Source organism: Grus americana, chromosome 2 (assembly GCF_028858705.1).
Source record: "Grus americana isolate bGruAme1 chromosome 2, bGruAme1.mat, whole genome shotgun sequence".
Taxonomy (NCBI): Eukaryota; Metazoa; Chordata; class Aves; order Gruiformes; family Gruidae; genus Grus; species Grus americana.
In genome coordinates, this window is record NC_072853.1 from 124,730,341 (window position 1) to 125,859,149 (window position 1,128,809).

Consider the following 1,128,809-nt stretch of genomic DNA (forward strand, 5'->3'; position numbering starts at 1 on the left):
ATGAGACTTAGGGGGAGAGGGTAGAAAAAACATTGTCACTTACAAGTCATACAGACAGATCTAGAAAATAATCTGTGCTGCATCCTTTAAAAAAAAAAAAAAGTTGTGGGTCTCCCCCCCCCCCCCCAAAAAAAAAAAGAAGTGTTTGAAGGTCCAAAATATTTTGCAAACATGATCAACTGAGCTTTCAAATGGGTGCTGAAAAAAGACTCTTATTCCCATTTTTCTACATGGGGAAACTGAGGGACTTTTCCCAAAAGGTGGTTTGAGACAAAGCTCTGGACTGGCCAGGCACGGGTGAAGGGATGGGGACATTACCGCTAAACTGAAATGTAAATTTGCATACTAATAGAAAACACCCAGAGAGCCGTGAGGAGACTAATGCTTTAACTTCATCACGCTTATTAATGTAGACCGGTAGTGAGGAGAAAAAATAGACCAGCAAGCCAAGACAGTTTTTACCTCAGAGTTATGATGGATAGCTGTGATCCAATATAGACATTTGAGTGGGATTTCATAATACATTATTTCTGTTTTAATCAGGCACTATAAAGCAGCAACAGGACTTATATACTTCACAGCCACTTTGGATTATTGAACGCTCACAATAGGCTAAAAGAGCACTTAGAGCTCATCAAATTAAGCAAAAATGTACAAATTAAGTACCATCAAGCCCACAAGCCAATGCATTTACAGGGAGTGAAGAAGGGGAAACAGAAGAGAATTAAAGGATGAGGCATTAAAAGGTACTTTACAGTATGCTTTTAAGAAATGACATTCATGACTGAAGAAAACAATTAACAGGCACCTCAGTCCATCCCTTGTATCAAGTGAAGACCTGTTTCCATGCTCTCCCCGGTCAACTATCTATCTTTCCTGGTCATTGATTATTGCAGCATTTCCAAAGAGCGTGATTTATTGTCTCCCACGCATGCTGCGGCTTGTATAGCATGCCTGTCATGTGAGGCAGGCTCAACCTGGAGCTTAACAACTGCAGCGTGGATACCAAGCTCAGGATCTGACACCCAGAGCCCGTTTTGCAGGGTACCATGTGGAGCAGAGACATGGGTATGTTATGAGCCAAAATTGCAGCCTTCTGAATGCAGAGCAGCTTTCCTGTCACATAAAAGCCTTGTCCAACTTTAATGACCCTAGGAATTATGTTTCTTCTCCCTCTCTCTTAGGTACCCAAATGGAGATTCTTGGTTTGCTTTTTGGCGTTACGAGTTTGCCAGTAACTCAATCACTATTCCTTTCCTTTGCTGCTGGTTCCTGGACACCCACCATAAATCAGCAATGTGGGTTTTTTTCCTGGTGGCTCTCACACAAGTTTTCAATACACTCAGGATGGTTTAGGTTCCCAGCTAAGACAGGCTGAAGATGTCTTCAGCAGGAACTGGAGGCAGCAGGTGCCTGCCCATTTCAGAACAGGTTGGAAATTACTGCTTTAAAGGTGTAGGGTGAGAAGAGGGCAGTTTCACGGCTCTGACACCTGATCAGGAGGGAGGGAAGCAACAACTGGAAACGGACAGAAGAAGAAAAAAATGCAACGAGCACTATTTTTTCTTCCATATACACTACCTAAGACTGTATCAGTTCTGTTGTGCCTCTTATCGTTGTGATAGATTATGGGAGTTGCCACAAAGTAGTGATAGCAGCACAAGCCAAGATAGCTCTTTAAAGCATGGAGGGAAAAACATTAGGAATTATAAAAACATCAGAAATTAAAATGGCTTGGAAATGAATCACAGACCAAAAAAGACTTAATGGATCTGATAAACTGTTCGCAAAGGATAGTCACATTAATTATAATTGCAGCATGAAACAGCACCTTTCCAGCAAGGACTTTACAGTAACAATTAAATATGGTTGTCCTCAAAAACATCAATATTATTTCACATGTCTCTGGAGGCAAGACCTCAGACATTAAGCAGTCAGCTGACAAATCCCACTGAAGACTCTTCAGATCAAGGAGAGGTTTTGTTTCTAAAGAAAACTGAAGTAACAGAGAATTAATTAAGAAAAAAACCAGGAACGCCAAGTAAATTTAAGTGTGTTTTAAATATATAACCCACAATATAATGAACATTTGCCAGTGTTATTTGCCAATTTCTTTTAAAATTACTTTTCTGTGTGCAATGTTCATTTTTGCTCATCTCTCAGATTTCTATAGTATTCTTACAGTGAAGATGTTTGATCAAGCTATCGAAGAGTCAAATTAAGATAAGGAAGTTATCCTAACCAGTTAGGATAGAAAAAGCATTACCTTTCCATTTGCTACTAAAGCATTAGGTAGACAGCCTGTATTGCAATATGGAACGCTTGGATTGAAAAGATTTCAAATTTGGATTCCAATGAATAATCCTTCAACGACTGAACTCAATTTCAGAAGGACCATGCAGCAGGTATTGGAATTGAGAAGAAAGTGGCTACCATAAATTGTGCTAGAAAGTAAAAGTTCATACTGTGCATTGTCTCTTTAATCATCTTTATTTTAAATAGCACAGAGTGCCGGTACCATGAATGTGTCAAATACAGAAGCACTATTTCTAGCGTGGTCTCAATGCAAGGTGTTGGTTGGTCTTTCTCCTCCTTCTGTGGTGAGATAAGAGACAAGTAAAGTTGGTGAGGTTTGTAGGTGCCTAGCACTCATACGTTCACACCAACGAATGCATGCCTATGCCTGTGTTCACACACACACGCGTTTATACAAATATATATACACACACACATATAGCTAGTGGCTATGGATTACAGTCTGTGGTGCCATCTGGTGGAAAGAAGTCAGCAGCAACTCTACTGGTATGTTAAAAAATACGAGTGTAGGTACCCTTAAAACAAGAAAGGAATGAATAAAACCTCAAAAGAAGGAAGGGCTGATCCATATGATTTATAGAAGCCACAGTGTTCATCAAAAGCCAATCAGTTCCAGTCTCTCTCAAAAACTAAAGCTGCTTACCTTGACTGTCCCAGACTGTCACGCTCATTGATATGGATCAGCAGTCATTGATGAGCTTTTAAACCACAAAAAGCTTAAACAGGTTACGGAAAAATGTAAAGACTCCCTGACATTTCTAACTGTCTCCATCCCTGATTCTGTCTGAGGTAGGTGGGTTGGAGTCTTGCAGGTTTACCGGAACAACAAACACCTTCAACGTCTGCATCTCATAGTGAGCCTGTTTACAGCAAATGAATATTTACGTGAATACAAGCTCAATTATTTTTTTCTGATGCCCCGTCAACTTCATCCGTCATGAGCTGTCTCCATTTCTCTCAGTAGGTACAGTTCTTGGGATAGAAATGGGCTTCCCAGACAATAATAAGCAATCATTTATTTCAATACTAAGCAATCATTTATTTTAAACATTACTTGGGATTAATGTTTGCCATAGAGGCAGACGAAGGCAGTCTTCATGTTTTATTTGAAGAATTTGGGCTGACTTTCTCAAAATTCCCTTCAGTTTTTGAAGGAAAAACCCCAACCTGTAAGTGGACTAGTTACTTTCTAAGAGAAAGCTTTTATCTTCAAGGACAGCACTCACATCAGAGCAGACGGAGGCCTGAGGGAGCCAGCCCAATAAGAGTAAGGTCTAATTCTTCATTAGGTTATGCAAAATTCAGTCATTTGGGAATATTCTTTTATACAGCGTTATTATGTACTTGTAACTGCGTATTTACAGTTCTACTGAGGACTAAGGATCAGGCATAACATTGTTAAGGCTTCCATGGCAGAAATAAAGGCAGCAAAACCGGTGTGTTGTAGAGAAACAAAACAAAAAAAACCCACCCAAAACCCCAAACAAACAAACAGAAAGGTGACAATGTTCATCGGGAAGAGTGGTGACATCGTATCTTGCTCATACTCTTTTAAAGGTAGCTTAACCTATTTCAGCTTTCTTGTTTTCAGATGAAAATCCTGAAATGCATTGGTTAATCAAATGATGATCCAGGACGTTTCAGAAAAGGTGGGAAATTTTGTTAAAGTGTGTCACAAAGAAAATACTCTGGAAAGTAGAGACTGTAAGTACGTAGATGAATAACCACAAATACATGTCCTCATACCAGTTGATAATTGGCTTCATCAGCCGCGGCGAATGTGCCACCTACACTTCTTCTTCCTTCCTTCCTTCTCCTTCCCCAGGCTCTCTTTCCCCACTGCCCATTCAGCAGTCGTCTATCACTTCCCCCCTTCCTCCTCAGGCTCTCACAAGGCTCCATCCACCTCCCTGAGAGCCATCAAACCCTCTCCATAAAGCAGATGGAAAGGCAGTGGGGAAGAAAGGTGATATAACTAACTAATAATCCCATCCTTGCTGAGATGACATCCTAAGCCAATGGCAGTTTTTCTTGATAAAGAGGGAGCAAAATCTTGGATAAGATTTTAGGACTTGAGTTGTGGTAAAACCACCTTTATAGCCGGCAAATTAAATTTATTGCTTGCCCTCCAAAATATAGCATTGTCAAAATGTGCTCTCAAAGCTCAATTAAAAAAAAAAAAGTTAAAATGTATGACTTCTGTTTCTGCTGTTGCCTCGTTTCTGCAATCCTTGCTTTTTGCTCTTGGGTTCCTTTGTTTCTCATTGCTTCTATTACGATGTCTGAATCACAGGCTTCTCCTTGTACCCAGTGAACTCAGCAGAATAATTCTTATTGACTTTACTGGGTATAGAATTGGATTTACTGTCCATTGCTCTAATCTGTTAGATTACTTTCCTCCTGCTATTTCTTTCCTTTATGTAAATAAATGATGAATATGGGGCAGTTGTTCTTATTGGCTAATGTAGTTGTTGGAAGAATGGAAGCTAAACAAAAGCAATGGCTATTTTGGGAACAGTTTTTGTATATTTTTAACGACATCTTTGTCCATAATTCTGACTGTCTAGAAGTTGTTCAAAAACAAACTTTCATTTACTACAGAAATGAAACCCTTTTCCAATAACTATAGTTTGCCCTTTTTACCTTCCTGTAACTGAGATTCTTCCCAACCCCACCCCCATCATTAAAATCCATTGGGAGAAAATTATCTTTTTTCTCCCCGTTTTTCTAACCAAGCTCCTTGTTTTCTGTGTAAGCCCAGAAATAATGACTGAGAGTGTGTGTGTGGGGGTTCATTTGTAGGACAGTTCAAGAAGTTCAGTGGCGAATGTCTGGAAGACCCTGTGATGTGCATTGTTACTATGATTAATGACTCTTATTATTGATGCAGAACTATAAATTTATGCAGGATCTGTCAAGAATAAATAAGAGAGCAGCGTGTTCTGCTATGAAGAGTTACAGCAGGAAAATAGCAAAGATTTATAAAAAGCAAATCTTAACAGATAAACAAACACATTACAAACTGTGAACATGCTCGTGCTCCCTTTGTAGTTCTCAGGAATGTTGTCTTTTCTCTGTGATGGGAGGGGGACAGGGCTCTTAGTGGCCATAAGAAAACCAGAACGTAAAATAGAATTGGAATTTAACAAGGGAGCTGATTCATTTCCTCATAAAACCTTGAAAAAGTCATTTGAAGACAATTTGTTTATGAACACACATCTGAACCGACGTCTGACTGAAGATGCTGAGAGTAAATGGGAGGGTCTCACAATTTTGGGGAGCAGGGAAGGAGGTTGCTTTTTAGCCTCGGTGATTTCTTCGCAGGTTCATAAAGGAGCGTTATCACCTGCGGTTGCAGCGCGCGCTTTTCTCTGGGGTGCTGCTGCACATCCTCACTCAACACTAAACTCTCCTCAAAGGTAGCGGCACAAACTCAGAGTGCGGAAAGCAGGGGCTGGTAGCGTCTGGTGGTCTGGAAAGTATTTAGGCAATCAACAGCAAAGAATATACACCTTGGGATTTGGTACTATTTGACTTGCAAGTTTAGATATCCACCTCTGCCTAGGGCTAATGCAGGGGAACCACTGTAATTTCACCTGGAGCCTCAAGGACAGTCAGGGAGATAAAGCTGAAAAATCCTTACGGGATTTGGGGATTCCATATTTAAAAATATGCTTATCCTATGGGTCTAGCTGCCGTCTCTTTCAGTGGTTTTTGTTTGTAAAAAATGTAGGAATGTCATGTGATTTTCTGCATAATGGAATGTATCTCTGAAGTGATTATAATGTTGCAAAATATAATATGGAAAAAGTAAGACCAAAACTCTCGAGAAAACCTCCAAACCCTGTAACTGGATGTAGAAGTGAAATCTAATATCATGAGAGTAAAAAATAAGAAAAAAATCCAAAACCCAAACCAAGTCCCATGGATGCCGTATTAGCCGACAGGGAGGGAAGGAATAGGATGAGAAGCGTTTCACAGCTGAGGCAAGAGGGGATATACGGTAGCATTTATTCCTCAGTACCTCAAAATCACAAGAATACCTTACACTCCCACATGCATCACACTTCTTCTGAAATCACCTCTGTCTTTCCTGTGTATTCACACCCTACTCAAAGGTGTAATCTAGGTTCCTCCATGTGTGATTCTTCTGGGCTGCTCTTTACTTGTTCCCTCTGTGGTTGAACTCCCATTACGCGTAGCGTTCAGCTGGCACCTCTCACACGTTGCTTCTGGCTTCATTCTTAACACACCTCGTAGGTATTTCCATTGCTTTTTTCTGAGCAATTACCAAAAATGTGCCTGGGCAGTATCAACTGACACTAAAATGATTTCCTATTTAATGTCAATTGAAAAATGAGTTCCGTTTCTTGCTCCAAACACCACTTTCATGTCAGTTATTTCACGAGCCCAGGAGAGTTTTACTAGAGCAGCCAGCTGCCACGGGTGGAATCGTGCCTCGTTGGACCAAGCTCCGCTAGCACGCGCTCAGCCGTCACTGGCGTTCTGTGTTTTGAGTGCTCAATACCTATAGGAACCCCAAGTCTTTTGAATAGATCTGCATTTGGTGGGAAACGGAGACAGCGCTGCAGCGGGCTACTGTGAGGACAAAAGGCGTAATGAAGTCTATCGCAAGGAAAGGAGGATCGGAGGCTTCTTAAGTAAAGCTATGGGAGAGGACGGAGAAGTATTTTTGTTGCTCATTATGGGGAAAAGATTCCCCTACTTAGGTCTTTCTCTGACCTCTGCACAGAGATCATTTTTCCTGTCTGGAGACTTGAACTCACGTGCTTTTTATTCTCCATAGACCGCATCGCTCCGCTGGGTCTGTTGCACCAAATGGCACCTGCAGCCGTTAAAAACGAGGGCAACGAAAGCCCTCGAGTTTGCGTTGGCATGCAGCGAGGCGGATCAAATGTACAGGCACGTTTTACACATATGCCTTGCTACCAAGCAGTTTTTATTACCGAAAGTGTTGTGGAAAGAAAGAAACAAGTTGTCAGCTGAACAGTTTGCTTTTTCGTTCGAGTTCTGAGGATGGGTCAGGGTTTAAAGAAGATTGACGATAATGCTAAATAGAGTCCCTAGCTCATAAAATTATCATGGGTCTGTTTATATACATGAACATACATTGATATCCACAGCACGGCGCCTTTCTTAAATGGCATTCTATGAATGGGCAAAAGCAAGCAGAACGTTGCAGAGGACCGAAAGCAGCCATCTTTCTTGCCTCTGATCAGAACTTCAGTCTGCAAACAAACTTATCATACAAGTGCGAATCTTAAAGCATGTACAATTCTTTTTTTCTTCTTATTTTTTAATTTAGGAAGTAAGCCATTTTAGGGTGCAGTTGTACGTTACCCTCTGCAGTAATTCAGTTTATGGTTTTGTTTTGCCTTTTTTTTTTTTTTTTAAGCTTTATTATTTTAAATTAAGTTACCTCTATGCCATCTTTCTTGGAAAAGAAAGGGTGCAGGCAGCGAGTAGCTGGAGGAGGAAAGGGACTGGAGCTTTATTTTGTAAATTATTTATTTTGGATCATTGTAGATATCACTACTGGGAAAAGCAATCCTGCTATAAAATTTTTCATCCCATGTTTCTGAACCCTTGGTACTGATAAAGTGAATGCTTGTCTGTGCCGCATTGAGGAGGAGACAATTTTCTGGGCCAGGCGTTGATGTCCTGCTATCTGACATTCAAGTTTCCTTGTTCCCTCGCAGCCCACGTGCACCTCAGCCATCCATCCTGCTTCAGTCCTTTCCCTTTTACCTGTGCGCAGAACTAATCAAAATTATTTGCTAATTCATTCCCCAGCGCAGCTCATGCTTGGTCTACCTCAACCTTCCTAAACTGTAGGTGCCTCCAAGGAGAGGCAAAATGGGGCAGAGCCTCACTAGCCTGCAAAGTCTCTTCCAGGTTAGGGGAGGTAATTCCCTGCCTCTTCTTTTTGGGAAGTTTGTCTATTTTCGCCCCTTTTTGTCCAATTAGCTACAGCCTTCAATAGTCCTACTCAGTAGATGACCTGGTTCTCTCAGGTGAACAGTCTACATTACCACAGTGTGCTTTGATGTTCAAATCCCTATTTTTTTATGAGAATTCTTTCCAAGCCTAATAAAAAATAATATGCTTTGGGAAGAAATAACCAAAGAAGTCCCAGCAGAGAATCCAGTGTGGTTATAGCTTGGCGCTCATGCCTTGGGTACTTTTTGAAGGTTTCTCCTAAGGTGTTGTGTAGGCAAGTAATGGCAATCACCTCAAAAAGCTCGCACTCTGTATGCCAGACAGGATGTGACATGTGGATGGGACAGATAAATGAGCTGGAAGTGGACTGGGAGGAGAAGGAAGTTATAATAAAATAAACAAGAATTTAGCTGAAGAGCAGAGATTTTTGCTTTTGCAGTTCCCTGATCCTGGGTCACCACAGCTGTAGGAAGTTTCTGACACCTTTTTTTTTTCTGGTGGAGAGGGGACAGGGAGGACTTGTTCTCTTGTACTTTCTGTCAGGAGGAGTTGGCTGCAAGAACTGAAACATATGACAGTAATAAACATACTTCATGCAGCCAGGGCTGGCAAATGGAAGGACCATTGCCGCAGCCCAGAGAAGTCCTTGATGTGGAAGGAAACCTTCTTTGTCCAGGAGCCTCTCATGTCTCTGTGAGGGAGCAGATTCCTCATTAGGAGCACAGACGCTGTTGCCAGTGTGCAGCGAGCACCAAAAGGGTCGTGTTCAAAGGGAAAGCAAGGAGAAAATGTGATTTGCAGAAAACGCCTCCAATGCAACCCTGCCCCCAATGCAAAAGTAAGAAAAGAAGGGACAGTTTTACGGCTACCTCATTGCACAAGTCCTTAAAGAAAACTGTTTCCCATCTAGGTTATGTTTAGGTGAGGCCCTCTTCTACAAACACAATTCAGTGTCTTGCGTAGTAGAAACAACCCTGCCACGAGCATCCTGTCTCAGTCATTGCTCGACAATATTCATCACTAGTCAGAGTAAGCTCAAAGCTTCAGCAGCACTGAAAGGTCGGTCAGGCCTCCAGCGTAAGTTTTTTTGGATTGAAGCAGTATCTCATCCAAGCCATACAGATCTGCACAGGGGCGAATCATACACCTCAAGATGATTTTGACGGCAGCGCTTTCACCACCTGAAACTACTGGGTAACTATATTTTTCTAAACAGCAGTAGATGTTTCTTCAGAGCATGTTTTCTTCTGGGGGGAAAAAAAAAAAGAAGAAGAATTGGATATTCTCCAAAACCTGTCATCTGCAAACAGCTGTTTACATCCCCAAGCCCTCAGGGTACAATCAATATGTGAATAAAGGAAATGCACTTTGGAAAGCCGTCCCCTATAGCCAGCTATTGCTGTGAAAAGTAACCAGTAACGCTGAAGCCCACTGTACTCAGCTGTGTCTGAGGGTCTAGTAGAAGTACGAATCACTTAATGGGTTAAGCGGGTCATTTTTCCTTCACCTCATAAGCCTAGCAGAACATGTCTTTTTTCTGTGTTTGCGCAGTATCCAGCGGAGGCTGGGGCCTCTGTGTATCACTCCAACAAATATTTATTTGTGCATTTGGAAGCATGCATGGGATGTAATACCGAAGAGACGCAGTTGGGAAACAGGGAAGACACACTGCAAAAGTCAAATAATTTTCTGAAAAAGAAAAGTGATAACTTTTTGGGTTTCTTGAAGACTCACCTCTACAGCAAGAAAGCCAGACTTGGGGTGGTTGTTAAGAAGACAACCGTTCACTGCTGGAACTTGCAGCACAAGCTGATAAAGGAAGCGTTGGATCAGATGTCCACTTCTCCTGATGGCTCACTCAGTTCTGGTCCCCATGCAGTGGATGTTATGAGCAGGGAGACACGTGGACGTTTAGCTATGCCAATGGCCACATACCGCACCTGAGAAGGCACATGCACAGTTTTAATTCTGCTGGTTGGCTGTGCGTGCCTCCCAGGCAAAAGCAAGAGAGAGTGAGGGAAGTTTTGAAGAATTCTGATTTCTCTATTGCTTTATCTTTCTCAAACAAGCAGTTTCTTCTTTGCTCTTCAGCTAATGATTGCTGTGTCTTGGTATCAGCTGATGAGATCTGTCTACTCTGCGTCTGCCTCCTCCTCTGTACTAAAAAGGGATTCAATGGTGGCCAAGCATCTCTTTCGCATGCCACCAAGATGAACTAGAAAATAATCAGATCACGTGTAAAAAGCTCAGAGGAGCCTGAGTTTCACTACAGAGCATTTCATATGAGATCGGCACTGGGTAGAAGTTGCTCTACCTGAGGAGGAGAGCACCCTAGTGGGCTGCTCTGTGGTGTAGCACAACTGTTAATAAGGAGGAAATGATTTCTGAGTGAAAAATGTGGGATTAGATCCCACAGGAATGATGTTCAAGGAGCTTACACAATTGTCAGTTGGCTGTGTACCAAGGGCTGAATTCCACACAAGATAGAGAATATATTGCCTGGTAACAAATGGTGAAATAAGTGAAATAATAGGTGTAAATCATGCTTTCTATCTTTTTCTCGGACACTTCTATTTTTCAGCAATATTTCAATGCAGCAAAGCTTAAGGCCTCAGCTAGCCACACTAAAAATCCAAGCCTGTTCAACTTTAAAAATCAGCTACATCATTTAAACTAGATCGGCTTTCAATTCCTCCATTTAAAGCGGTGCCCACATCCAGTAGATTATTTAGTTATCATTTATGTCCCTCCAGACAGGTTCAGTGATGTACCAGTGCAAAGCAAGCTGATAAAAGCGAGCACGCCGTTGGCAGAGGTTTATATGTACAAATTTTTAACGGAAGGAAGTGGCTTGCTCACAGCATCTCTCCCCCAAAGCGGATTTCTTCGGGAACATTGGAACATCGGTAAACAAACCTTGCTGGCTCCGGGAGGACTCAAGCGGAGAGCTGTGTGTCTCCTGCCTGCTTCCCATCGACACGACTGCCTGGCGTGCGGCAGCGGGCCGGCGCAGCCTGCCTCTGTGGATGTGCCGGGCAGCACGCTCCCCGCCAGGCAGGCTTTCTCTTTGCCTGGCAAAATCATCCCGTTGCGTGCAGCCTCAGGACCGCTCCTGCCAGCCATTGGTTCCCGCTGTGGCTTCTGCTGTCAAATGAAGACTTTTGCATAGTGTAGAGTCTTCTCCTGAAGACCAGACTGTCAACGGTGGGGCAAGGAGCCAAGGCACGGAGAAGGGCTACGGCAAATTTACCAACAGTCGGGCACTTAGGTTTGTATCTCAGTTTGCCACTTTCAGAAACTTCTGCTGCAGTCCTGTCTCCTCCTGAACCTTTGCGTCTGTGTTTGCTGATCATTATTGGCACACTGAGATCTTGCTCTCCATTTGCAATCTCTGGTCACCCAAAATAAGACCAAATGCATTTAAATGTGGTAAGTATGGAATTATCCTCAGTTTATTCTACACCAGCTGTTGGTTTTTTTCTCCCCCTCTGCCTGAAATCTTGGGGAATGATAATCAGAGCACGTGGCTTTCTCCACACGGGAGTCACGGACTTCCACTCCAGATGCAGATTACTGATAAACACAACCATCTCCCTCTGGAGACAACATACATCACACATTGCAAAGGCCCATTTGTCCTTGTTATTTTAATTCTATTGTATAGATAGGGGACTTAGTGTCAAATACAATCATGTAATTTATCAATTAACTTTTTTTTTTTTTTTACACTGATAGTGGGACAAGGATGAGAGGAGAAATCCTCCTTACCTGTACTTCTGTGGGAGATGATGCAAAACCCCCTTAGCCTGGTTCCGTATGCACACGGACCGCTGACTGACAGACAACAAACCCAAACCCACTAACACCACAGCTGTTAGTGACACCCTCCTTAGTAGAATTCAAAGTGGAATGATTTTGGAAACGGAGCAATCCTGGAAGTGACAAAGATGAATGTGAATGCCAGAGCATCAGCCATAAACCACCGTGGCACCACCTGTGTCGGTGGGACGAAGTGTCCGACTTTCTGCCGCTCTCCCCAGGCTCCTCAGCTACCTCTCAGCGTGCCAGGCTGTAGCTTCAGCCTCCTGCCTTCCTCCTTCTCTCACCATCTTCACAATGAGCAGCAATGGACATTTCAGCATAGGTGCAGTTGAAAAAGACCCTCTCCCCCGCTTCCTCCTCCCATTCCTCCATCCTCTAAAGATGTATTTGGGCTTGCCTGATTATGCTGAAGGGAGCGAGAAGCTCACCCGTGGATATTTCATTGGGCAGAAAGAATGAAAAGGAAAATGTGCAGGCAATCCCACTAAACATGTTTAGTGCTGGAGGAGACAGTCATGCTCCTGGTAGGTAAAAAGGAGCACTCAGTGATTTCCAATCTGTGAATAAAGCTCCTTGGCTGGGAGGAGAGTTACTGGACTCTTCCAGCCCACCCTCGCCTTCATCACAGAAATGGCCCTCGTGGGGAGAAATGCACAAGGCAACATGAGGGTCGTGGACTGAAGCAGCCATGGGGAAGTGCGCCAAATAGCTTTCTTGTTCCCTGTGAGATGTGGCCAAGGAGGCAATTTACTTTCCATTTCCCTTTCCAGATGAAGTATGGCTTGCGCTACTGCTGCCTAGGCTGTACTTATTCCGTAAATAAAGTTTTTCTGTCTTCTGTGTGGCAACTTTTGCCCTGAAGTCACTCTTTAAAATAAGCCTCAGAAAGAGGCGATGTTCTTCTAGCAGGTGAGCTCAGCTGAGAGCCCAGACAGCTGATACCTGTTCGTATTAAACACTCGGTCTCAGGGTGAGAAGAACTTTCTCCTGTATTTGAACTCCCGACACGCGGGTGGTTGTGCCACTGACAGGGCAACAGAGCCGTCCTGTCTCTCCGATTCTCTCCTTCCATTTGGTGAAGACGCGGAGGAGGCAGACTTTGCTGCAAAGCCTTTCCGCTCCCTCTGTGCTCAGCACAAGAGCCCCGGCCTCGGGAAGCCTCTGCAGAAAGGTGCCGTAAGAACACAGAGTCACCCAGCTCTTTTCTTTATTTTTTTATTGAAAGCTTCATCAAAGAAAACAGAAGTTTAAACCTAACATCCACTGATCTACAGAAAGCCCCAGGAGTGGGAAAATGGCAGCTATTAGGATTGTGGTACAAATGGAAAACACAAAAAAAAAAAAAATAATCATAGCAGTACAGATCTTTCAAAGACATTCTGAGACATCAGCACACAGATGCCCATATAAATAAGATTCATAATTTAATGTATCACAGAGGTTCTGTATTCTACATTTTGGCTACAGTGAGGTCTGTAAGGGCTTTAACGAACCTCTATCCCATTTGTGTGATGCATTTTTTCTTGATAGGAAGTTCATCTGCTTTCAAAGCTGCTTTGATTTTTCCTACAGACAGAATCTCTTGATTCTCCTTTAAAAAGGAAAACAATTAAAAATTCCTATATGGATTCTGTACGCTTCCTGGTTTTACATAAAACTGTTTTGCCTCCAAAAGATAGTAGAATTTTCTTCCACTCTGGAATACAGCATATTTAATAATACTTTAGTTACATAAACATCATGTTCTCTTCTCTAGGCTGTATTTTTGGGTTTTTAAAAATATAACTGACTGTAAATTTTGCCAAATTCATAAAATTATTATCCAAGAGAAAGACACTTAAAGGCAGAAAATTAATTTTGGGCAGATACTCTCTTACTGACAACAGATCCAGATCTTGGAAGGTGCTTACACCTTGCAGGCTTTGGCCCTACAAGGAAAAACGGATTAGTGAACCTGTCAAAGGCTGACATTTTTCACTTCATTACACATTTTTATTAAGGTGAAGGAACTCAGCTCTCACTGTTGGGGAATTAACAACTGAACTGAACAAATGAAATGAACACAAGAATTCTTCTCATCATGGAAAGCTAAACCGATACTGGGATTTATTTTTTTACAGCTTTTCTCTCATAATTTTCTGTTTAATTGTAACAAAGAGCATGTTACTAAAGGGGAGAAGAAAGGATCTTTCTGCCTGCTTTGAGGCACAAAGGTGAATAAATCTCTGGGGTACATACAGCGCTCTAGCCTATTTGGGAGACAGGAGCAATATAGAAAAAGTTGGTGCTCTTTTTAAGGGGAAAATAACTCTCCTTACGCTGCATCTTTGCTGCTTGCTGAGATTCTAGAAATCTGCTCCAACTGAGGGAGGGGAGAAGTCTGCCGCTCACTCAGCCCTCCTTCTGAGAAAGTGTGCGTGCGCGATTGTGTGTATGTGTACTAGAAATGAAAGGAATCATTGTTACTAGAGTCAATCGTCATCAAACAGAAAAGACTAATACACCAAATGTCAGCATTTCTGTTGTTTTCTGTTTTGCATTTCCATCACACCGTGACTGTTTTCGTAGTTCACATGGGCTACCGAGAAAGACCAGGAAAATCCCTTACCCTAGGGCACTTCTTTTATATCTGGACCAATTTCATGTTAAATAAAGTTTTGAAAGGAAATGTTGACCATGTGTGTATCAAACATCACTATCTTCAGCTAGCACATTTGGTCTCATCACTAAAAATGGATTGATTCATTACTTTAAGCACATTATCACTCTTTAGCATGACTCTTGCTATAGGTGGAGTTCAGTGAGTCTGCCTAAACCTGTTTTGCTCATGTCAACCTCAGCATTAAAACGAAGCGGCATGAGGAGCACCATCAAGCTTAAAATCATGAAGCACGGCAATTTGTTAAACAGTATCAGTCTCATCCTTCAGTACCATAAACAACATAATATAGATCCAAATACTATGACATATTAAAAATAAACTTTATTACAATGCAGGCTTCCTCAAATTTGCTGAGTTTTGGTACACATACATACATAAATAACACCCTCCGTTTGATTTTTACTTGAGTAAAAATCCACTCGAATGCTTCAGCCCATTGCCCATTGAAAGTTTAAGCCCTCACTTCTCTAATCACCAGCCTTTATCTTCCACAGTTGGGCGTGCATCCATGGCAGAAGATGATACAATGTGATGCAATTGCTCTCAAATATGCCTCATTCTGCATTACGGTGGATTACTTGACCAACACAACCAAGGCAGTCTCTTGGTAAACAGAACTATACAAATAAGCACAAGCTAAGGACATTTCAAGAGTCTGTTTCGCTGGAAGGCAAGAAGAGGACATTCACAATTTGAGGCCTGACTGTCACAGGTGAAAAGTGCTTACAAAACCAGCAGTAGAGCCAGATAGGAAGAAGAGTCCCTCAGCAATCGCACTGGGAACAGCGAGACTGTTCAGTGCCCTGATCTACGCTCGGGTCAGCACCTGCAAATATAATACTCTCTGCAGTTCCACTTCATCCTTTTTTTTTTTCTCGATGTTAAGCGACAAGCCCAGGTATTCAGAATTTCTAGCCATAATTCGTATTTTTCTGACACCCCTTCTGTATTTGTCTTTTAAGGTAAAAACAAAAATACCAAACCTGAACATCCAGATTTGACTATTTACAAGAATTCAGGTGTGATGGAAAGTACATACGCAGTTCAGCTTATGGATTTGATGTTACCTCTAGACCTCTGGGCCAGGCACCATTGCCTCAGACTTCTAGAGTTGTTTCTGCAACCTTTCAGGAACCCTCCTGATATTTAAAGCTAAATTGGTAAGACAGACATAGGTATCGACTTTACAAATTCAGGTCTTCAAAAAAAATAAAAAAAAAATAAAAAAGAAAACAGAAACTCAAACAGATAATAATAATAATAAACCTTCCAAAAAATCTTATTAGCCAGAACATAAAGAAAAACAGTTTTAGATTTCAGAGGCCACCAAGTATTCCTGTCCTATGACAACACCCATGCAGCAAGTGTGTTGCTCTTCCACTGTCCTCTTTTATCTCATCTTTAACTTTTACAAGTAAGTTACCACTTTCTGAGCATTTTGTATGTTCCAAGTAAGTTTTTTTTCCTTACCTTATGATCTATGACTGTTTATACTCAAGGCTCACATTCTTTAGAATTCATAGACCATTCAAGTACCAGTTCACTGTTTTTTTGGGGATCAGTAAGATGATCAATTGTATTTAAGGGATCCATTTTCTTTCCTCTTCTTCTTCCTCTACTTCTTTGCTTTGTTTCTTTTGATTTCGAACACTATTAAACATCATAGCATGGAAAAAAAAAGGGAACAATTCTAACACAGAATGCACTTAAAACACTTTAAAGTGACAGGCATCGTGATATTGTGTTGCCTGTCTGGCTTAATAAAAACCACTGAGATAGTTTAACTTTGCTGAAAAAAATAAGAAAAATGTTTCTGAATGTATAAATAAAGCAGCAGAGTTCTGAATAGAAACAAGAAGGTACCTCAGCATATTCATCAGCCACATGGTAGCTACCTTGTAGCCTCACTGTTGATAGTAAATGAGACTTTTTGTGTGTCGCATTAGAACTAACACAAACAAATGTGTTTATTTCATATTTAACTGACTTGTGCCTGGGGTTATCTCTATTTGTATAAAGAATTCAGAAACAGACAGAAAGAGAGTACGTGTAGAAAGGAAGAAAATAAGGCTAGATCGATTTTTTTCCCTCATATGCCCTCCAAAGAAAGAGGGAACCTTTATCCAAGGACAAAATTCAAGTGCCACTCTCAAAAAGCAACAAGTAATGAGACAGCATGTGAAACAGAAAGAGTTGTGGTTTTTTTTCTCCTGAATTGAAAACATGTTGTGGATGTTGTTGTACTTTAACTTTGGCATCATCTGGTTTTCAGAAGTGTTGAATAACAATAACTACTCTGGAGAAAGCAGAAGTTTTACCACTTCTGAAAATCAGGCCCTCTTCCTATGGTGAAGAACCACGTGAACTCCCACTTCTCTCTTTTCTATGTTGCATATCTAGCAGCCATTTACTTGGGAAACCCCCTCCCCCCCCGCTATGTTAAAAAATATGATCTTGTTTTATCAATTTAAAAAAATAATTGTGTTCTTTTCCCCCCAAAAGTCAGGTTAGGGAAACACAGATCTCTTTTTAGAATTGGGCAGCTGAATCGGATTGATCCAATATATATGTTTTAATTTCACTACTTTTAATGGATACCCTGTCTCTAATGCACCACAATAAATGTGATGAAGCTTCCCTTCTCTTCTGGACGGAGGAAAGTTTAAAAATGTTTGGTTTAATTTTTACATATAGATATATGTGTATGTATGTATATATTTAAATGCTGCTTCTCTTCTGCCTCCTTAAGGAAAAAAATCGTCTTTTGACTTGCTTCTCACCTTTTCTGTTTGTTTGTTTGGAAAAATGTAAGGGCCATAATCGAGATTTCTCAACAGAAAATGTGTTGTTCCTAAACCAGGTTTCAGTGGATTCAGTTTAGTTAGTGTCTTTTTTTGCCTAATCATACTAATTAGTGATTGTCAGCCAACATATTAAGACAACAGAAATCATAGCAGAGAAGAATAATTTTTGACTTCCTGCCTGCATGACAATGCTAAGTCATTTTCAACATTTCTGCTTGTATGGGAGAGCTAAAATGAGAACAAAGATCAAGTTTGCTTTCTCTTGCATCTAACTGGCAATTCAAACCCATCACTGAAAAACAAACGCAGAATTAAGGTGGCTATGCATGCTGGACGATGACAAAGACTGAGGTGAAGAAATGAATCTGCGGTATGTTGGAATTCAGAAGGAAGACTGTTGTTTCAGTAGAAATACCAAAGATCAGGCAATTTAACATAAAAACTCATCAAAATTAAAGCCCACCTGGACAGATTAGTTGGTAACCCACTCCCCCGTGCTTTAGGATGTTCTCCAAAGCACGCCATCAACAAGCTTCTAATACCAACTATTCTGAAATTTCCACCATAAACATGCAGTATGTAAAACACCAGTGGAAGATAGTTTAAACAAACAAGAAAGTAAGAACTGGTCCGGCCATGTAGGTCAAATAAAGATAAAAAAAGAAAAAAACCTCTATCTTCTGGACTGCGTTAGGGTGTCACTTCATCTTTGGTATAAAATAGGCCATCCATAGGCTGCATTTGTTCACAACTAGGAAAGACTACAGAAATTGTCAACAATTTCTTCTATCTATTGCTTTTTTTGCACTTTTTTGACCATAAGCTCCTATCTACTTAAGTTTTTTTTTAATGCTCTTAAGCTAGGTTTTTGCAATGTGACAAGCAAAGCAGACTAAAAACTTCTTAAAGCTCATAAAAAAGACTGCAGATAAAAAGCACTAATGCTTTTGCTAGCGATCACGCTTTGTAAATAAAAAAATCTGCATTCTGCAAGAAAAAAACCCTGCATTCTCTATAATGCAGCAAGTTTTTTTCTCAATTCAATAACTTTACTGTAAAATGCTTTAGCCTTCTAGAATTTTTTTCTGTCAACACTTAAGACAAAGTTCATAAAAGTCCCAGCATTTTTCCAATCCTTTCAGTTGCCACAGTTCCTTTATCATCAACTTTTCTTCAAAAGAAGAAAATCATTTTCTTTTAAACTGTACAGTTTATTTTTTGTTCACCCCAAAAACTCAGTCTATTAAACTTCTGCACCAGCACCGGTGTGAGCAGTTTCAATTCATTCTCGGGTTTTCTAACAAGACGTTGACAGCTTGCCTTGAGAGCCTTTGACGTCCTTAAAATTAAGGCAATTAAGATTCAAGATAAACCTTACCTAAACATTTCTTTAAAAAAACAAAAAAAACCAAAAAAAACCCAAAAGACACTCTAGATTTAAAACAAGAAGAAAAATAAAATGAGAGAAAAAGAGTAGCTTAATTTTCGAGGAAGACAATTGGTTTTCATCTCAACTTGCTCCCTCTTGACATCATCAGTTTTTCTGTTAAAAAAAAAGATAATCTAGCTACACCTCCAGGTAAATTCTGAATTCAAATGTTCGTCCAGATGAAATGTCAACCCAGCACTTTTCCTCTGGGTTTTTTCTTTAGTTTAAAAAAAAAAAAAAAGGCAAAAATACAATTGTCAGACTACATGACGGAACCATTTGCACAGCACATAAAAACACTGTTTTGTTTTCGTTGGGAAAGGTAGAAAAAAAAAAGCATTCATTTGACGCCTGTGCAAACTGGAAGCCAACTTCTTGTTCAGTGAAGTTTCTCCATTCAAGGCAAAGATTTCAGACCGACATTCTTCAGTCCTGTTTATTGTCTGTAAAAACAATTGAATTAAAGTGGTCATTAAGTCAAAACAACTTTGAAATAGGCTCCTCTCCTTTTTTTCGACCCAATTCCCTTTAAAAGTTATCCAAGCTAAACTAACTTTGCAGCTGTTTAAATATGATACCACCACTAAGCTGAAAATAGGCAGGCAGGAATAGGGAACTCCTGCTTTGGGGACGTTAACACATCCTAAGCAGATGAATTTACTTTTTTTAATGCTATGCTTAATGGGCAGTTTAACTATACTGAAATGAGATGAATACGTGGCTTAACACTGTGTAAATATTTCAAGAGTAATACAATAAGAGAGTGAATATTTTTGTAATAATAAGTGGCACTATTTATTTTGGATACTAATAATAAAATGAAGGATAAGATTACAATAAAAGGATACATCCAATTTGCTAAAAAGAACACATTTTCTGATGGTGAGAACAGTTAGGCTGTGGAGCAGTCTGCTTAATGAGCCAGTTATAGCTAACTTAGTAGAAACATTCAAGATAATATTAATTAGAAAAATAAAATTGTTGACCACATATTGTCAAATCTTTCTAAATATAGCACAGAGAATAAGCTAAACTATCAACTTTTTTCTTACGGAGGATAACTCTCATATTGTGTTTTTGAGGTTTCATGTCATTTAAAGATATGTCACATCAAACTTACCTTAGCAAGACTATGTGAGATCTTTGAGGAGACCTAGAACTTACATGAAGCGCTGTTTCATGTCTAGGGCTATCACTAAGGGTTAGCTATTGCTTTTCCTACAGTCCTCAAAACTTGCATGGAAAAAATCCCATTCCAACCAAAGTTCAACACAAGAAAATCCAGCACCTTTCCTTTTGCAAGCATTAATGCATTTGCCTTGCTTAGTTTTAAACTAATTTTAATATTAGGAGTTAAATTGTGAAGAATGTTGATGACATAACATTTGCCACAGAACTATTTCTCTGGGATGGTAAACATAAAACCAACTTCAGTTTTAAATATTAAATTTACCAAAGAACTTTTTCATTGCGTGAAGCCTGAAAATTAATATTTTGAATGTAACAACAGGTTTATGTGGCAGGTAAGATCAATTATTTTCTAAGGGTTTTCTATGCATATCTTCCAGTAGGAGTACTCAAGTTGGACTGCTCACCTCCTGAGGTTTTACTGCACCTCTGATCCAGTGGCCACCATAAGTGTGAAAGACCAATTCCACCAAAGGGTCACAGCACACACACTAATCTGACCTCACGTTGAGTTTGCCCACAAAAGTCTCCAGAAAAACGTAATTCTTTCCACATTTAAAATCAGAGTACGTTGTCCTGCAGAGTTTTACTTAGAGGTAAGAGAGTACGCTTTTCAGGGGGAGGGATCTCCATTTATCTCCACTTTATAGATTTCACTTTTATGTGCAAAATTAAAGGAAAATAGAGAATATGGGTCTAAAATAATTAAGGTGATTTCCTTGTAAATTAGAGTCCTCTGTGCAGAAACCAAGGGCTGTTTCTCCTATATTGCTACGCAACAGGTAGCCAGGTTTTTGATATGAAGTTATCATTTCTGAACATCTATGGGTGGGATCCACAAATACAGCAGCCAGCATATTAAGTAATAGAATGTGTATGCCAATTAAAAAGGTGGAACTTAAATTTTAAGTCTCATGGTTTATTTTTACTAAGAGAGAGAGTACAGAGTCCTTATACCACCGAGTTCATTCTGAGTACACTGCCTCTCCTTCGTTGCCTGCAATTTCATGATTGTTGCAAAGAAAATAAAAATAGTGAAATACATTCTTGTAACTTTTTTCCTGACCGATAAGCTCCTATGAAATAATTTGATAGTGTCTTCCTTTTCCTTTGCCTATATCTGACAAAATCATTGTCCGGTCATGTTAATTACTTCCTCTCATCTCGCTTTGAAAACAGCTGTTGTATATTGGGCATGATGCTTACTCTTAATAAATGTGCTCTTCCAAGAGCAGATTAATAAGATTATATTTTAATTACAAAATAACTTCACTTGGTTTTATAGTAAAGGTTACTGAAATATTCTGGCAGAAGTTGTTTTTTTTAAGACAGAGATTGTGTATATTTTGGTTTGTTTCTACAGCTTCCCACACTTTGCGTTTCTGCCTGCAACTGGCAGATATAAATAGAGGGCACATTTTAGAAAAAAATACTGAAATAATCATAATGAAAAATCTGTAGTGGATCTGCCTGTGTGATTAAAAAAGAAAGAAATTCTTCCAAAAGTAAATGCCAGTGCCAGTAGAAGTGTATCTATCATTGCAAAAAGGCAGTAGCTGACAAGGAAAGATGAGGGATCTCATTCTCAGAGAAGGTGGGAATTCACCACACTGGCAAGAAACACAGCACCCATTTCAACAAAGAATCGCAATGTAGTTCCCTCCTATGTGGGAAAAATGCCAGAATCCACTGCTTACAGCTACCTTACGAGGGCTTCTGAGCCGAAGTCCTTCTGCTTAAGCGAACGGGAACTGGAACTGGACCACGGGAATGGTCAACTCCAAACTCCTACAGAACACCATCATCAAAACAAGCCAAGAGGATGGTATGGTCATATATAGTTCTCTCTTTCCCCATTATATTCTAGAAGTATTTTGCCATCATTTATTTACAGGTACTAGAGAGACTGATGGCTACCAGGGATACACATGCTTAGACTATGTCTCCGATTGGGTGCATCAACAAAAAGCTTATGATTACACTTGCTTTTGCAATATGTACATAGAGAAAAAATATGGGTGTGACATAAGAAATAGTGAGGTCTTATGTTTTATGGTGGTCAAAAAGGGAAACTGTGTGATCTGAAACCATTTGTTACTCATATGTTAGACAAGTAAATATATCTGCCACTTCCAGAGGTCAAAAATGAAGTAAAGCAATTGACAGATTGGTATAATTCTAATGTTTCCTATACTAGCTCATATCTTTATAAGTACTATGTCATAATGCATTGACTGACATAGCTAACATATTTTTTTTCTGACTATTTGTCTACTTCCTTCCCCAAGATAAAAAATGTGTAATTATCTTTTCACAGTGATGCTGGCGTTCATTATACATGTGTTAATAAAGGACTGGGTTTGGGCTCCTTCCTAGAATCTGTCCAACACTGATCAGTCCTGGTGAGTACTGTGACACTAAGTAACCTTCCCTTTGTGAGGACCAGTTTTATGGTGGCAAAGAGGAGTGTTTGAGGATTATTCTGAAGATGAAGGGACTCTTTAGGTGTTCTAGATCCAGCTGTCAGTGTATGTTTTGAAATTTCCAAGGTATTCCATTGGAAGTAAACAAAAGGAGCAGAAGACAGGGAAAAGACAGAGCAATGCTTCTCCCCATCCCTTTCTTATCCCTTCTTCTTCCATTTCCAGTTCCTGCCCACTCAGTGTCTGCAGTGCACCAGTTTTCCAGAATCACAAATACCAACTTGGGGCAATTTATACTGCTTCACTAGCTACGCTTCCAGAGAGGAACCTTTACAGTGTACCATGCCAATATTTTCACCACTGCAAAATTTAAGCCCTCTTTTTAACCTCTGATACCAGATGCTGCTTTAGCCCAGTGTGATGACTGTTAACGCAGTTGTTGAGATCCTTCTGAGTTGAGAAAAGCAGCAGACAGTGAGAATATCATTGCAGGCAGGAACTCAAGGACATTTTGCCAAGGTGAGGCCATCAGCCAAAACCTTTTGTTAATTACACTGCTATATAGATCCAGAATTCATCTGAACTTAACGAACCTACTCAGAATTTATATTGTTGAAATGGGGAGCAGAATTTGGCCCACTTTAATTAAGAAACAAAACCTTCTGGTTACAAAGCATATGCCTACTTACTTAGACTGTTGGTAAGAATATGCAGGTGCATGATCACTGGATGTTTCCACTGTCATCTGTTGCTGTTGACCACTGGCTTCCTGTGATGAAGATGCTACTGTCTGTGGAGAAGTATCAGCAACAACACCCTAGGGAATCAAAATGGAACATGAAAAACTTACTAACTTTACTCACTGCAGCAAATTACATAAAGAGCTCAGCACCAGCTCACCATTCTTCTCTTTCTCTAGAGGTTGAGAGAGTTTGAGATAGCAGAACCACATGCTAACACAACAAACTCCATCAGTTTTAGAGAGCTAATCCAGCAACAAGAAGCTTCCTTATCGTACGAGCCCCTGCAGGACTTTGCTCTCACAGGTTGCAGCGGAAAATACCTCCACCTTTGAGGGCAGCTCCCTGTCCACTCAAAGCCAGAGGCAAAACTTCTGACTTCAGTGGAGTCTGGATTTTACCTCTTGTCATTTTTACAACACATGTATGGCTCTTCTGATTTTCACTTACCTACCTCAACTTTACATTGAGTTCCCATTTATTTTGTTTGATTTGCAACGCGATAAAGGCAGAATCTAAGCCCACCACTCTCTGCTTTACTACACATCCAACAGAATTCTAGCCACTTCAGAAAAATACTGCACGCCTCTCACAGTGCTTTTATGCATTTTCCCTTAAAAAATAAATTTACTTCACACTAAAGACTTTTATCTGTTAAGTCAAAGCCTTAATGAAGTTTTATTTTATTTATACATTTTCTAAAAAAATAGGTAAGTAGAGACACAAAAGTTGATATGTGTGAATTTAACATTATGCACTACTTATCCTATTTAGACAGTCTGAATAATATTAGTTAAGTATTTTTGTATGCTTTCAAAGTAAGCTATATTTTCTTTCCTTTACTCTCATGTTTGGTGTGTTGGCCACATGACTAACACTAGCAGGTCTCTTCAGGGAACATGCTTTATTACTGTATTGCACACAACAGAGCCAGAAGAGGGAGCACAAAGCACTTGCTTTGTTTTCATTTGAGTCGTGTGTAAACAACGGGTAGTTTATTTTAAATTATCTTTTAAAAATATTGGTTTCATTTTTCAGAAATTCTTCATATCTATTGCTTAACAGACTGTCAGCATTATCTTTTTCTGTCTACTTCCTTGTCTTTATCCTTCTGCTTTTGTCCACTTCATCTTGAGATTGTAAGCTCTCTGGGGCAGAGACTGTATTTTTTGGTCTCTGCTTGTGGAGCATCCAGCATAGTGGGGTCCTGGTTCATGATGCTACATGAATACAGATAAACATTAACAATAATCATCATCACTGGATCAGAGCAAGACAGGCTATATATTCAGATAATATTTTGATTATTATAGTAGATAATTATGACATCATGTTACTTTAGCAGGCATGAATATACCAGTGGGTGATGGGGAGGAGGGCTCAGGAAGACTTAACTAATTTCTCATTTGCACTTGCCAGCACAGTATGCAGCCAGTACTGCTGTATGAGCCACTCTCCATCCCACCATCTCCTTTTAATTTGGATTTGTATCTGCCCAGTTTAATACCTAAGAATGGCAATTGAAAAGAGGCAGCCATGGCCCATTTGGAAAAAAAAAGGGTTCAGGACAAAATTATCCTGAGGCAAAAAAGACTAAAACACGACCAGATAAGTATGACAGAAGAGTAGCAGCCTTTCCTGTGGGACCTCATTTGGGCATCTCAGTAATTGCAAAGAACCAGGAGAAACCAGGATGAGTCCACTTGGCTGCTGGTGGAGCCATGCCAACAGTACCACTAACTCAGCATCCTCAAAGCACAGAGTAGTAATAGCACAAACTCCAAAGTCCACACAGCCAAAGACAGAGATACAGAGACCCTGGCATTCCTCGTGTTACTCCAGAGTAGGGGAAGAGTTATTAATAAAAGACGGTAGCACCAAAGAGAAGCACCCAGGGACGAGGATGCCAAGGCTCCCTCCTCCCGCTGTGCTCAGCGGCTCTTATGAAGCTTCACAAAAGTGGAGGCCAAGCTGATGCTCTCCCAGCAGCTTGTGGTCTACAGGGTTGAGTAAATACTTACTCATTAGACTGTCATCAGCATGACTCAGCCCCAAGGAGGGAGGGAGCGAATCCTTCCTCAAGGATGAAAAGCACTCAGTCAGTGCAGCATCCTCCACGTCTGTATATACAAGAGGAAGGTTTCCATTGCTCAATCACTTTTTCTGGTGGCTAAATGTTTCAGCAATTACCTATACTTGCTAAGGACTGCATCAAACCCTCTTGCAATCTTCTTTTCTTGGAATCTCTTTTGGGCTCGTGGTCTGCCTGCTGGGTTTGTTTTCCTGTCTCTTCCCATCTCCCTCCCAAGTACATGGGGAAAAAATAGTCATAATCACTGATGTTTTATTCCATGTCCTGCTGTACAACAAAACAAATGCAAAACAAGAGCCCTTCCACATAATTTAAAAAAAAAAAAAGGGGGGGGGGAGGTGGGAGAAAAAAGAAGGAAAAAGAAAGAAAAGAAAAAGAGAAAGGAATGTGCACTCCTAATTTCAAAAACTGGAAGCTTCCAGCCACCATTCCATAAAGTAACTTTAGGCCCCTTTCAAACAACAGGTGCAAGGAGGCATAACAGATCAGAGTTCCGCAACCCCTTCACTTTACTTTCTTGGATGGAGATAAACTTACTTCAATAGGGACAGCTGTTGGAGGCACAGGAGTGTACTGGGGAATGTAGGTCCCTTGCATAGGTGCAGCAGCAGTCATATACTAGAACAAATCAAAGGCAAATGAGCATTAGAAAACCACAATCAAGATGCATAAAACCACACTAGAAGCTATTTCAATTTCCTGTTTGGTGTTTGTTGGTTAGTGTACAGCCTATTATTTCTTTTAATTAAGGATTTTAGGCAATAGTAGGAATTACCTAGTTATTAAAAATTACACTCTTGATCTTCAAAGTCAGGTCATATCTGAATATAGGCAATAGCAAACATCTTGCTGATAGATTCAGACTGTTCACATGGTTTCTAAAATTGAGAGATTCCTATTTGTACTTACAAAAAATAGTCAAGAGACACGATAGCAGCATATATGTAGTGCTTACAGATACAAACATGGTCTACACAATCTTTTGGAATTTATTGATCTTATCTAATGACACCTACAAAAAAATGAAGCATGAAATTTGACAGATTTATTCCAGTCTATATTTGACCCAATAACAGCAGTTGAGTTTACAGGGATACGAAGATACAAGGAGGTGCAATCCAAGACAGGAAAAATAAAGGAAGAGAAAGATATGTCTGGGAGTTTCTCCTTTTGTACACAGAAGCCCCAGCTAAATTCTTATGGCATATTGTTAATATCCAGAGATCTTTTCTGTGCATTTTGAAGTTTCTGCAAATTATTATTATAGCAACACATTGTATTAGCTTCTCTAAAATACTGTCTCTCCTAAGCACTACAAGACAATCTTTTTTTAAAATTCAGGAGTGCATGTGAATTTCACCATTGGTGTGGCACTAATCTCTTTATATACAGCACTTCTTAAAAAGCTCTTGAACTGAATGCAACAGATATTGTTCAAATCTTCAAATAAAGTATCAAGTCATCTGATCTATATGTACTTTTCTTTCTGCAATCCAGTCCTAACTGTATGTCTTCACTGACAAGAATCTCAGAATGTGCCCAATCCCACAACTAACTGTGTGACATGTCCACTACGTGTTATCTTCAAAGACACACCGAAGATCTGAATCAGCCAGAATGTATTTGACGAATTTTAAAATGAGTTAAATATAGCTTTGCTTCCTGGCAGAGCTAGGATGTGCTTGCAAGATTTTATTCCGCTGTTTATAGTAAAATTTACATTTAAAGGACTCTCTCACCTCATTTCTAAACTAACTGGATGGTTTGATATGCCTGTCACAAACATGCATTATGAAATTGTGAAGCGGGGTGCAGACTCTGCAGCAGTGCTGGAGAAAGGCCTTAGGGAATGAGAATGGCATATTTAAGAATCCCACAGCTAAATTCTGAAGTCTTCATTCAAGTAAAAGAAAAAAATACTTAAATGAAATTGCTTTCTCTAGAAGAAAACCAACAGTGAGGAACATAGGTGACATAGAATGTACACTTGCAACATACTGTATTGAAAGCCATTACAATATTGTTGCTAAAACTCACAGTGTTTTCCTTAACTTGAGCAAAGACGCAGGAGTGTCCCCAGTGTCTGTGTGCCTGTATCAGGCCATGATTTTCTGCAGCTCCTTTTCCTTGTTCTTCAGAAAGAGAATTGAATTCAATAGTTTTTTTATGAGTGCTAACCCACCAAAGACATTAGGCCAACTATCCCTATTGTAGTCCATACAGTTGGGCTATTCTCCTGCCTTACGGATTAGGAGCTAATGAGAATGTTACAGCAGGGTGTTTCAGAGCTGCTTCCGCTTCATTCATTATGCTTTGTAATGTTGCCGTCACATGTTGGGATGACATCTGCTGTGTAGCATTGTTCTAAATGCGTCAATATTTAACATTCACCTGAAGCACTCATTCTTACAGTTCTGCAAAGACCTAACAAGGGTTTTAAATACCTACACAGGCTAGCTTCACTCAGACAAATTTATATAGATTTTAATTAAAAGTATTAATTTAAAGTATAAAGTGGCCTCATTCAAGTCGGACTCCCTCAGAGTTCTTCCCTGAAGCCAGCAGAAGATCAATGCTCAGATTCTTATAAGATGCAGTTGTTTGCCATTCTCTTACCTTACACACAAACACATCTGAGTTTTAATACACAAATATCAAATTATTGAACTGCCTTTTAGTTCAGACCACTCCACTTCTTGCAAAATCCTTCGGCACTGAGTTCTGTAGCATGACAATTGAAACTGTCGGGGAATTAACTGGTGTCTTTGCTGACTCGGCTAGCACCGCTCTCGGTAGTCGTGCGGTTTCTTACCTCTATTGTTACTGTTTTCCTCTTGAGGCAGATCCTGATCTTACTTGCCAGACTACTTCACATTGCTTCCTTCACTGCTACACAATCTTTAGAGGAAATTGTTCTGTTGACTTGAGTGTGATTGGTGGCCCTGGCCAACCTCTGCTTGCCCTGGTCCTTCCAGTCACTCCAACCTCCCCATCCCCTCCCGGTTTAATTTTTTTGCACGCATTTTAACTGAATTCAGCCAAGCAGCAGGTGATTTGCTGGAGACCAAAGCTGTCTAGTTACTTGCCAGACTCCCTGAAGAACTCCTCTGTATATAACATATTCTGCTTGTCTAAATGTCCACCGTAATGGTAATTTAGTGCTCTACAATTAAAACAAATTATGTGGGCCCACATAATTAGTGGTACCAACGGCATAAATGAAGTCACAGTTTTTTCTGGCAAAGAATTTAGTCCTGGTAAAAGTTAGTCAAGCTCAATCCTACAGAGAAGTACTGCTGCTTAACAGCTGGCCCTTGACCACACAGCAGCAGATTGCTCTGTATTACAGGTGCACACATTATGTCCTTCAGTGGAATATCCAAACATATTCAATATATTTATCTTTATCAATGTAAAGATACCCTCATAATTTCAGGAAAGAGTAACCGGGTCAACAATTAAATATGTTATCAGGGCTTGGAACTGATTCTCAGTCTCTAAACTCTGACTTAAGGATTCATTGAAGCTTCTTTCGTATCAGCAATAGTGTGGCCAGCAGGACTAGGGAACTGATCGTCCCCCTGTACTTGGTGCTGGTGAGGCAGGACTTTGAGTACTGTGCTCAGTTTTGGGCCCCTCACCACAAGAAGGACATTGAGGTGCTGGAGTGTGTCCAGAGGAGGGCAGCAAAGCTGGTGAAGGGTCTAAAGAACAAATATTATAAAGAGCAGCTGAGGGAACTGGGGTTGTTTAGCCTGGAGAAAAGAAGGCTGAGGGGAGACCTTATTGCACTCTACAACTACCTGAAAGGAGGTTGTAGCCAGGGGGGTGTTGGTCTCTTCTCCCAAGTAACAAGTGATAGGACAAGAGGAAACAGCCTCCAGTTGCGCCAGGGAAGGTTTAGATTGGATGTTAGGAAAAATTTCTTCACCAAAAGGGTTATCAAGCATTGGAACAGGCTGCCTTGGGGAAGTGGTTGAGTCACCATCCCTGTAGGTATTTAAAAGACCTGTAGATGTGGTGCTTAGAGGCATGGTTTAGTGGTGGACTTGGCAGTGCTGGTTTTACAGTTGGACTTGATGATCTTAAGGGTCTTTTCCAACCTACGTGATTCTATGATTCTGTAAAAAGTCTCACAAAGTTATAAACAACAACTCAGGCTTAATTCTCAGAGATACACAATTGGTCTTAAGCATCAAAGTCCCCTCACATACACAGGGAGTCCCAGCTGAGACCTTATGAATTCAGGAGTGTCTGCCCTGCTGGATCTGTTTTCACCACGGGAAGCCTAGCACTGTGAAGCTGCTTTAGTTTAGTTTGTTTACTAACAGTATAATGAAAAAGGAGGGCAGATTAATTTTTGTTATAACTGACGTTAGCTCAATCAAGTTCACATGTATTTCTTTCCTTTATGAACTACATAATCCTAATTCTCTGATCTCAAAGGATAAATACATTAAAGATTATACAGTGCTAAGGCACAATGTCGGTGTCAGTACTTACATCAATGGCTTTGGATAATGCAAGAGTTGAATTTCTTGTCATTAATAGTCACAGTTGGTTGTTAGCAGAAAGCTTCCTGAACATGGCTTTTCAGTAGCTTCCATACCCAGCACACACTGGGTGTCTCTCCCTGGGTTCCCCAGACACTTTACCTGGCTATTTTGTAAAACAATGTGCTCTGGATGGGTTGGAGCAAGTGTTGCCCATGCTGGGAAGTAGAAAAGAGCTTCAGAAAGAATTGTGAGATTCAGAAGAAAAGAAGTTAAACATTTTGTATTTACCCTGCCTAGGACCACCCAGGATGAATATTCTGCTCTAAGGACATCCCTGAGCTGCGGGACTCTGTAGTGATGCAGCTCCATGGGCACCACAGGTCTTGTAGATGCACACAGTGTACACATGGCTTCCCATCTATCTCAAGAAACTAAAGTAACTTGGAAGCAGGTGGATGGCAAACAAAGACGACATCTGTGTCAGAAGACCATCACTGAGATTTATTTTCTCCATGAACCACACTCACCAAAGTTCTTTATCCACATGTACATGTGAAAGAGAGACAGCATGACTCACATGCTCAGCTTGGCAGTACCCAGCTAATTCCACTAAATATTAGTATGGTAAGCACTGAAATGAGAGAATCTGAAAAATCCAAATCCATTCTTTCTTTGTCATATGTTTCCATCAGGATTAACGATTCTTGAGCTCTAATGTGATCGGTCATTCAACAAAGTATGTGCAAGGCAGAGGAAAACACTGTTCATTCTTCCTCAACTGTACAGGTTTTGTGGGTCTAAAAGTAGAAACTGCTTATTTCTGACAGTAAAATGAATAGTGACTCTACAGGCACAGATGATGGATCTGGAGGGTGTAAGTGAGCTTTTTTGGCACTCTGATCCTTTAAAAGCTGATAATTTCTACTACAGAAAGAAAAAAGATACATTGCTGGTGGCACAGTGCTCTTAATTTGTTTGTAAACTATTATTTTCTTTATACAGTATAAGGAATGGATGTTGTCAGGACAGAAGATGTGCAGTATTATAATATAACGCATGCTTTACAATCCCTGACTGCTTGATTCAGACTGCACTTATCAGGGCACCAGTTTAGCCTATATGCTACATTAACAATTCTACTCACACTTTGTCCAGTGGGATTTTTGTTTTTACCTTTTTGAAACTGCTTAAGTATGTGAAAAAATATATAGCTAGAAAATGAGAGAGTAGTAGTATACACTTACACTTCTGCTCTCCTTTCAGATATTGCCCTCCGTGGCTACAAAGAGTTAAATAAAAGGAGGTAACAAATGAACGAGAAGGTGGGCTGAGGGGACAAAACGAAACTGTGAGAAGGATCATGTTTAATTCAGAGAGCAACATCAGTTCTTACAGATCTGCGAACAGTGGGGTGTCCCAGCCTGGCTCCAGCTAGACTCCTGTTAAGCCTGCAGCAAACACTAAACCCATAAAGGTGGCAGGCATGGGGAAGAAAGGAACAGGAGGAAGGCAGCTGCCTGCACCAGGCAGAGTGAGGGAGCATGTTGCAGTAGGATAATATGTTTTACCAGTCAAAGGTAGAGCTGAGTGACCTGCAGAGAATTTGCAGGAGCTTTTACATTGAGACTATGGCACAAGTAATGTCCATTTATTCATTTGCCCTAGCAAGCCTCTGGTCTGCCTTTCTTGGGCCCTGGCTAATGCAGAGTCAGGCAAGTGCCTAACAGCTGAGATTATACATATCAAACATCTCTTACACCAGGTATTAGTTACTGAATTTCAACCGAGACAGTGCATGAAAGAGTGCTTCTTGCAAGACCAAACAATTTTAATTGCACCGCCAGAAGACTGGCCACATACTGAAGGTCATCATTAACAGAAAGTTTAAGAAACCACCCTAAAGTACAGTTCTATTTATAGGCCTTGTTGCCTATAAAATAACACAGCTGTGATGAGAAGGCGACTACTGGATATACATTAACTCTCTTGGCCACTATGAGTACTGTGAGATTTTACATAACATGATCAACATTCAGTAAGTTTCCTGGTATAAAGAAAATCAGAAAGAATTTACAAAATGAGACATTAACATGTAAGTATGCAGTAGATTTTGAAACCTGGAACAACACTTACTCAGAATTAGTAGGCTTACTAAGGACAGGGGTCAATGAGCAAGGAATAAATGTTCAAGAAGAGGCCTTTTATAAAATCAATGTGCAAACGCTGCTTTCTGGTGTTTTGCTTCGGTTTTATATAAATGTGTATCTGTTGCAAGAATCAAAGATCGCTTTCCTTATTTCATCAACCTCCATGCTCCTAAGAAGGACCAGAGCCTTTTCAATCAAGGTGAGAGCCAAATTGCAGAAGCCTTGCACCAGCATATGCGGGTAAGCACTCACACCGCGGCAGCCTGCTGAAGTGAGATTCAATGGGACGTCTTATGCAAGAAAATGCTAACCCATGTGTCTTAAATGAGCAAGGATTCCAGAGTCTGGTCTTCACTGACTGTTTGTGGTTTCATATCACTGCATGAGCTATAGCACAGTGATAATGACTTAGCTTTTTAGGATTCTCAGAATTAATGCCAGGGTTTGTTTGTGTTTTTTTTTAAACCATCTGAGAAGTCTAGACACTGCATCACTAACATAATTATGTGAAAACATTTGCATTGCTGGAAAACTGAAGGAAATGAGACTGTTGGCTGGATTTATTTTTATCATCTTTTTTTTTTTTTTCCCCATGAAGGAAACCTGCCCTCCCACTTTCTAAATCTCTTTCCCTGAAAAGTACAAAAATTGCATCTCTCTCTGACCATTGTGAAGTGGTTATAACTTTAATGAAATACAGAATAAAACTTCTGCTTTTTTGTCCCCGGTTCCACCTTCTCATTTGAAAATACCCTGTTCTCCAGTAGAAAAGAACATTGTCTTGCTGTGTCCTCTTATCCCATAGTCTGGCATAGAGACGTAGGAACTCTGGAAGAGAAAAGGACCATCTAGTTCATCAGTGCCAGTGGCAGTTCAATGAAATATAATATCCAGCCGCCACAGTTTTTACTTTAAACTTCAAATATCTTTTGCTGCCCAGAAGCATTCTCATTTTCCAGCTCAATCCTGTAATTATTCAATGTCTGTTATTAATCTTAGTTTTTCCCAATTAAAGAATGTGAGAATAAAAGATAGGGAGTTTTTCCATATATTACAATATTTTTGCTAATAATTATCAGCCTGGCCTAAAAAATATTAATAATATAATGCTATTTTACCACACAATTACCATAGCCCTATCAAGAATAGCACTGTCATTCAACACAATTCCATCACTGGGCCACTGCACTCATTGTTCAGGCAGAGAATAGAAATCTTTACAAGATTTAACCTTCCTTCCCTGCTGCTCTGTAATACAAACGTATTTAGGAACACTGGCTATCACTTCCCTTTCAACCTTCCTAATGAGATGTTACCTAATTCTCTGAGCAAGTTAAATGAAGGTAGAGAGAATAACAACTTCAAGAACTATATTTACAAACTAATCTCCTTTTCTCTTCAGGAGTTCTAAGCATCCTTCACAAATCCCTACCTTTGGAAATCAGAGTAATACAAAGGTATGGAAGAAACAGCACAGATGAGCTAAACCCCCCACAGCTAACAGGTCTTTTTATTTCGGAAATTCAGGCCTGCTACTAAAGCAGAGCGATCAGGACTAATCAGATAAAGACTATTTAGAGTAAACAAATGTGAGAACAGTCACATCACCACATACAGCTGTGCACCATGCTCTCACTAGCATACGAAATCCCGTGTTTGTAAAAACTGCACTTAATGCAAACAGCACTCCAGGAATGTCTATAGAAACAGATAAATAAAAACTGGCTCATTCGTTTTAACCACTTTTTAGAGTCCAAAGGCTGCCATTAGAAAGGGACTTGGTGAAAGTATCATACTGCTTTCAGATATCTCCTCAATGTCTGAAAAGGGAGAAAAAAGGAAAACCCATGAGGATGTGGAAATCAAGTTCCCATTTTGATTGTATCTTTCATTAAAGGCAAGTGAAACTTCTTATAGGAATACTTCTTAATAAAAAGTTGTTCATATTATGTTTATCAGTTTATACACGGCTATGGAACTTGACCTCAGGGTGCCAATGATCCTTGTAGTCCATGCCAGTGAACCTGCGCCCATGATATTTTCACTCTTGCCTTCCTTGTGATGAAGCCTCCACTGTAGGCAGGGATCCATTGAGGCTGTACAGAAATGTAGATTGATTCTCTATGTATGACTGCATATATGAATAGCCTCAAGACGTGAAACCTGCTTTTTTCATAATTGTAAGAATGCCATGGGTCTGATGGATACATTTGTAAGAGAGCAAGACTACTCCTATGCTTAAAGCAAAGACCAAGACTGGTATTTTGTTGTGCTTTCAATTCTTAATTCTTCAGTTCTTATCCATTTCTCTACAACAGCAGTATTTTTTATTTTTTCTAATACCCTCTATGTACCTGTTCTGTGAATGTACATTATGAGATCTCCGGGGCAAGTTTTTGAGCATGAGTTAGTGCATGATTTATCACAGGCTGTCCTGTCTTCAGCACCCTACATAGAACTAGGGTATAGTGACTATATCATAGCAAAAAAGTATACTGCATCAGTCTTGGTCAGCCAGGGTTGGTAATCAGTGAGATTCTGTCACATTTCTATTCTTCTTTCAGATCCTCTATCCTGATGAATAAAGGGATGATGCAGCAGAATTATAACTGCTTCTTCTGACATAAAAATTCCCTATGCACCCCCTCGGTTGGAAATTCTTAGGAATTTCCTTCTGAATACAATTCTTTCAATTAGTCCCTGATGAATGGCTGTTAGTAAGATGAAGTAAGACTGATTTGTACATTTAAATATTTTCAATGTAAGTAAATAAATAAATGTGTCAGTGAAACTCTCAACACATGAGAACATTAAGCTATTATTAATAACATCTCCATTTATATCAACAAATAATTGCTTTCTAGAGGTAAACATGTCTTCTAGAGGCTATTAAATCTCCATGAATTTGAAGAGTCTAAAGAGAAGCAGACTACTGTGTGCAAATGTTCATACTGTATGGATGAAGTTGTTGTTAAAACAACAGGAGAACCGTTTAGACTTGTTAAATAACAGTTGCTCATCAATCACATACACCTTTCATTTGCTCTTTCAGACCAGACATAAGAGTGAACAGCTCATGGGTCAACTGTCCAAGAATGAAGCAGATGAAAGAAGGACAATTGCCAGCTAAAAAAAAAAAAAAAAAAAAAGCATAGTATAAATACACCAAAAGTCACCTGAATATTAGTATTTCTAATTATCCTAGAAATAGAAGGAATGTCGTCACCTCCTGCATGAAAATGTGGTCATGCCTGACAGGTGTAAGGTAGTAGGATAATAGCATTACACCACCAAAGCACACCTTGGACATTCTTAAGAGCAGCTGAAGCACGGTACTGCTCAGGCCTTTGTTTCTAAAAGATCTCTAGAATCCAAAATATTTGGCAAACTGTAATGAAGGACATCACTGGCCTAAAAAAACAAAAAAAGAAAAAAAAAATCCTTCTCAAAACTTCATAAAAAACCAGCTGTCTACAAGTACCCTGCATCTAGAGATGGAAGAGAACTTGCCAATTCAGTGAGCAGAAAATACCTTGCAGACATTGCCTGTGGTTCCTGTTGGGGCTTGCACTGGAAGCTAACAGTGGCACCAGGCATGCTTTAAAAGCTGGCCTTCCTGTATTGACAGTGAACATGCAAGTCCAGGCTTAGGCAGGGGAAACACATTCCCCCTGGGAAAAGCTGGGCCCTTATGCCTAAGGATGCAAGGAAAATCAGCCTGCTGTCACACGTGTGCGGTCAAATGTCCTGCAAAACACGCACTTGGGGCTTCCAGGCTGCTCAACACAGAGTTGGGGTGGTTGAATTGGGAGTCTGCACGCCCCAAGAGCCCCAGTTCCATCTGGGTCTTGGGTGAAGCTCTAGGATGTCCTTGCCTCTTCCTGCACACCTGGGAACCAGCAGTCCCCTTCAGTCTTTGAACTGGTGCTCTGCTTTTCTTTCAGGACGATCCCACCAAGTTGCCTGCCCAAAGCAACATTCCTAGGGTTTTCCAACTTGGCTCCCAGGACTAATCTGGTCCTCAGTAAACAGACCTGTAAGCTGACTCATTAGGAGATCTGGAAGACTGCCCAAAGCATCGGACATGGTGGGGCTGCCCGGGAACATGAAATCCTTGGAGTGCTTTGCAGCTGCTGCCTGAAAGCTGACATGCAGCAGGACAGCAACTGAGAGGGATGTTAAACCAGTTGGCAGCTGTCAGGATCTTGCAGAGTATATTTTGTATTGGAAACACCATGAACCATTGTTTCAAAAAATTAATTTCTTTTTGAGTTTCTGGCTCATGGGAGAATCTTTCTGTTTTGAGTTTTTTAAGGTAGATCAGAATGAAACCAAATTTCATAAGATGAATTTCCCACAAACTGGAAACCATACATGTTGCTTAGCCAGCTCTTCTTCTATCTGTAACTTGGACGAAAGGATCAACCACGATCATATTTGGAAAGGGTGGGGATAACAGAGAATACTAACCTTTAATGGCTGGTGGCCAATACATTTGAAGTACTATATTTTAAAATAATGCAGTACAAAATATTGTTTCTCATTAGCATACAAATCGGTCTGTTAAAATCTTTATTTACATGACCATTAGCTTTCCTTACTTGGCAGGGCTGTGGAAGGTGGCATTTTTGGGAGGGCTTCCTTTTTCCCACTTTCCACAAGCTCTTGAAATTCTTATGGCATAAAGATCCCCTTAAAATTAATGTCAATGCTCTACTGATACAGTGTGACTGAGTAAGAATATTACAGAGTCCACCCATAAGTATCTTAATTATCAGCTGTGGCAGGATCTCTGAGACACATCAGCTCCAGGGCTGCATAACCAAAGGAGAAACCTTGCCTTTTAGCATGGTGCTGGCTAAGTGGACTGAACTGTATCGCCACACCATGAGCTTGTCTACCATGTAAAGAGCTGCTTACAGTGGAGAACTGCTAAACTTACTTTGTGGTAAAAATTACACAGAATGTCTCACAATTTGTCATCATTTCATCCAAATGACAAGAGGAGGAGGGAGGGGAAGAGGAAAGATACCACAAAAGTAAAACAACCAGCAAAATAACAAAATAGAAAATGAAAGAAGGAAAAAAAAGCCCAATAGTTCAAAAAACCAGTCATCTCTCCTTACCTTAAGCCTTCCTGTTTTGTCATCTAATAACTAATTCCACCCCTAAACTGTCCTAGAGAGATCCCTTTAGAATGTCTCCCATTTTTGACTACTGCAGGTCTTTCATGCTTTTTCACTGTACTATTTTCTTTACCTTGTACTGGGACGCTCTATTTTGTTGGGAAAATGTGATCAGCACAGCTGATGAACCATAAGTGAAGTAGCCAAGAATGCTAGCTTGATGCTTCAGCTCTGAATCTCACTTTGCACAGGTGAGCAACTTAAGACCCAGGAAACCTGAGGTGTATTTAAAAAAAAAAACCAACCAAACCCAAAAGGTGCAAGCACCCATTCACCATAAGACATTATTTAATACAGCTTTATGGGTGTGCTTAGTACTTATTTTCCCAGGAATCACATTAGCAATGCTTGAAGGGGCCAATAAAACAGATGTGGTTTAGTGCTGGCGGAATAGCAGCATTCCAAGGCTGTTCTCTGTATTCCCGGCTTTCCAAAGGAGACGGAGTCTGCCCATATACTTTCAAATTATATAAAATTACCAATCGGTACAGATTTGTGCTTTAACACCCACTTTCAGTTCTGGACAGTATAAGCACAAATACTGGGGTATGAATTTTAATATTTTTTAGGGCTAGTAAAGTCCATGCCAAATGAAAAGCAATTCACTTCAGTGGGGAAAAAACCCTCTTAACCAGTCTTGTCCTCACTCTCAGTGTACTGATTGTAAATGGTTTTCGACAGGGCTAAAAAAAGCGTAACAGCAGTCTCAGGTAAACGCTTGACAGACGAGTATGCCATAATGGTTGCTCTTGTTACATTTTTTCAGGTTAGCACATTCTGTGAAAAATTAAAAGCAAAGCAAAACGTAACAAAACCTTCCCAACTTCTTCCCCTCTCTCTAATTCTGGGAGGAGATGGAATATGAGAAGGATAATCCAGGAAGGGAATCAGCATTGGGGAAGACATTAATACATGTACAAACACCCATATTTCCTCCTTATGAATGCTCTTTATATGACAGAGCTGTCCAAACAGCACTTAAGGAGCAACAGCAAAATGCCTGACAGACAGGCGTGATAAGTTATGGCTCAAAACATTTGCTTGCCAGACAGAAAGGGTGACTTTTTTTTTCTCCTCCTTTTTTTCTTTCTGAAAATCCTTTAAGGTAAACTCACTCCATGTCCGCTGGCACACAGCCATTTTTCTATAAGCTCATATTACAATGTTGTATTTCTAATGGATTGGGTATGGTGCTTTTCCATTTTGCTAATGAGAAAAGCTAAAGGCCATTACTTGTTCTGATTAAGATCCCAAGGGAAGAAATGTGATGTGTATATTACCAGGCCATACGTAAAGGAAGTATGTGGCATTTCTAATCAATCAGATGAAGGGTAGACAGAAAAAGTTTTATCCTGTGACTGCAGAGAAAGAAGATATAGGGGGGAAAGAAACCAAAGAAAGTGTCTTTAAAAGGTGACTTACGGGAATCAGTTATAATGATATTAGTATGATCAATGACTACGGCTACTATCTGGGAAGGATGTAATTACCAAAATGAAAACTTTCAAATGGAAGCCTGAGCAAGGGCAGAGGTACTGTCATATTTCTCAGAGCACTGTCAGCTCTCATCCAGGCAATGTATAACCGTGCCCCTCACAAGCACTACCGTACCACCAGGCTGAGCTGTGCTTCCCTGGGATGGGAAGTGAGAGGCTGTGAAACTTTGCATCCAGCTCAAAAACACGGGTGAGTCTTGGCCCAAAGGCAAATTCAAGATGACAAAAGGCAAGGCTGGGAAACAGGAAAATGGAAAAGAGAAAAGTCCCGGTCATGACTGGCTTTAAGGAAAGTTTTGCAATGGTGCGCATTTAAAAACCATTTCAACCAAAAGAAAGGAAATATTGCAGACCAGTGAGCTATTCATCATAAAGGAGATCAAACAAAAAAATGTACTAAGAGATGCACTGCTGAATTTGCACAAGGATATTCTGGAATATTGACTAAGATGTTTCAATATGCAATTTCTGCATGCTTAATCCTGATCGCATAGAATTATACCTGGCTGAAACACAAAGTTCAGAGACATTTTTTCATTCCTTTTTCAATGGCTGCATAGTTATAGCATGAAAATGCTACAAGATACATACTCGAAGTGGCAAATGAAATGAATACAGCTTGGAGATGGGTGTTCTAAGAGAGGACAAGATCTTCCAAATGTGTCATAACGCATAGTCAGAGCTGTAGACATATTTTTAATAATATATTAATTTCACAGAATATTATTAATCACTGCTGAGCATTAAAACTGACAAAATTTCTAACATACTACATCCTCTCAAATGGAATTCCACGTGACAGATTAATGAAATATTACTGTCAATGATGGCAAAAATATAATAAGCGATAAGACCAGCAGGAGAGAGACTCTCATGCACTCTTCCAAATCTGTATTAGGGTATCTGGCTTTCCTCTATGGGACACCACTACTTCTTTATAGATACTTGGGAATGCTTCAGATAGATCCACCTGGGAATAGAAGAAAAGGCTGTAACACTTTCCCCCATCTGCTTTAAAAGAATAGTCACAAGAAACACTGGGAATTTGGAAAACATCTTCGACCCTTCCTTTTATCAGCAGGCAATGCTGAGGGAACATATTCTCTTAAATGTCATTGGTGACAAGGCATGAATGCCACATACAGCGTTGGAAAAAAGTAAGAATCACAGCTGAGAAAACCCATCTACAGCTATCAAACTGAAATTCAATCATCTTTAACTTTTCTTAAAAGCGTATATTTAAAAAAATTATACACAGGCCCTAACAGGAGTTTTCAGTGTACTTTTCTGATCCCTCTGCTCCACTCATGCGAAAAGGAACAAATGCTGCACAAGTGCACCTCAGCCTGTACAGGCAAGTTATCAGGATGGGGGAAAACAGCCTGGTGTCTCCTAAATGCCGCAGCCCAGTCAGAGAATTGTTCTTCTCGGGAGGATCGTGCAGAGTATTTATTTCCAGGCTAGGTTGTCCTTTCTGGTTCTTTGATGTATTTCTGGCTTTGGCAAATGGACAGACTGGAAAGCTCAGACGTCTTCATTTTGCATTGGCAGTCATGGATCAGCAAAATGTCCCCTTTCTATTTTCCTTTTACGCTAAAAAAAAAAAGATTAAGTGCTGTGCAAAATATTTGTAATGGAGAAAGTCCTAACTGCACGACAGATTTTCTTGTCCAAGAATATGACAGAGATGACAAAGTGGCCCTTTTCCCACCAAATAAATTTATATCAACACCTTTAAAACCATAGGAATTTGCATGATTCACCTTACAAAGCAGGATCACTGCTGACATACCAGTGTTATACTGAACTCCCAAGCCTCACTCCTAAAATACAAATTAGCAGAGTTAACATTTACAAAGTGTAAAACTGACTATTCCTGAAGCTGAATAAGGGCATTTGCAGATTCTTCTCACTTAGTGGCTGATGTCAGGGACGATGAATTTAATCTTAGGATGGGAAGGGTGAGGGGGGTGGTCTGCCAGCCTGTCCAGCCGTAATATCCCCTAATAGCCTTGAAGGAATTGTAATTGTGAACTGAAACAGCATCTGCTTAACTGTCATCCTAGCCTCAGGACTGGAACGTTTTGCTTGCTGCGAAGGATCATGAGAAAGACTACACGGAGCGTGAAGATGAAAACAGAGTGAGATTAAAACCATTGAATACAACCACCAAGGCACAGCTGTCCATACTGTTGGTGAACTCAAGGAAATATAAATGCCAAAATGTATTTGACATTCATAATGTATTTTGGCATGGGAATTTAGAACATGGAGTTGACTGCAAACTTCTAGTTTACAATCTTGTTCATTAGTATTATAGAGGACAGATTATTACAGATTAGTCGGTGAGAAGCAAATAAATTTCAATGCTAGGCACACTGAAGAGGTAAGAAGTAAAGCCAAATCTAACCAGAACTGGTAAAATCTACTCTTTTCTTGCTGGGAAGAAGGGGCCAATTAGTTCAGCAGACACGACCGGAACAGCTTGCGGCAGTCCATCACATCAGAGTCTGGGCTTTGCCTCAAATGTCCTGCTTACATTAATGTACAGCTGAGCCATCCCTGGGTTTGGAATAGGAGCTGCTGTCCATGCTATACGAAAGACTACACTGTATGGGGTTCATTTTCCTCAAAGGAAATCAAAGATCTTGCGTTAATTTGCTTATTTATTTAAGTGGTGCTATAAGGTTTATTTCATGTTTTGAAAGCACTTTGAGAATATAAGAAGCAATATAGGTGCTGCTGCTGTTATTTGTCTGTTGTTTTCTACCTCAGGATATCTCTCAAAAGACTGGAGTCCTGTTATGTTTGGGAGGAATAGCAAATGCTATAGACTCCCTCCTGTATCACTTGTACTTTGGGGGGAAAAAAAAAAAGAAATGTTTGGCAGAAATCTGCATGGTATGTACAGATGGAGTTAAAGTACTTCCACAGAAGCTTCACAGCTACATATACCGAACTGCCTGAAAAAGAAGTGCTTCAAACTAACAGTAAGGGCTGCAATTTCTTAGTTTGCAATGGGCCTAACTCTGCCTACAAAGATCTCTGTGGAATAATTACAGGCCAGAGACACTAATCCTTTACACTTCTGTGCCAGACTTGTAATTGCAATCATAGATTACCATTCCTTGGAACACATACCCAATAGTGTATGCAATAAAGTAGAAATCCTAATATTAAAAATAAACTCAAGATGATGCCGTGATGCTTAAGCCATATTTTTCTCTTTTGAAACACAAGAAACTACAATGCTCCTCATGACATTTATATGAAAATTAATGAAAAGGAAAAGTGGATTTATAAGCCTCGAGATGTATCATTCTTTTCTTCGCCTTCTGTTGCAGGTTAATTACTTTAAATTTTTCCATCAATCATTTTCTGATTTCCAACGCTATTATGTTCAGTTTTAAACAAAGGATAGAAATTTCAGGAAGGTCAGTGGTCTTCTGCTCTCAATAGTTCAGGCAGAAGCTATACAAATAAAATAAGGAAACCTCCTTATTCAACCAATGTCCATACACTGAATGGAGTTTGCTGCTATTTCCCTATGTACCATAACATATCAAGGAAATTTGACGTTGTTGCTACTTGTATTATTTTCTACTTAGTCATAAACTTTGTGTGATACAATTAATCTTCTAGAAAGTGTACATGAAAAAAAGATATCCTTTCTCTTACATCAAAGTAGAAAGCCTCAACTGAAATAAAATACAATGAATCAAATTATGGCCGCCTTGACGAAGCAGCCATTTATTACCAGAAAACTAATGTTTCTGAGAAAAGTCGGTTATCTTCACAGGAAATCAGCCCTACTAATAGCTAGTTAGGAGCACCTGCATGTTAAAAGAAAGGCAGCAAAATAGTTTTTGCTAGAAAATTCCCTTTGGCTATTAATAATCTGAGCACCAATTTGGACTCTGTGGATAGACTAGGCAAGACCATCCGTGGGAATACCATCATAGCCAAATACTCACTTTACCTCATTATTTTAATTTTGTGACTCCAATTAGTACTGTTAAAAATGGCCATTGAAAAAAGAACAACTAGAACCCATACTTTAGCCTAGTGCAGGTGTTTTAGCTGGGAAGGGTTGGCAGCAGAGCAGAATCAGGGTAAACAGTATGGGAGGAAGGGACTAGTCAGGTGCCTTAGTGGTTGGAAAAAAAAATCAGTTTGGAAATTATACCATCTTTGGTCTATACTGCAACCCCTGTGTACAACAGTGGTTAGTAGGCTAGAGAACACAAGATGAAGTTTTTGCATCAGTGAAATCAGTTTGCATCATAGGAATATTATACTGATTTGAGGGAAACCCTCAAGAGAAACAGCAAAGGAAAACAGGCTGGCGAACGCGCAATAATTTGGACATTTAGATACTAAACTCTTACGAAACTGGCTGTTGCTATATCACAACTACTAAAATAAAAAGGCAAAATTAGAAGCATACAGGTGTGCCTATCACATTCAAAAGCCATAACGATTCCCAAAGGATAGCGTAGTCTCCACGGGACTGGAAAAAGATGTGCCTCTGAGATATGATTGCTCCCTGGACCCATCCCGACATGGTGCAGCTCTCATCTGCCACACAGCAGAAATCCGCCGTGTTCAACAGTTCATTTACCTTGCTAGAAAAACAACTCAATTCAGCAAACTCCCAAATTCACTCGATGCAGCTGCTCTCAAACCCCTTGTTACAATTTAATGAAATGTGCTGACTGAGCTGTTTCATAGTAAATATTAGTTATAGCAGAACTCTCCTCCCAAATTGAGTCTTTCAGGAGCAAGAGGATTCTACAGTGCTCTAGCACTGACACAGAATAGCCCATAACTCACAAGTAATAAAATACCATCTGAGGGCACAGAGGTTATTGCCATCAGCAGCTCCCTATGGAATTGTAAATCATTGGAACAAAGCTTACCCTTTTTTGAGAACTTCAGGCTGAAATCACTGTATATACAGGATCCCAGTGTCTTACATAGTGTATGAAGACTGTACCTTTAGCTCCTTCATTTAACCTTGCTTCACAAATGAGTGAACCCTGAACAGGCTGCTCTTTCCGGTTGAAAGTAAGAAAGATACCTCAAAAGCACTGGCAATTTGTCTTAGAGGAAGTTTAAACCTTTGGGCTACCAGCTTGCCAACCATCTGATAAGCCATGTGGATTAACTGTGAAATGCACTGTGCACTGAATTTCAGTGGGATACACTGTAGGAAACGGCAGTGAAATCCAATGGAATATTATTTTTGTGAGCATCTGCAGATCCAGGCCTTTGCCCATCACACAGGTTATTTTTGTCACTGTGATTAAAGTGTGAAAAACACTGAACATTGTTCAAACTAAATTCACCTGCAACTCCATTGTATGTGTTTTCAATAATGTGGCAATGTGTCACCTTCAGAAACATGGCAGCATCTATAATCTAGTGTTTCTGTGAAGTCCCAGTGCCCCTGAAAGTGAAGTTTTCCCTATGAGAAAACACTGGGAATGTAATTCAAAGATTGCTGCTCAGAAATATTTTGCTTAACACAATGTACCCATCCTATTGGAAAAAAAAAAAAAGCCAAAAGCAAGCAGGATACTTACTAATCCACACAAGGCATGCTGAAATGAGTCAATCTTAACTCTTGGTCCCAAATGTTTTCTTCTAAGTGAATGCTGTGAATGGTCACTTGCAACATACGTTTCCTCTTTGACTGTGTAAACTTCAGACATTGAAAATGAACTGTTATTTTGATGTACAGCTCTTGTCTGAGTCTTGGTACATCATGCTCAGTAAACATATTTAAAAGTTTTTATAATTTCCTGAATTCTCAGTACTTAAATGAATAGAAAATAAAAATTAAATTATTATTACTTGTTTTGAACTGAAATAACAATGTCTCTTTGCAACGAAAAACACAGGTCGGAGATGAAAACAGGCTGTTAGACCATTGCTCTGTTTTTGTGTCAACGCCTGAAAGGTCTCCTGTGGATTTTGAGGTGTTTGGCCCAGCTGAGTTCTAGATGTCCCAAATGATGACCTTTCCCTGATTCATTTCAAACACGAGTCTAGCTCTTAATATATTACTAATTTCTGCGAGATATTCAAGTTATGCTTTGCCTATTTTACTTTCAGCTTCTTATTTATATTGTTAGCACCATTAAAACCACCTCCTCCTTTCCATGGATGCCCTTCCCATATCTACATCGTGTTATAAGCTACTGTTGTCTATCACCTTCATGCCCTTTTCTTTCAGCTAAAGTTTACAACATCTGTGATTGAAGTTGATACAATTCAAGTACCTCACCTTAAAGAGAACTGACATTGTCTGAAGGACTGCAACAGTGCTTAGCAGAAAGTAGTTGTTCTTCCACATAATTGATCATTTTGTTGTTTTCCTTTGAGGATACAGCCCCTTCAAGGATTTCAGGACTTCTTGCTGTGCATACACAGACTTGTAGCGTGTGGAGACGTGACCACAGGACTGTTTCTCAGCTCTTGGCAGAGAAGAGCTGTGGAAGTACCACCTTCAGGAGACACTTCTTGCTTTTCACATGATCACAGTTTGGCAAAAAAACCCTCACCTCCCTAAGATCCTCAAATTTATCTTGGATTACAGAGGCCCCACAGAGTTTGTCTGCACCACTGATGATTTGAATTCATTACTTCTCTGGAAAGCCATATTCATCGTGTCTGTCAGAATCACCTGAGTACTTCAAATACAGGCAGGACAATAAAAACAAGTTTCATTCTAATAAGGCAGAGAGTTATGTTCTTGATTACAAAACGGAAAACACATTTACAAGAGAGAAACACATCAAGAAAATAGAGATGACAGACCTGACATGTAGAGTACTTTTGTTTCCCACCTTTTATTGAGTTTGTCAGTTGTAGGTGTGGCAGGATGTTTCAAACCTGGAATTATTTTCCGCTCTCTTTAACCTATTATTTGTTCCTCTTTTCTAGTTCTCTCTGTTAAATAAAGAGCCTCTCTCAGCTAAATCTTATCCAAATCACTAAAGCCAAACCAAATCAAACTAAACCTTCTCTCCCCAAAACCTGCCCTATTATTTATGGCATCAGCACTATTTCACATGAACATGTGTGAACATACACTTTTTTCCTCTTAAAACTCAATGTTTTTATGGGAATGATCCACTAGTAGCTAGAAAAAGGAGTTCACAATCTTGGTTCATCTCTAGCAGACATATGAACAAAAATTTCTGGGAGTATGACTAAAGGTGAGCCTTTGGGGAGAGGATATGCTGCAGACCACTAACTATATGCCAGATACTGTAAGTTTTATGAGTTTTGGGTTCTATTCACTATGGTAAAATAAAAAAGTTCATTTTATATGCAGTGCATGGCTATGACTAAATAACAAACATGCTTTGGAAGAGGTGGCTTTGAACTACATTCCCATTGTCCTTCAAAGTATCACCAGGTGGCACTTCTAGAAATCACAAAAGAGAACTGCAGCAGCTATATGTAATAAAATATATGAGAAACTAGCCTCTAAATATTCTAGTTCACAGATATGTGAAGTCAGCTGCAAATTAATTCAATGAATGACATTTGTCTGATGATGAAAATGAAGTTATATCACTTACGGCTCTTTTGGCTGATACTTTTTGGTTTGCTGATCCATCACTGTTGTTTTGTGTTGATTTAACCTTTTATCACCACAATCAGGGAGCTGCAGTCTTCCTCTGAAAGGGAATCTGGGCTAATGTCGCTTTGAATCAGTAGCTGATACCTCAAAGAGAGGCACGGACTCCTCAACAAAAGCACCTATTCATTTGTGGAAGTGTCGTGTGAAGGTAAAATTTAACGCAAAATAAAAGCTACTGACATGCTGGGCTGATATGAAGGGCTGCTTGAACTGAAAATGGAATTCCCTCTATCTGTGTTTATTCTCCTTTTACATTCTCCTTCTCTGCCTATAGCAGGCAGTGGCTTTAAAGGTAGGCACACTTGCACATAAAGGCAAACAGTGAGCCACTACCAACAAACGGTAGGAAAGTAAAGCTGAGTTCAGAAGAGAAAGGGGAACACTACAGAAATGGGATTTCATAAACTCTATCCATTCAAAAGTACCGTCTAACCACAGCTATGGTCAAACGTAGACTGTGGAACCCATGCTGAGAGAGCTGATTAGAAAGAGCCTCCCCTATATGATGGCTGATCAGCCCAATTCTTACAAGAGACTGTGGGACTTCAAAATGGTCCAAAAAAGAGAAAAGCTCACGTCTTTCCTTGTTCACCCTACCAGGTCATTGGCCTACACTGTCAAATGAAGAATTTTTCTGCCCTGCTGTTGCACCTGCAAATGTCTCCTTATAGAAATGTTGAATCTATTTTTCAAGATTGCTAACCTATTTGTCTCAATAATATTTAGTGGCAGTGATTTCTGCAAATTGATTAAAGGCTTCATCAAAAAGTTATTTGTTCCCTGTTGACTGGTTGGAATTTGGTGTTTTTCAGTTGCACCGAGTGCCCCTTTTTTATCTCAAATTATGTATCAGGCAAATTGGAGCTGCCTTTCAAGAGGCTGTTTGGAAAAGAGGGTGCAGGAGGAGTTATTTGGGTTTTATAAATCTTGACAGGGCTTATGCTGTTGTTCTCCTTTCCAACCAGCATAATTTCTCCTTAAATGGATCTCCTGCCCCAGACAGCTCAATGCTGTTCACCACTTGCATTTGCCCTGGACCTTGGCTGAGTAAATAGACAAGGATGAACTTTAGTTTCAGCCTGAACTATGCTAATTTCATTTGCAATGGGTTCAGTCCTATACTTTCCACACAAACAGTAACTGAAACAGTCAATCAATAAATAAAATAAAAGAGCTTCAAGATTAACACCTGATAATGTGAAAGGCACAAGACTGCAAAGAAACTTTGCTCCTGTAACTCTCCAGGGACCTTGCGACATACAATTAGAATAACAGAGAGCGCTTTTTGTAACAAGGATCTGAACAGCAGGGGAATGCAATGATGTTTCAGATCCATGTATCTGTAGTACGTGCAAATAGAATTGCAGATTAAACAGAAAAAACCCCAACACTATCTAATAAAGCAGTTATTCTGCTGAGGCCTTTAGGCGACATTTTAAACCACTGGTGACCATGGAGCATCCAAAGGAAATAAAAGATAAAAAAATTATAACAAGCTTGTTGTTCCATTGAAGGGTTCTGGAGATATCATCAAGCTCTGCTGGCAACAAAAAGAACTAACAAAGTGAAAGATAAGACTGATGTACCCGCATAACAAGCCTGTTATTCCATTGAGAGATTTCTGCTGATATATAAACCAGGAAAGCTGAGTTAGGGTGGTTTGCAATTTCAACAGAATCCCACATTATGTCAATGCAGTTCTTTTACCTGACTGTGTTTTTAATACAGAGGTATCCGGAACAATTAAACAATTTTTTTGTTGCTGTTTAAAAAGTGCAATGGAGAGCTTATTTAGTAAGTTGCCTATTTTGTTTCTAAATTAGAAACTGAAAGCTGAGTGAACCGTCTGCAAGCGTGAAGAACAATTAAGCAGCACAGTTGAGCTAGCAGTTTTAGTAAAAAAACCTGGCTTCTACTCACTCTCCCATTGGTGTGGGCCTCGAAGGTTTAAGACGAAACAAGCCTACGGTAAGGCAATTCCACAAGAGAGGGAAAAAAGCTGGAATTACCCCTCTGCCAACGAGGACTAACAAAGGCTGCCTCAATCTGTTGGATAAAACTGGAACTCAAGCAGTATCTGAAATGGATGCTAACAGCAGGGAGGGGAGTGAAACCTGGACCAAGAAAGTGCAGAGCAGAAAACTTCCTGCAGGAATGAGCAGCAGAGGAGAAAGAATAGAGGAAATCTTCTTCCCACTGAAGAGACGGATTATTGCTGCTGACCGCCAAACATGGAAGTGTCGCAGTAAAAGGGAGCTGAGCAACAGGGACTGAAAGCAATGATCAGATTCCTCAGTTTTTGTATTTCTAAAGGTTTTTGTATTATATCTACTCAGGCCATCAATCACAACTTTATTAAACCACGAAACAGATGTCAGATCAATGGCTGTATCGGAAACATTTTGAGTGACAGGCTGATGATGGAACAATTCCAGACTCCATACATTATTAAACACATACTAATGCTACTCTTTCAGTGCTACCCATACAGACTCACTCACTCTGTTCTCCCTTTATGGTACCTTTTTAATAGCAGACCTAATTGTAGATGAATATTACATAGGAAAAGCAAGACTTACTGTAATAAATAATTATACACTAGTAAACAAAAGAAAAAAATAAAGGTTAAAACTGGTTGTCTGTCTTCACATCATGCCTCCTAGCATTAAAATTTCATTTTAATACAACTGTAGGAGCTGAGGCTGGGTTGTCAGACTTAGTCAGAATATACAGGATTATCGCCTTTTTGCTGTAATCTTGACATAATTTAAGCTTAGGTTTTCTTTACATATTTGCCCACAGCCAGCCCACTCATGTAAATGCTTTCTGCTCTTTTTGAGTGAAGAGGTATGTATGAAAAATACATACAAATAAGGCAGAAATCGCCCCTCTGGCAGATTCTCTGCTTAACTCCAGATTTCAGGCAGATTTGGGGAGGTGATCAGAGCAGCACACTTGCCTCCCAATTAATCAGTAATGTAAACTGTATTTTCACTGGCAGAAATCAATTTGATTTTCATAAAGGCAGAAAGGAATTATGTTCTTGGTGGATGAAGCACAAAGCACAGTAACTGGGAGATGCAAATACTGTATGAAATTCTCTCACAGCACAGGAACATAGGTTCAAGTTGCCACAAACTGCAGACCATTACCTGCTCTCTTCCCCCTGTGCCCTATACCATCCTTTGGGCTGGAATATTTGCTGCAGCTGTATGTTTTCATGAGGTGGGCAGTGAAATCAAGTAAAGATGGATTTGCAGCTTTTCACTTGGCCTGGCATCTTGATAGCCTTAGTGCATCCTCCTAATTAAGCAGAGATGTCTGATTTTATGCAAACAATTCAACAATAGATAAAAAATATGAATATTTTAAAAGATAATAAAAGTAAATACACATTCTTTGAAGGTTTTGGAGAGAAAGAAAACTTCTTGTTCCTATTCATGACAAATGGTTTCCTAAATCAAATTCTTTGTGCTTTTTTGGGGCCAGTAAGTGAAGGCTTCCCATAGCCCAAGGGGAAGGCAGCTGGCTGTGAGTGGGGCTGTAGGAAAACTGCTCTGTTTTGGCTGCTGAATTGGATGGTCCCAGCCAGAAGTGAGCAGCCCCACCAGCATTTAGCCAGAAATGCCACCACCCGCTGCTCCCCGCCCCCCCCCCCCCCCCCAGCCTGGTCACTAAATAATCAACTGCAGGCAGGAATGGAAGCAGCTGCCCCCCAAATTCCCATGGGGGAAAAGCTGAGAGATCAAAACTCAAATCCAGTTTTTGGCGTCAAGGTAGGAATTGGCAGAAGCCACTCTTACTCAAGCAGCCCACCTCACCGAAGGGCTAAAGAATGAAGGGTCTCCCGTCTGCAACAGCTCTAGCCTGGATGGAGTATTTTAATCTTTTAGAGACCATCAAAAGGCAGAGTAATTCCCACAAGATATGAGGCATGCAAAGGCCTTTGTGCTATTTCTCGAGCTTGCTCGCTAGAGAATAGATTTTCTGTTGAAGCAATATTTTAGAAACCCAGCACTCATCGTGAATCAGGGAAGTTTGGAAGTGGATTTGAAGTCAGCTCTCACTTAAGAGACCACAGAGGTCTGTTTTGGCTGAAAAATATGTTATGTTAATTAGCAAAATGGTTTGTCTAAGGAAGTGAATGTATGAAAGTCTTTTAATAAAAACTGCCTTGCATACTGCAAGCTTTTAAATTAAATTGGGACAGAGTTACAGCTGACACTGAGCAGAATTGTTTGTGACTTTTTGGCTTGTTTGCTTAAAAAAATCTGGCTGGTTTCTTGAAAGATAGCTGGTGGCTCTTTATCGCACCCTGTTGCACAGTTTTAAGGATAAAATTAAAAAATATGTTCATAACAGAAACATATAGTTTATGTCTTATATCTCCCATAAAACTTAGTCCTGCTGAGGTACTCACAGTAGCATGTTTCGGACTTGGCTCAATTCGTCATGGCTTTATGCTCTCAGTGCTCCTCTCTCTGGATTGAAATTCAGACTTCAGAATAAACGAAGTAAAAATATCTCTAAATAAATCGTATGTCTAACCAGGTTGTCCATTTCCCCCATATTTTTTTCTGTAGATGCAATTTCAAGTGAGGACAGATGCATCCAACAAAACTGCTACTGGCAGCCCAAATCCTAAAGTTGTCCCTTTAATTCCTGCAGGAGGAATTCCCAACGACCTCCATGATTATCCTGCTTGCATGAGGACTTCAACTGAATATGGTGCTGAGGGTGTTTTTACCAAAGAGAAATTCTGTATGCGATAAAATAGGGTGTCATTTGAGATTTATGAAAAGCTTATGGATATTGTAACACTCATCAATCATTTACCCTTTCTTGCTCTTTAAGTTTTCTCTAAATGAGTTAGGAGTTTTAAAGATAGTAAACATAAACCTATATGGTATACCTCTGAATGTATTTCAAGAAGTTGTCAGGGAATGCTGTGCTCTTGAAAGATAAAGACTGTATAAAGAGCTGGGGAAAGGAAGGAAAGGTTTTCTTTACTTTCAGTTGCAGTAAAATAAATTCAGGATCTTATTATCATCCACTAGATCACCCACTGCCGTTCAGAGCCCTTTCCCTGCCCCCCCAAATGGATGGTTACTATGGATTTGTTACTATGAGCATTGTAATTGTGGTCTCAAGTCGCAAGAGAACATTAGCTTGGAATTTTCTAGTTTGCATTAAGATTGCAAGAAAATGAGCGCAGAAGACAATGTCTGTAAGAGTCATGGAAATTAAAATGATAAACAGAAGGAAAAATTCATAGGAGCTACCCAGCAGCACAACCAGAACTCATTTTCCATTTCCTTGTCTTAATTTTTAAACACACTTTTGAATCACAGTAGTTACACATGCAGAAATTCTCACTGGTCTTACTATTTCCTTCAATTTCATCTCTTCAGAGGGGAAAAATGCTGATATTAACTTTGAGATGTAATTCTTACTTCTTTTGATTGTTGAATGAAACATTTAAAATAACAGTAATAAACAATGAACCATCATATTCAATTTTCCTCAGAAATAAATACAGAAGTCTCAGATCTCAACAGAGGTTTGTTTTTTTAAAGGAGGAAAAGACAAAGGAGTTAGGATTAAATTCAACAGATAAGAAAAAAAGGAGAGGAATAGAAGAGAGGAGAGGAGGAAGAGAAGACCCAATACAGTGAGTTAAATAACTTTGTAAGGATGCAACTTTATTCAGTACCTTATTCAATTTAAAAAAACAAAACAAAACAAGAAAACACCACCAAAATGGGAAAACTTTGTAGATTAGTATCAAGTAGTACAGTGGTGAAATAGAAAAAAATATGTAAACGCATAATAGATCTTTCATGTAATTATTAGGTAAAGCACATGCATGCTAAAGACATATAAAAGTAATGTTTATGCCTGCATTTTCATAAAAATATACATGTACATGCTGTGTGCAGACATTCACACATCAGACCACCATACATTGTGTGCAGGCTGTTGTATTTTAGGAACATTTCAGAGAGTTTTAATAATTTTTATTGAGTATTTTTTGCCTTTCTCTGACACTGGGAGAGTTAACTGAGTCTGACTTACACAGCTTAAAGAGAAAATAATTGTTGAAATATGCATGTTTAAATATAATATACTGGAAACACAGCTGACCTTGACCCAAAATCACATTTCCGAGCCTGGAGCAAACTAGGTATGGCTGGCTGCTATGGGTTAGAAGTGAGTACTGGATCCTACCACAAAGCCAGAACTCCCATTTCCCAGTGGTATAAAACTTTCTAGATTGACAAGCAAACAATTTCTGATTAAAAACTAAATTGATAGAGGAGTACTTCCATATTTACATGAGAATTAGTACAGATAATTCCTGCTAAGTAAAGAGCAGGTTTTGTTGACCTACTGTTTTACTCCTCATACTACTTTGTAATTTCTGTTCCGTAATACCTAATGCTGACTTTATGATCGTTTTAGAAACATATCTGTAGATGCATGTCTGTGTGACATAGCGACAGGACGGTATTGTTTCTGTAGTACATCGTGTTTGGGTCATGATGAAAGGCACTTTGGTATGTTTGCCCGGACAGGGACAGACATCTCTGGACACAGAGAAAAAACAAAGTAAACTACAGTAATATTAAACTGCAAAAAGGTGGAAACCCCAAGTGCAATAAATTACCTTGAGAAGCTCAGTAAGCAATAAATGTTTTGCAATACAGGAAATAAATAGTATAATTTATGACCTTACCGTTCCTGTTGTGCCCAAGGAAAGGTGGTTCATCTGTTGGGTCAGAGGGCCCATCATGCTTGCTGGCTGCATTGACATAGTGTGGTCCATTGTTGGTGTTATCACAGCACCCTACAAACACACATCATTTACACTTCAACATTTCACATTAAAAAAAAAAGCAGCATTCTCTAAATGAGTGAACCTGGCTGAAAACTTGACATGAATCTTAAAAGAGACTAATATATCTGTCAGAGGAAATATGTTTTGTTCCTATTGACAACCAAACTACACACATATATTATTTATACTACTAATGAGGCCATTTTATGTCAGTTCCAATTAAGTGTCATTTTTTACTTCATTGCTTCTGACAAACAAATGCATATGTTCTTTCTATGATGAATGCTACTGTACATTGCAAAATGCCTGTCATTTCTATTTTTCCATATCCTATATAGAACAATCTTACAGACAGAACACATATGTCCCCAATTTTCTGTGACTTCTAAAACCTTCAGTCTCTGAGATCTTCAAACTATTATGGTAATTATCTTGGATTTTTCCAGTCTCAATTAAGAACCCTTACTCATGACATTTTATAGCTGATTAAGTAAGACTAGCTATTGACAGTGAGTCTGGTAGTGACACCCATTTAAAACACACACACAGAGTTTAAAAGCATTTTTCTTCTTCGCGTGAAAAACAAAGGCATTAATAACAAACAGCATATGAGCTAACACAAGAATGAGACTTTGAACAAAAATGAAACAAAAGGCATGCCAGAGGAGCTTTGCAGAAAGCTTCTTTGTCATTCATATTCCTTGGTTTTTTGCTCTCCCACTCCCCAAGGTCCCATGTTGGTAACCTCATGCCTTAGTGAAGTGTTGATTCTCTTCATTTCTATGGTGTAAAATGCAATTTCCTGTGTTGGTTAGTGAAAGTCAGTAAGAAACAGAGTGGTCTGCTCTTTTTCTTGCAGACGGTGAAATTTCCAGCTATTTCTTCACATGAAATAATAGCTCTACTTTGTGCATATGTATGTTTGTGTGCATACATTATAAATTTGCATAAACAATCACAACATTACATCTGCTACAAAGTATGGAAAATGTGGATGAATATATTTAAAAAAAAAACCTGACATTTTTTCTGTCAAGATTACTGACAAAATCCACCTATTAACAGGAATTTGAAATAAACTAGTTCCGAAAACCACAGCACACCTGTCTTAAGTGTCTGTCTAACATTTACATAGAGCTACACGATTGCATTGCCTAGAATCCAATTAGAAGCAAGATTTCAAATTTGAATTTGCAAATAAAAAATAAACAAAAATAAAAAATGATGGGGAAGTACCAACTCAATTTTTTCTCCCTTCCAGCATTATTTTGTCTATGCACATCCTATCTGAGAAGCATAGATTCTGCAGCCTCTGCGAACTCATAACTTGCATGCAATAGTGAAGAGGAGGTAGGCTCAGCTGGATCGGTCCTTTTTGTAATACCCTCAGCATATGAAATACATACCCGCTTGTTTTATGTCACATAGTGGATTACATTTCTTGCACTGACAAGAGTCCCTAGAGAAATTTGGCAAATTACAAAACTAACCTTCACAGAATATCTATCATGATTCCAAATAAATGCTTATAAAACAAGCTGATCAGTGTGCAAGTATCAAACCTGCAACGGTTGTGAACACTTTTGCCTCTTTCTTGGCTATATTCATTTGCACTGGTTTACATAAACACATAGATTATCCCATAGATTAATTCATTGTAACGAACTACCACGGTGTTAACCTTCTCCTTTGTTGGCATGGGTCCTTACAAATCAAGACAGTCACAAACTTTCACCACAAAATTTCTTCTAGCGTAGTAGGGTTAACATTTTATTCAAAAAGCCCTTCTTTCGTCCTTACATGACATTCTTCTCTTTCACGCTGCTCCTCTCTTTATGCCGAAAAATATCTTCCCTTTTACTGAAAGAGTCTGAAAGCAAATCTGTGGGGCATACACTCATTCAGCCCATTCGGCAGTCCCTGCATAGCAGATTCAGTGCAAGAGTCTGAAGTAGCACCGTGCCCAAGGAAAATGATGTTCTTGCTGTACATTCAAAACCAGTGGCCTGGGATACCAGGGCTGCTCCTCTAGAGGAGCCAGACAGGGTCTTGGGGTTTGGACATCCACCTGCACTTTTTGGTTATGGTAAGAAATCACGATCTTTATGCTCAGAATGATCCACACCACAAAACAGCTTTTTTACTGTACCAAACCATAAACCCTCAAACCAAATTTGTCAACTGACAGTTCTCAGTTCCCTCTATCAGCAGTTTTCTCCTTTGGCTTAGAGATGGACAATTGCCTCAGGGCCTTCCATGACAGACAAGGTGAGCTCCTACTTGTGATGTGTGATGGGGTAAGCAGAAAGTCACACCCGCACCGCAGCTTCATGCAGCCCCGCAATGCCGGCAGTAGCGGCTGCAATTAATTTAGGATGTCCCAAAGCCTTAAAATACCTAGCTTTCTTTGCAAAGATGTTCATTGCAAAGGTATGCTTGGAGGAACTTGTTGCGATTACAGATGTGACAGACTGATAGCTATTTCTGTGTATAAATTCAGGAACCTAGAAATGAAGAAAGGGCAGCGGTGAAGGAAGTCTTATGATTTAGTGTAGCAAACCCAAGTGCCAGACACACAGTGGAAAAATCTGATAGCAAATGCCTTTCAGTAGCAAGACGGGTTTTGCAAATAAACTATTCAAAATATATCAAGGACAAAAAAGTTACTTACAGACAGTAAACATATTATTTTAAAATGGAAAATACATATATTCTAGTCTCTAAACATACACCGTTTAATACATTAGGAAAAGAAGTTGGGAAAACAAATCAAGTATTTCCAGCTTTCCTAAGGCAGCTTAACGTGTTTGAAATCGACAGTTACCTAGAGCAGAGAATTACACACATTTGCCAGACCATTAATTCACCAGAGTTTGCAGAATCCTCTTGTGATCACGTAGGGAAAAAATTATACTTAATTAAGGAAATATCATCTGGTTGTTAAGGCGACACCCAGTCTCCAGACCGTAATGTGTTTCATAATACATGCTGTCAAGTCCATTCATATTCAACTTATTTAGCTGTAGAAGACAACAATGTCTTGCATCAGATGATACCATCATTATTGAAAGTAATTTGATTCTTTTCAGCCTATAATAGGTATTTGCTGATAAACATCCACTTGGCGACTGGCGAAGGCTACAGCAAACGTATTTTTCATCTTCATCTGTTTGGATGTCTGAGTGCGTAAACCATACAGAGAGACATCTAAGCATGGCATAATACTACTAAAGGCCCAGCTTAGCTGAAAAAACCTGTAGAAGAAATTATGATGAGGTTTTTGCCACTGTCTTTGCCAAAACAAGTAGCTGGCCTGCCAATTACTTAGGTCTGCCCTGTTGCCTCAGTATGATTAATTTTTTTATAATTCCTCCAAGAAACTAGTTACTATAATGTCTTTTAAATTTGGCAAGACACCTTTGGCATATGACTTGTCATATAATTCTGTCGGTGCTTTAAAAGAAATGAAGATTAACAGGGAAAATGTTAAGGAACCAATGATACAGAAGAAAATGCATGATTTTTGCAACACTGCGATAAAACCAAGATAAGTTAATTGACATATAGACTTTAATTCCTCTTCACTTTATTTGAAAGATCTTGCTTTTCTAAAAGAGCAAATGCTCTAAGTTCTATGGACATACCTCTCATATAAGTGAATATATTAATTTCAGAATATTTTCTAGTTTATCACTTCCAAAGAAAGAAGCCTGACTTTATCAACTACAAACACTGTATGCTCCCTGTATGGCAACAAACTGAAATCACAGGAAGGACACTAAATGCAGCCTGTTTATTATATTAAGTAAACTATCTTTAAGTACTTGCCAATACCAAAAGGCATTAGCAAAAATAAAGTGCATGTTGGTGCACGATACATGTCAGCTTATGTGCCTTGAAGGGTGGGAAAGTGACAACAGAAATAAAATGTGTATTAGGGGGCTTTAGAAACAGAAAGTTCACTAGTTGAGGGATGTACTTGGGGGCCAGTGGGAGGAAGGATTAGTTAGTCCCGGCTTTCTAGAATAATGAACTGTATTAAAGGCTTCTGTTTTATTCCAGTGTTCTAATAGTGATACTGGACTTAAGGCACAAATACCAGCTGAATAAATAGTTTTTAAAGCTTACAGTAAGCATCTGATTGTTTTACAATTTACTTTTTCTTTATTTAGGAAGTTGTAACAAATTAAGCTTACTTACAAATTCTACTTTGTAAATACTGGCTAATGTAAAGCCAATAAACATTACAGCAGCAAATGCACTTTTCAAATTTGTTTACAGACACATTGTGCAGTCATATGAGCACCAGGTCATTCCATCTGAAAAGTTATTACCATACTACCAAGTGAATGTCTTTATGTTATCGAGAACATGTTGTTTCTTGAGGTTTTATTAAACTGAGTGAAAGGATGACTTTGCTTATACTTATCAGACCAGACATGTCTATCAAGAATTAATATGAAAAAACCCCAACATGCATACTTTTTTTGCAGATAAATGTACTCTCTCTGCATACTGAATAAATGACAACCATATTTCTATTGGTTTACTGTTCTGTCTAGGTTGACTTGTCTCATCTCCTAGGACTGCCTCTCTCAGGCAGCAGAAAAAATAGGGTCCCCTTGTCAGAGCAGTGAGCCTGGTGAAGAGCTCTGAGCTGGCTGTTAAATGGCCAACCTTTCATGACTACAGTAGGAAGACTAAAAGGTAGCTGTGAAATTTGCTCTGCCCTCTATCATCAACTCTGCTGGGGATACTTGTTGATATTCCATAAAAACTTACTATATTTCAAAATCAAAGAAAACTATTTTTATACTTTTTTCCCCCTTTCTCAATGAAAAGTTGCCAACTGCCTTGGCATTTACTAGCTGATCAGAGATTAAATCATGATTTGAGTACGGTAAGGAAGATCAGCAAACATCAGCTAAAAATGTATATTCTGCAAGTCTTAGGCTTTGGTTTCATTTCATTACATTGTTGAATTTAAAAGCTAGCTAAAAATGGGGTAAAGTGAGCAGGAAGCCCAAACCCTGCACTAAATTAAAGCAGCTTTAACTTTGGAATGGGCAAACCCTGATACAGACCTTCACCCATTCTGAGTCCTGTTTCTGTGGCAAGCACTAAACCACAATTTTGTATTGTAATATTTCTAATCTTGGGCATAAATTCAAATTCTTATCCAACGTCACCTCAGCTGAGTCTCCTTGGAGCAACGGACACATTTGCTTTCCCTTTCTCATTTTTTTTCTGTTATGTTTGTGAACTTCTTTCCTTAGCTAAAAGTATATGTCAGAGGTCCAAGAGAGTTACTACCCAGAAGTAACTGGTCTTAAAGGATTAAGAATCCAAATACAGTGTGGTAAATAAAGAACAAAGGTGACTGCTGTGTATGCACCATCTTTCCTACAACAGCAGCCAAGGTTTTTGATGGTTTCTTTCCCATTGTCCTTCTTGCCTTTAACTATATGTCCTGTCTCCAAGTTTGAAATACTGCATTTGATAACATACAGATACTAGCCTACATATATAAATGCAGACTAAAAGGATATAGAAATGGGAACATCAAGAGATAAAGAAAACACAGTTGATGCAATGGAAAGAGTTTTATATCAGTGACTGTGCACAAAGAAAGCAATACCTGCAACTATATTGGTACCAGTTAATAAATGTATTACATCAGAGAGTACCACTGTGGTATCATGCTAGTAGTTTATGCTCCTACCAGAGTTGAAAAAACTGTAAGTTTCATAGCATACAGCTGTCTGTTGATCTAAAAGGACTTAATGAAAAGAAAGAGATATCATTTCTATTGCAAACAAAAAGTTGCCTGTGTCACTCAGTGCCTAAAGTGACTTGTGCATGGTGACTTAAATCTTTCCACCCAAAGTAAGAACTCAAGAGAAAGGCCATTGAGCAAAAGGACAGTACTGATGAAGGGAAAATATACCTGAATTGCTACAAGGACCCTGCAGCAGAGTTCGAGAGCCCTGTGCTATATCTTTGCGCTTACTGTCTACACATGCAGGCTGGACCACAAGCCCATGTGCTCTCTCTAGACTGTGGGAGAAACAGTAGTTTTCATACCCTTCTCCAACTTGCCCCAGGAATAAAACAAAATCACTCGTACTATTTACCTGAATAAATGGGTCCAGTTTTGTTGGGGCTTGCTGAGTCTTACAGATATTTTCTGATGTGGACTAATTCCTTCTTTCACTGTCTCCCAGTGGCTGACGTGCCATACTAATAAATGGGAATCAGGAGTCATAGAATCATAGAATCATTTTGGTTGGAAAAGACCTTTAAGATCATCAAGTCCAACCATAAACCCAATACTGCCAAGTCCACCACTAAACCATGTCCCTAAGCACCACGTCTATGTGTGTTTTAAATACCCCCAGGGATGGTGACTCAACCACTTCCCTGGGCAGCCTATTCCAGGGCTTGACAACCCTTACGGTGAAGAAATTTTGCTAATATCCAATCTAAACCTCCCGTGGCACGACTTGAGGCTGTTTCCTCTTGTCCTATCACTTGTTACTTGGGAGAAGAGACCAACCCCCACCTGGCTACAACCTCCTTTCAGGAGAGCGATAAGGTCTCCCCTCAGCCTCTTTTTCTCCAGGAGCAGCCTCATCAGTGCCGAGTACAGAGGGGACGATCACTTCCCTAGTCCTGCTGGCCACACTATTCCTGATACTAGCCAGGATGCTGTTGGCCTTCTTGGCCACCTCGGCACACTGCTGGCTCATATTCAGCTGGCTGTTGACCAACACCCCCAGGTCCTTTTCTGCTGAGCAGCTTTCCAGCCACTCTTCCCCAAGCCTGTAGCGTTGCAGGGGGTTGTTGTGACCCAAGTGCAGGACCCAGCACTGAGCCTTGTTGAACCTCATACAATTGGCCTCGGCCCATTGATCCAGCCTGTCCAGATCCCTCTGCAGAGCCTTCCTACCCTCAAGCAGATCAACACTCCTGCCCAACTTGGTGTCATCTGCAAATTTACTCAGGGGGCACTTGATGCTCTTGTCCAGATCATTGACAAAGATATTAAACAGAACTGGCCCCAGTACTGAGCCCTGGGGAACACCACTTGGAACCATCCACCAACTGGATTTAACTCCATTCACCACAACTCTTTGGGCCCGGCCATCCAGTCTCTTTCCTGTGGACTAGTTTTTCTTAGCATTAGAATGGATTTTCATCTATTAAAGCTAAATCCAAATAATATTTCCTCTCCAAACAGTTCTGCTCTGTTGCCTCTCTTCATGCCTTTAACTGGGCGTGAAAATTGACTTGATGGCACATCCTAGTTCTAACAAGGTGCAAAATGGAGATTATTAAACAGCACAATTAAAATATGAGTCAGCACCAGTGTTTATCTTAAATTTTCACTTCCCTTCCTTACTAGGTTCAAATGAAACTTTCAAAAAGGATGCCATATTCGCTTCCACAATAGTCTGATCTTATATATATATATACATACACACACACACGCACATATATACACACATATAGAGACATTTATAATTGGATGTGGGAAGACAAATGATATTGCCGTTTCTATTACACCCACTCAGGCCACTCTGTTTTTTCAACACGTGGATAATTTTTTTGAAGTTTGAAACTCTCAGTCCAGGATTTATTATGACAAAAGTAACTAAAAGCAACACTGCCAGGTTTTTAAACTTCTTATTTATGAGCAGCATTTAATAAACGTTGAAAAAGAGCTTCTGTCACTGGCTGAAAACACTTACTTTATTTTACTCAGGGAAATATGCTCAAACTACAAGAAATACACCTCACAGAAAGACTTGCCTTCAGAGCTCGTGCTTGGATGTAGAGGAGCAGAGCAGGTTGGTGGCATGAGAGCGTGTATGGCATGTTTAATGTGGTAGGACCTCGGGTCTCCTTGGGTCTCAAGCCTTCTGGGCAAGGTGAGGCAGCCTTGCCTGTCTGTGTGTCTCCATGAAGTCATGACAACAGACATTTGATCAGACCAAATGTCTGAGACACTGCACTGTTGATCTCTGCTTTTCTGGCGAGATTTAGTACATAGGTCATTTGCCAGGCACAGAGAGTGGCTAACTGGGTTTGGGGAGGAAATGTCTGTGACATTTCTTCTACGTGCACTTCTAGCCTTCATACTACAATGGCCAGTGACAGGACAGCAGCTGTGATCTGTAACAGATGTGCTGTGTTTCATTTCCTGCCCGAAACCAGGAGGTACTCATGCTGCGTGAGCTACAACCTCGCGGCTGTGCTGGAAGAAAAGATTCACTCATTAGAAGGACAAACACTGACAGTGGGAGACAGAAATGCTGAGGAACTGGCTACCAACAAGAGAAAAAACAACCAGAAAAGCACGCGGGTAATATAACCCTATGTATCCACCAGAGGTAAGATGGCAAAATGACATCCTACACAACCACAGCCAGAGGAAAATGGTAGGGCGGTGCATGGTGTTAGCTCCACAGCACTAGAAGCACCTAACCACAGCCAGTCTTAGATGGAAATATCTGAAATATCTTCAGCTTTCAGAAAAGTGAGGTGGTATCACTGAATGAAGCACCAAGGAGACACCTTGAGGTGCCAGGGTAGCAGACAGTAGACTGCTCCTCTGTGAGATCCCTAATCCTTGAGAGGACAATGGGAAGAACGGTCAAGGGATGGGTAGATAACAGGATGTGTCCCTGCAACTCCAAGACCAGATAGGCTCTTCCAAGCCAGAATTTACTAGTGATGGGAATGCATCACACAGTTGCTCATGGACTGCATGGTGGCCCTTGCAATGTTGAGCCAAAGGTAACTCTTGAGCAGATCAGAGCTAACTCGCAAGTCACGCACAAACTAAGCTGCACTCTCAGAGCCATGCTGGTGAAGGGTCTGCCACATCATCACAGTATCCAGCTGCATGGGGCAGGGAGACAGCCACCTTGAAATGCTGCATCTGGTATTGCTGCAAAGCTCTTGAATTCAGCTACAAACCCAATCTCCATCCTCCATGACAGCATGCTGTGGAGCACTGTCATCTGCTGCCTATGTCTAAATTCCTTTTTGTGCAGGTCCTGTACAAAGGAAGATTAAAGATATGGGGGGTGAGAAAATTATGTCCTTTCCCTTCCCATCCGATTTTCTGAATTTAAATAATTTTAAGTTCTGGAAGGCTGCTGAGGCACAGTGATATCCACATAATCTTCTCAGGAATCCTTCCTATCCTACCTATTAGGAAGATGCTGGGAATGAAACCCTGAGTGGGTAAGGATGTTTTTCTCAAGATATGCCTCTGTGCAATAATATATTTTAGACTTGAAGTTGATAGACGAGGGAAATCCTGTACTAAGCCACAGTTCATGTTATGTATCAATTCAGTTCTAGATCACAGTGGTTCATTCTGATCTTGAAATCTAGAAATGTGTCCTTATTAGAGAGGATAAATACAGAAATTTGTATCTCTGGCATGTTCTGTTAGATTTGTAATCTGTTATGCTAAACAAAGCCCTTTGTCTTGCAGCAACAGTAAGAAAACTGTTTCCTCTCATTTAAAACCACTGGTTTTCAGAGCCTAAACACCCTGCCCCAGATCCCAAACTGCATTTCATTTTCTGGACTCATAACCCTTCATGGGAGGCTATGGGTGAAATCCTCTCCATTCTGTATCAGAATTTGTCCTTTGACTGATTAAAGCTGGCTACCTGGCAGTGCCAGCATTGTGCCAGACAAGTAGACCTCAAAACCAAGACCTAGGCACAAATTTTCAATAGTGCCTTCTTACCTTATATTCCATCATTAAAAGTAATGTGAACCTATGCCTCACTTGTGCCTTTACAAAATTTTAACTCTGTTTTTCCTGACTCTAACCAGACCAATTGCTGCTTGGACTCGACTCTGTACAAGCCAACTGCCACCAACATGTGGCTTTTGCTGCACCTGGACAAATCCACCGTCCTTGGATGATGCTCTCAGTGACGCCTGTGGAGTTTTCCATTGTTCTGAACAAGCAATAAGATAGGCACAGTCTGGAGAAACTGTGGCTGCAAAAAAATGTCCTTACCTAAAAATTCTGTCCCTGATGCATGAGACCAAAAGAAGCCAGTAAAGCCAATGGCAGCAAGGACACAGAGCAGGTAATTCAAAGGCAACCACATTTAAATCTGTGAGGGACAACTGATGTAAATGAAATCAAACTCAAGCCCTTAGTTTTCAGTCAATAGTCAGAAAATACAGGGTGAACATATTTTATAACTCAAAATTTGATATTTTAAGTTTTGGTTTGCTTTAAGGTACTTCCAATGAAACTAGCCTGTGCATTACAATAAATGCTTGACATTTATAAGTTTCCCTTCTACCAAAGGCCTCTAAGTGCTTTACAAACTGTGTGATACATAGAGGACTCAGGAGCTGGTCTGTTATCACAGTTCTGGGATGGGTCTGGATCTACATCTGAACTTTCCCAAGACCATGAGTGTTCAGACCGGGGATACAGCCTGGCTCATCACCATTGCAGGCCTGAAAAGAACAGGTGGTTTTGATCACACATTTCAGTCCAAATTAATCAAGAAAAGGAAACATTTTACCTCTTGATTCATGTTGACCAGATTTGAAGTAAATAATAGAAAACGGCTAGCTTAAGTCTACTTTGCCCCACACTTTATTGTATTTTAAAAGATGATGAAAATATTGAGGAAAAGCACATTAAAACTGACCCTTATGAGTAAAACTTCATTGTGCAAGTGGTCCAGCTAGTCTAAAACGCAGACGTGAAAAATTCAAAAAGATGTAGGTTTTGACTATTAAGGTAAAAAGAAGGAAAAGTAAATTACTGATCCAGCAAGGAATACTTATTTAGGTTTTATTATATCTGTACCAATTAAAAATGACTGAATTGATATATTTTCCCTTTTTTTGTCCAGATAAAGTCACTCTTGGGCTGAGATATTCCTTATAAAGTTTCAGCCTGAAGCACATTTTTACAGCTGAGTTATTATCCTTAAAATATGAGTTCATACTGGAAATGCTGGCAGCCCTCTTAACTATTGTATAGCAGTAAGCACAGCTGTAACATGTTAAATATGTTGAAAGTACACGGGGGGAACAGAGTGGCTCAGAGGACTGGTAATAGAATAAGGAGTCTCAATGCTGGGTCACCGAGTTCGGTCATTGCTGGGACTGAAAGTCATTATCAAGCTACAGCTGTTCAGTTATGTCCAGCCATCAGCTACCCGCAGAGAAACTCTCATCACAAAAATACATTACCGCAACTGGTGATGTCCAACAACCTTCCCAAGGACTGCGAAAGGTGGGGGGGATGCATCCCTACAACTGCATCCCACAGGTCAGCTCCCAGATGAAGAGCACTGATGGCACTGAGGGGAGAGGAGAACCTTGTACAGTCACTGCCCTGCACGCGGCTCGGTCTGCGGAGGGTGTTCATCACTGGCCTATCACTACCATGTCTTTTCAGGGCACTCTATTTTATCAAAAAGTTGTTAACCACTGAAGACTGATCCTGAAAGAGTCCATTTTTCACATTAGTGAATGGACCACATCCATCCCATCACACTACCAGTTTCAGAGTAATTCTGGTGATACTGGTTGAATGAAGGCAGAAAGCAGATAGCAAAGTATTTTTTCAGCTCCCCAGTTACAGTAATGCCTAGAATGACCAAATACTTTCTTATTACCTCTCTCGCCACTGATAGATGGTAATCTCCTGCTATTTGCATCAAATTATAAGCCATTTCAACCCACCCCAAAGCAGTAATCAATTTTTGCATAAGCAGATGAATGCAGAGTTCTGCATTTCTCAGAATCGGGCTGCCTGCTCGAGTGTAGCCTTTTGTCATACACCAAAGTAGCCAAAAAGTAGCCAAAGCAATGTGGGCAAATGACATTCAAGTTTGCTGCTTCAGTTTTCTAACGTGAACGGATTTATTGCAGTAAATGAGGTGTCTCTGGTTCACATTTATCCATACATGCCGCAGTAATCTCTATAAAAAGCTTTGATTTATTATAGCGTTTTGGTGCACAACCATTTCCTACCAGTCACTGTGTACAAGCCCATGTGAAAGCACAGAAGTCAGATCCTGACACATAACGAAGACATTCTTTACTCCTTTATGGCTTTGTATCCTCCACACGCAGTCTGATTTGCAGAATTTTAGGTTGAAGTCAAAGATGTTTCTCTGGGCTGCTATCCTGAATATCTTTCAGCTATTTGAGTATTGTAGAGGTACTCACTTTTCTCTGGAAAAATCTTTATGTCTGTTTTATTTTCTCTGGCATCTAGAAATCAAACTAACATTGCGATCAACACTAATTTCGGCGGTCCTAAGGACGAGCCAAGAAAGAACAGTTGAAGAACTGTCAAGGTCTTTTTCTAAACTGTACTCTTACACTTACCCAACAGAAGTAAATTCTTCAGGCTACAAGGCAGCTGAGTAGGAACTTCCTATGACCAAATACTGCTGTGAAAATGTCTTAGACAATGTAGAGCACCTTGCTCTGCTGCCACAGAAGAAGCAGCTGGTGGCCCACTACTGTGGTGAATGTACCTGAGTGAGTCTTTGACCCGAAGTGGACAATCAGCCTTCTGGGCAGCACACATCGGGCAGCTGAGTCTGCCACGAGGTCAGGGAGATGTCTTTTACATGAAGGTAAGATGATCTCTATGCTTTGGAGGAATAAATCATAGTATAAGCTAGAGAAAGAAAGGCCAGTTGGACTGTATACATATATGGCTGAGATGAACATTAAATTCTTTGGAAAAAAACACTTCGAGGGAGAAAAAAAATCCTACAAATTCAGGTCACACTTGGCACATAATTGTGACCAAAAGAATGAAAAAAATTGGAGCTGTCATAATGCAATGTTTCCACCATATTTCAAAATGACATGTCATTTCAGAATTTATCTAAATTTGAAGGGAAAAAAAAAAGCTTAAAATTAGTTCAATAACCCAGAAATGAAAACAGAAAGATTATAGATACTTTGTCTTTGTTCTTCTCACCCTCTCCCCACTCCCTAAGTTCTCTCCTGGAGTGGAGTCAAAACAACATTTTCACAACTTTTTCCATGTCACTACACTCTCCCTCTGCACATTTTCACTTCAAGACAAGTTTTAGAGTTATTATTTGATTCTGCCCACAAAGCCAAATTTTATTATTCACAGAGTACTATATATGTAATAGTCTTGTCAGTCCTAGCCAGAGGCAAAGGGTGGCCTCAGAGGAGAAGGAAACAAGAAACATCCAAAGGAAGATAAATAGGGGCGAGATGATAGGCAAATGGGTAATACTCCCATCTTTTCTCGAGAGCTGTGTGGATAGAAAAAAGAGCGCTCTAATTAATTCCAGAGTGACAGGGATTCAAGGGCTGGACTCTGTGCACTGCATGCTTGTGAATCTTCGTTCCATGTGAACCCCCTTCCTCCCAAAACCAAACAAACCCTTGTTTTGTGTTTGACATCAAAAGACACAACATAACTAACAGCAGATGTTCTGATAAACTCCAGTAGAGACCAGCCTCTTGGCAGACATATTTCTGTTCTGCAGTGGCTTTTCCAGGCGCACAGAAAATCCATTTGTGGGACTGAAAAGTACATGAAATGGTTTTCTGGTAGTATTTCTTGTGGTATTTTCTGGTAGTATTTCTACTATCGAGGAACTGCAGCATCATGAAAGACCCTGTTTTGTGGTGTTTCGGCCCTGTGTCACTGTAAGTGATTATAAATGCAGGGAAGTAATGCAGAAATGCACAAGCTTGAAGCATAAAATTGGAACTAGATGAGGACAAATTTTTAGCAGAAGCCGTTTGCAATTTCAATGGTTAAACCCTCCATAATCCAACGACCACAGTAACATACAGATCTTCATTTAGCAAATTTGAAAAATTTGCCCTGAAATCCTGGCCCCACTGAAATCAATTAGAGTTTTGACACCAACTTGAATGCGACCGAGATTTCACATTGTTTTAATCCTCAGAGGCAGAAGCCAAACTGTACAGTACTATGCAGGTATCCAATAGATTTTTATAGCACAGACAGATAGTCATTAATTAATTATCCCAAGTAGAGATGATTTTCAGATTCAGAGTGTAATTCAGTGATACATTTTTTTTCAACAACCCAAGTTTTCTGTTATTTTTATTTTCTGCAGTACTTGCCATACAGGCAGCCTATGGCTGCCTGCAGACTTGTTTAATCAAGAAAGAAAATCTTATTTTATGGTAAGACAGTCATCTTGTCTAGAAGCTGAAGTAATTAACAAAGATAAGGATAACCGACCTGGGAACAGGAAGGCAGCAAGTCTAATAGCAACTTCCAGTACGAAACCATCTAATAAATACTTGTTATGCGCACTGAGAACAATCCTTCGGCTGAAATGTTGCCATAAATTATTCATACCAAAGTTTTGGACAGTAAACAAATTTATGAAGATAATGATCTCTTTGCAATTCATGAACAAAAGTGGGGGGAGGGGTCAATCCCCAGAATAAATTGCAATGTATAAATCCACCAGCTGTAGGCATAAAGTACTAATGCAGAGATTCGCTGCAGAAATTGTAAAATAATCCCTGTGTGCCTTCTCTTTCCAGAAAGACAGCTTTGAAGAGCAACTGCAGAGCCAAATAATTTAGCATATACTCATTTGCTGTTCTTGACCAGAGCACTAATCACAAGTTAGGAATCAAAGCCCTTCGACTATAATGGGAGAATCAAATCAGAACTGTGCACAGCATTAGCCCCGGTCTGCTTACAACTAACAGCAAGCAAGCATGAAACCTTTGTCAATACAGACCGCAAGGGGTTGTTGCAAGTTTGGGAAACACTGATGCACATTTTTGTTTGAGGTACCATACTGCTTTTCCTCAACTGAGGATCCATACTGAGTGACTAGATGGTTTAAAAAGCTGAATGAATTTCACAATGGCAAAGTTTACTTCCAGTACATTTATTTAATGGCTGAGGCAACTGATGAAAGGGAAATAAAAATCTGATGAGGAGAAAAAAAATTGGACTAGAATCTAGACTCCCCCAGGACAATTTCTTGTGCTTTGTATCCTCTGTACTGACAGACAACATATTTGCTTTCTAGCTAATTACCAACAAGACTAAAATTTTACATCTTTGATGTGTATGAGATCAAAGAATATTAGGAAATAAAAGTAAGATTAACATAATTGTCTTGTACAGCTAAAATAAAGTCTGACTACATATACAATCAGACATCCTGCTCATCAGGAAAGCATAAACTAGAATCAATTGATCTAAACAAGAATCTTGTTTAACTTTGCTTCCTCAGCAACTTCTCGCCTCTCCTGACACCCACCACTGGATCACAGATGCAAAGCCAGAAGAGATGTCCTCTCCCACTGGCCCATCCGAACCTGAGACCCATGGGAGCTCCTGCTTCAGCTGCTGAGCCTTTAAAAACAAAACGTAGCTGCCTTGTGCAGACACAGCAGGTCATCAGCAGGGGAAGAACTAAAGGATCTCCAGGTCCAAAATCACATATCCCTACCACTCGATTTAAAGGATAAACTTCTATTTATTTCTTTTATTACTATTGTCCACCTTATGCGCTCGCACAGGCTGTGCACAAACCCTCTTTGGGAGCGTGCTTTGGTAGTGCAGCCTTTTCTTATTATGCATATAGGATACAGTTCTCAACTAGCAAATCTGCATCCTAGTTAGCATCCTTGCTTTAGGAAAAAAAAAAAGCAGGAACTGGTGTCTCGGTATATACCTGGATCCAATTCATACTCACCATGGCTAAAATACTGTGTCAAAAATATTGCATTTTCTTTAAACTGTCTACGAGAACAATACTGCCCTGTAATAACTGATAAACACCTGGTTTTGATTGATCTGTCTTCAGCCTTTATACACACAGCGTGTTTGTTTACTCCAGAAATATCTAGTACTCCTACTTCCTCATCAGCTCAACTGCGAGAAGAAAATCAAAGGCAGCCAAAAGTAACTGCCCCCTAAGAGTAAAATGGGGTGGGACCGTTTGGATGGCTTCTGCTTATTAAGGTGACGTGAAAGGTCTACTTCTGGCTAGGAGCTGTGAGCCACTCCTCAGAGCAAAACCGTTTTGAAGGTTTTATTTGTCATCAGGTGGCAGTGACAATGAAAAACGTCTATTGCACTTCAAGACAGCTGGTAATAAAGCAGCGTGGGGAACGACTGACAGAATAACAGTTATTGTACCAATGTAGCTTCTAAGTTTTTACAGCCACTCAGCTGGAATTATACCATTGTATTAGAAGTGGTTTAGGGTATAAAAAGGGTATAAAAAACATTTGGTACAGAAGGGCACTCTCCCTCCTCGTTGCTGTATCAGAAATCAGAGTAACAACATTCGGGGAAAGCAGGTCTGCTGCTTGATTGAATTTAGATATTTTTACTTATTTGCTTTAGTTCACACAAGGGCAAGCCTGAAAATGTCTCCTTGCTGACAACTGCCTCATTCAGCACCCTTGCAAGCAGCTCCCAACAAATCGCAGTCTTCAAAGGCACATTGTTTTTGTTTGTTCTCATTGTAACAGATGTTTTGTATCATGTACTTCAACGAACTAATTCATCTGCAGAGGACCGCCTACTCTGGCTGGTGTGCATCCAGCTGTGGAAATAGCTCAAGTGTCATCTGTGGCCACTTTCATTCCATTCTTCTGATCTCACAGGATCTCAGTGACCGCATCCAAGCCCATAAAAAATAAACAGACCTGAGAACATCCTTTTAAAAAATTTCCAGCGGAGGAGTAATGCTACTCCAGGCAGGAAGTTTTTCTGGAAAGAATGTAACTGATGCTGAAGAAAGATTCACTCAGCTCTGGAAATCTCCTCCAAAACATGCTGCTTTTATCATATGAACTACCCAGTCAATATTGAGAGGCACTGGAGCAATGTCATGTGTGATTTTGACGGAGCTGAGAGCTTCTGACTAACTCAGTGCCATATCAATTAGACCAAGCACCAGGCAATCAATCACCACTTCTTCTCTAAATGTACTGAGCTCCCATTAGGAGCTGCGTATACCGTGAGGCTAGTTCATCTCAACACGCTGAGCACTTTTATATACTGTGGGTCTACTGTAATATATTTCTGAAGTAGAAACAAAATCAATCTGAATTGCTCTGGAGTGGAAGCATATCCCATTAATAGCTGTGCGCCAAGATTAAAATGTATTAGTGGATAAAAAATAGTCTGCGTCTCTAAGAAGTCAATTACTGCTTTCTTGAAAGTGACCAAATAAAACATCCAATACTAATAAAGAATAGACTTTCTGAAAATGCCTTTACAATCAGCTGGGATCGCTTCATCACAAGTCAGAACATGCCTGGGATGGTACAACCATTCCTTGATTAGCTTCTTTAGAAGAAGGAGCAACAAGTTGCCTTCTGAATTTGTTGAGAAGTCGACTGCAGCTTCCCACAGGAAATAAGTAGTTCCTGGTAAGATGCTGATCATACACTTCAATATCAGATCCACTGGGTTTGCTAATTACTTTCAAACCACTTAGTCAAGTCACCCATTAAGAGGAAATGATTCAATTGCAGATCCACTGAACTGAGAAACTAGGTGACCAAAACTCCTCGTGGAGCTCGAATTATCCACCTGTGTAAGAGGGCTCACAATATGTCAAACCAAGTAGTTAATTTTGGTTTTGAGAAGCAACTAGGGCTGTAGTTAATTAGACAGCTTGGCAGGATTTTTAATATTGTACAACACCAATTATTGGAATATTTCAGAAACATTTCAGAAGCCTTTGAAAACCTTCAGGAAAATTAGAGCCTTATATCAATCATAAGAACTGATTCATCACTTTTAGGAGGTTGCATACCAAGTCCCTTAACTCTGCAGAGAAAATTTTAAAACTTGCTGGCAATTGTATATTTTAGAGATGATGATTTATCTTTTCACTTCTGATCAGGTGTATTTGCTATAAACTTGCTATTTGGGTATACCTACGGGTCAGCTCCTTCAAGGTCTAAGCAGATCACCGCAGAAGGCCTGAACAGCTCACTGCAGCTCATGACATTTACTGCAGTTCCTAACTCAGAGGTTGGCGAAATGGACTCAGTCACAATGAAGCTGAACAATTTCACACTAGCGTGCACTGACATCACAGGAACTAATTAACTGATGATATTTAGGGTGTCAGAAGACTCTTCTGGGACTTTTTAGTCTTTGCCACACTAACCTTCTGATGATTCTGTTGTTGCTTGGCTTGCCTGGCCTGGGCTCCCACCTCGGAGCATGTCATAATGATAGATAACATGCTTTGAAATAGAGAAAATACTTCTCAGAGGGAAATCACCACATTTGAGCAAAACTATTGTCCTTTAGAACATACACCATGCAAAAGCGATGTCTGTGATGCGCCTCGGACTTATACTGGATATTGGAATTATTAACTTCAAAGAGCTCCATTACTTCTACTTACCCACAAGAATTTTACCAGCACAAAAGAGTTAACATAGCCTTTTCTTCTTCTATGAGAAGAATAATAAATATGGCATAACACTTCTATGAGAAGAAGAATGAATATGGCATAACATACACGATATGTATGGCATTACGTATTGTCCCAGCTTGGCCAAGAAGATGAAAGGAAAGAGCAAAGCCCAGTCTCATATTTCACTTGACACAACAGCAATCATGGCATGCTCCTACTTCTTTACTTGTCTGTTGAACAAAATGATGAAAAGAGGCTAATAGAGGATTTGAATACATTGCATATTGGGGAGACAAGCAGGTATCATCACAAACAGATCACCTGCAGCACACTCTCAAAGCCATGAGCTGCACCACTGATTTTTAACTGGAAGACAAATCTGAATGGCATGTAAAACTCCAGGAAGAATGACAAATGAACACAGCTGAATATCTAGGCCCCATGCGAGGAAGTTCTCTTAGATTATGGTACACAAAACTCCTCAGGCTCTACCGTAAAATCTTTACAAAGACCTCAGCTGGCTTATAGCAAAAACACCTCCAATATTTTTTTTTCTGAATGGATGACAGTTACATAAATTGATCTATCTATATTATCTCTGTGGAAACATCCGTAGTTACCATCCACTGAAGTACAAACCCCAGAACCTGAAAGATGTGCACATCACCTACACAGTCCCAGCAAAAGGTTTCTCAGTGTCATAGCTAAAGCTGAACTTTGTCACCCAAGGATAAATGGACTGGCTTTACCACCTTGGAAAGTGGAGGCAAAACAAAGGAAAGGGCAAAACTAGTATGGGAGCTACTCCAGGAAAGTCACACTTGCCTGCAACATGAACACTGGCATGGGCTGAAAGTAGGTTTGCTGTTGTGCGTCCAAATCTGAGCATTGAGCCCAAACTCCCTCTTGGCAGCTGCAATAGCACCAAGACTACCTTTGCAAGACCATTTCCCCCATCACCCTACCCTAAGCAACTGTCTAAAATTCACTCTATAGTCACCTCCCGTTAAAATCAACATGCCCAAGGTGCTGAACACCTGTGAAGATTTAGGATGAAATGTTATAAAATCAGGTATCAAGTGGAGGTTGAAGACGTGAACTGGGTGTTATTGTCTGTAGAAGGCAGCATGAAACTGGGGGGAATTGCACAGGTCTTTCCCTTCATATTTTTCTTTTTCCTGTGCTGTTCCTGAGGGAAGACGTGGCTTGTCGCAGCTTTAGCTGTCATGATGAGTGGCTTTGCTTGCAGAACTTGGAGCGGGAGTTAGCGAGGGAGCTAATACAGCTTTGCTACTTCCACAGACATGAATCAGGGAGAAACAGCGCTGCATCTGCCTGTCTATCAGAAACACTCAAACTGCTCCTGACAAATGTCCACCCCCTCCTCTCCCTGAAGTAAGACCTGTGACAAGCACCAGGAAACACTCATTGCATCAAATACTTCATCCCCATTTAAAATAAGTACACCTAGAGCAATCCTCTCCTTTTCACAGAAATGATGTCCTGCCAGCAGGAAGAAATGTCAGTGATGGAGTGCGTACAACCGTGCTCTTCCCAAAACACTGCTGGTGCTCCTGGCCCACTGGAACCTGAGGTTAGCCAGGAGCAGTTGTGGCAGTGTGGATGGGCCAGCTTTACTATGGCAGGTCTTTCCCCATACCTGCCAATGCAAAGTATGTCCCTAGCCTCAACCCCATCAGATGTGGGACATCTGCGAATGTGACGCCCACCCTCTTGGCTAGAGGCAGGCGATAGACTAGTAATTTCCAAAGCTGCAAGCAGGAGTTTTTTATTGATCGAGCTAAAGAGGAAGGCAATCAAGCTGGGAGCTGACATAGACTCACATCCTGTGTGGATTGGGCAAAGAGGGGGTGCATAATGATTTACAGATTGCGGTACTGGAAAAGTACAAAGGCTGTTTGAAAGCAGGCTGTTTGCTGTGTGAATCATGCACAATGCTCTTATCCCACCATGGAGATCAGTAGCAGGGTGTCAACCCTGTGACCCTCAGCTTGGAGCTGAAGAAATCATCCAAGTTACCCTGGACCGAGCCCTGGATGAGGACTCTGCACATGTTTTTTCTCTATGAGTTATACAGCTTTTTAGGAGGCAGTAGAAGACATCTGGTAATGAGGAACTCAATTTTCCTCCTGCTTTGGGATGTGCGTGTGGTGTGCAGCATGTAAAGATAACTTCCACTCGACTGCTCACTCTGAAGAGCACAGTGGTGAAGGGCTATACCTGGGATTTGGGATGGATGTTACAGACAGGGGCTCTCCTGGGCAACGAGGCCTGCAGCAACATTTCAAAACTTCCCAGGTAACTTATTTAAAAGGCATGGAGTGGGAAGGCTGTTCAGCTGACACCCTTTAACTAGGTACGCTCAAGGCTGTAGGCAGTAATAAGGAATAACAAATTGCATTTAAACCCTGGTTAAAAGAAGTGAAATTTCAATCTCTAATTTCCACCTTTTTAACAATAGGACATTTGATAAGGAAGCCTATCCTGCTGGAAGTGCATCTCTCTTTGGCAGGTAGTCAGAAAAATAACCATCCAGTGCTTTCACTAAATAACATCTCGGCACTCCTTCAAAATTCTTCAGACTCTGTTGATCTGTCAGTGCGTTACACAACTCATTCTTCATCAATCCACTATGAAATAGTCAAAGAATGCTCAATGTTTATACTATTATATTTCACTATTTGTTTTTGCAATCATATAAGAAAAAGGTTGAAACCACGCTCTCAACAATGTTGCAGATATCACTGATTCATAACAAGAAGCTTTTTGGCACACACGGTGAATGCATGGACTTAGAATGGCTTTATTCTTAATTTACATCAGTTTAGAAGATAACAAGGCCATGAGGCTAGATCCTGAAAACTGTAATTAAGCAATTACTCCCTCACTTCAGTGGGACTGAAATCAGTTTAGGGAAGATACATGTGATTTGATCTAGATTTGCTGCTGTACTGCAAAGCTTTGGTCAATATTACATTCTTTATAGAGACATTTGAACTGAAAAGAAAGCATTTTATCTAATAGACTAAAAAATGAATGGCAAATACTGTTAGACCTGACTACATTCAATAATAAGCTATTACTTATGATATCTTGGACATTTCTAACTTCCAGGATGTCAAATCACAGTGTACATTTATACATTGATATATAAAAAAAACCCTGTTAGCACTGTCTCTGCAAAAAATAATTTTAAAATAATTATGTTATTAAGATGCTTCACCAGTTACAGTCGAGGAGGTGTTAATTAGTCAGCCACTTACTCAGACACCTCAATAATATATCAGGAATGAACACAGAGGGGAAAGAAAAAAAGAAGACAAAAAAAGCTACATCTAGAGGCCAGAAGAAAGATTTGCTAAAAATCTATCTGAGACTTTGCAAATTATATTCAAACACCTAACAAAAAGGTTTCTCACACAGATAAATGAAAAACAAGGACAGCACCCAGAGCTGGGCTCCCCATGCAGTGAGGATGGGGTACACATTAAAGGTACTTCAGAAGTATCCCCAACAGGGTAAGGACACTGTCTCAATTTCCCACATGAACCATCAGATAGCAGAGGCAGCTTTATGAGAAGGAGAGTTTGCGCAGAGCAATGAATAGAGTCAAAGGAGATGAAAATCCTAGAGAAGTCACTGAACTCAAGGTGCAGGTGCAAGTGAAATGAGGAACCAGGACTGGATCATCTCTACTGCAGAGCAATGCAAGAGCTGGCAGATGTAAGCACAGGTCCAGCGGCCAGGACTAAAGGATATTAATGAAGATAGGACATAGATAAACCAAAGATAGAGCTAGCTAACCTCATTTTTTAAAATAAAATGACCTATTTTCTACACAAAGGACATGCAGCAGATCTAAGCTCTCTGAAGGTCAATAAAGTATTTCAGGCAGCGCTACACCAGAAATTACTAAACTTTGAGGATGATAAAGAATTAACTAAAGAGGAAATGACAACAGGTTGTGCTAAAAGACAAGCTATACAGCATCAATGAGAGGGTCACTAAAATCTCCATAAGGATTGTTCTCATCCAATATTTCTAATAATGCCCTTGAATAATAAGATTTGGGTAAATCACAAAGTTGTGAGATTGAACTACCATACAGGAAGGACTGGATTAGACAGAGCAAGGTGCAAATTCATGAAGATAATTAAGCTAATATGAGGTTTCCTTTATAATGCAGGAGCATTTGCTGGAAACCGAGAAGAAGGAGAAAACCTAGGCGTATCAGTGAATTACAGGATGACTGCATTACCAAGGTCATGCGCAAAAGGGAAAAAAGATGTTATTTTACAATGCAGCAAAGTACTCCCAGCAAAGGGAAGGAAATATTACTGCTATTGTATGAAAGGTTGGAATACTGTGAGCATCGGCTATCCCAGAAAAATGAATTCAAAGTGGAACAGATCCAAAGAAGGGTCATTGTCACAGCCAGAGATACAAAATTCCGAAGTTATTGCAAATGCACAGTGACGTTGATATAGTTAGCCTAGAAGATGAAGATGCAGGTAAGATTTTTGACTACAAATTCATGTGGTGAACATCCAGAAAGGAGAAGAGTTACTGAAGGTAGGGGAGAATGTTTGACCAAGAAGAGATGGATGTAAAATGAATAGGAGTATCTCTAGGTTGGAAATTAAAAATGCAGTGCTAAGCCCCAGAGCAAAGGTGTTCTGAAACAAGCCTCCTGATAGGATTAGCAAGAGGCAAAAAAATCAAACCATTTAATCAGGTTTTGGAAGGGATTATATAGCATGGTTCCTGGATATAGCAGGAATCCTGAGTCTTATAAACTGGTCACTAAGTCCTTAGAGTAAATTATTGTAATTTTTACACAACTTCTGCACTAGATAAATCATGATGTAATCATAAATAATATATAGATTAGATAGTTTCCCCTACTTATGTAAATTGGCCCTTGAACACACTTGCATAACATAATGGTAATTTATGGAAGCGCTTTTGTTCTAAGGATTAGGAAGGTGCCAGAGTCCTTCATGAACTTATTGCTGCAGGCGTGATTCTCTTCTCATTCTCACTGTTTCACACCTATGCAATTCAATTTTGTGAAGCGAACTTAACTCTTGATTTATACTGGTAAAAATCACATCCAGTATTTCCCACTGTAGCTAGGACAGGCTTATTTTAATATTTAATAGGAAACCCCTAAACTTTAATAGTATCATTGTGAGGCTGTGTTTTGAGGCAACAGTCAAGATTGGCCCTTGTTCCACCAGACCTCTCACAAACATCTAGTAAAAGCTACTTAGTGGTATGACAGTTTTATAATCTAAATAGATGGGATTTCAAAAAAAAAAGACAAATAAGAAACTGAGGCTGAGAAGAAACATGTTTTCTCCAAGGTCATACAACAGATCAGTGGAAGAAGAAAAAGTATCTGCCACTAAGTGCTCTAAGCCTACATGCATCCTCTGAAACCAGCGCGAGGAAAGGCAGGCTTGGGTCAAAAAGGAGCTCGAGCAAGGATGAATATAGCTGTACGTTACATTTATAGCTGAGTAAGTATGCATGACTTCCATTTGGAATTTGCTTCCAATAACAGCTGACAAAAATCCATACGAATAGCATATCTTAAAAAATAGTAGTACAATAATTAAGTTTGCAGTGTACACCTTGATTCTTGCACATCCCCTTTCTTCTCAGTTGTATACAAAAGGACATTTTGTCAATAGCATAAAATTTGACCTGATCCTTCACTAGCAGGAATTCACATTTACAACTCTGACAGATTGTGCCAGTCTTTATAATTCTTATTCTGGAGTCCTTAAAGTTACAGGGCTGCCTACGCATTACTCTAGTTGTATAACACAGCTGTTCCTCCATACTGCTCTTCTGGGTTCACAGGGCTGTTCTCCAAAGCTGCCCAGTGCCTCATCTGTAATGGAAACGCTGCATTTCTGTAGTGAAGGGATGGGGTTTGGGAAGCCAAAAGGAGATCCACGTCCCTTTTTCCTGGAGAAGTCTCCTGCAGCAACATCCTCTATCCTTAACTGCACTACAGAATCAAGAATCACATCTCCATCATGGGAAAGGGACCCACCGCTGTGTGCAGCAGGCACCCACAGTAGATCATTCCCAGCCTTGTCACCAACTAACATGAAAACTCTGTGCTCCCAGAGCACAGAGCTTATTCAAAGCTTTTTGTTGTCTGTGGCAGATGAAAATTGTTGCCTTTCCCTTCTACCCTCACAGAACTTGCACATTTGGCAATTGCACTATACAACCATCTGTGTTGCAAGCAGGCTTGTGTCCCGCTTACTACATGCATATTTGCTTAAGCCAGCATAGCAGAGCTCTTGCTGCAGAGGTTGGATAATATTAGCATCAACTGCAAGACAATGGACATTACCAGGCAAAAAATAAGGGATGGTCCATGATGGAGGATAAATTTGAGAGGACTGTAGTATACATGCATCACGTGCCTCTCTAGCACACAGCACACATGTGCACTCATAACCACAATGCAATACACATGGCAAAATATTTGCTAGCGAGCTAAACTGAGAAATCATCTGACAAATTTATATCACATGCTTACCTAATTCACCACTCTGCTGAGCCCATTACTTTCTGCACACTCATTAATCTAACGCTTGGCCTATAATTAATACCATGTGCTTACGCAGTCCATCGCTCTCTCCTGATTGTATCACATACTGCCTACTTATTAATCTACCACCTGGACAATAACTAACTTGACCAGTGTTCAACAAATGAGGAATTTTTGCTCAAAATGCCAAATATGATATACGAACCTTACAGTTTGTGTTCAGATTTTTGACTTGGTGTAAATTTAAAACTTGATGTAAATGCAAATCTACATGCAACCAGAGACGTTACATATATTCTATGTAATAAATAAAGTATTAGTGATTTTCAGTCTTAGTTGATGTACATGAAGTTGGAAAAGTTAAAATAGACTGCAGGCTTTGTACAAAATTAGAGATTGATTTTTTTAAAAAATGCACTACATTCTTCCACAGAAGGTACTCTAATGTCTATTGACTACTAACTATCTTTTAAAAAAACAGCCCCCTTTGATAAAACTTACTGCTTTTAAACAGCTGTTGTGTTAAGATTTTTCTTGACGATGAAGGCTGATGGTTAAGGTTGCATCTTTTCTGTTAAAAAGAAATCAATATTCCATAACCTCAACCAGAATTTTCTGGCTTGAAAATCTCTGGGGTACCTCTCAAATTTAGTGTCAGCCGCCTTCTTTTCCAAATATCTTTTCCATTTACGTTTACAGATTTGTATGAAATATACATATATATGTTTTTTTCACTAATGTAAATGTCTTTAAAAAAATCTTAGACTGATGGTTTATCCATTTAGTATTCACACTATCTATAGAATATTTGAAAGAAGAGAAAATTTTACTAGAAGTCTTAAGTCTTTTTAGAATAAAACAACAAAGCACAAGTTCCTCAAATGCAAAGGCTTGTCTACTGGAAACACTTGTGGTTCTCCCGTCCATGTTTTCTAAGTAAATCCATATGTGGTGTGTCTTGCTGCCATCAGAAAAAATGTTCAGTTTCACTAGGGGGCTCTAGCAGAGTGTCAAAAGGGGTTGGAAATCTAACTTGAACATGTCTTTTTCTGCCATTCATATTAATTCATATTCATTACTACAACAGCAGAACTAATGACTGCAGCAATACTTTGATATGATTCCAGAAGAGCTGTCTAATCAAACGTACAAACCCCTACACCTGAGCATGAGATGTAACCTGGGTGAATCGTTTACACCTATTTCCTTTTCGAGGCATGAGTTGGTTGAGCTTGGGCATTGCTCTTCTGTCCTGGGTACTCTCCTCAACACAACAGCATTTGGCACTAAAGAGGGTCGGTAAGTGCGTGCTCAGCCGAGTCTGAAATTACCCATTTAGTAGCATTGAGACAACATCTATATACAGCCAGTGCTGGGTGAGAGGTAGGCAGAAATGACCTCATGCGAGCCTGCCCGTCCCAAAGGAACATTGCCAATTACTGTCTTGATTATCAGTGTTATAGAATTGGCAGTCCTTGATTTTCTGCCTCGGGAAACACTGGAATTAAAATTGTTCAGCAGAACTTTGGCATTGGTATTTGGTTAGTTATTTCAACCTCTAAACTCTTTAGCCTTAAAAGTTCAAGTAAGTTCACGTTCAAAGGATCTCTTAAAAATACACAGCTAAAAGTTAAAAGACTAGCTGGAGATTCCAATTTCTAAGGATTATTTCCTGTTTACTTTTCATACCAGCTAGCAGAACTCTCACATTTCATCTTGGAGGCAGGACTCAGCTGTCTGCAGAGGACATACTTTGTTCCCTTACACTCACACAAGCAAAGGCAAGATGGACTCCCAGCTCTATTTGCTAAAAAGGTAGAGCAACAAGCGGGAGGTAGAGCAAGCCATCTCGGGAGAGGGACACTGAAGACAGCACAAGGAACTTCTTTGTTCGAGAGTGCAGGAATCAAAACACTGAAACTGCTGTGGTATTTTGGGTATTATCCAAAACAACAGAGTCACTAGTGAGAAAATGAGAACCGATATATTTCGGTTGGACAGTTTGTACTTTTTATGCTACATTCATGCACAACAATCAAAAGGCAAGAATCTGGAGTCCTTACTCAGACTTGCTTCTCACCAAAGTAGGGCTTTTAGACTGCTTATGAAATAAGAAACATTTTTGTTGTTGCTTTTAAAGGCAGACATTCACCCATGGCCAGAGGAAGGAAGACAGAAAAAAATAATAAGGGCGTTTGTTAAGACATTGACCTTTCTAAAAGGGCTGTAAGGGCTTGAGAAATGTTCAGAAGAGAAGTTCTCCCAAATGCACTTTATCATTACCAATAGTAGGTTTTTCCATATGCTGCTCTGTTTGCACCCTTCATGCTGCCACTGGTATACTCCTTCTGCAGCTATTATGCAGAAACTATTCCAGACTGACAAGAATATCTATCTGTGCCTACACAGTGATTATTTATGGCCACACGTTTTACTTGCAACTAAAAGAGGGTAAGTGTACAACCAATGTGCACATACAGGATTAGGGTAGGGCATTTCTGTTGGTTCACTAAAACAAAAAAAATTGCCTTTAGAGAGGATGTATTATTTGTAATAAAGATTTGAATCAAAAAAGTTTTATACAAATGTCATCGTTAATAAAAATGAAGATTATCTATATGTGAATTGACTTTAAACAACATGTTTTTCAAAGTTTTCCCTGAACCGTCAGACAGCCTTCGGGGACTACAGGAAAAACACACTAATATGGCAAATGTTATAAATCCCCAGAATAACTCTTATCCCATTTATGTTTTGATTCTGTCATCGCTATCCATCTACCCTTATCCTGAGGCAGTAATGAAATACAAGACTTGTTTCAAGTAGGGATGAGTGAGCGCTGTACTTTGAAAGCTATAGTTAACTAAACGGAGCCCAGACTGCCACCAGTGCATTAAATGTTATGCCAATATGAGTCCAACATCACACTGCCATAACTCTTCTGGAGCTTGTCTTCCATTACAGCTAGCGAGAGGGACCAGGGCATGTGGCAAAGTAACGAAACTGGTAAATGTGAGGCATTCTTACTCGGACACAGTGCACTCAATATGGTCAAAAAGTGGTGAAGGCTCCATTTACAAAGGGTACATTTTCAAATGTCTGAGTCACACATGATCCCAAAGGTACATTTTTCATCATGTTCACATGATTCAGGAATCCTGTTTTCCAAAACCCTGAAGGTTGTGCAAGCACAAAGATATGGGAGGTTTTCACATGTGACCCTTCTAAGCCAGCAGAAGAATATTTTTAATACTATTTATTGTGAAATAGCAATGCTACCTCAACCTATTTGGTATTAATTTTCCATGGGTTTTAGTCTAAGGCTAGAAAAAAAATCACTGATAAAACCCCCCAAAACCCTTTTAAAATTGTATTTGCAGTTGTTCATCGGCATCAACCTATTATGTCAAGGTTAAAAGTTACAGGGAAAATCGTGAGTAAATCATGATATACCTGCAGAGTCCTTGACTGCCCATCTGACTTTCTCCCATTAGGAAAACAATTTTCTGACTATTTCTATTCTCATAGAATGTCATTTTGGTTGTCATCTGCTTATAAGGAGATCACAAAAGTAAGACAGCAAACAAGGTAGGGGGATGGAAAGCAACATACGCAGATGTTTTCCAGTTAATATATATGTTATTGCTATCTGTTATGGTAAGAGGTTTATCTGGTTCTAGTTAAAAAGCTACGGAAGGAATTGGAGATACAATCTTTTTCTACAGTGGGGTTTTTTAAATCCACCAAGTCAACGGATACAGAACGCACACATCGGGAAAATGTGGCTGAAATCGATATATAAAGGGAAGTAAAGGAGCAACATCTCCGGCAGGCCAACCTACTGCAGGGGATATCACTGAAGAAAGTGTGTGGTATTTAAATGGGTGGGTGGCAAGTGGCAAAGGAGACGAGAGGGGCAGGCAGAGTGGAGGCAGGCAGACACAGGGTGGTAGCGCCGTGTGGCACAGCTCTTCCCTCCTGCCAGCAAGCGTGCCGGCCTGGGAGAAAACTGTCCACAGCATGCCGAATGAAAAACCTCCTTTGTCTCCTCTACAGCACGGTCCTGCCTACTTTTCTGTCATGAGGGACACTACGTGGTGTTAAATTATACATAAACATCAAGTAAGACTTTCTGTCGGAAATGAAAAGCTAATCATCCAGTAACATGATTTAGTGGATACTTATAATCAAAACAAAGAATTAACCACCAGCATTTGAGCAATTCAAACTGTGCTTTCGTAAGAGTTCATGTCTACTCACAAAGAATACTAGAAGCTTAACAAAATATTCTCCTTCCTGGGGCATGGGGAATGTAATATTTATCTGCACTGGCTTCCAGTGGGACATCACGTGCCACAATCAATCATCTCATAAAATATTATTAAGTAAAGCAGTGGCAATTTAGATAATAACATGGCAAACTAAGTTACAAGAAGAACCAAAAAGCTAACCAAATTAGAAAGTTCCCAGTTTCATCAGCTCACAGGGTTACCAAAACTCATGTCTTAAATTCTGCTAACTTTATCGTAATCTTTTCTTCAGTTTTTTTTTAAGCTGTGGAGGTGCCTAGAATAGAGTCTATAGTTAGGCATAAAACCACAGCAAACTTACAATGGACACAGATTCTTTATTTTCTTTCAAAACAGGCCATTAATTCTGATGCCTCTTGAGTCCTCTGTGTAGTAATTCTCTGACAACTTTTCAGACATTTCTAATAAAGAATTCATCTCTGAATGAAACCTGGGGAATGGTAGTTCTGCCTTTTTGCTTTTATACTTCTTCAGTACTAAATGCCTCATGTCCATTTATGTAAGAACATAATCTCGGGAAACACATGGGAAAAATCTTTCAGTGAAGAGACTGGCATGGTTACAGACAACACATGGAGGTAACCCACAACGGCAATGACACTGGAACTGAAACTGTACACCACTTATCCACTGTTCCTCTGCTTTTCCACCTACAAGCACACATCCTTTCACGGACACAATTCTCTGGCTGGCAATGAACATAAATTTAACTTAGCATATTGAGGGTGCCACTCACTATAAAAGTTATCTCTCTCTTCATAGCCCTTTACCAAGGGGCAAATACATCCAATTACCACACCAAAATATCTCTTCTAGTACTGCCAAAATAACATTTGCTGAACATTGTCAAATAAAACTCACACACACATATACACAGAAACTGGGACTGGTAAAATGCTTAGGTTTTCCTTTTAGAAAGGGAAACTTTCTGCAAGGATCAGAGATTCTTTGGCTTCCACAAGTCTCATAACTCATCATATACGCACATTTAAGATTTCTTGTGGTTTGCAATTAAATCCAAATATTAGAATACCGGACTGATTTTAACTGTGAGTTTGTTCAATGCAGCTCATCTCACTACAAGGAACACAGCAGTAGCTTTACTCCATTGAGATGGAAACTTCCACCAGGGTCTGGACAGAGGCGCAGCAATGCAGCAGTGGGAATTGGGCTTCCAGGACACAGTCAGTCCCACGCTATAGTCATTGCCTGGTGAGAGAAAACTGAAGAACTCGTCTCCAAAGAGTTGAGGGATGTGGAAGGGGAATTCAAACTGGGATGAGAATCCAGTGCTACTAAACTGGTATGTAGTGTAATTTTATCCACATTGTTGTATAGCTAACTCCCACCAGAGGTTACTCTATTATGAAGTCAAAATATTTGAACACAAATGTGAATAACAAACAATCCTAAACTATATACCTTCATTTTAATTTTGCCCTCCTCATATAAATCAATGTATTGATGCTTACATGGAGTACACATTTGAATTTTGATTAATGACCCCGTTAAGTGGATCCATACCTGAGAAACTGATCAAAGATAGGAAATGAAACTAAAGCATACATGGTGGGATTCAGCATCTTGTTTCCTTCTGATATATCACTAATATTTAGGCAAAGTGCATCAATACTCCTCTGTGAGGTAAACAAAAAATCACCTGCACTGCTTCTAATGAATGTTGGTAGAAGTGTAATGCAGCTTTAAGTAGTAGTTACAAATTGATGAAAGGTGACAATTTACTCAGGGAAAATAAAAAGAGTTGACTGGTCAAATCATAAAGCAGATTCAGATTTGGCAGAGACTCTGCAAGACAGCTGTGCTTTACCCTTTTCCAGTACTTGAAATGCATTACTGAAGCACTGAGGATCCTTTAAAGTATATACAACTACAAAGGACTTTTTGATGGATAAGCATATAAGGGAGGGGTAACATGTGTTGATCCTGGCAATTCAAAGCATGCAGGAATGCAGTTCTCTTGCAGTCCCTGAAGCAAAGCTTCAGAAGCAACACTTTAGAGCTTGTTATTCTCTTACAATCAATGCAATTAGACAATGTATCACCCATCCTCCCCTTTTCACTAAATCAAATGGTGCGCCTTAAAGAAGTAGAATCTTTACAGTGGAGGACTCTTGTCAAAGGGAGCAGCAAGGCTGCTCTTACATGACCTAGGGCTTGAATGTGGCTGAGAAGCAGAGCGAGGCTGCCGTGTAAACACTTTTAGCTGGATATAAGCAAGTATCCACTTACTGTTGGTTGCATAACATATGGCGGATGAGGCATCCATGAAGTACTCTGGACCTGCACATCAAATACTTCTAATTAGCACAGAAAAGTTTAAAACAGAACTCAAAGATTTACTTGAAAATATTCTATTACAACTACAGAGCTAATTTTGGCAAAAGACTTAAGTCATGTAACTCAACGCAAAATTCATTTATGCTTCAGAAAGTTCCTGACAAAGCAAAAAGTTTTCAAATTTCATTTGATAATGTTTTCTACCAAAGTCAGAAGTCTGAGTGATTGCACCACTTCTATGGTCCACAATGTTTTATCTCATAAAACAGTCTTCAATGTTCCATGTTGTCCTATTTTTTCATTTGTATTGTTTGCTTTCATCCATCAATATAATCATGAACATGTCATCCAACTGACAGTGCAGGAGATATAAAAAGTTCAAAGATCCCAGAATGATATATTCCATTTTCAGTAAGAACTGTAGATCTAATTCAGAGTTTTTGAAGCTTATTCTAATTGAAAGCTTCCATGGCAAAGCTGGCTTAAGATGTCCCTGCTCCCCAGGACCAGCTCTCACCTTGGGCATCGTGGAGTTTGTTCCCACCAGATCTCTATATGCCTCACCAAAATCTTTCTTTGTTATTCTGCCTTATGACTGATGTGTAATAGATTCCATGGATATACAAATTTTGCTAACAATTAAATGCATTACAGAGTTCTTGTGCATTTGTGGTGGCATCTCTGAGCCGTAAGTCCCTCTTGTGCTAAGCGTTAATGGTCCACATGCTATCATAACTCAGACTCAACCCCAAGAGCTGTGTATCCTGGTTTCCTTTTGCATCAGTCTGGGCACCACAACACACAGGAAGTATATAAAAACATAGCTGTGCCACAGCCATCCCATGGCACCTCACTAGCTGTCCCCGAGCTCACAGAGATTGGCACATGACATCTCAGACTGAGCACAAGCAGGGATCACTAGGAGAAAGCTACAAGGTCCCAATCCTCCAGATGCCCTGTGATTTTGTTCATGAAGAAAGTGGTGAGAATTAATTGCATAAATGCATGCCTCAACACTTGGAAGTTTACCAAAGTAGATTTTTTGTTGAAAAGCAGATTCAGTGAAACATCTTTAGAACCAAAACCAGTGCACATACATGCAAACACACCTCTACTACGAAATTTCCTACTGTGAATCCCCACTAGTTAAAATATATTAGAGCTGCCACAGTTTGCTGCTGTTCATTGCTCCCGCTCTTGCACCCTTGCAGTTCCTCCTTTGTGCCAGGGCAAATGTCTCAGGGCTTACACTGCAAACTATCTATGAAGAATGATAGAGGTAAAAAAAAAAAATAATTAAAAAAATCAATGTTTTTGGTGCAAATACATCAAACCATGAACTGATGCAATGGTTCAAGTCAGGATGGCAGAAGGGAGCAACTGTGAACTGTGGAGCAGTGATAGGAATAAGTGGCTGAATTCAGTGGCCTGACTAAGGAGGGAGGAGGTACAGCTCTCTCAAGCCAGCTTTGCTACTGAGAAAAGTGCATGTGAGCTGCAATTGTATGTCTGGCACTGACATTTCTTCAGTGTTGCCATTTACTGAAATTTACTGAATTTATTTCACCAAAACAACTTTTCTTTGGCAAGTGTTACATAGCCATCTAAAATTAAGTAACAAAGAAATGTCAGAGGAAATGACAAGAAGTATTTATCAAGTTTAAAACAATAGCATCAAGTTTAAAACAACAGTAAGCGTAAGTACAAACTCCCAGAATTACCTGTAAGCAGTAGCATACCATCTCAAAAAACCCAACTCACCAACCCAACCCTAACATTGAGAACAACAGTCCATGCAGCTTTGCAAGTTTGGGTAGTTTATCTCAGGTAGGACTCAGGATTGGAAGAGCACTGATGCTATAGGACAGAAATAACTGAAATGGGAAAATGTATAGCCAATGACCAGCTTCAGAGTGAAATGATATGTTTCCAGAGAATGGCTAATAATAAAACTATACAACCTAGTTTTGACTTCCACCTCAGAAAGCCAGAGCATGGCATTAATTTCCCAGTGGAGATCTGTGAGGGATATGTTGAAAAGAGAAATTCTGAATGACAAAACGTGTGTGAGACTAAAGAAAGATATGAGGACAGTTATCCTCAAGTAACTTGCTTTGTCAGGGATTATCGAGTAAAAATGAGGGCTTTTAAAGGATGCTGTTACTGGAGCAAATACAGCTGAGGTCAAAATACGATGCAGTCAACATAAATTATAAAAAAACGCATTTAAAAAAACTTTTGGCTAATGAAAGGGAGTCAAATGACAAAACATTTCAGTAAGAGTGACAAGCTTCTGCTGTTGTCAACTGGAAATGAAGCAAAATGCTGTTTACTAGAGAAGCTTATTGAAATAAGAAAAAATTACCGTGGCTTTCACTGCTGGTGTGAGGAATGCAGGAGACACTTCAAACCCTACACCAAATGATACCTGAATACTACTAGAAAGCCTTTTGTTTAAAGTGTGACTCAAGAGCGCAAGCACTCACACAATTTTCCGTGGTATACACTCTGCCTTCATCCACATCCAAAACATAATTAACTGGGAAACATAGTAGACAAGCGCAAATCTGACGTACCTGATATGTAGAGACAGGGGAAGCAGCAATGAATGGCGTGATTGATGTCTGTGGAATCATGCGGTTTGTTGGAATACTGTACGGTGAGGAATAAAATCTGCAAACAAAGAACAAAAGCGAGATTTTTTGAACCTTTCCACTGCTAGGCTCTGACTGACTAATTCACTGCCTCCCGGGCAAAGACAAAAAGAGTCTACACAGGTAATTATGTCCATCTACTTCCAAAACCACAATGAAGAAGATGTGATGGCTCCACTGAACAGATCTTGAAAATGGAAAGGAGGAGGAATATTTACACAAAGCACATTTTTTTCACTTCAACTAGCACAAATATAGAACTTCACGATACAAGAAGTAATTATCTGAAATGCAAAGACAGCTGATTTTCCAGAGTGCTAGCTAGTGAAAGGAAATTTCTTACGCGATATCGAAGACAATATTACTGATTTCATTTTTACATACGGTACTGTTTTCTTTTCAGATCTTAATGCTTCAGTGCTGAGAATAACACATTCCATATGCATGCCTGAATTATTTTATTAAGGGATGGCTACAAAAACTCTGGCTGAAATTTTCATATTCATCTAGGCAGAGAGCAAAAAACCCACCTTCTGGTGAAATGTATCACAAATTACGAGTCTAAATGCCCCAGGCAGCACTGAAAATCTCAGATTTAGTTGTTTTTATTTCCACTGTTACATGTTATGAACAAAAGTTGCACTATCTCTTGCTTGATGGCAATAAATGTTATATTCCTTCTCCTTCCCTGTGGGTTAATGATTATTGATAAAATTATCACTTGGAAAATATCACTGCTGGTGGATTGTGTAAGTACTTAATATGTGTGTGCTCATAAAGATTTTTGCATTTGCCCTTTTTTCGGTTTTAACTGTAAGCCAGAAAAATAAAATTGCTTAAAAAAAGAATGTTTGCGGTCTTATAGCTGTCAAAATGCTGATATTTTGGACTTTGAGAGAGAGAAACACTCCCGTGCAGTGTTCTCTTGTCTGATTTAAACCGCATGCAGATCCTTCTCATATAGCGTGCACCAATCTTACGAGTAACAGAAGATTTTGTACACACGCTCTCTCTGTAACAGTGGATTACACTCCCTGCCTTTTTATGTTTTTTTTTTTTTTTTCTCCCCATGCTGAGGCAATCAACAGTAGCTTTCCATGAGAGCCATGCAACAAAAAAATCATTACTGGTGTTTAAACAAGTGCTCTATTTCCTGATCGCCCTGGCATCCTGGATTTAGTACTAATCAGTCTAGTTCAGACTGGATGCATTCATTCTGGATGCAGGCTCAAATAACCACCAACTTCATCCAACCAATAGCCTCGGAAAAACAGGCTGCCGTCTTTGAAGGTTGGGTGGAAACATTTGAAGTTGGGAGGGGAGAGGGAGACAGAGAAGCAATCATTTGTTCTCTCTATTCCAAATAAGATTTTAAAATGCCAAAAGCAGCAGGTGGCGTCTGAGTGATTTTTTTGTTTAATAGAAATATATCGCTATTTTAGGAACACTTATCTGCCCTTACAATGCTTGCACAGAGACTATTTTAAAACTGTGCCTTTGCCCAATTTTATATATATATCCTATTGTGAGAACTTAGAGGCATTTATGTCCCACTACTTGTATCAAACATTAAGTTCATACAACATTGGAGGGGAAAGGATTTTTACAGTATTAGCTGGGTTCATCTACGGCGTTAGCACCAATGCACATGTTATCTAGGTCCTGGTACAGGGGTCTGCTCCCAGGTCAAGGTTAACTAGAAGTCACCTTGGCCATGCTGTTCCTAAGTGGATGAACTAAGATAAGAAATGCTCTGTGTGGCAAATAAAAACAGTCAATGGCAGACTGACAGAATTCACTCTACAGGTAAAATGTATAACAGAAATACATATAAACCTCTTGAACTGAAGGACAGTATAAAAACAAAAGTCTTGAGAAAACAAACACATTTTTGTTCATTCTGTTCTCATTCTGTCCATCAGCCTGGCATTGATGCTGCACTCCTACTCATAATGCGTATGAACTGCTCGGACAAAGAGGAGTGCAGGGGACAAACAACTTTCCATTTGGAAGTAATGCTGACTCTTTGGAATAAACTCTCCAATAAATCCCAGCGAATGCTACCAAATTTACAGAAAATGCGTGCTAAGCCAAGAACTTGACAGACAGCTAACCATTTCAGTTTCAGCTTAGAGATGCAGTTATCTGAATAGTACATAAGCTTGTCGAATATACACTCTGGTAATGTGAAAAATACAACCCTTCCAACACCCCTGCCAATACCATTTATCTGTCGCAGTTTCGAATGCTCTCCAATAAGCATCAAATAAAACATACTATCAGGACATTCAGCTATATTGTGAAAATGCATGCACCAGAGTGTCAAAGAAGAGAAAGGAAGGAAATCTGAGATAGCAAATGACAATGTGAGAAAATCCAGTTCATATATTTCAATTTTAATAATAATAAAGCAAATTTAACAATCTGAGTTGCTGTGACAGGTTGTAGGACAAACATTTTGCAATCAGGAATCCCTTACACACAGCGACAAAGGTTTGTTTTCCTGCCACAGCATCACTTGTGCCCAAAGGGATCTAAAAAAAGGATTTGGATATTGTCCGAGGAAATTCAACAGAGCAAGAACCCAACAAGTGTATTCTGAAGGCCTCTTTGCCACACGTGAAGTACAGTGGTATGGCGAGGATAGGGGCGTCCCCACTGGGGACACACTCAGGCAGAGCCCCCTCCAGATGCAGGATGCTCAACCTGCCACAGTGCTGGAGCCATGCACCGCCCTGGCAGGGTCCGCTCACAGAGAGGGTGCAACATGCTCTCATCCATGGGACACAGAGGCATCTCCCCAAATTCCCTTTACATACAAATAGGCTAATACCCTAACATATAATTGGCATAAGTGACTTGCTGGGGACCTAAAAAAAGACAGGAGTAGTAAAAACGCAAGAGTCGTCCGTTCTGGTGTAAACCCTACGGCACCCCAACAAGATCTGCAGCTGTTGACCTTGCCATTTTTGATCTTAGGCTTTTTTTTTTTCTTTAAGCTCAGGGAGAGATGACATGAAGTGGAAGATGCATGTTGTAGGTAAGTCCAAGGGAATAAAGGATTCTCAGTCGTCAGAATATGTACATCAGAAAGAGGAGTGGAAAGAGATATGAATTATACTAGCATTGACTCATTTTAGATATATTGTTCAATTACGCCCCCAAGTTTCATGGCATTAAAATGTACATTATCTTATACTGTACTTTGAGAGCTGCAGGCTTTGTGGTAGTTGACCTGAGAGTTCTCCAAAAGACTCAGCTGCATTTTCTTCAAATGCAGTTTGCAACCTTATATTGGCCCGTGCAGTTTTTTGCAGACGCGAGCCGGTGTCCCTGCTCCTCAGCTGCAATTGCAATGCTAGAAGCAAGAGTGTAGAAAGGCAGGTGGCAGGGACAAGGCAAAATGGACATTGCCCTTGTATTAAAAATAGACCTTTTCAGCATGCCTGGATTCTATAAACACAGGGAAAGCTCATCACTAGGAGGCAAAAAGATGTTCCTGGATGTTCATGAAGAGGGGTTTATAAAGGGTTCAAAAGAAAATGTTTTTAAGAGATGTTAAAAAGAACCACGTTCCCAGTACATTGTCAGGCACACACAGGCAATGCTATAGGAACAGTTTCTGTTGCTGAACAGACAAAGCACATACTCTCCTCCTCCATCAGCCCTCCCTCCGCATTTGGGGACTGCATTAAGTGTAGCGTCTGGTCGCTATTTCCCTGCCAAAAAAACGAAAAAAAATTTAAAAAAATCCATATGGTTCCCATCCTATGGGGGAATGTGCAAGCTTCCACACAGAATCTGCACAAGAGCAAGACCCTATTTGCACTGCAATAAACACCATTTGCTCATGCCTCGTGCCTGCAGGCAGTGCTGAAAAAGTTAGATTCATAAATAGTATCCTGGGGCTCACATAATGTAAGAGTATTACCAAGCGTTATCAAGGCAGCAATTTTCTCTTGCAATAAGCCACAGAGTCAGATGTTTGAGATGAAAAAGACCTATCTGAATATTGAGCCCATTGGCCAGCAAATGCGCAGTATAGTCCCCCAGATATCAGATATTAAACTGATACAGTACATCGCAATCTTAGTCAAATGGCCAGGAGGACTCAAGCCTCAGGAACATTTTAAATGAGCAACCTTACAGTGCAAGTACAAGAGCTCTATTTTGTTCTTTGCATGAGTGCATTAAACCACTAAAACAACATTAATACCACAAATTGAAAAATCAATAGCATATTACAACAGGCACACTACTCCCCAAAATAAAACCCGACTACCTTTGTAAACACAATTCAGAAAAGGCTGATTATAAAACAAAAAAGGCACAGAGAGATTGGCAGGGGAAAAGAGCTTATCTGCTGAAGTGTGTGGTTACGACGTCTCTGGTAATTCATACGGCAATGCTATGGCATACTACAGGCTGGATTCTCCACTCCATTATACCAGTTTTACGCTGATGTAACTCCATTGGATGCTTAAACAGAGTTACATGGGCATAAAAACAATATAATGAAATGGAGAATCAAGCTTTACAACGTAATAGACTCAGAAGAAAATTATCTATTCCTTTGTGGGGAAAAAATCTTAGCTATTTTTAGTGAAAGCCTCTCTCTCACTGTCTTCTGTTTTATTCCTGCTGTAGATTTTCAAGGCAAATATGCAGTTATACAGTAATAAAAGTGATAGTACTACACCACGAGCAATGAGAACCCACCTTTTCATCTGGACAACATACAACAGTCCAGATTCTTCCCTGAGGTTTGGTTATGCCCCAACTCAAAAGCTAATATAATCCACACCTCTTAAGGAATTGTAAATTTTAAATACCACCCCATGACACCTGCAGAGACATGTGTCTCTAATAGGCTTCCATCTTCCGTATAATCCTACGCGGACTTAGCAATTTATATGCATCAAAATGCATCTATCAGCTCTATAAAGGACCTTAAGAGATATCAGCATGTGCAGTCAATCTTTAAGTTTTACTGGTGATTGGGTACTGGTGGGCACTCAAAGGTCTGAGCAACTCGTGCTTATCACAGCACATAAAAAGTCCTGAGCTGTGTGCAGAGTCAACACCTGCTTAACCTGACTGCACCGAACAGGCCTGCTACAAGGAAGGAGTTTTTGTTTTACAGACCGTTGAGTAACATCGCTCCACGCAAACCTTAATGACTTGGTCCACCTTACTGCCAAAGTATTACGCAGCATAACGGGTATGGGCACACCATTGACACAAGGGGACTGCAAGCAGCAGCTTTGTGCTCACTTCCAGACTGTCCTCACTGTGAAGAAGAGCAATGTGTTTGCCTAACACCCCTTCACTGACAATTAAGTTAACCTGTCTGACTTCATAGTGTTTAAGAGCCTTTAAATGTCTTTCGCCATGGCCACACACCTGCTATGTTACCCGTATCTTGTGTCAGTGAGCAACAAATCACATTTGCACGTTTTACAAGCAAAGCATCCCAGACTTGGCTAAAATATGAGCTAGATTTTTATTGTACTTGCAAGTAAAGAGGCTTATGAAAAATAGTAAAAATATATAACTACAGGATATGTAGAGAGCATTAAGTGAATGTGTGGGGAGCTAAAAAGAAACTGTGTAACCAAAGGGTCCCGTTGATGCTCAGGTGACGACATCTTAAAGACGCAGCCAAAGGATGGAACAACTGTTGTGTAACTTTTGGTGGACAAATCGATTTTTCCACGTAGTAAGAGCTTCTCCTCATGATACTGCATGCAATCAAGATCTCACCATAAGAGCATTTTGAATGAGATAGGTTTGTCCTGATTAAATTGAAAATATTTTGACACTCTAGAAAGAAGAGATATGTCAAAGCAGTAATTAATTGTCACTCTTAGGGAGATATCCACTGCTGTAGTTTATTTCATGCTTTACAAATAAAAGAACATTTAAAAACCTGCAGAGTTGAAATTCTCCATTGGGTACTATTCCTTTTCCCAATGATCACTGACAGTGTGTTCAAACAACTGAGTGACCAAACCATCTGAGCAGCCTGAACACCTGAGCAGCATGGGTACTCTCTGATACAAATAATGTCTGATTCCGAGATAACTTTCATGATTTCAAAATAATTATTCGTGAAGTAAAATGACATCAATCTCAAAGGAACATGCAAATTACAGTTTCCAAAACATTCATGCAACTGACATGCAGGAATTCCTTTGAAATAAAAGCCAGTTGTCCAGATGAAACACTGGTGGATTATGAACTAGTGATGGTTTTATTTATAGCCCATAATGTGTTACCAACTGAAAAGTATGGTGATAGAGGAGAAAGATTCATTTGGGAGGTCAGAACAGGGAAACAGAATCAGAGGGTTCTGAAATCGCAACTATGCAAACCCCCTTTTATTTCTGAGTTGCTCTGGTTTGGCCACTTTCTCCACAGCATGGGATTATCACAAGCGCTACAAAGCTACTGTTTGTAAAGGGCAATTAAGCAAAATACACTATTATAATTGATTTTTTTTTAAAAACTACTGGGAATGTTAGTTTTTTCCTAAATGCTTCAACTAGCAGTGACATAACAAATATTTAACAAATAAACCCATTCTCATCTGTATGAATACATTCTCCCCTTCAGCTGGAGAACACAGACAGGGTTACCCACAGAATTTGATAATCATGTCAAACATCCCTCTGATCAAAGAGTGACTGTCGAAGAGTTCAGGGCCAAACCTAGCGCTTCTCTTCAAATTGTTGTTAACCTATCTGAAAGGATAGCTAGATTTCAAGGCTCTGTTTTTCTAGCTTATGAAATAATTGGAAATGTAATCATGCACGTAAATAATAAGACAACATAACTTCTCTCTGCTAAATTTGAAAAAAGTCACAATTCTTCGTGTTGGCAAACCATAGGTGAGAAATGAAAAAGAGTGCTGCTCAGAATTTTACCCCTAAATCCCATCTCCTTACACACTAATTTAAGGCTTTCTCCCTATTTGGCATTTCTATTCAGACAATGCCATGGAAGCCAGCCAGCCTGTAGAGAGAACCCCAGATGAAGTAACAGCTCTATTATCCAAAATACGCTGGAATCTTCAATGATTATTTTAACAAAAGCAAAGTCAGTAAAGGGAAACTTTACTGGTTTCCATTTCATGACAGAGAGAGATTAAAAAAACATCCACTAGCATTTGCCAAATGGAGATGGAAACTATTAGGAAAAACAACTTCCCATTCAAATGGATATTACAAACAAGAGGGCATAAAAACAAAAGGGAAACTAAAAGAAGAACTTGACAATATAGCATTACATGCTTCAGACAAAATATGACTGAGTGAATTTGCTTCTGAATAAGTTTCACCACAGAAAGAGAAAACAGAAGATGGCATTCAAAATAATTTTTAAAAAGGCATAAGAAAACATGCATTCCTTACCCATTCTGTATAGCAGCTGTTGGATCATAAGTCAAAGCCATGCCAGCCTGCACATAGTTAGGGAAGAAAAACAGATTTTTACTATTACTGCAGAAAAAAAGAAAAGAAAAAAAAAAGACGTTAAACATATTCTAAGCCAATATGAATAAAAACTGAATGCAACTTAGATGGAAATCTAAATTCTTCGGGGAAGCTCAGATGGTCCAAAGCAGCACGGACAGATTGGCTACCTCCCCTGCCTGAGAGATCCCTGAGAAAGATCTGTTCACTATGTTGGTTGTCATGTCTCCATAACATTTAGGGCAAATGGTGTTTTTGTTAATACCTCTACTGAGATCAATGCATTTACATCCAATTGCTCCCTATAACATGACAGGGCCAAATAGTGCTGTTGCCAGTGAGACAGGTAGTTGGTAAATATTCTAAAGCCAACTTCACGAGAGCTTCTCAGGAAGGAGTCTCTTCTTTCCTACAGAGGCCACACCATGCATGACCCCAGCCATCTACCATTTCCCTGGGGCTGTCACTGGTATTTATAATTAATTCATCACCAGGAGATGAGAAACAAAAAGTAGGGTGAAGCAGAAAAGACCAACCAAAAAAAAAAAAAGTGCTTGAGCTTTTAAACAAGGCTTTTAAAATACTTCAGAGGTCTGGACAGCAAAAGAATTTGTTAATGGGCCTTTCAACTGCCGTTCACCACCAAGCAGATGGTGACCTGTGCAAAAGGATTCGGCAGTGTCAAAACAGCATCCAGTTAACAACAGTCACCACCGCCACCATTAGCAGACATGTCCACAGGCGCTGTGGAAAAGCAGGGAGAGAGCAGAGCTAGAGACTGAATTTCCCGCCTCAGCTTATGTTCCAAGACAGCAGTCGGGGCCATACAGGGAGGACCAGCTTTTTCCCCAGCATCCACTTTAAGACAAGGGAAAGATAATCTCTCCTCCCACACACTGCATTTGCTTTGACTTTTTGTCTTCCTTATTATTTTTTTCCCTCTCTTCATGAACTACTTTCCAATGTAAGACACTACCAGGAGACAGGAAGACACCTCTCTTTGTGCAGGGCTAGGAGGAGGGAGCAGAGGAACCCCGTTACTCAAGGTGCTCCTCTCGCTTTGGGAGTAGCTGAAAAATGGCCATGGCACCCTCCCACCCCAACACACTGTATTTCTCTCTGCTTGTCATATAGAGTACATGCTCGCTGCCAGAGACAGGAGACAGAAGCATTCGCTTCAAGGACAGGTGTTTTACTAACTGTGCAGCAGGGTCCACGCTCCTGGTGGGAGCTTTAATGCCCCTGGACTCATCTACCAAAGTACTTTTGAATAATGGCATCTGCTCCCTTCCAGATGGCTGCTCAGACAGGTCAGGAAAGCATTCGGGCTTGGTTGGCTCCCGTGCAGGCAGGTGAGCAGCCAGGGTAAACGCTCTGGTGAGGAGTGGGCAGAGAGCAGGCAGCACTCCTGGAAGAGACAGGTTAGCCCAGCAGCTGCACACTGCTCTGAGAGGAGATGGTCCAAGTTTCCAGAGGCCAAAAATAATTTCTGATCTGAAATGGTAGGCTTCACACTACCTTATGTAGCCAAAACTTCATGTCATTATTAAATTTGAATATTTTTCTCATTATTCTTTTAAGCAGATGCTAGGGCAACTGGTTTGCTTATTGAAAATGCCATTGTTTTAATAAAATACGTACTATCTCCCAAGCAAAGGATAATTCAGGAAACTAAGAACAAGAACACAGGACTGTTTTTTAAAAAAGCATTCATTTCATAGTTTCTTTGACATAAGTAAGAATGAGGGTGCAGAAAGAATAAATTGCAGTAGCTCTTTCACTGGAGCCCTAACAATGCTCAAGTGTCCACGTGAGACCTGCAAACACATGTTTATGTCGCTTTTGGTTACTTGTCTCATGGATGTTTGAGCACATGGTTGTGCACAGACCCTCAGCTTGCCCTCCAAACCCATCACGCCCCAGACCTGCGCATGGGTGCATGCAGACAAAACACATATACTCCATTCTCTAGATATTAGCATCAAGTCCATTATGTATTATTGGTAGTAGGAATAAGGGACGCCATTGTGGGTCTGGCGAGTACAAAATGTGAAAGGCTGGACACTCATCTCCTTATCGATGCTCCATATCCATACTGCATGGTGACAGATTACAAGAATCTGTTCAAGTACTTCAGCAGTGACCACTATAAATATCACTATCACATTTGCCAGTAAACGAAAGTTTCACATTAGACCAATACGACACAGCGTGTGGCAATACGTGCATATGGTACACCACCTACAGTTTGCCCAGTAATATTGCTAATATCCCCCACTGCTGAATAGCCTTAAACAGCTGCTGGTTCAAATAGCTGCTAACAGAGGATTATTTACTTCTTTCTCATCAAGTTGCGTAATTCCTCCCTACAAAACTACACTGGCTGGAAGCCCAGGAGAGGCAACAGTTAGCCTGGACCAGTGAAAGATTTATGGTCTGAAGCATCCTCATTCATCAGGAATAAAAACTGATGAGCAATAACGACTTACTGGAAAATTGTCTGCACTTTCCTCCATAACACACAAACAGGAATTCCAAAAATACCAAATACAGAATATTAGGGTTGGCCTCAGACTTCCATGCGACAGAGGTCCAGCTTATTCTGTCAAAAACACAGAACTGAATATAGCTGTCACTGTGCTTAATATGGTATTAACTATGCCGAGGCACTGGCTGATGTTTCTATAGCAGTCCTCAGTTGTGCTGAAGAGTATTTTCTTGCAGGTCTTTTCATCCACCATTTTGCTCATGTTTCAGTGGAAGGACGGGGTCTTATTCCTTCTGCTGATAGTGACACTTCCTGATGAAATGCCACCTGAGCGAGTGGCACTGATGATGGAATGCTGCTTCAGGAAAATATTTGTCAGATAAATCTTCTATGAAGGAACGACTGAACCACAGAATTTTTATGTCTCTCAGCCAGATAATGGACACATAGCTAATGAATGAAAATTCTGCACCTCAACATTTCTATATGCAATCTCTTAAAGTAATTAATAAAAGGAGTATCTGCTATCAGTCCCATACATAATAATAAATAAAGATAATTCTCAATAATTACTTATTATATTCAGAATGTCACAAGTGACACGGAAATAAAACCAGCTCTTTTAAAATACTGATTTTGCAAAAAGACTATTTAAACCATACGTGTTTACTTATTGCTTATTTTTACCAAAGTGTCTGAACTTAGGACAAAGGAATGAAGATTTTTGCTGGTTTGTTGCTGAAGTTTTCTAATTATTGACATTGCTGAACAAAGAGATTCTAATAACAAGAGACTCAGTCTACTCAGTCTGTACCTTTCTTTAAATTTAAGCTCTTTCCTTCAATAAAGTGCAGGAAATATCAGAAAGCACTGGAAGGCAAGGGTTCCCCCAGGAAGTTTGAAGGGCTTTGTTCAACACTTTACTGTGAAAAATTTTCCATGGGCAAAGACAAGGTGTTCTGGTTCTGTTTTTTCCCTCTCTTTGTTATGATTTGAACATAAATGAGCACATTTGCCTCATTAAAGAGACTCTTAGACCATCACATTTGCATTGCTTATGTAAATTGGATTTGTAAATCTCTCAAAGAAATGATTAAGTTGTGGAGTGATTATTAAAAAAATGATCACATCTTCAATATCACGTGAAATAAGGGGGGTTTATTATTTCTCTTCCAAATCTCTCTGATCCGTCACAAGAACAACCTCTTTCAGCCCAGTATCTGTCTTCCAGCACACAGAAGTATCTATACATTTTAGGTTGCATGATATCCTCTTTGCTGCTGGGAAGTAGCTTCCACAAACAGCTTCACCAACATATCATTACCTACTCTCCGTGTATGCATCTTTCCCTCACTGTGTGCAAAAATTCACCGTAATACTGACCGACCTACTACAGACATGCCCCACGCCTCTTCCTCAGAGGTGAATCTTCCTCATATCTCCTTGAACCTGCCCTGGCCAGCCTGTGCCTAGTGCTGGAGCACCCCAGGATTTCATACTGTGCAGGAGGCCACAGTCCCACTGGAAAAAACTGGAGTTAGACCAGAAGATAAGCCTCTCTTCCCCATCTTCTCTGACTCATCCTGTCATCCTTTCACGCTGGAGGACTGCTGTCCCAAGGGAATGGGTGTGCTCTTGGCTACTACAGTGGAATCAATTGAAATTTCAACACTGAAATTCCTGCCCTTGTTTTGTTACCACCGCTAATATCTGCCAGGCATCACAGCACAAGGATCTCTTGTGCCCTGACAGCAGATACTCTGACTGAAACACTTTGAAGAAAGAAGAGAGAGAAGGGGAAAGGAACCAACCACCCAAATGAGATTCGTTTAAAATACTGATTTAACAAAATAAGCTCAGTCAGCAGTAAAGTTAACTTGGCAGAGTTCCTTCCTTTGATTATTTAAACAGTTCTGTCAGAAATATTCCACATTATTAGAAAGATTTCTGAATTTAATTCTGAATAAAAAACCACCTTTACTTTTTAGAGAAGAAGAAATCTAAAATGAAAATGTGACACCTCTTAAATATATAGATGCATATGAAAGAAGCGGAGCATTTCCCAGTGATGTGTGCTCCTTAAGCAGCTGCAAGTTCTGAGAAGAAAGTAGTTGTGGAGAGAAAAATATATAATATTGAGGTCAAACCTGGGAAGTGATTCATGAACCTCAGAAGGTCAGAGGTTGTGCTGATAAAGACAATGACAAGTTCAGATACCCAAATGAATGACAAGAAACCCTTTTTGTGCTACAGCACTGGACTGGAAGCCTGATCTACACAGCTTCTGTTCTCAGGGTTGAGTTGCTTTGTTTCCACTTCAATTTATCTGATGAGTTAAATGATAAGTGCTGAAGTCTACAAAAGTTAAAAAGAAAATAACATCCTCCTCATAGGGACATATATAATACAATATAATTATTCTGTTTCCACAGCCAACTCATATGTTTAACCTTGCCATCTTCAGGTCTACAAACCATCTGCTTTTGGGGATCTGGCACACCCGTTTTGCCATCACTCTGATCCAGTGTTAAATCAGCTGTGGATTACAGTCACATCTGCATGCTAGATGTGTGTGTTACAGTGAGCTGGGAAGACTTCCAGGGATGGCTCGCAGCACTACTGAAAGTGACAGCCCACCAAGTATCTGTCGGGGATACAGCAGAGTGCAGAAAAAGATACGTCCTTTTCCGCTGTCTCCAACATCTGTTTATTCTGTGTAAGAAAACACTGTCGTAGCAGCAGAATTTTGGTGGAACACACAACTGCAAGAAAATCTCTGGGGCAAGTGGCATGACATTTTTCACTGCAGAAGGAAATCCAAAGCCAAAATGAAAAGTAAGAAAACTAATCTGAGAGAGCAGGTACAGTCCTGATTCTACTTTAACCAAACCATGGCCCTTATTATGAGTAAAACCAGTCCCTTTTAAAATCCTGATTTCAGGGATAGTTATTTCTTATAGGTCATTAATTTAAAATATTTCTATGAGCTTTATAAGCTCAAAATCCAACCACTTAAACTGGTCTTTGGTATTTGTGCAACTTAGGTACCTTTTCAAAACGTTGCCCACAATGACAGCATCTTGTGTCATCAAGAACTTTTAACTCATTGCTCTGCATCTTTTCACTTATTTGCCAGTTACCTTTTGCCCTTCTACTTTCTCCCTCTGTGTAGGCTTCTCTTCAGGTTCAATTCCTCTCTTTGCTAAACTAAGCTTTTGCTGAAAATAAGCATGCAAAATACTGACCAATGTCTAACTTACACACACTAAAATATATAGTAAATGTCTTTGTGCATGGCTGGCATATGAGGGTACTACCGCGTATCTGGACAGGCCTGGAAAGTGTCTCCCAGTGACAATAAAAAAATATTTGACTAGGTATAAAATATATCAGCTCTAGACACTGAGGATTATGGAGCACAACTAAGCAGTACTTATCTCCTTGGAAGCATAAGAAGAAATCTATGTCTGAGTTATAAATGGGCCTGGCACAGATCTACTAATCATTTCTAAATGCCTGCTGCTGGTAAAGAAGGGACAACTGGCACCAGGATCAACTGCTTCAGCCCTTCACTGGTACTGATTTTACAAAAAAATTGGGAAGTCTCTCAAATCACCTATTGTATGTTTTTATTACTGTTTGCATTAGACAAAATTGTAATGAGTAGCAGATAAAAAGAGAAACTGTTAACAAAAACAACATTCCCAAACTACTAGGTCATCTTATTTTTTAAAGAAAGAATTAAAACCACGTTTAATTCTTTAGACATTTCACCAACTGATCTTAAAAGAAAACAAAGGAGAAAGGGGGAAAGGAGGAAGAGAGGCAAGGGGAGGAAATGAAGGTTAAACTCTTGGCTACGAGAAAAAAAGAAGTAACCCAGATTACAGAAGCAAGAAAGCAATCAGTAGAAGAATTATTGGTGGCAATTATTAAATATCACTATAGATATCAGACCAAATTCAATGACAAGGGGGTCGCATTCAATGGTGCATGACACTGTTGTCATATATGCACCAATACTGTAATGGTGATATTCTTTTGCAAGAAAGACAACACAAGTATTATAATGGTCTAAATTTTACAGAACCTTGCAAATGAAGTATCAAAGGTTTCAAAATATTGTGATTGTAAAAACTACTTAATCACTTTGGGCTGACCAGATATAGAAAGGCTACCATTTCTAGAACTGTTCTTTCTAGAGGAATGTAAACAATAATAAACTTTGGGCAGATGTAAAGCATTTAATTTGTTTTCAGTTTATGTGAGATTTCTCCCTTTCTACCAGATAAATTTCAAATAAACCCTCTCTTAAATACACATATCAAATGATTTTATTTGTGAAAAACCAAAGCAAAGTTTCAGTAAATCTGCAATAAAAGATTATGTTGTAAAATTTAAGTTGCAGTTTTTAAACCAATCTGATATCAATTTGTAACTACTCCAGATGCATCTTCAGCTAATGAACTTTTTTTTGGAGAAATGTCACCCACTTCTAGACTTGTCAATTGCAATTTAGAGGTAAATTAAATATTTTACAGACAGAATTTGAATATGATTACACTCTATCACCATCTCAACATGATCTTGTAAGGCAAAGTTTCAAAACAGAGTGATGAATTAAACCGGTGTGACTCAGAAAAAACTACCCAGAAATAAAAATAACTTGTAACTTAGTTATTAGTCAGAATTTCACTGCAAATATTTCTAAAATTTGCAGGTTTCACTGTACATTTATTGCACCTGTATGTTAGGTGCATACTTTGACAGCCTTTTACAAAACCATCAGTAATCTAAGCTCTCGGCTCCTTAGTCCAGAACTGGTCAGCCATCACAAATCCTCAGTCAAATGCCTCAGTAAATCTGCTGAGTATTTCCTGAGGCTTCAAACAAGAATGGAAGGGTAAGGACTAGAAAGTGCTATTCAAGGTCAGGCATTCTTCCCTGGTTACAACTGGTCAAGTAACCAAGTACCAACCCCCCCGCCCCCGAAAAACCCTAAAGAAATTCAGTGTATTCCTAAAGACTTGACTTTAAAAGGTAAGCCAATCTAACAGCTGACTTAAGTATTTCTATATGGTTATGAAGCAATCTACAAAAATGTATGATAGGAGTAAGATTTTCTATTACATTCTGCAGCATGGCCTGAAAACTTTACCAAAAAAAGTAATTCTCTCTTATAAAATTCCACAGAAGCTCTCCCTAAAAGAGAGCAAAACCTCTGAGAACAGGACGGCCAGAGAGGTAAAACCTGCTCCTGCCTGCTAAATCTCTTGCCATTTTCCCCCTAGAGCCGAGCATTGGGCACAGCTGCCTGTGTCTGCTTTGCACACTCAAACCTGAGGCCAGTGAGAGAACTGTTAGTGCCATTTCTTTGGGGTCTGCCCTTCCAAGCAATGATCCTCACGCATGCTCAGTGTTCAGGCTGGTTAAACCTCGGAAGTTTTAGAAACGCTCTTCACGTAAGTATTCAAGAATTCAAAGGCTTATCTGAACAACAGCCAACTACATCTTGGTCTAGATACCACAGGATTTGGCCAGGGTGGAAATACTGAGGGAGTAATCTCTTGGACGCTATTTCAATGCTTTTCTTTGGGGAAGAAACCAAGAAAAAGCAGAGGTGCAGGGAATATTTCCAGATCCCATTTGTAATCAGAACTATGATACTTGTCATATATCAATTATTTCTCACTACACGCTGCCTGTTCTTTTTAGCAGAAATTAAAGTTGACAGGAATAATTGTAGGAAGGTTACCAGAGTGCTGCTACACAGAGAACAATTAAATGGTACATCATGCTTAGAGTAAGATTGTTAAAGGACAAAGAGTTAGAAAAACCCTATTGCATATAAAGTATAAGAGTAATTACACAGAAGAATTTTACATTCGAAATAAGAATATCAATGATGGTAGGGAAGAAACCCAATAAATGAGTGACCCTAAAAGAGAATATGCATTCTTGCCTTCGATGCTATGCTTTGAATAGTAAATATCCAATGTTCAGCAAGGTAGTAATCAGAGAAAATGTAAGAAAATGTAAGAAAATCTAAGAAAACAGAGCACATGCCTAGCCTGAAATATTTCTGAGTTTGTATCTTTACAATCTTTCCACATTTGTAGATTATACCATGACAACAGCTCTGTAGTTGACTGTGAACAACAATAAGGAATGATGTCTCCCAGCACTGAAAACCAGTTTTTAAATGTTGACATTATAAACACACCAACCACACCATGCCTTTATGTCACAGGGATATCGCTGTGCTTAGTATGAGCCACTCTACTAGCAGCAAATGAACTACATACGATGTAATAAGCTTATGCCCTGAGGCCATAGGCATAATGGAGGCTTGTTGGCTTTAACTTTATATTCTCTTGTTTATTGATTTGAACTGAAGGAAGTATAGAACAGTGGAGATAATAGCTATGATGGCATTTACTATTCAAACAGGGATTTATAGGTCTTTAAAATATGGATTCTTGACCTTATTGAGGGTTTATTATTGTCTCCTATATATAGACCTTTGTTTTTCAAGCTTTGTATACGATGACCTGAGTACTTCTTGGGCACTTGTTCCTAAGTAGATCCTTAACATGACAAACCATAATGGCTCCTAAGAAGATGTCTCCATTTTTTGAGACATACGACATAAGAGACTGCAATGAACCTTTGGAGACTTCTGCAATCTCTTGTAGCAAATGTGGCTGCCACACTGGTACTTTCAGCCTGCAAAGCTAAAAATATTTTGGAGCATTGCTGTTGGAACAGTGTACAATAACCACCTTGCTGGAGGGAGAAATTTCTATGCTTTCAAGAGGCTTTCTGTTTGTTTTAGGAGCTCACCAATCATGCTAGACTATATATGTCATAAGCTAACGGTCCAAAAAGTATCAGCTAGCAAAATCAAATAGTTACAAAAAAGCAGAAACCTTCTAGAAATATGTAACTTAGAAATACTGAATAGTTTTCTTGTTTATTTGCTTTGTAAAATTGAAGTAAACATCGCAGCTCCTCCCCCCAAAAAACCAAGGGAAAAAACCCCCCAATTTGTGTTCTAGTGGGTCACAATTGAGCAACATACTTTTTTTCCCTTGAAGTCTCAATCATAAACAAAAAGAATAGGTGTTTAGGATGGAAATACTTGCAAGTCCTTCAGCCTTCACAGCTATAATCATGAAGTACTATGACCAGATCTACCTCATTTATTCAAGTGGATTTGTCCTATAAAAACATTCAAGAGGAGTAAACAAACTCTTGAAGAGTCAAATAAATTCCTTTCTTATTTCACCCACATTTGGAGTCACTTCATGTACAAGTACACAGAAAGGAAACTCCAGTAACAGACTATTTGTACCAAAAGCAGAAAGCAACCGTTACAATACTTTTTTTTTTTTTCCTCCATTTTGTACACATGATGGAGCCGAGGCTACTATGAACTGTTTTGACTTGGACAGAATGTAGAGCCCAGCTCGGACAAGCTTTTGGGAAACTCTTACTTGGATGTGCAAGTACATCTTTCCCTTTTCTAACAGCCCACCTATTGCCTGATGATATTTTATCACCAGGAACGATATAGAAGAAATAACATTGCTCAGTTGCTTAAGTGTAAATTGATTTGGGGTTTATAAAATATGCCAGTAAGAGAATATTGGGCTCGGGTCCAGCTGCAGACAGAGCACTCGTGGTGGGACAAGGCTGCGCACAATTCCACACCAAGCTCTGAAATTCTCTTTTCCTGTAACTTTACACTCTGCACATTATCATAAGCCTCCCTCTCCCCCTTGCTTATATACCTTTTTCTGTGTGAAACTATTGTTTTTGTGTGCTATCTGACTTCTTCACAGCCCTGAAAGGTAGACCCCCAGGTCTGCAGCTGACTTCTGCCAAACCCCGGGAAAATAATTGCCGAGCAGCACTTACCTCTCCTTCTCTGGGCCACGGCCTTCCATTCTGTGTGTATTTGCTTTGATTCTGGCGCTTCTTTTGCCCTCCATCAGCAAATTTGCACAGCAAAGGCTCAGTGGGGGCTGTGAAGACAAGAAACCCAGTCTATATTAGCATCCCCCCCAAAGAAAGTGATTATACCAGCAACAGTAGTGCTTTGTAATACTGATCTTTTGAAGTAAAATCTTGCCTTCTGCAGATATTTTTGCCTCTTTTAGCCTTGACTCCACTGGCAGCTGTTCTTACTAACTAAGCTTCAAAAAATACATACTGGCAGCCCTTAAAAGAATTTAGCAAATATTGTTGAAAAAATAATCAGCCTACGCAGAATGTTAAGTTACTGTAGTGGAATAGTAGAGTCAGGCATTAGTTCCAGCTAAGTTAGACACGTATTCATGACCAGCATTAGTGCAAGGATAAACACTGCTTTACTAAAGCAGCTTTCTAGTTTTATTGTAAAAACTTTGCAAGAATCTGTTTAAGGAATAAGCGCTCTCACTATTTTTGTGTTTCTCGGCACCCAATCCTTTAAAAATCTGAATAAACAGAATAAAATAGAGACTTTTGCCAAGCACAGTCCAATTAGCTTTCTTTTCCTCTTAACTCCTCTTTTAAGCAAGTTGGCAGCTGAGAAAAACCCTTTCCTCTCCAACTGGGATCTGGTGTGTGCGAACACAATAGTCGGGGGGCCGGAGCCCCGGGAAGAATGGACATTCACAGAGCTGCACACCCCAAAAGGCAGCTCACAATAGGGCCCCCTAGTGAAGAAACTACCACACATCAAATGGGTACAACAGGAAGGAAACTCAGTGTCTTGGGATCATTTCCCATCTACCCAGCTTTTAACAGCCTCCTAAAATATTTTTCAGCCAAAACTGTAATTAGCTTGCTGGTGGGAGCTTGCCTTTGCTTCCTTCTTCTTAAAAGAGGGGCCAAATTCTACCCACTTCATTAGGTGTATGTCAAGCCTGTCCTCTAGTGCCTATGTCAACAGATAAGTAAACCAGTATCGGCTTGGCTGAAAGAAATCTAAAAATGATGTGTCACATCTGAATCTTTTCAGGAATTTTTGGGTTCCCAGGCATGACAAGTAGAGGCTGTAATTAATTAACCGGGGTTTTTGATGGAAAAAGGCAAAACTCCTGGTTTTTTTTTCTCCCCATTTCCTGTTTCTGGGACGCTAGAAATGTTGAAAGTGCAGGGACATAAAGAAAATGTTGCGGTAGAGGGGCTAGTCAAGTTGCTGAGTTATTTGTAATAAAAAATATGATTTGGTTAAAGGACAAGATAAGTTCATACAATATTAAACCAAGCTCACCTCCCCCAGCCTCTTAGTTAGAGCCAGCTCAAAATGGGTCAGAAAGTGTAGATTAAAACTGCGACCACTTCAAAACTGCAACCAAGGAGCAACACACGTAGAGAATCTCACATCAAAAACACAATTTCTCATTGGGACAGCATCACTTTGGCTACTTCTGAAGCTTTAACAGCTTTGTTTTTTCATTACCATTTTAGCAGGCTAGTAATTTCCAAGGTCACTAGAAACTGAACTGCAGGGAACAATCCATTATTGGCAGAAAGCTTGACTGTGTGACCCCAGAGGTCCTTACCCACCTCTGACTTCGATTATTGTATCAGATTTTGGTAGAAGCAATGCTCAGCCAACCACTTTAAATTTAAAATAATGAAGGTTTAAAAGCATCCAGGTGGCTATGGAGATTCTTTCTGCAGATGGAGAGATTTTACAGGGCTGATTGCCCTGCACTTTCACCAGTTTTACTCCACAGCACGATGCTGCATGATTTCAGAGTGGTTACTTACAATTCACTTTGATGTGACTGTGAGGGAGGAGCAGGTGCTAAGCCAGCATTAGAGAAAGACCTATTAAACGTCACATATGAAGCTTCAAAAGCTTTTTGTTTCAAGCACTGAACAACTATCAAGCAACATATGATACCATTAGGAGAAGCATGCAAAAACAATCTGCACGTTGGATATTTACGCATGCCATGATCATCTGCTAATGTACATATGTGGTATTAGCCCATATACTATGATGTGGTTGAGCAAGCTAGGAAGTCATATGGTTTACTACATACCCTCTCCATATATTAGCCAACCACAAATAAGAAGCTATTTCTTTTCTGGACTTCCCATTATCCAGCATTACCATCTGACAACCTCTTATTTGTTAACTTGGGGCTTCCTAAAATTGACTGAGATTGAACAGAACTGCCAAACAACTTTACCTCCCACATCTAGAAAAAAAGTGAAAAACACTGTACAGACTTTTCAGGAGGTAGGGAAGAAGATGGAAAAGGACAATGGTACCATGCCCTTCACAGGCAAGTTTCTGCACAGGACATTATATTCCTCTACAGCAAACTCAGGGGAATTCTGGGGACAAAGTCAATCTGTGTCGTTCAACATTAACATAAGCAAAAAGATCAAAAGAAAATGTTCTGACAGGAAGAAAGAGTCCAGATAAGATGGTTTTGGGTTGTTTGGTTTTGGCTTTTTTTAAACACAGGCACGTAGCATATTACATCCAGCAAGATCAAAAATTATCTTATTAGCTCTGAAGTGGTGTAGGTCTTAATGGTTTACACCTGGAAACAACTATGGTAACCAACCTCAAAATACAAAGAAATCAAACTAATAATCTTCTTCAGGACATAAGGTAGAGTGTAACAGAGTCTTAGGAGTTCAAACATGTTGCTTTAAGTAAACAGAAGAACTCAAATCTCTGGTTTACTTCATCCCTCCTGAAATCCTGTGTAAGAAAGGTTCTCTAGGCTTTGCAAGATCAGATGCACATGAATATTTTACAGTAGTACCATTATTCTTACTAATCAAATACATAACAACAGCAGATACCGGAAAGAGCATATCCTATTGCACTATATCAGCAAATCCATTTCCAATGTAAGAAGTGCTTTAAAAATAATAAATTTACTTCAGACAAGAAAAAAAATCACAATTAGGTACTATGCTTATCAATTAAAATAGAAAATATTTAGGAACTATTCAAATAATATCAACATTAAGTAAATAATATCAGAGGATTGCAGCAGAACTAGGATGTTTTACCCTCAAATACTTCACAAGGGGAAGAAGGGAAAGGGAAATCTTTTAAACTTTTTCTGCTTTTGCTCTCTTCCATTCCAGACAGACACTCTTCAATTTATGGACTGAATTCTTACTTTTCTCCTTTTCCTCTGTATGAACACACTGACCGAAAATAAATGCCTGTGTCCCTGCCTCTTCTTTCACCTTTTGTACTGCTGACTTAATAGAAAATGTAATTTGGATATCTGTAGATGTTCATATTTTGAACCGATAAGCACATCTCTTTGTATGGTTCTTGACATCCTCCAAGTTTTGAGCATGTGTGGTATTTTGAAGCATATCTGGAAAATCTACTGTTGGTATTTTCCTGTCAGAAAAGTGAGAATTGATTCACTTGAGACAAATTTCAGGCTATTCCATCCTGATAAACTCTTCAAGATAGAAGGCACTGCTCGCTCTTTGACTTCTACCTGACAGTAACAAATAGAAATATCAAGAATAAATAACAGCTTTAACCTGAACAAGGTTCATTAAGCCATAACCCATTTTTCAAGGAGAAGATTTAAATGCTTGCTGTAGTTCCCATCCAAAGCCTCCTGTAGTTAATAAGACATAAATAGCCCTGAACTTGGCTTTCAGTCCTGAGAAGGAAGCGGGATCAAATTGATAGTGCTTCTAAACAGCATTTGCCAAGATATTCAGGGCTGCTTTAGGAGAGGGCAGTAGCTGCTAGTGTTCAAATTCTGTTCCCATGGAAGTCAATGGCTAAAGCCCTATCTCTCTTCAATCAGGCCCTGAATTTACTCTAAGAGTTCAGTGGAGGCGAAAGAGAGAGACTGGTTTTATGTCAATCAAGCCTGTCGATATTGTTGGAGTTCCCTTAGGAGATCAGCTTCTCATGCTCTGCTACTTTAGATGGACAGACGGTGCAGACAGACAGCACTGAACTGCCAAAAGGCTGTTATATCACCAAAAGCAGCACTGGAATTTAAAAATAGGACAAAACCTTTAGATGGAAGGAGATGAGGATAACAGTACCCCCTCCTCGAATCTGGCAGCCTCTTAGAAATGTTCCATCTCAGGAAAGCAACTTCAATTAAATTGAAGAATTCAACAAAAAAAAGCAAACTTCTAACTAGTTCTGAATACATAATTTCCTTATTCTTTCATTCATCGGAAGGCAGATACACTTGAGCTTCTACATATGCAAAAATGTATATATTCATGAGCATGTGCTTCATAAAGGAAGATGAAAGCTGTCATTTGCATTCAGTGAATCTTTTTCATTATTTCAGGTGCTCTGAAACTTTTGCTATCTTAAGAGTTACTGAGAAAAGCTTGTCCTCCACAACTTCTGATTCATAGTCATATAGCATCGTCTGTTCAGCAATGCAAGAATTACATATATAAAAAAGTAATAACAAGAACCTATTTATGTATTTTAACTGCTTTCAGTATGAATATTTTTGAAGACAGAGTACTTTTCAGCATGTCAGGAAGAGTTTAATCTCTTCTTCTCATCTTGTGCAAAAATGACAGTAACTTTTCCAGCAGACAGCCTAGCAACAAGTGCATTGTGAACATTCACATGGGTCTTTAAATACCTTCATTTTGTTAATGTGAAGAAAAAATGATGAGAAAGCCATTGGTATATCAATGAATGGTCAGTGCACAGTAAATGATCTTCTTCAAAGTATGTTTTTATGAGAAAGTTGGATTAATTTATTTTTCAGCCTTGGCAAATCCTCCGCCGCCATAAAAACCTGAGCAGAGCAATAACTGAGTTTACAATTACACCAAGTATCCAAACTGATCAAGCTTTGATAACTATTTTTCTTCTTAACTCCCTTCCAAATCTTAAGTATTTTGATAACATTTTCATGTACAAATTACACAGAATATCTGATTGAAACATCCATGCAAGAACCAATCCCTTTGTCAGCCACAGATCAATCATTTTTAGTCTTTAAGAAAAACTTCATCATAGGGTAACATCAAAGCCACTTTGTAAGCAGACCTGTTTACTCATGCAGTATTTCAGAGGGAGACATGAGAGACACAAAAGCTCTAGAAGCAAGGCAGGACAGAGCAAGTTAAACCTCTGATTCTATACATGGGCTCAGATGGATGTGCCCAGGATGACTACGGTCTTTACAGCACCTGCAGAGTGTATTTACAAAACGAATTTTGCTGTTGTAAGCTTTAAAACTGTGAAAGTTTCAGGACCCCATCAATAGAGCAACTCTCTGCTCTAGTGAGTCCGCTGGCTTCTAGGAAAGTTCTGTCACGCAGTAATTATTCATCTCAAAGTCATAAATAAACAAAACTTGAACTTCAAGGAAGATTAGAAGACACAACCATAGCTATTCTGCTCTTGGAAAATAAAGATGAAGAATTACAAAAGATGGTACGTGACATGAAAGGACTAAAGGACATGCAAGGACAAAGCGGTAGCTGAGTAAGGAAACCATAAGAAATGAAGCAAATAAACACATCATCGTATCCCACAAGGAGTGCTTGACTTGTTGAAGGACAGAGTTCATAATGTTGTGGAGTAATAGATTTTGTCCCAGAAGTCCATGGTACTGGACATGATGTCACAGGCCAGACCCTAACATATACACATAGAAGTATAATGAAAGCGCACTATTATGTGTTCAAATGATTCTTTGCTGCTCAGTTTTTTTGCAAGAGCCGGTGCTTTCACACAGGTCAAGCAATATACAGCATATTTGTCCAGTGGGCTTACAGTCAAATTTAAATACATGATATTCAGTGGACTTGTACAGCTGATTATGAAAGCAAAACAACAAGTTAACATTGCATTTTAGTTTCTACAACATGCCACTTTCACAATATAACTATAGAATTGGGGAAACAGCTTTACATAACAGAAAACAGAACGGTACCCCAAAGCAACAATTAAAAAGCAAACATCTCTTTGGCTAGCAAGAAAAGTGATTTACTTTTGATAAACTGTATTGTAGCTTAAGTAATTATCTCTAGTTCACCTCTTTGTCTTAAGAAATGGGAAGCAATCCTTTCATCTTTTTGTATAATAATTATTTCTAAAGAGTGAGAATATATTAGAAAAGGAAAATAAATCCCAGAGGAGAAATAGTGTGTCAAACATAAATTTAATGTTTCTATTCTGTGAAACAGAAATTACTTAGAGCAGGTAGAACAACTAATAGTATGCATACATTGGAGCATGCCAACTGTGAAGTGTGATCCAGATCTTGTTGCAATCGACGCAAACACTCCAGCTACTACATCGAAAAGTTATACTTAATCGTATTGCTGCAGAAGCCCCCATAAAGATTTGTTAGAGCAGAGCAGAACCTAGAGTCTCCTCTTCTTTCTATGAGAAACGGCAACGTTCATTTTACAGTTTGTTTTTGTTTAAAAAACTATTTTCATTTTTAAATTTTCCACAGAAGAGCAGATTGAGAGTGCCTGATTCAGGCCTATTAAAACGTTTCATTCCAATGTTGCTGATAAGGAGAAACTGTTATAACTCGATACATTATTTTATGGAGATAATGTATAGAAACAGATGCTTCAATATGGTACTGAAACTTAAATAAAATCAGTCAAAATAGCAAAGCTGAAATGTGGTATTAAAGCAGTGCTGAAATGTTGAAATATGATGGCATATTTTTATTGTAACAAACTCAATTTCTCAACCAAGTCTAGTGCTGGTCTCTTTTGGAGAGCATGAATAGATAAGAAGCAAATGCAGAACAGAATTAAGGAGTTAATTAATTAACTTTATTAACTAATAACTAATTAAATAATACACTGCACTTTAATGTCAGATTCTGCTTTTATTTTAAACGAAAAGCCTGAATTTGAGAACTTAGAGATTCTCAGTGAATCCAGAGCCACTCTACTTTAAATTTGAGGTAACTGTGAGTAAGAGCAGAGTCGGGCCCGTGAGCTTTGCCAGAGAAAGCAGCTTCCCCAAACTTGATGATACAGGAAAGTTTTGCCCTATTGGAGGTCCCCGGCGTAAAGCTGAAAATATCAGCTCTAGTTCATGCTTTGCGCCCAGCGCTATGACAGCTCTTCACAACCTTAAACTACTGGATGAAAAGCAAGTGGGTCGTTAAGGTGTGATTTGTTTTGCAGTTTTTAAATTTCTCCAAGAGCCTTTACAGCAAACGAGGAGGTCCTTTTATCAAATGACTGTGCAATCAAATCAACTAAGTATGTGCATCAGTTTGCAGAAATCATTTCATGCACTGGTGCTTAGACCTGTATTTTTTGCATGGCTTTTGGACAGGACCCATAACCAACTGAAATTTGGGGCACATTGTTTTAATGTGCCAATTCTAATTACAAAACAGAGAATTTGGCTGGGTTAATACCTCCTGCAAAAACCACTGTGACAGACTCCCCTGGATTCCTGCGGCACTGGAAGAGCCATGTACCAAAAAATTGAGATAGTATCATATTTTGAAGACGACTATTGGTTACAAGTCATTCAAAGCACTTCACATATTATCTGTGAGATAGATAATAAATAAATGTTGAAACAAGTAGATTTTTTTTTTCTAAATAAGCAAAGCGCCACGCTTGTTCCATCAGCACTGTTAAAAAGTGAATACTTAAGACATCAATCCACTTTTCCATGTTTGAAGAATTTTTGTGTGGAAATTACGTGCCACAGGTCCCTTGTATTTCTCTCATGCCAGGGTTACTAAGCAAGGCACTGAAGGAAGAAGAGCCTACATAACCCGTCTGGAAACTCTGCAAGTAATTAGTAAAATAATGATATGATAATGCAATGGTCCCCTATCAGAAGTTTCTCCCTGTTGACAATAGCTGACAAGTGTGAACAGTTTTCAAAGAACAATAAAAAATATGTTTTTTTATGCTTTTGTATATATTTTGCAAATGCTAATTACTGTCTGGGATTCTGACTTCTATGATTAAAAAAAAAATGGTTGCTTTTACCATTTTTATGCCATTTGCTTCTTGTACAATTACTGCTTTGGAGGCTTATTAGACTACACATGTCTGCGCAGGAGTTGATTCCTTCAAGTGAAATTAAAAAAATGCCAAAATTAAAAAATATTCCTGAAAGCATTTTAAGATATTTTACTGTTTTTCATGGTGAATTCCCAGACCATGACTTGCCACACAGGCACATGCTTCTGCCATGTGTGACAAGGAACTAGAAGGGATCAGGTGAACAATACCCAACCCAAGATCCTGAGCTCCAGTGAAGCTGATGAGAACACTTTCAATACCTTCAATGGGTTTTAGCCTGGGTTCCTAGCCTATGACTTGAACTGGAAGTAAATACGACAGCAGTTATGCTAGAGTCTCTCTTACAAACCTTGTTTTCCCACCTAGCTTTTTTTTTCAGTGCAATCACTCAAGAATTGCAGGCGCTAGTGTTTTATTGGGTCTCTAAACATAAAGTTGCAATCCTGTCATATTAGTAACACCACGTGAAGAAAGTCAAGACACTGCTAGCCTGTCACAGAATCACAGAATGGTTTGGGTTGGAAAGGACCTTAAAGATCGTCTAGTTCCAACCCCCCTGCTACAGGCAGGGACACCCTCCACTAGACCATGTTGCCCAAAGCCCCATCCAACCTGGCCTTGAACACTTCCAGGGAGGGGGCATCCACAACCTCTCTGGGCAACCTGTGCCAGTGCCTCACCACCCTCACAGTGAAGAATTTCTTTCTAACATCTAATCTAAACAGAATTCATTTTCAGCAAAAAACGAGAGTGAGATTCCGCAGTCTCACCGTGTTGCCTCTCATCCCAGATAAGCATTAAAGCTGAAAATTCCTAGGTTGCAGCAGTGAACTAGAGGACAGGTCTGAGCTGCATCATGTTTTTAAACAAGTATCACCCTGACTTTAGTGCATTTACTTCATACTGGTGTACCCACTTGAATGCTCCTGTACCATTGTACACCAGCTGAGTGCGTGGTCCCAGGACTCCAATCTGCAGGTAAAAGTCAACTGAAAAAACCTCATTCTCTAAATGTTAACTCAAACCCACTTTTAAATGCGCTCTGAGAGTGCCCTACGAGCTTTTAGGAAGACTGTACTTCAGATACCTTTTTGCCCTTTCCCATAATCTCAGAAGTTACTTTGTTTGGATGAAAATGGAGATCTTGTATTTCTTACTGTTCAATTATTAAGGAACAGCAACAGAGTCAGCCTCATCTGAAAGGCTCAGCGATTTTTAAATGATCTCATGTACCGTAATTTATAATGGAAAATCAGGTGCAAATAGTGTGAGATGCTTTCTAGTTCCCCTCTAATGGAAATAAAATGAATCCCTGGTAATGGGTGACCCTACTTGCTTCTGTGGTCACCCATTTTACTTTTTAGTGTTCTCTTTAGTAGTCTCGGGAGAAAAGAGCAAATGCAAAGCTTTTATCCGAAGCTGCCTCTCAAAAAAATAGCTCTGTGCTTCTGCTATAAAATCTATTTTTACTATTCTCATAAACTAATGTTATTGATCACAGAGACTTTGCTATTATCCCACTAAGACAAACTTACTTGCACAGACAGTCCAGAGACAAAATGATTGGAATTTATGCAGTACAAAGAATTAATTCTGGCTCTGCTAATACAAGGTTAGTTCATGTAACAGTTTAAGTATTTATTATTTAGGATTGAATTGATTTATTTTAAATTCAATTTTATTAAATTATTTATTACTTTTAATTTACTATTTATGTAGATAAACCACACCATTACTATCACATCATTCCTTGTCTGTGTGACACTACTAGAACTAACACTACAGAGAAAAGAAAAATCTTTTCAAACATATGTTTTCAATATAAACAAGGAAACCTGGCCAAATGTCTCATGTCAATACAATTATTTCTTTCCACCAGCATAATGATAATTGCTGTACACAGACATTTATTTTTTACTAATTAAGGTTGAGTCTTGGCATTTGCTGCTCACACTCCAACATATGTATACCATTAATGTCCAGAAAAGCTTATGCAACACAGTGTTAAACTATATGTGGAAAAAATGCTTCAGTTATGACCATTAGCTTATTTAATGTGGATGTACATGTTTAAATACTACGTTTTGTTCAGCGATTGTGGGGAAAGACACATCTGTTGTGTCTTTGTGAATGGTCACTGCAATAAAAGAGTGGCCATATATCTAATGCTAATATTACCTGCAACTCTACTCATAGTCTGTTAAAAAGTAGCAGTAGAAAATTCTTACAATAGGAAAAAAAGAGTTGGTTTGGGTAAAGATGCCCTGTGCATGGTCAAAGCAGTAACATGATCTTCTTGATATCACAGCTGAAACAGCATATTCCTAGCAGCATTGATTAGTGTGGATACATGAAATATTCCCGTATGAATGAAAAAATAAACTCCATTTTTAACCAGCTATCAATCCATTCAACAGTTTAAAAATATTCAGAAATATTCAGATTTTTTTTTTTTCTCAGACTGCCTAATGAAAATCCTTTTATTTAAATCAGTTCTAATTAACACACATTCCAAGAATGACTACTGGGGGCAGCAGCAAAAACTCCAATCACTTATAATCTAAAACATAGCTGAGCAATATAATTTTGCCACTACTGTGAGAAAGAAGGAAAAGCTGAAGGGAAAATTCTTTTCAATGTTATTGTCTTTCTTTCATTTTATTCTTCTGCATTCACTGGAAGACATAATATGTATGCCCTAAAATGAGGGAGTTTGCTAGAAGCTAACACACAGCATCACCAGCTTCCTCACTTAAATGCAGGAACACCTTTAAAAAGTGGATTTGACCCTGACTGTGTCAGAACCGTGGCCGGGTATAGGTTACACAGCAGAAAGCATTTACAAGATGGTGACTGACTGATTCTTCAAGGCAGGAGTTCATTTCACTGTGGTAGAGAATATCCAAATCACACTAAACACCTTGGACAGGATAATTACTGTGTACCACAAAAACCCCACTGCACGCTCTACCTGTAAACAGGCCCAAAAGGAGGGAGGGAATACTTTGGAAACGACACATAAGTAAGGACACTGATACCCCTTCCCTTTTTCTCCCTGGCAGAAGGGGTGAGCAGCAGCTGAGAACATGGACCTCTGACTATGCAGCACCCATGGGACACACCAAAACCCCCACAGCTCCAATTCAGTGCATCAGCTGCTACTCACGGCAACTTCCAGACCCCGAGTCTGCAAGACAGGCTTTTCTGGGTGCTACAGAACTGAACATCACTGCTCCCCTCATCAAGTACTTGCAGGTAGGGAGCAAATGTGGCACTGGCATGTATGTGCCGGGAAAGGAAGACAGGGTCTTGGGAAAAAAAAAGTTGCTCAGTGACTCCATTTCCTTGAAAGGCAAGAAGGCAGCAAGGCTGTGAAGCATACCACCACCGAGAGCTCCTGCCAGGACAGGGAGGCTTTGCACCAGCTAAAAGCAAGTCTCTGCCTTCAAGGCACAATTGTACCTGTGATTTCCATGACAGAAAACTGCACGGTGGTTTCACTGGGAACTTTCCAGTAAGTCACCTATTTACAATGATATTTTATCCAAGGCAAAGACAAAAAAGTGAAATTATAATCTTTTCCCAAGACAATGGAAGATCTTAGTCATACTTCTTAGCTCTTTTGAAAATGTGTTGATGATACCAACACTTAATCTAATGTGCTACGACATAAGGAAAATTCTAACCCTTGCAGCTTAAAAATCCTTTATTACCATCTGAGACCATATCCTAGAATATTAAACAGATAACACTAAACCCTTCTGAAATTTTCAAGTGCAGAGCTCCCAGCTGAGGGTAGGGGAGGAAGCAAACTTACATATTAGAGACTGAGTGATAGCATAATCTTCTTTAACTCTGTGTGATACATGCCTCAGAGGTTGTATGAAGGTCATGGTAGATCCTGCTTTGCCACGGGTCCAAAAATTACAAAAGGAATGTGATTTCAATGCTAAGCTTGGAAAAGTAAAAATCAATCCTATACTCTTTCAGTTACAAATACTGGAATAATAAGAACAGGAGTGAGCCAAGCACAACAAGGAAGAATAGCCGAAAAAGAAAAAAAAAGTTATAGAAATAGGCAAAGAAAAAAACCTTAAGAAAGTGAAGGGAAAACCAGAAAGAGTGGGGAGAGGAATACTTCTGAATTGCCCTTGAGAATGTTCTAGCTTCACACAAGAGCAAATGCAACTCATCCTTATCCATTTCTGAATTACAACAGAGGCCTTCACAAGTATCAAGATAGTAGCGAGAAAACATTATAACTGAAAAAGCAAATGAATGGGCTAAATGTCACTGCCAACAGCACACAGAATGACATAAGTTTGTAAAAATTGTGTTTTTATCTGAAAACAGAGACTGAAGACCTGTTCTGTTGAACTATGAGGAACCCGCTAAGACTGTAAATGGTCTCAGAGTAGTTGTATGTCATCAAAACATGAATGAAACCGAGGAGACTGTAGAGTATCCTCTACACAATACCACCACCCTATTATCAAAGTTGGTTTAAAAGCTTATCTCAAAACTCTGTAGATGATCCAGCACTTATGCGCCATGGGAGATAAAATTAGGGATGACTACATGAAAGATGAAAAAGCAAGCACCTCTCTTCCAGACAAATTACGTTAAGAGAAACACTAACAGGCTCAAAATCCAACTGTCCTTTAAGGTTTTGTCCCCAGTTGGGAGGGATCCTTCCTTGGTTTGCAGGCACATGGATGCAGCCACGCTGGCATGATGAGTCTGTGTGCAACTCCATTCAAAGCATGATTATAACCAAACAGCAGTATCAGAGTCCAGCCTGACAAAAGCCGTCTCCAGCTGATGTGAAGCAGCAATTTTCTTCAGAGCAAATGATTTCATGAATCAGCCAGCAGGGAGTGACAGCATTCTGCTGCCAGTGACTAAGTGTATGACCTCTGGGTTGCAATTTCCACCAGCTTAATAAGAGTCCATTGCAAACGTGATCATATTTTTCACTCTGCTAACAGAGATGCTAATCTGGCTTTCAGTTTCCTTTCTTCCTTTCTTTTTTTTTTCTTTTTCCCTTTTTGCCAGCTTTATTGCTTACAATGTAGTATTTCCCTGGAGACAGAGAACAAAGTCTACTCCATGTTGCTAATAAAACTTGAAGACAACACAGTAGAGTAAGAATTAAAGGGCAACAACTTTTCTACTTTAAGGAATGTGGCAGGCCTAGCAGAGACCTCATGGCTTTCTTCTGCCGTGAGAAGGCCAGCTCAGTACTGTTCCTGCTGAACTTTGCAACCTGGTGAGAGACAAACAGACGGAAGTGAGAGGGAGAAAGCCTTCTTTTCTAGAATATTTTCTGGTACAGATCCAGAGATGGAAGAAAAATCCAACAGTCCTGAGGATGGTCAAAAGAGGAACAATGACGTTTAAATGAAGGGCAAGGTAAAGACTGAGTAACAAAAGCATGAATACTACCCAAATTTTTAAATGTTCTCCAAATACTTCAGCTAGGATCTGCACACAAATAAAATCTCCAGATAATGAACCACAACACTTTGATGTCAGTATTAATGCTACATGATTAACACAACTGAATAATACTGTACTGCCTTATTAGACTTGGTTATAACTCTAAGACATGGTAGAAAGTGGCTTATTTATAGCTTTAATAGCAGCGTTGAGGAGAGGAATAATGGAAACCTAGATTTTATTCAGAACCAGGATTCTGGTTGACTGTTGATCCTAAAGGGAGCCACAATAAATGGTTAAAAATGCTGCCATTTGTTATTCCTATGCAGTAGAGTTCCACTTCTTGGGCTGTTACCAGTGGGGAGGACAGAGCCTCAGGCTCTAAAACTCAGCTCTGAATTGAGAAGGAAGAACTTCTGATACTGGAGACAACTAGTGATACTAAGACTCCATGTCAAGGGTGGAGGAAGCTTTATTGAATAGGCCAGCATGGACTTGTTGGTGGAGCTGGAGATGAAAAAAGTCTTTGTCTCCACTTCTGTCTGAGGTGCCCAGAGAACTGGACTACTTGGACATGCACCCTACAATTAATGTGCATCTATCAAATTGTGCATTCAGTGGGACAGAGTCACATGAGATTTCCTGGAAACTTGCTGGTCAGCTACATTGTACATGCACTGGGTTTTTACCTAGCCTGGACAGAATGTATTACCTGGACAGAAATACAAGCACAAGTGATATCAGATGCAAGTGACATGGTGACCCAGGGCTTAGCCCAGCCTGTTTGCACCAGGCTGCTTTTGCCCCTGGGTAAGTAAAGGTAAAAGTGCATTTGGGCAAAAGCTTTTGTTTGAGGGTGCCTTTGTGCCAAACCAGAATAATACCGCACATTTGTACCAGGAAGACTTGCTTTACAGTATTAGAGGAAATATACAGTTATTTGAAATGGTCAGCTTGGACCAAACTTCCTTTATTATCAGTTTTTAACTGTGTTTACATAACATAAAATGAACACAGAGTTATTCCAGGTTTAATCCCGTATCTCTTATTCCTGCTTTATAATTCCGTTGTAGGAGAGACTTCTCATACTAACTGAACTATTCATATTTACATTATGGAACATGCAGCAGTGGTGCAGGATTAGGGTATGAGCATGCTTATGTAGTTCTCAAGCTGTGTCATGCCATGCTCTTGCAAGGTAACTTCTGCTGCCACCTTTTGTACACTTAATAAGGTGGGGATTTTTTTATGGTGCTTATCACAGAGTTTGTTTGCAAACACCTCACAAGCACTAATGAATTCATTCTCCCAGTAAGTAGTGCGGTATTTTCTTCGTTTCACAAAGAGATGAGCTGCAGCACAGGGATAATGCAAGTTGTCCAGCATCACACAGTCACTGAGTACAGATCTCCTGAGTTCTTGTGCAGTATTTATTCAGAAGATAACCCTCCTCAAAGAGCTCTGCCTAGGTGCCCGATTTTCTCAGCCTCATTTCCCACTTCATTCTATATGAGGGAAGAGCTCTTTCACCGATCCAAGTTTGCAATGCCACTATCAACTCACTAAAATGCTTCATCAGAAGACAGCTTGATCTACAGTGCCCATGAAAATTGAGCTTGTAATGATAATAAGGATTGGATGTCATTATAGGTGTACCTATATACATTTCTCTGTGTGTGCCTCTGCACATAACATATATACATACACATACCTATATATGTGCATGTTACCAGGTACCTGTGGAAAGTTATCAAATACAGAACATCAGAACAGTTGAAGTGCAGCTATCTAAAGCTTCAAACAAACCTGTATAATTTACTGTAATATTTAGCTATTCCAAGCTCACACTCCTATATCCCTAGAGGGCAATGTCACCTAATAGGTTGTGCTCATATCCCTGTCATCTTCATATAAAGCCAAAGATGATGTTATTGTGAAGACAGAGAGAAATATCTGTACTTAATAAAATTTAATTTAGCTAAATATAGATCTGTCCCTGTTTACTTTCAAGAAATTTTGCAGCCTGATTTCAAGAACAACAAAGTACAGTTGATTATCCAAAAGTTACCTACCTTCGCTGAGATTTTTCTACCACGTCCCTATGTCGAAGAGTGTTATACACAAGTAAAGAAGTTCAAGACACCAAGGCCTCAGAGAATAGCATGCACAGATTTGAATGCCTGCACAAGAGAAACTTGAAGGGAAAACAGAACAGTCTCTTTCTTCCCTACATTTACTGCCTTGCTGCTTCACAAACAATAATGTTTTTCATAAAGCCTGGGCTCCTGTTGGCAAGGCCCACATCCATCCCCAGGTCTCCCTCCACATTTGCTCTCAACATTGTCCAGTTTACATACTATAGCACTGACAACTCTGGTGAACATGATTTCAATGGTCTCCTCTCCTCCACGCGTGAAGTGAAATCCCTCACTTGAACAACAACGTGCTACCTCTGAACAGAAAATGATGTTTGGGGAGTGAAGTTTTCCAGCAAAGCTACTGACAGCGCAACCACGATGGAAGCTGTGACTGTTCAACATCTCTTAAAATTAGAATAATGCCGTGTAATTGCTTTATTGATGGATTTAGCAGCCCAGATTTAGCCCCTGGAATATAAAAAAAAAATCTAGGCTTCTGTTGTTTGCTTCCTTTTTGTTTTAAATGATTAATAATTATTTCACAAATGTCTTCCCCTGACATTTGATTTGCTAGATAATACATAAACATACAGTTTCTAATGGGTTTTCCGGCCTTTTAACCTAATTTCTTTTCTCATTACTTTTCATTTCATTTCCAATTCTGATATAAAATCTATTTTCCAGAAAATTTTTGCGTGATCTGAAGCTCCTTCACTTTAATAATGTACAGAATGATATTTTAAAACAACAACAAAGCCAAGATCAATGATAGCAGAGAAGCAAAATCAACCTGTATTTTTAACACTTCTCTTTCATGTTGAACTGCTTCACACACACTCTCTCCAAGATGGTTCCAAAATTACATTGGAAACCACTAATTATTTTGTGTATGTGAACCTTTAAAAAAAAATCTGCCACATGGAAACAGCTGAGTGAGGACAAACCAAGACAGTTCAGCATAAGAATACATATATTTTTCTGTCAAATACTGGCTGGCATTGTTACTCTATTGCAAGGATTTATTAGCTAATTAACAATTAGGAAGATCATGAAGATAATAATTAAGAAATGAAAATTACATCCTTTACATTTTTGTAACACAGAGAGAGGAAATCATGGCTAGAACTTGAGGGACATACACGAGTGTGCATAAAACAATGAAAAAAATCTCAACGTTAAGGGAAAAGAAGTAGTGAGTAAGTATTCCAGTACACTCACTAATTTCAATGGCAGTGACTAATGAAGTCCAGCAATTTCTTTTCCATAACAACATTTACACTCTTTGGAACAAAGCAGGTTGTAGTAGCAATTGTTCTGAGTGCATCTTTGGGATTGTATTAATTTACTCAAATTTCCTCTGCATGAAGAATTAAACTGCTTTTTTTGGCCTTCCTCAGCCAGTATAAATCTGTTAAGTTAGTGGGACCACGTGATTATTGGTCTTATGGTCAATGTGGCTGTGTCCATCCACCACTCCATTCATAAATGCATGAAAATACAGGTCAGCTTTCTAAAGAAAACTACCGAAAAGTTTAAAGGATCATTGCCTTTTTTTTTTTCTTCTTTGACAGAATCCTACACAACTAGGAGACACATTTTTTTTTTCCAGTTAAGACTCTCAATATGCCATCCGTATATCATCATTCTTTACACAAAGGCCCACCGAGATTTCCTAGTGCTACATTAAACAAATTAAGCACGTTTTTGTATTGCTACATTATTCAAAGCATTGCTCCCATGCTCGAAGACTCAGAACAGAAGAAGTCTTCTGAAAAAGAAGTCTAAAGAGAACACATCCAATCTGCTATTCAATCTATTTTTTCTGTTCTGAAGCCTCTTTTTTTTGAAGGTGTGGCTGTGGGTAGAAAGGATAACGCAATAATGATCTTCAAGCAACAATACCTGTATTGTAAAATCGCAATTTATTCAGATGTCCTTTCCAGTGTAGCCTAAAGAAATAACCTGACATGCTAACAGACAGGTTTCTATTTAAACAAAAAAGAAGAAAGAGAAGTCCTTAAGAAATAGCCTCTAAAAACATGTTTTTGACTTTCCTCCTTGAATTCCCCTGACAAAAGTAATGAGTGAGGTGACAGGAAACCTGATATTAATTCTGCAAGTTCTAACTAGATGTGCAGGAGATCTAAGCCCAAGGAATAGAGCTGGAATGCAGAGCAAATAGGCAATTATTCTGAGCAGAAGAATTCTGTGCCTGATGATGACTTGCCTGTCTCCGTTCTCTGGTGTCGGTTCTACAGAGACTGTAATCTTCTATGTTGATGCCTATATTCAATCTTAATGCCTGATATTGAGTGATGGGAAGCTGTAGGGATTCTTGCAAGATTCATTGTTAATGGGTTTAACTCAATTGGCATGTCTGCCCGGGATATTTCATAAATACATAACATACGCTACGTGATCAGAATAATTACTTAGAAACACGCAGAGCACTCATCTCAACATGGCACTTTTTGTTCTACAACTTTTGCCACCTTCTGCTTTACCTTTAGGCACTCATCTTTTACAAATAATAAATGCTGCTAAGAGGATATGCAATGATTTCCCCTCTTTTGCATGAACTCATGCGCTCTCACATGGTTACTGTTTTTGCAATCTGTGGTTCCTAAGGAATCCAGCTCTCCAAAAGCAAATTTTTGCCAAATGCTGGGATGGCTACAGTTCTCCTTCTCTACTGTCAGTGTGGACCATTCTATACTGATGCAAGTTATACTCAGAAAACTCCTGTCAGAAAGAAACCAAAGATTTTGCATGAAAAATTTTTAGAAAGAAAAGAAAATCCTACTGGAAATGTGCTTTTCAAGTAGCTTAAAATTTTTCCAGCTGTTTTTTTTCCATTATTAATCTTCTGCCTCTTGGTCCTCCCACATCCAGCATCTGCTACCTTTTTTAGCATATGACGTGCAGGAGATTTATTTGTCCGTAAGGCCTCTCCGTACATAATGCAATTGCTATGGCTTCTGACCTATCTGAACACTGTCATTCACAGTGGACTGCATTCATTTATACAAATGGACTTTCATGACAAGGATCTCAATGACCCACCGGTAGAAACATCCCTCAGTATATGCCTCTCTTGCATTATTGTAATAAACAAAACCAGGAAAATGACACAGGGTCTACCACAGGGGAGGGTGTTCCAATTTACTATGCCAGGTGTCTGACAGATGAATCAGGTATGGTGACACCATGCATGGCTCCTTCCTCTAAACCTACCTTCTGTTTTTCTGCAGTCTTCCCAGTCACTTCAAAATTAAGGAAGCACACAATAAAATATCTGTTCAGATGTACAGTACTATCACAGGATGCAAAGTGTTCTCACTCAATCTACAAGAGAGAGTCCCATAGTTTTATTCAGTTTCCTAATAGCAACCATGCTGTAAAATCACTACAATGCAATCTTCATTTCCAATCCCACCACAACACGTGGCTAAATATTATTTTCTGAAAGCTGGATCTCATCAGATCTTCATATCAGAGTTTATGTGGCTTTTCTGGAGATCAATATGAACATGTGAACACTGGCCCCAGGAACTAAATAACACAAGGTCAACAAGGGAGAAACCAGCAAAGCTAAACAAGGAAAAACATACAGTATCAGTTTTAAGATCACATTGACAATCGGTTGTGTTTGGTTTTAATAGTCATGCCTAGTTAATTCCCTTCAATTAGTAATTATTGAAACTTTAGCTTGAATTAAAAAAAAAATCATATTACAACATAATTTAACAATGGTTATTACCACTTAAGTCTTTCAGATGTGCAATTATGCAAATCCACCAAGCACAATTCTGAGTATATTTTCTTTACTTGGTTGAAATCACTGTTAGAAGAATGAATTTACATAATGGCATCTGCTACTCCTCTTACAATTTGTGTTTTAAAAATAAAGTGTGTGCAACGTAACTTGTACAACAGTTTCACTATTCTTCATTTAAAATACTTGCCATTTCAATTTTTTCCACCTTATTTAGTAAAGATGCAAATGCAGGACTGAGAATAAGCAAGACATCAAGAATACAGTTTAGGATATTTGCCAGTATCGGTCTCATTTCCAAAGCACATGCTCTCTCAAATGTGCGTACCTCATTTTAGATATAGTCAGAACATATATGCAGAGCTAGATACAATAAAGTTACCATTTTTGGAGTACCACGAAAATGTGTATGTTTTACAAACCTCAAAGCATAAAACCAAAAATTAAAATATTCAGCTCAATACTCTCTGCTGACTCCCACCTTCAGTTTTCCTGAGTGGGGTATTTGAAGATTCTGAGCTCTTCAGTACTTTCTCACATGGCAAGTTAACAAAATGGTCCTTCATTCTTACAACCTTGTGCTCTAGTACATTTCATATCAGCTGTCACTGAGTGATCTCCTTCTGATCCAATTTCCTACCAATCCAGTTTTCTCTATTGCACTGAACAAGTCCATATTTGGTGACATCTTATTTTCCATGACACTTATTTCTTGACTACCTAATTGGTTGACTTGAGTCTAACAGCACTCAATAAATAAAAAACAAAAATCTTGACTAAAAATAACTTCATGTTTCAATAACCCTATGATTCCACTTACAGAATAAAGCACATCCCCCCCAAAAAAAAACCAAAAACCAAACCCAACAAACAACAAAACAAACCCTAAAGGCATAAATGGACCATTTTATTCCTATAATACTGTGGCATACTGGGCTGAACATCCTATCATCACCCTCACCATTATTACGGGTTTGAATTACTAGAACACAAGGGAGTCTATTGTATTAGGTTCCCTACAAGCAATGAACAAAGTGTTTACTACTGAAGTACGAAACAAGAAACAACAGAAACATAAGACAGTATTTGGCACCATTCTTTATGCACAAATAATATAAGTCGTGTCAATTTTCTGGTAGTGTCATCACAAATAGAGTTTTAAAGATGGACCAGGAGAACTGTGATGGGGACTTACAGATGCTTCTGCATTCCAGATACACACAACAGAGAAAAGAAAAAAAGATTGCACATTGTACAGTAGAGATGGACCAAGAAGAAGGTGAGACAGCTCAAATGAAAGTTAGTTCAAACTCACAGTCAGGACCATTGAAATATCTGAAGTTACACTGCGTGGTCATAATGCAGGAACTTTTTGCGATTTTCATTCGGGAGAGAAATGCTACGAAATCACATCACTTTGGACAGAAAAATAAATACTTGGGAATAAAATAAAACACTGCACTTTTATCTGGTTCCAAGTTTTCTATTTGTTTTTAAATCTTCTGTCCTTGTTCTCAGTTTTATTTGTTATTTCAACTTAAAAGTTTCCTTCTCAATTTTAAATGGGAAAAAATCAGCACTTCTTTTAGAGGTTGTCAACTCTTTCTGAGTTCTGTAACGTATGCCCTTGTTTAGATATATCTAACTTTCACTTCATTGTCTCCTGCTTTGAGTGACAAAATGAAAATTAGATCAAAGAAGCTGAAGTTCAGCACTGCTGTTGTTGACACTTTCTTTGTGAGTCCTTTTTCTCACCATTTTCACCTAAGATATTTCTTTTAGTTATTCTCAGTGTTTTCATTAAAACATTTCCTTTTTATGTATCTGACATATATTGTGCTTTAGAGTTACTTGGATATGAAAACACTGAAATTGTGTTTTAACCCACCTTATGAAACAAAATTCTTAAGAAATATTTCACAGAACGGTCTTTCCATTTCTTGGGACTCTGGAACGAACTCTAACATTAAACTTGAACAAAGAATTGTCTGCCATTCTCCACTCCAAAAGAAAAGTATTGCACACATGTTCAAGGACTTAAATCCTATGTCCATATATTCTAACACCACCAACATTCAGAATGATTCAACAGTCAACTACTAATTCTGTCACATCTGTATAGTAGGAATCACAAAATAAGGAAAGACTCAGTAGGTGATAATTCAATTATTACTAGAAGTAGAAGTGATGGTAGCAGTGCGTGCGTACTGCCTTGGAAAATGCCAAGATAATATCTATGCCACAAAGAGTACACAATCTACATTAGGGAGACAATATAATGAGAAATGCGTACAGCCTTTGAATAGCATATTTGCAAATAAATGAATTGAAAAATAACACATATTCCATATAAACATTCCTTGCTCTTTTTTTGTTAACTCCTCTAAATTGACACCTTACCACACTGTAGCACGACCGCTAAATTTGCAAAGATATTAACACCAAGAAATTCTACCTAGGTGTTTATTTTTGCTTGTAGCATGCATTTGGGAACTGTGAGAGAACGATGAGGCTGGGCTAGATCTAGATTTCTCTGAAGCCCATATATTTAAGGTATTGTTTTATCTGTTAGTAGTTAAAAAACCAGTTTCTTTAAGAATGTGGCTGATAGCTGCTCTTCTGGTTTGCATTTTGAGTCATGCTGCTAAATACTTTTTTGGTTTTCTACTTAAATGAAGAAAACTTACATATGTAATAATATCTCTGGATATTTCTTACTGTTTACTCCACCTTCTGTAAGTGTGCTAACTCAGTACTTATTGATTTGATACTGGTAACAGGCGCTACCTACAGTACGACATCTGGTGAATCAATCACTATTACCATAGCACTACATTACAACTCGTTCCAAGGTTTTTGTGTTCACTGCACAAAGTAAATAATGTTTATTGCTGAAAAACTACCAACCTCAAGCCAAGCATGCTGCGATATTGCATATTTTATTATAACTTGTGATACCAGACCATGCTCAGCATGCTCATCTGCACACTGGCTTTCTGAGGGAGGAGATGGGGGAGTCTCATCTCTCTGCCAAAATGAACTGTAAGAGAGAGTCATTACAGCTAAGCCTATAACAAAAGATTTTGCTGTGCCATCCACAGTTCAAGTAATTTCTCATATTGAACGAGTTACTTTTCTCTTTCACTGAGAGGTTAACACCTTTCCGAACCACTTTTTAAGAGACTTGGCAAAACCAGTGCTGCTGTTCCCCTTGCTCTGTGCAATCAAAACCAAATTTTTGTTGAAGAGAAACACATTTAGACCACCAGCCCAATCCTTACTGTAGGTACAATCAATGAGTTCATTTTCTATGAAGTAGGGTGTGTGTGGGAGGCTTCTCAGGATGATTTCTCTAAGCAACACCTAATGCTACAAAGATTATGGCTATCTGCTTCCACTGGAGTCTGCCTAAATAAAACAAACTAAGCAGGTTTCACTAGGGACAACTGTTATATTTTGTGCCTAGTAGTACCCTGTTTCCTATAAAGTTTATATACACACTCACTGGGTGACAAACCTTGCTTAGGGTAGGTGTCCTCTCTCCCGAGGCAGTGAAAATGCAGCAGAAGGAACTAAGCATACATGGAGCAAATGGTGGAACAACACCAAGAACGAAGATGCCCTTTGACATCAGCTCTGTGGTTATTAAGTGAAATCCTCTCATGGTACTGAACTTCCATTTTTGTGGAGGATTTGTTTCACCTTAAAACAGATATGGGTATTATAGACCTCTACATGCAAGCTCATCCTCCTGACATTCCTCTATAATCAATTATGAGATAAAAGAGCAGACTTGTGACTTGGGACATATAACCAACTTTAGGACAAGATGGAACACAAATTGAAAATGCCTATTTCTTTCTGTTAACTGTGAGAGGAGACCAGGTGATGTAGTGGGATGTAAGCTTCTACATTCAGCTTCTGGTGACTAAATTCAGTCTCTTGAGCCTGAAGATTGGAATTGCTACTCAGAGAGGTGCTTACAGAAATGGAGTGAGATTTGATCTTTTCTAATCTTTATGGCTGACAACACTATAAAGACAGGAATACGCTTAATGTTAAACGATCATGTTAAAAATAGGTAGAAATGAAAAAAAGAACAGTTAAATCATAAAATCAGCTAAGAAAGTAGGCAACAGTGCTTTACATATGGAAGTTAGCGATTCTGATTAAGAAAATCTGAGTCTGTTGGCAGCTTGCTGATGACATGGCAGGAGTTGATGTCATTGATTTGTATCAATGCAAAGGGCATCTTATGCTGCCAGTATTATGCCAAGTGGCCCTACTGTAAACAGAATTCATTTTCCAAAACCAAAAGGAAAATGCACCTTGATCTCATACATTAAATGCATGTGTTTGTGTGTGCATGTGTGCATCTGTGTGTTGGTGAAAGAGTGTGTATGTATGTGTATCAGCTCTCTTTAATATCAAGTAAAGCTGCTTATGCACAAGGACATTCCCTTCTTTGTTTGGGTTATGTTACTGTTAGATTAATTTATCCTTTAGCTTAATAGGTCTTATTTCTGACACAGTGATGGATGAATGTGAATGGGCGTTCAGGGTGACGGATTCCTTTCTGCCTTTGTTGTTGTGCAAAACAAAAAAGGGAATCTAATTCTAAACAGTTTCATTAAGACTCTGGTGTGTCTCTCTTTTTTACTTGTCTGTAGAAACTGTCTTCACCATATGGATGGGTGAAAGACAAAAATAATGACAGAAATCACCATCGCCCAATATTCTCTACCTACAGAAGATGTTCATATTTGATCTGTACCCAGGCCCAGTTCTTGACTTCTTCAGAATAGTCAGTCCCTTACTTCTCTTAGCCATTCATTTGTTCTTAAATCATATCAGTCCAGCACAGCAGATGCTTTCATTAAAAATGCTGAGAAATAGAGATGACTGCCGGTCTGGCCTGGAATTTGGAAAGAAACTCAATTTAAAATCAAAATGAATTTAAATGTCTCTGGATATGGCACTGCTGAAAGAAGCACTGCTGAAGCTCTGAATTTATTCCACCAAGAACTTTCAGATTAATATATATTAATGTACTTTTGGTAGGTCTGCAATGGAAGTTTGATTTGTTTCTCCTAGAAGCAATTTATGTTTAAAATTCAAAGCTGTAGGCATCTGAAGAATGCTTAGGATGTCTTAATCATGGCAAACCAACATATACAGGGATTAAAAGAAGCCAATAGCCTACATACAATCCATTTAGAGAAGCAGCCACTTGATAGCACTAAGGTGGAATAAAAGAAGAAAACAAGAATCCTGTTTTCCAAACAGATTTTTAGACCCAGCAGGCCTGATCCTGGTGTCTAGCCAACACAACCAATTACCTTCAGCATAAGAGCTGAGGGAGGAACAAAAATGGAGAGACCTGTCTGAAAGCTGTCTTCACATGCTCCCGATGCATTCACAAGCCTACTCTGACCCTTCTTTGAATTAAAGGAGATGCTGGAGAGGAAGTTGCAGCAAGAATTTCAGCTGCAGTGGGTAAAGGTTGTGAGCCAACAGCTCTCCTCCATGGAAGACAGGCTTTTTTTTTTCCTATTTCCACACAATTTGAACTAGGAGAGACAGCAGCACCCATTGGGACTTTTCTGTCATGATGGGGATATCTGGCATCCACCTGTCAGAAGAGGCGATGAGAAAGTGTAACTGTGGGAGTGGAAGGAGATGCTTAACCACCACAACCACTGGTAACAATCACTGTATGCAGAACACCCAACCAAGGAACGCTCCTCAGGGAAAGAGGTAAGCTGACTTTTTTGAAGTTTGACTTGGGAATCCTTTTTACAATGACATAAGAGGAGTAGTCCACCTTTGCTATCAACAAAGGAACCTCAAGTCTGCTTATCTTATCCTGGGTTTCCTTATCTTCATGCAGCTGCCTTTCACAACACTGGCCATTATTTCATGGTAGTTCACAAGTTTATGCACAACAGACAGCAAGGTGTTAATAGGGAAAAGTGGTAGGTTTCTAAGTGGTCTATTTTTGTTTCTGCAATTTTTTTTTTTTTTCTGGAAAAGCTAAAAATCCTATTAAAATAATTTGGCTGGCTTTCACTCTCTTTACTAATCAGACTGGCTAGCAAGTGACTTCTTGGTAGCTGAGAAATACCTGTCTTCCAGACTTTACTAGTAACACCAATTAACACAGCAGGAAATATAAATATTTCTACCATGCAAGTGATCATTGCAAGGCAATCACACTCTGTTGATCAGGGTGAATAATGACTCCCAATACCTGTGCAAGTTTCTACTCTCCAGTACTGGAGAAAAAAGGGAGAAATGTATTTTTAACCTATTTTTCAAGAAAGAACAGCTAAATTCTTAACGAAAAAAAAATCCCCAAACTGTATTTGTCAGAATGTGAAAATGCATGTGAGATGTAATGTCTATTAGCTTCTATTTAGTGTCTTCCTCACACCAGGGAACTTTATAATAAGAAGCAGCTGAGGAGAAATCAATGTTGGCCTCCATGGATGTTCTGTATTCATAGGGATGGCTCCTCTGATTGATTTGTTGGCAACATGAGATAAAAACAATTTAAATTAAAAAAAGAGCCTAATGAGAGCTAAAGTCTATATGAGAGAAGAGTGGGAGACTAACATCAAAACAAGGAAGAGATCCTTAACAGCTCCTCTGACCTTGCTTTATTAACATTTTGTGTGGATAGACAAGGACAATGGAAGGAGACTGGCTTCTCCCCTAAATCTGACCCCCCAAGGTAAAATAATCAGGTCAAAACACTTCAGGCATTGCAGAGTATGAGAGGAACCATTTGGCTGAAATAATAGCAGAGCGCCATTTATTCTTCTCCACCTTACAAGCTAGACAGCCCTATTCTTATTTCTTTATGCTCATAATAATGTCTCCCTACTTGCACTGCTGCGAAGCTAATCCTCCAAGATTCCACGCAGCACTAATGGGACAATGCAAAAGTACACAGTAGCTGCACGTCAATGCAGCACCTGATACTTCCTTCAGAATATAGTCCCCTCAAAAAAAGAAATATATCTCATAGCTATTAAACACATGCAGAATGTCCCTTTCCTCTTCCACACAGAATTTTACACAGTGTACTATACATATGTATGCTTCATAGCCACAGATGCCTATCTCAGCAAATGTTAAACAGGGAGCCTACACCTGAAGGCAGCAGAGGGGGACCTGAAGCATTCACAGAGGTATAGATGAATGAAGCTTGAAAATGGTATGAAACATAAATTACACTGTACATAAATTCAGCTCAGTGCCACTCTCCATGTAAAAAGCTAACTACATGTTCTTGGTGGGCAATCTTCTGATGCATATTTTCTTTTCAATTGGTGTTGTGCATCTCTTTATCTGCACCACAGGTCTCTGCTGTATATCCTGATGGTGCCCAGTGCACAGAAATCCTGTTGAGATCAATGAAACTTCAATGAAACTTCTGTGCATAGAAGGGGCAGGGAATGAGCAACAGAGATCCCTGAGGTAGATAAGTCTTAAAAATCAAGTTCAAGGAAAGTGAGTTTGCCCTGTGAGACTGGTAGAAGATTTATTTCAGGCTTTATACAATTCACTGAAAGCCAAAGATAGGTCTGGGGTTTTACTTGTTGTCATTGCTTTTTAAAGGAACACTGAATTAATTGTATTTAGAGCCACTACTGTGCTCTGTCCAACACAGAGCAGCAACTATTGCCATCCAGCACAGACACAGAGTCAGCATATAGATGGACTGAGGTGTAAAAATTCCAATTTGAGTGGGAGTCTCGAGCCTAATGTATAGCTGTGCACTTAGTCTGAAGTGGTTTTGGCAGAAAAGAATCAAGACATAACACTTAGGCTTAACAGCAGACTACTTACTCTTGTCTTTTGTCTCCTGGTGGTGGTGAAGTGGCAGAACAGAGCTGGTTATAATGCAAAGTGCTTTCATCCATGCAGGATTAGGCCCCTCTCTCTTCCTCACGATTTCCATTTGTGTGCTCTCCAGGATCAAGTTTATTTTCCCAATACATGACAGAATTATCAGGGAAACTAAGCTGTCATAAGGGTTCATACCTTATCATCACTGAGCCCATCCTAGTATTTCATACAGACTTCCCTGGATCACAGCTGCTATGAAACACAGACAACTCTGAAGGACACCAAGATTAGGCCATTGGCTTACAACACCACCAGAACAGAGAGTAGAAAGTTTGCTTTAAAGATTAGCTGTTTATGTGATTCACTTTACCTCAAAGCTTTGTAGTTAGATAAATGCTTTTTTTCTTCATCTGGGTTAGTACATTCCAGTGTAACATCACAGTCTCTGCAGCTCATCCCCTGTAACTCACCACTATAATCAAAATGTTAACATGAATGACCCAGAAAGCATGCAATCACTCAGCATCAACACAAAACTACCTCTGTCAGGCCACATGGGCTTACAAGGTACAAAAGAGCTTTTTGTTGTGAAGGACAGATATTCCAGCAAATACACTCTGCTAAACATCCACCTACAAAAGTTAAAGCTCTTCATCACACAGTTCTGATCATACAAGTATTCCCAAACTAAAAAATAACATGCCCTTTTATTTTGTGCTCTGCAGCATGCTTCCATATATTGTTAGTCAATTCCACTGGAGTGTACATTCACTCAGCTCTATTTTGTTCTCAATTTTATGATTTAGCGCACTCCTTACATTTTTAAGTTAATAAATTATTTTTATTTTTTTTAAAGTAATGTTCTCCCTCTAGAATGAGGAATCACTGCCTGTTTTGTTCCTGATGAAGTATGCCAGCTGCCATCCACTGCAGGGCCTTCTCTGCTACCAGTTTCACCACACGACACCAGTTTGCAACTGTTCCAGCAGTCCACTAAATCCTAAGAGTAATTGCATGTTACTGCCAAACTACTGAAACGTAGAAAACCAAACAATGCAAATAAATGCATTTATACAGGTACTTTCAAGACCATGTTTAGCTGAGCATAAGGCTTGTGCTATAACTCTATCCTATCCAGGTTACTAGTGCAGCAACCAGCATTTTGTTATTTGAGCACATAATGCATGAAACATGGAAAGCTGGAACCCACAGCAGGGGGTGGCAGGGGCCACTTCCTTGTGTCACGGGCTGGAGTATTAGGAAACATTTCAGGAAAAACTTCAAGCTTCAAATCCTTTATCAATGTTTCGCATAGCAAAACATATCATTGTACGCAGAGCAGAGAGCTATCCTTACTCATGGATGGCCACCTTGACTGATGTATGCCCACAAGCGGTTATGGAGGATACAAGAGGTGGTTGTATCTCCTATAAGTGTGAACTTCCCATCCTGCACGGAGACTGCGGAGTCATTAGTCTTAATGATTCAGTCAAGTCATCTAAGGATACATCTGGTCATGACCGCTAGGCAAACCTTTGGAGTTCAATTCCCAACTTTGGCAGCGCAATTTATTTACATACAGATGATGAAAAATCAGCTCGAAAATGTAATACAAAACAGTAAATCATATATCCAGATATAGCTGTCTGCCACAAATAAAAACACCCCAATAAAAATCTGTGAAATACATTTTACACAGAAAATGCTCCAAAAAGCATAGGACCCAACTACTTACACTAAAATCAGTTCTCGCTAATCCCAAGATTTATACTCTATTTTGAGGGCCAGTCAGTAGGGATCAGGAGGATTACAAACATTTGTTCTGGTCTCAGAATTAAGGCCCAGGTTTAGAAACATGGAGATCTGGATTTTACTACTGCCTAGGCCTCAGAGAGTCATGTTGGGAGGTTTTCACAGCGATTACACAGCAACTGTCTTTGCAATTCAGTGGGCAAAATACAGGGGCTTCAGTTCCCCATGCATTTCAAAGAGAGAGCAGGAGTCTTTGGAAGGCCAAGTCAATTCATCTGAGCAGGATGCTGAGTACAAAAGGTGCCAAGCACTCCTACCCATCACCTCACTGTATCTATGCTGCAATCTCTTTACTGTGGAAACTGGGTTATTTTCCTCATATACGGGAACTGAAGGAAGCTAAAATAATTGGTGTTTGGAAAACATTACCTTGAATACTGCTGACAGAAACCAGATTTCTTAATCTGTTGAGAGGATCCGACAGAGAAAAGAAGATCCCTTTGCTCGTCCTAAACAGGAACAACTTTGCATTCTCAGCCATGAGGAAAGGAAGGGGCAGCTGCAGTAGTCATTTGCCACTCTGTGGCACCATCAGCCACTGAACTCTCCCAAGCCCCATCCCCAGTAATGGCCAGCTTTTCATACAGTTCCACCCCACAAAATCACCTGGATGAACATTAGGTTTTTAAAAGTGCTCTGTCCCTTCTAACACCCATGTTGACATTTAAGACTGTACACTTTAACGATCTGAAATGTTGGATATTTATGTTTGCGCTCAGATGAAACCTGAACTCTGGACAAAATGTGCCCAAATCCCTAGTGAGCATCACAGCAGCTCAAACCATTAAAGCATGGATCACCTAGAAGAAGAGGAAATCCTTCAAAGTCCTGTAAAATTTTCAACTTAAAGCACCAACTTCTTTTGCAACAGCTTTGTAAATACCTAAAGTGTAATTTATTTACATATTATGAACAAGATCTTCAGGGATTTAGTGAGAGAAGAAGCATGTGTGCATTTTGTTTTACTGTCTCTGCCAACCTTCCCCTCTGAACACATCACCAGGTCTAAAGGCTGATTAAATAGGTAATGGAATGAGGCATAATGTGACATCTTACTGAAAGATAAGAGGGCAAATACAAGTATTTAAACCTTTCTTCTAGCTCGTGATAGATAAAGCAAGCACCATTATGCAGAATAGTCTTCATGTTACTTTAAATATCCTGTACATCTCCCATAAAGCTTTTGTGTAAAATCCTTCCCTGCATATATAGAAATGAATCATATCACATTATAGCTGGCTATGCATTCTTCCCTGAGCACACTATGTTTTAAATTGCAAAATCCATTTTTATTTTCTTTTTCATTTGTCACCTCACCACTGGAAGGAAGGTTTCCTGGAGCGTATTCCATTGCATGTCTGACAATATCAAGTCTGCCTTCGATACATTAGTATAAAAAATTGAGGATAAATGATTACATTTACATGAGGTCAATGAACAAGTGCAGGAGACAGAAAGCCTACACAATTCATTGTATCCCCTGCTACAAACCTCTGAGACTTCTTGATGAGAATACAGATATAATAAACAAGCAATTAGGAGGGAAATAACTCATTTTTTAGTAGTCTGATAATTTTCAGATAATTTCATGAATATTTGGATAAATAAACCTGATATGAATATGTCTTCTTTGTTATCTGCCATCTCACAATACAGCAACATGCTGCACAGTGTTAGCCTCTCCCTGTCTTTACTGTAAGTCAGCCACTTGGAGATGAGGCACTGATGGATTTTATCTCTGAGGCATTCTCCTCTCTAATTCTGAATTACTACATCATCCCAATCTATGTATACATTCACAACATGCTAATGCAATAAAGCTTTAAAACTGGTGTGAGCATAGTATAATGCTTTATGTCATGCTCTGTGCTTAAAAAAAGAGGAAAAAAGAAGAAAATACTTGTAAAATCATGTATAAATCAGAAAGGTTGAGCATCCTCTGCAGGGCTAAAACACTCTTCAGGATACTAGGGGAGAATCTGTAAATATTTAACATTGCTACAAGCAGAGGGATTAACAGAGTAGAGCTCTTTGATCAATACTTGCAGCATCATGTATTATTTCCAATGGGCATGAACAGCAAAATGCTATTTATTGACTAAAGTATGCTACACATCAATGAAGTTTAATACAAGGGGACATGAAATTCTCTCTTGATCAGGAGTAAGCCACTGACCTGACCGTAGCCTAATCAACTATTTCTTGCACTGCAGTAGCACTTGATGGTTCTCAGCCTCATTTTTCTGGAAGCTTTCCAAACCATAGACAAATCCAGTCTCTGACATCAAGAGATTAAAGTATTAGTAATTTAAGATGAAATTAAATAAAGGTGGTGCAACAGAACAAATTGAAGCACAAAATCACTTGGGTTCATAGACTAATTAGGTGTTCAATTAGTAGTTCTGAATAAGAAACATTTTTGGTTTATTTTTCTAGCTTATAAAAATAGTAAGAAAGAGTTTTAGTAGCTTTTGTCCCAATTTCATTTTATGCAGTGCCATGCAAGCCGAAAAGGAACAGCAAAGGGGAACACAGCAGACAGACAGAAGTGCGGCAAACCAGAAACCACCCGATCAGACCAATGGCCAGTCTGCCCCAGACAATGCTCTGTGTCTGCTACATAAAAATAAAGTTCAAGAAAGCAAACTGTAGACATCTGTAAAATAAATGGTCTGTAAGAAAACATTATTTGCCTTGTCATTCTGAGTCTCTTAAGACATATTGCAGGATTCTCACACATTAATCTCACTGGAATACATATGAAATTACCTGGCACTACTTGGGAAAAATCAACCTATGAACCTAACCCTGCTCTTTTAAATTTCACAGTCTTCCGGTAGCTCAAACGCCTGAAAACAAATGGTATGGTTCCCACCCTTCATGCAAAACCCTGCTGCATGTATGACTGCAAAGGAAAAGCACAAATAAGGAATTTCACATCCATCATTCCTACCACTAAGACCTTTTGAAGATAAATTGTTGCAGTTCATTGTCCTCAAAGTCTGCTCCCAATCTCCACCTTTTCTGTTGTTGTAACATGCAATGTTTGTTGTATTTACATAAAAGCTTGGACTAATAATACAAGTGCATTACTATAAAGGCCAGCAACATATACTTGTAGAGGAGCAACACCGACAACAGATTCAGAGTCCATGTGAATCTCTTTTTCTCTCAACTTTGAACATGGATGAATTAATCCCACTAGAGTCTGCACCTGAAAACTGTGCTTACCTGCTACTGAAGAGACCAAACTCTCACCGAAGTGCAAGGGGAGGACTTCCAGTGCACACGAGCTCAGCTGCCTCCAGACCCACGACCTCCCAGGGCTGAGCTCGTTTCCCATAGTTCATAACCTATATCCACAAGTGCTGCACACTGCTGAATTCAAACCTCTGCTGCTTATTTGGAACTAGGTAATCTGAATAAAATTAAATAACTTTTGCTCAGAAGGGAACTCTCTCAATTTTCCCTTCACAGCTGTATTTTCTGTTACTCAATTTCAAGGAAGTCAATGTGACTGAACGCACCTGACCTAATCTTTTTAAAGGGCTCATATATGGCTTTCAATCTTTTCCTCACTGACTGACGTTGCATTGTATCCAGGAAGCAAAGAAGAGCTTCCTATGTAAACTCTGAATAAACTTCTCCAGAAAGTGTATTTTAACTCCTATTTCTAAGAAGGAAAAAGCTTAGTCAAGTAGACAATTGCTATGTATTTCACTTTTAAATTTCATTTACCGTATACCTCTCATGAGGTTTCTAAGCGATACATGTCAAAAGCTAAATGTGAAAGTCCAAAGAAACCAGGTAGAAACAACCACGTACCATCTTGCATAGAATGTCATTTATTCTTCAAGAATGATTCTTGAAGATAATTCCTTAAATTGCCATTTGTTTCTCTTTTCAAACATGGACCTCCTTTTCCTCTCAAAGCATTCTGAGTTTTCTTTTGCAGTTATAAGCCTTTCTGATGATTTGTCAAGAGTTATGGTAACACTATATGATTGTTTTTAACAATGACAGATAATCCTAAACACCTACCAGGGATTTCAGAGAACAAATTTCAGCAATCACTGAAATAAGAAGTCACTGACTTTAAAAGGTTGCCACCTCAAGCTACCAGACTGACTTGTTTTCTTCAGCTGGTTTAAGAAGTACAAACAACTCCACAATGCTAAAATAAATGAAACCAAACCAAATGCTGCAATCACTGAAAGTACTGATAAGAAGAAAAGAAACCACAAACTGAACAAAATTTGAAAATCAAACCCCTTTCGAGCACTGCAGCCAGCCCACAAGAACTCTTTAGGGCATCTGAGCAAATGACAGATATTGTCTTGGCTGATAACAGGACTGATGCGCAGAATACATTGTGTATATAAATTATGTGAAGCGAGTAAAAAGAGGATGAAGAGAAGAGGATGTATGTATTTAAAGAGGAACAAAGACATCAAGAGTAAGAAAAAATATCCTGGAGAAAATTTCTGATGGCACTGAATGACTCATACTTAGAGAGACTCAGAGAGACAGATGACAGCGTATGCTGAGGCAGGTGGTTAAAGGCCAGGTATGCATTTACTACATAAAAAAATAAGGAAAACAAGAGAAACAGTCATGTTAATGAACCTTCTTGCCATAAACCCCTTTCCCACCTTTTCTCCTTTTTAATGCAAACTGTATACATAAATGTGTGTAAAGAATTTTAATGAGATGTACACTTTAAATGTATTAAAATGAATTATGCAGGAAAGCAGCAGGAGAGCAACAGATGTACAGATTCAAGGGTGACATGCTTAGTTTCACTTGATGAATGTTTGTTTTGTTGTTTTGAAAAATTAATGTAATGAAATATTTAAAGTGAACAAGAAACTTTAAAATTGACTTGGGGGATGGATTACTTCCTTACAAGGACAGGGTTTTATTAAAGAAAATATGTTGCTGGCATCTGAATCAGGACTCTATGAACGATCATTATATTACTCTAGATATTGTAGGAATGCCTTACAGACAGTGTGTTTCCAAATCATAGTATAACACCTCTTTTGGACCATGAGGCCAGAGAACAAAGTCTTCAGAGCAAACTTAGAGGACAGTGTTTCTAATTAAAAAGGTGGTGATATGATCATCTTCAAAATCTTCTGAAGGCTGACAGAAAATCATTGCTGTCCTTTGATGCAAAAGAATTTCTGGACCACTGCTTTTACCTATAGCAAAAAGAGACAGTAATAATTCTAGAAACACCACTAACATTTAATCATCTTCCTTTCAGGTACTTAACCAAATGAAAGAATTAGAAAATTATGAGAATCCCTCCATCTCTTATTTATGTTCTTAAAAAGCGTCTGTTTTCTTATCTAGAACATGATTTTCTGAGGTTTCTTTTAAGCAGTGGAACTTTGTGTGGTCTTTACCTTTGAAAACTACCGTCAGGTATCTAAACTTAGGCATTTAAATAAAAAGGACATCTGAAAACCAAAGAAGAGATTCGCTGCCTAGGCTTTTCAGCTTTCATTGGCCAGAGCTATGAGGCAGTCAGATACGTATGCTTAATTCCCCACTGCAGCCTGTTCAGCATATAGAGAAAAAGCAAGTACTAGGCCTCCGATTCCCCAGCCCGAGGTCAAATCCCAGAATTGTAAATAAGAGTGAGGTTGTAATGCCCAATGGAAAGTGATTGTGAACGAAGCAACAAACAGGAATTATTAACCTTGCCCACAGCGCCTCAGGGAATCAGAAAATTTTTATTATTTTCACAGAGTAAGAATGTTCTTGCGAATATCCAGCCTCTCCTCCATGAGAAAATTGTTCATGAAGCAAGTAAAGAACAGAGAAGGTTACGATGGCATAACTTGCATGCCGAGCCTTTGAAACGATAGCCTCGTGAGAAAGAACATGAATCAGAAGGATTCTTTGATTTTTCCTTTTTTAAAAAAACACAACAAAGCACACAACACAAAAACCTCACATTGTCCAGTATTATGCTCTTTACCATTTAGAATGGCTGGTAGCCAAGAAATGCAAACTAACCACGTATGAATGATACAGCTGCAAGGTTGTTCTGAAAAAAACAAAAGGACCTTTTGTGGCCTCATAACGTTCCCTGACTCTAATCCATCTCTGAACAGATCACTACTGATAACAGCAGCAGCAATGACAAACCTTCTAGGTAAAAACATCTAAATCGCATAATATGTGGAAATTGTATTATTTTTATAACAATTTAACCTCAAGCCTTATCTGTGGATCTGATTGACACCCTCCCTCCCCCCAGCGTCTTGATCCCCTATATACAGGATCCACAAGCAGAACACATTTTCATGGGGGACTTTACCAATGTATATTTTAGTTTCATGAAAATTCAATTAAACAACAGAGTGCAATTATCTGTTTACTGGCAAACAGGCAGTCCACATTAGTTCAGCTCTGCTTTGCTGAACTGTGTTCAACTGCTCAAAGCATTCAAATGTTTCATTACGAGATTTCATCAGACACCCCTGGGCTCCAGCACCATGGCACAGAAAATGGGATGCAGAATGCCCACTGCTCTACGCATTTTGGCTGCTGCTTTTTAAAAGCTGCCCCTACTCTCTACAGAAACTGTTTACAAGTATATCAAAGATTAGGATAGATTCATGTATATATGGTTTGCATGATCCACATCTTATCTAGGCTGCTCTCTCCTTTCCTTTTTTTAGCATGGAAAATTGAAAATTAAGTGTAGTAGCCTTTGCTTTCACCTCACTTCAGTCATAATGCCTAAAATATCAACAGCGACAGTATTTTATCCTATATTAGCCACATGCAGCCTTACATCCTGGTGTAACTTCCCACTAGTGCACAGGAAGCCACAATGTCCCTGCACGGCTGAGCTGGCATCCACATGCTGATGGCACAAGATACATCTGATTGAATTGCCATTTAAACCTGAACTTGATGGAGCCAGAAAAAGCCTTGACTCTGGGAAATGTTTCAAGTGAGTTGTCCCCCTTCCTGAAGCAGACAGATCGCAGATCTGAAATGTCATGCACAATTACCCTAGAGTCCTTCATTCTGAATCTCCAAATAACTCCCAGCATTATGCAGGCTCTCCTATTACCCTGACAACTTTCAGGACTTGATTATAGTGAAGTACAAGATTTGTCCTTCAGAAGTATTGGCTAAAATGAGAGCCATGACTTAAGACAGAAAAAAATACAATATTCATTCTTACAAATTAAGCAGCAGAATGCAAATTATTGGGAAACAAATAGTAAGAATGTCTCACTGTGCAGGCAATCAAAAGACTTCCAGAATACTTTTTATTCAATCCATGTTTGGGACCTCTCTAATTAGGACAAAACCTCCCACTTTGTGATGGTGGAGCATAGAGACCAGTGTTGGGAATCAGGTTTGTATTGTGATTTGGTATTACAATGGTGTATTACAATTGCTGTATCATGCTTGTATTGTGATTTCTGCATACTGCTCTATTACTCTTCTAAACCAAAATCCCATGTAACATCAAATATCTTCAAATATGTAAATTTGGCATTAAAACATTAAACTCTCCTGCTGTCTCAGACATGTTGGACACAGCATAGCCTGTAGGTCAGGACTGGCAGACATCAAGTCTTGGTGCTACAGGGACGAGGAGGTCAGTGAGTTGTGGGCCAGCAGCAGGGTTCTATGTTTCTATGGAGCCCAGGAAGTAAGGCAGTGAGGTGGCTTTGATGGCCACACTCATGGGCCACCATCACAACAGCCATCAGAGCAGTCTTCTGATGCTCCATGTCTCCAATGAGACCCGGAGCAAGCAGGATCCAGACAAGCAGAGGCTGCTGTCCTTCGAGTGGTACATGGAAGAGCCACTTCACTGAGCCATGGACTGAATTATTTGGCTTAGCAAGGAAAGGCAACGGATAAAGAAGAGGGATGTCTGGGACAGCATCTTTAGCCCATGAATTCTCACTAGTGCTTGTGTAAGTGATGATGGGGTGGACCCCATGGAGCACAGGCAAGAGTTGAACCCATGGAGGTGGGCCCACTAGCACTCCCTATAGGCATATGTTCTCACCCTCGCTGTGCCTAGGCAAGAGGGCTGGTCATTTATGTGATGAATGTATTAAGCTCACTGTGCAACACCAGTGATCACTACTGCTGGTCTGAGATAGAGGTAGAAAATCACCAGCCAACACCTCTTCCTCCTTGGAAGAAGGCTCAGAGGAGATGGGCACAGGTGAAGTATGTGCTCATGAAGCTCAGGGAAGAATATACACGGTGACCACAGACTGGTAAAGACAGCTGAACTGAGCTCAACACAAAGGGCACTGTAAAGTGCCCTATATTTTAAATAAAGAGCACTCTAAGTTGAGTGGATCACCTGTTTGTGTAAATGGACTTCCCCGAGTTAACCCAAAAGGTGTGAATATCCTCCTGAGCCAGCCAGACCAGCATGGAGGAAGTGCTTACAAGCCTCAGGCCCACATAAAGTATAAAAACTGGACAACTAATACAACAAACTTGGAAAAGACCAATAGGTTTGAGCTGGCTCCAAGCCACGTATTCCTTTCCAGTGACTGGGGATACTCAGCATCAGGATGGTGAAGCGTATAGAGACCTGGGAATCATGCTTGTGCTGTAGTTTCAGCATAGTGCTGTATTGCTCCTCTAAACCACAATCCCACATAACATCATATCTCTTTAAATAAGTAAATCTGGTATTAAAACATTGAACCCTTCTCATGTGAGGTACCTGAAGGAACCTGGTCAGGGAGTATTGGACTCTGATAATCAGAGTCGCAGGAGGAAAAATGTTTTCCATGGGCTCTTGAAATTATACTACTTACAATCTAGTGTGCAGAGAGTCCAAACTTGCCCCATTTTATTTTTATGCAATGGAACCCCCAATAATCATAACAAAGAATATAAACAGAGTAGATTAGAATCTGCTCTCTCAACCAAGCAGTAACAGCCATGGGAAAACAGAGATGACGCCGTTAAGTGCCTATTCCCCAACATCCTCTTCCAGTGAGCTCACAAGCCCGAACACTTTCTCAGAACTGTCATCTCACTGTGCATGGAAACGAGCAAACAATTTTAAGGCAAATAGGAAAAAAAAAAGGGCATTAGGAAAAAAAGAGGAGGGGAAGTCTTTTAACCAGGAAATTAAAACCAGGATCTAACAAAAGCCTTAAGCATGTTTCTAATTTTGGCAAAGGAGGAGACTCAGCATCTTAAAGACTGTCTTTTTGTCTGGAATAGAGCTTTGAGACTTCCAAACAGGCAATGAGCAGTGAAAAAATTTCAACACACCAAAAAAAGAATGAAATTGAAGACGAAATAGCAAAAGAAAAATCTCTCAGGATGTTGACTGCAAGAGAATGTGCTGAGAACTGACTGTTTTAAGACCAATGCAACTTTCAAAAGCCAGCACGGAAGAGGAGGAACTGTTTTAAGTTGATAGATGCTTTAGAGTTCTTAACAAGAGAAAACAGGAAATACCTAAGGAATTGTTATTTTGGTTTTGGCAGATATTAGGGACAGACCTTTAAAGTGCCACAAGAGCAAAAGGATATCCTCTTTGAAAGGAACACAAGGAACATGAGTCCTTTTCTAAGAGCTAAGCTCAATTGCAGAAGCCCATAAAAATGAACTGATGCATGTGAATGTTAACATTCATGGCTCAATTCCCCATCCAGCTCAGTTGAGATCTAATTCCAAGAGACAGGTATTTCAGTGCAAAAGCACATGCCAACAAATTAAAAGCAGTACCCAGATGGAAGATACAGGCAGCAATGGTCTCAAAAATCGGCACACAATGGTAAAATATCAGGAAACTTAATTCCTTAAAAAGGATTACCTAGAAAACAGACTTATAATCTCTAAAACCAAAATAAAACCCATCAAAACCATGAAAACAAACACAATCTGACTTTAAGAAAAGTTAATGAGCTTGAACTAAGATGCAGTATTAAAGAACAGATTTCTTTGAGATCAGCTAGTTTAAAAGTATATGGAAAAGCTAGGCATTAATTATTTTTATTAGTCTTTTCACTCCAAACTTCCAACATGATATCAAGCAAATCTTCCCTTCTTTGGTCTCACCTTCCCTGTCACAAAGAATGGCCAAAGATTACTCAATATATTACCATGCGAGTTAATTTATTGGTGAGATGCTCAAGTATTAGGGACATTGAATGGAATGGAAATAGATATGCATATTAAACAAACAAAAATGTCCAAAGCATTCAAAATATGAAAAGAACAGGACTGTTTTTTAATGTAACTGGACGTCAATATGCCTCTATAAATTTGGGGATTCAGAGAAATTCTTAGCTTGTTCAACCAATTCAGAGAAACAGATTTTGATTTATCCAAAATGATTAACTTTCATTTGTCTTTAAGAAAAGGATTCAAAACCATCCTTCAAAACCTTGGCAGATGTTAGAAAATGAACTCTGCTCTCTCACCCAGCTGCTCTTTTACTTTTAAATAGAAGGTTCAGACTTGGGAGACCACTGCTGTTCAGGACAAAAATCAAGCATGTTCTTAAAATTTGAGTAAGGGTTCTTTAAGTATGCACTAAGAAACCTTCCTCAATCAAGGTCATAAATAACATTTCAGGGGAAAAAAAACCCCAAACATATATATATATATTTATATATACACACACACAATCCTATGAGAATCATCTTTGATTAAAAATGGGATTGCCAACAATTCTGGCATGACAGGTAGAACCACAACTCATATTTTCCCAGATTGTTAGGCTGTATCTTCATCTACAAAAATCAACAATGTAAGGCATATTCAAGTCAACATCTTTCACACGTATCAGAGCTCAAAAAGCCCAAGCAAAACAGACAAAGCAAGACGAGTAGCTGTCATACGGATTTAGCTCCAACGATACAAACTTGTTATCCAAAGAGGTTATCAGACAACAGAAGGTTTCTCCTGTCTAATCTGTCACAGCATAAAACATTAAGCAATTCTGACTCTGCATTGAGAAAAGGACAGCAATGGATAGGCTCTAGGTCCAAGCCATTGGCACCCAGTCTGCCTACGAAAAGTGGAGGAATCTGTGCCATGTCATCGGCCGGCAAAACCCTTCCTTCAGGAGCGGGTAAGTGACAAGATGCAGACGGTGTCTGATCTAGTGCTGCAGGCACAGGACATGCAGATGCAGGACTGCATTTGCAAGAATTTCAGTGCAGCTGAGGCTGCTCAAAACCCATGGAGGAAATTTTTGAAACGCTAGCATAAAAGAGAGGGTGACAGCAAGGCAACGCTAGCTGCAGGGAAGACACACTGCACTAAGCCTGCTGGGAACTGGAAAAAGTGATGGACAACCATTTTATTAATCAAGATACCCTCTCCAAGGTGCTCAGCAGCCATGAAAGTGAGATGCAGTCAGCTGTTCTTCAAATAGATGCTTGTGCAGGTTAAGCTTGTTTTTACCAAGAAAGTAGCTGGTTAAGAAACACTAAAAAAGTAACAAAATGAGGATTAAACCTAAGAGCAAACCTACGGTATTTCTAACAGCTGCAACTCTCTCACAGAAAGCATGCACTGTCGAGTTTCCACTGTGGTACCTAACAAAGATCTCGGCTCATGGGTCTGGTGGAAGGACTGACATACCAACTAACCTGGTGTCGTCTCCCTCCCCTGACTGATCTTTCTCTGCCACATCCCCCTTAGATGGAATATATAAACCACTGATAGACCCATAGCTGGAATCCATCAGCTGGATTAGATGATGAGTTATTCTGATTTCTTAACTAGTGTTTGTAACTTCTGACAGCCACATTTAATTTTATTAAATGCACTTACGCTGGCTAAAGCCTTTCACAATGCCTCCTTAGGCTTCTATTACTGGTTTCAGATTGATACTGGACTGCTTGGGATTCCTTGTGTTCCTGGAAAAAGGGCTGGGTTACAATGGCAATTGTGCACAGCAGTTACTGCTAGTCTCTGCCTGCATTTCTCTTCCCCTGCAGAAGGTTAGAAACATGAAAATAAATAGAATTAAGTTTGGGTTTGTTATTAGAAGATGTGCAGCAATCAGGCTGAAAGGTTTTCACGTTCACTGCTAGGTACAGGATCTGATGCATGAGAAATGGTAATGACATAACAAATTAGCCATTGATTCGGACCTGCTAGTGGTGACTGCAAACCATTATGTGGTGACTGCTCTTTTTGGGGGGTCTGTTTGAAGTATGTTGGTGGTCCTCATGTATTTCCTAGGAGAAAAACATCTGCTGAACAAAACCCACTATCAAAATCAATATAATTAGCATCTTTTCGAAACTCTCGGCTTAAAGGAAGGGTAGATCTTTTTCCTGAGTTGACCTTTCTTGTGTGAAAAATAGAAGCTTTCAGCTTCCAAGTTGTTTTTGTTGGATAAAGAAACAGTTTTATTTCACAGGTCTGACAGCCTGGCTCCATCTATTAATTTTCATACACTTGGTTATATTAATGTTGATTAATGGTCAATAGTTTCAATTAAGCCTAAAAGACTTCAATACCTAAGTATCCATGCAATTTAATGGGACTGACGTAACTCTCACTCAAACTACTTTAAAAAATGCCAGTGATGTTAGATTACGAATAGATATCAGAGTAGTATGGAGCTCACTTCCAAAATAAGCCTCCTTTACGTCACTACTCTGACGTCCAGAAAAACCTTCTGGAATCAAAGATCACGCAAAATGGACAGAATAGAAGAATCCTGAGTCAGCTCTCTCATGATGTACATTTTTACGGGTGCTGAACATTCTTCACTTTTCCAAAGGCAGCAAACAAGCAACATCTTGGGAAAAAAGCTTTAAAATTAAACTTAGACATGCTCCAATATCATCAATATTTTCCATCTAGAACTATTACTGTTCCATCTATGTATTTTATCTTTTTAGCACTGAAATTAAAACCCACTTCGGATGAATTGCCTAGTACACAATGCTAAAACCAGCAACCTGGGTCATGAAATGCACAAAAAAGAACTATATTTGGTTGAAACTACAGGCAGGCAAAACATATACTTACATAAATGAAAAACTGCCTACCAACACCTCAATCACAAAAAATTGCATTTAGGATTTTTAATGACTATTCTTTCTTACATTATACGTGGTATGCTGAAACACAGATAACTCATGTGGAAAAGGAAAAATTGCTCAGTGTAAGCTTACACCCGTCACACACCACGCCTGTTGGAATCACAGCCTCCTAAGGCAAAGGCAAGTTTCTTGGTGCTGCCACTCACATGCAGGGAGAATACTCTCTGCTTTTAAAGAATCCAGCTCACTTTTCCCTGGTTTCTATTAGAGTCACCCTTGGGGCTAGTCTGATATAAGATAAATTAGAGATGAAAATAACTAATGACATCAACTCCTGCATCAGTGAAAGACAGACTGTCACAATATATTTACTCCTGTGCTACCAGACTTCTTTTGAAAATCCCAAATGCTGTAGCTTTCATTAGACTGTAATGTAAAACTCAGCTGATGGAGAATTTCTTGGAGAGTGCTTTGGAGGGCAGGTGCTCACTCATGGTGCTGTTATAGTGGGTGAGCTTGGAGGGGGAAAACCAGACAAGAATATAGTTAGTAGGCTACTGGGTTGTATTTTCTTAATTTTAATATGTACTTCAGAACTTTATACTGACAGCTCTGAACTAGAAAACTTTAGAGTTGATCACAAAGTTCTGGCATTTACCTGAAGGGGGAGGGGAAGAGGAAGGGGAGGGGAAGAGGGAGAGAGGTGGAGAGGGAAAGAGGGGAAAGGAAGAAAGGAAATGAAAAGGAAAAGGGAAAAAAGGGGGAAAAGGGGAAAAAGGGGAAAAAGGGGAAAAAGAGGAAAAAGGGGGAAAAAGGGGGAAAAAGGGAAAAAGAGGGGAAAGGGGGAAAAGGGAGAAAAGGGAGAGAAGGGGGAAAAGGAGGGGAAAGGGGGAAAAGGGGGAAAAGGGGAGAAAAAGGGGGAAAGAGAAAGGGAAGGAACAAGCCAGAGGGGAAAAAAGGCTCAGAATCAGTGAATTCACAGTGTAATCAGTAATCTAATTGTATTCAGTAATGTAATACTGCAACCAAAGACCCACCCATGACAACTAGAACATTTTTGTTAGGCTTTTTTATGTTTAAAATTTGCATTTTTTGAAATGGAAAGTCTTATGTGAAATAAGGCTTGGAAAACTTTGGAAGTATTTTCTCATACCATATCCATGCAATCAAAAAGTTAAATTACTCCCTTCCCCCTCCTCTCTCATTTTTTGGTTTCTTTTTCCTTGCTGAACAGCAGCAATTCTGAAAATACTATATACTCAAGGAATATATACAGGGTAGTGGGGAATGTTACATATAAAATGCTGTTTTAAAGAGCTTTAACAAAAAGGATAAATGTAGAATCAGACACCCAGCACCCTTCCTCTCTCTCGATGTCTCCTATATTGTAGAAGGTAAATTGCAGACACATCATAGACACTAAGGCAGTCCTAGTAAAATGTAGGCTGTTTTGCCCCTCTTTCAAGTTCCTGTGATTGAACCTGGGAAAGACCTTTCTATGATCTTGTGATCAAATGCTGCCATTCTAACAAGAAAGACTATCAGAAATGGCCAAAAAATGGAGTTTTTACTGCTCTCAAGGACTGCTGACCAGCATAATGACGTTGTTGTTGTGACCAAAAAAAAAAAGGTTAGCCCGCTGCTTTCCCAGTGCTTTCAGGCTGAATTGGTTTTCTCTGTTGTGCAGTTTCAGGATGTGAAGGGGGAGAAAGAGACTTCAATTACACAAGAGGCTCCTGGTAGTCAAAACATATGGAAACTGCTGTTGTGATACTGTTCATCTTATTTTGTCTGGATGAATCACAAAGCGAAAGATCTTCACACGCTACTTCAGACGCTTCATGTCACCTCACACTCTCAGGGGGAGAGCCCCACAGAAGAGTCCTCAATGCTCTCCTCTGGTGGCAGGGAAAGGTTTACTTTTGGAGGGAGGGAGGGAGGGAGCAAAAGTGGCAGAAAGGCAAGGCCTGGAAGGGAGGACAGGTCCCATATACTCCTTTCTTGTTATATGTGCCTTCCCTCTCTCATTACACTCCCTTTCTTGCTACACAGTCCTTCCTGAAGGCACCAGCATGAAATTTCTCTCCAAACGCTTAAGGATACAGCAAGCACTTGCAGGCTTACTTCTGTTCACAAAAGCACTCAGAAGTTCGGACACATGTCCCCTCTTTCAAGCCACCTAATTCTCTGCCACTGAAAAAGCATTTGGAGAAAACCCTCCATACCAGCCCTCATGGAGCAAGCACACCTGAGAGCCTCTGTAAGGCTATCTGCTGCCCAAGCGTGCTCAAACGCAGCAGCCGCACTGTCCCCGATGAGCCATGCAGGCAGCACACACCAGGCGCACATCACCTGAACGCTTACCGATTTACAGCAGCATTCCAAAACATGTCAAAAATCAATGCTCCAATTTTATTGGGATAGCTGACAAGGCCAATCCCAGAAGTCTCCACTTCTGGCTGAAATATGGATGTCCAAAGGCATGTGTCAAAAATATCTATTTGTACATTGTTAAGCTTCAATAAAACTTTTTTGTACAGGGCAAAAGTTCAAGCTGAAACTTCTGACTTAAACTGCTCTATACTTTGAATTTAAAAATGATTAATGTGAAAGCAAGTAGAATAGTGGGAGGGAGGGAGGGAGAAAAGAGGAGGAATGAAAGAATTTTTGTATGAGAGGGCTGAAAGGGTAATAATTCCCCTCAGTTAAAAAAAAAAAAGAAAAAGATCATGTAAACCACTTGATATTATTAAGCATAACACACTATGAGCTCAAGCGGTTAGTCTGTGCTCAGCTAGATTGATACCCTTGCTCAAGTTAGCTTTTTAAATGAGTTTTAAACTGGCTGGCTCAGGTGTGACAACACTATACTGCAGCAGTAGGGCCTGCAAAGCAGATGTACTCCATCATTTAAAGTGTCCTGAAGGGACTAATAAAGTAATACAGGAGAGGAAGAAACAGGAGGAGTTGTGCCACTGCTGGCCACAGTTGATGCAAAAGCAGAATTCCTCCCTGAAATCTGAATCATGTACAAATGACTTTACAATGTTCCACATTGTTTCATGCTCTGATTTGCATGTTTTTGTTTGTTTGTTTTGCTTTGTTTTAAATTGCCAGCCCTTTAGACCTAAACAATCTGAAATTCAAGCTGTGAATTTTTCTGGCTCATAAATTTTGCCTGCTGTAACACCTGCGCAACTCGTCTGTCTCGTCTCGGATTTTACAAGTGCATCCAAGGAACAGCACTGTCCCTGGACCAGAAACTTGTCGATGCTTCTCCTGCTGATGTATGAGGCACGACAGAATTCAGTGCACATGCTCTCAGCTGTGCTGGTTTTGCAGTAACATATAGAACAGATTTTTTTTGTTCATAAGCAAATATATCTGCCATTACATACAAAGCAAATGGATTTGCTGTTTCAGAAGATTTACATAGTCACTCTTCAAAGTAAAAATGCACTTTGAGATGAAAGAAAAAATGTATATATTAAAATTAGTTTAGATAAACTGTGACACAGCTCATTACCACTAGATATTACAAATGAGAAAGGAATGCAATTCTCCATTTGTGCCGCAGACTTCTGGAAATCTTAGGAAAGATATGACAGGTGATACTGCGACAGAAAGAAACAAGGAATGATCTTTTCTCATTTATATGCCATATTGTTCTCTAACTCCAATCTTACAAACCAAGTGAAAGATCTTAATCCAAACTGCAGTAATGCTTTTTTATACACGACCTGAATTACTGCACTACCACAAACTGATCTTACATGTTTTTTATTACTTCTAGTTACAAAGTAATAAAAACCCCCTGTGATTTAATTTCTCATTAATTATACAGCCAGATTACAAAAGTCAGTATTTCATAATATAGTTATTTAAAATACAGAAAGATATGGTTCTTTTCCTAAGACCTTACAGACCAGTACAAGCTCAAATAAAACAAGACATCAATATGTAGCACATCATCAACATCTTTATATATTTCTGGAAAAGCAGGCCTTATACAATGTCAGCTCTCTGTCTTCTGTCACGCAAATTCCCTGACGAGCCCAAACTACATGATTTAGCACTGATACAGACCTCCTAATATCTGAAATACAAATTAGCTCAGCTGATGTTCCTCCAAGAAATAAGTGCATACCAGCTATTGGGGTTTACTGGGTAAACATCTCATTCTGTATCCTGCCAGTTAAAGGGAGTCTTTGTTTGAGCTAAATGGAAATGAGATCAAGCCTTGAGTAGTCAGGGGAACCCTTTTTTTTTTTTTTAAAGTACTTATCTTTAAAGAATATACAATCTTCAAATTCCAAGAAATCTAGGAAATTTGGAATGTATCTTTGCAGCAAGACATGGAACATGTGCTATGAAACCAGAAGCACCTACACAAATGTCAGCACAGCAAGGACAACTGAAGGTTACATAAACATAATTCTGGGGAAAAAAAAAGAGCTAAAGATGGAGAAACCTGTCTTGTTCAGGGATCAAAAATAACACGCTTTACATTTGAAATTATCAAGAATGCCATGAAGCAACACAAATACTGTCTGACTTTTAAATGCTGTCTTTAAAAGGAAGGGGACAGTCTGAGAAACACTTGATTTCAGTTGAAATCACAACCTATTAGAGATCTATGGCTGAAGAGTTGGTACAGGCTGGATTAACTACAACTGATATGTGGCCAAGTAGCAGAAGGAGGGCAAGGCCAGGGGCCTCCACTGGTGGTGTGTGACAGCCATGGCTCTAAAAGGGAGAGCAGAACATGCAGCACCAGTGAGGTTGGCCACACCACAGAAACCTGCATGAGCCACAAAACAAAGCCACAGAGACCTAAGCAGGGAACTCCTTTCAAAGCAAAAGATTCTGTATTTTCTACTATTTCAGTACCCATCCTCTAGCTTCTTGGGAAGTAAGTCTGTCTTTATGACGATTTCCTGCAAAGTCTATGTGATCTTAACCGTTATGGCATGTCTGAATAACAAAACTCTGTTTCCCTAGTGACACTCTTTTCTGAGAGCTGCGTATACCACCAAGGCACCGCTTAACATCCAACACGACCCAGGCGACAGGTCCACAGAGCCCGTTCTGCGCTGAGCAGGTTGTCAGAGAGACCGGAGCTGGGGACTGCTGCCTGCACATTGCTGAGGATGTGGGAAGTACCTGGGGAAGCACCAAAGCAGAAGGAGATACAGTGGCCTCATGATCATCACCAGGACTGAGGGAGGACAACAACAGAAGGAATTAAAGATTTTAACTGTCTGTCAAAGATGAAGACTGAGAACTGGCAAAAGTTAAAAGGACGTTTGAGATGTAGAAGAAATTTCTGCTAACAGTGAGCTGAGCATGTGCATTCGTGGAGCACAGAAAGCAAAAGATAACAGCGATTCCATAAAAAATGACAGCAAGGAATTGGAAACAGGGTAAAGAAATAGAAAATTTGTTAAACAGTTGTTTTTTACAAAGGTCTTTACATGGATCATATTTTCTGATACAGTAGGGAAGGATTTATATACTGCAGTGAGTAGATAACAATGAAAATATTTAAAAAAGCAAATTCTTAGAAGATTCAGATAACAACATCATATACATTAAAGAAACTGAGGATACAAGTGAGGGAATTTGGGTTTTTTGGAATAAAGATAATTTCTGAGGATAACAACATGTAAAAGATAACCTCCTTTTTAAAATAGCTCCACTGAGTATTACCAGCACCAAACTTAGCAGAATGTCCTTTATTCTGTTTAAGTTCTCTGTAGCATTCAACAAATGTTTTAAGCTAACTACAAACAAATATCTAGTTTCTACCTTTGGATGCTGTTTTGTCTTGTTTAAAATGTCAAATACCTATACATATATACAGAGAGTGAGACAGAAAGACATGGATATTTATAGTAAATACCTTATACCTTGATAAAGCGAGGTAAACTCCCCAAGAATATACTTTTGGAAGAGTTTTTCAATGTTTTATGCATATAAATGAAGAGACAATTAAATAAAAAGATAAAGCACCAAACTAAGAGAAAGGGGTGAAAAACTTACCAAACAAAACATTTTAAGTTCATCTATTCAAAAAAACAATTTACAGCATCAGTAATGACAAACAAGACATCATTGGTTCATCCACTAAGAGAAAGAAAAACAGTGTAAAATGTTGCTACTATCCATTGCACAGTTAACCCTCAACTGGAACCCTCTTTTCTCATGATCATTTTAGTCGCAATCTCCTAGAAAACATGTTGCTTTAAATACATTATCCCATGTTCTAAGTCTACTTCTCTGAAGCAAAGATTAAGTATTTGCATTTACTCTTCATGGCTGGAGAACCTAAAAGATGACCTAAGAGAAATATTTAAACTAAGGAGAGAGGCAGAAAATTCATTCTAGTGAAATGAGTCTGTAAAAACGCAGTGCTTGGGCCCTTTTCAAGAGAAAAATGCATGGCCAATAATGATTAAAGCAAGATATCAGGTATTTGCAAATACATCTGTATTGTTGTAGGTAATTTCTTTCTATTGAAGACTTTCTGCTCTAGTAAAAGCCAGTCAAAATGCCACAGTCGCTTGTTACTTGTGGCGTTCTTAACACAAGAGTAGTATTTCCCTCTTCTTTCTTTTTGTCAGATATTTGTAACCTGACATTAAAATTGGCAATAAAAGCCATGCAGAGCTACTTTGAAAGAGGCAGATTCTTGACCGTGCGTTGTAGCATTTATGTGTCTCACTTTCTTGAAATTTCCCCTGAGATAGGAATTGGCCCAATGTCCTCTGACAACCAAAAGTATTTACAAAGCAAACAAAATTTAGGAAGTACTATAATGAGTAGAAAATGCTGTGAGGGAGCATAATGGACGTATCAGCAGAGGATAATTACTGCAATTGAGGCATGTTCCAGTGAAATTCCACAGAGAAAAGTAAGAACTCATTAAGTCTTTGCATTTACTCAAAAAGAGAAAATTAAGTTTTTTTAAAGACATCCAAGGATACTTGGAGCTGAATAAAAACTCTTGTACCCTAAGCTTGCCCATCCAAAGAGAAATCAATTTGTTACTGACAGAAAAGCTAGGAATTTTAACTTGAATTCAGTGATTGCAAAATGTGATAAATTAGCAGGATTTCATATAAAGTTCCCTATTCACCAACAAAAAGAGATGCAGCACTGAAAGACTGAGGGAGAGCTACCTTAATCATTAATAGTGCTCTTCACATCTTGATGCAGACGTACAGCGCTACAGTCTGACACATTCATTTGCTGACTTCTCTTTCAGAGTGGCAATACGGGGCCTATACAATTAGTTTCATGTAGGGCTGCACTCTCTATAGGAGGAAAATATACCCGGTAGGCCCTGGTCTATTTATCTCAGAAAAGCAGTGCTAATAAAGGGAAAACAAAAACAAACACAAAAATCCCCCTAAAAAAATAATCACTCAAAGCTACTCAGAATATTTATGAAGTTCACATGGAATCTGCCAAGCACTGACAGTTTGCAGATTTCTGGAGACAACTGTACTTTCTCAGTCTGGAAGAAATGCAAAGATATTAACTAATTATTTATGGGACAACCAATTATCTTCCACTGTATATCTAAGACTGAACATCACGAAATGCTTATTAGCTGAGCAAGCAGGACAGTGGAGCAATTCCCTTTGGAATGGAATGAAGCCAAGGAATTGGACAGAGAAGCATCCTTAACAAGGATAATTCACTAACATAGACACGATACTACTCAATTTACCTAGACATTGCACATCTGACCAGCAAAATGTTTCAAGTACCAGAAAATAAACTTTACACTGTCACTGAGTTGAAGCAGAGTGGTCTGGAGCTGCAACTGTTCAGCTCTACAATTTTTAAGAGACAACAGACAGTAGTTGAAATTAGAAAGTCAAACAAGGAATGGTATCTTTTTGCCTTGGGAACAAACAGAATACAGAGCGTCCAGAGTGCCCTGTGCGCCCTCCTTCCCTTGCAGATGCAACACAGCTTTACCCTTCCCTGCTGTATTGTTGGTCTGGGCCAGCTTAGATGTGTGACTGTGCTCAAATGCCCAGGTACACAACAGTAATTTCTATTGTATTTCCAACAACAACAAAAAAATACATCCAACTAACTTCACATCTCATTTTCCAAGGAAACATTAGTTGGGAAAGAGCTCTGTATTCAAAATGAATATCTGAGGTAACTCTTTGGGAGGATATAACTAAGTCATGGCCCACGGTTTGTTCATTGTGACAGCCAGAGCCATGGTGCCCAGTCTTTCTGATGGGTCGTTCAGCATCATGTGAAAACTACCTACCCCACTCCTTCTTCCATCATGACTTGGTAACCGGGCACAACCGCCCCACAACATGTGAACATTTTATTCTACAGACATGGTATTCCCACACACATATATCCCACTGTGTCACCAGGTACACAACTGGGGAAGACAGCATGGATGGAAGCTAGCTGCCAAAACCATCTGTCTGGTACATAACCCTACTGCCTCAGGAACCAGGGTAATACAAAACGGCCTGCAGCCAGGCTGATTTCTTTCCTGACGGGCCTTGTGCAACTTTTTATTAGCTGGCAAGCCTGAACCAGAACATCAGAGATTGGGTGAGAGATGTGGACAAAAATGTAAAACCCTCCCAGTTCACTGCTATGCTTGAAAGAAATCCAGCTGAAAATCCTAAATCAATTTAATTTAACCCTAAAAGGATTGATTAATTTTCTCTCGCAGTAAGATCATGTCTTTGAGTAGCAGAGGTTAATAACAGATAGTGTTGCATACTTCCGCTAATGTTCCTCAGTTCCTCATTTTTTAACTGAAATCCATAAAGAGGTCACAGCAATAACTAGAGATGATTTTCTTTCTATGCCAATTACTGAGATGCTGGGAGGATAATTTTCAGACTCTGATTGTGATTTGCCAAGTACACTAGGTGACTTGATTCTCCTTCCTTTTCCATGCAGGAAGACAAGCAACTGCCAGGAGGGGAATAAAGCAAGATGTTTTTGTCTTTGCCAAGAGGCTTAAATACAGGTTCATAGCACAGATGTATAAACTGAGTAGAAGCTCTAACAGGAAACTACGTCAAGAAGAAGAAATTAGAACTGAGTGTGTCTTGCAGTGGATCACAGGTAAATGACCAGTATGACCTAGATCGACTCAACTGCTCAACTGATCATGTTTGTTCTCCGGCTTCTTAAGAAGATGAATGAATACGAAAAATCTTTTAAATATGGATTTGAAGAGTGCCCTACTCTAATAATGAGGCACAAATATTCTCTTTTATGTGGCTCAAATACCATATGATAACTTCTAATTATCTGTGTTTGGAGCTACAAAACCTGTCCTCCAAAAGTGGAGGCCAAAATGGGATCTTATAGATATCTAGTGCATAGTTGAGTGAGTTCAGTTACTGGTTTCCTGGCTTTGCCTCAAGCTGCATTATGATTTACCTGCATCTGAACAGCACTCAGGTAAATGAAAACTCTTAAAATAGTCTCTTCCCAGACCATCCTTGCAACTAAATGCTATCAGATCAAAACAATACTAGACAACTTTACCACATGGGCACCTTCTTCAGGAAACTAAGAACTGATTCACGTGCTTTAATTGAGAAAGCAGCAAAAGTTATAACCATTAAAATCCAATTTCAGTGTATCTCTTGGAACAAAAGTAACTAATTATGCTATCTTATCAAGATACCTATTTTGATGTCCCACATTGTTCTTGTTGAATACCCAGTATATTCCTGACTAACTTAAAAATTAAATAAAAAATTTTTAAAATTCCACTTCTAGCTTTCATTCTTTACCACGTACTCCTTTTGTCTCAAACAGGCACTATAATAACATTCTGCTTTATTCCTGGCTCAAACGATGTGTCCTCTCGGCAGTGTGACCATGGGGCACACAGAGTTATAATGACAAAGCTGCACTTACCAATTCCCTGCTATTCACACTTTTTCCATTGGGTGTTGCTATGATATTAAACAGATTACTGCTGTGACCCAATGTATGCATAGAGAAAGGCATGCCAAAGGTTTAAGGTCTTTGCCTATGTTGCTTTGCCCATTGTACTATGCAGCCCGAGTCTGTTGTACTTCACAAAGTTGGTGTTGTACTTGATTAGTTGGGGTTGAGAAAAATTGTCAGTGACTACTTTTGAAAAGAAATCCATAAAATTGAGTCTTCCAGCTTGTACTAAAAGTTTTACACTCTTTCATGAAGGTGATCTGACTAAAATTTATATGTACATTGCAGCATTCAATTACTGTACACAGTAGCTGTGCAGATGGCTCTCTTTTAATTAGAGTATTTAGTGCATCTTCTGCATAAAGAACCAGGCAATGAATAAGGAGGAATTTAATGAAAGTAACCAAAAAAGGAAATAGTTTAATGGAAGTTACAAAGAAGAAAAAAAAGAAAAGAGAGTAACTTAGGACGCAATTCTTGCAAGGATTTCCTGCTCATTTGACACAGCTCTTTAGACAATCTGAAGGAGAAATCTTTGCAGATTTGTGGCCTCAGGGAAGCCTTGTCAAGCACTCACTTTAGTGATCAGGTAACTGATCACTAAACTTTGCACAGCTAATGACCACATAGATGACAGACGAAGATTTCAAAAGCAAGATGCTGGCTGGAACTGGGCTTTCAATGTAGCAGGGACATGCCACTGAATGTATTCTATGGGTATTGTCAGAAAATGGCAGGATTTCATTAAGTTACAGCAAGTACAAATGGTATGAAATCACTTCATATTTGAAATATCCTTGGTAACTAGTAGTTACACTAATAACTGTAAAGAATACAAAGTTACTACAACCTGAAATACTGGCTATTTTATAACCCATAATGCAGTTGCTGATCTAGTTACATTCCAAGGTTTTTGGAAAAGCACCGGCATTTACTTATATGGCCTTTGCTCTAACTGGAAAAAAACCCACACATGATCTATGCATTTAAAAGGAAAAGATGCAGTAAGACAACATGATTTTTATACGTACTTAAATTTACTGCTCAGACATAAATGCTTGAATAATATGAACCTGGGCAAGGAAGAAGTTGCTATGGGTCATAAATGATCAGCTTCTACTAGGAAAGTTGTATGCCCTCTTAGCAGGGCCAGTAATATGAGCCACTCTTAACATAAATTCCAGTATTTCTGTATTCTAAACTCTTTAGTGAATTTTAAATTTCATAATGATGGCTAGACTTACCTGGTAGACCGGGTGGGGTTTTCAGATATTTGCCATTAAAATGTTGAATTACTACTTCACATTTTTCTGTAGACTCCATTCTGGAAAAGAGAAGAGAGCGGGATGGGGGTAGAGGCAATACGTGTTACTAGACTGTTATGAAAATGCTCAGTCAGCAAAAACAAAAAGCAAAAGATTAAAAAAAAAGGACAAGCACAGATGCTGAGAGAAATCTTCAAAGCTGTTCTTGCTGATTTCTGCAGAGAAACTGGTTGGGCTCATTATGGTACGGTGTGGCTTGTGAGGAGGACCTGCCACCCTCAAAGCCTGCAGCTGCGCTCCCGGCTGTGTGAGAGCCACAGCAGTGTCAATGAACAGTCCCCTTTTGGTGCCCAAGGGATCACCCTGAACAAGGACATTCTTTATGCTCTCACGTACTGCTTGGAAAGGCAAAGGACGTGTTTCTAGATTCCTTGTGCAATCAAAATAACTTCAGATGGCATGAAAAAAAAATAAATACAGGATTTGGAGAAGAACCCAGAGCAACAGTTATTAAGGATTATAAGGTTAAAAAAATAACCTGCAAAGACAGACTGTATAGCAAAACCAAAAACAAAGCATACGTGCCTATTACAACACAAAGCCAAGTTTCAGTTGAAGACAGTAATTTACATGTATTACTGGCAGGTGAAATGCCTTACTGTTCATCTCATAAGACTTCAAGATAACTTTCAGCATTGAGACATTGAAGTATTAACAGTGAACTAGCACTTATATTATTGAAGGAACTGTAAAGAATACAAAGCTACTAGTTAAATCCTAGTCCAGCACACTAGTCCAGAGAACAGTTGACTTTGCTACAGAGTGGCTATAGGAACATTTGAAAAGAGGAAAGAGAGAAATGGAAAGCTAAGAATCAAGCCAAAAAAACCCCCACCATATTGCTTTTGTTTTTCTTAGAAAAATTATGTTTAAAAAAGACTCAGTGCTCCTTCAATACACTAGCGCTTACCTCCAGGTACTCTCTGCAAAGTAACTCCACTGACATAAATATTACTTGCTTCTCACCAGTCTAGATCTTTCTAAAATGACTTTATCCACCATCCTTCCTGTCGTATGTTTTTGGGAAAAAGTAACATGCATTCTGCACAGCTCACATCATAGAGTTTAAAGCAGCAGTTAGTTGTCCAGGGTACAAGTTTGCCAGAGTTGAAAGGATCACCCCACCACCACAAAAAAACAAACCAAACCAAAAAAAAAAAGAGAATTAAGAAAAAGAAAATAATGGAAAAAAAAAAATCCCAATTGCCTGATCAATTCTCCGAGCAAGTCAAAGTCTTTTGTCAGTTTGTTTCAGGTGGAGTCTTTAAAAATTGTCCCCTTCAGGTTGTATGATTGCATATCATGTGGGCTGGGCCATTTGTGCAAGCACAAAGACAGCAACTTAGATTGTTCACTTTGGCTTCATTCAGATTTAACTAAGCGAATGTCTGCACTGAGCCTTTAGAGACTCTTGTCTCTGAAAGAATAAATGCAATAAAAGTCTGTTTTCTGTAGCTGCAGGCGCTTAGTGTCAAACCACGTTATGTTGCACCACACAGCAGTGACAATTTTATTTTAATACATGGGGCACATTTTAACAAGCCAAAGCAGTCCCTGCAAAGAATGCAATATATAAGCTGCCAAGTGAAAGAGACTCGGTGCACTTGATGCATTTTATGTGGGAAGAGAATAAAAGTGAAACCCACAGTGTTCTGGGATAAAAAGGCCATCATTCGAATAGCACTCTGGAAAAGAATGTGCACATTTTCTTCTCAAGTTTCACAATTAACGGCTCTCAAATGCCATTGCTAGCTATCTGTAATCTGGCACACGCTTCACTTGAAACCGACACTGGCATTATCGACTCAGTTTGAAAAGGCAGCACAATAGACAAAGCCGTCTGTACACGTTCCCTTCAGATGTGTTGCTGAGTAACAACTGCATCCATCCCTTGTCTCCCCTACCTGAGACCCCGCGTGCTCTCTGCAATGCGTGACTGCGGGTAGACCTTTCCCCCGGCCACACCAAGGTGGGCCCGGCAGCCGCTCACTAATCAGGCCTGCATCCATCCCAGGACCACCTCGGTATGAATTATAATTTTCACAATACCGGAAATAACTCTTTCAAATTGTGTTCTTCAGGACAATTTGCTCACTGACTGACTGGGAAGAATAAGGAAGAAATAGAGCAAGCAGATCTATTTCTAAAATCGTCTGATACTTGCCATCACAAGACCCTGGTTTTAGTTTAGTTAAAACTCTGATCAACATCAACCACTTTGGTGGCAATGTCTATAGTAGACGCCTACCCATGAGCTGAACCTATCTGCACACATTGATTCAGAGATTCCTCTTTTCATCTGTTGTAGCCATAAAAAGCAGCCATACCTGGGAAGAGCTCCAATAAAAATATACTTTTCTCAGGTCCACACTAATAAACTCTACCTACTTTTTCTTCAAAAAGCCATGGCACTTCTCTATTGTAGAATGTGTTTGGAAACTCAGAGGAGATGGACAAAACATGCTTTTTGTCATGAATTTATTCTTCTCATCTGAGATAGAAATGTTTCAAAATGTTGGTTGAGACTGGCATTTAATAAAAATATCACTAACAGAAATGTTATATCTTAAAAGTTAGCCTCGAGGGGACAGGTTTTCTACAAAAGAATGTCATCGGAGCGCAGGTAAACTTGGAGGAAGAGCATTCTTAAATTCATTTTTCAGAGTTGGGGTTTTAGTCATAATTAATAGAACAAAAATGTGACAACTGATAATATTCTGGAGAAAAGCCACGGATCTTAGATGCTTCAAAACCTTCTATTGAAAGATACAGATATTCAACTCTCCTGCTGAAAAGAGGAGGACATCAGCTTCACATGGTAATTGAAATATGCTGCTGATCAGATCATTCACAAGTATCATTTTCAAATTCCCTTCAACAGTATGTTTTTGGTGCTGAACTTAAGAGGATCTTGGATAATAATTCACATTTAAATGCAATTTGGAGATAATTATAATGCATCTGAGTATTATTTTGAATCAGGAAATGAAATGCAGAAAAAAAATTATCAAAGCCATAGGCCAGATTCTTATGATATTTTTAAAAGTACAGATAACTATCTAAACCAAAGAAACTAACAAAACTATGAGAATTTTTTTTTCACCTGTGTCTTTTTATCTCCAGGTTCTGGAAATTAAGTGGTAAAGTTCCCAAATATGAGTAACTAGACTGTCCATATTCTATCCAATTGGAAAGGAAGTGAATTTAAAAAAATCTGAAAAGGAAGACTGCTTTTATGATTTTTTCTAGCCATAGTTTGCAAATTTAAGATATTTCAATATGATTAGCAAAAGAACAAAAAAATTGGGGGTACTTCAGCAAGTATTACAACCAAATAATTTGATGTTCATGTCTTGCTATTAAATATTTACTTCAGATCATTTAAAAAACACATATTACTCTCTCTACAGACCATAGTGGCTCCAAAGTAGTCATTAAGTGTTATAAGTAATAGGGAACCTTTACGATGAAAAAAAAAAAAAAGAGGAATTTTTTTTAAACTAAAGCTCTTACAAATGCTTATTATAAAGATTGATGCAGGGTCAAGAAACAACTTAAATAAAATTTATATACAAAGAATAACATGATGATTACGTAATTATTACATGAGAAATATTCAGTACCATGTAATTACCAGTTACTGGTAAAATGTGGGTTTGGTTTACATGTACCCTATAGTCACTTTGCTTAATAATAGTAATAACGTAGATGAGCATCAGGACTATTTTTTTTTTTTATATCCAGAGTAAATATTCAAAGATTAAATTGTTACTACCACATCTATATTACGATTAGCATATGAATATTGTTGTTTTCTTATATTTGTAAGAGTGGGAATACTAAATCTTGGATGGGGCAAAATTTCTTTACTAGTTAAGGCATTTTGCAAAGATGGAAATAGGTAGGTAGTAGCGATATTATACAGCGGAGGAGTCCAAAGAACTGAGGCCATCGTCAGAAGACATACCGGAGAACTCAATGTCTTTAGCATATCAAAAAGATGAGTAGAGGGGCAGTTTGATAGCAGTGCATAAGTACCTTTGTGGGGAGAATAAACTAGGCACTAAGCAGTTCTTTAATCTTGCTGAGAAAGTTGTGACAAGAACCAGATAAACGTGAAAGAGAAATTTAGCAGAAACATTTAACTGCAAAGATGATCCACTGGCACACATTAGACAGAAAAGACATGGCTTTTATTTTTTTTTTTGGTTGATGTCTTCAAATCACATCATAATACTTGTATTTTAGTAAAATACATGTATTATCTCAATATTAGGTAACTGGGAGTACTTCAACTGCCTGTGATATAAAAGAGGTCAGGGAAAATGATCTTTGGATCTTAAATACTTTAAAGCTACAAGATATGTTTGATTAGTGTGAGGTGTCTTAGCACCTCTTTACGTTCTACTCTTCATCCTTCTATGGCAACAGGTTCACTAATTCCTTTGATTTATTTTGCTATTTTAATTCCGGGCATTCTAAGACCCTGATATGGCTGCAAACTGTGATTTTCTTCTCTCCTGTAACTGACTTAGGTATCTTATGTCCCCAACTTTTCCGCTGGTAAGAGATTGCTTCAAGATGTTTGTGCTTTTTGGTTTGAATCCATTTTATGCTGGAAAAATTGTTCCCTTTGACATTTACAGCCTAGAAAGAGATATTAATTTTGACAAGTTCTCCTCATTACTCGTAATTCTATCTTTTCTCAACATGTCTTGCCTGTATATTCTTCACATTCAGTCCTGTTTGCATGAACAACAGGAGGTTGTTTACTATCTCAGAAGAATACACAAAATCTGCAGAAGCCACTCCAGTGAGGACAGGATAGGCTGCTCTCTCCAGGGATATGGTCCATACTATACCTTGCAGTACGACCCATTATGCCAAGGTGACCGTTTTGAGCTGCCTGAGTACCTCTGCACAGAGCTACTGTGCTCTCCATAGAGAAACTTCTTTGTTTCAGAAGAAATGACACCTACCTATCCTGAAAACCCCTGAAAGATGCACAGCTTCCTTTGAGGAAAAGAAAATACAAATTAAAGGCTTGGCTCTCTCATTTTGCTTCAGTGGAAACTGGAACACATCCACTTCTACTGAAATGCATGCAAAACTTCTATAAATAGAATAATGATCCTGTGGGGGCTCAAAATCTTGTTTCCCATTTTCTGTCGCTCCCTTTCAGTTGCTGAGTCGAATACTGTTTCCAAAGACTAAATTTAAGACATATAAAGCACAGACAAGCAGGAGATAAGTTTAATAAAACACATATGCAGGCAGAGAAAAGCATCCCATTGAAAGCTCCTACAGAAAAAAAAGGTAGGGTAAAGACAAGGATGAAGCCCAAATTCCCAACAACAAAACGGGTACATGCCCCATTACAGACCTCCCAGCTCTGTCACAAAGAGGTGGAAGTATCTCCTCCTTTTGCTCTAGGATGATAGCGACAGCTAATTGAGAATCTCTTGACTTTGGTCATTTACTGGAAACAGTATCACAACATTCTTTTATGACAGTTTGTGTTGGACAAATTTTCTCATGTTACTGGAAAAGAATAGTATGAACACAGAGTCATTTCCACCTAGACCCAGGCTGATTTATGCTACTGTCTTCAGAGTCTCAGGTTAAGTATTATACTGGTGCCCGCCAGCAGTGCAATACTTGACTGACTGTCAGCATTTCCATCATAAATTTCTGTTTTCAGAGGCTTATGACTTCGTTGTAAAATGTCGCTTGGGGGGTGAATCTTGCAAGGTCGTTTTAAGTTACAAGACAGCAAACAAAATAAAAAAGTTAGTGGTTTCTAACTCTTTCTTTGCACTTTATCATTTAAAAGGACCTATAAAACTCTTGCTCCGCTGTTCAGCTGAGTATGGTACATATATGTATGGTATTATTAATATTACTATTCTATAGGGAGGATACTTAAATAATACTTGAATGGTATTTTACCGTGGGGTTATAAAATGCAATTTTTATTTCCTTGATTCAGTGGTATCAGCAAGTCCCTCCCCAAGGTATATCCCAATGCCTCCTTGCCCCCTTTTCCATGTCCCAAGGAGTTCTTCAATTAAACTCACAGTACCTTGAGCTGGGATTATGAAAATTGCTCAGCCAAATTATCTGATGGCTCCTAACTTTCCTGTTCCTCCCTTTTCACCTTTAAGGGCTTCATATCCGTTTTCATGTTACAGAGCCCCACTGATATTTGTCCTGGGACCCTGCCCCATCTGTCCTTCTCTGGAGTTTGCTTCTCCCTGAAAGTGCAGCTCCATGCTTGGCAATTTTCTTCAGGATGTAATGAGTCTACCCAAATTTGGTCCAGGTTGCAATGCCAGAGAAAAACATGAGGGTCTCGGACATACATTCTCCCACAGACCTCCCCAGCACCCTGCAATGATGGTGTGAGCCCTTTCCAGGGAGGCCTTTCAATGGAAATTTATCACCACAGGCACTGGAATATTTTACAGATATCACACAAAGTCTTGGGGGCATGTTTTGGATTTCCAGTTTCATCTGAGATATCCAATTATAAAGCGATTTCCTGTGTAAGATGTAGGATGTGACAGATCATTCTTCTGACTGAAAGTAGGAATGATCCTCATAATATCCAAGCCTGCACTACCGTCCCAGATGATGGATTTGTTCAAGCTAAATTTATAGAACCTTTTCAACTGCCTTCAATTAAACCCTTGAATAAGGAAGAGCAAAGCATTTCCCCTCTTCACAAATGCATTCTTAAACTGCCTGGATGTTCTCTATTCCCTGGTGCTGCTGACACTTCTCTGCCTCCAAAGTAGCATCATCACTGATCCTCAGAAATCTCCCGCTAAATATTCCCCTTTCATTTAGCAAAACAGCACCGCTGCTTTGGCTCCACTTTGATGGTGTTACTTCTTTATCTTCTTCCCCCTTAACATCTGGAGCTTACGCTTTATGGGCCTGTGGAAAGCCAGGTCTCCCAGCACATACAGTTACCTCTTTATAAGTGACACAAACACTTCTTCAGGATGAAGTTAAATATTTCCCTCCATGCTCTCAGTACCTTCTCCTATCCAGTAATTCCAGCCTCCCTCAAAGACCTTCTCACTTACTCACTACCTCTGATCTGCTTTTTAGTCACACCACCACCAACACTGCTAATGTCTTGTTTGCAAAACTCAAATCACAAGAGATCAGATTTAAAATTATACCATGAAAAAAGTCTTCGAATCCAGTTTCTGTGGCTTTTTTTTCCTTGGCTTTTTTTTTTTTTTTGAGGGTGAAGGATCATGCTTTTGTTCTAAGCTCTGAGGAATCCACCTACACTTTTTAATTGAAAGATCAGATGCTGGAGTCATTAGGTGACTCACAGTGTATTGGGTCTGGCCGAGATGGAGTTAATTTTCCCCATAGCAGCCCTACAGTGCTGTGCTGTGTACCGGTAGCCAGCAAGGTGTTGGTAACACCCCAGGGTTTTGGCTACTGCTGAGCAGTGCCGGCACAGCACCGAGGCTGTCTTGCCAACATTCCCCCCTCACCAGCAGGCTGAGGGTGGGCAAGATCTAGGGACGGGACACAGCCAGGGCAGCTGACCCACACTGACCAAAGGGATATTCCATACCGTATGACGTCTGCTCAGCAATAAAAGCTGAGAGACTGCAGGAGGAAATGGAGGAAATTGTTATTTATGATGTTTGAATTCTGGAGCAACCGCTATGTGTACTGAAGCCCTGCTTCCCAGGAAGTGGCTGGACATCACCTGCTGATGGGAAGTAGAGAATAAATCTTTCGGTTTTCCTTTGCTCCTGTGCAGGGCCTTCTGCTTTATTGAACTGCCTTTATCTTGACCCATAAGGTTTCCCGCCCCCCCCCCCCGCCCCATCCTACTGAGGAGGGGAGTGATAGAGCAGCTCGGTGGGCACCTGGTGTCCAGCCAAGGTCAACCCACCACACCCAGCAGCAGAGATTTAAAAGAAACACCTCCAATTTCAAGTCTTGTGATGAAATCCTGTGTGAGGACAACACTGTTCTATTTCCTTTTCAACATGCAATCTTATGACAGACTGAACTCAAAGCTTCTCATCCTTTTTCCAATTCCTTACTTCTAGTAAGTGTTACTTCCCCCTCCTCCTCCTCCTAATTTCTCTCTCTGCTATATGATAGGCTGTGTTTAGTCCCAGCTTCTGCTTGCCGGTGTCAGCAGAAACCCACATTGCCAAACAATAAGAGCAACACCAGCCCTGAAGAATGCCAGCTCCCATGGAGAACCTGGAGCCAGGTAGCACAGCTTTGAAGTACAAAGCATGGGCAAGGCGCGAGGCAGAGGCGGGTATCCAGAAGTTGCAACGATCCCCTTTCAATTGGATGGACTTCTGTGGAGCCACAGTTGGAGTCCAAAGCTTCCCTTCTCTGGCCCCTTGCTCATAACTCTTCTCAAAATCTCCCCTGGGGTGTACCAAGGCACAGCTGGTTTAAGCCACAGTGAAATGCTCTGGAAAGTTTCAGGAAAATTTGTTCAGTCACTTTTGAGGGACGTAAAAGAGAGGAAATACTTTCACAGCTTAAAAAGGAGAGCTAGCTTTGTACGCACACACTTTAAAGGAGGCTGAACTTTAATGTGGCCAGACATTGCTCAAATAATTTTGATCCAAGTACATTTGAAGGTACCTGGGTTATAAATGATTAAGTAGCCACCTGCAGTACTATGAAACTGCTAATCACACCCATTTAGGAGAAAAATCTGACAATAGCTGTCTACTCTAAGTCTTTACTTCCGATTGCTTTTTGAATATACTTATTTTGAGATTGACTATTCACATAATTGAGCAAAATCAAAAGTGATTTTTAATCATCATAGCGCTTAAATAATAACTTTGAAACATCAAATTTCAAAATTGCTGGATGCAGCATCTTTTTAGTGTATGCAAAGTTAAACTTTTTCTCCTGTGCTTCTGTGGCTCAGTTAAGATCTATGGTAAGCAGCATGGCACGTTCCACAAGCAGGCAAGATATACCGTGATAAATGGGCCCACGTGGGAAGGTATAATAGCCAGGGTCGCCACACAGGTTGCTGATCTGAACTTCTGAAATCTTATCTGGGCTGAAATACAGCTGCCATCTCCTAGCTGTACCGTGTGCTTACACTGTAGGTACACTAGAATGAAACATTCAAGACTACAAGCAAAGCTAAACAAATTCATCTGTTTGGATTGACATGCAGGAAAAAGATACCAAATAGCACTTTATTACAAAAAGAAGGTCAGATGGTCATGTAATTAAAGCTTGTATTGATAATTCTGCAAAGACAGGAGTCAGTATTCAACTACAGTTCTAAATTCCTGGATTAACTCTGGCCTCATTCAAGTCAATGGGAGATCTGCTGTATGCTTCGATGGAGCAAAGGTTTTACCCCTCTGTTGTTTGCATGATGAATTACACCACCTTCATGTTAGATCACTAAAGGTTTTTTGAAATATGTTACATAATTAAATTCATTTCCACAAAGTCAATTTTTTAAGATGCAAGCTTATCCATGAGTTACACTAATCTATATTTAGTTAGCTAGAAAAATTCATGTTGTTATCTGCACGAATGCAAAAGGAACAGTGTGTCATCTTTCAGCATAAATGTTTTGCCTTTTTCCATTTGAATTCAGATAATATTATCTTAACGTTTTTCACACATGATGATCTTTCACATCAAGGACAAAGGTAACACTATAATGTCACTTATCTTGCAAGCTACCTTTTTTATCAACCAGTACCCCATTTCACTCAGTGGTGGTATGACACTAACAGAAGTGCCATGATATACCAAGATATGGTGTATTTCAAAGAAATTTGCAAGATGACTAAGGCATTTCACCTCCTCTACAAAGCACAATGTTATAAATATTCTCTAGAAACAATGATTTGGGATTTTTTTCCCTTTTCTCTTGAAGCAGAAGACTGATTTACAGCACAATTGTAAATTTCTCTTCTTATTTGCTTTTTCAATATCTTGGGATATTGAAAATATCTTTCTATATATAGCGCTCTACTCCTTGGCTTTACAAAAGAAAACAATTTGATTTAAAAATGTTTCAAGCTGAAGAGAATCTATGTAAATATTCCCTGAGAGTAAACATGGAAACTTGTCTATCTGTACTGACAATGAACTACATGGTAATAATATGTTGCCCATTCTGTCTAAAATATCTGACTACTTCAACAGGGCTTGTTATATGCAAATATTTCTTCTTAAGCTCTTCTCACAGGCTTGAGTTCCCTGCAGCTTTCAAGGAAGTCACGTTTCTTCAACTATAGTTCCTCCCTTCTGCTCTTCTAACTGCTAAATTTACTTTTTCCTGTTGCAAAATCTTTGCTAAACATTTGAACGATTTCTTCACCAAGTGTGTGCTTTTGGCTGTAGGACATTTATTATTATCCAAGCTTGGATCGCTATTCCTAGTGATTTTATTTACATAAACATACATACAATGAACTATTTTTTAGAGCAATGAAGCGAACATCCTTCTGCATTGGTACTCTTCACCTCAGTGGAGAGAACAGACACACAATCTGATAAAGGTGCTGCTCTGCATTTTCCATAGCTATGAGGCTAAGGAGTTACAGAATAGAAAGCATTTGCAAAGGACCAAAGCAAAAAAATGTGCACGACTCAACAAAAATTAAAGGTTTCACCTGGCAAAGCCGACTCCTCTGCTGACTCCATTAGCATCTCTTAATATTCTGGTGGAAATGACATGTCCAAAGGGTTTCAGCATATTCTCCAGTTCCTGCTCATCCATGGAAACAGGTAAATTTGAGATGTATAGATTTGTGGGATCTTGCTCTTGTTGCTATGACAAAATAAGAGAAATATCCTCAGTTAGGCTTAGCACAATAGAATAGCTTACAGCTCATACAATGAGGGCTACTCAAAACAGGACCAAGTCAAGAATATTTAGCTGCATTAGAAGCAAAGATGGGCAATCTGTTCACGATGACAACGTATTTGCCAAATTTCTGCAAACCCTCATGCAAGTGCTTAATTCTGTGCGTGACTGCTCTTACTGAACTCAGTGACACTACTCATTTATAGAAAATTACTCTCATGCACAAGTGTTCTCGGGTTTGTCCCCTAATTTAGCAAACAGATTGTGAAGAAAACATTATTTCCACAATGTGCTCACTGTTAACATAAGTAAAGAAAGAAAACTCAACACATGTTTTAAGCAGATGTGCTTTCCAGCCTGCAGATTTCCCATTCAACCTGTTCATCATGAGTAAGGTTGGTTGAAAACACAGAACACTTTCCATAGTATCTTTTCCATTCCCCCCCCCCCCCCCCGAAATGTGTTGGTTGATAATGTGCACATAATGTGCAACAAGAGCTAACTGGGCGGGGGGAAGGGGGGAGTACTGCAGTTCACCCTAAGGTCCTGGTGAGACAGGGCACATGTTTATTCTCAGACTGAATTAAAATATCAGCCCGTAGTATGAATAATTGAGAAAACAAATTTGAAGACAGCTTTCTTGTTCTATTTTTGATTTTTAGGCTAAACTTTCCATTTTGGCAACCATTCCAACTTCTATTCTCGCTTGCCGAACTACTGCAAAGAAACATGAGAGAGGCATAGATGCCATATGGAAAATAAGTGTATTAAAGCAGTAAATAAAAACCTTGTCTACAGACAACCAAGTCTTGATTACATTAAATCAATTTAGTTAAGCTCTTGCAAATTTTCATGGCTCTGGTTCCATTTTCATTGATATGAGCTTTACATAATATCTGATCACCTGTCAGTACAAGCCTGATTGGGATCAGGCAAGACTACAGAATCTCAGCTAATGCTTAATAACCAAAAATATAAGATACAATCTTTATGCTGTGCAGTAAGCCAGACAATACCTTTACCTGACAAAGTCTTCTGAGACAGATTTTTGGATTCTTTTTCATTACACATTTTAACAGGCAGAATTAATTCGTACTTGTTCAACAATGAGATTTATATGACAACAGTATTACCTTTTATTTTGCTATGAGCTGTCCTAAAACCAGATTAATAATCTTGCAGCAGCACCACAACCTTACACTGAAGAAATTACACACAGTCCTGCAGTCATCTGCTCTGGTTTAACTAAACTAGTTTCAAATTACATGCCATTAAAATCGGTGCAGATGTGTCTTGTCAAACACAAAGAATCACACGTCCTATTTCTAGAAGATATATGAAGACAGGACAGAACCAAGATGTCTGCTCCATCACTGCCTTGCACATTCAAGGCCTCAAAAAAGGAAGCAGAAATTGTTTCAAGCTGTGATTCACGCACCCTGTCTTTGCAGGGACAAGAATGACTAAACAAAGTTTCGCTTAGCTAAATACCAGAATCAGAAACCAAAGAAAGTTTTCAGCTTCCCTTACCCCAGGCTGAAGGAAACTTTTAGCCCTTTTGGATGAGAAGAAAAGCTGCAAATGGATACCCCAAAGGGTCCAAAATCAAGAGGCGCGCAATACTGTTTTACTGCATAATTTGGATTCTGACCCAAGAGCTGTGAACACTTGCCTTTGGACATACTGCTTAATGCCCAGTGCATTCTAGCTTCGCATCTCCAGAGCCATTATCCCACGAAACAACACATTACCATGCAGGTTGAATGCCCCACTATTTTACAAAACAGAAATAAAAGAACAAAGTAGGCACATTTTCAAGCTGCTGTCCATAAAAATATACCCAGTTATTACTAGGCCTTATAGTAAGGGGCAGAGGAGAGGAAAATCACACGCACACCAACAGCGAACTTACTGCAAATTGAAGCTACAAACCCCAAAACTAGAAAAACATTCTTTCCCTTTCCAGGCATCTTCCCCTGTAGTCATCTTCCTTTCTCTCTCTTCAATTTACATTCATACAGATCTGGTATCCAGTTCCTCTCCAATAACCAAAGGATATTAGTGAGGGGTCAGAACTGGTAAGTATCAACAATGCAAGGAAAATCATGCAAACAGTCCTGGAGGGAAGGTGGGCAAGAAAAGAGAGGAATATTAGCCTCAGATCACACTTTTAGCTTTGGGAAAAACAAAAACCCAAACCATTTTCTTTCTCCTTTATTTTTTTCCACATTTTTTCCCTTTTCTGCATGCAAATTATTTAAGTTTTATGGCTTTTTACTTCCGCCCACCCAGGGCCACAAGCAAAAAGGAAAGATATAGGAGTTAGGAAACATCTTCATTGATAGTACTTTGAAAATGTGAGCAATTGGAGGTAGTTAAAGCAGAGGTATTATAGAAGCAAATCAAAGTAGAAAGCTTTGCAATTCCAATAGGCACAGTTTTTCAGAAATAATCACATCATTATGCAAACCTCAAACCATTCATTGGTTAAGGACTTTGATTAATCAACCAATCAGTGCTCAGGGACTGACATCCCTTGTCAATATTTAGGAAAAAACCTAATGGTCTTATGCAGATGAGTTCCCCATAGCCAAAAGACAGACTAATACGAAAAAAGCAGAGTCATGCATCAGTAACTGCACAACAGCCTTTGCTTTCACTGAAGCAATTCAGTCCTGCAGAATATTAAAATGAGAATTTTTCTTTTGACTACTCGGTTTTCAAGCTGGGGCAAACAAATAAAATAAATAAGAACCGCTGCCAGTGTGTCTCACCTCTGGAGTAGGAACGCGTAAGCCTTTTAACTGTGTTAGAGATTAAATGTCGTTGTTTTAAATATCCGTGGAAAGTTTAGCTACACTCTGAGGATGAATGAAAGACTAGCAGGCCATAGTCACTCTCTCACAAGGATTTACCAAGCCTATCTTTTATCAACATGATAAACAAGAGCTGCAAGCAGAGAGAGACAGATGAGGCCACTCGTGGTACCTCCTCAATGGAACAGTGTTTTCTAAGAAAGGAAAAAAATCCACGTTATTTTTCCTTACTATACAAATATAACATTTAGAGAAATATCCCTTTCCTTTGCAGAGAAATATCACCCCACAGAAGCCATACCTCACAACACAAACTGAAACAAGACGAAATGCCTTACCAGCGACGAAGCGTGGAGCCGAGCAGGCTTTACAGGAGGGGTGCGGAGCAGGGCGGCCCTGCCGCCGTGCAGCCAGGCCCCATGGCAGCCTAACCTCACGAGCCCCTGTTTCTCAGGCTCGGCCTCCCCCCAGCCTTTGGCACCAGGGCTCCTCGTGATCTTTTCCAGCTGTGCAGAGATCCCCTCTGTGGCATGGAGGTGCTGACAACATGTTCCTTGTTTTGCCTAGAGCCTTTTCATCCCAGATTCCCTGAGATCCTGCGTGACCTACTCGCTTCCCTGGCGCAGCGTAACTGCTGAGCTTTTCAGTTTGAAGGGCAGGTGTCCTACTGTTCAAAAGGTGCCCATTTGTTGACAAGATGAGCCTAGCCAGAACCGGTAAGTCCAAGTACCCCGCAAACGACTAGCCTTTCATAATCGCAACTAGGTGACAGGTTTGTCTTCAGTGAAAGACCACCTTCCAAGGTTGCAGGAATGGTGGGGACTGTGGGTGTCTGCATCTGCACAGTGGGGCTCAAGCCCTCTCTGGTTCATTTAATTCTTTCTATGTTTTTCTACCAGGCATTAAAAAAATGCTACTTCCCACCTCTGGGTACTAAAATCCCATTTATTATTGTGTCCGGTCCCAAACTGACCAGGCATCAGTAAGAGAGCTGAAAGTCATTTGTATGATACGCACAGCAGCTTCAGAACTGTGTTTTCCTCTTACGCCCCCAATATTTTTGACGGGAAGAGAAGGGGTGGCGTGGCAGAAAGACACACACGCCCCACAAACACCTCTAACAGCACCATGCCTCAGATGCCCCACAGCCACCAACTTAGAGCCACTACAGCGGGGCCACCAGCCGAGCAGAGTCCGCACTGCCATCTGGGCTCTGCCGTCCCCGTCCCACTTTCCCCCTCCAGACCCCACCAGAGACACCAGGCTCATCCCCACACCACAGGAGAATGACACACCTCTTCACACAGTCTTCCCAAAGCACAGCAGTCTCTGGTTTAATCCACCACTGATGAGAAGGGCCCCTCCAGGGGCTCCAGGGTCTGCAGCCGTCTGCTGCCCCAGGGGCTCACAGGAGGAGAGGGGCAGCTGAGGAGTGGCGGAGGGCTCACCTCAGCGTGGAGGCATGGCTCCTCTGCCTTTCCCAGACCCCGTGTGCCAAACACAGCTAATTAATGGGTATAAGACCAGGCCAAGTTGTTGCTTCTCAAAGGGAGTGGGAAGGCAGCTGTGGAGCCTGCTGTGTGTGCCAGCTGCAAAAGCATCATGCTGAAGGCATGCAAACGTGCAAGCGCAGTCTCAAGGCACCATCAAAAGCCTGCTCTGGGCTGTCCTCGCTGAAGTTCATTTTACCCAAGATCTCGCATTTGCCAGCCCAAGGAGGGTCACATTTTGCAAGTACAGCTTGCACTTGCACTGCAGCCCCAGAGAAACAGGGGTGAACTCATCCAGTCAGCCTCAACCCTCTGAAATCCTGCCACAGCCTCACACCCTGGACTGAGCTCATTCTGGGGTCCTGCTGCGTGCCAGCCTGCGTGGGTACACCGAGTGCCACAGAATGGGCCAGCAACAAAAAAAGAAGAAATTAAGCCAATTGAAGCTCCTCTCAAGACAAGTGCAGGGCTTTGTGCAACTCCCTTTGCTCCCTCCCCAGCCTGTTTCACCACCATTGTAGCCCAAATACCTCAGCTGCTTGCTCCAGGGGTATTAGCTGCACACATACATTGTAGTTAGGCCATTCTGGCTGTGGGGGTGTACACGACAGATGCTCCCAAACTGGCCAAAACCACAGCTAGGAAGGTTTAAAATTGTGAATACTGCAAACTAACAGTAGGTCAAAACCAAGTTTTCAATTAGCTCAGAGCATTTCCAGCATTCAGCAGCAGGCGTCCTGCTGCAAGGCTCTGGAGTTCAGCAGTCAGGAGCAGTTGTACTGGGGAAACAGCCAGAAATTTTGTCACTGCCTTTTAGCAAGAACTGGGCCAGTCACTCAGCTCCCAAGGCCTGTGCCGAGGAGGCAGAAGAAGTTCATAATGCAGAGGATTTGAAACGCACTACACCAACAGCATTTGAAATGGATAAAACCCAGCGGAGGGCGTGCTGCAACTCCAAGTTTGCTGTTTACTTTGCTGGACCCTCCCAGCCACTCTTGAAAGGAAGGACAACGCTCAGATGGGATTTTCCCTCCCATCTTGAGATAATCTTTGGAAGCAACCATGAAAAGCTGAAAGAACAATTCCTGCTGGTGCGAGAAGAGGCTGAGCCTCTTTATGTAGTCCGTTTACTAATACATTCTTTAAAGACACATGTGTAGGGAGGGGCGGGCAGTTTTTGGCTACATTATTTCTTCCCAAAAGAAACTCAGTGCCCCCCCCACCCCTGTAATCTCAGTAGGACTGGAAACCGAGTGTGTTTGATTTATTTGGGAATCCTATGTACCAATTCTTTTTATTCAACCTAAATTATTTCTCCTTAGAGCAGCCTGCTGTAGGAAGCTAAGCACTTATTATTAGTTCAAACTATTCCTTTTTCCATCTTCCAAATTTATTCTGGGAATATAACTTTATATGTGGATCGATATGAGATTCTGAACTCCTCTTTTTAAAGATATAATCAATATTTATATTAATAGATCGTATGCTTTTCTTGTCTTTAATAAATTGAGACTTCATCATATTAATATTGACACAGGTCAATATTACGCTCACCTTTAGAAGCATGGTCAGATCTTTCTGAACATTTTAGAACCAGGTTCAAATCACCCTCAATTAGTATTTTTCCCAAACTAGACCATCTCTGCCTAATGGCCACTGCCAAGATCTTCAGGCTCTGTGCCTAACTACTTCTCTCCTTTAAAGATCTGGGTTGAACTTCTCTCCCCCCTTAACATAAAAATAGTTACGCTTTTTATGGAGAAAGGCATTTATGTGGAACCATTTATATGAAACCAGATCATTTATATGGAAACATTTATATGCCATGTCATAAATTTTCCTGTGTTTGCTCAGTATTTTGAAAACTGTAGTTGTATGGTAGCATCAGTCTCATCTTCAGTGTATTAGATTATTTCTAAACTGGATTCTATACAAGCCACTGAGCTTAAATGAAATTTAGAGGAAGCATGTAATACTTCTCTCAGTAGATTCACATTCAGTATCTCTTCTTGTTGCTTCATTATTTACTATTTACTTTTTTAGTACTGCAGATCATGAGAACTTTCCAGGACATCTGAAATAAACATTCATTTGAAAGCTGATTTGATATGCATTTGATTGGATTCACATACCAAAAATCTGAATTAAGAGATTCCCTCCCCCCTAGTTTTCTATTGTTTCTCCATTCATTCCTGCTGCTTTTTCACATAAATGTGGCATATTTTTGCACATAGGTAAAAGATGCCTGGTTTTCAGAGTAAACTACTGAATTTATAATTCAGTTGTTTAACTTCAGATCTACTACCTAATGTCTGCAAGTAACACTTGGAGAGGTTGTCTCTTCACTGACCTATCCAAGCATGGCAGGATGCTCCTAACTTAGTAATCATGGTTAGATAGGATGAATATGGGCTAGTGGTGTGAAAGTTAAAATAAAGTCACCCCAAACTCCACCACCTCCCGGTATCAGAGAAGCAATGGCAGGAAACCCTTTTGCTCCTTCTCAGCAGGGGCAGGAGGGAGGGGTTCTCTGCAGTGCTTCGGGACTGGGATCTTGCCTGCGTACATCCGCATGATGCCTGCAACTCAATGAAGATACACTGATTTGAATTAAGAGACGGTAACCCTGCTTTCAAAGATTTTTCACATTATGATTTCTTCTATAAAAAGAAGGAATGAACAAACTAACAAGCCCACAAGAAACATTTGCAATGGCAAATTTTGAGCCATCATCGCAGTAACATGAGGTGAACAGAATGAATCAAGTGCAGCTGCCAGGGTTGCCTTTGACTTTTTACTGGCTTATTTGCTTCCCTTTGTGGGCACATTTTTAACAGTGTAGACAGCTAAATCAATGGCCAGTTAACTATTGATCCCTGGCTGGTTTCACTCTTTTGTTGAGCAGCACACCAAAAGGCTTACAAGACTGTACAGAAAGCCTAAACTTTACATGGATTTTATTAGTGCACTAAGTACTGATAATCCAATAGATACAGTAGAAGGAAACTGGTAAATGCGATGCTGGCTGCCTTGTCAGGAGTCCTTCTAAAGTTCTTTGCAGCAGGCACTGCCAGAAGCACTAGCTATGTCCTCAACCAAGACTGTGCCTGAACACTGATGGTTTCACAGGGAAAGTACTGCAGAGCAGAAGACATTTGGGTATTCAAAGAGGCTTATTTTGTCTTAGGTACCTTCAAAGGAATCTGTGTGGTGTTTGATGGTCTTCCAAAGACTACAGTAAGTCAAGATTTAACATCCTGAGATGTTAAATCTCTCCTCCACCCTGATACATCTACTGACTATGTTTTGTAAATTATCTTTTTCCCGTACCCAATCCTAACTGACTTTTACACTGCCACGGTTCAAAATTTAGTAGCAATGTGGGTTTTCCATAGCACTGCAGGACATTCAGCCTCAGCATAATTATGCAACTATTGTACAGTAATAATTAAGCCCAATCCATCAAACATTATAAATATATCTAAAACTGTAACTGCAGCATGCATTTTCTGTATCAGCTTGATTGTCAACAAGTCATGTCAAATGCCTGTTAACAATGACAAGGACACTTTCTGAAAAGATACAGTGATTCTGCACATAAACACAGAAAACACTCACAAGTGGTATTTTGAAGAAAAAGCATTTTCCCAATGATCTTCAAAAGCATTGTACTGTGATTTGCAGAAGTAAATTTAAGCACTTCTGAGCTTTATAATAACCCAAGAAAAGAACTCCTGCCATTAGGAACCCTATGCCTGGGATCATCTGATCAGGAAAGAAAGATGTGACAGCCTTACTGTGCCATCACCGACGCACTCTTTGCAGTTACTTCTTAAACAAGGCGTAAGATAAAATTTGTTCTACCAAATTTTGTCAAAAAATTGCAAACGAGCGAATTCCTAAAACCCATGACCTATGAAGAGAAAAAGAAAAGTATTGTAGGAAATTATTTGTCACAAATACCTGTATCAGTTCCACAGCGAAGTAATGTTTCTAAGTACTGTTTTAATTAAAACCATGAACTTTTACAAGAGTTCACAGTTTATATATGCTCAGGATTTCTTCTCACTGTGCAAACTGAGTGCTGTGCCGTGCTGTGTAAGCTGTACTCAGCTTTCTTTTAATTAAGTTTGTTCATGGACAGCACAGCATTTGCTAAAGCTAAATATTGCTGGAACCGAATTGTTATTGGTCTGTCCAGCACAGAGCTGCCGCAGGACCTTCCATCACGCATTTCATCTGCCAATGGTGATTTGATTTGCCCTTCATCTTGTGTGGCAAATATGGACTTGAGTCGCTACGCTTGCTGCCTTTGGAGCACTGCATAAGATACATGGTACCTCCTTTTATTTTCATAAAATACAATCATAACCAGAACTATCCCAGACTGATATAGAAACCTATTTCTCATACTTCTCCCATTAAGAGGTGAGATTTTTAGAACTCCTCACTTCTCGGTTTTCCTAGAAACAAATTTCCACAGTTTCCAACTTGCGTAGTGCACTGCAGCCAAAAAGGCAGCTCAACCTCTGCAAAAATCATTGTGTCACTCCAGCTTTGAAGGTGTTCAGTTGCCTCCCTGTTCTCTTTCATACTGTTTTAATGACTGCTTGGCTATTTATATTGCTGTTAAGTAAGAGTCAATTAATTACCCTCAGATTACCTAAAACCCGTCTATAACAATTTCTGAAAATGCTACATAATCTCCTGGCCACAAACCCGAAATTAAAACTCACTGATGACCTCTGGAAGGAAAAGGCTGATTTGCCAGATGAGCTGCAATCTAAGCGGAATCCTTAGCTATTCATTTTGATTTGTCACCAACTGTGTCCTAGTGAACTTAAGACACAGTGTCCTATTGCACGTTAGATGATATTGCATCGAGTATGTTTATTTGCTTTATACTATGCTGGGTTAATGACATGCTGATTGATGTATATTTTTCAGGATTTTCTCACCGATACTTAGACAGGAGTCAAGTCCTTTGCCCCTGCACAGAGTCAACGAATCTTGCAATTTAACTCCTACTATTCACATTCTCGCTGAATTGTGTTTTACATAATACTGTCCCACAGAAAGGGTGCATTTGTACGTGTGCATGTATATACTTACACAAACAGAGAAAGAAGATGTCACAGCAGAGATTATTTGCTTTACAGAGGACATAGCATGAAATCAGGCCACAGTATAAACCTTCCATTATCAACAATGGAGAAAAGAGAACTAATTTGAGCTAAAATGTTGTATGCACTAAATCAATAAAATTAAATTAACAGCTTAACTTAAAGTGCTCTTAAATAATACCTTATAAATATGCACAAAACACATCCCGCTATCTTGGGTTCTTGTGATTATTTGGCATTTTGAAGAACACAATACACACAAATAGTAAGTGTTTAGTAGCACTGGTTACTTCGGTTCTTAAAAAAGATCTGCAGTGCCAGTGACACTAATTAGTTGAAATGCAATATTTTAATATGCAAAATATTCAGTGCAAAAATGTCCAATTGTTATAATATCTAAAAAAAGAAAATTACAATGATTTTTGCTCTACGTAAAATCATAATACTCCTAGACATCTGCCATAAACACCAAGAGTTACAAGATGGAACTCAGACAATATAAAACTCTTTTATGAATTCTATAGTTCTCCTTTGCACAAGCTGAAATCTGGAAAATTATGATAACAGATCCTGAAAAGCAGGATTTGGGTACAAAACAATGGAGATTCTAGAATAAATATTTAAAATTATTACATAATTTCTAGAAGATCTCGCTTTTTTAGTCTACATTTGCCAGGATGGCAACTCTCAAGCCATGGTCTGGTGATACCTGGAGCTGACTGGGCTGTGCTATTTTCTTACCTCAACGTTTCAAGCAGAACATCTCTGTTCTCAAGACAGTAATGCTGGACTGAAAGAATTACAAATGGTAGTGGAAATAAATTGTTTTCTCCCTAATCTACCTCAGGAGATACATAATATCACTCGCTTAGTGCAGACAGAATCTGGCATTGTAGAGAACAAACTTGAGTTCCTCAAAGGGTAGGTGTAAGCAGTCAGATCAATCTCTGGATAAACCCCTCCTACATAATTTGTGGAGACTGTGCCAGGTGTTAGAGCAGAGGTTGCACGTTGCTCCTCAAGCTCAGTAAACAAAGCGATGGGACTTTTTAAATGACGAGAGTGTGGCAAAGAGGAGGGCTTTGCTGTCTGATTTTCCAGTGGCCGCAGCCTGTCATAATGAAGTGACAGAGGCACAAGTTACAGATGTTTTCATGCACCAGTAACTAGTACTTGGCCAGGGTGGCCTTAGGACTTTCTGTCCACTATTTCTAGCAGCTGTTCTCCCTAAGGACAGAATATTTGCTCTATCATCCTTCTCTAATTGAATTCTACAGCAAAATTTTCATTGGTCTCGCTTAGCAGTAACAGGACCTGTGCTTGGAAAATATTTTCAAAACTATATTCAGATTAATAAAGATGCAAAAACCCAAGTGGATGCATCTCTTCTGATGATTTTCGTGCATTTATTGTTCGCCTTTAATATTTCCTTTCAAAGCTGCTGGCAAAATGAAGACAACATATATTTGAAATGCTACATATGCACAGGAGGTTAAATTATTATCAATATTGCATCTATCTCTAGATCAGTAGGAACTTATTGCATTTCTCTTCAGAAGCTTCTCTAGGTTGGGGCTAAGTCAGGAAACTCAGATTTCTTCATGTACAATTCAAAGCTTTAGCATTTAACTGTTTACATTTGCACTAGAAAAAAACCTGGAGCTATTAACGGTAGTAAATTATCAGCACCGGGAAAGCATTAGCAGCATTAAGAGGACTTTTTGGGACAGTATAATGCTTTTTAATATTTGACCTATTGACCCAAAGGCGAATTCAAGCAGCACACAGATCCCATGTGATTGCTTGTGAAGAAAACCGAACACTTTATTTTGTCATGTTTTACGTTACTTCCTATAAACCATAAATGAAGTCGGAGTTTTCTTGTCTGGGAATTCCTGTTGGGATAAAGGTTGAGTCCTACTTAGCCTGAGTCCATACAAACTGTTAGAGAACAGTTATTCATCTTGATGCACATGCCAGAAATGGAAACCTACTAGTCCTTGAGGATGCATCAATTTTCAGGGAGTCTGGATTCTTTTAACTACTACAGAAACTTAAGAAAAATCTACATAGATACTGCTTAAGGACAACAAAATCCACCATAAAACACAGCCTTGACAGTTTTATTTTGAGAAATCTGTATTTAACACAGACAAAAATACCATTCCCATTTAAGATCAGGCACAACTCACAAAACGTACACTGCAGAAATACTTACACTTTTCCTAAATGAATCAGATATAAAAAGGCAACCAAGCCACGTTTCAAATGTGACAAGGGATGGTTATCGCTCAGAAGCACGACAGACACAGCACTACCATGTTTTCCCTGTGCGTGGAATTCCTGGTGCTGAGTCAGCAAGTCCCAGTGGAGGATTAGCAAAAAGGCCTTGAAACACTCAATTTCCACCTTCACAGATGGAAACGAGGAAATATTATTAGTAAGCGAAAAACTTCAACTTTTCTTTCTCTTTTTAAAAAGAAGGTATTAAATGGAACGAAAAGGCAGGGTTGATTTGCTGTGATTATCACCGCTGAATGACCTTGCACAGAAGCAGCTGAGCTGTCTGCGCTCTCCTCGGCGCCCATCAGAGCAACTCTTGCTCTTTGTGATGACATTGCCCTGCTAAATGAAGTTGAGAGTAGGAGCCAACAGCTGGAAAGCAAGGACAAAGGGTTAATGATGGGGCTTACCCCTGCCTCTTTGCAAAACCAAGCAGGCACGGTCCCATGCTCTCCAGGCTGCAGTCTCAGCAGCACTGGCACTGTTCCACCATGTTTTTTGCTGCCAGAGAAGTCCGCTGCCCCACAGCTGCAGTCAATGTCATAAAGTAGAGCCTAGACAGCAGGTAGGCTGCAGGGGAAATTTGAAGGTGTGGGAACACCTCCCTTCCTGCTCTGGTCTCAGCTAACCTGAGACTGTCCCTGCCCATGGCAGGGGGGTTAGAACTAGATGATCTTTAAGGTCCCTTCCAACCCAAACCATTCTAACCTGGGGCTGTGATGAGCTCCAGGGGAGCAGCAGAGGCTGCAACTAATAAACGAGAAAAGCACAGCAATGACATGAGACAAATCGATAACCCATGGTGGCCACTGGACAAGCAGCAGAAGACACCACATCAGTCTCCAGATAGGGAAGAGGGACCAGCCATCTGTCATTCCTCATAGCCTGCTTGGGAGAGGGAGATGAGCAAAGCATCAAAGCTTCCCTGCTCTGACAAAAAAACCCCAGCACCACCATGGAAGAAAGCATTATTTAAGGGTATATTATGATTTGTGTAGGCAGAAAATAGGAATCTGAGTGGCACAATGAATTAGCTAGAGGTTTGGGGAAAGCCAGGGGAGAGTAGTAGACACTCCTACAACTCTACAGTATGGGGGGGGAAATCAAAGATAGAGAGTGCTGTGAGAGGAACACGGTTCTTCTCTTGCCAGTTGATGAAAGCAGAGAGGAGAGGGAATTTTTTTGTGCTTTTCCATCTACAGAGAACAGCCTCCGTGCAAGATGTGGGGCAGCGAACCAGAAAGGAACCAGTGAACTCTCTTACTTCCCAAAACCAAGGAAAGCGTGAGTTCTTCATGAGAGTTTTCCTACAAACCTTTCATTAGTTCCTTCCGCCTTTCATATCAGCTAGAAGAGTGCAGTTTTCTGAGCAGTGAATGCTGACTCAAGTTTTCCAAGCCAATGAATGTTTCCAGTTGCATATTCACATAGAAAAGACAAAGTTAAGAATTTTCTGCAGAAGGAAGCAGAAAACCACTCAGAAATTAGGATAAGTATAGCAAGGTGGACAGCGTGACCAGTTCTATCCACGTACTAAGGATCAAGACAGAGCTATTAAGCAAATTTTGTTGAGCCATGAGGAGCCATAACCTGGTCCCTCTGCTCAAGAAACCGATGTGAAAAGGCACATGTGCTGTTCTTGTGGCAGAAAGGAAGAGTTTTGAGAAGGCCATTAAGCAAAGATGTCTGGCATTTGAAATGAAATAACGCATGTAGTTGTCTGCAGTCAGCTGGTGAGACGCAGTAGAACTGGGGTGGCCAGAGAGGAGCTCTGTGCCACAGGGACAGGGCTGCTCACAGGGCAGCGAGGACAAGTTCAGGGGTGCTGTTGCATGAAGGGTGCCTACCTACAAAAGCTCATGCAGTTCAGCTCCTTTGTGATCAAGAGACCAGGAGACAAACTGTACAGAAATGGCACAAGATGACATCAGAGAACAGTAGAGCAGAGATTGAAAGATACTACAAGCTGAAATTAAAGACAGAGCACAATGCTTGAACCCAGGTACACGTGACCAGTTCCTGTGAGGAGGAGGAAAGGAAGAAGGAAATGCTCCAAGCCCCATAACGCTGTCTTTCCTTCTGTTTCCAGAAATCTGGACTTGGCTGCTCTGCGTAGCACACAGCTGGCTGTTACTGCTTGCATGTCAATGATTCGTTGTGTTGTACTAAGCTGGCCAGTGAGAAAATGCACTAGCATTCCACTGTTGAGCTCTCCGTGGCTCGTGCTTATCTGTTCTTCTTACGTCTATACAGTATTTCAGCTGCAGCTAATGTATATATATGTATGTGAGTGCCCAGGTGTGTGTATATGCATGGGAATGATGTGTTTAAGTACATAACTACAGCTCTGTATTACATATGTAACAACAAAATATATCATACACATAAAAGTGCATTCCAGTTTAAGCATGCTTTCAATTTTGAAGATCTGGGTAAACAGATGTCTGTGTGTAAAGGCATACAAGACTATACCCCAGACTTCCAAAAAAGGAGGCGCATTTGCAATTATGCATACATATGTGTGAGTGACTGTGTATACAAAGGAGGTATCCCCATACATAGCCACTTAATGTGCTTAGCTGGTGGTATGCTTGTGTGTGATTAAATATATCTGCATGTAATCATATTTTACATATATTTGTATACGTGTATAAACTGCTCATATAAAAAGTGATGGCCATATCAAGCTAACAAATGAAGGATGTTATTATCCTCTTTCTCACTTATAAATCATAAGCAACTCTAAGAACTTACTGCAGTAATAAAACTGTGAGAAGAATACATAGGCATTCTTCGAGTCCCGGACTGGAAAGGAATTACAAAGAAGGCATTTTGGATGTAGTGGATGGCTGGAATCAAAAGCAAAGGACAACCTGTGGCAGGGTGTAGAGGGAGTGGTGGGGGTCTTCTCCTAGGACGCTGAAAGCTGGACCTGGCTTTTGCACTGGTCCTTAAATGATCCAAGTCATTCTGCTCCAGCTTTAGAATCTTTTTTATAACTAAACAGACAACATTAAAGAAAGGAACCTGAACTACTGTACACTTTGGGCTTCTGGATTACCTCTCCCAGGTGCTGTATTCGCAACTTGTTTTCAAACCAGTTTTAGTGAAAAGAAAAGCCGAAGGCTTCCAGCCAAATATCTTAAACTCTCAGCTATCTAATATTGCACCACTAGGGCAGAGAACTAGAATGAGAGAGCACCGCTTTATCATGTTAATTAGGAGTGTTTTATCAGAGGCAGACTCCCTCTTTCACTGCTTATCCTTGCTGATACTGATATTGGCAGATGATGACATAAGCAGAAAATCGCCCAATACTCAGAAAACAACTTCAACCATGTTTTGAGGAGGTAAAATGCAGTTGTTCCTAAAGGAGGTAGGACTGAAAGGTACCATGTACAACGCCTTTAAGCGCATGCCTATGAAATTCCAGAGTTTGCTTGTGAAGTTCTCATCATGACTGTAGCAATTCCTGGTGGCTCATAGTAAAACACATCCAGCTGTGGACGTGTGTGTGTTTTTTACAAGCCATGTAAACACTTTAAACCTAAGGGACCAAACCTGGTAGTTTGCAATCCTGAGAAATTTGTACTCGGCTCAACTTTGTCAACAGACCAAGCTAATGTTATGTGCATTCTGTGGGCTACCTGCAAAAAAAAACCCCACAACCCAAAACCAAAACCAAACAAAAAAACCACAAACAAAAAATCCCCCAAAACACCAGAAAACACCCCTATCTTCTAAATATGGAAACTGGTCATATCTCTACAAAATCCCTTTAAAACTCTCAGGTTCCCCAAGAGAACAAAAAATATCCACTGGATCCCACTGAGTAATGTCTCAGGCTGATGTTGACTCAGTTGTGGATCTGCAGATCAGCGACTGTCACAGACGGACGCACATCCAGCAGCCTGAGGATGGGATTCGACATTCAAAGGCTTCCCAGCCTTACCCTGCCAGGGAGGGGATGAGGCTGGCTCTGCTGAGAAAAGCATCAACAACCTCTGCAGCTTGTTTGCTTTTTAAGGGAAATAGTTTCAAGTTATGTGACCCTATTTTTATAGATCAATCAACTTAACCTGCCAGGTTGCCTTTCACAGGTCTTTGAGATATCACACTGTTTTGAAAGATCAAGCAATTCCCAGAGAAAGTAAAAAGTTAAGGAGTAGAGCCATTTGCATTTTAATTTTAAGACCTAAAATAATAATATTTAAAGAGTTCAAAATAGTGAAGTGTGGGGAAAATATTCTGAGGGAGCCAACCAAATCAGAAGCTCATGTGATAAAATAGGAAGAAAACCCCAAAATATACAACCAGTTTCTGTCACTTGAGATACATGTAGAAAATTGCGTTGCATTGTCTCAATGTCGCTGATCCCCATGCAAGTAAAAAATTTCCCTGCCTTTAAATTCTGCTAAACCTGCCACCCATTCTATAAGCTCCAAAATTAACATGAAGAAAAGAAATACTATTCAGAGACAAAGCACGCTTGAAACCAAGGCCCTGACTACTTTGGGACAATTAAAGCGCAGCCTGGGTATATTAATCACAGTCTTCTGGCCCAGTTCCAAGTTGGGCAATTACAATCTGCCTACCTCAAATTCTCCCCAGAGTTTCAAATGCAAGAGTTATTTGTGATTTCCTTCCTATAAAAAGTGTTGTTTAGTGGAGCCAGTAAAGACTGGTTTCATTCAAGTGATGGGTGAATGACCCACATTGACTATAGAAAATGTGGAAAAGCACTTTGGGATCCTTCAGGAAGAAGGACACTTATTACATGGTCATTTTACAGTGCTTTTATTATTCTAAGAGGAAGTACTCCTATCTAGATGTTTCTTCACATGCCTCTTAGTAACCAAGTAGTTCAGAGTTTGGACTTGTTTTTCTAAAAATTAAATTAGGTTAGGTTATTTTTTCTGTAAATTTCAGATGATAGATTTGAAATGCAAGCACTGTATCGCTAAGGCAGTTTAGGAAAACATACATAACTTCTTCTACTTTGAAAACTATTCAGATCATTTTTTGAGCCAAAAAAGATTAATGATTTATTATGGGGCTCATTAATCAAAAATTGTGTGTGCATGTTTTTTAAAGGACCAATTCCACTGTTCAAGTCAATTAGGTCCTCTAAAGCTATTACACATCGGGAAGGAGCCGCAATATTACCAAGACTTCCTGCAATATTGTTGAGACTTCCCCGAGTGTATTTAGAGTATAAAATAAATGCTATTATTCAGGAGATACTGAATTGCTAAGCTTCTTAAATTTGTACAATTGGGAACTTGAAGTACATTAAAATGCTGAAACTCATTAAGAGCCCTTTTCACAGCTGCAAAATCGTTGGCATTCACAGCACCGTGCAGAACAATAAAACACTCCCCACACCTTTGAACAGGGCGACTTCCGTTCCTCCAGCTCCGCTTTAATGAATCACTGAGGCAGAACTGGTATCTAACCTCTCCGTCAACCTCCTCCATTGAAAGGGAGAAACAAAAAGCCACAACAACGCTAATATTCTGAACTGAAAAGCAAAATGTACAAGCATACTGTACTAACCCTCCCCCAACACAAACCCCTCAGCTATCGCTGCTACTTTGTTAGAATATAATTCAATTTTCTCCATCAAACAAAACACCTTCAGAGGTAGAAAACAATCCATATTTTTCTCCCAAGCCACCCACCAAACTACGCCCAAGTAGACTTTGTTTCCTTGGGTGTCATTCTTCTGGACCCGAAGCACAGGACCCAGCATTTTGGTGGTGTTTTTGTTAATGCTAGTTGCATACGGTCACTCCAAATGCTGAAAACGTCTTCCTGCCCTGTTCCTTGAGGGACTACATTTTTGTGTCTGCCAAGTGGCACCAGAATAAACAGCCTGAGTCCCGAGCAAACCTGTGGATGCCCCATACGTGTTTCCTACACATCCTCCAGGAGACGCAGGGTGCTGGTCCTGACAGTCAGAAGACAGCACCTTTCCAAGATTCAGCAACATTACATCTTTCTCCAACTGCATGAGGATAATCAGTGCTCAACCCTTCTCAGCTAGAAGCCAGCCACTTTACATACCGAGCGACTGCAAATGGCACTTGAAAACAATCCTTCTCTTTGATCTGGTAACAGCATGTTCTGCCTCCTCCTCAGTCAGGAGGGTCACAACCGCGCCTCTAATATCTACAGGTCTCACTAACCCCAGGGCAAAGAAGTCCAAGTCTTATCAACGCTAGTGTGCATCAGTCTGATTTCTCCAGCTGAAGGATTTGTTTTTAAGTAAATTCCCACTGGGCCACCTACCACACTTCCTTTGGTATTTGAAAAACAGAAGGAAAAAAAAATCCAGTAACTGACCAAAAATTAAGTGTGAGTAAGAACTATGGGAATAGCGACTACTCTAGAGATTTCATAAGATTCATCATAAGCTTGGTGCTGGACAAAACTGAAAGAAACAGTCTTGGGACTATTATTTAGCTTGTTAAATTCTATGTGCAAACTCTATCTGTTTTTTCCAAACTGTTCCCCAAAGCAATGAGTGGATTGTCTCCCTGAGAAGGGGAAATTGTTCCCCTTCCTCCTCTAAACATTTTTGAAAGGAATAGAGGAAAGTACAATGCCAAACTTGTGAAGAAGATCATGTATTTCAGAAGTGGGTTTGAAAGATTCAACAAGAGATATTCACATTAAAGATTACAGAATTAATTACAGGAAAAAAGGGGGTGGGGTTCTGCATGGGTGTTCCCATCTACATCAAACAAACTCAAAGAAAGCAACATTATGAGGGAAGATTAGAGTATGACAAAAACAAGGCATGTGGCTAAAGCAAAAGATGCTTTGATAGGGTACAAACTGAGGTGATTTGTTACAGGCAATGAAAAATGTAGCTTCCTCTGAGCTCAAAAGTACTACTCAAGCCCTACGGTTTTTGACAAAACACAATACGATTCCTCTTGAAATCCACCTATTTTGGTACACAATTCTGATTCCATATTTTCAGCTGGGAATCCCCAACCCATGCCGAGTGAGGAGCGTGGGAAAACCTGCTGATCGACACAGGAGCACACACACACGTGCACACCTGCACACACACCCCCACCACCATCACATTTCTCAGCTGCCTCCCAGCCACGGAGAGAGGCTCGGGAGCAGCCGCCGCTGGCGCGTGGCCAACGGCAGCGTGGGCAAAGGAGGTGTCAGCCCCCCCGTCAAGCACTGCAAGCGACACAGCACTGGCAAACCCAACTGTTTCCCTGAAAACAGGCCCAGTAAGAAAAGGGCTGTACCAGTTTCAGCTGGCCAGTTGTCTGGGGGTTGGAACTGACTGGTTCTTGCATGGAGTAAACAAAAAGGAGGAGGAAGGGAGGCCTCTAAGCTTTTCAGCATGTAACTTTGTTAGAAGGTTTTGCCATCTGATCAGGAAAACAGTCCCCAGAAGAAAAAGAAACATTTTTAACAGCATTTCGTCCCTTCAGTGTTTTGGGTTTCCCTCCCAAAACCATCTTACTCCTTGTACCAGATCATTTCATTAAGACACACAGGGGTGTCCAAGCTGACAACTTTAAGATATGAATAAGAGGGGATGTAACAAGAGGTTTTCAGGGAAGGGATCACAGTGGAATTCGTCCCCCTTGCTGAGTCCAGCAGAGTTCAACATGTTCCACCTTCAAGTCATGCTGCAAAAGCTGTCTTTTACAGACAGCTCAGGGCTTTCATCATCCCGTAATTTAAAGTGATTGAACTTTTGCCATCTTATACTTTGCAAACACTTTAAAATAGTATGATAGCCTTCTACTGCACTCTTAAAAACAAACTGAATTTATTTAAGCTAAGCTTTTGTTCTCTTGGAAAATAACACAACTGTGCTTACCTGCAAGCAGTGCAACTAAACGTCTCTCCTTCCGTGGCGTGACCAAGTACAAATTCACAGGTATTGTAATCTTATTCTAGAGAATGGGTCAGTATTTTTACCCAGGAAGTACCCTTCTGGAGAGAAGATCTGGCCTCCAGAGATTTTCTCAGGATCCTTTTAAAAATACAAATTAAAACTTTCTATTTTGCACCCCAAATCATCGCATTAAAAATTGTATCACTGCAGTTGACTGGGCAGTTGGAGCTGAAGGCACATGGTTCACTTCAAGCTCCTTGCTAATGACTGAACTGCACACAAAGGCAGAGGTATGTGCTCAAATGTCTGCATGCCCACACCATGGAGGTTTGGATGGGTACTATGCACCTGGCTTTGTGTATCCCAGTCTGGCTCTTCAGGGAAAGGGAAAAAGAGACTTCCCTGATTTTAAACACAGTGCTTTCAAGCATAAAATATTTTTGATTTTTCAAACTGACTTTTAAGAACAGTTTGAATTATTCACTTTATTCATTAATTATGCTTTGGCCATTAATGTGGACTGTGCTTTCCAAAAAGGAAAAAGAAAATCTGAATATTTTCTAGGCGTTGTCCAGACTGCACACTGTGGAAAGAAAAGCATTTACTAAAGTTTAAGGCTCACGACAGAAATATTAATATTTCTGTGCAGTATTTGGAGTATCTGGCTAAACTGCATACAAGTGTAGGAAAGCAAGCCCCTCAAGCCATGCAGGAGATGACAGCCTTTTCACCCGCCCTGGTTATGCTGGGACATGGTGGCAGAAAGGAGGAGAGGTACGTCATCACATGTAGTTTCCCTCCAGCATATGTGAGAGACATTTAAGAGATGTTTTAGCTTAAGTTATTGTCATGAGGGACCTCAATTATCCTAATCCAAACCTGCTCCGCTTCAGCACCTACACCTGGCGCTAAACTCCACGTGACCAGGTACAGAGGACCGAGTGGACTGCAGACCCCAGCCTGAGGACTCCGTCTGATTTTGAAGGCCTTTTCTTCACTCTGCCTATGCTTAACCTTTTAGAGATGGAAATGAGAGGAAGAAGTCGTTCTAAACAACTAGACTAAATTTAACTTTGCTATCTAAAGTCAGTCTAAGAATTTTTGGCTAAGAGTTTGCGTTATGCTGGCTTTCACTCCCAAGTAGGTTCCAGCTTGATCCCAGAAGCCGCTTACAGCAGCTCAAAGTGGTACTGTCTCTTCGGACCTGATCCTCATACAGGTCTCAATACTATCTCCTGCTTTCCCCTGTGGTTTTGAGCATCTGGCCTTTCCTTGCCAGATGACGTTAAAGGGATGAGGGCAAGGCTCAGGCTGGGGCAGATGAACAGCTCATTTTCATGAGCAACCCCTAATGTGCAGATATGGCCCGAAAAGTATATGCAACACCAGAACCTGTATTTCTAAAACAGACAGAAAGTAGAAAAGAAACCAAAACAACAGAACAGAAGAACCCAGGGGAAAAAAAAAAAAAAAGAAAAAAGGAAAATGTGAATGTATAAATGGATTTCCATTTCAGTTGTTTCAAGTATATAAATCAATGATGTCTTAATCAGACGACCATTTTGCTGATCTAACTTCCAGTAGCTATTTGAAAACCTCTACCACCAGCAGGATCAAGATTAAGCTGTGAAGGAATATCTTTCCTAATCTTTTGCTCTAAAAACTGTGTGAATAAGTAAATCTGGAAATGAAAGACTTCTTACATTTTTGATATAAAGTAGCTGAGCTTTGGTCCAACTTCGCTGGAGCAGTTTGTCAATTACCCAAGTTTGAACTGACAATAAAAACCAAACAGAGTAAATATTAACTTGGCCAAGCAGGTTCAACACCAAATTATGCTGAATGGGATGGGTTATGTACAAGCTAAAGCACATTACTTGTTTGTAAATCCCAGGACAAAAGGCTAGAGAAACAATAAAAGAGTGCACAACAATAATCTCCTAAGCTCCTAAAGAATACCTAAAAGTAAGGAACATTCTTAACCAACATCAGGAAAGCATGGTTTGAATTACTGTTGAAACGCTGCTTTGAATTACTTTTGAAAATACAGCGCTCTGGTTTTGGGCTTGGGTTTTGGCTCTTTTATGCTTGTGCCTACTCTATTATAAAGAAACATTAATTTTTTTTTTTCCAATTTTTAACAGTGTCAAACTTCAAGCTATACTTGTGCTACTAGACTCCCATGTTCACGTGGTTTGAACCAAATTCTTTCATTTGCCAACACAAAGAAGATTGAACTTAGTTGAAATCTTCATATGAAAACATGTTCAAAGCTAGGAAAGATTTCTGTTCCTAGCAAGCTGAACAGAATTCACAAGTTAGAATTTAAGCATAGTTCAAACCCCCTGAGAACCACTACAAGACCACTTTCTTTTTGAAGATACATAATAGAGAAGTTAACAGTAAATGACGCTTAAAATGTGGATCTTAATTCATGAACTTTATGAGAACAATAAAATATAGTGATGGGCTTTTCTAATGGCTTCCACACTTCAGCCATCATCTCCTAATGGGTAGGACCTCCGGCTTTACACTAGGCATAAAAAGGCAGCATTTGCCATCTTGGGTGAGGCTGCTGGTCCACTTACCCTGGAGATTGCATCCCTTTAGTATCGGTTTTGTTATCGTAATGCAAGACCAACAGCACCTTTTACTAATATAAGAGTGGAGTTTACTCATATATAAGGGAAAACAAAAATATAAGAGTCATCACTGCTTTATGTAGCACATAGTAAATAGCCTAAATTAACTTACATTTCAGACCTAAAGTTTATTCAGGACTGCTCTTTGTTTGCCATTGAAATGGAAGGCTGGGTTAGGAACTTCCAAGGTCGCACGTACACTGTGACACTGGGTCCCGCCTGGCCCCCGTGTCGCCCAGCATGGCAGCGGCAATGATTTAGGAAATCCACCGTCCCCCTCTTTGGAGACCCCAGGACAACACCATGGCTTCTGCCGCATGGAGGAACGGCTAAATGTTTTCAGCAAAGTGCTTCTTTTAAGTTGACATCATCCTTCCAGAACATGTCAAATACAGCCACTAAAACTGCAACCTACATATGGTCCAGATTAAAACTAACAAACAAACAAACCAGCCCTTAAATTATGAGGCCTTCCAGAAGCAAGGAGCCAAAAGTATAATAATTGCTTTATACTGTACTGCAGGGACCGACAGCGGAGCCGGCTTGCGAGCGCAGCGCTGCAGCATATCCGGCACCACTCAGAAAAGAGATTGCTCGCCGTTTTCCTGCGAGCACGATGGCGTAACACCCGCTCCCAGGGCAAAAGGGCTGCCGGGCTGCTCTCCTCCCGGCTGGCAGACACCCCTGAAAGCGTCTGCACTGCTGAAGAAGAGAAAAACGTAACACAAAGCACAGAAAAACCCTCCGTGTAACTGTGTGCAACAGGCTTCAGACCTCAGCCCCGAGGAGCAAAGAGCTCCAGGATGGTTTAGTATTAATGACAAAAATGAAGAAATTAAATTTGTGCAGCTTCCTACATTTAGTAAAGGAAATTATGCATTTCCCACAAAGCCTAATGCCAGCTCCACAGGGATTATATTACTATTTATTGTTTCGTTTGCTCAAATAAAACACCTGTCGAGGTCAGCTATTCGAAGAATTTTTAATATACCAGCCTTACACTACGGAGAGTAAGAAATGTTTATAGAGGCACTCCCGGTAAGATTGTTGGCTTTTTTTCCCCCCAGGTAGATGCATAATGATTTAATAACAGAAACAGCATGCCCACAAACCTCTGAACCTCAGATTTAAATAAAAACTAATATATCTGAAATCTGGGTATCAGTCTTCACAGCTCCTTCAGCTTTCCCCGTTATGAAAGGAGGCGTAACCCTAGGATACGGCATCCTTCTTTTATAAAGTCCTGTCTTAAAGTGTCAGGAGTCAAGGAATTAAAAACAAAAGCGGCATAAATCGCTGTCAATCATTAAAGTCTTTGATCTGCTCTTTGCTTCAGAAGGCATTATGCCTCCTAAATGGAGGGATCAATCACCGTACGCCCGACCTGCTGCTAGGCTCTCTTGCGCCGCGCCGCCCACGCGGAGGGCAGCTCATCACGGTGCATTCCAGCTCGCCTTTCAGACACACCAATGGGCAAAAACATGCCAGCAGGAAAAGAAAACAACACGACACAAACCCCTTTGTGCAGCTACATGACATGACTGCTTCCCCTTTTGGCATTTTTTTAGGCTTTTCTATTAAACGGCAGCTCGCTTCAGCCCGTCTTTCCCAGTACGTCCTCACCGGGCGTTCCATCATCGCCGTTCCTCACCGGCAAACAGGATTATTGTTTTGGTTTGGTTTTTTTAAAAGAAAAAAAATGTTTATGCTTTCACTCGTTCATAGCCATATGAAATATTACGTTGGCCTGCCTTAGCCTGTTTGCTGGTTTTTTATAGCAACTAAACGGGTTGCATAAGTAAAAGGGGAGAAATTTATCTACCTCTTCCTCAACTGCAAAACCTCCCAAAATGCAGCACATTTGTCTCGCTAAGAAGAACACACAGTTAAAAGAAAAGAAAACAAAATCAAAAAAAGAGATGAACTTTCTCACCAAAAGGTGTGACAGTTATTTTGGTATAACAGATAGGTATGCTGACTTAGAAAGCCACGGTTGAACCCAGACCAGCCCTGCTGTCCTGCAGGGATGGCTACTGGTTGAGTTGCATGTATTTGGTGAAAAAAAATGGATTGTAACGATAGCAAATGAGATCAACTGCTGGCCAAGAGACAGCATGAACAGAATACCTGTTTAATAGGGGTGTACTTGCCTGTGACAAGGGGTTAAATAGTTTTTCATCCTAATTCAAATTGGTTTGTCACTTTAAGGCTGCTATTCCTCACCTGTCTCCCAGGGCTGATGTCTGTTGCCCCTCCCCCGTCTGAGGAGTACTCTTTTCCATAAACATTCCCTTTAATTTCAGATCATGGCAATCATGGGCACAATCTGGTCTTTATAAACAGGGAGTTGAAGAAAAAACCAAATGTCAAACAGAGATAAAAGTAGCATTGTACTTTTAATTATCAAAGTATTTTATTTCATTTAAAGGAACAGATTCACTGGTCTTTTCCAGCTGCCTTGCATCATCACAGCAATGCAAAGCACTGTAAATCCAGTTCAGTCAAATGGTTACAGTGAATTAGCAGCTGCTTTACATCACTGGAGCAACAAAAAGCAGCAAGCATTTGAACCTAACCCATACTCTTTCAAAGCACTTCTCTTTACCAAAAAAGAAAACACTTTTTCTTCTCCATCAGTGACTGCTGCTTAAGTGAGACAGCAGAGCCATCTAGTTAAGAGGAATAAAAGACACCAGAAAAAAATCTCTGCAAATAATTTTGAGGTAGAATTTGCTCACTTTACTCTCCTTTGGCTAGCAAGAACATTGCAGTCTCATCAGTGTCACTGATGGAAGAAAACTGTTTAAATTAATATGCCTCATTCTCAAACCTGATTTTAGACAGTTCCCAATGCAATGCTTCAACACAAGTTAGAATGGCAGATTCACTGTTACTTAGGGCTTGGAGCACAGAGAAATCAATACACAGAGATAAAGACAGATAAGCACTTTGGGCAGATATGAAATAGGAAGAAAAATACCGCTCTCAAACCCCTCCTGCTTAGCTAATGCAATGTCAGTGGAAGCGTGGTATCTTCCACAAGGTGACTGCAATGCTTCTTTCACTTGCTTTCAGGCTCATGTCCGTTCAAGGGCTCCCTCTGTTCATGCATTACACTGCAGCACGATTAGCTGAGCAATTAACTATGCCCTACGTTGTTCTTTTTTCACCTAATTATTGCCTCATTTCTCAATTGGATGGAGCAATCGCTCCTATTCGGCTAAGCTCTTAGGAACCACAACTACTAATTTCCCACATTTTTTTTCTGGTGGTAGACAACCTGCAGCTCAGAGAGAGCATTTTCTTCTACCCGAATGCCAGAGAGAACAGGGGAACAGCTCCATGGGAATGGCTTCCCTCTTCAACATGTGCTCCACTCTGTGTTTGCATGCACGTGCGTGCACACACACGTGCGCGCGCGCACACACACATATACACATATATGCTCACTGGCTTTCGGCTGTCTTACACCACCACTTTTGGAAGATGACTAGAAAAACAAAAGTAGACTACATTCCCATCTCCTATCAGTAAACAGTGGCTGTTTTATCCTAGTTCCTAGGGAAATGAGGCAAACATGCTGTTTGTCTGTGTTCGTAATTTCTCAACTTAATGGCAACTTACTGCCGAACCCAACAGAAAGCTTAGATTTTCAAAGATAAACTATAGTTCTACATGTCTTTTGCTGTAAAGGGAGATGAGAGACCAAGCACGTCACCCCAGCTGTAAGAAAAAGAGTAGTACGTGTTCACATTTTGTTAGACGGCAGAGTATCCACGTAGGAGAGATGCCTTATACATGCCTTCATCGAGAAAAACTTTCACTCAGATCTTGTGAGCTTAGGAAACATCCCCATCAATCACTTTTCCAACAGAAATCTGCAGGAAACTAAGCTTTGTTAGTTCTGGTGCTCAGGGAATGATGTGTTAACAATACTGCTGCAGCTAACTGTGCAGCATCCTTTCTTGGCTCCGCTCTCGTACGCCTGCACCATGGGTGGCTGGGTTACAGGAATATTCAGGTTGCCCAAGTTACCTCTGTATTTGCATCCCCATTGATCTGCACCGAGGCTGCAAAATACTGAACTTCACTTACACACAGGGCTTCTGTGCGTGAAATTGTTCATCTTTGCGTCCCTCTCCCACCAACTGCGGCGTGTTTTAGGTGAGGTTGGGCTCGGCGCTCCTACCCTGGCTGATGCGTCACTCCTGACGGATGTCCCAGAAGCACTGTGCCGGCTTCCCCATCCAGAAAGTGAATATGGAAACTTGAACGCAGACAATACTTTCTCCAAATGACAATTACTTGAGTGCCTTCGTGCAAGCCATTTCAACTCAATTACTCCAGTGAGCAGTAACATTTAATTTTACAGCCAGGGAGCACGGTGATTCTGTAATTTAAACGTTCCTGGCAATTTCAATCATACTACAGTTTTCGTGCAATTTTCTGTTCCTGACATCCAGTGGCAGAAACCACAGAATTGATGCCACTTGCCCCAGTTGCACACGCTCATAACCGTGCTGTCACAACAACCTGGCAGCCTGGCACCCGTGCCACCAGGTCCTGGGCACGTCCATAGCTCAGTGCTCCCGTCCAGCCGGATAAAAATGACACCAGATGACAGGGAAGAAGGCAGAGCCCTCACTAACACACCTGCTGCTACTTCAGGAAGCCAACAGCAGTAACAACAGCAATTCACCCTCCAAACGTCCCATTTCCTGGATTCCTTATGACACAGGAACACGAGCACATTACATCCCAGAGATTTCAAGCGCAGCCCATCATGCCAGATCGTCAGCCTCGTTTCCTACTGCTGGCTTTATCCATTCTGAATTTGCTGTAGGGACAAGCATGCTCTCTGCCCCTCCCTGCACGGCAAGGACGGGCTCAGCATGGTGGGGCAACGTGGCGATTCACCAGGTGACAGTAGAGCTGTGCAGCTCTCACAGTCGCATCTGCTCTGTATTTCTGAAAGATGGCTGAAATTTACGTCTCTAAGAAATTAGGACCCTGTCTTTGGAGACAAGTGGAGCTGCTGTCGCTCATAGGTCAGAAATGTGCGCACTCACAGTAAATGTGCATACGTTATTACCAGGAAAAAAGAGAAAAGAAAGAAAAAAACCCCACCAAAACCCAAACATCCGCATTTTAGGTTTAACTCAGGGAAATAGTATAGCTTTTAGACCTGTCTTTCCCTTTTCTACAGTTAAAAAAAAAAAAAAAGGAAAAGTCAATTTAATTTAAAACTTCAATTTGAATACCAGTCATGAACATTTCTCATGACTTTGTGGTACCCAGTTTGGACTGTTTGAACTCCTGACTGACCAGTACTGACACCCTCACTTTCTATTTCCATGCCTGAACAAGGTAGGGATGAGTGATGGACATGGATTCAATGTAGGCACCAGTCAGAAAATTCAGAGTTCATTTCCCTCCTTTTCCTGCCAAAACGAACAGGAATGAGATGCCCACCATGGCGAAACAGGGGGCAGCTGAACGCAATGCCGGTGGCACCACTGCCATTTTGCATAGGTGCTCTTTCATTCCTGTAGCTGCAGCCCCCCTTGCCACCTTGCCAGCTTGCAGCAAGGCGAGCTGGAAGAGAAGCAAAGGACGGCTGCCTGGCTGCCGAGGACAGAAAAGTGTGGGGATGGCTCAGCACCAGGCACAACCTTCCTCCCTACGTCTAGGCTAGACAGGGAGTAACACTTCCCAGTCTTCCTTGCCTTCCCTCCTTCCTCCGCTCAATCCTTTTGTCCCAGAGGACAAGCGCTTATCACAAGGAAGGTCACTTTAGAGATGCAGAGTTCCTCTCTGGCTGTGAATATCCTCAGCTAAAGTTAGCACAACAGATAATGCTGGGTGCAAGGCAGAGCTCTGCAGACCAGCTTCTATCCGAATCCCCAGCGCTATAATTAATTACTATGTCCAATGAAAGATTTTTAATTTCACAGGAATTCAGGCAAAGCCAGAATGCGTCTTTCCTTCATGAAGGCTACGTAAGAAACTCCAATGGCGTGGGATTTGTCTTTTGTCATTTTTATTAGTTATTAATTTTGAGGAAAACACCTCAAATGTTTTCCGCAAGTATGATCAAATATGTTATGCTGCGGAAAATGTGCTGTCTGCAACTGAAAACAATTATAGACAATGTATAAAAATGCACTGCAGCAAGTCACTTCTTTCAAGGAAAAAAAAAAGTCTATTCCAAATGAATATGCTTCTCATGAAGCAGTAGTTTTACCTAAAGAACATTTCTTTGGTGCTGGAGCAAGTATTTAATCTTGAAAGACAAATATTTTTTGAGTTGTTGATGCAAAAATTAATAATACAAATTAAACCTAAAGAAAATTACAAGTAAAAAAAGAGACCCAGTGCGTGACATGAATGACATCAACACTACTTTTTCTACCCACGCCTTATGAACTTAGCCTATCCAACAATTTTTATCCAGGAATTTTTTGGAGAGCAATCTATGCCCGTAACTATTGCACATACTTGGTAAGCTCAGTTCAGGAACATCATAGCCTATATGTTCTTTACAAACAGTTGACATGTCCACGTGTAAATCCCAACACAATAAATGCTGGATTTATTGTTTTGCACAAATCATCTGGGTGACACATTCATGGCTCAATGCTTTGGATTTACTGTGCATTGCGACACAGCGTAGCATGCATGAGCAGTGACTCCAACCACGCCGCACAACATCTGCACACTGTGGACATGGCTACAGCCCACGGAGTTGCCCCAGGGATCCCTAAGACAGTTGGCAGCGAAAGTGGAGTTGAGCTGAGTTTAACAATTAACAAAGGTCCCATATACTGCCCAAATAAAAAGCCTTGAAAATCTCCCCAGACAATTCCGTTTGGAAAAGACAGACATTAATGGGGAAAAGCGGGTTACGCTCCCTTTATGAAACTCCCCTCCGTACCTCGGTTATCAGGGGTTGACCATTACATGAGCAGGAGGGCTGCTTGGGTGGTTACCTGTTTCCCAGGGAGGCACAAGGAGCTGTCTGCAATGCGCCAATTCCAGAAAAGTAAACTCAAAACATCTGGAGCCTTTCTTTTCTTTCTTCCCAAAGGAAAAATGAGTTAAATGCTTAAGAGCCTTGGGAGAATTGCTGTTCAACTACACATAAAACATCCACTCCCCTCAGTGTGTGAATCGGCTGCTTGATAGAGCTATGTGGAAATCGGGGGGCTGGGGGAGCTGTTGGGTAAAAAGGATGAAAGTACATTTTTCCCTGAGGCTGTAGTTTCGGTCCCAGCTCCAGAGAGCCAGCACTGTTGCTGCCAGACACCATTTCAGTTATTCCTGCAAAATGATGGATGGCCTCAACCCATTCCCTAATGAAGATTTCATCAGGAAGGCCACCATTGCAATCAGTTTCTTTTTTAGGGCAGCCTTAAAGGATAGGCTAAAGAAGGGAAAAAAAAGAAACCCACCCCACCTCCCCATGCACCAATGCAGGGGCAATTTTGTGAGGCTGGAGTTTAAGACAGGAGGTAGGGGAGAGTCCGAATGCTGGCGTGACAAGTTGTACCTGTTTTGTGGGGAGAGTACAGCCACTGCTGTCCAGCTCTCCCTCTGCCTCCTCACACCACCATCACGTATGGACAAGCTCAGGGCCCCAAAATCTCACACCATCTCTATACAGTTCTGAACAACGAGGTGCTAAATGGCAGTAAGAACTTCTTTGAGAGGTTCCTCTGTTGCATTTACTAGCGTCTCCTTTGTTTAAAGGAAGGGAAAAGAAGAGAAGCCTCTCCTACAGGCTGAGACGCCTTATGTTTCCCCCCTCGCAGCAAGAAAGGCAGTCTTTAAAGTGGAGTACTCAAGGAGCACTAATAAAAGGCAGTGGCAGAGGAAGCAAACCACGTACGTGGAATAGCGGCACTTAAGCTTCCCAATATAATGCTGCAAACTGAGGAGGCCAGCTAGTTATAGTGACAAGGAATTTCTATTAAACTTTATAGCAACGCAGTGGTCAACAGGAAATGTTTCACTGGGTGCTCTTGCCACAGTTGCTGCTGAGAGCTCCAACAAAACCTCTCTCAGGTGCCTCTTCATTTCTCCACTGTGTTTAAAAAAGACTCAGTCATGCTTTACATTTTATTTGAGAAAAAGACAGTTAGGAACAGAGGAAGGCTATACTCTTGTATACAAACTTATGTATTATACTAACCTGTAAATCCATTATAAAACAGAAAAATAAAATAAATGCCCTTTTTGGGGTCTTTTTTATGACAATGGCTACACTAATTGGAAATTCAATTAAAGATAGACTACTAAAATTAGAATTGAGAGTGTTCATCTAAACAAGAAAATAGAAATTATTCATGCCTAGTAGCCTGAATGATGTATTTAAGAAATAACATCACAGAGAAAACCATTGTATTTGCTGCAGTGTGCAACGTCTCTGCTCTCTATTTTGACTTAGGAAAAAATAGATCCATCTTGCTCAGTGCTTTTGGCCATAAAATATGCTTTATATGTAGAATACATAAAATGTTTACATAAACCTCTGAATATTTTAGAATAGATCTGTCTCATTTGATTCACAGTCCTGCAGCTGTTGTTCACTAAACTTATACTCCCTTTTTCGACACAAATACCCCAGTTTTCAGATGGAAGATGACATTCAAGTAAATCAATTTTCATTACAAGTTAAACTATTCTTGTTAATTGCTTTCAATAAACAGAGTATGTGCTGTTTCCATCTCTGTCTCCTCCAGATCACTAAGGTCTACCACTTGCTTTAGACATTGTTTACTCTTATTCATGATCTTCCAATAAAAGCACATACCACTCCATCTCCTCACTCCAGTTCTGGTTACGGCACTTAGCGCATGGAAAGTATGACAGGCACACATCAGAAATAATGTGATACGGATATATGAATTATATTTGCATGGCCTATTAAACTAGTATTTATCTAATTCTCCACCACCACCACCAAACGGGCCACCACAGCTGAGGTCTGTCTATGACCTTTTCACCCATCCCTCAAGCTCTGATGGGTCATCATCTAGCAACTCCCTCTCTCCAAAAATCTTTTCAAGACTGTAGACATTCTTGAGCATCATCATAACTGTGTTCCCGACTCCCCTGTATTACTACTGGTGCTTACAGATGCCTCTTCCAAATTTCCGGACGGGACAGCAGACGAAAAAACCCAGAATTGCTCAGAAAGGAAGCAAGGGCTCTGCTGTTGCCCAAGAAAATACAGCAAAGTACAAAATTGGAGTTGTAATTTGAACGGTTACCAGCCAAATTTCTAGCGTGTCTGTGGCTGGTTGGGTTCCAAAAGAATGAATGAGGGTTCAGAACATTTCTAATATTATCTGAAACGGGCAATGCAGCCCTACTTCATATAAAAAGGATATAGCATAATGAAACACAATATTATTTTAGCTGATGAAAACAAGAAAAGAGCGATTCTTACCTTAAACAGTCTCTGGTATTATCCAGATATAACAAGGACAGACCAAAAACTCAGCAAAATAAATACAACCAGCCACCTAAAAATTAATGTTTATTCTTTTAGCCATGTTCTTTTTATCTCAAATACTATGGGCTTCTTTATCCATCTTTTGGGGAGGAATAGGAGACTAACTGTTCACCAGTGTTATACTACTTTTTCAGTCATCGGCTACAATGTTAAAAAAGCTAAGTGCTATTTAGTCATCTCCTCTATAACAATGTTTTATAGGAGGATTTTCCCCTCTAAGATTAAAGACAGAATAATGCAAGTAGACATGGTAGATTTTTCTAAAGAAAAGAGCACTGTCTGCCTTAAAGTAGAATAAAGCCCTAATCCTTCCACAAAGCCAGCAGCTGAGAGAGAGTGGCACTGGGCTGCCCCCGTCGTCTTCTGAGAAGCCACGGATACTTCTTGCCTTCAGAGCTGACACAACTTCATTGCTTTTAACGTACTTCCAAAAACATGTACCTGCCTTAAATTTGCCCATTCGTAAGCGGGCACAAACTGGTCATCCCAGCAACAGCAGACTAGCTGAACAATTTATTTGTAACACTCCTCCAGACGCAAACAGGAAGGTGTGATTTTAAGAGTGCTGCGACCTGTAGAGTCCAATGCACCGTCTTTACCCAGCTTCCACTGTTGTTAGCAGGGGGGGAAATGCTATGAAGAATATTTGTAGTCACTGTTTCCGTGGCTCAAAGCCTAATGAAACATTATCGCTTCACTTCAGTTCCCATAGCTACTGGTTATGAAGAAGCACTGTGTCAAACAACAGCAATATTGATAATGCTAGACTTCATAACGGTGGTGCACGCGTGATGACTTCGGGGCACTATATCTGAAAGTGCCTGATGCACCGTATGTGCTATCATTAATGATCATAATTTCAAGTTCAATATGAAAACTTTAGGGAAAACAAAGGTGCCCTCAAGATAATTACATGCAAACCCAAACCATGATTTTACTTGATGCCCATTTTGGAACAGACTGCTGGGCTGCAGACTGTATCTGTTAGTATTAGCAGCCCACCTTTGCACGTTGGTGATACACTCTGCCTGTTACTCCATCACTTACCATGGGTTAGTCAAACCCTACGCTCAGTTGGATGTTTTGGGGTTAACGCAGACTAATTAGGTTCTAAGGCCCATTTTGTGCAAAAAGTCATCTGTTGCACCAGTATCTATGAACATTACAGATGCCCATTACTTTTAGAAAGACCGAAGCATCTGAAGAGAGGTAGCTGCTCACAAACGTTCACATTTTTCCACACAGCCTTTCTATTCATTAATGGGCTCCTTCTCATTCAGTGCTCCCCTTCCATCTAGAGCGTATGCGAGGATGTAGACTTTAGCATCATAAATAAGGGGTGGCTCTTTTAGGCATGTGTTAGTGTTTCCAACAATCATATTATCTGTTTCATTATTGCTCACCGCTTTCCTGTGTGGATAAGCTTTCGTTGTTAAAAAGTGCCCACCAAAAGGAGAGCAGAGAACAAGAACAATTAAAGATGTTTTAAAGTTTTACCGAAAATTTTCTTTCCCCAGCAATAATAGGATTTAAAAGTCTAAAATCACTCAGGGATAAAACCAAATCTTACATCATTGAGATACTGGGTGTTTCTCATCTCGTTTTATGGAAATAAAATTCCCCTCCTAGCTACCAAGAGGCGTATTATTACATTGTTTAGAGAAATATCCTACTATACTTTCACAGTGCTCACGCCTCTTCCTTAAGAATCTGCTAACAGCCACTCCGATGACCCACTCACTGCATTTGGCCAAGCTCAGCGTAACTGCTCTTACCTTGTAGTGGACAACGGTCCAATTTAAAATTGTAACTTCCATCCTTTTTAAAGTGAAAATGAGATCACAGCAGAAAGAGAACCCTCTCCTTTTCTGGTCACCAAAGTGATTGGTGATTTATGCTGTTCTGAAGTTTCAAATATGAAAAACAAATCCCAGAAAAGACAAACGAGAGGAATATGCAGGTCCCAAAATTCATCTTATACAAGCTGGTATACTCGATACTTTATTTTGGTACATTTATTTCCCCCTACATATAAATGCAACTTCAAAAGTAGCTGTCACATTCTGCAGTCAGATGTATAGAGAGACATGTACAGACACAATATTCCCTTCACTGGTAGCTGGTATTATACTCTAAAGTACACTCATATAAATTATACTTGTTTAAATAATTCTGGTTGATGTTCTTTTCCTGTTTATATTAATCCAAATTTTTACCTAAATGCTATTTTATTCATACTTATCAAATCCCTTTATCAAATGAGAAACTGGAAATGGCTCTCTTTACTAGCCCCATAATATTATAAATGCAATGAGACTAAACTCTGGTAAAAGAAAAGGAACAAATAGTAAAAGATGACAAACTAGCATTGCTTTGTAGCTCACTTGGGTGTTGTGAGGAGCAGGTCCAACCTCGGCAAGCACCGCTTCGTTTCAGCACATTGTAAAGCTATCTCATGTTGGGACTTAGGGAGAAATTGAAGCTTCCATTCAATCCAATAGCCCATGTTAGAAATTTACCCTGCCTGGTCTTCATTAAACTTATAAAACACGACTGCTAGAGTGCAGTGCATAACATCCTCTAATAACAGTTTAAACACCAGTCAACACAATAGAAGAGTTAGAGAAATGTGACAGAAGTATTAAAGCTAAGTCAGCCCTGAAATGTCTGGAGTTGTTTAAACGTCTATCCAAATCTCTTTGGACTTGGAATCAAGAAGAGAAGTCTTGTGTGAACATCATAATGTTTTTCTCCAATACCTGTTTGCAGTCAGGCTTCAAATACCAGGAAAAAAGACCAAGAATATCAAGGAAAAAAAATATTGTTTGAATAAAAAGAACCATGTTTTTTTCCTTTTCACCTCTCACTGGCTGAGATCACTCTGTCACCCCACAGAATACTTAATTCCAATGAAATGTTTCACTTCAAAGAGTTCCTCCATTATCTTAAAAAGGAAATATGAAGCAAGTATTCTCCAAGGGGGAGTAAACAGTAATCTAACTTGCTGCCGAATTTTAGAGTGTGGGTTGGGAGAGACAGCATTCAGTAAACACCAAAACCAGCCCCAAATCCAAAACAAACAAACAATATTTTTTAAAAAAATTATAAATTACAAATCCAGTGATAAGGCAAATTGGTTGTGAAAGAAAAGACACTTTTCTCCTTACTGTTTTCAGCACTAGGACCATTTTCTCTTAACAACACTGTATCTACTATTTGTCTCCGAGCACGTTCCAAGTGTACGTGTGGGCTTTTTCTCTAGCTAGATGACTAGCTTACGGCATGAGGAACAGAAAGTTAGGTGATACTAAGGGGGTTTAGTTTCAGAGAGGTGTGTCTTGTCAAACTTTCAAGTTTTGCAGGAAAGAGCGTGCTGGCCTTCAATGTTTTTAATCTTGGGAGAGTTTTCCCCTTTGAGGCTGAGATCTAGTAAAATTTCAGTGCTGTTGACTTCATGGAATGTATTTGATTTCAAACTTCAATGTTAATAAAAATTCAGTGGAGATATCTGAAAACGGGCATACTGAAGTTATCTCGAGCTATATTGATGGATAGGAAAGTAATGTCCAACACATAAATAAACGTACAGAGCATTTGCAGGGATCTGAAAGACACCAAGATTGTTTCAGTAAGTCTTTTTCTATCTTTCTTGCTTAAGTACTACAGGCAATAAAATTATTTCCACAATGTTTCTTCATAAAGTAAGTGTTCAAGTGAACCAGTACTTGTAAACAAGCTCTACTGAGGATTCATGCTGCCAATTTAAGATAAACTATTTTGTATATTCAACTCCATTTCTCTGGTAAAATTTCCCTAATGAAATGTAGTAAAACTCACAAACCATCAGATCAACACACACCAGCAAAATTAAACCCCTGAGAATATTCACTGCTTTATTTTTATTAGTACTGCTTTAAATATTCAAAATGTATGGGTCATAAAATTATGCTTAGGGCAACATTTTCTCATAAGTTCATTTGTGCATGTTTTTAAATAGATTTAAACACTAAATCATTTCAATCTCAACCTTAACGCAGAGACAAACAGCAGAAGTAGTGATGGGGGCAGATCTTAATAACCTGCTCCCCAAATTGTTAATTTTAGGGTATTTTAGGGCTCAAGAATGCCCCAGGCAGCAAAAGGAATGTATTTAAATGCCTGAAGCCGTTTATATAACGCTTCAAATTTCTACAGCAGCCTCCACATTCCCTTCCTTCCAAACACAAGATAAAATTACTTGGAATTTCCTTATATTATTACTGAATATAGGACAAACAATAACACTGTCAAGAGTCAGACAAGGTGACCCATGATTATTTTTCATGGAAAGATCACAGGACAATATAAAATCTGACCAGCCGGTTAGAAAAACGGCTTTCCACATAGTTTACACACATACCCCTCGGCATACAATTTATCATGTCGTTACCCTGGTCACAAAATCCAAGAGGAAAAGTTCACGTCTACTTTCTTGCAGGAGATGTGGCGTAACGCCATGCTCTGGCACGCCGACCGGCTCTCAGCACACCCAGAGATGGCAAAGCGCTATCAGCAGCGCCCAGACTCGGCCCCGCACTCTCATACTCTGCGTATCTCACGGAGGTATTGATCGGCATCACTGCAGCCCTACGCACAGCCATGGAAAGCCACAATGTGATTTGAAGGGGAAGATTTTTTTTTTTTTTTTTTTTCCTTCTCTTTTCTCTCAAGCAAACCAAGACAGCCTGTGATATGATGTGGATAGCTTCAGGAGATAAGGGATGCATTATCTGCCACTGGGAGAAGGGTGTCCTCACGTTCACCCCAAGAATCAAAAGATGCTAGACCCCTGCCGAGTTGCAGAGGACAGCCTCGCAACTCCACATAGGGTTTTTTGCCAGGTCTGAACGTGAAAGCAAGGCCAAGGAAGAGGCAGAGGGAAGTGACAGGTTGTGCACGGAGCCTGGCAGGCACTGAGGGAAGAGAAGTCACTGCTAGCAGGATCTGCAAGGGATGTGACACCTTATATTTATCCACAAGAGCTTGGAAGCATCAGGGATGATATTCAGCGCAAGCTATGCAGCTCCACAAAGTGGGCTCTGACTTGAGTGCAATCTGCCCAACTTTCAGGTTAGCATGAGGGAGGCAGGTACTGAAGCCTTCTGGCAAGGCAGGGACATCATGAGAAGGCGGCAATATATTGTCGCAGGAGTGTGTGCGCCATCGGGAGAGGATGCAGAAGCTGCAAGAAAAGCCTCTATGCACAGCAACCTCAAGCACATGAACAAACTTTCCCTTCTTTCTTTCCTCCCTCCTTCCCTTCTCCCTTTCTTTCTTTCTTTCATCACTGTGTCCTCTAGGAACAGAGGTTAATTTTCACTTCCTTTTATTTGCAGGCAGGAGGAGAAGCTTCCACAAGCAGAAAGTCCCGATGCCAGTGACTCCTGGGCACAGACAGCGCAGCTGCCCGGTACTGTGAGGGATTCCCATGTGAAGAAGTCAGCCGTGAATACCTAACTGACTCTCCACTTTGTAAAAAAACGTTGCCACGGTGCAAACTGGCTGGAGACTTCATAGAGCAGAAGATTGCCTGGCTGGAGCCTTTCTCGGTGTTGAAAGAGATATTTATCATCCACGGACAACACCAGTTGACAGCCCGATTGGCGGCATGGCTGAGGAATCCTGGATAGGAGCAACAGGTTGGGGGCTTGGATCCAGCAGTCATCGCCAGGAGAAGTTTGGCGCAAAACCCAGACCGCTCCTTTGATCTTGAGTCAGATCTAGGTGCACAGTTTTACCCTTCCATGTGACAAAGCTTTGCGTCCAAGAAAAGTCTGCCTTGGCTCTCCCTCACAACAGGTCCTAAACATAATTTCACAGAAAATTATTCTTGAGGAGAATCTGAAAGTGTACATCTGATTAGCCCTACAGGCCCTATGAAGAAGATAGTTTTTCTAAGGAAAAGGAATGAAATCCAATGCACATCATATAGTACATGGCTTTAAGAGAGACAAACGGACCTGAAGTGCACAGCTTAGGTAGCTTCTCTTCGGCTTCTTTTTTGGTTCAGACATCCCATACCTGAAAATGATGATAAGAATCCAAACTGATTGGCTGCAAAAAAGCCACTTTATTTGGCTACACAGTGAGGTAAGAAGAACTTTTTGGCTAAGAAGTTAAAAAAAACTTCTTGGGGAATCCAGTGAAATCACAGAGCAGACAGCAAGAAGGAACAACACCAGGGAGGTGCAGCCTATCATAACCTTTCTCTAGAAAGTTGCCAATGTTCAAAAGTGACAGGACACAAACCCACAAGTAAAGATGTGCAGAGACCACCCCAGAAACACTGTGTGATGTTAGAGCTGGTTGAAAACCATTTTTAACAAAATAAGCCTTTCAAATGCAGGGGGGATATAACAGCCAACAAATCACCTAAATGCTTTTCAGAACAGATTCTCAATAGCATATTATTCAAATATTAAGACGTATAATTGATAAAATTGCTATTATAAAATATTATGTTAGCAATAATATTTCCTGAAACCTCCTCCTTGCATTATACTGCTCTTTATTCTAATTTCAGGCAGCCTTTCTAACATGAAATGCCAACATGGTACACATCAATGGCCTCGAGGGTATAATTAACACTTGTTATTTACATTTATTTTTTAAAATAATTAACTAGGAGCATGTCTAATGAATGGTAATGGGGCTTAAATTGAGACACAATATGTCAACTACCTTGCCATTTAGAAGCGAACTCCCATGCAGCTCGGGTCTGATCAGGAGGACCGGGCTGAAGCGAGAGCCCTGCGGATAACACCACCGAAGGTGTTCGCCTGTCTCTGCCGGTGTAAAGCCAATGGCGCAACACGTATTGGCCGTCTCTCGGTAACTCTGCAGAGCCTGATCTTCACATACGTAGAGTATCAATGAGTTAAGGCACCGGTTTGTTTTTTGTAGACTTCAGAGATTAAATGGAGGCTTACCTATACGTTAAGCTTAAACCCACTGCGGTCCTTTGTTACTACGTTTCCTCTGCTTTCCACTACTCAAAGGTATGTCCTCAGTTGACACAGTTTATAGGACATGGCATAAGCAGCTACTCAGGCCAGAATAAGCTTCTGACTCAGAAAGAAGCTATGCATAAAGAAAATCCTCACACAGTGATGTACTTTCAAAATGCATGACCTCATTCTTCCCCAGTCAGGCTCTCAAAGGGAAACAGACCCAAACAAAACATTTTGCGGAGTGAAACATGAAACCACCGTCTGCTAGTTCACTTCCAAGAGTGAAAAGCAAATTGCAAATGTGTAATCGATGTAACACGTTTCTGTCCGCTTAGTAAAGGAATAAATCCATTTTCCCAGCGTCCTGAAAGATTTTGCCATCACAGTACACTTGGGGTAAAAGCAAAGAATTGACTTACAAACACATATTCATTCAAACCTGATCACTAGTTGGGCGTGCTGGTACTAATCATGTCCATGTCTTAAAATAAAAAAATATGCAATTTGCGATGTTTCTCTAACAGACTCATATATCAGTTCAACTCATAGGTTTAGACAAACTCTCTAGTTTTTCATGTATGGCCTCAAATGTATTTTCATAAATGATGAGCAGCTGTTTATGTGTAATACTTATATTCCATAGTATGCACAAAAAGTCACAATAAGAAAAAAACCAGAAGGTCCTTGTGTCAAGAGCAAAACACTTACCACATGTCACATAATCATTTGAATGAAACTCCAGGTTGTAAATACAATAAGAGAAGGAAGTAGAAGGAACGTGATATTTTTCAAACACAGCAGCCACAAGCAGAAGAGTAGAGTTGCATATGTATATCACTGATTATCTTCCTCCCCCTGCCTTTAACTTCTTCCCCTAAGTCTGTCCATCTTCAGGCTATTTTTTCTCTCCCTTTCAAACTCCTCCTTGCCCCCCCCCCTCCACCCAGGTAATTTTCCTGCCCTACTGCTGTGGGCTGAACTGCTAGTATTTGAGGCAATCTACTCAATTTAGGCAATTCTTGGAAATATTGATACTCATGAGTTGGCAGTAAAGGCTGCAATACCTAACAAAGCTGACATCAGCACGACTACTTTATGTAAGTCCCTAAGGACGAATTAAAGAAATGCAAGGTGAGGACTAAAGAATGACAGGGATTTATTTATCTAGATGCATATTATACTGTGTGCTATATACAGTGATACAGTAGAAACTGACCCAAGTAATGGGGCAGAAAACCATGAGCTAAAGCAAAACTGCAGCTCATACAATTACCACTTCAGACTGTAGCAAGTCTGCTCTTCTGGCCTGAGTGTCTATCCATCTTTTTAGGTACGTAAATGTACGTGTATGTGCATCAGCTCAAAGTAAGAACAGAAGAGAAACAACGGTCCTATTTCAATCCTAAATATTTGAAGCTTCAAACCAGGCAAATATTTTTGAATAATTGTATAAGCAAGGGCAGTTGTTGTAACTAAAGAATGATTGTTTTGACTACTAGGTATGATACACAAAAAAAAGGAAGTGCATCACAAACACATATATACAACCATGTGCATTTCTATACTCAAAGTAGGGAAACAGCACCCATAATGCATATGCTAAGAGAAACTAGAAGGTGGTATTCTAGACAGAAAATGTACTGTACCTGTAATATCTGTCAGTGTGAATAATTTCTTGGCTGCTGGCTAGAATATATTCTGCAGTTCATTTTGTTTTATCACATTATTCACACTTTTTTCTGGAACAAGCAGTTCTCTTCTTATAAGACTACACTCTAGTGGAACAAATGAGCTCAAGCCTATGATTGATTCTCTAACATAGCTGAGATGCTATAGCTTTATTCACTTTTTTAAAAATGGCTTTATTCATTTACTACCTCCAGCATGACTCCAGAGTGTCAGCTGCTGAGAAAGTGCATTGCGAAAGGTTCCCTCCGCGCTCAAGGAGGTGGCGGTGGGGTTTTTTTAATAGTAAATTCCACGATAAGGAGGAGGAGAAGTGCCCGATACAGACAGACTGTCTCTGCTCACCAGTTCAAAAAGTGCACTCCCAGAAATATTTTCTAAAAGCTTATCGGTCCAAACATTCCTCTTCAGCTCTGTTTCCCTGATGAAATGCTGTGCGAGTCTATTTGGATGAAGGCAGCATCTCCCTGTTTTATTTCCTGCTGGGGAACTGGCAGGGGCGGGAAACCAGCGGCGTCCTGACCAGGGCCCCTTAAGAAGCTAAAAGCCGTACTGCGGATGAGAAGGTTTCACACAACGCTGTTCTGCTTTACTGTCACCAGGAAATAAGCCTTTGTTTGTTTGTTTGTTCTTTTAAAGTCTGTATCTTTTTATTTACTTCTGTAATAGCCAACAAAAATAAAGGCATTTGGGGGATACACAACTAACTGACACAGAAGTCACAACGTTTGCTTCTTGCGTGACCCTCAATGCTAAGAGTAGAATGACCAGGACTACTGTGGATTCCTGTTTCTCTGGACTTGCCTTTTTCCTGGTGGAAATTTTGTCTATGGAATGAAAAAATAAATAAATAAATTTTTTAAAAAAAAAAAAAGCACCATTTGTCCATGATTTTACTCAATGTGTCAATCCTTCAACACATATGCTGAATGGCTCATGCACAGATATTTCTGTTCAGGAAATCCCGTGAAGAAGTATGGGACACATTTACTCATTCTCATGCTCAAAACAAGGCATACAGAATAATCCTGGGCAAATAACTGCATTCCTGAAACATCCTAGTAAAGCAGAGATTTCCAAGAGGCCACCAGGAATTAAAAAAAAAAAAATAAAAAATTGTTGTATCATATGTTAGTTTTACAACTCAAGCAGTGAAAAAATCAAAGGAAAGTGTGGAGGTTCTTCAGGTTTAGGTACAATCTAAAAGTGACCTAGTTGCTTTTCTTTATGACCAAGGAAAGCAGCTAAACTGAGTTGGGCTCCATCAACTGGAAATAACGTCAACTTACAGCCAATTCTACAATATGTTAAGATGTGTGTGAGCGAAATGCAATGGCAAATAAAACTAGTTTTAGAGTAAATTGTAAAAATAACATTGCACATGTGGAATGATAATATCCAGTGATATCATACTACAATGTTTTTGCTCTTATTTGTTCTTTTAAATGCAAGAACTTTACACTGCATAGTAACCACAGTTTACAAAAGTACAAGTCTCTAGACAAGAAGTAAAAACATGCATGAATTTAACTGAAATTTCATGTAAGAAAACGACCTTCCCAAGTTCCACTTAAAAAAAATAGAAAAGCAGCTGCATAATTTACACTGCCACAATCTTTAAAAGGCTCAGAAGGTTGGATAAGGAACAAAATTCAAATATTTGGAACTCAAACACTGGATTTTGGACTCCTTCCTTTTCCAAAGCCTTAACTTTGTTTATCAGCAACTCTTCTGTTGTGCAAATAAAATTATAACCACGTAACTGAGCAAGCAAGACATGCCTTAAATTAAAAGCGCTCTGGGAAGAGAACAACTGTGTAAAAGCAACATGCAAACCAAAAATGACTAGGAGCAGAAGCAAACTAAGCAAACTTATGAGCTCAGGGACCTCAGGAGGAGAAAGCTTTCATTTTCCAAAAGCTCTACCCCTCTACTTTTCCAACGTACAGGACACGAGAGACGAAGGGAGCAGGACTTCTCAGGGACTGCAGGGGCAGAGACACAGATGAAGCCACAGCTGGTTCGTGCTTCTGCTCACAGAAAGGCTCCTCTCTCTTAGAAAACGTCTCCTCACGTCAGATACGAATCCTCCTGTGGGGAGAGACTGAGCCTGCCTCCCTGCTATAAAAGTAACACTCGCTAGGTGCTGCAGGAGGGGAAAAAAAGAAGAAATAGTAAACATCACCTTTGTCTCTCGGAAGGACATAGGGGTGAGAATCACTGACTTCACACAATTTCCTTTAAACTTGACTTGCAAACGAACACCGAGTCCTTTCCCCTGCAGTAAGGGAATAGTCTTGCAGCACGGCATCCTGTCCCCGGTGTCACACACTTATCTGCCATTTTGTGCTATTACAGTCGGTATGATTCACCTCAGGTTTGTACTGAAGGTGAAGCTTTTTTCTTTCTTCCCATTTTTTAAACCACTAATGTTATTTTCAGCTTAGGGGAGAACCCGTAACTCTGCTGGGATAGCTAGAAGCCATTCACAATTTGGCAATTTGCGGTTCGCCTGTTTTCTTCGTTTTGCTTCTTTTGACGCTCTCGTCAGCAGTTTCCGAAGAAAGGAGGTTCACAGCTACCGAACTACGCGGTCCCCTCTCTGCCCTGGTTGAGGGCCGTCCTGACTGCTGCCGTGGGCTCCGCCAAGCAGCGCGTCGCTCCCGTAGCATCTCCGCTCTCTGCCTGTAATAAAAGAGGCTGAGCGTTTGGCACTCTGCTGAATGCTTAATTCAACTACAACTAATCGGAAAGCAATGTGTGCTTGATCTCAGCTTCCTCCTCGCAAGCAGGGGCTTCTCATCTCTCCTCCTACCCCTTCAGCGCTGTAATTTAGAGCACAATTCTGGGTCTGTTCGACGCTACTTGGAAGTTATCATTGCTCCAGCTATTCATGGCTCATAAAGTATTGTTCTGTCAATTGCATTGTACGGCTCTTTGTGTGGAAATGATGGATGAAATGGGATACATATTACTTAATGATTAGACTTCTGCAAAACATGTTCAAACAGATATGCCAGGCTTGATGATACCTTATTATCATCAATGAAACAGAGACAGCATAATGGTGCCATGTATGTATTTCTCGGCAGTAAATGCAAGTGAAATGTTTCAGTTTCAAACCCCGACAGCTCCTTAGTCTCAGTTATTTCAGTTCAGCTAAAGATGACACGCTAAAATGAGGGCATTTATTACTAAGTGGCATTAAGAAGGGGGATATTTAACCTACCATTGAAATGCTTACAGCAATGCGTGGAGAAATCATCTAATGTGTGCTGGCAGTAATTTATGACATTGGAAAAAATGCTATCATCTTTTTTTCCACCGTCTGTGGTCTGGCTTTGCAAACTGCAAGCCCCGAGGAGCAAGTTTGATATAATACGGCTAATGAGAATAAGTGAGCACACTGCAATATTCTTAAAGGGTTACACTGCTGAGTCTTTGACTCTTTATACTTTTTAATTTCCTTGTACAAACAGTGCAGTGAAAACGGCAAAATCCATTTGGCTGGTCTATGCTACAAATTAAATCCTTGATTAAATTTTGGCAATTACTTCTCCGGGTCTTTTTCATTTAAACATTTTTAATTCATTTGAATAAGCTTCTTAATCATGATTCTGGCAACCCAGTGTATAGCAAGACAAACTCTAATAAATACTATAACGCGGCAACAGACAAACAGAAAGATGGATGCTGAAAAGGAAGGGTTCTGTCTTTTTTTATTTTGGTAAGTGGTGCCTATATCCATCTTTCATGAAAGTTGTATTCCAGTCTTCTGTGATGTTGAAATTTATCTCATTATGTGTTGACATTTCCTTTTGTGATGTCAAAAGCTAATAAAGACTCCAGGTAGGGTTTCAAACCGTCTTAATAAGAGGGTGGAAGAAAGATTAAATCATCCTTAATGCACAAATCAATACTATAGTCAACCAAAGGGTACAAATTAAGAGGTAAATGGGAAAGGCTGTCACTCTTCTAGCGGAAAGATGCGAGATGGACATTTCCAGTGAAGGTGCTTGAATTCAGCTACCCAGCCTTTACTGCGCAGCATTGTATTACCTATTGAAAAACTATCCCACAACCTCAGCTATTCTCTGGAGGGTTGTTTTTTTTTTTTCATCTGTGAAGACAGACATGAGAGAGCAGGCAGTAAAGTACCTCCTTAGTCAGAGAGGAAGGTCCAGAGCCCTCGGAGTGTGGAGAGCAGCACTGTACCGTTTGCTGTGCAAAAAGGATGCAGGGAAAAGCAGTGGCAACTGGATGAGCAGAAAGAGGCAGGAGAGAACAGAAATGAAAATAAACCCTTCAGGACAAACAAAACTGAGTGGAACTAATTAAATGTTAACCATTTATTTTTTAATTATTGTGCTACCAATTTACTGCTGGTATAATGTGCAGAAAACATTGATAAATATAGAGGCTAAAACATTCAAACAATGTTTATCAGTGACTCCAGAAAAGCAAGAGTTAAAGTCCTACTGCAAGGCCGGCTCTCTGTTGGACATGAAATATGCTAATATATAACCTGCAGCACCCCTACTCCTGTAACCTCTGGAAATGCTTAATCTCACCAAAAGAGAAGAGACAACCTTCTGTGATCCTGAGAGGATAAACAAAGGGATTTCAGATGCCCTGTTTTTTTCCCCTTCCCTCTAAGCCAGAAAACACCTGTAGATGGATTTGCTTCTTTTTCCCACTGCATTCCAGCGGCCTGCCTTTATGTAGTTCAGAAAGGAGAAGAATTTAAAAGCCGTGCATTTATGTAGGTGCACTTAAGTGCAATTTCACCTACACCTTAGAGTGGGAGCTCCGTGTGAGGTAAAGGCGCAAAGCAGCCAGACAAAGAAAAGACCAAGAAAAGAATCCATAGACTATATTAAGACTTAAAAGAGGGGAGACGCTAACTCTCGGCAAGCTGTAGTAATGTTGTATCTGCCTCTCGTTGACTCCAAAGACAAGGAGATCGAGTCTTGGGGATGCAAGTTGAAAGGTGAAGATTCTGAATACTGGTTGGTTAGCATGTAGGGGATGTAAAGAGTGGGTAAGCTCACCTGTTTGGTATAAAGCAGCAGTGGATAATGATATATTACCCAAATGAGAAGTCTGTCAATGCCATATAACTGTGCTTACGCTCCTTTTCACCAATACATAGAGCCATTTTAAACTTCAAATGTCGGGCCACACAATTTAGTCTACAAGTTAATAAAATCATGGTTTTCCTTTTAAAGCCTCTTCTCATGTCAGAATTTCATTCTCTGGAGTGTTCTTATCAAACCCGTGTTACGATCCTGAATGAAAAGTGCCTGAATAATACCACAATGAAGAGGGGAAAAAAAATCCCAAACAAAGCATGGGAGAGAAAAATCCTTACCAAGATAAAAACCTTCAGTATATCACAACAAATCATATTACAGAGCAGGTGACAAACACTCCAGATCCATAACCAGCAAAGAAAAATAAGCTACCATGATCTATTTATACAAGTATAGTGATAGAAAAGGAACAAGGAAAGAGGAATTTGCAAGAAAATTACAAGATCTGGGCTTCTAATTTTGTAGATTATTGCATTTTCTCTACAGCTGTTGGCAGGGAGAGGCTTCAAGAGTCAACTTTAACCCTGAATTCTCTTCTTGCATAAATGAGGGACTATGAGCCTCCCGATAGTGAATTCAATATAATCTGAAAATTAAGTTTGGCACAAGTAAAAGTAAAACGTGACGTATAAATGCTGGTGTGCCAAATGTTGGGCCTCGTATGCAAGTTTAGATGATTGAAAGAGGAAGACTCAGAAATCAAGGATAATACCTTTAGGATCAGTATTCTACTGCAAATAGATTTTATTTCTGTAAAATCACTTCAATTTAATAAAGAGTGGTAGAAGATCCAAAGACTTCCTCACCATGATTAGAAACTAAAGCCCAGATTATACTTCTTGATGCACAGGGGTGTTTCTACACGAAGCATGGCAGTGTAAGGGACACATGCAGCTCACCATCTTCTAGAAGTAACCAGCTGATGACAACGATGACAACAAGTCAAACTCTACTCACAGCTGGGCTCTTCACAGGTGCCTATCGCTTGCTGGTAAGATACTTGTATTTTCTACACAGTCTGAACATTACCTCAGTTTTGGTGTGAAGGAAAAGGTCCTCTGTTTAGAAAGCAATGGGAAATGTAACTACTGGCTGGTTAACTGGTGCATCAATAAATTTTTGACATCAATTATTATGTATTACAAGCTTGGCAGCAGGAGGGATGTATGACTTCCATAACCAAAGCTGAAGAAAGATGACACTACGTTCAGACAGTTCCCTCTCTCAACTAGCCATCACCTGGCAAGCTTTTTCCACAGCTCTGTTTTTGTTTGGGTTTGGTTTGGGTTTTTTGTTATTTTAAAATAAAATCTTCCTATGAGCTTCAACTCCAGCACACCACAACCTGCCAAATTCATCTGCTTATAGCCTTAGGCTGAAGCATCTTTTAAAATTCAGTTTCTACAAAGCCCGAGAAGGACAATTCCTACGCCTGTGTTGTACCCACTCCTTCCCTACCCTGCTGGCACCTCCTGCCCCACCGGAGGGGCACCTTCAGGATCCGGCGCTGGCAGAGACACCCTTTGTTAATACGTGTTGGGGGTGGGCTGCAGCCCGGCGCTCGTCAGGACATTACCATGCAAGCCAGCATGTTACTCTTCTCTATTCAGTCCCTAAAGGGATCGTGTTTGACAGAAGTGAACAGCTGCTGTGTATTTAGAGATGTGAATGTATTGCATTATTTAATGAATTGTGTCATTTTAATATAATTATTACTAAAAGTCTGAACGTAAGCCTATTTTTATTTATGCTTAGAATTTTTACCCACTAAGCATTTTCAACTCTGCAGCCAAAAGTGCTTTCTTTCCTCTTCAGATAGTACCAGGACTGTAGCTGCACTGCTTGCACTTGAGCCAGCTCCCCTGCATACCACTAATATTGCTATCTTGCGTACGGTATTTCTGGGCTTTTAACAAATTACATCCACACAAACATTCCTGTTCCTCCTTTTTTTTTTTTTTTTTGTAAAACTCTTTAATTACCCCAGTGCCTCCACCTACATATTCTCTCTTACTTAATACCATGACAGTAAGATCTATGCCAAAAAGTTTTGCGCATGAATTATTCCCTCATGTGCAAAGTGAGTGCCTCACGTGGAGGAAAGGATGAATTTCAACAAGCCACTTGATGCTACCAATACTTTAACACACTTGCAGCCTAACGGGCACCACTGCAGTTCAGCAGCTCTCGCTGTCAAGCCCTTGGCAGAGCTCGGCTCCCACCACGTACAAGGACGTGACGATGCAGTTTTGATCCCGGCGTTCGCTTCCCCTTCAGAACGGCACCGCTAATAAACTCACAGGGTTGTGGGAACACGAGGGAATAAAAAGGGAACACAGGTCGTGACGTTTCGCTTCCTTATTACTGGAATCCAGAGCGTGACTGGACTCTGCCTATGTGCCACTAAAAATTACAGCGAGGTAAAAGGCTTTTAGAAACGGCGCTCTGCCTCTAGCAGGGGACGGATACAAAACAACCAGTTGCAAGGCTCTGGTGGCCACATGCATTTGCAGGCATCTCATTTTATGCACTTATGCAATAACCTCATTTTTGAAAGTCATCTGGAATCCTTCTCTGGGGCCGGGACCCTGGGCCTGACACATGTTCTTTTTGGAAGGTGTTTCTGGTTTCCCAACTGTTCTTCTGCATTGCTCTAGGGCTTACAGTCAATCCAGCGCCGGACACAGCCTCACGCCTCATCCACATACCTTTATATTGCTTCATTACTGGGTGGATACTGAATTACTCATCACCACGGGTCACTGAAATATTCACCTATTACTTCATTTGCAGTAGATGTTCCTGTGGATGCCAGCCAAGTTAATACTGAATATGTTTTTCACTTGCAGCATTAGACAGCAGATGCCCTTCCTTTTTTCTAAAATACCTATTGCTATCAGAAGGAAAATATATCTCTATGTATCTTTCCATATATGCCACACACCTCTAACATCTGAAATCAATCAAAGACAGGAATGTTGCTAGCCTGCCTTATAAAATGCCTAAAGGTAAAATGTGCATACACCAAACAACCCCACACTGTCGGGTTTTTTTAAGATACCAAGTAGGTATTTAAAATAGTCACACTGAATGACATGCTAGCACATAAAATCCAATTCAATCTTAAACAGCATAGAGAAGGTGACTACAGAAGGGTAATGCCCTGTTTCTCTCTAGAGAAGCAGAGAACATCATATGAAACTATCAGGCAACAGGCCTAAAACAATTACACAGAATTTAATTAAACTGTGGAACTCACTGCCACGGGACATGTTAGATGTGCACGTTCACAAAGTGATAAGTATGGAAAAAAGATCCAATCTGTGTGGAGCAATCCAAGCCAGGGACCTCATTACGTGCAGGTCTGTATTTGCATTCCGTACCCTCACACGCCTCAGAAGAAAGACACAAGCACATTGAAAGCCTCTCGCATCAGTGCACCCAGGCACGATGCTGTTTAATCTGTCCCTTATTACTAGTTTTCATTTGCAAATTGAAAGGGGGAGCTGTGAGCAGGAGGGATGTTGTTTGTTCCTCCCAAAGGGGTGCTTAAAATCCAGCTCCCTTTCTGAGCAGCCACGAGTGCAGAGGGTGGCACAAAAATCCTGGCAGGCACTCTAATGAAAACGCAGTCTGTTGTAGTCCCTGGGATACAGAAAAATTCAGAGAAAAAGAAGCAACAGCCAGTGGAGCCTCACAAGGGACTACTCTGAGGGTTTAAAAAAAGCGGGTATACTGGAAATAGAGAGGATCCACACAAGACTACAGAGAATCAGTTAAGACTTGCAGGGAAAGTAAGAGTAACAGAAAAGCAAGGTGAGTTCACGCTAGCCAACGGGATTAAGAAAGGCTTTTACAAATACTTTATGTCAGGCAGAAAAAAAGATGGAAAACACTCACTAATAAATGAAGGCTGGGACAAAGAAAAGATAGCGACTCTAAAATGAATAAATCGACTTTCAACAAGGGACATAAATAAGAGAAAGCTGGATAATAAAAGGAACGACGGGAGAAAAGGCAGGCAGAGGAAAGCCTGGAAAGCCTGACGGCCATGCACCAGCGCCCAGGGCGCAGAGGCGCAGGGAGCACGGGGAGGCGGAGCAGGCTCTGCAGCAGGCGCCCTGCGGGCACTGTCCCCACCTGCGCGGGGCTGGGGGGACACCACGGGCTCCCCGCTGCCGTGGTAAGGCACAACGCGTGCCCATGGCCGTGCTGCCTCCTTCTGCCGCCTGGTAAGGAGGGAGTGCAGCAGCCTTCCTCCTCTTCCTCCTTCTCCTCCTCACCTACCCAAGGAAAGCATGGGGAGCTCCTCCTGGGATCTTGCAGAGATAATTGACTGCATGAAGCTCAAGATGGGAGCAATAGTTCATATCTTTGAGCCAGAACCATGTTGAGAGGCCACTGGGCAGAGGATTAAGCGGTGATTCCCTGCCTGTAATTTCAAAGTACATACAGGCACTTCACATACGCTCTCTCCCTGTGAAGATATGCTGGTCCCAACGTTGTGGTTTACAGACCAGACATGCTGTGATACCCCTTATGGCAAGTCCATCAAGCTTCAAATTTAACCTGCCTATCAAGCTCAGGCCTTTTTCGAAGGAAGCACAAAACCTCAGTGGATAGCAGAGAAAGGGTAGCAAAACTCCTCCAGTAGACTTGGCCTGTCAGTCAACACTGGTGGACACCTATGGAGGCAGGTGATGCATAAGGGATACCAGCTCAGGTAGTGGCTTCCAGATCAAAGATAACCTCATCACAGAACATCTATAATACAGGTAGCAACAGATAAAAATCACCCATGAGTTTTAAACTGCCCTTCAAGCTTGACCTTGCCTCTCTGGAAAGGATCAGAGTATCAGCACAGAAGAATGCTATAAATATGATGGAAACGTATGGGACGCTTGGTTGCTGTGTGCCCTTTACCATCTCTAAAGCTAGGCCAAAATGGTAGCAATAGAGTAAGATGTCAGTGCCTGAAGAACCATACATCGATTTCTGAGAAACCTTGAGAAACTTTCAGAGGTTAAGATATTCAACAATTTAAATAATTTATTTATGGAAATTTTCATGATAAACATCTGACCCAACACACTAAACATTTGTTAAATGTAAACTCTGTATTGTAGGACTGTCTAGCTCAGCTGTATTACTTTTTCTCTGGGGAAGTTTGGCAGCTCCTGAGTGTAGCCCAGACCAGGTGGGGGAACAAGCCTGCAGTTCCCAGCCCTCCCACCCTCCTATGGCCCTGTGGCTCTAAGGCGGTTGGAACGGCAGCTGAGGAAAGCAATGCTCTACAGAGAGCGGCTCCCATCGAACACATGGCTCTTAACGCAAAGTCACCCAAAAGCTGTTACCCCAAGCAGTAAGCCTTGGCTTTGCCTACAGGGGTGGTGGGACGATGTCCGCAGCCCTTGGCCTCTCTCACGTGGCCTCCATCCCTCTGTGCGAGCACTGCCTGCTTCTCCTTCCTTGTCAAAAAAAGGGGTCTTTATGAACAGTTTACTTATGTTCTGCGTGGAGGCTCCGGGCACAGGCAAGGTGGGGTCCTGAGCCCCATGGGGAGGCATGGCTCACCCCCGCTCTCAGCAGGGACGTGCCTGGGGATGCCAAGCCCATCTCCTCCACTGCTGCATTTACTGCTGGTTTCCTCCTAAAGGTCTTCTTCAGCTCCATACTAGCAGACGGAGTAAGACAATTTACACTGGTAAATGAAGATGCACATAACAAATGCACCAAACTGTAGAGATACTTCGTTCATTCCCAGTCACTTCTACTTTCAAATGCACCCACTCTCTTTAAATTGCTGATCCGAGATGATTAACTCTGAGTATTTCCTTTCATTTTGCCCAGCTTTCTCTTGGTTTTCCCTATCGCACCCCAGACAAACCCACTGAATTTCTACAAGACTTTGACTCGGTTTAATAAATTAAAGAAGCAGCAAGAATGGATGGAGCCCTAACGCAATTTGTGCCAAACCGAAAGTAGTCAGAGCTGAGCTATCATGTTGTTGGAAAATGAGCAAACCCAGCCATTTACACTAAAGCTTTCTCCATATATCAGCCTCTCAACAAAAGCATCTGAAACTGCTTCTCCTGTTTCAGATAAGACATAAATTAAATTCACTTTAAATGAGGGTGAATATTTAAGCTCGGGATAGATTAAAACCTTGAAATCTGATTTCAAGTACAAATGAGATTGTTCTAAGTAATATCCCAGTATACATGAAACAATATGTGTCAAAGACTCCAGAAATTTCCAGGCATTAAGACACAAGAGAAGCAAAATGCTGCTAAAGCACTGACCCAGATTAATTATTCTACTGGAAAGCCAGAAGCAGTCAACATTACTCTAAGAATGGACACAACAAAATATGTCAGAGAAATAAAAAGCTACCTCAAAGGCTATCCATTATTCTTTGTTAATATCCCTAACCTTCCCCTAGTTTTTTTGATGAGCTAATGACACGGGCTGCTGGGGGAAAAAACCTGCCGCGGAGAGAGAATTGGGTAAAGCCAGAAATCACATCTCATGCGGGAGTCAGAAAATCAAAACCTTTTTAGATATTTAAACAGACTAATTTATGCACTAACTTCACTTTTCAGAATAAATTTGCTGCTGAGGCCCCAAGGATGCTTCTCGCTGAACTAGAATATTATCAAACAGGAACGAGTGCTTTGCTTTCTCAAAATCCCAAACAACTCTAAGAAGAAAAGCTGAGGCTTATTTACAAGCATCACTTGTGCACCCTCAGCCATGAGTAACAGATTTCCATTAACACTCTGAAAAAGAGCATTTGATTTTTACAGACAAGCTACAGGCTGTACTTAACTTTGAATGCAGTCAGTGACCAAGCTAGATGCTTCAGTGATTAATTTTTATGTGAAACACAATTATTATGAGAATGTCTGTGCTGTTTTCTTCATTTTCTGATTTTTCACTTTCATGTTTTTATGTCAGAGACTTCAACAAAACAGATTTATAAACAGGGACGTGCATTATTACCCTTGACTCTTTCATCTTCTGAAATAATCTAACATCTAGTGTAAACTTGGACAAAACCAATATGATATACACAGTTTATCTGTTCACAATAAAATTACACAGAATAAAAATGACTTAAAGATTATTTCATCTTTTCTTATCTTTCATGTAAATTGAATTTTGCTACTGTGAGCCCTTTCTACCCACGCAGGGGGGAAAAACAACTACTTTTTCTGGCATAATGAACACTTAGAGAGCTGCAGAGAGAGGCATTCGATTGCATTTACATTTGGCAATTATTTAATGTCACCTATTAATATCCAGCTACTGTCTCCGGCAGTCCTACCTTGCAAGGTGGCTGAGCATGCTAAATGTGCTAAAAAGGAATTTCCTCCTCATTTCCATCTTTGTTATACTTAACCACGGCTCCCAGTGTCCCTGCGCCCCTTCCCCAGCAGGAAGGCAGCTCGCCTTTCAGCGCTCCCGCAGTACGGCAGTACGGCACATGCACTGCTCGGCTCTCAGCACTGCCCCTCTTTTCTGCTCGCACGTTACAGTGCCTTACTCCTTCTGTTTTTTTTCCTATAATCGCTACCCTATTGTTGCTACCCCCTTGTCTGCCTTGGAAAATAAATAAATAATAATAATAGACTTGAACACTCTAGGTTGTGATCTTGTCTTATCTTTCCATCTAAGCAGAGTTGGAAGTTAGAAGCGCAATGTTGAGACTTGGAGAGCCAAGTTCAAACTGCACCACTGATGTTCCAAAGAAAATTTTCTGAGAAGCAGGCATCTGCCTAAGCTGATCCCATAGCTAAATTCCAAAGTCCGGGTTCACAGTTTGGATCCCTGCATACCTTATGTTTGAGTACCGTTCTCCACCTGCCCAAAGCACTGAGTGGTACTGCTGTGCCTTGAAAACCTTGTGGCGTACCTATACAAAGATGGATGCATGTCACCAAGGCACAGATTCATGCAAAAACTGTGCACAGAGGTCCTGCAGCATTGAAGGAAGCTCATAGTATATAGTCAGAGCTTTACCCTATTACTGACCTTTTCCCCTCGCTTAATCAGCCTTTACAGTTTTAGCTCTTTAACACACCTTCCTGCACCAAATCCACAACTTGATCAGCATCTCCACTCAGGAGCCCTCATCTCCCCTCAAAACGAACATACATGAAGTCAGATCAGCTGCTGACTAATCCCACTAACGTTCTTAAAGGGTCCAAATGTTGGCAACTGCATAAAGTCTGGAATAACACGAAATCAATGGTTAATCTTGTAATGACCTCAGCAGGACTGTGATTTCACCCATACAAGACAGCTTATACAGAAAGCTTGCTACCAGGTGGATCTACTTTGGAGCTTCAGGGTGTCACAGAGGCTGGCAGCCACAGCAAAGATGGGCAAAAAAATCTCTCAGCCACATTTGCAGATGGACTTCTAGATATGCTGCAAATAAGTCCCAAAAGCCAGAAAAACCCCCAGCTTTCTTCCAAGTGTCATTTCATTGCTGATGATTGTCAACATCTTTCAAGTCTTCTCCATTATCTGTTCTAAGTTAGGTCATTTGCTCTGCAAAAACTGTGCTACCAGAATAGATTCCAGTACCTGAACCCATGAGCACCAGTGACCCAAGATCTTGATATTTACAAACTCACACTGATGGACGAAAAATGCTGTGCAAGTGCAAAGATGGTTGGCATCCTCTTGTGGGGAGAGTCCAGACCAGACAGCCCCCTCAGTGTTAGGGCTGGCACATCACGTCATCCGGCCGGTGACCAGTTCTGAATTAAAAACTTGGAAAAATCTTCCTTTATATTTTACCATCTCAGTGCTAATTTTTCATTCCATTAGGTAAAAATTTGTAAAATGACAGGAGGACCTTAGCTAAGGTTCTGGGTTTCTCTGAAAGTTACTTAAAAAATCCACCAAAATCAGCATCTCCAAATGTACAGCAGCTTTTGTCTGCATGCAATTATATGAGTGAAAAAAGCAAATGAGTAAAAAAATTAAACTTAAGTCTCTGCCTTGCCTGTGCCCATTTTGTATATAACAGTTGTTTCTTCTTAAATACCTCCTAAAGGAGACTCCTAAAGGTCTGCTTTGGAGGACTGAGAAGCAGAGTAGGAGACAGGCAGTAGACATCAGTTCTTACAAAGAACGCCTAATAGCAAGCAATTTATTTTATACTTGAGCACCTTTGCATATCAGCTATGGCAATCTGGTATCTTACAGGGTAGAAAGTCTGAAGCAACTCCGTTCCCTGATATAGTATAAATTTGCCCATTTTGAGGAAATGCCAAGCTCCTTTGACACCAACGGCAAAACTTCCCTTGGCTTCACTGGAGGCAGAAATGCATCCTCTAAGTTTCATTCAAAAATCCCCAGGTTTACCCAGTGGTGTTCCTCTGAAAGCTGACGAACAGATTTAGGCCAAAACTTGCAGAATTCCTACAAATCTAATATGCACACTGACCAGCACAGAAAATATATTGATTTTAACTTGGAAAACAAAAACAAAACTGTAGAGAAAGGCCTGTTGTAGACCAGCTGCTACCCTCTCCAAATTGTAAGAGAGACCAGCAAAGGTTTATGCAGCATTAGCGGCATCTTCTTTTAGCTACAAATAACTATTCAAATGCTATCTACTGCCGTCACACCTGGGTTAGTCAAATGTTTTCAACCCACTCTGCCTGGGTGGGAATTTATTTAGATACATAGGTCTGGAAAGAGAATTTAAAATCCAACAACAACAATCACACACTCTTAGTTCCACATTCACAATTTACATACTTCTTGGTATCTTAAATGGTATTCAGAAGAGTACTTGCCTAAATTCATTGCCAGAGACCTTATTTTCATCCTCTGCATTCTGGCTAATCCCTGCCTTTTTGCGGACTCAAAGCAATTGATATGAAGAAGCAGCTGATACCAAGCGGTTCTTTTTCCAGGCTCCACAACCTCCTCACCTGGGTATTTTGAGCCTGTCTGGGCCTCATTCATTTCCTTCTTTCTCTTTACTTTCCACTCATAATCTCCTTCCCGTTTTTTCTATGCACACCTCTACAGCATCCTGTATCATCCCCTCCATCTTCCAATCCACCGTGTGTCACAGACGACACAACCAAGGCAGAAGAAGAGAGCAGGCTTCTAACATCAGAGCTAGTAAACCACCCGTGGCAGGTAGCAGAACTGATAATAAAAACAGATTCATTTTTTAAAAGCCTGAATTACTACAGAGTCCAGCGAATCAAGCTGATGCATGTGTCAACACCAGACAATGTTTCAGTTCCTATCTTGGAATGGCTTCTGGGTGCCCTGTTTGATAAATCCCTTCTTACTGCTGGGTATGGTAAAAAGGAGCATGTTAGAGAAGCATCCAAAATTTTAACACTTTCCCATATCTTTGTAAAACTTCTCCAGATCTTTTTGGAAGAGGATTGGAGAAATGCTGAGAAGAAGCTACTTCACTGAAGTTTTCTGATGCTCTAGTTTGGAGAGAGTGGGTCAGCAGCCTGCCCTGATGTAAATCTGAAGCATTGCAGATAAGAAGATCATACAGAGCGCGCGAAACAATCTCACCAAAAAGCAAAAATGCTGAAGAGGTCCCTGTGCCAGCGCAAGGGCTCTGCACCATCAGCACTGAGCACGTTCTTTCTGAACGGCATTAATTTGCAGCCATGGAAAGACAGCAAGGTTTCCATGGATGTAAGGAAAATCCGAGATGCAGTTTGAAATGGAAAGCTTTCGAGAGAGGTGCGGCCAGCCCTACAAAGTCTCTGTACTTGTTTCTGGGGGGGAATTTTGCTCCTTTTGTTTCCAGTCCCAGACAAAACAAGGAAGGAAGAAAAGTTCTCAAAGATTCAAATTTGGGTTTTAAATAAATGTCCCACTGTCTTGCGAGAGCCAGTCTTTTGTGGAACCAGCGTTCCTCCCTTATATGGGGAGAAAAAAGGGAAGGTTTTAGATCTTGACTAATAAAATTAATCTATGAAATACTGACCAGAGCTACTCCTCCTCACAAAACTGCCACACAAAGACATCATTTTGTGTTGCTGATATCTGACCAAAGGCAAAGAGGCTGAGCAATGTGCCTTCATGTCAGGAAAAATAATGCAATGCTTAGATTGTGCCAAGAGTGTGGTAGCCCATTGGGGCCGAAAGGGAGGAAAAGCAAACAATAAGCCTTTAGTTTCCCACTCCGTAGTGCTACTTGAGGCTGAACGTCCCAGACCCATTCCAAGTGCTGCCTTCAGAGCCAAACAGTCTTCCTTCTGCATGGCTGAAGCAGCTCTAGCTTCCCTTGCTCAGAGCTAAAGAAAAAATAAAATGAAATAAAATGAAATGAAATAAAATAAAATAAAAATAAAATAAAATGTAAATCACAGGTTACCCTCCTTCCCCTGAATCACTAGGCATGGCTATTAAATCAATCAGATGGGGTTTTTGCCCAAGCATCTTACAGCCTGAGGCTCATCCTTGCCAGCAGTCACATTCTGGGATGCCCTCGCAGATGTTAGGAAGGCTTTGCAACCTGTTAGCCTGATACTCCTCTTCCAAAACTCACAGCCAGAGCACTGCTGAGGTACTACTGATGAAAAAAGCAGCACCCAAGTGCCCCAAAGAGAACAAAACTCAGGAACACTGCTCTGCCACCATGTTTCTGAGCCTTCTTGCAGACTAAGCCTTGAAAAAATGAACCTGTTCTTTTGACTTTTTTAATTAAAAAAATGAATTAAAATTAATTAAAACTATTGTTGAAATTAACCTGTTTACCTCTTAACTAAACAACAACCTCGAGACAAAGTGTTCGAAACACACATAAAAATGAATATTAAACTCTTAGTATAAAAACACCTCCTGTGGATTTCAATTTTGCTTTTAGACTCCTCTTGGGAAAATTATTTTAAACACAGGTGCAGATAACAGTAGGCTCAGATAAAGAACTGGTTTTCAATAGTTCAGGGCTGGATTAAGGGCTAGTAATTCCTCTATAAAGCCATAACAGTAAAGATAGCCTGGACGGGCCCTGAAAGCATACATATGCACCTTATAAATCTTGCGCGAGATTAGATATTGCTCTTAAGGGTGTTAAGAACCTGACAAAACCCCCACAGCTATAGTGAACAGAGCCAAGAAAGACAACTAAAACTCGCAGTTTCGGACACCTTTTCCTCCCACAGAAGGCTGAATTGTCTGAGAGAGAAATTCAGAACATACCATCAGCCCAAGACTTTCCAAAAAAGCACTCTGGGTCAGTTTTTTATGGAATTTCCATGCTTAGGACTTAGGTACCATCTGCTTTTTAAAATCTCCCTGCAAGCCTATTTGCATCTTTAGATATCTAAAATAAATTTAAAATTCTGGCCAATAGTGTCCCATTTTCTCCCACCTAGCCTCCATAACTTAATCAGCCAACTCATCACTTTGAAAGCAAGAGCAATTAAATTCTTGTATTAGAACTGGGTCCCATTAGATCTCCTCCAGCAGAACACCTTCTTAAATGAGATCTGCAGGAAAAAGACATCTGCTGGAAGAACCGGGCTGTAAATTACTATTTGAATGCTGATGGCATTTGGAAAAAGGAAAAAAAAAAAAGAACTAAAAGCATTTAAATTTCTATACCTAGAGAAGTATGCTTTTTAATTAGATGGGAGAGTTGACAAAGCTTGGAATAAAAATATTTTCATATGCTATGCCTGCAAATACAGATCTCTCTCTTCAGTTTAAGAAAACTATCATTTGGATGTGGCTGTGTGCTAACTCTATTTATGGTGTAGTTTAACACATTCCACTAATGTGTTCCAAGAGACGGCTCCCTGGGAAAAGTCGGCATCCATGCAAGCAATGAAAAAATTTGTCTGCGGAAGACATGCCTTGAAGTGCAGAGGGAGCAGACGACGTGTTTGTACATACTGCTCCATCGTGTCTGTTTTCAGATAGCCCTGCATTCTCTGAAGGCAGTTAAATATCTCCAAAAGGAGTACAACCCTACTGCTCCACATATTAAATCAATTTGTCCTGAAGGAGGCTGTGCTAATGATGGCAGAAAAAAAAAAAGTCTCGCTCTTTGCCTAGTCTGACTTTGGAAATAAATCCGTGGCGAAGGAAACATTTGTACCTGATCCAAGTAAGTTGTTAGTGAATGAGTTTGACAGATTGATAACGCTTTCTTTGACGCAGTAATAAAAATTTTCTAAACAGAAATCAAGATGCCTCCTTTCTCTTTTAAACAAAGATGCTGGGAGGTCCAGTATATTCAATTCAATATTCCAGACATATATTCAATTAAAACCAGCTTGGTAATAAATATTTGTATTTTTTGTCAAATACTATAAGTAAAGAATGCTGTGGAAGGGCACCTTTTACCTCCATACCCTGTAGCTAGCACAGAGATGCCCAGTAATGAGCCTGCATGTGAAAATGGTGGCAGGAAGGCCAATGGAGGTACAGAAATGTCTTCAAGAGGTCTCCCACCTACTAACCCAGTACAAGGCTGAGGCACAGTTATTCACTGTCCTTTACAGGGCAGAAGACGGATTTCAAGTACTGGATAAGCAACACAGATGAGTTCGAGGAGAAACCAAGGTTAAGGAGATGGTTTGAGGGAACATTATTATGCAAACTGAAGGGAACCTCTTGCTCCCATGAATCTATTTAGGGAAGCAGGGCACCACCTCTTGTGATGAGCAAAAAGATCAAAGCAGATCTCTGAGGCAGTTGTGTGGAAGATGAGCAGAAAAGTCTCTCACAGACTTCTGAACCCCAGACCTACCTACCTTCCTTCCTTCCTTCCTTCCTTCCTTCCTTCCTCCCTCCCTCCCTCCCTCCCTTCCTTCCTATTTTTTACCTTTTTTCTTTTATTCGCAGATGCCCAAAGATCTCTGACATTTTAGCAACCTGCTGGGGACTGCCAGATAAGGAAATAGCAGAAGAGCCATAGTAACCTACACCTTCTTCTCTTGCCTGGATTCATCAGGTAACGCCAGGAGTTTCATACGCTCTGGGAGCTCAAAGAGCAGCATGGGCGACTGACTGCCTTGTGAAATAAGGATGATTAAGTCAGATCAGAGTCATTGTTTGCCTTTATGACCCACATCTAGTCTTTCATCACATTTACAACACTTAATCCTTAATAGGAAATGCTCCATTTATTTTGACCACTGATGTATTCAGGACAGTCTCAAGGGTCAACATGATTTCCATCTTTCTTCCTCCCAAGCTACATTATTATTACTGTCCCATGGGAAAATCAGGCTTCAGCTTATCACACCAGTATCTTGCAATCTGATGAAGGACCTCCCTGAGAGAAAAGCGAGCAGGAGGGAGAGCCGGGGCACTTTCCAGCCGGGGCTTGAACTCTTCCCCACCTTAAGCGTGTCTGCCGAAAGGGTGTGACATGAGCTTTGGTTGCTAGATCACAGAGACTCGCCAGAAAGGCTTGGCTAACATCAGCAGTATTTCCCCCAAGATACAGACTGTGCGACATTGTCACTCCACCTCAAATTGTATTAAAAGTGGTATTTATGGAATATAGCTCATCTGGGGTGATAGTCATTGGTATTAATAATTCTGTTTGTATTATTTAAACGTTTAGCATATTTGAATGATTCACATAAGAAGAATAAAGAATATTTTATGTTTAAGGAAAAAACCCAACACTTATTTCACCCCTCTGTATCTGTTCACTTGTTATTCACAGAAGACCAATAGATACACATTTTTATATCATTGCATTTTTACTGTGGTCTGTTCATTTGTCAAGTTTTGATGTCAAGGATTTCACGTCTCAGAGAGGTTCAGGTTCTTTAAACTCACTTCCCTACTTCTTCTACAGAGTTTTGACTAGGATAAAATATTTTGCCCCAGAAACAAAACAGCTTTGCTCTCCGCATATTTTACACATTTAAAATAATGAAATAGTAGACAACCAATGGAAAACTGACAGACTAAAATATATAGGCTTATAAAAGAGAACTGCGTAGACAGGTACATTTAGCAAAGTCATTTTCTACCAGCCTACAAGTATCGAATATCTAAATTCTTAGCTCTTTCTTCATTCACCTTTGGAAGGTTTAGTTGCCAATTCATTTTCTCAATCTCTCAACTTCATAAATTTTCATTATTTGCATTTTAATACGAGCGCGACCTTCATTCTAGATTCCGAATGGGGTAAGATAGGAGAATAACAAAAGAAAAAAGTATGCTTATGGGTGGTGGAAGTAGAGTGAAATGAACGGAAGGAAAATAATTGATCACAGATATGGATAACTTAGAAACACCAGGGAGAAAGCTATTTGTTAAAAACTGGAAAAGAAGAAGGGGGAAAAAGTAAAAATAAATGGACTAATGGCTAACAAAAATGTATTATGAATCATGAAGGAAATAAATTTAAGTCCTTTTAATAGAATGAAAAATAATATAAATATCAGAGGAAGCCATAGGCAGGGGACAGCCTGAAGACGAGGCTGCAGATGTCAAAATGGAGAACATGGAGCACAGAGGAAGGGCACCCTTAAAAGGTCATTCTTTCCATCCATTGCATAAGTTTGACTTTGCCACGTATTTCCAATACTCACAGCACTTTCTGTGGTATGTGCTGACCTTTTAGGTTTGTCTACTGTAGTATTTTCTTTTACTTCAATATTTTTCTTTAAACATGTTCAATCAATGATTTAATGTCCTGTTAGGTAGAGCTCTAGTAAAAATAAACCCACACACAGAACAAAAAGAAAAACGAAGAAAAATAACCCTTCAGAACATTTCCAGCTTTGGCTCTGGATATGGGCATAAGACCTCTTCTGAGGCTTACTGGGGTAGTTCAGTGTTGTGTTGAAAAGCTGCCTGGAATAAACACCTTTATATGCAGCATCTCTTAGGACACTAAAAACTTAAGGTTTGACGTCGCAAAGGTGTAAGCCTGTGACTGCTGTGGCACCTGAGTATTATGCTGGGAGCCAAAAGACTTGGGTTATAATGCCAAGCTCTGACATAACAGCCTCAACCAAGTGATTTAAGTTCTTTGGGCTTCCTTCTCCTCCTATGAACTTATAAATACTATACGGACCACAAACCCTTTTGTCTCTTACATTGCCTGCTCACACTGTACCACTTTAGGTACACACAGACAGCCAAATAGCGGTCTACCGCTGATCTTGAGGAAGGAGAGAAGATGAACGTTTTCACACAGAGAAATACTATCGGTAGGGTTGGTGTTTATGGTCTAGTAGTAGGATTGAGCAAGCCTGACAAAAACTAAACTAATAAATGATGCTTGAATTCATGGTCTGGTTAAATAGAAATGTTGTAGTTCCAACCCGAAGTATTTCCACTTGATGGGGGAAAACAGATTGAAAGACTGTAGCGACTACATGGATTAAATCAGTCAGAAATGTGACCACAGATTATTAATACCAAAAAGCAAAGCAAAGCAAAGCAAACAAGTTAAAAATTGGATAAAAATGGAAGGCCCTATATATTACATCAAGATTTGAAATGATAACCCCATCATCATTTTCCAGAGTTCAAAGTCCACAGTTATTTCCTTGTACAGAAAGGCAGACTGATAATTCCCTTACGTCAGTTAAGGTCTTTTTTTCCCTTTGCTCTTTCCACAAAGCCCTTCTTGTCACTGGGAAATTCCTTAGGCAGTAGCAGGCTCTCTTGTTAAGAATGAACAAGACACAAAGCTCAACTTCTGCGAAGTACTGCTCATTCAGCAGATATTAATTTGAACACTGAAATCAAAGTGTCTGCTGACAAACAGCTCAACATCACGGGAGAAACATAAGACCCAAGGTATAAAGCAGTGAAAGGACGTTCAGATTTGTACATACCTACGCATTGTTGCTGCACTGTTAAGCAGGAGTTTTAAAACTGATGCTCTGAGTCTCAACATCTCACTCATTAATCACAATTTAAATAACCAATTACAAGGGACCTCAAAAGACAAGGAAGCCTTTCACTTCTATCTCTCCTGGAGCTGAAGGTTGAAGATGCTTTTTTCTACTTAATGAGGTTGGTTCCACAGGCCCCTATCTGCAGATTGAGGTAATTTTACTTACAAAAGTTCTTTTAAGAAAAAAAGTCAAGCAAAGCATGTGCATCTTATTTATCCACACAGGGAATACTCAAAACAAAGCACAAATCTCTAAAAGCAATAACAAGTCCTGCTTCTTTCAATACGCGGTTTCACGGTCTCAAAAAAGTCAATCACATAAGTAAATGATGCACATAGGTAGCATAACCAAGAGTACGAATTTAATTTATTTGTACTTTGTTAAAGAATAACAATGCAAGAGGGTTCCTGAAGAACTTCAGAAGGGGAATCTCACTAATATTCCTAAATATTATAGATGACTTGTGACCAGGAAAAAAATAAACTAGAAAGGGAGGATCTGAGGCTCCCGAATATGAAATAATGTTTATAAGAACCATATCTGCATATTAAATCATTGCTATTCATTGCTAGTGACTATAAAAATATAAATACTTTGGGCATATTAACAATTGCTTACATGACTCTACAAGATCCCAGTACTTAATGCTAGCACCTTCAGTTCTAAGAGGTGCTGTGTAACTGCTGTTTCCTCTAAGTTAAAATTTTAAAAGGAGGCTTTTACATACTTTGTTTTCAGTCTTTGCAAATGCATTTTTGAAGATCAGCTCAGATCTGGTACTCATTTGCAAGTGAAATGCCAAACTTGGCATGAATTTTAGCTCGATTCATCTAGCAGGGTCATTTCTTCCCATTCTCCCTTTTGGCAAATAATGCCTCCTTGTTGACTTCTATTTAGTCACTAGTGTTTCAAAGGAGACATTGGTATCTCTTTTTAAGGAATTATTGTTATTTTTAATTGGAGCCATTTGCCCTTCTGAAAAATCCACATCACTGATGCCAGCTCCTCCGTTTCTGACCTCCACCACCTCCCTGTCAAACTGGATTGGAAAACAACCAGCTCTTCCATTTAAATCAGCTCCTGCTGTCAGCGACAACACCCAAAGTTACACAAGTAACAAGAAAGCTGAAAAAAAGCATGGCCAGTCTGTACGGACTGCTGCTGCATAAACTGTCTTCACTCGGGTTCAAGCTCTTTAATTCGAACAAGGTGAGAAAGATGAAAGGAATTCAGATAAAGCAGAAATCAAATTGAACTGCAACATCTGGATCCAAAGTGTTCTTCTTATGTCACTGCTGGAGGGAGATACAGGGAGTTTCAGGACTGAGCTGAGACCCAATTTAAAGCCCACTGCATGGGAAGAACACCAGAATTCAACTAAATAAGGCCTCTTCTAGAGATAGGAGGAAATCCCATTCCTGGCTTCCCAGGTAGAGTTGATGGTCTGGCCTGGCTGGAGAATGAGCAGTCTTCCAGGCAAGTCAGGTGCATTAGCGCTCTTCCAATTAAGCAAGGTTTAGGGAAGGGATCTATCTGACTGTGCATCTTTTCTCTTTTTTCTTCTCTTTTCTTCTCTTTTCTTCTCTCCTTTCTTCTTTTTTCTCTTTTCTTTTCTCTTCTCCTCTCTTTTCTTTTCTTTTTTTCTTTTTTTCTTTTTCTACTTGAAATCTATTTCTGCTTCATGTACAGCTATCCTTGTGATACTATCTTTTACGTACAGGTACTGTGATGCTGTCCAGAGGCAAACCACTGTGGTCCCACAGGGAATTAAAGCCACAAGGTGCTCGGTGATATCTAAACTTTCAGGGACTTCAAACTCTCTTCTGTCACAAGGCAAGCTCTTAAATATCTTCTAGCAGCACCCAAGAATCCTCTTTCGAATACTAAGTATAGGAAAGGCACACACTTAGAATGTATCTTTCTTCTTCTACTGAAATAAGAGTAAGACAGATCTTGCCCACTTACGAGAACAGTGGGTTGGACCACAGAAATAAATAAATATACGCCAGCACCAGGTCTGCTGCCCTAGCAAAAAATGATGAAACATTCAGGGATCAGCATTTTTTCCCCCCAACTACTTACAATCCAAAGTAGATATTTCAGGCTGGCAAGTTATACCTCTGAGGACAGAGTTATGAAATAATTTCTCCCCCGGCTTGACAATAAAATGTGTGGGGGAGAAATGACAGGCAGGATAAATGTGCCTGTCACACAACTAGCAAATAGTAGAATCACGCCTTAAGCACTGTTAAATAAAAAACAACAAAAGCAGAAAACCCAAACCTCTGAACTTTAGTCACAAACTAAATGAATTTCTCTCTCTGAATAATCCCTCCTACCCACCTTCTATACAATAGACATGTCACGTTGTTTGGCACCCGGCCTGAAGATAACTTGACAATCTTTGGCTAAGCACCAGGGTTGGGGGTTTTTTAAATTCATTATGCCCCTAAGTTTACCATATTGTGGGCATTAGGGAGAAGAAAAAAGGATGGAGGAAGGACAATTTTTGATGGTATTATCAATTGCAGAGGACGATACCCCTTTTCCTCCATCTTGGGATTTTTTCTCCATCTTAGAACATCCACAATTAAAAGCATCTTTTGTAGTTAATGACTGATGGTGAACTGAGAAATTATCAACAGTGTTATCTCATAAAGCGAAACTAAATGTGAACAGAAACACTTTAGCATAATTTAGACAAAACAACCCGACAACAAACAAAACCAATGACATGATGTTCCTCTTGTGTCTACCACGGGCTGCAGTGGGCTAAGAGCTCATCCCTAAAAGCTCTGCTGTGCAGTTGCTAATGCATGGGAAATGTGATTAACTGACTGAGAAAGGCCTAGAATTACTCCCATTCTGACTAGATTACTGGATAATTAGATTGGTGGCACTCTTCCCTTACTGGGCTGTCAGATTAAATCCTGCTGGTTTTCTTCAGATAACTGTCATGTTCCACAATAACAAACAGGGACTGACACCAAGTGCTTTTCATGTTCAAAGGATGTAAATGCCTCTTCTACCTCCACTGGACCAATAAGAAAAACACCCAGTGCACTTACTATTTCATTGAAAATGTCATTAAATTTGATTAAAACATACCTACTTGATAAACCTGGTCAGAAACATTTAATTTGACTTGATAAATGGGAATCACAAGGCTTTGAATACTCATCTGGCTGATTACTTAATGGAAGGGCAAAATCGAATTACGCTTTAAAGGGGTAAGAAGGAACATGTCAAAGTTCTGCTTACCAAGAAACAAGCGTCTCATTCGCATGCTCCTTCTGGGGGTCTGTTCAGTTCAAGAAAGAAGCTGGCAGGTATGTTTGGATCTCCCACAGTTGCTTAATGTGGGGAGTGAATGCTTTTAATATTCCTGAATTCCCATAACCGGTTACTGCACCACAGGTTGTTAAAACAGTAACAGGCAGATTTATGGTACTGGGTTGCTCTGTTCTCTCCTTGAAGAGCTTGACATTAACTCTGTTATCTCACCAGACTGGAAAGTTGAACTACTAGTTCCCAAAATACACAAATAACATTACTATTGTCAAACCCATGCATTTGAATCTCATGAGATTGGCTAAAAATCAATACAAACTGAAACCAGGACAGGAACTGAAACTTCAAAAGTTTAAATATATGTCAAGAAGTATAAAATCCAAAATGGATTTCTTTGATTCTATGAGTCCTTACGGTGTCACACTTTCAATTTGTACTTGGCAACAACGAGGGTTAGAAATGTGCTGCCCCTTTTTCTGTTTACATAAAAGCTGAGATTTTCACACGCAGCTTTTCAACAAACATCTGTAAACCACAAGATTTGTGCTAAAATTGCAAGGGCTGGCAATAATCACTTTGTTAATTTACTTTAGTGCAAACAAAAATCTAAATATATTGCAAAATATGTTACAGCACTTCTAATTCTGAAACAATTAACACTAACTCAACCAAAGGTAAAAGCCTTGTCTTCATTCAGCAAATCCACTGACTTCAGCAGGAGGGTTTTCCTGAGTAAGTTCTTAAATCTAAGATAAAACAAGTAAAACACCAGACATTGGCTTAAGAGGATCAGTAAGCCTGGTGTTTCTTCCTGAAGTGATCACTGGATGGAAAAAGTCTTCTGAAATATAGCAACGGGCGCAGACCAAAATTGAGTCAAAATCTTGATTCAGCTGAAAATAGTATTGAGTCTCTCATCATCCTGAACAGGAGAGAGGAACGGTTCTTGGTGGCCCTTACACAGTGGTGCTTTGTAACCAGTAACCCAGTCCCAAGAGCGCCGCAGCTACCCCCACTGAGGCACCCACCGCCTCTCACAGCACCACTGGGGTCTTTCCTGTGGATTTCAAGAAGGCTCCTCTTTGGAATAGGGCACAAAAGTTGATGTCTTAGACCCACTCCAGTGTTTTTTCTTCTTGCTTTAAATTACACAATACTGCCGTATTTGGAGTCTTTCCACAGCTAGTTAATAAAGGTAAAGTTTTCTGTACATCTGGTCGCACTGGCAAATTTATGCCAGTGATGAAAAATGTATCTTTTGAAGTTTGAACAAGAAAGAGAAAATGGAAGCCAAAGAAAAGGTGGAACATCTCTGATAACGCATGTTGGACTATCAAAAACATCTGAAGCTGTAAAGCTATATCTGTAGTTCTTTTTTTTTTCTTCCAATGACTTTTTAATTTTTTAAATTTATTTTAAACTTTAAAAGTAGTTTACACTTTTATGAGACTATTTTCCGATGAAAGGGGGAAGAGGTAGAGTATAAACAACAATGGCAAAGTAGAGAGTAGATAAGCAGCTAAAACAATGAACTATAAATGTACAGAGCAAAAGCTAATGTTAAGAAACAAACCGCTGTTATATAACTTGTATTTACAATAGTAATGTATATTTATCATATCTGATATGAGTAATAGTTCCAAGGACGTGCAACAATAGTTAGAATAACAAACTTAATCAAGTTAACGATATGGAGATATTCATCTAGAGAATCCTTTTTTTTTTTTTCATCCAAAGGTTCTGCTTTTTATAAAACTAGATAAGGATCATTTGTCTTTTTCACTTATGGCTGAAACTGAACCACCTTGGAGGGAAAATGAACTGGCTGATTTGCAGCGCCCAGCAACATCAAACAGCAAGTTTGGATAAGAAGTGAGTGACACTTTACCTCAGGAAAACAGCAGAGGGATTATAACAGGTTTCTTGAATTAGAATTTGACCAAAATGTTCAAATTAACTCTTTCCAATCTCACGGAATGAGATGGATGCTAAGTATTTTGAGATTCTTTCTATCAAGGTGCAATAAAAGGGAATATATGCTCAGATATGTATATTAACTCTATTTGTGAACACATGCTAACTTGTTATCTTTATGTTACAAGTCAACCAGAAATGAGATTAGCAACACAGCGCGTTGAAGAGGCTTTGCCATTTACATAGGTCTTTCGAATGCTATGAAATTCCCAGTGAAGACTAAAGTTCCCAACAATTAGAGCCCATGTGCACGTAACAGCGAACTGGTGTAAAACCTCACATCTCCATTCACCTTAATGAAGCCAGGCTGCTTTGTACCCACCAAGTGCGTGATTTATCACATACCTTCACCCATTCTGATCCCAGAGCTATGACATTTCTTACAGAACTATGTATAAGACAACTGCTGATGGGTCAGAGCCTTGGGTTGATAATGTTGGGCTAATGGGTATAAACATGTTCTGATAACTACTCAGTGGGGTGGGATTAGAATCAATAGAGAAAGGAGTTTTGAGTCATCTTTTGATAAACGATTCTTCATCTGAGGAAAGGAAGAAAAAACATCTTTGACTACTTGACAGAAGCAAAATGCCATTTGTTTAAGGTTGCTCAGGAATGGCAGAAAATGACCTGTGAGAAACGGATTAGTATAAAGTTAATACCAACATAAGTACAAATACATGATTCACCTGTCTATGCTGTTTATCGGATGGATACATGCACATGCAGTCAAGCACTCATAAAACCTTGACTAAAATTTGAAATACTTTGCTTTTCTTTAATTGCACTGTAACCCTTTCCCCTTTGAGGCTGCTTTGATAATGCTGTTTGAAGGAAAACTTTCCTGGCAGCGGCAGCAGGGGACTCCATTTCCCTGGGCTTTCATCCCTGGGCTCGTTCAGGAGCACGTGTGTTTGCGCTCCCTGCGATGGAGGTCTTCTCTGATGTGGACACCTGTCCAACATGAGCTGAACGGAAACCACCGACACCTTTCACAGGGCCTAACAACTATCAGATGTTAATACATTTTGGCTAATAACGAGTGGGATTATGATTAAAGCTAGTATAGTAGGAGTAGGAGGGTTTTAATCCTGTTCTTATGCGCGCTGGGGAGTGAGAGCTCTTCAATTTGAAGGGCTATCATCCAGTCCCTTCATGAGAACTAAACGCACTAAACCAATAATGTGAATAGTATCCACCGCTTCACGTACTTTGGGTGGCCTTATTTTAACAAAAGGTTATTCATGCTGTTACATTATGAGGATCCCTAAAACCTCATTAGCAGCAATGAAGCAGATCCAGTGGCAGTAATAAAATCTAGTTTAAATTAGAAACAGCTACATTTTGCGCATTCGCACGCATACACACGATCTGTCCGCTGATAACCCAAAATGACCAATTTGTTAAAGTTCACAAAACTTAAAGAGGACAAATAATAATACACAACCTCTGCATCTAGAGCAATAAATCCTTTATTCATCCTACAGCTGAGCCCTTCCTCTGATCATTAAGGAAAAACTAATTAAAACAGGGCTTCATACACCTTTGCAGAAAATGGCATCCCAGGGTGAGATGTGGTAGAGCCAAAGTAGACTCGCATGTATTTGCAGTGTGTGGTCCCTGCTGTGAAAAAACACACAACTTACAAGAGTCACTCACATTTTAAATATTTCCAGCTTGAATGTTCACTGCAAAACATCACTGCTAAGTTTGTATTCAAAAGGCACGGCGTAGTAAAAGTTCTCTTTAAACACAAAAGGAATGCTTTTTGTTTTACAGGTAAACACCCCTCTCCCTTTATTCCACTGAGAAAAATGCTACATACTGCAAACCCAAATCAAGTCGAGTTTGCTTTCCTCTATGAAAATTTCTATTTCAACATCACAACTGCTATTAACTTCAAAGGAAGCTGACAGTTCTCCAGTTATTAAGTTAAAAGACGGCCAACTTTCAGCTGGAGTCATTGCAAATTAATTCTGCCTTACAAGGCCACATTAGGTCATTTCCTGAGCTGATGGTAATAAATAGCCCTTTCCGTAATGTAAGAACAAATGAGCACAGCGAGGCTGTCCTGATGAGAAAAAGAGGAGGACCAGGCTAGGCTGGGCTCAGGGAAATGGTGTAGGGCAGCCTGACCCAGGCACGCTCAAGACTTGCCTTCACCGCAACTCTACCTGCAACTTGAATCTGCATCTCCACGTACAATGAACTTAGGCATACGTCCAAGCTGGAGTGCCGCAGTAGGTATGATCTGACAGCACCGCTTTTACAGCCCCCTTTACTTTCTCATTTTACATTTTGTCCTCTGCACTTGCCAGCTACGGGACAGAGCTGGCAGATTGGAATCAAAATGGGCTGAGATCGGCAGGTTTTCTTTTACAAGCTTGATCTCTACCATGTCCTCAGCTTTGAGGGGCATTTATTTATTAATGGCTGTATAGGAAGAAATAGAGTTGGCAGGAACATGCTTCTTGCTGAGCAAAATGCCAGAGTCATGTGAAAATGTTAGTTAACAAAGCCTCAAATTCCAGGATTTTCTCTTCCTACTAAACTACTCTAGTAGCGATCTCCAGGGAAAACATTTCCTCAAGCGGTGGGAAAAATCCTCCCTAAACCTTGCACGGCCTCAAGCTTGTGCAGCCCTCTGCGTACAGAGAGGGCAGTGAAGAGGCCACAACATCCAGGTATGAGGCCGACCTCTACTGCATGATGAGTATTATCCCATGTCGGTCATCACCTGCTGTCCCCCACCTGAATCTCTTCAACTACTTGGGGCAAGGGTTGCTCTTTTCTTTTGATTGGTACAGGACCCAGTGGAGTCATGGGCCTGACCCATTACTACTCTAATACCAATAATAAAGTCTCCATGGTGTCCACGTTAAGGTCACGATCAAATGACACAAGACCGTGCAGAGCCAGTTTTTCTGAAAACAGGAGCAAAATGTACGGGAGTTTTGCCATTACCACCAGTGAAGCCACCGCTTAACCCAGAAGGCCCACAGCTCATATCACAAGCTGAATAGCAAGAAGTCTGCGCTGGGTCTCTGACACCTGCCTCTCATTATGGGAACACAGATTTCCCCTCTCTAGCACTTCTGCTTTTTATCTACTGAAACCTCCATATCTGCGCTCTGAACTGGTTAAGTGAATTTCAGCGAAGGCGGCACAGATTAATTCTCGTTATTACCATTATTATCATTATCACTGAGTTAGTACAGAAAAAAAAAAAAAACCCCAAAAACTCAGACTCCCTGACCACCAAATGAGCTTAGGTTTAATTATAAACAAAATGGGCTCGACAGCAGGTTTTTGCACAGTCTCAGACAATCAAAGCTACTGATAAACAACAGGCATTGTTTACGAGGGGACTAAACTATTTTTTGCTTTGTACAAAAGAAGGGAGCCCAAGAGCCCGGAGTGCAAGTCTGTGGATTAAGTAATATGTCTTACAGCACATAGGATATTAGTAAGAAAACCTATACAGAGATGGCTACGCAGCCCGTTGTACTGTTTCTTTGAGGGAGTGATGAGAATGCAGGTTGCTAAGAACAGCTGGCGGATTATCCTGCCTTTGCTCAAACCAGAAAAGACTATTAAAAGTGTAGGGCACAACCTGAGAGCACGAGGTCCCGCTGGGACTCTGGGCTTCTCCAGCAGGATGCGGGAGCTCTGGGTTCAAGGCCCTACATCCCCGATACCTAGCAGGCTTTACTCTCTTGCCCTGCCCCAATGATTATTCAATTATTCATACACGGCGAGAAAGGTCTGGGTGGAAGAGAATGAGGGAGGCTTCTTTCAAGACAGCCAATAATTTGAAGGGGGGACAATCACCTGGCATGTAAGAGACCCTCCATAGGGCTCCTGCTTCAAATTAGACTGACACAGGACTGAACCCAAGCCACCAAAACCTAAATGAGTTCTTTAAGCTCTGAATTATTAACTGTTCAAAAAAAAGAGATTCTTTCACTATTAAAATTCATTTTGGAAGCTCTAAGGTTTTTTGGTAAGGTCAGACAAATCTCACCATTTTCACCACCATATTTACCTACTGTTTTAAGTGGCAAAGCAAAGTGAGGTTGGGTGGTCCAATGAGATCCATGATGAAGGGTCCTACACAGAAATTAGAGAGATGTACAACAAGTTTTTTAAAGTCCAGCAGGAAGAAGGTAGAAATATTGAAAACTGATAAACAGCCTACATAAACTGAATTTTCATTGATTCTGCATTCAGAAAATTGCACTTGGAATGACTACAGCAGTGAATTGAAGTATTAGAATGTTTATGGTCTTGATAAATAGAATTTCTTCATGAAAAATAAATTCACCTAACATTCCAACAAAGAATACAGCAACCAGTCAGGTGACACTGTAGATTAATATATATGATCAGGATAAAGATAATTTGTTCACATAACATATTGCAAAATAAATCAAGCAGGCTGAGTACCTTCTGTTACGCTGAAGTCAGAGATAATTGCTAATACATTGGCCTAGGTTATTTATCATAATACTCATATCTTACAGCTCAGAAAGTAGCCACTCATTGTCCTTTGCAAGCATTTAGTCATCTCCATTGCTTTGGGATCTTAATATTCTGGTTATCATATAAAATGCATTATGGCTACTACACAAATCCTTTGCAATCACAGTCAAATTTTCTGAAAATGGAAAGAAAACCAGCAATATAACCAAGTGAACCTCAAGGAGCTCAAAGTCCCAAGAGAGCTGTACAGTGCAGACAATTAGTTTCTGCTTACTGGTAATGTTTTGCAGGCACACACATGGGAATCGAACAAAAAAAGAAATGGTCTGAAAGGGGCAAACTGCAAAGCACAGGTCATCAAAGCTTGCCTGTATTTTGCCTCTGTAAGGTCTCTCCCTTTACTTCTACCTATAGATACGTATCTTGCACTGACATTTTGAAAACAACATGAAACAAAGCAGGTTTATTTGGAATAGCATCTTTCATTACTTATTTACTTATAAACCACAAACTACTATGCAATGCATTTGCTGCAATTGGAAAAAAAAATACTTTTTATTGCAGTCTGAGTCATTTCCTATTTTCTTCCATTACCGAATAATAATTTAACACAGTAAACAAATATGCACTCATTAAAGTTTCTTAGCAGACTAAAGCTTTGAGTCATTGTTCTGGCAAAATTTACTTCTCTGAAAGCTCTTAGAAGTGCTTCGTGAGCGATCTTATGCAGGTAATGAACATAGTGCATGAAGATAAATAACTTATCTTCTGTGTTTCAGCACACTGAAAATCCTACCACGGGCTGCAGAAGAGCTTTATGTTCATTAGGCCATGCTCATTTTACAGTCCTCCTCTGGCAGCTCTCACTAACCTCATCACCAGTCGAGCTCGGATTGATGCTACGCGGGTCCCATCAGAAAAAACTTGCTAATTAGCACACACCTCTGGGAGGCAAAGTCGTGGGTCCGCAGTGGGCACAGAGATATGGGGGAATAATGCTGTGAACAGCACATGTAGCACAGGCAGTGATGACGGTAAAATCACAGCAAATGATTCAAAGGTACCTCCCAATTGCCTTGATTAAGCTTAATACAAGTCAGGGGTCAAACCAGCCATCTCGGGACACACGGGGGAGCGTGACCAGCTTTGAGGGGCCTGTATCTCATCGCCAGTGCAAGCACAGGTTTGCACAAACAAGTACTGGAAGTGTAGAGATCAAGAGGGAAAACAGCAGTTAAAAAAAACTGGTAGGAGAGGAAGCAGGAAGCCATTTTCCAGTGCTGTCATGGATGACGTGACAGAGACCACAGAAAGCCTGAAGGAATTTGATCTTCTCCTAAAACTTAAAGGAGAAGACATGTGCACGCAGTTTTTGTTTAGATCTGCATTCTCTTCAGTGTTTTGGTACTCAGGGAATACTACTTGGGTTCAAGCAAGGTTTTTGCCATTTATGACGGTCACTGTTTATGGTGCTCCCAGGGGGCAGAGAGCTGCAGGTGCCGAGTCCCAGCCAGACCTGCTGAGATAATCACCAACACATCTTCCTGCTCGGGGTATTCAAACCCAGATATGGAAAAATTGCACAAGCCTGTCCCAAGACAGGCAGTAACCAGGAGGCTGAAGGCTGGAAAGAATACCGCGAAAACCAGGAAGTGACAGCTGTCAACCTGTGGCACAGACTATTAAAAATCCTGACTTTAAAATTAAAATACAAGTTCTCTTGTCCTAGATACCGATATTAACTTTCAGGTAAGGATAGGAAGCTGGTGCCCATATATCCACATAAATGAAGTTGCAGCAGATTTGGGGTGAGAGGGACAAACATGGCCCAGCCTAGATGACTAAAATTAGCCTGGCATGACAGGCTGCAAAGTTACGCTGGTAGAGCTAGCAGGAGTTGCACCTAAAATCCCCTCAGGAGCACAGCTGGGCAGCCAGGCGGTCCCGGCAGCATCCTCCATATGCACGCACCCGCGGCCGCCTCTGGCAGCATGCTCGCAGGAGAGCTGCTGATGACTTCCCCTCCAATTTGCAGCAAAAGCATTAAAAAAAAGTAAAACAAACAAAACAGGCCAGACAGTCTGGCACAATCCTGTTTTTCCATATGGTTTCAGTGAAGGATTTTGAAGCCACGCTGCGCTGCCATGATGCAGAGCTGCTGTCCTATGGGCAGCCCCACCGGAGGCGCGTCTCCTTCTGCGTGGTGGCACGTGAAAGGGAGGTGCGGTGGTCCCAGCCCCTGCAGGGCACTGTGGCCCTGGGGGAAGCAACAGAGAAGAAGTCATGGTGACACGCACCTGCCACGGGCTCCATCAGCACCTCTGGAGGAGGACTAGCACCCACCGGCCCTCCCGCGATGCCCTTTGTCTTCTGCCATCCAACACGTTTTGTACAAAGAGGAACCGAGAGCCTCCCTCTGAGCGATCTACTACAAATCAGTACGGTATTAATACCAAGGCAGATAGTGATCTTCTTACAACTCTGTTTTATTTTAAGTTTCTTGCTGCAGGGTTAACAGATCTAGTAGGCTGAAAATGCACACACGCACAGGCACTGTCATGTACAGTGAAACCAGCGGCACTGAGGAGGTTTGGAAGCTCTCAGGTTTTTTCCATTAAGCATCTGGGACTGGTTATTTCTCAAATCAGCGAGAAATTTAACGAAAGGCACCCCTTCTCCTCTCCCTCAACTCTTCACAAAACATTTCTTTTACAAACCATAATCAAAATTTGTTCAGTGGGTATTTTAGCATCTGGGACTCAAAGAGGCTGGGGAGGAAGGAACAAGCTGAGACAGATAAAGAGGTAAAGCAGAAACAACCAGAGTTGAGAGGGAGGAGGAGGAGGTTCAGGCTGGTTTTGCACATTTCAAAATATTTTACATTCTAAGATAGGACTGCAAAGCTTCAGATGACACAGAGGTCTACGGTTATACTCTCCACCACAGTAACCTACAGCATTGATACAAAAATACTGGGGGAAGAACACATGTAGCAGCCATTCATTATAAAACAAATACCTGGGGGTTTTTTGCCTCCAATTTTTTTTTTTTTTTTTTTTTTTTTTTAAATCCTGAGAACTCAGGAATTGCCAATCTTCTTCTGTCAGGAGTGGCTCCAGAGACTTCTGAGCTCTGTTTTGAAGGCCTCATTGTTACTTTATCATCTTTTCCACTTCTTCAGCCTCCTCTCTCCCCGTTTAATTATAGAGGTGTCAATGAGGTTGATTAGAGCACAGTTTTTTGGGAGCCAGGGGACTGCCCTGATAGCAAATCTAAGGCAAGACAGCCCAGATGAGAATCTCTTATAAATAGCTACAATTTGCAAAAGAATTTTAATCCACTTAAGAAAGGAGGCCAGAGGAAAAAGGCATCTTAACTCTGCTTACTTCTCTGCCACTGACCAGCTCCAGCACTGTGCAGGACATCTGACTACACTTCATGATCCAGCCTTTGAGTACCTGGACAAACCCATCTTTACAAAACTCCCCAAATCTGTAAAACGTAAGGTACAAAACCATTACACAATCCTCTAGAAAATGTATATTAATTAAATTTGTCTGTGTGCCTGAGTCCAGGAGCCTGCAACCCTACCACTCCATGCTTCAAACTCCGTGGGTCCTCAGCCCAGACCCTGTTCTATTAGACACAGTAGCAGGCACTGTAAGGAAAACACCCTTTATCTCCATAATAATATTAGTCACGCATAAATCACGGCAGTGATACTTTATAAGGAATCCAAAATGTAGGTTACCTTTTTTCTCCTCCATGCTTTTATGTAACTGTTATTCTAGACAATACATGCCATGGCATTATGAGGATATATTGAGGAGGGGCTCCGTTCCAGAGGGCCATTACACATCAAGGGCTCATGTAACTAAAAAACAAGAGTCTGCACTGTAAGGAACAGATAACGATAGAGGAAAAAGACAATCCAGTATTTCCTTTTAAGCTTATAAAACAATCTACTTGCTCTATTAAGCTCTTTTTCCTATAATGGCTGTATGAAGTTATTTACAACATAAATTAAGGCAATTACTAGACTTGATTCTCATTTACCCAGTGTGCAATTATTCCTATAGCCTAACCTACCCTCACTCGTTTCCTTCACATTTTCCAGGAGGTACAAAGCAGCCCTAATATAAACAGGTATGAAGCTCACTAAGGTTGCATCCACATTTGCATTTTAGTGTGAATCAGGAATGTGGCTTTGACGCAAATTTCCTAATTATTCCCACTTGCCACGAGCTGGTTCACACCACAGAGTGGTTGTGGAGCCCAGGAACTCAGGTCTTTTCAGATTCAATTGACCCAGAAGTTCAGTCCAGGACTTGATGGATTTCCACCACTACCAGGCATGCAGTCTTACAGGACTTGACGAGAAGTAGTGTGAAATACAACCCCGTTGATATGCATAATATGGATGTTAGCTCTGCAGCACTTTTTCTCTCCCCAGATCTGCTCCCATTAGTCCATACTGCTTCTTACTGTAGACATAACCTGAATGCTGGACTTGGGCAAAAGCCTTACAGTTCTCAGCTCAGCTGAAAACAACAGAACCTTTTTTCTCTCTGTTAACGGATTTAACAGGATTATGCTGATCTAAAGATGAAGTAAGTGAATGAGGAGCTCAGGACCAGAAATCATTTTGGTCCCCTTGCACTGTCCAAGAAGGCAACATATAACACCTTCAGTGCTCACTAAGACTAGTTAAGGACGGAAGTGTCGACGGCTCACTACTGCCCCCAGGTCTGGGCAGAAAAGTTGAATGCTTTGGAGTATCAGTTTAAGAAAACACCATGCTGATCCAGTTGCTAAAAATTCCATCATGATTTCTGTGGGAGTAGTGATGTTACTTCCAGAGAAAACTTACTCAGGTATTTAGACTCTTCTGGTAGTGTGAAATTGGATTGGTTAATCATTTTCTTTTATTTAAAAAAAAAAAAAAAGTAAAAATGGAATGACCAAATCTGCTTTTATTAATGAGGACATAATAGTTTTCACAATTAACTTGTCTTGAAAAGTGCCAAAACCATGAAAAAACCCCATTACTGCAGGTCCCACTTTGAAACAGAACTTATAGCAATGTGGTTCTAGTGACCATTAACCAAGATCTCTTTGCTTCATGGTCATGGCAAATGTGTGTGCTGCCTAGAGTAGAGAAAAACATATTTGTTGGACATGAAGTAGACTTAGTATGTCCTGAACTGGTTTGTAAGACATTTAGTAGCACTTGAATTTTAAAAGTCAGCTTAAATTGGTAAGATAAATAACACATCTGTACCTAACCTTTTATAAAGATAGTAAGCAAATACCTGTAAAGTTTGCCCACGTATTTGCTGTCTACAAGACACAAAGCATCATCAGATGCTAGGAAAAAACCCTTATTTTGACAGGGCATTTTCTTGTCAAAGACTATACAAGGACAACATAAAACACAGACCACAGAATAAAATTAAATACTTAGAAGAAACCTCAAGCTATCAAGTCATCCTTCTGTCAGTATAGGAAATGGCTTGTTTAAAGATGGCAGGAGCATATCTTGTCAAATTTGCCAGTTTCATGGCATAATTACATTAATGTTGTGTGTTTCCTGGCAGTTTTATTATAAAGGATTTGCACCTATTCAAACATTTTCTTTTGCTTTTGATCTATGTGGGTTCTCTCCCCCAACTTCTCCACACCTCTATTTGCATTCATAGAATGGTATGAAGGATTTTCAAAAGTATATCCAAGAAAACATTTTCACTGCGGTAAATTACAGAAAAAAAATACTAGTAAAGCAGTGTTCCAGAAAAAATTCAGCTGCTTTTTTAAATTTTTTTTCCCTCTTTGGAAAGGCTGAGCAACAAAGCAGGTGCACTGGGGAAAAACACATCTGCTGGCTTTGCACAATGGAACGGAAAGTCCACTTTGTTTTATTACCATTTCAAGCCGATTACAAATTTCAGTGTGGAAGAAAAAAAAAAATGAACAAAATCCAGATTTTTCTTGTATATTCTTTAGGAAATTCCCTTGTTAAAGCAGAGCAGTAGAGGTTTTCTCTTGTTTCTCTTCCCTCTCCTCCCTTTTGAAAGGACTGTTGTGATCTTGAAAACATAATCTAGGAAGAAACATCTGGTCTTCACTTTTTAATTACATTTCAATCATCTCAAAGGCTTTCCTGGAGGTAGACATACCAACAAGGGCTTACTGTCAAAACTATAGGAGTTACAGGGCTGCTGTATAAATGGATCAACTGTAATGGTGGATTTGGGACCAGTCTAAATAAATAAGATCATGTCACGTAAAACTTCCTCTTCAGAAGCAGGGACTGCATACAAACAGATTGCGAGTTTTTGACGCTGACAGAAGCCCGGCTTGGGGCAGGGCAGGGGAACCTCCAGGGGAAGACAAGGACAGGGACAGAAGCAGCATCCAAACAGAGCGGTGGGAGTATCCCAGCCACCTGCCTCTGGCCGCTGCCCAAACCTTTTCACATAGGGACCGAGAGTAGTCCCTTTTAAATGGCAAAAGCAATGCCCTCCCCGACCATTTGCGTTTATCTCCAAATGAAGACAGAGGGGAGAACAGCCCAGCGGCAGCAGGGCCGGGAGCCAGGCGGCCGCGCAGGTGGGCTGCAGCAGCTTGCCTTGAGGCTGGTACTTGCTTCCTGAGCCTCCCCCATCCCAGGTGCTGACACTCTGGAGACCACGCGGGGGGAGCAGGAGAGCTGCCAAGTACAAGGTGTTATCCTGGACACTAAAATGCCTTGCTAGAGCTCTGAAGCACGCAGTAATGTAGATACGAGAGGATAAGGAATTCACAATTTGTTCGGGCTGCGATCCAGCAAAAAGCACTTAAGCAGGTGTAATACCGCAGAGCCACCAGCTCCGTCACACACAGGAAGCTAATGTCCAGCTTCCCAACAGCAGGATCCCCACCATGTCGAGGGAGCAGAGGGATCACTTTGATAAAAGCCCTTTTTCTTTCTCCTTCTATCCATTTCTAAATTTCATGTCAACCTGGCCGCAGTATCCCCTAGAGTGCAATGGAAATAGCACTGAGTAACAACCGGAGAGAAATGCTGCTCTCTTTCTCGTCACTAATATTTATGCTACAATAACTGAAGCCAAGAACAGCGCTGCTCTGTGCTATGTTCTGCACAGACAGAAAATAAGAAAGTGTCCAAAAGCAAAAAGTATCAAACTGAAAAGAAAGCTAGAGGGAGTAACAGAAAAAAGGTGAGAAGATATGAGATGGTCTGTGTTACACAGCAGACCAGCAACAGAGCAGGGAACAGCATCCACGCTATCCCAAATTTGAGTCCAGTAGGCTATGTTGCCCCTTAACCTAGGGGGTTGGTACTATCTATCCACTGTGTCATCCACGACCCAGAAGTCCAGAGAGAAGGACCAAAACCTGAAGTAGCAGACATAGATGTTGTTTCTATAATCAGTACTATTTGCCATGCTTCAGAGTATTTTTGAGGCAACATACCCTTGCCAGAGCGCTGAATCCTGGCAAGTATTTTACCATTTTAAATTATTTAGTAAAAAATCGGTTAATTAGTCCTCTCTCTTTCTAGAGCTCTGTGTGTACGTATATATACATATATGTACTTATTTAGATATTAAATCTAAATAATATGTATCAACAAGACAAAGTAGTTTTCCCCTATTCTTTCCTTTACCCTTACATGAACTTAATGAGGTTCTGCAAGGAGGTTATGTCTCAAAGCACTATTAGTAATAGAGAGGTAAATAAATAAGTGTTTCATCAGCACCCCTTTTAAAGACCTTTGCTCACAGTGTCTCATGCTGGTAAGGTCAACCTGACACAAACCAGTTCTCAGCAGGCATCTCCCAGCTTTCAAAGAAGAAATAGAACTTAAGCTCTGCAGATGATAAAGCACCTTGTGTAAAAACAAGTGCCTTGCGACTTTGGCCTCGCAGTTAAACCTCAAAGGTCTGTTCTGAAGTGATGTAATTCACAAATTATCTTTGCTCATTACTGTTTTTAAACTTCATAGTGGTGAATAGAGAATATCATCTAGATTAACAGATAATCATGACAGGCTAGAAAAATACATAAGGGTAACAAAATGACAGCAGGAATTATTTTAAAATTTTCATTATCCTTCCTTATTACAGATAATTAGCAACATGGAAACAGATGATGTAGTTCTATGTAGCCTAAGGCACGATAAAAAGCAGTTATATCTCCCACTTTGATTAGCAAACCAAAACAAACCCCAGTAATCTCAGTTGTTTGGTGTTCCCAGGTGGCAAGGCACGGGTATGACTTCTCTTGTCCAGAACAGAAGTGTGCTGATCCTGAACTTGACTCAGCCACATTCAGGGGATAGAGTTTTCCCAACTTTTCCATTTCTTGTTGGCTGTCATTATTTTATACAGCCTTTCAGTCAGATACACAAGACCTTCAGTCCTGAGCTAGCTCCACAGTTCATTTTAAAAGTCATTTTCTAAGCAGCAGCTCTCATCACATAATGCCCTTGCAATGTAATCCTGCCAATGTTCAGATTCAGTTGCTTGACCTATAGTGGCAAAATACTTCATGAACCTACTGCTGCTCATCCAGTAGACTTGCATTTGGCAGTGATGGATACAGCTGGCAGGCAGTGCTGTTGGCCTAGTCCAGCCATAAAAGAAGGCCAGTTGGGGTGTGTATGTGGTTTCTTCACTACACTGATTAATTTCAGCAGCTTAGGTGATATGTGATATTTATGGATTAGAGGCAAAGATGGGAAACGCTCACTTATATTTCAAAACCGCCAAGCCTTAAATATGGGATAAGAAAACACAGAAGGAATCCCAGCTCAGAGGGCAACCTGCTTTTGAAAGCACCGCAGCCAGAGAAAGGCATGTGTTTGGACAAGATTTATTCTTACCTACTTGAGGACTGATCAAGAGTAGAGCCCTGTCACACTCCTTCCAAAAAGCTCACAAAGCAGTCGAGAAGCCAACTCACTCCATCCCCTCTCCCATTCCTCTTCAGAAACCCTGCTGCACACAGGCGATTCATTTGATGGAAGGATGTCAGGGAGACAGAGAAGCTAGTTGACCCCAAAGGTAGGATCATACACATATTATCTATCTTACTAACCATTTACTTACAGAGAGACCCCAAAAATATTCGCAAAAAAGGCCTAAAGTTGAGGTGTCCTGAACATTTTTGGGAATAAATTCTCCAGGAATAAAGGATCCTGTATGCTTCAGAGTGAAGAACTGTTAAGAAAGATAAGGAAAGAATCCTGGATATTCTGGGTATTTCAGAAGCGCAGAGTATTTGAAGCAGGTGGTTACACCACAGGAAGTTTGGTGCATAGGTTCTATAACGCCCTTCGGATTTCCATGAAGGAAAATCCTGTGAATAGAAACATAAACACGCTCACAAAGGTGCACAAAATATACAACAGAGAGCAAGACACAAAGAAGGTAGTGATGCTGTAGTTAGGCCAGCACCAGCACCAGTGGCACGTGCCATTTTGTTACCGTAACCTAAAAACAAAAGTACAATACTTAGATCCTGCGCCAGGGAGCCTAAGCCCTGCACGCTTATTCTGGGGTGAGAAAACCAGTACAGAATTTCTCATCTGAATGTAGCCTAGACAGGCACGGTGCTTGGGATGAACAGCAACGAGGGCTGGTTATCTGCTAGCTGCATAACGTTTTGGAGGGGACGTTAAGGTTACAGCACGGATGAGGGCAGCGCCTCAGAGCTACCGATGCTCCTTGCCATGACGTGATCCAGGCACCAGCGGCTCGTTTCCTCGCTGCAGCGCCGGGACTCTGATCCCTCCTCCAGCGATCAACAGTGCTCCAAATGGAAACACAGCTATGGGAATTTGTTTCATTAGCCTTCTACACAAACATTTGCATGTTTCCTTTGCACGCCTTTAATCTTTAAAATTAAATTCTGATTCTAAAGTTCATTGACATCTCTCCCTCCTTCTGCACTGGCCCATCCAGCACAAGTTACCAATACATTTGTATTTCCTTCCAAAAGAGTCTCCGGTTTCTAAAAAGAAAGGAAAATTAAAGAGATGGGATTCTTCCCTAAAGCCTCCGTGGATATTTGCTTTCTCTGGATGACTATTTTCCTACATTTCAGCAAATGGCCTGGCTGCGTGAGCCTCCCCCTCGGCACCTGGGAAGCACATTGTCAACTCTGGAAGTGTTTATTCTCTGTAGATTAAACAGCATTTGCTGGACGGTGATCACAGAAAGTTGTAAAAGCAGATGGACAATGATCTGTCCAGACTTCCAGAGCTCACCATGAGAAGGCTACTTACATAAAAACATTTTGCTGAAGGATCAAAGGATTTTCTTTCCCCCCCATACTCAGTTACATGAGGTCTGTTATATAAACATGGGAACACAAAACAACTATCTTAAATAATGCCAAAACTCACTTTTGAAACTAATATTCCAAGTTAGGCTATTAGAATTAATGGATCGGTTTAAAAAAACCCACACAAAACCAAACCAATCCTATGCATGATCCTTTTCCCATTTCACCTGCATCTCAAAGAGTTTCTCTTTTTTTACCAGATATACCATAACTCCTTGGTTTCAATGGAAATAGAAAAACTATTTATTCTCACTAATGCTCCAGATCAAACTGCTTTAAAAATTGACATCAGTGTGCTCTCCCGTGCATCAACATAACCAAACAATGTGCTATTTAAAAAGCATACAGGCTTTCATCTAGGAATAAGAAATAAGGAGCATTTTTCTAGGTGGTAAGCTCGACCCTGAGTTGTGCCTCTGACAAAGTCTCGAGGTCACGCTAAATGACAAGATGAACATGAATTCCTAGTGTAACGGTGCTCCAAGAGGCTAATGTGATGAAGGGGAGATACAGGATGGGCAAGTACAACGCTGTCTCTGCCTTTCGCTTTTGTGCTCACAGTGTAAGAACTGTGTGGTCTGTGAGGTCCAGGTTCTCGCTTCCACACTAAGAAGGACTCAGAAAAAACAGAGCAGTTGCAGGGGAAAAAGCAAGAGGAATGATGAAAGGATCAAAGTATTTGCTTCACAGTGTGAGATGCAAGATGATCAATTTATTAACTCATCAAAGAGATGGTTTAAAGGTGACTTGATCTCAGCCTATGCGTACCCATATGGGAAACAGAAATTTAATAGAGAGCTCTGCAATCTAGGAAAAAACAAGCTAGAACCTGAAGTCTGTTCATGTTATGAAATTATTTGTTCACTCTCTGCCACCGATCCTGATTCTATAACCATCTGGTGCTTCTTCACATACTTCATCTTGAAAATTAACCAGCAAAATCCAAGCAAAGAACGAAACAGAGTAAGATGGGAAAGAGAATTCAAGAACATACATGAACAGAAATAACACCAGTGATCTGAGTTGTATGCAAATAGTGTTTTCCAAGCACTGACTCCCCTTTCATCCCATGCTTGTGTTTTTCTGCTTTCTGTGTTTCTATTAATATTATTTAGACTACTAACTCCTCTATCAACAAACACTGTCTTTATACTTGTCTTCATGCGATCAGGATTCTATACTACATAGGAATTAAGATGAATAGTACCTGCACTTTGTATAGCAGGAAGCTGGAGCTAATCCCTAGCCTGGAGAGCAGCAGTTTTCAACCTGGGAATGGAGGACTGTCACTTTAGTGGCCCTTGAGAAGGTTATCAAGGGGACAAGATGACTAGCATTTGTGCTCCTACACAAAACATGGCCTCCTATGCTTTCAGGAATTTCGGGGTACTGTTTTGCAGTACCCACGGTGCACGCATCTTTGCACAGGCATTTAGCCAGAGAAGAGTTTGGGAAATTTTACGGTACAGGGGTGTCACAGAAGGCAGGTGGCATGAGAAATACTTTTCACCTTTTTGCTAAAGAGGAATTTTGTATAGTTTATTAAAAGGTCTGAGTAACACTGGAAATTTGCATATGCAACTTTCAGTATAAAGTCTGTTAATTTTTGAGAGTAATTGCTGCTGTTTATTTTTTCTATTATAGTAGTTAAGCATGGGACTTTGATGGACAGTTTAAAAATAAAACATAAGGGAACTCCCAGAATAGGTTTCAGTCTAGGCAGATAAAGGTTGGGAAAGCGAAAAAAACTCACATCAAGAACCCCTTATTGCCTGGCACGCAAAGTAATAGTGTGATGGTTTGGAGCTGCATGCTTTCTTGGCCACATCCTCAATATTATTATGCCCTATATACAGACATGTATAAGGATGCAGGCAACACGCCAACCTTTATCACAGGAGAATGCTGAATGTTTCAGTATTAAAAGCAGCTAGCGTAATAGAGCTGCACGCTGTACATATTTAATCCACGAGCACCAGCACTGTGCAAGCTCTTCTGGACAAGCATTTTGTCTTGTGGGTTTTTTTAAAAATACATTTAAAGCACTTTGTAAGAGTAATAGTCCTGGATACATGAAAAGAAAAGTATTTGCCATAGCAGTGTGTGAAATCCCTGAGCCGACAAGCTGTGTTATAACGCAGAACAGAAGAACGCCCCACACTTGACTTACCTAAAGAGCTCTTCACGAGCAGCAGAGTCAGACTCAGAGCCCTTAGAAGGCAGCCAATTAAGAGCTTTCTGTTATGAAAAGTTAGGAACAAACTACAGAGGGACAAGAAGGGAGGACAGAAGGACACAAAAGTCCAGCCCTCTGTTTGCATGATCCCTGTAGGGTACCAAGGTGTGGGGAGCCCAGCGGTGGCTCCAGATCTGCTCAGAGCTCTGTGGCGTGAGACCGGGGCCGCTCACTTTCTGATGGATGTGTGTGTGCACGTGTGTACGCACGCTCACAAGAAACAAAGCATGAGGGAAACACAGGCATTCGTATCATGACTGATGAGCAGAGGAAAAGCCATAACCATTTAACCTATGGAAGCTGGGGAGGAGTTGGGGCTGTCCTCCACCTTTCTAAGGAAGTAAACAAACTAAGTTAATTCTTCTTTTCCTCCCCATCTGTCCCTGCCCTTCCCTTCTCCACTACTGAGTAATATATAAGGTATTATCCATTAATCCAAATATCAAATGGTGTTCTTGCCCCTGAGATTCAGTGTTCTTCTTGCTCCCTGCCACAGGAAACATGAGATGTTTGGCTAGCTCTCCTCTTCTTCTAATTTATGGAAAACAACTACAATGCTGACTAGCAATTATAGGCAAGATTAATGATTTGCCAAGAGACCCCTTTGTACTTTCAACTACCTATACAAAAGCTGCTCTTTGTTTACACAAAACAAATAGTGTTTTGAGAGAAAATATGACACAGTTACCAGTTTGGAAATTTTCCCCAGAAAACTACAGGCTGAATATTTTACGCCAGCGCTATGGTAAGCCCTGCTTCACACAGTGCCTGCTTGTATCAAGTACGCCCTCCCAGGCAGAAACTCCTCTAGCTTACTCAAACCCTAACGCTGCAACATTTTAGAGAGGGAAACCTCCATCAGAAAGTAGCCAGCATGATGCAGACACACCATGTAGCCAGTTCAGCTGCCTTAATGCTGATCCACATGTTACTCAAAATACTGCTACTTCAGAAATAGTTATTTGATCAATTAATTGTAAAATCAAGCAAAGATTATTTATGAAGTACCTTCTCTCTGTCACTGAAAATATTTTTGGGGAAATTTAGCCATTTTTGTAGGAAATGAGAAGAGTGTCACTGCTTGCTATTGCAATGAGACAAAATATAGTTTCTTTTTCCCAAGTCCCTAGAAAGCACCAGTACGCTTTCTAGGTGTTACTGTGTTCGCTGTGAAGCTTCCTGAATGTCCTCTGTGTTGAATTCTTCATCTCTGTGTAGCTTAAAATTTAAACAAATCCTTTACATACCACCACGTGAAAACAAGACAGAGGCCTACAAAAATGCGCCTAGTTGTTATATTTTCTCAATGTGTCTTTCTTGCTGTTCGGGTTTTTATCCAATTCCAGAAAAAATATATGAGCAATACTGAGAAAAAGAAAGAAGAGTTACTCAAAATAGGAAATGTGATGCAGAAAACATTTATATTCAATAGAATTACACATAATGTGCTCAATAATATTTACTTCTACTAAATACAGCTCTAGCCTCCCATATACACATACATATACAGAGGACAGATATTTTCACTCTACACAGTATCTTGCAAAGAATTGAGAGCTTTCAAATTCCACTAAAATTGGTGAGAATTACTGGCAATTAATCATATCCTGGAATTATTCCGTGACTTGGAAGAATAAGCACTAGGACAAAAGAAATACACCCAGTGACTAACATAAAAATATGAGTGATTTGCTAATAAAACCAAATAGCTTAACAGGGGATCATGCTTCCTGCCAACATCTTTTTTTTTTTTTTGTGAAATCTATGAGGGGAAAACCACATCGGGGAGTCACCGCAGGTATTCTCCCTGTGACTACTTATCGTTTCCACAATAAATTTATGCGTAATTTCAGTTTGCTACTGATACATTCAGATTAGCAGCAAAACGGTGTATATATCAAACACCTGCATTTGCTTTCCAATACACAGTCATGCCATTTGAAGACAAACAGGTCTGAGTCTTATGCCTTTAAACATTTTTACCATCTGCCTGGGAAAAAATTTTCACGGAATTGTGATTTGTGACATTTTACTTTACGCTGGGTACTAGCTGCCTTAGCTAAATGTGATTTCCTCACCTTCTTTCTAAAATATATATTTGCCTGTTACTCCAGGTAGTTAACCAAATATAGTCTAATACATTTTCTCTCACCCAAGTTGTGGAGGGACCAGAGTCAGTGTAAACACATAGGCAAGGCTGTGATTAGCTCTTGCTTACATGTAATGACCTAGAAGTCACCATCCAAAACTGCTCCTCAAGCCAACACAATTTCTTGGAAACCTCATATCCAGTGCACTGACTAATCTCACTGCATATACTCCGTGCTCCAAGGACAGCCTCAGTCCCTTTCATTAGCAAGGGGGCTGTGTTTATGGGGCAATTTTGTAGGGATTTCTCCAGGAACTCATTCTGTCCATGCTCCAACTGAACTGAAAATCAGAGCTGCAGTTAGAAGAGAGCTGAGCTAGAGATAGAAAAGCTTGCTGAGCAGTTCATATACTTCATTTTAAACACACAGTTAAGCTCAACTTCTCCTGAACAAAAATATGATCAATTACAATACTATAATTGCAGCATATTTTAAATATTTTGCTGAACTAGGGCTTGAGTGTCAATTTCTCATAGAACCTGTTAAAAAGATGGAAGGCTTTTCTTGCTAAGCCCATTCAGACATGTCCTGTAAATAACTCATAATTCAGTTGCTACCAACAATAAAGCATTTAAGCAGAAGATTATACTGAAGACAGCACATGTAAAATAACGCAAATGGACAAAAAAAGACCAGAAATTAAAATGTAGCCATAGCATGCCAAAAGCTGAGAAAATACTGACAAAGTATATAAATAGAGAATGAGATTTAATATGCAATCACAGTGCTGTTTCCAAAATGCAATCTTTCCTCCTCCTTTTTTCCCTTCTTCTCTTCACCATTTGACTTGCACGTCACATGGAGGAGTATGCCGGGAGGGAGTGATTGCTGAAATGAGTATTTACACAGCATTAACTGGTTTTTTCCAAAGATGAAACAATTAGCTTTAAAATCTGACATTTCGGAAATGACAGGACAAATACTACTGGTTAAAAATGTTTGACTAAGGTAAAACAGTTCATGATTATTTTTATGAGCTCTGGAGTGGAGTTTGCAGAAACCACAGGTAGTTTGGAGCTGGTTCTAGAGTAAGACTTTTGGAAAACTCTGCTTTATATGAAATAACTAATAAATGAGGGCAAGCCATCTATTTAAAGAAATACTTTCTTTCATCATCAAATAAATTCACTTGACTGAAAAATCGATCCTCCTTACAGAAATGTAAACTTTCAAACTACTTCCTAGCTCAGTAACAGTTATAGGCTACTTGGCTATGGACAGTAAACGCACTGACTGTGTTACATTTAAGTATTTTTTTAAATGCTGGGCATAACACCCAGGCACTAAAGAAAGATATTAAGGCACAGCAGACAGTTTGCAAGTTGATTAGTGGACAGAGCATATTCCCAACTATCCCTATTTCTGTTTTCTGCAAAAGAAAGAAAGTATTTATGAAAGAAAATCATAACACACGCCACAAATATCGACAATCAAAGGTTCATCTGCATTCCTGTTCCGGAGGACAGTGGATCATCTACAGCCTAGCATCTTCAGAAAGATTAATGTTTCTTCTGTAATTGCTGTCTTTTCTATGCTACAAACCTAAGGCGCTGCCACACACTGGAAAAGGGAGTTTGAACAGGGAAGAGGAAATGCTACAGATGTACAGGAATAATGGAATAAATTTTACCTGTTGGAAAGCAAAAAGCATTTCTTTTCTGGATGAGAAAAGGCCAAATTTTCAAAGAATCATCATCTTAGGCTCTACATCTGGGCTATTACCAGCTTCCACTTGACGTGAAACAACATACACAAAGATCAGTTCTCCGTGGAAAAAACCCTACTGCAGAGTTCAATTACCTATATGTACAACCATCTCCCATCATTTCTTTATGCTAGCAAACTTTTTGTGGTTTACATACACATGGAGGAATCTTACCAGGAGTGCTGTGAATTTACATAGCTTTTTATCTGTTACCTAAGGGCCCCACTATTCTCTCTGCATGAAGCACTCGGTACCATTCATGCATTTGAATATTCTTCTGCCCATAGTAAACCAAAAGAAAAAGTATTTATTTATTTTTTGTATCAGTTCTTCTCAAAAGTTTCCTTTTCTTAAGTTTCTATTCCTCAGTCTCAATCCTTTCTTAACCTTCTTTTATTTTCACTTAGGTCTTTTATTCACTTGCCATTAAACATGTTCAGGAAACCTCTAGATAAGATGGTGACAGATCCAGGAGAAATAAAAAATGCATAGCACGAAAGGCAAAAAAAATCATGAAAGAACATGAAAAATGCAGAGCAGACGAACGCTCTCTCTTTTCCAAGTTTCCCACAATCAGCTCTAACATACTTCCCATAAGTAATACTATCTCACAAATTGCATAGATAAGGCAAAAGCTTTATCATGCAATTAGACAAAATCTTGTAATGCCACAACGCACACTAAATGTCTGATCTGACACCCAATAAATATGTGGGAGGCTTTCCATTTACTTCAAAGGTTGCTGGACTAAACCCTGAGTGTGTGGGCTCACTAATGAGCAACCTGCCTTGTGCCCACGAGCCAGGCAGAGGATAGCTACAAGAAAATGCAATCTCTACAGCTCATAATTGTTTAGATGCTAGAAAATGGAAAACCACAGAAATAACGAGCTGGTCGAGACACGGCACATGACAGATTTGCTTTTCATGTATTCCGCTAATCGAAATTCGTGAGACATGATTGAAACAATGAAAGATTTACAAGTAGAAAAAAATTATGCTTAAATTCGCTATCTAGAGAGGATGGACAGCTCATTCACAACCTTAGCAGGAAAAGGCAGTCATTTACACCAGCGCGGAGGCAGTGCAGAGAGAGGCACAATTAGGGGCATGATCACACTGCGGTGCAGGAGAAACCCAGCCATGGTCCTGGAGAGTTCTCCACAAGCTAATCTAACTTGCTAAGAAAATTAGATATAGACCTAACAGGAATTATTTTCCCCAAAGTAACTTTAACCCTCGAACATCCACTAGTAGTATCAATCTAAAGCTTCTTAAAAGCATCAGGTCTTGAAAAGATTAAGCCAAATTACAAACTTGCGATTGGTACTTGGATTTACTTTGTGCTAAAAACCAGCCAGCACACAACATCGGCTTTTTACTGCTTTATGGAGTATACAATTACATGAAATACACATCAAACTCATCTAAATAGCTGGCCATTTAACTGTCTGTTTGGAGCAGTTGCACACTCTGTCATCCTGTGTGAGCTAAAGCACAGAGTCAGGTCTGGCTGCGGTTTATAATTTAAGATAGGTAGCTCTGAACAACAGAGCCTTTGCCCCTCCTCCCTCCCAAGGAAAGGAAAGCTCTTAAAAGGTCAGGCACCAATGCAGTTTACTGAATAAAGCTCAAGTTTGAAGAATGTGCCTTCTAAAGTGATTTTACTACCTGGGATGTAATGAGTTTTACAGGCTCTCTTTGTTAAATTGCCCTGACAATTTCCATTTCCACTTGCTTCAATCATATTAACAGAAGCTAAAGTTCACAAGTAGTAAAATATTTCAGTGTACTGAGTTGGGTCTCTAAAAAATAGATCACACACTTGACAAACATACAGGACATAATGTTTGGCATTCCATTTCATGTTTGGCTTGGCATGTCTCGTTTAGGGCAGGACAAGATGCCCTACCACAGTATCTCATTACTCATGGAAATAAAACACAGTTACACCAAGGACTTGACGAATCCCATCAGGTATGTCAGAAGGACAAGATTGTCCCAGGGAATTGGTGAGGGAAGGGAAAAGGAAATATTGGAGATGCTCCACTGAAGGGAAATGTACTTAACATCGTAAGACTCAAACATACAAAATCTGGGTAAATAGGTAGAATTGAAACAGGAAATCCCTCACTGAAATGAGAAAAGGGAAAGAAAAAGCGAAGACAGCGGTGATAATTCTGCTTCTCGTTAAAAGAGCACACAGACAACTCTCGTACTAACTTATTGTGTATTTGCCTTTGCCTTTTTAAACCATACAGTCCTTAAGGGATGGGATAGACCTTCCTCTGTCTTTGGTGTCTAGCGCTCCTTGGAAGGTACTGCAACCTAAATAACAATGACCGACAACTGATGGCTTCCTCTTTTCCAATGCTGAAGTAGTTCAGAAAGTTTTGTATAGTTCGCAGAATATAGGAAAGAAAACTTCAGTGAATGACTGTGTGATGCAAAGGAGGATTTGAAAATGATCTTGCACTAATTCAAAGCAAAGGCTTGTAATGCGCAGCAGCACAAGAGGCTCACCCATGCCTTCGTAATTTGATTTACAAATTTTGCTTCCCAAATGTTTTTCCACATTATTTTCCTAGAGTGCTAAAGCTCCGACTACCCTATAAGACACATCAGCATTATACTGAGATTTAAATCGATTTACTGTGACTTCAATTCAAAGTGCAACTTGGTGCAACCAAGAGAAAAGCTGGGCCAAGAAATGTTTTTGCTAAGACAATCCACGCTAAGTGACACTTGTAGCAAATGGAGCATCTTGACGTATGTGAAACACCCAACAGCAATCTAAAAGCTCGCTGAGTGAGGGGATCTGACACAGAACTTTAGGAACCTGGTTAATGGGCTACTGAGGCTCCTTGGAGTCATCAAGATAAAAGGAAAAGCAATGCTCTCAAAATTATTCTAAAACAAAAAATTTGGAACTATACATCATCTACACATTATCATCCAGTCGTTCTCATAAACATTAATAATGCTGAAGCAGGTTCAGATACACTCAATACTTAACATAAAAAAGAAGTAGTACTTAAATAAATGCTGTACTCATCACTCATCGCTCCTCCTGAGGCCCAGAACACAGTGACTGGCTTGACAGCATAGTAACCAGCTCTGATGTAAAAGATCTTTATTATATGTACTTATCTGGCGGCACTGACTGAAGGTGGCAGACAGTATGTGAAGGGAAGATGAGTGCGTAATGGGAACACGATTCCCCAGATCCCAGGAGGAATAAAAACCTGTAGCAATCGAGGTAAATCAAAGCTGTATGAAAAGAAACGCTCAGCTCATTTAGATGCAAATATATCCAGACACCACTATGCGCCACCTCTAAACAGTACTGCACATCCAGTATTACTCCCATTGTACCGACAAATGCCTGTCTTCTCTATAATAATGTTCTCTTTGATGTACACGCTGTGGAACGGTTAAAGCATATTTACATTTAATCAACAAAACTTCATCAGCACAGCAAGATGAGCAAAGATCATATCCATAGCAGGCATCTGACCTTTTCATCTCTCTCTCTCCCTGAATGCACGTGTGCGAGGCAGGCAAGTGCGCACATACGCACGAGCAGAAATGATACATGATGTCTGAAATCAACTTCTGGCCAAGGCATCCCAGTATTTTCTCCTACGGTAAGTATTTTATTCACTGCAAGGACTGGATTTTAATTTGTGCCATCTACAGAGCTATGCACAGTGCTCAGTTAATGAAGGAGAATAGAAAACACATTTGCTAAATAAATGCAATACCTTTTAACCTAAATCACTTATTTACTAAATTAGTCATTTACTAATTCACAGTATTCAGCCAGGACGTAGCCTGCTCATCACAGAAAATTAAACCAGTGCATACTGCAGGACTTCAGCCCAAGAACAGGTTATTGCACATCAACCACTTTTTAGAAACCGTCTACATGCATATTTTTCTCTGAAAATACATGCAGCAATTTGAGGTAGTTTGTCCTTCAGTAAAAGAAGGATAAATCACCCATTTATTACTTTGAAATAATCTGTTGATGTGTCAGAACTTTTACACTTCTTCACAGTTGCTCCCCGACCCGATCTGTCATTCACCATCTAGAAGTAAAATCTTTACACGTAAAGTGAGCGGCAGAAGTTAATAATGTTCTTGGCGCTACTGTTTCAGCTTGAACGACACGGGACTTAGCACACAGTAATGGTCTGACAGGGCGCTGGATGGCCAGCTCTGGTTAACAAGGCTTCTTTTTTAAACTCTGCAGTCTGTAAGAAACTATCGACCTCTAATTTGCAGTAAGCAGATTAATTGGGGGTTTTTTTCACTTTGTTAAGACCGGTTTTCAAACTCTAAGCTGGCTTTAAACAGCTGAAATATTTGCCTTAATGTACGGTGCTTATACAAATCAGATGCAACTCTCTTTCAAAAGTGGTTCTTGAAGAAACTGCTGGAACCTTACTATGGTTTATGTCCCCAGACGCCTCAGTTGCATCTCCTTTCAACTCTTCAGTTGTGTGAGGAAGGAGATGCTTCGTGGATTCAGCGGGCCAAAGCACGTATCACTGACTGTGACTGATAATTTCAGAGTTGCCCAGAAGGTCAGACTGTTAGATTTTGGTTCCAGCTTGATGGGTCAGGCTGACCTCTGGGCACGATTCTGTTATCTCAGCTTTGCCTTTGTGCCTCAAACTGTCCACAGTAGGCATGCAGGGCCCCACTGGCAGACACGAGAATTTTGTGGAATTATTTAAGAAGAATATTTTCCTTTAGCTGAGACTTGAGTCTTAAAGGCAAACCTGACCCCTCACTCCTAAATTCTTCTAGAATGAAATCTTGCATCACGCCACTTTGTATCAACTATGGTGAATTTGTAAGGGTGAAAAACAGAAAAGCAAGGTCTATACAAAACCAATGTTATTTCTTGTTTTTTAAAAAGAAAAAGCGGGGAGTGGGTGTTGCCAATATATTAAGTGGAGGTGATTACATTGTCAGTATCAAAGACTTGAGGAGTTTTGGCCAAATAGAGACTGCTTTGGAATGTATTTATTTTATATTTTTTTAAAACAAAAGTTAAGAAGTGTTAATGGTGTTGAAATGAAAAGATCAACAAACATAACTTGTTGATCACCAAAACTCAATATATACTATTTCTGCTGCAAAAGACGACAATTAGCAGAGATGATGCAGCAAAGTGTTTTATGTAAGTGGAACATCAGCTTGGGCAGCAGGATGTCAAAATCTTCAAACAATCCAGCACATCTTCCTAACAGAAGACTTTGTCTAAGATGGGGAGGGACTCTTTATCAGGGATAATAGCGACAGGAGCAGGGGTAATGGTTTTAAACTGAAGGAAGGTAGATTTGGATTAGATATGAGGAAGAAATTCTTTACTGTGAGGGTGGTGAGGCACTGGCACAGGTTGCCCAGAGAGGTTGTGGATGCCCCTCCCTGGAAGTGTTCAAGGCCAGGTTGGATGGGGCTTTGGGCAATGTGGTCTAGTGGAGGGTGTCCCTGCCCATGGCAGAGGGGTTGGAACTAGATGATCTTTAAGGTCCCTTCCAACCCAAACCATTCTGTGATTCTGTGATTGCACGCTGAATGCATTTGTTAACTTTGGGTCCAAAATGCAGGTCAGAACCACAAATCACTGCTCTGTAACTCTGAGCAATTTTATTAGTAAACATGATGAGAAGTGGTAGTACAAACAAGGCCAAGGGTCTTCTAAATCACCCAAACTTCCAGATTTGAGCTTCTGCTCTCCAGAATCAAGTTCTTTAAACAGTTCTGTCTTAAAAGAGCTGATACTGATTCCCTGAAAAATATTTATACATTTATCTGTCATCTGGATATTTATATTGGGACAGCAAGATTTCATAGTTGTCTAAAACAAGTATTAGACACAAATATATCTCAAGAATGCATCTCTCAAGAGTGCCAATTTGAACAGGGTAGATCATTCTCTTAGCAAATATGTTTTGCATGTCTCAAGGTTTTTCTCTACATAATATTTATGTGAACAGTAATTCTAACCAAAAAACCCTCCAAAACCAAACCACCACCAAATACATGAAAGGAGAAGTAGTGAAATGCCAATTTGCTTCTTACAGATCTATCACTCAGGCCTATATTTTTCACTATTCTATCCTCATGTTAAAACATTCTACCAGTGAAATATCTGCATAGATAATACAAAGTTGTTTGGGTTTTTTGTTCGGGTTTTTTTGTGTTTTGGGGGGGTTGTTTGTTTGTTTCTTGTTTTTATTTTTCAATAATCTTAAATATACTAAAAATAATAAAAAACAGGCAATCCCTTGGAACCTAATCCTTATTTCTTAAAGTACATGAGATTTTATCATGATTGAAGTAAACGTTCCTTATAGCGAAAATACCAAAATTTAATATGTTAGAAACTAATCTTCCCTCTACTGGCATTTTCTCATTTCCACTTTTCTTTGTGAAATACAACATTTTAGAAAGCATTTAAAGTTTAGAAACACATAAATTTAACTTACTTTCTAAATCTCCTGTTTAGCTTACGGTACTTTTTAAATTATACATAGCTAGAAAAGAAGCTCTAGGACACCGGATAAGACTTTTCTGGCACTACTCAAGATATTGAGCCGTCCCATTTACAGTGTTAAACAACAGCCAACCAATTGAAATAATCACTACAGACAAGCCAAAGAAAAGAACTTTAGCTGTGAACATTTGCAAACACTTGGAAGATCATTTTCAAACTTACATTTATGAAACATAAAATATATATACACACATATAATTATATATATAAATATGTATTTTATAAATATACAGCAGCACTACAAAGACCATCTCTGAAAAATAGTGTACAGTTCAGCTCAAGCACATTCAAGAAAGATGGATTGTAAGTAGAAAAGGTATAGAAAAGGGCTATTGATCAGTGGAATATCACAAGAATTGGTGTCTCCTAGAAGAGAGACTTTGCCTGCCTTGTGCAACATCCAGCCAGCTCAGATCCAAAATTCATGTAACTGTAACAGGATGGTGATAAGTGTTTAGGAGCACCCTAAAAAGAATGTGGTATATTTACAATAGCAAAAGGAAGGATGCAAATGGCATACCATTCTGCTTTACAAATGCTTCATGTGGATCGACAAAGTGGAAAAGACTAAAGTGAAAGGACTGCACTCACATGGGAGTGAACAGGGATGTTACAGAAGAGAAGAAGACATTTGTGAAGGCAAAGATCACTAGGAAGAATTTCCAAAATATTAAGTGAAAGACTAACACATAAGGCATTATCAGAGAAATACCAGCAAACAAGCAATAAATAGTATTCACAGGTATCATTCAATGCCTGATCTGATCTACAGACTTTTAAGACCAGGTGACTTGAGAGGGCTGTGTTTTATGAGAGGTTTTCATCACAGTATAAAGTGCTTCAAGTCTCACTACTACAAATTCAAAAGACCTCTCACCAAAGAAATGGAGAAACCTTTAGTAAAATCGAGTATAAAGGGTAAGGTACTAGATGATGCTCCCAGGAGGAAAGTGCCTGAGCTGCTACTCTGTCAGACCGTGTCCTTTAGATAAGCCTGCACCAGGCTTCCCAGATGCCTTGCGATCAAAGAGAGCCAGCACAATAGTCACTTAGAGGAGTGCAGAGAGGTTCCCTGGTAACTAATCTAATTGCTGACTGACATAAAATGTCCAGCCTCTTCAATATACTCCTGTAAGCCAATCTGGAAATTACTTATATACTCAAGAGAAGTGAATAGCATGCAACAGCGCAATCATGCAAGACAAAACTAGTTATTTGTATTTCAAGCAAAGCAAAGCAGCGTCTGCATCCAATCCTCCTTTTTAAAATAGAAAGTCCGAGTTCACGAAGAATTAGAAGACTGATCATACAAGAGAGAGCCATTACATATTTCAGATAACAAAATTTTGATTCTGAAAGGGAAACATTTCCATTACCATAGGCCCAGCAGCCCCAAGAGAGAGGGAAAGGCAGCGAGACCCCTGCGACCCCATTACAGCCAGATTTCCACCTGGTTTGAATCGGCTCTAGCTCCTTTACCAAACCCACGATTTTATCACGTGAAATGCGCTGTACAGTAAGAAAGCGGTCTGACATAAATTAGGTCATGCTATTAGCATTGGTGACCTTTCACTGATGAACAGTTTTTAAGCAAGGGAAAAGATTTTTTGGAAGCTAAGACGCTGCAAAGACACCCCACCCCACCCCCTGTCACTGACTCCACATGCTGCTTTATGCTGCATCGCTATAATAAAGCAACATGGCCATACAAATGACAGTCCTGGTTTTCCATAACAAGCTATAATTGGAGTAGGTGACTAGGAAAATGTTTAGATAAATGGTGGGATCATAACCTTTTATGCAAAATGGACAAGTTATGGAAATATCTGTGAAGCCCTGAGGCTATGTGGCTCTACTTCAAGCCATAGGCACAGTTAAAGCAGACAGTAAATCACTAAGTCTCATCTGAGACTTTACAGTTTTGTTGTTGTTTTGGTTTTTGCCAGTTTTTGCTGACAGATGGAAAAAATACTGGCTGAATGTGACCAAGATTTAATTTATCTCCAATTTCCTTCCTATTTCTACAGCGCATTCCTAAAAAACACACAACATTTTATTCCCAGTGCTTAGAAGAATTACTAGTAAATAGTCACACTCCAACAGTACGTACTATAAAAATACCACTGTAATACTTTTTGCTACTCATGAGAATTGCATTATATTATAAAATTTTCACAAGAATATTTCTAAATGATCATCTATAAATGTGTGCATACATTTATATAAATATAGTTACTTGAATACTTATCAACTATGCGTGCACATACTAAAAACCCGTATACATGTCCGTATACAGAGAGACAAAACTGTGATACTGCACTGAAAGAGCTTCATGTGTTAACTAAGCGGGATAGTAAAGTGGCAAAGATACCTTTAAAGATGGGGAAGCCTTTCTTCAAGACATCTCTTTCTTTACCTATCAGCTGCATTTGAGAACCAAGAATGATTTAACTGCATGAGGAAATGACCTCTGAGGCACAGACTTCAGTGACAACTCTCAGAAAGATATGTCTGCACGTTTTGAGGAATTCAAAGTGAAGCTTTCCAGCACCAAGCCTTAACTATCCCAACTCCAAAATTTTCTGACTTTAGAAATGAAACATGTCATACTCCCTTTCTTCACTATTTCTTTTCCTTTTTGGATCTTGATAAAAACATCAAGATTGCAGATGAGTGACGAGTGGTCATCATTGAACACACCCCGCTTTGTTACCTACTGACACCCAGATAAGCAAAGTTAGATCCATTCTAACATGGGAAAAATATACCTCCTATCAAATACTATATCCATTCTGATTCTGTGTTCAGACTAGAGGAGGTCCAACTCTTCCAACTACAAAAATGCATTTACCGCTACTGCTGTCAAAGTTTTCATTGTTCTCCATGGTTTTTGAGACCACAAAGTTATGAGGTGTACTACAGGAAATAACTGTTGTACCTCCATTACTGCTGTGTAAGGGGTGTCTCTGGTAGATGTAAACCTCCCAGGACATACCTTTGTATAGGTTTTTTGGGAATCAAAGACTCCTTCTGCCTACACACCTAAAGAAGCTGGCAATTTAGGGTGCCTAGGTTCTCCCATATGTCCACCATTTTGGACTATGGCTCATAAAAGGGTCATTTTCCTCCACGAGCACTAAGGAAGGCACAACAGCATTAATATACATCCCTCCTAAGTAAGGATTCATCTGCACAGCATGAGATCTGCTGCAGTCCTTTCCTCCTTTCAGATACGAAGGCACATGCTGCAGTGTTGCTGGTAACATCATGCCCAAGCAGTGAGGACAAGATAAAATGCACAAGGGTACTTCGGTAGCCCCTGGCAAAGGAAATGTCCTCAAGAAATGTCCTCTGCTGACAGAACTGGCCAGACATTGATCCACTGGTGACATTGGTTTCAGGTATTGTTCAGCAATGTGACAACACTAATTTATCTAAGATTTGAGGAAAGCTGAAATCAAACAATCTCAGAATTTAAGGTATTTATAATGCCTTATTTATACACAGATGTGGGGGTTTTTGGTGTATATTTCCTTTTGACACAACATTGAAAATATGTCCTCGTACTTGGGGTTGTACCTTTTTCACTTGCTGTTTTAAAAGAACAGTTATGTTACCTTTTTTTTAACACTTCAATTATTTCTGGGGTACATTTTTCTACAGCTGACAGTTCTTATTTAAAAAATTGATCTTCCTAGGTTTAATCAGATATGTGCATTTATCCTTGTACAAAATGAGGTACACCTTACAAAATATCTGCTATCAGCGAAATGCACCCTGGCTCTGTGTGTCCATTTTCCTGTTTCCCAGGCTGCAGCACTACGCAGCATTAGCAATCCTCAACTCATGTCCAGCATATTGATATAAAATGTCCCTCTAAGCTTCCTATCAGCTGTGCTCTCGTATTACAAAAACACTTTACCATGCTTCATGTTCATTACTTAGCAACTGCTCCTTGCTTCTAAGAACCACATCCTTATGTACGCGTGCACATCCTGGCACATCTTTCTTAAAAGTGGAAAAAGAACAGGGATTAAGGGAAGCTATGATTGCATTTTATAAAAATCATAAGTGGCATGAAAAAGATTCGTAGGGAACAAGAGCCAATACAAGAATTAGCAGGCAATCAATGAAATGAACATTGCAGGTCTAGAGAAAGCAAGGGAGATGGTTCTTCGAAGAACATACAGTGAAACTGAAGAATTTCTTATGGCTGGATGTTGTGCTGCCAAAATTTTAAATGCAAAAAAAGGCAGGATAAATTCTTTACTTGGGGTTGGAGAGGCAATTCTACAGAAGGCTATTCAATACAAGCTCAGGAAACCCCAAACTGCAAATTGCTGGAGGCTAGGAGAGTACTCTGGGGAAGTATCCTCAGATGCTTGCTGGGTTCTTGTATTCCTCTGTTGGCAAGTGCTACAGCGCACAATCAGAAACAGAATCTGCTGTCAGGGGGACCTTTCTTCTGGCCCAGTATGGCCAGTTTTACGTTCTTATATCACTTACATTATTTTGATCACATCAAAGTTAGTCTAATGTGACTGCAAATAGAATTCAATCCTTCATACCGTCATAACCTGCCCTTCTGAGCACAAATACATAAAGGGAAAGTCCAAGGACTGAAAAATTCAATGAGCTGCCATCATGACTCAGTTTGTTGCATGTATCATGAGGAGAGCCTAATCCGATAATTTTATACAATGGAAAAATAGAGGGTTCTTTCCAGCAACAAAAATTATCATTCATTAGTGAACAAAATTGCATCTAAACCTAAATTTATTTAGATTACAGCCAAACCACTCAGACATGTCTGTTGAATGGGAGACGTTCATTAATAAGGAAATAACAAGCGGAGTATTCACTAACACAGTAACATTTAGATATTCAGAGGGGGATGCATATGTGCACAGGGAATATCTATGCATATTACTAGTAGATTTGCGTTTACTGGCAGAATATGCACCTGTGTATTTCCAGGCTGATGAGCTGTTACACAGGCACTCACATCAACTCAGAAGAAATGCTACTGAAGTTTGCACACCTGCTTTCCAAATCAAACAAAATAATCTGAAGGTGGCCTGATTTTCACACAAATCGCATTGCTTTGTTGAATCTGTGCCTTAGTCCCGCTAAGTGGTACCCCAAAAAGCATGCACATATCCTCCCGCTGGTGCTCACATGAATCATCTCCTCCTTCTCCTGAGGAAGCATGCTAGATACAATGATTTTTTGTTTCTCACCTTACAAAAGCATCGTCCTCATGCTGAGCTACAGAAGAACATGATTAAATGATATGTCACTGAAAGAAAGGCTATGTCCATTTTCTACCACAGTAATATTTTCAAAAACCACAGTTTTTTGATCATTTCAGAGTGCACTGGGTTTTTCCTGGTGAGTAAAGATGTGCTTACTGAATTTAGAACATAGTTTCTCTCAGTCTGAACTGCAGATTCCCAAGCTGCATAGTTGTGGTCGGATAACTCCTTCATGGGGCGTTTGGAGTTTCCTGAGTATGGAGGGGAAAAAGAATTAATCTGACTCCAGTGTTTAACTCATTTGCAGGACTCATATTTCCTGTTCTGCAAACATAAAGGGTTTGCAAAGAGTGCGTAAGAGCTTCCAAGATGTATAGCTATGTGAGTGCTAAAGATAGGGAGCCCCATTCTTCTCTCCGGCTTAAATTGCCAAAGCTCTGTGGATTTCAGCTGTATTATTACCAATTCAAATGTGTTCCAAGTCAGAGGAAAGTCAAGAACAATGTGTATTTATGAAAAAAGGCCAATTCTTGTTTGGCTGAAGTTCATAACCCGAAAAGAACCCAGTAATTCCACTACTCTCCAGCCTAAAAGTTGGATACGTCTTTCACTTATCAGCATCTGTTCTGTGGTGCAGGGCATTAGTAGCATGGAGGTAGATCTATTTACTGATTATTTATATTGCAATTTTCAAAGGCAGAGGAATGTTTTAATCTTAGATGAAGTTACAGTATGAAAAAAATCAAGTCAATCTAGAAACTAAAGCAGCACTTGAAAAGGGAAGTAAAATACCATGGCAAGGTCTACTTGAGGTGATAGCTAGAGAATAAACATGATTGTATGTGCTGTAAGATTTTCTAAGCTAACTTAGTGGTTAAGAAAGGTGCTGAGCTAAGATTTTTGGGAACAAAGGAACATAGCACTGACCTAATTCCTCTCCATTAATCAACAGTAAAGTCCCATTCACTTCTGGAGAGTAGAATTATGCTAAGTTAAGCACTTCTGAAAACCCCCAAAGAAATTTTTGTGTATAAATCTGGCAGGTGTGGTACAAGCCTTGCCAATGCACATCCCCTTTCATGCCGACCTACGTGTTTTTAGGAGCAATGCATGCAAGTGTGAAAGGACAGTCAGATTTTAATATCCTCAGCATTACTTGATGTTCTTCTTTCAAGAACGGCTCCAGCTAAGGCATTCTACGTTGGCTTGTGAATGAGTATCTAAAAGCAGGAACAGAATCGTAAACTCATTTCACGTTGGTTACGACACAGTTCTCAGGTAGAAGCATGCAATTTTCCAGGCTAGATAAGGCTATGAAGACCTTCCATTAGGATCACGTATCTTTGCTATCACCCCAATCCATCACGTTAGCCGTTTCTTACAAAGCTGCTCACTGCTTTAGACTGGATTGTCTAGGAAGCTCATAAGACACAATCATCTGTTACTGCAGATCTTCCGAAATTTAAAGTTAACACTTTGCTATAGCACATCTGTGATTTGAATCCTGAATTTAGAGAGTGTTTCATCGGGTAAAAAAACTTCCAGGCTTGGAAAGGCACATCTTCCCAAGATATTTTGTGACAAAACCTGACACAAAGAAATAATTTAGCATCTCTTCAATGCCTTTATTTCATCAATCACTATCCTTTAAGGAATGAAAAAATTTCCTGCACTTACAAAACCTGCATTTAAGGGCCAGCTCCAGCTGGGAAACTGCAATTCCCCATTACAAGCGTGAAAGGCAGTTTATGTAAAGCAACACAGGTAAACAGGTGAGAGAGGATGAGGAGGGCACGGCTTTGATAAGCGGCACTACACGAAACTGTTGGGCTTGTGGTTATTGCTTCTGCAGGACTCCTTTGGTGTGGTTGAACTGGTAAAAGAAATCAGAGAGAGAGACACTGGCACCTGTAATTTAAAAATCTAAACCAAACCACCTTTCGTTTCTTCCCAACTGTAATTTTTCTTTGTCATTTAACCCAGGATCGTTACCGATTCAAGTCAGTATTGGTCAGTCAGCATGTACTGTGCATAAACACAGGGGGAGATAGTCAACATTTTAGGAAGATAAAATGAGTGTTCACCGCTAAGTGCTCCACACACATACACTCAGTTGTGCCAAACATCTCTGACAACTGGTGAAGCAGCAGCCCACGCCTGGCTGTGCAATTCGTTCGGAAACGACGTGGAAGGTGGCCAGCGTCAGCACAGCACAGTTCTCAGCTTCTCCTACGTTGCTGAGCGCACCGGGGTTTCCAGTCGCCAGCTCCTGCTCTAGCAGCAAATGAAGAAAATCATTTTAAAGAGCCAATACAAATATTTCACCTCATAGAACAGTTTGCTTGAGGAGGGGGAGATCAGATAATTAAAGAATGGGATTAAAACGAAGCCCAACAATTCCAGTATTGAACTCTAAAAATCCTAGCATCCTGCTTTGGTATCAGAAGGAAAGGTAACTCAGTGAATAAGTCTGTTATCCACAAATATTGTCCAAGAATGCAAAAAAACAGTATCCTGAAGTTTGGTTAGCTAAAATTTTTAGACATTTCAATCGTGAGTTAAGAATCTGCTTGTGGGATTCAGTGTATCGGATGTTACCTCTATAGGCCATATATCGTATTTTATACAGATAGCATTTTTATTAAATATTTTCATGAACTTGTAAACTGTAAAATACAGAGAATTATACTTTTCCATTAAAAAAATATTAGGATGAAGGGCTTTCACTAGAGAGTCTTTCCATTTTCTGCAGTTTCCATTTTAAGGAACGGTCCTTTAGAGTATTGGTATAAGACAGAGAAAAAAGGGAAGTAATTTAAAAAGAAGAGAAAATGAAGCTGAAAAATGAGCAGGCAGAATGGACTTATTTGGTCAGCTGACTCATACCAAAGCAATTCCTGAAACCTACGCAAAAGCCTGGAAAATAAATAAGATTCTTCTGTGGGATTTCCTTTTCCTTGGTCCTTGGAGAAAAACTGTCTAACTATAGACCAACCAGTGCTCCGTTCCTCTTCAGAAGCTCCTATGCTTGGCTCTGTTCTGTGGGAAACCACTCCCTTTTATGTTTCACCTAGATGGTGATTACTCCCTGTATTTAAGCTTCTGCATGATGGAGAGATGAGAAAAAATATCACACAAGAAGCAAAATCACATTCTGTAACTCCCTTGTCGAGCAAAACACGCCAGAGCCTATCGGCACAGTCCTTTTTCAGAACCAGCTCCTTCAGTTGCACCCTCTGGATGGCAATTACTGCAGCAGAATAGTCAAGAAATGTTCCTTGGATTTAGACAACTGCCAACGCTGATTAAATACTTCTTTAGCATCCAGATTTCTTGCACAGGTGCTGAGAACATGTCAAGGCATTATATATACAAAAGGAAAGCTAAAGAGAAGACACGCGTCATCAAATACATTTTTTTATTCTCACAAAGGCACTTGGAATAGCAGCAGGACTGAAACCCCCTCCTTGGTGAATGCATTTGTTTCAACACTCTTGATGGGCTGCTAGGTATTAAAGAAGCTATTACACATTCTCTGCAAGAACCTATCTTTGCCTGAACTTCCACTCGACATAATCTTGCAGCAGACTAGAACTGGACATAAAAGATGGTAGAAAAGGACCCTAAAACGTCCGTGAAGGTATAAACTGATTCTACAATTGTAAAGTTCACCAACTTCAGGGTTGGCACAAGCTCAGACCCTCCAATTTATTTAGACAACTGACTTCTATTGATTCTTCAGGTGATTTAGATTCCTCGGTATCATTAAAAGCTGACATATAATGCAGATTAAGTGTCATCATGACTATGTAATTCAGGGTGAAGGACTATTGCAAACCCCAAGAATAGATGTGGTTACAGATTTTATTAGAACATTGGTATGTTTTTCATGTGTACTATCTTCCTTGCCTACTTGTGTGAGCCAACTCCCATATTACTAAGATTCTCCTTATTAATTTTCCATGTTCTGTCTATAACATTTTTCTAGAAAAATGCATGAAAGGAGCAGATGGAAAAACTGAAACCGATATATAAACCATGCACATATGCATTGTCTTTTCAGTGTCAAGCTTGTGTAGTCCCTAGCACAAAGAGACAAGCAAATCAATAATTCCTGTGAGATTATCCAACGGCGTATCAGTTGTGCTGTTTTTAGCAGGAAAACAAAAACAAAAAACCACCCAGACTCTACGAGCCCGGACAGGCAGGCAGTGCATATGGACAAATGAATCTGTATGTCTGAGTTATTTCCAAAGGCAAGCAGGAAGCACGTGGTAAAATGAGCCAGGCCAGCTGAGAAACCACCACTCAGTAGCTCTGTTGCATTAATTTTTCTCAAGAAATTAAACTGTTAATAAGGACTTTTGAAAATGATGGACAACTTAGATGAACTTCATTGGACACAGGACAGTGGCAGTAGTCAAAATTTCTGCTTTGGGTACCTGTGTGAGGGAAATGCTAAAGAGACAAGGTGAGACAAGGTCCCTCTGTGTGAACGAGGGCCTGGATCCCATGTGGCCATGAGGGTCCTTGTCCCACAAAGCGGGTGACCGTCCATGGGCCCATGAGACCTCACCTCCCAGACACCACCACTACCTCTGCAGACATAATACTGCTGTTCCTCCCCCTCAGCTGAATCCTCTCCTGACTACTTTGCATCAGGCTGAACACCATCCAAGAGAACAAAAAGAGAGATTCAAACATGTTTAATGATGTTTTTCCCTGCGTAGGGTTATGGGGTGTATTAGCCTCGACAGAACAAGTTTTCCAACAGTGATGGGACTTGGAGCATCGATCCACCAGAGTTTAACCTTCTTCCAGAGGCAGCACTCTGAAACAAAATCAGCCAAAAGGGTGTCCAAATGCTATAAAAATGAGGGAGGTGGCTGTATTTAAGCATCGATAAAATGACTATATTTTACTCAAGTATCCACAAGATACTTCTGTTAGCCAACATGGGTGGGGGTTCAGTTCTGCTTTTTGTTTTTCAAAGAAGATTCCTGGATTTGTATGAGAAAAATTATATTGTGTTAAAACTGAGAAAGAACTTCTCTTTCCGAGCAAGATTTCTCTCCAGGAAAACATCACAGACTATACCGACACTTCAGCATACTTTCTCTCGCTAATGGAGAAGGCCAGCGCACAGCAAAAGCTGGCCAACGCCTCTTTCACTGTTACTCAAAAGCGACCGTGACTGGACTGAGATTTTTGACTTCTTCTGAACCCAGGTTACAGTGTTCTCCTGGGCCTCTGCAAGGAGCAGTTTCGCTGCTTTGTAATGCAGAACAGAAGATACAGGACACTGACTATATTTTTTCAAGGTATGGCATACAAAAGGTTTAGGTAATTTCTTCACACTCTTTTTTCTTTTACTTCATTTGATAGCCACCATTCACCACTAATTAAAACAGTTCTTGAAACAAACCTGCTCTGGATAAACTTCCAAAAGTGGAGGCTAAATTCTTCTTCTGCCTCTTTCTTCAAACCTATTCTAAGCCATCACTCTTAATTCAGACACTGGCAGGTACTGTCGTCTTTCAGTCCTGTTATGCAACTTGGCTTCCAACACGTGCAAGAACTAACATGTTTCTCCAGACAGATTTGCTTTCCCAGGCTCCTGCCTTCTCAGCAATGTGAGGTACTTTATCTAGAGTCGTCTCAATTTCCTTTGAATCCCTGTTTTTCTAAATACTTTGATTTTTCTCAGAGATAGGAATAGTCAGCTGTATATTTATCTTGAATTTTCAAACACACTAAAAAGAACCTATCTGGGACTCCAGGCACCATGGCTAAATAACAAAAATACAGTCGGCCTTATGCAAACAAATGTGTACACACCAGCCACCTCAAAATCATGCAAGGCAGAAAACTACTCCTGCCACAGACGCCCCAGAAAACAAACCTCAGTGGTTGGTACAGCCCTTCCCACTCTGAAAGCATCACACTTTGCTTTTAGTCCCCAAAATATTGGGCAATCCAAACCACAGTATTTTAAGTCACCTTCCGTTTTGGTATTTCTACGTATGCAAGTGCTGAAATTGTTCATTGTTCTTAATCATGAGAATACCCAATACAGATTTATCTTTCAATTCTATCTTTAAATCTCTAATTTTAAATTTACAACTTTACAGATTTATGTAGTATAGAGATTTACTCCTCCCCAGAAATGGATATTTGATATCAACCAGTAGGACAAAACATATCCTCTGTCTTTGGTTTCTTTTTCACAGCTTGACTAATGTGTCAAATTGCCTATATTTTAACAAGGAGATGCTGTGTATCTGAGAAATAAAATAGCACAGTCCTTAGTAGGTGTTCACATTCTCCAGCTTGCCATCTTTTACCCATTTGAAGCAAATATTTTTTATCGCCACATGTCAATAAAAACTAAGAGCCAATAAAACAGCATAGCTTGCATTGCGGGGCACTGTTAAACAGAAATACATGGATGACATCCAGTTACTTTAAGGCACAGTGAAAGTAATTCAGTAGAAGGCAGAAGAACCTCATTTACCACCAAGTATTTTTTTTTTTCATAAAAAAAAGATGGGTTTAGTATGATATTGTTGAAAAACAAAGCTTTAAATCACCAGCATTCCTTTAAATGGGAATCTTCAAATGTGGTGATTGTTTATTAGTTGATTTGCCTCTGGTTTTGTAATTACCTGTTTGTTTTTACTGTTTCAAATTCTAGGCCAGCATCATTTCTGCAGCGACTAAATCAGGCAATATTAAGAGCTTTTTGTGATTCTAGGGCAAGGCATTTTCAAAGTACAAAGCAACAGCTACTTTTGCTGGCTGACACAGTCTAGGGCCCAAAGATACAGGATTGTGCCTTCAGAAAGGCAACAGCCGGAGCACACGACACTCATTTACCATCACCCCAGTCCCCCCGCCAGCCCCTTTGCTTGGGGACAAAGGACAATTCCAGGACCAGAGTATTGAGCTCACTGTGCTTGCTACGAGAGGTACAGCATGACTCCTGCAGTCTCTCTGAACAACAGATGCCAGTCACCTCCAGACAACCTCCAGCAACTATTTTTTCAGCAACCTGCTACACTTCCATTTACATCCTTAAAATAAAAAGACAGCTGAAGCCAAACCAAGGCAGATCAAACAAACTTTCTTTATGTTCAGTCAATCACTCCTTCAAAGAAGCCCACCAGGCATGTCAGAAAAGAATAACTATTCCAAGGCAAAGGAACCAAATGAAGACAACTGCGAGGCGAAGAAAAGGCAACTCTTTCACGGTACAGTCATCACAAAGGCAACTCCAACCGCTCTGCCACTCCAGTGCTCTCCATCTTACAACCCTCTCCAGAGAGAGGGGCAGAGAGAGAGTATCAGAGTAGCACCCATCGCATGAGACACAGGTCTGAAGAACACAGACAAACCATAGGATGAATAAGGTGCTGAAGCCGAAGGATGAAAAAAACTTTGGAATAAGTAATCCAAAACCTTAAGAAAAACAGGAGCAAAACAAACTCTTGGAAATTTAGCCCAACAGCTCAGATAATCCTGTAATAACATGGTTGCTCTTACCTTTGCCATCTGCGCCTGCACGCCATTTGCTTTGAGAGATGCTACTGCTTTCTGTGCTGCTGCCGGACTGTCAAAATCTACAAAACCGTAACCTGAAAAATAAACAGATAAATAGACATTTTTGTTATTATTGATGTGTATATGCATAGATAAAGATTTTACTTTTATACAGAAGAAAACTCTTTCCATTCTCTCACATTGTCTCATAGTCTTCCAGTAGTACTGCCACCACCAGCAGCTCATCACACCTCTATTTCCTCACACCACCCTCCCTAGTGGGGTTTAAGGAAATGCAATGACCTGAAGCTTTAACATGTGGAAAGGGGAAGAGATGGCAGCTCTTTGTCTGTCCTAACAGATGAAAGGTCCCCGGCAGCAGGAGGGCACACGCTTGTGGGGCTCTGGTGCTCTGGAGTCCTGTCCCATCTCTTCCCTAAGAGGAGGCAGCAGTATGGCCCTCCCTGGGATACAAAGGTACAGGTTGCACTGGCTGGTTTTGTGAGAAAACAACACCTTTTCCCTGTCCCTTGAACCCATGAGAGGATTAAGCTTCCTAAGAGGCGGGTAGCAGGTCTCTGCGCCAGGCTGGGGCCATCTGTGTAGGGGCAGGGAGCGCAGTCTTGCAGCAAGTGGGAGCAATTAAGGGAGAAATCGCAACCTTCGCTCTACAAGTGACTGCCAGATAGCTCTAGAAGATGGTAAGATAATAAAGCCGCAGCCTGGTTAAACCACATCCCTTTCATCTCGCCGCCCTCTCTGCTGGAACGTGGGCCCGGTCCCTACCAGGAACTGCTTCAGGGTATCATGTGAACAGCAGCTTAGTGAGGTTAGATCTTAGGGATCAGCAAGGGATAAGCATCTGCTTTTAAGTGGCTTTCCCTCTCTCAGTTATTTGCATTAGTTTAATTTCTTAATCAGCCAGTCACTTCCTATCTTCTCTTCTTCCCTCTCCATTTTTTCTTCCTTTAACCAGCAAGACTGATACGTTCCAGCAAGACCAGTGCTGTTAAGTCCCTGCTGGATATCAACAACTCTGGAAGTCTTTTTATTGTCCTAAAGATACCAAGGAAGGCAAAGAGGACAAGGAATGGACTTTTCACAACTTCTAAGCGCTGAGCTATCTCTGATCTTCAACAGCATTCAAATGTCTTGCACATAAAGATTTCAACAAAGTTAGGAAGATTTAAAAATTATTTAGACAGCTGCATATATTCCATAATCCATCCAGGGAAAACTCCAGCCTACATCTTATTAAGCAATACAGTGCAGGTAGGCACGTGCTGCTGGGACAAGCTGTGGCCAGGGGCCACCTCTTTGGCATCTCCCTGGGAAGCCATATGGGCGAAACCGGACTGCCTGAAAGCTTTAATAATATTAGCACAAGCATATTTATAGCATAGCAGCTCCTTTGCAGACATCTCCATTTACTAGGTCAATACACATCATACAGGAGGCAACCACAGATATGCTTTCCTGCCGTATCCATTTTTATTTCTTTTGCCAGCCTTTCTTCCTGCTCCGGGGAGGCCTTACTGCTTTTCTCTCTGCACCAAATCTAGGTATAAGAGTGCGTGCTTGTGATCACCTTGCCCCCCCCCCCCCCCAAGTTATAAACATCTCTTTATTATTATTTCAGTATGTATGCATTACTTGATGTAAGGGTTAGTCCAATGATGAAAGAATTTTGTGCACATGGACTTTTTTGTTTTCTTGGCTTAAATCTCATTCATAAAGTTTTAAGAAAATGAAAAAGAAAAAAGGAAAAAGAAACAGCCAAAATTGTTAAAGAAACTGCTGACTTACTTAAAGAGTATGAAAAGCACTATTTTGATAAAAAGCCAAGATCTGAACCTTTCTGTTCTTTTCTTCCCTCAGCTTCCTGCTGTTGGTTGGGGTTTGTTTTGGTTTGGGTGAATTTTTTGGCGGGGCATTACTACAAATTGAGGGAAAGCCTCAACTGTACACTGGCACAGCAGAGCTAATAAACACCACCATGAAGAAGTCCACTGGAGTTTGGTAAACCTGGGGAGATGGGGATGTGTTTTACCTGCTCAGATTCCCCCATTTGATTTTTCCTTTTAACTGCTACTGAGCATGCCATTTTCGAATCAGCTTGCTCTACATCACACTTTGCTTTCCCACGTTATCCAAGCTCTCTCTTCACTGCAGAGCAGCAGTGGAGCTGATGCTGCTTTGAACCAAAAAACATGCTACAAGAGAGCAAGAGTCCTCCCCGGATTTCTGCAGCGCCTTTGCCCTCTGGGAGAGCAGCTTCTGGGAGGACGAAGGAGATACAATTAGATGCAGCTTCCATCTTGCTAGACGAGAGATCCTGACAAGAAGCCAGAGCTGCCAAGTGGGAAACCTGAAATGCCTTGGGAAGTCATGGGATGGCTTGGATCAAACACAGAGCAAATTATTTTTTAGGATAGCAAGGTGCTCTTCTAGGGACACTAAATTTCTTTTTACTTCTCACCATGTTCATGCCCAAAAACTAGGAGGTGAAAGTGCAAAAATAAGTTTTAATATTGGCATTAAAAACAGATAATAGAGTTAGATTTTTGTATTTATCATCAGTGTACAGTGCAGGATTCACGTATGCAGTAACAGAAGGGAAATGATTTTTACTATGACTTTCTAGAGAGTAGGGTAAGTATTCACAACTAAGTCAGTATTGCTTGTAAATATAAACCGGAATGTGTAAGAATATTCCGGTGTTGTATTATAGGGATCAGGTATATCTAACATAGTGAATTATTGAACACTAACATCAGTCCATAATATCTAAACCCATGAATATCTCCTAAATATTTATTTGATGGGCACAAGGGGCTATATAACCGTATCAGAGATCCAGTCAGAGTCTCGAGACAAAAAAGCCTTGCCTCTTTAGCTGCCCATTATGCATTCTAGTATTACTACTCCCAGCCTCACTGCAAAGCTGCTCTTTTTCCTTCCCTCAAGTTCATTTTCATTCCAAGTCTCTTTTTCTGGCCCTCCCCGCTCCCGACACATCTCTCCACCACACACAGAACATCAGGACAAAATCACTCCATGGCTGAAAACCCGTCCAAAGAACATCAATCTGCCGCAAGGGAAGCCAAGTTCCCAGGCTGTTTCAGCATTCAAGTATCCTTACAAGAACCCTGCAATGCTATATAACAGAAAACCAGGCAGTTTGTACAGTTTACGTTCTTCCATGTAGATGTTTATAGCCTATGTTGGTGACCTACAGTAACATATTTCATTTGTTTATAATCTCGCTTCATTTTTTGGGTCTTGGGCTCTAACAGTAGTGCTGGTTTTTTGGTGGTGTTGGTGTTGGGTTTTTTTGGGGGTTTTTTTGGGGGGGTGGGTGGGGTGGGGGTTTGTTTGTTTGGGGTTTGGTTTTGGTTTATATACTTTTCAGGGTAGATCAAGTTTAGTCCCCACAGAAGCCAAAGCTGGGTTTTGGAACATCTCCCTCCAGCTCTCCCCATCACACAAACGAATCCCCAAGCTCCCTGTGCTGAGAGCCCTTCCCTCCTGCCCAGGCTGCGGCTGGAGCGGGCTGAGGCTGTGCTCCCCTCCGGCAGAGCCGGGCTGCTGTGGCCGCCCCCGGCAGGTGCGGCACGGGCGAGTTTGGCTGCTCAGGCACCCATCCCTGCCTCCTCCGATAACTATTCCCTGGCTCCTCCTGGGAAAAGGCAGCAGGCTGGCTGGAAGCATCCCTCAGGAGGGATGCAGACCAGAGCCTGCCAATCGGATGCTGCTGCTCTAAGAAAACGTCTACATTTCTTCTTCCTCTTTTAAAAACAAGTGCAAGCCCCACCAGCCCCACCCTCTGCTCAGCCTCAAATTCCACAGCTTTTTTTTGGTGTGCGAACTGCCTCGTAAACATTCTGGTCAATGGATTATACTTTTTTTTTTCCCCCCTCCCGGTTTTTGCGCAGAACATCATGAAAAACGCACTTGGATTCTAAACCGGGACCTTCAGACTCTGCTCACAAGAATCCATCACCACCACAGGAAACCAAAACCAAAACTATTTCCCTTTTTTTCACGAAGCATCCTGCCCTTTTCCTTTAACAGCTCCAAACGCAAATAGGGAAAGCTGTGCTATCCCCTGCTGCTTCGAGAGATGGGAACTGAATTTATCACTAACATGAGCCCCTCAGCTCAAGTGTACTTACACTGAGGGTGACTTCGGCACTCCAATGCTACAAGTATGCCAGGATCCTGAGGTTTTTTTTGTAGAATGACATATTACTAATTTCTACGTGGAAACACACACACAAAAAACCCCAAGACAACACTATCTAGATAAATGGTTAAACCTTTCCTCAAAGAAATAAAATTTTGTTTTGGCCTGATGCCATTACAGCTAAATAATTAAATTTAAGGAATAAAACCAAGGGGTTTGTGCCTGTGGGGGGAAGAAAACAGCTAAGCAGCAGCAAGCGCAAGTTTATAGCTAGCTGCAATAAGTGCTACCCAAATACACTGGCAGACACTAAACATCTCCGTCTCCTATAACCTAAACGGCTGGGGGCCTCCCGGTCTCAGTTTCTCAGTTCCATAATTAAGCTTGGCAGCAGGTTCAAATGAATTAAAACTGAATGTCACTATTTCCTCAACAAATCCCTCATCCTTGTTTTTTCTTACTTGTCAGGAGAAGACCAGCAGAACAGCAATTAGTGGTAAGCAGTGCAGTGAAAAAGAACCAAGTATACACTAATTAGGTCACTCGCCAAACACATTCATTTCATTGGCAGATTTAATCAATGTTTTCCTGAAATGTCTTAAATCTCCTATGCTAATTTAAAGTTTTGTTATTGTTGTTACTTTAAACACAGATGGGATGCCTGGAGATTTTCAATTGCTTTCCGCAAATCCATTTCAAAATAACAACCCCTTATATAGTATATCATCAGAATTTAGGCACAGGTTTTAGGAAATGGCCTCTAATTTTATGCCAACGTTTTTGTGCCTGCAAATACCTATGGGTGCAATTTTGTGGATTTAAGTAATTGCAGGTGTGTAGAGCTCTTAGACATCAAACTCCGAATTGCCCTGACTGATCGGGTACTTAAGGGTAATGCCAAATAATTTAAGGGACTACCTGCCACTTGCGGTTCCCACAATTATCGCAAAATGCCGGAGCGGTGGCACGCAGCAAAGGCAAGCTCCCACTGGTGCACATGGGCTTCACAGCCCGCCTCAGGGAGCTCCACTTGCGGGAGTGAGCCCTGGCTGCCTTTTTGGAGAGTTGAGGGAGCTGTTCTGCCGCTGCTGAAAGCGGCATCGGTTACTGGAAGCAAATGGGAACAGAGGTTTTGGGGTACCCTGAAAGTTTGGTCCCCCAGTTAGTACTTCCAGCTAGCACACAGTGGTTTTTCATACAGAAGACCTTCTCCATCAGCAGAAGTCATTGCTGATGCCATCAGAAAAGGAGCTGTCACAGCTGCTGAACCAATCCGCACTCGCGCCAGCCCGGCTCTGCCCGCGGCCCTGCCCTGACCGCACACCCCCAGGTCCCTCCATCCCGCCGGTGCTGCCCCCTGAACCGGCTCGCCCAGGTCCCCACGACCACCGAGGGGTGTGAAAGGGCAATCACGCAGCCAGCCACAGCTCTGTCCTGGTGACCCGGGTGAAATAAAAGAAAAGAAAAAGCAAAGGGCAGGAGAAGTGCGCTTTCCCAGAAGCAAGGAGCGGAGTGTCTCGGCACGCAGCTGAGCTGGAGCTCTGCAAATGCAGTAACCTCCAGCGGTGGGCTGAGAAAGAAGCCGAGATGAACGAGGGAGGATAAGTTGGGGCTGGTGAACTCTCAGCTTCACCCTGCTACAAGGCCAAACGTCACGTCTGACCTGTGACCAGGTGCTGCTTTAAATCACCTGAAATCAAGTCAGCTAGTGGTCCGCATTTTGCAACCACGCATACACATGCAGAGAAAGGAGACAGGACAGCTGACGCACCCAGTCAGGAGACGGGCATGGAGTCTGTACGTTAATTCAACTTATGTGCCCATGTAACTAACCTTGTTATTAAAAAAAAAAGTATCTAAAGATACCGATGGAGAATTCATACATACTGGGGAGCTCTTCTGAATCCACTGAAGTCAAACAACTCCCTTCAGCAAAAGTTTTAATGCTTTGTTCCCGTAAGCTAACAACTCTGCATCGATACGAGAACGCACCCAGCCCGACAGATGGGAAATGCTGATGGATGCCTGTCCCGTGCAATCTTCACTCCTCCACGTGCCTCTGCGGAAGAACTCCCGCTCTGCCATTCCCCAACCGGCACAATGACTTTTTTTGGCAACATAAAATTTGTGTTATTTTTCCATAAAATTACATAATAGCGGAGAATTTTCTTTATAAAGATAATCCCAAATTTCCTTATGTGTAATTACCCCAATTTTGTTATACCAAAAACTGTTTTTCTAGGTCTGATGTACCAGACCACTTGGCACTCTGCTTCCCAATGGGATGCATCTTTTTAACGTAAGGAAGTTCCCAGTCCTTGTTTCTGGCTGTCTAGAATTTAATATATCAGATCTGAAATCCAAAACAGACAAGACTGGACATATCATTCATGTTGGGTCTTCAAGAGGTCAGCTTAAGACAATGCTTGCTTTTTTTCATTAGTGGTGTTGTTAACGGTGCCCAGAATTTGGAAATTTAAAATCACTCCCAAAAGGGGCTTTGATGAGGGAGAGGAATACCAGCCTAGCGAAGAGGCAGCAGTCAAAACTACTTGCTGAATTGGGAAACCATGAAATAAGATACATTTATGACAAATACTTTTTTTAAAACTCTATGATGTCACCTCCAGACATGTCTGTATACGTAAATTTGAAGACATCAGCACAACATTTTTACACAAACACCAATATATATGTACACACAATTAAGGAAATATATATAATAATCAGTGAGGCGTTTCTCCTTCACGCTTAGATGAAACCACTTGGATTTCATGAGAATCTAAGTCAATTTTAGTTGAAAAGTTCACTTTTTCCCAACACTTATTTAGAGTGTCTCTTAAAAGGCAGTATTCATTCTGACAATCAGGTAGTCCACGAAAAAGTGATTATCCAGTAATTTACTATGCAATTTTCAGACATTGTTTTATGCTCAGATAAAGAATCAAATTAAAGTCTTACAAGCCTTGGAAAATTAGAGTTAGCAAGCAAAGAGGTTGAATCACCCTTGAACACAAAATTACTGAAAACGGCTTTTTCTTTCAATTGTTCAAATTGTGCTAAAATATTCCTACAGCTCCAAATGTTCAGAGTAATAGTAAAACAGTCTACATCATTACTATTTTTAGACCCCTACTTTATAAAAATGTTCTCAGTGGCTAGAAAGTGGTGAATCATCACCTTTTAATTAAAACAGCTAATATATAGTTAGAAAAATAATTGGAAATGGAGAGTCTTAAATGCGAGAAAGAAAAGATAGTCCCTTCATTTCAGATCACTCCCCAGAGACACACCTACATTGTTAAGTATGCATATACAGCTGAATTTTTTTGTTTGCCTTAGCTTGATATGGAAATACGGCACAAAACTGTCACTTTGATTATGTTCCTGCAGTGATTTCTTTTACCTCTTGCATTATTTCAATCCCCTTTATAACAACAGAACTGGAGAAAAACAGCACTGTAGGTAGCTAACAATCAATTTTTAGACATCTGTTTGCAAACACATTCTTAATTTGAACATTCAATTACTTTGATTTAAACAGAGTGTATATGAATGCAGGTTATTATTAGTTGCACAACTAATTAATGATGATATTTACATGCAAAACTGAAGTATGGAACTTGTGATGATCTTTTCTTCTATTTTAAAATGTTACTAAATTGAAACATTTTTGCAATCCCCAATAAGTAAAGGTAACAGTACAAAGAAACCTGTAACATTTTGATAGGTGGGAAAGAAGTACTTATTTAATAAATAAATAAATAACTCTATGTATATGCATATGTATGTGTACTCTTCTGGAAAGTAATCCTTCTGAAAACATACTCTCCAAAAGAATAGAAGCAGACCTCAAAACCGACAAAAGCTCTTTGTGAAATATGGTTGCAATAACAGCAGCAAGGAGGAGGGGGGTGAGCAGTACAAATTTAGTGTGTATACCCATCAAGAAAATGATATCGCACTGGGCTAGCCTCCTTCATCATTTACACTGCATTCCTGGCAATTCAGAACCACAAAGACTGGCAAACTGGATGAAATTCTGGAAAAAAAGTATAAATACAGGCATAAAAATTCAGATTTCTGCAAATGGCAGAACTCTATTTGATTATCCCCAACAACACGCCAAGTCTTCGGGGGGGCCTTCAGAGGGAACCTAGATGTGGGTGAGTAGCCATGGGCAACTAAATTGCAGGGCCTGACCAGCATAAACAGTGAGACATATGACTTCATGAGGACCTGTCAAAGAACGAAAATGTTGGTGAAAATAAACCGAGAGGGAAGTTGAGAAATCTTTCCTGGTATTCCGCTAACAGCGTGAACTTGGATTAATCATACAAAGCCAATGATGGAAAACTCATTGCTGGAGTTACTAAATATGGACCGAATAAAGAAGAGAACATATTGTAAATCTTGCAGTGGCAGAAGGACAAGAGATAAACACACTTTTCCATCTTTAACTTTTGAAGTTACTCTCTCTGCAAGTCCCATTGATTCACTGTCAAAATCCAAAACGAAGATTAACTCTATTTTTAAACACAGGGATAGCTCCAATTTCCATATAAACCAACGTTATGATTTCATATTACAGTTATTTAGTACCATAACATTTTTTGTTGGTGTATTAGTTATATAATGTCATCATTAAGATTATTTTTACTAGTTATTTAGCATAAGACATTCATTGTGGCTCTGCAGCTGAGCTAAATTTCACACTTGAAGCAGTGATTGAAGAAAGCAGAATGTTCTCCCAAAAAACAAGTACTCCAAGAGCAGTGCTTAGTTACACATTTACATAGAAGGGAGGGAAGGATACAATAGCAGTTTCTTCCCTCAACTGAAGAAATACTCAGTGACTCACAAGTGATAATATTTTGCAATAGCCAGAACAAAATAGACAGAACTTGCAACTTCAGATTAAGATCTCCTACTTTCAGATACAGAGTTATGATATCAATTAATACCTTCAGTGAAAAACTAGAAAGGAACTTCACACCCAAAATTGAAAAAGGGTTTGGTTTTTAAACAATTATTTTTCATGTTCACTTTCCTCTCTGATTACAGAGACATCCAGATGCTGAAGTTCCAAAATGCCACAAGAAAGACTATTTTCTTGGTATTTCCAGCCAGCAGGAAACACTGACACTCTCATGAGAAAGTCCGTTCTTCTGAGGTTTCATGCTCAGCTATGCAGACTCCAGAGCTTTACTTAGCTTGGATAATGTTTGGGTAAGATATGAAACCAAATCTCTTGAGATTTGTCCATCACTTATTTTAGAGCTGAGCGACTTGAGTAAAAAACCTGGTGTACAGAAACAGTTTCAAAAAAAAAAAAAAAAAAAAAATCATTCAGCCACTATTGCCGAAAGCTCCCAGTGCCTGTGTAGCCAAGCAATTTTCTCTTCTAAATACCAGACCTCAGTTTACTCGCAGCTAAGCAAGTTTTCCACCAGCTGTTCACTGAAAAAGCATATAACCCAAGAAGCTATGAGGCTAACTCCAGTGCTCCCACCGACTAGTTCGAAATGAATGTTAATATTGTCACGCTAAGCCCCTTTCAGGCCTGGTACCTGGCATGGCACCCAGCAGGCATTTACGGACACGCATGGACAAAACGGAGTATCAATGGCAGCTCTGCTTTTGGTGTATGGTACCTGTGGAAGTCAGCGATGAAATACTGGGGGAAAAAAATGATGTCCTTCACGAGTCAACTCTTCCAGCATTAGGTTTAAACAATGATACTATTCTAGGAGGGAAAAGGAGGATGTTCTTTATCACCCAGTGCTCTTTGTCAGAAATGAAATATTCCATTCTCTTCCTCCCAACGCCGGATTGCTCAGCAATCATAACGTTAAGTAACTGCACATACTCGCGAGTAGGAAGAAACAATCTGACAAGAGAAGATGCACTTGCTGATCACACTGTGATTACTGTACTTTATTAAAAATAATTTTCATTTCAGTATGTTTTGACAAGAAAATAGAAAGCATCTTGTGCAGGCTTCAGGAAATATTAAAATAACCCAAGGTGATGAACATGTTATTATCCAGCCTGTTCCAGAGGGAGGGTGCTCAAGTACTGAAATGGTTTTCATTTCAAATAGACATTCATTTCCAAGACACCACACTTGAAAAATTGGACTGTATATTTGTCATACAGTAAGCAGTGATAAAGAGCACAGCAATTTATGTTCCTTATGCAAACCACTTGTAATTCAGAAAACAACTATAGTTTCTAAAAGGCAGCAAAGTGATAGCACTTTCCCAAGAAGCAAAATGTTTTTTTCATGCCAGTTGGCCAATTCTGGCATGTCAACCTTTGCTATGATAAACAGTTTGGATAACATGCAAAGAGCTCCTATTCCAACCCATCAACACTCATGATGTCTCGGAGCTTTAGGCAGAGATGAGCCATACTTTCTGAATATTTCATGATTCTGATACTAAGAAAAGGATCCCCATACCACCATCACCATAATGCTAAAATACCAACGACCTTTTGAGCAAGAAGGCAGTGTGCTTTCAAGAAATGGTTGGTGGGGACGGGGCTTCTTTCACTCTTCCTCCCTTGCTTCTCAGGCAATCTGGTCTCATTTCAGGGCAAGACTAGACCACAGAGGAATTCACGCTTTAGGGGCACTTCATGGCAGTGCACTGATGCTCAGGAGAGCCCAACCTGGATCGACCACTGCAGCACAACCTCCTCCTCCATCTATTCTCTGCCCAGGGACCCATCGAGCCTTGTGGAACTATGCTGCCCTAGTATTTTGGTAATGGCCAAACAGAGGGAAGTGGAATGTCACCCCTCCTCAAACCTCAAACCCTCACCTTTACCTCTGTGCGCGCAGGGACAGAGTTGCTGACGTTAGACCTGTGCTATGGAGGGGAAGCACAGCAGGGATGGCAGGACAAGCCACAACACGCAGGTCAGAACAAAACCCATATTAAAGATACCGTGTAAATTCAGTGCCCAATGATTTTGGTTTTACACGGTATTTCAGACGATCAGAATTTAAGTATCACTATAGTGTTATTGCTGTATTGTCCATCACTGTTTATAGGGTGTCCGTTTTCTTTTGCAATAGATACTTTTGTGGTTAAATACCAGTTGCCCCTTCTGAGCCTCTCGTCATATGTCGACCACATTAACCTGTAGCCTGAAGTTCAAAAATGCTATTATTATGGTACCCCAGAAATGGCTATTAGTTTTCCAGGCTGAGAAAGAACAAAAAAGAATGGAGAAGAAATCACATCAGAAAATCTCTTTTCAAGATCTCCAATCCAGTTTTGCGATTCAAGATAGTTCTACTATCTAGGTAAGTGGAAGATGCAGATAAAGTGGTTGAAATGCTGGCTTTTAATCTAATCTGAATTTCTGAACCTGTAGAAGTTTTTCTATCATTACAAATCACATACCTCAAATATATGAAAAAGAATCAAGTGAATAATATAATATTTTAATCTTATGTGAACACCTTTCTTTCTGTGATTTAAGGTAGCTATTTAGTGCTATTTTGACTATCAGCTTGCAGTTAAAATCACTTGCTGGTTGGTCCAGTACACGGCAGTCACACACCACAGAGATATGATGAAGGATGCTATCTGGAGGCCGGACTGAAGCCACCTGGATGATGACTGTGAGTCATCAGGAGGTCAAACCACAGAAGGACAATCCCCTGTGCACAAATGCCAACGTGTAGGAAGCTTCTTGCACACTGAAATTTACATCTACAACAAGTCTTCAGACAGTTTGGAGCGAGAGAGAAGGCACAAATGTGGGACTGGAAGAGGCATCCTGGGTCTTTCTGGGAAGTGGATGACTATAACCCTACACTGGATGACCACATGGGGTCACACCAGTGACTCACATCATTTCTCTAATATTACCCTTTACCTAGTGGAAGGATCTCACTGAAACATCCTTGTGCCATAGCTGTGGCCATTTTTAGCTTGGACACTTATAAGATCATCTAATATTTCTGTCATCCTTTTCCTTTATTCATTACAGATAAGCTTCCAACTTTGCATGCAGAGTTTTTCCTATTACTTCTTAAGTAGATGATTTTACCATAGAATTTGTTCCCTGTTTCTCACAATCCAGTCTTCAGGATCATCTAATTGCCTTTCTAGGTAATTGCCTAATGCTTCCCAACTTTGTGTAACGAGCAGGTATCGAGGGAGTTTTGGTAGCAATATCATTAAAGATGGGACAGGAAATTTGGTATGTGCCTTAGAAAGAGAGAGGTAGGTGAGTGCTGCCAATGATGCTGACACCGACATGTCCAAGCCTGCAGCCAGATCATAATAATATCAACAAGGAGCTACATCAATAGTGACTATTCTCAGTAGCTCTTCCTAAATGTTCAGGCACCTTTTGAACATAAAAACATTTTGTTTAAGTCTCTGGAGAACCTCAGAGGTTTAACTAAAGAACAAACTCATTGACATATATTGCCAGTGAAAGGCCAAATATACAACAGAGAACAACTTTCACCCCATGAAGCTGGTTTAGAGAAAGGTATGCATTTCAGTGCTTAATAAAAGAAGATAAATGGGAGGGAGAATTTATGTGCTAAAAAATTCTTTATACAAATGAAACTGTGGACAATTCAGGTATAATAATATTCTCTTATTTATGAGGGATATTTTATTTTTAAAAATCCCAGAATTTTTATGAAATTATACAGAAAATGACTGAGAGATGCCCAAGTCTGTAGTAGGATCTGAGTTCATTTGCAGAGAGTGGTTCTTTATCAGCTTAGTACATGAAATAAACCAAAATGAAAGAGAAAGCAGGGAGAAGTTTTGCCAGGACACTCAAACCCAGCAAACATATTTTGTCTAGGAAGCCAAAACGCCTATAAAAAGACATTTTAAATGCCCAGCAGCATCATCGTACACCGTATCAAAGAAATAAAGAACCAGCAATCTAAAATTATTTTTTAATCTTTCAAGAAGTGATGCTGCATCTCACATACTTGTGTGTGTAGGTCATTGGTCAGTCACTTGGTTGACGTTCGTTATGGCAGGCAAGATAGCTAATAGTCAAAGGGACTGCAGCGCATCTCTTACACAGACGCCAAATATATGTTGGTGTTGTCAATGTGGAGATGTGTAAATGTTTTGAGACTGAATGTCTGCTTCCTGTCAACAGCAAGAATTAGCCAGACGAATATCCGGCACGCACGGTTGTGCTTTCTTAAGAGTATAAATATTGTACTGCAAAATTTGCAGGCTGCTTGTTTTATCGCTGGCCTGTTGCTCTCAAAGCTGTTTTTGTGACCAAATGCAAAGGAAAGCCACTTCCCATAGACCCTGGAAGCAGAGAGGCGTGTAGGGAGGAAGATGATGAGGTGCCTGTTGGCTGAAAATATGAAGGGAAACACACAGAGTTACTCAGGGCTCACAATCAAAAGGCTGTCCACAAAAGGCAACCCATCTCATTTCCATTACGCAGAGGTGGCAGCCTTGGCAGCAGCTTGCTACTCTACTGTTACACCTTCCTAGTCACTATTCTGTATTTCTATGGTAGACCTGGGACTCCTTCTTCCAGAGCTTGCATCAGGCAATGCATGAATCAGGAGATGGCATACCCGTGTATTTTTTTATATAATGCCATCAGAAGATCCTGTACTGGGTATTTCTATTACAGAGAGATGATATTGTGTTATACAACCTTGAGAATAGGTATATTTTTCAATGCCAAAGGGCAGGGGTGAGGGGGACATGGACCTGGTTCACTATATCTGGCTGGGAAAGGAAAAAACAGTCCTTGTGTTCTTACCCCTCAGGGTGGCAGGTGTCTAATCATTCCCCAGAGGTGCAGATTCCCCAAATGCCGGGCTTGGAGCCTTTGAAGGTAATGGGAATTGCTACTCTCATATCCAGACAAGGTGCGCAACAGCCTCACCCTCCCGAGCGCTCTCTCCTGCACTGGAAGACAATATGAGGTTCCAGCAACAGACATGGAAGACATTTAGAAAGAGGAAACCTTCTAGCCTTCTAGAAACCATACCATCCTGTTCTCTCATTTTATTAATTTTTTTTTCTTTCTTTTTCTCCCTGGATGGCTAGGACAAATACTGCACATGAAAAAGAAGTAGCCTTTCTTTGCCTTTATCTAGAAACAAGAAGATGGGGCAGATGAAGGACCTCATGCAAAACACGATGGCGTGACATGGTGGGAGACAGGCTACAGTATTAGGCAGCCTTTCCCTCCCTTAGTCGACACTGCAGCTACATCTAACTTGGCATGCCCACTTCACCTTCCTATCAGGCGTTTTGTCACTGAGGACATCTGTGTTTATTGCAGCAAGGCATTTTTGTACCAGATAATGAAAATGAAAATCCTTGGGGAAAAAAAAAAAAAAGCCCAGCAAATCATGCGATTCCAATGCTAATCCATACATGCAGCACAAGTGCATTGCACTTGTTTAGCGGGCTAACCAACAGAATCAAGCTTCCCTCAGGAAAGTCAACATTTCAGTGTACGCTAGGAAAACTGAGAAAAAGTCAGCTTCCAACCAAAAAATAAACCCCACATTTAATAGCTTAAAATGAAGCCACTGAAGACTAAACATCTGGGCTTTTTGGATATCATCCCAGATACTGCGTGTAGCACCGAAGCTCTTCATCACTGTATCCTCTTAAGAATTTGAATAAAATCATTCCCCCAATATATGCTGTTTCTCTGCAGAACAGAACATCACAAAAAAGTGCCTGTTGCAGTACGATCCTGGGGCAAGGCCTGGTTTTTACTACATGTGTTCAGAGCATGCGGAACCACAGCACTTTGGTTTTCTTTGGGATCTCCAGGACTTCCCATAATACAAATCACCATTCTGCAGCAGTGGCAAGAGAAACAACCCGCGCAGACCACAGAAGCAGCCGATTAGAGGGGGATTATCAGAAACACTCCAATAACTCCACAGCACTTATAGAAGCGTCACCGGAAGTCAATGGGATTTTCTGCTCTTGCGTTTCTGAAATGCAACAGGCACATCCACAGCACATCACACCAGCACCCATTAGAGACCTTCCCACTAGCACTGAACAAGGTAGTACTCCTGGATGGCATGGAGCAGTGCATCAACAGTAGGGTCTTCCAGCATATTTAGTCCTGTTTCTCATCACATTTAAAAAGATCTAGCAGAGCACCACCGTGCCACCGGTTTCACTGCTGGCTTGGAGAGGTCTACTCGGTACAGCACTGCACTGTGTGTTCCTAGATGCTCAGGAGCTTTTGAAAAGCCCAGCTGCTGCACAATCTGCTTTGAGACCTCCACTGTCCCCAGCTGCCATGTCTCACAGTCACTACCTGCCATGGTGGGATGCAACCTGGGTTTACTGGGATTGCTCAGGTATGGCTGCACAAAGTTCCATAGCCGGTTCCGTGTGGGAGGTCAGATTAGATGGGTGCATACATTTAAACTCTGCTAGCTGCTGAGAAAGAGCATATGGAACATGGCCACTGGAAAGCAACTGAACCAGCGCAACATTTCATAAGCCAGAGGCACATGGATTATAACTACAGCCAAACTACACAGTGCAAGAGAGCCACACAAAAGACAAAAAGCATTGGATAAGGCTGAAACAGAATTAGCCTTAATAGACAGTGCCTCCCTAGAGCTTTTATGATCACGGCCAAGCAAAACGGTTCTGAGCAGGAAGACAAGAACTGCAGACTTCTGGCATGGCTCTTGAGACACAAACAGTACGAGAGACTTGTTCCCATAGTGGAACAAAGAGGTGAAGCAGACCCCCTTGAAACAAACAATTCCTGGCCATCGCACCATCCAAACAAGCACAAATAAAATTGAGTGTTTCATCTAAGTTTTCACTTTATTTTTTTTTATACATAAAGTAGAAAATAGTAATTTTTAAAGTTGCTAGCTTTTTTTTTTTTTTTAATTGACCTTCCTCTACTTCCTCTAGCAAATCACACACAACCATATTCTCCCTTTTTTAAGAGATATATTGGTATCGGGAAGCTCTGTAGTAGGCTGTTCTTTTTGTTTCTTTTTTTCCAGACAGCCTTGTCCATTTTCTTTCCAGTCCTGAGATGTTCACTCCTATTCTTCACTTTCCAGCTCCTCCTCTCCCTGCTCCTCTAAGGTGACGTAAAAAGAGAAAGAGTCATGCACAGGCTAGGAAGATGGCTTGATTCATGACTTTTCCACTACTATAAGTCATTTCAAAGGAATCATTCTGTCCAGGGATGACAACAGGGAAGATATTTCCACACAAAAACCTGTATACTCCCAGCAAATACATAATCGTACCAACAGAGGCAAGGAGAGAGCAAAGATCTCATGCTCTGGCAATGCAATTCTCTTCCTTTTCTGTTTGTTTGCTTTTTCTCTCCACACTCTTCTGTTTTTCCCATACTTCCTGCTGTGTTTCAAACAGATCTTTACTGTATTTTATGTATTCCTGTCGTTTTATTCCATCATCTCTTCTTTCCTAGCCTGTTTTTCTAGCCTCTCCAGCCCACAATTTCCCTTGTCTGCTAATTTCAGCTATTCAGATGGAAACAGTAGTTCTCAAAAAAAAAAAAAAAACCCCAACAAAAAACCAAAAAAACCCCAAAAAACCAAAAACCCAGCTTCTAAAGTTGAAACAGGAAAACTACAGAGGCAACAGATGTCTTAAGAGTCCAGTACAGAAGGGTTTTGAAAAAAGGTGAAAAGTAAGCAGAAAGGTCTGTTTTAAAATGATAGTGCAACAAAGGAACCAATTAGGGAAGAAATAAAGTGAAAACTAACCCAAATGTTTGCTTGGAATTGAAGCTTTTTTCAGTTTTTTTTTAAAAAAAAAAGTTAGCACACTACATCCGTTATTTCTCTTGTCCAATATGTTTCTCTGCTTACTGATTTTATACAAAACTGGGAGTAGACTTGTGAAAATATCATGAGATTCTTCCTACTAATGAAACTTTTAGACAAAGAAAATGCCAGAACTTCTAGATAAATCGGAAACAGAAAGTATTAGGTACTTCTATGGAAAATTTCTTTCATGAAAGAGTCTAGCCCCATATCCCAAGCAAGACCAAGCCCATGAAGTGCTGCCTTTTTAACACACCAACATTTTAACCAAATGTGGAAGACTCAGTCCAGTCACCTCAGAAGAGGTTTTGCTGTCAACACCCCCCAACACAAAGAACAGCCTGGTCCTAGCTGAAGGGCCAAGGGCACAGAATAAACTGACACCTCATCCTGACTGATGCTGCAGTTCAGGCTTGCAGCACATTTTTAGGGCAGTAACCAGTGAGAAAGCCAATACTCTGCTGGTGTCACAGCCTTCGGCTGCCTGCTGCAACGGTTCCCTGCTGCAACTTGCTTCCCAGGCATTTGCTTCTGTCCCATACACACAGCTAGAAAACACTTAAGGTGGAATTAGGGCCTTGGAAAGTTTTTGAACACACTTAAAATGACTAATTTTTATCCCAGGAACATGTATCAGGAGATCATTATTTTGCTTTTATTCTCAAAGTATGGTTGCTACAGGAGAAAATTTGTTCGCTGGAGCACAGCTGAAGATAGCTCAGCTTCCAAACTTCAGTTCTGCCCAGCTTCAGGTAACGTTGACTAATTTAGGAGGGCAGGAACCCAGCGTTCCCCATATGTCAGTGGAGATGGAGAGCAGCTCCTCCATAGGACCTTTCAGAGCACCAAAGCTAGATTCATTTTCTGAACCACCTTCTGAAGGAGCTTCTCTTTGCAGGTTATATAGAGTCTAGAGAAACCAGCTTTTAAATTGAGACTTTTGTGTTTGTTTCTCAAACTGGGCAGGGTGAACATTTCCCTCTGCAAGTGTCGCTATTCAGCCTTTATCAAGCCTCCAGTGTGGGGCAAGAGCCAGCTCATGGCACCTGCCAAAGGGAGAAGAAAGGAAGGGAAAGGAGGGCGAGACACTCATGCTGGGATTGTAAACAGAGGAAGGGACAGGGCAGCGAGGCACTCATGCAAAGCATGGCATAGGTGGATAAGGAAAGGAAGAAAAACCAAACCAACCAAACCAGGGATACTTGCACATTGGATTTTAGTTCCAATAAATAAAAACTAGGGCAATGCACCCATTTTTATCACAAGGCTCCGCTAATGAGAACACCACTAATGAGAACACAACATGGACAAAAGCTTCTCTCAAAGCTCGTTCATTCAACACCAAACACTTCCCAGTCAAAATCCAGAAAGACTTCCTAATAGGGATTAGCTCATTTTCATTGTGAGCCAGGGGCCTTTGGAACAAAAATACCAAGTGTTTGGTCAGGAAAACTAATTTGGGCCAAATATTGTTCTCATTTGCTCTCAGTCGTTTCTTTCCCTCCCCTCTCTCTCCTCTCCCTGTGATGATGAAGGGTACGACTGTCACCACTACTTCTTCCTGTTAGCACACAGCAAAGATTCAGGCAAACGGCTCTTGCTCGATTCCATTCACTCCAGCTGGGTCATGCAGGCAAACCACAGCGAGCCGATACAATGAAAAGCAAGTATTAGCTGGAAAGCGTGAACTTTTTTGCCTCAAATTCCTCTGCTCCCTTACATCTTTTTAAAGCAATGTGCTACTAAGTGTATTTTAAGAAGCTGAATGAATTAAAACCAATTAATCCTTTCTTCTTTAGCTTTTTTTTTTCCTTGCAAGTAGGTGGAGTATACAAGCATGCACATTATTATATGTATGCATAATAACTTTTAAATAAAAATAGGAGGTCAAGTTTCCAGTTGGTATAATTCATCATATTGACTACACACTGCTCCCCTCCCCGTATTCAGCACCCTACTAAATCCTGAAGTGCTTTCTTAAATTTGCATAATACATATGTACTATCACTCAAATCCAAACGTGGATTGACATAGACGTACCAAAGAACAAACAACTCACTGCATAGATGCAGATGTAATCATTCTCTGATTATGGCTGATGCCCAACAGATTAGCTAGCTAGTGGAAACAACTCTGTATCTACCAAGCTGGCACAATTTAATGAGCATTTCACTCACCCTCACTGAGATTCTCTTTGAAATAAAAATGCAAAAACCGAGTGTTGTAGATTTTAGTAGTCTTTTACTTAACTGAAAGTGGAAGAAAGCATTACAGACTTCAGGTACATCTGCTGAAGTTCATCATTACCATGAGAGATCAAAGCATTTTCCTTAATCTCTTCTCAACTAAAATAATTTAAGCCCATTTTCATTGTTACTTCCCCAGGCTGTACCCTTTCAAGGACAGTTCCGCTGTTCTTCATCTAAAATACAATAACCTGCTTCATACACGACACACATAAATTTCCAAATCTCTCTGTGCCAGGCAAGGGCAGTAAATTGAGAAAAGGACGATGGCAGTAACTTCACATGTGCAAAGCCTGTTTCCTAGCAGGGGATCAATAACAGCTGACTGCATTACCGTCACAGGGAAATCGGCACCAGGTTTGTTGCTGGAGGTCACTAGTGGCCTCAGTACAGCCGAGTCTGACGGTATATTTACCTGACACAGGGTAGAAATGCGCAGAGATCCCTGAAACCGCTCCGAACAAGCCAGCCTGGGTGCTGGAAGCAATAAAGCTGCAGGGCCAAGGGAAATTGGTCGGTGCAGACCCAGGTTAGCACAGCAAGTGCCTCGCAAACATTTTCACTCCTCGCGCAACCTAAGTAGGACTTTTTTCCCCTTTTTTAGCTCCACTGACATCCTAACTTTACCAGCTACATCCATCTTTCTAGCAAAAATAATAATGTTAAAAAATCTCTAATATATTTCCATCCTGGCTTCCACTTTGGAGGAGTTACTTTTTCCCCTCAGAAAGTAAGACCAGTTTGTCCAGCTCATAGGGCTACAAACTGAAGGGGCAAATGGAAGATACACTTCTGAATGATTGTCCTAGATCACCAAAGAGGGAACATTACCTCATTTTATCTCACTTTCTATTTATCATTCGAGCTCATCCTTTTTATTCCCTTCACTATACAATGCTAAACATTCTGTGGACCTTCCTATAAGTTAACCTCTTGCTGCCTCAATTTCTTCTTCTGTAAAATGGGAATAATACATTTATATTTACCTTTTGGCAATTAGACTAATCCAATTAACCAGTTATTGTGCTTTTGTAAAGCACGGTAAGCTCCTCAGATGCAAAGCACCACAGTAACACAAAGTTTAATAGTTATTGTTGTAAAAATAATCAAAATTGAGAGGGGAAGGGAAGATGCCAGCTGGCAGATTGAATATCCAGTCTCACTTACTGGCAGCAGTTTCACTGTAATAAAAGCAGGACCATTGCTGATTATGCAGGCTTGTGCTTCCAGTTTTCAACTGGTTAAGGAGCTGTTGTCAGCTTATTTCACAGAAAGCTCCTTGTGGCTCGAAATACTGTCTGATCAGCTTTTTTCCATGGAGCCAGTATTCCCAAAAGCAGAAGTCCTTAAGCACGTGCTTAGAGTAAAACCAGCATTTAGGTGCTTTGGTTAATCAGACTCACAATAAAAAAGCTCCTCAACATAAGAAAATGAAAAGGTTTTTCTCTCCCAAAAATGCAGATATGTTGGAGTACTCATTGGCAGAAATCCTCCTGATTTAACTCATCTCTAAACCCCACATTTGCTTAGAGTTTGTTTCAACTAAGTATATGCACATATATACACGTACACACACACATATACATATCATATACATTTTCTTTAAATAATCTCTTCTTTGGGGATTGTGCTTTGATGTTGCAGAAAGACTGTAAGAATCTACTAGGCTTTCACTCCTATTCATGACACCGGAACTGTGCAGGGCTAAGGGGTAGATTCCAGTGAAAAAGGAACTTTCTGGCTGTCCAAGAAAAGTTACACTAGCCAGCGACACAGAAAGATGGATGCGTGACACAGAAAGTACCGAAGCAATGGACTCTATACTGGCAAGCATGGACTCTTGTTGAAAGCTAAAAAGTAACAAAATCTCTGAGGATGTACAACAACTTCTGAAAGAAATTTTTGGAACATTTGGACCATGGCTGCATTAGCAAAAGCCAAAAAAGTTTATGAAAGGAGGCAACAAACAGAATCTCAGGCTGGAGTAATTACTCTTTCTGGAATAAGCAATAGTTAATAATGAGAAGCAGACAGAAAGCCACGGAAAAATGAAAATAAAAACAGAATTTACTCAAAGAGACATGATGGTTACCACTCACAGGAAGTATCATTAATTAGGACTTCTAAAAGAAGATTTCTCATCTTGTAGGAACTTATTAGCAACTGATTGCTCCAAGCTAGGTTTCAAAACACATGAAAATGACAGTTATATAATGTTACTAACTAAAAGATGACTATGATGATGAGATCAAAGATTAATTCTACAATTTTTTATTGGCAAATTCCCAATAATTAGAATGGGAAACTTCAGCGTAGTGTTGGGGATGTTGACAACCGAGTAGAGAAAAGAACAGGCAAGTCAGACACCGGTAACCACTGCCTAATCCGTAGAAGACCAAGCTGCCCCCTGCAGAGCACTGGTTCCCCACATCTGTAGCCACCACATGATTTGAAATGTATCTAGACCACCTGCCCAGGATATCAAAGGAACTGATGTGACGAGCAATCTAATTTCTAATTAGTAAAACTATAAATCAAGCTCAGGAAAACCTGATTCTCTCAGACTGTTAGGAAAAGCAATAGCAGAAGGCTGGAGGATCCAACAGAAGATTTGATATCACTAGAGAAATCTGAACTGAAGAGCAGGCTTCAGTGCTCTTAGGCTTAGTTCAGATCTCAGGAAGTCGCTATTGACACACAACAGTTGTGTCTATATGACAAATGAAGGGCAATGCAACAGCTACAGCTGCAAACAGTTTCCAGGGAGGCTCATCTGAAAGCCTGGGTAAGCCAGGATACTGGTGAAAAGAAAGCGAACAAGTTAAATCAAATGTTAATTCCTCAAAAATATGTCCTCAAAGAAACAGTCATGAAAACAGTGTGTGTAAATTAAAGGTGATCTAAATTACTCTGATTATTGCTGACAGGCAAAATAGATGACCCATGTTAGCATATCTAAAAAGAAGAGCAGACTGGATTTCACAGTCCAGAAGATCATGTGCCTACCAGATTTTCACCTTCGGAACAGTTACTGAGAAGCACATCAAGTGGCAAAGCAAGCTCATTAACTTAATCAGTTTTTGATAGCATCTGACAGCCTCCATCACTGCACACTCAAACACTAACAGAGGCATCTGAAGGTTGATCAGGAGCAAAACAGACCTTTGTTGTTGCAGACACAAGGGGCCATGGTTGGTTTGCTCTTGTCACGGGGAGGAGAACAGCACAAACTGTTGTTTTTACTGTCTTGAAAGACAATGTGGAAAGAGCCCCGTTACCCTTTCTCCTGGCCCTGTAGTAGCCACCCTCTTGCTCATCCCAACACCTTGTTGGCCACAGCACCAAAAGATGTAGGTTCCCACGGCTCTGCCACGGGCGACGTACACAGCTGGGCACTGCCATTTTGGTCCAGGCTGCTCTTTACTTTGCCCACTTGTAGCAACTCTACGTCTTTACATGCCATGGATTCCCATTAAAATAACGACAAGCCTTAATATGAGCTATCAAGGTGAAGCAATGAAATGAAGGCATGGGAGCAAAATATGTTGTTTGTCTTCTGCAGGACACTGCCACGGATTTTGATATGAAGAATGGATAAATAGATAGCATCTAAACATCATCTTGGCCCTCTAGCAGGAGACTAAGGTTTGACATTCAATGCCAAAACAGCAAAGTCGCAGTTCAACTGTCACACAGGCATGCCTCAAAACTTCACACATAGTAAGGATAACACAAACAAGGTGCTGTTATTGATAAGTTAACAAAAATTAAAAATGACGAATTAATTTAGAAAGTAAAGAAACTGCAAACATGAAAGAATTCATATACGGTGGCACAAGCACAAATGTTTGGAGGGATATTCATAAAGACCTATCAGCAAACTGTTAAGCATTTACTCATTCAAACAAACCCAAAATCTGGCCATCAAAATCAACACTTAAGACTGCCATGTAAGTACTCTCCACCTTAACAAACTGGTATAGACAAATACCCTTGAAAGATGTATTTGTTGTATTTCGTCTCTGTAATTAATCTTAAAAATAGGATGAAAATACCTTCATTTGCTAAGAACAAAGCCTTACCCTCTGTCTTGGCAAGGAGTACTGCCACGCGACTGGGGAACATGTAAGGGAGTCTCTCCATTGGCTTTTCTTCAGTGAGGGGTAATTTTATGAAAGAGAATGCACCAAGACCGGGCCAGGGGTGTCAACACATGTGCAAAAGTGAGCTACTATTTGAGATTACAGGATGTATTCCAGGTGGAATACATCATTTATATAGATTTATTGTCCTATTTCTATCATTGTCTATATTTATTCTATTATTGTCTATACTCCACAGGATATATCACTGGACCTACAAGCATTTCTGGTTCTTTTTTCTCCTGCTATTAAAAAAATACTGGGTTTCTACTGTTGGCACCTCTTTCATCTGAGACTTCTTGGTATTGGTGACTTATTTAAAAGTCAAACTCAGGAGTTTGTTTTCCTAATCATTTGTGATTTGTTGTTGTTGTTTTGGGATTTTTTAGTGTTTTAATGTTTGGGTTTGGCAAAAGATGAAGCTTGAGGAATTGGAATAAACAAACCTGACTAAGCAGATAATGCTACCTCTTTGCATGCTATTTTAAAAGACGATTTAAAAAATAGGACGCTGCAATGATCATTGATTATTTGTGTTATACGGTAGAAGAAAGGCTTCCACTAAGCTTGGGCCCCACATTGCAAAGCCTCGTAGAGACCAAAAAGGGACATATATTTCATGTCTCAAAGAACTATGGATAAAATATGTCTGACAATTTAAGCTTGAGAGGCCCAGAAAGGTTATTTATTTTTCCTGTCTGGGAAAGAGTTATTTGTTTGTTTAATTGTACTGTGCCTTTTAACAAGGAATGTTAAGGAATCTTCCATTGACAGGAAAAACAATATGGTCCAAACCATTGCAGCAAGCATGCCTATTTTTCACTGGATAGTATTATTCATATGACACGCATTGTATTTGCTGCAAACAGGAGAAACATTTGCTGTTTTGCTCAGCTGAACAGAGAAGAGCTTCTCAGCCATACTTTATCTATTTTTTTCAAATATTAAATATTACATCACTGTGAAATAAATTAATTGACCTGTGCTGTGAACAAATAAATTACAAAATTCAATATGCTGCTTTGAATTTGCAGCTCATTTCAGCAAGCTGGTTTTGTAGTAGCTCTAACATATGAGTTAAGTAAGCCTTTCTGACAGGTGTAAAAGCCTTTCATACCACTTGCAAGGTTATGCTAGCGAAATATGACAGAAAACGTGGACTAGTCACAATATCATATGTTCCATATCAGCAAGTATCATAACAGAAAGGCTCACTACACCAAATAAAATGTACTATGTGGTAAAACAATGGGTGTGCGGAAATAATGACATAACAGATCGGGCAGGAGCTAAGACTCTAATTTGGCAGGTTGCTTTGCCATAGGATTAACCCAAATGAGACCTCGTTATCTGGGAGAAATAAAATAATGACCTTATCCATCAGGAGCATTACACTATGTTTGGCGAAGGAGGGAGGAAGCAACATTTATTTGTTTGCTTTTTTTAATGCTACAAAGAGTTATACAAGATTTTGGCAGTTTTCACGTGCCTTGCCTTCCTCTGCCATCCTGTTGCGTGCACTTTCTCAAAGGGACTTTACTGACCTCTCTTCCCAGATGTTTCGTATTTGAGGAAGTGTCATAAATCACTGCTGGAGCAGGAGACATTGCTGGCTCCAACCCATACAGCGCGCCAAATCCGAGTTTGATTTTGTTTCGCCTAATTAGTGGCTCACGCCCACCCCTTGGCTCACGTGCCTGCGCCCCGGCTCATCCAGGCGATACTCTGCATACTTTGCAAAGAACATTTTAATGGCCTTGGCCAGGGGATGCTTTTGGTTGTTACCAAAGCTGGATGACTCTGCTGAGTGCCTCCATTCAGAAGAATGGCGAATGCTGGAAGGGAGCTATTTCTCTATCATAAGACTGAACAGCTGAGGAGCCAAACATCATCTAACTACTCGCTTGTGCTCTGTGCTCTTGGAAAGAGCTCTATCCTGGAAAAAATGAGTCTGTGTGGAACTGCAAGCTGGACTTCAATCAGGGTCTGTGTGCTACAACGCCAGCACTGCATTTGGTATGTGATCCAGAAACTTCTGCAGAAGGTTCATGTGAATTACACATTGCCTCATGTTGAGAGTCAGGCAGCCAAAAGATATTGTTCTAAACATCCTTGTTCACATGAACTTCAGCCACTATTTACTAGCATTCAAGGAAAAAAAATAAATAAAAATGACATCAACACTGATCTAATGCTTCGATTTTTTACTAGGGGGACTGCTGTTTATACCAGTCTGCCTCACATCCGTGAAAAAGCACAGCTTACCAGGACAGTTGAAGGCTGGCAGCAAGCAGAACTGAAAACCAGATGTTTTAAGTTCCTCAAACCTGAATTCATGCAAACAAAACAGATTTTTTTTTCTGCTTCCCTTAAAAAAAAAAAAAAAAGCAGCCCTAACAGGTCTTCAGAGAAAGAAACAAGGACAAGTGAGGTATCAACAAACACAAAACCAACCCACCAGGATAAGTAAACTAGGGATTAATTGTTTTGCTCTATGACCATCAACAAAGTCTATCAGCTAGCATCTATTTCTAGAACTTCCAATTCAAATTACATCTAATGAGTTTACAGTACAATTTTTAAAGGGTCTCGCCTGAGTCATAAAGACTGAAGCAACCATTAAGCCCCATTTGTTAACAGCTATGATAACTACACTGTCATTACACACACTGTAGGACACTGAGCTACACAAAGGACTAATGTTATTGCACCAGACTAGAAGCACTTTAAAGTTATCTTGTGCGACTAGTAAGACAGGCAAAACACATTTTCTGATCATAAAAAGCATTCTGGAAATTGCCGAAAATCATACATTAGCATCAACTGTACATTTAAAATATTACATTATTCTACCATTTAAATAGACCACATTCACCTGCCAAGTTTAGCTTTGCAGTTCCTGTTAACTACAGTTATCCAAACACAGAACTGTTGTGGTTACATTTTCATTTGAGTTTGACGATAGTTTCACCCTTTTACTCCCTTTAAATTTTCATTTGAGGTAGCAAATTCATCTCCTCTTTTTTCTCACATTAATTAATGTGTTATTCTTGTTATAACTTCACTGAGTCTAGACAACGACATGTTGCGTCAGCAGTTGTTAGTGAAAGCGATGAAAACTGTGGAGCTATACTTGAAGCTTGATGGGTAATCAGAGCTTATCTACTTGTAATTAATTTGTCACCACACTGAAGATTTGAAACGGAAATCTACTGACCAGACTCGATTTGAATGTATACTTGAAAAAGACTGAGGATATGAGAGATTATTCTAATTTACAGTGGCATAGCTAACACTGGATTCTGGGGGTTTGTGTCTCCAATTATAGAAAATCAGGCTCTTCAATAAAGCACGTACATCTGAGGTATCGTTAGAAAAACTAGTGTGACCTCAGTCTTCAGAAGATCTTTACCTTCCCACTTATTTAAAGAAAATTAAATGGAACCATGACACATCACAGGATCTTGTGGCCACGATACATCAGGCTAGAAATCATCCAGGAAACCTTTGATAGCTCTACTGTATCAGAAAGGAGGTGTCTCTGACAGAAAGCATTGGCACAGGTATTGCAGTTGTACTGGATCAACGTGGAGAGGACTGGTGGAATGGATTTCGAGTGATAAGGACTGCTACTCTACCACCTAGGTGTTCGCCCCAAGAAAATACGTTGCATTCACGTAGCCCGTGTGCAGTTGAGAAGCGTATGGTTTCCCTTCAACACTTCACCCAAGGTATTCTCATAAAGCCTAATGACTTAGATTCAAAGAAAGCAGATATATTATACAAGAGGCACTGGCTTATACAAACAGATCAATCGCACGACAGCATTCCGCTTTGCGCAGAAGAATGTGAAAGGAAAGACCTTTTAGAATAAAATAAAAAAAAAATCAAGTCTCTGAAATCCCCAGTTAATGATCAGTTTAGATACATCTTTAACTATGATATTGTGATGATTTCTCTAGATAAAAGGGAAGAATTAGCACATTTTTTATGTATGCTTAGCAAAACGAGAAAGAAAGGAAAAAACCTGGTCAAATCTGTCTGTTGAAGGTAGCCTTTGTATTCTAGAGAAGGAATTATCGCACCAGTTGTTTATATGGTTCAGAATAAACAAGGCATCACCACAGGGAATGAGTCCTTGTCCTCTCTTCCTTAACAAGTCACTTTATCATTTTCTGAAAGAATTATTTATAAAAGATTCTCTACGGATATTCATTTGGGGGTGTACGCCTAAAGAGATAATCACTTAATATAACAAACATTTTAATTTAGAGTTAACGTTTGACAGCGTGTTCCTCTTAATGTTCAACTGGTAACTACCAAAATGTCTCGGCTTGAAGAGGGACTTTTAATCTGAGGGAGGAGGATGGGAGGTGCACAACATCTAATGGCAGAGCAATGTTTTAATCCTCTTATCAGTCACAAACCTTATGTCGTACAGTGTTTATACTAGTTACTGTAGCTATTTAATTTCTAAATCAAAGGTTTTCCCACATCTTACTACGACCTCTTGCAAGATGCTCCTGCCCACAAGATTTTGACTTCTACTTCCCAGTGGAGTCAACATCTATCTTCTAATGCCTCACAATTTCAAGCGGTCAGGGTCACAACTTGCTGTGTGCTGGTGGTCAACTCATGTCTAAAAGCTGGATGCTTACTTCTCTTTAAATTAAACTTCTAGGACAGACAAGTGAACTTCTTCCTGGTTTGCTCCAATCCCTTCTTGTCTTACGCTCTGCTGGTGCAGAGTACGCTGGCCTGCTTTGGGCTTTCCTCAGACCGACTGCAGCCTGGGAGCAGCCCTGAACCCAGGAGTGTTCGCTCTCCTGGGCAATATAATACAACGCTCCGACTCTCTGAGGCATTCATTCTTTTGCTGCAACTTGTTCCTAAGGCAGACACAAATATTGCAAGCTAAACAGCGGAATGGACTGGGAAGTTGCCAGACAAATAGTTTTATTCTGAAAAATACCCTAATCCACTTAAATTAACACAAAACAATAGAATGGTTTCCACAGACCTTTCACCTCCACATCGTAATTTCTGCTCAAAGTTACAACAGGGCCAAGGGCAGCAGAGCAGCCTGAGGGTCAGGACACCCTTTGTGGGGGAGGAAGAGGTCAGGCTGGGCACTGATTCAGACCCAGAGCTCCAACCCGAGTTTTCCACCCCTGGCCAGCTGTTTGGACGGAGTGTTTCCGGTGGTTATGACACTGTAACAGAGCCAAGCTAAGGACAGGAGAGAAGCAAGTATGGAGAAAATATCTTTTACTACATCAACAGATAGTTGGAAAACATACTTTTGCATGCGCAAGCTTTTCTTCAGATTTGAAAAGGGGGGGGGGCAGGGAGGGGAGGGTTCCCCGCTTTCTCTTCTCCTCCGTCTCCACTTTAAAAAAACTTGGGTTCACCCCAATACAGAATAGGTGAAGAAATTCTCAGAAATCTCAACAGATGGGAAACCCATCTTTTGCCGTGTTTTATCCAAGAGCATTAATTCACCGCTGACTGCAGCTGACAGAGAAGTTGGACCTCGAAGGGAAAAACCGACTGAAACGGCACTCCAAATGGCCATAGGAAAGTACTAGGCAAAAGTTTATTTCTAACTTAAAATAATTCACGGAAGTGTTGTTCCAGCTGATGCTGCTTGCTCATATGCATCTCCCAAAACCAAAATAATTAGTAAAAAAGAGAGAATTTGGACCCAAAAACATTGTGCAGAGATTTTGGGGTTTGAGTCTGAGGGTTTTCTGTTTAAGATAGGTATCTGTAACTACACCTACATATAACTGAAATATTTACAGACAAGAACGTTTATGTTTGGGAATGGTCTGCATTCCTGGCTTTTTAAGGATAGCCAAGAAAATAGTCCTTCTGTTAGTTCGAACTCTATATTGACACATCGACTTTGCTATCCAACCAGTAAAAACACAACTCAGCTGAGCTGCGCAGATGTTTTGAACTGGACCAAAAGGCCAAGCAACGTGATCAACATCCTACCACCTTAAAGTTGTTTCCCTGAGCGTTCAAGCACACATCTGTACTACATATTTCTTCTTTCACCAATGACATCCAATAAAAAGCAACTAATTTAACAAGCTTGCCAGTAGATGCTTCAATATTTCACTTATGTCAAAAAGAAAACAGATTGTTTTTTAAAAAACACAGCTATTTAATCTATCATTGCTGTTTGGACCTGGAAGCCGGGCATCAGACACGCAGCTCACAGAAGTCACTGAAATCAGGGAATAAAAATATATTTTTAAAGCAGTATATTGATTTTTTTTTTTTTTTTAAGGGCGTGTGGAATTTTGCCTGTGTGTAATTCAGCATGGCTTGTCAAAGAAACGTTTTCTTTGCGTGTGCAAACTGACCGTTTATCCTTTCAGCCCTTTGGGAGCCCGTGGCTTTGTGCTCCTGGTGTCCCGCGTGCCACTGGCGTGTGTACGCTTTCCTCGCCCACCTCATACCACCCTTGCAGTATTGTGACCACCGGGGCAGAACTGACGGCTTCCTCTTAACTGCATTCACTTCTGGTATCATTGTGCTCCCTCTGGAGTCCTTCAGAATGGACAAACTTTGAAGGACCCCTCTAATACTCAAACTTTGAAAAGACCCACTGTGTTCTCAGCTTGCAGTCACCACTGGTGCCCACTGGTCTTGCCCAAAGACCTAAAAAAAACCATTTCCAGCAAACACACATATCGCCTTCTCTCGCCTTCCTTTTCACAATCCCATCCCCTCTTTTTTTTTTTTTTTTTAATCTGCAGGTACTTCTAGAGCAATTTGGCCCTTGCCTTTTTACTGTATGTGATCTATTAGCTGCATAACTTTACACACCAAGATTTAGGTTTCACAGTGATTCTCAGGCACCTAAAATCTCTGGAGCTGAGGGAAAAAATGGACTAATGGGGGCTAATTTGTCTGGCTGCCCATGCCAAAACCATAAAGATGACATGAAAATCAGAGAAATAACTCCATGGATAGGTGGTCTGGCTCCAAAGAAGATGGTTCTTGAGTCCTAACATCTGGGGGAGCAATCATTTTCCACGTATAGTAAGCTCAGCTATTTATTAATATAAAAGTATTTTACAGAGGGAAAAGTAGTGTGGAATGAATACCAACTAAAAAACCCAGACCCAACAAAAAGGAAAAAAATCAAAGACATTTTAATTTTCCATATTTAATAATGTTTGTTCCTATAAGCATAAAGCACTAGTTCTCTCCCTTTACGATAATTTGATAGCCATGATATTAAAAATGCAATGATACCAGAAATGTATAGAGGGGAAAAACTGCCAGCAATAAATTAAATTATATTGATAAACGATAGGAACAACTAATGGCATTCTCCAATTAGAAAAGTGACCAGCATTTTTCCCCCTTAATTTTTAAAAATGTTTAGTATTAAGAACTATTTATGATTTCCTCTGCAGACTTTTTGAAAATGTTTAGTTAACCCCATAATTTCCCCTTATCCTCCAGCCACTGGAAGAAGGTATCTTGACAGTGGAAAATTATCTGCTAGTACTGAAGTGTTTCAGATTGGGAAAAAATGTGGAAGCTAGGTTGATTGTGGGATACTGCCTTAGCCTTTCACCTCTGCTGAGCTGGAGAAAAAAAAAAAAATCTGTCTTAGGTCATAAGTCAAATGGGCTTCGTGATACGAAGGAGTCCCTCAGGAATGCAGACAGAGAAATGAGGAATGAGAGAGAGAGACGCATTGAGACTCATAACCTACTTCTGTATTGCTGAGAGCCTGCTTCCTATGAAAACCTCACACAAGCATGTTCCTTTCTACTGAATTTTACCTGGATGCATCCTAGGAAATTCTGGAAAAATCTAAGCTTTCAATCACTGAAATCACACACACATACACAAAAAGCCCTTCAACAGTTCTCGGACCTACATTCATCTTTATTTAGAGGGCTGAGGTCTTGGCATGGCAAATACTGGGTTAATTCCTCCTGCCCGCGCCTGTATAAACAGGCGTTTGTGTCCCATGTCCTGCCGCGTTCAGTGAGGTGACGCCAACAGCAGCGCCCTGCCGCTGCCCTCGGGAGGCTGTGCCACAAGCCTGCCCTCAGGACACGGGGTTTGGATGTTCAGCCTCCTCTTCCTTCTCTTCATTTAAACCTGGAAGCCGCCTTCTTGCTCTCCCAAATCATCCTCCGGGTCTGATAGTTAAGGAATCTCTTACTCAGATCACTCCCTAGCAGCTCAGGACAGCAGTAAAATACCTGTGTGCCAGGAGAACGGTGCACACGGGTTTAACTCAGCAGAGAGGTTTCCACTACGACACTTTTCCTCTCTGCCAGAAACACTAAAAAAGCAAGGCAAAGCCTATAATGTTTGCAGGGAGTAGCAGTGACTTTCTCTAGTCCAACTCACATAGCTGGAAGAAAACAGAAAAGCTTTGGGGCACAAATGACTTTTTCAGGGCTCCCTGTATCATCATTGCACTGCTGCAGCTACAACTGTATTTCTACTCCTATGATAAATACTGGAATTATGTATATTCATATGTGCATATATGTAACTACGCATATATAGATACATGCATCACACATGTATGTAGCAGAGGAAAAGAGCCAGACAATAAGATTTTACAGATAATATGATGAACGCATCGCACTACAGGTTTTGCATTAAAGGATGCGTCCAAATAGAGGTCTTGCCTCCAGCTACTAAACCCAGTGCTAACGCTGGACATATTGCAACAGAGCTGCAGCAACTGTATTAAAATTATATTCTGACAAGTAATAGTACATTTTCATGAGGCTTTACACATGGTCAGGGATTCAACCCTGCCATTAAAGAGAACAGTCAGCCAGTAAATATCTTGTGCTGTTCTTCCCTAGCAGGAGTGTAATTACACCCCAGCACACCAAACCGCTCTATCTCGTCCTTGCGACCTTTGTCCTTCAGCAAACCCACAAAAGAAAAAAAGGAAAAAAAAAAAAAAAGCTGGCATTCTTGCTCCAAAGAGCATCACATACTACTTTTAATCTGCTTCAAGATTTCGCTGCCCTTAGAAACACTGAACTCTCTTCTGTGTGAACAACCTGACAAGAAGCCAGGCAAAGGGCCACTCGTCGGTCAACAGGAAGTAAGCTGGGACAAAAGGTCCAAGTTGAGGAATGCTTCTCTGGGCGCTCTGTCGATGTGCAGCCTCGGCAGCCTGCGCCTGGGCCAGAGCCAGCATAAAAATGTACTCCGGGTAACTGCGGGCTTTGATTAAAAAGCCACAGTGCTTAATAACAAAACCTGACTGGAGAGAAAAGAGGACCAAAAAAAGAAAGAGCCGAGCTTATGAAAAATAGCTCGTGCCTTCAGGCTCATTTTAAAAATGTGTTTTATTGACTTTTTACTCGATTAAAGGATATTCTTATTCTCTCCTTAGATACTGTCCACTGCTTCATACCGCGCATCAATAGATGGTGAACCAATGCAAAAGGCGTAGGTAAAGCAATCCAGAGTCACTGTGTGAACGAGTTCAGGTTTCTCTCAGCATCTCGGAAAAAATGAGCTCTTGAACTATTCGGAAATCCCATTAAACCCACACATGGACAGAAAATAATTGCATTTCCAGAATGTCTGTGTGTGCACTGACACTAAATACTAGGTACATGTAGACCCAACTAGTTTTAAAGCACTTCTGAGTTAACTGTTGTGAGAAGCAGAAGCTTCCAGGCAGCTGAACCAAGTGGCATCGCCAATGCCAAAAGATGACTGTTCACTGAAAAAAATCTCCAAAGTGGGACTTTGGGCAGACATATGAAGGCTCTGCAGATATCACAACAGGTGTTCAAACCTAGCTGCTTGACCACAAAACCCAATCACTTACCTCACTTGCAATAGCCCTTTATACGTACAGAGAACATGTAAACGCATCTTGCGTGGGACGATCTGACTGCAGCCATCCCTGCAACTTTACTGCACGCAGTTTTAGGGGATTCAATCCATTGTCTTTTCTTCTTTTTTCCCCTTTCTTCCCCTTTTAGGAAAACTTTTGAATTTCTTTTGCACATAAGGAAAAATATCCTTAAAATGAGACTCAGAGTTCAAATATGACTTTCTAAAACAGGACTGTGGATTCCTCTCCAAGTAATTTTAACTGCATGACTAAAAATTTCAACTGAATTATTAAAAATAGATTCTTTTTCCTTACTGCCAGAAAATTTCTGAGTGCCCTGAAGTCAGTTGACTCAAAAAGTATCACTAATAAATAGAATAAAAATAATTCACAAATTAAAATTCCTCATTACCACTTTTAATTTTGATGAGAAACCTTTTCCACTCCATTATATGGTACGCTGATAAAGGCCTCTATTTAAAACGTGGTTCACTAGTTTTTCTTACAGTTCAGGATGAAACCGAAGTAGCGATACAAGAAAAAATTACCACCCATCATCTGTTTGGCTACCCCCTCTGCAAGTTCTCACACCATGAAAAATGCAAAGCAGCTTGCTGCTCCTTCCCTGAAGGTAATCTCTCTCGTAAATAACTTGCATTTACCCCAACATACTGAGCGGTGTGCGGACCTGAACAGTCACTGAGGAGCATGCAAGAACTTGCCACCTTACGGTAACTTGCTCATATGAGCCTTCGCCCCCTCTCTCCTTCCTTTGTTGACTTTGTCATATAAATAGCAAGAATAAAAAGTGGTAAGAAGAGATTTTGCAACAAAAGTAATCTAATATGATGCTTAGGTCATACTGGGGGCATACTTTTAACTAAGAAGGGGAACGACCGTTTGGCAACAGCTTTGAAAAACATATGCTGGAGTTCATAGTGTTAGCAAACTGAAAAATGCCATAGGAGCACCAAAGAGCAGATCTTACTGCAATGCGTGAACAGGAAAGTGGTGCAAAATCCAACTAAAATAATCTTTCCACTATTCAGTTTGGAGGTTTTAGCCCATTTATGAAAGCCACGTTTCAGAACCAACTGATTAAGTCCAGAGTAGAACAGAAAAATAATGACAAGCCTAGGTAGTATGAGCAAAGAGGAAAGACTGAAATGTCAGTTACTGGAGTAGGCAGAGGAGGGAGAGGATAACAGTCTTCTGGCAAGTTAACAGTTGCTGCAATGTGTAAAGGTAAAACTATCTTTCTATGTTCATTGGGAACAGTAGCCTAAAACCTAGCAAGGAAAATAGATCAAATGTCAGGGGAAAAAACCTGTGGGTAAGCACAGCATGCATTGCCTGGGAATGTTCACGAATCCCAGTCATGGAACTTTTTGGGATAGGATGCAGGAATAACTCTAAGAAATAAATCAGCTATTGCTAAACGTGCCTTAAGATCAGGTGGATGGACTACATAAATTCTTACCAGCCCTATCTTCTACAAGTGTTATTTTTATAGAGCCCCGTTTTAATCTCACTTGAAACTGCAGAATTTATGCTAATATTACACTGAATATCTCTCACAACAGGTTTATACTACCTAGCTGTCATTGATAATTTGAAGCCTGTAATAAATATGTTTTGTAACTAATGAAATGTTATACATATTAAGCTAACTACCAGCTGCAGAAAGACCGCATATTTCATTGCAGTATTTTTTCACTTCCAAGGACTCCCACATTTTTCTCATGTTAACCTCTGTAAATTAAAAGACAGATTAGCATTCAAAAGCTTATGTATGAAGTGGACGTAAAATCTCAATTTTATCAAAAAAAATTGCATAGATATAAATTTCAGGCTATTCAGACAGTCAATCATTACACAGCTGGCACTTCTGTTGCTTTGTCTGTTACAGTCTGTTTGAAATTACGTTCATCTCTCCTTGTAAAAGCTTTCCGAAAACTTGAGAATGGTTTCTGATCCCTTTTATTTTCAATGCCCAGTAACAAGACCCGTGGAGAACACCTGCTACTACCTTCTGGGCATAACTTTCTGCAATTTTAATATAACTGGTAGAAAATAATAAACCTCTAAACTTCATGACAGAGGTTGCCAGCTCTGTCATACTGACTTTCCATAGTCATCTCTTCTAGAAGTCAGACCTTCAGATAGATTTATTAGGAAAATCTGAAAGATATTCTGGAGTACAGTGTCTGAAACACAAGGAGCACTGATTTTCTATTTCCTTCTTTTGTGCTTTTTGTGTTGTTTTCCCTCTTGTTTGTTCGTGTGTTACACTGTCAGGCACACTGGAATTAACCAGTAGATATGACCCAGATGTTAGTGCATTTGTAGTGGAAAAAGGCAATTTCAGAGTCTAGTGCTTAATAAAATTTTTGCATGATTTCCTACAGCTGTTATCCATGTGTTATTTCAGGATAGCTGAATCACTGCACTGTTAAAGAACTGAAACAAACACGCAAAACACGCTGAAAATGCAAATCCACAAGTTACTTTAATGTGGGATGTAAGTGTAACAAAGCATTTGGGGCTAGCACTGATAAATAACCACTATGCTATCCTTGCCACCAGATTCTGGATTCCAAAACCAAAAACCTACTAAACATAAGTGTTTGCCATATGTAATTATAACGTCCTGATTTAGTCACTGGAGCCTCTTCTTTCCCTTAGGTTTAATCCTGTTTATTTGGGGCATGATGTGGGTTCTCATTGCACTCTAGAATCTAGAGACAAAATAAAAGTCTGTGGTTTAAAACAAAAGCTAAACAGAAATCCTTCCAATTGTACTGCGTGTCCAATGTATGAGCTTCAGATGATAATCCTGGAGCTTTTAAAAATAAATAAATAAACAAATCTTTTTCTCTTGAAATGTTAAAGAGAACAGGAATTGGTTTGCCCTATGTTATGAACTGGGATATGATCACTCTTCATTGCCCACACCGCCTTTGAATAAGGAGCGTTTGCCCCAGTCTATCACACAACAGCAATAAGAGTTCAACAAGTGTTGCGCTTATCCTAAAAAAATATATGAAAATAAACATCTATGCTTATGAATACACTGCTACTGCACTTGGGTGGCCAGCTGCAAGAGAAGAGATGCTGGGACCAAAGTCTCCTCTGGTACGATTCCAGTGACCCCAAAGTTACACCAAGACCTACTTGCCCACCGCACTTACTAATACACATCAGGATTTTTAAATAAAAACATATCTTGGGTGAGAGATTTCCAGAAACAGATGCACAAAGCGTTAGAAGGGTTTTGTACGCAGCATGGTGTAACTGAGTGATCCTGTCCAGCAGAATACCGGAAAAGCTCATTAATCAAGAGCCAAAAGCCCACACTCTGGATTTTTTGTTTATCTTCGCATAATTTGTTTACATAAACTTTGCACAATATTTTTCAACCCCCTGTTCCTTTGGTATTTACTTATCTTCCTAGAAAAAGCTTCCTGCCAAATAAATAATTAGAAAATATATTTCCCTCTTCCTAATTATTAATTATTGCCACTAGCAAGAGAGGATATTTAAAGAGATTTGATAGTCGAGAACAGCCTACTCTGATATGTTTGTCAGCAGTCCCACAATTTCAGCCCTTCACACCATTTCCGATAAAAATATAGCATTAAATCATTAGAAAATATAAGGCTTATACAAAGGCAGACGGCTGAAAAGACCATTCTAGGCATAAAATACTAGGCTGTGGTTTAAGAAGGCCTTTCTGGAGGAAAGGAGATTTTGCAGCATTTCAGCTGAAGTGGGTCGCCTTCTCTGTAAAAGCAGGCAGGGTTTAACGGAGCAAAAAGGGACAGTGAGGGAGAGAGTTAGCGAGGGGGGAACCAGTTGCACACCCCGCACCCTAGAAGGCAGCCAGGGACTCACTTCTGCCGAGCAAGGAGTAGGATCCGGATCAACAGAGAATCCCCACTGCATCTCAGAATGATCCTTCCAGACCCGGAGCTCTGGCTATAATCCTGGGTAAGAATTGACAAGGCTCCTCTCATGCTTCAGAGCAGAACACTAGATCCCTGACCTCCAAATGCTCTACCACTGCCAAAAAATATTTTATAAAACTACTGGAAATGCCTATGTCAAATCCCCTTCTAGCACCTTCGTTAGAAGTCATTAGGGATGGAGAGCTGAAGGTCCGCACAGAAATGGTGATCCGCAGGATGAGTCACTATGGGTGTTCATGACAGAACTTGTTTTTCTCTTTTAAAATACCTTAAATAATCACTGAAAAGACACCTTTGAAACAGGTTTTGTTGTTAAAAAAATTGGTGGCCTATCAATAACAAAATAACACCCCCCAAAAACAGCTGCTTCACATTCCATTCATCAATCTTTTGGTTGCTTATGTCAAACATTGACAGGTTTAATGTATTGAGAGATAGGAGTTGTCCTTGGCTTTAGCAGGAGGGAGGAAATGAAGGCTGAGCATCAGCCCACAGCACATGCACTGAAAAGCCTTAGGAGTAAATTGGGGCCTTGAAAACACTCATCCTTCCGTGCCCTGGGATCACCCCGTGCAGACACCACAGGAGACGCAGATGTGTGTGCATGTCACCCTGAGCAAGGACAAAAATAGCCATCCCTGAACTAGAGCACCTTCTTTTGGCTACACTTTGGGCAAGGCAAGAGTAACAGGCATAAGCCCCAGCATTATATCCTGGGCAATTCCAAAATCTGTCCTAGTCTTTATTAAAAAAATAAAATAAAATCTATACAAATGCATATACCAGAATGTTCTGCATTAACACAAAGCAAATAGCCCCTGCAAATGCAAGCCTACACTAAGCAACCAAATAGATTTCTCTGATTTCAATTTTGTGGGCAAATCTGAAGAGTGCCAAGAAAGTACAGGTATCTTCAAAAGAAACACGACCCATATGGCACGAAGGTCTTGAAAAGAAAGACTAAGAGCGAGTCATAGTACCTGTTGCCTGCTCAGAGAGCTGACAAAGGGAGAAAGGAGGACCAAGTGCTGAGTGCTACTGTCCTGGACCATCCCCACACATCAGGAAATAAGAGACACTGGTGATACTGAATCAGGACCTGTGCTTCCTAATGACAGTTTGGGAAACCATCTGATCACAACTCATACTGGGACTTTATCCTGTCTTGCAGTGTCCCAGAAGCAAGCGCATTCACCCTGGCAATCTGCTGGTTAAAGGAAAAGAGGGCTGCAAGGCTGAGCTCAAGTCCAGATCCTGTTTCCCCACAGAACTGGGAGCATCTCCAACACTTCTCAGGACAGTCCTTGCTTTCCTTGAGGCTCCTGCCCCCCAGCTCCTTCACAGCCTGCTATGAGAATCAGGGCAAGTTCATTCCTGTGTACACATCCCCCAAGATAATTTGTTTTGGAAAGAAAGGCATCAACTCCAACCACAAAGACAGCAATCTTTCCTGTAAGTTTGTAACACCAACGCATGAGCCCCTCTGGTGCTGTAGAACATGTCAGTGTTGCATGCCAAATTCAAGACACTTACTTTATCCTACACATGGCTTACATTATTAATTATTAAATTCATGCTAAACACAAGATTGAGTATATTTTAAACATTACCAATACCTGGTCATATTCCCACCCTTACACTGGGCACCATCCCCCTGATAAAAAGGAAGATTATGTTCATTCTCTGGTCTTGGTCGTCTTTAGTCCAGGAAATGCAGTGGCTAGGCTACTGTGTGAACAGCACCTTCGGCCACCTGGCTCTAATCTGATTAGGAAAACCTACAGCTCATTGAGAAATACCAGTGGTGTGGTCACTGTCTGGCCTATTTCCTGCAAGACTGTCCTGATTATAACGTAAGCAGGGCCTAGCTTGGCTAAGACAGGCAATAGGTTCAGAGTTAGCCAACTCAACTACCCAACTGACATGTTCACTCAGGTGGGTAATAAAAAGCAAATGTTACTTTCAAGATTCTCCACCTTCTCTGGGTATTATATGCGGTCAACCAGAGGGAAAAATGCCTTATAGCAAACGCTGACCTGGAAAATCTGCTCTACCACACACTTTCTTTAAAATTCTGTAAAATGGGATTAATGGTACTTCTCCCACATCCTGGGGTGTTGGGAGATCAAATGCATCCAAGACTGTGAGGCACTCTGGTACTTCAGTGGTGCAAGCCGTGGAGAAATCCAAGATAGACAGATAATCCTCATTTATACCAGATGGGGAAACACTGAAGCAGAGAGAAGTTAAGCAACCTGTCACTCAAAAAAAATATGTGGAGAGTGCCGCAAAGAGAATTTCATTCCCCTCTCCCCAGTACTTCAGACATTTGGAACAAGCTTTGACATGAAGAATATTACTGGAAATAACAGCATGGGAGACACGTGACTAGCAGATTCCCAACTACCTAGCCCAATGAATATAAAACACCATCTCCGCACTGGTGTTAGCATGTATTACCACACAAAATGACTGAATGCAGCACGACTATACTCATTTTGATAGCGATTGTTCAAGTCAGTCAAGGCAAGAGCTGGCTGTCACTTTTAATCCGTTACTATGAAAGGTGGCAGCACCAGCTCTGCCTCGATCCTTCTGCAGGATCTTACACCTCCGAGCACCAAGGGGCTCGCTACTACCAAACAAGTCTCATGGCAATGTAGTAACTAATGACATTGGAAGAATGACTCTTGACTTCCACTGGCAATACACCTCTGCCTGGGTGGTTTCAAGAAAAGAGTTATCAGTCAAGAAATAGCAATTTAGAAGCCGTAAATGTGGGGACAGAGATGCCCGTGGGATTTCTGTGTGTTAGCTTTGCTTGCAACAATAGATTAGGAAATCAGATCAAGAGTTACAAAAAAAAAAAAAAAAAAAAAAAAAAAGGAGGGGGGAGAAGTAGGGAGAAACTAAAGTTAGACTGATGGGAACTGCTGCAAAGTCTGCACTTTTGAAAAGATAGGTCTGATAAGAAGATACTCACAGGTTAAGAGAGCTTATACCTCCCACATTCAATCACAACAGTTACACAGCTACACTATTTCCCATGTGCAAAACAGCCACATGTGGTGATTTCAACCACCCGGGAAATCAACGCTTTACAGAATGATTGTTTTTACTACCAAATGTTCAAATGAAAACTCAAGATTTTTCAAAGGTGTTTACAAATGAGAAAAATGTATTGCCGTTTCTGTAAATGAATAAGCACTGATATTTCAACACAAGTTTTATTACTAATTTCTTCAAACTCAGCCTTACAGAAATTTCCAGTTCAAACAACACATTTTTTTTTAAATGAAGGGATCTGTAAAAATCATGTATTTAGAATATTATAGGAACTTGTTATGACACTATTTCAGAACTCAATGATATGATTAGGCAAGAAAGCAGCCTTCTTAAATCTCAAGTTTTATGTACATTCTTACATCACACATACATACGTATTCGAGCTTTTCCAGGAACAACATAGGCATTCCAGTCAATCACTTAAAAGGAAATACAGTTGTCTGAATTTTTTAACTATCAAAAACCTGTCACTGTGTAACATTACATTCAGCAGTTCATCTGATTCTCTCTAGAAAAAAGAAAGTGCTGAGCTCATAGAGTTTAAATTTAAAACAGCAAAGTACCGTGACCAGGCTCCCGCTTTCTGATGGCAAATACTGATGGAATACTCTGCTCCCCCCAAGACTAAAATGTGTCTCTAATCTAAATGGTACTTTCCGTGAACGCTGACGGCAGTGAAACTCGCTGCGTACAAATATTAATGGAGAATGACCACAAAGATGTATGGCCACAACAAACTCATTATCAATTCACTGTAGGTATTATCTGCATGAAGAGTACTGCTGCATATTTTTAGTAGATGAATTTGGAATTTCCATAGTAGTTCTAGTAGCTTGCATGGTCAGAAATCAATATTCTGCAATTCAAAAATTCTGCAATACAAAACCCATGGAATTAAAGGGGCTATCTCCATTTTTAAACTCAGCTTTATTGCATGGGATTTTAAAATGCGTACTATATATTTATCATTCAGTAATTATATTTCACTTCCCAGAACTCTGTGTTTTGGTTTTCTTAACTACACCGATTAATGCAGTAATTTTCTGGTCTAAATGTTTTTTATGAATTCTTTACCTCCTGGAGACACTTGTAAAGAGTTTTGCGGGACAGCAAAAAAACCTCAGAAGGTTTAATCCTATCTTTGCCAACACTTCCCTCTGACTGCGGATAAAAGACAACCTCTCTCTCCCTCCTCTTGTAGCTTCAGTTTTCATGAAAGAATCTCAAAATAGACTAACAGACCTCCTGTGAGGAGATCTTAAATTCATTAAACTATTTCAAGGAATAAAAGTTCCGACTATTAATAATTTAGTCCTACTGCTGATCCATTTAAGTACAGACATTGCAAAACTGCTTCACATGCCTATCAACTACAACCTCTCAAGCTAACAGTGGTCCATTATTCTTCAACATTCTCCAGTTTGAGCTTACTAGTTGGTCCTGTTGCATGAATTAGGAGTTTTCCATCATCTCTAAGGTAAGAACTAAAAATACATGACTTTAGAGTATCCTTTCGGAGTACTCCTTACTCTTAATTTCCCTGCTTAGCATTTATTATTGGCCTACAGCAATTTTCCTCAGGCCAAGTAGTATCATCACTGCTTTCGCACAGCTTGGCTTTTCCTCCTAATCAATCTTCCATGGGACCATGGTCCAGAGAGGATTTCCTCTTTGTCAGGTGACAGAAAACCACAGAAAATATTTTCATAGAATGATTAACAGAAAAATAAAGCCCTGTGGAACTTTCAAATGATCATTTACAGGACTTTTTGCAGCAGGAGTTGGCCAACGTATCCTAACAGACACAGTCTCTAATAAGTGATTTGTTTTTTCCAGGCAAAGCTCACATCATTCCTACTTTTTGTGGTGGTATATACCATATTTGCCAGATGACAAGGACGTGTTCTTTCCAGCTTTTGTTTGCTCATCGTCTGGGACTTGGGTTTGGGTTTTTTGTTTGGGATTTTTTTGTTTATTTTTAAGATAATTGGTAATACATGATGGTACTGTGCTCCCTTTGTAACTGGAGGGCAGACTTTTAATGGAAAAATTATCATAGCTGCTCTTCTTGGAAGAAGGAAGAGAAGAAATGATGGTTTGGTCAACATTCAAATGACTAATGACAGACTAAGCCTTTGTTTCATTAGTGACTTGCTTAAGTTTACCTGCACTGGCATATTACGTCTAGGACAGAGATGATAATAAAAGAGGGAGGAAAAAAAAAAGATGAGGGAGGGCAGATGTGATAGATGTCTACAAACACATGAGAGAATGTCATTAAGTAACAGAGAGGCTGATTATTCGTATTACCAACAAAGGGCACAACAGGAAAGAAGGGCCTTCACAATGTTCAGAAATCATTCCAGAAATAGTGCTGAGATCGAAAAGGAGACACATGCAAATCGAGCTTTTTGAAAGGTTCATGCCAGGTCACCCACATATATAACACATTTTGAAAATCATCAAATTATTCAAATCACCTATACCCTAAGTATTTATTAAATAGGACTTCCTGAGTACATTTAAGAAGCATCAGACTCCTGTTTGATTTAAAAATTGATCATAAAAACTACAATTAGTCTCCCTCAAAAACCTCAAAAAAAGCCAAAGAGAAAGCAAACAAAAATGATTTAGGGGCACGGATATATAAATTCCCAGTTTATAATGTCACTCACACACTTACCTGGGGTAATGCATCTTGTTCTGATCACTTTGATACCAGCAATTTGTAAACAAACCAGAGGGTTTGTTCACTGATGAACAGTAACATTGAATAGAGGTCAGCAAGAACAGTTTTACAAGGAAAGACTGCTGGAGCTAAAATATATCTGTTGGGCTGAGTAAATACAAGAAAAGAATGCATTTTAACATTGAACTATAATATTGAAGGGTAAAAAGCGAAAACCAAAGAGGGAGATGAATTAATTAGTGTGGTGCCCAGAGGTAGGGGAGGAGGCATAATGAAGAGTAGTGGGATTAAATTAGGAAAAGCAAAATTTAGGCTGAGTATAAAGAAAAAAAACTTACTAATAATGAGTTTTATTATTTTGGGAATTAGTCTCTCAGGTGAAATGATGGAAACACCTGCCTAATATTTAGGACTTTTAAATTTAGGTTGCGCAAAGGCATTAACGCGTGATATACAAAGTATGCACAAAGGCATACAAATGGGGAATAAAACAGTGCTGCTGGGGACAGAAAGAGCGGATGCGGCCACATCCTGTCACATCTCTATGACTGCAGCACGATTACCAACATCCTCTTCAAGAACTGCCCAAAACACAGCCTACACCCGCATCAGACAGGCTCTGCTTTGAAGCACTGCCTGCATGGAAAAGAGATGGGCACGAGGGGACGGGCACGCAGGTAGGTGGCAGAAGTGGTTGGCTCATCGTAGTCCCAAGCACGGCGGGGTAAGGACTCGTCGGCACACGGGGACTTTGTTCCCGATTCCAGCACCGACTCTCTTTGCCACCCTTCCGGGCCTTCCTTAGCATGTCCTGACCTACCACAGGCAAAACAGTTTGAAGGCAACAGAGAAAGAAATCCATAAACAAAAATGTAGAATTTCATTGTTCAAATTCAAGTATTTTGTTACTCTGGAGATTAGCTAGCCCATGCCACAGCATTCAGAGGCCAGGCTTGGTGCTCTTGTCACAGCATGCTGGTTTTTAGCACTTTCTGGAGTGCGTGTGGCAGTTCAGAGGCACAACCGCTGATCTTGCTGCTGCCTCTTCATTTAGTTCACGAAGGCCAAGCAAGCCAGCTAACCCCACCATAAAACAAAACAAAGCATCCCTTCAAAAAGGGCTGCAAGACAAAAATGCCACAGTACAGCTGGTAATCTGATTTCTTGTTTATAGCAGTTTTCCTGCTATTTTAAGTGGGAAACATTACCCGAACCTGTTCTAACATTTTTCTGGGTTTTGCTCTGCCTGTCTCACATAAAAGTAAAAATCGACAAATGCTTTGCAGGCACTTCTGAGTGCACTGCAGGGACCACAACTGGATAAACAGTTTGTGTCTAATAACGGGCAGGTCGTTCACCCAAGTGAAAAAAGAGGAAGGGTTAAACGCTGTAGCTTTATCAGGAAATTTGAGGCTTTAAACTGGAAGCAATTTGTTCAATGGCTATTTTGACCATAGAACTTCCTAATCTCAGTTCCCATAAAGTTTGGCTTGGAGCCAGCCAGAATGGTTCATTTCAGCTGCACAGATATCTTCCACAGAGGAAATAAAAGGATTTCAAACCCCAGAGTCATTTCCTTTGGTTCTCGGCTCATTCAGAAAAAATGTCCTTTCGGTCAGTGATATCTCCAACTTAATTCCTGCAGCATGACTTTAAAAAAAAAAAAAAAAAAAAGTCTTTGTGGGAAACTTTTTCTGAAGGTTTGGAAGTGTGCCCTGTAAGCTCTTTGCCAGTTGGTGTAAAATACCTTCTTTCCTCCCAGAAACTTGCAAAGCAAAAGGTCCTCTTCTCTTCTGCATTAACTCTGAGCTTTCCAGAAGTTCTTACTCATCTTGCAGTCTCATTTAATAATTAACGGAGGTATTCATGCTCATACATATAGAAGTAAGAGTTTGCAGAACTGAGCATCAAAATAATCCACTAAATGTACTTGAATCACAGGGAGTCATCCATGTGCAGCTTCAGGTGTAGCGGTGCAAGCAGAACAAGTAAGCATTTATGAAAAGGAGCAATGCATTGTTTTCCCAAAAGTACCATAGGTTTTGAGGCATGTAAGCATAATACGTTGCACACCTCTGGGTCTCACTTTCAAGAGCAGTTGACAAATATTTGAAGATTTAGCCCCAAATCTGAAAAGTGATCCAAAGGATCCAAATAGGATGTTTAAAACAAGCATGCAGGCCAGCCAAAATAAATCCAGGAGTGCAATGTCCTCTCCAAGTGAGTGCTACACCTGCTCCTTGAGGCTACTATCTTAAACATGTAGTCAGGGTTTCACTGAAATAATGGAGATAACTTTTTTGACACGCAAGCTAGCCGTAATGACCAAATTCATTCCAAGCACATCAGACCAGGGAACACTACCTTTACATCATCACAAAAGAGAGAAGAAGATTTTCAACTATATCCTCAGGCCTATGATATTTCTAACAGTACTATAAAACAAAATACTGAGGTGTAGAGCTCGGTATAAATGGTAGCATTTGTGGGTCCTATAGTAGTGAGCTATCTGTCCTAAAATGAACTTTGAAGTACAAGGTCGCATCAGAGCTGCCACATGTTTTATGAAGAAGATTGATTTTAGCGAAACTCAAGGCCTTCTTCAGCACTGTGCTTCAGCGCTCATCTAATGCTAAGTATACACATCCTAAGGTGGCCCTTTCTATATTCAGAAAATTCAGAAGGCAGAGTAAAGTCACATGCAAAATGGAAACATTAATGAGTTGAACCCTACTGTCAACTTTAAATGTCAATGTCGATCTTGTGATTGATAATTAAATTGCTCTTTCTAGGAAAGTTTATCACTAGACCAAAATTATATTTTTAGTTATTATTTATGAATTGTGACTTGTATAACTTACATTTAAATGCTCACAACTGACAATTCTTGCATTATAATGATGCAAGGTATTATATGAGATGGACTCATACATCAACTTCTAATAAAGTAGTTCAACACACATATACATATGTCATATATATCACAAGCTCTTTGATAACACTGCTCTGCACAGGGCAACTGAGGTCTTAAAATTGAAGGCCTTCTTCACCCTAACTCAGACATTTTTCTTACAGTGGCGTAAACAGCACAGCCTAGATCTGCAATTACAATGTGGACCTCTACTAGAGAGGAGATAAGCTGTAACATTAGATCTCATTTCTGTTTTCTGAAGGAATGTGGGAAGCTATCTATTTTATAAATAAGTAAAATAAATAAAGCAGCACACTTTCCTATATGCCAATCCAAACATTTCTCTATTGAAAAGTTTTCTCCATTTAAATCCTTATTTACCAGGATAAAATAACAATGCAGAGACATAGATGGAGCATATAGAATGAAAGGCATATGGGAGGTTTACAGAACAGCTAGTGTTTCTTAGCTTAAAGTGGACCAACACTGGAATTATAACCGTACTTTTTTTTCCTTTTTGCTTTTTTCAAGGTATATGTAAATTCAAACCAAATGTTGACTGGAAAGTTTCTCCCCTTTTACATTCCACTTCTCTTCTCCCTTCCAGGAATGCCAAACCCAGGAGCAGAGTGTCAGGAAAGACTGTCTAAACTGAAATGAAATTTCTGGTTTTACTTAGTCCTGTGGGCAACATGTGCTTCCACTCTTCCTTAAAACACAGTGGGAACACAGGGCTTTAAAATCATAATCTGAAAATCTCATTTTCTTATAAGCCTTATTAATATGAAATGACTGAGTGATAGTCTCAACTTTCAGTTAAAATAATAGGGGAGCGTTTCATAGCCATTCGTCTGCCTTATCCTCACTCCCAAAACACAGTGAGCTCACCTTGCTGGGTTTTCGAAGGTTAATTTGACAAAACTGATTTTGAAATTATTTTATTTTCTTCAAAGTACAAACCTAGAGGCATTTCCTAGGCCTCACATTGGCAAACACGCACATAATTCACAAGCAGATGAACTATAACGCAGCCACACTCCACTCCTCTGGCTCCCGCTTCCCAGCACTTCAGCAAACCATCACAGCTGCCCCCCAAATCCCCATGCACCCCACCGCAGTCTGTCAGTCCGGTCAAGGGCGAGAGAGATCGTTGTCCCCCTCTTCATCCCGAGAGCCAGGACCTGCATCAGGGGGCATCCTCCAGGGACAGGCTTGTTCAAAAAGGGTGGCAGAGAGCAGGGGAGAGTGCCTCAGCCCTGAAAGCCCCGAGCCAGTGTCCACTGGAGCCCAGCTCCCACATCAGCTGCAACAGCCCCAAAGAGAGCAGCCCTGAAGGGAGTACATCCCGCTGCTCCCCCCCCACCGGTGCTCCTCGCGGAGGTGCAGCTATTTAATTACCGTAGCAGTTGAATGAAATGATGTGCTAAGATGCTACATCTGACCATATTTGCCTGGCTCCAAACTCACAACATCGGAAGAACTCTACGACATAAGTGCATGCGTTTGGACACGAAGTTGGTCATTGAACCCTCACCCCACTCTCAAGTAACCTCATCCCACAATTGCTGTCATAAAAACTGAGCTTGCTTCACCTCCTGTACCAAAACTTTGCTGCTCCAGTGGTCAGAAACTCTCACCCATATTTCACCCATAATTTAATCATGGCCCGTTTGCCCTCATTCTTGCTGCCAGCACTGTGCACACTCTTTTTTTCCCCTGCCTAAAACTAGCCACTGATTTCTTCACAGTCAATGCCTTTCCTATTTTATTTTTATTTTGTAAATGTTCTCTTAAATGCCATGTCTTCCATTCCCCATCAATACCCCTCTACACTCTTTTGAATAAGAAGAGCACCAATGTTTCCAAGAACTAAGCTGAGACCATAAGAGCATGAGTTTGACTGCATGGAAGGAGACAACTCCAGCCTTTGTCCTTAGGGCAGCAACCAGAGGGGAGGTCAAACAGCATACCTGGATAGAAAGCAACTGAAGGAACAACCCCATCAAATACTCAGGGAGAAGAAATTAAGGTGGGAATTACCCAATTTACTATGTCAACTATCATTTTTATGTCTTCCCCACAGGAGAGCTGCACACCCAACTTATGGTCTTCAGCAGGAGATTTTGGCTCCTGAGAGCAGGACAGCGAAATGGGAGGGACTGAATAAGACCGAGAAATTCAGCAGCTGAACCTTCAAGGACATCACTTCCAAGCAATCGAGCCAAATCCTGCTAAGGGAGAGGAGGGAGAGGTTCACAGAGGATATTTCAGCAGTGTCATACAGCAGGCCCAAGTCCATTAGGGCAGCCGCCAGCTCAAGGCAGGATTGAGGTGGTAAAGCAGGATGTGATCCAGTGCTGGATCTTCCCCACCGAGAGCTGCTGACTTTGCGTCTTCTGGCATTGAAAGTTTCCCTCTACAACTTGGAGCTAACCAGAAGGAAGGATCAGGGTGGAGCGATGGCAGTCTCTCTCATCAGGCAAAGAGATGGAGGAGTTGGTAACCCTGGAGAAAATCAGAGGGTGATCCCTAGAGCTATCCCTCTTGCAAACAAAACAACAGGCCAGAGAATGTTAGTGGACATACTGGGATGGAAAGTAACCACAGAGTCACTCAAATACGGTGCCTACAACACAACTGAAACACCAGTAGCTCCCTAAATGTTTTAAGCCTAAGAAATAAGATGGGTGAACTGGAATACAAACTACAGTAAGAAAACACTCAGATATTAGAAAGGCTGTGAATGTGAGGCGATGAGTGGACCACCGTAACACTAAGATGTAACGTGCATGGCACAGACAGAGTAGGCCATGCTGATGGTGGAGGAATGATCAGGCTAAGCATGGCAGCAAGTAACGCAGGACCTGCAAGAACTGAAATCCCAGCCCTAAAAATGAAGAACGGTTTTACGGGAGAGCTACCTCCGTACTCCTGACTGCTCTGCCAGGATGGCAACACCAACTGATGGCAACAAGCAGAGGAAGATGCAGAAAAGTAGTATGGGCAGAAAGCGAGCGGAGTGCTCATAGGGGACTTTAATTATCCCTATACAGATTGGACAAAATGGGATATAATGCAAAGATCACATTTTAAGGTGCTGTTTCAGAGAGCAGCTGCTTAGGAAGCCCAGAAGAACAGATGCAACTCTTAATTTGAAATGACCACAGAGGAGGTTATGGGACAAATTGACTAAAGTGAACACTAACAAATTGTGACAACAGATGGTATTCACAGTCCCTGTTTGAAAAGAGCTCCAGGACGCAATAGCTGACTACATACGCTAATAAGTGGTGTGCAGCTTCTTTTCTAAAACCAACTCCGTACCTGAGGACCGGGAGGGAGGCGGCACACGTGGTGGCAGCATTCTGAAAAGATCCCAGGTGAGATCCGGGTACCTACAGGTCTGTGAACCGGGTATCAAATTACCAGAAATTACAGTAACAGAGTAAAATCAGTGGAAATACAATATGTGGAAAGAGTTAACCTGGCTTTTGTAGGTTTGCCTCACAGACCTATTGGAGCTCTTTGTAAAGGTCAACAAGCCTGTGGATAAGGGTGATCTGGCTAATATAGTCTGCTTGGATCTCTGAACGGCATTTGACAAGGCCCCCACAAAAGATTTCTTAGGAAACTAAGCAGCCACGGATTAAAGAGGGAAAGTTCTTGGATAAACAATTGGTTAAAAGATAAAAACAGAGGGCAGACGGCATGGTCTGTCTTACAACAGGGGAACGGTACCAATGGCCTTCCACGTGGAGCTTTGCTGTGACCCATACCGCACAACCTGTTTCTAAATGACAAGAAGAGGCTAAGCAGTGAGGTGACAAAATAATTTAGGAGAAAAAACAGGGGGAGGTAGCTGTAAAGAACTGCAGAAGGACCTTATTAAACTAAGTGACTAATAAACCAGCAGAAGAAATTAAACGTAGATAAATGTAGTGAGCACATGGGAGAAAACAATTCCAGTTTCACATTATAAAATGATGCCCTTTGAACTGTCCATAGAAACGTCAGGTCCCTATTTGCACCCAGAAAGGCAAACTGAATTCTAGGAATAATTACAAAAGGAGTAAAAAGCAAGGCAAAGAATATATTGCAGAAATATCTACATATATTTCCCTGTCAGGCCCTTCTTCCCTGTAACTTTGGAACAGACTGATCCTATCCAATCATATTTGACAGAGGTAGCAAATCTCAAACACTTTAAGTTCCAAAACCTCAATCTCATTACTAGACACTAGAGAAAACACAGCAGAGTCACAAAATACAGGCTTATTAATCCCAGCAGCCTCAGAAGGATTTGTTGCACGGCATACACCCCTCTTCTAACTATTTTAACACTTCTACAGTAACAGCCCAAGAAAGTAGAGCATGGCAAGCAGTAGCTAATGCAATTCTTTCTGATGTAAGAACTCACATTCACCCAACCTGATAAATATGTATCTGTCTCCAAAACTCAAGGCATATTTAATGTCTGTTCCGTGAACTTCTTCTCTAACAACTATCTATACTAGCAATAAAATCTGGTTTTATTAAAAAGGAAATAACTACTAATATAATGTACAACAAATAAATAAAAATTAAACACTAACATTTTGAACACTGATTTTTCCTCAGTTTTGGACCTTTTTTTAAAGATACATTCCATCAATTATGTGGAATTTACCCCGCAATTTACTGTGAGCTGAAGTGACTGACAAGAGCAACCAAGATACCTCAGGCAAACCGGGTCACTCAGACTTTTTCTTGCTGTTTCATGATTAAAGGTTGACCACAAAAACCTTTACTTTCTGCAGAATGACATGCTTGGTTGGTTAAATATGCAGGCAATTAACATAGAGATAACATGCATTTAAATGGAGGTCCCATTGACCCCCATCTCCTGTCTGCAACCTTTGCTCTGAAAGCAGACAGCTTAGCAAAAATATTAAATTAATAAAAAGCCATGAAGGGCAACAAGTCCATTTTAATTCATTTAAAAATAAATGGTGTTTACTGCTCCATATTTAATAAGTTAATAAACAACACCACCACGACTAATACCGTAAGCAACAAGGGCATGTGGCTGAAAGATCTTTACAGAGCTCATGGGGCGGGGGGCGGGGCGGAAATCTGCTTTTCTTCTTTGGTTAGGATAAAACAGAGTATTATATGAGCAATGAAGTGAACAAAGCCTGTTGTCTTTTACATTTGAGCCCCATCTTTCTTGTCTCTGTCCATGTCTTATCCCAACTATGACGCTACAACTTGCTGCAATAACTCAAACCCCCCACTCCAAGCATTCCACACTGCTTCCACCCTGCCCTCCAATACCTGTACCTGCCTCCCAAATTCCTTTTTGGGTAAAACCAGCACAAGCTCTGCCTCCACCATAGAAGAGCAAGTGGTGATTTACTGTGGTTACTTTAGGTGGAGTAAAACTAAACCCATCCTCCTCCATTTCCTTCTACAGGAGCACCAAGTCTCCGCTCTACGTAGCTGCCCATTTTCTGAGAATTTTTAACTTGGTTGTATTTGAAAGTCCCAGTCTTCTGGGACATTTGCTTGAAACTGGCCAATAAGTTGTAGAATTCTACATGAATAAAAAATTGAAAGCTTGGAGACTCTGAAATTATAAACCAAACTAAGAGATGGCTTTTTTTAAAGAAAGAAAAACTGAACCGTTTGTAATTTTTTAACCAAACTTGACATTTGGGGGTCCAGAGAAACCACATATCACACCACTGCCATCTAATGGAAGAAAACATCAGCCGATCATTGGTCCTGAGGAAGACCCAGTCAGACAGAAACTATTTCACCAAGTAGGAGAGTCGTTTCTACCACCCCTAACATGGCCTCCTCCTTTTCTCATATATAAATTTAGCTCTCCTCTAAACATTCTGGGTTGAAAAAACTCACTAAATGTTATCCAAATGTATGACTACTCTCAGGAGAGCTGAAATACTGGTTTGGGGTTTTCTTTTTTTGAGAATTCAGTATTTAAAAAAAAAAAGTTACTTAACTCCATTCAAAGCCATAAGATTACTCACAGTACCTAACATTAATTGCGGATACTGGTCTTTTTCAAAGCCCTGGGCTGCAAAGTACCTAGGACAAGGTTGTCTTTTAATTAATTTTTGTACAGTACAATTGTTTTATGTACCGTCAGTTGGCACTGAGAGCTCTACTGCTGTACCGCTACCATAACCTAAATAGATGGAGTAATAATAACGCCCAGACCAGTTCCTTCCCCAGAACTGGTGTGGGTGGCTTTTTGTTCAGCATTGAGGGAGCTACATCTTTATTGCCAGAGGTTATGATTTCTCTCGTGTGTTGCACACATATTCCTACACCAGCAATCCTACGCCATCTCTAGACAGGCAGCCCTCAAATACCCAGAAAAACAGATTGAATAAAAATGATGGCACAGTCTATTAGTGTTTTACTTTCACAGTATATTATCTACCAAGAAAGAGAACATTTACTTAATTCACTTGGGTAAGAGAGTTTTACTCTTCTAAACAAAAGCCAGGGACATGCACTAATAGGGGGAAATGAGAGCGGTGACTTCTCTGATTGCTGGCATACCGCAGAAGTGAAGTCACGCTATAATTAACAGATCTGATTCAGAATGGTTCCTGTTGAGTACCTGTGTTCAATAACAGTCTGTCAATTGGATTTATTATCAAATTGTCACTATATCAAGTAAGCACTTGTTTTGCATGTGCTGTATACTCTGAGAGCCCATAAGGGAGTTGGCTCGAGCAAAACTAAGGAGCTGGGCACTGTCCTCCGCTGGCTCTGCCTGGGGCTTCCACAGGTCAGCTGCTGCCATGAAGGCCTTGAGACTTTTGAGTAACCAAATTCTCAGCAGAGTACCACCACTTTTGGGAGAGATGGCCTGCCTTCAAGCAACCAGAGGCCAAATAGATTTACTGATCTATGAGATGCTGTATCATGGCATCAGAAGAAAAAACAAGCTTAAGCAAAGTGATTCTGCAAGACAGTTGAAAAGCCAACGCATTGCAAGTAAGCTTTCAACAAAGCTGATAGCAAGCTGCTGTTCAAAGAGAAAAAAATTTCTCTTCTGCTCACTTCTGTGATATGAAATAGATATTTCCAACTCAGCTGAGACCACTAAGAGCCTACTAACATTACCCAGTCCCAAAATGCACTTCAAACACATGCCAAGCTATTGGTAAAGTTTTATACAGACCAATGAATCAAGACATTAATCACTGTGTATAAATGGAAATTTTACTTTTTTTATTTCTCTGGAAGGAAACAAAATTAAACCAATTATTTGCCAGTGATACGGGCCTGCAAATTTTGGAAGCAGTAAATTAAGAATAATCACAGATTAGGTATGTCACAGAATACTTGAGCATCTTGGGTCTCCTTACAGAAAATATTTGCTAGGCCATGAGTTCATTTATGAAGAGATAATGACCCAGGAAATATTTTCCTTAATTGCAAAAAAGCCGTTTAAGAAAGTGTCTGGGGAACTAATTAGAAAGGAGTTTCCTCTGTAGAGGACCTGGCTTTAAACTCAATAAGCAATTTTTAGAGGACTTGCTTGAGACAGAGCACTGTTTAGATGCAGTCAGGAATGTTTGCCGAGGTGCAGCAATGTTTTGCAGACGTGGAGGTGGGTAGGTCTCCGAGTCCTCTCCACGGCAGGGCAGTGGCCCGTGGTGGCACGCTCCAGCCATGGTGACTTGCTCTGCACGACTCATCAAACCCTCTCCTATTTCACTACAGCTGATGTGGAAAGCATTCAAAAAACACACAAACAGGAGAATCTCTACCTCCAAGCTAAAGTGAGATTTTGCAAAACACTTGCACATTTGCCAAGACACATACAGCGCCTGCTGGCCAATGCAATAGGTGCCAGGAAAATAGTTCACCCAACAGCATCACACGCTCCCACTGAGTGCCATTGCTTCATTACGTTACGTAAAAATCTGAAAACACATCATCTGTAAGTTCAAGGGGATAGCTACATACATATTTTTAACATACACATGCACTTTTTTTCCCTCTCCATCTAGTACCTGGTAACTTCTTTAAATAGTGAAATTTTTAAAGCATCATAGTTCATGAGCCTGGAGATCAAACAAGCTTTCATTTGATAAAGTAGGGTGTGAACTTACAACACTGCTGGCGAGTGAACAACCTCATGGTTTGTTACTGACAATGCTTTTCAATTTATTTTGATGTATGCCTGCCTTTAGGGCGTTTAGATGTCTCCTTTAGGTAGTTTTCCTAAAGACTTGGCTCCTAGTCTCATGTTGTTACAAAGTAATATCACTTTTTAATTTAAACAGAAAAAAAAAATACTCAACCTTTACTTATAAAACACACAGGAGTGAAACTAAAGTTTCACAGAAAAAAAGCACCTAAAAAACCTCCAAACTTTTACAAATTTTAAACAACTAACCACATGATGTTTAAACATACCTCTTGTTATCAAAAAACTTATCACGGCTAATTCAGGAGATGTGGGTTTATCAGCTGACTTGCTAGCCAAAATTGGCACAACTCAGCATAGTTTGCGCTCTCCGTTCAAGAGACGCAGGACCGGATTAGTTGGGGCTGCTACAGGTCAGTACTGAGACGGATCAGCAGAGCCGTACCTAAAACTTGCTAAGCACCTACCCACGCTCAGCATTTATCCAGCCTTCACAAATGCCTCACTGTCAGAAAACCCGCCGAATTAAAATATTCTATATTGCTACACTTTTAGTAACTTGTGAACTATTACGCCACCGATTACATAAAACTTTGGAGTCGACCAAAAAAAGAAAAAAAATTAAATGCAAACAAACAAACAAAACTAATGCGCAAAAAAATCACCACATCTATTGTCTATCCCGGCATCGAAAATAGGATTGATTTATTTTTTACACAAGTCTAGAGTTTCAAAATTAAATAAGTCTGTTTTACAAATTATTTACTTTCTACAAGATCCATTTCCCCTTGAAGCACGCTGTGCATGCCCTCCTAGTGTGAACAGTTTACAGTCTGTGATCAGGCACAGACCTACTTGGCTGGATTTTTTTTCTCTCTCTCAAAATGGCAATTCTGAGAATCATAAATAACGCAGCACAGTTATTGCAATTTGAGCTTATTCCCAATAAATAAAATTTATTAACTAAATAGCTTTCTATGCAGCTTAGCTCTTTCTTCACTAGCTTATTATTTTATATAGACTTGCTCCATGTTGCTAGTCACAACCAAATTGTGCCATCTCAGGTATAATAGGAATTACTAAATATAAAGTGAAAGTGCATAATTTCCTATGGTCACAAATAACCTTTAATCTTCATAGAATATGTGCAAAAAAAAATTAGTTTCTAAAATTTAAAGTTATTAAACTATTTTGTCTAACATACACACCAAGGTATATCTACTATATGCTTATAAGCTTTGTTTATCAAAACACCAGAGCAGAAGCCTCCTGCTCATTAAGCTCCAATACATAGCGTACTTAGGGATGCTGGTGAACTTAAGCAGATGAGTAGCACCACTGACACAAGGCAGGACAGACGCCTTTTGGGAGATAGGAAGCAGCACTTTATCGTGCCATTCCAATTATCTCCAACACTTACAGTAAGCCTCCAGTTATCCCATTTTTGTTACACAAATAAACTCTCAATTTATAAAATAGGTCATGGTAAATTTTAAGTCCTGGTCTAAAAATAGCAAGGCAACTGGAGAAATAAAATTGTATGTGATATATGGTGGGTTAACACAGATGACCTCATGGCGTTTTTGTACCATAAACCCACCGCAATCCTAATGATTGCATATCTGCATCCCCACTTTTCGTATTTTAAAAATGAATAGATCATTGCTAACATTCCTCAACAAGAAAAATGTCATAATGAAATATTAAAATTATAAATAGAGTCTCTATAGTTCCCCTCATCATGTTAGGCACATTTCTCTCCTAAGACAAACAGTGCTATTCAACAAATCAAGTCACGCATGGTTTGAAAAAATATACATAAAATGAAGAATATGCAGCTGAAGTGTTTGTCTCCTGCGCATTACTGTGATTCATAGGTTTTATTTATTAAAAAAAATTCCCGCATGTGGGATTTTGGACTTTTAGTTATTCTCCCATGCTCATCTTCTAAGGTCCTAGCGAAATGCTCAAAATCGTACGAGCTCCTGATTAAACCAGGAAGTAAATCTGCATGCACGCAATTAAAGTGTCTGCAAGGGCAGATGCAGATGACAGTAATTCATACTCTAAGAAATGGGCTTGTGTATTTGGCAGATTAACTGTTCTGTATTCCATTGCTATGAGGTATGGAAACTGTACTGTGAAACAACCATTACTCATTCCCTCGGCTCTAAGCACGTAGGTCTATCAAAGGCAAGCCAGTCTGGGGAGGGTGGGGGGGCGAGGGCTGGGAAGAGAAGAGTCTACACGTTTCAGATTAACGCTTCTCTTCAATGGTTTCTTTTATTTCATTTCTCCTACTTTTTAAATTAGCAAATCCAGTAGACCCAGAAGGGAAATGCGCAAGGGGGAGAGGGAAAGAGGGGAGGGAGAGGGAAAAAGCAAAAGCAGCCAAAACTCTCCGACTTGTTCATTAGGGTTTTTGTGTTTGAACATCTGAATGAATCATGTGTCTGTTTTTCATTATTCTCCATATGTGATTGTTCTCTGCTTTGTTCAGTGATTGCTGGCCATTTTGTCATGACTGTGCTTATTTTGGTTTATACATTGTTCTATTACAGGGTGGTTGTTTCTTCTCCTCTGCCTCACCTAGCAGTTACGCCACCTACAAAGAGCAATCTGAAAATGACAGGTTACGTCAAAAGGTTTCCCTAGCGAACTCCCTTGCAACCTATATGATTACTTTAGACCCGACTGCTTAATTCATACCAGGGAGAAATCCTCAGATAACACTATTCCTTAGCACGACAGGAATGTAGCGGGTGTCTTTTTAAAAGTCTGAGGAATACTGGAGAATGACTTAAAGTCCATTGCAGAGTGTTTTCCTCAGTTTTCCAAGAGGAAACTTAACACTCCTCGCTAAGCAGTAGCCTATTTTAACAGATCTGCACACTGACACGTGGGGTATTTGAAATCATTTCTTTGCTATATTAACTATTTTCCACTTTCAGCTCTACTCTGTGCCTCGGTCAACACACAAATGACACCAAAATAGATTCTGAAATCTCCAATCATGTGATAACTTCTTCTATCGTCTCCTTGAATTTAATTCACCCTACCACACTGTATAAACATCACAGGATGATGTATTCATTTAACAGGATATCCCACACTTTGTGGAAAGTGAGCAAGATCCAGAAGACTGGAAAGGAGCAAACAAAATGCTTGGAATTTTTTGCTTTGTTTTGGTTTTGTGTTGGTTTTTTTGTTGTTGGGGTTTTTTTTGTTTGTTTGGTTTGGTTTTTTAAAGGAATGGATGGAGACCCCAGGGAATTAAGAGATACTTTAACATAGTTTCAACTTCCGAAAAAATCTTAGCGCGAACAGTCATATAAATCCATTCACAGAACCTTACAGGTAACAGGTGATTAATACCACACGATTTAGCAAGAATAAATAGTGTCATAGTGTCACATCATACTTCCATCTAGAAGTAGGTAACTAGTCTTATGGATAGATAAGTACTATGTATTTTAGCTAAGCCTTGGTTGTCTCTCATAACTTGAGCAGATGGGAGAAATAGGATCTAGCTAGAACTGCTGTGGTGTAGATGCCAAACTGATTAGCAGATCCAATTTAAAAAAAGAAGTTCTTAATGGCTCACTGTTGCACTACCTGGTGTACTGACAGCGTTTCCTCAAAAGTCTTCCCCGGGTCTGTTATTATTCAGGCTTTTCCAAATTATCTTGTCCAGTGGATTAGAGAAATCATTTATTAACCGTGAAGAGGATACTAAAGAGGTAAGTGCTGCAAGCACTCTGGAGACTTCAGATTTGAGAATAATCTTAGCAAATTAAGGAGTAGCCGGAAAAAAAAAATAGGATAAAATTCAATACAGACAAATGAAAAGTACTAGCCTTAGGAAAGAATAATCAACCGCACAGAGCAGAGCACACAATAAGGAATGCCTGGCTGGCAGCAGCGTTGGAGAAAACAACAGAACTGGGGGCTGCAGGGAATCTCTTAGCATAAATCAGTGTTGCTGTTCTCATGCAACACCCTGTGTGCCTCAGAAATACATCTGTATTTGAAATATACATAGTTATTTACGTGGATATATCCGCAAAAAGGAAAGCCACGTGATCACAGAGAAAACAAACGAAATAACCTCTCCACACTATTGAAAACGGTAAGATTTAGGCCGTCCGGCATCCTGTGCCTGGCTCTAAGGTCTTCAAGTAAGAAGTCAGCTAATTAGAGAGAGACCAGCAAAGTGCAATACCATCAGAAACTTAAAACAAATTGCCTTTAAGGAAAAAGGGAAAGGACTGGTATTTAGTCTAATGAAAAGGTATGACAGATGCATAGCAGTCATCTTCAAATATATATGCTTGCTGCAAAGAGAAAAGGAATAAACTGTTCTGCATGTCCATTGAGGATAAAAAAAGAAGCAACCAGCTTAAATTGCATCAAGGGAGATTTGAGTTAGACATTAGGAAACACTTCATTACCATGAGGAGAGGGAACACTATCACAGATTGCCTGAGAAGCTCGAGGACTCTCCACTGCTGGAGGCCTTTGAGCACAGGTTAGAGAAACACCCCTCAGCAGTGGGTCAGAGCTGCTCCTGCCCTGAGGCAGAGGAATGGACCAGCTGACCTCTTCAGGTCCCTTCCACTTCTGATTCCTGGGAAGCTTTAGCTTTGCTTTTTTCTTCTTTTTTTTTTTTTCTTTTGGCAGCCTTACCAAAGAGGACGGAAATTGTACCCAGCATTTAAAGCAGCAAAACATCTATTCTTTTTATGCCACAAAGCATACTGTTAATAAATCCAATTATGTTTACGATCTTTTAATGGCACCGCTTATCTCTTAAAGATCCATCTTTGAGAACACAAATAAATATCTCTGCCCTACAGTGTAATACAACAACATGAAAGCAAACTTTATAAAATTTCAGCTCACTCTTATATGGCCCCTACTACAATAATCTCAAAGCTAACTACAATATAAAGAACACCAAACCCAGATGTTTTTCTTTCTCAAAATTCTATCATTCAAATTCTTTAGAAACTTTTCACATTTTATATTTTGCAAACAGGTCCATTCCTTTCCTTGTTTACAGCTGGCAATGGGAACGGAAGGAAGTTTGTGGAGTGGTTACCAGTCAAGCATGCGCTTAAAAACGAAACAAAAAATTTAGGACAATCATTGAGCACGCTGCCCCCAGATTCTCTCCACCAACCTTTAGGCGCCAGCTGAAGTATCTACACTGACAACAGTGGTCTCAGACAACCAAGATCAGTGGAGACAAATACATTTCTCTCTCCCATGGACTTCATGTCATTATTCAACATACAGCCCAGTTCACATCTAACTCTATCTGCTTGATTTGTGTTGCCATTTCAGATGGACAAATTTCAGAAAAAAAAAGATGAAAAAAGGATGGAGTTGACACATGAGAGAACAGAGAACACCTCAGTCTTGCATGGTAGTGGGAAGGGGGACAAGGACCTACGTGTCCTCGTCCCCAAAGGAAGGTCTTAGTTGGAGTGTAAGACAGTGAAAAGTGGCCCCAGGGTAACCCCAACCTACCTGATCACAGACTTCCTATTTCTCATCCCCCACATCACCAGTTCAGGCCCCTTCAGCTCTCCTAGGCCTAAGCCCCAACTCCTTCCCGCCCCAGAGCCCCATCCCCCCAAGCGCTCCTACCCCAAAGCCCTTCCTGTCCCACTGTGGCACTCTTCTTCCTTGTTCAACCATCTCAGAGCCCATTCTGTCCCCTCAGCCCCCTTGTAGCTCCATCATGCTGCAAGTGCCCTCTCCCTACAGGTCCCCACGCTGCACCCTGCCTCCAAAACTCAAACCTCCCAGGCAGGCAGGCATGTCCATCTCCTCCCAGCTCTGAAACTGCAGCACTCACCTCTGCGACCCCCTCCCCGGCCACCCTGCCAGGGCTTTCTGCTCTTGGCCTAGCCTGTCTTCTCATGAAGGTATTCCTTTATAATACAATTAAAAAGAAAAAAAAAAAGAAACAAACCCAAAAAACCAACCACAAAACCAAACAAAAAAACCCCACCACCCCAAAAAACCCCCACAAAACACCCCCACAAAACCCAAACCCCCAGAACAAACCAGGTCTTGCTCCTGGTGTGATATTCAAGGAAATACAGAGTGAAGTTACCAGAAGTCTGCCAGAACTGTGCTCCAAGGAAAGAAAACGCACATTCAGGCAAAAGGAAATGCATGGCAGTGCCACTTCTGATGCTGGCCCATAATCAATCGGGTTGGTGGAATTTTCTAAGACTAGAATTGCAGTCTTCTAAATTACTTTTCTCTTGAGTAGCTAATGAATGCCATTGCTGGCAGGTAATAGGTAAAAGCACACACTTCTACAAACTGCAAGATTTTTGCCCCGTCTTGAAATTTCCCCAAATGTCTTTCTCTGCTGCTTCTCTTCAGGCTCTATCTGGCCACTCGTGAGATATTCCTGTACTGCAGTGTTTTTTTCTTTTTACTAATTCATATAGAAACGTTGTCCAGAACGTGCTTCTTATCAGAAGAACCCACTCTAGTAGCTTTTATTACTCCAAAAGGATTCTGTATGCCACTAGTATAAAGTTACAGAGTAATTTTAAAGCACAGCTTCTCCCCCATAGACTTGATGGCTCTTCAAACTGGTAAAGGAATAACAATTCTAGTCCTGAGATACTACTAGACATGTTAGTCAATATTTATCTAGGCAAATATAGCTGCACACACACACGAAACATGCTGCATTTCACTAAAACATGTTGGCATACATTAACAGAATAATTACAAACATAAAACTGGAAGAAGAATCATTTTTATATCTTGGTATTGCAACTTGTGGATCTATTTGTATCATAAAGAATATTTTCTTCTTCCAATAGCATAGGCCAAGACTTCACAAAAACAGAAAAATTAAAGCAGGTTTTGCTTGGGAAACTTTTCCCAAAGGTTTCTCATTTTTATATAGGAAATCAATTTGCATCACTGATGATATCATTCAAATCAGACAGCACTACGTGGTTAGAAGGTAATTTACTTTTCTGCCTAAGCAATTTGATACTTGTTCTGATTTGTGATTTTCATTTTGTTTGTTAATGAAAAAAATTAATGAGCAATGTTACTGGAAACACAACTCAAAGCTTTGGCATTATTAAATATGTTTGTAATATACCGCACATTATGTTGATTGCACAGTTGGAGCCAAAGCCTTGGCAGTCAAGGCACCAGTCAATCATTCAAACAGACAATGAACTCACAGGGTGGACGTTTTGCACGTACCTTTGCACTGATTTGTGTTTTTGTCAAGAATTGCCTTTGTAGATACAATTTTCCCATACCTATAGAGAAAACAAAAAAAACCAGAAATACATGTTATTATATTTTAATAACATACATAGTTATTTTTGCACGCATATAACACATATACTAGGAAGAGATCTAGTGCTCTTGAAAAACTTTTGCCTGATACTCCCGGTAAGGTTCCTTCTGCCACGGTAGTGCAACAAACACCTTCAGAGTTCACCTGAAAAGCGCCGGTCATTTGCCACACCCTGTCCAGCTCCGGTCCTGTGCTGCACTGCCAGCACAAATGCCAATTATAGCAGGGATTTTAAGACATCAGCGCTGGTAAAGATGTTTCTTTGGTCAAATTAATAAGGTTTGTTTAAAAAAAATTTTTTTTTTTCATTTTTAGCTGCCAAACAAGGTTTGTTTTAATACAGATGGACTAGATTCCTCTAAGATTAACAAATAATGCAGCAGGTATGGTCATTTATTTACGTGCATGCACACACAGCTGTGCTCATGTCTGCATCCATGCCTGTGTGCATATATTCTAAACTTCTGGTTTAGGTAAACAGAAGCTTTGAGGTTTAGGTGTATCTCTTAGCTCTTTCCAAGATGAATGTTAATACTTATTTGAATTTATGTTGCCTCCATAGATAGCACTGCCATGCAACTTGATACTTTGCATGATGAAGAGTGAATTCAGGCAGCTACGACTTGTTGCATTAAACAGCTAGACCATAAAATAGGTATCTATTATCTCACAGAAGTTAAGATTAAAAATGCAGACTTAATAGTAAGTATCACAAACCCTGGTAGAAGCTCACAGAAGATGGCCATTTATGGCTGAATATAAGACTTCAGGAGAATAAGGAAAATAATTTTATTTCTGAAGTCACTGATATGTCTTAGTCTCTGCTTCATTGAAGATAACTTCCTTTAAAATGTCCCTTCCCAGATATTTTTTTAAAAAAGCACTTCTGGTACTCTGACAGATTGGGCTTTCATTTGGAAGACTCTTCCATGGAATGCAACTTTCACCATCAATGAAGGACATATTACTATAAAAGATTATAATAAAATTGTATCTTCTAATGGCAAAACAACACCCATGGAAAATAACCACGAGTTCAACAATTATAAACCACTGAAATGTACGGCAGATCAATTTTAATTTGCTTAATCTTTATTAACAGCAACATATATCTGGTGCTAGTGACCGGGATGTGGAAGATCCTCATGCTGCAATTCTCTCTGCCTCAGGAGGAAACCCACGTCTCCTACTATACAGAAAAGGACTCTAAGGGCAGTTAGAGCACTGTACTACATATTCAAAGCCATGCTCTCCTCCGTCCTACCAGTCTGCAAACATACCGGGTAAACCGGGGGGGGGGGGGGGGTGTAGAAAAATTAAAAAGGAAAAAAAAGACCTAAAGTAAAGACAAGGAGCCAAAGAGGGAATGGTACTATCACTCACAGGGGAAAAGGGACCTTCAGGTTTCAGTCTGGGACCCAGCAAACACTTAAAGTATCTCATGAAGGAGGAGGAGCACCAACGAGAAAGACTGGGAACAGCCTGCCTAACCATACTCTTTGGTACCAGCAAAGATTTGAGGCAATTTTGTGCCTGGCAAAGTTCTCAGCTGAAGTTTCCACGCTGTGAGTGACATGTAACCACTCAGCTTTAGATAAAGGCCACTGTCTCTCCCTCTCTCTTTACTTTGTTTTCGTGACTGATGCAAAGCGAGACTTTCCATTTCACTGTTTTTCCTTTCCCTAAGAACCCGCAAAAAGCATTTGTTTCCATTTGACTTTCATTTTGGGGAGGAAAAACATGCTTTGCTTTGTTTTATTTCAGACTGAAACCAGTCAGGAAGAGGGCATGCTGACCTAAAGGCATTAACAGTTTGTGCAATCTAAGTTGAGCCCCAATTCAGCCATCTTTTAGGAACAAAAAAAAAAATTGTACAAGCCTTCTCCCCCTCCACACACCCCCTTTTTTTACTGGCTCTGTAGACAGGCAGGATTTTGTGCTCTGCAGGCAGGCGTAACCCATTGTGCACTCCACCATGATGGGTACGCGGGCAGGTAGTTGTGGGTCTACTTTGCCATAGCTGGCTCCACTCCAAACACATACATAACAGATTTAATGTCAACCATGAGATCACATGCTTTTCTAACCTCAGGTGTTTCCAGAATTGGGGCCTTTATACTCACTTATGTTCCACTTAATTTTATAATTCTTCATGGTAATACCTGAAGTTGACTTTGGCCTCCAAGACATCAGAGCACATATCTTAAGAAGGCAAAGCCAAATTCTTTGCCAGTGTGATTTATGGTTGTTCAGTGGGCCAACTCACCCAGCAGGAAATTTGGCCCGTGCAGTGCATCTTCATTTATTTGATTTATTTAGATTTAAAATCAAATATATGAAAAACATGCAAAAACATGCCTATCTTGTACAGTAAAGGGCCTCTGACAGATATATGGAAAAAGAATCCAACAAAAATCAGCGGCTAACCCACAACAACCTCAAATAAAACACAACCCCTACCTAAACTTCCGCCAACAAAAACTAACACCCAGCCTCCATTTCAGTCCAGCCACTCCTAATGAATTGATATGTTGTTTCATCCAAGTCATGTGAGAGCTAAAAGTTAACATTTCTTGCCAGCAGAGACAGGCATTTGTGGTTCCACTGCTTTTATTACAGATTTCCCAGAGTTATTTGCTACATACTGTGATCCTGCAAACACTTAGTTACACTAGAGATTTTACTCACAGAAGTAATTCTGTTCAGTTCAGAAGAGGTTTCCTCCTGCACGTAAAGTTACGTGCACAGCTTCACGTTTGCAAAAACAGACATCAGAGCGGTAAGAGGCACCACAATAACAAACACTGTTATAGGCAATTACCCATGTGCAGACGATTTAATCTACCACTATAAACCTTGAGCGCTACCACAAGAAAGTAATTGGAATTAATTTGGACACTGTTTTCCTAAACATTTCAAGTAATTATTTTACAGTAATCAGAACATCAGTTCTGATGAAGAATGTTAGTTTGTGTGCTGCATGAAATCAGGAAGGTATTTTGTTTCTGCCAATGTAGTCATATTTCTTGCTTTCATGTGTGGAGAGTGGTATTAAGTTATGTCTCCTCTCCAAAGTTGTTTGGCTTTCTGTTTGGGTGACCTTTAATTGTGATTTGATTCACTCAGAAGTACCAAAACGGTATTCTTCAAAGGGAATGCCCACAGAAATAAGGATAAAGTGCATCACAAGAGCTAACCTCTTGTTTTCTTATATTTAAATGGAAACTATTATAAAATTCAACAGCCTGCGCACCTCTCTCCTACAAACTACCGGTATCATTAATGTAAAAAAAAAAAATACCAGGTATGGTTTTGCTTGTTGTGAGAAAACATGAGCACTGTTTAATTTCTTCCTGAGTTATGGCGCATGGAGCTATTCTTTCAAAGATTTTGAATCAAAAATTCATGTCAGAAAAAGATAATTGTGGAATTGAGTACATCTCAATGCCTTATTACCAACTCTTCAACATAATGGCAGTATCATTAAGGATAACCTACTGCATCACAGTATCCAAGGGAATAAATGTAATGAATCTGTGAGATGGCTACCTCAAGAATGTGTCTACTGAACATCTGAACTGAAACAGCTTTTCAAAAGATTTCCAGACATACAATGTGTTTTCATTTTCTTCTTCCTAAAGTGTTATCTAAATGCATAAGCACAAATAAAATTGTTTACATGCTTTTTTTAAAAAAAAAAATCCTTTTATTCCCTTATATTCAATTATGCTTTTAATGCTTTTCCATGTAACAATTTTTATTTAAAACCAGGTGGTCAAATATTTGAAAGAGTTTCCACGACAGCAGCAACTACACAGACTAGGACTTCAGCTCGTTAAAGAAGTACCCGTGCAGTGAGAAGGTGACTAGTTGTCTTCATTTTTTCTCATAATCCAGAAGAATTGCCAAGAAAATGATAAGGTTTAAAAACTGCAGAAGGGGGTACTTTCCCAGAATGGAGAGTTACTTGTAGAACTCATTGCCACAACCCGTACTGATGGCCCACAGACAGCATCTCTACAAAAAGCTATCGGATGGCTTCTAGGAAGGAAAATCTGTCACGAAATTAAAAGCAAAGACACATTTGTGGCCCTGGAAGTCACATACCACCAGAAACTGGGAGAGGACACCAGAGTAATATCATCGCATGTTGTCCCTGTTTTAACATCAGGCACCTCCACAGCTGCTGAGAAATTCCTGCCCGACCCAGCCCAGCCATTCTACATTCCAAGAGAACATTAATTCGAGGGCGGAAATAGCTTCTTACAAACATAAACATTTTTACTTTCTCTAGTACATATCAGTTTGGGGTGAAACTGGTCACGTCATCCGATATCCACTATTGAGATTACAAAGGTCACTTAAAACCACTTCACTTGCAAACGGCAGTAACGCACACCGTGTCACACGGAGGGTAGGACTAAGGGAAAAGCCCACGGTGCTGTGCAGAGAACAATCTCCCTGCTCAGTCCCGGCTACAGAGCTATGTCAAAAAACCACCCCCCAGAGCCCCATCCCACTGCACCCCACATTTTCTGGCTACTCAGCAGACTCAGGAAAGATGCAAGCAATGCAGAATAAACCCTTAACGTACATCAAAGTTGCAAAGTATCAATAGATCATTTTCAAGAGCTTGCAGGCAGGCGGTCGATCAGCACTTACACTGCAGACAAAGCTCGACCCGGTCGTTATTTGATAACTGCTGTTAAAATGGCGACAGTTCCTGAAGGAAGCACTTCAGCTGCAAGCGATATCACTTGCAAGATACAGGAACCTTTCCCACAGCCCACGCCGATCCCAAACCGATGGGAATTTGTGTCTCAACGGCACACAAAGGATTAAAGCGATTTCTGCCTCTGCCTGAGGGAAGCCGGGGGTGCAGGGGAAGGCGAGTGGGCAACCAGGGTGAGGGGGGGAAGTGAGATTCAGCCAGGGACTAGCTCAATGCAGAGGAACCAGGCACCACACACCCCGCTGCTGGCAGGCGACATGTCACAGTGGGAAGTCTGCTGAGGCACAGCCACGAACGAGAGCCACCGGGTCAAAGGAGGGATTTCCTGGGAGAACAGTCTGGTCGGGGCCACTCAAACTTTTCAAGTTTTCCCTGGTGTTATGGAAAACAAAAGCCTCTGGGATAGATACGTCTTATTTTGTCCTTCAAGCCAGCTTTCAGGCTGGCCGCGACTAGTCCTGAAATGCAAAACAGCCGTCGGACCAGACAGGCCAAGTCTCTCGCCGCTCACCCGACTCGGTGCTACATGCACGCTGCTGTCCTCATCTACAGGGTGGTAGGTGCACAGACACGTACAAAACACAGCTTTTGCCCTAATTCCAGTTAGTGCTTATATATTTTAAATAAACATGAAACTTGGGATTTAAACCCAAGTAACTGGTGTACAGAATTCTTCCTTGTTTAGTTAAACCAATGGAGACACCATGCAATTTCCAAGTTGAGAGCTTAATAATTACATCCCCGGCATTAGGGTTCACTCAAGGCCTCATGCATTGCTCAGAGCACAATTCACCCAACTGAAAACAGTCTGCATTTCTGGGCATTTAGGTAATATATGCTTTTATCTCTGGAATTTTTGTACTGGGATGAATTTGACCAGCAGTAATTGGATTTAGATAAGCAACTCTGAGGCTCTTTCATTCATCTGAATTAATATATAAATACCATAACTGGGTTTATTTTGTTTAAAGCAGACTCTATTATGAAAATCATGGATTTCAGGAAGAAAAAAAACACCCCACATTATAAAAGCCTAAAGTACAGAAGGAACTGCTGCTGGGTTTCTCAGAGGGATGTTATTCCTATAATACACTGCCACATGAACCTAAGACATCCAAATACACACAAAAGGGAAATTCACTTAGAAAGTTAGTTCTGATTTGCATGATCATTTCTGGGCATTTCATCTACTGCATAACATTTTCAATGCTTGTATTTTTCCTCAAAAATACAACACATTAATATTCTATCCATTAACAAAAATTGAGCTGCTTTGTTGTTGCTTCTCTGTATATTATTTTTAATTTTAAAAAGGAAAAGTTAAGACTAAACACTTTTATTCACATAAAAACACGACAACAAAATTCATGCCATTCAGAGCACCTTTTATTTTCACAGACCAGCACATGGCTTGGGGAACAAACGGAGGTAGTTGCAGGGAGCCTACGGTGTACTGGATTAAAATGACCGTACTTCTGTACGAGTTTAACATTCAGCTGCTCTGTCTTCTCTACTTACTTCAGTCTGGCTGTCAAGTTTACAACAATCATTCCTTCACTAAATATAATACAAGTTAGTACAGCAATTTAGAGTAACAACTTGTCCAAGAGTTTCAAAAACACCACAGAAAAGGGGAGGGGACCCTCTTAAATCCTTTGGTTGTACATCTAGAACAGCCCTGGACTTTCAGAAGGGCTCCTAAGTCATTAGTACTGAATTCTGTAAGGGCAGGTATTGCTCAGCAATTTTGAAACTCAGACCATGCATTTCTGTTCATAAGAACGCAGTCAGGAGCCCAGTTTTACGCAGACAGTAATTAATATTGTAGCATCTATGAAAAGTGAATTTCAGGAGAATGTAAGGTTATGAACCACTGAAAGAATGTATGCATATTCCATAGTATCTTCTGGTACAGACATTTACTACTGAAGGTGTAGTAATTTGACTCATACATGGGCCTATAATTTACCATCATCCCATGTCCACTGAAAATATAGTTTTTAGAAGTATGAGACACAAAAAAAAAAGCTACAAATATCCATAAAATAACTATATGCACGTCTATGAACACTATTATTGCTTTAGACAAATAAAACCCAAGATCATACCATTCTCTTGAATAACAGCTCCATGTTAGGAGGAAAGAACCTAAAAGGCTATTTCAGATTATGGATCATGCCATCTACTTTACACTGCATTTACAGATCATATTCAGAAATCCTGCTTTTCAGGAGAAGATGAAAGCACCATTTAGCTCAAATCATGGGGCTCTAATACAGTCCTGGAGCAGCTGTATTAGATCATTTGGTGCTCTTTTATTGAGGAATATGGAAAACTTGGTAGCTTTAGTGAAGTTTGCTTCTTGTAAAATTTCAACAACCTAGGGCAGAGAATACTGTAAATAAACCTCTTAAAATGTGTGTAGAAACACCTACCACCAAAAAACCCCTCTGCTGTTAAAATGCTAGCTTTCCTTTCCAGTGTCCCTAAAACCTACTGCTATTAAAGCACAGGAACACATCTCGCCTTCATCTTCAGAAAAATAAGAGAGGCATCTCACATTCAAGTTAGAAACGTATTTACAAGACAACGGAGATATTTACCAAGAAAGAGAGTGTCATATTTCCTATTCAAACTCATCTACATGCATATACTTAAACATTATAGGTACATTCACCTCTGGAAAAATAGTCCCATATGAAAGAGTGCACGCTCTGGAGACTAACTGTAATTGGTTTCAGTACTTAGGAAATTAAACAAGGTAAAACAGAAGTTAAAGTGAATGAAATTTAAACAGATACTAAATTTCTGGAAATAGAACTTGAACTTTCAGACCAGTAAGAAGTATATCACTTTAGTAGTTCAAAGGTAAGTTCCTGTAACCTTGTTCCTTTCCTTGTCAAAATAAAAAAACCCAAACTTTTTTGTCTGCATGTAAATGAAATTAAATGGCTTGATCCAACACTTGCAGAAATCAAAGGCAGTTTTTTCATTGCCTTCAGTAGGTACAAGCTCAAATCCTATTCACAGTGCTTATAATAAGGCTAAAGATTTGTCACACTCTTGATACCCAAGACGGAATAAAATGCCACTTACTGAAGTGGCACTCCCCATAAAAGCCTGACATTTTACAGTGTTTTTTCCCCCAATTTGTTACATGTAAGACATTTGGCTCTTGGCTGCAGTTTTTATTCTAATTGCTGTTTATTCTGAATTAGTGCTATATATCATACTCATATCTGTATGTTTTAATATTGAAGCTATTTAAGACTATTTAAAACATGATTACATTATTGTATATCATATTGAAATTAAAATTCTGACGTTTATATTTTTGCTTTGATAGAAAGCTATGTTTTTCCCTCACAGTTCTGCCATGACAAATAACCAGTGTTAATAATTAATTAGCAAAATATTCTACAGTTGCTAAATTAAGTATGGAAAACGAAATTCATGCACAAATTAATAACTATGATTTCATGCAGAACACTTCAGTCCTTCTTCTGGGCCATCATTAAATCTTCAACTACTAATTATTCCATATTTGCAAGAATTCAGATGTCTTAAAAAAAATAAAATGCAACTTTTGTTTGCAGACACTCAGCAGTGCCGCTAAATTTTCTGTATAATGATAGGATGCATTATAGGGAAGACAGCTTAGGGATCTGAAATCCTTAACAGAATGAAATGTGGTTTACTGTAGCTTGTCACAAATGATACTGCCAGGCATACTCTACTTTTCAGAGGGGGGGGATTAAAAAAAACATCCAAACCTCATCTTTTCTACTGTAAAGACACTGCTCATCAGCACTGGAAGTAAAAATTAAGCAGATCTTCAAACTTGAAGAATCTCTTCTATCCAACAATTCAATTTTCTCAGATATTGTGGCTATAAACCCCCCCCAACATATCATTCCTGTGTGTAGAATTTATTTACTTTGTATGTTCTTGCATGCTGTGTTGTCTTGTATCTGATTTCTCATTCACAGTCTTGTTACTTACGGAGGATTCATTGTTAAATTACAGTTGGTATGAACCAGCATGCCAGCATACCATGATATTAATCTCTAAAGTATTCAATCATTTAACAATAGCCTCATTATTCAATGGAACTCTGAGTGTTCCGTTTGTGCAGATTTTCTGACATTTCACTAAAACAATTTACTCTTACAAGAATTCAATGACTGCAACATATTGTAAAATATATATACACACACACACATATATGTCTCAATCAGATGGTTCCTCTCCTATAATAGCCAAGAAAAGGAATTGAAAAGAAAAGGAATTAAAGAAAAAAGCAAGAACTCCAGCTACCACCAGGGACCGTGAACTCAAACTGATAATTTAAAGCTAAAACATTTTATAGAGTTCACACAGAGGCCATTTGAATCAAATGCATGAGCAGGACTTCTTGAGTTCACAGAGCTCCCATTTCATTATTTACAAATTAGAAAAATCCAGGTACTTGGGATGTCTTTGGAAACAACGTAGTTTTGAGAGGAACCGTTTCTTAGGATTTTTACATTGCAAAATACATATTTCAGGAACTACATCACAGAATTGCTTCTTTCTCTTCAATATTTATTTTAATCCTTTTATTTCCAGGGCTGGAATGTTACAGTTGTATTCATCTTCCAAAGGCCGAACTTTAACAAAAGTGGTGCAGAGGAACACGTTTTTCTCTACTTAAAATTTTCAAGGAGAAACAAGAAGAGCATGGATTTAGATTTTTGTAATTGCATGGACAAAAGTTCACACTGCTTCCCCAGGACTGGGACAGAATACCTCCAGTTTCGAGTTTCTTTGAATTTTATTTAACTCCACCAAGTATATTTTTAAAAGCAAAGATTTTTTTAGTCAATTTATTTGGGCAACTCTGTAACATAAAGACAGCCTTAGAGAGGGTGTGGAAATGGATTTGATAAGCTGTTTGTCCACGACATTTTTAAATACTCATGCACATGTGCAACTTCAGGCATGGAAGAAGCCCGGCTGAACTTAAACAGGACAATCCACGTTTTTCAAGGTTAAAGCATTTTTGTAGGCTCATAAATTAATGTGCTTTTTCAGTGTGGAAAGTTGTCTCTACAGCCCCGATACAGTAAACAGACTTACACGGGACACGCGAGCGCACATTTCCAGTCAGTGAGTGCTTTGCTTTCCTCAGTGCAAGGCCTGAAACTACGACAGTAATTAGCTTTAAAAGGAGAAATCTCTTCTTGCTGGTAACTCACCACAACTCCCAGGCCAGGGTCCCAAAGCAGGTGTTCTCCAAAATCTTCTCTTAACTGATAGCTTTGTCAACAATAACATTCAAACTGGGTGAAGCTGCCCAGCATGCAATACAGAGAGATAATTTATGAATCGTGTGTTTGGTTTTTTTATGTTTTCAAAATGCTTTAAAAACCTGCAAGTAAATATAGCATTAAATGAAGTCACCTGTTACAAAAACACATTTACAGGTTTAAAAAGACACTTAGTCTAGAGCCCTTGTCTATTATATAAATAATTCTTCATTCTTTATTTTCCATTGAATGCATTAGCCTCACTGTGTCAGCCTGGTAAATGTCTTTGGAGAGGGAGGTCTTATTAAAAACTGCACTTTGGATCATGCTCTTGGTTTCCAGAAACGTGGCGCCCTCCTTCTGGGTCCAAGGGGCAGCCCCAATTTACACCAACGGAGCAGCTGCCTCATTATTTTGTCTTTGAACATTAAAGTTACACTTTAATATAACATCAAGGGGCAGGGAATATGGCGCAATTAGCACGTCTTGTAGCTCTCTGCTCAGCAGTCAGCACTTCTGAGAACCAAGGAGCCTAAGACAAATAAAATCTTAGTCAACTAAAACCTCCTCACTCAGGCTTTGTGCCAGCTGCTCTCGCTGGGCACCTTGGCTGTGAGTCTCCTACAGAAGAAAAGTCAACGCTGGCAATTGCTGTGCCCTGCTGTGGTTCAGCTTGCACCCAGAAACGGCCACCATGGACCAGGAAGAGATAAGCCACAGGATTCACTAAATAAATACCCTCTTTATAAACTCAGTGTCTTCTGACCCTAAAAGGACACCTGGTTGGTCCTGCCAGGCAGAACCCTGGATGGAGAGCTATGAAAAAAGATGTGCTATGTAACCCATCCTTTCTGAAATATACATGGGCAGATCTGGAGGAAGGAGCATGAATTTAAATATTTTATGTTTCCACTGAGAAATTTTACCCCAGGAACAAAAGACTCAGTGAAAAAAACACAGTGAGCACATCTTGAAATATGATCAGTAACACAGTTTGGAAGCCAGTTCACCTCAGTAGTTTGGCAGCCCTCAAGAAAAGTCTTTTTGTATATTTTACCTGGCTTCAGGTGCCTTCAAATAAATTAAGTAAGATATGATCCTCAAACCACTGGAAAAACTGAGACCTCGTTCTAAGTACTGGGCATATGTTGAGAAAGAGAGAACCGTGATTCACTGGGATAAACCCACAATTCTTCCTGTAACGGGCCAAGGAGTACAGTACTGACAATTCTCGTGGCTCACTAATACACCAAAAAGTTACGAAATTAACTTTTGGTATTGAAAAAGAACTAGGAAATAAATATTTTTGAGATAGCCTTTCATTTTGGCTTATGTATTTCAAGCCTTTGTGATAGACTCGGGTTGTATTTTCATGCCTCTTTACAGCCATGAAGGAGAGAAACCTACATTTTGTAAAAAATCGAAAGCTGAGATTCCCATCTTCTCACATGCCTCAGGTTCTAAGGGTTTAAGGAACAAATATTGTGAACCTTGCAATAAACTTCTGAGGGCTGGCAACACCAAGGGCAACATCTTCATCAAATATTAGTGAACATCCTCAGCTAGGGAAAAAGCAGTGCTTGGCAGTTGCATGTTTTCAGTCCCAGAAAACAACTTTGCGAAGAAAATAAATAAATAAATAAAATAATAACAATGAACAAATCCACCCTGTGTTCTATTCCCCGCTTTATAAAGAGAGATGGATTTAAAGATTCATGAAAACCCCAGTACTGACACCCCCCACTTTACTACTGCTATAATACACATAAACAGCAAGTATAACCTATACAGATAAATTATATTCCGGCAGCCAAAATATAATCTGCCAAATGCACTCGGTTTAAAAATTAATAACACAGTGATCACCTCTAGTGGCAAACAGACTGCTTTTTGAACATCCCATCAGAAGCAATGAAAGCACAAAGCCAGTGTGAAAAGGACACAGTCATTCTTCATTGAGTCAAAGACACATTCTGCAAGAAACAGAGCTATAGTCTGCAAATATTTACAACTATGAACAACTGAATTCATACTCTGGACAGTCCTGAATGAACCCAGTGGCCAACTCTCATAAATCAAGCACTTGCAGTATCAGACCACGTATTTACGCATCCCGGAAACATCTTATTTATCAACAGCATTTGCACCCTTTCCTCCCACTTAGACCATGGGAGGTTCCGACCCCTTCCCTTTCTGCTGTTCAAGAAAGGAAGTTCTCAAAAGACCAACCATCTTGCATGAGAAGCCGAAGCAAAAGAAAAGGTCCTCTCCAGCTATTCATTTCCCAGATGCCTCTCTCCTTCGCTTTCTTTGGGCTTGCTCCAGAGACCACTGAGAATAAGAGAAAGACCTATGGATTTCCCCTGTTCTGCAATTTCTGAGAACCATTAAATGATACTCTACATGCAACATTTCATTTTGTAAGACAGTTTCCTAAGTTCAGACTCTTTTTGATTCCCACATTCTCAGGACAACAGCTCCTTTGTTCAAGCTTCCATGTTTATGGGAATGTTATCTTATCTCTGGTTTAGCCTTTAATATTGAGCAGAGTCAGAAAAGAATCATCCCCTTGTTTGAGATTTAAAGATTTATGTCTGCTTACATTTTTAAGATACATAAACATAAACATACAAACATACTTACAAAGCCTAAGCAAATTTACTCTTATTAGAGCTGTTATCTGAATGATGATATTTAGCACCAGTTACAGTTTAGTTCCCTTATCTCCCCTGTGAAATATTTTTTTCAACATCTGTTATGAGAGTAAAATGACAGCATCCTAGGGAAAACAAGCTTTCTCCTGCCTGTCTGCAAGGGAGCAGCAAGGTTGGAGCAGCAGAAAGTCAGCAGAAGAAGGGGAAGCAAACCATTACAGTGTGGGGGAGGACTACCATAGCCGCTGGGCCACCCAAAGTTGAGAGACACAGTGCCACAGTGAAACTCTGTGATTCAGAGAAGAGACACAAATGTCTGAGTGGAGAATGGCAGAAGAAAATGACCCTAGCCTGAATTCCCAACTACACCCGCACACGGTGAGGAACACAGGACCCGTCCACGCCAGTCATGCGGGTTCTGCAGGAGAGCTTGGAGCTACCTCAGCTGTAGCTTTAACCTAGTCCCAGGTTTCACTGCATGGCTCTCAAACCCAGAAGCATCCACAATATAGATGTTCCTTCAGGAAGTGAAATGCACAGTACTAATTCAGTTCTGAATGTTTGCTCTCCTGTCTAAAAGAAAAACATACTTTAAAAAAGAGTCACCATTTGTCTAAACCCCAGGCAGTCCTCTCCCCAAACTCTCCATGACCCCCATCCCAGAGCTTCTACAGAAGGCCATTCTCTCTCCCATCTCTAAGATTAGCATGTTCAAGACCTGCTCATTTTTGACAGGGAAAAAAATAAAATCTACCTTGAACAGAAAGCTTTTTGAGTCTTCCCTTACTTTTGAAGTCTTTGTATTTTTTAATACCTGCTCTGCCAATTTTGTCTCCCCTTCCCCCCCTCCCCTTCAGTGGAAATTTTCTACTCTTTACAAGCCCAGCTCTCTGCAGAAAATTGATTTCCCCTAGGATACAGCTATCCTACTGTTCTATGCATGGTCATTAATGACCATCCTGTTCAGAGACAGACACAGTAGCACTCCTCCCCAGCTCCTTAGCACAGGAAGCGCACAGGGGGAAAATCAGAACAACCTCAGAGCTTAACCGTACCAAGAGTTCATCATCTCCAGAAAATACCATACAATATCTCCAAATGAGCTATTATGAGTAAAATAATTCCTTCTGGTTTCGGTCACTCTTTACTTCCACTGCACTAGATTAATTTTTTTAACTCTCCCCCATGATGTAGTTCTCTTTCTCCCAGAGCCATGTGGGAATGAACTCTAAATCCGATGTGACTGGAGCTCATGTTGGTTTTACTTGGGCACTGGTATCAGGGTATCCAAGGGCAGAATGCATTTCAGCACAGCAGATTCCTGAAGATGTGAGAAAACATCCATGCACTGCACCTTTTGCTGTTTTAGCTGCTTTACAAGCAGCGTACCTGCTGGCTTCACCATCTCTGGGAGATATGCAATCTCATGTTTGATTACAGTCAAGTCCCATCCTTGGAGCGACAGGCAATTCTCCCCTCAGTTCCTGGTGGCTCTGATGCCAATGGGTAAACTAAAACAATTGTACTCACAAAACAGCTTAAGCCTTCTCTATAAACATCTTGTAGATAGACTGTAAATTGACTCCCTGCCTCCTCCTTGTCCCATGGGCTCCTTGCAAGAACTTCCCCTTGTCCCTGCTGGTACAGGGCAGTACAATGGAGGACTGGAAGCCCTGAGGAAGAAGATGGGGTAGTCAACACCTTTTCTTCCATTTCCAGCCAAGTATTTTTATGTGATGAAGTTAATCTTGCTTACTGAGTTGCATTACTAGTTTCAGTAGGACCAAAAATGAGGAAAAATATCAGTAAGGCCCAAAGATGGGTCTATGGGTTTTTTGGTTTTTTAGTACAATTCAGCTTAGTTCCAGTGAATTTATCTGAAATAAATAGGAGCAGTGTCTTTAAATCAAAAGGTAAATTGAAAACAGACCAAAATCTTTCTAGTGACTGTTGAACAGGAGAAAAACAACCCTAAAATTAGTTCTGAAATTGGGAGAGGGGCTTAGCTACTGAACTGCAACTTGGTCTGAAAAAAGTCAACACAGCTAACGCCTGATGGAGCACTTCAGAAGTGCTGGGGTGGGTAAACTACCCGAGCCAAGACATTCATATTTAAAGCTCACATTGTCCAGCTATGCTCTGTAAATTGTGCCAGGATTTCTTTATATAATTCTCACTAATGCTGGCTGATGTTAGCCGAGGAAATCCTCCGCAGACAAACAGGACAATCCACCCCACTGTAGGTTCCATAAAATCACACGCTCTATGGAAATTTCCAAATACCTCGGCACAATATGGGTGAGTTAAGGATAAAGTTTCAAGCCTGAACTCCATAATTTCCTGTCTTTTGCTAGTCTACACAGCTCTTTAATGTTATGTTAATATCATTTTTGCGGGTGTGATTGAATTACCCGCCGCTCTTGATGCCAGCATTAGTGGATTTCTGTGTAATAGGAGAGCATGCTTTACTGCACATACTGTTACTAAATACCATTAAGCAGACCAGCTGCAGACCTCCTGATAGCAGGACTGGAGGGCTACCTCGTTAGGAGGCGACGAGCACTTTACTGCTGGCACACGGCCTGAATCCTGCAAGCCCTCAGCATGTCGAACTCGCCTCCACGTCCCCACCAGACGGCCTGCCCCAGCAGGTCCCCTGGCCAAAAAAAAGCGCCCAGCCCCGGGAATCTGCTGAGAGTGCCGAGATCCCTCTCACGAGCTCGACATCCTGAGTCCTGTGCGGTGCTGCCGTGACTTGGCAGTCTGAAAAGATAGAGATGTATTTACTTGGCGACACTTGGACTCCAGGTGCAACGGAGGGCTGCTAAATTCTCTGCTGAGAGCGTGCCTCACACACTGGTGACAGCTACTAACTAGTGGCGCAGTCCTTTAAAAATCCCTTTCAGGAGTCTTTGCGGAGAGATTAAAATGCCACGTGTATGTGAGTTGTAACAATTCTAGGGCAGCCTCCGAAGGGAGATTTAACACAAGCTTTCTCATCAATATCTTTGCACTGCTAACCAGCACCTACTAAGCAAACGATGAGCCTGACTACTGTGCAGAAATATCCCTCTTTAGAGGAGGATTGCATTAGGGAAGAAAACGGGGCCGGGGGGAGGCAACGGAAAAATCGAACGAGGGAGGACAAGGAATTTCAGTCTGTTCCACGTAGCTGGCTCAGTACACACTAAATTGTACTGACAGACAACATCGTCCAAAGAGTCTCAATGTATTCTAGCCACTCTTCTTGCCACTGACCCACCTCTTCCTCACCACAAAATGCCTTGTATGCTGGCTGGTACAGCTCTACTTACCCAGCACCAGCGGGTGATTCAGCTGCTAGCGCTCACCTAACAGCAGCCCCACGTCCACAACATGCCCTGGGAATGGCATGGCAGGGACACAGCAGAGACAAGCGATGCGGTCTTGTGATTAACAGAAATTCTTGTTTCTCTATATCTAAGTGTAGTAAGAACCAACAAACAAATGCAGAAACTTAACAAGAACTAACAAAGCCAGGTTTTTCTGACCAATCGCTGAAAATAGAGATGAAACAAGTCCTAAAAGTGCTGATAGTATTTAATAGCTGTTATCATTACAGCCTGTCTCCCACATCTGCAAGACTTGCAATCAATCATGTCTTTAGTCCAATTTTTATGTTAGGCAATGCACAAAATCATGGCATGAGTATACTGCCCTGCTTTGATTTAAACCCCACCAGTGACTTGATCATATTCCGTTTTGTTCCACCATAGCCACCAGTTTTCCTTTCCATTTAGGAGCAATTGCATTAAGTTCATTTTATTCTGAAAGGCAAGAGATTGCCCTGTATGAATGCTTCAGCTCCTTAAACCGGCTGTATGTTTGTATATGTGATAGGAATTCATTTGTTATGCAGTTCATAAGGCACTTAATAAACTTTATATTGAAATATTTCTGCTAAATTATTGTAGAGTAATTAAAAAACTTCATAGCCATACTCCATTTAATTGACAATCCTAAATCTGGTGTTGATTTAAGTAAAGCAGAAGGGACAAGAAACATTAAAGATGAGTAGAGAAATTAAGTTCTACAAAATTAACTTAGGTTTGGCTTAGATCCAAATTCCTTACTTTTTAAAATAAAGTTTCAAGGGTGCTGCAGTTTTCTCATTCTATGGGTTTTTGTTACTCAAAGCCAAGGATGGACAGACACCTGATTTACAATTATAGGTAATCAAAACCTCAGAGGTGGAGAGATGAGCTTCCCCTTCTGACATAGTGCCAGTATCAGCATCCTGTGATCTCCACAGAGTGCATGCCGTGCGTCCTCACACTCCTGCTAGGACACCACCGCAGCTTTTCAGAATCATTTCTCCTGCTTAGGCACACAGATGTTCCAGGGATATGTTTCATCCACTTAAGGACACATACAAACAGATATGGCTACACAAACTATACATAATAACAAATCTCCATAAACATGAAAAGGAAATTATTTCTAGCCTCAAATAACCAGTTTTTAAAACGTTTAAATGACCCCTGCAGTCCTTGATGAAATTATCGAAAGGCTGGAGAAAACTGTCTTATAATCAGAGACTTAAAGAGTTCCATCTATTTTGATTATTAAAGAAAAAAGTCTGAAAAGTGACTTGATTATCGTGTGTAAGTACATCTGGGAGGAGGACGGAGGGAGAGGAAGAGAATCTGAAAGGTCCTTAATCTGATTACACCAAGAATCAACAGGAAAAAATTAACAACAGGAAAAAATTAACACCACAAAGCTGATTTGGAAGTGGGTCAGAAATTCTGACCAGGGAAACGCAGTTAACAGGAACAGTTAGCAACAGCGGTAGGTTGGCTTTCATAGCTTCAGATCCAGAGTGGGTGCTTTTCTGGAACATATTCTTCACATAAAAATAAATTGCTATATTCAGTCCAGGAGCAAATAAGGGAAATTTAAGGACCTGAATCAACCAGAAAATAACGGTAGACCATCCCTTGGTCTCTTCTGGATCTTAAATTCTATAAATCTGTGAATTATTTTATCCCTTTTAATTACTAGTTCCCTACTATAAAGAAGGTAAAAAGTTAATGTTCTTCTTGAATCAGTGAATTACAGAAAATAATTGAAGTTTCATAATTGGATTATAACCTCAGGAGTATATGGAAATGCTGAACTGGGAAGCTGAAGTAAGGAAAGCATGTCTGTTTTGGGGTTTTTTTCTGTGATCACCAGGCAGTAATAGCCATAAATGCTGCACTTATTACCTGTATTACACCGAAACAATAACATGGCTGTGATCCTGCAATAACTGCTATTTGAACAGACCGCTGTGCTTCCATGAAGCTTATATGAGGCTGGGTGTCTGTTGGCAGACAGCTTATTTCAGAATAGGACCTATATTTCCACATTGCTGTTACCTTCATTATTTTATTTGGGGTTGCCCCCAGAGCTGTGGCTAGGTACCTTCCAAGAGAACCAGAGTCCAGAGGTCTCCACTTTCCCTAGAGCTCATGATGCGGACACAGAAAATACATGCCCAAAGAAAGAAAAAACCTTTTTCAGATCTCTGTCAGATCAACATCTTTTAAAAATTAGGCTGAAAACATTCCATCTTTCCTGTCTCTGTTTTATAATGAGGCAGACATAAAACCTCTGACGTAGTTGCAAAAATTCTAAGAAATTCCTTCTCCAGTGAACATCTTTTAAAAAATATTAAAGACTTTTCAGTTTTTAACACAAATCTAGCAGCAGCACTTGTCACACAAATAATTCCGGGAAGTTACCAAATACTTGGAATGAAGGACGTTGCATGCTGTATAGCACAGAGCTCTTGTCGATGCTTGTTTGGAACCGTATGGGAAAGTCTAGCAGCTGAACACAATGACATTTTTGTTTTTGTGCTGATAATATTCAATAGCTTTGCCACCAAAGTTGGCCTGCCACTTCCCCTTGTATAGAAATTACAGGCGTGCTCTAAGATTCTTGCCATTAGCTGGAAGCAGTGCCCAGGTTATTCCTGTTTTGGGGAGGGGGGTTATTAAGCATAGCTGGTATTGTTTCCTTCCAGCAAAGCTTTAGGCCAATGTATTTCTCAAACAGATCAGAACATTATCTGCGTCATACCTTCTAGAGAAAGTTTACAGAAGCATTTCTGCTACACAAATGTCAGAACATGAACAGTGTGTCTCCATCCTCTCCCAAAAGTCAGTGACTCCTAAGGAGTCTAAATCACATCCCAGGCAGAGAACTTCCTACTTCCTTCTCTGCTCTCTGCACATGTAACAGCCGTCACTTCTGCTCTCCTACTGCTACCATCAATTCTCAAAGGACAACAGATCAGAAACACCCACTGAACTTGACACCACAGAATTTAGGAGAACAAATACCAAAAATTTAGACAAATCTTAAACACATAGATGAGCTTTAAAACAGAAGAACCAAACATAATCAGAACTTTCATTGCCACTATCCCCATTAAAAAAAAAAAAAAAAAATAATCACACAGCGACTCAAAGGACAGCAGTGAAGGAACCTTTGTCAAACCACTAGCACATCAATCAGCCTCCTCACCAGAAAGCAGAAACTGAGGATCAGAGTTTTACAGAACACCTTGAGGGGCTGGAAAATTCAGACTGTCAAGAGTCCCATGGTCACAAAGGCCCTTCCACAATGCAACACCCACATTACAAAAACAGGCATTTGTCTGAAATTTGTCTGCATGGTGCAGAGCCTGTCAGTTTTTGGACAGTTTTGGCCATGAGCATTTTCAGACTCTTAAATGCTGAGACCAGTAAGGGGACGATACCCTCATGGATGGATGGTGACGCCATGGTTGACCAGCTACACACAAAATATGCTGAAGAAGTGGAGAAAGAACACAAGGAAAGACTGGAAACACCACGTATCTCAGAGCAGGTCAGAAGCAGCTCAGTATGTATGTTTGCCCTCTTTCCATCTCAACACCCCTCCTGCACAGTAAGCAAAACAAGTGGCCGTTACAGTCACGCCCTTCACAGTGGTACCCAGAAGACTCAATATTTCTGTTATGAGCTCTCTGTTTTGTTGTGGGGGTTTTGGTTTTTTTTTTTATTTCTTCTTTTTTTTTTTTTTCCCCCCAAGGACTTTAATTAAAATTCATCAGGAGAAATGTGTTCAGCAGCAGTGTCTGAGAATGCTGCCTCCTCCCCTATCTTCCATTAAATCAGGTTCATCCAACTTGAAAGGAGATGAGAAACTCTCACTGACACTCTGTCACACTCCAGTGAAAAGACGGGCACATTCAAAACAGAGAAGAGTGCAGGTGCTCATTTATTACTTTACGCAGACTATTTTTCTGCCTTTCTTCCTGACAATGGGAACGTTCACATCCCAGATGGAGCTCTCTGTAGTGCTGTGGGCATTTGCTGACCTAGAGTTTTGTTTTTCCTGATGAAAGAGGCTAGGTAAGAAGAGGATCGGTTCATTGCCTACTGGGGCAAATTTAATGATTGCTTTTAACAATGGAAGACATTTGGTGATTATTTTAATAGGGAATGAATATACAAATAATTTAATAACAATATCAGGTAAAGGAGAAAAAAAAATCTGTGCACATCCATCCTAATATTTACACGCATTGCAAAGATGTAATATTTATATAACCAAGTACAAAACTGCAAATCAATTGATTTCAGAAACCAAGACCTTGCCCAGATGAAGTACAAGTTTACTGTCTTGTACCATTTCAGACTCAGAGAGCAACCTCACAGTGTTTCTAACAGCATTAATAAGCACCATCACTATGAAGATGTCTTCAATCCAAGAATTAACAAATTATTCCACAGCATTAGGTTCCTCTGCTTTTATGTCTACTTTACGCATCCTTAATGTTCACCATTTGGTTCCTGATCAAAGCCATTTTGACTTCAAAGTATTAACCTGAAATTAATTTCTTTTCCCTTTCCTGCTCATCTTAAAAAAACTTGTAGGAAAAGTCCGTGATATAACAAACTTCAGAAGAATAGGGAATACAGATTTCTCCAAGCTAACCCGTCAGTGTGTTTTTCTCTGGTCTGAACACACACATTAACAAATGAGAGGAACAAATTCATGTAGTTTCCACATTGCTCCGGATCAGCAGTACATCCTTCTTGGGTCTTTGCTTTCCCAATTTTACTTGGAATAACAAAAAAAATCTGGGGTTTTTGGGAGGTTTTTTCTTTCCCAAGTGTGGGCATTTCTTTGGTTCCCACAAAGACTGATCTCTTCAGCAGATTTCAGAGCCATTCACAGTTATCATATTACCAGGATACACCGAACCAAAACATCCACGAAGATTTAAGCAGGAACTACTCTATATGATGCCACATGGTTCCTATATGAGCTAATCCCACTGAATGAGCGCTCTCACCTCCATGCCCTTTTAGTCTCTGCTATATCACAGAGCAACAGTGTCAGCTGATATTAATTACAGGACAGACGTAGATTATGTGGTTCTCTTTGAATTATTATTGAAGCCACAGTGCACCTTGCTTTAACATACACAAGGTTACAGAATGCAGTAAATTCCTTTACGTCTCCAAAGATTACTTCTTAAAAATACAGGAGCAGACACAGGCTAACACTCTACTGCTGCTTAAGTCTCCCATAGTTTGGGGTTTGTCTTCTCCAGGACCAGGATAAGAACACCACTTTACACTGGGTACAAATTTGGTCTGACTTCATTGTAGAACAAAGGATTTGATTGAATCATGGAATGGTCTGGGTTGGAAGAGACCTTAAAGATCATCTAGTTCCAATAGCCCTGCCATGGAGGGGGGGGGGCATCTAGTTCCAACCCCTCTGCCCCTCCGCTAGACTAAGTTACGCAAAGCCCCATCCAACCTGGCCTTGAACACTTCCAGGGATGGGGCATCCACAACTGCTCTGGGCAACCTGTGCCAGTGCCTCACCACCCTCAGAGAGAAATTTTTTTTCCCTAATATCTAATCTAAATCGACCCTCTTGCAGTTTAAAGCCATTACTCCTTGTCCTATCACTCCATGCCCTTATAAACAGTCCCTCTCCAGCTTTCCTGTAGCCCCCTTTAGGTACTGGAAGGCTGCTATAAGGTTTCCCTGGAGCCTTCTCTTCTCCAGGCTCAACAACCCCAACTCTCTCAGCCTGTCCTCATAGGAGAGGTGCTCCAGCCTTCTGATCAGCTTTGTGGCCCTCCTCTGGACTCTCTCCAACAGCTCCATGTCTCTCCTGTACTGGGGCCCCCAGAGCTGGATGCAGTACTCCAGGTGGGGTCTCACAAGAGCGGAGTAGAGGGGCAGGATCACCTCCCTCGACCTGCTGGTCACACTTCTTTTGATGCAGCCCAGGACATGTTGGCTTTCTGGGCTGCAAGCGCATATTGCCAGGTTACATTGAGCTTTTCATCAACCAACACCTCCAACACCTCAGGGCTGTTCTCAATCCATTCTCCACCCAGCCCGTTTTACTCCAGGAATCCTTTTGGTCTTTTTGGTTTGAGCTCACTATGGCAATTTTATTTTGGTTAACCTTTATTTTATTTATAGTTCACAGTAATTACTTTTAACTAACATTTTAATGCAGAAAAATAAAGGAAGGGAACTTACTTTTCCCACGCCTTCATTTCATCAGTTCTCATATAATATGGACTTCCTGATATTTTCACAAAAGAAAAAGGAAAATAAAAATAGCCAGGAATGCCAAACTCTTGCTGCCTTAAGACATGGCAAAAATGGCCATCATTAATTTGATATAAAGCTCAGTCTAACTGAAAATGTTTTACTTGTTGCAGCTATTAACAAGAGACCCTGTCCTGAAAGGCACCTTGAACCCCTCTGAAACCTTGATGAACTCAGCAGTTTTCTGTGGGGGCAAAAGGAACGCACACAGTTCATTTCAAAAACAGTCTAGGATTTAAGTAATGTGTGTATTTTCAATTAATAACCCCAGTTACATTATCCTTGGGGCTAACCCTTTAGAAGATTCCAAACAGTGGCAGCCTGAATATTTATTCAGATGTTCCACGGGACAAAACCAAGGACATTCAGAATGGAATAAGAGGCTAAAATCTCACACTTGACGACTTGCCAAGGAGACAATCAGGGTACCTTCAGGAAAAAAAAAAAACCACAAACAAAAACCAAAGCAAAAAAACCCCAACCACAAAACACTAACAAAAAACCCCATCCCCAAAACAAACCCAAAACCTTGAGTAATCTGCACAAAATATGGATATAGAAGCTATTTAGAGAAAGCATCACTCATGAAAATCACAATTCATTAGGGATTTCCCATACCTGGAAAACCATTTATCTGGGAGATTGTGTCTCACCTTCCTCAAGAGTCAGCCTGAGCAGCACACAGACTTGCTGCTCTTTAGGTTTAGATATGTTTACTGTTGTTGTTTTAATTAAGTCCTTTAATTTTACCCTGGACCACAAAAAAGTCAAAACTTTTGGATTAGTTATCTCATCACCCTTAATAAGAACAAAGCAGATGGAAATAGATTTCTGAAGGAACATTCTAGATGCAAGGGGAGAGGACTAAGTCAGGACAAAAACATAAGCTTAAACTATCAGACACCAGAAGTCTGAAGTAGCTTTCTTTCAGACCACAGAGTGGGCATGAAAAATTCATGACTGAATCAAGATGGACAGGGATTATCCTTTGAATACACGCTAATGTCTTAATTGTCCAATGCACAAGGCTTTTTTTTTTTTTTTCAACTTTTCTTTTCAAAATTTTTGGGAGGAGGAAGAGAGAATTTATATCTCTTTTCCCAACTTCCCTTTCTCTTCTCCAAAACTTAATTTATGTTTTAAAAATTTTTGGGCCTAATTCTTCTTCAGCGCAAACATGTAAGAAAAGACACACAGAAAGACCAAAATCTTGAGAGACAGACTGAGTTCTTTAAAAGAAAAATGTTTCAAAGTAATAAAGCTCAAATGTTTACTTTGTGCATGAGATTTCCTTCAATCTATCTCCACCGGGATGTAGTTAGTAAGAATGGGATGTGTCCAGTATACCAACAGGGGACTAAGCCATCTGTGTATGTTTTTAAGAGAATTTTGGAATTCTGGATGAACTATAACACCATGCATGAAAATTAGAGTGGCAGATTATGAATATTTCAAAGATAATAATTTTTGTTTTGCTTGTACAGTGACACACCATGCACAGCTTTCTGTCTATAATCTGTAATTTTACATCTTGAGGTTGATTATCTTTCCTTTTGGTGAAAAACATATCTTGACTGAGAAGATACATGCATGATGGCATGTACCACTGCACCAGCAGAGACTGTGCACCTCAGAGAAATAAATGTTAACAATATAAAATTTATTGTTATTTTCATGAAATCTTTAAAAATCAGAATTTTAGACTAATAAGTTCTGATGATCGGTATGATCACAGATAGGTATAAAGCTTATTTTTTAAAAACCTCAAGAAAGGTTAAGAGAGGCCACAGTCCATTTTTGAAAGCTCCTTTACTCAGTGTTTATGAAAATCCAGAAGATACATACATAAAAGAACAACAGATTCTTGCTTGGTAAACATTCTTATTCTTTCTTTTTTCAATGCAACCTTTGACAGAGTCATTGTATTAAGTCCAAAAAGGCACAGTGCAACCTAACAGCTCCCTGCTGCAAAAGAGAATTTGATGCAACTTTGCTGGACACATGTTAAACCAAATACTGAAGATCAGAACCACACAAAAAGAAATCTTCCAGTAGCAATTTTTTTTTATTTACTCAGCTACTGTTCAGCCTATGATGACTTGTTTTCCTTTAGTTATATGACCAGTTTGACAGATTACTGTGACAAGGTTACTCTTAAATTGATAAAAGGTTTGATAGTGTCGGAACATTTGTCAGAAACATCTGACATCACGTGTAATGGACTCTGCACTTCAAGCATCAATGGTACTGCAGTCTGCTGGTTTCTGTCTAGTGCGCAATACACACCACCCAAAAACATACAGCAGAAATACAGAAAAGCAGGCAGGACTCACCAAAAAAGGCGCATACTTTATCGCACGATTCTAATTAAATGATTTCTCTTCTATAACTCACTTGGCAAAATACAATTAAATAAAAAATGTTACACGTCACTTAGAGGGTGGCCTCCTTGCTAGAATAAACCTGGAAATGGGATGGGCTATAAAAAATGTACATGACCATAAGCATTTCCAGCATTCCCTGTACTTCTGAGAGAGAAATATTGTGGGTTTAGAACATTATTCCTCAGACCTGCCAGATGTCAGACATTACAAGTGACAGTTGTACTGCTGGCAGCCTTGTCACATGCTAGAGCAGAGGAAATGGGTTCAGAATGGCTCATTTTAGGCACTGGCACCTAGCCTAGGGGAATCAGTGCCCTGGGCATAAACTAGCTTTGGTGAATACCTCCCTTAAATGCAGCTCGCCAAAAATCTTTATTTATGGATTGGAATTCAGGTTTTCACCTCGCATCTTGTAGCAAATTACACTAATACTTCTATGCAGGAAGCCCAAGAGCCAGCACCTTCTGCTGTGTTGTGAATACCTGTTCACATGAAGTCTTTAACGCATGGTGAGACCCCAGCCATGGAAGCTAAGAGGGAGCTCTACAGAAGACAACCATTTCTGAAGGACAAATGTATGTCTTGCTCATACAGCAGCATAGATATTGCTTTTTTTTTCTCCCTTGGGGGGGGAGGGGTGGGGGTGGAAAAGAGAAGGGATTTAGACCTTTATCCACCTCTACTATGTAACCACCTGCAAAGGTTCAGAAAATGTCTTGCGATATATTACTTTAAAATAATATATGTGCTGCCCCGACAAATCCTTGTATTTTCAGATGTTTAAGTTTCGCTATATTGTCTTTCCCTTTTGCTCTGATAAATACTTTTAATATTCTGAAAAAAGACAGAACAACTATCTGGTTTCTCCTTACTTCCATTCAGCCAAAGGATAGAAAAATCAGCAAAATGAATGTCAGCATTTTTTTAAAAGAGCATCTGTTCACACAGGAACTCCATGATAGCAAGACAAAGCCCTCTAATTATAGACCAGATTAAGTTTAGTGGAGTGCACTAAAAATTTTGCCACAGTGCCGAAAGGAAGCTCTCAGCTACTTGATGTGTACTGCCCATACGCAGACAAGGGGTAGGGACGCGCTCTCTGAACTTTGTGATTCAAGTGGCGCTGCTGACACCACAGCCTCACACCACGACTGCAGCGCTAAGCGCCAAAGCCGTGAGGCTCCTCTAGGAATACTTACTTCATTCCTGATGGGCTGAAAGCATTTGTCTGAATTGGGAAAGGGTCAGACTGCAAGAAGATGTATAGCAAAATAGCTTTTTGAATGTCCGCAGACTACAGTCAATTTATACCTACTGAGGATCCGGCCCTTGAACTGGGATTATCTGCGACTGTCATAAGTGGGAAGCGTCAATGAATGTAGTTTGCACAAATGTCAGACAGGTGCACTCGCAATTCAGCTTGCATGAAATATGAAAAATCACTATACTCCTGTGAACAGCGAGCCAGTTCTACCTGTAGCAGCTTTATTAGGAGAAAAATCACAGGAAAGAGCTTCAAGCTCACATAATTTTGCTAAAGTTCAGGTATCACCTCAGCAAGACTACAGTTCCCGGCCTGGCCAGCCACGTCCACATAAAGCATACTTAGGGAAGCCTTTCAGCAATTTTGGTCAAAAACAGGAAAGGCAGAATGACATAAAATTGTAACATCCCATTAAATTGTTATGTCTATTACAAGATTCTGAACAACATACATTTGGATTCAAGTCAGTAGATCAGCCCCAGACTGTTCCTTACTTTACCAAACTTCATTTATCGATCCCTATGTGAAAGACTGATTTGCGATGAAAAATATCAGACACGATTGGCTTTTGAAACAGACTGTTCTATGGGAAAAGCACTGCACTTCTGCATCATAACGAGAGTAGATTTTTATTTTTCAAGTCTCTCCATGTTCTTATTTCAACACAAATAATATGTGTTATCCTAAATTCCACCCAGGCAACCTCTGTTTGGAATCTCAAACTGGATTATTCCCCTCACACATGTCATCAATAATAATCAAGACTTTGGAAAGCCAGTCGGCTTCTCATTTCTACTCATATTACCCACTACATTCAGTTGAGTAAGTAAGGGTAACAGGGCACAACATTTTAGGAAAGGGTCCTTTTGGTGATGCATGAGGAGCAAAGAGCTCCTTTCTGCTGCCTCTCCTGTTTCAACAGGAATAAGACACAATAAAACTGATATTTATCAGTACAATATGCAAACATGACTCTCAAGATAAACAAGGAGGTTGAAGGCGCTACTTTCTACAGCATCATTTTTCAGTGGAACTGCAGTTAATTAGATGTTAATTAGATGGCTACAAGGCCACCTTCAGTGGGTTTCATACTTCTCAATCTTTGAGCCCAGCAACGTGTGACACAGCAATCAAAAGATGTGATAAATGACTGAGGTAGGAACACCCGTGTTTTGTTGTGATTCACAGATCATTATAACTATAAAATCTGTCATTAGGGAGGTTTTCTTGCCGTGCAAATTCTCTTTTTAACATACGAAAGAAACCAGATTAAAATAACCAGAAGTCAATGTGAAGGCCTTCTCCTCTCTACCCCCAAAATTCATTACCAGAAGGTTTTCAACAGGCATTAATTAGCTGTTCAAACTAAAGGAATCACGGTTAACCTTCAAGTGTAGGAGGTTTCTGATGTCTTTTTGTGGACATACATAAATGAAAACTGAAAGGCCAGCATTGACATTTTCCTACCCGAAGACACGGAGTATTTTAAGCGCACTTACGGCTGACACAGCTTGATAAGGTCCTGGTCAGTGGTGCCGGGTGGAAGGCCTCGAATGTACAGGTTGGTTTTACTCAACTGCTCTCCGCTGCTGTTGTTGCTGCTGTTGTTGCTGCTGTTTGTGCTGGGGCTGGGAGGAGCCATGGGGTGGGGAGCTGGTGCATAGGACTGCTGGAAACAAAACAAAACAAAAAGACTGTTAACGGAAAACCAAAGCATGGAGACTGGCGTGCTTCACACAGGTAAATCCAGAGCTAGTGCTTGTCCTGTCCCCCCGACCACCTCCTACAGTGCGTGCACCCACCCCGAGCCAGCAATGCCTTTCAAAAGGGGGACGAGATTTTGGGTTTAGCCATGGCTATGAACTGCGTTGGTTTACTTTATTATTTTAATCTGGAATTAAAGTAGCTAGATTATGAGCCTATTTTATCTAGATTACAAAACGAAGCTCTTAAATGATAGATACTCAGGAGCAGCTGGTATTAAAGAAAGAAGTTAAACACAATCCGCTTTAAGAATACTCTAAGACACAAATAAGAATATCTAGCCACAGGTACGAAAGCTGATGCCAGGAGCCCACTTAGTCTTTTCTAAACACGAGAAGCATCCAGTACACGCACAGTCAGGTGGCAGAAAGTTGGCTAATCTGAGAGGGGGGAAAAAATCCAAAGCAGCTTGAAAAGACTGTCATTATGGATGTCTTTCACAATAGAGAAACAGAGTTTGGAAAAGATGATCAGGCTAAGACCTCCTGCTCTCAAAACCTTACCCGCTTCTAACAACCACAAACCACACATAACAACTGAGAAATATCACTTAAAAAGGGAGGCATTCTCACAGGGAAAACAACACTCCCTCCCAACTCCCTGGTAAATGCATGCTATGAAAGAAGATACATGCATGCTATAAAAATTACCTAACCACCTCCAATCTGGGGCAACAACAGGGAATTTAAGCTGCTGCAACCATCCCTGGCTCTCTGACCATGAGTGTATTTACTCACAGCACAGAGTGCTTGTCAGGAGAACAGAGCAGTGGTTGGAAGGAGGAGGCCATGTCCTGCACTGCTGTGACCTGTGCAGAGAAGTTGAGATCTAGCGGAGAATTTGGGGAATTGGGGGATGCTGCGGGCTGAGCCTCTGGCTGAGCAGACAGGGGAAATGGAGTCAGAGCTCCAGGAACATAACTGCCAGCTGAGAGAGGGGAAATCCTGTATCTGATCAGCGTATTCTGGCTCGCAGTATGCGTGGTTACAACAGCAGGTAAATGTTGGGCCAATGCTAAGTTAACCATGATGTGCTAATGAACTAATAAAAGCAAAACATCTGCAATTTTAATTATACTAGCAATAACACTTTAGTGACTTCTAATATGCTCGTTCTGCGTTTAAGCCTTGAACAGAGAAAATATTTAAGTCTGTGAGTAATTCTGATCATGCTAATCAACTGCCCCTTTAATTTCAGTGGTCCTACTTTAGTGCTTACAATTAAGCACACACTAAATCAGAGCCTTGGTAGATGGGACATTTTTAAATTAGTAGTCCTAACTCTTTCAAACAAGTCCCTTTACTTAGAAGAACCAAAAAAAGTTGGAGAGCATAAGGCAGAGCGTCAGTGATAGGTGAAGCTCAGAGGCTTTGATGAAATACATAAAGCGCCACACTTGCAGCAATGCCTTTCCTGCTGCCTTCTCCTTCCTTCTTCCCAGTTTCTCCCATTTAAACCAAGAGAGTGGGAACACACCATCAAGTGTCAGGTCATCAGAATTACTCTGCAATCTAGCCTGCTTGTAATGTGACTCAAGTAGGACCCATTAAAAGGAAAATTCAGTTCAACAGACAGCACAATCGCCATGCTAGCAAGTAATGACATTCGCTCTCATCTACAGTAAAAGAGAAAGGGCAACGAGCTTCCTTCCCTAAGTATCTGTGTAGATACTTTTGCTGACAATCAAAAGCACTTAATGCGTGCGGATCATATTTCTCTGCACACACATTTTATCACCGGGTAATCCCCACCCACCCGAGCTTCAATGTCATTCCCAGAAATAGAGAGCTGAAGCAGCAGCCCCAAGTACCAGCACGGGGAACCGCCTCGACTGAGCCCCCATGCCGTGGGCACGTCCTGGAAATTGGCTCCGTGCCGCGGCCGTGGCGTGGCTGGGTAAAACTGCAGGCAACGGAAACCGCCAACAAATACATAGACACACGCATCTTAAAACATCCTGGCTGAAAGTCTATGTAACGTCTCTAGGCACTCAAGGGCCACGGTAGAGATAGGTGTGACTGTGTAGAGCGTATGTTTGGCTTTAGCATACCAAGAGCTCAGGGAGTATCCTGTGGTAATCTTGTACATTTTGAGCATTGATAAGGTAAAATTAAAAAAATAATAATAATTAAAAAAAGGTCAAGGTAACATTCTTACTGCTTTACTCCATACCTCCAAGTTTACCATACAGACTGAATGCATGTAAATGACGTAAAGCAAGGACAGAATTTTCTGTAAGCCAATAAAGTGCTATGTACTTTAATTATTAATTGTTATTATTATATATGTCTTAGCAGGAGGTAATGAGTAAACAGCCTATTCTCCCACCAACCTAATAAGCAAGAAAAAAAACCCTAGTGGAAATATACCTTTGAAATATAAAGAGCAATTTTCATTCTATTATAAGATCTTTATCCTCACACAGAGAAAAGCACTGGAGGCCTAATTCTAATTTAAGCTTAAGACATTTTATCCCTCTTGGCCAGCTGAAAAGGGACCTAGAAGTGAACATGAATTACATTTACACTGATTTTAAGGCCACAGCTACTAAAAAAAAAAAAAAAAAAAAAAAAAAGTTCTCTGTATACCCAGAGAATTAGGCTGTGGAATAGGTGGTGTCTCAAGCAAGAGCTGCTCAGACAACAGGCGCACCCAGATGCCCAGGTTCACAGCAGCATCCTGGGAGATGCTTTAAGGGTGGGCAGAGGCAGCCGCACTCCACTTTGGAGGATAGTGATCTTCTCAGACCAGCAAACACTGCTATACTCCAAACCCTCTTCACTAATAAATCTCAGCCACTGCAGCCCACAGTAATTTCCATGTATATCCAATACCTCAGAATACCGTCCGCAGAAAGATTACAAAATTGCCTGTGCTTGGGCTGATGACATCTTCTGGCCAGCTGCCAGACTAAAAGCTTCAGGTCAGAGGAAAGCTCTGAATTCTTGTTTCCTGAGCCGATGAGTGTATGACTGATGGCAGAAGCATGCGTTTTGCCTCCAAATGAGCAAAGGCTCTGGTTCATTAATCTCCATGTAATAACTGGAGTGAAAGAAATGAATGGCAACCTGATGATTATCCCAGGTATGGACCACTTGCTACAGATCCTGGACGATGCCTGAAGAGGGGCATTGCCTGGGGAGCCGTGTGAGCACCCGAAGGCAAGAAATTTAGGCCTTGTTCTGACGTTGGCCCCCTCCACGGCTGGGGGCAAAGTACTTAACTTCTCTGCCACAGGAGCCATGAGAAGCATCGCTTTTCAGACTGGGTCAAAACACCCTGACACCAGCTGTAGAAATCTGGGGATGACGTTTTGCCAACACAGCCAAGCACAGGACCTGCAGCACTAGGGAAAAAAGTATTAGGCAAAATCTACATGTTTTACTTCAAAAGGGAGCTGGAATTCAGAGCTGGCTTTGCTGTTAATTTTTCAAATAACCAATGTAACCAACTCATTTTTCAATTCTCATGCTTCATTATTCAATGGGGAGAGTGGGGGGAATGAACTGGTTTGTAGATCATTCCAAGCAGCTTATTAATTTAGCATGGCTGGCTAATAGGATTTGTTTTCATCTTTGAAAAATGAATGAAATTTCTCCTTTTTCATTATTTAAAAGTGAGAAATTAATGTGCTTAATTCTTATCCAGTCCAAGGAACATACCCTTGTGTTAAACCCTGCCGTTGAGCTCTCTGAAACAAAGTGTCCCATGCAAGTGCACACAGCTAAGCATGAATAATGAGATACCTTGGTCTTTCTTACTCAATAACCCAGAAATGCTGAACCAGAAGCCTCTTGGTTACTAAATGAACACCACTCCTCCCTCCAAGATCCAGCCTCCTTACACAAGAACAGTATTTATCTTCCCATGGCAACCACAGTGCTCATATATAGTTTTTCACTTGTTGCAAGTTTAGTCTAAAGCATTTTTCTTCCAAAGCAAAACACTACTTAAAAAGACAAATTTCAAATATTTTTCACATACAATTCCTTTTGGATGGGAATCACAGGCCCCAGATGCCAAGTTGTAGAGTCTGCTTTATTAGTAGCAGCTGGCTCCTTGGCAGGCTTCTGAGGCGGTCAGGCTTGTGGTTTTGGAGTGGCCTCAGAGCCTAGGATGCAGCTGGACAGCTATGCTAATGGACTAGCCAATTTGTTTGTATTCACCTTTGGCTATCCCAGATTTGTACTCTTTTATCCACTTGAAAGTAAGGTCTTGGAAAGATTCCCCATTAACACCAATACGTTGACTTTTCCTATCGCAGTGCATATTTTCTATTAAAAAAAAAAAAGAGTATGACATACAGTCCTGCATTATAAAATACACGTTATTTAAGCAATTGTGAACATACACCATCCATTTCGCTCTGAATGGAGCGTTTTCCAGCTGCTAGATTCATCTCACTTAGAGCCCAATTGCTACACAATTCCCTTAGCTCCTGATTGAGAGCATAAAATAAGGCAAAGTAAATACAAATAAATTGTGCGAGTATCAGTTTACAGCTCACACTAGCTAAACACTATTCTCTTTACACCCTACTGTACAAAGGAGTAATTTTTGAGAGCTAGAGGATTCTTACTGGCCAATTATAGTAATGATGAGAAGATACCACCAACTTATCGGCCTGTTGATGGGATTCTGGAGCTGACTGAACAGCAAATCTCATATTAAGCAAAAGACAATCATCACAGTTGAAGAGAAAACAGAGAGGTAGGGCAAACGTAATAAAAAGAATTAGATAAAAGCCACAGCAACTCTTCTGCCTTCGGTTGGCTTCCTCAGTGGGGAGCAGCACCAAAAGGTAAGCTGTATTTCTCATCCATAGCCAGGTGGAACAGAAAAGTGAATAAAAGATGAACGTTGAAACTAGCAACACAGAAACCGCATGTGTTTTAGAAAGGCTGCAGTCAATGGAGCTCAAGTCACAATTTTCTTCCTGAGTTTGTGGGGCATTCACTGGTCTTGCAGAATCCAGCCATGACTATTGTCTGGCTCCCATCTGGCCAACAAAGGCCTGGAAGACAGAGCTCCTCTTAGACGTTTTTCTACACAATCAAGTCTCCCTGGACATCTAACAGAAAACAAACAGATGTAATGGTGCATATATTTTCTAACCTCTCTGCACAGTGACAAAGCTTCCTGGACCACTTCTGTAGAAGCAACAACCCACCACTTGACAACATTTTCCATTTGTAAAGGAATGGCACGTGAAAATGCAACTAAACTCAGAAGACGAAGACAGACAATACACTTGAAAGTCTGTTCTATCACAGTCCTTTCAATCGAGAAAACCAGAACACACCTCAGGAAGATTTTGATTTCTCTGAATCGCTTCCAAGGCCTTTAAAAGTGATTTACTGGATACGGGAAGACCAGTGAGTCAGAGCTGCTGGATTACGCTCTCTGTACCGACACTACATCACTGTGCTACCCCAAGCAAGTCATTAGATTCCTTATGTATCAGTTTACCAACCTGTAACGATTCTTCCTTACCTTTTCCAGGCTTATATAATGCTCTGTGATTATTGGATGAAAGGCGCTATTGAGGACTGCAATATTACTTAAAGATGTGGAAAATATTACTAAAATTTACCTTAAACTAAAGTTATCCCTAATACTTTTGTAGATAAAAATGATTCCTGCATACAATGATTTTGCTACCCTGTATCTAAACTGAATGAATGAAATAATTTTAAAGCTTAAATAAAATGTCAATTATCTTTCTCATTTAAAATAATTCATTTTATTTGAAAACAAACTTAGAATTATTCAATCACAGTGCTATCTTGCTCATGCTTCTTGTATACATTGAACTTTTTTTTTCATTCTATTCCAAATGATATCTTTAGGTCATAGGAAAAAGGTGTCATTGTGTTTTGCTTACCCTTCCACACAGCAAAAAAAAAAAAGTTGTGAAAAATGACACTTTTGAAAATAAAAGCAAAAACCCCCTAGTCCTCCAGTAGGCACAGTAGTCATTCAACAGTCAGATTAAAATTGGGATTTGATGGGTCAATAAGATACTTTAAGATCTTTGTTTCACACACAAAGATGTTGAAATTAGTAGGCTAAATAGTCCTGGGGTTTACAGCTCCCTTGAATCCAGCACAAAGCACTAGAGCTCCATAAAGCATAAGCTCAGGCACAATCTAGCTCAATTTGCTCTATCCTAAAATACTTCTCTTCCAAATCACGACTGCTCAGCTTTTAGCATTTTATAAGCACCTACAGGTAGATACATCGGAAGCAAAGCATCCATGGGAAGAGGAGGAAGCCCTTTGTTGGGCAGTATCTGCAAAGCAGGTCTCATTTTATACAGTTTTCTGCATTAAAACCAACCAACCAAAAAAACCAACAGCAATTCACTCTTCTTGGCTATCTGAGAGTTTAGCAATCATTAGCCAGGGTGACATACACTAGAAGCCTGAAAATTTTCTCACTGATCACAGTATCTTCTATTTCAACTAAGACAGACTGAAATACATCAATCCATATATCACTCCATTTCCCACCATTACCAATAGGAAACTTCAAAAGCAAATCGGTCAGGTAGAAAGCAGCTTATTTTGAAGCATGATGAAGTGTAAATAATAAAGTGGATTAGAGCACATATCATTAGCATAGACCGATGGTCATCTCGCCTGAGGATGAACAGGCCCCAGCAAAAACCAGTCCAAGACAAGGGAACGACACAGAGATGAAGAGCATCGTTTGCGGACTGACAATGCCCTGGCCGTCACTGCCCCCCTGGGTTCTGGTCACTAAACAAGATGTAAGAGATGCCAACTTTGGCCCTTCGCCTTCTCTCGTCCCTACATGTTGTTACACCAGAGATAAAACTACTCATCCCTCATAAGCGATTTTCTGTTTATCTGCGGACTGCCTGTCACTCTGGACTAAACTATGGTAGCTTCCCTGAATTTAGGGCTTCTCACATCCAGACAGGAGGGCACAATTTAGTCCTTAGCACTGAAAAGCCAAAGACTAGGAGTAAAGAGCTATGTCACCAAATAAATATTTTCCAGAGCGGAAAATAACCTTCACAGCCTTGCCTCCTCCCATTTATTTCATGGCAGGAGTCTCCCATGACAGACCATTCCTGTGGCATTATTTATTTCTCAGCAAGGGAGAGGAAGAATTCTTTCTATAGATAAAGTATTTTGGCACTTTGGCAAACTCATAAACAACAACATATATTCTTTGACATAAATTAGTGTTATTGCTTCATTATCCAATCCATTCATATTTTATTGATGTACTGAGACTAAATGTGAACAGAATCTAGATCTTAAAAGTACTAAATCCGGGCAATCTAGACGATAAAACATTGCAATTCCCCTAATAAGAATATTTCAGAGTACACATCAAAATATGACAGCAATTATTGCCTGTGATACAACTTTGCGGTGAAAAGTTGGGGGAAAAATAAATTATTACTTGTGTTTACATTTCCATGTAGCCGATTTTTGGGCTACAACAATGTGTTGTTAGTCCATTTGAAGGTTAAGAATGAAAATGCAGATGAAAAGTCTGATACTTAACTTTCCAAACATTTGCAAAAGCAAACACATTTTTGGTTCTGAGAAACTAAATTTACTCTCTAGTATTTGTTTACATGTGGCAGACTAAAAGCATCTTGGAAACGAGATGTAGGAGGCACGTGCTTCGTCACATTGCTCTTCTGCACACAGTCCATACATACCACGGCATCAACGCTGGGCCAAGAACCTGAGTGTAACAAAAGCCCATCACATAAAACTGAACTTAAAGCACAGAACAAAAACAAAAGATCAATATCATCTCTTTCCTCTCCACTTGAGAATTCGGTAAGCAGAGATCAGAAGCAGATGTGTTTTCGTTTTCCAGAATGAAAGCCCAACCAAAAAGGTTTTTCAAAATCTAATCCAAGTTTCCTCCGTTTGCCTTTCTTCTGGAAGAACGAAGCTGGAAGTCTGCCACTGTTGACATAAGCATTGGTGGGATGGAGGAACCAGGGGAGGCAGGAACCAGGCTCCCCAGGAACGGCCCCCGTCATCTCCCCACGTTACCACAACAATCTTTTGTAGATGTGTGCAGGGAACCTCTGCCCCCTCCACCCAGTGCTATATAAAGATGAGCTGTGCCTCCCCTCCTGCGGCTAAAGGAATCCGCAGAACACAGAGTTTGGGAAAGGTCTGTCCCAAAGATAACAGCGTGACACCATCAGGATAGAATTTTGGGGCATTCCACAAGAGCCGGAGTTCATGTTTTCTTCGGGGCCCCTTGGACTACAGCAACGCGCTGCTCCCAGGCCAGGGGCCAGAGGATGCCCACAGAAGATATGAGCCATTACAAACCTCACCACATTTGTGCTTCCAGCACAAACTCCTCTAACAAGTTCATGGTAGCAAACAGCTTTTTAAAAAAATTGCCTATACAAGTCATTACAATTGATACCTAATTCCTTGCCTAGGAAGGAACCAATCTCACAAGACTGATGTCCGTAATGTCATTTAAAGGGCAGCTAGAAAGCCCTCTGACAGTAAGCTGATACAGCTGGGACAAGGATCTGACAGTAGCACTTAGGATTCAGGTGTCAGCCTGTGGGGGTAGTCGTCCAAGGCGGTGCTGGGCACCTTCATGCTTGTGACAGCCCTGAACCCTGCACCACAAAAAAGGCTGAGGGAGGCAGGGAGGCTGGGGTGGCCACGTGTGGGGCTCACCGCAGGCAGCGTGCCTGAAACCCCGTGTTAGGAACCTCTCTGTCCCATCCTAGGTGCTTCTCTACATCCTTAAAATGAGTTGTCTATGTGAAAGAGTGAGTTTTATAATGAAGTCACCATTACACATGAGCTAGGGAACTGTTTGGGTCAACCTAAAGACTGAAGTGAAGGAGTGGGTCTGCAAGCCTTAAAGGAACCTGGTGATGAGTTGCAGACCTTTGCTGGGACAAAGGCAGCTTGGAGCACCACGCTATCCCAGGAGCACACAAAACATTAGGTACCCGGGAAGGTGGGCAAGATTTACCAATGACGTATTTTGGGATTTAAGCACTTCCCTTTTCAGCTAGTATCAACTAAGTGCTTAAATTCATATGCTAAGGAAGTTGAACACAGATAAACACTCTCCACTTTGTTACTGCAGACTCTGATGTCTTAGAAAGCCTCCATTTTCTCTAGCTTTTACGTGTCAGACACAGGAGGTAGTGTGGGAAATGCTATTTAATTTTCTTTGATTTAACAAGCATCTACTATAATTTACGTTTAAATTTTCTTCCCGACATCAATCAAATCCATTTGAGACAAAAATTACTAAATAAACTAAATAATTAATGCAAAAATAGAGGACTTCTTTATTCCACTTTTGGGATTTTCAGAATTACACTCAATTTATTTACAGCCATTTCTATATTTTTCCTTAAAATTCAACTTTCTGTAAATGATATTGCTTTTGAGGATAAATTTACTCAAGCATGCTGTGAACGTGTAAAAAACCCCACCAAACCAACCCAACACTGCTGTCTTTTTGAATCTATGAAATATTTCCATATTTTTGTTTCCATTCTTATTCTTTGTATTAGGAAATCATATGTACCTTAGACCGAATTGAAGCCTGAGCGCTAAACCCTCAAGACACATCCTATGGTCACACCAAATGCAGACTGAGGCAAAGATCCAAACCGATCAGCCCACCCTCAGGGACATTTGACCACCTGTGTAACTAGATGTCACAGCAGTTCCTGCCCAGCACGCACTTTGTTGTCATGACTGGAGGTCCTGGGAATGCCTATAGGACTACAGAATGATGAAAGTCTCCTCCTAAATTTTATAATACTTAAAGTCACTGCAAGATGACAACTATATCTTAGCAGCTAGTGAGATTTTGACATCTGTTTTCACTAGAATGTAAATAAAATGACAAACTTTTTCAAAAAGTAAAAATAACTTCAGAAAGTCCACTTTGCTTCAAAATCAGTGAATCTGAACATGCATAACCTGCCCTTGTCCTGCTGATTAGATACACAAAAGACCCTAATTTCTTACACTGTAATCTAGTATGATTCAGCAAGACCTTTCCCTTCTAATTCCTACTTCTTTCTTCAATGTTTTCACCATCTCTGGGTTTTTGCACTTCTCAGAGCAGGAGGAAAAAAAGAAAAAAAAAGTCTAAATGTACTAGGGTGTAAGTTCTCAATCTCTTCCCATTTCTTCAACAACAGATTGTGCTTCTGTGCTTGTCCGAAGTTTCAAATGTCATTTGACTCATGCACTCAGAAATGTTGACTCAATTAAAATACCCATACAAAACTAACTTGCAGTTTGGTAAAAGTAACCTACCCTCTTTTATCTGATATGCTTAGAATGGCTCATAGCCAGTGCAGAAATTTAATTTCATCGTGACAACTTTCTTTTCTCAGTTCCCTAAAATCATCATTATTTTCTGCTAAATGTTGTGGGATAATGAGTCAAGTAGCTTGCACAGATTCAGCTGAAGATGTTTCACCCAAACCATTTTGGGCTTTATGCCATACGCTTTTTCCATACTGTGCATAACAATATGGAGAACCTGAACTTGTCTGCTCAAAGGTGAAGAGCCTTGCAATGTGAGGACTCAGCTGCTTCGTTATGCATCTATGTAAAATCCAACAGAACACTAATTGGGATAATGAGGTACTCCTGTTGCAAGCAATAGGAATTCAAACTAACAGGATACATATGTTAAAATTCCTGAAACAGACCAGAAAGTTTAAAAAAAAAAAAAAAAAAAGAAAAGAAAAGGAGATTCTAACACATTCATCTGTATTTACTATGTTTTTCATCCAAATTATATATTTCTTGATAAACAAGAGCTTAAATTTCCTTCTGTACTGCAACGTTGCCTCCAATCTCTTCTGTTAGCTTTCTGGCTTTTTGACCTTTTAATATTCTTCATTCACACATGATTTATTTTGTAAGTCTGCGTTTTTCTCTGGAAAGAATATGTATTTGAAGTAATTTCAAATGTTAAATCAGAATAAGTAAAATAAGAAAGAAAGTCTCCTTAATGCATTTCCTTAATAAATGTTGTATCGAGCTTTAGAATAGAAGCTTGAAGAATGTCAGCATGTAACAATAAGGTTTATATTTCAAATCAGATACATATAAATATTCTAAAAGCCTTAATACCATTTAATACCACTGTCACAGACTCATATGCACAAAATGTTGAGAAAAAAAAAAAGAATTCAAGTCTAAAATGAAAAATAACTTACATTAAAAAACCCAGAATGGGGAAGAGTGACAACTAACAACACTTCTAATAAAACAATAACTGGATTTTAACAGTAACACACTGCGTTACCAGCTGGAGCAGAAATTGGTTAGGAATACCAGGGCAATAAGGATGTTTACGGGCACGGTGGCAGCAAAAGGAAGACTAAGGAAAACATTTGCCCACTGCTGAATAGGGCAGGGAACTAGCGAAAAAAGGACACGGAACAGATGGGGGTACTTGGTGCTTTCTTTGTCTCCGTCTTCATTGGCAAGGTTTGCTGCCCAGCCTCGTGGGGGTCTCTGCCTAGTAGCAGGGCCTGGGGTGAGAGGTGCTGCCCCAGAAGAGCAGCGTTAAGTTCGAACCTACTCCAGGAAGCCAGATACAGGTTACTCAACAGCAACCGCAAGGGAGCCGGACGACATCACCATGAGGCTGCTCACTCTCATTTCTGAAAGGCTGTGGCAACTGGAGGCCATCAGGATGTTTCTGATGACCAGAAAAAGAGAGGCAAATGTTACACTGTCTTCAAAAGAGGGAGGATCTAGGGGACAAGCAGGCTGGCCCCAGCCTGGCAAAACTAAAGAGAAAAGCCTCGTGGGAGCTGTGTCTAACCACGAGGGACAAGGTGACCGAGAGCAGCCAGCATGGATGAGCAGGGGCAAATAACACTCGGCCAACTTGCTTGCCTTCTGTATTGAGTTAACCAACTCTACAGATCGGGGGAGAGGAGTGGATGTGGTTTACCTTGACTTTAGCAAGGCTTGCAGCATGGTACCATCACCAAGCTGGACGACAGGAGAGACTGCACCCTCACCGAGACTGCAGATAACACCAGGTTGGGGGGAGCTCACTGCCTAGGGAAAAGGGCTGTCTCAAAATACTAATACCAGTACATCCAATGCTATAAGAAAGAACTACTCAACACAAAACTCCTTCACCTCACGCATTATGTATGTTACAAACCCTCCAAGTTTACTTACAGAACAAATGTCTACTAAGCGATTTCTGCAGGTGCAGATACATCCTATAATTAAATTCAACCGCACACAAAGGATTTACTAAAACTGAGACATCTGAACTTTATTCCTTTGCTATGCTTTGACCTCAAGTTTAGTTCATTTGCTCAAGTCATTATTAAACAACAATGTTCCACACAGATTTCAGCAGCAGCAGTATTTACATTAATGCAATATCCTTGGGTTAAAGGAATTAGAAATGCTGAAAATCCTATTCCTCAGCTTCTTTGAAGATGTCTACGGAAACACTGTCTAAGAAAAAGCAGTACCATTTTAAAGGCAGTCTTGTTCTCAATCATTTGAAATTAAATAAACTAGCAGATCTTTAAGATCTCTAAATTACACAATTAATGCCACTGCCAGCTGCCATCAGATAATCAAAGTTCAATTTTGGCAAGATTTTAAATTTAATGCACCCCTAGTTATAACAGATAGATTTTCTACCTTCTTAAAATGGAGAAGGCAGGCTGACTCCCCCCATCATATCCAGGCACAGCTTCCAATGGGCAGTGTACTCAAACCAGGTACTCAAAGTATCTAGGCTCAATCTTAGACATAAAAGGTGACACAAAATAGATCTAAAGTGATAACTACAACTTAAGCTTCAATTTGGGGGAATTTGGCCCAAGGAAACTTGAAAAATAACTCCTTCTGTGATCTTAAAACTGCAACGGTATACTGAAAAACATCAGCAGATATACTGCAAGTCTCCCAGGTGTGTCTGAGGACAGCTACAGGACTGAATCCTACTTACAACACAGGTAACTAATCTATCACTAAATACCTCTGCAAAGGCTGACGTCTTGTCGGAAGCAGAACATATTTAATTAAGTATTTAAATGACCATGTGGTAGTGACTACTCGCACAGGATCCAAATTCAGACAGCACAGACTCATGGAGAAGTCCAACATTTCCTAACTTCTGACTCCCTGACTGTGCAACCTTAACTTCCTTTAACGTAATTAACAGACTTTCCGTAAGAAACACCACATTTCGGAAAACAAAAAGCTCACCTATCAGAGAGCTCTACATTTGGAAGTTGCTAATAACAGGTCTTTGGGAAATGGCATAAGAAATTCAAGCATAGAGTAATTATTCCCAGTACACCTTTTGCTTGGGACTTCCCAAGCAAAGGCTGCTTGTGGACCATCCATCTAACACATACTGAAGGTCTCTTCCATGATCTGGCCTATTTAGACTTTAGTGCTCAGAAACATCTTTGTGGGAATCAGTTTTAGAATTTAATTTGATATTAAAGAAAAAAATCTTTTTATTTTAAATCTGTCACCAAAATAATTTAATCGGTGCAGCTTTCGCCCCATTCTTGTTTTACAAGGAAAATTTTGAAGTGGTTCTTTTTCCACCTTCTTCCTACCGTTCAAAACATTTTATGTTAAAGTCTGTCATACTGTATCCCAGGTCTTACATGGATAACCCTCAAAAATACAAGGAGGTGGCAGCCACCCAGTCAGGGGGATTGCTATCGCATCTTTTTGCAAGTAAGTAGAAACATCGTTGACATGGTGATACACGTGCCAAAATACAGAGTCAGATTATTAAAAGTGCGAGATGTTTTTAGCACACTTTGAAAAACAAATGTCTATATTCAAAAATATTTATTCTCAGGGATTCCTTCTAACAGGAAAACAAGAAAAAGGGAACCTCAGACTAAAAATATATAGATACTTTTAACTCTACTGGTGTTAAATATCTGTGTTATCCCTCATATGCCTAATATTTTGTTTGCAATGGCTTGCCACTAAATTTCCTTTCTTGAACCCTGGGCTAATGCAGTCTTCAGGGCAAAAAGTCATTCCACGAAGGAAATAACCTGTTGTCAGGTTGTTATATATTTCGCTGAGGTCCATTTATCATTACAGTTCCCTCATCCTACCACCTCCAACAGATGAGAAGCTGCTGCAGAGGAGGAAATACACGCAGCAGCGTGGCACCCCCAGGAGGGACCCTGCCACAGCTTTCTGCTGCCATACAGAGCTGGGCTCTCCCCGTCCCTGGCTCCCCACGCTCAAGACCTCACCCTGCTCCCAACACAGCTGAAGCCAGCAGACCTTTGACAATCCACTGGCAAGGATGACCGCAATTTAAAAGTTCCTTTGTGGGCTGTATACTGAGGGTTTCTGAGCCACAGGTGGCCTCCTGGCATCCTCCCCCCTTTCTCTCCCTCCCCTCTTATGCGATTCCATAAAGATGCCTCCGAGCCCCCGAGCATCTGGAAGGACAGGAGTTGTTCAGGCTCTGATGGTGAAATGGGTAAGTACAGTTGAGGGTCAATATGCGGAGTGATCGATACGATTAGTAATACAGCACTGAAAAACATGGCGACGACTATGAAGTTACACATACATGCTCACTGCATTTCTCAGTTTCCATATCATATATTTATTCAGCAAAGAAACAGTTTTTTCTTTTCTCATTAATGCATTTTACGATCTCGGGTAGTTCTTCTGCAGGAAGCTAACTAGTACATTAACACAAGCCAGGAAAAAAAATACTTTGAAACACTCTCCCCCACCCAATGCCATCGAGTACGATGACACACAGTATAGCCTGGTTTTCCTTAAAGCACTACCCTCCAGAAGTGTTAACTGCCAGATTTCTGCAGTGACAGTCTGCAAGGCTAAAATTAGCAAGCAACACCTTCCCTTGCACCTCATCACATGATAGGAAACAAACATAAATAGGGAAATACAATATGTTCCTAAAGGTGGAGTCTGAATACTTTCATCTCCATAACAGTTTAGAATTAAAGGACACTTATACAAGCAGCTTCTCGTGATATGTCATCTGTTACTAGCATTATAATTTGCTTTCTGCATAGTTAAAAAGACAACCACCTCTAAATATGCTCCTTTACAACCCAGTCTGGCCTGAATCAAATTACTTCATGTCTATGCTAAAGACAAATTGTTTTATTAGGCACCACTATGTTACCAGGCGCCTACTTATTCCAGCACCCTTCTGCATAGATAACACAAACCTTTCAGCGGATCCATCTCGTTGATAACTGTTATTTTACGTTTCACCCAGGAGTATCACAAACTCCTTCGCGGGCCAAACCCGTCCCTCCTGCACAACTGAGGTGTGGCTGACTGCAGGCTGGATGGCAGGACTTGGAAGATAAAACACCAGGTCATATTTCTTTTTTTTTCCTCCTCCTAAGTAGTGCCATACAGTCCTTAACAGCCATGCAAAGCAGCCACGGCCCTTCTTTTTCAAAACCTTGTCCAGAAGGCACCCATAAAATCAGGCATATTTAAGTCAATTTGCTAATTCAAACACAATGAAGGATAGATTTAAATCTGCTCAAATTGCATCACGGTCCACATACAAAAAGAAAGCGTAGCCAAATTATCAGCTCAATTAGGACCTTTATTTCTCCCACTAAGGGAAGCAGGAAGAGTCCTTTGCCCATATGCAAAACCCCAGACGTATGTCACAGTGCTGCATAACACGCCATAGCGTACAACAGGAGCGCATACAGCTAACACAATTCAACTTACACGATGCTCTGACAACCTGCTTCTAACCTTATCATCACCTCGCTGGCTCAGTTCTAGCTCAGCTCGACTATCTCCTCCACTCTCCCTGCTGCAGCGGCGTGCCTGTGGCTGAAGAAAGGGGTTAACTTCTCCCTGAAGCAAGGCTCGGGCTTGGCCACCAATTCCCAAGGCAGCGCCCTGGATGCGCTGAAGCCACAGTGATTTCAGCAAACCTGAGGTAGGGAGAGTCAGAGAGTTTTCTCCAAATCCCTGGGGATCTGACTGCTTCTATTTTAGTATCCTTAATTACAAACATGGCTATTTTTGGTCCTAAAATGTTCTGAGCTCTTTTAAAATTAGCCACAGCGTTTTACTTGAAGACGCCCTGGCAGCAGGCAACTCCACAGTAGGCTAGCTGCCTACTTGCTGAAACAGTGTTTATCAGCTACTCACTTGAACACAATAACTCTTCTGACAGTTCAAACTTGACTCTCAATTTAAAGATATCTTTTTAAAAAAAATAAATTAAAAAAAGCCCTCTCGATTAGCAGTTCTCTAGCAGTTCTCACCCAACATCCCAAGTTTGTGAACTGAGCTTGTTGTTTAATAAGAACCATTGATGCCAACAAAAGGGAATTAAAAACAAACACACACAAAACCCCTTCCCCTACTACAACGGCTAAGGAGCAAACAAGGCCATCGCCATCGATTCCTTTCAAGCCATTCATCAAACTACTGGCAAGAAAAATAAGGCCCAGCTTTGTTACAAATAGAACAATAAAGAAAAAGGAAGTTAAAAATTAAGGAAGAAACACTCACAGACAATACATAGGTTTAAGGGGTTTTTTTATTTATTTGTCAACAATCCAGGCACCAGGGTTTTCTTCGCTGCGCTGAAAAATTGCGAACAAAAGTACTAACAAAATTATGTGGCCATTTCTGATTAATTTCATGACTTTGAATTTCAAGTTGTTCTTGAAATGTTTCGTTATTTATCAGAGCTTTTTTTAAATATACACAACATTCATTAATGAAATCAGGACAGGACAAACCACTTTCATCTTCATAAGCAGTAGCTGATCTTAAACAAACACCCAAATTAGCGTACTTTCACTCCCCCTGTGATCCTATCATTCCTATTTACAGATTTTTAAAATGAGCTCAGCTTCCCTGAAAAGCAAAACCAAAAATCCCCACAAAACAAAAATCCACCCATAAAAAGCTCTCAATGCTTTCTCCAAACTAAGCTAACAATATTTGCCTTTATCTGCCAAAGGCTTAAGCGTGCCTTAGCTGTCTTTATTAGCTACAGGGTGACATCAGCTAGGAGGTACACGCAAGATCAGCTCTGTTTCGACCCCACGTACCTTAAGAGACAGACGGACGCCCTTCCCGCAAAGTTATGTATGGTCCAAGGGCTTGGTCATGCTTTCATCATCACCAAGGAGGGACACCGCTAACATGCAAGGACCAACACGCTCGCCCAGGGCAGGTGAGGCTGGTAAGCAGAGGTGGACTAGGCAGAGATGCACAGAAGTGCCCCCTCAAGAAGGAGATGCAGAGCACCACCAGGATCTCAGCCCAGCATCGCTCAGCTGAAGCCCACCGCCTTGCTGCTGCACCTGATCCCTTCTTCACATCCATCACTTTGTGCTGGAGTGGAAACTCTCAGAAATGGATGTGAATGGTCGGCACTTTGTATCAATTAATAAATTTTACAATAAATAATATCATTTGTGTGACAAGGCTGGTAAGTGATTACCAAGATGCCTCATAAATCAGTATCGACTTGCCATATTTTGAATTTAAAGCAATTAAGGATATGAGAGGAGAACCTTTCTTTAGGGAAGATAAAGTTAGCAGGATAGAAGGTCTCTTGACATCTAGTACCAATGTTAACGCTTGCACGTGAAGCGAGGTGGCAGAATAATTATCCTTTCTGAAGATCTGGTGGCATTGCTTATGCTAGCAGGTTAATTTTCTCTATTTTCTGAGCTCCTTTGCAGCGATCCACCGATGGCTGGTCTCCCTCTCTAAGCCGACAGTTTATCCAAATAACTGACACTACTGTTGTTATCATTAAAACAGCTTCCATTCAAGCTGCCATTGTTTAACAGCCATGGTCTGTGTATATAAAAAGAAAACCCTCTAAAAACTCATTTCGAAGATGTCTGTTAGCCCAGGAAATATTTAACAACAGCAGCAGCTATGCAACGAGAAGGTTAAGCTAGTTAGTGTTTGTGACAATTGCACTTAGCTATTCTATCCAATGGCAGGAACATCTTTGCATTTATCAAGGGAACAGATTTAGTAAGAAACTGCACACAGCAAGAAATAAATGAGAGATGCAGGGAAAACTCGTATTATTGTGGCATCTGCTAGAGCTATTTTAGAACGGTGTCCCCCTGTGCTGCTCCACTGACAGGCTTGTGAGTATTCACTAAAATTAAAATCCATTTCTCAGGCATTCGTAAATAGGCCACAAAAACTTAGCAAGTCTGGGAGCTTTTTTTATGGTCCCACCATTTTCTCTGTCTGTTTATAAAATGTTACAGCCTATGCTTTGCAGTGGTCTTTGTGCCCTGGACCTGCTGTGAGAAAGGCTCTGACCTTCCCTTCTCCTCTGCCAAAGAAGATATTCCATGTGGCGTGTCCTCAGCCCTCTTGCATATAGAGTCAGTCTCAGGAAAAGCTTGTCCTGCGAACTATTTGTTCCCCATGCTAGACTTTAGTATTAAACCCAAAAATTTTGTAAGGACAAAGCAGATACTTTCTTCCTAACAGCTCTGGACATCCAGTTTCCTTAAATGCATGTGAAAACCCCAGCTCATCTTCGGCTCTGCCTATGCACAGGCACTCCCTGCACAGGCGAGGCCAAATATTTATGTCCTATCATTTTTAGGTTTTTTTAAAAGGGCTGATTCACTGTCACATGAAGCAGAGTCCACCTCTTTTCAAAGCAAGCTGTTCAACTCACCAATGTTTAATTACGTTTTGTTTCCCATTAGGATGTGGCAGTCAGACCAGACAGCCAGAAAAACATAAACGCAGAAATGGCTTCAAGCAAGATTGCAAGCCCTCTGCTCCCCTTGGCAAACCTGAGCTACTCACACAGGCACTGAAATAACTGGGGCGGTGTGAAAATATACTCAACTGTGAGAGCAAAGGTTGTGTAAATCCAGCCACGACTAACTTATAGAAAAATGCATACACCATCTCTTACCCTGATTTTTAATTTTTTTAGTTGCTACAGCAAGGTCTATGTTACCTCAAGAGACAAAGAGAAAAAAGGAATATTGGGAGCGTTAGACAGAGAACTAAAATGGTATGTCTGAAATTTAAAATAATATGCTAATCTAAAAGCCTCCTTATTACGTGACTGGGGTTGGAACACAAAAAGCAGAATATATCATGATTTGACTAAGTTGCACTTAGCAATATGAAGGGTAACTGCTGAATTGCTGACTTCTATTTCTGGAAAGATAAAGTTTATTCTAATCCTGGCTATACCGACACATTAACTCTTAATGTTATCAGTCTCTACTCAAAAGGGCTTTTCTTCTTCCTCAACAGGATGATAAAGGGAAATCCCACTCTTAGCTATATAAGCATTCCCATAGAAACCAAATTGCTGACTTTTTAGTGGGGAAAAAAATAAATAATTGTATCTGTATCATCGAAATGGCCATCAGCTTAGGTAAAGAAAGTGATTTGCACGCTGAAGAAGAAAAGTGCCAAACTGAAGAACAGAGCATCTGCTACGGAGGCGGCTATAATTATCTCATGCATCTGAACACCACTGGGCATTGAAGTTACACTAGCTATTTTGCCAGATATTCTGCGTGCAGGGCTCTTACTTGACACCAGCAGGAAATAAGAGTTTGCGAGGTCTGTCAATACAGACCTTACACACTTCGAAAGGCTCCGCTTTCGATGGCATATACCTAGTCTTCTTGCTCTAATGCGATGAAAATCTGAACTATTTTGCTGTCACTGTCTCGTGTTACAAAATGCTGTAACATTGCTAACTATAGTACTCACAGGCTAGCAACTACTTCTGTACCATCCATCCTGGCATGCTGTGCTGGTTAAGCGTTTTAATGGGGGTCTTGGAGCTTTCAGAGAGAGAGCAAAAAACAGTGAAATTACCACTTTGCAGCCTTACCTCCATCCAGCAGAAAAAGCAAGTAAGTGGCTTCTCTCAACGGATGTACAGTAAGTGCTGTTGCTGTCATGGGAACTTTTCCCCCGGGGATGCCGAGCGGAGGAGAGACTCAAGCCTGCTCCCAAACCTGCGTGCAGGAGCCGTGCTTCTCTGCCTCTGCAGGGGCAACTCTCAGTCCCAGGCCTCACATTCAAATCCTCTCAATGAAAGCCTTTTATGGGTACGTTCTTTGATATTTTGTTAGGTTATCACGCACTTCTGGTCCACTCACAGTGAACATATCAACTGCAGCTGATGCCCAGCAAGTCTTTTTTAACGATCCACCTCATGCCTGTCATCAGCAGATCACACAGGAAAATACAGAAAAGGGTTATAAAGCTGTTCTTCTCTTAGGACAACAAGTAACTACTGTTCTTCTTTTCCACAAGTAATGTGCATAATTGTTCATTTCTGGAAAAGCAACTGAAAAAAAAAATGTAAAACACGTTTTTCCCTGTTAGTTCACAGTCTATGCCTGTGCTTTTCTGAGAATGGATCAGGGGAGAAAGGGAATGATAAAAACACAAACTGCAGCAAGAAGAGTACAACAATTTCCTTTGATTCTGGGAACACTAGAGGCTAGAAGAAACTCAGCTGCCTGGGTATCTCAAGGACAGATTCCCACGTGAGACTCCAGCCCGGCTGTGTCACAGACACTGACAGATGGGTTTCCCCAGCCTTGAACAACCTAATGGAGCTTTTAGCCAATTTGCATACTGGCTGTCGCTGGGTGAAATGGGTATGTGTCAAGGACATTAAGCAGGCCAAGACAAAAGTGTAATAGCCTTGTATACAATATCACTTCTTACTGCTTGCTATTTTTTTCTCCTGGGAGGGGAAAAAAAAAAAAAAAAAAAGAAGAGAAAAAGAAACAAGCAGCCTTGCTGGAAGCCAGTTCTGAGGCAGCAAGTTCCTGCTCCTGGGAATGGGCTGAAGCAAGAAGGCAGTTTTCTTGCAAAATGGAAGAACAAAAACACTGCCCAGATAATTACTAGCTAGTTTCTTTTCTTTTTTTAAAGCAAAACACTGTTGGAGTCTCCCAAAGCCTGCCTATATTAGTAATCTATTTTGCTCCCAACCTCACAGAGAAGCACGTGGAGCCGATTCCTGTGCCTGAACAGAGTCCAAGATAACACCACTAGAGCCCCACACAGGTACGAGAGCCCAGCTGCTGCCGCTTCGTACAAGAGCTAAGCCTAAGGCTAAGCTTTCTCAGGCCTGAGTCCAGATTTTCTTTCATATCTTCTAGCACCTCACACATGGCTGCATCTTAACAAATTAACAAGAACAACAAAAAACTCAAATTGGACTCACAACAAAAATTTACAGCCTGATGCAAAATATAAAGTGAAGCCCTGAGGGTGGCTGAATTACCCGCTGAGTTGTTGCGGCTCTCACTCACTCCAGAGAAAAGCACACATACTTCATATTTGCCTGGCAATCACCACAGCTCCTGGCTAGATTCTGCTCTCGGTCACATTAGAATAACTCAGCTACCAGGCAATAAGGCGTGATTGAAAAGTGGCGTTAAACTGCAACTTGTACAAAAACCAGCCCCTTCAAACCACTTGAAATTTTGGTGCCATGCCTTCTTCTCCAGACTGTTCCTTTCAGCTTGCATGTAATGCATGTTGGAGGGTCCTCCGTTGTTTAAACTCACTTTTTAACATTTACTAGACATCAGGTTAAAAATTAAGCATGAAAACTGAGGCTTTGCTGAGGAAAGCTTCAGCTCTGGCAACCAAACTCTGCACACAGCAGTATAAAACCTACACTGGAAAGTGTCAAACAATGTCTTTGACAACAACAAAAACCATGCCAAAAAGGCTCAGAATTTAACTCAGTTGAGCCATACTACTTCAGCACTGAATGAATACGCTCATACGTGATGCTACTAGACTCTAGCAATCCTTGGGAAAGAAGAGTGCGCAGATCAGTGATCTGTTTATGACCCCTTTGCTCATGTTGAGTAAACATCTATCATGAGAACATACAGAGGACCAAGACGGTAGGTATGGAGCACAGCCGCCTCGGTGCTATTTCTGATTTTGTCATTAGTTTGCTGGGTGATTTTGACTAAGCTGTCACTAGGGACTTCCTTTTCTTCTAAGCAAAATGAGAGCAATAATTTGATTTTAAGGACTTCTGAGATCTTTGGATAGAAAAGCTCTAGAAATGAACATTATTATTGTCAGTGATACTGTTCTACCACTTCCATGATAATTCAAAATCAGACTCAAAAGTAGTGCACAAAAGAGCTATCTAACAGCTATCTGGAAATCTAGGCCAAAGACAGAGGTCAACACTTTAAGTGTTAAAATGCTGCATGATTTCCAGATGAGCATCTTCAGTCATCATAACTTCTCAGGCCCGGAGCTGAAGTCCGTTTAATTAGAGGGGGTGGAGAGGCATAAAGCCCAGAGGGTGTTTTTGCTTGGGTTATGTGTATATCTCTGTTTGTTTAGTGTTACAAAAAAACGTTACGAGCTTAAGTGTAAATTATTTCAGCCTTTGGCACTATTCAATTATATATGCTAATTTTACCTGAAGTAGATTGTACTTGAAATAACTGGATTGCATGCGAGCAAAGCCTTCTATAGTGAAATCCTGCTGATACTCTTGTCAAATCTCCTGGCTTGCCAAGAGCCACCCTTTCTCCCAGCTGATTTTAATCTGCTGGACTTTTATTGTGAAAAGAGGATTCACACTCAGTGTGACAAATAAGCAATTAAATTTAAAATTCCTCATTCTGTTCAATTACATAGAAATATGAACGTATCTATTCAGTAGCTAATGACAGGGGGTTTTAAATACTCTTTCACATGTCTTGATTTTAAGACTTTCAAGGATATCAGAAATATATAATCCACTCAAAGTGTAAGTCACCAAATTTTGTGGTGACCTTATAATAAATAAGTTGAACAACTTTATTTAAAACACGTTAACCAATTCTGTACAGCATTTCAGCCCTTCCTCAGTTCATCTTTTCTAGACACAGACTGCACGACCAGCAGCAAACAGGCCACTATGGCAGAGCCAGAAGAAGTAAGGCTAAGACTTAGTCATTAAAAGGCTAAGCCTAACAGTAGGGTTAAACTGCATTTTGCACTTGAGTTGGTTGCTCTGCAGTAGCGAGCACAGACCCAGCAGCTTATTCAAAGTGAGTTGAAGTAATTAATTTAAAGTTGCAGTATGCCAGGTTCCTCTGACAGTTTGAAGAAGTGTACAGAGTATTAAAAAAAAAAAAAGTATTTTATGTGTAGAAAGAATATGCACAGCCCAACAACATCAAATGTCTAAAAATCTGGAGCCTGTGCAGAAACCTATCTTCCTAATGGAAACATCAGAATAACACTCAACAGTGTTAGCATTATTTTACAAGTGACGTTTAAACAAGGGAGATTTCCTGTTTCTTGTATATCTGTCCTGGAACTAGAAGGAATTAAAGTCAAATCAGAACAGAATTATTCAGGGCTGGACTTTGGTGGTTTTAGTTTTGCTGTGTTTTGGGAGATTTTTTGGGGGTGGTGTTTTGGGCTTTGGATTTTTGGGGGGAGGGAGGTCGTTGGGGTTTTTTAATTCATTGCATTTACTTGATAATATAGATGTCAATCAGATAATTTTTGAATAGAAAAGGGGCTGTAAAAGTGGAAAAATTATTATTATTAACAGTACTTCCTTCAGTAAAGAAGGTTTAAGAGTTTTATATACACAGCAGCAGTCCAAAATGCTGACCTCCTTTAGATCTTGGGTTCACACCTCAACACAGCAAGGCGGGTTCAAGATTTACAGCTTAGTGACAAGTCTGCCAATTCATCACCACTAAACCATCTTGAGTCCTCTTTGGAAGCGGCACAGGTCAAAAGAGGAAACCACCAGCTGCTGAAGAGATCCCTTTCCAAATAAATTCATTCCACAAGTAGCAGCCTGGCACTAGCACGTGCACACACACACGCAAAGAGGCTCCATCAATATCTGCGCTACAGTTGGGACGTACAAATCATCACTTTTCCACTTACCTTCCAAAATTCTAAGTGTCGTTTTTTCAAAGTGTTACTGAACTTTAAGATGAGTTAATGCAAAGTGTCAAGAAGAGAAGAAAGTACCGCCACAAAGCTCCAACCCACCTGACACTTCAGTTTTCTCTCAAGACAAAAGTGGCCGTCCTGCCTATTGTCTTACAGTAGGTCTAGGCGCAACGGTTGGACTCCTTAAGTCAAACAGTAAATGAAAGACAAAATTTACTTCTATCAATCTTTAAAGAAAACTATGAAATAAATTAAACAGCTCATAAAAACATGCAAATAGAGGGTTTTCTGTGGAACTAATACTGATTCGGCAAAGAAAGCCCAAGCAATTTACACTAGTTTGACCAAGAAATGCAAACCCGTATCTATTCACCTACAGTATATGCCTACCTGCATTAAATTTTATCAAATACACCCACAGTTCTGTTTAAGAGTGACTTACTTTACCTTAGTTTAAGCCTTTGTCCTAATTAATTTAAACCAAACTGCTATAAAGCCAAGTGAATGTTGACTTAGGCTTATGCATACAGTCTTCTGCATTAGTTTAACTACATCAGTTTGAAATCACACCTTTAGTCAGACTAGTGTCATTCTGCATAAGCTTAGCCCTTGCAGCGTCAGACACCCAAACCCCATTGAAATGCAGTGACAGTCCTGTGCTTAATTCCCTCAAATTCCTTAGGAAATCCCAGCCTAAACTGTGAGCAGGAAGCACTCATGCCAAGACCCCTTAGAGATGAATCGGGCAGCTTCGCATCTCTACCAGAGCTATTGCTCCTTTCTTACTGCCCCTCGTTTAACAGAACACTTTAACCACATGCTTAATGTTTTGCAAAGCAGCAGTGGGGTTACTTAGGTGTTTATGGATCAGTTATGCTTAAATTATTTGCTGGGACCTCAGAAATTACTGTTTTGTGTACCTCTGCACCAGGTTTAATACCTCTGCTCCTCAAAATATGTCATCTAAAGGCACCGAGGCAGGCTGAGGGTCGATGGGTCAGGGACCAGTCTGCCAGGTCTTCTTCCCAACCGGTGCCCACCGAGAAATATGATGGGGAAGGGTGGAGTGCTGGAGGGCTCATCTCCCCCAAACAGACTCATGCCAGGAGCCACCAGAGACAACACGCAAACCCACTGAGCAGCCTGACCGAAGAGGCACTCCTAGTTTGCCTCTCGATTGGCGCGGTTACTCTAAAGCAGCTGAAAAAAAGGATCTAGTCTATAACTTTGCATACCTCACGGCCTCTATTTCAGGAACAGTTTTCGGTGAGTAATTAGGCAAGATTCACTGTTTGCAAACTGCATACTTGGTCTAAAGAGCACTTACAACGATGTCTACAGCACCAACGTTCAGCTGGTAGGACTCTGTTTACCCTGCTTTCCAGACCACCCATCCTGCCTGCTTCCTCACAGTATTGATTATTACTTACTCTTCTAAAAGTTTGGCTAATGACTGTTCTGATATGTGGACTTTTTTTTTTGGTAGAAATAAAGGCAAAAAAGAGAATAATAATAAAAAAAGCCCAGCCTAAACTAAAAAAAGTTCATGTCCTGTCATCCTCCATCTAGGAGAGCCGTGAGGAGCAGTGGGATATAAAAAGACGAGTTCTCTAACTGGCAGCTCTCCACCAGCCTTTACAATTAACAAGCTAGCTCATTGTCTGGGTTGTTATCTAAATTACAGTCTAGGCATTTTCTGCTAACATATTTTCTGACTTTTTAAACACTATACTGTACAGTACCTAGTACAAAGGTGTCTTTCTCTAATTCTATTTAATTCTCTATTTTCCTGTTTTAAAAATTAACTACTGTAACCATAGCCTTAAGCAAAGAAAGGGAGAAGGGGGGAATGGAAAAGTGAGTGTACTTTTAGCAAGGAGGGAAGCGAGCTGAAGTTCAGGTGCTGGGGTTTTCTTTGAGGCAGAAGCAATAAGCCCTCCCTACTTTTAAAAAGACTTGAAATCAAATTAAAACAGATCTGAATCCTTAAGTTTCATTAAAATTGAAGATTCACATGTTCCCATTTTTAGTCCCATCACTTTTGTTTTATCAGCACCCATCAACAGCATGGCAGCTGACAGGGGGAGCTGGATCAGTCCTTCCTTAGGAAGTTTCTGAACCATAGAGTATACCTTCATTTTCTCTTTTCTTCTTTTTTGCATTTTTATATCTAGCCCCATTAGAAAAAAAGTTATATTTAAAAATGGATCATATAGTAGGGAGTCCAAAATAATAAATGCTAAGCGTCATTACAAAAATACATTCTATTACATCTATTTCAGATAGTGCAAATAAAGGATAAAATACACAAAACATGGGAAAAGTACAATACGCATTTCACTAAAAAGACAGAAATAGGCATCTCTGGATCAGCCCCCAAAAATGAGCACTTTTGCCGTTTTTCTTTAACTGTTTTTGTTTCTTGAGATTCCCCTCCCCAGTCGTACTTTGTAAGTGCAACCTTGTATGTATAGGTAGGTATGCTTTTCAGTGGTTATTTTTTTATTTCAGATATTGGAACTGCTTATAAAACATTTTAACCACAATTATACAGATCCCATTACACTCTTCTTTTGGCCAAGAGAAAAAGGGAATAGGTAAAAATGGCACCTGCTTCATTGGTTGTCTGTTCATTTTGTGTTTGTGGAATCACTAACATTTCACTTCAATTTAAAAAACATTGTTTCCTTCCACTCCAGAAACCAGAAAAGCAGCAAAGCTTTTTTCACCATGTATGTCATCAATACAAATATTACTTATGTGACAGGGAATAAAAGTTTGCCTTAACTTTTCATAGTGAATTTATAAGACAGCCCATCAATAAATCTATTTTTTTTTAAAAAAAGCAATAATTACAAACCATTGAACAACTATAAACAAGATTCCCATGATATCTTTTATGCTTGGTTTTCAGCACAGTTTTACCAGTGACACTTGTCAAATCTGGCTGTCATGCTTTAAACTGGAGAGAAACAGAAATAAACTTTCTTTGACCCAGAAAGATTACAGATACAAGAAACTTCTCAAACTTTTATTCATCTTTTTACTTAATGGTTGTCCTCACACACTAAATCATTATGCTGTGGGAAAACACACTGACTTCTGAAAACCTCCTTTAGAAGATTCCTACCAGCAAGTTGGTGTTTGCCAAAGAACTTGTTTTCCCTTAAAACATATGCTTCTTTTGATTCTACAGATTAACTCTGATGATTCGATATACAAGTAAAGAACACTGATTTGGTTTTGCTGAGTTCTTTACATTTTGTATGGGATGTGGTGTTGTGCTGTGATGACACCCTTAGTTTAATGTGATTATGCATTGGGACATTTTTCTCATGCAAGAGCTGTGGTTTCAGACTACATTGAGACATTGGTAATTTAAGATAGGAAGTTAAGAAAAAAATGCTTGCTACTGTATATATTCTGGTGGTTTTTATTATTTTGGAGAATTCTTTCACCCTCAGTCTTCCCAAGCCACGTTTATTGCTGAGACACATTACCATCCCCTTGGTTACGATTCCTCGCAGCCGGACAGCATAGGTGCCTCATAGCAAACCCTGAGCATCAGCAGCAGGAGGACACCAGTGAGGTATAAATTGTAAGCAACTTTTAGACTGCTCCATCTGGCACCTGGAACCAAACCAGTCCTCTGATGGAAAGCTGTCATGATGTCAAGCCAATTCTGACCCATCCTTTCAGCTCAACACCAGTGAAAGCACAGAGCTGCTTAGGGATCAATAACTTAAAAAGCGTTCGCTCTGATTTGTAATCCAAACAAGTACATGGGAGACAAAGAACTGAAGGATTGAGCCCAGACACATTTCTTCCAATTTTATACTTCCAGCAATTTGCCTGAGCCATGCATTTACCAATTAGTCTAAAAAATATCCACATTTTGAAGGTTAAACGTATGTAAATTGTAAACAGAGCGCAGCATATACTAACACGGAGTTTTGAACATGAAGCATTAATATTTATTCAAGGTGTAAGGCTTTTATGTGAGAAAATAATAATACCTTTTCTTAGCTGAAACATTTTTAAAGGTTCATCTTCTCTGAGGAAAGCAGTAAAATGCAGTGTGACACATAAAAATCCGGCACATACCATGTCCACATTCACATATAAAAAGATATTTTCAACATTTCAATTCAAAGACCAGCAATAAAAAAAACCCCTCTCATATCCTTAGGATGCCAAATAATCATTTCATCCATGTCTCAGTATTGACTTACAAAGACATGACTTGCCTTTGCTGTGTAGTTTTCATATACAAACGAACTGAGGATAACTCATTGTTATGGAAGTCAGTGGGATTGTCAGCTCCTTTACAAAAAAAAAAAAAAAAAAAAAGAAAGAACCAGCTAGATGCAGCTGGCTCAGAACTCTGGAAAAAATATTAAAGATGACAGCAAGAGCATGATGTTTTGGCTCTTCTGCAGCCATTATGATATTAAGCAATATGCTGCAAAGAGCTATTGCAGTAAAGTGCTGCAAGACCACCTCCTTGCCGAATAAAGGTCATGCAAGGACTCCTTTCAGTACTCTAAGCTGTATGGCTAAGTCTGCATCTTCTGAGTTATTTTGTTAATACATCTGTCCACCACGAGTTTTGGGTTCTTCACATCCAACAGAAATGCCATGGTGGTGAATAAGATCTTCCAATCCCAAACATCACCAAAAATCTGAATTATTTGTTTCATCTTTACCATCAACACCATATTAGCTGTTCTGCTCAAAATAGCCAGAAGAGCTCTCCATGATTCCCGCTGCAGAGCGGAGACAGAGGTGTCATTCTTACCTCGAGGAGAGACAAGGGCATCCTGCTGAGAGCTCTTCTCCAGGGAGCACGCTGGTTATCAAGGATGTCCCTACCCACCCGTTCCCACCACAGTCGGTGGCGATGGCCAGCCGCACAGGAAGCAGGGTGCAGGGACAGCCCTGGGACACCCACCCTGCTCATCGGGCCAGTCCTGACATCCCCCCAGCGCCTGCCCCGTCCACGTGCAGCTGCCCAGCACCAGCCAGGGACCCAGTGAGGTTTACTTGGCCTCAAGAGGTTTCTTGGTTTCCCCCCACTATGTTTTATTTCCATTATACTATGTTACAGCACATATATCAGAATACAATGTATTCATTATAGAGATACAGACACGTATATTTCTGCCTACATAATGTATACAGCATACATATATAAATACAGTAGAGAACACACACCTTACAAACAGGGATTGCATCAGTCACATTACCCCACCTGGAGTACTGCATCCAGCTCTGGGGACCCCAGTACAGGAGAGACATGGAGCTGTTGGAGCGAGTCCAGAGGAGGGCCACGAAGCTGATCAGAGGGCTGGAGCACCTCTGCTATGAGGACAGGCTGAGAGAGTTGAGGTTGTTCAGCCTGGAGAAAAGAAGGCTCCGGGGAGACCTTATAGCAGCCTTCCAGTACCTAAAGGGGCCTACAGGAAAGATGGTGAGGGACTGTTTATCAGGGAGTGTAGTGACAGGACATGGGGTAATGGGTTCAAGCTGAAGGAGGGTCGATTTAGACTACATGTTAGAAAGAAATTCTTTACTGTTAGATGGGTGAGGCAGTGGAACAGGTTGCCCAGAGAGGTTGTGGATGCCCCATCCCTGGAAGTGTTCAAGGCCAGGTTGGATGAGGCTTTGGGCAACGTGGTCTAGTGGAGGGTGTCCCTGCCCACAGCAGGGGGTTGGAACTAGATGATCTTTGAGGTCCCTTCCAACCCAAACCGTTCTATGATTCTATGACATTAATAGCTGACATGGTAAAACAATGCTGCAATTTGTACTGCCTTCCATACTTCATATTTTCAGAAGGGGAAAGAAAAGAAGAGACTGGAATTTCTCTCTCTAGTTACTCGGACCATAGAGCCAATGTAATTCTGCTGTCTTCATTACATTATTTTTCCCCAGAAACAGTAATACTCCAAAAAGATTAAATTAAATAATACTCTAAAAAAAAAAAAATCAAGCAGTTCTTTAATTTCATTTCAATACCATCTTGCTCTTCCAACAGCCTCTCAGATGTGCAGGAAATGGCTTAATGATGTGCCTTTATTAAAGGGAAGCGCTGAGGTATCTCTGTACATTGCTCCCATCCCCCAAAAGTTTGCACAGCCACTCAGAGAATACATATCTGCCAGCAAAAAATGTCTTCACCAGAGCCTCCTTTTATCACAGAAGCTGCAACAAAAACAGCACTTAAAGGACATAATCATCTCTACTCACAGTACCTCCTGAACTGTAAACACAGTTTAAAAACTGCACGCCACGGAGCTCAGGCGTGTTATCTAATCCTTCAGAAACTCTATCCTACTACAAACACGGGGAGCAGCAATGCCAGCCAGCACTGTGTGCTTCCACTTACCAACCCACTCGCTTTCGGCAACCGCACACCATCCCTCCCGCCCATCGCCGAAACGCCAGCACCGCTCTCGTGGCCAAAATGATCTCTGGGGCCTCACCTGGGAAGCCCTGCTCTGCCTGTCGCCCTCTTCATGCCCTGGGAGTGGAGAGCAAGTGCAACTACGCATTGTGTAGCGTCAGACATGCTGCTGCTAGAGCCCAAAGAGCCATATTCCCTCCCCCTTGCCTGCACACCTCCAGTACTACAGCTGGAAAACGTAACAAAAGGAATGCTTTTTGGTTTTTTTTTTAACAGTATTTGGGGCTGCTGTCCTTGCTCTCACTGATGGCCTGTTTGAAACGTTACTTACCTGAGCAACGTAGCAAGGCTCTCGCAATGCTCACTTTGTTAGCAAAGCAGCCAAACCACCCCCGTGACTTTGCAGCTGCCTTGATCGGGCAACAGATCAGGCTTTGACAGCCAGACCTGTCATAACAAGGAGGACACAGGCTGCTTCTTTCTTCCTCCTCTTTTTTTTTTTTTAATCTTCATTTACTGGGAACGAGGTAACTTGAGCTAACTAGAAAGCCTTTTTTTTTTTTTTTTTTTTTTGCTAACAGTGCTGAAGACTCCTGACAACACGTGTGAGCACAAGCTTCACTCAAAGTGGCCTCAGGAGCAGCAAGAAGAGCTTGATAGCCGTCTCAGAGTGGCTGGGATGGGAGCAGCCCTTAACACGTCCTCCTTCCAGCCACTGGTACAGAGCCAGAATCCTACTCACGGCACCGATAGGGCCGCTCACTGCGGTGATGCTATCGTAACTCGCAATGGCACATGGTTACTCCATAATAAAAACCAACACTGATTGTCAGGTGAATAATTCTGGGCAAGACAAGAGTACACCTGAAGGGTGTGGGTTTTACCATTTGCCCCAAATCCTGCCAGATCAAACTCTGCCTGAACAAACTCTCCCTTTGGTAGATCTTACCAGCGTGAAAAGCTGTTGCTTTTCACGAAGCGTCGGCAGAGCTGCTTTTTTCCTCCCCCCATACTTTCCATCTAGCTTACATTTTGTAGTAGGTACACTGAGAACCATATCACATTTTCTAAAATCTGTTACCTATTCCTGCCTCTGTTAGTCTCTGTCCCCACACTCTACATCTCATTTGAAGTGCTGAACCAGAGAGCGTTTAAGTCGTAACCCGCATTGATTTTTAAAATCTGCCCGTAGAGAAAGAGGAATCCTCCTCTACAGATCAATTTACAAGATGGTCATGGCAGTAAGGTCACACACACAGGAACAACCTTCTGCCACGCTGTTACCCTGTAGGACCTGATCCATCTCTCCCGGTGAAATCAGTTTTGTCGTTGGGAGCATACAGGACCCTGGTTAGGGTTACGAGAGAATCAAAAACTACATTTCAAAAATCACACACAGAAGAGGGGCATGCTCAAAGGTTTATCATTTACTACTATTTCCTACACAACACTAGTTTAAAAAAAATAAATGTACCTTTATCAAGGTACTGTAGATGATGTTCATTTATACTGAGGCCAAACACCGCACTGATCAGCTTCATTCAACAGCTCTCTTGCATCACAGATCACATACTCAGCAAGTGCAACTTCAATATCAAATCACTTTTCCCTCAACTACTTCAATGTTCTCTGTAAACTTTACAAGATCTCTGAGACACAAGTGAACATCTATCTATACAGGAACAGAAACTACAGCAGAAGACACTGTATCCTTTTGCCCAAAATTATGTACTTTAAAAGAATTCTTATATTGTCCCCAGATGAATTACTTGCTCCAGTACAGGGTAATTTTTACAGGGTTAGCATACATTGGTCTAGCAAAGGGATATGAATATTTTTGCTTGCTTCAGGCCAAACATGATTTCCAAACACCACTGGAAGCCACACACTAAGCTAGACCTTAGCAGTACCCATGTGGAGATACAAGTCATATTGCATTAGACCATACGAAATGAAATCACAGGCCACATCCAACATGCAGATTGTGTCCTAGCAGGCCAGATGTTGTGTACATGATTAACCACCAGCCTTCTAGGGGAACGCGATGAGCACGCTTGTGTATGTCCTCTACTCAGATTGCCCTCGAAAACCTAATCTTTCATCTTGCGAAACAGAGTTACGCTGCATTTCAAATGGATTACGGCAAAGCTCAACTCCCATTGACGTGACTTATGGGTAGACTGATCCACAGCAAGAAAAGGCAGTAACCCACTCACAAGGAGCAGGAGCTACCCTGCAAGTTCCCGCTCTGGAGTTTTGTTGGGAACTATGCATAGATGTGCACGCAACTTGCACTCATATGATCAGTCAAACCACATCATGGTCTTCAACTGAGCAAGTATTAATCATAACAACAAGGAATAAAGACACTTGACCAAAGGTACTGCTGCGTTAACTACCTAGAGACGCCTCACTATTGATTCTCATGGAAAAGATGGGGATCTCGTACTGAGGGAACGCAAGGGGAAAGAGTTGCCACAAAACAAGTGTGTCAGAGGGATCTGGAGCATGAGGCAAACTGGACAAGGAAGAGCGAGTAAATCTCTACCGGCCTTCGCACTTGAGGCACTCAAGATTAACAATGTAAAGGTGCTAATCTGACACGCAGTTTTTGGAAACACCTTTCAGTTTTGTTCTTTTTGTGTAGAAAAAAGTTTAGACAGCACAATGTTTAAAAATGAAGCATAGATTTCTTTAAAAGGTTTCTATGACATAGGGTATGAGCAAAGGCCTTACAAATCATGCTTGCCCAAGAACTAATGAAGACCTTAGAGAAAGCTAATTCACATTTTGTAAGAGTCCGAAGACACTGTATCCATGTTTATCTTATTGGCATCAAGCAGCTGACACTACCATGAATGCTGCAGTGCAAAAGTTTCATGAATCTGTACCATTCAGAAGTGTTCCTACTGTACAGCTGAGGACTTAATAGACAGAGCATCAGAGGGAGGAGAAGATTTTTCTGCTTCCTAATTAGCTGTCAAGTGACACAGTGCTCCTTATTGTCTGCGACAGCATTTTGGGAAATGGCTCCTGGGTACGTTAGGTCACATAACCCATGGAAAGCTAAATGCACAGTTACCACCACTGGATGAAGCTGCCCTGGTTTTAACCAGAACTACTTACTCTGTTCTCGTTTGCCAGCTGCCTCGATTTCCTTCACATCTCACTCCCTGTTAGTCCCCCCCCCAACTACAAATAACATCAATTTTTGAACTCTTGATCTACATTGCACAACGCATTTGTTCAGCTGTTTGTCCAACAGTTCTCTGCCATCACTTCGCAGTCACTTGATGTTCCACTGAATTCACTAACATTTTTAAGACTGCCAGCAACACAGTGAAATTCTTTTATCAGCACATACTTCAAATGTTAGGCAGAACATCTAAGAAACTACCAGATGCACAGAATATAAGACATTTAATTTTACATCCTTGGGGACAGAAAAGCAAATCTACTTTTAACTCTGTTGCTTCCTCCCCCCATCCCAGACCTGTAACTTGATTGCTTCACTAATTTCTGAACTATTGTTTGAGTCCAATGCTTCAACTTCCTTAAAAAGCATTAAGCCAGTTCTGTTTGCATGGGTGCCAAGCTGTTGGACTGAAGTTATCAAACTAGCTACCTGCACCCATAGGTCACTGAAAAATAAGCCTCCATCTAGAAGCTTTCTGCATTACCCAGCAAAGGAATGTCTCAAACCGGTTATGTAGAAACCAGAGCTCACCAGACTGCAACTCAGACGGTCACCACTAGTTGAGCAGCGTCATGAATCCTTTTAGCTCATCAGCCTCTCGCATTTTGTGATCATTTATACTTCTGGATGAGTTTTGATTATAGCTCAGCTAATGTTAGAGAAAAAATAATTAACCATAAGTGCATTCGTTACAGGCATGCACCCATAAACTGCAATATGAACATCAACTATGCTTCCCTAAGTGACAAGGAGTCCCTCAAGGCTCAATTACTTGCCACTTTTTCCTCCATTTCAGATGTTAGCAGCCTTACTCTTTCTAAATGGGTAATAACCACCGATAACCATTTACAAGCAGCAATTAAGAGTTTTAAACCGATACCAATGACTTTGCTCAAAGCTGGGACCAAGCTTTACTTATTTTTCCCAACTTCATAGATAATTATCTCAGTGTGTTCCACTTCCCACATAATTTACTTTAGTAAATCACTATTATTCACAACACACACACAGCTAGAAGTTTACTGAAAATGCCTAGCCTGTAACAAGGATCCCGCCTGAAGCTGAGAGAGGAATGTTGATACATCAGATAAAATTTTCTCCATAGCCTAGATCCAGGAACAGTGATTAATAATGGATAAGATTACGTTCGTTCAGAATATCTACTTATACCTCAGTGCAATGCACAAAACAGGACGAATGAGCTCTTAGAGCCCCATATTCTTAAAAGCAACTCCTATCCCTTTGCAATAATAGACCTTAGTCTGCCCAGCGCACTTCCAGGAGATTCTGGAAGAAATCAGTATCACATAAGAATTTATCATGCATTAATTAATTAGTTATCCATTGCACATCCACATGACCACACTGGTGTGGCTTCCCTGCTCCTATGCTCACCTGTTAGGTGCACAACCCCATTCAGACAGGAAACAACAGCAACAAAAAACTCAAAACCACACAAAAGCCAAACAACAAAAAAAACCCCCACCAAACATGACTTGTCTCAGCATATTCAGAAACTGATGAGCCGAACCAGAGCCTGATAACACACTCTGGATGTTGACAAAACATCCAAATGTCTGACAACCTGCAAAAGGGAAAACTTCCAGAAAACTTCCAGCAGAGGCATCTGAGCCGATCACAACAGCAAAACTCGGTTCACACCGCAGCGAGTGGGAGCAAAAGCAGCAACGCTCTTGGCACCACAGGCCCGCAGAATTACCCTCTGTGATAAAATACAAAGTCAGGTGTGTCAAAGTGTTCATCAATGCCCTTTAAAATTATTTTCTTCATTATCTAGATGTTTTTTTCTTCTTCCTTCCTTTTACCTTGAACAGCATGGTACTTTGCATTCTGTTTTATGCATTTATGTATGACTGTTTGACTCCCATCATTTCCATTAACCAGTGCCATCTAGATACCAAACAGGCATCTCCACAGACTCAAAGAATGCAGTAAGAACTGCAGAGAGTAGTTTGAAGGTAATGCAAGTTTTGCCTGTGTTAACAGTGAAGGATGTACCCTGCTTAAATTTATTCCATTTAGGATCCATTCTGGAAGGGAAACCTTACTCTTTAAACTTTTTCAACCTTTTTTTTTTTTAAACCCTTTTGTACCACCTGCATCTCTCTTCCCCAAGGTTACACGGCTTGTGGCAAAGCATACATACAGAAATAGAACAAGGAAAGTCCTTTTACAGTTGTTACCCTGAAACCTAGTCAAAAGCCAGAACCAAGAAAAATAAAATGAAATAACATATTTTTTTTTAAATCATTTGTTCAACTCAGATTTTTAATTTAAAAAAAAAATGTTCTCCATTTGGGGGGAAAAAAAAACCACACCAAAAAAAATCAATATAAAACAACAGGGAGGTTGAACACAGTGCTTGCCTGGTTGTTTCTTTGGTGGGTTTGGTTTTTATTTTTGAGTCTACGGTACTTATGTAGTCTAGTTCAGAAAGAGAAGAAGAAGTAAGAGAGAATAATACTTTGATCTTTCTTCAGAGACCCATGGAGATGCGCTTGAATGGGGCTAAAGGAAGAGAGGAATAAAAGTGATGTCTGTTTTACAGCACAAACTTTCAAATGCACTACTTTAGATACTTCATTTTAAACGTAGCATCTGTAGTACTCGACAAAAAAATGCGGATCCAGCCAACAAGACTGTTGTTATTGCCATGATCTCTGATGCTGAGCTCACACAGACGCTGACTTGAAAACAATGAAAATTAAAACTCGTAAGCAGCAGCAGTCAAACCGCTCAAGAATGTTGAAACCTCTCTCGCAGAGTGCCATCGGCTCCTGACAGCCGGATTCAGACAGGCAAGGTAAAACGTTTCAATCTGTGTATCCCTCTGGTCTGTCTGCAGCGCAACGTACGACTTCAAACAGCCCTCAGTAAACAGTCTTCTCATCACTCCAGCCTGGGCTGAATTTTAATCAAGGTCCTTTAAATGCCATTGAACAAATCCATATACTATGGATTGCTTCTTGTATGCCTCTGGCCAAGCACTATTTGGAGGGTCATTTATTATTTTTAGAAAACCAAAACAATCCAAAGTAAGGGTACAAATTGCAGTACATCTCAAAGCAGGGTGCAGTCATTTCTGGTCATTTTGTATTGCATGTGAATGAAGCTTTTAATTATTCCTTTAACTTGACATAGTGGATGCATCCACCTGTTAGTCACACGAGAGGAGGAGCTAGATTTATCTCATGATTAAGCAGCAGTTAAGTTCTCAGGCAACTCACATGTTAAGCTTGGATTCTAAAATTCACGTATTGTGCACTAAAGGCAACCAAAGGACAGAAATATGGGAAGAGTGCTCAACCATAATAGCGGCAATAAAGAGTCCACAATTCAAAAGGGATGCTACGTATGATGAAAACAGTAAGCCTGCTTGTAAACTTTTTTTTTTCCTTCAAATTTGTCCCAGGGAAGGTTAGAGACTGCATATCAATTATCAAACCAGGAGTATGTCCCCAGTAGATCTACAGGCTCAGCAAAAACTCATTAGAAAGTGTGTATGTGCAGGAGGGAAATGTGGTCGTCATTTGACTGCTCTGTTCTGCAAAGAACTATATTAGGGAGGTATAATGCAGCAGACTGCTGACTGCTACAATTCTTTCTATCTCCCATAGATAAGTCAATTAATCAAGTTTTGCCTACTACCTGTCAAAAGTCTGTCTCTGTCCTCTTGTTGAAATATAGAAAGAATGCAGGGGCTCTTCCTCCACCTGCAGGTTCCCTCTTACTTACGGAGTGGTTCCAGTCATTTGGGGAAAATATTATTGCATGCTGTTGAACAGCTTTACAATAATCTCCTTCTCTTCTCTGTCTTTCTTGCAAATAGAGCAGCTGACAGGCAGGGAGAGAAGACTTTCACCTGAGGAGAGGAGAGGGGCTTAGCACAGCATCCGAGCGCAGCCCTCAAGGCCACTGTAGTGTTTCTGACACCTTCTTCCTTGTAAACTGCTGCCCACAGGTTTGGACCAAGCATCGATGCGGGCCACCCTGCGGCTTTTCTAATTAGTTGTGGAATGGAGTTTTGAAGCCATGCGAGGCCACGCTGGGCAGACACTCGTTTTGTGGCTTCAGTGTGTTGCTTCTCAGAAGAACGTTCCCTTTGGGTTTTTAATTCCTCGCAGACTGAGGTTGAGGTCAAGTGTTCAGTGTGCCTCACCCGACCCCAAGACGGCAGCCAAAGCAACATGCTGTAGCAAGCACAAAGGAGCATGAATAGGAAAGCCTGTGTGTCCTAGGCCTCAATTCTCCTCTGGCAGAAAGGGTGTAAAGGAGACAGTGAACGTGACCCATAATTTCCCTTTCCCTTTCTGTAAGGGATAACGCCAACAGGACATTGCACTCTGACATCCAAAAAAACAAGGGAATCACACACAAGACAAATTCTACGAAAATAAGTAATATAAACAATAAGCAGTATTCATTCCTTCTGCAACTTCGCCCAGGTTGATGGAGTTTGATGGTGGGGGCATCATCCCTTGACTTTGCAGTTGTCAGACTGGAATTTCAGACTGGCAGGGCAGTCTGAGCTAGCAATATTTGCAGTTCTGCAGGCTCAGATGAGAATAACCAAAGCAGATCTTTCAAGGAATGCATGTCTAGGAAAAATGTTCTCCCTGTCTCTGTGTCAGAAGATCATGATACAATCAAAACAGCAGTACAAGATGGGATGCTGTTTTTCTTCTACAATTACAGGCATTCACATCCATTATGGGAAACTTCTGCATATATCCTTAACTGGAAGCTCCAGAAGTATTCTTTGAGAAATATGTTGAGTCCTCTTCCCAGGAGCAAAGAAGAAGGAGCAAGAGTGTTCCGCTCACACTTTGAAAAGCCTGAGGATCTGGATTTGCACACACCTGGAACTTGGAAATCTGCTGAGAGCAGGTTATGTCTTTTTGTTCAATTGCTGATGGTGCAATCTGTCAATGTGCAAGTGGCCCCTGTTGTTCTTGAAACGTATCCTAAAAGAGGGATGTTTCCCAAAGACTTCAGGGAAGAAGAATGGAGTTCCAGTGAGGCTGGTTTTCATCCAGACTTGAGGAAGGCATGAAAAAGGCCACATATATAAATCCTAAAAGATTTGTGTCAGGCAAAACAAATGCAGGTTAAGGCCATTATTGCTATTGTTCATCCAGACCAAAAGGAACACAGGAATCTGGGCAAATAGTCATCATACAATGAGTTGAGAGTCCACCAAAATCAATGGAGATGCTACCACTTATTACCATTTCTTCCATCTACCTCAGGATTTTGCTCTGTGATCGACAAGGTTTGTCAGTACCTTTATAGTAGATACTTATTTCATACTATTGCCTGATGAAATGCTAAAAATGACCAGTTGTTGAATACAACCAATTCCCAGAATACACTTGTTTTGGATTAGTTTCTGAATTAGGTTCAGACTAAGCATTTTTAGGTCTATTTTTATTTGCGTTGAAATAGATGCTTCAGTGTTTTTAGCTGTTTGAGCAGCAGCTGTTGCCACGGACTACTTTGTGGCAGCATGAGCAGAAGTTGGATTCAACGTTAGTGTTTGGAAAGTATGGGGTTGGGTTTTTTTTCCTTTTATTCCCCCCCGAAGAACCTCTCCTGCATATAGATTTTTTTTTATAACAGTTCCTGCAGTTTCTATGAGAGAGAATGAAAGTGTCCTTGATTAAGTTCCTCAACCCAAGCATAGTGAAAGGCCACATTCACATTATGAAGATATCATTCTGGGTGTGGTTGAAGCCAGTAAGCCACATTTAAAAGTTAAAAGTTGTATCCCTTCCTAATTTTCATTTGCCAGACTTTCTGACAAACTACTTTATTTGGCAATCATAGCCTAAGGTACCACTAAGAAAGAAATTTCTAATCAGGGGATCCAGCATCCTCCATAAGCATAACCTCCAGACTTTTTAAAAAAACCCCACACAATCAAGCAAGAAATTCTAATTTTTCCACTCCCTAGCTTTTACACAGCATCCTTCAACCCACAATAATCAATCTCGTGAATTGAATTCTCCTATTCTGACAAAAATAAAAATTTTGGAAATGGAAGAAATTGCAACTTTGGCTAAATACAGCTACCTTTTTCTCTCTATTGAAGTCAAAGTAACTTTAGTGAAATTTATGAAGGAGCACTCCATGGCAATTAGTCAAAGTATATACCAAACTCTTAACTAGAAGAGGTTTGCCTCCTTGCAAACCTCTCTCCAATTCTTCTACTATTTTCCTCATGTAATTGTCTTCCCTCATGTATATTGCACTCCTCCTCTTCTCTCACATGCATGGCATTGGTGAGTACTCCGACACGCGTTAAATAATTCGGCATGGCTGAAGACGCAATTTTTCAGGTCAAGTAGTTAATTCTAGTGATTCTAGAAACATCAGTTTTTGACAGAACACGAAGTATATTCTTTGGTTCTTCCCACTTCATAAACTGGCTGATAAGTACCTTGAAACATCTAAGGAAATACACTCATCAAATGAAGCAATTTAACACAAGCAAGATGTTTTTGGAAAAAAATCAATACTAAAAGGCAAAGTTAGCCTTTCATCCAGAGTCGACTGCAGATTTGTGCCGGCACTAGTCGCAGAGATTTTTCCATGAAAGAATTGTTTCCACTGGCTCTCTGACTTTTGGATTCTTGGAGTTATTCTTCTAAACGATGTTTCTCCAGTTGCAAAATCTGATGATTTCCATTTGTCATCCTGATTACAGAATGTATGCAAAGAGTCCGTTTTACAATATAATATTGACTAAAATATTAATAGAAAGTGATGACAGAAACCAATCCAAAATAGCAACATGCACTTCGTTATTAGCTGTGTAGTTTCCACCACTAAATAGTCTATTCGCCTTAATTAGATTTTAACTATTGCAGAGCTAAGAGTCAAGAAAGGAAAAGAACCTTTCAAAACTTTATCATCTCAAGCTCTGCAACGTGTTTCAGGAGCCAGCGCAGCCCAGTGACTCACTATGCATGTAAAACTTTGTAGAAGATCACTGATCAGTTCCACAGTCTCGTTTCTTTAGCCCTTGAGTTGAAAATCAGAACATGGCATATAAGGAATTTTCACCTGAAGTTTAAAATGCCTGTATACATAGAAGTTTAATTTATTATTCTAATGACTTTCACAGCTTGAGATTCTCACTGGGAGACATGCCTGTATGCATTTAATAAGGCTGCAGAGATTGGGACTATTCCTGAAGGACTTTCTGAATCATTTCCAAAGCATCTTTTTATAGCTAGCAAAGTATAAATTATGTAAAAAGGCATTTAGATAGATACCATCAAATCTATTTGACTGTTAACCCCTCTTTGTTAGATTAATCTATAAACCTGAAAAGAATCCACTTTTAGCATTCCAAGACCATGCTCGCGTATTTAGACGTGAAGATGTAATCATTCAAATAGCTGGGGGGGAGGGGGGCGGCTAGGGAGAGGCAGGAAGTCTTCATGATCTTCTCCTTTACTCTCGAGACCTAAACAGCACGTTCATGACAAATCTTCTGTCCTATTACTGCAATGTTGGAACTCACAAACATAATTAATGATCCCAGCATTAGATTTTTGGAAATCTAGTAAAGAGATCGGATGCGCTCACCTAGTAAATGGATATTTATATCTGCTCTCCTTACTGATGAAATCCTAGTTCTTTGGGGAGGCAAGAATGGAGAAGAAACATTCCCGTGAATCACAAATCATCCAGCAGCAGAGAATAGAGTCAGTGGCAGAAAACAGAGTTCCAATTAAGCCACATAGGTTTGGGGTTTTTTTTAGTTTCTGGGGGTTTTTTGGTGGTTTGGTTTTTTTCTTTCATGGGATCTCCCCATAGTTAACTAAAGATCAGGGTTGGTGCAACAGTTCTCTGCTCTTTTTCATAAAGGACACCTCATTGTCTCCTTCAGAGTTCATGTATCGTGGCAATGAATATTAAACGGCTTCACAGAGAGGACAGAAGCGTGAAATTCCCTAGATTAGCTACCAGGGGCTAACTCTGAGTCAAAGGTTTCTCTTCTCCTCATGAGGAAGTTATAAACAACACACCATCCGTTTCTGCCATTTGAGGCCAAAATACTCCCGAGAATTGCACATCTCCAGTTTCAGTGCCCTTGAAGCCAGACAAGATCATTCTGCCTCAAACACGAACTGTAGCTTGCCTGTAATCCAGACTCAGATCTGAACACCCTCTTCTTCAACCATCCCTAATTATGGGTAACCTTGATTTGCTTTTTAGCTGGGTAAACAGACAAGCTGGCTACAGCATTTCTCACGCCACGGCAGAAGACTAGATAATACATACATCAAAAGCGCTCTCTTCCCCTTCACCGCATGACTTCTGTTTTGCGAGGCATGCCCAGAAGTAGACATCATGTTAAACCATTTGACAAGAACATTCACTATTTTCCCCCCTCATCGAAACTGACTGCGAGACTCTAGTTACAAAGACATTTTGTCAGTTCACCGCTATAAGTGGCCACTTTTCATACGCGCCAGCTAAGCAGAAACAACCTGAGACTTATGAATACTTATCAGATTGTGTGAAAGTCACAGGCATCACACTGCTGTCTGACTCTCAATAGCAGGGGACTTCTGGGTGTCATTTGGGAATGAAAGGATGCTGTCATTACTCCAAGAGGAGAAAGAGAGCCAAATGAGACTCCTTGTGAAAGCAGCCCAATGATAGAACATTTTGATTAGAATAGATGACACCAAGAAATTGTCTGCTGGCAACCACACATTTTCCCATTACAACAAGAAGATACAATAAAAGGGAATTTCTTTTCCAACTCTCATTCTACTGGGAGGTTTCTGAAACCTCAAGTTTTGTGAGACAACAGCCTCTAGAAATGAACAAACAGGGGAAAGTATTTGCAGCAAATTTTTCTGGGGAACAAAAATTTCCTTACTCGTATATACGTGGACTTCCCTTTCTACAATTGATCTTGTTCCTTTATAGGGTAAAATCTTGCATTTCAAAGAAAACAGGCTATCATGAATGATCTTTAGTAAAAACATACTGCCTGGCCAAAGAGAGAGTTCATCAATACGACCACTGAGCGCTGCTCACGCATGGCCAGCACAACAGATCTTCACGAGGAGCAGAAGAAGGCCGTATGGAGAGCATTTGTGAGCTGCTGGTACCCAACAGCATTCAAAGCTGGAGCAAAGCCCAGCTCAGAGCTCTCTGTGTGCATGGCCAGGTCTGCACCTCGGTGACGGCCCCATCGCAGGGCAGCGGCTGGGAGACATCTGTGCTCAGCTGCCTGCCTATCTGCCTCCAGCTCTTCTCTTTCTCCTCCACATTTTATAGATATCCTGTCTATTCACATTAAAAGAAAAAAGGCATTGCTAATTCATGTCTATATTTGGGGAGGTTTTAGCATGAAAGCCTAACTCATGCCCTTCCTCCACCAGATCCTTTCCCTCTCAGTCACTGACCAGACGTTCCACCCTGGAATAAAGCTCTTTTCCAGACTCCTCAAACGAATGGAAGGATTCAAAAAGAGGTTGTTCTGCTGCATGTGCCATGGTAAGCGCCTGATCCATGCAGTCAGACAGCCAGTCCCTCTTGAATGAATTCATATTAATTCTACAAAACAGAACCAATATAAGAGATGGAAAACATGTTGGTTTGGGTGTGGGAAACCCAGAAACTGGGGCCCACAGCCAACTTGGAAAGCACCTGGAAACTGCATTGTGATCATCCTCTCCCCAGGTGACACCCCCCCCCCCCCAAAAAAAAAAAAAGGTGTTAGCGACTACACTGAGGAGAGTCTTCCTCTCTCTCAACTGAAAATTCACTATACACCTCAGAAATGCTTATATAATGTTATTGAAATTAGTAGGTACTTGAGTGGAAAAAGCTTGGAAGAAGTAGTATTCTGTAACTTCACACCCAGCTTTGCCTGCAACTCTCTCCAAGTGGTCAGTCACAACAAAAATTGGTTCAAATGCCTGCTGAGCACCCCAGCAAGCCTGAAAACTGAACTGACCTTGGATTAAGTTGAGTCACAGTTTGTAGAAAGCTAATCATGTACCTGCAAATCCAAATAAAAATAAGCACATAACACTTGCAGCTAGGTTGGGGAAAGGGGAGGAAATCAATACTAAATACAGTGGAAAATGTATTTTGTATTTTGAAATACAAACAGAAACTATCCATGGTTCAAACTCAGATAACAGTTTCAGTGAAAGAAAAAAGTTTCAGCTATTATGTTAACTGAAAATATTTAATGTATAAAATAGTAAGGTTTTTCCTCCACATTTTTCAGTAAACTTTTCAACAGTTCACTTTAAGTTGACATTGTTTAAGTATTAAAAACTTAAACACAAGAGTGAGCAACACACAGGATGCTCAAGCAGAAAAGGTGGGGTTTATGACCTAAGCACCCTTACATTAAAGGACAAAGAATCATTAATTAAGACGGAAAGCTTTAGATATATTTGGTTCAATGCAAATCAATTTTTCAGCCAATTTTTCAACTCATTAACAGATTTGAAAGCCCTGCATGCATCCAGCTCTGCAGGTAATGCGCCTCACTCCTTGTCCCAGTCCTCCAGCTCTCCTTTTGGCCACCTTCTACATGACTTGGGGTAGATGTCCCAAAGTGGTGGTAGCACTCAAGTACGAATGAGCTTCTGAAAAGCCGGTGGGTAATTACGGCAATCCTACATCGCTGTTGTTTCCTAGACTTCAACTGCTCACAGGTAACTTGCAGTTGAAGTCTAGAAAACGACAGCGATGTAGGATTGCCGTAATTACCCACCGGCTTTTCAGAGCAGTTTCAGTGTGCCTCAACCCTGGAGGCGCCTACCCCAAGTACCTCATCTAGAGGGGAAAGTGCTGTGTTGTCAGGTCAGCCCTCCAGTGCTCTTGGGAAGTCACCCAGGTGGGAACTGCAGTCTTCCCTGAGAGCCATGCTCAAACAGTCTGAAATCCCGGTCCTGCCAGTGAGTTAAAGTTGTGGCATCTTTCACATTTTAGACCAAGATGCCAGTCTCCACATTAGCTCCTTTCTGCCTTATCCCAGAGGTGTGGCAGTATGAAAGCCTTGCAGCAGACCTGTGGAAGGTGCCCCAAAGATGCCTGAACCGAGAACAGAACCACATTTGTCCCAGGCATTTACCTGGTGGAAAGCCGCAATGCTCTCACAACGCTGCTCACGCAGTGACTGAAACCCATTTATCCAGCTTCCAGCCACATGGTCAACGCTAAAACTAAAAGCCTTTACTGGAGCCCTTCACGTGGATAAGCCCGAGAGCAAACGCACGACAGGTTTGCACGAGCACAGCCACGGCACGCTCTGCGGAATATGGACTCCATCTCATTGTTTTATAAAGCATCACATACATCCTTGGGACTAAGGAATACACACCAACAGCAAGAAACATTTAAAATTAAGAAGTGGTATTCATCCTACAGCTGTCTTTGATCACAGCGAGGCACTCTCTTAGGCACAGAGGCCTTTCCGAGCAGAGTTCACCTCTGGCAAGCACAGTCATATTTGTAAGCTAATGCTATTATTAGAAAATAGCCATTTATGTCTTTGAGGATAAACAAACAATGAAATTCTGTTACTAAATCAGACTTCAAAGGTTCATCTAAAAAATTAATTGACTGTAATTTAGAAGTTTGGTTTTTTTCAAATGAGCTCTCCCAAAGGTGTGCTAAATTCCAGCTAGATACACCACTTTTAGCACCATTCTCGCACCCTTTCCAACATACTTTATCACCATACACCACAAATAAATTCTATTGTAGGGCAAATGCAAAATGAAAACCTTTAGTGGCACAATGCAGATATCAGACATTCAAGTAAAATAAAGGTTGCAGACCTCCTGATGTACAACGTACAAACAGCAAACCAAAAAAAAAAAAAAGAGGGGAAGGAAATGGAAGGGAAATTCTTCCTTTTACATTAAAAAGTTACTTTTGTTATGGAAAAGACCAAATTAAATAGTAAAAATTCCTGTGACTCAAAACTATATTATATTAATGTGGCTCCACAACAAAGCATGTTGCTACGCTGTATAAATTAACTTTCATTTTCTGGAGACAGTAAGTGCCGAGTGTTTTGTCTAGCTATATGGACCATGAACAATGTAGCAATTTCAGAGCATTCCCTTCACGCATAAAAAACCCCTGCATACTATTAATATATCCTGACTAGATTAAAAGTCTTGCAAATGATTTTGCCTGAAATGCCCTAGTATGAGATCTCCTTTAGGGAAATATCTTCAGCGCCAATTAGTTTAATTGACAAGGAAGCCGAGAGAATAGCAGCGAAGAGACAGAGACAGAGTAGGCCAGGAAAGGCCCCGTTTCCACATTTGCTCTCACATCCTGGAGTCTATCTGCTATTAGTATTTGCAGCCTTCCCCACCCTAACTATTTATATTACTACCACTTCATGGTTATGTTGAAACTTCAAATCATGGGAGACCTGTGGAGTAAAACTTAATCCGTTATCAGCACTGCAGCCATGCCTCATACACTTTTTTTTTTTCTTCTTTAAAGGCCCCGCTTTCATCACTTGCTGTCCCCAAATAGCTGGTATGCTTTTGAACAATTTTAGCACACCACAATTGTTTTTCTCCACTCTCCAGGGAGAAAAGAAAGAGAGGAAATTTAACCTACAAAGTGCAATAAAAACTGTGAAATCTTCTGCTTTCCCTTCCTCACTCCCCCCACCGTGCCCTCCAGAAGTAACTGGAGCCTACCATCCCATCAAACCGGTGACATTTTAGGGCCCCTGTGCAAGGGGGTGAAGAGAAAAAGAAGTTGTTTCAACCTTGGGAATCATGTGGAATCCACATAATTTACTATTTCCTGTGATTCATCAAACTTCCTTCTTCCCAAGAGTAATCGGTCACCACTTATTTATACACCACAGAGGCGCTTAACTCCAAAGGTCAGTCCACGATTAAAAAAAAAAAGCACGTCATTTGTTCAAGAAATCTGGGTGGTTTGGGGTTGGGTTTTTTTGTTGTTGGCGGGATTTTGCTTTTGGGGTTTAACGTGTAAAGAAAAACTAACATGCTTTAAGCAGGTATTTAGCCTGTCAGAAAATACATGGGTTACCATCACTACGGCGGTACCATGCAATAGATACAGGACGCAGAACGTTTAGCAAAGAAAGCTGCTTGCATGCACAGTACATCAGGCCTCAATCCCAGGCAGAAGGACTAGGAAAACCGGGAGCGTGCAATACAGCATCGCACGCTCGCTTTGGCAACTTCTACGCGCCTTTTAACAGAAAAGGATGTTACGCATATGGACCAGCCGTGCCTTGACACCCGTGCAGATGGGACAAGCACCGGTGTCAAGAATACTTTTGCAGGAAGAGTGTATGCGCGGTTTTGTGTTTACAAAGCAAAACGTTTGGTTCCTCTACAATAAAGCGTTTTATCTTTACCATAAGTAGTAGTAGTAAAGAAAAGCAATTATGAAGCTAGAAGCCCAAAAGGAGAGAAATAAAAATGACAAGCTAGTCCTCAAGCTCCAAATTTTGAACAAACTATCCTTCTAACATTAAACATTTACTCTAAACACACATGCACTTCTAATATACAAACATTAAGAGACTATGGAATTGAACACTTTCTCTACCTAAACTTCTGTCCAGTTTTAATTTTCTCTCCGCACCTTACAGCCCTATAAACTCTGCCTACACAAAGGTGGGAAGCAATATAAAAATAAACGCTCGACTAAGTTAATACCACATAAACTGCAAAACCCAGTTCATGTGAACAATCAATATTACCCATGTTAAAGTTTTCAGCAATTAAATGCTGAGATATAAAACCTCCAATCAAAAGGAAAGCTTAGACATATAAGCTTAAATGCACATATATAGCAGCAGCCATGAGAACACAGCATGTGCCATAATCTGTCCCACTGTTAATGTCAACTACTTCAGCCTGTTTAAGAAATAGAAAATGCAGCCCAGCTCTTATTTTAGGATATAATTAAAGCATAAAAAATATATTTAATTATTATAACAGGAAAATAAAAGAAACTAATAGAAGTTAAGCCAATTGTTATAGAACAACCACATATTTTCTAACCTTCTTACAGATTCCAAAGATCTCCTTTATGGGGAGCAAAGGAATTCCAAACATCCTTGCAGGGCACTTTGCCCCAGGCATTAACTGAAATTCCCACCGTGATCCAGACAGGGAGAAAGAGAAACATATTTTTTTTCTTTTTTTTTTACATTTCTATATATGTGTGTGTATATATATATATATGTAAAAACACATATATATTCATCAAACAACATGTAGTTAGTTGCATTTCAGATGAGGAAAATAGATGGAATTAAATGCAAACAATATTTAGTGCCTTAATTATGATTTTGAATATGATTCCTTGTGACAATATGGCACTTGCAGAAATCCCTAAAGGTTTAGGAAAGCAATCATACGTAATTGCTTTTGTTCATATGTTTAGGTTAGGTTTTGTTTCCTTTTTTTTATTCTTATCTTCCTCATTTTTTGTCAGGAAATATTTGATGTCTAAAAAAACCCAACAACAAACTACCAAAAAACCATGAATCTGAGACAAAGCCTTCCCTTCTTCAGCTGAAAACACTTCTTTAGGATTTTCTTCCTTTTAGTATTTCTATGTACCTGCCTAACACTGGTCAGATGTATGGTCAAGATCATAGCCATTTTTTCAAATTAGTTCAAAGTTCTACTCCAAATTAATCATTTTAATTATGCTGTCAACAGCTGCATCAGGGCTTCAAATCAAATCTGTTTTGTTAATGAGATCCTGTTGCCATACATTTTTTTTACCCAATACCCTTTTAAATAGCTAAACTACATGTTAGGAGTTTCCATTATAGGCCGGTCTTCATACAGATGGTCACTTCAAATAATTTAAAGAACATGCTCTGAATTTTCATATGCACATAGGGGGGGAAAAAAAAAAAAAAGAAAACCTGTCCTGGAAGTCCTGTCTTAGGAAGACAGGAATTTTTATGTCTTTCATTCGAATTCTCATAAAAGTAACAGAGGAAACATTGGTTTAAATGGAAGTATAGCAGAAAAGCAAAACAACCAAAGAAAACTTGCTGTGAGAATTTATTCCTTTCCTTTTTCCTCTGTGATGAGCTGTGCTCCTTCCTGATTCTGCATTTGCTTCAGCACACCCTTTCTAAATTGGCAGAATTTTGATGCGGCAAAAACACGTCCCAGTAAGGTCAGGATTTTGCTCAGCTTTTTTCCTCCCATCCCTGGCGTTTCTTTAAACCTTACAAAAGAGCCTGTAGACAAGACTGTCAGGTAAAATTCACAGAACAAAAGAATGCAAATCGCCACCTATTACCTCTCAGGCACATTTCAAATAACCAAAAGAAGTCTAGATAAATGATAAGATTCCAGTCAATAGCTCATTTCTGCTATAACCAACCACACAGTCCTGAAAGGAAATACACTGCAGTTAAGCCAGTAGTGATTACTGGACAAGAAAAATATAGTTACCTTTTAACCATGGCATAATAACATTTACAGATCAAAACCATGTTATTAAACTCCCAGACTGGCCGCTCTCCACGTCTTCTCAGAAATATTTCTCTAAAGCTAACATTTCGAACAATACAGCACCTGAAAGTATGCATACCTCGCATTTTCTTTCCCACTTCAGCTTCCATAAATCCTATCCGCCCCTCTACAGGGCTAAATAACTATCCTTTCAAGAAAAGTATTAGCTTTTGTAAAGTCACAGGCTTAAATGTGCCACTGAAGCAAGGTGCTTACAAGCACTTTGTGTTGGCCTAACCCCTACTCTTTCGAAAATACCACCCTCAGGCAACTAAATCCTTGGCCTAATTTTTAAAATTGCTGAAGATTCAGCAGTTTCTAATCATTGCACAGGAACTACTGGGGTGTTAGCAGTTTGAGAAACAGGCCACTTATTCCAGTCCCTTAGGACCAGAGCTTGGGATGCCTAAATTTTACACAACCAGGTTAAAATAAAAAAAACCCCCACCAAAAAACAAACCAAACAGCCTTAGTCAGAACTTTTGCCTACCATTTGGGCAAGCAGCTTGCCCCTTATCATGAGAGGCTAAAAATTAGGCTGAGACAGTTGAATCTGGAGAGGGGATGGCTGGCGGGGGGGGTGGGCAGTAGTAAGAGCGAGGTTTACAAAAACCATGTGGAGAGTGGATAAGGTAAATGCAGAACTGCTACTCCCCAAATCCCATCGTGCTACAAAACAGCAGACAACAGTTGAAACTAGCAAATAATCAATTTAAAACATATAAAAGAGAACTCCACGCTAGAGTAGCAAGCTCCTGAGAGCTCCAGAGACCGGGGTGGCAGGTGGCACGAGCAGGTTGTAAAAGGGGTCAGAAACAATTGGACAGCAAATCCGTGAGCAGACACGAAAAAGCGATGGGCAGAGACGTCCCCTCTCTGGTGCCAGATCTAACAGCTGCGGATGCTGGCGGAATACCTGAGGAGCAGGCCAGGCTCACGCTCATGCCACCATCAGATCAGAGGTGCCGCACTGAGCTCGTGGGGCCCCTGGCCTAACCCGGGAGGGCATTTCGGCTTCCTTACGCAGAGGTGGCTGGGAGCAACACACTAAGCTCCTAGAAACGTGAAACCTTTGAAGCCCTTCCCTGCAACAAGTATCTTCTGCCAGAAGCGCGGAGGTGAATATACCGCACTCTGTCTCTGGTACAGCATTAGCCCATCTCTCCTTCAGCCTGAGAACTAAATAGAGTAGAGCAGAGACGCGAGAGGAGCAGGAGCAGCTATCTTCAGGGCCAAACTCCTTTTAGCATGAATTGGTCACGTGTGATACTCAAACCAGAGGACGGTAGGCAAGAAACAGAGCAGTGTATCACACCCTGCATCACCCAAAACAAGGGCGCTGCAGGTGATGCTGAGAAAATGAAGCAGAAAGATCAACTAACAGAGAGCAAAAGGAAAAGACACGACACCCTCTCCTATATTTGATGCTGTCATTGTTACCGCTCCGTTCCAATGCTGATGTTACTCAAGTGATGTGCTTCACCAGTACCGCCCAGAACAAACCACTCGGTGAGACGCTCTGAGACTCGGGAGTTACTCAGTCCACATATGAGGTGCAGGTTGTAGTACTAGCTCTTACCAATATGCCAGCCTTCAGCATTTACACCAAGATCAGTTTTTTTGGTCATCAAATATAAGACTGGAATGATTGGCAGCTCACTATAGGAAAGGCTATCATATTAGAGTTGGGTGTTGTCATTTTATTTACTGAAATACTCCCTTGGAAGCTTTTTATCGGGAGGGTGGGGTAGGCGTCAGCAAGCAAGGAGAGGAAAAAAAAAAATAGAATCATCATGAATATTCTTTCATTATTAGCTTTTTGGAAATGAGATGGATAGGTATATATATATATCCTACAGGAAGACATAAAATACAGCTAGAGCCATATTGGCTAGGCTCTATTCTGGATCATAAGAAAATTATTGTATAAAAATACTGCTTCCCAAATGCCTTAACTGTTCTCGTGGTCTCACTATGCAATGGCAGAGCATTCCTCCAGATAATTCCAGCTGATCGGCTATCAATAAAATCTAGTACACCATGCTAGTATTCCTGATGGAGCTAGGTGTGGATTTGCCCTGGCCTGCCCCAGCATGGCATTTGCAGCCACACAAGAAGCTCCATCTCATTTGAGCTTAAAAAGCACCCTCCAGTTGCTGTTGTACAGTATTTTGCTTGGTGTTACAGGTGCTTAAGAAATAAAAATAACATGCACAGGAAAGGACAGTCTGCCATACAGAAAGCTGTTCTCTTGCCAAAATACCAAGCATTTGGGGTTTGTAAAACAAGAGGCAGCTTATTTTTGTCACCAAATTTCTGATGACTTATTTAACAGTAATGTCTGATGCTTGACAATGCTGGTATGTAAAATCAGTTCGCACCTGAATGGCACCAGGCAACTGAAAGGGAGAAAACAATTACGCATAAGGTCAAACTCTAGGGATTTCTACAACTTTTATACAGATCTGCAATGTCTATTTTCATTCATAGAGTAAGCAGTGAAAACAATAATCAAGGCTGAATCTAAGTTCTTTGAATTTCCCACAGGAAGGCATTTTATAATGCACTGAATCTATTCAGCAGTTTGAGAACATCAGTATCATCAGACAACTAATAATGAAGTCAAAGCATTACCCATGCAAAGTAACATGCAGACAAACTCTGTCTCCTAGAAGTCTGGGCTGTATTGGAACATATTTTCTACATAAACATTACTGGTGTAATCCAACAGATTTATAAGATGTATTCTTAAAAGCTTGTTATCAAACTTTATTTTATGAGTGATGCTATGTTGTGCTTTACGGTAAGGTTCTAAGCTAAAATTTTAATTTAAATGCATACAGTAAAATGGTCTAAGCATTGCATTTTGGCAACTTCATTTGTAAGGAATTCATCCCTACTCCAATTTCATACTACCTTTTATAAGTTCTTGTAGACTGAAATTGTGCCTAGCAATTATTTAAGAAATATGACTCAAGAATCTATATATAGTTTATAAACATTGCTAAAATGTTTGCCAGCAAAATATTAAAGTCTTTTGACTTTCCCCATAATAGAGTTAGATTTCTGGTTTGGTTTTTTCAGCGATGGAAAAGAATTTTTCCCTGAAGATCAGAGATACAAGTTCAAAGTACAGGTCCTGTCCTGGTTTAAATCAGGCAGGTCTGGGTAAAGCTATTTCACTCAGCTGACGATCTGTCTCAAAGAAAATGACTCTTGCTTTTTATGTCATCAAACCACTTTACCCACCATGGATTTCCATTGCAACTCTCTTTTATGGAACAGCAACAGCCTACGTATCCCTTCCATTTCCATTTTGCCTTCCTTTACTGCAAAGTTTCATTAGCCTCTATTCCCTTCTTTTCCCCTGTAGTAACTGTGAGAATTGGTCCCTTTGAAATGTCCTTCACGTGTAAATGCTGGAATCAGCCAGGCTGGGCCTTGAAATAAAGAGGGTAGACTTCTCTCCCCTCTCAATAAACAGGAGAGGGGAAAAAAAAGCCACCTGATATGATGAATCAGAAGACTTTTGTATCATTTCTAATTTTAACATCTCATGTTCAAGTAATGCTGATCACAGCCTTTTCTTTTCTAATTACCATTTTGGATGAACTATATGAATTTTAGAGCTGGTGGAAGAACACCAAAAAAGCACAATAAGCAAGCAGCATTGCTGAGAGCATAACACAGGCTAGCACAGCAAAGCCAATAAATACAAGATTGAAAAAGGGAATTAAATGTATGCATCATTAAACAGTTTATTCAATGCAAGATAGTTTCAATAAATCAGGATTTTAACAAAAAAAAATTTGTCTTTGATGATCATATAAGTCATGTTCATGCAATTCAATTCCCCATACATTACCTCTTTGTGTATTTAGGAAGAATTAAATATTTGCCTACTAAGAAAAAACTAAATAGTTGACTATTTTACAGAGCTGTAGTAATTCTAAAAAATGTATTTCTGGTTAAAATTTGAGTCTCAGCAAGGCAATGTAAGATAACAAAGATCTGTACACTTTATATATAAAGGTGTTTCCCTTTCCACTTGAGAAGCGCCGGATACAGAGGGCAAGTTGATAAACTTCCAAGCAAAGAAATGAAAATAGAGCCAATTTCATTAGAAATGCATTTCCACCTCAGAAATCTTTCTCCAAGTCTCTCTGCATGCCACAATCTTTATGCAAATATGAAAAAACCACATGTACAAAACCCAAGTGGCCATGTAGTAGCCCCTGGAAGTAGCTTTTAACTAAGAATAGGACCTGTGAAATCAGATCCAAAAAATTACTTCACCGGAAAAAATCAGAAATTGGTTTCTGCCCAGCTGTGGTTGCCCTGTCTTAAACCTGCGCATGTGCAGATTCCTGCTATAAACTACTGCATTTTGTGCTTCCCATCACATCCACACATGTGCATACGCAAGTGTATACGTAATAGCTTAATTGAATGAGTTACAGTTATGAGCTTTTAACAAAGCAACTATTGCTGTATTTCCACAGTGCAAAATTCTACTGAGATAGATTACTTCTCAATGATCAGGCAGACTTGACTTGTTCCTTAAACTCCACTGTTCTTTCCCCCTCCCATTTCCAATATCACTGGACACTTTCTTTGTCCTATAATTATTTTTCTCCTCAGATAATTTAGCATTACAGAACTTGTAGAATTGATGCCATACAAGTCACAAATTTATAAAACTAAAGTATATATCTAGGTTATGCGGAGTCAACTTATTTACAGTATACTCTACAAGGACTAAGTTCACAGAGCACCTGGAACCAAGGTTAGCCAAACTGAGCATCTTCTAGATCTCTAAATTAGTGGGGACTATGGGAGTTTAGTACTGCCAGGAACAGTTAATTCCAAGAATCAGGGTGTAAATGAGCGTAAGTCTCATTACCACTATTAGACAGTCAATTACCAACAGTGAGGGTAAGCATGATCCTGTGGTCATATTTATCTTAATTTTCAGCAATCCTAAACAATATGTTCCTTATGTATCTAATACAGAAATGCACATGCAGACACTCACAGACCTTTATTGTTATGTCTATTTCTATTGTTATCTAGAGAATGTTTTAATGTGTGCATAGTTTGGTTGACAAACTGTGGTATAAGGAAAACAACTATTATGATGTAGGGTTAACTTTCTTCAAAAACGAAATAACAGTAAGTCACTTCTTGCAGTTCAGCAGGTCTGATTAAAACAAGCATATAGCATTCAGCTCCTCTTTATGGTCATGCATCAACAACTGAAGACTTTGTTACCTGTAAATTCTGCAAAATACATTACTCTGTATATTTGCCTGGCTCATTCACTAACGTTTTAGGCTGACTCAAACACAGGACTACATAGCCAGGCAATGTATGATCATCCACAAAGTTTAAGCAGTCTTTTTGCTCTACTTCAACAAGCCAAGTTTAAGGTAGGGGAGGTGAATGGCAATCCAGATTGGTAAAGCTTTATTTTCCCCACCACTGCCCTTGAGTTATTTCTAGGGAACACTCGGTAATCGTGAGCCCACATAGGCTCTAGTCTTACACTTGACCCTAATGAAAGGGGTTTTTCCTGCCCGCTATCACTAAAAAGGATTTTCAGGACTTGCATCTCATCACGTCAGCTCCTCCTTGCAGAGCTGACCTCTTTGCATCGCAGAGTCTGGAAGTATCAGGGGAAAAAATGCAGAGCAGCTTAAGCAGAAGTCACACATCACTTATAAAGACCAAACGAGGAGACTAGAAATCGCATTCACGTCAGTGATGGTGCAGTTGAGATACAAAATCTGGTCCAGGAGTTCTCTCCCTCCTTCCTGGTATTTTTTCCCCTCCAGTCATTCCCACCGACTGTTAAAACCGCACGTTCCTGAAAGTGAAGTGCGTGCAAGGGGACGATGATCACTTCAAATCTTCAGAGCTGAACACAAGCCAGAGTTTAAAAACGCAGATTTCTTTTCTGTGCTTTCCCAACATTTTGGTATATTTCCCAGAGGAATTTTTGTAGTGACCCTTTTCTCATCAGAACAGATCAAGAGACAGACAAATCTTAAGAAAGCAGTAAGCTGCTGCAGAAACACTGGAGAAGGGAAGACAGGACCGTGAGATGAGCCCACCTGAGTTCTCCTGTCCCAGCTATGACCACCAAGCCAGAACAGCTACCGCTGCCCATGTTCCTGCCAGGGCTGTGACTGGAGATGCGAGTCAGGATTACAGCCCAGCTCTGCTATGCAGAAAGGGATCTTCAAATTCCACCCACGTCCATAGCATAATAAAGTGAGACCACAACTCAGGTATGTTCGGAAATGAATTGCATCAGCTGAAAGCATGTTTCTCAAAGCATATAATCCTGGGTTATTTTCTTGTCTCTTCCACCTTATGCAAGCCCTAAATTTTGAGTGACTGTTTTCATCCTTGGACACAATGCAACAGTCCTTCAAAACCTGGGGAGCATTCAGGACTCACACCATGATAACACATAAGGAATTGGTGTTCCCTGATAGCGCCTGATTCATAGTTTGACCAAATGGTTTGAGGTGTGCTATAAGAGCTAGGTATTATTACTATCATTTGTCTCTTCTGTGCCAGACAAAAACACTCTGAATTGCAGCTTTCCTTGTTTACATGAAAACAAGGAAATTAGCTTTCTATCAATGCTATCTAGGGAATGCACAAAGGATGCCCTAGAAGACAGGCTTTCTGAGTCTGCCACCATAAAGATACTTACCGGGCAGTAACCTAGGAAAACACCTTTGAAGTGGGAAGTGTTACCCAAGGGCATCCTGAACTGTAAATACATTATTGTACCTATCCAATTATTTTTCTATCTACTAAATTTTAATCTGTATACTAGTACACAAGCACACACATGCCTGCATGCTTTTTTATAGTAGTTATAGATACTGACTATATTACATTACATATTTATATCCATACATATAGCAAAACATGTTACATATGTAATTATTATGTTGTGTATAGCAGCACATTTCCAATTTAATACACACATATGCACAACAGGATTAAAATTGTTTCCATTACATTTTAGTTACTGGTTTTCATTATAACTCATGTACTTGTGTAGCTCTTCCCTGATTGCCTGGCTTTTTTCTTGAAGAACTGTATGCCAGACACATCATATGAAGACACAGAAGATCTGGACCGACTTTTTTTTGGTTGCTTGGTTATCTGGTGTGTTTCGGTGGTGGTGTTTTGTTTGGTTTTTTTTAACCATATAACAAGTACATTAAGGAACAGGAAAGACTATTTTAATTGTGCTGGCCAACAGGAATACTTCATAGTTAATTGCATTTGTGTTTTCTCAGGCAGCTCAAACACTGCGAAGTCAGAATCCTCACAAAGTAGAAAAATATTATCTTTTCAAATGAGAAGACAGAAATAAAGTGACTTCCTCAAGGCCACTGACAAACAGGAGAACAGAAAGCAGGAGAGTCAGTCTTTCAGCCATTTGATCTTTCCTCTCACGAGAGGCAAGCCTTCCTCCTCAGCTGAAACAGGTCTATTTTGGGGACAGTTTAAAAAATAGTTTCAGTTAAAAGTCAGGGTTGTTTTTTGGTTTTGGTTTTTTTTTTTATTTGGCTTGCTGAGTTAGGTAGAATGGGTAAGTAATGGAGAGACTCATTAACTCCTGTGCTTTTCACCACTGCTTTCAAAGCAATCATGGAATTAGCTGAAAATTGTTCTCTGGCCCATCCATGTTTTCTATTGAATGATTCTCATGATGGAAGAGCCAAGATCTGTGACCTTAACTTGGCTCCAATAATGCAGAGAACAGCCTCTCCTCTGTGGTGAACTGAGCCTTGAACAATTTCATTAAAAGGAATCATTGGAACAGATGAAATCGATGCTCTCATAACACAATAGTCTAAATCGTTAATACGGGTTCTAATTTAAAGCAGGCAAGAATGTAAATTTTCCCTATCTTCTCCTCTCACAAAACGGCACATGTCGGGCTTTCGTAGAGGCATAAACACACCTGCAGCACTGACAGCGCAAGTTCAACATTTATCCATTTCAACACCACCAAAAATAACTGGGGCACCTGTTCCATTTCCCGACATGCGACTACTCAGACCTCAGGGCACAGCCAAAAGTAGGCAGGCTACCTTGTAAATGAGATAGATGGATGTAAAGAAATTGGGGTGTTTGTCGTCAAACGATGTTTCTGCTGTGAAGCAATGCCAATCCACACAGAGAGATCCCAAGCGCTGGTCGCGGTAAAGCGTTCAATCCGATACCAGGAACCTTATCGTATTATTTCACATGAAGAATTACATAGTCAAGCAGCCTGACAGCTTTGCGTGCGAAGGACAATTTCTCCAAAACAAATGCCAGCAGCTTATTAAGTTACCAATACATTGTTAAGCTATAGTGACTTAATGCCACCAGACCAAAATATTTTCAGATGATTTTTAAAGGGCAGCGCCGGGAAGCTTGCAAATCACACATTCACATTTTAATGAAAGGTGCAATTACTGAGCATTTACCTTGTATTTAATTAGAATGAAACATCAATAAGGCTCATTTAGCATCTCTCTAATATGTCAGCAACTTTTTTAAAAGGTGGTAGCAAATATTAGGTTTTGATTTATACAGTTATGCCGCAGAAGAGCATTGCATTTGCTTGGCTGATACTAAATGACTGAATGACAAACAGTGCAGTTTTGTCAATTCTAAGGCAAAGATAACTCAGCTGTGGCTCTCACACCGAAGACAAATCAAAGACTAATTTAAAATCAGTATAATTTCCTTTAAAATAACAACAATGGAGAGGATTATCATATGCAATTATGATGGAGGAACGCATCTGTTTTTCTGACCTAGCTGTCACTGTTTTGACTGCTTCCTAATGCATTCAAAATTACAAATAGATGGTGTATGTCTTCTGAAATAATAATAAAAAAGATAACAGGGACACAACATGAGAATACCCTTGCTGAAGACATCGCATGCAACACAATTGATTCTACTTTGCCAGTCTAGTTTCAGTATAAGCCGTTTCTTATGCTGCATGTCTCAAACTCCCTTCCAGCTGGTGGCACAGTTACGAGCAAGACACAAGGTAGAATAATAAATTTCCTTCTGCCTCCACAGTCTTTTGCTGTCCCAAGCACACTTGTAGTCACAAGACTCTAGATCTCAGTTTTTACGAAGATCTGCTGCTAATCAAGGAGCAATGTGTTAACTCCAGTTTCCCTGGACCAACTCCTTCATGAGTAAGAACTGTAGGAACCACCTGAAGCTTCTTTCCTAGAGATTAGAAAATGATGGAAGGGATAATGTAACATAAACAGAGGGAGAGACGACACATCTGGAGCCTTAGAAAATTTACCCAAGCAAAATTTACTCCCAGCCTGGAGCTGGACCTGCGTGTGTCACCCAAGTACTCACTGCATAAGCTTGCCACGTAATGCTGTGGTAGCTGGGATGTACAGATACTCGTGAGAAAGACCATGGCTGGTTTGGCCAAAGAGAGCTCACAGCATGCTTGATTTAACATCCCGCTCCAGAAAAGCCTTTATGCCAAATCCCAATATGGGAGATGTCCCATGAAAGCCAACAGAACACTTTACGTGCCTTTACTCTCTAGTACCAGCTGCAGGTGCTGGTTGCCACTGACCAGACTTTTCAGGACCAGGCTGTCACAAGATTCTTTGAAATAAAAGCCTTAAAGACTGTAGTAGCCACTTAACTACAAAATTACAATAGCAAAATCTTACTTTTAATGAATTAAATGCTTGTACATTACAAGTTCACACCCAAGCAAGAAAACAAGAGAAACTTGTTCTTCTAATTCAATATTGAGCAGCAGCCTACCAGGTAGGAATATATATCTGTTACAGGAAAATTTAAATATTTAACATCCTGTGTGATAAATATCTAATATTTACTCAAGCTTATAATGAATGCTTGTCTAGGAGGAAGATATGAAATTGCACTACAACTATGTCATTACTTAATTAAATTTCCCTTTTTTAAAAATTCTAATTTGCCAGCCAGCTTGCTAATGATTTCATGACCATGCTACATAAATATTATTTCCCTGATTTGCTTTAGATGCATTCAAGCAGATATTAAAAGGGCATAAGGTTTGCCAACGGCCTCTCTATGCTCACTTACGGAAACCCATGACAAAAGATCTGCCATAGAGGGCTCAGAAATGAGAGGAGCCGGTCAGAGAGATTCAGAAGGCATCCTGCACAGGTCAGGGCTTTGAAATAAAGCATAACAGAACATCTCGGCGCTTTCTGATTATTTCCTGCTCCTCACAGGTCACCTGTACGTGGTCAAGATACATTTAAACAGGAACATCTTTGAAAACGAAAGACTGCAAGAGACAAAGAGAACAGTTCTTTGATTGAAGCTCTGGGCCAAATCTCCTGCGCTTTGAATTCAAATTCAGGATCCTTCCAGGCTGACTGCGGGATTTGAGATGCTTCACCCACCCCGTGTGCCGCTTCCAATGGGGCTTAGTTGTACTCCCTACGCTTTTATGAGGCACTCACCTACAACAGGAACGGGGTTTAGGAGCGTGCACATGCCTGAGTGCATTGTCCAATTACAAGCGGAAATCGGTAAGTTTTGAACAGATTGCAAATATTCCTGTGCTACGCGAGAGGAACAATCTGTGATCGTGTGTGTGGTAACGCCGACCCCAGCTGCCCTTGGAAGCGGGTGCCAGGTCTCCGTGTACTTGCACAGGAATTAAAAGCTCTTCTGTCGAGTCAGCCTCAGCCAAGTGCTAGACATCCTTCTGCCTAAGCACACACCGAAACTTCTTCTGACTCACACTGGCAGGTCAAGTTTCTTTTTTCCAACCAATGTGCACACACAAACAAAAAATAAATTAAAAAAAACCCAAAACCTGGACTTACGTTTTCTCATGGAACTGATGTAACGGTCCGAAAGGGGAATGAAGCCTCCGAAGGAGACTCTAGCAAAACCACACTTGTACATGTTTTTAGTTTATAACAATGCTAAAATCCAGGGCAAGTATTAGCTTGGTTTGTTCTCAGCACATGCAGGCTCTTTTCTCCCCAGAGTAATAGCTCAGTATTTCCTACCCTCACAATTACCATGGTCTCCTAGCCTCATTGCAGGTGAAGTTAATATGAGGAATGAAAGTACAGCTCTGCCTATCTTTCTGCAGGTAGCAATTTTGTTACATCAACCTAATACACACCTGTCTCTGAGAAAACTGCTCTGTGTCACAGGCCATCTTGTAACCATCAGATGACAACTTTTCAACACTGCCGATCTGAACCGTATTCAGGTAATGACAACATTGACAATTCTTCTGATTTTCTCATATTTGATGTTTTATTTAAAACCCTAGCTCCTCCAAACAAATGACCATCTAAGAATGTCAACTTTCACTTCCTAAAGCATACTTCCAGCCCTCACGTTGTACATAAAAGCCTGGGAAGAGAAACCAAATGTACCTAGATGTCTCAAAAATTCAAAGCAAAAATCAAAGACCCCAATGTGTTCTTTACATATCATCATTTTAAGGGATCAGACTCCTTTCCACTAAGATTAGGATATTTTTCTAAAAACCAATGTGACTAACTAGAAAATTTACTTTGATTTTAAATTAAAAGTTTGCTTATAATAAGAAATGTTGAAAAGGCAAAGGTGTATGAGGCGAGCTTGAAAAATGAGTAGTCTGGGCTTTTCTTTTCTTTTTCATTCCCCCCCCCCTTGAAGAGTGCTCATTAATCCCAAGAGACAGAGGACTTCATGTTGGCTCAGGCTTAGCATTTATGAGGTGCCTGCAAACTTCAGCATAAAAGGGGATCTGTTAGGAATTTCTACTTGATGCTGTGCAGGGACTTGGGGATGGACTGATTGGTTGGAAGGGGTGTCCAGAGGATTTCAACAAAATCTTTAAAAGCAAGAAAATACTTTAAGTTATCACAGAAGGGCAGGAAGGCACCCCGTTACTCAGCTGAAAGAAGGACCACGAGGAGTTAACTTCCAACAGACTTGCGCTCTTTCCTCATGTTTCACTCAAACGCTAAAGAATGAATTTATAATGCCAAGTTTCAACTTTGCAAAACACCGCTCTCCAAGCATTATGCATTTTTAAAAAATGGTTTAATAATATACATTCATGCACAAACCAATGCTATAATTGCAGATTCCTTAGAACAATGAAAGACTAAACAAATCCTTAATTTATAAGGCTCTGCAGTGCTATTTAAGGACATCCCCGTATTACTGCAGAATTTCATGCCAAACTCTCAGGCTCACATGTGGCGAGGACCTAGCAAATCCCACCTGGCACAGCATTTTAGTAACCCCTTTGCAATTAGCCTGACGCCCAAGATGAAGCAAAGCAAAGCTCTCACCTACCTCCAACCCCATGTGCTTTGGGGTGTGACACGCTCAGACTCAGTAAGGGTTAGAAAGCGCTCATCCTCCTGGCAGAGGCCTGAGGAGGGCGAGGAGAACTTCTGGCGGGGCTGGATGTGGGGGACAAAGTCAGTTGCTGATTATTTGTGTGGCACTGAACAGCATCGTTATTCACATGCCGACAGCTCACATCCAGACACCACTCGATGCCGCGAGACACGCAACTTTGCTTAAGTCTTTGGTAACGGACCAGCCAGGAAGGAAAACATCGCCAAGGGAAACTTGAGCTTCAATTCAGCATGCAGTATATTCGTCATCAAGGGACTTTAATAAGAAGAATAGCAGCTCAAAGAAGAAAACAGTTTCCTAGGAAAGACAGAAATCACCACCAGCAAAGAGATTTCAAGTCGGACCTATCTGAATGGAGCCCTATGACTTTGGGCTTCATTCTCCTCCCCTTTACCCCGTCGCAGTCCCAGTAACATACCTAAACTCAAAGGAATTTCACAAGAGAGGACACAATATGTAAATGAAAAATCGAATCTGATGGGATGCATTTGCTAGATGTGTAAAAGGAACAATTATATGAAGGTAACAGGTATTGTGGCACTTCACATTCTCAATCAAAAGGTGTTAAAGGAAAAAAAAAAAAGAGAAAAAGACTTTAGGTCTCTCCAGTGTATGTATTATCCACAACTGCAAAAAATAAATTCAAATTTGGAGGACAAAGGCTCCTACCCCTTCCAGTGAGTCACTATATGTACATTTTCTATGTCAATTCTGAAATTGTTTAGATTTGCAGTAGAATAAGTTTAAGAATGCTGATTTTGTGCTGTCTGATGTTACAGACCAATGCTTCAAGAGTCACAAATTAAAAAGCAACACGCCATACTGAATTAATTTCTCTTTCAGCTTTTATAATCCTGCAAAAAAGTGTGATTTGCACACTTACCATCCACACACTACCTCAAAACTTTCCCCCAAACTGACTACATAGAGGAAGACCTTAATGTTCCTTTCCAATAAAACTACTTTTACTATGAGGCTATAGGACCAGAGTTCCTGTGTAGTCTCACGGGTGAACACACAAAACAAATTAGAAAAAAATACCCTAACTCAGGACAGACACAAATTGTTTGATATTTGGAAGAAGAAATTCTGATTTTTTTTTTCTTTTCTTAGGGCTATTAATATTTCACTAAACTGCGCTGTAGACCCATCACGAGCAAGATGTTTGCAATACCGATTAGACAAATTCACAAATTACAAGAGACCACAGAAGTCTTCATTTATCCACGGTCAAACCTTGTTATAACTTCACTTATGTGATATATAAGCAAAACCACATGTGTCCACAACATTTTGGAACAACATCAACCTGTGTATTAAGGCAGCCCTCACAAAATGCTCTCAAAGAACTGCTCGACATCGCCACTGATAGCTAGAAATAAAACCTCACAGGATGAAGTATCAGTGGGAGTGAAGAGTTAAAGAGCGAGCCCTGCTTTAATGTAAGGAAAATCCTTTCCCACTGTTGTATAGCTACAAAAAGAATAATTGAAGGTGATAAGAGGGGACGCGTTATAGGAGACAAAAGTACCCCTCCACCACCACCCCCGATTCTCATGGAGTAACCCCCATTCACTCCACACAGAATCTTTCCTAATTATTGTATGATGGGGCTAGAGGAAGATGTACAGTCATCTTAAAAACCTTTGATAATGTTTCCCCTAAATTTTATTTCAAACACATGGGTATTTCTTCCACTCAGCAGCCAACCTAAAGTCAGTTTTTAAATACTAGCTCCATTCTCACTTTAATTCCCCTTTATTAGGACAGCAGAACAGTTCCTACAGGAGAATTAAAGCCAGATGCTGACAACTGGGCCACGCACTAAGGCATTTCTTAAATCCTGAACACATACACCTCAGACCTCCGTGGTATCTCTGGGCAGCTGTATCTGATACACCTGTTGCAGAAGGTATTGCTTGTGATCAGGTACTGGCCAGCATGAGGAATGCCATAGTCAGGCACCTTTGATTTTGAAAATCCAGCTCTACGTGCTTTGAGGCCCGGATAAGAATCACGGTTAAAGACGGTATACTACGTAAAAAGCCAGCAATATATTTTTAGAATTGAGAAAGAATTTCATTGAACCATTTTAAAACCACGTGCACAATGGCAAATTTATCTCACTTGCTTTGACAAAGGATACATTAGCAAAAAGAGAAATTAAAAACAACCTGGTACGAATAGGGGCAGATTCCTTCACTTTCAGACCACAACTTCTCTATTACCGAGGGAATACATGAAGGAAAACCGAGGCACTGATAAGGAAAGAACTTCCGAAAGTTGGAAAATGGACCTCAGTACTAACATGTTTGCTAATGCTGCCCTTCGACCCGACGAGCTTAGCCATACCTAATATGGAGCTGGGAGCTCTGGCAGAGACAAAATTTCAAGGATGTGGCAGTGATGGAGAGAAACATTCCTGCCTTTTACAGGCACATGGGCTCCTGGTTTGGGGCAGGGACACCGCCTTCCACAGTCACAGAAAAGGTGTAAGCAGCTTCGCTCTGGGTACCACCGCTGATGCTCACGACTCTTCCTCCCCTGCCCTCTCTAATGAGAAGCAGATAATGACCCCCCAGGTGAACTAGTTTGCCGGAACATTTTCTTCAGTCAAATACTGTGAATCCTACGAATTCAATAGGATGGAAGAAATCTGATTCTATAGCAAAGCTTTCAAATAGCCTACAGAAGTGAGCAGAGATTTATGGGTCTGATCCAAATCCCTTTGAAAGCAGTGGAAAGACTGCAATAGGGTAAGGCAGGAATTCTGTTCCTGCTGCAGAAATGCACAGAAGAGATATGTCATCCTCTGTTAACTATTTTTCTTCTACAAGGAAGTCTCAGGGAAGGAAAACTCAGCCCTAAAACACAAGCAACAGTATATATTTACTGAACTTTTAGATTGCACAAGAATAGATCTAAAGTTTCTTTAAAAGTTATTGATTGAAAATAACATCCAAATTTACTTTAGCAAATCAATAGGATTTTCTTTATCTTTTTTCCAATTAAAAAAACCAATCCCCTACCTAAGTTACAGGTATTTTGATATTATACTACAACTTTAATTAAATCAAATGAGCACAGACAGTAAAAAAACCAACCAAACTCTTGATCAAATCATACTGGTAGGTGGTTAAGAATGATATTAACGGTTGTTTAATACCAGCCATTGAGTAATCCCATTTGATTACTTCTTACTTTCAATACACTCTAAAATCATGCTGTCTTACTTTACTATATTCATTCTATTTGTATCTTTATAATGTGCTTAGAGAAAGTTCATAAAATTTTTTCTTAGCTATTTTTCACTGCTGTTTCCACCTACCATTTGAGCTGGATGGACCAAAGCCCAAACAGGATTTGAAATACGGTATGTTCAAATTCTGCTTCTAATTTGCATTATTTCTCACACTTTTGGTGATTTTTCCTCTCCATTAAAAAACGTATTTTTGATGGTGGTTTTTTTCCCTAGCAGTACTGACAAATCCAAGCCAAAATCCTGCTCCCTGCACAAGCTCAAAATAAGATGTCTCTGCTCCAAAAAGTTTACAAACTAAAACTACAGGAATTCAAAACAAATGGATGGAACAGCATCCACTTGCTTAAATCAACATTCAGTAACAGACTGATACTGGAATGTAATGACTTTTCTTGCACACATTTCTTATTTGTAAAGCTGCATTATTCATATGCCCTGCATTTCAGAACCACTAACGTAGCAATTTCTTGGGACCAAGAAGGATAAAGATACAGAAAAGTCTTTAATTAAAAAATAATTTATTGCAATACTAAAAGTTGCTTTCTTAATGAAGACTGGATTCTGCTGGCAGCTGTCTACATTGCAATATCTAGGTTTTAAGGCCACTATCACTTTATTCCTTTACTTTTACAAATGCAGAAAAGGTAACACTGCATTAAGATTGATGCAACTAAACTGAGTTCTTATAGTGAAATGTCATTCTCCTTTATTATCTTTATTCTAATGCTGTTTGCAAATCATACTCTGGCTGCACAACTATTTATTTCGGGTTTGCTTTCAGAAAGCTAAATAGGAAAAAACACCATTTCCTTCATGAAAGTACCTTTTTTGTTAGCTTTGCTCTACCGTATGAGGAAAACGGTTACAAAAGCAGAGATTTCATACGGAAGACATACAAATTTCCATGGCTGTATTTTTGTTTACTAATAGATGAAGATGCATGTCGAAAACTAAAAATTTAACATTTGTTCCTGGTTCCATTCTTAGCAATGAAGGCCAGATTTTGCTGGGGCTACTTGTGTGGCATCTCACTCCGCAGGCAGCTCTACAGAAACTGCTGGGTTTCTATGTTTGGCTCAAATGCGAATTACCACCCAAAAAGAGCACAGAGGCCCTTAACAAACGGTTGGGTATTTGTAACCACTGCATCTTTACTCAAAAAGGAATCATGTTTTTCCCCAAAGCGTTGCACTGGTTCTGCAGAGCAGTATGCAACTGCTGCCCAAACATCTCTTCTGCACGTCTGGATGCTGCTCCCAGTGCCAGCATCACCTCCCAGCACCAGCGTCACCAACGGCAATACCAAGTTGGCGAACCCTTGCCCCCACCTGTTCATGATACCTGTACTCCAAAACACCTCCTAAGGAAGAAGGTATTTTGTTTAGTCCTCAGCGAATTTCTGCTTTGCTTTTGTAGGAGTTGTAGAACTTGCAGAAAGGCACGCACAGCTGCATTTTTTAGGAGTTTTAATATTCATGATGTATTATGCTGGAATGGAAATCAGACAGCCAATTTCCACTGAGGCTCAAATAGGAGTTGGATACCACACTTTTAGGATCCCATGGGGGGGCGGGGGGGGGGGGGAGGAAAAGAAAAAACCAAAACCACCACACAAACCAAACCAAACCTACAACCTAGCCTTTTATCTTCTCGTAAGGATCACTGGCAGTGGGGGAGGGGAAGGAACAGAACAGCGTTCAGGAGATGGCTAACAGGATACGGAGGCCTTCCTCTCCAGCACAATGAGACATCAGTAAACGCGACGTCAGGTCAATGACAACGCATGCTTTTTTACCAGGCCTACAAACATATTGCCTTTCGAGCCTCAAGGTTTTACTCTCATGACAATTCTTAACCATCGTAACGAGACTCAGCCACGCTGGGGACTGCGACTCAACCTTCCTCGCGCCATTCAGCTGTGCCTATTTATATAGTATCTTTGCACTGAAGACAAGATAAAGATTTAAGATCAGTTAAGGCTAAGCTAAAATTGGAATACTACTCTAGCATGGCAAGAGGCAGTTGTGCTAATATGCTACACTACTTATCCAACAGCATCATAGTCTCAGAGGAAAATGAAGGTTTACACCAGGCACATCTTTAGTATCATGCAACACTGCCACTGTTCAGACTGCAACCCCTCAGAATGCAACTAAACCTTTAAATACTGTGTTGAGCATGCCCTTCTCACGCACAAATAGTTCACTGAATACCTATCATTCTGAGCAGCAAAAACAGAGATTAAAAATAAACATTTCTGTGTAATGCAAAATAATATATTATTATATTATGAGAATCCTGGAGAGAAACAGTCTTGCCAAAAATCACTTCTACGTGTAAGAAACCCTACAAATCAAAACTAATGTGTAGACTTGCTCATATATTGAGAAAAATAAAATGGCAAACAGGAAATTTGATACCTTATTTATAACTACATCTTGGTAATAAAGAGGGTAAAGGCACATCGTAGACTGCAGCCATTAAGACAGCTTTCAGCTCTACAAATGGATGACCTGACAAGCAACGCATGCACGTGTGCCTGTCTTTGCACCTGCACACGTGCAAATGAGAGAAACATTCAGTGCTTTGTATGAAACCAGAATTAAAGAATGTTAATTACGTTTACAAAACTTTTAAATGGGATACTCTATTTCTTGGTCATTTCCCACACACAGAAACACAATCTGATTTCCAAGTACAAGCTGGGGAAAAACTCATAAGTAACTTTTTAAATAATTATAACATTCTGAATATATGCAACGCAGAGGATCCGTTCTCAGTAATAACAACCAAGTCAGAAAACAACTCTCTCCTCCCTGATCTGTTTAGCTAAGTTGTACTTATGGATCTTTTGTTCAAAGAAAGACAATTTTGAAGTAAATACAGACACATTTTTTCCTATCAATCATGATTCTAGGGATCAAGGGTCCTTTGTAAAGAGAATTTCCACCTCTTCCTCCAAAATATATTCCTTCGAATATAAATATCCTGAATGAGACAAGCTGTATATGGTTTTCTCTCCACAAGCACAATACACAGAGAAAACTTAGACACACACCCACAGAAGTGGTAGCAGATTGATGACAAAGAAACACAACGGATGGATTTCTGTATCACTAACCCTGAGGCCATTTGGCCTATGTCACTCTAGGCAAAGTGACTGCTCCGCCTTGACAGCCTAAATGTTCTGTGGGACTACATTTTAAAGTTTAACAGAAAAAAGAAAATCTCTTAAATTTACTGTGGAAAAAATGTGAGTCAGTTCAAAAGACTACTCCTCTGATTTCAGAGTATAATATTGGGCCTCAAAAACTATTTGATTAGGAACAGGGCCTCTAAACATGTCTATTTATGGAAAAAGTAGTATACTATTTATTTTTGCAGGTATTTGAACTGAACAGCAACACACGAAGCACACTGAAGTTTCAAAATCATATTCAATTACTCTGTAGGACTAAGGAAGAACAGATCTTTCTCGCTTGGACAGCATTCTCCATAAAAACGCAAGGCCTCCTGGAGGAATTCATTTAACATGGTCTTAAACAATGCATTTTGTCTAAGCCATTACTGTATGTCTACTTTTCTGCGTCTATGAGAGTAATAATGATTTCATTCAAGTATCCATTTCAACTCATCTGGTCCTGGATTTCATTGCAGCAGACCAGCTCAGCAAGCTCAACATACCATATCCAGGGATGTTATCCAGATAGGAACTTCAGCTCCAAACCAGCACCAATAGTGTAACACTGTTCTCCAGAGTCTGAAGAAGTAGATGAAGATATACAGCCCAGTCTTGTGATTCATGCTTCACCCTGAACGGAGAGGCCACAGGGTACATTACTGGTCTTTCAAGGTGCAAACTAGTCAACTACCAAACTGACTTAGAGTGTAAAGAAGGAAAAAGAAAGAAAAAAAAAGAAAAAAAGAAAAGAAGATAGATTTAGGGGTCAAGTCTTCATTCTGCTGAGTTTTCCTTCTATTAAGCAATGCTGAGAGATACAGTAAGCTTTGTATCATCCAGGACAGGTTTACTCAGTAAATCAGCATCAGTTTGAGTAAGTTAGCTGCTCGCACAAAAAGCATTGCTCTGAGATCTCAGTGAATCATTAAGTTCAGGTGGATGGATGTTTTGCTTTTTGATTTTGGACATAGACAAGCACCTCTCCTCTCAGCAACTGAAATGACAATCTAACTGACCACGTCGGAGTCATACTCTGTGTTCAGTCAAGACAGCAGGGAAAGAATAAAAGATGATGATCATCATAGCCAAGGTATCTTCTAATGTGAAATGGAGAAGGGATAACAGGAATTAACGGGTATCTTTTTGATTCACATAAGATTTTTTGCGCAAGAAGGGCTTTCCTAAAGGCTTCAGAAAGGATGTGTTGTTTTGACTTTGCAGCAACAGTTCTTTTTCTTCATAGCAATTTTCATCTTCAGTTAACATTCATTTGAGCTGAAACTTGTTCTTGACAGCACTAATCCTACTGCGTACATGGTTATTGCAAATCCAGGATAATCCAGGAACTACATTACCATGTATGTTTCCCTCAGCTCTGTCTCTGGACAAAGCTAAGATTAGGTGAGGGGAAAAGTCCAGGAAGAAGTAAAAGGGAATATGCTTCTACTTCACAGCTATTTTAGCTTCATCTGGGAAAGCATTCAAACGGTAGCAACCAAAAGTGGAAAACAAAGCTGCAATTCATATTCCAACTAAAGAGAGACTATGAAGATGCACCTGTTTTTGGAACTTACCTAGATACACATCAGACAGGGCTTTAGTCAGCTTGTTCCCCAGTCACGAGTTAGAAAGAGGATGCCAAATGGGTTGCACTGCTCCAACCTCAGGTAGCTGGAAAAAACAGCTTCATTCGTGTCCATGCAAGTCCACTGGTAACAGCAAGGGAGCACATTTACACTTCTGTTTCTTGCTCATTTTCAGAGCACAGCTTTGCTGGACAAAAATTCCATTATGATAAATGTCACAGGTAGCCAGTACCCCTCAAATTAAGAGACAGGCAGCAAAGGTATGAAAAAAAGAGCTCAACTCCATAGAAGCAAGACTTCTCACACCACCTTCATTTCTTTCCATGGAAAATGGAATTTAAAGTTACTTTCTCCCTAAGAATAACTTAAGGTTTTCCCCAAAGCTCTCAAGTATATCACTTTACAGACCAGAAACACCATACTACCCGCAGGACCTGCCAAGCTCCACAGTGAAGAGCTCAGTAAGGGGAGTGAAGAGGAGGACAAGGACACTTGCTTTCGTCTTTGCCATGTCTCAGCTCTCTTTCCTAGAAGTCTGTAAGAGCAAAAGGTCCCACAAACTCCAAGAAGCAGAAGAATTAAGATAACAGTTTCCTTGTGAGACAAAAGCTGCCCTGTGATATAACTAGGAACACGACACAGCTATAGCACCACTAGTCCAAAGCTTAAGTGTCTCTAATAAGAATTCAGAAGCACAAAGGCTGTTTTGAGCCAGACAGCAGCTCAGCATACATGGGTACTGCTGTCTCAAGTTCCCCCTTACCTTAACTGATCAGGCTGAAGCACCATTTTAGGCAGAGGACCTTGACATGGTGAAGAAAAAAAAGACACATAGCTCACAGAATACTAATTATTCATGAGAAGTGAGTTTATGAATAGGATATTTGATAAGAAAAGTTTCCCTTCAACTAATATTTTAGGTTTTTCTTCTCCCCAAATACGTAGTAGTTCTATAGCATTAGCCATGTAAAGACAAATGTACGCTAACACTGTATAGCAACAGCAGAGCTAATGAAGAAGATATCTGGGAAAAAAAAAAGAAGTCACTGATGGCAGTAAAGTTACCAAGCATTAAAAGAATAGCCACTGTAAAACTAAATTGGTTCTCTATCTTAGTTCTGTTGGGGAAAAAAAATAAAAATCAAAAGCTGGATTCATTTTTCACTGGATCATTATTATGCTCTTCTGGAAATTGTGTGCAGTGACTTTCATTCCAGGAAATAATATAAATCTAGTATTAGAGCTGAACTCAGGAGTCACACGCACTTTAAAACCACAAATTTAATTGGGTTCTGGGATCAAAAAGTTATATCCGGGTTGCATTTGCTATTCTTTCAGCCTCCAATTGTCCTTTCCAAATCAGAATTGCTAATAGAAACTTTTACAAGTCTATAATAGTGAAAACTCTCACATACAGATAATGGGCTGTATTGTGTCTGGCTCTGAAGGTGTGCAAAGGGGAAAAGGTCACAAAGAGTCGACAATACACAATGTATTTTCTGCAGGGCCAGCCAGGATTCACAGCCTTCCAATTTATGGAGAGTAGGCCAGTGCTAGACTCCCAAAAGCGCTTGAGGAAGGTTATGGCTTGTTGCTCCTGCAGCAATTACCTTGCCTTGCACAAGGGAAAAGGACGGGCATGCTGCACCTTCTCAAAACGGGCAATAATGGCCAGTCTTTTACAGAACAACTGAAAGCTTTCCTTCTGCTCAAGCCACAGCGGTCCCCAGATCTTTCCAATTGTAGTAATCTCACCCCTGCTTTTAAGAACCCTGAAAATCCTTTGCTTTGAGTTTTGGCCAAGCCAGGGATGCTCATGCTGGTTTTGAGGAGAAAGCAGATTGAAACTCAGTACTTACTATGTGCTGCTCCTGGAGAACGGCACTCCTCAGCTCTGATTGCACCCTACAGAGCTCAAAACCACATCCCTTTCTGTGCCAAGAGGATGATAAGCTAAGCCTAGCTGTTCTCAGAGAGGATGCTAGAATGTGGAATTGGACTTGCAGTGGCTGGCTGACAATAATACTTTTAGAAGAAACACATGTTAGAGTGACAGTAGCAAATTTAAGCTCTGGGTCATATTAGTGACACTCTACAGTGCTGATAAAATCATAATGCCAAACTGTAGCTAGAAGACCAGTAGTTTACATAATAAATGTTCTTTCACTACTATACAATAAGCACTTAACTTTTATTTCCTCAGGAAAAAAAGATACGGAGAAAAATCTCTTCTTTGCTATCAGAATCAGTCACCAGTCTTTCAAAAAGAGACCAGGAAGTTAAATCATCAGGGGAGTCTGTTGGTGTTTGTTTTGGGAGTTTTATATTTGCAATTTAAATTATCTTCTAATACAGTAAAATTTATTTAAGATGCATATTATTTACCATACAAATATCATTCTAAAATGCTTGCTGAAGTTAGATACAGTCACTTGACAAAAATATGAAGGAAAGGAATGAACATCAAGAGGGAAAAAAAAACCATGAAAGAAATCCTGCCACAAAGGTGTCCCAATGTCAAGAAATGACTCATATGGAGTTGCAAGTTTTGCACCCGTCTCAGCAAAAGGGTGGGAAGGAACATCATTTACCTTGTTTGTGGAACAATACCTCGACATTTTTCTCTTCTGTTAACATGTACTGATAAATACAAATCCAGAACAAATCCATCAGCTGCAGGGAGTGCCTGTACTTTCAACATCCTTCACCAGCAAAGAATGTTTTCCATTCTGCTCAGGAAGTGCACCCCTTTATAAACATGTGAATCAAAGCCCTCTACTCTTAACAAAACATGTCTCAAATTAAAGCATTAAATCTTTCCTTAATCAAAGGAGCAGCAGAGGTTGAACATCTGAGCAGAATCATTTTGCTATTCAGATTTATCATTATTATTACTAGAATAGTGAGTAGTGACATAAAATGGACTGAGAGCTCCTTCGAGCAAAGCACTGTGCAGAACACAGGAGACACACCAGCACAACGGTAAGCCGGTGAGTTAGTACACCCTGGGACGCTACCCCATCTTACCCGATACATGTGTGCTCCTGACCTATTAAAATTTCAAAGTTAGCGTAAACCATTTTCATGGCAATGCTTCAGGATACTTTAATTCAACCTGCTTTAATTTACATCCACAATGAAATTAAAGCATTCACGGTCAGCTACCAAATTTCAGCTGAGAGGCAGAACTTCCAGCAGCGCAGAGGTAAGTCCTTGAAACGCGCTGCCTCATTTGCAACTGTGCAAACATGGCCTAAGAAAGAGCCGACAACTGAAATGGCAACACGGATAAAGGGTGCGTGCCAGGAGAATGGGAGAGTCAAGTCAAACAGATGAAATAACTTGTCCCAAGTTGAACAGCACGCTAACGGCAGAGCCTCGAAAATGATAGAGTAGGTAGTCTGGAAAAAAATCTATTAAGGTAGCTATCGAAGCTACTAGTTTGTCTCACCGTAACTTTGCAAACAACTTGCGTGACCAACGCACATCAAACACTCCTACAAGGGGAGGACTCCCCGATAGCTTTACCAGAACAGCCATCTGCACCAAGATGTTGTGCCTATAGTTACAATGCTCTACCTACTGGACTCTGCTACTTCTAAAAACATTCTTCCTTTAATTCACAAAAAATAGGCTATACTGAGTCAGAGCAGAAGCCCACCTAGCCTCAAATCCTGTCTTCAACGATAACCAGAAGCAGACACCAAGAGAAGAGCACAGGAATGGAGGAAACATACAGAGATACTATCCTTGAGCACACTGCAGCCTTCAACAACTTGAGGGTTTAGCACTTCATGTTTTCTGGAGGCGATTCCTATGTATCTAGTAGCCTCAGTGGATTTCTGTGCAATGAATTTATACATTCTCATTTTGAACCCAGGTGAACTTTTAGCATCCGCAATACTCTGTGGCAAAACCATGCATTTTTCCTTAGACAGTGCTCAAATCCCCAACTCTTAAGATTCAAAGTGTAATGCTCAACCCATGCATCTATTCAAGCAGACCCGTCTTTACAGCTCCAAACAATCTTAAGGTTTTACCTCTATTCACCCAGTCAGAAGTTGTCCTTGTCTACAATCATCACTTTCCCCTAATTTCCAATCGTCCCCGTCTTCCCCTTCCACCACATATTCAGCCAGCATGATCAAGAACAATGCCAACATAGGCTGCAAGAGCAAAACTGGCAGGGAAGAAAATCCTCTTTGCAAAAATAATATTGCTCAGGGTAGGAAGCAAGCTGTCCCTCTCTATACCAGTTGCCTCCCTCTGTGAAGGCTCTAGCATATGAGCAAATAGGCATCACAGCCTCCCAACACACGGAGATAATAGCATTGTACCTATATAACTCAGGTGAAGATACAAATTCATTCCACTTCTAAAGTAAAACTGTTCATGTCATTTTCGGTAACCATGTGGTATTGCCATCACAACAGTGACAATAACATGCAACTGCTATCAAGACTACCCATTTGCCTCACCATAACTTTGCAAACAACTTCTGTGACCAATACACATCAAACATTCCTACGAGGGCAGGATTCCCAGATCGGTTTATCAGAACAGCTGTCTACACTAAGCTGTCGTGCCTATGGTTACAAGAATGTGCCATGGCTAATCTGGATCTGGGTGGGATTAACTCCCTACAGCTGCTGGTGCTGAGATTTCTGGCTCTATTTAATTTGGCAAAGAGCTGCACAGGAAGCTGAAAGACTCAGTCACTACGGTGAAGCTTCTGACATTTTTGTCCCTGGACCCTGGAGAACCCAAACACAACTCCTGCCAGAAATCAGTAAACTATTCAATTTACACAAACAGGCATGTAAACTCAGGTTGCAGCTTTGTTACCAATTTAAGCTGCCCGAAGTGCAAGTTGTCTCTGACAGTGGAGTCCTGCCCTCGCCACCTCCCTTGGCTGGGTGTTCCCACTCCCTCTCTGGTGCCAGCACTAGTGCTTGTTTAGCTGTGTGCTGAGCTGGCTCAGGGAGCCCAAGGACAAGGGGGGGGAAGCGCAGAATGCCTTACCTTTCAGCCAGGTCTGCTCCCTAGCCTGATTCACCTGTTAGCCACACGAAAGCAAGCGACTGCAGTAGGGAAGGAGCAGCTGCCAGCAAGGACAGAATTACCTCTAGCACTAGGACCAGACTAAATAACCATGAAACAGCAGCGTGGTAGGACTGCGCTCGCTTTCTACAGAGCTCAGCAGCGTTGCAGCAAAGGAAGGGAACAGGTTTGTGTCTACAGCACTGCATAGATCACGATCCTGCCATGACTCTGGACAGCCACTTCTTAAGATGATTTGAATACCTATAAACACTGCCTGTTCAAGACTAAACAAATTAGTTGGTCTGACAGTGCACGTTTAATAATTACTTCACCAACCTTTGGATAGTTTATCTAAGCCATTAAACCTGCCTCAGCTTTCTTAATAAAGAACATACTTTAGCAACGCTGTGCTGTTCGGATCCTGGCCTAATTTCACGACAAGTGTAAACTTCACAACCTGCCACCTTCAACCCTGCTGGGTGGGGAAAAGGACTACGTGGCACCCCTTGCTCTCAGCCTCTGGAGAACCACAAAGGTCTATGTGAACCCAGGACAGAGTGCCCTATTCTCCACAAGAACTGATCTTTCCATATGAACATTAAATCAGGTTGTAAGGGAGGGAGGGAGGGCAAGACTTGCACGGATCATGCCTGTTCTGCATTTGGGAAGCTTAGGTTGCTGGGAATGCCTACCTGGTGCATATCTGCAGCCAATTACTGGTAAAAGGCAACTCCTGCAGAGCCCATCAAAGCCACCCCACTCCTAACAGGGCTGCTGCACAGAGATCTGAAGCTCTGCCTTCCTCCTAGAGGGAGGCAGGGATTCCCTGCACCATACAATGCTGTAAAAGATCAAATCCAGGAATCAAACTCAGATATCTCACTCATGAGATCACTAAGGCTGGCAGAAACGTCAATTTTAATCAAAATCAAACAAAAAGTGAGCCAGCGAACCTTCAGAGAGCTGCCACAAGCAAAATATGTACTGCTTCAATTTAAAAGACAACAACAACAAATCTCATGGCCACATCTGTACTAAAATACATTTGACATTAGCCACGTTAGCCATCCCACTTATTCCCACTGGCACGTAGTTGCAAATTGCATCCCCTTACACAGCAACACCTAAGAGGATTTGCCCCAAGAGAGAGCTGAGATGACTGCACCAAACTTCCCCCAATGGAAGAAAGCTTTAATTTGCAGCTAGCGCTCTACAGTACTTTCTCCATTAGAGGCTGTAGGGAAAAAATGCTAAATCTGTGCATCTCTATGCAATCAGGACCAACTACACCTGCTCCATCCTGCAGAGAGAAGGAATCTCGTCCTTTTTCTGCTGATACGGTCATTCCTATCACCAGGAGAGGTCAAGTCTATAGACTTGTATATTCTCAAACATTTAGTGCCTCTCGTATGCCTCCATTTGCAGCTTGGATTTCTTAGGCAACTTCCTCACCAGGAAGCTTAAGGGGAACGAGATATGGCCAGAAATGTTTCTCCACACATGGCCTTCAAACCTTCCACGATAAGTGTCATATATAATGCCTCCTATTAACTAAGGACTTTTCAGAACCAAAATGAGAGGCAATCTTTAAGATACTGCAAGATGAAGCTGTTGAAGTAGATTTTAGGAGTAAACAGAGGTTTAAGAGTCTTTAGATGACAAAGAAAGAGCAGTAACGTCCACATTTAAGTACTGCAACATACTTTAGGCCTGCCAAGCAGCGTTTTTCTCTCCTTTACCCCCTTCTTTTCATCTAAAGCATCCTCCTTGTGTATGTAAAACAATTTTCAGCTCCTTTGCAGCCAATGGATTCCGCTAAGCAAAAATAACTGAAAATGTAGAAGTATAAAAAGAGCCACAAGAAGATGTAGAAGCAACCCAGACTCACCTTCAAAACTTGCCTTTTCATTTTAGTTAACGAGTTTCATCCTTGTTATAGAAACAGGGACAATTATGTTCTCCAGTCTTTAAGGAGGGTGGCTGAAAATCATTAGCAACACCTGCATCTGCAAATCATTTTGTAATGCTCTGAATGAAAGATGATAATAAATTGCACTGACATTTATGGAACATTTGCAGTTTCATCATTCAAGAGAACACAGGGATTCTGGAGGAGAAGCACGATAGAAAAATCTTACATGATAGGAAATAATATAGGTAGTTTGCATTTATATAGCTCCCACCACCCAAGAATATTTAAAAAAAAAAAAAAAAAAAGAGACGACAACATCAACTGCATCTCTGAACATCTTTCATAAGATTCTATAGGCTTCTTACCTATCTCAGATCAGAAAAAGAAAACACAAAATAGTGACTTTTGCTTCAGTTCTTACAGCAGAGTAAAAAGTAGAAGAAACCAGTCAGGAATTCCTCACTTTTCCTACCCCATTGCTTCTTAAATGCTGAAGTGCCAACATCAGAAAAAGAAAAAATTCTCTAAAACATAATGAAGTGGCACAGAAATATTTATCAACATTGCAATCTGGGATAGAGTTTAGCCTTTTAGCAATCTACTCTGAACCGAGAGATGAAATAAGTTGCATAGCACGTATATAATTTATTCCTAAAGGAAATTCTACTGTAACTTAATTAACATACAAATACAATTTTTCTTCCATTCAATAACAAAAGGAAAACTCTATTCTATTTCCTAATGAGCTAGTTAAAGTTTCCTTTGTTTCAGGTCTCCAAGAATGTAAGTGTTACTAGTTTATTCTGTGACTTTTTCTTTTAACCTTATTTGTTGTAGGAATTTAGGGGAGTACAAACAAGCATGAATTGAAAAAATTTCCTAAAACCATTTGGACTTAATGGTTTTCAACACAGTATTTTATATTTCAGCATTATCATGTTCTCTAGCCCCCTTCCAATTTTCCCCAAGACTCAGAATATGGTTAGCTATATGGGGAGCAAAGAAACAACCAGGTGGCTTATAAATAATTATCACTTTTTACAGTACTTCTCTACATGCGTTTCTACTAGCACACTGTTCTAAATTTAATGGGATTCTGAATACTCTGAACAAAGAGAAGTATTTACACAGAGCAGCATTTTCTGACTTGGTTGATTTACTGTTGGTAGAAAGAACTCATTAGCTGTCAGGCCAGTTGTTGAGAAGACCATAATGCCAATGCACAAAGCTGACATAATGAAAATAAAGGAAAGAATCTGGGCCAAATTCAGAGGCAATCTGTAAGGTAATGTAATTTATACCCACTTATGCTCACCCAGATTCCCTTAGAACTTGTTCTACCTAATCTATTGATGCATGAGTGACTCTAAATTGATGTCATTTATATGCCAAAAGAGTCAGAAACGCTATAAGGCCCCAAAGTTGAAGGCACTTAAAGCCATGCTTTCCTATATGTTGTTCTCTTCATTAATCTGTCCTGAATCCTCCCTCCTTTTACCATTTCAGCCTGTGATTTATTCCATCGAGAACCCCTGAAATGCAATGAACAGGTCAAGGCAGTGTGTAGGTAAGGGAGCTTGACTCTAAGGAAATCTAAGTTGATGTAACACAGAAGGTAGGGAAGCAGGTGTGTCTCACATGCACACCTTCTCTCCCCATCACTTAGATGCAATTTGAGATTTAGCTCTGCATGTCCTCCGTTACCACTAGCAATTGAATTTGTTACTCAAACAATACAACCAACCACAGCTCACAGACTCTTATTTTAGGGCCAGGAGGAACATTATAATGATCTAGTTTGACCTTCTGCATAAACAGAAGCCATCAAATATCACTGGGTAACCCCTGGATTGAACACAGCAAGTTCAGGATGAATGAGAAAAAACACACAATGTTGATTTAAAGAACAGGACGGTCTGCTGCATCCCTCAGCAATCTGTTCCAGCGGTAAATTACCACTACCTTTCAAAACATGCACTGTGTCATCTCTTGACTCAAGTCAAGTGTTTAAGTGTTTAAGGCCAGGTTGGATGAGACTTTGGGCAGCCTGGTCTAGTGGAGGGTGTCCCTGCCCATAGCAGGGGGGGTTGGAACTAGACGACCTTTGAGGACCCAAACCATTCTGTGATTCTATGATTCTATGACTTTTACTGGCTTCAACTTTCAGCCATTGGCTTTGTTCTACTAGGCTAGATAAATTTATTTCTGTATTTCTTATAGGGGGTATATCTGATTGCCTCTCAGCCTTCAGTTCAGTGTCTCACATTTTCTAGACCCAAAATCAAGAGAATACAAACACTGTAATCAAAATAGTTTTAGAATGAGTTGAGTTTGCACTGAAAAATATTTATATATGCTATCCTGATAAAAGCTTTTTCATTTGGAAGAGGAAACAGGACAGCTGGAATCTGGTGACCACAGCTTCCTCCTTCAGTTTCTGAACACTCCAGGATACTATCAGTTGAAGTGTTTACTTTACTCTCTCTGCTAGGCTATCTGAACATACTGGGAGGAAGGTAAAGAGAGACAGAGCTGCAAGCAGCTTGATTGTTAAGCCACCACTCTTCAGCCCCTTCCAAAGGTCTCTGACTGACAGCTATTCTGCTATTCCACTCCAAGAAGACGCTCTATCACACACAAAAGTGTTGCGGGTATCCCAAAACCTCAGATTCTGTCAGTATATGCTAATATACAGAGGTGTGTGGTCAGCAGTAACTCCAGTGGCAATGATATACAGTCATATTTTCTGGTTTCCTGTTGAACTACAAAATACTGTGTAATAAAAAAATCCTCACACCTCAAGGGAAATCTCATTTCAAACTCCATTACAACTTGAGGGGTTGCAGGAATGCACAAGAAACACACAAAGGGATGCTCCAGAGCAGCGTTCTGGTCTTCTACCAACCAGTAAATGGGATTATCCAGCAAGGGATGTTTTCATGTGGTTTGCGTTCCTGTTTCTAAGGCCTACAAGAAGATTCATCAGACAATAAAATATGCCACTGTTGTTTCTGTTTTCAGAGGTTGGCACACTAATCTGTTCTGCACAGGAGTGTTTGACACTGCCTGCCCCAGCCAGAGAGTTTTACACTCTGTATGAATGCAAGGGCTGAAGCGTAGACTTGCCCAATTTCTCTTTTGGTCAGAAATGTAACTCCTGGATAGAAACAGCTGGCTCCCAGCAAAGTTAGTATTCCTCTACTATCTGTAAGGATTAGCTGCTGTTCATTTGGGAAATCTGCTCCCCAAAAGAGGCACAGCCTTCTCACAGGAGCATCAAATGGAGCCACGAGGAAGCGCATTGCTGCAGTGAACCACAAAGAGCAGCCAGCGTCAAACGCCGGTTCAGTGCCTCCTATCAGTTAATACCTTTCATCCCGTGGCCTCCTTCACTTCCAGACTTGGCCTCTGTCTGCATTTACACCTTCCCAGAATAAAATCCTTGCTTCCCCCACCCACTTGGTAACCATCATTCAGCTAGTTTCTCTATGACTCATCCACTTCAAAACCCTGCTGACTCACAGTCCTCAAAAAAGAAACTTGCTCAAAGAACGTACTGAGACGCGGGTACGCCATCCACACCAGCGAGGAATTCATCCAGGTTGACCCGGTCCCTTTACTAGTGAAAGGCAAGAAAGATGCACTTCGTTTGTGAACTGTTATCATTTTAAAACCTAATTAGCTTGCAGTTATAAATAACCAAAGTATACTTCGATGGCCTGATTTCCGAAAATATTATACACCCAGTAGCTCCCACCAAATCTAATGGGCGCTCAATAGTGGAAAATAAGAGAAGGCTACACAGTTAGCTTTTGAAACAAGAATATACAGGCTGACTTCTTCAACCCACTGGTAAAAACTGTCTTCAACATGTGATAATATATGTTTAACACCTTTGAAAAGTATGTGAAGTTAAAACAACAGCTGCAGAAAAAAAAGTGTATTGTAAAAGACAATAGTTAAGACATTTCAGACAGTGCTGTCACTCCCGAGTTAACCATGCTCCTTCACGTCTGTATATTCCATTCAGAATGAAATGTCTCGGGGGGGGGGGACGGGGGGGGACGGGACGACACGGGACGACACGGACGGGATGACAACAGGCCCTCCCTGAAGGACAAAAATTAAAGAACCAGCCAATTTTTTTTTTCCTCCCGTCACTACAAAACTATTAGCACACTGGATGAGGTATCTGGGAAGGTAGCAGAACCTCTTTCACCAGAGGGTGAGGGCTTCAGCAGCTTCCTCAGCCATGCCTGTCACCACGAGGCAGGAATTCCTCGTGTCTCATTATAATACAAGCCACTGACTGAGAAATGTCTGGTAGAGGTGCTGTAAATGCACTTGGCTTCACCTCTGAGGAAGAAAGGATGGTCTGGATGACTTCTTGAGGTCTCTTCTAATACTTTACACCTTCTAACAAAATACTATCAAGACCATCAAGGAAGTAAGACAAACTTCTCACTACAACATTATCATCCCTGCTCTCCTCTTTTCTCCTTCTCCACAAATTGCCCATTAAATGCAGTCTAGTTCAAATCCCTGCCTTAATATTCGATGGTTTACCTTCAATTCTCTCTAGGTACCAGCAGCACCATTTCCAGGTCAAAAGTTACCAGAGACATCTCTCTTCACTAGGACACAATTGGGAGGCACTCATAAATGTTGGCTGCAGGACAGGTCTACAAGCTTGCTGTAATATCTGGAGCTCACAATCAAGCAAGATTAAAAAAGAAAAACAACAACAAAGAAATGACGACAGGACCAGTCATCTTCTAAATTAACCACAGGATTCATCGCTACAGCTTGAATTTCTTCAAAAATTTCTTACTGTTTGCATCCAAGGAAGGCACCCACGCATATAAACTAAGTATAAACTAATCAAGGTATTTCTCTGACAGACTGGAAAGAAAGAAAGAGAAAACAATGATGTTATTTTTATTTCTCTTTGAAATTATTTGGGAAGAGCTAAGTACCTTGTTTAAACAGACAGATTACATAGCTGGATAGATAGATTAGCCACACAAGACTAATATTGAAATGGTTCAGAACGGAATATCCAAGCCAGTTAGTAAATCCTCTGACTGTAATCTTGCTAGTTTTAAGAATTTATTCCTATCTACTAATTTAAACATTTACTTTTACTTGAATAATTTTAAAAGATAAAAGACTGCATCTAACAGCTCTCATGAAGTGATACAGAACTGGTATGTATCACCTGTAAAAATGTAAATATTATTTGAATGTTTTTCAAACAATCTAGATAACATTTAACAAAAAAGAAAACCTCTGTTACATTAGATATTTGATAACGTGTCCCTTATCTGCTTGATGTGACATTTAGGGAAACACATTTTTAAAAGTCAGTAAAGTATTCTGACTTCAACAATGGTGCTTCCTGTACGCTGGAACCTCAGTGAGACCGTAAAAAAGGAGAAGGAAGAAAAATGAAAAACTTTTAATTATTGCTTTGGGAGATGTTATTAAAAAACCCTACTTTACTATTATAATGTAAAATTAAATAAGACTAATGTTTTATTTGAAAAATCCCACCCAACATATCTTCTCAACCCCCTAAAGAAAGATGTGCCAAAGATTGCAGAGTGCACTGGGGACTTCAAAGTTGCTATCAATCTCTATATAGAAAGCATTCAGATACTGCTGCCCATCACTGCAGTATAAAACCCTGCGAGAGAGAGAAAAATAGATAAATGCCCTCAGGAACAAGTTTCTTTTCAGGAAAACTTACTAAACCAAGGCTTAAATTGAAACAGTATTATTTTTCTATGTAGTAGCAGTTTTTCATCTCTTAACTCTCTATTGTTTGTAATACGCTCACAAAATTAAATTTCTTTCCTAAAGGCCAAATTCTACCAGTCCTCTTCCCACCGCATAATTCCTCATCGCGTATGCAGTGCTGCGGTTTCAGCAGAGTTGCTCACGAGGTGACATCCAGCTGCGAGCACACCTGGACAGCAGGATAGGGCCCAAAGGGAGAGCACCGCACAAATTGTCAGTCTCCTGACATGGGCACCCCATTTGTCAGTAAATCACCTCTACCAACAATGGGAAGAAAATTAATAGAACTAAACAAATCAGGCACAGGTTTTTCCTCTAGATGTCTGCTTTGGATACTCCCACTGCTAATGCTGAGTAAGCAACAGATACAGCAGCACTCAGCAGCAACGTGAAACACAAACCCAGAATTTCAAAACATATGTCTAATTAAAAAAAAGTCAATGATCATTGGCCCAAAACCTCAGTCTGTAGACTCAAGAAGTACTCAGAACTGTAACCTACACCTCAACCTAGAGAGCCCTGGTGAGGCTGGCTGATACATCCCAAGCGTTTTAGAAGCCTGCATTCTGCGGTTTTTTGTGTGACTTTTAGGTATACCTGGGTTAGACATTCCAGCTTTTCTCTGCAGTCCAGAGGGGGGATAAAAATTGGTACTTACACAAACACACATATTGAAAATTTAGATCCTTTTGAACTAGTGTACCTTTAGGAATAATAAATTCCTGCCACTTAATACAACTATGAAAGCTGGTAACAGACCAAAGCAGTGAGTATTTTTCAAAATGCATGTTTCAAAAATAGACTCCACATAACTGCTAGAGAAGCTTCTGCCACATTTCTCCTTGTCTAAGCAAGTAATCATTTTCTAACAGCCCTTGCATCCCAAACACAACAAGATTTTTTAAAACTTTAAAAAGGTATAAGGGAAGAAATTGTGTCCATCCTCATTATCCAATCTAAGCTGTCAAAGACAAATGACCAATAAAGTTATTTAAATAATTGACATTATGCTGCTAACAGTATGAAATGTTACCTGTAAGAGATACAACAGTATTTGCTTTTGGAAATACATTCTATCACTGCTGTAAAGAAAAGTTCTCCCCTTGGTCTCCCAACCCCCTTTTTTCCCCCCCCTAAGAAAAGTACGGTAAAAGTGAGAGATTTCCCTGTCAGCTTGTAACTGCTATTTAAAAAAAAAAAAAAAAAGAAGAGAAAAAAGTAACATTTAAGCCCTAAGGAGTGCCTGGTCTTCAAAAGTGCAAAGTACATACGGTTCTAGTTGAAGTTAATAGGAGCTGCAGGTGACCAGCACTTCTGACTCTGAGGCCCCAAGCTACTGTACAAGGCACTGTCCCTTTGAAATTTCAGCCTAACATTTATCAGCAGCCAACTTGCTGAAGTGCAAGACATATGCATCCCTTTCCTCCACAGTATTTACTTTTAAAAAGCACTGAACAGTTGTGGGAAACGCAGCTCTCCTGCAACGTTACAGCCCGAGCGAAATGGGAAGCAAGTATGAAAAAATACCTACTCTAATCCTCACCGAGCACGAGCCCCCAGCCGTCGCACACCACGATATTTCTAGAGCTCTCATCTGATGGGAATAGACTTGCTGTCTCCCACTGACCTCAGCTGCTTCGCTCTTTTGTCCAGTTCCATTTTGTTCCCCGTGAAGCCAGCCAGCCACATCAGCTAAGACTTTATTTTTGAAGTGCCAGCACACCAACGCAGGCACCTCCGGAGAACCGCACCGCAGCTTCCTTCGCTTCGCTGCCAACACCCAAAGTCTGCCAGACAGCAACGCATGGGACAACAGTCACTAAACAGCAAAGATGGAGAAATCAAAGCCCAGGGAAGCATAAAGGTAGCTGTGAACTGAACGTGTACAACTGCAACCCTAAATATTAGGAAAGAAAATGAAAAGAATTAGTAATGCATGAACTAGGAAGGTAGGGTGACTCATTCCCACGGTGACGGAGTAGCACACAGTACATGGGCAAACACTAGATGCTAGTTACCATCTACCACGCAGGTCCTAGCACTGCTCTGCAATGCGACCTCCCACCAGGCACTTCACTTCTCTCCGCTTCTGCTCCTAGCCACCTTTGTGAGCCTGCCTTATTTACATTGCTCATAAACTCTTGCAGGCAGGGACTATCTCTTATCCTGGTTTTGTATGCAGCTCAACACAACAGAACTGCACAGTCAGAGGTGGTCTGCAAACAGTAAAACACCATCCAAAAAAATAAGGAGGGGAAGAGTATGACTGGCTTAGGAAATACAATTGCAGTATCTATATAAAAAAAAGGTGTGATGGTCAAATGGCAGCACAAGCACCATGACATACACGTAAGCATTAGGTGAAAGAAAAAAATGAGAACCAGAAGAGCTCTTAAAAGATGAGAAAAGACAAAACAAGGGGAGAAAAAAAAAAAATCCAAAACTGAGAGAAATGTTAAAGAGGTAGATTTGCTAAATCATAGAAGATGGACAAATCACAGAATAAAAATAAGGCTTCTGGTTTTCCTTCCGTTAATTTCATTCTAATGGTGCCCACACCTCGTGCCTCAGCCTTTTCAAGGTCTGTCCTTGTCACCTAAGCATCGGATCGCCTCTTTGCCACTCGGGCTGGGTAAAAAGAAGGCATGAACTTACCTGACAATCCCTCCTGAGAGCAAACGAGCACGTGGGAAAGAGGAGGAAGGAAATAAAATCCACATATCTACTCCAGAATAGCTGACTAGCACAGAAAGGAAGTCACCCACTGAAGGTTAAGAAATAATAAACAACTAATAATTTACTCCCTTGCTAAAAGACCAGGAGAGATGAAGCATAAATGCAGTCTACTTCATTGGCTGTTGTTGGAGCATGGCAGTCATACTTCATTTCTCAACACACACTGTAAAAATCACAATCTACATCTTTGTGGCCATTGGCACAGTTCCTTGCTCTGCTTTAAAAACACCAATAATCCACCCTTGTTTATAGTGTTTTCACATATTTAAAACAAAACCCTAGGGACATAAGTAGTTATCAACATCAGGAATATCATCCATTTTTCTCCCATCCACAATGTACCTTTGAGTCAAACAAGCTGTAATTTTTAAAAATGCAACTACTTTCAACACAGCATTAAGGGAAGCACATATGATAATGTTACAAGCCAAGACGAGAGGAATAAAAAAAGTAATGACAACAAAAAAATCTAAAATAAGTCCTGGCAAGACACACAATGTTGGGCACGAGAAAACCGAAGCCAGTTGGCTCTGATGAATCTGTATCTATCAACTACTATTTAGCTAACACCTATCCGCAAATAACTTCTTTGCTATTCCCTTGCTGATTAACAGGGTGCTGTAGATTGGAAAAATTATCCTGAAGAACTCGAATACAGACCAGTCCTTACATGATATTGATCAAGTCATGACAGTCGTTTTGAATGCCCTTCCCATCAGCGCCTGACAGGAGGCTCCACAAGGGCCAGCGACGCTGGGGGCTGTGCGCAGGCTCTGTTTGAAAGAGTCTTCCCCTCTGTTACTTGGAAGAGATGAAGTAGTCCTTTGCATCCTTATCCAGGTGTCCACTAAGTTTTTATGTCTTCTGGAAAAATTTGGGCCAAGCACTGTTTGAACCTCTACAATAGAGCAAACTGGGCTGTGATCCGCCCTTCACATCACTGGTCACACCACAAACGTCCTTTTCACCTGGACACCTTAGTAGGACTGCAGACAAGCGCCTTCCCCAACACTGAAACAACGGGGAATTCCACTTCTCCAGAAAGTGGGTCCTTTTACCCTGCTCCATTTCTCCTCATCCCAACAGAAAGGCTCAAGGCCGGAAGGTTTAATGTTGAACCCACTAGGCTGGTTCAGGTGCTCACTTCAGGTAGATGATTTTTTCAAAGTGCTCCGTAATTCTGGATGCCCCATCTGAGTGTCATATTGGGTCTGGCTTCAAGTGTTTTTGAGACCTCCATCTGTTGGGAGTTGTGGGTACTCAGCACTTCTGGCTAACCAAAGATTAACCTGCCACCTTCTGCAAATGTTTTCTCTTTATTTTCCCAGCTTTGCCTCCCCTCTTGTACCACTCATGCAATACATTTGCTCATAAAGCAGCAGTAACATTCCCCACCTCCAGGTTCTGCCTGAAAAGAGAAGGTGTGGATGCTACACAAGTCTATCCCCAAACTCTTGATAATCCAATATAGGCTTCTGGAGGCTGAGGCCATTATTTGCATGCAGGCATTACATGAGCAAATAAGGTGTTGAAGGCACCTCTCAGAACGGGCTCTGAAGATTAGTTAATGTTTATACAGCCCACTGAAAATTGAAATGACTGCTACATGCTAAGTATTACCATCACCAGGGATCCACTTAAGTAAAAGCGTGGCAGAAAGTGAAGGAAACAAAACTTATTTCTTCTGTCCAGCACAATTATTGCCAGACTTATGCATGCTAAAAACACCCAATAACCCATCTAACACAGTAAATTAATGTTTATGCTATTAAGTTTAGACAATCTTATGCTGAAAGCTTTTCAAACTACAGGAAATTGCACGTTGCGCAGGGACAACTGTATACAATTACAGTGATTTTGTAAAATGGCAGAGATACAAAGCAGAAACTGAGTGGCCGGCAAGGCTTCTAAATCACACAGATAACAAGTATGTCCTGGCAGGCCAGTAGTCTACAGCTTTCTCATGGCTGTTTCTAGAGACGGGAATTATACCCATAATCTCAAAATTTGAGATGACTCGGTGCATTGCAGACCTGTATCTGCGAGGCAACGACAGACAGGTGGGATAAGCAAGTATCACTACTGCCATCCTGGAGCCACCATACATCAGCCAGATTTATTATTATCCCATCTTGTACCACCAGCTGATACCCATAGTAAAAGCACCATCAAAAAGGACACTTTTACCAGCAATATTTGGATCAAGCCCTGTGTTTCCTTAGGATGCAAGAGCTCCAAAGAGCTGCAAAGAACACAAACACGAAATCCAGCGAGTGCAATGCTCTCCCAGGCAGAAAGCTCCCAGCTGCTTTGCTAAAGGCCACAGCAATATGTCTGCTTTATGCTTGTTTTCACGAAGGATTGTTTAACAGTACTTAGTGCAGCTCTACCTTGACACAGTAAACGTCGTCTTAATACAGCCTAGGTAAAGCATTCAGCTTACCAAGTCCTACTGCACGCTTTGTCAAACATCTGAAGGACTGCGGTGCCTCTGACTTTTTTCTGATGTCTTTCAGGTATAGAGCAATATTAAAGGTAGTTTTTGTGAATGCAAAACCAGGCAGGGACTTGTATAGGAGCTATCGGTCCTATTCTTTACCTTATTCATTGTACCGTTCACAGCGCTTTTCATCACCAGTCTCCCTTCCGCTAAACAATTTCAGAAGTGTCATTTGCACACAAAACGAGTATATATTATACCATTCAGTTACATACGGTAGATTATCAGTTTGCGTGTATCAGCTAAGCAGAACATCGACAGCTGTGTAGACACATCTCAGCTGATACTAAAAGAAGTCTTGTCGGCAGTTTTGATCTTAAAGTAAATACACTGAAAAACTTAGCTCTAATTAGGCTGAAAGGCAGATACGATTTTCTGGAATGAACACTAAACGAATGCTGCCGATAACACCATCTTTGCAAAATACCTTATTTGGTTTGTCTTAAAAAGATAAGATTTTCAAGATAAAAATATTCTGACTTACAAGTGATACATGCCTGCTGTTTGTGTGTTCACAAAAATCTGAATTTTGTATTTTAAGTTGTGTGTTATGCTTCATTAATATGAAATCACCATCCTGCATCACAGACATATTAGCCGAGCTCCAAGTGACCTAATTCATTTTTAATATTTCATAGTTTGTTAAAAGCTGAAACGAGAGATCACTAACACAGCTCTGACACCCCCTGTCATGAATCAAAAGATGTAGGGAAAAGGTCATGTACTCACTAACTGGCACCAAACCAAATTCATCACTATAAAATGAGAGAACAGAATCGAAGACTGCATTTCCCATTATGCTTCTCCCTTTGTAAGAGCATCCATCAACTTGCACGATACCAACAAGGAGAATTTATTTATATGCATGTCCCCCAATAAAAGGTCAGAGAGATGTGAGAAAGAGAAGAAATAAGGATTGCAGCCTTTTTCTAAGCAAGAAGTAGTTCCTTCCCTTTAAAGCAAACTCAGCAGCAACAGCCTTTGAAGACCAAAAGGAGAAACAATTCCCAACCACATAAAGAAGCTAACAAGTCCCTTATATGGCTAAGAATTGCAATGCCATTTTTTTTCCTCCACAGCCAGAAAAATTAGAACAAGAGGGGAAAATAGAGCAAACTTTAAACAGGCAGTTCTCCGAGCACCAGGGAATTCACACAGGCACATCATTCCAGCTTTAAGAACTGCCAAATACTTTCTTCTTTAAAGAGAAGGAGGACATTACACCAGGTGAGTCCCTGAAATCTAGATTTTAACTCTCCTGCTGTAACTATGGATACCTAGCTTTAAAACCCTTTTTGTGATGTAGCGGTACACCAAGCTCCCTTATCTCCTCCTCTGGCGAAACACCTCCATCCGAAGTCCCCTAATCTCCCTTTATCTCTCAGGTCACCAATGCATCACCCCAAGGTTTTGCCAGCTCTGGCACTGCACGTCCAAAACAGCCTTCTGCCCTATCTACTGCATCTGCAGCCTGCCTCTCGCCTTCCAGTAACCCCGGGGGCAAAGGTTGCCAGCTTCTCACCCGGGAAGGCAACCAGATCGCACCGCACGCTGTTTCAAACAGCCAGGGAGTTTCTCGCAAGCAAGTCAAAACGGGACTCGGTGTTGATCCGGCCCTGCCGCCTCCCGTCAGCGCGAGGCCACGTGCGGAAAGGTCGGGCTCCCGCGCAGCGTCGATACTGAACTTTGAATGGCTCAGCCTGGCTGGTCTCTAAATATAGCTGGGCAGAGGAAGGGCTGTGAAAGGGGGTGGGGAAGCAAGCGGGACAGAAGCCAAATGAGCAATCAGTTAAATAAAACAACATCATGCCGGTCCACCCGTAAGACTCTCCCGCTCTTCTCTGCCACTCTCTGCAGCAGAGTAAGCGGACTATTTAAGTGCAGCTTCAGCATTTAGTCTATTAATGCACACTCACAGAATAAGACCAAACTGTTGCTTGATTTATACTTTGGGGGGGGCATACAAATCTATTTGACAATTTTCCTCCTTGAATAAATTTGAATCACACAGGAGTGACATCACTTCCACTACATGACAGCCCATAAATCATCAGCAGCCACATGGTACTATCCATAAAACATGTGTCATGGAGACAACAATGAGGAACAAAGTATCAGAGAGCTTTACATCGTAAACATGCAATCTTACGCGTCTTCGGGCTTCTACTATGATCTATATAAGTCAGGTGGTTTATTTCATTCATTGGCATCTGAGTGAAGTTCATACAATTAACAGAGGAACCCTTACAGAAAATCTGTCCAAACAATTTTATCTGCATAAGTTTGCCACAAATGAAACACTTAACAATGTAAATATTTACTCTTTAAATAAATGACCACGTTTGCTACCGAAGTTGACTTTACAACAAATAAGCAGAGAGGGAATTTATTCCCACCATGGTTGCAAGCAAGCACAGAAACAAACAAAAGGAAGACAAGAAGAAAGAAAGAAAACCCCTGTCTTTGCATCCAAAAGTAAGAAAAATAATCTTTTTCTCGTATTTGACAGTGTCAGGCCTGAAAAGTCTTTCAGCTAATAAAAAACTTCTAGGAGAAGAGATTAGACTCCGCTGTAAACCAACAAAATCAAAAAGACAGTATGGCTGAGGAATTCAACAGGAGCCTCCGATCTGCAGCTACAGATAGGACAAGCAACCTTTGCTTCACTTCTCCATTTAGAAATACTGTATCCTCAGAAAAGACCTACACAGAGAACTGACTTGTTTCAAATTTCAAAGAGGCTACACAGTATTTTTACCTTAAGAATTGTATAAGTAAAAGCAAAACCAGCTCTCTGCTCTATCCTTTACTTTTTGTGGATTAACCACGCTTAAACTCTCACAGAAATTGCTAATGTTCGTTACAGACACTGGGCTCCATGCGAGACCTCTCCTATGGCAATTAGACTTCCACTACGTATAAATCATATCTCAACTGTGGCAGAGAGAGAGACAGATGGAAAAACAGAGCGTCTGTTTTTTGCTGCTCATTCACTAAAATTATAAATCAGAATAAATAATGCTGAACAGAAGTTATAGCCATAGAAAACCCAAAATGCTGTTAAATATCAGATGAGGTATGTCTTCACCCACTCGTATGATGTAGAATCATCTTGATAAACAGTTCTTGTTTCTTTCGTAATCTGTATTTATTATTTTTTTTTAAACCTGCACATTGTTCAGCTGCCCTGGTTTTGCCATAGAGAACAGTGTGTGCTTTGTGGGCCTGATTCTGCCTTTCTGAAGACAAATGAAGCTCTTTCATTGATTTTTCAAGGGAAGCAGAACAGATCCCTCTCGCTACAACTTCTATTCAATAATATTATTGTTAATCAGCTAGTTAAAATATCGGTGTGTCATTCTGCATCAGTAGACACCATTCTCAGGCTGATACCCTGCAGATTTAGAGTAGCTCTCTGCGTAAAAGCGTTTACTTCTAAACTTCCCTCCATCAACTCGGTCTTGCCCGTACGAGTGGGAAACCAATTGTGAAACATCACTATACAAACACTCACAATATAGGCTGCCACAATATCCGAGTAAATCACTGTTCTCTGTCTCCCTTCTCTGCCCATCTGCAGTCTTTGGTATGGAACAACTATATCATAAAAGCTCTTATTCACACATGCTTTTGATATTACACTATTTAATCACATACAGCTGTAGCTGATGAGACTGTTACAAAACACAATTTTAATACAGCACTGGAAGCAAGTTCTGGAGACACATCAACCATTTTCCTCTACATAAAATTTCTAACATTAAAAGACTTTTCTTCAAGAAAAACAAAACAGAAAAAAAATAATAAAAACAGACCACTTTTTTTTTTTTTTACTTTTTTTTTTTTTTTTAAAAATCTGCTTCTCTTCCTGGACTCTCCGGAATGGGCTTGTTTGCAAGTGAACTCAAAGTCCCTGCCTGGAGTATAGATAGTGACAAACCCATTTCCTCCACACCAAAAAAAAAAAAAACAAACCCAAAACAAACCAAAAAACAAACCCCCAAAAAAACCAACCAAAAAAACCCTGTTTGCAATTATATGCAAAGGGAACACTACTCAGGCTACTTAAAGCTAGACCTGAAATGAACTCAGGCATCCTACTTGGAACACGTCTTTTCTTATCTGGTTTTTAATTCACGGAAATTTAAGAACTGACAGCCTGATGATTTTTACCAAGATACTTGAATTTAAGTGCGGATATACCATCAGGCTTACTTTGAAAGGCCCCCACGCATTAAAAACCAAACCAGTCCGGTGCTGAAGCACTGTATTTTACTTTTGAAAATGCACCTTGTATAAGGCATTGTAAATTATAACTATTAACAGCATTTGCCATAGCAAGATCTACATAGCCTAATCTGGCAAGTGCTTGTAACTACCATCTTTTGTTATGGAAGTAAAATATATGCTTGCAAAATAAATTGCTATAGCATACAGTAAAACATAAATGTTCAAAAGACTAAAAGTTTGAACTTTCCTTTTCCACAGTGGTTTTGTTTGGTTTTTTTCTTAATTTAAACAGACTTGCATTGAGACAACACATGAAAGGAATATCAACTAAGAGATTCAACATTATTTCGATGTATATCATGGTGTCCCTTACAGCAGCAAAAGTCTTTTTATCCAGGCATGTAAGGATAAACAGCAAATAGAAATGGAAAACAAATGACGTCATATATTTCTGCATTTTTCAGAAGAACATAACTTTTATCTTCCTTATTGTTTAAAGCGACTGGCAAAATACTAGAGTTAGATATTAATATTACTGTCAAAATTACAGCCAGGCTTAAATATTTTTAAATGGCATTTAAACAAATTAATATTTCTTTCAGGCAGCTCTCGCAGGCATTTAAAACACGTTGTGACGTACTGAATCAAACAGTGGCTAAGTGCGAACGAACTTCATTCCTAGAAATGCATTTCACTATTTGCAAGTGTTTGCCTTTACTTTGGCACGATCACATGGGCTCCAACTAGACTTTTGAGCTCTGGCGGCAATCCAAGCTGCAGATGGTTGGAAATGCAGCCTGAAAATCAGTGTGTGGTTGATGAATTACTCCTTACACCTGACCCCTGCTTCACACCAGGCACCAAACACAATCTGAACACTACCAGCCAGAGAAGCCCTGTCAGGCATCTCCGTATCTGGAACGCTTTCTTCAAGGCCTTCTGTATGGCCAGATGGCCAAAAGCAGGGAATGCGGTAAACTCGCTAAACAGAAACGTGAGTGACAAAAGAGCATGGGATTGGTAGGTACAAGGTGAAGAGAGGCAAGAGCTTTCCAACGATTCCAAAAATACGCTTTCTAAAAGAGGCTGACGGAGCGAGGAGGGAGGCGGGCTTGTGGCACACAACTGAAAGAGGCCCCCCCGATTCCTTCGTGCCAAAGGATGCCCAAAAAATGGCAAAAAGGAAACAAAACAGATACACACACCCAAATCTGTGCCCGTAAAATGACTCCATCGAGATTAAACTCTTCTGAGTACACCTGTTTGAATTTCCCAATAGTTTTTTCCTCAGCTGGGGCACGTATCTGTCATATCATGGACATGTTCATTAAGCTACTCTTGCCTGCGGGCCAGCCTGCACACCTTTCACATCCGCAGAGACAGGATTTTTTTTTTTTTTTTTTTTTTTTTTTTACACGTAGGTGTTGGGAAATCACATTTCTTCCTTTTGCATGCATTCACATGTGCAGAGAGAGATGAAGAGGTATTGCAGGTACAATAAACACCTCCTCTCCATTTGGGGTATTTCAGCCTTCTAACTGGGTAGCAGAGTCAACACCATGAGAGTTAAACTACCAAACCCGAACCATGACTAATAGGTAGGAAGTATCTGGAGAATGCATGAAAGCAAACCACATGGAAATAGCTGCCAGACTGGCATTTTTCTTTTAATTTTTTTTTTTTATAGCAAATGCAGGTACAGCGATCATAAACCTAACAATTCCTGTCAGCAGGTAACTGTGGCACCTCCTCCTTTCTACTTAAGTGATTCAGGTGTTTTCAGCAGACTGTTGGCATGGAGAGCTTACCCCAGCTCTAGGTCTAACCATAAGCTACAGAGGACAAAGATAAAACACAGTGTCTACTAAACTAAAGAGACTCTTTCAAATACATTCAAATAGTTCAGTTAGGTTTTTTTCCCCTTCCTTTTTCATATCATTACATGATATTTTATGGTGCTTAGTTTTGCTTTCCACTAAGCAAAACAACAAAGAGAAAAGAATTTGCTTTGGCAAGCAAGAAACTAAAGAGATAAATTCAGACCACAATGCAAGATTTGGCATCATTATCATCTCATATGTGACAATTTACAACATACTCTTGTAAACCAGTTGTTTGAGTAGTTATGCCATCAGCAAGGACGTAACTAAGGAAATTCACTTAACGTCTCAAAATAAAATGAAAAACTACTATAGATTCTCAGCAGATATACACGAGCTGAACCACCTCCATGCAATATTCTTTGCAGCAAGAACACATAACTATCCTTCACTTATAACAGTAAGCAAAAATGTTTATTCCGAAATAAACTCCTAGGACAATTGAACTCTGCTCTCAGGATCTGCCTAAAGAAGTTCCAACACTGTACTTCCAAACTGCAGTTGTCAGACAGTGTCATGCCAAAACTAGAAAAATAAGGTTATGTCTTTCCTTAAGAGACATATAAAATTCCTCGCAGTTGTCTCCTGAAAATTGACCTTCTCCCTCTCCTTTTCATTTCTCGATGACAACGAGTTTGTCTAAACCTGCAATTAAAGTTTTAGCTTCAGTGGTGGCATCTGATAATGAAGGAGCACAAGTAAATCGAATAATAAGAGCGTGCGCTTCACGTTCCACAACAGGCCATGAAACACTAAAAACTTAAAGCAATCAGACAAACATATGGAATCCATTTTTTCTACTTATAATCCCATTACCCATATAACTATTCATTTACACTATTTCTGCGCAACAACATGCCAGCTATGTTAGAAAACAAACACGGAGTGTAGATTGAGATCTTGCGCAGCTCCGTGCTCCCCCGTGAGAAGGATGTGATGCACAGTAACGCGGTACTTCTCAAAGAAGAACCGAGACAACTTCACCAAGCAAGCGACGCAAAAGCAGCACTTCACCCAAACACACTGAGGAACGTGAATTTCCAAACTCTGCCCGTTGAACGTGCTGCCACTCCGCGTTTCACAAGCTGTACACAAATGCTGTAAGAAAGCCTAGAATTTCTTTCTTAATTACAAATGAATGCACACACACACCCCCCCCCAGCATGCATGACTATGAGCATAAAAGCACATTCTTTCTGTAGTGCTGAATCTTACCATGCTTGGTACAAAAGAGCAATTTTTGGGAAATAAAAAGCTGGAGTTCACAGGACAGCTGGAATCATACAGGGGTTTATTAATATGTGCTCCTCCAATAGGCATGATAAAAGATATGGCTCTCCACCGCAACATTATTTGATTACCCGACTATTAGCTTTAGACATACAATGGATCTAACTGCTTTAAAATGTCCCAGAAGCTGATGGCTAGCTTTAAGGTAACAAAATCCAGATGCTGCCTGTCTGCACTGCTCTAAACTCTTAAGGTCCATAGAAGAGAAATACTTGTACACGTGTGTATGTGTACATATACGTGTGTATATGTGTTTATTATTTAGGTTTTATGTATGCACTTAACTGTGGAGCAAGGAAAAAAAGAAAAATTAATGCCATCTAGAACATATAATCAATTTAAAATTTTACCTCTCCTTACAGTAATAGTGCATGTGTGCAAAGACAGACACACATGACTTTTCACAGGGTTGATAATTTTATATACTGGCTATAAAAGTGCACTTATTTTATTTTTTAAAGCATTGGGTTAAAAAAGCCACAGTATGGAAAAGCTATCGTTACTATTTTAGGCTCAAATACAAGGTTAATTTCCTCAAAAAGCTTATTTTACAAAGTTTAAAAAAAATGAGCAAAAAAGAAAAAAAAAAAGACTGGCAAAATGTAAGCTACGTGAGTAAAAGGCATGGAATGTCCAATATTTCTCCTCCAATACTTGAGGCTATTGTTCTTTCAAAAAAACACCATCAATTGTTTCATGTCCTTGGCTTGCCAGGTTTTGAGCAATAGCATCAGTCTGCGTCCCCCAATCCCCCAAACAGTTAAAGCTATAGGCAATATTGCAGTCAAGCTAGTGACGGGCTGCTGCTGCAACAGCAACAATACACACTAAATGGTCACAAAGGTAAAATACAATTTGGATCGACCTTGGGAAAAAAAAAAAGACAAAAAAACCCAAACAACACACCACGATAAAAATCACTCCAAAATACAAAATTTAAAAGGCTACATTTTATTTAAAAAAAAAAAAAAAATCTGCATGATATAGTGAAAGAAACAGCAGAGCAAAGAAGCAAGAGGTAACCCTGCCATGAATTACAAGGCTCTAATCATACTGAGTGGTTCTGGTGTCATCGCAACTCCAACCAGCCTGAATCACAGTTTTGACAATTAGTTAATTTATATAATGCAGCAGCTTGGCTATAAACATTAACGGGAAAGTAATTTTATTAACAAGGAAATAGAACTTATCCTTTCACAACTGCAGCCAGATCAACGTGCTTCAAACCAGAAGTCTGGAGAAGTCAGCCTCCCCCCATAGCACTTCACCACACACAGACGCACACGTCAAATGTCCCATGTGTTAAATTTGCCACAGAAGCATGATGTGTATGTGTGTATGCAGTGCCATACACACGTGTGCACACCATGCCTTTTTTTTTTACCCTTAAATGACATTAGTTTATTGACTGAAACTGTTAATCTGTGGCTGTGAAGTCGCACTTCAGTATTCCCCCCCCCCCTTTTTTTTTTTTTTAATAGTGTCCTACCAGGGTTTGCAAACTTTCGGTTTAGGGATTTCTTTTGTTACTGTCCCTTGGTCACACAGGAAATCTTTTCAGAGAGCAGACTATTATACAATGGCATTAGAAAAATAAAGCTTTAATTAACTAACTCATGGCCAGGTAGCATCGACTTCACTCAGCCTCTTTTGGAGATGCAGGCCTGCTTTCCAGTCTGCTGGCATTTTAAAAATTGTTAAGAAAAGAAGAAAGAAAAAGGAAGAGTCCGTGCTTGGATATGCTCTCCGAAAGTAGCTACCCTCTATTTCTAGACCTTTTAAATGCAACAGAGTACAGCCGTATCATCCTCAATATTTAATGAAATATTAAAAGCAGTGCAATGCACTGAAACAAACTCCACTAGATTTACAGTCAGTTAGCTCCGAGCTCTCCTCCGAGCTCCACAGCATCTCCTCCTCAGCTGATTAAAAGTTTGAGTTGCCACAGACAGCTTTTCTAACAGCAAAATGCTTTTAAGCTCCAAATAAACTGTAGAGATCATTGGAAGAGCCACCAAAACAACGTTTCGTGCTTCATGCTGTCCAGAGAGATCTTCATCCTATGCCACAATAAACACACTACCTGCCCGGTGTTACGATAGCGTTAACCGCACCGGTCTCCCTAAACAATACAAGGAATTAGCCGACGCCAGCAGCCCTTGGGGGAGAAAAAAAAAATACCAAAATAAATAAAGAAATGAAGGGGATGGCAGGCAGTAACCTTCCTGCCTCTCTCACGCCCGCTTTCTGCCTACCAGCTCGGCTCTGCGTGACACCGTACCCGAGGAAGCGACGGAAAAAAAAATAAAAAAATAAAAAAAATCGCCAAACAGAAGAGGCGAGCCCGCGATTTGCGCCGCTCCGCTCTCCATCACCCGCCGAGCGCCCGTCCCCGCCGAACCCTACCTTGGTTTGGAGATAGTGGGGGTAGTAGTAGGTGTACTGGGGGTACATTGGCTGCTGGTCCAGGCGTTTGCCCATGTAGCTGGAGTCCTTCTGGCTGGTGCAGGGAACTCGTTGGCAGGGTGTAGTGCCCCAGGGCCTTTCTTCCTCTCACGCCGCTATTCCTGACAGCGCGGGCGACGGAGGAGGCTGCCGAGAGAGACTTCCTCGCCGTCTACCGCGCGCTACTTCCAGCGCAGCCAAAAACGCGCCCGCACGCACATATATGTGTGTGTGTGAGGGGGGAGGGTGCGTGCGGGGGTGTGTGTGTGTGTGTGTGTGTGCGCGCGCGGGGCTGGCTAGCTGGGTGGAAGCCCCCTGCCCGGCTGCCCGCGGCGGAGCAGCCCGCTTCCCCCGCTGGCAGCAGCGTGTCTCCGGCGGTGCCCGCTGCCCGGCTCGGGAGGGAAACGTCCTGCGAGAGGAGCCGGGAAGACAGTGCAACTCCAAACCGCCGCAGAGCCGCTGGCTCTCCTCGTCCTCTCCTCGGCTCGCCCCGCTCTCGAGCCCTCCCCTCTCGCTCCCCACCCACCCCCCTTCCAACAGAGGAAAGGGGGGAAAAAAAAAGGAGGGGGGGAATAAAGAAAAGAAAAAAAAGAAAAGAAAAAAAAAGGGGGGGGGAAGGGAAGAGCCTTCCCCAGCCTAGTTGCCGCTGCCTCCCTCACGGAGTGACATGGTGCTCAGGGCTCGTCCTGTCTTTCATTCAAACCCCCTCCGCGCCGCGCCGCCGGTGGGAGGGACCTCGGCGCGCCGCTCCCCCGGGAGGCCGGCGCAGGCCGCGCGGCCGCCTCCGCGCCCCCGCCCGCCCCCGCCGCCGCGCCCGCGGCTCCCCGCGCCCCGCCGCCGCGGCCCCCGCCCTGTTCCGTCCTGCCCGCGGCCCCGCCGGAGCGGGGAGCACCGAAAAGCGGCCGTGGGACTCGGGAAATCCTAACGCCGGAGGGGCGGGCGGGGGAGAAGCTCCGCGACGCATTATTTATTTATTTATTTATTTAGTAAGGAACAGACAGGGGAAGGTCAGGGAGCCTGGTGGCCGAGCAGGGAAGTCGTCGTCCTCTTCCCCCGAGGCCCCCCTCAGCAAACTACTCCGTACCGTCATCCGGCACTTCGCGGAGAGGCGACCCGGGGCCAGACGTTAAATACATACTTTGTTAGACCGCTTATATAAGACTTGGTTTATTTAAAGTTGGAACAAAATGGAGGAAGAGGGTAAAGAGGAAACTCTCCCGGCCTGACTTTCGGGTGCCTTCAGCCAGGTGTGTGAAAATACCACAGTGCCACAAAAGTTACCTACAGCTCCATTTCCCCCCAAAAACAGCCGGGCTCCGCCAGCCTCCACCACAGCAGCACACCCCGCAGCCCCCGGGCCCAGGTGAGGGCCAGGTGTGACACCCACACCCACCGGGGAGCCCCACACCTGCCACAAATCCCAGGCGTCCTGGACCTGCGTCAGCACAGCAGTCCCAAATATCTATCCCCTGAAAGACTCGAAGGAAGAGTGTGTCTTGCAACAGGACTAGAAATCACCAGTAAGAAAGTATGTGAATAACAACATGTTTCCTCTTGTACACAAATCCCAGCATTTCTCCTTTTTTAAAATCACTTATTCCTTTAAAACATCATCAAATTCCTGGGCCTTTCTACAGTGGCTTTGCCTATTTATAAATTTGGGGGGGGGAGGGGGGTGGGAATGTGGGACAGCAGTTTGTTTTTATTTAAATCATCAGTAGTATTGCAGCAGGATTGTCAGCTGCTGTATTATCAACCAAATTGCTTCAGAGAAAAAAAAAAAGAATTATAAAAAGAATTTCTTTAAAGGGACACTTCTCAAGGCTGGTAGAGCTAAAATTAGACTTGCCAGCTGTGTTTTGGTTTGTGGGCACGTGCTTGCACATGACAGGAACATGGAAATATCACGCTTTACTCTGGCAGTTTGCTGTTCTCGTAAGCAGAGGGGTTTGTTATGGATTCCTATAGCTGCCCCATAGCCAGTTAGTTGATGAGCAAAAGAAAGCAGCTGAAGGAAATGGGCAGTGTGGGAAGCCATACACGTGCTCAAAATACTGCCTATGTATCGGTGTATACTACACATACACTGTTCTTTCATCACTGGGCATTAATAATTATTAATTATTGGTATTTAGGTACCAGTCCTGTGTCATACACTGGGAAAAACATGCCACGCTTACACAGGTATTCCCCCCCTCTTTCAGGAGAAAAACTTTTGGAAAACGAGTGCTCTGTTCCCAGAGCACTGTACAGACATTAACCGGTCACTCTTGCCCACCTGGAGGAGCACTGCAGAGCACCACCACCACCCCGGCTTCCAAACCTGCCGAAACAGATTCAGAAGAAAGGCCCAGTTGGGTGAACTACTGAGTATTTTCAATTCCTACTGAAGTCCAAGCTGGCCAGGACCGCATGGTCCCTCAGCAGCTCAGAGCAGAGGTGAATGAAGAAGAAAGATAGGAACGGGAGGAGAACCCTGCAATTCCTGGCTCCCAGCCCTACAGTTTATGTTGCTGCTCAGCTTTAAATACACTGCCTCTCATGGTAGTGCGTGATACTCCAATGATACTCTTGCTTACACTCTTTTTTTCTCCCTCCCCTGCTTTCCCCGAGGGTGAAATAGACTGTTTGAGGGTTGGTATCTGCAGAAGTGAATAGTGATTACTTGATGGTACGTGATACTTTGAGCCTGACAACTTTCAGATTGTTCTTTCAACTGCCAGAATTAAGTTGTTGTGCTTCTCTCCCCACCTTCTCACTTTTCCCTTAGGATATTAACGCACTTTTTCTTGCTAAGCGGTTTGCTTGTAGAAATGGATGTAACCAGATTTGGGGGAAGAAAGAACCTGTGTGTACAGGGTGAAATAAAAAAGATGTGCTAAGGAAGTAGAAATCTGCACATTCTGACCAAGAGATCCACCCGAACATGCCAGGTTTGCTGTGGCCATTATTTTAAGTCCAGGAAGGACCATTTTGGCTATGTCGCCTGACTACTGTGAGTATTTCACATCATGCCATAAAATTTCAACACCAAATTTCCACGCCCCCCCATCAGCCACACTGGCCAGTAGCACCAGCAGTTCTCGCAACTAGGAAAAGGTCAGGAACTGCAGGAGAAGCTGGAGTGTTACCCAAGTGGGCGAAAACTCCACCTTCCTCCTGTTCTCTCCCAGCCAAAGTCTTAAATATGCAGATGGTTTGGGTTTCCCTTTTCACCTGTAATCCTGACGGGGTGCTGAGCAGTCTCTGCTGTTTGTTCCGAGTGCTCAGCACCTTGCACGATTGAACCTTCAGAGATGCAAGATAGAGTGGAGGCAGCAAAAATAGGAATTCAATATAAAAGAGTGGGGGGCCAAGGGGAGAAGATGGGAGGCAATATAGCGTAGCAAAAATGCAAATGAACAGCCACAAAAGCAGATTTAGATAGCACACAGCCTCTGAACAAATGCTAGCACTGGAAAATGGAAAATTTCCATTTGCAAAATACAGACATCAAAAAGATCATCTGTGACTCGGGAGCACACTGTTTAAATAGAATCCCCTTCATTTTCTGGCCTGTGCATTTGAATAACCGAATCCACTTGCAAACTGAAATAGCAGTTTGCCTACCGAGTGTTAAGTTTAAATGTTCCTCAAAAGAAAAGACAAGCTGTTCGATCCCAGTGAGCAACAGCGAGCAAACTTCACAACTTTTTTTTTCCTCCTATTGGAGGCTCATTATCAAGCCCAAGCCAGGCCCATCCAGCCGAGCGAGCCAAGTCCCAGCGCACCTGCAAAGGCGCTGCTGCCACAGGTGTCGCCCACCTGGGGGGAGATACACAAGATGGGCAAGCAATAAGGAACTCTTCAACGGGAAATTTAGAAATGAAATAAAATAGATGGGAACGGATCAACTGTAAACCAGACAGCCAAATACATTTGAAGGCAGGCGCCAGAGGATATTAAGTCGGCAACAACCAAAGCCGTGGATAAGAAACCCAGAGTTAACTGACAGGGAAAAAAAAAAAAAAGAGAGAATGCTTCTCCTGGCAGCCTGAAGTACAAAAATTACATATGTTTGGATGTATTTTTACCTTTCATAAAATGCAGATTTCTTCATTCACAAAAAGTGAGTTAAAAGAAAAAACGGACACCTAGCAGAAGAATGTAATTCAGGGGCTCCTCTTTGCTAAAATACAATTCTACGTATACTTCTTTCTTATTTTGGGGTTTTTTTTAAGTAAGTTTTTTACTTATCCTGTGAAAAACTTCTAAAGTCACAGGTATCAGAATGAGGGACTAATTCAAACATTTTCTAGCTCCTTCCTCTTGAAAAGTGGCAATACATATTCTAGAAGCAGTAAATTTTGACAAAATTATGTCAAAATTGTCGAAGTCAGGACTAGGGAAAATTTGCTCATTGGGTGGCGGAAATACAGCTACCACCACCTAAAGCAATATAATAGGTTAAAGAAAAAAAAAAAGAACAATTATCTTGGGCTTACATTTTTGACACTGTCTTTCTGCTTTTATTCTCTCTATTTACTCATTAAAGCTATTTCAAAGGAGATCATAGTGATGCTTGACAGCTTGTTTACAATGAGTTACAAGAAGAATACTGATTTTATTTCTAGATCTGTCAGCTCCTTCAGTCCAGGTACCTTAAAGCTATATTGATGAACACCGAATCTTGCTATTTAATAGTTCATTTATCAAGCTGATTTGCCTAAGGATAGCTAACTGAATTTCTAACAAGCGATATATCCTGGTGCAGCCATCAGTAAAGCATGTGATAACTGTGGAGGAGGTGGGGAAAAAAAGACACAGAGGAACAAACCACTTATCTTAACGACGACAGCATTAAGCGTCTGGGATCGACAAAATCTCTCTGAGGCAGGGGATGCCACCATTTTGAGATGTCCCCCTCTCACAGGAGACCAAACACCACCAAGGGTGGCTTTCCCCACACACGCACACCTCCTGCCCCCATAAAAAATGGGCCAGGTTTGCTGTCCACGCTTCATCGCTAACCGTTGCAGCACCACGAAGTCTAGAACTAGGCAGAGCTGCAGGTGGCCCAGACTAAATCTGAAAGAGTTAATGTATGACATTTTGGACAACAGCAAAGGCTTGCCATCTATCTATCGTTAGATTTCATTATTTTTCACTCTATCATCTTCCATCTTAGTACTATGGCTCTGGTATTTCCATTGGTCCACTTTTACATGAAGGACCAATCCTAAAGGAAATCTTCATACAGCAGCAAAGTGAAAAAATTTGGGGAAAAGTGAACAACAACTGATACCAAATTGTTTGTGGTTTTCATCCGATATAATCTCTTACCTGCACAAACAAATGAAACTAGCAGCCAGTTGTACAGACAGCCCAAAGTTACACGTTATAGTCCTCTTTTTGCAGATGTTAACGGATACAACCAAAGTTAATAATATTATCTTATTCTTTTGTCTACAGTCGGTTTCCTACACATCTCAGAACACTTTGCAAGTGTTAATTCATTCTGCAACGCAGAAGAGAATTAAGTAACACGACCAGTCAACGGTGATGCCCTAGTTGTCACAAACAACGATGGGTTGCTCTCCTCACAAACCCTCATTGCATGGTAAAGGCCGAAGCAAATACAACTGACGAGGAGAAGGACTGGTACTTCATTTCAGTTCTGGTGAAGGTTCACGAGGAGAGAAGGTGGTGCAATGGCAGAGGAATGCAATGTGAAGAAAAGGGAGAGGAACACTGGCTGTAGCGTACGACTGCTGTACCCTTAGATAGGATCCCCCATCAGTAATTTAGGGCTTTCAGAAAATACCAGGATTTTGCACAGGTTAGAAGACATGCCTTTCAAAGGTGATATTTTCTGTAGCAGCTCCACATCGCAAGTTAGTAAATATTGCGTCTGTTCTGGAGTCTAAACTTTTAGGATAAAAAGGGCAAATAAACCCCCAAACAGTAAGAGGACTAACCAAGGCCATTTCACTCTTGCAGCGTATTAACTTAATACTACCAGCATTAGATGTGGTACGATTTCAGAGGGAGAAAATTCTCCACTTCCCACCTTCCTCCCTCCAAAGTCCTGCTTACTAGTCACTTTCCCCACCCTCTGTTTACTTAAAATCAGATTGTAATCAGGGAACATGAGATTTTTTTCTTAAGGAAGTTTATTTCTGAAGGTAATGGGGAGACGTAAATATACCGCCTGTTTACTGAGGCTCATAAACACATAAGAACACAGGCAATTAATTGTCAGCGAGAGAGTTCCAGCGAACACGGAAAATCCTGGCTTTTTAGGGCATGTTTAACTAAATGTTCACCCATCATGTACTGAATTACTTAGTGAGATATTAATTTTGTGCTCCAGCTGAGGGTAATCACAGAACAAACTGGCATTATTCAAGTTGCTCTATGAAATTACAGCGAGGGTAAGCTTAAGAACAAAGGCCAGCGGGAGTCGAGCCTCTCAACTTGAAAGGAATTATCTTTTCCTCTAATTGAAGTGAGGGCTGTTTTGTTTTGTTTTTTCTTTCCTTCCTCTTGCTAAATTTCCAACAATACTCCTTGGCAGAAGGTCTCCTTGCAATGGGGCTATCGCGGTTAAAGGCCGGGAGCAGGGGCTCATCTGCCTGGGAAAGTTTCCTAATGTAATTGCACCAGCGTCCTCGAGTTACACCCGCCTAACGCCTGTGTGGGCATTCCTACCGGGGAGCGATTGCGCTGGTAAATGCCCCTATTTACCTAAGCCCAGAAAGACTAGAGGTCTGGGTCCCGTTTTCCTGCTGGTGCTGCCCCTGTCCTACACCGTGACCTTGGACAAACCACTTCTTCTTCTCCCCTCCCTTCTGGCTCTGTCTCACGAGCTTCGAGCGGGAGCTCTTTGTGGCGAGAATAATCTCTGTGTTTTTACATTACCACAGGGAAACCTTGATTTTGGTAGGGCACCAAAACAACACATCATCAGAAATCTGTAATAATGTATGTAAACAGCTTGTTCGTCCATCATCCAGACAGCTGCTGTTAGAGAACTCACAGGCTGTGGCATTTTTTTGCTGGGGAAAAAGTTAACAATAGGCAAGAATAGAGGGTCATCTCAGGCTACATTCCATCACTATCAAATATAATACTTTCTGCTTTCTCCATACTTATCCTCCCCAGCATGCCAAGACACATTTCTTCTTCTCTCTTTCATATCTGGCAGGCTTATTTGCCCACTAAAAAACTCTTCATCTAATGCTGGCTGTAAATGAGGCCTGAAGGAGCCTTTGCTAATACTTTCTATTTCATCTGCTAATAGACCCCCTTCTAAAATGCAGTACAATTATGTCACTACCCTTGCACTTTAGCCCAAAACTTCATTCAAAAGTGTTTGTAAAAATAATTTTTCATTAGCACTATTGCAAATTTTATGGTTTTGATGAAATCTCAAAATATGACCTTTTTTCATTTTAGTTCAAATTTTGATTTTTAATTTTTTCATACAAATTCTGCCTCAACCCAACTGCAATAAGAATTTCCCAACTTGGTCCCCCTGAAAAAGGAAAAATCAAAGTCTAAAAAAAAGCCTCTAACATGTTTTTAAAAATATCTTAAGCAAAAATTCTTTTTTTTTCTCTACATATGTAGGAAAATATTGTTTAGGAATTATACAGATGAAACACCACTATTTAAATCAGTCTCTAGGGAAATGTGTTCATCAGTTGTTTGTTTTTAATTCATGACTGGGAAAAGCAACCTGCACTTTAGCTTGCCCCAGTAAGCCCTACAGTAATTCAGAATCTATTTAGTCCAAAGTATTTTATAAATAAAGAAAAAACACAGGTTATGAGAAACTGTAATCTTCAGCCATACAAAATGCTATTTTTCTCCTTCTCACTTAAACACAATCGGGAAGTGAAGTGGAAAGTGCATAAAAAAACTTACTAGGACCTCTAGTGCCTTGTTATCAACACGTAAAGGTTCCCCGTGACATTACAAGAAAAATTATAAGTGTCCACTAAATATGGAATCAAAAGATTGTGTGTAACAATTCCCAACAGAGGGGGAATTTCCGGCTCTCATCCAGATAGGGAGAAAATGCACAGCAAATGGAGAAGTACAGTACTGGGAGCTGGGTACAAAGTTCCACGTGCAGGTAAGCTGGAGACTCGAACCAATTCTCTGTTTTTCAAATCAGTTCACTCTTTTATAGGAATAATGGCATTTTTTTGTAACGGACAGCTTCCATTTACCACAGAACCAATGCAACCTGCCGTGCAAAATCAAACCTTATGTCACGCCAGATTACTGTCCATCATAACCAAAGAAAATGTATTGAACTGAATATATTTGGTTCAGGAAATCTGTATTTTGTCAGCTGCAGTATAGCTCATTGTCCATTAAACAGTACCAAGCCCATTCTGAACAGAGCACACTGTAGAAATGTTTAACCTCCCAATCCTATACTTGTCAACTTTCCAGAACAAAGGGGAGTGTGATACCTGACATCTAACAAAAACAGAGTTAGGACTGCCACTTTCCTGTACCAGAGAAATTCTTTGGGTGAGAGAACATTTATTTCCTGCAAACAGACAAATGCTAATTATAGCTCAAATCTTCCCTCTTTTTTTCCTCTACCATTTTTTTTTCTCCTTCCTCCCCTCCCCGGTACCTCTTTTCTTCAGTCTTGTTCATCAAATATCTTTTGCCTTCACAAAAAATCTCATCAAATCTCTACATTCTCCTTCATCTAAAAGTTATCTGTTTTGAGAATAATTTGCCTGCCTTCTTTTATATATTCCAGCTGGAGTTTTTAATAAAGCACAGGGACTCAAGGATACTGTATTTTTATTAGGAGACGGTGGAAACTTTATAATGATTTCTATTCGCATTCAGCAAATGCTCTTCCCTATTGTTCTACCCTATTCACCTCTCCCAACGTCCTATTCCCAAATCATTTTTACTCTGTAATCCTTCATCCATTTTGTCTCCTCTTCAGTCCTGTCCCCACCTAACCCCTATCTTGCCAGCACAAGTACTTTGCTTTTCTTAACCTTTTCTCCCTGTTTTTTTTTGATTTTTTTTTTTTTTGGTTGCCCTGATTCCTCAGTCCTAGATGCTTTAGGCTCCACTGATATTTTCTTTCCTACATCACAGTTCTTTGACTGTAGAACCAAAATATTCATGGGGGAAAAAAGATACCACTGAGCTATTCTTTTTAACTTGAAATCTGTCCTGCTAGGTGGGAGGAAAAAGGATGGTGTGCCATAAACATGCCAGCTGAGGGGCCTCAGCAGGATTGAGGACAGAGTTAGGAAGTTTAAAACATAGTAGAAGGTGAGGATATTAAGTTCATTAACAGGGGAAGACTTGGGTCTCATAAACTGAGGAGCCAATCAATCTCACATCTTACTGACTTCTTTTCAATAAAGGGATTTAACGAAGTTTCTGCTAGTATAGATGTATGCAGCTTCCCTTCTCCTCACAACTGCAAGTTGCACACCCCTGACATCCACACACTTGTCTTTTCAGGGTCCTACGGCAGCAAAATATATCAGCTTAAAAACATAAAAACAGTCTTTGCCAAAGATTTCTCACCTCACATACAACAGGGTAAGAATGACAAGGAGAAAACACTGAAAGTGAGTAGGAGTGAAATATTAATCTTTTGATACAGTTTTTCAGCTGAAATACTGACACAAATTCAGTTTGCAGATAATTTGCAGTTTGGCCATTTGGTATGTTCCCACCAAGCAAAGGTAGATGTTTCTGTACTGTGAAGAGGTTGTAGGAGAAAAAAACCAACAACTTAATTTCATTTAATTTGGGAATTGTGTTTTAGCAACAGATTTTTTTTGTGCTAGTCATCTTATGTGAATGTTTTATCAGAAGGGCTAGTAGCTTTCTGTCACTATGGTGGTTTGACATTTTCCATGATTTGAGATCTCCATTTGAGTGAACGACTGGATTGTCAGATATCTACCATTTCAGTTGAGCATTTCCATCCTATACATCACGTCTTCATTTTGAATTCGTGGTGAGAAATTTCAGTCAAACTGTTTGTCCTCTTCTTGTTTCTCAAGAAAGGAGATTTTTTTCCTGTGAGGGACCAAAGTGGTGCCAAATGGAGACAAAAATGTCCAAGATCATCCAGCTGCTTCTCCTTGGGTAGTGGCTGGAAGGAGCTCAAAGGAAGGCGAGGTTTCTTCCTACATGTGGAAAAGGAACCCGAAATTTGGCCACATAGGTGAGTCTTTCTGCTAGGTATGTGCCTTTTGCCTTGCTTGGGAAAACTTCTCAGATTTGGTCACATGAGAAACATTTGAAATCACATAGTCCCTGCATGCTCAGCAAATACCTCCCTGGAGTTTCTATACCTGCTTCCCTCCCAGCTCCGGTAGACCTCTGCAGACTGATAGGGAACAGCACCCACCTCCCTCTTAGCTGAGGGGAAGTGTGCGCACAGAAACAGGAGCCGTGCAGGGCAGCGCCGGTCTCACCTGAGCAGCACAGCATGGGGCATGGATCGCAGAGACAGCAGGAGACGCTGGTGGTACTGTGGGGTATTGCATTATTTTTGCAGTTATGATACCGCTGCGGTGCTGGGATATTGCCCATCACTCACTGAGATAAGGAGCCGTGGAGGAGGGAGCAGAAAAGGAGACTGAAGAGTAAAATGGGGGATATGCCTCGGTAATAGGGGTAGATGAGGACAATACATCAAGGCACTGGTGTTGTAAGAGGAGCCCAGGGTGAGTGAGTGTTACAGTCCAGAATGGAGAAGAATTAGATGGGGAGCTGTAAATACCTGTGCAAAATGGGACGTGAGATTAAGAATCGAAGAAGAATTAAGAATGAAAAAGCAGCAGCGATGGCAACCAGGTAGTTAAGAAGAGCCAAATCGATTTGGGGGCCTAGGCAGGACGAGAGAGGAGCCAAAATGGGTGAGAATGGAAGGGGCAGAGACGTGTATGAGAAAATAAAGAGGACAGCCTTTCCGCTCTGCATCCTGTCCGTGACCCCCAAATTCCTGATGTTGACCACTCCTCTGTTGTCAACAAAAATCATCTACGCCCAGCTGCAAAGTGATCCGGCCCCTTCTAGCACTGGTCCACATAGACGATTAAAATCTAATGCTGTCAGACTCTCTCCGTGTCTCTGTGATAAATAGAAAGATTTCAACCTTGCTGACAATCCATTTGTCAATATGCCCTGGGATGGCATTTTCAGGTTCTTTTTTTTAAAACCTAAAACCTTTATCACACATAAATTAAATTAAAAGAACAAGGGGGAAAATTCCATGTGATCCCACATTTAAGGTTAATGAGTAATGGGATAATTATAATGAATAATAAAAAGATAATGAATGTTCACAGAGAAACCCATTACAACTGCGTAGACAACCATTACTCTGTAATTTTATACCTTTTGAACACTTGACTTTGCAACCTTAATGCTTTTTTAACATTGTTTTTGCCTGTGCAATGATATATAACAATCTCCAGACACCATCTGCAGTCTTCATATTTCCTTGATCTCTTTCAAACAAATTTTAGTACTGGGTATGAGAAGAGGCGAGTGATTACCTCACTGAGCAAGAGCCAGGAGATAGAGAGGGATGCATTTGGTTGTTTCCTCTCCGCACATTCATAATTCCTATCTCAACAGCTGGGACCACGCTACGAGCTCTTGGGCTTGGTTTGTCTGCTTTAAAGCCTTTGTGTTTATGACAGTTCTGTCAAAATTTCTTGATTCTGCAGTTTGCTTCTCCCATTGGTCTAACAACTGAACCCAAGTTAATGAGGCTTCAGGACACAATTAAATATTTAATTGTTCAGTTAGGGTTGTGGCCAAAAGGATGGCAGCAACCATTTTCTTGATTCCTTTTCATCTGACGCTGTGCCGCTTACTTTAGTTGTACATGCTGTCCTTCACTGCTGGGCCCCCGCTTAGACGTGGTACCAGCCACATTTTTTTAATTGGGAAGAGGCATTGCACACTTACAGGCTATCATCATATTTCAAGTTTACTGCTAGGAAAAGCCAGTATTAGTAAGGGCTGCTTTTGCATTTCTTCAGGCATTACGTATTTTAGCTGCAAATGTTAGGTCTTAGCAAGTTCTTAGCTCTTGTTTCCCATGTATCATAATATTAATAAACGTCCCATAGGACTGTCCCAACTCCTTGTCACTCTAGCAGCTCTGGGTCATCTTAAAGCCACTGCAAGTCCCTAAACATCTGAATCATTCAGACTGGAATCTTAATGTGTACCATGTAGCAACCATCACTACGCTACCTGCATGCTTATAAGCAGGTGGTTCTCTTGGCAGCTGAGATTTGTATTTGTAATAAAAGAAAAAAACTGTTTGCAGTAAAGAGCAGACACTTTGGGGGACCAGCTCAGTGACTCAACTACCTGTGGAGCACATGTTCTTATTTCCAGCCGCATGACCCTGAAGCAGTCATTGTAGTCTGAGTGGAAAAGGGGAGTTAACACTAAATAATATTAGATAAGAGCCAATCTCTACTCAGCACTCTTCAAACAGCAAGAGAAACATGTCTTAGGTGTAAAGTGAGAGATCAAGTAGGAGGAAACTATAGTGAAGAACGATAGGGCAAATGCAAGACCCTCTCTGCATGCCTCTCTGAATTGGTCTTTTCTATTATTAAGTTCTTGGCTGCAAGAGAGAGGTGACAGAGATCCCATGCTCTCACTGTCACAGCAAGTCATTCACTTGTTCTTCAACATTACAAAGGCAGTATATGAACCTCACGGTATTTATATCTCTAATTTTATGCAATAATTTAGTTGCTGCCTCCTTGCATGAAGGAAACACAATAACACCTAATTCAAGAGCTAGCCTTGTAACAGCACTAACCAGAAAGGCAAAAAAACCCAATCAGTTGATGTATGGATACTTAGTTGTATAACTCCTATAAAGATGAACGAAAACAGAGACTCTAAATTCCAACATGCTGCTTTCAAAAGGACAGTCTCTGAACTGAAATGACTGACAGCTTTCTATATACAAACACTTATACACACGTAACCCATGATCCAAGCAGGCTGGTAGATGACAGTGTGCCATTGCACGCTTTGGTCCCACAGGACTGTCTGGAAGCAGTTTGACCCGGTTCAGCAGAACTGTCTCTTAAACATCGCAACCGTTTCCTGAAGCAGCTATTAAAAACCACTGCCAGCAGCGGACTTTGCAAGCTGCATGCCCTGCCACTCGCTCCAGCTCCCCCAGGAGCCGCAACGCCTGTGGCTCTGCTCGTTGTGTGGCTCTGGTATACCTTCAGTGCTCAGTCCCCAGCTCTGGCCTCCTCCGTAGAGCTGGCGGTTGTTGCACGTCTGCCAGCATGAATACCAGTGCCTTTTGGCTGGGGAAGAGGTGTCATACCAAGCCCAGGATTTCTGGAATATGATACTAGGATTTCTACATTAGCCTGATGGAGCTTCTAAATTTCCACCATAGTCGCTTTACATAACACAACAGAAAGTATATTAAAAGACGAGTTGCAAAGCAAACAGCTAAAATTTCTGGAGTATCAGAATTAAGACTGCTTATTCCACCTGAACTACCCCCTTGAGCCTCTTCATTAGAATAAAATCTGCAGAATTACATCTAATTCTCATGTGAGGCACCCTTGCCTTCTTCTTAGCGTTGGATGGGCATTGCTAACCAAATGACAAAATATTTCATGTTTTATTTTCTCATCACTTTTTAATACTATACCATATTTACTGTAAAGCATTCAAATTCTGCTCTGAAGACAGAATTATTAATGTTTGCGTAGACTTTCGAGCAGGTGTTTTTCACTACAGTGACAGCATGCTTTATAACACATGTAAATTATCTTCCTAACACCTGAAGAGACTGAGAACTATGTTCATCTCCAGGTAGGCAACTGAGGCACATAAAAATTAACTAAAAAGTCAGCACTGGGTTTTGGTGCACATTTTGAGGAAGGGACCACATTTTCAGAATACCGTGCATCATATAGCGCAGTCCTGCTCAAAGCCCAGGCTTCTGCCAGGAGACATATGCTCAGTGCTCCCAACTCGTATCTAAACTGGAGGCTTCAGGTAAGCCATCACTGCAATGGCTTCTCCACAACATTAAAACCTGCAGCTCCTTCTCAAAAAGATCTCGGCCACAAAGCTAATAGAATGGTCGGTAGCAACAAGACCTTCCCATCCTCCCCTGTGGGGTCAGCACACCAAACTGCAGCAGCGAGCCCCGTGGATACCCTGGCAGCAGAGAGACCTGCTGAGCCTTGGCAGGCAGGTACTGCTCCAAGCCTCGGACCCGCATGCTAATGTCAATCTTCTTGCTCAGTAAACTTAATCCTACTCTTACAGCAACCGAAAAGAAAGATTTTTAATGGGAAAGGATGGGAAACCTTAACAATAAGCAGTTCCATCAATCCCTTTCTATATTTAAAATTAATGATACTGAATTGTAAAATTATCAGAGAATGAAGCAATAATTTTACAAAATAGAGAGCTAAAATAGACTCCAAAGGATTAACATCCACAGTAGATTATCCCCCTCCATACTAAATTGGGTAATGGATTTCTCTGAATAGGATATTTCTTTATAGCAGAAGCACGAGATACTCTTTATAAAAAGATCTGTAATATCTTACTTTATATATGCCTTTTGTTTTCTTTTGCTATTTGCAACAGTCATTTAGAAGTAGTGATCTTGACTGATGATACAGGCCCAGATTCTTGTTGAGATGTCTTAATATAATGGGAACACACAAGCCACACGTGATCTTGTTTGGAAAGATAGAGCAGAGTTCTCTGCTTGAAGATTTTTGGTCGCTAATGGAGTAGTGTGGGACTCAAGTAAGCAAAAATAGCATTGTGGTTAAGATATTGGACTAAACTTGGAAGATATCTTCTGGTTCCTGGCTCTGCTGCAGACATCCTGTGTGTCCTTGGATAAACGCCTCTTGTGAGGCTAATTTCATTTATGTGCTCATGTACATAGTAATGAGCCTCATAAACAGCCTATAAATATAATCACTTGAAATCATTTTTAAGGTACAATCTCTCATATTCAGTGAGAGATTTCATGTTCTCCTGGGAAATGGGAAAGTGTTTGCTAGGCTAAAGGCATGAGATGGATTTGGATCTATCTCAATTTCAGTGGCATCTGTGTGCACATTTAAATTTGGCATGTGCAGACCATTATGATAAAAAAGAGTCTGCATTATTTGCACTATTTCTCATTTTCTTTCTCGGACTGGGATTGTTCCCAATTATAGGAAGTCAGACTGTAGGAAGCAAGGAGAAACACACATATAGATGATGATATCTTTGAAATACGCACTGGCTCTGTGTCCTTTTTGTTCAAAATTCTTGGAAACATCCTGTAAAAATCTGGGTGCATGCACAACAGTTCTAATTATTCACACAGACCCTACTGTAAATCCCAGACTCATATGTACATCTGGAAGTTACACGTCTCAACACACACAACGCATGTAGCTATACAGTTCACAAGTAAACTTCTACAGGAAGGGTGGTCCTAGAGCAAACGCAGATCTGCCAAATCTGCCAGTTAGGGTCATATTTCACCATTTGGGGTGCAAGCTACTGCTTCGCTGCTTCAGGGGGATTGCTGGTGCTCTGGCAGCTTCTGCTACAGACATCCAGAAATCACAGGTAAATAACTGCTGCTCGCAGCAGGTCTACATCAGGCGGGGTGCAAGTGCAATACCTGCACCCTGGGACTAGCCGGCAAACACAAACTGTGTCAAGGTTAGACCACCATGATACTCTCAGTTTTGTTTCTCGATCCCTCTTCAACAAGAATGATCTCCTCCAACATGTATCTTTACACAGTTGTTGACACTCTGTGGCTTAGATAAAGCAAAAAGTAATAGCAATAAGTAAATCATACAAGTACATTTTACAAGTCTGTATCTACTGTCTGCACATACCACCTATGTCTAACACAGATTTTGCAAAAGTATGGCTACCCACTCTCCAAGGTAGATGTGCCTTACCTGGGATATGGCATTACAGAAACTTTATCTTTTTTGTTTTAACTTAATATACCCAGTTAAAAAGCTATGCACGTGCAGTCATTTCTGTATGGATTATTTACAGGCAAAACAGTGTCTGTGTTTGAAAACTCACTCCATCAGGAATATGTTGGCCATAAAGCAAAGAGTTTCGTAATATGAAAGGGTAGCTGAAGATACTCCTGATGATAAGCTAGGAACTAGTGTTCATTATTCATTTGTAAAATAATTATTGTTTCCCTTAAATCTCTGTAACGTTCCTTGCACCATGTTACTGTTTTCAAATAACTAGAAATGCCAATACCTTAATGAATCAAACTACTACTAAATAGCCTAAGATTGTTAGAATGCCAAAAAATTATAAATTTCTAACATAAAAGGGAGCAGGCAAAAAGACAAAATTAAGGACATAAGCTAGAGATACCTGCTCTCTCCAAATGAAAAGCATCTGTTTAAATGAGATGCAATGCAGCTAGAAAACCCGTGACTGCAGCTTCTACAAGAGCTGATAATTCAAATGTGATCACATATATATAAGAAAAGCAAGTACATAACTACTGTGTTAGGTTTGTTGGTTTCTTTTCTGGATGGGAGCCCTAGCGTATTATAGTTACTCAAGTGAATTCAAGTTCATTTAAGGGCAAAGGTATGTTTCTGGAACTACCTTTGCTGTCTGGTCTCTCGGAGAATTAACAGCCTTAGCAATTAGGAACAGAGCCTTACCAAGCAGCACCCTTTTGTAAGGGAAAGGAGAGAAGACATGAAATGAAGAACCAGCGTCCTCTTTCCTCGCCTCTCAGGCACGGTCTGAGCTATTTGTTAAATGCCTCGGCACTGGGATGTCTCAGTAACAATAAGGCCGGTGGCAAAGCAAGAATCTTGACACTCCCAAGAACTTGTTAATTTTGGCAAGTAAGTTATGTCTGGGGAGCTGAAGTGGAGAAAATGAGGATGTAATAATGTTGCATTGCAATATTATAACATTATGAATAACATTCATAATGCCATCGGATACCTTCCAAAAGAAGACTACTGATATAGCAAAAAAAATAAATATTGGCTCATATTTTATTAAAGCTGAGGATACAGTGACAGCTCAACAGTAAACTGTATGTAACAATTACTCAACAACAGGCTGTACAGCAAGCTTGGATAGTTTCTTGCTTGTATCCTTTTGGCATTCTTTTCTTTTTTTCCTTTTTTTCTTTTTTTCTTTTTTTTGTGTAGTGTAATGACAAGGGCATTGCTCATGTTCACTAAAATACCTCCAACTACATACAAGCTGTGATCAGTAACACATTTACCACTGTCTCACACTGCCCCTATATTGCTATTTTCTATTTTTTCAGGGAAATACATTTAACATACATGCACAGAGTAAATCCAAAATGAGCCTTAAATAATCTTGTTCAGGGCAACAGAGAATAATGACTGTGTCTTCAATGAGGGGCATAATTACAACAAGCTGTCAAAGGAAACTTTAAGAAGGTTTAGGGGCAGGGGGAATTAAAAGCTATTTACCTCTATCAAAGCAGAATGAATAAGGGTAATGAGTAATAACCCTGAGAAAATGACAACAAAGGGGAACATTCTCAGCACCATGAGTGGGAAATTAATCAAGTCCTTCTTTTGTTAACAGGTGTTACACAATAAATTCCCTGTGTTCCACCCTGAAAAAGCATCCTTAATATCAGAAAGGAAAAAGTTCTGAGCAGTAAACAAGAAAAATGCTACCTTGTCCTTACAACGCATTGTTTGCAAATGTCTCAAAGTACCTTTCCGTTCAATACAGTAAAAGAAACAGGGAAGCTCAGTATTTTATGGCATTTTGATTTAAAATTATGGAGGAAATACAATGTCCTAAATTAACCAGTAGGCAATGGATCCATGACTATGAGATCCATTTGGACAACACCACATGATTTTCAGGAAGCTTCATGTAACAGCTAACAAAGTACCGGTGTGTCTACTGGAGATACACAAGCTTGGACATCTTGATTACATCTACAACACCTTGGTCCTCTAAGCCAGGGAATACTTAGTTCAAGTCAGAGCAGCACAATGCAGTTGTGTAAACAGAAGATTGAAAATCAGGAAATCCTTAGTTCTAAAATGGGACCCAACTGTGCCCCTTTTTCCTGTCCACAAAAAAGTTAATGAAGCAACCTAAGGCACCCGCCCTCTCCTCCTCTCGGACAGAAATAGTAGTATATAACTACCAGTCTTAGTGAAGTGTTGGACGGATTAAATAAATTAACATGGATGGATTAAATAAATTCACATCTTTTACACATTTTGAGAAAGGAAAAGGTTCTATAAGCATTAAATATTATTGAAATAGTGAGCAGAAGATCTTTTCAAAGGGGAATTACTACATTTCCTTTTGCTATATATCGATTACTCATTAATGCAGCAAAAAAAGAGAAAGATTAGATTTGACAGTTCTCAAAGAATGCTTTTCACTGCTACATATGCTCTTGATTTGACACTACAAGTAAAAATGTTATTAAGTGTACTCCTGATCATGTTCCCAAACCATTCCTGAAGGCTACAATTTGAAGACTTTCTGTGCAAATTATCTTCTCTAACGTCCAGTCCAGCTTAATCATATACTAAAGGAATAGACATGCACAAAGCATGGTACTGCTACTCCTTGTAAAATTATTTGACGACAGTTAGTTTAGATGCTTACTTATTTTGGGGAGTGTGAAGTATTCCTTGTACCTCGGCACCTTCAGGTTTATCTAAAAATCTAAAAAATCTAAATCCATTTATTAAAATAAATCTAAAAAACCTGAAAAACAAAGGCCACTCCTAAACAAAAAAAGAGTATTAAACATTCTGTATGAAAAAGCTAATGTGAATGCCCAAGAGATCTGTGTGTTTTAATGAAAAGCTATGAAACAGGGAGGTGAAGGCGTTATATCAGATCATAAAACCGTGAGCTTAAAAACAGTTCAGGAAACTGAAATGCAAGAGGGACACCTTGCCAAGATCATTTTACCCTTTATATCAAATTTACAAATTGCAGTAAAGTAAGGTTAAAAAACCCCACAACCAACCAAAGAAAAAAAAAACCCAAAGAAAACTTTTCTTCACTTTTTCCATTTAGGCAACTGCTGTACTTGTGGCAAGGGATGTAGGTAGCTGAATGCCAGCAGCTAGTATAAATGAGACTGAATAGGAGGGTGGCGTTTGGAAAAGACCCTCTAGAAAGAAATGAGCCGTGTAGAGAAAACATGAGAACCCTTTTGCAGCATACAAGGCACAAAATTGCTTTTGAATTTTGCTCTTCTTTTAGAAGCTATTTGAAAATAAATAATGTTCTTCCAGTAACCATAAATAAGTGTTTTAAAAGGAGAATGGTCCTGTATAAGCAATCTCAGTGTCAAAGCCCAAAGAGAAAGAGGGGGTTCTAAAAGGCGCAAAATTTATTCTCAAGCCAAGCACCTTCCTCCATTGTCTGCTTTGGAAAGTCTTCCCTAAAAAGCTTTGATAGCTTTTTTTATTATGCATTTTTCCTTCACGTTGAACAAATATAATTAAAAGTAATGGTACATAAATGTGAGAGTCATGGGCCTTGGAGAAGTCAGTGAACCTATGCCAAGTTATTCTAGCTGCCTATTTGTCCCTCAAGTGAGATTTCCCACGAACATATACAAGCCTTATATCGCGTATTAACTTGGTCAGTTTAGAATAAGACAGGAAAGTTGATCCAGTCCCCCTATATTTTGAAGAACCAATATACGTACTGAAGCACACAAAAAGAAATCTCCTTCACCCAGACTACACGCTTAGAATACATCCAAACTTTCTGTGTGTCATCTGCCACGCTGAGCAGGCAGGCCTATGATTTCTAATCTAATCAACCTCAGAGTGATTGTGAAACCAACAGCTGTGTCTCAGCAATTGGAAAAATAGATACAGAACAAAGGGGAAGACCCATCTCAACAGGGCTTCTCCCTCAAGTGCATAAACTCAGCTTCAGTGGAAAGTATAAATATTTCATTCACTATTTTGTACGGTATTTCTCCTGTGATTTGTGCTCCAACTACTTGCTCTTAAAGGTGCATTAATGTCTTCTTTTAACAGCATCCCTTCTAAACTTTTCCCCTTGCTTAATGGGCCTGAAGGGATTAAACCCTTAGCAGAAAAATGCATCTGTTGTACATAAGATCACAGTATTAGACTATCATAATACCAACTCATTTATTTTCATTTTGTGGAAGTATATCTTCCCTTGAGAATGATGCTACAGGGTATATTTCCTTCCTGATGCTTCCTTTCATGTATTGTATGATATTAAGGAGAAACACTTGTATTCAGACATCAGAAGCCAAAGGCCCACTTTTTGCCTTGCATTTTGAGGCCACATTATACCGGAAAGATAGCTAGGCTGACTAGGCAAGAGCTCCAGAAATCCTGCCTGTCTCAAACAACAGGCGATGCACGTTCTTTGTGCTTGTCACACTTTTGGACACTGACCAGACTGAACTGACTTAAATTTGGGTTTGGTTTAGGTGACTTCCTTGTGCATAAATTAGAGAAAGCTGAGCTTAATGTTTCAGTGAGGTCAGCTGCGATCTCACTGCTGGAACGCAAACCGCAACAGTCAACATCGGCACAAACAATAGCACCATTCCTCTTGTATTGTTGGGCAAGGCTTCATCTACACGCAGTTACAGCTATGGGAGTCCTTTGGTTTGGCATTAAATAGGATTCCCTGCAAGGAGTGCTCATAGTCTCCATCATACACAAAATCAAGACCAGGTAACCAAAACAGCCTTGAAATCAAGAAATTTGAGGGACTGTAGTTATCAAAACTGGTAACTATACTTGGTTACTTTGGTAATTTAGCTTTGGTAAACTTACCAAATTTTTTATAGTTCACCTGAATGGACAGATGTTACTTCATCTGTAAACTTCACTTTAAGCCTGCTAAGAGAAGGTGTGTGTATTTGGTGCCAGAATTATAAGAGTCTTCCATTTCCTAAACAGATATATGATGGTTCAGTAGGATTTTCAAAAAAGCATCTGGATACTCATTCCAGGGTACACCTGTCTAGATTTTGGGCAACTGCACATCTTCCATCACTGGCATCTAATGTGGCTGATTTGACTCCTTTTCACACTTACATGCCAAAGCCTACCTGACTTCCCAACACATTTCTAATGAGTATAGTAATGGCAGAAAGTATTGCACAACCATTTGGAGATCAATGAAACTCCTTCAATGTTTTCTCCGAAAGAGCCTAGGCACAGTGCAAAGCATTTTCTCGATACCCACAGAGGTAAACTCTGCTGGAGCTACAGCTGCTGCAGGCAACAGTAGGAGCAATCCTCAAACGTGGGTGCAGTTCTCTCTCTGCTCAGTGAGCGGTTAAAACAGCCAGACTCTCTTTCATTGCTGCAAGAAGCAGGATACGAGGAGGCAATAACTTTTAGTCATTATATAGCACCTTTACATAGCACCAGATAACATTATACACAGAGGTTGGCAGCCTTTAGGACAGAAATATGTGAAGTTAGAAACAATATAGTACCTTGCTGCTTTTAGTGTGAAAATTATTGGGGGGGTGGGGGTGGGGAAGACAACCACCTCATGTATTTAGGTGGATTTGAAATGCATCCATTCCCTACCCAGCTGCAACATGGAGTAGCTAACACACTGGACGCTTCCTGCTAGGACTTGTTGGAAAAGAAATTATCAATTCTCTATAATACTTCAGAAAAACTGAACATTTCCAAACATGCCAGATTTTCATACTTTATCTTGGTTTTGTTAGCATACTGTGAAGAACTTATACTTTGTGATATGATTCCACAAACTATGGAGAAGGATTCTGGTTCTGCAGAGAAATTGCAGAGGCTGCATGTTGAAGGATAAAAACATAAGACAGCTACTTTCCTATTAGGGCAAGAGAGGAAGGACAGCCTTAGGCAAAAATTTCCAGGGGCAGTTTTGAAGAAGCCGTTTGTCGAATTGAGTGGAGAAGGGTGTTTAATTCTCCTAGCTAACACGATAGCGATCAGGAAGAAATATAGAGCCAACGCTTAATGGTTTGAATGGAGATGTTGGCAAGGAGCTGTTTTGGAAAGAGAGATCTGCAGTGGTTTTGACTCAGTTTTAGTCTATGTTGAACTGAAAACTCAAAGTGCTGGAGAGTGAAAATGTACCAAATTTTCCTGACTGTTTCTTCATGCTAGCCTTTTTGCAGGATCCTGCACTCTTCCAGGTCTAAGGGCAGCCATCAGTCTAACCTAAAGAGAAATTTAAGATGGCTGGTAAAAGAGGATGGAAGGGTGGGGGAGAGAGCCATTGCTTCTCTCGCTCAGTCAGAAAGTAGATTATACAGCCTGCAGTACGTTTGCAATGCGACAGACTTCCTAGAGTACACAAGTGTGTTAATCAACAGTTAGGATGTGTCTAAATATATAACAAGCTTCGCCTTTCAAGAACTCATATTATCCAAGAGGGGGGTTAATGAACATTAGCTCAAAACAGAACTATGGTTGCAAAATCCTAAAATGACAGGGAGAGGAAAATAACACCGACTTGGAATCACTACGGGCTTAGCTGCTGAATGATGCTGAGAAGAGCACAGTCCCTGTTGACTGAAACTAGAGATGAATTCAAGCCACACAGATTCCAGCTCAGTTTCAGACTTGCCATTATTTTTGCAACCCAGCACAAATCAGCAATCTTCTCTGACTGGACTGCCCTTGCTGTCCCTCTTTTTCCCAGCGCAAGCAGTGGAATAGTCTGCTGTGCCTAACGCACAGAATTACTGAGGAAGAAGCCTGTGCTTCTTACCCATTTCTGTGGCTTTCCTGTTTACTGCAAAGCTTTTTTCATTAGCAAGAAAAAACAAATGCATTTGACTTCCATCTTGCAGCAATGTATGGTTGCATAATCTTTTAGTCTGGTCAGCTTTCGGAGCTGTCTTTCATCTTCCCTGCATAACATCTGTTTTTCAAAGACAACAGATTCTTCACTGTTGTCTTGGGACAACACTGGGACATCTTCCCCGAGGAAGACATTTTCTTGCTGTTTTGCCTTGTGTAAATTAGCAGCGACATCTTCTGAGATTTTTGCTAAACTTTTGGGGCCGGTTTTCCTTTGTGAGGTGTCTGACTAAGGTGTCAACTGTGTTATCGCACTGGACAGCCAACACATATGTTTTGCTGGTGTTTTCATTGTGCTGAACTATATAAAAAACAAGGGGCAGAGTGAAAGGCAGGGCGTAACAGTGTTGTATTATTAACATCAGCATCTGAAATATTTTCACGTTCATTTATCTCAGGATATGGATAGGATACCTGAGTCAGGGTGGCAACCATTATCAGATGACTCTTTTCCATACCACCAATACATGTCCACCAAAAATACACAGCCTTGTGCAATTTTGTGGTCTGTTTTACTTTACCCTCAGCTGATAGTTCTCATTTATTTCTTGACATCATAGTATATATAATGTGGAAGCTCCTGAGACCAAGACCTTTACTAGGACATAAAAATTGACTTTTTTTGGTTCTTCCTCCATTATGGAGAAATGTTCAATTAGAAATCCCCAAAAGAGACGAAATCTTTAATGTTTGGTATCTTGGCATTTCTAGAAAATCAACCCCTCTTGTTAAACACTGAGGATCAAATATGCTTATCAGCTTTGAAATATGGATACATCTATCTATCTATCTATCTATCTATCTATCTGTAAAATTCATTTTACATCCATAGTGCTATCCACACTTTTAATAAATCTGAGATGGGTCCAAGACTATATTGATCTTCAGACATTGGCTGCGTATGTTAATCTCCACTTCTTTTTTCAGTGTATTTCACTCATTGACAAGGTAATTGGACCACTGGGTAGGTATAACGCTACAACCATGACTGCTTCCACAGAAAGCCCCTTTCCAATTGCATTTTAACTTACTTTTCCCAAAGTCTCCTTCATCAGTAAGTGTTGACATTTGTGCAGCAATGGAGGATTACCTGAATTATGTAGAAAAGGAATATATGAAATTACCAGGCACTTGTAACGGCTGGCCAGAAAGGCTATAAAAGCAATAAGCACCTGAGTAAGATAAAAAGTTGGAATATGTATGTAATATGAGAATATTGCCAGTCGTAAGTACTCTGTTCTAGTCAAATCAGCAATAAACATCATCAAGCAGGCTGAATTTCAACTTGTCAAACTGATCAAAACTGAAGTTCTACATGTGAACTGAAAAGTACGAATAAGGAAAAAAAAAAAAAGCTCCATCAGGCAGAAATATATAGTTCATCTTTCAAGTGAGGAAATAATGACTCTGCATGCATGCCTTTCTGCAGGACAACAACCGCAGTTTTTGTGGAACACAGGCAAAGATGAGACCCTAGAAGTTAGATTGGCTTTCTTATCCCTTAAGTTGGCACATAACAACAGCTGTCCTAAAGATTACTAACAGGAAACAAAGGCTGAAAACTCTGCAAAGATTTCAAGGTACCATAGAAGCTAAAGTTGAAAAGACGGAACCAGTATCGGGTCAGTCAGACCAGCATCCCTCTCACTGCAGGCACACTGCTAGCCCAATTTCCTTCTCACTGAACGTCAGCAATGTCCAGGCGGTGATGTTTGCCACACTTCAATAGGAAGTTCATTATACTGCTAGGGTCAAATCCTAAACTCAGAAGTATTAATACAGAGCTACTTGACTGAAAGCAGAAGAGCTGTTTTGATTTATTATAAAAGTAAAATTACTATTTTTTACCTGAATGTAAGGAGACCATGACTTTTATTTATTTGCATGTGTATACATCTTTTTAAGAGGACAAGTATGACCTTGAATTCAAAGAGACCTCAACATGCTTATATCCTGTAAAAGAGAAACTCAGCCTTCCTACATCCTCCTCCGCTCTCCTATCAGATCCTTGCCTGATTTCCCAGCTCATGATCATTGCTCTCCAAACCCTCTCCCTCCCAACCCACTTTTAAGCGCTGAGTGAGATAGCAGTAGCTGGAGCCTGCACTGAAATCCCACAAGCCTACCTCATGCAAGGGCAAGTTGGATGCTGAGCAGCCGGATCTTGCTGAATTCCTGCTGGCTGCCTTGCAAGGCAGCCAAAAAGTGCAAACCAGCTGATTGACAGCGACTGGCTCCTGCCTCGTGCATAGATAAGACACAGCTCAAATGTAAGGCCAGATATATTGTAGAAAAATTACTTTGAAAAAAGGATTCTCTTAACACACAGATTAATACGGCAGAATTGAGAACTCATACGTCCTTTTGATGTGTATTAAAAAACTTTAACTTCCATTTAGGGGAAGCTCTATGAGGTAAATCCCCATCTCCTCATTCTACAGTCTAAACCAATAAATTCACACAAACTTGATCAACTTCAGAAGTTATTCAGATACTGTATTGGGCCAATGAACACATAGTTCCCATCTTTCTTCCTAGTTAGCTAGTTAAGCAACTGATTTTTCTTAGAGGGAGTCATTTTGCATTCCTCAACTACTCTTGTTGCTCTTGTCCCTAAGAAATTTAATAAAGAATAGGTTCCTACGAAATGGTCATTCAAATTGACCGCCAGGAGTAATGCAGTTTTCATCTTTCCTCAAGAGGAAGAGGGTAATCAATTTTATTTTAGCACAAATTTCACCCAGGCTATATTTCTTTAAAGTCAACATTCTTACTACTCTTCAAACATCTTCTTTTAAAAATGATCCTGTATTTGCCATACCTAAGGATCATACCAAAGCTTTGAAGTGATTTAATAGCAGACAGCCACTAGCCAAAAGAAATAATTTGCAAACTTCAGAAGCTATAGAAATTCATTGCTTCTTTTAGCTGATTATACAGGTAAGCTTATACAAAACAAATTTTAATTATTGCTAAAGAGCAGTAAGAGCGTAAATTCAAGCTGGCTCTCACCAGAAAAAAATTAAACAGTTTATAAATAGTATCTCAAAATGAAATGCACTAGCTACACTCTGTGCTAAAAATAAATGATACTGCTATTATTCTAGTGAAATATTTTTTTTAAAGCTTCCAAAGTCTGATCCAAGGCCCTGGGATTCACCCCTAGCCAGTAAAGCTGGTAAGAGAGAGAGTAGATACAGCTCACAACTACAGAGTTACCGCAAGAAATCCTAAGTTTTGCTTGTGGAAAAGGACAAAATAGTTATCGCTGCTGTGTGATAACATATCCTCTTTCCATTTTTATGGCAGTCAGACCACTGCAAGATATCCAAAATACATAATTTCCAATTCAGGCAACAGGTTTAAACCTACCAAAATATTAATTAAATGTTTGTTCCCAGCACGCATAAATAAATTGTGGAAGTCATCGCTAGAAGATAGCAAATAGACCAAAAGCATGGAAAGGTTAAAAAATCTTAAGGCCGTCAGCAGTTACAAAATACTATGATTTACATATAATTGGGATGAGGAACTCATACGCTGCCAAAGGTTGAAAACTGTACTAGTGGAAAGATCACTGCATGGGTCCTATTAACAGTCTGTTCTTTGATTTCTGGGCTGGCCTGAGCCTGTCTGGATGCTCCTGCACATCCATGGGCATGGCCAAGAACTTCTCTCCACCACTCTCCAAGGCACCTGGATTGGGGCGTTATGGTTGAATTTACCTTGCTGTCTCCTGAAGCTCCAAGATGTCCAGGTATATGCATTTCAAACTGAGAAGAGCACTAACTGCTAGAGCAGTAAACAATAGATACTTTGGAATTGATGGAAATATGGAATTTGTCCGTGACCTGCTAGGAGGGAAAGATTATTATCTGCCAAAGACCAAAAGTCTGATCTGAATATAGGGCCTGTTTTGCAAGATGATTTAGCCAAAATTTGGCCCATACGGAGTAACTACAGTCTATAATTAATGTACACTTTGTGTATTATTTATATCTATTTTTAATTGTGCATTTTATTTAATTATTTTCCCTCACATTTAAATTAAAAAAAAAAGAATTCTTTTCCTTCACATACCTCCCAGCATGGACAGTTGTCTATCTCACTGAATATTACATTACTCCAAAAAGAAAGAGGATGAAGATAACAGATGTACTGGGAAATGTTTACTTAATGTGACAGTGCCCCATACATATTGATAGTCTTCATACTTTGACAATGCAGTCCAGGTGTTCTGATGACATAATTAAAATTGAACCTAACTTTTTGTCCTAAAAACAAAGACTTTGTTATATTTCAATTTTATTCAGAAAAATATCATGGGAATAAGCAGATTTTAAAAAAAACAATATTAAGTTCTACAATTTTAAAAAAATATTTCTCCTCAGATTTCAAGCTATTTGTTGCACTTGTTCATGAAGGTGGTTTTACATACACCCAAGAGTTATTGATGACTAATGAAACAATTCACTGGGAAAACACAGAAATATTTTCACTTCAAGTGTTTGTTCAGATGAGAGGTATCGAGTCAGTTGGCAGCAGCTTAAGTAAAACCTCAGAAGGCACTTGAGTCCTTCTACCATCTTAGCTATTCAATTCCTAACCCTTCAGCCCATGGGTAGCTTGGCTTCAGTTTCTGTACGACTAATGGGCTACCACAGCCATTACTGCTTGGGGAAGTTTCTCTTCTGCTTCAGACACTACAGGCAAGAGAGGGATCTCAATACAGGCAAGTGAATAATTCCACTTCCACCAGAAACAACAGCAATCTATCTTTCTAAGGAGACCCTCACTCTCACATGCAAGGATTATTTATTCTTTCTCATTTTGTACTAGTAAGTCAGCTCCTACTTGCAATCTTAATCTCGGTCCCCACTAACCATGTATTAAATTGTCAAAAATACATGTTTCCCCCAGGCTGTCCCTCACAGGAACTGCTTACGGGAGGACTTCTCCCTAAAAATCTGTGAGAACAATTGTTCTTCCCGTCTTTCCTTAGAATTGCCGCAATGCCTCCAAAAATGTTGGTAGTTAAAAAACCCCCAACACTTCTGGCTCAGAAAGCGCCTCAGCCCAGGCCCTGGGAGGCTGGGAGAGCAGCAGTGTCCAGCACTGCGAGTTTGCCCTGCTCCCATACCATGTCTTAGTCATCTGTGTTGTCACTGGTGAAGAGATGACTGGGTTAGATAGAGCTTTGTTTTGCTCACTTACGTTCCCACGCCACCACGTTCCCATAACCTCAACCAACACCATCGCCTGGCTTTTTTGCACTACTCCGCCTTTTTCTATCTGCTTGCTGCCTCTCGTGCCAGCCCATAACCCCTTTGTGGCAAGCATGGCCCGAGCCTCTGAATTTATGAAAACAAAACACAACAGCAGCTGCAGGGTAACTTCTCACCAGATATTCAGGCTATCTTTGAGGTAATATTTTGAGATACAGCCACAATCTTCTTCTCAACCACCAAACCTTTCAAGAGAACTGGGGAGTCCAAGCACGGGGAATAACAAGTGAAGCCACCTCATCAGCGAGCTGATCCTGCCGCTTCGCTGGCACAAACTTCCAATCCTGTCCAGATTACCCGAGCCAAACCCACACGCCCTTAGCTCTGCGCTTTGAAGAACATTGTGGGAAAATGCCTCAAAATGGAAAGAAGTCGTCTGAAGTATAAATTGGCAGATCCATACTACTTGCACGAAAATGAAGGCTAGAAAAAATGCTAATGTACGTATTTGGGGACCTGTATTGGAGAACAATGTTTAACAGACTGGTTAAAATTCTTACTCTGTGATGAAATTACTAATGAACAGCAGGCAAAACTGAGGTTACTTCACTGAACTCTCCTTCACCAAATAAATATTCTTCACTTCTTTAAAGTGTCCTGTGTCTAATAGATATTCAGGCAGATAACTTGCTTTTTTTTTTGGATCGTAAACTATTGTCAAAGACATTTAGCAATACCCTAAACCTCCTGTGGCATCAGATCGTGACTCATTATCAGATTCTCAGGGCTGTTCCCTTTGTATGCTTATTTAGATTTGAAACTACAGTTGTGCTGGTGGCTGGCTTATGTAGCTGTCTCAGCTTGCTATTTATTTACAGCAAATAGAGCTCAAATAGAAAGTGCTTCTCCTTAAGTATCCTAAAATTAATCCTGATAGATGACTATGGCTCATTATAAGTAGTTTAAAAACCAAAACTAACCCCAAAAATTCCACAACACTCCCAAGTTCAGCCCCTCCTGCTGATATGACCCATGGCAGGATATCCACATATGCAAGGAAAGGTGGCTCTTCAGCTGGAATGAATTGTCATATTAATGGGAAGTAGAAATTTGCCATTTAAATCTGTAGCTGATTTCTACATCATCTGAAACATTACAAATTACATTTCTCATTATGAAGAAAAACAAAATCACTTGGGAAATTAGTTTTACTTCTCACCTTCTTTGTGTTAAAAGCAGAATGTAAAAATCTGAAATTAAAACCAGGAATAATTGACAGACTATTTCCCCAGCGATGGGTTATTATGGGAACATATAAAGCTGGACAAGTATTCTAAATTCATCGTATAAAAAGAAAGTAAAAAACTTTTTTTTGTTTGTTTTATGCAGGTATCAAATAAAAAATTTTCTGTCCTACAGATTAAGGACTTGAAAAGCCACTATAAAATATTCTGTTAAGATCTCACTTATCGTCAGTGCTGAATTCAAATGAGTTTCAAACATCTAGTGAACTATCACTTTGCAACATATTACTTACCCAGGATTATTTTAATTTTCATCCACTGCTACTAAAAATTCAGCTCTCCTCCTTTGCCACATCTTTGTGTACATAATGAACTTTATGATTTCTTACAGGCACAATCTATTGCTTTTGCTTTGACTTTCAGGTAGTTTTTCCCAAGTCATTTTTCAGTAAATGAAGAAAGCCCAAATATAACAACTTGCCTTATGAGATTTGTCATCTTATTTTATTACAAGACAGGATACTTGAGTTTTTAAAGATTAATGTATTGAATAGGTCTTTGCAGACCATATGCTTCAGAAGCGTTCACCCTCATGTCACCTCTAATATGTCCAAGAGCACACTCTTTTGGAATTAAAAAACAAAAAAACAACCAAACAAACAAAACCAAAAACCTTTGTAACTTCTCTAAATCATAGATCCAATTTGTGGAGGCTTCTGCAAGTCTATTGAAAAAATACTTTATTTGACCAGGTCAGATTTCATTTGACTTTTTGTACTTCAACTTTCAGAGTGAGAGATCAAACATGCTGAGGAAAAAATATCCCAAATGCTGCGAGGAGATCCGTGTGGGGAGCCCACCTTCATCCCCACCTCAGGCAATCATCTCTATGCACACAGGTTTAATGCCGTCTCAGAACTGATATTAGTTTCAAAATATCAGAATGGCTAATGGCAAGTATTACTGCATCATTCTGCTATGGGGGAAAATGCTACCGAAAAAGCGGGTAATACCTTCTGGTACGTTTAGCGAGGTGGTAGGTAATAAGAAACATGAGTTCCAATCTCAGTAATGCTCCTCATCTAATTTCACTGTACATCCGTTCTCCTAAGCTATAAAGGAAATGTTCCCACATTGAAATACTGAGGATAACTGCCAATACTTGTAGGATGCTACAGAATCCTTTTATTAATTAATCTGAAAATCATCGTCAACCAAAGTGCGGGGGAACCTTACAATTCCTGGCTCTAGAGCCTGGGCTTCTTTCAATAGCCCGCATTGCCTCAGAGGGGGTAAAAGCAGTTTGCAAATAAAACCAGTGGTGAAAACATATCTTCCACAACTACCAAAGTAATTTCTAAAAATTAACAAAAACAAATTATAAAAGAAGTGTTAAACTAAGCAAAAGAAAACAGCAAAGGTATTTCCATGAGACAGAGCTGGGTGCTGAGAGAAGAGTTGAGGGATGAATTCCAGCTCTGTAGAGCTCTGCAAGTGGGTGGCTGTGTTAAATATACTTTATTCCAGCATTTTTAAGCATTCTGAACACTTCTAACAAAATAGTTGGAAATAAGAACTATCCACAATTGACAGAACAAATGTAAGCAACAGCAACCATACAAGCAATTATGTAAAATGTGTCTAGGGAATTTCCCTCCATCAACTAAGAAAACAACACTGAAGAAAACCATATGGGGATGGAATATAACATGAAAATATTTTAACTGTTGCATCAATAGGAAGAGCACGAGGATTTTCTGTGGGAGCATTCTCATAGATGCCATTCCCCAGAGCATATGCATTTGTCTCCATTACCAATTGCAGGAATACTGTTATTTTTATATTCATATTATTTAAGAACAGATGCAGAAATGAAAGGTGAATTTCCTAATCACATTCAGAAATATTCCAAACATTACTACTTATGCATTCTGGAAGTGATGCAGCAGAGTATTATCAAGGCAGCTTGTTAAAATGAATAGTGTTACTACCTCTTTCCCCACCCATCCTAGCAAGTTAGTTTATTATCGTGCAGTACTCCAGGAAAATTATTGCTATGTTACAATTTTTATTTATTTAATAAAATACTACCAAGATAAAGAAACATTTTTCTCCAAACATATAGGCTTAAATTGACCTATAATGAAAGTAAATCCTTTGTAGGATTTCATTTTATGAGATTTGGAGTCTTCATCAAAATATTCAATGATGGTGTTAATGTCTACATTAATTAATCTCAGGAAGGCTTTTTGTTTTTTTCTCCTTGGGTTCATTTGCTGTTACTACTGCACAGCACTCTCCCCACTGATGCATAAAATCCAATGGAAGTAAAGTGACTAGCCAAAAATAAGTTCATTTTGGGGCGTACACTCCCATTTACAGGTGATGGTCTTTGAATTTTTCATGGTTTGCTGAGCGTTTCATTCAGGTTGGCAGATCTGGTGGGTCATATGGTGACAATTCTCATTTTCTGCAGCATCTGAAATGTCCACTCATTGCATCATTGACAGCTAAAATTAGATATTTGGCAAAGCAGTCCTAGGAACTAAAGGCTTGATTAAGTTGCCTAATTATAGCTGCCTAGTGCCATCTGAGATGGCCTAGAGTACCCCCGGCAACCGCAGAGGCCTGGCAGGTATCACACAAAACCTACGGGAGACCTGTGGTCCTCCAGAGCAGGAGCTGTAGGCAAGGAAGGATAACCCCTACAACATTTCAAATGGCACAAGGAACTTTTGTTTAGACTCATTTAGGAACTGAACACTACGTGTCTGCCACCGGGATATTGAAGAGATCAATTCTCCTGTCTTAGCTTGCTCTTGCACCGTATTCCCTCTCTTTGCAGGCGGGTGCATGAACTCTCAGCGCTGCTCTATGCCTGCTCTCCGGCACGCAGCGCAGGGAATACGAAATATGAAAATAGGTCAGAGCAAGGTTTAATTTTGGGGGGTGGGGGGGTGAGAGGGCTGGTGGAGAACCTCTTCCTGGGAACAGAAGGGAGGGCTTGCATACTTTCTCCATATTCATCTCATCACTGTTCACTCAGAGGAAAACAAGACCTGCTTAAGGAATTGTGCATGCTAGTTCGTATTGTATCATGGGTTTTCCTTGGAGGTGTCCAAAGCAGAATCCAGTCTTGCTTAATTTGTGAAATTTGACATGATTACAAACTGGGGTTGATAAGGTTTGCGTTTAGGGAGTCTTGATGGCATCTCTGAAGATTGCAATTCTTCATCCACCTTTCTTTCCTGACAAGATTGTATAAAAGTGGAATAAAAAATTGCTTTATTCTTCTTTTCCACATTAAGCAGAAAATGGCTTTCTTGAGAGTATGCATTTGCACTGGACTCAAGAAAACAGACCCCTGCGGAGCATGAAATGACACTGGGGAATATATTTTCCTTGACATACTGGGCATTTTTCATCTGTCTGAGGCAGATCTCCACCATCCCCCCAGCCCCCCCTCGCTTTTTTTTTTAACAAAGTTATGCAGTACCTTGTATCAGCACTCGTTCTTATATTCTCTTTAAAAAAGAAAATGAGCACCAACACTACAGAGGGATAAATAATGCTTATTGTAATAAAAACAATATGGTCTCAAAGAACCAACCACTATTTGGAAAATGGTATAAAAAAAATACAATGCTCATGTAGTTTCTTGATGCCCGAAATTTCACATTTACTCATGAAGGTGTAAAATATTTCCTATAAACCTGCTGAAATTACATGAAATCCAATAGTTTGATGCCCAAGGCAGGACTAATAAACTTTTCTTGCTTCAGCCCAACAATTCTACTGCCTGAATAAGCAATACTCAACAACTACCACAGCTAAAGAGTCTCCTGAATATCAAATCCCTTTCTCCAACAAAATAACTTTCATTGAGGCCAATAGTTATTCTGACTGGCATATATTTCTGTTCAGATCAGCAATTTGCTTTTTTTTTCAAATCTGAATCGATGTACAAGTGAATGGTCTTACATTTTTACGATAGGGAAACTGCCTCCAAACCCCTCCGCCTTCTGCTTTAACTTGATCTGTTCAGCTGCACAATAGATTGGTTAAGAAGATTATTAGTGATATGACTATTCTGCCCACCATCATTATTAAATAGCGCATTCAGAGCAAGAACTAGAAATAGCATGCTTCAAGAGCGGCTAAAATGGAACAAATGTTTAAAACTAGTATGTAGTCAATGAACAAGGATATTCATTGAAGTACTTCTCAGTCAGAAACTGAGATAAAAAGCTTGCTGTTGAGCAAATGTCACTTAAGATATTTTGGGAGCCGATGTATATTGGTAGTGGCATGAAAGCCCTGGCAAGAGTCCCTGGTAGTCGGTGACTTCTGTGGGGTGAATTGTCACTAGATGGCACAACCTCATGGGCCTAAATCCCACCTTGCTCTGGCCTCCATACAGAAGGCTGTGTACCCCAAATTCAGAAGGAATAAGCCCACGGGAGGCACAGTGACTGAGGCACAGACTGAGCGAATACAGCCAGAAGTGTTTTGTTAGAGTTAGTTTGGTCTCATTTTAGTACCTAAAAATTTACGCACCCTGGTTTCAACCATTTTATTTTCTTTTTAACTGTTAGTCATGTTCTTATAAAAACAGGATCCGAGAAAATGTCTTCAGCTTGACTGAAAAGCACATCGCAAGTTTTTGCCATCTCAATATTAAACTTTAAGGAAACTTTTTGTTTGGTTCAATATTAGTAAATTAAAATGTAAAAATATAAAAATATTGATACTATATTTAATAAATAACCAACATTTAGCAGTCCCAAATGGTTTAAATTAATTCCAGATACAAGGAGTAAGATTTATAGAATTTTTAAATATAGGTTAGCCTATTAGACAAGATTTTGAACAGATTTTAACAAATTACATTTGGATTAAAAAGATCATGTATTCATTTATTTATGCCTTATGTTTCAGCTTTGGTCTTAAATCTGTCATAATGCTACAGAGAAGAAAAATATTTTAAGATGGATAAAGATGGGAGAGTAGGAGAGAAAATGAAAAAGTTTATGAACTGCTCTCCATTTCCTACACCGTAAAAGAAATGCACACTCTTCCTATTAAAACCCTGTGGCACCCTGATGCAACTATCACTTCAGTAGCATCTGGCAATGTCAGGTAGGGTTTCTTGAAGGCTCAGATCTTTTGGCTTCTAAAATAGTAACAAATAACCCAAACCAACACTTTTCTGAATCGCTGTACCAGGCTAAAACAACCTGTATAGGGAGGCAGATTTTTCAAGGGATTTTTTATGTATGACACTAGAGAAACGATGTGGCATCTGAATCACTAATACACATCTGGTGAAAAGGTTCCTTCATTTGCCGTGTGCGTTGTTTAAAAGTAAACACACAAAGAATTTGACAATTTTAATCTTCTGTTTATCTGAGAAACTGGACACCTACTCCTTATACTTAGAAAGAGATTTCCTGTCAGCATTCATGAATTTCTCTCTTGACCCTGAGCAGCGAGAGAAGCAGCCTGAGATATGTTGCAAAGCCCAATGTTTAAAGTTTATATCAATATACACGTGGGACAAAGGTAATTTACTCAGTGAAGGAAGAACCCCCTGCTACATTTAATCATGCTCAAGTACATGGGAAAGTGCCCTTACGGCTGCTGTTTCTCCCTGCCTTTTTAACCCAACTATTGAGAAGCCCTCTTCTTCTCATGAAACACCTTAAACCCAAAGCCTAATTAAACTAGTAAAACACCATTAAACCTGGTGAGCAGACTTATCCCCAGCCACTATGGTTTGAAATTAGGTTTTGGGTGAAGGTAGAGGAAATCGATGTTATGTTCACCCCTTAATGAGAACATAAACACTTCCACATTAAAAGATTATTTTCTTAAAATCCCCACAGGTAGGTGGGGGATTCACTTCACTTGTGAAAGAACAATACATAGGAAAGAAAATAGTGGAAAAAACCAAAAAACCTCTTAGCCTCATGTGAAAAAGGTATTTTCCTTTCTCCCATGATATCAAGAAAAGCCAGAAGGGGACAGAACAAACCAGCATATATATGTGATTAAAGCAACGTGGTCAGGGCAAAACTCAGAGAACCAATTTGCGTCTTTTTAGAACCACAGGAACCAGGCTTGTTTCAGCGTATCAATGCAATAAAGACTTAAGTACATGCAAAGAAGTCCATGTCGGAGTCAAACACACCCCGTGGCAACTTTTGCTCATCAGACCATCAGTGAATACAAACAGGAATATCTTGGTTGAGGCCAATGGGACTTCATTACCTCTGGTCATCTGAGAGCTTGGCTGATTGTATTCTCTACACAGACAGAGCAAGCGTATACAAAGTGGCCTTTTAGAGGGAAAAGCAAAAGTGAAATATCTGTGGGAAACATTCTGCGCAGCGATACAGACCATCACCTGTTCAGACTGGAAGGTGCATTATAAACGTCCAATATATCAGCAAGGAGTCTCATATGCAGCTGCAGATCTGATGGTACCACAGCCATCACTGGACGTCACTGTAGTAAGCACTTCGTTGAAGAAAGCTTCCCTTCCTCACACAACTCAAGTATTGTGCAAAGCAAGAAAAAAGCTTCTCCTTCCAGCTATGTAATTTGGGCAGGATGACTCTCAAGTTTCTCCTACAGTTCCCTGTTTGGACCAGCAACTCATCCCTTTGTGACTGCTCGCCTTATTTACATCTGCTTTTGAATTACACTTGATGCACTTTAGTTTAAAGCAGAATGGGGTATTTTGACTTTGGGTGTAGGAAATTAGATGGGTTTTTTTCTCCAGGCATATGACTTTTAAAAATGTACAAGGTCAGTCTAAAAAGCATTCCTTGAGTGGGAAGGACATCTCTGTTGGGTCTGGTTTTTTGTTGAGTTTTTTTGGGGGTGGAGGGTAGGGTGTTGGCTTTTTTAGGACTAAAATATGGTGAAAATAAAATTCCTTAAGAATGTTACAGGTTACAATCTAAGTTCTCTTTTGCTGAAAGAGATTATATTTGGGTTTTTTTCCCTTCTTCCTTATATTTGACCTGTTATTTACAGGGTTATTAATTTCCCCAAAAACATGATTTAATTGGCACTTTTCCTTCTGTATGGGTTTATCATTCCTTTTTCAGAGGAAAAAAAATCTTTCCTCTCCCCCTCTCTTTTTTTTTCTTAAATAAGGAAAAATATTTTTATTTTTAATCATGCAAGTTACTCTACCCAGAGAGACCACCGCCAACACAAACACCCCTAATGATGTTAACAAGACTAGAAAAAAGGGTTTGTTCACATGGAACATCTTAGAATAAAACACCAAAATTGCATGTAGTCCTTCAAATCAATTAATTTCTTTTTAGTCAGTTAACAAGATTTCAATGCTGGTTGCCCTTTAAAAAGCAGTTATTCATGAAGCCATGCAACTTAGCCTTCACAAAAGCGCTAACATGCTTGGCTTTCTTTTATTAATGTTATGTGATTTTTTTTTTCTACTTCACTAACATTTCAAGGGAAACAAAGTGAATGTCATGTGGTACACTCAGTCCTGGAACAGCAGCACAGCTGTTTATTCCCAGACTCTGAGCATTTTTTAGATCTACACAGAAGTCTGTATTTTCTCTGAAGGGAATTATAGATCTTACCATAAGCAGATATAGTTTCCATCTTCAGTTTGCCTATTGTATGATACTTGGCTGTAAGAACAACAAATCAAATGCTTTGTCCTCTTTCTCTTGCCCTTTTAACCTTGAATTAACTCCTCTGCTGCAAGAAAAGAGGACAAAAAAGCCATGGCAGAGAATCACAAAATTACTCCATTTTGCATTTCAGAAAAATCAAAATGACCAAACATCTGCTTCAGACACCCTCTACTGGAAAGCATCGAGTTTATCTCTCTGCTCTTAAATTAACTGATCCTGTGTAGGAGAGGGGAAAAAAAAAGCATGAATGTTTAACTGCCTGAAAGGACTGGTATCTGTTCTATAAATCATTGTCTTGCATTTCAGGGGAGGAAAAGATTTGATGATTAAATTATTTATTTCAACAAAAGTGGGAAATGTGTATCTGACTTCTTTGACAATGAAGCAGCAAGAAGGACTCTACTCAAAATTCTGTGGCAACTTGCCTTTAGGATTAGACCAGACCTGGTAGGTTTCTCCCAGAAAGGTGCAAGTGTCATAAACTTATCAGCAAGTAAAAATAGGGACTGCAACGAAAAGACTTAGCCAGGATACATACGAACAGTAAACTGACAGGTTTTCCCCACAGGTGGGGAAAAAAGGTCTTGAAACTGGAACTAAATATCTTTAAATTAAATCTCTTCATTTTGTGTAATTCTCAAGCAACAAGTATGCTGGGACACAGCTGCTCTGCAGTTGTAAGTGACCACAGCTAGAAACTCTGTTAGTTTATCCAGTGCAGAATTTTGTTCTGTAAACAGATCTCTTCCATCATTAATCTATTAAATATATTCACTCAGGGCTGAAACCTCTCTGTAGTCAGAGTATCTTAACTCAGTGGTAGGCAGGGTTGCTCTTTAAGGAGTGAGAACTTCCTCCCTTCAGAAACAAATTCTGTGCTACATTTTTGAAGTCTTGGCTCCCATTTTCATCATGGTAAAAGGAAAAACAAAAGAGAAAAAGAAGAAATAAAAAGATTAAATTATCTAAATAAAGATGGATCTACTACCACTGCTTTAAAATCTACATCCCAATGAACTAGTTGGAGAACCTTCACACATGCTTTTCCTCACATAGCAGTGCCAAGAGACTTTGTCCTTAAAAGACTGAAAAGATAATTCTATCAAGCTTCAATCTATAATTAATTTTTTTTACTTTTCTACTCCCAAATAAAGTATTAAGATAAACAGCCTGATTTGGTACCAAGCATTGTTCATCGTATGCTCTCCTTGATGATGCTACAGCTTTCACAACTCTGTTTGACCTGCATAATGTATTATGTGGGGAGTGAATTACATTCCTTTCTTAGACACCACGCAGAATTACAATTTCTTTCCTGGGACTTAGAGGTAAATAATTGCACCTGTCCTCCTTAAGCAGACAAAAGTCACTAAGTAGTGTCCAAATGGAAACAAAGATTTAAAAAGAAAATCACTTTATAGTTTGGCAGGAAAGCAACTCAATCCAACATTTCATCCAGCTGTATACAATATGACGATTTCTACTGGTGCAGCTTCTGAAGAAAGGGAAGTTTTCAATCAAAGAAAGACTAGCTGGATAACAAAGCAAAAATTGAGGTGCTTTCTAGAAGTTTAAGAGAGCCTACTTTTAAAATAAATCACTGACAAAAAAAAAAAAATCAGCAGTACATCTAAGTGTTTGTGGCAAACTTCCTCATTTACATGACACAAATGAAGAAATAAAGATGGGGGGAAAAATAAAGCCGCATGGCTTTTCCAAGAACACACAGAGATGCAGTAGTAGAACCTAGCATAGAGTAGAAGTGAATATGCTGGAACAGACTGCAACCTAGATCCCCTGACAACCTTCACACTTTCATAGAACATAGAATCATAGAATCATTTAGGTTGGAAAAGACCTTTAAGATCATCGAGTCCAACCGTAGAGGGTTTGCGACCACGCTGTACATAAAGGCTGAGTTTTGCTGTTACTGACTGCAAGTGCTTGGCAGAGCTGGTTTCATCAGAGCCATGCTGGCAGACATGCAAGGAAGGGGCACCAGGGCAGAAGGACAGAGCCTCCACAGAGCATTTGCCTTTGGTGCCAGGACATTCCTAGCACCTGACCATGCCAAAGGACTAATGCATAAAAAGATGAGAAAAAAGCACCAAAGGTGAAAATACCATAGAGACTCTCCGCAAAGATCGTTGTGATATTTCCAAACCCTTTCACATTTTTTTCCTCTTGCATGGAAGCTGCCTGTATCCCCAAGGAAGATGGGTATTTGCACATGAACGGACCAAATGGAAAAAACACTGCTGTTTGTAGAACCTAAAGGTAACCTATTTGGTAAAATCCAGGCAGTCCATCTTGCAACTATAAAGAGGAACACCACGGTAAACTATACTAAAATATTGACAGCCCCTAAATAAAATAAAAGCAAATAAACAAAGGAGTGATGCTTTGGCAGGAGATGCCCTTGCAGGAAGCATGTCTCTTTTTACCAAAAGCACAAATGTCTGTATTTAACATCCTTAATGAGAACCTGATACAGGTCAGAAGAGAGACACTGGTTAAAAGCAAAGAACATAGCTAACCGTACCTGCTTTCAGCTAGAAGTTTTGGTCTTCAGGAAACACCTCCATCACCTTATAGTTACAGGGTTTAGAACAAAATTAAACACTGTCTTGGTATATACTTGGAAAACTACAGAAAAACAGCCTGGTTTGACAGATAAGGTACCAACTTGCAATTAAAGAAAACCAAAGCCTACTGCCATTCTTTTCCTTCAACAGCTGCATGACCTTGGGTAGGACCCCTTCTCTCAGTGCCCCTGCTTCCCTTCCTACTTTCTGTCCCATCTAGTTACACGCTTTGGGACAGGGACCTTCTTTTACAGTACGTTGGCACAATTCTGAGGTCAACAGAGTCCTCATCCAGGAAAAAAGTAAACAGAGCACTATGATGAGTTGTTCCTTGAGTAGCATGGAAAAAAAACAGCCTGGTTTCTTCTGGATTTCTGTTTTCACTCTCAAAAACTCCAGCTCCCTCCTTCATGTGTCCTGTGGGAACCCCTTTCACACGTTTCCAGTCTCTCCAACACAGAGTAAGTCCTTCCACAGTAACTTTCATCTTGAAACTGGCCAAAGGTAGAGCAGTGACTGGAAAACAGGCCCAAGACAGACACACAGATCACATTATTTCCCAGGGTGTTTCTTTTAAAGGAAACACAGCTAATAAAAGCAACAGCAAACACTTCAAGAAAGGTGGCAAAGACCAAAATTCAGATTGCTTAGCAGATTAAGCACGGCCATGCAAGGAACTCTAGGATTTTGATCTTTTTTAGATCATGTGCTCTTAACAAAGTGTCTAAATCCCTGGTGGAACATAGGCCAGGAAACAGTAAGGGACAAATGATCTTTGGTCAGCATTTGGGTTTCCAATAAAGCAACATTTGAAATTTGTTAAGTGTAAAAACCTGAAATTTCATCAAAAGAACATTTTGATTTTGAGAAATCAGTATTTCCCACAGACATGCATTTCTTCCAGCTCCCTTTGTAAACAGAAGTTGCTGTTGACAGTGCTGTTGAGTATCATCCCATTTACAAAACTGCAATAAATAAAGCCTCAAGGCAAGGAGGTAAGTCTAAGTGCAAGAGCAGAATTTTTATCCCCTATACCTTCACTAAACTGGTGGGTTTATATTAAATCAATACCCCCAAATAAAATTAAGAGAGAAGAGAAAGACTCCATCAGCAAAATTATTTGAAGCAGTATTTGTTCAGATTAGTCCAAAACTCTTCACCTTTGGGGGCTGCAATACAACATGGAAGTCTCCTGAGCACGTTAATTATTTAAAATGAAAGCAACACAGTTGCTGGCCTTTTGAAAGAATCAATCTTTCCAAGAGTGTCAAGTATCTCCAAAACATGTGACAGGTTGGCAGTTTGTAGCATCTACTCTCCAGCCCCAATACCAGGATTTTCTCTGGAGCCTGGAGGAACGCACCACCTTTACTAACAAATCCTGAAGACGACATGTCTGGCTCACTGAAAATGAGATGCAGAAGCTAAATTAGAACCTCGGACCTCCTATTTGCTAAATTAAAGCAGAAAACCAAAACCAAAATAAACATTAGAAGCACGTATATACATATATATAGACACACACACATATATGAATGTAGACACAAATACGTGTAGAGATATGTATAGGTAGATATATATCTGTAGCTGTAAATTATAGACATTTACTGAGATCTGTATTTACTGCCTCCTACAAGTCTATTTTACATTCTAAATTTAGGGAATTTTCTTCCCTTCTTTCAAAAAAAAAAAAAAAAGAAGAAAGAAAAAAGGCAGCATCTGGTTTGTATTTTTCAAGTCTATTCAAAAATACCTTCTTTCTGCATGTATCTGCCACTTCAGTATGAAGAAGAAAAACGTAGAATCAGCAAGAAAATTCCATAGAGTCTGTTTGTAAACAAAAAGTTCCCATCTCCTACAAGGTTGGTATTATTAGCACTAGGAGGTGGTGGGAAACTTTTCAGCAGTACGTATTTTACCAATATTGTGGATATATATCTATACATACTTTTTGGTCATTTCAAAGATTTCAATTATATTTTCTACAAAGAAATCCTTGTTATTGAAAATAAGTGCACAAGAGTTACATACAGAGGTTTTTGTCCAATCTTGTTAATATTAATAGTTCAGAAAAAAACATTTTGCCCTGTGTTTTTTGTGTGAAATGGTTTTTTTCTCTTAAAATACAAGCTAGAGACAAATCTATAAAAGATGTCAACAAATATCAATCCACAACATTCTTCAATTAATTTGTTGAGAAACAATAACAGGACATAATATGTGATGCGTAAATGAATAGTGGTTACAGGAAAAAAAAAAAAACATTAAAACAGCATTCACACATAAAAATCAGAATTCTGAAACCAAACATCTCCAAACTGAAATTTAGGTGGAATTTCTCTTTTTAGACTTTTTGAAAAAATATTCAGTTGAAACATTTGCGTTATCAGTGCTCTCCGCTCTGAGAGGCCCTGCCATTTCCGACCAGGGCAATCACCTTCAAACTGTAATTGCCATCCACCCAAAGCCCTCCAGAAAGGAAAACCTCACTTGGGCAACCTGAGCCACCCATGGGCAGTGGCCTTTCACAAGCCACATTAGCCCTCCTGGGTCTGGCGGGCCGCAACCGCAACATCGTACCTTTGCAGGAGCCAAGCAGAGCCACAGACAGCATTTAACACAATTACCACAGCATCATATATATATATTTAAATAAAACTACTCTTTGAGGTAAAATATAGTAAACTACTTTGGCTAAAGTCCTATATTACCGGTGACTTTTCCCTACAACCCTTCACGGAAGTTCAATTTCAAAGGTTAATACACAAAACAAATACACTGGATACCTCAAAGGCTGAATGTAAAACACATTCGTGATTTCGTGATTTTTTTTTAATTTTTTTTTTAAAGGCCTGGCCAAGTTTTAATGGGCTGTCACACACGAATGATTATGAAAGCACTACAATGAACTGAGCTGATAAGCTGATCTGATCAGAATTAACTGCATGTGATTGCTGCTTTGAAAAGCTGGCCTAAAGAGGCAGCATTGAAAGCAATCTCACAAGTCACTGGTACCGCTTGCCTCAGCTATAAGTAAGCACAGATGGTGAGAAAAGTTAATTAAGAGACATATTTGTTTGGGGGTTTGAAATTTCCACCCTCTCTTCCCCAAAGAAGCTGAGCCACAGTGAAAATGTGTTTTACGTTTGCGGCCTAATAAGTTCATGTTTTTGAGGCTCTGTTCCTGTAGATGGAGGTAATAGATAAACAGAATAAATAATTTATGTCAGCAGTTAGCATATGGATTTGCACTTGATCACTAAGCTACTCATTGCACCTGATAGCTACAACATCTTGTCAATTAAAAATATTCCTATCTCCACAATTCTTCATTTACTTTCCTCCTACCCAGCACAGCTTTTCTCTTATACCACAACTGACACCCAGCAACGGCGATGTCATCCTTTTCATTCTCACTTTAATGACTGCCTCTTTCATTTGCTCCCTCACTTTTTCTTACAGTATTTCATAAGGAACATATCAGCAATTTACAAAAAATAGCTTCTGGTGATAAACCTATTTTTTCTCCTGGTTGGGAACTCTCTTTCCCACCTCTCTCCAGCCCACACTTGAGCTTTCCCAAGATTAACTAATGGGCTTCTGAAGCTGGGGCTATGACAGTGCTCTGTAAAGTGATCACTATCTTTAGAGGATCAAAATATATTCCTTACACTCTATATTCTGTAAGACTATGACCAGAGTGTCATGTAGCAGACATTTGGCTCAATGGTCCTTCAACAGAGTATGACTCTTTCGACCCATTTCCACTTTTTTAACCTGTGGCTATTACAATGACAACGGCCAGTAGCACTGAAGAAATACTGGCTGCAGAATGGTAGGGACCAATCTCACAAGAAAGGCCCTTGAAGGTAAGAAAGGGTTAATGCTAAGGACAGAGAAAACTGAGATTTCAGAACTTCAAGTGAAATTGAGAGGTTCTTAGAGGGACATTTCCCATTCATGCCTACTGTACTATTTATTTCCTTTCCCATCACTGCTGATTATAAGGATGTGCATGTACAAAAGGAAGTTTCTTCATCTCTAATCAGAGCGGCTCTATTCCATGAATCCACAATCCACTGTTCGTGACATTACAAAATGAATCAGGCAGGAGGCTCAAGCCAGATCAGAAAGTGACAGCTTCTGTTTAAACAGATATCTTGGAAATTAGTAATGATAGAGGATAGTATTATACTGCATAGGCATTTAACTCTTAGCACTGTCTCATTCTCTAAAAAGAGGTGCAACAGAATTACTCACTGGAAAGAACTTGGTATTAAAAAATAATAAATCAGAGTGCTGATCTGTTCTACTTATATTTCTAGAGAAATAAAGGCCTGTTTTGAATAGGACACCCATGGTATATGTATTGAACACTCCCTGGATTTGAGGAAAGTTGCTTCATAAAACATTATCTTTGTATTATAGCATATGGTCACATCATTTATGGTCTACATTAAGAATTTGGCATGTATTGGTATATTGCTTGTCAGTCTTACTTCTGTGCTACAGAACCGATTTTGAGCAGGATATTACACTTACAAGAATGCGTTCCCTAACTAGGTTTACATTTCAGATGACAGGATCACATTAGAAGACTAGAGATTGACACCCAAGACCAGCTCTGCGTTGACAACCTTCCTACGTCATTCTGCAAGGATTTTAGCCAAAACTATGTACATTTTTTAGCCAAAATCTATGTACATAAATATATATACACACAAACTAATAATTTAGCCATTAGATGTATATGTATACATACAAATTAATAATTGTGTCTCACATTCCCAGGTGGTCCCTAAACATTGTATTATCTAATCACATAAAAATGGCAGGTTTTCTAATTTTATAAATGTACACAAAATAAGTTGTTAAAAAAGTCAGTCACTGAGAGCTCGGTACAGATCTTAATCCAATTTGTGTGGCAATGACCAAAACAGTCAGTTTACGTAAAGCATTACAGCTGTGTAATATTGCAGTCCTGCAGTTCTGTCATCAGCAATGAGGGTTACCTACCTGCCATTGGAAATTTTTCCGATGGACTCTGCATAGTCATGCTGACAGTGAGTAGGACCTTCCATTAGTGTTGCCCACAGTGACAGCCTTGCTCCCTTTCAGCTCTTCTCTCCAAGGATTGTCAGCGGGAAAGTGTAAAAGGAGCTATAGCTCCTTCTACTGGGTCTTAAGATTCTTTAGATTAAAGATTTGAAATCCTGCTAGGGCTCAGAGAAGTGAGTGAAAGAAGGCCAGTAGCGTCTCATAGAGCTTTGCGTCACATTTTCTGAATTCTGCTTTGCACATTCTCACTAACAGCGTAATTTCAGAAGCAATCACGCATTTAAAGAAGTTAGCAGAAAGAAGTCTGGGGACAGACTGTTGGAATGGGGACAGAAGTACTGCTAAGCAAACTGATTGTCTGATCCACATATGACATCTCAGATGTAACAGCTTGTAAACATTATCTGTAGAGCTCCAAATAATAACTTTACAGATTTAACCAATCATGCTTTGAAGGCTGTCACTGATCTAGTGGAGCATGACCAAATCCCGTTAGAGTGCAGAATAGATTCTAACCGAAAGTCTTACATATGCTAAGCTGCGTATCTAGATAAGGAATACAAAGACATCACATATGCTACAGATATGTATGCGCATGAAGAAATTAATACATGCGACTAAATGCATCATCCCATGGGCCTACAACAAAGGTTTCAAACCCTGCAGCGTAACTCAGTCTGCAGCAGTATTGTGTGTTTCATCAAAGACTATCACATTGACAAACTCCTTCCTAAGTAAGGATGGACTTCTGCATAAGTGAGCGTGGCAGATACCTGTGACTGCTACATAAGTATTCAAGAAAGACATAAGAGTCTACCTTACAACTTCAACTGAAATAATAGTCCAAAGCAGATGAGATCTGTGTTTTGTTTGCCCACTTTGCACATGTACTTCTTTAAAATTACAGCACAATGTAAGAAGTCATTTGTTACAGTTAATTCACTGGATGAGATTTCCTAAGATCTGCTGAAATTCTATCGTCCTTCCAGCAAAATGTGGAAATTAAGTGAGTCTTTGAGGCACTGGAAAAAGCATGGGTAGGAAACCTGCACAGATGTGAAAGTGCTCAAAGGACGGTTCCCATCTTGCCCAGTGGGGATAATCAGAATTACTTTGACTATTTTTTTTATCTTCCTTTTTATTTTCCTTGTGTGAAGAAAGCTCAAGAGAAATGCATGTTAGATGGCCAGGTATCTCCTCCTATTCTGAGCACTACATGCTGTATTTCTCTGGCTGGAAGCCTCTGCATGTAAATGCCAGGGGAATGTCTAGCCCCTAATATCAAAACCAAGTCATCATATACTTTGTAAGGGCCATCTACCACATCATCACTCATATTAGTATACATAGATCCTACAGGGTATCCTGCCTCCCAGTATAGCTAGAAGTTAGCATCTTGTTTGTTCATACGCTGCATTGCACTGTTGACTGTGATGATATGCAGTCTTTTCTTTCCCTTAGATAACTCCAAGAGCTGAAAAATTACTGTTTAAACAAACTTCCTGTTCTTTTCTTTCCTAGGGTGAAAAGACTGCTTTTAATCAACGATTGCAGCACTATGGAAGAGAGATGCACAGTGTGCTCTCAGATAAAATAGAATAAACCCCCCACCTTTGCCTCAGACATATTTCTCGGGACCAGCCAGAGTCGTAAGGGTCTCTGAACACTGCACTTTGTGTGATATTTTTTCTTCCATTTAGAAAAAAAATGAGTTAGATGATTTTATTTTTTTTTTAGTTACATTTGGCCCAATTAACATGAATCTTTTTTGTCTCCTTCAGCTTTTCTCCAAACAGTAGAGAAATCCAAAGCTTTTCTCTTGGCTTTCTCTCCAGGGACTAATATCTTTAAGTACTTCAAGGCCAGATCCAACTCCCTGACATTTGTCTGCCTTGAACTGGCAAAGCGCTCGTAAGTTTGTTAGCCTCCAAAGCGTCAAGAAACTACAGTGATCTTTAGACATATTCCATGTGGGAGGTTTTGCAGAAACAGCTTCATACAGCAATAAAACCTACAGCTTGTTCTGGTCAACCTGTGTCAGATGAGGGCAAATAAAATCCTCTGAAGTATAGTAGATATCCAGTTGAGCGTGTTTCACTGGGAAGATTCATGAATAAAGAAGCTCCTCCGTATCCAGCTTTTATCGTTGTCATTTGCCATGGAAGTGTTGGTTTGAGCCCAGATTAAACAAATCTAAGTTAGAAACAGGAACCAGACTAATTCTAACTTTATCGTATACACTGCAACAGATATTCAAGCAAATATTAAGGCATTGTTTTCTTTTGGAAAACTTGACCCTCATCTGATGCTGCAGGAGGGAGGAGCTGAGTTTGCTGGACTGCCTTGCCCATGCCCCACTTACGGCCTCACCCCCAGAGCGTGCAGAAGCAGGGAAGGTATGGAAAAAGTATGTGATCCCAGTGGTAGGCACTGCAATGACAGTTAACCTGTTACAGCATCTTACCACCAGCCTAGGAAATCAGTCCAGTTATCTGCTGAGTAGCACCTCAGCAGAGCTCCTCAGATGAGCAAGAGCCAAGAAATGTGCCAAGTTTTCTAAACAGTTGAATCCAGGGACACTGAGGGCAGGACTAATCAAACAATTTAGTTGTTTATCTCGTGCTCATCTACTTCGTTTTAGCATTTTGCATCTGCACAAAGGTTTATGCAACTCTGAAATCTCTACTTACCAGCAATCAGCTAAATCGACTTCCAGATTGAAGTATCATTTCCAACAACTACTTATTAAGGTGCTCTACAAAAACAAGTATTGTACAGGTAAAGCAATTCTACTTGAGGTACCATCAGCTTTAGTGTAAACAAAGGAAAGAGGAATTGTGGAATTAGTCTAAAAAAGACTCCCATGCCTTGACCGACATTGTAATTCATATGGATAAGAAGACGTCTCAATTTTTAAACCATCTTAGAGGAAGTATAGCATTCTTCTGGTATGCTCTTTTCCTTGGTAGAGTCAAAGCTTGACTCAAAGAGAGGGTAGTGTTTATTCTAAATGATCAAAGTTAAGGAGCAGTTAATTACTTGAATACCCACAGTTTAAGTTAAATTAAGCTGTGCAGGGACTCTTTTTGAGCCATCATTCTAAACAAGGAAAATATCTGTCCCCTTCTAGTGCCAAATACACTTTTTTCCTTCACAACAGTTTTTATCATTTTCAATGACGCCGTAATGGAATTGAGCAAACAGCAGAATCCATAGAGATGTTTAATTCATTCTGAGATCTCACCACCTCAGAAAAGAGATAAGATTTTACAAATTTATTCCCCTCCTTTATTTCAATTACCATGTTAATGCTTGAGACAATTCCTAACTCAAACTTCTGGCCAAAAGTCTGTTGGCAGGTAAGATGGCAGATCTAAATCAAATCACAAAGATCCTGCAATAAGATTGCATAGCACAATTTCCCCTCTGTAATAAAAGCTTCATTTTCCCCTATTTTCCTACTGGAATTCACTATAGGATAGCAAAACTTCATTACATACACATGACAGGATGTTAAGATAGTACGCCATTTAAGAAGTTCTAACAATATCCAAAGCTCAGTTCAAATCCAAACATTAAAACAACAAAGTGTAGGGTGGGAAACAAGGAAGATTGCTTACACTAATGAGGTCTTCCCCGGTTAACTCTCTCAGAGTCTTTCAAAAACAGAAACTAAAAGAATGAAAGGGCTCTGCTATAAGCAGTCTGCTACACCAATATGACAAAACCCACCATCAGCCTTCAGTTGTGACCCTTTCATGGCTGTCAAATTAAAACACACAACAACAGTGAGCCCCCCTCCCCGTTCTTTTTGGCCACCAGTTCATGCAAATTACAGAAGACCAATAGTCTTTGCTTAGCAACAAGATTGCATCTTCACTACTGATCGCATTAATGATAAAGTAGTGAATATTAACAAATCTAACGATGAGAAGAGATGCCCTCCTTCACTGACTCATCCGTACAATTTAAAATCTCTGAAATAGAAAGAATAATTCATTCATCTAACAGACTCACTAGAAACAGAAAAGAAGCCATCAATAATACTGCTTTCCAGCCCACATCCCTGACACTAAACCCAGGCACACAACAGTAATTTCATGCAAGGAGAAGGATTGCTAAATGTACAAAAATATATGTATTTCTACTGAGCCATGAAACTTTCACATTTGCTTACGTCTTAGACTCATTCTAATACTTTCTAGAGTTACGGTTAGTACACATGAGCTGTCCTGACTGCCATGGGACACAAAGAGCGCTGGCGAAGTGTGCTGAACTGAGCGCCTCCACCTCCCAGGGAATCACACAGCTCATTTGGGTAACTGCAGAAAAGGTTATAATTACTTACAGCAGGATGTCCAGCACAGTAGGTGTAGCTAGCATGAGACTGGTAGTGCAAGCTTGCTCTTGGAAAGGTGTATGTATTCCAAGCAGGTTGGCTGCTATTCCACTGGGAGCTAAAGCCAGGGCTCATGGTCACTCTCGATTTACTGTTTTGGTACGTTCTCACTGTGGAGCTGGACTATCAAAAAAGAAAAAAATGCAACGTAAAAATAGCTTTTAGGGTAGAATACAAACAATGCAGCTACATATCATCATTGTGCATATACATACTGCCACATGGTCTGGAACAAACTTGAACATTTCCTGTAAGGAACTGGGAAAAGCAAAAAATTGATTCTTTCAAAGATATCAGTGAAACAGCTACGTCGCTGTAATGCCCAAAAGACTGATGACTGTTAGACTTCAGGCTGGGATGTAAAATCAAATGAGCAATAGATAAGTGATTGAGATAAGGGGATGTTCTGAAAATGTGTAGAGGGTGCAATCCTGCAAGATTAATAGTTGAAACTTCCATAATTTTTTATTATAATGAACTAAATATTGACATTTATTGAGCTCCTGATCAGCTATGCCCATTTTACAATAAATGGCAGTTTGGGGCCAATGTTTAGATATATATATTGAAGTCTTGAAATCCCATCTAGTGGCTAGGTAAGGCCAAGCCATCACAAAGCTACCCCTACATTTCAAATATGTAACCTTCTAAACAGACTATGAAACATTTTTAAATTACTTAAAATGCAGAAGAAAAAAACCCAACAAAATCTTAATATTTTTTTTTTAAAGTTAATTCAATAATTTCATCTGAATGTAGCCCAGACTACGGATATGTAATTCAGTTTCATTCTTTCTGGCTTTCTCTCATTTTACTTTGTTTTAACTGCAGTTTTCTGCTTCTAGTCCTCGTTTTATAATAACATTCCTAATAAATGCTTGCACTGATAGGGATGGTTTATTAGGGCAGGGGAAAAAAATCCGCTTTCAAAAAAAAGTAGAAGATGCATTAAAAGTGGGTGCACTTTTAGCAGATATTTAGATTGGTCTTCAAAGACATGCAAATGTACTTTTTCCTCCATATTCTGTTCTGCATTTGGGTTTTGCTTGCTTTCTTTTTATTGGCAAAGGTGTTCTCAATATCCCATGCAAATTTACACCAACTAATTGCAATTATGATAAACCCGAAACTGTTCTTTTTAAAGCATTAAATTCACAGTGACCTTAGTACAACAGTGAAAGCTTGAGAAATATGAACACAAATAATATTTCTTAGAAATGCATATAAATGTCCCTGTTAGTAAATTGATGCTATCAATTTCAAAAGCTATACTCAAGAGTGACGCTTCATTTATTTTTACCCTCCTTTCAAAGACAACTTTTATAGGCGAAATATGTAGCATTAACCAAATATCAATATGGGCCACCATCGAACAAGGTGTTTCACACAGGCCAAGATTATCCTTACGCTGAAGTGCTTACAAGATAAATGAGAAGGTCAGGGAAAGGATGAAGGAGCAGAGTCTGAGGCTGAAGCAGAGAAAACAGCTTGACAAACATGACTTTCAGTTTCATTTCAATGCTTCAGCTCAGCTTCATCGGAAGAGGATTAGTGAAATGGAAGGAAAAGGGGACGGAGAGAAGACATGTAAAAAGGTTTCAAGGACACATTCGAGCTATAAAAATATATACCCTGTATAATCTTTCCGGTTTTTAATACTGTAGTTAGGTGAGCCGGTTGTAGAGACTACAGGCCACGCTGGCATCGGCTGAACATGCCCTCTTCATTTCATTTAATTTTCAAAAGTTTAAGTACACAAAGTTTGCTTCGGTTATCAATTGCTGTATAAACTTTAAGTTCAAGAAAAGGCCAAACTACTTCCTGCATGTGTTTATTTCCTGCGCCGCCGATTAGGAAGCCTGAAAAGAGCAGTTTCCGCTCACCAGTTCTCAATATCTCGACAGATTCGCCTCCCGCCCCCACCCCTAAGCGAAGGGCTCCTGCGGTGTGATTTCTAAAGATTTAACTTACGACTAGCTGAACACAAAGCGTATGAATGAACACTAAAACCCACACTAAACTCTCATTAGTCACTGTGTGTGACAAGTGGTTACTTTGTTCTTACAAAAGGCTTTAGGGAAAAAAAAAATCTGCCCCTACAGTTAAAGGGGCTTATTTGAAATAAATCTTTTTGTATGAATTTAAATCATGACAAATCAAAGGAAAGAGGCTATGGCTACAGCCAGAAAAAAAAAAAAGAAGGGTTTTAATGTTTTTTTTTTTTCTTTTTTTTTTCTTCTCCTTTTACCCTCTTTCCCCAAGGAGCAGAAACTGCATTTTCTTTCCTTTGACATATTACTTATCTTTCAGATTGCTCCTCAAAGGCAAATCTCTCTTCCTGGGCCCTGGTAGACTTGCTTCTACATGAGAGATGAAGGCTAGGTTTTGTTTCGGACAGATCAAGTAGATTTTTAGCCATAATGTACTTCTCTGTGTACATTTCTCCCCTTTATAAACATCAGGTATTCGAGTGTGGCTGCTTATTAACTCCTCTTGAGGAGTTCATCCCCTGCTGAATATTCTGTGAATATTGAGCTGCTGTATCCTAACAATAGCTTCGCTCCTTCCTATTATTTCTGATGGGTCTGCATTGTATGGACCAGTGGAAAATATCTGTGGCTGATGGGATGTGAAGATGCATTGTCCGCTGTGATAATTGTTTACTGATTATTTTCACTATGGCAGCAAACTCCACTACAGTAAGGAGAGACGTGCTGTTAGCACTATACGGACGTGCACATTACCTGTTCCTGTATTAGAGAACAGGAGCAAAAATAAGCCCGTGTTTTTTAAACAGCCTGCCTCAGATGCTGAACAACCTTCTGCCTGTTGACTGAGTTTTGGTTTGCGCTTGCGTGCTATGCAAAACGCCTCCCCGTATCTGCCACCGTGTTGGAGGCACGGTTCAGCCCCGGCACTAAATCCAGGCACAGAGATGAGCCCCTCGGGCCCCTTTCTGCTCCTCCACCCAGCTCCCACCTCGGGGGGGGGCACATTAGAAACAGAAAGCCATGCAGACCATCAAGGATGCGCTGGGTGTCTGTGCTGGTTTTGGCACATGTACCCCACTCCCCCTCGGGGCGGCTGGGCGGCTGTGGGAGGAATGTCCCTGCTCTGAACAGCTTTGTAGGGGGGCTACTATTTTTGACGCGAGAAAAGCTTCTCCGTTTTGCTGGCTTACCTCCAGAAAAAAAACCAAACCAAACCAAAAGTCAATACACAAAGACACTCCCAGGATAATTGGCTTTGAAATCTTGAAGCTATCCAGGTTGTCAGCCAGAAGAGAGAGACATCTGCACCGCCAGCCACCAAGTTCTGGGACAGCCTGGTCACCGTGCGGCTCTAACCTAGGGTGGTTGGGGAGCTAAGATGTGAGATCAGAGACCCCAAAAGTCGATGTGGAGGGAAAGTGTGAGGAGCAGGAGAGAGGAGCTGTTGTTCCCCATCTCCTGTGCCCGCAGGGGTGGGGAGCGGGCACAGGGTCAGGAATGGAGGAGTGAAGCTGAGCCTGGGAAAAAGGGGTTGGGGAGGAGGTATTGTCTGAATTTGTCCTTGTTTCTCACTATCCAAACTTATTTTAACTGGCAATAAATTAATCTTCCCCAAGTTGAGTCTGGTTTTGCCTGTGACGGTAATTGCTAAGTGATCTCCCTGTCTTTATCTCGACCCACAAGCTTTTCCACCTTATTTTCTGCCCCCGTTTTGTTGAGGAGGGGGAGTGAAAGAGTGGCTGGGTGGGTGTCTGGCAGCCAGCAAAGGTCAACCCACCACAGACTGGCAGGTCTTGTGGCACACAAGCTTTTATTCAGGATTTGAAAGTGCATCTATTTCCCCCTATCTCTATTGATTCCTCCAACAAAAGGTATCGCCTCTCCCCATAACCCTATCTTATTTCTATCAATGTTGTCAATGGAAGACCACTGCTGCCACTCCTGGGACAACCTGATCAGCTTTTCTCAGAAAACTTCTGCACAAAATTATCAGATTACAACAAAAAAGAACTGTTGCCCTCCTTGCTATCTTTTGCCAGAAACAACAAATAGTACAAAGCTAAGGGACAGTTTTCTTTCCCTTGAATAAGTCACTCCAGTACCTTTATACCCTAAAGGTCTGATGCAATCTAAAATTGAGATGAATAAAATTTAAATGTCTAAGCGTATTTCAAAATATGACCCTTTTTTTTCCTGTACCTTAATTTCTCTGGCTTATAAGTATGGATAATCTTACTTTAAAACTTCTAGGCTAACCTTTTTCTCATGTTTGTAAAAGTTTTGAATATTTTTGGACATAAGCATGAGTGAAGTGCAAAGTATTATTAGTATTGTTACTATTTCTTGAGCTTAACTGCTTTCAGTTCTTAGTGCTTTTAATAGCTGATGTGTGAAGTCTAACAGTGGAAAAAATAGAACATAGTATTTATGGAGCACTTTTTATCTTCAAAGCACTGCGCAAATGTTAAATGGTGGCAAAATTTTTGACTGGTGCAGCATTTCCAACTTTTAAAGCAGTTTATAGTAGATGTAAGAACTAGCAGCCACTTTTTCCTATTTGTACGTGAATAAAGCACACCCTTTGACTAGGACACGAAGCAACATAAATAGTCCTGACGTAGCCTTAGTGTTCATGTCATCACACCCATGCTCTCCACTCTTTTGCAATACTGCGTCATCCTGCAGTAAACTAACAGGAAAAATATGTGCTAATTCTGAAATTCTACATCACGCCAAATGCATCTATCAGACACCCTTCTGCCAATGATTCCAAAACACTGTGATTATTATTGGCTTTGGCACTCCAAAAGAAGAGAGGCTCAAATATTCTGCTCTCGTTACCTCTCTACTTGCATTGACTTAAAAAAAAAAAAAAAAAAAGGACAAGTGGGATTAAAGAGGTGTAAATAACATCTGAATTCAGCCTCCCACTACCTCATCTTCTAAAAGCAACTTCCCAGAGCTATGATGTCATCCTAGCCCACACAATTTGAGCTGTCTCCAGTCCCTTGGATTTTGATTACAGAACGGTTCTGTCTTCAGCTGCATCTTCTGGTTTTTTTTGTGAAAGAAATTGTATTTGAAAGGGTGTTCACCCTCTTCCCCCTATGCCTTCAAGGGACTTGACATCCCTTATTTTGGATGTCAAAATGATTACAGGAGTTGGGAAAGGCCAAGTAGAGAAACTGCCACTCTGGAGATACTGCTTGCAGGAACTCTATATGCCTGTATTTGGATCAGACCATGATGCAAAGCACAGTCCTATGCTCTTAAAAGTTTGGATGCTTTACAAAATACTACCGTTCCCATAGAAATCAAAGTTTTCCTATAACCTGGAAAAGTCAGAAATGAAAATAGCTGCCCTGGAACATTATTGCCTGAGCTAAAATTTATTTTCTTGCTCAGAGAAAATATGAATCTGGCAAACCAAATCTGAAGCTAGTTCATCACAAAATCCACCTGAGGGACCTTAAAGATTGTGGTAATTGTGAAATTGAAGAGTGAAGGCATTTTTTTCTCTTTGGGTTGTTATGAAAACTAAACATGGAAGATATTGCAGATTTATTTTTTTTTTAACAGCAGGAAAGAAGAATTTTGTGCTGCTACTTTTCCCAATGTAATCTTTCACTATAGCTTGCAAATCTCTTACAGTCTAGAACCAGACTCCATCTGTTCCAGTAAGAACTGAACTCTTAATATTTGGCCACTGCAGATTTCGAGTTTATCAAGTTTGTCTCATAACCTTTATGAAAAAACTTCAGAGACATGACCAAATTTAAGAGAAACATTGTTTTTCCAGACATGGGATTGAAACTCAATACGCTGTACCTGGAAAAACAGGATCAACTGAGAGAAATAGCATTCCACTGAAACCGCGGAGAAATGATGAGGCTATATTTCATATCTCAGCATACATGTAAGGCTATATAGCTCATCCAGTGGATCCAAGAGCGCTGAGCGCTAGCCCAGTGTGCAGCCCATCTGCCCCCTCCCAGTAGGCGGGAGAGGAATGCTCCCCACAAACAGGGTAAAGGGGACCCAGGCCTGCAGGACATGACGAGCACAGCTGAATTACTTCGAGCTGGGGCCCAGTAGGAATGCTAAGTTGAGAGAGTTTTTAGGATAGGTCCCAAATTATCTAAATAACTCTTGCAGAACGTATTCTAGAAAAAAGTGTCTGCCACTCATTGTTATTTTCCCCCAGAGTTATGCCTTGAAAACAAAATATATATGGTTTTCACACTTTTCTGGTTAGAATTGCTGTCATTTCCAGTGACTCAACACTGTAATTCATCTTGTACTTTTAACTGTTACTTGAATCCTAAGAGCATTTTTTTCCTGGGCAAAGTATGAAACAGTGCTCTTGTAGTTCCAGAGAGTGAGCAGGGGAGCTGAAAAATTGAAGGCCTTCACGGTTTGAGGAAGAGGCCATGAAGAACCTTGTTTTCTGCCATCTTATCATCCACGTCAGTGCCAAGGGGCAAAGAATTAGTAACAAAAGACAGGCCAGTGACAATTCAAATTAAAGCCTTAAAGTCTCTTGGCGACGTGTGTGGAAGACCAGGGTGTGACCAAAAGTTGCTGTTACCTGATGGTTCTCTAGGCAAGAGACTGCTGGGTTTCACTCAACTTCTGCACAGATGCACCTCCCGAAAAGCATTACCACCCCCAGTATCGCAGCAGGCAAGCTCAGTGCAAAGACCAATTAAAGTCACAAGAAATGCTCCTGTGCTTCAAACCAGTTTCTCCAGAATAAGAAAAGGAATTTTGCTGGCATAAGAGAAACTTGCATTGGTTTTCTTACCCATGTTGTACCCAGCCATAGGGAATGGGGACACTCATGCTCCTGGGCTGCTCATCTGTATGTCTTCCTTCCACAGAAGGAAAAGTGAAAGGAGACTTTCCAAACAATATTTTTTTTGTTTGTTTGTCTTTGTTAGGTTATTTGTTAAACATAAACTGGAGTTAAAATGTATGTTGTTAGATGGGATTTTTATTGGTCTAGTTTAAACCTTTAATTTAGGTTTGAATACAGTGAATATCTTGACTCCAAGTCTCCTCCTTCTCCCTCCTCCTCTGCCTCCTTTACTTTGAAAGGAGTAGGGCATGTCAAAGTTTCTTCTGTTCAGAATATTATTTAGTCAATCTATTGTGAGAAATTCAAGTCATAACAACCTCAGAAGGACACTGAATATGACCTTGTAATGGTAGGTCATTAAGTAATTATTTTCTGAAAATAAAACACACTGGCATCTGTTAAATTTACTCTAGCCTTTTTTACAACACTAAGGTTACAATTTAAAGTAGTGAAGCATTATGTTAACCCAAGATGAGCATGATCTGAGTGTTCCCAGTAAATTCTGGCAGGATAGCACTGGTTAAGACCCCGCCACAGATGACCTGCATGTGGTGCATATTTCTGATTTCTAAAGTCACCCATATAAAATAATCACTCAATCCAATACTCCTATGAATGCACATACAGCTCATCTGTACGGAGTGACTGGAGAAAAGGATGTTCTTCTACCAGGAGCTGGAGAGCACACAAGTCACAAAGGCAAAGAACTTGAAGGGAAGGATTTGTGCCAGATAAGAAAGTCTAATGGTGAACAGTAATCTTAAAGAAAGTTGTTGATTACATACAAACCAGACCATATTCAGTCTCTGATCTTAGCAGACCTCTGGAGTAGTATTTTTACAAGGTCTACGGATTCCTCTCTCTCATATGACAGTTGCCACTCTTGAAGTCTTTTCTGCAAACTACACAGCGGTATTTGGGATTTGCAGCATTCTCTTGGTAAGAGATGACAAAAAAGGATGCTGCAAAAATTGAAAAATAATTTTAATGTGCTAAGTGCATTTCCTAGGATCACATTCCCAGGTACAGAGGGCTCTTGTACTAGTTTTGCTGTGAGTCAACAAACCACTTTTACCTACATCTTATTTTTTTTATCTGGACCTATGCACCACTGACTGAAACACAAGTTCAGGATCTTTACCGATTAATGACTGATTTTAGCATTTACCTGTCTGCTAAATTGAGACTTCTTACAGACAGCTAACATCTTTTGTGAAACTCATTATTTTTTGATAGTTCGGGGAGAAAAATAATTATTTCATTAACACTTGAATTCCTTCCCCTTTTACAGTACCCAAAGGTATGTTTCACTATGTTCTGCAGTATCTTAATGTTTTTTCTGATGTATGTGTTTACTACATGTATATTGAATTACTCCCTGAACAATAAATCAACCACTGTCTTGGATACAAAATGATTTTCCTCACGCTAGATCTGCAATATACAACTTTTTTTAGGCAATCCCAAGAGTAACAGCTGGCTGACAATTTAAGCAAGTCTGCAACATTAACCAGTGAGTGCAATCCAGACTCACATACCAGGAAAGAGGGATGCTTATGAACAACCAAAAAATGTCCGTGGCACATCTACAATTCTACCAAGTGAGAAAAAGTCAGATTTCTTTCCTCAGCTGCAGTAGGCAAAGCGTTGATTCCAGCACCACACGCATAGTACAAGTCTTCACGTCCACAAAATGCCTACTTTACCGAATGTAATGCAGTTATGAAATGCATTTGGCCACTGGGAAGAATTCCATAAATCCTGCAAAGCTACCCAGTGTACCACTCTGCAGCTAACTCCTGTGGATGGGTCTGCGTGCTTTTGTAAACCTCACTGTGGGATTAGGACATTTATCAAAGCTATGATTTCTTTCCTGCAATGTTATATCTATTGTATACCAGGAGTTCTGCAGGTGCATGATTTATCCATCCTGTCATTAGCTACAATACCCTGCAAACAGTTTTTATTTTCTGCTGGAGAAACAAATACTCCTCCCATAAATTGTTTTACTGCTGATTGGGGAACAGGCTCCTGCTCCCTTGACAATAAACCAGCTTGCTTTCTCTGACCGTGGAGTTATAATTTCCAGCAAAACCATCTGAAGCTCAACACCATTTCTTATGGAATTAAGTAATATAGGGAAAATTATAGCTTACTTCTTTTCAATATCACGCCTGAACTCTCATTATCTGTTAAGCACCAACATGTTTGATCACTTGAGGGACATTACAGACAGCACAGCCCCTGAGGATCCAGCCGAAGGAACACAGGACAAGGAAGGAAATGTCGGATAAATCGAACAGATAAAATTCTCTTTTAAAATTGAAAGAAAAACTCAATATGATTTTTGTTACTGGGATCAGGATTTGCCAAAGGTTTCAGTTTGGCTGAAAATGTTCAATGAACATTTTAAAAAGCAAGGAAGCAAACTGGATATCCAGGAAATCCAGAAATGAAGAGCGATTTCTTACCCAGTGAAATCATACTCAGAGAGGCCTTTCACTCAAATTAAATATTCATAGAACCACATATATTGTATATGACACATTTGAATGTGAAAAGGCTAATATCCTCTGGCTTTTACAGTACTCAACTAATCCATTAGAAATGTAATAGTCAGTCTAACCATTCCGTGACTTCAGTCAGAGGTATGAAAAATAAAAGAGAAAGCAGAATGAACTACAAAGAGAAGATGAAAATAAGAAGTAAGACGTATCCAAGACCAGCTCTCAGGGTACTCAAAATCAATTTCAACTGCCACAGATATCTGTTGAGTATCAAATACAGAAGAGAGGAACATGCACACAGGGCTACAGAGTTGCCTAGAAAAGCTGCTTTTTCTTCCCTTCAGCTTTGGGCACTCATGCTGGAGAAGAGAGATCATTAATTTATTAAAAGGGATGAGTGAATTATAACTGGGAAGTTGACTATAAGCTATTTGAATTCAGTGTAGCAAAGACTGGTTTTCTAGGATACATCAATACAAGGTTACAGATTTCATTAAAAAATAAGTAAATCTCAATGAAAAATGACATTACAATTCCCAATATAAAAGACAACAGAAATACGTAAGAGAGTGTGTTAAGGCCTGAGAGCTTATGGCATTTTGCTTGTTTTGCTTTTATTCCCCTGGGGGGAAGAAAAAAGGCAATGAGAGGCTATTAAAATCCAAATAATTCTGCAGATTATTGACAATCCTGTAGTCTAAACTAGTGGGAAGGAGACACAGGCACCAACAAACAAAAATACTGTGAAGTCAATGAAAAATTTAGTGAATATCTTAAATGAAGGAATAAAGCAGAATGAGGTAACACATGCTGAAGGTCTGACCATGCAAAGCTTCTCTGACCTTGGTCAACACAGCATCTAAAATAATGAGACTACTCATGACCTTACAGTAAACTGTGAGTATAAGCAAACAGATCCCTGACAAAGCTCTGTAGAAACTACTCCTTAAGTTAAACATGGTTCTCTCCTGCACATAAAGCACTATCATGTGGCCAGATCATAAAAGAAAACTTCCCTCCAGATAATGTCAATCCAATGTTTCTAAATATACAAAACCACTTTTACTTTCAAGTATCAATGTGAATGCAAATAAGCCACCCTCCCCTCCTAGTACCTTTCCTTAAAAATATAAACCACTCCTTTTATTCTTATTAGCTCACTAGCAAGAGTTTTATGGGCTGGCTTGTATTTTGACTGTGCCACAAGAGTTTCAGATTGGCATTTTATACTCTATGAATTTGGTAAACAAACCAAATTAACAACAAAAAACCTCTAATAATTTACATTTTAGTAAGGTTACTGCAGTGAGGAAAACTCACACAGGTCTGAAAATAGCTTCAGTGTTCCTGAAATTACACTGCTGAGCAAAAATAACCTCAACACATTATGCACTGAGGGGCTCCAAGTGGAAAGCAGAGATCTTTTGAATCCTGTTGGAGGGTGCTCAAATAAGAGAAGTCATCCACCCTTGAGAGAGGAAATCCAGCTGAGGCTCCTCAGAGCCTGGCATGTGGAGCCGCACTTCTTCGCTTAGGAAATACTGACAGCTAGGGGAACAACTGGGTGCAGCTCAGCCTAAGGGATTTTTCTGCCCCAGTGCCCAGTGGTATGAAGAAGATTCAGATCCTTCCTACTGAAGTTCAACATCATAAACTTGACAGGCAAAGGAAGGGGAAAAAATGAAGGAAAGATCTACTTTTGTGTTTCTCCCTGCCATAACCAGAGCCCTCTGTCCTGTCCCCAAATGTTTGTTAAAATGTTAAAAACTAGATTTTAAAATGTAAGTGCAGCTGTTACATCCAGGCCACAAGAACCAGATGAGAGATAAGGAACAGAGACTGAGGACAAGAGAGAAGATGACCAGAAACCACAGCAGGAGGCTCCGACGATAAACAGATGCTACCCTGTCTCATCTGTTTTCTGTTTTGTGTTTTTGAGCCTGCTTCTCAAAAGACTACACATGGAATGAATGCAGATGGGGATTTCTGTCACGTTGTTCCCAGTTGGTTTAAAACCTCCGCTTCTCGAGTCAAATCTTTTCTAGAGTTGATGACTGCATTTCCAAAGCCTGAGGATGGATAGAATTTCTTACCACTCTATAAGGACACCGATCTAAAAAGGCTAGAGGATTAACAGCAAATTAGGCTAATATGGCTACCACAGAAATTCCTTTAAAAGGTGTATTTTGAATTTCATATTTCTATGTCAGTAGATAGTCTCTGCAGCTCTGTGCTTAGAATATACATTTCAGGAAAATTTGCCATATAGCATATTCAGTTATACATTGTATTTCCTGACACGTGTGGGTGTCATAACCTTAGAGCAGAAACAGGAAAAAACAGTAATATTAACAAGATTTGTACAGAAGCTTACAACTTTAGTTGCCCTATTATCTACCAAAACAGTTCAGAATGACTAGCGGGAATATCTTTGAAGATGGCTAAAAGATATTTTTAGAGATACGTTATTTGTTCAGTTTAAAATACATTTTTAAAAACTCCAAGAATCACCTATACGTAACCTCAATATTACTTAAATGCAACTTTTTGTATCTAGTGAACTGTTATGTAGATACTAAGACAGAAAGTTAATGGGTATAGATGTAAAAGAAAAGAATCTCGCCTACGATAATTGGAAAAAAAGGATGGTCCTTCACCTAAAGAGGAAAACTGTGATTTGGAAGATCAAAAATCACCATTAGCTCTGAAACAGGCTTCTTATGTGACTCAAACTTTCCACAACTCTTTCCTGGTCTCTGTAACAGAGATTTTACAGCTTCCTCTTTTGCACCCTTTGGGAGAGGGTATGACATCTTTTGTCCGTTCATGGAGAACAGCAACGCCCTAAATCACCAAATCAATCGCCAATCACCTAATCACCAAATCAAGGTTTTTCGTCCATTTTCAGTTATATAATGAGTATGAAAGCTACTATAATTGGGAATAAACACAACAAAAGATACAGAAAGGCTTCAAGTAATTCACATACACACACATAAGCATAATTAAGTGAAATAAAGAAGAACACAGGCAGAATACAGAGGATATTTCCAATGATGTTTAAATCTACTGTCAGAGCATTTTTTTAAGGAAGCTAATAGCAGAACCATGAATTAGGTGGATTTAAGAAAGCTAAAGCACATACAAAAGCAGAGATGGGGGGAAAAGTAGATTTGAGAAGCTGAATCATAATAATGGAGCTTTGCTCCATCTCATTTATCTATGTATATTTACATTTATACATCTATGTATATATTACATGGGGGGGGATGTGAAGCTATTCTTTCATTCATAGAAATTAGAACCAGCCGTAATTACAACTTTTTGCATATTCTTTTTAAATGTCATATTTTAAATGAAATATATAGGAATGGTGATTTCAGGGGAAAAGGCAATTTATTCTTTTTAACTGGCTGCTGCTAAGATTTAATGTAACATGGATGAAGAAGGGCACAGGAAAAAAGATTATGTTCTACAGCTTAAATATGGAAGAAAAAATTTATCTCATATTATGTTCTACAGCTTAAATACAGAAGAAAAAATTTATCTTGTAGTCTAAAAACAAAATATATTTATGCCCTTAACTGCTCTAATTTTAGAAATATCTGTTGTAGACTGTCATTATACCCAAATTGTTTGCAGATGCTGCTGCACAATGGAATAGTCAGAGTTAAACTGTTGAAATATTTGATGGCATTGTCAACCTTTTAACAAAATAAAAATTATTAAATGGACACTGAATAGATGCTGGTAACACCAAGATCTGAGGTTACAAATTGTTTTTACAGCTCGCTCTTTCATTGTGGCCACAATACAGAAAAATGTGTATTTGCTAACTAGACTTACCTAATAAGAATTGTTAACTTAGATCAAATTGATAGAACACGCATAGATGTTTTTGCCACTGCCTAAAAAAATCTGATTTGAAACAGAAACTTTTTAATTCCTACCAAATTCTCTAGAGAAATTATTTGTTAATGCAAAGTAATTTAATTAGTTTATATAAAACTATTTTTATTTTTAAAATTTAATTTTAAGAAGCAAAACATTTTACTCTCAAAAATAAACATTTTATTGTAACCCCAAATTTAAGAAGAAATACACAGGAGTATAGTTGCTATAAATACAGTAGAATACAGTTATGGTAAGACAAATTTTCAGCAATCATATGATTTTGTGGATCAAACCTAGCTGATCAAAGGATAGCAAACTTGGTAGATGAAGCAGCAGATAAACTGTTTATTTGCTTTTTTAACATCAGAATCACCCAGTTTGACAAGATTCTACTGAACATTCATCTGCAGACATTTGATAACTGCAGGATGTGCCATTCAGGTGCTGGAAATCAATTTTGTTCTAGATGCTAAGGTCCCAGTGCAGTGCATCAAGATCCTTACATCTATGCATAACTATAAGCACAGGAGGAAATCTGTTGAAGCCCAGAGGATTCATTATAGTACTAGAATCATACACAGATTTTCATTTGAAAGCCTCAAATATCTAAAAGAATTGATCCCGCACTGAAGACAAAAATTTTATTTCTTTGCAAGAACAAAAAGATGGAGACTCAGATAGGAAGGGGGACATTTTGTTGTTTGTTTTAAAAGGATATAAATCTTCATGATGCAGGCTATAAAAGAAGGCTAGGAAGATTAATACTCTCTGGGCAGCATATTCCACTCTTATTATCTACAGGATATCTTGTACCTTGTTCTGAAGCATTTAGCAATGGCTCATGGAACAAGAGATGTTTAATGGTCTGATATGGCCTTGCTGCATCGATCACTGTGATACAGCAATCAAAACCAGAGGGTGCGGATGGCCCTATTTGATCTTTACAAGAGAATTCCACTATGCTAATCTCTAAAACATATCGTCGGATTATTCATTTCTTTCCCTTGTGTATTTCCCTACTTAAAAATAAATAAATCAATCAATACAGCCATCATGCAAAATTTCTGAACTTAAGGGAAGTCAATAGTGTTTGTAAGTGCTTGGCAGAACGCTGCCCCTGTGCGTATCGGGGTTGCAAATTGTGAGGAGCCCTATTGACCTTTTTCTTTTAATAAACTCATTTTGGGAAAAAACACACACATTCATTATGTCTCCTACTTCCTGGAGGAAATATTGGTGCAGCTGAGGTCTAGAGACAGAAGACTCAACAACAGGAACAAACAATTGAAGTATTTCACTGTCTTGCTTTTTCCTTCAATATTCTTCTACACAGGCATTCTTCTTACTTCTACTTACTATTAGGGATAAATTGTTCAAAAGGTGTTAAAAAAATCCACATTTTTGCATGAAAAAGGATGACCAGACACAAAAGAAACGATTGTGTAATTTATACTTGAACACTTAGGTTTGCCTTCAAAAATTCAAGAATTTGCAGACAAAGTAGGTGTAAGTAGGCAACTTTCACCTAGATTTGAAATTATGACCAGCTTCAGGCTATTCCTTAAAAACTTGGGCATGTACTTCAGTATATCCATGTCTCTTCCATTCATCTCTTCACTTATTTGTATACACTTCTTGTGAAATTTTTTTCACTTCTCTTTATTTAGATATTGTTAACAGTTTAAAGTTAGGTCAATATATGAAGAACTCCCACCTGGAAATTTGTACCCTTATAATTTGACTCTCAGGAAACAAACAACAATTCAAAGTATAAGATTAAATGGGAAATAAAAGAGTTTGAGGTTTACAGTGGCCAACGATGCTTCAGTACCCAAATGCCTGGCAGGCAGGAGTAAACTTTCATTAATCACCTCCAATAAGGAGCACAGACACCTCCACTGATTGTAAGAACTGATATAAACTTTTCATTTTTCCTTTTTTTTTTCTTTTTTTTTTTATCTTCAAGACTGAGTTATGCTGAGATAGATACCCATAAATTTTTAACATTCTTGAGAAGAGAGATTGTAGACTTTTTTATTTTACTGCTAAAACTTGAATGTATAAGTTGCAGAGTAGTTTCCCTAGAGTTCACTTTGCATTTAAATAATAATGGTGATGGTGATAATAAATAGTTATATTAATAATATTATTAATATTAGTATTATATTATTATAATAAAGCAAAACAGTCACAAGATTGTCCCAGTTGGAAGGATGGGAGAAGTTAACTGGGGAACAAGAATTCATGCTAAAGTCCCAAATTTAGCAGCAGGTCTGTGAAAGGGGTTTCAAAGAGGAAGCCATCTGCAATGCACTGTTACATGCTTCATTGTCACTACGAAACCCAGACGTGCTGCTACTTACTCTCAAACATGTTCTTGTAAGCACGCTCTATTAGCATCTTATAACAGTTTAGTATTTCCTTAGAAAAAGGCCTCTTACTGCAATTTGGCAAAGAGAAGCACCCAGGGGTAGCCCTCCTTCCACTTAATAATTGACAACCTTCCTAATGAATGCACAATCTAGGGGTTTCCTTCTTCCCAGTACAATTTAAAATCTACAAAGAGCAACTTGTCACCAATTTTTCAAGTATCAGTGAAGAAAGAGGTGATAATATGAAAAAAATCCACAGATTACTAAACCTGGGTGAAATTTTGAAAATGACAGGAAAACAGCTGGGAACGCTTCCAGATGGACTTTGTTATGCAAAGATTATAAAGAGAGAAACACTATTCTTGCTTAATGGTATCTTCAAATAATACTGAGAAATACCGAGAGCTATACAATCATGGGACACTCCACCTAACATTAACTATTCAATAGATAAAAAACACTATAGGTCACTGTGAAGACCAGTAAGTTGCTTCTATTGAATGTTCCCTAAAGGTCATAAAATGACCAAGTCACTCTGGGTGTGTTATCAACAATACACAAGTTTCTTCCTTTTAATGTTACCCCAAACCAGGGAGAAACAGGAGGAGCTAAGTAGAAGCTCTACTTTTTTACTTTTTCTTCTGAGGGGGTGCAATGAAGCATCAGTCTGACGTGAGCAGATGCTAAATCAACTCTTTTTGCCTGTTGTATCTGAGAGAGAAGGCTGTGGCTGGAGAACACAGTTCAATTGCTAAATTAATATTCACACTGTAGTTCCACATTTCTACCCCAGAATAAAAAAGGTCAGATCATGTGGAGACAGATCTGGGGAAGGGAAATCAACCACTGAAAGGAGAGCTAGGAGAGCTATAGGCATGTTGTGTAGTCAGAGAGTGGAAGGATCACACAATGAAGTACTTTGACTCCTTGCCAAGTATCCCCTGTGAAATGAATTTCAAAATTTAAGATTTAAATTAGAGGCGGCTTTTCCAAGCCTTTGCTGGCATGAGCACTACTGCAGAAAAGCTGTGACACCAGCAATTAGGGAGACGAGAGTCTGAGATATTAAAGTAAACTTGTCGAGCAGAAATTAAAATATCTAAATGGTTCTCCTAAATATTCACCAAATAAAGAAATAGAAAGTGCTTTGGCTCTGCTTGCCTTTAAGTTTGCACCTTCTGGGTTTTCTGGGAAAATATTCACAGACATTAGTTCAGAACTTCTATGAACATAATACTAATTCATGTCTAACAGTATCAGGAACAGGGAGGCTAAAGATAGAATTTTTTAAAAATATAGCATGTGGTGTGCCAGCAACACAGTCCTACGAGTTTTATGTTTGTCCTGTCTGTCCAAGCAAAACACATTGTGAGCATCTAACCAAAGCTCCTTGAATCCCTCACTTAAAGTTTGCAAGGAATGTAGATAAAGAAGTATCTGCTGAAATAATTAAGTCGATGAAAAGAAAGCATACCTGTTTAATGAGTGACAAAAAAGGCAAAGTACTTCAGTCCTGTCTTAAATGACCCTTATCCGATATTAGTACTAGCCATTCAGGGAAAAAAATCCCAACTAATAATTAACATTTTAAAACATCATGTATTGTCTGCATAAATGCTAGCATCACCATCAGAAGTGACCACTGCAACGAAAAATGTCGTATAATTTTTCCAAAAAACCTTGAAAACTTTTAAAGAAAAGATGTATTGAATAAATTAGTTCCTAGTACTTAAATTATGTTTGTCTTAAATACGTATCATACACCAGCTAATGAACCTGTTTTAAAGTAAGGCAGAAAGAGTTCTACAGTGTCCAACACTGGACTCCAGTGACAAAAACTATTTGGTACCCTTTAACTCCCAACTGAAGATGCAGAAGGTATTAAATGTAAATGCAAACAACTGCGCTGGCTCCTGCTTCCACGTGGTCAACGAAAAATTGCCGTTGGCATAGTTTCAGGAATGATTTATTTAAAAAAAATCACCCTAATGTACAGTACTCCTCTATTGGCTCCACCAAGCTGCTTGTCACTGTCCCCACCTCCCTAGTCAGGTCTTCTAGCATAAAGTGGAAGAGAAGATGTCCAAGCCATGCGCTGGCTAGCATGAGGTTAAATTCACATAGCTCCAGTTTGCTGCAGGAACTATTTCAGCTCTTAGTAAATCTCACAGCACACAGACCTTGCCTTTTACTTCTCCTGCTGGGTCTAGCTAAGGATTGAGCCCCATAGCTGAATTTTGAGTATCCTTAAAGTTTGTGGATCACAAATTGTAACAGATGTCCCTGCTGTGCAGGGAGTTTTGTTTAAAGGTCCATCTGCCTGCAGACTGAAATCTGGGATTCTTTGTTCGCATCCTGCAAAACCAGATCTTTCAGACCAGTCACCGTAAAAATGCAAGGATTTTTCTGAGGGGTAGGGAAGATCAATATGTTGCATACATTCCTCTCTCTAAAAAGAAAAGTAGCTGAGACCGTCTCAGGGTTTGGCAGAACTCAATCTTATTCGTGTTAACACTGCTTCCACAGAATCGGTTGCCTGCTGCAGGAATGAAATTACTATGTGCACCTATGGCTTTTGTCTTTAAACTCCATATATGAGACTTCGGTGCTCTCCGCTTCTGGGGGTGTGGGGAGCCACCTCTGTGCTGCTACATGGGGTACGTGGGCCAGGCGGTGGAAGACAGGGTCCAGGCTATGGGCATGTAGAGGAGAAAGGCACAGAGACTAGAGCACGGGTACACTTGGCAAAATGATTTAGATATATGTTTCCAAAATCAGAGCGAAAGAAGACAGGACAATGAAATGACAGATGAAATCAGAATGGAAGAGAAGTCAGAGACTATGAAGGAATGAAAGTCAGGAGATGGGGAGAGAAAATAACAGAAAGAGGACAAGTGAAAAGCGAAGGAAAAAGTATTTACTATGCAATTAGATTTCATGCGGGGAAGCACTCAATTCCTTCCTCTGTGCAGCTTACAATACCACTTTTCAGAAGAAATTCTCCACACTCCCCTCAGCATATGAAGGGGGAGGGCAGGTGGGGGAAGGGCTTCTTCATCCCTGTCAGGCTCCACTGCTCTTTTCCAGGTTCTTCCATTAGATCACTACATTTTGGGTTTCAGATGAGAAACTTGCAGGAGTGAATGGGATACTTGTACTTGAGCAGAGCCAACCACAACCCTAAGGGCTATCTCTGCAGGCACTCACAATACCCGTGGGAGAAGAGGCTCCAGTCTCCTTCTTTGGCTTCCTCAGCTCACTTTCAGCTCAGGAGCTCTATGTTTCTTTACAGAAATAGCACCTCACTGTCTCTACACTCTCCAATCATCGCCAGCCTCCAGTGGACCAACTTCCCTCCTGCTCATCCTCTAATAGCATGAGGATATCTCCTCCTCAAAGTTTGAGTTATCCTATTCGCAGTTCATCTCCTTGGTGGCTGGCAGGCCCACAAGCTTGAGAAGGCAATGTACAGACAGCCAAGAATTTTTGTTTGTTTGTTTTCTAAACAGTCTCAAGTGTAGTCTACGCTTAGGTCAGACCTTCCTAAAAAAGTCCTTATTGCCCTTCCTTTGACTTCTCTACCAAATCATGCATAACCTCTGCTTTGTAGCCGGCTTCCTTCCTCCTGGATCAGGTCCTGCATACACAATCATGTCCAACACATGCCTCTCTGTTTCTCTCCCCTGTCCAAGCTGAGGAATGACATACCTCTAAATACGAAGCTGTGAATGATACAGCAATTTCATAAAATTAACCGGAATTCACAGGTTCTGACAATGTCCACTTACTAAAAACTGGTTGCAAGTGTCCTTGTGTCCTCAATTCTCTACTATTTTAGAATGGTGCATTTTAACTCCACTTAACAGCCAAAGGAAGTCAAAGAGTGCATCTTCCAGCTATTTCAGAAAACATCCAGTAACGGGAAATATATTTTTTCAGACACTTATGGTAAATGTTTGCCATTGTTTATAATCTGGCATCCTGTTCACCAGTTTAGAGGTAATCTATTAGAGAACTTGGAAAACAAATCATTATTACACACCTAGAAAGCTGGGCAATGTTACTCGTCAGCAGAGGATTCTTTTTCAGATGCATTTATATCTTGAAACCTGTCAATGAATTATTTTTATATTTAAATCTTTGTAGAGACAGAACGTACTGGTCATAATAACCACAATGTGGCCACTGCTAGTATTCTCCTGTAGAAGTATCACATCTTCACTATTTTCTGCATACAGTATTACTTTATTTTTATGGAATTCCTTTATATTTTATCAGAAATCAGATGTCCATTTCTTTTATTACTGGCAGAATTAGAAAGAGGAACAGGTCAAGTCTTCAGCATGGCATTCATAGTTTTTCATACATTAGTGAAATGTTCCGTACCTCCTCTCCAAGTTTATTCTGTCCTTTTGTTCACATTTGAAAGAAATGGAAGTTCTCTAAATTCTTCAATTTTTCTCCCTTTTTCCATATTAGACAATTCAATCATGACTCTTCATGTTAGATTCATGTGTATAGTGGTCAAAATTTGTTACAAGACTTCTTACAAGGCTCCACTGGTGGCAGACATATTCTCTATTCTTACACTTCAAGCATCTAGTTAATCTAATTTGCTTTTAACTACTGCTGTTTGCCCAGCAAGATCTTTTACTGCCTATCTGTGACTGCACCTCCTAAACTGACAGTCAGATTGGGCTCAGAGAATTTTTAATGGGCATTCAGTCCTACTGATAGCTAGACAGCAGTTAAGTCCTCTTTCCAAGGAAAGACTCCTCAGGCACAGTGCAATCTTTAATTGTTTCCATAGACATTCAATGTGTCCAAGATCCAGAAGCTGCCATACAACTCCATTTCCCTGTTATACTAGAGGGTGACAGGCGTGCTGAAAAAGGGTCAGATTTTAAAATAAGGAAATGATTTTTTTCCCCCAAAAAAAATTAGAACATGCACACAAAAGCAGATGAAAAGAATGCATGCCGAAAACAAAAATGAATTAGCTCCACTCCACTAAAAGAAACCAACAATACTTTTACAACAACAGTGAAAAGCTGACTAGGGCCTGAACTTGCACTCACTAATGTCAGTAACAGTTTGATTCAATGGGAGCAAAGTAAATCCCATTAGAGCCTTTTATAGAAAAATCCTAATAAATGCAGACACTACAAAGTAAAGGCCCTGTTCAGCCTTCACTTACACCACAGCCATTGTAAAGTCACACCATCGTAGCTGGGGTTCACATTCAGAGCTGGAGCATTTCAGCCCTACGCACACCACGCTGCAGAAAGCCAAAAGGAGATGCTGTACCAAAATGAGAATTGCAAGTCTCTCTCGGCCATGGATTTAATGCATTATTGTTAGGTTTACATAAGATCTGGCTGGGTCCCAAATGTGCATTCCCCGACACTCATGCTGCCTGATTTATGCTGTCTGATTTGGCTGGTAAAAGAATCAAATTGGTGACTGGTTTTGAATGAAGGCAATTAGAGTGGTTGATTGGTTTTGTAATTTGGAGAACACCACTCTAGAGTATAAGTCAATTGTGTAGAACCATCCAGGTCTTTAATCACTGGTTTCCCTGTGCAAAGAGCTGATGCTTTACATCATCCGAAATTTACACCAGTTATAATCAATTCCATTCTTCCCATTACCCCCCTTATTGCTTCCTCCCCTGCCCTGCACCTGGCAGAAACATGACATTTTACTGGAAAAAAAGTTAACTATAGTGTGGCCAATTATATTTCAAAGGTGTATCCAAATTTCATTTACAGGGTCAACCGAGTATGTGGGGGTAATTATCTTTACAGAGCATCTGACAGCTGTTGTGATATAGTGGTCCAACAGTTCCTGCTAGAAATCTGTCGGGAAGCACTTGTTTAAATTTCAGTAAGGTTAAACAACAGACTTCTGTCTGCAAATCCTGGAAAACAACGTCATCAACAAAGACACTGATTTTATGTAAGTCTCTTGGGTCCCCCTTGAAAGACTGGAAATTCTCAATTCAAAGAGTTTTCTTTCTAAATGGATCCTAAAATAGGAAGATCTGTAGGTATAACACACAAAAATTAAGCCAAGCACAGGACAGGAAATCATACATAATTTGCCTATGTATAGTAACCGTATACCTTTATGAAACAAAGTTTCTTATGTAAACATTCAAGCTCCAGAAATTCCAAAGCTGAGAAATAAAATTTCACTCAAGAGCTGTCTCCAGCAATTCTTTTTTCTCCACAGTGGACAGAAATTAAAGTGTACCTTCATGGGATAAAAAAATTCTGAAGAGTTACATATTTAATTGGCTTCCAAGCAGCATCTTCTGTACCCTCACCACAATCTACATTTCTGATGTTAATTCAGAACAAGGCTATGTTTTGTACAATGGCTTTCAGATCGCTAAGTCCCAGACTTTTGGGCCAATGATCTGCTGACAGTCTTCACCACTGATCATTGACCACCATGAAATTATGCCAAACATTTAACTGAAATGTCAGTACAGCTGACACAGTGCCATAAGCAGATGTGGAATCCTGAATTCTGCTCTCAGCAAGGGCATATAATAATCTGTGCTTCGCTGAAGGCTGCCATGGAACCTCTGGTCAGCTCAGAAAATGTGACACAACTTCAGGGCTTTCATGGTGTGGCGTATCTTCAGATGCTTCATTGAAAGTCCACTCTATACCCGAACCCTGAAGCCCTGTGCGAACTGACTACCACTGACAAATCACAGTTTGGAGATCCAAAAGTTATATTAGTAGTTAATTAAGTAACTCATTAAGTTTTATTAGTAGTTAATAACATGTAGGGTTATGTATCTTTGTACACACTCCCTGTACACATCTTTAATTTATTATGGTCCTGATAGTCCTGAGATTTTAATAAAGAAACTCTGGTTCCCCCACTCAAGTAAGCAGAAATCTTACTGATTATGAGGCAGTAATAAAACCATGTCAAAAGGTTTGTACAGCATGGAGTAGATGATGTAATTGTTAGCTGTATTCAATACTACTTACAGTAAGCAAATTCCATAGCAATTGAAATGATCCTATTCCTTGAAATAAAATATAGAGGGAAGAAGAAAAGGCTTGGATTACTGTTTTGTTTCACTACTTCTATGCAACAAAGAATAACTGAAAATTCATTATCATACTGGGAATACTGGTCCTCTGGCACTGTAAACAGCTGTGATGTTGCTGTGCAATTTAAACACCCAATCTTCTCATTCCACCTCACCAGAACACTACACATGGTATGTTTGAGAAGACTTAAATTTGAACTCAACTTACTTTAAAGTAGCTGCTTACCTAATAACATTCACACGCAACACTACACATAGAAGGACTTACTTAGACAAAAATTGGTTTTACTGCTGCAGCCATTCTGAAATTGCCCAGCACATATTTTTAAAAATCCCTAGGATCATTCTGGGTAAAAAACCACAGACTGGCCAGATGCTTTGATGGAGTTTCTCCTCCTAGGTGACCATGCCCAATGGAGAAAGGGTGAGGAGTCACACCTCTGGCAGCTCCCCAGACCACTGTTCATGCCTGTGTGACATTTCAGGGTAGTGCGTGCGGTCGGCAGACCAGCATTTCAAGCACGTAACAGATTCATTTTTATCTAAAGAAATATTCCAAAACTGACTTGAGTCCTTTGTTGTGCTCATCGCATCGAACTTAAAGAAAAATGCAAGCTAGGCCTGTGTTCATGACGCAAGCCTGACGGGACACACAGCGTATTTGTGACTGAAGTTGCATGTCCACAAGACAACTGTGCTTTGCTGCCTTCCTATAGCTAGCGAGCAAACTTAGGAACTCAAATCCCGGCTAGAAAAAGCAAGTGAGAACAAACACGAAAAATTCTGTCCTGGGGCCAGGGATTCACATCTTCAACAACCCCCAGATGATGAACCTACATCAGGGTCCAACAGCGAAGCAGAGGAAGGTACAGGATGTTCCACTGATCCCCCATTTGGCAACGTGGTTTAGGTGTTTGTAGAAACAACGGAAGAGCTCTGGATGCAAACTGGTGACTGACTACAGGCCCTGCCACGCTTTGCCGAGATAACAGTGGCAGGGCAGAACGGGGTTGTTTCCAAAACTGCCTCCAGACACAAGGAATTGAAGGCACGACTGCAAATCAAAGGCCCTGATGATCCCAGCCAGAAGCACAACCCAGGGCAAACCAGGGAGCATCGAGCAACAGCCGGCAGGAAGGGGAAATTCTTCCTCATGATTAGTGGCACTTTCTGCGGTGTATCTGAAAGGGATGGTAGCAGAAAAGCGTCACATCCCTCCCTCAGCAGCAGGGAGGCTGTCTCCAAATGAGTCAGGAGGTTAAGGGATCCCATCCTTTGGGGGGGCCCTCTGTTTGGGGCAACAGCAATTCAAAATTATTAGGAGTACAAAAGGATGCTGGAGAGGAGAGCCGGAGGGTAAGAGAAGGTGCAAGTCCTCCTCCTAAGGGGACTGGCCTCCCCCAAGACCACAGGTTGAGCTGCGTGCAGAGCTCTAGGCTACTAAGCTAAAGGGTCTGAATAACATCTGGATACAGGCATAATTACAGGAATCGTTCTTTTAAAGCACATGACATTGTGACTCACGAAAAGGTAGCAAATGGGTATTTCATCCTAGCACTGCCCACTTCTCATTGAAAAATCAGACCCCCAAGAGTTGGGAGATTTAGAAAAAAGCAATCTAGCACACTTGAAGCTGACTTCCAAACTCCCCTCTGGCCCTCCCGAACAAGGTGCAGAAGGGAGAAGACATTAGCTTTTCAGCCTGCAGTTATGCTCACAAACACTCTCCATGCCCCCTGCTGCTCAAATTTAGTTTTACCTTCAGGCAAAAGAGCCATCATCCCATTTCTTAATAATACAAAGAAATTTCTTAACTGCTCTGTTAGCTGCTCCCTGCAACCCCTAAGAGCCACGCATTTTTTCACAGAGCAGTAGGAAGCTGGGGAAGGAGGAGAAAAACTGCTGCCAACTGATTCTAATAAGAGAACTGCTTGCTAAAAAAAAAAAAAAAAAAAAAAAGTGTAGAAAAAGCAGCAATTAAAAGTGCCATAGTTGGGCCAGGCACCAGAATTTTCAGATACTTTCCACAAAACCCGGCTCCCAGGCACCAGGATTCTGCTTGCATATCTAACAGCAAGGGTGGGTTCATGTCATCAACTCCGAAGCGCTCGCTAGAGATATTTGCCACTCCGTCCCCAAAAAGCCTCCTAACAAGTGAGCTTCGTGCACTGCTGTGAGGTGCCAAAACCACACAATGACTTCACAGGAGATGGCTAAATGGTTCCTCTTGAAATAGGAGCATAAGGGCTCCCCTAAGAGACACAGGAGAAAGCTGACTTGCAAATGTTTAAGAAACTTGTCAATGCACAACTGACTGATTCTGATTGATTTAATGAAAGTGGTCTGTACTGCTGAGGGAGTATTTACAAAAGCAGAGTTTAATCTAGTGAGGCTGTGTTCCCACCAGAGCCAATGAATAGACATAGGCTTGCCCTGGGCAATGTAGAGAATGAAGTCATGCTAAAGACTGCCTTTGTGAAATGTTCCACTGTTTCCCACTGAACAACCATTTGCTGACATGGACCATTTCATGTATCATGCACCCTTTTTGAAAGCAGTTACATGATAATCTCAAGAACAATTAACATAGAATGATTCCAACTAATTAGAATAATGAATACACTAAAGAGGTCAACTGAAAAAGATTCTTATTTCTCCACCAGCTAATTTGCAGAGAACAAACAAGAAGGAAGTAGTAGAGACCACTGATAAAGGTATTTTCTGAGCAGAAAAGACCTGTAAACCTCCGGACCCAAACAGATCAATGGAGGGTACTGGAGGTGCAAAGAAAAAAAAAAATATCTGAAGACTGATCAGAAAGAAAACGAGCTTTGGGGACCCTGGGAAAAACTGATCAAGACTATCTTCAAGTAACGCCAGAAGATTTGGTATGGATACATCTTGCATCATGTAAGATGGGTGACTGTACACGTAAGCACTTAAATGTTAAGGTCTTATAAAAAAAGATTCACCTTAGTGGCTCCTACTACAATAAACCCACTTGTTTTAGATATTCTAGATATTGTACAGATTACTGAAAAAGTTAAATTCAAAATTAAAGCATCAAAATGCTGTTAATAATATCCAAATGGCGCATGTCCTGTACTGGACAGTTTTGGCAAAAGATTGTCTTCTGAAGACTGCCAGTGTCTTGAACAATTCATATACTCCATTAGTTCTTGAAATAGGGAAAATTGCTTAATTCCTTTTGAAAAAAATACAAATATACTTCTGAGAAAGAAAAAAAAGTCAAAAGTCTGTCAATCATACAGACTAATATTATTCTAGATAATCAAATATTGGCAGGAGCCTTGGCAAACTAACTCTACTCTTACCACTACCACCAGATCTCTTGGGCTAGCCTGGCTTCATTCCACAGGCTAACAGAATTCCAAATATTTGGTGAGCACTACGCTTTATTCTTCACTTAAAAATTATTAATATAATCTATATCTGATATTAGATGTAGATAAAGTGGCCCATAAGTATTCCTCTATACTTTTTCTTATTTTTAACAGAGGAGAAATTCAATTTCAGTTAGTCTTACAATCTCTGTCAAGGAAGTCTACAATTCTCACTATGCCATCCTCAATTGAAACAGCTCTTGGTTAGGGATCTTACCCTAAAAAAGTAGTATAAAGTGAGTGTATCTTTGGTCACTTCATCTGTTCATTCCACACATTCAGCTGTCTTCAATAAGTATCTTTGAGTCTCATGGGTTTCGGAGCATCACTACCCATGCTTATACAAAGAAAAGAAAAATCCTTTTATATTAACATCCTTCTTCCTTATAATCAAATGTAAGCCTCTATTCAGTGCCCTAAAAAACCCGAGTCCGTTGTACCTGGTTTTCAGGTAAACATGGCCAGTCAGAGTTCATGTTCATAAGCAGCCAGATTTGGTAATTTTCTGTGCTGCATTTCCTATCCCAGAGCCTAAACAACATAACTAGCCTACCCCTGATGCTTACTCTCTTCTATAAAGATTGGCTGACTGAATAAAAATTGAAAAGACCTTCTCTGTATGACTCCTCTCCAACATATAATCACAGGTCTGCTTGATCCGTAGCAAAATTCATGCATGCACAGTTATAACACGAAAAGATCTTGTTTGCTTGCTCAAGTCCCGAGACAGAAGACTAACCATAACAAGGAACTAATCTTCCTCCAGTAGCCAAGGCAGCAAAAGAAAACATGTACTTGATTATTCCTGATCACAGTCTGATATCAAGCTAACACTGCTAAAGTGGGGCTTCCCTGAATTAAGGTTTACCAGGGTAGTTAAAACCGCTGGTCTCAGTACCCTTCTGCTCACTTCGCTCTGTCAAATCCTAGTGCTGCACGTTTGGATGTTACTGCTTCCAGTCTTCAACGGCTGCCATGAGGTTTGTCAGAGTTCCCCTGCCAGGTATGGCTACTGAGTGAGAAGCTCCATGATTCAGGAAGAAATAGGTAATGAAACCATTTAACAGGGTAAACCAAATAAGCTTATATCCCTGTGGCCGTCTCTTTCAGGTACGGATGCTTGCAAGCGACCACTGCAAGTTCTGCATCGCCTGAAATTCGAATCTGAAAATTGCTATGAAGAAAACTTAGTGGGAGAGAGGTAGGTACCTCTTTTGATTCCAAAGGCAAACATTTCAGAGACCTTATCCATTTCATTCAATTCACCTCAACCGCAGAGATGCTCAAAAACTGCTAATTAATCAGCTCATTAGATTATGTGCGGAATACAGAGCAAGCATTAGATAGATCAACTCTGGCTATCAATTCTACATTTCATTAGGTTCCAAGCAGACTGTCATTTAAGGGAAACACACTTGAAGGAAGTTACTTGTGAGAGCAACTCCTTGCCATGGGGTCACGTCAGGGTGCAGAAGACATCTGCCATGGGCAGAGACCCTACCTTGAACCTACAGACACCACCAAGGACAACCAGAGAACTCCGCAGCCAGTGAGACAACCGAAAACAAGACTCATTTATCGTTACCAAAAGAAAACCTGTGTGAACTAAGGGATTCATATATAAATAAACTAGCAGATAACTTCTCTGATTTCTAAAGCTACCAAATCAACACCAACCATCTGGCCAAAATACTATTTGGAGGAGGAGGGACAATGAAGAAAAGGTTATTATTTTAATAAATATTATCAATGTGCACGAAGACAGGCAAAACTAAGCACTCATTAATACCAAGTGATGCCTCAGAACACACTTTTTTTCTTGGCAAACACCAAATGCAGAATTTTTTAGTTCTCCTTTTCCTTTATCCTGAATGCAATACAAACAAAAGTGAATATTTATTAGTAAAATTGCTTGAAGGCCTTTCCTCCTTCAAGTCTCTTAGACGCATTTTTTTATTCCTCATCCAGCTCAACTCATCTCATGTTTTAGCTATTAGTTAGCAAATAAAGAAAACACAATGAGTATAAGGGGGGAAATTAAAAAAAAAAATTAAAAAGGGAAATAAAAAAATTTAGTTGGAAGAAACAGCAAGAAGAATAGAATGAAAAGAAGTTTGGATTGCAGGACTGGGAACAGGAAAACATGCTTTCACTTCTGAATTAGATAATTCCTCCCTTTTCTTGCTATTTCCTTGAGTCAATCATTTTCACTGGATAATCTACTTCACCTTGAAGTGTCTTTCAAGGCAGCGGACCTCAAAGTCTTTTTTTTACTGCAGAAAACTGAACTAAAATGAACTTGCCTTACTAGCATTATTAGTCCAGTTTCATTTTTTTACCCTCAGACAAATTCCAAGGTCGTATTTTAGACATCACTAGGTAAGACTAGAGAGGAGCCCAAGACTCGATGACTTTTCCTGATGCCTGCACTGACTTCATCCTGTGATTTCTAGGCAGGGAGCGGCTGGAGTGCAGTGTGATAATATTACGTAAGGACCTCATCGGGCAGCGAGAAAACAAGTTGTTTTGAAAGCCCGTTGATATCATTAAGGATTTTACTAGGGATTATGTTACTGCAGCAAAAATTGCTCAATTGTTCCGTCTTTCCCATCTTTATCAGTTCCCCTGTCCTATGAACTCTAGCTGCGAAAGGAGCATCTGTAATCCTGAAGGGAAGGAATAAACACAGACTGCACTGGCTCTGATCCTTCCCAAGTTCAGATTTACTGACCTTGCTAATCTTCCTGGATTAGTCCTACTTCCTTCAAGGCCTGAGAAGTGAGGATAGGAGAGGTGGCAAAGGCTCGTTTTAGGCAAATGCAATATGACTTTGAAAGAAGCGTAACATTTCAATTGAGAGCTTGTCTAAAAACAACTGTATACTATTAACGACATCAATATTAACCTAATGTGACAAATTTTCATGAAAAAAATATTTACAAACTAGCTTTCTTTCTAAAAATGGATTTTTTCAACAATTGTTGATGAAAAAAATCACTTCTATATTAAGTTTATTTATAATGATAATTATCTTTTCAATATTTTTAATAATGCTAACAATAATGTTATCAATAGAATCCTTGGAGTAAAAAACATGAAAAATTCTGCGAAAAGGGGTGAGAGGGAAGAGGTTGCAAATTATAAAACAGAAATTATCTTCATGTTTAGCAATATGGTATTTTTACATTAATTTGCCTTAAATAACATGAATGGAGATGTGGACACAGATAATGTGAATTTTTAATTTGTGTCCTATAAATTGTACAGTAACTAGTAGTATTGGTAAAAACTCTGGGTCACAGATGCTGAATTCACAAGGCTGCTCCTCAACACCTCTTCTTGCCAGCTGCAGCAACTCTCCCTTAAGAGCAGAAAAATTCCTTGCTTGCAGCTCGCTGTGTACCGTGAACACAATGATGAGACTAAACACTAGATACATCAATACCTAACAATGTGTCCTACATTACTTCTCAATTATTATTAAATTAACTAATAACAAATACACTAATTATCTAACAAAGCTCTTTGCAACTCACTAGTGCGATATATTCTTATGGTTTGACTTACAAGGACTTAAAAGCATTTGTGACGCTCCTTGTGGTCTTCCTTGGCTGGAAATAGCCCCATTCAGTAGCAGAGGGGTTTGGGGGTTGTTGTATGGGTTTTTTTGAAACTAGTTACTAGACCTAAGCGATAGCAGCTTGTTATCGCTCCTTCATTTATGTGCACAACATACAACGTCCTTTCAGGGAATTTAATGAACCATGTAGCAAGAAGAAAAGAAAATATCAAAGGAGTTAGTGACCCTTGCCCCAAAAGTAAATTGTAAAGCCTTTCTAGTATTTTGCTGAAGCATCTTTCTATATTTGTACTGTATCTATGCTGGAAGTTGAGTTGTTATGAAAAAAAAATTGATGTACAACTTGGGAAAGCTGATTGAGGTGTCAAATGTCCACAGGTTTAGAGAACGATGTAATCAATACAAGAGGTATAGGGCATGCAGTTTGTACTGCCGTAGCTCGACTCCTTTGATGTTTTGTTGTTTATTTACAGCAGATTGGAAAGCTCCTCTCCATTTGAACCAACAACCGACCCACTGAAGTTCCCACATGAAGGTCAGATGCCACTTGCAAGAGAACTTCAGAGGGTTCCATCATCCTTCTGCTCCTTTTGCAGGAAATAGCTTGGCAGAGAAAACACGTTTTGAGCAGAAAGAAAACTACTCATCATTCCAACCCAAAGCTCTGGAGCCAAAATACTGGAATTTAGAAATCTGGATCCAGATTTTGCCAGTCCTTCTCCGATTTGTCATTTTTCACTGCAAGTAGAATAAATTGGGCAACGAGAACATCCAACTATTTGGCTAATTTCAGTTTTCAAGTATTTAAGCCCCATTGCTGAATCAAAAAGGTAGCTGTTTTTCTTAGGACAATCTCTGTAATACCCTGGTAGCCAGCTTGTGCAAATAGCACATTTCCGCTGATTTAGATAGAATAGTTTTAAGTGAAAATAGATCATATCACTTGAGCACAGCAGTTTTTATTTACTCAAGCTGAGAATTTGAATTTAAACAGTAATGTAGGGGTTAGTTTTCTTCATTTTTGTTACCTCTACTTATTTCCCTGCCGTTTTTTGTGGAACAACCTACCGATATTAAAAGGTTGTATTTTAAAGTTAATTTCTGGGGTTTCCTTCAACGAAATTGCCTATACTTATTGCCAATTTGGGGGAGGGGGGGAGAAAGGTTTCCCATTCAGTAATCATTTTATAAAATGAAAACACTTCTTCAGCATTGTACTTTGTCAAGAGACCCAATGCAACCATAGAACCAGATTGGAGGAAAAACTTTCATTACAGGCAGAAAAATAGTCTGAAATTGTAATTAGTCAAATCTAAACCTCATAGAACCATGAGAGGACTCTTCGGGTAACAAAAACATCCCCTTAATTTATGTTAATGTGCTATAAAATGCAGAGACATGCTGAAGAATCCAACAAGTTTGACTCTCATTTTCACTCTGACTGATACAATGATTTGGATAAGTGGAGTCGTTACCTCCCCACAGGAAAATCAGATACTTTGTTGGTAGCTGGAAGAGTGCAGAAGAAGAGGCAGGACACAGACGCAGACCTCATACCTCAGTAATCAGGATCATCTATGTTTAAACACAACAACAACAAAAAAACCCCCAAAAACAAAAACCCAAAACCCCAAACAAACCCAAACCAAACCCCAAACTTATTTTTCTATTCAAAATCTCACATTTTTATGTGTCATTAAATGGGAATAGTTTCCCTTCTTATACATCATCGAAAGTCAGGTGCTGTTGAAAAGTGTCTGGTTTGGGGACAGAAATAAAAAAATCAGTATCAGCAACACTCCATGCTTCAGAAAGTCTCAGGTTATCATCAGGTTTATTAGAGGAAGGGATAAACAGAAAAGCAAGGAACGTGAACTAGCAAATCTACAGTTTTTAACAATTCCACTGTGGGATACTGGGTGGCTACTTCATGCCAAACCACAATCCTGTCGTTGGCAAATAGCGGTGCCTTGAGACCGTCCTTTTGGAGCTCAGTGGCACAGGTGTCCCCCAGGCTGGAGGGGCTGAGCCCTGGGCTAGAAAGGGAGATGGCCTTCAGAGTGATGGAACATTACAGATTATTTAAGAAAGGATATTAAACAGACAGGAAAGGCCCTGTTATGCTCAGCTATAACTGCATCTGAAATAGTGCTTGGCTGTCTCTGGGCACTTTATCTCATGATAACCACATACATGAACTAGAGAAGTTACAGGAGGAGGCAACAAAGGCGATCGGAGGTGTGAAACAGCTTCCACCTCGACAACACCTGGAGAATAGGGCAATAGAGGTCTATTAAAGAAAACACGAGTTATGTGGAGAGGTGACAAGGAATACAAGGATGAGAGCTGCCCAAAGAAGCTACTTGGTAGATTTAAAGCCAACAGAAGAAAAAAACTTTTTCAGGAAATGCCTGGTTAAGCTGTGCAGCTCACAGTCACCAGATGCTTTGGTAGCCAGAAGTGTAAACAGCTTCAGAACGGATCAGGGAGGACGGATCCAGTGGTCACTGTGAAGGCTGATAGACTGGACGCAACCACCTTGATCTCAGGGCCATTGAGCCATTTATTGCCAGGAACCGGGGAAGTCAGCAGCACAGCAGGACAGCTCTCCACTAGTGCTTTTCATATTCGATATATATTCAAGTTTATATATGCAATAGCCCTGTATTTCCATGAGAAATTCTACCTGGCTATTTCCCAGCAAAATTTCATCAAAAAAGGTATGTTCCCATAAATGCTTTGGTTTTGACAAAACTGACTCTTTCCACCTAGGGAAAATAAATAAATAAGAAAATCCGACCAGTTCTTACACTCCATGTAACTGAACCCAGCAGCAATTTTCTTCTGAGCTGCTTCAAACCTGGAAATGTTCCAGTCAAACCAATGAAGATACTGCAGAGTTCATAAAAGAAGCCACCCACTGAGTCGCTGTGTGTATGGGAGCTATGTATAAGGTGAGCACTCAATTATGTCTGCTGCTTACCAAAACACATTGCATTTTGAGTTGATAATTTTAAATAATGAGAAGGAGCATACAGCCTTTTTAAAAATAGATTTTAAAAGCAATTGAATCCAAATTACTAAAAAATGGAAGTAATCTTCTATCCTTACCTTACTTTTCCCCTCTGACACAATTGCAAAACAAACACAAGAAAAGAAAGAAAATATACCATATATGAATTCTCTTTCATCGTTTCACACAAAGTAGTTTAAGTACTATTTCCAGTGCTGTTGTCAGCCATGATGGGGATGACCTGCTTTATTAGAAACAGAGGGAGCTTCTCAACTGAAGGCAAAGGGTTCAAGAAATACTAACTATATTTACCAAAAAAAAAAAAAGTCTTTTAACTGCTGGTGCTTACACATGGTGATATTCCAGCAAACAGGTCTATGTATGCTTAAGTCACTACGTGTAAACTTGACTATGTACTTGTTTGATCCATTAAGGAATAATAATAATAATAATAATAATAATAATAATAGCAGCAGCAGCAGCAGCAGCAATAAAAACAAGTTTTAGGAAAAGTTCTTTACAAAGGGAATAGAAAACAGCAAAAATTCTCCTTTAAAAATTACAGATGCCACAGGATAAAAAAAAGCCCTCCTCTCTCCACTTGGAACAATTTTAAAATCAGAGAAGAAGGAATGAAGGAGGCAGAACACCTCAGAGCACAAATCAAGCAATCACTTCTTTGGAGCAAAGTTATTTTTGAAGTTACCATATAATTTTTGTTAATATTACAAGATTCTTAAGATCAAAATCTAATATTTTAAAAGCTTTTAAATCTTATTTTTAAAAGGTCTTATTTTTAAAGTGACTCATCACCTCACTGAACTGAAATGCAGATCTGTGTTAAAGATCAAAGATGTATTGCAACCCAAGTATAATTTAAATTAAAGTTTGTCAGGGTAGCACCTTACAGATATCAGCATGGTTTTTTCCAAAACTATTAGCAGTTCCTCCCTCAGCGTGCACCATGGTAGGATCAGCAAGAACGTGTCAATGTTAGAGCACATGCTCAACTGCATACCAAGTCCTCTTCATGTTTTTCTTTCTTTGTACCTAATTCTCCTATTTTTAAGGCATTAAATACCAGACCAGAAAGCAATATTGAACGTAAAATACCTTGCCGTGCTCTTGAAAACATCTCTGCTTTTATACAAGAAAAATGCCACAAAAATTAGAGAAACTGTAGGAAAAAATATCCTGTATTTTTCAGAGAAAAATGCTAATTTCCATTCCCAGTTGTGTTGAGGCAGTGCCAATGATTGGCTCCATATGTTTCAGCAATTGGAGCCATATTAACATTCTTACAGTTCTTTTGCTTTCACATGCTTTGTCTTGGTTACATTATGCAAACCTGGGATATCTAGCATTTTTAACACCCTCCCCCCCAAATAAAGACCGAGTTGGTTTCCTGGCTACAGTGGTTTCTCTATCCTACTTGCAACAGCAGTGATTTCTCCAGACAATGTAAGGAGGTAGAAGGAAACCCAGATTTGGCTTCCAAAATATGTTCCATTTTCGAGGAAATTATGGTTGACTGCATAGCAACACGCAAAGATCACTTTTAAAGGAAGAGCATCCGTGCTTCTTGTTACAGCAAAATGTTAATAGATTCTGCTTGTATTTTTCCTTAAAAAAAAAGACAAGCAGAACTATTCATCCTGATCCAGTGACAAACTAGCAGTAAAATACTAGTTGGGCCGAGACAAAGCAGACTAACTTAATAGCTGTAATTTTCATCAGTACTGGAATATGAGTGGTAGGATGGAAAAATCACTTTCCAATGCATAACACTGGCAAACGTATTTTTCCAAGACAACCTGTTTTTCTAATGCCATTGACCACAAAGCCATTCAAGTGCATGGTTTTCTTCAGAGGAAGGTAGATCTGCTTAAGATGAGTAAAACTATCACAACATGAATTTTACACAGATGATTCAAAAAAGTTTATTCTTCATCATAAAAATTATGGGGCAATCCCAGCTGTGAGAGAATTCGATACTTTCTCTTTCAAACAATATTACTAAAAGTCAGTGAGTCAAATCACGAATCTTTTGCCCCATTAAAACTCCTGTTGAGGTTAGTGCTGGGAGCAGGGATGTAAGAGCGAGCAGAGCATTGAAGAGAGGAAATACTGGTTTCTTGGATTTTACTGCATAGCTGCTTATAGGGTGGCAGATCGTATTCCCACTCCTAACTAAAATATGAAACATCATCATAAAACAGGCTGGCATGAAACAAGTGCTTGTGGTCTTGCTGGTGTGGGGTTTTTTAATTTTAAAATCTGACAAAAACCAAATCTGATTCCGACTCCCATTAACTTAAAACAAAAATTTTTGTGCGACTTCCAACCAGCAATTTCACAAACCAGAGCTTTGAAGTGCCACCTAACCAGCAATAAAGGGGGTGTCTATGCTATGGAAACACAGGGGAATTCAGAAAATTCCTTTCAAGGACGGTGGAATTTTTAGGACTGTGCTCCATTTAGAAATACCAAGCATTTTCAAAGAAGTAAAGAGGAGAAAGGAAAAAAAAAAAATCCCCTCAAACTGAAAGCAAAAATCTTCTCCTAGCCAAACCACAGATTACGGATAGGCTTTCTGACATGCATTTTATGGTACTTAAAGAACTTAACTAATGAATCTCTCAAGCCATTGGTGACTGAGATCTTGCTGCAGCAAAGCCTTTAAAGCATCTACTTAGATTCAAGTCAACTGGAGCAAATGAGTTTTGAGCATGCATCAAAGATTACTCAGGTTATAAAGTCATGAGGATATGCCAAAGGAACAAAGTAAAGCAAATGACAATTAATCAGATGATATTTATGAAACACACACTTTCAAGTCTAAAGTAATTTCTTTATAAAATAATGCAGAGAATCGTCAGAAAAGGGGAAGAAAACTACCCTAAAATTATGAAGAAAAATAAATGACAACTCCAGGCAGCTGTATCACTGAGAAAGAAATCATAACAACCACTCTTATATTCGACAGATCTTTTCCCCCCACCTCCAAAATGTGATGATGGGAACTCGGCAGACATAACAGATTTGAATTTTAGTGCCACATTTGTCAAGTGCCATTGTGAAATCTTACAAAACTATTAAAGTTCTGTTGGATTTAAATAGTGCCATGCAGACTCTTCTCAACAAAAGGCATGTGGGTTAAAATCAAAAACGGGATTGTGCAGAAGCATTAAACAATGCTGGCAAACTGAATGACCGCAGTCTAGGCAAAACACATCATCCCCTGCAAATCTGTTTCGCAGACAAATATACCTCACTGTCAGGGTACTGTACTGGATCAGGTATGAAATCTCCACTACCTCTAATTTCTAAAATCCCATATTCTATCATTTGCAGTAGAGATTTCAATTGAGACTTGCATGCAAATCCTTTTTCATGTAAAGCTCCCATCTATTTGAAATGATTTTCAAAAGATTAAGTGCTGAATATGCATTAAGAAAATCCATAATGTGAATACAAATGGAAATATTTACCTTCGGCAAAGGTACTTTGTAGTTTTAGAAGATCTGATGAGCATGAACTATATTTTGTCCAACCATCCTCAGTACACAGCGGTGAAACAGGGGCAGAGAAAGTTTGAGCAACTTGTTATGGAGCTGTGTGACCTTGAGGGAAAACAGGACCTAATCCTCAGCCCTCAAGGCCCTAAATCTAAGCTCAGACTACAGTGCTTCCCAGTGCCTTACTCTTTAGGCTATACAGTTGGCATGAAGACAAAGACACAAACCAGGCAACCTTTAGCCACTTAAATATAGGATGCAGTGGTGTTACTGTTTCCTCTTAGGTCTTTGGAGATCTTTGTTGAATCTCCTCATCTCTCACTTACAGTAGCCAAACAAGTTCATGGAGGTCCTGCTCTGCACCAATATCTTCTCAGCAGATTCCTCAATCACTCTGGAGATGATGGAGGAGAATGGTGTCACATGCTGCTATTTTAACCAGACAGTTCTGTCACGGAAGAAGGGAATCGATTTTCTTCCTTTTATTTGCTTATTTGCCTGCAGGGGTTAGGGGTGCTGCCCTTGAATGGGCCCAAGACAGTAAGGCAGACCCTGAAGTATAAAGTAGAAAGTAGCAACATGTCCCGTAGTAGCAGAAGCAGCAGCAGCAGCAAAACAGAAATGGAGGTTGGATTAGCAGTGTTCAGCAGAAAGTTTCAGCAGCAGTCACCAACTGGCTTTTCTCTGAGGGGTGACATCCCAACATGGTGTACCTATTTTTCTGTTGTGTCCAGTGGCATATTTATATGCTGCAGAACAAGGACAAGTGACCATTACACACAGGGATTCACGCACTGACCTTAAAAAGGTGACAAGTAGGTTTTTCCACATGATCACACCCACAGACATTACTTGGCAAAATGGATAATGAAGTAAAGCAACTGGGTGACAGTAAATAACTGCTAAGGTGAACTCAGAGTCCTTTTATTTTGCAAACAGTACTGCATGCCATTAATTACGGGCAAAACAAGAGTCTACCTCCAAAGGGGATACTTGGAGAAGCAGAACACGACGGCGCCAGAACACTTCTCCCCAGCAAGAGGAGGATGTGCAGGAGCGAGGTACAAAATGCTCAGACAGGAACCTTAATACGGCCTGAAACACTTAGCTCATCAATAAATTTGTCTGGCTAACATGTACACTTGATTAAAAACAAATATCCTGAGAAACAGAGGGCTTTACTACTTTCAGCACAGATGTAAAAAATGTCTGTGTATTTCTGTATGAAACAAGCAAATGAACAATAAAACCCCTGCTCTGTGTTTGTAAGAGGCCAACGGTCTTCAATATGAAGGACAAGAGCATGTTTTTTAGCTTTTGCAGGGTTTTTTATTTATTTTCGTATCACTGTTGTTGATAGCAGTATCAGTTTTGTTTATATTTTTAAATTAACAAATAATCACCCTGTTTCAGAAATCTCCAAGAAGGAGACACCTACCTAGAGCTCGGGGAGACAGCTGTGTTTACAACAATGTCATCAGTACTTTTCTGTCAGTAACTAATAGATCTCTTTCAAGACTCAGCGGTCTGGTGGTCTGGACACGCTACGGCGAGTACTAAGCCATGAAAGGCCAAGCCCAGAGACGTTATTCATCTGCCTTGGCTGCATAGAGACCTACCAGCATAGAGCCACACCGTATTTCCACGGTACAGCTCAAGGGGAAGGGCTCTCTTAGAAGAAAAATTAAGCTATCGCAGCAGGGGACCTGAGTGACGACAGGGAGATGGCCCTTCTGCGGGAGCAGCAGCTTTGGGAGCGAGTCCAGCTTTTTGCTGTCAAACGAACTGGACTTCCCTAATGGACAACATGAGAGGAGAGATTCCCCCTGCCACAACTCCCTTCTGCGTGGTTCACCCTGAGTAGAGATAATCTGGCCAGAGTTACCATGAAGAAGCCAATTCAAAAAGCAAATGCTATATTTTGGTCTGCACATGTGAATATTAATGATCTCTGACCGACAATTGCCTCTTGACGCCAATGTAAGAGGAGCATGCTGTGTTGTTGTCAGGCTGATACAACACGCAGCTTCGATTTCCAAATTGAGGATGCTGAGCAAATGATCAATTTCAAACACTCCCACAGGAAGCTAAATTATTCATTCAGAACACCTTATTTTTACACATATTTGCATTCAAAATCTGTTTTCACCTGTTTGCATGAGTGCCAAAATGAAAGCCTCCACTTGCTCTGTTTTCTATTTATACATTAAATTTTTCCACACAGCAGAATGAAGCTCTCTACTGCTTCCACAAAAATCTTGTCAACATCCCACAATTAATGATACCATGTATTATTTCACTGAAATGAAATAATACCATACGCCTCAACAACATTTGAAATAAATGCCCTCCACTCAGCACAAGGGGGAAGAGTACGTAAGGCCGGCATCTGCTAAACCACCAGATTTATTATATCATCCCTACTGGAAATATTTTCCAGTTCTGATGAGATTTAGCAGAAGACATCCCAAGTAAAAAAAGAGAACAGTGTTGTCAGAAAGGCTCCCTAAGTTTGTGCATGCTCCCATTTGTCAGGGTCACTTCAAAGGTTGTGCTTCCTACCTGTGGGAAAGGTGGCATACGAGTGGGACCATGAAGGATCACTTCACTGCCTCTTTTCCTCATTTCACTAACAGCTGCTATGAAGGGCATTCGGGATGAGGAGTGGAATTACGATAACCTGTTATATGTCCTTCTGTCCAACGCCAGACACAGGGGCTCCCGAGACAGTGCACCCAGGCTGTGCAAGGGTTACGGTACATGGCCAAGGACGTGCAAGCTTCAAATGCTGCCTTCTTTTCCATATGACGCTTCAAGAAAGTAGGACAAAAGGTGCCTAGATCCGTCCGCTCATGAATTGTTTCCATATACCACAACAAAAGGCTCTCGAGACAATAAAATTTTCAAACTAGCTACCTAATTCATTGACTTTGCTGGAGGATCTGTGTAACTTCAGTTCACATTGAGGGAGGAGGTAGGGGCTGCTGTTTGAGAAGAATTCCAGCCCTAAATGCAAAGAGGAAAACAGGCATTTTAAAGACAGATTTCATATGAAACAAAACGAGATGACAACCCTTGTTGTCTCCAGCAGCCCCCCAACTCCCAACAACCCCAAAAGAGGGGGTTATTTTTAATTTGAAGGGTCTCAGGGCCTTAACACTCACCTTCCACATCTATCACATTTCATGCATGACAGGCCATTCCAGACTGGGATAATAACAGTTCCTAACATGCCTCTGTCTCGTCTAATTAGACTGAGCGGTTCATGGAAGTCTCTCCTGAGGTTTGGGTAGGGAGCTTGGAACAAGAGTTGTGATTTCTACTGACACTTCTTGTGAAGGAAGGGTAATGCAAGCAATACACTTGCAAGAAATCTACAAGACATTGTAGGAAAAAAATGTAGTTTAAACATCTAGAGCATCTACTTCTACTGCTTCCTGCTACAACTGAGTATGTGGGGACTCAAACACTGGTCACTAATGCAGCACCAAAAAAAATGAACCTCCATTTTTGAGGACCCCACGTGGTACCACTGTGGCCCCCACTTAGACAGCAGTTCACCCGCAATCTTCAGAATCATTTAAGAGCGTGGATAACCATTTGCTTTTTTACATGTAGGGAAGGAGAGGCAGAAGACTTGACAGCAACTTTGCACAAGGTCACACAACATCTTGAACAGCCAAGGGAAGGACAGAACTCAGGTGCTTTATTCCTAATAAACTGCCTGGCTCTCTAAATCATTTTTTATATTGCCATTTCCTATGTACGCTGCAGCACAGCAAACTCGTTAATTTACTAACAACTGTTAGTAAACATTTTCCTGTAACATTTCCCCAGTTACCAGCTAATGTTTCATTTGAAAACTGAAGCTTTTATTGACAAAGCCATTTAAAATGTAAAATGAATCACGCAAACCTGCAAACAGGAGGAGAAGAGTAATCCGTGGAAGAATTACGCGGGGATGTTTCCAAACATGAGAGAGTAGGGCTGAGGAGACGTTCCCCGGCAAGGCTAGCAGGGAAGGAGAGATCTCACCTATAACTGGAAGCAGCTGTCGTAACCTGCCTAACCCCATTGGAATGTGTGTGCCGGGGCTGCGTCTCGCTGGGGCTCTGGCACCGGGACCGTGGCAGCTTTCCTGCGGGCAGGCAGCTAACTCACATTTCTGTTATTTTATCCTGAAAGAAGTTACCATGGAGACTGGCATGAAAGTGGCAATAGGCCAGCCAGATAGAGACGAAAAGCGCGGGAGGCATAGAGTCCGCCGCTCTTAATAATCTGGCCGAGCTCTCCAACTCCTCAGGCCGAGTGCTGGGCTTTCCACGCCCGCAAAGTTCAGCTCTGTCTCTCCCGCAGCAGCAGCCTATCAAAGAAGGTTTGATGGAGTAGGTAAATGCCAGCCATTAAAAGTAATCTATCACAGCTCATGAACACCTAGTTAACAGGCATCGTATTGCTTAATATGTATTTGCGTGTGCAAAAGTTGTTAAAAGCAGCGTTAAAACGACACAATAAAGGTAGGTGTTTATTTCCCAGGACAAAGCGTAGAATGCAAACAGCCTTCCAGGAGAGTCTCTTGTCGTCTTTTTTTTTTTTTTAAAAAACAAAATAACATTGATCAAACACTGTTCTCCAATTCCCTACATGCAAGAGTGATCTAACTTTTTAAAGGAATTAGGAAAAAGCTCTGATGTATTATGGGAGGAAGTTTCACATTTCTGGTTATTATGGTGCACTTTGGGAAGTGCTCGTGGGAGCAGCAGGTCTTCACAAGAGCTGTGCTTTCTTGAGGGAAGGACCTGAAGGAACAGTCTCCTCCAAAGACTCGGGAATAGTTTAACCTAGCCATGATACGTGCGGTGGGGAGGAGGAGGAAGGGAGGAGATGCCATTCCCACCCGGAGGTACTGGGAGCCTGCAGAGTGCTGGGAGTGGGCTCTGGCATCTGGAACACATTGAACCTGAGGGCTGAAATGCGTTCCCCGTCCCGTCCTATCACCGCTCTTTAGAAAACATTTACGTAAAATTCAAAGCTTAAGACTCTGCCCAGGACAACAATAAAACCTGTGAGAAAATAGAAGAAAAAAGGGCTCAGGATGAGAGGAACTTCCCCCATGTGTGGGGGTTTTTTTTCTGTGTGCTTTTCCCTTTTCTTTTTTTTCTCAACACAGGCAGAGCTGATGAACCGCAGGCTCCCCACCGCTGAGTTTAGCCAACAAGCGCAATAGGATTCCAACACACATTTCTGCTTTTCAGACCCATTGTGAACTTTATGGACCATGTTCTTCCTCCATCCACAGGGCAAATGTTCCAGGAGTGATTCACAAGCCCTGCCACTCGGTACCAAAACATGCTCCCCTGAGCTGGTTAATTTAAGGCTGGAATTAGTCTCTTTGTGCTAACAATCTTTTTATGAAGGCAGCATAATCCCACAGAGCACATACTGCAAGCATTTCAAATCCTGATGTTTTATAGTGTTGCTTTTTACAACATACATGTATATTTGAGAGGTTTCTTTGATACATTCCTTTACCACTGTACAAAGCATAAAATACAACCCACAGAGCTTCCAACTTATTGACATTGCTCCTTGTGTTTGCGTACATAATGGCAGTCATTTAAATTGTTTTGAAGTACAATCTACAGCATTAAATAAACTGTTGATTTTTAATACATTTCCAATTTTACTTTTGTACCACAGTGCAACTGCTGGAGTCTGTCTGGACAAAAAGGTAGTTTAATCCAGTAATCTTTCTATAAACCACTGAAATAATGCCATCTATTTCTGCATATGTGTCTCTGGAAAAACTAATAGAGTTTCTGACATTTCTGGAGATACTAAAAAAGCCATAAGTGACATGCAAGTATTCTCCATAGAAAGTTCTGAGGTCAGATGAGGAAACCAAAGCATTTTAACAGACTGAATAGCTTAAGTTTGCATTTTATGACACTGAGTAACCATACATACCCTACAATTTTACATCTCTACCTTAATTCCTCTTAAAACTCTCCTTAGAAGCATAATAAATGCTATATGTTTACAGTGGCAGGGCTGGTCCTGAGAGCCCTGACAGAAACCCATCGGTCATGGTCCCCAGGCACGCGCCTCTTCCTTTTTTGAGGGCAACTTCACAGACAACAGTACCTGTGTAGCAGAGCGGGCAGCAAGGCTCGGGGTGGGAGGTGCTGGAGCACACGGAAGCTACTTCTGCTCCTTTTGCCTCCAAATAAAGTATGCTGAGGCTATACTATAACTTTAAAAAAAACCCCTCACTTCTGTTCGCTTCCCATGCCTAAAATCTTCAACTTGATGTACCACAAAAGCTGCAATTTCAATCAATTGTCCAGTAAACAAGACTAGATGGACAAGTCTTTCCTAGCAAAGGGCATCAAACAATCTGGAAGCAAGTTGCAGACCTGATAATTCATTACATCTGGCTTCCAGAGCTAACAGAAAAACACAAGAAAAGTGGGGAGGGGGAAGGTAAATATCCTGTACTTCCAAGATATTAAAGAGTTCTTTCCATCCCAAGCAGCTGAAATCAGGACAAACTTTTGCAAACTGAAGAAAACCAAAACATGCAATTAAAAGTATGTTTATGAACTTGTGAAAAAAACCCATATGCTTTTACTACCACACTTCTCTACACTAAGATGCATTTTATACCTGATTTTCTGGAAAGGCTGAAATAAAATACGTTTGGAGCAGCTGGAAGGGGAGAAGGGCATGCACAGCCATGCAGATAGTTCACCACATGCTCCCTGAACACTCATACAACAGCGTTGTCCCCTTTAAAGCCATACTTGGTTGCAACTTTCTCCTGTGAAAATATCAAAGCTGACTCCTTACTGCTTTTCGAGTAGACTTCTTCTGATTAACAACTTCTTGTCAAAAAAAAAAAGGGGGGGGGGGCAGGGGGAGAAAAAAAATCCCTTGAAACTACAGGTCCTGAAGATCTCAGAATTAACAGCAAGTGTGACAACTGTTCACAAACTACCCTGAGAGAGAAATGACTGCTCACAACCCTTGGCCAGAGTCAACCCTTGGCCAGACTCTCCCCTACTGCAACTCACCTTAGGGTCTTATAACCCCGCTAAGCACCTGTCAAGCGTATCAGCAGGGCCTTGGTTCACTATTTTCAGAGTGTTACAAATTCTGAAAGCTAGGGGTTATTATTACTCACTTTTCTTGTGCGTACACACACAGGTGCACCTTTTAACGCCCTCGTGTCTGGGACCATTTAGGACCTCTTTAGTGCACCTTGCACATTAAGTCTCTGCTGAAAAGACATTTGGATGAGGAAGAAGTTGCGATCAAAATAGAAGAAATATATCCAAAGAATTCCTTCTACCTTTTTTATTCCACTTCCCAAACACATTTCAGGAACTGTTCCTACCATCTGACTCTCAAGTATCAACGTATGTGCTGCTGTAGACAGAATACAATGGCAATCCAAAAAAGTATCACCATGGCAGAAGTGCCTCTCCATGAAAAAAAACAGGCAGACATAGTTTTATTCACAAAACAAATTTACATATTAAAGGCTGTATTTATCAATATTTGATTTAAACGTCTGTGCCTGCACATTTATTGAACAAAGCCAGATGGGTGCAGGCAGTTGCACATCTGTATTCATTAACAGAAAGGAAGAGAGACATTCACAGACAGCCACAGCAACAAATAGAGGAATGAAAAGTATTTGGTTGGACTGTAAGCATTTTACCTCTGTTCATCAATGAAAACTGGAGCCTTCCTCAGGCTTACGTTCGTCCTTAACTTTAAGGACCCAAGTACTTAAGTTAGGAGAGTAGCCGAAGCAATCAGTGGAGAGAGAGTTGCTCGCAAAGGTGCTACAGTCCACTTAAGACATGATTAGGCAGACCTCTCCTCCTTGGCCACACAGGGAAGCTACGATTCCTCAGTTAGCCAGGATAAATTTCAGCCTCAATACTTCACTGCCAAGAAGAAATCTGTGTTTGTAGTCAACTAAAACGATAAAATGCCTTCTACAGAGTGGGCTTACATTGTCCCAAATGCAATTAAGTTTTCAAGGATGTTCTTAGTGTTAAGTGTTGAAGCAAAAATTTCTACCTGTCCTTAGAGTTAAAATCTTAAGTGTACTCCCTGACTGAAGCTGTGGCTGTGCTACTCATATGAGCATCATGTGCAATGGAAAAAGATCTACAACCCAGCTTCTCTTACGTGCAATCTCTACTGATGGAACCATGATAAAATATGTTCTACAGGAATTCATCAGTTTATAGGATGAGGCCAACCATTTGGGATGACCTACGTTTAGATACCGGACAAATAACCTTTAGGCATGCAAAAGAGCCATCAGTCTCACAGCTGCCATCGATAGGAACAGGCAACTGCTCACATCCAGGTTTTCGGTAGCACCTGAAGACTCAGAACAGCAAGCCTCATAGTTTTCAAGAAACTCAGTTTTGAAACCAAAACCACCAATAAAACTCGTTCTAAATGCTAAGCATGGTGGGTACCCAACTTTTCAAATCAAAGATGTTTTCTTGTTTAAGTGGGAGCTGAGTGCTTCACAAAAAATAATGGTTTCATAAGTGCTGATCACCTGTAAAGCTTACAGTACTCTTAAGACTGTGGGCTGAGGAAGCCAAGTGGACATTACCCTGCATTAAATAAAAAAATGAAAAAATTGTTAGGAGAGAGGACTGAAACAGGCAGCGCACATTAGTTCTGATGGACCTTTCTCAAGAGGAGGACACGGGAACGGGGAGGAAGCGGCTATTCTGTTATGCCAGCATAATGCAAATCAAAAATGAGTCTGGCATAAAGCCAAAGGCATCATGAGGAAAGATTTTTTACATTTACAACCTCCTTACAGTACTTGCACATGCTTCCAAATTAAATGGGATAATGGGACCTCACAGATAACACAGCACCAGTGAGAGATATGCCACCTGCTGTTGCACAGAAAAACATATCTTGTGGACAAATGACTGCGATCATATAGCCCAAAACATGCATGGTTTACTCTGAGTGAGAAGAAAGCTCTATGCCTTTCAGGCCTAGGTCACTACCACCGAAAGCTCTGCTTCCTAGAAGGAGAATCATACACAAAAATGTAACTGGATACATTGCTGTGTGCAACAGAACTTAAAATTAAACACTGACATAATCTAGGAGTTTAGATCATAACGGCTTCCTGCCAGTCTACAATATTATGCTTAAATCTGCCAGTAGATCGTGGAACAACATAAATATTGCATCAGTGCTTTGGAGCTTACAGCGTGTTACAACTTTGCTTCACAAGGAATATACTTCATGTACTCTCCAGTGGGAGCTAATAGTAATTCAGCAACCCACTGAAGTGCTTTATGCTGAATAAAGGCAAATACCTTAATGCCAGAAGAAAGAAGTTACTTGTTATATACAGGTTACAGAATAAAACCATCAGGCTTCCTATTTCTGATTTGCTAGGAAGGATGCAATGAAAATGGTGCCTCAGCTCCAGCACTGGGCAGCAGAGACCGAGCAGGCAACGCTGCCGTGGGAATCGCTGTGCCTTGCGTCCAAGAACACTATCTCTGCAGAAAAGCCTTAGATACTTATCTTGGTTGCTAATCACCAGGTCTGGGAACACAACAATGTTACAGGAAAGGCTTCAGTTTTGTTCCAAAATCCTCAATACAAAATGGCAAAAAAAAGTGCCTTTAAAACTCCCTCTTTCCAATTACATTTCTATGTCTTGAAAATAAAATGCAAAGACAGAATTCCTGCTGATATCCCACGCTGCCTGAGAGCACACATCTAATTTTGGTGGAAGGGGCATTTCCATACACAGCACAAGTTATGCACAGAGTCACAACCTGCATCAGCTTCCCAGAACCACCTAGGCAGGCTTCACACTGCAGCACCAAGGGCTGGCCGGGCTCCTCCTGCCTCCAGAAGCTCTGCTGGACCCTCAGGTCTCAGAGGCTGCTCTGCCCACCGAGAGTACACGTACACCTCCTTCTCTACATGCACTCTATGGGAACCTGCTGAAAGCTTCACCCAGCTCGTGATTACACTGAAGTTTTAAATAGGCCGTCCTGACATCTTTTCTCACACACACGCACACCTTGTCTCCCGAGGAGGAAATGGAGAGCCAGATGAGAGGTGCCTGGGGCGGCATTTCTCAAACAAGCTCGCAGGAGCTGCGTGTGAGGCTCTCCAGTAATTTGTCAAACCTTCAGCTACAGTGAAAGTATTATACTTGCAGTTCTTTGAAATGATATATTTCACGTGGTGACCACACATGAAGTCTCTCGTGGTCACACATGGCCACCAAGGCAGTACTTGAGGATGCCTTGTTTACTAGCACAATTTTATGGGCCTTTTACTGCCAGGAAACTGGGATGAGGAGTACTGGAGGGGAGCAGAGTGTTTACATAAGGGAAAAACATCTCTGAGCCTGCCAGGAGCACGAGCCCTTCATGCCAGTGGTCTTGGCCCTCCTATGGGTTTTGTTCATTTCCTCATGGCTCTCTTGGAACCCAACACTCACCCATTCAGCAAGAGGGCACTTGCTTAGTAAGAGGAACCTGATGAAAACCCCACGAAATACAGCTTCATCGCTGAGCAGCTTCAAGTCTTTTCCTAAGGGATGAGATCTGGTCTTGATTTAGCCTAAGTCACAACTGTGTTTTTACACAATGGTAAAGCCTGAAGGGTACCATAAAGGTACCTTCTACCCTGTGGTAGGAATCATGGCAGCTTCACCCATCATCTTCTCCATTTTGCTCTTCACTAGTAGCCAGCGCAGTCTGCGAAAGAGGAGACATTTCAGTCTCTTTTCCCGTGCCTAAGAACTGCAGTGAAAATTGCCCAACCTTTCACTTTCCAACCACTTTTCCAGCAGGAGCAGCCGCTGGGCACCACTCCTGCTGAGCCACATGGAGCTGTGTCAGGCTGCAGCCTGCACGACCACAGCACTTAGAGGCAGCCACAAAGAGGAGGCACCTGGCAAGTCTTCATCTCAGAAAACCAAGGGAAAGCAGGTGGAGCAACGCCTTGTACTTACTGTACACTGAAAGCAAAAATCTGACCTACTGCCAGACCTCAGATCAGAGAAGAGTTGCAGCTCCTGATTTGGCTCAAAAGAGAAACTCTCATGCATTTTAATAATTCAAGTCTCTACAGCATGTCATGGTAGATGAAATCACGTATATTTCCTTTCCAGGGTGCTTTCCCCGTTGCTTATAAATTTTCCAGTGTTGCTTAGACCAAAGTCAAGGCCTTGGTCCCTACAGAGGAGAGGCACACCAAGACCAGTCTGCAACATAAGGGTGTCCCTGTCCCGACACCTTCTCTCCTCCACAGTCTGGAGCAGCCACATCTCGGCGAGAAGGTCCTTGCTTAGCCAAGGCACTGCTCCTCTTACAAAGTGACCTGAGGGGCAACCAGTTGTCTCCCATCGCTCTCAGAGAAGGTGGGGTTCCCCTGAAGGTGCTCCAGCGGTTCTTTATAGACCTGACACCAGAAGACTGGATGCTTTGACTGAACGATCAAGAAGGAAACATTGGGCTCAGCCAATTTTTAATTTCCTCAGCAGAGCTTCTCCAGCTTTTCCTGCTGTAACTAAAGAGAAGTCTGTCTCCGCTTCTTCAGTGGCTCTGGCTGCTGCAAAAGCTCTTTTTCTCTCGCCATTCACAACTGCACTACACAGTCTATGCGTATATAGGTAATTAAGTAGGCCCAAAAAATCCAAACTTAAAATGGAAAATTCTAAAGGAGTCTCTACAACCTTTAATAGTTGAAAAACTAGTCAGGTTTTCCTCTTGAATGTAAATCACTCCAGAGCAATCAAAGTGCTTATTTGGTTTTAAGCCAAGCACACAGATAAACTTGGTGCAATATCCTGTGAACACCTGAGATTTCACCTGTGAACACATTGATTTCAACTCTTTTCTCTCCCCTCGCCTGCATTAGATGTAGTCAAACATCTCTTGCTTGAGGCCTGTATCTCACACAGAGGCCTCACAAATAACCTTGCACGTAAGGAACAAAGAAACACCCGTCCCCTGAAAGACTTGTTCCCCCACAGTATCTACATACTTGAGTGGTACAACAAATCATCCTCAAATTAAAAGCTACTTATGTTAATGCCAGTTAAGAAAGCTGTCCACATGAAACACTTTACTGGTTTCCTGCACACACACAAGTTTGGTGCCTCACCACGGCACGGCTACTGAGGGCTTCTGATTCAGGTTTTTAAAAGCTCACAAAATGCAAACTGCTCATCTCCACAGGAAAAAAAAAATATTCTTGGCTAAAATTCTCCCCCTTGGGTGGGGGGGGAAGAGCATGAAAGGCAGACTGTGGCAAAGCCCTTCATATTAAAGGACTGATCCCACCACTCTCCTGCAAGCAAAACTCCCACACCGAGATCAGCATGCACAGAGTCCAGGGTCAACTTTTGTTTCATTTTTTGCTATAGAAATTGCTTGGAGCGAGGCTCCCTTATCTGCACTTTTGACAAATGTGATTTGCCATTAAACTGTACCAAGGCCCACGTGCTTTTCTTGGCTTCAACAACTTTTTAAGTCTTTGTCCCCTGGAAATAAGAAACGTGCATGGTGTGTATTGTAGTCAACATCACAGGAGAATTCTGCTCCACTTTACAGAAAACTTAGCCAGTGTCTTTTTAAAGAGAGACATCCGGCATAGATGGGTAGGTAGATGATAGATAGATAGATAGCTGTAGATATAGATCTGTAATCTCTGTTTATGGACACAGGGAGCCCCAGAACCAGCTCCCTCCTTCATCTCAGGAAGAAACAGCTGGGCAAATGGTTGGCAGTAGGGCGTTTTTATAGTTTAAACAACACACACAATCTGTAAATGCAATTCCTACCTGAGAAAATCCCATACTGTGCGCTGACTGACATGTCTCCTGAGGTCATTTTAAAAGCTGCTTGCGTCCTATGGGTTTATTTTGTTGTAGAGTTGTTCTTTAATCTCCCAGTACCTATACATCAGGACCATGTACCATCTGTCAGTTAGCTGATGGGCTGAGGCAGGGTGATGGAGAGCAGAAAGCGATGAGATTTCACTGCCTCTTGTCAGTCACTGGTGATTTTTCCCTGGTGGAACATATAATGAAAGGTTGCCCACCACCACATACTTAAGGCAGACAGCACGACGATGAGCTTCTCTGAATCTCAATTTCAGCACGCATTCAGGACTTTGGACCTCAGTGCAAGAATAAATCCAGACTGCTAGAAATGTCATAGTCATCAACAAGACTCGCTCAGGGATGAAGGAAGAAGCCATAGCTGAAGAAACGAATTTTGGAGAAATGGCCTAGTCTCTTCTGAAGCTATATGAGACCACGTTTTCCTTTTTATTGTCATTATTCAGTGTTAATAAATAAGAGAGACATTTAAAAATAGTTCATTGCCAGTTAAACACACAGAATAGTGTTCAGTTCCAAACACCCAAGGTTTCAGACCGCAGATGTTCTCCCCTGCTACAATGAATTCTAAAGAGCCTGACGGTGCCAGGACCCTTAGAGCTTGCTTGGCTTATCATTACTTCTACAGATTACATTTATGAAAACAAAGCAGGGCAGTCTAAATGAACTGCTTTTCTAGGAGCAAACACAAGCAGTGATGCTGCTTGCCATGAAAGGAAGCATTTTCAGTATCTTTTTTTGCATGTGACATGGCTTCGTCTCTCGGATCTAAGCAACCTGAAGTTTCCTATGCTGGGGGCAGTCTACATTCCCAGAGTCCACCAGCCGACATGTAGGATTTTGTGGTTATAAAGAAAGCTTGCATAAAGCATATTTGGAAATGCAGTACCCTAGCAGGAGCTCTGGGAAACATTTGAGCCCAATGCCTCAGAGCTACAGGGGCAGAAAGAAGGGAACAGATGTAGAATTAAGTTGAATACAAAGTTCTCGGTTCTGCAGTTACCAAAGTGAATGGGAGGAATGTAAAAAGGTAAGGGATTTATTTCAACCATGATCTCATTCCCTCTACCTTCCTGCTAATGCGCACAAGAATTTTGCAGTTTTGCTTTTCAATGGCTGCTGTTTCCATGGGCACAGAGGTAGCACAGAGGTAATACTGGTCTGCACAAAGGCAACTCCTCTGGCTGCCCACAAAAGGCAATGGATATTTCTATCAATAAGTATTATTACGCTAGTATTCACTAGTGTCTCCACATGTAGCTACAGACCTTCCCCAAAAAAAGCATTTGAAAAGGCAGCATGCTAGTTCTGTCAGTAGTGGTAAATTCATATAGACACATGCTCAGAAAAGACCATTTTGTGCTTTATTTTTGCATGCTTTCTAAATGCACCCACATAGACCACAACATATGGCATACAGCTTTTGCAAATATCACATTGGGGGGCCACTGAGGGAGTTCACTGGTGATGGGGCTGTCGTAACATCTCCAGAAACCAGGATCAGTGGCTGCCTTCTTCTTCTTGCTGTGTAAGATGGTACAATGAGATGTACTGCTTTTGTAGAAGAAACATCTGCGTCGCTTTTGTTTGCTAAGTGTATACAAGCAGCTTCATACGTTCCCCGTATACAGGGAATTAATCCTGGCATTTCCATTAGCTCGTGCAACACAAGTGAGACCAGGCTGCTTCTGCACTGTTACCTTTACAGGTCGAGCCAAACTTAACCTCTCAGATACTTAAGTATATTTGTACTTTATTTTGACTCATCCATTACCAGTGATGAAAGCATCCTAGTTTCACAGCTAATTCGATTTTAAATTCATCCTCATTCACATTCCCATGTAGACTAAGTCGCTTTGATATGCATCCTTTGACAGGAGTTCTTTCATAACTAAAGATCTCCAAACATTTAAATACCCATAAGAAAACATGCCTTCTCTCAGATGATGCCCAGTTTAGATAGTGATAACTTCTACTTACTTCTTTTACCTTCTTGTTTTCTTAAAAAACCCTTCATAATCCAGCATCATGCAACTGCATGAAAAAAACCCCTCTTTTTCTTTTAGAAAAGGTAAAATTTAAGCCCTTATGCATAGAAAACCAAATGACTCAGAGTCACAAGCAAATATAAAATACTTCTAAAAATTAAACAGCTTTGTGGGATTTTGAGGGGAGGAGACAGCCACGTGATTTCCGATTGCTGTGGCTGGCTTTCCTCAGAAGGGCAACCTGCGTTTTCACTGCCTGGGCCGAGTTGTGCGTGGCTGCAGCTTCGCTGCTACAGTACCTCAGCAAACAAGGTGAGGCAAACAGGAGCTCCTGCTGCCCCTGCAGGAGATCTAAGACTATATTTAGAAACCAAACCCAAAGCATTCAAAACCAGATAGAGTCTTCTGCCAACATCAGTGGGAAAGGACTTGATGCCATGGTCTGTAATCTACATAAGGACAGTAAACTCTCCCATTTGGGATTCTGTAAACTCTGTATTGTCCAAATTAACCTTTAACGACACTGAGAGATAATTACTCTAAAGGAGGTTTATTTTCAGAGACAGTCTTCAAATTTCTTGTTGACTTCATTGTCTAGAAATGATGCTGAATTTATGCTCTAAGGTGGGAAACCATAATACAACCATTTCTCTATACAAATGAACAGCACAATTGCATACTGGCTGTAGTCATTGTACAGTGGATGGTGGGAGCTCTCTACCTTTGATGTTGTCTTAATGAACTCAGCATAATTGCCTTTGTGAAACAATGGCTAAGAGCACAGCAGTACTTAAATACAGCTCCACTAAAGCAAGGACTGCTCTGGTAGCGTGCCAGCTTCCCATCTCCAGGTCCTTCATAACTCTGTCTCTCCCTCTTTTGAAACACTCCTTTTTCCTCCAAAATATGAGGCCAGGATCTGAGCTGATGTAAAATGACACAGCCTCATGTGATATTTACTAAGTCATCAGTCCAGAAAAGAAGAGACATAACTGTATTGCAGCCTTCTCCATGCCCCACACTCAGTTGTTGCAGCTGCCCAGCTCCCTCTGACACCCACCAGCCCCATGTATCATGCAGTGAAGTTCACTGGGTTCAGTATCAGTCTGCTGGGATGGGAATGGAAATTCTGAAGCTCTCACAGCAACTTTCCAAAGCAAAACACTGTCTTTAATTAAATATGAAAAAATTGATTAGCACAGCACTTGATTAATTTCTATGTTCATTTGATTCTGCAGTTCAAGTTTTTAGTATTTTGCAATATTATAGGTTACCAACACACAGCTGTATTGCACAGACTAATAAACTGAGCGCAAGCAATATTTTGGGGTAACCACTTATTTGTGAATGCTTGGTGATTATTGTATTACAAAGTGAATGTGACAGAAAAGTTACAAAGAAATGCCTTTGTTGAAAGCTAAATTCATATCTGAAAACATCTCTCTGAAACTATGCACAGCAGGGTATACTTGTCATCCCTAATTTGGCAGTGATGGGCTTGGCTGATTGTGATTTAGAATTCAAATGTTCACTTTGTTAAGGGAAAAAAGAAGGCCAACTCTTTTAAACCTAGCAACTGAAGTTAGATACTTAAATTTGAGTCTCATCAAAATAAAAGTGCCCTGGAATATGCTGCTCCTTTCATCTCTAATGGATTTCAAAGTGATTTCAATAGACTCCCTTACTGAGAAAGCAACGCACAACAGGTCTCATATGACATCCAGTGAAACCAGTGACCGTTTTTGCACAGATCTGACGAGTACTGAAGAGCAGGGCTGGGAAGGGTGGGTATCTTCACACTGTGACTTTTAATCCAGCTCTGACACTGCTTGCACCAACTAAAAGTCTTCTGATGAAGCTGAGATAATCTGAGATATACCACTGTATGATCAGAATGACTGTTTGTCTTTAGACTTCTCTCTAAATCACCTACGACCTTTGCATGCTATATGAATAAATTACAACCAGTATTTTAGCTTCTTTCAGACAAGGCCATTATAAGAATGTCACTGACATTTTAGTCAGGATATTCTACTTAGTTTGAAATATGATAGGAGCCTAATGAGGTTTTAACCACAGAAAGGCAAATGCTAAGAAGCTTGAATCCAAATATATCTAGGAAAATTAAAGGAAAAAGACTATAGAGAGAGCAAGCTGATGGTACCTAATGTTGAGCACACCCTTCTTATCTGGAGCTCTAACAAAAAAAGCAATAGCAGGAGGACTGTAGCAGCAGAGATTTTGCTCTGGCTGCAGTACATTTACAAGACTGAGTACTACAGTAAGGGCACACTGACCGCAGCTGCTAAGTCCTTGACTGCAAGAACAGGATCACACGTGGCAGGGTAAGACAACCCATCCTGCGGTACATTTTCCCTCAGGCACCAGGCGATACAAACCAGGGGATGAGCTGGATGTCCTGCATGACAGAGTACCAGCCGGTGCTTCCCCAGTGCAGAGCCCTTGCCCCACCAGGGCAGAACTAGCCGTGGAAGAAAACACTCCTGTCTTCTCACTTGCCTTTACCTAGCACAAGGCAGGTTATAGCAACCTCCGTGTCTTTCTACTGTTGTACTCTTTCATTTTTAATGGCTTACTGCAGCATGAATTGCATAGTTCACCTAACAACCAGCCACTCCTTTTGTTTCTGCTTGCGAAAGCTGAATACAGAGGTCCTTCGTACCATTAAATATCCATCAGTAAAATAACAGTGTAGTTAGTGAAGGATTAACACATTCAAAATATCTATATGTTCTAAAGTTAATTAGTTTCTAACTACAAGTCACTCATATGACCATTGGTTAGAAAAACCAAGAGCCATGCTTGAGCAGTATAAATCCAATTAAATGAAATTAAAAACCAATTCTGAAGCTATGTTTTTTAGTGGTACCCCCATAAACCTGTACAAAATTATAAAAACTAGGAATTAGGAACAAAACTCTGACTTGACATTCTTTTTCTTAATTTGAATTTAACTGGATTACACATGAATTACTAATTGCTGTTTCTAGTGACCCATGGTGATAATATGAGCTCTGTATTACAATGACCTGACATTTAATTAGTTTGTATGAGCAGATTATGCAAAGTTTTATCATAAAGTGATTTAAACTCATATTGCCCTTGGTAATGCAACATAGCAATAGTGAAGTCTACGCATTGGTACAAACATAAAATTTCAAACAGAATCCATTAAAAGAAAAATCAATTGATTAAATGTAAACTGAAAACAAGCTCTGCAGAGTATTAGGTACTAAATTCTATTCATCCAGGCTTCAAACTTTGTAATCACCAACTTGAACTGTGCAAAACAAGTATTAGTCACACTTCAACTACAAAATAACTCAGTTTTCATATTACTTGCAATTAAAAAAAAATTCCAGAGACCTCCACTAGACATTTACATGTGAGTTACAAAACCGGCTAATCTAGAAATGGTTTTATGTGGGCAGAATTTGCCTGACAGGTCCTCATATGGAGTAATAGCAGCAATTCTGGCCACCTTAAAACACTCCAAAATGGGTAGGGGAGTAAGCTGGCATGGACATCACACTGCAGGAGGAAAAAAAGAAATCATTTTGTGACAAAGTATCTTCCCAACAAGCCAAGAATGTCTCTGAAGAGCTAATAGCAAGTTCAAATAGCATAAAGCAACTAGAAAGAGGCACAGATGCCACTGAAGACCATGTACCATTTAATTTACTGCTCTCCATCACTGTAGTATCTGATTCAAATCAGTAACAAAAATGTTGGCCCTTTCTGACTTCATTTACCCTTTCAGGGTATGTTCTGATGGGACCTGAAATTTTGTTTTGTGATTTAATTATTTAATTTTTTTTAAAGTTCTTAAAGATTTATTAGGCAAGAGGGAAGTACTGATTTGGAGAAATCCCACTCTTACATTGAAAGAATTTTCCTCCTACTGAAGAGGAATTTACATAGATTACAGAGTTCCTACAGGTTTCTTCTTTACCTAACAACCTCTAAAACATGTTTCCTTGCTGAACCATTTGATTGAGACTGTATACAGCTGCTTGTTGAAATTTTGGGCATTTCTACAGAGAAACGAGTCCAGGCTCCAGAGGAAATGCTTGCTTGTCTAGAACAGTATGGAGTAAGAAAGGGAGGCCAAATGTCAGTTTTGCAGCCAACTATTAGGGACACAGTATGATATTGCCAAATAACCGAGACAGTTGTTGAGCAATAACCCAAGGTCTGCCATTGGAAAACAGATGCTGATCTTTGGTATGGAAAAGCGAGTGATCAGATGGTCTGGCTGTGCTGAGGATTAGTATTTTCATTTTTGTTGCTTCTGTGCCAGGAAGGATCATTTGATCTGTGGGTCCCTCCTGGCGAGGCTCGCACAGCAACCCTCTTGCAGGGGCCAATCTGACATAGCCTGAAACGTTTGGCTTAGTAAGTCTCTGAGGGAATATTTCTATTTTGTATTTATTTCTCAAGTGTGTGTGTGTATCTTTCTAGTCTCGGATTTCCATCAGTGTTCATAAATGAACATACACTTTCAAAAATTATCAATCCTGATTACCTTAGTGACCTTGTATCTGTCAGGATCCACCAAGATAGAAGACACGAACAGCCAGTTTGATTTGAAAATGACCCGAACACAGGCTTGGTAGTGGCCACTAGCTCCTCCAAACCACGGAAACCAATTGTCTGTATAACCAGCACATTGCTGGCAGCTAGGAAGCTTCTTCCAGGACAAAATGTGTCACACCCTCCACTTGTCACCTGTAAGTTACTTACCAGCTGCTCTCAGATCCCTGTGCCGCAGGTTGTCTTTCCCACCAGCACTGGCTTGGCACAGAGCCAGGCTCCTGCCCAAGCAGAGCGGTCCTTTCGTCACTTCTGCAGCCTCGGCTGCAGGAGCTCACTTGCTGCCCCTCAGGATGGTACGTTGCCCCCACACCAGCTCCAACACACTTCAGTGGCACCCCAGAGGCACCCCAGCAGGGCTTACTCTGTCTGCCTTGGCAGCAGCCATGCCAGGCCTAAGCTATCCTCTTTAAATATTACTTCGCTTTTCAGCACTGCAGCCATCCAGCCCCTTAGTGCCCCTGGTAAAGGAGAGCTGACCGTACAAGAATTGATTTTATTTTTGAGTTAGTCTTCTCTACAGCCCCCTGGAGAAGAGGAAACAATTCACCAAGAACCTGCGTGTCGCAGACCACTGTGGCCATACGTTTTGCCATGCCCATCTGCCCAGTGCCAAAGGAGTTTAACTTTGCCCAAGGAAAACACAAGAAACAAAAACCTACAAGACCTTGCGCAGTCACTTGCCATTACTCTTACAAGTAAAATGGTGCTTCATTCACTTGCCATTACTCCTATGAAAACGGCTGTACTTCATTGAGTCAAGGCTGATAATTTTCAAAACCATCTACTGGCAACACCATATCAAACTATTCCATTTCTCATTAGATATTAAGAAGTCCTTAGAACACATCGCTGGCTTTGAAAACTCCATGCGAAGTGTATATCTGCAAATTGTTTATAATATTTGAAATCTACCCTACAGCCTGAGCTTGAAAATTGCGCACAGCTAAAGTCTACCTCTATTAGTCATTGATTTCAATGAGGCTATTCATGCAAAAGGTCCAAGGCAGTTTTAGGGCTTTCAGTAATATGTGGGTACATATATCTTCTTACTTTTAAAAATGAAGAGGGATTTTGGAATAAGCATGAAGATCATAAAGTGGGTAAAGATTTTTTTAAACCACCACCAAAGCGCAATGATGCTGGAAGAAGCTGACAAATTTCAGCAGCTCTTTTTCATTAAAGTACATTACTTTAAACAAAACCCCCCAAGGCAAGCTCTGTGAGAAGTTTGCCATGATGGGAATATACTCATGTGAAAGAAATATAGCACAATCTAGCACATTCATAGAAACATCACTTTTAAATATAAAGTCCATTATTCATTATTAAAAGAAATGGATACATATGTGAGAAAAACACCCATCCTGTGGCTACATGCCTGGCAGCAGCTTATATTCTTTGCAGAGTATTTTACATCCACAATAAATGTGAAAGAGACATGTATATATCTAGCTTTTAGAATGTTTCTTCAGGTTTATAGTCGTTGGGAAACAGTCGTGTCTGATTCAAGAATAAAAGAAAGCCACATTTATCATGTAAGTTCAAGTGCCAGGAAATCCAAAGATGTGGGAACACTGGACAAATTGAGACACAAATGGCAACAGTTGCGTTACACTTTAAGACAGCCGGTACCCCCCGATAACAGAGGGGCATTGTCAAGAGCTTGACGAAACAGATTTCATAAAATAAAGTGCTGCAAGTCTGGTTTCATTACAGTTACAGCAGTTTACAACGCAAGGTATTGCCTCAGCATTTTGTGGGGGATTGTTTTGGTCTCCTGTTCGGAACTAGCCAGAAAGGTAGATGGATATTAATAGCACTGATGCACAAGCAAGTTATCAGAGTGCATCTATGTTAATTGCTGTTGTATTTCTTAACTCATAGAAAGGCAGCGCAAACATTGAAAAACAGTTGCTTGTGCCAGAGAATCCATATTTTACCAACACAACAGGTTAAGACTTGGATTTTTCTTCTGTAGGACATTCCCACTTTAAAAATTTCCAAATGACAGATGTTATGAAGTTTTCCATAGTGAAGAATGCCATTAACATTTTTTCAAGACCTTTTTTCCCTGAAATTGCATGGTGGCAGCTCCTTAAGCCCTAATGGTCTTCTCCAGCTGTGCAATGAGAGAGGACTTGGAGACTGGTAGTAGCTTTTTTGGTTCCAGAAGTTTCTCAAAACACGCTGCCTTGAAGTGTGGCGGTTTCAACATGCTGGGGTTTTTTTTTTCCTTCCCTCCAAAAACAAAAGGAAACTCATACATGGAGAATGGAGAGTGGGAGAAGACAGAAATCCCTGTGGATTGTTTATTCCCATCCCAGATCGAAGGAAAAGTTAAATGGAAACACTTTTATGCTGCACCTGACCTGATGGAAGGCCTGATGATGAAGAGCATGATTCTGCAACCATTATCCTCAGAGTTGAGCTACTTGGTTGGATTCAGAGTTGAACTTTGGTTGAACTACTTGGAGACTCACCTGCACAAGGTTTATGTATGTGAAAATGTACAGGAAGTGACGTGCATATTGATACAGAACGGTATCAAAGGGCAAGAGTCATCACCAGAAACAGCAATAGGTTTATAGTCAGGGCCTCTGTGAAAGTTAGCAGCAGCTTTTGCTGGGGTAGGAGCACCAGACTAAAATTAGCAGGTGATGCACAGGAGGGGCAGGTTGGCTTCTGGAGATGCATGAGGCACCAGGTGACTCAAAAGGTCATTTTGAGCAGTTGCAGAGAGCCAGTGCTTGTTGGGGAGAGCTGCAAGGATCCATTTGCTTCAGTAACGTGGATGGGCCTCAAAACATCTAACCACCCAGCCAGCTTCCACTAGTGTGTTCAGGAAATTGTTAATTCTAAAGGTGGCCTCTCCAACATCTCCAGTGCATGGCTTTACAACGGCCCCACACAGCTTGCCTTCAGCTGTCTCTGTGATCATACAGACCATCGCCTACTATGTCACTGGATCTTCTCTTTCAGAGTGCATGGGCTGAATGTGTGATGAAATTTTGGATGTTCTTGCTTGGTACAGTTTTTCCCTAAGATGAGGAACAGCTGGGGAGCCAGGTCCTCTCACTGACAGTGAGAGGAAGGAAGCTCTAGCCCTCAAGTAGTACATTGGAGGAGGATGAGCACCAAGCTGCTTGAAACCTGCATTGGGGGAGATAGTTTCACACTGCTGGGAAGCAAGAAGTTGTTTTTAACCTGTATTCCATCAACTTATCTATAAGTAATCCATTGCCTCTCTGAGACTCATAGTCCTTTCTCCACCTTTGCATTTGAGGCCCAAGTGAGGACCCGGTTTTAAACTGCATTGTCATTTTGGTGGGCTGCCAGCACTTCTTGGAACACACAAGGCAACAAAGTGAGGTGGCAATTTTTTAATATTTGATATTTCAATAGAAACTGGAATTCATTCTATGGAATGGGAGAAAAAACAACAACAAAAAGGGGCATTTCCTTAGCCAAAGGGCATCCTTCATGCTGCATATCAATGATCCACTGCAAACAAGAGAAAGACAGGAACTTCTCAAAGGAAAGGCTGCAAAGCATCTTTTGTCATGGAAAGCTTTAAGAGGCTTAAAAGTAGGCACTGCTAGCCTCTCCTCCTATAAAACATGAAAGATAAATCAGTTAATCTGGAAAAAAATATACAAACCCAACAAAGAAAGGAAAAGCTTCTGAACAAATCTATTAAAACTAGGAGCAGCTGATCTCATGCGGGCACTGCTCCCGATTAGAACTGGAAAGCTGAGTTTGCTACAGCATTGTTGTTTTGCTCTTGTGATTTTGAAGCGGTGCGAAGGGCAGAGAGATAGAGGCTGGGTTTTAATAGGAATTACATCTAAACTCTGCTCATCACTAAAGGCAGAATGTAATCACTTAGTACAACTAAGGACAATGGAGGAAGATGGTGAAAAAAATCTAGAAGCCAAAGTGTTGTCGAAGTGACAGCTATATTGCCATGAGAACAAAGCTGCAGGAACAAATCTCTGCCATAGCTAGATCCTGACACATTAGGGACCTTGAAAAAACCAAGAGGTAGATTTAAAAGCTTCAATCATTCAGTCCTCCCATGCATCTATAAAGTGCAAAAGCAAGGCAGAATATATATCACAGTTTCACAAGCCTAAGCATAAACCTGCTTGTTGTAACTATGTACCATTTCTCATCCTAGTTAGGCTGAACAGAAATTCTCTTGCCTAATTGAGGGGGAGAAGCCTATTATCCCAAAGCACTGAAAAACGAAGTAATTCCCCGAGGCCTGAATGAGCCAGGTCAAAGCAGTGGCCAGAGATGGAGGCCGGCCAGCCAGCCCAAATTTTGTAGCTAGCTGACAAGTACCTTGAAATTTGGGACTGGAAATGAAGTACATGTCAAGCACAGATCCTGCTGCCGACAAGCATATTCACAGCAAAATGCAAGCACATGGGTAGACAAATGCATGTATGTATCCAGATAACCATATGAAGGAAACCTTGATAAAAAGTGTTTCACTTTTTCAAATACCTTGAGTAGACTTACGGATTAATCAATATAACTTCAAAACCCAGAAAGATATTGAACAAAATGAAATTATTTGCAAGCAGTAATTAAGCTGATGACTCACATACATAACATATCCAACAAATCAATTTTATTCCATGACAGGATGGGTCTTACGGAGAATGAAAAAGCAGTGGCTCTACTAAGTCTTGACTTTAGGAAGGGGTTTGATACTGCTTCACAAAGTTCTCATAAACAAGACAATCAACTTAGGTGAAACTGTTCAGTTTGGTTCGTGACTGTTTGAAAAATCATGCAAGCAGTGGTTCACTGCCAAATAGGGAAGCTAAATTAAGTGCAGGAACTTGTTTTCATTGTGAGACTTTTCAATATTTTCATTAACAATGTGGTATGGTGAAAGATAAAACACCAGGTCTGAAGAGAGTACTGAGCTGGGAAGGTGCAACAGATCCTTTAGAGGAGAGATTTAGGGCTCAGAACAATCTTGAGAAAGAGGAAAAAATGTCTGAGAAAATGAGGATGCACTTCAACCAGTATAAAGTAGCAGACTATGAAATGTGCCAACCACATAAACATATATACATCTGTGCAGCTGACAAAAGACATAAGACAGGAAACAACTGGAGAGGCAGCGGGTCTTCCAAAAAGAATTTGGGAATCATAATGGATCACAAACTCAATGCAAGACAAGGATATTTTGCTTTTGAGAGAAAGCAAATATCAAAGGGGGATATATAAACGGGAGTGCTGCTCATAAGACAGCTGAAGTAAACCTTCTACTTTGCTAAGAAGTGGTAAGGCTCCTGCAGCTGGAGTCCTGCGGCCGGGTTTCGGTGCAGTATCTAATGCAAGAATAACGCAGGCCAACTGGAAGGAGTTCAGATGAAAAGAATTATCACCAGAGGTCTCAAAACCTATCCGCGGAGGAAAGTCAGGGAGAAGCAGAGTTGTTTAGTCTAAAAATAAAGATGTCTGAAGGGAGACGCGATAACAATCTTCAAATATAGAAAAAGGCTGCTAGAAAGAGAAAGGAAATAAGCCCTTTTCCATGTTTGCTGAGGGTAGGACATGTAGAAATAGGCTGAAACAGCAGCAAGGGAGACTGAAGTTAGACTTTAGGAAGCACTTTCTAATGGTAAGGACAGTTAAACTCTGGAAGAGTCAGCCTGCAGAGATCCTAGGATCATCATTATTTAAGCCTTTTAAGAAGAGCTATATAGACATTTGTCTGAAATATATTGGTTGTATCTGTACTGTCTTGGGGCAGGTGGATAGACTGAATGACCTCTTCTTTACAGCCTTCTTTTCTTTCAACTGTCACTGTAACTATGAAAAATAAGTGTGATTGGAATATTAACACATTTGAGTTTCTGGCAGACCAGCTCTCTCTTTGAAAATGTATGAGCACTTACTAGACCAGTGCTTGGTGTCCTCACAGCAGCACCTCTGAGCTTTGGTACATGGACCAAGGCAGCAGAGGGGAGTGCAGCAGAACTCACAGGCAGACCCGAGTACAGTTTGCAACAATAATTGGCTTCTATTCTGCAATAAAGAGGAGACGATGTGACAAACTCAATCTCTCTTCCTCCCCAAGAAGCAGTGTTTGCCCTCCACCATCCCAGCCCAAAACCAGAGAGACCATGGAAGGGGTGGGAGCTGGCCTCTGTGCCTCACTGCCCAAGAAACATTTTCATCCTTCAGTTTAGCACAGTAGTTTTGAAAGCAAGACTTTCTCTGTCGGTAAATGTGCAAGCAAGAAGACTTGGTCCATTTTCCACTAGGTATTTACCCAGAAGACTATAAAAGCTCTGCATTCATTTTGGTCCAGTATTTTGTTCTCCTGTGGGAGTGCAGTAAAACACCAGCTGCTGTTAATGTACCTTGGTGAATAATCACACTCAGCTAATTTTCAGCTATGAATGATTAAGCGCTTCATACAGTATATGAACATAAAGAGCCATTTCCTCACACTTAAAATATATTTGATTTGAGAACCCAGTGGAGCAAACCCACCCCATGCCAGTATAAGACAAGTTGCAGAATTAGGCAATTACTCTTATGCATTCATGATCTAGTGCGACATACAAATTCTGCAGGAAAGCTACGACACTCCTGCACAAACCGATATTCCTGCAATGCTATTCAAAAGCAGACTGCAGGCACTGCATACTTTTACCTTTGAGTTGCTATGCATATATTACACTTCAGAGCTTCCAGAAATACCTCTAGAAAATACGAGCAGAGTTTACAAAGAGGAAACAGTCCGAATTTGTCAGATGTCTTGAGATCCAATTTTGTCAGCCTTACTTGTTACCAGTAATTACTCCTGCAAACTGTTCTCTGGAAGTTAGTTTGACAGAAAAAAAAAAAAAAAGAAAAAAAAGGCATTCCTTGATCTGACACAGAAATTGCCAAGTCATACTATTAGCCTACATGAAGACAACTGCTGTTGCTTTAGCACAGACCTGGGTTTGGGTTTTCAGCCTCAAGTTAACCAAAACCACACACTTACGAAGCTTTATTATGAAAAAGACATTTAACATTCTCCTGAAGCTAGGAAAGTCAAATGCCCCAACTATCTAGAGAGAGCTCAGCTCTGTACTCCTTCATTTGCTCTTGCTTCCTACGTGAATACATGTTACTAAACAGGAGTGAGGATTGTGGGCTTGGCCACTAAAAGCATGCTTCCACCAAGCGTGGTTATGTATTGCTCTCCACTACAAAAAAGAAAGAAAGATGCTCTATTGTTTTACTGCCAATAGGAATTTTGGAGGTCACATCCCCTGGAAGAGCCCTTGTAGTTATACACGGTAGGTGGTCATCCTTTCATGAGTGGTTTTTGTTACGCTCCATCCCCAAGAAGCTCCTTTGTATGACCCACGCAACACAGCTACAACAAGCACGGGCTGTCAGGAAATAGCCGTTCTGATTCTGCACAACCAAATGGAGGTCTGTACATATGGTAATAACAATTTACTTTTTATAGAATAATAATAGGCTTGGGTAACTCCTGTGCCAACAGATCAGCGGCTACTGTTTCCACTTGGAGGTTATGAAAGATTCTGCCCTCACCCCTTTCCAATGGCCTCTTGTTCCAGAACAGCTGAGCGTTATTTTTAAGCCATAAAATTGTAGGAGAGTGGCCGGGCAGCTATTATTAACAATCACACAGAATTCTGCATAATGTGTATCTCAGTCCACTTTATATTCTACCACTTAGACAGTGGAGAAAGCGCAGACTGAAATAATTTACAGTCAAGTGACATTTTGCATATATAAAAGATACATCTATTTGAACAAGATGGGTTCAAATCTGTGGTCTCTGTTCAAAGAAAACTTAAATATAAATCAATGAGGACAATGTCTGTGAAAATAGGCCCTGCCTGGCTCCCTTCAGAACATACACTGGAGAGATGCTGGATCTGCGTAAGGCGGCCCCATCTGCTCCCCGTATAACAACCAGTGCAACTAAGAAAAGGCAACGGGTGATAGTTGTAGGCGACCATCTTATGAGAGGTACAGAGACACTCATGCACCGACCTGACACACTCTTTACAGAGGTGTGGTGCTTTCAGGGATGTCACCAAGAGACAACCAAGCCTTGTACAGTCCACTGACAATTATCTGCTGCTGTTGTTTCACGTGGGCACCAGTGATACAGCCAGGAGCCGTCTGAGGAGCATCAAGAAGGACTACAGAGCCCTGGGAGAGTCAGTATGGGACGCTGGAGTGCAGGTAGTTTTTTCATCAGTTCTCCCAGTCAAAGGGAAGGGGTTTGAAAGGGCCAGCTGAATCTGGCAAATCATCAAATGGTTACAGGACTGATGCCACAGCCAGGGGTTCGGCTACTTAGACCACGGGACTGACTTTGAGAAACCTGGTCTACTGGTGTCCATCTGTCAGAGAAGAGGAAGAGCATCTTTGGTCATAGGCATGCCAAGCTGGTGAAAAGGGCTTTAAACTAAAGTTGCTGGGGGAGAGGAGCCTCAATCCATCTTGCTCCTACCAGTTTGATGCCAGTGCCAGCAATAAACACCCAGAGCCCGGAGAAGGATCACAGGTCAGCAGGAGAGCACCTGAAGTGCAGCACAAAGGAATTCCAGCCACTCCAGCCATAAGTTAGATTCATCGGGGGCCCAACTGAAATGCCTCTATGCAAACGCACGTAGCATGGGGAATAAACAAGAGGAGTTAGAGACAAGAAGTGGGCGTCACCCTCTATGTCAATGACCAGGCAGAGTGCGTGGAGCTCTGCCTTGGGGTGGACGAGAAGCTCAACATGACCCAGCAATGTGCACTTGAGCCCAGAAGCCAACCATATCCCGGGCTGCATCAAAAGCAGCATGACCAGCAGGTCAAGGGAGGTGATTCCCTCTACTCGGCTCTCATAAGACCCCACCTGGAGTACTGCATCCAGCTCTGGAGTCCCCAGTACAGGTAAGACATGGACCTGTTGGAGTCAGTCCAGAGGAGGGCCATGAAGATGATCACAGAGCTGGAGCACCTCTCCTGTGACTTCAGGCTGAGAGAGTCGGGGTTGTTCAGCCTGGAGAAGAGAAGGCTCTGGGGAGACCTTATAGCAGCCTTCCAGTACCTAAAGGGGCCTACAGGAAAGATGGAGAGGGACTGTTTGTAAGGGCATGGAGTGATAGGACAAGGAGTAATGGCTTTAAACTGCAAGAGGGAAGATTTAGATTAGATATAAGGAAAAAATTCTTTACCGTGAGGGTGGTGAGGCACTGGAACAGGTTGCCCAGAGCAGTTGTGGATGCCCCATCCCCTGGAAAGTTCAAGGCCACGGGGTTGGAACTAGATGATCTTTAAGGTCCCTTCCAACCCAAACCATTCTACGATTCTATAAGATCAAGTTTATTCTTTCAAAAATTCCTTAGTGTGCAGCTCAGGACTGGCTCCTTCATCTTCAGGTTCCCTATTACCCTGATGGTCCAGCCACAGTTACTACTCCAGCTGTCCTCTTCCTAAATATAATGAGTTTTTCTGCCTTTTTCTAGTTGATTCTCACCTCCCCCCCCATTCACTTTCAACCTCTTTCCTGACAACAGCATCCTCCTCCCCTTGTTCACCTTTTTTATGACACAGGACTTGACAGCAAGTAAGGAGAGGAAATTATAGCAGTGGCTAAAGGAATAAACTAGCAAAGAGAACAATTTGGGTCCTTTTGGGAGGAGCAACAGAAACTCCTATTCAGATTTGATGGGAATTTTTTCTTGTTTCCTTTTCAGATTTGAGAGAACGCCACCAAAATTGAATCTTTTCCTCCCTCCTTTCAGGTCCGCCAGGAAATTAGCCAAACAGCTAATTGCCCACCCTGCAACCCTCCCCCAGCATGCCATATGAATGTCTCCGATTGCTACAGTTTGTTAATTGCCACACAGAAGTTATCGCATTAATGCAACTTGGATGCCAAGAATAGTTTAAACGAAGTTAAATGAGTAAAGCATGCCTAGTAGTTTCCATTGTTCAGCCTCATAGACAGGCGGTGAGTTGTATAATTGGGCATTCTGACACTTCCAACTTATTTGGTTCATTACACTGTGTTGCTTGCACTCAAATAAACATCTGCAAAAATTGTGAACGAACAGATCTAGGAATTCTTCTTGGGGAAAAAGCTGCTTTTTACTTGGATTCAGATTGATTATGCACCAGTAACTTGTAGGATTAGGGGGTTATTTTGTTTTAGGGATGAGGGGTTTTTCCTCCCAAATGAAGCATGTCACGCAAGAGCAACACAGGCCATTGAAGTCAAAGCTCTGAGTATCACGCAATGGACATTATATTAAAAGCAGAGTCCTGTAAGATCCCAAATTTCTCCTAACATCACATCCCATTACTATTATGTAGGTGTCCTTTACCCTACGGGGACATACAGCACTTTGCAGAGTCAGCTTCCCACAGTCAGATTATTGCAGTTCCTGAACTTCCACCGCTCCCATGGGTGCCAAGAGGTATCCTGCACATAGAGACAAGCATTCATCCTCTGCCAAATAAAATGTTCTTCAATGGATATAATTCACTGTTAGCTTTTCCTAGCTTTTTACTGGTACAGCTCCCCTGACTTCCACAAATTTTCCCAGCACAGAACTGCTCTGACAGCAGTAGTTGCAGAATTGTCAAATTAGGCACCACTCATTGTTGTGGCCTAACGTGACGCTGGAACTCAACAATGACTCTCTCGGCATCTTCATGCTGGCGTTATAGGACGTGCCAAAACAGATCAAGTCCACTTGTACATCTAGTTCAGTAACCTGCCTCCAGCAGTACCTTCGTGCTTCAGGGGGAGACAAACCTTTTGTACTGTGTATAATGAGAGGAGAATTTCCCTTCTCTAGCAAGTCATACAGCAATTTTTGGATACCCTGATGGATGAGAATTGATTAGCAAGACTTAAAAGGTCAGAGGTATGCCCAAACCTCATATGCGATATAAAGGACAGTTTATCCTCTATATCACAGGAAGCATATAGTGAAATTTTCATTGTCGCTGATATATGTAACATTGCAACAGCAGGTTGCATTCTAACACAGCCTTTATCATTAAAAATCCCACTACAGCTGTGTTATTCTTTTAAGCAGACATTTTCAACCTCCCCTAGTTAGACGGTTGTTTTTTGAAGGCTGGTCAATCTCATTTATTTGCTAAAATAAATTCACAAAGCTTCACCTTCTCGAGAGGTGTCAACCAGCTGGCTGACCAAACTCCCTCAAAGTCCTAGCACTACAGCTGATTAATTTTATTTCTATGTAATCTTACTGAACTTTTCTCCTCTTGAGAAATACTATTTTCCAGAAAAGACCAACATTTTCTGCAGAAACACTCTCATTCTCCAAAATTTCATTAAAAAGATCAAGCAGACACTGTATTAAATACTGAAACAAAACTGCAGTGCAGCAGTTGACAACCCAAAAGCCCAAGACGTTTCCAGTTTGGAATGAAATAGTTCAGGTATTAACATTTCCACAGGAAGGGCATTCTGTGTTTGAACTGGTTCTTTTCTAACATTATGAACTTGTGAATCTATGGCAGGTTGGGTGGGGTTTTTTTGGTTGGTTGGTTTGGTTTTTTAACTCCAGCAAGTCTCACAGCATTTGACATAAACACCATATAAGCAGGTAACCATGTAAAATCATGAACCTAAAGGTTTGAAATCCATATGGTAAGAAAGAAGAACAGAAAAGTTGATGCTTTACAGTTTCTAAGAGTTTTGATTCAGTCTCATCTCTTGGCAGCAAAACTGTTTGCTTGAATGTGAACACGAGCAAAATACTGACCAAGTAAACGAGCGGACAGCATGCTGTAGCACCTACAAGTTTTGAACTATGTAAGTATTTCTATCTTGTGCACAAGATTTTTGTAATGAACGCAAAGAGCAATGGGGGGAACTGGTGAAGCAAATACTCGCTCACCTAGGATTCAAAATAGTTCTTGCTTGTTGTGTCTCTTACTTCATATATATATATATGCATATGCACATAAACACACTCTGAATAGCATTTACAGTAATTTTTCAATACCACTTTAACATTTCAGAATTGGTATACTAAGCACCAGGTGTTGGAAAGTTCCACAAAGTGATGCCAGCGCAGTCAGTGGGATTATGCCAGTAATGTAACACTTACAGAATCAGGCCCTAAGGTCATAACAGTTGATGTCTCATAGCAAGCAATTCAGGCAGAATCCCTGGGAATGCTGTAAAAGCAGATCATTACATATTTTTACACTTTAATAATTTTGTTAGTTGTTTCTTTCTTGCACCCTTCCTCCCATATTTCACAACTCTTACAAATATTCCATTAATATACTTAAAATGATTCAGTTTCTCAACTTGCAGCCCCTGCACAAATCATCATTTCCACAAGAAGGGAAGGAACAGCTACACCAACCCAGGACAGTGCAGAGCTCTTAGAAACCTCCATACATAATTCAGACATGTTCCCATCATTTTTTTTCTATAGTTGCATCCTTTTTATTTCCCCTCCTGGCCAGGAAAAGTCCATAACTGTGGCACAATGAAGCCTCACAGCCTGGTAACAGGACACATCATTTATTTATATGTAGAAGGAGGAGGCACATCATATGACTTTCTACTGCTTTATTCAAGTCCATATGACAGAATTTTCTGAGATCTCCTGAGGTTTATGTTTAGTTACATACACTGAACGCTACCCTACATGTGTGACTTGCATAACTGAAGTAAAAAATGGAATTACATTTGGATCCAGCCTCATTAGAATAGAGGCTTCCCTTCATTTAAAAAGAAACCTTTGGCTGATAACACAACCTTGAAGAAGTCAAGAACAAAATATGATTTGATTATGAGTTGACCCTGGGACAGGGAACAAGACCCACTATGCTCTAATCATTGTTTCAAGCCAGGACTCATTTTGTAGGTTTTGAAGAGCTACTACTGAAAGAGAGGAAATCAATTTAAGTTTTGTATGTGCACATAACACAGATCTAGGTTAAAAAAAAAAGTCTCACTCCACTCAATAGTATTTTTAAAGCATTTCAGAAATATGCCCCCCCCCCCCGTCAAATTTTCATACATTCTTGAACCTTAAAGTTCTCACTGGGTGAAGTTTTCCCATCAGAACGCAGTAGTTGTAAATATAGGAAGTATTACAGCAAGGTTTGTCAATATTTTGAACTCAACATATTTAAAAATCACTTGAAATTATTTTAGTTATGGTATCTTAATGTACTTAATTCAAAACCAACTAAATTGAAAAAGTGGTGTTAAAGTGACTAGAAGTTTAGGGTACCCTGTTTACAATGTCTTTACAGAGCTCCTTTTGTAAAAATCAAGATATCTTCCCCAAACTGCAACTCCTTCAAGCATCTTGCATTTGGCACTCAAATAAGGCCCCTCAGTTATATTTCTGAAGGTCTGAAACAGCCAATAAAGTGTGTAAGCATGCTGGAAAGAAAGTAAATAAACTGGGGGGGGGGGGGGGGGGGGGAGTAAAGACCTGAAGAGAAGAAGCATATGTGGGAAGGGTAGAAGGGCGGAGAGAAGAAGTAGGTGGGGTGGGAAAAACGGATAATAAATCACAGCCCTGCTCAACCAGCAAAGACCAGTACATTTTAGCTGAAAAAAAGAGTCAGGCTAAAAGCTGTCTATGATTGAAATGAGATTCTGAGCACCAGAAAGTTTAATGAAGTTACAAAACTAGGCCAAAATCAGAATTTATTTCATTTTTAAACACATGATGCAGTTCCCATCAATGACAATAAGAACTTTGCCAGTAAAACCAAGTAAGGGCTCAGACGCTGCTCTTGCTAATTCTCGGTTCCTAGTACATGGGCATGAACTGTCTGCAGTGAGTAAGCAAGCTTGGAGCCTGGCATAGCCACCCAGTAAGATACTGAGCCTGTGCCTGGGTTACAGACTGCATTTCAACCTCAGTACATGGGTTGGAAGGGAAAAAAGAAAAAAAGAAAAAAAAGAGACAGAGAGACACCCACTGTCACCAAGCAATATTATATTGTCATACGAATTTCACAACACACGCACATATGTATGTACATACCATTACAGATATGCACAGACATATATACGTTATTCAACTAGAAGCAGATCAGCATCAGCTAAATAAAAATACACACACAGATTTCAAAGAAAAACCTCACAAGGTACAAAGTGCTTGCCTGCCTGTGGCATCAGTTTAAGAATGAATATGATAATAAAAATAATCATGAAATGGCATATGGTACATTTTTGTACACATATTATTCACTCATTTTTTATTGTATTTGACTTGACACTGACAATATATCTTACTCATTAGGGGAGCTTATATTTCAGTCTCAGCTGTATGTTAAAAATCTCCCACTGTTATGTGGCAAGAATACATAAAAAACAAATAGCAAAAGCACGCTCGCCTGGAAAGACTTAATATTTCTCAAAATGTTCAGAAATGATTCTTCCCATTAAAAATCCAAAGTCAAAAGGGGAAAATACAATTGTTACCCTTGATTTTTCCCTGGTGTTTCATTTATTACATCAAGAGTTCCTTGATTGGATTCAAATGCAAAGTTGCTCCCATGGCTTCAAAGTCAGACTAAATTGAAAAATGCGCTTCAACAACATTGATACTGAAATAATATCCCAGAATACTGTCTTAATGGCTTTACCCTTATTAAGCAAAAACACAACAAAACTTTGGGGGTCCCTTTTAAATGAAATAATAGAACGATAATAAAAAACAACAAAACGAACCATGTACTAAAGAAAACTTTGTCCCCTTTTTAAACCCCCACCGGAAATACTCCTGAGTTTCAGCTTTCCTCTGACTCTGAAGAAGCGCACACGGTCCGATCCACGGGCACGGACACCCAAACAGTTTGCTAAAGGGAAGGCTACCACTGCGGGCAGCGCTTTGAGCAAACTGTTGAGTGCAAAACCAGATGAGAGCTGGGGAACCCCAGGAAGCACCATGTCTCAGATGGAGCATTTAGACACAATTCTCCCCAGATTTCTCTCTGGATATATCCGGCCATCCGGAGAGAAACAGGCTGGAAAGGAGGTACACAAATTGCTGCTAAACAAAAGCTCTAAGTTCTCAAGAATCATTTAAATAATCTACACATACAGTTGGCCTAAAGTATTTATTAGTACCTACTCTCTATTTAAAGTTACCTTCTGGAATTTCAGACAGCTGCCATGTCATATAATTTCTGTAGACCAGAAGAGATTTAATATTTTTGGGGACGTGAGGAAATGGCCCAGGATGTGCTTTGTAAATAACATGTCGCCGTTCCAATTCCAGTCTTTGGGGACTCCATATAGGTTGAAACCACATTAATTCCAACCTTTCCTTCCTCTTGGCGAAGAAACAACACGGGGAAAGAGCAATGACACCTCCACTGCTGGCAAAGCGTGTATTACCTTCCCATGAGGTCACCCCTCGCCCCCCTCCCAGGTGAGCTTCCGTCTGGCATGGCTTTCTTCACAGTAAAGTCAAGGTTCAGCACTTTCTTTTTGACTGGCCTAACTCAGGCAGAAGCAGTGTGCTCGTGAAAAGTAAATGTAGGGAAAATGCTATGTTTTTCTCAACCAGATCCCATCTCTGGGCAAGCAGTTGGAGAACACAGGGAGATTCAGCTGGAGTAGCAACATCACCCTGATCAGCTGGAATGAGTATGCCATCCTCTTAAAGGCAGGGGGTAAAGATGGCAAACAGTCACAAAGATACCACGCTGGGATTGCGTCGCTGAAGTGACTCAGCTGGACAAAACCTTTTACAGCCGCATGAACACATCGGGACAATGAAGAGGCTCATGGCTCATCCGTATTGCTAATTCACTAGCTGTCAAGATGTCACTCATAGAGACTGTACTGCACAGGGACAGAGGCATAGGACAGTGTAACGTTTCCTGAACTATAGGAGGAGTCCAGCCAGAAGGAGATTTTCTACAACAAGCATGTACTGCTCAGAAGAGAAGCAGCCAGAATAGCCTATTTTACTTATTGTTCAATAAGAAATGAATGTTCTCTGACTCCTTACCTTTGTTAAAGAAAACATTTCTAAGGGTTTTCCAAGGGTATAAGGATATGAAGTGGGTAAAGTTAAGTTAAGTCTAAGCTCTGAACTTAAACTGCGATATTTCTACATCAAATAACCCTTGGAATGATGGGATTTCATAGACAGTATATCAAAGTATCACCTAAATCACAGTGTGATTAAAAAGGTTTTTCAGTTTTCATTTTTGCCCCTCCAGGAGAACAGGCCCAGACTATCACAACTGAGATATTTCAACTTTGACAATACTGTGATGCAGCATTGCTGATTAGTTTCCACCCACAGAAATAATATTTTCAAAAGCAATAGAGAATCTTCACCAGAAGGAGAACACCAGGGTTAACAGACACCAAGTTTAGGAGTGCATCCATCGTCACCCACGTGGTCCAGCACAAAAGGATGCTGCAATCTCTGGCCACTGAGATGCATGAGGGGACAGCATCTCCAAGCCAGATATGACTTTCATTACATTTATGAATTATGCCTGACATTTAATATTTGAATGTAATATTTTTTGTTTTAATAAAGAATCACTGGATCATCAGAATAATGGATAGCACTGGTGCAAATATAATGAAAATGCCAAGCTTTAAATAGCTTGTTTAATTATTAAAAATGTTACCGGAAAAAACTAACTTTGCATTGCTGTCAAGATCAAATGAACATGAATTTCAATCAAAAGAGAGGCTATTGTACAATATATTAAAACATGAGGTTCTGCCTACAGTAATTATTGTGCACAGCGCACAAAGGGGAAAAAAGGCAACACTATCAATCACAGTCTGTCCACATTCAGTCAATACGAGCCCCTCCCCTGCTTTGTTGCACGGTTTTTCCTTTGTTAGCCATATTATACAATACATGGGCTTTCAAGAGCTTGGCCTTGGTTGTGCATTAAGGGAGGCTCTTGAGATCCTTCTTGAAAGAAATTAATTATCTTTTCTTGTTTGAGAAAATTGCAATAAACTATACAGCATTTTCTTTTTATTTATTTATTGCTTTTTATTGCTAAATCATCAGTCATCTGCTACTTACCACATTATCCTTTCTATATGATTATGGCAACATGCTACACAGAACACAACTTCCTCAGATGTTCATCCGCATTACAGTGACAGTACAAGCAGCACTCACTCAGGCTGCTGAAGGAGTTATTTCTCCAGCCAGAAGAAACACAAGGATCGAGATTTCCATTTTGCACCATGGTGGCAGGTTTGCTGACTAAGTATATGCTCTTAATTTCCATGCTAAGCAACTGCTGGGAATAATACAGAACACTCTATCTTGCAAGAATCCCACCACTGCATCTGCGCATATTAAAAAACTAAAACTGCATAAGCATATCAAGTCCATTGGCTCCAGTATTTTCCTTCGTTTTTTAGAGAAGCAGGAGGTAACACTACGCATATATGATCATTTAGCTGCATGTCCTTCTTGTCCATTTTTCTGCTTCTATCTCCCAAAATTTTGCTAGTAGGCAATTTCTACGTCAACCAGGATGCGTAGTGTGTATCCCTGGCAGGATTCCACTGACACTTCAAAAATATTTCTTCTGCTGCTTTTTGAATTTTTTCTTTTTTTTTTACTCTGCATTGTTTTCAAAATATCCTTTAATAAAATTGGCTAAGAGGCTGAGTTGAATTTTTATTCTTCTATTTTTGCTAAAAGTTTTATTGTGTTACGGCAAAAGCTCTTGTGCTGGATTGCTCATTTGGATATCATTAAAGATAAGTTCCACATTTTAAAGGGTGAGGTTCGACATTTACAAAGTTATAGCTTTATGGTGATTTAAGTATAAATTCTGAGCTATAGACAGTGCATACGCTGAAAACATTAAAATGCAGATGTACATTTTCCTTTGACCGGCTACAACTCACCCTGTTTCTATACATCTCGCTGCATCTGTGGATCTAGTAGTAAAAGATTCCCTTTCAGAGTGGACTTTTTCTTCGGGAAGGCATCTATGGAACCAGTTTATGCTGAAGTCAGTGGGAATTTTGTCCTCAGGCTTCCTACCGAAGTTACAGCAGTCATGAAAGCTCTAACACATCTGTGTTAAGAGAGTAGGAATTGCTGTGCATTTTACTGAACACAGAGATGTTAGTTTATTTACCCATGTCTGTGAAAATCTTAACATACTCTAAACTGAAGATTCACAGAGGTGCTTGAAATGAAACAGCAGAAACAAAACGTCCTCATGCACACTCTTGAGGGAACGGTCACAAATTCCGTAAACAGGTCTTTATCTCAAGAGAGCTATATAGCCATAATAAAAACCATTTTATTGTTACGCTGTCCCACAATAGGGCTGCTGCCCTCTCATGAATATTGGAGATGTCCTGCACTTAGCCATAAATGCCCCCAGCATTACAAACCACTAAGCGCTTGAGTCATTCCAACAAAACACTTTAAACCCGCATATCCTGAAGAGTCTACCCTATGTAGATTATTTCCAAGTTCATTTTCAAAACTGCACAAGAGAAGGCTGTATGGTTACACCCTATACCAATGTTATAGACAAAGGGAACCAAAGAGAGGTAAGGACATGGTCTTTATGTCAGTCCAGTGGATAAAGCCTGTAAGCTGAAACCAAAGCTGCAGACTGGCTATATTTTTTCCCTAACTTATGGGACAAAGTTCATCTCCTCCAACTTCTCACAATTTTCCTGAGCAAAGAGTAGCTATTCCTTCCTACCACGCTATCACCATGCTACCTTATCTAGGTAGCCACAAAAATTATAACCAAAATACATCAACTGGATTAAAGAATGGCTGAAATGCATTTAATTAAAAGCTTCGCATTGAAAGACTTGCGTAAAAGCCTTAGTTTTCTGTCTCTTCCTGCTGTTCATACCCCATGCTCAACACAAAAAGCTGGAGAGAGCAGGATCGTTTGGCAGAACCCTCACAGAAGCAAGAGGCAGATCTTATAGCACAGCACCACATTTGTGCAGCTAAACTACTTCCACCCCACAACTGGCTTATGGGTGGCTAGCGAGGGACCTAACAAGCTCAGCCTCGTCCACTTAAAACCGCATGGACTTACGCTTCTTTAAACGCCTGCATTGGCCCTATACCTGCTCGGCCCTGAGCGTGGGTTTCCATCGTGAACTACAGTCATGTTAGGACTAACAGCATTGGAGATACAGAAAAATAATTGCAGTGCTGCTTCATGCCAGGTATTAAATCAATAATTACTGAAAAAATCCCCCACCCCATAGCTTTTGCGGACACAACTTCTATGCATCAAACAAGTGTAAACGAAGCATGCAAACTTGGCCATGGCATCTACTGAAGCATCAGGGTCTCTCTGCTCTACTTACAACCCCTAGTAAATCGGTTCTGTGAAGTTTTTAAACATTATTTCCAAGTTTCATGGATCTTAGTGCAAACATTTTAACTGATAATAGCACAGAGAAATTGTTTGAGAAAAGTCACATCTTGTAGCTTCTTTAAGACTGCATTGTCCCAAGTGAATTAGTTGAGAGGACAAGAGCAGAACACTGAATTTATTAAACATGTTGGGCTAAAAGCAGTAACTGGCTTCACCCAATATTCTGCAGACCTTGTTGCATTATGCTGTATTAACTTTTCATGGCTTCACGCAGTGTACATTTTTTGACATTGCTTTCTCCTTGTCCCCATGAGAGCAGTCTGTCTATTCATTCATCTTTGTTTACATTCTTTCAATAAATTATACGGATAACTCTATTTTGCCAATTCTTCACTACTGGCATTTTTAGTTTTGCATTTACATAAGACATTCTAAGTTTATGAATTGAATTGGAGGCGATAAAGTTAAAACTAACAATGCTATAAAAATGAATTTGCTTTAATACTGCAAACATGCTCACAGCAAAACATTAGTTGCAGCAAGCTTTTCCTCATTTTCTCCTGCTTCCCCTTCTCATACAGCATTTGCCTCAAGCCACAGAGAAGGCACCTCACCCAAGCCCTTCATTAGCAGAGTCTATTATAGCATATAGGGGAATGTCTCTGTTCATAAATTTAGTTCTGGAGCAATCCAACAAGCCCATCCACAGCCATAAGATTCTGACCCAGCAGCATCACTGCCATTTAGTGTGGTACAGTTTGGGGGTAAAGGAGCTTTCATTAAGTGGAATACAACTGGAAACGCACAAAGCTGCTACTCAGGAATTTCCCAGTAACATCCCTACAGCTGGTCAGAAGAGAAAGAGACTTATAGATACATTTTGGGCAAATGTAAAATAAATCAAGATTTTGCAATTGGAGAAAGAAAGGGAAATATTTCCACCAGAAGAGCTGCTAACACCCATACCAAAACAAAGAAAATGAAAAATAGACAGGGCTGCCAGTCTGCTCCATAACTCAATCTTTACAGCATCTCTCTGGAAGGCTGGCTGCCAGTCAGTAACTGTATTTTCACATAAACGACACAGACATCAGTTAAACCTTTTAGAAAAGAACAGACTTGTGCTCAAGAGCAAGTCTTGTGCTAAGCCACCCAAAAAAAAGAAAGGCGAGGGGCTGCTGAGCTCCATTTAACTCGCACTACCTGCAGACACGGCCTGCACCACGGCTGTGTGATACAGCCCCGGAGAGGAGCAAGAGGCAAGGCAGAGGCTCTTAAACCAGAAAACTTGGGTGCAAAGATGCGAGTCTATGCTAACTGAGGAAGTTCAGCCACTTCCAGACCAAAGGCTGTCAAGATTCTGGGCCAGACATGTATAATTGAAACTGCAATGCATGTAGTTAATGCTATATAATAAAAAGTATTATGTAATAATGGATTAAAACACTACTTAAAAATGTTTTAGCTAGAAGTTAAAACCTTACTAAAATTCTAATGTTATCTAAGAAACCAAATTCAAGACAAGAAGAAATTCAGTGGGATTTAATCATGCATACAGGGAGAAATTTTGTGAAAATAACCTGACCAAAGAAATGAGAGCCTAATGGCAGATCTGATGATCCAATCCTCAGAAAGACTGCCTAAGTATTTCATGTCATTGATATGAAACCACTTTCTAGGTTAAACAATCAAAGCTAATTTGAGTGTTTAATATATGAGTTATTAATTACAATTAGAAACACTTGTCACATTCCAGACAGAAGATTAAGATTATTTCCTTGACTTACATGGTACATTATCCTGATATTATCTAAACCCACAGCATAAAACAAAAAACAGCAAGAAAAGATCATTCCCAAGAGGACAACAACAAAACAACCTGTTAGACTTAGTTGAAAGGGTATTTTTAGCCAAAATAAAGATAATGGATTAGTTTTCTCCTGTGATTTGCATTTAATTTTTGGCTGGCAGGGCTTGCTAATGAGTAAAACTTCCAGATTACAAAGGACTTTTGTAAAACAACTTGGGGAAGAAGTCCAACTATTTAAGACAGGGAGCAACAGTTATATGAGTTGTTGATAAATCCTGCATTTTCCAAAATAACATTTCCATGGGAAAGCTCCTCTTTGTTAAAAATGGCACTTATGAAAACACAATTTCATTCAGGAAAAAGAAAACAAAACATTCCTGTAAAGCTGAACAACCCTGACCTTTTCAGAATGCAATTTGTAGCTTTTGTGTTGTCTTATATGAAACACAAAAAATAGACATTCAAACCCAAATGGTTTACTTTTTTCTGAACGGTGGAAAAAAAGATGTAGATCTTGCATATGAGATTTTGAAGTTTTGTTTTTTAGTCTGCTTAGAAGAGGATTTCTTTGTCCCAAAACTTTGTATGAAATGGAAAAACCCAGCTCCCACCAGCTCTGATGTTTTCATAACCTCTCCCAGCGCTGGAAGGTACGGGTGTGTGCATGCATGATTGTGGGAGCCATAAACCAGAAATCACAGCTGGGCACCTGCTGTTCATTTTTCAAGGGAATCATAGAACGGTTTGGGTTGGAAGGGACTCTAAACATCAGGGACGACAGCCTCCACTACACCAGGATGCTCAAACTCCCATCCAACCTGGCTTTAAACACTTCCAGGGGTGAGGCATCCACAACTACTCTGGGCGATCTGTTCTAATGCCTCACCGCCCTCACACAGAGAAGAATTTCTTCCTAATATTTAATCTAAATCTATCCTCTTTTAGTTTAAACCCATTACTCCTTGTCCTATCACTACTTGCCCTTGTAAACAGTCCCCCTCCAGCTTTCTTATAGGCCCCTTTAGGTACTGGAAGGCTGCTATAAGAAGGAAACAGGAAAGATTACAGGGGGTTATGGGGTGATCTAAGTCTTGCACGGTTGCTAAAAGAGCTCACTAGGAAAAAAAGAGGAGGCTCAAAAGGTAGGCAGTCCTCTCTGACTACTTTTTTGGGGATCGGGGATTGTAATATGAATGGGAAAGGCTGTGCAGATACAGCTGTTTCCCACACAGCTGGAGCCTGGTCTATCCTGGTCAGTGCTAGCAGAAAACAGCATGGGCTTGCTTCTGCAGAGGGGTGGCGGGGGCATCACCCCCATGTCACAGTGCCACCACCCGGCAACGCAGCAGTCACAATGCCCCAGGGCAGGATAAAGGCGGCATCCTCCCATGTCCCACTGCCAGTCTGCCTGGCAGGCAGCCTGAAGACATCCAAGAGGAAGATCCTTGAGGAGCCAGTGGAATTACTTAGAGGGAGGAAGACTGGGGGCTGGATGAGGCTGCTAGGAGGTTCTCTGCTGTAAGGTCACATTCAAAGCCATCCAGTGGATAGAAATCCTGTTTCAGACTTTGGGGAGCAGACACCAGCTCCTCAGGAGATAAGAAGAACCACCAATCTCAGCAGCAAGACCAAGGGAATGCCTTCTTGAGGAGCACCGTAGATCTCTCTGTCCTCATCCTCTGCAGAGCCAGGGGCAGCAGCCATAAGAAATTAGACACACCGATTTTGCATGGGGTCCCAGTGCTTTGGTGGGACCCTCCATGTCCTGCCAGGCATGGGAAGGATTCTTGCCCCCAAGGCCCATCAGGTTGGGGGGTATATGCCCACTCTTGAAAGCCCCTGAGATGGCTCCAGGTCAAAGAAGAATAGGGGTTGGGCATCTTCTGGGAGGCATGACCAGCCTGTGTGATGAGGAGACAGGTCTTGCTCACATGCTCAGGGAACAGCCGATCGCCAGCTTTGGGGTCAGGAAGGAATTTTCCCCTGGGGCAGATTGGCACCGGTCCCCGGGGGTTTTTTGCCTTCCTCTGCAGCATTGAGCAGGACCACTTGTCAGGGCTCCTCTGGTCCGTTCCGGCTGGGTTACTGCCTGCTGCTCATGCACCACGAAGATGTCCTCTCGTGCCCTGCAGCTGCGGGGGAGGAAGGCGTTTTTCCCCTCACAGTAGGCTGGCAAGCATCCCTCGGGATTTTGCCTTCCTCTGCAGCACTGAGCACAGCCCCTTTGGGCCATTTTTGCTAGATGCCTGCTGCTCATGCTCCACAAAGGTATCCTTCATGCCCTGCATCTGGAGGGAGGAATCTTTCTCTGTCCCCAGGGTGGGCCCAAGGGTGGCCCCCGGGGGTTGCTTCTTGTCCTCCGTAGCATTGAGCAGAGCCCCTTGTCAGGGCTCCTCTAGGCTATTTAGGTTAGGTTGGTTCTTACTGCTCTTGCACCTCCAAGATACCACTTAGGCCCTGGCTCTCTCCGGCTCTGTTCCCCATTGCAAGTTTGTAGTGGGAGCGAGCTCTGCTCTTCCCTTGGCTCCATTTCCCCAGGGATTCCTGCTTGTGCAAAACAGCCGGTGCTTGGAAGGGCTCCAGGCTTGCTGCACCATCCCAAGCTGCTACTTTTCAGTTCTCCCTGCGTGCAATACAAGCAGGGCAGGCACGAGAGCGCTTTTCATGCATCACTGGCTACGCAGCACAGTGGAGCAAGTTTTTGAAGGCAGAAAGTATGCTTGTCATCGATACATGTCTGATTTTGAAAATACCCCATGGTACCACACACCACCACCTCCTCTTATGCATGTGGTTGGTCCTGATCCTCATTCAAGAAACAGGAACTGCTTGGCCTGTATTCCTGCTGCTACTCTCTGTAGCTCTGTGGCTTACCTTTGCCAGACTGCAAAGGATGCTTTTTCAAGCTAAACTGAAGGCGGCATCAGCCTGCTCCTGGCTACACATGCACATTGTGTTAATGCTCGTGAGCATCAGCTCTGAAACAGATTCAGAAAAATAAAATAAAACTCTGTTTTGGCTTGTAACCTTTGTGATATGTGTCCTTGAAAGCATTTTTGGAGCTGAAAAATCCCTGGTATTTCAGGGAAACAACAGTTTCATCGTTATTCGACTCATGGGGAACACAGAATGGAATAAAATAGTTACACTACGGTATGCCTAGAGTTACGCACAACAAGCTATGACCTAGGTATGAGGGGTCCATCCAGGAGAGCAGCTATCTGCAGTGCAGGTCCCAAGCACATCAGGAGACATGAGCAGAGCCAGACACACCTACAACATGGCTCAAGCAGGGACCAAAGGTCCCAGGCTGAGCAGAGACACATCCCCTGGGCCCTTGGCAGGAGACTGCGTGGGCCCCAAGGGACGTCAGTCCCAGCCATTGAGGCCTACAAGCACCCGCAGGACCCTGACAGATGTAAACTTGCACTACTTATATGCTCTCCTTTAGACATCTATAGTTGGCCACTTTGGAGGCACAGTATTGGGCTAGATGGACCTTCACTCTGACGGAGTACTGTTTTTCTGAGGCTCTTCTGTTTTATTATGTTTTTCCAAGGGAAACAGCACAGGCATTTCTAAAAATGAGTACAAGGAGGGGAAAAAAAAATCCACAGGGAAATGAACAGGTATTGCTCAGATCAAAAAGATTTGCAACTATTTTGTTCAGAAGCACTGAGGGCTTGATCTGCTTGATCTTTGAGCCATACTAGTGTCAGAGATGTAGAGTTTTGCCATCCTGTGGAAATCCAACTAAACCAGATGAACATAGAAGACTTTCAAAAACTTCACACTTTTTGCAAATTTTTTCAGATAGTCAAATTACCTAGAGACAATCCCATCTCACCCCTGTCAGAAGTTACATGCCTCCTTCCCAAAGTGACAGAGCCAATTCCTAGGCTGGGACATGATTACCCATTCAATCCCTTCTGCTAGTGCAGGGCTGGGAAGAAATTTCGTCAGACATTTCCTTAGCATGTACTGCTAGGGAAATGAGGTGGTAGGAAGAACAGAACAGTTCAGCTAGAAGGGACTGACAGTGATCATCTAGTCCAACTGCCTGACCACTTCAGGGCTGACCAAAAGTTAAAGCATGGTATTAAGGGCATTGTCCAAATGCCTCTTAAACACCAACAGATTTGGGGCATTGACCACCTCTTCAGGAAGCCTGTTCTGGGTTTGACCACACTCTCAGTTTCCTCATGTCAAATCTGAACATTCCCTGACAGATGCAGCTTTGAGTCATTCCCACAGGTCCTGGCACTGGGTCCCAGGGAGAAGAGATCAGCACCTCCCTCTCCACTTCCCCTCCCTCAGGAAGCTGTAGAGAGCAGTGAGGTTGCCCCTCAGCCTCCTTCTCTCCAAACTAAACAAATTCAGTGCCCTCAGAGGACATGCCTTCCAGTCCCTTCACTGGCTTTGTTGCCCTCCTCTGGATGTGTCCAAGTACTTTAATATCCTTTTTAAATTGTGAGGCACAATTTACAAGGTTGCATTCCCATACTGTGCTCCTCCGCACTACAGCAACACAATTAGTGCGGCTATAGCCGATTGTTTCAGGATGTGCTATGTCAGCATTCATTTGCCTTGTGCGGCCCTTTGGAGAGAGGAAAGCATGGTCTTAAAATGCACTGGATACCTACCAGTTTGTTTTCAAGCATAACTCAAAGCATAGGTTTTAGCTCATAAATCGTTTTAAATCCTTGCTACTTAAAGACTATCTTTTTCCTAAAAACCCTGCAGACGGAGGGCACTCATGGCAAGGGAATTTGTCTCTAGCTTCACTCTGCCTGCTGATCTATCAGATCCATGTTCGTACACATGCCAAGGCCTGTCTCGTCACACTGAGCTCACATCAAAATGTTAAGATCTTTTAAGTGAACAGACGTAGTCTGGCAGCTTTCTGTGCTCATTGCACCAGTTTTGCAAACTAATTGCTGTGTGCATTCTAGAAGATATTTTTGAATTAATAAAAGAGACTATGAAAAACAAAGTTCTTTTGTATCTGAATAACATCAGTAATTTCATCACACTGACGTTGTCAGGTAGTTTCAGGTGGACATATAAAAAGCAAAACCTTCAGTCCTTTGCAGCTATCTTGCAGGTGCACAGGGACTCAAAGAGAGACAGTCTCCTTTCAGTGTTGGATAGCCACTCTGTACCCACATCACCATTATCAGCAACAACCTTCCCCTTCACTAAATGCCTGCAGAATTCATTTAAAAACTCAGCAGCCTTTACTCACGCTCCTGAAGAGTAAAATATATCCCCACTAACCCACCAGTGTTTTGTCTCTTGCAGCTTTTTCAGTGTCTGGGCTGATATGGCACTTTCTCCAATAAAATTTCCAAAGTGGAAGTTCAGTTAATACCTAGGCTTTTGGAGTCAGGGATACAGAGGATCCAAGGCCCGCTATACTCCATCTGAAAGAGATATTGGCAGCATACAAAGGGGTTTGAGCTGCTTTGGAGGTCGTTGGTAATGAAGCACAGCTCCTCCTGGCACCCCAACTGCCGGTGCTGGGCTGGATGTTCAAAGGGAGGGTCCCCTCTACACACCATGCGACTGATGCTACGTGGAGTAAGTGGGTCACACTGATCATGCAGCAGGCTTGAATAGGAAATCCCAGTTACCCAGGAATTCTGGAAGTGATCACAGACTGGCCAGAAGGCAAAGATTTTTGGAATATTGCCAGAGGAGATGACACATGCTGAAGAGGCCCCACCATATAATAAACTGTCAGAAAATGGGAAACAATATGCCCTGTTCACTGATGGGTCCTGTCACACTGTGGGAAAGCACTGGAAGTAGAAGGCTGCTGTATAGAGCCCTATATGATAAGTCGCAGAAACTGCTGAAGGAGAAGGTGAATCGAACCAGTTTGCAGAGGTGAAAGCCATCCAGGGGCTTTAGACATTGCTGATTGGGAAAACTGGCCAGTGCTCTATCTCTGTACTGACTCATGGATGGTGGCCAATGCCCTGTGGGGGTGGTTACAGCAATGGAAGCAGAGCAACTGGCAGCGCAGAGGCAAACCCATCTGAGCTGCCCCAGTGTGGCAAGACATTGCTGCCTGGCTAGAGAAGCTGGTTGTAAAAGTACATCACATAGATGCCCACATACGCAAGAGTCAGGCCACTGAGGAACATCAAAACAACCATCAGGTGGATCTGGCTGCTAAGGTTGAAGTGGCTCAGGTAGATTTGGACTGGCAACATGAGTGAATTATTCATAGCTCAGTGGGCCCACAACACCTCTGGCCATCAAGGAAGAGATGCAACATAGATGGGCTCATGATCGAAGGGTAGACTTGACCATTGACTCTATTTCACAGGTTATCACAAGAGATAAAGTCCCTGTAGTGCTCATGAAGAATACGTTAGGGAAGACAGTCTGGGTTAGCCCTGCTTCAGGCAAAGGCAAACCCATCCCCGGGATTGCTTTTGCTCAAGGACCTGGGTGCACTTGGTGGGTGATGCAGAAGGATGGGGAAGTCCAATGTGTACCTCCAAGGGATTTGATTTGGGGTGAGAATAGTCAATTTGAATGTACAATGTTAATTGCTAAATAGCCTTACCATTGCATGTCATCACTACTACAATTGCTACATGCTTTATTGATGGTATTAGAGTAAGTTCTCAATGGCTGAACTGCAGCACCATGTAAACCCAACCCCTCTCCCAGAAGTAAATATCTTTCTTCAGACAGTGAAAAGCACAAGCTACCAAATCTCATCAACTACACTAAGCACACACACAGCCAAAGCAGGATTTTCTCACCACCACCAAAGCAGCTGGCCAAAAACCTGCCAGGGCCGGGTGGAGGAGGGTCATACTGAGTCTTTGTGCCACTTCTATCCGCAGCCCATCGCACATCTTTGCAAGGCTCTTCCAAGCCTCCCACAGCAGTCATACAACTGAGGGCTTTCCCTCATCCTTCTGATCCTCCAACATTCCTGGAGACTCTTGCTCAAGGATTTAGATTATTTTACAGATGATCAAATATACAGATATTAAATAGGAAAATGTAAACAGTGCCATTCATCCATCTGTGCTATGACGAATGTTTTGCATATATATATTTTTATGCAGCAACTACCATTTTCACAACTGAAGATCTTTAAAGCTACAGTGGAATGCTGTTCCCTGTGTGAAACAGGTAGCCAGCTATTGAGTTCATTTCAGTATTCCCACAGAAGACAAATTGGTGGGACACTAGGGTCTTGCTTTGTCCCACCTTCTGGTGTGGCAATATCAGTTTCATAACTTCATCTGCTTGGCCTCCAGGTCTGCTGTCAAAGGAGGCTATTAGAGGCCGAACTTGTGGGACTTACATTTTTTTTCAAGCTGCAGGCACTACCACTCCCTGGTTCAGATGTTTATATCCCTGTCAAGTTTTTAGCAAGTGTGCTCGAACACCTAACGTGGACATCCAAGCTTATTTTGCCCTCAACAGGATCTAATCCATGTGCTCCTGAGTCACACTGTGATTCAAGCCAGTGCCCTGTAAAACGGGGAGGTTTAGCAGACTTACTTCAGAGCTGCACTACCGCTCCGAACAAAAATGCTAATGTAGGTGCAACCTGGGATACGCTCTGCGTTCAACTGTGGTTGGAACAAATCTTTTTCCAAGCAGTTCAGACCTAAGACTAATCATAGAATCACAGAATGGTTTGGGTTGGAAGGGACCTCAAAGATCACCTGGTTCCAACCCCCCCGCTACAGGCAGGGACACCCTCCACTAGACCACGTTGCCCAAAGCCTCATCCAACCTGGCCTTGGACACTTCCAGGGATGGGGCCTCCACAGCCTCTCTGGGCAACCTGTTCCAGTGCCTCACCACCCTCACAGTAAAGAAGGAAAAGTAATTTCCACCAAAAATGCTTCTAGGCCCAGTCTTATGAGTTCTCCCATTTACAAAGAAGGTTAAAACTAGCTCTGAAGCAATTAACCTGTGTATCAAGTACCAAATTAGCATGCACTTGATGCCTTCTCAGCTCAGCAGAAAAAAGTACTCCTGGCTGTAGGAGTATAACTGAGCAGCATCCTACCCTCTTTGAGCAGTACAGCCTACCAAGGGGCATCTGTGTGCCAGGATCCCTGCTCCCTTCCTCCAGCTGGCAGGAGGACCAGCAGGACCAGTTACTTGTTTTCCACGTTCAGTTCTGTTCTCTTTGGAGCACTTTGAGTTAGACTAGTCTAAAGAAATAGTCATAAAAAGATATTACATTCACACATAATGCAATGCCTAGAATGAAATGCCAACTCTTAAGTTTTGTTAATTTACTGTATGGTCCTTGACTAAATATTACCATAAAGAATTATATATGTATAAAGTCTCTTGGACCTCTTTTCCTATTTTCACCGCTCAGAATTAGAAAAGCAGACATAATTCCAGTTTCTTAATGAAAAAAATTCAGACTAGTTAGGAAAATAAATGTTAATCAGGTGTTTTTCCATCCTCTCATAACAATTTATATACTTTTCATTTTTAAAACAAAAGTTTCAGTGTCTTAATAGTGAAAACTAAGCTCTTTTACTGCACTCTTCATTGAAGAATTCTATTTCTTGACTTTGGCTTTATTCTAGTACAGAAAACCTAATTGAAGGAAGACAGCATTGGTCCCGTTTCTTCCAGGGACTGCTATAGTGGACACAATGCAACGCAATGTGCTAATATCCATACCATATATTTGCTCATAGCATCATCTCCAATTAAAGGAGCAGCCTATATTCAACAGTGTGGCCATTTTTTTTACTAGAGGCTGTGTGGTGCAAGGTAGGTGAAATATAGCTATGCAAATGTTTTCTTTTATCCCCAGCCATACCAAGAGTACAGATTTCATCAGCTGTCTGCTGACAGATGTATCACTGTTTACTCCATGTCCTTGCTTGTGGGTTACTCCTCTGATCTCTAACAGGATCCATCAAGGCTTGCCAAACTTCAGCTGCTCGAGACTCATTCACGATATCTCTCCTCACAGGAGCCTGTAATGCTCATCACAGGAATCCATGTAAAATTCAGCTACGAGAGCATCATATACTTACTAAAATCCAACAGGGACAAAATCAGCCCTCAGATGACAGTGGGCAGGCCTCAGTTTCAAGAAAAAACAGCAGCCACACACTTAAGGGTGAAATATAACCTAGGAATAAATCCCCAGTGCTGGGAATAACTGGGAGCAATTTCTAGAGCCAAATACCTGCTTTTATCATTTTGTATTTTCATAGGTTTCATATCGAGTTTCTCTCCTTTTATTCAGCAGCAGAAAATTTATAACAGTGGGAGCATCATTATTTGTTATACTTTCTTAAAGGCTCTGTTTGATTTATGCAGTGAACAAACCAAAACAAAAAATCCCTACTTCTAAATTTATGACTTAGTGCTACAGGCTGTCAATTTTTTTTGCATCAATGTGGCTAAGATAATCAACTCTCTTCCAACATTAAGGTATTTTAATGCTATTTCCCCTAAGAACTTGGGCTGATGCTGTAGCAAGTTGTCATTCCTATAGTGTACAGTACCTTCTGGGGTGCATGGGCAACCAAAAAGGCTGACGTTGTTTACGGGTAAGAAGAAAACCTCTTCCCATGGAAGATGTAGAATACCTAACCCATAACAGAAGCAGAAATGCTGGGGGCAGAACCCTCTCGTAAATATATCGAGATCATGATTAAGGCTTATAGGAAATTTCTTATATAAAGTTGCCATATAAGACTAGTACGATCACCTGTAGAGATAGAAAGCAGCTATGAGCCAACTGAATTATGCCCTTCTGATGAATATCATCTTCACTGCTGTCATGCCCTTCAGACCCAGTTATCTCAGGCTGGATAATGACCAATGTCCTGAAAATATGCTCATCATCAAAAGTAATCTCAGATTTAGCCATCAGAACCTTAGCTAGGCTAATAGTTCAGTCCACTGCAAGGCTGATATAATTAGCAGCAAGTCTACTGCTAAGATAGCAAGTGTTACCACTTCTGAGGGAACTTTTAAGAGGATGCTGGGTTAAAGCTTTTGTCGATGTACTGTCAGTAAACTTGCATTTTAAAAAGCAGGTTGCCATAGATTTTTCAAGAATGAGACTCCTGCATTTCATCACCTAATATGGCATATTAGGAGTTTCCTACTAAAAAATGGCTAGTTTCTGATTTATTTCACATTGATTGTTATGTCTCTAATCCTCACTAGTTTAAGTGAAATGTGCAAGAGGATTGATCTAAACCATGAAAGCCTAGACCTATGACAAGGTAAATGCATTAACCAAGACAACGCATGCTTTTGGCTAATGGTTAAGACACCCCATCAGCAACCTAACCCTAACAGCAGGGATCATTTTGCAAAACGTGATAAATGGCAGGCATAGTGCAAGTTGCAAAAGCAGTCATCAGCTTCTAAGCTCATAAGAAAATAGGTAACCTTGGATGCTCTGAGACTGTGTGCACACTAAGTACAGTTTGCAGTGTGATGATGAGTACTGTGAGAGAACCTGAATGAATTCTAACACACATTTTACTATGTTACTAGCCAGATTACTATTAGGTTATTAAATTCACCTTTTGGTTTATTGTACTCAATGTACTAAACTTCAGGTTTACTGAATTTGAAGTTTATGTCCATAACTACTTCAGAAAGATTAGATAATTCTTCCTGAATCTTAAATCAAAATATGGCAGGCTCCTAAATAAACAAAAGCATTTTCCAAAATATTCCACAGGAAAGCAAATAATATTTCATGTGGACCTTTATTTCATTGCAAAGTCATAGGAATCATAGGAAAATTCAGGTCAGAATCACAAGAGGTTTTTAGTCCAACTCCTGCTCCAAGAAGGGCCAGCTGTGAGCTCAGACCAGGTTGCACAGGGTTTTATCCAGTTGGGTCTTGACAATATCCATGGGTGCATGGACAGAGACTGACTGCACAACCTCTCTGGGCAACCTGCTCTGCTGCCATGTCCACCAGGGCCTTCTTCCCAGCCAGGTAGCTGCTGTTAGAGTCATCGCAAGGCTCTTTCCTTCTCAGGTGCAGGACTTTGCATTTGTCCTCACTGACTTTCATAAGTACTTCCCAGGCCGTTCCCCCAGCCCATCTACATCCCTCTAGATGGCAGTCCTGCTCTCAAGCACATTGACCCATTCTCCCCAATTTGGTGTCATCCGCAAACATGACAGTGCCCTTCATCACGTTCTCCAAGTCACTCCAATACCTATGTTAAACAGGACAGGTCCCAGTACAGACCCCCGTACTACTCCACTCTGAGTCAGCTTAGGCAGAGTATAACCCTACCTGGATATACTTGACCATTCAGCTGGGTTTTGTTTTATGGATCTAGTTAAACACTCAAGAGAATATTGCAGGAGACCGTGCCAGAAGCATTGCTAAGTCAATGTAAATGACACCCACTGTTGCTCCCTGTGTTGGGTTTGCGTGGCAAGGTTTTGGTAGCGGGGGGGGCTACAGGAGTGGCTTCTGTGAGAAGCTGCTAGAAGCTCCCCCTGTGTCTGATAGAGCCAATGCCAGCCGGCTCCAAGACGGGCCCGCCGCTGGCCAAGGCCAAGCCCATCAGCGCCTCTGTGATAACATATTTAAGAAGAAGAAAAACACTTAGAGAGAGAGCTTTTGCAGCCGGAGAGAGGAGTGAGAAGATGTAAGAAACTCTGCAGACACCAAGGTCAGTGCAGATGGAGGGGGAGGAGGAGCTCCAGGCGCCGGAGCAGAGATCCCCCTGCAGCCTGTGGTGAAGACCATGGTGAGGCAGGCTGTCCCCCTGCAGCCCATGGAGGAAGGATGAGGGGGTGTAGCGATTCCACCTGCAGCCCGTGGAGGACCCCACGCCGGAGCAGGTGGAGGCACCTGAAGGAGGCTGTGGCCCGTGGGAAGCCCACGCTGGAGCAAGTTCCAGGCCAGACCGGTGGACCCGTGCAGAGGGGAGCCGACGCCAGGGCAGGTTTGCTGGCAGGACTTGTGACCCCGTGGGGGACCCCACGCTGGAGCAGTTTGCTCCTGAAGGTCTGCACCCCGTGAGAGGGACTCCATGCTGGAGCAGGGGAACGATGAGAGGAGTCCTCCCCCTGAGGATGAAGAAGCAGCAGAAACACCGTGAGATGAACTGACCGTAACCCCCATTCCCCATCCCCCTGTGCCGCTGAGGGGAGGAGGTTGAAGCTGGGAGTGAAGTCGAGCCCGGGAAGATGGGAGGGGTGGGGGGAGGTGTTTTAAGAGTTTATTTTATTTTCTCATTCCTCTACTCTGTTTTGCCTAGTGATAAATTAGATGAATTCCCTCTCTAAGTTCGGTCTGTTTTGCTCGTGACGATAATTAGTGAGTGATCTCTCCCTGTCCTTATCTCAACCTACAAGCATTTCGTTATGCCTTTTCTCCCCTGTTTAGTCAATGAGGGGAGTGAGAGAGCGGCTCTGGTGGGCACCTGGCCTCCAGCCAGGGTCAACCCACCACACTCCCCTGTCCACAGACAGTCATTTTACCACAAAAGGTTGGTCTGGCATGCTTTACTCTTGGTAAATTCATGCCGTCTCCCCAAACACCTTATTTTCTTTCATCTGCCCAGAAATGTGTCATTCAGTTGTAAAACTGATCTAGAAACATATAGATTTCCCCCCCTTTTATTGTATCAATTCAACACTCATAATAGCAGTCCTATGGACTGCATCAGCAGGTGCTAAGAAGGCACTATTTAAGGTATTCACACTGCTCTGCTCTTTGCATAATAGTCCAAATTCAAAACACTTGTGCCATTTCATGTTATCACTTATCTTTGACAAAGATCAAAACCTGGTAAAACATAATAACTACCTGATGTGTGCACACAAAGCTTGGGTGGAGCCTTGCAACTAGATTACACTTGAGACCCCTAGAAACAGATAATCTTAGAAAAATTCTGCCTCCCACTGCGCTACCAAGGGAAACATCACTAAGAGCACATCTTTAAGTGTCATGTTCCCATTTACTACCAGCAATTTCAAGTATAAATCAAAGTCTTTCTGCTTGAAGCACTAAACATTCATAGCCTTTAAACCAACAGATAATCATCATTTTGTTAATGCTCCTTGAAGCCAATAATACCAAAAATAAATACTTGAACAACTAAGATGCTTGTGAATAAATACTAATTTATAAGTATCAGCATTTATGACTAATGCAGCTTACTATCATATCAGAAGGACAGCGTAGGGTATCGCGACTGCTTTGCTTCTTGTTGCTACAAGAAGCTATCAGTGTAGCCCCACTAACTTCAAGGTTGCTGTATGACAAATAGCAAGTTACATGGCAAATGTTATCTTTCAAGTCAGCAAACTCTTTTTAATTAGACCATACAGAAGAGCCATGATTTCAGTCCTCAAGTTAAATTGGTCTAGTTTAAAAAGCTAGATCATTTAACTAGTGAGTGGTCTGTATCCTCACATGCATCCTATCTTAGTATGCTTTGGAAAGACCAGAAAACCCAAGTGGATAGCTTTCATCCTTGAACTATAAGTCAAGTCAGTATGGAAAAAAAAAGGTTGTGTTCAACATGAACATACACAGGGAAGAGCCCTGACTTTAATGTTTGCAAGTAATGTCAGTCAATCCTGTAAGTTTGCTCAGGACCCTAAGGTTAAGTTTATATCTAAATACTTGCAAGATCAGACCTTCATAGCTCAGCCACAGAGAGGTCAATATAGCATATGGACATATTGTTGGGGTGCTACACACCGACATCTCACATATTAAAAAAGCCAAAACAAGTTGTGCATCAGAAATAGGCCAGAAGACAGACACATCCACTCTTTCATGCATGCAGCCCACTACCTCATGTTTAAAGAGGATCAAATAAAGCAATAAAACAGGAAAAAACCAAAACCTATATTTACCATCACCAGAACCACAATAAAACAGATTTTTTTTAACACGAGAAACTGCGGTTTTCCAGGAACTGTGCTTTCAGAAGGTATTTGTAAAGGGACCACAAAATACACATACGGGAAGAGATAAAAAGAACATTTCACTGTCTTGCTTCTAACACATGTTAAACATAAAATGGGAGGGAAAGCCAAGGCAGCTCCTACAGGCATGCTACAAGTTTGGAATTAAGAGTTCTGTAAAAGCTGCAAACGTTCAACGAAAGACAACAACTGATGTCACACAAGATCTGTGTTACAGCAGATTGATGTATATGCAAATATGTTCATCAATTGAATATCTTTTGATCAGAAAAGGAAAAAACCTTCAAATATTTTAAATTGTTAAAGGGATGGATAAAAGGGACAATAAGAGTAGTCCTACTCTCAGTCATAACAGGAGCTTGTCAAAATGTCAAAGCCATCTGCACTTTTTTAACAGTAGAGAGGAGAACCAGTAATTCATAGAAACCCTATGCAGGTATGTCACTCAGCATATATGCCTTCTCAAATATTCTGAAGAACTGTGTTTCCAAAGTGTATATGATGGCAGAATCATATGCAAATATTAGCCCCAAATCCAACTGAAATACAAACCTTGCCTGGAGAGCAATCGGGACAAGAACCGCTTTTCCTCTCTAGGTACATCTTCACTTGTAACTAGAACAAGCTCTGCCCAGGTATTCCTTGCAAGCATTTTGGCAGTACCTACAATGAAGACATTTCTTCTCAAAAGAATATTTTATTTTGGGCTAGAACTTCTTAGGGAAGGTGAAGGACTATAACAGTATTTTTCTACAAACATCGTAAGTCATCACACAAGGAAGCCTGTAACACAAGTGTCAGTTGGTATCTGCTAACAATACTGTTATCATAGTGGAACTGGAAGACTCCTTCTCTCCTCCCTGCTCAGAAGAGAAGCGGGTGATTGTATTATGGGAGCAACACTACTTAAGGTCAGACAACTTGAGATATGAATTTGTGTGAGTACAAGAGTGTTGAATTTCTCAGAGGGTATCCCAGTTCCCCCAAAAAAACACTTTTTGGCTGATTCCTCCATTCTACAGCTCAAACTACCATTAGACTATAAAGGCACAAGAAATCCAAGGATCTCACATTTCTTGATTGCTCCTCACAGAGGAGCCAGATTCTACCAAATGGCAGGAACACACCTTAGCAGCAGTGCCTTAACGAGGTTGAGGCAGAAGAAAGTACATCTGAGCAGACACCAGCTCGGTTGTTTTCTCCACTGAAGAATCAGCCTCTGCTTGGGTCAGAGAAGATTTTGTACAGTTTGTTCCTGGCACATTTCAGGCTCAGCTCATACCATGAACAGGATTTACCAGTAGTGGACAAAGATGAAAGAGGGAAAGGGGAAGAGTTCTCAGGCCCTTCTGTAAGGTCAGCAGTAGCAAGTGCCTAATGGGGAACTGAAACATGAGCTTTTGTAAGCATAAAAACCTTGTGCATGCTGAAGAATTATCAATGGGTAAATCCCAGCGAGGACAGCAAGGCAGGCAGGAGCTTTCATGCCTACTGCTACTGGAGTGAGGGAGATGTTGGGAGTGGGGAAAAAGGAAATCAGATTGTTGTCAAGACTCCAGCCCTTTCAAGCTTCCTTTTCCGAGCCTTTTTGATTACCAGCAGCCTCCAGCAGCAAAACTCTCGGGGAGGAACGGTTTGCAAATTTTTCTGTAATTCCACTTGGATATAGTGGACCTGTCAGAAAAAACCTCCAGAAAGAGACTACTGATGTTCCCTTTGCTTAGAAGGCCTCATGTTATCACCCTGTGGTTTGACTGAGTAGGTTGCTAAGTATCAGAACGTGAGGCTTCGTTTCAGCATGTCTAAAGGAGAAAAATGAAGGTCTGGCAGGAGAAGAGCATGCACATGGTCTCAGGAAAATTCCTACTCTTTCTGCCTCCATTTTAAACTTAGCCTTGTTCTAGTCACCATAAGGAGTAGGTCTGAAAAAAACCAAAGACATTATAGTGCCTGCCTTAGAGAACCCACCTCCTCCCATGAAGGATGCTGAAGTTAGGAATTTCCACAAAGCTCTAGCATGTCATTTCTCTCGCTCACCAATCACCTTGGTCTAGCACCAAAACTGGCACCACACTGCTCTCATCTCTTGCTTCAAGTCATAGAATCATTTAGGTTGGAAAAGGCCCTTAAGAACATCAAGTCCAACCATAACCTAGCACTGCCAAGTCCAACCACTAAACCATGTCCCTAAGCACCATATCTACATGTCTCTTCAGTACCTGCAGGGATGATGACTCAACCACTTCCCTGGGCAGCCTGTTCCAATGATTGATAACCTTTTGGTGAAGAAATTGTTCCTAGTATCTAATCTAAGACTCCCCAGCACAATTTCAGGCCACTTCCTCTTGTCCTATCACTTGTTACTTGGGAGAAAAGACCAACAGCCACCTGGCTACAACCTCCTTTCAGGTAGTTGTAGAGCGCAATAAGGTCTCCCCACAGCATCCTTTACTCCAGGCTAAACAACTTCCAGTTCCCTCCGCTGCACCACTCATGATAGGATAGGTGACCTCCAAACGGTGAGTAGGAAGTAGAAGAATCATCCTTTCAAGGATGACAACCTTAAAAGAGATTTTCCTGAAATAGTCCCGGAGGCAATGCTACCAACTTTATTTAGTGCAAAGCTTAAATGCCAACCTGGAATTGCGCTCTCCTCCCAAGTAATACAGGCAATGAGAGCATCCATGTGACTTTAAGAAGTAATTGTCACTAGAAGACAGAGTTGTTCCCAGAGCCAAAGAAAAGGAAGCACAGCTAAATGACTTATGCCACAGGCTGGGAAGAACTGAAGAGAGAAGGGCACTGCCTATAGTACGTATAGGAGGGGGTTCGTACACATAGTGGCTAAGGGGAGCATCTTCTGGCTTTAAGGGCTCCTGCACAGCAAAAACACTGTAACAAACACTTGAGGAAAAAATAATTTCTGACCAACAATAAGGACAAGAGATACATAGTTGCAGAGACAGACCTCAGAAGAGACTACAGTAACTGCACCAAGAATTATAGACATGGGAAATGTCAGCAGATACGTTCACACTGAACTCCAAGGAAGCTGGGGAATTAGGCATACAAATAATTCTCCAACTAGAACAGAAAAAGTGTAAAAAAGAAGGAAAAGTGGCATTTGCACAAGATACAAGGTAAAAAAGTTAAACAGAAATGCAACAAGTACATAGAGAAGAGCCATGACAAAATTCATAAGAAAGACTTTGCATATGGAATCAAATCTAATAACTATGACAAGAAAATTATACATATACCTATCCTTGCAAACCAAGGGAGAGCACATAGCAGCAAAGCAGCACGCAGTCCCAGAAGATGAAATATTTTATGCATATGACAAAACTAAAAAGAATGAGAGCAGTTTTAAATCACAGACTAGGATCAACACCAAGGACGTGTTTGTCTGTAGCGGGCATAAAATAGATAACAAAAGTAAATGGCTCCAGAGACAGCAATGGAGATCAGAATTGCACATTCACCTCTGCTAGAAACAGCCAGGGAAGTAAAACACAAAAGAAAACCAATATTAATCCCTGACTGAGAGCAGAACTACGCAGGGGGTCATACGCTTGTTATCCACCCAAAGATCACACTGTTACCTGAAGAGGTGTAAGCATCATACACACATCTTTCCCTGAAAAGATTAAGTAAATTCAAACATTATTTAGCTTTATAAGCTGTAAAAACATCTTCTGAAGTTTCTAACTCTGCAAACTGTGCTGCAGAGTAGTCTAGTAGTCAGAAATAATTGCATCTCACTGAAATTGTGCTAAAAGACCATCCCAGTCCTGAAATTTTTCAGCGAGGAAAAAGGGACCTTTCAGCACACATTCCCCTAGTTCCCAGTGTCCAGAGCTTTTATGCCAGGGTCACTTCTGCTGAGGGAACAAATGATCGCCCAAATGAAAAAAAAAATCTGGCAAATAGTTAAACTTGCACCATACTATTGTAATCATTTTCAAGAGGGGGAAGTTGTGCATAGGAAGTATTCTCGACAGAGGCCTTTTCTCTAAAGTCACTGCTAGCACAATTACAAGGAAAAAAATAATCAAGGGATATATTGCCAACTTCTGCAAGACAGTCTTGTCAGAGAAGCACAGCATGTGAACAAGAACATGAACTGTTAAACCAAATCAGTTTCAGACCACCTCAAGGTAACGGCTAGGAAAAGAAATAAAAAATTAAAAGATAAATATACAAGGCAAAATTTATATCAATTCCACTTGCATAGTCAGACACTGTAGAAAAAACTTGACACTCAAGAACATTTTAACTCTCAAGGTGATTTGAAAAATACTTCAGTGTTACACACAGCAAGATAAAACACTTTGGCTGTGTGCTGTAAAATACTTTTTAAGAAGTTTCTCAGAAGTATGTGGGAGTCGCTCTGAAACAGAAACATTTCTCTGGAGGCTCTAAAGATACAGTGCATTCCCCAGCAGGGCCACGGCTGTTCAAGACCCAGTGCAGAGCCATGATGTGCGCTGGGATATCCAGACTACGCAATAGGCTACAGCCGTGCCAAAACACGCGGCAGATTTTCAAGCCTAGTAGGAATCGCCCATTTCACTACAAAAAATCCCATGGTAACATCATTATCGCAGATTATTATCTAGACACCTGGGAAGTAGAAAAACCCTGTCAGACATTACCTCAGTGACCACTGTAATCAAGGCAATGGACCATTTGCTCAGCCATGATATCTGAAAACGTGAAGTATCATTACAGTAAACTGGGCTGCCTTGTCTTTGTGTGATTTACCTGGAAATGGGAAGTCAGGCATATCACACATCATTTCTACAACACAAAAGTCAGTCAAATGGCAAAACTGAATAGCAGTTAAAACTGTTATGGCTCTTCAAGATGAGAACGAAAACGTGTGGCAGGCCATTTTTAAGTGAAGCAGCTGATAAAATCCTGCAACACCAGAAGCAGTGAGTTTGTAAGGCAGCTCCTGTGTGACAGCAAGACGTGCACTCTGCCAGCTGCCAAACACACACGATGGTTTGTGCAGCGTTGATGCACAAGAACAACCTTCCTAAATACAGCAGGAGAAAGGTCAGTTGCCAAAAAAGGTTAAGTGATTACTGGTATTAATAGGACGACGTAGATCTTATTGGTTGTAACAGGACATTAAACAGCTTATGTATATAAAGCATTTCTCTTATGCTCCTCAGTGTTTTTGACACAGATCTCTCACAGGAGAGAAGTTTACCAATGTGTAAGGCCTATAGCAGAACAACACATAGCATAGATTATTTTTTTCTGGAAGCACTTGAGGAAAGCATGAGAAAGCAAAGCAAAGGAGAGAGCCTGAATGTTAAACTGTTCTGGCTATCTATCTCCCTTTTAACAGTTAACAATTAATAAAATGAAACCAACAACAACAAAAAAAAGGAGAGCACTGCATTTAATCTGAAAAGGTGAGAAGAAAATAATTTTAGGTCAGAAACTGAACTTTATTGAAGCTGTTTTACTAGAAGCGTATGATTATTTTCAATCCAAAACTTCTATAAAGCTTGAAACAAAAATCAAAAATCTCCTCATTTAGAAGCATGTATAAACACCCCTTTACATATACAGTACCTAAGAAAGAATGTAAATATATTGATGCTTTATTTACTCACCACCTTGTACACAGTCTCACTGGATATTAATTAACGCCTGAACGTCCAGTGTACTTAACTAACTAGAGCAAAAGCTGGATGATGCGATCCCAAATTCAAGCCTTGGGCTGTGTAAAGACATGCCCTCAATGTGCTGCTGAGATATAAAGACAGTGCTTGTAGCGTGTGAAGGTTACAAGCCCCACGTAGCAGAACACCGCATTCCATGATCTCCACTACTCTGCTCGTGCACTGCTGCAGAAGTGGGGGAGCGCGAGCCTGCTCTCAGCAATACGCATTTGTGGTTGCATACAGGATGACAGCGAAACAATATGCTGCTTTAAAGAAATGCAGATCTGCTATCAAAATGCCTTTTTCCTTCCTTTTCTAGTCGTAAGCCATTAAGCCACAGGAACATCGTGGCTGTGCGTCTGATTGCTGCAAGAGTATCAGAAAGCACCTTTGAAGTGTCATAATCTGTAATTTAAACCTGTAATACATCTTTATACAATAGACTGCAACATCCCTTTACAGGCAGAAGAGGTTTTCCTTACATGCACATTTTTAGCCAGGAAGAAGTTTCTTTTAAGTGGATTTCAAGACATGAACTAACTTACATTAACAGAGATTAGAGGTCTAAAGCATGCAGCAGAGCATCTGTATTTACAGTCAGCTAGATGAAGTCTGACATAGATGGTAACAGCTAGGACATCTGATATTACAAGATGATACCATGTCCTTAAACAAATTCCATTATGCCCAGGTATGTATTGAGCTGTAGTTGTTTCTGATAACCGAGTGACCTTTCTGCCATATGTGCTTTGATACTCAGCAAAGCAGGCCACATTAAGGACAAAATACTAGTTTTCACTTTGAATTTTGCCTCCCCTTCTCCATTTCTTTCACGTCCATTACCAAGTATAAAAAAGCATATACAATAAACCGCCATCAAGCTTTCAGTACTCTGTTCACCGGGATGCAAGTGGGATTTCATTCACATTCAGTAGCACTGTGCAGGGATCAGGCTCAATTAAACCACTCACGCTTTTTAGAATTCTCTATAGTTTTCCTCTAAGAGAATTATCACAGTGCAATCAGACCACATCCTCACCAAGAAGGTAGCCCAGAAACAAGAACATGCCATGCTGCATTTCTAAATTACTGCAAACAGCTGAGTAAGCAACATATTAGCTAAACAGGAAGGCAGGCATGTTTGAAAATACAATTACTGCAATGTTAATGTGTCACTGTCACTGATCAGATGTTTAGAGTTGCCTTTACAAAGGTAAAGTGACCAAAAGTGAAAACTATGAAATGCAACGGGTGGGAAACTGTCACAGGACTAGTGCCAGGGGTGGTGGTGGTATCTTTGTTTCAAATGTGGCTGATATGTTTTTATAACAATTTTTTACACCTTCTCAAAACACCAAGTAAAACCCCACTACACACAAACTTGTTCAATGCTTTGGATTCTCCCCTGCAAAATTTCCTTCTCCCCAGTCATCTGTATATATCACAAGCAGCTAGAGATACTCCAGGTCATGGTTTTAACAAGTTGAGATACATTTCAAGGACCCAGTTTTAAAATATTTTAAGATTTAATGCTTCTGCCTCCTTGTGGCAGACACTGGAATGAGCCTCCCTGAAGAGCTAGTTCAGCTGCACATGCATCTGTCAGCTCTGAAAAACACAGGAGCATTGACTCTCCTATAAAATCATCAGAAAGCAGCTTAGAGTTAATTTTTTAACTGAGTGAGAAACCACAGGAAGTTGCAGGACAAAAAGCAGCAAGAAAAAACCTCACTGGAAAGTTTGTGGTGTTTCCCCTTTCTTCCTGAGTTTGTGGCTGTTGAGCAAATCTCTGCAGGCACCAGCTCGAGGGAAAAGCAAGCTGAGCAGCATCCCAGTACTCATCCGGCAGCCTTAGCAAGCTAAGCCCAAAGTTCTCCAGCACTTTCTGAATGCTGACTTTACTTCACTTATCCTTCATAACTATTCTGTGGGAATTGGTGGCTTTGACGTGGAAAGCCTTAAGTCGCTTGAGACTTGGTCTGTGCAATACTTACTTCTCTTTTTGCTATATTGACACAATATGCCGTGGTGACGGATTATTGTCACGCTGCAGCAGAGGCTGGAAGAGCTGGCCTGCCCTACATGTGAAGGTTACATCCCAAAAGTGAGTTATTCTATAACATACAACATGCATTTAAGTAACAGAACAGCTGTAGCAAATCAAAATAAAGGTCCAAATGGATCCTATACTCCTCCAGTCCTGAAGAGTACTTTTTCCTGAAGCAATTGCTACAAGAAACAGCACAAGCCTGGAGTAGGACCACTTCAGAGAGGGTAATCCTGTCTTCTGATCCCTACTAAATCAGCAGCTTTCAGAGCTAAGTGTTAGATATGCATCGTTACATTGAAAACACCTCAATAGACATTTTTGTCAGGTCTCGTTTAATAGTGTTGAACCTATCCATGCTTTTTGCATCCACAATACCACACGGCAGTGAGTACCCTGTGTTATTCATTTCTTCCATGAGAACAATCTTCCTTTTGTTCTGGAACAGATTCCCTGATTGCTCCCTTGCAGGCTCCTGAGAAACAGAAAACAGGAGGTGGATTCTCTATAAGGTTTTTTTCCAAATAAGTGAGATTCTATACACCCTGCCATAATTCAGACTCCCTTAAACTTTCTTTAGTGCAATCGAATTTTCAGGCTACTTTGCTGTCCTGGTTTCGGCTGGGACAGCATTAATTTTCTTCCTAGCAGCTGGTGTAGTGCTGTGGTTTGGTTTTAGTATGAGAATGATGTTGATAACACACTGATGTTTTAGTTGTTGCCAAGCAGTCAAGGAATTTTCAGCTTCTATTACTGGCCTGCCAACAACAAGGCGAGGAGCACCCAAAAAGCTGGGAGGGGACACGACCAGGGCAGCTGACCCAAACTGGCCAAAAGGATATTCCATACCCTATGATGTCATGCTCTGTATACAACTGGAGGAGCTGACCACAAGGCAGCCCAGCTCAGGAACAAGCTGAGCATCAGCTCCAGGTGGTGAGCAGTTGCACTGTGCATCACTTGTTTTGTATATACTTTTATCATTATCTTATTTTTCTGTCCTATTAAACTGTCTTTATCTCAACCCATGAGTTTTACCTTTTTCTTTCCCATTCTCTCCCCCATCCCACCTCACTGAGCAGTTGTGAGCGTTGTTGTTTTAGCTGCCTACTGGGTTAAACCACAATGTGTGCCCAAGCACTTTTAATTGGGTAGAATTGTATCATCTCACTGTTACTCCACCTTTCCAGATCATTTAGGAATGTACTGATCATGGGCACGAGAACCAATTCAAATTGCATCCCAATGGCAGCTTCTCTCTGCTGTGAAAAAAGGATAATTTTCCTATGCTTTCAACATCTTATTAATCTACAGAAGAACCTATCCTCATCTTACAAGGATTTATTGATCTTTTTTTAATTTAAGGCACCTTCAGTGAAGGACTCCAGACAGATTTTTAATGTTGAAACACAAATACGTTGGAGTACCCATACCCCTTTTACCTAGGGGTTTGCCAGTTCCTATATAAAGTTCAGGCAGATGCTCACCTTCCCATAGAAGATGCCCTCTTGTCCCTTCTAAATTGCAGGAGAATTTTTAACCAGTTTCCTTGCTGGTTGCAAGTTTGATATATATATGACCCCAGCACCTCTCTGGAAAATTGGCAACGTATTCAACATCTCCAAGATAAGTGACAAAATTAAGCTGGAGTTGGAAGTCTGGCCATTTAGTTTACCTCTGGCTCTTAAGCAAGCCCAACCAATAGCACTAGTTTTAATGTATTCAGGGACCAAAATGGAGTGGTTCTCAAGAAAGATCATATTAAGGGCAACATGGGAGAGAAATTGAAAGACTTAAATTTATCCTGCAGATGTTTCTATACTGTAATGGGGCAAAGTACATAAGGAACTAAAATAGTCCCTAAATAAAAGCACTCTCACTGAAGACAAAATTGATCACTGCAACTTTAAACATAAGGAACTCTGAAACAGTTCTGGCACAAGAGCAACCACTTAGCTGTGACATGAGAACACTCCAGTTCATGGACACTTCTCATACCAGTCAAAACACATGGTCTTTTATGATTTATTTCTCATACTTCTTAATGCATCTAAATCAACAGTTTTACAGTCATTATTATAGGCAGGATTTCATATTATTACTTGTGCTGCAAAGGTTGGTACAGCCACTATTGCTTAGTAACTATAAAACTTCTCAGATCCTGCGTTTGAGAAATAATATCATAGAAGAAACAAAACTAAGGAGCAGTTAAGAGAAGACTCTGGATTTTAAAACAGAGCAATGCTTAAGATAAGTATCTCCTTCAGAATGCAATTTAGTTATTTGAATAACAGACTGAAATCAAAGGATGCCAGACTATTGTACTGTAATAAAGACTTGGGCCTGGTTACTAGAACTGAGAACAAGTAGCCAAAGGGCATGGAAAGCCTTTCATTCTGAACTGGCTGTTTATGTTGGCCTAAATCAGAACTTAACACTATTTTCACTTAATCTTCCATAGTAGCTTTTCCAAAATAAGTGTTGTGGCACAATATTCCTAGATAAAAATCAGCATGTAGAAAGTCATACAAACAAACATCAGATGACACCAGCTCAGATAATGCTTCAAAACCCAAAGTCTGTCAATATGTAGCAATTTGATACTAGCATTGCCCTGTTGCACAGAAGAACAGGGAACCCAACTCATTGACGCTTGGGGGCAATATATTTATTTTGCCAAATTGGAAACTAACCCTAGGATTCACTTTTCCCCCCCAAAAAACCCACAAGATCTCATGAACAACTCCTGCAATGTCCTCTTCTGGCCAATTCATGCTCTCAGACACCCTTAGCGTGCTTCACTCATTACCACAGAGAAACTCCTCCTCCTCCAGAAGTTTGCAGGGTAGTATGGGGAGATGTACTACATTCTTCGAGGGAGATAGTTTTGTTGTAGTTTTTTTTTCCAAAGGAATCCAAACAGAGTTTGCTGCCCTACTGCATAGAGTGTCCTACTACAAGGACTAAGTATTCTTCAATTTTCTCCTTGTATGGTCTATTTTCAGTTCAATACAGCTAGATTTCCACTGAGACCATAACATCATCTGTTTATGTATTCTGTCAAGTGTTCCCAAGACCTACTTCAATTGTTTTTCTAAGTGTAGGGCCTCTGCTGTAGGTCCTCAAATAAAGTGCGTGCAATATTGATCAAAGTCCTGCTTGCACTCCATGCAAGATTCAATATATTCCTGTTAGATGGATACAAGCAGAGCTTGATCTTTAGCAGGATAAGCAAGCACTGTACTGCAGGAGACAATAGAGCTCAGTTGTTCTAAGTGGCTTAGAATTTTGTCTAGTCTTTGGAGACCCATCTAAAAGTCACTGGGAGGATTAACGGGTTTTTTTTCACTGCTTCTTACAGTCAGCCATGGCTATGGAGGCACACAGCATGATTTTGCTTACTATTTTCACTGCCCACAAATGTAAACCATGAAAAGAAAGTCTGTGTGCCTTAAGTCTAAGGCACATTATCATACTCTGCCAGATTATCATTTTCCTCCACAAGTTTTGGATGGGTATCTTAGCAACACGCACACAATATTCTAGGTTTCCCTTCTTAATTTTGCAACTATCCAATTAACATGCAATTTAACCTGTACACGAAGGAGGACTCAAATCAATCTTAGCCATCAAGGCACTGTCACTCATTCATCACGGTTCAGTTCCTTTCCCCATTTGAGCACCATTCACACTTAATAGCAAAAGAAACCAACAAAACTGCTCATTTTGTTAAAGTTGTTCTTACATTGTTTCGATCACAACTCTTTCCACTGAAGCCTATACGATTTCTGTTTTCACTACTTCAGCCTTTTCAATAGCTTGTTTGTGGCTTTTCCTTCATTTTTGAAGGTTTAAGTCAAGTTTATACTCCAGTGCAAATTTTCCCTTGCCATATTAATAATTACTTTCACATCTAATACAGCTGAAAAGAAATACAGTGGATTTGTGACAAAATCTAAGCCAAGCTTATACAAAATTGCATTATCCAGCTCTTTGCCTACGTTATCCCTATTTCAGCTTCTTTCTTAGAAGAGCTGAATATCTCATTCAGACTGGAATTAGGGTCCTGGCCTCTAACATCAGTAAACTTTGAGGTATTACTGTAAGTTATTTGTAGGCCCTTGGCTTTATAACAATTCCATCACCCAAAAGTGTGAGACAGTGGTGTTTATTAAAATAATCCCAGTCAAAGCTGATAGCCCACTTCATAGATAGGGTGATGGTCAGTCTACAGAAGGTTCTCACTGGTAGAACTGCAGGGTACTAAAGATAATCATCATGGACCTTGGAAACGGAACTCTTCAGTAGGCTACCAAACTATGGATAAAATAATGCAAACCTCAGTGAATTTGGGGAAGCTAACTAGTTTCTGCTAGGAACACATCAAGAAATTCTTGAAGAATCTCCTTCTAAGTCTGAAAGCTGGTAATCAGGATGACACAATCTCCAGATATGCTGGGAGAACCATCACCCTGAACCTCATGTTGAATTCAATTGCTGATATAAAAGTCATTTTCCTTCTAGCACCACATTCATGTGTTTCAGATAACTTCCACCATTGTTTACCATTAATCAGTAACTGATTCACTATTATTACAGAATGGCAAAAAAAAGCACTGTCATTTCCCAAGTACAGTTTGATTTCAAATATCAACATAGCTTGATTGAACAAAAAAGGAACTCATATAATCAAGATCTTAACTCGGTAGGCAACTAATCTGTATCCTAAAATATAAGGACTATTAAGCATTTGGATATAATTGAATTTCACCAGCGTTCAATGACTATTCAAGCTTATGTAGAGCCGTGTAGTAGACAGCAGAGCTCAAACTGCTAAAGTAAAAATGAAGTACCGAGACCTCTAATTAATGAAAGATTCTTAGCCAACACTAGCTCCAACATTAGACAAAGAGACTCTAGAAAGAGTTCACATTCAGAAAACAACCTAGGACAAATAGACTGATTTTGAAGTCAGAGAATATCTGTTCTCTGACTCTGCGTTAAACTGAATTGTATCTGTTGAAGAACTGGTCCATACGTTCAAGAGGTATTTTCCATCTCCAGCTTTCATGATTCATACATAGATCGCAATTTCATTGCTACTAGATACATTTTAAATTAGACGATAGAAAGAAGCTCTAAAGTTGCCATGACAGTTGCAGCAGAACGGCTTGTTGTTTTCAATTAAAGCATAACCTATCTTTATAGACAAATTAGCTTTTTCAGCTATTCCCCCCAAATGTACCCTGCAGATCTGTTTTTGTTGATCCACCAATTGTTTCTTTCAGATTTGCATGGTTAATTATCAAACAGAATGATGATCAGTTAGATTATTAAAACAATCCATCAGCCAGCTTTGTTCTCTTTCATGTAAAAGATAGGAAAGGTGAAAGGTTTTAGAGAACTTTGTCAGGACCTCATTTAGAAAAGCAGAGAAACAGTTCTATACTACCAGCCCTGATCTGATCATCTTCCCTAGACACATTCCCAACCCCAGACCTGCCCCTGGACACGACACACCTCAATGCCAGCTGTTTCTCCTCTGAAGGTTAGCCCTAGCCCTCAGCTAATGTTTGCTCTGGAAAATCATCAACCCCTTTGTAGTGCAGCTGATGGTGGATCCAGCCATGGTCTCTTGGTTGCATTTCCTTTCCAGGTTTAAGGCTTCAGAAGTACGAAAGATGAGAACAAAGAACAGAGTCCATCTGTTACTTTTAAATAATAGGACAAGGGGGCAAAAGTCTCCTAAAAATAACTTCAACTCTTCTGCTCCCACCTATCTTCCAATCTTTAAAAACATTGGAACACTGAAGAAAGCGGGGGAAACACAGTAGTACACATGTAGGCTGCAACTTGTCATACTAATTATCTTTTGCATCAAATTGATTGCATTAACCAGAAAGCAGAATTTTTAAGAAAGCCTCTATGAACTGTTCATTCCAAGAACAATTAAATCTAAAGTAAGAAGATTCATGAGGAATTGCTGACAAGTGTTAAAACATCATCTGCTGCCAGTTTCTTTTTTTTTTTTTAAGATGTCATAGCAAAGTCAAAACCAAGAAGTCTACAATAGAATATAGCAAATGACACATTTAATAGAACATGAGGCAAGATCTTAGTGTGTAAAATCCTTTGTCAATCTTTGCTATTAGTCAACACGCACACATCAGGGATACTACAGAGCATAATGGAAAGACCCCACCGTAGCATTACGTGCTGCTTCAAACAATATTATCTGAAGTTTATCTGACAAGATCTGAACCTTGAGAAAAGCCAGGAATAGTGTTGCTAGATGCAGCAAGGAGATAGCTTCCTTAAAAGACTCACAGATTTCAAGAGTTTTGAATTCAATCAATCCAATATAGAATTTTGTTAGAATTCAACTGTGTAGCTGTGTGAACAACAAAACTAATTAAGCCCAATAGTGAGTGTACACGTGTCTTGCATCTGATTGACTTTAATTGAATTATTCCTTAAACTCTGGAGTGAGCTCATCCCTTAACCAGAAAATCTGCACAGGAAGAAGTTTAACCTCACTCTTGAAAAGACACAGACACCTACAACTGAGTCTTTTGCCCCATTATTAGGAAATCCATAACATCATTCTACCCCATGAATTGCCCAATGGCTAGTGAAGTGTGATCTCATGCTTTCCTTTGGCATGGCATTACCAGCCTCTCTCCTCTGCTGTGCTCTTACAATTCACATAAAACTTCACATCTCTGGAAGGTTCAAGAAACTTGCACCCTTCCCTTTCTTCACCAAATTCAGTCAAAATAGGCCAAATTATAGGGAGCAGTCAGCATTCAGACAGAATATCAGTAAGTTTCATTCGCTAAGAAAAACAGGCAAAAGAGTTGGGAGGAACATTCCAGAAGTTCTCAAATTGACTCTCTCCAGTTTTGAAGTGAGGTTTCCAAAAGAGATAGGGCAGCTTTCAGTGACAATACAAGATGTGACACATGGAAAATTTTTACTTTGGTTTAAAATTAGTAGAACCCTATTGGTTTCAGTCTTTTTAAATCTTATAAAATTATCCTTCTAGAAAAAAAATAGTTCTGAGTGACAAAATAAGTGCAGCTGACAGACAGTTTTTGGAAGTGTTTCATGTCTATGGAAGTCATCGCAAAGGCTGTTACTTCCCCCTCATCCCCAGCACACACTTCTCTACACAAACTTGAGCACACTGACCAGACACTTGGCATAATATACTCATTTGGCATTTGCCATCAAAAATAATTACATAACAAGTGAATAGAGTAAAAAAAGTTAGCTGGTCTAGGAAAAAAAATCATAGCAGCGGTTTAGAAACATCTTTTTGAACAAAAGCTTCTTTCCCCTACTTGCTGATTTTAACATTAGCCAGGCTATAGATGGAATCTTTTGAACCTCAACTTGAAAGTGCTACAAAATACAAACGTTATCTCTGACTAATATGAGAAAGGAAACCCGTTGTATTTTCCTCTCACACTTGTAGAAAAGAAAACACAATACTGCCTCTTAGAAGAGTCGTCTTATGTTTCCATAACCATTACACCTAAAGTTTCAGGTTTAAATACCATAATCAGAATAAAGTTCTAATCTTTGAATCATGAAGTCACTGTTGATACAGCATACATATAGGAAACTAAGGGGGAGGGGAAATCATTGAACAGACCAATTAGAGAGGCACCTGGTTTAAAAAATGTTGTAATAATACATTAGATAAAAAGGGCTTGAGAAATTTAACATAATTAGTTTACCAAGACTTAGGTCATCTTAAGTCAACTAGTTGACTTCAATCAACCTCTGCAAAACACACACTCTCCAGACTTCCAAGTATTATAATGCTAGGCCGCCCTGGTTTTGGCTGGGATAGAGTTAATTTTCTTCCTAGTAGCTTGTATAGTGCTGTGGTTTGGATTTAAGATGAGAATAATGTTGATAACACACTAGTGTTTTAGTTGTTCCTGAGCAATCAAGGACTTCTTAGCTTCTCATACTGCCCTGCCAACAAGAAGGCAGGGGACACCAAAGAAGCTGGGAGGGCACATGACCAGGACAGCTGACCCAAACTGGCCAGAGGAATATTCCATACCATATGACATTATGCTCCAGATACAACCAGGGGAAGGGCCAAGAGGCAGCATGGCTCAGGAACAAGCTGAGCATCGGCTCCAGGTGGTGAGCAATTGCACTGTGCATCACTTGTTTTGAATATTCTTTTATCATTATCATCTTTTTCTGTCCTATTAAACTGTCTTTATCTCAACCCATGAGTCTTCCCTTTTTCTTTTCAATTCTCTCCCCCATCTCAATGGACAGGGAGGAGTGAACAAATAGCTGCGTGGTTGTTTTAGCTGCCTGCCAAGTTAAACCATGACAGTCCTTTAATGATCATTTTAGTTGCTTTCTAAAATGCACAACTGCTAACGTAATACCACAAGATGAAGACTACTGATGCTATCAGATACTGTTTCTCCACAAGCAGTAAGAGAAAGAATGGGGCTAGACTTTATCTACTGCTATTTTTCCCCTCCAGGCACAGAGTCCCATCCTGCTTGCAGCATAGGAGACAGCTTTACATTCAATTCAGTAGGCTGCTTGGTAATTTTGCCAACACAACCGATAGCATACTTGGATGAGCAACCTTTGAGTAACACTATGTACATTTATTCATTCTGCCACTGACCAGAAGCAATCAGTTTCCTTTGAGTTCCCTGCTTCTTATTTTGCTTAAAAACTGCTTAGCTTCTCAAAGCTGAGTTTCTGTTGTACTTTGCTTGGCAACGGATACAACAGTTCCCAAGTCTCATTTTGGCTGAGTTATCTTCATACAAAAAAGCTGAGCTTACACATCTTGCTGTACCTATGCATTTGGCTGAGTAGCCAACCCAGTGTGCCACGCTCTCTTGTTACTTGCATAGCAGTCACTGAGATTAACAGGTCTGCTCTGCCCTCACCAATGACCTTGGTGCAGTTGGGTTTCTCAGCTCAGCTTGCAGATTCCTGTTACTTTAAAAAAAAGCAGATGCCAGGTCCAATCTTCCCTTATGATGGCTTACCAGAATCATCATGCTAGAAGCAACAGCCCACAGATTTTACTGAGGAAGTATCAAACTTTGGAGTTAACAGAGCCTTTAACACCAGGTTTCCAGTTGACTGGAAGAAAGCAGCAACCTCTAACAGAGGAAATGAGCAAGTGCTATGAGAGGTGAGACACAAGAAAAACAGTATCTATTAGGGTTGTACTTGGATACCTACTACATGGGTCAGTCTTTAATAGTAGACAAAATCCCACAAAGTTATAATGTGCATAACATGGCATATACTATGGATGCAATAAGAGCAGCAAACTTGGAGTACTAAGCACAGATATTTGATTTTCCAATCCTTCAGTGAACTTAGAAGTGTAAGACTTCTTATTTATCATGCCTTGCAACAAGTATTTCACTAGCTAGATGTGCTTCTGCAAGGCACTGCCTCCACCTCAAATTCAAGTTTAATGAATTATCTAAGGTAAGCCTAACAGAGGCTTGTTGAAATTCAGTGAATCCATTTGACATGTCAAAAAAGTTAAGAATTCAAGGGGGTTTTTTCATTCTATTTTTCATCCAAAGACGATTTTAAAAAAAATGTAACTAGGATCAAAGTGCAATGACAACCAAGTTCAAATGTTGTACAACTATGATGATGTATGGTGTACAGGTATGTATAGTTCTGAAAAGATGTATTATGGAAAGGTGGTATTTAGGGATTTTATACTCCATTTATTGCAAAACTGACAAATTTCCCTCATTAACTCTGATTAAGCCCACTGAATTTTGCTACAGTTTTTTGGTTATATGCCAAGTGCCAGGAGGCAGTAACATATTTCTGTGGCTTGGGTTGTCTGGTCTGCTTTTGAAAAGTTGCCAGCTCTCATTTGACCTTTATAATAAGGTTTAACCCTAGTAGTTGGACTAAGTCACTCATTTAGATGAGCAGACTGGTGCAGCTCAAACCTAGGTCAACAGTGAAGGAATGCTGTTGCCATCTGACAGCTGTTCAATGGCTTCTGGGAAAATTGTCCGTGTTCTCAGTACATTTTCTTGTGGACAGGCACTTAACCTAAAGTTTCCTGCCACAGTTTGCAGTGCTCAGCAGAAAGGCAAATGGCTGAGTCATCAGGGAGACAGTGACTTTCTTCATGCTGACTTTTTCCAAGTCAGACTTGAGGTACTGAGGGGAAACAACCCAAAGAAGATTCAAAACAATCAAATACAGGAATCTTTGTAGTATTTAGAACTAAGTTCTTCCACTAGTTTAAAAGAAAAGTCACTTTACAGGAATAGATATTCTGAGCCATTGCTAACAAGTGCTCCAATAACCTCTATGTTCAGATAACATGCCAGATCCCATAAAGGAAATTCACCATTACCGACCTCCCTACTCTAACGAGTGATGAAGTCCACCTGCAGGTCCCTGTTAATTTGGATACAAGCAGGCTGCAACAATCCCAACTACCACCAGCAGCCATATCTGGAATGGCTGCTTAAAACTAAACAAACACTCTACTCTCACATTGAATGATTGATCGCAAGGTACATTCTGACCTCATGCACTGTGAAAGAGACTACTGAACTGACAACTATGTCTAATTACCTCCTTATCAACACACTACTGCTCCAACATGTATACAGGAACAATACAAGGGTAAAAACAAGGCAAGGGGAAGTGTGGACTCACACACACAACAGGGAGCAAGAGAGCCAAGTTACATATACTGAAATCTTACCCAGAATTCAACTGGAATATCAACCTTCCTAGCCTCTGTCTTCTTGACTGATATTTCTATCGTCTCAGTTACAAAGAAGCTATATGATAAACTATCACAGAGTGGTAAAGACTTGGCCTATTTAAAATTTAGATCCTACACTGAATGTTTATCGACACTCATTGCCTGTTCTCATTCCTCTAAGAAAACTGCTAACCACTGGGTACTAAAATACAGTACTTTAAGGAGCAGAATATTGAAAAAAAAAAAAACCCCACATTCTGACCTTAAGGCACTGATGCAAACATAACAACGGACAAAGCTTTGACTATCTGCAAGAAAGCAAGAAGCTTGTGTTGCCAACACCAGAAAGCCAGCAGCAATGGAGCCAGATACAGGAACATTACAGCAGTTCAGCTGAGAGTCCTTCTGTCCTGCGGCCCATTGGACACTGTTTCACTTTCTGCATTTTTACTTCATTAGCTCATAAGCTAATGTCTTTCTAATAGATATGGGGAGGGGAAAGATGCTGAAGTGTTCTATATTATTTTTAATGGCATTTAAGACACACCAATTATTCTGCAGGCTCATTTAGCACCTAATATTAAAGATACGTTCATATATTTCTAGAAAGTAATATAATCTAAGCATCTCTAAAGATACTCCCGCTAACAATTCTTGTGCGAGAGACCTGGAATTTTGTCACAAAGGTACCAGCCAACTGTGGGGACCAAAAGAATGGCCTGACTTGACCAACTCCCTAGTGTGCACGAGCAAGAAAAGACAGCCGATCTTCCAGTCATTCAGAGGGAAGGTATCACTGTCTTCTGCTTGCATATAAAATGGATTTGTGAGATTTATTTAGGTGCTACCCACTTTTTGCCTCTCATCGAGAGCAGGGATGTAAACAAGTTAGGAGGGTTGTTGTCCCATTCTTCTTTCTTTTAGGACACATAACCTATGGTTTCTTTCAATGCCTCAACCTTAAGCTGGCATCTGAAATATTTTTTCCTTAGAAAAAAAAAAAAGAAATGCAATTTATTTTTTCTTCATTTTACATCTACATTGACTATACCACCCCAATAGTTCTTAGTTCTCAAGTCATTATTAGTAATAACTGAATTGTTAATGTTAAAACTGCTTCTAGGGATAGGTGAGCTACAATACTGAGTGCCTTATGTCCCATCCTGCCTGTGTACCTATGATTCCTAATGACACAGACTGTCCCACACATGGATATGCCATCACTATAAGACACTCCGCCTTGGCTGCCATCCCACTCAACAAAAGCAGCATCATGTTAGAAATCAGCTACATCATCATGCCTGATAAAGTGCCACTTCTTCCTTCATTTTCATCAGCAGTAAGAGCCAGTTGCACTTCAGGAAGCACACACAGTCTTCAGAGTACCACAGAAGGACTAAGTTCACTTCAGAGCCTCCCACAAAATTGCTGAAGACTTCTTCACACATCAAGTGATGCCACTAGCCAAGAATGGCAGCGAAGGCAATTTCAGCATCAGTTTGTATCTTCTCCTTGATTCCATCCGTCAAGCCAGTTTAGTGCATCTGAAGGCAATAAGGTTCAACACAGTTCCGCGGACACCAGTTCAGAAGTAGAGATTTGGTTTGGATTCCCTGCCCATCCCCCAGTCCTTTAATTAAATAGATTAATTCCTTGGCTCCAAAAAAGATCAACCTTTTAGACTATTGGCTTCTTATTCTGACATTGAGAAAGTGGTGTGCTTGAAAAAAGCTAGTTTGAAGCAGATAGTAATGCCTCTTTCCCAGGGCAGTCAAAAGGAACCTCTTAATCAAGTTTTAAAGACACCTCCCCTGCAACAAGACACTTTCCCAGGCTCAAGGGGCAGGGGAAAAAAACCCCACCATTCTCTGAACAGCTTCACATCAAAAAAACCTAAAAACCTGAGCACACAAATTCCATATGTCCATGAGAGCGATGCGTTAATAGGAACTTATTAAAAACCTTCCCCAGATAGCGTATTTGAGATAAACTGCTTCAGCTTATCCAACACAAAATATAAGCATGTCTGGGTAGCACAAAGCAAAATAAGTCAGTGAAAAATGTGTATTTTCAGTGACTCATTGACCCCACCTGCAGAACCCTTTCAAATCTCTCACCCAACGGACTTTCAAACTTCACACAGATAGAGGAAATGAAAAAAGAAAACTTGGGGGAGGGAAGGAGGAAATCAATTTAACTTTTAACATTTCTTAGATGCATCAAAGGTCTCAGCCATGTAGTTCTATTAGGTTTCCGTCTGGATTCTTGTAAGATGTATGTGGAAAAGCCTTCACTGGGTTCACTGCATGAGACTGAAGAAAATGCAGACAATATGAATTTGAACTTTAATCTTTTTCTTTCCTGGAAAGCCATCTTCAAAAAATGTTTAAATAAACTATATATAGATGCTGGCAAGTTGCAAGGCTGAATACAAATCTCTGATCCAACACAAATATTTTGCCACTCTCAGCTCATGAGAGCGCACAGCAGTATTCAGGTCTCCCAAACTGAACTGCAGCATGGCTATACATCCTCACAGTTGGTACTGGTATTTATAATATCTGTGAGGCAAGTTTATAAGCTTATTAAATCCAAGACACAGAAGACAAGAGCTTACAATAAACAAGGATGAAAAGAAAAATTAAGAGTGTAAATGACAAAGGAAGGTGAGATTAAAATGTGTGGGGTAAAAGATAGGTGGAAGAAAACTACCACAGGCGTGCTTTAATACTGTACAACAATTTTTTTCTGCAGAGGCTGGATGGTCTAGATATACTTTCAAATAACATTCCTGGTAGTTAGTCCCTCAACTCTGCTAGCAATCTGACAGGGTTGTAACACTAAGAACAATCTTTATTATGTACTTATCTTCCCCTCCGTCCTCAAGCAGGAAATCAAGTGTGTTGAGTATAAAGTGCATTTCATATGATTTGTTAGGATGATCTCCTCCTGACTTAGGAATGCATCTCCCATTGACATTAATGGGCAACTGCAGACGCACAGAAAGAGGGGAACAGTCATTGCTGTTTCAGCCTTGTACATATTGGTGGTACTCCACAAACCTTTCCTTGCTCACCATCTGATCCCCTAAGATGGGGCAAGCAATGGCCACTGAAGAGAATTAACCTTCTGCCTACATATTCATCATTTTTACCCCCCAACAGTGAAAATTCAATGTTCAAAAAGTGAAAGAAAAAGAAAACATGGAAACCTTAGCAAGCAAAAAGAACATACTTTCATATGGAGAGGATGCACAAGACTCTTACAATACTCTGTGAAAGCAGAACTATTGAGACTGGAAGGATGGTAGGTAGCTAACAGTCCACAAAGCATTTAGCCAACTTCTTTCCCATCCTAATTTGAATACAATTCCTCTCAGTGTATACATATCCTTCATTAAAAAACACACAAAAATCCAAAAAGTCAGATCAAGGGTCTAACGATTTTCTCACCAGGATAACTTAAATTTTTCATAGTGTTGGGGGGTGTGTATGTGTGCGCATTGTTGGTTTGGGTCATTTGGTTTTGTTTTTTGTTTGGAGTTTGGGTGGATTTTTGGGGGTGGTTTTTTTTGTTTTTGTTTTTTTAAAGAGAAAGTAAAAATAGAAAGAGGTCAGAAGGAAGCAGAAGTAGAGGTTGGAGTAAAGCAGTGTTAATACAATCAATACTGAACAAACACCTGAAGAGTTTTTAAAGAGGAAGTTGCTTTAGTTGAAATACATTGTTCTTTGATTTCAAAGCAAACCATGTCCTTGTCTATAAACAGAAGAGTCTTTTGTTTTTGATAAAGTAACAGAACCCCTGAATAACATTCAAATTATTATTATAAAAATCATTCACAATAATACTGATTCCTGGCTATCACTGAACATCTTTCCAGCTTCAGTCTGGCTTTATAACAAGTTTTCCTGAAAATTGTGGTCATCATAACCACTTCACAACTCAGTTGTTTTATGCAGTACAAAAAACATTGAGGGGACAGCATGGGAGAACATGCCTTTGTGTGTTGCCAAAGAGCATCAAACACACTTCTAGCTTAAGTGACAAGATGCAAAAGATAGGGGGATCCAGCCAAAATAACCATCCCTGACAACCCAAAGAGGTACCACTGCGGTACAGGAGTCACAGCTGTACAAGCCACTCCATGAGCAGCAACTGCATCTAACCATTTACCACAGGATATCCTGCAACAACCTCAGAGATGAGCATGACCGACCTAGTTGGGCTAATGCAGGTAGATAACACTCTCAGACCCCTCAAATTCATTTTAAGAAGAAGCATGTGTCAACCTAAGCTTCATATCCTTTTTGACAAGGGCATATTACCTGATGGGGCTGTGAACTGGACCATCTGCTGTAGGAAGGAACACCAGAAGTCTTGTTGGCTGTAGTTCTCTGCAAAATAAAAGATAGACATGTCAAATATTCACCAACATCTCCATCACACACACAGTCAACTTCACCAATCTCAACCACGTAAATTCCCATAGTAAAAAACCCTAACCAAAATCCTCAAGAAACCATAAATATAATACAGTAGCATTAAAATCAGAGATGAAAGTTTGCCAAATTTGCTACCAACGCTCTGTTCAGCCTTGGACCTCAGAACCTCAATTTTCACCTCAACTTCTGCATGTCACCTAGATTGCAAATTTAAATGCTGAGCCCTAACCCAAACTGGGGCTGCAAAGCACTACCCTTCAGCCAGTTAATTCACTCAGATTAAGCACACATGCTCTAAATTCACATTTATTCCAGAAAGACATCATTAAAGGGATTTGCCTGCCTGTTCTGAGGAGTTACATCTGTATTTTTCCCCAATTCATAGTGATGTTTCATTCCATACTTCACACTAGTTTTATAGAAGCTATTCTTAACTCATAGTAAATAAAGCAAAATTGTTCTTTCAGAATCATGTCACCTTACTCGAAAGTGAAACTTGGATATTTTTGGAATAAATAATAGAAGATATTAGTTATTTACCAGCTTCTTTTTGAAGTAAAAACACGGTCTTTATAATTTATCCCTATACTTCTCTCACCCACTTCCCTATATTAGTTTTATGAAGCACTAAGGAAAAAGACCAGGCCATGGACTTTCATACCCATATCGTGTGTGTCACATACAGACCTTAAAATCAAACTGCTTTGATATGCCAGAAGAATCAATGCACTATGGTGTCTAGTAGAACTCCACCAATTATTTTAATATACATCATTCCTAGTTTCAAAATTATTTTATACCATGAACTTCTATGTCATTTACTCCTAGTCTAGGTTAGAGCCTAGCATAACACCGAGCTTCTCCAAATCCACCCATCACTTATGGTAATTTGGTGCTTCTAAAAAACCCCAGAACACCATACATGGCAGTCAGCAGCCAAATATCTTGCAAGTATATCACTACTACATTGTGGAAGCTCAGGTATTACAGAAACCTTGTGACAACACGGCTATCTGTATCGGGTTGATTTGAGTTACCTACTCATGAGATCTGAAATCAAACAAGCTTTCCAGATACGAGATACCAATTCATCAGAACTTCATGTTATCAGCAGCGCGTTAATGGGGGACAGATTCATATTTGAACCATATAGACATAAGTTATACTAAAGAAATGCAAGTAAGACAATCCATGTGAGATTTATACCACAATGTAGTATACTCTTTGTAAGTATGAAATAAATAGCTTATGGCTTTTAACACCCAAGGATATAGTACCTTTCTATGCCAATTATAACCACTAGGGCTTACACATCATTACATATTCTAAAGCTAGCATGTCATTCCCACTAATGAGAAACAGCCACTGCTGTAATTGTGCTTTTGTGTTAGTCTATCAAAAAGCAGTTATTTTACAAATTTAATTATTAGCATTACTGTAGAGTGTGTTTAGCTTCTACCCGACACCCCCAGAAGGATAAGCATTTTTTAATAAACAGATATGCCATGCAACAGAATAACACTTTCTTTTGATAGAAACTTCAGAAGAGACGAACCACACACAATGTTGATTTGAGCTTTACAAAACCTTATGAAAACTATCTCCATCTGCTTCAGAAGAAAGACTGGTCAATCTACAGCTAACAAGATGCTTAAGTTTTTCTGGAAGCATCTGCAAGTTGTTTTGCAGCAAGATGCTTTTCCACAAGCACCACACCTTTCTTAATATATATATAATCTATATTTGCCTTTCGCATTGTCAAATAAACCCCATACATTCCTTCTGCCTAAACACATAAATAGCAGTCTTTGGTTTCATTGCTTACTCCAACACCTGTTACCTCTAGTAGGTACACTTCCTCTACAGCAATCACTGTTTTGAATTCTTCCACCTCAGTTTCAAGGACATCCCAAAGACGGTTATCCCACAGAGAAACAGTACCACAATATTACAGAGAAACAAGAAAACCCTTTCTAGGCCAGGCAGCCAGCAGACAAATACCTCCAAAGACAGAAGCAGAAGATAATTTTTTGTCTAACTTTGCAAACAAGAACCTCAGAAGTATTTAGAAGCTGACCGCCATCTTCCAATTTGATTAAGAGGTAAGCACTTAAAAAAAAAGTAATTGTAAAAATAGTAGTATAAGAGGTCTAAGATTAGCATTTATTTCTCCTATCCCTCTGACTCCTCCCGCCCCCCCCCCATTTTATAGATCAATGATTAGGATCACTTACATGATCAGGCATCTCAAGGCAATCAAAACACTGGATTATAAAGCAAAGGCTTATAGAAGCTCCTGTGTGTGAGCAGTGTATCAGATCATTTAGAGTAGATTCTGAAAGATCTGGAAAATACTTCTATCTGAGCTTCTCTCCAAGTTCTAAGGGGCAACAGGAAAAAACTGAAGGCTTAGACCACATCCCCTGCTTGTCTCAGCAGTTAAAATGTTTCAGGCAGGTGAGTTAAAGAAACCACACATGCACAAACTCCAAGCACACACACATGCATGCACACTCTCACTTCTATTTCACTGCAATCAGCAGAAATCAGACAACCACCTGCCTTTAGAAGTATGACCCTTCAGACCTAGCAGCCAAGATCACAGGCTAGACCACGCTCTCTGCTGGATGAATAGCTTTTGCACACAGCTTGCACCACACAGAAAACCTCAGGGTGTTGCATTTTCACTAGGTGTTTTACTAGGGAGAACCTGAGCTGCATTTAGCCCCTTAAGCCACATCCCTTTCTTTAGTTAAAATCACTTTCCTCATCACTCTCCCTTTTGAGAGAGAAGGAGCACATACACAGAACATTTGAGGACTCTACCTCTGGCACAATTAGCACTTGAGCACAAGGCCTGGACATAAACCGCCTGTCTGGTCTTGTAGAGCTCCCAGACAGCGTCATCTGAAACATCTAAACCAAACAACTCTCCCAGGACCTCCAGCAACCCCCTCACTCTTAGCTAATTTTACATCCAGCCCTCATACCTTCCCAGCTCATTTCTGCTCCCTGCAAGCTGTCTCTCAGCCATATGTAGGTACAAAAAACCCCTCCCCAACTATTAAAAACTAATTAGGACTGACTGTTCTAATTACCTGCTTGCCCAAGCTGTTCTTTATGTCCTTGCCCCTCCTCCTCATTCCCCCCACCTGTGAAGAGAGGTCACACTCACACAGCTGCTGGTGACCACCAGTCACTTTAAAAGACCAATGAACTTCTGCTGAAAGCTTCAGAAAGGTAAAGCAATTTTTATAGCAGGCTGTACTTCTGAAGGCAATAAAACCGCCAGTTAGACATGTGGGTTCTGGTATCTGAGCTGGAAGTTATGGGAACAAAAAAAAAAAAAAAAAGAGAGAGAGGAAAGTTGATGGTCTGCACACCACTGCCCAGACAACAGTCAGTATGAGAGGAGAAAATCTGCTGTAGGTACAACACGTGCTCCAAGCACGTGGCCGGACCGAAGCCTTGAACATGAGGAATGCTGATGAAACATCAGGCTGCCTCCAAATCCCAGTGAGAGCAGGAAAAAAGTACTTTTTGTAGCAATAAAGTGGCACAGATAAAAGAGCAAATGATGCAGTGTATGTGCAAAGCTGCTGTTTTGCTAGCAGGAAAACTATTTTCTCAGAAGATTCCTACTACTGAACACAGTAGATAACATAGCAAGAAGCCAGAAGAAAAACTTATGTGGAAATCTGCGTAGGGCTCAACAGGAGAGCTCATGAAAAGATATGTTACTATTTCATTCTTGGGTTAAGGCTGTTAGTGACTGTATGCAATACAAGTCAAGATCGTATACAGTCCGTTAATAATTTCTCACTCAGTCAAGGAGAGCTTCAACATAAGGCCACACTTCAAAATTGGGAAAGAAAAGCAGAGCACAGAGAAAGAGTTACAAGTGTTGTTACTCTGACAATATTTCTAAAAGCAAAAGAGAGAATATATTCCGATAACAAAGCCAAAGTTTATAACTTGTTCTACTGTCAAATAAACTTACACAGCCTTCTGGTGGGCACGGCCATTCATCCCATTAGCTTGGAAAACTATCTGAAGATGGGATGAATTACTGTCTGGAAGTACCTGTCCCTTTCCATCCGCTCACCGGAGAGAGAGGCTAAGCAGCCAGTTTGAGACATCTAACTTTAGATGGCTAATGTTAGGTGAAATTAAATCTACCCACACTCCCTGTTCTCCTTCCTACCAAGGGACCTAGGCAATTTGTCCTCTTCTAGGTTTTAAAGGATTATTATGGTAGCAAATTTGCTATTTAATCGGAGTACTTTTGAACTACCTTGTGAACTCCTACAAACTGTGTTAATCTTCCAAATGCAGCTCACTGGTAAAGACGTGAAGTACTGTCTTGACCTTCAGGAATTAGTCAAAATTTTTTGGCTGGGAAGAGAAAAGATATTTACTTATAAATAGAGAAAATATATATGAAAGTAAATGGAAGATACTATTAAACATTTAATCATATCAAACCCATTTTTTTTTCTGAGAAAAAACCTACTTAGATTTATACTTGTAGTTCTTTAAGAATACCGTTATAGTTACATGATATAGATGTTATACTACCGATTCCTGGGCTTTTCAATTTCCTGGTCTAAAATCTTGCTGGCATTCAGCAGGTATCTTGCTCATCAGTTTTAGTGGAGATGTTGCTTGTTTAAAGAGTAGAGAGTCCAACTGTTTATGCAAAAGCTGACATCAAACTCAGGATGTATTTTGCACTGTCCAATACCTAGATTACTTTTTATTATTATTATTGTTATTTGCTATGGAATTTCCCTGTTTTTTCCTTAAATTCAAAAATTCATTTGCTGAACAAATTAATAGTGACAGCTGACAACTCTGTAAGATGCTAAGGCACTGAAGTTCTTTCTTTGAAGTTTGCTTTCTTTTTTTCATGGAGTTTTGTATATCTATGGCTTTTGCAAAGAGGAACCAGTGATGCTATGTTAAAAAGGAACAATATTCAATGGCTGCTTATTGACAGATACAGGCTTTTGAGTTCACTTGTTTATTTTATTTTATTTCACAGCAGTTTATGAAGAGAAACACAAGTGAAAATAAAGTTTTAATCTCTCATACTATAAAGGACTATAATGTCCTTTATGACTCTCCAGAAACAAATAGGGGGTGAAGTCCTTTTGCCATTATCTGTGGCAGACTGGCAGGGATGGGACTGGTTTTTGAAGTACTGAGTTTTATTTCTTTTTATTTATTGAGCTTATTCCACCACAATGCAGTATAGAAAATGACAAGTTATTAATTTCTATATACACAAGTTAAATAGAAAAGGTGACATCTGATTCTACGTGATCAAAAATAGTGCTTAGAGGAATTAGGGAGTCTGAAATTTGAACCAGTAATATCTCCTGAAACAACATAGACTTCATGCCTACATATCAATCCACCCCTGCCTCTGGTCTGGCTCCAGACACTCCTAAGCCTTGTTGATTCTCAGTGTGGGGTAAGACCTCGCACACTTAATGATACTAAATCCTTCACAGCCTCTTCCTCACAAATGTCGTCTCAAGGGATCAGAGGAGTCAGCTCAGTGGAAAGGGTCTCCACGCTTCCAGTTTGGTACACACCTGGCTCCATGGGGAGACAAACCCCACTGAAGCCTGTTCATTACAGATGTGCCGCTCGCCCATGAAGCCATTTTCACTCCTGCGCCATAAATATACACAATTCCTTGCTCCCTTTGAAAACTCATCCCATTTTTCAACAATAACAATACTGTGCTGGAAATTCATAGCTACTGCCACTCTGGACATAAGACAAAACAAATTGCAAATACTTTAAAGATCCATGGTTTCTTCAATACCATACAAGTAAAATTAATTTTCAGGTTCTCATTCCTCACTCACAGTTTAAAATCCTCCAGAACTGCCTGGAAAACTACCTGCATTCTAGTGAGACTACCACTATGAAATTCCAGAGAGATGGATTTATTATTGTTTTTTGTCAGAAAAATGAAGACAGAAAAGGTTGATAATTAGATTAATCACAGTAACATAATTTCATTTCAGCTATGCAGCAGTTTTTACCACTTGATGGCAAACATTGCTGATCATGGGGTTAGGATACAAAATGAAATGTAGTGGTGTTGACAGCAGTGGAACGATGGTACGTGGCATGACAGTATGGTCTTCTCTTCCATGCAAAGGGCACATGATGCATTCCTCAGCTAGCTTGGCAGCTGAGTGAATAGCATACGTCAAAGTGCCATCATTGTTTTGCAGTGATGAAATGATGCAGGAGAATCATCAAGTACGTTGTCCCATAAAAGTGCAAAATCAAGAAGAAAGCATTAAAAAGCAGTTTATCTGGATACAGTGGTCAGGATGTAAAATGTAGCAGAATTATGAGAGGTAAAGTTTGTAAGGAGGTTGTAAATGAAACACATTTATAAGTTGCGTATGAAAATGCGCACAGTGGGAAAACAAGCTTTCCTTGAGATTGCTACATAATGTCATCAGGGATTACTTCCTCTAGCTTACAGAAATCAATGTTATGACAGGAAGAGACAGAGCAGGAATATTGACTGAGCTGTCAACCATAGGAGTGCATCTCTCTGAACCTGTGGGTTTGGGCTTTGATGAAGCAAATGCATTCAGCAGACGTTTTTATAGGAACTCAGGCACTCACTTAAAGTACTCACTTGCATTTTACATCCACTGTCTATTCTTGATTCCTAACATAGTGACTCATAGTTTTTGAGGTGAAATTGCCAAAAGTAGTACAATTCATCTATTACTCACCCCAACAGTGGATTCTTGACAGTTTAGCAATTTGACATAGGCTCTGAACCATGGTGTAGGGCTTGACATGACACTGTGATTCCCCCTCTTCTTTCTCTTTGTCCACTCGTGTTCACCAATTTAAATAGATATTTTGGCATCCCAGAAGGAAAAAAAATTCTGGACAAAGCCAGGGATGAAAATACCCTCACTTCAGAAACTCTCTTTATGCTTACCAACCAGGAGTTTTGTGTTAAACAAAAAAACTTCACCTCATGACCTCCCATATTTTGATTGTTGAAACTAATAATGAAAGTATTTGAAATTTCAAAGTATATCTTTAAATGAGGATGAAGTCCACAAGCCTTTTATATCTCACAAACCAAATACAAACTGATACTAGAGATTGCGCTACCCATCTCAAACCACATCTACCTTAGCAGAACTGGCTGGTCAAGCTCAAGCCAACAATACTGTAGCCATTAATTCCTTCTCCATTCCTATTTGTATTGGCCAACGAAAGTGCAGCGTACTTGAATCACGAACAAGCTGAACAACTGTTACTGTTGGTGACAAGCAATGACTTCTTTCTTAGGAATTTTAATATGGTGAAAGAACTTCTCATCTCTGTGGAGGCGCTACGTACACCATGATTTGCTGCGCACTCAGCACTTTCTCCCAAAACCAGAGGGTTTGAAGATAAGCTGCAAAGAGATCGAGGAACAACCTTCAAGTCTTCCAGATGGAGTTGACATAAAGTTGGCATGCTTAACCCACAAAATGTACAGTTAAGAAATTGTAAGAAAGTCACAAGACTTGGAAACACACAGTAAGATAAGGAGGAGAAATCATCTCAGCTTGAGGGGAAAAAAGAAAAACAAGAACATGGAAACATTTGATGCTTTGAGGTCAAGAACTCTCCAAGCACAAGAGAGGGTAGGGGAACACATCACAGCCATATGAGAGATAATATTGTCAGAAAGTGGATTTTTAAAAGTTAGCAGCTGCTTCTGTGGCGAAAAGACTACAAGGTAGGAAGTAAGTATAGTATTATGTTGAGCGATGGTGTATTACCAGCAATCAGTAACTTTAAACAATCAGTCAGGGAACAAACACACCAGTACTGATATTACCAGGACATCTGCTCCCATTGAAAGAATGCACAATGAAATATAAGATGCATTATCAGAGGAACTTGGAACATATGACATCTTTTATGTCCTTTGGACTCTCAGCATTTTCCTGAGTAAATGAAACACTGGGGCACAAGGAGATGTGAGGAACTAACTATAAAAAAGACAGTCGGTTATGGCAGACAGTGGAATGGGATTAGTTTTGCGGGACTGAAAGATGTGACTTTCTTCAGAAGTTTGCATAGGTCTGCAAATATGGAATTAACAGGTATATGTTGATTTGAGACAAAGGAATAACACCAGGAATGTAAAAGAATTTCATTGTAGTGGAAGCTGTTCTCTTCCAGCAGCTATTCTGAGACAGATATCTGTCCCATGAAAAAAGCAGACAAGACATATGAAAAGTGACCCAGAATCTTTGAGTAATATTGGGTCTGAGGTGTTAAAAGACAATGAAGTGACCACACAGAAGAATGACGCTGAGTAGAAGACATTCAGAGATACACTATAGAGACTATCAAAAATCATTAGAGGAACAAATGCAAATATAAAAACAATGGATGATTTCATAAAGGTGTGTGGGGATCTTTCCTGCTTTTATTAATGTTCACCAAAGATAATAAGAATTGAAAATTATGCTTACATTGAAGATTCTAATAAAGCCAAAACAGAGAAGAGCCTTGATAAGACAATGCAAAAGACAATAGTGCAGAAATTGAAGTAAAAGATGGTATAAAGTAGATGTACTAATCAGAATATTTTACATGTATTTCAGTGCTGGGAGGCAAGGACATGATCATGAAGGTCCAGGAAAGCACAAAAATAAAAATCTTTATTTGCAAACAATGCAATCATAGCAAGGTGGAGGAGGTATTCTAATGTTCTCTTTGATGGTGAGACAGATAAAAGTGAACAACAAAAGGCTATTTTCTAGATAAATGAGTCATTCTCAGAAGAATCAAATTTTTAAAGTATTCAGAAGGCAATTATACAATCAGGAAAAATGGTGGCAATTTCTGCTAAATTATTAAGACCAAGACGCAATAAGCTTAGTCAAATTTTTTACAACCCAATTTTGAAAACATTCCCAAGGAGTGGAAAAAGAAAGTCATGTTTCCAATTTCAAAATAGAGATGTATCGGATATGTAAGAATTATTTGTACATTTCTTCTCATTACAACCTCAAAAATCCATCCTCCATACCTTTTACAGACACATACTCATTAAACAGAGGAAACAGTGAGAGACAGTGAGTATTGGTGTCTGGCAAAGTGCATGATGTTCCCTCCGAAGATTAGTCCCAAAAAAATGAAAACAAGCAATCAATTTCAGTTAGATGTTGTCTCAAGAGAAAATGCTGATATAAACACAATTAAGGTGGAATTTCTTAGAAGATTTAGGAAGAATATGCTAGTGGGTCTTTGGCCTGCAGGGAGAGGATCTGGCATCTTAGAAGACCATAGCACAAGCACGCAGCTATTTGTCTGATGTGTAGAAAGTTGAGTGCTTTCTAAGCAGGGGGAAAATTAAAATTCTGCTCTGTTTCATAGCCATCCAACACTAAGGCAGGAAGAGGAAGAAGCATCGTACTTTTCAGAGCGGTCCAGTCACTGGTAGAGTCTGGGGTCGGAAGGAACTGAAGCAATCTGCCTCGACTTCTGAGCAAGTGGTTGCTGTAGGAAAGACAATGTAGGAACGTACCCAATGTAGGGTGTTTTCAGATCAATGAACGTAGCAAGGAAATTCCAAGGAATATAAAACCAGGTAAATAGCTGTGTAATGATAAGATTTTGAGCAAGCCTTCTGTCAGGCAATGACATGAGGTTGCAATGAGTTTGGTAGCTTAAACACCTGGCAGCATTAAATAATAGTACCAGTTTGTGGGAGGAAGAAATTCAATTATTTGCTACTTTGACCCTAGTGACAGTGGGGAAATTTGTCTTCATGCTCTTACTTTCCTTCAAAAAAAATCTAAAAAGTCACCAAAGTAAAAAAAGGGATCATTTGACTAGATTAGCAGTGATACTGCCTAATCACCAGCTGAGACAAGGAGCTGACAAACTGAAGGGGTGACACTGTGCTGCAGTTTGACTGTAGTCCGTGCTAGCATAATATAACTAGCATGGGTGACAGCCGCTGTGACTGTGAAGTGGTACGAGGTTTACTACCTGTCAACCACCACAGCAAACTCGCCAGGCTCCTGGGTACATAAAGCACTCTCATTTTGTTGCAGACACTTCTACAGAGAATTACTGAGAATACAGTTCGCTGTTTTGCACAGGATCCACACTGCCACTCTTACTGCCCAAGCAGCGTGTTGGACCTGATTTTTATAGCGGGATTCTAGTAATCCAGATAATACTCTTTGGCAAACAGTATGCTTGTTTACCTAAAGGCAGTGAAATCCTACAGCTATTGTCTCCACCTACCTTCCTCTTCTACCAGAAGGAGCCTTTAGGTTCTCCTTGTTTGAGCCCCTGTGCTTGCTCCCCGCATTCAGCTTGCGCTCCTTCTCCTCCGGGCCTATCACGCAATCTAAATCCCGACACCACAGAAGGTGAGACAGGCATTCAAATTTGGCTGTCACTGCAAGAGGAGAGATGCGACATAGTGGCTAGAGCAGCAGTAACTGTGAAAATATATCATTCCAGCTTCTTCAAATGCCCCTCCCTGCACCGTGATCAAGGCATACCACAGCAATAAATTCTTCTAAGAGCCCTTAAATCTATCACGCTAATTGCTAAATGTGGAGTAGCCATTCATCTTTCCTGGTAACATTGCAATGCATGAATTTGCTGTAAGATTATTTTTTTTTAAGGTTTCTTTATGATTAAAGCATAAAAGAAAAGTAAAAGTAACATCACTCTGTCTATTTTCAGGCTAATGCTTCTTTTTTAAACCTGGAGAGGCGTTCAGGATGGAAAATATGAAAGATAAGGAGAACTGTCAACAGAAAGGGACACATATTTCCCTGCTCTATTCACATGCATTCTTAGCACTTAAGACACTTATTTCTAGATTGGAGAATGAATAAACGACACCCATATTTTCAGAAATTTCCCGATAACCTTCTCTTTAAATTTCTTTCTAGAAATCTCATAGCAAGTCTCCATTCATTTAGCACAGAGAGTAAGTGAAATTGGACTGCATTTTAGCAGAGAGGTCAAATATTTAAAATAATAATATTCTTTGGAGTTGGTCGATAAATATACGTGGAAAGAGACTTCAAGGAAAACATAGGCAATAATGAGAGGCAAACTTGGGATCGTGACCGTGTCCTTTGTCAATTTGTTCAGCATACAGTAACCTTGCCAAATTAAGAAAATTCCAAGTGCATTAGGAAAGGCTGCCCTCTTCAGACAAACTTAATAACAGGTGCCCAGAGGAATTTCTAAGTGTCCTGAAGTTAAAATAAAAATGTGGTGAAATGAACTGTGCAGTGCAATATCAACATGGTATCAACTTTCTTCTGCTTAATAACAAGTTGCTGCTGCATAAAGAAAAGTGCTTCTTGTCATTAGCTACATATTAATGTGTGTTTGTTTAGAGTCACTACAAATCCATTTATACATTTTCTATAAGGCTGTTAAAATTTCACTCATATGCTGAAATACAGAGACATAATTAAGTAAGAAAGCTATTGAGTCTGAGCTTTCCCTACACTGTCATATGGAAAAATAACCCATTCTGCAGTGCTGAATTTCTATCACACAGGAATTCTCATTAAACGCAATAAACTTACTTCTTCTTTCTAACAAAACTTGGAGTTTAGATCTATATTGATCTCCCTAATGATCCAAAATAGTGAGTGGAAAAATGTGTCACCATGATTGGTGTTTTATACTTGATGGCTATTTTTAATTTCTTTTCCTTAAATCTTTCACGAGCAACTAGGAAACTGAGCTTACTTAGCCAGAAAGCTACTTTTCTTTTCCTCACTATTGGTCATCTAAGTGTCTTCACAGGTAAAATTGTGGATTTTTATCTTGCATCACACCAGGTGGCAAAACACAAGGCCGCCAGGTACTTTCCTGGTGAATATGAATGAATTTTCATAAGGAAGATGACCTCTGTGAAGAAAATAACTGTATCTGGGTTTACTACTGTAAATAACAGCTTTCAGTTTATTGGGGAAGGTGAGGTGGACATAAATATTTTTAGTGGTGTTTTACTTTGAAAGCTAAAAGCTCTATCATGTAATCTGCCGAGGTGATCCAGAAATACAGATTATGTTCCACAATACCAAACCTGATACTTATCTATCAAAACTTTTCAAGTCCTTTAACGGGACCTGGGACTGTACTAGGCAAACTTTTTAAAACAGTCATGGACTGTCGGTGCCGTGCCCTGAAGTTGCTCCAGAACAGGGAGCAGAGATGATGCTACTGAGAGAGGAAGCGTTACCAGCGGCAGAACCTACAAGGGATTAACTACCAGCTTGATGGAAGTCTCTCTCCGTTCATCCTCAGGCAAGGTCTTTTTTCTAGCTTTTCAGCAAAGCCTCCAATGTCACGATGTCTCAGGGGAACACACGTAACTGCCCAATAAGCTAGTGAGCTGAGATATGGGTCTTTTTCACTGCAAAACACATTTTCCGTCATCTCAGAACACTTTCCCTAAGCATGATAAATCCAGCTCATTCTATATTCTGCTCCAAAATTTGAATCGAGTTTCCTGCCTCCTTCACCACATCCCACAGGCACTCTGGACAACAGGTAATATCTTCTTTAAACGTCCCTTTCCACAGAAAGTCTCTTGAGTGTGTGATACAGGCAGCATTTCTAAGTTCACTTTAACAAAAACCCCACACTCTTCACTTTAACCATGTGGGGAAGTCCCTCTGAAAGCTCCTCTTTTTTTGCCTTTGTTAAATAGGATTTGGTTTAAGATGTACTTTAAGTTAAGCATTACTTAAATGCTTTGTTGAACTGGGGCCTGAAATGGGACTTTAATTTCCTTAACAACCCTCAATATACCATTACTAGAATAAATGTAGAAAAATCAGACTTTCTGAAAAAAATGAGTCTCAAGGGCACTAGTACAAGCAAATTACGGTGAAGTTAAATAATGCCAAACTATAAATCTCATATCTACCAACACTTATCCATCTGTCTTACCAGTATGCTAAGGAGCAGGTCTTGTTTAAAGACTGAGATGGTAAAGCTGAAAATGAATACTTGCCTTTTAGTCCCCTACTGTACTATGGTATTCAGTTTCATGTATAATTGACGGGTTGAAATTTTAAGATAGATAGAGAAAATGAATTATGAATATTCAAAATATTATCCTTTTGCCAGTAAACCCCTGTTATTCTTCACACTGACTCAGGCAACTCTTGTGCTTTATTTATAGGAGCAGTATTTTCTCTGATTTTGTGGTCTACACTTACTAAAATCATTTTGATGGAAAACATAACCATGATTTTGTAATAATCAAAATACAGTATATTTTTGTTTGGGTATTTTTCCTTCATTCAGTTGAGACACAGTATAAAAGAAAGGCATCTTAGTTGAATACCAGCATTTTATATGCTATTGCTAGCTCTTGCACAATAGAATTACTGAGAACTGTGCTGTAATTCTTTCCTGCAGTGAAACACAGGGGTGTCCACATTGGCATTCTTGAATTTTCTTACACTGTTAAATTATAAGACTGCTTGTACTATGAAGTGAGATTGGGTTATGAATTTTCTGAAGTGACAGGTTCTGTTATATAAACCACTGGTGAGTCTGGGAACGCCATTCAACATTTTCAGCTTTGGAATTAATTTTATTCTCCTTCTTCCCATGAGGAAATTAAAAATGTTCACAGTTTTACTGGTAAGGAGTGCAGTTTCCATGACAAAGTCACATCCCTGGGAAAACCCCAAGTACTTCTTGGACAGAGCCATGGGTGTACAGAGGTGCAGTTCTGTCCGGACAGCTGTGCACCTGTTGCGAGTTACTTAGAAACTCAAACAAGGATCTTAATATTAAAAGGCTGCTCTACAAGATACCCACAGCATACTTCTTGGAAAAGACAAGGCTAATGGACTTGGGAAAATAATAGAAGAAATAGTTTTTGTGGAATGCATGACAAGCCTTTTTTTTTTTTCTTTTTTTGGGGTAAAAATACTGGTCTTTTCTCCCGTTACATGCAAGTCTTTCCTCTTCTTTAAGGCCCAGGCTGGGTGAGAGGGCTAGTGAGCTATGTCCACTGTCCTCCAGCATTACAGATCAAAAGCAAACTGTGAAGTAACTGTCTGATACCACTTATAAAAGTTAATAGCATATTCTTATAGAAATTACTTTGCTCAGTGGCAATTCATAATCACAGCCTACAGAGTCCATTCAGGACTTCATAAAGTAAATAACTTGAGCAGTAAGAACTCTTCTACGGACAGCACCTTTCAGTAAAAAGAATTTGAGCAGGTAAATGAACACATGGAAATTCATTAACAGAGAAAGAACACAAGAAATGAAAGTTCGTAATGGGATAAAATACAAATTCATATGGAAACATTAGAGGAAGCCAGCGTAAATTCAGGGATGAGACAAAGATTACTGATTTTTCCTTAAATAAAAACAAGAAAGCAGCCTAACTGTGTCCCAAGCACTGGCTGATAAATTCGCTCAGAGATACATTTTGATTTTGCCTGTCTCCTTTTTCTAGGCAAAAGCCATCAAGAACGTAGCAACACCATTATTCCAAAATCTGCAAGCCTCACAGTCCTTTCAGATACTCACCTTCAGACTTCTAACCAGAAAATGGGGGGAAACAAATAACACCCCTCCTTAAATAAGGAAGCGTCTCAAATAACATGTTGATGTAACCTCATCACCTCCAGAATTGCTTTAGATTTTACCCTCCTGAAAACAGAAATATATAAAACTTGATCCTTCAGAGCATATCTCCAAGTCTCTGCAATTATTTTGGGCAGAAATTCCCTAGGTGTGCACTAAGTGATTTCTAACACCTTCTTGTCACATCAAAGACAAGTGACAAGCCTAGGCTGACCACTTGGCAAAAGCCAAGTCAATTTTCGCGTCACTTGACCTCTCTGCAAGCATCAGCATGGCCATTCACGCAACATTCACAGCCTGCTTTCATCACCTGAACACTCTGGAAGGTGGAGTATGAAACTTTTCACAACCTTAAATGTAAGCTTCAGTCAGCGGATGCAACTCTCGAGTAAGACAAGTAGATCTAAACACCTTTGCGCTGGATTTCAGGAAGTCAGGTGTGTGAAAGAGAAAAGCTCACGCTCATAGACCCAAACTACAAGTTGTCTGGAATATCGCAGTAAGAGCTGAAATACAGAGGAAAAACAGTTGTTCCTGGGATGTGTCACAAAAAATGTATGTTCTTGGAATAAAATAAGAAGGAAAGTGAGCTGATATTCATTAAAAATGGAAGAAATTGCTCAACACAGTTTTACCATTCTTAAACACAGTATAAATCCATTTACTACTACTCCAAGTAGTCAGGAGTGGGGCAGGGTGAAGTTAGTTTAAAATTTAACACGGCTGTTCAGATTGCAGGCAGAAAAGCCACAATTCAACCTACACAACCTGCTTAAGTTCAACGAAAAAAAAAAGTCATCAAACAAGGGCAGAGATCCAGTGAAGCCCCAACAAGTCCTTCACCAGGTGTACAGAAGAGTTTCAGTTGTGTAATACCAGCGGTGTGTTAAACCACGTCCTGCGTCAGGGTACTTGGCTAGTAGAAATATAATCCGCAGTTGAAGCAGGCCAGCTTTCCTTATAACATAGAAGTTGTATCCAGTATGATGCATATACACTGGTTGCATTAATCGGGACTTTTAAATTCCCATTTTAACCAGTGGGTATTTCAGCACACTGTACTGGGGAATGATTCTGTGCTCAGCCAGCACAGCTTATTGCAGCTCCCTCGGAAAAATAGCCACTTCTCTTCCAGCTGTGTGATGTTGGTCTGATGTCAGGTTTCGTAACACCCCTTAGGTTCAACTTAGGTACGCCAAAGCAAGATCATCCTACAGGCTGGGAGTGTACCCACAGACACCGATACTGAAAGAGGCCTTGGCAAAACAATCACTGAACTCACATTTGGCCTGTGTCCTTGTACCTTCAAGCTGGGATTTTCAAAGGAGTTTGAATTTCGCTGGTAGATGAACACATAATACCCCTTCATTCCTTTGAAGAGGCCAGTCTGAAGCTGTCTGAGCCTGCAAATAGTGATTAGCATTTAAAGTGGCACCCTCAATAATAAAATCTCTGTGAGCCAGATTCTAGTTTTCTGGTAGTGAAAGACACTATTCACATTTACCTCTCAGGAGCCTAATTTTGGTCTCATACCGCTAAACAAGAGGTCACAAGGTATCAGCTCCAGTGAACCTAGGCTCTTCAGGTAAGATTTAATTCTTGGTGTTTCATTTGCAAGCTTTCTGGAAGCTGCAGTTTGCTGCTCCCTCTCTGTTCCCCTTCCAGCCTGAAGAGCAGTACCTGTTGTCAGCTGGGCTGCAGGAGCCTGAAGTGACACCTTCCTCGTCCAAAGACTTGTACCTCCTCCCAAGAGGGCGTGAATAATCATCTCTGATGCATAATCACCTCTGAAGTCTGACTTTCCCATTATGCTCAAATATCCTGCTCCCCACATCTGGAGCCTGACAGAATTATGGGGCTGTGAGGGTCTTTGTGGTGTGGTCTGCATCTCTCCTATCTGCTGAGACCAAGTCCATGGTAGCCACTTACAGTTCAGCTCAGTCTTCAGCAAAGCATTTCATCAATAAATGTTGTATGGGGCTGGTTAAAAGCACACAGGAAGGACTTATCCTGGCATGAAGCTGAAGCTTAGTAAAACAAATCAACAAATGAACAAACCCGCAGCCAGGTAAAAATATCCCAACCCACAAGTGGGGAAGGGTTCAAATAACAGTAAAGCTTTCATTCCTAGCTGCTTCTGCAGAAGTAGGTGTTAAGCAGAAATGCTTCATGGAAACAAACCTAACCTGGGCAGGTTCTTTCAGGAGAGTAAATAGACAGAAAATTCTCCTGATACCCACATAAATGCCACTACCCCTCTTTCTACCTTCTGCTGCAGCCCAGACAAGGACGTTGGTCAAACAGTTCAGAGAAAAAGCCAAGCGCAGGCTTCAGAGCTGTACGTTCCCCAGAGAAGACCTCTTCTGCTCTGATTTTAAGAAAACCCAAAGTCTCTTACTTTCCTACATCAATCTTGAAATCTGTTCCATTTTCCACGCTTGACTATAGAAATCTTCTCTGAAGTCCCTGAAATAAAAATATTAAGCAGAACACCAAAGTGTTTTTAGAATACAGTAGCACTCGAGTCTCTGCCACTCGGTGGCACATAGCAATTTAAAATTATTGAAGCTCTTAAATTAAGTGCTTAAATTTGAAGGTGATCACCACTCTGAACATGTGAATTGTACAGCTATCTGAACTATCAAAGCGCTTCAATTTACTCTAAGCAGGTCATTTTTGGAAGTGATAAGGGAGCCTGTGATTACCCAGCCTGCACCGATTTAAAGATAGTGAAGTTTTCCATTTGTTTTTACAAGTACTTGAGCGATTCTGGTAGCTTATAGGAAACCTGTGCTGAACGCATTGGAGCAAGTTGGAAGGATATGTGTGTGATTTTGTTTGTTTGTTTGTTTGCTTTTAATTAGCAATTTTTCATCAGTGTTTTCCTTCAGGAGTCAAGTCAAAGCAGATGTTTTTCCCTAGTTCTTCCACAGTTGTGTGGATATAAAAATTGAACACCCATATCCATTTTCAAAGTCTTCAATTCCCTTAATATACAATGTACAATTTTCTGAGTGTACTGAAAATTTCATTGCTTTGTAGCTACAAATTGAAACCTATAATGCTCATCTCCAGGAAGCAATCATTAATGCCTTTTTTTACAATACAATATACTTAGTCTTGCAATTTTGGCACACAGTGCCTTTTGAAAGTATTTTCTTAAATGAACTAGTAATAGCTAGTTACCCCCTGTAATATATTACTCAGTGGTGAAATAGTTATATTCTATACACAAACCTTTTATAGCTGCAAGGACTACAGAAACACGAGCGATCCTTAAACTCCAGGATGATTCTTTCCTCTGCCATCCAAAGTAGCGTAGGGCCAGAATGAGGCCTTGCCAGGTTTTTTTGGATTTGGACAGCTTTCTACATATTCCCAGAATTGTTAAATATTGCACTATTTCCCACACTGCATAAAGTTCAATTAGGGAGATTCTTTTTGTGGGCCTTTTTCTTGTGCTCCTCCAACTGCCCCATGGTAGAGCTGTCATGGCTGATGCCCTGCCTTGATTCACAACTCCCAGCAAATATTGCCAATTTTCCTTTCTGAAGAGCTTTAATGATAAAGCATAATTATCTGAAAACTCCGATGAATTCTGGTATTTGTTATAAATTAATTCCACTTAATGCCTAGTCGGTTTAGGGCGCTTGCTTTCTTTATCAGAAATAACTTCTCAGTTGAAGATTTGTCAGTTAGCCTTCCAGTTATAGACCCTTGAAAATCAAACCTCTTTGAAGTGGAAGTGCATTTTGGCTATTTGACAGCACGTCCTTTTCATACATCTGTACTGACCCATGATCTACTGCAAAGGATGTGCGTTACCACCTGTATGCTCTGCCTCCTAAAATAATGTGTGAGCTTGGACCTGGGGGGTTCTTGCTGCGATATCTGTTGTTTACTCACACCTGACTGATAACCGGCTCATGTTTATGACGCCAAACAGCCTTGAACTACATGGGGGGGATTTTTGCCATTTGGAAGACTTCTGCAACCAGCAAAATCTAATTCTGATGTACATCTTCTGAGTCATACAGTGCTGCGTTGTATCCATCTACATTTTTCAGCATAATGGCCAGTCAAATACCAGAGGTGAGATAATACAACCATGCTTGACATTTATCTATTATCAAATCATTTGCTCAAGTTTACATTGATTTAACTGTGCATGCTGCACCTTGATAAAATTATTTTTATTGGCATACCGTGACACATCAAGCTGTTTCAGAGTAATTTACAAAGAATCCATCACATGATTTCAGAAAAATTATGAAGGGTTTGGGTTTTTTTTAAGCCATTTGATGTTCTCTTGAATGATTAACCCTCCTGTGAAAAATCAGTTGACAGGTTAATTTTCCAGGTTGAAATCCAGGCTTCAGCAAAACCACTTCTTTCGTTTTGTTTTATATGACAATGTAGAAGAGTTTGCCTGTCACTAGAAGAAGTATAAGTCACAGTTGCTTAGTTTGCTAACTGCTATGATTGCTTACATCTCCCTTCTTTGGCATTTTGGCTATACTGCCGCATTCCTCATTATTCTGTGAGATTTTCCTAGTTCCTTGCTTTGCTGAAGGGTTCAGTAATTTATCAGCCATCTCATTCTCAAAACATTTTCATGGTGGTTGGAGCTTCACCTGAAGTTTTCTCAAGTTTATGAAGGTTTGTCATATCTTCTTACTGTGCCTGTAAAGCAAGTGCCATAATAGCAATTTCAGAATGGTCAAAGTCTTAATCAAGTTCAGTAGTTGAGTTGGTAGAATACTTTACTACAATCCCCTTAATCAACTGTTTCAACTTCTTGACAAAATTATCCTTGTTGTTGCCCATGTTTCTACTCACGCTGCCTCATACTGCGCTGTCCTTTGCTTTACAACTTTTTGCTGCCTCTTTTTTCAGAAGTATTTCTGAGGAATTAATGCTTTTTTTGGCTTGCTTCTTTTCTGTCCTCAGTTATGCAGACTTCAGAGACACTTTTCTGAAAATCAGGAACAGCTGTTGCAGCTTCTACCATATGATCATTCAAAAAAGACAATGGCACATCAGGGCGGACTTGTACAGGATCCGAGCCTCGACACACGTAGACTCCTTTCATCGGCACAACTGGAAATTTGTTTTGTTGTGTCTTGATTAGCCTTTTCCTTATGCTTTTTTTAGTATCGTAAAAAAAGAAGAGTTGGAAAAGAATTCCAAGGCTGTTTTGGCCCCACTCTCTGCATTAACTTGGGATCAAGCAGTTGCAGACTATCCCTGGCAGAGTTTCCTTTAACCATTTTTTTAAAGTGTCTAATAAGGAGCCCTGAACGACTGTCCCAGTGTTGGAACAATTGCTCACTATTCCTTCCCAGCATTCGTGTATGTCTTGGGAGATGAAGTTTCCCCTCAGGTCTCTTCTTGCTAAATTAGACAAATCAGTTCTTTCACCTTGTTTCCATAAGCACGTTTTCTAATCCTCTTTTCCTGTTACCCTCCTCGGGGCTCTATCCGGTCTGTCTACTCATAAGCCCAGCTCCCAAAACCATATTTCAACTGCAGCTACACCAGTTCCAACAGAAGCAGAGCACTTTTCCTGCTGCTGATAAAAAAGTGAAAACATCCCAAAGTGTCACCTCTCATGTTTTCACAGCAGCATCATAAAAGAGGTGTACTTTTTTAATGAATTTGTTCTTCAGTCTTATGAAACAAAAAATCTGGTAACTTCTAATACCAGCTCATCTATATCATCTCATGTCTTCAAGAGCTGACCTCAATTTCCTTTTAGGAAAAGTTAAACAGATTAAACCAATTCCCGGTGACTCCATTTGGATGACTTTTATGACTTGTAGACAGCCATATTTAGCAATGGTTTCTGCTTACTCTGAACTCTGACACTGGGCACTGATTACCATTTTTTCCTCATGCTGATCTAAAATACAGGGATTGTGCTTGCTCATTGCTTTCTCCAATATATTTTGACTGCCCCAACTTTTGTTATTGCCATTACTGCAAAGTTAACAGCCTAGCAATGTTGTCAGTCGTAGCGTGCTGATGAGTAACTCCACAGCCATAACTGGCTCTTAGCCTATGAGTGATGATGCTGTTTCTGAATTAACGTTATGCTCACTGAATAGTAACTATCTTGCATCCTTGGATATATTACAGATTTTTTCATTTTTAAATTGCTTTTTGTCAGCACTGATGTTTGCTCACTCCAAGGATTTAGGGCTTGCGTTTGTCCATTTCTTTCATTACCGCTATCAACTTTTATTATTGCAACTATTGTTCTAATGCTCTAGAAATTTACTTACCTACTTAACTTCAGAAATACTGCCGTAGAGGCCTGGCTTTACCAATGACTCACATCAAGACTCACAAAAATTGCAAAGTCCACTACCTTGCTAGTGTGACTACCTTAGTTTATTTTTGATGCTTGATTTTATTTTGCTAATGAGTATAAGTTACAGAACTATCAATCATCTGCCAGTCTGGGAAAACAGTGAACTTCATTTCATCTGGCCTTTTTGACCTGTTAGACTTAAGTGGCCCTACCAGGAGTTAAAATTCCAGCCAGCAGAGATGATAGGATCATTGAAACACAGGCTTTTTCATTACCGCAAGGGGTAGCCCTCAAAGAGTGAAATCTCAGTGGTGGTGCTCGTAAAGATTAACATTCCTGCTAGAAACCACTGCCCAGCATTTCAAAACACTTCTGCCTAAAGTTAATGCCTGAATGCATAGTCAGGTGATGAAACCAAAGTAGCCCGGGTTGGGAAGGTGCTGAGTACTCACAGCTTTCAGCAAATTTTGGAATTAAATGAAAACAGTAGGTGAAATAACAGCCCTAAAAGAGACAAACACAGTAGTATATGGCTATAGACTTTTCAAGACAGAAATAAATCTTTGCATGAACTTAAATAAAAAATTCTTAAAAGGTAAAGTGACTAATTGCTTCTTTTTATATAGTTTAATTGATGGCCTAAAACCAAGAACAGATGTAAAATTAATCAAAGTTTCATAAATAATTGTGACTTCATTGTGATACAACCCTGAATAATGGACTGAATAACAGGTTAATCAATTGACTGATTCTTTCACTGAACAGAATATCAAACAAGATATTCACCTATTATTTATATTCATTTGTATTTAGACGTAAGCACGTACAAATCTGACTCCTTGCCACATTGAAACAGGATGGAGTATTACAGCGTGAAATGTTCAGAGAGAATCTGTCATCCCTCTGAAACTGCAGGCAAGGGTGACCATAACACCTCCTCTTAGCACATCCATCCCAGTGCACGCTGTGTTTGATGTGCCAAAGAAAAGGTACCGACACTTGCCCAGCCCACCCATCAACATCACTTCTTCAGGAAACTCCTTCCCTGGTTTCTGTGAAAGATACAGGGTCATACAAGCAGTGCCCTGAATCTGGATTAATATAGTCTGTCTACACAGGTTGTACGCAGCACACTAACACCAGCTTGCAGATTTGGGGTGGATGTAGGGCAACAAATGTACTAAAGAGCTTCTGCCAAGCAGAGGAGTCTTTAACCCCATCTAAGATTGATACCACTGCCTCTCTGAAGGTTTCAGTGCTCCCAGATAACTTCATATAATCAGGTTTTGAAGGTGCTTATTATGAAAGATTCAAGCCAGCTTATAGTATGCAAGAGCACAGTTAGCAGTTGTTCACAAAGGGACCTGAATGTGGAGGAAGACATGGAGATAATCATGAAATAAATACATCCATGAGTCTGCATTTAAAAAAAATATTTTGAATGTAGGGCATCTGCAAGTCAGGTGCTAAGCTAACAGGCTGGCAGGCCAGCATGTTTTCTTTTACTCCTTTTGCTAGTTCTAGGTTATATTTTCAAGTGTCAAGTCACATTTCAGATCAGCGCTGCATATTTTCTTACCAGCAAAGCAAAGCAAAGCAAAGCAATACCGATCTTCTAAAAGTGCATATTTATTTGAGAGCACCCTGCAATATACCAGCAGCCAAATTAAACTGCATTTAATATTTCCTGTGTTGACTGTAATATTTATCAAATGCTTCAATTTATTTATATATATGTATGTGTATCTTTGAAACTACATTACCATTTCTGAGAACCCTCCAACAAGGGCTTTGCTGTTCAAAGCTGCCGTAAAGAGAGCTGCGCCAAAGGGAGCTATTTGGACAGCACAACAATGAACTTTATTGATCCTGCAAAAGCCATAAACACTGTTACATTTTTCTGAGTGCCATCTATGGGCACATTTGCCATCAGCTGATAATGGGAGTGTATGTGTGCCTATGTACTGTTGTTAAAGACAATACCACTATGCACCAAAGAATTCAGCCAACACACGTTCCAAAATTTCCAATTCTGGAGTGCAATCTTTGCAACCTTAACATTCTCCTACTGCAATTATTTAAGTTTAATTGGCGTCAACCCTGGACCCACACTGAAAGTGCAACCTTATCTAAGGCTGCAAAGATTTTCTGGCTTTTTATTTACAGTAGGTTAAATTGTTCCAGTTGTGGCCTTGACAACTATACAGGTATGCCAGTTCATTCACTCACACTGGAAAAAAAAAAAAAGGCATGTGCATGCAAGTGAAATAACCGCGCACCTAAATAAGTGTTTTCACAAATAATATGGCAGGGTATTCAGTAAGCACCATATCTGGATAAGTCCTGTGTGTATAAAAAGTTCTAACATACAAAGTAGTGTCTATGTCAATGTATGGATTTACCAGTGAGAGTACGTTAATGTATGACTTCTTGTGTTCCTGCTCGCCTAATCCAGCAGGACATCTCTTGGAGCATGTCTTTGCTCCTGCCCAGGCATGTTTCCTTTCCTTAAAACCCTACGTCTGGGAGAACAGCATACTTGCATGGCCAAGTCGTATCCCATATGGAAATAAAGGATGGCTAGTTTGTATGCCCAGACTGGGAAGCACAGAAAGGAGGGCTCTTGCAGTCTGGTACCATAAACGTAGCCTGTGTCAACAGGGTTTATTCTACAGTGAACATTAAAGAGGAGATTTTCAAAGAAACATAAGAAAGGCATGAGCGACCAGGGATCAAACACCTTGAGGCTCCTCTGAATAGCACAAGTAAACCAAAAGAACCAGTACACTGCCCCATACCAATTGCCCCATTGTAACACTCCCTGAGGCTCCAGTCCAGTAAATCAGGAATTGTTTATGGAAACATAATTAAAGCACTTTCCTTGCTTTCCTGTACTAGACACTTTAGCATCTGGTAATCAAAGGGAAATAGCTGAAAAGTCTGTCCTTCGGTTTCACTATGCCCATGCATTAGAAGCCTATTTGCCTTCCTGGTCGCAAATTCACATGCCAGGGCTTCTTTGACTCGTTGGTAACAAACGAGACCGTGCAGCCTGAAATCCTCTGCTGGTTGGTGAGCCTACCTGCAGAAGCTGCCTTCCCCTTCCCACTAACAGGAATTCAACTATGTATCATGCATTTTTAAGAGGCTCAAGTGCTTTACGCTGTTTAAATGTTTGGACCCTTATACCTGCTGTGATGCTGAGAATATCAAATGGGAATCCTGCCCTTAACACCCACAAGTGATTCACATACATGTTTCCCTTGGCGCAGACTGTGCTCAGGCCCATCTGTTTGAAAGCACCAATCCTGCTTGCTGGTGCAACGCTCACACAGCGATGCCAAGGGACGGGAACACTGAGCAGGATAATGCTAGCTCACATAAGGCGCTAAGAGTCCTTTCCTTTGCTTCCACCCCTGCAGTCACACCGCATCACTTCGGCTGCAAGTCTCGCTGAAAAAGGGTTCACATCTGCTCAAAGTACCCTGCCATGGAAGTGAGATACAGTTCAGGCAAGCTCCAGCTATACGTGGTGGCTGTCATGGATGAAGCCTGTCCTCGCAGGCCTGCTCAGGAGCTCATGCCCATGGCAGAAATCTGTAGCTCAAGAAACACGGATTCTACTGCGGACAAATCTCCTTCTTGTTTGAAGGAATTAATGCAGTGGAGGTGCCACAGGGACCTTCACAGAGCTCTCCGCACACATACTTGAGTCCTAAAATTCTAATGAAAGACACAAGTCAGAAACAAAGGACTCTGAGTAATGAAATGATTAAAGAGAAAATACAGTTGAAAACTCCTGGAACACATTATAATTTAATATCTCATTATTTACTAGGCACATTGAACATAACATGAATTTCCCTCTGCTCCACCAAGCCCACTTCATATTCCACAGAGCCTACGCTTTTGTATCTCATCCAAGTTGAGATGAGATTGTCTTGTATATCAGACAAATGTACTAGAGAGTAGCCTACACTTTGATAATGTACAATCTGAATGTTCCCGATAGTCCAACTTCCACATCATTTAGAGAATCTGCACTCACACATTTTCAATGCATAATGAGTGGCTTTAGCAGTTCATAATTATTAAGTAGTTATTTTACATGCCCTTGTGACTGGTAAATAATACCATAGAGAAAATTAATAAACGATTCTGCATAAACCTGGAAGTTCTTGTTTTAAATCTGCATTATCATGTTGGTTCAGATTCATAGGCTTAGGTCTGAACAAACATGAACTTCAGGGACATTTGAAATTCAGCTCTGAATCCTGACCTGGATTTTCTAAATGACCTTTGAAATTTGGAACTAAATCCAAATGTTGCAGAGTCTCTACCTGGAAGCCATTCGCTGATGGATTTTCATTCAGCCTAATGTAGGTGGCAAATTATGCTGGGAATAAGTCATTTTCGAGAGATCCAGGGTCTGGCATACAGACTACTACATCCAGCAGGTTTAAATGGAAAACAAAGGTTCTTCATTTACCTCTGAGGCTTCTGTCTGATTTATTTTGCTTCTCTGGTTTGCATTTATTTGATTGTTTTTGCCAGGTATAATGGAGAAAATGCAGGCATTGCTAGGGAAAGCCGTAATCTGCAGCGCTCTGAGGCAGTCCCTCAACCACAATGACCCCTTGAAGATGCTTCTGGCTTGGACCAGAAAGGAGAGATGGCAACCCACAGCTGGACAGGCCTTTGCAGCTTGCCCAGATGTCAGCAAACAGATGTCTTTACTGGCCAAGATTGAGCCAGCCATAACTTTTTACAAAGCAGTGAGGCACGTACTTAACTTTACTCACATATTTAAACTTGAGAATGCACTTAACTGCTCTGCTGAACACGGACAGGCACAGCCACGTGCCGTGCTGCTCTGGGGACGTTGGGTCAGTCACTCTCAGAGCTCTGAAAGCTTCTCAAAAACTCCTGAAAATGGGAAATACGAGAAATACTATTTATCAGGTAACTACTCCAGTGTCGGGAGATGGCAATTGGGAAAGTCTCTCTTTGGCAGTCTCTGACAGCACCTGACACTATACTACAACAACCCCAACGATCCTCTACCCTTTTCTGTGAAGGCAGACGTTCAACATATATTGGTAAGCTAGCAGATCTTTCCTGAATAGAAACTGAAGAGAAACAGCATCACTGTACTCTAACTAAATGAATATATAAACATAATTCTGAAAAGCTGACTTGTACTTATCATTGCTATCACTTGTCTTGATTACATAGGACCGTGCACAATTAAAAATAATAATGAAGAAATATATTTTACAAATGCACAAATACTCAGAGGTAGAGTCACCTTTTCAGACGTCTATCAGTTGCTTTGGTAATGTGTTGAAGAAAATAAATTAAGATTTTAAAAAAACAGTCTAGTTACTACCTCCAGGAACTGATTGTTCTTTAAAATAACTTCAGTTTTATGAAAATATAAAACCCAAAAGCTTTGATACAGATTGAGAAAAATGTCCAAGTTCCAGGGACAGGAAGAAAGGTACCAAAGCAAGTATTTTGTTTGCCGTTTGACCTTTTCTGCACGCAGAACTCCCCGCAGTGATGTCCAACTCTGTTTCCCAACTGGTTACTGTTAGAAAGAAACACTCTACCTTTGACCATGCCTTAATCTGCATTTTTCATGACAAAAATTTCTTGGCCACTGTGCTGATCACCCAACTAGAATTTTTAAGTACCCTCGAAATTCTCCCATCTAAATAGCGCTGTGTCCTTTGCACATTTTGCTATCTCACTGTTCATTCCCTTTTCTTAATGAGAACTATGAACACATTTTATTCCTGCTGTACTGGCAGAAGATTTATGTCTCTATGGATTCTTCAGCATGATTGTCTCTGCATTTTGTGTAAGCAGTGGTAATTTTTTTAATTGTGCTGTTTTAATTCATATTTTGAACAGAAATTACATGTAGATAAATAGAACTAAGTTCATACTGAGATGAAGACCACTGGAGTCAGGATTATCAAACTGTTTTTTGACTAGTATTATGTGTGGTTCAAAGATGACCTGAACTTTCTTCCCTCTTCTTAGAAAAAGAAACATGAATCAAGTCAGCCTTCCATTTTAATCAAATTGCCCTGATTATCTGGTATGGATCTGAAGGAGGAAGGTTTAAATAGCTCCTACAATGGAAATATTTCAGAACTAATCTGACAGTACAAGCAAAAAGAAGTAATTAATAAAAGCAAATGAAATTACATTGTAGTAATCAGGGAATGGCTCAGGAAAGGGCACAAAGATTACAAGAACCAGCTGATTACTGTGGATTGTTTCTACATTAAAAAAAATAAAAAATAAAAATCTATGCCCTTCAGGCTACCAAAAAGGAAGGAAGAAAGAAAAGGAAAACATAAATTTGTGTCTATACAAATGCATTACTGGATTGCAGTTTGCTGGACTGTACAAAAAAAAGAGCGGTTTCATATTAATGAAAGAACCAGATTTGATTATATAGTTTTCTTTCTGCGGAATCAGGGATAGTTTTCTGCAATGGAGTTAATGTGGATGTTAACTGAGTGGCAAATCCCGAGGCAGACTTCTTGCTGAATGCTTAGGAAGGAAAACCAAAATCCTTCACTGAGGACAGAGGTCCCATTTCTTGCCCTTTCTATCACAGCTCTTGGGAAGAATAAAGTTTTGTATTACCCAAAGAGCCTCTTACCTGGACATATTGCCGATAACTCTGTTGCCTTCTTGCCTGGGCATAAGAGAGGAAAGATACTGGAGGAATGACATTGGGCTGTGCAGACAAACCTCAACAGCTATGGAAAGTTTGAGGTTCACCTTACATCAAAATAGAGGTTTACCATTGAGCTCTGGCCAATGTGAAACCAGACAAACCATTAAAAGACACTGTGAGTGCTACCTGAGTCCTTCTTTAGCCAGTGAGAAGTAAAGTACCTCAGGTGTTCTGCCTTGAAAATGTAAAGCAATCATCATCCTTACCATAAAGTGCCAATGAAAAGAAATTCATGTATCCAAAATTACAGTTCATCAAAGGTCAGACAAAGTCTATCACATGCTAACAGATTAGCATCCTAGAATATTTTAAAATATTTTTCAATCTGAACAGATTAATTAGCAACCTACAAAATAAACTGGTGTTTTGGAGGATGTGTTGCAAGGACATGATTGGATTGCCTTTAACAACTGGTTTTCCCTGTAAGATTCAAGCTTTAGTTTTTCAAGTGTCTGTTAAAGGCAGAAACTAAAGCAGAGCTGGATGCAGCTGTAACCCCCTGGAAAACACTCTTCTGAAAGAGGATCAAGTTAGGAGACTCTGCAAAATGAAGAGCTGTAATATGAAACTTAATGTATAATCATCATCAAGTGAGGTAACTTAGAAACTGGAAAGCCTTGTCTTAAGAGTTAATGCCTTAATCCCAACATATCATTCACACTGTGAGAAAAAATGTCAGAAACTGAAAATCCATGAAACAAGGTTAGGGGAAAAAAAAAAAAAGAACAAAGTAAATATTGTGACTGACAATGTGCTGGTATTGATTTGTTTTCATTCCTGCAACAGGTACTTACTTTCTGGTTTGCCAAAATCTGACAGCATCCTTTATGTTAAAGTTATTCTAAGGCATAATCTATTATGTCTTTAAATAAATATTACTGATGAGTACCTATGCTAACCATTGCCACTAAAAATGGGGTATTTATCCTGTCCAATGCCTGAGCTCAGAGATATTCACCTCTCAAAGTTTGGATTGCCAGAAAATGAAACTGTGATGGTAAAGGATGTGGTTATGTGGTAAATAGTGGAGAAATTTCCTTTTAACTAAACACAAAGAGTAAAAGAGTTTCCTGATTATAAATGATAAGCTTGTGCTCAGGGCCCAGCTAAATCAAAGCCAAGTGTTCTCAACCACAGAAACAACAAAAATTATGATGGTATGACAATCATATGTGGTTTGATTATATGCATCCTACAGGCTCCCGCAGTTCTTCCTAGCGCTTAGCCCAGGCCCAGCTCCTCTGCTGTCCCATGGCCAACCACCACAGCCCCAAAACCACCAACTTCCATAATTTTGTAGTTAAAGGAAGTGAGGAGGAGGTGGGCAAACGTAGCCTGAGGATCACTGTTTTGCCAGGGCCCTGCCTATGTCTGCCCCCCTGGAGCTGACAAAGCAGCAGACAGACCCTACAAGCTCAATCACACATGTACCTACATGGAACAGGATTCAGCACCCTCTGTGCCGTGACTGCCAGGTCAGGACTCTCCAGCATGCCCCATGAGATCCTTTCCCAAGAGGATACAGAGGGATTTGGATGCCTTCCCCTTAGAAAGAGCCTTGGCATTGGAAAGGAAGAGAGGAAGGAAAAAACTCTTTCTTGGATTTTCTATTTGTGTACACAGGTTTTGGAGGACTTTTTGGACATTCCCAAAAGCACTGAACCAAGAGACACCATACCATGGACAAGGAATGGGGACACACACTGGAGAGGCATTATCAAGATTCAGTGAAGGAACACAATAAAGACCACTGCAACAGCCATGCTGGTCCTAAAGTTTTCTGTTTAGTGTTCAGAGCAAAGGCTGTCTTGATATATACCAGATACAGGTCAAGATACTAGAAACAAGCAAGTTATTTGTCCTCAAGGACCCACATCTATGCTGCTAAAACAACAAGGCCAGGTCATGGGCTCCAGCATTTGCATGCCATTGGCCATTCTGGGTGTTACCTTAGTCCCTGGCCTCATGTTCCCCATAGGATGTTTGAATCAGGTCACCAAGTTTTGTGGGGCAAGAGAGTTTAGCAGTGTGCACACACACTGTGCCACATCTCTTGGCTTCAGGGCCAGCAAAGAGTCTTTGGCACAAATTATTTCTCAGTATAGAGATGTAGGTGCACAAAAGGTGCCCTAAAAAGCAAAGGGAGAGGCAGCCATGTTACCAGTGGTGAAATACAGGTGAGAAGAGTACTCATCTTCAGTACAAGTAATAGTAGCAGAAAAGTTCTGCGGTGCCCTGGTTATTCCTTCTTCCATAGCGAGAATGCATCCTGGTATGTGTGCTCATAATGGAGGTGTTCCCATACTGTGAAAAACCTGCCAGTACTGATGCTTGCACCATTTCAAAATTGCAAGGACTCAGGAACTGCGGCTGCTGACGACAGTGGTGCCCGCTGCCACTGCTAACTGTAGTACCCTTCAGAACAACCCCTTCCCTAAGAGATGGTAGAAATGACAAATTGAAGTGTTAATTTGTTAAACTGCAATAGCACTGTCAAATTAGCCTGGCTTAACACTAAAAATAATTCCATTCATTAGTGCAGAGCCAAAACAAGTATCAACTACAGAGCCAAAACAAGCATCATACCTTTTGATAGTAAAATTCTGTGTGCAGAGCAGTCTTACAAATCCAAGAGAAAAAACCACGGAAACAGGTAGGCAGCTCAGAGAATTCAGCTCATACAAACAGAGCAAGTCCAACAAGGATGTTGCTTCTGAAGACACTTCAGAGAGTGAGCATATGCATCTGCTGAACACCCCTGAGGTTCACCAAAGAAGTGTCTTGAACCCTAGCTTCTCTGACTGCTACTCCGGTAGCATCAAAGACTGTTCACTCGTGACAAAACCAACAAGTACCAAGTGGTGAATTGCCTCCTAACACATAAAGGAAAAAAAAAAACATTGTCACAATTTTTTTTTGTGGATGGAGGCCAAGCTGAGTCTGTTCCGAGCATCAGGGCCAAAATATCATCTACAATTAAAGCATTGCTGACCATGTTGTTCAGGCTACATGAGATGGAGCAGATTACAGGTTGCCCTGCAGCTTGGAGGTATATTGGCACTGTGATGGTAGCAGTAATAAAAATGTGTTTGTGTCAGTAAAGTAAGCAAATACGACTCAAAGCACACAGGCAGTAGACAGGCTGAGTAAGAATTCACTTTTCTAAACATAACCACAATTTGAAGTGCCAAGGCATGGTGGCCAACAGAGCCTCGCCGCTGGACAGCTACTGCAGAAATCTTACAGGACGTAATTGAAATTAATGACAGAAGAAAGCAACTCTCACAAGCCTACCACAATTACTGATTTGCAAAAGCAAAAGTTCTTTTCTATCAATGATATATTCAGGAAGACATTAGATAAAGTATCTATGCCATTTGATAAAATACCATTGTAGAGAGGTAGTTAAGAAGGGCAGTAGGTAAATGCAGGCACTGCAGAGGCCCTGCCATATTCTCACAACAGGAAACACAGAGTTGTGGGGGGAAAAAAACCACCAGTACAACTGGAACGGAGAGCATAACCTTCACCATCTGGGAACTTACTCCCCTTGTCTGGGAATGATCTCTAAGCCTACGTTAAAAGATCAATGAACTGCAAAAGATGTCTCAGTCTGCCCAGGAATCTGAAGAATTAGTGGAATTTGGTTCTGCTTTGATTTCAATTTACCCTGCCCACATTACAATTTTGTAACATATTGTCAACCTAAAAATATTTGTTCTGTTGCCAGTGTCCTATCACTACAGGAAGGGAAACAGTGATATTTTGATTGTGATGGGTAAATGGCAAAAGCCTATGAAATAAAGTGGGTGTGCGGTGGCGGTGGGGGATAGCTGGGGAAAGAGTCATTCCCTAAATAACCCAGTAAGCCAATGCTTTAATACTCATTGTGAAGCGTGATCACGCTGCTAATGAAGCAATAAATCCTCCTTTGCATTGGTGCTTGAGGGAGGGGGGGGTGAGAAGGTGGAGAGCGTTCCCTTTCCTTTCTCATTACAAGCAGCAATGCAAAATGCTTTAATAAAGCTCAGTAATGTCCTAGAAGGAATATTCAGCTCATGCTTCTCCACATGAACCCATGCCATAAAATGGCATGGCTCCTTGGCTCCTCTGGCTTTCCTCGTAGGACCCCTGTCCAACAGCCAGCACCAAGCCTGGCCCTGCTGTCCCCGTCCTCCCCGCCAACCTTCATCCACTTCAGGACTTCGATACTTGACTTCCAGACCTGCACCAGCCAATTCAAGCATAAGCATCACTGATTAATGCCTAATCCTGCCCCTCCCCCCATACTAAAATGCCCTTATTTGAAATTGTAAAGGAAAGAAACATTTACTTTCCCCAAAATTGAAACTGGCAATGAAAAATGAGCAAAGCCTCTCTCTAATTAACGCTAATCTGTCTGCCTTGTGTACGCACTAGTGAGGGAGCCACAGTACGCTGCAGATCAGAAGATAAAAGCACACTCAGGAGTTCAACTGCTTTAGAAGCACAACATCTGTTAGCCATGTTATTCTGCAGCTACCCAACAAGCAGAGCACTCTTCATAACGCTTAATAGCTTATGCATTATGTATGCAGCCGTTGATACAGAGGCGCTTGGGTTCAGGGTTTCATTCCGCACAAGTCTCATATTATAAAACTACGGGTAAACCTGGGGAGAGTCTCTCTCTCCCCTCTCCTTCCTCACATGGTGAGTGAGAGCTCAGGGCCAAATTCCGTTACCAATTACGCTAATACGGCTCCACTCACAATCAGCCCGGCGTAACACAGAACAGTATCTGACTGACTCCATCCTTAATTCACTCAGTGTATGGAATTAGAATAAAATTGCAAGAAATCTCGTTAGAAGAGAACATTTTAAGTCACCTATTGTTGTAGTATCCTTGATTGATTTATCCACTATGTTGTTATTACAAATTAATAAAGGAAGGGCATGCATTAATAGAGTTTATAGGTTTTTCAATTACTGTTTTCCTATTATTCTTTCTATTGTTCAATTCACCAGCTTCTTCATATAATTTATCTATAACTCCAATGTATTATAGTGCTTCAGAATTTATGAAGTATATACAAACCACATAAATCCTATTAACTCATCCCATCATACTTATAATTGAGTCAATTAAAACGTTCTGTGTCTACAGTATATAAAGGGGAGGGAGAATAAAAGTGAGACCAAGGGGTTAATAAATTCTTGATTATTTATAGTTTCTTAAAACTCTCTACCACAATGGAGCGAAGATGCAGCAGGAATATGCTGCATTCTGCTCCTTAGATCCTATAGCCCAGGAAGCACTGTCCAAGGAACATAAGAGACTTGAGGGCAGCTTACAATGATTTTCATATTCATTTCACGGCCAAAGGGACAATTTTGTTCTGATATGACTACTCACATGACACAAGCCCATAGGATTTCACTCAGGGATTCCTTTATAAAGTTAACAGTTTCCGGAAGAGTCTTTTTTTTTAAGTATCCAACCTTCATTTAGGGATTTCCAGCTATTTGTTCCAATTTTATAACATAGCCTCACTGATAAAAATATACATCCTGGCAGGTTTTCACACCATATATGCATGCCGATGTTAGGTATCTAGCTTAGGAATGATTCAACAGATCAAAGCAAAGGACTCGAGTTCCCTGCCTAGTCAATGAAAAGAGGCAGGCAGTCAGCTCCAGCGTATTGAGTCAGAGCATCTAAATGAGATGCCTGAAAGAGCTAAAAACAGACTAGGAGAATAAATACCTACCCCGACTTCTGTTCTGAACTGCTCGAGATCCTCCTCCTACTACTGATAGCTGTTCCTTCCAACTATTGTCTTTGGCAATATATTTCACTTGCTAGACTGAATAGGCAGCTACTTTCTTTATAGCCATACATACAACTCTGTAATAATTAAAACACATGTGAATTTGCAATGTGATAGCGAGACAGATTTTCCAGAACTCAGATCATTCACAGAGGTCTTTTCTCACTTCTTCCCTTTTTGCTGCTATCTTTATTTTAATGCCAACGTACACTGTAACTCAACACAGCGTTTAGGCAACAGAATCCTAAGTGCCACTGAACTGAAATGTGTGCTACAAAGTCATTTAAGTGCTTTTGAAAATCATACCCTTGAACTCTTGATACGACTGCAGTATTATCCCCGCCACAGAATCCCTGTGCAACATCAATGTATTAATTCATATTTGTAAGGCGCTTTGAAGATGCTCATACTACTGCATTGCACCCTGTAGATTTTCATTGGTGTTAACACGGCGCAACTCCGTTTTCCCCCTCCCCCCAGCCTGAACCAGTCTATTGAGAGCAACAAGAAAGACCAGAAAATGTGTTTTTCCCATGCATTTGAGAAGACAAATTTTGATGTCCCAGCATGAATTATTCCACACCACACAAAAATGCTAATTAAGCCTTTATTCTATAACCTGACAGATGTTTCTGATGCACTGTTCATTCATTTCATACTGTACAAAAGCTAAAGTTTTAAACTTTTTGTATTATGACGAAATTAGCATTATTCATGAAGACAAGCCATCAAAAGTCTACTTGAAGCGCCGTCCCATTCCTCAGAGGGAAGAATATCAAAAGACATAGCTGAAGATTGCCCTCCCTTGTGCATTAGGTAGACACGCCACCTCCACACATGGACACAACGAGTCCACAGGCCCCTGTTCATCTCCCCACACACCTTCACTTCTCTTTCTTACTAGGACCATCTTCGGCTGCACATAAATTACAATCCTGGTGGCTTACATTTATTTTACATACCCAGCCCACACAACCTAATGCTGTTCATATAAAGAAACACCCAAGGGGGTGGGATGGGTCCTGGCTGCCATGTCCTGCTTTGCCACCCCGGGGAGGCTCCGCTGCTCCCAGACCCCAGCCTTCACTGTGCCCTGATGCTCCCCCCAGGCAAGCCATCATAGGCTCCCATCATCTACTTCACTGCAGTGTCACTGCAACCTCGTCTTCATCCCTGTTCCTTTTGTCCTATCCTCTACACATCTACACAATTTTCTTCTATATTTTGACTCCTCTTACATGTCCCTATTCCCTTTTCTCCTCTGTTCCCCTAAAAAAGCACATTAATACTCCAACCTACTCAGTCTCCTGCCCTTGTCACCAAACCAGCATCTGAGAAAACACTTGTCCTTTTCTCTTTGCTCTCTGGAGTAACTGTCAGGAAAAGAAAGATTTCTTTAAAAATACAGATTCAGCAACTACACACTGTTACTTGGAAGGAAGGTTGTCCCTGGGGTAGTGATTATACATGTAAAGACAACAATAAGACTGAAGGCTGCAAAGCTGTATAGCAACAGTAAAAATCTTAAAGTCCATCTTTACAGTTCTCCAGAGGTTCAATATATAGCATAAAAAAAACTGTTTTACATGTATGTATGTAAAAGTGCTGTGAAAACAATTAATTTGCGCAGTCATCACAAATTACACTACAACACATCTCAAGAAATGCACCAGTAAGACGATAAACAGAAACAAATATGCATGAAATAGATCCACAGAAATTAATGTCTCTAATAAAGGATCGATCTATTTTGTTTCTATTTGCAAATTTTTGAAATTGTATTTATTAACAATATATACCAGAGTTATTATCCGTTACTATAAAGCTGAAGATCTAAGGGATGTGCTCTATTACTTATCAAAGAAAAGCTTAGTAGTCACCTGATCATAGCTTTATGTACTTATGCAGTACATCAGTAGATACTTACACAGGATGATAAAGATTTCTAAAAGCAAAATTTAACTGAGCAAAAATGGCCTATGCCAAATTTAGGGCGATACAGCGAAGACAGAGTTAGGTAAGTGAAACCTGGAAGCATGGCACAGACAATATAGCTACAAGTTTATCAAGAATCATGATGGAACATTAGACTAAGGAGGCAACCAAAACCAGGAAGACCTGAGGACTTCCCTATTAGGATCTGCAAAATCTAAACCTGATGTCCCTTCCTTCAGCCAGGTTGAATTCAAAGACCAGATTTATGTATAGGATCCCTGTTCATGGGAAGAAATACACACTTCAAAGAGGCAGTCCTAAAAAATCCATACACTGAACATACATCTAGAGCAAGCAACTGAGCAATGCTAAAAAGAAGGATCTAATGCTGACATTGTCCCTCCTGTGAACGTGCAAGAACTGGGAGAGCCAGAGACAGGTTCCTCTGCTGAGCTGGATGGATGGTAGAGGAAGCAGCACCTTTCCTCTCTCACTCAAACCTAACTACTGTTTCATTCAGGATTTGTAACACCAGAGAACAAGAAAAGAAGGGAATTTTCAAATACTAGTTGCTCAGCGACCTTTTTTACAATAGCCTTGGGATCAGGGCAGTCTTCTCAGATGCAGGACAGTGGGGTTTGAATGAACCTGGATGGAGACAGGAATTGACTTCAGCTTTCCTACTGAAAAAACAACAAAAATTTTTGAAGGTGTTCCCGATCAATATGCATTTGTATGGAAAACAGGTCCCTTTCTTTCTCTGGTGAGTTCAAAAGAAAACAGTCATATCCGCCTCCTAATGAAGAAGCAAGTCCAACTAGCTCATGTTCGGGGGGCTCGGCATACCTACAAGGTGGTGGCTAATGTGTTGGGTTTGTGTGTCCTGGTTCTGGCAAGGATAGATTTAATTTCACAAGGAGCCAGGACAGGTGACCCAAGCTGGCCGGGGGCTATTCCATACCATGTGACGTCATGCTCACCATAAAAGGGCGCCAGTCAGGCAGGGGCGGGTGCAGCGTGGCTCCGGGACGGGCGTCCGGGTCAGTCGTGGGATCGGTAAATTGTTCTCTGTTATCACCCATTGTGAATATCTGTTTTCAGTACTGTTGTTGATTGTTCCCCTCTCCCTTGCCGTCCCAGTAACCTGCCCGTATCCCAACCCCTGAGGCTTTGCCGTTGTTTTCCCGTTCTCCTCCCCATCCCGCCGGGGGAGGGGTGAGTGAGCGGCGCGTGGCACCCAGCTGCCGGCTGGGGCTCAACCACGTCACCAACAAGAGGTTTGGGAGCACTCTGATTAATCTCAGCATGGCTTAGGCAAGAGCTAAAAGTCAAGGAGCTGTGTCTTACCTGTGGAGATCGAATGCTTCATGGCATTCCCTATAATCCCAGTTCCTGCTTACCCAAGCAGAGCAGCTACCAGCATGTGCTCCCACATCACCCGCTCACTCAGCTTCCCTCAGAAGGACCTGGGGCAGCCGGGCATGGGACCTGCCCCCAGTCAGGGTGCTTTCCCACACTGAAGGCTCTTCACTGCACCAGTTTGGAAACGCTCAGTCAGACGACGGCAGCTCTGGCCGCACGCACCAGCAGCACGTGGATGTCTCAGGGCCAAAACACTTTGTAAGTTCAGACACCTCAAAGCTCAAGCAGTGACTGTTGAAGGATTCTTTACTTCACTATTTTGTGGGATATATGAGAGACAGTGGGGTTCATCTACATATTTGGACATCCACCATACTGACCCAGTCACACTCAATTCCCTTTTTAGTCAATGGACTTTTTTAGTCTAGGTGTCTTTAGGACACAGTTGATTTAGACTGGCTTAGATGTCTGTCTTAAGAGGGAAGAATCACATCCTCCCTCTTGACAGCAGAATGGGTCTAAACGGCCAGTAAGAAGTAGATATCTGCTGTATGCACGCTGATGTGCCATCAGAGGCTGGATCTATTTTGTTTTATGTGACTACATCCTGTGGAGCTAGCCCTAAAGATCACAATGACTCCTTCTGTCCTTAAAATCTATTAATCTTCTAATTAGAGCTAATTAAAATGAAATGCATTATTACTTTTTTTCTAGACAACTATCTCTTTCATCATTAAAACACTGACATTTTTTAAACGAGCTCCCGTAATAACAAGAGAACATTAATGTATTAGTATTCTTTTCTAATAGTAAGACCACAGGCTTATCCAATTACACATTTTTATACCATTAGAAAATGAAGTGTGAAGCTACCATAGGAATAGGCTACATGTAATGGCACACTCCGGTTAGCGCAAAGAACCCAATATAAATGGAAACCAACCAATTAAGGAATTCTTCCAGTTATTGGGGACCAGGGGAACACATAGTGCTGGGAAATACTCCGCTGTAGTTCATGAATTGTCTTTAAGTGTACATGCAATAATTTTTGTATGAAATATTTGGGATAAAGTTGAGTGATGTAGAAGCAGGAGAACAACAAGAAGAAAGCATAAGTAGGACGTCTCCTCTCTCTTTATAGCTCTTTCAAAAAGCTTGCAGTGGCAGAAGACAACAGGAGATGTGCCATTTAAACACAGGTAGGCCATTAACATATTGTTTAGAGTAATTGAAATGTGTTGCATAGGATTAGTTGCCTGCCAATCATCCCAATTAAGCAGGCATATCATTGATCAGGATAGCAATTAAGAGGATTCTAGGGTATCAGCAATTTATTCTTAACGGCCTCAAAACTAATTGCTTTCAAGCCCAAAACCAGGTTCAACACACTTTACAAAAGAGAAAAGAGAGAGTTACTGGAAAATTTCTTGTCCTTTTCCCATGAACTACCTATGGGCTAAGCCAGATTAGGAGAATTGATATAATACTCCGGGGCTCTAACATAGTAACAAATTATTCCGCCATTATCTGCTATTAGTGACAGAAAATGACAAGGTAAAATGGAACGACACAGTGTATTTTTTAATCTGAATTTGCAATGTCCCTATAAGTCAATAAGCAATTCAAACTCCAAAGCCAGCACAACGTAAGGTGAAGGCTCTGTGAGACAGCCAGTGCTGTCCTGCAGGTTCTTTGGAATGAAGTGCAGCCCCGCAAACCACCAAGCTCTTGGCACCCATCTGAATAGGTCCAGTTTCAAAACAGTGGGACTCCTCACACTTACATGCTCTGGTTGGTGTCCTTGGGCTCAGCACCACACTAACATCCAGGCCTAACCTCTGAGAAGGTTGATTAGTTTGGCTCTTAACTGACTGCCTTATAAGCGTGTCGGGATGCCCAGCGGAGAGCCTGGGCAAGTCTCTGCTGTGTCAACCATGCTCAGGAAAAACCTCTGTGTGGGCAGATGAGACCGAAAGAGTAAGGCATCGCACTCCAGGTAGCTCAGGGGCTCTCAGGAGCTGAGTTGCCATGAGGCTGGGTTGGACAGAAAAAACTGGATAATTAGATGGGCAAACTGAGCAGTGCTGGTCCACGGGAACACTGAGGAGTTGGGTTTGGTCATAACCTTAGCCTCAGCACAAATCAGAAACCTAATGAACCTCGTTAAAGTTACCACTAGAAACCTTGTGTGTGCTGCAGTACATTGTTCTATGTTTGCAGGGCGGTCTTCTCCTTTTCTGTCGTATTTTTTGTTCACATAGGTTTTATTCAGGTGCATAAGTAAGGAAATAAACAACAGATATCTCAACTGGAATATTTAAATTTTTGCTTTTCTTACTGTTTTAACACCGAAAACACTGAGTGAACTGAGTGAAGAAATTTTAAAAAATATATAACACCTCCAAATCAGTGCTCACTGACAACATTTGAATGCTCATGCAGAGCAGCATGTATTAATATTATTTTGAAGCAAGCTTCAAATCTTTGCATAAGATTTTACCTTTCTGAAAAATCAAATATTTGGTACTATAGAAATACATTCCCTATTTTAAAATATTTATTATGCAGAGAGCATAATGTTTGCTGTTAATTACAGGATACATTAATTACCTCTATATAAATATGCTATTTTACAAACTACTCTTTACATAAGGTGCATTTTACTTTAAGCACATCATTTCCCTTTATAGGATCTGCAGTTCCTAAAGGGAGACGGCAAAAGTGAAGCAGACCTTCAGCACACTGGAGACAGTAAGAGGAGGAGGGAACTTTCTCCTTCTCAGTCCTTGGAAAACACCAGGTCTCTGGCCAGTTCAATCTAAAACCTCCAAACCCTTATGCAAAAAGTAAGGACTTTCTGGTGCAAACAGCCCACCAAGCCTGTATTCTGGCTTCATCTCCATAACAACACCTGAACATCTCCTTTCTCTTTCCTAACTGAATTTAACCTCCCCAGACCTCTAGATTAGGGAATTGCTAATAGCCCCAGTTTAGAGATGTGAGGCCCAGAACGACTCACTCACCTGAGATCACACAAGGAGCCCGGACAGATCCCTGAATGGGATTTGGAAGTCCAGAGCCCCAAGAGTCTACTGCCCTAACTGCTGAATGTATAAACCAGGAGCGGTTTTAAGCAGCATCGCTTCTCCTTTAATGAGCCTGGGATCTTCCCTCACGGTTCTGCTCCAGGCATTGCTTTGCAGTCTTGGACAAACCGCAACGTCTCTCCCCCAATAATTCTTCCTGTAAAATTAATGTGGCCATCCATTTAAAAGGTTTTGATATCCTGGCCTGACAGATGCAGTTCCTATTTATCCATTAAATGCTGTTTGGCATAGTGGACCCTTGCACCCTGAGCCAAAAAGAACACCCTATTAACCTGCTCCTAGCCTAAACAATAATAATTGCAATTAAATTTTAAATTGGCTTTTGCAGAGGTCAGTGAGGCTGCTGTGGGTAACAGGGAACAGAAAGTGGAAAACTAGCAATTAAAATAGCCTCAATGTCTCCCAATAAAAGGTGCAGTATATATACATATACTGTACATATACACACTGATGTTCTAGCCAATGCAAATATCTTTTGTAAATGCATATTTGGCAACTCAGCAAGTAAACAAATGGGTCAGTGACTTAAGAAAAATTGTTTCTTTGCTCTGTCATTTCAGGAGGGTAACGCGTGCAACAGCCTGCATTTTAAGTAAACCAGACTCTTTCTACTTGCAACACTGGAACTGTTGATTTACACAGCTTCACAGCTAAGCATTTGCTTAGAAAAAGAGAGCACAGCCCCAGTCCCCAAACCAGCTTTTTCCTATTAATTTCACTTTGCTTGCTCTATGTATAATGCAGCCATTTGAAATACTTCCATCTTGTTTGCAACTTGAATCATGTCTCTATTTTTAGAGGACTTGGAGCTATGCTATGACTTTACCAAATGGAAAATGTAATCATGTCTGTGTTATGTATAACAAAGTGTGTATTTGCCCTGAGCCAGATGAACTGCATCATCAGGATTTTGGACAGAGTCAGATTTTGGGGATAGTAACAACCCTAGGAACTAGCCCTGCCAGCAGCTTTGCTTTCCTGACTTGCATTAGCTGGAGGTTTGTGACAGTTCCCCAGAGAACGGTGCTGAGGCAGCGCAGCAAGAAGACAGTGTCTCAAGAATGCATGAAACCAAATTACTCAATTTGTCTGTATAGCGGATCGGGATCTGGTCTATTCAATGGGAAGGGACACAGTCAACTTGGAAAAAAATCCCACCTTTCTTTAGGAAGAGCATGTATACGACACGGTTGTAACTGACTCTCAGCTTAACTAGCACTGGCAGAGATTCAAGAGGGTGAAACGCTCCTCCCAAACTCCACAGGGGCTGATTTATGCCACCGGGCCACATTTGCACATCGTGAATTTCCCTCCCAGAGGGTCACATTTCCTACTTCTGCCCTGCTCCGGAGGCAATTCACATCTAGCTTCCAGGCTCTGCATTTAAAAGGAATGAGAACAGTGAAGCTGACAGAGAAACTGAAGAAACATATGGCAGTTTTGTGCATACGGAAAGGAGAGGTGTGACTGGGAGCATGCTGCGTGTTGTTGCTATTGGAGCCCCTCAAAAGACCTATATACATGCAGTAGGTAACAGAAAACCTAAGCTGTTTGTTCGTATGCTGGTTTTCTTAAATTAACACTTGCTAGTTGTATTATTCAAAGCATTCTAGATCAAGAAACAGCCATTCTTTTCAAATACTTAAAACACTGAAATATATAGTGTGCCTTTACTGATGATAATAGAGAGGCATTATGTAAAAATATCTGCGTGCATCTAATCTGGTTTTCCTCTCACAGCAGTTTTGTACTGGTGTAATGTCATTGATCCCTGAGAAATTGCTACAGATTCAATGGAAGAGAATCCTGAGAGAGAAGAACCAGCCAGAGAACGTCACTGCCTTAAGACTGGTACATGATATTTTAACGTGCCATAACAAATGCCCACAGAAGCCACAAAATCCCTTGCAAAAGGAATTCTGAATCATCCACATGTGGGACAATTGTTCCTCAGTAGAGTGGTCTTCCCTCAGTGGAGGAACTGTCAGCATGCAATTATGGATCTCTGAAAATCATTAAATCCCCATGTTTACTGGAAATGCATTAGTGAGAAAACACCATTCTATTTCTCCAAATGTCTTTTGAACATAATAGCTTTTTTTTCCTGAAAATTAAATTCCCAAATCTGCTAAGAAATTACCACAAAATGTCACATTTCTGTAATTAATAATTCAAGTCTCTTCCCTACCCAAACCCATAAAGAAATCAAAAATACAATTGAAATGTTGTTTGCCTGGCAATATGTATTCTACTTCACAGCAGCAGTTGTCACAAAAATACTTTTGGTGTTAAGAAAGACATTCCGGGCTTGGTTTATAAACAAATTTTTGCTGGCACAATTGACATAAATCAGGCTAACTACATGATTTACATCAATTGCATTAGATCAAATTAACTGCTATAATAAAGCAAAACCATTCGGTTCTCCTAAATATTGCTAAATGAAGAATTCGTATCAGGCAATTTGTAAGCACTTCCTAGTTGTTTGAAAAGTTATGCTCCCACTTTTAGAAACGCTGCAAAAATATTTGGCATAACATCACTCCACCATACGGTAACTTTGCTCTGTATCATTTATAATCTTTCCTTAGCACTTTGCTCTTCAGCAATTCTGATTCTCTGCAATTTAACTTTGCCTCTGCATCCATGTGGGTGAACAAAGGAACACAAGGAGTGGGTTGAGCCATGGACCCAGCCATTTTCCCACTTTTTAAATAAAAACCTGTGCCAACCAGCACAGCTGTGGCAATGAAAAGATAGAAGTAATTTGCACAGGTAAAGGACAATAAAAAATGCTAGGAACCAGGGATCCATCAAAAACATGAGTGTCAAAAACAACCTTCTACAGAAATGTAGACCCATTCACAGACTGTGTTGCTCTGTGGATTTGGATGAGTATCTGATGGTGTGAAGTTGGCCCTCCACCTCCAAACGTTAATCAGCTCACAGACAGACATGTTGTAAAAGGCTGCCTGCAAATGAAAGCCTCCTCTCTTCGGAGACCGCATCGATCCACTTCTGAAGTTCCTGGCATAATTTTGTTCGATCTCACAAAGCGCCATCACTAGGCAACCACTTTTTGGTGGGCTTCAACTTATTGCTTAAGACAAGTTTTTCTGTGCTGTATCCATTGTCTACCACTCCTTCCCTCAGGGTGTTGAAATCTGTCAACATTTCTTAAGACAGAGGCAAACAGTTTTATTTCTACTTGACCCTGTGGCAAAATTGTATTGCTTTCCTCCACTGCCTTTAAATTCCCTCTCAGCATCCATTTGCTTTGTATCGAAACCGAATCGGTAGCTGCCAGGAGTCTTGCCCATTCAAACAGATTTCAATTCCAGTCCACGATTGTACCAGATTTTCTTTTAAAGAGTATTTAACCTGCATTTTAAAGGCACCTAAAGCCTTTGATACCTGTGCTAGGTACAACAACTGCAGCAACAAAGAAACGCTGTGGCAAGAGAGCGAGTCCTTCGGAAAGGCGTGCGTGCCCTGCAGAGGCGGGGAGCCCTCTGTCCCCCATCACCCTCCAGCTCCCCGTTGGAGCGAGCCCTGGGACCGCAGCACGTGCCAGCTCTCCGGGGGAAGGCAGGAGGGCCAGAGGAGCGCAGGGGTCATTCAACCCGTACTTCACGTCAGCTGCGGCCAGTGTGTAAGGGTAAAGCCATGTGTCTCCTTTGCTGCAGACCCCAGATACAGCAAAGGGGATCGGGAAAAGAGATGTGTGCGTTACTATTCAAAGTGAAATGTGGGACGTTTTGAAGAGGATCCCTCCTCAGTCTTTTTCTTTCCTCCTCTCTTTAATATTTCTTTTCACCAATTTACTCTGACCCATCTCTTCCCACTTCCTGACACTCACCAGCAGAAAAAATTTGTTTTAGAAACATATTTCATCTGTCCAGTCCTATTGTCAGATTTGCTGGAACTTTTCTGACTTCTAAAGAGCACCATGTGCTGCTGATTCTTGTTAAGACTATGCTTACATTTTATAGACAGAACAGGACAATAGGAAACATGTTTATATCCTATATAATTAGCCTGTGGCAACTCAGCTCCTTGGATTAGGAAGTCTCCTTAAAGAACTATGCACCTATTTCATCATTGCATAAAACCCTGATACTTTGTAGAAAAGATTCTTATGAGGTAAAATTTTCCTGTACGGAGGAAAAATTATATGTGGGGAAATTATACTAGGTAGGAATCTTGATGAACCTACTGGCTATAATTTTTTTTAGGTATAATTAATGCATCTGCTTTGGGGCATATGTTGACTTCATGTTTGGACAGAGAAGTGGTTTCCATTTTTCAAAAAAGAAGAATATTTTTGGAAAGTCTTCCACTCCTGTTTGATTGATCCAGTTTTACCCATTGTCAGTGAAGGCAGATGATAGAAAATGCTGTTTAAGGATAAACATCTCTCTCTCTCTCTCTCTGTATGCATGTAATCAAATTAATCCTTGAATGACTCCTCTGACGTCAATTTTGCATGATTCATGGCAAGACAACAAAAGAAAAAGTAATTCTTTGTTTGTAATTCAGAAACATGAGAAACCTGATTGTAATAAATGTATTGCCTTATGCTGAACATGCCTGTATTCCCATTTTGCAAAGCATATGGTTTTGGAGGCTCAGCATTTACAAAGAGGATATAAACCTCACAGAGGAAATCACTAAGACAGGAATACACCCAGCAAAACCAGAAATCCCATACCAGTTGAGTAGAAATCCCTTGTTAGATGAGTGGGAAGCTAAAGCTCTGATTGGTCAATGCTAAGCTATTAATCTTACAGATTTTTGAGTTGCCTATTAAAATTATTTAAAACAACTATCAGGAGGTGTCTTTGTGAAAAGAAGATGTATAATATTGCATCAATGACAGCAAAGAGGTACTGCTGCCAGTCTTACACTATTCCCCATACATCTTGTCCATGGCTTGTGCGAGGTATTTATCATTTGCGTAGCAATACCACATAGAAGCTCTGATCAATGATCTGGACTCCACTGTACCAGGCATTAAATGGATACAGGCGAAAGATTATTTCTTTCCTACAGAATTTGATGAAGGGACCCAAAGCAGAAGATTGACCTAAGGGAAGAAGAAGTGGTTTAGAAATCTACCTAAACCCAAATTTATATTCTTCAAAATGTAAATTGTCATCTTTCATTCACTTTGTTCTGAATGCTTAAGTTCCTACAGTCCAGAAATCATCTGATATATCTTTTTGTTTCACTCAACTCACAAGGAGTTTGATAGACTTAATTATGCTCCCCCCCCGCCCCTTCACAAATTTAGCGTATAATTAGTTAAACTCTTGGTTTAGGCAAGTCTGAAAGTTATTCAGAGCAACATCACTTATATCAAGAGATATTTAATATGAAATAGAGGTCATGTGGACAGCAATAATTCTGAACAAGAACATTTTGCAACTCTGTCAAAACATTAGGAAGCCAGAAACCATACCAAATGAAGCAGGACAGATTGTTTTACAATGCAAACTCATTGGTGGAAGGAAAGAACAGAAACAAATCAGTTGTGGTTGTAAAGCAATCATGGTATTATATTATTAGCATATGGGGTTAACAGTTATGGTTAACCATTACACCAGAGGAAATAGTTCCAATGCCAGAATACTTAAAATCAGCATTTAATGTGCTCTGGTCAAGATACAGCTTATCAGTAAGTCTCAATCAAACCTTCTCATTTGAATTAGCTAAGACTGAGCTGCTGATACCTAATGTTTACAAAACACTGATAAATATTAAACTAGTAAAATAAAGGTCAGTTTTAGGGAAGTTTTCAAACGAGTGACAGAGTGATCTTCCCTTTCTTTTTGCCTTCTTTGAACAGTAGCTCAATGAAAGTTCCATTTGTTTAAGAAAATAGTGTTAGTAAACATAGATCAGAATCAGGTGCTAAGTGGATAAAAAAATAGCAGAAACTATTTAGGAGACAGGACTGACTGAAGCAATTAAGAAATAAACCCCTATCACTCCTTGGAGCTCTAGGTCAATACGGCAGACCGGGTATCTAGGACAGCAGAACTGCAAGTTTGTATTTGTTAGAGAAGTGGGAAACCTCTTGTGCACAGTGATAACAACTCTGAATGTCCCTTCTTACTTAAGGAAAGAGATGGCCTCAGGCAAAGCAAGAATCTTGCAATGAAAAATCCCAGCGTCCATCAGACTTGTGGGTAGGACCTGAAGGTGCTAGGCAGTGTAAGAGTACACACAGGGTGGATCACTTCTGCCCCAGGAGGCTTAATGTGCAATATATCACCAGCTTTTGATTAGCAGCAATTTGAGCTGGTTTATTATTTTAGTCAGAAAAAGGCCTGAAAAATCCTACCTTGCTGTGTGTTTTATCTTCCATTGCGGAAAACTAAAACAGCAGCAGCAAATAAACCTTGTACCAATTCAATTTGGAAATCACAAGTTCAGCAAAAATGAAGAGACACAACAAATCATTGAAGTTACCAGGTTTGAAAAGACCTTTACAGGGAGACAAGGTGAACTAGAGGTGTAAACAAGTTTTTAAAATTGAATGAGTTTTCTAAGAAAGCTTTAAAACAGACAACTTACAAGGTGAGGATAAAACAAAGATTTAGAATGTCATTTAACCATGGGAATTCAAACGGGGGGGACAAGGCTGCTCACCTCTGAGACAAGTCCTCCAGCCTCCCAGGGAAAATGCTAGAGAGCAAGAAACTGAGAACTGTTCTAGCAGTGGGTGGACCGTGGCCACACAGAAACCCTTCCCAAAGCCATGCCTACGAGGACACCAGGAGACACTGAAACCTGCTGCCATAGATCAACAGGGATGCAAAGCCACATGAGGACCAGGACGCACACATAAGCTTCCTAAAACATGCCAAGTGCCCTTAGTGGGAAGGAGAAGTGTGTAAGAGAGGTTGCACATTGGTGTGAGAAGGATGATGACAGAGGCCATGCCTATGTTCTGTCGATCCACAGGCTCATGTAAAACAGGCCAATGCCGCAGAGCGATCACTTCTTCCTTTCCCTCTCATCTATAAATTGTCCCAAAACACATAATATTTTGGGGATACCAGTGAAGGTGACAGAGCCTACAAGCTTTTGGCTCAAGATCAAGTTATTGAAAAACTCCTCAGACCTTCAGAGCTCCTTCCAAGACTGCCCTAATTACCTCTCCTGCAAACAGTGAGTCACCAAAGATCTGCCTAAAGAACTTGGCTTTTGGAGTTTGTGAGCCTTCCCTTTTCTCCCCACTCGTCTGTGCTGGCAGGTTGATTTTCTCCTCAATCTGGACTAAAGGAAAAAAAAAAGAAAGACATCAATTTATTTTTTCGAATACTAACAAAACCCAATGGGAGAATCAGGCAAGAAGAAAATTGCAGGCTTTTCAATCTCCTATTGTAGGGAAGTATGCTGGAAAGACATTCATAAAATGAAATGAATGTAAAGAGTACATCCAAGAGTGCAGATTAGTGAGGAACGCATGTGCTAGGATTTGCATAATTCCAGCTGGTTGGTGGAACATTTCATATTAACAATAATGCTAAAAATAATGTATTTTGAATATACTTGAATAGACTATGCTTAAGCACTGCTGTTTTCTTCACAGTCGATGGGTGCTCTATGAGAATCAAAGGCAAATGCAGGGCTGAAAAATTCATCCTCAAGTGAGGTGGTTGCAGACAGCATTGCAAACAGCTACAGCTATTGCAGTGAAAAATGCCATCATATATAACCAAACAAGACAAAATTCCTCCACCTACTCATCAATAATCCTTTAGTGCCTGCAAGAATCCAGACATTAAGTTCTTGTTCTGACCTGTTTGATAGTGGGTCTAAATTAAGCATTGCAAGGCTGAGAGGAGACTCCTGAAACCACATTGTCTTAAAAACTCACACGGTTTCAAGGGTCTTTACTTCAGTGCCTCTAAGTTTTGAGCTTCTAGAAGAATACTTTTATGCTTTTAGTTTGCTCTCTGTCCAAGGCTCCTCTACCTCTAGCTCATAATTTTGTGTCTTTTGATTTGGTGTTTTTCTTAAAACCCAGCTCCTTCAATGATATGTTTATGTAAGGATTTCATTTTTTGCTTTAAAATAAAAACCCAGATGCTCTTAGGCTTCGTTATTGAAAAGAGGAGTTTTGAAAACATCACAAAGCTGAAGATAAAAGATCAAAAACCAGAAGGCAAATAAAAAGAATGCACATTTTGTTTTAAAGCCCCTTTGGTTTTTTTTCAGCCAACATCATGATGTTTCTGAAGTATAACATGATTTATAAAGGTTGGAACTAGAGAAAAAAATACAAAGAAAATGCCTCTTCCTGCAAGCATGAAGATGTCTGTTTAACTGTACATACCGGTACATCCAACAAGCTAATGGAGCTATTCACATGCTTAAGTGTGAACATGTATGAATATTTACAATATGTCACAAACTTTAGTGGGAAAAGCACTTTTTGCTGATTCAGGCTGGATAGCAAATTTTATTCGTTTTCATTTCTCTGGGAATATTAGCCCTGAGGATGTGACCATGGCTCAGCCAACAGACCATCCAAAACCTAGATCAGAAGTGTTGCAAGTAAACATGCAGTATAAAGAAAAAAAAAATAGAACCTCCACCGAGCTCTGTAGTTACCAGATGCCTAAACCAATAAATAAAATGGGGGCAGTGACCTGTGAATAGAAAATACCAATTACGTAAGGCTAAAGTTTGGGTGATAAGGTGACAAAAAGAGGATATTCTCAAAGTGAAAACCTCCTAAAAGACTATGTCAGCAGCCTCCATTAAACTCAGAAAGATCCAGTTCGTAGGTCTGACTTACGAATGAACAGTAGATATGTGATTGACTCATTCATACCTCAGCTTTAATTTTTCAGTATGTCAGTAGCTTGATTTTCAGTCCCTGAGCACCTACAGCTCCACTGAAGTAGCAGATGTGAGAATTCAGCCTCTTTGAAAATTCAGCTAAAGGCACTTGGAGTTATGAACAAAACGCAGACTCAGTTGCATGCCTATTACTGTATGATCATTACGACTACTCACAAATTAGGCACACAGTCGCACACATGGTCTTAGTCACATGGGGGAGAGTTTCAAAGACACATCATGGGATGACAGGAATCCAACTCCCCATAAAAGCACATACCTTTGAAAAGCTCACCCTGGGCTTTGAACAGCTTTTCACAATGGCTCTCCTCTAGGATTTGGTGGTAATAGAAATCATTCCTTATATATCACTGGATAATAACTCAAGATTATTGAAAAAAAATGCTTAGTTTTTCGCAAGAGGAGGGGAACTTCTCACATTGCTCCTGGGAAATGTATGTTGCAACAAGAAGGAACAATGCAGGGCAAAGATCATGCAAGAGTGAAAAATAAATATAACAACTGCTATGCTGCTACATGAGGGACATCTCATTTTAGTCCCCTAGTAAATCCCTTGTTTGTTTACAGTGAATTTATGCCAGAGGGGGCAAAAAACCAAACTACCTTCCTGTTAAGCTCATTCACAAAATTAACACAGTTTTGAACCATCCTTTATATGCTTTTATCCCATTAAAGTCTAAAATTAACATAATCTAGTTTATTGGGTTTTCAATACTCTTCAACATTGGCCTTTTTAGACTAGACCCAACATTTAACTACGGGACACATAACTGGGAGGTGAGGGGAGAAGGCAAGCACCTTGATTAATCTCAGTCAAAGGTCTCAGTCTCACTCGGGATTCAGAGAATAATTATGCAGTTAGCTTTTAAAATCACCCAAATGTATTTAAAATGTCTCCTTAGTTGAATCTGTTATGCTTTGATGGCATCACTCTATACCATAAGGGTATGGCAAGGAAATATATAATATGAATGATAGCATTAATAAATAATCATTATAAGCTACAACAACGCCTTTACATGTTCTTTTGATCTTTACTGTGTAATATGCATTTAGGCAACAGGTAAAACAGAGTTCCTTGGAGTATACCATCTTCTGAGATGTTCAGAAGGAATGGAAAAATAGTGATCCATAGGGTAAAGCTGTGATTTCATGTGCAGTCATAGCTCTGGTGAAGTCAACAGGAATTTTGATGCTGTTTGGGGGATTTTACCTTCTCCAGACACTGTTAGCTACATGTTTTCTGAAGACAGTAAGTAACACACAGCTGAGTGGCTAGTTCTGAAGGAGGAGGAGAAGACCAGAACAAAAAACCTGAAACGGAGTGATACCACCCAGAGTCTGTGTAATACCTTTGCAGGAGTAATGTTTATCATCTGTCCCAGAAATCTGCTTATCAGCCCACACTCAGCTTCATGAGTCTCCTTCTTCCTCTGTTCCTTGGCTAGGGACAACTTTGGCCTCTTACTAGGGGATTTATTGTTAAGGGCAGGTGGATTATTCAAATCAGTTTCAAGATGATTTACAGTAAGCCTGATCTCTAAGAGACAATTATGAAACTGGGAGCTGGACATCTGAATATTTTGTCTCTCAAGTCATTTCTCCAAGTGGTTGAATGCTTGATGCCACGGTAGGTTCATTAACAAAAAGAATGATAGATTCTTCACCATAAACCCTATAAAACTTGATTTACCACCTAATCCCATATTTAACAGAAACCAAGCAAAGCATGATATTGTTGGCCAACTTTTACCAAACTGGTAGTTTGACATCCTGGAGATCAGATTTTCAATTTGAAAAAAGAAAATAACCTGAGCTAAAGATATGTTGGAACGCTATCAAAATATTATCCGTCCACAGAAAATCTGCAAAGAGGAGGGAGGAAACATTTTGGAATTGATCACTCATTGATTATCCATGATCTAAGGGGAAAAAAAAAAAAGACAAAAAAAGACGCGATTTGAAGAGTACATGGTATTTAGAATAGTTTCATGGGCAACTGATAATGTTATGTATTATCTAGTCTTCAAAATGTTAACTTTTCCTCTCCATTCCTTTTATTTTGCCAGAGTCTGGTTTTAGCCTGAAGCTTTTCAGCAAAGTATTTTTTCAACTTAGTTATAGGAATAGTCAGGACTTTTATATTTTCTGAGTTGGATGCAAAGGACAGATGCTTATACATGCTAAGGTACAGTTAATTTTCTCATAATGCTTATACCAAGACAGGAGAGAGGATAGCATTTTGCAGCCTTTTTTTGACCAAGAATACTAGAAGAGTTGCAGTTATGCATTACAGTTCAGTCAGTGAAGCTGGATTGGATCCATATCATTTACTTACATCTTTGCAAGATCTTCAAGGCATATCAGCTGCAATGCGTTATTCACAATGTCAAATATTCTAGACAGGCCAGAAATAAATCTGTCTATGAGCTATGACTAAGAAATCATCCATCAGCTACACAAAAGTAATCTCTGCTGTATTCTAGTCCAAAGTCCAATTGAGAGGGTCTAACATATTGGCCGAGATCAGTTGCTTCTGAGGTTGGCTTTTTGCCATTTTCTCAGTCATCCCAGAAAGAAACAAGAAATTAGGTAGTGTGATAGCTTGCCAAACCAATGACATCAAAAAAACTTTTAGTGCTGATTGGATTATTGTGTTTTCAGGGAAGGTGATAAATAAAAAGAAAAAAAAAAAATTTACATTACATATGTAATGGAAAGACTTTTTAGACACTCTTCATAATCTGAGGCATATCAGCTATTTTTCCCTCTGGTTCTTCCTCTCATAAATCCTCTCCGAAGAGCTGATATGCATCAAATTCTGAAGACCAGAAAGTCCTTATCAATTTATCATCTTATCTTCCTATCAGGTTAAGGGATGAGTTTGGTGGCAGGCACAGGAGAAAGCACAATACATGTAAAAACCTTAAAATGGCATATTATGAGATTTTGATGATCCATCGTGTGCCATGATCATAGGTGAGCATGCTATGGATACACTGCAGACCTTCGTCTTAGTTGTAGAAATTAGGTGACTTGCATACAGCAGCCGTTGACCACAAACCATCAGTACCTAAACCATCTCAGAGCAGCTCCTTGGCCTGAGCAGTGACACGTTCTGCAATTTCAGTGGAGATACCCCAGCTCTGCTAAACTGGAGGGAAGGAAAGCAACGAGCCACAGTCCTGTTTCTTTTCTCACAATATGATGTAGCAGTCCTTTAAAACAGGTCTAAAATGACAGAAAGAAGGGGGCACAGAAAAATAATTTCATTTGATACATTGCCTTTGTGCCTGTATGGATGCAGTGCATAGCAATTATTCCAAATGAGAACTTCGTTTTCCTGTAAGCCTACTGATAACAGAGGGTTTGAAAACCCACAAGCATTCATCCCTCTATCTGAAGGACTGCCACGTGTAGGTCACTGTTAGAAACAGCTAATTTTAAAGGGGGGAAAGAGCAAGGTGTCCTAAATATTGCGAATTTCTGTTTGTCCAGCATACTTCAGGTTCCCTCCTCCTCCCCAAATGCTGTCCTTCTGAACACTCTGGACAAACAGAACATCCATTACTGTCGTCTCAATTTCTGTCAACAGCAAACTTCAATACAGGCCCAAATTTGCTGCCACTGAAGTCGATGAGAGTACTGCTTTAATAGGACTAGCGCCGGTCGTTGCTGCCGACACAGCCTTATAGCAAAGATCAGCCTGCCCTTAAACCACTTCAAGTTAAATCCCAGTGCCTCCAAACCCTTGCCTTAGTGACAATCACTATGGAGAAAGGAAAGCGTAAACTCTATTTCCTTCATCTTGGGTTGGTTTTGTTTTGTTTTTTTTTCAACAAAAGCAAAACAGCCAGCCCATGAACTTCCCTCTAGAACAGGGTGTACTCAACTCATATGCTTCAGTCTCGACAGCAAACAGCCCGTGTTGCTAGGCTTAATTGCTATCTGGCAGCTCTAACCACACAAACTTCTCCAGCAGTTTTCGGATGCTGCAATACCGCAGCTCTGTGAAAAAGCATGTGAATCCATTCCTCCTCCTGTATTTTGGGCACCCCTTGTCCCAAACATTTTTCTATGCAGTTTACACCAGGTTAACAATGGTCAGCTGACACAAATACTGGTATGTTTGGCTACAACTCCACCCGGACCACACTGCAGGGAAGTGATATGTTTGGGACAGGATTCATCTCACTTAACTTTATTTCGAAGTTAGGGCATGTATCCTAGGCTAGAAGGCTAATTCCCATTATAATCAGTCAGGACACAGGCAGCTGAAGATTCATTTAATTCCAACACAGGATTCTAAATTAAGTGCAATGAATTTACCTCCTTAACTCCTTGACTGTAGAGGGAACCCAGAGAATTAGCTCGGGTTAGTTGCTTCCTTTTTTAGATCTGATTAAGCACCAGTTACATGATCTGAGCTCCATGCAATAGTGTCAGATCCCAGTGGGAATCTGATTGGCGTATATATTCCAAAAGATTTCAAATAGCTTCTTAGTGGCTTTCTGTTTACCCAAAACACCATATGTTCGGTAACTTCAAGCCAACCTGTAAGAAGTCTAGCTGAGGTGTTCAAATGTCTTAATCTTTTCCTCTAAGAGACAAGAAAAATATATTCCATGAGATAATAGCAGAGTCCATCTTTTCATATGACAATTGGCAATACTTTGGTTTATGTTCAGTTTCAGAAACGCATAGAAAAAGAAAGGCCTGTATTTTTCAATGTATGACATTTTTCAGTCCTATTTCGCATCAGGCTTTCAGATCTGGATGTAATATTTACTTTTTCAGCCAGCTAAACATACAAATAATACTATAATTGGTTTCGGCATTCAACAGAAGAAATTAAGTCTCAGGTATTTGGGGGTTCTATTATCAAAAAACATTTTAGTTACAATTTTTTTAAACATATTGAAAATTAATATGCAAGAAACTATAGTGGCATGCTAAATCTTCCAGACTTGAGAACAAATTAATGACTTAGTGGGTGAAACTCTGGAATGCTGACAACTGCAAGCTAGACTTCTGTAATGTACTGGTAGCATGGTTAACAGCCTGCAACCAAAATGTCTCATAATCTTTATGTGAACCATCAATTTATGCCTTTAAACTTACACTGCTATTATATCATTAGATTATTTTATTTTCCTTGCCAAAGCTTACTTTATTTTCTTGGGCAAATTCTACACTAACACAAAATGTTGGCCTGGGGTTATTTGAAGAAACAGGTGTATATAGAAAAGAAATGAACATCTAGCTTAGTAGGCATTCACGCAGGGTAAAATAGATTTACCTTGAATGTTGAGGTGCTGGAAGGGAGAAGTATCAGGAAGAGTAATCATGAATAAAATGCAGTAAAAAGCCATGCATCCCTTTATCTTACACCCTCTTTAACCTCCTGCTTTTCCTTCAACCTCCTCCCAGTCAGATTTTCTTGCATGAAACTTACATATTACCTACTTTCATGGTCCATGTAAAAATAGTGCCAGGTATTCTAGCAGGGTAATTGCTGAGACAGAGGTGTCATGAAAAAATGGATAAAGGAAGACTTCCTTCAGAGCCTTGTCACAGAGAAAGAGAAACCAGATGTTGCTTCTTTTTTTTTTTTTCCCCCTCTGCTACTCTATTATTGTACTCTCTGGCTTAGGAAGTTGCTGAATCTAGGAAAGTATAAGGACAAGATATGAACATAAGCTCACCAAGACATCTGACACTTCCTAGTGCTGGAGACGGGCATGGGCGACCCAGCCTTTCACTCTGACCTGTTTCTGGCTGCTCTTCCATCTACTAATTCCCACCTGATGAAACAGACCCATCAGCCTACAAAACCAGGCAGCCCTGGGGCCACCCCTGGCATGAGACATGCTCAAAACCAGTCTAAAGTAATTTTTTTTCTCCCTGTAGAAACCTCTGCCAAGACCCTGTCTTTTTGAAATCTCTACTATAACATTTCATGGCCATTCCAAAAGACACCACTGCTTACAGAATGTAGTTATAAAATACTATCCCATAAACTCTGAAAACTATTCAGGGACTATAAAATTGTTACAGCAACTCCCTTTTGTATTACTCACCAAAAATAAAGGGGGGGGGAAGAGTAACACAAATTCAAACTCCTTGCAGGAAGGATAGCGAATACGTATTTATTTGATGGTAATTAACTCTACCTCCTTGTTACCTTCCAATCTTTTAAGGTGTCATCTAAGTGATAATTCCTGAGAAGTAAATTTTAGCCATTTTTAAAAGGCAGAAAATTTACTTCTGAGTAAGAAAGCTAAATTGCTTTTCTTAAAATAAGATATTCAAAAAGTCTTACAATAAGTATATCCTGACAGAAATAACTGTGTTTAAGACCTAGAGATTCTACTTTGGTTTTATGTTTATAGGGTGATATCCTATTCCCACAAAAGGCAATGGAAATTTTGACATCCATTTCAATAGTGGCAGAACTTCACTCACTGAGTTCAATGAAATTTATTAGATTTTCATGTTAAATGCAGAGGAAAATCCTGTTCAGATTTCCTGCTAATCCAGACTCAGAGTTTCTGCATGGCTAACGCAGGAGAGTTGGTAACCTCAGATCTTTTCTAAACTGTACAGAAATGACCCAATTTCCCACATTCTTTTGAATACGAAATCTTTGAAGCCTGTGATGTAGGGAGGAACCGCTATGTTGCACTTTGAGTTTCACTCAGTATTCTGACTGCAGTCTTTGTAAGTCTGCAAGGATTTACATTCATTGTCTCTCCAGAGTCACTTGCAAAATGATTTCTAAAAATTTTCTCTTTCAACTACTATTAGACACTGCCTAATACAGGAACAAGGAATTCCTGGCCCAAGGGCCAGATACAATCTGCAACTTAATTTCAGGCAGACTGCAGCCAAACGAGTTTGCGTGCATGTGTATTTATTCTTGGAGAGGAAAAACAAAGGCTCTTATTAACATATGACTTGCCAAACGTCTCTCAGAGACCTAGATGGTCCTTCTCAGGGAAAGGGTCTCTGCCCCAGATCTAATAAACTGCAACTCAACATTACAGCTACCAGCCAAGCAAGACAGAAATACAATATTGCAGAATATTACACAATACATAAATGCAGTATTCCAATGTGATTGTCAAGTAGGTTTGCCGTGCTGGTACAAAGGGCACCATTAGCAGACGGAGAGGTTACTCAGTACTGGCAGCTTCACTGTAGTCAACAGCAAAGATGGGGAAGGAGGGGGAGAGAGGGAAGAAATGACTCTACCTTGAGTCCAGAGAAGATTTGGGGACTGCCAGGAACAAAAACAAACAGACAAAAAAGTATCCTTTTGCTTTCAAACTGAGCATTTGATACAGAAACTGAGGAGGAGACAAAATGAATATAAGACTTCACAATGTCATTTCTACAAAGTTCCTTTTTAAGAACTGTATTTTGATACCAAGCAAAGGTAAAAGCCAATGCAATAGATTAAGAGGGGAAAAAACATTCAGAACTGTAGGAAGTTGCTCACATCCTTCTGTTACTTGATCTGAACCATCTCATATCCATCTAGGTTATTGCTGTTTCCTGCTATCTGTCACTGATAAATGGCTGTTCATGCTGTGAGAGCCACTGTCATGTGTTAGCTGTTCTCTAGCGGACAGTGTAAAGCTCCTTGGGCTGTGAGGAGGAATGGAGGGAAGGAATGGAGGGATGGAAGGAAGGAAGGAAGGAAGGAAGGAAGGAAGGGGTGAGAGGCAAATGAGAAAGAGGAAAATGTAATGGGTTTACGTTGTCACCCTTCATAAATCTTGATCATGTCTTCAACAAGATCTAGAAAAATCACAATTTCACTCCAGGACAGGGATGTTCATTACCCAAGTTCAAATCGTATGAAAAATTACTGTGGGAAAATCATTCACAATTGATTTATGGCTAAACTGAGGGAAGTGGAAGTGCCATGGCCTATTCGCTGCCTTTAAAATATCTTCCAATCTTGCACCCACACTAAAAGCTTTGCACAAAGCCGCTTCTATCATTTGAGTACCCAAACACAAGGCATTAACCTAGCACATACCATTAATCATTCCAGCCACCTAGAAATGAAAGCTGCAATAAAATGGAGAAAGGGGAAAAATTAATAATTTAGTAATTGACTTCTATCTGGAAAAATATACCATTCTAAAATAAACACTTCTCTCTTTACAAACCTGAGAGAGTATTTAACAATATTTATATTAAAAAATCTAATCAATTCATTCATGTTTAAGAAAAAAAAAGAAAAATCTTTGTCAGAGGGAAGACTCAGGTTTCAGAATTTTCATTCATCTTATTTAAAAAAAATATCTAATTTCTTGAGACTGTTCAGAGCAAGCTAAAGAGGGAAGGCTCTGTATGACAGATCTTTTCTGAGATTAGCTGTTCAACGTCTCCATATACTTCAAATCAATACAAAGGACACACAGATGTTTAGATTAATATCTGTGTTCCAAGAAGTGCAAAAATATCTAAGACCATGCACTAGCTTCGATGCTCTCCAGCAAGTTTATCATCAACAGACACGTTACATTAGAGCTGCATCATGTCTCTAGGAAAAGTTAACTCATGCGCTGCCATGGCACAAGGAGTGTGTGGACCCAGAGCAGCAGCAGAATGTTTGGGAAAGGGAAAGGAAGGGGAAAATGATGACTCTCTTCAAGGAACAATCTCTCAAAGCAGCAGCCATCCTTCTGACCCTGTGAAGGGAACTAGGACCCACTGGGGAGAGCCACCTGTGTACGACCCTGAAAGAAGGAGGTCATGAAAGCCGCTGGAAAAAAAAAAACTGTGTTATTCTTATTTGCATCCTACTGAGCATCCCCTATCACATTTCACTATAAATTCATTTGTGCGTGCACACAAACACCCATACACACACATTTGTTTCATATACACCTCAGTAAGTGGCTTTAGGCCAGCTAATCAAGCAATTAAATGCACCATTTTTTTTCAAAGCACACAAACTAGAATCATGAGATATTATATATTAGAAAAGGCATTTTAAAGTTGCACAGTAGCTGAATGACACTCTAGCAGCACAAGCACTAGACATCTCTATCAAAGGCTGGGGTTTTTTTTGTAAATGAGCACAGTACACTGAATTATTAACTCCCCTTATAGAATGTAAACAGGATTTCAGAAGAGGGATGAATCAGGAAAAATTCAAGTAACAGTTTGAAAACTGGAGCATAAAGTAACTAAGAAACAGCCTCTGAAGAGGCACATTTGTCAGGAGTTAGGCTTTTGTAGGACTGCGGCTGTCGCCTATCCCTTCCCCCTCTTAAAATCTTAAAAGTTGAGTTTACAACATGAAGCCCGAACTGTTACTGTCACCTCCCCAATTAGCTATAATTAGTATCTTTTTGAACAACTGTGAAATTTCATCCCATGCCCCTGTAGGCTACGCTATGGGATGAGAAGAAAGTAAGACCTCTTGTCTCCAATGTAATCAGTGTCCTCCATATTTGCATAATTTCTCCTCTTCTCTATCTTCTAAGGCTAAATTTTTGGTCCCTTTTCTGGCAGAAGTTTTCCCAGGCTCTTGAACATTCCTGTCACCCTTTTCCCAATCCCTCTATTTCAACCACGTCCTTTTTGAGCTCAGGAGGCCAAAATTGTGCACCGTGTCCTAGCTGAGACCACAGGCACAAAGGCTGTATAATACCTTCCCAATTTCTTAGTAATCTTGAATGATATGCAACCTAATATCACAGTTGGGGTTTGATTGTTGTAATTTGAGCAAGTGTCCCCACTGATCTCTCATACTCGGCTCTTCTGGATCTGGCAGGACTAACTGATCACACTCAGTCTTACTTTATTCACCACTGACCTTCATCTGGCACTGCTCTGCCCACTTGGTGGAAAACTTTACAATACTCTGAAGGTACTCATAGTTCATGCTGCTCCCGAACAGACTAAGTATTTCCATTACAGGTTTTGCAACTTTATGACTCCAGCCCCCCTCTCAATACCAGCAATAAATGGGTTAACAGGAATCTTAGTTAATTTGCAGACATCCAAAGCCCAACTTTGGTCTCTTTCTACCCCAGGAGATTAGCCTAACCCTCTGCTTTTCTTCCCCTCCCCAGCTTTCAGCCATAACAGTATTTTGCCTCTCACTCCACAACATCGGAGTTTCTCTAATCTTTTGTCCAGAGCTTTGTCGAAGACCTGTCACTCACAGGATTTTGTTTTCAATTACTCATGCCTTCTCCAACACGTTCTCTGTGCTAGGAGATCACTGAAACATCAGCTCTCATTGTAAAAAAAATGCTGGTGGACTACATCATGTCATAATCTCTCTGGTACTTTACTATTGTTTTTAAATGAGGATTTCAAGCTGGTTGCCAAATCCAGATGTAAAGTGTTACTTAAATATATCACTGAATTAACTAACTATGCCTGTAACTGATTCACAGCCGAAGCTGCGTTTTCAGCGGAATTTATAGAAGAGACGCAAGCCTCAGATCACTGCTAACCCCAGCCACAAATCAAAGTCCTCTGGCATATGGGACCAATCGGTCTAGCAGAGGTTTGCTGCTGGAGCACTCTGCAGTGCGTGCTTGAGTCACAGCCGTTAGCCAAACCATTTCTTCTCACAGGGCTTTGCTAGCTCCAGTGTTGCCCTGCTCTCCTTTGCAGATTTGCCATGCACCCATGCAGATTCACTGGTTGTTTCTGTATTACTTCTGGGAACCAGAACGTGCTCTGCTATTCTAGAAGTCCTTCAAGGGGTCCTCTTGCCTCAAAGCCCTACAGAATTTGAGTTCCCTTCTTCAAAGAAAGTGATGGCCAGGGCCAGCTGCCATGCAGGAATTCAAAATTTTGATAGAGGATGGGAATATAGGAATCCAGGAAGGACAGGAAACATGAGCAGGATACAGTGTCTTCCATGATCTCTGCTGCACCAAGGAAGCAGCTCTGTCAAGGAGTTTTATTTAATCTTTCTACTCTGAGGAAAGGTCACCTGGATGCTGTACCTTTGAGGATTAACACTAGGAAAGAACAAGCCAGAAGAATCCCACTGACTCCACCAGCGTTTGGGAAGAAGGAAAGAAAGGAAGAAAGAAAATCTAGCGCGTATGAAATGGTCCAATGTCACTTCTATCATCTTGGAGGGAGAGTCGGAGACTACACAAACCATACCAGAGGCCAATATGACAGCAGGGTTATTGTAAATGATAGCCATAATAAAAAAATGCAATAAAATTACAGGGATGCACTGGTGTTATTACACTTCAGAAATTAAATTCCAGCACTGAAAAAATCACAAGCACAGACATACTCTGAAATCTTTCAGACAGCCCTCACAATGACAGCATTGCTTCCTCGGGGCTCAGTCCTTGCCTGAAATCGGAGTCTGCCTCCGTTCCAGTTTCAGCAGCTGCAGGACTAAGACCTCAGCATTTTCGTTCCACGCGAGTGTTCACACACAGTCGGTGGGAGGAACTGCAGCCACTTTGCCCTGGATCCCTGTCCCATACCTTGTTTGTTTAGGAGTTTGCAGTGTTACTGAATGAAGCATTATTGAACCAAATACCACCACACTGATTGAAACACAGCTAAAAAGTAAGCATTTCTTGTTTATTTACCCCAAAGTATACAGCACACAGAGCAAAAGGACAAGAACAACAACAAACCCTATGTGTGTGCTTCCCCTTCTCCATCACAGCTGCATTTCATCAGGTCATCCACCCCAGAGTCACCATCTCTGGGTTGGGAATGTAGCTCTGCTCCCAGCATGCTCCCATTTGCCTGTCCTTTTAGTGTGGTGGGTGCTGAGTAACCCTCCTTCTTCCTTACACCAGCATCTTTAAGGCTCTAATATTCTGTTTGATCTGTTTCAGGCTGTGGGAGAAGTAAGAAATTTTCTGTCTGGCTTATTAGCTAGGTATGGAATACTCCGCAATAAATATATTCTGTAGCATTTCCTTTAGACCTCTTATCCATGCCATTGTTCTGCCTTTTTTTTTTTCCTAAAGATTTTCTTGTTTAACTTTACACATTCAGGCAAGTGGACATAATGCAAATAATCTGAGACCTAAGGTTATTTATAACATTACTGCACATAACACCCTCATTCTCCCCACCAGCCTTTTACTCTATAAAAATATACAAGAGTAAACAGGCACTCCATAAAAAGAAACATCAAGACATCCAGTGTTAAAACTGAACAGCTAAGAACTTAGCAGCAGCAAATATAACCTCACCTTCTTGTGAATAATGCCTTGCTATTTAGTTTGGTTACAAGATGACGCACCGTACTGCAAATACTATGCTGTGGTATCAGCTTTTCTGTACAATCTTCAATACAAGTCTAGAAAATTATATATGTGGAGGCCAAACAAACCATTTGAAGGACTGAAAGAAAGCAAATACGTTTGAAAATTAAGAGTGTTATGAAAAAAAATTTACACAAATCAGAATGAAAATGCTGAGGCACAGGCAGTGTAATGTGAAAAAAACCGACGTATACTTCAAAAGGCAGGATGTCACTGCACATGAAAGGAAAGAAAAAAAGTAATTATTTTAGCTGAACAGCTTTGCCCAACTTTCTGCCCAGATCTTGTGTGCAGAGAAGGTTCACAACAGTTGTCTTTGCCATTTCTTTGGAGGTACTGATAAAGGGGTGACAGTGTGACCGAAAATAGAAACATCTAATGCTCAAGTCTCCTGCTCACCACAGATGAGGCATATTCCTGGTTAACAACCTGGGCTTCATCTTTGTGGAGACTTAGAATATTTTCAGAGCGCTTGGCCAAAAGTCCCAACAACCCTGCCACCAGGCTGAGAAGTGAAGAGGCACCCATCTGCTTGTTCTGTGTAGTCTCATGAAGAAAATCTTTAGAAGAATTTTACAGGGAAGCTTTTAGAGAAAATAAAAATATTTATTTTTTTTCTTCTACTGAGGATTTCTGGGTTCACACTGACATTTGACTGAGCAGTTACTTAGCATGCTGTACACCATATTTCACTTACAACAACAGTGGATACAGTAAAGTTCCCTTTTTCCCCAGAAGATGACAATAGGGTATATTTTTCATAGAAAGTTACATTTTTTCAAGGTTTTTTTCTCTTTTTTTTTTTAAAGGCTCAAATGATGGAAAATATGCTTGGAAGGAAGGATCTATGGTGAAAGTGACACTGAGTCTGGAGGTACAGAACTTGTTTCTATGATACATTAAATATCCTACCCTGGTCAAACAGACACACACAATAACATTTATATGTGCAAAGGATCCACAACCACAGGTCTGCCACCTCCTCTAGGATTTGCTTCAGCAGTAGGTTTCGTAGTCATTGCCAGGCACCTGTAAGACAAAAGAATATGGAACAAGTGTTAGCAGAGAGGCACTTCTCTCAGCCACAGCTTGTTGCTCAACAGAATTTGTAAGAATCTTTAACATCTATCAGCAAGGATGACTAACTGGTCTTCCTGTCCTGCACCACTCTATGATCAGCAGATGAACAAGATCTGATTTATTTGTAATCTAGGTGTACAGCAGGGGCAGCAGGGCTATCCATAAAGACACCCATCTGTACCCAAACCTATAAAAGATTGAGAAAGCGAAGCAGCATCACACATGTTGCCCACATTCAGCAAGGCCATCCTCCATTTGGTGTGAAAAGTGGGTGTTTCTACCCACCTGTGCAGAGGTACCGAAAGGAAATAACATGATGTTTTGGGATTATGTTACTCGTGTTGTTAACAGCACGCTGGGGACAGGTAAGCCAGTGAGCGTGCATTTGTAATACACCTCCTAGCTCACCAAAAGGAGCAGTAAAACCTTTTAAACAGACACAACAGCAAAAACAATTAAGGAAACTCCTTCAGTTCAGAGCTACCTGGGGCGAGCACATGAACTGGCATACAAGCTGCCTGGAGGCCCTGGAGAGCAGCTGCTGAATTAGCAAGGATTGGAAGGACTAATTGGTGATTGTTTATCAAATAATACACTAGCAATTCCACTGCACTCTAAGGGGGAGGGAAGAATAAAGCTGATTCAGGTGCCACCACTGTGAACTTAGCATATTTCTGAGATATGTAAGACATATTCTTCAACTCTTTTAAGTGTCCATATGCAGACTAGACAGAGGCTGGCAGGAGGCACATTTATAAGTGCATTTATTTCAAGTGCCTCTGCTAGTTCAAAGGACTCAAACATAAACAGTTGTCTAAAATAAATATAGATGTGTTTTGGAGAGGAGGAGGAGAATGTATCACTTTTGAGGTGGGAGGAAGGGATGGCAAAAATGGTGCTAATTAATATAAAGCCTCCTCCTTCCTTGCTGCCCCCTTGTCCCCAAACACACAAAATCAAGAGCGTACTCTCCTATGCTCTCTCAATACGCTTGCCACGTACCTCCTTCTCTCTCTCCCTCGCACTCTCCATAAAGGGGCATGAAATGAGAAATTTTAGCGAGGTTTCTTTACAGAAGAGAGGCTTGGCCTCAAGCCCAGTATACAGATGTGGGAGGGAGTCTTCAAAGAGAGACGCCCTCAGTGCTGCCCAAGAAAGTGGTACTTCTCACAGTGCAAGAGCAAGGCTCTCTGGGACTCACTGTCTCAAGCCCCACCAGTACTACCTAGTCCCTCAGAGACAACAGATGCCCAAGGAGGGAAAAACATCTACATGATGCTGTCTTGAAATTTTCTCAGCTTGAACTTTAGGCAAAAAGTGACCGCATGTAGAGAGGGATGGTTAAAAAAATCCCCCAAACAAACAAACAAACAAAAAACCCACAAACAAAAAACTTGTGGCATCCCTGAATTTGTTATTTACTTTTTACATACTATGTCCGGTCATATGAATTAGCCAATTTATATTGAGGATTATTTGTTGTTCTTAGCTTCAGAGAGATTATTTCTTTTCAGCAAGTCCTTGTAGACTCTTGTAATGGTTTATTGGTACACAAGCATAGACAATTTACACTAGCAAAAATGCTTTTTGCAGGTACAGTTTTACATCATTTCCACGAGCAAATTAAGTTGTCCAAAAAAAAAAAAAACCCCTTTTTTTTTTTCCCCCAGTGTAACTTCATATATGCTAGGGCTTTTGTTAGCATAGCAATGATGACAAAAAATATAATAAATCCCTTCCTGACACAGCTGTGCCAGCAAGACTAAAGCCTTCATCTCAATGAGATTGAACTACTTCATATTTCAGCAACATTTATGTTACAAGCTTTTCCCCTCATGGAACAGAGCATCCTCCCCAGTCACCTGGCTCTGTCTTGCTTACTGCCCATACTCTAGCAAATCGTGGGTCTGCCAGGTAACCTTTACAGTATCAAGTATGCAACTGTATGCTCATGAAGACCATTTAAAAGCTGTTTATTATATATAGTTCTAAAAAAATTCTCTCCATCAGGCAGACAGGCATTCCACAATTTTTGCTGGGCCATCAGCCCCAGCTTACAGCCAGCTCTAACCCACTTCTTGGTATCACAGTAGTAAACGCTGTCCCACATGGTTGCAATGTATGTTTGCTTTAGTTATGTCTTTCCCTCCTGTTTTAAAATGCACAACATAAATCAAATGCATCTAGTTTCCACAGCCATACTTCCACTTTGAACATATCAGGAGGTAAACAAAACAGCCAGCTCTTAAACGACTCTTTTTCTTTAATTAAGAGGGAATTTCTTACCATGCCCAATGAAATCCAGAATGTTTCAGTGTAGATGCCTGAAAAAGAGAAAAAAGTCCTTAAAAGACAGTCTTTTGCTCCATTAATGTCTAACTCTGAAAAAACTATTGCCAGCGTAATTCTATAGGTTGAGTTAAATAAATAAATACTTATCTGATTAATTGTTGCCTGGAATCCTTTTGTGCTTGTATCTCTTGAGTTAGAGGCCATATTAAAAAAAGTGCACAGGAGATTTGAAATCTGAGGACAACCTAAAGCTTGATTCTAAGAAGGCTCAATGCACCAGTACTTTCCCATGGCGCGGGTGAGACAGGTTTAGTCATCAGGTGTGACAGAGAGCAGTCTGTTGCAATCCAACATTACGTGGAGAGCCAACTAGAAAGAACGTATTTAGCACATACACTGCACACGTTACAATACCCTCAAAGAAAAGAAAATCAAGTGTTTCAATACGCAGGTTTTATTCAGGTCAGCTGCATTTCAGTCTCTCTGAAAAGCTGCAGCAAGTGCCTAGATACAAAGATGTCCACAATTTGGAGATTATCGCCAGACGTCAACATCACTGTTATTCACATGTGGGTAACATACTAATGTCCTATGCATAGACAAAAAGACCCTCCAAAAGTATTAAAATATCTTTACAAATTAGGACTTCACCCAGTACACATTTTCATTCATCTCAGCCTTTTCTTTTTTTTAAATACTTCCACCTCCCTCTTCTGTAAGGACACTCACCGAAATCCTTCCACAAAAGCTCAAATTGATTTTTAAGTGCAGGAGCTTCTTTTGTCATGTGTTTAAACAATACCCTGGCACATGGCGGGTCTAATTACACAGAATAGCCAGACAGGATCGGCTCAGAGACTGAGGAAGTCAAGCATCCTATCATGCTCACAACTTCCACTTTTTCATCCTCAGGCAAGTGCAAACGGCCACAGACCCCCGTCCCAGCTTCCCAACCTCTGGACCTCCCCAGCTTCCAGCAATCTATGGCGAGGCAATTTCCTGAACCAGAACTGCATTTTTGCGTACCATAGCCCCCAAGAGAGTTTTCTTTAAGGGGTATGTCCAAACACCACTGTTAGCATGGCAACTTTCGGCATCTACGAAATCCCAGGGCAATTTCACAGCTATAGGAAGTACTTTTTGCTACTTTTAAAATTGTCACCTAACCATTCACTTGAGGCTTGGTATGGGAGAGTGAACAGTCATTTTCTATTGGCTTTCTCCATGCCGCCTGAGAGCTGATAGACCTTTGTTTTCTTCCTGCTCAGATAAGAGGTTGAAAATCCCTAAGTGTTAAGTTGTTTTCCATAAGGGAGTCAGTCCACTTCTTTTATCCACATTTCCCGTATCATCTCCCCTTCTCCTGCATCCTTTCTAAAATGAGGGAGCAAGGATGCAATATTCAAGTGTGTCATGCATTTATGCTGTAGCATAAAGATCTTCCTTTTAATTCATGTTTCCTTCACCAATAATTCCTAGTATTCAGGTTTTTTTTTTCTTTCCTTATTCCTACTGCACATTCAGCAAACATTTTTATACAATTATTATAACCCAAGGTTTCTTCCCAAGGGATAATTTAGATTCCATTGCTGTGTATTTCAGTTTAGGATTGCTTCTCCTCCTCTGTACAGTTCTATATTCATCAATATTGAACTTCAACTGCCATACTGGCCTTCAGTCAGTCTGTATTGTGAGGCTTTTCTGTGGTCACTTAGTCATCCTCACCTCAGCTATCCTGCCTGACTTGGTATCATTAGGAGGCTTCTTTGTCTCATTCTCCATCTATTTCAGGACTCTGCTGAACAGCTCCAGACTCAATAGAGAGATCTCTCTGGTCACTCCATCCTTTTTTTGAAAGCTGGCCACTTTTTCCCTAACCTTTATTTCCTAAACTGAAATTATTATTAATCCATGTAAGGCTCTTGTCCCTTATCCCATGGCAGCTTGATTTCATAAAAAGTTTTTGAAGAGGTATGCATAAAAAAAAAAAACTTAGAAAATTTATTTGATTATAGCAAAAGCACAAACATTCTGAAGGTCAAAAATCTCTGCTACTGTCCAATCCTTCTTTAAAGCTACTCTTATCTTTCCCATACCAAGCTTTTCACTTCTTAAAATAACAGCATACATTATCTATACCCTGGAACAACTTCTCCCCAGCCACAGGAGATATTCCTTCTGTGGGGAATGTGTCCCACCTTTGAAGAGGGCTTTTCTCACCATGCTTTCTTTGATCACAGTGAGCTGCTCAACAGGAGGACCCATTCAAGTCGCTTGGGATTACCAGCTGGTAAGCAGCATGGGCTGCAAATGCCCCATTCCTTCCAGGGCCATTAAGCCAAGGCATGTAGTACGAGACACCAGCTCTGCAGATCCTTTCTGTAGAGTCCATCTGGAAAGACTTTTTTCCTGTTCTTTCTTATTTTAGAAAAGCTGCAGCTCTTCTCTCCCATTCTCAGCCTTCTCATACACATGCATAGGTTGAACAATACTGCACGTTCTTATACTGACTGAGCTATATTTTCAATGACATGTTTACACAAACCCTCTGCTTTTGCATGTCATTCAAACAATGCAATGCCACATATGGTTTCCCAGAGTTCAAGAGCAGCTCAAAAGTCCCAATTTAGACTCTGAGGCCCACCAAATAAAAAAGAATGTGATGCATATGTTCCCAGATCTAGCTCAGCAAATATGGGCTTGAGGAAGAGAAAAACATCAACCCTGGCTACTTAATATTACAGTAGGTGAATAAGTATAATGTTCTAAATAAAAACAATTGGCTCAAATATAATGCCAATAACCCTTCGGGGACTAGAGCTGGTGAGTACCTTTGAGAATAATAAAGGAGGCAATTCTTATTGCATGCATGCACTTTAACTACAGAAACCCAATATGAGAATTTTAATTCAAATTATGTGGATAAAGCTGGCTACCCTGAATCAGCAAACAAACAGGTATGGCAAAGTACAAAAACAAAAGAACTGCAAGTTTCAGACAGCACTCCAATGTCAGCCAAGCACAACTCCAGTATCACTGGGACAACACATAGGGCGATGGCTGAGCTACATGGGGCTTCTTTAGGAACAGGACCTCTGCCACATTAAGTATGGGCCCATGGCACACACCAGCCCTGACGTGGCTGGATTGTCCTCGCCGTGCAGTGCTGTGGATAGAAAGGTGTCCGCTCAGGCCCTGCATGGCCCTTTGCCAAAGTACTGCACCAGAAGTGGTAAATAATTGCTCCTAAGCAATAACGAGTCAAAAAAGTAAAACTTGAAGAAAATAGATATTGGTAAGATTCTGATTCTGCCTTCTCCAGCAGAGATCTGCCCATTGCAACCCTGCAGCACAGAAGTAGCTGGTACTACACACTACTCTGGTGACTGGTCAACGCCAAAGTTAAGGGATGCACTTATTCACTACACACACCCTCTAGATTTCCCCAGGGCACTTGGTGAAAACTCCAATCTTCCCTTTTCAAGGACATAAACTCTGTGGGAAGAGAGCGGTCAAGCCCCTGCCAGTCTGGCCGGGACTGCACCTCCTGCAGTACACATTGCCTCCCTAGGATGCAGTGCAGCAGGGAGCAGGGAGTGGATTCAGCCCAGCTCATTCACCGTTTAAAAATTAATGGCAAATGCAGCCTCTCTCGCTGCAGATAAGTCACCCCAGAGACCTCTGGAAACTAATGTCAGCCCTCCAACTCCTGTTCCTATTACAGCGTTAATCTTCGAGGTTCATCCACACACCCGTAAATGCTTCAAGTGGCCTGTTAGCTCTACCAAAGGACTGATTTTCACTCAGATCACATACACAGAAAGGAAAATGCAACATACCAGTGCGCACATTCCACTATCAAAGAATGACTTAGAAGCGTCAAATTTTTAATATCACATACTTATTTACTGACGCCTGCCTTAGTAGGCATATGTAACCTAATACTGTATTTTACTGATATTGCAGATGGTATAACCAATCTCCTAAACTCTCTACACTCTCAAAGGATTAGTATGATGTGTAGAGCAGTTTTAGCTTACAAAGCACTACTTTAGTGTGTAGGGTTATTGATTTAACTTAGAAATTCTGCTATATAGTGTAGTTTTACTGATTTACCTGTTACAGTAGTGTAAGAATATCTTTTCTCCCCTAAAACTTTGACACACTTCATTATCCAATATAAAATATTGCTCCGGTTAGGATTTCAGGGCAGGCATTCAGTAATCAAAATTATAGACTTTTTGAAAAATTCTCTGTGTCGCAGGGCTCCTCCCTCCTTACTCATGTCTTTTTTACTAAATAAACCTGGTATACCCTCTAAACTTTCCAGAAAGTTCTCAGAGAAGCACCCACAATTATATAGCAGCATACCCCCTCCCCTCTTCCAGCCTCAAGCCTTTGAGTCAGATTTGGTTTGATACAGGGCAGATACCAACACAGAGGGAAGAGTTTTTCCCCCCATCTGGAATACTTCCCAAATATGCTGATACATTTTCCTTCTCCTCAGCCATAGTAGTCATTCAAGCCTCTAGTCTCCTCTCCTCTTGAATGCTGCAGGAACCTCCTGTGTGCCATCCCCAGCTCACACAGTTCCAGCACATATGGAAAGCTGCAGCTGAATAGTGCATACAAATGACAGCAGTAAGATAATCCTGCAACATTGCTAAAAGCTTATTTTGAAAGTGTATTTTAAAACCAAGACCTAACCCCAGAATCACTACCGATGGTATTATTTTCTAGCTTTTCTTCATGATCAGCTGTCTCTGCAGCCATGCAACTCGAACTCCTACCTTCTGCCCTGCACCACTCCTCTTTCATCACTGTTCATGCAAGTATATTCTCTTCTGTTAACTATTCTATATGTTTAAATCCTCCTTTATTCTACTATACTACTCACTCCCCCCGCTTCTATCTTTAATTTCTCTGCTATTAAATGTGATAGGGAAAATATTTCAATTTTACCTTGTGGTGGCTTCACATGGCATAAACCATTATCAAAAAGAAGCCTAGAATCTAATGTCAATAGCTATACTTTCTCCCCTTTTTCTTTGCAGATGTAGAGTTACATAGATAGTTAAATTCATCAAAAAGCTCATCTAGTCTGTATCCTGAAGCATACCAACTCACCATATTTTTGTACATTCAATGAATTATAGTCTTTAACTGTTTTAATCCAAACCATACATATTATCCCATTGCCAGTAGACAGTGATATGACAGCATGTGACTGTAGTACGGGCTTAGACTTACAAATCAGTTGCTGCACATCTGTTGATTCACATCAACTGGCCACGTGTATTTTTTTTGGCCTATGGCAAATGCAGGATAATGCACATTAGCTTAAAAAAAGACTTGCCTCAAGGGCAGAATGCCATATGGTTCTATCCCACTCCAACACCACAAGGAAACAGTCAATGACAGGTAAGAATTACACAAAGGTATTACTTTTGTCTCAGATATTTCACCTTGGGTTACAGTGTTTCCACACCTTCACACTTTAAGGTAATACTATCATAATATCTGGACACTCCCAAACTCTTAGTGCATTAAAAAAATATATTTAAGTTTATATCTAAATCTCTATTCTGCTAAGGTAAATAAAGCACTGTGATTTCAAAAGGTACATAGATCATAGACAAACTAGTCTAGCAACCAAAACCTTCTCTCTCACAAAATGATAAATTGTGCCATTCCAGCAGCTATTTAGACCTCACTGCCTGAACTCACACTGACCCGAAACATACCCATTCCTTCATTACCCCAAGGTTTGTGCCATGTGCGGCATCAAACAACTTATCTTCTTCCTGCTTACACCACCTCCAGCAATACTTTTCAAATAATAAAAAAAAAAAAAGGCAGACTAGACTATTTAAAATGGACTGATGTTTACGAAGTTAAAACAGAACAGCATGCCCAACTCTGCTCTGTATTTTTCAGCAGCACAACATCCTGCAGTGGCCTCAGCGAGCTGGGCTCTGTGATCCTCTCAGTGATCCCTTGAGTGTGCTCCCATTTTATCAAGCAATGAACTCTCCAGCCCCAAAGCCAGCAAGAAGTTTGTCACCAACTTCAGTTGGGAACAGGAACTGGCTTAATCATAAGAAACCTTGAGCGAAATAAAGCAGCACGAAAAGGCACAGGCAGAGGTGTGTGTGGGGGTCAGCCTGGAGTACCATGGGGCACAGCTGTGCTGGTTACCTAGGTTACTTGATACTTCCCCACATAAAATTTCATTTTCAGTTGCCAATAACTCTGCAAAACTTTGATCCCCTCGAGTGGGAATCTGGGGTGGAAATGCATTGAATATGCGCTGCAGACTGATTTGGGGTGGAGGAAAGGGTTTCTAGACATAATATTGTTGGCAGTTTTGAGAAAGAGGTTACAGGGAAAGGTGTGGAGGGGGAAAGCTCTTTTCCAAGAAAGGCTCCCCACTACCTCCCTGCTTTGAGTCTGACAATAAATATGACACGTCAAAAATTCACCCTTTGTGTCAGAAATGTGCCTAAACAAAAACCTACCTGAATTTGGACAAGGTGTAAGTCCTCAAACAGAACAGAAAGGAAAAGCTCCAGTTCAGAAACTGTCAATAAAGATGCATTCGATTTTTAGCTGCTTTAGCCAATAAGCTGCTTACGCAATTTCAGCCATTCCCTCAAGGTTCCCAACCCAGCAGGTTTGCTCCAGCCTGGGGCTGAGTGGGACTTTCCTTGGAACTGCAATGCCAGTGTGCTGAATGCTGCCAGATCCAGACCTCAAAAACAAAAGCGTGGATACTCTCTTTTCCCATCAGTGTTTTCCCAGCCAACATCCCCTGTTTGGTCCAGGGAACATAGAAGAGAAGGCTTTCAGAACCAAATTTAGTAGGGACAAAAGTGTTGGGCTTGAAAGTTTAGAGAGGAATACAGTGGGGGCAAAGTATGTAGGTGGGGAAATGCCGCCCTAAGCTCCTTGTGACTGGCCTGGAGAGGCTGAAATAGGAATGGATGACAAATGGGATCTGAGAGTCAGGGAAACTGAGATCATTCACAAGTCTGGCACTGAAATTTGGCAAAGAAAACCATGGCAAGAAGTTGATATGGTGTGGAAAAGTGGGCAAGGGTCACATCTTGGATGCAGAAGAAATTCAGAGACTATGTCCAAGGGGCACCAATTGGCTGAGGTATGTTTGGAAAGCAGCTCAGGCCTGAGGTTCAGTGGGAACAAACCAACGTGGCAGAAAATACTAAAGTTCAAGCAGAGACAGATCAAAAGAAAATCCACGATCAGGGGGCTTTGTGTGGCTGAGCCAAAAATTGATATTTCTGTCAAATATCTGTGAAATGAATCATGAAACACATTGATGCTGCTTCATGCCAGCCTATGAGGAAGATGCTTCATGGCCACCCGTGACTCTGCTAGGACAAGCGGCCCTGCCCGGTGTGGTGGACAGGAAGATCTGCAGTCTGTCCAACAATTCACAGAGGTGCACATTTCACACCATATAATTAATTTGCCTTTTGTTAAAAGTGTGTTGGCAAAGAGCAACTTCTTCCCCTGTGTCTCTCACATCCCCTGCTACAGTCTCATGTATGTTTATTTTAAAAGATTAGATTTGGTTACCTACAGCTGGACCCATCTCTATGGTGCCTCACCCTGTACTCATCTATCTTCACTTGAAGCTCAAAGGAAGTTAGGAAATTCTGTTGTCTTTCACTTGCTGGGAAATGTGCATGTTGTTCTTTCATAAAGTCCCTGCACTGTGGAGGAGATGAGAAAAGGGCTATTTTACATGCTTGAGAAATAGTTATGGCCATATTTAACAGTACAGCCTCCTTCCCCTCAAAGAGATTTTTAATCCTAATATCAAGCAAGATGATCACTTGCGCAGTAAGGTAAAAGCTGGTCTGAGCAGCCTCATTGACTTAGGACAGCATTGCCTCTCATGAATGAGCACAGACACTATTGTCCTGGGATTCATTCATGAATTTATTTAAAACATAGTGATTTCAAGTTTTGCATGGCACTTTCCATCAGTTACTTAAAAAAACTTTGCTAAATAAAATCTCTAAGCATCGTTACAGATGCAAAAAACAGAGTCCCAAGAGAGAAGAATATTTGCCCTAGGCCCTCCTGCAACCTGGGAGGTGAAGTGGAAGAGAAGAGCAGTGCAACATAATCTCCTGCAGCACAAGCCCCCTGTATGGGAACAGAAAACCTAGATCCAAGATTATTTAGTTCATAGTGACACTTGCCCTTCAGTAAAAGGGCTGAAAAAACCTCTTGATCACTGTCATAGTTCATGAACTAGCACTAAACTTTCCAGTTCAAAGCACAAAATAAATGTGGTATATCTGGAAACACGGCCCTGCCTCACCTGTCGCTCAGAACTACCAGGTCATTTATTACCTGGAAGGATCACTTCATTCAGACCCCGGCGCCATTTCCTTCCCAGTGCTACGCTGGTAGCATGGCTGACAAAGGGAAAGACAGTTCTTGCTAAACTTGTAGTATCTCAGAAGTTTGATCACCTCCAGGGGAGGTTCTTATGTTTCCATTACTCTTCCTTCCCCCTTCAGATGCTGCTTCTTGATATTTGCCGTTTAGCACAGATGTGCTGTTTGATGCACAGGGCTTGGGCCAGCACAAGCCATTTAGCCTGGCAGTTTGAAGAAACATGTTAGAATGCCTTTTACAGAAGAACAAACATTGACTCATGTTAGGAAATGTCACTTGTGCGATGCACTATTTTGCAAGACCACCATGGTTGCACTGCCTCACTCTGATCAGCCACATTAATATTTGAATACTGGATGACAACAGTTGAAGATTAATTCCAGTAAGTTATTCATGCCTGGAGGTTCAGATTTCCAAGCAAAAGCATGTGGGCTAGACTATGGCATTTCACCACAGCCCCAAGGAAAGTGCAGTGGGAAGTCACCCAGCCCCAAGAGGGTCAGAATAGCTTGTACCTTTGTAAAATAATCCCTCTTCCTTCTTCTCTGTATCCAGGACACTTCACCGCAGGAGATAATATGCCAGGGGCCTTTTCTTGCTCCCAACGAGCACTGCCAGACAGTATGTTTACAAAAGGGGGTGTGGACATACTCAACCTTGTATCCCCTTTGGAGAAAGATACACTATTTATTTACCCAAGGAAGCAAAAAACGGCACTTTTAGACAAGCCTTCCTTGCAAGACCAGGATGTATTTCTGTGACTGAACAATCCAGGACCAGTTTGGCCCTCCACATTTATTTCAGTTCCACAGTCCTTACATAAGCGTCTTGAAGCTGAGGACTTGAGAACATGACAGTGTGAGAAGAGATACTGTCAAAACAAAAGTGTGAAGGCCTATGCAGTGAAGAGCCTCTCAAGAATGCTTTCTGCCACAAGGATAAACTGTTTTCCTTGGATTGGTACTGACGCAGACAGAGCATGAAACCGATGCCCGGGAGCGTTACTGGAAAGCCAGTGCAGAGCGGTTCGGCCAGTCAGCACCTGAGCCTCTGCAGAAGGAGAGCCAAGGAGTGTCTGCCTCCCGCTGCTAATTCTCTCCTACAGTTTGAGGAATATAAGCAGCAGTGAGGTTATTTGAAATATTACATATTTTTTCATTAAATCAAAATATACACAAACTTTTCTTCTACCATTTTCTTAAATAAGGAAGGAGAAGTAGCCTACTTTTCAAAAGTGCCCAGCAACCCTAGCTCAACCACAGCAAACCTTCAGCGTGCAAAAGTCCACCAAAGACAGGACTTAGAAGGTATTACTTACTGACTCCAACCTTTGAAATGGAAGTTCAGAACTAACAAAAAGAAAATATCTCTACTACTATATTCAATACTACCAAATCACTGTGGAGAAAGCACCAAAACTTCCACCCCATCAGGTCTTAAACACATGAATCCAGCTATCATTGTCTGGCTGTCTTAAAACTCACTGCCTAACATCTTCATATAACACGTAACATATGAAAATGTTGGGTATGTATTAAGAGATATGCAAAGGGGTACAGACTGAATTCTTTAATATACTGAACACTAGTTTAACGACCAAACCCGTGTTTATGCTAGCCAGAAGTTCATACAGAAATCACCTTGAAACACATGGCTTTCCGTTTCCAAACAGGGACAAACTACAATAAAGCAACTATTAAAAGTAGCTCTAAGTTCTCTACTGGTTGGTACTCAAAATCAGAGGCTTTTAAAATAACTAATAAGAGTGTGATAAGTTTTCTTAGGCTAAATATAAACACTACAAAACATCAATCTTTTAGGCTCTCCGGAAAAATAAAAAAAACAACCCAGATTTAAAATCTTCTCCTTCTCCTCCCTTCTAGAACCCGGGCAGAGACAGGAGACATTTACAATGATGTGTAGTGAAGTAAATTTTTTCCATTGCTTTGCAGTCACATACAACTCTGTAAAATGGACAGAAAAACACTGCCAGTGGAAAGACACAGGGAACTTCTGGTCGGTGCCTTTTATCCTGTGCTATTTTACAGCAGCACAGGCATGAAACAAACAGGCTCACTCTGCTCTCACAGATCATTACAAAAGTCCAGGTCAACAAAGATCAGGCTTCTTGTCTAAACTGTCAGTCCTGACCCTGATGCCATGATTACTTCTTTCAGTCTCAGGTCTCTGCGTTTCCTCTCCCCTTCTGTTAAGGATGCACTGAGCAGCAGCGGCAGCCAAGATTCACCTTCTTCTTCTGGCTCCCTCGCGACCGAGGGGCCAGGGGCCTTGCTTACGTGATGCCAGGCTACTCAGCAGTGCCCAGCGCCATGAGGATTTGTGGGGCTGCAAATACTCCCACCTCTGAAACACACAGCGCTACACTGGCAAGACACTGCTGGAAGTGATTCAGTGCTGCTGTCTGTTGAGATTATAGGAATTTCTGTTTGGGTTGTGTCTGCTGGCTGCCACAACCCCTCCAAAGATTTCCGCTGGGTTTAAAGAGCACCCCTTTCACATCTATTAGCCAGCAGCTGAAGTTATTGCAGTAAATTATCCATGTTGTAAAGACAGTTTTATGCAGTTACAAGTCACTCAAGATCACCAACACCTCAACAAACTGGAAAAAAACCCAAACAAAAACAACAAAAAGGAAAAAAAAAAACTTAAACCCCCAAACCAGAAAACCATCTTCACCTTTATGATGGCCATTTCAGAGGGTCCATTTTAAAAGCAGCAAGCTCAGGATTTTAGCCTGAGATACAGACAGCATTGAGACAATGAGTTTGCTCCAAATTCAATATAACTTTTACAAGAGGAGGAAAAAGGCTGAGCAGGTCAAGTAAAAGGATTGTACAAAATTGAAAACACCTGCGAGGTGGGGCACATATGAAAGATGTCCTGACTATTAAGGAGTAGACAGAAGGAAAAAGGGGCTTGGATTATGGTTGGAGTAAAGAGCTGTCTACTGCCACGAGTGAGCATCTGAGACTGTGAAACCTGCTATAGCCAGGTTCCAAAGCAAACAGTGTTAGACGAGGCTGGGCTTAGTCCTCACAGCTTTGCAGCGAAGGGCATGGGAACTTTAACTAGAGAGAGTCCATTGCTCTCCCATTTCATCTTGGTCCTTCCTGGTTTTCAACCTACACCTCGTGGTAAAAAGCAGGTTCAGGAGTGAACAGGCATCCAGTAAAGTGTTGACAGTCATCCTGCTCAGGCTTCCTTCAGCCCAAACTAAAGCAGAGCAGAGACATGATCACTCTGAGCAGATTGTGAATAAAGTACTGAAAAAAGAAAAGAAAAAAAAGGAAGAAAAAAAGATGTATCTAAAGTACAAGGGGGAAGGCTGCGAGCTAACTTAATGAGTTGGGGTTTTTTTCCCCTAAAATTTTGCATAAGAACCATAAGGAGCTAATGAGATAGGGAAAATTCTGGAAGAACAACTGAAAATATCCAGTTTTACAGCCTCTCTTCTGTAGCATTTTTTCTTAAAATAAAATTTGCTTTAATAAAATATTAAATATTAAATATAATAAGCTATTGAAAAAACGTGTTAAACATTGCAAAAAGCTCTGTAGCAGTGTGTTTCCAGAGACGCATCCCAGGACCAGCCAGGAGCTGGCTGTGACAATTCTGACACTGCCAGAGGGAGCGGGAGGGGGGCAGACAGCAGTAACACACTTGGGGTAGCTTTCAATGTTACTCACTTTTTCTAGGGAATAATCTCAAGAAGACGACTTAGCTCCATTCCTCTTCTACTGCTCCATATAGGGTTTCTCCCCTCTACCCCCGAATGTGGTCCCCCAGCACGTTTAGGTCCTGATCCTAGCTGCCTGCATGTGTAATCAAGTCCCCTGATAGTCAATAAAGGTATGAATTAATAAAGAGATAATTAGGCCTAAGTATTTTCACAATCCAATTCTACCCTGGCTCTTGCTGCATTAATCCATGCACAAATGGCTTGAAAGCATAGGTGATTAACACTGCCTGAAAACAGACGTACTACTTCTGTACTTCACAGCAGTCGAGCATCTGAAGATGCAGTGTAGCCTTTCACATTAACTGAGGCTCCTACTAATCAGAAGCCCAATGGAGCAGTACTATTGGAAATGCCACTTGATTAGTCTGTGACTCAAGGAGAGCATTATTTATTATTAAAGCAAAAATTCTCATTAAACTGTATTTTTCACTAAACCTGGGACAAGCTGATCTCCACAGCTTTTTAGCTTGTTCTGTTACAGTCTTAAGCAGCACACCCAATACAGTGCTTCTCAAAGCTGGTTGGAAAGAGCATGCAGAGCCTTTTTACCTCCTTCTCATTTTAGCTAGTATAATAAACATGGAGATATAAACATTTAATAAAAAAGTGAACTAATGTTTCCCCCTTCCTCAAATTCTTACAAAACTTCACTTTGGGGGCTTCATTTCGGAGCTGCTCTTAGAGACCTTTTTAGAACAGATACCAATATTCAAGATTTGGAAAGTGAGAGGTCGCATAATGCAATGACTTCAGATAATCAGATCTGCAGAGTTACCGAGACATCAGCATGTTTGTCACTGTTTTCACAGGAGCTTAAAGCACATAAACAAAATCAATTCCAAGTCCAGAATCCCAAATAAAAAAATCGGTTACCCACACAGATGAACGAGAGGGAAGCAGTTTTCCCCACAGCCACTCAGATTTACATCAACAGAACACAGTAACCTACTGTTTCCAACCACTTCAGAATTGTTAAAGGCAAAACATAAATTGACCGTATTACACCATAACGTAGTCTTAATAAATACAACCAGCATTGGTATCACAGTCCTATCCTACCTACCACTGGTCCAGCCTACCACTTTGAATTTATTACTGAGCAGAGGAACAAAATGCGAAGGTGTCCATTTGCTTGTCTTTGAAGTTAATTGGTGAGTCAGTATTCACCAGCAGATAAGTCAGTACAAGAACACCTCTATGCGTGGTCCTAGTCCATGATGTTCCAGCAAACTTTCTGCAGAATCAATAGGAGTTGTGTCTGTGTAAGAAAGAGTTCAGCCAGGTACTACGAGAATTGCAGAGTACAACACCTATTCTATCAGAAATAAATTAGCTCATTTACATTTTAATTCTGTGGAACTAGCCACTCTCAACAGGGCAGTTTGCTAGAGTTACTGGAGATGTACACAAGTTATAATTTTCATCATAAATGCACATTACAACAAAAATCTCATCAGAGAAACCAGAAAACCAACAGGCATATTAGAGAAACTGTCTGTCTGGGAGGTCCCTCCAGATCTTCCTGAACACAGTCTCTTCCTATCTTGCAATGTTGTGGCATAGCTAAATACCACAAGAAGTCTCATTAGTCAGAATGGAAATAAGTACAGAAAATATTGTACTTTTCATTGACCCTTTGAAATGATTAACACCATACAGATGGAAATCATGCCAAAATATTTAAAGCCATAAATAATTTAACTAAACAAGCTGAAATAAATGCATTACATTAACTACAGAATGTACTGATTCTCCTCTCTCTTATTTAGGGTTTCATTTCTATGAATCTTTTAGTCCTTAAACTAAGAACTTGCCATCCCTGACTACATCAGAGGATGGAAAGGCAAATCCACTGTGTAGGTGCTGCAGTGCACCAAAATATCATTTGAAATTTTTTTCTCTCTTAGCAGAGACTGCAATCAGGGCTGGGTCAAAGTCTGCTTAGGGGATGAGGACATCGGTTTTATTGCATGCCTTTTAGATTCACTGTGATCTTAATATTGCTCATGGTAATTTTTGGCAAATAACTATGGCTCAAAACAACCCAAACCCCTCAAATATTGAAACACCTTGGAATATAGTCCTTATAAGTTATGATTTCGACAGTGACAATCACATGTTTATGGGGTGCTAGTATTTATGACAAACAGAGGGGCAGAGTCCACATTTTAAGTTGCTGCTCTTAGGCAGGGAAGGAACATTAACCCAGGACTTTCATTTCTGAGGAGACAGACCTAATCATCAGGTTGAAAACTATTCTGAGGTAGATTTTTCTTCAGTATTTCTACCTGGGCTTGTATCACTTTATACAAGACAATCATGGAAGCCAGAATTGGGAAACTTCCAAGTCACTTTCACTCCTTCTGGTGTATGACCATTAGCATTATTGTTTTCATGATGGAAGAGCTTCAGGATAACAGACCATCCCAGGAGAACCTATAGCTCTGTAGTGAGAGCATTCCCAAAATGGGGTGAGAGGTGGTTTTGCACAAAGTGAAGATCTGAGCTGAGGCCAAGCACAATCCAGAGCAGGTCTCTGCGATCTCCAGTGAGGAGGTGAAATGAGCGCTATTTCCTTCTTTCTTCTCTCCCCTTTCCATCTGTGACTTCAATCCTTTGGTTTTCTTTCAGAAACCTCAAGATGAAGTCGGGTCCCTTAGGGCTGAGTCTATTTGTTACACACAAGTGATTTCTATAACATGTTTTCTCCCAAGTTTCCCAGAAAAAAACAGAACAAACTCCTCTCCCAACCCCCTCCTCCCTGCCACCCCAAAAGAAGCAAAGAGGGCTAAAACAGTATTATTCACTGATTTAGCATTCATTATAGGTTGAAAAATGTGATGGCAGTCAGATCATTTTCAAGAAGCAGGGAATGGTAAAAGAGGAGCGGCTTGATGAAGTATTTTCCAAATTCAAAATTTTATATGTAAACAGAGAGTATGGATTTAGCAGTTCTACCCACGCAAACCTTATAAATACGCTATTGTCAAAGGAAATCATCACCTCAAGTAAATATTTTTAAAATGATTTTATAGACTCTGGCTTAGAACTGGGGCAACTCAAGAAGAATACCTCGCAACTGTACACATATGCTCAAGTACGACTGTTATCTTCTCTAACCACACACTGAGACATGCCTTGTAGCAGAGGGGGGAAAAGGAAGCGTGTAGCGTACAGAGCAAGGAAGGAGTCAAGGTGATTTTCCTCATTCGCTGGCCCCCCTCAGCTTATCTTCATGCAGGAGGAGGAGGAGGGTGATCTATTGATACTGGGTGTAAAGAGCGCCTTTCTTCTGATCCAGTGTTGCTTTTGTTAACAGCAGCAAGCTGGTGAAAGAGAACAAACGTCTCCCCTACAAGCATTGTTAGGGTAGGAAACAAAGGAATACCTGTTTTGAATCACTGAGGACTATTACTGTAACAAAGTACAAGATAACATTTCGCTAGAGGATACAAGAGATTCTGAGAGGAGCAACAATGAAACCAGACAACCTTTCCATCATCGTATCAAACTGCTTGGGGTACTTACTGAACAGTGGGGGGAAATAACAGCAAATAGAGAGCAAACACAGTTAATCTTTATACAAAGGCTTTTTGATAAATAATAAAATAGAGTTAAGACTGGCATGCTGGCCTTTGCCAGCTCACATTGCTTAGAAGACAGGATATAAGACAGGCCTAAACAATTTTAAGATAAACAAATACTTACACAACAGGGAAATGTTGCATGAATGAATTTCCTCATTCTCCTTTTTCAAGCAATTCAAGAAGCACTCAAAGCACTATGAGGTTTGGTGTGCTTTTACATACTTTTTTTGACACGTTGCTTTACAGAAGCTTCATAACAGCCCACTATCAGTAGCTTTGGTGTCACTGTATGGTGTGTAAATGGAATAGGCAGATCTTTGACATAAAAATAATAATCTCCGGTAAAATTACAGTACTACAGTGTATCATAGCATCAGAACTGTGGAAATATTAATACATGGATCTTTGACAATACAATGTAAGATGTCACTTTGAGCAGTTATTATGCTAATAACGGATACTTATTATAAAACAACATGAAAGAGGTAAGCTATGTGGGTGTAGAAAGGGATATTTAGTATTCAGAAAATGTATTAAAAAGGAAGAAAAAGCAAGCGCTTCATACAGCATCTAATCCCACATTAGGCAGATGAGGAGTTCCCTGGCAGAAGGGTGTCAGGGTACCCTGGGACTTGGATGAAGCAGCGCATTATCTCTCAAGGGAGCACACATGCCAATATAACTTAGAGCATCCTTCAAGCTTCTTTTTGTTATGCAGTGGGCCAAACTGGGACTAAAATCATGAAGGAGGGGGAAAAGTGGCACTGGAGCTTTGAGGATTTAGTAGAAAAACTGTTCATCAAGTCTACCAGGGTTTCAAGAGAACATATTCTGCTCCATGCTCACGTACTTTAAAATAAAATAAAAAATTGATACTAAAGAAAGAAAGTAACATACCACAATGAGGAAAAGGTCTTATACCAAATTCCCTATACAAAGCAAGCAAACAAGCCAGCATCATGACTGGTTCCATTTAAGCTACAAGAAAGCATCCATTTACATTATGGAAAAAAAAAAAAATCTAAGACTATGAAATGTTGCATTTAAAGCCAAAGGAAATATTTACAAAGGGTTTGTAATATAAGGAGGAATCCAAGGAAAAAGAGTCTCTGTTGGCCTGATGGCTAAAGAGTAAATTTCTCTAGGGTTTGTCTGCTTGGGGAAGGAGCAAGTTCTAGCTATTCTACATTATCTCTCACCTGGGCCCTCCTCTCTGCACTAAGGCCCCCTTTTTCCACCTAATCTGAACTACAGACGCATTCTGGAGGCAGAATCACGCATTTGGCACAGAGCTGCTACACTCTAAATTCAAATCCTAGCTGTGTTTTACAAAAAGTCCTTCCACATAACCAAGCCACACGCAGTGTGTTCATGGGCAACTGAAACCATTCTCACCCTTACAAATGTACTCTTCGGCGCTGAAACATGTGCACCTCGTTTGTGAAGACAGAGCAGAAGATGTTGCACTTCAGACAACAGCCATAAATAAAATTCTTACATGCACAAACATAATCCATTTCAAACAGGAATGTTGGTACTTATGCTGTAGCGGTTGGAAATACCTGTCTTTCAACATTAAGCCTTGTGAGAATAATGCTTAGCTGCAATTTAAACCTTAGTGATTGCAGCAAGAACAACTAAAAGAAGCTGTGTGATTACTTATCACAGCTCCCAGTCTGGGAGATTGAAACCTGCCACGTAGCTTGCATGCAGGTATAAGGAATAATGCAGACCTCTTACCTCACACAAATAATGCAGAGAATCATTTGAATTTTGCTTACAGCTGCGAGGATTTCCTCATGCATACTTCTATGCACAGATGTATTTCCAGGACAATTGCACTGACCGTGGACTAGATCATAGATCCCTCCTTTAATTACTTGCCTGTTTTCTGGGTCAACTTTATTCAGCCACCCACCTACCTACCCCCTATCCTTCCTCCCCTTTCAGATTCCTACAACTTTTTCAGGGTAGATGCAGGCTCCCTTATAACTTTGTAGCCTTTTACATGGTATTAGTTACCTTTGGTGGTAGAGAGAAGGCAATGGCCACCTGCAAAAGCTATCAACAGAAACCTGGGAGTCTGCAAACTACATTGAAAGTTACGGCTTTAGGAGCATGACACCAGTAGACAGCTGTGACCAGCCACTGGTGTGTTCAAATTCCTGAAGCCTCACAATCTACAAATCTTGGGGCATGTGCATTGCAGAAAGAAAACTCATCTTTCCCTTACTTTCAATTCTGAATTTGATTACTGCCCAACATACTAAGAACAAGATTGGGAGACTGGCAGTTTCTTCCAGTAGAAAGCACTACTGCAGTTATCATCAGTTAGACCTGGAGCAGGCTGGGAACACAATGAGAACAGAGGGTATATGTGAGAGAGCAGTAACAGTTTTCCACTATATACGCCCTTTAGAGACATGCAGACTTAGCCAAAAAAAAAAAAAAAAAAAAAAGGTTTAGGCACATTCCTGCTAACTCTCATGATCAAATTCCTACTTTTACACTATTTAGTTTTTATCCCTAAATCTTCAGTTCTAATAATCAAGGTATTCTGTTACACTTGCAAATTTCCCTTGAAGAAAGGTGGTGGGCAGAGCATAAGAAAAACCTTGAAAAGAAGATTCCTCCAGAAGCTAAAAACCAGAAGTCATTCATAAATCATTCATCAGTCCTAAGCCATATTCATCACTGGGATCCTGATTCATGATTTGAACTGTGAAGTCTAGCAGGACTGCTGAATTTCCCTTCCCGACAGGTGAACATAACTCATTTTACTCTGTGTGCTAGGGAGCCTTGGAAGTTTTCTTGGCATTTTAAGATAAACTGTCCCGTCAGGCTCTAACAGTCTCCTCTTCCCTTCTAATACCAAAGCCTCAATTACACCGTGATTAAAGAGGCTGTACTTACAGATACTAGCAGAAGGTATAGGTTGTCAGTTTTATTACAGGTCAGGAATTTGTTTCTCTGTGTACTCTACCCTTCAGAGTTTAATGTGGAAATATAGAGTTTACTAACAGGCAAGTCAGATTTACTAAACAACAGGATTCAGTCTTGATTATCAATTAAACAGGCATAAAAACATCTAAACAGATGGTTTCTGCCAGTCAACAGAAGTCTTAAGGGGAAGAGAACTCACATTCATTCACAGAAATATCTTACACAAAACTAAAACAAATCCAATAGAAGATGTGCCTCACGTGACGCTTTAGACTCTTCTTTGCTTAACAAAAGTGAAAGGAAAGCCTGTATGCTGCAAAATGTTGGTTAAGCAATAGAATTCTGCAGCTCCATTTTCTGTGTGAATTTATTTCTTAACAATTCAGAGCACTAGAAATATATGATGCAAAATTATTAACTACTGTTGCTGCTTGGGAGTGCCAGATTAAGGATCTCAATCTCACTGCATTAAGTACGTCTACACACACACACAGGCAGCTTCAGCCCCACAAGGCTACCAGAAGTAAAGGCATAGGAGCCAGGTGTTGGAGTCCTCGCCCTATTTTCACTAAAGCTCAGCTCCAGTTCTTCTTCTTTATTTTTGACTAGTTTCCCTCTGCCTTCCTCACACTTCAGCTTCTGCACAGGTTCAAACAGATACCTTTTTTTTAATTGCCAAAGAAAACGTTGCTTTCTCCTGCACAGTTCATCACATGGTTTCCTCACAAAGATGACACTGTCCCATAGTGTTTAATGGGCAACATTCAGTTTTGGATCAGTAACAAGTTGAAAGTCTGGTAACGCGCACTCTCCTAATTTAGAAATGGAGCTTTATAACACTGAAATACTGCAAGAAGTGCCACTGCTTGCCCTTCCATTAATTTTGTTACTTACTGTGTTGGATTCTCATCAGCAATTCTTAATTGATGTACTATGAGCCATGCCATCAAATACTCTCTGCGGATCTAGTTGGCAACAATGGTTAGTTTCTAAATTTTGGTAAGCTACTGACTATTTAGTTTGTGATTACTTCAGAGTAAAGATCTTCTTACGTTTTGGAAAGCCCCAATAAATAGTAGGCACTGCTACAGATAAATAATATACTATAATAAGGATTCTTACGATGGTAATGTATGATGCACAACCATTTTCCAGATGCTACAGAACTAATTGTGCTGCCAACTGAAGGAGCCAAATCCAAAACAGATCTGTAAGAGGAATTAGTGTTGAATCAATCTCATCAGCGAGAAACGCTTCAGTCCTACAAACCCTTGTTCATATTAGCACAGTCTTCATAAAGTTAATGAAATGCAGCTTGCCCCTAGCACAGCTGTAAAACCAAAGTAACTCCCATACAGGTGACTCAAATTAATCTGAGTCAGAACTGGCCTGAAGGAGAGCCAGGACTAAAACCGTTTTCCATAAGAGCAAAAAGCGATGTACGCAGCATTGTGACACCATTGCAAAGCAGCCTCTGACACAGGCTCCTCCCTGACCCAGGAAAACAATGTAGTGGCACAACTGTGCTACAGGAGCTCCATCAGCACCCAATCATCCCCTACACCCACAGGTCTCACAGCAGAATCTGCCCCGTTGGTTTATCTGTACGGTAAAATATTTCTCTATGTAAAGAAGAACTGCGTTCCTACTTGAGTTTTAAAGAATTAGATAATTGGAGTGTGTGGGCTTTAAGACCAGAAAGGATGACTAGAACATCCAGTTCGACTCTCTTGAAACAAAAGCCAAAGAACTTCACCCAGATACACAATACAAACAAAAACACCAAGAGGCAGACTTCCGCTCTTTCCTAGTCATCACTTAGCTAATCTTTAGATTTTTAGTCTTTTTAATCCTCCCTCATAAATCAATACTTCTAGCTCCCAATTATATTAGTAGCAGGCTCTCTGAGCTGTATCGTGTAAAGAAAATTAATGACCTTTAAAACAGAAAGTTTACTTACACAGACATTAATTGCTATTGTAGCACAGATGAACTGTTAAGCAGGCCCATGAAATGTTTTACTCGAGCACCTAATTCCAGAGAAGGAAATACTTTCCTCAAATCCTTGGATAACAAAAGGCCAAACGCGATGAAGTTCCTATCAGAGAAATAACCTACTCAGGTCTATTTGCCAAGTATTGCAAACAAGTTAACCATATACATCATTAAGTTCTGAATCCTATTATGATCATATGGCATAAACCTGATTGCAATTACAGTGCCTTAGGCAGAAAATGTCATTTTAAGTAGAGAATTACTAGTCTGGACAAGTTTTATAAATGATTCTCATTGATTATCATTACCAATTAGAGGAAATAAAAGCATTAAATGGCCACTTTGATATTGGAAGGGACCTTTCACCTGGACTCTGTCCCTAACAGATGAGGGTTAAATTTACTGTGACAGCACGTAACCACATTTGGTATGGCCTGTGATTTGATCGTACCAGTATCACATCAGCAGCAGGCTGATTTGGTAAAACCATTACATGCAGTGTTTGTATCAGAAGTATGCTTATTAGTATCCTAGGGAGTTGGAAAACGTAGGCATTTTCCAATTACCTACTTTACATTTCAGTAGCTAAAAAATGACACATCGCTATACTATTACCTACAAAGGGATTTTTCACAGGAACACACATTTTTCTCTTTTATATTTTTTTTATGCTTAATGGATCTCAACTTTATTAATTTCAGCTCCAAAATGTTAGCGTTCCCAATAACAACCAATAACCACAAGTAAGCAAATCATAGGTAACATCCTCCTCTCCAAACAAAGAAAATACTGTGTTTCTAACATAGTACTGCCTCTTTCAGTTAGCACAGCCGTGTGAAATTAAATATAAAAGCTCTAGTGAGTGATTTTTTTACTAATCCTGTGTAACACATTTTGCAAAAGTGTCAAAAAGAAATATAGTTCAGTCACTGAATACGGAATGGAAATTTTTTACTTTACAATCCAAACTTCTCTATTTACATAAAAATAACCTTGCTACAGCAGAAATTTTAGGCTAACACACAAAATTAATGGAGTCCAATTGCATATTATTCTAAATGGGTTATTTTATAGCCATCATAACATTAGATCTAAATACAAGACATACACTCATACTTGTAGTATATTTTAGCGTGCAAACAGTATTTCAAAAAAGTCCAATGGGCAATCATCAGAAAAGGGCTTTTCTAAAACTGCCACCCTCTCTAAAAACTGTATTTGAACATATGCAGAAAAGTCTCATTTCGGTACTACTGTTACTTAACTCAGAATTACAATTGATATACCCATAAGAAAGACTGACAAAAACCTCCTGGCTGTGGAATGCGCCATGTATCACCTTTGTTTTATTTCTTCGCTGACATTTTTTTAGTGTTCCTTTTACTGGCATGGTTTTGGTTTATATTGGTTTTACTAGCGTCCTAGCACTCACCACCGTTTGTTACGCATGACTCTCTACAGTCCGTCTATGAAGGAAATGAATCATTACAGCTTTCGGTTACAGGGCCTGACTTTTTAATGCAAGCTGTAAGGCTCCTGCTTCCATCCTCAGCATCACCCAGCACAGGGGCCCTTCCATTAGACTGTGCTATTAGCCAGGAGTCCTCTGGAGAGCTTTACTTCCACCGGGAAGAACCATAAACATGTGCTGCAGTGAATGCCAGCTGGGAAGAGAAATGCATTGCCGTATCTCTTTAACAGAAGAAGTTGCTCCCCAGCGCAGCTGGCAAGCTGCTCTCAGGTTCCCCTTTGGAGCCAGCCGGAAGACAGTTCATGTTCACCAGGAATTACTTTCTGTTTGTTTTCATTTTCCTTTAGATTGAAGCAATATTTTAACAAACAGAATAAAATTTTAAAAGCTGCCACTGCCATATAGCTGGGACAGTCTGCAGGCTGCTGCTTTGGGAGGGAGGTGGTTCCCCACCAGTTCTCTGTGGCTGAGGGAAACTAGTATTTGTGCTAGCAGTAGCCATAACCCTGAGGAACATGTCATTTTCTCCGAGCAGTTGCCAGGCCGCCTGGGGCCAGGGCACCAGGAGGGCCGAGCACCCTCCTGGCAGCCACACTGCCATGGACTGGGAAACCAGAGCTTCCAGACATTTGGCCCACCTGCCTCTCAGAGCTAGGTGACCTTTTGAAATATCTAGGCTTTTTGCTGGGGACCTAAGAGGTAGGCACCATTTACTGCTGGGACTTTTCAAAGTCTTGGCTCTGCACCACCAAGCACAGAAGTGCAAAGGTATCAGGCTTTTCTGCAGGCAATATCTTCAAGTAACAGGTTCCCCTTCAGCCTGTCATGAGTCCGGATGCAACTGTGAGAACCTGTCTTTGATTTACTGAAATCAGATCAAATCTGAAGTGTTTCCAATTAAGTATTTTGGAAAAATCTTTTGACTAGCTCTCCTCTCCCATTGACCCATCAACTCTACCTCCACTTCACCAGGTCTGTTGAAGCTCTGTCCTCAGAGATCCACAAAGAAGGACTAGAAGAAATGGAGGGGAGGAGAAGAAAGTAGTAGGAAAAAAATTAATCTTACCTCTCTCTTGTCCAATGCCTGACTCTCACATTAATGAATAACAATATAATAATAACAAAATTTAATGTGAGACAGTCAGAAGACTTGGCATGCAAACCAGGCCACAATAATGAGCAATGGCAGATTTGCATGTCAGGTCTTTCCACCATAGCGCAAGTAGTCTATTGATACTGTAGGCATGACTAAGGATGGTGGGATGTGAGGGTAGATGATAGGGACAAAGTGAATGATTAAATGGCCTTAGACTTAACTTGTGACCTCATTCCATCATAAACAGCAAACATTGAGAGAACTTGTGTGTGGATCAAACAACTTGGCAGGGTTAGCTGTGCACGTGAGACAAAAGAAACAGCATACTGCACACATTCTTGGGCTGCCACAATGTGCAGTCTGCAGCAGCAACATAAAGGACTCAGGTAGCAGCTGGGTCCCAGAACAACCTAGCTGCCTACCTGGGGAGATGATTAGGCTTCTTCCACAGATAACAAAGTAGCAGCTGCTGACTAAGGAGAGCCAAGAGGCAGCACAAACACCCTCAGTGTCTGCTGCAGAGCAGTAAGCAATAAAAAGGCAAGAACCCACACGAAAAAGAAGTCACTCTCCAGACCTCTCTTCCCTGTAGCACACAGCTCTCCAGGCTGAACTGAGACCAACCCAGAAGTGCTGGTTAACTCTGCACTTCAGTCTTCCCCGTTGCCTCCACGAATCCAGTTCAGGAGCCTGACTCTACATTGTCCTACTTTGATTAGCAAAATATAGCCCCCTTTGAGCTCTAGAAACTGTGTCCAAGAGGTGCCTTTGTACATGTAAGAGATTAGAGTCACCAAGGCAAGGCAGCAGGATGAGAACAGGTCATCTTCGGTTTCCTGCTCTGTCTGTATTGCTTCTCTATGGCTATTTACAAAGCGACCTCAGTTCATTTGATTAGCAGCTACAACCATGACCAAACCACCATGTCCTATGACGCACTTCCTTTTCCAAGGACCAAGCATTAAGCAACACTCGAAGTTTTCCAGGCCTGTCCTATTTCATACCCTGGTAACCAGACAAAGGTACTTTCTATTATCCAAGTGTGTGGGAGAGACAGTCACCTCCACAAACAAATTTGTGGCGTTTGCTCCTTAGAAACACTGAAATGCAGTGATTCAAACTCCTAATGAGACTGCAAGAGTTTGCTGTAGCTTTTAAGGCATAACCAGACATAATGAGATTTTGGAAGGAAATGGGTACAACTATGGTGATCTGTACAGGAACAAGAAATTGCTACTGGAGATCTACCCAGCCAGAATCCTGCAACCAAAAGATTGCACAAGCAGCTGCATACAGGAAAGACATAGGAAAAAAGTCTGTTTGACCTCATTAATAGCAGACCAGCTTGAACCAAACAGGCATTTACCTTTTCCACCATTCTTTTTTTTTTAATCCCTACCATTGCAATTGGATACCCTTGTCATCTACCTAAAGAGGTGAGTGTATACATTAGTGCTGAGCTTTCTAAGCATCAGCATGCTCTTGCACCATCAAGCTGCAGAGCTCTTTCCATCTCCTTCGCTCAAACTTCCCCCTTCAGTTAAGTCAAGACTAGGCCTACCCTGCATGTAACTCTCTGTTCCTCTGGAGTCCTGTTAAAGTCTTGCCCTCAGGGATATCGAACGCTGATGAGTTCCGTCAGCAACTAGTTCACTGCATGGCAGAGCATTTCTTTTTACTCACTTGTGACTTTGCCACTTTCAAGCTTCACTGAATGCTCCTTGTTCTTCCCTGATGGTAGAATAGCATTTCTCGCTCTGTAGAGCCCACGCCCTCATTGTCTGTAACCTTTTATCATCTCACTTCTGATTCATCTGATTCATTTCCTCTCTAAGGTAAACAGTCCCAATCTTCTCAGTCTTGCACTACATGAAAGTTTTTCCTTGTCTGTTTAAAAACTGATTTAGGTAAACAGTTAAAAACTTACTCTGTTAGCTTAGCTTATACCTATAAATTACCCATGCATATTAAATTTGTATTAGCTAAGTTTAATTGAATTAAGTGTATCTACGCAGGATTTTTCACCGAATTCCTAAAGTCAGTTTAAAATCATACCTTTTGTTAAAGCAGAGCAAATGAAAGAGTAGTTAGGCCATAGCCAGTTTCTGATCCACAAGGACTTCCAAGAAGAATTCCGACAGTGCTTTGCGAAGGGGTATATTTCAGCGGACCCCTCAAAGATAGTAATCTCCATTATCCTGAAATTCATGAAGCCCCCATGCATAGCAGGGAGTAATTCTTCTGGAATATTTTCCATCAGCAACACAAGGATTTGTTATAGAATTAACTTGACATGTTTTATCTTGATAGCACCTCCATTTACAGGAGATAGTTTATTGCCTAGGCAAGTCAAACTGCTATTAAACCACAGATTTTAATTCAGCTGCAAGTGAGCTGCCCTATTGTACCCAGAACACAACAGAGATATAATGAAATCTGCTATAAAAATTAATTCTGAAAATTTCAAATACAAGCATTGTTAAGTTTAAACAAAGGACATTTGCTAGTTCATTCCAAGACTTAGCTGCATGCAAAAATCCAATGAAAACTGGCTTTTATACACACAGACACACACACACTTGCTCATGGAATAAAAGTTTTAAACGATGGCTATTAAATGCATGGTATTTCTTAATGATAGCATTCATTGTTATACTCATAATAATACATTTGACAGAGGAAAAAAAAAGAATTTATCGAAAAGCTGCCAATGGATTTTAATAAAAAATACTTTCCAATAGAAGGCAACATCCTTATCTACTAGACTACAAAGTGCTTGAGTATTTCACAAGGAATTATAGAGGCACTATTTTGCAATAGAAACTTACTGGAAGTTACAAAGAAGCAAATAATTCTAAAAATCAAATATACAGGCCACTGATTTGAAAGAAAGTAATTTCCCACAGTAACATTAAGATCTATTATACATGCATACAAATTTTCATGCAAATCAGACTTTACTTATTGTGTATTTTGCCTTATTTGATTAAAAATGAAAAAGACAGAACACCTTACCCTCTCCATTTTGCCTATTAAGTTGTTTCTGCCAACAGGACCCTCATGACAGTGTTTCCATTGAGGCTAATCACAGAGAAGAGGTGTGCACATAAACACAAGAAGACTGATGCTTAGGTTAGAGAGAGCAGCCACCCGGCCTGTCCGTCACGTTCACCTCTATTCACACGGCAATTGCTGTACTCTCTAGAAAGCTGACTAGACCTATCATGATCTCAGAACACTAGTTGTCCCCTACTGAATCATTTTCGAAATTGGTAAATAATATGCCTAATATAAAAGGAGAGAATGTCAGACAATTCAGCCTCAGAAGCCTCACTTTCACCGTACACAGAGACTTGGTGAAAGCAGCTGAAATACACACAGGTCACTGCCACAGCTGCGGTCCTGGCTGAGACGCCCCTTGTTCAGACTTCTTTGTGTCCACCCCATGTGTGTGTCCCCTTGACACTTCCCTATAACCTTCATTCCTCTTTTCCCACGGGGAAACACACCAGCCTCCTGCCCTCGGCTGCTCTGCACCAGCGGGATGTGCTAGCTGGATGGGCAGAGCTGCTGTGGGAAAGGCTTACGCAGCGCCCCATTTAGCTTCAAAGCGCCTTCCTGCCAGCTCGCTTTCCCTGCCTAACTCCACTATCTATAGCTTTCAAATGCCTCCCCTTCGTAATCACACCTCCTACTATTCTGAAGACTATTTTGTGGGAACGCTGAACATATTTGTTGGCTTACTGGCCCCTAGCACACTGACTGCTCATTCAATAACATTCTCGCAAGACTGGAAAAGACTTGTCATCCTCTTACTATCTGGCACTCTGTTACTAGCTTACTACTGTTTTCCTCTGCAGTACAGGTCCAAATTGGATGTCAGACACAGAAAAATGCCAGCAAAAGCTCCGGTTCACAGTCAGGAACCAGTCACCGGACACAGTCCAAAACCAGACACCCACTGGCACATTACCATTAACACGAGGTTTGCCATGAATAAGCCCTTTGCCATTCATGTTTTTGCCAGTGAGGACACAGGAAAATAGGGTTATTGCAATATTTTTAAATATTTGCAAGGTGCTAACATCCTATAATGAGGGCATTAGTCAAAAACTCAGGCAGGCACCAGGACAAACAGACTCTCCTGCTTCTGTAGCCAGATCTCAAGAGCAAATTCCCACGAAGATCACACAACCTACAGTGTAATTGTCTCCTGGTTGTTTAAATATTCAGGCAAGGAAGGAAGGGATTAGGTCCGTAAGTCTGCCTGCTCAGTAGCCAGCCTGCCAAGCACATCCACCATCCAGCCCCATTCTTCCCGCTGTCTGCTTCTGCGACCGACTGACTTTCCCGGCCTCAGCACAGCCACGTCTAATACATCTGGGGCGTTCCTGCCAGTGGCTGAATCGTCAGCTAAAATAATCACCTGGCTGTCACCAAGAGCAACACAGGTAGGGCAAAGGGGAACAACCCCAAATGCATGCTTTCAGTCGATATGGTAAACAGCTGACATACGGTAATTTTAAAGGGGTTGACATGCTGCAGCAATTATAAAAAGGCTGACACTCAGCTGAAAGAGCTGACAGTTGGAAGTTACACCCTAGCACAAAAGAGGAAAAATGAAAGCGAAATGTGACTGAACTGTTGCCCGGTGTACTCACATTTTGTTGACAAATGTATTTGTAGGTATGAGAATTCGGCCCTTTCTTAAGAGTGTCACCATTGGCTGCTGATAAAAAAGCAACCTGAATCTATTACGGATGTGTTACTCTTCAAACTGATGCTCCTGCAAGAGTGAGAGGACAAAGCATTCTGCTCTTATAAATCTGTTGTGCAGGCTAAGGCTCCAGTATCAATAGCAACATTTGACATTGTTATGCATCCCTTCTTCATGGGAAAAAACAGACTACTTGGAATTTGAAATATCGCATTATAATGAAATACCTCTTTAAACGTGTCACCCCAGGAAAATGCAAGCTTGCTGATGGTTTCAAATTTAAAATATATTTTCTTTTTAAGGTGCTTCAAACCATTGTTCAGTTATTACACTAGCACTTCAGATGAACTATCTACTACCAAAAATAGATTCAGTTAGATACAGTATTTTAGGATATCACTTCCACAGCACACTTGTTTTACTGAGCTCTAAGACTGTTCTTGATACAGTAGGAAATACAATTTTACACTATTGAAATATTATACTTAGTGCTACCTGAACATATATCGGTTTCATTGTAGCAGAATGTTTAAATACATGGAGAGAGATGGTAGTTCCTCCTCAAAAGCTTGAAATTGCAAGATCTGATCCTGCAAGTCTGCACACCTGACTGTGAGACTGTAGTCAGTAATTTTATTTACAGCTGCATTCATTTTATACAGTTGTCAGGTAATTCATAACAAATTTTGGAGTTTGAGTGCATCTGAAAGCTCTGTGTAGATGCAGTTTCATTTTAAAAAGCATCAAAGCATCTTCCAGCACAGAATCATAAAAGAACAAAGTGGAATATCTACAGCACTCTCCTGCTCCAAGGTAGGATAATTTCTAATCCCAAACAAAATCTCATCAAGGGTGTTTCTGTCTTTTGTGTGGAACAGAGTAAGATTTGGACTATGCACATTCAGCAAAATTGTTATTTTAACAAACTCTAAAGCCCCAGATTTATTTCAAACTGCGACCTATCCATGTCCTCTCCTTTTTTTCCAAATGTGAAAATTATTCCCAAAATTATACTGGGCAAAATAGTTCTCTTACAACCTTGAAGAGCTTAATGCACAGAAGGGGGTTTCAATTTCCCGTCCATGCTATAGCATGTCCTTCTGCTAGGCGTGTAAATATAAGAATCCTTTAAACTGCTAGCGCACTGACAACACACATCAGACTACCTCATCTGAGCCTACTAATCCACCTTCTTCTGGATTATTTTTAACAAGCTGTACCTCCACACCTCCTTCTGTACAGTTTCTACTCATAACAAGTTTTACTGGGTCATCAATCATTTCAAGAAGGTAAAATATAACATGATCTCTAACCTGTGAAAAAATGGTGAACTTCCTTTGCCAGTTGGATACAAAATTTGTCCTTAGCCTACTATGAAGTAAAAAATCAGATCTCAGCTTTAAAAATGTTAGCATAAAAATGCTAATAGCATTTTAGAAGTACTTTTCCAAACTCCGTGTTTTTTAAGTTTATTAACTCATTAGTCCTTTTGACCCTTGCACATCTGGGCTGATGCTAAGGTGCTAAAGCTGCTGTCAGAGATACGCTAATACTCGTATCAAGGGTGCGGTCTCTGCCTTCCGTTCCCGAGTCCACAGGAGCATTGCCAGCACATGCTGGCACAGGTTTGGAAGGAGATCAGGAAAGGGGACAGTAACAGACTACAGATCAGAGGTGACACTTTGTCCCCTGCTATGGCCAGTACTGCATTGGCACCCAGTACCACCTGGACAGAGAGAGTACCCAAATTGTATTGTACCTATGGTGAGTGTGCCCCCAGATGCTTCAGAGCACACAGTGGCCTGCCATACAAGCAGGTCCCATTCACACTTGCTAACAACAGAGGAAGATGGATAAACTACCTTGTTCCTCTTTCCCTTAACCTTGCACTTAAAATTTATCACTAGATCCCATTGCTGCATTTACGCATTTTCTACTGTTTTGGCTTTTAAATGTGAGTGTCCTGGTTTCGACTGGGACAAAGTTAATTTTCTTTTCTAGTAGCTGGCATAGTGCTGTGTTTTGGATTTAGGATGAGAATAATGTTGATAACACACTGATGTTTTTAGTTGTTGCTAGGCAGTTGTAGTGTCTACACTAAGTCAAGGAATTTTCAGCTTCTCATGCCCTGCCAGGTGCACAAGAAGCGGGAAGAGCGCAGCCAGGACAGCTGACCCAGACTGGCCAAAGGGATATTCCATACCATGTAACATCATGCTCTGTGTGGAACTGGGGAAGCTAGCTGGGAGGCAGGATTGGTGCTCGGAAACAGATTGGGCATCAGAGGTTTCCTCCCGCGGGTGGGGAGGAATTGCATTTGTGCATTACTTGTTTTATATATTATTACTTTTGCTATTGCTATTACTATTGCTATTACTATTACTCTCTTCCTTCATTATCGTATTAAACTGTCTTTATCTCAACCCACAAGGTTTTTTTTCCATTCTCTTCCCCATCCCCTTGGGGGCGAGAGGGGTGAGTGAGTGGCTGTGTGGTGCTTACTTACCAGCTGGGGTTAAACCACGACAATGAGGTTTATTATTCTTGCCTAACTGTTGCACACATGCTTTTTCCCCAATACTTTTACTTGTTTACCATTATAATAAAACAACTCTTGGTTGGAAGCAGAACTTAGTATTTTCTGCCTTTACTCTGCACAATACATATACTTCTGTTTGTACACAGAGTAGCTTGGTGCACAGTGCATTTCTGTACTTATCATTTGGTAGCTCACCTTTAAAATTCTCTGCAGTGATCTCCACACCACCCTTCAGGGGTCCTGACCCTGACTGCTGAAGTCCTGTACTCCTCTTCACAGTCTTCTGGGTAGCTCTGACAGTCTCTACCACAGCATTAGAAGGGAACCCGTGATGTACGACAAAGCAAGGACCACACTGGATGCTGAGACTATTGATACCACAGAACTGTGTGTCAACAGGTGCAACCGCTCTGACCTGCATTTTAAAAATGGCAAAGGTTCTACCTATGACAGATTCATCTGTAATTTTTCTTTGCGTAGGTGAGAAACAAGTCACCGGCATCAGCAAAACAGGCACCTGTTAAATGTATCACTGTGTTTTCCTGCTCCTAATTCGTAATAACATACAGTACATAATACATAAGCACCTGTTATCTATGGTTATCTAATTTTAATGGCTCTGGTCTCTTCCAGTTATTACCCTAAGATGTGGATGTATGACTAGGAGGTGTCATGATATAATCATAGGTAACATGCACAGACACTTGTGAAATGAAGACTGGCATTGCAAAATGACATCTTTTCACAGGCTTTGCTTGTACCTGCAGACAACATGGGTGCTATAGATAGTTCTGAGCTATGTGGAATAAAGCCACAGTCCATGGGATAGTGTGATCTAACAGATAACCTGTTGTGATGATGTAAGTCTAACTCTAAAGCAACAGCAGTTAGGTATAATTGTGAGTGCATTACTTGACCAGTTAGAAAGAAAGACCTTATTAACTGCTCTGCATGCAATAGCATGCAAAAGGATATGACTATGAAACACTGCCTAAAGAGAGAAAGTTGGTGAGTCTTACCAACAGGCAGAACATGCACAGCAGAGAACAGACCAGAGAGAGAAGCCAGAGCCTTGTTCCTGCCCTGAGCAACACTTCCCAGCACTGGGTGATTGCGGTTCTGATGTAGATCTGGCTGACCATCTCATGACAATCCTGTGGTATGACCCTTCTTGTAAAGATTCCCTGAGCCACATTTCCTTGATTGCCTCTGACTCTATAGCCTCCACATGGCTTCTCTTAGAATCGATTCATCATTTATTTATCTTCTGCACAGGGTGTGTCCTCTTGACAAGTTCAAGAAACAGCAATTCAGTCCCCATTTTAAGGTCTAACAAGGCTATGCTTTGCATAAGACCACAATAGCAGGTGACAGTAAGCTTCCACCACATTAGCCACCTCACTACTGTGGGAGCCAGATAAAATCAGGTTCATGATGAATGTCCGACCCTTTGTTACTGCCTTGCTCCTCTTGGTCTCTTGAAAATCTATGGCTTTCCTTCCCATTAAGCTTGCTGGTTTCCTCCCTTCTCCCTCTGGCCTCCTCTAAACTTAAGCGTTCTCTGTTTAAACAAAAAGTTCCCCAAATGCACAACAGGCACACTTCAACTGCACACACTTAAGTGACTACAGAACATCTGTGGACGTCTGTCTTTGAGGTCATGCCAGCAAGCTCACCATTTCCCTGCATCCATCTTAACAGCAATCTGATAATGGTGTGTCATTTCCTGTGTCACACTGCGAGTGCGTGGATGTAGATGATAGTGTGGATGGTGGCTGCTCCCTTGAAGGCAGAAATCAGTTTATCACTTGGAAATTTCAGCATGTCCGCCTGACACAGGAAAGCTGAAACATGCTTCCAGTTATAAATCAATCCAAACAGACGCACACACACACACTTCTCGTTCTCTAAAACTGGACTCATCTTCCTGAGATCAATTCTTAGATCCGGGAAAATTTCGTCTAAGAGCACATCATATGGGAGTCATGGGAGAAATAAGACCGGACAAAAAATGGGGATTCTTTCACTTCTAAGGCCTTTGGGGATATCCTTTCTAGACCGTCATATCTCAAACCCAGCTAACCTAAATATTATTGTATCTGTTGGCTTTGGCAAGGACTTGCTGTTGCCTTTTATTAGATATGAAGCAATAGGTGGGAGAGAGAGAGCCAATTAATTATTAAAAGTGGCTTTCACATACTTTGAAAGTCTGCATGTCCTCGAAGCACACTCAATAAAGTTAACAAGGCTAACCAGGGCACTGTATAATGTCTGCGAAACCTAGATAGGCGTTTTGAGAACTCTGCGAGATTCTGTTGTGTGCTTCTTTAACTCCACATGGACCCAATACACACTTCATAAAGTTCTTTCGTCTCAAAATACTAACCTTACAAACTCCTTCCTTCCAGTCCTACTTAAAAGTTGCTGTTTTCAATTAGCTGTCCAGCAAGGACTCCCCCTCTGCCCTCCGTGCCGTTCCCTTTTGCTCTTAATTCACCTTAAGCATAGGAGTTATTTACATCCTACCCCCCACATAACATGCTCACTCACCTGCCCCTCTGTGAGGACTTGTAGTTATCCTCCCTGATGGCTGATTCACATGGTAACTGCCTCAAGGCAATAACGTACTTTTTTTGAATTCTCAGCAAAGCACAATGCGTATTTCTTATACTATAGCTAATATCAAATTACGACTAGATATAACAGCTACAACAATTATCTTTCGTAGATACTAGCCATTTAACTCCCTTTCCACAAAGACTTTTCTTGAGCATGTTAGTTTGGATCCAAAAAGAGATTTTCTGCTATGGGCTCCTGGAAATTAGTATAGACTCAGTAATAACCTCGGTGAGACAACCATCATTAGTTAATAGCAAAGAAGAGGTGTCAGTGGTGCTTGAGGCATTTGCTGAAATCAATTAACACGGACCCAGTGCTAACGGAACAGGCATAGGTTCCACACCATTTTATTTTCATTCTCCAGTCAATGATAACAATCCTTTGCAGATGGTCTAGAACTAAACGGGGAAATACTCATTTTATCTGTCTGCAGTATTTTCAGTTGTTGATCACATTATCACTTTGAACACCTTGTGTAGAATATCTTTTTGGAAAGAATAAACTCTGAAAGTATAAGCCAAGGTGTTCAATGGAATGAACTCAGAAGCCCAGGAACAGTAAGTACATTAACCAAGCTTTGGGGCTTGAGTCTGTAATTTCTATTCATCCAACACTTGTTTTTCAGTCAAGGAAACTATTTCTATTCTGCTTCTATAACAAGATTGGTCTTCACTTAATAGAATGCATAATGAAAATAACAGCTGTATTTAAGCACATGGCAGAAGCCATTAGGCATGGAAGAATTACTCTTTTTCTAGTAAATCATGGCTGTCTAACAAATTTTATACATGACTGTCCTTGTCCATACTATGAGCCAAATTGTGTCTTGTTTTATCCCAGTTAAGATGCACTGGTTACTATAGTTGCTGGAACAATTCATATTCCCCTTATAGCTCAGAATGCAATGTGGGGAAGTGAAACAAAACTGAAGTTTTTGTTACAGACAGAGGAAAATTCAAGAGGCATGGAGAAAGGATGAGTGAGGAAGGAAAGAAAATACTGTAGAATGCTTAGTAACTGTAATAACTTTCAGATCTGTCCTTTTTTCTTCTACATGTTTAAATATCACATTAGAACCCAATCTGAGCACTACTTTCACAGAAATTATTATCAGCGCTCCTGTTGTCACTTTTCCTATTTACAGCTGCAGTCCCGTTTTCTTTACTATTTGGGTATATTCTGAAACAGGTTGTTAGAAACTAATAACTCTACTGAGACCGTGCAACTTTTTATACCCTTACTGGATAATTACTACTGGCAGCTAGTCAGTACAGAAAGCCACCTAGCACAAGCTGCTGGGAAATAATCCCAGTCACTATGTGAGTGGCATGGCTACAGCCAGGCAGAGAACAACCAAATATGGAACCAAACAAAAGCCAAACCACTTCACACATCAGTAACTATACTTCCCTCTTAGCTCCAAGCAATTAAGTAAACTTTAACCTCAGTATAGTAAGAATTACTGTGACGTATGGGTGCAGTATGACACAGTAAGCTTTTACCACAGACAAAGATGGCCTAAAAACACTGTGAGCATCTAGCAAAACACTGGGAATAGCATGCAACAACATAGGTATTGTTCTTCTCCAGCTTCATTGATTATCCATTGTTTGAAGCCTCAGATTCATTACAAGCTGGCACTCAACCCCTGGACAGGAATTCCTGTGAATACTGGGCTTTTGAGAACAAGCTCTACAGAAGTGAGAAGGATATGCCACGCACTGGCGAAGCTCTGGGCTGTCATGTGCAGTCCTGAATAGGACTGCTTTCCAGTCTCAGCACATAAGCACGATGGCATACCACTACCTCTGAATCAAGGCAATGTCCCAACTGCTCAAGAGGAGATGACAATGCCCTTTTCAGTGCTGCATCTTCCTCCAAGTAGGAATCCTTGCAACCCTTCTGCAGCCAAGACTAATTTGCCTTTAGCCAGAGAGCTAGTTCTGTGTCTTCTGCTTACAAAATTTGTGGTCGTGTTTCCAATGACTCAAGAGTGTTGTTTAGCTCCCATCCATGATGTTCATTATTTACGTTCCTGGATTTGTTACCTAATCAACTACATATGCACTTAATTTCACTTTGTAATAACTCTAAGTAGTACTTACTTTTCACGAAATCTCTGCACTACAATGAATATTTCTATATTTACCCCAGGAACCACTCGGAATGTGATCAGCTTTTCAAGCTTCATCCACTTATTGATCAGTTGGTTGAAAAACTTAAACAGCTGTTTGCTCTTTGCCAAAACATTTCTCATGCAATTTATTTAAGAGGAAAACTATTTTAAATAGCATATTCTTCTTTCAGAAGTCTCAGTATTGTATAAGATTTTAAAGAATCATTCATATGTACTGTCATATATGTTGGTTTAGTACAGACACAGGCAAAGGGCAGAAGTGAGATCCTCCCTCTCCAACTTTAAGCTTTAACTCTAATATAAAACCAGTGCTAGACCTCATTCTCCACATTCCAGATTCTCAATATGCCACCTGAAAATAAATACATTTTAAATGTATAAGATTCTTTCCCATATCAGTAAAAGGAATTCTCAGAATATGAGGTCTGATTCCCAATATCTCTTCTCCTTATGGATTCTCTGATGTCTAATAAAATGAGTTTATTAGTCTTGCCTTCAGTTGAGGTACTAACAGTTTCTCTCTTTCGCTCTATTCTTCTCATGTGCTTATTTTTGTAATAAAGGCACAATCCTAGGTTCATCTAAGGATTCTCTCACTAGAAGGCAAGACAAGTGTGAGAGGCAGAGTACTTCAAAATGCATGGAAATGTAGAAGTAGACCTGCCTGCAAAGTAAGGCTTTCAGTTCACAGTGAATTTCCTCTTTTTGATTTTTTTTTAATCTGAATTTTTTTTTAATTCTCCTCAAAGCAGATGGCCCCTGGGCCTTGCTCACCAAAACAGGTTAATGGTTAATAGCTTTGCTGCACACAGCAGCAATAGAAAGGACCAAAATCTCCCTTCCAGAGGCACCTGCCAGACACTGTGGCTCTGGGCAGCTGTTACAGGTAGATGAAGCTAGGACCCCCCCCAGGTTGCCATGTATTAGAGCCCACCCTGGAGCTGTGACCTGGGAGTCTGCAGAACAAACACTCAAATATGAGAGACTCAGCACATCCTGGGTCTGTGGCTTTGGGACAGACTCACCCACCCAGACAACCACCAGGCTCTGGGAACTCTGGAAGAACACGGTGCTAGCGCAGGATAAGCTTTTTTTCAGTCCATTTCATCAGGAAGACAGTGAACTATGCAGATCATTACCAATATCATGATGGCCCACAGCATGGTAAGGAGCAGCTTAAGAATGAAGAATAGGTGCTTAAAAATGGACCTGAAAAAGACAGAGTCGATGTCACTGGGCTGAGGAATGATTCTGAAACATTCTTAGCAATGAGTTAGAGAAAGACCCGTTACTCTCCAGCTCTGTCCACACTTTAAAGATACACTGGAATTTCGGTCTGACATCAAACTCTCAGAATAGCAACAGCCGCAAGGAAAATTTTCTGCCATCTCTGAGTGGCTAAGAATTTGTCCATCCAGGCAGACAATGGCCTGACCTTGACTATTCATGCCTGCATTACATCTTGGCAGGGCCACAGCCCATGATACACCTGGCATAAAGCCTTCAGTACTTGGAAACTCCAGCTAGTACAAAGTGTTGCATTTTATACGATTATCAGGAGAAGCTGCTACCATCAGCAACTGGTAGTGTTGTCTATCTCTGCTTATTTTGTCCCACACATCCCAGACTAGTACCTCGTATCCATTACTGATTTCAGTTTCAGCTTTTGGTTCTTAACTTCAAGATGCTCAATGGACTGGGTCCAGGTTATCTGAAAAAACACCTAAACCACCAGGAAAAAAGACAGTGGTTGACAGTTACTCTCCTGTGCATAATGGAACTGCCTAACGTAAGATAAGCACATCTGACCTGAGACGGGAGTGATCTATCCCCAGGAAGAAACTTCCCACCATCTGCTTCAAGCATAAACTGCATTTCTTAGGCCTTCTCTTCTCTAAATGTAAACACATAGTAACATCTGGCTTTTCAAACCAAACAAAACTAAATACATAAGAGAAATTATTAAAAAATAATTGCCCCTGAAGAGTCTTCCACTCTTCCTGACCTACCACTTGTGGTGGATGAGCAAACAACCACCGTACTGTTGGTAGCAGTAGTTCTGTAAATACGCTAGCGGAAGGCTTTCAGAGACCGATGATTAGATCAGATCACATGTACAGCAGAACAGAATTCCCAAGTTAATACCAAGTGCCTTTCCCCAAAGCACTCAGCTTTTCCCCTCTAGAAGCTCACACCTGGGTACCACTCTCACACAGCAATGTCACAGGCGAGCATTCTGGGAAGTAACATACAAATAAGCCCACAAAACACTTTAGAACTCTTATATCAAACACTGGCAAATTGTTTTTGAACCAGAATACAATGTACCCAGCCCAGACAGGCTTGCTTTTGCTGTAACCTTGGTGTGATCATTTCCATGTAAATACACAGAAAGTTCTTCACCTTGGAGCTATTTCACAGGAGGGTTTGTATCTGGAATGTAGGCATAAAGTGAAAGCTCTGGGTGTGCTTGTAAAATCATTTGTGTGAAATGATTTGTGCAAACCTCAGACATACAGAGGTTCTCCTCAGTGGAAAACAAAATAAAAATAAAATGCTCTTATTTGGGTATGCAACACTACATTACCAAATCCATACCTAGGACCAACTTTTGGAGGACTTGGGGGCTACACAGTATTTTAGAAAATGGAAACACTGTAACACACTGGCTGCAGCTAAAGGCTTGAAAGTCCTGATTCAGGGTACCACCCCTGGGAAAATTCTGGTCACAAAGCCAGCTGTGACAAATGTCACCCATACTCACCAGTCTGCAAAGGAATTGCAGAGCTGCCTTCAACTCTCACAGTGCTCCCAACACTGATGCTTGCAAAGATGCTAGCACTCCAATAGAAGCTGGAAAGAATCCTTGGTAAAATCTACGGGCCTGTGTCCCTTTGCACCAAGTCACGGAGCGGCAAGGTGGTGTGACGGCCCACCCACACAACCTGTTGCAGGCTTCAGCTGCACCTCCAGCCTGCAATAAACAGCCAGGATTGCATGTTGTTCTCTCCCCCGGTCACCCACTGTGCCATACTGGAGAATGCCAACATGCTGCTGTATATAGGGTTAGACCTACATGCTTTTAACTAAAATAAGAGGAAACATTGTAGAGGCGTTGAAAAATATTTTCTGATGCGTTTTGCTTTAACAGAAAAAATAGTATCCTTATAAAGTCAACCATCTTCTAAATCTTACATTCTGCTATTTTTGCTTAATTTTCTCCCACCTAAATGGCAACTATGCTTTAAAGCACCAAGTACTGTATACTTAATAAATTATAAACTCAATTTTCATAATTTCTCTTCTCATACATTGGTCAAAGATGATCTTAACACAGAAAGATATATGGGAGGTAACCTAGATCTTCCTCCAAGAAAGCACTTAAGCATATACTTCAGCATGTCAGCATTCCAGCTGAAGACAGTGGGATATATTTCAAGTTATGCACATGTTTTACAATTTTATTGAAGTTCAAAGACAAATAAAAAAATTAATATACAGCAGAAAAAAAATCCAATATCCATATAATTGGTGCTATGGTAGTAACTTCTACTGAAATTCCATAGAATTAGGACAATATTTTCTTTGGTTAATTCAGCAATGTTCCTTTTAGAGGCAGTGACAAAAAAAAAAAAAAAAAAAAAAAGCTTTATTAGAGTGTAAATTCCACCCAGCTCCACTTGGAAGCAAAACTCTTTTCACCTACAGTGGAAAGGGAGTTCAAAGATAAAATATAAGACTTCTTATAACTGAAGCATGATCACAAAAAGCAAATCCTGACAGTGAAATCATGAAATGTTGTCACATCTTAATATTTAGTTATTCATAAGTATATATGTGTCAGGAAATCAGCTTCTAATGTCCTTTACAATTTCCATGTAAAGTGCTTACACTTCTAGGATGTATCAGTGCGCCTCTGACATTTGTTTAAGGGTCAAATAAACAATGGTACTGTTATTTCAATCCATTTAGAAAGTTCTTAGATGGTGTTTCCAGCAATGCTTGGGTTTTGTTTTGTGGTTAGAATGTTTTTTTCACAATAGTGTTGGATTTTACTATCGCTTTAATGGGTTTTCCCCTTCTCATCACATTTCTGATGCCACTATTTTACCAGATATCTGAAATACTTCTGCACTAATAAGTACTGGTTGTCCTGGGACAGCATCCAGAAAAGATACATATATTTAGGGAGGTTTGAAATATCACAGCACTTCCCAAAAATACAAGCTAGTCATTGCAACCACCTTGGCAATGGCGAGCCTGGAAATGCTGATAGTGGATTTAAAAAAAAAAAAGACTATATCACCATACTTTAGCATGGCTACAATTAGGACAAAAGAAAGTAGTACTTTTGGGTTTATGTCCAGAAAATGCTGGCAAATATAGAATAAAACAGTGCAATACTGAGTTGTCAAAACACATTAATTAGCCACACCATAGATAATCAGGCCTTCTCTAGTATTCATTCACCTTCAGTCATACCTTGCTTGCCTTCCTCACATCCACGACTGGTAAAAGATTAGACAGTGTGGCACATCAGAAAGTATCTATTGAGCACGGATTTCTGCTGATGGCAGGGTTTTTTTAATGCTCAAGGCACTGGTACAACCAACTCGTGTAAATGGCAGCCTTGGCTCTACATTTTAATTTTGAAATAAAAGCATTTTAAGTTCCGGTAAGCAGCACAATGCAAGGAAAGGGATCCTAGAAACAATCACACACGCCCAAATCATTTAGCTATGTACAGTAACATGCAGTCACGACAGAATGAAATATTCATAAACTCAAGGAAGATTAAATTCTGTGTTCCTCTATCACAATATGTAAACCACCAGTTATCATTTTAAAAATAAAGCCCCTGTATCCACCTTATTAAGCTGTACAGGCCCTGTTCAAATGATCAGTCATTGATACTTTCTTTTAATTAAAACAATAGGACAGATTTTACCCAACAGTATCAAACGTAAAAGTATAGGAGGTAAATACTACAGACTCGGGGTCTCCGGTTAGGGATACCATTTTTTCCAAAATATGTTGTATTTCTCATGATAATTGCAACTCTAGTCATGCAAATACATGATGTGACATAGTTGTTGCATTAATTTATTGCATTGCTGGTTTACATTCCTTCATTGTGTTACCGTTCTCTTACACATTACTAACAAAACCAAACTATAGTAAAACTAGTTGAAGAAACACAGCTCAAATCCAGTACACGGCAACATTTCTTTTTTTTTTTTTTTTATTTACGCTAGGATTATAATCTGGGGGTATCTGTCTATTCCGAGAATTATTCGCATTTCAATAAAATACAAACAGCTATGTTTTACGGTCTAGCACACACGGATCACTCCTTGCAACAATCACGGTATTGCGATGAAACTTACACATTTATCAGTCTCTGCCTATTACAGACCTACAGACACAGCAGAATTCATGGGCTTCAGTTTGATAAACCCATGCCGAGAAAAATGAATGGAAATGAAGACAGTGCCCACAGACAAAAGCACTGATCAATGCACTCCGCTGACATTATCTTAATGGCAACGTTTTTCCATCCCATCCTCCCTACTTTCCGATTCTTTCAGCAGCAGACATATCCGCACTAAAGGATGCGATCTGACCCATTTCTCGCTGAACTCCGTCACCCACAGGTTTTCACTCAGCAGCGAGCAGCCGTCCCCCGGTCCACAATGACACAGCAGGGCTGGAGGGACACGGCGCCCGGGCTCTTTCCCCCAGGTGACTCGCCCCTCGCCGCCGGGTGAAAACCGAGCCGAGGGGAGGGGAGCGGCGGCCCTGCCGGCACTGGCCCCTCGAAGTGAGGTAAACTTTCGCGGCGGCACCTGGGCCGCCGCCCGCGGCGCCGCTCCCGCAGGGCGGGCGGAACAATGCCCGGCGCCCCGGGCCCGGCGGCGGCGGCCCCGCGCCTCCCCGCCCCGCCGCCCCCGTGTCCTCAGACAACCTCCGCCGCCGGCCCCCCGCCTCCCGCCGCCGCGCTGACAAAGGGCGGCGCGGGGCTGCCCGCGGCGGCGCGGCCGCGGCCGGGCGGGAGCGGGCCCGTCGCCCCCGCCCGCCCCGCCGAGCGCGGCCCCGGGCAGCCGGCCCCTCCGGCGGGCGCGGCGCCGGCCGGCCGGCGGCGGAGCGGACCTACCTTTTTGTCCTCTTTCTCGCTGCCGTGCCTCCGCTCCGGGTGGCCGCTGTCGGCGGCGGGGGCCGGCTCCGCGGGCTGCCCATCGCGGTGGTGCGGGCGCTGGTGCGGGCAGCCGCCAGACCCCGCCGCCGGGGGGATGGGCTCCGGGCACGGAGAAACTCCCTTAACATCCATCTCCATCTTCCAGTTCACTGTATTGCGAGACAAAAGCAGGCAAACACTTTCCACCACCCCGCGTCTCTCTTGTGCTTTCCCTTCTCTCTCTTTTCTTTTTTTCCTTCTTTCTTTCCTTTTTTTCCGTTCCTTTCTTCCTTCCTTCCTTTTTCCCCCCTCAGGAGGCCGTGACACGCATGGCTCTGGCCGCCGCTGCTGCACCGATCCGGCGGCTGCAATTCTCCCCTAGATCCTCCAGACTTTTGTATCCAGCGCGTGTGTGTGTATGTGTGTGTAAGAGTGAGTGTGTGTGTGTGTGTGTGTGCGTGCGCGCGCGTGTCCTTGGTACGATGGCCTTCAATCGCCCCGAAACAGCAAACGCTAACTAAGCAGATCTCTCGCCACGAAGATCAACTCCCGGCCCCAGTCTAATTGTGGTGGTTATTTACTTTACGCTATCTGTGTCCCAGGCCCGGACAAGCCCTTCTGGCTGCAGCCCTTTGAACAAAGTTAACTGGAGGGAGCCGAGCCCGGGGAGGGGGTGGGGGCGAGGGGAAACCACCGGGGTTTAACACGGGGGAACTGACAATAACCCGGTAATGTCAAGTAAAAGTTAAACCTCCCCCTTCCTCCCCTCCCCCTCCCCTCTCCACATCCCAGGCAAGCGCAATACAGCAAAGCAAAACAAGCGATTTCAGACCTGTGCAAGGTGTTGTTGGCGAGAAGAGGCGAGCATTTACCCGATTGTTGCTTTTATTTTATTTTCCCCTCGCCTCCCCCCCGCCAGCACCACCCGCTATTGCAAATGTGGGCTCCTTGATGTTAATCTCCTCTCCGTGGTCGGAGTGTATGTGTGTGACTGGAGCTCCCTCTCTCTCAAGCTGCCAGCGCCACGCAGCACTGCACAAGGAGAACTGGAGTAAGGAAAAAAACAAGAGCAAAATCCAGGCTGGAAATCTAAATCAGTACCAGCCACCGGCTCTCCGATTTTATCAACACACATACAAGAAGAGAAAGGGAAAAAAACCGCGTGTAAGCTGCTAAATCAGTCGTGACTGCAGCGCGCACACGGTTATTTCATTCCTTGTGTTAGCTTCCTTCTCAGACTGAAGTTAGACATGGTAAGGAAAAATGCAATCTCACTAAGAGTGTTTTATACCAAAACAAGAATTTCCTTAGTGGTGCCGGAGCCGAGCCAACTCTTCAGCTATTCCCCTTTTCATTTTGAAGAGATGAATGGTGAGCGTAGACCCAGTTGTTCTTAAATCAGGACACCATCAGGTGACCAGTCTGCACTTCTAAATATAACACCACATTGTCCTGAGGAGCAGCTGCTTTCAAAGTTAACTGGGAACATCTACTGAGAGCCTGCAGCGTCAAGATACATAGCTGATCTATACCTGATCTGTGCGATGCATGTACTGACCTCCCCAATAGCAACTACCTGCTCCGCAGAGATACTGGGCCACATGCTCAGGAGCTGGTCTATTTTACACCAGGAGAGAACCTGTCCCAGGGTGCTTCGGGAAGCAGGTGACTATAACGTATTACAAGGTGCCCTTTTATTCCTCGCCTTGGGTTCCGTTATTCCCCAACAGGATTGTTACTGTGGGAACCTGAACAGATGTTATTGCAACAATATATTTGGACAAAGGGCAAGGGCTAATCTCGCAATAGAGAAAAAAAGTCTTTGCCACACACCAAAGCTGTATTTTTAAAATACACATCTCTAAAGATCTTTTAATATTCTCAAAGCATGTCAAGTACTTGCAGGCCCTGCCGTCTTCTCAGATCGTTGCAAAGAAGGAGCATTTCTATTGAAACTATCAGCATCAATGTTTAAAAGTGAGGTAAATAATAAGCCAATCAAGCCCTGAATATTAAAGTTTATCATCAAATAATTTAGATGACTTACAATCATTTATTTATAATCATTTAAACATAGTCTACCTTTCGGGGTGGAATGATTTAAACATTCTGGATACTCATATAGTTTTAGCCTCGTTAGCAAAAAGTGGCACTAACTGCAGACAGGCACTTTTGGGGGCATCTGTTTGCACAGCCACGATGGCCACAGAACATGTGCAAAGGTGGACTTTGCTGCAGAACTGCCCAGAGCAAAGCAATAAGCCCATGGAGATGACAAGCCACCTCCTGTCAGACCGCCTGCGCAGTCACCACCTCCCTCCACAGGCAACAGAGCACACAAGGATCAAAATTCTGTGCTCAAGAGCTTTTCCAGTTTGGGTCAAAGTACTTCCAGTATCACAGGTTGGAAAATGGCAAGATAAAAGTGAAAATAAAAATAGCATTCATTCAGGCGCTGCAGCGCACACTTAAAAAATTACTGATAAATGACATAGAAACCTTCCCATGATGGGTAATATTAAACAATGCTGTTAGAAAATAACAATTCCCAATGTACCATCTCCAGATCTGTAAAGTAAAATTCAAAGCAAAACCAAGCCATCTAAAAATAGAGAAAAGCTAACCCAAATACAAACATTTCACCATGTGCTCTGAAGCTTACTGGTGTCGGCCACTGGCAAAGAATCAAGGAAAACTAATTCCAGAGGTGGGGGCCCTTGACTCAGAAAGCTCTGCTCCTAATCCCAGAGAGTTTAACCCCCCAAACCAATAGAAACTTCTTAGATGGCTTGAGCAAACATGATCATACATAAGAAGAGAAGGGCAGGCCCAGGACTATATGAAAGTCAGTACAAAGATTTGTACTTGGCCGCTGAATTTCAAATTTCCCTTTCTTTCTTTTCTCTTCCCCATCTTTCCTTCTTGTGCTGCAAAAGATTTACAATACTATTGCCAAAATAAAATTATTACAAATAATTAATCACAACAGTGTGCTCCCAATTGTTGTCTGCACAAATCAGGTTTCTGCCCAGGTGCTGTTATTCAATGGATTTCAAGAGAATCCTATGTAGAACATACTTTGTCAGGCTATGGTAAAGGTCTGAACAATCATCGCAAATTTCTGTGAGAGAAATAATGGTCTTCAGGCCAAACATACTTTGAGATACAAACAGTTACTACAAATCTAGGATGACTAACAAGTTGGAGGGGAAAACGAAATCTGAACCAGCAGGTTGAGGAGATAAGAAAAATGACCTCCTTCCAGTCTCTTAAGTGGTCCTTCTGACAAGTATCAGGTTCCTCAGGTCCAGGAAGAAGCACGTGAGTTTTTACTCTGAGTTGGTTTTGGCAAGCACTGAGAAAAGAGTGGGACTACAGACTGTAATAATGCAACAAGCCACAGAGCTGAACAGTTGATCGGTATTGTCTTCAACTAACTTGGTACATACATCGAACTCAAAACATAAGTCCACAGAACTTTGGAGCTGAGGTGGAAGAATACTGAGCCAGAATCCTTATCATATGGCAACTCTCTTGGAAGACAATGCACTGAGAAGCTGAAACCAGGGAATCTGACTGGAGGGGAAGTCAATCCACACCAGGAAGGCCATGTTCATAAGAAAACAACATTGTGTTGAATGCTTTCCAGATGTGCTGACAGATCAAAAAATTAGCATGGATCCTTCACTCATGTTCGCTGTGGTAAACCAGCATATAATTTAGCTTCTATATAGAATAATAAAGTACATTACTGAATACGGACTGTCTATTACCGTACGCAACATGCATTAAGAATTTCTGAGTCCAGATCTATTGTTCATTTTTCAAGAGAGATGGCATTAAAATATTGCTTGTGAAATCAATACTACAACTCATTAACACACTTTCCCTGCTCTCGCACACTTTGCACTTGTGGGTTGTGCTGTAAAACAGGTGTAGGTGACTAAACAGATTCCAGAGGCACTGATGTTCTAAAATGCAAAAGGAACACCTTTCAGGACCAACTGCATTCTTCATGTCTCAAATATAACTAAAATTAGGGAGTGATAAGACTATAAATTTAATCACAGGCCAAGTATCGGAACAATTTTATGGAAAGGGTCAAAGATTGCTTCTTGCAGACAACTGTCATTTTTGCATTCTTATTCTTGGTTATGATCAGACGATAGTACAACATACTGTGCAAGCCACATGGCAAGGGAATCCTCTGTAGTCCTAATTAATAAGACTAGAAATGGTGGGAAGACATACACAAATTAAATGATTTGCCTAAGATCATAAAGTAGTTCAGTGGCAGATAGAACATTTATGCCCTTGCCATGGTGTCTTCTTTTGGTCATGTGTTTCATTTAGCAATTTTTTACTTTTCCTTATGAATAGTTTTAAGATAACTGCTCAGAAACTAGCTAAATCATTTATTGATGTTTACTTACATAACGATTCTTGTTCAAAGATATTTTCAGGTCTTTCTTAAGTACATTTATATTTATGTTAATGTGGATAAACTGAAAATGTTGTGTGTCAAATGTGCAAAAATGGCTATTACAAGTTAGCAGGATATACGCAACCTTCATAAAAACACAGCTATCATTGTATGAGAGACGCAGCATTCAGCTTTCTGCTGCCTCACAAATCTGTTGGTTCAGGATTCACCTACCCACTGCATTCAACATTTGAATAATTTTGACCTTTTACCAAAGGTTTCCTGTTGTCAGTGCAAGCTCCTTGGGGCCTCACTCAACACTCTGTCTGTCAACTTGCATTCTAGGCTATTTCATTTCTTGCTTGAGAGTTGCAAACAGAGTTGCTTTCTCATGAAGACTCTGACCTTATCGATAATTCCCTCTGTACTATACATTTCAAAGTGGCTGACACAGATGTTCATTGAGTCACTTTCCCACCCGTCGATGTCTGCTTCTGTTCTCTGAGGTGCTTTACTGCAAGTATGCAAACATTCAGTAACCTGGGGGCTCCTGTAACTTTCAAGATCTATCTATACCGGTATTTTCTGTCTCAGAAAGTCTGTTATTGTATACGCTTAATAAATGCTATCCTAAAGGAATTATGTTGCACAGGGATATATAGACATGCTGTGGATATTCTTAGAGAGTAAAAGCTGAAAATACTATTTGAATTCCACCATTCTCTACACAGTCCAACATGAAAATGGATACATTACAAGCTGCATTTTCAAAAGCATCTTGTCTTCTAGCTTTCCACCCACAATTTTGATAATATCAGTTCTCCCCTCCATTCTAACATTTTTGCTCACAAGTACTGAAACCACAAAGAATGGCTGCACAATTCTAGCCTTAAGTCACATATTTTGAGCCTTTTAAAGACTTATCTCCATTCCTTTTTTGGAACAAAAAATCCTGTAACCCTTGGGAGGTCTCCCGATCTCCTACAGCTCCTTTTCTAGAAAGCCATCAAAATAGAATTGATAGACTTCATGACTTTTCAACATGAACATAGCTCCTCGCAGTTTATATTCTATATAACTGATAAACAAAACTGTTCCGGCCATAGCCAGAGCTTCATTCTTCCTTGCCCAAGATATTGCAAAGAGAGCAATGGCCATGCTTTCCAAAGCAGTGCTGCGATTTGAGCACGTGTCTATTCCACAGGGTGTATGGAAGGCTTTATTCCCCTCCAAATTGCCGTGTGAGGTGGAGATGAAGCAGCTATTTCTGCTGACTTTTCTGAGAGATGGCCTGGGCTCATAGTTAGTCAAGACATCACTGGGCGGGACAGAAGGTCTAACCTAGCAGACTCAACGAAAGGAAACACAGCTCTGAGGCAAATGGGCTGGCAGCACAGCCGCACAGACATTTGTTTCACACAATCTAAAAACATCTGTATTTCACTGGGTGATGCTGCAGTCTTCCCAGTTCCTGTGGTAAGCCTGGATCTGTGCCAAATTGAAAGATTTGACCTTTTTTTTCTTTTTTCTTTTTTTTTGAAAGAAAAACATCCACCGAGTTCACTTAACTTAGAAAATGGGGAAAAAGTAATTTGTCATAATAATCTTTTGTTAGAAACAAATAAAACAGAAGGGAGATGCATTAAAACAAGGAAAAAAGAATTGGTCTATATTATTTCTTAATGGATGCCAAATCTTCATTGCCAGAGATTAAACTTTCAGGAGCAAAGGCATGAGAATGCTCTACAAGGGATACAAGTGGCAGCCAAGGGTCGGTGTGCAAGGACTGGTCCACTGAAGTTCAGAGTCTCACTAACAGGGAGAGACAGAGATAACAAGAATATGCGTGGGTTTGGCCCTTGGGCAATTCTGCTTCACCAGCTGACCTGAAGCCCACACATAGCGCACAGCTCTGCTGCGTAAAGTGCAGAGGAGATTTGTGTAGGAACTAGCGCAGGTCTTAGGAGCACTGAGTCCCATACGATTTTGCATGCTATGGAGTGTTCCTAGGTGCCTTTATTTCTGATATGCCCAGCGGGATCCTAGAGAAACATCCTCAGAGCTGGAACATGCCATGAGGTAAGGAGAAAGCCCAGAACAGTTAGGTGTTAGCTCCACTGATCCTTTTTTATTCTTGCCTTTTTTTTCCCCCTCTCCCAATCTCTTCTCACTGCTTCTGTCCCTTGTGTCCTTTGTAGTAGAGAGAAGCATAAGGACTCAATGTGCTAACAGCATCTTATTTTTTTGTAGCAGACTGCATATATACATATGCAAATAAAGTTTTGAGCTGGGGTGATGGGTTTTGTTTAAAACTGTCAAAACTGAAGTCTGGAGAATTTTCTTGATGATGAAAATAGATGAGTAATCCATTTGGTAGTATCTGTGTAAACAATATGCACAAAACCACTTTCTTAAAATGTTTCTGCTTTTAATTTTTAAATTAATGCATACTGCTCAATTTGACTACTACTTCCAACTTCTGCTAACTCTCTGGCCCTGCTGAGATATGCCCCATTCTCTCCTTGTTCCTTCTGCAGATTGGAAATACACTTATATTCACCAAATTTCTTAGAGTAAAAACAAAAAGTGTTAAGCATAAATTAAAGAAACAAAGTATGTTTATGCATAAATAAGATCAAACACAATTCATTACATCTTCTTAAAAATATAAATTGATAACAAGTATGTACATTATCAATTACTCTTCTACTCAACTGCTGGGACTTGAGTTTAGGCTTTTACAGTTTTGTGCACTATATTTGGGTCTTAATCTACAACTGGCTGAATCCAGTGAGTCAGAGAGTATGTATTTAAACAGTATAGTCATCACCACTTTAATTAATCTTTAGGAAAGAGTCTGACTTTGCTGTCTTTGCCTAGGATAAACCTGTTTTGAGGTCAATACAGCAACTACAAGGTGGAATGAAGGACGGGGCTTTGAAGGAGAAACACGAAATCCTGAACTTCCCCTTTCCAAAATAATTTTAAATTCCATAAATAATTTCAATATTTGTGTTCTTTGGAGCTAGCAATATCTCCTTAATCGTAAAGGTCACATTTTCACTATTTCTGCTTTTGCAGGATGTCATAGGGGGAAAAAAAAATAGTAAAATTTTTAAAGAAACATTTGCTGAGTGGGATATCATACATTTTCCAAAAGCAACATAAGAAATTTATCTTTGCTAATTTTTCTACCCACAATTGTAGAGTTAAAAACAGACATTTGAACAACTGAGTATGAAGCAAGTTAATGAGGATACACGAAAAGACTATAAAGATGCAAAAACCTAGGAAATTGATGAAAGTAAAAACCCTTGCAAACAGCTTTCTGACTGAATGGCAAACTCAAGAGAGATGAAAGATGAATGCATCAAAAAGAACATCCTTTTGTTCCTTGAAAGAATAGGTTATTGTCTACTTGTATTTCTTGGACACCATCACTGGTACTGCACTCACAAAAAACAATGGAAGACACATCCCTGCCCCAAGGAGTGTACAATCAAAAAGCCAATGGAAAGATGTCCAGTAATTTCAAAATGAGTAGGATTAGACCCAAAATTAGGCAAACGTACTTGAATAACAATGCCTGCCAGCATATTAGCAATAGTTCAGCAAAAGACAACAGTCAGCCTAACCATTCAAAGATAGATGTTTTGATGACAGATTAAAAATAAATAGACATGGTAATGGATATAAAGAAAATAAACTGAAGTTGCAAGGAAATGTTTTGATTAAAAAGCTGATGTTCTAAGGTCAAATATGCTGTCAACAGGGTATGACACTTAAGGTCTCAAAAAGCACTCAGGGCTAAACTTCCAACTTTCTGCATGCAAATCACTGATGTGTGTGGTTGTTTATCACTGTCACTTGTACAAGCAAGTGATAGAATTTACATCTGTAAAAGCCCATTTGTGCTTAGTTTGTATTCAGTTAGCACATACAGCTGAGGTTTGTATGCATATCTGTATATTTTATCATTTGCTTGCAGAAAAAGCAGTGCTCAAAATTGTACCTGAAAAATAGATGTCATATTTAGAAAATCTGGTTCTGAATAGTACCCAGCAAAAGCAAAAAACCCCAATACAATGCTGCAGATACAATCTAATCTATTTCCAGCAATAACACCAAAATAAGATAACACAATTTAAGATCAAACAAACAAGATGCCAGGCATCATGTAGATGTTAGAGTGTGTTTGTCTGTTTCCTTTCTTGTGCCCTTTAATTGACGGTGAAGTTGTTCATAATTTTGACAGTCAATAGGGGTCAGTTAACTTCAGAGAAGTGACTACTCCTTTGCTACAAGCAGGCACAATTCATAACTCCCAGTATTCTTGTTTGATCCTGCCGTGAAGACTCATGGCATGTCTGTACTTAACAGTGGTGCCAGTCATGTAACCAGAAGTAAAATTCCTGGAGCAGGACAGGCGTGAGGCTGAGGTAGTCAGCTAACACCTCCCTGTGCCATCTTCAACACTGAGCCAGGTCCTCCACTGAATTCTGCATCAGCACAGTCCCAGCTATCCCAGCCCAATGGATCCCAATGCACTAGGATCCACTGGGCTCTGCCTATTTCCCTTCAAAATATATTATTTCATTATTTATTTGTGTTTGACAGGATATTGTAGCAAGAGCTAGAGAAAATTTATTTAGAGCGAATGCTTAAATACTGAACTCAAGACTCAAATGCGAGGGAAAAGAACTGGACTGCTAAGCTGTTCACTGCCCAGTTTAACTCTTGCACTTGCCTCTTAAGACACAATGTTATCCTTCATTCAATAAATCACATTCACTCATAGTCTGTGAGCTTATCTGTTCAGCTATTCGTCTCATTTCATATAAGCATCAGGAGAACTCTCAGCTGCAGAAAATAGTTGGAAGTCAGAGTCCAACAGCAATCTGAGAGATTATTTTTTACATCTTCATCAGCCACTTAATCTATTCTCAGCCTCCAAAAGGTACTTTCCTTTGATCTATCTGTACCTACCTCGATTGAAATTTGGTTTCCAAAGTTTAAGCTCTGGCCCTCTGGGAACACTGTGCCAGCATGTGAAACCTGAGTTCTCACATCATTCTCTGTACATGTAAAAGTAGTCAGGATTCAAGCCCTGAGCAGTAACAGCTCTTAAATTACCTTGTGTTCTCATGAAAGTCAGTTCACAGCTGAACATAAGATAAATGGTATTCCACCAAAGCAGATTTTAGTATACTTAAAAATGGAATTCAAGTTTGAGAGCTAGAGGGTATGTCCATGAAGACAGAGCCTATGTGAAGTAGATCTAGTGAATGCTTTCTGGTTTAATGCAAGAGCTTTGTCTGGAAGATAGTCAAAGAGCTAAACAGCTATTATTAGAAATAATAGAGCTGTATATTAACCTGAGCAGGTCTGGTACTGGGAAAACCCCTATCTTCTTAGAACTAAGTAACAGCAAGATGCCTGCTGTTTCTTGTGGCATTATCACACCGATGTCTCACAATAACAAAACAATTCTGCAGAAAAAAAGTATTTTGTGTGCCTTCTGTGAAATCAATTTGCATTTCTATTACTGTCTAATGAGAAACATTACAGTTTACATATTTGGCTATATTTATACAGATTTTATAAGCATGTCAAGTTAACTATTTTGCTAAACCTACAATAACTGTTCTGGAATAATTATTTGTGTGTTTACTATATTAAGCACTTCTGTCTTTTCTAAAGCAAATCAGAAGAAAATTAGGAATTGACATCCTAGCTAAGACCAACAAGCCTCCTGCTCCAATACCCTGACAGTGCCCAGTGCCAAATGCTCTTCAAAGGAAAATAAGTAGGCAAAAGTATTGAATAAGTATGCAATAACTAGTCTGTACTAGACATTTCCTCTTAATTCCCACCACGCTGTCATTAATTTATGCTAAAAATAACTAATTTTATCTACAGTGTTAAAAACATTTCTTACTGTAAATCCTGGAACTGTTGGTGTTCTCTTTACCCGTATAAAGGTCTAATACTCTAAGAATCTTATAAGGATTTTTAAAAGTCCAAAACAAGGTACAGCAAAGCAAATGCAAATAAGTAGACATTACTTTTTCAAACAACATGGCTAATGACTCAGTGTTATTTAGATATGCATTTTGATTTCTACAGCTGCATCTTCCAGTGCGGTGCTATCAGTCAGACTAAAGTTCTAAACAATCTGGTGATTCTACAGTCCTGTGACATCTAATAGCTGATTTATTTTTTTACCTGTCATAACAACATAACAATCTATTTAATTAGAACATTCAAGCTCTTAGTTAAGATTTGCCTCCTACTAAAGAAAGCTGTGTTCTGGGATGTGATTCAGAGGCATGGGAGGGTTAAATAGGCACAAGCAGATAATATTGCCTTTTGGCCATTCCTCCTTAAGCTAACGTCAGGAATGCCAAGTCAAGAACTTTCTTATTCTCTGTTTAGGTAATGCTTGATATGTTTCAAGTATATCTGCAGTGTACACAAAAACAAAGAGGACAAGAAAATATTAAAGCTAATCTCTATGTTTCATTAAAAAAATCCACTCAGATGACCCTGCGTATTTGTGTATTTAAACATATGAGTATATATCAGTATATAAAGCACAAACATATATAAAGCATATATTTCTGTATTATACAGACACACCTACACCCCCATATATGAAAAGGAATAGAGGGTAGATGGCAAACAAAAACATCCCTGCTTCTTAGCTCAGTCCCATTTGCCATGTTTCAGGATGAACTAGAAAAGCATTTACAAGCAAGAAACGCTATGGCATCAAGAAAAAGTAATATTCTCAAGAAAAAAAAGAATGTTTAGCAATGGAAATTGGAAAATTCCCTTGAAACACAAAGGAGAATTGAAAGCAGTCTCCAGGAGAAAAAAAAAAAAACCAGAATAAAATCTTGATTGCTGAAACAATTCTAAAATGTTGGAAAAAAGAAATTAATCTGGACAGAAACTCGCTAATTGGTGTAGCTGATTATGGACAAGTATTAAAAGAATAGCAGCCTGACTCAGAGAGCCAAGACAAAGTTAAATGAAATGGATGCAGCAGACTGGCTGAAGAACAAGTTTATGATTCATGAGTAGCAGACAGAAGAGAGATAAATCGAAAGGATGTAGGACCATATTGGCCATACATGCCTTCAAGTGGAAATTCAGAAAACCTGGAAAGTTAAAATCACAGGCAGTGATTTCACTAAAAAGATGAAAAGATACTGTTATATTGGAAGATCTCGTTTGGCCAGTTGTGAGTAACAAGTTTAGTATGTATTACTTGTCATAGTACAAAGATTTCTTAATTTCTTGAGCTGAAATTTCACAGCTCAGGTCTTCAAGTGAATCCATGAAAGGGTTCTGATTTAGTACTGGTGTATATTTTAAGAGTTGTGGAGTAATTTCTTTTTCAAAATGAAAACTTTAATTTTTGGCAAAGCAATCAAGTTATCTGTACTAGTTAAAATACAGCTCCTTGCTATCTCGCTAATACTTGACTAAAGAGCCTTTGTCTTCAAGATACAACTGAAAGGAATGTGATGTAGGAACAAAGTAAAAAAGGACAACCTTTATAACTGATGGTGGGGGTTCGATGAGTGAAATCCTTATTCTTCTTCAGAAGGAATCTTTTATCAATAAATATTTTTTCTATACCGAAAAATAGAGATTTCAAAACAAAATAGTTCAAAGAGGAGAGAAGTTTTTTAAATTTTCTCTTGAAATCCATAATTTGAATACACCAGTTTCCTTTTAATGTTCGGGTGCTCATTGGTAATCAAATTTTGGGTTTACTTCTCATTGTTTAACATCTCTAATAACCAGGACACACTCAACATCATTTATTATCTTGAAAACTTTTCAGTTGTCTGATAGCTCTAAGTTTTAGGAAAAAATATTCATCCTAACTGCAAAAGATAAATAATCTGTTCAGTTAAGTACAATTAAAGGCTAAAGGAAATGCAGCTACATTACAACCCTTAAACTGGCTTACAATTAAACCATCTTAAAAAAATCCTCACAGTGATATTTCAAGATTTTCGCACAGTCTGAGAAAAGTTGTACCTAATCCGATACCCAAAGGGATTAAAGTGGATTCACTTTTTATAGACATAAGATAATCAAAGGGAAACCTGTTAGAAGCTTTATTGAAAGGCTTCAGATAGAGGTAAATATGATCTAGTTTCACAGACTTCCAGCTACCAGAAGATGATATAGCCTATTTGTAAACAAATGGTTATTCATTAGCTATGATGTCCAAGAAATGAAGATTGCTAGGGATTTATGAGTAAATCATCTCATTTTTCTTAGTGGTGGCAATGACTCAATTCTCCAAGCTAGAGTGGAGTTTCAGTGTGTTCCACCAATCATGCAATAGACTTTAGCACTTGGATGTTTGGTTTTTTCTTAATTCTAAGCAACAGTGGTCATAAGACATGATATCTGTGGGGAGCATTTACCATGACAAAGCACTGCATATTTAGCAGAACTGTAGTCAAAATATTCTTTTCTATTTCATTACAAAACTTCATTTGTAATTTTATGTAGAAGTAAGTATCAGTGCTATTTAGAATGATAGCAAGCAAGAAATGGTAAATTGTAAATACTAAAAAAAAAGAAAAGTATTACGGTTGCATAATAGCCCAGTTAGCACTACTGTATGAAGGCAAAGGAAACTTCTCAATGCTTACCAACACATCCAAAGTTTGTAAATACAGAGCACCATGAGGTGTGTGGGAATGGGTCAATTCCCATCTCCAGAGCTCTAGTAAATTGGGCAGCATAGCTGAATGACCAGAGAGAATTTTACTGAGTTCCTGTTCTTAGTCCTTGCAAATTTCTCATTGCTGAACGTTTTCCAGGCAGCTGCATTTTCAGCTTACACATATATCCCTCTTTTAAGCTCTATGAGCTTGAATAGGTCTCAAATAGTCTCCTTCCTTGGATATTCTGATTTAGAGTTTCCCTTCTCAGAGACATGTGATGACAGAAACACAAAGCATGTAGACTCTAAGGGTATTCTAGGAATGACCCATTCATATTGGGTTTCAGTGAAAAACTTGCCGTTACGAATTTTCAATGACGTGAATATGTGTTAGGCATAAAAGCCTAAAGAACACTACGTTTGGAATGTCAGTGCAACTTCCCAACTTTTAAAAAGCAAAAATTATAAACAGAAGTTACATCATATGCACGTACTCTCAACTGGTTTGAGTTTTCAGGTGCAGCACAGACCTCTGCCATGCCTCTAGAAAAGTATTTGAGTAGTGAAAAGCTGTCACTCTTCTGTGAATCAGCCACAAGAGGCAGGCAAGACATACATTTTATCTGGCCTACGGAATTAGTACCTGGCAGGAGCAAAAGACTAGTTCTAGGGGGCAGGCAAAGGTATATACCTATCTATCATTTTCCAAACATATATCCCTCCACTGGTGCTATTTCCAGTACAACCATATTACAGTCATAGATTCCCTGCTGGCCTTCCCAGTCAAATAATTCCTTTCTGAGATCCAGACTGTTCCCACTCCTCTATTATTTTTACATTTTAACTCCACTTTTCTCTGTCTTAACATCTTTTGGCTAATAATTTCAGTTACTCGCTCTTCTCCTGTGCTCCGTAGTTGTCCCCATCCTTGTACCACTCAGATCCAGCTCCTAATGCTCCACTTAGGCAGTTTTTCTTTTATTGCTGTGGCATCAGCAGGGGTTCTTTGACACTAAAAGAGAGATAATCTCCTGCTACAAGCTCTGTTCTCCAAACCACAATACTTGTCAAAGAGAGGAGGAATTGCACAAAGTCCCACTGAGTCCCTTCAGTCCAGGCAAGGAGCAGACATAGTGCAGATGAAGCTTTGGAGAAGACAGCTGCCAAACCCTAATGGCTAACAACATTGAAGCCTTTTTTTTTTTTTCCCTCCCCCCCTTTCTTTCTTTTTTTTTTTTTTTTCCCCAGCAGGTTATAAATGCAAGCCCAATGTAAGCAGATTTTCACAGGATAGCTCATGCCAAATTTTAGGCCGCTGCTCCAGAACATGAAGATAATACAGTTTCCTTTGTAATTGTAAACATTTTTCATAAGGGCAAAAATATTTTCCTATGAAACCTATTGTGAGGCATAGATGCGCTCTGCTTGCTTAAGCCTTCCAAAACAAGTAAAGAACTACATGCATTTCAGCCTGAGGCAGACACCTGCCATGGAAAACTTCAACCTGAGTATTTAAAATTTAGCAAAATTGTATTATATCTGAAGATATTGAATAATGGGAAAAGACAATGTCTTAAATATAGGGACTTCTTATTCTGCCAATTTTATGTGTTTATTTTAGGTTTTGACTGTACCAGTATTCCTCTGAAACCCAGCATTGTGAGGATCGAGTTATTTCCTCTCAAGGGGATAAGAGTCATTTTGCAGACAATCTTAAAAACAGAATTTAACTACAGTTGGATTTTTTGTTCTTCAAGGGCATGGGAGACACTTCAAAAAGGCTAAACTGTGAACTGAACAAACCTTGTTTTAATAATTTTTGTGTATGCATTTGCAAGGCATCTGAAAAAATACCCCTGTGATTTGTCCAGTTGCAGTGATACTGGATGTGTTTCCCAGGATGAGATTAGGCAGGTTGCCTTGGGTTTGCTCCACAGGGGACAGGTCAACTATCTTTATTGCGTGCCATCAGCAATGTGCCACTGAGGCATTTCCAAAAGATTAAATACTTCTCAGGATTAAGAGGCCTGGTTAAAATGGAAAATTTCCTTTTTTTGTTTTTGCTGTATGTAATACCTGTTAGGGGGCTATAAAGAGGATTATGGAATCCTAAACCATCAACAGTATCATTTGCTGAGGTCTTTTTGTTCTTTTTGCTTATATGTATGAAAGTATGTGCATTTACAAATTGTATATGCATGTAAATATCTATTAAAATAAACGCAGTATAATATGTTGTTTAGCCTCCCTAGACAACTGCTGCATTTCTCAAGTCACTGGGCCAGTAAAACTTTGCTTTGTGGTTGGGGGTGGCAGTTGCTGTAATTATTAAAGAAAAGAGGTTTTCAAAGATTCAAAGGATTGCTTATCAGCAAGTACTTTATACCACTGCATAATACTTCCCTGTTCTTTAAAAAAATGAGGTTCCTTAAAAATTCCTTTTACAATCAAGAAAAATGAAATTTTAAAATATGTTAATAATAGTAAACTCTATTTCTTGTTAACAATTTCTCAGTCTCATATAGTCATTCTTTCAGTTTATATTATCTGACTGAATAATACAAGTTTCACTTATTTTGGAATTTACTCTTTTCGATTTAAATGGTGTTGAGTACATGATACAGTATCTCAGTCAATCAAATAATTATTTAAGTGATTATCAAAGCTCTGCATGACACTTCCAAATTTTTAGTTTTAAACTTTATTTGGTGGAAACAGTTGTAACCTTCTGTCCTTGTCTTTTCTCACCAGACAAATGAAGGCTGGCACAAGGTATGTGATTTCACAACATGACAGGTCAGTCCCAGGGACTGCAGGACCATGGATGGAGGATCTTATTTTTGGCAGAAGTCTCACATAGCCCCCCCTTTATCTTTCCAACTATTTTACTCCTGAATCTGACCCTGTCTTTAAAATGGGAGTCATGCAGTGAAGCACAGAAGCTCAGATGGCATAGATCTATTTTGAAACTTTTACTCCTAATACATCTCCTCTAGAAATTTTTTACTTAAGAAAATCAGTCTCAGATCAGGGCCCCATTGTGCTAGGAGCTGTACCAAAAAAGAGAACAAAGATGACTCCTACTCCAAAGAACAAATATAAAAAAGAAGACTGGGGGGCATGTAATAATGCTAGCAGATTTTAATAGGCAGTTAGGCATTAGTATAAGCACTAGTAGGCATTAATGCTTTATAGGAAGATAAATTTTGACATTAGAGACCATGCTATATAAATTAAGGCTTAAGCTAGGTATGACAAAAAGAAATGTCTACGGAAGTGCCAATGGAAATAGTCAGAGACCAGTAGCACTGTACTTTCCACATCTGCCAGAATTCATCTCAGAGTAACTGATTTAGTCTAAGGTTTGAATTAGTCTAGCTGGAGAAAGGCTAACAAAAATAGGTACATCCACTTGCCACATTTGTACTAATGCTGCTTCAGGTTAGTGCTTAGAAGATAAAATGGGGCCCTGCCCTGACAGAACATTCCACTGACAATGATTTCATGTTCATGCTCAGCTTCCCAGCTGCAGATACATTAAGATCTTTGCTTCTTTACAGCTTAGTGTTTAGAACTTGGATAAGGTTTTTCCTAACAGCTGGCCAACGGTTAACATTTTTTTACGCTTTTAGAACTTTTTTTTTTGGTGACAGGGTTGCTGCCTGTCTGCCAAGTTTATCAATGGTGCACTGCATATGTATTTTTTTTTCAAAATATCTATATTGCAATGCTTTTTAAATTATTTGTTCCGTCTCATGGCTCCTGTTTTCAAAAATTCTTTTAAGACACAGTCCTTTAAAATATTTTGTTTCTTTGGGGCAGGAATATTGAACTCTTCCTGATGCCCAACTCAAGTGTGGAAATCAACACAACGTATCACATATACTAAGTTTTGGATATTGAAATGTCAAGTGCAATCCTGAGGAAGGTATGAAGGACACAGAGTGCCTAAGGAGACAGACTGAACCGCCGTTTCCTAAGATACCTGCAGCCAGAAAGGATGAATGCAATCATGGCATAACATAAAGCTTTTCAAACCTGGCAGTGCCCTTGGAAGGTGAGAGCTGTGAAAACTTTCTATGCTTGGGTATATGCACACAACAAAATGATATGCAATTGTAGAATATTCTAGTGACAATAGCAATGCAGATTTCCATTACATTCAGCATGCTTTGGCATGCAGGGTACATATCCAAGGTCTCTTAAGAGCTAGCACATACTAACATCCTAACATTGTCTTCTCATTTAGTATTACTCAGGTTAAACTTCAGGTACTCTTTCACATGCCAATTTCCATTGTATTTTACAGTATAAATTTTGCTTACTTTCTTTGTTTATGGTATTTACTCTTGAGATACTAAAGAATGCTGAATACGTTCTCTTCAGTTATCTGTTAAACATGTTATATAGACTTCATATCTGGTTTTGTGGAATGTATGTTTAAAGTCCATTCTTTAAGGCCCATGGCTGTCTCAGAGCCACACTGTTTGGATATGAATTATATGTTTATTGTGAACTTTAAGTGATATAGACTTGGGGCATGCTGCAGACTGAAAACTTAGGTCAAGTCCTAGCAAGTTTGAGTATGCTTCTTTCTGAATTACACATTGGCCAAGCATCAGCTGCCTTGCAGTGACATAACGTGGCCAATGACAAGTCAGCTATGTGAATCCTCCTAGGGTCCCAATGTTGTGAAATACAAAGGCAGATGGAGTTGCAGGTTGTTTGAGCTCCAGAAGCCTTTCTAAGCCTGTAGGGTATGCTACAGGTGTCCTATATTTGACCATGCAAAGCACTGAGACACATCAGGGGGCACAGCAGCTTTAGTGAGCTCCATGGTCCAGCCCCTAAGGTGCAATGTAGACATAATCATATTCATGAACATATGTCTAGTTCTATTACTCTTTTCCACAAGCCAATCCTTCCAGTATCAAAAAGTTTTTTCATTTCAACTCTTTCTTGCATAGAAAAGAAAGGTCTGAGATGCTTATAGCTAATAATACTAAGTACTGATAGTATTATTATTACAGTGTTCCACCTTCTCTATCATTCTCCACCATTGCACCAGCAACTCACTCGTTCAGCATTGACTTCAGCAGAGAACTGCAGTTTCTTTCTAACTCCTCCAGTGCTAGAGAGAAACTGCAGTGCTGTGCAGCACCTGAAAATATAAGTGCGAAAAATATGCTTTGCAGTTCTTAGGTTGGCAGCCTGCCCCATCGTATGACCCAGTCTGCAGGGAATGACCTGAAACGATGAAAATAGGACACAGCCTCCCCCTCTGCCATTAACAGCTGCACTGCATCTACCTCTGGCCTCAAAGATACAGTGAGGGATTATAATTTCTCTGCTTATAGCAATGTAGCTCACATTGTGCATTGACTTTGCGTACAATAAAAATGCTGCAGTGTGGTGATACATCCACTTTTGCAACCAACTCACAAAATTGGTGAGGTAGACTTGAGAGAACAAAATGCACTATCCTAAAGATGATACAGTTTATTTATGTGCTCTGCAGATCAGAGAGCTGAAGAAGGGAGTATGCCTCCTAAATCAAATTGCTTGTTTTCTTCCATGTTCCACTTCACATTCATATACAATTTGCAGTTCAATTATTGTCCCTGCAGCTTCTTTAGTGTTACTACTTTCCATATTTCCAATACTGAACTTTTTTCATATTATTTTTCTCCATATAATTAGCTTTGAATTTTCTAAGCAAAACTTTCCTTGTTTTATTTATTTCCTTCCTATATTTGTAACCTTCTTTCGCTCTTATGTATTACCTGTTTTCACTGTTATTTGCAATGCCTAATTTAGCATCATCTGTGAAACTTGCCATCTTCTTTTTAACACCCCCCTCTTTCAGATTATTAATAATGGTGTTAAATAAGACATGTTTAAGAGATTGTACAGCTTCCTTTCTTGCATTCTCAATTACTATTTGCAACATGCAACCTGAAGATATCTGTTTCCCTAAAGATCGATCTGAATAAATGGTGGCACAGATTGCCTGGAGAACATACTGTGTTCTGAGGAACTGGCACCTCTTTGATCTTCCATCAACAAACAACACTCCTACCTTCTTCTTAAAAAGTTCACAAACTCAAGTTTTACTAAATTTAAGTAGAAGATTCATAGATTGCAGATGTAGCTAGAGACTTTATAAATCCACTGTGCTGAAGAAAGTGTGCCCTTTCCAGACACAATCAATCTATTAACTGTAACCTAGACCACTTCCATGCATGCTAAAGCACTGCTATGCATGCTACTTTTGTTCAACACTGAGAGCCAGCTGAAACAAGAATATGCACTGTATTATCTTCTTGCAGTGTAGCCAGAAAGGGTACTACACTCATACTGCTCGTAATGCTTTGGCTGTCAATCACCTGCTACTAGTACCTGAATAGTGAAAAACTCAGAAATTACTTGTCTCTGATATCCATTACTAACTATCTTTGGTCAAAATCATAGAATCATAGAATGGTTTGGGTTGGAAGGGACCTTAAAGATCATGTAGTTCCAACCCCCTGCTGTGGGCAGGGACACCCTCCACTAAACCAGGTTGCCCAAAGCCCCATCCAACCTGGCCTTGAACACTTCCAGGGAGGGGGCATCCACAACCTCTCTGGGCAACCTGTTCCAGTGCCTCACCACCCTCACAGTAAAGAATTTTTTTCTTATATCTAATCTAAATCGACCCTCTTGCAGTTTAAAGCCCTTACCCCTTGTCTTATCACTCCATGCCCTTGTAAACAGTCCCTCTCCATCTTTCCTGTAGGCCCCTTTAGGTACTGGAAGGCTGCTATAAGGTGTCCCTGGAGCCTTCTCTTCTCCAGGCTGAACAACTCTCTCAGCCTGTCTTCACAGGAGAGGTGCTCCAGCCCTCTGATCAGCTTCATGGCCCTTCTCTGGACCTACTCCAACAGCTCCATGTCCTTCTTACACTGGAGGCCCCAGAGCTGGATGCAGTACTCCAGGTGGGGTCTCACAAGAGCAGAGTAGAGGGGAAGACTCACCTCCCTTGACTACTAACCAGTTGAAAAAAGACTGAAGATTGATTTTTTAATACATGTGAAATATTATATTAATATGCATTTTTAATAAAATACATCATGCATGCTTATATTTTATTTTGTAAACTTTCAAACATTCTATAAAGTTTGGTTATATTTTTCAGTATTTCTAATCACAATGCAGACAAAACTCTGCTAGCTCAAATAATTTTTAATTTTTTTTTAAACGATCACTAATTTGACTTTTTGTTAAGCTTGGGTAAAGTGAAATGGATCCCAGTATAACTGCCTAAGCTATACATTGATTTTCACAAAAGGCATATCATACTTTATTATGGCACATTTAGAGTATCTCTCATCATTGCATTTATCACAAATCTCTCACCATTTGCATTTACATCTGTGCTAGCAATTATTAGAAGTCAAGTTTTACCTGGATATAATTGATTTCACTGCCCATTCTATTTAGAGTTAGCCACGGCTTCAAAAATAATGTGAAGCAAGCATAAACAGGAACTGTCATCAAAAGAATGAATCCCTTGCAGCCATTATTCCTGCCCTTGCTCTGTTCTCTCTCTTATGTCATCAGATGTATTTATGTGGTTACACGGTGAACTGGATCAGCGAAGCAACCTGGCAAAACACTAACTCTTTGCTGGAAGGCATATGGGATTAATTTTAACCAAGATTGGTTTTCTGATCTAATTTACTAAACACCCACACAAATACTTAAGCTGCATCAAGTGACACTGACAAAAACAAAGCACCAAGTCAGGAGGACTGGACTGCAGCAATGTCAATTTGATGCTTTGCAGCTACAATATTAAACACCAGTGCGGTTAAAATCAAATGGTACCTAAAACACATCGATGGTCCTATCGTAGTGAACTCTGATGAAAAGGCAATCGTGAGAGATTTCCCGGAAATCAGCCATGTAGGCAGCATAATTACTAGAACAGGGTAAACTATAATTAGCTATTGGATAAAACCATAAAACTTTATTTTTTCCTTTTCATATTGCCTGCTAAGAATTCCTCCCTAGTCTGTGAAGAAGCTATTTATTAAAACCTTGTTTATTTTGGCTTGCTCACTTTTAATCCTTCTCAGAACTTTGGCCTTACCTTATGGCTACTTTACTTTTCTTAGTAGTTTCTTGTCAGAGATTTTATCAGAAATCCGTTTGAAAAATCAAAGTAAATTACTTCCTCAAGATGCCCTTTATACATTGTACTGTTGACTCAAAGAATTTAGCAGGTCAAGAATGCGTGATTTACTCTTGTAGCAACCAGGCTGGTTTGATCTTATCAGCATATATTTATCCAAGCGTTTCATTACTTTGTCCTTAATTATACTCTGTCAGTTTTTCTAATACTGAAGTTTGCCAGACTGTGATACCTGTAGTCATTCTCAAATCCTTTTAAAAGATGGGAACAGTGCTAGACACTTTTCAAACATGGATTTTTTTCACTTTAAAGAATGCACAGATTTTACAGTTTCACATTTTATGTTAGTTTTGCTCTTAAGAGTTCTTTTGTCTTTCAATCACAAGCAAAATGTAGCAATGAAGAAGTATTTTCAAAGATAACTTATGCTTCCTTGAAGCCATAAAAATTACTGTAAGATGACTGGCCTAAATGAGGTGATGTATTTCTTAAAGTATTTCTTAACATTAATATGTATTATATGAAACTTAAAAAACCCCTCAGTAACAACAGTTGTCAGAAATATGAATGTTTTGAGAATCATTTTTAAAAAATAATTATTTTTAATTATTGCAAAAATAGCATAAAATATTTTTTAAAGGCTTTTCATTGAAAAAATTTGTGTGGGGGTCATGACCATTTGTCTTGTAGAATAGCAAAGTGAAAGCCTTCACATTTAATATTAATATTTTATCTGTCTCTTTCTGCCTCTTTCTTAATTCCATTTTTATCTACTTTGTTCTGTTTCTCTTTTCCTTCCCTTCTCCTGGGGGTGGGAGGAAAGAGATGTGCTTTGATCTTTATTATATTTTGTAGGTTTTTCTTTTTTAAGTATAATTTCAGTTGTAGGACACTGAAACATGCATACTTTGGATGTTCTCTAACATACCTAAAAGCTGTGGAGTAGCTCATACTCCTCTGGACAAACATACTATTTTTTAAGTGAAAAAATTCTTAGAGACAACTTGGAGTTTGCAAAGCTGAATTTTCTGGTACTGAATTTAAACCTAATGTTAACCAAAAGGGATTATATATGAGGATCAAAGGACAATGACACCCCATTATTATTTAATATCAGTAGTAAAGATTATACAATTGAAATGTAGTTTCTAACTGCTGAAAGATTTGCGTAAATCAGTCATATAAAGAGCCATCATTTTGCTAGAATGCATTGAGAATTGAAGATGTGTTTAGAATCAGAGAAGCTTGCCTGTTTTTATTTTAAGTTATCTAAAAAGTCATATTTCAGTTATCTAAAATATTGTAAAATCTCAAGAAAAATATTGTCTGTGAAAAAAATAAATACAACTTCAGTTTTAAACCTTAAACTTGAACATACAGTAAGCTTGTTAGCAATTGCATCATGTCATGTAACGCTCAGTTAAAATAATTATTCCTTTGAATAGTTCAAACTACTTCACTAAAAATCAGTGACTATGTGAGAAAGTGGACAATATGTGAGTACTTCAGCAGGGGAGTAGCGATAGCAGTAGTGACACACGTTGCCTGATTCTTTGACGGCTGAATCCCAAGATATGTTGTAAAGTAAATGCAAAGGATCTGGGTTTGAGCAACTTGGTCTAGTGAAAGATGCCCCTGCCCATGGCGGGGTGGGTTGGACTAGGTGATTTTTAAGGATTCCTTCCAACCCAAACCATTCTATGATTCTATGAAAAAATAAACCTAATAAAGCAACATTTCTTACATTCTGTCATTATTTTGGTACCATCTTAGCATATGAAAAAATATATTAAAAAAACCCCCACACCAACATTTAAGAAGAATCCCGTGAATCCTTACATATCCCATAATGGGCCACAGCATTATTCTGCACTGTGCAAAATAGCAGATTTTCAAAACATGGTTAATTATATCTCATATGACTGTGTAGCTCTACAATATTTTTCCCATTACCAGGTTCCAGAGTACTCTTCAAAGCTGAGGTACCATGGTTCTGAAGATGGTACCAAGAAAACAGAGTTTTAAAAAAAAGCAGCTGCTTATATAGCATATGCTTCTGAAAAGCACTGTGGTAGGAGACAATATTCAGTGCATCTCCAGCTTCAAAATGTTCTCCCATTAGTGATAATGAGCCAGCAACGTGCCCTTATCACAAAGAAGGCTAATGGTATCCTGGGCTGCATTAGGCAAAGCACTGCCAGCAGGTCGAGGGAGGTGATCTCCCCTCTACTCAGCGCTGGTGAGGCCACACCTGGAGTGCTGTGTCCAGTTCTGGCCTACCCAGCACAAGAGAGACATGGACGTACTGGAGAGAGTCCAAAGAAGGGCCACAAAGATGGTTAAGGGACTGCAGTATGTCTCCTATGAGGAAAAGCTGAGACAGCTCGGACTATTCAACCTAGAGAAGAAAAGGCTTGGGGGGATCTTATCAAAGTATATAAATACCTGAAGGGAGGGTACAAAGAGGACAGAGCCAGGCTCTTTCCAGTGGTATCCTGTGACAGGACAAGAGGCAATGCACATAAACTGAAACACAGGAGGTTACCTCTGAACATCAGCACAGGTTGCCCAGGGAGGTTGTGGAGTCTCCATCCTTGGAGCTATTCAAAAGCCACCTGGACATGGCTCTGGGCAACCAGCTCTAGGTGGCCATGCTTGATCAGGGGAGTTGGACAAGATGAACTTGCAACCTCAACCATTCTGTGATAATCCTATCATGATGGAGTAATTTTGCCACTAGCAAAGGCAAAACAATGCAATGGTACAAAAGCACAAAGTTTTTGTCCAGATTTTCCTTCATCTCTGATGTGTCCTGAAATATAAAAGCCTTTCAAAGCATTTGTAGTTATAAAGATCTGATACTGAAGAACTACAGCAAGAATATGTTGAAATAAAATACTCTTGGAAATGAAAAATGCATAGAAACAAGAGAGGTAACACCCTGTGAATGCAGCACTCTCATGACACTGAACAGCATTATGTGCCTTATGAAGGTCACTAAACTATACTGATAATTACATAGATCATTTTTCATTTAAAGATTATTTGACTGTGGTCAACTGGGTACCAAATGTAAGAGTACAGTCCTTTCTGATACTGCTGCTCCTCCTATTTTCTTTAAAATGGTTTGTGGGAAGAGATCAATTTTCTAAACAAATTTTAAATAATTTATCCCTAATTTTTTGCATATACATGCTCACTTTCAAGAAATATGATCAAAGCCTGATATATGAATCTTCGAATAACAAATTACAGTGCAATTATTCTTTCCAGAACTGTTTTAAAAAATTGAGAGAGAAAATAATCAGGAGATTATGTTCTAAAGAATGTAATACCATAGCAAAATCATCCAAAAGACAAACATAACAATGAAAAATTTATAATTGTTAGAAGGCCTTTCAGGAAACACTGGAAGAAACCAACTTTTTCACAGGAGATAATGTAAGTAGTAAATAACAAAGTTAGTATTTTATGCCATTTTGTTTTTAACATTTGGAGACAGTTTATTTATACTGAGAAACAATGAAGGAATAAAAAAAATTCTTCCTTACTAACATAGGATAACCACTACCATCATTTTACTTTATTACAACTCAATCACTGTTACAGTTTTCCGCTGTCACAAATTCAGAATCCTAACATAAACTCTGTACCTAAGGTATGAGTAGGTAAAGCCAAAAGACAATCACTTTGGGACTTTCTTTTCTGAGTTCTGTCCCCATGTACTGGATGATGCCTTGGGTCAAACGTGTTCAGGACAACTGACTTCAACTATGTGAAAAAAACATACTTATTGCGTTCAACTTAGTGAAATAACGTGTGATTTGATACGTCAAAAGAGAACTTTTGGATTTGCATTTTGGAAAAGATTTATAATAAATTTCAGTTGAAGAAATGCCTTAGGCCAATATGGTTGTCCTCAAAGCGCGCTGCGCTAATAGAGAATGCACAAGTTTCTCTTAAAGCAAATATTATGACCCATTGCCTTATAAATGGTATTAATTTCAATCTGATCTCCCTCTGCACATAAATACAAAACCACCCTGTCAAAAGAATCAAGAAAGCTTTCAGACCATGCAGAATACTTAAACTCTGTACTGCCCTCCCCAGTCACATTTTTAAGCAGATGTACATCTGTAAGAAAAAAAAGCACATGAATTCATGACCCCTTTCTGGGGGGCGGGCGGGGGGTAGGAAGCACCTATCCCTTTCACACCATAGTGTACTTTGACTCAAAACCAGCCCCTACAACACAGGTAAAACAAATAACTTCCAAAACATGCCCAAGAGGCTCTACAAGCAGCACGCACCAGGATGCTTTTCAATGCTAATACATGTAGATTATCTAAACGTAGCTTCACTGTGTCTGACCTAAAGAACAACATTGAGAAAATAAAGACAAGAAACAGTAGGTGAGAGAGCTCAGGTATGTCAAAAGGATTTCTCTTACAAGGCCTTCCTATAATAAATAAGATAATGGGAACCGAACAGCCTAGCATAAGATATAACAAACCCTAAGCTTCCATGGGATACTGCTCCTGGGAGGAAACAGCAAAGGAAACGTACTTTCATGTCCAAAGACAATGCAGACCACTAATGCTTCAAGGGCTGTGAAAGGAACAGAGCATAACAGAGTCTAAAAAGTGTCCCAAGTTACAAGCATCATTTTTCTGAAAAAAAATTAGTTTGCCATTTGAATATTATCCAAAATATTTTGTTTTCAAATAAAAAAGTATATGGAATAACAAATAATAACAAATACTGAGTTATAATGCTGTATTTTAAAATATGCTGCAATAGGCTGAGACATCTTCATGAGGTATGGAAATTTTATTCTTCAAAATCAATCAGAAATAAATTGCATTAAAAAGGCAGCCAAATATACATTGCTACAGATTCCCAACATTTAATAGCAAATTTCCATGGCAATCAAAGGGTTGAAGCACACACACAAAGTGGGGACCTAGTCGGGCATTATCTTTTCAATTTCAAATGTTGTATTTGTGTTCAAATTCCAGTGTGCATTACTCATTAAGTTTGTAACTACCATTGGAACAGCAGGTCTGTGTAATCAACAAAGTTTGCTGTGAAACTGTCATTCTCAATTGACTCTTACAGTTCATTATTTCCACATAGCACCATATATAGTAAGACTATATAAGTTACCATTATTCTCTGCAGTTCTTTAAATTAATTTCCTATTCACAAGACAGAGCTTGTATTGAATCCAGTTGAGACTTAGAAAGGCAGATCTCAGGTGTAATATTTGGGCAGACAATAAGGTAGAAGGGAGCAGCTCCAACTTCTTTTCTGAAGGTCTGCACTTAGAAGTACACCCAAGACCTTCATTAAGAATATGATGGCCCACTTGAAGGCTTACAGAAAACAAACACTAGCATTCCAATTTGTGCATCCTGCCTTGTCTAAGAGCAGCAGAAACATCAGTATAATGTGATAATGAGGTTCCACATCTGACTCTCCTTGATATACTGGATGAAAAAAAAAAAAAAAAAGTCTTTCTCAAAAAAGAACACAGACAGGATGCAGCCCTTTTGAACTGCCAGCACTCTGGACTTGATCCACGTCAGAGTGCTCAAAGCAATCAATTCTCACTGATCAAATGAGTTACAATAAAATATAACTACTTAACTGGACACGTGGACAGAGTAGTAGTTCTGGTTAATATAGTATATATAAAAGAACTAAATTGGACCAAGAGTTGTCTTCCTTTTTACAGATGGGTCAAGTGACTTCACAATGAGTAGTACTGCATCCCTTAACAGTCCCGGAATTTCAGTATGCCAGCAAGAAGAGATTCAAACTTTTGTATTGAAAATACATGGAGTTCCTCATAGGAGGAATTATTTATCATATATGTAATATGCTCAGAGTCCTCAGCAACATAACTTGTTTTTAGAAATAGTTTTTATTAATTGCAAAGGAATTTTAAAATTGCATTTTATAATTATAAATAAATATACTTCCAAAATGCAAAAATGCCTCTAGTCTTCAGTTATCAGCAAAAATTTGTATATTTTCTACCTTTTTTCCTTGTATCTCTTCCTTCTCTCTCTACATGACTCACAAACTGCTTTAAAAAAAAACAGCTCTGCAACGTGCCTCAGAATTAGTTCCAGATCTTTTAAAATAATTGCTGCCTCAGAGATAACTAAAAAGCAAAATTTACCTAGCATATACATTATTCTTTTATGCAATATTATTTCTATTAATTGATAATTTAAAATATTTGTAATAAAAAATTATTATTTTAACCATAAAAAAAATGGGTTTCACATTGTCAAAGCATATGGAACTGGAAAAAAAAAAAGAATCAGTGCTCATTGATACTGATGTGAGTACAGATTAACTATCTTTGCTTTAGGTTAGGACATAACTTACCCCAGAGTTTTCACTTATTTGAAATAAGTGAATAATATTCAAATAATTGTATTTGAATATGAAATTATTGGGTAAATAGTACAACTGACATTAGTAGAAACATCCTTAAAACTAAATACTTAAGATAAACATTTTATTCACACACACACACAATTCAAAACAGCCATCATTACCTTTTTGGGCAGAACACTCTGGAAGGATGATTACAAAACATCACATGGGAAAATAAAGTTCCTGAGGTTGAATTCTCTGGAAAGTGCTATGGATTTTTGGGTGGTTTTTTCCTCATCTTTGTCTCAGATACAGTATTAGGGTAGCTATGGGAGTTCTACCTGGACACAACAGGATTCTGGGGACAAAAGACCATACATGGCCATCTTCCATATTTCCATGCATGGGTATAAGACAACTATAAGAGGAGAATACATTATTTTTATATATACATACATATATGTTCTTTAAAAAAAGGCAATTATTTCATGTCTACCACAAATAGTTTTTCATTGCGCCCACTGAAGATAATTTTAAACTAGCCATACTAAACATAGTTAATATGTTTCTTCACAACTAAAAATTACTCCTGTGGCCAAGGATCACATTGGCATACAGGAAATCATTAAGAAGTATTTCACTGCTGTCCCACATGTTTACATGAACTAATTTTATAATATACCTGCAGTGACAGAAGAAGCCAAAGAAATATTGCTGTTAGCTATTTTTAATACAATGTAGTCAGCAGATAATTGTGTTTGCCTTAATGTTAACTAATGCCCCTCCTACTGTGTTTTAAAAGGAAGTGGATCAGCAGGAAACATTTAATTTACAGCAGCTTCTTGCTGTTTATGTGAAAATCAGCTATCAGAATACCAAATGGTTATTTTATGTATGATTTATTTCTTCATTATTGATAAAAATTCCTCTTTTAGAAGAAAACTTACATACAAAGGAACAGGGAGAAATATTTTTACAATAGATGAAATGTCAAAAGTTCACTTTTTTTTGCATTTATTGCAGCCTATACTCAGGCTGTTTCAGAGTATTAAAAATATTTGTGAAACTGTGTCCCTCAAAGCTGTAGGTAAGGAAAGATAGTTGTACACAACAATTATATATCATGAAACGTAATACTATTAATCACTTTCAATGTTATTACTGAGAGTGCTCAGCAAGAAATTTCAAAAGCAAAAGGGGGAGGATTTTTGAATTGTGCTTTTATTATTTTAGGATGTTTTGTCTTGTTTTCTTGTGAGGGACTTGACTTTTTTTTTCCCCCCGATTGACTGCAGTCCTTATATTAATAAATACCATCTGTGGATGTGCTTACACAAAATTCTAGACAGTATTTTCAAGGGCTTTTCGAACTGGACCACAGCTAGCCAGTTTGGAATGCCAGACAAGAAAACAGCGAAATAAAACAAACAGTTGCCATTTAGCCTCTAGTATATCGGTAGTATTACACTGCAGGGTTATTTCACTTTGTCTTATTTTCTAACACTTTTACTTACTGTAATTCACAGTCACTTCATATGTTTATCTAAAAAGGGTTTTGACCTCAAAAATACATACTCTAAAACTGGTTGTGAAGTCTAGCAGTTTTAAGTAATTTTTAGTGCATTTGAGAATGGAGTTTGGTCCAGCAGCTGTTTTAATTTCCTGTTTCTGTCTGTCAACTATTTCCCTGGAAAGCACAGGCATATCTAGCAAAAACAAAACTGGCCAAAGAAAATGATACAAGAGACTGAAAAGGTTTACACATAAACAGCTGGAACTCCACTTGGAATCACTGTGACAAAACAACTCGTGAATACTTACTCATGTCAAATTAGGGGGAAAAAAACCCTTACTGATACTGAAATTAATTCTATGATTATTGTTTATTTCAAAAATGCTTTTATAATTAACAGTATAGATGAAGTTCAGGTTTCCTAAGTTTCACTTCTTTGACCTTCTACATATGGAACATACAGAACTGTATCTCTAGCCAAGATAAAAACAAAGCAAGTCCAGCTTCTCTTTCCTCAACCCTGCCCCTCCTTCTCCACTCCCATCCTTTCCAAATGCTCTTTGGCTTATATGAAGATGAGTTTTGGCTGGGAACTACAGCACAGCCATTTCAACCTCAATTTTTCAACAGACTTTTAGATTTAAAACTCTGCAATTTCATAGCTCTTACTGAGTGAGGTCTTTTCACTCCACACAATTTATAAACAAGTTAACTGATCATCTAAGATGCTGCACAAAACAATCTGTGGCATAGAAATACCACAGAATCTACCCCTCTACTGTGGAAAATCCAAATCACACCATTTAGTGATATGGCAAGTTGGTTCAACTGGTTTTAAACTGAAGCTAGTTCTGCAGAACTATCTCAACTAAACAATCAATCAGATGCAAAGTAAATGTTACAATCTTTCATTACACAATATTTATCAGGACAGTCAGGTGGGCCAGCAGACTAGCAAGCTATCCTGTGTTCTGCCACTGCTTCCAGTGCCAAACTGAAAATGTTACCTACACTGAAAGACTAAGGATATGGCTGCTAAAAATTAGGGGGTTACTTGCTTTTGTAATTTACATTATCTTGAAATTATTAGAAGTAATGTGATATGGCAATAACAGATGTCTTGGATTTGGGCTTTTTTCCTTATACTATTTATATATACTTATTATAGCAATAGTAGTACCATTACAGTTGTGATCATCTGAGGATATTTAAAAAAAAAAAAAAAAAAACAAAAAAACCCCACAACTTCTAGAAGAGGAATAGCTTTTCTTAGGCCAAATGATACAGCTGGTAGAAAAAAGGACTAGCATACAAGCCTTTTTCTTGGGGCTGAAGTATACATCTGACTTGCCTGCTAAAATGTTGCTATATGAGAAATAAACCTTTTTTCCTCCTCCTAGAGAAATGATTAAGTATTTCACACATATTGTATGCTAGTTGTATATAAGTAATTTCTGATAAGATGACCTTCACAAATAAACAAAAGACTTCTATGTATCTTACATACCCACAACTGTTTCAACAGAGCATCATAGCACACCATTCCTTTAAAAAGATTGTATCATTTTGTGAAATGTCATTAAATATCCATAAGACTCACAATTTCAAAAAGCTGAAATATGATCTCCAGTCATATCATTTCCTAAGAGTTAGTGGCTGGACATCAACTCTGAAAAAAGACACCTTCTTTTCACCATTTAGCAATAATTATGGTACTTAGCTTACTCTGCTGCAATTTATTAACAGGGCAATGATTCCACAGTTCCACATTTTCAAAAACAGCTTTTCTGTCTGTGAGCAATGAGGCAAAACTCTCCTGCCTAAATATCTCACAAACTAATCTAAGTTATATAGATCTTTAAGTACTTAATTTCACTGATAAATGAGACATTTCAAGGTATAAATGGTCTATGCTGTTACCCAACAAGAACTGCATCTGCTATTGTTTTCATTGACATAGTTTGGACCAAAAATTAAAGCCTGATAAAAATCACAATGAAAGTCTAACTCATTAGAAGTAGCAATAAGTTATTTAGCAAGGTGAGCAGATGTGAATTTGGGAAAAAGAATTCTTATTTAAGAGTGTTTCCAACTTCTGAATAAAGTAATTTTATATTTACTCTTTAGGGATCCTTAACATTTTTAACTATTACCGTATCTGTGTCTTCTCCTTCAAAATTCTTTGTTATAGGGATCTTGCACCCATAGGGAGCTTCTTCCTTTCAACAATGTTGTGAATTTACTAGTAAGAAATAGTGGTTATATCCCAGAATAGGGTTTCTATTTGTCCTTACTCACTCCTCACTGAAATACAGTAAAAGCACACTTGTATCCACATGAACCACAGATACATAATGACTAGCTGAAGAATGTAGAAATAACTCAGTAAATTATTCTGCATGTTGGTCATGGTGTTATCAAGTCATGAAGAGTTATTAGTTTATACAGTTTATTAGATTACATAAAAACATTTTATAAAGCCTACTCCAAAACTTTCTCTTTTGTCCAAGTCCATATCTATTTTTATGAGTTTGTTCTGCCTAAAAGAGTAAAAATAAATTCTGGTATTTGAGTGACAATTAGATGTGATGCTTTATTTATTTCTATTGTATGTGAATAAACTTGGCTGCAAAATGAACTTCAATCTACATTTAAATTTATCATCATAGAAGCTTTTCCAATTAAAAAACAAATGAGATGCTACGCCAAGCATGTATGTGTAAAATGTCAGGATTTGAGAATTTTGCTAGTACAGTTAAGACCCTAACCTCGATACATTGGCTGAAACATGGCGGGGGAGGGGCGGGGGATGTCTATAAATATCAAAAAGGGAAGGTAAAGAAAACCATGTTAATGTACTCTTGAGTGAAAGATTAGACTTATTGCCAAAGGAAAGAAAAACCTATTTAAAATATTAAACTGCTCTTCATCACCAGTTTTCCTTAGAATTGCTTATTAACATATCATGATATTATAAGGAAAGTAAACTGGTCATTTGGTTAAAAGTCTGGTGATGCGGGTCTCACCTCTGATTCTGCCACTGACCTGTTCTGAAATACTGGGTAACATGTTTCATTTCTTTGAGTCTCCATCTTCCTTCTGATTATATGTCAGCTCTACACATATTTTGAAATATTTGGAAGGGGTTACCGTTCAGTGTATTTCTACAGTGTCCCAAGGAGTAGGCTTTTTGATGCACTTAATACATATAATAAAAATTTAGTATTATTTATTAAGATTTTCAAAATTAGTACAGACTAAGGAAACCCAGGTAAATTTATTGTGATATTTCCAAAAAATGGTAGATAAGTAATCATTGAAAAATACTAGTGGTTCGCAATCAGTTCAGAAGTACAAATCAACCAAACAATAAATAGCTTTCTTTTCAAGTGCTGCTTGTGCTAAAAAAAAATCTAAAGCTAGTTCTTGATTTGTCAGCCTGTGCGTTGAAGTCAGCTTAAGGAGCTCCTGCCCACATCAAATCTTGAACCACTCTGCACAGCAAAGATTTGTCTTTGTTTCTGGGACCATAATGTAAACCCTGTGACTACTTCTGTGCAAACAAATAAAAACCTATGGTCTCTAACGTCGACCAGTATTTACATAAACATTATATGTAGTTCTCAGTCTCTATTTCAAGAAAACATAATTTAATTGTGTCCCATCCCTTTTTATTATACATAAGACAGTAATGATTCTTTTCCTTGCTCAAGCCTTTCTCTCTCATTCCCTGAATATCATGAATTTCAGATTCTATCCACCTTGTCAAAAATGTCTTTGGGCATTTGCAGTCACTCACAAGAGAACATCAGTAGTCACCCATACTTGTTTTCAAATGCTTAGAAGGACAAGAAGTCCTGAAGTTGCTACTTGGAAATGCAATCAAATGAAAATGCATTACTGTTCTCCAGGTCTGTTTACTGCAAGTCTTCAGTCACACCAATGTTACTGGTTATAACAACAATTATTACTTTCCTTCCTTATAATACTAACAATTATATAATTAGAAGAGTGTGAACTACATCTCATTATCATTTAGCTGATTCTCCGTACTCTCAGTCCTACAATATTGTTCTATGAGGTTCTATTGTGACCGTGGTCTATCAGCAAACCTCTTACTTTCTGGTAATAATGTATTCAATAGCATCAGCTTTTGTGTTCACGTGTAGTTTGAAGAAATAGCAGTTTAAATGTCTTCAACATGTCAATTTAACTTATTTTTAAGGTGATACTACTTTTATGCCTTTTAAACACTCTTTTTTCCACAGGTTTGAACTCTTTTAAGTTCAAGCAAACAAGGACTGACTGCCTAAACAGTAGTACATAAAGTCCTGCACCTCTGTTTAGTAACTGATTTTTATAAAATGCTGCTGTACAAAGAACAAGCATTTTTAATTAAGAGCAGCAGAAACTGCTACAGTAAATTCCATGTTTGGGTTGAGGTTTGTTCTAATAAATTGTGTATTTTTTAACAAGAAAGCTTATCTAAGAAGTATGATACCAATATGCCAATTATTTTTAAAACATCTCTACTGAGAATACACTTCAGATCAATTAACCTGATGCTTTAGTCCTAGCTGCTGTAGATTTTCCCTAAACTTTTTTTCTGTAGGGCAAAATGGTGCACTGAAAACCTGCTGAAGCAATATGCTATTTAGCAAGTGCAACATTTAAAAAATGACTAAAATAATGCAGCGTTCATCCTGGACATCTGCTCTGATTGACAAATCCAGATGAACTTTGTACTTTCTGCTTCAAATTTTGCCCTTACAGAATGAAATTATGTAATGATATACTATTCTGTTTAGCCTCACCATATTTCTAAAGTAAGTGTTTCCTAAGCCCCATTTATGTTCAAATAAATGATCACAAGTATTCTGGACCAAAAATACTCCAGATGATAAATAAATCACAGAATTCCAGGCAAAGATTAAGTACCACAGTGCCCACTTATGCTTTCATTAGTTACAAGGCAAAGGTAGGCTTCTCCAGTGAGATCCTATAACATAGGTTTTTTACGTTCTTGAATCAGGTGTCAAGCAAAAAGTAAGTATAATTGTTGTTGAACACCTAAGAATATTGTATTCTCTTTATGCAGTTCTATAGGAAATAGTGGATTTCCTGTCCTTGGATCCTCAAGATTTTTCATCAGATTCATGACACCGCATCAGTTTCAACTTTCAGCTAGTGACAGTGTCAATTTGTCTCAAAAGAGAGCACTAATTAAACAATTTTGGTATTAAAAGTGTACCAGATGACAATCCATTAATCCATCTGTGAAAGACTGCTCATCCATTTTTAATTCTCTCATCTAGGTTAAGATTTCTCTTGAAAGGTCACGGTTAATTCATTTCTCTGACTTTTACATTTTGCACAGTGTCAAGGACTGTTACCACAATAATCAGTAGTTCTGTGCTTTTAAAGTGAAAATGTTCCTACATTAAAAAAACCCCTATGTTTATCTCTCTGCTCATGCTTCTTTTTCCTCAAGTGATGATAACTTTTAAGTTGTTCAAATAACACACGAACAACTAATATGACATGGAAAAACAGAAGAAGAAAGTGACAGAATCAAATATTTTAAGACGCAGTATTTTTAAGCTTACTCATTTTTATTTCCTATTCCTTCTAATAGTTTAATAATTTTTTTTTTCCTTAATTATTCACTAATGAAGTCTGGAGAGATACAGAAGGTTAAAGAATTTTCAGTTTTTACATTGAATGTTAAGTATGAAGCAGAGAACTTCTAAAATTTTATTAAGAAAACCCCAGAGATTCCCGTACCAGAGTGACTTCAAGCACTGGCCCATCTACTCCTATGCTTTGCATGGCTGATAAAATCAGCACCACTGTTATTCTCTATGTCTGCCCATATTTCTCAGTGAATTTTTGTCTGTCTCCATAAAACTTGGCTCCAAAAAAACCCAGTATTTCCCTGTATACAACTGGATTCCCACATACAACAGAAGTGCAACAATTTGCCTTTTTAAGTGGCTACCGATATTTTTCAAATGCTATTTTATTTTTATAGTTCTCACAGCACAAAGAAAGCAATGCTCATTTGAAAAAGACTGACTAGGAATTAACTCAAGCTCAAATAATCTTGACTAAATGCCAAACTTTACTGTATTATAAAAATAAGATAGCGTTTCCAACAGTTTATGATTATAAAATACCATCTTTTGCAAATTATCAAGACAGGAGGGCAAGCAGATTTCATTCTGTAATGTCTTTTCCTCCTGAGTATAGAAAATGAAAATACGTGCATTGTACGCGGCATATGGAAAATAGAGGTTAATGTTATTTCCTTTCTTTTGCTTTTTGGAGGGGCTTGTTTTATATTTCAGAATTTTAACAGAGAAGTAGAAAAATATCAAGGCCAAAAGGGACTATAACTAAATTAGCATGACCACACTTCCTATACAGGCCAAAGAATCTCCTGCTATTAAATCAAAACTAAATGCCTTTGTAAAGATTCCAAGTAATGACAACCTAAATCATGTGTTCCAAAGGTTAGTTACCCTCATTGTTAAAAGATATGCACCTTATTTATTAGTCCGAATTTGTCTACCTTCAGTTTCAAGCTTCTGGATCTTATTATATTCTTTACTGTTTTAAGGCCATCAAATACTAGAAATCTCATTTTCATGCACCTATTTGTGGACTCTGATCAAATTACATCTGAATCCTCACTCAAACATATTGAACGGCTTGAGCTTTCCAAGCGTCTCGTTATAACTAACATTACAAGAAGCCCACAAACATTCTTATAGCTATTTCTGAACACTTTTTCAATAATTTTCCCTTTTTGAAATATAACAACCATAACTGAAAAGAATATTACAGGAATAGTCTAACTTATGCCATTAGCTAATATTGTCCTACTTCTCTATTGCTATACCATTTCTATGTCAGCAAACAGTATAGAAAAAAGTGATCTACACACCTAAACACATTACTCTCATCTTAGAGTACAAAAGATCTAAAACAACTTCTGAAGAAAATAAACCATTAAATATATGAGGGTAAAAGGAAAATGAGATAAAATTACATGACTACCAAAGTAATCCTGTTAGAATGACTGAATGTCTTTGATAAAGGAGCAAATTTTATGGACAAAGAAAAAGCAGGATAGGATTTATCCACAGCTCTGTAATATGCTACAAAGAAGTTTTACATAAAATGAGGATTAATGCTACAACTGTAAGCAGCAAGGAAGTGGCTATGGAGATGTCAACTCCTGTGTGCTAGACCTCTGCCCTAGAGCAAGGTTAGTAGTGGAGTTACTAAAAGATCATCTTTGGGAACAATCTTATTAAATATTTTTAAAATTGCCTCGCATAAAAAGTAGGAGTGATGTCAATGCCTCCTAACCATGTGTCAATACAGAGAACTGAACTATGATAAAGGAAAAACTGGGTGACTTGGGGACTGGAATAATAGAAGTGCCATGACATTTAATAATACAAAGTATGAGGCTGGGACATAGGCTCAGTGCTCAAGGCTTCTTAGCAGTGTATACCAAATTGGATTTTGATGCCCTCAAGGAGAGGATAAAATTACTTACTTTCTCAGCATCAACAGGCATCAAAACTGTATTTCATGGTGATGACAGAGGAACCAGGACAGGAACATCTTCCCCAAGAAGTTTGTGCATTGCTGAGCTAAGCAACATTCCTACCAGCAATAACGGCCACAGTCGCACTGCCTTCTGCAGAAACCCCTCTCTGACTCAGGGCTGGGTCGGTGCATCCTCCTCAAGGACGACAACAGAACACTGCCGGCTGTGGCAGAGAAGTGAGACAGGCACATCCCAGGTCAAAAGAACTTCCAGTTCCAACATTAGATAATCAAGATCCCTGTGTCTGCTCTGTGCTCACCTCTGTCAATGGCCAAATACTCCTAGAACACTATGTTGTCTCCAATCTGGAGAAATGAAAAGGAGGGGAGGAAAGCCACAACTGAGTAAAACTTCCCAGTCCCAGTAATATGTGTCTATGAAACTTTAAAAAAACCCAGCCCTGCTAGACGTAGGGGCCACCTTTAAGCCCTAAAATCCATCTTTTACTCCTCCATGTTGAAATTAACTTTCTATTTTGTTATCCCCTCTAGCCGCTGAGTTGATAGGACTGGGGAAGAAGTGTGGGCAGAAGGGGCTGAGTACACAGCCAGCGTAATTTCATGTGGCTGCTGCTAATGCTTGCGTGATACTGGCACCCTGAGCTGCTAAGAGAGGATGAGCTATGGGAGCAATTGTGTACCATGATGATTTTGCAGACACATCAGTCTGTCACCGTACACAACTATTTATGCTTAAATCTAGTTCTGTGACAGTTCCTCAGAAACTAATACACTGAAAACCTATTAGGGAAATGAAGATCATAACATATCAGTCAATCTCAGGACAACTGAGCCACCAGTGTGATGCAACCCTACAAGGCAAACATGACCTTAAATCAGAAAAGATCATTTCAGTAGAGTAAGAGAAGTCTTTATGCTATTTTACATTGCACTAATGAGCCCCTGTGTATATGGCTATGCAGAATTCTGGCAACTTTAATATTAAAGAAAAATGGATTTAAACTGGGACACGTGCAGAGAAATGTTACTAGGGTGATCAGAGAATGGAAAATCCCCTGTTTTATAAGAACCAAGTAAAAGAACTTATGCCTGCATAAAGTGATACACCACTTTTTTTCCTTACCCCCAATTCCACCATTGTTTCTGCCTCAGCATCACCTGCGCCTTTCTACCAACCCAAATGCTCATGTAGCTATGCAGTGAACTGGGTCAAGGAACTAATTAGTCATTTAAAAAAGCTTTCAATCATCAGTTTCCTGATTGGGTTTGTTTTCTGAGCATGTAAGTCTATGCCGGCACACAGAAAATAAGGCCTGAAGCTGAGGTAAGAGTAGCAATGCCAATTTATGGTGCAAGTGGAAGTCATTGTTTGCTAATAAATACATGTTGAATGGCAACACCAAGAAGGAACGTAGCTGTTTAAACATAAGGACAAAACAAGCCCGAAGAAAATGGTTATAAATCTATCACAAATCACTTCAGGCTGGAAATCAGAAGGTTTGGAACTATCACAAAAGTACAGTTGTAGTTCCAGCTAAAGGGGCAAAAGCATAACCAATTCTTACAACAGAGCAACTGACTATCTACTAGTACTTTAGAAGTTCTTTTTCAATCCCATATTTAACATTTGTTCTATATTTTTGATAATAGATATAAATTTTGTGTTGGAGTGTAGTGTATTGAAAAAATAATTCTTTTCCAGGAAGTCCAGATTGGTAAATTTATGAATTAAAAAATGGTATCACTTGTCGAAACTAATATTACGACATCTGGAAAAGCTACTGATAGTAGTAGTATTTACTAGTAAAGTTAAAAGGAACTTCAGACTGAGTATAATTTCTCTAAAATTCCAAAAATACTCAGACAGATTTTTTCAAAGAATTAATCCCATATATGTGGCACGAGACTTTCAGATGTGCCTTGTACGCCCTAGGACACGTTACAATACTTGTGACCTGATTTTTAAGAGAGCTTGGCACTCAATATATTCATTTCTTGGAAATTTGTCCACCTGTTTAGGCATCTAAAGCCATTGATTTGACTCCAAAAAGGCAAAGTATGCAAAAAAAAAAATATATAGTTTAAAAATATATATATATATCACCAAAAAAGCCAAAATGTAGGCAATCTGTTTTCATATATGTTAAATGGGAGTCTAATCTTTAAAAAACAAAAAAGCAAAAAAAAAAGCATCCTCCAAAATCTTTGTTGCGAGTTTTGAAAATGGTTAGAGCTCACTATTTTGCGTAAGAAACTTGACAAACTACGGAGTCTTGAAGCATACCAACCTGCAGCAAACCATTTACATTTAACCATACATGGTAAGCTCTTACTTTTCATATCAATGAGTTGTACTGTAGCAGCTCCTTTGGAGGTCCACACTGGGAGCAATGAATGTGCATTGTTTTGTTTGTCTGTGTTCACATTCTTTGCAATGAAATAGTGACTTAGGGATTTATTTTTTCTAACAACTTGGTGGAGCTTGATTATTAGATACCACAAAAATATTTTCTTACTATTTTAATGAAATTCTAACACATTTAATTAAATTGAGACATATAGTTTAAGGGTTAGCTGAATTACACTGTTGGGCATAACCACACAAACAAAATATTTTACATGCCACTTGTTAAATAACATTCATACGTGACCATATAAGCCAGAACTATGTCTAACACATCAAAAAACACTAACCAAGTTTTCAGATTTTAGACTTGTGTCCTGGTTTCAGCAGGGATAATTTTCTTACTAGCAGCTGGTATAGTGCTGTGTTTTGGATTTAGGATGAGAATAATGTTGATAACACACTGATGTTTTAGTTGTTGCCAAGCAGTCAAGGACATTTCAGCTTCTTGTACCAGTCTGCCAACAGGAAGGTGAGGGGTGCCCAAGAAGCTGGGAGGGGACACAGCCAAGACAGCTGGCCCAAACTGACCAAAGGGATATTCCATACCCTATGATGTCATGCTCCATATATAATGGGGAGAGTTGGCTGGGAGGTGTGCAGCTCAGGAACTAGCTGAGCATTGGTTCCGGATGGTGAGCAATTGTGCTGTGCATCACTTGTTTTGTATATTCTTTTATCATCATCATTATTATTATTATTATTGTTATATTCCTGTTGTGTCCTATTAAACTGTCTTTACTGCAACTCACCACTTTTATCTTCTTCTTTTCTATTGTCTCCCCCACCCCACTGCAGGGAGGAGTGAGCAAATGGCTGTGTGGTTGTTTTAGCTGTCTAGCAGGTTAAACCACAACAACTTGATATCGCTTTCTTCCCCTTCAAAGGATGCCCCCTTTGTGCCTCATAGTTCTACAGTGGTAGAATACAGAAAATACACACAAAAGAGCATGTGAAAAAATTGAAAAATATGCAAAAAACAGTAATATGAAAGAAATTCAAAACTCAAATATCATTTACAAATACAATCGCTTTTACCATATCTTAAAACACATTATTAGAGTCTTCTAGATAGGCTTTAAAAAAAAAAAAAAAAAAAAAAGTTAAAGCCTATTCTGGCCTAAAGCACACCAGAATTGGTTTTGGGTTTTTTCTAGTTGCTTTTTCAAATTACCTTAAGAGCTCAAAGTATAAAAGTGGTTGACAGCAAAAAACATACTGCAATTAAAAAATAGGAATGTAATGCCATGCTTATCATCTTCTAATCAGAACATTAGAAATTTATATTTTACAACAAATTTTATAAGAGGTCTCACTCTTCTCTGGAGCAATACTGTCATTATCACCTGCTTGATCCTCTAGTACTGCCAAAAAGCATGTAAAAAACAATATAAGCAGAAGCCAAATGCTTCTGACAAACAAAATTAATTGTTGAACTGTTTTTTCACAATACAAATGTATTCCTTACCTGTTGAAATATTAATGCAGCTGTTTTAATTGATTTATTATGTCACACTGAAGAACAGTATCAAAAAATTTGAGCTTGCTTTTCACATTACTTTTTTTAAGTGTGTAGATCAGTGGTCTCTGTTACTATTAATATTATTTTAATAAATAATAAATAACATACAGTTAGTAAATAATGAAAATATTTTTGTGCATTTTTCTTTATCTCATCCTTTTTTTATTTGTGTATGTTAGTGTACATATAAGTGCAGTAGCACATATGTGTATTTATAAATTAATAGATATTAATAATATTTTTAGTGAGAGCTATGTGATTGAATATGCTTTAAAAAAAAAAGAAACAAACCAAAAAAATCTTTGTTTAACACTTTGTGATACAGCAATTCAAAGTCCTGGTTCTAAGTTCAGTTTATTTCCATACTTGGTTTTAATGGGTGTCATAGCTGAAAAAGATACCTCACAAAGATGCGTAGCTCCCACTGGAAGAAGTGCATTGTTGCCTGCGCTTACTAAATCATGATACTAATTTTTCAATCCCATCCCCCAATTATGCAAAGGTTTTTCTTGAAAATGGGGTAGTAAATGACCATCTTCCCTGATGTCAACCAGTTGTTCTTTCAAACTAATTGGAAGGTGTTGCACATTTATATTTTTAACAAATAGGTTCAAAATCCACTGAAGATTTTTAAACAGGTTAGAAAATTCTGTTTCCACGTTTTTGAAGTATACAGATATGAGAGGTTTTATAGGTGACACACTCACTGTGTTCAGCAACAACAACCCCTCCCCTCCCCCTGAAAACAACAAGCAAACAAAAAAAAAAAATCACCTAAGAAGGGGAATGTATCCAAACATCTGTTTTCAAAATGCTGTCTCCATAGCTCAAGTTTCTGGTGAAAATTGGGTTACTTGCTCACCCATTGTTAAAATGTCACCTTCTCCTTGAAGGGACACAGTAAGTGTGTTCATTTTTTGGAAATATCTGCTAGGTAGCAAACTCCTCACAGCCACCTGTCGTCACCAGAAAGGTCCACAAATTTGGAACACTTGTCTTTTTGTAAAAGAAAAATGCGTAAAGTTTGACAACTCGTTTAAGTACTTTGCCACAAGATAACCAGCAAACCTCTGTGTGGTGCAAGAGATTTTTATTTTCATTTTCTCATTACAAACTCTGGTAAAGATTTTACTATTTGAAGAGCTTGATTCTATAAAGTTAACCCTATCAGTGTCATCCTGTAGCACTTTCTGCACTCCTGGCTCCAATTTCATTGCTGCGGTAGCTCACCTATGAGTGATGCAGTGAAGGAGTTTCACGTGCGGTGCTATCTCTGTAACCTTACCCTGGGATCCCTTTTTTATTCCAGGCAAAGCAGCCACTCCATCAGTGGTTATACTTGCACAGTTTTTCCATAGAACATTGGTTTTTATTAAAGAAGCCATTTCCCATGGAGAATATATCTTCTCCGGTACATCTCTCCTATGTGGCTCACAAAAATAAATAAATAAATAAATAAAAGTTCTTCATGCATTTCATTGTTGAAAGTCAAATATCATAATCTGAGAGAAATTAGAAACATCTGTACTTTCATCCAATTGTATAGGAAATCTCCCACACTGTGTAATTTGTTCTAATACTTGTTTCCTCAAATCTTCAGCAGTGTCTCCTATGCATCTTCCAACAGTATTTACTGACAAAGGAGTGTGTTGTACTTTGTTGCCATATTGTTTTGCCTGTATTATTTCAATGATTTTTACTGTGGCAGGAAGAACAATTGTTTCCCCAGTGGTATGTGGTCTTTTGCTATTACCTAAGAAAAGAAACTTCAAAGGAGGCTTCTAGATATTTATCATTAAGATTTGCAAAGTATTGGATTGAGCATCACAACTTGAAATATCACTGAAAAAAACTGTGAAAAAATTGTTTGTCTTCATGTTTTGAATGCTTTGTTTCTAAACATCTTGCTAATCATACTGGCTTCATACTACCATTAGCTAATAATACACACTTGTTCATTATTAACAACAGTGGATGTCAATCCATATTTCAGTCTTGGTATTTTCAAATATTTTTCATCAACTTATTGTCAAATATGTTCAGATCACCATTGGTTTTGATCTCATGTGGCTGACAAAGAGCTCATACTAGGAAAAAGTAGGATCAGATCTGCCATTTTCTTGTTGCTTGTACTCAGTATGATCTTCAATCATGTTTTCTTTGTAGGAATCTTTTTAAGCCACTTGCCCATTTTGTGAGGGTTAATGTAGTTAAAACTAGATAGTATAATCTGTATATCCACTTAAGCAGGCACATGTAAACTGCAATACATCGCAATACATTGAAAACAAGAGAGTGCGCCACTGTCAACCCCTCTGCAGTGTAGAACACCCACTCTTCCCCCAGGATACCTCGTGCACCATCCCTGATGTGAGCAGCTGATACAGACCAAATGAGGGCACCAGAATCGATTTGTACATCAAATACTAGTAAAACGTACTTTATTTTTGTCATGTTTTAACCTCACTCAGTAACTAAGCACCACACAGACTCTTGCTCACCCCTCCCCCCCGAGGGGATGGGGAGGAGAATGGGGAAAAACACCACCTCATGGGTTGAGATAAAGACAGTTTAATAGGATACCACAGAGAATAAATAATAATAATAAATATAAAACAAGTGATGCACAAATGCAATTCCTCCCCACCCATGGGAAAAAACCAAACCCTCCAATGCCCAGTTTGAGCAGCGATCCCACCTCCTGGCTAGCTTCCCCAGTTCCACACAGAGCATGATGTTACATGGTATGGAATATCCCTTTGGCCAGTCTGGGTCAGCTGTCTTGGCTGTGCTCTCCCAGCTTCTTGTGCACCTGGCAGGGCGTGAGAAGCTGAAAATTCCTTGACTTAGTGTAGACACTACAACCGCCTAGCAACAACTAAAAACATCAGTGTGTTATCAACATTATTCTCATCCTAAATCCAAAACACAGCACTATACCACCTGCTAGTAAGAAAATTATCCCTGCTGAAACCAGGACAGCACTATGCCAGCTACTAGAAAGAAAATTAACTCTATTTCAGCCTAAACCAGAATGCTTTTTTTTTTTGATACAAAATAACTGCAAGTTATAATATTGTTTTCCACACACACCAGTGGATCACCTTGTATACCTCCTCACGTGTGCACACCCCTCTTTGGAGACCACTGGTCTAGATGATAACTAAGCAAATGATTATATTCATATAAAAATTCAAACTCTTCACACTGATTTCTTATAGCTACTGTTAAAAAAGAAAATGTTTCTCTCACTACCCTACAGGCCCTGCTTCAAGTAAAAGAGTTTTCCAGTAGTACTGGTTTCTCGACAAAGAGATTTTTTTTTATTTTTTTTATTTTTTTTTAAATATCAGGAGCAGGAATTGCTGGAACAACGGCATAGAACACAGAGGTAACTGAATTATCTTGCTCTACAAACACATTGAAACTTCCAGTTTTGGTTCCCTCCCCACCCCCCCTTTAAAGGCAGACGAGTTGGAGAAGCTACCATGAAAGCAAGGATGAGCAAAGCAACCATAAACAGCAGCAACAAAGAGGTCATGTTGCTGGTGGCACCTTTTAATCTGGAGTTCTACTGAAGGGATGGGAATTTTCCCAGCAAGGCCTAATAAGTGTGAACAGTTTGAACAGTTAAGGATTGGCCTGTGTGTCTGAATGTTGGCTTCGTCAAACCCTGAAATGCCATCTAAGTGAGCTCTCAGTTATTGGTGATCGGTTGCAACTACATTCCTATGGCTTGTTTCTCAAACCCACTTAATATCTGCTTAATTCTACTTCCCACTCCTGACTAGTATGCCTGCCAGCTTACTGCTTCTTGAAATAAACTCTTACCTTGTCCTTCAATGTAGTATACATTTTGATTCTGTGGCTTTCTCATTCCAAATCTGATGCCTGAGTATGATTCCCCTCCCTTTTAAAAAAAAAAATAAAAATTTCTCTGTGCTACTCCTAATTTCTATTTCAGCTTTGGTTCACCTTAACTTTACTTCCTGCCTTGATATTCTAGTCTAGCAGCAATCACTGAGCCCAGATGCCTATTTACAGTATCTACCTCCAGATGACAGTTGTTTGATATTGTGTAGAAGTTGACAGTATAAATCAAAAAGTGAAACTTTCACAAATACCAAACATGTTTAGAAGACATTACTTGAAAACATCATAAAACAAATTGAACACTTCCATAATTTTCTATATAGCTACTGAAATGTGAATACTCTTGGAAGCACTCTCTGTAGGAAATCCAGTGTAGTTCTCTATCTTCCACTACGAATGCTGTTCAACTCGCATAATGTAATCATTCAGGGAGCATTAGGCCTCTGACTATAAAGTTTCAGCAGGTCAGGTGACTTGCATGCTGTGACATTACCTAAACTAAAATGCAGATTTATTTTCCTACAATTTCTAAATGAATATGATGTTACTTATGAAAACTACTGATTTTGAATCTGAAAAATTTTAGTGCAAAATAGAATATAATTTAAAATTAACCTTTTTAGTAACTATTTCTAAATTTGATACAAGTCCCAGTACTATAGTTTATTAAGCATAAAGCCTTCAATATAATACATTACATTAATAAAACAATAACAAAATCTATACCTGTAATCTGCTTGAACAGACATAGAAAAATAAAAGACCTATCGTTTCAAAATATACTTTATGGTCTCTGTTCAAATCTCATGTTCTTTTGAGATTTCTGGTTTCACGGCTTTAAAGAAGCCTATCTGAAATTCTCTGTAGTGATAGAAAAGCACTGAACTTAATCTTAGTAACTTGATCGAAAAATCTTCCGTGAAGGAAGAGCAGACGTTTTTTGGGATCATGCTTTCCACCTTTTGACAATAAAAGAAAGTGAATGCCTCTAAGTTTTTGGCTTCTAAACTTAAGCAAACTATAACATCTGCAAACAGAGGTAATCTTCAACACATTCATAGTGCTCTTGGATTTTGCTATACCCATGTACCAGGACTTGCATCTGAAGAGACCAAGCACCGCTCATAAGAAGTGAGAAGACTACTTCAAAAATATGGACCTTTATACTTGGAGTTTTTTGCATGGCATTGTAACCTGACGGTTCCTATTCAACATGACGTTTACCTTGACTGGAACATAGTTTAATCACACTGGACCAGATCCACAGTTGCAGGACACTAATGCAAGTTCCATTAAAACCTGAGTGTAGCATTGTCGGACCGAACTTTGATGGTTTGCCGTTGTCCAAAACCTGTTCCCTCAGGTTCCTGAACAAAACCTGTCTTCTGCTCCCTACCACTCTTTAGGGTGGAGCTCTTAATGAACTACATCCTGCCACAGTGAATGATGAGAAATAAACCAGCACCTTAAGAGAGTTTTGAAACTGGAAAGACTAAGTCAATGGAGGAATAAAGATTCTAGAGCATATCTTGTTGAAGAAAATTTACTGTTAAGAGTTACCTCTGTGTATTCTTGTTTGTGGAATTAGCAGCCTCTGATGATAATCTTACAAAATCCTTAACAAATCTCAGGGTCATTGAAATCAGCATTTGAAACTGGTGTTTGTCTTAAATCCTATTTCCAAATATAAGTATATTGTAAGCTGGCATAATCAACTGGAAATACACTTTTTGCCAGTTTAATTTTAACCTTTTTTTGTTTTATCATTGATCAAATGCTAAAGCAAGGACAGTAAAGGGAAGGATGGGAATTTCTCCTCCAGTGGCACTGTTCTTGAAAGCATTCATAAAAAATGACTTGGGAATATCTGAGAGTGAAGTGGCCACATACTGAGTGAAATCTCTTCAAATGTGATGTTAACTTGAGCAAAGCGAACTTTGATGTAGAAGCAGCAGTGGTAGAAGGTTTCTGTATACGGTGATAATTCTTGGAGAACCAGCATTGTTAACAAGGAAACTATCTTTCTTCAAGGATCTTTGTACATTTTTATGGTAACAGAAACGCTGCACAGAGTATAAGGAGGTGTAAGTTGTTCTCTAGTTAAACATAGGAAAAAGTATTAAGCAAAAGACAAAGCATAATATTTAAGCAGAATTACTGATTAAGGTACTCACTACTGAAGAAGAGACATTAAGTCTGTTATGGCTACTCCACATATTTTAATTTGTGCATCTGCAATTAAGGCAACAGTACCTAGAATAATTCCAATAAAAAGAGGAACTTCAGTCAGAGTTACAAATGAAGATGCACCAGTTAAGTATATAGAAAATCTCTGGATAACCCACCAAGTTTTTCAGGGAAATAGGCTAGAATGTTACCCTCTCTAAGGGTCCAACATGTCATCTTAAGGACAGTAAAACTGATACCTCAATTCTATTAGTCCTACATTCAGAAAGAATAATGTAGGTAGTAATGAAAATGTGTTTTTTGAAGTTTGAGATTTTTAAAGCTTTGAGGAAATGAAATGGCACACATGGGTTCATGCTAATTGAGCCTTAAAGAATTCAACAGGTGAACTATTCACCCAAAAACCAGAAAAAAAAACAGTTCAAAAGCAGAGAGATCAAACAAGGCTCCTAAGGGGGAAAAGAAACAAAACAAAAAAATCCCCAAAACAACAACATAATCCCCACCTAACTACCTATCTACAAGACAAAGGACTTACTTTTTCACTCAGATTATTTTTCTGACTGCCGATTTTCTGCTGTACGGAAGACGGAAATTTTAAGACCACAGGGTGGCAGCATACAGCGTAACATCATAAGGTAAGTAGTGCCATTTTTCCTTTCACAGGAATTTGCACAGAAGAATAATCTTACTGTTCTCTTGCTTTTTCTTAACACTGAAGTTGTGTAACTGGGATAGATAATGCCATGGCTGAGGAAACATCCATAATGATAGGGTAAAGGCTGTACCAGATGAGTTTTAGGATGCAGTTCTGGAATGTATGGTGCTAGTATGGAGAAAATGGATCTATGCAGTGCTGCTGAATCACTGCTTTGAAGAACCACCGTTCTTCAAAGATCCTTCAGCTGATGGGAATACTGAATCACAGCTTACAGTAGAGAATGAATATAGACAGAAAGATTATTACTTCCACTTGAACTCCCTGAAGAAGTCTGCAAATATCTGGACAAAGAAATCAGGTTAATACAATCTTCTTGGATTTCTGAAAAACAGTTCCTTACCATAAGATGTTAAGGAAGAATGCCATGGAATATGGGTCCTCAAATGACTAAGCCAATGACAATAAAAGAAAATGGGTAAAAGGATATTTGGTCTGTTTTCTCAGTAATGGCATTTCACTAACGGAATCCCAACATGGTCTCTGCTTGGCCTTTGCTGTGCAACATGTTCATGAATTATATGGAACAGGGAGTAAACACTGAGATGAATCTCTAAGTATCTGCCAATAATGATACTAACTTGTTCCAGAAAGATGAAAGGCACAGGGACAAGGAACTGAAAAATCAAACAACAAAAAAAAACCAAACCCAAAATAAAACAGATAAACAAAAAACCCAATAAAAAGACCCACACAACTTTCTAGTCTTGACTGGGCAATAAAATGGCAGATGAAATCCAGCATAAATTAAAACCAAGAATTGATGAATATGTGAAAGAAATTTAATTTTACTAACATCACAGGCTCCAAATTGAAAATTGACACTTAAATGTGACCTTGAAATTATGACAGCTCTATGAAAACTTTGGTTCAATGCTCAGTAGCAATCAAAAAAAGTAAATGAAGTATTAGGAATTATTAAGATGGAACAGAGGAAAATTCCACCATGCCACTGAGTGATTCCACAATGTTCCCAAATCTTACAGGCTGCATGCATTTTGTTTTCACAATCACAAGAACAACATAGAACAAAAAAAAGAGAGAGGCAACAAGGAATCAAGGTATAGAATGACTTTCAAGTATCACTATGTAAGGTAAAATTCTTTAGCTTAGAAAAGGGATGGCTGACAAGGTGGTAAAATGGAGATCTACTAAATCTTGACTGGCATAGAGAAAGTGAATAGGGAACGATTTCCACTGTCTTTTTAGCATGAGAACTAAATGGCGTCACACAACTTTTGTGCACTGTAGGCTCTAAACTAACAAAAGATAGTTCATAGAATATGTAGTTACACTGAAGAACTTGCCACATCACATAAAAGTTTATATGGGTCCAAAAGCAACCTGAGAAATTCTAGGAAAGAAAAGAAAAAGGAGAAAGAAGGAAGGAGAAAAACCACCAAGACCTTTGCTTTACAAGGAAGGCCCTAGAGCTACAAACTGTTGCGGGCTGGGAGAGCATCCTAGAGAAGTACCACTACACGTTGGCATTGTTTATATACTCTTTGCTGGACATTTTGTAATGACTGATCAGAGAAGGGAAGGTGAGCCAACAGTCTGACTTGCTGGAACTATTCTTACGTTATAATTTTGTGTTATGTACATTCATTTTGCCACTTCCCCAAACCCTCTTTCAGAAAGAAAACATGTCAAGTTATTAGGAGGATGAATAAGGAAAAATGAAGGTTTTGGAATAAGGAAATAAAAAGTTCATATATTATGCAAGATGAGGAAAGAAAAAAAAAAACCCCACCAAACTCCAAACAACACAAAAACCACACAGAAAAGTGATATATCAGAGTACCAAGTACAAAACATGCTACCCTTTCAAGAGGTGACAAAATAAACTGACAGTAGAAAAGAACGACTAGGGAGGTAGATCAGATTATTTTACAACAGTAACAGTTTAGAAATAGAATGCTGTGTCCAGAAAGAGAATCCTGGCCTGAAGACTAGTGAAAGGCCTCTGAAGAACTAACTTACTAGCAGGACTATTAGTAAGGTGACAGCACTTTCAGAGATTTGCCACAACCAAAAGAGAATCCAGAGACTTCCAGAATTCCTGTGGGTTTTGTTTGTGGTTTTATTTTTATTTATATACCCTATTTTACTATGTCCTCGTGAAAATAAACATCTGCAACAACAACAAAAGGGAAAAGCTATTACTTAAAAGAGAAAGCAAAATAGTAAAGCTGTGGAAAAAGTCCCAATGAATGTTTGTCACAAAACAGAAGTATTTTGACTACCAAGTTAGCAAATGGAGAGAAAATGATAAAAGCAGTGGAAGGCAGAAATATTTGACATTAAGAAATAAAGACTTTTCCAAAGACTATATTAGAGTTCGAGGGGGCAGGGGAAGATGGAGGGGAAGGAAAAAAAAAAAAGAAGGAAAAAAAATTTTTACAAATAGGATATAAAGCAAGCAATTAATGCTGTTAAGCTATGTTATACATTCACAGATAGGTGTGTGACATCTAGTGGTCAGACAGTGAATATGCATTAAAAAATATAATGCTGTGGAGCATCTTCAGTTTTGCTTTTGATACTAAAAGCAGAGACCCTGAAGGCATGATCAGTCATGGGGGGTGGGTGAATAAAATCGCGAGTATACACTATTCATATTATATATATGGTTATTTTTCTAAAACTTAAGAAGAGGGGTTATTAGGAGGGCCTGTCAGATCTCAAGTTTTAAAGCATAAAGTTCTAGAGTGATACATGAAACAAAAATAGTTGACTCAAATGCTGTTCTACCATTAAACCATACATGCTTTCATTAACACTGTTCCATACAACTTCAATTATTGAGGAAAACAGACTAAGTTTTGAGCCTAATCTGAACCCAAAAATCACAGACCACCTGAACAACGCTCCCTCAGCTGTCAAAGGAATTGGATTTGAGTAACAGGGCATACATATGGTACAGCTCTTGCAGACACAAGGAATCGTGAAGACCCATGCATGGGAAACAAAACATGTCTGTTCATTTGGAAACCCTCCTGGAGTGCAACTTCCTCCTAGCCCTTGCTTGGGCTCTGTGCACCTTTTATGAGCTGTTCAGCTCAGCACAGCAAAAGCAATACTAATAATTTTATTTTGAGATCCTTAACAGAAATGGGTATATGTAGAAATTGTCACAACTGTAGTACGAGCTTTCAACTATTACAGATACTTTCATTTGCCTACTTTCAGCTTTGTGAAGTGATTGAATATTTCATTTCAAAAGTAAATATTATCATACAGTTAATGCTGAATTTCAAAGTGTAAATACATTGGATAACATGTTCCCCGAGATACCTACTCAAGTGCAAATTTTGAATGAATTTAAAAAGAAAATAAAATAATCACTTTAGTTGACAAATATTAAATTAGAAAAACAATCTTTCTTGAATAAAATATCAATAAAGTGACAAGAGGTGTTTTTAGGAACCATTTTATCTACTTAAAATCATTTAGATAAATCTACTTCCATGTAGAAATACTAAGAGACATTTTTTATTTAACTTGCATATTGATACACTTATGTTCTGTAGAGTAGCAGAACAAGAAAGTTTTGTAGCAGAATAAGCTGCTTCTGTTCCTCAGCTCTAACTCATTCTCTGCATTTCCAACACATTTAGTTAAAAATAAACTGCTTAATTGTCTTCCCTTACAGGTTAACAGAGTTTATTTTAAATAAGTAATGCAAATATAAATTAATGGAACTAAAGACAGAATTTTATTTTTGATAGCCTAAAGAATAAATTAAGTACATAAATGTACCTAATGCGTACTCATATCTGCGATGTCTCTGGCTAAAGATGTCAGAAGAAAGGCATATTTCTTTATCAAAGATTTATTTGTAAAGTGAGAAATTTAGTGAAACAAAAGTGGAAGAATAGCTGGATTTTTGCAGTCACTCTCATTTGCTCTCTACAATCCATATTTTAAGTGGTGAATGCTCCTTTGAGAAGAGCAGAAGCTTGCCTTTTAGGGACAGACAATATTATATGAGCTTAGCTCATGACGATCATTCTTGGGATGTGCTTTCTCCTGAAGCTACTTTATTGTCTGGCTTTGTTGAATTTTTCCTGTTTTATTCACTTACAATAACCACAAAATAGTTCACACTTTTAGAAAGTCCTACAAAACTTTTCTATTACTTGTTCAAGGGGATTTTCTTCTCCCAAAGTCTAAATTAGTAATTGGTCTGACAGCTTAAAAAATGTTTATATATGACAAGAGGTCAGTAGTGTTGCAAATCACATTAATCAACTTTTTTGAGCAACTTATAATGTTATAATAAAAAGCAATTTACAAACTTATAATAAAGAATTTAATATTAACTAAATAAAATAAGCCTATGTAATTCTCCCTTGGCATTTAAGTTGCAAGTCTGTTTTTCCTAGATGAGAATGAAATACATTCTTGTGGAATATGGCAATATGAGGATTAAAGCCTCCCATTCCTTTTTTTGTTTTTTAAGTAATAAAAATGCTGTCTTCAGCAACATAAGCACAGAGCATTCTGAACATTTCAGAAGGAAAAATCTGATTCTCAGCAATAGAATGAGATCATGTAACAGAATGACTTTTACAACAAGGATTGAAGTATTACTAAGGTCTTTCAGAAGACTCCTAGTAAAGGCATAAGGTAAGTTCAGAGGGAAAACTGAAGTATCTGAATAAGAGGCCCAGAGAAACTAGAAATATCTAACACAATAAATAAACAATGTGACTAGATACAGAATGAGGGGGGCTACATTGTTCTGCTACAAATAAGTATTTTCTCCCAAGCATAATGTTGTACGGTATACACATTTCCAGATAGCATCTTGACTTACATACAAAGTCAGTTATACTCAGTGTTGTATGAACTAAGCTATGATGTGAAGATAATGATCAGACAAGCTTTTCTGAATTAGCCACATGGAAAGGAGATATTGGTAAGAGAGGTGAGAAAATGTGTATACCACTACTGTCAGATCTGTATAGAAGAAGCTATTAGGATACAAAGTGATTCACAACATATGTGTCTGATTACTACTGGAATTGACAGAAACTCGCAAAAATAAACCCAACACAAAACCATTCATGATCAAATTTCCATCCACTTATATTTGACAGCAAAAACCCCCTACCCATTATGTCATAATTTATCTACAGGTAAATCATTGCACCTCCTGAATAGCAAGCCTAGCACAATACCACAACCCAACTAACCAGCACTCATGAAATCTTGAAACTTGCAATTGTGTCCTGCTGGTAGAGTTTTACCTCCACTTTGCAAAGCTAGCACCAGATGTACTTGAAAAGCTAGATACCAGTCTCAAAATGCTACCAGAACAAAAATAAATATCCTCCTTTACGTTCATTAAAATACAGCTTTCTTATTTGTGTTAGCTGCTGAAAGATGCACCTCTTGCATAGTTTTGAGGGAAGGACAGAAGGAGAGGGGTCAGAGTTTTGGAACAGTTACATAAAGCTGCGTTGCCCACCCTGCCCCTCTCTCGGTCAGAGACAGCCTCTCCAACAGGGAAGATCAGATGTGTCTAATGATCAGAACAGATGGATGTGAAAATTGAAATAAAGTCCTGAAGCATATTATCTTGGGAGTTCTCACTAGCAGATGGTTCTGAGGACTTTTGGTGGAATGCTCCACAGACCTCATATATAGTACCCATTTGGAGTTAATTTTGCTGCCAATCAGTGCTGTAGGTAATCACCTTCTCAGACAGGCATTAGGAAAACGTCTATGAAAGAAGTCAACAAGACTATTAATCTCCGGTGCAATCTTGCTTCTCTTGCAGAGTTGCATAGCAAGCTTCCTCACAATACGCTTCAGCCAAAGGCAAGAACACAGTAATTCCTTTAAGAAAGACTTTTTTCTTTACAAGAATGGACACATCTTTATTGAGACAAAGAACTGAAGTGTCTGAAAATAACAGAAATGAGTGTATTAAGAAATACATGAATGAGTTGGGTGAATTAAGTAGAAGTCTTATCAGGCACCCGGCAAATACTTTTGGTCCAGCACAAAGGCCAAAGGTTCAGCTTGTCCCCACATACGTAAAAAATTTTTTTCAGCCAATCTAAGACAAATTTGAAACCATTTGAATTGTTAACTCTGCTTGAGGGCATGTACGTCCACACTGTACACCTTAACTTTTTAACAATCTGTTGGAAGTTCTAAAGATCAGTGACAACATGCTATCTGTCCTAAAGAAACCACTCAAACACTTCTCAGAGACATAACAAGACAGATGGCCTTTTCAGATTTTTCCCTCTAAGTCTAAAAACTAAACACAAAATTAAAAAGCTCATTTATACCTCGGCTGGTAAAGCTACACATAAATAAGAAAAGCTCATGGCAATGTTACAGAATGTTTTAAAAAATGATCCAAGACTCCTTTCTGCACCAAAAAAAAAAAAAAAATTACATTTCTAAGGACTACTTTTATTTATTTAAAAGTAATTTCTTGTTAATTTCAACTTTCAAAATTTCAATTTACTGGTATGCATGTATGTATGGCTCTACATCTACAAACAAAGCTGTGCCTGAACACTCAAAAATGACAGTACTTCCAACAGTTTCTGACCCAAATAACCAAATATTGAGACTTACAGACTCCTGTGTAAACTGTATTCCTGTATTTCTATCAGTGTAAAATAAGCACTGGCTATTGGTAGTATAGCAAGTAGCATGCAATGCATTATTGATTTATGGAAAGTTAAGGGCATCTGAAAAATTGTTCAGATAATATTAAACAAAAAAGACGGCACTTTGGAGCTAGCTGTTTAGCAGTTCTGTAAATGGGATGTAAGTAGTAACACCTTCCAGAAAAACATGCATGCCACTGAGGAACAAGTGCTGATACACTGAATAACTGGACGAAGAGAAGATTATAGCTGATGACAGCACACAGAACATACTCTCTTAAAATATCCATAAGCTATTTTACATTCAGAATTCCAAAACAAATAAGACATCTATTTCATATTTGATTCATTCTGGCACAAATCTGGGTAAACTAGAGTGCAGGGCTACCCAACATGAAGTTATTAAAAGAAAATTATACCCACAGTCTAATCTCTGGCAAGCACTCAAAAGCAGTCAAAGAAATGGTCATGGATAGTTTTATTTTATGGTAAATATCTGACATTTTCATTAGCATACATGATAAGAGATGCATACTGATGTTCCAAATGCCTATAAAAAGCAAAAATGAACACACATACACACAAAAAAAATTACAAGTAATTTGGAGAGAAAGTGCTTTTCCTTTTTTCACATCAATTGTAAGCTTCTATGAGGTTGCCAGCAAGTGTTAGTAGAAAAATATTTTTGGAAGAAAAATGGAGGGGTTTATATGTAAGAACTTTGTCCTGCTAAGTCAGACGAAAGATCCACCTAGCACAGTACTTCAGAGTAGCAAAAGAAAATGCTATTTAGGGAGAATATACATGTCCAGCCAGTTTCTCCCAGCGTACTCCCATAGCACCTACAAATGTTGGGTTAGGGATTCTAGAAGACACTTATTTGCCTTATTTCTTACTAAGTTGTCATTTTCTTTATGACAACAATTCCTTTTTGAACCTACCTATACTACCTGACTCTACAATCTCCAGTAAATTCCAGAAGTTCAATACCCACTGTATAAAGCAGCACTTTGCTTTATCTGTTTTAAATTCACCTCTTACTACCTTAATTAAGTGCCATCTAGTTTTAGTACTGTGAGATTTGGCAAGTAACAGTTCCACTGTCTTCATGATCATAGAAACTTCAACCATATTTCTGCACCTTCTTTTTTCCAAATTGAACCAATGGCTTTGGTTACACAACTTGTTTTTCATATAACTGCTGTAGATACACACATGATCTATCTGAAAGTACACGTAACTTCCATTTTGAAATGTACTTTGTATTTAAACTTTACTTTTGAATAGAATCTTTTAATCCACTTCTAAAATATGGTATAACTTTTCAGCTTTTGACTTGACAGTCAAAAAACCTACAAATTCTCTAAATAATTAGCACACTGTTCTTATGTCTCTTAATACCTATAGAATGTGTAAAATCAATTCCAACTACGTTTAAGCATTTATACAGTAACTCATACCTGAAAATATTCTATCAATCAGTCATTTGTGTATAACAATTATTTTCCCAACCTTAAAGGGGTTTGAAGTTACTGTTAATATGTTTTGCTGCAATCCAAGCTCTGGAACAATGACTAACCAGGAATTCAACATGATAGCTTTAAACAAAGCCATATAAATCACGTCATGCACTGTCTGTTCACAGGATTGGAACAAAGTGTGTCAGGCCACCCTAAAAAGTAACTGAAAGAAAATACACCTTCACAGGTAGTCTATTTGGGAGATGTACCCACATCTCTGTTACCATCAACTACTCCATGGAATGCATTAGGAGGAAGAAATAAAGTACTTCTCTTACTTTGAAAGCTCTCTAAACATGGAACAATTATAACATCCATACTGACTTCACTTGAATTTTGTGATAAACCTCTGAAACAGCAGAGAGCAAGTGAAATTGGATACATTTAATAAATTTAGTTCCCCATTTCATTGATATTCCTGCAGTGGCAGGACACACTAGCTGTTAATTTTTTTTTTTTACTCTATGGATTTGCTTGTTAGAAGTTAAAAACAGAAAATACAGATATAAAGCTTAGAAGATCCTTCAATGATCAAATTTCCAATTGTGATTTTCTTTATAGACATTCAGAAATTCTTACCATGGATTTGAAAGACCTGTCAGTACTAAAGTGCAACAGTACTTGTGGCAGATGCACCCGCTCCAACAAAGCCTGCGGGAAAACGTTCCCGCTGCAGTTTGATTTATGCCCGCAGGGCAGTAGCAGTTTCAGTTGACGGGAGACAAAGCTGAGGTCTTCGGCCAATATGTGACCATATATGACCACAGGTTAGATTTGAATTGGGTATAAATGGAGTCCCACGAGAGGGCCATCTTGAGTCTGCCTCCCTCGGAACAGCGGGTCTGCAGTTGGAGGCTCTCCCTGTGGTTTGGGATGCCACCTATGGTTCATCTTCTGAGGTCTGAGAGACCTCATCTTACACGGGTGAGTGATTTTGTGCATTTTGGGTCGTCAACCATAAACCTTCGGAGCTCTTAAGTCAGCAGTGTAGTACCAATATCCTGACTGACATCCTGAACCTGTGGATTGTTAACGTCTGTTGGAGTCGGAATGGTTTCAGTTAGAACAAAACCTAGTTTTTCCCCTACCATCTTGTAAAATAAATATTTTAGATTGTTTGTTTGTTAACTGGACTGGCCTAGTTTGTGTGGTTCTGTGACAGTACTATGACACAAATATTGCAGTTGTGCAATTTTGCTCAATTAGGGATCATCTTAATATCATCTGACCCCAAAATAAATAATGGTTGTAGAAGTTCAATGGAAAGAACTTCCACTGGAATAGCGTGCAAGATACATGTTACGTAATTTCTACATTCTTAACATTGTTATAAGAGCAAAATTCACAAAAGGAATTAGAAAGCTTTCCTGTTCCACAGCAAAGGTCTATGCATCCTGTCAATGCTACAATTGGCAAGCAAGAGGTAACCTTTGCTCCAAGGAGTGCCGCAGCTGTTTAGAATCAATGCAAACAGGCTCCGAAACTAAGCCAGAGCATATGACTGTCTGTGAGCTCTATAAAAAGCAGTGCTGTAGGCACTGCTTAACAGAGGGTAGTGCTTGGTGTGAGGTTCTCTAGAGAAATGGACAGAAGAAGAGTTGCCTGTTAGAGAGCACCAGACAAAGGTTTGGAAGAGTTCAACGCATTCATTTGTGAGCAAGATAATGGTAAGGTTTCTGAGAGTAAAATGAATAGAAAGCCCCAAGGAATAGAAGGCTTTGAAAAATGCAGAGGTGGGGTGGGGAGGTCAGGTCAGATTTTGGTCTGTTGAAAGGATAAGATTGCCTTGCATGTTTCTGTTGTTTCTGTATACCTAAAAACAAGTCTTGGATCATCAGAAAAGTCATCTTTGCTCAAAGGCAATGGGTACCAGAAACCGGAAATCTTTAATAAAGACTTCTTGCAAAACATTAGTCAGTAAAGTTAAATAGGTATCAATGGAGACAACATGAAGTACAATCTAATAAAAAAATATCACTGGTGCTGAAAATTAGATATAAATCATCTTACCCCAAAACCAGCACAGATTCAACAGTGATTGAGATAACAGGAAGTGGGGTTTTTTACAACTCATTTTTATTTTTCATACTAAAGCACACTTGAAGAAAAAGACTGCATCTAAAATTTTTCTGCACATAATACAAAGTTAGTATGTGCATGCCTCAAGAAAAAAAGATAACAAAAAAATTAAGATTGTAACACCTGTAATCTTATCTTTGCCATCTGCACACTTTTCCCAGAACTACTTCCTAGAGGAAGCTCTGGACAGATACACTTACTTCCACTTTTATGGAGCTCAGACTCTTCAGGAAAATACTTGTCAGAAATCAAACATTTATTAAATCATGGATTAGCATCCACATCACAATACCATGGCTAATCTGTATAAACTTACATAGCATCATTACTTGAAAACAGTCCGTTTTAAATGTTTTACACTTTCGCTCTGAACCCACACTTTCTCTATATAATTTTTTTATTTCTTTCAGCTATAGTAAAGTCAATTTTTGCTAATCCATCAAAAAAAAGTGTCCAACTGTATTTATTCTACATTGAAAAAACCCTAAAGTTACAACAACTAGTACAACAGGGGTTTTTTCAAGGAAGATTTACTTATCAGTAAAGTTATTTTTATTCCTTTTATGATCTAAAAGTAACATCTTGTAACAAAAGTATTTTATCTTAACACTCAACAAGGATACCAACAAACTGTCAATCAGTGGATATGCAACAGATTACTTCAGCTACTTACTTCTCCATCAGCTAATGAAGAAGGTAGAAAAAAGGCAAAGAAATGATGTGGAGAAAAAGTAGGATCATGTAAAATATATTTGTCAATACAGTCTCTTGAAATCTTCATTTCCCCATAAATCTCACATCCAAAAGACTATCAGATATTTAAGATGCATAATTTATTATATGCACATTAATGACATTTCAACAACGAAATCATAACGTAACCTCCTATTTTCACTCATTTTGTAATCTACAAAACCAGCTCTGTTTTCTTTTATCACAGAAGCATGACTATAACACATTTTTTTGCTTTTAATTTTGTTAAATCAGAATATTACACAAAGGGAGCAAGGGAATCCTCTTAAAGATTAATTGCTTTGATGCTTGAAAATGAGATCAAGCAAAGACCCTTGCTCACATTACCAGGTCAGTGCAGTGATTAGAGAGTGTGTTAGGCAGAACTTAAACCCAGGACTGTTTTAAGTGGTTTAACTGCAGAATATGACGTCGTTGGTACATGTATGCGCAAGGGGGAGAAAAAAAATAATAAATCAACAACATATATTGATATTGGGATGAAGTGCCTGGTCAACTCTTATTCTTTTTCTGTCAGATACATTTAAGGAAAGACATCCAAAAATGCATTCTCACACAAGAGCCCAGTAGAAGAAAAGAGGAAGAAAAGTGCAAAGAACATGGAGCCTACCTTCACTACTGTATACCTATCCATACCTCTCTCTCTTCTCATGGTTCAAAAAAAAAATGTAAGAAAGACCCCAGGAAAATGCTGCTTTTCTGGGGAGTACATCAACCTATCCTGAACAGTCATTAGTCCTCCAAAATTAACAAAATTAATTCTCTTTCTTGGCCTTCTGGAACATGCTGCAGATCCATCAAGGAGCAGACTGGACATCTCTATACATTTCTTTTCATGCTTACAGAGTTATGGTTTTGAAACTGTCATCTTAGATCTTGAGTGGTTCAGCAGCATTTAATGGTATAAAACAGAGGTGGAAAATTATGTTAAAGGACTTTCCTGGTTCATGAAAGAGATCTATCCATTAGCAGTAGGACGACGCTTATGTTATCAACAGAAGGCCCTGAGAAAGTCATCCAGTTTTCCTGAGCTGAGAAGTCACAATTTTCTTGAATCAGCTAAGATATTTAAAACAGTGAAGCCACTGAGTTCTATTCGTTAGGGAAGACTTGATAATACAAAGCATTTACAGTGTATGTCACTGAACTAGAGACTTATTAAGCCAGTTTCTAATTAATGTACTTATCTCATCAGAAAATTACTCATTCTTCTTATAGTACCAAATCAGCTATTTATCACAGTACCACTTAATAACTTCTGGGAAGTTATTAAACATTTCCTTCCTATAGTCTTCCTCCCCACAAAATACCTCTTCCCCATCCAAAAAACCCCAAACACAAAAAAACCCCCACAAATCATTCTCCTTTCCCTATGCTTTTTTAATGTATTTCACTAAATATTGTACAAGAAATCAATAAACAAACAGTCAAACAGTGGGAAGGCCTATAACTTAGCAAGTTCTGAAGACCTTTAGCTACAAAAGTAGCTAAATTTCCAATTCTAAATACTCATAAAAGACGAGCGGGTTGAGATTAACACTGAAGTAAAATTAAAAAGCTTAGTCAGAAAAGGGTAATGGAATTTTTTAACTGCTTTTATCATATTAGCATATGGAAGTTCAAATTTGTTGCAACTAATGACAATGAGTTAGCATGCAAAGGACCAGACCTTGGTCTCTTCCCTTAGCTGGAAGGCAACCAGAACACCTCGTCCTGACAGTCAACAGCTCACTCTGGCTCAAATACCTTGATTATATACTGCTAAAGAGTAACAAAATATTAGACACCAACTAGTTCAGAGTATTCCACAAGTAAAGACAGTGCTGATGGCTCAGGATATAGTAGGTTTTAGAGAGCTACAAGTTCTGAACACTTCTACCTTGTATTTTTACATTTTTAACAGAATAACAGTTTGTTACTGGAAATAGCAATAATACTCATACAATGTAAAGACTATAAGAAGGCTTATGAATAAGATGACAGAAGATGCTAGGCTCCTTATCCGTAAGTCATTAACCCATACAGTAATTTAAATGAAAAGTTATATAAGACAGTAAAAGTATTTCACAAGGAAAGAAAACATAGTTAGCCATAAGAATTCTGTCTGTGGAGTCAAGTGAACAAGAACAATTTGGTACGGAAAGCTGTCATAGCACACTAGAATTTTCTGGTGGTATCGTTAGCTCTTACCACCTTCTTCTGCTGTAATCCTTGAAGTTAGCGGTAGACAGACCATGGCTTTAATTAAGAAAACATTTGACAGACAAATTAAGCCAGAGCTAACTACTACCTTGATAATAAAAATATTACTTACTCAGCTTAAAAATTTCATAATACTAATAATTACATGTGTTTCTTTAGCATACTGAAAATATCTGACTGTGTTTTCTCTGGCCCATTTGTGCCATATCCTAATTGCACTGCAGAAGAAAATGGAATGCATACATGAAGCAGGTAAGAAAAAAAGTAAAAATGGATACATGTCAAATAAAAGAAATGTGTAATTAGCTTTATTAAGCCGGTGGCAAAACACAGGTGATACTCTAAGGTTCCCTGCCCCGTTCCCGATTCCTTTATCATCCCAAACCTGTTTCTCTAAAAACTGTATTAGAAGTTTGTAAATTGCTATATTTGGAATGGCAATGCTGTAGTGCCTTGAAGCTTTTGCATTTTGCTGACTACATTTTCTTTCAGAGCAGTGTTTCCTCCATAAAAATGACTGACCATTCTAAAGCACAGTGTTTACCACCAAATTAGTTCTGGACAGAACTCTTTCCATCTCCTTTCTCTTGTCATTCACATGCATATTTACCTCCTGGCAACATCAAACAAAAGTAAAAATATGACTTCTAAGAATCTTTTCAAGTCATTTGTAAAAATGTGCAAGGCTTCAAACAGACTGTTCTTTCTAGCCTACTTTGATACATAGAACAAGCCTGATAGACATAAGTATTTTAGCTACACAGAAAGAAAAGTTAGTGAAATTTCCTGAACACAAATGGGGAAGGGGGGATTTTTGTTTTAAATTTTAAAACAGAAAAGGGATAAAGTAGAAATATCTACAATTCATATTCATCTAAGCACAAACAAGAAATGTTTAATGTACAAAACAATTTAGTATTTCAAAATCTACAGTCATTAAGGGGACAAGAAAAGAAATTTAGCTCAGCTGAATTCAGTGGAAGGTTTGCCATTGATTTTTCAACAAAAAGACCCAACCATTTAAACTATAGATGGCGAAAGTTCAAACTTTGGTATTTTACATTTTTAGCCTATATTTTTTTTTTAATCTGCCAAAGCATCTATTCTCTGCAAGGATTCACCATTTCACCTAACGTGAGTTCCCAGGCAGCAGTATTAGAACTAAGCAAGCTACGTGGATCTGTTGCGACTAAAACCGTTCTCCAGCTCTGAGAGGCTTCCCGCCTGCCCGGCCAGGGACTGCCCCGCACCGGGGCGAGCTGCTACTTTCAGAGAGGACCGAGGCGGCGCGGTACCTGCGGTATTTCAGCAGCACCCATCACCTCTAGGAAAACGGCACCCGAGTAGCAAAGGGGTATGGATGTGGCCGTAGGCGTTTGAAGAGAGGGGAGGCGGGTGACTCGCAGCGTTGCGACCCTCCCTTTCCGCAGCTGACGCCCTTGAGCTGTCCGGCTCATAGATAACTCGAGCGCCGCTAACCTGCATCGCCAACTCTCCTCCGTCGGTAGCCGGCCAAGGGAGCCTTTGAACGAGCCGGTACCGCCGCCTCAGCGAGCCGCCCTTCACAAGCCCCTCAGCTGAGCGCAGCCCGGGCTGAGGGAACGGGGCGCAGCGACGCCTGCCCGGGCCTCGCGCTCCTGACGGAACTTCCCGCCAAATGCCGCGGCAGGCGCGTGCTCGGCTGGGCGGCCGCCTCACACGCGCCAGCGGCGGTGGGCAGCGCCGCTCTGCTCGCCAGCCCCACGGACCCGAGCCCTCTAGCTTTCCCCAGGGCTTTGTGAGGATTATTTTTAAGCTGTTAACGGGCTCACTGCTCCCGTAAGGCAGCGCCCGTCCTTCGATGGCGGCGGCTGGAGCACATGGGGCTGCGCCGGCCGGTTGTGAGGTAAAAAGCGGCGGGAACGCCGGGTGTGAGGCGGCTGCCGGTCCGGCTGTTGATCCGGCCGGCAGCCCAGAGCTTCGAGCTTCATCTTCTTCGCTGGCAGCTGGGTAAGACACATACTAGAAAGACGTTTCTTCCACTGCAGGACCTACTGGTGCCCAAGTCAGCAAGCCCTGCCTTGTAAGTACTAGTTTTACAGCTCTTTCTCAAATAATTTTTTCCTAAACCTTTAGAAATTATTCTCCTAGTCCTTTTGCTACTGCAATAGGAATAAATTTACTAATGCATACTGCAAGGTTCAAAAGAAAAATGCTGTCTTTTGCTACAGTGTCTGTAAAGTGTTTGTTTTTATTCACAGCTTGGTTTGTTTAAAGTATCACCCCCATTTGTCCCTCATGCAGTACTGAACTTGTGGGGGGGGGTTTCAGTCATGGTTTTTTTAAGGGACGGCAAATATCTCAGAGATATCAAATATCTCATGTGAGAAATGCATCACCTTTGAAAGAAAATAAAGCTGGGCTTTGCTTTTTTTTGTTGTTTTTGTTCTTAATCTTCACTTAGTTTGCTACTCATAAAATTACCCAGTTATGCTTCTGCGCTTTAGTTCTTAACAAAAACCCTAATAAAGTAATGAAGTATAAACATATCCTAAATTACTTCACTAAGAGAGACCTGTCGTGTGTGTGTGTATATATATGTGTGTTATCAAATCCTTCCTTTCATAGCCTTCATAAAGAGGCCCTGTAACAATAGCCAGGACAGAGCAAGCTCCACCTGCCTGAGTCACCAAAGCCATGGAGATTTACCTTCCAGCATGTTCTGCATACTGCCAAGATAGCCTGGTAAAAAATATCAGCCTAGTCATTTTACAAAGTTTAGCAGTTTTGGCAAGGGGGGGGTGCATAGCCCAGAGTTTTCAAGGGAGTGTTTCTGCTTGGACATTTTTCCCCCCCCATCTAATAAAGGCCCTGGTTTTGTTAGAAATCTATAAACAATGGACCACAGAAATCGTGCTGTAAAGTGTTTTCAGTTGAGGTTTTTTGGCCTTATCTACCTCTACAGCTAGCTACTGACCTTGAACAAACCCATATTGGTTGAAGTTCTGATTCTGCTTACACTTCATGGGTGTAGAGCTGTGTTTTTATTTTTCTCTCCATAAGACATATTCTGCAGACAGGAAAATTCTGCACTTTGACTCATATGCTGTTTGAAGGATTAATGGAATGGTTTCCTGTTTTGCATAGGTCTGGACATATGCTATTTCTCTCTGAAGGACTTTAGTTCATTTTGCTATGAATTTCTATTGTGTATAGCCTGAAGATCCTTGATGAGTTGATGAAACCTGATATTGTAGAAATAGCTTCAATCTAATTGGTGTTTGAAGAAAAAGTATGCTGTAACTTTGAAAACTATATTCAGTGCTTCAGTTGGAGTGATATATCTTGAAAAAGAAATGAGTGATGCTTGCAGACTAATTTGTGCTTAATAGAATACAGAAGGGTTAACCTATAACTAAAACTCAACCATTGCCCTTTGTATTTAAATGTTACTTGTGCTTTATCAACAGTCTAGAGAAATACATGGCAAGGATTTTAATTGCATATATTAGTATTTAGTACTGCAAAGTTTTTATTGTATTGCAGCTTTGTGTCCTACCTTGACTGGTACAGGAGGATTGCAAAGAGTGTAAAGACTAAGGCATTACCTTTGTGCAGAACATGTTTTATGATCTTTGTGCTGCTTCTGTACGATGTCAAGTACAGGAAAGGATCTGAGGAGAGCAACTATGACTTATTTTTGTGTTTGCAAGGATTTGCATTGTATGAGGAGAGAGTAAAACCTATGATTACTCACATTTATTTTGGAGGCTAAGCTAATCTGAATGAATAGATGGGAGTGTTTAAAACAGCTTTTGCATCTGCCAAAGTGAATCTAGCTTAATATGTTTTATAGCATGCTGATTTTTATGTCACATTCATTTTATTCTAATTATATACAATAAAAATTTTGTATCGTTCTAATGATACATTATTTAAATCACACATAATAGGAATAGTCAAGAGAATTCAACATAGTACAGGGAATGAGCTGTTCTGAGCACATACTTAAAATGCACCAGTTAGCTGCTGTCTGGGGCCTTAACATTTCTGAATCTTTTATCTTCTATTTCCAATTTTCTAGAGGAAAATCCGATGTGATTTGGTTTAACATAGCTTATATTAAACAACTATATTCTATTGCTGATCAGTTTTTTAATTATAGAATTTTTAACTTTTCTGTTTTATTACAAAACGCACAGTCTTTCTTTAAATCTGAAAAACAAGCTATTGAATCAGTTTCTTTAAGGGGCGTACCTCTCTGGTGGGTCCTCAAACTGGAATGTAGTTAGTATTGAAAAGTTACTGGTCTCAGTTAAAAGATCTGCCTTTTGACACAGGATGTTCTGGCGACATCCCTATGTCCATTTGTTGTGTTGAATTATTTGCAAGAGTTTGAAAAGATTTGGGATTTGGTTTTGGTAGGGTTTTCTTGTTTTGTTTAAAAATTCCAACATTCTGGTTCTGCAGGCTTATGCTTGTGCCTGACAATATATTTGATGATATGTGCTTAATGTGTGCTGGAATTAGGATGTCAAACTGAAATACAGAGAAAAGTCTTGCTAGTTAGATGATAATAATGTTTGGTAGCTTGCAGGACCTAGGCTGGACAGCTTACAAAGAGCTATGTAGCAAAATGATGGTGTTTTAAGAAAAATCTGTCAGTCTAATGGTATACTTAATTCTCTTGGGTTTGTTTGTGCAATGGAAACATTGTATGCCCACATGCAGCTGAACTATATGTTTTTACACTTTATAATTAGTTTTTTACTCCATACCCTATTCTAGTACTTTCTGTATAAATGGGGTGATGATAAAATAGTTTTTCTCTCTTCAGAAATTAAAATATCTGTTTTTTTCAGAAAAGATAACTGACACCATGAACTGTTGTCCACTTAAATATTCAACATTTCAAAGGAAAAAAAAAGAAAAAAACCCCAGGCTTTCTAATATGGAAATAAATTCTGGCATTAATTCTAATATTACTGTCTTTAAGCTGTTTTTTGATGTGTACCACTAGTTTTTTACCATATTGGCCATTGCTTGGAGCTATTTTTTTAACTGCTCTGCATATATGATTCCAACTGTAATTTTTAATGTATAAAAATAAATATGATAATTAATGCTATTCACAAAAGTAGCAGACGTATATGACAGCCCAAATCCTTATATGCTTTTCTTCTGGATTTCATAATGGCACTATTTAAAATCAATGCTAATTCATGTAATAAAACCTCTGTTCTGTAACTTAACAACATACAAACACATTTGTATCTAGGCCATATTTATCATGAAGCGGTGTTAACTTGGAAATGGTATTTTTGGACTTTAAAAGAAGGGACACTTTCGGTAAAAAAGATTTTAAATACAGCTGAAAACAGAGCACTGTACTACTTTGGCTCATAAAAAAGCAAAGTTGATATCTAACCTAAACTGGTTAAAATCTTAGTGATGGCAGTATGCTGAAAATTTTAAAAGGTTGTTTTGAGGTCTATGAACATGATTAATGGAGATCTTGTGGCTTTGGTTTGGGTTTGCTGGGGTTTTTTTTTCAAATGAGATTCTTGTCCAAATAACAATTCCCAACCCACAGCAGACTGTGAGGTCCTGTTTCCATTTGGTCTTTAAGTATTTAAGGAGTACACAATATTGCAATATTCTTCCATATATAGATCAACTTGGCAAGCTAATACACTTTCCTTGCTCTGGCTGACTTTGTGACACAGTTGCAAAAGGCCCTTTGGGACTCTGCCGGAGAGCTCTCATAACATAAAAGCAAACTGCTTGGTTTTTTGTTTTTTGGGGTTTTTTTTTGTTTGTTTGTTTGTTTTTTTGTTTTTTGGTTTGTTTTTTTTTTTTGCTGGAAAGGAAACTCCTGTTAGTTTTAAGTTGGTCTTGAACAGCACAGCTGCTCTCCCCTGTAGATCTATGTTTAGACTTGTTGAATCAGCTTGTTTTTATCCGTAAAACAGAGGTCCTGAACTATGCTTTAGACTTATTCTTGCTTCACTTTGAACTTGGCTGAGGAAAAAAAGCTGTTTTTGTCAGATGAGGTGACATATGGTGATCTTGTCACCCCCGTGCAGCAACAGACTGTCTACTGCCCTTCACCTCTACCTTTGCACTTCTCTCTGCTTGGGGGGGGGGAGAAAAAAAGAGTATGAATATAAAATGTTAGTCTCTGGCTCACTAGCCCTTCAATCGTGCACAGGTGTAAACTTCTCAAGAAGCTGGAAATGGTTTAAAGAATCTAAAATGAAGAAAAAAGGCGGGGGGGGGAAAGCAATTCTGTTCAGGAGCACTCAGAGGGAGCTTTTCCCACCGTACGTGCCTGTTGACTGGGGGCACTGATCTTTATTGCTTTAATACGGCCTTATTTTGAATCAGGCTGGGGAATTCGGTGCACCTTTGAGAGGGGAGACGGTTTGGGGTGGTTTTTTTTTTTAGTACGGCCGCTTTCTAGCGGCGATGCCCTGTGCTGCAGGCGCTCGCCAAGAGCAGACACTGACGGGCCGAAGGTCCGTGCCCTTGTTGGAGGCGGAAACGCCGACCTCGAGTACCGCACGTATCTGCTCGCCCTCCGGGCGCCGTCGCCGTGCCGGCCGCCGCTTCGCCTGCCGGGTTGGAGGCGGGGGGAGGCCTCTCGGTGGCGGCAGCAGTCACCCCGCGGGCGGAGCCGTGCCTCGGCCTGCGCTCTGGTGTGGGAGCTGGGCTTCCCGAGGTGCTCCGCTCGGAGCCCGCCCGCTTGCATGCCGGGATTCGTAGTCCGCCCTGCCTCCCCCGGTCAGGCGGCGGGGCCGCCGCTCTCCTTCCGGGAGCAGCGAGCGCCCGTTGGAGGGGGAGAAGGGCCGCGGCCCGCGTCACGTGTGGCGTTTGTTGACTTCCTCGAAAGGTGGGGGCGGGGCTGGCGCCCCGGGAGTTTCCCGCGGTGGCGGAGGCCGATACCGAGGCCGGGCCGGCTGGGCGGAGGCGATGGGAGCCCGAGGGGGCCCTGGCGGAGACCGTGACGGCCGGCGCTACCTCTCCGCCGAGGTGACCGCCCGTTACTGACCCGCCTGGCCCGAGCAAGGCCCGGAGAGGTTGGTCCTGGCGCGGGGCGGGGGGACCCGGGCGGGGGCATGCCGGTGACATGTCGCCTGTGGGCGGCCTCGGTCCCGCGGCCTGCCTGTAGCGCGGGGGTGCTGCGGAGCTTCGTGCCCCGCTGCCCGGTGGAGTAGGAGCGGTTCCCCGTGGGGACAGAGGCGATTCTGGCCGGTCTTTACAGTCGTTCTCGCAGAAGGAGCAGGTGGGCAGAGTTGTGCGGTGTCCTTGCCCGCTTCTGCTCTACGGGCGAGGTGTAACTGGGTAAAGAGGGGCATCCCCGTTCGGGGCGGTGAGCGCACGTCAGAGGTACTGCTGACGGGTGGGTGGTGGGTGTCAGGCAATAAAATAGCCAAAATGCGGCTAATTTCACCCTAATTAAGGTGAAAACCTGGGTGAGTTTTTAGAGCAGCAATTTGTGCATTAATACAGGGGTATCTGGCAAAGGAAATGAACGCAAAGGTACGGTTGTTGGCACAAGATGTGAGAACAGAAACATGACGAAATACTGGAGCAGACTGGAATACAGGTGTTGCAGGCCGCGGTGGTTTGGAAGAAGGGAGTACGGATGAGCGTTGATGTAGTCTCATATGGCAGCGATGCCTTCAACTTCTAAGAAATTACAGCTTTAAATCCTGGTGTTTCACCTGGTAGGAAGATTTCCCTGATCTCCTTAAATAAACCTGTCCCCCAGTAACGCACAAGTGAGAGTGGGTTGGGCTGTAAACCCTTCCGGTGAGTGGTTTTAGGCGCTTTTGTGCTTCTTGACGAATCCCTTCATTTCCCTGCTGTCTTACTCTGTGTGTGTGCAGTAAAATCAGCATACTGGAAGCCAGCTCTGGAAAAAGTGGAGTGAGGGGAGAGGTACTGTCATTAACAGTCAAGTCTGCTCTGGGCTCCAAAGGTCAGGCGCTGTTCTGAGACAGCATTTTCTGAGAAGTGCTATTATGGACTATGAAAAACATATAACTTACTGGATATAGGTGTGTGATCTGCTCCTAACAATACTAGTTATATGTTAGCACGTGTATCCTGGAATTTTTATTCTAGAAACAATAAGAAATCCAAGTTACTACTACATTTTGTTTTTTGAAGAATTGGTATTTTATAAAAACTTGTGATACCAGTGTCTATCAGTGATTGCACTATAACTTAAGTAGGAGATTATTGCCCCAAATTCTAAGCACAATTTTTGAGTTAATAACTCTGAAATCAGAAAGGCAGAAAACACTGGTTGAGTGAACTCTAGATCAAATTATATGAGGATTTTAGCCACCTCCTCCCCAAAAAACCCCACATTTTTTCTAAAACTGCTTATTACTTTTCAGTCCTTGTATCCTACAGTTTACAGTTCAGAAAAGTATAAAGTGACTATTGCCAGAGTACCAGCTAGGTTATGTTTTACATTGAAAATTAAATAGTAAAAAGCTTTTTAAAAGAGCAAAGGGGATGAAGTGACATCTTTGTGCAGCAAAAATGGGTAATAAATTAGAGATAACTTTGAGTGTCTAAATTTCAGCAAATACTCTGATTTGGTTTTCAGTATGTCTGTGTTTTCTATATGATAGTTAAAAGATGGGGAAAAGCGTGAAAATTACCAGGTCAAATACATGAACAAACTGTATTTAGTATACTCAGGGTGGAGAAATAGAATAACTTCATCTCATAATGTTGGAAAAACTGTACATGAAGTTGCAAATCCAGTAACATCTGTTCTTATGATATTAATAGATGCATTGAATTGGGGATTGTGCTTGATGACTGGAAAATGCTAAATGTGGGGTGTCTTAGGAAAGTGAAAACTACTCTGGAAAAAGTGCAGGCCTGTCATCGTTGCACATACTATCGATATCTGACTTCTTTAGAATAGATTTTAAAGAAAATAAGCGAAAAGGTAGAAGTAAACGGGATAAAATGCAGTGTGGATTTACCTTCTGATATGTTTTCATTCTTTCACAAGTATTTACTAAACAGAGGAAGTGTAGATAGAGTCCATATTCAATAAAACAGTTACAGTGGCAACGAGATCCAGTTTGTTAAAATGGCGATGATAGGATTAATACAAGAGTCGGGCTAGTAACTAGCTTGGTAGAAGTCAACGACTGGTTCTGCTGAGGGGGACTTCTAGCAACTCCATATGTATGTGATTTATCCATAGTCAACTTTGCAATCAGTCTTACGTGTTTGCTGTAAGTTTATGCTATAATTGCATTAATTAACTATTATTTACATGATTATGTAATCATTTTTATGCGGAGTTCTTAGTGTATAAAATGTAGATGCTACTAAAATTTGACAGTACATTTGGGGAGAAGAAATGAATTTTCAGAAGGGATAGTGAAGCATAAGTACCTTGAACATTCAAAGTCATCCACTTACAAGCTGCTAACAGGAACTTGTGTTCAAATGACCAGGTTTGTCTGAAATAATGAGATGTAAACCTGAATATAGAATCATGGAATCGTAGAACAGCCCAAGTTGGAAGGGACCTGGAAAGATCATGTACTCCAACCTTTTGTGGAAAAGGGACCTTAGATGAGATTATCTAGCACCCTGTCCGGTCATGTCTTGAAAGCCTCCAGGCGTTATGTTAGTGAACTGTAGGATGACCAAGGGCCATCAGTGCGACGCAGTTTAACTTGTCTTTTAATAGCCGTAACAGGTGAGGTATGTTTCCAGTTGAATTAAAAGTTAATGCAATTATACAAGGCTCTCTTAATATCTTATCACTGAACTTGTGAACTTATTGAACATCAACTAATCTGACAGTTTTGAGTGGGAGGAAATTTATGACTGGGAGGTAGGACCTACTGTTTGTTTTACAAAAGAGGATTTAAAAAAACCCAAAACAAATCCTCTTAGCTTTCATAAATAGTTATTCTTTATAAACATTTTGAAATGGGAAGGAATGAACACCAAAAAAGTGTCTCTTAAAATAATATTCAGTCTTAGCATGGGAACATATGGGTTTTTCAGTAACCTTTGAATACATATACTAATATTTGATGCTAGAAACATTTAACAACCAGAAGCCATCTTGCTTCTACTTGGGTTTCTTTGCACTATTGCTTCTAAGTTAGCGGTAGCAATTAGTTTCAAGATTAAATTTAATAGTTTAATAAACAGGATTATATGATGCTGAGAGAACAGTATTTAATTGACTCCCACTTTTGGGGTTCCCCTCTCCTTTTCTGATAGTTGTCAAGGAAAGTGGCGCTGTGACAGCATCCACAGAAAAACAAATTGAATACATTATGTTGAGGATGCATAGGGTTTGCAGATTAGTGGTGAAGATACTGTAGTTATACGACTGTCCAGAGAAAATAAAATTTATCAAGCACTGTTGTCATAAAATGGGCTTTTTACTACTTTGCTAGTTCTTGTGAGAGTAAATTATTTATTGTAAAAAGCTTGAGATTGGAAAAAAAAAAATGCCTGTTGTACCTAAGGAGATTTTGCTTGGCTCCTCTAGCTTAGCCAGATGTGCACGATAGATGAACTACAGTGATTTGGTTTGTGAGCTTAGAGACAGTAACTTTCCATTTCCTGGAGGCAGCAAAATGAAAGCATTTTGGAGGTCTGATTTAGCTGATGTGCTGACGCGTTTCTGAAAGAACACCAACTATGCTGAAGCTGCAGGGCTGTGCCCTTGTACACAGGGCCTCTCAGGGAGTGCTTTGGGGCTGTGTAATTTGTCCATACGGAAGGAGAAGCAATGGACAAATCTAGCAGCTACTCAGATGCGTCTGTGCAGATTTTTGTTCTCCAAAAATGGAGCAAGTATCTGTAAGAAGCAATGTCTCTTTGTAGAACAGACTGTTCACAACTGGAATCAAAGAGAACCTAAGATTTCTGAGGGAGAGATGCAAAATGATAGATGCTTAAAGAGACTGGAAGTCTTGCTTGTTTTAGCATCATGTGTCATATACCCTATATACTGTGTGGAGTTTTTCATGCCGACTGCAGGAATTCTTTATTTTTTGTTGCTGTGCTGGAGTGTCTTTTAAAAAAGAAAAAAAAGCAGTACAACTTTTCTGAAATTAAAGTGAGGTCTGCAACACACTCATTCAGGATTCCTGTAGATCAAAGTCATTTCTTGAATTTAATGTTTTCTTTTTATGTCTACATGCATAAAAAACCATGCATTGTCTTCTTTGTAAGGCAAGGTAAACCAGTACAAAAACTATACTCTCATTATTAACAGCCTGAGACTGTTCATAATACCATTACAAAGTCAAACCCCTCATGTCTGGAAGGTAAACAAAGTAAAATGGTTCAGATTCTTAGTAGCCTTGGAAGAAAAATCAGGAAAATACCGTCTTGAAATTATTTGCATTTGACATTTGGAAATATTTTGAAAACTGTTTTATTCTCTTTCATATCAAAAGGTGGGGCAAAATGAGAATCTGCTCGATAGCGGGGAAAATTTTATGTAATCCTGCTTTTACTATCTCTCCTCCTGATCCGAGAATAAGATTAGCATTTCAAACTACAGAAATCTGTTTGTGCAATGGTCTGTTTGCTATTAGAGCCTCTGCATCCTGTGTTCCTTGTATGTAAAGCGTGTTTTATATTTAACTACTTCCCATGGTGTTAATGACTAATATTTATAAAGCTCTATGAAGAGAAGAGCTATATTTCTGCTCAGCATTAGTAAGAAATGGCAAAACAGTCTTACTCTCAAGATACTTAATATATTAAATCAAAGCTGTTCTATAACCTACATTAAGTGTCAATGAACAACAGGAGTGGTTTTTGGAAACCGTTCTTTTCTACAGTATGTGACAGAAAATTTAAGTGGTGCCATCTCTTCAAACTCGTACGCTTATAATCAGCAGACGTAATTACTCCTGCTAGAACTTAATACTACATCCTGTCAACAGTGTATTCAGGTTGTTTTTGTTCTTTTAAAAAAACCCCATTAGTTATTTAATACAAACACTATTCATTTAATGTATTTATTTTTTTGGAGGTAAAGATTAGAGTCCTTTTAAATTGGCTGTTTCATGTGCAGATCATTCTAAGAACGATCTAAGTATTCAAACTATTCATAGATATTAACTTGTCTGTATATTACTTTAAATATTTTAGTGGAAAATCTGTCACTTTAACTGGTTACTTTAGTACAGATTATCTCATGAATTGCAACCCCAGAGAGATCAAAATTCATTCAGGTGCTTTAGAATGAGAGCTCTGGGTCATTTGCAGCAGCACGTACGAGGGTAGCTTTGAATAGTTGAAGCTAAACAGAACGAAACAGTGACAGAGGTCTGTGGTTGGAGTCAGTAATTACTGCCATCCTGCAAGCCCTTCTGGTACTGCCAGATTTGAGGAGTCATAACTTGTGGGATAATCTAATGCACATATTGTGTCAGAAAGCACTTTTTTGATTTGTGCTTACAGTTCTTTTTTTTTTTTTTTTTTTTAAAATGATGTAATATAATACTGGAGAAACTAAATTTTGATTCCTTTCCTTAAAGAGTAAAATTAAAGGCTACAGGTGTAGTCGGGGATTTCCTACAGATACAGCCCCATTTTGGAAGATTTTGTCATCTAAGTGTTTCTGTCTATCGCTTTAATTTCATGAGAGAGCTTCTTATGGAGAAAGAAGTATTTGTGAGCATGCTTTCTCTTTTTTTTTTTTTTTTTTTCCCCAACAGCACAACAAAGGAGGGGGGGAAATGTGCATTTCACCGTGACCTTTATAGAACTGCTGATCTTACACAGTGTAACAGCCAGGTTTTATTCTTGTACGAGCTTATATTTTTTATTGGCCTTTTCATAAGGGGTTAGCAGGTGCTGGAGAAATAACTTTGCCTATATTTTTTTCTTTTGGAAATACTTGAGAAAGTTTGTTGCAGCAAAGAGGGTTTTGGTTTTTTTTGTTATCTTTCTTTTTTAGGTTGTGTTGACTTATTTAGATATATTAGCAATGCTGCTCTAATTTTTTCTAATGTTACTTTTTCCTCATGCTCATCTAATGTGTACTGCAGTTAGTGGTGTGTATATATATTATAACTTATTTTTGAGTCATCATGCACCTGTCCAATACAGAAGTCATAGCGCTCTTTTTCTTAGGAAATGGCTATCATATAGTTCTGTAGACTGTGAGGTTTGAAACTTTTTGAAATATTCAATAAAAGGAATATTTAGTAAGCACAGGCAACAGACTGATGTTTACTAATAGAGTTAACTGTTGAAATTACTATGTATCAACTCATACCTAAGATTTGATAAATGTATTTTTTCCTTTTCTATAAATTTGTTACAATTTTTGCAGTGCTTTAAAAATTTAACTGTGGTTTTGTAGAATAACTATTATGGGAGAAAATGGCGAGCTATTTAGAATAAAATATGTAAAGACTTTTCCTTTCAGATTTCATGATGCTATTGTCAGTCAATCTCTTAGAAATCCTAGTGGCTTGTTTATTTTGTAAAGAAAAGATGCTTTCAATTTCAAGAGTAGTGCTCCCTTGCAAAAACAGAAATGCCCTTTAAGAGGTAGGGGAAAATCTCAAAATACCAATAGCTTTTTGTTTTCTGAGTGTCTATGCTGTGGCTTTCTGAAGTGATCTTATGCTTAGAGCAATGTAAATATTGTTATATTTCTTTTGTGTGATGCTCTAAAATTCTGAGTAAATTGGTGTTCAGTGGCATTTAAATTTCAGTTTATGTAAATCTCTTCATTTATTTGAAAGTGATGTCAGTCTGAAGTCTCTGTTTTGTTTCCATGTTGTTGGGCACGATGACAGTGGTGACTTGAATCATGTTTCTTTTAAAGCTGAAATGACTGCACTTTTTTCTGGTCGTAGCAGTGTAATACAGTGTGTGGATATTATTAATACTTTATGTTAATAGAGATAGTGAAAGATAAAAATAAAGTATATACAATGGAAATATTGTAGTGATTTTCACTTCTTAACAGGCCGTTGAGCTTCCAGTACAGAGAAGCATGTTTCATGATAATTTCTTTATTTTTATTAATTGACGCAAAAAGTTTAAAAATCACATAATTCCTTCTGAATATCCCACTTACTTTATTTAAGCCTGTGCAAGATGCATTGCTGCTTTCTCTCCAAAGCATTACATCATCAGATCTGTTTTTAAGGGGATGAGCAGAGAGAAAGGTGTCTTATTTGGGCACCTGTTTCAGGAGTAGTAGACCTCTGTTTTCTGGCAGTTTATTGTCACTTAGTATCCAATAAGATTAGTAAAAAAATGTGTATATCGGATCTTTCTGAAATAGTTATCTTGTGTGTAGAAATTTAGAAAAACATGTATTATGAGCCCCTTTGAATTATGTGGAATTATATGCTTCTCTTCTAAATAGTATCCAGTGCTGGCTTAGAGAGCAGCATCAGAAAACCAGAGCTGAATAATCCTGTAAACTATATGAGATATTTCAAGTAAAAAAATGTTAGTTTAACTACTTCCTTAGTAGGTGCAGGTTAAGTGTGTACCTGAATTTATAAAATAGTATTTGTGTATCCCAAGTCTTACTTATTTTGGAAGGTCTTGCTCTTTTAGAAGCTCGTAAGGGCAGTAAGTTTTAGTTAGCAAAATACAGAATAAATACAGTCTCATTTTCTGATGTTGCTTCCTGTTTTCCCTTATTGCCATCTCCTGGCGGAACTGATGTGCGCAAGAAATAAGGAATGTTTGATGCTCAAGTTCAGGAGCTATGGGAAAGTGTGGGGATAAAGATATATTTTATGTACAAGGTCACACAATCTGCTGCTTTCTTCAAGAGATAATGATAAGCTGTGACACTTTAATGACATTTGAGTCTAGCGTTCAGAGAAAAGGAGATGCGTTGCCTTGAGAAGGCAAGCTCTTAGAATTTGATGAGTGAGAAGACTTGCAGGGCCCTTGGTAAAATGGAGGAGAAAAAGCTAGTATGTTATGCTCATCTTTGAAGACAAAATAAGCAATTCTTTTAGTCAGTGAATGCAGTTGGAATGATGTAGTGCTTTTGATCAAGGTCACCTTGTGCATGAAGTGATACTGTTCTTACAATGAAAAGGAAGCAAACCTCTTTTGCAAGGCTCTTTCTACTTAAGTATGAGGCAGAGCAACAGGCGAGAGAAGCTGAAGCTACCTGTTTTGTTAGAATCCATCAAACAGTATACAAGGCATCTGTTCGCCTCCTGAAGATAACCATTAAAAGGACTTCAGTTTTGGTTTGTAGTTCTCCTGTCTTTTTTCACTGTTGTGACTCCATTGCTGTCTATTTAGTATAAACGAGCTGTCACAGTTTTTTATCATGTTGTCTAACTGGCTTGGAGCAAATTGAGACAAATGTGATAACAGCACCATTGTTCAGCTGTAGCTGTACTACAGCTCTTCGTAACACTGCAGCCCATGTAGTTTTTTCCATTGCTAGCTTGGTGAGAGAAATTTGACCACATAGATAAGCTTCAGGGCAGTTGATCCCTTTACCTCTTCGTATCGATAAAGAAATGGCAGTTTAGTTTGAATTTAAATAGCAAATACACAGTAGAGGCAGCAATTCTGGCTGTGGGTTTTTACCCCGCTGGTGGCTGTCTTTCCTGCGATGTTCTGCTGATCAGGTCAGTTTTCTGCTGAAATAGCTTTTTCCTACAATACAAACTGTCTTAATTATACTTATTTCTTTCATTCTAGCATTTCTGTTGGTTCATTAGCTAATCATCAGGAACTTAAGGATTTGTTCACGGGGAAAAAATTAAAATTACTTTTAGTAGAAGTAGCACCAGTAGTAGTTTGGGGTTTTTTTGGGTGCTGGGGGAGAAATGTTACCAGATACTGTATAGCATTTGTTAGTATTGCATATAAATGTAAGGAATCTTCATCTTCAAAACTAAATAAGAATGAGCTGAGTCTTTTTACTTCAGTTGGTTTTGGGGTTTGTTTGTTTGTTTTAAAATCAAACCCCGAACTAGCTCCTGATAACTAGTAACATTAAGGAAAATGCTGTTGGGACTTTTCCCTTAAGACCTGGAGTTAAAGAAAGTATATGGAGTTTTTTAAAGGTGCTGTTTTGTTATGGAATGTTTTGCTGTGCCTAAATGATACGTGTTGTAACAAAAACTCAACCTAATGGTTACTTTGCATTTGTCATTCAGGTGGATTTGCCTAGTATTTTAGGGCTATACTTTCCTTATGGTCAGCTTATAGTCAGTTTTCTCCGTGCGTGTTAAGGCAGATCATGTTATTGAGTATATTTTTATTCTCATCATGTTTGCAGTCAGGAATTACAGTAGTTGTTGTTCAGAAAGATGTTTTCTACTGTGACCAAGTAAAGAATAGCTACTGATGCAGCGTCTTTAAGGACTAATGCAAGTGTACCTTAAGATTCCATTTTAAAGTTTGGGAAAAGTATAAATACTTGCATTCAAGAATGAAGGAAATTTGGCACTTGTACTCAGGAACCACAGTAATTAGTCTGTTTCCTGCAACTGTAATCTCTTTTACTGCTCAGTGCTGACTTGCAAAAAATCTAATGCGACATTCCTTTGGAGTTCAAATATTTGGTGCCAGCCAAATTCGAGGATGGTGTTAAGCCTTAATGAATTTGGGGGTTCATAAATCTGACGCCTACGCAAATTATTTTTATCAAGTAACAGTGAAAGATGATTCTTTTCTAAGCACACTTCTCAATCTATAATGGGGTTCAAGATTTTTCTGCAAGATTAAGATATTTCCGAATTATTCAGTCTTACCATATTTAGACAGAACCACTCTGCAGTATTATTTTGGAAGGTTTTCAGACTTGACACTCTTGATGAATTTGTCTTTGTGAAAATTTCACACTCATATCTGTTTTTTTAACAGCTGTCATGGAGGAGTTGGTAGAGGATGACATCTGTATTTTGAAACATGAAAAAGCAGACAACGTTCATAAGAGAGATGGGGAGATTCCTGTTTCATCTTACAGTGGAGATGAGTCTGTTGCCTCACACTTCGCGCTTGTCACTGCATATGAAGATATCAAGAAACGGCTAAAGGAGACAGAGAAGGAGAACTCCTTCTTAAAAAAAAGAGTGAGAATTCTAGAAGAGAAGGTAAGAAAAAAGTTGATTTGCCAGCTTCTGGTAGCAGCTACTTTTTTGCTCCTGTCTGGATGGCAAAGCAGACGGTTAAGTATTAAAATATGTACTTAAAATAATTTCCAAGTTAAAAAAGTTTTGGTAAATTGTTTTATTTGTTTCAGTGAGACAGAGTTTGTTTCTCTGATAGTCTAGTTACGTCATACTGGGATTTTTGATTCTTACTGACATGTGTGTGATGCAATGCAGTAGTGCCCTGCAAAGATACTAGCTTTGATTCAGAAAGATCTGTAATTGCATTGGATCGTTGCTGTATTTCGTGTACCTCTTTATGGTGTTTGTTAACTTGGGCACACATGACTTAGTATTGTTGTATAGTGAGGTGCCAAGTCTATTATCTGTCTAAGAATTGTCTATCAAAAGAATCCCTTAGGCTCAGCGTACCAAAATGATAAGGAAAAATTGGTTGTTAAGAATAGGTGTAGCTAATTGCAGTCTCAAACATGAAATACAAAGTTGCAAGGCTTAACATAGAGGTGTTGGCTGGCCATTTTGTAGTGCAGTAATTCTAAAGCGGAAAGGAATCTAGGAATTTGTTTTATATGCAGTTTCTCATGGTCTTAGTCTAGTGAAGCTCACTAAAGCTAAAAATTGACCATGGCGTAGGCCTTTCTCCCTGAGTAGAGTGCTATCATTGAACGTATATCCATCATTCAGTAGGGAGTGTCTTTGTACTGCAGAAGGTCTGGACTTTGATAGATTGCTTTCTTATTAATATAAGATGGAAAGATAGATCCTAGAGTTAGAGCTGAGACGTTTATTAGGACTTAGTCCTAAATATATGCTACTGACTCTTAAAAGCTTACAAAGTATGTGTTATTTTGTGGCAATGGAATGAAGAGCTTGAGTCACACTCACTATCATTCTGAAACACTTATTCAGGAATTCTTGGTGATGAGTTTGACAGGATTGATTTTCTGTCTAAAGGCAAAACTTTCTCAGCACTTGCTTTATATAAGGTCCTGGGGGTGACGGGGATAGGAATAGAGCTCTAGACTCAATATTCTCTGAACTGTGCTGAGTGTAACGTCTTTTACATGGTTACTCAAGATCACAATAAAACAGGACTTGACCTTGATAATCCCTTTTAGCCTTGTGCCTTTTAGTTTGGCCTGGTTCAGCTTAATTATCTTAAAGATGATATTTTGTTTTCCATAGAGAAAACTTTTGGTTTAGTATGTGAATACCATAAAAATGTTTCTATGAGAGAGGGGCATCGAGAAGGCCTAGGCCGTTAAGTAACGGAACTGACTTTCAGTCTTCATTAATGGCTAGTATACCTCTATGATAAAAAAGTACATAGGGAGTTACCCCTTTTGGGTTTTACGTTTCAAAGTGTATGGAAACTTCCAGAAAGTTTGGTAAGGCTTATGTTCTATCTGATTGGCTTTATTTGGGGGAGGAAATTGTAAAGGACAGAACTTAAAATTAGTAGTACGCATACTTTGAGGGTCAATATAAAAAGCAAAGGGCAGAAGCTTCCTAACTTTATGGCTTGCTTTCCCATACTTTCTTTCGAGCAAACACCTGAAAGAGGAGATATTTAAGGTAGATGCATGACTGTCACCTCTTTGATTTTTGTAAATCAATTTTGTGTGTGTGTCTCTTAATTTTTAACAAAATGTATATAATTCTGTTGCAAATATCTACGTTAGGTATACTGAATGCATTTAAATGCCTCAGTAACTTAAAGCAAGTGTGCAGGATAAACAGAATTAAAAGGATAATGCAATACTTAGTCAATACAAGAACTTTCCATGTGAACAGATGTAAGTTGATGTAAGACTTTTCTTCTTGCTCTTATTAAAAATACTGAATATATTTTAACTCTGCTCCCCTCTTTCTTACAGTCTAGTTGGTAGTGCTTATTCCGTTTTGCTTTCCTCTTGTCTTAGCAGGCAGTGAGGTAGTGGTGACCTGGAAGTTAATATTTTGTAATGTAATTGTGCTTTGGGTTTTCTCACATAAATACACTGAAAAAAATCTTTAAGTTATGAATCATTAAAAAAATAATGTTTGATTATCTCTGAATTTTCTGTATGTTGTATCTTTATATGCTTAAAACTCTTTTTCCAAAAAGCAGTTTGTACATCTTGAGAGCTTGGAAAAAATATGATTAAGGCAATGTGAGTGTGAGTAATCATGACTTGTGGGTGGTTTTTAAATACTCATTGCAGTAAACTAGCAAGCATTAAGTATGGTTAGAGATTGCAGAATTTGTAGACAGCCTTTATTGCACTTCTGTAAAAAATTTCGGTCCGTATCAATGTATTCGATTAATTTATTTTCTAAACAAAAAGAAACAAACCTGATAGTTTAATGTTCTAGGCTGTACTACTGCACCTCTTAAATTTTGCAGTTTTCAATATAACATACAAAACTTCTTATTTCTCATGTCTGTTAAACTTTTAGCTGCTTGGCTCCCGACTGGAAGAGGAATGCAGTTCAGTTGGACGTGAACAAGTAAATAAGGCATACCAAGCCTATCGAGAGGCCTGCATTGAGCGAGATAATCTGAAAAGCAAACTGGATAAAATGGTATGCCTTTTTAAGTAATGACTTAAATGCATGTTATATCAGTACTGCATAGTTAGTAAATGTGTACTGTAGAGTGAATTTTATTTGCTGAAGATCTGTGGTGTTTGTTTTATTACTCCTTTTGGTTTTTAAAGTATATGATAATACTTTATGGAGAAATAACAATTTTAAGTATCTCAGTTTTATTACTGGGCTAGGCTAATGCTAAAAAAACCCAGAGAGATATTTTCTTGTGGGTATTTTTTTTGTTTTGGGGGTTTGTTTGTTTTTTAAAGTTGAATTGTCAGACATGATTAAAAAAAACTTCACAAATGGTTTTGGGTTCCCCTCCCCCTGAAAACAGATGAAAGAGAGTGCAGAATCCTTGAAAAGCTTGAATGAACAGTTGCAGTCTAAAGAAGTAGAGCTGTTACAACTGAGAACTGAAGTGGAAACTCAACAAGGTATGCATTTTGTTACTTCATCTTAATGTATGTTGACAAGCCTTAATGGTTATATTATGATCTCAGGGCACAAAGAGGTTTAACCCCACATAGTGGCTAGGTAAGAGAGGACCATACTGCAGTGTGAGGTACCTTGAGCTTGGATATATGTTCATTCTCGTATATGGTGACAGGCATGTTTTATTACCATAGATGAGGAGCTCTGTGGTAAAGTCTGAGGCTGTCATGTTCTTCCACTGTAGGTCATTTCATAATGTGAGAAATATGCACAACCTGACCATTTATAGGCCAGTCATGTACATCTCTGGAGCCCACCACCACTTCCTCAAAATAGGGTGGGGGTATACTTGTTCAAGTATCAAATGCTATCCATTTGATACCACTTTCTCTGGTACCTGCAGATGATCTGGCATAGTGCTTTGTTTCGCTGTTGGGATATGACAGGTACGAGAGGATGTTGTGTAGCAATAGCTGCAGTTGACAACGGCTATTTTAAAGGGCTGGGGGATGAGGAAAGGTAGAAAGATTCTGGTTGTAGAAAGCCTGGTGGAAAGAGGAAAGAGAAACAGTGTACCCTGGCAATTCCAAAAGCCCAAATCCAGCTTCTGTTACTGCCATTGTAAAGAGTGTTGTGTAGATGATAGGGATGTAAAATAAAACACTATGGAAAAAAAAAATAACTTTTATTAATGTACTGTTACAAGAAAAGAGAACAAGAAAATGCCACCTATGTGAAGTTAGAGATATGGACTGGGCTTCAGATTCTGTACAAATGCAGTCATTGGAAGGGTACCTGCAACTATTGCTGTGCTTGAATTGAATTACTTTCAGAGAGGACCTCAAGCATGTAATGCACTATGTGAATTGCACAAGTTTTTAAACCTAGAAGAACAAACCACATGTAATAATAGTATCATTGTTGAGGACATTGTGGTTTAAGGAGGTAAGAAGTGCAGAGTTTATAAAGAGAGCTCTCAAAATATGGTGATTTCAAGCCTTATTTAGTAAATCAATTTTACTCATAAGTGGGCTCTGAGTACCTTGTATAAGAAAAATCAGCGTAGCTTAAGCTTGTTTAAATTGTTAGATCTGGAAGTGAGTGTACCATGCAGTTGAAGACTTGAGGGTTTTCTTCCTGTCATGTTCTTTCTTTTGCTGCCTAACTAGCCTCCTGCTACTGATTTAATGCTAGGATTGTCTTAGGTCGCTTCTTACTAGCGACCATGTGAATTTCTTCTGTCTAATAAGAAGACTTCTGTAACCTCTAGAGTTCACCCTTTTGTTTTGATTGTATCTTTTGTAGTTCTGTTTTGAACTTCTTTACTATTAAACTTTGGAAAAATTTTGGGTAAATTATGAAATTATATAAATCGGGGGGGGGGGGGAAGGCCTCTGTTTTCAAAGCATGTAAGAAGCATGCAAGTTGGCGCATATATCATGCGTGTTCACCATTAACAGATTTTTTTATTATTATTTCCATTGCCTTTTTATGCTGTTTTTTCTTTATGTAAAATCTCCAGTGCATTCTTGGAAAGTAGGGCTCTGTACTTTAAACTCAAACTCGACTACTTCTCTGCCAACAACTTTACCAATGTTACTATTTCTCTGTTGTCATAGACTGTAGTTTCTACAGAATGTACAGGATAACTTTTTTGTAGGGCATGGGCTGGCTGAGATGAAACCTTACATATTGAGTTACATTTCTTGAACAGAGACTGAAATCTGATTGTCTTGCTTGTCTTCTGACAGTGATGAAAAATCTGAATTGTACTCAGTCCAGCTGGGAAATAGAGAAGCTGAGCAGTGACCTGAAAGTGCATAGTCTGGAACAGGATGTAGAAAATCTCAAGCAAGAGTGCAACAGTCTCAGAAAGGAGTTGCAAAAATCCAAGCAGAAGGTACCTTTATTTTTAAGGAATTTTTGTCTTAATAGATTTGACTGTGTTATAGCATTATTTTAAATCCCTTGTTCAAGCAAAATAAAGGGAAAACAAAGAGATATAAAGTATATAATTGAGTGAAAGATTAACATCCCAGTAAAATTAACCTGAAATATTCTCCTAGACTGGCTTGTTTCTTGGAAATAGTACACTTACATAGGTGAGATTTCCCAGCCATTGCCCATGTAACAACAGAAAATAAAGCTTTACAATTTCTTACAAGTAGCCGATCAGATGGAAATGTCCTATGCTGGTATTTGTCTTGGGCTGGACTGCTTAAAAAGCTTGGGAATAACCTGGTTTGGCTTTGGGGGTTTTGTTTGTTTGTTTGCTTTCTTGTTTTGGTTTTTTTTTTCTTTTAAAACAATAGAATGGTTATGTTAAAAGATATAATGAACTTTGTTTAAGGAGCACTAGCACTTTTATTTAGGGTAGTTGCATGCAGCTTGTCAGGAAAGTGGATTTCTCTAACAAGGTTTCCAGAATCTTGTTGTACGTCCTTTAGTCTGGGACAAGCGTCTGTTGTGAGCGACTCATTGTGTAATGTAGATGTGGTTAGGATCTCAAAAAGGAAATTAAGATAGCTTAACAGTAATAACATACATTGTCTTCGCTCACGTTTAGTCTGTGTTTTTTCCACTAGGTGGGGATAAAGCACGTTACTGGGAAGGCATGTGAGGTGTTTTGTCAACTTACCTTACTGATGGTTGTTGTTTTCACTTCTATCTGGAATTGTTTTAGGTGTTTTCAATAACTTGTAAATTCTGAAGGCATACTGTAACTTGTATGCAGTTCTGGTGTCTTCAGGTATCTCTATAGAATAGAGTAATAGCTATATAAGTAATTGAAGATTGTGGATTGTATTGTGAGAGTGAATGTAGCTAGAAAGAACAGACTAAAATAGCAGTTGTAAGGAACACTAGACATGACACTGTTTAAATAATGCTTATGCCCATAGCTTTTGTTGCGAAGAACAAATATAAGGAACATTTATAATTTTTTTTACATATCTTGATCTTGGTAACTGCTTAACATAGGAAATAAAAAGGTACAAATGTGGGGTAATATAGCACAACTTTTTTTTTTAACTATGAAATTGAATCTCTGAGGGGGGGTGATGGGAAAGTCTTCAGGAGGGGGGAAAACTGTCAGGTGGAATACAGGGAAATGTGATCAATGGGCAATGACAAGTCAGCATTGTTTCAGTCCCAGCTGGTATTTTTATTATTACTGTTTTTAATTACATTAGTTAGCATGTCCAGATGTTTTCTACCTTAGGCACGTATACTTTCTATTTTTTTTTCTATTTTTAGTTATTCAGGTTTGACATTGTAGTTGATGCAGTGCGTACATTATATTGACAAGTTGCTTGAAATGTACATAGGCTATCATGAAGCCACAGTAATGTATCAAATTCACGACAGCTTTGGCTAGTAGGAAAGGTAGTAGGAACATGAAGAGAAGGGGTATGAATGGGAACTCATCACAGGTGAGGTTCTAATACAAATATAACTAACAAAGCAATTTGTTAAACAGTCGTTACCTTCAGCGAGGCTGCTTGTACGCACAATTTTGAAGCAGTCTTTCAGACTCAAGGGATAAATTATGTTCTGTCATAAAAGTAACTTGTGGAAGTAAATCTGTACTGAAACAGTTTGCTTTAACATAAAGGTCTTTATGTACTGGGGCAGGGAAAGAACAAGAGAAGACTGATTACTTTTTTTGTTAACGGAAGTCAAAACCTTTCTAAATTTTTGCTTTTCAAAGAATCACAAATGCCGAGACCTCAGGTATTTTAAAAAAAAAGAGAGTATGGTGCTAGCTGAGCAATGCTTTTGTGTAAGTAGGTAGTTTCAGCATTGTTACGTGGAAATTCTTAGAAGTCTTTATGTCCATTTTAAAAACCACTGTAGCCAGCACAAATGAAGACTACTTTAATTCTGAATGTCAGTATCAGTGAACTTGTCGTTTCACTGCAGTATTTTCAGATAGAAGACCTGAAAAAATCAGATGTTCATTCCTTCTCTCTCTTCCCCTCACTCTGTTACACAGGACCGGGCTCAAGAGGAAAATCCATTAAATGGAGACCTCCTTCAAAAACAAGACATCCAGAGGTATGAAAATCAAGTGGCTTTCATGTTTTATTTTTGGTTTACTGAGGGACAGTTATTTGAACAAGTAAATGTTGTTGCAGCCTGTTAAAATGTGTTATTTCAAAGTACATAATCTAATTTCAAGTCTAGGTATACTGATTTAGTGAGATCCTTGTAATTTTTTTTGTTGTTGTTATGTTGGTAGTCCAGTATGATGATGCTAAGAAAACATTTATGTCTTCAGGTTGTTGTACAGAAAATGAAAGTTAAATTATCTTGGATTTAAAAATCAGCTTTTTAATAATTAGTTGACTTGAGGAGGTGGTAGATAAATTTCCAAGTCTCATCTCGGCTATAGAATATCTTCACTCTGCCTGTTGGGAGGTTTCTGTGTTTGCATAAGTGATGGCTTCAAATCTCTTGCTTAGTGTTGGAACATATGTTCTTACTTAGTGTAATATAATTTCTAGTGCAATAATATTTCTAGTAGAAGACATTTTAATTTTTTTTTATATTGAGGAGCCACTGTGTGACCTATTCAAAAAGAAGTAGCAATTTTCCAGAAAGATGATAAAATACCAGAAAGCATTTGTTTTCATTTTGCAGTCATTCAAATAATAATTGTGCTTATGGTGTAAACTCCTATGTTATCCTGTCTTGAGTATGTGTGCTGAATTAGAAAGTATGTATATCGTTAATTTTTTATGCAAAAGAATGATTCATGAATGCCTGAAAGTTCCCAAATGTTCTGTCTTGCAGAAATGAAATACTAACAGCATCTCTTACACCCAGTTATGCCTGTCCATGTACTTACACGATTTTCCACAAGAGGGAAGAGTGGTCCTTTGTGATGACACATTGTTTAGCGTAATACCTTGTTGCTTACTTGGCTATTGAAGAGATGGGAAAGGAAATCAGTTACTGAAAGAGAACAGTACAGACAATTCTTTTCATATGTTCTCTGGTGTAATGATGATAGTATTGTATACACTATACACAAATTAGACTTTCACCTTTCACCCTGACTGGATAGCTAGCTAGCAAACACTTTTTCTTGTGGTTTCTGCTGGAGCTTTATAGTCAGTCTTGCACGCCTGAAAAAAGGTGTTATCTCAAGGTATAGCAGTTATCTCTTTGATCTTCCAGAGCAGATTTATTCCACAAAGTAACGTTCGGGTGGCAACCATCTGAATTAGCATATGTACAGTATAGTGTTTATTGTAATATGACAAATAATGAATGTGTAATGTGTACTAAATATGTAAGCCTATCAAAAAATCTGTGGAAAAACACTTGGAAAACCTCCTACACAAAATATTTGTTGTAGCAGCCAACCCTGCTGTTTGTAGGAGATGGAGGCATTTGCAATTAGTTAACTTTTTGGAAAATAGTTATTCCACATTTGTCAGCAGCCTGCAAATCTGACATTAAAGTCTTGATTTGCAAATCTACTTAGCTGTAGATAGGCTATCGTATTCAAGGTTTATATTGCATGTTAAAGGATAAACTTCCAAGCATGTGGAATCCTTGGTTTTCAATAACAAATTTCTTGAAAGGTAGGCTTTGCAGTGGGATTCTAGGTCAGCAGCCACAAAAACAATTAAAATACGTTATGTGTGATTTAAGTGGAATTCTGGTACCTGCATCCCTTTGCAAGATGCTTTTAAAAGCGCTAAATGCACATTATGAAATCTATCTAAGCACTTTCCTTCTAGTTGGTGGCAGACACTGAGCTGCTCTTACATTTACCACTTCTGTATTAAATATTAGACAGTTCTGTTTTGATATAACTGCAGTGTGTTTGGTCTTATTTTTGAGACCAAAACACATGAATAAATGAAGTGCGGTTGCCACATCAACTTAATTTTAAAATTGTCGTCTCTTAAAAGAGCCAAGTGGATTCTGCAGTAAAAAAGCCACAGGTTTAGCTGAACTTCTTGAAATATCGCTTCTGAATATCTGGCACAATTGCTGATACCTGTTGAACTATCAGCTGCCTCTGTTCTTTACCAGAGTTTTTGAATCTGAATGTTTGTATTCTGGGGAACTATTTCTGTGCATCAAAGAAAGTTTAACTTCTTTGTTTTAAGGGAACTCTTAATGTTAACTTGCAGAACAGAATAATAGCTGTTTCTCAGAGTGCTATTGAACACATTCACGTTGGATAAATTTCATGCAGGGGTGACCCTAAATTGCTATTTTAGAGGGATATAAATCTCTATATATGCATGATTGAAAATACAGTTGTTATACAGCTTAATAGTTCTAGTCATCTCAACAACAGTTTGAGGTACTGAACTGTTTTCAAATAAACGTCTTTTAGGTGAATATCGTGAGGAAGAAAGAAATATTCTGAAAAATCTCATCCATGATACTTGTCCTCAATAAACATGTTTTGGTAGAATGTTAAGCATTTAAAAAACTTTAAATCATTGATTTCATGTTTAAGTTGAAGTAACTGCATCCTTATGTCTTTGAACACTAAGTTAATTACTAATTAACATAAATGTAATGTTCAGTGAGCCCTTGCTCGAAATTTTACCAAGAAACATATGGTGATGCTGACTTTTCTGGGGTTTTTTGTTCTTGATTTTCTTACCAGCTAATAACCTGAAACTGCTTTGTTGGAACAGTGCTGCTGTTGCTAAATATGTTTCTCATGTTATGCTGTCTTACTGGAGAGTGAATTTTTAACACTAAGGCAGCGTATTAATATAAATTAGGTAACTTGAATATGAAGCAGTATATTTTATGTTTTAGTTTGGTCTGTGTGTGGGTACTCAGTTTGAATCTCAGGTATCTAGTCTGAATTCATTGTAGCAAAGTGAATGGTGTAAAGACCCAAATACTGATTTGGATTGAATATTTAAACTATGAGCAATTAACATTACTAGGATCATAACATTTGATGGTGTGTGTGTGTGGTCATTTATCAGAAGCCATTCAAAGTTAATACTCTAACTTGTTTGCAGTCTAGTGTCCGTTTAATATATTTCTTTTAGAAGTATTCCTTTTGAGATTAGTAATTTTATGGGAAGCTGGTTAGCTTCAAATAATGAAATTGGAGAATATGCTTCCTATTTCTTTCCATTTGGGGAACTTGAAATTATTAGTATCATCTAGTATGTTAACATAAAATACATTGTATATTGTAATATGCAAGAGTCAAACAAAATATACAAGGTCCATCAATTTAAGCTAATGATTTTGAATTATGATACTCTAGCAAAATTTGCAGTGTATGTTAGGCAAAACTGATTTCTTAACAGTTAAACCATGTTAATAGGCATGAGGGTGCTTTACAGGTGGCAATTATTTAACTTTTTAAAATTTTTTTGTTTTGAAAGCGTGCAGCAGGCATATTGGGAACTGAAGAGAGAAATGTCCAATTTGTGCCTAGTGACTGAGATGCAAGCTGAGGTTCTACGAAAACTGAAAACAAACCCAACAGCGACCAAGAAAGGCAAGTCAGTGTTTGCACTAACAGACTTTACAAACACAAACCGTTGACTCAAGCTGTACCATTTTTAAAAAGAAACTAGCTATCATATCTTATCAGAATCTCATCGATTGAAGTTGATAAGCTAGACTATTATGGTTCCAGCCTACCCATTTTCTGCTTTTGCTTCTGTCTCATACTGGTCAACTTCACACATAAAGGTGTTGCTGATGTGTTTTTTCTTCAGTACTGTATTCTGTTCCCCTTGTGGCTTTTTTCTCAGTCAAGTGTTGCTTATGTGCACAAGGCTGAGGTGTTAAGTTTACTTGTATTTGACCTTTTACCACAACTACTTCATATTAGGGGGGAAAAAAATCTTTTTGCAAACACAGTCTTATTTTCCCACTATAGAATATATAAAGTCTTAATTTGGCAACATTTTAAAGTCAGACTTTAATAGACTGAAATTCCCTTATGGTTGCATATTTCTTGATGTTGGCGCTCAGAAAAGTTGTCTTTTGTAGCAAAAAGTTATGCAAGGTGACGTTTTCTGAATGTCAAAATTCTGGGGCTGCAAGTGTCCCTCATTTCTGCTGCTACATTGCAAATAATGAAGGGGGAAATAATTTCCACAGTAAGTAGGTATCATTTCTGGTAAATGGTATCATTGCTGGTGATTTTCCACAGAAAGTAGGTATCATTCATATGTATGTTTCTCTCAAGCCAAATGCTCCATGAGAGAGGGTTCTTGCTGTGGTGGGACCAGACTGTCAGTCTGACTGTTCATCGCAGCGTCTATTATTTCCTTTGTTTTCTGCTCACTTCAGTTGTGGTACTTACTGTGTTCAGAATACAGAAGATGCCGGTGATAGACCCTGAACTTGGTTACAATACATTGGTGAGAGTCTCCAGTGTCCCTGTTCTTTACAAGGTCAAGGCATTCTGTTTCTAAACAGCTTTGATTGGCTCGGTGAGGTAATGATAGGATTCACCTCCAGGTCAATCACTGCCTTTTGTCTGTGGCCAGCAGTGATTAATGATCACTCCCTGATAAACTACCAACACATTTTGTAGACTTGGTCATATTGTTACCAGGTGAATCCCTGTTCCTACAGTTCTAAGACACAGTTGTCAAGTAACTTCAGCGGAGAAACTGGGAACTGAATGAATGAGTTTTTAATCCTTGAGTCTGTCCAGGTTTGATGTGATCACGTAGCGTCTTTGTCCTTATTTTTAACGTGGAGTTTATCTGTCTTGCCACTACACAGGTACTGATTTTTCTCTTCTCCTATTTGGTGAACAGTCTGATTTGCTGCAGTTGCTAATGTGGCTGTACATCCACAGCTATAAAAGACATTATTGATTGAATGGGAAACAGCAGATTTTTGCTTTTTTTCAGTAATTATTCAGAAGTATTTAAGAGCGGACAGGATCGGCAGAAATCAAAACTGTATTTATTTTTTATTTACTTTCCCTGTCAGCCACGCTTATGAATGCAATGCAGATAGATCTGTGCTTATATTTATAGAAATAACTTTGCTTATGCAAAATATGGGTAGAATTGACTTAAAACTTCCACTGCCTGTAACTGTAGTACTAGCTATTTTACCAGATACAAACTAGTTGCCACTATAAGAGGTGCGTAAAGTCTGCAGAACACAATGTATTCATTGCTCTGTGTTTGATGTTCACAGTATCAGTTAACATGCAGATTCCACTTAGCTGTCATTTATGTAAGGAGGCATTTTCAACAAACCTGTGTCTGCTTTTTCTTTTTTTTTCTTTCATTTTTCAGTCCATTTTTATTGAACTTCTTAAGGTCTGTAGACCTCAAATTGTTTTTTACACCCGTCAGCACAGAGAGGCCAAATCCATTGCCTTAGCATGTCTTTCAGGCACAACGCCTGTGCTCTTGGAAAGTGCTGTTGGCTCACACTAGCATTGGGTACCACATTTGAATTTAGAGTGACAAACAAAAGTTGTATTCTTTGACCAAGATGCTGGCTCCTCTTTCTGTCCCTTAAGGACTAAAGTTACAAATGACAGTTCATACTCAAGATTCATAGCTGTTCTAGAAAACTACCTGTAAGATGTGAGTTCCTTTAACTGCAGGAATCACTAATCTACTCCCATTACATGTTATATAAATTATCACTACAAAGAAAATGTCCTGGCTGTATTTGGGCATCTGTTCAGGTGTGTGCTGAAGGTGCAGCTCTTTCATTTCAGCTAGATGCTGTTCTGTTTCAAAATCCTCCCCTTCCTCGCATGGTTTAGAACTCCCCTGGAATTTTGGATGGCTGAATGTTGCAGTCTGTCGCTTTACTTTCAGAGGTCAGACAGTAGCGGAGCACAGAGAACCTGTGAACACCATGCGTCTCCCTCTTACTGCTTCATGGACAGTGAGAATTCAGGTTCTTGGCAGCCTGAGAACACAACTTGTTAAAAAAATCGGTAGAGTAGGAAGAAGCACACTCTGTGTAAGCAGCACTCTGAATCCAGTTGATTTCTCCAAGCGCATGAAAATCCTCTCTGTTTCAGCGTTCATTCCAGTCTTGTCAAAAAGATTCATCAGTTTATCTGTGTTCAGGTGGGAGCTGGGAGGTTTCATTGGTGTTGGGTGTATCTTAGACATTGCCATTTCAGCACCTCTGGTTCATCTTGCAAAATCAGACTGTGAGGAGGGTAGTATGTTCAGTTTGTAATTTTTAAGTAGTTACTGAAGTAAAATACGGTCTGAAAACGTGTAGCTTGAAAACACTGGGTTTAACATCCCTGCCATACTGTAATACGTTTGGAGTATATGAAAAATGCATTGGATAATGTCATTTAAAAATCTTTTTTATATCTTCTTTCTTCAGCTGCCTCTACCGCACCAGTACAATGTGTTGACTTGAACATTTCAAAGCTGAATTTGACATCTGGGGTAGTCTATAAAAAACTCTCACAACACGATAAAGCACTCTGCAACGCTGTGTGTCCCCCCCTGCCAAGAGATGTAAAAATCCCATCTGAAAGGGTGACTCTACAAGCACGGACAGATGAGAGATCCGTTCCAGTTGATGGCAAAACATTTCAGGAACACCATTCTTATGGAAAGAGCTCTCTGGAAGATAATTCCTGGGTATTTCCAAGTCCTCCAAAGCCTAATGAGAATGCATTTTGGGAAATGAAAAATAAAACAACTTTGTTAAACTGTCCAGCAGATTACCTGGATCAGTGTAATCAAAACTGTCTGCACAAGAGTTAAACAATTTTTACAATGAACTGAGGCGTTTTTAGAATGGCTCTGAAGAGGCACCTTAATGCTTGAACTTTTCACGAAGGAAAACAAATTGCCTGAAATGTTCTTTCTTTATTTTTAATTCTAGTTCTAAAACAGAAAGTCTTCCTCTGCTGTAAATCAGGAGCAAGTTCCTTGAAGTTAAAGCTGTGCTGGTATAATGTAAATAGAAAGAAATCTAGCACGGGGCCGAGATAGTCTTGTACTGCAAATGGCATACATTTGCAAAAGATTACACTGAGAAGTGAGTTCTCGGAATAAAACAAAGTAATCCAGTTCTGTAGTTGTTTGCTATTTGTATGTTACCAAGAAAATACTTGCTGTCCTGTGTTAAAACTTGTACCAGCTCTGAGCTTATTTTTTGACAGTGGGGGTGTTGGGTTTTTTTTTTCAGAGTAAGACATGAAATGAAGAATTGGATTATCTCTCCCTTCCTCTTTTCAATTAACTTTTTGATTCCTCTGGTTTAGAAATGCATTTTTATGTAATTTTTAACCACGAAAGGTGAGATTATTTTTTTGGGGTCAAAATCTTGATTTGTATTAGGTAGAGGCAAGAGAAAAATAGCTCCTAGGCTATCCTGTTTAGATTGCACCATTTGGGGCCTTACTGTGAACTATAACGGATCGTAAGTAATGCTGCTGAATGCTGTGATTCCTGGACGTTCAGCTTGTTTTCCTCAGTTCGTGCTGTAGTAAACTGAATTCCACACACAGTGGTGCTGGCCACAGACTCCTCCTCTTGGCAGTGCTTTTCTTATTGTGCCGCCTTTGCACAGCACCAGAACCTTGCCTTTGTATTTGTGTGGTGGTGAAGGCTACTAACTTCTCTTTTATTAAAGAAACAAAGCCTTAATTGAATCGGACTAGGTGTTTGTAGCAGTGTTGATATACTTGAGAAGTATTTTTGTGGTATCTTTAGTATGCCACTAAGAACTAGTTACTTGAATTGCCGCTGCCTGCTTTATAGATTATGGGTGTCCACATACTATTTTTTTCTCTTAAGGCCAGGAACTGTTTTTAGACAAACACAATTTATGCCTTTTTTTTAAAACTGCTCTGCTTCATATCTGGCGTAATACAGCGGGGTTAAGTGAAATGCCTTTGACTGTTCAATACCTTGAAGAAAAATGCTTTGTATTTTAGACCCATGATACCTAACTTGTAATGGGGGGAAGACACTTATAAATATGTTATTTACAGATGAGTGGATGGGTGAAGTATTCAACTTCATGGGTCCAGCTTAAGATCAGTGTAATAAAAATTAATTTCTCAACTTTTTAGTAGCAAATTATCTTAAAATTGCTTGTGGATACATGAGGAAGCTATGACTGTAGCACAGCCGTAGTAATGATGGGCTACAAAGGTGTTACCAAGGTGCTACAAGACCTGTGTGGTTCCAGACGCTTCCCTCCCTGTGGAGTAAGTACTTCATACGATGCCCCTCATCTTCTCCCCTTCCAGTTTGTCTATCAAAGCTGAAAATGCCTTCCAGCTACCTTCTACTGTATTAGTGAACAGCATACATAAATAACGTTTCCCATTCACCAGATAGATAGTGTTTTTATCTTTCTATTATCTTGCTCACGTATACTAGCTTGTCTGTGATTAATGGAAATGGTGTCAGATGCTGGAATTTATTCTGACCAATGAACAGAGCTGACTCAGGGGAGCACAATCTCTTGGAAAGTAATAGAACAAAACTCAATATGCATAAAACAAATCCAAGTCACTAGGCTTTAGCTGATAGAACCAACTACCTGTGTAATAATGAAGCAGCAGCAAACATTTCTCATGTGGCTGCATAAGCTATATGGTATCTAGTTCTAATGTAGCTCACTTCTTGGGGTTCCCCACCTCAACGTTACAGAGGGTTTTTTTATTAAGTAATGTATTATCCAACAGCCATCAACATGATTAATACTTTGATTTGTGCAATGAAGGAATTCTACTGTGTAAGACTTGAAATAAATTTATTTTTGTTTGAAATTGTTTTCACTTACAAATCTCCTTTCAGTATTTGGCACAAATTTTTTTTTAGTCAATTTCTTGATTGTATATAAAGGCCATTCCAAATACAATTAATTAATTTGAAGTTCCTCCCCCTCCATTTAGGGGAAAAACCCAAACATCCACTGTAGACTGCCCCCAATGTACTCTGGGAAAAGCATTCTCTTAGGTGTTGAAACCTGAAGGGCTTTGTTACCTCAAGCTATGGTGTGTTCCTGCTGTTTAACTACTTGTGTCGGAAGGTTCCTGATCAGCCTGTCCTGTCCTGGGTAACAGGGAAACTTAAAATTAAGCTTCTCCATGCGTGCAGCCCCGCAGAATTTCCAGGCTTTACCTTTGACTCTTGGATTATCTTCTCTGTGCTGGAGAAGGGCGCAGTGATGTTTGCTGAGAGGGACTTGAGAAGAACTGCCGCTACCTGGGAGAGGAAGGCATGACAACGGAGAGCTTGCTGCAGGCAGCATTTCCAATCCACTCGCTCATTGCTGTGGCCAAAGCATAACATTTGCAAAAGAAGTCCCCAGACTTGAAGTCACCTGGGAGCTAGCTGGCTGGTGAAGCATCTGTTGGTCTGAAGCATACAATCAAATTTTGACTCGGGATGGAAAAGTCATTTAAATCTGTGCCACTAGTGGCTTACGGTGCTTTTTCCATTTTCAGAAGTGAAAGCTTTTCATCACAGTGACAGCAAATTACATGCAGAAGTAGCTGTGGTAAAGGGGTTCTGGTGTTCTGTGTGCATTTCTTACATAAAATTGCATGTGGTAAGGACCAAAGTCCTCAAGTAAGTGTCTTAAATGACACCCAAAAAAGCCTCACTTGAATGCAAACATTGAATGTTTTAAAACTTCACCCAACCCACTGATGTGACAGTTTTTAACTTGAGAAGGCACCAATACCATTTAACAGAAGACAGCTTTTGGGGCAGGAGGGGGTTCTTGCTTTGCCAAGTTAAGGGAGCATATGGCAGGCTACCGAATACGTATTTGGAGAGTTGAACTAACCTGCTAACACCTCATATGTAAAACTCCACTGTTTGGTTCAAGTTTGTTTTTTAAAATCTGATCATTTTAAGTCTCCCTGCCAGTTTTGTAGGTTTATGACTGATTAGTTTTCCTCTTATGTGAAGCAGCCGTAGCGAAGAAAGCAAACTCCCAAATTAGCTGTGATGTACCATCAGATTTTTACAGCTGGAAAAAGACAAGAGCAGTACTATACATATGGTGGAGTTACAGAAAGACAATGTGCATTCCAAGTACTTTAACACAGGCCCATGTAAATATAATAACACCTATACTAGTGATGTAAAGCAGATTTAATTTTATTTCAAAACCAATTTGCAGTAGACTTTGAGACTCCTATGCTCAGACACCTGTATTTTTAATGATGCTGGGGCCTGGTAAAATAAGAGGGAAAAGCTCTGGTACCTGACTCACCTGTATTCTGTGCTGCTGCTCAGCCAGGCCCTGTGCAGAGCAGGCGGGCGTGGAGCAGTAAGGTGCTTCCCTGGTGCTTTCTGTAGTTTGAATACTAAAAAGGGGATGTGGGGGGGGTGGGCATTGGTTTGGGTTTTTGGGTGTCAGGCTTTTACCTCTTTCTGTAGGGGGAGTGGTGAGCTACTTGCAATTGCATGACCATAGGTCAGTGGGCAAAAGCACTAAGCTAAACCCCAATTTTATTGAGTTGCAGTTGAACTTTTTTTTTTTTAAATCTGGTCTCTGTCTTAAATGTTTTGTGAACTGAGATCAGTGTCCAGCAGAATTAATTTCATTATATTTTAAGATGGATGGAAGAGACAAAGTGGTTCAAACATCAAGACACAGTAATAAAGTGGTAATGATGGTGTCTGAGTGTACATGTTTGTTCTAGGGGAGAAGCATGAAGGAAATAGCCAGATGCTTACTGTTACTGAACTGATCTTTACTAGATGGAACAATAACATTTCAACTATACTTGACCATTTTTGGACCGGCAGAGTAAACAGACAACACAAGAATTACTTGAGGAGGAGTATGGCTGTAGTAAGTATGAGGCAGAATGGGTTTCTGGCTTACCGATGAATTGTCAGGTGATGTCTCAGTCTGCAGTGGTAGGTGGTTCATTTCTGAAAACCCTGTGCCTTACAAACTACCCTCATCTGTCCTCAGAGTTTTCATTTTACTCTGAGGGTAATTTTTTAATAAGTATATGACACCTTTTCCCTTCTTCCTTTTAGTTCTCACAGTTGTAGGGAGCTTCTCTCAGGAGTTTGAAGAGCGCTTTCTTACACTGAAAGAGTGCAGTCTCAAGTGAAAAATGTGGGTGCCTATAGCACTTGCCAAGGTCCCCCAAGTGCTAGGAAGAAGCAACGGTTGGCCCCTTTGCTGCTGAAACTGTGACAGATGCTCTCCTGCACCCAGCGAGGGTGCTAGGTGACAAATCGGTCTTCTGACTTTAAGTCCTTATTCCATCGTTGGCAATTACTAGTGCCACACAGTGGATGATTTCAAACAGAAGGAGGTCACGTGTTAGAAAACACTAGGCACTTGCACAAATGTTAACTCTGCTGGGCTAGCGGCACTGCCACACTTCAGACTTTGGCTGACCCACTTGTGGAGTTAGCCCCTGCCTCCACTCTTGAGTAATGCTTTTATGTTAACAAGCTAACTTGAGAACACTGGAGACACACCTAGATTAATTCCACCAATTGTCTACTCCTACAGAGAAGGAGAAGGTATAAGAATCCTGTAGAATTGATTTCAAAATGAAAAAAACCCACCATATAAAGAAACATCTAGGGCCCATTCATTAGAGGTGCAATCCCTGGTTTAGATGGCGATGGCTAGATGAAGCACTGATGTCACCTCTAGCTGGCTACTCTCCAAATACAGGCAGCTATGTGTTTTGTTTTGCTGGGAGGGGGAGAGGCTGAGGGGGGAAGACAGCCAGGCTTCGAGAGCTCTACCCTCTCCTCATTCATGAGTAACTTCTGACAAAATAGAAATGCTTTTTAAAAAACACTCAACATGTAGCAAAAACGATTCCAGTTTACTGCTGAAGGACAGCTTAAGGCTTTGTCAATACTATTGATGTGTTCTTACATTAATTAGAACCTGGGGCTGCTTCCTGTTAACCTGAGTAGGAAGGAGAGGTTGCAGCTGAGCCAAAAAGAAAACCCAAAGCAGTTCACTAGTATGAGTGTCACTTCATTCTTTCATTTAAACTTTAAATACAAGATATAAATGCAATTAAAATACAGACATTAAGAAAGCGAAAGGTGTGAAGTCAAGAATTCAAAAGTAGGAAACACCAAATTAAGGCCAGGCTGTATTACAGAGGAAGCTGATGGCAGAGCCCAGCTCCAAGTGCCACAGTAAACAAAGGAGGAGCTGCAATAACCCAGTTCGTTCTTACACACCCAACAGTGGCGGTAAAGAGCAATGAAGGGCTGACAGCACAATTCAGTATGTGCTAAAGTTTGCCTAATGAGGCAGACTACTACACATCTTTTCAGTTTTTCATTTGCAAGCATTCCCTGGCCCTCCAGCCAAGCTGCTGTGTAATAGCAGAAGCAACATTATTACTGATTATTCCAGTAAAAGGCACAGAATAAAGAGCAAGGACTAACCTGCAACGTTAACTTAAGTACTTCACATACATGTGTGTCGAAGTCTGATTTGAATTTCCTACGTGAATAGCTGTAGAGCAGTACTGGGTTTGTGGTGAAAGAGTACTCAAATAAGTCAAATTGTGCATGTTCTGATGGAAAAGTAACAAATCCTACTACTTAGGCAAAAATCTTTTTTTTTTTTTAAATCAGGACATTAAAGTTACCATGTAAGTAAGTTTTCTAAGTGCAACCTTTCCTTACCTATAAAGATTTTTTTTATTTCAAAATGCTTCAAAAGATACTCCAAACCAGTAATATAAAGTTTACAGACTGTCTCTAGTGAAGCCATTTATGCATTTGGGAGTTCTACAATTAAGCAGCTTCAAGTATTAGTGTACAGAAGATCCTTTCTACTCCTCTTTTTAAGTAGGGACTTGCTTACACCTGGTTTCTGCAAGAAGTGACCTGCACCTTACATACCTCATTTAGTTGTTTACTCACCTCCACCTGTAACAATTTTGCAAGTGTGGTCACTCACTCACTCCTGAAGCATGGAAACTTATACAACCCTCTTCATTCTGAAAGAGGAAAGCAGGGGAGGATACTGCTCTCAATGATTTTGCCTTCAGCATGCCTTCTCCTGGTCTCAGAGAAGGTCTAGATCAGATGACTTTTTCCTCTAGAGTCGAAGCGGTTGGTCTGGACAACAGACAGGCACGGGGCATCCATCTCTTCTGGTAATGTAGACTTAAAAATGAGTCACAGTAGGCAAAAGTACTATTGGGCTCTCATACAACTCAACATTTTCATGGAAAAGGTAAGTCAAATTGGTCCAAGAGGGTCTTCTCTTCTGCATTTGCCACTTTTCCCTTCTAGTACGAGCATCTCTGTATACCCTCAGCTTCAGATGACAAATAGACCAATTTTAATATATACCAATTTGTGATCAGTTAATACAACTTAAAGTATTCACCCTTAAGTTTCTATGTAGCCTGCCACACATTACTAGACACAAACTTTAAATTCCAAAAGGCCATTTGTAAATTGGTAACAAAATGTCAAGTCCAGGCAGAGGAACAGACCTTTGCAGCTTGCAAACTGTTAACAGCATGCTTTATATCTTTAATTACAGAAAATATAAAAACCTTACTTTCGTGTTCAGAGATTATTTTATTCTCCATTCCTTTTGTGTATTTCAGTTAAATTCCACACAGAGGGGTACAGATGATTTAAGTCTGTTTAAATCAAGGCAAACGAAAGTTGGATATAAAATTTGAAAAGCTCATTTTAAGTTTTAACTACACATTTGAAGTAAGCTTCTGTCTTTTTTTTTTAATTCCAGTTGCTCTGTATTCTTCTCTTTGCTTCAAATATTCTGTTTTGCACTCTTCATAGAATAATGGATCAGAATAGCTACAAGACAAATAAATACATAATACTGGTTTTCATCTTGGAATATGGAACAAATATTTCATGAGTAACATTCATAACTCATCTTCCTTTCACACCCAAAGAAAATTTGCCTGCCTTCAATAATAAAATACTTTTTTTTTAAAAGCACATAAGCGTTAAAGTTATCTTTGTAAACTCTAAACACTGAGTTTGTCTGTACTCTCGTGACATTGCTCTTTCTTGAGGCATAGTCCTTTGCAAGCCTCTACAGTGAAGCCACGAAGGGGAAAGATAAATAAGGGAAAAACCTTTGGTATTTCAGTTCAGCTACATAATCTGTTATTATCTGCAGTTAGCTTCCTCAGCATGGGAAGCTGCTGGAGGACACTTAGGTTTATGCACCCAAGCAACTACTGGGAACAGGTTCAAGTGTATGTCTTTAACAGTAAACACGTAGGTCCTTGATCACTAAATTCAATTCTTTTGTCTCATAACTCTGATTTTAAGTATAATTACTCGAGCACTAATCATTTTTTTTTCAGTAATATTTGTTTTGGCTGCTGGTTTTGTTTGATTATAAAAAGGCAAAATTTAATGCATGGAGGAATAGACAAACTCCAGCAAGTTCTCACTGCAGTCAGGCTTGAACTCCTGCCTGGTTCCACATGTGTTTTCATCAATTCCCAAACCTGAAAATAACTGTCACTAGTTTAAAGGCATTTAATCTTAATCTCTGCTTTAAAAGGACGGGACACACATTCCACCAAAACCCAAACCAATCCCCTTCTCCCCCTCCCGGTCAAACTCAACAAATCCCCAGCCCTCACCCTGGGAAATTCAAGAATCTAACACTTCAGCCTGATGGCACTGGGGATAAATTAGGACTTCCAAAAGAGATGTTTCAATCCACCATGGTATCAAGTTGACCTCTCTAATACCTAACAATGTCCCATTGCTGCTGCTATTGCTGTTTGCAACAGCAGGACACTTTCAGGACAAAGACCAAATCTTAAAAAACAGTTCAGGAAGCAAAATCAGAACAAACTTCTCCTGTCTCACTAACAGAGTATGAAGGTGCTTCTGCTGCTCACCCCCATTCCCCATGTACATAATGCAGCACAGTGATACAGGGATATATGTTGTCTGGGCTGAAAATCTAGTTCCATCACCATTTAAATCAAGAAGAGATTCTTTATAGCCATGGGAGAGCTTTATTAAGGAAATAAAATCTTGTCAGGTAGCGCCCCGACCAGCACGGGTTTTTTTTTCCTAAAGCAAAGATGCAATTTTCAGAAAATACATCGAAATCACTAACCTTGCACAACCCTTTTGAGAAGATTCAAGATTTCTACTCATTTCTAGATTAGTAGAGGGCATGCAACAAAAAAACAACAAAATGCAAGAGGGACTTACTAGCCAACCAGACAATCTTTCAGTGCCGTGTTCTCTTGCCGACACTTCACCACCATAAGAAGACCAGTTTCTTGACAGCATTTAGTAAATGCTGGGGAAAAACAGAAAACAAAACCACAAACTAAATTAAAGTTAGAAAAATGACAACTGGTAAAAAAAAAATCCTCCAACACGTATACTATTCCATATAAAAAAAGTCACAGACCAGGTATTATTATATTATTATTATTACCACCATAGTTGGCCTGGAGTCTCATACTGTTTCTAAGGTCTTTGTCACTTATTTAGCAGCAAGATTTTAATTGGGATTCTCCCCTCATATCATACCACACATTCACACACATACTGCTGTTGCTAATACCAACACATTCCTGAAGTTATTCTTGCAGCAAATCCATGCTTCTTGTGCCTGCTTTTCATACTGACTACTCAGGGCTATCACAGCAAAACAAAAGGAAGCATGAAAAACCTCGTGAGCCAGGGTTGTTCATGTTTTCTCTACAATGAAAGCTTTTGAAATTACTGAAGTACGTCTGGATCTACAAATTAAGAGGGCAGTAATGTTGACAGCAACTACTGTCTCAAAGAAACACCACTGGCAATCACCTCCTGTGAAGCGTCCCTTGGGACAGGCGGTAAGAAACCGTGAGGTCATGGCTCTTCCCTGGCATTTCCAAAAATCCGTCCTGGGAGTGCAAGAAGAAAGCCAGCAGTTTATCAGCTGGGAGTGCCAGGCTGTACTCCGTGGCGCTACAGTGCTCCAAGAAGGACTGCTATCTTCTCTGTATCTTCTCTGCATTGTGTAGTGGCCCGTAGCTGCTCTTCAATATGGAGTTTCTGCCAAGTCCAAATGGCTAGTAAAGAACGCTGACCACAAAAATACTGATGATCATCTAAATTTCTGAGATCGTGATCTCTAGTATTTAAGAACAAGGGAATATAAAAGGGAGGAGAGACAATGATCTGTCTCCTCCCAAGAGGAATGATCTTGCATCTGTTTGCTCAATGAAGTGAAAGTCTTTAGGGTCTCGAGACTTATAGACAAGTCAGTGAGATATTGAAAAAAAAAAAAACAGTGCTGCAGGCTGGAGGGGAAGCAAAGTCATGGTTAAGGGTATGGGTTTTATCTGGAGTAACTAATATTATGTCCCATTGTTACCAGCACCCTGTACAGATGCTTCACTAAATAGTAAATCAGGTAAGAATTAGCTGTTATTCCTATCAGGAGATTTCAAACTGTTTTGCTATAAAGGGTCTGAGTTAGTAATCATCCGTGTTTAACAGGTGGAAAAAGAAAGAGAGAGAGAAAGCCAATTGTCCCAGATCAGCCAGTAACCAGCTAAAGCACAAAGTCGAATCCACTTGTCCCCTTCCAGAGAGTTCCATCCATTTCTCCTCTTCTGAGCTTTTTCTGGAAGGGATTTAATATCCAACAAATCTAGGGCATACAGAAATTGTTATACTCCTGAACACCTTTAGTAAAACCTATAGCTAATCCAGTAACATCAAAACTTAATGATGCTACATCACACAAAGGGTAAATCACATTATCTATACTCAGTGTATATGTACATTGAGTATGTTTACATACATTCAGTAGATGCGCACTGAGTATCATATATATATGCTCAGTGTATCGCTCTTATTCTGTTTTGTCTAAAACCTTGTACTTCATGTACTCATACCAGAATCTTTCACTTTTTGTACACAGCAATCAGATATGTAGTATTTACAGAAATAAACATCGGCCACTGAAATGGGCATTAAGCAATCGCAGACCTCAGTGGAACAAAATCCACTTCTAGTATCTTGGACATCACTAACAAGACCGTAAGGAGAAAGCAATCCAACAGCTGCAAGCAACCCCTAGGTGAGGCTAATCTGCTTGCCCGTGGCTATTAATTAATTAGGCTTTTGATAAAATAATTTACCAAAAAAATTATTGGTTGCTGAAAGGGCTGATGGCAGTCTTAAGTGTCCTTACACTGCTGAAGTTACATACATCTTTGCAAAACTTTGCAAAGAACTGCCATCTTATCTACTTTGAAGACATTATTGACGAACACTTAAAATGTGCTTCATCACAGCATGTTTCGTTACACACTGGTAACATCACCATATGCCTCTTGACAATGTCTCAGATGAAAGTATGCAAAAAATGGGATTAACCAGTTAATTGCTAGTTGGGAAGACACTGTAACCTCTGCTCAGAAGATATCTAATTAACAGCCATACTCAGTTTCTAAGATCTTGTTTGATATGTGTTTCAGTTGAGATCTAAAATTGTCCCAATACACAAGTGCAACTTTGAGGATACTTCTGAATAGTAAAGTTTATGAATCAGTGTAAGCTCAGAACAACACAAGAAGTGTGCTGTTAGATTATGAAAATGTTTCTTTGGCTTTTAAAGGTGAATCTGACATTTATTCTCGTTTCCTGGACTGTTAACACTGAATGTCCCTACATCAGCATCTCAGGAAAACCGTACCTATTATCACATTTCTAAAAATGTCCTTTTTCTGGGAAAAATCAGAAGCCTTTGAAAGCTTATGGTTTGTCTAGCGACTGGTTTGATTTCTACTCTCTACAGGCACTTTCTTAAGTGCTGTGCTGGGTTGTGGTGGTGGTGGGTTTTTTTGTAGCAATCATTCCTTCTGGAAGCTGTGAAGTAAAAAAACCACTGAAGACAACAGGAGGTCCCTCTCACTTGTTAGCTCACTGGTCTTGATTGGTTCAAGGTGTGATGTGCCAGTGAACAAAACCTGAACTGCAATTGCAAGCATTCCCTGGCTTCAGAAGGCCCGGCTTGCAGTACACGGCCAGGCACTGTTGCAAAGTGATAAAACTGCTTCCAGCTATCTAGCTTTAATGTTGCTGTAGCTTAACAGAGGGGAAAAAGGAACAGGTTAAAGCATGCTAGACATCCTCATATAAGCACACAAAACTTGATGATCCCTCTCTCCTCTTACTTCTAGCACTTTAAAATCCCTTTGGCAGTCACATAAGGACTGTGGTGCAAGATAGGTTTAGTTATAAATGTTTACCAGAAACCTTACAGGAGTCTGGAGAATGTTGGTTTATTTTTAATTATGCTCTGTCTTGCTTGCAACTCTCTCATGAAACGAAGTATCTCAATGTTGAGCAGCACAAAGAGTGTTAGAACTACTGGCATAGAGAATAATCTCACAAATAGCGCACAATAGTTCCAGATACAATCTCAAATCAAGAATTAATCTCCATCTCCGTAATCTTGACAATCACCACTCATTCCTCCCTCAAGCAATATCTGCATTGTACTCCAAAGCTTCAGGGTGCATAGCAAGATACCACAAAAGGAGCGGATACACCGGATCTGATTACAAACCCATTGTAGTTTAACACTTTAGCAGCAAGGAGTGGCAATCAGAACACGAGGGAAGCCTGTCTCACACTCAAACAAACCTGCTTCCTGATACTGCATGTGATACAAAGAACAACTGCTCTTTCAGAGCAGAACTGGTATTTTAGAAATTTGCATGTCATCCAATCATTACGACTTTACCAAATGCCTCCTCCATAACCTTACAAGCTCACGGGCTAATACAATGTTTTCTTTCTCCCTGCAAGCAGCAAGCTACCAAAACAGAACGTCAGGCAGCGGCGAAACTAGATGCAAATTTGAGCCAGTCTGTAAATTCAGTTCAGACTGTAACACAACAGAAAGAAATGTTTCAATCAAATAATAAAGGTTATCCTCAATATTTACAAATACAAGTTAAATAAAATGAGGGTCAGAGCACAACACAAGAGGAGTGAAAATGCCTTGTTAGGGAGGGAAAAAGCTTGCCCTCCATAAAATGAACCCTGACGAGGCTTTGCCAGGACAGCTACACACGTCCATCACAGAATGCTCTATGTACAGATAAAGGACAGATCCCAAACCGTGTCAGAGCTGCAGATGTCTACTAGTTACCACAGAAACTGATTATGGACCTTTCTTTCACCCACAGCAGTTATGGCTCATGACATCATATCTGACATAGGTCAGGCCCACAGGCTCTTCTCCATGCCATAGGCTGTGTCTAAGTGGATGCACAGTTACATATATAAAAAGCAAAGATTTTATGGAAAAAAAGTAATGCCCTGCCCCAAGTGTTAAAAATAATCAAATTTTTTTGTGTGATTTAATAAAGCAAGAAGATGATATTTGTAGGGGAGTTGTAAGTATTTTCTTTTTACTTGAAATATTTAAAAATATTAGATACTTAATTATTTCTTTGGGCAAACCTGAAAGTCTTTCCATGTACGAAGCAAGAGAACAAAAAGTGTTTGGGACCTACCTCTAGATGACCAGCTGCACAGAACCTGTGTCGATGTAACAATGCCAAGGGATCATCATTAGTATTTCCAGTGTATGTATATTTCAGTGTACGTAGCACAAAGCCTATTTCTCAATTTCATTTTTTGCAGATTCAGATTATACATGGCACTTTCCTATTGACTCATATTGCAAAGTGTTGTGCAATTCATATAATATTAGAACTGCAGTTTTACCAATCATAATTACGTATCTATTTTGCAGATGTTCTTGTACACAAAATAAATGAAATATTCCCCATTATCAAGATAAATTGATCCTCTCAGGTCTGGCTCTAGTTTATTTAAAGTCTTTACAATTTTACTACTTAAGAGAAAGTCCTACAGAGGTGTTATCGCACCATTTATATTTTCTCAACACTTATGATACTGCTATCACACTCTTAAAATAAAAAAAAAGCTTGTATCATGATCCAGACCAGGCTTATGTTCTATTCCTGGGGTAGGTTTTTTTCATTACACAAAAAAGGAAATGGTTTTGTCCGATGTTTGGGTCATTCCTTGAACTCTACCACTGGGTGGAGAATAGATGCTGAAGTAACAATGGGGATTTGGGGGGCGATGGTAGAAGAGGAGGAAACAGTTCCCTTTAAAATGTACACAAGGACAAGATTTTAAACATCTACGTTTGTAAAACATGTACAAAAACATTAAAATGATACAAAACATTATCTAGCAACATTTTATGGCAAACTTATTATGCTTTTAATTTAGTACTAAATTGTGATTTATTAGCTTGTTACTTTGAAGATTACTCAGTATGCACAGAACAGATTACTGGTGCATTTAATGAGCCAGAGGAAGTAGTAGGATGAACATGAAAAGATTGTTTTACATTGTAGAGTACAAGCTATTTGATATTTCTAACACAGTACAAAAGAAAGCTTCTCCGTAGATTGATCATGGTTCAGTTAACATCACTGAATATCTAATACCTCCAACTCAATTAATTCTCACCTGATTAAGATCAGTCTGATATTCAAACTAAATCATCTCTCCAGTCAAGTAGAAATCAGTATTTCTGATTTTACTTTTAAATTACAATAACAAATAAAATACACGCATCGTCAGTATGCCAGGAGTAGCTTTCCTATTCTAGTCTACTATGGCATGCATAACACAGCTGATTAAAGAATTATTCTAATTTGAGCAACAATATATATAAGACAGATTAATTTGAATAGAGAGAGATAGCATGAAATAATTAAATGCATCTTATATAGGGCAAAGAGAAAATTGACATAAAATAACCTTGATTCTTTCAAGTGAACCTCTGTTATCAGATCAAATACTTTGTCTCCACAAATAATCATTTGCTATAACATAAAAATAATCATATACTTTCCATTTTCCTGCAATCACCACCCTCCCAAAAAGCTGCTCCATTTCAACTTTTGCAGCTCCAACATACTGCTGGGGTTATTTGTCCTAGGGCAGACGATCAATATGTACTAGCACACAACGCAGGACTGGGGCGGAGAGATGATTCCAGGAATCCAGGAATTTTAGGGTAGGGTCTATTCACCGTGTTAAAGATTTCTCCTCCTGCCCAATCTTTTCCAGGGCACTCTCAGCACAGAACACCAGCTTTCTCTTAAAGTATACAATGCAAACAGAGGATCCTCCAGTAGACTACAGCATCTCTTGCACTCCAGTATGAAGTGCTGAAAAGTAACTCGTCTCACGATTCAACACAGAGCAGGAGAGAATCATCAGGAAGGCAGACAGCACAACTGCAATCTGCAGAGGAAGAATATTTCCTAAAAAACTAGAAACTGTTTCTCTAAACACATTGCCTTGGGGTAAAGAATACGTGTTATCAATATCCTAGAAATAAATCTGAAGACTTTGCATTAGGGGACATTTACAGTTAGAGATGAAAAAAATAACATAATGAATCTGACAAAGGACCCAGTTGTCCAGCATACCATCTTTCTCAGAAGCCAGTAATAGCTCCTTCAGAAAAAGGTGCCAGAAAGTCTCCATTATGGAAAAATATTTTTAAAGTGAAGTTTCTTCCTAAGCCCTATCAACTGTAAGCTTGGCTTATAACTTGATACATAAAGTTCTCACATGCCTTTCAAAACCCTTACCGTCACTTGCACAGTAGGTCTAAACCGACAAGCCTCCAAGACAAGAGGAAGGAAGGAAGGGGGGGGAAAAGCACCCCAATACCAGAAAGGCATAAGCTAGCCTTAATTCCTTCAACATCTATCTGCCCCCAATTATTGCAATTGTGGTTATTTGTGTGGTACCATGGATGCCTTTTTCATTAGTAAGTTTTTAAAGTCCTGCCGCAAAAATTATTTGGCCTCAACGTATCCCTTGGCTGGATGTAGAATAGGCAAAAGCAGTAGGGAAGAAAGGCACTCTGTACAGATCAAAAACGTTTCAGGGTTGAGGGGTTGGTTTTTGTTGGGTTGGTTTTGGGTGGTTTGGGTTTTTTTCCAGAACAATCCAATTACTTTCTTCGTAAATACCATCTACCTTCACTTAGAAGCAACAGTCTTCAAAGTTTTCATCTCTTAAATGCATAGATATTACAAGTTTCTGGGTTTGGTCAACTGCTCACACCTGGCAAAAGCATTTCTTTTCTGAAATTAAGGCTTAAAAGGGGCTTTTCAAATGAATATAGGAAACCAATGGCTTATTTAAACTTTCTGGTTCAAAAGTTATGAAAAAAATACTGTTTTTTTCATTTGTGTTTGTTAGGGTTTTTTAGAAACCACAATACCACACCAAACACACATTTAAGGCATGTAGGGATTCTCCAACATCACTTAATTCAAAACAGAAGTCATTGCTCAGCTGTTGATCTACTTTTGATTACACAAACATTAACAGGGTTTCTGTTGTTTCAAACCCAACAATCATTAAAGACCAAATTTTGGGGCAGGGGGAACAGAGGATTTTAAGAAACTAGCATCACGGAAAGACAAATAAATCCAAGAAAGCCATGAACGATGAAGACATAGTCCCATTCCCATATGATGCAGAGGCTCGCACTGGGGGAACCCCTCTCACCAGACCCCATTATACATGTTCTGCAGTCTAAAACTTGCTCCCATTCGGACTGAGAATTGTGGATGTTTGTCAGAGGTATGTCCAGAAACCCCAAGCAACAGCAGGGAAGTACATCTGTCTGTCCCAATTAACCCACACTTGTACACAGCAGATTGTTGGACCTTTTCTTCCTAATTTCATAATGAGCACTAAGAGACAGTGAATGAAACTGAAAAGAAGCAAGTTTAAGAAAGAGAAAAATTGTTTTGTTTAAAAAAACAAAACAAAACTGAGGAAGACAGCCAAACACAATAATTCAAACCAACCCAATCAGTATAACTAACAAAAAATAGACAAATACTTCAAACTGTTAACAAAACCACACCAGATTAAAGTAATTACAGGTAAAAAACAGAGTTCTGAAAAAATGCATACATGCAACCTCATGGTATTTTCAGCAGTTCTTAGTTTTGCCGCTTGGACAAGAACAGGTCAGCTCTCCTCATTCTACCTTTCTGTATCAGTCCTGCACACATGAGATCTGACCAAAATGACTATTAGCTTTAGTGTAGTGGGCACAAGCTTGACCTGATTTGATCTCACATCCTGGATTTCCATATTTGTCAGCATTTTTTGTATGTGTGTGTATTTTGCCCCAAACACACAGAAATATAGTACATTGTCACATTTATGGAGCAAGTTCCAGCAACCCAGCTCTTCAAGAGCAGAGACAAGTCCTCCTGCCTCTGACTAAGCAGGACACCCAGAGCACAGCAGTACAAAGAAGAGGGTTATGTCCTCAGAAGACAGAGGAGAAATAACAAGGGCCTAACTAATATGTATAATGCTCTGCAGTGACTGTACTTTGCCAGGCAAGGCAGATTTAAGTGCTCAAAGATAACAAGCTGCTGGGCTATTCAGGCAGATTTGTCAAAGAAAAGCAGACCTCCTTTTCTTCCCATTGAAATTACAAAAAAAAAAAAAAAATCTTTTAAGCAAAGTAAACACAGTGCCCTGAAACAGTTTACTTGGGTAAATCATGATTTGCCTACTAAAGATAGTTGCTTTAGGAATGTCCTTGTCAAGTACAAGCACTGCCTTCTACATAAGGTTTCAGGGAAAGCACGCTCAGCAAGCACAGCTACCTAGTTAAACTGCACTGTTTTTAAACAACTGCTTTCTTTAAGACTGACTTGATCTAATTTTCCTCCCACCCTGCAGTAAGTATCCCTGACATCAAGCGTCACCATACCAGGCGCTGGAAGAGGCAGAACTGGAACAAATGCAAGTTCCCCCATGGCTACTGTCTGTCACTGCCTGCTTCTATATAAACAAGTGCATCCAACTTGAGCTGCGCAGAGTAGCCTTGCTGCTGCTTATCCTCCCTCCTCCTTCGGGAGCTGCTGAGCCACTCAGGGACAACTGAGAAGTTAGCATAACAGATGATTAAAAGAAACAACATTCCCCTCCCTCTGTCCCACAGTGACTGACTCCTTAGCTGAACTCCAAAGTTTAAAAAAATAATTCTATTTATAAATAAGACAGAGATTCACCAAGTGGCAGAAATAGCAGTAATGTCTTTCTGCCACACGGTGGAGATAGAGCAGGATTTATGTAACTCTTGAAGAGGCAATTACACAGCTATTCCACCATGACACTAGCTCTAATTTACAGCATGCTGCTTCGGGGATATTTTTCCTCCCTCAGTTCAATTTCTGAAAGTATGATTTTAACTCAAAGTTCCAGTATAGAATTTTTTTTTAATTATTATTATAATTTTTAGAAGTAGTATTCCCTCCTCTGAATGAAACAAAATATCCTCTAAGCACAAGTGAAACTGATTTCAGGGTTCCAGCTGGAGGGTGGGGGTGGGATGGAGCATACAGAATAGGGTCAAAATTTCAGGCTACCTGGGCACTCCAGCAAGGATACAATATTAAAGATTAATACACTTACGATCTTTTAAATGAGGAAGTGACTTTCCCTTACAGGTCATAATTCATCCTATATTCCTTCCCAACCATCATTCCAACATCTCCATAACAAGCTACCACATACTTACCTTAGTTGGCAGTGTATGTTCAGTCTCTCTCTTTTTTCAAAAATTACCAGCCTTCAGTGTATGCTGGTGTGGAGGTGTGAGAAGAATTCCTGCTGAATGAGGTACTATTCAGTGTTTGTAAGGATGACAGAACTAGAAGCGCAATTTTTCAGCGGAAAAAAAAATTGTGCTATGTCTATATTCTGAACCATATACTGAAGAGTAACTTGAACCTTTGCAGCGGTGGCCACAGTGTGATACATTGACTATGTAGGCAGTCAGAATTTCAGACTTCCCCATTCATTTCATGATTTTGAAGAGATGAGTTTTAACAATGTGACAAGAAAGCACACTACCAAAGCTTAGCAAGATTTGGAAATTTGGTAGTAACTGCGTAACATTTATCTTCCATCTTCTGTAAATTGTTTTAAATATATGACTGTGATAACTGGGTACCTAAAAAGGACTGAATACCAGACAGCAAATAATCCAGCCACCATACTCTTCCTGTAACTTTGAAACTGTTGTACAAACCCTTTTTCAAATGATAAAAACACTACAACTCAGTATTTTGTTTGGGTCCTGGCAAACTGTAAGCTGTGAGCACTGCACACTGCCCTGCAGGAACAGGGTGATTACAATGCTCCCCTTGATCAGGAACTCCACCACGCCACACACTTCCCCAAACTAGTAATACGCATTTTCTTGAAACTTTTCAGAGACATTAAACTGAACAGATGAGGCCAAGGCTATTCAGAACAATGCAAGACCAGCAGCTTATTACCACCTTACGTACAGAGCAGTTTTGTTCTGGACCAAAACCTTGTGTAAAGATTGCAATCAGGTCAGGTGCTTCTAGCCACAGAGGGAAACGGATCACGGAAGGGAGGGGAAAAAAAAAAAAAGTCCTAAAAACAACCAACTCAGCCTCCCCTCTAACCTACCATGTCTTTTCATCCAATGTACAGCTTCCAGGAACCATTTACTGCCCAGGCAAATTGGGCATGGATGTCAAGCATCAGAGAGCAGAAGGCAGAACTGATGACAGAGCTCTGCTGATAAAGTCACTGATTTTGACAAGGAAGCACCAGGCTGAAGCCATGATGTCATGCCCAAACATATAGCAGATACAACCAAGCAGATGCTTCTGTGATACTACTGGCCGCCGGAACCAAACACTACCAGGCCAAAGCATTATAAGTGTATAAGTGGTTTTAATAATAGACCTGATTCTATAAAGAAATTAAGAGATGATGCTATTTCTCCATAACAAAGGTTATAATTTTGAAGACAGTAAAACAAAATACTTGTAGACAGAGGATTTACAAACAAGCCTTTGACAAATCCACAAAGCAAAACAAAATGCACCAGGAACTCTTTGTCAGCAATGAAGTCCCTCATAAAAGAGCTATTCTTCAGTGTAAAGCTTAATGGGTAAATGGCATAAAAATCTGTATAACAGCATAGACTTTAATGGCACAAATCCAGACTTACTTTGGTATAACGAAGCCTCAGGGACAGTGCTCTAACTTCTGACAGTCAACTGTACTGTGTTCCTCAAGCTGTATGCACACATGTACTCAAGTTTGGCAAGAGGTGGGTGCTTGCTTAACTGCATCTGTTCTGCTTGCTCAAAGTATTTGTTTCTGATGCAAAAAGATTTTAGAGTAATACAGTCTCAACAGTGTTACGAAAGAAACCGCAAAAATAATCACATAAATGTGGTTTCCATGTTTAGAAAAACAACCACACTTCAAAGAATGTATTTAGCAATTCTTCAAACAAATAATAGCAATACGTCTGCTACAAAGCCATTGGCAAAGGAGACATTAAAAGTTTAGATGAGGAGAAATATATATGTGGCTTTAGTTTAGAAGCCATTTTAGTCACACATCTTCCCATGGCATGAGGATACTTGCTATGAAATACCATATGCTACCCAAACAAATAAGAATTACTCAGTTTTTGTCAACTGCTTTCTAAAGAAGGAGACAAAGTTCATTTCTAACAAGTTCAGTCACAGGATCCATAACCAGGGCTCAGGCTGCTGTAAGGCAAGATGTGACAGAAGACCCCTGTGCGTTAGCCAGTGGCAGCAGAGGACACTAAGAATGCAAAGCAGCATTCAGTGGCTAGGACACAAGCAGAAACTGACTGAGGGTCTTAATGCTGCCATTACCATGGCTGCCTCAGCAGCACCATTACATCCCTGTGTAACCTTTTGTCTTCTGTGTCTACTTAGGACCAAAAGCTCTTTGGGGTGTATCCCAACTTCTATGTAAGGATCTTTCCTGGTTGGGACCTCTCAGTGCTATGACTGGATGACTGTGAGTACCTTCTCCACTGGTACACTGACATTACAAGGACATAATCTGGCTAAAAATATCCTTCCCCCATTATCTGGGTTCTGAAGTAAATGAGCTTCACTCACTGAATGCAGATGTACACATGCCTCCACCACTACAGATTTGTCAGTATGTAAGTTTTTCCAAAGACTTCTCTCACCTTTATTCTGAAAGAAAGAAAAAAACCCACCCAAAAGCTAGCATATGCTGTATTAATGTAAAACCCCTAGAGGGCAACTAAGCTTCAATTTCAACCTGCATAAATATTCAGCTCCTTAACTAGTTTACAGATTATGTAAACTATTTCCTTCAACCTCGTTTTTTCTCCCCTCATTTAAAAGAAATGAATCCTTTTCATTCTCAAATCACATTACTGCTGCCTATTTAGTGTAAGTTAATCACCACTGCCCAACCAGAGACTGAGTTCTCAACCCAACAAAGCTCAAACGTGTGCAAAAGAGAACAATAAAGAAACCACATGCAAGGGTCTCACTTAAAGACAGAAAACAAGCATATGAAAGTCTGAAATCACTTTCTTTGCATTGAAGACCTTTAACAATACATCTTGTTTATTATTCAGCTTAGTATTAATTTATTGCATGGCATCTGTTCTTTTGCACAGCAGGCTGGTTGCAAGTCTCAGATTTATGAATTTAAGTTTATACTGTTGGGATTGTTTATCTGTTTTCCCCTACATACTATGATTTCAGCGTTATATATCATAAGTATTTGGGGACAAAAAGAAAGAAGCGGTGAAACAGGAAATAAGAAGTCAAATTACTCCAGTTCTGGAAAATAGCTTCATTTATTCTTCAGTCTTCAACTGGAGTCTGGGACTGCTGCTAGTGGAGAGAGAAAGAAAGAAAAAAAATGGAAAATAATTGGGGTCATAAAAGTCAAAAAGCTTCATTTGATTCCAGGTGTTCTCCTCAAATTTTAAAACTGGTAACTCCTGTGTCCAGCTGAGCCTTGTTTGTAATGAAGTAGCAGGCACCAACTGCTTTTCCCCTACTTTCCACCAAACCTTGGTGGGAGCTGAAAGGCACTTACTATCCTGCCAGTCCACATCTGCATGGAACTTGCAGATACATTCATGTTGTTAGAGGAGGTGCCAACAAATCAATTGGACTCCCAAGCAAATGTGGAAGCAACCTGAGATAGGGAGGAAAAAAACAGCTCAAAGGAATCCTTAGTGAATGCTCACAAAGCCCAAGGGTTTCTACATGGCTTCTGCAGGAGATCAAATACCCTAACAAAAGCTCATAGCATAGCCATCCTTGCTTTATGCATACCAGTGCAATGCCACATACACATTGACCATGATAGTTCTCCTTCATATATGGTCTTATCCTCATTTACATGTGTGAACAGAGACTAAAAATGACTACCAGTAAAATTCATTTTACCTAATGTTAGCCACATGAAATTTACATCTCTCACCTAAAGCTGATTCTGGAAATACCTTGCCTTCCTTGTTGCCTTGGCACAAAACAGAGACACAGACAGAGCGAGCAAGGGCAAGGGTCTTCCAGAATGCAGTTAGGTCCCTCCTAAGAGATTTAAACAGGATGACTGGTTTAGACTAGACATAACTTCCGGATGACTAGAGCTGGGATGAAATGTCTCGCATCCTACATGACTTAAGAAAAAATCATTAAGGAGGAGTTCAGGGAGCTGACACAAGCCTCCAAGGCTAGTGCTCCACTCACAGGGGTCTCCTCTCCGAACAGTGCAGAACAGTATGAAGTAACTGTTGCCCCACTAGGGCTTTGACGGGAGGAGGGCTAGACATTGTTTCTTATTCAGATTCATCCCCTCTAATTGCTTGAAATATAACAAGCTTTAAGTAATCATTCTGAATTTTTGCCACAAGTTCAGCCAAGGCTTAAAGACTTGAGCACTGGAGAACTGTTAGTACAAAACTTGCCCCAGTAATAAGTTACTGTGCAATCAGTTAGAGTTTGGACACACGAAACACTGATTACTACCATATCTCTTTATGTGGATGCCCACAGCATGTGGTAAAACCTAAAGCTTGTAATCAAACTTAATACATTGACTACATTACATTAAAAACTAGTGAATTCCACCTGCTTCACACAAACCAGTTATAGTCACTGTTACATTTTACCCTTTATGGGAAACGCATCTAGGTGGACCTGAAATATGGTAATGCAAATACTAAATTAAGTACTTTTAACACACTCAGAGGTGATTTTTTTTCTCCTCAGCGTGGCTGAATTAGCTTTCAGGGCACTGCAACTCAAACGCTAGGGCAATGAAGATAAGCAACATTGGGTCTGGAACAACAGCACTGCACTGAGACCACTGCTTATGCCTCAGAGTGAAAATACTTTGGTGAACTGCAAGCTTCGGGTGAGACCAGGAGATCAGAATTAGGTTGCACTAATAGAATTGCCTGTGAAATGTTGTATCCGTTTCCTAAGCTCAACTAGTTATCATTTAGCAGAGAACTTCATTCTGTAGTCATGCCAATTGAGCAGTTTTCCACAGAGACAGGGATGCATTTAAAAATCCAACATGGAATCCTACCTTTCATTAACAATAGCAGTAATGAGACACTAATTAAATTCAGGTACATAAAGGCATATTTGAATACTTAAGTAGTTATCTAGAAGAGAATGGAACTAGCATATTTAACTTAGGCCAAAAAAAAAAAGTAATTCTCATGCTATATTTTCCTGAATTGATATTTAAATGGCAAGAGCAGAAGAGAAAGAGATGAGACCAGAACTATTACTCTGAATTACTAGTCTGTTCGGACAATGCAACTAAACCAAAAGTTGCCAACTCAGTTAAATATCTTTCTCTACAGAAGTACAAAAATTATTTTTGGGGGTTGTAATTTACCTAAGCATTCTCTGCCCAACAATGAATGTTTCTCAAAAGTTTATGCACAGTCAGTAACTAGCATTTACATTTATTTGATGGCAGAGTGAAGACGACAGATTCCCCAAACAACATTGTTTTAAAACTGCTGAAGTTTTGTAGTTAGTCAACAGATGAAGCACATCAAGATGATATGCTCAACACAATAGACTTGCTGAAGAGGATTCTTTTCCACACCATTCTTACTCTCCACAAAGGAATTAAAACTTTCTCAAGCTGCTTTAAATGTATAGAATAAAAAAAATTCCATCACATATACATGTATATGCTTTTTATTTTACAACTAGTTAAATCAGGAATAGTTTTGAAAAGTATGAGATGAGGACACCTCTATTACAAAGAGAAAGCTGAAGAACTGTTAGTACTATTACTCTATAGTAATGAAGCATCATGAGATGTAGATAATATAAAGTATGTTAAATGTAGGACATAGGACAGAAGTCACTGAAGACACCACAGAAGCTCTGAGCTCCTGTGGTTATTACTCTGTTAAAGACTAATTAGTTAGTTAATTACTAATTAATGAGTAATTAAATCCTTGGTTATATAACCCCAATCAGTACATATTCTTTTAGATTGCTCTTTTCCATATTCTATGGAAAGGAATGGTAACTTTCTGTTTGTTACCTAGATACACGTTGAAGCCTACGTTAAGGTAATAATGCAGAAAAGTGTCTTAAAATAATATAAGAATGTAAACATTATGTCCTGGCAGAATTTTGTCCTGAACTTCCCAGCAGGCAGAAGGAATATGCCCATTTGAATCCCTGACAATTTACGTGCTTGCCCTGCTGTACTGGTCGCAGTCAGCTGGCTGTGTTTCTTCAGCCATGTTGACTTTTGCTTTCAAATGTCTCCCTCGCTGAGGTGCTCTGCTATCTGGGAAGACAGAGAAGGGATCTTTCCTGCATACCCAAACTCTGTGCAAGGTGCATCGCTGGAGTAGGAAATAGGATGACACACAAGCCAGGCACCATCTTCTCCAGATTACTGTTCTATAGCCATACCTAGGATGGGTATCATTGACATATTAATGCTTGTGCAAAACCTGTAACACACGGGTTTTCCATATTTAGGAGTTCAATTTCTTCAGCGATGTTTGGACTATACTTCTGTTATGCTTCTTCAACAATGAAGAGAAAGCACACTAAGTTGGAGAGTTTATACATTAAGAAGGAGCATTAAAAAAAAAAAGCCCACTCAGAAAACACAAAGCAAAGAAACAAGAGGAAGAAACCAGGACAGATGAGGAATGACAAAGATTATTTACACCAGAAAAAATAGAGAGTACTTTCATCATTGGCCTTATGAATTATTTTGACTAGGCTGTCAGATTCACTGTAGAAAATTACCACCCCAAAGGCAGAAAAGAATGTAATGGGCAACAAAGTATAATATTTGAAGTTGCAGACTGTGGTCACTCTTGTTTACTAGATACAATTTTCTTCAACCTGAAAGCACTAATCTCCCTGTAAATTTAGAAGTCATTTTTTACGTTGTGATAGTAAGGTTTCTTGGGGGTTTTGTCTTAAATTTACCATGCTCCTCAAAACAACTCTGGAACCTCAGGGTCTGACACCTTCCCTAAGCAACCTCAGGGACTCAGCAGTAGCAACGCTTTTCCAGGATGGTTACCAAACAAGCCTTTTATTTTCCCTTTTCTTTTTCCCCTTTTTGCCTTTTTTAGATAAAACAGATTGTCCTATTTCTTCTATTCAAAGTTCTGCTTTTATTCAGACCACTACCAGGAATCTGCCCAGTGTCTGAGAACATAAATAGCTTAATATACAAAGAAAAGTTAGTTTAGACATTAAAAAAACCCAAAACTTGAAAACAAAAAAAACATTCTTTGAACAGTAAAAAAATAACTAAGCATTGGAACAGCCTATAGAAGCTGCAACATTAGTCAGATTACAGGACAAACACAGGCAGACTAGATATGGCCAAAAGAGAAGACAATGGCCCAAAGTGTCTTCTCAAAGTCCTTTCCAGCCCTGCATTCCTCTTAGGCTTGATAAATGTGCCCTCCAATGCAAATGTAATTTTCTAGAGCACTGAGGCTTGACAATCTCTTTACAGAACTGAAGCTCATGCTATTAAAGCATGGTTAGACCAGTCTAGATTGCATCAAGTCCTGCTTTCAGCTCTCTCCTATGTGCTTCCACATTATACACTTCCTATAAATTTCCCACATATTAAATAACAGCATTCAGAAGTCTTTTTTGCCAACATAAGCTGTCTCTCCATAAAGTAACTTTTAAAAGGTTAGACTGACAGTCTCACAGCCACAGGTGAGATTACATCTCAAGCCGCATCTTTGCAGTGCTTTTTCACCAACTTCACAAACATCCCATTACAGCAAAGCATATAGGATATTTCTGTCACCAAGAAATACAGCAAGACCTGTATCAAGCCTGGTATGCAAGTGTAATGACGAATTTATATTTCTTTATATTGAGGTTACATCGAAGAGGGGGAAGAAGAATGATGACTAGATACTTCCTTGAGAGATTCTGGATCACTGACAGGAAGAAAGAAGGCTATAAAGTGTAAGACATTATGTGTGATAAAATGCATATAAGGAAATCCTGAACTTGACTATCAGAAGTGAAAAAAGGCATTTCAAACTTAAAGAAACCTTTCTTTAAACTCATTTTAGGAAAAAGGTGAGAAGACAGATCCCTTAACACCATCATTAAAGTCCAAAATTCCCTACAACTATTTCAAGTCCTTACCAATACAGTGGATATCAAGAGAAGAATTTGTTTACTCCATCGAAGGGAAATTTTCACGTACTGCTTCTCCTACGCTATTTTCTTTAAAATTCCTAATTTAAGTTCCTTTCCTACTTGTTATCCCAACAGAATGATTACCTTCCATCCTTTATGTGATTCCTTTCAAATCCTTTATTAGTATCCCTCTCATATCTAGAATACAGCAGCTAAATTGTTTTTCTCCCTGTTTATAAATTTAAAGCCTCATCCATACCTCCAATGCTCTGTACAGTTCTAGTATTCTTTGTCCATCCCCTTTTACATCCTCTGACCAGCTCTGCAGCTCTTGATTCCTCACGCAAAATACTTCTCACCTTCTGTCATATGCTTACACTTCATGTGAAGGTATCTATCCTGATCTTAGGCAGCACACGTTTCAGGCACTCTTTTCTGCAAGGTTCCTTTCTTCATATTTTTGAGGGTGATAAACTGTTAAAAATAAAATTCAGAGGGATGACAATAGAGCAGAAGTGTTTTATGACCTTTTATTACTGTAGCTTTTACTCCCTTCTCAAGCATCAGACCTGTAAGTAGAACACTCTTCAGAGCTCAGATCTCCCTACTCTTTTTCTATACAGCACCACAGAGACAACTACTGGAAAACAATTACAATAGCAACAAAACTAAATTTGGGGGTGGAAAAGAGGGAGATTATTTTTTGTTGCCATTACTAAAAGGACCTGAACAATAATATACAAGAATGTGGTTTTACTCAGCAACAGACAATATTGTTTCTACTTTAAAAAAAAAAAAAAAAAGTTGTGCATTGTCTGTGTTGCTACCACAGGATCCATTAACTTCTATATGAAAGAATAATTGCCAGACAGACAATTTAAGCTAAGCAATCTTTAGAACTACTGTTCCACACAGAAAAAGTTTCAAATGTTTTCATCTCAAAATGGGATGAAAATTTGGGATTTCATTAAACGCACTCTGATGTTTCCAGAACACCAAAAAGCATGAAGAACACTTAAACTACCACATCTTGTTGAAAGTGTCTTTGTTTGACAAACTGTATTTCAACTTTTAACTTGCATTCCCCCATTGCCCGATGTGATTCCTGCCCTTTTTTTTGACTGGCTCTGCTGACTCATAATATTCCATACAAAGATATGTACAACAGGTATAGCTCTCCAGTCTACAGGATTAGATGAACCTGCAACTATTATTCTGATTCTCGTTCAGCTCAACTGGAATTAATGCTTCATTTCAGTTTTTGTGATTTGGATGAGCAATTTTCTTTGGCAAATACACTTGCCAACTTCATACGTTTTCTAAGGAACGGCGGACATAAGTTTTCCCCTGTTACCTTAGGGTTCTTTACAAGGTCAATACACTGCTTGTAGGCTGTCTGAAAGCTTACTATTTATTGTATTTCTGAATACACAGTAGCTACTTTTTGACCAAATAATCTGTTTTCCACTGCTGAACCTAATGGTATCTACACAACACATTCTGACTTCAACAGCTGAAAAATAACCTATTTTCTGTGTGAAAGTAACCCCAGGGTAATATTCATAATTCATATACAATATAAATATTTATACACATGCAAAGGGAATATAGCATGACCTCTTAAAAGTATTAGATGTATTTACACAAAGTGCTGTGTTACTGTTCAATGTAGTATCTAAGAGGGGTTTATAATCCAAAACTGCAAAGCAACTACTTAATACATCATTAAGGACATGCAGTTAAAATAAGTTACCATAAATCACATGTACCGCCACAAACAATGCATTGCTATGTGCAATTATGCCACAGTAATACAATACTGTAATACTCTAATATATAAGCTATGGTATCTGTAGGTTATCACCCCCATCAATGAATGGATACAAAAAAACCCTACAGAATTCCAAGTGTGCCCTTACTTGCTGGCAGTAAGAATGACTGACACAGAAGAATCAAAACGTGTCACCTGGGAAAGAAAACTAGGAGAATCAGCAAATACTGTATATAATACCTAGGAAAAGATACAAACCTAGTATTAGTAAGAAGTTGCAATAATAAGCACCCTAGTGTCCCCTGTTTTGTTGGGAGAACTTGACCATGTAACCTCTATCCACTGGCTGCTGCCCTATGGACACTCACTCTACAGACACTCAGCAAAAGCAGCTCTATAAAGACTGATCTAAATACTACGAAATATCCCAAGATCAGTAGCTACAGGCAAGTTTGTATTTCTCTATTTTCACATCTTGTGTCAAATCGACCTAACCAGGACACTAAGACATGGAACCAGCTATTCAGACTAACAGTACAGAGTTTACCAGTGGAGAACTGGAAATAATTGGAGCACAGAAGGCAATCATAGCCTCAAAGAGCTCAACACCAGACATAACCCAAACAGATTCAATTCTTTGAAAGTCACAGGATATACATTAACGCTAGCGTCCTTCCTGAAAGAAACAAGTCTGAAAAAAGGATGTCGAAGAAAAGACTTTTACACTTTTCTCATCACTGGGCAAAGAATTTCCAGGTACAGAAGTCACATGAAGAGAGAAGCAATGATCCAGAATTGACGGGGACTTTGTCAGGGAGTAGTGATATGACTAAAGGGTAGAAACAACCAACGATCTTGGATCTTAGTTTCAAGTCCAACACTTCCAATAATCCAAGAAATGGTACAAAAGGACAAAGGCAATTGTTTTTCTCCTTTCCTTATATACAGTTAAAGTACTTCCATTCTGCAGATGTAAAAGCACTATCAATCCACAGTCTGAAAGAACGGTTTTCCTTCTAGAACTGCATCACCAACTTAAGTCCACAATATAATAATTGTATCTCATCATAAAAGCTGCAAAAGAAGCAATCCTATTGTTCAACCTTCAGCAGTTAGCTCAGTTAGTGCTCCTCATGGATATTACTACCATGTACTACAATAATCCAAAAAACATGCAAACATCCTCTATTTAAACCAGCATTTGTTAACATCATGTAATTAATCTATGCTATGCTAATACATTTTTGCTGGACAGGGAAAACAATTTGAAATTCAGGATCTTAACTGGAAACTAATAAAATCGCTACCTTGAGAAAACCAAATTGGAAGACTGGACAGGACATATGTAACCTATCAAGGTTGTAATCTATGAGCTCTGAACTACCAATATCACTTTAATATCTATACATAAAAATCTCTACCAGGTAAAAGAATCAAAATTAAGACAGTGCTTGCAGGATATGGCAACCTGGCTGAAATTGATATTCATTAGAGTACTCTTTGCATGAATAGGAGCATTTGGACTCTGTGGTCTTTATCAGAGCCCCAGCTGGTAATGGTTGAAGGTTAATGCCTTACCCCATTCTGTTCAATTTTCTGTCCTAATTAGTCCTCCAAATCTATAGCTGTGAGCACCAAGTGTCTGTGCTCAAAAGAAACTAATTAATGCTAGCAAATTAGATCAAGTCCAAAGATCCAACAGCCAAACTCTTAAATGCTCCTTGTTAATAGGAAGTGTAGCTGTCAATAACTGCTGTTGGTGGCTATAATGAGGCCTCTTTCTTTCACTGAAAGTGATTTCATTTCTCTTTGTCCCTGTAAAAGCTGTTCCATTCCCTAATAAAAAAAAAAAAAACCACACAACTAAGTTGCAGTGGTAAAGCTAGCAGTCTGACCCATTTCTTGTCATCAGCTGGGTTGAAATGACATAGAAGGCAAGGAGAGAGGGGAAAAAAAAAAATCAAATAGGGTAAGTTCCCTCCCCAAACATTTTCTTCGAAGTCCTAACACTAGTTAGAACACTTAAATTTCCATCACGAAGCAACACAATATGTTCTCATATTTCTTTTCTATAAAATCCCCGAAATTAGCTCAGGGTAGTTAATGCTGTAAATATCATTAAAAAAAGACCATGAGATCTAGGATCTCTTTTCTTCAAATTGTAATTTACATATAGCTGTTCTCTCTGCTCAGTTTGTTGGAGCAAAGCTCAATATACCATAATCCCTCTAGAGATTGTATTAATTCACATAATTAAACGTGGTGAAAGTAAGTATTCATTGGGAATATATAGAGCTGAATCATTTTTCCAAAATAATGGCTATTGTGCACAAACAAGAACATCATATAAAAATCCAGCATCTTACTCTTGAGAAACGTTAACCAGAGAAAAATACCTAGTAATTTATTACCAATACTAAATATAGCTGTACACTATCAAAACATCTAAAAGAATGTAAATAACTGACAACTGCAGAACATGTACAAGAGTAATCTCAATAGCTTCATATATGGTCATGGGGTTACACACAATGTGACTATAATGTACTTTAATATTCAGAAAATAAATACAGCAGCAGAAGATAACATTTTTCTCCTCTTCTCCACCTGCAGTTTTGTCACTGGATTGAACTTACGTTCTCAAGTTATATTAACCTTCATCTCATGAAAATGAAGTTGAAGGCAATAAGGCAGCATTCTTTTTTCATTCTCATAAGAGAGGGCTATTCCCAGTCATAAAAATCTATGATTCCTCCCATGTAACCTCTCAAGCTTTCCATCAAACTCTGAACAATATCTACACAAGCACATTTAAGCAATTTCTGGTCACAGCAGCTCAATTAAAAAAGAATTTCCAAGAGCTGTCATGTTAACACATTGATTTTTATCGGTTACTTGATCTTTTTGCTTTGGTCAATTAGGAGATCACTATATTCCCAGATACTCATAAAATATGTGAATTTTTTAAAAATTTGTAAGGACTGTATTTTCACAATGAGGCAAAGCAGATGAGCAAAGTTCAGTTACAAATGGTGAGTTTAGTTTTAATTTGCTTCAAGAAAATAAGACTCATCAAAAATTTTTAAATGTAAGCTGTCATGTAATTTCCCACTACTATCAGTCTTAGCATCTGCCAGTATCAAGCTCAGAACCATGACTATAGGTACCAACAGGTTAATCCTCCCCTAGCATTCGGCAAGGGTTTGCATCTATTAACAGAACCTGGCCTGCAGTACAAAGGAAAGTGAGCAACACCACTGAGTAACATCAAGCTGAAATTTGCTAATTATTTCACACATTTCATTATCTGCATTTCTGATAAGAAAGTATATATAACAAGACTTTTTTTGAAAAAGTAATATCTAAAGGTGTGCTTGGGCATTTAAATGTGCAGCATCACATGTAGTTCAATCAGAAATCTCTTCAGTTTTATGGGCCTTGATGTGTCAGGTGTAAGGGTCATAGTCTAGAGCAGGTGGCCCCTACGGGGACAGAGGTAATGTCAGTGACAGGACTGTTGAGTAACTGCACATTATCAAAACTCTGGTTGACACTGGTCATGCTCTACTGTAGAGAAGCCTGCAGTAGTGTTGCATCCCATCATTTTCACTAAGTATCAACATGAGCCCTGAGGAGGAGAGGGCTAATGGGGAAACTGGAGAATGGGAGGAGGGTGGCTGCTTGGAAATGTCCTTTTCCAGCCACACTTTCCAAACCATTTTTAAGGCCTTGCCAAATATCTTAAGAGTTTTCTTCAGCAATGTAAATCCAGTTGCCCTAATTACCCACTTCCTACAGCCAACAGAATCAACATAACAGTTTGCTCCAGGGAAGGTCCTCAACTCAGCACAGGTGGACACATTCCCCCTTTTCTATCCCTCCCATAAAAAAAAAAAAAAAAAAGCAACAGAACAACTTGTCATCTTGGTCAAATGGGTATCTCCCACGACAAGCTTCAAACGAGATGGGGACATTCTCATTTGCAGAGTCACAGGCAGGATCAGGTCTTCAATCATCCAAACTGTCTCCTACTTGACCACCTTCCTAATGGCAGATCCAGGTTGATTTGAACTACCTATCCCTGTAGTCACTCTGAAAAGTGTGTAGCTCAGTTTCTTACATGAATCCAGGAGCCTTACGAATGAGTCACAATTACAGAAGACATTTGAAAGTCACTCTTGGGGACCTTTAAAGGTGCAAATCCAGACCAAGTACCAGTAGTAGACAACAAAATCTAGAAGAAAAAAGTTTAGAACTAAACCCTTTTGTCTCTGGAGCAAGATTGTTTTTCTGCTGTCAACTAAGGTTGTGGGGTTTTGGAAAGTGGGGAGAAATTGCTTTACAATACAAAAAACAGACAAAGCAAATACAACAAATATAATACAGAATTATGGTTTCATGACAGACGCGATGATCCAGCACTTTCTTTTCATGATCTCAACTTAAGCCAAACTTCGTCAGAGTCCAAACCTGCAACCTGTCCGAGTTAGTCAGCTGTTTCTGGTTTTATCTTCCAAGCCAAGTAACCCAAAATCAAACTGAACTGAGTGCACAATCCTTAAAGTACTACTGTTTGTGTATTTCTGTCTTCAATGGTTCTTCTCTACCTAAACCAATCAAGTTAAAAATTTCAGAATGGGTAACTCTGAATAGCAGAATAAGTGCTCTTAAGAAATGGAACAAACATTTCTGTGGATATGATTGAGATCAACAAAAGTTCTTGCAGGTTTTTAACACGTGTCTCTTGTTTAAGAGCACAGAGGATTCATGGAAAGCACAGCACAACCAGATGAAACTACAGAAGTTTTGATAAGCTAAAGATAACCCTTTGGATGACAAATGCTAAATTCAGGTTCCTGAAATTTGCTATGATTTTGCTTTAAATAAGTTTAATCAAGTATAAATTTTATAACTGGAAATTAAAGCCTAACACTTCACAATTTTAAAGGAAAACAGTTTGCTTAAATTATTTCATAAAAGCAATGGATGAGTCAATGGCAAATAAGTACTCCTTTTAGCTACTTCAGTTTGAAAGCATGTATTTTTATATGCCAAGGACACATTGATACAGAAATACACAGATCTAATATTACTTCAAACTCATGCTACAGTTCGCACAAATACAGTTAAAAGTTCCTGTATGATAACGTTGGGGGGTTTCATTTGCTTGTTTTTTATGACACTTTTGATACTCTTATAATAGCCCAGAATTTCACATACATACAATGCATGAATATTAACACAATAAAGCATATTTACATAACAGTCATGGAAAATTGACTACTGTTTTGCAGAAAGCATGTTTACCCTCTTAACAAAATTACAAATATATCCATTTTCACTGAAGAAGTGCTTGAATGTCTTAACCACACAGAAATTATTCTGCAACTAAGATGTACTAAATTCTTGAGAAATGTGCAACACACAAGAACTATACTGGAACAATCTGAAAAAAGTTCAAAGAAAATTTAAATAATCTAAGTAAAATGAAATACGACCAGGCACAATATTTAATTGTTCTTAAAAATTATCAGATGGACACATTTTCATTGTTATTTCATCCCTAAGCTACTCTGGTACGCTAACACCCGAGCACAGCAATAGGTCACCGATTTAACCATGCCGGGATAGCAGGATCACCTCCTGAGTTAACAAAACCTTTATTTTTTATTTATTTTTTAACCCTTGGGGTTTATTTTCCCTAGATGGCTCTTGAACACGTGCTGGACAGGCTGTCACTACTTGCATTATTAGCTCTGATAAGCACACAGCTCTAGGTGGTATAGCTGCAGGCTAAGGTAACGGACTGTATACAGATGGACCCCCGTGCTCATGCAGAGCACTATTGAATGTATAGGGGCTCCCCATAGGGACAGATATGAACCCAGCACGATCAAGTAAATTGTAAAAAGCCCATACTTCTAGAATAGCTTTGTTTCCTATATTACCAATGCATTTACCACAATTTCCTAAAGACAGAATGAAACAAAGGTATATTAATAGTTGTTCAAACAAAATTAACATAAAGCAGAAAAATACTACACTAAGAGCAAGTTAAATGAGTAGCTATGCCACTTAATGTAAACAGCACAGTATCGTGCACATGTGTGCACTCTGTAGCACACAAACCGATCGCAGGAGTTTTGATTACTTAATTACACAGCTTACGTTCATGGCTTATAATTGTTTACAGCATAAAAAGCATAGCCTATTTACTCTGATTAACACCTATCCCTGTGCACTAACAAGACAAATTTATTCCAGGAATAATTTCACAAGAGATTTAAGAGATGATAAATTCTCCTGTTCACAAAACTGCTTAAGCTTCATTACCCGTGGTTCGGTCTCTAGCCCCTGTCCAGAATAAAAGGTGTACAACAAAATAACTGAACTGATGCTACCACCTATTTTTTAATAGGGATATGAATGTAGGTTTAGCTTGTCTGTTTGATCAGAAAAAATGCATCAGAAATATTCAGTTTCCATCTCTAACTTCTACACAATTTGATCAAAGCTGGCTTACAGGTGACAGAGGAATGAGGGGGAGAGAGATGCATCCACAAACCTCATTTTCCTAAAGATACACAACTTATCACTATTCAGGAAAAAGAACAAAAAAAATTATAGTTTTGCCTAACACCACAAAAATATTAAAGAAAAAAAAGCATTTTGCTTTAAAATTTATGGAGGTAAAAACACGGAGAAGCTTCAAGATAATGGTCCACAACTCACAGCTCAAGAATCTCCAATACTGGTTGCTGCCACAGAAAATTAAGATGCTGAAACCAATAGTCCTCATCTTACACAGAGGAAGTTCAGAGAGGAAAAAACTCACACACACCCCCTACACACTCACCCACTCCCCTTTGGTCTACCCCAAAGAATGTTATACAAATAGCATGCTCTCAAAATAACTGACATCCTCTTTCAATGACTCACATTATTGTAATTGCTTTTCCTCTTCATTATTTTTCCCCAACAGGTACAGAGTTCAAATTAAAAATGATTCAACTATCATTCAAATGAAAACAAGGTTTATTAAGTCCTTCTGGCAGCACGGGAAGTTACCTGTCATGTGCTGCCACTTTCCTTTGGCAGATATTCCCAACTCTTTTACCCCACTTACTCATCTCAAAAATATAACAACACTACTCCTTTATGTCTTTTGGGAACCCCTAAAAGCAGCTGCTTGAAAATATACTGGTCCACTTTAACTAGACTTGACTCTAAACCTAATGATAAATGTCTAGAAGCCTCCTTTGAAGTTTCTTAGGTAAAAGTCAAAAAGCCACATACCACTGGGGAAACAATTGTTCTTCCTGCCACAGTAAAAACAGCTGAAATAATACAGGCAAAACAATATGGCAACAAAGTACAACACACTCCTTTGTCAGTAAATACTGTTGGAAGATGCATAGGAGACACTGCTGAAGATTTGAAGAAACAAGTATTAGAACAAATTACACAGTGTGGGAGGTTTCCTATACAATTGGATGAAAGTACAGATGTTTCTAATTTCTCTCAGATTATGATATTTGACTTTCAACAATGAAATGCACAAAGAATTTTTTTTTGCGAGCCACACAGGAGAGATGTACCGGAGAAGATATATTCTCCATGGGAAATGGCTTCTTTAATAAAAACCAATGTTCTATGGAAAAACTGTGCAAGTATAACCACTGACGGAGTGGCTGCTTTGCCTGGAATAAAAAAGGGATCCCAGGGTAAGGTTACAGAGATAGCACCGCACGTGAAACTCCTTCACTGCATCACTCATAGGTGAGCTACCGCAGCAATGAAATTGGAGCCAGGAGTGCAGAAAGTGCTACAGGATGACACTGATAGGGTTGACTTTATAGAATCAAGCCCTTCAAATAGTAAAATCTTTACCAGAGTTTGTAATGAGAAAATGAAAATAAAAATCTCTTGCACCACACAGAGGTTTGCTGGTTATCTTGTGGTAAAGTACTTAAACGAGTTGTCAAACTTTACGCATTTTTCTTTTACAAAAAGACAAGTGTTCCAAATTTGTGGACCTTTCTGGTGACGACAGGTGGCTGTGAGGAGTTTGCTACCTAGCAGATATTTCCAAAAAATAAACACACTTACTGTGTCCCTTCAAGGTGAAGGTGATGTTTTAACAATGAGTGAGCAAGTAACCCAATTTTCACCAGAAACTTGAGCGATGGAGACAGCATTTTGAAAACAGATGTTTGGATATGTTCCCCTCCTTATGTGTTTTTTGGTTTGGTTTTGTTACACAATGTAAATGTGTCACCTATAAAAATCTCTCATATCTGTACACTTTAAGAGGACAGAAGCAGAATTTTCTCACCTATTTAAAAGTCTTCCCAATGAGAGTTTCAGTGGATTTTGAACCTATTAAAAGTATAAATGTGCAACACTTTCCAATTAGTTTGGCATCAGGGAAGATGGTCATTTATAAGCCCATTTTCGAGAAAAACCTTTGCATAATTGGGGGATGGGATTGAAAAATGAGTATCATGATTTAGTAAGCACAGGCAATGATGCACTTCTTCCAGCGGGAGCTACGCATCTTTGTGAGGTATCTTTTTCAGCTATGACACCCATCAAAACCAAGTACGGAAATAAACTGAACTTAGAACCAGGACCTTGAATTGCTGTATCAAAGTGTTAAACAACAATTTTTAAAAACAATGAATAATATTTAATCATATAGCTCTCAATAAAAATATTCTTTTTAGAGCAAAAAGGGGTTTGCACCATTGATAAATAACAAAAATTATTTTAAAGTACTGTTTATTTCATCTTTATCTCATCCTTTTTTAATTTCTATTTTTGTGTTTTATAATGTACATAATATACTAGTACAGTGGAATATGTATATAATTTATAAATAAATATACACATATAGGGATTGCGTGCTCAGAAATTTTTTTTTGGGGTGCACAATCAAAAAGGTCTAGAGAGCACAGATCTAGATGACAAGAGGCAAGTGCCCTCTACTGAAAGCATGCTACTTGTATAGAATAATTCTGTGGCCTAATTTTTTTTCTATTCTTACATCCCTCTTACAGCAACATTCTCAGCTAACCTATATATAAGTAGCTTTATCTTTCTGTTACTTCGAAAAGTTCTAGACTTCTTCCAGAAATATATGAACAGTTGGGTTTCAGAAGAAGTGGTGATACCCAACTGTAAAGAGTTATTGTCCAGTACCTTTCAAAAGGAAATGAAAACATGCAAAAGGGGATGGCATCATTCTATTTCAACATCACTCTAATAACACGTGTGTGTTTAAGTGCATGTACCATTAAAACACTGGGGCAGGGAAAGGATGCAGTTAGTTGAGAATATTTAAATAAATTTATCATAATGAGGGAGGCCCTAACTGAAGGCTCACATGAGGCAATTTCATTTATCTAATATATCAAATATCATGTAAAGGAATATAGTAACTTTTGTGTTGCTCTGTCATCACATAGTCTAGACCGAGATGTGGAAAATTTTATATTAATTATACTAAATTCCACAGCCCTCAAGAACAAGTCATTTTTGAAAGTAGTTCACATCACCAAGCAGCCGAAGCCAACACGGCAGATTTATATGCTTTACTACTGGTTTCACAGTGAACAGATAAGATGCAGATCATACATATTAATTCTCTGACTACTTGACTTCAAAACCAAGGATTATATTCAGGGCACAAATGTGAATACATCTGACCTCCCAATGAATATTTGACTCTTACCTCGCACTTTATCTGAACACAGCTCCTTGGCTCGCTCCCTCATTATTTGTGGAATCAAAACATCTTTTTCTACATGTCTCAGCTTAGAATTTTCTGCAAGAGTGAAAAAAACAAAAATATGAAAAAAAAATATTTTTTTCTTATCTATACATCAGAGAAAGTCAATCTACAGAAATAACAGCATTGTTTATGTAACATACACTAGAATACTAAAACTGTCACAAATTAGCAGCATAAAGTACTATGGAAGGACCGCACAGATCAAAAGGCAGGAAAGTCCAAGATCTAAAATTACTCAGATACATATGAGCAATATCCTGAATATATCTGTTCTGCTCAATGTGCACAATGAACCAAAAATAAAGGAGAAAATTCTGACAGCACATTGTAATTTCTGCCTTACTAAATAAAGGTTTGCATACAGACTGCACAAAGGTTGAAAATTACTTTTATTTCAGGATACTAGTATTTTTTTCTATGTACATTATCTGTATAAACTGGCTTTTTTACTCACCGTCACAAAGCTGAAAAATATAGCACATATTAGAGCACAACCTGAAATCTGTATTCCTATGTGGAAGACTTCAGTTCTTTTTTAAAAAAAAAACCAAAAAAAAAAACCACAACACAACAAAACACCACACTAAGAAGCCTCTTCAATGTAGGACCAAGGAGTTTTTTCACTGAGAAATTCAACTTAACACAAACAAATGCTGCTGCCTGAATTCTGCACTTAAAAGTACAGTTGCAGTTTGCTTTCACTTGTCTCAAAACAGAATTCAGTACTCTGCGTACAGCTGGTGATTTTGAATAGTTAAACAACACAGATCATTCAGGGAAAAAAAATACTGCACTTCCAAATCCACTGTCTTCAAAACAAAGGGATAAAAATTTATCAAGCACAGCTTTTTACTTCATAGCTTCTGAGTTAAAAACCCTTTAAAGGATCTTTGTTCAGAACATTGTACAGTCCAACACAGTTACACCAAATACCTGGTTTTCCTTTCCTCCTCAAGCACACTACTTAGTCACCCTTTGATGCTGATATTATGCTTCAGAATAGCATCAGGTGTGATGCTTACATTACAAAAACTTGGTCAGATAGATTGTTATTTTGAGTGAAAATAATTTCATTTTATAATTGCTTATTTAAAAATCTAGATGAAATGAAAGAAATTAAAAGTGCAATGTATTAAAATTAAGGAAAGAAGTAGAATTTAAGTTACCTACTGCTTTTAAACACTATTTTTCAGAGTATCTTCAGTTACTTCTAGATCAAAAGGCAACAGAGACTAACATTTCTCTAGTCATTTTTAAGTCATCATCTTTCAAAGTTTACTCATGCGATGAGGTTACATTATGAGGTTACACAGTATTGCATATGTGATATTACATGGGGAATCTGGCAAGAAAACAGAGGATTACGATGAGCAATATACAGAATCTGAAATAAAGACATTTCTCCTCAAAAATTTCTTACTTGGAATTTCTACAGCAAAAAAAGGAAAACAAAGTGTCTTCTGTAAATACAACAAAAATACCAAACACAAATAGCTCACAACTTAGATTTGCTTCTATGCTCTGATTTTCATGACTGAGAAAAAATAATTACAACTAAATATTCTTCATTTTAACTTTCTGCAGAATATCAGTGCAATTACTGTACCAAGCATTTATTATGCTACAGACATCACAAAGCTGTCATAATTTTTAAGCTTGTCCTTTTTAAAAAGGACAAATCAGTTCAGCCGAATGACATGGCATGAAACAGCACCACAGGCTATGTGCCTCAGCTCTACTAACTTCAATGAAAGCAAGCTGGCTCTGCAGCAGTCCTGCCCTCTCCCAATCCCTATGACACTCTCTTCCCTCTGCCCACACAGATGTGCTCTGCAGCCCAGTAGTAAACTGAAAGGGGAAGTTAATTTGGTTTAAAGGTAAATAAATTTCTTGTCAGTCAATTTTTCAGCTAGATAAGTTCTCCGATCTAGTTCACTATATAACTGCAAAAATGGCCCATGAGAGGGAACTGCATGAGACTAGGACAAGAAGGAAGACTGAACTGTCATGAGCACCACTGGTTCAAATTACAGCCTAAGCTTCCCTCCTCTTCTGTTTAAATTGGTTATACTGGTGCTTAGAGCAAACAGAAACTAAACTGATCTATGAACGTGGATACAGATAGGCAAGTGGGTTGCTAGCTGTCACCAGAAGGGAAGTCCCCCATTGCCCTTGTTCACCCCATCACATCAGCACTATTACACACTTCACCACACAGGGAGTGACCAGTTCAAGACAGAAAAGTAACTCAAATACATGCAAGAAAGTGCTTCTCAGCTGATTTACACTTTGGAGTAACTAGATCTACTCATCAGAGTTCTAATAATTAATTCATCTAACTTTTATACCCCAGCATACATGGAAATGTAGCGGGTAGCACAGAAGTCTTCAGGGCCTGGGAAGGGCAGATGGGCTTCCGCCACTGGCAGAGGTGACTAGAAGCATCCACAGTCTCCACAACAAAGCACAGGGTCTCCACCGTAAGGATCAGCCACCCAAAGTGGGATAGGAATGCAACTGAAGGCTAGAAAGGAAACAGGACAAGGGTCCAAAAAAAAAAAAAAAAAAGCCTCCCCGCTAGCCCACAACAGTCAAAAAGGATTTTTGGGTTTTATCTTAGCTTAAGAATCCAATTTTCTGTTTGATTATTCAAAGGGAAAGGAGCGTAAGACTGATAGCAAGAAGTAGCTGTACTGGTGTTAACACCGGCTCAACCAGAACCATGACAGAGCTGTGCTCCAGGCAAACTCCCTCATTTCAGTCCCATATTGTCAAACCTGTGGAGGCTGAAAGTGCAGGAAGGAGAGAGCACATGAGGACACAGGGCAGTGTCCAGTATGAAGAACCAGAAGAGAGCTATGCCAGTAATTCAAAGATAATTATTCAACGGTATAAAGAAAACAGGAATAAAGACCACTTATAATCTCATATACAGATTTTAAAAGAAAGTTTGTTGATCAGTATCAGTTTTTAAACCATGAAAAGCACAAGCAATTAAAATCATTTTATAATGTCTAGGAGGTCCTTTAAGACATCTGGGTGCAATCATCTCTCCAAACAGCTAGAATGCAGATGTTCAGTTTGAGCAGTACTATATCTACTCATGAGTTTCAATTGTATCATCTTAAGTATTTTAATATTCTTTCTTGATTCTACACAATCACAATTACAGTGATTTTGCTTCAAGGATTTTAAAACATTTTACTGAAGCTGGTATCTCTAGCATTTACACAAAATATTAAAGTAAGGCACAAATATTAACAATACCAGATACCAGCTAGAAAAATATGTTTACGTGTAGAGTAACTGCATTTCTGATACCAATGTATAAGCCCTTGCAAGATCATGATCAATCCAAGCTAATCAGCTCTGCAGTAACATATATGGCGAGAACTTTCAAAGAAACAACACCTCAGAAGCAAGACTTCATCAAAAAACATGAGACAGCCATGATGTGTAACCATCATTTCCTTTTGCCTTTTTTCAACTATATTACAGTTTCTAGAATAAGTACTTTTTTCCCTGTTCAAAAGTTCACTATTCTGCACTAAGAAAGATAACTCTTATTCTAATACCAGATTTGCTGTAGACTTGTCCCTACAGAAGAATCTGCATTAAAACAGACCTACTACTGTTTTATCTATCAATAAAATTATCCCCAGACAAGCAAGAAATATGTTTTCCTACAGTTTGCCTCCCGCATTTGAAAGCTGATACCTTTGGTCCCCACCCTCATCCTCCACAAACTTTGCTGGGTCTTCTGGGTAGGCTGAGATGATCCTGGCCTTCTGGCTGCAAAGCGAACCAAGAAGAACATGCTACCTCTCAGCTTCCTGAGGGCCAGACAAATGTTAGCAGCACCTTTTCCTTCTCCCCCTGCCAGCCAAAACTCAGGCATGTTTGTTAGAGTAACTGAATACTCCGAGATTCCACCTTTACCTTGTGTTCTGTTGAAATTTCCTAGTAGCATCAAACATTACAAGGGACAGATGGATAAATACAAGCTAATTGACTAAAGGTTACAAAAAGCAGGCTAAATACAATTAACAGTAAAAACTAAGTATTTTGTAAAAAAGTACACAGAAGTTAAGCCAAAATTAAAACCAAAGGCAGGCTTGCAGGTGTTACAGCATCTATGTCACTACCTCCTTGAAAATGTGCATAAGACTACAGCCAAGGAATCTGTGTAGTGAAACTACTGAATGTTTAGTAAAGACAGAGATCAGCACGCTCCAGAATGCTGCCACTTGTGGCAACGAGGAACAGAGGATGAAGAACCAGTACACAGGTTGTAAGCTTGCAGTTTCCAGAAAAAAAAAGGCAGAAGGGGAGGAAACTACAGAAAAGAGAATATCTCTGTGAAAGAGAAATTGTTTTCCACACCACCTCAGCCCAGCGTAAGGCATTAAAGGAACGAGAGACAGATTACTAAACTGGGAGATATCCTGCTATTGAGCAAAACGCTAAGAACACATTTAAAACTTTTTTTTTTTTTTTTTTTTTTTTTACAAATAACATCTGTGGGTTTTGGTAAATCTCAATGCTTGAAATGGTTCTCTGGTTGCATACCATATGTAGGGCACAAGACTACAATTGTAATAGTTTTCTGTGGTTGATCAAAACCCTCAGCTGCAAAAGCTATTTATTGTCCTGGAAGGTCAAGGACCACAGCCATTTGGTTTAACGGTTTTCATTATTTTTGTGAAAATTACAAAAAAAATCAGGAAACGAATCAATACGGACAAGAGCATCACAATCACTAGAACAGCACAGAATACACACCAAATTCACTCCGTATGGAAGCTGGGAAAACGAATGACAAAAACATTTTGGGAAAACAAATACTGTCCTGGCTTCCTAGCCTCTGTCCACAGGATCCAGAAAGGCCTTGATAAAGAGGACTACGGTGTAGACCTGCGCTTTAGGCAGCAGACCTTTAAGAAGACAAGAAGGGAATTAAATACAAAGGTGCTGTACAGTCCTAATAACAAAACCGACTATAGCAGCTTGTCGTATTAGTTAGAAGACTATCATAAAAAGGGGATACCAAGACAAAAGTTTTCCTAGAAGACTGTCCTGAGAAAAGTTTTATCATCTCCCCTCTTCATTCAACACTACCAGTAACCTACTTATTCACCCTTTTCCACTATGTCCTGCTGGTAGCTCTGCTTTCATCTCTCTCATGACATCAGGTAGTAAGGACACAGACTACTCAGAAAAGTTGAGAAAAAGTTGAAAACTTGTATACCCACATATTTACAGAAGCCTCATACCTTCTGCATTCAAGAGGAAGCCGAGAGTCAAGCGATTCCAGTAAAAGTTTTTGAAACATGCATTTCTCATTATACAACCTGTAATTTGGATTTTCTTCATTCAGTTTATCTATGCACATCTTAAAAAAAATAGCTCGAGGTACTACTTTAAATATTATAGCTATTTCAATAAGAATCACAGTCTATATGAAGAACAGAGAAAGCTTTAGTAAGTTTTTAACATCTTCATTAGCAACTGTTATACCTCATGTTTTTCTTGAAGTCCCAGTTATATCAACTTATAGATAGTTATGTTATTTACTAGCAAAAATGCTGTAGAAAGTTCAGTCAATGTTCAAGAATCCAAGTTAAAAAATACAACACTCTTCAAAATATAAACCCTTTTAAACAATCACTTTTATTATTTTGAGGCATTTGTTCAGGAATGTGGAAACATAAAAGGGACTTTTTTTTTTTAATACACCTTACTATGTTTTTTTCTACCAGCTGCCATCAAAGATAAGCAGTTGTCAGTGAAAAGATTTCTAAAATGCCTTTGTTTTTTAAGCTAAGAAATAAAACTTGAAAAAGTATTAATGAAAACTTCAGCAGCAGAAACAGAGTTACTACAGTGAAAGGAAAGAAAAACAAAAAGAGACATGCAGAATTCCCATTCTTTAGCTTACACCACATTTAAAGAAACTCTCCACTCTAAAGAAGTGTAAGACAGCTCTTTTCCTGGAAAGGAAGGTCTTGCCTTCATCTGCGGTGAGCCTACTAAACTGGAGTTTACCAGCCATTCTCTCGTTTTTTCCATATGCAGACCTATAGTATAAACAACACAGTAAAGATGAGCTGAAGAATGAATAACAAGTTCATAGCTAACTTACGTAAGTGCATTAATCTGGGGGATTTAGTTATTTTTCGTATCACTTCGTAAAAATTATTTCTGTGCTATAAATACTCAGTTTCATCACAAAGTTTTGTTTTAAAACACTTGCCTATGAACTAATTATAAAACTACACTGAGAAAGTACACTTTTATTAATAACAGAAGTAGCAGCACAGTGTTAATTGCATGCTTATTGGCAAACATTCCTTTCATCAATCAGACTATTGGCTCTAGAGGTTAAATTTTTTCAAAAACCATTTCTGATTTATTTTAGTGTACTTGTAACAGTGTTTTGAATAGGCAAAGATAATTATAACTTACTACTCCTCCAGGAAAAGAATGCATTCGACTCAAAATTTTAATTTCCTTTATTCTGCCTAGCCTATCCACTTTGTATTAAATAAAAGTTGCCAATCTTACATTAATCCATGTGAAATCATTTGTGCATATGTGCATCATAAAACCAGTTATCAATAAAGTCTGTATCAATGAATATATTGTCAACTACTTAAAACCTCTATTTGAAAACACTGTCACACATCAGAACAAATTAATTTAGAGATAAACGTATGTTTCTAAAAATCTAAGATTTTTTTCTGACAATTGTAATTTTATCTATCAATGTAATTCATACTTTAAGTACCCAATCCTGTAGCCTGTGAGGGGGCTCCTGTGCCCTTACTGCCAAGAGGTTCATGGGGCCAAAGTGACAAACAGTTTCAGCATACTGCTTTGTAACCTCGGGAACACAAAAAACATTTAATATCCTCTTAAAGGCAATGGATTTTATCAGTCAAAAACATCCAATGTGAACTGACTGACGAGGGACCAGGACCAAACACCTTTATGCATAGGTGAAATGCTACTGAGTGTGGTAATTTCATTTGCACACAGGTGTTTGCATACAAACTAGAGTCTTAAGTACTTTGCTCTCTACTAAGGTTTTAAAGTATAGAAGGGCAACATAAAGTGATGGAAGTGTTACGATCCAAGTGAAACAACATACCTAATAACCTGAAACCCTGATTTAAAAGCAAAAGAGGCTGATCAGTGCAGCTTCTCTACACAGCAACCATTTTTTCTTCTTTAAGTGTATACGAATAAATTTCTTTGTATTTAAAAAGTTACAGATTTTGAAATCTTTCTATCTAATACTGACATCATTTTAAATTAAGATGGAGTACAGGGATGACAACACCAGGGAAAATTTCCAAAGCTTTAACTTCTCACCATTCTATCATCACCTCAAAGTCAATTTTCACCTTTTTCACTGGCTGAATTTGTTATCTTACATTTTGCTTTGGGGCTCTTGTTCTTGCAATATGGCAGTACTGGATTACGAGAATATTGACAAGCCTGTTTGCTAAAAATGAACAATGGCTATATTACAGCAAGACTGTAATATCTGGAAAGAAAAGGAAAAGGAGACTCAACAAAGCACACTTATTTGTTAATTACATGCAGACTGCAAATGCTTGTACATCCAGTGAGTAATAAGTAAAGCCAAGCCTGAAGTTGCTTGTGAAGATTTTTGACACAAGGAGAGTTTTTTGCACTCTTGATCACACAGCAAAGCCAGTTACAGCGCCCAAAGAATTAATTACAGATCAGGGCTTAATATTTACTACTGAAAATAACGCAGGTTCATTACAGCTAGCCTGAGCTACTGTTCAAGTATGACAGACCTGCCAGTTAGGAAAAATTAGGGTGTGAGCTACTCAGAAGGTGAACAACCCACCTCAAATCCCTTCTGACAAGTGTAGATGAGGATTCCAGAAAAACGCACAAAACAACTAGGGCCGTGGACTGGCCAAGGACTAAAATAGCACAGCCGGCCTTAATTCCATCAATGTAAAGCTTCCGAATGCTTCACTTGGTAACTGATGTAAAACCCTCAATGCAACTTTTTGTCACTTAAAGACAACATGCAGCAGTATTTCAGTAACCGAATACACATTTCATTTTTTTCCTGGGACAGTGAAAATATAGTAACAGCACATATACTACTGGATTCCTACACATAGGGTTCCATGTTTTTTAAGCAAAGTCCAAACTTTTGAGCATCACTTGTCTTAAACCAGTCCCAAGTGTACAATCCTTTTTTTTTTTTTATGCCCTTTCTACCTAACAGTGGATGTTGTCCAAGAATTTACTGCTTACTTCCACCTGGAGTAAGAAATAGAGAAAGGTCCTGCAAAAATCACAAACCATCTGAAGTATATAAACCAAACAGAACACAGAAAATAGAGTTACGCAGTGACCTCAAGAACTGTGCAATAATTTACATCAGAAACAAGAGATGAGTAACAAGTAAAACCTAATAGAAAGAGTAAAGTACCCAGCATCTGGATGAAGAGGGGATGAAGAAAAATCTAACCACTAATGAAACCCCCCAGTTATTACACGAGGAGACAGTAACCACCTAGGATTTCCCACTGTGACCAATAACACTAATAGGTAACTACAGCACTACATGCTCCTCTCCGCTAATTTTCAGAACTGTGTGACAAGGTGTAAAGAAAAACAATGTAAATCACAAACAAAAGTTTCATTAAAAAAAAAATCTGCCCAAACTCATTGAGGTCTTGAATATTTAGCTGTTTAACCACTCCTTTCAAGATACAATTTACACCATTCCAAGAGACAAACAGCACATACAAATTAAGAGCAAGTCTCTTGAATAACAGCACTAAATATCATTCCTCCTGCCTTTTTTTTTTTTTAAGTGGAAGTAAGGATTAAGAGACAAGAAAAAACAATGCCTGCCTTTGGTTTCTGTATCTATGTATTTAATGAACAATCACTACGTATAATACAAATGAATGAAGACCTTAAAAACTAACATCATGGATATGATCAAAACACACAAGTGTTTTCAAAAGTTGCAGAGCATGAGGTGTTCTGATAGAAAGAGAAGGCTGAAAGCCTTTTGGCTACATTAACACAAGGATTGCAAATGTTAATCTGGATTTTAAACTCTAAAGAATCCTTTCAAACCACTCAGTATTATAAAACTCATTGGAGTGACCCAATACATCTTTCATTTTTCACTTATTTTCCCATAACAGTTCTCTAAAAATGCAGCATTCAACAACTTCAGGAAATCACAATTATCTTCTCCCTTCATGTTCCCAACACAGGTCAACGACACTAGGAATATCAAAAAGGTCATATTCATTCAACTCCCTTCTTGATGGCAGCCACTTATGTTCTTAATCACAAATATTATCTAAAATAAGTTTTATTAAAAGCTGAAACTTTTCTTCCTTTTACTTATATATTTTTGCCCTTTAAATTCAACATTGCTTTACCTCCCATTATTTTTTCTTTTCATGCTTTCAAAGCTGTAGTTTTATTCTTTTCAGTATATTCTTCCAGCTCTGTCTCACTGCCCATGCCACTTTGAAACAAGTCACAACCATTCTGCAAGACCAATTCTCTCCTTCTACTGATATATTGCTGCTGTATTGAACAACCTCGATTTCCACGCGACCATAACAAACAGACATTTGAAGTAGCTTGGGAAAATTAGGAAATCAGTCTTCAACTCCCTTGTTTTAAGACCCCTCCAAAATGTCCACCATAGGTACCAAAAGCTGTACTGTGTGTCTAAGCTATTGTCAATAACCCTACTTTTCTCTTTACACATTCATGAATCTTCAGCTAGGGACCCAGACATCACCATCTGAAAATGACAGCTATAACCAACTGCATGTTAAAAATAAAATGAGCTTTCTAATAACCCATGACCTCTACTACTGAAAAAGAGCACCCAACAGAGTTTTGGAAGCACTGCATACAAAAAATCAACTTCAGTGCTGGGCTGCAGCACATTCACTCCAAAGAAGGACAGAAGAAAACAGCGTAACATAAATTTTTGTCAACAGATTTATATACCAATTTATTTATTGGATGTAATCACTTAATGACACCGCCACAGTTCCTTCCCAAACTGTGGCTGTCAAAAAACTCCTCCCATATAAATCATGACATAATTCACAGGTTCTACATTCTGAGCTTTTTAGAGGATTCCTTGATATTTGCTTCCTACTGCCTAGCAAAGCCATAAGAATATTTATGTCTTTTGCAAACATAAAATGAAGCATCAGTCACAGTTAACGATTTACTAACTTGTGATTCTCCCTTTTTATCCTACGCAAGCCAAAAAGCAGTTAACAATGATGACATTAAAACTACCACACTGAGGTATCTGAGTTAACACCTTACTGATATGAACAGGGCAGCTCACACCTCTTGCAGCTATTGTTCCAGTTTCTCTACAACCTCACTTAGACGTCTCTGCTTTTAGTTCTGAGGTTTTCAACAGAGCTGTAACAGCCAGGGACTGATGGTGAGGAGGAGGTAAGCAAGAGATACTGGATAACAAGGTAGCAGATTCAGGTGTCAGTAAGGAATGCCACTACTCAGCAAATAAATCTCAGTATTGGTGTCACATAGCATGTACGTCCTCAGGAGCCCTACCACAGCTGACACACATCTACAACAGGGATTAGGAGTGGCACATAATTTCATTACAGACATAAATAGGGAAGCAGAACACTGATGAACTTCAGTTGCTGGAGCCATCCTTATTGCTATACAATGAATGCACAATAGCTTGAATTAAGCTAATGTAGTAACTAAGCTTTTTCCAAAGGACAACCAGGAAGCAAAATTATGCTGTAGATGAACAACCACCACTTGAAATGTAGTGGTAAGTCCTATAACATTTTCTTAAATTAATAACAAATCAACGCTTAGATGATATGATCAAGAAAACCAGAACTTGCTTACTCTATGAATACCTTGTTTGCAGGCCTGAAGAGCAAGGCCCACAACAGGTTTCCATCAGAAATTGAGAGCTTAACTTTGGCTGGCACCCTTCAGCTCTTGAAGGCAGCAGCCACAGGCCACATGGACCAAGGTGCACAGTCACCACCACTACAGTTCACCACAAACTTACAGGTGTCTCAACACCTTGTGTTAGTTGAAGCCTACCAACGCCTTGCTGGGTTCGCTGCTCCAGAGGACTGGCCTTTTAACACCAATGCGCCCTGCCGAACGCACCTGCCTCAGGAACTGGGCGGGTGAGTGAAAATGGTGTGGGTGTAAGGACACAGGCTTAAATTCACTCCTGGGGATATACAGCTGTAACTGTTTGGACAAGCTCTGGGTAACACAAAGCTGAGGACCACATAACCTTGGTATTTTGCCTTTACACGGGTTCCCCAGGCCGGTAGAGCACAGCAGGCCGGGTGGCGGCAAGGCCCCGCGGGCACCTCGACGCCCCGGAGCAGCCTACACCACCGCTGAGGTGAGGTCGGGCGCCGCGTCTTGCCGCTGGGGGTCACGATCGCGGCTGGAGGGGCGGCGGGAGGACGCGGCGGGGAAAGCGCTGCCCGGAGAGCGCCGGGAGCCCGCTGTGGGCGGCGGGGCAGCCCCAGCCCGCCGAGGCTCGCGGAGGGCAGGCCGAGCCCCTCAAGGCGGCCCTTCCAGCACCCGCCGCAGCCCAGCCCAGCTCGCTCTCCTCGCCGGCGTGCGCGAGGGGGCAGCGGAAAAAGCGTTGGGGATTTCCCACAGGAAGCCCTGGCGGGGCGGGCGGCAGCACCCGCGAGCCGAGGCGGCGGCGGGAAGGAGTCGGGGGGGTGGGGGGGGGGCGGGCAGGAGGGCGCTCCGCCGCCGCCGCTCCCCTCCCCCTCGCTGCACGTGCGAACCGCCGCGCGCCGCCCGCCAGCCAGCCAGCCAGCGCGTGCGGTGGCCGCCCCTACCTGCTGCGCCAGGGGGAGGCTCCATCGGCGGCTCCACGCTGCGGCGGCAGCTGCGCACACTGCGCGGTCACCCCCGCCTCCTGCCGCGCAGGCGCGGCGCAGCCGAGCCCCACCCCCTCCTCCCCGCACCGGGCAGAGACCGGGGGCGGGCGCGCGCAAGGTGAAGGGCGTTGAAAGCAGATGGAGGAAGGCAAGGCGCATGTGCAAGATGCGCCGCGGGGTGGGTGCGGGAGTCTGCGCGCATGCGCACGGGTGTGGGTTGGGCGGCGGTTGCGGGCTGTGGTGGGTACCGCCCAGCTGCTTTCCAGCCCTCGGGACTGAGGTGTCCTCGCAGGCCCGGGTACGGAGAGCAACAGCTACGTCGGTAGCCACTTGCAAACTTATGTGTGGATGCAGCCCCTGACAGGACTGCTGGTGTCGCAGTCTCCAGCCAAGGGAGCCCTTGAGGTGTCTTGAGGTTTCTGCAGCAAGGTCCCGAAGTGGAAAATGAGAATTACAATGGTCGCCATTTTTATTGATCAGTTGCTTTCTACCTTGTAAAAAGGGCTTTCAAGTGTATGGGCAAGAGGCCCTCTCTCCAGTCTCTCTTAAGTCTCTGGGACCATATTCCTGTGACAGATGTTGAGGTGACAGAGGAATTGGGAAATTTAGTGTCCTACCAGAAACTCAGGCAAAATATTATTCTGGAAAATCCTTTTGACATGGTGGTCAGCCTAGTGAAATGGGGGAGTTGGGTTGCTCCATACCTCAGTTACTTAACAGCTTTTTTTTTTCTATTTCTACTTGTGCAGCTCAGCATCGAGGGTTCCAAGTATCTCTCATTTTATATTGTGTAAAGGTCCTGTCATTTTTTTTTCAAAGAAGGACCTTGCCATGTAAAACATTGCATAATAAACGCTAGTGATCAAAAGGTCAAACATGCTTTTGATATGCTATAGATGAATGAATATGGGCTACTGGCTGCCTGGTTATTAAAAAGCTGCAGGTTTTAAGGCAAAATTTGAAGAACAGTGCAGTTGCTCACAAAAAACTTACACAAATTGGGAGGTCTATAGAAAAAATGCAAAATGCTTTTTTGGATAGTTTCACTAAAAGTTTAGTACTGTTAAAAATGACTAATTTATCTGAGTGCCTTTTTGGTCTGCCTGTGTAACTAAGCATTGAGACATGTGAAGTATACTTTAGCAGCAGAGAAATTATTCTGGTGGTGTCATTTATTTCTGAGTCTGTAGTATATTTAATTGACCAGTCTTTTCGTCAGTTATTAGTGGCATGAGGCAAGGTTGACCACTTCCAGAATTGAAATATGGAATAAAAAACCTGAGAGAAATTACCATACAGTAGCCTCTTACATGAGGCTGCAAAAATTCTTCTAAATACAGCATTTCCTCCGATATTCTGCATTGTTACATGGTTTAACCCTAGCCTGCAACTAAGCACCATACAGCCACTTGCTCACTCCCCTCCCCCCTCCAGTGGGATGAGGGAGAAGAGAACTGGAAGGGTAAAAGTGAGAAAACTCATGGGTTGAGTTAAGAACAGTTCAATAATTGAAATAAAATAAGAAAGTAGTAATAATAAATTGTAATGAAAAGGAAAATAACAAAAGGACAGAAATAAACCCCAAGAAAGACAAGTGATGCAAAATGAAGGCAATTGCTCACCACTTACTGACCGATGCCTAGCTAGTCCCCAAGCAGTAGCCCCCCTCCCCCAACTTTCCCCCTAGTTTTATTGCTGAGCATGACATCATATGGTATGGAATATCCCTCGGGTCAGTTGGGGTCAGCTGTCCTGGCTGTGTCCCCTCCCAACTTCTCGGGCACCTCCAGCCTACTTGCTGGCCAGGCAGTGCGAGAAGCAGAAAAGACCTTGACTCTATGTAAGCACTGCTCAGCAGTAATGAAAACATCCGTGTATTATCAACACTGATTTCAGCACAAATCCAAAACAGAGCTCTGTACTAGTTACTATGAAAAAAGAATTAACTCTATCTCAGCCAAAACCAGCACATTACATCCTGTTTAGTGGAATGGTGAGCCTTAAACATTACATTCTCAGGGAAGTGAGAAGTCCAGAAGTCTTCCCAAAACACCAGATAGACCTTATAAGCCTCTGGAAGATAACAATAAGCAGTCTAGAAAAAAATGAGTAGGAAAAATTTTGATCACAATTACCATGTTATTTATTCTCAAAATGATTTTTTATTAAACTAAAGGTATGAGTTTCAAATCCAGAGGTTTTTTCCCAGATTTGTATTATTTTCCCCATATGAAAATTCAGTCCCTTTATTTGAAAATGGATTGTTTCAACTTAAGGCCCCACTAAGATCCAAGTTCTTTGTGCTGATACGTTCACAGAAATTAGTAGAGCGTGATGTAGGCAAAATCTTCCACATGAATGCTTTTGGCCTTGCTGATCCAGAGCATTTCTGTTATAGAGCATTAAGTGTGTGTATGCCTTTATTTTTTTAATCCACAAGTTTGATCTCATTCCTTAGAGTAAAATGTGGGTATTACAATTGTTTTCTGTAACTTTAAATGATGCCACTTCGGTTAATGTTTATACACTGATTTGAGAATTTTAATTGAACAAGGCTGTGAAAACACAACATAGCAATTTATTTGTATTTGTTTTATTAAGGGTTTTTGGACTATGCCACTTCTGCAATGAATGTAAAAGAGTGTTTAAAAAAAAAAAAAGATAACAGCCAATCTGTGAAGAGTTGCGTATAAGCAATGAGAAAATACAAGAAAACACGATACAAAAAGGAGCTTTCCGCATGAGAACCAAAAAGAACAATGTACACTTACAACAGTAAGTTGAAAATAATTTAAAAAAAAAGAATAATTGAACTTAGTAATTTTTTCTCCTCTTAAACTCTTGGCTACTGATATTTGTATATGCCTTGCAGAATTAGAACTGTGAAGATTTATTTAAGATGATGATCTTTGAACTTAAATGTCAGCTCTGTGTATTGTGTTAATTTGATCATTTTCAGGGACAGGATACTAGGCTAGACAGAACTTTGCTTTGAAGTAGTATTTCTGTTTTTTAATGAAGACAATAAATATGAAAAGAAAAATCAAACAACTTTGTAACTCAGGAAAGTTGTCCTCTCCTGCTGCTTCTTCCAGTAACAGGCATGGAAAGCAGAAACAGGATTTTTCTGCAAGTCTTATTTTCATTTGTGACAGGCAAGAATGAAGAATGCTAAGAACAGCAAGGGAGTAAGAGACATCGTGGGGATGTAAGAACAAATACAAAGGAAAAAATTGATAGAACAACTTTGTTCTGGAGATTTGAGGGGCTAAAATAGTTTTTGAGTGAGGGAGTATGCAGATGTGGGTCTGATGATAGTCTCATGCTATTTGGGGCTCTTAGAAAGTATTGGAAGCAAGAAAGCATCAAAGAAAGTGTCTTAGCAGAGAAGTAAATGAGACTGGCATTATGTGGAGAAGGAATGGCATAAGACAGTAAGACAGAAACTGTCCACAGAGGACAGTTTTACCTTTTATTAAGATAAATAGCTTGTGTCTGACTTGGGAGTCAGTGCAGTGATCCCAAGAGGTGGTACAACGGCTGACTCATTGGCACAAGAAAATTATTTTCTTATAGCAGTTTGAGTGAATATAAGCAGAACAATTTTCACGACCTGAAAGGAGGAGGTTACTGTGTTAGGTGAAGTCTTAAGAGCCATATCAAGAATTTTAGTAGCATAGATAAAAAAGCTAAACACTTTGTAAATACTTGTTCTGCATGCTTTCATATGCAGTCTAGATGTAAATAAGATCATCAACCTATATAGAGAAAATAGATTTGAATAGACTAGACTATTTCAGTTGGAAGGGACCTACAATGATCATCTAGTCCAACTGGCTGACCACTTCAGGGTTGGCCAAGCTAATTCATGTTGTTAAGGGCATTGTCTAAATGCCTCTTAAACACTGAGGGGCTTGGGGCATCAAACACCTCTCTAGGAAGCCTGTTACAGCGTCTGACTACCCTCTTAGTAAAGAAATGTTTCCTAATGTCCAGTCTAAACCTCCCTGGCACAGCTTTGAATCATTCCCACGCGTCCTATCACTGGATACCAGGGAGAAGAGATCAGCACTTCCCTCCCCACTTCTCCTCACGGAGCTGTAGAGAGCAATGAAGTCACCCCTTAGCCTCCTTCTCTCCACACTAGACAAAGCCAGTGTCCTTAGCCGCTCCTCACAGGACACTGCTTCCAGCCCTCTCACCAGCTTTGTTGCCCTCCTCTGGACACAAGGACCTTCACATCCTTCTTAAACTGTGGGGCCCAGCACTGCACACAGCACACCAGGTGTGGCCACACCAACACTGAATCCAGCGGGATAATCACCTTGTTTCACTGACTGTTTACGCTGTGTTTGATGCACCCCAGGATGTGGGTTGCTCTCTTGTCTGCCAGGGCACGCTGCTGACTCACACTGAGCCTGGTGCCAACCAGCACTCCCAGATCCCTTTCTGCAGGGCAGCTCTCCAGCCACTCCTCTCCCAGTCTGTACTTGTGCACAGCATTAACTCCATCCTAGGTGCAGAATCTGGCATTCAGACTTGTTAAATTTCATCCCATTAATCATTGCCCAATGCTCCAGTCTATCTAGATTCCCCTGCAAGGCCTCTGTTCCCTCAAGAGAGTCAACATCACCTCCCAGTTTGGTATTGTCAGCAAAGTTGCTAATAGCGCATTCAACTCCTGCATCCAGATTGTTGATAAACATATTCAACAGGACTGGCCCTAGAGTTGAACCCTGAGGAACACTGCTGGTAACTGGTCACCAGCCAGGTGTAGCCCCATTCACTACAACCCTTTGACCTCTGCCCTTCAGCCAGTTCTTCACCCAGTGCACCATGAACCCACTCATCCCACAGCTGGACAACTTGCCCAGAAGGATGCTGTGAGGGATGGTATCAAAAGTGTTACTAAAATCCAGAAAAACTACATCCACCACCTTCCCTTCATCCACTAGGCGGGTGACCTTATCATAGGATATGAAATTAGTTAAACAAAACATTCCCTTTGTGAACCCATGTTGACTGTGCCTGATGATTGCATTGTTCTTTACTTACTTATTATTTACTTCATTCATGTGGAAGTTCCTGTTACGTGAACTCCACCTGTAGGAGCATTCAAGGGTATAAAGGGATGGTTTCATTAAAAAAGGGAAAAAAGGAGAGAAAAAGTGCAAAGTGGGTCTCCCTTAAAGATGATGTCTAACTTGCATCTCATCCCAGGAGAGAGTTTTAAAATGACATCTGGAGTATGTAATTTGTGTTTAGTCAAATCTTTTTTAATATGAATCTTGCACGTGTTCCGCAGCCCTGCGAAGTTATGCTGAAATGTGTGGAGCTTTTGCTGTGTAGCACTTTGGTACAAGTTAGTACCATATGCTTCATTTAACTGGCATACTTATCCAGAAAATTTGCTTAATTGGGACATCTCCTGTGGCATTGGTGTAAGACCAGTAGTACTTAATACACACAAGTGTTATTTAACAGGGCCTTAATGGGACAGTGGCTACTGTTTACTAGTATCTGCCCCTGGTTATTCAGTGCTGCTTATGTCATCCGTCTGTTACAGTCTCTTGGAAATTGTCTATACAAGGAAAATACTCTCTGCAATGAATTCCCTGAGGGTAAAACGCTGGGTTCTCTAGTGAAAATAGACTGGTGATGGTGGTCATGGTTTTCGGCACCGATTATTACAGTGGGCAAAATCTGGTAACATCCCTTGTAGTCTTGAAGGATGCTTTTTCTTATAAAATTAAAAATAAAATGTAGTCATAAGTAGTGTTGGGTTGCAGTCATTTCTGTGTTTCTAAGATTCGTATTGTCATTTGATTAGTTAATCGCCCATTTTCAAAAGTGTGAACATATTTTCACACTTCAACCAAGACAGTGTTAACAATGGAACTATAGATAGCAATAGAGATTAATTATCTATTGCACAAGACTCCGCACTTTGTTCTTACCAGATAAAGAGAGCCTATCTTTCTGCATACAGGTGTGATTTTTTTTTTTTAAACTCCAAACAATAGCCTTGGTCAAACGAGTTCAAAGGAATATTTTCAAATGGCGCCTCTTCAACATGTTCACTGTTGACATTTTTGATCTTGTTTCATGAAATATAACTTCCAGTAAAAGGCTGTGATTCTTTGCTAAGCTTACCCGTGTGTGAAATACATTCACTCATAGGTGAGAGATGTGGGGGAGCTTTAAATGAGAATTAACATTTAGAATCAAGGAAACATTTCCTTCTCTTCTTAAGGGAGCATACTTTTACTGAAGCCATTGTAAAGTTGTTCAGGACCTTATTTGCAATCTGGGATTTTTTGCGTCTAAGATTTTCAGTGACTGGAGACATATTCTCCAGAAGAGAGAAAAGACAAAGGAGGAGTTTGTAGTGTCTTTTTGTTGTGCAGGTTGCAATATTTTATATTTATTCCCCCATATAAAATTAAACCCATCCATCAGTCTGTTTTCTAAAGGTTTAAGGATCAGAGGTCTTTACAGCAGAATCTGCTATTGTAGGAAGAGGAAGCACTAAGCATGTTGAACTATTTCTGTCCTGTCCCATTAATCTATAATTCTGCTTTTTCTAAAAAGTGGATACTAGTAGCTTGCAAACCTCTGAACTTGCAGCCTGTCAAGTCTCATGTGACTGATGTGAGACTTTTGCAGTATCTTCACAGTGCAAGCACTAGTGCTGTGTTGCCTTGGCTTCTCTAGTACTCTAGAAGAACTGCAGCTGGTGTGTTGCTAGGTGGCAAGCTCTATGGTGGCAGTATCTATATCGAGTCCTGTAGCCTGTGTCTTACCACTTCACCAAGAATGAAACCTTTCCCATTATGGGCCAGGCCTTTCCACTCATTTTTCAGGGAAGTTGGAAGCATCCAGTCATGGTGACTACCATAATTTGTTTGTTGTCTTTCTAGCAAGAAGTCACTGAAGTAGTATCTAGGGAGCTGGCCATCTGCGCAACTAGAAAAATTGCATCAAATAATAATTACGTTTGCCAGTCACTACTAGATCTGATTGGCAGAGTGAAAAACGCTTTGGTTCTCTTCCTCTTCCAAAGTCTGCACACAGCAGCACCATCTTTCACTGGCTTAAAACTTAAACTCCTTAAAACTTCCTCTTTTATCTCAATGGATTCAGATGTACCCCAAAGTTATAAACTATATACCAGATGTAGATGACTTGATTGGCATCAATATTTTCAAATAATAGTAGTTCAGTAATGTAAAAGGAAGAGAAGGTCCACCACCAAAACAAGCCAGTCTATAAACTTTCATCATTTGATTTACCCTGCTTACAAGAACAATTACTTTTCAGGCTACGGTCAGAATGTTTTCTTGTCTGAATACATTCACAACAATTATAGGGTGATTCTCAGTTGCACTGGAGGTTTTATTTGGAAACTTACTTCAGCCATTACCAAATCTTTGGATTTTCGTTTTCCCTCCTTCTAGCTCTGCATGCAGTCACAAGTTTTCTTTCTGTTTATGATTTTCTTTAAAAAGCTATTTAGCCATTCTCCTGCTTTATCCTTTCTCTTTTTTTTTAATGTCATACAGAGAAGGGCTAGTCCCTGATCATCAGCGTTTAAAAGGAAATTGTTCAATGTTCGATTTTGCTACTAGGCTACAGTAACCACTGTGTGGTGCAGTCCTCTGGGCATGTGAGCTGGCGCTAAAGCCATCCTGCTGTCTGTCCATTAGTACTAGCCTGGACATTTCCTAATCACACCGTGGCCTGCTTTTCATTTGTTTGGGGTTTTTGTGCCACAGTAGAGCTCTGAAGTTCTAAGGTACTTTCCAATCCATTCCTTAATGTAGACAGGTGTTACAGCTCCATCCTTGGTGTCAGGAGTTACTACAATTACAGAAAAATAAACAGAGTTAGGTCATTAATAAGTGAAACACGCTACATAGTCCTGTTTCAGCAATAGTCTTGCTTATACATACTCTTATTATCTAGTAAATCCCTGCTTAGAGACACAAATCCTCCTAACTGCTAGTTGATTCTGTTAAGACTTATTGTCTGTTTCTTTAGTTCTGGAAATGTTTGCTTCTTATAGAACATGCTACCCTGTAATGTAGGATCACCACTCTGCCTTGAAGTTTAACTGTAGTAGTTGCTTTTTTCATCTCTGAACCTCAAAAAGCCTTATAGACAGGGAAACAACAGTACAAAGAGCTTAAGCAGCTTGCCTGACTTTATGTGGTAAAGTAGAGATCTGAAGATCAAGCTCCTCAATTTATAGTCCATTGAGATGACATAAGATGGTAGCACTACTCATAGTTCGGGAAATTAGGCCTAAGTACAATCCATACTTTTGCATTTGGACTGGTGTCATTGGAAATTGTAAGATCTGAGTCATTGGGGCAGAAGACAAAGGTGATGAAACAAAAGCTACTTATTAATGTATGTAGAGAAGGATGCAGAAATGAATGAGAAAAAATGTCGTTGCTGAATCTGATCCTGATACTGTCTAAAAAATATTTTGGTCAGCACATGACTTCTTTTTTCATGCATCAAATATTAGCTTACAGTAAATCCTTGTACCCAAATTTACAGTAGGATAGTGTTATATCATTTTCTACAATGTTATACTTGCATACCCCCTTAGTTTACATTGTTGAGAAGTCTGTGGTTGTTTGTCCATAAAATAAAAAAACCAATCTGAGATACGGGGATTTATGTTCCTTAAAATTTACAATAATTAAATATATTCACTAGACTTTCACTTGTTTCAGATTCAAACTTGACGCTGACCTGATAAACAGGATGTGAATAGAGGAAGATGCTTTTCCTACCATGATAGATATGATCAAAACATGGGTTTTTTAATAAAAGCTTTTCCCCTCCCTTTAGTTTTTAGGTGTATAAGGGTGATGCAACAATAATAAAGCTGAACACTTAGCTTCTCCATATTCACCAGTCTGGAAAATTCAATCTGACTTTAAATTTAACACTACTCTGCTAAGGAGCCTCAACTGACCAGCACTGATTCTGTGGTTTTACTTACTGAAATATGGATGTTATCAAGACATAGTATTGGCAGTCATAAAACTCCATAACCTGAAGTTCAGTAAGAGGAAAAAAGTCTTAGGTGCTTCTTTGTGTTCATTCATTGTTCTGGAAATCATCTTGTCAGTTCCTAGTATCTTGCCTATGTTGTGCAGTTAAGCACTTGCCTGTTTGTACAGGAGTCATATCGTTGAAGGCAGTGAAATTATCACATGACGTATTTTTGACCTGAGAAATAAATTCTCATTGTAGCTGCAAACAAATGTGATTTCTATCCCCATCTCCCTTTTTCATATTTTTTATGTTGCTGAGTATGGTTTTATAGGTGCTGTACTTTCATCTACTGACATTCATTTCAGTGTTAAGGGAGCACTGAATGCAGGGAAGGGAGATCTGATTTGAAAACTCAGCTCTAGACATGTATTTCACTGGAATGTGATTCTGGTATGTTCCTAATTATCTACCTTACTGCGATATTTACATACTTAAATAATACAGGCTTTGTGCAATTCCAGTTCTGGTGGCTGGTTGGTGGGAGTGCAGCAAGGGTTAGTTGCTTGTTGATGTGGCAAACCATAGTGTTATCTGTAGAATCCTGAGATATTTTCAGACTTATTAATGTGACATGTTGTGTTTGGAAGATCATAAGAGCCTGATGACTTTTACATTCAAATTCTTTGCTGCAAAGCATTTAATTAACCATCTCCTTTGCTTTACAACAAATGTTCAACCTTTATTCACAACTGAAAAGTATATGAGGATATGTAATGTAATGAAGCTGGATACAAAAATAGATATTCAATGGAAACCCTTGACAAAGTTAGTAAAACGAATTTTATAAGATCTTGCAAGTGCTAGACCGTTCTGAAATTTCGGTGACAATGGTAACAATTTTAAGTTAGGGCAAACTGAAACTGGGAGTTGAATAGAGATACTATGATTCAGGATGTCATAGTCAATCTCTTTGCTCTCCAGTTAAATAAGTGTTTAAGCTGTGGCCTATATTTCTTGACTTTTCCTAACAAGCTGCAATTTAGGATTATAGAGTTTACATAAATATTTATATTATTTACCTATCTCTGGCATTAGTCTGATCGTTCTGTATTATTAATATCAGTATCAAGGATTAGGGTCTGTTTATTTCAGGCATTATCTGCATATCTGTTCCAAAAATCTCATAGTATAAACAATTGACACAATATAACAGGCAGAATTGAGTAAGGGCAAAGAGAGCAAGAAGACGTTACAAAGCTCATATTTGGTATGAACACATCTACTGCCTATCTTTCATAATTATACATATGTAATATGTGTGGAATGTAGTATATGTATTTTATATATATAGGTATTTAATTCTCTTTCCTACCTATCCCATAGAATTAGGAAGGAGCATAGCAAAGAAGATATGATTGAACAGCAATGTGTAAAAGAAAGTGTAAATAAGGTTTAACTTTCAGTTCTGTTTTTACATAGCTAGGGCTAAGTGTTAATCAACTCAGAAAAGCAGGGATTTTTGGTCAGGCTATTTTTAATTCATTGTTTCTTGGAGTTTTTTTACCCCACTTTTTATAACACCTTTTATTTAATTTCAGTGACTAATTCACATTTTAGAGAAAAGAATAGTCAGTGCTCTAAACTTTCAGTAAGGTTCATAACATCTCTGAGATTTCCCAGAACTTTACAATAAAATTATGGGAGAGCAAATATGGTATTTCTGGTAAGTCAAAGACTTGAAACAAACAAAATAATTCTTTTAAAAATCAACAGTTACATAAATTAGCATAGAGAAGTAGAAAAGCATAGAAAACAATTAAAATGCCCATCCTCCCAGTCTTCCCGTGTTTTACTTTGAATGGAAATTTGGAAATGTAACTAAATCCACTGCAGAGGATAAATCAAGTTTGTTTTTTTTTTCCTGAGCATTGTGTTCTACAACACAAACATGTAAATCTCCCTCAGTATCATAATTTGTATTCAGTTAAGTACCAAAGAGTTGATTGCAGAGTGTGATGTTATTCCCATGCTGGGATAAGCTGTAGAAAGGGGAAGCTGAAGTTTGAATTTCATCATTGTCTGATATGGAACAGCAGATTATGAGTAACAGCAAGATTTTAACCCCTGTGTTCTAAAAACATTTGGAATTTCAGTATAACTCTTTTTCGCTTGGCTATGCTATATACTGCTCCTAGCGTCTATAGAAATAAAAGTTCTGTTTGTTCTGAGGATCTGTTCTGCCTGTTTAGAGAAGAAGATTTTAAGATGTGTAAATTTGCATAGCTTGGTATTTATTTCCTCAGCTAGGAAATCTTAGCAAAATGGAGACAGCCAAGTTAGCTGGAGAAATCATAGCACCTTTAGAGAATCACAGTTTTATTTAATTTTTTTTAAGTATGTTTTTATTGGGTTCTTAACAAGTGTTTCTTACACATTCTTGTTATGCTTCTTGATTTTTCATTCCAGAAATATATACTGTAAGTATAGTATCTTAATGTTACATCTTTTCTTCCATTGCTATTTCATGCATAGAAAACATTTATTATTCTTTTGCTCTCTATCACAAGTGTGACATCTTGGCCCTTTTTAATACATAAGGATCACTTTTTGTCAGTTTTCATGGGAGAAGAAGCAGTATGTTGCAAAACTTTATCTACCATCTCTGGCAAATGGTATTCTGTTATGGTTCCAATTTCAAACCCGTTGGTATGCCAGTTTTGCTGCCATCCAATATCCTCCAGTTCATTAGTGTCATTCAGTTTTTACCACAGTTCACCTCCAAAGCTGTCATATTGTTTTTCCTGCCATGCTTTGTTGTCCATGAAAGGTTTTGTGTGCTTTTTTAAATATAAAGGCTTGGTTAGTGAGTGACACCTGATCTGCACCAGTATTGACAGATGTACTAATGCAAATCAGGTGTGTGGCTGAACTGCAGTTTCTGCAGATGCACTTTTACAATCCCTTCATATTCATCTGCTTCTTGCTTAGCCATTTACATGTTAACTTGCTTTTTACCATAAAAAGCAATCCATAACCTGGAATGTCAAGTCATTCAAAACACTGCACATGCATGGATGCTATAATTTTAAAGTATTGAAATGCATTTGCACTTTTACAACAGTGATGGTAGCTATTAATACCGTAACTGAAAGTAAATACCTTTGTAATTCAGCTTTCATATTCTTTGAATTGACTTGAAATTAAGTCTCCTTAGTCAAAATATTAGGGGAAGTTTTAAATTTTTATTTTTTTTTAAGCTCATGTATGTTTTACACAAGCAGGAATAGATGTTAATTTAAAAATTGAAGCAGTTTGCCATATCTTTTAATCTTGTAGGATAGTATGATGTTTAAGAATGTCTCACATTGATTTCAGTTGTAGATTTCATTCTGGAAGACAGAGCTACTCATATGTAAGAGACTTAGCAAGTAATCCTAACTAGGACCATCTGGCATAAGGGCAAGCAAAGTACCTCTAGGAAGGTGTAACCAGTTGTGGTGGCAGTTTAAGCTCCATTCACGTTCTTACAGCATCTTCAACAAAGACAGAAATGTAAAGGATTATTCCAAAGAAAATATTACAGTACCTAGCTTTGTATACTTAAAAGATAATTTTGAACAATTTAGCATTAAACTGACTGTCCAGATGATGATTAGGACATCCATCTATTGAATGCAATTATGCATTGAATTCTGTCTTATGTAGCCCAAGTTCTGCCTGAGCTAACACTCGATTAGAACATGGCAACTACACAGACATAATTCTTTTGGTATCAGGGGAACATAACGTTGGCCATTTTGTTGACTTTCTATTCATCAAGCCACATTCCGCTTTGGACCTAAAGAATTCAAAATGTCCACTTCAGGATAATTTTTCCCTCATAATTTCATTCCATTGGTATAGCAAAAACTCCACAGTGTAGTACCATCTGCAAATTCTGAGTACCAACCAAGTCAGGCCCCTGCAGGGTTCCAGCTGAGGAGCTCTGGTTCCTTGACAGGGGTGACACTCAGTCTCCAGGGTTAAGGCCATAGAAGGTATCTCGGGGAGACCTCCTGCCGGTCGTGAACCAACAGTAGGAGGCTGAGAAGCAGCTGCAGCGAGAGCCGCTCGCCAGCCTGCCTGCTGGAGGTACAGGGCTATGGCAGCACAGAGCCAGAGTGGGGGAAAGCGGCAGAATCTCTGCAGCGCGGTTCTTGCCAGGTTAGGGAATGTGTAAGGGAGCAGCTGTTGGATATGCGGTGACAGTTACCACGACCACCATGGCTTTGCTGGCTGACAGCATGTCTCCCAAAGGGGGGTAAAGCATGGGCTACTCTAATCAGATGTTCATTCGGAGAAAAATGAACTTTCTGTCATTCAAGTCCTTGTGGGTACTGCAAAGAGAACAAAAGAATACAGTCATTAAAAAAAAAAGTCACTGGCTACTGACCTACCTGTCAATAAGCATTAAAGAAATGTGATGCTACTGCTGAGAAACTATTACATTTGCTTTAAAGAGCAATGCTAATGTCAAATATGGAGTCAGGATCAGTGTTGATTTGTAACAATCATGTTGGAAACCAAGAGATGGTTTTGGTTTTTATTGTAAAGGAGATCGCGAAGGAAAAATCCTCCACAACAGATACTTGCATTAACAAGGGAAAAAATCGGCTGCTGAAATAGGGAAAGAACAGGGGGAAAAAAGGTAGTTTTTCATTCCAGGAACAGTTTGGATATAGTATATTCCTCACAGTTCACAACAGCAGTTAGGCTCTGGAAATTGGCAATAAACCCTGAGAAAGGATGAGCATATTGTCAGAATAGTTGTTGTTTTAGAGAGATGCATTCATTCTGACTCAGGGAGGAGCTGGAGTCTGCAGTGAAGGGAGAGTAGCAAGCACTAACATACTTCAGGGCTTTGATTTACAGCTTCTTACTGGAGTTGGAAGCTGTGCTACTGTAAAACAATTTTTCTAGGAAGCATCTGTAAGGCCCTCCTCAGAAGACATGCACACGCAAGTTCCATTTCTGCAGACTTAAATTCATATCCTGTTTCAGAAGGGAAAAAGAGCTTTGTGGTCTTACTTCGGTTTTTACTGTGTTTGATGTACATAAGAAATACCCTTTTTCCTCCTAGCTTTTCACACGCTATCAGTCAGAAGACTTCTGTAATTCTGTAAGTTTTATGGCAATGTGGTTTTGCCATAAACTCTGCTTAGCATTTTGTCATTCAATTTCTCTCTCCTCTATCATTTGCTCCAGACCACTTCTGACTTTTGCAGTAAAAAAACCCCAACTTGTGGTGTACATAAACATGAGTGATACTTGCTTAACACAAGTGGGGTTTTAGTTCTGTCCATTCCGTAGTTATGTATGAAGCTTCTACATTTTTCCTGTATTTTGGTGGTTAGTTGGAAGGCCATATAGACTTTTGGGCCTTTGGGAGAGATTCTTCCTGCTTTTCATTTGAAAGCAGGTCACTGCTCTTATTGATTTCTGGACTATCAGACATTATGTATGTCAATGTCAAGTTTCAGGTTTCCTCTTGTGTTGGTATTGGTGATGAAGAACCCAGTATTTGGGTTGTATGGGGGCACACCTAGGTCATTTTACCGTTAAAATTACCAGAGAATGACAAATGCTCTCCTGTTTTTAACTAACAAATCTCAACATTGTTCAAATATATTTAGAAAGTTACTTTGTATAATTAAATTTTTTTTTTTTTGCGTTTCCAGCAGAAACTCAACAAAGGACTTCTTAAAAATTTATTTATTTTACTGTTTTATTAGAATTAGGTTCATTCCTGGAGTGTTAGTATTAGCATTACCTATCTTAGGGGGAAAAAAAAATTGAAGTTAAGAGTGGGTGGATTTCTTGCAAAAATGATGATGATGAATGATGACAAAAATGTCCATGGAGAAATACACAAAACTATTACGGTGTGTAGGAATTAAATGGTGTTTTATTTAAGATTTGCATTGAATTTCTAGTCTGAAGTTCAGGTAGAAGAGAAACTACTTCAACAATTACATTCAGGTATTGAGAGAGGAATGGACACTTTCTTACTGACTTACTGTGCTTGGCTTTGAATTGGCTGTGGTTTTGGACTATAGGAGCTATATATATATACACATATATGCCTTATCATGGTCAGGAGATCACTTTTTCCAATAGAAATGGGATAAAGTTACCAATCAGGTACTCAGTAAGCCATATTTATGTGGTTGTAGTGATTCTTTTGTCATGTTAAGGCACCTTTCTGGACTGCTTGGGAAAGAGCTCTGACATCATTGCTTTAAAAAGTCCAACAACAGGGTAAACTCTACCTTCCTTTAGCAGCTGTCATCCTTAGATTCTTCTGTTCCCTCTTAAGCAGGATCAGACTTTATTTACCTCATGCCTGTGGCCTACAGGACCCAGTGATCTACTTTTCACAGACACAGGCTTTGAAAAATGTCCCTAAATACTCAGAGTATTTGATCTATAGAGCCGTCCTGAGGCAAATAGCTTAAGGGCAGATGTGATTATTTCAAAGTTTTCTGAAAATCTGAACTGGAACATTCCAGGCAGTTTTGAAACATAGTTTGCTTTTATGCTATATTATCTTTTAACAATGCCTGCCATTCTTGTATGTCATCTTTATGATACACCTGTTCCATATTTGCCAAGGGATTGTCCTTCATCTGCAGGAAATAAAAATGGCCCTATGAAGATGAGTCCTGTAATTTTCTTAAAATTGTGAGTCTAGAGGACAAAAAAGAAAAGAATAGAGGAGGCATGTTTTGCAAGGAAGGAAGTAATAACTGTGACTTCTAAGTTCCAGGACATCACATAGCTCTTGAAATAACTGAAAGTGTTGCTACAGATCACTTTGAAGAAATTATGTGGAACCTATACCCCAGCAGTAATCACAGTTGCCAGACAGCTCTGGATTTTGGTGTGAGAGCATTGATTTTCCACCCATCCCAGTCTAACAAGGCAGTGTTTTAGCCCTTCTGCTCAGCTGGAGGGGACAAGACAATTGCTGTCCTGATCCAAGCATTAGTGCTCAGTTGTTTTCATGGGCTATTAAATGTCTCCTGAAAGTGTTCCTGTTTATTGCTGAAATGTCTTATTTTGTGAAAGCAATGATATGTTTAGTTTGTTTTACAGAAAGTACCTCTGAAACCCAAAATCTAGCACCTCCACTAGATTTATAAGATTTACCAGCAATTAATCGAAACTCTAGAACATGCCAAGGCCAGTGTATTCATGAAGTTGAAAAAATTAAGTGATGTGTTGCTTGAATATGGCATATCATCAGTGCTTTTAAGACCTCCCCTTCACACTTCAGGATCTCAGTGTGCTCTGCCAGAATGAGCAGGCAACCACTCCATTTGTCCTGACAATGTGTGGCCCTCTCCTCCTGTAGCTTCACAGATGCTGTAAACCCAACATGCATCAAGAACTCTTAAGAGGAGTATTTGTTCTAACTGGTATGTCAGTCTACCAAACTAATATGCAATATGAAATTACAGAATGGAGAGAAGTAATTTTAGGACTGAGAGGAGGGCTAGTATCCTGCAGTGCTTTGGGTAAACATTCCAGGAGACAGTGGACTGGCCTGAGGAAGAAGGGGCACTTGAGATAAGTAGTCAGATAAAAGTTCTGGTTTTTGCTCTCAAACCTCTTAATGTGAATAAGAACATGCTGTATTGTTAAGGAGAGCGAACACTTCATGCATTCTAGTGAGTTTATAATGACTGTGGCTGTCTGTCAGCATAAATGCACTGATAATTTTTTCTAGTTTAACCCTACTTTGGTGGTAGTTTCAGTTTGACTCATTATTACTCACTGAAAGGCTTAAAGTGATGGAAACATTCAGAGTTATGAGAGATGTTATGTAATCTCATAAGTCATTTTCTGTTTGCAGTGTATTCTTTATAGTTAAATGGTCGCAGTATCTGAACTTTCTATCATAGTTTAGTGTTAAATCATTACAAAAATGACTAAGTTACATGAAGCTGATTAGCAAACCTTGTGGAAAAAGCTTTTGGCAAGAAAGTAGCTTAGGACATATTTTATGGGCTTGTCCAGAGGTAGCATGTTTTTGGAAAAAGATAATTAGGGTATTTAGGAAAATTGTGAGCAAGACAGGCTATTTGTGTTGAGTAGCAGCACAGGAAAAAATGGTGTCTGATGAAAAGTGGCACAATTTTTCCTCTTACTAAGTTTCCTTTTAATTGTATGAAACATTTTGTGTGTGTGTTGCCTCAAGACAAAAATGTAGGAGGCTGAGAGATTTTTCTTTGGTACAGGGTGAGAGAGGCAGAGAAAGAGGAAGGAAAGAATGCTGAAGACATTGGCAGAAAATAATATTTGGCATCATAAAATCAGTAATACGTGAACCTCCTACTTTGAATAAGCACACAATATTTTCATAGGTTTACTGTTTCAAATGTTTGCATTTGAATGAGAGTGACTTTTTGTATTTATCTGGTTATGCCTGCTCTTATTTTATGACATGAAATATTTGTGTTACATAGCTATCTGAGCTTTGGAAAGTATACCCAAAATACAGTGACAATGGTTTTCTGAGGCTTGCTGAAATTACATAAGCTCTGTGTCCTTTGGATAAGATGATTTCTCATCTCATTTTTTGAATATTTTCCTGTTTTCCTAAAATACCTAACAGCCTGTATCAAATTCTGGTCTTCAGTGCAACAATAACGCCCTGCTTTGGGACTACTGATCAGTCATGCAGTACAGAGCAGAATTTGTTGCTGTGCGTTTGCTCTTCTATTGCAGTTCCTTCATATTCTCCATGATTTGTTTGGCAGCACGTTAGGAAGAAGTCTAATCTAGTGGTTCATTTAAAACAATAACGCACTTGAGTTTGTAGAGGAAATAACTACTACTTCTAATTTGAAGATCCTAACTGTTCCAAGATGAGTCCCCAGCAGTTGGTTGCCTTAGACGCTAATGCCCAGTAGAAAAAGAATCTGTGCTACAGATAGTTACCACATCAGAAATAATTTGAAACTGAAAGAAAGAGAAAAATAAAAATAACTGAAGCTCCAGACAAATTGGCAGGCTGGGTTGTGTAAATAAAATGGCCAGCTAATTGTATTCCCTGGTGAATCCAGTCCAAATGGACCAGACGGGTTGAGTGCATAATAGAACACATGCACCACAGTTTGAAAATCTCTGGGAATACTGAGCTGTCTTGTGCCACCCCTGATGGAGCTGAAATTGTAGTGAACAGAATGCTGGAACCATGTTGTATTATCAGAGGACGTGGAACCACTTATTTGAACTAAACACTTAGTGCTGTCATGCTGGTGTGACAGAAAATGGCACTAAAGCACAGCTGAGTGGCTATTTTTGTCTGGATAAATACTCCAGTTTGTCAGGCTCTGTCTTCAGATCTGCTAAAGCACAAAGGTAGAGTTCAAAATTAGACGTTAACAACTTTACTTTATGTTAGCTCAGGAAGAAGTATCACCTCCTTTTTTTTTTTTCTTTGCTGTGTGCAATTCCACATGTATAATAAATTAAAGTAACGGGTCTCAGGTTATTCAAAGAGGATACTTAAGCCTATGTTTCATATTGTATTCCATAAAAGTAAATTTTGTATAAATTTACTTGTTTATTTCAGTTCATCAGTTTCTGGCCTTGCTGGTTGTGGATGTAGTCTCCAGTTTAAAAAGCATCCCTTGTAAGAGATGGTCTTCACTATATAGGTATGGCTATAGTTCCCACTGGTACAATTATCTGTACTCTGCTGGGGCACTTAGGGTATTTGCTTTTGTGTCCCAAAACTAACAGCAAAATATAAAAAAAGATAGAGGTTACAGATATAAAGATTGGAGTCTTACTGGCTGAGCAACCAGGCTTAGGATGTAAGTGGGTGTTCAGGGTTTCCATTCTTGAACTAAAAGCCTAAATTTGATACTTGCATAATAATTCTGTGGGGGCTTTTTGTCATTAAACTTGGCTGAAGTTGGGGTTCAGGTAGATCAGGGGAAAATCAGAAATTTAAAGTTCATGATTTCTCTGAAGCATTTTCTGCAAGTGTGTAAAGATGGACCATTATCCCAAGACTTTGCAGATGGGGAATGCTCTGTGGCAAGCTGAAGAGGATCAGTGTGAGGCTGTTGTCTAGCCTTGGGGTGAAGAGCCAATAAAGAGTAGATAGATGGTAGAGAAGTACTTCAGACAAATCTCAAGGCACCCCAGGGGCATAGCTGTCAGGGTACAAAACTGAAGAGGGACCCTCAGTATATGGGCTACCCATACGGAAGGACTGTACTGCTGTGCAGGAAATCTCCTGGCTTTCTGGCAGGACTGCTCGAATGGAAATTTTTTTTGATCAATAATCAGAACTATAATTTTAAACTGAGGTAGTACACAGAACTTAGAGAAGAGACTCAATAATACTGCCTTGAATATAGCAAATGGGTGTTCTTGCTAGGCTTGCAATTGAACGCTGCTGATGTTGCCTTGAAGCCAGGAGCGCTATGCCCTGGGAGAGCAATGGAAAAAGATGAAAATGTTTTGCCTCTCTGGTCCCCTAAAGGCAGCGCTCTAGAACTTTCACCACCCTCTTCCTGCAAATTAAAAGAAAGTGGTTTGGTCAGTGAAGAGTAGTTCTCTCTTCCCCTTTGTTTGCTTTCTTTTCATTTGAACTTTGCTTTACCTGAAGCTGATCTGTGTCATGTAAATAGAGTTATCCAAGCTACCAAAGTTAAGAGTTTAATATTGCTTTAAAAATATGGCTTATTCAAAACTTCTTACCCTTACAATTTTAAAAATTTTTATAACCCATTTTTAAACTCTTCATAATACTCATACTAATTTACAAGTGTTGTTTCTGAATTTTTAGGTCAAAGCATATTAAGAGGTAGAATATCTTCTGAAAAGTTGTGGTTTTGAATGAGACATACATCGTACCGCCAGATTGGGCATGAATATCTGTGCAGAAATTTTGACCTCTAGTCACACTTGGGCTGACTTCTGGGAAATCTCCTCCTGCTCGTTGTCTGATAGAAGTAGTGCCAGGCAGAAATTAATTAAAAGTTTGAAATCAATAGATTTAATATATTAACGTAGTATTAGGGATCCAGGATGGAAATATTTTCTTTAGTTGTTTTTCCCTGGTTTCGCTGAAAACAGGATTAATAGCTAAGGTCAAGATCTGCCAAGTATTTTTAAGTGCATTTGGTTAAATCCTCTAGTCCTAATTATGAATTTTAAAATATATTAGTGTTATGGTTTAACCCAGCAGGCAGCTAAAACAACCACACAGTCATTTGCTCACTCCCTCCCCCCCGCCTCAGTGGAGAGAATAAAAAAAAGTAAAACTCATGGGTTGAGATAAAAAGTTTAATAGGACAGAAAAGTAAGATGATGATGATGATGATAATACAAAACAAGTGATGCACAACACAACTGCTTACCACCCGCAGAGTGATGGCCAGCTAGTTCCCGAGCCATGGCGCCCCCCCTTCCAACTCCCCCCATCTTATATACAGAGCATGACATCATATAGTATGGAATATCCCTTTGGCCAGTTTGGGCCAGCTGTCCTGGCTGTGTCCCCTCCCAGCTTCTTGTGCACCTCCTGCAGAAGGCTCATGCCTCTTTGCTGGCCTGGGAAGCTGAAAAGTCCTTGACTTAATTGTAAACACTGCTTAGCAACAACTAAAACATCAGTGTGTTATCAACATTATTCTCATCCTAAATCTAAAACATAGCACTATACCAGCTACTAGGAAGAAAATTAACTCTATCCTAGCCAAAACCAGGACAATTAGCTGGATATCTACCCAGATATCCATTTTAGTTGTCAGTAATTTTTTAGTGTTAAGAATTGGAAAGGAATTTTAAAAGTCATATTAAATTTGACTTATAGTGATAGTTATAAATACCTTGATATATTTAGCTTATGATAAAAAGAAGACTAAGACAAGGATTTGTCCTCACCAGCATGCAGTAGGATATTGGGAGAAAACATATGATGATTCATGCTGTATGCACCTGTTAGAGAAATACATTACAAGATGCAGAGGCTAGAAACAAAAGCAAGACATGAAAATGAGCAACATGGTCCAATTTTTAACAAGCTAAGTAATGGATTCAGTATCAGTCGCTTTCCCATCAAAATGTTTATTTTCTTACTGCGTATCCTGTAGCTCTAGGAGAAACTGTAGTCGTCTTTGTTCAGGAAGTCAGCCACAGTAGTCAGAATGATTCCTTCAAAATATGTATACGAATACATGAAACTAGTGGAATGTGTGTATAATCTGTAATAGATCCATTACCCATCTAAATCAAGAGACCTTGACAATGCTGGTGGAAGCAGCAGTGGATCTGCAAGAATGCCTAACTCTTGAGAGTATCTAATTGTACTTCTATCTCAAATATATAATTTTTCACTTTTCTACATTGTATTTAGGCAAAATATTCTTTCTTTAGTCTTTAACATTTATCCAGGTTAATACAAAAGTTATTTATATTAGTCATAGCAGAAGTTCCATTGTGCTGTGTGCACTGTTCTTGTGTAAATATGGTTACAGTTAGGATGGCCTGATATGCCTTTAGCTTCGAGATATAGGAAGCCATACAGTTTGAAATTCTTCCTGGTTGGAGTCTGCTTTGAGGCTAACTTTTTTTAGAAATCAACAAAACAAATAAAATCCATCTGTTTTCTGGAGAAAAAAAAAAACCTAGAGAAAAATACATTGGTTTTGCTGTGTGTTTGCTTAACTGCTTTGCTGAGAAATTCTGTTGCTTTATTGTTTTCAAACAGCACTTTGCAATTTTCAGAGATTTTACTGTTTGCAAATCTGTTCAAGATTGATGGCATTTTAGTTGGTGCATGCATCTAGGGAATGCATACTTTACACAAATATGTCTTACCATTTTACTTTTTCCTGTATGTTCTGTTTCCAAGATCCAGAAAGGTACTGAAAAAAACTAGACTCTTTCTGCCTGTGGGATATATTCAGCCCTAGTTATGCACACAGCTCCATTTGGTGCATGTCAGAAAACACAATGCAATTATTTGAGCAAATCAGAGTACAAGACCCTGTTCAATATAGCTTTGATTGATTCTTTTGATTTGGTCAAAAGGGACTGGTCTAAGACTATAACATGTGCACACCTAAAAAAGCAGATTGAAAAACACTGATTTCATTATGGATTTTTGTCCTGACCTGTAGTTTGAATATCTGCATAACAACTTTAGTTTTCATTTATTCTGATAATGCAGTTACTTATTTATTTTTAAGGAGAACCAAATACTTTTGTTTTGAGGCAATTGACTTGTAAATACTTATGTAAGTTTTTGGGTTTGCTTTTGAACAGGAAATAGACTCCTCTGCTACTAGGCTGCATCTTGTAACTAGTAACACTGACAGATACCATGTCAAAATTGCTGTATGTTCCTCAGGACAAACTCAAAGCAAGTGTAAACTTCATTATGTATTGTGCTTTGTACACAGCTTTACATAGCTTTTCCACAGGCTAGACAGACATTTCCAAATTAATTTGTTGAGATGGTTCACTTTTGAATTACATGATGCCAACCTAGAAAATCGACAGGAAGCAATTATTCAGATTCTTCTAAATTTTTAATTTTTAAAGCACATTGTTATGTATTTTTCTACTAGGTAGGGTAAAGCATCTTCCTGGCAATACTGGAATGCCCTGAGGATCCCCAAAAGCCTTTTAAAGAATATTTTATTTACTGTGAGGAGGACTTGAGATAACCCTTTTAGGTGTCTGCGAGATTTGTAAAGTATGGAGAGAACAGATTGGCAGTGGATGCCTTCATCTCAGACTTTACTGCATAAGGTTTACTGTGTATGGTTTCAGGCTACTGACAATACTATGAGCATTAAGAGTGCCTTTGTAACATTAGTGTTGATGACATGGGAGCTAGTATGCATGGCTGAGTCTGAGTCCTGGCAACACTGATCCACCCAAAACTCAGAAGTAGGTTTCTTTCCTTCCTGCTGCTCTGTGGTTCCCAACAATCGTGTTTTACATACTAAATCCAAAGAAAGATGTGCTGGGCAAAGCCTTATTGTGGTGCTACTGGTTTGAAGAGGTGCCATGAATATAGTTTGGTTTTGTCTTTTTGATATTTGACAGGACAGACAGAACTTGGTAAAGCACTTCTTGTTTATTGTTTATTTGCAAACAAAAGTCAACTTGCTTTCATTTTCTATCAACAAGCAAATTGTCTTACCAGTGTCCAACCCTTGGTAGCAAGTAGAAGATCTCTGTGAGGAAGGTTGTGGCAAAAGAGCTATCTGAGTTGGCACAAGAAATGGGATTGAATCTGGGCATGCATATCATTGGAAATTAAAAGTTTTTTAACTAGAAGAGGAGTGAGCTCTGGAACAACCTCTTTAAAATATTAATGGAGAGAGCAAACTGGGTTGATTTAAAGATGACGTTTCATCAGTTCATGAACAGGATTACAGTGCGTAGCTGCCTTCAACAGCTGGAGTCTGACATGAGTCATGAGTAACATAGGAAGACACTTTTGAGATCTGTGTGTTACCAGTTATTATAGTTCTGATTCTGCCCCATCTGTTTTTTTCCAAATCTTCTGTTTTGGGGATCCCATTTCATCTGAGCTAACTAAATGGTAGACCCACAATATTTGTGATCCCTATATAAATACTTTTTCACAAAGGAACAAATTCTGCACAGCAGGATCGGGGCAATTCTACTGTCCTCAGGTCTGTCAGCACAGAACAAGTTTCTTTCTCTGGTTAATATGAAAACCCATAATCAAAGGGCTAGGCTGCAGGTTAAGAATATTTGGCCAGGCAATAAAACCATAGTCATTCTGCTTAAACAGCATTCAGAACCATCACACATGCTTTGGCTTCTGGTATTTGAAGAAAGATTTTATGAAAAATACGTGTTTTAAGTAACAACTTAATATTGATCTCCCTTTTGTGAATGAGTAATGAAGTCAGAAGTTGATTGTACCTTATGAAAGTATGGATTCATTCAGTTTAATCACAGGGTGATAGAAATGTTGTTTGGAAGGAACCTATGGAGGTCACCTAGTCTAGCATCCTACTCAAAGTGGGGTGATTGTCAATGTTAGAGCAGGTCAGCTGTGGTGTTGTCAACTTAAGTCTTGAAAACTTCCAAGGATGGAGATGCATAGCTTCTCTGAGTAACCTGTTTCAGAGTTACACAGCCCTGCTACTAAGGAAGTCTTTCCTAATGTCCATCATTAGCATTTTAAATAATACATGCATAGGTACAAGTTAAGATTGAGAAAACTGCCTCTCGGGCTTTTTGGTTTTGTCTGATTTCTTTAAAAAGTAGGAAGGCGTCATTTCCTGTGTGAAAGTGATCACTTGCCCTTAAAATGCCTACTGCCAGACAAAGTAAGTTACCACTAATAGGTATGTAAGTTACCTACCAATGAAAAGGAAAAAATTAAAAATAATTTGTATTCAACAAATTTAATCCATGCAACATACTGCTAAATTAAATGTAATTGTGCAATGTAACTGAATATATTTTGAAAAAATTAGTTGCATCCAATTATGCTTATTCTATCAAGATGTAGTTAAAATAACTTCATTCATGGTATGTTCTTCTCAGCACTTTAGGTTGAGATTATTGAGGAAAGAAGGAGATAGAAATCCCTTCTATAAATCTCTTCAGTTGCCTTTAGCCTGAGCAAGAATCAGTTTCTAATTTTCCCACAGATGGTTTTGTGATGAACTTCATGCAGGTGAAGCACCACAGGTATTTGCACATTTATAGATTTTGGAAAGTCTGTGATCCTTGTCTGCCTTTCCTGTGCATATCTAGGCTATATAGCTGGGTTCAACTAGAGGATCGATTAAAAATGTCAACTTGTAACTGGAAATATAGAAGGAAGCATACAAAATATGAAATAAAATGTAGAAGTACACTTCCCTTTACAAAAAAGAAAGTGCTTTACCTAATAAAATATAGTGCATCTAGATGTCTTAAGCATTTGGTATGGTAAATTAGTAACAGAAATAGACATAATTCTTTAAAATAGGGCAGGCCACAAACTCTAAATGTGATAGTTCCGTCGTGAGCATGGATTACTTAATGCATTTGCATTAGCTGAGACAATTTTGTAAAGGAGCAGAGACCACAGGAAGATAGCTGACTATATACAGAGATAAAATAATCAGAGATTTAACCACTTCAGGCTTGCAGTTTGTAGCAGTACGCAAACTGATTCATTGTTCTCCATTTTGCAAGTGTGAACCTACACATCTTCATGTATAGAATGTCAGTAGATTGACTGGGTTCATGATATGCAAAATGAGGAAGAGTGATCCTGTTTAGATAACAAATGCCTGAACTCTTTGTCCAAAATTCAAACTAAATTAAATTATTTTTTAAGGTTCAAAAGCATATAGTGATCATTCTCAAATGATACATACTGGTTTATTTTCACTATGATTCTGTCTAGAACTAAAAAGAATAAGTGGCAAAAAATGTGGTTGTTCTGATGTAAACAGTAAAACAAATGACTTATCTTGCTGGAATGCCTCTTTCCTTTCAGTTTTGCAGATTCAAAAAGATCTTGTAGTGTGAGTAAAATTCACAGAAGTATAATTTGTATAAATTGTATAAATGTTTAACTGAACCATGTGCCCATCAAAATTAGTTTAACCTGGATAACTCTAAAATTATTAAAAGTTAGACATAAAAACAAAAATTAAATAATCAAGGCTTTACGTGTATCATGCTTCTTTTATAGTAAATATTAGATAATCTTATAACATCTGTGGAAATTACTACGAGCTTTGGATCTTATTTCAGAGTGACCATATAATCAAGACAGTCAAAAGACACAAATTTAGTCATCTTCAAGTATATAAAAGTTAGCTAATCTACTTTTGGTGGCAGTCAAAGTAAATTTAATGTATGTATTCAGAATTATATTAATAATAAAAATACTTATCTAATTCACAAATATAAAAAAAAGAGTAAGAATTTCACAGCTGTAGACTTTCTATAGTAAAAGATGTTCTATACATCTTCTTAACTGAAATGCTTGGAAGTTTTTTTGGAGGAGAGTTCTGGCTTTTAAAGTTTCAAATATCCTTTTGCTTCAGGTGGTAGATGTTCCTTCATTTAGATATCTAGTCTTGCAAGAACTGTGTACCAAGAAGGGAAAAAGACAAAACAAGCAAACAAAACCTAGGAAGTCAAGACCTGATATTCAAGGTGCAAACATTCTTTGGTTTTAAAGGAAGAGTTTGAAAATAATTAGAATATAAGTCCACTCACTTTCTTTATGAGTAAAAGCACTCTTGTTTTTTTCTTGTTAATAGCTCTTCTGAACCATTCATAAGTGAGTTTCAGAACCACTACAAATTCAGATTTCTGTATTTCCACAGATGATGTGCATGCTGAAATAACTTCTAGAGTTTTAGGATTTGTCAGGACTGCCAATAGGTATTGGCTACTTCTTTCAGTTTGAAAGAAAATACCAAAGAAATTCTTCTCCCCGAATTTTTTAATAAAGACTGACACCAGATTTAGCTATGATATGAGTAGTTCTAGACTTTATTCTACAGTAATTCATATTCAAGTTCTGTTTTAGTTCAAATGTATTATTTCACTGCTCATTTTTTCAAATATGCATATTTGCCCATTAACTTCATAAATATAGTCTTTCTAATTCACACACTTGTGTATTAATACTATCAATATATTCCTGCTCAGCAGATGATGGCAAACATATCTTTCCTTTCCCAATTACTGTCTGCAAAAGATTTCTTTAATTATAACTTTTAAAGAAGCTCTTGGTAATAACAATAACCAGCTGAATAAAACATTCCTCCTCTTTAGCTTTGAAATTTTCTCTCAGCTGGCTTACAGGTACCATGAGTCAGATGTAAAAAAAAAAAAAAAAAAAAAAAAAAAAAGATGTGCAAGTTCTTTGACTCAGGCTATACAGCATATAATTGAAGTAAAGAACATCATCTCCTTTGTTCACCAGGGTTTTTTATTATTATTATTTCTCCCTGGTCTTCTACTTTTCTGCTCCTCAAATAAGGCTAATTACAAAGGGAAAAAGTTGAAACTGGTGGAGAGAGATCCTTTAAAGCCATTCCTTTTGCAGAATGGAACAAAAGAAAGTACCAAGGGCATGGATAGGCCTTGAAAAAAAGAAAAGAGAAAAACCATCTAATGAGGATATTGAGATAAGTGCTTGTGAAGAAAACTGGCAAAAAAGGGCTTTTAGTCTAAAATCCATAAATAAGTGGGCATTAGATGGGTACTAGAACATTTTTAACAAGAGAGGCCACCAAACTGTATCATCCTATGCAAGAGCTACAACCCTAAAAACTCTTCTTCTTAACAAGATAAGGGTTTTTCTCTTTGAAATATTAATTTGAAAAAGAAATACTTGAAAATTAAGGAGTATTATTCATGTCTGTGAATCCATTATAGAGGAAGACACCATGAAAGCTGCTTTAGATATAATTATGAATGCTGTAGACTTTCTAAAGGTCAAAGATCCTAAACAGTATGAAGAAATTGTTCACAGTATATGATGGTTCAGACAGGATTTGACCTCCAATCTCTCTTTGGGTCTTCTAGGCTGTGCTAAAGAAGCAGCATGTACTGCGTCAACTAGAGAAGAATTTAAGAATCAAATCATTTGCCCATCCTCCAAACCTATTTCTTAATACTCCTGGGTAATTGGGCACTCAGACGTGCTTGATATCCATAGATGTGCAGGTCAGGTGTTTGAGACTCAGTCTAATTACCAGAGAATGACTGCCAGCTAAGCATTGTCCATTTCAGCTCTCAGTACTGCTCTTGTAACGCATAAAGGAGAAAAACAAATCTGAAAAGGAGAGAAGATAAAAGGACAGAGAAAAATAAACTATAGGACCTGATCCAAAGACTGTAGAAGTTAATGGAAAGTCCCATTAGCTTCAGTGAGGTTTAGATTAATCCCCGTTTTTTAACAACACTGGCAGTCCTTTGTCCCATCATGCATTAGATTTCCTTTCACCAGTGTGTACCAGGAAGTTTGCATTTAGTACCAGTGATCTGATTTTTTAATATGTTCTGACATATTTGATATTTATGAATCAGTCAGGCAATTATTTACTATAAATTTGGGGGTTTAGAAGTTTTTCTTAATATGGAATTTTAAGGGCTTTGAGAAAATATTACTGTACAACAACAGTAGTTCCCAAAATATAATGATAATAGCTTGGAAATCCCTCTGGCCATAAGTGAAAATCTGATGCTTTCACTACCTGTGGTGTATTTTGATTATGAATAAGAAAAGTAATGAAATACTTAGTGTAGATTTATGAACAATCTGCTTCCTAAACATCTGATACACTTTACAGTGCTCCTTTCTTATTCACCTTTAGTGAAACTTCTGGCACATGTTCTGTGCCGCAGATGGACCGGCAAAATACACATGTATCTAGTGATCAGGTGTTTGAACGTGATTGCCAGCTAGCAGCTTTTAGTGTCATAGAGGATTCACCCACAGGTGTCCTACACACAGGAGAGTAATCTTTTGGCAGTAACTTTTCACAGCAGGCTACCTGTGTGGCTGATAGCCATTGGCCCTTTTATGTGACTCACTGCAGCATTTCCCAAATTCTGGGTCAATGGTGAACAAATATAGCAGGATAATACCAAATGGTTTGATATATCTCCTGCAATAATTCAGATTTATTTATTATAGTTTACAAATTGATTTACTAAATAGTGAAGCTGAATTAATACAAATGTTGGGTAATTTTCTCTGTATCACTGATTTTCCTTGTATCAGGGTTTTTCCTGAAGCATCATTCATAAAACTGATATTTTATGAGTTTTTTGAGAGCACAGATATTATGATAGATAATATCTTCTGCATAAAGATTAATAAATCAGCAACAGCTGCATAAGAGATGGTAAGAGTATTTTTGTGCTGGATTCAGGCTAGAGATTAATGTTTTTACTTGGGAGACAGTCTTTTATTTTGCTTTATATGGCACACTCAGTATCAGTGAAGCATCAGAAGTAATTCCATAATTAAATTCTGTTGATACTTGCTTTTAAAGCAAAATTATAATCCTTCTGTTTCACACATTAAAGATTGAGTTCAGTCTCTGAATAACACAGTAACTCTTCAGAGGACACTTGAATTTTCTTTATCACATTTTAAGAAAAATATTTACTGACTGCAGCAGAGGAAATATGCATAAATGCTCTCTTACTGACATTTTGCACATTTTTCTCACATGTCTTTGAATTTAATTAGCTAAATAACCACAATTTCCACAAACTGCAGACTTCATAGACTCAAATAGTGTCTTAAACATAAGACGCTTTTGAGCTGCGAAAATTGTATATGCAGAGCTATTTCTCTTATCCTTGTAACCTAATGAGTTTGACCAAAGCTAGTCAATGGAGCTACTGAGAAATAAGAATTATTTATGTTTTCTGGGGGGGGAATAAAAACCCCTCTCTTGGCTTTTTTTTCATCAAGGTGTTATAGGAGTTATGTAGTGAGATTGAATCTCACCTCAACAATCTATATGCATGTTGTGCTGTAGATAGTAGAATCCCTAGGTGAATGCTGGTTGTCTGAGACAAAAGGGAAAACGTGGATTGAGTGGATGATGCTGATTGATGTTGAGGAATAATTAAATGGGGAGACTGTTAAATGTTGTACCTCTATTAAATGAATTAAGAAAGGGGAAAAAAGGTATGTTGATAAGCTAAATAATTTAGTTATAATTTGTGTCGGCCCAGTTTGGGTTTTTGTGCAAACTGTGTTAAATTCCTCTTTGGTTGAAATATCATGTTTGTTGCTGTATTTCTTGACAAAAAGGATTACTGAACTGAGATCAGTTTTTATTTTGGACCCTTTCCTTCTAAGGTAATGCAATAAAAAAATTATTCCTATCTTTCTGCCAGTGCATATTGGTTTTCGTCAATAAGACTTTATTTTAGAATATTAGTAATGTGACTTTTCTGAAGTGTGGAAATGGAGCTATGAGTTGCGCAATAAAGACATTCTGAAATACATATGTAGCCAATTACCTGAGCATTTCTCAGTTAACTTTAAATGGGCTTTTTCAGAAGTCGTGCCTGCTGATAATTGTGATCTATCCACTGTGGTGTATGTTGTCTTATGTGTTCACACATATTGCATCATATCATGGTTCGTTCACTTCATTCATGTGAACAAATTACTAGTCAAGTATAAATCAGGATAATAGCACATGTCAAATAGATAAAAACATATTGCATTTTTGCTTAGATGGCTGTTGTCATTAAAGGAGAGGCAGCAACTAGCATTGTATTATCTGCTTAATATTCAAAACTACTCAGTTTATATGGAAAACAACTTACTTTCTGATGGCTTCCAATGTAAGTTAAAAAGGAAGTAAACAATCATCTATTAATTTTTGTTTTTAATCTTATTTTCCTAGTTGTGATCACTTGGTTCATAGAATCATAGAATCAGAATGGTTTGGGTTGGAAGGGACCTCAAAGATCATCTAGATCCAACCCCCTGCTGTGGGCAGGGACATCCGCCACTAGACCACGTTGCCCAAAGCCTCATCCAACCTGGCCTTAAACACTTCCAGGGAGGGGGCATCCACAACCTCTCTGGGCAACCTGTGCCAGTGCCTCACCAAACTAACAGTAAAGAATTTCTTTCTAATATCTAATCTAAATCGACCCTCCTTCAGCTTAAACCCAGTACCCCTCGTCCTGTCACTACGCTCCCTGATAAACAGTCCCTCACCATCTTTCCTGTAGGCCCCCTTCAGGTATTGGTAAGACGCAATTAGATCTCCCCAGCGCCATGCACTCCAGCTGGTCATTGATGTAGAGGGTGACACCCCATCCTTGTCTGCCCTGTCTGTCCTTCCTAAAGAGCCTGTACTCTTCCATCCCAACGCTCCAGTCATAGGAGCTATCCCACCATGTCTCTGTAATGCCAATAAGGTCATAGCCTTGCAGGCACGCACACATCTCCAAGTCCTCTTGTTTATTCCCCATGCTCCGTGCGTTCGTGTAGAGGCATTTCAGTTATGCCCCCAATGAGGCTGACTTACTGGCTGGAATTCTTTTGATGTATTCTCCAGTGCTTCCCTGTTGGTTCCCACTGCGTCTGGAGCCCCTGGCTCATCTCCCCTGGGCTTCGAGCGTGCTGCAGTGTGTCCAACACGTCTCTGAGCAATAGGCTGAGGGCCCTCACCAGCACCTCGTCCCTCCAACCTGGGCACGTCATCCCACATGTTGCAGGAAGTCTGATGTTATCCCCCTCCTGCTTTGAGCCTAGTTTAAAGCTCTGTCGATGAGCCCCACTAGTTGCTGGGCAAAGATACTCTTCGCCCTTTGAGAGAGATGAATCCCATCAGAGTTCATCAAGCCTGGTGCCGTGTAGGCTGTCCCATTGTCAAAGAACCCAAAGTTGTGGCATTGACACCAGCCACTGAGCCATGCGTTTATGGACTGTGTCTGCCTGTTCCTCCCAACGTTGCTGCCCTCAACTGGAAGGAAGGAGGAAAATATTACCTGTACTCCAGAATCCTTCAGTGACTGTCCCAAAAGCCTGAAGTCCCTTTTGATTGCTTTTGCGTTACGTGTCTCTGCTTCATCCCCACCCACATGGAGGAGCAGCAGTGGGTAATAGTCAGAGGGCCATACCCAGGCTGGGGAGTTTCCTAGTGATGTCCTTAACACGGGCCCCCGGGAAGCAGAAGACTACTCTGAGAGGAGGGTCTGCCCTACATATTGGGTCTTCTGTTCCCCTCAGAAGGGAGTCCCCTACAACTATAACCCACCTTTTCTCCTTTGTGGGGATGGTCACGACACGAGGTGCGGGCCTGTCTGGCCTAGGTGCCACCTCTGGTGTAGCTTGGCTATCATCCATATCCTCCTTGGAGTGGCCTTCCAAAGCCAGAGCCTCATTCCTGTTGTACAGGAGTACATGGGAGGTCAAGGTGGGTGAGAAGGTTCACCTGTTACACTGAGTGTGAACTTGCTTCTATTCACTCCTCCCTTTGAGGCTACTGCCTTCTACCTGGCAAGGATACAGGGTCCCCTTCACCTTGGTTTTTGTCTGTTAGTTGTCCCTGTTTCTGTCTCAGGGAGGGCAGAGTTTGGCTCCACCGGTCTATCTCTTTCTCAGCCTGTCTGATGCTCCTTAACCTTTCCACTTCTTCACATAGTTCTGCCATGAGGCTGAGCAGATCAGGGTTGCCTAAAAATAAACAAGAATGACTCCTTGTGATGGCAATAGTAGTTTTCTTTCAATTTAGATGTTATATAAACTTTGTCTGGAAAAATTGCATATAATGAATTACTAATCTCTGATTTTTGAAATGTGAGACTTCTTCCTCACATTCATATTTATTTTCTTAAAAGTGCCAAATATAGCTATAGTCATCTTTACTCACCTCGGCAAAACCCTTCCCTAGTTCACCTTAAGAGACTACTCTCAGCAGCCCTCCTACCTCAGTAAAGCAGTGTCATCCATGTTCAAATTATTACTACAACTCGGTGCCTATATCTGTGGCACTCTGAGTAATTTTCTTCACCTGTACAAATTAAACAATTTTTTGGTATGCTCAGGTGAAGCAATCTTTCAGGCTTTAGTTGAGGAAAAACAATTCCAAGTCATCTCAGACTTTAAGACTCTAAGATTAGTAGGAGTAACTTCCTCAGAAATACTGTCAAGCTTATGCACATTTGACTACGTTTCCTTAGCTAAAGGCCCAGTTCAGTAAGATACATCACTCACTTAACTGGAAACTGTATATGGCAGATATGAACACTGTGAATGCCCTGGATATCATAATTTAGTGAGCTGAAGGGTGCATTGGGGACATCAGAGAAAAAGAGACACTGACAAATTACTTTCAATAAACAACATACAAATAATAATGAATTATTCTCAGTTCTGAACTTTTTGTAACCGAAAAGATCTGCTTGTGTTTCCAGTTGAATTATGAATATATCTTAGTGACAGTGTGATCCTACCCATTGTGTGTGACTTTTAGAAAACAGATTTGTGCTTCTTAGTATGCCCAAGATCCATTATTTTGCCATAATATGCACTTTGCTTTACCTTACTGCTTGTTGAAGACAAACACTTCTGTGATGGTTGGAAAGCTTTCTGTTCATTCTTGTTTTCACACTGTTTAATACTGCAAAGGTGAAAAACAGAAAAATGAATAAAAAGATACTTTGAATTGGCTTTAAAGAAATATTTGGCTAAATGCAATAATCTCTATACGGAACACGGTGACAGCAATCTCTATTTGGATGCTTGTCACATAGAGAAATTTCAAAACTTGTGATACAGACCTCCATTCTCATCTATATCTAAAGTCAGCTGGAGCTGGTGCAGAATGGTAATACCTAGCATAAGTTTTTACCAGGAGGGAAAGTGAGGTCTGTTAAAGCTCCTGCTCTGAAAAGGAGCCCAGTTACTGTGCTGCCTTGTTATCACGCCTGCCCACATCACTAGTGCTGGAGCTTCTCTGACATCTTTCTCTGCTTAGAGTAAATATGGGGCAGCTGGTTCAGGAGACACCAGGGGATATGCCCTACTGCAGAGGGAATTTCCTACTATATACTGATTATCTGACACAAAGTGGCCTTCTGTGATTAGACAATCCAGACAGAAGATAAATTATTAAGGGAGTAAACATTTTATTATAAGAAGGGGATGGACAATTTTCATTTTATTAACCATTCATATAAGCAGGCTGGAGTATAAATTATCATCTTTACCCAGGTCAAAACCAGAGCAAATTTATCTAGTTCAAAGCAGAAAAATGTCTCTCTTAATTACAATGCCAAGTGGTTCTGTAATTGGAAATGGACCTCTAAAAACATACTAGAACTTATCAGATGTGTGTCTGCAGTGAAAAAATTGGTCACAGAAAATGAATAATTTCTAAAAATAGTTCACTTCCAGAAACAAATGTATCATCAGATATTAGTAGAATAGTGCAATTATCTCCTATTTCACCCTAGAAAAAAAAAAAAAAAAGTGGTGGGGTTTTTTTTGAAATGCAGTTGTAAAAACCTTATTATGTTAATTCTGTTAAAAACCTTCTCTTGGAGATGAATACATACTGGGCTTGGACTATCAGGAGGCTTTAATATCTAACTGATGATGCTATCTGTGAGTCTCAAATACCACTCTCAAAAACAATGTGAAAAAGAAACACTTTGACTTATTCCATTCAATAAGTAACACACAGAGAGTCAACAGTGAAATACTGAGACTCAAAACATTGAGCATCGTGATACATTGTCATTGGATGTTTAGAGTATTGTCAGTTAAATGATTTATTAATTACTATAGAGCACTAAGATACAGTATTTTAATAGGGCAGTCATTTGGGTAAAACAGTATTCATATGAGAAAATAAATGCCAGTTTGCAGTAGGTCTAATATTATGAATTTGTATTAATTGAATTAACATAGTCTCCTTAAGTACAAGTTTGATGACAGATAAAATGAGTTAAAACTTTCAGTTGCAACTTTAAATTGTTGCTTCTGCCCCCTGCACCTCTCCCCCAGATAGCCACTAGTTGTCTTGGCTTTTACAATTCATGTATGAACTGTAGAAAAATTCCATGAACTATAATTCTTTTTTAGTGGTGATTCTTGTTGTGGAAAATGTGCAGGATATATGACATTAAAATGTATGCTGAAGCTGTTGTTTAAACCAGGAATTAAACTATTTCTTGAATGTGTTCACAAGGAAAAATGATGATATACAATTGAATGGATGAGTGACAAAAGTGGCCTTGCTGGAGGCTTAGTTTGATTCTTGGCTGTAACCCAGTTAATGGAACCCAGTTATAGAAATAAACAGAAGTCCTCTGAGAGTAAGAACTAGACTACGCTTAGTACTGCACTCTGCACTCTCACAGTAACTCAGTTTGCAGGCTCATGTATTTGATTCCAGATTCCATAAGTACCCACTGTTTGCTCACAGTCTCTTTAATGAAAAACAACTGGCTCCTGGACAAGAAAGCTTTGACTGGAAATGTGGGACATATGTGATAGTTGCTCAGACTTTTGTGGTTCACTTAAAACTTGAAGAGGCAGTTCAGTGAATCTGTTGTAGGCCCTCTGAGGCCTAATGTGCAAGTCTCAGGAGTCTGTCTAGATCTAGACAAATGTGGAAGTGTCCTCCTTGCTGGGACTGTACCTAGCCCTAGCCTGATTAAAGAGCAAAGGAATGCAGGGTCCTGTAACTCCAGGGATGTTGACTTCAAGGCAGGGGAGCCAAATCACCCTGAAGCCTCTTACTCACATTCCAGACTTCATCAGCTCTGTCACGCAGTATGCTTGTGCAGGGAGTTCAGTCCTGACTGAGCCAATCGAGAAGTGATGTGCCAGGGAGACTCTCACAGAGTGTGCTGGGAGGTCATAAGATGTGTGAAATGCACAAGAATCACTTCATATTTAATCCTGGAAAGGCCAGTGCAAAAGCAGATGAGCCCAGCAAGCCTGTTAAAGCAAGTTGAATGCAACAGGCATCAGTAGTGAATGAATGGGATGACAATGTGGACACAATTGGCTTCAGCCATTTGGCTTTGGGAGCTTGAACCTGGCAACCAAGAGCACATAGACATGCCCATAAAATGCACCAAAAAGATGTGAGATTACTAGCCACATTTGTCTTGGTGGTGCAACAGATTTGCAATGGCATGTTGGAACAGATTCATTCTGTACAGCCATAAAGAAAATCCAAACATATTGTGTGTTAACAATTATAAAATTGTATTTGGAGATGAGGCTGCTTCATTCCATTTTTTCTCACTAAAATGATCTAAATTGTATAGCCTATATAATATCATTAGCATCTATCTGGTAAGACACCTGCAGGTTTGATAAACATCCTTATCTAATGTAAGCAGAATATGTAGACTTAAGTTTCACATTTTAGTTGATGTTAAAGGACTGCAATAAATACTAGGAAATAATAGGAAAGCAAAAATGAAGTAATAAAGCTAAAACTGAGGGTGGCAAAGCAAAATGAAGAGGTAGGCTGTGCTGCTCACTTCCCACCGGTACTGCAAGGCTTTAATCATCATCGTGGTTTAGTCTTTGCTTCTGAAAAAAGTTGGATGGGGTGAGGTATTCAGAGCTAGGACTGCTTTACTTCTTTTAACTGATTGTGCTGCTAAATCTGCAAATAATTGTGTGAGTGAACATCATTTGTGGAAACAAACCGTATCCGTATACACATGCTGTTGGACTAAAGGTATCATATGGATAGCCACACAGCATTTGTAGTAAGTGGAGCAGAAACAAGGGGAGCAGTAACTTTTTTCAGAATGGCATTTGGCTTGAGACTCCAGGAGGAATGGATCCTAGGTATAGCACTACATAATGAAAATGTATCTTCCAAGTATATAGTGCTGCATTTGTCTACAGATACTAAAAATATTTACAAAATGTATAGGTTAGATTTTTTAAAATTATTTAGTGCACGAGTTTACAAACATTATAGGGCCAAAAGTGCATATACGTTTGTATACTATGTAAGTTGCACTTGCAGTCAGTAAATCACCATGTAAACTGGGCCAACATATTTACCTGAACTTTCATGCTTATGTTTATACAATCAAAGGTTTGAGAATATCATCATCTTGGCATAGGAGATTTTCACTGACCATTCAAATATGGCTACTTTGAAAACAAAATGATTTGCATCAATATTATGCAATACCGTAGGACAGAAAGTGAAAGAAATGCCCTGTTCAATGGGTCTGAAGAACTTTCTCTTTTAAAATTTACCATGTATTAATTATGTATGACATTTCAGGGAGTGAGAGTTGTTTGTAGCCTATGGCAATGAGTTAGTGAAATGAGACATTACTGAGACAGAAAATAAAAATGTGTCAGAATATCAAATTACACAGATATTGGTAGCCTAGATGTATTTGCTAGTTTGGAAAGCTATGTTTGATATTGTGAAATTAAAGCTCTGTGCATTGTTTTTAGATAGCAGTACCACATTTCTTTAAATAATAACAGTACTGAAGTAGTTGGGTGAAAAATGGAATTCTCATCTTGCAGCATCACTGCAAAGAGAAACAATAAATAAAATATCTTCTCTTAACCTATTCTGGAGCTAATAAAAATGATGATAGAACTACTGAAAATGCATTTCAAAACCAAAAAAAGCTTAGCAACCTCCTTCTCATTCAACAAAATAAGGAAAAAGCTTACTGAGGATTTATATGCTGTGTGTAAATATTTTATTTGTTTTTCCCCTTCTTTGGAAGCATATCTTTCTCTAGTAGTGCATTTAGCTACAAAATTCAAAAGGAATTTCTTCCTTCACATAGGGAAAGGAAAGATCTCCAACTTTCTGGGGATCAGTTATTGTTCTAATTTAGCAATGCTGTATTTCACAGTATCTTGGTTGTTACATACTGTATTAGCTGTATTTTTACAGTATGGTTGTTCTTTTTATATCTTTTGATCCCATGGAAAGAGAAGATGTCTTTCTCACAGCCAAAGACAAGCTGTTGAAATGGCTGCCAGCAGAACTGTGGTGTTAAAAAAACCCAAACCAAACCAAAAACCATCTTGCAAACTGGAAATGGTTGAGCCAGTGGGAAGTCTTTTAACATTCCTCCTACTCTACCCTACCCTAGCCACTTGAGTGCCTCCCTCCCTCCCCTTGAAGTGTGAGCTTCGTGAATATTAAAACAGCCACTTTACCAATAGTATCTGAAGAAGCTTTCCTTCTAGCACCTCTGATATTTTAAGGACATACTATTCCCCCTCTCCTTCTATGTTGCTACGATCTCCATTGTCTTCTTTAGTGTAGGGGAATTTGAATGGAAATTCTTCAAAGTCTCAAGACTCACTGCTGCACAGTGCAAGACGATCCATTCTAAGCCTGTGTAAACTTTCTCATCTGTGCTGATACGCATTGTTGTTAAGGATATGCAGTCCTGCAGCCCATCACAAGGTTAAATCAGTTAGGTACATGTGATGCTCAATGGACTTAACATTCCAGTTTATCAAAATGTAAAAGAAACAGCCTTTATCTTAGCAAGCAAAACTTTAAGGTGGGAATAGCAGTTCCTACAATAGATGCAAACTGTGGTATCAGCTAGAACATCAGTGTCCAACTGCATGCCTTACAGTGTTTTGTTTTCGCTCCTGCCCCTGTTTGGAGTTCTCTGGTTTGTGCTGTCCATGTTCAGTACTGCCAGAGCTTCCATATTCACTATTCTTATAGAAGGCTTTGAAATTTGTAGGAAAACACTAATAAATTTAATCCTTATTGACTTATTTTTTAGATTTTGTAGCATCTTCTAGCTCATAGTTTGTTTTTAAATGTAAACTTTAAAAAATGTGTTTGCTGCAGATTTTAATTATTTTAACAGTTTCCAAAGTACTTCACAATTGTTTTGAAAAAGTAGTGTATATTGTACTGTGGTATTTATAAAGATTCAGTACTGAGACCACATGCTTTATGGGAACTATGAGTGCTTTTAATTTCAATGACTGATAGTACTTTACACTCAGCTAACCTTTACAGAAGTTTCTCTGTTCTTACATTCTATAATGCTAATGCACTTCCAGTCAATTATATCCATACTGAAGTATTCTGTACTCTTCTTCATACTTTTTACCATTGTATCCATGTACCGTCCATCAGTGTGTTAAGCAGTGTGCAGATGACTAATGTCTGTTGTGTTTCTTCTTGGACTCCAAGAGAGGCAGCAGTGTGTTCAGTAAAGTGGCTTTATTTTGAAAAGGTTATATTTAGGAAGCTCAAAAGCATATACTCCTAACTTGAACAGGCAGACATTAGGTTTGTGATGATCTGTAGCTCCTCAAGAAGTGGTGAAATGAACAAGCACTCCAAAATCTGCATCTTCTGTGCAGACAAGATTTTCCTGATTGTAGAAAGCTCCACTGAGCCAAGCAGAAAATGGTTGTCAATCGTCATCTTTATCTGTGTGCATTAGGCCATCTTTCATATTGATACTCTTTGTGTCAGCAAATGAATGCCCTAACTTCTGATATTCAGTGGCAAACTAGAACAAGGGGTGGAGGATAGGTTTGATGCACTTGATACATGGTTCCTGAGAGGACACACTGCAGTGTTTTGCATTGGTTGTCATATGTAGTTTGTAGGATTGCTATCGCAGTCTAACAACCACATGACAGATGTAATTTTGGAGAGCAGATCGTGGTTTATCAGGATGGAGAAGTCACCAAGCTGACTGAAGATATTGCTCAAAGAGCTGCTATCCAAAAAGTTGGCATTAGCTTGCTAAACTACATACCAAGCTTGTCAATTGTAGAATGCAAGTCATGAATTGTGTGGCTGTACAGATAGTGGTTTCTTTATGATAGAAAGTTTATAAAATGTTTCTCTAACAAATGGATTAACAGAAGTATTCCACTTTGTTCTTAACTGAATGCTGAATGAGAGGAACTATGGTGTTGGAGGAGGTAGTAGTAAGAGCAGCAAACTGTGCAATAGCTGTAAAATCTTAACAAAAGGATATTTTTTGAGAGAAATTGGGCACCTGCTGAAATTAACTGACAGCAAATGGAATTTAGTAAAGTTATTGCTGTTAAAAGTGAAAATCATGGTAAAACATGCTGTTGGTTCTTTAAAACAACAGCAAAAATCTCTTCCATCTTTAGCCAATATAAAACAAAAAAGAATTTGAATAAAATATGGAAGGAAAAGTGACTACACTTCAGGCATTTATACTCCATCTCTGTCATATGGCACTATTACTGTGTTCTCTATTGCATATAATAAATAATAAAATGGAGCCTGGTTTTGACAAAAGCTAGGAAAGTAGCTGTGAGGATTGTTTCTTGACAGTGAAAAAGGAAAAAAGGCTCCTGCTTACTTAATTTTCCTAGTCCTTTATGTCTACAAGGACATGCATTACTTCACTCTTGTTACCATGTCATCTTCCTCTTCAGTCCCTGTTAATGTCGTCTTCTGGTCTTATCCTGCTGTGACTGAGCATTACAAAGTTTTTCACGCCTCTATGCGTAAGTCCATCTACCAATTAGTTTTCAGAGCACATGGTACATATAGATGGCATGGCAGTGGGTTCAGACCTAGGTCAGCATACTCCAAGCTTTCAGTCAATATGAAAAAAGTATAGGTCTACATTAACAGTTGTATCGATTTAGAGAGTGGATTTTTCATTGTTGTTTCTTTTTCAAACTTACTTCCAGCTGTGATCACCGCTGTTATTCTGATTTTTGTCTTGACATTCATCACAGAATTTCTCACCATGACAAACACTGATTTTAAGCAAGCACCTGAAATGTATCAAAGTGTGGGTCTCATATTGACTCTTTATAGGTTTTCATTGCACATCTTGCATACCTGTCTTTTAAAACATTCCAGTAAGGTATCCAATTTTTACATCTAATCAGCTTCTGTTTTCTTCTGAAAACGTTTGGAGGACTCTTTGGTGAGGACTTCCATGGTGAGTCTGCCTCAAAAGTATGTCTTTCTTGTAAACTAATGTAGAACACAATGGGTAATGTATTTTAATTGAACGAAAGAGTCAGGTTTTCAAAGTCTAAATTAAAATAATCATGGATCAATTATTATTGGTGCTGTTTAATGTAGATTGAAACAAATGTGAGTAAAACAGTGAGACATCCTGGATTAGAATGAACCCACCTTGGCATTTTGATGGAGGCAGTGAATTATTGTACAAATATACTAGGGCTTTGGGATCAAGTGTATCTCAGCAGAAAAAGGGAAAATGTTTTTCTGAAAAATATGGTGTCTATTTTTTTCCTCCATTGCTATCTGCAACTTTAGAAGTTAGGAAAAAACTTTGCTGTTGGTTGCTTTGTCTTTTATTTTATAGTAAAGAGGGAGATTATACCTGCATAATCTTTTCTTTTCTTTTTATGCTGATGCATAAATCTGTTTGAATGTGACCTACCTCTGTCTTGTATTAACTAGATTTTTTTTCTTGTATAATTTCTGTTTTGTCAGTATAACTAAAATGAGAAGTATGCGTAATAGTTTAGAACAAGTACAGCTTTATATTATTGTAAAGTTTTGAGATTATAAAATGAGATGGTACTAACTATTGTTAAAGCAACATAAAACTGGAAGCAGCTCCATTCAGCTGCAGTATGAATGGAGATGAAGAGGGGTGTTTCCAATTAGAAGGTACTGCTTAGGTGGGAGCTACTGCTGCTTCGTTCTCTTTCATTTCTGCTTTCTCCATTCTTTTGCTCTGAGGTAAATGAGATTACAAGCTCCCCTGTAATCAAAAAAATTGTGAGGATTTATATTGACTCTGAAAAAAAAAAAATCCAGTAATTGGAGTATACTGATATCAGAGCTACCCAGGGTATGTAAAAAAATATTATATTTATTTATATTGTTGCTCTGGTTTTATCCATATAATAATGAAGCTCTAATGATTAAATCTATGTCCAACTATCATTTATTTCAGCAGGGCCAGAGGTTTAGCTTAAATATAGAAACTTTTCGGAAATCTGCTTTCTGTTCTCACATATCTGTTTGTACACAGTCCCTCTGAGTTTAAATTAAAGACTACAAGGATCTCCTTGCAGGTGTTAGGTAGTTTAATGGATCATGCATATATGTTGAAAGGGTTATATTTTTTTGTTGCTGTTCTTAAGAAAAATGGTTGCAAAACTGGGAAGCTCACTGAAACATATATCTTGGAATTCAGAGTATGAGCTATATGAAATCGTCAGAGCCTTTCCTTATCCAGAGAATTTCAAAACACCTTTCTTGTCCATACGTAGAGTTGAGGAAGGTGAAGGTGCTGTTACACCTCATGATTAATTAGAGTTTAAAAACAACTAAAACATAATTTGAAGGCAGAGGTACTCAACGACTTCTTTGCTTCAGTCTTCACTGGCAAGTGCTTGAGCCACACTGCCCAGGTCACAGAAGGCAAAGGCAGGGACTGGGAGAAGGCAGAACCGCCCACTGTAGGAGAAGATCAGGTTGGAGAATATCTAAGGAACCTGAAGGTGCACAAGTCCATGGGACCTGATGAGATGCATTCATGGGTCTTGAGGGAAGTGGCGGATGAAGTGGCCAGGCCACTCTCCATCATATTTGAGAAGTCCTGGCAGTCCGGCAAAGTTCCCACTGACTGGAAAAGGGGAAACATAACTCCCATTTTTAAGAAGGGAAAAAAGGAAGACCCAGGGAACTACAGGCTGATCAGCCTCACTTTTGTGTCTGGCAAGATCATGGAGCAGACCCTCCTAGAGACTATGCTCAGGCACATGGAAAATAAGGAGGTGATTGGTGACAGCCAACATGGCTTCACTAAGGGCAAATCGTGCCTGACAAACTTGGTGGCCTTCTGTTATGGGGTTACAGCATTCGTGGACAAGGGAAGGGCAACTGACATCATCTACCTGGACTTGTGCAAGGCATTTGACACTGTCCCACACAATATCCTAGTCTCTAAATTGGAGAGACATGGATTCGATGGATGGACCGCTCGGTGGATAAGGAATTGGCTGGATGGTCGCACTCAAAGAGTTGTGGTCAATGGCTCAATGTCCAAGTGGAGACCAGTGACGAGTGGCATTGCTCAGGGGTCGGTACGGGGACTGGCTGGCACTGTTCAACATCTTTGTCGGTGACCTGGACAATGGGATCCAGTGCACCCTCAGCAAGTTTGCCGATGACACCAAGCTGTATGGTGTGGTCGACTCGCTGGAAGGAAAGGATGCCATCCAGAGGGACCTTAACAGGCTTGAGAGGTGGGCCCCTGTGAACCGCATGAAGTTCAAGAAGGCCAAGTGCAAGGTCCTGCACGTGGGTTGGTGCAATCCCAAGCACGACTGGGTGAGGAATGGATTGAAAGCAGCCCCGAGGAGAAGGACTTGGGGGTGTTGATTGATGAAAAGCTCAACGTGAGCCGACAGTGTGCACTTGCAGCCCAGAAAGCCAACCGTGTCCTGGGCTGCATCAAAAGAAGTGTGACCAGCAGGTCGAGGGAGGTGATCCTGCCCCTCTACTCCGCTCTTGTGAGACCCCACCTGCATTCAGCTCTGGGGACCCCCGTACAAGAAAGACATGGAGCTGTTGGAGAGAGTCCAGAGGGCAGCCACAAAGCTGATCTAGAGGGCTGGAGCACCTCTCCTATGAGGACAGGCTGAGAGAGTTGGGATTGTTCAGCCTGGAGAAGAGAAGGCTCCGGGGAGATCTAATTGCGGCTTACCAGTACCTGAAGGGGGCCTACAGGAAAGATGGTGAGGGACTGTTAATCAGGGAGTGTAGTGACAGGACGAGGGGTAATGGGTTTAAACTAAAAGAGGGTCAATTTAGATTAGATGTTAGAAAGAAATTCTTTACTGTGAGGGTGGTGAGGCACTGGCACAGGTTGCCCAGAGAGGTTGTGGATGCCCCATCCCTGGAAGTGTTTAAGGCCAGGTTGGATGAGGCTTTGGGCAACGTGGTCTAGTGGCAGGTGTCCCTACCCACAGCAGGGGGTTGGAACTAGATGATCTTTGAGGTCCCTTCCAACCCAAACCATTCTTTGTTTCTATGACAATTAGGCTCCCACAGATCATTTAAAAATATCCGCAGGCCTCTGACATACCCATATTTCTACAGCAGACAGTGGTAAAGATGTCTTTAAAGGAAAGAACAAAACTATACTCACAACCCCTCCACCTCCAAATGCACACAGTGGCATATTGTAACAAAGACTGTATCGTGGACTGCCTGCCTACATAGGACTAAAAATGAGCATCCACAATCAGATACACAGCCAACAACTCCAAATACTTCTGGAAAGCCTTTTCAACCTCAATCATACTACCTTTAGTACCTATTGAACTGCTACTGTATGAGCGGCTTCAGTTCAAAGAGCTAGGAGCTTGAAAAAAATTTAAACTCTAAATAAATCATTGACCCTCAGTACATACCATGAGTTAAAAGAGGAGGTTGACCAGGAATATTGAATAAAAATAATCCCACAAATTTTTACATCCCAAAATCAAACTGTCAATATCAACAGATTTCCATCTTTTCTAGATAAATAGCCACTTCTTTGATGGAGGTTGAGCTATTATAACTCCATATAATACACTGAATAAGTGCACAGTAATACAATACATATTTTAAAATAGCTCCGATACTATTAAAAAAATAATGTTTTACATGTCTTTTTCTACGAGAATGTTGATTATCAGTGACTGTGCTAGAATGAGGTTGGTAAAATATTTTTTTTTCCTGCGAGTTAAAAAAAATCGCTACCCAAGATTAAAATCTCAATCCATATTTAGGCACCCAAAAATTATTTGAAATTTTAGAAGTAATGATTACTGTGGGCAACGTAAATGGAAGCTGCTGGGAAAACAGCAGTGTTGATTATGAGTCTGCCAGACTGAGTAATTCAGTATAAAATATAGGTATTTAACTTCAGACATCAATCAAAACTAAAAATAAAAGGCCTCGCATTTCCGCCTTTATTGCTGTGTCCTGCTTTGCCTTAATTCCCAAATCCACTGAACCAGATAGTTGTTACCAGTTGTCTCCAGTCTGCATGAACACAGACAATTTGTTCTTTTTTTGACAAAAAGAGGTGAATTATTTTGTCCAAGTATCTACAAAAGAAAGTATGGAATTCTAAGCTAGATAGGATACCATTGTGGGAAAGATGGTGTAGAGACAGTTCACTAAAGCCCTTTTTCTTTTTCTGTTTATTTGAACTATTGACCTTGCAAAAATATTCAGCTTTCTATGAGGGTTTTTTTTTGGTGGTGGTTTTTTTTGGTTTTTTTTTTTTTGGAATGGCTTTTGGTGCTTGAGCTTTGAAACATGTATGATCAGACCCAGCTTATCGCTGAGGCTGCTGGGTTTTCTAACTCGCTGTGCTGGAAAACACACCAATCTTGGGAAATCAAGCTAATGTCTCTCAGCTGTGCAGAAAAAGTGTGAACAGCTCTGTCAAATGAGCTACCCCCATCTCCTTTTTTCAGGCAGCATCTTATACTCAAGCAGTCACTTCACATTTGCCATTTGAGCAGTTGTGATATAACTGCTGTTTTATTGCCTATAGGAGAGTTTCTGTGAGGAATCAGAAGCTGGTCTTTCAGCTACCCTGGCCAAAAAAGGTTTTAGTCACAGGACTCTATTACTAGTGAATGAGTAAGGAATCCTGACAGGATTACAAGAGAATATGAACACGTAGCTCTGGCCTAAAGGTTGCTAATTGACCAAGTGGTAATAGGAGGGGAAGTATTTTCCAGTCTTGAACGTCTTTACCCCAGATAAGTATATTAAATGCCATCAGTTAACCCCTTGAGTGCAATGACCCAGTGCTGCCAGGGACTTGCCTGGTATGTTAGATCATCCCACTTCCTAATCAGCAGTGATGTATAAAGTACTGTCATAAGGCCAGATGAGTCATAGGTCAGTTCCTTTGTTGGATGGAAAGACATGTCTGGGCATTTAAAAGGTTAAACACAAAATTTTAAGTGTACATCTGCAGTGCCTTAAAAACACATGAAAAATATAAAGCAAAAGAGCAGTCAGGAAAAAAATCAGAACAATGTAAAATAAAAAAAAAAATCTCAGGAACTTTGATTTGGAATTGTGTTGATGCTTTTTTATTATTTCTTTTATTGGATTTTTACTGTTTTCTCCAGATAGTTTCCCAAAGAGTGAATGTGCTGAGTTATGTCCAGCTTAGTTCCTTCCCATACTTATTCTCACATCATGGAGATTCAAAATTTCACTGAAAAATATCAAAGCTATTATGTCAAGTGGGGATAAATTTGTGAATAATAAGTTAGACTTTGTAAAAAATTTCCAGTCCTATAAAATATATTTTCTCTACTTTTTTTCCTGTGGCATCTTTCATTTAATTTCCAGGCCGAATATTTCTGTTGTCAAGATGTTGTCTTCTAAAACAATATTTTTCTTGTGGTAAAAAGATGTAAAGACCTGTATCAATTTATGTGTGCAGAAAAAGACATTCAAGACTTCACACTTGTTGTCTTAGAAGATGTTTAAAGTCAAAATTGTCCATTCTGGGAGGTAAGTACTGCCCTCCCAGTTTAGTAAAGACTAGAATCTTCTTTGTACTTACATTATGCAGGACTTTACCTCTTTTCTAATTTTACTGAAATCACTGGGGTTACTCATTTAATATGGTACCAGTCAGAAGGTATATCAATGGCAGGCTCAGCCAGGTGGAAGCTGTAGTTTTTTAACAAAGATTTTGTCTTCACTGACATAGAGGTATTTATCTATATTTTACAGCGTGATGACTAATTCTGTTGTTTTTGATGGGTGTCTTACAAATAATGTCTATTTGGCCACCAGAAACCATCTCAGTTGCCTTGAGGCACCTCACGTTGTTGCATTAATGGATTGAAAATTACATTTCCTATTTCATACTTTGTTTCAGCGTTGTTTTTTCATGGTTTAGCATCAAGTCTGATAAACTTAGAAAGCAGTAACTCATAAGCTATGTTGAAGACTCTTGGATATGAGACATGTTACACTGGCTTAATCAAAACCAACGCTCCCCATCAGAACTATTAAGAGAGCCAAATGCTGGTTCTTCAGGCCTGGCCAGACAGCAGAGCTGGAAGGCAAGAGTTCTCCTGAGATTTGCAGTCATGAGACATTGTAGGCTTTGCATGTTGCCTTTGAGCATGAGCTGGTACATTAATGGATAAGGCATTGTTTTTTAAAGAGGAATACTGAAAATTGTAGGGAGGAGAGAGACACTCAAGCTGTGCATTACACAGCAGTGCACATCAGGAGTTCTGTAGTGTGGGAGGCTATTTAACTTTCCATTTAAAAAAAAATCCTTCTTTCAAAGCACCAATCAGTCCTCCTTTGATCATATAGCACTACATTAGCTCAGGCTGGAACAGGCTGTTTCTCAGCCTGATTCTATGCACCCACATAGCATCCACACTGTATGACTGCTACCTGAGCTGAGGCTTCCTATGAACACCACCTGCCAGAGAGATCCCTCTGTCATATACGCCACCTGCATACACTTCAGGCTTATACTAAAAGGCAGCATGAACCTGAAGTTTTCTCCTGTGTGGACAGTTGACAAGTTTGGACTTTTGAGTGCTTACCCAAACCCTGGAGAAGCTGTACTACCTAGTTTCCTGCCTGTGGTCTTTTTGGTGTCTTATAACTCCATATACACTCTCATAAGAAGTTTTAGCCTGCCTGGAAACAGCTGAGGAGCATGGCAACTGGGAATTCACACTTGAGTACTCACCAGCTGCCAGTCAGTTGCCACATTGTGTAGATGCATGCCCATCCCTTACAAAATGGAGCACAGGTACCACCTACAAGGGAATAATTGTGCTTGTGTTTCACTGTCTGTTTTGCTTACAAGATCCTTTTCACAAGTGCAGGTTGATAAGATACATGGTTCCCTGCCATACAGCTGTTTGCAGTGGCTGGCTTGGAGACATACTAATGATGCAAATAAATGATATAATATTAATATCCATGTTAACTCTAACCTCTTAAAAAGGTGCATCTTGTATTTAGAGTGCTAATAATATGCATATTAATCCTGTCTTTAAATTGTATGTTTTCTGATTAGGAAGAAATCACCACTGTAAATGTAACTGGTGCAACTGGTAGGGTGGGTATTTTCTAGGAAGAATAAAATTATTCTTCTTTTGAAATGTAAAAGCTTTAAACAAAACCAATTCTAGGTTGGTCTTGCAGACTCTGAACTCCAGAGCTGCCCGAGAGCTGCATTCTGCCTTCCCCAGTGTACATACACTACCAAGGTCCCTTTCTTCCATGAGGCATCAGAGCAGGCCAGTCGGAAGTCATACTTTTTATATTTGTTTTAATTGGGTTTGGTTTCTGCATTATAATAAATTTAATCAGATTATGGTCACTTGACCCCCAGGGGCTCAACTCTAATTTGCTTTTACTGCCTGATCATTGGTTAACTAGATCTAGACATGAACCATTCCTGGCAGGGTTCTCTACACATTAGCTTAAGAAGCCATCATTGTTGTATCCATCACCCTTGCCTTCATTCAATCACACCTCTAAGGTTTCCCAATTATACAAGAGGTAGAAATTCCCCGTATCAAATTGCCCTTTGCCATGTATGCCATCTTTATCCCATCACGTAGTACACATCATTCTGAACTCCCTCGTTTCTCCTGGGGGTAGTGAGGTTTGTGCCATTCCATGGGCCAGCAGAATTTGTGTGCATGCGCTGTACCTTGGTCTAACTATGGAGCTCTTTGCCCATCACTCCTTTGAAATTAACAAAAACTCACAACTGTACATCAAGAAATGGGGTAAATAGATAATCTATAAATATTCAGATCTGGTTTTTACATATCTCTTTTAGCCTCATTTTCTGAGGAATAGAGACTTCTGCAATTTCCCAGGGAATATGTATATATGTTTGTCCACCTTCCCTGAACCTATTGACCAGCTTCAATCAAATCTGACAGAGAGGTCTCAAACTGTAAAGTTCACCACGTTGCCTGAAACAGAGCATTTTGAGCAACGTGATAGACCATGATCCACAAGACAAAGATTGCAGTGTAAATTCAGCTAAGATTAGATCACAGAGAATCCACACAGGGGAAGCTATTTAGAAAGACCTATCACTGAAGAAGCTTTAATTACTGATAAAACACAAACCCAAGACAAACAAGGAGACATGAGTTCTACTTTTCATGGAATTACCCATTATTTTTTTGTATAACTAACATTTTACTATTCCAAAGAAAGCTGTATGGAAGATCAGTAAAGAGTATTATCCCCAGCTTTACCATAGACTTTGTTACATCAAAGTAGCTTAAAAGATGACCTAAAATGTGAAAGAATATTTCATCTGCTTTTTTATCCTTCCTTGTTAAGAACATTGTACTAGAAGGAAATACTTGACTACTGGGTCCAGTCCCTGCTAACCGTGGAGATCACACTGTGTAATCCTTTTAAATAACTGGCCAAGCTCCACATACAGAATAAAAGCATTTCTTGCCACGCTTCTTGCTCTACACTGGGCACGCTTGATACATTACAAGGTCTAGTTGATACAGTGAAAAACCACCATTTAGTAAGGTGTAAAACTGTTGGTTCATGTTTGCTGCTAATGCCTATTTTACCCAAACAATAAGAGGGATGTTTGCTGTGTAATGCTTTCCACATTTCATCTCTTCATTTCAGGGCTAAAGCTCAGGCAGAGGAAATGATTAGCAAAGCTGGAGTTGCAGGAATACTTCCAAAGCACAAAACAAACACTCAAAAACATTAAAAACTGTATACATAAACATAATGTGGGAAAAATGGAAGATAGAGTGGAGATTACAAGAATAAGGGGGAAGAAAAGGATTCAGTCAGTTAAGACATAATATGATGAAACTGTCATTGCTTAATTCTTTGCTTGTTCCTAAATCCCTATATCCTTAAAAAAATTCCAAACTTTGTAAAACTATTTCTTACTTCCATCACTTCTATTTTATGCTTTTGTGTCACACAAGATGAGTTTAATTTTTCTGACATTTTATTGCTTCCTACACCAAATGTAATTAGCAAACATGAAGTGCTTTGTTCTTTTGTTTTCTTTTTCTCGAGTGAACAGTTGAAAAAAAAAATTCCTTTCTCTCCTAGAACAGTCTGATTCCATTGACTTAATTAGTGTTATTCCTAATTTATGAGAGTGTTAATGTATTTATTTTCTGATAGAGTTTATAATATATTTTAACACAGTAATTGCTATCTGCTGTAATTCATATGTCTGATTAAGAAGTAAGAAGATAACTTTGCTCTCCTCCCACTTCAGTCGCTGGGAAACCTTTCTTACTGTTCTGTCTCTTTTCAGATGTTTTCCCTCACTAATTATAAATCTACTAGATGCTTAGATTTCATTACCTCTCCCATCCGTCTGTTCTCCATTTCTCTCATTACTCTGCCCACTTTGTTTCTGATTTTCCAGATTTCAGTAGACACATTTCCAGGCATACACAACTGAAAACTATCTGAAGCATTATATTCTGGTTAGCTTGTATAGTCATGAGATCACAGTACTTATCTGTTCCCTTGAACACAAAATAAATCAAATTCTCACAGCAAAAATCAAGTGATTCCAGAATCACTAGTTGTAGGTATAGGATTAAATAGCCCACATGAGGAAATATAAAATGTATTTAACCAGTAAAATCTTGCCCTGAAGCTTTCAGAAGCCTTGGTAGTGGGTTTCATAACATATAATAGAAGCCAAAAGACTCCTGGGCTTTTTTTTCCTCTTCCTGTACAGAATGCAAATAGGATTTCAAAGCAATAAGATCTCTTAAGATTGGACAATTTCAAGCATGACATGCGGTTGTTACAACCACCATGCCCCTCTAGATTGAGAGTCTAAAATCCAGAACTCTAGAAGATGGGAATAGGTTTCAGAGACACATCTGAGTCCTGTCACTAGTACCTTTCCAGTTCATTGTAAGTTTGTTCAGATCTAACCAATGGACATAAAGCCAGGGTGGGAGGATCACAGAGAGAGCTGGTTTAGGTTTCTTAAGTATTAAAATAATATAAATAATAATACTCATATATATAATTCCCATTCAATGACCAACACATGGGGAAGTATTTAGAAGATACCAGCATCCTACCAAGCTTGAGGAACTCTACAGTTGCTTTGGGCTGCTATTGAAGAATATTTTAAAAGGTTATGAGTGCTATTCAAAAACTCTACTTTAACCTTTATTTTAGTGTTCAGATAAAAACTATTAATTTGCACAGTGAAGTCAGTCTTAGCTCTACAAAGAGGTACTGACAATCTAACACACTTAGGCCTGCTCATTCGTTCATTATTCCATTCAAAGCCAAACAAGAACAGAAAAAATAAACTCCAGGGAAAATCTTGAGGAGCCAAGGGACTGTTTATATCACAAGGCCCGATCTCATAACCCCTTGCACAAGTTTTGAGTCTTAAACATGCAGGTAGACCTACAGGGCTATCACTTGCAGGATTCACCAAATAACAGCATTTGTCAAATACATCTTTTCTGTGACTCTCAGTTATTTGAGAAATGAGTAAAAGTGCATCGGCTGTATTAGCAATATATTTCTTTCTCTTCCTTGAGCTTTATCAAGAGTTGTCACACATTATTGTTTGGTGACAGTGCTAGAAAAAAGTGAAGACGGAACTGACCTCTCATAGCATTTTTGTGACCATGGGGCTCACACAAGCAGCTTGGCATCTGCCGGCACATCTTTAGCGAGTTGGCAGCCCCAGCGCCCTTTGCAGGTTGCAATCAAACCTGCCTTCTACAGCAGCCTCTTTCTGGCTGATTAAGTTTAATGTAATTTTAATTAAAAACCACAGTGTCAAAGGGTTTAGCTGCTCGAGAAATGAGCACAGATTGTGGCACAGTGGCAGCAGTCACTTGGAAAATGGAAATGCATCCTGACAATATTGTGTAGGGGCCAGATAAACAAAGCTGCAGCTACTGTACCTTGCAAAAAGCTGGGAGAGACCATCACTGCAAGGAACCTTATTCAAAAATAAAGTATAGAGCAGTTCTGGTCTTTTAACAATTCTAAAGTGCATCTCAGCAACTGAGTAATAATTGCCAAGAATTAATTTCAGCCTTTCCTCACCATTTTTACATTTGTTCAGTGGGATGTATAAATGTAAATTGCAGATTTCAATCCGTATTTATTTTGAACAGCAAAAGATTTGCTTCACGCAATAGGCTAATACAACTTTTCTCCTTAGGCTATAAAGAAAATATCACTAGAGATGTTACCAGTGCTGAAAGCAGGTTCCATTTTAGGGATTTTTTTTGTTTTTATCTGCTTCCAGCTTTTCTTGTCCCTTGAAGCAGATCACAAGGAGATTTTAATACTTTACATACTGCAGATATTGAGCAACATTTGGAGAATGACCAAAAAAATCACTTCACTGTCAAAAGGTTGCATCCTATCTGCGAGATTTAATTGCATCAGTATACATAGAGATATTGTTAATAATTGTTTCCCAAAGAAGTGTCTCTAATATTGTATTTTCTTAGTTGCCATATTTTTTTGAGTAAAGAGATTTGCTTTGGGGTCATTAAACACCCTTGTCTTGGCAGAAGTTGCTATTTTTCAAACCTGTCCTTTGAACGCATGCATTTGTGAAACGAAGGCTTGATCCAAAGTCCACTGAGATCAGTGGAAAATCTCCAGTGACTTCGGCTTTGGATCAGGTCCTGAGAAGTATACATGCAAATAGGTAGGTATTGTGGTAACATTGTTCGCAGGAATTCCTTTCAGCAAGAAGCTCTTTTATTGTTTGTAAATGCTACTGATGCTCCGGGGCCAGAACCCCAGGAGAATTCCACCTAGTGACGTCAATTCTGTAGAGGAGAACTTCCTCCGTCCCCTTTTAGGTTTGTGGGACATTTTCGAACAGATGGAGCCTATATAGGTGGGACGGGTTCCATCTGAACAGAAGGGTCACAAATGCACCGACTGAGAGGATAGACAGAGCTATGGGGGAGAGTTTAAAGCAGTGGACAGGGGGATGGGAAGTCTATACAGAATCCAGCAGAGAGGAAGAAGCAGCTAAAATAAGCAGATGGGTAGACAAGGGGAAATAATATTAAGGACTGAAATATGTAACACACCTACAGAAAAGGTTAAGGGAGAAAATCAGAAGACAGAACTTCTGTTGCAATACAGTTAGGAGAGATAGAAAAGGCATGATTAACTGACATGCACGAGGTCTGACAAAGAAAGTCCATTTTTCAAAGTAGTAATATTCCAAGAGAAGGGTTGTCCTGAGCATCACATGGTGGATGCAGGTACTAGAATGTATTTACAAGCATTGAAATTGCTTTGCTACATAGAGGACAACATGAGAGAAAGCTCAATGAAGACCTGAATTAGGCCTCTAAACTAGAATTTACTGACAGGTAAAGCAGCTTGGACATGAATACATGAAAGTATGATGGATTCTCTGCCTCTGAAGTGAGGGGAAAGAAAGGAAACAGAAGGAAATCAAAATTGCATCCCATCACAAGATCTGAAATGCAGACCACCAAGGGATGGACAGAAAAATATGACTGAGTATAACCAAATTATATAGGAGATACACTCTGCAAAGTTAAAAAAATTGAACTTCAGCAGCACAAATAAAGAAATGTTTCATTTCCAGTTACACTGACTCTGGATCTAGATGGAAAAAGATACTTGAACAGCTCCATTTATGGATGGGTTTAGATACTGGTTTGAAGAGGACTTTCTCCCACCCTTAGCCTACCATCACTATTATCTAAACAAAAGCTTAAACATAATGGGCTTTTATTTAGTAGTGGTTACGATGTGGTAAGATTAACTTGTTAGTGTAATTTCACCAAGTGCAGCATTTCTCCGATAAAGCAGCTATGAAATCACAAGCTGCTACAAATTAAGAAATGCTACCATCCCTTACACCTACTACTATTACTTTATGAATAAATATGCAGTATTTTGCATGTTTCTAAATAAATGCTTTTAGATCAAAGCATTTATAACTTGCAATGACAGATGAATCTGAATGTCAGTCAAGTCCAAAATTAATACCTGGCTTTACAACAGGACCAGAGCAAAGCCCCAGAGCAGAGCACTGCCAAGCATTTAAGAGTAGTAAGATATCTTCCATTATTTGTAACACATTGCTATGTACACAAGAACTGTCTCCTCATGGTTATTATCTCAGAAATCCTTAGGGTGCCAGAACCACTCAGCTTTGCTTCTCAGTTCTCTCGGTGTTTGCGAACAAGGTTCTAAGGATATTCCATATGGAAACATGCAAGTGGTGCTTTTATGATCACCAAGGGAAGATGTTTCCCTGAAGCCTTTGTATGTTTTCAGGAAAAACCTGAGCATCTGCCTGGAGCCCATCTGAATCATATATGCAGTTCACTTCAACAAAATCTGACTGTGAATATAAAGGAAAATGCCCAAAGGGTTACACTACACAATAGCAGGATACATACAGCATTTCACTGGCATGTATATAATCCTTTTATTTATGAATAAAGACTTTATTTATGAATACTTATCTATAATTGTGCAAATAGCTAATTACATGTAATGAAGCAATGAACTAATTAATACCTTAGTAATAACAGATATTTTAGAACTTCTGAAGTGTCAGAATATTTGACTTTCAAAGCATGCTGAAGAAAATGCTACTATTACCTTGTTAAGAATGCTAGGATAAAATAGAACATAACCAGTATCCTTTATCTGGTTATGATGGCTAAACAAATAAGACATAACTATTAATATGGATTCCAAAGGACTGACTGGATACACTGGTAAATCTGTGTAGTCCCTCAAAATTTATTAAAAGGATGTACATAGCTTTATGTATTTCCAAAATGCTGTAGATGCTATATCACACAATATCATTTTGTGTATGTCCAGTCCGTCCAGTTCTGTTGCCTGAGTAAAGCAAGTAAATAATGGCTTGTCAGCCTCTCAACATGTATTGAATGTATTGTATCAATTACATAGAATAAGCCTCAGTGAAACCAATAAGTAGTTGTGATGCAGTTCAGCTACTAAGGTTGGTGGTAGACATGCATGGTAGAATGCAAAGCAGTACACCTCTTCTTAGAGTTGCACTTTTCAATATTCCCAAAAAATGACTTTATCTGTGTTGTACAAGCATAGCATTTTGGATTGTGGAGAATGTGATTGCATAAGCAATAATTTACAGATTATAAATAAGGCACTTTTGGTGCTGATTCTTGCAGAAAGTATTTGCTAAATTGTTTCCAGTTTTCTATAGCCTTTGAGGTTTTAAGTGCTCCACTGACATGGAGATAACAAGATGATACCAGTAACAAGTTTAAGCACCAGCAACTAAAAATGACGAACTTTGACCAAAACATGTGACTTCTACAAAGCTTCTTCACTAAGGGGTTTTGATTTTTTGTTTGGTTTTAGGTTTAAGTTTGCAGTTCTACATTCTGATTGTTCATTTTCAGTAAAGTATTTCATATATATTTACAATGTTAAATGAAAAATTATTCTAATATTGTTTCACAGATACCTCATTAAGAGCAGGCTTGATATCTTCTCTTGTGTAAGTAAAAAAAAGTGTGAGTGAATTCCCTTCTATTGACAGCGTAGCAGTTCTCTCTTATGCTGTTTGCAAAGTAGACATTGTATAACTCTGCTCCTATTTAATTATTTTAGAGGTTTTTTAGATTAGTTATGCAGCTTCCTTTCTGCCTTTGTAGAACAATAACAAAAAGTTGGTAGATTGAAAAAGTGTGTACTATATACTATTTTTTCAGCCCTTCTAAATTAAATTAAACTAAATCCACTCAACATAGCAAAAGAGCCCTCAGGCATAATTCTACATACTACTTATTTGCAGTATTAAATATTCAGTATTTTTCCTTTTAAAAGCATATTTTTTACAATTGTAATAAACTTCCATGTTAAATCATATTTGGGTTTGCATTTAACCTTGTTTTTTTCCAGGTTGTCAAAACTGAGCTTTTCATACTCATCGGTCTTTCTGATATATAAAAAACTGAGTCAATATGGAAGGAAATTTTTAAGTAACATTATCTATGTTGAGCTTACATACAAGTGTTCTTTTTACATAATGTAGAAGAGTGAACAAATGGGTACCTTAGTCCAAGCAGTTGCATTAGTCCAATATACTCGTGAACATTCAAAATTCTAAGTCATTGGCTATCTGTTTGGTCAGTCTGAAATACATTTCATATATTCTGTTGACCAACAGTCACTCCAGTATTCATATTGGAATCAAACAGACATTTAGAAGTGTAAAAACTCAATCATAACATTAAAATTACAATGGCAACATAATATTGATTCTTAAGTTCGAGTCATACTTGACCTTTATTTATGTGCGCAGTACTAATTTCAGTGAGGATTGATGTATTAATTTTCAAATTTGCCTTCTGATTTCCTCTAATTATATCTCAGATATCATACTAGTAGGCCTTTCAGGAGCAGTCAGTAGTGTGCTAATTATCATCTTTGAAACAAAAAACTGCTAAACAAGGATATGACTTAGTTACAATTCCACCTATATTTATTGCAGAACTTGTGTACACCATCTAGTTAGAATGAGCATCTATCTTTTGCAAGGATACGAGTAATGAAAGGCTTAGTGTATGTCCTAGTAGTTTAATAGTACAGCATAAAGTACCTGGTCAACTCCCAAATTACCTCATTGCCAAATTTCATTTTCCAAATTCAAAGTGCGTAAACAGAAGTCTTCAATAAAGCTTTTTTAACATTAATGTGGCTCCTTTTTTGCCCTCTTAGAATTAAGAAATCCTGTTACTGGTCCACTGAATCAGAAATTACATTCTCATTAACTAATTATTCATTAATTTAATCATGTGGTTTTAAAACTTAATGATACTGAGTTCCAGCTGTCAGGGTACAGCAGTTGCCAAGGCACTGCAGGCCAGCAGAGCAGGGGCCTATCCCACTGCTGCCAGCAATGGAGCAGGGCAGACCCAGAGATGATGGCCAGGTCCAACCAAGAGTTGAGACAACCAGACAAGTTCACCTTGAGAAGGCAGGTCTGAGGTCAAGCTCAAGTGATGAGTGAAGGCCCCAAGCTGAGCTTAAATAGAGCTCCTAGGCCATGGGTTAGGGTGGAAGGCCCAGCTGAGGGAGGTCAGGGCTATTAAATCCTACTAGTGCCCTGAGATGTTGAAGTGCACCTATACATAAGTAACTGTGAAGCTCCCAGTTTCAGATGAGATGAACTTTACCTAGACACAGGAGGCAGGTTCCCCTAAGCCCCTGGTCAGCCATATCTTCCTCTTGAAGAAAACTGCATTTGCTACTCAGGCCTCTCACCTGCTTATCTTGGTGCATCTACTCTGAGCATTAGTCCATCAGCATAGAGGAGTACTTGACCTTTCTCATTTGCTGTTGCTATTACAAAGCTGGAGACTTATCAGGCAACAGTGGCTGTTGAAGACCATGAGGTGTTGAAGATAGCTGGAGAGCAACACTGGGGGCCTATAGTGAGCAAGGGTGGTATGATGCACTGTGAGACTCTGGAACCTGTAAAGGACAGGCAGGGCGTACAGGGAATGGAGAAGGTTCAGGATACAGTAAAGGAATAGATGTTTCTGATCAGACATCAGCCTGAGCAGGAAATTAATAGCTGCTGCAAAGGACTGAAGTAGACTAAAGGCAGCAGGATCACCCATAGATCAAAAAGAAACAAGAAAGCAGTGCTGCTTGCTAGAACACTGGCACACAGATGCAACCCTGCATGATATTTTAATAGCTTAGGAATTAATAAACTTGCAATGATAATCACCTCACACTTCTGGCTGCTGGGTACAGAATTGATATATTTTCATATAACTATATTGATATATTTTTCATACATAACTATTGGTTAACTTGTAAAATACACTTTGAATGCTGTTGAGCATTCTGATACTTCTTCAGAAAAAAAAAAAGACTCTGGCATACCACCCTCCAAAGATTGTTGACCTGTGGCCTTCTATTCATCTGCAGCATGGAATGGGAAATAGTGTCATCCCACTAGAAAATTAATATGGAGATTTGAATCTTTTACTATTTGCTTACTTTGAGATGATCAATTTGTTTTCATAATGCAAAGTCATGAAGATAGAGACATTAACACCTTTGTAAATACATAAAACCAAGCTCTCATTCACAAGTTCATACCCATCTTAACTTCCTGACCGCAAAGGAAGCTGTGGAGAGGATAAATTGGTACATTGTTTTTATTTGGTGAATGTCTTTTTGTTAAATTCTCCTTTTGGAGTAAAATGGCAACATTTGGAAGTAGAATCCTCTTTATGGGTATAATGTTATCATAGTAGCAAGAATTGAACAATATCAATGCTGTATAAAATAGAGATGAACCTCTCTAAGAATATTATATCAGAATCTCAGCAGTGTTGGTTCTTACACTATCCAGTTCAATTCATCCATCTCCTGCCATGATCTTGATGTGCTCTGAAGTTGCACCAAAGTATAGCTGGTTGCAAATTTCACACTTACCACTTTAGACAAGTGAAAGGTCAAGGGCTTACAACAGTTGAGCAGCTCCTTATCAGTACCATAAAGCACAGACAGGCATGGAAGTGACTGCAGGTCAGATCAGCTGTAATTTATACTAACTATTTAAGTCCATACAGATCCATCCCACTACCCCCAGACAGCAGAATATGTATGTTTGAACATTGCTCACTTGTCTCACTTCTCATTTGCTCTGTGCAATACTGGAATCAAATATACATGCACACTTTCATTTAGTGCCATCCTTTTGTTTTCAGAATAAACAAACATTAAGTAGCTCTTTCAGTGAAAAGTCTTTCCATATTTGGAGGGACCAGTTTAACTCTTAAGATAATTAAGATTTTAAACTAGCCAAATAACCAAAGAAAAAACAGGAAACAGAACTAGAAGTGGTCTAATATCTTGTTGAGAATGCTGCTAGAGGGACATATTCAGTACATTCTAAAATCTGAAAAATAGGCATTGCTTCTAGTTTACAATAAGGAATTATAATCAATGTTGGTCTGGATATTATGTGATAAAGAAAACCTAAAAAGTGCTAATTGAATTTCCTTAAATCCTATTACCAGGTCCCATTACAGCTGGCAACAGAATTTATATATTTTCATTTACAGGAATCTAACAGTATAGGACTACTGTTGATTATTTTAATGTTCATGAGTCACAGGACTGAGTTATGGATGCCTCCCAGATAGGGCAAAAAAACAGACTTAAGATTGATGACTATTGTATTCAAGAATGAAAGCTAAAACAGTAGCTGAACCTAAAAATATTTTAGATGTATAACTTCTGATATGTAGCTACTTTACAATGTAGCTACTTTACAATTTGGTTTTGTCCTACAAAGGCCTCAGTTACAGATTCACAACTACTCTCAGACAAAAAGAAATTAACCCCTTTGTACTGAAAAAATCCCAATAATTTTTTGAAATATTTAGAACTGGGACTGTTAATGTTCCAATTTTGAAAAGTAACTTTTCTGAATTGCCATATTTTAAAAGGAATTTAAATAAAAAATGATCATGGAATAATAATAAAAATCCCTTTTTAGTCAACCCACATTTTGTTTTGTTTTCTAACTGACACTCAAGTCAAACCACTGATTTTCTTCCCCACATTGTTTACTCAACAGTGCAGTTCAGCACATCAGTTTATTCCTGATTAACAGAATCTGTTTTGTGGATATAAAATATTTGACTTTGAATATCCTGTTCTCACTATTAGTGGCCTACAAGAATCACATTGTACACTATTATTCTAGCAGATTATTCTTTTTGTGCAAGCAGCTCTGTAGTTATCAGACATTATAAAATATATGAAAATTTCTTTGGAAGAGCTTTTAATTTTATGATATACCAAGAAGCTAATTTTTACATAAGCCATGCAAAAAGCACTTAAATTCTTTAAATCAGAATGAATTAGTCCCCCATATCCAAACTAGCTCTGAGTACAGATAACAATGATACCTTAAACTTGCAATGCCAAAGTCTTGCAAAAAAAAAGTTTGAGTGAGCTGGAATTATTGGCTTATTAATATGCAATACATCCAGCCTGTCCATCGCACAATACTTCAAAAGTCTGTTCAAGCAGAAGATATATGTTTTCTCTTTGAGAAGAAAATAATTTCTGTAAGCATGATGTTGGCATAGGCTATACCATGATATGTTTGGACTATTGCAATACAAATCAATAATAACGAATCTTGACCTTTTATGTCATCAGACATATCTGATGGAATATGGAAGATCAGTTACAATGTGTTGCATGGAAATAGATATCAACAGAAGAAAAGCAGAAACCATCACCAAAAGTAAATCACAATCAGCTATTCATCTGACACTGATCTTTAGAAGTCAAGAACTGGATCTTTTGAGCATAACTGCCCATCTTTCACATCAAAATGGTGGCATAAGTTCATGCAGGAAAATATCTCCTAAGAGAAAAGAGCAAAGATTTGCCTCAGGTTCTTGCTCCACTCAATGTGAGCTTAACTAAACTTCAAATTGTGAAATAATAAGTCTGACAAATTACAAGTTCATTCTTTACCTCCCAGTGCATGCAGTAACTTAAAGCCAAACACCAACAAACAAATTGGCAGCTGGCATTTTAGCCTGTGAGGTATTAGCCATCTGGTCCCACAAAAAACATTTATTTGATTTCTCTTAAGTATCTAAGTTAAGAGATTACCAAGATGCAAAGGCATTAAGATTTTGATTTCAGAATGTTGAACCACCTTTTTCTTGGTATTTCATCAAGAGTATACGTACTCATTACTATGTAATTGTCTCTGCTAAGTCAGATGAGGAAGTTCTGAATAAAAGTAGTCTTCAGAAATTCCCATATGGTTTTCAATAACAGCTGCTGTAGCACAAGCCAAGTGGCACACTCGGCTTTATATACCAGCACCTACATTGGGCTGTCCGCTACAGGGCAGGGCTCTTTTCACTCATTCCCTTCTCTACAAGTACACCAGTCCCCTCAGTTAGAATATCCAAAGGAATTTCTTTTTCCACAAAACTGCATTGCTAATGGTTTCTGCAGTACTCTTGATATCTCATAATATTAAAAGTTTATTTGAAAAGTTTACTGCTTTGGCTTCAGCAACAAAATAATTTGAAGATACTACTGCTGTATCTATCCTTCATATGACACCAAAATGGTTGAATACCAACCTAATATTGACAAGATATCTGAACTCTACCAAGAACATTTAATATTGCTATATCCTGAACACACCATTTGCCTGTGAATGTTTCACCACTAGATGATAGGTGATAAAACTAAAACCAATCACCCAAACTTAGACTTAAAATAGTAGCAAATTCTTCTTTGGTAAGGTAAGATTTGGCAGTGCTGTTTCTGTACATCTTGCTCAGTGTTTTGGATATGCACAGGAGGACATCAGCAATACCCTTGCTTTCTAACACCACAGACTTTACCACAAAGCAAAGCAAGGGCTTCTTACAGTGCCTTTTCACTGTTTGAAATTCTATTGAAATTAAAGGCAACAGGATGCAGAGCAAATCAAACTACTTTCAGTTCTGTTGCCAGCACAGAAGTGCCACAAAACTGAGAAATGGTGACGGGTTGTAATTTACTGCACAAAATTTCTTCTCCAGGTTAAGTAAACTATTAACATGTTCTGCAAAAGCCACAAGGTGTCCCCTTCCAAGGGGGAACCATCAAGTCTTCCAGTACTAAAAGAAAGTTCTTCAATTAGGGGACTATCATCACAACAACATGGCAAAACACAACAAGGCACTGCAGAGAGGGTATGAGGCAAGAAAACTAGTATTTAAATAGAGGCATTCAAAAGTAATAGAGAGATCAGTACATACTAAGGTTAGTCAGCAGTCTAGAACAATAAGGAAAAACTTGAAAGGGAAATAGGTGATATTTTTGAAAGCTTCTCTTTTGCAGTAACATTCAAAGTGCTGCCTCTGCTGTGTTCACAGTAACACTTTAACTATATGCTTAGCTCTCAGTATCGTGCATTAACCATTTTTACAGTCTTCATCAGGTAGCAACAAGGCCTAGATGGTCCCCTTAGGGCATGGGGCCAAGGGGCATAACCTGGTCAGCAGGGCAGGGGTCTCATCAGCCAGGGGCCACCCCACAGTACCTGAGCAGGGCAGGCCCAGAGATAATAGCCAGGTCCAACCAAGAGTTGAAATCACCAGGCAAGTTCATGGTGATGAAGCAGGTCTGAGGTCAAGCCAGGAAGTCAGCCTGCAGGTCAGAGTCAGGTCCAGCAACTGCCAGGTCAAGCTAGGAAGTCAGTCCACAGGGGCCAGGGTCAAATGGATACATTGCCAGGCAGGTGTATAGCTGCAGCTGAACTGAAAGCCAGTGCTCCTCCAAAGTAGCTTAGGAAAGAAAGAGATGTGCAGGGCTGAGCTTAAGTAGAGCTCCTGGATCCATGAGTGTGGGTGGAGGCCCCAGCTGAGGCAGGTCAGGGCCATTATGGCCTATTAGTGCATTCAGGCACCCTGACAAGTGCTGTATGCTACCTAAAATTTTGCTACCTGCTGTGTTTATTGCATCTGCCAAATATTGTTGACCCTTGTGCAAGGGTAAGGAATATTTTAGCAGGTTTTCCTATGTTTGTGCTGTAGCTCAAGCGCTTCTTACTAGATTCTGTTGGATGAAACTTAAAAGAAGTTAATTTCTTTCACACAGGAAGGTTTTTCCTCAAAAAAACCCCCCAAATCTGCCTGAAAATACACTTTCTGTGCATTTATAAAGAATACCTAGGAACATAATAGTCTATTCCTCTGAATGATTGACAAAATGGTACAGACTGGAAGGACAGCATGAGAAATAGACATGACCAGACAGAAGCAGTTTTAAGTCTTGGAGTCAGACACTAAAGGCGGGATTTAACTGTCTAAACGCAAGTACTTTCCATTTGAGGTGCCCTAGAGTATCCAATATATCCACACATATGATCTTTGCCAACAGGCTTTAAACCAGGTATGTCAGGGGATGGTGATGACAGCTCGCAGATAAGTGAGGGAACAGAAGTCAGGGCAGTAAATACATGGGACAGGGTGACAGGAGCAAGAGAGCCCTCAGGAAGGATAAGACAGGTTAAAAGAAGGTTTGCCTCAAGTGTTTGTGCACAAATGCACACGGTCTGGGAAGCAAACAGGAGGAGCCAGAGCTCTGTGTGTGGGCACAGAACTAAGACATCGTGAGAATAACTGAGATGTGGCAGGAGCTCTGCATTGTAAAGAGCATACGGCCTCTTTAGGAACGATAGGCAGGGAAGACAAGGAAGAGGGGGTGATATCTATGTGAGGGAGCAGCCTGGATGTATGGAGCTCTTTGTGGAACAGAAGATAGGGTGACTGAGGGCTTGTGGGTCCTGATCAGAGGAGAGGCTGGTAAGAGCAACATTGTAGTGGGAATCGGCTACGAATCATGCAGTCAGTATAAGGAAATGGCTGAAATCTTTAAGCAACTCAAGGAAGTCATCAGATCACTGACCCTGGTTCTTATGGATTGGAAGATTCTGCTGAAAAGGACCTAGGGGTCCTGGTGGGCAGCATGTTGGAGGTATCAACAGGAGCCAGTAGATCAGAGAGTGATTATGCCCCTCTGTTTGCCACTTGTAAGACTGCATCTGGAATAGCCCTTTCAGTTTTGGGTTCCTCAGTACAAGGAAGATGCTGGTAAACTTGAGCAAGTCTAGCACAGAGCTACCAAGATGGTCAGGAGGCTAGAGCACATGCGCTGTCAGGAGAACCTGAGGGAACTGTGCTTCTTTAGAGAGCAAGATTATTTAGGGAAGGTGTGGAGCACCTAGTAGCAATTTTCTGATACCTAAGAGGAAGTTACTAGGAAGACAGAGCCAATTTCTTTCCTAAGGAGCACAGTGGGAAAACAAGAGCCATAAATTGAACCAGGGAAGGTTATAGCTGGAAATAAGGGAAAAAAATGTTCAAAGCCCAGAGCAACCTCATCTGAATGCAGTGTTCACCTTCCTTTGAGCAGGGTGTTGGACTGGAGACCTCTTGAGGTTCTTTCCAGCTGCAAGGATATGCAGTTTTGTTGTATGTGGGTCATATATGGTGAAGAAACATACACAGGAGACTCTAGCTCTTCTGGAATGATGGATATAGGCTACAGGGAAAACCCAAGGGCATGTCAGATGGCTTTAAGGGCTTGTGTTTAGGCAAATGAAAGCCTGTTTGACTTTGCAAAGCAGTGGCCAGGTGACTGTTGTCGTTTAATCTGGCCGGCAGCTAAAACAACCACACAGCCATTTGGTCACTCCCCTGCCAGTGGAATGGGGAGAGAATTGAAAAGGAAAGGAAAAAAACCCAACAAAAAACTCATGGGTTGAGATAAAGAGAGTTTAACAGGACAGAAAAAAAAAAAATAGAATACGCAAAACAAGTGATGCACAGCACAATTTCTCACCACCTGAAAACGATGCTCAGCTAGTTCCTGAGTTGTGATCCCACCTCCTGGCTAGCTTCCCCAGTTATAAATGGAGCATGACATCATACAGTATGACATATCCTTTTGGCCAGTCTGGGTCAGCTGTCCCGGCTGTGCCCCCTCCCAACTCCTTGTGCACCCCCAGCCTACTCACTGGTTGGGTGGGATGAGAAGCAGAAAAAGCCTTGGCTCTGTGTAAGACTGCTCAGCAGTAACTAAAACATCCCTGTATTATCAATATTGTTTTCAGCACAAATCCAAAACAGAGCCCCATACCAGCCACTATGAAGAAAATTAATTCTATCCCAGCCAAAACCAGCACAGTGACATATTGATCTTCCCATCACGAGTGAAGTATATATTTAGAGGACTATATGCCTACCTCCTCTTTTTCTATCTCTTTTTAGCTGTTTTATCATTTCAGAGTTCATTTCAGGGGAGTTTATCATTAGGGTCTTTTGACCAGATGGAAAGAGTTTTCTGGCAATTCCTAGCAAGTAAAATTATCTTTCCAAAACGCTATTTAACTAGGGACCATGTTTCAAGGTTGGATCAGCAGATTCTTGATGAATTTCAAGTCCATGCTATATAGACACCACTGAAGCTAAAAATAGGGACAGGAGTAAAATAAACTTAAAAATGTTCAATGAAATAAGTAATAATCCAAGGAAAAACAGTCTGACTGAAGATATTATTGTGGACAGCTCACAAGAAAATCTTTATTCTGCTTTAATTTAAATGCTGATGGGCTTGTCATTCTATTAAGGGTGTGTCTGATACATCTTCCCTGCCACAGGTCTTGTCAAGGTTGAGATTTCATGTTCACATACCAGCGTATACCAGTGAGATGGCTTATTACTTCTAACTGATTTTTGTTATTTATGAAAATACAAGGGAAATAAAATGCAGAGCAGGGATTTTCTAACTTCAGCAACTTAATGCAGCTCAGAGCAGATTCAAGTTTTGTTTTCACTATCTATATATTATGCTGTAGTGTTGCCTGTTAAATTCAAGCCGAGCAGAAGAAAAGGACAAATTTACATATCCATTTCCATTCAGGTTATAGACTTTTAAATCCATGTTGCTTGTGTCTATAGACTAATGAGTCACCATTATTGAAGAGGCTTAGTATGTCACTACACTTGGCATATCCAGGTTTTTGCTCGGCATATAATATTTTGAGAGCCATTTTTTTCAAGCATAGCGTAATAGGCTTTAACTTTGCTAAGCTTTTCTGCCAGGCCTCCAGTGCCCTGCTGTTCTATTATATTGAACTTGTAAGCAGGACGCTCTGCCAGGCTCACCCAGATTACTGCTGCAATAAGGGCCCTGCTGAGTGACTAGTGTCATGATAAGTGCTAGGGAGGGAGTTCACCATCTTGGCATACTGTTCTCATCTTATTAAATTCAGCTTTGTGGAAGCAGGGAGTCTGCCTCTCGGCCTCACTGGCTCTGGCTCAGTCCAACTGCTACTGTCAGACAATATGAAAATAGGAACCACCACAGCTAATGGCAGGTGCTGCACCACCACAGCTGAGGAAAAGAGAGCTTTTTCTTTTTTTCTCTCTCTTTTTTTTTTTTTTTTACAGGCACTCGACTGGATTGATTTGAAAACATTCAGCTTTTTAATATTATTATAGCCCTCATACCCATAGATACTTGCTGAGCCACTGTTATTTTGAACATGTTTCTTCTGTCCACTTTATACAGCCTCCTTTGTTCTTGTTTACTTACATTCAGGAAATATAATGTAGCAAACAAGCCCTTGGAACAGGTCTGATACCATTCACATTTGGTAATGGATGGTATTGTAAAGATCCAGTCCTGACATCCGTATTCAGGCAAAACTCCCTGCTGGGTGTTGCCCGAGGAAAATTTCCCAAATTCCAGTCTTGGGTTTCTACTGAGGGTGAAGCCAGTTAGCTGTTCAAGTCCCCCTGAACTCAGTGACACCTGCTTACCTAATTCTCATATTTCTTTTAAAAATCTAACCTTTAGTTTTGGGTGGAGGATTCAGAATCTTCCCAGAGCCCTAAAATGACGAGCTGTGATCTGAGTGTAAGCTATACTGCTGAATGCAGCAGGAAAAGTGCAACATTCATAGAGATGAGAGAGAGAACAGGGGAATAGGTGTTTGCGAGCCACCCCTATGGAGAGGAAGAAAATAAAAATTACTCATTTTGTAGTATGAATTGCTTAGTTCTGAATATCAGTTTCTGAAAGAGTATTTGCCCTTTATTTTTGAGCCAAAGTTTCTTTCAAGCTAAGAATGAAAAAGCCTTCCCAAGGGCTTGTGGAAGGATATATAAATTATTTCTGCATTTGCTGGTGTCTGAGCACATATAGAGTCTTCCTTGACATCAGCAAATACATTGTTTTTCACTGTTCAACAACAAATGTTCAAATAACCCCATTATTGTCACTTCAACATTTTGTAAATTGGACATGATCAACACATGCAGTGTAACCTTTCTGACAGAAATATCGATGTGGTCCAGCCACAGAAGTCATTGTATAGCAAAACCAAGTTGGGATCAATAGAAAATCCAGATTTTCAAATGCATTTATGGCAGGAGTTGCTAAGTCTGGCAGGTTGCAGTTCAGCAGCACACTTGTTGGCCATGTCAGTCTTCATAAGAGTGACAGGTTTGATTAGACTCTTTGAGAGAAGCTGATTCAAAAATTCAGACAAAATAAGATATTTCTGCCAATTTGCAATATCACATCCACAATCCATTCCAGACTCATCAAAGGTAAGGAATAAAGAACTTCACATTTTAATCCCCACTGAGAAAATGAATAAGGAAATCATGTCTCCAAAAAGTGTGATTTTTTTTTTTTTCTTGAAAAACCAGAGTGGAGAACTATTAGTGAAGCTGAGTACCATGAATATTGTGTGTCAGACCTTTCAAATCCCAGGCAATTGGCATGCAAGGGAATTCTTGTAAAAATTCAAGGGCAAATGAAAGGATAAAGCCAATCTGTCTGGTCAAGTACATTTGTTAGACATGTCCAATTTGTTTATACCCTTTCTTAATTTCTATAGCACATTCATAAGGTTGTCATTTGTGAAGGTTTTTAAATGTTCCAAGTCACACTTTTTTCTTTTTTTCCTTTTTTTTTTTTTTTTTTTTAATTCCTTAAATCTTTCTTGTCATCCTGATTCACTGTGATGATATAGGGGTGAGGGGGTGTTGGGGGTTTTTTTGCTCTGGTCACTGTGTGGTCCAAACAGAGCAAATTGCCAAGAAAAGCATGATTAATTTAGAAGAGGCTTTAACCTTAACTTTTCTCTTTTTATCCACCTCTTTCACTACAGACTTAAAAAGTTTACTTGAAATTCAGAACACTGCAGCTAATGAGTGGATTACAGTGGAATGGTTGCTGGAAATTGTCCAGGAGAATTGTAACCAAGAAGTAAGTAGAGAAAGCTAACATTCTCAAGTGAAGGCTTTGCATTATATGAAATTCAGTTTATTTTGGTTTACTTTGAGAAAACACAAAGATCTCAGGCTTAGATCTTTGCCACTGAATCCAGGCTTGGAATCAAAAATGTGGGGTGATTGTAGCATGATTTGGAAAATATGTTATGAGGAATGCATGGAATCTACTCCAACTTAGAGATGACACTGATCTCTAGCCATTGTGCCTGTGAACATGGAACAAAGGTGTCTGTTAATGCTAATCAAACAGATTTATCTTTGGTTTTCATGCTGTAATTTAAATGATTCAATGGGGAGTTGCTCCTCTGTCAGATTCTAAGGGATTAAATGGCCTTGGGATGTGACCTCCCTTTGTGAGGGGGAACATCAACTCAGGATTCAGTTGTTTCAGATTTTTCTTCATTTTAATATGGAAGAAGAATGCCCCTGAGATATTCCAGCTGAGCAGCAAAATTGTAACAGGATAGCAGAGCTGGAACCACTGTTTTCCATGGTAAATCTGGATCTTGAAACTTGATTCCATCTTCAGTGATTTTGCAGCTGAAGAGTCTAATGCTTTTAAATTGCAACAGTCAGGTGGGCAAGATATTCTGAATGAAGGTGGGCCTATAAAAAAGTATTCACCATTCACACTTGTCTTCCATTCATCACATAAAAATAACGTAGAGTGCATTACCAAAGACAAGTGCACCTTACCATCACACTTCAGGCATCCTTTGTTCTGGTTAGCTAACAACCTCTTTTTGCAAAAGACTTTTGTCAAGTACAGCAGATAGACATACACTAGCTATATAAGCCCAGGTTATGCCTGCAGTATGTTGGGAAAAGTAATCAACCTAAAAAACTGAAACAATGGACCGATCATTTAGTCATTTTAATAAAGTCAATTTACTTCTGTTTGGTTTTATATATATGTGTATCTTTTTCTAACTATATGAAAACAGCATTTTTGGATATGACAGTTTGGAGATGAATATACCCTTGCAGTGTTTGTAGCAGAAACACCGAATCATTATGCTAGCACACGAGAGTGAAAGAGAAAAACAAACCAATCTAGTTTCACTGTCCAAGTTGAATGAAATGTGAAAAATAAACAAACAGCACAGATGGTGAAACAGTTTAAATTTTTAATACTCTTCCAGTGTTAATCATTTCCGATATTTGTGACAGCATGATAGCAATGTATATTAAAATATGCTATTTTATTCTTTTTAAAAAATTAAACAGATGAGCAATTCACAATTTTCAGCAAAGTCATATTTAAAAAAATATTTTTGGAACATTATCAGTTTAAATTTTCCTGCATGAATATTAAACAATCTGTTCAAATGCTAAATCTTTGGCAGAATCTTATTTCTGTCTACTGTGGATAACATATCTGAAAACTTACAGTTCCGTATGCTCATTTCTCTTTATTAATTTGCTAAGTCCAAAAATGTAAGCATAGACAAGCAGAACTAGAATTCTTAGTAACTCTCGTCATTGTTTTTCAGTATTCTCACAAACAGAACACAAATTTTGGAGAGAATCCCAAATGGCAGGTGCTGACACTAAGTAGAGACAGGAACAGCCTTCTTGTTAACATATTATCTACTCCTCACCTACCACTGTTACAAAACTCATTGACAATGAAAGCTAACTGAACTAACTAAAAACTAATTCAGTACTGTTACAAATATTTCAGACAGCTGCATAAACCTTTCTGCAGCTTAAGTGCAAACCAAGCAAAGAACCTCTGAAATCTTCTCTACGCCTAGCCATGTTGGATAACATCCAAGCAACTATATTTTCTTTCCAGAGCAAATTTAAAGCATTCTTTGCAAAAGGTGGTGTCCTGGAGAGATGAACTGGGAAAACAGAAAGACAGATGGAGGAAATAAAATGAATCAGGTAGTCCTGCTTGCACAAGGAAGTGAATGAGGAGGACAAGTAGTTGATATGACCTTAGTAGATCCATACTGCTGTGTAACAGACCCATTAATAAATTACATGATGTTAGAGTATTCTATACGTTAACAGTTGATCTAAATAGTCTCATCCCAAGTCACAAGAGACTCCATCTGCTTAACCACCATCTCTAATTTCTTTCCTTCTTTCATCTCGCTGAGAGATATTATGACTCCTAACTTGTTAAAGGGAGAGATTAGAATGAATGTTATACAGTGTTGCAAGTAGTGAATGTAATAATAGTTATAATACTTCTTCAAATTATTTTTGCTTTTGATACCAAAATGGCAAATACTGAGAAACTAACATTTAAGTTCCCCTAATTAAGAGAAAAATTCAGTTCTCACAGGCCTTGTTCTTGTGTTCAGTAGTTTTCTTCAAATTTGGAGAAACAAGCACACTTTCAGGTCTGTTATTGTCCTAGTACCCTCCCATTGTAAAGATGACCATGGCTGCTTGGTGGGTATTGACAGTTTTATCAGGAATATCATGGGGCCATGATATCATGGGAGATGAAGCTTTCTTGTCAGAAACAATGGAATGATTGACTGTGTCCCCATTAAGTGAATATAATATTTATTGAGAGAACAGCCAATCTAAACTGTTCACAGGGTTTGGGGGGGATGGAGAGGGAACTATTAGACATTTCTCACAAAAATGTTAATTTTTAATTTTTTACCCCCCCAAAATAAATGTAGAATTTTTTTTTTCAGTGAGATTTTTGATTTATCATTTCCTCATTCATACTCCTCTTTCTTACTTTCTTTCCCGCTGAGAACAAGGAGAAGGAAGAAGAAAAGGGAAAATGGAAACCAGAAGCTCTTTGAACCAAATTCATACCAATGACAGATGCAGTGGGAAAGAAATGAGTGACTATGAAGGATATCTTTTTATTTAGAGGTGCCCGTAAAAGATCATTCTGTTGAAGTTACTGACTGTACTGTCAGTTCATAGAGCTTTCTTTTTTATTTTATCCTTTAACTTGAGGATTGAACTTCCACATTACCTGGTGATGTTGAACTCATCCTAATTGTGTACCATTCTGCTATTATGGAGGTGCTATGCTCCTTAATATGCTTTACCTTTCTTCTGAGGGCGCCAACATGCTAGTTTTCCATACTCCTTTTGGAAACTGTAACCCTGTGTAGATGCTGTCAGCCTCGTAAGTTTTGCTGAGTAAATATGAAACTGTAGTCTTAGCTTGCTTCTAGGCAGCTGATAGAGGGAGGCGAGGTTACTTAGCTTGTACCTCCTTAACAGGTGGCTAAATATTGCACTGCCAAGATTTTCCAAAATGGTTAGTGGCTGAAGGTGTTTTGGCCGGTGGGTGCCCCAGCTGAGATACCTTATAATGAGCCTGATTTTTGGAAGATAGCCTTTGAAACCAGGCCTTTAACACCAAGCACTAGTCACTCTCAGATGCTTGGCAATATGCTGCCTTGTTTTCCTCCTTGAGTTTTGCAGCTCACTGTGGACCATCTCTGGTGACTATCACAAAGCCCGTCTATATTAAAAGATAATTTATCTGGTACCTGTGATAGATTCACATCCTTTACATATCAGCCACAAGAGGGGGATGTGGAATACTCACTGAATGGTAGGTTTTAGTCCACTGTTTCTGACAGTTGTCAGTGTTATTGATAGCTTCTATGATTTTTACCATCCGGCCACTTTTAGCACCAGGCTTATTTTCCTGGAGATCACAGCTTGCAACAGTCTATTTTTAGTTAGGAGCAACCTTTAGAGGCGGTTCAGATGGAAATATTCTGTCACCTAAATTTGACCCCCCCTTTAACTCTTTAATAGAACAGTTACAGTTGTTTAACACTTTCAGAGAACTATCTCAACACTGAAAAAGGGATTAATGGTATAATATGATTTTTTCCTGATAAATAAATTCTAATTGATACATAGATTCTAATCACAGCAAACCTGTCTTACAGCAACTGTGCTGTGATGGGCTATTTTAGGGGCAGAGTGGTGCATACTGTAGAAAATTTGTATATGAGGGCAAAAGGAATAGATGATTGCTTTTGGGGACTGTGTAGATTAGTACATCATTGCATACTAACAAAGTGCTAATTGCTCCTTTTGACCACAGGCCCAGTTTACAGAGCTTTAGCACAAATGTGCCCTGTGCACTAAATTACAAAACTAACACTGCATTATTTCTCGGTACAGCTTGCAAATTCTTGTAGGGCAGTATGCATTAGCCTTAATTGGATGCAAAGAAAAAGGATGGCCTAGAGATACTCACTTGCAATTTAGAAAGAACAGCCCTCATGCTAATTACACAGGTTGCAAATGTTGCATTTGCTTTATGATGATAGTAGTAAAAGAAACAGTATACATATATTTATATAATTTTAGGATTATATTTCAATATTATATATAATAACTGCACAAGCAATAATTTGTCTCTACTTGGTATGTTAGCTTAAAAAAAGCCAGGTGTGAACTACTTTGAACAGGTTGTTGGTACTGATTTTAGAGAAATTTTTAAAATAGCAGCTGTTTGGAAGATTTGCCAATTAGTTAATGACCATTTCACAATAACTGGGAAGGTAGAACAGAACCATGTGGAATAATCTCTCTTCTTTATTAGAACTGTACTGAGAAAGGTAGAAGTTTTAGTCTGGAAAAATAGCATCTCACCTTTCTACTCCTTTTAGAAAAGTCCAGAATTATTTGCTCACAGACTCTTTCCACCCCTCAGAGAGGATAGAAAGAAGCATCAGAACTGGATACACAAAGAGTCAATTAGACACTTCCTTTGTTTAGAAAGGCATAAATCTACAGGTGTCATTCCCATTCTGCTGCACATCACTTAAACCTTTCCTGCACCAGATTCTTGATTTTGTTGTTCCGCTAACAGGAAAATTTGAAGGTCAGGCTTCTTTTACATATATATTTGGTCCCTTTTTTCTTTTCATACAGGAATTCGTATAGGTCTGACACTTTCTTTAGATAGGCACTAACTGAATTTAATTTCTACTATAATTTAATTCTAGCTCTTCAATTTCTTCATTTGGGATTTGAAGACTCTAGTAGTAGAAGACCAACATGAGACTTCAGACATGCATTGTAGTATTTGAGAATAGGGCATGTATTACAGTATTTTAGTAAGGAAAAGGTATTTGGAAAGGGGGGGGGGGGGGGGGAAGATGCTATAGGGAATAATCCAGTGTTGTGAAAAGAATATTTTCACTAAAATATTTTGTGGGTTTTTCTTTCACACATTGTTAAACCAATCTGAATACTGAATAAATTCTACTCTCTAGTCTATCTTTTATAATAAACAAGTTGTTTTAAAAAAAAGTACAAAATACAACTGAAAAGGACAGGTATGTGTCACCATAAGGGCACTCTGTGTCACAAAGCAAGTGTGCCTTAGCGCCAGCCAAAACAACCACCCACTCAGGGTACTGAAGGGTAGGCATGCTGTTATGACCCAGATTCAAATGGTGAGAGTAGGAGTGAGAAAGTGAAAGTGTTAATAATACTTCAAGCACAGAGCTAATGGGAGGGGAATTTCTGGGATTCCCCTTTCATTCCTGTTCTCTCTCAAAAGAAAACTACAGAGTTCCCTCTGAAAAAAAAAAGTTTCTTTGGCTTATCACCAAATGTTGGGGTTTTAGGCTGAACAATGTACCACAGAACTGTGTATCTGTCCTAGCTGGAAATGCATGTGTGAGTACTGAAGAGGAATATATGAATTGAGATGTATAAAAAAATCTCAGAGGACTTGAAACTTTGACTAGTGCTGAAACACTTTTTGAGAATGGAAAAAGATGGGTAATTTTAAATACTGACATACTTCTTTGTTTTGCTGCAGCTGACATAAATTTGAAAGACAATAAATCTGTTGCATCCATCAACACCAAATCCAGCAGCCTGCCCCACCAAATAGCTTGCACAATGGCTTTTTGGAGAGGATGGAGCATATGCTTACCATACTGCTGCAAAAATTCCTTTTTCTTAATCCTTCAGTTCATTCTTATTAGAATGAGCATTCTTATGTTGCTGAAGTGCTTAGTATTTTATATTTTACAGAAATACTAGGAAGCCTTCCAACTCAGATGTGCTTTGTATCATATTAATAATGAATGTGGTTAAACAGAAGTTAACATTAGCAAATTTGACCATTTGACCGTGGTTGCTTTTTTAGTTCTTAATTAAGTTTAATAAATAAGAAATTACAGCTTGATCAGACTCTCCTATGCACCTATGTTGAACAACACTCATCAATACAAATTACTTGATCCATTGCAAGCAGGTGACTCATGTAGGTAGGTTCTGTATAACAGACATAAGGATTGCAGCATCAAGCGCTCTGAAGATTTCTGTGCTTCAGGAAGTCCTGTATGCAATGCATTTTCACATAGTAAGTGTAGGGCAGTAAAGATAATCATGTGGTAGTTCTCTCTCTAACTTGTTAAAACTAAAGTGGGTTACGGGGCTACCACTATCTCTTTCTGTTAATGTTTTCTTCCTTTGATGTAGGCAGCTTTTCGGTTGGAAAGAATGAGAAATGTCAGTATGTGGTTGCTTGCTTACAATATTTAGAATGACTCCAATAAATATGACTTTTTTTGCAAAATAGAAATGATTTATTTACACTATCAGTTGTGCTTGTGGAGAGACTCCCCTAAGGTAGAGCATAAATTAATTAAAAGTGGGGCTCAGGGGTGACTCATTAGCCAGCCTTCCTCTGAAGCTTGCCTGTGTTTGCAAGAGGGGGTGATGGAAGGTGGAGGAGGAGGAGGAGAAGATTATGTCCTTTTGTGATGGCTCTTGTGAAGGCTTTTTCTCCCTGTGACTGAGTGCAGATATTGAAAGTCTGTTCTATCTCCCCAATGTCTGATGTCAACATCAGATGTCATCCTTAGCAGCAGCAACAGCAGCCACTGTGACAGTAAAATGCAAACAGTGGAAGACATAGCCAAAATGTTGAAGTCCCTGCTTCCCTCCTCAGGGCTAACAACGCATGCAGAGACCTACATTCTGAACTTGGGACACAGCTGTTAAAAGCACTTTAGTTTTCCAACCTGTGTGTCTGGAAAACTTCATGATTGCAAGTGATTTGGACAAGTCTGGCTTTTGAAGCAAAGCAAAAACTGGATTCTGAAAGTTTGAAAGTGTAACAACTGAGTAAGAATGGCAGAATTTCACACCTCTTATTTCAGATTTTCAAAGAAGGCAGAATAATGTGCCTGGTGTTTTAACTCAGCTTTTTTTTTAATAAAATAAAATATATGATTATATAGAACTATATGAATGGAATTAAATGAGCCATACAACATACCCCAGAAACCATAACAAATTGCATCTGCATAGAAATCTTCATTCTAAGGGGCAGTTTGAAAAGTATTCAGTTCACATAAAAGCTCTTTATTAGTCTCATCAGATTTCCTGGTACAGTGGAACTGTTAGTAGTATATAGCAGTATTGGAAATCACTTTAAAATTACTGTATCCAAGGACTGGAGTGAGTTGCCTTACAGTAGGTTGTCATGCTGTTTCTTTTTCTTCTTTTTTTTCCAACTGCCATCTGTGCTCCAGAATTTAGGTTTTCATTAAAGCAAAAATAGCTGTAAGGATTTCAGTCTCATTCATATTAAAACCCTTTGGCATAACTGAGAACCTGATCATACAGTTACAAATAAAATCTCTGAATTTCCATCCTCTTCTTTTCCTGTTTGTATATGATCCTCATCAGTTTAAAATCTGGGCAGTTCTAAAGCTGTATGGAGTCATCTGGAGGCACAAACAGAAACCAAATACCAAGTGTTGTAATGAAGTTCCTTTACCCTTCTGCAAGCTTGCAATTGCATCTCTGAGAGATCAGAAATATCCCATTGATCTCAATGCAGTATCAGCTTGCAGATCTAATGACAGTAACTCAACTGTCCACTTTATTAGCCATTTCATTTTTGATCAAAGTGTATGACATTAGGTGTATGGAGATTGGCACAAGTTGCTCTATGCAATAAACATGAGTAACTGGAGAGATAAATTACCATCAGTCTGAATTGCTAATTAAGACAAAATCTGAAATTTCCTGTGATAACTTTAAAAATATGTTTATTTTAAGTCCATTGGGTTGGTTTTGTGGGTGGGGTTTTAGGAACAGCACTGCATTTTTCCCATCCTTGTGTTGGTATCATTTTGAATTGTTGAAGAAAACAAAAACTTACTCGTAATTAATATTACTATTTCCATTGATACCACTGTCCAAAACGTTGAGGGAACTTGGTAGTGGTTCAGATGTTGGTTTTGTACTTCACATGAAAGAGGCCACCTGGTGGTGCTGGTATCAGCATATCTCCAACTTGTCAATGGTGCTCAGGAGGTGATGCCATCATGAATTGTTACAAGAATAACAGTAGATTGAAAACCAAAATAATTGGTGAAATAAATTGCCTTTCCTCCTGCCCATCCTAAAATTGATTGTATTTTTGTTAATGTTTGTTGTTGGTTTCCCACACAAAAACATGGCTTTCTTACTGTTTCAAAAAGCTTTTTTAAATGGCATTGACAAAAACAGGCTCAGTATAACTTTATAAAAATGAGAGCATTTCCAATCTTCTGAAAGTTTGCATTCTAAAACTGTTTCCTCTTTTTCTGGAAAGCATCATCCATTGGATCTCTCAAATAATTCCCTTCTGTACTTCTGGGATTTGGGGGGGGAGGAGGGAAGGTCTCCATTCAAAGTACTTACCAGGCATGACCTGATTTAAGTTGTAAAAACTGAGATTTGTGAAGCCTGAATTAATGTTTGCACAGCCCTTGAAAAGTATGCGGTGGAGTATAATTGCTGAGTGCAACATAATTGTTAATTATTTTGATGTGGCTTCAGGCAACATAAAACCAGCAGTGTGCTCACACTCTTCATCTGCAGGAGACACCAGAAATCACAGGATTAAAAAAAATACTTTATTGTATAGGCCAGTTAATGGGGAAAAAAACAGTGTGGGGGAGAAATCCTGAAACATTCTGAAACACGACTCTGCTAAAACACAGTACTCATGGGAGATTTGTTGTGATACTTTAAGGTAAAATGTTTATCAGGAAACTTCATATTACCTTGCAAATGGGAAATACCAGTCCTGCTGGCATTAGTTAAAGTGAAAGGATGCAAGGCAGGTTCATGGTTAGAAAGCTGTTCAGGAGATTGCTTTTCTTTTATTAATGCAACACAGAATGAGGCAACACTGGTAAAGGGAAAATGAGAGCTTTGTGAGCAGAAGAGCCAGTGGCTTGACCAAGTGGTGGTACAGTTCGTGCGTTTTCCAAGTAAATTCCTCAGAAACCGGTGTAATTGGTGAGTAATGTTTTACTGAATTGGTCTCTTTAGATTGTCAGTGGAATGGAGTGAGAAATTGTGGTGTGCGAGTGCCAGCTGCTTGCTGCAGCTGCAGTTCTTCATGAAGCTGGGTCTAATTCCTTGCCGAATGAAGTCTAGAGAGATGACAGAGGCTTAAAGCTCCCAATCCTCCTTGCTAACATGCAACAGAGAAGATGTCCTAGGGTGAAATGCTGATTCTGTTAAGTCAGTGCCAAAGTGACTTCAGCAGGAGCTGGGAATCACCCTGCTTTTGCCCTTAGAAAAGTAGACACTGTGAGTGCACTTAGGCATCTTTGTGAGAATCATGCTTTGTGGTGGCTGTGGCTGGGGAACATTTAATCAACATGGAACCGGGCCTTTTACCTGGAATCAACACCCATCTTGTGTCAGCTCCATGTGTTGTCTCTGTTACCTTGCTATGTGGCTGTGACAGAGCTCATGTGCTGTGAGAAAGTCAGAGGTTGCTCTCTCGTGGGTCTCCTGTGTGGATTCTGGTCCATAGAAATAGAAGGGGGTTGCAGACCATACCGCTGCGCCACGGGAAGGAGTTGCAGGCTCTGTGCACTGTAGGCATGGACAGACGTGGAGTTTTGTTGCTGTAGTTGCTCTGGTCTCCAAAGTTGCTTTTTTTAGGTTTCAGCTTACAAAGATGTACAGGGCAGAAAGAGGTGATATGAAATGATACTCGGAAAAGTTTTGGTTCTTCATTCACACACAGACCAGTGCAAAATCAAATAGTAAAGAAAAGCTATACCGTATAGCCGGTATAACTGAAAGAGAGTATCATTTCACAGTACAAAATCACTATGGAATTGCCAGGCCTTGTATTAGTTTGGTTTATATCACACAGAGTAGTGTGCACCAGTAAAAAATTAACAACTGGGTATTTTGAAAGGAATGGGACTTCTTACTTACTTGTGGGTTTCATGGTGGAGACATTTTTTCTGATTTTGGAGGTACTTTCATATGCAAAACTTCACCCACAACAAATGACTCAGACCTAAGAAAGCAACCCCAGTGAGAAGGCTGCTTGGTAAATGATGAGCTGGCAGGGACATACTGATTTTATAGAGAAAGCAGTTTGAATACATCTCACGTGACTAATAGGATATGCTATCACTCACAGTCTCTCTACTGAGTATAGCATGTGTGCAATATAAAAACATGTTATTCTGCAAAGTTTTTATGCATCTAGGAGATATTTAGCAGCACATTTACAAAGCTGGTGGAAATCTCTTCAGCTAAGTTATCTTTGTTATCTTGTTGCTTGTCCCACTTCAAAGATTAACACCAATCAATTTGTGGGGATCTTTTTCTTAGCCACATTAATTACAGCTCCCAACTGTTTTGTGTCATGGTAATACCCTTGCAGATTACTGCATTTATCGGAGGAACCAAGGGGGAAAGTAGCTAGAACACCAAAATTCTGATGGGTTTGACAAAGTGTGATATTCGGGGGAGTTTTAGATCATCTTCTCTGGTTTTTAATGTAAGTGGGGCTTAGAATATTCAACTGTTACTGTAGGGATATTTATGTTAAAACCCCCTTAAATGTAGCTGTATATATTATGCAAAATGCTTACATGTAGGTTGACTCACAAACAATTCAGATCAAATAGCTATACAGCTTTAAATAGTGCTGAAGTCAAATATGACTTATATGCCACCTAATAGTCAAGACAGATCAGAAGATAAGGAACAAAAATGACTGACTAACCAATCCCATATTAAAGAAATTGGAATTTAAGTGATGATTTAACAAAAAACCAAACAAAAATAAACCAAGCTTTAATTACGCTGATCTAGAAAGATTATGGAGGATTATTTGAGAGAAAGAAAAGTAAGTACCACAAGAACAGACGTTCTTTGACATTCCTTTGAGAAATATAAAAAGCAGAGATAATCAAACTCATATCACAGATTTGGAACATACATGTCAACTCCAGAAGATATTCTGCATTTCCAGAGACAGAGGTTTCTAATGTAGTGATCAGAAAAATCTTTGAGTTCACTCCAGTCTTAAATGGATGGTATTACTTATCATTTATATAAAATTTTCTCATATATTTTAGAAATGTATGAAAATAACTAAAGCTCTGTGTGGAGAAATACGCCAGCCATATCAATGTAGCAATCACAATGGCTCTTTTAAATTAAAATAGAAGAAAACTGCCTATTTGTATAAAAGGTGAAAGGTGTTAAAATACTTAAAAATAGCACAATAGTTAAAAAGTCTTTTTTAAACCATAAAATCTAAGTACTTTTCTATATAACCAAGTATAGAGCTTCTTTTAAGAGAAGTAGACTCCAGTGGGTATGTCAGTTCAGTTATTGCTTGAAACATGAAGTTAAAGTTATTGTGGAAGAAACAGAAGTCCTACTTCAATGTTGGCTCTTTTTGGTTCTTTCCTACTGAATTCCCTTGGGATGTCATTGATACACAATCAGTCCCTGTGACAGGGAAGCAACACCACAAAGGGCGCAGTTCTGAGACAGTTGAATTATGAGCCAAGAAGAAAGAAATGCCAGTTGGCCAAACACAGGAAGTATAACTCTGTCAGTTTGTTAGTCGTTATGTCTCTGTCACAAATGAAAGTATTACAAAGAAAGTCTGTTGTTTCTAGCTCCTGACTACATTGAAATATTGCTCTCATATGGTAATGTTGAAATGGTTATCTCTGCTATATTGATGATGGTATGTTCATTTGACTTTATTAATATTTCACATGCAGATTCATCATTTTATGTTCCAGCTTAGATCACAGAGAACTAGCATCTAAGCATGCACATTGAGCAGTTAGTTGTCCAGGCCATGTCACCCTACCTGACTTACAAGATTGTCACAGAAAATAGTGGCAGAATGTAAGTGATGTTTAATTATAGCATGAGTGCTACTTCTGTCCTTGCTAAGAGGCCTGTTACTTGTCATAGATGGAAATTAGGTTGGCCTGACCTGATTTAATCTTAACAAATGTATCCTAGCTGTTGCTTTTCTCTTTATTAGATCTTGGACTTATAAATATCTTATGTGATTATTTGCTGAGCTGAGTTAGGCTGGCCAGCTGCTGGGTATGATCATGGGGTTATGCTACCAAAATAAGCTTGGACTGGGCCGTTTTCCTCCTTCACGTCATTTGCTTCTTCCTTTTTCCTTGTGTGGCATTGGTGTCCACACAGCCACACAGCAAATAAAATTAAGGATTTGACCCAGCAGAGCTAACTCAGCTGGGAGGAGATGGATAGAGAGGGATGTGGGAAGTTTTCAGACAAATCGGTTCCTTGACCTGGCTTACCACACAGCTGCAAAAATCCGAGTACTAACACTAGGGAGATGGCCAGATGTGTGGGACAAAGTGTGACTGCCCTGACCATTGACTACCTACACATATGTTGGGTTAAAATGATTATCAGGTCCTCTTTCCACCTGTGCAAACCAGCATGGTGGTTACCTATTTCCAGTCTTTTAGAACCTCCTGTATCTTTAAAGTTATAAAAAATAATTGCTAATGGCTTTAAATTACTTTATCCAGTTCCCTGTGAGCTCTAGGCCATAGCAAATTTCATCAGGTCTATACAATTTAGAAAACTCTAACTTACCAAAGAAACCTCTAACTTGTTCTCCCCCGTTCCTAGCCTGAGTTCCTGCTTTGCATTACTGTGTTAGTTCTCAGATCATGGGTAACCTCCTGAGGCTGCAGTTTCATGCTTGTTGAATAAATAGTATTCCTGTCCCAGTTGTTCTGGTGTTTGTCATGGGACATCACCCTCCAAGTTGTGCTGGTGCAAGTGGTTGGGAGTCAGTTTTGTGGATTAAATCAGGGAATTGATCCAAGTTGAAAAAGTCATGTTTTATTAATTGTTTTATTTTAACCCGAATCCCCGAGGGGACAGCACGCCAATGAAAACAAGCCGGGGATTGGGAATACCTTAAGCCACTGACCACTTTCTATTGTGAAAACAAGCCCCTGCAAAGTCTTCAGCAAAACAGCTTCAGACTTACATGATTGCAGCTGAGATTAAAATCTGGCCTTGATGCATCAACCATCTGTTTCCATCCCAAGAAAAGAGACTCAGCAGGAATATTTGTAATTCTGAGGACAGGATTCTGGTTTCATTCCTGTAGTTATATATCACACATAACTCTACTGATGGTGCTGTAGTTATTTTCTTGTTTATTCCAGTGCATGTTGTTTGAGAACTTACTCTCCAGAAAATTACATAATGAAAGGCATGCTTTGGGACGGACCTGGATTTCAGTTTCTCCAGGTTTCCACCATCATAACGCCAGTGGAGTGCTCTGGATTCATACCAGTCTAGCTCAGAATATACCCTTTTTAAGCAGTATGAAATGCATATAATTTTGTCTCAACAACTTCATAGGAGTGTACCTCACCACTGCTATTAGTGTCCTAATTAAATGTGACATTTTTTCACTCCTTGAATTTTTCCCATATTTGAAGTGACCTGCACAGGGAGTGTATTAAATCTGTGAAGCAAAAACCACAAGGATGCCTGTATTTTTATCTTCTGCAAATCCAAGTAAAAACACATAAAATAGAAATGAAAATAAATACAATGAAATTAATTTCAATTAAAACGATCATTACGCAGGGATCTCATCCTTCTGACCATTGTGTTTGCTAGCAGTTACAGGAAAAATTTTACTCTTAAAAATATGGATAAGCATTTTGACTACGTTGCTGAAGTTCCTGGTCTTCTTTTTTATCTGTTTCTATTACTTATGTCTGGTGCACAGTGGCACCCACTGATTAACGTCGCCACTGGTATGATGAAGTATGCACTTCAGTTTCTTGGTAAGAATTAAAAGAACTGGGAACCAGTGTTTATAACACATGCTGGAAGAAAATGTAACGTATCGACTTAATAGCTAAAAGAATATTGCAAAAGGTCAGAGAGATGAAATGCCCTGTTCTTTTGTGTACATCTATGGACTCATGTTTACACAAAACATGACACATGATTTGGAATACCTTTAGAAAAGTTTTGACTTATTGCCTGATTTGCATACCTCTTCAAACTTGCACATAACATAGGATGTTTTTGTTCAGTATATAATTATTTTAGTAGTGTCTTCTTTTTTTGTCACACCATTCTCCCTTCCCTCCTATCAGAATCCTGACTTTGCCTCTATTTTCTTCTTGTACCTTCCTCCTTGCTGTGGAGTAGTTTTGCATATAAAGCCTATTAATGAATACATCACAGAAAGAACATCAGGTTTTTGGCAGTCTCTGCTCTGGAACCCAAATATTGGGGATATTTACAGATGTTCCTCTCTTTACATCTTCTCCTGCCACATCAACAAGTCTTGCTGCCTTATCCTTCTGCATGAAAACACAGGAACCATATGTCTCCCTTGCAGGCTTAGCTTCAGTCTCTCTGCTTCTGCAACTTCAGTAAGCGTATCCTTCTTCAGCTTGCAAATTTACAGGCCTGATTCTCCACTCTACCTGCAGAGGATTTCCTAAAAGGCACCATCAGCAGAGCTGGCTTCTTCCTTCTTTATGCACCAAGGCAGATGCTTCTAAATCCCTGCAAGTCACTCAAGGACTGATACTGCCTGGATCTCATTCTGTAGGAGGAAACTTCACATGGTAGCACATGTAACATCACATGGTGCTGAAAGAAGATGCCACCAGTTAATCTGTTAATCCACAGCCAATTTTGATTGTTTGTTTTTTTTTTTTTTTCTCAAATACATCCTAGTACATTGTAAAGCACTACAACTTTCAGGCTTTCTTTTTTCCAGAATTTGTCGTAAGTCATGATCATAATTTTTGGAGGTCATCCATTGCAATCCAAAGAACAGAAAAACTGCAAGTATTATATTTGGTATTCATCGGCATGTGTGATGGGTCCATATTTTGCATATGTGCTATAGTTCTTTCACACAACTCCAGGGAATTTCTCAGTAGGTCTGTGTGTGCTGATGGGAAGATTTGGGTGTTCTCACCATTTTATGGGTGTCTAAGTGGTCATATATATAAATGTACGTATGACATTCTGGTCCTTAACCATGAGTCTACAGTGTGCTGATGAAGGCTAACCACATACCACATTAGTAAAATGATGAGCAGGAGGTTGAGAAAAATGACCGTTCCCCGCTAAGTACATGTGAGATCACTTCTGGAAGTTGATGTCCAGTTTGAGGCGCTGCAGTACAAGAAAAATATTGACATATTGGGGGTCTATACTTTGGTAAGATATGCATCTTACCAATGTATATGGGGGATCTTACCAATGTATACAAATACCTGAAGGGAAGGTGCCACAAGGACAGAGCCAGGCTCTTTCCAGTGGCACCCAGTGACAGGACAAGAGGCAATGGGCACCTATTAAAACACAGGAGGGCCCCTCTGAACATCAGGAATCTTTTTTTTTTTTTTTTTTTTTGCTATGAGGGTGACTGAGCACTGACACGGATTGCCCAGAGAAGTTGTGGTGTCTCCATCCTCACTCAAATCTGTCTGGACATAGTCCTAGGCAACCAGCTATAGGTGGCTCTGCTTGAGCAGGAGCATTGGACCAGATTACCTTCAGAGGTCACTTCCAACCTCAGCCATACTGTGATTCTGTGACATGCAGGAGCAAATCCAGTGGAGGGTCAGAAAGATGATTAGAGAAGCATATGTTGTAGAAGGCTATTGAGAAGATCATAGTGAGGGTGGGCAAACGCTGGAACAGGGGCTGAGACCGATCATGGAATCTCCATCCTTGGTGATATTCAGAACATGAGTGGTCAAAGCCCTGAGCAACCTGATCTAATTTACAAGCCAGGACTGATTTAAGTGTTGATCCTTTAGGCCACCTTTAGGTTAGTCCTTAGGCAACCTAAATTATTCCATGATTTTATGTAAAATTTAACCAAGACTTTCCCATCTTTGTGGGTGCCAATGAATGCAGTGATATTTAAAGCAGGGCACAACATAAAATGCAAACTGTTGGCAAAGATTAGTAGTATGAATATATTTTGATATCTGTCATTATTTTGCACTGCATTTGTGGAGTAAGGACCAGAACTGTTGAATGTGCTACATGGATGTATGTGGTATGACCACTATCCATTTATATGTTATTTCACAGAAGAGTGCCCTGAAGATGTGACTGCAAGAAGCTGGGGTATAGCAGATGCTGTACAACAGGCTATTTTGGTTAAGTGTTAATACCACAGACTTTAAAGATATGACATGAACATGACTTTCCAGAGAAAATTGGGACACTTCTGCAAAAAGCTTATGCTAGTTCCATCCCCTCTTGCCATTTTAGCTGATCCTTTTCTACTCTGGCTTATATCCACACTTTGGTAATGCATATGGGAAGAGCAAGTTCCCCTGCACAGGAACAAGAAGTTGGTGAACAGGATTGTCTTTGCAATGCCTCTACTCTTGATTAAACCTTGGCATGAAATTCAAGGCAGGATTGATTGAATCAATACCGTCTCATAAACCTGTGTTAACTCTAGATGCTAACTATTTACAAACCAAGGAGGGGAAAAGTAAGTGCTGAGAAGGTAGTTTGTGAAAGTTTACTTAGGATAAGATCTGGAGATAAATAGTCATGTTGAATTTGCAAGAACTAATAAACTCAGGGCACCTAGAATCTGCTGAATTGATGCAAAGGTACTAGCACACACTGGCATCAACAGTGGGTTGTGTAATTTGGATCACATGCTCGGGGGGCAGTGGCTGCTGTATGAAAAGAGTACAGGATTATATGCACACCTCATGAAACAAAGGACTTCTGGAAGGAGTTTCTGAACAACTACCTAGAAGCCATTGGTGCTTCTGCATGATCCTCTGCTGCCGAGTACTCAGTGGGGTTGGTCTCCCAACTATTGCTCTGACTGGTAACTATGAGTGCATGTGTGAGTAAGTGAATATGTTACATAAATAGCTATCTGCTATCAATAATAACAATTAATGGTCAAAGAAATATTTGTTATGACTTGCATGTCCGCCACTCAAACCCATATCAGGGAAAAGGGAATGTACAACACTCCTACAACAAATTAGAAATATAATGAGGCAGAATAAATGCTGCTGGTTTTCTTGCTTTTTATTTACAGACAAATAGGTGGAAACAGATCAAGCAGCAAAGTTTTAAAATAAAATCATTCAACAAATAGCTTCAATGAAATTATGCACTCTATACAATACTAATAATTTTTATTCTAATAATTATCCGCAGAAGTGTCCTGAGTAAATCAGATCCAGGCCATATTGTCCTACCTCGAACAGTAGCTACTACTAGGTATGTCAAACAAAGTGCAAGAAGCCTGGCAGTATATTGCTAGGGAGTTGGTTGTCTGTGTAGAAGAGCGTGCTTCCAAAAGCTCTAATTGCTGGTTGATACATGTCCCTGAAATAATTATCTGTTGTTTCATATTTAACATTGTAATTATAATTATATATAATTTTGCCTTGTGCAAAAAAGAGTTTCCTATTGCCACTTTGAAATTGCCACTAAATTTCAGTTTCAGTGAATGCTCCCTTGTTCTTGTACTAAGAGCATGTTATTTATTATTGTGATTCTTTTCTTGTGTACCCACTTTCTTGCCTTCTGTCTAAGGCAAACACAGGAGAGTCTTTCAGTGCATTTCTACTAATTTTTATCTCAATTAATTATTCTGTCCCCTTTTTGATAGGGGTAATTAAAATTGTGCACAGTGTGCCAGCTGACAAGTGATTTATTTAGTTAACTTAATTACACTACATAGACATATACTATTGTATTTCTGTTCTATTACCGTTATATTTTGTGCATAGCCCAGTAACTGCTTACTTTTTCCACCACTGCTTCTTCATGAGTAATGGTCTTTTTTGGTCTATGTACAGTGGTTTTTGAGTCTTTCTCTGAGATACAGTCAGTTTAGAACCCAGGAAAGTGAGCAGTTCCAGTGATTTCCTTTAAAGTGTGCTAAAGAGATTTGCCAGCATTTAGTTTCATCTGCCATCATATTTTCTATTCACTCAACTTGCTTAAGGCCTCCAAAGTTTTTCACAGTTTCTCTGGTCTTGATCAACTTAAATAATTCTGGAATGTCAGCAAAACACTTTCCAGATAGTTGATAAACAACAGATGCCCGAGAATGGAACCTTGTGGCACACCACGGATAACCTCATGCCATAGCAACCATTTTTCTTTCTTTTTGTTTCTTATTCACCATTCTTGATCTGTGCAACTACTTTGTCTCCGCCTTCTCCTCTTTGCCTGCATAGCTTCTTCAGTTGTTCTTTACAAAGAGTTTGGACAAAGGCATTTTGAGACCTTCATAAATTATGTCAACCTTCTCTTTTACCTACTATTCTACTGACTTAAAGAATTTTAGCAGATTATCTCCTTTGCAGAGCTCATAGTGTATAGATCCCATTATACTCTAAGTATTTTATAGTCACCAATGCAAATAATTTACCAGCTATTGAAAGCAAACTATTGATCTGCAATTCACTGGATGACTGCATGCAGTTTTACCTAACTGACTGTTCTTCAGCCCTCAAGTATGGTAGTTGATCCTGCTCTCCCACTCAAGAAAGTGACATATTGTGTGTACAAATGTACTGTCTTTCAGTACTGTATGTTTGTATAAGCATACGGTGCTATTACATTTAATGCAATGAACACTGCAGACCACTGAGACTTGTGTTATGCTGGTGTAATTGCATGTGTTGGCACTAATGTTTTACTCTTTCCATTTGAATCTCACAGTTTCCTCCCTTTCTTTCCCTATTATCTTCATAACAACTTTACACTCTTGCAAACTACCTGTACAAATAACACATCTTAAGTTATGCCAGGCAGGAATTTACATGCACTAATTTGCAGCTGAGTTCAATGCAATCAGCCACTTTCTTTTCCAAAATTCTTAATCCTGAACAAATCTATCTATGATCAGCTTCCTACTCGCTGCTCTTTCTGAGGGCCACGTTGCCAGGTTGTCTCTTACAGCTTGTCAGTGTTTGCTTCTCTAGCACAAATAATGTAATGTCCAGTCTCTCCTGACTACAGGGACTAATCTGTCTGTAAGAAAGCCTTATGTACTGTATACCAACCAGGCTGTATTGACTTTCAGTGCTGTTAGATTAGTCTATAGCACCAGATGGCCTTCTGTCTTTTTGGCACTCTCACAAAATGGCCAGTCTTACTCTGCTGCTCATGGGATGGTGAGTATTTGCACATGGAGGACGACGGCTGCACTCAGAAGTCTTTCCTTTTCTGCAAGGTTATTTTGGGTTTAGAACAGATGCTCAGGTAGCACACACTGACCCAGTCTGCCCCTTTCAGATCAGACAAGTGTCTGTCAATACTACAGTGACAGAATCTCACTTGACTTTTGACGGATTTGTTGCAGACAGCTGAGGATTGTTCAGCTTTGCGTATTTTGATCTGATGGTAAATTACTAGCTGAGCCAAATCTGCTGTTGAAAAGTGACTCTAGGATAAGCAGATTCATGCTCCTGCAGGATCCTGTCAGAGAGGCAACTGCTGTGACAGCTCCCATGCAACTCTAATTGCAACCTCTGTCTAGGAGTGTAGAAGCATAGCTCTTTACATTGTCCCCTATGGCTGTCCAGCTGCAGCAGCAGGTCTTTGATTTGCAGCTGTAAGCAGTTAGCACAGGTTACAGCAACTTTGAGCCTCTCTGTTCCTCAGTGAAGAAAGTGAACCTAACTCTGAAGAAGACACTACAATTACATATGACAATTACAGGCAGTAATGGCGATGCGTTCCACCTACATCTCTCTAAGCACAACTGCGTGTCTTTTTGCAAATTTTTGACATTTCTCCCTATCCACCAAACTAGGGACAGATGGTCCCTAGCAAGGAAGATAAATGGGCTAAAAAGGTGGAGATACAAGTCATGGCAAGGAATTTGTAAAAATGTAGAAATCAGAGTGCAAACTTTAGTTTTCCCAGGAGGCAAGATCCTGAACTCTTGCACCTTGCCTCTTCAATGACCCTTACCTCAGCAGTCCTCCCTTTTCCAAAATGACCTCACACTCGTTGTCTGGTCACTTTCTGTCGAACCAAAGTGAGAAAATAAGATGGCATTAGATCTATTAACACATTTGCTCAAGTGAAACAGAGAGATGAGGAGTCAAGGCCTTGTCATGTTCTGTGCTGAGCAGATGCAACAGGCTCTGCTGGGGCCCTGAGGTCTGGGCAGCACCTGGCTAGGAACAGTTAAAACTTTGTTGTCCCTATTTTTGTGCGCTGCAGCTAATACAGATCATTTTGTGGCTTCCATAGTATATGACAAGACAAATTATTTACAGTGAGCTCCTCATGTACAAATGGTCAACACACATTTCATGACAGAGCCAGGAACTAGCATATCAAAAGTGAAGACCTGGTACTTCATTAATTCACTTTCCTTTGTGTTTTTTTCCAGCTGTTATTTTTTCAATATTTAGTCAAATATTTAATCACAGAAATCTCTTTGCTGACTTTATGGAGAAATGACTCGCAAGGGATTCTTGGTCTGAGTGCACAGCATGTTAGTAGATGGCTCATCTTTGGTCTAAGTTTACAGTGGATGACTCTCTTTGTGAGCTTCCCCTCTCTATTTTTGAAAGATCTTGAGGAGTTTATGCCAAAAAAGGCTTTGCTAACCTAACTTGTGAGTTTCCTTCTTCACAGCTGTTGAGGGAAAAGACTTAAGAAGAAAATCACATTTTTAGAAACACATTCTTTTCATATCATACAGGAGGCAGTGGTTGATTTCTCAATTATCTGAAATAACTCAAAGGCTTTTGGAAGCAAAACACTTAATTCTGAGGACTGTCTAGGCAAATTGATCCATCCTCATGCATGGGAATTTCAAAGTGCCCATAGGGTATTCAACACCCAAGTACAGGGAAGTAGCTGTTTAAATCACTCTTAAGGCTTTCTTTAAAACTGCAGTCTACATGCAGCCAATGTCATCAGAACATTTTTTCCTTGAGGGAAAGAGCTTAGCAGAGAGACTGATGTTCCAATGTTCTGAAAAGTTCACTGAGTTATTTTCCCTCTGTAGGAACAAAGGTGCTGAAATAACTTTATTTTAACATCAGTGTTTCCTAGTTCATTTGAACATTATTCCATGGTGATTTTCTGTAAATATTGATGTTTGCATGTTCTTTCTTTTTTTTTTTTTTTAATGTGTGGTAGATGTAAGTTCAGTACAACCCGGGAATTCTTCTCTTTCCCATGTGCAAAAGCAGCTGTTTGAAGCTCATTATTACATAGCCTCAGCTTTTGTAGTGTTCCTGAAGAGCACACAGAAATACTTGGAGCATTCTTCTGACCACATGATCTTCAAAAATGGCCAAAACCCCCTCAAGCTATGCAAAGAGAACTACTCATCCACAAATGAAACTCCAGGCTACTCAGAAAGGTAATCCTAATTCTCTGGATTATATATTTGAATGTGGTCTAAACAAGTCTCTTCCTTCAACTGTGTGTAGAAATAAAAAGTTTTAGCAATCTCAAAACAAAACAAAACAAAAATTACCAAAAAATACCCATCTTTTGCAAAGATTATTTCCAGTTAGCACACTTCAGCATATGCTTAGGCCAAGTGTGGAAAAATGTTTGCCTTCTCCAGTTTTAAGCAAGTGAGGACATTAGTATTTACTAGAGATTTTGACAGCAAGAGATAAGGGTTGGTACTGTGAAGCAGGGATACTACATGAAAATGATGTCCTGCATTATTACCGTGACAATTTACTCCCAGCAATTGGGGAGCTACACAAGAACTTAAATAAAGACTAAGAAAAGTTTAGACTAAAAAGCTGTGAAATAAAGAAATAATTTATTCTTCTGTCAATCACATTCTTCCTAGTAAAGGCTGCTTTTGACTGACTGAAAGAAAAAGGGATCACATTACCATTGCCTTCAAATCCCTGTTGCTTAGCTAAAGCATGGCACTGAATTGAGAGGACAATGTTTGCATGTTGTAAGATTATGGAAACTGTGTGCAATGGAAGACTGGATGTTAACTGGGTGAGTGAGTAGATTCTGAGCAATAAAGCATTGGTGTATGACAGTAGAACACAACACTGAAGAGGTATCATATCACATGGGCTTCTCTAGACCGGAAAGGCAATATAGGTTAGATAAAGTCAAACAGACAATGTTCTTTGCTCGTTGTAGCCTCAGAGGGAAGTTGCTGGTAGAAGACATTTTTCTGAAATACTCACAAGCTGAGTTATTGATTAATGCTAGGTATTCACCTCTTCAGATAAAATCCCAGTTTGCTTTGCCTGGTAGGAAGTAAAAATTAAATAAAAAGCGATTTTGCTCAAATCTAGCTAGATAAATATATTTAAAACTAAATTAATAGTGTTCCTATGCCAAGATTTTCCCTTTTTTTTTTTTTTTTTGGAACATTATGGCCAGCCAAGGATCACCATCAATAAGACGACTATCCCTATTTAGATCAACTGGCAAACATAAAACCCATCTGTGTGTTGCTTAACAGGTGCCATTTTAGATCCATGGGGAGTGAAGCAAGCTTTGTACAGATGGACAGTCATTCATTGGACCCTTGCTAGCAGTAGAATATTTATTCAGCCACTGCCTGCCTACAGGCTCAATATTTGAAAGAACCAGTGAAAAATGTTTCTGGTGGAATATTTTCATGAGAGGCAAATAGGAGGAGGAAACAGAGGAAATTCCATTAAAACTTGTTGGCTTACATTCACTGACAGTGCCATTTTGATCAAGAACTGCAAGTTCTGGCAAGTGTTCTGAGGAGTCACTTGATGCTACCCAAAGTCTTTAATTATTAATAGAAATACTATTAAACTGAATACGTTTCATGGAAAGGAGGGGAGTTCCTTCTGCTGACAGCAGTTGTATAAATTGGAATGGAAACTAGCAACTCCTATCTAATATGCCAGGTAGTGAGTGACCCTTTTCTCCGCTTAGGTCATCACTTTCCTTTTTTTATTTTACAGAGAATGGAGAGGAGGGTATATGAAAGTTTTAATTCATATAAATAATGAGATTTTATGTGAAAGATGCCAGCATTTCAAAGTGTACTTTGCTAGGTCTAGTGAAAAACAGTCAGCCAGGCTGACTTGGTAGAGAAGAGGAATGCCTTTTGCTGTGGAAAATGCTGCAGAAATTATGTGAGTTACTGTGAGTATACCATGCATTCACTGAAGTGATCCTCCTATCTACAGACTCAGAAATGACTAAGTGACTAATGTAGTTTGCAATAGCAGTTTGCTAATTTTTCCATAGTCTACGCAGGAGCATGGGCATTATGTACGTTTTATGCTGCTTAAGCTAGTAAAGGTGTCTCCATTGAAATGACAGTGAGTCTCCAGTGTGGCAAGGCAAGCAGCATGTTCTTGGAGTGAGACGGCTGAAGTGCTGAACCTGAAGCTGTGGTTAGCACTACCTGCAGTTAGGTGAAGAGTAATTCAACCAGTATGAAACAGTCATTGTGGTTTTGATGTTAAATATAGCACCCTTGATGTTAAACAGCATATAGATTCACAAAACCTAACATCATTTGTTGCAAGATACACTTGCAGACCTGCCAACTCTCAAGCACTGTGTTGAGCTTCCTGACCATGGCTGCTACCTTTTCTCCCACCACCACTTCTAACTCATGTGAAAAAAGAAGTACAAGATATAAACACTGTATGTTTGATGTTAAAAAGTGGCTTATGAGACCTTGGTCAGGTGCCCGGCCTTGCTGAACAGTGGGCACAGAACAAGATACTTATGTTATCTATTATTGCTCTCAAAAGAGTCGTAATTGTTCCAGGTTGTCCCTCAAAACTTACAGTCTAAATTTTAAGATGTGACAAAAAACCCATGATGACAGCAATTAAGCTTCAACAAAAAACCAATTGTGGTGAACAAAATTACCATTTCTATTACTACTATGATTAAAATAAAAATATTACAAAAGAAAATTATTTTTTTTAAGCTCTGGGGTAAAGCAAAGGGATCAACCTTTGCCAATTTTATATTATTTCTCTAGAATGATAGAATGGTTTGAGTTGGAAGGGACCTTTAAAGATCATCTAGTCCAGTCCCCTGCCATGGGCAGGGAGGTCTGTCACTAGATCGAGTTGCTCAAAGCCCTGGTCAACCTGACCTTGAACACTTCCAATGATGAGGCATACACAACTTCTCTGGGCAACCTGTTCCAGTGTCTCACCACTCTCATCATAAAACATTTCTTCCTTATGTCCAATGTAAATCTGCTCTTTTTATGTTTAAAACCATTGTCCCTTGTCACTATAGGCCTTTGTAAAAATTCTCTCTCCATTTTTCTTATAAGCCCCCTTTATATATTGGAAGGCTGCAATAAGGTGTCCCTGGATCCGCCTTTTCTCCAGGCTGAACAACCCCAAGTCTCTCAGCCTGTCTTTAGAGGAGAGGTGCTCCAGCCCTCTGATCATTCCCATGGCCCTCCTCTGGACCTGCTCCAACAAGTCCATGTCTTTCTCATGCTGTGGACCCCAGAGCTGAACACAGTACTGCAGGTGGGGTCTCATGAGAGCAGAGTAGAGGGGGAGAATCACCTCCCTCGACCTGCTGACCACAATTCTTTTCATGCAGCCCAGGATACAGTTGGCTTTCTGGGCCGCAAGCGCACATTGCTGGGTCATGTCCAATTTTGCTCAGACTTTTTTTTGTGCAAGGGTAGCATCCTGGGAATTTGGAAAAGAAATATTTTGCATCTCTACCAAGCTACATATAGATTATAAAGATAGTACTTGCAGGTAAAGAAAGAGTAAAAAAAAAACCAAACCCCAACAACCCAAAACCCCACTTTCTGGTCGTTTCCAAATTTAAAAAGGAGAACATCAAACCACAGCAGAAAAAAATGGTAGTATACAGTCCTCATTTCACTAAAAAATGTGTTCAGGAAGGGCATAAGATTCATTCTCAGAAGAAGGCATTCAGGGTTAAGTTTTGAAAGTGCCCAAGCAGACACAGTTCTCATTATACCACGAAGAGTTGTGTGTACTAAAGTCACTGTCCAGTCCAGTCACTGGTATGCATGCAGTAGCGTAGACTCTTATGATAGATGGGCAAACTTTGCCTGTGCTTTTTTCCAGGGTTTAAAAAAAGGCCCTGATCAGAATTATAACTAACTATTTATACAGGTGGGGCTGTTAAGAAAAGAATGTGAACCAAGTTTTCTTATAAGCCAGCAAGTCAGAGCAAGAGGTGGAAAATAAAGGGCAACCAGAGGCATTCATGTTAAGTTTTAGAAAAAGAACTTCTAGAGTGTATGTAAAGGACTCAGCTGTGGCTGTCATGTTTCTGAAATTACCCCACTGGGCTTTTCTAAACCATATGCATTCATTGGTCTGAGACAGAGAGGGTGCAGTTGAAATCAGCACTAAATCAACGTTGTAGCTGCAACAGTTCAGTTTTCATGGTGTTAGTCATTATTTTTACTTATGGGCTTCTCTATGGCATTCTGATCTGCCAAGGATCATGCCTACAATGCAGGTAAAAGATAAAGATGAATATGCACAAAAAGATATTTTCAGATAATTCTGTTTTCCTTACTACAATGAAGATTGTTGCTTCAGATCAGCATTAGGAAAAACACGAACTCAGGAGGCTGCTGGTTGGCCCCAGTAGGTCATTGCAAATTGCCCTTGGACATCAGCACCAGATAGTTTGGCCTCCAGGCAGCTCTGCTCTCATCCTGCTTTTAGTGGCTGCCTCTCCTGTTCAGACTCATTCTCTTGTCTTCTGGTGAACGTCATCCTTGCACAGTCCTGTCTTCCTATTTCTTTGCGGTTTGACAGTCAGCCATCTCCCACTGCGCATGTGTCGGGGGAGGCCTTTCTCCTGCTCCCCCTCCTGGCAGGTGTGAGAGAGCCCTGATGTGCTAAATGCTCCTCTTAACCACCCACTTCTTTTTTCCAGGGCCTACTCTGCTTTCTCTTCCTTTGGAGACCATACGAGGCTTTCTCAATATGCTCCATTGTATTTTATATCTAAGTTCACTTCTTATTTTGTATTATTAATTCATTTGTTTTCTTTGGGTTTGCTAAGTGCAGCTAGTCTGTGCATGGCTCATTAAGTTACTTCTAAACAGCTACAGCCAAACCTCAGCCAGAAGCCACTGTTGAAGAAGTGGTATTTTTCTTGCTTGTTCTCTCTGCTCAAGGAAAGTAATTGTGTTTGTATAATGCATGTTTTAAGTTCATCCAATAAAAAAGGAGATTCTTCAACCTGTTTTTTTTTTTTATCCTCCAAGTGTGGAAATTAGATTTATCAGTTATTAACTTCTTTATTTTTTTAAGGTATCTAGCTTTGTGTCACTGTTGATTTCACTATTTGCAAACTGGCTTTGTCATTTTATTGATAGCACTTGAGTGAAGAACTCCCTGATAATATATGCAAACTCACAGCTCTCAACAAGCTTTACAGCTCCATTAATGAGGGGATTAACAAGAGCACTGCAATGTATTTAACCTGCGGCACTAGCTCTGTTTCAATAAGACTTCAACAGCCTATTAAATGGAGTGGGGGCTCAATTAACCCAGACAAAGGCCACTCTACAGAACATGGCAGGGAGGACCACAGTTAGCATCTGCCTAAGCAGCTTGTTCTGAGCTGGAAATAAAGAGGGTGACATGTTCTCGCCCGGAGCTATGATATAACTGAAATGGTGATTCTAGTTCATCTGGGCTGACTGAAAAGGTGACGGCATTGAAACCCACCACTATCTCGCCATATGACAGTTTGTAAAATCAGAGTGCACTCAACGGTCACCCCAGAGCCTCCTGCCTGATAGGACGGAGGTATTGTTCTGAGGTTCGTTGGTGGGAGCTTTCGCTAGCACAAGGCTGCAGTGCCGGCATAGTGTTACGTTCGGACAGTCGGAGAACATCGTGTCAGTAGATCTTTCAGGGAATGTTTTAACAGTCTCCTGCTGGAGAAGGATTGGGCATAGAGGTGTTACTGGCCTTTGTGTAATCTGATATTTCATTGGGAGTTAGTATAAGAACTGAAAAATAACATGTAAGCAGGGTGGAAAAGAAACATTTTTTTTAAAAATGCAAATTGTACAATAACAATATAGCTACATGTCTCACTAGGATCTTGGTTAAATTTCAAGAGTTTGTTTAAAAAGGTATTACTCATGCTTATGGTAAAACTTGTGCTGAAAATGCTTTACTGGGTAGAGATCTAATTCTTCCCTTGTTTTGGGGATGACAAGAAAGGATTCTTGCTATTTCTGGGGAAGAACTATATGCAGAAATTAGCTAGTTTGTGAATATTGGCTAATATTTTATTTGGTAAGTCTAGGTTTAGGTTTCTCAATAGATATTGTTACAAACCACAGGTCTTTATCAAGAAATAGTCACTGATGAAAGAATGGCATTAAGGTACTATTATGGTGCCCTGGTGTAAGAATCTAGAGGCCATGTTGCAATTACTTGCAAGAGAATTGAAAATAATAGAAACCAGCATTTTTTTTTCTCTTGGAAAAAGTAGAAAATAACAACAATTTCTAGCTAATAACCAATCAAAAATGCAACAAGCTTGTACTTATCTACTGCAGACTATGCTAGAAGGGAAAAAACCAGTTAGGGAACATCCATTTGTTCCTGGATTAACTGTAAATTCTTTCAGAAAACACACCACTTTTGTTTGTTTGTTTGTTTTAAACATGTAATGCTCCTATAGCACAACTCTGCTCAAAAGGGTGAGACAGTTTTCTTTCATTTCCTTCTTTCGTTGAGGAATGCTGTACATTCATTAGAAAAACAGATGCTCGTGAATGTACATCAAGCAGCAAGCCTTCTATTGGCACATGCCATAATCTGGTGACAAGGGCCAATAAAAATACTTGCATTGTTAACAGAATTAATTGAGGATCCAGGTCTACCAAAACAATTTGGAAGAATTGTGTGGATTCTGTAGAGTGCATAAGTGAGTGGTAAATCCATGGCTTACCTGAGGATAAATGCATATAAATGTAACTCATCCATTTCTAGGTTGAACAATCTAAAATGCATCTGTTTCTTATATATATCAAGCATATGAATTTATCTACTTTGTATATAGAGATAAGCATGCATGCTGCTTTTTCCCATGAACATTTATTCTAGTGCTCTGTGTATTTTGGTTTATGTGAATTTCAAGGCCAAAGAAACGTAAGAATCCTTCCCATTTCTGCAAGTCACTTCCAGGTTTTTGACTCTTGTGAAGTCTCAGGTCTCAAGGCTTCCAAGGCAGAAAACATCTGCATTTCTAATGCAGAAAACAAACAAAAGACAATTTTTTGTATCCCCTCCAGAGATAATTAAGAGACACAAAAGAGTGGAGACCCAATTACTTGTGCTTTGAGGTCAACTTTAAGTACTTCTGATTATCATAGTAAGGACACGTGCTGCTAATTTTATACTTTTATATGGAGGGTAATTTTCTTTCCTTGGATCTGTATGTTATTATGGTTTGAGTATAAAATAGGTGAATTACCATAGCAATGTGTTGATTTCCAGCAGAGAAAAATAAAGGGAAGTTATTAAACGAACACTGGTTTTCTGTTGGGATGTATTTGCTTTACATTTTTAAGTCTAACCTGAGGTTAATAGGCCATTATCATCTCTAATCACATCTAACTAGACATGCCTCATTGATAGAATACATGCATTATTAAAAGTTCTAGATGCAATGTTGTTGTTTTTTTTAAGAGGGGGGAAAATTGGAACAAATTATGTTGTCAAACAATTAAGAACTACATCATGCCTTCAGCAAGCATGTTATGTAGTTTCTGTAGAGCTGTGTGTGCATTTTAATGTTTATTTTGATTACTTGCATCTTTAGCACAAAGAGGTCCCTGTTGTGCTGGAAATGCTACAAGCATATAGAAATCAGGATATAGGATGAGCATATAGGATGTGATGATGGTGTTAGTGATGATGGTGTTAGTGATGGTCTAACCCAACATGGCAATTTTTTTATCTCCTTTTCTATCCAATATGTTGTCCCCCACAGTGACAATAGTAGACGCTATTTGGGAACAGCATGCAACCCTGGCCACTCTGTGGTCCTTTCCCCTTGTATTTCCCCACCATCCACAACTGCTGCATAAAGGATGTTAGAGAGTGCATGCATGCCTGTTGATTGTACTGTCTGCTTACAGACCTGTTGTCCATGAATACATCCAGTCCTCTTTGAACCTGTTGATATCCTCTGCCTTCACAGCCTCCTGTGCAATAGATTCCAGAAGTTCGTTCCTGTTGTTTAGAAACAGAAGTAGTACTTAACAAATCCTTTTTAGGTTGGTCTCCTATTTGTTGTGTGCCCCCTAGCTCAAATAGTGTGGGGCTTGCTGAATAATTACTTACCTTGTCCACTGCCATCATGAGCTTCTAAACCCATCCTGCAGTCCTCACCCATCTGCTGTCCAACTTGAGGAGTCCCAGCCTATTCAGTCTCTCACAAAGCAGTAGCTCCTTCTACTTATTTTATTTGCCACTCTCCATACTTTCTCTAACTTTGCTATGTCTTTTTTAGATATGGAATTGCAAATAGTACTTAAAGAAGTTCCACAGCTACAGCAAAGTCTTGCCTATCATGTGCATCCTTTTCTACTCATTCTTCCCTTTTAAATCATGGTCATTGAATGATAATAATGATTTAATCATAAGAAGACAATAAAACATTAGGCAAAGTGATATAATAGGAGAAAAAATGCTTAGCACATGTTGCTACTGCTCCTCTTCCAAATCAATTTTTGTCATTAGGAAGAACATATGCAGTATATAAACAGTGCATAGATCTTTGTTTCCTGTCAGTGCCATGCTAGATATGCTGGCTTCCAGCCAGGCCAAGTTAACTGGAACTCAATTAGCATCTTTAACACTTTTAAGCATTTATTTTCTCTGCTTTTATTGACAACTGATTCCCTGCAAGTTGAGCTGCACAAGAATGAAGATGTCTGCTAATTTTTCAGCTTAATACATGGCTTTCGGGAGAGGGCAAAATCAGTGTGGCATTGGAGGTTGATGTGCGAATAGAAAATGGATGAGTTTCTGTATAACAAATAGTAATATTTCAGAATGTCAATAATATACAAATTAAATAAAGTATAAATCATAGGAATAGCCATTAGGAAATCCATCAGATTCACTGCTAAGAAAATCTATAAACAGCGTTTGGCTTAAATTCTTATCAAGTGTCAGAGAACAGGGACACATTGGAGTGTGGGCATTCAAATGAGGGGAAAAAAGAAAGAGGGTGAAAACAAAATGGAGAATGGTAGTTGAAAGGAAGTACAAAAAACCAGTCCATTAAGTTATATCTCACAGCCAATTTATTCCCACAATTAAGAATTATGTTTTGTGGAATCAAAACAACATTCCCTCATTTCTGGCCCTTCAGGTGAGAATTGTTTCCTACAAAAGGTCACCAGACCTGGTGAGAGGTTAGATTGTGCAGCTTTCGGCTGTCACAATAAACTAGGAATTCAGGAAGAGACTGGGGAGCCTTTGAGCGAAGAAAATGAACACCTTTTTGGGATACTTGGACAGCTGCCAGATCACACATTAAACTGTTTTCCAAACCAATTGTTGGGTTGTTTCAAGTGCAAATAGTCTTCATCCTCTGCCTGGACTTCTTGTTTTTCAGTAAATGAAATTGCCAGCCTAAACATGTGGTTTTTTCGTATAACCTCCTGATACATCAGCATTTACCACTGTATATAACTTTTTATAAGTTATAGGAGAAAAAGATGATAGGTAAGCATTACAGAGATACTCAAAGATACTCAGGAAATACTGTTTAATCATGGGTTTTGCTTCTTTTTTGTTTATTAAACACTGTAGTTTACAATGAATATAACAGCTATTAATTATTAGCTAATACTTATAACACTGCAATCTGTTTCAAAGCTAAATGCTGCTAAATGCTGCTAAATCTACAATATTTATGTCTGCCCAGAATTAAAGCTATTAGCCAATATGAAATCTGTAATTATACCATTAATCATTCATATCCTGAAAAATATTTGCAACAGATGCCAAATGTATTAGGTACGTGCCAGTAAAGCCTGACTTATGGATGGTTTTCAAATGCTGTAAATTACTTTATGATTATCAAAAGGATACACATATGAGAAAAAGTGTGAATGAGCTTGAATCTTTCAGCCAAATAAGAAATACAGAAATTATTTTACTAGATGAGACTTACAGTTAGAGCACAACATCCAGTATCTGCCAGTGAATGACACTAAGGTATATCTTACCCTCTTATGATTAAGTTCTGGCAGACCAGGTTTAGCGTCCCTTCAAGATTTTTATAATTAGTTATATCTGGATTGTCTTGATATATGTGTAATAAAGTCAAATCCCCTATTGCATCTACTTGTGTTCTTGCTTCCTTGACTTCCTGCAACAGTTCTACAGTCCAGCCAGACCCTGTGTGGAAAAAAAAAATTCCCTTGAATTTTTAATATCTTCCTATGTAAATGTATGTTCATCTTTTCCTTGTAGAGTGGAACTTTCCTATGCTATGCATTTTTTAAATATACTTCCACTTTTATTTTTATCTTTTCCTGGTTTCTCTAGTCACGAGGACCTGAATGTCAAATAGATAGTTCCCTGTACTTCTGAATATTGTCTCTCTGCAGGAAAGGAGGGTGAATGGATCAGGCTGAGGGTGTTATGGTTGTTTCTGGGATTCTAATCAGAGAATTTACTTAGGATTTTATCAATTAGCCTTGTAGTTACAGAGAGTTTATGTCAATAGGAGCTAGAATGGTGATCAGTGACCTTTGCTTTTGTGCTTTTATTTGAATTGAAAGAACTGAGGTTGAAGAGGACCAAGAAATATATTCTTCCTCTCAGCTTCATTCAACTATTTATGATCTTTTGTCCTCATTGAACCTCTATCCATTTTTTTGTTCAGAAAGTTTTGAGTGTTTGAAAACATGCAAGTTCTGAATGTTTATGAAGAGAGACGTGAGGTCTGTTGTACTTATGATCACGTAAGTGATTTTAATTCTTTTAGCCACTTATCTGTTGAATGTGAGAATAGATGCTAGCCTATGTACGTTCAAATTAATACCTTAATTAGGCTCTGGAGCATTGAGTGTAGTAACAATAAAAATGACTAGCTCACAGCTAACAATTACCTCAGGTAATCTGATGGAACGATAGTAAATTGATCCAGTGGTTTATAATGTTTTCCACACATGTATAGACAAGTACATTGGAGATCTCTGTGTTTTGTAAATCCGTAGGTGGTAATGTTCATTCTGTAACAGTTATGGTGCAAAGCAGCACCATAGGCCTGAGCCTCTTGGTCCTGTCTTGTAAGAATCTGGCACTGCCTTGTCATGGCCCAGTTACAGACAAGCATTACTTGCTGGAACCAACCCTGACTCCATTAGGCTGAATCTAAGCCCTGCACTGTTTTTAGGTTAACCTACTCAACTGCAATTTGACATTAGAGGAAAAAGGAGCTGAGACAAGTAACAGCAGGTGGAAAAATGAGAGAAGGGAACAGGTATGATGAAACTGCCAGGCTCAGACTGTTTGCAGAGGGCAACTTGTTCAGATTTGGTAGGTTTTACTTTATTTTGGCTTAACTGGTTTGCACTGTTACTAGGTATACTGCTGCACTCTCTGGCAAAAGCTTAGCACTTGGATTTGAACTGAGAAAATAAAGCTGCTCCTTCTTTAATTTTACATAAATTTACTTGACTCTTATAACAAGATTTTGTGCTAACTGTTATAAAGGTAGTTTGCATATATAATGCTACCTCCAATTATTTCTTTCTGGTGAAGTTGGATTTGTCCATCCATGCTGGCCCCAGAGTCCCTCCTCAGCCCATCTGGAGCTGCTAACTGTCAGTATAATTTTGAATGAAATGTCAGAAAGTTGGTTTGCAAGTTCTTAAATTTGAGTAGTCCTAGGTTTTCGTTTGTTTTGTTTCTTTCTTTGCTTCTATAGACATATTTTCACCCCTTCCTACCAGGGAATATCTGCCCCTATAAACATCTCAGCAAGCTAGAGATAGCACTGATGCCAGTGGAAAGACCAGTAGTGGGATTAATAGAGTTTAGTTAAAGATCCATGGTGGGGAAGTTTGTATTAGGCTTCAGCTCATGTTAATATAGGGGTTTTTTTCTTTTTTGTGAGACATTAAATTCATCCCTGTGGACAACACTTCAGAACCTGATACAATAGAGAAGGCTTGTACTGGAGACAACCTCTACTTCATGCCCAAGCTTTTAGTTGAACACAGATCTCTGAAGATGAAATCCTGTTTTGCTTTGTCTGCCTTTTGCAAACCTCAGTCCTTTCAGTAAGCTTTAAACAAATGAAGAAAACACTTTTCTAGACACTCTTTTAAGCAAAAGTGTTAATTGTAGCACCGTTTCTGCTAAGGGGACATTGTAGTATTCATTTAGCTCAACAGGGCAAGATCACAATTTTAAAGTAAACAGTTTTTATTCTTTTGTATTTGTGACAACAGCAGTAACTGGACCATCGAGATCCTGAAAACACTGAAATGCTGACCGTAACAGTAGCTTTCATACCCTTTTAGCCTTATAGGGTGGGGAAATGCAGATGTTATTTCTTTGTCATCAAGGGAAAAGAGACTGACACTTCATAATGTTAAGACAAGACTGTCAGACTCCACTGCAAATAATGAGGCTTGACAGTTCCTGGGTTAATACTGCAAGTACCAGTCCTGGAAATTTCAATTAGCTCTGACAGCAGTAGGGTTTAACGTGATGTTTATGTGAAGTGGTATGTTGGTAGCTTTCCTTCACACTTCCAAGGAAAGGGATCTCTTTCTTTCTCTCTCTCACTCTCTCTCTCTCTCTCTCACACACACACACATACACATGCACACAGTCGGGTTCAGCCTTCATCCTATTTCTTGAGATGTCATGAAGATACTTTAAGTGTCTCAGACTATCTCTGTGGATAAACTTAGGACTCCAGCTATTCAGAACATATTTATCAAGCTTGGGTGCCTAAAACTTGCCACAAGATAGTCACATTTTAGCATCTAAAATTTTCACAAATGCTCCACTACCTGAGCTCTGTGGAGTTCTGGTGATGGCAGGACATCAACCCGAAGCCCACCTTCCCATGTAAACCTGGTTCTGGTGTAGTCCTGCTGCTGCCTTCCCCCAGGAGATGCAGCTTTCACCAGGAGTAGCTTTGCCAGCAGGACTAACACTGCTTTGTCCCTTCCCTTGTGGCATGAACCAGTCCAACATGTGTGCTTGTGTGATACAATGTGATAACAGCTGTGCGCCCACTTGGTTTAGATCACTAATGATGTCCACCCTAACTTCTATCAGCAAAACACCTGTGTTTGCTACATTTTGTATCAGTTCCCGGAATGAAATAAGCTTTTACAGGCAAGAAGTAGTTTTTTAACTGTGTCTGTGCTAGCACTCTTGCTGACATTAGCGATGCTGCACTAAAATCACACCTCTAACCAACTCTGTGCTACATGCTGCTTTACCAGCAAAAGTTTCTAGTGCAGTCCTGCTGTCATGTAGTCCTCCATGTCAATTTGGTGCTAAATATAGGTGTTATGTGTGAAAAATTTGGCCTACCTGCCGCGCTTAAGAGAAGTCAACGATAAGCCTCAGTTGGGCTAAGGTTCCTCTAGCAAAGTACAAACATATTACCAACAAAACCAAATCATATCTACGCTTGAGATGAACACAGATATTATTTTTTTAAACAACAAACGTGACACATATGAAAGTGTGGGATAAATAACACTTAGATGGGCTTAGAAGGGACTGAGCAGTGTACTTCCGTCAGTGGCTTCCCCGTTAGCTGTCAGGACAGACATTGAGTGTGTGTGATCGCGGAGAGCCCAGCCTTGCCGGGACTGACTACCCTCTGCTCCCACTGCGACTAGCAGGATGTGAAGGTGTTGGGTACATTGAACAAATGAAAAATAGCTCTAGGGCTGAGTTCTCTCTTAACAATTAAACGTAGTAAAAATATATATTAGAAACACATATCGAAGATAGCAAAAGCCTGAAAAGGGCACCTAGTTTTTAAGTTGTATAATACCACTGAGTGTGACCTATTGGCACCCTTTCCACCCCGCACCACGGGCGCAGTGGCTGAACTTGTTGAACCAACAGAATATTATAAAGCAAAAGTATCAATAGTTTAGCTCCAGAGCTGCTGCCACAGAGTGGTAGTGTAAGGCTGGAAGAGAGCTATGGGTGTGGGAGGTACTGGTAGTGGTGGAGCAAGGGGGAAGCAGATCTCCTTTCAGGTGATGGCAAGTTATTAGAGCATCTCAGACATGAGTTTCACCCATATTTTTGGCAATCTTTTATGTAATTCTGCTCAAACCTTATTTCAATATGTGATTTTATCAATCTCAAAATCAGGGAGGTATGCATAAAAATTTATGATAATACAATAAACCTAAGCTATATTATGTGTCTTGGGCACCAAATGCAGCTGTTAGTGGAAAGATATTTGAGTTGTTCAACAAGCTGAGTTTTTATTTAACAGAAAAGTTTTTCATTTTAGAATGACTCCTGCATGGATGTAAGATAATCAGAATGCGACACTGAAATTTAAAGGACAAATTCTGAAAAGTCACAAATGTGAAAAATTGGGAGATATAAACATTTTGAATGTGAAATAAAGTGAACTGATGTTAAAATAGAAGTTAAATTTAAGGCTGACATAGAGCATTTTCTCATTTCAATCGAGTTAGAAAAGTGGGAAGATTAATCAAAATCACCACTTGTATGTGGAAACTGTGAAAGAAATACATACTTCTAATGAAAAAAAATCAAATAAATAGCTTAAATATTGATGTACATATTCATTATGGCATTCTCTGTATGCTTTAATTTATTCTATGATCTGTCTGTCTTGTATCCTTCCGTTCTTCCTCTTCCCACCTCCCTTGTTACTTGTTAGGTGATTTACTTAACACTTTGCAAGTGCCTCTCTTTGCTATGCATATTCAATTTATCAGAGCTTCTCAGAACAGGTGTCCTCAGGAGAGGAAGTCTTTTTCTTCCTAGCCACACTTTCTCTATACAAACAGCAAACTGCAGTAATTGTCTCAAGAATTTAGAGTCAGACAGCAAAGGCGAAGGTCTTCTTTTTTGCCTTGTCTAGCAAATGTGCTGATTCACTGCTATTACTTACTTCATAGCATTAGTTCCTCTTCAGAAGTAAGAAAAGTTCCTCACTGGCAATGGGAGAGTGGTTTTCCTTGCTGTTTCACTGGGGACTCCTACTGCCCTGGCAGTCTTTAAGTTGAATTTCTTTCAAGAATCAAATTTTCAGAAGTACGCAGTCTTGTTACAGCTTTGCTCTGCTGAATTAATAAAGGTTTTATAATTAGCTTCAGTGGGACAAAATCGATCCAACAATGGGTACACTGCAAAATCCAATCCTGTATCTTTTGTATTTTCACTGTTGTTTTTCTGTGCCTCTCCCCCCACCCCCATTTCTGCAGACTGCTTCCAGGAAGAGACAACCATCAGATGGTGAAGTCGTGTTACAGTGTGAGGGGAGTGTTCAGCTCAGAAAGAAATTTCCCTCTCTTTGCTTTCACCAGTTCAAACATATTTTGGTTTTCCAGCCTCTCTTGCACCAGCATTGTCCTGCTTTGCAGTGCCAGTGTATTTACGTTACTCTTCCATGTTTGTGCTTTAGCCTCTGTCCATGGCATGGCATAACGCATGGTAAAATAACTCGTGTAGGTTCCTGACTCAGAGAAGCTTAATCTTCCACCATTTGAGTAGACTCCAAAGAGTCCAGTGAGGCATCTCATGGGAAAGCAAAAAGCTTTGTTGCTTTCTCGGGAGTTTTTGGCATGTTTTAATTTTACATTCTACTGTGGTGTCACCTGATTCAAAACTTTCGTACTTGGAGATATTTGCATAGTACAAGAGTTCATTGTTTCTCTCCTTTCCTTTTTTTTTTTCTTCAGTAATTCTTTTTCAACTTTTTTTGCACATTGCAGGCAAAGGAATAAAGATACATGAAAAGCTAGCATGATGGAAATCGATCACAAGTTTTACACCGCAACATCAGTTTGCTTTTAATGCAGGAATACTTTTGTACAAAATAGAGCTTACAGGAGGAAGACAAGCCTGGAGTTTCTTATATTGGATCATTTTAAAAGAAATCTCTGGTAGCTCACAAACCCCATATACTCTCTTCCTAAATCATTTCAGGTACTTCATAGTATCCCTGTAGTTAGCCCCATGAGCTGTCCTTTTGTTTGTGTGACTGACAGTTAGAGGGTCCCCTCAAGTTAGGCACACAAAAAGCAGACACTTAACAGTGCTGCTTTGAGGAAGCACTATACTGCAAAGTATGCATGCATGTGCTTAGCCTGGCACAGCACGAGTTTGATTCTGCAAAACAATGAATGCTACTTCTGATCCAAGAAGCCCTGTCCTTAAGCATGTGTATTAATAACATACTTGTTATATACATGTAGGCTGAGGGCTTCATTCTGGGTGAATGTCTAGACTGAAAGTGGGACATGCCAGACTACAGGATTTGTGTAGCTCGTGGTTCTTCTCAGCGCTACAGTGCATGAGCAGCTTTGAGAAACCAGTCTCAATTTCACATCTGGGCATGCAAAAATTTAGGCATCAAAAACTAGAGATCATTTTTCAGAATGTGAACCTTGACTATGCTGTGTTTTTCAGTGTGCTATCAGAGCCAACTGGGAAAACCACATTTTACATACTGAAAAAGAAATGAAACGTTACAAAGTCACAGAAACTACTAGAGGGATTTGCTTATCATAACCAGACAAGCATTGAAAATAAAAATCGATTGCATTTTCTGTCAGTGATGGCCTTTGCTAAGAAACAAAAATTGAAAGTAGCATAACTTGAAGGCAGTGAAGCGGTTAAGAAAAGAGAGGATATGGGGAAATCTTGAGACCTTTTGAGAGGTGAGCTCTGATGGATTTATTTCATAGAATCATAGAATCGTTTTGGTTGGAAAAGACCTTTAAGATCATCAAGTCCAACTGTTAACCTAACACTGCTAGTCCAACCACTAAACATCCCTAAACACCACATCTACGCGTCTTTTAAATACCCCCAGGGATGGTGACTCAACCGCTTCCCTGGGCAGCCTCTTCCAGTGATTGACAACCCTGTCAGTGAAAAATTTTTTCCTACTATCCAATCTAAACCACCCCTGGCACAATTTGAGGCCATTTTCTCTTGTCGTATCACTTGTTGCTTGGGAGAAGAGACCGACACCCACCTGGCTACAACCTCCTTTCAGGTAGTTGTAGAGAGCAAGGTTTCCCCTCAGTCTCCTTTTCTCCAGACTAAACCACCTCAGTTCTCACAACCACTCCTCATAAGAGCTGTTCTCTAGACCCTTCATCAGCTTCATTGCTCTTCTTTGGACACGCTCCAGCACCTCAATGTCTTTCTTGTACTGAAGGGCCCAAAACGGAACACAGTACTCGAGGTGTGGCCTCACCAGTGCCGAGTACAGAGGGGACGATCACTTCCCTAGTCCTGCTGGCCACACTATTTCTGATACTAGCCAGGATGCTGTTGGCCTTCTTGGCCACCTGGGCACACTGCTGGTCATATTCAGCTGGCTGTTGACCAACACCCCCAGGTCCTTTTCCACTGGTCAGCCTTCCAGCCACTCTTCCCCAAGCCTGTAGCAATGCAGGGGATTGTTGTGACCCAAGTGCAGGACCCAGCACTGAGCCTTGTTGAACCTCATACAACTGGTCTCAGCCCACCAATCCAGCCTGTCCAGATCCCTCTGCAGAGCCTTCCTACCCTCGACCAGATCAACACTCCTGCCCAGCTTGGTGTCATCTGCAAACTTACTGAGGGTGCATTCGTTCCCCTTGTCCAGATCATCGATAAAGATATTAAAGAGAACTGGCCCTGGGAAAACCACTTGTGACTGGCCACCAACTCCATTCACCACAACTCTTTGTGCTCAGCCATCCAGCCAATTTTTTACCCAGCAAAGCGTACACCTGTCCAAGCCATGAGCAGCCAGTTTCTCCAGGAGAATGCTGTAGGAAATGGTATCAAAGGCTTTGCTAAAATCTAGGTAGACAACATCCACAGCCTTTCCCTCATCCACTAGGTGGGTCACCTTGTCATAGAAGGAGATCAGGTTAGTCAAGTAGGACCTGCCTTTCATAAACCCATGCTGACTGGGCAATTTAAGGTGATTGACCCAAACACCTATTCTGCTCTTTGGCTGGAGGTTGTATCTCAATTCGTAGGTGCCAAAAAGGAGTTCTTGCTTGTACATCAGGTCTCCTGGGCCTCATTTCAGCACATAAGTGCCAGCCCACCTCCTATCATAGAATGGCTTGGGTTGGAAGGGACCTCAAAGATCATCTAGTTCCAACCCCCCTGCTGTGGGCAGGGACATCCTCCACTAGACCACGTTGCCCAGAGCCTCATCCAACCTGGTCTTAAACACTTCCAGGGAGGGGCATCCACAACCTCTCTGGGCAACCTGTGCCAGTGCCTCACCACCCTCACAGTAAAGAGAATTTCTTTCTAACATCTAATCTAAATCGACCCTCCTTCAGCTTAAGCCCATTACCCCTTGTTCGATCACTACCCTCCCTGATAAACAGTCCCTCACCATCTTTCCTGTAGGCCCCTTCAGGTACTGGTAAGCCGCAATTAGATCTCCCCGGAGCCTTCTTTTCTCCAGGCTGAACAACCCCAACTCTCTCAGCCTGTCCTCATAGGAGAGGTGCTCCATCCCTCTGATCAGCTTTGTGGCCCTCCTCTGGACTCTCTCCAACAGCTCCATGTCTTTCTTGTACGGGGGCCCCCAGAGCTGGACGCAAGAGAGCAAATGGGAAAAAATAGGAGAAGGCTGAGAGATAGGTGAGAGGTATGAAGGAAAGTAATTTAAATCAGTACTGTCCTACATCTGTCAGAAAAGAAATAGAACAATTTTGTGCTGTGAAGATGAACAAAAATGTGTGCCTAGTAATTTTCCTTTCAGCATTCAGGGTCAATATTCTTCAAAGTGTAAATGAACAGTTTAACTGAGAGAATTAAATGAAAGGCCAAGTCCTATAACACAGCATTATTCTTTCACCTCAGCACAATCTAGTTTTAAAGGTAGCTGAGTCAGTCCCACACAGATCTCCTGGATCGTTATCAACCTCTGTTGGTAAGGAAACAACTTGGTGGTAGTTTCTATTGTGTTCATTAACTGCCAACCTTACAGCAAGAAGAAACTGGTGTGATTGGGAAGCAGGGCAATTGCTGCAGTGACTGTCAGCCCCAGTTCTGGCCCTTATGGCTGTAGAAGCACAGCAAGAGTCTCACCAAGACTGTAAACTGTCAGGGAAACAGTTCTTCAAGAGAAGCACCCAAAACCAAATCAAGTGGCATGATCTGTATCTCCTCCTGAAACAGATGGTTCATTATCTGTTCAATGAGTTTTGGTGGAAGTTTTACTAGAGTTGGGAAGGTAAGAACAGGCTTCTTGAGCCTAGTCCTGATTTGGGGAACATACCTAGCTTCACACCATTGCAAAAATCCCAATATACTTTGATTGACCCTGGTCAAATTTGTCACATGGAAACCTTGCAGAATTAAGGACAGTAATTTTTTTATTAAGACTTGTCTATCTTTACCTTGAGTTCTGTTTTTACTGCAACACAACCCATGATGAAGTGGCAGGGCTGTGAAGCTTTCACCTTTATTTCATGGTGGGAGGAAAGAACAGAGAAGGAGACAAACAGGGCACCTGCAGCAGGAGACATTGTGTGGGAGAGAGTACTCATGCTAAGTGAGGTTTCCCTAGTTATGTATTTGCTCAGGGTGGAATATCTTCCGTTACACATTTTTCTCATTTGTTTGAGCTTACAAACTTTGTTCATAATTGGAGGGGTTTGGTTTTTTTTAAGTGAGTAAATGTTTGGTAGAAAGATGACAAGGACAAGACAGGTTTTGCAACAACTTTCCATATTGTTACTTCAAACTGTGTTGATCTGGTTTGAACTGGTCACCTCCTGCAACATATTCATTATGGTACTTTTCAGTATGATGCTGAAGCCACAGACAATTGCCATGATAGAGTAGCTAGACCTCCCCTGCTCTTCCCTCACTACTTCTCTTGGTCCATGCCCCTTCCCTTATTCCAGGTGTAGCAGTCATTGGGCTCTCCCATGAGCCAATTTAATTCACTGAAACAATAGAAAACTGTCCTGGTGTTTTTTCCTAATTTTTTTTTTTGTTTTCCATTTTAGTGAATTAGACTGGCTTACATCAGACTGGATCTGATGTGGGCAGGAATAGCTGGTAAAAGTCATACCTGTCTTGTAAAACTAACCCTGGAGAGTTTGTCCTCCTATAGATATAATTGAAATTATGTGGATTATTTTAAATGGAGATGGGTTTTTCACAGCACATGTGGAGTAGAGTGATCTGAACATGGCAATCATGTGTAAGAGTGTCAGAGTGCACGCATGCAGCAAGACTGACTCATGGGAAACCAAGTGAATCCAGAAAAGTTTTAGTCTTAATGAGCTTATCAACAGACCTTGTCTAGTAGGTCTCTGCTGGATGTGGTTGGATTCCCATCACTTTGCTGATGACAGATGTTGGCAGGTATGAGTGAGTTCATTCAGTCAATGCAAGCTCCAGTTTGACTATATTTATCTGTACCTGTTATCAACATCCAGGATTAGGGTTACTCTCGGGTATAGACAAAGTCTTAATTATCCTCTTACCTCAAAAGATGGTTAGGATGCAGTTCGTGAGCAAGTTGGGGGAATTAGATGGAACATGTTTTTCTGGCATTGGGACAGCTACATGATTTGACTTGTTGGTAATAATGATCAAATGTTCTTCAAAAAATATTTTTTTAAAAAGCGAATGAAAGTTCCCAGAGGAGGAACGTATCTAGCTATTGATTCGTTGAGGAACAATAAGATGCAGTAGGGTGCCTATTTTATTATACAACTGTTGACCACAACAAAAATTTAGGAATTATTCCTCTGCCAGTAGTCTGTAGAGACAGACTGAAGGAGGAAGAGCTGAGAAAGGGTGGGAAAGTGAGTGACATGGAATTTCACATTGCTGTGAAAGCCCAGCTTCACTTTATCCTGTACAAAAGAAGAACTGAGGAACAGGAGCACCAAGATTAATTTAGGTAATCATCCAGAATGGATGAGGAGGGTTAAAAAGCTCATAACCCCTTCTCTGGATCACTGTCTCAAAACCCAGCAGCTAAAACCTTGCAAGCCTTCAAAATAGGCAAACCTTGGTCCTTTCTCAGTCTAAGATTTTTTTTAAACATGTTTATATAAAAGTTGCGTAAGTCTCTCTGAATTTCAGAAGCAGGTAACTCAAGGAAAATTATTTGTTTATGTAAGTTAAATAAAAATGCCTGTTGTTTGGCAGTAAGTTTGTCCCATCTACAAATACCTGTCAGTTTATGTCCTGATCTGTGAGTCCCGTTTCCACACTGCAAACATGCTGATGCAAAAGTTTCCTCCTGACACTATTCAGTCCTGCTTGTTCCAGTCCGTGCTGCATGAAAGAGACATTTTCCAGCACCTGTGTTCTCACTGGTGCCTTCAGCAAAGCCCTGCAGATGAACCATTAGAAATACATGCTGACCTTAACAAAGAAGGAGCCGACATACTTCACTCATAAAACTCAGAGAGCAATCAGACGGCATCCCAGTGACATTCATCACAGCTGCTGGCAACAGCCTTTAATTCGTCTGGTATTTAACCAGGGTGAAATGCCCTGTAGCTATATCATGTTTGTTGGTGTTAGATGAACTCAGCTCATCGCCCGCTCACTAAAGTTCAGGATTTAACACCAACCCATGGTTTGCAGGCAGTTCATCTCCGACACAAAATACTTGTCTCCTTTTTGTCCTTTATTATATTTTCTGTTCTCCGCAGCTTGTTTTCTAACCTCTCCTCTGCTCACCTCCAATAGGTAATAGAATACCTTTTCCTGGATTTGAGGGCTCTGTTACATTCTGGCATGAGTCAGGGATGCAGCCCATTAGTGACATAATTAAGTCTGGTGATTACAGGGAAATTTTCCAGCTTTCATCATTAAAAGTTAAGAATATTGAAGATGTGAAAAACGCAAGTGTGTTTTCAAAGTTCAATACTTAAGTGAGGTGGCTATAGCGTACTTCTAAAATTATGGATGGGAATGGGAGCTAATTAAGAACAATAGCTCAAATAATGAATAGTTTTATCTTGCATTGACTGCTGAGTCTTTAAAGAAATTAATTGGGCTTGTTTCGGTGTGATTCTGATCCACAGAAGTCAATGAAAGCTAATGCAGTCATTGGGTGCTAGAGCAAATCTAGTGGGTATTAAACATGGCCCACTGCAATCCTATAGGCTTACCTCCCCGGATTTTGTGAGACTTACGTCATGTCCTACTGCATATAGGATGTGTTCTAATTGAATACTCTAATACTGTGAATTTGGAGAAGTAAAACTTTCTGGATTAAATCCTGGTTCCACTGAAGTCTAAAAGCTCCTACTGATTTTAATGAGGTTGGTTTCATGCCCTATATAACTCTAGGTACAAACCACATCAGTGGTTGGGATAAATCTGGGGGACAAAAATGTATGTAGCCCACCTTTATCCTCTTCCCTTACATGGGTTCATCTGCTTTGGATCTAATTTAGCTTTGAATATCTCTAAAATAATTTAACAAATATTTTTTTCCTTAAAATTAACCATCTGTATAAAAACTTCTCTCTAAGGACTCCTCCTTCCTCCAAAGGCCAGCTTCATCATTTTCATTAGGTTAACTGGGAGCCCTAGACAAGTAATCTTCTTGACCTAGGAAACAAGAATAGGGACACAATAACTATAGAAAACACAAAGAGGAAGTTATGGATCTTCCATGAACGATGCTAGAGGCAGAAGAGAATCCACATCGCTCAGAGACGGATCAGTTATTCTGGGCTATCTAAAAAGTTAAAAATAGTAAAGTGCATTTTTATGATTCCCAGCATTCAAAAAGCATGAGTGGAGGTCTCCAAATCATCAGATTTTAAGTAATGGTAAATCTTGAGTACTTTTTAGGGCAACAGCAAGACTTGGTTTCTGTTTCAGACATTTTTGTCACAGTGTTGAATGGTGAAAATGTTCTCTTTTAAATTTTTTTTTCTCCAGATGAAAGAATATTGAGGTTCCCAGATGATCGCTTGACACTGGGATTTCAATATATGGACAGAAAACCAGGTTCAGTGAGATTTGTGTAAAATTCATAATAGGTAGCACAGGTGAACATTGTTAAAATAGTACAATTAACTTTAGCAAAGTTCCAAGGGAACACAAAGTGGGAGGTAAAGAAAAGAGAAGAATCAAATATATATTTGAATTGACAATGATGCTCAACTTAAAATTATTGAATGATTTGTACTTCATAGAATTGGCTTTCTGAAGATCATGCTCAACTTATTATTCCTAATAATTTACTGTCATAAATTTAGCCCTTTTACCATTTATGAATTGACAGAAAAAATTATTTTCCCAGTTCTGTTTATTTTTAATAAGTATTTGCTGTGCTGTCCAGCTAAGCATATTCCTTCTGATGATGGAATCTTAAAGCAAATTCCACCTTGATGTTTCAAATATATCTTGTGGCTGATTCGGTATGAAAGTGTTTGGGGTACTCTGAGAGTCTTGATCATTAAAGGAAGAGTTCACAATTGCAAATCATAGTCTTTAAATAGCTTAATGAAAGGTACCCATCTTCCAGGATATCTTAGAAGCATTTACCTCTTGAAAGTGGAGAACTCTGTGTTTAAAACCTGCAGGAATGATGTAAGTTCTTGTTCCTCACTGAGCAAAATGTCCACAAAGCAAATAGAGATGTGACTGCAGAATGACTTAGTGATTACATCGTGCTAGCTTCAATCGCATTTGCACAGGAAAGCTCAAAGAAGACACGTCTGCTTCAGTGCAGATTGTCGGCTTCACCGCTGCTGGATACTCTGCTGATAAGTGTACCTGTGTCTACTTGTGGTGCAGTTATTTCCAGCATAGATACATAACCATGTTTTAACAGCCTTGGTGCAAAGGGTGTGTTCCTGTGTTCATCAACACTGAGCAATCACCTGACAGTGCTGAATCAGGCACTCTCACCCCTGGGTTGAATTATGCTATTTTGTTTATGCTATTCATGGACACGCAGGACTCAGTTAATGCTGCGTGCCCTAGGACCCCATGTATTGCTTTGTGGCCACTCGCTTGGGCTGTGCTGAGGCTAGGGGAACTCCAGTGGTTAGCTGATCTTTGTATACAGCAATATAACTGCGGCCAGGACAAGCAGTTTATAAACTGCTACCCCAGGTGAGATTTTTAACAGGTAACTCCTGTGGTGTAAATGGCCCCTCATACAGTGCTAAAGGCCCAGACTGACACCCCAAGGTGAGTCAGTTGCCATGGGTGAAAGTGTTGTTGCCTTTTCCTTCCTATCCCTCCACTGGAGATTATGGCCCAGAGCAGGAATAGCACAACAGGGCTTGCTCCTCAGCCTAATTCACAGCCTGGTGTGTTAACCTAGAGCAAAACCGTGGGTGGATTACATAAATATTACAGCACCTGTTCTTAAGTGGCAGTGCAAATTGCTGGCCCCCATGCAAGGGGGACTGTGACCGCTGACAGGAGAGGCACGTGGGCAATGGGGTGCAATAACTGCTGTAGCTGATCCACCAGAGATGGAGACAAACCCCTTTGGGCCTCTGCCCTTTAGATGGAGCAGTCTCTCTCCGCCGATGCTCTGCAAACACAGATCATTCAACACATTCATAACAGGGAAAAATGATGTTGTTGTAGGCAAGCTTTCTGCATCTATGGGTTGGTGTATTCAAATAGTCCTCCATGGGACACCCACACAAACAAGATCAAGCTGATTTGAGTCATTAGATATGACTATATAACGTAGTGAATGAAGAACAGATAAAGTAGCTTCTTTGCTAGTATCAACTCTCTACTGGCTGTGTGTTGACACTTCCCACACTCCAGGATTGATGTTTTATTACTGTGATTTCTTCTCAGTCTTGCTGCTCTGAAATGATCCTTTTAAACCTGATCAGTGCTGCATAAAACAGAATTGAAAGGATCATGGGTTTGAAATACACATTTATTCTCATATGTATATGATAGGTAAACTCAGGATGAGAGACAGACCTTCTTAAAATACCTTTAAGTGCACATGTAAAAAGTATGTATAGAACATGTATCTAGGTCCTAAGGTGCTTCCTATGCATTTCATAGCATATATGAATATTCTGAAGGCGTCATATAAATGAGGGGGATGTGAATGCAATGAAAGATGCCATTTTCTTGGAGATATACTGTAGATAAAGTGATGAGTGAAACAAGAAAAAAACCCCTAAATGTCAGAGCACCTGTCTGGAGTTTTTGAAACTGTATTTGACATTTAAACTAGAATTGGTGATGGAGTTTCGTTTTTAAGAACCAGGACACAGCATATTAGAAGGAGTTTGTGTAGGTGGTTCATTGGAGCTTCATGTTAAGATGAACTTCACAACGGTCCTGCTTCATTGTGTCAAGAGGTAAATTGTGTCATTTTGCAATACCAAGAGTTCTGGAGGATCTATTAGTTTGAAGGACCTTGCAAGGGATATCAACAGAAAAGATAATCATTACGTTTGTCATTCTTATTATGATTACAGTCATAAAAATGATTCTATGATAAGCTGAATTGAAACATAATATTTGCTAGTAATTGTTTCTCTTTCACCATTTTTCAGCTTGACTGCTGTAGTTGCTTTGAGTTTTCTTGGGTTTGCTTTTTAAAGCTCTCATTATTTTATGTCAAATGATTTTCTTTTTTTGAAGTCAGGAGGGCAGTTCTGTCATCTCTTAGTTTCCTAATTCTTTAGGTAAACAATTTGATTAATATTTTTGAATCTATAGAAAACAGAATTCTTTTGTAATTATATCTGAATAGTATAAAGTAGCTCCATTCACACAGAATAATAGCATCATTTTGCTGATCCCAGGTTCATATGCTATTTGCCTTGTCTTCAGTAACTGAGATTGTAACAGGGGGGCAATGACACCATCGGTTTTGTCTAATGTTTAAAATGACAGGTACACCACTGTATTGTACAATTAATTGTTGTCATTAGAAATGCGGGCAAAGGCCTCTGTTTCATTGCCTGTGCAGGGGGCCAAATGGTCATGGGCATTTCTATGTGACAGCCTTCATAGAGAAATCCCCTGTGTGCAGATAGACGTACATGGAGAGAGGTGGGTAGATGTGACCTTCCCTAAATTCTCACAACACGAAGTGGCACAATGGCTTGAACTTACGTATAAAGCTACACTCCAACTCTGGCTCGGGGAAATTCAACACTAAGCTCAGCAGCATCCATCCTGCCACGGCTGGCCCTGGGAAGTCAGCTCCGGGAGTCACTGAGCAGGCAGCGCTGTCGCTGCTGCCACATCAGCTCTGATCTAGTCTGATTCAGCCTGCTGCTACAGAGTCACTTGAGGGGATCCTTGTGGGGATACCAAAGCAAAAGCACTTTTTGCTTCTAGGATGAATATTTCTATTTTGGACACAAGGATCTCTACTTTCCTCTTGTGGGATTTGGAGCAAAGACCACTGCCAGTTGTACCACCTGCTGGATGGAGCTGCTGGAGGGTATCATCTCCCCAAATCCCCTTTTGTGCAGTTCTGCTTACAGTCTGGTATAATATATATATATACACACCAGATGCGTTCCCACAAAACAACAAAATACAAAGTGTAATTATGGGAAAGCAACATTTTACTTCATGCAAAGAAAGTTGGCTAGGTCGTTCCATTATTGAGGAAGCACTCTCGTTAAACCAGGTGTGGCACATGAATAAATTTTGCCCAAATGCCAGACACGTGATGTCTCCTGCATTCTTGCAAGATATCTTGCATTTCTTCCCACTGTGCTGGAATGCTGAGCCACAGCAACAGCAGCAGGAAGCTACCAAGGCAAAAATGACCAACAGAGCAGAAGCCAACACACCACAGCTGCTTCCCAATATCTAACCTTAGATATCTATAGACTAAATTGTCAGTGGCCTAAATTTCCTAATTTTTGACACAGACTTGATCCCTGGGAGTGCATTGGGGGTTGCGCACTTTACAGTGGCAGACAGAAAAGATTGTGGGGACTTGCCTGTTCAAAAATGAGTCATTTGTAAGGTCAAACTTTCAAGCTCTCTCCTTTCAATTGTGATCCTGTTAAAATATCAGGACAAGGGAATTGGAGTTGGTCATTCTCTTATGTTTTTGTTTGGTGGTAAACAAGTTGGTGTTTTTGACTTTACTGTTCAAAGTTTGTTTTTCCCAGATGGATGGCAACGTGGTCTAGTGGAGGGTGTCCCTGCCCTCAGCAGGGGGGTTGGAACTAGATGATCTTTAAGGTCCCTTCCAACCCAAACCATTCTATGATTCTATGATATGCTTCCATGGATCAATATTGCCTTGGAATTAGATTTTGCAATTGTCATTTGCCGAGTTCTTGATTACTGACATCAAGAATGGCTCAGACTGTTATCTAAGAAGTTCAGGGCGGAGAGCTAGGTAAATGTTTCTTCTCTTGGCCTATCTCCATTGCGGGACAGGGAGGGGTTTGTTTGCCTATTCAGCCTGTGATCTGAGAGTTTGTTTTGCAAAGGAGCATGTGGGGCTGATTTCCTTGGGTTCCCAAGCCTGAGGCAACAGTGCTGGGAAACATGTAATTGGGGCCCATTCTTAATATTCATAAAGAAGACATAGCCTTTTCTTTTTATAAGCAAAGCCAGTCATGCAGCAAAGCAAAAGTATGTCAGAAATAGGTGTTTTATTTATAACTCAGTGCATTAAAAAAACAACCAAACCCAAACATAGTCCAGTTCAACCTTTGTTTTATGTCACCATGTTGTACTTGCTCTTCCTCTTCTCAAGATGACAGTCCTGGGAGCTTGATGCCAACCTGTGGAAGAGCGATTCCCAGACAGAGCATCTGGCTCCTTGTATGAGTCCTGAGGCGGTCGGTTGTGTTGGTGGCCATGGAGTTGCCTCTGGCTCTGACATGTGGTTGTGTTAGTCGCTTGATGGGGCTCTGTGGCAGCTCTGCCCTTCTGAATGCTGCCTGGTTTTGACTTTTCAATCTAAGTCAGTTTGCACTTCTTAATTATTTTTGCAGTGACCATTCTCTTCAGGAGGTATTGCCCTTCCCTCCCAGCCTTTTCTATTCCTACAGCTGGGTGCAGTAATAGCAATACTGTAAACAGCAGACTCAGTCTGCTGAGGGGTACAGCCTTTCCCAGTGTTGTGTTCCTGAGCTTGTCTGATAGACAGAATTACTTTGGTTTTTTCCTTCACTTTGTAACTTAAAACACAATTCTTATGACTCCTTTTTGTCTGAGGAACTTTGGGAAACTACACACAGGAGTAGGGATATGGATGCTGAAAGCATGTTGGTTTTTTTTTTTGTTGTGGAAGTGAAGCAAGAAAGATTTAAGGATTTGACTCCTGAAGAGGCTTTAATTGCTCACAAGGCCATAGGAAGGAAAACACTTGGTGGGTGCTGTGTGCCCTGATTTCTGCTGATCCAGTGTGGGAGTGGTACACAGCACTTTGCAGGACTAAACCCCTCTGCTCACAGAGATGGATACTGTAGATAGATCTGCACTGGCAAAGAATTAAACACAGGCCTTCCTTTTAGTAGCTGACATACAACAGTTTTACTTGCTAATTAGATTAATGTTGATGATTTATCTCTCCTTTATTGGCAGTCCCTAGACTGCCCCAAGAACAGTAATTTTAATCCCCTTCCCCATCCAGCCTGAGCTATTACCATAGATCAAACCATTAAAGCTGCAAGTGCACAAGGAAGGTATGTAACTCAATTACAGGAGAGAAGGCTATACCCAGCTGCAACTGATGTGGAAATTGGGTATGGCTACTGCAAATCACTGTGGAATTATACAAGCTGGTGTTAAACAAGCAGCAGGGCAAATTAGCTTTGCACTGAGCTGCATGCTGCTGTGCTTACACAGCTACTGGTGTCTGAGTTAACATGTTTAAATGCAGCACAGCTTTCTCTGCACAGCCCTGCATTTTGCTTATAGCTATATCCAGTGGGAGACCAAAGAACAGGAACTGCTTGAAATAACTTGTCTGCATTTCTGCAAGTTTTGTGTCTTCTCTTGTCTCAAAGCCTGAGAGCCTATTCTGGAGCAGGGGAAAATCCTATTTGCTATTAACCAGCCCTGACTTGTGTCCCTAAGGCCACTTTTCTGCAGACTGCTCCCCTGGAGCTAAACAGTGCTGCATTTGTGCTTCAAGATAGGGCACACTATGATTGCAAATCCTCTATTTTTATTTGTTAAAGGGTATGCAGCACTGACCCATGAATGGTGGCATGGAAGCCAGGAAGAGGCAAGAATTTCTTGGTCTGGATTCAGGTCCATTCAGTGAGGCTGGTACATGCAGAAAGAGCACAAGAGGTGTGTGAGAGGTAGCTGGAGAAATTCCGGTAAGGGATGCAGAAGAGAAAAAGGGTTACAGGCAAAAGCACCTTTATAAAACTAAGCAAAATACCAGAATAAATCATTGTAGTAGGTACTTTCAACACCAAGTAGGTAGATGATTAGGACACCCATTTTCCCCAAGAGAATGCTCAACCTTTTGCATAATGCATAGCCTTGATGTCTCTTTTTGGCAGTGAGACAGAGATGTTCTGAACTTTTTTTTTTTAATTATACCCCAAACACTGGAAGTTGGATCTTCCAGTTAGACATACACAAGCACAGCCTGTTTGGTAGAAGTCACAACTAATGTTAAAAGTCTGTTACTAGCAAAGCTTCTTGCCCTGCTGTGATTAGCACTGTGTGGTTTTTGCTTTTGCTCCTTTCTCAAAAATCACTTACTTCAGAAATAGTTGTAAAAGATAAAATATAAAAGAAGAACTAATGACCTTTCTGTATGATAATAATTGCTGGCAAGTAGCTTGAAGCTTAGATCCACAAACACTTTACCAAGCAGCTACTTTGGGATAGGCTTGAAAATGTATTCTGCAAATGCACACAGATACTTTGCCAAATGCTTCATTTTCATACCATTTTTGACTGAGCAGAGAAAGACCATCTTTAAGGGGCTGGCTTGCCCATCTGGGGTCAGTGCAAAAGAACAGAACAGATTTTTTTAATAATTATTTATAAGATGTCTGCTTTCATAATACTGTTCCTTGAGTGTCAGATGACCTCAGGGGCCCTTGGCCACCCCCCTCCATGTGTTGGTCATCAGTAATGATTCATTCCTTGAAAGGCATGGAGCAACTCTTAAATCCATGTAAGTTCCCCTCCCTCCCCATGTTATCCATCTTCTTTTGGTATGCTCCAACCAAATTGCCAATGATATGCAATTTAAGACTTGGGGATATCAGGAGCACAGCATTTCTTCAGGTCTCATTAGGGCTTGGATGCTGTTTTCAATGGAAACATCGTTTGATATATTCATAGTTTGATAACTCTAGTGGCCACAATCATTGTGCTAGGTGCTGCACAAACCTTTAGGGTTTATCTAGAAAAGATTTTACATTCCTAATTTAAATGGCTTGGCTGATTGACTGATAATGTAACAATACACCAGGCTGGACAGGCCGCTGATCCTCATTCCAGGATTCAAGTGTTATTGGTTCTCTTTACATTTACTGTAAGTGCTCCAGAAATGATTGTGTTATGGGAGAAAAAAGTGCAGCGTCTAGCTCTTTCAGATATATTGGGAACAACCAGCCTCAGCTAAAAGTGTAATCTAAACTGCCAATCTAGCTATATCTTCCAAGAATTGATAAGGTTTATAGTCTAAGACCATAGCTAAGGGTCCTCTTGCAAGGCTACCTAATGTGGTATAAGGCATTGCCACCCTATCTCTTCATTAAAACCCGGTGCAGAATTTGAATAAGCAACTGCACTAACACTCTTCTTCTGTTTCACAGTGCCAGCTGAGTGAGGTTCATTTGAAGAGCCTCCATCCACAGTAACTTCTTAAGCTGCTACGGCTATATTTGCAAGACAACATCTCACTATGGTTGGAATAGACAAGACAGGATCAGAAACAGCCACAGAAAGACTGGTGGTTTTGTCCTTGGTTTTTGGCTGCAGTTGCTAAAAGTAGTAATTAACGTGTTCCAAGAGTCTAGGGGGAGGAAAAGCTGCTTCCTGAACGTGCCCTGGTGAGTGGCACCTGCCTGCAGTAGGTGAAGTGAGAAGGGTGGGATTTTTGGCTTTCTATGCACTATCATGGAGTGGTAACAAGTTAAACACTGAATGAACGCATCCGATGAGTCTATATATGCCTCTGTGGCTAGAACTGTAAATACAGTAAATTACACTCGGCTCTATACTGCTTGGAGCAGATAAATACATTGCCTGTACTTGGCTGTGGTTATACCATTTTCCGGCTGCTCTACAGGAAAACAGGGCCGGACAATAATCCCACCCAGCAGCACAGCTATAACAAGGTGTTGAAAATTTTCCATCAAGCTTGATCTTTTTCATTGATGGTGTTTGGGCTGGGTGGTATTGTCTGAAGATCTCTTGAGACTTGTCTTTTTCACAGGGCAGAATGTCTTCTTCCCAATTCTTGGCAAAGTCAACACCCTCTGACAGTTGGAGATTGCTTCTTATGAAGAACCTGTCTGGGGAAAGAGGTCAATGTTGGAAGGGAATGGGTAGGTGAAGAGGGCAAATGTTTGTCAAGGAAGACTGAGATTGACAGGAAAATGCATCCTTTTCTGAGATCTGGAGATGATGTTGCATCTGGTCAAGTTGGAGGTGCTTTCTATATCATGAGGCCTACTGGTTTGAAAGGTCAGCAAGTCTGGAACAGGGCTGTCTGATTCAATGTCATGCCTCTAACATGGCTTTACACAGACTTGAAGTTATATTTGCTATCCTCACTCTTTTCCATCTGCACTGTGATTTGGCTCCATTGTGCAGAGCACTGCAGAGGAGGGCACATGGTCTTCCTTTCGGAGCATCTTTAGGGCGCAGCAGCAGAAGTTTAAAAGAAAGACACCACTAGAGGGCATCTGCACATTCTTACAACTGTAATGTAAACCTGTTCACAATTGTAAAAAAGTCAGTTAAGCATTTACAGATAAAGCTATAAGGTACTGGAGCTCAGAGCCTGCTGCATATGAATTATTTTTTTTACTGAACACATGCCCCTGCAAGGATCGCAGAGAGATCTCTGAGCCACACCACAGTAGGAGGACCTGGACACAACTGGCTTGAGTTTAGTTGGGCACAGCGCACAACGCATCAGCATGGCTACAGATTCACTCACGTTGAGGTTTTTTCCCTTGTGTGTATAACTTCTCTCCTCCTCTCTCTCAGAGAGGGCCCTGCGCAGGGCACCTCAGTCCTCCTCTTCAATGCTGCCATCTCCAGAGAGGAGGGAAAGGGTTTGATTTCAAGTGTAAAATAAAACTCCAGTGGTCTCCACTTGGCAGATATGATTCCAGGTTAAAGATGATCCAACCCTTCCTGTCCAGACCTCCCCAGGCTTGCTTTCTGCAGCTAAGAGATGATACAGCCCTACACTAATGCAAGCTAAGCTTCCTCCCTCCTCCCTTTCTGAGCGGGGATCCTCAGACATGCCACACCGTGCCAAATCCTTTACAGTGGTTTTGTGATGTGAGCTAGCATCTGCTGGAGATGCCGAGCTGAGACGTGAACTCATTTCACAGAGGGCTCGACCTGAATTCCCTGAAGTGAGACTCTAGTCCTTTTACTCACTGAACTCCCTCTTTTTGTACTTAATCAAATCCTAAATCCTCTGAAGTGAAAAAATGCACATTTTGTTTTCAATGACTTGCTGAAGCTGAATGCTTCTCACAACCAGCAAGGCCTATGAAACTAGTATTTATTAAGGATGAGTGATTTCTCACACTTATTCTGTTTCTATCCAAGACTGCCAACTTGGTCCACCTGGGTTTCAGAACTGAGATATCACATTTCCCACGTCTCATGCCTTCTCTATACTTGCCCTGCATTATTTATTACAGCACTGAGTGCTCCTGGGGTTCACTGTCAGGCAGGGTCAGACTCCTTTGGGCTCACCTCTGCTGCAGCAGTGTTGGAAGGCTGCTGCACCAGCCAGTTTATGGAGCAGGCTGGTCCTGCAAATGGGAACTTAAAAGCTACTCAGTGGAGAAACTCAGAGAAAACTGGGAGTCAAAGCAGCAGTGAGGACCTGGAGCTTCTCACTCCTCAGGAAGATAAGAGGGAGTTTAATTGGCATCTCCCTTCGAGTTGTTTCAGCTATTGATTCTTTCAGGGCAGGCAAGGGTGCAGTATCCCTGCTGGCAATAACACCCTTAATGACTGAGTTGATCAAATCAGTGTCATCTATTTGGGCCTTTCTTGCCAGGTTGGGAATGCTGCTCTTAAAAGGGATTCAGCAACTTTTCACTCAAGGGACTTCCCAAACTGGCTCAGAGGTGGAAAAAATGCTATTTAGTTCTAGAGATTTGTTGCTGTTTCTAAACTGCTAATTGGACAACCCCTCCGAATCATTCCAGATCAAACATGCATGTGGTTAACTAAGCTCTAATTTGGAAATTTGTGGTACCATATTTTATCCTGGTGAAACAAGATTTGTAGTGGCAAGGCCTGCACGGACACTTTGTTTTCCCTGCACCTGCAATACTTCTGTAGCTTGGCAAGAACGGTGGCTGATTGTGATAGAAGGAAAAGGTAAACACACATTTACGACTTGGGAAAATAAGGTCTAGAAAACATTATAGAGCTGTTAATTTTCATGGTGTTTATTTCAGAATAGTTCTAAGAGATGCACAGTGTAGCCCCAATCTCCCTGTGATGTTGAAGAGTGTGAGCTGCTCCATGAAAGCTGTTGTTTGGATGAGACCTTAAACTACTGCTAGCAACAAAAGAAGATGGTGACATGTGGTTCATCCTTGGACTGCAGAAGAGAGGCAGACACTTCCCAGATCTTGCAAAGCAAGTTTTGTATTTTGAAATTCTGGGGCACTTCTTTAATTAAAAAGTTATGCTTTTAAAAATGTTTTTAGTCAAATGCACTGCAGCTCTGGGAGCTGGAGTATTTTTTTGTCTGAAGCCTGTATCATCTATCAAAACGTGCTGCGTGAAAACAGCTAGCTCTCAAGTTTGAGTCTTCCTAACTGAACTGAACATTTAGACTGTCTTTTTCCATCAAATGTGTGATTTAACAGTACAGCAGTGAATGAATCTAGGACAGTCTCTGAATTGCAGAGTTCTGTACTAGCTGTCTGCAAAGTAGGAAGAAAAAGAAATTACAGGCTGCTGGCAGAAAAATACAATGATAGTACTACACCACAGTTCATTTGATGGACAGTAGTGCCTACTCCCATAGAAAAGGGCTGGGATTCTGTGGATTAGTTTATTGTGATATGTGCATAAACCCCCAAATATTCTCTTCTCAAACATGTTTGCCGTTCCATTTTCTTCTGGTCACTGATATTAGAAGCAACAAACTGTGAAACCAAAGTTGCAGGAAAGGCATTGCATGTTTGCAAAAATTTTAAGCCTGCGTGCATCCCTCCTGCAGCCTTTCTTCCTGCAGAGCTTCCCGTCGCCCTGTGTGTGTCTGTGTGCATGCTCACTCACGTGGGCTCCCGGTCGCTACAAATGGCTCTGTCCCTTTTCTTCGGGATCTGTCAGAACGGGAGTCTGTACAATGTTCAGCTCTGTACTTGACTGAAAGCTTGAGAAGTTAAAAGCTTTTAGAAGAGTCTCAAAAAAACAACAACATACACACATAACTGAAAACACATGAGAGATGAGAAAAAGAGAAATAATGCAGCGTGCAGTAACATTTGGAAGCTTTCTCTCTTTTGAGCAGTATCAGAGAAGCTCAGCAAGAAGGAGACCCCTGTAATCCACAGGGCCTCTAGGAAACAGAGCAACAGCTGAACAGTGCATGAGAGCTGAGGCTCCAGGGAAAACCTCCATGAAAAATAAAAGGAAGGGAAAGAAAAAGAAAAAAGAAAGTATTTTTTTTAAAGCTCTGTACAGATGCGATGACAATTTGATGAGTCCTTCTGCTTTTTTTGCTTTCATTCGGATTGATAGCCTGCTCTTGGGAAAGGTCCACAGTGCTTGTGAGCATCTTATTGTCTGCTTGAAGTTACAAGCTGACTGGAAAAGCTAAGAAAAGCAGCATTGTGGAAAAGGGAAAAGGTGTTTGGCAATGTCAGGAATTATATGTTGCTGGTGGCACACACTCAGAAGTAAGGACCGCAGGCAAGTTCACACTGTTACGCAAAGCTGCAGTGGAATCAGTGTAGTGCCAGTGCCAAGCACTCAAAAGACACTAAGTTTTGCCTCCCAGAGTCATGAGACTGTTCTAAAAACTGCGTGGCTTTTTCAGGCAACGATGTGCTGTTGTGATTTGCTTTCTGGTTTTTGAACTGCTGTGGGTCGTGTTCTCACAGTTTGCCCTGCAACCACAGGGATACTTTTTGTATTTTTCACGTGAAAGCTGTTCCTTCAGCTTCTTCAAAAAGAAAATTGAGAGTGTGGCCTTTAAGAAAACGATCAAATGTGACAAGTGTTGCAGTAAAGTCACAAACACTGAAACCATTTTTATTATCATGATTTGGCTTCTTATGGATAAGAAGGCTCTGTTACACTTGTGGTTTGCTTGCTCTCTAAGGCCTCATATATATAAACCTTTCATTCCTCTGTCAGATCAGCTCTGCTCTGACCCCAAAGAGGACAGCTAGACTAGCCAGGCATGGCGTAGCTAGTGTTGCCTCTGTTGCCTTACTGTCTGTCAATATGGGAATGAATTCACTGCAGCATTAATGTGGATGAACATCTGAGCTTAAGCTGTCGTAGGGGGTGAGCAGTCACAGTGCAAAACCACGCACAGGCACTGTGTGCACTGCGAGGGCTTCTGAGGACTTGTCCCCTGAAATTTATGAGTGTGGTAAACTGAAGTGCTCTGTGATCCTTTCCTAGTCTGTTGTGGACGGGTTTATCTTTCCTTCCTATCTCATCAGAGTGAGCTGTGGAAGATGTCGGAAGGCTACCGGCCACATTGAACAGTTTTGTGTTCACAGTCACTGCAGAGTGGGGGGATTAAGAGCCCCCTCACTGAAGGTTTCACTCGGGAGTTGACACCTTAAGGCAGGCCAGGGAGGCTGGACTGAACTACCCCAAGTGTAACGTGGTAGTAGCTTTCTGCGGGGGGAAGCAAGAGAGCGTGAGTTAATTCTGCAGCTAAGATATGTGCTTGGGAAAAAATGCTGGTGATAATATTTTACACTTTATTTATGCAGCTTCTCTGTTGGGTGATTACTGTATAAGTAGCAGAATGGTAGGCAATTTACAGAGGACCTGAAAGAGTACTTTGAAACTGGCTGTACAACAAAGTACCCTCATCTGCGTATTTTGGCCTAAAGCATGTTGGGTCTGAATCTCTATTGTCCTGAAACAAATACGCTTATTTACATCTATGAGAAGTAAGTGAAGGAGAGTGTAAGACAAGATTGCTGTCATGTGGTAGCATTTCACACCCACAGGTGTAACAGGTGTAAGTGACTGTACAAGATGCAGGATGAGGAAAAACCAGGCTGGTTGTTATTAGGTCCAAGTCATGACCTTTGTCAAGACTCTGAGCTTGTCTACCCTTGAAAACATTAATTGCTAGAAGTGTGCAATAAAGCCCTCAGTGGAAACTCAGCAAAAGAGCTTCTTTACAAAACAGCCTTTTTGTAAGAGTTCAGTCTTATGCATACAACAGTAAGAATGAGTTTGGTCTGGGGACCTGAGTGATGACCCATCCCGATCAATTAAAATCATTTACTGTGAGGTCGTGAATGAATCTGCTACTAGGTTTCTCCGATAAGCACACTAGGGATTGGGAGTGCGGGGTGTGACTGGCAGTTTCTAATATAGAAGAGTTCCTTTGTGATTGTAGCTGCCTACATTAAATTAAATTAGCTATGATGGCAAAAGGTTGGGAGTTCCGCCCTTTTATTTTCTAGCTTTTTGCCAGCATGGGTTTTTCAACTCTGAGCCAGCACAGCTACACCAGCAAAGCCTTTCAGTGGAAACCAAAACACATTTGCTTAGCCTATGTAGACAAGACATCAGAGAAAGGCTTGCAATCTTTTGATCAGCAGTACAGCAGTCTGAAAGTTCACAAGGTGAGAAGCACTTCTCACCAAGAATATACACTGCAAACTGTATTTAGAAATAACATTTTTAATTAAAAACAGCATTTCTGATCCTGTTGGCAGTAGCTATGGGGCATAAGTGAGGATATCTTTTCTGACAGGAGATGTTTGGGATCTTGATGCAAGAGACTGCAAACCAGTCTCAAGCCTGCTTGAATAATCAAATTAAGAACTTCCCTTCTTAGGCATACATTTCTGAAGTGGCACGTGCAGGTCTAGCACAGAGCACTCATTATTGCCGATAGCAGAGCTGACATCAAGGGCTTTCCTATGTTGTGGAAATTTGTAAAGATGCAAATACAGAGCCTTTGTGTAGATCCTCACTGTGGTTTCAGAAGATGCTATTTTTGGTGGCACAACCAGCTTTAAAAGTTCCAACTCCTTCTGGTTCCCAGAGCCTGTTCCTGTCTTTGTACTTCAGTTATCCCTCTGCTGTGCTGCCACACTCCTTTAGGATCCAGGTGAAAAACAAACCAGACACTTTTATTTTTAGTCAGGATGATTTTACTGATCTCCTTCACAGCGCAGCCCCCTAAACGGTGATAAGGCATGTGTGATAGGTGGTGAACTGCGGCATGAAGGTGGTAATACGTCACTAGGAGTGGAGTTAGACGTGGGTGGGATCATCTTCCACCAGCTTCGCACCGGATGCAGGGTCTTGTGAGACTACACAATATTGGGGAAAGCCTGTCATTGCAAATCCCACCATGATCTCCTTGACTCTGGGGCCTGCAACCCCCGCTCTGGAAAGTACTGGTTAGGAGTGCCTTGCTTGGCCATCACCAACTGCAAACCCAACTTACCTAATCTGAGAAACCGGACCTTGGATCCATTGCTCCTCTACGCACTTTCTGTGAATTCAATGACCCACGGGCTGCCAGATCCTTCCTAGTATAGCTCCTGCTTCTGCCAGGCTCACGGCATCACCTCCTGTGGGAGCACTGGTTCTCCTGACATGCCTACTGCAGGGTCACCACTGCCTTGTAGGGTTGCAGCCCAACTTTGAGCATTGTCTACGCTGAAGTAACTATGCAAAACCTCACACTGTGAAAAACAGAGGACTTCTGTGGGATCTGAAAGAGACTCAGACATGTAGGAGTGGATGGGCCCATGGACAGGACTTCTGTCTCCAGTAGTCACCATTGGAGAATAAGGGACCAGGGCAAGTATCTCTGCCGCGGCCGCTGATGCGCGTGGCTCAGCATCTTCCCATGCTCCAAGGAGGTTTGTATAGGAGGCAGGGGGGTACTGTCTGGCACGACACAACATCAGAGGCAGGGACACTTCTGGGGAAGAGGAGTTATCCTCGCCCCAGTCACTCACCCCACACAGCTCCCCACATGCCCCAGCCAGTGCAGGGGAGCAGGGGCAAACACACATGCTACAGCCTTGCCAGGCCTCAGCCCTTGCTCCCCCCTCAAGCCTCTGATAAGGGGAGCTTTGTTTGCTCACCCTCCCAGACACTTGGATACTCACCTGGCAGCTTCACTGCCCTGGTACCCAAGCACATGGCAGCAGGCATGGCCCCTCTGGCCTGCCCCCCAAGTAAGGGCCACGCGGACCTCCCTGGGCATCAGGCAGGCTGCCTCAGAAGGAAAAGTCAGTGTACATCTTTGCCAGTGAGACTGCAGCTTATTTTATGCCGCTGGTTTGTGTTGTCACTTGTGGTGCCACATAGCACAGTGAAAACTAGAAAGCAAGCTGAGTGCAGTAAAGCAGGATCTTGCACGTTGCAATTGCTTCCTCATTAATCTTAGTGCATCTTGTCTCGCCAAAACTAAAGCAAAACACAATGCTGAGTGGCTCTGAACAAGCTGCCAGTGTTTTGCTTGTACAGAGATTTTAATTTCTAATGGGACCTGCAGCATTAGGAGGGAGTAATGGAAATGCCCCCCATTTTAAAGAAAGGTATTTTTGGTTCTTTTTTCACCTCTCACTCCAGCACAGCCACCAGTGGAACAAGTGGGTCCGCTGCTCTCGTTCAGTGTCACGGTCTTTACTGAGAATTCATCTCGCTTCTGCCACTGTAAATTAGAGACAGGTTTATTCCATTCACCTTCCTATGCCCAATTCAGAAAAGCTACAATAGTCGCAGAGAAACCTGAAGCTCTCTTTGCTCCTTTGGAGTGTGTCACCATAAATCATCCCAGCTAAAAGGCCATATGCCACTTCGTGCTACATTCTCTCAGTTAATAAAATGCGTTAGATCTTAATGCCTCAGGGCAAAAAGATGAGTCTTATGGATCAAGCTTTCTCTGTTTCAAGACACCAGGTACGCAGATAGTTCTGCATAAATGATGATTGCTTTCACTTAGTTCACACGGAGAAGCCACTGAAGAAATAGTTAAAATATTTTTGATTGCTATTCAATGCTTTCAGTCACTGGCTCAAAAATAACCAATAAAGGAGGATATTGAGTTAAAAATCATGCCTTTTGCACATGCATACGTGGACATATTCCCCTACACACACACACAAACACAGGCACATATTTACAAACCTAGGAGGAGTGTTTCCCTTGGGTTTTTCTTAAGCCTTTCACATTCACCTATTCAAGCTATCCTTACAAAAACTACGAAAGCTATTTAATTAAAAAGAGCAAAAAAGCACCAAAATCTCCATTTAATCACAAGACTTGAAAAATTGGTACTTAACAAATAAATTTTAAAATCATATAAATAATACTAGAGCTATGATAAAATTGCCAGGCTCACCAAATCTGATAATACAGATAACTTTTACGTTTTCATTTTGAAAGGCAAACAGGGCAGACCTCATTTGTGTTGGCTGCTACAGAAATATAGAAGAGGGCTGTTGCTGCTTCAAAAGATTCTCCTAAAAGAGGTAGAAAATGTTATCTTTGGCATCATTTAAGGAAAAACAGGAGCATTCTATGAGCTCACGAAAGGCAGTCCAGGGTACAGAAGTTTTCACAGGTAAGATTTCTCTTTCAGTTATACACTAGCACATAAGGCAAAGTGAAAATTAATTTAGGATCTCCTGACAGGATTAAACAAATATCTTTCTTATAGCAGAGGCTTATTTTATTCCTGAACTATTAACCAAAATAAGTGACAGAGAACAATTAAACCATTCATCTCAATTTAGGATCCTAACGCACACCCATGGTCAGCAGCGCTCCTAAGTTCTTCATTTTCATCAGCATTCATTTTTAAATGGTTTAATGCTGCCTCTGATTGCCAAGTGCTAAAATATGAATTTTCACACTTCTGAGTCACTGATGTAACTAAACTGTGACTTTGGCATCAGAGAGTTTCCTGGGAGTAATGCAAGCTGGGGCCACGAAAACATCTGAGTCATGATTTCCAGGGTAATTGAAGCCCACCTTTGTCAAAACTGAACAAACTCCCACATTCTCCCTCATAGCCTTATCAGCAACCCCTAGCAGCTCCCTTCAGCAATAGCTTGGTGGTTGACACCTCGATTCTGGGCTTTTTGTCAGCCTGAAAATTACTCACTGCTCCTGCCTCTTCTGACAGCATCAACACCAGCTTCCATAAAGGCATTAAAATACATGTTTTCCTTAGATAAGCGTATTCTTCTTGACTGAACATCCTCAACTGATGGATGTACACGTGAGTGGGAACAGGAACTGGTAAAGATTTGCTTCAGGTCTTGGGCCTGCTAGCTGCGAACGCCTTGTGTCTCACACTCCCCAGCTAGATGTGTGATGTAAAGGGCCATAGCTACATCCTCAGCTAGACGTTTTTAGAAATGAGGGGCTGTAAATAAGGAAAGATGAAAGCTATAAATCAGTAGACCAAAAATATTGTCTCTGGTGTCAGTGTAATGAGCTAACCACTCATTTTCTCCCAGTAATAGGGAGAAAAATGAGGGGATATTTTGTCACATTGAAACAAACAAGCAAAACATCCTTGATCTTTCTTCCACACTCTTCAAATTTAGCTAAAAAGAAAAAAAAAATAATCTCTAAAGTTGAGGAAACAGCTTTCCTTTCTTTTGTTTGGATTTTCTCAAGTCTCAGCTTCTGGAGTCTTCTAGGATTGCCTGGGCTAGATAGATGGCTATCTAGTTGACTTTGTGATAGTTTTTTCTTTGCCTTAGAGGTCTGGAAAATGACAAGGAGGGAGGAAATAGGAGGTGAAGATGCAAGGAGGTGGATGTTGTCCTCCCAAGGTCCTATCAAACCTCACAGTTTGCAACATGTCCTTAGCTGTGCACACTTTCTCCAGCGAACCCTTCTTCTGGAACAGCTGCTGTTAGCAGCAACTGGGACTGGAGCCCCGGTGTCCTGCCTGGCAGCACAGCACAGCACCTCACTCCCAGGAGGCACAAGCAAGGGTAGACAACAGCAACCCATTTCCCCTCTCCTTCCAGTCAATCACAACAAGTTCCTCAAGGAGGTACTCACCCAGATGCCTTCACCAGCTCTCACTGGAAGTTGTGCTTTGGGAAGGCAGACTTGAAGCATTCACTGTCTGACTGGCATTCTTGTGTTCAGCCTCTGTTTCTTTGGCAGGGCTATGGCTGCAGCCTGGCAAATTGACATTCCTATCAGGTAGGAAAATTAGGGAGAAAAATGCTTTTGAAATACCATCTCTCCTCAACCAAAGATAAATAATTGTTGTTAGCAATTGTAAAACTATTCACTGCCTACGTTACATCAGTTATTCTTATTTCTTCCATTTTTTTCACACTTGTCATATTAAATATATCTGCTTACAAAAAGATAATGAGTCTAATCTCTCCCACTTTCTGTCCAGCAAGTCAGGCATAGTACAATTATATTAGTACCAAACCTATGCAAATAATTGCGCAGTTCTATATTAGTATTAGTATTTTCCCCAGAGCCTGAAAATTAGTTGTGCTGTTTTCAGGAATTAACCAATATTCCAACTCTGCTGGAGACCTTTCTGAGGGATTTAGCCCCCGTACTATTGTTTTTATTTGAGTCTTGAATGGGTGACTGTAAAGAGAAATCTAAAATTAGGGTCAGATGAGAGAGGAGATTCTTCACGCTGAAAATAGATCACAGAGTCATCTGTATCTGACAAAGGGTTATGTACAGCCTTGATGACTTCAGTTAGACCATGTATGGGTACAGAGATCTGGTTTTGTAATATTAAACATAAGATAAGGACCAAAGGGTTCAACAAAGCGTCCTCCAGGAGCAATTTCTAAAGGATACAGGTAAGCCTGTGAATTGGCTGGTCTCTTGCTTGCACAAAATAAGCAGAGGTCTTTTACTGAGGCCTTCAGTGGTCTAAATAAATCAGTATGAGCTCCATTTCTTCGTTTCTAAGGACAGCATTTACACCCTTTTTTGGTATTCAACTGCTTTAAGCTAGTCAATTCATTTAAAAAAAACAAAACAAAACAAACAAAATAAAGAATAGCACACATAAAGGGAACAATTGTTCTAGGAGATACCCTTAACATTTTCCATGGTCTGACACCTACACACTGGCTGGGCATAGGACACCAGTAAATATTTTTTACTAATGCTGAACAAAATTTATGTCTAACATCAAAGCATTTCTTTCTCTGTGAGGGCTAACCATACGCAAGGATTGTCCTTTGTGTTTTGATTGATGGCAAATTGTACAACAAATAGATTAATAGCACAGTTAAATAGATTGCACAACTAAAAGAAGGCCAAATACCAGTTCTACTTAGGCTGCAAATGAAGTTATTCAGAATCTTCTGTGGACTTCAGATGGGGCCCCAGATTTGCTAGACGCTTAAAAGTCTTTGGGTGGAGATGTCGGCCTTTGGCTACAATGAAAGGAGAACACCTGGAGAACAGCGACAGCAGCTTTACCTTAAACAGGGTTGGACATTTGCCTTTCAGAGTAGGATGCAGTGACCTCATGGAATAAAGAGGGAGTCTTTATTCCCCTGAAACTTTCCTACTGTTTCGCACTGTGGAACTGCATGAGAAGGTAAGTCTGTTCTCAGTGCTGCTGGTGGAAAACCAACTTACCGACCGTGTCCTGGCTGCTGCTTGTATACAGCAGTCCCTTCGTGTGACTATAGCATTGCTTCCTGCTCAGCCTCCTGCTCGTAGAGTGACTTGCATTTAAATGGTCCTAACTTGGCTTTGAAGTTGATATTTCTTTGAAGGGAATGAAGTGATGTACTTATGTCTTCAATTGTTTGTTTGGTGGCAGTTGTTTGCAAGACTGGCTTAGTGAGGAAGTGGAATTCGGGGAGTTTTACATTGGCAGTAATAACCCGCAGCACCTCTACAGCCTCCTCTGTCTTCAAAGTCCTGGGCAAATACGAGCTGATTAATCACACTGATGAGCGCCTGATAGGCCATCGTTTTGAAAAGAAAGCATTTTGTTCTGTACAAAACAAACGGTAATGAGGAGCTATTATAAACACACTATTCAGTTACTCCCCCAGTGTCTAAATAGACTGAAGCTTCAAATAACTTATAGACAAAACGAAAACTGCATAAATCAGTGATTTAAGGAGTGTTTTTCCCTCTCCCAGTACCTCCAATGTCAGACTATTTTTCTCATTGTCTTTACATTTCCTAGCATTTGGAAATAAACAGAGTGTAAAGAAAAAACAGAGCCCAGGAATTCAACTTCTTATCCACCTGGCTGTTAAGGTAATCACTGGTAAAATGCACTGTTGTTTCAGGAGAGCCAGACGGGCTGGAACAATAGCAGTGTGTATAAACTTTCCCCATTCACCTCAAAGGGCTTCGGTTCTAACACCTCATTAAGATGGTTTAAATGCTAAAGCTGCCGGTTTGTTGTTGATTATCATATCAGAAACCTTCACCTAACATATTTAATTAGTACAGCTACAAGCCCTGGCATGTCTTCATGGAGGAGTAGGTTTCAAATGTAAGCTATCTAAATACTGGAATCACAAGACAAGTGCTTCTTAAGGCTGGTGGTCCGCAGCTGGCTTTGTCAACGCTTGTAGTCTTTCTGTCTTTTCTACTTCCCCCCCCCCCCAATTCTTGTTTCATAGACCTAATTTTGGTTTATCCCATGTTGAATTTGTACCCACATAACGCTTGTCATTAGGATCACAACTGTACCCCCGCAAGAAGTAGTAGTTAACATTTTCATGCAATTAGGTGTGATGTATAATTTTGAAGAGTGAATTTCTTCCTCTGTCTTTCCTTCCGAAGACTCATTGCTATAGGTACTGTTAACTTCTTCCTCTGCATCTTGTTAGTGCAATTTCAGCTCAATTAAAATGAGGCTTTATTGGCACGACAAGCTACGCAAGTGTCACCAAAGTGTTAGGGAGAAAAGAATCATGCTGCTCTGAGCATGAACCGGTAGTGAGCGGCACAAGGACAGGGAGCTGGGCCCTAGTCAGTCCCCAGCTCTGTGGACCTGAGGCAGCTCCTTGTGAGTGCCGAACTGAGCCCAGCAGTACTGGGATCTAAGGTGGAGAGGGGAATAGATGTGTTGAGCGGGTAAAATGCCAGGCCCATAACACCTGCACTGTAGCTTGTGAATTCCCTGAATTGCTGTCAGATACCATCAATGCCAGTGCGTTACAAATGCCTAGGTAGACTGAAATTCATTAGTTGCCTTTAAATAACCAGATGGACAGATAAGATCTCTGCCCCACTCACTGACACTTACAGGTCAGCCTGTCCATCTGCATTTCTACCAAATAGCACATCTAAGCTAGCATCTGGATGCTGTCAGAGAGAAACTATATATGACAATACTAGATTTTTAGCACAATAGCTTGCCCATTTCTCTACTTGCATCCCCAAATTGTTTAGTTTGCATTCAAATACATGTAGTGCATTACCTCTACCTGCAAATGGCATTTGACTAAAATTCAAAGCCATGCCCTCTGGCTCAGAGAATCCCTGCACTGCGCATTGCTGGAGAAAGGATGGCTGGTTTGGGATGCTTATACACTGCCTGAGGTAACCACCACTGCCGCTATTGGAAGGCGGGACACTGGGCTCAGTGGTCTTAGGTCTGAGCGGATAAAACCATTCTTAGGGTGACCAGCACAGGTGAACAGTCATGTCTTACTGCTGAGGTTAGTCACGTTCAGCTAATGACAATTTGACCATGCCAGCTCCTGCCTAGGCTACGTGTTTGAAACAATGGGTTTAGCACAGCTTCTCGGGGTTGTGCTCCAGCACAAGCTTTTCCCCATCTACAGGTACTGTGGCCACCTGTTGTTAGCACTGGCTAGTTTATCTAGCGTAAACAGAAAGTAATTCTATTCAATCTAATTGTCAGCTTGTATGTTGATTCTGCTAATAGAGAAACCAAATAGTGTCAGTTACCAAGAATATTTTTAGGGGAGAGAAGTGGAAGGGGGAGGAATGAAGCAGATATATGAGTTCTGTACAGGGACCACTAGTCCCTCTGACACTGTACGCAAGCCAAGCTTCAAATACAAATTATCTTGTATGTAGATGGTTTCTTACAGTGGAAGATTGCTTCTTGAGTTATCCCATCTTCCTCTTCCCATCGGGACAATGTCAACCAAACCCAAAAGAAAACCTGCTAATAGGCTAGCTGTTCTTGTGCTCTTATAATCATATTTTCCATTTTTTCCAGCTCACAGTGACTGACTGGTCTGGAGTTTAAGCAATCAAGCACACATGCATCCACAGGCATGGCTGTGAAAGCTTGTAACATGTGCTGCTGACATGACTCTCCTTTGAACTGAGTAATGTGGTAGCTGCATGGCTGAAATGAGCTCTGCTGAAATGAACTCTTTTATTTTCCTACTTGAAAACGTTCTTTCAAGCTCATCCCCATCTACAGTGGGGTATATATCTTACAGTGCAGAGAAAACTCTACTGTAAGATATATTTTTACCTATTGGATTTAAGAAGTAAAGCAGTTTGGTGAGAGCAGCTTACTGTAAGCATTAAGCAAATGGAGAAAAGGCCCAGACAAGCCAAGAAACTTGGTTTCTTTAGCCAGCTGCTGTCATATAAGTTGGAGTTCACCTATAACAGCAGTTGTTCAGGAATAACCCAGGAGGATTTTTTCTTATTACTGCATATGTTTTCACTTAAACCCCACAGACCTTTGAAAGAAAGTTAAAAAGAACAAGCGTTTTTTAAATAAGTTTCATACATGAGTTTTTTTAGGACTGGTCCGAAGTATGGTAAAACCATGCTTAGACTAGTTCCTAGTCATTAACACTTAAGGTACAAATTTCCAGTCCTTACTCATGTTGGGGAGCATCTGTGTGAGTAATACCTTGTTTGACTAGAAGGGGTCCTTGGGTGACTCAGTGTTCATCAGTATGACTAAGAGTTACAGTCAGGTCCCCAAACACCAAGGAAAGGATATAGTATTCTTTATATTTCCATTGTGTGCGCAACCTTCATTGAATTAAAGATGGCCAATTGCTAGTCCTGCAACGAGAACAGTTTCACATAGATCACACAGCATCACAGAATGGTTTGGGTTGGAAGGGACCTCAAAGATCACCTAGTTCCAACCCCTCCTGCCACGGGCAGCGACACCCTCCACTAGACCAGGTTGCCCAAAGCCTCATCCAACCTGGCCTTGAATGCTTCCAGGGATGGAACCCATTCACAACCTCTCTAGGCAACCTGTTCCAGTGCCTCACTACCCTCACAGTAAAGAATTTCTTTCTAACATCTAATCTAAATGTACCCTCATTTAGTTTAAACCCATTACCCCTTGTCCTATCACTACACTCCCTGATAAACAGTCCCTCACCATCTTTCCTGTAGACCCCTTCAGGTACTGGAAGGCCGCAATTAGATCTCCCTGGAGTCTTCTCCAGGCTGAACAAGCCCAATTCTCAGCCTGTCCTCATAGGAGAGGTGCTCCAGCCCTCTGTGTAGGTGATCTTTAAGGAATTGCTTCTCTGATGGGGAATTGCCATTCTCCATACACTAACATGTGGGTTTCTTAGACTAATCTGAGAAGAAAAGCTGTTCAAGGAACGTTCAGATAATCACATTAGTTTATAACCTAATAACAAAGCAGGAAAAGCAGGGAAGTATAAAGCAGAGAAAAGGGATTTAAGATACATCTTTTATGGTATAGAATGTAATTGAGAAGTAGGTAATCATGTAGATATGGTTTGTTGAGGGCAGGAGTACAATAAGCAGAGGCGAAACATGTTTACACCTCACCTTTTTTTTAAATAATGACTTCTTGTAAAAGAGAGGGAAGGACTAAATTTGCAAAGAAACAAAAGAGAAACTAGACTGAACAACAAGATGGGGAGGAAGGAGAGCTTTGTGGTTATAACACTCAACAAGGACCAGCTCAGAAGATCTGGGTTCACTGTCTTGATCTCCGAGAGGTTTCTTGTCTTTGGGCAAGTCACTTACATCTTTGTACTTCAGTTCTCTCTTTACGCAAAAGAGCGGAACACTTTGGACTGAAATCTCTTCTGGACTGGGCTTGCCTCTTCACCTATGCGTACCTGTTACACATAGCACAGTTATTTTACAAATAATACCTGCTAATATCCTTAGAAAGATTTGATAAACTTGTATGTGCTTTTGCAGAATTCTGGATATAGATCTGCTTGCGATCATCTGGTAACAGCCTGATGGTATTGTTTCTCCTAAGACCTCAGTACAAAGTCTCTCACAAAAATGGAGAACTTCCACAGAAAGGGATCCATCCTGAAACAGATGGAGAAACACAGGAGGCAGAGTAATTACAAACCAATCAGCAAATATATCCAGTTTTTTGTAAGGGATGGCTGATTTATGCTTCTCCTGTACTCCTTAGAGCAGGTTTTTCTAGGTACCAATCTGAGCCTTACCATTGTAATAGCTGTGGCTTAGCCTTACAACACCTGGTGAGGTGTAGAAAGGGAAAGCAACAGCTTCCCTTAATGAACAGGTGGAACTGAAGCACAGGCTACATTCAAACTCAGATCACCTGGGAAGTTAGCATAAAACCAGGAACAGAGCCTAGCTCTCTTCAGTCTGTGTGTTACTTTGTTCACTAAAAGTAGACTTCAGCTCACCTAACTTTAGGCAAAAGAAGCAAAGTTAGTTGCAGTAGGGACCCCCTGTGAATGATGAAAAGAGTCATTTCCCCTAGCATCTGAACCACCAGCACTGGAGGAGCATGTATCCCTCCACTGAATATACAAAGAACTTCAATTAGATGCTTGAAGTTATGCAAGTATTTTGCTATGCCATTTAATTTTTCATTGCATAATTCTTTTTTCCTCAGAAATATTCTTTGCCACAGAGCAGCGGTGTTAAGTGCCACAATCTTGCCTTAGACATTGATGGTGTTATTTCCTTTTTGACAGTTTAAATCACTGTTATACTTAGATCATTTGTCAAATCCCAGCCAAGATATTCTGAACTCAGAATTCTGGGCAAGTGAAAGAAAAGACACTGAAATTTTTTAATCCCCCCACCCCCATGCCCCCACCCCCCCGAATCCTAAAATATTCTGTTACAGGTTGGGAATTATAAACATGTTGTTGACTGCGTGAAGCTGCTTTGAAATTCATTAATCATTAACAAAAATAGGGTGGCAGGAAAAACAGAACAGTGAGAGAGAGAGGATTTGACCTGACATTACCAATATGAGGGGGGGGGGGGGGGGGGGGAAGAAGAACCTGTGTGCTATGCACTGTCTCACGCCTCCATGTGTTCTGTAGAGCTCCCTTGGTTTCAAGGTAGTCTAGTGTCAATAGTTCCCATTTCTTGTTTGGTTGGTTTTCTTACAATGGTTTTAGCTAAATTATAGTCCATCTGCTATCAAAAGCATTTAATTTCATTTTCACTTTGTGGCATTTTGAACTAGGCATTAAAAATGGCTCTGAATCACTGGGGGTACACGTGGATTGCTTTCAGTAGTGTGTAGTCACTCCATTAAAAGAAAAAAAGGTATTACAGTATTATATCTTGGTGTAGCCCTTGATGTAACTTTCATCTTCCACAAAACTGGTTTCATTGTTGTGTGAGTTCCCTACGCAAAATAAAAGAAGAAATTAGCTCACAATGGAAATAATGACATTAATTAGGAAAGTTCCTTGTAAGTGGAGAAAAATCATGATGAGGGAGACCTAAAATATTTTAAGATTGTTTCTTGGAAAGGTGTGCTGATTATACAGAAACTGTAAGGAAAAGCAGAAAGCAAACAAATAGGGGAGCGGGAAAAAAAGTGAAAATTGGGCAGTACTCAGTATACTATATTTCCAATGACAGTAACTTTAGGTGTCAGCTAAGACAGGAGTTAGTAAAGTAGCACAGTTCCATCTTATGTTTAATACACAGAATTTCTCTTTTATTAAACAGATTTTTTTCTAACATGCTGATGATCAGAACAGTAGCCAATACGACAGCAAACTCATCTCTATATATTGATACTACAAAACAAGAGGCAGGCTAAAACTTCTTAGCTTCAATGACTTTGCACTCCTATTGATCCCTTTAGGCAACAGCACTTCATGCAGCCTCTATTTTTGTTTCAGCACAGACTGAAAAGAAATAGCCCTTTGAATGCATCTTTGACAGACCATCTTTAAGTGCATCCTTAACCAAAGTAACTTACTGGTAATACTAACTGAAAACCCTTTTCTGAATTCTAGGTGATGTATATAAACAATATGTTTTTCATTTATATATGAACAATCTCCCAGTTGTCCCAAGTGTAGCTTCATAGTGGAGCTAACCGTGGGCAGCTGTGACCTTAATCTGGGCACTGGGCGCAGCGTTGCTCATCTATGAGCAATCACACTGAAAACCCCAGACAAACAATTTGCTCCTCCCTGGTATTGCAAAGGACTTTTTTGGTTCTGTGGGGCTCGTCCCATGCTTCCTGGCCCTGCAGGAACCTGGTCTGCTCTGGGAGACTTTGCTAACAAACTGCTGTAGAACATGCCTGGCGTTGACACATGGGGAAAGTTGTGGGAAGGTGCTGGAGGACTGTTAGCGTTCCGGTGGGTTAGCGGGCAGCTTTACTGCAAAGCGAGCAGGTTGCTAACTCGAGTGGGGAAAACAAAAGCAAGCATTAAGTTTTTGAGTGTCATTGCTACCTGGAAACACCAAAAACATAGCTAAGCTCAGGTCAGAGGTTTCTGTGTTGATGGGGCTACATGAAGGACAACAACAGAGCACTAGACTTGTTTAGTTCTGCAACCAAAATATATGAATAACACTCATTGAAAACCCTGAATTGTGTCCTTAATAATCTAAAGTATCTTCTGCCAGCCAGGATAGTACAACAATAAAAAGTGCAAATCCAAGTGGTTATGCTAAAGACATGAGAAACCTAAAAGGGAAACCAAAACTACTCTGCAAACATTGCCACGTGATTCATCAAGTGAAAACAGAGCATCATGTCAGGCTTTGCTGAATTTAAGAGACAAAAGACCCAGAGGAAAACTTTTGGAGTCCCCAAGGACACTGAATGTAATCCAATTCCTTGTAGTCCTCTGTTGGTAAAGCTGATTCATCTTGGTTAATGTTATGTCTAAACATGCTTCTGATATGGTTTCTCTGACAAGTGTGAACTGGATTTTGGGGGTTGTTTTTCTTTTTTGAGAACTGTGTTAATCAAAGCCTGTTAATGAGTCTGTCTTTATTAGACTTCGATTCCAAAGGACAGTAAATCCAGTCACAGGGCTCCTACTATGAGATCCATGTGTTGTGCTCGCTCTGCAAGGTTTAATTTACTAAAAAAAAAAAAAAAAAAAAAGTGGGGAAGGTAACTTCATCCTGGCAGGCTTTATGCCAGATCAAGTATTGTCTGTCAGGTGGCTGGTGTGGAATCACAGCCAGTACTTGCATCAACATGTCATGCATCCCAGTGTCCTTTGAATTTACCATGGGGTAAGGATATGGACATATACAGCTGGTGTGGACTAGCTGATGAGCCCACACTATAGTATGGGTTCACTATTTCATGTATCCATGTAACGTATATAACAACATGTTATTTATGTGTCCATAAGTCAAAGGTTTGTGTTCAGTGAGAATTATTCTTGTTTAAATGCAGATATGAATTTTAAAAGAGGTAGTTAAAAAGATGTGAAAGGCTGCACAAACCCTGCTTTAAGGAAGGGCTATTTTAGGTTGGTGGAAGCTGATGAAAAGCAATGCTACCTCCAAATACAGTGTGTGAGCATACTCCGCACTCGAATACTGTACATCATTCTGCTGCCTACGTGGGGACAATATAATGGAGGCTGGAGAAAGCACTTTCCAGTGAAACAGTTTTAAATCAGTATTTTATCAAAAGAAAAATCAAGAGCTACTTTGTAATAGTGTGTGTATATATAGAAGTCTTTAACCTAACAAACAAATAAAAAGATTCAATGACTGAAAAGGAAAGCCAAGTACATTCACTCTAGAAATAAGATGCGTTGGTTGGCTGTTTGAGTTGCAAAGAGGATAAACGATTGGTGGAAACCACCAGTAGCAGTTGTGGACTTTCAGTTTCTTGGTGTTTTCACACCAAGGCCAAATGTCTCTTTAGAAGATTTGTTTAGTCAAATGCATATATCTGGGGTCAATTTAGGTGTAACACTGAGACTCTAAGCAATGTTATACAGACAGTGTGATATGATAGCCTTAAAATATCTAAATAATCTAAAGCAAATACTTGTCAGCTGGGCAAATCGCCTCATACTAACTTTTGCTGAGTGCAGGACCATGTGCAGACAGGCATACACCAATTTGGTAACATCTGTGTGAAAAGGCCTCATGTACGTTTACTTCAGAGTGGGATTTGGCCCATGCCCCTCTGCACTTCTGCCACAACTGAGTCTAAATTCTCATCATCTACTGCATGGAAACTTAAACTGCTCTGTCTGGCAAAAGACAGATTTAGCCTGGTCCTGTTCGTGTAGCTGTGACCATCTGAAGACCCTATGACTGTTAGGGTATATGTGGGAATTGACATTTAATCTATTTGATTGACAGGTGTATTACAATTTGCTGTGACAGTGGACAGACCCATTCCTGGTCATTTTGCTCACAGTGACACCTGGGAATTGCTTTCTGCTCCAACAGGAATGTGCCATTATAACCTGGGGTATCACAGTGTACACAGCTGTATGTGGACCCGCATCCCCATAGGCACTGAATTGCTCAGGATGCTAACTGCGTATCAAGGGTCTGGCCTCTGCCATCATTTGAGACACATTAGGAACTATAGTCTATCTCTGAGACAGAAATTTCAGTGATCAAAATACTTCAGCTTCATCTGCACCATGGCGTTATCCGCTGCTATGGGTGTATTGATCAACACAAAAGGTGTGTAATGATGAATAAAGGTTGGGTGTTTGAGCCGGGCAGTGAGAAATGGGCAAATTTTGTTTCCAGGGAGTAGCTCAAAACAAAGTGAGAGTACGCCGCTTATCTTGGCTGTGGCACTGCCCACTGCTGTGCCTTGAGGAGCTGACGGCACAGGCTCTTAGTGCAAGCTGAAGACTTGTGTTCATAACTTCTTAATCATCTTATTCTTCCTGTTCTGTACATCACAGTGTGAGTTGTTCTTATTTTATGATGTCTTGTGCCTTCTAAAGAAAGCAAACTCCTGGCAAAGGCCATGGAGATGGAAAATTACAATAATCAAGCCTGGAGAAGACAAAAGTGTGAATAAGACTTTCAGCAGAAGTGTGACTGAGACAGTGTTGAATATAGGGCAATATAGTGAAAGTGTTAATAAGCAGATTTACAAAGACAGGAAATGTGAGAAACAAAGGTAAGCTCAGGATCAAAAAGAGCAGATGGATTTCTTTCTTCAGACACAAAATGGCATCAAAGACTTAAAATCGCCAACACAAAAGTTAATGACTTTTCCACAGTGGCCACCATTAGGGTGAAATGGAAAAGATAAGTTGGAATAATAACGAGATTGATCCTTGCAACAAGGCAAGCAGAATCTGCTTAAATTCATTTACAGCTAATGGATATAGGCCTGCTTGTAATAGAAATTGCTGACGATTGTTGAGCAATGAAAGTAGGAAGTTTTACCAACCCAGCAGATGTCCATGAAAAGTTTAGTGTCCACAAATCAGCACCCTGTGATAAGAGACATTTTCTTTATTAAAAAAAAAAAAAAATCCTGACTGGCTTTTTTCTACATTTTAAAATGTTGCATTTTCTGATCCACTTGCACTGCTTCAGGTCACAGTGAAGCCACTGCGGTGTTGCAAAGGACAGCCTGCACCTTCAGCAACAGGGACATCGAAGCCATTCCCACCTCCAGCACCTCATTGTGCCACTCATTGCCTTGCTTGGGATTATGCTGGTATGGGTTTGTGTGCAGGAACCTGGACAAGGTCCCAATATAACTGACACAGAACTTTTTTTCTGTGGGATCAGTTTCCCAATCTGGTTTGTCACGTTGCCTTGCAAACAGTATGTCAGCTCAGGTAGTTGAAGAGTTATGGAGCAGTATTTCTGAGTTTGTAGCCTTTGCCTAAAGCAATTGCTTCCCCCAGCCCTGTACCTCACGTTTCTGGTGGATGTTTCTGCATCTGCCTGGGAATATCTGATTTTTTTTTCTTATCTAGCAGTAGTGCCACCAAATATATTCAGGCCAATCAAAGCTGATGTACAGCTACTTTAATAGGCCAAAATGGTGCTTCAGGAGCTAGCTCATAAGTGGATCAGATGGCTGTATTTTGAGGAGCTCAGCGAACACTGGTGTAGAGTGAACTACTGGAACAAAACCAGCCCTGGCTATCCAAGTTAAATTTGCTGCCCAATGTCTGTCATAGTTCTCAGAGACGCATCTGTTCCCTGAGGGTCCTTTTAACTGTGGTCATGATGTGGCTATCAAATTGCACTAATTGGTTAGGATGTGAAACACTCCTGGGATATCCCAGGTTTCCTTTAACAGAGGGGTTGTATGGGGAAAAGGAAGATTTAAAGACAGTCATTGCAAAACTGAGTTATATGTGGTCTTGGAGATTGACAGGCGAAACTCAGAAGGTAAAAGCAATGTTGGGAGTTTGACAGTCACATTTTCCTATTTTTAATATATTTTTTTCTCCCCTGTTGCTGTGTGAAGCCACATGAATGGTGGGCAAAGCTGACAGAGTGGCCAGGGTGGGGGAACTGAAATTGACGGTACATGAAGTGCTGCCAGATGCACGGCACGCACAAATGGAAACCTTCCTTCTAACAGTCCCACCTGCTGAGGCTAATATTCAGTATTACCTTTTGTTGCTAGAAATAAAGACTTCCCTGATAGAAAGTGAGCTTCAAGTTTCACAGCAGGTTTTCTTCAAGCAGCTTAGGTGCAGATCACAGAGGAAGTATGTGGCCCTGGCAAGTCCTTTTTATCAACCCAGTTAAAACCTAAAAAGGGCTGCGTGGAGCCTCCCAAGATCCTCATACTGAACAAGACTTCCAAATTCAGAAAGGGGAATTTCAGCTCAGAAAGGGACAAAGGAAGAGCATTATTCCACCACAGCCCCAGGTGCCCCTTGCACCCCCTACCTATCCGAGCAAGGAAGGACAGGCAGTTCCTGAGGTGCCAGAACTGTAATATATCGGAGGAAGAATGAGTGAATTGTGGTTGAACAGAGTAAGAAGGAGATAAACCTCCAAGGGTGTTGTGTGAGATTATATTTATCTTTGAGTTTAATCATGATGCTAGAGTCCATAGAGGACAAACTCAGAGAAATACTCGTCACCAGCAAGGTGAGGCCGGTACTTTGCTGGAGTCAGAGCTCAGCGCAAGGTGGGCAGTGTCATTTCCAATAGATTCCCCTCAAAATGTTGCAGCTTGGGACCCAGCTCCATAGCCACCCAAACCACAGCTATTTTTCAGTATCCTTGCCGCAATCTCCCAATCTGAGGGACAGAAGGGACCTGTGGTGCTACCTGAAGTATTCTGTCCTTTCCAACTTCTGAGCTGCAGCAGTCCCACAGGTGTCTTGTACCAAACGCTGCTGCATGTGGACATGTGAGTTTTCCCAGAAAATGAATGTATAAACAGGTATTTTCTGACTCCCTAGGTTGGATTATTTTCCCCATGGATTTCTAGCAGCTATGTCTTACTTTTTTGTCATAGTAATTCTAAGATTATTAGCTGTGACAGTTAAGTGAGAAGAAAAAAAAGGAAAGAGAAGGCAAGCTCACTGTGTCTCTCTCGTGGAGGTCTCCCTTCCGAAGCCTCCCTCCTTCCTTGAGCATAAAACCAACCCCAGTTTGGTAACCAAGACTTTGCAGCTGGTCCTGACTTCATACAAACATCCGAATGCAAAGCAGCAGTGTGTTTTCTTAGTATGGTTTATACCTGGACCACCAGCATATCACCTGCCAGTTCCTTCTGTCTAAATTGGCTTTCATTGGTTTCCCATCAGTTTATCAGTTAGTTCTAAACTGTAGTTGTGGGATATGCACCCTGAGCCAATAGGCAAATATAAATGCCATTTCCTGTTGAGTTTAGCTCAGCTATGATACGTATGACCACAAAAATGTCTGCATTCTACATCAAAATAGTAACATTGAGTTTCCTATCTAACCCACAGAAGCCAGGAAATTCATAACCTACTCTAGGTTAGAACATAAAAAGGGGATTAAAAAAATAATAAGAAAAATAGACTTACTACAAATACCAGTATCTGAATGTTCGGGGTGAATTTTAGTCAAGTTGTATTAATAATTAAAGGTGGGGGATGCAGGGCAGAAGGAAGGATTCCCAATATCATCCGAAAATACCGTGCAGCATCTGATACCTTACTCAGGAGATGTCTGAAATCAGTTGCAGTTTTGCTGGTGAGTGGATTGCAGGAGCAAACTCCTGAAAGCCACAGGATAGTTCCAGGGCTGGACTGGGGCAGCCCAGGGGAAGGCTGGGACTGCTTTGTTCCCTAAACTCTTAACGAGACGCAGTCAACACTTAACTCCCACTTCTGTCTGTTATTTGTTTGGTTTTGACATTTTGTTGTTACAAGAGCTTAAAGAATTTTTTTCTGTCTTTCCAATTCTTTTTGTGGGACTGTTGACAGCCTTTGGTGCATACACATTTCCATTGTTTTCTCTGCTTAACCAGTTAGTCAGATTTGCCCATTTGTGGGTTCTTCAACTGGCAACAAAAGAGATAACTTTAATATATTTTTTTAACGTAGGAAAATGTGATGCAAAACCACAAACATTATTAGGGGGGATTCAGGGACAGGTGTAGTAACTAGGGCTGCTGTTTAATTTGTTTTTGAAATGGCCTAGACTTTGGCTGTTTCTCCGTTCTTTAAGTGTTGCTTTAGAGTACGAACAACAGGAAGGCAGTAAGTGCTTTCTACTTCCTAATTATAAATAGAGAATGAACAAAATTCAGTAGAGCCCGGTGGGAAAAGTATGAGGAAGAGGAAAAGACAGACACTGCCTCTTCTTTCCAGCAGAGGTAGAGATTTCCATGGGGGCAGCCCTTCTAGCTCAGTGCCTCCCACAGGTTTCTCTGGGAGTGCTGACCCATCCCTGGGCTGATCCTGTGTAGGCATCGCTGTTTGTGTGTGTTGGGGTGGGATGGTGCCTGGAGACACTGGCCAGTACTGGTCAGAGATAGTGCTGGGTGAATGTCAGATGATCTTGGAATAAAACTGTCCCTCTATCCTACACAAGTTGGTTGACCCTGTTGTGAGAGACAGTCTTGACCTGTCTCTCTCTTGGCTTATGCAGCTGCAGCCTGATCAGCCTGGCGGAGAGGAGCAACTCACCATCACGTGGAGTCCCTTCATGCAAGGGCTCTGAAGAAAGCACTGAATACAGCTCATAGTGCCCCCAGTGACAGCTGGAATATCTTCAGCAGGTGACACCGAGGTTGCAGGAGCGCAATGAGTATCTTGCTCAGAGATTTTCCACAAAAGTGAGACCAGGGCTTTGGGGCAGTGGCAGAGGCACGCAGCAGAATGAAAACTGTGACCGCTTTGTTGTAGGAAGATGACAGAACTGGTAGGATGACTTTGAGAGTGCCTTGATTTGCCTTGCTTTTGTTTGCTGGTTCTCGGACTGTGCAGAACTCAGACAGTCTGGGGTGTTAAGTCTCTGGTGTCAGCGTGATTTCTCAGCCGTGCAGAGCTCTCCGTACTGTAATGTTCAAGGGAGAACACAGGGGGGAAGATCCATCTCTTTAATACAGATATATGTATGCATTTGGGTGAGTTTGCCTTTGTAAGTGTATATTAGGCATAAATAAATTCAACAGAAATTGAGGGGAACCTCTAGTAACACGCATCCCATTATATATCGAAGCACGCTAGCTGAATATTGTGGGAAAATACAGGCATGTGCCAAATTTTGTTGTATTGGACTTGCACATGCTGAAACAAAACCACATGCACAACCACTCTCATTCACTGAAACGTGCAGAAGAAATTGCTACCAAAGCTACTGATCTTTGGGCGAGAGTGCCGGCTGTGTGCCTACCAGCATAAGATGCAAAGTAAAGAGGGAATAAGTAGCAGAGGTACCAGGGGCGTACACAGTCATACGTTCCTCTTTTTAACCTCAGTAACCTCTTTTCTCCCACTTGTAGCCCACATACCTCCACCCTCACCCTGAACAGCCAATGAGTATATGAAATGAAAACCGTGTTTGTTAGTTACATGGTTCATGATGACTAATGGAGACTTGGCTGAATAAACTAGTGGGCTTTTTTTTATTGGTGGTAAAAGTAAATTAAGAATTACTCACGAGCTGCGAATGGGGACTGTTTGAACTTAATATTGCAGAAATGAAATTTATGTGAATGAGTGAGCCAAAATGAAAATGATCATTTGGAATCAGTTTTAATAAGCAGAATTTAAATGTTAATGGCTGTAAGCCAGGTTATGTTAAATGAATGATCAGGTGTAATGTGGGTGACTAGTTCTCGGAATTAGAGTTGACAGGGAGAAATGGACAAACTGGGGAAAAAAGAGTTCAACAGCAAAAAGAATTCATTTAAAGAATAAGTAAAGAACTTGCACAGAAACATACAGTGCTTTTGGAGGAACTTTTCCTTTTATGTTTATGTAAAAGACACCATGACATTTCTTTGTAAATGTTATGATCTTTTTTCATGGAAGCAATAATCAATATTCCTTCAAAAAAGTTAAAATCTATACGTGATAAAGAAATGGGGAAGACTGTTAAAGATCTTTGAAACAAAACAACTTTAGATTTTTTCTTCCCTCTCAAATCTCAATTATTTTTCCAATCAGTTTTGACTTTTTGATATTGATAAAATTTTGTAAGATACAAGTCATGGAAGCCAAGGTTCAAACACTACATTGACTGCGTTATAAACATTCTGGGTGGACTGTTTAATTAGCATGAGTGAATGTGGATCTGCTTGCTTTGCTTTTCTTCCTTAAAAAAAAAAAAGCCAAGAACCTCAAGCAACAAGATTTTAGGATGTAGGACTTCAGGAAAGGTGCCACATTCATGAGACTCATGAGAATCCATACAGGCTGACAACACTGAAAGTCAACAGGCATTGATTGTGATATGTAGACCCTAATGGACCAAAACGCTCATTTCCAAGTCTAGGTTATTTATCAGAGTACTTATATTTGCATATGTCTCTAAAACAGTGCTTGGATTCCTAGGAAATCATAGTAGTGTAAACATTTGCTTCTAATACTTCATAATCAAGTGAAAAACACTGTGTCCCTCATCTGAGGGGCTGTTAGCTCTGTTCTTTAAAGTCCTAAAAATGTTGATGAACTTGTGTACTGACCGAGCATCTCGATTCAAAGCCTTTCTGTGGAGGACTTCCTCCTGGTCTGGAAGTGGAAACATTGATGTATGCAGAGAAAACTTATTCGCAGTGTTTCCTGCCTCTCTCGCAGCAACAGCTCACAGAAATAGTGTTCTCTTTGGTCTTTGTGTGTTGCTTAGAAGCTGTGAGAGACTGGGGTAGCCCTTTGGACAAGTGCCCAAGTGCCCCAGCACTCAGCCAGACCAACCTTAACCTCATAATCCTGTCAGCCCTGGCCATCACATCTTCATAGTTAGGTGAGAGAAAAGCAAATGTGTTTGCTATTTAGTCAAAAGGTTAGTGTTCTTGTGCTGCTTTTTTTCAAAAGAGGTGCCGGCATGGAAGGGAGGTAGGATAGGGATTGCAAGACTCAAACAAATGCAAACAGTGAAGTTTGCATTGCGCTTTTCAGTATGTTTATGGCAGCAGATTATGGTGAATTAATTGCATTGTTGTAATGGTGTCCAACTGAAGACCTTTGGATGTCAAATTGGTGTTGGACAGAAAGTGATCTCGGGTTCCATCATACCCCTCCAAGGTGTTGGCCTGAGGAATGCAGTGCTGGCTTTAGCTGTGTGCTCTTCCACTTTTGAGGCTCCGAGTTGGTTTTTTTTGGTGTATTCGTCAGTCGTTGGGGTGATCTGGAAATGGTCAGTGTTTCTGGAAATCAAGCAGCGATTGCGGAGGCAAGGGACTTGCTGACTCATTTCTGGTTACCAGTTGTTAACCCCTGTGTCGCATCCAGCTCAGGCAGGCGTTGCTGCTCCCCGAGGAAGAGGAGGAGGTGCACAGGCAGGAGCTGGCACCAGAGGGTTGAGACTGCGGCAGGGAGTGGCGCTGAACTCTTGGCAAGGAGGCCGGTGGTAGACACCGCTTTGGCATAGCCAGAGCGGTCTGCAAGCAAGGATGGGCTCCATACGTGCTAGACAAAAGGGCTGGCGGGCGGCCAGGGGCTCTGCGAGGCAGCAGCATGTGCTTGTCCTTGGGGGTGAGTGTCCTTGGCACGAGCAGAGGGGCCCTGCCATTGTCAGCCTCCTCTTGATTGCCCTGCAGGCCTGGAGGGGGATCTGTTGTGTGTTTTGTTTGTCATCTTTTGTTTGCAACTTGAAGCAATCCTGCAGAGAGTAACTGCACTGTGTATTTTTTTCTGACAGCCCTAGCAGAGCATCCTCTGTTGTTCGTCAGGCTTTGCTAGCATGTGTGGGAACCTGCGGAGGGAGGCCAAGCCGGCCACGGGTCCCTTTGCCTGGTGCAGCTGAAGCCCAGCGGCGTGCCTGGACCAAGGGGAGTTGGGGTGATGGCCAGTCCCAGCTGCCAAAGCATCGGTCTGCAGCTAGGGCTGGCTCCTTATCCCCAAACAGCCTTGCTGGGTGGTCTCTGGGGAAGGGCAGGGAAGGACCCTGCCAGCCAGGTGCAGAAAAGCCTAAGCTGCAAGGGGGGCGAGGAGCAGCAACCCAGGGAGGCTGCAGCTCACCACCCTGGAATTGCCACCAAACACTTCATACCGTGAAATCACAGCCATGGGAGGTGTAGCTGAGACCCAGCTCCAGGTCACCTGTCAGGGCTGAGCCTTTACGGTGGCTCTGCCCTTCCCCAGCTTTATACCCAGAAAAGGGACAGGTTCCTGCTGAGAGTAACTTCTGGGAAAGAAAAGAGGCACCATGGGAAAAGCCAACACTTCCATGTGGCCCAAATGGCGTGCACCGGCCCCCTGGGCCTGCTGTGGGACCATATTGTCCTGCTGCACGCCCAAGGGATGCTCCAGCCCTGCTGGAAACATGAGGGGTGCTCAGGTCACCACCCACAGCCCCAGAAGAACATCTCCTGAACATCACCTTGTCCCTGACAAGGAGGAGAGCTGCTGGGCACTGTGTGGTTGAAAGCTCACACCAGATAGCCGCACTTGTCACCACGGACCCCGCTGCAATCAGACAGCTGTAGGGGTTGGTCCTGGCTGTATCAATTGGCAGAGACCCCTGTCTTGGGCTCATGTGAGAAATGTGCTGACACGCAAGAGGGTCAAAATCAGTCACGTCCTGAGAAGTACGAGCCACTTTCCAGTTTGCAAGTAGCAGAGTCCCCTTGGTGGTTTGTACCTCTCCAATTATTTTTAAAAATGTTTTGATACGCTGCCAATTTAAAGAAATGTGGTTTCTGTCAGCCGTCTGCTCTTTTGAATGCTGGGATTTTTAACATATTGATGTATAAATGGTTTGTGTTTTGATTTAATGATTTTTCTCCCCTCCCCCCCCCCCCCGCCTTGCCTGTTTGACACAGAACGGTACAGCTCTCAGCCATGCACCCAACCCCTGTGGCTTTTAGTCTGTATTAAAGGCATGAGGAGCATTGCTGACTTGCCAATCGAAAGGGCTCTCGGTTACTGCTCTGTTAATTCGGGGACTGTGCGTGCCGAGTCCTGTTCACATCACCTGGTCACAAAGACCAAATCTAATTCAGAGGGATCAGGTTTGATACCCATCATCTGCAGCTCTTGGAAATCCCTTTTGAACTTAATTTTCCTGCCCTAGAACTCACTTTTTTCTTTTTTTTTTTTTTTTTTTTTTTGCGCTAATCTCCAGCCCTTAAAAATTAACTGTGAAGATCTGAGCTGCGTGGTCTTCCTGTGTCGCTGTTCTGTGATACATTAAGATGACTTGCAGTTTTTCCTAATTTCCAACTGTCTTTTTCTCCTTAGAAACGCTGAGGGTGCTCAGTTGTTAGTTTAAAGCATGTTTTACTGTGATCTCTCTCACCTTAATTAAAGTGTTAAGACTGGTGCATTTCTAAGAACAATATCCCTTCTCCAAAGTGCTAATCTACCATTAAAGCTATATAAGTTTTAAAAATAAAAACATGCAGGATTATAGACTAATTAAGGTCTTGTCCACAGAAGTCAGATGTCTCCCTTCTCCTGTGTCTCCTGTGATGAATGTTAGCAACTTTTTCTTTTTCTAGTCTCTAGGACTAGAAAAGTGCATTTTGAATGCAAAAAACAATCAGAAGCCTTATTGCCTTCCTTTACAGATATATGTATATATTTTAGTTTAAAAACCCTCCAGGCATTCTCTATGTATAAAAAAGCTCTGTCTCTCGGAGTATATTCAAGAATTAGCTGATCTCACTTAACTCTAGGTTTATAATTTAACTCTGTTTATTTTTTAATGGACTCAAATTTAAAAGGTAAAAGAATAGTAATAGCAACTGTTGTGAATACATGGAATGACACAGTTTTAAAACACTGTTAGAATATATGTACAATATTAACTATCAGATCAAACCATATTCAGAGATTTTTTTGCACAGTATTTTGCACTCACCATAAATTATTTTGAAGCTGTTAACCTGCACTACATTATCAAGTGCTGTTTCGTTGTAACTCAGCAATGAGACTACAGTACAAACACAATAAGCGTGTCGTTTATATTACTGATAGAGTTTATTGCATGCAAACCTGGGGAGATGTTCTTTTTCACATGAGTTTAAAAGAGGAATAGGCAAATTCATAGCATATAAACCCAAAGGGGGCTGTTAAACAGAAAGCTCCATCTTCTGGCTTACAAATTGCCTGGACTTCAAATCACGGGGAGAACAGTCTCAGGAAATATTAATACACGCTTTCCTAACTGTCTGCATGATATTGTCTAAATGCAGTCTAACCCAGGATGGGCTTTATAATGTTCTTGTGACACTTTCTATGCTTATTCAGAAAACAATCATTAAGTCCCTTGCCTCGTGTGTGTATCTGGTTCCATTCATTTCCCAGTGATCCTGTAGATTGAAAGCATCAAAGAGATGTGAAGCCAAATATATATATTTTTTTTCTACAGACAAAAAGCTGAAAGATGTACAAGTGGTGATAAAGCAGAATGGATCTGGAAAAAAAAATCAGCGATACTATTACTGATAATCTTGTATTCTAACTGATAAAACAGAATCTAATTACTTTAAAGTTACTTTAAAAATCTGTGGGGATTTTTGTTTCTAATTTTGTTGTGGAAAAAGCCAGACTTTTTGTCGTGGTCTGTATTTTAACTGGACAAAGAGACAAAATGAGAACCAGTGCTCTGAACTTCTTTGGATTTCTAAGCATTGTCTCTATGAGAAAGTGGTAAACTGGTTTGGAAACCTTCAAATAGTTTAAGAATATTAAGAATCTACTTTGGTTTAGAATCCTTTAGGCAAGGGATCAATTTAAATTAAAAAGACTGACAATGGGGTGTTTTACTGGTTTAATTCTGTTTCCACATCTGTTTGGGTCATGTTTTGAAGCTTCTGGGAGCTGAAAACTATTTTTCTCACTGTGGTTTTAATTCTGGTGTAAATGCAGATTAAAAAACCCCCCAAAACAATAATTTTGCAAATCTTCCTTGAGATATAGGCTTTGTCTTGACTGAAATAGTTTTGATGTTGCGCTTCTGTTTTCCAAGGCAACTACTTCACCGGTTTCCCTGCCTTTTGAGCCTGAAAGCTTGGGGGAACAGCTAATTCCTAGCCTTGATTTTGAATTCAGATTCTAATTGAATGCTAGTCCTGCTATCCTTTCAGTCTGTCATCATGTTTCATTTTGCCTGAATATGCTTTCTGAGCAACCTTCTATCTTTGAGGAGGGACTGGTGATTGAAGATATCCATAGCTCTGAAGAGCTTTTACAATGCCATTAAAGCTTTGTTTTCTTTTGCTTTTGTCCCAACGTGAAATTTTCATCAACCTTTTGAGACATAACTGAGGAAACTTGTACTAAGCAGCTCGTTGAGGAGAAGTCACAGGACCTGGAAAGATTACTTTTGAAATAACTAAATGCTTGCTTTTGTATAAACCCATCACTGTGCTTGATGCCATCAGAAAGTGCTTTATTTTGTAAGGGAGCTCAGAGGTTGCGAGGGGAAGGTGGGGAGGAGCAAAGGAGAATGGCTGAGACCTACCCAGAGAAGCCAGCCAGAGCAGAGCCCAGGGCAAGTTATCTCAAAGAGAAAGGAGGGCTCAAATCTGTCATTTTGTTTTGCCTCCACTTCATTTCTGGTCTTTTTCTATTGCTACTTTCTTACAGATGTAAAGTTCTTCAAAGTTTCAGAACCTTCTATAAAGCAATATATTCCTACTGGTTAATGCTAGCCTGAATAATGAAAGAAAAGGAAAAAGACAAACTTTCTTAAATCTAACTTCTACACCCACTCGTAACCTTCTGACTGAAACCAATAACACAACTTGTGAAAAATCCTGCTGTATGAAAATCCCTCCATGCCCCCCCCCCAACATTGCCAGGGTGGCTCAATATCTGAACTCTCTGCAGGTAATTTTTCCAGTCTTCAGACACACTTCAGCTTTGTGCTGAGCTCTGGGTTAGAAATCAAGTTCAGAAATTAGTCCGGAGAGGCTAGGAGGGACCTAAAGTGGGGAAAGTTGCACTTCAGCTCTCCACTTTCTTCTGAAGGGGCAAGTTAGGGCAGCGTTAGGCTCACTATGCTTCATGCTTGCTGCTGGGGATGTAGGATGAACCTCCTCAGTCATTACCTGCAACTTTGCAGTTGCTTTTCTCAAGGCTTCTTCGGCAAACATATTCTCAATGTTGCAGTAACTGATCGAGCACCAGAGTAGTAAGTTTTCCCATATCTGCTGGTTTTCCTTGGATTAACAGATGTTACATCAGAAGCATCCTCAAATTAACGTCCTTATAATATCTGTTTGAACTAGAACACATTTTTCAGGTATGTTCTTGATTTAAAGCTTTGAGGGAAAAACTGAGCACATTTTCAGTTCACTACCTTCCCTATTGCAAGAGGCATATGTTTAGCCTGAAGTAAAGCTACTAATTTTGCCTCTTGCCTGGAGAAAAAAAAAAGCAAAAGCAAAACCTGAATTAAGTGTCCCTTCTCCCGGTCTTTCACTGGAGGTTTCTAACTCCTTGGTTAGCGTGTGGCCACACAGCAAGTTGAAGCAGGACTTTCTGCTGCAGCAGTGGGATCTACTGCCACCAGACCAGCTGGGGTGGAGTAGAAACCTCCTCTGTGAGCAGCAGATCTGATTTAGACCCTGCACTCCACCCACAACTCTAGCCAGGGGATGGAGGGGAGCATGTGGCAGAGGGCTCTTAAAACCATGATAAATTAGCAAATGAAGCATATTGGGAAAGTGGACATTGGTAATCCAGTTTTGTTTAGAGGTATTATCCAAGAGTACCTTCCCTCAGCTCTTAGCCGTAGCATGGTGTTGTGCCTTTGCAAACTAAATTAAAGAGCCCTCTGCTCCTAAAAATCTAGTTGACAAGGTGCTTAAGCTGATGAAGTCTATTGAGTATAATAAGGTCAATTTGTCTAGCTAAAGTAATATGCCCCCCCCACTGCTGAGACTCGGGTCAGAATAAAGGTTGCAGAAATTTTGTAGTGACTCCAGTTGAGGAGGGCAAATAACATTTATGGTGCAAGGTGAGTTTATATCACTGTAGCTGTATTTGCATATAAAATCTTCCTGATATATCTGTCTGTGAAAAACCAGACTCCTCTCCAGTGTGGTTACCACTTCCAAGTTTAGACCAGGCTTCAGAAGAACTGAGAGAAGACCTGTCCGTGTGGACAGCTGTGTGGGATACCAGCTGCTGATCTGCATGTTGCCATCAGTCTCAAGACCCTGGTCATTTTTCTATTGAGTTTTGCTTTATTTTTCCCTAGATTGTGCATCCTTGTAACAAAATGGCTTCAAACAACCATGAAATAACTTCTACTAAAACTATGAGAGCATAGCATAGGGTGTGTTTCAGGATGTATTTTCTGAAATGCAAACCACCCCAAGTAGCACCTTCAGTCTAGAGTTTAGCTCTTATTCCAGCTTGCCAGTGCCAATGGGCAATGAATTTGCCTTTTGCAGTCGCTTTTGTTTACTTAGGGCCAGGCTGCTGTGCCTCTTGCGCTTCAGCTGTGTTACCAGAGTTCAAAAGCACGGTCATGAGAAAATAGCCTAAACCAGCACTGTTGTGGTGACTCACATCACCGATTCACTGCCTCTGAAACCTTGTGGTTGGTATCCTCACCTGAGGCAAAATAAAGGGAAACCTGCCACCATGGATGCTTACGGCAAAGTGTTTACCTTGAAGCAGGGGTAAAAGCAAAAACCGTTCGCAATAATGTCTCCCGGGAGAAGTTGTGTCTGCACCTACTGGGGCTCAGGGGCTGCTGCTGTCAGGCAGAGACCAAGAAAAGCGGCTGAGATGGAGCACCCAGGCTGCCTCATGTCTGCTAGGGGCTGTCAGACTGCTTTAGCTGTGTTAGTAACACATTACAGTTTAAAGCTTCTCGCTTGTGCTTTTTAAATGTCATATCTGAAATCCTCTGCCAGAAGCACACTCACCAGAAGCAACCTCTGTGGTTTTGATAGACAATAGTTATGCCAAATTTCAAGATGCCCATCTTCTATCTCTGTATCCGCGCTTCTGTCATTGCTGCTATTCTTCAGTGCCTCTGGGCCTGTACACAGAAGAGATGGAGGGGAGCATCTGACAGCAGTATTTCACCAGGACATGTGAAAACAGTTAAATACATCTAAAGAAACATTTCTCCTTTTACCCAAGACAATGTGAGAGCTGCAGACAAAGGTTAAGCCTATGGAAATGGTGGTTAATACCTGATTCCTAAAAATATGACTAGTGTTAATAAAAATGAGACTTAGATGACATAGCTATATGCGGGTTGTTGAGGTTATGGGTTATGGGGATAGAATCCAAAGGAAGCTTCTTGATGTCACTCACAAGCCTGGTATGGTAGTGTCCTGAGTGCTGTCAGCCTTTGCATCCCTCTTCCGTCTCCTTTTTTTTTTTTTTTTTTTTTTTTTTGAATGAGAGGGTAAATTATTTAGACTGGCACAAAAACCACATGTGTGGTTCTGTGGTGGATTTGAAGAGGCAGCCCAAGGAGGGATGTTTTCAGGTGTGCCATCCCTGTGGTGACTTCTCTCAAATGTGGTTGAGTGATGATGCAGTCTGCCTCATCCATTCCAAAATCAGTGGACAGTGAAGACCACTACAAACATTAAATAAAGTACAGAGGCAGAAGGAAACCCAAGAACACCTTAAATTGGGCTCAATTTTTTTTCTGTTATTAGGTCTAATCGATTATTCTTAGCACAAAAATGTGGATGTGCCCTTGCATTTAAAACTCAGTTGAATGTGTTTTGACTGTGGGTTTCCAAGAACAGAGAAACATCCTGTATCATGTAGTTAACTTTTCAAACAGCAGCAGAGAGGCATCCCCCAAAAGAAGAGAAGCCTCAGCATCAACATGGCCTAATTCCTCTGATTCCTGTAAGAAATCTGTAGAAAGAAATGGTAGTTAGGAAGCTGATTGGATCTGATCTGCCTTCAGGATAAACCTGGGGCCACTGATGACTTGATTGAATGGTTTCATCACTGTACATCAGTGGCGTTTGGAGAATTTATTTTGCTCTTGCATTTTAAGTCATGTCTTCGTGATACCCTCTCACAAGGTAGACGGGGGGAGCCTAAGAAATTTTAGGAGAACTTCCAGCCCTGTCCTTCATTTTGCTTTTCTGCATATGCATCTAATGGCCACCTCCCCTGGTACAAGCAATAATTGTGGATGAACTTTGAAGCCATTCCCTATTTAATTCTGGAAAAACTTTAGAAGGATGAGGAGATAGGGAGAACACAAGAATGAAGCTATTACCTTATTATTATACCTTATGAAGCTATTATATTATATATGGCAATTCAGTCTTTCCAGCTGTATAAGTATATAATATATATTTTCCTTGAGAAAGCTTTGTGTTCCCACTTCCCTAATGAGAAGAAATGTGTCCAGTTTGCCATTTCCTTGAACGTTTCCATGCATAAACCAGAGGAGGAGTGTGGCATTTCCCCTCATGCATGGAGGGGACTGAGAGCCTCCAGGCCTGCTGAGAGCCTAAGGTGTCTGGACTCAGCAGAAAAAGTGAGAGCAAAAAGGAGGCTGAGGAATCCTGTTATCAAATAATTAAGAACTCAGCACCTCGTCTGCACAATGCTAAACATAGGAAAAGTTAGCTGTTGTTCACTGGTGCATTCAGACTTTTAGGATATGCAAAAATCGTGTCTAACAACCTTCAGAACAGAAGTGTAGCAGCTATTTCGGGTTGGGAACATTATGCTGCTGTTGGTTTTGTATGGTGCAAACAGGTAACCATATCCTGAGAGAGGAATCACTGTGTTCAGTAGGTATTTATTTTTTACTGTGAGAATCTTTAAACATGCAGTGTTTATTTATCCTTTAAACTGCAAGTGCATCTCTTCTTCCCAGCTAAAAATTGTCCATGTGACATTGTCATTTAGCACTTCCAACAATGTTGGTAATACAGTACATCTGTCATGAACAGGATTACAATTTGGCTTCTCAGTCACCTCTTAAATCTTTAACAATAACAAGACTGTGGGCAGAATACAAACATATTTGTTTTCTAACAATTTGAGATGTTTCAGGGCTTCCCAAAATCCCAGTGTGAGAGCAAGAGCCCTGTGAAGAGATAATAAGGCACCCATGTTGAATTAATTCTGATCTAATCAAATCTGATTTGATCTGATCTAATCTAATGTCTGTCCAACCAGTAGGACTTAATTATGCTATCTGCAGACAAGATGCTCACACAATGACTTGGGAAGTTACTCCCTGTTTTAGCCATGCGTCTCTTGATAGCTCTGCTGGTTAGTCTTTGATTTCTGGCTTCAGGGATTATGCCATGGAAAGGGAGGCAGATTGCTCCGACACTGGTATGAAGAAGTTGCGTCATGTCTAGAAGCAGCAGGTTTGGTTCTTTTAGGTGATCCACTCCTCTGCAGACAGCTGATACAAGAGTAATTTTAACAGTAACAGCTGGGCTAGTCTAAGGAAAATAGCAAGGGGTAGGTAATACCTGTTACTAGCTCAAATGATAGTCAGAATAAAGGGATAAGCTTTTGGGCATATCAAATTATTATTTTTTTTTAAGTGTTATTGTCAGCTGTCTTAATTTGTCTAGTAAAAATCATGACTTGTCCCTGCAGAACTTTCCTTGCTTACAGTAGCTGTGACTCTTGTGTTCTTCCATGATTTCTCCATTTCTTCAGCTCTGAAGAGTTGTCAAGTCACTGCGAGATATGTCAAGTCACTGCGGGGGAGAGGGTATGACAGACCTGCAGGGCCACCATCTTCATGGTCAAAGTAGCGCAGGTTCTGGTTATACACTGTGTGGCCACCATGACACATACCACACGTATGCTGAAAGGCTTCTGGAGGCATTCAGAGGACCTGTGTTTCCTACTGGTCTTCCACTTTGTTATGGCAAAGCACAGAAACAGGGCTTATTTATCACAGATTTCAGCTGATTTACAGCTAAGTGTATGTGTAAATGCTTTGTTGAACTCTTCTTTGTGCAGATTGTTTGCTGACCTGAGTCTATAGAGTCCTAATCCTTCTGTGCAATAACCTAAGTGAAGATCTTCAATGCATGTCGCGCTCTGTGCGGACACCTTGTCTGCGTCCATCTGAGTCACAAAACAGTGGCAGGGAAAATCCCTGGGACGGGAACTCGGTCATCTGTGCTGGTACCCGGTCCAAGCAGGCAGCAGCCCTCCCAGCGGGTTGCAGGCAGCACTTGGGAGCCAGCGTGGGCCGTTCCCAGTGACCAGACCGGAGGCAGCCACATGGTTTTGGAAGAGAAGAGTAGCCAGTAGCATAGATACAGGCCATTCTGTGCCGGCTGGCTTCAGTGGCCAAGAGCAGTCCCCGGCAGGTTTGATTTAAAGCTGTAGAGGTACAGCTTTAAGGGTGAAATGTCTTTGTGTGACAGTGGGATGGTGAACAGTTTTTCATGCCAAATATTGATGGGTATTTAATATACACTTTGGGCACATGCTGTGACCAGGGAAGATTGCCTACTGATGTTGTGAGAGTGCTCCTGCTTCCTGCAGTGCCGTGGTGCTGTATGAGCAGGACAGAGGAGAATCACAAGTGTAAAGTGCTTTAAGATCACACTCTAGCAACTTTTACCAGAAAAATACTCTTGATTAGAAGTGTGATTTTTTTTTTTTTTAAACAGCATTCCTGTACTACCAAAAGCCCTTTGTGGATATGGTTACATTAAGTGAAAAGTAAAAGCTTCGGCCAGTATAGCTTATTTAGTTTGGGGTATCCATGTAAGCTGCACTGTCAAAAGCCTGGTGCTGTAGGCACATGGACAGCATACATACACCAGCCAACGTTGCCTGGCATTCTCCTTCCAGCACAGATTTATCTACTCTCTGCAGCACTACTGAATTTTTCCATTATAAGCCATTTTTTCATGAATTTCCATGGGTGGCTGTAAGGAGTTGTCTGTTCCCAAACTGGTGTTAATTGCTGTGACCCTCCCTGCCACCAGCAGTGCTCAGGTACGGTCTGAGCGCAGGGAGGTGTTGAGAAATGCCTCTTGCCTCTCCGTGCCTCAGCTCACGACCACCACTGCTCAGCAGTATGCCAGCATCCCTCTTCCCTGGGTGGATAGGATCAAATCCATCACTAAGCCTGGCCCGGGGGGTCGGTTACTCTGAGCTGGCCTTGCAACAAAATTGTATTGCTTGGTTTTCCACTCTGTTGGTAATTTGACTAAACTCAGGTGTAATAGTTGTTCTGAGATCAGACTGGAGTCAAAAGCAAGACAAAAGTAAACAGAGAAGTTAGCAGTACTTTATTGAATAAATAAGGGGTAGGCTGCATGATTTCTGAGCTGCATGAGTATCTGAATGAAAAGAATGGTGCGAATACCTGACTTCATTGGGTCGTTTCATTCAGTGTGTGCCCACACAGCTGCAAAGGCTGGATCTGCAGCAAAGCACTCATTTTGCTGAATTTTCAGTTCTTTTCTCTTAGCAAAGAATTACCTTTTCACTGATAATAGATGCTGAAACACCTTGTATAGGTGTTTCTGGGACGTGCTGATAAACTACATGTTCTGGGTCAGATCAAAGCTCCATCCAGGCCAATTTCCCATCTACTCACCAGAAGATGTTCAGAGAAGAACATGAGACTGGGGAAAGGCTATATTGGTCCTTTCCCAGAGGATTTTCTTAGCCTTAACAAATTATGGCTCAGCCCCATTCCTAAGCCTGGCACGGGACCTTGGTATTTGGTTTTGGACAGCTATAGCATTGTTCAGAAACTGTCCAAAAATTGGATCCAAGTCTCCTTTTAGAATCTTCAAAATAGAGATTTTAACAGTTTAAATGATAAAAGGATAGTCTGCTGCTTTCAACTGTAGTGTAGCAAACTGTCTTCTGATTTACCTAGACTGAACTCTAAGTCCAGCTAGAGTTTAAATAAAAGTTAGTTCTGCTTTGAACCCATTTCCAGGGATATGTGTTGTTGTGTTAACATCTGTGCCCTATCCCATGTGTAGAAATGTTTTGTCTGTCTGTCTTCCTCATACACTACTCTACATGAAGTAGAGGAAAGAAAAACTGCAGTAAGGAATGGGGGGCGGGGAAGGAATATGATAGGAGAAGAAAACAGAGAGAAGAGGCAGATGTTGGGGATAATTAAAAATAATTAGAGTAGGAAAGTAGGAGTTAAGGTAGAGTTCCTTTCATCTAAGTGCTGGGGCACAGTTTGTCCTTAACTCTACCTGTGGGGTGCTGCTGAGAGAGAAGCCCCCTTTCTCCCACCCTGGCCCGGATGAGCGCACTGAATGGGGTCCCCCTGCCCAGGGGGGCAGGAGTTCAGGCAGCTGCATGGGCAGGAGTTCAGGCAGCTCCTGGACCGGCTTAGCTGTAGTGTCAAGCTGTATCTTGGACATTTAGAGACAAGGGAAAGCCAAATACCTCAGAGCGTCTCTGCAGTCGGTGGAGAGAATGCCTCTCGTGATGGAGTGAAACCTCCCCTCTCTCCTGTGGCTATGAAGAGTGCTTCAGGCAGGCAGCTTAGAAATCTCAGTAAGATGCCTAACATCAAGTAGATGAATCCTCCTCCAAGGAAATTCTGTGTGCAATGGAAGAACTCCTGAAAGTGCACTTTGTGTAGTATAAGAAAAAGACAAATCAAGAGAGACACCATAACGGATACCACATTCTATTATGGATTACATAATAATAATGCAAAATAATGCAAGCGCCATGAGTCTGTACACACGCACACTCACTTGTGCCTCTGCTATGAGCAATATAAACTCACAAGCTCATATATACCTGGTATGAAGCACACAAGGCATAAAAGGAAACCTCTTCTGTAAGCAAATTTGTGTTTGGATCCTGCATTAACAATGCTGTAGGACTACCAATAGGTGGGTGGTCCCAAGAAGAAAAATAATATGACTGTTATATTTCCCATTTCTGAAAGGGCAAATTGATACCTCTGTGCCAATACACCGATGTCCGTAAGCAGGCAAATGTCTGCCGTGGATGCAGGAGATAGGGCACAGCAGGGAACCGTGACACTGGCAGTTAGCGAATTGCATGGCAGTCTCTTCTCAGTGGGCTTTGCGAGCCCATCAAGGACAGAGATAGAAGAGAGGGTATTTTGCCTCCTGCTGAGAGGCTGTGAGAGCAAAATGTGGCTACACCAATGCTTTTCTCTTCTGCAGCAGACACGTTGCATGAAAAAAGAGTCTCAAGAGCAAAGGGTAATGGGAACAGTTACCTGCCCCATGTGAAATGTTTGCCCTGTAGCGTAACAAAACGCTTCAGAGAAGACTAGTTGAAAGGGTTTGGGCAGAATTCTCTTTTTCTGCATACTTGCTATATTGAAGATGGGTCTGTGTCCTGTTCACAGGTCAGGACTCCATTATACCAGCAAACTGACAGATTCCCAACAGAAAGACACTCCATATCTCGGAGAACTCGTGGTCTGGCAGCAGACAAGAAGCTCCGAACAGAGACCCAGGTATGCCACCAGTCAGAAACAGTGGGGCATTTCTGATCGGCACTCTGGCTGCCTACTCACCTAATGAAGAAGTGCGGGTTGGAAATGAAATCCTTGCTCTTTGCTGTAGCTTTGTGGAAATGCGTCTCGTCAAAGCACAGAGTTAAGAATGATAAGGGTGAGTCCTGGGGAATTAATTAACCTGGTCACACTTGTGTGGGATGAAAGGCACAAATCTCAGCAGTGACTGGGTTACGAGCCCCAGGGCAGGTGGTGACATGTCTGTCATGTGGTGGTCTCAAATCTGGACTAGATGTCTCAGGCACTTAATGTGGCTTAAATATGCCCTTGTGCTGGGCATGGGGAGCGAAGATGACTCTTGAATAAAAGCCATCACCTTTGACATAAAAACCTGGCTACAAAAGCTGTCAATAAAATTGCAAATTAGAGAAGGCATAGCTACGGCCCTCGTCCAAAGAAGGCTGCCTGTCTGCATGGCTACAAGCAGGTCATGTAGAGCACTAAACGAGCTGCACAAGCACCTGCATGGCAAGGCTGCAGCGCTGCAAGTCCAGTGAGCTGCACTTGCTTTCACCTCTCCTGGCCGTAAATCCCTAAGGTCTGATTCTTCTGGCTTTGCACTCTGCATAATCATTAACGCCGCTTCTAAGAGTTTGGTTAGTGGGTGTAAAATACTACCAATTAGTAAGGCATCATTTTACCACCACTTCACACCACTGTAAAATGAGAATGTAGGCTATGGAGCAGCAAAGAACCGAGCCCCGAGTATTCACTTCATTAGAGAATCATTTGCCGTATGAATGGGAAATAACAAGGGCAAATCCATCCAAGCCGGAATTAGACAGGCTGCCTGAGCTTGGGCTTGATGGTTTAAGGGCAAAGGAGAGCAACAGAATAGTAAAATTATTAAATGAATATGCAGTGCCAGTGGATTTGGAGCAGGGAGTGTATTTTACTTCCCGTTTTCCTGCTCCTACGTGAAACTTCGAGCAACATCCTGCTCTAATGTGTTTAAAGTAATTTGTATAAATATATAATATATGCATATACAAACATGTGTGTGTAGGTAGTGTAAATATATATTTGGAGATGACTGTTCTCAATATGTTTTACAGGGTAATTATGTTTGAAAGAAAAATTCTTTTGCCACTTCATGTGGATTCTCATGCTCTTTGCACGTGTCTTGCCTGTGGAAGGTAGGTACTTAATTATTTTTTTTCCTAGTTTAGTTTGAATTTGGGGACTTTTTGGGGTTTTTTAGGTCTGCTTTGCCATAGGCCCTGAAAACAGCAATAAAAAAATACTGTGGCAGTTGCTTCCATGTGGCTTGCCAAAGGGGTGTTAAGAAATTTTCCTGGTTGTTCTGTATGTGTGAGCTGCAAAGAGGTGACAAATTGCTGAAGGAAATTAAAGTGGGGGGGGTGAAGCTAAAGTTTTGTACTCTTCTGGTTTGGGCAGCCTTGGATTACAAGCCGCTGGTTGCATTGGAAATCAAAAGGTTAGTTGTTCTCTCTGACTTACCCAGGAGTGCTGCAAAGACAGTTTAATAGATAAAAACATCACGCAGCCTCTGGTGTTCTCTATGCTTGGTTTGCTCAGGTGCTGGAAAAAAAGAAACCATGGTACGCCAGAGAGGAGCAGCTAAAGCGGTAATTGTAATACTTTGGACAAGCAGTCATTTCTAATCGTGGAGATTCCCATGGACCGGGACTCGCGTTGCCCTCTCCTTGCTGCAGTGCAGAGGCACCCCGTGCCCGTCGGACGGCGGCTCCTCCTGTGTCGCTCACTGGCTGGCAGTGAAGACGGCTGGCTGTCACCTCAAAAGTTGTTTCTTGGATTCTTTCAAGGCCATTTAGCAACCGGTGCCTCTTGGTGAGCGACGCTTTGCTGCAAGTGGGGAATTCATGGCTACCAGAGTGCGGGTCACAGCTCGGTTATTTTGCTTTACCTTACAGTGCCCCCAATGCACCTGCCATTTCCAAAAAGAAGATCTCTTTCATTTATGCATCCATCTGTAGTGCTATCTTACTTTAAACCTGCCTGAACCTTGCTTCAAACCCAGCTCTGACACTGGGCTGAGGGACAGGCGCTCAGAAAGCTGCCCGCAGCCATGTGCGACGTCACACAGGCTGCTGCTGCCCTGCTCTGCTGCTCAGGGTGGCTCCTCGGCCACAACAGCCCTGTGAGACACCAGCATCTGCAGCCACAGTTCACAGTCCAGCCCCTTTCTGCAAGCTGGTTTTCTCTGCCCGCAGCGGCTGTAACCTGGGACCTGGTGAGGTGCAAGCCAGCATCCTGCTGCACGCTTTTGGGGTGGGGGCGAAAAGGCAGGGGCAGTAACACCTACAACCCCCAGCGTGCCTCAGATGTCCGTAACTCCTGGAAGTCCAGCTTGCACAGATTTTCCTGGCCTTGCTGTGACTGGCAGGACCGAAGAGGAGAGTAGGATGTGCCTGCTGAGGTCAGCTGGGTGTAGTGATGTAAAGGGGTAGGGGTTTCCCAGGCTGACATTCAGACTAGAGCTGCAGTGTTGATGTCCCAAGTCTGCCACTTTCTTGCGAGACTATCACTGCTTGAAAGAACCATATTTTTTTGTTGTTTGCAAGGCTGTGAAAATACGCACGTGCACAAACACATATCCGGGATGAGGCTGAAGTGAGACACTAATGCTAACCTTCCTACAGATGCGCGCGAGACGTAGGCAGCGGCTCACCCCTGGGCAGCCTGGCATGGTGTACGGCAGCGCTGCCACCAAACGCTGCTGAGTGAGGGGATCCCGGCTGCTTTGGGTCAGCTCCAGCACGTGGCAGCGCAAAGGCGCATGCTGCCCAGCTGCAGAGAAGGGTGCACGAAGGAGGAAGAGGATTGCATCTGTTCTTTCTCTCTCTCATATGCCTCGGCCCCATGAAACACCCCACAGTGCTGCTGCCTGGTGAGGAGCGGGCTGAAGACCCAGCGCAGCAGGTTATGATGTCTAGCAGGTCAGGAATGACCCGTGCAGATGTTAGGCACCAACGCAGAAGCAGGCATCTCCTCCATCCCTCCAGGAAACAGGAATTAAAAGTGGGGGAATCACCCTTTAACCTATCCGGCCCAAACACCTCTGTTAAAATAAATATTGCCATTTGACAAAGAAAAGCACTCTATTAAGGCAAGCTTACAAAGCTATTCAGAGCAGCAATGGCAAAACATTAAAACTGAAAGTAACAGCGCGCAGCCCTCAAATCGGCATTGTTTGCTGTTCACTTCTGAACCATGGGCCCCTGGGAAACACCAGCTGCATGGGGGGAACCGGGTGGGAAAGGGTGGGAGTTTCTGTGAGCACAGACAGTAGCATGCTGCCGCATCTGCTGCGCTAGCTTGTGGACCATCTCAAAGGGTCTGGGAAGACATGTCCGTTTGTGGAACATAATAAAAAGAGGAGTGAAAAAACATGATGATGTCCAATTGGATGATGTCGGGTCAGCCAGCATGAGCTGTAAGTACATGTGGTAACCAGTCCGCTGACAAGCCAGAGCTCACATTTTGCTCGCAACATGATTTATGCAACAGCTGCAAGTAGCAAACCAATATAGTTGAAATTAAGTTGTTCCTTCATAGCAAGAAGGAAGGGAAGCTTTGTTTGCTTAATAACATATCACAAATATTGCACTCTGCCTTTGCACAATGCAGTGTAACTCACTTGTAATTTGTGCTGGAGGGGGAAAGTCAGCTCCGCGTCTGTACTTCATCGTAAACTTATACTTGACATCCTTTCCTTGCATTGATCCCAGCTTTGATGTGCATTAGTAAACATTCATGACACCGGCATTAACACTGAGTGAGCTTATAGTGATTTGTTATATTAGATACTAAAAAACAGTCATGAGACCATGATTTGATAGTGTTATCTCAACACCTTGCGTAGAGATGCAAGGGTGATTTGGTGACATATCATCCTTGACACATGACACATAGAGACCATGCTTCAATCAACATGCCGTGCCTCCGGGCAGCGTGGCGTTACAGCCTGTACACGGGAATGCCGCCGCCTGCAAAACCGCTTCCCCTGCAACTAGTGATGGCAGCGCTATAGAGACTCTGGGAAGCAAGAAACCAAGCCTTCTATTCCTAAATCAAATACATTGAAATATAACAAGTTTCCTGCATGATTAATGATGTTTCATTATTTGCAGACATGTCTGAGCAAGCCAGAATCTACTTTTCTTTTAATTATTTATTCTACAAATAAATTGAGGAGTATTAATCCTGGTGGCTCCATTGGCAGTAGGTCTGGGCATAAACCCATCACAATTTGTGTCGTTTCAGTTTAATTCTGCCTTAAATCACTCCGTTTAATTAAATTCTAGTTGTCCTGATTTACTTGAGCATGGTGTGCCCATGCGATGTACCTCAAATATGTGGTGGAAATGAGCAAATACTAATGGGGTGATGCTGTGATCAATAAAATTATGCCAGGTATGAAAAAAGCTAGATGATGATTATTATTATTATTTCTTTAGTAGCGCAGTCAGGATGTGTTTTCATAAATGGTAGTTCAATCTGGTTTTGCTGCGAGCAGGATCTGGCCTTAGCTGTCCATTGGCAAAGAAACGGCAGGTTTCGTCGCTGCCCCACACTGACCTCATTCTTCCGAGAGGAAGACGATGTTGACAAGCCTTTCGCGGTGGTAAGTGCAACTGGTTGTAACATGGCAGCTGAGCAGAAAATATTGGTGCAGATGCTTCTTCACACAAACGAGACTTCAAGCCCAAACTCCTTTTCAATCTGTGGCGAAGATCATGTGTTTTAGTGATGTGGATGTGCCTGTCATGTGAGGTGAGTGCTGACTTTTGGCTATACCAATGGTAACGAAGGGTTACAGAAATGCTGAAACGCAAAAATACAAACACAAATATCGGGCCTCTAGCCCACCCACTGGGCATTTCTAATTGTCAGGTGAATGGATGAGAACTGTTGTGATAAATGTCATGTATCTTGTGGTTTGTTACACAGAGGTGATGGGGGGAAAGGGAAGGCGCGGAAAGCAGAAAGCTGAGGCTGCCTGTCTCTACTTGGGAAAATAACAAGCCTTTCATTACAAATGCCTTTTAAAATGTTATCTGGAATTTATAAGAAGGTATGGTTGGCCCTGAAAATATGCGGGTTTGATGCATTGCCGGTGAATATCACATTGCCACCAGGCCTTTGTGCACACCGACACTTCAGGCTTGGTGGCAAACAGACAAGAACTCAGGTAAACGTTGGGCAGGTGGGAAGGTGCTCCCGTGCTCAGCCCACACCGGTCGCTGCTGGCAAAATGCCTTTCTGTCCTTGCAGACAGCTGCGGGCTTCGACTCACAGTCCCTGGCGTTTAATTGCCAAAATGAAAACCATATATATATATATATATATATATATATAAAATTACTGCATTGCTCAAAATGTCATTGCCTATGGGCAGGAATATTAACATAAGGCGGGATCAATAGCAATTTAATTTTCCTGGTTGCAGACTGTGGTGACAAAGGCTTGCACACAATTCCCTCCTCTCCTAATGCCTCCATATCAAGGCAGACAACAGCAAACCGCCTAAACCACCCCAGAGCGACTTGCAGGAGCTGAGGACTCCTCAGGGACTTTCAGTGCAGTATGCAGACTCTAGAGTTTGCAGAAGCAGCATTGATCCTGTTAGAAGAGTTAAATTAGGACTTTGGTCCTGCCTTATTATTTACTTTAGTAAGAAAATTTGCACACGTGATGTAATTTTTATACCTTTGTGGCTATTTTCACGTGACCGTTTTGAGGGAGTCTCTTCTAAGGTCTCTTCTAATGCCTCTTGCTTCCTCAGGGTGGCAAAAACCACCCCGCGGCACAACATAAGCATCAGCTATAGCTCTGTACGTGTGTGCAGGCTTTGATTAGGTACAGTGACTGTGGTAAACGACAGCGATTTTGCTAACACTGCACTACTGCGTACGTGGTGTGGGAGTTACCATGGGCTAGTGCCAAAATTTGCAGTGTCACGGGTAGTAAGTAGGCACTCTTCAAAGCCTCGTGTACTCAGGGAACTTTCAATGGTTTAAATTAAAATACGTTTGATACTGGCGAAAACTGTACAAGTACTTGGTTTCAGTTTAAACACAATTTATTTTAATATCATCTCTTTAAGAGTGGGTTCTTTTTTTACCAAAATAAATGAAATGAAATTAAATTAAATGAAAGGTGTCTGTCTACAAGCAATGTGCTGGATGCCCTGGCACAGACGTCGAGGTCCTTGATTTGCATAGAATGTTGTTTTTCGTTGAAGCCTGTCAGTCAGTGTGGTCAATGAGTCCCAGACACACCGTAACATCACAGTGCGAGGGATTTGTCCTCGGGAGCCAGAGCTGCGGCCACTGAGGGAGGAAGAGCCAAGAACAGAGGAGTTCACTTAGCTGCACCTAACTCCCGAGGATGTGCAGAAGGTCTTGGTCAAAGACTCTGTCTATCTGCAGCTTGGGTATCTTAAATTAAATCTTCTCATTTTTGTATCCGATCTGTTCATTTTCCTTTTGCGTAGGTCTCAGCCATGAAGCTTTGGCTCTGTGATACGATATTGCTGAGCTGCTGCATGAAGAATGAACCGTGCTTAGAGGGTGTACGCGCTTGTGAGGAAAGCCACAAATGCTTCCCTCATATGTGATGAATTTTTTCTGCATCCAGTATTGTCTTAGCTTTATTTTCATCACATCACACGTAAGAAGATAAATTAATGGATGTGCAAAACATCACGCAGTGAAATAAAGCCAACAGATGAAGTAAGGACTTCCACCCCAAGCAGAGGTTTGTCCTTCCAAACTTTGACCCTGTGTTAGAGCCAGTCTTTTTGTAATGTACATTTTAAATTACATGCAGTAGCATCTTAAGGCTTCGTTAATATGTTTAGACTCATTTTGCGATAAACACAGTAATTGCTTTTCAGTGAAGTCCTAGATACATGAAAAATTTGAAAAAAAGTAAGACTTTTCATTGATGGCAAGTTTTAATAAATAAAAGCTGGCTTATTACTTGAAGGAGAGAAAAGGCCATGAAACAGGTATTTTTACTCAGCAAAAGAGAAGGATTTTTAGCTTCTAAATATGCAGAGACACTATATCAACTATCACAAATGTGTGCTGGTGATGCAGCCAACAACACTTAATTATCAGTTCTACAGGAAAATTAGGTGAGAAAATTACTTGTCTTTTTATATTTATCTTATTTATAAAAGAACCCAAAGACGATGACAATTCTCTCACTACAGCACGTTAGACATAGATGGCTTGTCTGTCCTATTGGTCTGCCTTGGTGATACAGACTGATAAATTCCTGCAGTGTACACAATTTAATTTGTGTTACTCTCTTACAAAGGTTTTTTTCCGCAGTTTTGAAGGAAGCTGTTTGGGTAGAGATGAAGCAGTCTCATCTTTTATAGTATCTTAGATTAGAAACATTTGAGATATGGGGGCAAGAAAGCTATTTGGTCCAATACATTGACCTTCTTTGCAATGTGCGGGTCCTTGGGTTTGAGTGTTGATATTATTTGTGTACGCATCTCGCTTCTTTCTTCCTCCAGCAATCATTTGGGGCATTAAGCAATATCTAAGCATGAAGATGCTGGTCATATTAGTGTCATTTGATGTGTCTTCGGTAGCTTGGTGTGTGTGTATTTTTGGCCCCTATGATAATGCAAACCGGTCTCGTCTCTGCTTGTAATTTTCCTTCTCTTTTCCACTAAGTAAACAGCAGACGTGCTCTTGGGTGATGGTTTTACCATACAGTATTTGCTAGCATCCCTACCTGGCTTATACCCAGCCTGATTATTTCTTCAACCTCAGCGGTACCGCAAGCGTGTTTTGCCGCTGAACATTTTGTATCGTGAAATCACGGCCCCGTGGAGCATGGGAACAACAGGAGATGCTCAGAGTTTTCAGGGTTAGATCTAAATTTGATCAATTATTTGATTCTGACTATGCTAACCCTGGAGCATGCAAGAAAAATTTCACCCTCTGAAGATGCTTTAATATATGATTAGTTTCACGTCCCAGATTGGGCTTTAATTCCTTCGCGCCCAGGCGCATAGTAAAACAGGAGACTGCCCAGACCCACAGCCAGTCTGTGTTTGGTCCCGACTACTCCTGTAGATGTCCTCTCTTCCCAGATGGATGGGGGTCAGCTAAAACAGACTGAAAGATTTTGTGCTAGCAAACCTGGTTGGCTCCTAAAGGAACTCTAGAGGAGAGGACTTATTTATTTTGGGTTTAAAAAGGTAACTTAGATGGCAATAGAAGCGTCCCAGCCTGAAAAAGTACTGAAGCTGTCAGGGATGATTCCACAGGTGGTGGTGGGGTTTCTCAGCAGCAAAGGGGGCTGAAGACGCACCTTCTTCCTCTCTGGCTGCCTGTTCCTGCCCCGGAGCGGTGCTCTCAGATATGACCGAGCAGCACCTTGGCCATGCAGCGAGAGGCACCTGGGACCTCGTCGTTCTTAAGGGTAACTTTTACCTTCTTTTTGCTTGGTTATATTTAAGCTGAATTGGTTTCTCTGTCCAGGGAGCCATACACAAACAAGGAGATGGTGTGGCACAGGGGACGCTGAAGTAGACATTACTAATGAAAGAAACATTCTTCAGATGCCAGCCTCTGTCCCATGCTGGAAGAGAGTCTCTGAGAGAGCAGCAAAGGCTACCGTGACGTCTTTGTTTCACTTTCCTCACCCTGGGGGATCCCGAGCCACTCTGCTGTGTGGAGCAAAAGATAAGGCAAGGGGAAGTAGAAAAACAGGAAGAGAAATCGATCTTTGAATATCAGGGTGTGATCACCGGCAACCCCCCCCTCCTGTTTTTTTTTTTCTTAGAGCTCCTGGTACATGATGTGCACCAACAGGATGCACACTGGTACACGGCGCTGCAAGAACTGCTCATCAGCGAAAAAGCAGAAAAAGCACCTTATGTGTGGTTTGTGATTCAATCTTGGAGCACAAGCTGCAACTCTGAACTTGTGGTCTGATTTCGGATCATAAGTTACAAAGTATTTACGCATAGGTAAAGTAACTCTATAAAAACTGGCCTTAGAGTAGAACTAGCCAAGGATCTCACTAATGCAGTGACATCCTCCCGGTCAGGAACGCTTGACCGCATGACACCATCAGCTGCTTTAGTTGCAATTGTGAGTGTTATTTGTATTGTACTCATTCTTTACCATTAAGATTATATATACATTCATCCGTGAATATCTGGATAAGGTTAGAACTCATGTAGCAACTATTAGTGAATAGTTAGATGCTTAATAAATGTACATTTATTGGCAATCCTGTTTGGTTTAATTCCTTACCTGCTGGGGCCCAGTGGGTACTGTTTTTTTACCTTCTACTTTCAAACATCATTTTGTGGCCCTTGGTTTGGTGTTGTACATATACCCATTTTGCACAGTTGGGTGGAAGTAAGATGGTCAAGGAGGAGGAATTTGGGTATTGCACCAAGCTAGTGGTCACCTCACTATAAGGCAACCTGGATTTGTCTTCTCAGAGTTCTGAACCTTTACCAACGCATAACCCCTCAAAGTAGTTGGGTTATGACACAAGGTAAAAAATAAACCATCAGGGACTAAAATGGTTTTAATTTTGTCTCTGGTAACGTAGGACTCTGGTGCACATCTGTCACCATGGCCAATATAGCTGCTACACAGCAATATGACAGGAAAAATCTTGGCTAGAAAAATCTTATTGCATGTGCATGATGGGAGATGAAAGAGAAGAGAAAGCAATGTCGAGAGGGAACAGGCACCTAGGTCTCAGCAGTCTGCAAGTTTCCGTCCAATATATCATCCTACACCAGTGGTGACTGCCTGTTCACCAGCGGTAAGGGGGGGGTGCCCCTGGGAGTACGTGGCATTTCAAGGAAAGCAGATCATAGACACCATCCTTTAGAGAGCTGGTTTGGTTGTTCCTTCCATAAAATAGGGATAGTAATGGCTGAGCAGTAGTGTAGTGTTCCCAGCGTGGAGAGTAAGGGAAGTCGTTTAGAAAATGTTGGTATGTCAGTTAGAAGGACCATGTTAATTTGCCCTTGATTTCCATCAAGTGCCAAACCGTTAAGAGGATATCAGATGGATTAAAACTGGAAGAGGTGAGAGAAAGAGGGTGAGGGGCAAATCTGGCAAGGGAGGAAATGTAAAACCGCAGCAGGTCTCCTTCCCGGCAGCCTTCCCTCCGGGGTGCTCGGGTGGGCTCACTGATGGGTCAAAGCTGTTATTCCTTCCACTGATACTTGGTGACTCCCCACCCCAGCAGCATCCTTTTGAGCCTGCCTGGCCGACAACGCCTCGAGCATTTTCCCTTCGTGTGCTCTGCTGCCTACCTGCTCTGGCAATGGTACGGTGTAGACTCCACTTCCTCCTGCTCGGAGCCACACCAGTTTGCCCTCGGCTCACGGAGATTTTTATGAGTGGTCAGCATATGTGCCGAGAAGTCAGGGTGGGCAGGGGGTGGGAAAGGTGGCAGCGTGGGTCTGCCCCCACTGTGTCGCTGAAGCTGGCCCCACTTGGGTGGCAAGCTGCTGCTTCTTGTGCAGCATCCCAACACAAGGAGAAGACCATGGCCAGGAAGGGAAGGGGCTGGTGAGCAGTGGGCAGCCAGGAAGGGCGGGCTTGTGAGACAGCAAAGTTGTTCCAGGTGCAGTTATATTATTCTTTTTTTTTTCATTTTTCCTGATCATTTGTTAATAAACAAGCAAGCAAGGGTCTATGGTATGTCCAGCCAATTTCTGTATTTTCTAGGAGTGCACATGCCATTGCAGCCAAGGAAATCATGTTCCCCTGGGACTCAGATCTAGCAGCATCTGATAAAAGGCCTGATGAAGAGAAATTTCTTCAAGATTTATTTTCCCATGGGAAATTAAGCATTGTGTACCACAGCACACATGGCATATGGCTGCCTATCCATGGGAACACTGAATCTAGACCCTGATTCAGCAAAGTACTGTAAGTGGTGTGTAGTTGTGATAAACGGGACTTAAGCACAGGTCTAAAGCTGGGCATGTGCTTAACTGAATCAAAGACATTTGCATCTGTTCATAAACAAATATGAAACACTGAGATTTGTTTTGTGACCCAAAGCTAGTTTTGTCTTAGGCAAAGCACTGGATCAAAAAGTAAGCCTATTTTCCAGATTAATTCCATTTATTTTAGATGTGTGCTACTCTGTCTCTTCACCTTCTAGATATCATTTGCAAATGAGACAAGGTACACGTAAATTGATTTGCAAGACCAAGTGCACAATCCACATACTGCAATGGGTCTTCGGTCTGTTATCTTTATTATTGCCATTGTATCACCCTGCTCTGGCCACAGGAGGCAACAGCCATATACTTTGTAGTGGACAGTTAAGGAACTGTCAAACAATTGACCAGATTTATTTTCTCGGCTGATTATTTACAGATTTGTTTATGTTCTAATGTCAGAGTGTTTCTGTCCTGGTATCGCTGTCTAGGAAAGAAAGCATTCAGGCTGCCTGCCACCATCTAAGTGTCTAATTCTGTTTTTAATGTTAGGTTGTAGCAGAGAACCCTAGAATGACATTTTAACTCTTAAAACCTAGTCTACTTGGTGTTTTTATTTGCTTCTTAATTACTTTGAAAGTTTCCTTGCTCTTGTATTTAAAAAAAAGAGAAAAAGGATCTGCTATGTCACTTTTCTAAATAGTGATACTTCAAAACCAGAGACCTGCTGCTGGGTGTCATTCTATGCTTTCAGATGTCACCACATTTCTTTTGGAGGTTCAGAAAGTTATATGCAAATGCCCAACACCCTTTTGTACTAACCTCATTAAGGACAATAAACATTTCACTTTAGACAGCAATGCCCCCAAATGAGAGAGTTGGAGGTCCAGCCTGCTTATCTCTTTTCAAACAGGTGAATCCTTATTACCCTCTGAAAAGCTGGAGTATAAATCAATCTCTCATCTGTGGCTACCACAGTCCGTGATGCAGCGTGGTCAGGTTTCATTCGTTCTCTTCCTTTGGTGGCCACTTGGCCGCCAAATTCAAACACACTCTCTTAAACATTTGTACAATCATGCTAGTCTCCAATATTTGCACTTATTTGCTTGCTCTCCACTTTGCATTCAGTCTAGAACACTCTGCAGAGCCACCGCAGTGATGAATCTGGGGGACAAAGCAGCAGCGACAGTCGGACAGGTGCCGCGTCCACGTATGGCTCCGCTGCAGCCGGGCCACCGCCTGGGCCTTCGGGCGGCGGGAGGGGAGGTTTTACGGGGGGGGGTGAACAGTGTGTGTGCAGGGACACACAGGTACCGTGGGGGTGAATGAAGGGCATGCTGCGAGGAAGAGCAAAGGCACGTAGTGCTAGAGATAAAACAGAAAATTGGGGGTTTGTGCCGAGCTTGAGAAAGCAAAAATTTCTCTCGATGTCCAAGGATGAAGCACGGCCTTTGGGTAGAGCAGGAAGCAGAATTAGAGCAGGCTTCTGGATGTTATTTCTGACTTTGTTACTGGCTGTGGTGAGACTATATATATGCCCCCATTTCCTATCTTTATCATGAGGGTTGTACTTGCTAAAATGGTAAAAACCAGTGGCTCTGCAGGAGCTTTGGCTGATAGACGCTGAAACTACTTCGAAACTCTTCTGTAACTCATGACAAATTGTAACTAAACTTCTTTAAATTCACTCAGCTGAAGAAGTAAATGCCTGAATTTAAAAACAAAACAAAACAAAACTTAAATTTTAAGTTAGTTTTTAATATGACAGCCTTTAAAACCATTGGGACCTACCCCAGCTTTTGTTCTTCTTCCAGAATTCTTTTCTTGCTAAAATAAATATGCAAGAAGTGTAAGTAGGAAGAAGAGGGGAGACCGTGCCCCCTCTCTCCTCCCTCACACTTGGAGCCAGCAGCTGAGATTCAAATGCAAATGCCAGTACTCTCTAACTCTCCAGGAACTTTTGAGTCTTGGTGTCTTACACCTATGTGACACCTTTAGGCTAAATTAAAAATCAAAGAGATTTCCCCTGGAGTAAGGTATTGCTTGTTATGAGTGAGGATATCATAATCGGAGCTGCCAGGAGGTTTATGAACTCCACTTGCTGAAGGAGGCTTTTGGACTGTGAAGCACCGGAGTCTATTTTCTGCCTGGAGTCATCCCAGCTACTGCCCTCCCTGAGCCACACACGTAAAACAAACAAATGTGCTTCAGACCCCGTTGAAATGCCAGTAGGCGCCTCTCTTCTGTGTGATAGGACAAGAGGAAGTGGCCTCAAGTTGTGCCAGGGAAGGTTTAGATTGGATATTAGGAAAAATTTCTTCACCAAAAGGGTTGTCAGGCATTGGAACAGGCTGCCTTGGGGAAGTGGTTGAGTCACCATCCCTGGGGGTATTGAAAAGACATGTAGATGCTTAGGGACATGGTTTAGTGGTGGACTTGGCAGTGCTAGGTGATGGTTAGACTTGATGATCTTAAAGGTCTTTTCCAACCAAAACAATTCTATGATTCTATGAACTTGATGGATTTGTGGGGCTGAGATTGTGCCCCAGCCCTTACCCCGCTGCCGCAGTGGCTCCTAGGTGGAGTGAGAGGCGGGTCCTGCGTGCAGGTGCCCACTGCAAGGGTGCTGCGCAATCTCCTTGTCACATCTCATCTGACTGGAGCTGCATGATGTGACAGGTCAAGATCTCAACTGTAGCTGCCAGTCTCTGCACTTTAAAGCTTTGATCCCCCCCTGCTTTTCCCTCCCATGCCATCCCCTAAGCACACCCACCCATTGTAGCCAAGGTGGTAAATGGCAGGGACGAGGGATGAGGGACGGACCTTTAGTAACTTTATTTTAGCAAATCTAGGTTGGGACATTCAAAGTCAGTAGCAACATTACTAGAAATGCAGAGGGGGTTCAATGGCAGAGGAATTTTTTTTTTTTTAACATCTCTTTATATCTGCTCTTCATCTTTGCCTTTCCTCAGTAACTCAAATGACAGACTGTTCTTGAAGAATGCATCATAGCTGGGGATCACATTCAGGTTTTTTTGCTAGATATGAAATTTCAGAATGACTTTTTAAATCTAAATTACATTATAGAAAATGTGCTGTACCTCTGCTGACTTGATTTAGTCACAAGAATTATATGTGCATGTGAGAGAGAGAGGGAGAGAGAGAGAAAGAGAAAAAAAAAAAAGGCAGATACTGTTTGGGAAAGAGCATAGCCATGAAAACTTGATGGGAAAAGCTCCAACAGTTTGCTATTTTCTGTAAAGCAGCAAATTTTCAGCTTTACTTGGCCTATGATACATTGATGTTCTTTCATTACCAAGAAATGTGGTTGAGGAGGAAAGAAATTCTCTGTACAGATGGAATGATTTTTTTTTCTATCTTTCGCAAAATTTGAAAATGAAACATTTGACAGAAGAATGGTAATTTTAAATATAGAGAAAGAGTGTTTGTTTGGTTGGTTGGTTGTTTAAGGGGAAGCTGCAGAAGGAATAAACCTCCAAAGAACAGAGACATATTGGTAATGAATTTGCGAAAAGAGAAACATGATTTTGTATACGATATTTCATAGGCAGAATTTGTTATGTTGTATGGGGCTTTCTCCAATTTGTAGTCACCAGGAAAACTTTCTGTGGAGTCAGTTCACTACTGCCTAGCACCATGCAACAGACACTGTTGATAGCAAATAACAAGTGCCAAGTGCTGGCATTTTGCAGCTGGCATTCACTTTCCCCAGGTGCAAACGATGCTACAGAGAATCCAACCTGTGGACATGGAAGACCAGTAAATGTAACCATAATGCCTCACTGGTGGTGTTTGGCTCTGGCCCAAGTTACAGGCTTACACAGACACATGATTTGGGGAGTCAAACCTCAGGTAAAAACCTTTTATATGGGTACGTGTGTGTGCACATCGGTGGATCAGCCCAAAGGTCCACCCATCCTCTCTTTGGCAGTGGTGTACATGCCACACCGTGCAAGCAAGGAGTATTTCAAGGGCTCCCTGCACTGCATGAATGTACTTGGCAGCCCCACCTGGGTATATTTTACCTGGGCTCTTCCAGGCCATTTCCCATCTCCGCAGCGCTTTGTCTCAGTGCATTATCACCATTTTTGCAGTTATCATTGTCTTTCCGCAAGTGAACAGCAAGGCAGCTGAGTTTGTTAGACAATGTGAAATATTTTACCATAAATAGGTGGTTTTTTCCTTGCACTGTCAAATTTTGTGCCTCCTGCTTTTTTTCCATTTTCTACCAAGCTCTCACTGTTACAACTCCAGCACCTCCACGTTGTTACTCATGAATTTCAGGAGTGCCAGTGTGGGAAGGCTCCATGTACAAATACACCCCCCCCCCTTTTAATTTCCATAAAGTAACTTCTGTATTAGCAACTGGTTACAGATTTTTTTCTATTACTGCTAAAATAATTTTTGGAATTGGAGGAGTTGAATGTCTGTTTTGAAGAGAGAAAGCAAGCTTTAGAAATGCGTGCTTTGTGAAGGAGAGTTTACTCTCAGTCCACGCTGCAAGGTTTATTTTTCAGATCTCGCAGGAAAAGGATATTGGTGCTGGGATTGTCCAATTCCACGAGAACATCCTCATTTAAAAGGACATCATGGATTGCCTGTTAATCCACAGGCTAAAACTTAAGTAAGCAGAGGCTAATGTCTCTTTACTGGTTTAATTAACAATGATTACTTGTCTAAAGATAAGGTATTTCCAGTTAAAAGACATCTCCTTCAACTCCAGATCAGCTGAGAACAGTTCAAATTAGTTTTAGGGTAGGGTCAAAGACCAGAATTTTAGGGGTTTGAAGTTTCAGCTGGGCAGATCAACACATATCTGCCGGGGGAGAATCCACATCTGAAAAGAGGGAGGCTGGGATTTCCATCTGCATGAAAGTGGATTGTTTGGGGGGTTTAAACAAACGACTTAATGAGGTGGCACTGACGCACACATCTGTCCTCTCTGGGATATCTGAAGTCTGATCCACCAACGCATGGTCCATTTTAGTGTCACTGGCAGAGACATGAAACTAGAATAAACCAAACGGAAGCCTTATGGAGCGCTTTACAGGCTCCAGGGTGATCTGGCATGTTACAAATCTGTGCAGCCAGGGGAAGAAGCAACATGTAGAAAACAAGTGGAAACGCGCAGGAAAAAGAACAAAGAGCAGGGCAAAACTGAAAGCTCCTTTGTGCTGCTCTGAGCAGAGTTTTGGTGCAAGTTTTCTGCTGGGCAGCAAGGAGGTCCTGCTGCAGACGCTGGTGCCGGCAGTGCTAGTCAGAGGGGACTGCCTTGGCCAGTCTTTCGAAAATCTCCAGTGGGCAGCACTGCTGGGGATGGACTCATGTTCAAAAAGTGTAAATCCTCACTCTGATCTGAATTTTCTTTATTGCAAGCAGGAGCCAGCTGCCACGGCACACCTCCATCCCCAGGACACGGCGAGTGAGAAATGACCCCTGGCATTGTGCTGCAGCCTGCACTGGCTGAAGGCTTCCCATCAGGCAACCCACCCTCGCTTGTCAGCAGGGCAACTCAGCTACACACAGCCGGTGAGGGTTTGGATGGACAAAGGCTGCGTAGCTCTGTGCTTCAGATGCACCATGAAGCTCACACGCTGACTGAAGGTCTGTAGGAACTAAATCCTGTGGCTACCTCTGTAACTCTCCTTGCCCAGCAGAGCAAGGAGATGGCAACCCTGGCTCCCCCAAGATGCTACCCAGCCTCCACACCCTGCTCTGGTGTTGATCTCAAGGCCCAGGGTCCACTTGTACCTCCAGCAAGAGATGTTTCTGGAGATGTTTCTTCAAGAGGTGATCTTGAACCAAGGGCAAAGCTCCTATGATCTTCATAGCTATGGACCAAGCAGAACAGGGACAAGGACCATGACTCTTGCACCCTTATCTTGTGCTGGTTGTGGTTTATTGGCTCACCAAGAGACCAAAGTGATTGCTGAGGGCTAACCCTGCTTTTTTGTAGGAACTTGGGTTCAGAGCTTCAGAAGTCCTGAGACACTTAGCTTCCATCACCTTAGGATTTGGATAAAATATTATTTGAAGTTTGGTGCTGGATCGCTTTGCAGATTTACATTCTCCATTCTCCTGCTGTCCCCCTGTTCTCCTCAGTAGCGCTATTCATGGTGCGTGTGCTGCCTCACGGGTTCAGAAAGAGTCTCTGCCATGACACAGCCCCCTCCTGATGCCAAGGTCAGGGCTTGCCAGGACCACAGACTCCTTTCTGTGTCTTACCAAGATGAGGGGAGTGCACAGGCTCATACTGATAAGCTGGAGTCTTTAATGTCCCGTCCATAATTTCAGCTGGCCAGCCACCGGTGTCCAAAGTACTCCTTGTTTAAAGAGGGAAAAAAAAAAAAAATCTGCTCCTGTTTCATTCACCCTTGTGCAGGTATGGGGAGTTTATGCCTCCATCCTGTGTCTTGGCCACTTGAGTCCAGCAAACATGACCATGCAAGGGTATGGATTCTGAATTTTTCAATTCAGCATCTTTGGCTTGACCAAAGTCTGCTCAGACCACTGTGAACTGTCTGTACCACTCATCCTGGAGAGACCCACCCCGAGGGTGGCTGTGCTTTGAGTGTGGTCCCAGGGAGTCATTTTGGGAGTCAAGGACCTAAGGACCTTATACCCTTTCCTGGCCACATTTTTTTATGCTGTAAGAACTACAGAAAATGGCACCGCAGAAGTTTCTTGGCCTTTTGTCCACCTCTGCTTAGAAAACCACCTACAAGGTTTTGCCTCCTTTTCCCCCAGTTGTATTAGGCAAAGCCACAGACAAATAACCACGAGTAAAAGGGGCGGGATACAGTTATGTGGCCACCTCTTCCTCTCAACACTAGCCCAGTCTCTGGAGCGACCTCAGATTGAATTTACTCCCTGAATGCAAACCCTGGGGGTTGTGCCAGGGGTGCTGGAGATTCAATGACCTGCTTTCATGTACAGGGCTGAGCTTGTGGCAGGCGGCCATTCAACACGTGCGTGTGACAAAAGGAAAGGAGCCCTTCTTCCACCTCTAGTTTCAAGTTTGGCTTGACCGTTGTCTGATGCTGTTCAGTGAAAGCCCGGCACTGGGCAGGGAAGCAGCAGCTGACTACTCTAACAAGTGGCTTGTTAGTGAGGAATGTCCTGCGGTAAGTACGGAGCAGCCTTGTCACTTCTCAGCCAATCCTCAAAGGACAATAAGGAAGGAGGACAAAATGAGTGCAGCCCTCCTGGGCCTCCCCTTAAGAGTTTAAAAGCAAAATATTGATTTTGAGTTACCCTGCTTCAACTCAGCTTCACTCTCCTGATATTTTTATTCCCTTGTAGATTTCTGACTCCATTTGTTTTTTAAAGAAATCACTGGTGAAATTGTGGTGTGTCCATGTAACATTCCTGCACCTAAAAATATGGTCAATTGACACCTTGAAGGTTTCCAGGCAACTCTAACCATTTGTGACATCTTTAGCTGCATCCCCAGAATGTTCAAAACAGATGAAGTGAATGAATTGATTTTAGCTGTATAAAACCCTTGACAAAAATCTCTTTGTGGCCATCCAGTTAGTCTCTTGATGATTTGTAGAGTATTTGCTTATGCCATGAACTTGATCCTTCCCACCTCTCCGCTTGTTTTTCATCTAGCTCTGCCGTGGGTTCCCCACTCCTGAATGCACTGCAGTCACCTTCCCCAGAGCCAGAGCAAGAGCCAGAGTCAAACAATGCTGTACCAACAGCCACGATGTCATCGGGTCAGACCCAAAGCATTGTATATGCCATAATGTACCATCTGAACAGCGCTCGATGGTAGCAAGACAAAAAGAAGCAACCTTATTAGGCGTGTTAAATTATTGCAACACCCAGTTTGCCCAATAAAATCAGCAGATTTGCATAACCTGATTCAAAGGCCCAGCAAAGTCAAAACGATTCTTCAACTTGCTTAAGGAGATAGTGCATAGAACAACACAGCAAAAACCTTTCCCTTTACTCCCAGAAAACAAATTGAGTATTTGCATGTGATGAAACATGTAGTAGGCCAGGAATAAATTAAGTGCAGTGTCAACTCCTTTAATCAAATAATCTGCTAAACTGACGTTTATGTGTGTGGTCCAAAGGAAATTCCTTTGAAGACATATGGTCTTTTCACCGTACCCTATTTTGGCTCAAGTTCCATTGTATTAACAAACATATAGATAAATTGTTGATGGGGTTGATTGTTTTGGTTTTTTAAAGGTGCCTCTGAGTGTTTCTAACCCCAGGGATTCAGGCTTGGCCAAGTACAAAGCACAGTAACCACACGTGATAAGCAATAATTTCAGAGCTCAACATTTGGTGTCTCGGCTCCCCTTGACAAAAATGGAAGACTGCATCAGAGACAGGAGCCTGCTGGATGTGCTGCTGGTGGAGCCGGAGTGCTGATAATAGCACATCCTTCAAGAAGTGTAAGATATTCTTGATTAATTAAAGACTTATCTGAATCCAAGAAAAAGAGCAAACACTTCTGCTGGCAGTAAGAGTGTGCAGCAGGGGGTGAGCAGGACAGCAAGGTCTGGCTTTGGCAAAGTATTTGACGCATGCAGAAGAGTTATGTCTGTGCCTGGTGCCCTTGGTTGCCTAAACCGGTAATAACCACCTAATGCCTCTAACCTGGCTTGTCTGCAACACAAGCCATAGGACTTCTTCAGTCATTCCTGCCTTTCTGGTTGAGCAAAGGAAGAGTGACAAAGTGTCAGGTAAGCTGATCTTCTACTGTTAAAAAAAACCCCAACACCAAAACCCAAAAAACAACAAAACGAACAAACAAAAACCAACAAAAAAAACCCAAAAAACAAACAGGGGAAAAAAAGAACAAGAAAGCCGCTTCTCTAAAATATCTGTTAGTAGAAGTGAGGTGATACAACTGAGCTGACCTCTGCCATCAACAGGATGATGTCCTGTTCCCTTCCCCTCATCTCTTCTCTTTTCCAGATGCCCAGTCTGCTCCTCAGACCCTGCTGTGATTCAACTCAGTGACTATTAATACAGAGAAAATCAAAATTTTCATGTGAATGGCCACAGGAAAATCGTGTGGATGATTCTTCATCAGCTGAGCGACCTAAGGTGAAGTGCTATGTGAACACTGAGACCAGCCAACAGTTCGAGGTGGGAAGGAGGCCCACGAGCCCAAAGTGGGCAAAGAGAGAAGCAGGGGGTGGGAGGAACGGGGATCGCCACTTGAGACAGAAACTGGTCAGCTTCAGCTTCTTTGGGGACTTTAGTTTTGGGGGAAAAAAGGCTACTGGCATAATGCCTAGAAACACACTTATTCTGCAGGTAGCAATACCAATATGAAAAAACTACCTCCTCTCCCACGGCGCGTGCCATCCACATTACTGTTTCCTAATTGCACGCAAGTAGGCAAGACCTTGGGGTCTGCATACTGCAGGTGTGCGGCTGCGGCTGAGACCCAGCGGGGAGCGAGAGCTGCTGGAAGGTTTGATCTGCTCACCGTGATACCATGGTGTCCTCCCATGCACGAAGCCGTTGCTGGGTGTACAGGGACATGCGAGCTGCATGACATTGGTGTGTGACAGCCTGGGCAGTGAGGGACAGCTGGAGGAGCCTTTCCAGATGCATTGGGAGCGAGAGGAACGGCAGCAATCTATAGATGCAGCATCTGATTTATTCTGCATTGCGGAGGTGAGACCGATTCCCACTAGTGTGATGGCACTGGCTCAGGTTGGGGAGGACCTGGCCACCAGTTCTGGTCAGGGAAAAGGTTTAGCTGAGAGCAAGGAATGACACTGCAGGTAGAAGTGAAGCGTGCAGGGCTGCTGCAGGTGGGGATGAAGGAAGGGATTGTCCTTGAAAGCCTGCGGGCTCGTCCTGCTGCCTGCCCCATCACCCACAGCTTCACCTCCGATGCCGAGAGGTGCAGCATCATGCCCCAGGTTTCTGGCTGCTCTCTGGTGCATGTGTGGCTTCCTGTGGAGCTGCTCTGAATTGCACTTGTTGGGAGCCTCCACACCAGCCAGCAGCATGCTGAAAAGCATCATCTGAGATGTCTTGGATTTTGCAGCATAAGCTTGTTTTAAAAAGCTGTGATCATGTCAGCAAACATAGCCCGTCGCGTTCCCCCTACCCTCCTGCTGAAACCGCAGCGTGCCCCACGCTGACCACCCGGCACAAGCAGCGGCGTTTCCTCCAGCTGCCTGTGTCCGTGTTTCAGGATGGCCCCGGGAAGCCCAGCTCTCCCCTCAGCCTTGGGTGGGCTGGCCGGGGGTCCACCGCGGGCTGCCGGTGGCTGAAGCAATCTCATTTTAATGCTGCAGGGCTCATCGGGTTCGGGAACAGGCATTCAAATCTGGAGGACTGCTGGAGTTGGGGCGGGAGGGGGAGCGGATTTGCTTTCAAGCTTTGCCAGTTGACTTCTGAGGCTTTTCTTTCTCTGAGCCAGCCAAAGTGAGCCAAGGCAGATTTTCTGAGCGGCTGCTGCTTCCTGCCCCTTGTGCCGGCACCCGGCAAACGGTGGGGAGAGGGATGGGGCGCCCGGGGGATGCTTCCTCCCCATTTGCCTGTGTGGAGAAGCCTCTCTGAGGTGCCCGTGAGGCTGAGGAGGCTGAAGAGCAGCTGTTTCTGTTGGTGGGTTTCTGGCGGGGCATCTGCTTGGGAATGACAGAGCAGAGTTTCCTCTCTGACTCCTGCCCCGCCGCGGGGGAAGGACGAGCGGGGAAGCCACAAAGAAAAGCGGGGCAGAGAGAAATGGGCTGGTGCTGCCTGCCAACGTTCTGGGGGTTGAAGGCTTCACAGCTGTAGCCTTTCTGCATCTGACTGGAGCGTGCGCAGGCAGATAACACACTCTCACACGGGCTCAGCCCTGTCTGCCGAGGTGAAGGGGGCAGGTGGAGGTGCCGGCTCTCAAAGACGGACGTCCACACAGCAGTGCAGCCCGGGCCCTCTGTGATGCTCTCCTCTGCCCCGGTTATGGATGCAGTGGGTGTCCTGGGAGGTTTCTTCTTGCGGTTTTCTTTTCCCCTCAGCCCTGAGGCAGCCATGCCTTTGTACCCAGCCCTGCCTGACGGAGGAGATTTGGGTAAGGAGTGACCGGAGCAGCCACTGCGCTTTCCCCCCGGGACAGGGTGCCCCAGAGACAGGGCATAAAGCAGCTGGCAGGCGGCGGTGCCCGGCTGCACAGGGGACCGGCCAAAAAAAGTGCCAAGGTACAGTTAGGAGGTCATGCCTATGGTAAAAATAAGGACTTAGGAAGTTACAAAAAATCACGTATCTAACGTGCCTTGCCTACAAAGATACCAATCTCTCCTCAGGCTATGAAGTCTGTACATGAAAAATAGTTGACAAAGCTGGCTGTGGTTTTCCTAGTCAGGCACTAGCATGGTCAGCCACCTAACCCATTGCTCTTCAAACATGGTAGTTTCTCAGAAGTATTTATTCTAAAAAGAAGAATGTTATTCCAAGCCTCCAATTTAAATATACAGAAATCCAGATGGGAGAAGTGTTAATTTGAATCTACACATACGATATCACAGCCTGTAGGGGTTAAGGAGAAGGTAGGAAAATAAAATCTGTACTTTTTTCTTTACAGTAAATTACATGATCAAGGGTTTTTTTTAAAAAAATGCTGTATTATTTCAAATGCCATCACTTTTACCACTTCTGAAAAATATATTTAGCCGTAAGTGGAGTGTTTAGTAAGATCTGTCCCTATTCCAGTGATAAGAAGGACAAATTATTTTGGTAGCCAAGCCAGGTAAAGTAGCCAAGCTCAACTTAAGACTATTTCTGCACTTGTCCACTGGGATGTAACATAATAATTTTTTTTAATATTACGCATATTCAACTCCAGAGTGTCAGCACCAGAGGCAGAATCCTCCTGACACAGCTGGTGCGAGAAGAGCCAGAATAACAGCAGGAAAGGGCAGATACGTAGGTGCTCAGGTTATTTAGCACAGCTCATGGCCTTTGGCCAGGCTGCGCTTTCTGAGGACGTTAAAAGTGAGTTGCTCCCAGCCCAGGCACCACCCGCTCTGCTTTTTCCTCCAGTGGAAGTTTAAAGTGTTGAGACCATAAAAAGCTGGTTGTATACCCAAGAGGACTCCAGTGCTAGCTGCAGGAAACCCATCTGGACATGGACCACCATCAGATAAACCAGCACCCGGTAGCTCCCTGGATGCGGAGTGTCAGGAGGCTGATGGGGCAATTCATGGGTACCAGCGGCTGTGGGATGACATTAGGGCCTGTCTCAGCGTGCAGCCACCCTGAGCACTGTGTGCACCACGTGCGGTGGGGACACACGTACGGTGCAGCTCACGGGGCAGCAGAACGTGGAGTCAGAGCGCTCCTGAGAAGGTGGGGAGTGGGTTTGACCCGGGGTGCTGGGAAGAACCGGCGCTGGCGCAAGACCACCGTAGTCAGTAGTAAGTACGCCTACACCACAGACCTGCCCACGCTGAAAAATAAGAGAAGGGAAAGGTGTAGGTGGGGCGCTGGGCGGAGACAATCCCCGGGGCTGCTGAGCCAGCGAGGGACGGAGGCGTTGGGAAGGGGCTCTGCGGGGAAACACGGGGGCTAAACTTACGGGAGATGTTCCAGCCCTGGTGAATCTCTGCCGACTTCACGTGAGTCACAAACGGGGAGAGTCGTTCTCGTGGCTCTTGAGAAATATGATGAGGGGGGAATATTGTCATAATTTTTTTTTTTGTTTAGTCACTGGTTTATTTTCCTGTGAATGGTAGTAACAGTTCAGCCTACAAAGCTGATGTAATTGTGAAACTCTTTTTCAGCTCAAATGCCCCTGCACGTATGCTTTAAAGCACACTGCCTTAACGGCAGTTTGGCTATACCCAATACTTTTACATAATCTTTTTCTTTAACTTGGTTTTTTGTAATGATGTTACACTAAGGATTTTTTTAATGCTTCTTGTTACAAAAATTGTTTCCACCTCTCATTTTTTATAACTGTTTGCAACCTCTGTAAAGTCAGAATTTCCAAAAGCAACAAGCTATGGCAAGTCAAGTATTCAGTCGGGATTCAATAGACGTCGCCGTGCCCCTATTCCCTTAGGAGGTTGTTCGCCTGGGCCTTTCAGGGATTCGCTATAGCAGAGGTCGGTACATTTTCCAATTCACAAGCCTTTAAACATTTTCTGTGGAAACTGCAACCTCTTTTTAAAAGAAAAGTAAATGTTACTGGAGCTCCTGCAGTTTTACAGGAGCTGAATGCGCTTTTCATAGTCAGGTTTTGGGGATGCCTTCGTTGTATTAGTCGAAAGCTATTGATGTTTATTAAGATAGGCTTTTCATTAAGTCTTTAACGTAGACACACCTGTCACTAGCTGAATGAACAGACTGAGGCAAAGTTCAGTTGAGTAGTACTGTATGAAGCCCCCATCTTTGCAGAGAAATAAGAAGTCTCTGGCAGACTCATATTTATTTGGAAGGAGAGGATGGGTAATGGGGAGCAAATTTAAAGCCAATTCTGGCAAAGCCTTTGCTCAGACAATGGACACACAGTCCAGCTACTGAAGTTTGCAAAGCTGTGGTTTCAGTTAGGCATGCTTTAGCAGTCGTGTGGGTTTATGGAGTTCTCTTGCTACTCTCCTGTGGGTTCTGGCCCCTGTAGCAGAGCGTATGACTTCTAGCACAAAAGCGTGGGGATCTGGGCTACGAGCATGGATTTTAAGAGCTGATTTAGGTTTCTGGCTGACAAGGAGATCCCACCAATGGTTGGGTCGGCCCTGCTGAAGGGTCACTGGACACAGCTGGGAATAGGAGTGATGAAAAGGACATGCCCCAGAGCAAAATGCTGTGAACTTGCAGCCTGAGCTGTTTTATGTTAACTGAGCCATAGTAAATCATCATTCTAGCTCTTAGCCATATCAGATACCACCAGATTACACTTTGGTGAGAGAGACAGAAAGTGCAACTACGCTTGATCTGCCACTGCCTATTACAATTCTGAAGTGGCAGATTTTTAACTCTGGGTTTTATGCAAGCGAGCATTGAGGAAGGCAGGCAGCAGAGTTGGTTCAGAGAGGTGTAACTGCTTCTGTCCCGGGTGTTTGAGATCAAATTTGGAGAGAGAGACCTGTGCTGGCTGCTTTAACTCTAATTGTTGCTCTGCTCAGAGCCAGGAGGGCTGACAATGTCACTGCCCAGCCCCTGCCAGCTGAGCTGTGGCCAGACCAGCTGCCGAACTGCCAGAGTTGAGGGTGCAGCACTTTCAGGAAAATCGTCGTTTATCTCCACATGCCTTAAAAAGCCACTGTAGGTCAGGAGCTGCAAGCAGATAAGACCATGGTTCAACAAACCTGGTTTTAAGATTCTTAGTAGTAAACCAGAAGTGCTGTGGCCACGGGCCTCAGATTGCCGATTGGTACACCCACACCCGGGCTCAGATTTCTTCAAAACACAGTGACAGGTTGACTCTGTACCAGCAGCCTTTCCACTGAACCGGGTGCTGCCTACTCGCCTGCAGCTGGCTAAACCTCCGTGGACCGCTTTGACAGAAACGTGACCACATGCCTGAGCCTAAACTGGGTCAGAGGAGCACCGCCGGGTGCTCCAGTGGTGCACAGGTCTACCTCCGCTGAGCGCAGAGCCCCAGCCCTGGGTTGGCTGTGCTGCAGGCAGGCAGCAACTTGGCCAACGCGCCCCAGCTCATCTGCCAGGGAGGGTTCAACGGGGTGCCTCTGAAACCAACTGAGGAAGTTTCTACCCCACAGCTCTTTGTTTTTGTTCCCGTAACGCTGCTTGTCGCCTTCATTGTGCTGATGCAGCTGTTGGTAATGTTACATGCTGAACCCGATTACTGAAGTAAGCAGGGTTAAAAACACACTGTTTTGGGAGGGGGTAATTATTAAGCAGAACTACCCCCCAGGCTTGATTTACAGCACAGTCCTCCAAATGTCCATACAGACCTGAGGGGCAAAGACCTGAGCCATAGGGGTGGGCAGGTAACCGCCAGGGAACGGGAGACTTCACGGTCTGGTTTTGTCAATAAAGCCGATGCCTGGTGGAACTGCAGCCGGAGACCTTCCGCTGCAATAGCTGTTCTCTACCTGGCATGCTGCGCTTGGACTGTGGGCCTTTCGTGTGATGCAGGACTGTGCTCTTGTACGTACTTTGGATTCTTCATCCGAGCTACGTGTACCACTTTGATTCCTTCCTCCCATGGGACAGGATTTTATTGGCTTGCAGATTGCATTCTCTCTGACACAGATTTCCTGCATGCAAATCAAGAAGTTGGGAGGAAGATAAGGTAATGAATATGCTAAGCATGGAAAAGTGGTATATTGTTATGGTTATGTTACAGGGCATTTAAAATGGGAAAACAATGAAATACAAATATTGCAGAACCAAAATCCAGCAGTTTTGCATCATAACATATAAGAACAAAGATGCGTCATTGCAGGATTTAAAGTTCTACTGAAAATAAGTGATTGTGGCTTAAAATCTTTACTGAAAACAAGTGGCTATAATGTGTAAATTATTTAGGAAAAGAAGAAATTATTTTCCATATTTTGAACATTTCTGCCTTGTGGATTCCTTCTTTAGGATGCTGAGAAAGTATGTTATATGGTCAGGTGAGAGGAGATGGGGAGATGGAAATTTCAAAATAAAACTGCAGGAAATGTTAGAAAAAGGTTGTGTTGAATGATTCTGTCAAGTCACTGAATAAAGGCATCGTCACAGGGGTTTATCCACTCGGTCAGCACAGGATTTCCACATTTCTCATTGGCCAGCCTTGAACATCAAATATGTGAGCCTATTTCTTTATTCATTGCTGCACCCCTGGATTATAGTTCAGCTGGAATATTCTTCCAGTTCTGAGGGTTTATCTCACTATGTCCCCTTATAAATAATGCGATAGCCATAACTAGAGGGTCGCTTGCTGCCCTGCCCCGGTTCTGTCTGAAGGTTTTCCTGCTTCACCGAGACACAGGAGCGAGAGGGAGCAGGGGCTCATCTGCAAAGCAGCCTTGGTGGTGTGATGCTCCGAGCATCCCGCCTGGGCCACTCTCCTGGGGGAGACAAAGGAAGAGTCAGGCTCATAACTGGTCCTCTGCAGCGTGGTGCATGAATGCGGGCAGCCGGGGAACCAGGCTAGGGAGAGCCACTGGGGTGTGAGGAATTAGGGAAAGGCTGAGGACTGGTTCCGTTTGTGTTGGAGTCTAAACTCTTCCACGGAGCCTTTGCAAGAACGATGACTTCTACCTTGCTGACTTGCTGTAGCTCTGGATGTCACCACTTTTTCTCCCATCTTCTCCTTAGTGCCTTCTTTTCTCTCAACCTTTCAGAATTTCTGAAGAAAAGGAAGGCTGTTAAAAATCACATCCTAAAATGCAGCTTCCATTTTGAGCTTTCTTTGATATCAGTGGTAGAGTGGTTCTCTTCCACAACACAATGTGCCTCACTAAGAAACCCTATTCTACGTTGTCACAAGACTTAAATGTATTTTGTTTTTTTTTTTTTAGAAATACTTTCTAATTCATTAAAATAAATTCATGCAATCATTAAAATCACTTAAAAGGCAATGAAATCAAATGGAACCTACAAAATGTAGCAGCCTGGCCCTCTCTTCCCTGCACCCTTTCAAGCAGAGGCGAGCAGGACATAAATTACTTGCTTTCTCTTTTATTTTCTCTTTCTTTTAGTCTTTCCCCCAACACACTCCTAATCACTTTTGTTTCTGTGAAGCTGAGTCTCTTGCATTTGGTAACAAAATTCATTGGTTTTTTCCCTAAGTGATTTCTATCACATCAAAACTGGACTTCAGTGGGAATTTTGCCTGGCTAGATACTTAAAGGATTTTTGGGCACCCTGTGTTGAAAGAGAGACTGTAGATTTGTGTGCGTGCGTGCCTGCATGTGCATTGTACACATACATGTATATGTGTATATATAAAAATCTACGAAAGTGCGTAAATTCTTGGCTCTCATCCTAACCTTTGTGCAACTGGGTGCTGGGATCTGGATATTCAGTGTGCTTAGCAGCACTTTTTAATGAAGAGGTGTTTTCTCCCTTGGAGCTGTCATTCTCTGCCACATCACTGACTCTCTCAGACAGAAAAATAATTGGCCACTTTCTCTGAGCGTGGAATCGGAGAGCCCCAGGGACGGCGGAGTGCTCAGCGAACCGGGACAGCGGCTCACAGTGGCGCCCACTAGTGTCCCCCTGACCCACGCTGGTGCTACTTCCCACGGGAGTCCTGCCCTCTGGGGTACCCCCCCCCACCCCTAAGCACTTGAATGAGGTCTGGTAGATGGTGCTATGAAATGTGGCAGGCAAGACCTGAAACCCCAGATGGAGACAGGTGAAACAAAATCGTTTCCAGAGCTGTTCCGCTACCAGATGGAAATGCAGGCTTGCTTTGCTCTCCATTTGCTGAAACTTGTGTAATAGCTGCCTCGTGGGATGGTTTTCCATGTTTGCAGTATGCTTTTATATTATTTTGCTTCAAAGGTGGATTTTTAGCAGCATTTATTCTACTCAGTGTCTCCTAACATCCACCTTTCATCAAATATTCCCCAGAGTTGTTAGCATTCAGAAATAGGCAATGCAGTAAAAATTCATCCCTTGGGACCTCCCACCTACTACGTGGCATGTAGAAAAGTGATGAAATAAATGGTCAAGGCAGTCCTCAAGCCCTGGGGGGACATGAAGAGCACTTGCCTGGCAGGAGCCTGCCAGTATCCCATGCCAACCAAATGCTCACACGCAAATACAACACAGCTTACACTGTCTAGCAAAGTAAGTTACGCTGGGTCCGGCTCTGCCACTTGCAAATCTCTGCTCACTGACAGCGAGACTGTGACCCTGCAACATCCTGCTCCTTTTCCCAACGGCTGGTGACTGAAGCAAGGACAGCCCTGCTCGGCTCCTGGTTGCCATCTGCCTTATGCGTGGAAGGGTCCTGCTCTCGTAACCACCGTGACCAAAGGAAAAGTGTGTCCTTCACCTTGCTGTGACATATGCTGACCCCTTCGCTCTGACTCATTCTCACATGTCTTCTAGAAGAAAAGCCTGGACAGTGAGCCAGAGCAGCAGAGGCAGGAATTCCTCCCAGGAACGACAGACAGCCATCCTGCAGGTCCCAGGGTGTCCTCTGCAACCAGGCTGCATGGTTGCAGCTCCCCGGGAGCACAGGCTGAGGAAGGTGTCCATCACCACCCCACAGGATGGAGGGGCACAGCCCCCTGATCTCTATCATCATGCTGGGGCTCTGTATTTTTACCTGCCCCCTTGTTCCGCAGCTGTCAAACTCTACGCCTTAGGCTATATATAAGGGTAAGTAGAAGGTGGGATTTTAGCTTGAGTAGGGCTAAATAAGGTGTAAACTAGGCAGAAATGTTGCCGTGATAGTATTATGTTGACCAAGGCCTCACCACCCTGTGGACATCAGGGTCTGACTGCTCACACCAAGACCCTTGCTACTTTTTAATGGGTCGTACTAAAGGAGGTTGTATTTTAATTTAGATCAACACCTAAAACAAAAGATCAGAAGACTTTTTTTTTTCCACCTCCTTTTCATATTCATTACATCCATTCTTTTTCTGCCCTTCAATCCATAGCTGTGGGCAACAGGAGAACCAGTAACTGCCTGAAACGTGAATAGCGGAGAAAGGAAAGAATATGCAGTTGTGAGATGAGTTAAAGTTCTTCTGTGATGTTGCTCATTTGTCTGTTCTCATCTGTACAACTTAAACTCTTCAAGCTAAAATTTTCCCTCACTAATGTGCTAGGAATCAACACAGTCATCTGCGCTAGAAAAAACAGTGCTCATACTTCTCTCACTGAAGCTAATTGGAGAGAAGTGGTGCAGGGATCCTTTCACGTTCTCCTTGTGTCACCGAGAAACAAATTATGGTGGCAAAGCAGCGATCGCTTCTTTTGTGAGGGGTGGTTGGGGATTTTTCTTTTTCTTTTTCTTTGGGGGGGGGGGGGGCGGGTGGGGAGGGTGGAGGCGTAGGTCACATTTTATTATTTCTTCATAAAGTAACTTCATTCTGCTCTCCTGTACATGTCCTAAATCTCTGCTGCTAAAGAAAAACAACAACAACAAAAACCCCCAACCAACCAAATGAAAAAAAAAAAAAAAAACCCAGAGAAAAAAAAAGACGGACAATTCTGCATGGCTGGTAGCAATGGCAAAACCTCTTCCTGCCCGTAATGAGGGGGCATCTCACCAGGGTGTCCACAGCCGTTTCCTCCTCAGCTAATGTTTTTCTGATGGAAGTTTTTTTGTTTGCTTTTTTTTTCCCCTCCCCTCCTTTCTGGCCATTTCAGCAGAGCAGGGCGCCAGTGCCGACCTCCTGCCCCGCAGCCCCCCGGGGCGGGGGCGGCAGCACGGCCCGAGCTCCGCGCCCAGGAGGGCGCAGGCTCCGCAGGTGCGGGCACCTTTGAATCTGCCGCTCCTGCAAACGGGTTTCCGAGCCGAAATTCACGTGGCAAATAAAGTGCCCATTTGCTTCGATTATTTTCTAACTACTTTGCTGGCCTTATGCTTTTGGTGTTGCTGGTACCCAGATGGGTAATTTTGGAGCTATCTGCGTGCATAAACTTGTTTTGAAGGCGCATGGGTCTGAGAGCTCAGGTACTTAAAACCGCTTAGTGAGAATTAACAACTGAATGGGGAGCCCTAAGCACCCCGACTTGGGATCACATGCGACACAGGGACTTCAAAGCACCCGGCGCTAATCCGGCCGGATCGCCCGCCACCGCCCCGCGCCGGGGATGGGGCTGCAGCGACCCGCCCGCCGGCCCCCGGCCGAGCACACGGCCGGCAGAGCCCTGCCCCTTGCCGGCAGGGCTGGTCCCCGCCGGGGCTTACTCGGGGAACGGCAGCGGTTTCTGCCGGCCCTCCCCGCGGTTGGTGCGGGGAGGGGCAAGGGCTGCCCGGTCTTTCCGCAGGTCGGAAGACTGAGCAGCGATGTTTCGAGAAATGGTTAGAAAAGCGGAGATGGAGGCAAGGGGTGGCGTTTCCCCCCCCCCCGCCCCCGGCCTGAAACCGCCGGAGGGGCGGCGGGTGAGGAAGTGGCTTGGGGCAAGCGCTCCCCGCCGCCCGCCCCGTCCAGGCGGCTGCTGCCGGCCCTTGCAGCCGGGGAGATCGGGGGAGTCCCGGTGCGTGGCTGGAGCTGCTCCCGCCGGCCTGAGGACAGCGCCGGCACAGACCCCCCCGCCCGCTTGCAGGGGCACCTTCGGGGCGCGGACCTCCCTCCGTTAGGCTTCCCCCCCGCCTGCCCGGTCACCCCGCTTGGTCTCTGCCCTCTCTCCGAGAGGCCTGGGCCGGCTGGAGGGAAAGATGCCGGCTCTATCCCATCCCCGGTAGCAACGGGTGGCTGGTGGAAGCCGGGGCGAGCAGCTAACAAACCCGAGCCCTCCCCAAGAGGGGAACCCTACAGCCATCTTCTCACCTTCCCAGAGAGTACATATGTCGTCCCGGTTCTGCTTTCTGCTTATTTTTATAGTGGGCTCGCCCGTCACGGCAGTTATTTAATATGCGGTTCCCTGCTAGGCCTTGCTGTTTGATTGCTGTCACAAATGATATCAGGTGAAATTCCTCATTGCTTCTGCAATTACACGGTAGCCCACTGCTACGCGCTTTTTCAGCCCCTCGAGTTAATTGTTTTCCCACTGTAAGCCTCATACTGCATGCACATAGAGCAAACAAACCCCCAAACCCTCCAAAACTCATATTTCTCAGCTATTATGTTATCAGCAGGAAATATTTCATGGCTCTGACATCATAAGCCCTGAGCAGCATGAAGTTTATCAGGGCCTTCACATGATGAAATTGTACTTTTTAAAGTGTTAGAACAAAAGCAGAACACCTTTTTATGGGATTTGAGCTGCTAATTTTAATTGCTGAGATTTAAACAGTGCAGTTGACTCCAGGCTCTTTCAATAGTCATTTCTGGTATAAAGCAGGGCAAGCAAGCCAAAATTAGCTGTTTAAAACTTTCTGTAATAGATCTGTAAATACAAATAGGATCAAACTGACCAGATCTGTAGCCATCACACCAATGTCACGGATCCCGTTATGTTCTCACATCTCTATCGCATGACTGTCAGGCTGACGATGAGCACAAATCTATAAGTGAGTAAGTGATCTTGCTTCAAAACCAGGGAAAAGGTGCTAGGCATCCCTCATTAAACTTATTGAAGGGTGAAAAGGCAAGCATTTAAAAGAGCTGTTTGGAGATCCCTATGCATGAATAATACAAAATATGAAATGTTGCTCATGGTTATGGTTGGGTTTGTGGTCCTAATTTCAGTCTCTTCCTTTCCACAAGTTTCTGCAATTCCATTTTGAGCACGGAAAGTCACGTGGAAGCTAAAGACAATTTAATACTCTTCTCATCTCCCTTCTTGTAGGTTTCCCAAATATTTGTCAAATGACAGAGGCATCCGCTTTACAAAGACTTACACTTTGTGGAACAGACTTCTTTTCCTTCTTTAGCCAATAGGGTACCATAGGCCCAAGGACACAAAGCTGTTGGGTGGTCACACCTAGCAAAATTATCCATTGACAAGGATTCACTCCAAGCACTGAATATGTTTGTCCTTGCCTGTGCTTATACTGCCATATTTTACCAATTAGGATCAGACCTTGACTAGTTTTTACCAACCATTGCATTTCCCTCTAAATGTAAAATCACAGATAAAGAATTGTTAGGTGTTGTGTTTCTTTGAAGGAGGAGAAAGGAAGTGACCAATAAGGCTGCTTTGAATACCACTTTCTTTTCAAATACTTAGTTGTTTCTTCCAGTTCTTGATTCATTGACTCGTGTCTGTTATTTCTGTTTCATACTCCTGAGTGAGAAAAGGCTATTCTTTACTTTTTCATTTTTATAAATTAGCCCCATACTTATTATGGGGCTTATGCATACTTACGTCCTTTTTTTTTTTTTTAATGTGTATGTCTGTATGCTGCTTTTTTAAATTGGTTTTGATAGCTAAGAAAGTGGCAGCTAAATTGAATTAATTACCAAAGAGTAAAATTGCTTTTAATATGACACCATCACCAGTTAATATTAAAGATAGTAGTTCTTTGGTTTTGTACGGCTATATTGATTTCTTCTATTTAAAGTCCATATATATCTGCTTCAACAACAGTTGACTACTTTTTAACCCTTTGGAGTTCGAATTTTCACAACCTCAAAGTAGATTTTAAGCTACACTTCTCGTATCCTTGGGAGTCTATATGACTGCACACTGAAAATCCCACTTGGCATAAACTAAAATGGATTCGTGGTCTTTGCAGCTACAGCAAAACTTCCTTTCATCAGAAAATAAAGACCATTTTCAATTCATTTAGTCTCCTAACATTCTCACAAAAGAGATGGCTGTTGTTTGCATTTGACTGATGAAACAACCTGACCACTGGAAGGGTGTAGCTGGCTTCTTCATAAAAATAACCCCTGAAGTTAAGTGACAAGCTGAAATGCCGAGCCTTGCACAGCCATATTAATACCTCCTTGATTTTTCTGAGTGCTGTAAGCATTCAACAGCCTTGAAAAGAAAGGTATCAAGATTTTAAAAAGGAAGCACTCACATATGACTAGCCATGTCTGAAAAATTTCTGATTTAGTGATTTTAAAAGTGACATTGAAAGATGGTGGAAGAGTGGCAACTCCTATGAATGCATTTAGAAGTATTCTCCTTCCTTTGTCTAGCCAGGTACTCTCTATGTTGTTGAAGAGGGGAAAAAAAAAAAAAAGCCAGACTGGATGACTGAAAAACCAGAAAATCTGCAAAATCTTGACATTAAGCTGAAAGTATTAAATCCCGTTGAATGACATGCTAGCAAATTAGGGAGGATATCCAGAAACTGACAGGTTTTAAACCAAATCAGGACAAGGGAAAAAAAAACCAAACCCAAACAAAAAAAAAACCAAAACAACCACCCTCACAGAAACTATTCAAACGTAGCGCTCAGAAAATACCTGTCCATCCTGCTGTGGTGGCAGTAGGACTTCAGGAAAAGACTACAAAACGGCATGGCAGGTGATTCTGATAAACAGATTTTTTAAGGTGTCTATGTAAACCTAGTGGTGTGTGTATCAATATCCATATTTATAAGGATGAAAAGCACATATAGCTATAGATGGCCATATATGTATATAAATTTCCATATATATACACACACATGTAGGTGTACAACATCCTGATAGAATAGATCTCATGGATCCCAACTTCTTTCCCCCCTTAGGCCCTACTGAGCTGGGTCCTTCAGTTGAACAGTCCAAGCAATTTGTTGAAGTGGGGGGCTGTTTTCTGATACACTGACCGATGACAGAGAAAAGGGCTCGATTCCAGCCTGAAAGTGAAGGACAAACCACTTCAGTACAGTGTGACTCCACTGTAATTTGGGCTGCAGAAAATGAGCTCTTCTGGAACAGCTTTTTTAAAGTCAGAGATGCTCCTTATTTGAATAAACCCCAGGAGTATATTTGAATAAAGCCCAACAAAACAAGATAATCTGTAACCCTTCAAAGACCTACATTTTCTTTCAACATTCTTTTTGTGGTTTGGAGGTTATTTTACTAGATTTACGAACCCAACATGCTCCTTTCTGTTTCACCAGTCTGCTGTTTCTGTAGTCTTATCTCTAAGATAACATCTACAGCGTTGCGGGACCCATTCAGAAATCTCCGGTCCCACACATGACTGAAACATCCCGCAGCTTCGTACGGTGATGTTCCCGGCCAGATCCCGGAGACATCGGGGACAGCGAGCAAGGATGGAGCCGCCTTGTAGGGGGCCGTGGCGGGGCGATCCCCTAGCTGCCTCCCCGGCCCCCAGGGCGGGCAGATTTGCAGGCTAAGGAAATGAGAAATACTGAGTCCCAAGAGTTTGGCTGGTGACCGAGGTGGTAACTTTAATTTGGGGGTGGGGGGGTATTACAGCTCTTCCCGGACCGTACGGAGTGAATGAGTTACAGAGCCCCCGAGTTACAGACGGTTCAGCGCTGCGGAGGGTCTCCGGGAAGCCTTGCCCGACGCGGGGGTGTGTGTGGGGGGAGCAGCCCGGCCCCGGCCTCCCTGCCACCGCCGCCGGGCCCCTGGCTCGGCGGGAGCTGCGGGGTGCGAGGCAGGGATCCAGGCTGCTGAAAAAAAGCTGGATGAAACCTTCTTTCGTTAGCGAGAAGAGCCTCACCCCAAACCAAAAATTTTCGAACCAAAATGGAAAGCTGTCTCTTTCCCAGGGCGGCCACGGTTTCCTCGCCCCCGCTCCGAGACAGTGCAATCCACAGAAAACCTAAGCAACATCGAAAGCTTTTCTACCTTTCTCTGTTAAACGCGGGGTTAGCCGAGTTGTGGAGAAAAAACAAAACAAACAAACAAACCCGCAGCAGCTTTGAATTACGCGACACCTGTCCTGCGGAGATGTTTTAAATCATGAGACCCTTTCAGTCTACTATCTCGTAAAATTAATTCCCCTAAATCCTGCGTAGGAGCTCTGTAAAATCCCTTTCCGTCTCTGCCCTAATCTAGGAAAGGCAGAGCCCGGAGCTCCGGGCGGGGACCGGCCCCGCGGAGAGCTGCACCGGGGCTCACCGAACGGGGGAAGGAAGGGATGCAGAGGCTCAGCCTGCGCGGCGCCCGGCAGGATGCTCCTCGTTTTGTTTTGCTTTCAAAGCAGCGCTGCCCGGCCGGGCTCTGCTCCCCTCCTCACCCCGCGGTGAATGCAAACACCTTGCCGAGAAGCAGCCCGGGGAAAGGGGCATCAGCGCGCAGCGGCCGGTTCGCTTCGTGCCGGAGCGTCGGGCTTCTCCCACACTTTTTTGTTGTCTTCCTCGGTTGGACGAGATCAACGCAAAAAATGGGGCTAAATGTTATCCCGGAGAGAACGGGTGGTTAGGGCTGAGGGCGGGGGGTATTTCAGTGCCAGCTGTGATCAGCCTGTTCTAGGCTCCCGTTTGTGTGTCTGCAGCCGGAGGTGGGCACAGCGGGAGCCGGTTGCCCCGTCTCTCGGCTCCGATCAGGGGTAGGGATCGAGCCCCGGCTGACCTCAGAACCGCCGGTGCCCGTCCCCTGCCTCAGCGGGCACGGCCGGGCACGCACCGCCACCCGCCACCGTGCCAGCGCCAAACTTGCGCAAGAGCCGCATCCCAGCAGGGCTCCCCCTGCGCCGCTGCCCCGGGGTTTGGAGGCCGCGGTCAATTGTTGGCGCTTTAATTCAGTTGCCCCGACGCGGCGCGGCGGGAGCGGGGGGCGAACGGGGGCTCGGCGAGGCGCGGCGGCGGGGCGGGCGGCAGAGCTCGGCGGCTCCAGCCCGGCCGCTTCCCCGCGCCCGGCGGGTCCTTCCGTCAGGCAACGAAATCCTCGCCGCTCGGCGGGTCTGGTTTAAAATTCAGCCGTGAGGAGGAGGTAGGTTTTTGTAGCGCTCCCTGCGAGCTGGCTGGCGGCGAGCAGAGGGCGAGGGGCTGCGGATTTGTAGCTGCAAATCGTTCACACTGGCTCTGCCCGCTCCACAAAAATCACACGGGCGTCTACATCTTCCCAAACTCTGTTCCCTTACCCTTTGGGGTAAAAGGCTCCGATTTTTTTTTTGCGCTGAGAGAAAGCGCCAAACAGATCTGGCACTCGCCTGAATTATAAATCTGCCTTCCCGATGGGAGATGCTGAAGGGGAACGCGGGTTGCGAGAAACCGACTGCCGAGTTCCTCACAACTGAAATGCGAACCAAGCCCGCCGCTTCCCACAGAGGCTTCCCTGATAAGGTGAAACGTGTCACCCCCATGATAACGATGCTGCCCGGGGAGCGGAGGGGGGGGGGGGAGAAGGCGGCTGTTGGGCTCAGCTGAGGCACAAGCCGAATTGTTTGAACGACGAGACGGCCAGCGGGGGGGTGGCAGGGGCTAGTGTCACCCGCCCCGTCTCAGCGGCCCGGCGGATCGCCGCCCTTTCCTCCCTGTTGGGTGCCGGTGCTGGGACCGGCTCTGCCCCCGCTTTTCCTTTCGTCCCCATCCCTCTCTTCCCGCCGCGGATCCTCCACTACGTGCCCGAGCGGCTGTGCGTCTGGGAGGACGGTGCCACCTAGTCAAAAGGTCTTTTTCTGGGGGAGGGAAGTCGGGCCCTCCACTGCGGCCACCGCGGGTGATGCGGGCGGTCCCCTCACTCCGAGCGGCGTGGGGGCATGGGGCGGGCCGGAGCCCCTCCGGTAGCCGGCTGCGGGAAGGGGGGCTGCGGAGGGGGGACACACACCAGAGTCACAGGTGACTTGTTCCAATTAGTAGCTGTCTAATTAAATTAGTGTCACGCGGTCCAGCCAATGGGCCGGCGGGGGTGGAGGGCGGTGATGAGACAGCCCGGCGCAAGCCCCTCCCCGGCGGCCCGAGGAGCCGGGCGCGCCGGTATAAATCGCCTCGGCGGAGCCTAGCCGCAGCGCTGCGCGGCCGCGGGTCGGGGTTCGTACCGGATCGTGTGGGCGCTCTGCCGCACGGCCCACAGAGGATGCAGCTGGGCGAGCCGCTGCTGGCGGCGGCGGGGGGGCCCCTGCCAGGCGCCCCCTTCTACCCGCTGGAGGGCGGCGGGCGCGGCGGCGGGGCCGGAGCAGGAGCCGGGGCGGGCGCTGGCGGCGGGTCCCGTGGGCCGCCCCGGGCGGGCTCGCCGCCGCACCTCGACCTGGACAAGACGCCAAAGAAGTTCGGGGCGGCCCCCGCCATGCTGGGTGAGGCGGAGGCAGGCGAGCCGCCCTTCGCCGCCCCCAAGCCGGACGGCCGCAAGGCCACCCCCTGCGGGGAGGAGGAGCTGCTCCCGGCCGCCACCGCCCGCTACTCCATGGACAGCCTCAGCCCCGAGCGCTACTACCTGCAGTCACCCGGGCCACCCGGGGCCGAACTGGGGGGGCCTTGCGCCCTCTTCCCCTACCCGCCGGCGGCGCAGCACGGCGCCGTCTACCAGCCGCCCGGCGGGCCGCGCTACCCCTACGGCTCGGTGCTGTCACCGGGCGGCTTCGCGGGCGCCGTGTGCTCGCCCGGCGGTCGGGCGCAGTTTGGCGGCGGCGGCGGGTACCAGTACGGGCAGGCGGCGGCCGGCGGAACCCTCTACGGCCCCTACCCGGCGGCGTCGGGCTCCTGCGGCGGGCTAGGGGCGCTGGGAGTGCCCGCGGCCGGCCCAGGTCTGCGGGCGCAGGTCTTCCTCTGCAACCGGCCCCTCTGGCTCAAGTTCCACCGGCACCAGACGGAGATGATCATCACCAAGCAGGGCCGGTAAGCGGGCAGGGGGTGGGCCGAAACGGAGGGTAGTGGAGAGGGGATCCCCCGGGTTCGCTCCGTGCTGCCTGCTCTCCCCGGGAAGGAGGTGCGCGCTCTCACCGTCGGTGATGCCTCCGGCCCAGGGACGCTTTCCCCGAAAAGCGGCCCTCCCAATTTCCCCCGCACTAGGCGACCGGGAGATCAGGCAGGGGTCGGTTGGGGCTCGCCGCTTGCCTCCTTGGTCTTCTCGGTGCCAGGACAGACGGGGCACCCTGCGGCCGCCTCCAGCTGCCGCCGGAGCCCGCAGCTCTTTCCCCGGCCCGTCTCGCATACTGTGTGCTTTTCCTCCACAGGAGGATGTTTCCTTTCCTGAGCTTTAACATCACCGGCCTCAACCCCACGGCCCACTACAACGTCTTCGTGGAGGTGGTGTTGGCGGACCCCAATCACTGGCGTTTCCAGGGGGGCAAGTGGGTGACTTGCGGCAAAGCCGACAACAATATGCAAGGTAGGTGCGAGGTCCCCGGGGTCTCACCGCCGCCTTTCCGCGCGGGTCGGCTTCTCAGAAAGGGTTCCCGCTTCGCCCTCCTCTGCAGGGTCTTCCCCACCCCCGCATCCCGCCGTGGACAGAGCGACGCTTTTAAGGGCGTCTTGCCACTTTTTTTTCATGCCGCGGTGTATGAGGCTGTGTGGGCGAGGGGACATCGGGGCACCCGAGGGGCTGCCCGGGCGCTGCCCCCTCCCGCCCTGCCCCGCTGCTCCGAGCTGCCGGCGGTGGAAGAAAGCGCTTGTGCCCGGCAGGCGCTTTACTGGCTTATCTTCCCCAGGCAACAAGGTGTACGTTCACCCCGAGTCGCCCAACACCGGGGCTCACTGGATGAGGCAGGAGATTTCTTTTGGGAAACTGAAGCTAACGAACAATAAAGGTGCTAACAACAACAACGCGCAGGTAAACGGGGGGGGGGGGGCGGGCTTGGTGGCTCCTGGGTTTTTGGGGCTCTAGAGCATTTAATCGAGCTGCTAGATCGCTGTTGTGACTTGTTCCCTTCTTGAATTAGATCGTAGGTGTTGTTTTCTTTGTTTCTCCTTATGAAGACAATTAGAAATGTCAGAAATTAGATGTGTGAATTTCTTTGTTTTCAATGTATCTCCGGAGTTGCTCAAAAAGTGGGAGTGTATCTGATAGCTCTTGACTTCCTGCCTTAGACTTAGGCATATTAGTAACCTAGTGAAACAGGGCTACAAGCTGTGAATCATCTCCTGTTAACACTTTAAAACTGATCTATTCCCGAGTCAAAAGATGGCAATTTACAGGAAGAAAATGTCAGGTTATAAAATATTTTAATGTTTGATGCAGTTTGTCTAAAGATCTTGTCTCTTCCATGGTTTCTTTTAGATGATAGTGCTGCAATCTCTACACAAGTACCAGCCCCGGCTTCATATTGTGGAAGTGACTGAAGATGGTGTTGAAGATCTGAATGATTCCTCAAAGACTCAAACATTTATTTTCCCTGAAACGCAGTTCATAGCAGTTACAGCATATCAAAACACTGATGTAAGCATGGATGTGTAAAATGACAATTAACAATAAAATTGTCTTGTGGGTTCAACATCTCATCTTGCTGTATTCTGCTTTTACTTTTAGATTACCCAGCTCAAAATTGACCATAATCCTTTTGCAAAAGGCTTCAGAGACAACTATGACTCGTAAGTACACTTCTGTCTCTTGCAGCTGTCTCTGTCTAGGAGGCATGATTCTGGTCTGAAATGTGCATGGAAGAGTTAGTTTTTTAGATACTACTTCAGTTATTCAGAAGTAGTAATACTTCTACTGGCAGCTTTGCTAGCTGCTGTGTTCCTTTCAAAGACCTTAAATGTCTGTTTGCATAGTTGCTGTATTTCTTGATGACTTCTCTTCCAGCAGGCTTCTGAATTTCAGTAGAAAATTTGTACTGGCATAACCTAGCTGGCCTGCAGATTAGCAGTAGTGTATCAAGTATCACCACCAATGAGGCAGCTTCTTCAAATTGTCAGCAGAAGACTTGCCTAATGCTCACTTTGTAGCATCAGATGGTCTTTGGAAAGCTGGAACTGTATGTATACAAGTATAGCTTCTGGGAGGAAGGTGCTGCACCTCACTTAAAATGGCTTGGCTGATATGACAATGTATACTTGTAGCAGTGATACTATAAATTTCCTACTCCTCTAGGAAAATCAAACTGAACTCCTAAGCTGGATAAAAATGAACATCCATCCAGTTAAACCTAGTTGTAATTATAATAAAGAAATAATTTGGTTTCTTCCAATTTGTGTGTTTTGTTTTGTCTATCAGAACAATGCTCAGTATTTCTCTTTTATATTGTAGCATGTACACAGCTTCAGAAAATGACAGATTAACTCCATCTCCCACGGATTCTCCTAGATCCCACCAGATCGTCCCTGGTGCCCGATACAGTGTGCAACCATTCTTCCAAGAACAGTTTGTCAACAACCTGCCCCCAGCTAGGTTTTACAATGGTGAGAGAACCGTCCCTCAGACAAATGGCTTGCTCTCCCCGCAGCAGAGCGAAGAGGTGGCCAGCCCTCCTCAGCGGTGGTTTGTTACACCTGTGCAGCAGCCCAGTGCCAACAAACTGGACATGAACTCCTACGAGACGGAGTATTCTCCTAGCACCTTGCTCCCTTACAGCATTAAATCCCTCCCCATTCAGACATCTCATGCTCTGGGGTACTACCCTGACCCGACATTTCCATCCATGGCAGGCTGGGGCAGCAGGGGCTCTTACCAGAGAAAAATGACAACAGGATTACCTTGGACCTCCAGAACAAGTCCTCCAGGCTTCTCTGAAGACCAGCTTTCCAAGGAGAAGGTGAAAGAAGAAATCGGCTCATCCTGGATAGAGACTCCACCCTCCATAAAGTCTCTAGATTCAAATGATTCTGGGGTCTACACAGGTGCTTGTAAGAGAAGACGGCTCTCCCCTAGCACTTCCAGCAATGAAAATTCCCCAACTATGAAATGTGAGGACATTAACGCTGAGGACTATAACAAAGACACTTCAAAAGGCATGGGCTACTATGCATTCTATACTAGTTCTTAAAGCATCCTTTTATTCCAATTGGCTAATTTTTTTCAGGGTGGCCTTGGTTTTTTTGCATTACAATTGCTAAAAAGACTCTTGCCTTCCACCTTGAATTGTTGTGTGCAATTCTAAAGAAGGTGCCAAAGCTTTTTGACTGCAGGTAATGAAGTAGGGAAAGAGCAAACTATGGTATAATTCTTCCCCTTTTCTAGAAGGAACCACATGTGGAAGCTGTAAGCAGGAGTCTAGATTTTTACAATGTGGCTTATTTATTAGAGACACTAAAGTGTACAGTTGGGCTTGGCTCAGAGGCCTGATCAAATCTATGCACTCCTGAGCAAGGAAATAGAGGGGTAGGATCCCAAATTTAACTTTCTTCCCTGCCTGCCCCTCAGATAAAAGGGGGCTCGGTTGCAGGGAGCTGCACAAATGCTATGTTCTGCTTGAGACTGAGCTGGCTTGTCCAACCTTTGTCTGTAGCACCACTGGCTGAGTTGGATATGGCTCAGCTAAGGCTTTCTTTGGCAGAAGATGGCCAAAATGAGGCCTGCTTGCTAGGCAGGATTTTGACTTGAAGGTCTTGTTGCTAATGATGGGGTTACAATGACCAAATCTGACTCTTCTTAGTTTAGAACTTGCATTAAAAAAACCCATGCCTCCATCCCAAAAGCCTAACCTTTATTGAGGTGGCCAAAAATGAAGTGTACAGTTGTGTTTTGTCTAGGTACACTGTAGAATATTGTGGAATAATGTATAAATAGTTGACCTATAGCTGTTCAGTCAGAAGGACTCTGGTGGTGCTTTGAAGTTCAAAAGGCATTTTTCTTGTTAATCAAACTTAGCATATGGAGCATTGTGAAAAACATGAACAGATTTCTATTTACATGTATGTAAAGTGACTTTTTCAGCTGCCCTGTACAAAACTGGAAGTGATGTAACTTACCCACTCCTTGCCTATTGTTTCAGCCATTTTAAACTGATCGACCCTAGAGCACTGGCACACAAACTTCTCCCAACAAAACTTGGTTCTGTTTTCTTTTTCTATGTACATAGCAGTAATTTTTAATAAATGTGGTGGTGCCAGGGATAAGAGTGGGGTGGCTCTCTGCCTTTTCTTTGTTGCCTGTCCCGGCTGGGGGGAGGGAGCCCAATCCTTGAGGTGCTGTATTGCTAAGGAATGGGGGCTGAGATGTCTCTAACATATCTTGCAAAGTTTCTCCTTGCTGCTTTATCCCTTGCACTGTGCTCATCTAGATGCTGCCACCTGTTATTTTTTAAAAATTATATTTTCTTGTAGTTTGCTCCAGCTCTCCTGTGCATCCTCCCTAAACTCTGAGCCTCTGGCTTGCTCCAAAATCCAACGGTACCTCTTTTTCCCCTACCACTGCTTCCCCCGCGCGGGGTTGTGGGAGGCGAGGTGTGAGTTCAGCCCTTGTCCCGTGGACCGACTTGTGAACTCTGCTCGCCTCCCCTAACAGCAGCTGAGCCGCCCCTGCCTGCCCCCTCCGTTTCCCGGAACACGGTAAGAAATTCCCCTGCCCGCTTATCTGGGGAGAAAGCCCCTCCTGGCAAAGCAATTGAATCCCGGTTCCCGCGGCAGCAGGACTTTTCTTGATATGCAGGCAGTAATGGGATTAAACTGTTAGCGATGCCCGGCTGCAAACAAAATAAACCAGAGGCTCAGGCCGGGGCCCTCCTCGAAGGAGGTAACGCGATCGGGGGGTACTGGCAGCAGCTCCCCACCTCCGGAGCGGAGAGCGGTGGATTTCCGAAGAGATTTCGATCAGCTCTTTGCCTCTCAGTGCGGGGCTCCGGATCGGCGCGTTGGCAAGCGAAACAAATCGTTGTCCCAGCAGCTTCCCTCCTGCACAAGGAGTCACATACGATTTGGGACAGAAGAGGACTCGCAGTATTTTTTAAGCGACAAGGGACGGAATATTCTTTTTCTTTCTTTTTCCTTTTTTATTTTTTTTCACCTAAGTAGGGGATATCCGTTCCCGGTAAAGCCCCCTGGAAAGGCAAGCTGTCCCTCTTTTCCAGCCGGGGGTGCGGTGGTATGCCGGCCGCACCTCGCCCGCCCTTCCCGGGCTGCAAACATCGATGATCCAGCGCTCAGGAGCGCGATTCTGCCGTGGTGTGTTATTAAAAGCTGTATATTTTTGCACCGCACAGTTAAAAAGAACTTAATACTTGTGAAAAGTCCTCACACTGTTTAATAGAAACATAAGTGCCTGGCTGGCCCCAATTAACACCTTGTGATTATAATGCATTCCTAAAATGGGGTGTCAGACGCCAAATTGTGAATAAAGGTATCTAATTAATCTTCATAGGATGACACTGATAAACAACTCTATATTTAAATAAAGATCAAGGAACTGAATGCTTCTTATTTGTTTACATTAACAGAAGATAAAGTTAACTACCCTTGCACTTTGCTTCGTAATGTGATTTACCGAGACAAACAGCCGGCTCCGGGCGGAGAGCCCCTCCTACCCTCGGCGGGCTTTTTATCGCGGGTTTGGAGGGAGGGGGCGTCCTTGAGGATGATGGCCCCTTCCTCCACAGCAGCTCCACCGATACCCGCGGGCAAGGCGGGCGTGTGTCGGGAAACGCGGTACCTTCGCCTCGCAGCTTGTGAGCAGAAAACGCTGTTAAGGAAAGGCGCCCGTCGGCCCCGTCCCTGCGATTTCGGTAGCTCTCGCATGAAAACTGCGTGCGACTTTGTAAACGGGGATGGAAGGCAGGCAGAGTCTAGAGAAAAAAATAAATAATGGTTGTTTACACCGTTGCGGTGCTGCGCAGTGAGAGGCGAACGGTGAAACTGTAAAACTGAGTTCTCGGTTAAGGAAAATCCGCGCTGTTGGCTGGAATCCGCCCGCTTCTGCTTCGCTCCGTGCGGGCAAAGACGCCGGCGGCTCTGCCTGCCCCGGGGGCTCCTCTCCTTCTTCCTCCCGCGCCCCGCTCGACCCGCGGGCCCCATGATACTGGGATACACTGGTGTAACCATTTGAGGCCGTTCCCCGCGAATTAGAAATTTTCTGGGCTATTTCCTCACTGAGCCGAGGGAGCGGTTCCCTGCTATGCGTGCGTAGCATTTATTTGGTTTTAATAGCATGGACGCCCAGCGGGTCAATAGCTGTGGAGGAGACGGGCACGTCTCCACGCTTCAGCAAAGACTTTGTTTTCTGGTTTTGGGGCTTTTTTCGTTAAAGCAGACCAGATAGCTCATCGCCTGTCCCGCTTGTGCTCTTTGCAGCGGCACGTCGGCAGCAACCGTCTGATTTTTTTTTCCAACGAAACTTCGTCCCTCGCTGCTCGACCGAAATCGTGTCGCCAGTGCTTCACACCCGGGGGGGGAAACGAAACGACCCCCAAACACTTCTCCTTCCGACCGCGTCTCCCTGATCCCCTGGGGAGAAAGAGCTGTTTCTCCGGGGCGGCGGTCTACAGCGCTCCGGGGAAGGAAGGAGCAGGTATTTTTCGGTGTGTTTTAGAGTAATGCTATGGGGTTTTACTTTCGGTCTGAATTTTTGCTCCCACCTTCTTCAACGCTGCTTTTTCACCACCTGCTCGTTTGTTTCCACCTCCTCTCTGTGGACAGCGCGGCGTTAAGGGAGGGTGGTTTCCCGGGAAGGGTTATTTTTACAGTCCTCCATCAGCCGCCGTGCTCTCCTCAGGGCTGCCTCAGCGTGGCCCCGAGGGGAAGGCGGCGGCAGTCGAAGCGGGAATAGGCCCCCGATGGCTCCCGCGGTACCGTTACGCATCAGAAATGCTCGTTCCCGTCGAGACTACCGGCTGGGGGTGCCTGGGGAGCCGGCGGTGGGCGGCCCTGGGGAGAAAATGGCGCCGAGGGGGTTGAGGCGAAGGACAAGGAGTTTGCCGACACTTCCCTCGCACCCATCCACCTCATGAAATTGGGTTTTGACACCATCGGTGGTGGTGGGTGGTATTATTATTATTATTATCCCCCCACATTTTTTTTTTTTTACATACAAGCCCATTCCCCAGCCACTTGAAGTATCTGTAGCCCACTCCTCTCAAAATCTCCATAGCCCTGTTCATAATAATATGAGTATGGCTAATATAAATATTAATCTAATCCTTATTGGAAGGATTTTAGTACTTGCTGGATATCACAAATATGTAATCCAGGGGAGAATGACATTAGGCTGAAAGTGCGGAGTGCAAAATATGATTTGAATAAAATGATAGGGTGGTATCTAATATTTCCTTTAGGGAGTACTATACTCTGAGCTGTCACAACCGATTGTGTAAATAGACGAGACTGAGGGATGTGATCCTAATCATATTGATGAAACATTCATCTGAAAGACTGAGCGCAACCAGAAGGGACTCACTAGGAATACAATTAAATCCTAATCTGGGGAGGAGGAATCCTCTGCAGGCTTTCCTCTAACCTGCAGCCCTCTTCCCCCCCTTTTCATTTTGGAGTCAAATAAAATGCAGGAGAAGAAGAGGAAATAAAGGAGAGATGGAATGCTGGATGGTTTGCCTGCCTGAAGGACTGTGTTAACACAGGGAGTGCTGAGTGGGAAGGAAGTAAATCTCCAGTCCTGACCCTGGAGATAATAATAAATAAAGGCCTAACTTTACTTAGGGGGTAACTGCCTGCCTACAGGTGGTAGTAATGGTGAGTGGTGCTAATCAGGTGCAGGAGGCCTGTGTGTCTGGAGGAAGAGTCCTTCTCCCACCTGGGCTTTGAGCATCAGCTCAGTCCCAGGCTTGTGAGCAAAATTTAGTCTTCTGTCTGTTGTATGCCATTTAGTTTCCCTCCACAGCAGGGAACTGATTTCTTGCTGATAATATTTATCAGCAAAGCAGTGATTGCCCAACTTCCCATCAGCTGGTTTCTTTCTGGCCCTCATTGCCATGGTCTTAGACTGCCTTTCAGTACTGTAGTGCATTGGGTGAAATGGTATCAGGCAGCTTTTCTTCCCTGCATGTAGTGATAATCCCCTTTGATCATGAAAGAAATAGGTTAGCCATTGCTATAAAGGGACCTACTTATTCTGACCACTGTCCCTCAACACACGGTCTGAGAAGATGGATGGGACAAGGCTCTAGTTGTGGTTCCTGTAACAGTACTAAAACCAGACTGATTGCTTTTCCCCTCACTTCCTGGCTTTTGGGGAAGGCATTGAACAGGTGCATTTTCCTAATACATACCACCTTTTGGCTTATACCACTAAATTAATTCAAGCAATGAATACTTGAATTCACATGATGATGTTTAAAGCTAGAAAAGCAGCCTGTCTTCTTCATCCTAAGATGTTTAAAGTCAGGCTTCCTTTGAGTGTTTAAGACCCAAATCTGATCTGATGTTTTTAGAGCTTTTTCAAAGTAGCCAATCTTTTATCAGTAACCTCAAGCAAAGAGCAAGGTGAGTTCCTTCTGCCTGGAGTGTTCTCCATGGAAAGAAAGATCCAAAGGAAAACGTTCAGTTAGCTTTTAGTGGGGCTTGATGGCTGTTAAGGAAGGAAGGATGCGTGAAGTGGGACATCAGTTAACAAATCTGTAGTGGGAGCTCCATATAAGTTGTCCTGGTTTTAGCAGGGATGGAGTTAATTTTCTTCCTAGCAGCTGGTATAGTGCTGTGGTTTGGATTTAGGATGAGAATAATGTTGATACACTGATGTTTTTAGTTGTTGCCAAGCAGTCAAAGACTTTTCAGCTTCTCATACTGGCCTGCTAACGAGAAGGTGGGGGGTGCCCAAGAAGCTGGGACAGCTGACCCAAACTGGCCAAAGAGATATTCCATACCACATGATGTCATGCTCCGTATATAACTGGGGCAGTTGGCCGAGTGGTGAGAAACTGCTGTTCATCACTTGGTTTGTTTATTATTATCGTCGTTGTTGTTATTATTATTTTCCTTTTCTGTCCTATTAAACTGTCTTTATCTGAACCCATGAGTTTTACTTTTTTTTTCATTTTCGATTCTCTCCCCCGTCCCACTGAGGGAGGGGTGAGCGAACGCCTGTGTGGTTGGTTAGCTGCCTGTTGGGTTAAACCACGACGTAAGTCCGTATTCTCTTCTGCTGAAGTATGAGCTCTGCAGTTTTACAGTTTATAGAACTGTTATGGTTGAAGTAGGCACTACTAAAGTGACTGTAACGTAATGTAGTATCATTTTTGCAGGTTTGGTAATGAAACTTCATACTGGGTTCTTCTGTACTGTGATTGTATACACTGAGGGCAAAGGAGTCAGTTCTGTTATGATCACTGGTTTTCTTACAGCAGGGTTAGGTTTTTGTAGTGTAGATAGGGCGCTAATTGTTAAACTTCATGGAACAGTTATAATTTCATTTGTCCATAAAGCAACACAGTCTTCGTAAATTGCTTGGCATAGTTGCAAATTTCCTTTGAGGAAGGAAACAATCTTTCTTCAGAAACTGTTTTGTAATGTGTTATTTGCTTGCTTGTTCTTAGTTCAATAGCAGAAATGTTATTACTTTCCTCTCCTTACTTCCTATGCCAAGTAAGAATATAAGAGCATGATATTCCTGCCCTAATGAAGGTATAATTTGAGCAAGGAGAGCTCTTAAACTGACACTTCAGAGGACATGTCAACACAAAGAAGACTTTTCAGGAGTTATTCACAGTAGCAGGTAAATTTTATCCTATCTCTTAGTCCAGATAGGACAGACAAAGCCTCACTTGTGTAGCCTAGTCTTCACCGATGCATCAAGTAGCTTATTTTCCAGCAGCTTTGTGGTTTATGTCTCAAGATTATTATTAACCCAGCTCTTCTGTTACTTCTTTCAGTGAAGGCAAGATTCTGCTCTGCTGCCTTTACATTGCAACTCCTTTGCAGGATCATTTGAGAGGAAAGATTAGGTGAATTTCTTGTTTTGGGTGGAAATGTCTTTGATCCATAAAAAAAATTATGGCAAAATTTGTGATATCTGAATGACTTTGGTTTTACTTATAGAATGAGTAATGTTCCTAAAGTTTGTGCCAGCAATGATCAGAAAAGCAAATAAATCTGCATTGTAAAGCTCTGTTTCAAATGTGCAATATATTTCTCTACTTGATCTACTTAAATTACATGTATATAATAAACTTCTGGAAATGCCTGCTGTCAGGATGGGCCAGTGAGTAAGGGTGGTGGATTGGAGGTGAAGAATTGGGTTATTTTTTTTACAGATCAATTCTATAATTCAGTTCACTGTGTAGCAGCAGAAATGCTTGTGCTGGCACTGAGCAGAAAGAAGAAACAGAGCAGAACGTAAGAATGAAAAACTTACATATTCTGCCAGGGGTGCTGGTGACTGCTTTCATCAGTTTCAGCAGCAGGACTCATGATTATTTTCCCCACACACACACCATAACAGCACACAAGAGCTGTTGCCTGGATGGTGAAGTCAGTACCCAAAATTGCGGCCAGTTTAGGTACCAGTCTCCAAAAGCATTTAAGGAGCTTGGTATAAATGCCCTGTCTGGAAAATGGTGAGGGGACTTTCTGATCGGGTAGTGATGCCACAAGGGTACAATCCCAGTATTGAGGTAGCTGTGGGAGTATGGTGGAGTGCAGGTTGACAGCACCTCTTGTACCCCATGACAGCTGTCTGTGGGCATGTGCTTGCACCATAGTTTACTTTGTAGTCCCCTGCTTCTGGTTATCACGGAGAATCCAAGACAGAGAGGCAACGCCCTTCTGATGTTTTCTCAGCCTACCCAGGGACTGGAGATTGAAAGAAAAAATAAAAAAAAGAAAACACGGATCACTTTTCTTGTTGGTGGGGTATTCTCCAAATCAGGAGTCCCAGGGAGAGCCAAAGCAGCGGCAAATTGTGTTCCTCCACCCTATTCACTTAAATCAGATTTGATTTGCATCGTTCTCAATGCTGGTATTAATATTGTTATGCTGAGAAGTGCTAATGGCCGCCCATAATGTTTAAAGGTCACTGAAGTATAGAATGAAAACACTCTATAGAAAGACTTAAAGATTGGCCATAACCACACCTAAAAAAACATCCTGATGGAGACTAAGTGGATTAACTCTCTCTTTTGTCTAACAGCTAAAGCTTTCAGTCTCCTCTATTATAACAGCGAGGGAGGTTAATAGCTAGGCCAAAGCATCTCAGGTCTTATGGTATATCTTTATTGAAGAGGAAGGACAAAGCTATGGGAGGGGGTTTGAGCTGATTTAAGGTTCCACTTACTGCTGAGAAAAGAGAAAGGTTCTTATCCCTCCTTAGCCTTTTGTTTTTATGCTTGGCTTGTGGGTTCACTTCTTACCTTATACCAGCTGCAGGGCTCATCAAACTGCTCTGTGAGTCAATTCATTTTACAGACTTGACAGAAAACACATCTAGGAGAAAAAGACAATTACATTCTGCTGGGTTCACAAGTTGAATTGGCTCAACTAAGACCCAACAAGAGTCACAGTCAGTGCAATGGAGTGGGCAGGATTCCCTGGCCAGGACTGGTGGAAAAGGGAGTTGTAAGCAACCTCCCAGGGACTGTAGGAAGAAGGCAGGATTTGGCTTTGGTGTAAGCTTATATTGACTTAATTTTTGAAATTGTAGCTTTATCATTCAAAGAGACAAAACTCTCTCCTTCAGATTAAATGGTGTTTCCCCTGGCTGTTGGGATAAATGCTTCATTACTGTCTTTCTGTTCCTTCTAAGTGTCCAGAAAGGCCAAAGTCCCTGAGAAAGAATTGCAAACTCACTATGTTATGGCTTTAAGAAATGTGGTGTGATTAGGAAGGAAGAGGTGACTGAGAACACAATAATACAGACATGACTTGGGGTGTGTGACCTTTCTTGTGCAGGCTGGTGACCTTGCCATATAGTCATGATCACCCAGATTTAACTCTGCAATGAATGACTTGCCTTTCAGGACAGGTTTCCTGGGGCTAATTTGGGAACAAGGAGATACGCATTAAGTTAACACTTTTTGGCTCAGGCTCTGGAAGACTATTTCTTCAGGTAAAGTAAGCTTGCTCAAGGAATCCACAGGAAGGGGTTGTATTTGTGTCATTTGGTCAGGAAAGTGGGTAGTTGGGTATATTTCATTTACAGTAAACTACATTAAGAAAAGACCTGCTTTGATGCCTCTGCTTTCTCCTCCCAATAACAAATAAACATTCAGGGCCAAATATAAAAATCTATTCCTACCTGTTAAGGGGGCAAAATCAGCAACTTCAAACAAAAAACTGATATTGCCAGTGCTACCAAACATAACGCATACTGCTGTGAGACTTCCCTGTGTAGACCTGAGACCTCCTAGAGTAACTACCAAATTTACTAGCGTTTGCAAGATTAGATTGTAAGCAGTCAATACCCAACTGCAGGGAAGGTGCTCTGTAAGCTGAAAAAAAATATTAAAAAGGTAAAACACTGTGGACAGGCCAACAGTGCTACTTGGAAGAACCCAAGCTGTGAACTGAATTCTGCAATGCTGGATTTCAAAGGGAAATTTGCAAAAGTGAAAATCACTGAAATTGGTTTATGATATTTAACAGCTCATTAATTCCATTTTACTAGACCTCAAGCTGCCTTTGTTGGTAGGGAAGCATTACCTCTGGTATTTTTACTCTTTGGGGGAGATCTTCCCTATTTATTCCTCTTCTCATTACAATTTCTGTTTTCTAAGACCTATACATCTATAGCTAGGACAAATGTAATAGAAAATGAATCGACTGGTAAAATATACCTTGCCTATGAGAAAACATCTCTCTTACTGGTGGGAGAAAGCTACAATCCAGTATGTGAGTAGCAGATTGTGCTATGAAGAGTAATTTGAGAAACTAGAAGGTCATTATTAAGAACTGGCTCATTGAGACATGGTACATAATGTGCTGCATAGGCAACATCATGTTTGTTCACTGTCATCTCACAGGACACTTGGAAACTCCAGCCAACAGTAATTGGGGGGGGCGGGGAGAGCGAGAGAGATGAGTGCAGAATTGTGTGGTGGTCATGTAGCCAGTTTAAGTGGCTTCCAAATATCTTTGTTTCATTTCAAAAAGATGATGAGTGCATTCAGGATCAGAGGGCTATAATTCTTCAGTCTTTAAAAAAAAAATAATAATTTAAAAAATCCTTTGTTCTTGACCCAGTCTTGCAAACCTGTTGGTTCAGGAAGTGACACATAGCTGTGGCTGGGTCTGTATAGGTTTACAGAGACCTGTCACTATGGATGTATCAGTAGCTATAGAAATATTCACCCATACAGAAATATGGGTGAAAGTTGTATCTGTGTTGCATTTCTGATGCATGCTCTAAAGAGGGTCTGGATGGATCAGGACAGAGCAGATAGGACAAATGTTCCTCTTGAGGAGAGGGTTTATAACCTGTTGTTATCAAACTCAACACTGGAATCACAGCCGGAAACTCTGCTAAACTCCAGGCCAGACATGGAACTTTCAAGTGAGAACTTTGGTAAGCCAAAGAGTTATAAATGGTCATGAGCTAGAGGCAAAATTATACCTTAAGTTCATTAGAGCCCGCTAGAGTGTTCTTTTTGGAGGAAAGGGAAGGAAGCTCACTGTCTGCATGGTAGTGCTTGCAGAAATTTGTAAAACTTCAAAGCATCTGACATAACTGGAGACAGGAGCTGAGGCCGAGAGACTAAGCTTACTCCTGCTTATACCTTTGATAAACTTCCTTCTTGTATTTGAACTCAGGAGTAAGGAGCTCTCTGTTCATCCATGCTGGCCTTCCACCATGCTCACTTGACTTCTTGCATGCAGGAATGGGCTGTCTTGTGCTTTGAGGAGTTTGTCCTTGAAGATCAGCCAGCTCTCACAGGCTTTCCCTTTACCTTTCACAGCGGTCTTCCATGAGATTCTACCAAGAAGATCCCTGAACAAGCTGAATTCTGCTCTCCTGAAGTGCCAGCTTGTATTTGAACTATTTTTCTTTCTCACTTCTCAGAATTTTAATCTCCACAATCTTATGGCTGCCCTTTACATCCCATACTTATTATTTTTAGGAAGTCCAGAAAACTCATCAGTCACCTGCATCAAGCAATTGCCATCAACACAGACCAGAAATCTGGATTGCCTGTGCCCAGTTGTATTACCCTATCTGCAAATATCAGGGTGATTCTTGTCCCCAGTGAGTACCAAGCTTTTGAATGAAGGCAGCTTCTACTTCCCCTTCTTGATAAGGAGGTCTGTAGCAGGCACCTAGCACAACGTCACCTGTGTTGGACTGTTCTCTGACCCTTACCCGTAAGGTCTTGACTGCATCATACCTTGTTCCAAGCAAAGCAGTGTGCGTTACTGCTAGCCCTTTGCATATATTGAAACCCACCTGTTCCTCACCTTCCCAGCCTGTTTCTTCTCAAGAGCCCGTGTTCATCTGTTGCAGCAATCCAGCCGCATGAGCTATCCTACTGTGATTCTGTAATCCCCGTGAGATGTCACCAAGCAATCTTTTTTCTATGGTTGGTTTCAGACCCCAGGCACTTTCTTTAAGTTCTTCTACAATTTAGAGTGCTGCTTGCTGGAGCTGTCTTTTTCTCATTGCTTCCTTCCTTCTCTCCCTGACTGCTCACCTGTCTTTCCACAGTATGTTCCTTGTTCTTGTCTCCTTCATCAAGTAAACGCACTTTAGTCTCTCATTGCACTAATTACGTTATATTATAGGAGCTGGATACTCCAGCAGCCCATGAGTATGTTACTCTTTTGAGCCTTCAGGGAGGCCTGCCTGAGTTGCTGAGCCTTAGTGCTGCACCACTTCAAGTACCCGTGCTGTGATGTTTGCTTTCTGGAGGCAGATGGAATTGGTCCTCACATTGCTTGGCAGTAGGGTCTTGCATGGATGCCTTCTAGCCTAGGGGGCAAGGATGCTTTTGCAGTCATGGCTGACTGGTGTGGGGACCTCGTTCTGTCTGCTCAGCAGCAGCCTGCACAAGGATGCAGGCTGAATTGACAGCTTTGAAGTTGATGGGACAATTCAGTAGCAGAAAAAGGAAGGCCTGGCTCTGGTGGATGTGCGAGGGAAGGAGAAAACCTGGAGGCCTGTATCAGCATTGAAGGGCACACCAGGCACGCATTATTCATTATTGGGAGCAGAAAAGGGTCAGGAAGGTACAGAGTAAAGGTCTGAGCTGACCGAGGAAGGTCAGTTGCAGAGCAGTGTGAAGAGGTGATACCCATCAAACAAAGCCTGCTGAAATAACATACCTTTCAAGACTTAACTGAAGAGCTCTGATCTAGAAAAATTATTTCATGGAAACTTAGTGGTTTATGTCATGTGCTTCTATCACCTTTTTTAATCTGATGTCAAGTGTCCTAAAACCAGATTTACCATTTTATGGAACTACGGCTATAAACACTGTTTCCATTTTAAAGCAGAAGTGTTGGTAATTGCCTGGAAGACATGCTCAATCCTCAATCACAGAATTATCAGTGTCACCATGTGTGTTTGATATGGTATGAATTTTGAATGCTGCTATTATCATTATTAATAATAATAACAACACTAAGCAAAATGCACCTACAATTTATATTTTGCCACTGCATGGAAAACTTGCAGAATGCTGTAAGGTTTATAAATTATAGCCTCACAATCAGTATATTATGCTATAGTATCAGAAAACTAATACCAAGAAAACCTTTTCTTGAACCAATACTTTAAATTGCTGAAAAAAGTCCAAGTAAAAATAAAAGGTGCCAGTCTGTCTGGTAAATACCCATACTGAAAATCCCATTGAAATTTCTATAGAAATGCAGTAGCCTCCTGCAGCAGTCGCTCCAAAATCATGTGTAAAGGCAGGAGTTGCACTTCTTTTAAACTGAAACATTCAGGTATCATATCTGAATAGAATAACTTTGTTTATGGGATTAAATGGGCTGAATTCTGAGTGGAAGGTTTTCACTCTGTATTTTTTCCAAAAGGCCTTGAAATGTTTCAGATCCAATGATTTCGAATGTTTTGTACCACTGTAGATTTTTGTGGCAGAGTCTGATTTTATGACCTCAGCCTACAACTGTAAGAGCATATTTAGCTTGCTGCCTTACAACAGTACTTATGAGCAAATAGTATCATGGGTTCACTATTTATTTATTAATAGCAGTGTTATATGTGATAGGAAAACTTTCAGTGAAGTGGATCAATAGGAGCTGGTTCAGTGGTTCCTGTGTCTGCTTTCCACTGTGCTTTTATGTAATATTCTGACACTTTTGAATGTTTCCAATGCTCTGTTAATTTCTAGTACAATCCTGAAAGTCTGTTGCATTTTTTTGTGGATCAGATAAAATCATAGAGCTGCTGAGCTCTGAAGGTGGTTCATGGTTTTCTCAGAGATGGTTCTGAGTAGGTCAGGTACCTTCCGTGCCCGAGCTCCTGGTGAAAATGTTTGACTTAAATCCCTAAGACAGGATCTGGGTCTGGGTCTGCAGAGGGCATTGGGTACAGGGTGTTGAAAAAAAGAACTGACTGCAGCAAAAATCAAGTGGTCAGCACTTCTCAGGGACAGGCCCTTGAGCTGTAGCATTTAAATGCCAAATCAGAGTTCTTCTCTTGTTCTTTCCACAAAATGAGGTCCAATCCTGCAGCATTAAGCCCAGCACAGAGTCACGTCAGGGGGAAGTGTGAAGGAGTTGCATATGGATTTTCTTTGCTAATGCAGTGTCTTGGTCCCTGTTACATACCGTTTGAGTATGTCTGCTCTGAACTTCACTTCCTTTCAGTGCTTGATCTGAAAGCTTCCAGACCCATCAGGAGCCACTTCATCTGTACATAGTGTTTCTCACTGCTGAAGATGTTCTAGCTTGCTTCACGTTAAATTCTACTCTGTATCATGTTGATTATCTCCAAATTGTGCAGCTATAGCTGTTCCTAATTTGTAAGAATTACCATGTCACTTAACACAGGACATCCCTATGAGGAAGCTCTCGCCAGTGTGGAAGAAGGTTTTGGGTCACAGCCTTGAGGGGTTATGTCTGACTTTTGTAAGCATGTAGCCTCAATTTCCAGCTTCAATACAGCAACTAAACAGATTTAAATCTGGCCAGGGATGTCAAGGGCAACAAGAAAAGCTTCTATAGGTACATTGGTGATAAAAGGAAGACTAGGAAAAATGTGGCCCCTCTCCAGAAGGAAACAGGAGACCTGGTTACCCAGGATATGGAGAAGGCTGAGGTACTCAACACATTTTTTGCCTCAGTCTTTCCCAGCAAGTGCTCTAGCCACACCACCCAGGTCACAGAAGGCAAAGGCAGGGACTGGGAGAATGCAGAACCGCACACTGTAGGAGAAGATCAGGTTTGAGACCACCTAAGGAACCTGAAGGTGCACAAGTCCATGGGACCTGATGAGATGCATTCATGGGTCCCGAGGGAAGTGGCGGATGAAGTTGCTAAGCCACTCTCCATCATATTTGAGAAGTCATGGCAGTCTGGTGACTGGAAAAGGAGAAACATAACCCCTATTTTTAAAAAGGGAAAAGAGGAAGACCCAGGGAACTACAGGCTGGTCAGCCTCACTTTTGTGCCTGGCAAGATCATGGAGCAGATCCTCCTGGAGACTATGCTCAGGCACATGGAAAATAAGGAGGTGATTGGTGACAGCCAACATGGCTTCACTAAGGGCAAATTGTGCCTGACAAATTTGGTGGCCTTCTACAATGGGGTTACAGCGTTGGTGGATAGGGGAAGAGCAACTGATGTCATCTACCTGGACTTGTGCAAAGCATTTGACACTGTCCCACACGACATCCTAGTCTCTAAATTGGAGAGACATGGATTTGATGGATGGACCACTCGGTGGATAAGGAATTGGCTGGATGGTCACACCCAAAGAGTTGTGGTCAATGGCTTGATGTCCAAGCAGAGACCAGTAACAAGTGGTGTTCCTCAGGGGTCAGTATTGGGACTGGCACTGTTTAACATTTTGTCAGTGATGTGGACAGTGGGTTCGAGTGCACCCTCAGCAAGTTTGCCAGCGACACCAAGCTGTGTGATGCAGTTGACACACTGGAGGGAAGGGATGCCATCCAGAGGGACCTTGACAGGCTGAGGAGGTGGGCCTGTGCGAACCTCATGAAGTTCAACAAGGCCAAGTGCAAGGTCTTGCACATGAGTCGGGGCAACCCCAAGCACAAGTACAGGCTGGATGGAGAATGGATTGAAAGCAGCCCTGAGGAGAAGGACTTGGGTGTGTTGGTGGATGACAAGCTCAACATGAGCTGGCAGTGTGCACTTGCAGCCCAGAAAGCCAACCATGTCCTGGACTGCATCAAAAGAAGTGTGACCAGCAGGTTGAGGGAGGTGATTCTGCCCCCTCTACTCTCTTGTGAGACCCCACCTGGAGTACTGCATCCAGCACTGGGGCCCTCAACATGAGAAGGACATGGACCTGTTGGAGCAAGTCCAGAGGAAGTCCATGAAGATGATCAAGGGACTGGTGCACCTCTCCTGTGAAGACAGGCTGAGAGAGTTGCGATTGTTCAGCCTGGAGAAGGGAAAGCTCAAGGGAGACCTTATAGCAGCCTTCCAGTACCTAAAAGGGCCTACAAGAAAGCTGGAGAGGGACTGTTTACAAGGGCATGTAGTGACAGGGCAAGGGGTAATGGCTTTAAACTGCAAGAGGGTTGATTTAGATTAGATACAAGGAAAAAAATCTTTACCGTGAGGGTGGTGAGGTACTTGAACAGGTTGTTGAGAGAAGTTGTGGATGCCACATCCCTGGAAGTGTTCAAGGCCAGGTTGGATGGGGCTTTAGGCAATATCTGGTCTAGTGGAGGGTGTCCCTGCCCATGGCAGGGGGGTTGGAACTAGATGATCTTTGAGGTCCCTTCCAACACAAACCATTCTATGATTCTATGAACTCCGGCAGTGCTTACAGACCTGTTTTCTGGCCTTGCAACTCTAGCACTTCTGATTGCAAATGTAAGACTTAAAACATATCCCATATGATGTATTAATGGTTATGGACCATCTAGCATACTCCTAAACACACCAAGTGTGTGTATATACATGAAGCATAATGACATAGTGTGGTGGCTTGACCCTGGCTGGACATCAGATGTCCACCAAGCCACTCTATCACTCCTTCTCATCAGGACAAAGGAGGAGAAAGTAAGATGGAAAAAAACCTTGTGGGTCAAGATAAAGGCAGTTTAGTAAAGCGAAAGCAAAGGCTGTGTGTTGAAGCAAAGGAAAAACAAAACTATTATTCCCTACTTCCCATCAGCAGGTGATATTGATCCACTTCCGGAGAAGCAGGGCTTCAGTACGTGTAGTAGTTGCTCTGGAACACAAACATCATAAAGAACAAAAGCCTGCCCTTCCTCCTTTCTCTCAGCTTTTATTGCTGAGCAGACGTCATACGGTATGGAATATCCCTTTGGTCAGTTTGGGTCAGCTGCCCTGGCTGTGTCCCGTCCCTAGATCTTGCCCACCCTCAGCCTGCTGGTGAGGAGGGGAATGTTGGTGAGAGACAGCCTCGGTGCTGTGCCGGCACTGCTCAGAGTAGCCAAAACCCTGGGGTGTTACCAACACCTTGCTGGCTACCGGTACACAGCACAGCACTGTAGGGCTGCTATGGGGAAAATTAACTCCATCTCAGCCAGACCCAATACACATTGTATGCAGTCTTCCAGATGCAATCTGGAAAAGGCAAATAAAGCAGCGAGGGTAGGAGAAAGATACCGATACTCTGGAGATACAAGTAGGAAAACTTTTCCTGTAGAAGTAGGATACTGGCTGAAACCGGAGACTTTCCAAAGCCAGGGTGTCTTCTGGCTCGGTAAGAGAGACACTATCACAAAGGACCAGATATGGCAGTCTACACACTGAGTAGCACTTACCAGTGTAAGGAGTCTCACTGAATGTTATTTATTCATGCATTCCTATTGAAGTTAATATGAGTAGAATATGTTGAATTTGGCCCTAGGTTAGTAACATAAAATTCTTGCTTTTTAAAATGGATCTGAACAGGGAGGTATAGTCCAATGCTGCAGTGGCTTTGAGAGTTTGTTGGTTTGAGGGGATTTGGGATTTTTGTTGTGGCAGGGTTTTTTTTAGGTGTGGGAAATGGTTGGGGGAAGAACTACATGATTATTTTTCTTACAAATCTAATAAGAAAAGAATTAGCCTAGAAGAAGGGAAAAACAATCTGCTCTCTTAGATGTTATCTAAGATGCTGCTTTATTCCTCTAAGAAATAGAGCTTTCATGTGTTATATTACATAGTAGCCCCCAAAAAAGATGCATATCTTTTGCCTGGGGTGAGCAACTCCTGAGATTTCTGAAATCAGGCTAGTACATTAACACCTTAGATTTAGGTAGCGCACGGCTACAAGCAAATGTCTTTGGATGATAGAAGCAAATCAGACACTGCTTTTGTATGTCACGAGGGATTATTCTATTTTAGTGCTATGCCCTTTAGCTTTACAAATGCACCTGTAGTGCTCCTGTGGTTAGTGCAAAGAATCTTGGTAGAATTAATTTACTATAGTTGTTTTGTCTTTGTAAATAGCAAATGTTAGAACTCGCTATACACAAACAGCTTTTCAAACCTTACATGTATTGTTCATAGATAGGGAAGGCTTCTGTTCTTTAATGCTAGCACTGAGTTCAGCAATGTACTTTTCCATTCACAAAAGGTGATTTTTGTGGAAGCAGGAGGAATTTGTGGCTGTTTCTGAGCATAAGAAAGATGGGAGATAAATTCTAGGAAATCTAAAGGTGTATCTCCAGATACATATTTCAGCTGTGCCCTTGCAAATCTGAAAAATTGTCATCTGATTTCATGTAATCTGCTGTGTTATTTTTTATTGGAATAAATGGTTCTGAGAAGACATGGTGTTTATGTGGCATTATCATCATACAGTAGCAAGGTATTAACCACTGTCCAGCATTTCGGGAACAGAAATATTAGCCTATCAAATGCAGTGGCAAATAATTGCCACTTTGAATGGTTTGAAGAGATGGGGGGAACTAAATGTAATATCAAGAAGGTTCTAATTTTACCAATATCCCCTATTTCCCTTTTATTAACTACAAGGAGGAATTTAAAAAGAAATTTTTTCCTCAATTTTGTCAGTTTTGTGGTTTTTTTTTTTTTAACGTGGCATAAAGATGGTAGCATGTGTCCTGATATTAGGTGAAGTGTGCTGGAACACTCATGGTGCTTGTTGTAGCCCAAATCTGCTTTACAACAACAACAACAGAAGAAAAAAATGTAAAAGCAAAGAAAAAGGAGGGGGAAAGAAAGAGGCTGTGACTTGTAATAAGACTAGGTGGCTTTCTAAAAATCTTGCTATTATAGAAAAAACAGTTCAGCATATGAACTTATTAGATGTTCTGAGACCCGGCAAATTTTAATCAACATTAGCTGCTGAAGTCATAGGTTTTTAGCTGCCTTTTAAGTCTGAGTTTTCTAGGAGAACACTGCATGAAATAGCTTTACCTAAGCCAAGCTGTCGGGGTTTTTCTTCCAGTAGTTGAGGGGGTGGAAAAAGTGGGGCAGAGAAAGAAAAGGAGATGCAGGGAAGGTGTTAGAAGCAGGAAAATACTGGGAAGTTTTGTGCTTTGGATGTGTTAGCGTTTACGTGGATGGTAGGGAGGTAGGCTGAAGGCCTAGCCTGGTTTGTCACGTCATCTCTCAGGATCAGGAATGGTGTGGGTTCCTGTGTGTCAAGGTGGATTGTAGGAACATAGTTGTTATATGGCATTAGGCCGAAAGTCTGTCTTGTCCAGTATGTTGTCTCTAGAATGCTAATAGCAGAGTATAAGAATAAGATATGTTACAGATTGATAGTTCTCCTGAGAGCTTCCAGCAATCAGCTTTAAGGATTTCCTCAGCTGCTTCTGGACTGTCATGCTTAACACTTCCTTGATGTGGTTTAATCCTTTAAGCGAACCTCATTCCCCATAGGAACTCCTTAAATTCTGGAGTCCGATGTTGCAATGGTTTGGTTGCAGATTTCCCCATCAGAAATCTTAACCCATGTGGTTGAACTTTATTCTTTTCAAACCACTTTTATTAATCATCAGTGCCAAATGAAAAGCACTCCAAAAGTGCAAATGGGATTTGCTTATTCTCTTATTATTTGGTTTACGAGGAATGGACTCCTCTGTGGATGATTTTAAATATGAATTTCATCTTCTAATTTTCCCATTGTAAACTTCTTTTTGCTAAATAGCCTTCATGTCCACTCAGTGCTCGAGTTGAATAAGAACATAAATATAATTGTATGTGACGGACTTCTCTTACTTTGTTTCTAGAGCTGCAAACCTCAGGTACTTTGGGGTACTGAACCAGAACATAAGTATTTCACCTTTTTGCTATTTGTTATTCATTATTATAAATATAATAATTGAAAGTATTAAGTGGGGACCTAAAGTCAGGTAACTCTGACAGGTATCTTATGTTAGTGGTAGCCTGCTCTTTTGGGCTTATTACTCGTGTCTAAAGCAATGTGAATTGTGCATGCTCTGATCCTGAAGACAGGCCATTTATTTGGAAGCATAAACATGCTTGAAGATTTACAAATGGACAGACATGCTACTAAGTGTTTAATACCCTTCATCTCAAACTGCTATGGGCTTTCTTCCAATTGTCCTGTGAATATCTAGGAGGTTTCTGTTTGCTAGTATACTCTAAATATTCACATTATTACAAGCACAGAAGGTTTTTCCTTTCAACAGCATGAACTGAGATTTAACTTTTTTTTAAAAAAAAAAAGCAAAAAAAAAAGCTTATGATAGTTTCCCTGACTAACTCTCTGGGCGTACAGGTAAACTGATAGTGCCAAATTTTATTCAAGTTTGGAACTCGGATAAACTCCACATGGTATATTTTACCACAGAGCAATCCGTCTGTGCCAAGTGCACCAGTACAACATGTCAGCACATACTGCCGTGTTTGTTGCCAGCCTGGATGAGAAGACAAGGGGTCTTAACTTCGGGGAGGAGTTGTTTAAAGCCTGTTTCTTGCAGAGGAACAGCTTGCTGGGCTGAGGCACTCTGCCCTGATGTGTGTGGCTACAGTGCCCTCTGGTGCGAGTGAGCGCTGGTAAACAGCAGCTGATGGAAAAGGTCTCTCCAGAACATCTGGCTGCCAGAGGAGGAAGGTAAACTAAGACAAATCCTCTTCCTGCTGTGCCTGTTTGCAGCTGTGTTTTAGTCACCAGCAATTTGTTTGGTTCTGTGACACGATGCAAATTTAAGGATAGTCTTTGGGCTTTTACAGCTTAAAATGTGCTTTGTATTCTGCTTGTGTTTTGGCATTAGTTGGAAAATGAACGCTTACTATTTCTGTTGTGGACCTGTTATGGAGAGAAGCTCCTGGTTGTGCTAGGTGCTGTCTCCACATTTGGAGGTAGGGCCTTTGCTGTGCTGTGGAGCTTTAATTGTGTAGGAAAAATAAGTAACCAAAACTGGCTATTATTTTGCAGGAATAAAGACAGAAAATTCCTCCTTCCCCAACCCCAAACTTGACAGTTGCACTTCATCTGCCTCTGAAATTAGAGAGGTTGAATTAATAAGTCTTGATTGGAAAAAAGAAGAAAGCCTCAAAGGAAGAAAGGGCACGGTGATCAGAATTAAGTGAGCAGGACAGACCCAGGAGGGTTTTGACACATTATAATTTGAAAATGGCAAAGCAAAAATCTGCTGTGACCACAGTGTTTCAAGATTACTATAAGCCAAGAAAAATACCTGCCTATGCAAATAAGTTTAACCATGACATAGGAAATTGAGGGATCTGTCCTACTCATTTGATCAAATGGCTTTTGATAATTCTAAAATTATAGCTACCCTTTTGAAGGTATAACTCATGACACAACTGTAGGGAGTGAAAGTGACAACTAAGCAAGCAAATTGTCATTGTATTACCAAGACTTTAAAGTGTGTAAGCAAGAATGTCATAACACCAAAAGAAGAAAAATCTAAACCTACTTCCTCAATATAGGCCATCAAACTGTATAAACCCAGAAAAAGAAGGACTTGGCACAGGTTTTTCCAAGTGGTAGGTACTTTGACTTCAGTTGAAGTCCACAGGTAAAGGAAACATGCACTAGCTCTGCAGTCAATGAAAAAGCAGAGTGTTTGGGTTTTTTTACTGTGCTTTTCTCTGATTAGCATGCAGATTCAGAAACTTATTTTTGTTGCATTTTAAACATTCTATTCTAAATATTTGCTCTTGATGCAATAAACTGTGCGAGTTCCACCCTAACTTTATTTGCTTGAGAGTTCACAGAGGAGAGGCTGGAGAGATAGAGATACAAAATGAGAGCAGGTAAGGTGAAATGCAAACTGAACTGAGCTGCACAGAAAGGAGCAGAGAAATGGGGAAGGAGGGAAAGGATGGTATCCTGACTAGAAAATAGATGCAGTGTGCCAGAGGACCTGTATGAAAGTAACTGGAAGCAGAATTTAGCTATTAAAATGCTGTTATCCTGCACCTGTCTTCCAGTCCTATTTGCGTGTCCCATCACATTCTCCAGTCTGTCCTTACTGCTTCTTACTGATCCTTACTGAGCATTAGGCTTGCATCTGCAAATACCATCACCAGCCCTTAAGCCAGGGCTTGAGATTCAGCTGGAGTTGTGGAAACACCATGTCTTCTTGCTTACCGAAGTAGACAATTCTCATAGGTTAGGGCCCTGTGGCAGGAAGGAAGGGAGTGCACCATAAAACTAGTTCATTCACTTCTTTGCTTTGGTTTAATAAGGATAGGCTTTGTTTACTAGCCAAATGCAAGACATTAACCCAGTTAATAATTACCTTAAATATCACAAATTCATCTTAAGATAGTCTTTTACATCCAAGGATTGTATTAATTAAATGCCAGGGCTGCTTAGCAACATGAAAATGTAAAAATGTTTTTGCTGCATTCCATACTTACTGGATCATATTTCTTCCACCTTAAGTACACTGAATATATAAGCACAAGATACTGGCAAAGCCTCTGCCTGCTGAGAGTTGCTGTGAAGACCAGGCTTACTTATTTGTGCAGTTCAAAGGTCTAAGGGTTGACTTGAGCTCTGATTCTCCTGGGAGAGTGCTTAGGCTGCAAACACCTTCTTACAGAGTGCATCACTAGGAGGTTCAACTCTGCATTAAATACTTTTTTTTTTTCTTTGCAGATGAATGAGGTGCTTCTACCTACGTCCAGCTGTAGTGCTTTCTTATCCAAGCTTGGGCTTGTAAACTTACTTATAAGGATTTTTCAGAGGATTCATAATTTCTGAGGTATTTGCCACTTGGCAGGTGAACTTTCATCTGTCTGATGAGTTTTCCGATTTAAAATACAGGATCATCAGTGCCTACATAGACACATTGATTCTTGGCTGCTGTTGAAATCAGAGCACAGCTGAGTGCAGCAGCTGGAAGCCTTTGCTTTTCACAAAAGCAAAGCTGATCAGCCAGGTTATTCATTTTGCTGTTCATGATGGACACTGGCTCCAGCTGGAATAGGAAGGAACTCAAGCAGGATCCAGGAGCTCTTCTCCCACACAGGAGAAAACCACAGAGAATCTGTTGCTCCCAGCAAGGCAACGGCTCCAACTTTTACCTAGCTGCCAGGGATGCCGTGGATTAAGCTGTTGCTCTGAGCACCTTGCAGTTCTGTGACAATGCAGCTCATAGAGCACTCAGCTCCAGAGGAGTCCAGGCCTAGTAGGTAGTGCGTGGACTGCGAAGAATGCTCATAACAGCTGATGTAAAAGCATGGCTGAATAATGGCACACTGCAGGTACTGCCCAGAGAGGGGAGTCCCCAGAAAGTTGCAGAATCTGAATATATGCACCCAGTGAAACTATGAAAGTGGCTAAAAGCATGTTTGCTTGCCTTAGATACATTGATGTTTCAAGTCCCACCTACCCCACTGGAGTACCACGTTGCGGGGGGGGGGTGTCACATTTACAGGAAAGTCATCTCCAAACATGGTTGAACACAGTTTTGCAGATTCTGGGATGTGCAGTGATTGTGGCTACAACCTTTCAACTATAACCTTGTGCTTGTGCAGGAGCACCCAAGTACAACTATTTACTGGCATAAAGTCCACGAAAAAGCAGAGGCTATAATGTAAGTGGGCCTGCAGTGCATCTCTTGGCACAAATGTTTTCTGAGCTCATACAGTTAATAGTTTCTATTAGCAACATGCCCAGGTTGGACAAGCTACGATACCCAGAGGTAATAAACCAGAGGGTCTAAGAACAAGCCACAAGTCAGCTCTAAGCTGAGAGTGGGCGGCTCCTGGAAGAACTTGGGCTTTTCTTTTGCAATAAGTGAATGGTATCTGCAAACCATATATTTACAAAAAGATCAACATCTGCAGCTTGCTTTGATTTCAGTAGGTCAGGGAGAAAACACTGGTCACTCTCATTTATTTGGACTTTATTTGCAAGGAGACTGAGTTTTAACAAGGTTATTCTATTTAGGTGAAAAATGATGGTTTTATAGCAGGCTGAAAGGCCTGAAGGGCCTATTTAATATGCATTGATCTTTGTGTATGTGAATACAGGATACATGCTGGAGCTGTTCAAACAGGTTTTCGTTTTCTTTTTTTAAGGCAAAAAATAATTGAGGATAGGCAGAAGTGGGACAAGAGACCAGGGGTAGATGTGACTTTCACAGTGATGGTGAAAATACTAGAGGAAGACGAATATTCCCAGTCGTGTGGTACACATGTGCAGCTAGTGGGGAATTTAATGAGAAAAGGAAGACACAGATATTTTTGTCAGGTCAGTTCTTCCTGCAGCTTCTTGACCATACCAGCATTTGTCTTCTTGCATAGACTTAGGTAATATATATAGTAATATTCTGTTGGTAGATGAGGTATTTGGACATTGTTCTTTAGCACTGAATAAAACAGAATATTCAGAATTTGAAAAATGAGTTCATTGTCATTCAAAGAAAGAAAACATATAACATAAAGAAGCGCTGTTTATGTGTAGCAAAGCCAAAAATATCAAAGGTATCCCTTTCAAATTATATTGGGATTCTCTTTTGTATTTACCATTTTCTTGTACTTCCAGCAGAGGGCAGGTTTGTGTCACAAAAACCTATTTGCTCATTTTGTGAGACGGCAATGTGAAGTTCATCAGGCATGTTCAATCCTAGTTAGAAGAAAAAAGTCTTATTCTGTGGTAATTTTCCTTGCAAATTACATCAGGGCTTTTGTTGTTTTTGTTTTGTGGGTTTGTTTTTTTTTTTTTAGAACAAAATAAGAAACCTAGACTGAATCTGGTTGGTAACCTTGAAGCGTCCTAAAAATCTAGCTCCCAAACACAATCCTCTTGTTTTCTAAAATTGCTGTGAAATTGCCATTGGTTCATTTCTCTCAGTGCATTTCTTCCCTGTTTCTATCATATTGGAATATAAGCATTGGCTTCATGTGAAGACAACCAAGTGATGCACTTACTGTTGCAGAGACATGAAAAGCTGGTGTTCTGTTAAAGTTAGGTTGCATAAAATACTGTTGTACCAGCAAAACGCAAATATAATTAAGACCTGGAGGCTAAAAACGGTAAAAAATTTATAATCCTGGCATGCAAAACACTGAGGAAAAAAATCAGGTGGTTACATCATGGTAACAAGCCCCAGCAGGGTTAACCACATGCCCATGTTTGTGTAATTCTTCTCAATGCCATTTTGGTTTTAAAGTGACATGTTGTGGCAGTACCAGAACGGGACGTTCTGAAGCAAAGAAGGCAAATACTTTTCTAATTCTTGTGTCATCCCCAGGAATCCTGTTCTTTCTGCTGCAACTAATTCACCGTGTGTTGCTTATGTGTGAATCAACAGCACAGTTTGAACTCATCGGTGGATGCACCAGCTTTTGCTTCTGCTTCCTTAGTATCTCATCGCTGCTTATTTTGTCTTCCATGTGGTTTTGAGTCTTAGATTTTACTTTTTTTTCAGTTGTCACTTTGCATCCTGTGCCCCTCAACAACATTGTGATGAAAATACACATATTTTGCAGGCATTTATAGCCATTAGCCAGTGTTGCTGTTCACTTTACTATCTACTATACAAATGCACACTAATGCTCTTAAAAAATTTGCATTGTTTTTCATGCACTATGTTTTAGATTTGTGTAATTTTGAAAAGCATGGACTAACACAATAGTACTGTATTCATCATTATAATCTAATGTTTTGACAGTCACTGTGAAATACCACAAGTATAGTCTACTGCCAAGAAGCTGCGCACCGCTGCGTTAGCTTTTATTCGACAGTGTTATCCAGGACAGTGCCTCTTCCTCACCTTCAAGCTGGTTTTGTAGTTTCACATTGTCTGTTCTTAAGGGGATGGCAGCATTTTCCTTTGCATTTGGAAATCAGCTCTCATTCCCCCCAGTTAAAACATTATTATTAAGTTTACTGTCTGGATGATTCAGTAGTATCTAAAGAGAGAGTGAACTTCATCAAGTCAGGAAGCATAGCCTTCGGTTAACTGCTGAAATGTTAACAAGGACTCTTAACAGCCTCCAGCGTATAACTGGCGTGGCCAATATTGAACCCAAGTCTCCAGAGGTGGAAGACTAGAAAAGCTGGCCCTGAGGACAGATACCTTTTCTAACACCCATCACATTTCTAATAGTTACTAGGGCAGAATAATATTTCATGACCTTTGGGTTGTCCCATTACCACAATATAATCTAGCTGTGCAAGCTTTGCAAAGGTCACTGTAAAAATAAAATTATTTCCTGCTGTGATCCATACCCTCAAACACAAAGGAAAAGAAATATCTTAATAAATGTAGTGACATTTGCACTATAGGGCACAGTGCAAAGATCATGAACCATTATTCTGCACTAGTAATAATGTCACAATTTTATTTTTGCCCAGTGGTTACAGGATGACATTTGTGCTCACAGGGAAATTCCTGTGAATATCAGTAACTTAAAATACATTGCCTGAAGGACCTATCGTTCTCCCATTGAAGTCAATGGAAGCTTTGCCATTTGCTTACCAGTAACTGGGAACAGGACTGACCTAGTGGTTCTCATGATAAAAATTTTAGTTTTAAAGTGGGTTTGGTGGGGTTTATTTTCCCATTAAAAAGTATTTGTTGATTGGACCCCTGATGAAACATGTTTCTTAAAAAATTATAACAGGTCATTTTATTATATCCATGAGAATTGCTGCAACTGTATTTGTAGAAGACAGATTATATGATGAGTCTTTTTTTTTGTGTGTGTGGGAAGTCCTAATACTCCTCAATACTTGTGCAATGATTTATGACTTGGGAGACAGATGTTACCTAATATTTCTTCACTAAATTCTTATGTGATAGGTGATATTCCCTCTATTTCTCAAACAGACTGAGATGAGTGGAATGATATGACTGAATCTACAGAATTCTTAAAAATAGTAATAACAATGAAGGCCTGAGTTTCACAGATGTGGAAATTCCTGGTTTTGTTCAATAGACTCTGGTTCTTAGAGTAGTTATTTGCAAATGCCCTGGAGCCAAAAATTTTTTTTTTTTTTTTTTTTTTAAGGCTAAAGTATGTCAGCCTTGATCAATCTCTATGAGATTATGCCTGAGTTCTTGGAAGGAGGAGGAGGTGGAGGGTTTGTATGCAACTGTAATCCATGTTGGCATTGGCCCCCATCTAGAAACACACCTTAGCAATCAATATGTTTAATGTACCTCTGATAATATTTACAAGTCTGAGAAGAACTCCACCCCTCCTCATGTGTTAAGGAGAAGCCTATCTGATGGAAAGGAAGTATTTGAAAGCTCAGTCAATGGTAGGATCACTTTATTCATTGTTTTGGATAAGATGGTGCCTGCCTTTAGTCTGGCTCCACTGTGGAGGAGATAAATGTTTCCTTCCCAGCCTCAGTATGTGTCTGCGTCGGAGTAAAATACACCACCAGTTCTGAGGGAAGCACATAGGCTATTATTTCTTAAGAGCTTGTGGTGAGTAAAATTGTCCCCAGCTGCAGGGGATGGGTCATGTTTACAATTTGACGAAGAAGGCAGCATTGTATCATCCAGTGTGCCGCCTCCTGATTTATTCTCAAACACGTACCGCAGCCAGGCTTGTGATGGGGGAAGGTTTCCGGTGCAGTGGGTTGTGTGGGTAAAAGAGAGGCCCGTGTTGATCAGGTGCATCCAGTAATGGGACTTTGTTGAACATGGGAACTCAGTAGGAGGGATCTGGTGGCAAAAGAGCCGTAGCTTTTTGACTCTGTGATCCGCTAAGCTCACCTCAGCTGTTGCGCCAGCCTGTGGCTCTGTCTTGAACATGAAATTTAACCCTGTCTTCAGACAAACGTGAAGTGGAAACCACTCATGTGAGCCAACGTGTCCAGTGCATGAGACTGAGCAAATTCAGTAGTACAGGGCTAACATTCAAGGTGTGCTGCAGAGAGCTGGGGAAAAGACAGGGTCTTCTTCTCAGAAAGGCTAGCCACTAAACAGCACAGTCTGCTCCTGTGCTTATTTTCCTGCTCCTTGTCCAGGCCACGAGAGCAGACAGGCTTGCATGGTCTGTAAGCAGCCGAGTACAATTTTTTCCTGTGGGTGGTAGTGTTTAGAAAGTGTCCCGCCCTGCTCCTTTCAGATTGCTATCACCCTCCCCTGATGGGATTAGGAGCCTGGCTTCACAGGCATTGCCTGATCCAGCTGGCTTTCATAGGGATGAGGTGGGTAGTGGTGAGAAAACAGGATGGGTGATGACTTTGTCGCTCTGCTAGTAATCTTGGCTTGGGGGAGAGGAGTGAGGGGAAGTCATGGGGACAGAGTAAAAAGTTATGATTCTCACCCATAGCAAGAATTCCTTTAAACATTTGAAGGAAATTATCAGGGAGCAGACATCAGTCATGCTTTTTCTGACTCAATGTCATGTTTTCAGACAGCATACCCTTTCCAGTCTCCCACTGCCTGTAGCACTGCTGCCCCAATTTATTTCTGTAGAAAGTTATCACAAGAATTTTCCTCTTTAAAAATATAATTAAAGAATTAATGTTGTAATACATGGAGTTTTGAAATATATTTAAATCACTGAGAAAATTAACTCTCCTTTATAAAAAATAAAAAGCAACAACACTCAAGTTAGTTATGACCTGGATGATTTGAGGTGCTCTCATGGGCCCTTCTTCCCCAGATGATCTTATCACAGTATACCTGCAGAGGGGGATTAAGTACAGTTTGACCTTATAATGAATGATTAACTGACTCTTCTCCCTAGCTTTGGAAGAAGGAAGACCCACAGAACAGAAATGTTGTGAACATCAGTGAGATCCACAAAAGAGCAGGAATAAGTGGAAGAGTGGTCTGTGAGGTACCAAGCTGTGTTTTCTTCTGAATCTGCTTGCTAACTTTGTTACTAGAGTGCTGTTTGGGAATAATGAGTTTCTTTTATACAGTAGAGCCTGGAGGTGAAAGGCTGGTATAACTTTGCAGTATCCTCATGCAAGTTGCTGTGAAGACCGATTCTGCCACTGGTACTTTTGAAAGCTTGACTTAGCAGGTCTTCAGCAGGAGCCACAAATACTTTCAGTTCTGGGTCCAGAGTTTTAAGGATCAGCTTAGTCAGCGAGGGAAACTCAGTCTTCTCATTTGATAGCCTTTAATTAGACATGCATACATTTATAAATGCATAGATTATCTACTACCTCCTACTGCAAATGTCTCACTGAAATTAATGAGGTTATTCAAAGAGTAAACTATGAGTAATAATGAATAATATTAATACTCAGCATGACTAATAGTGGTAGGAGGGAGAGTCTTAATGACTTAGACAAGAAGGGTCTGCTGGGAGCCAGCATCTGATTTCCACAAACAATTCCTTTTCAGAGTGGTGAAGCTGTTCCTCACTTGTTACCAATCATTAAATTACAGCCCCCATTTTATCAAAAGCTTCTTGATCTCTGCCTTTGTGCCTTTCTCAAGGCATAGCGTACATGTGTGGCAGAAGATGAGTCATGCCCAGGCAGTTGGTCTTCTGATCCCTTTTCTGTTTAGTTTTAGTGTAGTCTTCATCTTTGCAGCAACTTTTTATTTAGAGATCATGTTTCAAAAAGCCTGTGACAAAGCTCCTCACGAGAGGGTTTTTTTCATTTAACGTGGGAGAGAGAGCGTGAGATGAGGAACTGGTTAAGCAATAAGAAAGAAGGAGAATGAGATCATATTTCGAAACAGCTAACGGTTCCTGGTGCAGTGCCTTCCAGTCTATCTGAGGCTAAGCCATATTGTTACATGTTGGTGTATATGAAGGATCTGGAAGAGTGGAAAAACAAATGTAAAATTAACAGAAAAAAGAAACATTCCTGAAAGTTTTTAGAAGAACAAAACATGAAATTGTTTTCCCTAATGTGGGGTGTTAGATGGCCAGCTCTCAATAGGTGTTACTGAATTTTTAAAATCACTAAAACAAACTGGTGTGTGTGTGTATTACTGTAGAGTAATATACAGTAAAATAAAATCTGCTGCCATTCTATTCCTCCTTACTATAATTGCAAGCTTTTGGGGAAGGACCTGCAGTGTAAATTAGGTTGGGATGGGGAACGAGAAAATTAGTATTTTCTCAAATACAAAGCAATCTGAATGCCTTCAGAATGAATACTGAAGGGGTGAATCTTTTTTGTAAGTCCCAAAACTAAAACCAGTTCCTTTCTAGTTCTTATTTCCAATTCTTGCCACTACCTACCCATCTATGGTAGCCTCTACTTTTCTCCTGACAGATTTTTCAGTAGTTTCATGCTGCTAATACAAAAAAAAGTGAGATGTTAACAATTTAATAACCTAGAGAGGTTCTTGGTCAGGCTGGGTTTAGGAAAGTGAGGTCAAGAGGTCTGGGAAAGAGGCAAGGCTATATAATTCCAGGTTTTGTCCTGATGTATAATTTAGATTCTGATATGCCACCTAATTTTAACAAGCTCCATGACTAGAATAGTAAGTTAAACCAAATAGGTGTATCAGATCATCAACATTGAAAAACAGGTCATTTCAGGCTGTCTTAATTGAAAATGTTGTCTCAGGGATTTATGATGCAGGTCTGGACCAGAGTAATATTTAATAGTCTAATGTATTAAATGTCTCTTGTTGGTTAAGGAAAAATATATGGGTCAAGGTGTGAAAGGATTAGTTCTATCAGAGAATCTTTTTCAGATGCTATTAATGTATAATTAAAGCTTAGATCAGAGTTGTCTCTCTCTTATGGCCACATCAAAAGCTAGAGCCAACCTTCTCTCAGCAATAGTTTTGCAATGTGAATAAATGCTCACCAGAGACTTACCTGAAGTCCCTCAGTCCATTTTAATTCTACTTTTATATCTTACCTGACTCCAAGTTTTCAGGTGTTTTAGGCTAGCGTAAAATAATCTCTATGCTGTAAATGTTCTTGAGAAGTTGGATCATAAGCAGCATCTAAGGGATGTGATTTTAAAATTGGCCTAAATGTGATCAACCCAAATCTATTTAATCACAGTTGTCAGCTGCCTGCTTGTCTGGTGACTGCAATATTGCCTGTTGTGTGCTAGAAGGTAAGAGTTTTAAGTGATGTGGATCCTGGGGTTCAGTTAGTTACCACAGCATGCCTTTGGCATGAATTTGACCAACACAACTACTCCTTTTCTGTTTGATAGCGTAAATGAATAGGCTACCAAGATGTGTTCTTTACAGAAGATGGCTCAGCAGGTTGTTTGTTACATGAGGCAATGAAGGTCAGGCAGAAGGCATTACAAAACTTATGAATGATTTTGATGGATGGAACTTTTATTCCTAGGCATGCAAGAATGGAAACCTCTTTTCTAAGAGCTAACAAAAGGCATGCCAGAATAACAAGAATGTTCTTGCTGATTTATCTGCAAATGGTATTGAGTCTCTGGTGTTGATTGTGTGTTATATAAATAAGTAACATCTCATAAAGCCAGCAGTTCTATCAAGCGTTTGCAAATGTGAGCAAGATCAACAGCTTTCAACAATGCATCAAAACTGAATCCAGATCTCTGGAATATAACTTTAAATAGGCTATGCATTTTCATGTATTACAGAGACTGTTCACTATGAACACTCTCCTATCTTACCATTGGTGTGGTGAGTGAATACTTAAATGCACTGTGACTTTCAAGAAGAGTGTAGTTTACTTGTGGCAAGTTGCAGTTCAGTGTTTCTTCTGGAATCTTCTCTGAGTTTTAAATCAAAGCCTTAAAATGAGCAAAGCCTGTGTGTGTGGTTATTTATATACCATCTGCATGTCAGTCAGCTGCAAACTAAGTTATCTTTTAAAGAATGTTTAAACATTTGAATAAATTGTGGGGGGGAGTTGTTTGGTTTTTATCTTGTTTTGTTTACCTTGTTTTATCTTGATAAACTATTGCAATGGATTCAGGAATCTCCATTGCAAAAGAATAATGTGCAATTAACTTTTACATGTGACAGCTGTTAATTGCATCCTTCCCCCTTGCAAAGGAGATCCTTCTGTGTGGTATAGCTTTGTTGATATCTCCTAAGTTAGCTCTTTGTTGTATCCTCTACATAAAGCAGAGAGCAATACTGCAAACAGAAGATATTCTCGATACCTTTGGAATTACTCATCCACTGTGTTGAAAACTGTGAAGAAATCTTTCTTATTGTGTATCCTTCTTCATCTAGTATTTTGAAAGAAATGAGCTGCCATCAGCCAGCCAGAATCACTGTTGAAGGCTTCAATAAAGAGCTGCTAGGAGTTTGGCTTAGAAATGAGACAGAGACAAGAAGAGGAGAAAATCCACTCAAAGTGGGTGGGAAGAAAAGAGAACTTTTAGGAGGTAGAATGTCTTGTTTTCCTTTTTGTAAGTACATTATAACAAAAAAAAAAAAGGCTTGTTTTTCAGGAGGGAAATACTGCTAGTGAAACAGTTACAGGTGAACTGTTTTGTCAAGGTATCGTGTTAGGACCTGGCGCGTGTATCAGATCTGCTCTCATTTTATGTTGGTGCTGATTCTTATGCCAGTGAAGTTTTGCTCTTGAGTTAATTGTGAGCAGGCAATGTTCTGTCTCCTTAACAGTTTACGAAGCTGTATGTGATAGTTAAGATCTTCCAGTTGCTCTCTAGGGGATGTGCTTTTCATAAAAGACTACCCATCTGATCCTGAGGTATTCAGCTTCATTTTTTATTTTGTCAATAGAGTTAAATGAACATTTTGCAGATTTATTATTCTGTAACTCTCCAGTAGTTGACACAAGCATGTAGAGTCTAACAACTGGATAAATACATTTTGGAGAAGTGACCGTGTTTACCCAGAACAGTTTTCTCATCATTCCAGTGCTTGCACAACATTAACTATTATACAGCTTTCTTGCACTGACTGTCAACACATTCTTCAAACTAGAAAGAATAACAAATCATTGCAAATAGGTTTGAACGGTTGGCGGTGAAGAAACTGGAATGTACAAAATAAGAGAAGACTATTGAAGTGTTTTCTGACTGCCAGTTGTTTGCTGTCAATGGACAAATTGGTTCAGACAAACACGTCATCTAGGATTAAAGTTAGACGAGACCTGGAAACGAACCCATTTTAATTTGAGGTTCAAACGTGGTTTTTGTTTGTCTGTTTTCAGTTTTTGTCCACTTTTTTGCTTGCTGTCCATTTCTCTGTATTTTCTCATCAGTTTCTGACTTCTTGCTTTAGACAGAAGTGGAAGTACCAAAATAATCTGGCAAGATGCAATATTTCAGACATGAATTAGTCACCCCAGCCAGTTAACAGTATTTGCCCTGGCCTGGCATGCTTATACTGGGATGGCTGTGTGTGCTTGAGCTGGTATGAGGCTGGTTACTTAACCATCACTGCAAGCAAGAGAAAAATCTTCAAAATATGGCTTAATAAGCTTAGGTTTGCAGATTTCTTGGAAGCAGGGATTGGTGGAGGAGAGAGAGTAAGGCACAGAGTTCAGGAAGTTAGATGCATTAAATCTTTGTTTGAGAATGGTTTTTAAACAAACTACTTACCAAGTTAGTTACTTTGGCAATGGGGATTGCTGAAGTAGCTCCTGTTTTCAGTCTCTCTTCTTGTGTTGGTCCCTTTTTCCACCCTCCCTGTGTGCCCCTGCAAGTTGTGCTGCTACAGCTACGTGTGGGGCAGAGTCGTGGGTAGGATCAGAAGACTGGTTGGTCTGAAAAATAACCCGGCTGAAAATAGTTATGTGTAACTTGTGTCGGGTCTCGGTGTGGTTCACTGTGCATCCCTGGTGCAATTGTCCTAGCACTGGTAAGGGATGGTGTAGGATCAGGTATGAGCAGACAAGGGCCACGTGGAAATAATGCAAAGTGCTGATACCAAAATTCTGTGTTACATTGCCCTGAAGGACATGGCTCCAAGGTAGGTGGTTGGCAGAAGTATATGGCTTGGGGGTTTTGCAACAGGCTGTCTGTGTGCGGTATGGGACCGCGGTGAAGAAATGGGCTTGTGTGTGTTTGCTAGACAGCTACCTACCCGATGAGTATCTTGTCTCCTCAGCTCTGATTTCACTTCACAGGAGGAGGGAGGTCTGGAAGGTCCTCAAACTTGCAGCCCCTTGGAAAGGGCAAAGGTATTAGAGGAGAGTTTGCTTTTCAGCTGGTCTTACCCCTGACCATGTGGAGCAGAATGACTACATTTGACTTCTGAATGGCCATGCGCTGAGGTAAATACATGCAATACTGGTGGTAACTGAGCAGCAGATCTCTGTAGCAGAGACAGTCTGTTCTTAAGATGGTTGCTGTGGTCTTTTTAAGGTAAAATCTTTCTGGACATTGTGACTAAGATGAATGCAAACAATCATTAACTGTGGCTTGAGAGAAATACCTGTCTGGACTCCTCAGCATCCCTCCATCATTTACATTTTGATTTTAAGTAGAACTTTAAAATTCCAGAACACTTTCTTCACTAAGATTACACTATTTTCCATATTTTGCCTTTTTTTTTTTCTCCTATAACTCCAAAAAGTAAAACCAGTATTTTTTTGTTGTTTTTCTTTGGCCTTCCCTTCTTCCCCAACTTCTTCCTCTTGCCCTCTTGCATTTCAAGAATGAGGATAGTTTGAGTGGGGAATTTTAAGAACCTGGATTTATTTTCTAGGTATGGAAACTTTCTTTGTGATATTAGGAAACTATCTGAGTAGATTGCCTGCAATAGCATGGAACTGGATTGATAAATCCAATTGTATATGTAAATTAATTGCAAACATATAAATCTACATCTGAATTTCTTTAGCTTTTTTATCAATCTAGATATCCTATGCATTAAATACGTATAAATATGGAACAACTATTTCCATAGTGGTGAACAATTGCCTGGAATTTGACTTTCCAGAGTGAAAGACAATGTTTAGTTAATGATCCTTTATATAATGCTTTTACTTACTGTAAAATTGACAAAATATGAAAAAAAACCCCTAACCCTCTGAAAATACACAACTTCAATAATATGAGGAAAGACAAAATATTAGGTGATGCCTGAGACACGTACCTGTAGGTTTTAAGCAGCAGTGTTGATCTTTCAAGAGGGATGACTGTTTTAGAAGACTGGCATTCAGGTGACAGTCGTCAACCTGCTTCCTTGTTTTGGCTTTTGCTCATGGAAACATGCTGTGCAGAATCATTACCTGCATGACAAATATATTTGTAGTAATTATGCTTCTGCAGGCCAGATGAGCCATTACCTTTTTATTGTGGCATAAAAATGTTTTTAAAATCTCTGTACCAAAGTAATTAGCAAAAATAAAGGAGAAGATCACAGGGGGTGAAATTTTTTATTCCATTAAAGTAACAGCTGGATTTGCTATAGCAAGTCAGAGAAGGCTGATGTTTCATTCTGACTTCATTGATGTTGTAGCTACAGGAACAACCATGAACACTGTGCAACTGACTAATGGATTTACTTTGGTGATTAATGCCTATTATCTACTTCACTTCGGAGTTTGATACTTACTAAACTGATTTTAATACCTTGAAATACGCTGAAATCACCTCAATTTCTTGCAAAATTACTTCTCATCAATAGGGTGGCGCTTAATGCAGGCTGGAACATGCAGTAGGTGATAGCATTAGGGAATGGGCCTGCAGAGAAAACAAAACCAGCTTTGAAAGCCATTGTATGTTTAAGGCATAGCATGATTTTGGAGCTAGCAGCTCCCAGATAGAGAGTGATGCTGTGTCTTTTTTCCCTATACTTTGCATCCCCTTTTGGACAGAAACACTGTCCCAACCAATGGCCTTATCTGTACTTCACTACAGGCTCCTGGGACATGCATGGAGATAGAAAGTTAAGTTACCAAATCCTAGTTAGATGCATAACTCCCATTAAAGCTAATAGGAATGAGGTGCCTAAATGTATTGGGCATCAGTGTGTGTACATGGTCTGGTGCTATCTTGCATCGAGATTTGTGATGCTGCAGGGGTTTTACAGTTAAAATATGTGTTATATTACAGATTATTATATACCAATATTGACATGTTTATGATCTGTCTATAATACTGTACTCCTCCTTTCCTTGTCCCACCTACCAGGTTTCTCTTCTCAACCATGACCTGTGTTACTTGGACAGCCTCTGCTCTCCAAGGAGACCACACTTCTCTTCTTACTTGCCCTCTCCTCAACTCCATATAGCAACATTTTCCTCTTTTGCTAAAGTCCCAGAACAAAGTTGCTGTGTTCCCAGTGAGAGAAAGGGAGTTAACATTTTGCCAGAGGGATCATTCCCCAAGAGATTTGAGGAGCGTCAGCATTATCTTTGCCTTATGACCTTGTGCCAGGTGCATTTGCCAGCTTCTTACTTCTTTCAAGGGTCTTGAGGTTAGTGGTAGAAAGAGAAAGATCCCCAGCTGGCATCCTGTAGGACAGATCCTGCTTCTCATCAGGGCTAAATGACCCAAGGTACTGTTAATGTGACTATCTTCTGCTCTCTAAGTTAATCTCAGAGCTAGCTCAGATATTTCAAAGTCCTTCTAAATTGTGCTGTGTATCTGTAACCTTAGAGCCTAGTTCTGCAGACCAGTAAAAGGTGCTTTTGGGAGAAAGGCTGCACTGTTTCCCTGCTACGCATTGGTTGTTGAGGCACAGAAAGTGCCCTACTCTGTCTCACTAGGGAAATTGATTCCTGAGCTGTGAATTGAACTGAATCTGAGTCCCAGTCTCTGCAAGAATATCCTTCCTGATTGTTGTTTGCAACAGGGCAATTTTCATAGAAGCAACAGGAACTTTGCTGCAGGTGTCTGCCAGCCTCTTCTTTCAGGACTTGGCATGGGTGGCTTGAGCAGGTTTATTTAGAAAGAAAATGAGTGTAGGCACCACTGAGAAAAGTCAAGTGTTGTGGGCAGGCTGTCCAGACAGCGCTGTTCAATCTCTTGTTGCCCTCGGGGCTACAGGCTTGGGTTTCATTCTTTTTCCCATGCCTCTTTAGACCCAGCAGATTTCCAATATGTGCTTGGTAACCAGGAGAACTACAATGAACTTTTTTCTCACAGCAGAGGAAGACAAAACTGCAGGCTAGGCTGCCCTGCTCCAGAGGTTTCTAGCCAGTGAAATGAATGATCTGGGGTGTAATGGCTGCTCTTTGTCAGGAGAGTGAGGGAGAACCCCTGTACAAAGTGCCCTTGATGGCAAGGCCTCAGATGTGGACTGGATCAGCTGTGTGCGCGCTCAGGTGCTTAACAACTGTCTGTCTGTATGAATGTGGTGACCTTGAGTCCTGTGGTCTTTGTGAGGAGTCTGACAGCCAAGTATACAGTTCAAGCAACTTCAGGAATATGTCTCTGCAAATTCTGGCATGTCTTGACCTTTCTTCTTGTGCCAAGCTGAGACTCCAATCATCTGCATGATGCTCCCAGCACAAATTCACCCTTTTAACCTCTTAACACACCTTGTATATGTGCGTGCACATCCTCACGCTCCAAGGTGAAAGGGTGCCAGGGATAGCAAGCACTTTTGGAGAGGATAAGTAGCTACAAGTTGGATGAATCTCCGGGGCTGGTAGGTCTGTAGTTCAAGCAGGCAAACTGAGTAACTGGAGAAGGAGGAATACTTTAATACTGTATGAACAAGCTATGCAGGAAACTTACTGTAACCTGCAGAATAAGAAGGTAAAATCAGCTCATAAAACTTTGTCTTTAGCAGATTTTTAAGACTCTAACCAAATAACTGTATTTATATGCTTTGGCCTTCTTTCTGAGAGAGAGGTAATGGGAATAAAAAACTTGGGATAGCCCTGAAAATCCTAATTTTGACTCTGATGTTAACCTGCCATTGATGTCAGCAAGTTTTTAGCTCTTTTTTTTTCTTTCCCCTTCCCTCTTCTTTTTCTCTTCCCCCTCTTTACCCTGCTGTTTCTCCCACTGAAAACTCAAGCGTTGCCCAGGCCTCTTGCAAGGATTATGGTTAGAATAACCCATACTGCCTCACTTATTTTTGACCAGGGGTCTCTTGTTGAGAGTCTGATCCATGTGAATGCAATGAAAATGTAAAATCTGCTACTGGCTGTTTAAGCTTGTTGAACAAGAGGTTAGGCATGTTTTATGAGAGTTCCACACCTTTAACCACCAGGTGGCTGAGGCAGCTCATCATATAATGTATAAAGACAGATTTATTTATTTACTTACGTGTTATATATCCACTGCAGTATTGGGTCAGGGCTAAAGCCTAGGATTTCTTGTCCCGCTTCCCACAGCCTACCCTGGCCCACAGTTCATGTACTTGCTATTCACAGCAAGGTCAACACTTGAAAGATTGGTTGGCATAGGCGTGTTGCTTTTTCCTTTTTTATCTGCATTACTCTGGTCACAAAAATACTATTGCAAGTGCAGTTATACCACAGAAATGCACTCTAGCTGTCATTTTCTGCTTTCCCAGCCATACATTGTATGTGTGTTTGCAGCAAGTAGCAGAGCAAAATGAGACATCATCTGGGTATGAGTACATCTGTGTAGGGAGGGCTGCTGGAGCAATGCTTATCTCCCAGCAGCGTGTTCCCAGGGTGCCATAAGTTCAGGTCATTTTACAGTCTGAAGTCTTCCCTAGCTAGAAGGCAAGTCAGAAGAGTTTCTAGCAGAGAGCAGAGGAGAGGGGTATTGCGCCGATAATCGTAGCCTCATGCTGAATGTTAGCTATGTGACTTAGCTGTAGCTTACAAAGCTGCCTGGGTGTTTGGAATTGGCAAAGTGCTGTTCTTCCATGTACTCCCGCAGGAATAGAAGTAATGAAGTTCTGTCACAGAAGTCTGTCTAGTGCTGGCTGTGATAATTGCTGTCCCATGAGTAGCAAAGGAAATGTAACAGGATTGGGCACAAATAATTTTTAAAAATCCCACTATAGAATTGGATAATTTCCTTAGAAAATGTCACTCTTATCTTTTGGTTTTAGGAGTTCTATAGAATGGACTATACAATGAAAAGCTTCCTAAAGACTTCCACAAAGGGGGAATTAGCCAAGTCCTATTCATAGAACCATATGTCTGTGCTGAAAAGGTAGCAAGAGTCCATTCTGCAGTGGGCTCTCCCACAGCAGCCAGGAGTTACTAAGCCTTTCAAAAGCAATAATGCTTTCAGGCTTTGTGCACCTCCTATCCCCATAAACGACCCCACAGTTTGCCTGGGTACTTAGAAGTAAGTATTTCAAATAGCCCATTTTCCTGAGCTACCAGAGTGGTAACAGTTTCCCTGACAACTTGGCTATAGTAATTTCTCCTGCTTTTTTTTTCTATGCCAGTTTCCCAAGAACTGGTAATTTCAGTTAATTCCCTCCTGGGAATATGGGAGTGAGATATTATGTTTGTTTTCCTGCGATGAATTCTGCATGAATGGTTTTGCCCTGCACACAGGATGCAGGGAAAGGAAATTTAGAAAAAGCTTATTAAACAAAGGAAGACGGGAAATAAAAGGGAAGGAATGGTGAATTAAAAAGGCTTTTAAAATGTGGAGAATAATGAAAAGGATATAATTCTCTTGCTATGAATAACTTCATTTTTTTCAGTTATTTACCTTATTTACAATTATGTGAATTATGATAGAAAATAGTATTTGAATTATTTGTTGATCTTGACAATCTTGTAGCAGGAAAAATATTAGTGTCTATAGCCTATAGATCAAGAACCTCTGAATGTATAGTGCAGGCCCCATTTCAGAAGGATTGGTGTGAAATGGATCCTCTATTTTTAATGGAATGGACCATCTTTTCTATTTTTCTTGTCCACAGGAGATCCGTATGGCCAACTCTGATAGCAGCTTACGAAAGAGCAGGTTAACTCTAGAATGTCTTTATCTCAGCTTAATGCCATTTAGTGTTGTGTTATATGGGAGTTGTACCCTCCCAGTTGTAGCCTATAGGCTCTATAAGGACCGTTAGTTCTCCAGGGTGTGTAAGAGCATGTCATGCAGTGCTGGAAACTGAAGATTCGTGTAGGTGATACGTGTCGTGAAATTGTCCTGACAGAATATCCCAGCTTTGCCTTGCCATCTGGAGTGTATTCGTAGGCTAGCATTTCTCATTCTTAAAATGTATCAAGGTAATTTTTCATCAGTTCTGTCAGCTGTTGGGCATTTAAAAAGAATACAGATAGGATCAGATACTGTGTGGGATACACAGTATCACTGAGTCATGGCTTTAGTGGTCTTCAAAGAGTAAAGAACTGAGATTTGGTAAAACCTCCATATTTAACCGCTGGACTCTGGTTTTACTGAAGAGACTTAAGGTTCACCATTAGGATACTAGTTTTCAAAATCACTTAATAACCAGTATTGCTAAATCAGATGTTTCTCTGGAGTCCATGATGAAAGGTTCTGCAAAGCCACTGTCCCCTTTAACCCTGGGTTCCCAAGAATGGCTCCACTGTACTTGCTCAACTTCATCTTGTCTTCAAAGCATTTCACTGAGGACTTTAGCATCAAGGAAGAGTTTCAGGTGAATTGTGCCCAGTTCGTCATTGCCTGCTCCATCAGACAAACCTTATCTGCTTTAGGGTTACAGAGAGAGAGGGTGGGAGGTGACCTGATCTCGGGATTCTCACTCCAGAGAGTGAGCAGTTCCTGCTTGGAAGCTAAAGTATTCCCACGGGTTTAGTCAGTAGAGGGAGATGTTACACATGTGTAAATCCCATACTCTGCATGAGGTAGCTATACTCTTCTTAAAGGGGGGCACCAAGCCCAGCCTAGCACACGTAAATGGAGGGGTTCCAATTTCCCTCCTAAATGCAATGGCTGTTTTAGTATATTTTCCAAAGCTGCTTTCTTCTAGAAGCAGCTGGAAACTTGGTGCAGAAAATTCTGTAAGAATTAAGTTGTTCTAAGCATACACGGAAAGAAGCAAGAGTTTATTCATTTATCCAAGTAAATAAGTGCTCAGGCAAAACAGGTATCAGTGTATACCATTTGCAGTGGCACATGAATGCTTTCAGGTGCTTGTTAGATGACCTTTAAGAGCTGTTCTGTTGACACTGGAATTAGTATTATGACGTAATGATCAATAATGGTAGCAGTGAGCTGCAGGGAGTGTATGGAACAGCTACTAAGTGTTATAATATTAGTGCCATGTAATAACATCAGAACTAGGTTTGTGACACTCTAGCAGTCTGCTTCCCTGCACAGGTGTACCACCTGGGCACATAGAAAAGTAAAGGCTTTATTATAGTTTATTATGTTTTTTATAGTGGGTAAATGTCATTAGCCATTGCAGAAGGGAAAAGGGAAGTGAGAGAACAGTGGAAAAACACTGCAGACCTAATAGGTCTTATCTTTATAGTGGGATCAAGCTGAGGCAACATGGAAGGGGAGTTGACATGGATGGTGGCTGTTTTTCTCTCAGATGTCTGTGTATATGGGGACACAAGGATGTTACCTAACGTGCACTGTTTGTGGAAGAAGGAGCTGCTCTGCATCATGACACTTCTTGGGAAATCTTGTATTTCTCCTTGTGTTGAGCAACAGGATTCCAGGTCAGAGGGATGAATTGGGCTGATACAGTCACAGACTACACCTCTCTTCTGTCTTTATGCTAAACGAGATTTCTTGGGAGGTGGGTGGGCAGGGTTGCTTCAAGTGTGTGTTACCTGTATTAGTTCACTGTTCACCACAAAATGAATTTGACAGGTTGGGAGACCATCAAACCTCCATGGGAATTGCTGTATTCACTTCAAATGTGGCTGATGTAATGGCTGATTAATTAAACTCCCTCTGCTTTGTTTATAGCAAGATTAGATTATTTTTATATTAACAGACTGTAAACCCAAGTACCTTTTGTCTCTTTTACTGCTACTCATAGAGCTTCTTTGGGGCCATACTTTGAAACATAGATATTATTCAGTAGCAAATGCGTGTTTGAGTTTGGTATGTCCTATAGTTCTGTTCTTGGGCAGCATCTCATAACCAACTTATCCAAAGGAAAAAAAAAAAAATTGAAAAAGGTCAGATACTGCCTCAGGCTTTACTTTAACAACCCCCTCCTATTGATGTGCCTGAATAAAGGCTGCAGGATATGACCTTGATATCTTCTACTTTAAATGTCTGTATTGAATGTATGAAGTGTTCTTTGTGTATAATTTTTTTCCTCCTTGCTATTTTAGAGACTTTGCTTTTGTTCTTTAGATTACTTTGGATGCTGACTTAGTACTGTAACATTCTCATGGCAGGAAATGTCTGTATATGGAAATCTTGCAGCTAGAGTTCAGTAATTCCCACACAGACTGTCAGTCCTATGCAGTGACTATGTATACTCTGTCCTCATGTTGGCAAGAGAATTCAATTGTGTTCCTACAATGGGATAGGATTTAAAGCTTTTAGTTGCTTTTGTTTCTTGTGGAAATGATGGCTTCTGGCTATTTGAGTGGAGAGTGACATGGCCTCTTATATAGGACATTTACCCATGTTAGGGAACTAATCAAGCTTGATATTAAACAAAAATTCCAACCTGATACAAAAGAGGCTTTAGGGCCTGATCTTTTCCCCTCCCCTCCCCCTCAGCGGCTCAAACTCTACTGTACTCTTACAGAAATTAAAGGACTTGTAGAACACTGAGTAAAATGTTAGCACAGACAGATTCAATGGCTTTCTGACTATCTCCCTGCCTCGCTGGCAAACAATGACCAAATATTCATGCAAGCCAACCTCTTAATATCATGATAGCACAGTTCCAACAGGGATTATTGCTTCTAGTATTTATTATAAAATTCCAGGTCAATAAGAGGTGAAGGTACTTGGGACAACTGTAGTTGAGACCTTTCCAAGAGGGTAATAGTCAACATTGTCTCACATTGCCCATGATTGGTCTAAAGGAAAGCTATGAAGCTAAGTGAATTATCATCTTTTTGGCTGTGACATATTAGACCCTCCTTGCAATCAGTTCACTGCCTTATTTGTGAAGTTCAAGCTTATCCTGACATCGTTATATTTCCAGCCCAATCTGCCCTTGTTCTTCATCCACTGCTTAATCTTTACAGACCTTTTTGCTAACTGCTGTCTGTGGTCATATTTGCCATGTGATGTCAGTGGAAAGTCTCTTATTAACATCAGTGAAACTGGACTAGACTCTTTCCGTTTTTCTTCTCATATATAAATTTGTTTCCTCATGCTATATGTCTATGAGGAACACTGCTAGTTCTCATGCCCAAGTGGCACTTCTGTCTTTTTTCAAATTTCACTTGAAAATTATTTCAAAGTTTTTAGGGTTTTATTCAGAAAAAACTGCCTATAATTATCTCACCAGCTACAGATGCCAGCAATGTTTCAAGAATTTTTTTTCTGCTTTTATTGTGTTTGATGGTTAGGTGTGTTTGTTTATTAGATTCTTGGAACAGTGGCCATATCTGTTCTTATGACCCATGTAAAACTTCTGATAATCTATAAATAATGTATCTGAAAAAAACAACTCTGAAATCAGCAGAGCAGAGATTTTCTTTGTTTACTGCTTAAGTCCTAAGATAACAGCATTCAGTATGTAGAAGGACATAATTGTGCTAAATTGCGGACTTATCTGATCTAAAACAAAACAAAACAATCTATCATGTACTTTGACCATCTTGCCTTTATTTTCATCTTTAATCTTTCTTTATTAGGGGTACTGCTTGCACAAATCCAGTTTTAGATACACTTGTCGTATTGGCCTTAACAATGACATCTAGATACAGATAAACTATTCTACATAATCTTAAAAGATTATACATGCATTGAGGAGATAGTCCTCTCTTTCCCAGAATTGTATTGTTTGGACTCTTGGCACTAAAGGAGCCTGGATATAAATTAGCTAGAAAATAGCCCCAAAATATAGCATATATTAACAAACAAAACAACCCTCTCAACCTCAATTCTTAATGTTTCCAAAATGACTTGATGCAAAATTATCCTATTTTTTCTGGCCATCTGTAAGGCCTATTGCTTACAGCTGTGGACTGTTTCATTCCCCCCCCCCCCCCCCCGCCATTGTAAAATGGTAAAACTGGGGGGAAGTGACCTACCCTCTGCAGGTTATTAGCAGGACCAGGAGCAAAATTTGGGTCTGTCTGCTTTTCTCACTTCAGCGCTTCCATCCTTCAGAACAGATGCAGATATTATTCATAAAAGTTGCTGAATATTTATTTTTGAGAATAATTTGGGAGATTGTATTTGAGTTGGTCATAGAAAAACTATTTAGCAACTGGGAATAACTTTCTTTTTTTGGGTGTATTTTTCAGGCCTCCTTCAGCATGACAATTCCTCTTCTCCAGCAGTGGTCGGTATGGGATGCTGTAGGGGAAGGCACAGCATGCCTTTAATTAGTACGTGTGAGATAATCTGTTCCTCAAAGGAGCCTCCTCCTTGTTGCAATGCAATCTCTAAATACGAAGCCTGTGAGCATGTAGTTAGTTGTCCTTACCCTTTGAAAAAGTGGTTACTGTAACTCTGCTTTATAAACGTGTAAACCCTGGTAGAGTCTTGCCTAATTTGTAGCTTCAGTGACACTGACTGTTGGGTTTGGCTAAAATTCTTATATTCTGTATAGCAACTTTCTTACCCACTCTGAATTTATTATCTTGCAGTTTGCTTCAATATTTTCGTGATTCTTTAGTTATGAGGTAACAGAAGTTTCCACTTTTTTCTTTTCTTTTTTAAAACCAATGAACATTTTATGTACTTGTATCACCTTGCCCCGTTCATCTTTTCTCTAAAATCAACTCTAACAAGGGAGCCAAGATCCTGTCTAACTCAGATCTGGGAAACGGGCAGTAGGATGTGAAAACTAGTGGAATTACATACTGAAATGTCTCATATGAAGCCTGGCATTGAGCAAGCCCTTTAAATGTCTTTAGTCCTTAAAATCAGGCATAATACTCAGTGCTCCTGATCCTGCGGCAGCTGGAAGCCTGTGGGCTCCATCAGTGTGGGTGGCATTGTCGTCTGGGATGTCTTGATACAGAGTGGCTGCTTTGCTGCGGTTTAACTAGTTGCCAGCTGTTTGTTGAGCTGCAGTAACTGACCGTGTCATGCACCTGTCCAAATTTCAAAGAAATCATGTTGGCTTAGACCCATGACAAGCAGATTTTAGCCCAGTCCTTGCTTTCTTAAATAAGCATGTAAATGCCCTAGGGTTAACATTTCCTGGCATTTGTTTTAGTGCATTTAAAAATAGTGAACTTGACTTTTCTTTCCACGCACATTGTGGAGTCATGAACACGCTGTGAAAGGATGTAGGAGATGCCAAAATGCCAGTCAACCTGGTGCTGGCAAAGGGAGCTCGAGGGAATGGATGAAGATAATTCTTCAGGTAGGAGCTGGGCCTGGTAGTTAAAACTCCACACTGGTAGTTTCAGGTGTGCTGTTACACACAAGCAATAATAATGGCTTCTTCTGAATTGCTCTGGTTCTCCTCTATTATTGTATACAAAAGTAAACAAGAATTACACACCACACCTTCCTATTCTTGCAGCTGGACCTATTCTTCTGATATCTTTGATGTTAGCTCACTTTTCTGTTCTTTAGATCTTTGTTTTCCAGTTTTCTTTTTCAGCTCTCTGCTTGTTTTTTAAATTCTTCGCCCTTTTTTATTTCTGTTTCCTTGGGCCAGACACTCTAAGAGCTCAAGATAAACATTGGGGATTGCTATCTGGGCAAGGAAAACCTTTTGTGGCCAGTAAAAACACTTCAGCTGTATGAAAATATTGTGGCTGAAACCGTAGAACTATCAGGTGTCATTGCAGTGAAGAAACCACACTGATACTCTACACAAATACTAAATACCAGGAAATGTAAATGAGTTATCTTTGCAAGTTTAACTCAGATTCTTGCTTCTGTGGCACCTCTGCTCGGCACTGATGGGCTAGAGAGACCTTTCAACAGCTCCAGGACTTTGCACTGCCTTGTGTGGTTGTTCTGGGGTTCCTGTATGTTACCTTAAGCTTTCTTGGCAATGCAGTCTGTGCCATATTGTACTTGGTGTCCAGTTCAAAGCTGTTAGCTCAAGGGTATTTCACACCTATCAAAGTCCTGGAGCTGCCTCTGCTTAGCAAAGCACCTAGTCTCATTCCCAGGCTAACAAACCACTGCCATTATAAACTCTGCTGTGCTGGGTAGCCTCTACCTCCTCCTCCTTCCTGTACTGAGGGTTGTATTGATCTCAGCAGCTGTAACAAGTCCCCTTTCTGAGTTGGACCCATGCCTTGGCACTGTCCAAAAGGAAGCCCACAGCCAGAAATCAAATATGTGCCATGCTCAGAGTAGTTGATTTCAGTGAACTTGTGGTCCACGGCCACCTCTACTTGTGTTCAGGCAAGTTCTCTCCAGCAATAGTTTTCAGATAAATTCAGCTCAGTGCAGCTGTATCAAGAATTGCAGGATGTAACCCACTTCCCTGCTGTTGGATAGGGCGTGGATGTGGCTGCTTCCACTTGCCTGAGGCCAACTGGAGTGATCTGTGGAGTGAAAACAAAGGAACTGCTTTTATATCTTTATCTCTATTCCTATGAAAAGACCAACTTCTGTTAGATGCAGCACTTCAGTATTATTCCATGGCTTCTATCTGTTTGCTTAAATAGGCCCATCAGTATCTTCTCTCTGAAAAGCTCCCACCCATGAAATAGTTAGAAGTCCAAATTGCTGAAACATATTCTCTGTTCAAAAGAAGCCTGTCATACAAATAGATCTGTTGTCATATGATGGTATAACCTTACCAAACAGTGCACTGACAGGATATAATAAGGATGTGTACATGTCTGTTCACATAAAGACTCTTCTTACTATCTTTTTTTATTAAGGAAGAAGGGTGATCAAAATTAAACCCACTATTTAGTTCAGAATAATCCTGATGAATGAGTATTTACTGATCATCCCTTCTCAAAAAGTATTTTTTTTTTCAGACAACTTTGAAATAAAATACAAACAGTGAGGACTTTCTAGCATTATTTTCATTGGAGTAAAAATCAAAAAACATTTCAAAGGCATGAGGATTTGCTACTGGCAAAATCACCGGTGAAAATAATTCACTGAGTCTATGATCATAGAATCATGGAATGGTTTGGGTTGGAAGGGACCTCAAAGATCATCTAGTTCCAACCTCCCTGCTGCGGGCAGGGACACCCTCCACTAGACCAGGTTGCCCAAAGCCTCATCCAACCTGGTCTTGAACACTTCCAGGGAAGGGGCCTCCACAACCTCTCTGGGCAGCCTGTTCCAGTGCCTCACCACCCTCACAGTAAAGAATTTCTTCCTCATATCTAATCTAAATCAAGCCTCTTGCAGTTTAAAGCCATTACCCCTTGTCCTGTCACTACACTCCCTGATAAACAGTCCCTCTCCAGCTTTCCTGTAGGCCCCTTTAGGCACTGGAAGGCTGCTATAAGGTCTCCCTGGAGCCTTCTCTACTCCAGGCTGAACAATCGCAACTCTCTCAGCCTGTCTTCACAGGAGAGGTGCTCCAGTCCCTTGATCATCTTCATGGACTTCCTCTGGACTTGCTCCAACAGGTCCATGTCCTTCTTACACTGGAGGCCCCAGAGCTGGATGCAGTACTCCAGGTGGGGTCTCACAAGAGCGGAGTAGAGGGGGCAGAATCACCTCCCTCAACCTGCTGGTCACACCTTTTTTGATGCAGTCCAGGACACGGCTGGCTTTCTGGGCTGCAAGTGCACACTGCCAGCTCATGTTGAGCTTCTCATCAATCAATAACCCCAAGTCCTTCTCCTCGGGGCTGCTTTCAATCCATTCTCTGCCCAGCCTGTAGTTGTGCTTGGGATTGTGCCGACCCACGTGCGGGACCTTGATGATTAACACCTCTGAATTTCTTTAGGTGGAAAAATCAGAAGGAAACGAGAAATGGATAGTGTAAATATAGCTTGTCCGCACACAGATTCTGTCTCTCTAGAGGAGGTGCTACACAGTTTACTGTGCCATTAAGGTTCAGAACAGTTGCCCATTGTGGCCACAGTTCATGACAGCAAAGCTGTGTTTCAGCTTGTTCTAGCCCACTTCAGCAAAACAAGCTCTAGATGCAAACCTGAACCTCTGCCACTGACGTCTGAACAGAGTATGGCTATGCCAGGAGGGATTAATTGTAATTACACCATACGTCATCTTAGATGGTTCCTCTTCTGTTGTGCCGCTGCCTTGCAGTCAGTTCTGCATTGGTGCCCTGCTACTTTCAAAGGAGGAGATGGTGTCAGTGGTGTACCTGAAGCACTGCTGCCGTGATGTCAGCCCTGCCTGTTGCGTCCTGCTGCCTTGCTGTGTAGGCTGGATAGTGAACCTGGATGCGAGCATTTTGGCTCATGCTTTGTGGTCTTCTGTGCCTCCCCTTTAGAGGAACTGGTGTGGTAGATAAGTACTGTGAGCGCTGTACATATGACTTCCTATTATACAATGCAGAAGTATTAGCCTACAAGTGGGTGTTGGTATTATTTTCCCATGCCAAAGTCAAAGATAGTCTACTGTAGAACACTTTCCTGGTGGGGCTATTTCAGTTCAAATCATTCTATAACTACAAACCTTTAGGTTGACCCTACAGGGACTGGTATGTGAACATGGTTTTTGGAGCATGCAAACTCCAAATAGGAAAATGTGAGAAATAACACATGGTGTCCAGAACATTTTCCTGTCAGATGTTTTCATTAATGAATGAAGCCTTAGGATTTGAATTTCAGGCTCAGTTTACAACTTGAACCCTATGATTTCTGAACTGATTTTTTTATTTTTCTCTCACTTCCTTTTGAAAATGTCAGTTATGGGGTAGGCAGTGTATGAGGTATTTAAAAGGAAATCTGCTAGGTTTCCAGAATGCAGACTCTAAGGTCTCTAAGTATCAGGCTTGAAGGCTCTGGTTGGATATTGATTTTATGAATCACAGATGTGAAATCAGCCAAAGAATTTGAATAATGTGCTCAGAATCACAGAGCATATTTGTAATTGTCAGTGATAAAGGCCATGTCTCTTAAGTGTCAATCCTATGCTTTGACTGTGGCATCATCCCTTCTTCATTCCAGTGATTAAATCATAAAACATTACAGCATACAGAATCAGGCTTATTTTAAATCCTCCATAGCTAATTTCTTTTTTTTTTTTTTTTTTTTTTTTTTTTTGTGGCGTGGCTTAGGTACCTTTTAGGATCCACTGAATTGCTTTATTCCCTAAAAAAGCATTTAAAATCATTAAACAAACCAAAATCAGATCTGATGACTTTTAACAGAGACAGTAAAGAGGAGAGGCATTACAGTATGGGGGCTGGCCCTTCAAAGACTGTGGACATATGTATTCATTTGGCTGGGAGTTTGGAAAATACCAGTGTGGTGAGGGTGAGGACAGTCCGTAAAAGCCTGTGTGATTTTATTCTTGGCTTGTATGTTTTCACTGTGAATGAAAGTGCAGCATGTGATTCACTTTCTCTGAACTGAGTGAAAAGGCCACAGGTGCCAAATTTGAGGGTGCTTCTTATTGCCACCTTAGATCCAGAAGCACTATGGAGGTTGTGTAGGTGCTAGGGTAGGAACAGCAGTGCCACTGGCACAGGGGAGCTCCACTCCATCTGCTTGCCAGGAAGACTTGACAGTGAGTGTCTACAGAAAGGAAAGTTCCAGGCATGGGCAAATGGGTCTGAGCAGATCTGCTGGACTGAAATGTCTCCATAGCACAGGAAATGTCTGGTTTCATCTTTTTTTTTTTCTTATGCCCTGTGCTAAACCCCAAATCTGTGAGTGCTTATGCACGTACTTAACTTTACTACTGTAAATAATTCCATTCAACTCAATGGGGTTATTCATAGTCAAGCTGAGCATGTGTGTTCAATGTTTGCAGGATCAGACACTGCAGAAGCTGGCTGCTGCGCCATTTAGGGCTGGTAATTCCGTCCCTTAGGCCCTGGTGTCCTTGTATGGAATGATTTCATTTTATACAGACTTTGCTTCATTTTCCACGTGTCAGCCCTCAGTACGTGTGCTATTAGTACATACCAGTGCTGAATACTCTTGCCTTAGGTATTGCATGAGAAGAAAACAACTTAAAAGTGAATGCAAATTTAAATTCAATTCCTGTCCAGTATGCTGTCCTGTTCTAAAACATTCAGAATACTTTAATACAGAAAACAACAATCATCACTTCTGACAAAGAGGCCTGCCTGTTTTATGTTGGATTTTTTTCTTTTCTTTTAACTGATTTGTAACATGTAAACTGCTGGAAACCACAGCAAAGGTTTGGGATGTGCAAATACAGTGAAAAGCAGGCCCCCCTTCCCAAGGAACTTGGAGTCAAGCATCAAGTTGTGACAGCCTGAGAGAAGGCACATGATTGCCTGGATTTGGCCAAAAGGAATTGAATGAAAACACAACATGGATAAGGGGAAGCTTTAGGAAGTGTCAAATTAGGGGATTAAAGCTTGTGCTTTGCATAAGGGTTAGATATGAAGAAAAACATGGTCAGAGGAAAGAGGGCTGGAAGGACTCAGAGCAGTTACTCATTGCTGTCCCAATTGCTTTCAGTTGTAATCTTCCCAAGTGCTCACAGCTCCCTCCAGTTTGACAGTTTGCGGATGTAGTAAGTCTCTACCAGCTTCCAAATCGCAAATAGCTGGGGTCCTAGAGCAGTGTTCTGCATAACACAGGTTGGTATACTTTCCAGTTGGATAATTTCTCATTGATATCTCATCATTCTGAATATTTTTTTCCCCACGTTGTTTTGCATCTGTCTTACGATGTTGTCGATGTTGTCGTGGCTTGCCTGTGAGGCTGTTATGTGATACAGCGTCAAAGTCTTAACAAAGCAGCGATTGCTCATACCTCCACTGGGTTTTAGGCTTGCTGCTTGCCTTGAAGGAAAGTAACTTGGACTGAAGTGACTTGTTACTGGCAAATCCCTGCTGAAGCGTCCTTATCTATGAGGTGCTTACATAAGAGTTGACTGATTTGTTCTGGTGTCTTTCCAAGAACTGAAGTGGTAGGCTAAGTGCTTTGTCATTTCTAGGATCCTCCTCTCTCTCTATTTTTACAGATAAACACTGTATTCACCCTTTGCTGTTTATCAAAAGCCTCATCCTTCCTCCACAAGTTCTCAAAGATAATTGCTAATGGCTCTGAAATAGCTTCAGGCAGTTCCTAAAAATATTCTGGGGCTAACTTCACCAGGTTCAAGTCAAACCCCTAGTCTGTTCTCTTTCTTTTCTTGCTCGAATTATGTCTGCTTTGTTGGTTATGTTATGCCTAATCCCAAATGATTAAAAGTGTCTGCTAAGCAGATTAGTGGCCTATAATGTCACTGTAAACGGCTTAAGTTGTTGCTGAGTATAGGTAGTAAGTCAATAATGTGCTGCATAATAGAGAAGCCAAGAAATTGTGGGACATCTTAGAAGCCAGAACAAGCAGAGACTATTGAGTAGAAAAGAAGTGATAGTGGGAGAGTTCAAAGGTGAGGGATGTCATGAAGGAGCTGTTTTGCCAAGGTTATTCTGACAGTGGAGCAAATCTACAGTCCCAAAGACCACAGAATGGAAGATTACAGTGTCTGTAGTAGTGCATAGTTAAACACTGATGTCTCTTAATGAAATGATGTCTTAGAGAGTTTATTTGCTTTGAAAAAAAAAAGTGGAGACTTCAGTGTAGCCTGGATGCAAGGATCCATAGAGAAGGCTGTGTCACTAATGTCTGGTATGGGCTTGAGATGCTGGGGCCAGTTCGTGAGTAAGACTGGCTCCCACCTGTGCCTCACATGATGTAAGGGTTAGTTCTGACCAGCTCAGGTATTTTGAAAGCAGTTAAGCTCTGGCTATGCTGACATTTTAATATATTTTTGTTGAAACATACTGGTTGTCAGTCTGAGTGGAAATAGGAAGAGACAATTATAAAAGGGAATGATACATGACAGTGCATACAATTATGTATGGAATTGTTCTTGTTCCATCTCCTGCTTTCCATGGAGGGAAGCATAAAGCTCAGTGCTGTAGCTCTTCTGTATGAATATTCTTACCTGAGTGGGAACCATTGAGAGACAAAGTTTTGAAGGATCAGCTCTCCAACTCAAGACCACTTATTTTTGAACATTTTGTTTAGTTACAGAATCTGCTTAGTTATATGAAGCCTCATTTATTCTTTTTTTTCTCTTTGTCAGGATGAAGTACGAAAAGTAGTGTCTTTCTCTTCTCTTTGCTCTATGTCTTTCTAAAGATGTTTAGTTACAGCTTAATTAAAATGTCTGTATCTAACCCACTAACAAGAATATTTAACCTGTTTTCTGTGGTCAGTTCTTGTGAAAAGGGCTTGGAAAGCTATCACCCTTCGACAAAAATGCACTCAGACATCACACCCTGGTTTCAGCTAACTTGGATTATTTACAGTACTAGCTTTCTAACAGTTAATTACAGTGCATGATCTTGTTACCAAGGATGATGAAACTGATTCGTCTGTCTGTTAAACAAAGAGCTTTGTGGTTTGTTTTTTTTTTCCACTTGCTTTGTTCCAGCATTGCTTTATACTGTGTGTAATTTGTTTTGATTTATTCTATTATTAATTGCCTACGCAGGCTGCATTGTAGTGGTCATTTTTAACCATGGGCATCTGAAGTATTCCACACTGCACCTTTTACCAAAGGATGCCAAAGTCTAAGCATCATAGGTACTAAGTAATGTGCAAAGCAGATACGACTT

At 40.4% G+C, this 1,128,809-nt stretch overlaps 4 protein-coding genes across 17 annotated transcripts; 2 read left to right on the forward strand and 2 right to left on the reverse strand.

Moving 5' to 3' along the window:
• Positions 1 to 13,300: 13,300 nt before the first annotated feature.
• Positions 13,301 to 734,059, reverse strand: RBMS3 (RNA binding motif single stranded interacting protein 3). 10 transcript variants are annotated; one of them, XM_054815908.1, is made up of 18 exons: positions 733,133 to 733,267; positions 691,676 to 691,713; positions 689,222 to 689,338; positions 627,078 to 627,146; positions 513,330 to 513,503; positions 366,568 to 366,737; positions 338,988 to 339,046; positions 277,683 to 277,774; positions 169,536 to 169,693; positions 158,794 to 158,873; positions 105,447 to 105,553; positions 94,979 to 95,025; positions 87,489 to 87,585; positions 84,865 to 84,915; positions 53,153 to 53,263; positions 25,975 to 26,055; positions 23,295 to 23,422; positions 13,301 to 19,437 (listed from the first exon to the last, which is right to left on the reverse strand). In XM_054815908.1, the coding sequence occupies exons 5-18, from the start codon at positions 513,453 to 513,455 to the stop codon at positions 19,431 to 19,433; spliced, it is 1,314 nt and encodes a 437-aa protein (XP_054671883.1). In that variant the 5' UTR covers positions 513,456 to 513,503; positions 627,078 to 627,146; positions 689,222 to 689,338; positions 691,676 to 691,713; positions 733,133 to 733,267; the 3' UTR covers positions 13,301 to 19,430. The 10 variants fall into 10 exon arrangements, with proteins under 10 accessions (XP_054671883.1, XP_054671881.1, XP_054671882.1 ...); XM_054815906.1 differs by lacking the exons at positions 689,222 to 689,338; positions 691,676 to 691,713 and adding an exon at positions 733,986 to 734,059 and having other exon boundaries at positions 733,133 to 733,323; XM_054815907.1 differs by lacking the exons at positions 689,222 to 689,338; positions 691,676 to 691,713 and having other exon boundaries at positions 366,568 to 366,734; positions 733,133 to 733,871.
• Positions 734,060 to 800,597: 66,538 nt separating this feature from the next.
• On the forward strand, positions 800,598 to 824,985 carry AZI2 (5-azacytidine induced 2). 2 transcript variants are annotated; one of them, XM_054815076.1, is made up of 9 exons: positions 800,598 to 800,885; positions 810,700 to 810,929; positions 813,387 to 813,512; positions 813,856 to 813,955; positions 815,705 to 815,853; positions 817,948 to 818,009; positions 821,336 to 821,451; positions 822,255 to 822,325; positions 824,289 to 824,985. In XM_054815076.1, exons 2-9 carry the CDS (start codon positions 810,705 to 810,707, stop codon positions 824,322 to 824,324), a joined length of 885 nt encoding a protein of 294 aa, XP_054671051.1. In that variant the 5' UTR covers positions 800,598 to 800,885; positions 810,700 to 810,704; the 3' UTR covers positions 824,325 to 824,985. The 2 variants fall into 2 exon arrangements, with proteins under 2 accessions (XP_054671051.1, XP_054671050.1); XM_054815075.1 differs by lacking the exon at positions 822,255 to 822,325.
• A 2,054-nt stretch (positions 824,986 to 827,039) lies between these two features.
• Positions 827,040 to 874,127, reverse strand: CMC1 (C-X9-C motif containing 1). Of its 4 annotated transcripts, XR_008575695.1 has the most exons (5): positions 873,974 to 874,127; positions 862,002 to 862,094; positions 833,114 to 833,204; positions 830,810 to 831,721; positions 827,040 to 827,290 (listed from the first exon to the last, which is right to left on the reverse strand). XR_008575695.1 is itself a non-coding variant. In XM_054815077.1 (4 exons), exons 1-4 carry the CDS (start codon positions 873,996 to 873,998, stop codon positions 831,607 to 831,609), a joined length of 324 nt encoding a protein of 107 aa, XP_054671052.1. In that variant the 5' UTR covers positions 873,999 to 874,127; the 3' UTR covers positions 829,892 to 831,606. The 4 variants fall into 4 exon arrangements, 3 of the variants coding, with proteins under 3 accessions (XP_054671052.1, XP_054671053.1, XP_054671054.1); XM_054815077.1 differs by lacking the exon at positions 827,040 to 827,290 and having other exon boundaries at positions 829,892 to 831,721; XM_054815078.1 differs by lacking the exons at positions 827,040 to 827,290; positions 873,974 to 874,127 and adding an exon at positions 850,857 to 850,971 and having other exon boundaries at positions 829,892 to 831,721; positions 862,002 to 862,098.
• A 198,836-nt stretch (positions 874,128 to 1,072,963) lies between these two features.
• EOMES (eomesodermin) lies at positions 1,072,964 to 1,077,898 on the forward strand. The gene is made up of 6 exons (XM_054816501.1): positions 1,072,964 to 1,073,754; positions 1,074,093 to 1,074,247; positions 1,074,567 to 1,074,688; positions 1,075,136 to 1,075,294; positions 1,075,385 to 1,075,446; positions 1,076,105 to 1,077,898. Exons 1-6 carry the CDS (start codon positions 1,072,997 to 1,072,999, stop codon positions 1,076,838 to 1,076,840), a joined length of 1,992 nt encoding a protein of 663 aa, XP_054672476.1. The 5' UTR covers positions 1,072,964 to 1,072,996; the 3' UTR covers positions 1,076,841 to 1,077,898.
• The last annotated feature ends 50,911 nt before the right edge of the window (positions 1,077,899 to 1,128,809 follow it).

Coding starts and splice junctions, on each gene's coding strand:
- AZI2 (XM_054815075.1), top strand. CDS start 810,705: ATGGAGGAGTTGGTAGAGGATGACATCTGTATTTTGAAACATGAAAAA. Junction 813,956..815,704: donor TGAAGTGGAAACTCAACAAG/GTATGCATTTTG, acceptor GTCTTCTGACAG/TGATGAAAAATCTGAATTGT. Junction 821,452..824,288: donor CCCAACAGCGACCAAGAAAG/GCAAGTCAGTGT, acceptor TTCTTTCTTCAG/CTGCCTCTACCGCACCAGTA.
- EOMES (XM_054816501.1), top strand. CDS start 1,072,997: ATGCAGCTGGGCGAGCCGCTGCTGGCGGCGGCGGGGGGGCCCCTGCCA. Junction 1,074,248..1,074,566: donor AGCCGACAACAATATGCAAG/GTAGGTGCGAGG, acceptor TATCTTCCCCAG/GCAACAAGGTGTACGTTCAC. Junction 1,075,295..1,075,384: donor CAGCATATCAAAACACTGAT/GTAAGCATGGAT, acceptor TTTTACTTTTAG/ATTACCCAGCTCAAAATTGA.
- CMC1 (XM_054815077.1), bottom strand. CDS start 873,998: ATGGAGCCTCCCCCTGGCGCAGCAG. Junction 833,205..862,001: donor GTGTTCAGATAAAGTGCGAG/GTAAGAGTCAAA, acceptor GTTTTTCCCCAG/CATTTACTAAATGCTGTCAA. Junction 831,722..833,113: donor AAAGATTGTCTGGTTGGCTA/GTAAGTCCCTCT, acceptor TTTGTCTTGTAG/CTATTCTGATCCATTATTCT.
- RBMS3 (XM_054815906.1), bottom strand. CDS start 733,312: ATGGAGATGGATGTTAAGGGAGTTTCTCCGTGCCCGGAGCCCATCCCC. Junction 339,047..366,567: donor CTTATCAAGCTGTGTCAGCC/GTAAGTGCGCTT, acceptor TTTTCTCTATAG/GTATGGGAAAATTGTATCTA. Junction 23,423..25,974: donor CAACAGCTGTCCCTATTGAA/GTAAGTTTATCT, acceptor TTGATTCCCTAG/GGTGTTGTTGCTGATACTTC.